Source organism: Rhineura floridana, chromosome 14, assembly GCF_030035675.1.
Source record: "Rhineura floridana isolate rRhiFlo1 chromosome 14, rRhiFlo1.hap2, whole genome shotgun sequence".
Classification (NCBI taxonomy): domain Eukaryota; kingdom Metazoa; phylum Chordata; class Lepidosauria; order Squamata; family Rhineuridae; genus Rhineura; species Rhineura floridana.
The window spans coordinates 2808224-3961656 of NC_084493.1; the positions used below are offsets into that span (position 1 = coordinate 2808224).

Genomic DNA, 1153433 nt, shown 5'->3' on the forward strand with positions numbered 1-1153433 from the left:
GCTGAGTGTTGCTAGGAGACTCCCATTCCTGACAGAGCTCCAATGGCCAAAGGGGTTTAACAGTCAGCCCCTCTTCCCAGAGAATTCTGGGAATTGGAGCTCTGTAATAGTCTCCTAGCAACTTTCAGCACCCTTCACAAGCTACACTCCCCAGGATTCTTTGAGGAAAGCCATGGCTGTTTAATGTGGAATAAATGTCTGGTGTGGATGTGGCCTTAGGTTAGCCTTCCACACAACCGCGTGCCCTCCAGCTATTTTGGACTACAACTCCCATCTGCCCCAGCCAGAATGACCAATGGACAGGAATGATGGGAGCTGTAGTCCAGCAGCATTTGCTGGGCACCACATTGGCTAACCCTGCTTTACTCTAGGCCTTGCACTTTGGCTTGGCTTGTGTGGGTTAATATCTTGCAGTCTCCCGCAGGGGAGGGCCATGGCAGAGCAAACATTGGCCTGCAAAATGTCCTAGTTCAATCTCTGGCATCTCCAGTCAAAACGATCAGGGGCTGGGGAAAACTTTTGGCCTGACACTCTAGAACAGAGATACCCAAGATGGCACCCTCCAGATGCTGTTAAACTACAACTCCCATCATCCAAAACATCTGGAGGGCACCAGGTTGGCAAAAGCTTGTCTATACCAACTGGCTGTGGCTCACCACAATTTCAGACCAGGAACTTTGCCAGCCTTACCTGGAGAGCTGCTGTCCATGTCAGGACACAAGTCTGGGCAAGATGGACCGGTGTTATCGATGCAGCATAAGGTATGCATATGGTTTGCGTGAGGGACTAGAGCATTCTCCTTTGTTTCAAGTGCAGAGGAGACTATCCAGGAAATGAAAATACCTAAGCAGAAAGGGGTCCCTGCACAGGAGATGCTTCTTACAGCACCCCACAGTAATGACCAGGACACCCTCTTTCCGTGGCCCGTCTTGAAAAGACACCATTTCTCTTCCAAGTAGCCTTTTTGAACTGCCACATTCAAAACAGGGGTTCTCTATGCCCTCTCCATCAAGACACAAACAGATCGCTATAAACAAGCAGCGGGGCTTACAGTCTCCAAGCAGCGTCTTGGAAGGTTGGGGATTTGGCAATGCATTTCAGACACTTCATGAAAAGAGGATTTGGTGAACTTGCGCGTGGAAATGGTGCCTTTTAGAATTGAATTTTTGTATGGCTGGACCGAGGGTGGGGGGAGGAGAGTTGGCAGAACCGGTCGGGCAAAAGAGGGTGACATTCCTGATAATTGCTGACCCAGAACAGGAAGCAGTTGGGGACATGGGAGGGGAAGAGAGAGAGCACGCTAATTGTTTAAGATGAGAGAGGAAAAATACAGATGCTGGTAATGCTAGATCCTTGGGCTCACCTACCAATTCAGCACAGCTCCTGTCAAGCATAGGTTGCTTGGTTAGCTGTAATGGCAAACTAGATGCCAAGAGCGCAGGAACTCTGAGATCACCTTGCAAAAAGCAAAAAACACACACGAGTGTAGAGTCCAGGAGAAAGCTTGGATCTAGCCCTTACTTCATTGGTTCTTGTTTTTGTTTTCAGTTGAGCACCAGATGGATAAAAAATCCAAATAGCTGTGTAGTCTGTATATGCTTTCTTCAAGCAGGAATATTTTTATGTATAGCCATAAAGCGGGTTTGCAGCTTCTTGCACGGAGATACCAAAAGCCCCTGCTAGGATCTTAGAGAAGCTAGTCCTCCAAGGGACATCTAGACTAATCCTTTTTCAAAGGAATCGGCACTCCCGAAGATGCAAATCCATGCAAAAGCGCTTACAAAGCCAAGGGCTTAAGGAAGTGACTCCAGCCACCTCCTCTCTCTCCTTGCCATGTGGGAAGAGCTGGGATTCACCACATCCCAGGACCCTTATAGCTTTTGATCCCAGCAAAATTTTGGAGTTTGTGACCTGGGGGAGTCATTTGGAAGTTTATCACACCAAATGGAGAAGTACTGTGGCAATTTTTTAAACTTTGAGGGAAATGTTAAGGAAGGACCATGGCTCAGTGGTCGCACATCTGCTTTACATGCAGAAGGTGTCAAATTTAATCCCCAAGGTCATCTCCAGACAGGGTAGGGAGAGACTCCTTAGTATCAACAATACCAAACTAGATGGAATGAGTTGGTATAAAGCACCTTTTTGTGAATCCATGATTTGGAGAATGCAACACTACAAGAGCTTGAGTCCTGTATGATTCAATAAAGCATAAATGTTCCTGTTCTTGACTATCATCATTTCACAGGCACTAAGGTATTCCAGGTAAAACAAGCATTGGTTATGAGAACAGAGAGAGGAAATTTGCAGACATGCAAATATCGCAGCTCCACTTTGGACTCCAGAATCCCATTTTGTTAATATCATAAAATTACCCTTCTTTAACATCTTTTTCAGTTTAAAAAATAGACAATTGGGGGGAGGGGAACCTATAATGCAAGTACTTTATTATCAATGAGTGACTGGTATTAGCTTTTTGTCTGGGTATTACTATTTTTTTTAAAAAAAAACTATACAGCCAAAACATGGCGCTACTCCAATTTTTGCTGTATAATTTTTTTCCTCCTGAAAGAAAAAACAAAACTGTACTGAAAGACTTATAAGCCAAAGTGCATTTTCCATTTTTTTGTCCATATACACATTGCACCATACATAAATAATTACATTGTAAAAATGCCTCCATAATTACAAGTATAATATATATTTTCATATAATATATAAAACTTTATATTAAATCTAGGTAGATGATATTTTGGGATGGTCTGTGTGTTCCGCTTGGCCCTCCTCCTAGGCCGACGGCTATCTGTGGTTGTTGAGCAAAATCTCCAACCAGCAGGGGCAAGAGGTGATGAACTGCCGCGAGTACCAAGGTCCCCAGCCTTTAGCAAAGCTAATCCGGACACTGTTTGGGTCGTAAGGCCCATCTGGGTATTCCAAGTCAGTGGTGTGCTGTAAGAGGCAAGACTTCTCATAATCAAAGACCTTGATTGAATAGCCGGGCATCACTTTGCGCACGATCAGAGTCCGACAGTTGGGAATGTCCAGTGTTGGGGAGTTGACGAAGATCGGGTGCTCGCTGCGGTTGTAAGCCCACACGCCATCCGGTTCTTTGCTGAGCAAAATCCCATAGCCGATCTTGCTTCGAGTCCGGCGGACAGTCTCATTCCTGTTCTCCAGGTTCAGCTGTCCAAGGCAGAAGCCGTTTCCTTGAGGTAGGTCATAAAAGATACTGACAGACTGTTCATACACTGTGTAGAGGCGCCCGACACGAGTGCGATGTTCCCAGTAGGCAACGTTGCACCAGTGGCTTTGCTTAATAGCGTCCGGTGACATACTGGCATCTGAAGAAAGACACAGGAAGGGCACATTAATTTTTAAAGCAACAAACATGAAGTTTGCTGGTCTCCAGCAAGGCGTAGCTTAGTGGTGGAGCAACTGCCTTGCATGCATAAGATAGCAGGTTGGATCCCCAATCGGCTGGGAGAGAACCCTGTCTGAAACCTTGGAGAGGCACTGCCAGTCAGTGTAGACAATACTGGTCTGGATGGACAAATGGTCTGACTCTGCATAAGACAGCTTCCTATCTTCTTACGTGAATCTCCATCCCCAAAGCACGGCTGATCCAAAAGGCGCTCACAGGAATGTAGGAAGCCGCCTTACACTGAGTCAGACCATTGGGCCAGCTAGACCACTGTTGTCTACACTGACTGGCAGCAGCTGTCCAGGGTTTCAGGCAGAAGGCTCTCGCTGCCCTACCTGGAGATGCTGGGGACTGAATCCAGGGCCTTCTACATGCAAGGCAGATGCTCTACCGCTGAGCTACGCCCCTTCCCAATCCAAAATGCTCCAAAACGAGCTCAGGTTGTGCGTGATTTGCAAACCAGTTACACTGGGCTTTCAACAGGACTACATTAGCAGCAATCAAGTAAGACCTAAAAGGAGCAAGAGAACCCCCCCTCCCTTCCCCTCCCATGTTCCATGGACCCAGGAAACCGAGGCAGAGCGATAACCCAAGGACTGCCTTGCACAGAGCTGCTTCCAAAACTGCTTGCTTGCCCCAGGAATCAACATCCTTAAAAGGGGCCCTGGAAAGGTGAAGCTGCCTCTTTCAAAACATGTAATCTGGAAAGCTTAGCAGGCGCTTTTCCAAAAAAAACCATTCGGGGGATTCCAAGGATGACCGTAAAATAAACAGAGAGTCCTCATCCAAGCACCCCATCTGCGTCAATTCTCTGGCCGCCCCGCCTTTCGCTTGGCTCTTTTCTGCTCCCACAGCTGTACCACACTCGGGACATGGACACACACACACACAGCATCTCCTGGTTTTCAAGCACTTGGAGGATTTATTTCCCTAACTCTGTTAAGGAGGCTGAAGGCTGCCCCCACATCCCTATCTCAAACATGGAAGGATTACTGTTCCCAGCTCGTGGGAAGGGCCGCAGCTCAGGGGCAGAGCACTGCTTTGCATGCAGAAGGTCTCAGGGTCAAACCCCCCCATGCCATCTCCAGCTAGGACTGCAGAATGTTCCTGGTCCAAATCCCTGCCAGTCAGTGTAGACACTTCTGAGCTACAACAAGGCTCTGACTCCACATAAAGTATCTTCCTACGTTCCTCAGCGCACAGAACCCCACACCCTCCCAGACGCCTTCCCATCCCATGAAAAACTCACTCCAATCAAGAGGCAAATGGAGGGCAGAAGGTCTTGGTCCGTTACCTAGGCAATGGCAGGCATCCAGGCCTACACAATCCAGAGGTCTCATACTGCCAGCCAATCACAGAAGTCAATGTTGCACACTCTTATCCCTCTGCCCCCATGCCTATTCTGGAGCGTGTGAGCACCAAGGAGCTCACTGTACACCCCCAGATCCCCAGGCTCTGTCCAAGAGCCTCTGGTAACCCAGTTCCTAAATGGGATATTTTAAAAGTTACTCCTCTTCAGGTGTCCACCCTGGAGGCCAAAAGGCTAACGAAGGCTAAGCCAACGTTAATGGCATTTGCCAACCTGGTACCCTCCAGATGTTTTGCGCTCCAGGTCCCATTGGCTCCAGCCAGGACGCACTGACTGGGGCTGATGGCAAGGTGGAGTCCAAAACATCTGGATGGCCCCAGATTGGCAAAGGCTGCCTCTGATGGGCAGGACCAAGGCAAGGTCAAGCAGTCATGAAGGTTTTCATGCTTGACAGGCAAAGTCTGATGAAAGCAAAAACCCAGCAAGTTTTTCTTCCCAATCAAGACAGCTGGATATTGACGTCTGTTCTCTTTTAAACTGCAATGCAGACAGAAAGCCAAAGATAGGAGACGTAGGGGTCGGAGAACTAGGCCAGTCATTCAAGCTAAAATTCTGGATTATTTCTATGGAAACATTTGCCAGGAATTTTCCAAAACTCTTCCTCCGAGGAACTTTGAATTGCCAGCAGAGTCCTTTCCTTTCCGAGACAGTTCCCTACCATCACCAAAAAAAATCACCTTTTTGCTGGCCGAATGGTGTTCAGCTGCTTAGGAATGCCAGGCTTGAATTAGTAAACAAACAGAAAACCAACAGGCAAACTGTTACTCCGCATGCTTCTGCATGTGGAGACTAGTCTTCTCTGCTCCGGCCAGACTTGGCTTCCCCATCGTGGCTGTTTGACACCAGGCCTGCATTCTTTGTTCGGGGCGGAGTTACCAACCTGGCAAGGAGTTGGTATTCAGCTCCCTAACAATCTATCACAAGACCATGGCCTCCCGACCCCGCTGCCTTCATACCATCAAGTCTGATTAAATCACACGCAAGCTGATGCCATCACTTTGCTTGAGAGGTTCTATTGACTCACCGGATTTCAAAAACAGAGGCCTAGCTGCGCACCCCCCTCCCCGTTCAGCACTGACTCCCCCTTCGCCTTTTCATTCTCAAATTTCACTGGCAGTGGAAATAGACCTTGCTTGCCTGGGGAACAATCTGCAGAACTGTGCTGCTTTGTTTTAGAGAGTTTTAACGTGAGAGTTGTAACTCTACAATTTTAAAAAGGAAGGGGGGGGGAGAGATAATAGAGCTCTTTCCCCACCTCTCAGTCAGACAATGTAACAGACTTAATAATCTGGCTGGCACAAGGAAATGGTTTCATGTTTTGTCAATCAACCGAGACCATTCCTTGGGGATTCTCAAGAGCAGCAGCCACAGAGGAAAGAAATTTTAAAAAGGGGGGCATACCTGAAAAAAAATGTAGTTTTGTTCTGTCTTTTTGGTATGGATCCTAGAGAAAAAAGGTGTCACCCATTATTCAGCTGTATTTGGTTTGAACGCCCTAGGAATTGGTAATAGGACTTCTAGCTGATAATCATCTGTTTATTACATATTTGGCAGCTCAGTTTGCACTCGCAGCTAAGAAGATTCGTTCTTGTTCCATGAAGAAGCATAAGGTATAAACTTCAATCCTAAAGATTCGAGGGTCTGGCCCTTCCTAGAGGATGGCAAAAATGGATTGGTTCAAAGCAGTTTATCAAGTATTTATGATAATTATTTTTGAATTAAAGCACTGTATTGGAATTTTTTCCTTAATGTATTCTATACATTGTACAGGCCTTTGGTTATGTACAATAAAGTTTATGACTGACTGGCCTTTGGTAATACTAGGTTTAATACTTGACGGGTTTTGAAATTCTGAACATTTAGGACCTAGATATATTTGACATGCTAAAAATAATATATTCAATTGCTAAGATGTGTGGATAGATAGATAATTATTATTAGTTATTTTATTAAATTTATATCCTGCCCTTCCAGCCAAAGCTGGTAAAAGGCACTCCTAGCCACTGATGTCGCCTGGGCCTCTAGCGACAAAGATGGATCCAGGAGCACCCCCAGATTAAGAACTTGCTCCTTCATGGGGAGTACAATCCCATCCAAAGCAGGCAACTGACCAACTATCCGAACTTGGGAATCACCAATGCCTCCATCTTGCTAGAATTCAGATTCAGTTTATTGGATTAGATGAAATGGAAATGGACTGCCTTCAAGTTGGTCCCGATGAATAGGGTTTTCATGGTAAGCAGTATTCAGAGGGGTTTTACCATTGCCTCCCTCTGAGGCTAGTCCTCACCAGCTGGCCAGGGCCTGCTCAGCTCGCCACCGCTGCACAAGCCAGCCCCTTCCTTGTCCGCAACTGCCAGCTGGGGGGCACCTGGGCTCCTTGGAACTATGCAGCTTGCCCACGGCTGCACAGGTGGCAGGGCACGTAACCCCTGAGCCACTCACTGTGGGGTGATTTTTAGCTGGCCCTTGATGCCTAGGAGACACGAGTGGGGATTTGAACTCACAGACTCTGGACTCCCAGCCAGTCTCTCCTCCCCACTGTGCTACAGATGCAATCATACTGGCATATATATTATTGTGGAATCTAAATGTAAATAACAATGTTATTTTTTCTAAGTGGTAGGAAAATGCAGGCCTCCCACAGTTTAGTTTTCCAGAGGAGGTGTCCTTCTGAGACCCAGCGCTTAACCTCACCTCTGAGGGAGAGGATTTGAAACCCCGAAAGGCTGCTAATTGCCCAACTTTGGGGAGGAAGATACAGTTCCTGCTGAACTCTGAAAGTCATTCAGGGGAAACAACATTGTTGGAGGGACGGGGAAGGGGGATGGTGGAAGAGACATGAATGTCACGTAACTTCGGGCCTCCAACAAGACCCTTGGCACAGAGCAACCTGTTTGCTTTGGGCTCAGAAAGCAACAAACAGCTTCATGGCCCTTGCAAAATTCCACGGGCGTCTTTCTTGGGGAAAAGGATACTATTCTGAGTAACGCGATGACAATAAATGCTCAGTCTCAAGAGACAAGAAAACGCGGTCAATATGGGTGGGAGTGGATTCTTTCTGCTTTGACAAACAACATTCATCAACCTTTCCATCTGTGAAAACCTTACAAGAGAAGACTCACTTGTAACCTGCCTGGAACAAACAAACCCCTCGGTCGATCTGGGGGGAGTGAATCATTTCCCAAACCCCAACACAGTGATCAGTCACAACAACAGGCTACAGGCTTACAGCTGAGATGTGAAATAAGTTTGTGGTTGTGCACACTCAGCCCGTTACCATCTCTGTTCACGGGTCTTGCTGTTTGACCCGAGATGGCAGTGGGGCCAAAGAAATGAGTGCATATATTATAGGCATTGTCAGCCCCAAACCTATGCTATTGAATGTTTTAACACTACAGAAGGAGAGATGGGGAAAAACCTCAAAATCTTGTGGGGTGAGGTGTGGGGGAATCACCATAATAAAATCCAGTGTCCGTCAGCAGAAATGCATCTTGCTCCGTCTTAGGTAAGGCTGGCCTGCCTGCACAAACATGCCAAGCAGCTGACATATTTTTAGAGGCACCGTAAACAAATACTGGCCTCGTTTACATGTCGTGGTAGCCCAAAGTGCAGCTTACCATGAACAAGCAAGCATGCTGGTGCCTGGAGAGAAAATCCTGGTTGCTTCACGTCTCCCATCCCTGCTGCTGTTAAGCTACCTAGAACTATGGTTCAGTTTAGCATTCCATCCGAACTCTGGTTCATGGTTTGTCTCCCACAACCAAACTGCAAGTGATAACCTTAGAACAAACCTTGGTTACAGCTGAATAGGTCAGTTTCAGGTTCTCTCTCCCTCCCCCCCCCCACATTTCCATATCAGTTTGCAAATTTATTTTTTTAAAAGTCCTCATGAAAATTCATCTGCAGAATTCAGAGAATTGTGAGTTTCAAAGGATGCCTGAGTTATGGTTTGCATCTTGTTCTAGAAGGTGTGAATGAGGTAAGTTCACCTTTCAACACACATTTAATTGAATTACTCATCCATCCCTAGTTACAGCTCATGGTTTGTTGGGAACCAAACCATGGCTTAACGTGGGGTAGCACAGCAGCAGCAAGACCAGAGAGGAGGAAAGGGGCCACAATTTTTTCTCCAGGCGCCAGTGTGCTTACTCATTCACAGTAAGCCACAGCTTGGCTTACCGTTTCATGTGGACCAGGCCACTGAAAGGTCTTTTTCCACGGGCCCACAGGTTGCTGGGGCCCAACGCTCAAATAGCACAATGAAACTGCCAGGCACAGCAAAAAATCTCTGGCCAGCCTCGGTCTCAAAACCTGCAAAGATAATTGCACTCTACAAGCCTTTTGTGGAGAACAGCCATATGTCCCAACCAACAAAAGCTTCAGCAGCTAAAGTCTTGAGGGTCAGGCTGTTATTATAAGCAACGGCGCAGGTTCAGGAAAAGTATTAAAATAAAGCAAAATGAATCAGCAGCCACACTTTACCCCCAGGCACCAGAGCAGGGGAGAACACCCCTGTTTTTGTGAGCACCTACTCAAGATTAACTCAGCATCCAACTTACTTCCACCCTACCTCTCCAAGAATAACAATGCTTGTGTGCCCTCTTATTCCAAGTCACGCCAACTGCGGCAGAACTGGGAGAGGTTTTCATCTGTAAACTCTGGAATCTGGGAGCAATTAAGGGCTTCTTCATCTGCTTAACCCTTCCCAAAGCGTCACTGGCCCATTAGATGCAAAGGGTGCTGTTATGTGCGGCATGTGTGTTTCTAAAGAAATCGCCACTTAACTCTTAAGATTCCCCCAAAAACAATGAGAGGAAAAAGGTCTACACTTGACTTAGGAATAAAATGCAAAGTTTCACTCCATCCCTAAACAGGATCTCTGTAAATTCATCAGGTCAAGATAATTTATCATGACATCTGAATTCTCCATGAATGTCTCATGGTGGCAGTTATATGGGACAGAAAATTTTCACAGATGGGATGTTTCCCCGTGGAAATTTTTTCCATTTCATAAGGTCATTAGTAATAATGAACGGATGCCAACTGCAAATGCAATTATTAGGAAAACTTGGAAGTTTCAAAGTCCTTAGCTTTGTTTACTAAACACATGTAAAATAAACAGGCTAAATTAGATCACTCCCTACTGTTGTGTGCACACCAGGCTCATGCCTGGCCTGTTGCTGTTTGTAAAACAGTAGAGCACCTTTCAACAAACTTCTAAATTGGACTGCTTACTGTCTGAAGCCCCCTTTAACCAAGGCCATGCTGCTTTATTTTACTCTGCATCTAGGCAACTCAAATTCTCAGCAAAGACAAGTAGGATTCTGGGAGGGGCTGTGACTTGCACGCATATTATGCAAACTGAGAAAATTTGCATGCTTTCCCTTTTCCTGTTTTATTCTGCATTTTTTTAAAAAAAGAAACTATTTTGCATCATGTATCCTGATTTTGTTATTCATAGGGAGAAGCAAGGGATTGCGCAGGGTATCACAGCCCCATGCCCGAACACTCTAAAAACTTACTCTGCAACCCTTCTTGCCTGAGCACATTCATAAGGACTAGTCCCTGACTAGCATCCTCAAAAACAAGTGGCTGAGTAAGGAAGAAGTTAAAATTCCACTGCAGAAAATGGTACTTTTAACCCAGAAAAAAGGGGGGAAGTAGTCATCAAACTCCCTGCATCCTGCCCCAAACCTGCTTTGAATCACTTTCATCAAGCCAGTATACTTAAAATACCTCAGCCTTACAAGTTTCAGCTGGAATGCATCACTATAAAACAGAGCTAACCCAGCCTCCGAAACTATCCCATTACATTAAAAGCTCCAATGGAGTGTGAGTGACTTATCTGGTGGTGGAAAAGTTTTGCAACCAACTCAACCCGCTCTCTCCCCAAAAGGTTTCTCTCCCCATTATTTCATTATGCACGATGCAGGATTGGCGGGTCCCAAGGCAAGCGATCCGTGACAGGTTGGGGGCATTGTTGGAGCTATGCTTTCACAGCCCCAAACGGCTTGTTTGTACCCTGAGCCAGTTCTACAGAGAAATACCTTCAGAGTTAAGTCATTTCAGGCCTCAGCCGTAAACTCACTTTACTCCCCCTCCCCTTCCTCCAAAGACACTTCATTCGCCTCTTGATGTTGCTTAGTGAGTTTGAATGCACACATGTGTGTGTGCCTATGTGTGTGTGTGGGGGTACAAGCTCTCCTTCACATATGATGGATGGTGAAGGCCCACAGCGGTGGTGCTAAGGTTTATTCTAATGTGCAGCTAGACACATTTTGTGCAGTGTCAAAAAAAATTGTGCAGGGTGAAGTAAGTTTTTCTGCAGTTGAGTATATGGGATTTAATAAGGAGGTAGTTTCTAAAGAAGAAATAGATGAGAAAAGATAAAAATAAATAGAAAATGAAGATAAATACTGGTTCTTTTCAAATCTTTATGACCTTATCCTACTAATCAGTGCTTTTTCAGTAAAAAAAAAAAAAATGTGTAGGTGCCAACACAAAATGGCTGGCATAGGCAGCAAAAAAGAGGGTGCAAGTACTCCTTACTGGTGACTACTGTCACACAAAAAACAGCCCTGCTAAGAGTATATTATGGGACGAATTACTTTACTACTTTGAGGGTGGGGAATGGGCTGGCTGCTTGTGCAGTAGGGAAAAACACTTAGGATAAACTCTGACAAGAGCTGCCGCTGAAATGTTGCCAAAAGCAAAAGTTAAAATGCCTTTGGAGGGATATCCAGAGGGGAAAGAAAACTCTCAGGAATTACAAGGAGGCCAAACAGCAAATTTGCTGTGGGTGGGGGCTGTCCGTACACTGGATGGCATGGCCACGCTGGGCGTTAGTATGCGCAAGTCTGCAGTGCCTGGCGGTGCTACTCCAATTAAAACCACTGGCGCTTCCCACAGCACACTGGAGACAAGCTGCCCCTCCCCAATGCAACATGTGATTAGGCCAGCCTGCACCAAGCGGGTGCCCTCCAGATGTTTTGGACTACAGCTCCCAATGGCCCCAAACAGCTAGATGATGCTGAGGCTGTTGTGAACACCCCGTGCTGGCTGGGGCTGATGCCTTTTTGCCCACCTACTGCAAAAGCTGGTATAGCCCAGTGGGGAGGAGAGCCTGGCTGGGAGTCCAGAGTCTGTGAGTTCAAATCCCCACTCGTGTCTCCTGGGTGTCAAGGGCCAGCTAAAGATCACCCCCACAGGGAGCCGTTCAGGGGTTACGTGCCTTGCCACCTGTGCAGCCGTGGGCAAGCTGCAGAGTCCCAAGGAGCCCAGTTGACCCCCAGCTGGCAGTTGTGGACGAGGAAGGGGCTGGCTTCTGCACCTGTGGCAAGCTGAGCAGGCCCTAGCCAGCTGGTGAGGACTAGCCCCAGAGGGAGGCAATGGTAACCTCCCCCCCCCCGAATACCGCTTACCATGAACACCCTATTTATTGGGTAGCCATAAGTCGGGATCGACATGAAGGCAGTCCATTTCCATTTCATGTCAAAAGAGGAGCTACCACATCTGTCCTCAAGAAGGCCGGTGCCCAAAGATCTGGGTCTGGGCAACATAGCATGCATCTACGAACCCAGAGCCATTGTGTGGCTGTATGAGGCCTCCTCATGAGTAAGCAATCCCCAAATCCCTTCACTACCAGCATCTGCAGTTGGTGTGGGGTCTAGGTGATCCGAGTATGTAAGGCAGGCCATTCCCATTTTCACTGCAAAGGACCCTGTAGCCCTGCATGAGTTCAACGCAATGGACCGATGCAAGGGTTGCATCCATGGGCCTCAGACGCAAGGTCTTACTGATGGCATGCCCCCGCCCAAAAAAGGTCAGGGATTCTGCAAAATCTAAACCCTGCTGTGCTAATTTTTGTTTGTTTTTTAAAGAGAGCCCTCCTAATGAATCCCCTCTTTGAAATGCCCTTGCTAGCAAAGTCTTCCTTCCCTGCTGTGCGCTCCCTTTTTGTTGTCTTTCTGATCTGTGGAGGGTGGCCTGGAGCCAGTGCTTGTTATTAATTCATCTTGAGGGTGCGAGTCACATTCCTGGCCAGACCAACCACTTCCTACGCTGGTGGGCACAATTTCCACTGGCCAGCTCCCTAGCGCTTTTGATCAATATTGCAACCGCAAACAACATTCATAGGCTGGCACCCACAACAACAAAAAAACCAAGACCTCCTGACATTCCCCCCCTCCCCACAGTTTTGAGGGAAATCCCACAGTTAGAAACAAAACAAAAGGCACCGGCCTTGAACAGAGGGGGCATGAGAACTGGTTAGGAATGTGAGAACAGCCTCCCCCAACCTGGTGCCCTTCAGAAGGTTTGGAGCTGGATCCGATGGGAATTGTAGTTTAAAACATCTGGAAGGCATCAGGGGTGCAAAGACTGACCTTAGATTGGGAAGGGGAAGGCAGAGTCTGGGATCAAATCCCCTTTTGGCTCAGGGGCTCTTTGGAGAATGTCCTTGGACAACAGACACCCCTTACTTACAGGCCTGTTGTGAGAGTAAAATGGAACCATCCAAGCATACTATCTTCAGCACCTGAGGAAGGGTGGGAAACCCATTTATGATTTGTAAAACTATTGTCAGCCTGCCCTTCATCCAAAGATATCGAGGCACTTTCTGTTAAAACAACCAGTTAACAGGAGCAGATGAAAAAATGGAAAAATTCATTTTTCAACAGGAGTAGATAAAACAAACATTAAACCACTCATAAAACCCCAGAGAGCCTACCATAGCTCTCACTGCAGTGGCACATTTACAGCACGCAGCTTCCCCAGAGAGTCCTGGGAATGGTAGTTTGTTATGGGTGCTGGGAAATGTAGGTCTGTGAGGGTTAAACAACAGTTCCCCAGTAGGGTTGCCAGGCTCAGGGCCTGAGACTGATCCTGTATCTTTAGAAGAGAAAGTCAGCCAAGTGCACGTGTTCTTGCAACCCTGTAATGGGAAAAACCACAAGGTAGAATTCTCCCTTCCCCTGCACAACTTTTAAAGATACAGAAGACCTCTTGGTTGCCAGGCCCAGCCTCCAAGAGGTCTTCTGTATCTTTAACAGTTGTGCAGAGGAAAAGGAGAATTCCACCGTGTGATTTTTCCCATTACAGGGTTGCAAGAACACCTGCACTTGGCTGACTTTCTTTTCTTCTAAAGAAACAGGATCAGTCTCAGGCCATGAACCTGGCAACCCTATTCCCCAGATTCTTTGGGGGAAGCCATGTGCTTTAAACGTATGGTGTGGTGGTGACCTGTAATCCCTCAAAGGCTCAGGCAAGCAGGTGTTCTTTTTTAAAAAAATCAGGCACTAAAAGCTAACAATGTCACCCCCAATCATGCTTTTGGGGGGGGATGCCATAACCAAGGCTCCATCACAGAGAAGGCCCTATCTCGTGCCATCACGTGATGTAGCTCCCCTGACGCTAGAGCCACCAGAATTGTTTCCCCTCTAGATCCAAGCGCTCAGATAGGCTGAAACCAGGGAAGGTATCCCTTCAATACACAGACCTCAAATGCAACAGACTAGGGGTAGGGAAGCCTGGGGACCAATATGGCCCCAAGGGTCTCTCTACCTGGCCCTCGGGACCTTACTCCAGGCCATGCCTCTCAGTGGCTCTGCTTTTGCATGGATGGAACAAGTTCCTGAAGTGTGCTGTTGCCTCATGCTTGCTTGGCTGGAGGATGGGTGTAAAGTGTGGATGGAGAGACGCATGGGGGAGGAGTAAGAGTGTTGAAGCCTCTGACCTTTGCATGACTGGAATGTCACCTGCTGTACAAAGGTTAGGAGTCACATCCATTCCTCTGCCTCCTTTTCCCCTCTGGCCCTACCCACTATTTGCATGAGAATGTGGCCCACAGGCTGAAAAATGTCCCCCCCCCAATAAGATAAAAACCTCATTGTAGCAATGAGCACACCAGCAGACAGGGAGCCAAACCACACCGCTGCTGGAATGCATACGCCATTGGCCTGAAGCACATCCCCCAGATGTTCAGGCAGCTAGGATGGTGATAACCTGGCACTATTTTGCACGAGGGTGCTTTGATTATCTGTGATCTTGCATCCCATGCGGAGCCCTCGGATGAGGGCGGGTGACAGGCCTAAATAAAATAAACCTCCTCTCACCAAAAGCCAACACCAGGGAAAAACATAAACAGAGTATGAGACATCTGATCTCTTTTCTTGTTACAAATCTGCAGGGTGGGTGGAAGATCCCAGCGATGGCATATGCTGAAGTTCTTATTTACCATGGTTTAGTTTCGTAAGATGTCCTATTGTGTTTTTTTCGAGGGGGGGTGAGAGGAAGCATGAGGGGAGAAGGAAGGCAAGACATGCCAGTGAATTTCTCCAATTGCATGCAAACAGAATTGGTGGCGGCTGGTGCACCATCTCAGCATTGTTAAAAGCAAAGCAAAAGTAAGCAGAGCAGAAAAACAAAACTGTACAGTTCACATTTTAAAAAGTGAAAGGGGAACACACACACACAATTAGGTTGCATCTGCTTTCCCCAAGCTGCTGCCCTCCAGATGCTTTGGACTACAACTCCCATGTGCCGGCTGGGGCTAATGGGGGATCGTAGTCCAAAACATTTGGAGGGCACCAGGTTGGAGGAGGAGACTGGGGTTAAATCAACATCTGCAAAAGATATCCCGCTGAACAAAATAGCAGGATTTCATTAAGTAAATTGCAACTTGGCACAAATTCTGAAAGAAAGGAAGAAAAGGGGGGAGCCACAGTCAGGCCTGTAATTTAAGCCTCACTTCAAGAGAGATGGCAGGACTGCAACAGACTCAAATCCAAGTTGAAACTAAAAAAGAAAAATCTTGCAACCTCTGCCTCAATGAACCACAATGTTTGCAGGTAATTATAACATTAGGAGCTTCCCTGCAGGGAGAAAAAAAGGGGAGACCTGGGGAAGGGATGCACAGCCCTCTCATAAACTGCCATTGTCATCTGAAATGAATTTACGAAACGACCAGGAGTTTAAGTCCTTGGGGAGGTTTTGACCACAGGGGTGAGCTAGTGATCTTGATTTTTTCAGCTCAGCGGCTGAGTTGCTTGCCGGCATACCTCCCCCCCCCAAAAAAAAAACCCGAGAGTGCACAAGCAGTCAGGAGGGGCCGAAACATTCATAAGGAAGCCAGTGGCATGTGCGCAAGGCCTTGCCTGGGGCATATTCAAGCCCAGGTTCAATTACTTTCCCCAACCCCCACAATTGCACTGGAAACAGAATTAGTGTGCTGTCATATAATGCTTTCCATCAGCTAGGTTGCATCCTTCAGCCAGTTGTGTGAAAACTGGATGCAATCCCTTCTGATGACTCAGCAGCGTGTAAAGATCCCCCACCAAGAGACCAGCATGAACCTCACCAAACACACAAAAATGCCATTTAAAAATAAACTAACTCGCTATCAGCTCACTGGCTGCTACTAGCGACATGCTTTATTTCTTCAATCCTGGCAGCAACCTAATGTAACAAAACAATTTTCTAACTTTTGAGTTAAATGCAAAACTGGGAGAGGAAAAGCAGCAGCAGCCCACATCACCAATTCTTTGCTTAGACTGGGCTTGGCTTCTTGCAATTTTCCTGGCACTTAAGACTACAGTCTGTTATTTTGGAAGGCTTTCCACTGTATACAGAGCTGAGAAACCAGCAAGCTGACTTCCTCCGTGGTCTAAACATCCGCATGCCGTCCCTAGCTGGATAAAACTGTGCACTTCAGGAAACGGCACAAGAACCCTCAGAAATCCAGCATGGAGAGAACAAACAGGCATCACCAAGAAAGAAAACGCAAAAGTAGATCTCCAAATCAGAGCCCCTCATGATCCAGTCTCGAGGGGGTTGTGTCACAGTACAAGGCATTTTATCTGCCTTGCAACACATTATCTAATACACCCATTACATTTCTGAGAATCTCAGTTATCTACCACCACCATACGAACAAACATCTCGCCCCTATGGTTGATGAGCTGAAATTAGGGGCTTGTGTGTATGTGTGTGTGGCCTAGGGAGCCTGAGCTCTGGATATTTTGCAGTGGGCCCCAGATTTCTTGCCTCTTCCCACTTTTTAAAAAACTTTTTAAAAAAAAACTAATTATCACTCTGCCTAGCATGCAGAAAGTCTCCATTTTAATCTACATTCTCTTCAGTTTTTCTTTGAAATGATCTTTAAGTAGCAGCTTGAGAAAGACCTCTGCCAAAAATCTTGGGGACCCACTGTAAATCAGAGAAGAAAACACTGGGCTAGAGGAACCCCTGGCCTGACTCAGTTGAAGGCAAGTCACAGGAGTCCACTAGAACAGGCCTTCTGAAGAGACATCCATGGGACAGAGAATTCTTCTAACAGCTTTCACCCTTCTTCTTAGACTCATCAGCCCACCATTCTCCTGAAGGTCACCCCTTCGTCCTCTCCTGATGCAACACTTTGCAACCAAGGGTCACTGTTCTCAAAAGGGGCAATCTCCATAAATCAATAAAATGTTAACGTTATGTGCTGATACAAAGTCAGACCTTTGTCTAATAAAACACGTTTGAGCGTTGTACTAGACCTGATAAACTACTCCATGGTTAATCTTGTAGTATGTAGAGTTCATGATTATGGAATTTTGTAGTTTCAGGATTGCTGAATTTTGCGTTCCTATTGATGAAGCTGCCTACGGCCATACTACCCTAAACACGCCCGGTCTTGTCTGATCTCGGAAGCTAAGCAGGGTCAGGACTGGTTAGTACTTGGATGGGAGACCGCCTGGGAATACCGGGTGCCGTAGGCTTAGAGGGAGGCAATAGTAAACCACTTCGGAATACCTCTTACTATGAAAACTCTATGAATACATCCAAAAAGATTCACAGGGTCGCCACAAGGCGTAATTGACTTGAAGGCATATAACAACATTGATGAAGCTAACATGTGTTTTTAACTGTAATGTTGTAATGTTTTTAACTATAATTGTGTTTGTCAACAAACAAATTAACAACAAAAGAGAAATAAAAGCATTATAAAAACAGTTTAAAACATTCTAATTCTCTTTTGTTGTTAATTTGTTGGTATGTTCGCCAGGGCTCATTCGGGAGAAAGGGCAGGATACTAAATAAATACATCTTGCGGCACAGCCTTCCCCCAACCTGGTGCCTTCCAGATGTTTTGGACTACAACTCCCATTAACACCTGGCTAGGGCTGATGGGAGTTGCAGTCCAAGGCATCCAGAGGGCACCAGATTGGGGAATACTGTTGTAAGAGAAAAGTATGGAGTACACTGAATTGACGGGGAAGATGGAGATTGTTCCATAATGCAAAAACAATGAAACTTTACTCCTAATCTTAATCTGGAGGGTGCAAATCCAAATATGCAAAGTGCGGTTGACAGGGCCTAACTTATGGAACAGATATTTGGCGACATCTCTCTGACCACTGGCCCAAAATTTGTGTTGAAAATGAAGGGAGTAATATACAGTAGGGCCCCACTTTGCAGCGTTCCACGGATACAGCGGTTGTCAATTGCATGGCGCTTGTTCCGCTTTTACGGTGTTTCTCAGGTGTCGGACACCATTTTAGACAATGTTAGTCAATGCGTTCCACTTTACGGCGGATTTCGCTTTACAGCAGCAGTCTGGAATGGAACCTGCCCTATGAGCGGGGCCCTACTGTATGTAAACGTGGAAGGAAAAGCTAGCTTGGAAGCTCCTTCTTTGCTCTGTGACTTTTTAAAAAGAAACCTCTCAGCAGGGCTAATACTACATTCTGTCACTAGACGTCATTGTATGTAGTATATAACTTGTCTGTGCCCCACTCCAGATCTACCATACAATCTGGACTGCAGAAACAGAATAAATATGTTAAGTAATGCCTTTGCTTAGGCATTTGATTGCATAAATCTGTTTGAATTGCAGAATTGTGGGTCTGCAGGTAGCAGAATTTGGACATTTCCTCTGGGTTAAAACCTATAAAACTCATCAAGTAGGGAAAACTGATTGGTTTAATTTTTACATTCTCCATTTTGCTTGCCTTCACAACTAGCCCTAGAACAGCCTTTCCCAACTAGTGGGCCACCAGATGTTGTTGGACCACAACTCCCATCAGCCTCAGCCAGCATTGCCAATGGTCAGGAAAGATGGGAATTGTGGTCCAACATCTGGTGGCCCACTAGTTGGGAAACGCTGCCCTAGAAGATAGGTCATGGCTATCAGGATTTTTTTTCCTGATGGGGAACTTTATGACTCAGGACCCCAGAATCTTCTGGAACGCCTCTCCCAATAGGCACCTACCTGGACTCTTAAATCTTCTTCCGAGGTCCTTCTCCAGGACCTCCTGTCTCAGGACCCTCAGAGGGTGGTGACAAGGGAGAGGGCCTTTTCAGTTGTGGCTCTCCATCTGTGGAATGCACTCCCCAGCGAGGTCTGCCTGATGCCTTCACTGAAATCTTTTCAGCGTCCAGTAAAGACTTATCTTTTGATACCAGGCTTTTGACAGACCAAGATGACAATGTTTCATTATTAGTCAGCTGCCAAAGCTTCCTATAGCTGTTAGAAGGGTTGTTCTTGTTTGGTTTTTATGGTATAATATATTTATTTGTTTTTTTTAGCAATGTAGTAAGTAGCTTAGAGACCTTCAGGTAACAAGCAACTAAAGCTAATAAATACATAACAAACAGACTGATATTAAAATATACAGTGACCTGCATAAAGCCACACAGCGAAACTATCAGGGATATTAACACTTGCATTAGGGTTTCTTAGATGTGTCCATCAAGCAAGGGTCCTGGTCAGCTGTGTGAGTCCCAACGGAGTTCCAACTTCAGTCAACCTACTTCTTGTGGGCTTCCCAGAGGCATCTGGCCGGCCACTATAGCACAGAATGCTGGAGTGGATGGGCCCCCCTGATCTAGCAGCCAGACTTTCTTCGGGTCCACTTGTACTGTCATCTGACAGAGAGAGGAAACTGACTCCTCTACTTGTGCAGCAACTGCAAGAGGACTGGAAAACATAACTGGCTGTTTGGAAAGGAAAACAGGCCAACCCTTGCGTAGCTCCTTCCTCCGAGGCAGACTAAAGAACCTTTGAGTGTCCCGAAACAGTTTCCAAAACCGTGTTGCTGCCAAGAAAATCATTCAGATGTGGCACTGGGACACACAAGCACACGAGCTTACCACAATATTTTTTTTTTAAAAAAAACCCAACAACTCGCAGTGCCCCAAGAAATGCAAGGAATGCGGGAACTTTGGAATAATTTTGCACGAGAAAACATTATGGCAGCGCATAACGAAAAAGCGCCCTTCCCTCTCCAGAGCCCGTGTGTTTGAAAAGCCTTCCAAGTCGCCACTGACATTCCTCATGCTTCATCATCTCACAGGGATACAAAGTCGTATTCTACAGGGCAAATAAACACACTCTCTCTCCCCCAGCCCCTCCCCTTCCCTCCACTCCACTCTCAGCTTTTTAATAAAAATGTCTCCCTTTCCTTAACCTTATACTTTGCTCCACTTGCAAGAAACCGTTCAGGGGTGAACGTCCTCGGTGCCCTGCTTAGAACGGAGGACATTTTGGGGGATGAGGTGACCAACTCAATTACTATAAACTCCCCACGGCTTTCCAGATGGAAACCGCACTCACTACTGCTGTGTTTGTAGGTGCAGGTGTCTTTTTCCTTTGATGCAACTGAGGGCTCCCATGAATGGAAAAAGCATCCTGCTTGTCACGCCATTGTGCTCCACAGTCCTGTAGCAGAGTGCAGGGAGCTCTCGCCACCCAAGACCAGAGAGAGGCATGCAAACTTGCCTGAAACCAATCTCTGCCGAAAACTTCCTGAGGGGCAACAGCTGCTTTCAGTTTCTTGCGGCAAATACAATAAAGAGACTTGCAGCACCTTAAAAACTAACACACCGATTATGGCATAAGCCGGGGAAGTGGGGCAGTGGGAAACCTTAACCCGGGGACCTAATGTGGCCCGCCATGGCTCGCTATCCAGCCCTTAGAGGCCTCTTGACTAGGCTGTGCTCCTACCATGGCCACAGCCCATCTCCTCTGGCCACGACCCACCAGGCCACTTCCACACATTCCTTGAGAGCTTTTGCCTGGCTGGAATAGGTCTGTGAACAGCAGATGGAGGTTGGAGAGGGGTGGGGTGTAGAAATGTCTTAACTTCTGCATGGTCTGGAATCTAGGTAAGAGTCACACCTATTGGTCCACCCAACTTCTGCCTCTGGCCCAGCCCACCACTGGCATGCGGCCCCCAAAAGGTTCCCTACGAGGAGATGCGGCCCTTGGGCTGAATAAGGGTTGCTTCAAACTGGCACGCCGTATTTGCTCATGCCCAGGAGGCCCCACATTTGCTCAGTGGCAGAGCACATTTTATTTATTAGTTGATTTATATCCCACCCTTCCTCCCAGCAGGAGCCCAGGGCAGCACGCAGGGTGGCACTGCATGTTTGGCACGCAGAAGGACCCAGGGCCAATCCTTGGTCTCTCCAGTGCAAGGCTACAGGGGGGTGAAGAGTGGCGTTTATTCTCTGTAAGGCCAGTGATGGCTGGTGCTCAGTGGGACTGGCGGGGTGGAAGGCAGGGAGCCCAACAGTGGGCGGAGGCAGAACCAAGAAGAGGCAAAGCCAACCCATTCTCGTTATGTCCCCATCCTCTTCTGCTGAGTTCTACAATGGCAACACTGAGACTAAGAATGAAGATGCTGGCAGGCAGTGCTACAACCCTGGCTGCATGAACGAACGTAGGGCAACTGAGGGCTGGCCGAGATTGGCAGGCAGTGCTCCATTTGCCCTAACAGAGCAGCTTCCACTGAGTAGGGTCCACACCTCAGCACAGCATTTCCTGTCAGATTTTAGCATAACAACCGACTACGCAAGAACCTTGACTTATTGTGTCCTTGAGTTTTTTCTAGAGTTGCTTTGTCCCAATAGGGGCAGAAAGGGGTTCTCAGAGAATGTGTAGTCTATTGGGTCCAAAATTAGCCTTTGGAAAGGTTTGTTTGGATTGTTCCCAGAACTATTCAGCTTGTTCTGAAAAGATAGCTTAAGTTAGCAACTCAGAGCAAGGCTCAAGGCCTAACAAGTGCATTTGTATAAATTTCAGGAAGTACTTTAAACATTTACACAACAAGTCGTTTAAAGAGAAACCTGTTATGTCTCCAAAATGCAACTGCTGATCATTCTGGAGTCATTGTTGGTCATGTTCCTTCCCCCCAAATTATCTACTTTACAAGGAGAGAAAATGGGTACATGTCAACTGCTAAATAATCTTCATACCTTGTCTTGGCACATACAGATCTATATTCAGAATGAGTTTTAATCCTGGTCCCTCTCTTGAGGAGTGGAATGTTTCCAGCAGTAATCTCTAAGTCATGCAACCTGTATAGCTTTCAACTGGCAATACAAACCATCTTCCAAGGAAATAGTGCCATTATATAAATGGCTAGCCATGAAGTAGGAATCCTATCAAAGAAAAGACAGATCCAGCCTCTGCTTGATCATTTGCCTCATTCTCTGACTTCTCTCCACACTACTCTGTCAAAACAACAGCAAAACCTGAAAGCCTCCTTTTCGCTTCATCCACTTGCAAGGAGGGTCCATCAATTATGGTGGCACTCCAGCAGAGGACATAATCGCAAAAGGAAGAAATCAGATTTTAAGCCAGGGAAGAATCTAGCCACATCTCAAAACAATGCTCTCTTGACCCCAACAAATTTGTGACACCCCAGCTTTTAGGCAGATGCTGTTTGGGGAAGGGCCGCAGCTCAGTGGTAGAACATCTTTGTATGCAGAAGGTCCTAACTTCAATCCCCAGCATCTCCAGGGGGAGACTCCTGCCTGAAACTGGAGAGCTGCTGCCAGTCAGAGTTGACCGTACTGAGCTAGATGGACCAATGGACGGACTCAGTATAAGGAGGCTTCCTATGTTCTATTTGTTCAGCCTTCCTTAACTTGATGCTCTCCACATGTCAGGCCTGACCAAAATGTCACCAAAAAAATATGACCAAGCTTTTGAATTCTCCAGAACGTTTCATCAGGTTGAATAAAGCAGTTATTAATTTCAAAACTGATGAAATAAAGTAGGTTTTTAGTATTTAAAAGTGGAGGGAAATGATTTTTACCACCGAAGATGAAGCACAAAGCAAACAAGGAAATTAACATTTCTGCATAAAGAAACATGATGCTTAGGAATTTTAATATCTTCTCAATGCTCTGCAGTGATCTGTTCCCAAAAATCTGGTGCCGCTTCTAAATATTTCAGATGTTCTTTCAGCCACGGAAATTAGAACTGTTGACGGAGGTGCCAGACCAGTGTGCGTGGGTGCATGAATACAAACTCAGTGTGCCAAAATATAAATAATGCACTTGTGCCCCTCCAATTTTTCCTTTAAAAATATGAAATAATTCTTGAAGGAAAGGGGTGTGGAGGCCTGGCTATATTCCAGTCCCACCAACATGCAAAGCACGTGAACGGCAGCAGAGAAATGGCAGGACCCACAGAGAGCTTGCTTATAATATGCATAGCTGAAAACATGAGATGCTACTCAGATATTCTCTTCTGAATGGACAAAGCTCGAGTAGAGGCAATGAAATACAGAAACGCTTATCCAAAAAACCTCCAAGTATTACATCATCATCGATTTCTAGATAGCTGGAATCTCCTGCTGATGGATTCAGAGCTCACTCCTCCCTACTAATCAATTTACAACTGTTGGGAGGCTGTTGAAACACTGCCTCTCATTTCTACTTTTTCATGAAGTCAGGATGCCTGCTTGTATATGCAAATACGATGCTGAAATCTACAAAAGATTCCAGCACATGCAAAACACTACTTTGGGAATTCACGTTATGCCCCAGGCAACGTGTGTTTACGTTAATGTGAATGGGGTAAGGCGTTGGGGGAGGGAGGGAGAGCATGAAAACAGTGCACATTTCAACAGCAATAGACCCAGGAGCACTGCGGGGCTGCAGAGGCTACAAGATCCTGAAAGGCCGCCAGGCAGCATTAAGAAACAAGCAAGGAACATGGAGCAGCAGAAATAAATGCCATCTCCAACTCCGCCAGGCCCCTCTATGAGTGCACAGTTCTGTTCCTTGCCTTGAAGGGGAAAACTCATTTTCATAACCAGCTGTTTTTAATTGTGCATTTTTCACAGCATGCCTAAGTAAATGTTGGGGGATGGAAAGACCAGGGATAACTGGGGGGGGGGGGAGTGAAGACCAGGGTTTTTAAAACAACGCTGGGCCTACTTTAACAAGAGGGAGAAAAAGAGTAAGTGGGCTAGAATGATATAAAATTTGCTCCCCCCCCCAAAAAAAAAGACACCCAACCACCCCATTCTGGCAGTCTTGGCATCTTTACCATCGCTTAAAAAGAGGGTGCACATCCTTAGCATATTCCAGAATAGCAACAACAGAGCTATTGCAATCCCCTTTCCCCCACCCCACCCAAGACACAAAATGGCTACCATTACTCTGGCTATGACTTACACCCGACAGAATGATTTTGCACCAATCCAATGGCAACAAGAACCAGACTGAACTGCAGTCTCGGATACTTTTGTTAGAAAGAACCGTTTCCAGTCGCAGCATCTGGGGGGCTGGGAGCAACAGCCACCAACCCAATGACAGGAGTGAGAACTTGGCCATGCTGGCAAATGTGTCATTTTATTTTTGTACATCAGGGAACCTAAAGTGGCGTACATGTGGGGTCACCCATCCGGACCCTGACCAAACCCAGACCTACTTAGCGTCACCAAGGTCTTCAGACCACCTATGGTCTGGGACCCCTATTCCTTGCATCCACTTTTTATCATGGGGGACAAGGAAGTGAGGAGGTTGGAAGGGGTTGCAGCGACCAAGCGACAAGCGTCACGCTGCACAGTTTCAAAAACAGGCACCTGCATTTCGTCTGAAGCTCTCAAATCTTTTTGCTCTTTACAGCTGAGCAAAAGCTCTGTTGGAAAACAAAGGAGGTGCTGCCACTGTCCACCCCTTTGGGACAAGCCCAAGAAGTGAGGCGAGTGGGTAACTCAGCCTTCGCCAAACTGGTGCCCTTCCTTATGGTGTGGAACTATAACTCCCGTCAGCCCCAGCCAGCACGACCAATGGTCAAGGGTGAAAAGAACTGCAGTCCAAAACTACCCAGAGGGGAACCAGGTCTGCGGGAGGCTGAGCTAATTGCGAGGCTGGGCTAACAGCAAGTTGCCAAAGGTCAGCTCCTGAACCCACAACCCAAGACAGGCTTCACAAGCAGCAACTCCAAGAACACCGAGGGGGGGGGTAAAGTCTTGGAAGCCAAGCTCCTTCAGACGGGGCAGCTCTCTCAAGCCATGAAGGTTCTTGCACAAATCCAAGCAAGCACCTTTGGCCAAATTGTGCCGCATTCAACAAGGAGTCTTGGCTCTTTCAAGCACAGCTGAATCCAATTTCAGATCACCAGATTCATATCGGTGGCGCTGAAATGGAAAACGCTAAGGGCATTTTCAAGTATGTGTGGCTGCAATGATCTGAAAACTCTGCTTTAAAAAATGGGGTGGGAGAGGGAGGATGTATCCAGAGGAATTGCATGAAACGTTTCTACTGAAAAACAAGCAAAGTGCTTTCTCATACTTCAGCTGACGTTGGTCTTTGGTGACGGGGAAAGGGCTGAAAAGAGACAGAGATGGATGTGCTGCTTAGAATGGAGGACTTGGGAAATAAAACTGAATGGCTGGAAGGCAGGCATCCACATGATGGATTCTGCACTTTCATGAGCCACACAAATGTGCTGGGTGCAGAGTTCCAGATATTAAATACCTCTGTTTTCCTCTTTTTTTATTATTTCAAAAACAGCAAGTTTCTAGTCCTTATGGCTTCAAGGGTGAGCATAAAACCTCACAAGCAAAAGTTTGACCATTTCTTCAATGCTCAAGTTGGAGACGCTCCAGGCCATTTAAATTGTTAAGAGCAGCTCACCCTTAAACTCCCATCACCTGCACCCCTCCCAACACTTCTTATCCTGATCTAAGATTCTCCTTTACTCTTTATGCTTAACCTCCACAGCCTATGGCAAAATATACTTAGCACTACTGTGAGGCCCCAAGTACAAGAGAATGCCTAGTGTTTTTAATTTCTGTCTTTCCTATTTTGCAAATGTATACAGCATATGCTGGACACAAAATCTGGGGTTTCTTCACAGGGAATGTTTAATCACTGTTCTGAAGGCGAGTGCAGTTTGTGTTGCAATAACCATAACAACAACGGCACTTAGCAGTGCTTAAGCCTAGAGGCTCTCACTGTGATCTGTGGACCACTAGCGCTCCACACACCGGGCGCAACAAAAAGGAGGGGTGGCAGGAAGAGGGGAAGAAAGGTTCAGTGGGCATACTGAAGAAGTGGTAAGCCACCATTCTTCATGCACCTTCTAAGAGACTGTTGATGAGATTGACCTCCATTCGTCTCCAGGGAGAGGGCCACGGCTCAGTGGCACAGCATCTGCTGTACATGCAGAAAATCCCAGGTTCAACCTCTGGCATCTCTAGGTACGGCTGAGAAAGACCTTGTCTGAAATCCTGGGGAGCTGCTGCCAGTCAGTGTCAGCAATACTGAGCCTGATGGTTTGCAAGCACAAAGTCCTAGGTTCAATCCCTGGCATTTCCAAGTAGGGGTGTCAAAGACCTCACTGAAAACCCAGGAGAGTTGACAACACTCAGCTAGATGGACTAATGGCTTGCCTCGATATTAAGGCAGCTGCCTACGTTCCTGTCTCTCTGGACAGCCCTTGCACCAATTGTGTCACGGATACGCCAACTCAGGGATTCTGAAATACACGTGGCGTAGTGGTTAGTGTGTTGGACTATGACCTGGGAGACCAGGGTTAGAATCCCCACACAGCCATGAAGCTCCCTTGGTGACCTTGGGCCAGTCACTGCCTCTCAGCCTCAGAGGAAGGCAATGGTAAACCACCTCTGAATACCGCTTGCCATGAAAATCCTATTCATAGGGTCGCCCATAAGTCGGAATCGACTTGAAGGCAGCCCATTTCCATTTTTCAATTTGGACAGGGAGAAACCAAGTCTTGAAAATCCTTCCAAAAACACAGCTAGCCCATCTCTGACGTTGTTCACAACAATGGCGTTGGCTAAAAAAAGCCAAATGAAACAGGGAAGCATACCCTGCATTTAAACAGAAAGCAAGCAACGTCCAAGAGCAATTCCCAACTGTAAAACAAGGTTCACTTTATTTATTATTTTGAAAACACAAATTACTTCCAAAAGCAGGCAAGCGGAAGGACACAGCCTGCCGGAGCCGGCCGGCGCTGGGCCAACCCCATAAATGCTTGGCAGAATACAGAGCCCTCTTCTACTGAAATGGGGCTTGTGGCTGCCATCCTCCCCCACCCCGGCACTCACGATGGAGTCAGATTTCAGAACGCACCTTTCTCTGCCTTTCCCATTTCGAAAACGAACCCTGTAAGAAGCGGCTGGGGGAAGGTCAGCGGTGGGACACCACCTTTGTGGCAGATGGCCCCAGGTTGAGTTCCTGGCATTCTGCAGAGCCGCTGCCAGTCAGTGTAGACAATACTAAGCCAGATGGATCAACAGTCTGATTCGGTATTATGCAGCTTCTTACAATTTCACCATGTCTTTCTGGGCACAACCCTCCTTTCATGCAAAACAATCCTCTCCGGACACCCTCCCAAATTTGTGACACCCCAGCTTTTAGGCAGATGCTGTTTGGGGAAGCAAGCGCCGCAGCTCAGGGATAGAACATCTGCTTTGTATGCCTGAAACTCCTGCCTGAAACCCTGGAGAGCTGCTGTCAGTCAGTGCTGACAATACCGAGCTAGATGGACCAATAGTCTGACTCAGGATAACAAAAAAGAGGGTGGAAAATCCCGAAATGCTGAAATGCTCCCCCCAATTCCTAACTTAAGAGCCCCCTGAGGGCACCAATGTGAGCTCCTGTTTGCGCGGAACGTCCCTGTCAGTGGAGGAAGCTGCTCCCTTGCGCATCCCTGTTGAGCCCACATAGCTGCCTCTGCTACCAAATGTTTTGCTTTTAAGTGGGATGAAGAAAGTGGTGGCCTCTCTCCCCTTGGGAGATTCACTAAAAGCAGCCTTCTCTGACCTGTGGCTGATGGAGGTTGTAGTCCAAAACATCTGGAGGGCACCAGGTTGGCAAAGGCTAGATGAAACTGTGTGCTAGCGAGGCAAGAGTGCAATGCACTCCAAGAGACTGTGGTTATGATTTAATGTTAGTTAGTTGTCTGTTGTTACCCGAAGGTCTCCAAGCAACTTACAACATTGTTAAAAACACAAATAAATATATTATGCCATAAAACAGAAACAAAAAAAAGGCAAACCACCCTCAGAACAGCCATGCAAAGCTTTGGCAGCACCCTCATGGCCAGCAACTTCATCTTAGTGTATCAAAAGCTGGGGGGGGGGGGAGAGGAAGAGAAGGCAAGTCTTTCGCCGGCACTGTGCCAGGCAGACCTTGCTGGGGAGTGCTTTCCCCAGATGTGCCCTAGGACCACTCAGCCGTTTCGCAGAGGATGCCTGCGGTGGGGGCAGCTGTGCCACATTTAAGGTCACGCAGTTGCAGGCTCTAGGGCCCATAAAACGTCTCAGGCCAAGTCTGTGTAGGCCAAAAGGATTCAAGAACATAAAACAGATAGGTGGGGTTGGGACCACTTTCTGAGTGGGAAATCTACCCTAAAATTTCCTCTCCTTTCCCGGCTGTAGCCAGCTGTGGAAGAAGAGCGGGGAACGGGGATCCAGAAGAGCAGATGTGAAAGGAGGCCAGGCAACGTCCCAGCCTGGAAGCCTTTATGACAGAGTCCTTCCAGAGCAGGATGCCCTACGCTAGCCAGACTGGGCCGGCAAAGTCACTCCACAGCCTGCCTAGAAATATTTCATACTACGCAGAAACATCACTCAGGCAAGGCTCCACCCTGCAGTCTAGCTGCTTCAAGCACACACATCCTCACAGAATCATAGAGGTGGAAGGGGCCTATAAGGCCATCAAGTCCAACCCTCTGCTCGGTGCAAGAATCCAAATTAAAGCATCCTCAACAGGTGCCTGGAGCTCCTGGTCCTAGACCCAGCAGCAGCCACAGTCACCTGCCTTGGAGAGCTGACCCATAAGCTCCGAGTTATCCCCCAAGATTTGCAAGACGGCCAATGAGGGCCTCTGCTGACTCTTTTAATGGAGGCAACTATGAGTTACACAGCACATCAACCAGTCCTTATCACAGGGTAACCAACACGGTGCAAGTCTTTCTCCCTGACCCCACCCCATGCTCTGGACTACAACTCCCATCAGCCCCAGCCAGAATGGCCAAAGGTAAGGGATGATGGGAGTTGTAGTCCAAAGCAATTGGACGGCACCAGGTTGGGTACCCTTGCCTAGAGATTTGAAGGCTCAGGAGGGGAAAGGGAAATTGGGGGGAGGGACCAGTGCCCATTTCTCCCCCTTTTTGTCCCCCACCCCACCCAAAACATTGAAAAAAATCAGAAAAAAACCCATCCCCTAATTTTTCTGCCCCCCCCTCCCCGGGCCTTCACATCTCTGCCCTTGCCTTACGGCATGATTGGGAAATCAAAGAACATTCGTTCAGAATTCATCAGAGAACCTACAAAGAAACACTCATTTGTTTGTGTTCCTTTTCAAATGTGGGGTCTGGGAAGGAGATGGGAGGGCATCCGGAGGCGGCAGATGGGAAAAGACAAATCAACCGAGTCATTCTCAGGAGCAGATAGTCCCACTGTCGTCGTCCCCCCCCCCGAATCAATGTTACCCCCTCACAAACATGCCTGTGCCGAGATCTTGCAAGGAGGTGGCTGATGCCCCGTTCTAGGAGGAACCGAGGAAGGCATCTGGTGGGCTGGGCGAGGCTTGGCATTGTGGCATAACCGCAGAACAAACAGAGGGTCAGAGAGGGGCACAGGGCAGCCCATAAAGCACCTGCTACAGTAGACAGCCAGAGGGGCACATCTTCCTTTTGCCGTTCCTTGTGCCCTGTGGGACAACTGGCCCTTCTAAAGCCAGTTACAAAGCCAAGACCGTGGCAGCTTCTGGTCATTTTTACGTGAATTGGCCTGTGCTCAGAAAACGGAAGAAATGGGAACGGAGGTACTAGAGGTGTGAAGGTCCAGGGGGGAAAAAACAGGAAAATTTTCTTGGGGGAACCAGGCATATGCTGGGGGGTAAAGAAAGGCCGGGGAAGGAACTGGCAATCCCACCCCAAATATACGGTCTGCCTAGTAAACGTCTCAAGATGTCACCCTAAGAGTCAGAAACGACTCGCACTACAAGTGCGGGGACACCTTTACCTTTTATTTCCCATTTTTTCAGGAAAAAACAGGGAAAAGTCCCCACCCCCAATTTTTCCAGGGCTCACTGTCATAGGGATAACAAAAAGCTGCCTTATACCAGTCAGACCCACTGGTCCGTCTAGCTCAGTGTTGTCTGCACTGACTGGCAGCAGCTCTCCAAGATTTCAGGCAGGGGACATTCCCAACCCTACCTGGAGATGCCATGGAACCTAGGACCTTCTGCGGGCAAAGCAGGTACTCTGCCACTGAGCTACAGCCCATCAGGGACTCCCAGGCTGAGAATGGGGCCCCAATGCAAGAGCTCAGATCTTGGCGCCTTATTCAGGCCCAGAAAAGGGTAGCCATCCCCAACTTGGTGCTCTCCAAGCATTTTGGACTACAGTGCCCATCAGCCCCATTTTCATGTGGCCATGCTGATGGGCCCTGTAGTCCAAACGTTTTGGGGGACACCAGGTTGGGGGAAGGCTGGAATAGCCAGCCTCCCTGTTTAAGGACATCCCCAAAGCATAAGTCAAACAATCCCATACATAGTTTTGTCTTGAAATGTGGTCTGCTCTGGTGCTTCAGGGACTAAAATGCTGAAATCTGAAAGGAGGGAGGCAGAATCTTTTGAGATATTTTAACTGACCGCCTCTGTGGCACCACATCAATACTTTGCTCAACCACGAGAAAGACAGGCGAAGAAACACAAGAAAGGTGGTCAAGAGGTGCCAAGATACAAGCGGATCCAGGGCAGGTGGGCAGAGGGTACCTGGTTGAATCAGGATCCTAACCTAAAAGTGAGAGAGCCTCCAGGGCCTTCTGAGGTTGGCTTCTTTTGGTTGCAAAACAAGCTGAGAACAAAGAGCCGGGGAAAGGCAACAGCCAGTAAGCCGCCACCGTCGCTGATCCTTATCCCATGCCATCGTCTCCTTGATGCAAATTAGGCATGAACTATCTGCCTCCGGATCTTGGGCACAGTTTGCTTTGGCATACACTGCCGCTTCTAAGGCCGGGGTGTGCCCAAACGCCACAGACTTCAAAGTGCACGTTTATAGCGGTGCCCAGTTTGCAACCCACCCAAGGAAACAGCAAGAGTGAGATCAACAGGTTTATGTGCCAACGGTAACCCCATCAGATGGCATGGTTGCAGCCATGAACCACAGTGACAACGGGCTCTGATGGAAGTTGCAGTCCAACATTTTTTGGAGGGCACCATATTGGTGCTCTTTGGCGCTAGATAGTCCAATGGTCCAACAGCCATGAGCTAGATTAGTTTTCTCCCCAACCTAGTGCCCTCCAGAAGCTTTGGACTACAACTCCCATCTGCCCTAGCTAGCCTGGCCAGTGTACAGCGATGATGGGAGTTGCAGTCCAAAACATCTGGAGGGCACCAGACTGGGGAAGGTTGACTTAGATAGGCTAATCATCTGACTTAGGATAAGGCAGCTTCCTACATAACCTCCAAAACTACTACTCATTCTTATGAATTAAAGCCAGGAAAGGAATCCACAGAACAGCATCTTAATATATCCTACATAAGTTTTTAACTCTGCCACCAATGGCCATGCAGAAATATTTGTTTCCAAAACAAGAGACTGCTTCGTCCATTCAGATTCAGAATTGTGTAACTCTGGGGGGAAAAAAAGGTCAGCCAAGAAGGGCATCTCTGTGCAAAGCACTTTTGTTCTGAACCAAAACCTAAACATCAATTTGATACATTTCCATCCGTTAAACCATCATGCTAAACGCTGGAATTTGGTTAATCCAGACCTCCCTCCTTGTTCTCTCTAGGTATGTATCTTTTTCAGATTAACCATTGTCTGATCCTTGAAAAACAAAAACAAAAATAGCTATGTAGCCTTTGGAAAATCAAGGACCGCGGTGGACTGGAGTTCTACACATCTTCACAGGTCTATAACACGTTTCTTCATCTATATCCTCTTCCCTTCGTTACCAAACAATTCTGTCCATCCACTCAAGCAATCCACGAAATATACACAGTGGGTTGCTCTGCACATTTTATGAGTGTGCACCACACATTTCCAGCCTGGAAAAGCAAATGTTCTTGTTGCAACCATTTGGGCTTCTTTTGTTACATTAAAAGAAAATAGATGAAAGAAGAGGGGTGGTGAGAACATAATAGGAACAGTTCCAACATCTCAAAGCTGGGTTCCTGAGCAGTTCAAAGCTGTAGATGGCTCAACTCGGAACAGTCGGTGCTGTGCTTTCAGACCTGAATCAACACAAATGCCCAGTGTTCCACGGCAGTGGGATTTAGCTGTCAGAAGTTCTTTGAAATTATGGATATTTCTCTGAAGTTCTCTCTCTGCAGTTTGTCTCCAGAGGGTTTTGATTTTCTCTTAAAAAAAAAAATTCTTCCACCATCTCTGGTTCTCCAACAGGGGCCTCCTACCCCTCCTAAAACTCGAGCTTTTCCACACAAAAAAGTAAATTGCCGAGTTTGGATTTGGCATCTCCAGGAAGGGGAGGCACCTTTGATGAATACCAAACGGGCAGACTTCAATCGCTTCAGTGAGAGCCGCACATTTAATAAGTTATTTCCGTGGAAAAACCTTGGTCACACAGTTTGGAGGAAAAGGTTATGAACACCTCCTGGTCATCAAAGCGGAGTAAGAATGGGGGTGGGGAGTTACTGTAACTCTAGAGAACTTCTCTCAACAGGTTCCAAGAAGAATCCAGAGTTTCTCCTTTGGTACCAACCTCATTTTCAAACATGATAAATAAGCTATGACCAGCAGCCAAATGTATCTCCAAGCTGGGCTGGAGAACCTCAAGCCCGGAGGGCCAAATGCGGACCTCCAGGCATCTATATTTGGCCCTCAAAACTCTCTCCCAGGCCACACCCCTCACTGGCTCCACTCTGCACCTCTACAAATGCCCGGCTAAAATGTGTCCTTGAACTCTGACGATGCCTCCTGCATGCCTAGATGGACGTCAGAGGGAGAGGTTTATACACAGAAACTAACCCACTGCTTCATCCACTTTAACCTCTGCCTGCACCCAACACTAGCATGCAGCCCTTGGAAGGTTGCTCAGAAGGCAATGGCCCTTGAGCTGAGAAAGTCCCCGCCCCTGCTCTAAGCCTTTGGGGGTCTTTACTTGCCTAAAAACATGGGAGTAGGGTGTTGGGGTTCTTTCTCTGCGTGAAAACTATTACTATTGTAATGGTTCCTAATTTCCTTTTAAATTTCAGCAGTTATTTTACTGATTACTTGTTTCGCCCTGAATCAATAGAATGAGGCGGTGGTGAGGGCACCCTTAATTCCACCAGTTGGGCTAAGCGTTTTATTTTTTAGTATTTCTCATCGTCTGTTCGGCTGTTTCTGGCTCCTAAGTATGTGGGATGTATTATTAGTGAAAGCACCTTTTAATCTTCTAGGTTGTGATTTTGCTGTCTTGCGTGGTTTTGACTGATGGTTGGTTTATGGCATTTTATTGTACTCTACTGTACATTTTGTGGTTTTAATACGCGGCTCACTGCTTTTGGATCACGGGATCATAGGTGCCTTAGTGCAAGCCCTTGGTCCAAGACAAGAGACGTACCCACCCCACCTGGATGCTGGGGACTTAACCTGGACCCTTCTGTTTGCAAAGCAGACTTTCTCCCACTGAGCTATGGCCCTTCATGCTCTGACAATCTTTGGGCCGAAAAGCAGTATATAAACAAACCACAGCAATAATAATCTACACCACCCCTCTCAAGTAAATCAAGGTGGTTACAGGCAGATTTATTTTACCAATTTACCACTTTTATGTACTGCTTTTCTGATGGGGAACTGGTTGATTTTATGAGAGAATGCACATATATTCCACCACTTTGGCTGGCTGCAACCCCGTTCTGCAATGCAGACTCCCCAACCAGCTGCCCTCTGAAAGTTTTGGACTACAGCTCCCATCAGTCCCAGCCAGCATGCGAGAACCTGCAAGAATCACACCTCTCTGGCCAACAGGAGACCTAACTGGCAGCCAGACCTGTCTCTGCTATGCAGAACTGCACAAAATGGCAGATTTATACACTACGCAGCAGGAAAGCCAGAATCGCCACCAAGCCAGGAGGCCACAACAGCTGAGGCCGTGCTGAACAGTCTCCCACAAACGCTGGGCCTTTGAAGGGGTTGTAATGGTCGCCTACACACCCTAGTTTTTACTCCTCCCCTTTTTACATTGCTCACAGCTGTCTGGCCGCTTTTGCTGAGACTCCAACAGCATTTTCCTTCTTGCCCTGGAGCGGCCCGTGCCGCAGGGCGGAGCCGCTCTCTCAACACGGGTGCTGCTGCATTTCACCTGGATGTGGATGGGGCAGCGCAGGTGACCAGCAAGGTGAGCGTCTGCACAGCCCCGACCCTACCACCACACTGGCGGAGCCAATCTGGTGCTCCTGCCATGCAGCCTGGCGCCCAAATGTATCACTCCAAGCCAGCCTCTCTACCCAGCCACACCTCCAACTGGTCCTGCTTCCCATCCTCTTCCCCTTTGAATGTTTTTCCTGGGCAGGAATGAGTGCTTGAACCCGACAGTGCCTCTTCCTTCCCTTGATGGAGAATAGACAAGGCTGTGTGGCTGAGTGTGCAAACGTGCCTAGTGTACAAAGGTGGCATTTTACATTCACAGCCCCGTCCACTTCTGCCTCCAGCCCCGCCCATCACTCGCATGTGGCCCCCAGGAAGCTGTCCAAAAGGGAATACGGCTCTCGGGCTGGAAAAGGTTCCCCTATCCTGGGTCTAGACCAGTGAAGCGTTTGAAAACTGCTGTGGTTCTTGGCGGACCCCTTAATTCTTTTTCTGCCTGGTGCAGTCAGGCTCATGCCCTGTGCTAGATGCTGTATGATTTTTAATTGGATTTTTATTTCTTCTTCTATTTCTCTGTTGTATTTTATTGAATGCATTCCACTGAGCTCTTATTGTAATACAGTAAGATGACAACATAAGAAATAAAAGAAGTGATAAAAATGCAATTAAAAATCAGTATGAATATTTAATGCAGACACGGTGCGGACCACCAGAATGAAGCTCACAGACCACAGGATGGAACCCCTGGTCTAGACTATGGTCTGAAAGCACATGAGGCCTTCACCTTGCTGAAGTTAAGCAGGTCTGGGTCTGGTCAGCGCTTGGCTGGGAGACGTACCAGAGGCCCCACCTTGGGTTTCGTGATGCTGCATTCCTTCCATCATGGCCCCCAAGGCGGAAACACGGGGCCACGCCACACCAGCCTCTCCTGCCAGGAACCGAACTCCATGGAAGTTACTGAAGTTTAGGGAGCTCAGGGTTAACCTCTGTGAGTCTTATCCTATATATGAAATCCTGCCCACTGGGGAAGATAAATAACCAGCATCACACTCTTATGAAGAGTTGCGCCACTTGAAATTCCATGGTAGGGAGATGGGAATATCCAATTACACTACAATCCTGGTCACAAAGTGATAGTTATTTTATTCCCAAAGAAAAGTTTAAACCCACTTTTTTCTCCTGTCAACTATGCAGAGCTCAGATACCACAGAGACTAATTCGTCACCTTCCTTCTGGAAGCTAGCCGCTATTGTCTGTTCTTGTGTGGCTTATTGAGAGAGAAAGAGAAACGGGTCATTCCAAGACGTTATTTTAGAACCAAAAGTGCAGTGTTTTCCTGTTGAAAATCATACACATGCCTTTAGTCCAGTGGTCTGAAACTGCATTTACTGAAGCTCCACATCTGAGTCAGAAGCCAAGAGAGGCCAAGCCCAGCGCCAGCTCGCCTTCCTTGGTTGTGGGGCCAGAGGAATGTCTCAAATTCCTGTGCGTCAGAATCAAATTCGAGATGCCTCCCCAAAACTTCCTCCCCGCTCTCAGATTTAGCATGAAGTCTCTGTCTTGAACAAAGGAGGCCTGAAGAAAATCCCCTGGGCTCCTGCGCTGCTTCCCAGTACCTTTGATGCATGAGAGGGCCATGGAAGCGAACCCGTCACCAGCTCCATCATTAGGCTTTGCCCTTGTCCAGAACAGGCCTCCAACTCTACAGAAGCACCGCGTGCATGGTGGAGCAGAGCTGCCCACCTCGTGCCGCCATCACCATGCTTCACGTGGGCAGGGCCCAAGGTGGGGAAGGGGCAAGGTCAATGCTATGCAGGTACATGAGCAGGACCTCGCCAGTGCCCCCTCTGGTGCACCCACACAGCGCCACCCTTGCAGATGCACCACCCCAGCCCAGGTAAGCAGCCTTGTTTGTTTGTTTGTTTAGGAACATAGGAAGCTGCTGCCTCACACCAAGTCAGGCCATTGGTCAGTCTAATCCAGTGCTGTCTACACTGACTGGCAGCTGCTCTCCTGAGTTTAAGAAAGTAAGAACAGCCTGCTGGATCAGGCCAGTGGCCCACCTAGTCCAGCATCCTGTTCTCACAGTGGCCAACCAGATGCCCATTATGGGAAGCCTGCAAGCAGAATCTGAGCGCAAGAGCACTCTCCCCTTCTGTGGCTTCCAGCAACTGGGTTTCAGAAGGATGCTGCATCCGACCCTGGAGGGGGAGCATAGCCATCATGGCTAGTAGCCACTCATAGCTTTATCCTCCATGAATTTGTCCAATCCTCTTTTAAAGCCGTCCAAGTTGGTGGCTACAACTACCTCTTAGGGAAGCAAATGCCACAGTTTAACTACGTGCTGTGCAAAGAAGTATTTTCTTTTGCCTGTCCTGAATATTCCAACATTCAGCTTCACTGGATGCCACCCAATTCTTGTATTATGAGAGAGGGAGAAAAACTTTTCTCTATCCACTTTCCTCATGCCATGTACAATTTCATACACCTCTATCATGTGTCCTCTTATTTGCCTTTCCGCTAAACTAAAAAGGCCCAAACGTTGCAAACTTTCTTCACAGGGGAGTTGATCCATCCCTTTGATTATTTGGGTTGCCCTTTTCTGAACTTTTGCCAACCCTCCAATACCCTTTTGCTCTAACAGGATACAAGGCGGCGGCAGCAGAGCAACAGCAGCAGCCAGAAGCCTCGTGGTCACCAGGCCAAATCTGGTGCCCGAACAGCAAGTTAGCAAGTTGCCAATTACTCCACCACAACTTTGAGGAGGTGCAGCTGAAACAGCCACATCATCACCACCACCGCCAGCATTTGCCATTCTCATCCATCTCTGCAAAGACTTAGTAAGTCACCCCTGCCTTTTAAAAGGATCACTGGGTTATCATGTATCAGTTTTCATGAACTGTCAGGCAAATAAGTAACTGAAACACAGCATAATGAAATAATTTCCCATCAGGACCATTCTCCCATGAGCCATCCCTTTGCTCAGGTCACCACAACAGCTAAAGAACATTGACATTTTCACCCCCAACTGGGTATCTGACAACGAAGCAGCCACAAGAAGGTCCATGGCCAGTGGGCCAAACCTAGCCATAAGGGCGGCCACTTGCTAACCACTTAAACGTGATAATTGATTGTGAACATCTTTTCTTAGATGCCAGAGAGCCTCTTGGATCTATAAAGTAGAATATGAGTATTCTAAATTAATAAATCCCAGCTTCTCTAACGCCATATTCCAACAGGTCTATCTTTCTACCAATGTTTGATCTGGTCTGGCCACAACTACACCACCACTGACACCATATTTCACTTTGGCTTACTGAGCTGCTACCTTTGCTTCTTCCAAACAGGTGTCTAAATCAGGTTTCCCCAAGCTGCTGCCTCCCAGATATTTTGGCCTACAACTCCCATCAGCCTCAGCCGCACAGCCATTTGTCAGAGAAGAGGGGTCTTGCAGTCCAAAGCATCTGCAACGCACCAGATTGGAGGAAGGCAGCTCAAAATGCAAACTCCCACCTACCACATCAGAAAAACAACAACTAAGAAGTCTTGTATATTCTGGTCTTAGCAAATTTGGGTAAGGCTTGTCGCTGAATCAGACAACAAAGGGCAAATCAAAGCAGTGCGCATCATATGAAGCACATTTTCAAAAACAGTAGCCAGGATTGATTAAAACGGGATAGCTCTTCCAGGCCCGCAGTTCCACAACAAACAACAAGGCAAGTGTGAGAACTCGTTTATCAAAGGTTCCCTGGAGCAAATGAAGTCCTGCAAAACAGGAGAGATTATTGCAAAGGGAACAACCAGCTGCTGAATGGAGCAGACAGACTGTCCAACTGCTGTAGGTCTCTCCCACTCCCAAGCCAGCAATACGGCACAACAGAAACTTTCAGTCGACACCCAGCAGGAAAATATCATGGCAGTTCACATGGCAGGGACATTTTTTTTTATGGTAACACAGAACATCTATCATGCTACATGGAAAACGAGATCATTCCCACTTTGAAACCTGAGTTGAGATTAATGCTGACAGTTTTTCAGACTATGTTTTGGAGGAACGGATAATCAGACAAATGGAAGCATTTAAACAAACCTCCCTTTGCAGAGCTACTTAAAGAGGACGCACACCGATTACGAAACAAAACTGGATAGAGAAAAGATTCCTAACTTGAGCTTAATTCCTTCCCCCACAAATACCCACATTCAGCCATGTTGGAATACTGAATTGCTTTTCATCTTTTCACAAGTATTCCTTAAAAGAGTTGAACGAACTCAGATTTGCAGAAATGGGAGCAGAAATTTGAGTTCATTCTTACATATTAATTGATGTACTTTTATAGCACTAACTCTAAGGCTGTATCTACACCAAGAGTTGCTAAGCTGTGGCCCTCCAGATGTTTTGGGGCAACAACTCCCATCAGCCCCAGCCAGCATGGCCAGTGATAATGGGAATTGTAGTCCAGCAACACCTGGAGAATCACAGGTTAGTCACCCATGCTCTCCACTGCAAGAGTCGACTGATTTTAAACAAATTTAAGTGCCACAACTTCCACAGAAACCCTGGAATTAGTGGTTCGGTGATGGGGTTCAAACCTGTATTAAGAGATCCTGAGCCCCTGCACAGAACTGCAGTTCACAAGGCCTCCTAAGCTACTTTTAGTTGTGTACCACATATATGCCTCGATGCTCTCTTTCTATTCCAATGCATGCAAGGCCATTACCAAATATTTGGTAAACTTCTCAGGCTACAAAGCCCTGTGCAAAGTCCCTTCAATATGCATGATCCTCTCTTTCAAAATTCAGCATTCCTGGATTGTATTTCTCGAGGGAGTCAGTTTGACACTGCATTTGACAAAAGTTTCCCAACGGGTCACTTCATTTCAACACACTGCAAAGTCTGCCAACCTGAAAACTCTCCAGGGGTAACATTGGGCGAGTTTGTAGCCTCCGTTTCAGTGTAGGACAATGTGGAATCTGAAAGATCTAGGGAAGGGGGGTAGAGAGAGAAGAAAGGGCAATGGTTATTTCCTAGAAAGCAAGCATCTTTTTTGCCCAGAGTCTGAAGCACAAGTTTCTATCCACCCAGAACTCAGAATACATTTGCACATAGAACTACTTCAGTTTAACAGAATCTTTATCGCTCTTTAAACTCCTGTCATGTTCTTTCTACGGGTCAATGTACATACATGCTGCCCTCTTGGTGAGGCAACACATGGAAGCAAACCTCACTTGCTCTCAACGATTACACAACCTGCATGGGGCAAAAATGGGAAGGTGCTGTCTGCTGAAACGGTTGGAAGGCGGAAAGCTGACCCATTTATCCTCCTCCATGAATTTGCCTAAGCCTCTTTTAAAGCCATCCAAGCTGGTGGACATCCCTGCCTCCTGAGGGAGCAAGTTCCATAGCTTAACTATGAGCTGCACCAAGCACTTTCTTTTGTCTGCCCTGAATCTGCCAACATTCAGCTTCACTGGATGCCTATGAGTTCTAGAGTTATGAGAGAGAGGGAGAAAAACTTTTCTCTATCCACTCTCTCCACACCATGCCAAATGTTATAGCATCATCATCATCAATTGCTCGCTCTTCACCCAGAGGTCCCAGTGCAGGTTGCCACAATTTTAAAACACTGCATTAAAAACAACCTAAAATCACAAAATGGGTCCTAAAAAATACGTCTCAGGTGTCAAGGGCCAGGGTAAAGATGAACATCTTCAGCATTCGCCTAAAACTCTACAGTGAAGTTGTCAGATGCACCTCTATCATGCCTCCTCTTAGGGCACAATCCAACTGGCATACACACCAGGAAGAGGGGATACAGGATGTGGCAGAGGAGCGAGGAGGAGCGACAGTGTTGGAACAGCCGGGCTGTGATGGAAGAAGTCCCCCCCCCCAGCGCAGCCGCAGTGCAGCCACCCATGCACAGCAGGTGCAAGGCCGGCTCAGCCGAGACCAGCAGAAGTAGAGCCAGCGGAAGGCCCCCCAAAAGGGGCGTTCCGGGGGTGGAGCCGAGGGGAGAGTGTCTTACGCTGTATCCTGAGTCCGTCTGGCTCGGTCCTGCAGCCAGCAGTCCCAGCAATTCATACGCCAGGAAAAGGAGTGGCAAAAAGAAGCATGACTTTCTTTTCCTACCACCAAGCCCTGCCGGTGCAGCCAGCACCCTTCTTTCCCAGTGACTCCCGAACAAAGGTAAGATGTGGTGGTCCCTTCCACCGCCTTCCCTTCCACCAGCCTCCACCGAGTTGCACTGCTCCCCTACTCACCTTTTCTCTAGACTGAAAAGCCCCAACTGTTTTAACCGCTACCCGGCCTCTTAAACAATCAAACAAACACCTGGACATCCCAGAGACTGAATCTGGGATCTTCTGCATGCAAAGCTCATCCTCTGAGACGTGGCCTCTTGCAGAACTTAACTATCACAGTTTTCCTTTGTTTCACGGGCCTGCAGATGGAGAGCAATTGCACCCCTTCACTTTCCTGACACATCAGAACTGGTAGGACTTGGGCCTCAAAAAGAGCCAAGGTTGAGTGGATGAAATCAAACAAGTAGGAACTTGGAGCACCACGGATAAGGTTACACTAAGCCTCCAAACAATTCGTCGTTACTATACTTAATTATCACTATTAAAATTCTTGAAGCTGTTTATTCTTGTTTCCTTCCTTCCTTCCTCTCCAGATGAAACCAAGGAAACTTTGTTTTAACAAGTTAAAAGTCTTTGTTGGTCTTTCTGCCTCTCTCCCCGCTTCGCTTGCGCCCCTTTAATTAAAAATGTGCATTAAATGTTTGCTCCAAGATCAGCTGTTGTGCGTGCGTGCGCGGACACACTCTACATGCCCCCAACCCTTTTCTTTTCATCAAACTAGCCTGAAAAGCAACGTTTCACTTCTGTTTATGTCACTCAAAATTCTCTGTCTAAGGAGTACAACTCCCCTCTAAAGCAGGCTTCCCCAACTTGGTGCCCTCCACACTTTGGACTACAACTCCCATCAGCCCCAGCCAGAACGTAAGAACATCACAAGAGCCTGGCTGCTGGATCAGGCCAATGGCTCAGCTAGCCCAGCACCCTCTTCTCACAATGGCCAACCAGATGCCCCAATGGGAAGCCCGCAAGCAGGACAGGTACACAACAGCAGCGCTCTCCCCTCCTGCAGTTTCCAGCAACTGGTATTCAGTAGCATACAGCCTTCAGCAGTGGGTGGCCAGGATGGGCAATTGCCAGCGATGAGGGGAATTGTAGCCAGTAATGTAGTGGCAACTTCAGAAGAGTAGAGCCCCTTCATGGTAGTCACAGCCACGCCCCACCCTTTATTTGCTGCTGGGTTGAGAACAAAATCCTTGTTAATACCTTCTCCCACAACAATAGATGTCCCTAGGAGCCAATCAGTGTGTGTTAGCTACTGCGAAGTCTTCTCAGTGGCTGGCTCACCTCCTTTCACTCTGATTGGCACCAATCAGCAGGAAGGACAAGGATGCCTGTGAGAAGACCCTTTTCAGTGTCTAAGTTGCTCCCCTTTCACGCTGATTGGCTTGTAAGATGCTGGAGACATAGGGACCCTGCTCCCAAAAAAGTCTAAGACCCCCTGAGACCCTGGATGTCTACACCCCTGATGTAAAGAGAACAAAGGGATCCATACTTTTAATAACTTGATCCCCCCTTTTCAAAATAAAAGAAAAAAATCTCCAGGGGTAGACATGGCAAGTAGACAGCGAACCAGAGCTTTAATGCCTCTCGCTTTCCTGGATGGAGTATAGAGAGGGCTGCTTTGAGTGAGTGTAGAAATCTGTCTACTGTACAACGGTAAAATTTACAGTTGTTCCTCCGCCCACCTTTGCTGCTGCCCCCCCCCCCAATCACAGGCACGTGGCTCTCCAGGAGGTTGCCTACAAGGCCATGCAGCCCTCAGGCTGAAAATGGAATTGCACCCCTGTTCTGCAGGGACACTCCCCACCCACAAAGGATCTGGGCAAGCAATGAGCCTTCTTCTGCCCTCAAGTAGCCACGCTCTTCACTGGCTTGTAGCAGAAGAGGGGCGGGCAAGGTGAAAGCCCCACCACATTAGACAGCAGAGATGGTGACATCATCTCTTGGGATGCTATTTGCCAACCCTCTGCATGCCAAAGAAATAAAACTTTTCTCTGAGAGAAACTCAGTGAATAAGCTCAGCAGAGGAAAGGGGCAGACTGTGTTATTAGCTTGCAGGAGCCAAGGGTTAAAACTGCCACTTTTGAAAAGTCTCTTTATGGCAGGCAGCCAAAATGCCACAAAACAGCAAGCAAGCTTTTGAGTCCACCAGAAATCTTCATCAGGTTGGATGTTAAGTAAAGCTGGACGAAGGGGGCGGGATGAGGAAAGACACCGGACTGATGTTCAAGCCGCAATGTTTGCATTGGTCAAAAAGGAATTCACTCTGCAATCTCAAAGCTTTTGGAGGGATTCCGTTATGGTGGCTCTGTCTCTTTCTCTTCCCCCATTATTTAACTCTCTTTCATTGGCATTTGGACTCTTGAACTGGTTACATTTTCTCATCGTTTTGTTTCATGTCCTGTTCTTGTTTCTCTGAAGTGCCATACTGGGCTATGCTCTGAAACCCTAATAATTGATGTTTTAAAAAGGCATTTTTGTTGCATGGAGGGGGGGTTATGCACATGATCCCAAATTCATGAATTGTGATTTAGTAGTACAACTAAATCCCCATTCACTTGACCAGCCTCCCAATCCCAAGAAGCCAAAAGCAGAACTGGGCGGCCCATCCCCTGAGGTCTATAGTTAAATTCCTCAGTGACAGTATATACTTTGGAAGGCACATCCCATTGGATTGGACCAGCTTTTAAAGTAGGTTACTTTTTTTTTAATGCCCAGCTTCTTTGACCATCCTTCCTTTTGTTGATTGAAAACAAAACAAAAAATAAATCAGAAGTCTGCACAATTCACGGGGAGAGAAATGCAATTCAGAGCATCTCCGGGTGCTGTGTTTAAAGCAGACCTATTGCCTTTGTTTTGGCCAGATCCTTGTACTTTTAACAGATTCAGATTCCCCCCCCCCAACTGCTGTTCTGCAATGCTAGAACGTGGGCAGTGGGGCGGGGGACAACAAACGGACAAACAAGAAAAAACCATCCTGCAACTGCTGAGTTTCTGGCTATCATACAGATGCTAAAGGCAAAGATGCCTTGCCAGTGAAAAGGGTGGTAACCTAAGATTAGAGCAGGTTTGCCGGGGGAACGGTGGCAGCTCAGTGGTAGAGCATACCAGAGCTTGGAAAAGTTACTTTTTTGAACTACAACTCCCATCAGCCCCAGCCAGCATGGCCACTGAATTGGGCTGATGGGAGTTGTAGTTCAAAAAAGTAACTTTTCCAAGCTCTGGAGCATACGCTTTGCATGCAGAAGATCTCAGGTTCAACCTCTGGCATCTCCAGGTAGGGCTGGGAGGGTTCCATGTCTGAATCCCTGAACAGCCTCTGCCAATCAGGGTAGGCCAGCGGTGGCTGGTTGCTCCATGTCAGTAGGGCAGTGGAATCTGCTTCAGGTTTTAGTCTGAATTTTCAAGGATCTGCCCAAGGTGCTTCAGACTAAAACCTGGAGTGGATTGCATCGCCTCACTGACATGGAACTACCCGCTACCACTGGTACAGACAGTATTGAGCTGGATGAGTTTGGCATAAGGCAGATTCCTAACATTTCAAGGGGAATCACGCACACACACACCCGGCTCTTATTTCTGCCCAGCAAAGTACAGATAAAAGTCTCTTGTGGAGGAGATACTTACCCAGTGGCTTTTGCTCATCGTTTGGAGACAGCCGGGAGTAAGGAGGGGGTGGAGATTCTGAAAAGGAAGGAGGACAGAGATTAACACCATCTGGGAGTTTAAGTTACGAAAAGGTTGTGCTTCCACCCAAAGGAAATCACCATCTGGCTGAACCAATGGTGTGAGTCTCATTCCTTGTTTTTATGGAGACCTTGCCTGTACACTGAATTAGCCGCTCCCAAGATGATCAAAGCTTCCCAAGTAAGGCCCAGAAAAGTCACTGGATTTTAAATAAGTACAAGGGGCTGGATGTCAGTTTGCTGGTATGTAAAGGGAACAGAAGAGTAGAAAACTTTTCAAGGGCCACAGCTAGCCAGGAGAGGGCTTCAGGAATCTAAAAGCTGCAACTAGCAACTTCATTTACTCCAGAGTAGACCCACCAAAGGCAAGGAGACAGCTTCAGTCAGCCAATTGCAACACTGAGGCTCACTGGGAACATGTAGCTAGCAACCCCCTGGTTGTAAAAATACATCAATACTAAATGTGTCTCCTTGGGAGTAGGTTGCACTGATTTTAAAGTTCCAGAAATTCCTCACCAGTGTACAATGAGGATTTCAGGCTGAGGGAGCATTTACTGAAGAGTAAGTGCCACTGCTTTCAATGCAAATTATTCTCCATCTGGTGCTCTGAGGAAGACTGCAAGCTTACAAAACTACACAAAGGAGAGCAACAACACTTCAGATTTTTTAAAAAAAGATTTTCAACCAATTTATGCCACTTTCCTCTCATCCCACCAGCCCAGGGAAAGCTGGGGACTTTTAGTTTTCAGAGGAGACTGAAAATTCGCTGTTTCAAGATCCTTGGCGAATACAGAGAACTATAAATTCTGAGACTTGTTTGGGAGCAGAGTTACTCGAACTGGTTTATGTCTGTACAGTAACTGCTGCACAGACATCCCCACTAACACTGTCACATTTTGGGGAAAGCTGCACTTCCTTTGGAGGCGCTCAGCAACACTGGTTCCATCCAAACCCCTCATTGCAAAGTCTATGCGCATTTGCTACAAAGAACACGGTGTCCAGTGTTCCAAGTAATATTCAAGAGAAAGAATTCCATCACTCCCTGTAGGAAAGATATAAAGCGAATTCAGGAGGAACTGCGACTGCAAAACAAATAAAATTAAGGAAAGCTTACTTGCCAAAAAAAGGGGGAGATCATTAGCAAAAATTTAATATCCTTGAGGATTTTTTCCCCTTATGGCAACACAGAAAAGAATTAGGGAGCAAGAAAAGCAGGCACCCACCCCTCCAGTCGCTTCATCAACAAACTAACAAGATCCAGGATATTGTGTCCAAGTACAGCTTCTTGGACTCTTATATTTCTAGATTGAACTAAATGTCACTGTTGGGGCAAGAGAAAAGTCAATTCCATAGAGCAGGTTTTTCCTTCCCTAAAGGAGTTACAACAGGAAGGCAAGTTTTGCTACTTTTTTCTTTTTAAAAAAAAATTAAAACGGAAAAAACTAACTTGCAATAAAAAAAAAGAAGTTGGGAAAAGCGGCACTGCAGCTTTAAGAGAGGCAGTCAGATAAATTGCCAGTCAGACTGGCGCCAGCAAAATGCAAACTGCATATTATCACCACTTCTTCACCTAAATAGCAAGAGGGGGGAACCTCCTTAGGAAAGAGGGGGGGTGCTTTTTAAGCACAACTTGAAACTGATCTCAGTTGAAAAAGGATAATGCCAGGCCCAAAGAAAAAGGACTTCTGTGTGTGTTTCTCTTTAATTCCCATATTCTTTTGTCTTAAAACACCAGTGATTTTCTATAGCCCCTCTCCAAAAAGGTTATGTCTCAGTCAGCATAGCCGAAAGGGCAGTAATTTTGTGAAGATGACTGCCACACTCACAAAAAAAGCAAAGTCAAATTTGCCTTTTTAAAGAAGTTCCCACAGAGGCTGCAATCTGACACTTCCTGAGGAGCAGGGGGTGAATGCATTAAGCCTTACTTCTGTGCAAATTTACTTAGGATCGGCTTGCAGAGCATGCTGAAGCCAGTCCAGCCACAAAGGCAAACAGTTTTGTTTCATCTAACACACATTCAAGGCAGCCTTGCCTTCAAAATCCAAGCCCCTTTGGGAGTCAAACTCAAAGCAGGCCTGGATTGTAAATATCCCCAAGTTTTGTTTTGTTTTTAATGACAGTGCTTGTCATCAAAGCAGTAGAAGGAGGTGAAGGAGAAACTTGCATCTTCTCTCCCTCGGCCATAGAGAGACTTATCAGGACATGCTTCAGTGAATAGGTGCCACCTATTCCTGCAAAAGAAGCAAGCACTGAGGCGCTTCTCAGCCTTTGGGGACAAATTTGGTCACAGGGGATGGGGAAAGAGTATCCTGGGTTTTGTTTAAAGTGTATTAGGGCCCGCTTTCTGCAGCCTGGTGTCCTCCACATGTTTTGGACTACAACTCCCATCAGCCCCAGCCAGTGCAGATGCAGGTTGCAAAAAGGCCTCCCTGCCCCACCAACATCATACCAAACTTTGCCCCTTATCAAAAAGTGCATGGTGAAAAAACGGATTAATTAACAGAGAGTACCTGGCTGTGATTTTGGGCGTACTCTTCCTGGCATCCCATAGAAAACCCCCCCTTGCCACAGGGAGGGGGACAGCCAATGGAAGCCTGCCTATTTTTTCACATTGCTGCTGCTGATGCAAAAGTTAACCCCTTGCTGGCTGGGGCGCACCATGACATTTCGGTGCTTTGGTAGCACAGTCAGGAGTGGCTGATCGTGCGAGGTGAAACAGGCACTCTCCTTTCTGATCCTTCCAGGGTTCCTCTAGGAAGTGGCTACAGGTAATTTGCAAGAGGCATCTGGGAGAGTCTGCCTGGGGATGGCAGAGGCTGTGAAGGAGATGCCTGACTACAGTCTGCTTGAAGCATAATGCGGGGACAGCCAGGACCCCAACCTGGAGTGAAAGTAACCCCTTCACCCTGGCCACTGACTACATACAGAACCCACTCTAGCTGTGACGGTCATTTTTTTAAAGCTGCTTGGAATGTTTATTTATTATTTGATTTACATCCCGCCCTTCCTCCCAGCAGGAGCTCAGAGGCGGCATGTTGTGTTTTACATTGTCGTGACCTGCCCTGGAACCTTCTGGTGAAGGGCAGAAAAGGAATCAAATGATGATGGTAAGTGGTACCATTGGGACTGGTAGGGCGGAAGGCAGGGAGTCTGACACTAGGTGGCGCCAGAGCCAATGACAGGCAGAACCAACCTGTTCTCGCTTTGTTCCCTCCATCCTCCTCCCTGCCGAGTTCTGCAAGGGGCAACCCAGACGCTCAGGTGGAGGAGGCAGACGGGCAGTGCCGCCTTTGCACTGGTTTCGAGTAAGAAGGCGGGTGGGCAGGGTTGGTGGGACACTGCCCCATCTGGCCTCACGGACCAGCCTCTGCTAATAACAACAACACAGGGATCTGCCTTATACAGAGCCGGACCATTGATCCATCCAGCTCAATGCTGTCTACTCTGACTGGCAGAGGGTCTCCAGGGTTTTGGACACGGCCCTTTCCCAGCCATACTTGGAGATGACATGGGGGACTGAACCTGCATGCAGCTAATGCGCTCAACCACTAATCTTCCTCTTGAATATCCTCTCGCAAATTACAATGGGAACGGAGGCTGCCAAAAAACTTTTCTTGACTGCTCCCCTTTTAGCCTAGATCAGCCTCCCCCAGCCTGGTGCCTTCCAGATGCTTTGGACTAAAACATGCCAAATGAGGCTGATGGGAGTTGTAGTCTGGAACATCAGGAAGGCACCAGGTTGGGGAAGGCCAAGGCAGGGAGGCAGGCATAAAATGCTTAAAAAGAGTTCCCTCCTTCAGGAAATTCCATTGTGCCTCACAGCTCCTGTGGCAGAAGAATGAATTGCTGTTGTCTACCGTGAAGGAAATCTAACACCAGGTTTCTCCTGCGACACCCTGCCCCCAGGACCTAAGCTGTTTATCCACATTTTCTACGACTATTATTACATTTATATCCCACCTTTCCTCCAAGGATATCAAGGTGGCATGCCTGGTCCTCCTCCTTTCTATTTCACCCTCACAACAACCCTGCGAGGTAGGTGGGGCTGAGAGTTAGTGACTGCCCCAAGGAAAATACATCCCCCCTTTCCCCCAAGTTCAATGTCAATTGAGGGGTCTAGCACTGACCTCCCTTTATCATCCCTGCGACAGTCGCAGAGGGGGAGTGATTCACCCCTACATTTCCCCCATCCATTTACCGAAGCAGCCTTATGGCTTTTCGCACTGGCTTTGTCCCAGTCCCCCCAAAAAGGAGGGACACCTGCATCTGGACTGTACCACTTCATGCAGGAAGTGGGCTTCAATCACAGGACAGGACGCTTTGCCACACATAAGGGCAGGGCTGTTGTTCAGTGGCAGAGCACGTGGTTGACACCCAGACGGTCTGCAGATTCAATCCCCGCGTCCCCTGACTCATCTCATGGAAGATAAGGCTACCAGTGGCAACTGGCCCTGACAACTGTGCTCGGCCACTATAGCCAGAGGGAGCAGGCTTCTGGAAACCAGTTGCCGGTAGCCGCAGGAGGGGGGAGTGCTCTTGCGCCCAGGTCCTGCTTGCCGGCTTCCCATTAGGGCATCTGGTTGGCCACTGGGAGAACAGGATGCTGGACTAGATGGGCCACTGGCCTCATCCAGCAGGCTCTTCTTATGTTCTTAAAACCTGGGCAGCCGCTGCCAGTCAGCGTTGACAATACTGAGCTAGATGGACCAGTGGCCTGACTTGGTGTGAGGCAGCAGCTTTCTATGTTCCTAAACAAGCAAACAAACAAACTGCAGGCAGATATTAAAGAAGCCAACGCTGGAACCGCTTCCCTTGGCATCTAGTTTTTTTCCGACCAAGGAATATATTTTCAGTCATGTGCACTCCACCCCACCCCGCAAGCTGAAGCGATACAACTAAGACACAGGTTTGCCAGCTCAGCCGCTGTTTCTGAGAACCAGGCCTCCCTGCAACTGGACAAAACGAGGCTAATTTTGTTAGACACTTTCAATCTGGCAGTGGAGATGCAAGACATGCATTTCACACGTGAAATAATAATCATAAATAACAGATAAACTTGGCATGCAGGTTTCCAGCGCAGCCATTGATAAGGGGAGATGGTTCTGCTTGTCCATGTAGGCCCTCAAGGTTCATTCACACTTGCGCAGGCACCACCAGACGACCTAACATGAAGTGAGGATTTGCACATGTGAATGAGCCACCCAGGACTTTTTGCACTGCATCACCTCAAATGCAACACTTTCCCCATGCGAGTTCATTCACACAATCCACCACAGTCAGCAAATGCACGGTGATGACATGTAAACCAGAGGCATCAAGGGGTGTACGTACGTGCACGTACGTACCAGCCCTCACTTAGACTATGCTTCAAGTCAGTCTTCAGCAAAGGTTTAGGTAGGCAGAATACAGACTAAACGCTACGCTGGGGTGCTATTCAATAATGACCTGCATTTTAGTGAGGTATCACCACCTGCGACTCTACACACCTGGCTTTGGACAGTTTTGCTTTGCTCTAGGGCTTTTTGGCTGGTAGGCCTTAAAAGCACCTCTACATTTTATTGATTGATCCACCCATCTGCTTTCCCTTAACTCTGAAACTGCAGTTTCTGTCAGCATGCAAGCTAACAAGGAGATAAACATCTCAGACTATGGGTCAACAATGACCAGCCGCTGAGCAAAATCTGTTCTGCCACATAGTAAGGGGTACTATGTGGGGCCCCCAACTTGCCAGCCTAGACTTAAAAGTGGGGTGTGAAGAGAGTGGCAGTGGCAGCGGCCAGATTTACCAGCACACCACTCCGAGGGCCAGAAGGCTGACACCTTAGCTGCTCCACTTCATTTCTCAAAAGACCAGATGCTGACCAGGGTCCCAGGACAGTGCAAATTCAAGTACCAGACACATCAAACATCCTCATCCTTTATTTGCAGACCAATCACAGCCGTCGCATTCACAACTGAAGATGAACCTTAATCTGGTGCACTCCAGATCTTTTGGACTACAACTTCCACCAGCCCCAGCCAGCATGGCCAAGGCTCAGGGATGATGGGAGTTGCAGTCAAAACAATTCAGAAGGCACCAGCTTGGAGAAGGCTGCCTTAAACCATGACTTACCATGCATGAGCAAATTGCACCTCCTTTCCACACACTGGGAGGAAACAAACCAGTTCCTTAGCCCAGTGTTACGAACAAAGGACTGTGGTTTGTTTCACTCCAAGGAAGCCGCTATGACTGACTTTTGTTTTCATTGTATTTGTAACATTTTTATTCTATGGTTGTTGTTCTTTTTTTAACATGTTGCAAACCACGTTGATGTTTTAAACAAAATAGTGGTATGAAAAATGAAATGGACGGCCTTCACGTCAATCATGACTTATGGCGACTCTATGAATAGGGTTTTCATGGTAAGTGGTATTCAGAGGGGGTTTCCCATTGCCTTCCTCTGCGGCTGAGAGGCAGTGACTGGCCCAAGGTCACCCAGGGAGCTTCATGGCTGTGTGGGGATTCGAACCCTGGTCTCCCAGGTCATAGTCCAACACTCTAACCACTATACCACACTGGCTCTCTATAGTGGTATACAAGTACTTTTATAAATAAATAAATATGATAAACCAAGGTTTGTTCCTGCCTTCCCAATCATGGTTTATCTGAATGAAACAAACAACAATCCCTAGTTCGGATGTAGCTCCAGGGATCGTGATTTGTTTCCTTCCTTCCTGTGCAAATGGGGAGGAGCAAAGCAGGTGCAATGTGCTTGTGCACAGTAAATCATGGTTTTAAAGCTTACCACAATGTGTGCAACCTTAGCTGCTATCTTCAGGGGCTCTTACTTCTGAGTAACATGTTCGGGTTTGAGGAAGAGAATCGTCCTTTTATATTCTCCAGCACCCAACAAGATGCAGTAATTGACACCAACCTGGATGGCTTTAAGAGGATTAGACAACTTCATAGAGGATGGAGGCCATCAATGACTATTAGGCATGATGACTATGTTCTACCCCTACTATCAGAGGCAGGATGTCTCCAAATACCAGTTGCTGGGAATCGCCAGTGGGCGCAGGTGACCTTGTTTGTCAGCTTCCCATAATGGGCATCTGGTTGGCCACTGTGAAAACAAGAGGCTGGACCAGAATGGGCCTCTAGCCTAATCCAGCAGGCCTTTTCTAATGTTGCCACTCTCAGGGTCAGGATACTGGCCTGGGTAGAACATAACTTGTCTGGCTACACAGAAGTTTTTTACATTCTTATTCCACTTCCTTCCAAAACCGTAAGAAATGTTAGACTGAGAATATTGGTAGATAACACACGCTGTATGCGATAATAGGATGTGATGCACCAGTTAAGGCTGGAGATGTATACCAGCTCTGTCAACCCTGAAGAGCAAAACCAATTCAACTTCCTAGGCCCAAGCCCCAGACATTGAGCTATGTGGGCCATTCAGCACCTGAGAGTTGTTCCGCTCTGGTGGCAAATAGCCACTTGCCATAGATGGTGCAATGACTAAGGATCGGTTTGAACATGAATGTGCGTTACTTGATTTCTCAACCCTAGATTGCCCTCAGCTTGAATACTGGAAGGTGAAGATGTCAACTGACTTCTGTAAGTCTGAGGTGACATTTAAAAGCTCTCTTGGTAGCGTTTGGATCTGTGACGACCCATTCACACACGCAGGTCATGTCTGCAGCCTCTATCTGAGCCACGTCTGGACACGTGGCAGCGGAACGCGTCCACTGACGTCATATAAAAAGCCCTGTGTCTGAGGCATCAGAGAGTTGCTTCTGTATAGTTTCCTTCACAAGTGCATCACCATTTGTTGTTGCAGTTTTCAAATGAAGAACCTGCATGTGTGAATCAGCCCTAAACGTGGATTAAATGTCACAGATTCAGGGCATTCATGTGAACTGTCACTATTCTAAAACTATCATCCACTAGCACGGTGGCCTCGAAAAACTGCAACTTGAACCATTCAGACCAACATTCCTGGTTTAAAGAGTAAATAACCGGAAGTTGTCAACCATCAACAGAGAGGTACTGTTGCTCTAGGCTCCCTAGAGGCCACACCCTATGACATTAATGCAATGGGCTATTATCCCAGAAAACATTCTGCATATGCTCGACAGCATCTTTGATGCAAGATAAACAGGGTCATCACTGGACGTGGCACTTTACAGAGTTTCATATGCAAAACATTACGCCCTTGTCCCAAGATGCTTATCACCATATCACATTTTCCAAGCCTGAGTTCTGGTGCTTTCAGTGACTGAGCACTACTCAAATGAACAGAGAGAGAGAGAGAAAGAGACTCCAGGGCTCCAGCGTTCTGTGGCACCTTCCAAGACTAACAAAAGTTGACTGTAGGATAGAGGCCACTCTTTAAGATGTGGCAGTTTCAATAGGTAGCCAACATGATGCGCTCCAGATGCTGTCAAACCCAAACGCCAATCATCCCTGACCACTGGCCATGCTGGCTGGGGACCTGGTGGGACCTGCAATTCATCAACCAAAGTCCTATGGAAGGACCACAGCTCAGTGATACAGCATCTGCTTTGCACATGCAGAAGGACCCAGATTCAATTCCTGGAATCTCCAGGTATGGCTGGGAATGTCCCCTGTCCAAAAGCCCGGAGTCACTGCCTGTCAGAATAGACCAGTGTTTCTTAATCTTTTGTGGGTCACGGACCCCTGATGAACACCATAAACAAATAGATTAATACAATGAATTTTATTGCATTGGAAACCGATTTTCTTTTTTTGTGGCTGGTTCATGGACCCCCTGAAGTCCATCCATGGGTTCCCCAGGGGCCACAGGTGAAGAACCCCAGATGTAAACAATACTGAGCAAGACGGCCAATGGTCTGACTTGGTATAAAGCAGCTTTGCTGTTCATTCCCTTGTTCACCTGGAGGGTACCAAATTGGCTGTCCCTCCCAAAATGCACGTGTTGGCCTATAATATGTCTACTATGGCACACCATTCTGGAATTTGCTTCTTCTAGAACATATTTCCTTCTTGGATCAGACCAAAGGTCCATCGAGCTCAAAGATGGAGAACCTCCGGCCTTCCAGATGTTGTTGGATTACAACTCCCATTATCCATGCTGGCTGCTGGGAGCATGGACTCCAACAGTATCTGCAGGCCACAGGCTTCCCATCCTGGATCCAGCCCAGCATTCTGGATCCAACAGCCACCAGCTATAGACCATCCAGGTAATGGGCTTTCCCTAACCCTTTAACCCCAGCATCTGAATCCAGAAGTCTACCCCCTCCGTCAAAACGGTCAGTGAACCACTCAGGGACCAGTCAGGAATTCTACCGGACGCCATTTTCACCAATAAGCCTGAGCATACCGATTCTCCATATGGAAGATCTGCAAAAGGAGGTGTAACCTGCGGGCCCTTCCCCGAGTTTGGGGCCCCTCCCGGCTCTCCCTCCCCGCCAGACATCCCCGCTCCTCGGGCTCCCGCCCGCCCCAGCAACTAGCGAGGCGATCCAAGGCAACCCTTACCTGGCCCGCACAGCCTGCTGAAGTGATAGGGGTTGCAGCACACCGTGGGGCCGTCGGGGAGGCCGAAGCTGCGGCATTCGCAAAGCGGCTTCAGCTCGGCCGGGTGCTGGAGATCCGGCCAGCGGAAGAGTTTGCCCAGCAGGAGGTGCGGAGGAGCCGCCTGGCCGCCCAAGCGCACCTCGGCGCGGGAGACAAGGACGCAAGCGCTGGGCATGCCGCCGCGGGACTCGACGGCGTCGAGGAGGCTGTCGAGGGAGCGCTCCTTGAGACGCTTCAGGAGCGAGTAGGTGACGGTCTTGAGCTCCTGCTCCAGCAGCGACAGTCTGGAGCGCCCTTCCCGGGCTGGCAGCTCCCGGGGCCGGTGGGAGGCGTCGTCCGTTTCCCTCTCCTTGAAGAGGCAGCAGGTCACAGTCATGCCGTGTCTCTCCTGAGCCCACCACGGGCTCTCCCTCTCTGTGCCGCCGCCGCCATCCTCCTCCCGCGGTGCTGCTACTGCCGCCGCCGCCTCCACCTCGGGGGGCGCCGAAGGGTCGCCCTCGCCGTGCGCCATGGACCTCTCCAAAGTGCGCGGCTCCTCGACGGCGCCTCCGCCGGTCACCGCTCGCCTGCCGCTGAAGGGGGGCTTCTCCAGGCTCCTGCGGTCGCTGCCCCCTTGCTCATGGCTCTTCCTAAGGCTGCTGCCGGCGCCGGCGCCGCCACCATCTCCTCCTCCTCCGACGCCTTCTCTGTCGGGGAGGACCCGGTTTCTCCAAAGTCGCCGCACAAGCCCTGCCCGTTTGGACCTGAACATACGCTTCGCCCGGCCGCGGAGCTGCTGGCCTTTCCTGGCTCCGGATCAGATCTTCCCAAACGAGGACCGCATGAAGGAGACCCCGCAGCGCGACCTGCTGCTGCGGCAGCGACGGCGGCGGCGCCCGGAGCAACCGCTGGGGCTCCTCGCACGCCCGGCCCAGCCACTCGCCCAGAAGCGGCAGCCGCGCAGCCACATGAGGGAAGGAGGGCGCAATGGCATGGAGCGGAGCCCCACGGGCCGGCGTCCTGGCGAGCCGTGAATCCGCCGCCGCAACCCGCCCCCTCGGCCCTACATGAAGCCCAAGAGCCAGGAAGGGTCGAGGCCAGGCAAAACCGCCCGCGGGCTTGGCTCCCTCCCTGCAGCCGAAGCAGATCTTCTTCGGGAGTAGGAAGGAAAGCCGGAGCCTTGCAACGAGCAAAACGCCAAAGAACCTCCACACCAATTGGCTTCTCTCTCCCCTCCCCGCCGTTCCCCCTTCCTCTCCTCTCGAAGCCGGCGATGGAGACCCTCGACGGTGGTGCCTTCTTCGCCTCGCGCGGACGGCTTTCAAAAAGTTGCCCCGACGACTTCCCAAGTTGGAGGCTGGCCGTCCCCCGGGGCACGAAGCAGGCTGGCAGAGCCGCGCATGGCTGCGCTCGCTTGTAAAGATCCCAGGGCGAGAGAAACGCAGCAGCGCCAGCAGCAGAAGCCGAAGAAGGGGCCGCCGCTCCGGGAGCAAAGGCGCCCCGTCTCTCTTTAGGCGGCGCGGAGCAGCATGGCAAATGCACGCGAAGCGCAGCGCTCCGAGGCTTGCAGAACCGGGCGGGCGAGGCTCCTGGGGGCAGAGGCGGCCACCGAGGGTAGAGCGCCCCGACTTCCCTTCCGCCGCCGCCTCCTTCTTCCACCGACGCCCCCCCCTCCGGCTTGGGTGCCGCAGAGATCTGCCTCAAGACAGCGGCCACTCGTTCCCTTTCTCGGTCGCTCGCTGTCCCCCCTCCCCTTCTCCGCGCTCTCTCTTTTTTGTTCTTCTAAAACACACACGCAGGGCCCCCGAGGAGAGCGCTGGAGTCATTGGCTCCCTCCCATCATGTGCCAGTCTAGACACTTTGGCGGCGCGGAGCTGCACTGATGGTTGCGCAAACAAGGTTTCAAGTTTCTTAACTCTTAAAGGAAAACGCCTCCCGCTTCTCTCTCTCCATTCCTCCCTCGCGCCGCGCTTTTGGCTTCGGGGCAGCCCCCTTCCTCCCCCGGCCAAACCCCAAAATAATAATTGAGGGTAGAAAAGTAGCTTCTGTGGAGAGGAGAAGGATTTAAAATCATCATCATCATCATCATCAACAACAACAGTATAATAATAATAATCAACAACAACAATAATAATAGGGAAATGGGAGCCAATGAGAAGTTCTGGTGTCGTTTGCTTCATCTGTGCAATGTCCAGAGTGCCAAAGTACTAGGAGTCAGAGGACTGGCGTTGCATGTGGCAGGAACCATATGTGCCTCCTGGGGAACCTTGAGAGAGGCTGTTTGGAATCTGGGATACCCCAGAATGCCCAACAACAACAACAACAATGGTGGATTCTATAGCAAATCTTGAGCTACTGACTTTTAAGTTCCCTTCAATGTGCATCCCTCTGCAATAAATCTCATATTAACTGCCTCAGTGGGGATTAACTTTTGGGCCACCCTGCCTGCGATCAGGCAACAGGTGGGTTTAGAGCAGAGATCAAGAGCTTGCGGCCCTCAAGAGGTTTTTGGTCTGCAATTCCCATCAGCCCCAGCTAGCATGGCCAGTGGTCAGGGATGATGGGAGTTGGAGGCCAGCAACATCTGGAGGGCCCTCAGAGGTTCCACCCCCTTGGTTTACAGCCTTCAAGGTTGCCCAAGGCATTGTCACTGCAGTGCAAGTTCAGGGTAGTATATGCCCCAGGAAGAAAATGTGCAGATTTGCAAAGGATGCTGGAATGTAATTTGCTTGCATAGGATCCCAGTCCTTACACACTGGCATTCTTGCAAGGGAGAGACCTTGCCACTTACCTCTTGGACCACACACTCTTTCATTGGCACCCCAAGTGGTGGTTCTATTGTTTCTCCCCTCACAACCACCTTGTGATGTAGGCCACTGTTACTCCCAATTCTACACCTGAAAATGAGTGACTTGCATAGGGTTTGCTGGTACGTCAAGGGCTGCAGTGGGAACAGAATCCAGGACAATACTCTGCCCAGCGATTGCCTGGAACATCGGTCAAGTTTCATTTGTACGGAAAGTGTTGGGTCAGAAAATGCCTCGTCGCAAAGCAAAAAGGAAAGGAGTGTGGAATGTAAACAGTTCAGAAGGAAATCTTCCTGAATACCCAATTGCAGAAGTTCTAAAGATGCCTTTCTTGCATACCCTGGAAGCAACAGAGCTCCAGGGAGGCCCAGCATTAATTATTTGGAAAAAGTCTAAGAAGAGCAGGGGAAAAGATTATGCTAGAGCCCAAATATGGCTGCCCCTTTTGGGACAGCCATTTGTTTGGAAAGAAGAGGGGAAGGCCCATAGCTCAATGGCAGAGCATCTGCCTTGCATGCAGAAGGTCCCAGGTTCAACCCCCAGCATCTCCAGGGAGGGCAGGGAGAGGCCTCTGCCTGGAACCGTGGAGAGGTGCTGCCAATCAGTGCAGACAACAGTGAGTTAGATGGAACAATTCTTCTGACTCAGTATGACGCAGATTTCTGTGTTCCTAATATCCCTGGCTCACAGACTGTGAAAGTCATTCTGCCCTACAAGAACTGCACCCTTCACTTCAGCTGCCTATAGATCGGCCTGGGGCAAACAGACCTCAATACCACGTCCCTTGTTTTAGAAAGTTCGCATGCCCCCAACCCACTGCTTGCAGGAGCAGTGTACAGTGGTGGCAATTCTCCCCATGTGTCATCTCATAAATGCAGGCTTACGGGGGGGGGGGAGGACTAGCATGCACACCATCTCATTTCAAAAATTGTATTAAAAAACAAAGGCTGCAACACCAGAGCCATCTTATTATAAATGCAATAAATCATCATCATCAACTTAATAAATAAGCCAGGGCCTAGACTGCATAAAACTTTGATCTTGCCAAAGCAGAGAAGCTAAAGGGCACCATCACCAGAGTCCCTTAGCGTGAAACACTACAAGAATTTAAAAATAATCTCGAAATCCAAATTTGGGGGTATAAATAGCTCCGGCAGGAAGCTGCTTTTGGTCTGTGTTGTGTTGATGTGTTTTGTTTTTAAAGCTGTTAACAGGTTTGGATGTCAGTTCTCCAAGCCCAACTCCAGGTCACAGGACAGAAGCTTCTGTCACCCTGTTGGGACTAAATAACACTGAACAGTGGTCATAATAAAGATCAGTATTTGGTTTTTCCACAGTTTTCTGATCTACACAGAACAGCCTTGTCAAGTTCATCTGCTGTAGGTCTGCTGTAGAAACTCACCCATATACTGTTGTTGTTATGTGCCTTCAGGTTGATTACAACTTATGGCGACCCTATGAATCAGTGACCCCCAAGAGCATCTGTCATAAACCACCCTGTTCAGATCTTGTAAGTTCAGGTCTGTGGCTTCCTTTATGGAATTGATCCATCTCTTGTTTGGCCTTCCTCTTTTTCTTCTCCCTTCTGTTTTTCCCAGCGTTATTGTCTTTTCTAGTCAATCATGTCTTCTCATTATGTGTCCAAAGTATGATAACCTCAGTTTCATCATTTTAGCTTCTAGTGACAGTTCTGGTTTAATTTGTTCTAACACCCAATTATTTATCTTTTTCACAGTCCATGGTATGCACAAAGCTCTCCTCCAACATCACATTTCACACGAGTTGATTCACCCCTATGCTGCTTTCTGTTTATTGCCTCATATTATTTGATGAAATAATGAAAGTAATTATTTATATGTTTCTCTAATACCATGAAATTGTGGGTTCACAGACTGCCAAGCATTATACTTTCAGAAGCACTGAAAACCAAACATGAGGGAAGGGGGCAGGCAGAGCCCTCATGCACTACTTGTGGCATTTGCAGAGATATTCAGTTAGTTGCTGGGCTGATTTGATTCCATCAATTCTTAATGTTCCTTCCTCAATAATAAAACTGTTGTTGTTCTACAGTTGCACATTTGTGGAAGGGAGAAAGGGAATGAGGTCTTGAGCTCTCTGAAAGGACTGCCCCTTTCCCCTCTCCCCCCTCCTCCTCCCAAGCTTCTAACACCAGCAGTAAAGTGGCCAACTGATCAGAAAAAAAGGAGAAGACCACTGGATGGCAAGTTCTGCAGAACTCAGGCAGTGAAATCTTTCACAGCATGGGGATAAGTAGGTCACCTGCTATTCCCTGCCTTTTTAATGCACAGGAGAAGGCGCCAGCAAAATATTTGGCAACCCCATCAGCAGTACCCTAAGCAAGTGAAGCTTTTTCCTGGCATGATCAGTTGGGAATCGCTTCGCCTGCTTAATTTCTTCCCGCCAAACTGCTGTTCATGGCACAGGAGCAGGGCCAGGGCGGGGAAGGTGGCAACCCCTCACCCCCACCCCCCACCCCGCTAAAAAGGCTGGCTTTGGAAAGGAGCCTCAGAGCCGTCCGGCGCGGCAAGAGTTAAGGCTTCTCTCCTCGGCCGGAGTCAGAGAGGCTGGGCCACGCCCCCGGGATGTATTAACATGTTCATGGTGGCAAAAGTTCAGGCTCCGAAAGCTCTGGTTGGCCTTTGACAGAAGGACGCCCCGCCCCCGCAGCGCGTCCATTGGCACGGCTGCGGAGCGGGCACCGCCTCCCAGAGATCACGAATTGTCCGTGAATGAAAGAAATCCCTTTGCTCCCATTGGCTGCTGGCCGCAATATTTATGCAACATTCCATTTCTCTCCCTCTTTACTGCTCTTTTGAATGAAGCGGATGCAAAGGCGCCTCCCCGGCTCGTCTTTTGCACGCGTGGGAGCCCCGCTGAGGTCAGTGGGGCTTACTCACCAGTAAGCGCGCAGAGCAGCAGCGATGCTTCCCGAGCGTCTAGGCACATTTGCGCGGCCGGAGTGGAGGAGTTTTATTGCTCCTAGGAAGAGGTGCCGAGGAACCCCATTGGACTCAGGGGGAGTTCCTCGCGAGTAAGCATGCACGCATAAGATCGGGCCGTTGTTTCTTGCTCTGCTTGGTTCTCTTTCTTCAGGCAGCGCTCCCAGAATTCCTGACAGACGAGCCCTGTCTTTTTTTTTTTTTAAAGTCTGATGATTCTTGCACCCCAAAAGGTTTTCTTTTAGGATGGGTAAGGGTTACCCAGTCTGTATTATTTATTTATTAGATATATATCCCGCCCTTTCTCCCAGTAGGAGCCCTGGGCGGCAAGGTTCTCTAAGAGAACCTAGCCCTTGTGTCTCTGGAGGAGTCACTGATCAGATCATGCCTCTGGACTGGGAGATGTGCCCTGAGCAGCAACTCATTCAGAGATGCAACAGGGATTGTATTTTGCCTTTTATGTAACATCTTGTACTATTGATTATAAGACTCTCTCAGAAACCTGAGAAATGGGCATTTACATTTATGGTTTACTTTACAAGACCTTGGCAGTCCGTCTCTCAAAAACTAACTTGTGGAAGTTGGAATAGCTTTCCTAATTTTTTAAGATAATATTATATTGATAACTTGACATATATCCTGGCATGCCTTTAAAGACTCATGGGCTGATGTCAGTTTGGATTATTTTTTTAAATCAAACTCTAGACACCAGTCACACACATACATGGTACATTTAATGCACATTTAAAGCATGTGGCTTCCCCCAAAGAATCCTGGGAATTGTACTTTACTCCTATACCATAACGTGATTATCCAAGCAATACTCAGAAGATATCCATATATCAGACCCAACAGGAATCTAAAATCTTACTGATGTAATCAAGGGTGCCGAACAACGTGGATGACCAGCTGCGATTATTGAAAATGCTGTTTCTCATTTCCCAAGCGGCAGAAGGTTCCAAGGACACCCTTTCATAGGATCAGCTTCCTGTGGAAACAGTAGTGAACACTTGCTTTTTAAAATAATATCTGAATTTATTTATAAATATAAACATGGAGCATGAGGGAGACCCTGAACAGATTCTGGTCCTCTTTGGAGCTTTTCTTCCCCAGCTCCTCCTTTGCAGTCAGCTGTAAAACTCAGACTCCTGTGCTGGCTAAGTTCAAACTGCTAAACTGTCGCTCTCCACTCCCACCCCAGCAGGTGCCTTGTGGTCAGTGCATGGTAGTCACCAATCGTCAATGCTTGTTTAAGCAAGTGCCCTTACAGAAGCCTTTTTAGCTATGAATCTAACAAAAGCCCATTATTTATTTTATTTCTTACATTTATACCTCACCTTTTTCATGAAACCCAAGGCGGCTTACATATGGTTCCCAGGTGGTCTCCCATCCAGGCACTGACCAGACCCGACCCTGCTTAGCTTCAGCAGGGTGCTGGCCTCTTGTGCCTTCAGACCATAGCCTAATCTCCCTTTGCACAGCTGTAACAATTTTTAGTTATAAATGGAAAATTCTTTGATACGTTTACAAAATATGCATGGTGGAACATAAGAAAGAACTGCTGGGTCAGGCCAGTGGTCCATCTAGTCCACCATCCTGTTCTCCCAGTGGCCAATCAGATGCCCCCATGGGAAGCCTGCAAGCAGGACCTGAGTGCAACAGCACTTTTCTATCCTGCATTTTCCAGCCACTGGATTAGACTGCCTCCGACCATAGAGGCAGAAGCATAGCCATCATGGCTGGTAACCATTGATAGGTATGCCCACAGGACAAGTGGCAAAAATGCAAGGCAGGGACTGGTAAACCTCCAAGCCTTGGAACCAACATCGCAGCCATACCCCCAATGTGAAGCTGCAGCCCAAAGTGGGATAATTTTACAAATGAGGAAGGGCTGAAGCTCAGTGTTAGAGCACCTGCTTTATATGCAGGCGGTCCCAAGTTCAATCCCCAGCAGCATCCCTAGATAGGACTGGGCATGTCCCCTGTCTGAGGAGCCACAGCTGCCAGTCAGTGCAGGAAATGATGAGCTAAAAGGACCAATGATTTGACTCTGTGTAAGGCAGGTTTCTATGTGAAGCCTGCTGGCCCCATCAGTGTATTTGAGCGGGGAAATCTGAACCAAGGGCCTTGTTTAAGTTAATGATCTGCTATTGTTTTGCCTAGTAAGCCATAATACTTCTTCAACACCGTATAATCACCCAGCATGCAAGAAGGCATTGAAGACAATGGAGCTTTATAGTAACCGAGAACCGCTATCGCTGGTACGTGATGTGCAAGCCACCCCTCCCTTCGACTACAAGCGTGCCATTCACTTCCCAACCTCCAAAATTCACCAAGACCACATTGTCTGAAGTCTTAACCTCAGGCAGGAATAACAGAGTCCTCCATTGTCTTTTGTCACAGCACTCACATAATTCATAATAATGTGCATCATTAAAGGATTTTCTTTTAGTAATTAGCAGCAGTGTGCTTATTTCGCCACCTCTTTATCCCTCTGATAATGATTTTTTTTTTAAGGGATGCTCTCCGGATGAGGGATGGCAAAGGCATTAGAAGCCAGGGACATCTGCCTGCTGAACCTCCCAACGGACCATTTTTGCATGGCACTGCTTGATAATGTGCAAGGATTGTAATGGCCACAAAACAGGATCATATCATGCCAGCAAAGGCATGCCTTTTCTTTCTTTCTTTTTTCCCCCTTCAGTTTCACAACAAGGTGGGTGCAGGTTGGTCACTGGCTGGTCTGGTTTTCTGGGCAATGCATTTGGAAGGACCCCCACTGGAACAAGAGACCGCAGTTGCTTAGATCAGGAATGGGGAACCTCAAGTCCAGTAGCCAAATGTGGTCCCCCATGCCTCTCTCCCCAGGCTGCACTGCCGCAGCAGCCACCCCTCGCACTGGCCCTACCTGGCATCCTCCTTGAGCATCTTTGCCTCGCTGGAATCGGTCCTTGAATCCCAGTAATACCCCTTGCTTGCTTGGACAGAGACAGAAAAGGTGTGTGTGTACAGAAATGAGCCTGCCATACAAAGGCAAAATTTACATTCATTGTTCTGCCCGCCTTTGCCTCTGGCCCTACCCACTGTGGCCCCCCAAAAGTTGCCAAAATGGGGATGCGGCCCTTAGACTGTAAAAGGTTCCCCAGTCCTGGCTTAGGCCAAGGAACCATGCAGAAGCACATAAACTTGAAAGATGACACATGACTGTTATTTACCAATCAGGAACCAAAGCTGTTTGAGTGCTTGATCTCTCAGCAGCTACATCGCCCACCCTTGAACAGTCCTGGGGAAGGCCACTGACAGATTCCTCGCTGTGTGCAGCTGTGAGAAACCCAGGCAATTGGTGCAAGTCACGGGGTGGTACATTTGTCCATGCATGCTTTGAAACCATGACAGATGTTGAGGGAACCAGCCCAACATGTGCAACTCATTGTAGGCCAAGCCAAGTCAAAATCAGGAACTGAAACAACACTTTTCCTCACATCTTGATGTCATCTCAAAAATTCATGTTGAAATTTGAAGATTCTTCTCTTGATGTTTGACTGTGAGGGATACTTTTTAAAATGAATCTTAAATCTTCTTGACACATTTTAAAATCAGTTATTTTTAGTGCTAACTTGCCAAGCTGAAATTCATTATTACACCCTTGTTTGTTTGGTTTTCCACTTCCCCTTTAAGGTTGCAATCCTGTGCAGACTCACTTGGGCCGAATCCCCACTGGACTCAGTGAGAGCTATTTCCCAGGAATCATCAAGGATAGGATTGGATTGCTCAGAGGCAGCCATAACTGGGGGGGAAAAGGAATCAAATTAGAATGCAAGTTCTCATCTTTGCAAGGAAAAGCAGATTACAAGAATGTTTCTCCTTCTCGCACACAAACACAAATTAATTTTGTCTCCTGGAGAAATGTCCCTCAGTCCACTGAATGCAAAAGCTTATTCATGCATTATGATGGAATTTGCTTAGAGGAGCTGGTCAGAGCCAGCTGTAGCAGGCATGCTTTAAAAAAAAAAAGGAAAAAATAATCTTCCTCCCTTGGAAAACACAAAGGCAGGCAGACAGGCCGGTGGCGGCTTCCCTCCTGCCGTCCTTCCCCTCTCCTATCAGCTGCCTTAGGCAATAAGTTCTGTTGTGGCAGCTCTTGCTGAAGAGATTGGCGTCTGGTACATTTCGGAGCAGACGCCAGTCACTCCGTAAATATGTTCTGCAGTGTTGCTGCTGCTGCTGCTGCAGCCTTAAAGGGCTTCTCGACAGGCATCTCCTGGAAGCAAGAGAGCACCTTGATAACGCAGGTGCTGGGAATGGAGTTGTGTTCAAGCAAAGCTGGTCGGCTGGGCAGCAGAAGCTGAAGACTGATTTTTTCCCTCCTGGGCTGCAAACGTTTTGTTTGACATTGGCAAGGTCACATAGGTGGGCCTCATAGTATTCTGAGAGGAACGCCAGTGAACCAGTAGCGGCAGTGGGGCAGTGGAATATCAGTGGGGCAGTGGAATCTGCTCCAGGTTTTAGTCTGAACTTTCAAGGAGCTATCCAAGGTGCAGATTCCACTGCTCCACTGACATGGAGCCACCACTGCTGTAAGCATATTTGGCTATGGTGCCACTCTGGTGATACCAGGGTGAAAGTCCCAATCCTAGGCATAGCTCCTCAGAAGCAGGTACTCCTAAGTTCCATGGGACTCGCCCCCAAGAAAACATGCATAGGAGTCCCACCTAAACGTTCGCCCATCCCTTCCGTAATATAACCCAGGTTTCTCTCATTTTCCAACCTTAAGTTCAATTCTCTACATTTCTACATCAGTTGGCATTTAAAATGAAAAAACCCTTCCTCTGTGTTTTAGTACAAATTTCTCTTAATATACACATTTTTGTATGCACCGTTGCCTAATAACATTTTTGCAAAGCAGCTGCCCCTAATATAATTCCTTTTTTGTTACTTTCACTAAGACATGCATTTTTATGCTTGCTTTGCTCTAGGATATGCATTTTTGTACACATGATTTGGCTGGAGAGCTGCAAAATCGGAGAAGCCCCTTCCAGTTGGCACTTTTTGGGGGGAAGTGCAATGGGAACAGCCAGTGCGGTGTAGTGGTTAGAGTGGTGGGCTACAGCCTGGGAGACCAGGGTTCGAATCCCCACACAGCCATGAAGTCCACTGGGTGACCTTGGGCCAGCCACTGCCTCTCAGCCTCAAGAGGGAGGCAATGGGAAACCACCTCTGAATACCGCTTACCATGAAAACCCTATTCATAGGGTCTCCATGAGTTGGGATCAACCTGAAGGCAGCCCATTTCCATTTTCAATAGGAATTAGGTAGGTTTGCCTTTAAATGCAAGGTGAACTGAACATCTCCCCCATTCCTAGGTGTGACTATGTTTGAATAAGATGAATCATAAGGAAATGAGGGCTTTCAGGAGGTCACTAGGGCCGGATTATGCCTGGTACTACAAACATGATTGTGCAGGGCAGAAACTATCAAGCATCACTGGCATAAACCCTCAAAGAAGCCAATACAAGTTAATGCCACCATGTTCATAAAGGCAACACGAAAACAGGCCCTCTCCTTTCCATTATACAGTGGGTGGGGAACCATTTCCAGCACAGGGGCCCATTGCCTCACTGGTAAACTTCCAGGGGCTATAACCCAGTGCCGGGAAGGGCCAGAGGCAACAGAAGCTTGAGGAATGGGTGTGATGCTTAACTTTTTTTGTGGCAGGCTACACTCCAGCAAAAGTCAGAGGTCCTTGCATGCACACCATCCACACGTCTCTCCCTCCAAGCAAGCAACATCACATTCAGACCCCAGGCCTGAGGCTTGCCACCCCTGCTTTATGCCTTAAAGCAAGGAACAGGGAAGCTCCGGCACCCCTCCAAGACCTCTCTGTTTGGCCCTTGGGACTCTGCATAGGCCATGCCCCCTAGAGCAGCTCCGCTCCAGTCCACACACCCCTTGGAGTGCTTTAGCCTGGCTGAAACGTGTCCTTAAACAGAAATGATGCTTCTTACTTCCTTGGGTGGAGATGTGCTTGTGTGTGTGTTAAAAACCTTTTGACTTTTGTATGGCTGGAATGTGGCCTCTTGCAAAAAGGTATGAGTCCATTCTCCCACCCACCATTGGCATGTGACCTCCGGAAATTTCTACGTCAGGGAATGTGGTCCTCAAACTGAAAAATGGTCCCCCACCCCTGCCATAAAGGAAAGGGAGTTTCTATCTTCTTTCGTGGTCTTCATAAAGTTGATGGCATTGTCTACAGTCAACATTCAGATTGTAAGCCCCAGAGGGCAGGAAGTAATCTCTCTTTTCCTTATATTGTTCTGTAGAGCACCAAATACATCAACGGTGCTATAGAAAGTTGAAAATGGAAATGGACTGCTTTCAAGTCGATCCTGATGAATAGGGTTTTCATGGTAATCAGTATTCAGAGGGGGTTTACCATTGGCTCCCACTGAGGCTAGTCCTCTCCAGCTGGCTAGGGCCTGCTCAGCTTGCCACAGCCCCTTCCTTATCCGCAACTGCCAGCTGGGGGGCATGAGAGGAGATTTGAACTCACAGACTCTGGACTCCCAACCAGGCTGTCCTCCTCACTGTGCTATACCAGCTGTGTAGAAAGTTGATGATGATGATTAATAATTATAATGCCAACAGAAACAGAGTAAATTTGTTTTATGAGAGGTCTGTCTAAGACAGCCTCTCCAGTATGATGATGATGATGATGATGATGATGATGATGCTCTTTTCCCAGAAGTGGGACTCAAGGCACCTGCAGAATACCAGGGCTAGTTCATTCACACAGACATACTTATAACTGGATAACTGCAGCATTGTGAGTCCCACCTGTGGACCAGGATGATCACCACAAGAGAAAATGACCTATCTGTTCACTCACTCCAGTGCTTTTTCTGTAGAGTCAGTTAACACGAGCCTTTGCCAATCTGGTGGCCTCCAGATTTTTTGGACATCTGGAAGGCACCAGGCTGGTGATGGCTGGGTTTACACATTCAGCAACTGTCACATAACCCAAGCGATAAGAAATCGCACAGTGTACGTATGTGTATACGAACCCTCTCCCAAAGTTCAAGGGAATGGTGACTTCATCCTGACCACTCCTTGACTGGTGAGCATGATGGGATATCTTGCATGTTTGAATGAACCAGCGTGGGTAATTTGCCCCAAATATTTTTCATGGAATCCACCCCACTGCCATTCAGCTATGAGTCAGCCAGTGCTATATAGGAGGCGGTATTATTTTGAAGCAGAGCATCGAACCATGTAGCCTGGTATTGTCCCCTCTGAGTGGCAGCACAGCCCTCCAGGGCCTTGACAAGAGAGAGGCCATTCGGAGCACGGAGGGCCTTTCAACTGCTCGGTGCCTGCAGTGGAGAGGAAAGGAAGTATGACAATGAGGCACAACTCAATGATGTGCGCCCAGAAAGAGCTGGGATGGCATCCCTCCCTATCCCACTTTACAGTTGCCAGGAACTGCACCTGACCCCTGCATGCAAAGCTGTTGCTCTGCCATAGACCTGAAGGCTCCTTCCTGCAAGTGTGAGATTAGGGAACAGGCCGTTGTCACTCAATGGCAGAGCACCTGCTTTGCAGGCAGAAGGTCCCAGTTTCAGTCCTTGGCATCTCTGGCTGGGACTGGGAAAGACCCCTGCCTGAAACTCTGGAGAGCTGCTGCCAGACAGTGCAGACAATACTGAGCTAGATGGATCAATGATGGGACACAGAATATGGCCAGAGTTCCCTGGGAAAGGGGAACTGATTGTTAAACTACTCTGAGAATTACAGCGCTATGAGGGCAGCAGCGGTCTCCTAACAACTCTCAGCACCCTTAACAAATTACAGTTCCTAGGATTCTTTGGGGAAAGGCATGACTGCTTAAAAGTGGTATAATACTGCTTTAAATGTAAGGTGCAGATGGCACTTTAGACAGCTTTCTAGAAAGCAATGGGAAAGTTGAGTGATGTATATCTACGCATGTGTGCAGGGCCGGCACCAGGCATGACTGGGCCCTTGAACACCAGCCTGCCCTGGGCCCATAGCACCACAGCCCAATACACACACCCATGCAGGTGGCATGCGACTAATAAGCCCACCTGTGTGCCCCACCTACTTCTTGTGTCATGTGAATGACGTACACATGCGGCACGCATACCCGCCATCAACCAAGATGGCGGCGGGGGCATCAGTTCCTTAGGGAAGCCTCTGCCGCCATCTTGGGTGATGACAGGCATGTGCACATAGCATGCACACTGATAAGAGAGGTAGGTGGGGTGTGCATGGGAGCTTATTGAAGCCAGTGCTATCTGTATTGGGGGGATCAGAGCTTGGAAAAGTTACTTTTTTGAACTACAACTCCCATCAGCCTAATCCAGTGGCCATGCTGGCTGGGGCAGATGGGAGTTGTAGTTCAAAAAAGTAATTTTTCCAAGCTCTGGGGGGGATGCCTGAGAGCTCCCTCTCTGTGATCCGCAGCAGGGTCAGGTTTGCAGGACCCGGTGCTGCCGTGGATCATGGAACAGAGTGCCACCCTCCCACCTTAAGGAAGAGCACTTCAGGAGCCCCTCTGAGCCACAGAGGCCCTCAATGAGGGCCCAACCTGGCTGCCCTCTGGCACTTGCCCTGCATGTGTGAACCAGTCCAGGAGCGGACATCAAGCAAACGATCAGGTGTGACATTTGGCCATCCACCTCCATCTTTACTCTCCCCTTCTATTAACCAAAGGCTAGTCTTTTACAAAGAGTCAAGGTTTCATTGTCTGCCTGTTTGACTGTGTCTCTGCATGTCAGCGCCTGTCCTTTATTTAGTCAACTGAGCTTGTCCGAGGGATGGAGACAGACTGGGTTAGTCACTCTGACCACGGGTCGCCAGTCACTGAGAACCGCCTGAGGTCACTTCCAAAATATACCACTCACAATGAGAGAGAATCGAGGCCCAGGGGACGTGCAGGAAATGGAGCGGAGATGGGCAATACAGATAGTGCCCTCCACAAACAAACCCAGAAAGAGTGTCCTCTGGGTTTTGTTGGGCAAGAGTTTCTTCCTCACCAAAGCCGCTCCGTCTATTTTAGGTTTGTTTGCAAACCAAAAAAGGTCATTCAAAGCACTACTTGGTTCTTGACCAGCTCTGTCCAAGGAAATTAAACCCGTCGGCTGACTTTTGTGAGTGGAATTCCTTTAAGCTGCTCCTCGTTGCAGAAGGAAACCATTTGCTGTTTCTTTTTTCTTTGCCCACTTGGCACTCCAGTCGAACGAGAGTTGCTGCCCCAGTATGCCAGGAAACTGAAGACAGCTGATCGTTTGCACCAGGCAAAACGTTGCAACATCTCCAGACTTCTGTTAGCTTCTCCTTGCAACAGGCTAAGAACTGTGAAATTCTGTTATCACCAATCACAAAGCCCAGGCTTGGGTAACCCAAGTTGGGTTAGGCCGGAGATGGAGAACCTCAGGTCCTTCAGGCCTTTCTGTCTGGTCCTCAGGACTCTCCTGAGACCACACCCCTCCCTGGCCTTGCTCCACAACACCCTCCTCAAGTGCTTTTGTTTGGCTGCAACGTGTCCTCAAACTATGGTCATGCTTCTTGCTTGGCTGGATGGAAGTCAGAGAATTGCATATGCGTGTGTAGAAATCTTTTGACTTTTGCACGGCTAGAGTAATCTCTTGTACAAAGTCATCTCTGTTGCTCTGCTCACTTTTGCCTCTGGTCTTGTTGATCACCAGCATGCGGCCCCCTGGGAGGTTGCCCACAAGGGAATGTGGCCCTCAAGCTGAAAAAGTTTCCCTACCCCTGGACTAGCCCTTGGGCGATCCTGCTGATCATACCAGGTGGTCTAGCTTGCAAAGGGAAGTCTCAGGCCGCACTTTCAAAGATGGCCATTCAGATGCAGTTGCCTAACACTGAGATAGAGCCAAGAGCTCTGTGCTGTGAGCTGCATGGAAACGGGAGCGACATATGTCTGAGCCCTGCAGAAGCAGCAGGGATATGTTATGTGTGGCTGCTAGGTTGTTGCCTCTGATTATGGCTGGAATGAGCAAACTGATGGAGAGAGGATGAAAAAGCGGAGGACTTGTGCCAGTGGAACTCATGATTGCCCTCCATTTTAAAAGTCACTGAGCTGCAGTGAAAGACACACTCCAGTGAGATCCGTGCTGCTGGAAGGGAGGGCGGTGTATGGGGGTTACATTCCAGGGTTTTACTGTGTGCAGAGAAGTGGCTGAGTAGATCAGAATTAGGAGTCCCTCCACCCTGCTGCTCGTTAATATCTGATGGAAAGATCCCTCTAGCATAACCTCTGCTGCTGCAGCCACCACCTGAAAAGCATCTCTCCCTGTGAGCCGTTTTCTGAAGCTTTCCTTTGGTGGCCCCGGTGAGGAGGAGGAGGAAGCCATAAGCACAGGACAAAACTGGCTATTGAGTTCAGTTTCAGAGAGCATGTGAAGAAGCAGGACGTGCTGGTGCTCTTTTTTGCTCAGGGTAGATGGAGGGGAAGAAACATGTCTAGAGACCTTCAGCTGGGAAGGGTGGCCTGGCGGATTAAGGGGGTTAGTTCCAGTATGGAGGAGAGGTGGAGGACTTCAGTATATTTGCTAAGGAATGGGTGCAACTGTCTGCTTAAACTGATTGTGATTCTCCTTTACATGCGTCCTTCATTAAACTTTACAGCTCTTATAGTGGTGAAAACCATACTACTAGCAGAAACCAGTAATGATTTGAAACTAATTCTGTTGGAAGTTAAAGAGGAAAGCACAAAAGCAAGACAACAGCTGAACGTCAAGAAGACTAAAGGAAAGAGAACAGAAGAGTTATGTAACTTTAAAGTTGACAATGAGGACATTAAACTTGTCAAGGATTATCAATATCTCAGCCAAGTCCTTAACCAAAATGGAGACAGTAGTCAAGAAATCAGAAGAAGGCTAGGACTGGGGAGGGCAGCTGTGAGAGAACTAGAAAAGGTCCTCAAATGCAAAGATGTATCACTGAACACAAAAGTCAGGATCATTCAGACCATGGTATTCCCAATCTCTATGTATGGATGTGAAAGTTGTATTAAAGTGAAGTCCTACTCAGAGTATACCCATTGAAATTAATGAACCTAAGTTAGTCATGCCTATTAACTTCAATGGGTCTACTCTGAGTAGGACTAGCATTGAATACCACCCAGTCCCCTACATCCTGCAGCTGCGAATTTCATAAGCTAACCATGCATTGTGTAAAGACGTTTGTCTATCCAGAGCACACAGAGGCCTATTTATAATTCTCTTTGTGTCAAAACAGCCTCTACAAATATTCTGAGTCTGGTAGAGCTGCCACATTCATTAAAAAAAAACATTTTATCTTTCATCACAATAATTAATTTATCTGCACAATTGTTGGCATGTAGATGGTCTATTGAAACAGCAACGATAACAAATAAAAGAAAAGGGGTTTTTTTTGCAAAAGAAATAAAAAAGGAAGAGCAAGTCGTAGAATAAGCACAACGTAGTGGGGAGTGAGAGAGTCGGAGGGGGATTCCTTCATAACTGTGGATGCCAATACTTTTGCTGCTGGATTTATCCATTTGAAACAATTATACCTGTATTGTTATTGTTGGTGGTGCTAGCATCCCAATAAGAAAAGGATAAGGACCAGCAGCACAGTGGCAAATTGAGCAGGGCAGGGTCCCTTTGTGTTAGTCATAGCTGTGCCCTCTCCCCACTGGTGACTCTGCTGTCACTAGGGAAGGGATCCATTTTTCACTCTGAAAACATACCAATATCAATATTTTTAAAAGATGTTTTGAAGGAAATATCGATATTTTAAAAGAAAATATTAATACATTATCATTCTTACAATTGATGTTTTAGAAGTGGATTGTTTTCTTAAAAGCCTGTTTTTTAAATAGTAGCGGAAATTCGCTACATTAAAATCCGATCCTCAACTACGAAGAATAAGTGAATTAATGGAAAATTCAGTACCAAATCCGAATTGGGCAGAATTCTAGCACATCTGTAGCTGCCACCTACCCATCACAACATTGTATATTGATCCTTGCCCACAGTGCCCTTGCAGAGGAAGTACCAATCAACAAGCAGCGGTGGCAAAAATGCCAAGATGATATCATGGAACTTGCCCTACTATACCCTCTCCCACATACAATGCATATACAAGCTGGAAAGGGAAGCGCCCAGCATGTCTATTCTGTCAAGAGGTCTGGAAGACAGAATGCATTCTGAGTTCCCATCCTGGAGCTTGTTGATAGCAGCACCCTGACAGGCAAAGTTAGGTAGTTTTGCACCTGTTTACAAAACACATGGTTGCTTGTTCACCTTCTGCACATGGAATGAGGGCGCCATCTTGTCCTTTGCCTTAAGGAGCAAAAAGTGTCGGACCAGCCCTGAATACGGTTATGCTCCCATTGTATATCCAGTTTCACCTGTTTAACAGGGACCCTGGAACTAGTCTGTGTAAGAGCAAACAATCTTAATTGTCACACAATTATCACACCTGCACAAAATAACAGTTCCCACAGTTGCAGCTTGGGAACGGAGAGCGGCATCACCATAACACCTCTTTCAAGAGAAAGAGTCTGCAGGAGAGTCCTTGGCAGTCTGGAAACACCAACAGCCTTCCTAGTGAGGAAAGGGATTAAAATGCCTACTGCTGCTCTGGGTGCTCATTTGCTCCTGTTTTTGTGTCGAGGTCTTGCTCAAGAGAAGAAGCTTAAGGGATCCTGGAAAGATAAGCGTGGGCCGTTTGCAAGTGGGGCAGATTTGTGAAAGGGGGGTGAGTGGGGAAGAGCAGGGCAAGGGTTGGATGCCTTGAAGTAAGAAACCATATATTATATTCCGCTATTCTCTCCTTGGCTCCACTGGACGTCTGTGAGAAACCACAGCCAGGAACCACCAAAGGTCACCCCTTTGGAGACGAAGAGCTGCTATGTGAAAAGAGTACAACTTTGGGTGCCTTATCTGGGGCTGGCTGGTTTGATGAAGAGGGTTGGCGTCTGTCTGGTTAAGCTCGATGGCTCCCATTTAACCCCAGCGAAGGCTGCATCAGCGGAATGCGGGGAAGATAGCCTGGTTTGCTATCTAATCGCAGGCCTTTCTAACATGGGCCTCTGGACCGTCCTTTTTATGAGGAGGGCTCCCAGCCTCCCTGAATTTTCACAGAGGGGAAAAAACTGACACACACCCTGTCGACAACAATCCTTCCAAGACTTCCAGAGCCAGTGCTGAAAATCAAGACGGGCAGGAGGGCATTTTATCGACCAAACTGGCAGACTTCTGTTCTCCAGCTTCCAGGCATTGGGCCGGCTAGCCTGGACTCCCTTCTGGAGCCCCTGCAAGCGAGACATCAAGGAGACCTTTTTGAGATAACAGCCTTCCCCTTGGCTCTCTTTTCAAAAGTTCCTCACATGGCAAGCTCCTAGCTTGGGAGATTCATTTCCCAGTTGGCTCTGCTGGTGTTATTCCTCCCCCCCTCCCAAAGAAAGAAGGAGGGCCTGCCCCAGTAAAGACTGCAGGCTTCAAGGAGCTGTGGGGTTTTGTAAATGAGCAGGCGGGAATTCAAAACTTGGAACAAGGAAATGCTAGGCTCACCAGGACTTTCATACTTGTTCTAAAGAAGGGACTTGCATGCCTGGTGCCCCCCAGCTCCCATAATCCCTGACCAATGTCCATGCTTGCTGGGCCTGATGGGGGTTGGAGCCCAAAAACATCCAGAGGGCACCACATTGGCCATCCCTGTTGCAAGGCTACCCACTGCCTGATCTGAGGCTTGAACTGGTTTTTGCATTTTCTTCCCTCTGCAAACTCCAGCTGTACCCTCTGTGGTAACAGAGGAAGCTGCCTTGAAATGGAACTGGCCTGCCTTCAAGTCGCTCCCAACTTATGGCGACCCTATGAATAGGGTTTTCATGATAAGTGGTATTCAGAGGGGGTTTACCACTGCCTCCTTCTGAGGCTGAGAGGCAGTGACTGGCCCAAGGTCACCCAGGGAGTTTCATGGCTGTGTGGGGAGTCGAACCCTGGTCTCCCAGGTCGTAGTCCGACACGTTAACCACTACGCCACACTGGCTCTCAGAAGCTGCCTTACATTGAGTCAAATCCTTGGTCCATCAAGTACAGTATTGTTTACATCTGGGTAGCCCTCATGATGACCTCCAGTTGCTGCTGGAATAACTCCCATCATCCCTGTTGGCCATGCTGGTTGGGGCTGATGGGAATTGGAGTCCAGCAACATCTGGGAGGCAACTCATTGGCTATCCCTGCTCTACACTGATGTAGTGGCTCTCAGAGGCAAGGCTCTCTCCTGCTGATCCTGCCTGGGGATGTTGGGGACTCAAACTGGGACCCTCTGCATGCAAAGTAGATACTCTGCCACTGAACTATAGCCCTTCCCCCATTTCTCCTCTTCGATGGACAAAGGGTACTATCCTGCTTCCTGTGCACGGACAACAAGGCCATCTTAGGCTGCTTTAATTGTGCTTGAGTCTCAGCGAATTCTGGAAAGGTGACTGAGAATTCTGGGAACTGCAAGCCTGTCCAGACACAGAGACATTGGTGTGTTTCAATCTTTTTCATCTGTTGTTGTTTAATTGTTTTAAAAATGTTTTTCATTACTTGTTTTTAATGGTTTTGTCGATAATTTTAATGTTTTTTTGTAAACATTAGCTTAGAGGCTTTTTACATTCAAGCCGTATATAAATTTTGTTAAATAAAATAAAATAAATAATGCAGATATGACAGAATCAGCCTTAAATTAAAACTAAATTAAAATTCTCCCCCACCCTGCTCTTGACAACAGCAAGGAGCGCTGAACGTTTCCCTCCCGCAGGCAGCCAGGAACATTGCCATGTTGTCGCCTGTTGGAAGCGGTTCTCGAGCCAAAGCATCCAAGTTATGTTTTCAGACAGAGTTTGGAAGTTCACGTCATCCCCAATGGTGGGAAAGTCCCTTGAAGCACAGGCAAAGGCAGTGACTTGGCTCAGGAGCTCCACTGATAATTTGCCTGATGAAGTTTCAGCCGATTTGCATGGGGAGAGAGTAAGGGCATTACGTTACATGAATGGCATCATCTGGACAAATTGGGAGAACAAGGTGTTCAGCAATGGTGCCAATCGGTTTAAGATTTATGTATTTAAAGTACCCAGACATCAGCACAGTAAGAAAAGAACCAACACAGACATGCTTCACATTGGTGAAAAACATTTCTATCGACTACAAGAAACCATTGGCATAGCACAGCCTGAATTCACCCCATAAATATAAGCCAGTTCTGAGGACCTGATTACTGTTTTTACAGGAGAGCTATCTCCTTTTTTGAAGATTATCTAACTAATGTGCTTCCGCCCTCCCTCCCTACAAGATATTCTATTCCTTCACTGAGGTTTCTTAAAGGCTGCCACACCCTGACAATTGCAAAAAGCATGCTAAGCTTTGCAAGAGCTGAGCTGCTAGAATAACCTAGAGGAACATTTGTGAACAGAGTAGAGCAGGCATGAGCAGACTTCATCCTTGTGGGATCACTTTGGTTTTTTGCCAGAACCCCAAAATTCATCAAGCAAAAAAGACACATACTTAGAATTAAAGAATTCCGAGTCCAGGAATTTCTTTTGAGCTAACAGTCCTTTCAAACAAAATTCCCACTTCTGGTTACTCACTGTCACCTCCCTAGCTTTCTTCATTCCCTAGTATAATGTGTGGGGGTGTCTTTTAAAAAAATCTTTTTATTTGATTTTCTGTAAACAGGTGTATATACATATTTGTAACAATATTTGTAACAAAATTACAAACAATATTTGTAACAAAAAAAGTACAATACAAATATTAAAATAAGAAAAAGAACAAGCAGCAACTACCCTGTCAGAGAAACAATGTGCTGCTGTTGCTATAATTTTCCCCCATTTTTATTCTCTTGTAGATTTTTGCAGGAGGTACAGCATCCACGTTTCATCACCGTCACCCATTTTGTTTAAAAACTGGGAGTCAGAAATCCTTGCTGATCTATTACAAACCCTCCAGAGATCTGCTGGGAGTTCCCGATACATTTTCTACTGGCCCCTGTTGTGCTCTTCCATCTTATATCCCTGTCATTTGACATGCTGTAAGGCAGTGGTTGGCAGAAACCTTTCCAGCCCCAGGAGCTCCATTCTGTCGTAGGGAGCCTTTCAAGCAGTCGCGGCTGGCGGCTCCAATGTCAGTGGGCCAGTTGCGTCACTCTGGGGTTTAGTCTGAACCTTCAAGGACCTGTACTTTGGACAGCTCCTTGAAGGTTCAGACTAAAACCCGGAGAGGACTCCACTGCCCCACTGACATGGAGCCAGCGCCGCCACTAGGGGGGGATTGACCTGGGCACAGTCCCACTGCTGATTAGAGAGAACTGGTGGACTGCATTTACGCACCCCTCCAAGCCTGAGGTCCCCTACCCCAATCTAGCCTGATGAAGAATACTGGAGAACTTGAAAGCTTGCACAATGTTTTGTGATGATTTAGTTGGCTGCAAAAAGGTATTGGCCCAATATGGTTGCTGGAATGTGTGTTATGGGCCAACAGGGCTCTACTGTTACATCTTCTCTAATTGCCCACTGCAACTCTCTCCTAATCTCAGCTGTGCAAGTGACTTCTCTGCTCAATGCGTAGGTTTTGGCAGGTTCGATGTGACTCAAGGTTCCTCCTTCTTGAATTGTTCTCCTTGTCTCCAATGAAAACACTGGTTTTCCCCCCCTAATGCATGGGAGTCCAGCCGTGCATTCCAAGGGCAACAAATTAGAGCATTTGCAAAAGCTGGAAAGATGCTTTAAATGCTGGAGCAAGCATAACTTGAAAAAGCCTCACAGGAAACATAGGCTTGATTGGAAAGGGTTTTTTCAATTGCTATTGTTGTTGTTGTTATTTTCTTGGAGGCAACTTCAGTTGGGAAAGCAGTCAATAAACCTCCAGCTGGCTGCAGCATTTAGGGCAATCCAAATCTCACTTTGTGTAGCAAAGAGGCAGTAGGTGACAAAACAGAAGTGTGTGGGCACAATCCGTCAGGGCAGTCTTCACCAACCTTGGTGCCATCCAGATGTTTTGGATGATAACTTCCATCAGCCCCAGCTAGCACACTGGCAGTAGCTGTAGTCAAAAACATCTGGAAGGCACCAGGTTGGGGAAGCCTGCACTAGGAAGTTCTCAAGACAAGCCCCATTGAAAGGAAGCCACACAAGAGCATGATCTTACTAATGTCTCTGAGATTTGCACAGGGAGAACTGTTTTAAAATTGACACCAGTTCTACACCAGGGACACATCAGGAAAAACGTCCTAACTGTTAAAGCAGTTCCGTTGTCCACATTTCCACAGCAGGTTGCTTTTTTTAAAAAAAAAGTCCTTATGAAAATTCCTCAGCATTTTAGTGTGATTTTCTCCTTATTTACACATTTTTGTATATGACCTCCTATAATATAATATGTTTTGTATGTTCACTAATATATGCATTTTTATGCACACTTCACCCTGGTATATGCATTTTTGTGTACATTACTTGCATTGCAAAATTCACAGAAGTGCAAATTTTAAATATGTTTTGGTTCAAGTACTGGTTCTGGGAAGTTCCAGTTAAGTAAATTTGCCTCTAAACACGAACTGAACCAAATTTTGCCCCCATCCTTACTTACAGATGTTATGGCCTACATCTCCCATTATCCCTAACCATTGAAAATGCTGAGCATGGCTGATGGGAGTTGTAGTCTGCAACATTGGGAGGTCACTACGTTGCCTGCCCCTGCTCTAAAACCAGATTCAATGGTCATAATATCCCCCTGGCTTGTCTCTAAATCTAGGAACAGGGCTTCTTCGTTGTACCTTTTCTGCAACCCAAAAGTGTGGCCCAGAATAAATCTGAACAATTTCTTTGCCATGAAGATGTCTCCATTCCTCCAGAGCCCTCCCAACGACCCCCCCACCCAGCGCACGCCGTCTTCCCTTTTGCTTTCCAAGTGTATTTTCTCGGTACAGCTGCCAAAAGGTTCAGCTCAGCATGCCACTAAAAATGCAGACTTCTGAATTCCAAACTTTCACTTGAAGAATAATTTATGTTTGGGTGGGGGAAAGTACATTTTCCCATGCCAATGGAGACAAAAAGAATATCTTTACAAAAATATATGGGGAGCATAACATAGTCTGCAAGTTCTGTGCCTGTTTATATTTTCATAGAACAGGAATCTTAGCCCTTGATAGTTCAACAATGTGAAGAAGACAGCCTGGGGGTGTTTTCTGGGACTCAAATGAGCTCATTCGGTACATCAGACTTCCAATCTTGCACTGGTTCCACCATCCATCTGCCCAGCAAATGAGAATGTTACATATTTATTTATTTATATAATTTATATGCCGCTTATCACTCTAGCGTCTAAGTAGTGTACAGTTTAAGTAGATACAGTAAAGATAAAATCAGATTCAACTAACCGTAAAATCATAAGGACTTACTTAAAATGCCTACTGAAATGGTCTTCACCAAACACCAGTGGTTCAACAGAGAGGGGGCCAGTCTGATCTCAGCTGGAAGGGAGTTCCACAGAGCTGGGCCCATAGTATTAACTACAGAGGACCTGGTGGATACAAACGGTGTGTCTGAGACACAGGGAACCGCTAACAGTGACTGCCTCAAAGACCACCATGACTGGGCCAGGATGGAAGGAATCAGAAGTCCTTAAGGAATCCTGGATCCAAGTTGTTAAGGGCCTTGTAAATTTATGCAAGAACCTAGAACTTGGCCTGGTAGCATACAAACTCCCCATGCATTTTGGTATCTTTCCAGAAGCACTGTAAATGAGGAACACCTGTAGACTTTCAAGTGAATGCAAAATGCTCATGCATTTTTTTAAAAAAAATGAAAAATAGATCTACCACAATGAGAACATACCTAGTTATTAAAACTGTAAAGAAACAAACACAACAACACTGCATGCTTCATCCTCAAAGCTCAGGCTTAACTCCCAGTCATTCTAAGAGGAACTGTGTGGGAGAAGGTCCCGGCAGATCTCACCCAGAGAAGGCCTGGATGGTATTTAATTGGTATTAAGAAAACAGGTGCAAGGATGGCACACCAAGCATAAATGGGGAAAAGACGGCTGATGAGGAATACAACTGGAAACAACTGGGATGGCTAAAGGGGGAAAAACACAAAGGTGTGGAGGGGCTGGAATCAGAAGTCAGAATCTTAAACAGGAAAAGCTTGGCGTCAGGACTGCCTGGCGATAACAGAGCTCTCCACTGAACACACAAACAAGCAGGGCTTCGACAGAGGCGGCCTGACAAATGCCACTCTTTGACTGATGTAACCGCTGGGAAGAACAGGGCTGTGGGTCTGAAAGCGACGAAGTGATGCAGGCTGCACAGGTCCAGGGCAGGAGCATCGTGGCAAGTTGAAAAGCACAGGGTCCCTTCATTTTAGTCACAGCCATGCCCCCTCCCTCCTTTTGCTACTGGATTGAGAATGAGATCCTTGTTAATGCCTTCTCCCACAACAACAGACGTCCCTAGGAGCCAGTCAGCATGTAAGGGGGAGCGTTAGTTACTGAGAAGAGTCTTCCCAGTGGCGGATTTACCTCCTTTCACTCAGATGGGCTCCAATCATCAGGAAAGGACAAGGAAGCATGTTAGAAGACTCCTCTCAGTGGCTACACACTTCCCTTTCATGCTTATTGGCCCGTAGGATGCTGGAGACAAAGGGACCCTCCTGGGACCCTAATTCCAAAAACATAAGGGGTGTAAGCCTTCCTGAGACCCTGAACAACTACACCCCTGGTCCAGGGAGGCCAACTGAAGCGATGCTGTGTGTGTGAAAACAGATCACTGAACTCCTGTTGTTGGCAATACATTCTGGGTCACAATGTTCCCCCGAGCCAAGGGTCAGTACACTGTCCAAAGTGTTGGTGATGGGGCAGAGTCTTTCTGAGGCCAGCAGGTTAGCTTCGGGGGCACAGAGCAGGCTGTCTGCTGCCACTCCCCCACAAACACCTGCCACTCAAAGCAGCTGCCTCAATCTGCCTAATCTTAGAGCCGGCCCTCCCCACAGGACACTTGTCCATAGGTCCAGCAGCTCCTGCCTGGAGGTGGGGGGAGAAAACAGAAGAAAATCATGTACTTTGAACAAACTAGTGGATTGCAGGCAAATGTGTTGATTAGGCACAGAATGTGAATCTCGCAGTCTATCATTCTCTTTAATTTTAGGCACAGAGTACAATATTAAGAAAGTATGATTAGACCCATCTCACACCATGGAGTCACAAATCTCACCTGGAGTTTCTAACTAGCTGAGAACTATAGACAAGCAGCAACAGACATTTACTTAGAAGAAATTTGCTTTGGTTCTCTCATTTGCATGCAAACGTACCTCATTTGCACTTCCTGAAACCATATGGGAACCGAAATGCAGCTATTTACCTTTGACATTCGATATTCTCCAAATTCTGTGATGCAGTTTTCCAACAAAAAGAATGTGTACAAAAATGCACACCATAGGGGAAAGCGCGCAAAAAATGCGATTTTATTTTATTTTATTCTCTTACATCCTGCCGTTCAAGAGTACCCAGGGTGGCTAACAGTAGTATGCTGGTCTAGGTGGGCCATTGGCCTGATCCAGCAGCCTTGTTTTAGGTTCTTAAAAGCCCTTCAGAAGAAGAAAGGTTTTTGAAGGCATAGACTGGCCTTCACCAACCTAGTGCTTTCCATATGTTTGGGACTATGGCTGTGTACACACTTTACATTTAAAGTGCATTATTTTCCCCTCCCCAAATCATGGGAATTGTAGTTTACTTTTCACAGAGCTACAATTGCCAGCACCCTTAACAAACTACATTTCCCATGACTATTTGGGGGAAACAGTGTGCTTTAAATGTAACTCCTAACAGTCCCAGCTGATACATGCTGGCTGGTGGGACTCACGGGAGTTGTAGTCCAAAACATCTGGAGGGCACCAGGTTGGTAAAGCCTCTTCTGTTATCTGCATATATAATATATAATGCAACACTGCATTGGACTGTCTACATATAATCCAAAAGAGAACATGCCCCCCATGTGGAGATCAGGCGAGAATTGTGTGCTACCTAGTCATGCTGGACTGAATGTTTTCCCTCCCCTTCTCCCCCCCCCATTAAAAGTGGGTAACGGGGGAACTAATGATGATGTTGGGGAGTGGGCCAATTTTAAAGAAACAGAATGCCTCAATGGGAAAATATTACAGCATGCCAGTGCATCATTCCCGGGGTGGTAGTGGTATGGCTGTCATTGGGGACAAAAATAATTATTAAAAAAAGAAAACCATACATTTCTGGTTGCCCTCAGCAAAACCTGCTTCCTGCTAATCAAGACTTTGTATGTATTTATAGAGACCGAGTTTGTGTGTCTTTCATTTTTTTCTTATGTTCAGAGGCTACTGGATTTTTATCTTCCTTAGTTTTTCTCTCTCAGTGTTTACTTTTTTCTCCTCAGTTACCCTCTTATTATGCCCTATTTTCTTGACAATGGCTTGTTTTTGCTATTTTTGCTATACTTTTTGATGTGCATTTTATTAATGTTAATTTTTTAAAAAAGGGAGGGGGGAGAAAAGCAACCTTTCTGCAGCCCTGGCTCTGGCTGCCCACAGCGATGAGCCTAGCCTGGCTTTCATGTCCCTGAGCTCAAATAGATGCGAAACCAGTTGTGATACTGTCAGCAGCAGCATCCATCCTCAACCCGCATTTAGGCCACAATCCTAACCCCACTTACCTGGGAGTGAGCCCAACTGAATTCCATGGGACGTACGTCTGAAGTCCCGAGTAGACATGGTTAGGATTGCAAGCACGGTGCCCTTCCCACCAACTTTAGAAATGGGGCATGCTTTGTCTGCTGTTATGATGTGGTTACTAGTCCAGAATTCCTCACTCCCATCTAGGACTAATTCCCCACATATCTAGGAAGAAGTTCAATGTTTTTGCCGAGGAGGAATTAAAACAAATATGGAAGGCTTCCTCGCTTCATTGCCCCACACCACTGCAACAGACACGCTATAATCAAAAGCATACTTTTTTGCGGATTTGGAGGATATTTTGCCAAACCGACAAAAAGCATCCAACTCTACCAACTTGTCCAAAAATACCCAGCATGTAATTTATGCCAAATCAGCAAAACTCATCTTTTGCCCATCCCCCGCCCCAGCCACATCAAAGAAGAGGCCTTGGGGAAGGGCAAAAGTTAAAAGTTCAAAAAGAGAGTTCTGCAAGGTCCCATTAGTGAAAGTGAACAGGCAAGCATTATCCAGTATCATTTCTGAATGTAGGTGAGCCTGTTCTCGGAAAACAAGCATAGTTTTGTCTCTTTCCCACTGGGAGCAGAAGATGAACTATTTTGTCAGTTGCAGCAGTTAAAGCCAAGATCCAAAGATAGGAGAAAGCATGAAGACCAGCTGACACATTACTACTACTACTACTACTACTACTTACTACTACTACTTACTACTACTACTACTACTACTACTTACTACTACTACTACTACTACTTACTACTACTACTTACTACTACTACTACTTACTACTACTACTACTACTACTTACTACTACTATTACAAATGTAAATGTACTGCCTTCAAGTCGATTCCGACTTATGGCGACCCTATGAATAGGGTTTTCATGAGGCTGAGCGGCAGTGACTGGCCCAAGGTCACCCAGTGGGCTTCATGGCTGTGTGGAGATTCGAACCCTGGTCTCCCAGGTCGTAGTCCAACCACTACACCACACTGGCTCTCACTACTACTACTACTACTACTACTAAAACTGCCCACCCTTCAACAATAGGTCACAGGGCAATAATATTAATACAATATTAAAAATGATTAAAACACATTTGAATCACAAGAATAGGGTGGTTTCTGAAAACATACATCTCAGGAGCCAAAGGCCAGGGTAAAGAGATGTGTCTTTAGCATTTGCCAAAAACTGTACGGCCTATGGCCGGTATCCAAATAAAGGATGCAAGAGAGATCTGCACATGTAGGGTTTTGATACACTAGTTTCTTCAACCAAAGAGACAGACCTCTTTTTAAACTGGACAGTGGCTTGTCTCTTCAAAAATAAAAACAGTTGTGGAGAAAGTCAAAACAATGCATGTAATCTGTCCTTTGGATCCCAGCCATAGACTGCAATAAGATGGCAATTCTGTCAAATTCTGGCAATTCTGTCAAAATTATGAGGATTTACTCATGCATACCTGAGGGCATGACTGCACCCAAGGAGTCCTATGGCCCCTTCATGATGAACTAGTGCAGGGATGGCCATCAGCTCCTCAAACAGCATGGCTAATAATCAGGGGTGATGGCCACTACATTGGGAGGGCTGCATGTTGGCTACCCCGAACTAGTCTTGTACTCTTGTCCATATATACAAGAGTCTGCTTCATCAAATGAAGATGCAAATGCCACATGACTCAGTTGCCCCAAATAAGAGACCCCAGTTATGCTCCAAAGCATGCCTGGTGTTTTTGAGCATGTTGCTTTCAGTGGAGGCAGCGTATCCTGGCACATAAAGGGCTGTGCATCCAGCTCAATGAAGGTGGCAAGGTTGTGGTGAGCACTCATCAGAGCTCCTGCATCTGAAGTTTGGGACACTATTCTGCTTCTTGCTGTTTCTTTGAGTTTATGTTTTCATTCCTTCCCCCCCCCCCGCAACTTACTTGGCAGCTGGAATGAACAGGGAATATTTGTTGCAAACGCCAAAAAAGCACATCAACCAAGACCCCCCCCCGAGCAGGTATTCTGTGGCACCCACCTGAGCACAGGTGCCTCACTCCTCTGTTGCACACTCAGATTCTGCTTGTGGCCTTCTCAGAGGCATCTGGTTGGCCACTATGAGAACAGGACGCTGGACTAGACAGGCTATTGGCCTGGTCTTAAGCTGCAAACACACTAGCTGTTTCAAAAGCAGCCAGACCATTTTTCTCTGGCTTCGGTTTAAAATGCGTTTCAAACATCTTTGCCCCTGGCTGGACACATCTCCCTTCCTCGCTGCTGATCTCAGACCTTTTAGGACCACCCACAGCAAAGTGCTGGGACCAGTCACTTTCTCTGCTCTACATACAGCAAAGCGTTTTGATTGCACACAGCATGGAGTGGCAACAAGTTAATCAACCAACCAGTTTTGATTTCTGTGTCAAGCTGATTTCACGGAGACATTCACTGCAGCCGCATTTCCCCAGGTTTTGGAGTAAAAAGGGGTGGAATCTGACTAGCACCATGTGTCTCCAACTTCAGAAAACAGAGCTGAAGATGCACTGAAACCAGCGTGACCACAAGTGTGTCTCTACCCTTCAGTTCTTATGTTTCTTGCTAAACTCCGAAACAGCAAATTATAACATGTTTTGTGTCTCCCTAGCTTTTAAATCCCCCACTAGGATGTACACCTTAATGTGGTGAGGGGGTCTGAGAGTGTTGAACAAGCAGAGAGCAATGCCGTTAGGAGTCTAGACCAAGAGGCTAGACTCCTAGCAGGAGCACCCAAGGCGGAATGGTCAAAGCTGAGACACCAGACTAAGATGCATCCAGACTCAGAGGAAGGCAATGGTAAACCACCTCTGAATACTGCTTACCACGAAAACCATATGAACAGAATATCTAAAATGCAACGAAGATGAGAACCCCAGGTCAGAAGGCACTCACCGTGCTACTGGGGAAGAACAACAGAGAAGTACGAGTAGCGCTGTCACTAATGGCGCAGCTGGGTCAAAGCTGAACGGAAGCCCAGAGGCTGATGCGCACAGATGCGAAAGGAGAGTCCGGAGTTATACAACGCACACAATAGGAACATGGAATGTCAGAAGCATGAACCAAGGAAAGTTAGAAATTGTCAAGCAAGATGAAACTGAGGTTATCATACTTTGGACACATAACGAGAAGACATGATTCACTAGAGAAGACAATACTGCTGGGGAAAACAGAAGGGAGTAGAAAAAGAGGAAGGCCAAACAAGAGATGGATTGACTCCATAAAGGAGGCCACAGACCTGAACTTACAAGGTCTGGACAGGGTGGTTCATGACAGATGCTGTTGGAGGTCACTGATTCATAGGGTCGCCATAAGTTGTAATCGACTTGAGGGCACATAACAACAACAAGCCTTTAAATCTCTCCTTTTCCAGCCTTAAGAAGAACATTTTTAAATCAGAAGTTCAAGCATTTGGTTTTAATTCAGCCCAGTGAATAAGATGGTGCATTTCCACACATGGCATATTTTCATAGACTATGAAACACCACTAGGAGGTTTGTTATGGGCTGTGATTACAGCTTTTTACATTAAGTAATTATGAAAAAAAGTGAAAAGTGACTTGATTTGCATCAGGAGAATGGATCTGTCCACATGCAGTTAATTAAGCACAAGTCACTTAGCGAGCAGTTGAAAAACAACAACAGCAATAATCAGTTCAGAAGTAGCCTTTGCTCTGAGCATGCAAGCTCTAGAAATATGCATTCTGTTGATGCTATGTGCAAAGCTTGCAACAGACGTTGATTTGAAAGGCCATTTAATGCCATGGCAGTGAACAGAACCAAGGGTCATTTCATACATTATGCACGGGGCAAAATCAAGCGCATATACACTCAACTCCATAAAGCAATGACTAAAGGATTGTCTACTAGTATCGTCCTTTTAAGTTGAGCCCTATTCCAATCTGCATCTGTGTTGGAATTGCTTTCAAATATCTTTTTAAACTTTCTTTTTTAAAATGTTTTTAATCTTAGAAGATGTTTTGATAGCTTTTTTTAAGTAACGTTTTTGAAGATGTTTTGTTTTAATGTGTTTTAAAGTTTGTTTAAAGAGAGCCTTGCTATGGGCAGTATAAAAATTGAATAAAATAAAATAAATAAATAAATAAATGTTTTAATGTTTTTAGTGCTTTGTTTGCTGCGGAGGAAGGGCGGGATATAAATCTAATAATGATAATAATAATAATATAATACACATGCTTGCTGCAAATTAATATTTGCTGTGTTTACATTTTAGGTTTGTACAATCTCCAGTCTCGGAGGCAGTATGCATCTGAACACCAGTTGCATGGGAGAGCACTGCTATAGTACTCAGGTCCAGCTTGGGAGCTTCCCAGAGGCACCTAGTTGGCCCCTCTGAGAACAGGATACTGGACTAGGTGGGCCTTTGGTCTGGTCTAGCGGGACTCTTCCGATGTTCCTAACAGTAACCTGTGAAATAGCCTATAAACTTGCCTCTGAAAAGACTCGAGTTCTATTTTAGCTGAGAAGCAGGCTCAGGAATATTCTGTAGCCAGAAAAATATGGCTATGGTCTGCCTCCACTGTCAAATGCTTCTGATTTCCAGTTGCTGGAAACTGCAGGAGTGAGACCGTTGGTCCATCAAACTTAATATTGTCTACACTGACTGTCAGCAACTCTCCAGGATTTCAGACCGGGGGAGGGTGTCTCTCCCAGCTTTCAGGGGTCGCACTTGAAAGCTGCGTACAAAGTAGGTGCTCTGCCACTCAGCTATGACCCTTTTCTAGACTGTGGAGGTAAACAAAAATCCCTTTTGTAGAGAACGCAAATGGTTTAGGAGGCTCTTGGCCATGCAAAGCCCACATTTTAGCCACCAATGACCTTCTGCGTGGCCTCTCGTGATTGTTTATCCTGGTGCTGCCTTCCCTCCTCTTGGCTCCTCCACACCATGCATAGCGAGTGTGCTGCTGACGCAGTCTCCTTGCTAATGGGTGATCTTAACTTCTTTCCCCCACCCCTTCCCCAAAGGTCTTTGTCCTGCCTCGGGCCTTCTGCTGTCAAAACAACTTCATCAGGAAGATAAGAGAGCTCCAGAGATGAAGAGGCTCCTTCCTGCAAAGTGCTGGCTATCTCCAAGAAACTCTCCTCTGGGAAGGGCAACAGACCCATGTCTGCATCGCCAGAAAGACTCCAAAACCGCTCTTGACCTCCAGATTTTCTTTTTCGCTGTGTTTGTTAAAGCGGCAAGCAATTTTCCCGCACATAAGACTCTATGTGTTTTCCACAAGTTGCTGAGGCGGGTCTTCCACTGGGGAAGGGACAGTCATTCAGGAAAGCACACATTCTTTGGCCCAGTTTATCTTAGCTGTTTTGTTTTGTTGCATTTCCCACCCACCCCCTGCACTCCCCATTCTAGTGAGGATCCCTGGAGCCGCCTCCTCCTGAATTGAATTAATCTGAGGCTTTGGACTCGGCCCAAACCTGCCCCACACAGATATACAAGAGGAAATAAGATTATGAAGGGATGTGATTCGTTTGGTTAAGTTTCCCCTTTTCAATTACTAAGCTCTTCCTTTGAGAAAAGTCATCTTCAGTCCACAACGAGCAGTAATTTATTTCTCTCCCAGTGTGTGTGTGGATGGGAGTCAATATTAGAAATGGTGTGTGTGTGTGTGTGGGAGAGAGAGAGAGAGAGAGAGAGAGAATGCAGAAGCCTCCCTGAGCTTAAACATTCTATTGAACAGAAAACTGGGGTTGATATCAGCCCAGGCCACATTCACACTGTACATTTATTCCACTATTATTCCACTTCAAACAGTCATGGCTTCCCCCAAAGAATCCTGGAAAGTGTAGTTTGTGAAGGGTGTGCTGAGAGTTGTTAGGAAACACCTATTGCCCTCAGACAGCTACAGTCCCCAGAGTTCTCTGGGAAGAAGGGCTGACTGTTTAACCAGAATTGTAGCTCTCTGTAGACAATAGGAGTCTCCTAACAACTCTCAGCACTCTTCACAAACAACCCTTCCCAGGATTCTTTGTGAGAAGCCGTGACTGCTTAAAGTGGAATAATAGTGGAATAAATGCATAGTGTGGATGTGGCCTCAGTGTATTTTATGGCCTTAAACACTCGCCTCCACTACGGCCTGGCCAACACTTTGAAAAGCCATGCTCCTCCTCCATGCCTTCATTGACTCCAGGGAAAGGGAACCTCAGGCTTGGAAGCCACATGTATTTATTACTATTTGGGGATTTTTGGCCCTCCAGGCTTCTCCGTCCGGCCCTCGGGAGTCTCTCGGCAACACTACCAACGCAGGAGGATACTCACCTCTCCCTATAGCAAATTCTTCATTCTGGCCTGGCTCTATGTCCTCTTCAGGTGCCGTTGCCTGGCTGGAATGAGACCTTGAACTGTGATATGACCTCTTGCTTGCCTGAATGGAGGACGGAGGAAGATGCATTGTGTGTGGGTGGAGAAACCTTTGACTTTAGCATAACTGGACTGCAGCCTCCTGGGCAAAGGGAAGAATTTTGTATTAATTGCTCTGCCCACTTGTGCCTCTTGCCTCTTCCATTGCTGGCAAGTGGCCCCTGAAAAGTTCACTGTGAGGGATTGTGGCCCCCAGGGGCTGGCATAGTCCTGACACTGAAACTTAAATGGTGTTTATATAGGCCTTTAGCCTTTCACATATGTTATCTCAGTAATTCTGAAAACAGTACAGAGACTGTCCCCAATGTAGGGATGGAAGGATCTGACAATGTTGGTTCTCTCACTTTCTGCTTTTTCCAATCTTAAATGCAATTCTCCACATTCCTGCAGCAATTCGTGTTGTGTTTTTTTAAAATCCTCAGAATTCTTCAGCATTTTAATGCAAATGTCTCCCAATAAACAGAGTTTTATATTGAGTACACATTTTTGCAAGCAGTTTCTCCTAATATAATGCATTTTTAAATGTTTTTTCACCAATATTTTCATTTTTATGCATGCTTTCCTCTAAAACACGCATTTTTGTAAACATTGTTTGATTAGAAAACATTACAAAATTTGGATAAGTGCAAATTTACAAAGATGAGTGTGTTGTCGTTTTCATATTGTATTGGAAAGTGCACATTTGATAGATTTGGCTTTAAAGGTGAATTGAATCTAATTTCTCCTCCATCCTTAAACCAAATTCTCCCCATATTTCAGATAAGGCTTGGTTAATATTGGTTTGTCTAAGTCCACCTACTGGATTGCACCCTACTTTCCAGATGACAGTTTTGTATTGGAACAGCTCTCAGAGAACAATCCTCTGTTTGAAGGCATCTTCTGTTTGAAAGCTGTCTGGTCCAAAACTGGTTTATATATAAATAAGCCTAAATAGGAGATACGTTGAGGCCTTGAAGTTTCCCATCAAGAGTCAGCACCCCAACAACAGACTGAGAAGGCACACGCAGGTCATCTGGTCACAGTCTTCTTCATGGTTCATCCTGTTTCTAATTAAGAGAGATTTCTGTTGAAACACGAAGCGGTATATAAATTCATTGAATTTTAAAGATGTCTTCAAATGGACTGCTATGCTTTTGCTTTTGGGGGGGATGTTATTGATTTATTTGGCACTGTGGTTCTTCAGTTTCATTATTATATTTATTTATTTGAAAGCCTTTATATACCACTTCATTTTTCAAGAATCTCTATTATTACTATTTATTTAGGCTATTTCTATACCACTTGATACATATAAAATAACAATAAGTGGTATACAGAAGAATAAAGCAACAACAAATGTAAAAATACACATTAAAACCGTAACACAAATAATAACATACGTAATAGACAATAATACAAATTAACAGATGAATACCAAAACAATTCCTTTGCATTTCCCCACTCAGCATCACTCAACCTGTGCACAATCCATCTGGTAGATAGACCAGGCTGAGGGACTTCAGGATGTGGTGGAGCTGCAGCAGAGGAAGGCTGTCAGCACTGCTGGGCTCCACCAGCAGAAGTCCTCCCCCAGGTGCCACTGTAGCACCACCAAGACACTCCGCTGCCACCTGGGTGCAGCTGTGGCCCAGATGGCTCAACTGAGACCAGCGCAAGTGGAGCCGGCAGAGGGCCCGAAAAAGGGCGCTCCAGGGGTGTGTCAGGGGCGGAACCGAGGGGAGGGGGACTTATGCCGCATCCTGAGCCTGTTTGGCTTGGTCCTGTGTCCCTCTGTCCCAGCAGTCGATACACTGGGGCAGCTTTTCTCAACCATTGGGTCCCCAGATGTTGTTGGACTACAACTCCCATCAGCCCCAGCCAGCATGGCCAATGGACAGGAATGTTGGGAACTGTAGTCCAGCAACATCTGGGGACCCAAAAGTTGGGAAAGGCTGCACTGGGGAAAGGGGTGGCAGAAGGAAACAGGCATTTCATTTCCTTCCGCTGTGTCCTGCCACTGCAGCCAGCATCTTCCCCACCCAGTGGCTCCAGAACAATGGTTGGATGTGGCAGCCCCTTATACCAGCACTCCATCCCCCGGCTCCATTGCCGCAGGTTCCACTGAGTTGGATTGTGCCATGTCATCAAAAAGCTACAACAAGAAGATAACCTACGGCCAGTGAAACAGCAATATAAAAACACATGAAAGCATATAAGGGTGAAAGAACCTGAAATTCAGACATGTAAAACAGGGTCCAGCATTGTGGTTCAGCCTGGACAAAAGGATAAGTCTTCATCCAAGAGACATCAGAAGCAACTGATGGTTGCTGGTCCCCATCTGGCTGAGGAAAAGGCGTTCTACTTTTTTGGTAAACTGCTTGGAGGCCGTCTTGTTATGAAGTAGTATATAAATATATGAAGCAAATCAATAAGAAAATAAATAGATAAATAATCACAACTGTTTCAACATTTGCATCTTTAAACATAAATTAGCAAATGTAAATCTGTGCCTTGTTTGTGGTGATGCACAAATTGCCTCTCATCCCACCCCACTGAGCAGAGGTAATATAAAAATCAGGGGCTCACAGCTCTGCTGGATGAGACCCGGGTGGGTCTCTGGCTCTGTTTCATGGACTGCAAGGTGCTTCACAATTCCACTGGCTTTTTTAAGGCTACCATGCTCAGCTAGGAAGCTGGTTTGGTGAGTTACATGCTATTATAATAATTATAATTATACAAATGTATAGACTGCTTCACAGCATAAAGCCATCAATGCAGTACACAAATAAAAACAGAATAAAACACACAGATGCAAGCTTTGGAAACAATTAAATCAATTCAACAAACTCCAAAAACAATAAAACCATCTATACAAACTCTAAAAGCAGCCCCCACCAATAAAATCATCAGATATAAAACTGATGATTCCATTAACAACTGGGTCACACCTAGTCACTTCCTAAACAAAAATATATTCAGTAGGTGCCTAAACATAATACTGTGAGATGCCTGCCTAATTTCGGCGGGTCACTGATTCCAGACAGCTGGAGCCACAACACTAAAAGCCCAGTTTCTAGTTTAGACTAAGCACATCTCTTGGGCATATGGTACTCTCAGCAGTGCCGATTGGGCAGGTCTGCAGAAAACCACCCCGCCCTGAGGTTTGTCCTCTACATCTGGCAAAAGAGATTCTGACCAGATACTTCCAGTTTTGCTGCCATGGCTGAGAGTCTTTGATAGCCCTGTCCTCCATGAATGTAGCCGTTTAGAGCGGCTTTCCCCAACTGTCTCCCATCATCCATACTGGAGGGGACTAGAGATAGGGGGGAAATTTGATTAAGTTCACATTTAAAGGAAAACCTACCAAGAATTCACCATTTCTGAAACAACAGAGGAACCAAAATGCAGGCATCCTTCAAAATTTGCCCTTCTCCAAATTTTGTGATGCAGTTCTCTAACCAAGGACTGTGTACAAAAATGCATACACTAGGGTATGCATAAAAATCCATATATTCATGAAAATAACATACAGAAATGCATTATATTAGGGGAAATACAAATATATCTGCTTTGCAAATGTGTGCCTATCAAGCAAAATTGCAGACAAAAACGTGTATATTAGGAGGAATTTGCACTACAATGCTGGAGAATTTGCATGAGGACTTCTTTTTTTTAAATAATCACAAACTCATGTGGAATTGTGAAGAAATTGAACTTAAGAATGTTTAATTTTTGAACAAAAATATTTTTACAGATTTTTCTTTTAAGATGTTTTAAAGTATTTTGTTTTTAAGATGTTTTAGGGTGTTTTTAGACTTTTTCTTTGCCACCCTGGGGTCCTTTTGAGAGGAAGGGCAGGATATTGGTTTAATAAAATAAATAAGTAAATAAATGAGAATGAACAAATGAGAAACTAAAAGAAACTGACACTGACAGATTTGCCCATCCCTAGCTGGGGCTGGTGGAGAGCCATAGTCAAAAACATCTGGAGGGCACCAGGATGGGGAAGGCTGATTGACAGGAATCCTGTTTCTGCATGAGATCATGAGGGCCCTCTCTGTAGCTCTGTAAGAACCCCCTGGACCAAAATCCAGCTTCCCTCCTTTCAGTCTTTTGGTGGTTTCTTGAAAGCAAAGCCCCTCTTGCCTCTTGAGATTAACCCGGCTTCAGAGATCTGGGTTAAATTTAAAGAGGAAAGCACAAAAGCAGGACTACAGCTGAATGTCAAGAAGACTAAAGTAATGACAACAGAAGATTTATGTCACTTTAAAGTTGACAAGGAGGACATTGAATTGGTCAAGGATTATGAATACCTCGGCACAGTCTGAAATGGAGACAGTAGTCAAGAAATCAGAAGAAGGCTAGGACTGGGGAGGGCAGCTGTGAGAGAACTGGAAAAGGTCCTCAGATGCAAAGATGTATCACTGAACACTAAAGTCAGGATCATTCAGACCATGGTATTCCCGATCTGTATGTATGGATGTGAAAGTTGGACAGTGAAAAAAGCGGATAAGAGAAAAATCAACTCATTTGAAATGTGGTGGAGGAGAGCTTTGTGCATACCATGGACCGTGAAAAAGACAAATAATTGGGTGTTAGAACAAATTATACCAGATCACTAGAAGCTAAAATGATGAAACTGAGGTTATCGTACTTTGGACACATAATGAGAAGACCTGATTCACTAGAAAAGACAATAATGCTGGGAAAAACAGAAGGGAGTAGAAAAAGAGGAAGGCCAAACAAGAGATGGGTTGATTCCATAAAGGAAGCCACAGACCTGAACTTACAAGTTCTGAACAAGGCGGTTCATGACAGATGCTATTGGGGGTCGCTGATTCATAGGGTCGCCATAAGTCATAATCGAATTGAAAGCACATAACAACAGCAACAAAGAGATCTGGGGCTGGGATCCCAGGCCTTGCTCTCGGTGACTTTCCCTCGCGGCAGCCTTTTTGTTAAGGCTGGGCGGTCTGTCCCTTTCCCATGCCAGGAAGAGATTTGCCTGGTGCCGGCGAGCTCTTTGTCCCAGAGCGCAATTGATACAGCTTCCCCCAGATAAACACAAGCTTGTTTAACTATGTCTGTTGATAAGTCCCAGCAAGACTTGATAATGTGGCCGGTCGGATGTTGTCAGGACGAAGGAGTCAGACATGCTGGCAGCAACCTTTTCCCTTTCAAAGCACATATGTTTAGAAAAGAGAAGGGGCCCGAGGCTGGTGCCTGCGAAGCACCAGTGGAGGCTATCAAAAGCATCAAAACAGAGTTTGGAATGCTGTCGCCCAGCCTGTGAGCAGAGCTACCAGTTCCCTCCCAGGCCTCATCCGGCAATAAAGATCACACGCTTACAAAAATGAACAGGTCTCGATTAAATGGGCACATAGGAGGTTGTACATGCAATCTTTGGCACACATGTGTGTTGCATGTGTGTGCATGTGTGTGCGTGCAGACATTCAGTGGTCCTCTGGACCGGATATCACATTCAGTTCAGTCCATTTTTTATTTTACCCCAACTGTTCTCCATCATTTCAGGAGACAAGGAATTGTATTCAGAAATGATCCAAGGGGAGAGAACTTGTTGACGAAATTATAATGAGTGGGAGTCCAGGGTGTCTGTTGTGCTTTCCTTCCATTTCAGGTGGCTGAGGGGTATTTGCAAGTGTCTCTTATTTCTTTCTACAAATCACTTTGTCAGCGGCCAACATTCTGCAGCCTTTCTGCGTTCCCACACTATTATTATTTTTAAAAATTATTTATTAAATGTATGTCCTGCCCTTCCTCCCAGAACAAGCACAGAGAGGCAAACAAAAACACTGAAAGCACTCTACAACATCTTAAAAACAAAAGTTTAAATATATTAAGCCAAAATATATTTTAATATCTTAAAAATAACTTTAAAAAGAAACAGCTTTAAAACCATCTTAAAAAGCAGTTCCAACACAGATGCAGACTTTGGTAAGGTCTCTACTTAAAAGGCTTGTTGAAAGAGGAAGGTCTTCAGTAGGCACCGAAGACATAACAGAGATGGCACCTGCCTAATAATTAAAGAGAGGGAATTCCAAAGGGTAGGTGCTGCCACACTAAAGGTCCATTTCCTTTTTTTTTTTTTTCAATAATTTTTATTCAGATTTTCATAAAACATACAAGACAAAATCATAAAACATTCAAAGACAAAAAACAAAATCAAAAATAGTTAAACAAAAAGAAAAAAAGAAAAGAAGAAAAAAAAAAACAAAAATAAAAAATAAAGAGTAAAATATTGACTTCCCATTTGTCAAAGATCAAATCAGTTATAAATCTATAATATATAGCAATCCTGTCTCTTAAGTCATATTATAAAATCACTTTCCTCCAGTAGTTATCTTACTTAATCATCAAATCTCATAAACATTACTTTATTCTTTCCACAAAAAGTCAAAGAGAGGTTTCAATTCTTTAAGAAATATATCTATCAATTTTTTTTTTCCAGATAAGCATATCGATTAATCCATCTCATTACTAATTATGATAATCTTATTGTCATAACCATAGTCAAAATAAACATTTCAATTAATCCATCACATCAGAATCTGTTAGGTTCAGTAATTTCAGTAGCCATTGTTCTATTATCTCTATTAGTTCCATTTTCCATCTTCCATCTTCAGTAGTCTTGTTAAGTCCAGTAATTTCAATATCCAATCTTCCATTATCAGTATTCCATAATAATCTTGCTGTCAAAGCCATAGTCATATAATAAGAGTCTGATGGGAATTACCTCTATCCCAAATATTTTCTTGCCATCCATTCTGAATAAGTTGCTGAAATACTGCTGTAAAATCATATCTCTGTTCTTTTTTTCAAAATACACTGGGTCATCTCTTAAAAGTTTTTCCATTGTCACATGGCTGCAGTTAATTCCATAGATTTTCTCTATATTGGGCTCCATCACATCATTCCAGTCCAGAAGATAATCCATGCCATTGATAACTTTATCTCTAGAATCTTCATTAATTTCTTCAGAGATAACATTGAGTTCCAAACAATAGATTTTATTTCTAAAGTCCATAGACTCCAAATCTTGTTCCTGTTCCACGTTTGTTCCAATCTCCGGGATCTCCTCTCTCACAGGGACCCCTATTCCAGTCTCCAGGGTCTCCTCTCTCACAGGGACCCCTATTCCAATCTCCGGGGTCTCCTCTCTCACAGGGACCCCTTCCAGGGTCACCTCTCTCACAGGGACCCTTATATCTTTAATCTCCTGCTTCATTTTACTCAATTCAATTTTCGTTATCTCAATCTCATTCATTATTCTCTGAAACATAGTTATTTCCAGATTCTCAGCCACTTTCTTAATTGCCATTTTAAAAGAAAAATATAGGAAAACCACTTCTTATTTCAGCAACAATTGGGTTAATACTCCAAACTTGGTGACATCACAGTATAAACAGAGCAGACAGCCTTATCTCTCCAATAGTTAAGTAAACAAAATGCAGTTCCCAGGATCGAAGCAATTAATGGCAATCGTCAAGAAACAGATTCGTCAAAATAAAATAGACCAAAAAGAGAGTAGTCTCAAAACAGTATAATATTTTTCAAAATAAAAATCTGGAATAGAAATCCCTCTTCTGTGTGTATCTTTAGAATGCAAATCCAGGACAGCTTTTTGCAACAAAAACAGAGATAAGCTATTAATTAGTGCGTAGCAGAGAGAAGTTACGGCTCCCCAGTGAGATGTCAAAAACCGATCAATCTGGCAAATCTCTTTTAAACAGCAACAATTTAAGTCAAGTAAAAGAAAAATATAGAAAGAAGGGTGCTTGCCTGTTAGTGCGTTCTCTCTTAGAAGATAAGATGAACGTTCGCTTTAACAGATAGAGCTTGCTGTTGAAAATCCGTCCCACCTTCGTCGGCTGGACCTCGTCCCATAAATTAATGAGATCTGGTCGTCCCAACAAAAATAGGCTTTGAGGTTAATCTCTTCGTTTCTCCCTACCCGGGAGAAGTTTAATCAGTCAAAAAAAAAAAGAAAAAACTGACTGATATATCTGAATAAGCTTCTTTTGAGGCAGGAGCCCGTCTCAAAAGCAGGCACAGGCTAAGTCACCCTTCCCGGAAGCTAAAGGTCCATTTCCTATGTTGTGCTGGAAGGACCTCCTGATAAGATGGTATCTGCAGGAGGCCCTCACCTCCAGAGCGCAGTGATCAACTGAGTATATAAGGGATAAGATGGTCTTTCAGGCATCCTGGTCCCAAGCTGTATAGGGCTTTGTACATCAAAAGCAGAACCTTGAACTTGGCCTGGCAGCTAATGGGCAGCCAGGCCAATTCTTTTAGCAGTGGGGTGACATGTTGGCAATACCCTGCACCAGTTAGCAGTCCCGCCACCGCAGTCTGCACCAGTTGCAGGTTCTGGACCAACCTCAAGGGCAACCCCACTTAGAGCATACTATAGTAATCCAGCCTGGAGGTTACCAGTGCATGGACAACAGTGATCAGGTTGCCCTGGTCCAGAAATGGTAGCAGCTGTCTTATCAGCTGAAGCTGGTAAAAGGCACTCTAGCCACTGAGGTCACCTGGGCCTCTAGTGACAAAGATAGATCCAGGTGCACCCCCAGACTAAGAACCTGCTCTTTCATGGGGAGTATGACCTCATCTAAAGCGGGCAGTTGACCAACTGACCAGTCCATACTTGGGAATCACCAACCCACAGCGCTTCCGTCTGGCTAGGATTCAGACTGTTTATTGGCCCTCATCCAGCCCACCACCAAGTCCAGGCACTGGTCCAGGGCTTGCATGGCCTCTCCTGATTCAGATGTTACCGAGAAATAGAGCTGGGTGTCTTCGGCGTACTGCTGACACCTTGCCCCAAATCTCCTGATGACCACTCCCAAGGGCTTCACATAGATGCTAAACAGCATTGGAGACAAGATGGTACCCTGTGGCACCGCACACATCACAACTGCCAGTTAAAGCCCAGGGGAAGACAACTTGAGGCAACTCTTCCCTTGGGGCTTTTTCAGATTGGGCAGTGCGGGCAGCGTAGGAGGCTGTAGAGAGGCTGGAGAATGTTTACTGGAAAGAAAACACACACACACCACCCTCAGGCACCTCATAGCAATAAGTGAAGCTGAAAACCCCACACACCCCAAAAGTCTAAACAACAAACAAACACTAAAGTGCCCTGAGAATGAGGCAGGAAAATGAAGGCTCGTTTGCATGGGGGAGGGGGGTTGGATTTGCAAGAAATTGGAGGACATATTTTGGCACAGCAATGCTTCTTGCAGAACTGTTTTGTACAACCCACAACATACTTTTCCTTATAGCAATTTCATGACTGATTCAGCTGGTTTTCACCGTTCAGATAACATGTATGTGCATTGCTCAATGTTTTGTTGCTTGATGGCAGCACACCGCGGTCAAACAGTACGGACTTTATGGTGCTTAGAGCCGCCTGTCATTTGTTGGAGGGGGGTGGGGTTGCACTGATAGTTCTTGGCTACTGTGGACTGTCCATTGCAACCTATTCAAGCTGTACATTTCCAAAGCAGGGCTGAGGGAACGTGTGGCCCTTCAGATGCTGCCGGACCTCAACTATTCATTGTCCCTGACCCTTGTCCATCCTGGCTGAGGCTGATGGGAGTTGGAGTCCAACAATATCTGGAGGGCACCACACGCACACCCACCTCTGTTCTAAATAAATGGATCTGTGCACTTTCAAATGGCCTCTCTCCTCTCTGCTTGAAGGGAGCCCACTCTTAAAAAAGCTCAAAGCACTGACAGAGTCTCCAAGGATAATACAAGAAAGCATTGAACCTGACAAACAGGATTTGTGCATGGAGAGACACTGTGCCGGATTCCAAGCCCAGCGGCGTGCCGGAGGCATCAGTCAATCATTCCTCTCTTGAGATGGAAACCTTTTCTGGCAAAGGTTGCTCTGCCCTTTGATGCACTCTTTTTCAGCGTGGTGAGGAACCCACAATACAACTGGCACCTGAAAATAAAGGCACTCTCATGCCAGAAGGCAAATCTACCTTTTATTATTCCAAAACTTCTTCTTTTCTTTTTAAGAGTATAATAAACAGATTAAACAAGCTCACACCTACAATTTGCAGAAGATGCGGTCAGCAACAGCACTGAAGTTATGAAATGTAAAACCCTGTGAACTACATACCAAAAAAAAAAACCAGGCAGGACAGCACTTGACATTGGAGACAACACAAGAGGAAAGCACACAGGCAACTCGCCCTGGATCAGCAGGTGAAAGTGAGTCAAACAAGCGATCTGAAGGGCAGCATCCCACAAGCCTGTGCACTTGAGGGCTGGCAGCTGAATGTGTGAACTGACTCCACAGAAGGTGATAGGAAAGTGTGATCTGTGGTGTCAGGTCTGTGGTGTCAGCCCATTTACACATGCAGGACATCAGTTGATGTGGCAGTCATTCAGTGATGACTATGGTGGCCACATGAGGCAGTTTTGAGGGCTGCCACGGAACGCAACTCTTTGAACACTGACACCGAATTCTTATGCACAGTGCTAGCTATGATGATGATGTAGACTTACTAGTCGCTTGTTATCTAAAAGGTCTCTAAGCAACTTACATTTAAAAACAAACATCATACATTATACATAGGAAACCCTTTAAAATGCCTGCTGAAAACCTTTATGTTATGCCAGGCTTATGCAGGCAGTGAAGAAGATGTCATAGAAGCATAGAATCATAGAGTTGGAAGGGGCCTTGTAGGCCATCGAGTCCAACCCCCTGCTCACAGCAGGAAATCCACAGCTAGAGCATCTCCCGCAGATAGCTGTCCAGCCTCTGCTTGAACCCTCGTTCCCATCCTTGGTGTGACATCTAATGAAACCATCCAAAGTTGAAATTTTACTCCCATTCCTCAGCAGTTTTGCCGCCCAGATTTCTAGGTTGTCTTGCCATGATACTGTTTTATTTCGGCTAAGATGCAAAAACCACAGGGACCGCCCTCCAATGGAGAGCCCTGTTGTGCAAACAATACTTTCAAGGGAATAAGCAAGGTCCTGTGTTGCCATGACCCACTCCACAGCCAATAAATTACATCCATGCTAATAAATCGCTCACGAAAGAACACTCTTGTTCCATTAGAAGAATGGAGCGCAACTATGACCCCGAAAGCAGTAATCATGTTACAGTATTAATAAAACAAACTTCATCCGATCTGTTATTTTCTTTCCAAGGGAACATGCACTCTTGCTCCTTGAAGGAGGAGAGGAAGGAGTAACAATTCCCCAGTTAGCCGCGTCAGGAAAAATGCATAAAATGCACCACTACAGCTGACAAGGAAAGCAGAGAAAAAGATTTATAGGGCAAACTTGTAATGCTTTCAAGTCACATTCCTTCTGCCCACAACCCCACTCTGCTTGCTGCAAGAGAGCCCATTTCTCAGGGTGTACGATGAAATTTAAGATTACTTTTAATTACAGAGGGTGTGGGAGAATGTTTTCATGGGAGACAAATGCGTCTTGTGCTTCTGAACTGTGATGATTTAAGAGGCTCATAGCAAAACACAAATAAACTGATTTGTTGGCATTTGGGCATCAGTGTGGCAAACGGTCCCGTTGCTTCAGATTTACATATATTTTCTTTAGGAGCAGTCTACAGGCTCATTATAATTGGACACAGTGGAATGTTTGTAGAAGAAAAGTATTCTGACTCTTCTTCAAATGCCCAATTTCATGAATTGGTCACCACAAATGGGGTGCAGGTTAGATGGCCAACACATCCCCCCCCACCAATTCAGCGGGCTTGCAGAAGATCATAGAATCATAGAGTTGGAAGGGGCCTTGTAGGCCATCGAGTCCAACCCCCGCTCACAGCAGGAAATCCACAGCTAGAGCATCTCCCGCAAATAGCTGTCCAGCCTCTGCTTGAAGACATCCAGCGAAGGGGATCCCACCACCTCCCTAGGCAGTCGGTTCCATTGCCGAACCGCCCTTACTGTCAAGAAGTTCCTTCTAATGTCCAATCTGAATCTACGCTCCTGCAACTTAAAACCATTAGACCGAGTCCTACCCTCTGGGGCAGCAGAGAACAAATCTGTACCCTCCTCTGTGTGATAGCCCTTCAGGTACTTAAAGAGTGCAATCATGTCACCCCTCAGCCTTCTCTTCACCAGACTGAACATGCCAAGTTCCTTCAACCTTTCCTCATAAGACTTGTTCTCCATACCGGCTATCATCCTCGTCGCCCTCTTCTGAACCCGCTCTAACTTGTCTATATCTTTCTTAAAATGAGGCGCCCAGAACTGAATGCAGTATTCCAGATGAGGCCTGACCAATGCAGAATATAGTGGGACTATTACTTCCCTCGACCTGGAAACTATAGCTCTGTTTATGCAGCCCAAAACCGCGTTTCCCTTTTTTGCCACAGCATCACACTGCTGGGTCATGTTCAACTTGCGATCCACTACAATTCCAAGGTCCTTCTCACACGCACTACTGCTAAGCCGGGTATTTCCCATCCTGTACCCGTGCATTTTGTTTTTGTGGCCTAAATGCAGAATCCTGCATTTGTCTTTATTGAATGTCATTTTATTAATTTCAGCCCAATTTTCTAGTCTATCCAGGTCCCTTTGGATTTTATTCCTGTCTTCCATTCTGTTAGCTATCCTTCCCAGTTTCGTATCATCCGCAAACTTCATAAGGCTTCCCTCCACCCCATCATCTAAGTCATTGATAAAAATGTTGAAGAGTATCGGCCCCAGGACAGAACCCTGTGGCACTCCACTCGAGACCTCCTTCCAGTCCGAAGCAGAGCCACTGACGAACACTCTTTGAGTATGGTTTTCCAACCAGTTGTGAATCCACCTGACAGTATTTCCATCTAGTCCGCATTTGACTAGTTTGCTAATCAAAAGGTCGTGGGGGACTTTGTCAAACACCTTGCTGAAATCTAGATAGATGACATCTACAGCATTTCCACCATCTACTAAGCTAGTGACCCGATCAAAAAAAGAGATGAGATTAGTTTGACAGGATTTTTTCTTGACAAACCCATGCTGGCTCCTTCTAATCACAGCATTGTCATCTAGATAGTTGCCAATGGACTCTTTTATTATCCGTTCTAATATCTTTCCCGGTATTGAAGTCAGACTGACCGGCCTGTAATTCCCCGGATCTTCTTTTTTCCCCTTTTTAAAGAGCGGGATGACGTTTGCCCGTCCCCAATCCTCCGGCACCTCTCCCGTTCTCCAGGATTTCTCAAAGATGATGGCAAGAGGTTCTGAGAGTACATCCGCAAGTTCCTTCAATGCTCTGGGATGCAGTTCATCAGGCCCTGGAGATTTGAACTCATTTAGGTTAACTAGGTATTTCCTGACTATCTCCTTATCAATCTCGAACTGCAGTCCCGACCCCTTACTGAGATTGCTACCGATGCAAGGTTGCACACTGTTCCCTTTTTGGGAGAAAACGGAGGCAAAATAGGTGTTGAGCAGTTCTGCTGTTTCCTCTGTCAACATTTTGCCCTCCTCATTGAGCAGCAGTCCCACCGTTTCCTTGGTCTTTCTCTTGCTTCGAACATATCTGAAAAACCCCTTTTTGTTGTTCCTCGCTTCCCTCGCCAGCCTCAGCTCATTCTGGGTTTTAGCTTTCCTTACGCTATTCCTGCAAGCCCGAGCCGCTCGTCGGTACTCTTCCTTGGTGATGCGTCCTTCCTTCCATTCTTTATACATGCTCTTTTTTACTTTTACCTCCTCCACCAGTCTTCCGTGTAGCCACATTGGCTTTTTCCGATGTCTTCCATTTTTCTTCCTCTTTGGAATCGTTTGCGATTGCACTTTTTGTAATACGTTCTTCATGAACTCCCACGCTTCTTGGGCTCCTTTTTTCTTTAGTCTATCTAGCCACGGGATCCTACCCATCATTTCCCTGAGCTTGCTAAAATCGGCTTTCCTGAAATCCAAGGTCCGTGTTTGACTATATTCTTCTTTGGCTTTCCCCAGAATCCTGAATTCCAGCATTACGTGGTCACTTTCCCCCAAGGTACCAACCGCTTTAGTGTCTCTTTGCAATAGTTGACCTTGTTTTTACTGTATTTTTATTTGTCTTTATTATATAATTTTTATTTGTTGCAAACCACTTTGATGATTTTTGAATTGAAATAGCAGTATAAAAATGTTTATAAATAAATAAATAAAAATTGCATATAAAACATGAACAGTTTCATACAGCACCTACAGTTCACTATTATACATGTAAGACACACAGAAACATCCCCATAACAGGTTTTTATTTATTTATTACATTGCATCCCATTTTCCCCCCAAGGAGCTCAAGATGGCATACATGGTTCTCCCCGTTCCCATTTTATCCTCACAACAGCCCTGTGAGGTAGGTTGCGCTGAGAGGCAATGACCGGCCCAAGGTCACCCAGTGAGCTTCATAGCTGAGTGGGAATTTGAACCCTGGTCTCACAGGCCTTGTCCAACACTGTAAGCACTATGTCACACTGGTACTGGTATGAGGTAATATGTATTGCATACCTCATGCCTATCGATGATAAAGGTGAACTTTACTAAACCTGAACTGTGGGAAAGTTCAGACCTTGGAAGATCTGAGTTGCTTTGCAAGCTAAGAAGTCCCATTAAAAGTGAGCTGCTTGATGATAAGCTGACTGTATTTCCTTTCCCAGCAGGCTTAATCAGAGAGAATCAAAGGACCAAACCAAATGAGGTGGCAAATGCATTATTGCTAATAATGTCAGAGCTTTTTAAATTAATAGCAGGCATGGGAGGCTCTGATTTGCATCAGGACCACAGCACATAGAGAAGGGGAGCTTTAATCTTCCTGGGATTTATAGCAGTTTGGAGTGGGGGAGCAGTTTTAATTGACAAGGCATTAGAAAGGGTTAAACTTTCCTACTCAGTGTGCTGTGAAGCCAAAGCAAATCAGTGGGAGGGCACATACCCTATTTAAAAAAAAAAAAGCTGACACAGTTAAGAAGTATGCATTTAGCATCATGCCTAGTTTGTCCAGTCCCTGCGATACTCCATTTCAACAGCGCTTGCACTTTCAAGCAACGTGCCTCAAATCTTTTCAGACTCCCGTACCCTTTTGGAAAGATTGGGGAAAGGGTGTGGCTAAGGATGGGGGGGAAATTCAATTCAATTTGCATTTTCAGCTAAATCTATCAAATTCGCCCTTTCCAAAACAATATGAGAACCAAAACACATCCATCCTTTGAAATTTGCACTAATCTGGATTTTACAATGCAGTCCTCCAACCAATATTTACAAAAAATGCATGTAAAGGGCAAGTGTGCATTAAAATAAATGTATTAGTAAAAATAACATACAAATGCATTATATTAGAAGTTGCTTGCAAAAATGTGTACGTTAGTCATATAAAACTGCATCCAAAAATGTATTTGCAAGAAATGGCGTGCACAAAATGTGTACATGAGTTATCCAAAACTGCATACAAAAATGTGTTTAGTAGGAGCAATTTGCACTACAATGCTGGAGAATTTTCATTACAATAAAAAAAACTCTCAAATTGCTGCAGAACTGAATTTAATATAGTAAAAATGATAATTGTAGAGAAAATTGACAGATCCTTCCATGCCTACCTGTGGCTCAGCGACAGAGCACTTGCATTGTGTGCAGAAAGTCCCAGATTCAATCCCGGGCTTGGAAAGACTCCTGTTCCAAAACCCTGGAGAGCTGCTGCCAATCAGTGTAGACAATACTAAGCTAAATGGACCAAGGTCTGACTCAGTATAAGGCAGCTTCATGCATCAGGCCCTGATTGTAAATAATCACTGCCGTGGAGGGGAAAAACCTCAGAGCTTCCAGCTATTTTTAATAAGCACAGTATCACTTTCCCCAATGAACAATTCAGAGTGGAAGCTGAGGTTAAAAGTTAGGTGGAACTTAGGTGGTTTTCGAACAGAAGCCTCTTCAGTGGAATAATGAACAGAAGAAGAAAAAACGGAAGAGGAAATCCAAGATGCTCTGCTGAGGACTTTTAAAGCTTCCAAAAACATACTCTGATTCAGTGCCAAAGATAAAGCAGTGTTTTAATATACCAGTTAAAAAAGGAACACCCCAAAAATGGCATCACAACCGCCCCTTTTTCTCACAGGGGAGCATACAAATACCCACCCTTAAAATGTTGTTGTTGTTGATGTTCACTTCAAAAGGTTAGAATTCATAACCACATCAGCTGCAATTAAATCTCATAGTTATTACCAGAAAAGAGACTTTTGAAGGTTACCATTTTATGCAAAACAGACAATTCCAAGCTTGGAAAAGTTACTTTTTTGAACTACAACTCCCATCAGCCCAATCCAGTGGCCATGCTGGCTGGGGCTGATGGGAGTTGTAGTTCAAAAAAGTAACTTTTCCAAGCTCTTGGTGAGTTCTCTCATATATGTATTTTAATTTTAGCCAAATTATCCTCCCTTTCTACCCCTCTCACTCCACCTCCCACCCTGAACCAAGCAGGTACTGTTAGAATCGGGAGAGACTTGCCTTTAGCTATCCTGTACCCAAGAGTTCTGGATAGCATCATTAAAAAAAAAAAAAATGAAGGAAAAAGCTCACCGCCTGTCCACAGAGTTCTAAGTTGTAAACACCTGAAGTAATTCTTTCCATAAGCTGAGCCACTGTGGGCCTCTCTGTCTCACATCACACACACAAATCTTCAGAAGTGTCTTTATGATGCGCAACCTTGTAAACATGTGTGAGGCAACATTAGGGCTTTAATTGCAGAAGTAGAAAAGATGTCATGAGCACAGGGTGGAAATCAACCCGTGCGCTGTCCGTTGAGGCCTGGCTGCTCTCAAACCATTCGCTGCAACTAAACACATATAGGACTGTTCATGAGGTGGGTCAAGGCTTCCAGCCTTTGCAAATTTTCATAATCACATCCCCAGATGGAAGCAATATCTTAATACAGTCTTGGGAATAAGAATAGCATTATTTATTTATTTATTAAATTTATATTCCACCTTTTCTCCCAGTAGGAGCAAACAAACACGTTAAAAACACACTGAAATAAAAACAGACTTTAAATATTTATTTATTTATTTATTGTATTTCTATACCGCCCCATAGCCGAAGCTCTCTCTGCGGTTTACAGTACCTAAAAACACATATACAAATTTAAAACACATCTTTTGAAAACAATTTAAACACAAATTAAACATGTAAAACAATATAAAAACCCATGCTAAAATGCCTGGGAGAAAAGGAAAGTCTTGACCTGGTGCTGAAAAGATAACAGTGTTGGCGCCAGGCGCACCTCGTCAAAAGGATCATGCCATAATTTGGGGGCACCACTGAGAAGGCCCTCTCCCTTGTTGCCACCCTCCCAGCTTCCCTCAGAGTAGGCACCCGGAGGAGGGCCTTAGATGTTGAGTGTAGTGTACGGGTAGGTTCATATCGGGAGAGGCGTTCCATCAGGTATTGTGGTCCCAAGCCATGTAAGGCTTTATAGGTTAAAACCAGCACCTTGAATCGAGCTCGGAAACATACAGGCAGCCAATGTAAGCAGGCCAGAATCAGTTTTATATGTTCGAACCATCTGGTCCCTGTTACCAATCTGGCCGCTGCATTTTGCACAAGCTGCAGTTTCCGAACCATCTTCAAAGGCAGCCCCACGTAGAGTGCATTGCAGTAATCTAACTTGGAGGTTACCAGAGCATGGACGACTGATGCCAGGTTATCCCTGTCCAGATAGAGGCGTAGCTGGGCCACCAACCGAAGTTGGTAGAAGGCACTCCGTGCCACCGAGGCTACCTGAGCCTCAAGTGACAGAGATGGTTCTAGGAGAACCCCCAAGCTATGAACCTGCTCCTTCAGGGGGAGTGCAACCCCATTCAGGACAGGTTGAACATCCACCATCCGGTCAGAAGAACCACCCACTAGCAGCATCTCAGTCTTGTCTGGATTGAGCCTCAGTTTATTAGCCCTCATCCAGTCCATTGTCGCAGCCAGGCACTGGTTCAGCACATTGACAGCCTCACCTGAAGAAAATGAAAAGGAGAAGTAGAGCTGCGTGTCATCAGCGTACTGATGGCAACGCACTCCAAAGCTCCAGATGACCAAACCCAACGGTTTCATGTAGATGTTGAACAGCATGGGGGACAGAACTGACCCCTTGGGAACCCCATTCTGGAGAGTCCAGGGTGCTGAGCAATGTTCCCCAAGCACCACCTTCTGGAGGCGACCTGCCAAGTAGGAGCAGAACCACTGCAATGCAGTACCTCCCACTCCCAACTCAGCCAGTCTCCCCAGAATGATACCATGGTCGATGGTATCGAAAGCCGCTGAGAGATCAAGGAGAATCAACAGAGTCACACTCCCCCTGTCTCTCTCCCGACAAAGGTCATCATACAGGGCGACCAAGGCTGTTTCCATGACAAAACCAGGCCTGAAACCTGACTGAAATGGATCCAGATAATCGGTCTCATCCAAGAGTGTCTGGAGCTGGCCCGCAACCACTCGTTCAAGGACCTTGCCCAGGAATGGAACATTTGCCACAGGCCTATAGTTATTAAGATTTTCTGGGTTCCAGGAGGGTCTCTTCAGGAGTGATCTCACTACCCCTCTTTCAGGCAGCCAGGGACCATCCCCTCTCGCAGAGAAGCATTAATCACTTCCCTGGCCCAGCCGGCTGTTCCATCCCTGCTAGCTTTTATTAGCCAAGAAGGGCAAGGATCCAGCACAGAAGTGGTTACACGAACCTGTCCAAAACAAAACATCTTTAAAAACATATTAAAACAAAACTTATTTAAAAACATTTTTTTAAAAAAAGCTTTAAAAACATATTAAAAAGCAATTCCAGTACAGATGCAGACTGGGGTAAGGTCTCTACTTAAAAGGCTTGTTGAAAGAGGAAAGTCTTCAAAAGGCACCGAAAAGATAGCAGAGATGGCACCTGCCTAATATTTAAGGGGAGGGAATTCCACAGGGCAGGTGCCAGCACACTAAAGGTCTGTTTCCTATGTTGTGTGGAATGGACCTTCTGATAAGGTGGTATCTGCAGGAGGCCCTCACCTGCAGAGCGCAGTGATCGACTGGATATATAAGGGATAAGACGGTCTTTCAGGTATCCTGATCCCAAGCTGTATGGGGCTTTGTACACCAAAACCAGAAACTTGCCTGGTAGCTAAGTTCTACTAGTAGTATGCAGTAGCAGTAGCAGTAATAACAACAATAACAATAACAACAACAACAACAACAATATGTATAGCCCGCCCTTCCTCCCAAAGGTGCCCAGGGCAGCAAATGCAGAAGTGATAAAAGAATAAAAACATCTAAAAGCACCCACAAACAATTCCAGTACAGAGGCAGACTGGGAAAGATCTCTGCTTAAAAGGCTTGTTGAAAGGGTAGCTTAGTCTTCCCCATCCTGCTTGCCCTCTTTGGACTACCATTCCCAGCAGCCCTGGCCAGCATGAGGCAGGGAAAGGCCAATTTAACCTTCTTGAGCATTCATCGCAAATATAAAACATCTTTGCAACAATCCTCTTAGACTTAGACATAGACAGCCTTCCCCAACCTCGAGCCCTCCAACTGTTGGATTACAACTCCCACCAGCCCCAGCCAGCACAGCCAGTGGGATTATCCATTCTCCTCCTCATCATCTTTCCATCCCACCCTTTCTTCCAAAGGGAGTGTTGTCCTTGCAGAGCTCAGCAGGGAGGAGGATGTGGACAAAACTAGAATGAGTTGGCTCAGCCATTGGCTCTGGCTCCACCAACTGTTGGGCTCCTTGCCTTCCGCCCTACCAGTCCCAAGGGCCACCAGCCACCACTGATTAGGCAGAGTGAGGCAACCAGGCCTGGCACCAGCAGATAGCCAGGTCGGACATTGGCTGAGGACCCCTGCGGCTCAGAAGGACCACTAAGGGGCCCCTCCTTAGGCTGGGAGGGTGGAGCTCCTGCTCCCAGGAAACACCCCTCCATACAGGCTCTCCCGCCCCACCTACCTACAATGGTGTGTTAGCGTGCTAGCGACCTGCACGTGCATGCCTGCTATCCCCCCAAATGGTGGGAGGGGCATTTGTAAGGGGTTGATGCCTCCTCCGCCATCCTGGGTGATGGCAGGCTTGCACGCACAGGTCACTAGCACACTGACACAGCAATGCAGGAGGCAGGTGGGGCGCGTGGACCTATTTAAGTCAGCACCACCAGCATTGATCGGGGAGAATTACGATGCGGGCCTAGGGCAGTCTGGTGCCCCAGGGCCCAGTCGTGCCTGGTGCCAGCCCTGGAGGCAACAGCCTCTGACAGCAGATGCTGAAGGGGGCAATGGTTGTGTGTGGCACTCAGCCTGCCCTGCGACCGCCAAACTAGTGTTCTGCCTCCCTCAGGTCCAGTGGAGGATACTGTCCTCAGCGATGAAGTAAGAACTGCCAGCCAGCATTGAATTTTTGCACACAAAGTGAGGGTGACCCCCTCTCATCCTTTGCCTCCGGTGGCAAGATGCCTTGAGCCAGCCCTGCGGCTGAGCCTCACACTTTCTTAAGCACAGGTGGCTCCTTGTAGCCTGGCCCTTGACCTCCTTGATTTGGAGACACTGGCCAGGACTGCAAGAACTCATTCAGAGGCAGCAGCGGTAGAGAAGACGTTTGGGTCCAATCTCACAGACCTGCTGTGAGGGGTGTGTGAATTCCACGGGGCCATATCTGTTCCTCTCACACCCTCTCTGCTTTTTAGCATTTCCCAGGAGTAAGCATGAAGAGCCGTTGGAAGGCAGCATGTTATATAACTGCAGCATATTTGTGTGTGTGAGCAAGCGAGCGAGAGAGACAGAATGGCAGGCAGACTTCTTCCCTCTAGCAGTGTGCCAAATTGGCATTAACCGGCTTAAGCTGCCGGCTACTGGGGCATCGTTCATTAATATTCTGCCCACTTTCCATGGCATTGCTTTCACGTCGATCTGCTTGAGATTTAACAAACCTCAGTTTCATCCAGGCAGCTAATTAAGAGGGCTCTTTGAACTCGCTCTAATGAAGGCATTATGGTATCATTTGAGGCTCATGGCAAGCATAGCCTTCTTTTGCTGAGAGGAAGCCAACTCCTCTGTTCCCAAAAAGCACAAAAGAGGAGGCAAAGTTGACTCTGGTCCCCTTCTGTAAGGAGCACAACTGTGTCCTTCCTAAATTAGTAGGCATGTTGTCCCAAGACGCATTTTGCTTTGTTGAGTCAGTTTTTGTTTATTATTTATTTATATAAAATATTTCTATCCCAGTGGTTAAGGTGCTGGACTACGACCTGGGAGAACAGGGTTCGAATCCCCACACAGCCATGAAGCTCCCTGGGTGACCTTGGGCCAGTCACTGCCTCTCAGCCTCAGAGAAAGGCAATGGTAAATCTCCTCTGAATACCGCTTACCATGAAAACCCTATTCATAGGGTCGCCATAAGTTGGGATCGACTTGAAGGCAGTCCATTTCCATTTTTTCTTCTGCACTCAGGGCGGCTTACAAAAATAAAATCAAACACATACATAATAAAATTGTAAATGATAAAATCACAAAAACATAAAAAACATAAAAAAATTAAAATACAATATACACACACACACACACACACACACACACACACACACACACACTACATACAGTACCTGGCGGAATGCCTCTCCCGATACGAATCTACCCGTTCACTATGTTCAACATCAAAGTTCCGACCCATAGAGAGGCTCGGAGGGTTGTAACAAGATCTAGGGCCTTTTCAGTGGTGGCCCCCGAATTATGGAACAGTCTCCCCGACGAGGTACGCCTGGCGCCTACATTTCTATCTTTCCGGCGCCAGGTCAAAACCTTTTTATTTTCCCAGGCATTTTAATATATTTTATTAGCTTTTAATATGTACCAGATTGTTTAATTGTTTAATATGTTTGCCTTTTAGTGTTTTTTATGTGATTTTATTGTATTTTACTTACTGTTGTGCACCGCCCAGAGAGCCTTCTGGCTGTGGGCGGTATAAAAATTGAATAAAATAACATAATAAATAAATAAATAAATAATATATAGGGAGTTTTTTCGGCAAGGTGCATCATCTTTTGGGAAGAGAAGTGGTGGTGAGGCAAACAAAAGCTCTGCCATTAGGCAGAGTGAGGCAGCTGCAACCTGAGGGGCAGGAACACAGGAACTGGCCGTGTACTGAGCCAGACCTTTGATCCACCTGGCTCAGTACTGTCAACCCTGGCCAGCAGAGGCTCTCCAGGTTTTCCAGGAGCAGACCTTCCCAGCCCTCCTTAGAAACATTGGGAACTGAACCCGGGACTTTTGCCTGCAGAGCAGATGCTCAGCCGCTGACGCCGTCCGTCCTCCTCGCTTCCCAGCCCTGTCTCCTGAGCCGTTCCCATTCTGGCAGCACTGATGTTTGTTTATTGCTGGCCTAGAATGGCTGGCTGGCCTAGTCACCTTGTCCTAATGTGTGACAGGCAGTGCCACTGGAAAAAGGCCCCAACTGAGTGAGCAGGGAGAGAGGCGGCCAGGCCAGGCCCACCAGCACACATCGCTCATGAGCACGCATTGCCCTGTTCGTACAACACATGATGCATTCTAGTATCACTTTTAGTGGGGAACATGGAGGCAATGAGCGAGCAGCGGCCAGGTGTTGGCGATCAGGGTTGTGGGTGCCACACAGCACCCCCTGCCCCCTCGAAGCTGGTGTGCTGTCCCCAGATGCCACAGGGTAGGCAGGGGGAAGAAATGCAATTCAGATTGCATTTAAAGGCAAGCCTACCTAATCTGCTGTCCCTGAAGCAATATGCAAACTGAAACAGAGTCGTCCTTCGAAATTCAGCCAAGTAATGTGTACAAAGATGCATGTACTAAGGAAATATGTGCATGGAAATGCAGATATTAGTGGAAATAATATGCCAAAATGCACTGCGTTAGGGGAAATTGCCTGCAGAAATGTGTATATTAGCCAAAATTGCATACAGTAATTTGTATGTTAGGATAATTTTGCACTAAATTGCTGCTGAATTTCAGGAGGACTTTTTAAAAAAGGGAGCTTGCAAACAGATGTGGAAATGTGGAGAACTGAACTTAAGATTCAGAAAACGAGAAACCAACACTGGCATTTCTTTGCGTAAACTATAACCTCCTTAGATGCCTTGGCAGAAAGGCGGTATATAAATGCAATCAGTTGTTAAGTGTGCTGGCTGAGGCTGTTGGGAGTTGTAGCCTGAAATGTCTGGAGGGCAACAGGTTGGGGAAGGCTGTTTGTTTGTTTGTTTGTTTGTTTATATCCCACCCTTCCTCCCAGTAGGAGTCCAGGGCGGCATTCTGCTCTGTTCTACTCAATCCTCTCTGAAATTCAATGGGAGAAAAATTCAGTGGAGGGCAGGGGTATAGTCTTCGGGTCTTGGGATGTGTGTGTTAGACCCCTTACTTTTTTTGGGAGCAGGGCCCCAATGTCTCCAGCATCCTACGAGCCAATCAGCATGAAAGGGGTGTGTGTCAGCCACTGAGAAGAGTCTTCTAATATGCTTCCTTGTCCTTGCCGGCTGATTGGAGCCAAACAGAGTGAAAGGAGGTGAGTCAGCCCCGGAGAAGACTCTTCTCAGTAGCTAACACTCTCCTTTTTCATGCTTATTGGCTCCTAGGGATGTTGTGGGAGAAGGCATTAACAAGGATCTAATTCTCAACCCAACAGCAAAAGAAAAAGGGGGGGAGGGAAGGGCGTGGCTGGAACTATCATGAAGAGACCCTGCCCTTCTGAATTTGCCACTACACTACTGGTTGAGGGTAGAGTTAAGGCACAAAGTTAGGGGAAACGTCAATGGCCGAACAGCAAGACATTTGTGAGCATGACAGTCGCCTTATTTCTTGCCCTGCCGTCATCAAGGCTTTTAGTCAAGCAACCTGTGATGGTAGTGCAAGTTGCAATTTGTTTATAAGTTCATGTTTGTAATGAATCATGCAAGGAAGTGCTCACCGCATGGAGACAAAAGTCTGGAGTTGCTAAATCAAAAGGGAAACGTACAACGCATTTTGCCTCTCCCCTTGGCACAGAGTCTTTTCCAGTTTTTTAAAATATATAATTCATTTTCTGCTTATTTCAGCTTTTTCTTTTTGTCTAGTTTCATTTTGCAAAACTAGGCACGGTGTTTGATTTTAAATAAACGGGGCTTCTTATATTTTTTTATTTTGTTCGCTTATTAAGAGTGCAAATAATGTTCTAGTTTCCCTTTAGGGCAGTCTCTCTTTTTCAAGGTTTAGAAACATCTACAGAAATAACAAAGTAAATTATAGAATAGATTTTGGGGATGGGGAACTTCCATACTGCAGTTGTCTAAAAATAGAGAGTCCGGGAGGATTTGGGGCTGCTTGCAGCAAGGAATCAAACGTTTACTTCCTATTCACCACTAATAAAATTATTCAATGAAAGTACAGATCCAGGGTGTAGTCCTACACAATTGGTCAGCTGCGGGACTATCACAGGAGCAAGGAACCTTGTGGCCCTCCAGATGTTGCTGGATTACAAATCCTATCGCCCCTGTCCATTGGCCATGCTGGCTGGGGCTGATGGGAGTTGTAGTCAAGCATCTGGAGAGCCACAGGTTCCCCATCTCTGGGCTATAGGGTTGGCAGCAGAGCACTCTTCTAACACATCTCAGAAACCTTGCAACAGGGATGGAGAACCTCAGGCCCAAGGGCAAATGTGGCCCCCAAGCTCTTCTATCTGGCCCTCGGGACTCCCCCCAGGCCGCCACCACCCCTCACCAGCCCTGCTTGGCACTCTCCTTAAGCCTATCTAGACTGTCTCTTTGACCCTGCCTGAAACCCCAGACAGCTGCTACAAGACTGAGCTAGGTGGACCAATGGCCAGGCAGTCTGAGCAGCTTCCTGCCTTCCTTCCTGAACTGGAGGAGGAGGTCCCACGTCAAGTCCTACTTAGTGTTTTGTGGGAGGAGCCGTAGCTCAGTGGTTGAGCACCTGCCCTGCATGAAGAAGGTCCCAAGTTCAATCCCCGATGGCATCTCTGGGTAGAACTGGAAAGGAAAAAAACTGAAATGCTGGAGAGCTGCTGCCAGTCAGTGTAGACAATACTGAGCACCAAGGGCTTGACTCAGGAGAAAGCAGCTTCCTATGTTCTGAAGGTGAGGAGTCTGCTGCGTAGCCTGATCTTCCTGGGTTTGATGTTGCATATGGAGCAATGGGTTGGCTCTGCCCAGCTGGGCAAAGTTACTCCACGTAGAAGGAGGGGGCTGAGCCATGGAGAATGGTAGCTCCGATGTCAGTGGGAGCTGTCAGTAAATCCGCCCCAGGTTTTAGTCCTTGGACAGCTCTTTGAACGTTTGGACTAAAATCCGGAGCGGATTCACTGCCCTACTGGCTTGAGAGCTACCAGTCGCCACTGGGGCTTAAGCATGTTCTGCCGGGGAGTTGAGCAATATCTCTGAGCTCTTCACCCCTTGCGCGAGGTCTGTGCCCTTCAAGTGGCAAATTATCTGCTTGCCACATGCTGTCGTCGTCCTCTTGCTTTGGGACTAAAGGTGTTAACACAGAAGCAACCCTGAACTGCCCAGCCCCTTGGTGGATTCAAGGGAAGTTTGGACAGCGTTCCAGCTGCTGCTGTCTCTACCTCTAGAGGCCTCAGCACCTAGCAGCTATGTCCCAGGCTATGGTCTGAAGGTGCATGAGGCCAGCTCCCAAGCAGGGTCAGGTCTGGTCAGTGCCTGGATGGGAGACCGCCTGGGAACCATATGGAAGCCACCATGGGTTTCTATCATGAAAAGAAAGGCGGGGTATAAATCTAATAAATAAATAAATAGAGACTGCTGAGCAGATGGAAAATGAAAGCAGACAGGCTGATCCAAGCCGTGCTTTTCCTGCACCATCATCTGGGTTCTGCACAATTACGGTGAGCACTAAACCACAGGTTGCCCTTATACCTCAACTGAGCCAATGTGTAAGGAGACTCACAGCCCCACATAAGACTGTCCAACAAACATTTATCTAAACGTTCGTGCAATCCACAAATCCTGCCATTGCCCCCATCCAATTAATTAGTAACTACTGTAATGCTAAACTGCAGTAATGATTGTTTTCTGCCACATTTCAGTCTGATAATAATCAGTCACAGGGTAACTTTTTTGGGGGGAGGGGGCTTTCTTCCAATAGCATTATTACCCTCCTGACGGCATTTCTTTTCAAGTGCTTCAAGGCCACCCAGCCCCTAAAGGCCATAGCATCGTCCAAGTGGGCACCCTGCCTTGCCAGAGGTGAGCAGTGGACAGGAGAGGGTGGATTGCTCAGTTAGTGCCCTCTGCTGCAATCCCAGAGCATGAAAGACTAGAAGACGTTAGAGAAAGTGGAGCGGAATGGTGGAGCGTAGCTGGGAGACAGCAGGAAGGTTTTGGCTTTGCGCTTCTTGAAACTCAGGGATGGACTGTGAGCAGGGGGTTGGACTCGATGGCCTACAAGGCCCCTTCCAACTCTATGATTCTATGACAAACCTGTCCATTTCATTTCCCCATTTTTCCAGCCTTAAGTTCAGTTCTTCCCATTTCTGCATCAGTTTGTGATTTTTCAAAAGCAAGTCCTCACAAACATTTGTCAGCATTTTAGTGCAAATGTATTTTTGTATGCAATTTTCCCTGGCATTCATGTTTTTGCAAAGCCATTTCCCCTAATATAATGCATTTGATGTTATTTTATTTTTTATTTGCTTGTTTTATAAGTACAACATAAAAACAATACAAAGCAATAGCTAAAATGACTGGCTACTAAAAAAAACATTTTAAACAACTTTTTCTGATGGTGCTGGGAATGCATAGGATCCTGACTAAAGGTGCAATCCTATATTATTTATGGTGGGCTGAGGAGAGTTAGGATATGGCGGGTCTGCAGCTGAGCCAGCTGGGTCCTGGCTGAGCCAGGCTACGCCGGTGTAAATTCCTTGTCCTGGCTTAGCCGGAACCTAGCCGGCAAAACCCCGCCCCTCCTAACTCAGCCGGGGCTCAGCTAGCTCAGCCAATATTGGCGTAAGTTAAGCGATCAAAAGTCCCAAAAAGGGCATTCTGGAGGTGTGGCGGGGAATCACAGGTTATGTCTCCACTAAATCAGGACTTATGCCATATCCTACAACCATTCAGCTTGATCATGTGGTATAAGTTAAACTGGGGGAAAGGGTGGTCTACGTAAAAATGCACAATAACTCTGTTTCATTTTGTTTCCGCTGGGCTCTGCTGCCTGAGCAAGGGCTCCTGAATGGACTTAGGATCTGGCATACTTCAAGGTGGCATAACTTCAACCAGCTTAATTTATGCCAGCTTCCTCAATGTGGGGTTGCTGCTCCCATTATGTCAAAGTTAGTGAATCGACAGCTTGCCAGGATTATAGGGAAAGCTCAATTACTGTGACTAGCGAACTAACAGATGGATCACAGGTTTCATCTCCCCTAAGCCAGCCTTCGCCAACCTGGTGCCCTCCAGATGTTTGGGACTACAAAACATCTGGAGGACACCACGCTAGCAAAGGCTGCCTTAAACTTGGGAAACAAAGATTGAACCCTAGAGACACAAAACTAGCGTATACTATAGAGAATAGATATGCCATGGCTCAAGTATTTTAAGAAGGAAGGCTGGGATTTATCAAAACGTGACAACATAAATAACGTAATTATGTTAGGACGCTGCCAGAATGTGATAGCTTGAACGGTACAGAGTATTCTCAATCTTTTCCAACTGGCATTCAGGTAAGGGCGATTAGGCGTTATTACACTTTTATCTCTACAAAAGCAGTTTGGGGTTGTTGTCATTTTGTGGTCTCTTGTGTGCAATTAAGTGTTTTGCTTCTTCTCCAAGAGAAGACTGAGAAGGTAAGACAGGAGAGGTTTGTCCCAACCTCATTGGAAACATGCTGCAAGCTGTGATGGGTGGAGCCTCTCGCTCTTGCCAGCAGCGAGGCTGGCAAGTGTCAGTCAGCTTCTGTCTTTAAATCATTCTGCCCCGAGAAACCTTTGCATGGGAAGGCAGGATTATAGCAAACTACCACTTATGCTTGTTTAACCTTTGTGTGTGCACATCTGTGTATGTGTGTGAATGAAGCCATTTCTGTTCAAGCAAACTCATAGATAGGAATCAAGGTTGAGGGAGATGCTTGATTCAGTTCACATTTAAAGCCAAATCGATCAAATTCACACTTTCCGAAAAATAAGAGAACCGAAACATGGTCATCCTTCTAAATTTGCGCTGATTCAAACGTTGCAATGCACTTCTCCAACCTATGTTTGAATGGAAATGGACTGCCTTCAAGTTGATCCCGCCTTATGGCGACCCTATGAACAGGGTTTTCATGGTAAATGGTATTCAGAGGGGGTTTCCCATTGCCTCCCTCTGAGGCTGAGAGGCAGTGACTGGCCCAAGGTCACCCAGTGAGCTTCATGGCTGTGTGGGGATTCAAACCCTGGTCTCCCAGGTCGTAGTCCAACACCTTAACCACTACACCACACTGGCTCTCTAACCAGTGTTTAAAAATGCACATATTAGGGGAAAGTGTGCGTAAAAATTAATATAATAGTGCAAATATCACAAAAATGGATCAAATTATGAGAAATTGCTTGCAAAAATGTGAATCACAAAAATATACATTAGTCAACTCAAAACTGCATTCCAAAATGTGTTTATTAGGATAAATTTGCACTAAAATGCTTAATTTCAAATTGCTGCAGAAATGTGGAGACCTGAATTCCTGGCTGGAAAAATGGGAAACAGAGAGAACCGAAATGGGGAGATCTTTGCATCCTTAGTCGGGATGGACAGACTCAGTGACCTAATTCTGTCTCGTTCAGTGTTGCTGGCTCTCAATTGCCATTCCATCCTGCTTTGTGAGGATTCTTAAAGAACAGACAGAAAGCACTCATTTAAATTGTACACATAAAATAAAATACATAAAATACATATTACTTTATGTAAAACATGCATTTTTCAATGCTGTTCAGTGCAGTTTTTATTGTAACATCAATCCATTTTACAAACAATTTAAATTCTTTTATATATATATATATAGCAGGCATACAAGAGATGCAACAACCACAAAAGAAAGAGAGGTCGGCTTTTTGGTGTGACATAGCTCAAGTTCTAAATTATCAACCAAAAGAGTATTTCCAAACAAGGCAGTGTTCTTGTGGAGGCCAATATCTGTGTTCAAGGGTAGCGGCATACTGTATACTATTGAAGTCAAATTTTGAGGGGGGAAATCAGATGTGTGCTGTGTCCTTCTCTTAGTTGCCATTTTTCCATGACAGCAAATTGCCAAAATTGACCATGCCAGTCTTTCATCAAATCTGGGTCCAGAGATCTCCATAATTTGCCTATAGTCAGTTTCGCAGCCAATAATAATAATAATAATAATAATAATAATAATAATAATAATAATAGAAATCAAGTCTTTATACATTGATGTCTGAGTCAAGTCATCATAAATGGAGAGCAAGGCCAATTTAGGCTTAGGAACACATATTTTTGTGTATGCTTTTTGCATGCCAAAATTGCATTCCAAAATTTAGAGACTGGCATGATTCAGCTGGGAATTGTATTCTGATCTCCAAGCAAGTTCAGAAACGTGGATTGGACAGCTTTCTCCCCATCTCTAGTCACAAAGTAATCAACACCTTGGAGAACAAGCGCGTGTCAAATGTTATTTATTGATTGATTACATTTGTATCCCACTTTTCCTTCAAGGAGCTATACATGTTTCTCCTCTTCTCCATTTTATCCTCACACCAACCCTGTGAAGTAGGTTAGGCTGGGAGAGATCATGAGTGGTCTGAGGTCACCCCGTGGGCTTCATGCCCAAATGGGGATTTGAACCCTGGTTTCCCAGGCACTGGTCTGACACTCTCACCATGACACCACAGTAAATCTACTGCAGAGGGCAGCTTTGAATGTCCTCATTCAGCACTTGGTCTCTTGGCTCATCCCACTGTCAGCTTTCACAGTCTCCCGCCAATGACACTCCAAAGAGGCTTTGCATGTCATCTTTGACTAGGATCCCAGGACATTCTGGGAAGACCGAGGACAAGGATGGGAAACCAGGGAAGCTCCCTTATACAGAGGGAGAGCATCCTTCTGCCTAGCTCAGTATTGTCAACGCTGACTGGCAGCAGCTCTTCAGGTATCGAGTCTTTCCCAGCCCTCCCTGGAGATGCCAGGGTACTTCTGCATGCAAAGCAAGTGTTCTATTACTAAGATATTGCTCACCCCGATGGATTTGCAGCTAGGTCTTCAAGGAGGCAGATACATAGGAAGCTCCCTTATTCTGAGTCAGGCCCATTTGTCTACACTGACAGCAGACTGCAGATCTCCAGGGTTTCAGAGAGGGGTTTCTCCCAGCCCTCCCTGGAGAGGCTGAGGATTGAACTTGGGACCTTCTGCATACCAAACAGATGCTCTGCCATTGAGCTACAGCCCTCCCTTACAGGGACGGGAAGTGCATTTGGAGCCCCCCCCTCTTGTGAGCACCCAAGGGTTTCTGCCTTTGGCTTGCAAGTCTAACCCCCTCTCCAGCCTGCACTTTCAGAAAGTTGCAAATAATTTAAAATAACAATGATTCGTAACGCACATCATAGCGTAAAGGAAAGGAGAACTGCAGAGGCGTGATGAGAGTGGAGAGTTCAGCCAGCAAACTCCAAGGGATGGTTGCCAAAGTTATGAGCCGGCCTCTCCCCATCTTTAGCCCTTGGAAAGCAGGGACTCTCATTAGATAAACAGAGCAGGCCTGAGAAGACCCTCAAGGAAGATGCACTTCATTGCCATGCGTCATGTGGCAATGATAGGGCTGGGGTTGGGGAACTCTTGGAAAGGTGTCAGAAAATTCACCCTGCTCCTTGGGTAGCGTTTGACCCATGTTGTAGATTATTGCATCCAGAAATAAAAAAGCATCCTCTGAACTGCCCACCATCTGAACTGCCAAAAGCAACATCGGCAAATGGAAAACTTTGCAGAGCATTTAACAACTTTTGTGTTTATCCAGGCTTCTAAATGTTAATTTGAAGTCAACTCTAATGCTGACGCTTTGGTAACTCTGCAGTTTCATAACAATTCATTGATTTTTGTATGTTGTCGCTTTTAAATTACTGTCCAGGAGCCTCTCTGGATTGAGGAGGAGGGTGCACTCCACAGGAACGATTAATACATAAACTTAGAATTGGTATCTCAGTGAGCAGTCCCTAGCAATTTCAGTCTCTGGGGTTTGTGGGAATGCTTAAATTAGTGAGAAATGAGGGAGAAATTCAGTTCAGTTTGCATCTAAATGAGAATCTACCTCATTTGCACTTTCCAAAATACATGAATTGAAACACAGGCATCCTTTGAAAACTGCACATCTCTGCAGTTCTCCAGCCAAATAATATGTACAAAAATGCATATAAGGGTAAGGTGTGCATATAAATGCATATATTAGTGAAAATAACATTAACACACATTATATTAGGGGAAATTGCTTTGCAAAAATGTGTATATTTGCATACAAACGTGTATATTAGGAGAAATGCTACTGAATTTTCATGAGGACATTTTTTTTAAGTACTGATATGGAAATGTAGAAAACTAAACTTGAGAGTTAAAAAATTAGAAACGGATGGTGACCTTAAGTAAACTACTGGGCTGATTTGGGCAATCATAGCTTAATAAGCCAAGAAATAAAGCAAGCCTTTTGGATGCATGCACAGTCTCTGAACTTCTTCCTTGGTCGTGGGAGCAAAGAAACCAGGATTCCCCCCCCCCCAGTTAACTAAAGTTTCCTGTTTTATCCAAACCAATAAACTATGGTTAACAGGTTTGGAACAAGCTAGGCTATTAAGCTGACTTCATATGGAGAAACTTTCTTCTCAGGAGATCCATTCTGCATAATGTAGGAATCAGACCTTTAGCATGGCAGCACCTACCCTTTGGAATTCCCTTCCGTTAGGCGCCATGTCTTTTATATTTTCGGTGCTTACTGAAGATCTTCCTCTTTCAACAAGCCTTTTAAATAGAGACCTTATCTGTGTCTGAGTTGGAGTTGCTTTCTAAAGCTTTTTTAAACAAAATGTTTTTAAAGATGTTTTAATATACTTTAAAGTCTGTTTTTATGATGTTGTAGAGTGTTTTTAGTGCTTTTGTTTGCTGCCCTGGTCTCCTACTGGGAGGAAGGACAGGATATAAATAAATAAATATTAGGGGGAAGTGTGCAAAAAATACAAATTTTTGTATGCAATTTTGGCTTATAAATTTTTGCAAGCAATTTCCCCTCATATAATGCATTTTTGTGGATGCACACTTTCCCCCTAATATATGCATATTTGCACTCATTTTGGGGTTGGAGAACTGCATTGCAAAATGCAGAGAAGTGCGAATTTGGAAGGATAGCAATGCTTTGATTTGTGTATTGCTTTGGAAAGTGTGATTTAGCTCGGTTCGCACGAAAATGCAAACTGAACCTAGTTCTTCCCCACACCTTACATTTGATGTAATAATAATAATAATAATAATAATAAACTTTATTTCTACCCCGCCATTTTTTCCAATAGGACTCAGAGCGGCTTACAACTAAAAAACAACACCATTAAAACATACAAAAGTATACAATTAAAAATAGAATTAAACTATGAGAAAAATTAAAACCGTAAAACATACGTTAAAAACAGTGGACAATTTAAAATAATAAGATCATATAATGTAGTCACCAATCCTATGACACTTAATCCTGGTCGTTCTCTGTCCCAAATGCCCATTGAAATAAAACAGTCTTTACTTGTAGGCCACCTCGAAAGTATCCCACCCGCCAGAAGGCACAGCCAAGTCAGTTCACCAACTCCTGGGTTAGATGACTGAGAGGAGAACACAGAAAGGAGGTAGTTTCCCTCCTTTCATTTCTCATCTTGGCATGCTTGGAATCCTCCCTGAATAAAGGAGGTTGTGCTGGAGGCTGGCAACGGCCCACAGGCTACGCGGAAGATTAATATGGTGCGCTATCTAATTACAGCCCTGCTGAAGGATATTGCTAAAACGTGAGCCGTGGGAGGGCTCTTTGTGTTACTTCCCCACACACACACACACACACTCTCCCCTCTTTGCCCTCTACTCTGGAGCTTAGGAAAGGGGTGGGTGAGGCAGGCAGGGAGATTAGGGAGGCATGGGTAGCATTTCAGCGTGGCAAGTACGTCTAACAGCAAATAGGTTGTTCCCCAAACTGGGCAAAGCAGAAGGGTCATTTATTCATTTTTAAAAACTGTCTTTTTTAATGGGCAATCTGGGCTTCCACAAGCACTCCGGCTTGGATTATGAGGTAATGTTCAGAGCTAACAAAAGAGGGTTTCTTTAACTGTCGGCCCTGGGCACAGTTGCAAATATCTTTCATCAGATAATAGCCGCATAGGAATGTCTTAAGGTGATTCTTTCACATTTGCTGGCCAGGTTTAAAAAACTGGTGTGCGGGTGCATGGCTTTTTTGAGTCTTGTTTTCACAGACAGGCAGTGGAATGCAGAACCGATGCAACGACTTGGCTTCTTTTCATACACACACAGATGGAGGTGCTGAGTTATAACGGTTGTGTTGCCACAATGAGACCCTTGAGAGAAAAGAGGGAGGGGCCAGCACACCTGGGGGAACCCCAATGTTTCAGAAAGCAGAAAAATATCATCATTATTTATTAGACTTATTTGTCGCTTGTTACCTAAAAGGTCTCCAAGCATCTTCCACAGTGGCGGCTGGAAGCTCCAACGTCAGTGGAGCAGTGGATCTGCTCCAGGTTTTAGTCTACACTGTGGACAAAGTCTGTGTGTGGTGACTGTGACCAGGTGACCTGCGTGCCTTCTCAGTCGGCTGTCCAATTTCTGCTAACTGTTGATGGGCAACTTTAAAGTAGCCGGTTCATACAGGGCAGCCCTGAAAAGAGAGGACACCTTCAAAGAGGCTTGAAACAAGGGTTCTGTTGTAGCCAACAAAAGAGGTTGCAGGATGGTGTGTGGTCCCCACAAACATTTCTCCGGTTTCCAAATATGCCCAGAGGCCCCAAAAGGTTGACAACCTCTTGACTAACGAGTCTGACTCAGGATAAGTCAGCTCCCCATGTGCCTGAGAGCCATGCTGGCTGGGGCTGATGGGAGATCTGGTCCAAAGCATCTGGAGGGTGCCAAGTTGGGAAAGGCTGCTGGAACACTTTCCTCAGTAAGAAGCCCCACTGAGTTCAGTGGGACCTGTCTCAAGGAAGTGGCCACATACTTAGGATTGCCACCTGGGTGAGACTTGAACAGGGCACTTCCTGGTTCAGGGCTCAGTCTTGGCAGCTGCAGCTGCCTTACGCAAGCATTTGTACATGCGTGCAAGTCGTAAATATGTAAATAAAAACCAGGCCCTGTCATGTGATCCTGAAACGAAATAAAGCTGCAAGGTTTAGCTGCAAAAGTGGAGGGCAAAGCCTCCTACAAGCTTATTGTCACCAGATTTGGTACTAAAAGGTAGGAATTGGCATACCTCTGCCAACTGGCCTGTTAGTGGAAATTGGTGTGGAAGTGGACTGACCTGACCCAACATTACTAAACCCAACTGTGGATTAGAATACAACTGCCAGTCTGTTTATGCATTTCTCTGGATTTTGCCATGCAGTTTTGGTGTTCAAAATCTGCATACAAAAATATGTATTTTACATTAAAAATGCATACAGAATGCCATTTTATGGGAAAATGCATTAAAATGCCTATTTTGCATAAAAGGTGCATACAAAAATGCCTATTTTGTGTAAAAAGTGCATACAAAATGTGTACAATTAAAATGTGGACTTTCCATCTGTTGTTTTAAAAAATCCACACAAAGTGACTAAGCACCAGCAGGACGGACATGGGACAGAATCAGGCCCCTCAGTCCATCCTTGCCGGTGCTCATCTCTTCAAGAGGTCTGTTGCTTTTGCTTGTTCTCAACTCCCACAATTAATGAATGTGGATTTTTAAAAACAAAACAAAACCCTGCAATCAGACCTTTGGCTAATGAACTGTACTGATATGTGAATTAATTAGTGCTTGCATGATAAGAGGGTTAAGGGAGACATTCAATTCAGTTCACATTTAAAGACCAACCCACCTCATTCGCACTTCCCCTAATAAATTTGTACTTTTCCAAATTTTGCCATTCAGTTCTCCAACCAAGCAATGTGTACAAAAATGGATGCATCTGTTTTCACTAATGCATGAATTTATGTACACACTTTACCCTAAGTGTATATAATGCATGCGTTAGTGAAAATAACATACAAACTGTATTACATTAGGGAAAATTGATTGGAAAAATGTATAGATTTGCCAACACTGCATACAAAAATGTGTTTATTGGGAGAAATTCACACTGAAATGCTGAAGGAATTTCATAAGGAATTAAAAAAATAAGTCCACAGATTGATGCAGAAATGTGGAGAACTGACTTGAAAATTGGGACAAAGAGAAACTGAGGGAACTGAACTTTGTCAGATTTGTCCACCCCTAATTATAAGAAAGCAAGTCTGAGCATCTGCTGCAGTTCTGCTAGCAACCCCCTCCCCCCAGAAAGAGTGCCTTTAAAAAGTACCTATAAACTGCAGGTTTGTTTTTCATTAGGAGCCGAAAATGCACCCAAGCTAAAGCAATTCCCTCCATCAACGTCACTGGAGTGGCTTATCTTGGAAATCAAACCCAACATCTCTGAGGCGAGGCATACACCTTTGAAACCTGATCCTCAGCTGCGCTGGAGATGGTCAAAGAAGGTACCCCACTTGGAGCCCCAGAGCCACTAACCAAGACTCCAATCTTATGGGTGGAGGGGATTGAGAAGCAACATTTTTCGAACTGAAACTCAGGGGAGGCCTCCTTGTGCTAGAGGTCAGTCAACTGGGGCGGGGGAGGGGATGTATATCATTCTGTTGCCTGAGAGTAAACATCAGCGGCCACATCTCCATTAGTGACAATTGTGGTTGAGATAAAACTCCATTTGCACAGACAGAGGAGGAAACATTGCGGATGTTATGCTTAGGTTTTGCTACGCAGACCCAGAACATACATAAGCAAGGGTTTCGAAAAGCAAGGGGAGGGTAGGTTCCTTGCACATCTGGGAGGATGGAATTGCTGAAGCCGGAACAACCAGCTCTTTCCATCCTTCAATAAATGCATTATGGGGTCTTGAGAAATGGCCTTAAGGTGCAGAGTAGTACTTCATTGGTGCTATAGATTGGCCCACTTGCTTCCAAAGTGTATATACCAGCCGAGATGTTGTTGGACTCCAACTCTTCTCAGTCCCAGCCAACATCAGGGATGATGGGAGTTGTAGTCCAACAATATGTGGAGTTCAGATAGTAGCCCCTGGGTCTCTTGCTGGAGTACACCTGTCAGATCATGCACAGCTTATCTGTGGCCCTTGACATATTTAGAATATGGTCCTTACTCCTGAAAAGTTATCTTGGCTCAACCCTAGGCACCTTCTTCCTATCAAGCACTCTTGTTGCTATCTTGTGCTCTTAAAATAGTTTGCAGCTGACCTCTTCCATAGTTTATCTTAACCAAGTCTGCAAGAGGTCAGCTGTGAACTATTTTAAGATTACAACAAGCAAGCAAGATGTTAAACCTTAAAATACAGCAACATGAAGTTTGTTTCTAGGATATATAAGCAATATTAACATTCATTCCTAAGCTATATTTTTTCAGATTTCCTTGAAGCATAAGGGGTTTTCCTGGGGGAGGGAGGATTTCTAACAATAAATACTAATACTAATAATAAATATTACTTCTCTGAGGTAGTAGGTATGTGCTTCTCCACCATGTTTGGTTGTCACACAAGCTGCACCAGCAAATGTGTCTCTGCCTGCCAAACCTGGTTCATCTGCTGCCTCTTTATAAACAGCCACTCTCCCGATTTGTAGAAAGGTGAAGCTGAGAAGGACTGTAGCTCACTCAGGCATACAGAAGGTCCCAGGTTCAATCCCCAGCATCTCTAGGTAGGTCTAGGAGAAAGTCCTCTTAAAACCCTGGAGAGCCTCTGCCAGTCAGTGTAGGCTGAGCTAGATGGACGAATGGCCTGGCAACATCCTATGTTCCTATAAATCAGGGGTGGAGAAACGTTGGCCCTCCAGATGTTGTTGAACTACAACTCCCATCAGCCCTATCAAGCATGGCTAATGGTCTTGTCTTGCAGGCTGAATGCAAAGCAACGAGTGGATCGCTATAGAGGACGCCAGATGCCCAGAGAGAAGGTGTGTATGCAGTCACCCACCCTGAATCCAGTAAAATGGGTCCTCTTGAAAGTACATATTCATTTCATGGGGCCTCACACACCTCCAGTCACTACCACATCACAGATCACGTCTGACTCCATTGACTGAACTGTAAAAAACGTGGACCCAGTGGTTTCCAGCACCGCCATAGTCCAAAAACATGGATTTTTATGCATCTTCTTTTTTTTTTACAAGAATTCACCTTGAAATCACCATTAAATCATAGATCGCATCTGAGTGCACAGACATCTTCTGTGATTTGTTGGTGGTTTTGTTGTCACCCTATGTGAAAACCATGAAGGTCCATGAGAATCTATGCCATGTTCTTGTGGTGTTGGCAAGCACCAGAACTGTGATTGGTTTGTGCAGTCTTATACTAATATGGTTTACAGATGTTTTGCGTTTTTAAGATGTTTTCATTGTCCTGTCTCTTGCTGTTTGCCACCCTGGGCTCCTCTGGGAGGAAGGGCGGGATATTAAAATAATAAATGAATAAATGAATCCATATATATATACCAATATAAGCTTTAATTTGATAGTGGTGGTGGATGGACCCCATGCAAAACCATGCAGACTCTACATGAACCCTTGGAAAAATGAAATGTTTGTGTGTGCATCTGTGATTTCTATGTCTGTCAGGTGGGGAGATTGATCCAGGGGAATGGGGAAAGAAGCCATCAGTATGGGTGGTGCCCACAGCATTCTCTTCAAATCCCAAAGATGCACACAGGCCCCCAAAAGTCAGTGACCCCTGATGCTGTCTTAAGCAAGGAATGCCACTGATTTAAGTCCGCCTTGAGGACTGAAGCCTTGTTTCGTCCTCCTATGCAAACATTTATGAGATTGCTCACATCCATCCTGGGTATGTGGTAAGCTTTAAACCCGAACACATGAAGCAGAAAAAGGGGGTCTCTCAAAAACACCACACTCTGAAAAAAATATTAGCTGTATGTAGTTCAAGGTTTCTTGGGGGCATCTGGCAGAGGTTGGAAAAGTTACTTTTTTTGAGCTACAACTCCCATCAGCCCCAGCCAGCATGGCCACTGGGTTGGGCTGATGGGAGTTGTAGTTCAAAAAAAGTAACATTCCCAAGCTCTGGTATCTGCTTTCATATCAGGTGTAGTGTCCTGATAATTATTTATTTATTTATTTATTGAATTTATATCCCGCAGTTCCTCTCGAAGGAACCCAGGGCGTTAAACACAAAACAATTTAACAAAAAGAAGAAAACGCATACTAAAAATGGCTAAACACATTCCAAAACCACAACTGCAGTTAAAAACATTCTAAAGCACAGTTAAAATATAGTAAAACACAGTTTAAAATATTCTGAAACACAGCTTAAAAACAGCGAGGAAAGGGGAAACTGAAGGATATTGTAGCAAACAGTTGTGCTGCTGGATGCCTGCACATGGACACAGCAAAGCACATTTTTGAGCTGTGGCTTTCAAGAATAATAAAGACGGTGTTGACAGGTGAATCGACACTGGTCTTCTGTAGTGAAAGATGGATGGGATTCCAGCAGGAATGTTACATCTCCTTTAGAGAAGCCTGAATTCAACTAGCTGGAGTAGCCTCACCAAAAGTGGGTACAAAAAAAGGAGGGTCTTTGTTGCCGACACACACAATCCTCATGTATACATGGTTTGTTTTGACATGTAATCTGCAACATTTATGATAACTTTGGGTTGTTTTTCCTTAAGGAATAAGGCTGATGTTTAAGCTTTCTGTCAACCATCTTCACACCATTAGCAACCTCACATCCACGGCAGCAGCTAAATGTGGATTTCATGCGGAATACAGTTTGTGGATATTTCATCATGTGCCACCTTTTGCCGACCTGGTGCTCTCCAGATAAGCATGGAGGAATCTGTCCGTGTTGGTTTCTTTCAGTTTCTGGCTTTTCCAATCTTAAATTTGTTGCTGCTGTTGTTATGTGCCTTGAAGTCGATTGCGACTTATGGCGACCCTATGAATCAGCAACCTCCAGTAGCATACGTTATAAATCACCCTTAGTTTGTGACATTTCTGCATCAGCTCGCAATTTTTAAAATACTGAATATGTGCCAGCATTTTACAACACATTTATCCTAACACACATATTTTAATACAATTTTGCCCAATATACACATTTTTTTGCAAGCAATTTACCCAAACATCTTTGTATGCTGTGTTTGCTAACACTTCCCCCTAATATGTACATTTGTATGTAGTTGTTGTTGTTGTTGTTGAAGGAGTTTGTCACAAAATCTGGAGAAGTGCAAATTTCAAAGGCCAGCTGTGTTTCAGTCTGCATCTTGCTCCAGGAAGTGCGGATTGGGAAGATCCACAGTAAAATGTGAACTCCACTGAATTTCTCTCCCATCCTTACCTCCAGATGCTTTGGACTACAACTCCCATCAGGTGTGCTGGCTGGGGCTCACAGGAATTGTAGAGGGCTCCAGGTTGGTGAAGGCTGTTGTATGGGGAATAAGTCACATTCAGGAATTATGGAAGAAAGACTTTCGGGAAGATTCAGGAGCCACCTTCAACCATCCATTGCACTACTGGGAGACAGGAACATATTCCAGCCTTCATCACTGCTATGCAAAGGCCTCACTCCTCAATGGCTCTACTTCATAGCTTCCTTCAGTGTTCTTCCATAGCTGGAATGTGTCCTTGAACTCTTGATGATGCTTCTTGCTTGTTTGGGTGGAGGAGAGAATGGGGTGCATTGAATGTCTACAGAAAATAGCCTACTCTGCAAAGCAGTAGTGTAGTGGCAAATTCAGAACTGCAAGGTCCCTTCATAATAGCTACAGCCACGCCTCTTCTAAGATTATATAACCTTCTAAGATTGTAGAATAATCTGGCCAGGCTTGAATACTGCTTTCTGCCTCTCTATCACTGTCACCATTTGGCTGTCCTTTCTCATGGTCAGAGATATTGCTTGAATTACTGAATTCAGTGTCTACACGTTTATCTCCTGCTGCTACCAAACTGCTTGATGATGTACATGGGTTGCTGTCATCAGGATTCACTCTCTCGTCTTCTGCAATTGCAGAATTCTCACTCTCCACACTTGGCTTTTTGAAGTAGGAACTACTAGGAACTCCTTCAACTCTGATTGGCTCCCATCAGCAGGAAACGACAAGGTAGTAATGTAGAAGACTCTTCTCAGTGGCTAACCCTTTCACACTGATTGGCTCATAGGATGCTGGAGACATAGGAACCCTGCTGGGACCTAGCTCCCCAAAATGTAAAGGGTCTAAGACCCCCTGAAACCCTGGATGACTACACCCCCAGTGCATTTGTTGCTCTGTCCACTTTGCCTCTGGTCCTGTCCACTACTGGCATATGGCCCCCAAGGAGGCTGCCCAGAATAGAATGTGGCCCTCAAGCTGAAAAAGGCTCCCCAGCCCTGGCCTAGCTGGAGAACAGAGAGGAGGTACTGCTTTCCGTTCTGCCCTGTATTTGTTGTATGCAGCCCTGTTTCTATTCCACTGCTGTTTGCCTTCTGCCACAAGCCACATTGTTTGTCTTGCTGTCCGCTGTGGTGACTTCCGTAATGTACGTAATTAATTCTGTTATTGTTACGTTGTTCCACCCCATTCATTTCAATGCAAAGAAAGCACATCTCTGCAAGCAGGGAGAAAAACATAATCAGTTGTGTATCGTTTGTGAACTGAAAGCAACAACAGTGATTACTGGTATTCGCTGGATTGATTTCTGTTCCAGACATGGAGCAAACAAGCGAACATTGGCAGGGTTTGCTCCTGTTTCTGTTTTCGTCAAAATTCTCTGGCATCCCTAACAGAGAAGGTTGTATGTCGAAACTAGCCCACCATGCAATGGTAAAATTCACATCCCTTGCTCGGCCCACTTTTACTTCTGGACCCATCCAACACTGGCATGTGGCCCTCGGGAAGTTGCCCAGAAGGGAATGTGGCCCTTGTCTTGAAAAAGGTTTCCCCACCCCAGATGTAAACAGAGCCGAATGTAAAAATGCATATTTTCTCAAACCCTCGTTCCCACCCTCGGTGTGACATCTAATGAAACCATCCAAAGTTGAAATTTTACTCCTATTCCTCAGCAGTTTTGCCGCCCAGATTTCTAGGTTGCCTTGCCATGATACTGTTTTATTTCGGCTAAGATGCAAAAACCACAGGGACCGCCCTCCAGTGGAGAGCCCTGTTGTGCAAACAATACTTTCAAGGGAATAAGCAAGGTCCTGTGTTGCCATGACCCACTCCACAGCCAATAAATTACATCCATGCTAATAAATCGCTCACGAAAGAACACTCTTGTTCCATTAGAAGAATGGAGCGCAACTATGACCCCGAAAGCAGTAATCATGTTACAGTATTAATAAAACAAACTTCATCCGATCTGTTATTTTCTTTCCAAGGGAACATGCACTCTTGCTCCTTGAAGGAGGAGAGGAAGGAGTAACAATTCCCCAGTTAGCTGCATCAGGAAAAATGCATAAAATGCACCACTACAGCTGACAAGGAAAGCAGAGAAAAAGATTTATAGGGCAAACTTGTAATGCTTTCAAGTCACATTCCTTCTGCCCACAGCCCCACTCTGCTTGCTGCAAGAGAGCCCATTTCTCAGGGTGTACGATGAAATTTAAGATTACTTTTAATTACAGAGGGTGTGGGAGAATGTTTTCATGGGAGACAAATGCGTCTTGTGCTTCTGAACTGTGATGATTTAAGAGGCTCATAGCAAAACACAAATAAACTGATTTGTTGGCATTTGGGCATCAGTGTGGCAAACGGTCCCGTTGCTTCAGATTTACATATATTTTCTTTAGGAGCAGTCTACAGGCTCATTATAATTGGACACAGTGGAATGTTTGTAGAAGAAAAGTATTCTGACTCTTCTTCAAATGCCCAATTTCATGAATTGGTCACCACAAATGGGGTGCAGGTTAGATGGCCAACACATCCCCCCCCACCAATTCAGCGGGCTTGCAGAAGATCATAGAATCATAGAGTTGGAAGGGGCCTTGTAGGCCATCGAGTCCAACCCCCGCTCACAGCAGGAAATCCACAGCTAGAGCATCTCCCGCAAATAGCTGTCCAGCCTCTGCTTGAAGACATCCAGCAAAGGGGATCCCACCACCTCCCTAGGCAGTCGGTTCCATTGCCGAACCGCCCTTACTGTCAAGAAGTTCCTTCTAATGTCCAATCTGAATCTACGCTCCTGCAACTTAAAACCATTAGACCTAGTCCTACCCTCTGGGGCAGCAGAGAACAAATCTGTACCCTCCTCTATGTGACAGCCCTTCAGGTACTTAAAGAGTGCAATCATGTCACCCCTCAGCCTTCTCTTCACCAGACTGAACATGCCAAGTTCCTTCAACCTTTCCTCATAAGACTTGTTCTCCATACCGGCTATCATCCTCGTCGCCCTCTTCTAAACCCGCTCTAACTTGTCTATATCTTTCTTAAAATGAGGCGCCCAGAACTGAACGCAGTATTCCAGATGAGGCCTGACCAATGCAAAATATAGTGGGACTATTACTTCCCTCGACCTGGAAACTATAGCTCTGTTTATGCAGCCCAAAACCGCGTTTCCCTTTTTTGCCGCAGCATCACACTGCTGGGTCATGTTCAACTTGCGATCCACTACAATTCCAAGGTCCTTCTCACACGCACTACTGCTAAGCCGGGTATTTCCCATCCTGTACCTGTGCATTTTGTTTTTGTGGCCTAAATGCAGAATCCTGCATTTGTCTTTATTGAATGTCATTTTATTAATTTCAGCCCAATTTTCTAGTCTATTCAGGTCCCTTTGGATTTTATTCCTGTCTTCCATTCTGTTAGCTATCCTTCCCAGTTTCGTATCATCCGCAAACTTCATAAGGCTTCCCTCCACCCCATCATCTAAGTCATTGATAAAAATGTTGAAGAGTATTGGCCCCAGGACAGAACCCTGTGGCACTCCACTCGAGACCTCCTTCTAGTCCGAAGCAGAGCCACCGACGACCACTCTTTGAGTACGGTTTTCCAACCAGTTGTGAATCCACCTGACAGTATTTCCATCTAGTCCGCATTTGACTAGTTTGCTAATCAAAAGGTCGTGGGGGACTTTGTCAAACGCCTTGCTGAAATCTAGATAGATGACATCTACAGCATTTCCACCATCTACTAAGCTAGTGACCCGATCAAAAAAAGAGATGAGATTAGTTTGACAGGATTTTTTCTTGACAAACCCATGCTGGCTCCTTCTAATCACAGCATTGTCATCTAGATAGTTGCCAATGGACTCTTTTATTATCCGTTCTAATATCTTTCCCGGTATTGAAGTCAGACTGACCGGCCTGTAATTCCCCGGATCTTCTTTTTTCCCCTTTTTAAAGAGCGGGACGACGTTTGCCCGTCTCCAATCCTCCGGCACCTCTCCCGTTCTCCAGGATTTCTCAAAGATGATGGCAAGAGGTTCCGAGAGTACATCCGCAAGTTCCTTCAATGCTCTGGGATGCAGTTCATCAGGCCCTGGAGATTTGAACTCATTTAGGTTAACTAGGTATTTCCTGACTATCTCCTTATCAATCTCGAACTGCAGTCCCGACCCCTTACTGAGATTGCTACTGATGCAAGGTTGCACACTGTTCCCTTTTTGGGAGAAAATGGAGGCAAAATAGGTGTTGAGCAGTTCTGCTGTTTCCTCTGTCAACATTTTGCCCTCCTCATTGAGCAGCAGTCCCACCGTTTCCTTGGTCTTTCTCTTGCTTCGAACATATCTGAAAAACCCCTTTTTGTTGTTCCTCGCTTCCCTCGCCAGCCTCAGCTCATTCTGGGTTTTAGCTTTCCTTACGCTATTCCTGCAAGCCCAAGCCGCTCGTCGGTACTCTTCCTTGGTGATGCGTCCTTCCTTCCGTTCTTTATACATGCTCTTCTTTACTTTTACCTCCTCCACCAGTCTTCCGTGTAGCCACATTGGCTTTTTCCGATGTCTTCCATTTTTCTTCCTCTTTGGAATTGTTTGCGATTGCGCTTTTTGTAATACGTTCTTCATGAACTCCCACTAAGATCCCACTAAGATCTAGGCCCCCTCCAGACATCCTTTTTAATACACATGCATGATTATTTGTGCTCGTGATGCTATTGGGGCAGTCGCACAATATCTCACTTTCAATACTGTTTGCGTCTGCAAAGAAGGCACATAACAAAAACAGTGGTGGATTTATTCTGCTTTTCTTTCAATAAATAAATTTGAATTCAATAAAAACAGCAAAAAAAACCTAGAACAACAGCACAGAAAACAGCAGCAAATGAATGTAAAAACAATACCCAGTAGGCACTCATGGCAGAGACGTATTAAGGCAGCTGGAAAAGCTTCTCAGAACAAAAATGGTCTTCAATTGTTTCCAGAAAATGCCGTTTGTGGGCGCCTTCCGTATCCAGACAGGAATACTATTCCACAGATTAGGGGCTGCTCCACTGAAACCCCTGCTCTGAGTTGCTGTGGAGTGGGCTTCCGATCATTCACTATTATTGTGTCAAGAACATGTTGCAGAATGAAAAATGGAAATGGACTGCCCTCAAGTCGATCCTGACTTATGGCTACCCTACGAATGGTGTTTTTCATGGTAAGCGGTATTCAGAGGGGGTTTACCATTGCCTTTCTCTGAGGCTGAGAGGCAGTGGCTGGGCCAAGGTCACCCAGGGAGCTTCATGGCTGTGTGGGGATTCGAACCCTGGTCTCCCAGGTCGTAGTCCAACACTCTAACCACTACGCCACCTGCAATAAAACACCAGTCTGGAGAAGCCCTAGTTGTGATTTCCAGGGCTCCAGGGCTGCTGCTGCGGACCACAAGCCCCATCCCTTGGCTCTCCCCAAAGCTTCCCCAATTAATTGCGCCCTCTGTCACCATGTAGAAAGCGTGCCTGCCCGTCTCCATGGAATGCAGCTCCACCCCTTATGACCTAACTGCTTGGGATGAGCGAGCAGGAAAGAGCTCAGGAGTGGCAGAAAGGGAGGGTCAAGAGTCTTGCTCCTATGCGCTCATCTGTTTCTGGGGTACCAACTGAGCAGGACTTTAGGGTAGTTGCTGGGGACCCACTCAGCAGGATTAGCAGCCCAGCAAGCTGCCTCATAGTGAGTGAGACCATTGGTCTGTCTAGCTCAGTGATGTGTATGCTGACTGGTAGCAACAATCCAGGGTTTCAGGCAGGAAAGATTCCCAGCTGTACCTGGAGATGCCACTTAGGTTTGACCCTAGGACCTTCTGCCTGCAATGCAGATGCCCTAACCACTGAGCTATGTCCCTTCCCCACAGGAACTGGAAATAATCAATCTAAGTTAGCCATGTGGATGTGAAAGTTGGACAGTAAAAAAGTAGATAAGAGAAAAATCAACTCATTTGAAATGTGGTGTTGGAGGAGAGCTTTGCGCGTACCATGGACTGCGAAAAAGACAAATAATTGGGTGTTAGAACAAATTAAACCAGAACTGTCGCTAGAAGCTAAAATGATGAAACTGAGGTTATCATACTTTGGACACATCATGAGAAGACCTGATTCACTAGAAAAGGCAATAATGCTGGGAAAAACAGAAGAGAGTAGAAAAAGAGGAAGGCCAAACAAGAGATGGATTCCATAAAGGAAGCCACAGACCTGAATTTACAAGATCGGAACAGGGTGGTTCACGACAGATGCTATTGGAGGTCACTGATTCATAGGGTCGCCATAAGTCGTAATCGACTTGAAGCCACATAACAACAACAATTCATTTTTATGCACACTTTCCCCTAATATATGTATTTTTATAAATGTTGTTTAGTTGGCAAACTGCATCCCAAAATTCTAATAAATGTGACTTTCGAAGGACGCTGTGTTTGGTTCTCATATTGTTATCGACTTGAAGGCACATAACAACAAAGTTAGCCATGTCTATTATCTTCAATGGGTCTACTCTGAGTAGGACTAGCATGGAACACCACCCTGTAGCACAGACAGATGGAACTTGCCAGTAAGACCGTATTTATTGAAAGTATTCACATACCTCTTTTATTAGAAAGTTCCCAAAGTAGCTTAAGGTGGAGAGCGAGGAATCTAAGCAATAAATGATGAGGCTTTGGCCGGATCCAGCAGGATTTTTCTCATCTTCTTCTTCATGTTTTCTACCTCCCCCTTCAATGACACCCTCAGCATTCAGTGGCTCAAGTGCCCTCAACATTCCATGGGTCATAGAAATCAATAAGCATAAAACCTCAAACCAGCTCAAAAAGCACTTGTTTTCCTTTAATTTGCCAGCTAATAGAGTTTTGTATCCTTGGGGGCGTCCCCCAAGTTTGCAGGAAACACTATTTTTTTTTGTTGAGTGGCCCTTTTTTGCTAGGTCCCAGGCTACTTGTGTTTGGTATTAGAGGGGATGCTACTTCTAAGCAGTGGTGACTGGTGGCCCCGAAGTCAGTGGGGCAGTTAATCTGCTCCGGGCTTTCAGAACCTTACACAGCTCCTTGAAAGCTTCGACTAAAACCTGGAGCAGATTCACTGCCCCACTGACATTGGGGCCACCAGCCATGACAACTTCTAAGGTTGCACTCTCTGTTCTTTTTAAGGCCAACTCCAGCTACAAGTCAATCTGAAAATGTTGGCAAGTGGGAAGGCAAGACCTTCAGATGATGCACTGGATGACCCAAAAGATCCATTCCTCCTTGCCAAACAACCTGCCAAGTGAACACCACATCTCTGTGAGAAAGCTGTCATTTCCCACGATATATGGGCAATTATTCTCTCTCTTATTGGCAAGGTTGTTGGAAAACTGTAAAACATTTTTTTGCCTGAAAGAGGAGAATTTCAGCTTGCTTCTTCAGAGGAATGTGAGGGGGAAAGACCCAAAAAACAGTTGGAAAGATTCAGTAGGGCTTTTGTGTTTGCAATACCATTTTAAAAAGAAGGATGTATTCCAGTGAAGTATAAGGAGATAAGAAGTGGTACTGTTATATGAAAATTTAATCCTTTTAAGTAGGGAAAGTGTGAGCTTCCAGGACCTAAAGGGTAGCAACGAATGTGCCCTTTATTTCAGCAGAGTATCTGTGCCAAAGTATAAGAGAGCATTTTTTCTGACTAGGGTTAATACCATGCCCTCTATGAGGGCACACCTCAGGATCAGAGACTGTCTCCATGTGGCTCTGGTACTGTGGAGTCTTTAGTACACACGCTTTCGTATTGTAATTTTTACAATACAAAAGGATGCAAGGGACAGGTTGCTGCATCCCATTTTGGAATGGTTTCCTGGTCGAGCTGATGGAGTTCTTTTGAAAATATGTTTAAACTGTAATAGTCCTTATGTCATTTCAAATGTTGCCAAATTTGTAAGCATTGTTATTGACATTACAGCTAAAGTGCTTGCTGAATTGCAGTTTATAGAGCAACTGGTTTTTATGTTTGTTCAATTGTTTGTAATGATTGCTGGATCAATAAACATATTCAAAATTACAAGCCTAAAGGGGTGAGAATCCGCAGGCCTCAATCAAACGAGTGGGAGGCATGCAAGGGCACAGACACAGAGATTGTGCATTATTTCTGTTACAAGCAGTGCGCATGGCACTTGACAGAATAATAAGCGAAAGGCCCCAGTTCCTTGCCTTAAGGACTTTACAATCTAAATTTCAGTGGAAAGGAAGACAGAGAGCAAAGAGAATAAAGAAAGAGGCAAGGATAATGGCAGGGGGAAGGAGTAAATATTCACTAATGCAGCTACGTGCACTTAAGCTGTGGGATGGGACTGCATAGTAATTATTAACAATCACACCATCAGTAATAACTTCCACATATGGATTTTGGCTCAGATCTGTCAGGTTCCTACTCTGACACCCGTAATGCTGCCCAAAATCTACCAACGGAAGCAGCTGCCTCAATCTGCCCCACATGAAAACTACCTGCGAAGTTAGCACCTGTCCAGATGGCTCCCTAGATGCATGATGGTCTTGGGGAAACTGCACAGGTGGCATATCACAAAGTGTGGGGGAGGAAGACATTTCACTGCCTGAGGCCATGGGCATCCACCGGGGGTACAAGGAGGCCTTTGCACCCCCATGAGGAATCATAATTTCCAGATCCCCAGCTTTCATTTTGAAAAGAGAGTTACGTTTCTAGCATTTCAAAAATATGAACATGGAAATGGACTGCCTTCAAGTCGATCCCGATGAATAGGGTTTTTATGGTAAGCAGTATTCAGAAGGGGTTTCCCATTGCCTCCCTCTGAGGCTAGTCCTCCCCAGCTGGCGAGGGCCTGCTCAGCTTGCCACAGCTGCACAAGCCAGCCCCTTCCTTGTCCGTAACTGCCAGCTGGGGGGCAACTGGGCTCCTTGGGACTATGCCGCTTGCCCACGGCTGCACAGGTGGCAAGGCACATAACCCCTGAGCCACTCGCTGTGGGGTGATCTTTAGCTGGCCCTTGACCTCCAGGAGACACAAGTGGGGATTTGAACTCACAGACTCTGGACTGCCAGCCAGGCTCTCCTCCCCACTGTGCTATACCAGCTGTTTGGGTTGAGAATTAGGTCCTTGTTAATTGCCCTCCTCCACAACAACAGACATCCCTAGGAGCCAATGAGCATGAAAGGGAGGAGTGTTTGCTACTGAAAAGAGTCTTCTCACTGGCTGACTTGCCTCCTTTCACTCTGATTGGCTTCGATCAGCAGGCAAGGACAAGGAAGCATGTTAGAAGACTCTTCTCAGTGACCAACATACTTCCCTTTCATGCTGTTTGGCTCATAGGATGCTGGAGACATTGGGACCCTGCTCCCAAAAAATAAAGGTATCTAAGCCCCCCCGAGACCCCAGATTACTACACCCCTGATTCAGCTTAACTGTCATGGCTTCCCTCAAAGAATTGTTTGGCACAGGTGTTGAGAATTTCTCTCCTGATGATTCCTGGCTTCCCCCCTCTTCAGACAACTACAGCTCCCAGGATGCCCTGGGGAGAGGGAGTGACGAGTAAGCCACTTTAAGTAGCACTGTGTAGGTATGCCCCATGCAACAAAGCGTTTAATGCTCTCTCTCTCTGTGGATCTGCGGTGTGGAAGACGCCAGATGGATTCCTTCCAGCTACTTACCATGCAAAGCCCTTTAAATTGTGCTTGGCTGTGGTGCCACTTTTTAGGAGGGTGTCTAGTCTTGAATGATCACAGAGCGGCAGAGAATCCACCATCCCTCTTGGCAGACGGCCCCAGGGACTTATCACCCATGTATGATTAATTGTGCTCTCTTTTTCCGTCTGATTTACATTTTTCCAGCTTTGACTTCCAGCCCTGGCTGACCACGCCCCGTCCTGGCATAGGCCTCCCGGTGATCAGGTGTAAATTCCTAGAGTGGTTTGTTTTTTAAAAATAAAAATCCCAGCTTCTAATAGCATGTTGTTTCTGCTGTGGGGTGAGCTGGGTGGATTATACAGGCTGATCAAGCATTTAAGGTTAAATCTATACAATAAACCAATTTCTGTTTTACTTCAGGGTAGCGTCACTTTTCCCCTAAAGCACCAACTCTCATCAGCCCCAGCCCAATGGTCAGGGATGATGGGAACTGTAATCTAACCAGAGCTTGGAAAAGTTATTTTTTTTGAACTACAACTCCCATCAGCCCAATCCAGTGGCCATGCTGGCTGGGGCTGATGGGAGTTGTAGTTTAAAAAAAGTAACTTCTCCAAGCTCTGAATCTAACATCTAGAGGGCACCACATCTGACAGACACTAGGGGTGCAGAGCTGTCAATTTCGGTCCTCTCTGTTTCTTATCTTTCCAATCTGAAATTCAGTTCTCCACATTTCTGCAGCAATTTATGAATTTTATCTTAAAAATATCCTCATGAAAATTCTCCAGCATTTTAGTGCGAATTTCTCCCAATAAACACATTTTTCTTGGCAGTTTTAACTGATGTACACATTTTTGCAAGCAATTTCTCGTAATAGAATGCACTCATAATATGAACGATACTCATATATTCTTTTTTACGCACGCTTTCTCCTAACGTGCATTTTTGTAAACATTGTTTGGTTGGCAAACTGCATTGCACAATATGAATAAGTGCGAAATCTGAAAGATGGCTGGGGTTTCGGTTCTCATATTATTTATTTATTACATTTATATCCCGCCCTTCCTCCCAGGAGGAGGAAAGTGCAAATTAGATAGATTCCGCTTGAAATGCAAACTGGATCGAATTTTTCACCCATCCCTACTAAATGCTTAAGGTGGTATTCAGTACTATTCAGAGTAGACCCCTTGAAATTAATGGACATGACTAGCATATGCTCATTAATTTTAATGAGTCTACTCTGAATAGGACAAATGATAGCTGCCACCTTTAGGCCGTGATTCTGTGCTATCTAGGAATAAGTCCAACTGAACTGAAGGAGGATTACTGTCTAATTTGTGGCTCTGCAGATGTTGCTGGGCTCTCACTCTGGAATCTAACAATGTCTGGAGGGCCACAGGTTCCCCATCGATGTTGATGTTGCTGGGCTCTCACTCTGGAATCTAACAATGTCTGGAGGGCCACAGGTTCCCCATCGATGTTGCTGGGGTCTCACTCTGGAATCTAACAATGTCTGGAGGGCCACAGGTTCCCCATCGATGTTGATGTTGCTGGACTCTCACTCTGGAATCTAACAATGTCTGGAGGGCCACAGGTTCCCCATCGATGTTGATGTTGCTGGACTCTCACTCTGGAATCTAACAACGTCTGGAGGGCCACAGGTTCCCCATCGATGTTGCTGGGCTCTCACTCTGGAATCTAACAATGTCTGGAGGGCCACAGGTTCCGCATCCCTGTTGATAAGAATATTGTTAATTCTTCTTTGGCAGCAACAGGGGGGAAGGATATGTCAATGGCCTTCTTATTGTCTTTGCTTTCCGTTTGCTTTCTCTGCAACAAAAAACCCGTGCAGTCTTTTGCATGTAGTAAACACTTTCCTCTTTCTCTGTTTTTCTGCAGGTGTGTTGTTTGTCTCTAAACAGATCATTAGGGAAGTCTCCTCGCTCCATAACGCCAAGAGTCAGCCAGATCAAAGCCTTGGCTGATATTGCAACCAGTAGCGTTGACTTTTCTCCAATGTAATTTCTATAATGGCTCAGCCAGAAGCGCCGAGGGTTGATTGGTTTCCAGCCGTGGCGCCAGATTCTGAGCCCTCATTAACTTCTACACCAATGTTTGTGCAACTCGGGAGTTCATAATGACTCTGAATTAACATGGGACTGGCATTGTTCCAGTTTAAACGGGGTGCGATGCGCTGCCCACACCCACACCATGATAGTGCAAGCCGTGGTGTATGTTTTTAAAGGAATATTTTGAATGTCCTGTAGCCTCACCTTAACCCCCTGAGCCATCCTACAAGCGCAGGCTGATTTGGGAAGATCCCTAAACATGACAGTGGAATTTGTACCAGGTTTCCCCCTAGTGGCTGGGAAGGAGAGGAGCGTGTCCTGTGAGGAAATCCAAAGTGAGTTTAAAATAAAAGCTGCCTTTATGCAGAAGTTTGTCTGATGTTTAATTACAATTCATTGGATGCTTCCGTTTTTGCAACAAGTTCCCACGTGTGAGTTTCTGTGATGCTTTTAATTGTTTTATCTGCTGTATTTTATGCTGATTGTAGTGGGTTGCAAGGCCTTTTGCTTTGTCATTTATTGGGGGGGGGGGGAATAGTATAAGAACAAAAGAAAAGTCTACTGGATCAGGCCAGAGGCCCATCTAATCCAGCATCCTGTTCTCACAGTGAGCAACCAGTTGCCCATGGGAAATCCTCAAACAGTTCCTTTATTATAAACTGTATTTGCGTCTTATTGCTTATGTAAACATAAGAATGTAAAAGTGGTAAAAGCTGGATCAGGCCAGTGACCCATTTAGTCCAGCATCCTGTTCTCACAGTGGCCAACCTGTGGGAAGCCCAAAAGTAGGACCTGAACCCAACAGTAGCTCTCCCCTCCTGTGATTCCCAGAAGTTGGCATTCAGTAGCATACTGCCTCCAACGGTAGAGCCATCATGGCTAATAGCCACTGATATCCTCCATGTATTTGTCTAATTCTCTTTGTTGTTGTTGTTGTTATGTGCCTTCAAGTCGATTACGACTTATGGCAACCCTATGAATCAGTGACCTCCAAGAGCATCTGTCGTGAGCCACCCTGTTCAGATCTTATAAGTTCAGGTCTGTGGCTTCCTTTATGGAATCAATCCATCGCTTGTTTGGCCTTCCTCTTTTTCAACTCCCTTCTGTTTTTCCCAGCATTATTGTCTTTTCTAGTGAATCAGGTCTTCTCATGATGTGTCCAAAGTATGATAACCTCAGTTTCATCATTTAAGCTTCTAGTGACAGTTCTGGTTTAATTTGTTCTAACACCCAATTATTTGTCTTTTTCTCGGTCATGGTATGCACAAAGCTCTCCTCCTACACCGCATTTCAAATGAGTTGATTTTTCTGTTATCCTCTTTTTTCACTGTCCAACTTTCACATCCATACATAGAGATCGGGAATACCATGGTCTGAATGATCCTGAATTTAGTGTTCAGTGATACATCTTTGCATTTGAGGACCTTTTCTAGTTCTCTCATAGCTGCCCTCTCCAATCCTAGCCTTCTTCTAATTTATTGTCTCCATTTTGGTTTATGACTGTGCCAAGGTATTGATAATTCTTCACAACTTCAATGTCCTCGTTGTCAACTTTAAAGTTAGATAAATCTTCTGTTGTCATTACTTTAGTCTTCTTGACGTTCAGCTGTAGTCCTGCTTTTGTGCTTTCCTCTTTAACTTTCATCAGCATTTATTTCAAATCATTACTTATTTCTGCTAAGAGTATGGTATCGTCTGCATATCTGAAATTATATTTCTCCCTCCAATTTTCACACCTCCTTCACCTTGGTCCAATCTCACTTTCTGTATTATATATTCTGCATATAGATTAAACAAATAGGGTGATAAAATACACCACTGTCTCACACCCTTTCCTAATGGGAGCCAATCGGTTTCTCCATATTCTGTCCTTACAGTAGCCTCTTGTCCAGAGTATAGGTTGCGCATCAGGACAATCAGTTGCTGTGGCACCCCCATTTCTTTTAAAGCATTCCATAGTTTTTCATGATCTACACAATCAAAGGCTTTGCTGTAATCTATAAAGCACAGGGAGATTTCCTTCTGAAATTCCTTGGTCCTTTCCATTATCCAACGTATGTTTGCATTATGATCTCTGGTGCCCCTTTCCTTTCTAAATCCAGCTTGGACGTCTGGCATTCCTCGCTCCATATATGGTAAGAGCCTTTGTTGTAGAATCTTGAGCATTACTTTACTTGCATGGGATATTAAGGCAATAGTTGGATAATTACTGCATTCCCTGGGATTGCCTTTCTTTGGAATTGCGTTGTATATTGAACACTTCAAGTCTGTGGGCCATTGTTTAGTTTTTCATATTTGTTGACAAATTTTTGTCAAAATTTAGACAGTCTCAATAGCTTGTAGCAACTCTGTTGGTATGCCATCTGTTCCTGATTATTTGTTTGTGATTTGTATAAATGTAATAAAGAAAACTCCCATCAACCCTAGCAAGCATGGCCAGTGGCCAGGGATTATGGGAGTTGTAGTTCAGCAACATCTGGTGGGTCAAACGCTCCCTACTTCTGCCCTGTAGAGTATCACAGGAAGGTGACCCCAAAATGGGCAGTTTCTGCTGTTGCCCCTGCACTCTGGAATGCACTTCCCTCTTCTGTGCATGAAGCAATGACCATCAGTTGTTTCAGATGTCTTGTAAAGACATACTTTTTTGCCCCGACCCATAGAGACAATTGTAATTAATTAATGGGTATATAGGTTATCAAAATCATCACTGTCATTGGACCCTGTTATTTCTGAAATCTTGTTTTTACCTGTTCCTGTTTTTATAATGCTGTTTTACTATTTGTATTATATTGCTTTTTTAAAAAAATGTTATTTTTGTATACTGGTTAGCGATTTAAAAAAAATATTTCAGCACTTTAGAAATGCTTCCAAATAAAACGTATAATGAATAAATACTGTTACTGGGCCCAGAATGTAACGACCAGCCCTCCCTAACCCTTCCCAGGCCCTTTAAAGAAACACACATGAAATCACCTACATTGAGCATCTATTTGTGTGACTCATCATTCTGAAGTGAGTTTGAACAGGTCTGGTGCTCTTGCGTCAGAAGCAGGCATGGAGGGGAATATGTTTGGTCATTGCTATGCAGAAGAACTATAAAATATCGACTGATACAATATGCTGCTTTTCCATACACTTATGTTCAGTGCATATTTGCTTTGGGGGAAGCAAATGGAAGAACACCCGCTTTGCATGCAGAAGGTCCCATCTTCGATTCCCGATAGGATCTCCAGATCAGGCAGGAGGAGCCCCAGTCTGAAACCCTGGAGAGCCACTGCCCGTCAGTGTAGACAATACTGAGCTAGATGGACCACTCAGTATATGGCAGCTTCCCGTGAAGTTCCTTGTCTGGCTTATGTTCATCCTATGAAGTACTTTGCTTTTAACATGCAGATTTTTAAGACTGCAAATATCACCAGCTGGGTGAGTGTGAGATAATTATCAGGATGGCATCAGGTAGAGATAGGCAAGGTTTTCAATTCAGTTTGCATTTCAAGCCAAATCTATAAAAATTCACACTTTCTGAAACAATACAAAACCCGAAACACATCGCAGCACTTAGTCGAATTTTGTGATGCAGTTTGCGAAACACTGTTTACAAAAATGCATATGTTAAGGGAAAGTGTGCATAAAAATAAATATATGAGTGGCAATAAGATGCAAAAATGCAGTACATGATGAGAAATGCCTTGCAAAAATGTGCACATTAGTCAAAATTGCCAAAAAATGTGTTTATGAGGAGAAAGTCACACTAACATGGTGGAGAATTTTCATGACGGTTTTTCTTTAATCATGAATTGCTGCAGAAATGTGACCAGAATTTCAGAATGGAAGAATCAGAAACTGAGAGGAAACTGACAGATCCTTCCATCCCTAGCAGTTGGTAAGGAGGAGGGAATTTAACTTTTTTCCTCCCCACAAAATGGAAAATTGTGGCCAGCTCTTTTATGTTTACATGCCTCACACTCCTTCCCTCCCTAAAAACTCATCTCCCTACTAGGGATGGAAGGATCTGTTCCTTTCCGCTCCCTCAGGTTCTCATTCCTCTAATCTCATTTTTAATCCTCATGAAAATTCTTCAGCACATCACGGCAGATTTCTTCCAATAAACACATTATTGTATGCAGTTTTGACCAATACAATGCAATTTGTATGTTACTTTCATGAATACAGTCATTTTTATGTACAATTTCCCCACTTAATAAATGCATGTTTGTAAACATTGGTTTGAGAATTGCATTGCAAAATTTGGATCAATGTGAATTTGGAAGGACGGCTGTGTTTTGGTTTTCATATTGTTTGAGAAAGTGCAAATTTGGTAGGTTCACCTTTAAATGCGAACTGAATCAAATGTCGCCTCCATCCCTGCTCTCCACTGTGATCTTCAAGATGAACCCCTTTGCCACCCGAGAGGTTTGCTTCTGTTGCCATGCACCCAGCCTCCTGTGACTTCTGTGACAATGGTGTCAGCTCTACACTGCATCAGCAGTGTCAGGGGGGGGGGTGGAAATTCCTGGGTCTCTGGCAGGGAAGGAAAGTCCTTAGCCAGCAGTCGGGTTGTAAATCTGCCAGGCCTATCCGAAGCGTACTTGCCGAGTCTGAAGTCCAGAAGCAAGGTCAGTGGAGGTCCGGGATCAATTGCCAAGGAGGTCAGTCAAAGAGATGCTGCAGGGAAACTAGGTCTACACAAAGCCACGCCTGACATTGCAGTCAGCAACAAGCTGCAGCCAAGGTGTGCCTTATAAAGAGCAGGATGGACAGCAGGTGTGAGCCCTCAGCATTTGGGCCTTAAGGAGACAGGCCTGCCTCTCTTCTGCCTGACCTTCTGCTGTCTACGTTCTGCAGGTGAGGGGGGAGTATCCTGTTCACTGTCTGTGTCTGGCTGCAGGGCCTCTGCTGTCCCTGGGGTGCTCTGCAGCTGAGGGGCAGAAGGAGCTGGATTCTCAGGAGGCTCCTCCGTGTCTCCTGCTGCTCCTGGGTCTGCTGCTGTTACTCCCGAGTCATCCTCATCTGAGGAGTCCTCTGACGGGGCCATGACAAATGGGTCCTCCCTCTCCAGCCATGGCTGGCCATGCTCATGTGATGCCTGCCCCTGTCATTTTGTGGGGCTGAATCCAAGGGCAGAGCTCTGTTTCCTCAGCTGGGTGAAGTATTGTGTGGAAAATGTCACCTGCCTCTCTTCTCAGCAAACGGCGGCCTTGTTATGATTCGGGTGTAATGAGTCTGTCATTCTTGCAGGGCTTACCCAACGGAGTGGTCAGCTGCCAGGCATAACCCTTGTTGAAGGAAACCAGGCTTGCATGTAATTTAATGGAGTAGCAGCTTTGCATTCTTTGAGAGTTAAATAACCAGGAGAAATAATCATAAATTGATCAAGCTGGAGTAGGCATATTTCACCCCCTCCCCTTTCAAACACTTTATGATTCCAGAGTTGCTTGTACAATAAGCAGAACAAGATCTTGGGAAACGTCAGAATGCAGAAAAGCCCAGGAGTTCATATAATCCTAAATGTCAGACGGAAAATCTGTGAAGGAAGGAAGGACCCACCGCCTCACATATGTACGCATGCATGCGCCCACACTCATGCACACTGCACTGTGGAGCACCCCATGAACATGAGGTGGGGATTGCATTTGACCCAGCCACCTCTTCTTTTAAGGAATGAATGGACGAGGTATTGTGGCACAGAATATTGTGGCTAGAAGTCTGAGCTGGGAAGTCCCCACTTCAAATTTCTTCTCGAGCCATAAACTCACTAGGTCAGGAGTGGGAAACCACAAGCCGGGGCAGAATGTGACCCTTCAGGCCTCTCTCTCCGGCCCTCAGAACTCTCCCCAGGCACCCCTATTACTGGCTCTGCTTCAAATCCTGAGTGCTTTTGCCTGGCTGGCTGGAGGATAGAGAAGAGTGTGTGAGTGTGTAGAAACTAACTTATTGTACCAAAGGGAAAAGTTACATTTCTTGCTCCGCCCATTTTTGCCTCTGGCCCCACCCACCGCTGGCATGTGGCCTCAGAAGGTTGCCCAGAAAGAAATGCAGCCCTTTACCTGAAAAAGGTTCCCCGTGCCCAGCCTCTTGGAAAGAACAGCTGCTACCGCCCTGGGATCCTACTGGGAGGAAGGGCGGGATATAGATCAAATAAATAAGCAAGGGCTCCTCAGCCCAGGTCAGTGCTGCACATAATAAAATCTGCATTTTTTTTTAAAAAAAAAATTGAAATCTGCACATCTGAATTATTTGGAGGTCTGATTTGCACAAGGTGTTGTCTTTTCTTTCTGCCTGGCATACCGAATGAACATTCTGCCGTTGAGCATTGTCTGAATGCAGCTGGCATCCTCTAATGTGCCTGAATTTGCATAAGCCCTTTTGGTGTTATCAGCCGTGCTGAAGACTGAAGAAGATGCGCTCCCATTTCCAAACTTAATTGCCCGTGGATTGTGTTTCCTCCAAGGAAGCATATATACCCCAGCACACTAAATCTTTGCCATGCAACTGGAAAGCTGCCTTTACTTCAAGCCAGAGTCTAGAATGGGTATTATTTAGGTCAAAGCCAAAGTGTATTTTAACTTGCTAACTCTATTTCTTCCGTAATTAGAGGCGAGAGGCATGCTGCTCTTTACCAATAAACTCATCTCCCATGGTTTATCTATCCCAGATACGTCTCCTTCACATGCTCTGTTTCACGTGTGAAGCTGAGGAGGGGATGGGGAATTCCCTTCTAACCGTTAATGGGAGACACTAAATATCCTTTTCAGCCTGATTTCAACAGTTTCGCAGTTCATTTACATGGTAAATTTTGCCAGCGTTAAGAATATTCTTGCTTCAAAGACTTGGGAGAGAGAAAGACACAGTCCATATACTTCACTCCGCAGAGGTAATGACACCTCCCCTTTGTTTCTCCATGATTCCGAGAACTCCATGGGATGAGCATCAAAACCACCTTATTTTGTGGTTTGCTGGGGGCTGTCTCAAGAGCGGTTCACACAACCCACTTCCTTTATTTATTTTGGGTTGATTTGATTGATTGATTGATTGATACTTGTTTTGGGGTTTGTTTGTTCGTTTGACATGGCAAAGTTTTCACAGAAATTTGGCAATGTGACCTCTAGGGTGATTTAAGTCATGAGAATATGAATGTAGCTCTTGTTAGAGAATATAGGAGAAAGATTAGGTTGCAGGGCCCTCCATCTACACTGCTGAAAGACCAGTCACTTTTTCCACTTCTCCTTTATATACTTCTATTCCAGCTGGTTGTTGTAAGAATTCTGTAACTAAGAAAGAGCTCCTGGGCTTGCTTTTTTTCTCCTCCATCCCATCCCCTTTTCCTTTTCTGCCGTGTGTTTTAGATTGTAAGCCTGGCGGAGGACTTTCTTATACCTGACATTTGCAAACCGCTCTGGGAGTCTTTTTCGGCTGAAGAGTGGGATTAAAATGCTTTAATAAGGAAGTATTGAGAAGATTAATTCACCACACTAGAATTTTATCCTCACTACAACCCTGTGAGGTAGGTTACAATGAGAGACAATAATTGGCCCAAAGCACCCAGTGCGCTTGTGACTGAGTGGGAGTTTGAATACTGGTCTCCCAACGTTCTAATAGCTACATCACACTGGCATGCATTGCTACAACTCCTGATCCGGTAGTTGTGTAGATCAGCCTTCCCAATTTCATGCCCTCTGGATGTCTTAGACTACAGATCCCATCAGCCTTGGTCAGCAAGTTCAGTTCATTACATTGTGATTTTTTTTTTAGTACAAAAATTCAGAAGCATTTACTTGCACATTTCCGCTAATATACATATTTTAATGCAATTTTGCTGAATACACATTTTTGCAAGCATTTCCCCCAGGTATAATGCATTTTGTATGTGATTTTCACTAACATATGTACTTTGGTGCACACTTTCTCCGAATGTATAAATTTTTGTACACCTCGCAAAATTCAGAGAAGTGCACGTTTTGAAGGACAGCTGTGTCTTGGCTTGTTAGTATAAACTAGGCAGGCTTGCCAAATCAAATTGCCCCCTCCCATCTCTACCCAAGAATCCACCATGAACTACAAGGACTGGTCTGCCTGAAGGAACTTGTGGGAAACCATTCCATGTGTGAAAATGTCCTCATAAGCTACTGGGTGACAGGGAATTCACAAAGCTAACATCTCTGGATTTATCAGAGGACTTGTTTATGTGACTGGCACTCAGGCAGAGCAACAGGCACACATTAAAAGGGAGTCATCTTCATATGAAGAAGGGGAAAAAAGTGGAACTGTAAAATGAGAAGCCAGAACTCGACCTCAGAAGGCAATGCAGTAGGGAAACACCACATTATGTGGAACAAACCTTCCCTCTGCTGACGTTAAAGGGACTTGATATTTATCACCAAGTTACAGAGTGTCATAGCAACTACTGAAAGAAAACAAATCACATTATGGTGACTCTTTTTCTTTGAAAGTATTAAAGAGGAAAATGCCGTCGTGTTGGTGTCCTGATTCAAGGAGCAGGAAAGTCATAATTCAGAAGGACAGGCAGCTCCATGTACAGTTTCTTCACACACGCACACTGCTAACATCCATACATGACAGCATGAATGGCTCATCAAACATACAGAGAATCTTACTGTATGCATTTTGGACAGCCCAGCTGTCAGGAATAGATATCTGTCTGGATTGGCTCCCTGAATAGCACACTTTTTCTTCTTTTTTTCCTGAGGTGACAGGAGTCCATGAGATTGATGGTTTTACATGACCATGGAATGCTCTGAACATAGGATGGAGTGTGATGATAACAGGCTGTAACTGCCACATAATAGGTACAGCAGAAGCCTCTGGGTGGTTTACCAGGTAAAGTGGGAACAGGTATAGCTTAAAAAAATAACAGCACCTTTTTCTCACCAGTGGGCAACCAGATGCCCCAGGTGGGAAGCCCACAGGCAGAACCTGAGCACAACAGCATTTGCCCTATTTGTGAATCCCGGCCACTGGAGTTCAGAGCAGACCTTGGAAAAATTACTTTTTTGAACTACAACTCCCATGGCCACTGGATTGGGCTGATGGGAGTTGTAGTTCAAAAAAGTAACTTTTCCAAGCTCGGTTCAGAGGCCTACTGACTCAGATGGGGGATTCCTCCAGCTCTACCTGAGATGTTGGCCACTGAACGTGGGACCTTCTGCATGCAAAGCAGGTGCTTCATCCCTTCCACAAGAAGCTGCCTTTTATTGAATCAGATCACTGGTTCATCTGGCTCAGCACTGCCTATACCAGGAGTGGGAACCCTCCAGACTTTGCTGGACTCTAATGCCTATCTTCGCTGACCATTAGTCATGCTGGCTAGAGCTAATGGGAGCTGGACTACAACAACATCTGGAGAGCCACAGATTCTCCCCTTCTGGTCTCCCCTGATTTCAGACGGATTTTGGGGCTGAGATGAAATCTGAAGTCGAGGCTTTCCAGTGTGCAGCTCATACTCTTGTGATGAAATCTTCTACATGTCTACATATCTATCAGTGGCAGCTGGTGGTTCCATATCAGTGGGGCAGTGGAATCTGCTCCAGATTTTAGTCCAAATGTTCAAGGAGCCTTGAAAGTTCAAACTAAAGCTCAAAGTGGATCCCACGGCCACAGTGACATGGAGCCACCAGTCAGCACTGATATCTACTCAAGGGCAATCACACAGGAGACAGAGTACACTTTGTTGCTGCAGAGTTCAAGATTTACAACTACTGAGTGGAAATTGCCGGGAAGCAAACATTAGGAAAAAAATCACTGATGGTTTGAGTTGTTCAACAGTGATACAGTCTCCCTCAGGAGGTGATGGGCTCTGATTCACTGGAAATATTTTACAGAATCTAGAGGATAATCTTTCAGGGATGCTGTTCTTGCATGGTAGATCCTGCATCAGGCCGGGGGCTGGACTGGATGACCTCCAAGACTCCTTACAACTCTGTGATTCTCTGAAAAATTGAGCTCAATGGGACTTACTATAAGGTAAAAAAACTTGAGAAGAACATAAGAAAAGCCCTGCTGGATCAGATCAAAAGCCTCTCTATCTCAAGGTTTTTTTAGTGTGCATCTGAACACAAAAGATGGAGTTGGGAAGGGAACTGTGCAGTCAGAAAGCTGATAATGTGCTGTTTGAAAAATAGGGGGGATTAGGATACATGAGGCATATGTGTTTTATGAAGCACTTAAAGCACAGGCAATGTCAGGGACAGCATCTACATAAATTATATAAGGCTAGAATGTAGGGTGGTGCACCAAATTCAGCCGAGCCCCAAACCAAATTAGGCTGATTTTGGGGGGATCCAAGTGTTGGTCAAATTGGATTGAGACAGCCTTGTACCACTGTGGCTCCGGTGGCCGAGACTGGTCCAAGGCTGTCCAAGGTCCGGATGTCAGACAGAACAAAGAGGCAGGCGTCGGGCATGAGCTGATATGTTTAATCTATTACGTTTAAAAATAAGCTTGTTTTAACGTGTTTTTTTCCCCTTGAAACCTAGGGAATATTTTGTTTAGTCTATTATGTATATTATGGTGTTTATTTCCTTGTATTTCTTGTACTTAATTTTATATGCAATGCTTCTATTATGTTGATACAAAAGAGGATGTTTTGTTCAGTAAATTGTATCTTATTTATGGTTTTCTGTAGTTGATGTTTTGACTTCTTGTACACCGCTTAGAGTTTTATTTAAATATAAGCAGTATATAAATGGTCTGGATAAATAAATAAATAAATAAAATAAAGAAGGGTGAACCACAAAAAGAGAGGCACCTCCAGATCAGCCGGCAGCTGCCTCTTCCCAGAACAAGGTAGGGGTGCTGGAGGGAGGGTGCCTTTGGCCGCAGGCTTTCTTGGCCAGCCTCTTATTTCGCCTTAAAATGCACTCGCCCATGATCCAGTTCTCAAGCAATGCTACTCTACCATTTCAAAACTGAATATTATGCCAGTGCTTGGGAAATTCATTTTAAAAAGGAATTCGTTTCAGTTCTACTTCCACCCCTCCAAAAAGAAACTAATTCCGTCCGAGTTCAATTTACAGTTCATTCCGTTGGTCCTCAGCATTTTTTCCAGCCTTCAGAATTTTACAAGCTGCTCTGCCAAAGTATAAGATATGCTTAAAAAGACTAAGAAAACATCAACACACATACAATTAAATTAGAACAATTGTTTTATTTATTTCCCCCAACAATTATGATATATGTTTTAAGCTTTATTTGGTTTTATGATGATTTTGTATTGATTTATTCTCTGTATGGTTTAATTTCATGTACACCGCTTAGAAATGCTAATGATTAAGCAATATATAAATGCCTTAAAAGATAATAAAAACAGCAGGATCACTTGAGATGGTGTAAATGGTAAATCGAATGGCCACAATGAAACAGAAAATTAAGTGCAATGACACCCCTGTACAGAGAAATGACTGAATTAAAATTAATAGTGAATAGATTGAAAAATTGCCCACAGTTCCACCGCAAAAGGAACTTAATTTACATTCAGTTCACCCAGAAATCATAGGAACAACTTTCGGCTGTAATTCAGAGGTTTTTGAATTCATTCAGTGAATTAGTTAATCTGAATTAGTTCATTCCAACCACTGTATTATACATCTACCTTAAGGAAAGAAAGAAAGTAATGCAAGTATTTTTCATTTTGGTGTTTTTCATTTTTCCCAAAAGCGAAGTTGGGAGTAAAAAGAAAGACAGAAAAGCAGCCCAATATTTAAGCTGATTATCCAGCCAAATTCTTCAGCCTTTTCAGCAATGCCAGAGTCCCCCTCAAAAAACTACTAAAATTAATTAGTTTTGTCAAAGAGAACCCTCATCCCCCACCCCAAAAGATGTCAAATTTTATCTTGAGTGTTAGTGATGGTTGGGGCCTCTTAATTGGGTTGGTTTGCCCAAGCACCGCAAATGCTTTTGACGCGAAATGTTCTAATAACCCAGCAGCGCAGGTGGCCCATGTTCCTGACAGCTCTGGCGTTCACGTCCATTCTGTTCAGGGCCTACGCAGCTGAACAGACGGCTTTGGGCATTACCACCATTAACCCTAATGTTCTCAGCCTGTTGCCTAGCAACCAATTTAAGTAGCCAGGATCTGTTAACATTCGTACATACAAGAACTCGGGACAAATAAGAGTGGTTCTGTGGTGGACTGGGTTTTATAGACAAGGATCTCATGAGGGCTTGGTGTTGCTTTCCTCCCCTTCCTTTCATTCCTGATGAATAACGTGACTTGTCGCTCTATGCTTTTAGAAGGAACTGTGGAGGGGACGGTTTCAGCAAAAACCTGTTCCCACCCCAAAGAAACACCTTCTGTTGTCCCATATTCAGATGCTGCTGCACCATACGTTCAGATTAGTTTAGATGGTCTACAGACCATAAATATCAAATACAGCGTAGAGTTATCAAGGCACCCACAACACACACAAGTGATGGAGCTTTTAAAATGAGAATATAACACAACCCATAAGCAATCAGAAATAGTTAAAATACAGACAATTTTGACTCAACTCACCTTCCTTTTAAAAACTGACCTAGGTTTGAATGGCTCCAGCAAGGAACTTGGCTGTATTTTCTGATTGTAGGGTTGGAATCTGCCATTAAAACTGAAGCATAATACAGTACTCAACTGAGTTCCCCAAGTGTAGAAATACTGGGGAGATAAAGTGTGATCTTATATCCCTATTTATTTATTTATTTATTTATTTATTTCCCGCCCTTCCTCCCAGTGGGAGCCCAGGGTGGCATATCCCTATAAAAATTACACTATAGGAGAACATACCCCCAGGGAATAGTTTGAAGGCACATGAGGCCACCACCTTGCTGAAGATAAGCAGGTCTGGGTCTGGTCAATGCTTAAATGGGAGGCTGACTGAGAATTAATCTCCATGATGGAAGAAAGGTGAGATATAAATGTAAGAAAATTTTATTGTTGTTATGTGCCTTCAAGTCAATTACGACTTATGGCAACCCTATGAATCAGAGACCTCCAATAGCAACTGTTATAAACCACCCTGTTCAGATCTTGCAAATTCAGGTCTGTGGCTTCCTTTATGGAATCCATCTCTTGTTTGGCCTTCCTCTTTTTCTACTCCCTTCTGTTTTTCCCAGCATTACTGTCTCTTCTAGTGAATCATGTCTTCTCATTATGTGTCCAAAGTATGATAACCTCAGTTTCATCATTCTAGCTTGTAGTCATAGTTCTGGTTTAATTTTTTCTAACACCCAGTTCTTTGTCTTTTTCTCAGTCCATGGTATGCACAAAGTTCTCCTCCAACACCACATTTCAAATGAGTTGGCCACTGTGAATAAATGAACAAATAACATGGGCTATTTCTTGTTACAACGTGTAGCTCACTTCTGGGGAACACTGTACTGTAAGTAAACCAGCAAAATGTCATTGTGCTGATAAGATCATAAAAAGATTCCTGCGGCAACAGGCAAAAGGCCCATCTAGTCAAACATCCCGTTCTCACAGTGGCCAACCATTTGTCTCTGGAAAGCCTGCAAGAAGGACCCGAGTGCAACAGCAGTGCTCTCCCCCCTTGTGATTCCCTACAACTGGTATTCAGAGGCAGTCCAGAACAAGATGGACTAATGGTGTTATTCATCATACGTCAATTCCTATGTCCTTAACCAGACTTTCTCATGGGAGTTGTTGTAATCCATAAGAATAGAAGAAGAAGCCTGGTGGATGAGGTCAATGGCCCATCTACAACTCCCATCAGCTCCGTCTGCTCCCTCCAGGTGCAGCATCCTGTGAATGTGCTGACTGGGGTTGATAGGAGCTGTAGTCCAAAGCATCAGGAGGGCACCCAGGGTGCCAAATGCTGATATAGACAAACAATCAAAGGAGGGGTCTTTCCCCCATAGAATCAGAGTTGGAAGGGGCCTATGAGGCCATCAAGTCCAACCCCCTGCTCAATGCAGGAATCCATATCAAACCATTCCTGACAGATGGCTGTCTCGCTGCCTCTTGAAGGCCTCCAGTGTCGGAGAGCCCATACCTCTCTAGGTAATCGATTCCATTGTCCTATGGCTCTAACTGTTAGGAAGGTTTTCCTGACGTCCAGTCGAAATCTGTCTTCCTGCAACTGGAGCCCATTATTCCGTGTCCTGCACTCTGGGACGATCGAGAAGAGATCCCACCCTCCTCTGAGTGGCAACCTTTCAAGTATTTGAAGAGTGCTATCATATCTCCCCTCGGTCTTCTGTTCTCCAGGCTAAACATGCCCAGTTCTTTCAGTCTCTCCTCGTAGGGCTCTCCTCATATTAACCTTTCTCTTAAAAGGCCACTTTAGATTTTATGGTTGTCCTTCCCACTAACACAGAAAGCACCTAAGGTCAGAAATACTTTGCAAGAAGTGCACAGATTGCCCTGTGCATACTTTTGTTGCGTCAACATGTTGGGAAGTTGTGGCCAACACCAGTTTCCCATTGTGCCCTGGAAAATACATGTTTTTGTGCACATGCTATCATTGCACACAGCACACGTTTTCTCTCACTCATTGTGCTTTCTGTGTTGACAAAAATGTAACAAACGGTGCAGACTTGAGCCCCTTTTGAGAAGATGTATGGGGGAGAGGGAGAGCAGGGCCCGCGAGGAGGCTCAGTCAGCACCATTTTCTACCTCCCCTAAACCATAAGCTGGTCGATGCATGGGGCCAAGCTGGGAGTGACATCTTTATTTACCTTCCTTATGCAACCTCTCAGGATCCAGAAGGGTTGCTTTTATCGTCTCCGCCTCTCCTCAGAGCAAGAAACCCATGATTGACGGTTTGGAGACATTTCCATGTTATGTACCGTTGACACGTTTAAGCCTTGGTTTTACCGCTGGCAAACTCTTTATTTTCTTGTTACCTGTGCAATAAACTAAAATGCAAAGCTGAGAGACTGCACCGATGAGGAGCAGATAGTAGCTTGTATTACACATGCAAATAGAGGTGTTAATCCTTCATTAAGCAGTCCTAAATTAAAGATATATTTAATTTGTTGGGACAAGTTGTTCCCTGCATTGCAAAAGAAGCTGTCAGATAGCAATCTTGGAACAGCATCTGGAAGGTGGAGGGGGGAGGAGGTGGAGAGAAAGTTGTTACTTTATCTGATCTGATGTTTTGCAACCTGACTGTTACCTAGCTTGCTGCCAGAGCTCCCTGCTCATAGAAAGCAGGCAATTAATCATCCAAGTTTTATAGTTTTTGAATCGCACTCTCCAATGCTTTAGGGATGAACCCAACATGATAAAAGGATGTCCTGGTTAGGAATTTATCACATTTAAGAACCTAAGAAGAGCCTGGCTGCTGGATCAGGCCAGTGGCCCATCTAGTCCAGCATCCTGTTCTCACAGTGGGAAGGCCACGATCAGGATCTGAGCGCAAGAGCACTCTCCCCTCCTGCAGCTTCCAGCAACAGGGGTTCAGAAGCATACTGCCTCCAAAGGTGGAGGTAGATCAGTGGTTCTCAAACTTCCCCCCCATGGACCACCTGGAAATTGCTGAGCATCTGGGTGGATCCTTTCAAATGATTTTTCTGTCCGTTCTAACAAATTGCAGTCCCACGGAATTCAAACTGTAATACAATAAAGTACAATATAAGATCTAGGAGAAGCAATTAAAATATAATTAAAAACCAATAAGAATATTCAGTGCGATGGATGCGCCGTCTCCCATCGTCAACCACAAATCTACAGACACACCGCAGACCACCTAAAAGAAGCTTGCAGACCCACCAGTGGTCTACAGACCACAGTTTGGGGACCACTGATTTGGAATGTTGCCATCGCAGCTAATAGCTGTTGATACCTTTATACTCCACGTATTAGTATTGTGTCCCCAGCCATTTTTTCAGGGCATCATGCATGGCAGAGGAAGGGGCTCACTCCAATTTATCCTCCCAACAAGGTAAGGTAGATTAGAGATGATGACTAGCCCAAGGTCACCTAGGACCACATCTTCCAATGCACCTCAGAGCATTGGGCTAGCTAAGAGGTGCAGGATAGGACATATAGCACCCATAGCTCTGCCCCTCAACACCTCACTGCCTGTTCTCCACCTATCATGGAAGACCTGTGGCTCAGTGGTAGAGTACTTGCTTTGTATGCAGAAGGCCCCAGGTTCAATCCCTGACATCTCTAGGTAGGGTTGGAAGAGACTTCCTGTCTGAACTGCTAGACAGCCACTGCCACTCAGTGTAGACAGTACTGAGTTACATGGACCAATGGCCTGACTTGGTATAAGGTAGCTTCCTCTCTTCCCATCTGCTGCCTGAGGTGGCTGCCTCACTCTACCTAATGGTAGGGCCAGCCCTGGGTGACATCCATGGTTGAGTAAGATAAGAACAGTTATTTCTCTGGTTCTAGGCCTGCATTCTGTTTATACATCCCACTGGTTCTGCTAAAGGAGTGATGGGGGAACCTCAAGGCTCCAATGTGGCCCTCTGGGCCTCTCTGTCTGGTCCTGAGGACCATCCCCGGGCCACATCCTTCACCAGCTGTGCTCTGCACTCTCCCTCCTGGTGTGCGTTTGCCTGGCTGGAATGGGTCCATGAACCCTGAGCATGTTTCTTGCGTGCCTGGATGGAAGATAGAGAGGGATTCGCGAGTCCATGCAGAAATTAGCTACTGTACAAACGTAACATAAATATTCATTGCTCAGCCCACCTTTGCCATTGGTCTCCCCCACCACTGGAATGTTACCTAGAAGGGAATGTGGCCCTCAGATGGGAAAAAGTTCCCCACCCCTGCTTTAGAAGGAAATAAATGATTACAGGCAATTATTACTATGCTTATTGATAAGGATGAAGTGGGAAATTATATAACAACAAGAAGAACATGTGGCCTCAGGAGGGGACTCTGAAAGTAGGTTCTTAAATTTCACTCCATTGAGCTTGCTCCAGTGAGTCGGTGAAATGGACCAGTGGTTTGAGTCCTACTCAGAGTAGAACCATTGAAATTAATGAAGCTAAGTTAGCCATGTCTATTCAGTGGGTCTACTCTGAGCAGGGCTAACACTGAATATCACACAGATCAAAAATGGCATAAGCAGGAAATATATATTGAAATCAAAACAAATCAACGATAAAAATATTCAACAGTTACTGAATTATAAGAATAAAAATGTGTGAATGAAATATAAGAGAGCTGTTTCTAAACAGAAAACTACATTAAAAATAAAAATAATTACCCAAACAGCTACCAGTAAAGCATGTGTATTGCTAAGCCCTAAATTGCATCCTGCTAAAACATCCACCCGTCCAAACTCGTTAAAAGCTTACTAACATTCCCAGGCTTACAGCAATGTTACCTAAAGATTAAGGAGGGGAGGGGATTATAGTTACCAATCCAAAGAGGGTTTCAAGGAACTGGTTTCTGTGGGCTTAAAGCGGCGGCTGGTGCCCACTGGGACTGGTGGGGTGGGAATCAGGGAGCCCAACCAGACAGCCACAGTTAGAGGCAACCTCAGGCAGAGCAAACTCATTCTGGGTTTGCCCCCATCCTCCTCCCTCCTGCTGGGTTCTACAAGGGGCAACACTGAGACCGAGGAGGAGGAGGAGGTCAGCAGCCAGTGTCACCCCCTGGACTGGCTATAAGTAGGAAGGCAGCCAAGCACGGGCCGGCTGAGAGCCGATTGAGGTTGGTGGGGCACTGCTCCATTCGCCCTAATGGAACAACCTCCACTGATACAAGGGGAAAGTATATTTATTACTTTGATTTATTTATTACATTTATATCCTGCCCTTCCTCCCAGACGGAAGCCCAGGTTGGCAAAGCCGAGGAAGATCAATCCTGGATCCAGGGTATAGGACCCAGAATGGTCCAAATGGGACATAAGCTCAGCTGAAAATGGAAGGGGAATGTTTAAAAATGGAATAGGGAAGCCTGAGTCTCAGAAGGGTGTAAACAGAAAGTAAAATAAAAATTAAAGAAGGGTTTTAGGGAAAGTAAAAACCTATAAAAGCTGCATGTATTCAACACTTTTCATGAGCCAAACATCTAGGCCCAAAGTAGGATGGCTCAGAGAAAGTGGCCAAGAGCAGCGTCGAAAACGGAAGGAGGGACATGCTCAAAGCAAGAGGTCCCTTCTTCTCTCACTGGGAAGGCAAAAAGACAAGTTCTGTTCCAAAAGTCTCCAGAACAAACATCCATTAGCAAAAATTAGAACTAAAACATAAAAAAAATCAATGAGCAAATGAGTGCTGGCACTGAGCACAGACTCTTTTTTTTAAATCCCCATTGACACCCCCAATTTTTTGCATTGATTTGTCCTTTTCTCTCACACAGCTTTTTCTCACCAAATTCAGTTCTGTATAACAGGTGATAGACAAACACCTGCAGAATTTCCCCCCCCATTGTTTTAGGGGGTGACATCATCCTAAATCTTATCAGGGTATGGGGAGACTCATGAAGGTCACCCAACACTGCTAGCCGCACAGAGCAACAAATCTTGCCCCTTCTTCACACTAGTGTGTTGTTGTGGCTCCGCAAAGACCTTGTCAGCATTTCTGCTTCCCACCCTCCAGGCAGAAAAGCATTTCTGCCCTCAAGACAGACATTCAGGCCCACTTCAGCCACAAGCTAGAGCTTCTTGATCGTTCTGCTCTATAGTTGTCTGGGGTGATTGCCTTCTTCACTGTGCATGCAGATTCTCTTCCAAAACTGATCTCTCCTCCTTTGCCTCGAGCAGCAAAATGTCTGGGCCAGCCCTGCTAACGTGCACCTAGGGAGCGATGGCTAGAAGCAACCTAAGACAGCACCTCAATGACCAACGTTTAGCCCCATCAAGCAGCTGGAGGCTGGCCTGTATGGGCAAATGGAGCACTGCCCCACCAGCCACGGTCTTGATTCTTCCAACCCCATCTGCCTTCTTATTTGAAACCAGCCTGGGGTGACTCTGGCTGACAGCTTTCTCCTCCTTAGTCTCAGGGCTGCCCTTGTAGAACTCAGCAGGGAGGAGGAGGATGGGGTCAAAAGGAGAATGAGCTGGCTCTGCCTGCCATTGGCTCTGGCACCAGCTACTGTTGGGCTCCCCGTTTTCCGCCCCACCAGTCCCAATGGGCACCAGCCACCACAGCCATCAAGGAGTGTTGAACACTCACTTCACAGTCTCCATCTGTGAATATGAACACTTTTATTATGTTAGTTGTATAGCATTCACAAACCAAATAACTTTCCTAGCAGGAGCTCAAGTCAGTTCCCCTTCCATTGCCCAGGGAAGAAAAACTTCTGCAACAACATTGTAGGGCTGAAAGGGGCGAATGCCTGCAAGTCACACATTAAATTAAAGCTGCTCCTTTTCAGTCAAGGTAGCTACTGTCTAGCGGTACATAATTAATGTCGATTTGAAAGACAGACTTCTCAAGGGAACCCAAACAAGTGCTGATGCTACATGCTGATAAAAGGAATAATCTGGGTATCTGATCCCCTGTTACCTAAATGAATATTTGTCGGTTCCAGTTTGAATTTTTTTCTTCTACGTAAACTCCCGGTCTTGAAATAAGGGAGAAACTATGGAAGATGGAACAGACAACTCTGCTGGGTTGGAAAGAAACCAACCTATGGGCAGAGCTTGGAAAAGTTACTTTTTTTGAACTACAACTCCCATCAGCCCAATCCAGTGGCCATGTTGGCTGGGGCTGATGGGAGTTGTAGTTTTAAAAAAGTAACTTTTCCAAGCTCTGCCTATGGGTTATATTCAACTAACCCCTACTCAGAGGAAACCCATTAGAACACAGGAATAAAGGAAGATAGAAAGCTGCCAGACACTGAATCAGACCATTGATCCATCTAGTTCAGTATCATCCACACTGACTAGTAATGGCTGCCCAGGATTTTAGGCAGGGGACCTTCCTGCCCTGCCTAGCATTGACCGTAGGACCTTCTGCCTGCAGAGCTGATGTCCCTTCCCCAGAGGAAGTGAAATTAATTAACCTAAGTTAGCCTTGTCTGTTAACTTAAATGGGTCTACTTAAGTAGGACTAGCATGGAACACCACCCTATAGCAGAGACAGATGGAACTAGCCAGTAAGACTTTATTTATTTAAAGTATTCATATACTACTTTTCATTAGAAAGTTCCCAAAGTGGTTTACGGTGGAGAGCAAGGAATCAAATCAATAAAATTAACAATACAATATCTAAGCAGCATATAAAACTTCAAATTCCACAAAATAGGAAAGCATAATAGTCTCATAAATTAGGGCAGTATAGCCAGAGCTACCATAAGCCTGGGTGAATAAAAATGTCTTAACAAGGATGCATCTGTTTGTGTGACTAGAGGAAGAAAGGAGTTCCATAGCTAGGGCACCACTACCAATAAGGCCCTATCTTGTGTCACCACGCAGTGATCAACACATGTCAGGAGGACAGGAATAAGGGCCCATTCTACCAATATGTGACCATTTTATCATTATCAGATCCACCGGACCCTCAGACTTAATCTGGATTAACAATCATTCCCAATGTTTGATCCAGGCCCGGGGGGCAGGGGTGGCTTCAGTAAGTAAACCTCAGTGGGTCTTCCTCTCTGCTCCCCTCCCCTCCTTGCCCTTGTCACAGCTGCCCATTCCCTTGCCCTGTCCCTGGACATAGCAAGCTGCCTTATACTGAGTCAGACCATTGGTTCATCTAGCTCAGTATTGCCAACACCGACCGACAGTGACTCCAGGGTTTCAGGCAAGATCTTTCCCAGCCCTGCTTGCAGATTGAACATGGAGCCTTTGCAATGCATTTGCTGTACCATCGAGCTATGGATGCTCCTAATGAACATAGGAGCCCGCCTGGCACCAAGTCAGGGTCCATCCAGTTCAGAATCGACTCTACGCTGACTGATGGTGTCTCTCCAGGGTGTCAGACATGGAGCGCTACCACTGAGCTATGGCCCACAACTGCTCTGTTCCATCTCCTCACTCTTATTCACGTTTACATGCTTGGAAAGAGTGCAAATCTAATAAATAATCATAATCTTTGTTTTGTTTTTTACATTGTTGTAAGTCGCTTGGAGACCTTCAGGTATCAAGCGAGTAATAAATCTACTACTACCACTAAATCAGGCTCCGCAGCAGCCTTCCACAGACTGCTGCCGCTTAGATGCCTTGTACCATAAGCCCCATTAGTCTGCCAGCAGGGCACATCTGGAGGGCACCAGGTTTGCTAAGGCTGTTTGTCCATACAAGTCTATAGCCAGGGAGGGGTTGAATGCCCCCCTGAGCTGTGCTCCCCCCACCGGATTTTTTTTGGGGGGGGAACTGTCTTCTTTAATTGTGACATGACAGACAATGACAACCTCTATTTAAAGAATTATAGCTTGTTTCAAGAACAGGAGCAGTTTCAGAATTGGGCATTCTGAAAAATTCAGTGAATAAAGCAGGGTGAGTGCACAACAAATGCATCATCTGGAAGAGCCTCCAAAATTCTACTCACTCAAGACTTTCCCTGACTAAGGGTGGATTTTTCATGATCACAATCACCCTATAATTACTTAAGTGATCCGGGGTGGGGTGGGGGAAAGCATGTTTAGTACATGACCCTTGAAGAGTTAATGTTAGTGTTTTATATTATGGGCTAGAGTTAGACTCCATCCCTTGGACTTTCTTTTGCTCTGTTTTTCCGTTTCAGTTGTGTTCTTTATCCACCCAGTAATAAAGAAATATGGTTGTTTACCTGCAGTATGAAGTAAGAGTTTGCTTGTTCTGCAGTCATTATAATTAGTAGAGCACAATTGGGTGCTTGTTGCTAAAGGATGAAGTAAAGAGATAACTTAAAATGATCTGAAAAAATGGCTACCCTGTTTCTCTTTACTCTTTTAAGACATGTTATCCTCAAAATCACACTGGCTATTTCTTCTTATTTTTCTTGGGTATTTGATGGCAAAGCAGTCCTACAAGAATAGAAATATTGCTGTGTACACTACAGTTAGCTAGCCGGCTGGCCACCTAGGATGTAACTCAGGCCTGATTTCTGAATTTCCCAACATGTGCAGCTCAGCATGAGGTCTTTTCAGGGTTTCTGGACAGAAAAATCAACCCAGCAACCAGTAAAAACATTCCCAATTGCTTTCCACAATTACTTTCCAATTGCTTAGTTTATCCTTCATATAGCAGCCAATTAAATTTTTTTCCCTTGATTGTCCAACAGGAAGGAAAATCTAAAGGCCAGGAACAAGACAAGAAGGAGGGACACTCCAGGAGGACTTAAACAAACACACCTTAAAGTATTTATTTTCTCTCTGACCTTCCCTAAACTTGTAGTATGGACAAGTTTGTTTTTTGGGTGGAATCTAAAACTGAGATACTCAGTGCAGCATCCAAGCCAAACTCAGGAGCTCATTCTCCTGACCAAAGTGGTTCAGTTCATGAAGAATCAACACACAGGGACAGACCACTGATGAAAGAGAACTATAGCTATGTAAAGGCAAACCTTTGAGTCTGCTATTCCTGGGGATCTCTTTTTAAAAAGTGAGGCAATTCAACAGATTAAACGTTGTTAATGTAAGTTAACACCCTCTGGATGGAGGAGGAGTGAGGGGCCTTTCCCTTCGCCTGGCCTGACCCTCACACCCTCTCCACCAGTGAGTTGGGAGGTCTGGCTGGCACTATGTAACTCCCCCCCAAAATGCCCCACCTAGAAATGTAGCTGCCCCACCTAACAAGGAAGGCTAGCTACAGGGCTGGGTCCATATCATGACCTCGGGTGCTTGAGCTCTTGGGAACACAGCTGTGCTGGCTGAAGCCGATGGGAACTGTATCCAAAACATCCAGGGGAGGGCACCAGATTTAGGAAGGCTGCTCTGGAGGTTGGCTCTGGGACTCCTGTTGCAAGCGGGTCTTGGTGGGAGCCCAACTACTGTGACAACTCTAGACCCTAGAGGGACATAGATGAATGGTGGGCCAATAAAATGATGGTCTGTATACCAGATATAGCCCATAGGCCAGCCTTTCCCAACCAGTGTGCCTCCAGGTGTTGTTGGACCATAACTCCTATCAGCCTCAGCCAGCATTGCCAATGGTCAGGAAAGATGGGAGTTGTGGTCCAACAACATCTGGAGGCACACTGGTTGGGAAAGGCTGCCATAGGCTGACAGCAACAAACTGTTGTTCTAGAAGACAGAAAGGAAGGTGGCTTTTATACCAGCTTTCCTCAACCTGGTGCTCTCCAGATGTTTTGGACTACAATTCTCTTCAGCCCCTTACGACATTCCTCTTTCCAGGAGACTGAGCCTCTCTCCACCGTCTCTCACCCTCAACTACAGGAGGAAAATGTTGTGCTGCTGTTGTAGCCTTTGACACACTTAACAATGGGATACACTTAAAATGTTGTGTGCAGACATAGATGAATGTAGACGCTGTGTTGTGGTCCAAACTATCTGGAGGGCCCCAGGTTGGAGAAGGCTGCTCTGGAGGTTGGCCCTGAGCCTTCTATTGCCGGTGGGCTTTGGCAGGAGCTCAACAACTCTGACCTTCCTTCATTCAAATCCAGGTCATTCCTTCCTCCAGGGAACACTGAGAATTGCATTTTTTTCTCTAAGAGAAACCTCATTACTTCCATCAGCCTACAATTCTCAGGGCTTAGTGGAGGGAGTCATTACAATTAAAATGGTATCAAGTCAAGATCTGTTTTTGGTGCAAAAAGGCTCTGAAACTCAGTAGGTATATTCCATAAAAGCAGTGCTGGAACAGCCCTGTTGACTTTGCAAACCTTTGAAATGAAAATGAAATGGACTGCCTTCAAGTCGATTCCGACTTATGGGCAACCCTATGAATAGGGTTTTCATGGTAAGTGGTATTCAGAGGGGGTTTACCATTGCCTTCCTCTGAGGCTGAGAGGCAGCGACTGGCCCAAGGTCACCCAGGGAGCTTCATGGCTGTGTGGGGATTCGAACCCTGGTCTCCCAGGTCGTAGTCCAACACCTTAACCACTACACCACACTGGCTCTCCTCACAAACCTTTGGAACCAGACAATCCGAGCTGATCCTCTCTTCCAAGAAACACAGCCAAATGAGGAAAGAACATATTTTAATTAGCTGTTGGTTGTAACATTAACAATGGAATCAAGTAAATGCTCTTAACTCCTAGCTTTTAATAAATTAAACAATGATATTTAAATGTTGCATCGCTGGCTAGAAAGTAGACTGGCAAAGCATTAAAGGGATACAAATTTAGCTGGAATGTGTACATATCAGATTTTTTTTGTTTGTTTCATGATTACAGCTAAGTAATAATCCCACAGGAGACAAAGTTCTTTTCTTCAAACTATGCCAACAAATTTAGCTGGAGAATTAAAACACACACACACAAACGCCCCTTTAGGAAACTTAAGAATATTTTTATTTTATTTTTTAAATAATGAATTCACCCCACGACACAGGAAACAATAATCAGATGATCTCAGCTACAAAAATATTCCGCTATAGTGGCTATGCCAGGTTGGGGAGTTCATGTGGAAAATAAAAAGCTTTTTAATGTCTCCAAGTATCAGTCATCACTTCCAGATACCTCTAAATGCAGCCATTCATTTCATGCTGCAAGATATTGTATTGAAAAGCAAGGCATGGCCAATCCAGCGCCCTCCACCACACACAGCACACAAACCTCTGGCTAAGTGTGTTTTTCCTATTTGGAATAGGGGCTCCAGTCCTGGAGAAAGATTTGTGGAGCAAGCATTCCTCTTGGACAAGGAAATTCATCACAGCCCTCTGCAATGGAGGCCTGACATTCCAAGACCGCTACATGGCAGAGATGCTCCAGGTGACTCAGCAACTGCTTGCTTCTGTGATATGCATCAGTCCTGAATGGGACAAAGCAATGCATAACAACTGGGCCGGCCCTGCCATTAGGGAGAGTGAGGCAGCACAGCTTCAGGCGGCAGATGCTGGGGAGGAGGACGTGGCAGCAAGGTGTTGAAGGACAGAGCAGCCTGTGCCATGCAGCCAGCCATATGCCCCCTAAGCTAGCCTGTTGCCCACGGGTACAGTGAAGGCCCATAGCCAGGCGGGTTAGGGGGCTGGCCTCCCCTATTTTGTTTTCTACCCCCTCATTTTTCCACGATAAATTTATTACAGATTTTTTTCTGTCCCCCCTTCTTTTTTGCCCCCCCCCTTTTAGGCTGGCTGTGGGCCTGGTACAGTGAGAATCAACAGCCCATCTCAACTGCCCAGCGTCAAAATAAAACCTGACTACCGGCAAGGGCGGGGGAGCAATTTGATTCAGATTGTGTTTAAAGGCAAAACTAACAACTTTGCACTTTCTGAAACGATGTGTGAGCCCCCCCAAAACAGCCATCCTTTGAAATTATTGTGCTGTTTCATAACTAGTTATTCATGTTTTGTTTATGTTGTTGCTTTTAAATTTCAGTCCAGGAGCTTCTCTGGATTGAGGAGGAGGGTGCACTCCCAGCAAATAACTGATACATAAACTTGGAGTTGCACCCTCAGTGAGCCATCCCCTGCAATTTCCTTCTCTCGGTTTGTGGGTGTATTTAAATTAGAGATGTGGGAGAAATTCAATTCAGTTCATATCTAGAACCTGCCTAATTCTCACTTTCTGAAACACTATGCAAACCAAAAGACAGCACTTGTCCAAATTTCACAGTGCAGTTCTCTAGCCAAGTAATGTGTACAAAAATGCATATTCTAAAGTGTTTATAAGAATTTATACAGTAGTTAAAATAAAATATAAAATGCATAGTAGTTAAAATTCCCCTGCAAAAATGTGTACATTAGGCAAAATTGCATATATTAGGAGAAATTTGTACCAAAATGATGATGAATGTTCAAGAGGACCTTTATTTTTATTTTTTTAAAATTGTAAACTGATGTAAAATGTGGAGAGCCAAACTTAAGAGGAGAACAATTAGAAACTGAGAAAAACCTAAACTGAGACGCCACCCTGGCGACCAGCCTAGCCAGCTTTACTCGGGCAGTAAAATGCCTTGGGCCAGCCCTGCATAACAAACTTATGGTTAGAATGTTATTAGAATTCTAGCAAGAGCTGGCATTGCACACTGGCCAAATATTTATTGCTTTTTTAAATGTCCATAATGCCCTCAAATTTAGGACAGTTTACAAAAACTAAAATGCTGAACTGTGAACCAGAACCCCCCCATTTCAAATCTTGCCACTGCCATGGATTCTTAGTTGGCGGTAGGCAAGGTGGGCTATTGAAAGCTGTCTTTCAGATCAGACCGCTAGCCCATCTAGTTTAATATTGTCTTCACTGACTGGCAGAAGCAGCTCTATCAGGATTCCAATGGGAGTCTTGTCCCAGTCCTCTTGTGAGATGCTGTGAGTGGACCTGGGACCTTTTGCAAGCAAAGCATGTACTCAGCTGCTACTGAATGACGTTTCCACTAAGGTGCTATTTCCCCTGTAACAAAAAACAATTCCCGTTTTCTGAAAATGGAAATGGACTGCCTTCAAGTTGATTCCAACTTATGGCGACCCTCTGAATAGGGTTTTTGTGGTAAGCGGTATTCAGAGGGAGTTTCCCATTGCCTTCCTCTGAGGCTAAGAGGCAGTGACCGGCCCAAGGTCACCCAGTGAGCATCATGGCTGTGTGGGGATTTGAACCCTGGTCTCCCAGGCCGTAGTCCAGCACCTTAACCACTACGCCACACTGGCTCTCCTGAAAAATAATCACCTCTGTTTTTGTTCCTATTTTTTTCCATTTTTGACACGTTCTGTTAATGTTTGCAGCATGAGCCTCGACATCCTTCACGATCCAGCTCTTTCATCTGGGAAGGGCTGTGGCTCTGTTGTGGAACACCCGCTTCGCATATATAAGGTCCCTGGTTCGATCCCTGGCATCTCCAAGCAGGCACGGCTGGGAGAGACTCCGGTCTGAAGCCCAGGAGAGGGGCCACTGGTCAGTGTACGTAGACTATAGTGAGCTAGATGGTCCAAGTTATGGCCTGACTCGGTAAAGGCACTGCCTCTGCTCCAGGGCAAGGGCCCTAGCTCAGTGGCAGAGTACCTGCTCTGTAGGGAAAAGGCGGCCCCAGGGACAATCCTGGCACCTCCCCTGGAACCGGAAGATACTCTGGCCTGAGACCCTGGAGAGTCAGTGGAAATAATACTGAGCTGGATATCAGGCATTGTCCAATGTTTCCTTCCCAGAGAATCTTTGGAAGTTAAATCTCAAGTGGAGAATGGATGCATCCTTTCCAGTGTATATATGGGCAGATTCTTTTATTTATTTATTACATTTATATACCGCCCCATAGCTGAAGCAATTAAATAAAAACAAATATACAAATTTTAAAACACATGAACATTTAAGCCCCAAGCGGCACACAACTTGCCATTTCATACACCACTGCTACTGATGTCTGTTTTGAACTGCTGCTAGCTTACTGCAGGACAATTATGGTTGTCTAGTATACCTTGAAACAAATGAACAAACCAGTTTTTTAAAGCAGTGGAAAATCTGAGAAACTCAATACTGAATATACTGTACTTTGGGCGTGGATTAAAGCTTTTATCAATAGACTAGGGGCTGCCACCCTTGCTCGCTTTGCTCACCAACCCCATCTACCATCAGCAAAGCTGTCCCCTCACAGGGGTTGCCAGAGCTTTTCCTCCCCCCCCCCAGGGGTTGCTGAAGCTCCCCCTTTTATAAGTGTCATGCTTAGAAAAATACATATACCAAGTAAGGTTGCCAGGTTCAGGGCCTGAGACTGATCCAGTATCTTTAGGAGAAGAGAAAGTCAGCCAAGTGCAGGTGTTCTTGCAACACTGTAATGAGAAAAACCACAAGGTGGATTTCTCCCTTCCCCCTGCACAACTTTTAAAGATACAGAAGACCTCTTGGTTGCCAGGCCCAGCCTCCAAGAGGTCTTCTGTATCTTTAACAGTTGTGCAGAGGGAAAGGAGAATTCCACCTTGTGCGTTTTCCCATTACAGTGTCGCAAGAACACCTGCACTTGGCTGACTTTCTTTTCTTCTAAAGATACAGGATCAGTCTCAGGACATTAACCTGGCAACCCTAATACCAATAGATAAAAGTCAAGGGAAGACAGACAGCAGGATCTGTAGCATGAGAACTGAGATATTTTACAAGCATGGGTGCTCCTGCTGCAGACCGTAAAATGTTACTACTATGTAAAAGTGGGTAGACTGTAAAAAGTCTCCCATGTGTATTGAGATGTGAATAACTGTGGCCTACTTTATCGGGCTGTTGTAAGGATTATGGCAAAAGTGTAGGTGAAGCAGTATGAACTCCCGAAAACGCTATATAAATGCTACATTTTGTAAAACTCTACCCCCAAACCCCCAAAATGTAATAAAATCTATTCACAGAAATCCAAATCTTTGGGAAATGTGCTGAGCTTATATTTTTTCTTTTCACTGCAGAGTAATGTTCATGTTTTATACACGACAAGAGAGAAAGAGAGCATGAGCTTGGGCTGATGTTTTCGATTTGTTGCCTGGGGCATTGCACGGATGTCAGAGTGATACCAACCAGGCCTGGAAGCATTAGTTGATTACTGAGTATGATTAACCAATTAATAGCTTGATTACCGAGTAAATATACAGTTCTGGTTAATTGAAGCTGACAACCCACTGGGGGTCTCCCACTTACATTGCCAGGGCTGACATGTTGCTTAATGCCCCACTTCCCTCTTGTGCTCTGGCAATCTGATTTGCACCCTATGCCTTTCCCCACGCTAAGACACGATGGTTCCTTTCCTAACATCTCTTACGTTCCTCACTGCAGCCTTGTTTTGCATCCACTCCACCACCCCGCACTCTCCCAGAGTTTGTGAGCATGGGAGGGTTGAATAAGAATCCTCAGAAGTTAGGAAAGTAAAACGTGATGGCCAAATCACGCCATATCATCTCTCCAGACCACATTGGCCTAATTTAAGACCTTGGTTTCCGCTGCAGTTTAAGAAGGGCAGCTCAGAGCTTGTTCTGAAGAAAGAAAAAGGAAGGCAAATGGAAGTGTTATTCTGATGCTGCCATCTGGTGGGCAGAATTGCTGATGGACCCATCCAGCCTCTATGGTTTGTGTCTTCTTGTGAATGTCAGTGTCTGGTTACTGAGAAAGCATCTCTATCACTATGGTTTTGCCTGAAGGGGTTGCTCACTCAGAGTCAGGAATGTGCAAAAGAAGCTTAGTGGTATTTTAATGGCTGTGGCCGTGTCCTGAGGGCAATGCGTCTGTGGGGGGTGTTTGTGTATTTGAGACTGAGGAGGGGTGGGAGTGGGTGGAGAGACAGAGCAGCTCTTTGGAGCTTGAGAGAACCCAACATTTCTCGCTGGATTAACCCTACACTTGATCTTAGCCAAACTGTGAAGACTGCACTTTTTCTATCTGCAATAATTAATGAGAGGAGAAAATTCTTGAGAGAACATTTGCCTTGTCAGGGAGTTTCAGAATTTTAAGTTTGTGTTATGCTTTGATTTACTTATTTTTACATATTTTATTTGGTTTTGTAGTGGTTAGGGTGTTGGACTACGACCTGGGAGACCAGGGTTCGAATCCCCACACAGCCCTGAAGCTCCCTGGGTGACCTTGGGCGAGTCGCTGCCTCTCAGCCTCAGAGGAAGGCAATGGGAAACCCCCTCTGAATACCGCTTACCATGAAAACCCCATTCATAGGGTCGCCATAAGTCGGAATTGATTTGAAGGCAGTCTATTTCATTTTTCAATTTTATTCAGATTTTTAATTTTAACATTTGTTACAACAGGAACATTCCCCCCACCCCTTTTAAGGGTCATGTTGTGATCTGCTAGGGAAGTTTGGCGTTTTAAGTTTATGTTGTTATTTATCTGGGTCCTAGTTAACTTCCATCTATGTTACCTTGTGTTACTTTCATCCTGTTAAAGGCTTGTTTTGTGATGTTTGGATGACTAGTTATAAAGAAATTAATCTTATCTCAGTGGTGGCACCGGTTGGGGCTAGTGGGCAGGGGAATAGTCGTCTGGGGTCTCGTGGACCCCTTACATTTTTGGGAGCAGGGTCGCTATGTCTCCAGCATACTATGAGCAAATCAGCATGAAAGGGGAATTTCTTAGCTGCTGAGAAGAGTCTTCTAACATGCTTCCTTGTCCTTTCCTGCTGATTGGAGCCAATCAAGTGAAAGGAGGTGAGTCAGCCACAGAGAAGACTCTTCCCAGTAGCTAACACACTCCTTTTTCATGCTTATTGGCTCCTAGGGATGTCTGTTGTGGAAGAAGGCTTTAACAAGTATCTCACTCTCAAGCCAGCAGCAGCGGGAAAAAAGGATGGGAGGGGGTGTGGCTTTGATATCATGAAGGGACCCTGCACTTCTGAATTTGCCACTGCACTACTGCTGGTAGGGCAAAAGCCTGGGAGCCCCAACAGTGGACAAACCCAGAGCCAATTAATTATAGTTTTGCCCCCATCTGTCTCTCTCTTATGAGAAGATATGAAATGCATCCAATCAGCCTGGCACCTTCAGTAATTTTTTTGCACAGTTCAGTAGGAGCAATACAAAATAATACAGCTCACTGATTTGCCCTCTCCATAGTCATGGGGACACTCGCATTTACAGTAAGGGATTTCTTGGCATCTTCCCTCCAAACCTGATGAAGCGAGAACATTAAGGTGTACCAGTGTAAAGGCTCTACAGTGTTTTTGGACTGAGAGTGTATGTAGATAGTTGGCTGGTTTATTCAGCTGGATTGTTCTGTCTGCTAAAAAATAGTTGGAAATTAAGCCAAGGTCTTGTTGGCGTTCCACATCTGCCACACACTGCCTAAGGGTCACTCTGGCTGTTGCAAACCCCAAAGATATAAGGTGTTCCAAAGACAAACAGTATAGCTGGAGCTCTGGAGACAGAGCTTGCTTACATACAGACTTGAATTCATCTTATAGACTTAAAGGAGCTAAACCAGTTGGACAGAAGATTAACTTCAGCCAGAAGATGAGAGTAGCAAACCAAATCCCAAATTCAACTTTCCCAAGTCCAGCCTGACTGCAGGGTGGCGTTTGAAATGCAGCAAAGTAGGTAAACCATGGAATGGCAGTGCGTGTGGGGAGAGAAATGTCAATTGTGTGCTTTGCAACACGACAGCCTAAAGGCGGTGCCCTGTCAGTCCATTGATCCAAGATCTAAAATTACCTATCTACACCACTGTAGCTTACCCTACCCTAAAACCTCTTTTTAAAATCGTCTCAAAGAGCTCTTACTTTTCTTTTTCCTCCTCTTTCACTAGAGCACACCAGAAGCTGTAACGAGCTCAGTCAGACTAGAACATCAGACACAAACTTCCTAATAAACGTAAGGGAATAACCTGTTATTAGGCTGTAACACACTGCAGACCGATACAGAAAGCAGACCCCAGGTGCCAATATAAATAGAATTGTGGCTCTGATTGTAGCTGCTCCCAGACAGAAGGATAAATCCCCCACAAGCTCACTGTTGTACCCAATGGGGGAGATGCACCATAAATAGAAATGCAAGGGTTTCCGAGTCTTGCTTGCTGACTGCTGTACTCACTTGTCAATATCTGCAGGGTTCCTCTGGGGTGCTGGCAATTCCGCCTTCCAAACTGAAGGCACTTGGGACAGGACTGGAGGGACCAAATATCTGGCACCAGGCAGGGAAGGTCTTTATAAACCATATAGGGTATTCATCATGTGAAGGCTACTATGTCATTAAAGTAATATTTCACCTCTCTCTCTCTCCCTTTCATAATTTCAGTTCTTGGATACTGAGATTCATTAAGCTGAATGCTGTGTGGATGGATCATTGACCTGACTCAGCTGTGCAAATTTGTAACAAGACCTGATTATTTTTACAGATGTGAGCAAAATTAATTCATGTTACTCTTATTTTGTTTCCTGCTTGTAGGATGACATTCAGCTACTGAAAGAACTGAAGGTTAATCACTACTTGTTTTCAATTTCCTGGCCTTGTATTTTGCCCACAGGGATTAGATGAAAACTTGATATTTTCAGAGTAGCACATCAGTATTTTCCTACAATATGCATGGTGATTAAATGATAGTGTGGGTCCGTTTGTACAAAATGTATAGTTTTGAAAGCAATACACCTTCCACTGGGTTTTGTTTTCCTTCACAGATCTTGATGACACATCTTCCGGCTTTGGGGGGTGGGGGTGGCAGCAGGGAAGGCATGTCCCTTTCTGTCCATCTTTATCTAACAGCCTCTCCCAACCCTTGGGTCCCTAGATGTTGAAGGATTACAACTCCCATCAGCCCCAGCCAGCATGTCCAGTGGCATGAATTATGGTAACTGGAGTCCAGCAACATCTGGGGACCCAAAGGTTGGTAGTTCACCTGTACTCTTTAGTTGTGCAAAGTGATACTTAAGTTAATGAATCTAGTCAGTCTGTTAATGGACTCGCCCTTTCAGAAGTTCCCTTTTCTTTGAAGGAATCCCATTGTACAGCCATAAAGTCACAGGCTTGAAGGTGTTCCTAAAGATGACTACCCCTCCCCAAAGCTCACAACAATATATTTAAGGCTACAATTTTATGCACACTTACATGTGATTAAAGCCCAGTGAATACAGTGGGACTTACTTCATTATAAACATGTGTTGGGGTTGGGCAGCAGGTTTATAGAGAAGCTAGAACAAACACCTAATGTGTGAGCTACATGCATAACTAGCCATTGTGCACTTCAATTTCCTGGCTCTGCTCCATGACTAAAACAGATGTTATGTTTCTAGGCAATTGCAGAGGAAGGCTATGAAACAGGACAGCATGCATCAGGCCTCAAACAAGGCTCAGATGGAGCTTATAAAGCAGCACATTATATAATCAAAGTAACATGGGCAAAACACTGAAGCTTTTTCATATTGGTATCTCAGACTGGTTTCATATGGAAACCAGAACAATGGAGGCACTACTTTTCGCCACAGCGCCCCACACCAGTCACATTCATTACAACGTAAGATGAGCCTGGCTGCTGGATCAGACCAAAGGCCCATCGAGTCCAGCATCTTGTTTGCACAGGGGCCAGTGAGATGCTTGTGGGAAGCCCATAACTAGGACATTAATGCAACAGCACTCTCCCCACTTGTGAAACCCAGCAACTGGTATTCAGTGCCTCCACCACTGAAGACAGAACATAGCCAACATTCGTAGCCTTATTCTCCATGAATTTGTCTATGTCTGACTCGCAAAATGAGCCAGGTGAGGAATGGCTCCCACCCTGAACAGCCTTGCCTATCTCTGATGGCCTGCAATTCCAGTGTTGGAATGGAACATATCCAGCCAAGATGAAGAGGTTTCTCTTTAGCTTTATTGGAGTGGCATAGGAATACAGGAAAACAACTAATAAAGAGTCGACTGTTCATCCATTGAGCTCACTGTACTGTTGAGTACTGTCTACACCGACTGGCAGTAGCTCTCCAAAGCTTCAAGCAGGCCCTACCTGGGTATGAAGTTGGAGGAGAGTCCTTGTATAATATATAAATCTCCCACCCATTACAAAACTGCAAATTTCACTAGTGATCTTATTAAAAGTATTCTTCATAAAAGCTTGGGACAGGGGTAGCCACTGGTGCCCTCTAGCTACAGACCACAATCCCCATTGGCCATGCTGGCCAATGGCCAGAGATGATGGCAGTTGCGATCTGCAACACCTGGAGGGTACTGTGTTGGCTACCCCTAGTTTAGGATATCGCAACATCCCACCCATATTTGCAACGTTAATATCCACGATTCTGTCTCAGCTCTTAGCAAAGCTCCTTTTCACTACAGGCTCGTGGAGAAGTGTGGCATTCTTATAATGAGAAATGACACCAGAAACCACAAGGTAAAAAGCAGTGCCACTACAAATCCACCACTGTTTAGAACAGTGAGTGCAAGAGGCTGGAGAATAACTGAAGCCCAGACCCTTCTCTTTCAAGGCATGGTTGGGAGCAGGACCTAGAGAGCCGACTGATTTAAGCAAAAAGGCAGATACTGAAGCAGCTGAGAGATGCATACAATTTTGTATATCAAAATCAGCAGTATAATAGGCTTTATTTTCCCCATATGTCCCCCACCTAGGCACTGACCAGACCCAGACTTGCATAACTTCAACAAGATGGCTGCATCGTGTGCCTTCAGACCAGGCTGCGGGGATTCTAATTAGATACAGCAATCACTGATCTAAATGAGGGGAGAGGAGATTTAACATCGTCTGTCTACTTCTGGAGTCAAAAGCAGCCTTCAAAATCAACAAAGGCTACATATAAATGGCCCTTCTGGGATAATTTAATATAGCAAAGAGGAGTCTGATGTTGAAAATCCCACACTAAACCTCACTTCCTCTTGAATGCATCATTTGCTGCTGCCCAGAACTCCTGCTTGTAAAAGGAAGAACTTGATGTGAACGTTAATATCAATTTCAATCAGACTAATGGAATGACAGTTGTTGGGGTTTAACTTTCTTAGATATAGGAGCAATGATCTTGTGTTCCAGCCCCACGGTATGTTTCTGGAATGGTGTGTAAATTGAACAGTTTAACTGCTACGACCCACCAGTCTATATTCTTTCTGATCAATTTAGCAGGAACCTTCCGCTGAGCCTTTTTGTTATCTCTCATGTAGATTCTAAGTGGCATGGGCACAGGAGCACATAAACTTCTGACGCACTGTAGATACTATATAAATGTTGAGGAGGAGTGTCAAACTTAAAATCCTGCAGCTCTGCTTTATGTACTGAGGGGTTTTTTGGAGGGTGGGGCAGTATTAAGAAGCATTTTTAAACTAAAGCCACAGGTCTTTTCAAAATATACCGTGAGCATTCTTATCTACTTTACTGATTCCATTTTATTAAAGGAAGCTTCAGTAGCATTTGGAGTGCAGTGTCACAAATACACAGGTGACACCCACCTCTGTCGCTCCATTTCACCTGAATCGGGAGAGGCTGAACCAGCGTCGTGAGGCTGTGGAGGGCCAGGCGAAGGTTAATTAACTGAGGCTGAATCAGCAAAAGGCAAAGGCACAATGGGTAAGTGGGTCGCAGGTCTGGGAATTGGGTAGGTGCCCTGCTCTGGGCAAGGCAGCACTCCCAATGCAGGAACAGGCATGTAGCCTTTGCGTGCTCCTTGATGTCAAGTTGTTTCTTCAGCCTAAGTGGCCTCAGTGACAAAGAGTTCCAAAGCCCAGATTTGACTTCAGACTACTGCAACCCATTCTACATGAGGCTTCCCTTGAAGACACTCCAGAAGCTCCTATGGGTGCAGAATGCCACTGCCCAGTTATTATGTGGGCCAGTGACATGGGGTCATGTGTCACTGTGTCTTCTTAAGAACATAAGAACAGCCTGCTGGATCAGGCCAGTGGCCCATCTTCTTTTTTTAAAAAAAAAACCAGATTCACTGACGTTGAGCTACTGGGTGCAATTCAAGGTGTACAAAGCCCTGAATGGCTCAGGATCCAAGAAGTTTTAAAAGTGCCTTCAGGCTTAGGATTGGTGGGGAAATCCCTGCTTGTGGTCCCCATTGACCGGTAAGGTCCATCAGGTGTTCGTGGGAAGCCGGGCCTTTGTGGTGACAATGCCCCAGCTGTGGAACTCCCTTCTAGTGGAGAGCTGATTGTCCCCCATGCTGTTATCCTTCGTGCCTTTGGTACATAGCTGGAGTGGAGATTAACAGTCCAGTTATTAGGAACATAGTGAAGCTAACTTATACTGAATCAGACCATTGGTCTATCTACCTCAGCATTGTCTAAGCAGCTTCACGGTAACTATTGGTGACTATTGGACAGAAACACAACCTCCACATAGAAAGGTCTGTGACTACCAGACAGGAACACAGGAAGCTGCCTTATTCTGAGTCAGACTATTAGCCCATCCAGCTCAGTACTGTCTACAGCTGGCTCTCCAGGGTTTCAGATCACGGTCTCTTCCCAGCTCTAGGTGGAGACGGCAGGGCCTGAACCTGGGACACTCTGCATGCAGAACAGGTGCTCTGCCACTGGGCTACAGCCCTTTCCACTGCTGTCAGCTGTATTCAGAATTAAATAGATTTTAATTATTGTTTTGTGTTAATTTTATGTATGGTTATTGTTAGATGCCCTAGACTCCCATGGGAGGAAGGGCATGAAATAACAGTGACAACCGTTTATATGAAATACTCCTGAGAACACTCAGTGAAGGTAATAAAACACGTTTCTTTGTTGCCACAATCTTCAGTGTCATCCAGGAGACCTGCAAGACCACAGAAAGTAGTGACAGGTAGAGAAACAGACATTCATCCCTGGGTTCCAGTTAATCTAAGAGGAAAATGTACCACTTCTTGGGCAGAGAGACCTGGCCTAGGATGTCCTCCTTTCCATGACTAGAAAGAACACAATTTTGAGAGGGTCTCTGAAAATTTTGGGAGTAGATCTGGATCTGGCATCCACATTCTGATTGTAACATCCGGCTTAACATCTGACCTCCACTACATCAGCCATTACCTTTACCAAAAACTGCAAACAGATGAACTGGTAGCTGTCAGCTATGCTGGCCAGTTTGTTTGGTTTCTGTCCAATATGCCCACGTCATTTGGACTCTCATATAACAAATCCTGTGCCCACAGGACTGACATCCTACCAAATACTGAGTTATTCATCACTATCACGGCACCTTTCTTATCCTTGGGATCTCTAAAACACTTGCCCCTCTTTTGGGGAAGAAGAGCTGCTATCGAGTGTGCGCTAGAGATACCTTTCAGGCTTCCGTCATTTCACAGGGAGCAGGATGTGCTGTAGCCTCCAGTGCAGGCCATTCCTCCCATCTCTCACCCAGACTTGGAGAGTGATCTTCTGCCCCCACCCTGGGCAAGGCTGACCAGTCTATCTGGCAAACCCCTCGAGTTCCGTCTGTCCCCTTTATCCTTTCCCCACATCACAGCATGACAAGACCAGACAGAAAGACAGGGGTTATTTGGGGGGTCTGTCCTTATTTAGGCTCTAGCTGTCTACCTATGGGCTTGGAAGCAGGACTTTTACCGTGTAAAGTCCACTTTCATTATGATCTTCATTATGATCTTTCATTATGCCTGACTCTTCTCTCTAGACCTGTGGCAACATTCTGAGTTGCTCAACTTCCAAGAAGAATGATGGTGCTTTCATTGACCACAGATCTGCTGAAGAGTTGCATGTGGCTAGAGATTTGGTCTGGAAGAGGAAAGATGGCCATCTGAAAGCAAAGCCATCAAAATTAATCAGCCAGCCAGCTGTATGGCCCCCAGGATAACCAATAAGGAACTTGTTTCCAAACTCGCTGAACTACTATAATGCCTCCAGATTCTACTATGATTAACTAGTTAGGAGTTATCTGAGCCAATGCCTTTGTTGTCCAGCTTTTCTTAACATCACACACAAACACGTCATGGAAGAAACCCATCTTCTTCTCTTCTTAGAACTCATCCTCTTCTCTTAACTCCTTTAAGCTACACCCCAGAGACCCTTTTCATTTGTGGAGGCCAAAAGGAAAAATCAGTAGGGATCTCTCCTACACGAAACCAGTCTTCACATGTGCCTCAGGCCTGTCCACTTAAACCACATGGCTGATGTGCCTGCTTTGGCAGTTACTAATCTACTGCCAGCCTGTCACCATCTCCATTACTGGACTATAAACTTCCCAATAATACAATATTTTTAAAGCAGGATATTGTTAAGGCAGGCTACCGGAAGTGAAATGGGGAGGAACAAACAACGAATACTGCACCGCAATTCAGATTGCAGGGACCCACTCACCCACAGTGCTTGGATTCACGTGTTCAGCTGGAGGGGTGGTGTTAAGCTGCCATACTGTTTTAACTTTTTTCTCTCCTTGTCCACTACTGATTTCCACTCTCCATATTCGGGGATTAGCACTGAAGTAATAGACAAAAAGAACCAATGATAAGAACTGACTGTTTTATGTTTTTAATATTATATACCACTTAATACCAAGCAAAGTCTCTAAGCAGTTAACACTCAACAGGAATTTAAATTCCAGGGTTCAAGTACTGAGGTCCAGCTTACTTTTGGTAGAACTCCTTCACAAAAGTTGTCCTGACTGGTAGCTGAAATACACGCTTCTCATTCAGGGGGTTTTCCTTGTAGTAGCTTATACAGGACCTGTGAGAAGATAACATTTCTTCAGAGTACTGATGGTTGAAAAAACTAACTACTGTTCCCTGCACAATAATTCATCCTCAATCTTTACAGCGGCCAATATGTTTACAAAGAAAATAAAAGAGAAAGGCAAAAAGGCTACAATCAAGCAATGCACAACCTATGAGCCCCAGAGCAAACAGGAGTTGTAAAAGGGCACACCTGTGCTGAAGAATTTCTGTGCCTTTAGAGGAAACAGTACCCACAGAAATTCCTTCTATCGGTTTTTAATCTGAGATGAGCAAGATTTTAATTTAGAGCTAAACTGACCTAAACATTACTCTCCTCCCCTTTAAAAAGAGAATCAAAGGTGAAAAAAGTGACAGGAAATGGCTTGGCTGTCCAAGAGCAGGAGTTCAATAACCCTATTATCATTACATGTTAGAATTCCCAAAGTTGTATTTCTTGTGAATGCTGCAATTCTCTTAAGTCCTCTTGCAAACGCAGAAAGGAACATAGCAGCAGCACACACTTGGATACACGGGAGAGGCAAAACTGGGGCCATTATCAGCACTGGGACTGCGGTCCCCACCCTCAACACAATTGAGATGACCATCTCTCCTTTCTGCATTACATGAGCATTTGAAAGAATCTGCTTGTTCTTGCTACTGGGAAGAGATTTGCTGGTAAACAATTACTGTGTCAAAAAGATGAGGTTCTCGTGCTCAAGTTTAAGAAGTTCTACACAGTTGTCCACGATTTCTAGCATATGATGGAGTTTCTGAACACGATGAACCTGCTCCTGCAGGTCTACTGAAGCAGATATGAAGTAGTCCTTTAAGAAGATGAGAGATGGCAAAGAACAAAAAAATCAATAGTCTTTAACAGTGTCACCAAAATATATTTAAGTTGCTGGTTTAAGAGAGAATACAGTGCTCGCCCTCACCCCGCAAACTTGAGAAAGACCAAGCCAACAGAATGACTAGTCTCACAAAGGCCTTGTTCACACATCATGGTAAACCATAGTTTGCTGCCCTGGACTTGTTTGGGAGAAAGGGTGTGAAATAAATTCAATGAAAAATAAAAATAAATAATGTTAGGTTTACTGTGAACAGCTGCTTTGCTCCTTCCTGTTATTGTGTCCGTGGGGAAACAAACCATGGTTCTTGGTCTAGTGTCCTGTCTGAACTAGGGATCATGGTTTGTCTCACTTCCCAAAACCCCTGAACTGTAGCCAAGGTTTCTTCTTTGCTTAATGACTGTAGTCTGTTGGGACTGAAACAACCCACAGTCTGTTGTTTGGAAATGATGCTAAGCCAGGAATTATGGTTTGCTCCTCCTTGGCTATTGCACAGGGGAAATGAAGCAGCCAAAATGAGTGTGTTAATGGCAAACCATTTTAATGCTGTTTACCAGGATGTGCCAATTGGAACAATTATTACAGTTTTAAAGGGTAGAAAATTGAAGTATCTTACCAAGTGAGTACGTATTGCAAATTCCTTGCCTGAAACAAAGATAGTTCTACTTAGCATAATTTTAAATAGCATTAATATGAAATGTATACAAAATGACAAGTTTAATTTAATTTATATAAAACACCAAATGGGGACATTACACAGAAAGCCACAAGCTTCCTTACAAGTTTGTTCTGCGAAGAACTGAAGCGCAATGAGAAACTGAAATGAACCCCAGCTGAGTAGGAGGCCTTGCAAGTTTGCCACAGCAGAGTTTTAACTCCTATAAATAAATAAAAACTTTTTTGCACCCAGGGCTTTGGTTAACTTCTTATTGGTGGATCCCACTGGATCTGTGTTTTCTTGCTGTTCTGATGTAATGCTTTTATATAACGTATGCTATATTAATGTTTATTATACTATACACTGCTCTGGGATTGTTTTTGATGAAAAGTCAGTTAGAAATCATCTAAAAGAGAGGGGGGGCTGGTGGTTTAGTATTCCCTAATATTAACAAGTACCAACAGACCTCTGTTTGAGTGACAATGCTACAATGAGTTGATAATGTTGATGTGTGTGCGTTGTTGCGTGAAACAGCATACATTACGTTGGAGTTAAGTTGAGCAAGAAACTTCTTCAGAGCATTAGATCATGTTAAGAGTCTTTATTAAGACATTACGGCCAAAGGCTTAAGAGTAAATACATGTAGAGTTTCTTCAGTCACCCCCCTTCTGGTACATCTCTCTCCAAAGGTAAACACAGAAGACAACCTCTCAGTTCAGAGGCAATACACAGAAGACTCAGCTTAACACAGATAGCTGCTAGAACTTTTCCCAGTCTATCGCGATGGTTACCATAGCAACGGCCTTGGCTGTCCGTTCCCAGACTGGGCAAAGACATAACTCCCCCTAGCAATTAGGTCAGCAAAATTACCCTAAATGAATGGACCTGGGAGCAACAGCAACAGCTTGGATCATCAAATGCAGTCAGAGATGCAATAAGATACGGAATAATAAATGCAGAAGGAAATTAGGACCAGAAATATTTCCTATGATGCAATTCCTTGCTATGTTGCATACCACCTTGCTGTATTTTTTTTATGAAAAGGACGCTCTACAAATATCTAAATAATATTTTTCAACAAGCAGTGGGTTAGTATGAGAGAAAGAAATGGATACTATGCAGTCTATTAAGAATTGCAGATTTATTTACAAACATTAAATTTCAATATGATGAATACAATGGGGATACGCATTCACTTTCTGTGACTTAAATCCTTAGACATAACAAAATTTATAACCTTTCTACCTTTTGTTGGACATATGGTCAGGATTAAGCAAAATGTAGACATATATTTTGGACTTCTGCGTTAAGTTGTTTTTGGATTAAAATAATGGGGTTGTATCCAACGTTAGTCATACAGACTGAAATTAATGGACATGCCTAACTTGGAGCCATTTATTTCAATGGGTCTGGTCTAAGTAGAACTTAGTCGGATACAACACCTGGAAAAGATTGATCAAATTACAACTGGGATTAGATCCAATGATTATCCTCCTGGAAAAATTAAAAAGGGACATCAAAAAAGATGTTGATGGCAAATATGCTGGTTGCAGCAAGAATTTTATTTGCCAAATATTGGAAAATATAGTAAATTCTATCTATAAAAGAGCAGGAACAGGCAGTTTGGCACAAGATTCCAGTCTCTGAATTTTATACTATGAAAATAGGAAAGAATGTTAGACAAAAGTAAATATTTGCTTAAACCTTGGCATAAGATTATATTTTATTGGTGTGATAAAACAAAATATATGGATGGTAGGGCAAGCTGTCTTGGAGGTAATTTAATAAAGTGTGCTGAAGGCAATAATGAAAATGTAAAACTTGTGCAGAAATTATAGTTTGTACATACGTGGTAGCTATCATAGTATCCTCTAGTATATTTTTTATTCTTTGTCTCTTTTCTCTTTGTATAAATTCAACCATTCTCCTTTTTTGTTCATAAAGAGCTACAGCCATAATTTTTAAAAATGAAAACCAATTTTTAAAAAAGAAGTTGTGCATATAAATAAATATTGTGCGAGGATTGGGCAGGAACAACAACTTAAGGACAAACACCATTTGGCAAAATCAGATAAGAAAGTTTCTTCAGGGAGATAGTCACTATTTGTTGGTTTATATATCAAAGTAATATTTATGGGAAGAGACTCAACATCTATTTAAGTAATTTACTCAACAAAACTTCTGAACGGATGATGTGCCCAATGTCTGCTTGTTAAATAGGAAAAAAAAATTCAAAACTGACAGATAGCTTAGATATACCCACCCAGTACGATGGTGGTTGGATCAAAACAGACATACCTACAAAATAGCTGACATAATCCCTCTTCATTTTATCCAAACCGATTTCTAGAAGTATTTGAAATGGAGTATTTCCACTAAGCAAACCTGTCTCTGTACTTCCATGATAAGATTGCTTAATCAGTTTGCTCAATAAGCTGTTGCTTTCTTGATGAACCTAGAGACATAATATATATTTTATTTATATCCTGTCCATTGATAATATATCTTGAAATATATCATAATTACACCACAAAATGTCATTTCAAGTGAACTTATTTAAGGTTATACAAATGCGATGTTTAGTTTGCAAAAGAAACATTCCACTCTAATAATTGAAGCAAAATATAGACACTGATAATTATTCCCTCTAATAGCAAGCTCAGGTGGTAGAATGCTTCTTAGTTTAGAAGTAAAACAGGCTCACTCAAAAATAATATAGCAGCTTCATACATGGGAGCCTCCCTCAGTCAGGAGTAGCCAACACAGAGCCCTCCAGATGTTGGTGGACTCCAACTCCCATCAGCCCCAAACAGTGTGGTTAATGGTCAGAAATGATGATGGAAGGTGTAGTCTGGCAACATCTGGAGGGCTACCCCCACCCTGGGTACAGAGAAATATACAAGTCTATAAAAGAAAAAAAAATAGCCTGACAAGGATCTGCATGCTGCCAGGGGGTATGGAATGTTGGGGGGGGGTCAGTTGAGGGGGAGGGGAAACTGAAGATGGGGAAGAGGAAAAGAGAACTGGCCTACCCAACCCCCTAACACAGTAAGCATCCTGGCAGGGAGGGATTAGGTCTGGGTGATGCACAATGTGAAGTTAAAAACCCCAACTCCCCTCCCTGAGCTAGGTTTCAGGAGAAAGGAATGGAAAAAACAGGGTTTCTCTTTCTCATTCTCCAGATCCCTCCCACCATGCTAAATGTTTGGAGTTAGCAGTCTTAAAAAAGAGCCCTCTAGCACTACGAGAACATAAGCTGCTTTATTTCATTTCATTTCCTCTCTCTTTTTTATACCAGGACAGATGATTTGTCCATCGCACCCCAGTATTGTCTATTCTTGACTGACAGTGTCATTCCAAGGAATCAGGCCGAGACCTGTCACATCGCCTGTTACCTGATCCTCAGCACAGCCCCTCCTGGAATTCCCCTGCCTGCCCCCACCCTCTGAGCAGGACTGGCTGAACAGAAGCATTCTTTTTAGGGGCTGGAAGCAGACCTGGCATTAAGATGATGCCTGGTCACCACTGGCAACTAGAAACTGCTGCCAGGCAACCAGGCGGTGACTCAGGAGTCCCTGACTTGCAGCACATTCCCCAGCACGAGTCTAGGCCTTAAAAAAAGCATAATAAAATCCGCTGGATATGCTCAGTTCAGTGTCAACTGAACTCTCATTAATTATCGAGCCAGAACTTTGTGCCAGAAGCCTCCTGCCTGGCTTTGCAGGGAGCGGTGTAGCGGTATCAAGACTCAGTAAACTGAGATAAAGACTCAGAGTTGGTAGATTGTTTGCGGTGTGTTTGGAGGGAACTTCAGCTCCTTCTGTTTGCTCTTGCCTTGAGGCCGATTCACTGAGCAAGGTATATAAAGTGAGCTCCAATTATCTGTTTACATTTGTGGCAGAAGCAGCAGCTGCTTTAAGAGAAAACAACCTGGAAATGGCTTTGATATGAATTCGTGATATTGGGCTATACGCGACTGCTTACAGTCACCCGGCTAGTAAAAAATAGTTACTTAACTGATGCCTAGAGACCATACGTTACTTCACAGGTTTGCAGGCTGAGCCCTGGCAGTAAAAACAAGCTTTGGTCCAAGTTCTAGCAAACACGGGCTTGAATGAAGAGAGGGAGAGAAAATGGGCGATGTGTACCTGCAAAGCCCTGCATAGTTTTGTTGTACAGAAGTGCCAGTTTGGGCAAAAGAGCAACAAAAAACTCCTCTGCAAATGTAGCCAATATGATAAGATACATATATCTTTGTGCTTCTTACATCGAGGTAAACTTCAAAAACCCTTCCCTATTTTTCCCTTTTGAGTTTTCTTCTTGTCTTTAATTTTGTAATACTAGAACAGCTGATGTTTTAAAACCTGTTTTCTCTGAAGTCAGATTATAGAATTTTCAAAAAAGTGTTGCTGGTTGTGTTTTTTTTAAATCACACATACATGGAAAAAAACAAATAAAATAAATAGGGGTGGGGAGAAGGTTCTACTCTATGTACTCAGCATTTAACTAAAAAAGCTATTCATTTCCTGCCCACTTCTGTCTCTGCTAGACCTGCTTTATCATGCAGCCCCTGGAGGATTGCCTGTGGGTCAACGTGGCCTGAAAAATGTTAGCCACTGTTGACTTAAGGCAGGGGTGGGGGAACCTTTTGGCCCAGATTTTTATCTACCCCACCTGAGTGGGCCAACTTTTGACAGGTGGTGGTCCTGTTCACCTGTCAAAGTTGGCCTACTGGAGTAGAGGAAAATACTGCCCCAGCTAGATTTGGTCATTCCAGCTAGGTCCCCACGAGAACTCACTGGCTTACCCGAACCAAACAGGATTGAACTCCCTGCACATCAGCTGATGAGCAGACAGTTCAATCCTGCTTCCTGCAGCCACACCTCTACCTGTTCTACACTTGGTGCTGCATGATGTCAGATGTGGGGCAGGTGGGACTGGCATGGGGAGAACAGCTTGGTGCGTCAGGTTTGGCCTGCGGGCCAGAGGTTCCCCACCCCAGACTTAAGGGAACAATCCTATACTCCAGTTCTACTGGCTTAGGAGTTACACGATTGGGTGGAAGCTCTGCTACACTCGTGGAACTTGAGATGTGCCACCTGCATGAAAGATGGGTGGAATATGAGTGTCATCTCAAGCACAGTCTCCAATTGTTTCCAGGGATGCTGAGGGTTTGGCTGCCATCTTTACACAGGTGGGTTTTTTTCCTGTTATCTGGTTGTTTCTCTCCTCTCCTCTCCTCAGCTGAGCACTTACAGGACACTCAAATGGCACAGCAGTGGTGTATCTTCTCTCCCTGCCCATCCCAACAACATAATTATTACAAAGTGGGGGTGGGCAGGAGGTAGATTGAGATCTGTTGACAAATCTCTGGGTGATTTGTAGTAGATAAACAATTGGGAATGAAATCATTGGTGAACGATAGCAAAAAAGTATTTTATCCAAGTGAAATTAAGAAACTGGTGGCGTGGAGGAATGGATTTTTCCGCAAGAGGACAGTGAGTTCAGTTGCTGTACTGAAAACAAATTCCTTGTGCCCTCAGAGGTGCCTAGATCCTTAATTCTAATTGTCTGCCTGCTCTTCTTTCTAAGCCACTCTTCTGCACTTGGCTCCAGCTGGTAGACATCATGATTTTAGGAGAAACCAAAGTAGATCCCTCAAGCTTGAAGTCTGCCCATGCCCAGATAAAACTGCCCAAGCTGAAGCTCTGTCAGTCATTACATACCCAGGTCTTCAGTTCACCATGCTGGAGGGATTTCATTATCAATTTGAAACACTTCACCAGGTCCTCACATGAAGTGACATCTTGGGTTGAAAAAAGTCAAGTGTTAAATAAAACCACAGCCTAACTAGAAGTGGATCAAATGAAAAATAAACTAACTAAATAAATAAGATTAGTGTACAAGCCTCCAGTCATTTCTCTTACAGGATGAAAAACTTTAAATAAAAGATACCAAGAGTTACAGTCTAGAAATATACATACTCTTCCATATTTTACACCACAACTGCTCAAGAAAATCGAGGTCTCCTCTCCTACTAAAAAGTTTTTTCATGTTGCCATAAACTGCAGAAGTGTCCTCTTGGAGACTCTGAAAATAATTTTGAAATTATACTTCAAATTAAAGGCAGGGATTTAACATTCTTTTAGTTATTTGTATCCTGTTCTTCAAAGAAATCTCCTACCATATTGTTACATTTTAAAAAAACGTATATAATAAAAACCAACAGCAGCAAAAACGCAAGGCCAAACGGCTGCATATGGAAGAGCTTCTTTGGATTGCACTGTGACAGGCAGCTGACCCTGTAGTCCAAAACATCTGGAGGGCATCAGGGCGGGGAAGGCTGAACTAGGGCATCAACAGGCACAGACATGTCAAGCAGAACTCATCAGTCTCTAGGGGTACTCTAGGGTACCTATTCTAATAGGTTCCCACTGCTGCAACTCAGGACCAGGTTACCTGAAAGACCACCTACCCTCGTCTAGGCCTGTAAGATCACTTAGATCATCTGAGGAAATTCTACTGGTGGCCCCACAACCTACAGAATATCATAGGGTGATGACCCAAGAAATCAATATTTTCTGCTGTTGCCCCTGTATTGCGGAATGATCTTCCCTCTGCGCAGCAACCGTCAGTGGCTTGAGACTTCTTGTAAAGACGTATCTTTTTGCCCAGGCTTTTCCTGACCCATAAGATTAGACCCTTTTTTATGCGTTTCAATCCCATAATTCCTGTTTTATATGCTTTTATATTGCTGTTTTGTTAGTTTTAAGCTGTATTTTTTTAGTCATATTGTTTTTAAAAAAAGATATTAAGGAGTTTATAAATGTTTTTAAATAAAGGGAAGTGGTCAGTTCCAATTAGAACAGCTTACTTCTTCATGCAGCCCATAGTTAAACTATGGAATTTGTTCCCACAAGAGGCAGCAATGGCCACCAACTTGGATGGCTTTAAAAGAGCATTAGACAAATTCATGGAGAAAAAGGCTACTAGCCACGATGGCTGTGCTCTGCCACTATAGTCAGCGGCAGTGTGCTTCTGAAGATCAGTTGCCGGAAGCTGCAGGAGGGGAGTGTGCTGTTGCACTCAGAACCTGCTTGTGGGCTTCCCAGGGGCATCTGCTCGGCCCCTGTGAGAACAGGATGCTGGACTAGATGGGTCACTGCACTGGATGCTGGACTGCAATTGATTGGTTTTGGTGGTTTATGGATACACCATGAACAGCTTTGATAATTTATACATGAGAAGTAGTATACAGATTTCAAGAAGTTACAGGAAAAACAAACAAGTCTCTGTATAGCTGCACTGAAGGAGGACAGGTCTAAGAGCACAATCCCTCCTACATACATACACCTATGAGTAAAACCCATCCAACATAGCGAGTCTTGACTATTAAAAGGCAAGCTAACAAGTAACAAAAAGCATCCATCACATATCCAGCAACTACAGATTGAAAGCAGGGCTGTGGAGTCGTGAGCAATTTTGGGTGGAGTCCGAGTCTGTAGAAATGTACCGACTCCGACTCCTTCATAAATGGCAAATGTATATTAACCAGTAATAACAAATTTACTGTCGTAAAATGGTAGCACAAGGCATTTCATCACCACCACGTGAATCTAGAGCTTGGAAAAGTTCCTTTTTTGAACTACAACTCCCACGAGCCCAATCCCTGGGGCTGATAGTTCAAAAAAGTAACTTTTCCAAGCTGTGGATTCACATGGTGGTGATGAAATGCCTTGTGCTACCATTTTACGACAGTAAATTTGTTATTACTAGTTAATATACATTTGCCATTCATGAAGGAGTCGGACAGTAGATAAATAGAGGGGTGGGAGTCAGAGTCGAAGGTCTGGCATACCAACTCCACAGCCCTGATTGAACGTGCACTGGCAATGACAAACAGTGGATACTTCACAGCCCCGGAATACCTCAGCATCACCATTGCTTGGCTTCTTCAACCCATCAACTTCGTCCTTTAAATCTAAAGGAGGAGAAAGGATGAGGTTGCAAGACTACTGCGAGGCACATACAGCTGAATATCATTAATATAATGCAAGCGTCATGGCTGTAATGCAAATAATTTTACTCCTACTTGTTTTAGGAACACAAGAACATGCCTTACACAGAGTAAGGCCATTGGTCCATTTAGCCAAGTGTTGTCTGCACTGACTGGCAGAGGCTCCCCCTAGGGTTTCAGGTAGGGGACATTCCCAGCTGTAACTGGAGATGCTGTCATTTGGACACAGGACCTTCTTCATGGAAAGCAGATACTCTACCACTGAGCTATGGTCCTTGCCAAGCCTTTCATAACAAGCATTTCTAGAATGCTGCAAAATTACCTTTCAAAAGTTTCTGTACTAGTTCAACAACTGGTTTTTTCCCCAAAGGATTAGGCCAGTTAGTTATGCCGGTCTCCAAGCTCTCAGCCAAACTCTAACAGCACCGTGTAAACAAAACAAAAAGACCACAGTTCAGAGCTAAGTATTGGTTATGTTCTAGCACACAGTGAGGTATACATTGGTATGGAAAGCACTTCCTTAAACTAGAACTATAAAAAAAACCCGCACACAAGATTTTTAAAAACATTTTATCACCCCAAGCCAAATTCCAGTGCATCTTGGGATAATAAAATGTGCCAAAACAAATCCATGTGTGGTGTCAGAAGATGGGCACGTTGTTGGAAAAACTGACGTAGGGAGGGGGTGGGCTCTCCAACACTGGAGGTATTCGAGAGACAGTGACATAGCTGTCTGTCAGATATGCTTTAACTTGGGTGCCTGCATTGAGCAGGGGGTTGGAGAGTGGCCTTATAGACCCCTTCCAACCCTACTATTCTATGATATTACATTGTTTGGGACACAGCCCCATATCTCAATGGCAAAAATCAATACAGTCCTTGGGAAAGTTTGTGTCTTGGCACTTTTTAGCTTACATGGAAAAAAGTGTAAATTTTGTAGCTGAAATTCGGGGACACTGCTTCCTATTGTGCAGGGGATAATTTGGAGACATTGTTTACTACTGTATGGATGATAATGTGGAGAGGGCTGTTGCACTCTCGCCCTGCTTCCAGGCTTCCCATTGGGGCATCTGGTTGGTTGTGAGAACAGGAGGCTGGACTCAGTCGGCCCTTTGGCCTGATCTAGTAAGGCTCCTCTTATGTTCTAGAAAGACCACATTGCATGCTTACTTTTGTGTAAATTCTGCATGAAAACCACACCAAGGGTAGGATTTTGTTCCATGATCATTTAAGAATTAACAATGATTATTCAGACAAGTCTCATTGACAACAGAGACCTTACTCCCTAGTGAGTGTGCTTAGGATTGCATCTCTCATTTTGTTTCTCAAAAAAAGAGAAGAATGCCACTGGAATTACCATGATATTTACTGAGTGTGAACTGGCTTAACCTTTGATTTATTTGGAGCATTTTCACCAATATTAGCTTGATTAAATTTCAAAGAGGCAGTTGATTAAAACCAAGCACCCATCCTTGTTGCTGTATGACCAATAGTTCTGAAACAAGATTTTCATAGCTATACTTACAAGGAGGAACTGCACCTCCCTGTTCAGTTCATATACAGAACTCAAGGGACTCCCAGATGCCATCTGAACATTCTGAAAGTTAAAAAAAAAAAGACTGATGTGGCTCTTTGCTAGAGCCCAGAAAGACTAACAAATCGTTTAATACACTATATCACTAGTTAGACTAGCTGTTATTTGATTGTCAGTTTATACTATTTGAAATTAAATCAGCAGCATGGTTCCACTGCTCTGCTACTAGAATATTAAGGCATGCAATTTCCTTACCAATGTGGCAGAAGAAGTGAGTGGAGGGACTTGCAGCATCTTCCTTACAGAGTTCCAAGTAAAATCAGCAAATATATTTCTGTCCAATGGAATAAGGGTGTCTTCCAGCGAAAGGGACTCCAATGAGGTGGCTTCAAGGAACTCATAACGGGCAAAACCCTTTACTGTCAACTGGAATTAACAGTTTACAGTTATAGGCTGCTATTGCAAAGACGACACCCAACTCTGCCCAAATGGAACCCTCTGGAGCATATTTTGGGTGAGGGGCACCAGGGGAAGGAGAGAAAGTGTGTAACATTGGATACCACCCATCGTTCAGGAAAAGACAAATACCCAATTAAAAAGTGGTTACCATTAAAAGCCCCATTAAGGCTGAAATCCTAAGAAGCAGCTAAACCCAGATAGTTTAGGCCCTAGCCCTGCACAGTCTGTGCCCCAAGCATAAATTTCAATATTTTAGTGGATCAGACTGTCTTAGTAAAGTGCATTTTAAAATTAAAGAAGTTCTAATACTTTGACAGGTGTAATAGAAAAGGAAACTTACATCAGAAGAGTGATGCCTCATTCTGTGAGTCTCCTTCAGATCTTCCAAATCTGCAGAAAATGTTTTATTTGACATTGGACCTGTGAATAGAATCTGAATTTAGCAGAAGCTATTTAGCTCTGAAAAAGTACATAGAATCACATCTCAATTTTCTCTCAGAATTTGCTCACGTCAGAAGACTCCCCTAATACAAGCACCCTATTGTCTCTTCCAGCAATGAAACAGCAATGAGAACCTAGATTACACTGCAAAAGCAATTACTAGCAACCAATGATATACAAGTTCAAGGTTCTGGTTTTGGTGTACAAAGCCCTATGCAGCTTAAGACCAGAATACTTGAAAGATCGTCTTACCCCTTATATACCCAGTTGATCACTGCTCTCTGCAGGTGAGGGCCTCCTGCAGATATCGTGTCATCAGGAGGTCCGTTACGCACAACATAGGAACTAGACCTTTAGTGTTGTAGCACTAACACTGTGGAATTCCCTCCCCTTAAATACAGGAATACCCCGCTATACGGACCTTCACTTAACATACACTCCCTTTTACGGACATACTCCATACTCCATCATGCCCGTTGACGTACGCTTGCTTCACGCTTATGGACACTTAACGGTGCGTGGGGGTGGAAATAGACGCGATCGCGCCACCGCAAATCAGCTGGGAGGAGTGGCAGCGCAGCAGCAGAGGCTTTAGCGCAGGGCTTTGAGGATCCACATGAAGGAGAGGTAAAAAAAAGTTTTAAAAGGTAGTGCTTCACTTTAAGGACATTTTCGGTTTACGTACTCGCTCTGGTCCCATTGAATACATTAATGCGAGGTATTCCTGTATTAGGCAGGCACCATATCTGCTATCTTTTCAGTTCCTACTGAAGACCTTCCTCTTTCAACAAGCCTTTTAAGTTGACACCTTATCCCAGTCTGCACCTGTTTTGGAATTGCTTTTTAAGATGTTTTTAAAGCTATTTTTAAAAAGATATTTTGTTTTAATTAGGGGCTGCCACCCCTGTTCACTTCACTTGCCAACCCTGCCTGCTGCCGCCAAAGTTTGCCCCCTCCCCCCTACAGGTCATCAAAGCCAGCCCCCTTCCCCCATGGGTCACCAGGGCCCACCCCTCCCTTTGCCAGGCCTCTCCCACCACCAGCCTTGCGTACGTGGCCATGCCTGGCCTCTCCCTCCGCCACGTAGCCTGCTTGCTCCCAGATAAGCTGTCTTTGCCACTGTGCCCTGCCCCTGACGTCACGCTGCATGACATCATAACGGCTTACCTTTTTATTACATAGTAACATTTATTATTATTCCCAGCCTATGGTCTGAAGGCACGTAAGACCAGCTCCCTGCTGAAGCTAAGCAGAGTCAGGTCTGGTCAGTGCCTGCATGGGAGACCGCCTGGGAACCATATGAAAGCTGTCTTTGGTTTCTATCATGAAAAGAAAATGAATGAATGAATAAATAAATAAATAAAATAAAAATTTAACGATATTTTGTTTTAATATGTTTTAAAGCTGAGAATGAGCTGTTAGTGAGAGATGCCGAAAGCAACAAAAAAGCTTTCTTCAGGTTCATCCATAGTAAAAGACAGAGAACAGAAATGGTGGTGCAGCTACTCAATGAGGATGGCAAAATGATAACAGATGAAGAAAAGGCAGAAGTGCTCAATTCTTTCTTTGGCTCAGTCTTCTCCCAAAAGAGGGTCTCCGACCCTCCTGGGAAACATGAAGCTGAAGGGGCAGGATTGCAGTTTGAGACTGATAGACAAATGGTCAAGAAATACTGAGGAATCACTTTGAACGAGTTCAAACCTGCAGGGTCTGATGAACTGCATCCTAGAGTATTGAAGAAACTGGCTGAAGAACTCTCAGTAGTGCTGTCTATTATCTGTGCAAAATCGTGGAGGATGAATGAAGTGCTTGATGAGGAGGAGGGCTAATGTTGTCTCTATCTTCAAAAAAGGCAAAAGGGAAGAACCTGGGAACTACAGACCAGTCAGCCTGACATCAATCCCTGGGAAGATTCCGGAGCAGATTATAAAGCAATCTGTAAGCTCCTTGAAAACAATGCAGTGATTACTAGAAGCCAACATGGATTTATCAAGAACAAATCCTGCCAGACTAACATTATCTCATGTTTTGATTGGGTACCCTCCCTGGTAGACTGGGGGAATGCTGTAGACATAATATATCTTGACTTCAGCCAAGCTTTTGGCCATGTGTCCCATGATATTCTGATTAGCAAGCTAGATAAATGTGGGCTGGATGGAACAACTATGAGGTGGATCCATACAAAATCATACTCAAAGAGTGCTTATCAATGGTTCCTTCTCAAATTGGGGGGAGGTAACGATTAATGACTTGGATGAGGAGGTGCAGGGAATGGTTATCAAATCTGCAGATGATACAAAATTGGGAGGAATAGCTAATACCTTAGAAGATGGAAACAAAATTCAAAGGGATCTTCATAGGCTGAAGCATTGGGCTAAAACAACAGAATGAAATTTAACAGGGATTAGTGCAAAATTCTACCCCTAGGATAAAGAAACCAAATGCACACTTATAAGATGGGTGATACCTTCTCAGCAATACTACATGTGAGAAGGTTCTTGGAATTGTTGCTGATCACAAGCTAAATGAGCCAATGTGGCTGCAAAAAAGGCAAATGTTATTTTAGGCTGCATTAATAGAAGTACAGTTTCCAAATTGTGTGATTTGTGTCCAGTTGTGGACACTGCACTTTAAGAAGAATGCAGACAAACTGGAACAGATTAGGAGGAGGGAAACAAGGATGATCAGGGGACTGGAAACAAAGCCCTGTGAAGAGAGACTGAAAGAACTGGGCATGTTTAACCTTGAGAAGAGAAGACTGAGGGGAGATACAATAGCACACTTCAAGTACTTGAAAGGTTGCCACACAGAGGAGAGCCAGGATCTCTTCTTGATCATCCCAGAGAGCAGAACATGGAATAATGGGCTCAAGTTACAGGTAGCCAGATTTCGACTGAATATCAGGAAAAAATTCCTAATGGTTAGATCGGTACAACAATGGAACTGATGACCCAGGGAGGTGGTGGGTTCTCCAACAATGGAGGCATTCAAGAGGCAGCTAGACAGCCACCTGTCGGGTATGCTTTAATTTGGATTCCTGCACTGAGCAGGGGGTGGACTTGATGGCCTTATAGGACCCTTCCAACTCTATGATTCTAAGTCTTTTGTTTTTAAGATGTTTTAGAGAGTTTTTGTTTGCTGCCCTGGGCTCCTTTTCTGGGAGGAAGGGCAGGATATAAATTTAATAAAAAAATAAATAATACATCCATAAGTCCACGTCTGTTTAAAATAGCATGGAAAATAAATCTCAATGGTGGATGAAGTAGCTAGAATTCCAGGGACTACCATTTGAATGAAAAATAACCGTTTACTATATGACATGCTGCATTAACCAATAGAGCCAAAAATCAGATTTTGAAAAATACCTTTGGTTCCATAGGGACTAGAGATAATTTTCTAAGCAGACTTTGATTACAGACTAGAAATGCACACACTACATTTCAAAGATGTCTTTAAAAAACGCTAACAGTAGTCTAAACATTTTTTCTTCTCACTCAGATTTGATGAGGAACTCTTAACATTGCAGGCAACTGTGTAAAGATTGATCCCTGTTAGCTTGTCTTCAATGCTGAGAGGTTCAGCTCCCAGCCAGATAGTTTGTTTGGGGTCGGAGCGATCACATCGTACCCACAGTGGAGGAAGTGGTGCTGACTTGTTTATTATTAAGTGGACCATGTTTGGATTTTGAGACATTGTGTAGAATGAGATCAACTGCCTGGAAGCAAACAAAGACATCAGATTTGATAAATAACTGTTGGAGTGTATTATGAACAGACTACTTAAATTCTTTCTATGCCATACTAGCCTAATTTAGAAGATAATCTCTTGGTTTAATAAGAGATATGCATGAGCTTTATTTATTTATTTGAACATTTCTAAACCACCAATTCATAAGAAAATATCATGGTGGTATATGATAAAAGTATTAAAACATCATAAAATTATAACATTCAGAACAAGTGACCAACACTGAATCAAATTAATCCTCTGAATATGCTTGGCAAAACAAAACCATTTTCAGCAAGCAATGAAAACTGTACATGCCTGTTTGATTTCAATCGGAAGGAACCTATCTCTGTTCTAAAGTCACCCCTTCCCTCTTCCTGGCATGCAGTACATCTTCAATTAATCACAGTTTCCTACAATGTCCAAGCTGGGAAGCTATGGTTACCAGCCCAGCTACCAGTTTCAGAACAAGCTAGCATCTTAAAACCAACTTCAAACCATGGTTTAAGATATTGGCTTGTTCTGAACTTGGAAACTATTGTTTTCTAGTTCAGACATCATGGGAAACTATGGCTAATCAAAGACTTCCTGGCTTATTGCATTGCACTGAGAAGGGACAGGGCAAGGATGGAGTGTGGGATGGAGTGTGCAGGGAAAAGGCTTGCACACATCTCTGAACCGAGCAGGTTCAGAAGAGGACAACAAGGATAATCAGAGGACTGGAAACAAAGCCCTATGAGGAGAGACTGAAAGAACTGGGCATGTTTAGCCTGGAGAAGAGAAGACTGAATTACTTGAAAGATTGTCACACAGAGGAAGGCCAGCATCTCAAATATTTGAAAGATTTTCAAACAGAGGTGGGCTAGGATCTCTTCTCAATCATCCCAGAGTGTAGGCCATGCAATAATGGGCTCAAGTTAAAGGAAGCCAGATTTCGACTGAAGTTCAGGAAAAACTTCCACCACAAAAGTGGAACCAATGACCTAGGGAGGTGTTAGGCTTTCCAACACTGGAGGTATTCAAGAGACAGCTGGACAGCCATATGTAGGTTATGCTTTAAGTTGGATTCCTGTAATGAGCAGGGGACTGGACTCGATGGCTCTATAGGCCCCTTCCAACTCTGTTATTCTGATTCATCTTAAGAAGCTGAAATATGATTATTCAAACTGAGCCACCAGCTTCTAAGATGGAGTATTCAGTGTCACGATTCAGCACACAAATGATGGAAAACTAATTTATGACTCGCTGGTAACTAACAAAACTATTATTTTCATGCCAATTTAATGCAGGCTTCTCTTAAGGGAGTTACAGATCACTGCCTATTAAGACTAACTTTAAAGGTTTGTTTTCATTATTTCCTGAAAGTTAACACACACAATTCCAGCTGTTCAGCTACATGATAAACAATTAGTCTTCTGTTGGTTGTTCAAAGAGTGCATTATTTTTAATAAAAAGATAAAAAATAGGATTAGCACACCTTGCTCTTGCAAGGGGTAAAGCAAGTGCTGAAGAATCTTCTTTGGGGAAAGCCCTAGACGTAGAAGGGTCACCTATTTGCTCCTCTTCCAGTTCATGGGCTTCTTCACAAGGTCTCTATAGGAATAATAAATTGTGTTAGAATGACAACCTTTCCCAGAAAGAAAATCACAAATTTTTGAGATTAGGACAGCCAACATACCGCTTGGTTCATAATGAACATCATACCACTTCTGTTCCAGAAGTTCTCCAAGGGATTTGGACATCCTTCACAAATCAAATAGCCTTGCACATCAGTCTGGCAAAACAAAGAAACATTTTTTAAAACAGCATTTACATGGCACTTAATGTGGAGAACATGATCTACTCTAATTCATTTAGATCACCAGTACTCAAATCAAACCTATATGAAGTGAAACCAAGTCTCTTCTGTTCAATTACATCTCCCTTGACTGGTAGCTACTTTGCAAAATCGTAGGCATAATTTTTCTGACCTGAAATCTCTTTAGCAGTGATCTAGTTAGACTTCACACTGATAATGAAAGTGCTCTCCTACAGAACTAAACAGCAGTCTTAATTGCAACATATGCACACCTTAAAAATTAGGCTGTTCAATCTTAAAACAGACTCCAGTATTTAATTCTATACTAATAAACCTCTTTAGGGCAATTAGCACCTATGATAGCACCTATGCAATTAGCATATCTATGATATGGCAAAAATAAGAGGGGATCTATATTTTTCTTGAAGAACCTTTGTTAGAGTTCATTTCAACATCTGCAGCTTTGGAAGCACAAAATGAAATTTATTCTATGCTGTTCTTTTATTTTATTTATTTATTATTTGATTTATATCCTGCCCTTCCTCCCAGCAGGAACCCTTCTTTTACTACAAGTTGACCTTTCTTATCAAGCAGACAAAATTCCCAGATTCATAAATATTGCATTTTTAAAGTTTGCTACTCAAATTCATCACTAGGTTATCCCTCACCCCGTTTTTCTTTTTCTGAATGTAGATCTAAAACAAGAATAATCACAGGTGTAGGAACTAAATATTTTCAAATATTGTTGTAAAACAGAATGGTTTTTGGGGAGAAATTAGACATGCATACCTCAAAGGTAAGCGGTCCTTGGCTGATATTCTTCTTTCTTTCCTCGTATACTCTGAAACATAACAAGTAGTTTACTTATAATAATTGGTTTCTGAATAATGGAAACAGACTTCAACAAAAAATATATTGCAGGCCAACTGTAATCATTTCTGGTAAAACTTTGAAAATATAAACACAGCTAAAAGTACCGTCTGTAATTGGTTGGCATCCCACTCCCATCTCTAGTCCTTTAACATTAATTATGTTTATGTCCATTTAATCTTTGCTTGTCAAGCTGTTAGTAAAGATCTAGGACAAGGGCCAGACAGAAAAATGCTGTAATCTTAGACCACTCTCTCACCCACGCATCTCATTGCCAATACAGCCCCCAAGTGAGAGCAGCACTTTGCTGTTTCCCGTAAGACAGAAGGGCACCCATCCCTTTCTTTGGGAGAAAATAAAGAGGTACCTTCAGGAACACCACTGTGTGGGCTTCTAGGGACTAAGAATGAAGCCTGTTTTACAGCTTCACCCCTTCATCAGCCTGGTCCCATGCTGGGTTCAGTGTCTTGATTCATTAGGGGCAAGCAGAAGGTGCTGGTTTTGACCTATAAAGCCTTACACGGTGTGGGACCGCAATATCTGATGGAACGCCTCTCCCGCTATGAACCTACCCGTTCACTTCGTTCAGTATCTAAGGCCCTCCTCCGGGTACCAACCCATCAGGATGCCCGGAGGATTGTTATTAGATCCAGGGCCTTTTCTGTGGTGGCCCCTGAACTATGGAACAGCTTACCTGAGGAGATACGCCTGGCGCCTATGGTACTTTTTTAGGCGCCAGGTTAAGACCTGGTTATACTCCCAGGCATTTTAACGTTCATGTTTTATATTCAATGTTTTTTACTCTACCTTGTTGTGACCTTGTATGTTTTATTGTAACTTTGTATTTTAACTCTGCTGTTCACCGCCCAGAGAGCTATTCGCTATGGGCGGTCTATAAATAAAATAAAATAAATAGAAAGGACCAGTGGCCAATTTCTGGTGGGCTATCTGCCTGGCATGAGCAGGCTCTAAGAAACTGTCACGGCCACTGAATACCCATTGAACAGAAGAAAAACCGGCAATGTTAAGACCTGTCCACCCGACAGGCAAAACACCTCCATGCACCCCAAAACAAATAGCACACACGTACAAAAGCAGGCAATATATACCCCCCATAACAAGCAACCCCCCAAACCATCATTTTAGAAAAATGGGAGAGATGGGGATGGTGGTTGCCTTGGCCGTTGCCAAGGGCAGGTTGTAATGTGTAATTCTTTTCTGAGACGGCATTGTTTCAAATTTGGTAAGCTGCATTGGAAGGCTGTAGACCTGAATGCAGTATATAATTAAGTTTTTTTTATATATAAAGCAACATATGAACCATGATGTTTATTATCCATAATAATATTTTACAAGCCTTGGCAGCTGCCTACCCCTCGTGAACCACAAACCTCCACCACGTGACAGGGCAGATATATTTTCTTTCTCTGTTAGGGTTGCCAACAGACCCTTATTTAATAAGCACTGTTTATTTTATCACAAAAGGCAATTAAAAAAAAGTTAACGCATTACCAGAGCACTATATTAATTTTTTTAAAAGCTAAGCCATTTAACATTTTTTAAAAAATGCAATACAACAAAACATGACACAAAGTCCTTCACAGCTTAGGACGCAGACAGCTAAAAGATCGTTTTACCCCAGTTGATCACTGCGCTCTGCAGGTGCGGGCCTCCTGCAGATAACATCTTTACCAGGAGGTCCATTCCGCACAACATAGGAAACGGACCTTTAGTGTAGTGGAATTCCTTCCCCTTAAATAATAGACAGGTGCCATCCCTATTATCTTTCCGGCGCCTACTGAAGACCTTCCTCTTTCATGAAGGCTTTTAAGTAGAGACCTTATTCCAGTCTGCATCTGTGCTGGAATTGCTTTTTAATATGTTTTTCAAGCTTTTTTTTTTTAAAGATGTTCTTAAAGATGTTTTCTTTTAATATTTTTTAAAGGTGTTTTCTTCTAATTTATTTGAAAATCTGTTTTTAAGATGTTTTTATTTGCTGCCCTGGGCTCCTTCTGAGGGGAAGGCTGGGATATAAATGTAATAAACAAACAAATAAGTAAATAAATAAATTATGCAAAGACTTTAAAAAGTACGCTGCCTCTGAAGGCAGACGTTCCATTTAGTAATCATGGCTGATAATAGAAGAAACTTTCAGCAAGTAATCTTATCCTGCCAGTCTCCTTAACTGGATTAGTCTGCCCGTTCCTGAACATGTTTCTTTGGGGTGAAAGTCTGGTAGGGGTAGGTGAGCTTATACCCAAGTAGAGGCACTCAAGTTGGCACCCGGAGTTATCGTTCTCACGTGGCCTGGAAGATCTGGAAGGATAATAAACCCGCCTGCAACTGCATGCTGGCAGAGCAAGGAGAAAGTTTAGCAATTCATTCTCCAGATGCTCATACGAGCAAACCAAACTACAAACACAGTAAGTAGCCCAGTCTGCCTCTGTGCTGGAACTGTTTTGTAAAAAGCTTTTTTTAAAAAAGTAATGATTTGCTTTAATATATTTTAAAGTCTGTTTTTAAGATGTTTCAGAACGTTTTTAGTGCTTTTGTTTGCCGCCCTGGGCTCCTGCTGGGAGGAAGGGCGGGTTATAAATTTAATAAATTATGACGATAACAACATGGTGCAAGAACAGTGGGAGACGACAGCAGAGCCCAATGTTCTAATAACCAATCAATCATCATTTATTACGGTCAATGACTAGCACTACAGTTTTAATAACTTATCACCATTTTCTTTCTCACGTTCTTTCTCTTGTCTTCCTTGTTTTGGAAGCTCTTTGAGCGGAGGCCCTACCTCGCAGGGCTGTTGTGAAAAACAATGCTTGCGGAAGACCACACCCCATTTTCAGGTACTCGGAGTGTCCCAAGGGGGGCGGTGAGGAGGAGGAAGGTCAAGTTAAAAAGGAGAAGGAAGAGTAAACACTCACCGCAGGAGAAACTGGTGGAATCGGAGCAGTGACTCTTGCCGCCGCTCCCGGGAGCCCCCCATCGTCGATTCACCCACCGCACATGCGCAAACACCCCCTCCGCGACTTTCCTTCTCTCAAGCAACAAACGAACTGCGCGCCAGAACTTATTTTTTTTAACTCGGCCTCGGACGGAATCGCAAATAGGAATCCCTCCGCCGCAGTGAGAAGGCTCTTTCTTAACCCCTCCCTCTTCCCATAAAAAAATCCGTAGCCTTCCTGAGGCGAACTTCTACAAAGGCCGGGAAACGACGGCTCCTTTTCCTCAATTTTCACCCCAGAAGGCGGCAGCGGTGGCGGAGATTTTTCACTTAAACGTGAGACTGCCGAGAGTTTAGTCCGGCAGGTGGGAGCGGGCGGAGCTAGGAGAGGGAAGGAGCGTAAGCGGCAAAAGGGAGGCAGCTGTGGCGAGTCCTTCCTTTTCCGGCTGGGGCCGAGGTGGTGAGAGAACCTGTGCGGGGGGCTCCTCCGCTAGTCGCCATCATGGTGAGCGGGGAAGGGACTGGCGGCTGGGCCGGCGGGGAGGCCGAGAGGGCGGAGGACACCCGAGGGCCGCCGTGCTAGAGGAGCGGCGCTGGGGGAGAGGAGGGAGAAGAAGAAGGGCAGGCGGGGGCGAGCGGCGAGAGAGGCCGGCCAGGCGCCATCTTGGAGCGGAGGAGCCGCCGCGTGGAAGCCTGGCTAGGCCGGGCTGCCTGTCTGTTTTGTCCTCCGTTTCCTTTCCTCGCGGAAACAGGCACCGATCGTGGGCCGAGGGAACATAGGAAGCTGCCTTATGCCGAGCCGGACCACTGCACATGTAGTTCAGCATTGCCTACACTGGCTGGCAGCGGCTCCTGGGTTTCAGGCAGGGGTCTCGAGATGCCACTGGGGACTGGATCTGGGACCTCCAGCGTGCAGAGCAGATGCTCTACCACTGAGCTGTGCCCCTTCATAATATTTATTAGTTCCGTGGTTTTATAGGAGTATAGGAACTTGCCTTCAGCTGAGATGGACGGTTGGTCCATCTAGCTCAGTACTGTTTACACTGACTGGAAGTGGCCTTGCAGCGTTTCAGGAAGGGGCCTCTCCCAGTCCTACCTGGTGAGGCCAGAGATTGAACCTGAGAACTTCTGCATATAAAGCAAGGGCTGTGCCACGGAGCTACGGCCCTTCCACTAAACCAAGATTCCAGTCCTCATGAAGGGGAATTAAAAGGCTGGTTTAAATAGGGATGTCGAAAGCTGCCTCAGGCAGAGTCAAACGACTGGTCCATCTTGCTCAGTGCTGTCTACATTGACCGGCAGCGGCTCTCCAGGCTTTCAGGCAGGGTCCTCTCCCAACCCTACCTAGAGGAGCATTTTTAGCCAGCCAGGAGCTGGCTGAGGAGGGGCAGTATCATTGGAGACATTGGGGCCTGGAATAGGGAGAGTGTTTTCTTTCCCTTCCTGGGACTTTTTCTCTCTTTTTCGGATACGTGAAATGTGTTTTACAACCCCATGTATGAAGCATGACGATTTTTCTATAGAACGATCTACGGCCGTAGAGGATGGTGTGGCCGTGGATGTCCCATCCACATACAGGCCCGTCCATTCTTTATTTGAATATCTTGTGCATGTACACAGTGCGTATATTGCTATGATGTTGTAATTTGCATCGTATCTGGTATTCAGGGACAGTAGCCTGCTGTCTACATACTGTTGCCATTGAGCTGAAGACTTTGTGAGACTGAGCAATATTTGTCCTGTTGTTGAACTGCAATAACATTAGTTGCTTGTTTTTAAGAATTTGCATCTCTGTCTTCCCCCCTCCCAGGCATGTACTCGTCCATTAGTGTCGGTATACTCTGAAAAGGGGGAAGTGTCGGGTAAAAATGTCACCATGCCTGCTGTATTCAAGGCTCCCATTCGCCCAGATATTGTGAACTTTGTTCACACCAATTTGCGGAAGAACAACAGGCAGCCCTATGCTGTCAGCGAGCTTGCAGGTAAGATTTGTAATAACGTGTTTCTTATGATGGAGAATTTAATACTAGCGAGAAAGTACAGGTGATGTGTCAAGTCTCCTAGTGGTTTTTAAAGTAATAAAAGCAGGCAGTCAAAGTGAAGACTGCCTCAGTTGTAGTTGTCTGGATTGAGATGCAGCCTTGTAAATGAGCCCATGAAAATTACTAGCCTGCTGGGAGCTGACACAGGAAGGATGAAGAACCCTGTCCCTTCTCCAGCCTGCTGCACTTCTGTGCCATGCACAAAGCGGGCAGCTCCCCACCCTCTGGTAGCCCTCTTGGTTTCCATATTAGGTGATGCAATGCTCTATTCCTCCTTCGCCAGTCCACTCACACGTACACTGTTACATGTCACCCATATTTACCAGGTGAGTATATACAAGGTCGGGGTGAGATATGAAGTAAACCCTTGTAGAATATGGGACGTATTATAGGCGTTTGTAGATCTAGGCATCCTGTTTTTGTTTTTTACATTTTGGTATAGTTACAGTTTCTGAAAAAATGGCTTGCTAATTCCAGATTGCAGTTGTAAGTGTGTTCCTTGCTGAAATGATGACATTCCACTTAGTTGGTCCATGTTTTTGAATTCGGTGGTAACAGTGGAAGTTCTGGTGTTGGCTATTACACCTTCAGGAAAATGACCCAGACCATGTGAATTAGTAATTAATGATTTAATGGTGTACATTTCTTTTTTCAGGGCATCAGACCAGTGCTGAATCTTGGGGTACTGGAAGAGCAGTTGCTCGTATCCCAAGGGTTCGTGGAGGTGGAACTCATCGATCCGGCCAGGGTGCTTTTGGCAATGTATCCTTGATTCCATCTGCCTTTCCCTAGCATGTCCTCAAAACCTAAAATCTGATGAATTGAAATATAATTATGATTTATTATATGATAACAGTATTACTGTGTGTATGAAACATAAGCCTTAGTGGCCAGGAGCCTAAATTGAATGGAATGCCGTGCATAATTTGAGATATTGTTTTGGTGGTTTGAAAAGAGTAGAGGGATTGTACTTGCTATGATGTCGTAATTTGCGCCTTACTCTGTATACAGTGACAGTTGCCTGCTGTCATTAGGCTGGTACAGATGGTTGATGATCAGCTAATTCTGAGCAAGAATGAAAGGGGGGGTATTCCACATTAAATACTCTGGTTCCATCCTTTACACTGGATAAATAGATGTGTCGTGGAGGTCGCATGTTTGCCCCGACCAAGACTTGGCGACGCTGGCACCGTAGGGTGAATGTAACTCAGAAGCGCTATGCCATCTGCTCTGCTCTGGCAGCTTCAGCCCTTCCGGCGCTTGTTATGTCAAAAGGTAAGCATGCTTTTCCCAACCAGTGTGCCTCCAGATGTTGTTGGACCACAACTCCCATCAGCCTCAGCCAGCATTGCCAATGGTCAGGAAAGATGGGGATTGTGGTCCAACAACATCTGGAGGCACACTGGTTGGGAAAGGCTGATATAGAGGCATTAATGTATGTGTTCAATGTGGCAGAGCTGTAGTTGTGGGATGGTCGGTGTTCGTAGACTAAGGTGGCTAACCCAGGCTTTCCCTGACCCTGTGTCCATCCAGATGTTGGACACGCAACTCCCATCAGCCCCAGCCAGCATGGCCCATGGTGAGGGATGGGAGTTGATGTGTAGTCTTAACATTCTCTGCCTGGAGGGGTACAGGTTAGCCACTCCTGAAGTAGAAGGTACTTGATTAATGTGCCTAAGGGACAGTTAGGAGTTCTTTTGGAGAAACTGAGGCATAAGCATGTTTTAAGGTTAGCAGACGTGTTGGAGTTTCTTGCTCTTCTTAGTTTGTGTTCGTTAATAAACCCAGAAAGTGATATTTTTTGCCATCCTAGTCGATATGAACTTAAATCCAAAACTCTCCATATATCAGGCCACCGCATTGAGGAGATTCCAGAACTTCCCTTGGTAGTTGAAGACAAAGTCGAGGGCTACAAGAAAACTAAGGAAGCTGTTCTGCTGCTTAAGAAGCTGAAAGCCTGGAATGATATCAAAAAGGTGAGCTGAGCATTAGTTGCAAAAACAAGGAGTGTCAGTGAATAGCATGTGGGTTGATAAAACCAATACATTCCGTTCGAAGTTCCAACATATTACAGTGGTGCCCACTTAATTTTGTACAACATAGTTGGGCTGTGTATCTAACGAAAGAATGTTCTTGAAGTTTAATTCAGATATAAGCATTTATCAGCTTAATTACTGTTGACTATGCAAAATGATGAATTTTTCACTGGTCCGTGTTTCAGATGAACAGTGGTGATGGTGAAGTTCTGAGTTGCAGAAGGACACTTGTTGATCCTGAAAGTGGTGACTTAATTGCTTTTTACACAAAATGTGGTTTGTTTCCACCCAGGTCTATGCCTCTCAGCGTATGCGTGCAGGCAAGGGTAAAATGAGGAACCGCCGTCGCATCCAGCGCAGGGGACCCTGCATTGTCTACAGTGAGGACAATGGCATCATAAAAGCTTTCAGGAATATCCCAGGTAGTTTTTAAATTACCATCTAAGATGCATGATGGAGGTTGTGGACAGGAAGGGTGTCCAAAATGATGATATTCCACTTCATTGGTCCGTGTTTCTGAAACACATGATTTGGTGGAAGTTCTGACTAAATATCCAGATTGGGGGTAAATCTTTAGGAGGGAATACTATCGGAGGCACATCACCAGGGCATGTTTCCCTCACTTTCTAAGTCCAATGCATTGGACAGTAAGGAAACAACTTATTCCTTAAGCAGAATAGAGGGTACATGACGATGTGTACATAAAACACATACACTGTGCTATTTTCTGATAGGGATTACTCTTCTTGATGTCAACAAGTTGAACCTTTTGAGGCTTGCTCCTGGTGGCCATGTTGGACGTTTCTGCATTTGGACTGAAAGTGCTTTCCGCAAGTTGGATGATTTGTATGGCACTTGGCGCAAGTCGGCCACCCTGAAGAGTGACTACAAGTAAGCTTGTTTTTAAGGTTGAGTTTGGGTTTGTTTTATCTTGACTTCTGACTTGAGGCGTTGGTTGCCCTGCAAATAAATTGGGAGTTTTCAAGTATTGCAATTGGTCATGCAGTAGACTTGTTGAGTGTTCAATATGAACACTCATTGGAAAATCCCAGTGTAGTCTCCCCTCCAATACCTCCTTTTCCAGGGGGAAAAAAGGTTATCAAGGGGGAGAGGGTAGCCGGCAGTGAATGGCTTCCTGTTCCCCAGGTGTAAGGCTTGGATGGGGTAACAGGAAATAGTGGAGATGGGTTCAAATCCCAGTTGGGGCAGGAGGCTGGTGGTTGTTCCTGCTTCAGATTGGGGCTTTCTTATTTGAGTGGGAAAGATCTCCTTTTGGAGTTTTCCCTTGCCCTGCTTCTGGCAAATGGAAGGGTGCTCACATGAAAAATTGGGTGCTGTTTGGAATATATTAGACAATGCTTTTTTCTAGTGAAGGAGATTATGTATGTGTATTTATTTGTGAGTGAGTGAGAAGGTTCTCAGTGCTGTAACTTACCTGTACTTAAATGCAGCCTGCCAATGCACAAGATGACCAATACAGATCTTGGAAGAATTCTGAAAAGCCAAGAGATCCAGAAGGCCCTACGTGCACCAAAGTTAGTGTCTGTTTTAAATCTTTAGGTTAAGTAGTACTTCAAGTGATGCACTCTGGGTTTTGGCTGGGTGTTTTCTGGAACAAAAATGAGAAGAGGGGAAATGCAGGGTTGTACTTTTAATTTTAGGTTTAAAACTTTATTTATATCCCGGCCTTCCTCAGCAGGAGCCCAGGGTGGAAACTTGTCATCTTTAGTAGATGAAAACATACTTTGTGTAACAATATCTGTCAATTTGCTGCTCACACATTCTCTCCCTAGTATCTGTGTTTGGTCTAATAAACCTTGGGGATCTTTTACGGTGTGATGATATGTTGAGCTGTACATAACCTAACCCATCCTGGGACTGCACAGTGAAGGGTAGCGTGCCAATCAATCCAAGGGCTATGTACTCATCCAATCTTCTTCTGCAGGAAAAAGATTCACCGCAGAGTTCTTAAGAAGAATCCACTGAAGAATTTGAGAGTTATGATTAAACTGAATCCATATGCCAAGACTAAGAGGCGCGACACCATTCTGCGCCATGCGAAGAATGTAAGTGTGGTTAAACATTGGACTGAAATTGCATTTCTTGTTTTAAAAACATGAAGAGCTATAATAGTCTCTATTTCTGTTTCTACAGCACAAGCTCAGAGAAGAGAAAGCCGCAAAGGGGAAAGCAAAGGTTCAGGCTGCAGCTGCAAAGACTGAAACTGCAGCATGAATAGAAGAAGCTTCAGTGCTTGTTTGCTTCAGTGCTGAAAAGGGCTGTACTGTGGATTACAGTTAATAAAAAACAAATCTATCCAGAGTGCTGTCTTCTTTGCTGTCACTTGCACTGATGCTCTTCAATCATGAAAGGATGGAATGGAAATTCAGAAGCTGGTTAATACATTTTTATGGAATATTTGGCCTGAAGCCCCAGATGTGCCTGTCTCAAAAAGGCACATCAACATGTTACATATTTTTGGAGACCACCCTTACTTGTAGTGCTCAATAAAATGCAAGCTGTACTCTGAAGTAGTGTGATATGACTTAAGTTGTGAGTTACTCTTCATGAGAGTTCTCGCAGCACACAAGATTGACACATGAACTTCACCGAGGAAGGTTGACATTCGAGTTCAAGCAAAGTTTTTTTGGGGGGAGAGTGATGGGGAGGTGAAGGGTTTAATGAGAATTTCAACTCACTGTGATAACCATTTAAAATGTTCAAGAGAAATACGGAATGGGAATTAGAGGGAGTTAAGGGGGTTTAAATAGTTGTCTGAGAGGGTTTCCAGATGTGCAATACCAGGAAGAAATACAAGTTGTGCCTTGTGTGGTACAGGAGGGCACCTTTCTATCTGTGGATTTTGTAGCTGCTGCCAATTTCTTGTATGCATAAAAATGCAGAAAGAGTTGCAGTTGGAATTTAGTTGAAAGTGATTCCCACCCCCCACCCCCCAAAAATTGTGCTTACTGTGGTGTGAATGCTTGAGTTATTGTATACTGACTCTGAGCATTGTGTACATGGAATGGAAGGGATAGAAGAAGAGCTTTTGGGATCAGGCCAGTGGCTCATCCAGCCAACTAGCTGCCTCTGGGAAGCCTGTATGTAGAACATAAGCGCAAAAGCTCTGTGCCCTCCTGTGGTTTCCTGTAACTGGCATGCACAAGCATGCTCTCTCCAGCAGCCATTGGTGGCTCATAGCCATTGACAATTTCATGGAGGATAAGGCTTAATCCTTTAAAGCCATTCAGGTTGGTGTCCATCAATACCTGTTGCGGGAGCAAGTTTATGAGCTACAGGAAGAAGGAACTCCCTTACATGGGAATGGTGGGGTGGTAGTGGTATAAATCTTTTAAAACCCAAATAACTGTAGGAGCCCATTGCTATAGGAATACTACAGATGAGGAATGGGGTGTTACAAGAGGCCAACATGTGAAGTAATTAAGCCATTTCCAGGGTTTTCTCGTGCTGTCCAGTGTTGACCGGGTCAAAATGTGTTAGCTGCTGCTTTGGCTATCCAGAGAGGTAGCTGTGTAATTTGTCCCAGCAAAAGCAGTCTTGTTCCTTAAGCTGACAGCCACTGCTCAGCTGGATGGAAATGTGCCTTGTTGGGGTCCCATGCTTTGCTCTCTCATTCTGCAGTGGGACCCAGAGGATGGTGCCACTAAAGTCCACAAAAGGGGGTGCGCTACTTTGAATACACTGTGCAAATAGGCTAGTATTGGAAATAAAGATTCTAGCTAAACCTGACCCCTGATATATTTGGAGAGATCTCACTGCACCAATCCTATCGTGAAGGGCAAAAAAAGATTTCCTTTGTATCCGTTCTTTCAGTCTGTCCTCGGAGGGCTTTGAGGAGAGACTGAAAGAAGTGTGCATAATTACCCTTGAGAAGACTGAGGGGAGATAGAACAGCACTTGAAAGGTTGCCACACAGAGGAGCGCCAGGATCTCTTCCGGATCATCCCAGAGTGCAGGACACTGAATAATGGGCTCAAGTTGCAGGAAGCCAAATTTTGGCTGAACATCAGGAAAAACTTGTTAGAGCGGTGGGGCAATGGAACCAATGACCTAGGGAGGTGGTGGGTTCTCCCAACACGAGGCATTCAAGAGGCAGCTGGACAGCCACCTGTCAGGGATGCTTTTAAGTTGCATTCCTGCACTGAGCAGGGGGTTGGACTGGATGGCCTTAAAGGCCCCTACCAACTCTATTCTGTTCTATGCGTGTTCTATGAGTGTTCTTGCACTCGGGTCCTGCTTGCGGACTTCCCCCAGGCACCTAGTTGGCCACTGTGAGAACAGGATGCTGGACTAGATGGGCCACTGGCCTGATCCAGCAGGCTCTTATGATCCTCCCACCCCCGCAGTTTTCAATCTCTGCTGCTTGTGCTGTGTTAAAATGGGAACTCTTGCCATCGGAAGGGCGGAACGTCCAATGGGAGGAAAGAGTTCCCTAACGTTTCCGCCCTCGTGCAAGATGGCGCTGCTCCCTTCCTTCCGGGCAGGAAGCGAACACCCGGGGGCCGCGACGACGAGACATCATCACTCCGCGCAGCCTAAGTAGCAACAGTAGCGGCGGCGGCGGCGGCAGGATGCTGAGCCGCCTGCAGGAGCTGCGGAAGGAGGAGGAGACGCTGCTGCGGGTCAAAGCGGCGCTGCACGACCAGCTCAACCGGCTCAAGGTCCGGGGACGATGGAGCAGGAGCCGAAAGGCTCGCGCGGGGGCCAGGCGGGGCTTCCCGGGCCGCCTGCTTGCCTGTCTCTATGGGTGCTGGGGGGAGGAGATGGGGACGGGGGGGGGAAGACTCGTTTGCATATGCAAATTAGGGCATGGGCGTGGCTGTGCAGTTGCACGTGTGCACGCGTTTCCTCGGCCTGTCGCTTGGCTCGTATCTGTTGCAGCCAGCAGAGCGGGAAACCCGGGGAGGCTTATTGGGAGGGTTGGCCGCAGGCTTGCTGGCAGATGGTGGTGAGCCACATCCATGGAGCGGCATCCTTAACACGCGTAAGCCTAGGAAGCTGCCACATGACCTCTCACTTGTGGGGTGCCACAGGGCTCCATCCTCTCCCCAATGCTGTTCAACATCTATATAAAGCCGCTGGGGACTGTCATCAGGAGATTTGGGCTGCAGTGTCACCAATATGCGAATGACACACAGCTCTATCTCTCATTTAAATCTTCACCGGGGTTGGCTGTAGAAACCCTATCCAAGTGCCTGGAATCGGTGAGTGGCTGGATGGGAAGGAATAAACTGAAGCTGAACCCTGACAAAAGTGAGATACTGTTCTTGGGAGACAAGGGAAGATTAGGGGATTTGGACCTGGTGCTCAATGGGGTACAGTTGCCCCTGAAAGACCAGGTCTGTAGCCTGGGGGTCATTCTTGACTCCCAGCTGTCCATGGAGGCTCAGGTCTCGGCTGTGAGCCGGGCGGCACTGTATCAGCTCCATCTGATATGGAGCCTATGCCCTTACCTTCCCAATCATCTGCTCCCATCGGTGGTACATGCCCTGGTCTCCTCTCGCCTAGACTACTGTAATGCGCTCTACGTGGGGCTACCCTTGAAAACGGTCCGGAAGCTGCAACTGGTACATAACTTACCCACTTTTTTCACTGTCCAACTTTCATATCCATACATAGAGATCAGGAATACCATGGTCTGAATGATCCTGACTTTAGTGTTCAGTGATACATCTTTGCATTTGAAGATCTTTTCTAGTTCTCTCATAGCTGCTCTCCCCAGTCCTAGCCTTCTTCTGATTTCTTGACTATTGTCTCCATTTTGGTTAATGACAGTACCATGGTATTGCCGTTGACAAGTTCAGTGTCCTCATTATCAACTCTGAAGTTACATAAATCTTCTGTTGTCATTACTTTAGTCTTCTTTTCAACTGTAGTCCTGCTTTTGTGCTTTCTTCTTTAACTTTTATCAGCATTTGTTTCAGATCATTACTGGTTTCTGCTAGTAGTATGGTGTCGTCTGCATATCTTAAATTATTGATATTTCTCCCTCCAGTTTTCACACCTCCTTCATTTTGGTCCAATCCCGCTTTCCGTATGATATGTTCTGCGTATAGATTAAACAAATAAGGTGATAATACCCCTGTCTTACACCCTTTCTGATTGGGAACCAGTTGGTTTCTCTATTCTGTCCTTACAGTAGTCTCTTGTCCAAACTATAGGTTGCACATCACAACAATCAGATGCTGTGGCACCCCCATTTCTTTTAAAGCATTCCATAGTTTTTCGTGATCTACACAGTCAAAGGCTGTGCTGTAATCTATAAAACACAGGGTGATTTTCTTCTGAAATTCCTTGGTCCGTTTTATTATCTAACGTATGTTTGCAATGTGATCTCTGGTGCCTCTTCCCTTTCTAAATCCAGCTTGGACATCTGGCATTTCTCGCTCCATCTATCTTTTAAAAAATATTGGTATCTCATTTCATGTTTCTCGAGGTGATTTCATTGGTAACGCCGACATTTCAGTGGGTGATATCCAACATTATTCATATTCAGAGTAGACTCACTGGAATCAGTGGCCTTAAGGAACTGAGATCCAATTAAGTCACACTCAAACTATTGCCCGGTATGAAAAGATAACAACTGTATCAGAGAAGCGTATTAGCATACATCATAAATTAGGCATTGTGTGGTATTCAATGCTAGTCCTACACAGACTAGACTCGTTGATGTTAGTAGACTTGACTAATTTAGGTCACATAATCTCATCTCACAAGATGAGACGAGGCTAACTTAGGTTCATTAATTTCAATGGGTTTACTCTGAGTAAACATTAGTTGAAGACAACCTTGTAATATTTATATCCTGCCTCTCAAAGACCTCCGAGATAGAAAAAAGCAGCAGAAAAGAGAAAATTCCACAGGGAAGTTTATTTTATTTATTTATAACTGTATTGGTATACTGCTATTTCATTTAAAAACATCATAGCGGTTTACAACAAGTAAAACACTGTACAGTAAATACAAAAGTGAAGTTGCTGTAAATCAGACAGTCTTGCTCCTTTCAGTAACCTAGTTTCAGAGGATAGAAGGAACTTGGATCAGAGCTTCTGTGACAGCTCTGAACACACCAGGTGGGTTGTGTAGGCCAGGGCCGAGGAACCTGTGGCTTTCCAGACGTTGCTGGACTACATCTACACCTTGCAGCATCTGTTAGCTGTGCTGGCTGAGGTTGATGGGAGTTGGTAGTCCCACCACAGCTGGAGGGCGCCAAATTCCCCATCCCTTGTAAGCCACTTCGGCCTCAGACTTCTACACAAAGCTCTTTGTGTCTAAAAATGAGTCCTTCAAAGATGCCAGCCCATAGACCAAACTGTGTGGCAGTTCGCTTCCTCCTGTGCAGCCTGTAGCCTTAAAAGGGCTTGACCAGCCTCACACCAAACCTGTTGTTTGCCGTGTTTCTTTTAAATGCCACAAGGTTTTGGGAGTATTCGTACAGCTGTCAGCTGGGTGCTAAGGCTGTGGTATGAGGAAGAGAGGGGGAGAGACAGACGCACACAAAAGGGGCAGAATTATAAATAGACAGGCAGGGAATGCACTTTCCGGAAGAGATTAGGGCTTAAGCTTTCTGGCATGTACAGAGTGCTAGATGCTATGCCGATTGCTATTGTTTGGGCATGGGTGCATTCCATGTGCCTGTAAGTGCGCCTTGCAAGCATAGAATCTAGCCTTTAAAAGAAAAACAAAAAAGACATTTCTAGTCCTTACAATTCAATAATTCTGTAAATCTGTGGGCCATGCTCTCTACATCCATCTGGCGGGGCTTGCAAAGGGGAAGCTCCCTGTGGAGTTTTGCTTGATGAAACAAGAATGGCTACGAGGGTTGTTGGTGATGGAGAGTTCATTATTATTTTGTTCACAGCTACCCACCTTCCTGTTCCCTCACTTAACTCCATCCAGCTCAAGTTGTTTGTTCCTCATCCTAAATAATACGCTACCACTACGTTATATTCCAGAAATTGGGAGGAACTAACTCCATGCGGGTGAAGTGGTTTCCATTAAGCTGTTCCCTCTTGTGCTGATCTCGACAATTGCTTGTACCTGCCATCTAATGAATCCTATTAGATTGTGGTTTTTTTAATCGGAGTGGGGAATTGCATGATTTGCCTACAGGAAAAGGGTTGTAGCTGAAGGGTAGGGCATCTGTTTTGCATTTAGGAGGTCACAGGTTCAATTCCTGACATTGCCAGATAGGGCTGGGAAAGACCCACTGCCCAAAACCCTGGAGAGCCACTGCCAGTCAGTGCAGGTAGTACTGAGCTAGATGGACCAATGTCTGACTGGGAATAAGCAGCTTCCTACATTCCTAGGAGCTTACAGAATTTGTATTTTTTAGGCCCCATGGAATTTTTGCTACATGCTAATTTTCCCTGGCTTTGAGTGATGAAATGGAACAGTGCCAATCTGGTGTCCTCCAGATGTTTTGGACTACAACTCCCATCGGCCAGTACAGCGTAGTCCAAAATTTCTGGAGGGCACCAGACTGGTATATTTCACTGTGTATCTTCACAATTCTTTAAAACATTTCTAGGTGGAAGAGTTGGCCCTTCAGTCCATGATCAGCGCCAGAGAAGGAAACATGACCATACCTCCTGCTACTGAGATGGAAGAGCATCAAAACGTAAGGCCCCCGCTGTTCTCTGTTGGGAGGAAGGCCAAGAGAGACCACTGTGCCTTGTCGAAGGCTACTGAGAAGGTGCAAAATACCAGGCACTAATCCTGTTAGCGACAATTTCCTCCTGACTGGGAAGGAGATGGTCTCCCGTGCCAGATAGTACTGGAGCCGATTGCATGGTCCATAGCATTGTTGGGGAGCAAAACCAAAAGAGAGGCAGTGAAATGTGCGCTTATTTAGAGCATCATTCCATGCCAATTACGTCCGTTCCCTGGTGATCCCAAGGAGCCAGGCGTATTCATTGTTGTGAGGTCTTGACTGCGTGGGGTCACTGGGGGAATAGAAGCAATCTGAGAACAAGGATGGGGGAACCTGTGGCCCTGCAGGTGTTGTTGAACTACCGTTCCCATCAGCCCCAGCCAGTGTGGCCAATGGCCAGGGATGATGGCGTTGTAGTCCAGAAATATTTGGAGGGCTCCCATCCCTGCTTAATAACCAACAAACATTGCTGCCTTTGAAACAGCGCAACAAGCAACTGTGTTAAATCAGGGTTAAGGGGAATGCCTGGTCCTCTGATTTGACCGTTGGCTGCGCTGGCTGGTGCTGATGCAAGTTGGAGTCTGAAACAACTGGAGCGCCAGAGTTTCCCCTGAATTAAATGGATTAGATCTGTGAATGCACATCCCCCCCCCCAGCGCCTAAGAGGCTTGCGTCTGCCTTGCCTCATCTTGGCTGCTCTGAGTTTTCCACGTGAGAGTGGGACCTGGCAAAAAGAGAATGCTGGGTTTGGGTCTGATCCAGCATGCTTTGTTTTTGTAAAAAAGCTATGAAAGATGTATTATTATTAGTTGCTTTTTTCAAATTGAAAACTCAAAGCAACTTAAAAAAATAGTAACAGGAATAAAAACATTATAAAATACTCAAACTACATAAAAACAAAATCCAACTTCTCCCCACCTGACTAAAAGCAAACAGAAAATTAAATTCACAAGGCCTGGGTGAATAAAAATGTTTTTGCCTGATGTCTAAAGGCAGTGACGGTGCCAGGCCTGCCTGCATTGAGAATGGTTACACAGCTTGTTGTATCTCTCAGGTAGGAGGCCCTCTCTTGTTTGTGTTCTTATCCTGAAGTGATCAGGTTCTTATTTTGTGTCTGCTCATGGACAGATGGACAACGAAGCCGCCATCAATCAAACTAAATTGCAGTTACAAATGCACGTTGGTGAGGAGGAGGAGGAAGAGGAGGAGGAATCTGATTCATGAAGCGAGGCACACAGCAGCCTTATTATCCCAGACTCAGGAACCCTCCCTGTCTGCCATTCAAGAAAATATCATCAGACTTTGCTTGGTGCTACAGCAACCAAACTACATTTGTAAGCGCGGCCGGTTTCCCAAAGGCTTCCAGAGCCAGCGATGAACTCTCCGAGAGGGGTGTTGGGAGAATGCAATGTTGATGTATCACTATGTAGCATGATTCCCTCCTTGTACCAAGTAGCATTTGGGAGGTGCAACGTGCAACTCCCAAAGCAATAATCTACCCATGAAGGCATCCATTGCTGGTAAAAATAGATGGAAAGTCATTAAGTCTAATTGAATGGCACTACCCAACCTCGTAAACTATACAGATTTAACAAAAGGAAGCAGTACTTCGGGACTCTTTGCCTATAGCATTTGCTGTGGTGTTCACGAGAAACAGCCACAGCTTATATATAACACCCCTAGATTCTAACTTCCTTTGGCCCATTGTATAAAGCTTCAGACCCTTTATGAGTGGTCTACAAGTAATCACGTGTGACATTTTAAAGCGCTGGAGCTTTTCCTTCTGAAGGGGGCATGCGGAATAGTCGGAGGACTGTACTTGTGTACAAACTGGAGTGGAGACTGTTGATCTTCCTAAAATCAGAGCTTCCTTGCCATCGATGGGGTGCTCGATTTTTTTTTTTACAATTATGTAGTTTGACTAGCACAAGCATTACTGCAATGAGCCTTCCTTCTAGAGTGTGTCCTTGGCTTCTACCTAAGGATTTTTGAAGAGACGTTCTGCTACAAACAATTCATGTGCTGTTACCAAGAGTGGAAGCCTCCAGTTTGAAGACAGAGAAGCCAAGGATGCCGAGTGCCTGTAGTGGCTGCCAGTCCTTGGAGCTGGAGAGCTCCTCCTCCCAGCCTCCCTTAGCTCTGTGTTGGTAAAGAAGACGCAGCTGCTGCTGCTACTTCCTGCTTCCGCTACTTCCTGCTTCCCAACCCAGCAGCCTTTCTTTTCTCTCCGTGAAGGAGGAGTGAAGTTTGTCTTGCTTCTGGATGCTTTTCTTCCATGTCTTCTCTGCCTCCAGGTGCTTTCCTCTCCTCGTTCTTTTTCCAACTGCAGGCAAAAAGGTGGGCTTAGAACGAGCGAGCGAGGCAAGCCTTTTGCCATGAGAATTTGCTCGGGGTTGTCTGCCCCGGGAGTCCTTTTTTTCATGCATCTGGGATCCAGTCTCAGCATCGCTCACGTGCCAGGTTACAGTAGAATAGCAGAACATCAGCCAAGGTGATCCTAAGTGCTGCAGGATGGGGCTGAACCCAGCTTTGTGTGTGTGAGCAGCTGGGTATCCCTTTCTCTGTCACTGGCCCGGAGGTGAAATGAATAATCACATGCACCAAAAGTCAGTTTGCAGGGATGTAGCATTATAAGTATCCCCTGGAACACGTGGCCAGGGAAGATTCTGAACAGAAGCTTTGTTTGCTGCACATGTCCTACTTGGCTGAAATACCATAAGAACTAAGAATGTCCTTGCTGGATCAGGCCAACGGCCCATAAGGTCCAGTATCTTGTTCTCACAGTGGCTAGCCAGATGCCCATGAGAAATCTGCAAGCAGGACCTGAGCGCAACAGCAGTCTTCCCCATTTGTGCTTTCCAGCAATTGGCATTCAGAGGCAGGACGTGGCCATCACGGCTAGTAGCCATTGGCAGCCCTGTCCTCCTCCATAAATTTGTCTATTCCTTTTTAAAAGGCATCCATGCTGGTGGCTGTTGCTACGTCTACCTTAACTGTACTGTGTGTGAAGAAGTTAGCTTGGTGCATCATGCTCCATGCTCAACAGACTGAGGCAGGAAACATGGAAGAAAGTCTACAAATTGAATAAGAGAGGATGTGCCTTGAAGGAAGAGGATGAGCAGGTCCCAGATGGCAGGGCTGGAGAAGACCCCCCCCCCATTTTTTTTTGGTCAAATGCCTTGGATCAGTCTCAGTACCAATCAATCACAATTAATAATCCACTCCCTGAAGTAACTTCATGACATATTTATTAGTGTAAGATGAAACATCTGAAAGAATAAAACAATTAAAAGAATTTTCAGACACCAAGTATGCACAATTTGTCATATCAAACATCAGTTGACCTAGAAGGGAAAACAGTTCTGATGTATTTTTTTTTTTTAATTAAAAAGCCGTTGATTCTGTCTGAGGGATAGTTCTCTTTTCACCTGTTCTCAAAATACAAATACCAAATTAACTGGAAGGGGCAGGTGTACCTCACTAAGCGATCCCAGACATATCCAACAAGACTCTTAAAAATAAATAGAAGGTGTCAACAGATTTCTGTATGTTGACCTGGGCGGCAGCGAGGAATGGGGTGTGTGTGGCAGTTTATGGCTCAGGGCCCTGCACACATTTACCAAGAGTCTGTTATACAAACAGAAAGATCAGAACCATTATTCGTAACTCCAATCTCAGATCAGCAGCAGCAAATACATGCTTTGGAGAGGCTTGATTCAGGGCGTCTGTAACTGTTCTGCCTGCAACACTGGCTAAGCAAGACTTGGAAAAAGGTACCACCAAAGTTACAAAAAGGCTCACGGTCAAAAACAACCTAGCAGAGGTGAGAAGGAAGCAGCTCCAGCAGCATTTCCCACTTGCAAAAGGAGATCCAACATCCAGTCCAAATTTGCCAAATCGCTATCACTTGAAAAGCATCACGTTTGGTCAGTTAACAAATAAGTAATCAAACACAACAGCTGTTAATTTAGAACCCCAAAGAGGAAAAGAAGAGACATGGGAAAAAAGAAATTGGCGCATGCTAGAAGTAGGGAGATCTTTTTTGCTTAAAGGGGAGGTGGTGGTGGCGGTGGGGAAAAATGCACATTTTCAATAGACAGAAGCTTTGAGAAACGGGACCAAAACAGCATTGCTTTAAACAGATGGAACAGGAGGTGGCTTCCACCAGGCGCCATTCCAGTTTGTTTCAGTGGGTCTTGCGGGGGTGGTGTTACGACGACTCCTGGTCAAGTTCCACTTGGAATGAAGATGGCACAGGAGGAGGAGGAGGATCAGGAGTGCTTGGCATATCCTTTGCTCTGGTAGTTCAATATTCAGACTCCTCCCACGTGGGTCGGGGTGCTAGGCTGGTTAAGGCCTATGGTTGAACACAGCCACCCTGCAAAATCCACTTCCTCTGCTTCTGATCTCTTAATGAATGTGTGGACCTAGAGGATGCAAAGGGACAGAGAAGGAACAGCCAAGAAAACAGTTTGCTTTGAGGCAACCAGAGGGGAGGGGGCAGCGTTATGTTCTCATCAGCAACCATGTTACAGGAGCCAATAGCATTTTCCTTGCACAGGAAGAGGCCAGACGGGGTCCCTTTTCATACCCGCCTCCCTAGGAATGATGTTGAATTTCACTTGGTGACTTCTGATCAGAAGCCAGAGATCAGAAAGTGGCCACAGAGGAATCTTGGAAAGCTTCAGAATGCTTTTAGTGGAGAAATGTGTTTCTACTCACCATAAGCTGCTTGAGATCTGCCCTCTCCGCCGGATTCTTGACCAAGCTGCATAAATAAAGGAAAGTTGACACATTCCTGCTGCTGTGTCAGTGCTCAGCATCTGACAAAAGTTACAGGAGAAGGGTGGGGGGAGAGGACACTGTTGCCCACAGCCCCATCTATCTCCCCAAGGCCAGGCTTGCCCCAGAAGGCACAGCTCCAGATGGCAACTCTTGCATGGCTCCTGCCCATTCCAAAGGGGATTGTGCAAGAGAACGTCCCCCTGGGTTGTACTTTGTGTTGGATCAGGGGTGCGGAACTGGATCTGGCCAGGGGACCAGCTCCTTACCTCGGCACACACCTGAGGCCCAACTTAGGTGGATGTCAGGGGTCTTGTTTTCGCCCATGCTGTCTGAAACCAGACCACAAGGGCATAAAAGTGTGCACAGTGCTTCCCTAGCATCAAGAAAACGGGCGACTGTCAGTGCTGGGCACAGCTCTACGGAAGTGCTGACAATCAGCTGACCGCTGCTCTTCCCAGGTGCTGACGATCAGCTGACAGTGCTTGGGAAGTGCTGCGCAACAGCTTTGCAGGCCCCGCTGATCGATGATGCCTGCAAAGCCCCTTTTATCCAAGCCCTGCCTTTACCTGCCCCACAAGTGGCAGCATTCATGATAGCAGGTGGGTGAGTCTTGGTTGAGACAGCCTTGCAGGCCTTAATTAGGCCTGTGGGCCATAGGTTCCCCTCCCATGTTAAATTAATAGGAAAGATGACTGCGATTTAGGAAATCCAGATGTGTCTTGACCCAGTCTGCTTAGGATCCTTTCCAAAAAGCAAAAAAACTTTTTTTATTAGTTCACCCGAAATACATTTTAAAAATGCACACACAAAATTTTCCTCTGAAAATAAAGGGCTCAAGAACTGAACTCACCATTTGTTCACAAAGTCCTGGAATTCTGGACTGAAGACTCCGCTGTGCAGCTTTGGAGGTGGCTGAAAAACAAGATTGCAAAGAGACTAATGCAAATGGAATAAATGTGGCAACCGATATAATTTCCTGAAACTTGCATTTTCTAATTGTTCTCAGCCTTTCAAAAAGAGAGAAACGGCGAGCCATTGGGTGCAGGGGGTTTCAATACACGGTGGGACTCCTTTTGACAAAGAGAGGGAGAGAGAGGGGATGCATTCACATGTGCAAAATTACAAAAAGGCCCAATCAGCATTGTGCATGGCGTGGAGGGGCTGCCCAAATCAGTTTGTTCCAAAACTCCATTTCCATCGTAACATTAGCTGCCTTTTGAAACTGGAAGCACAGATTTAATGTTGCCATAGGAACAGAGGTGTTTGGGGGGGGGGTTTGCACGCATCTTGGCGATGCCAAAGGTCATGGGCTTGCACAAGTAAGATTCTGAAAGACAGGGTTTTGCTTTTGAAATCACATGATGTGAGTCATCAGAAGAGGTGCATAAAAGCTAAGAGGGAAACAGCTGTCCATGCTGTGGGCTCTGGGCCCCAGCACCTCGGGGCTTGGAATCAGAATTCCTAAAGGAAAAACAAACCGCTACATTTAATCCAGTGGAACTTTTGCATGACAAGGTTGAGGAAGGTGAGGGTAACTTACAGCCCGCTACTATTTGCAATCTATGGGATGCTCTCTCTCTCTCTCTCTCTCTCTCAGCAACTGCATCCTGGAAAGGTAGCAGCTTGCCAGATAATAGTGGCTCCAGGAGTACAATCTTTTAGGTGTGGCTTGACTGGCGCTTTTAGGGCCAGGAGGGTGCCTCTCCTCACCTCTTTCCAGGGCAAATGGAAGAGTGTTAATAACTGACGGAGGGGTATTGGGAGAGACTTACTGAAGGGGTTCTGCAAGGAATTCCTCCCAGGCCCAAATGTGACAAGGTTTGTGGGGAAGAAGCCCCCCCCCCTTGAGGCTGGTTTCACTTGAGTCATCTGGATCATGAAACAGGTGGGGAACTTATCTCAGCCTGAGGACTGCATTCCCTTCTGGGCCACCTTCCAAGGGCCAGACGCCATTGGTGGGCAGGGCAGCGAATGTGAATTTTACCTTTGTACAGTAGGCAAGTTTCCACATCCACACTCGTTTATTTACTTTTCTGCCCTCTGTCCAGGCAAGCAAGGGGAGTGTTGGAATGGAAGGACCCCTCAGGGGCTGACGTGGGTCCAGGGAGGGGAGTGGCTTCAGGAGAGGGGGCGGGGCCTGGGGAGAATTCTGAGGGCCAGACAGAGAGGCTGCGAGTGCCTCAGATTCCCCACCCTGTTGTAAAAATTGCTTGAACTGTGCACAATGTAGGAGAGTTTCCACAACCTGCCCCTGCTACTCTCAGCTATGTCCAGGACAGGGCAAGTTCTATTTGCATGTTGAATTCATGATCAATCCACCCTGAGATGAGGTGAAGTCTGAACCCTACTTACGACCCTCAAATATTTCCCAGGCACTTGCACGTTCCCCTCTTGCAAAACCCACAAACGCCCAAATGCCAAGGAACAGAGCTTACCTCATTGACAATATAGTCTAAGAGTTCAAATATGGCCATTGGGGCTCTGCTGTCCGAACCGTAAGCTGAAAAGCCACAGCAGAGGTTAGAAGTTAATAAGATGTCTCACTTTTTTTTTTACTTTTTTCCCTGTTTGTAACTTTTCCAGTAAGTTTTATTATCCCCAAAGAGATCTCTTAACGGTGGTTTCAAAATATTCAAAATTAAGTCGAGATCTTACTTGCTTATGAAATGAGCACTGAATTCCTCATTATGGATTACTGCTTTAAAAAAAACATTTCAATGTTACATGTCTGCCAGAAACATTTGGAAGTAGCCAGGTATATCATGCCCTAGTTCAGCCTTCCCCAATCTGGTGCCAGCTGAACTACAACTCCCATCTGCCCCAGCCAGCATAGCTTGTCAGGAATGTCTGAGCAGCAAATGGCCCCTTCCTGCCTCAAACAGCTGCTGGTTCGCTACAGCCAGCAAAAGACTTTCGGCGTGCTGTTTTCTAAGGCCCCGTGTCCTCAGATGCAACCCTTTTCCATGGGGGCCCCCTGAATTTAGCACAGAGGAAAGTTTGCCAGTTTGGAAGACGGGAAAACTTTTTGCCATTCGCTTCCAGTAATATAATTTGTTGGGAAGCTCTTACGCAGCTGATTGCTTCCTGTCCTGAAGGATTCAGCAAAAGCCCTGATGCCCTCTAGATGTTTTGGATTATAACTCCCATCAACCCCAGCCAGCACAAAGGCTGCCTTGGTTAGAGTAATGTATTTGTGAAATAGGAAGCAAAGAGGTTCCCTCGGTATCTGAAAGTAGCCACGTCTGCAGAAAAAGCTCTGAATTTAAAAACATGCTCTTGGTTCTGTCATAATTAATCTCAAGGAGAAGCATGTGCAGGGTTTTTTTTTGCCTTATTTATTTATTTTTATTTCTCGTAACAAGATGTATATACTGTTTAATCAACAAAAATCTCGAAGTGGATTACATAAAACACTATCAAAATGATAGGTGACCTCAGTGGCTAGGAGTGCTTTTCACCAGCTTTGGCTAAGACAGCTGCAGCCATTTCTGGACCAAGACAGCCTGACCACTGTTGTCCATGCACTGGCAACCTTCAGGCTGGATTACTGTAATGTGCTCTGTGTGGGGCTGCCCTTGAGGTTGGTTTGGATGCTGCAGCTGGTGCAAAAAGCAGTGTGACTGCTCACTGGGGCAGGTTATCGCCAACATGTCACCCGGCTGCTTAAAGAATCACACTGGCTGCCCATTACTACTGGGCTAAGTTCAAGTTCTGGTTTTTGTGTACAAAGCTCTATGCATCTTGGGACCAGGACACATGAAAGATCGTTTTACCCCTTATATACCCAGTCGATCACTGCGATCTACAGATGAGGGCGTCCTGCATCACGAGGTCTGTTCCATGCAACACAGGAAGCAGACCTTTAGTGTTGTGGCATCTACCCTTTGGAATTCCCTCCCCTTAAATATTAGACAGGAACCATCTCTGTTATCTTTTCAGTGCCTAATTAAAACCTTCCTCTTTCAACAAGCCTTTTAAGTAGAGCCCTTATCCCAGTCTGTGTTGGAACTGCTTTTTAATATGCTTTTAAACCTTTTTTAAAAATATGTTTTTAAAGATACTTTGTTTTAATATGTTTTTAAAATGTTTTGTTTTAATATATTTTAAAGTCTGTTTTTATGATGTTTTAGAGTGTTTTTAGTGTTTTTGTTTGCCATCCTGGGCTCCTACTAGGAGAAAGGGTGGGATATAAATAAATAAATAGAAAATAATAACAGTAAGAGTCTCAACTCCTATTTTGAGGGGAGTATAATGTGTAAGGTCCTCTCCACTACTACCGAAAGATTCACCATACAGAGAATGTTTACTTCCTGTATAGAAACCAGAGAACCACTCCGTGGTGGCATTAAATGTCTTCTCAATAAGGTCCTCCCTTAGCGGGGGGGGGGAGTGTTGTTGAAATTGACTATGTGTGAAGAGGGCAAGATTACTACAAGAAGTGGGGGGAAGGAAAGAGAAAAACCCAGCATAAATAAGATCAACTTGCTGATAACACACTATGAATTCTCATGTTGTATTTGCAAATTTTCTTTGTAGGTTGCAGAATCTCTGGAATATTTCTCTTTTACTTGGTGAAGCTCAAATGCTTGCTGTATCAAGCTAAGGCAGTTTGCGAAAATGTATTCCCCCTCGCATTCCCAATCCCTGAACCCAGATTGCATCAACCGCTGTTCTCTTACCACTCATTGGCCGGCCTGGAGTTCTTTGCCTGGGGGAGGTCTCAGAGATGGGCGAGTCGCCCCCGACGGGGCAGCCAAACATGAGCTCCAACTCCTTCGAATCCGGTGGCGGAATTGGATACCTGCCAATGGCCATCTCGACTAGGGACAGCCCCATGCTCCAGATGTCCGACTGCACCGAATAGTGAGTCCCTTGAAGTCTTTCTGGCTACATGCAAACATTGCAAAAATGAAATAAAAATGAATCTAAAAACCTGAGACCGCAGACATTTGCATCGTAAATGAGAGCAAACCCCTTCATCCATAGCCTGGGAAGTGTGACGAAGAAACAAATGTGATGAAGCAATTTGATTTGGCTTGTTCAGTCAGACCCTTTTGTTCTGCTTTTTGCTGTGGTCAAGGATTTGGAAGCCCATGGGACCCAGAAGCCTTCAGGAACGTTGAACTGTTGAGGACTCCATAAATATTAAAGGGAACTGCCAATGCTCAGTTTTAGTTTCTGCTGCTGGCCTGCCATCTGTTATTAAACCTCCATGCTGCAGGAAATTCTGTGGCACTCGACTTGGAACAAACATTGCCTCCTGCTAGCTCCCAGTGAAACTGATCCTGGAAACAAAAGTCTCAAGGAAGGCAAAACAGACTGGCCAGACTCAGCTCTGGACTAAAGTTCAATTGAGTTTTCACTCTCCCACCCCTAGCAGTGCTAGAAGTTCACAAACCATGGAGTCCTACCTCCATCTGCGCCTGAAGTTCACAAACCATAAAGTCCTGGTTTGATCCTAGTAACATTCATCATAACTGTACCAAGCTGCAATCCTCCTGGGTAGAAATTAGCATTGCTAATGGTACACACGTCAGTCTGTTGCCTGTACACAACTGCAAAGCACATAAACGTGCAACTGTCGCACATGAAAAAAAGGAATCTACACAAGGACACAAATTCCTATGTGGAATTGCTCCCTCCGCAGGCATTTGGTCCTGACTGAATTGGGCTATCACAGTTTCATCATCATCATCATCAGCTGTACTTACGGACATGTAGGACCTTGTGCCCACAAAGGAGTTAGCCATTGAATCTATCAGTTGTCCACTGACACCAAAATCACAAAGCTTGATCTCCCCTCTAGAGTTTACCAAAATGTTGGATGGTTTAACATCTGGGAGGGAAATAAAAAAAAAGTGAATGGACAATATTTATTTTTATATATACTGTACATAAAATGAAATGAGGGGGGTCTGAAATCAAACCATGAAAGTAACAAAGAAAATTGTGTGTGAGAGAATGCTTCCCTGAAGACTAGGACTGGGGGACCTTTGGCCTTCCAGATGCTGCTGAACTACAACTCCCATCAGTCCTAGGAAGTATAGGCAATGGCAAGAGATGCTGGGAGTTGTAGTTCAGCAACATCTGGAGAGGCAAAGGGCCCCCACTCTGGCTATACACATTCTTTCCCCTTTTATAGCACTACAGAACAGTTCTTTAGCAGGGCTCCTGACCCTTCACATCCACCTTCAGCAACTTGGTGCCCTCCAGATGTTTTGGACTACAACTCCCATCAGCCCCAGCCAGCCAGTCTTTCATCATGGCACCCCAGCAATGGTCTGACTCAGTATAAGGCAGCTTCCTATGTTGCAGGCTACAGTTGCTTGGCCAGATGGCACCGTCAGGACGGAAAATCTGTCTTCTGAAATGACAGCAGCCCTGCCTTTACTCTGCACGGCACAGCCTTCTTCAGCTCAGTAGGATCCAAATGTTTTCATATCACCCAGAGCAATTTCCCCGGCCAATGCAAGAATTCCCAGATGAATTTCTAAAGTATTTTATCACACAGACATCCACACTGGGACAAGGCTTTCCACCTTTGTTTCTTTATTTCCTAATCCCAGAGCGCTATGGGACAAAAGCTATAAACTCAGAGCATCACTCATTGAAATTGTTTTCAACTGAGGTTCCCGCCCCTGTTCAGCAACACAGCTTACTGGGTACCCTCGAGCCAGATTCTCTCTTTTGGTCTAACCTTCCTCACAAGGTTGTTGTGAAAGGATTAAGGGGGAGAAACCATCAGTGGCCCGGTCTTTGAAGGAAGGCTCGGATTACAACACAGGGTTGTATGCAAGTCAGTCACTGCATGAATGGAACAACTTCCACAAACGCACTGTAGCTTCCCTTTTCTCTCCCCACCTGCCCCCCAAATCTGCTCTGGGGTTTTCCCCAATCCTTTGGAGCGGCAGATTTGGGGCAGCACAAGGGCAGGAGAGGGGGGAAGTTCTGTAGGGCTTGCGTAAGTCATGCTGCTCACTCAATGACTTAATTGGATTCAACTCAGGTAGCCTCGGTGGCACGGAGTGTCTTCTACCAACTTCGGTTGGTGGCCCAGCTACGCCCCTATCTGGACAGGGATAACCTGGCTTCAAGTTAGATTACTGCAATGTGCTCTACATGGGGCTGCCTTTGAAGACGGTTCAGAAGCTGCAGCTTGTGCAAAATGCAGCAGCCAGATTGGTAACAGGGACCAGACAGTTCAAACATATAAAACTGATTCTGGCCCACTTGCATTGGCTGCCTGTATGTTTCAGAGCTCGATTCAAGATGCTGGTTTTAACCTATAAAGCCTTACATGGCTTAGGACCACAACACCTGATGGAACGCCTCTCCTGACACAAACCCACCTGTATACTACACTCAACATCCAAGGCCCTCCTCTGGGTGCCTACTCGGAGGGAAGCTGGGAGTGTGGCAACAAGGGAGAGGGCCTTCTCAGTGGTGGCCCCCAAATTATGGAATGATTTCTGTGACGAGGTGCGCCTGGCGCCAACACTGTTATCCTTTCAGCGCCAAGTCAAGACTTTCCTCTTCTCCCAGGCATTTTAGCATGTGTTTTTAAATTGCTTTTTAAAATGTGTTTTTAAATTGGTATATTTGTTTTAACGTTTTTAACTGTTGTAAACCGCCCAGAGAGCTTCGGCTATGGAGCGGTATACAAATGCAATAAATAAATAAATAAATAAATGAACTCATAATAAAGTGGTGACTGTTTGTTTGTGTGCCAACATGCGCAGAGTGAGATTTCAGTGCCCCGCTTCACCTACATTCCAAGCCTATCTTCAGTCTTCATGCACCCTTCAACATACACGAACAAGCATCAGCATCAGGGGCAAATATACCCTGGTGCCTTGCAGGTGGATGACTGATTCAACAGATGTAATAAATATACTCGTATGCCACAATTTCATAACAAAAAAACAAACAAACCCAAAGCAGTTTACAACTATTATAATACAATAAAAGCCACAGAAAAATTAAAACAGATCACTAGGTGGCTATTATGGAAAATGCTTTTCTTAATTGTCTGCATAAGGCTGGTGGCAAAGAAAGCTTTCAGATGTTTGCTGAAAAGTTAATACAGATGGCGTCTGCTGAATCTGTACTGGAAGAACATTCCACAGGACTGGACTGATGGCACCAAACGCTTGCATTTGTGTTGATGCCAAATGAGCCTCACCAACTTGGGGGACAACTAGTGATGCCTCTACAGATGATGGACATGGGATCCCCCCCCCAAACGAGTGACAAAACATTTGCATAACACCAAGATATGGGGTGATTAATCAAAACTACATTGTTGGAAGGCTTCCAGCCAGCAACGGGCTCATCAAGCCATCATCTTCGGACGAGCAATATGTTTGCTGCTGGGGTCCATTACTCATTGGACTTCGTCAGTCAACTTAGATCTGCTGGATTCTTCCAGCAAAACCAGAATAACCGAAGGGGTCGAGTAAGTCTTTCGTTTTTGCAGAAGACCAGGTTTGTTGGAGAAAAAAGTGGTTGTCTGAATCAAACTATTGCAAGCTTCTGTATACAGCCTTGCTTCCTCAAATAAAGGCTGTCAGTAACTAGGCAACTGAAAACTATTTATGAATGCTGAGGCACTGGAAGCAATACTTTTCATCTTCTCTGCTGTAGGCGTAGGACACCACTCTGTAGAACAGAGCACTTATCTAGTCATTAGCTATGCATTAAGCCTCATGAAAGAAGCAGCCGTATCTGCAATCAATTCTTCCAGTAAGCAGAAAGAAAAAGGGGGCACGGAAAGCGGTGGAGGGTGAAGGAAGCAGAAGGGGCAGCCTTCCACAATTTCTTGTTGTGGGGTGGGGATAATCAAGGGGCCAGAATTCCTTCCCCACTTCTACTTTTTAGAAACCTCCCCGTGCACACTATATAAAGAGGACAAGCCATAGATGATCCCAGAAGAGCAGCCGTATGAAGCTGGTTGCATCTACTGGGCTTATGTGGATGAACGGTGGGATAAGGGAAAAAATAAAATGACAATAATCTAATGAATATGACTTTCGTCTACGAAAGCTTGCGCCATAATAAACACGCTTGTCTTTAAGGTTCTGCAGGACTCGGTGCTTTTCCACAGACATTGCTTTTCAGCAAATCCAACACTGGGCAGACAGCAAAACAGTAAGATGACAGCTCTCCATCTCTTGCTTCAGAGTTCCCATCTGTGGCAAACCAACCGCGCAGAAACACCTCCATGTGTTAACTCAACCCTCACGCGATGTGGACATTCATACTGACTGAGTGGTGAGGGATTAGGATCGCGCTAGCTCACCCTGACGCCTTTGGAGCACCACTGAAGAACCTCCAGTTCCCAAATGATTTGGGCCCTGGAGCAGAGAGGATGTCTGCCCTCTTTGGACATTTAACATCTTCTGCTACTATTGTCTAGTTCTGAGTAACACACTTCCAGGGTGGTGGAGGTGGCCACATTCCCTGTGACAGGAGCACCAGGGCTGGAAAGAGGGCTTCTCAGGTTACCTCAGCGCTTCCGACAGCCTCCTGCTTTACCCAGAGTTCTGAGAGTCAGACTCCCATCTGCCCAAGGAGAGCCTACAAGACTCAAGAAAGAATGTAGATGAATTGCATGAGCTCAACACCTTAGATGATATTCAATGTAAGCCATACTCAGAGTAGATCCATTGAAATAATTAATGAACTGAAGTCCATTTATTTTCATTGGGTCTGTTCTGCATATGGCTTCATTGGTTCTCACCCCCTCTATCTTGGAGAGCACAGACTGCACATACCGCTGATTTGCTACCTGAGGCATACAGGCCTTAAGGAAATGTTAACTCAAACACGGGAAGGTAAAGCCAGCAGTGGGATGAGTGCCTCCAACCCCCCACTGTGCAGCGAGTTGAGGGGCCAGTAAACACAGCCTATGCCATCATGACATTGGGGTTCTCCACATCAGCACCAGATGTTCCTGGAGAGCTCTGGCACCAGCATGGAGGCTCCCCACAATGGAGAAGCAGCAAGACCAGGCCATCATGCTCACAGATTTTCATGTGGCAAGTGTAACAGGCAGAGCAGCCCTCACCCTTCAATGCCAGGAGGCACCAAGCTGTAACCACTATCTGCACTGGTCTGCAACATGCTGAAGCTTGTGCATGAAATGGCCGTGACAGCTAAGAGAAGAAGAGGCAGCCCTCTTCATCACTGCTGAGTTTTGGTTAACACACCGGCACAATCCTCACCTGTGCCTTCCTGGATGAAAGGTTCTGCTTCTCCTAGCTTAACCTCCCTGCATTTCCACCATCATAACAACCCAGTGTTTTACGGCTGCAGCAAGAGCTGGCCAAGAGCCTAAGTAAATGCAGTCAATTAGACTAATGCAAGATGCACTGCTAGTTCCTTGTTGCTCCCTTGCCAGCACCAAGATCCAAACGCCATTCAGCATATTTAGGGCACTTAGAGAAGCACGATGTCCACCCTGTGCCGTGCATTTCCCTTTGAAGCGGGCCAGTCAGGTACATTCCCTGGCATCTCTGGGCAGGACTGGAAAAAACCTCCTGTCTGAAGACTTGGACGGCTGCTGCCAGGCAGAATAGATAACACTGGGAAAGAGGGACCATCGCTTTGACTCGGTACAAAGCCACTTCCTATATTCACCATTTTGCTCTCATGGCAGGAGGCATTGGAGTGACACACTGCCCACTTGGAAAATGTGAACTGTATATTCCAGGATACCTAAAAGACCATCTCAGCCCTTATATTCCCAACCCATCACTGCACTCTGCAGGAGATGATGTTCTGCAGATACCGTCGCATCAGGAGGTCTGTCCCATATGATGTTGGAAATGGGCCTTAAGCATAGCGGCACCTACCCTTTGGAACTCCCTCCTATTATCATAGAATCATAGAATAGTAGAGTTGGAAGGGGCCTACAAGGCCACTGAGTCCAACCCCCTGCTCAATGCAGGAATCCAAATCAAAGCATTCCTGACAGATGGCTGTCCAGCTGCCTCTTGAATGCCTCCAGTGTCCGAGAGCCCACTACCTCTCTAGGTAATTGGTTCCATTGTTGTATGGCTCTAACAGTTAGGATGTTTTTCCTGATGTCCAGTCAAAATCTGGCTTCCTGCAACTTGAGCCCATTATTCCATGTCCTGCACTCTGGGACCATTGAGAAGAGATCCTGGCCCTCCTCTATGTGACAACCTTTCATGTACTTGAAGAGTGCTATCATATCTCCCCTCAGTCTTCTCTTCTCCAGGCTAAACATGCCCAGTTCTTTCAGTCTCTTGATTACATATTAGACAGCCGCTGTCTCTCTTTTCGACGCCTCCTGAAGGCTTCCAGTGTCTGCTAGCCACAATGGCTATGCTCCCCCTCCACTTTCAGAGCCAGTGTGCCTCTGAATACCAGTTGGTGGGAATTGCAGGTGGGGAGAGCGCTGTGGCATTCAGGTCCTACTTGCGGGCTTCCCATTGGGGCAACTGGTTGGCTACTGTGATAACAGGATGCTGGACTAGATGGGCCTCCTTTGGCCTGACCCAGCAGGGAAATGCTTACATTCCTTTTTCAACAAACCTTTCAGTTGGAGATTTGAAATAGTTTGTATTGTGTGTTTATTTCATTTTATGTGTTTATTGTTAATATCTTTGGGATGTTTCATGTGAGGCGATTCATACATGAAGTAATTAAAAAACAGACTACAGCTCCCATCACCCTTGGCCATTGGCTGTGTGGCTGAGGCTGATGGGAGTTGTACAACAACAACATTCTTTATTTACAGTCAACCGACCACCAATACAGAGGGAGTTGTAGTTCAGCAACCTCTGTAGGGCCGTAGGTTAGGCACCCTGGTATATTCACTGCTGTGGTAACTCCTGACAAATTCAGGGGTTGGGGAAATTCCTTCACTGTGCCTTAAATGCGCTGCATTCCTTTAGCTAGCCCTGAGACTCCCAGGAACCTCTTCTCAGAATCACCTGTCACCCTTTCCTTATTAAAAATACCCAGAATAACCTTTAAAAGCCAAAGTCACAGAGAAGATTAGTTTTGTGTAAGTCAGCCATACCCAGAGTACACACACTGACATTAATGGACATGACAAAGGCTGTATTCCTAACTAGACAGCACACTGTGACTTCTACCCTGAACAGAGCTAATCTGTCACAAGTTCAAAAGTTTCAATACACTTGGTTCTGCCGACCCGGATCAATAGGCCAGTTCAAGCAACCCAACCAATTGTTCTAGCTGTTTCAAATCATTTTTCTTAGCCTTTTAATCTCCTATTCATCTGAACTTTCCAGTTCTATTGATTTCCACTACTCAAACATTCAATAATGGCTGGCAGGAAGAGCCAAGTAGATGCAAACACTCTTTTAGAATATTGACTTCTGGAAACAGCCATCTCCAGGTTTGTCAAGCTCCAGGGGAGCTGTGAAGGAGGAATCGTGTTGGGACACAAACCTGGATCACTGTTAAATAACTGGGAAGCAGCAGCTCATCTCAGTGAGCTGACAGAGAAGGCAAATTTCACACTGCACCTGGAGGTGAGAATTGGTTTTTAAAATACATACGTTGTATGAACCTGAGGGTACCTTTTAAACTTATCAAGGCTGAAGCAGCAAGGGGCACAAACAAGTCAGGCTTCTAAAAATAAAGAAGATGAAGCCCATTCTCTCCCTCCCCTCCACTGACCCTGTAAACAGTTCAGTATGCACTACACATTTGAAGCTCTATGATACCACTTTAACATTCCTGGCTTTCCCCCCAAGAATCCTGGGGATGATAGTCTATTAAGGGTGCTGGGAGTTGTTAGGAGACCCCTGTTTCCCTCACAGAGCTACAATTCCCAGAGTGGTTTAACAGTCAATCCCTCTTCCCAGGGAACTCTGGGAATTGTAGCTCTGTGAAAGGAATAGAGGGATCTCCTAAACACTCTCAGCACTCTTAATAAACTACAGTTCCCAGGAATCATGCGTGTGGAGGGAGAGCCATGACTGTTTAAAGTGGTATCATACTGCTTTAAATAGTGCAGATGGGACCATGTTCTTATGATTCCTAATCCAGGATACTGTTGGGTCAGACCAAAAGGGCCTATCTAGTCCAACATCCTGTTTCAAAGCACGGCCAGCCGGCTGCATCCAGAAACAGCAGCAAGTTTAATTGTGTGGGCTTGTTATGCTTCCTCCAAGGTAGCACACATGGTTCTTCCTTCCTATCCTGGACCATTTTATCCTCACAACAACTCTGTAAGGCGGCCTTCCCCAACATGGTGCCCTCGGGATGTTTTGGGGTACAACTCTCATCAGCTCCGATGGGGTTGTAGTCTCGATCGTTGCAAGCTGATGGGAATTGTAGTCCAAAACATCCGGAGGGCACCATGTTGGTGGAAACTGCTGTAACGTACACTAGCCAGAGGGATGGCGACAGGCCCATGATCATTCAATGACCTTCAAGGCTGAGTGGAGAATTGAGCCAGGTGAGCAGAAATGGCTCAAATCCTCTGTACGTTCACGAATATGAGTTGGCGTGCAACACACACACACACAGAGGTATATGCCACTAAATTGTGTAGACCAGGTGTGGGGAACCTTTGGCCCTCCAGATGTTGCTGAACTACAACTCCCATAATCCTTGGTCATTGCTTGCTGGGGCTGATGGGAGTTGCAGTTCAGCAACTTCTAGAGGTCCGTAAGTTCCTGGTGCAGGCAAATGAATGCAGAAGCAATTACTTGCATTCAGAATAAACTCAATCAGGAAGACAGAACAATACATCCTTACCTCTGTGCATTATCTTATGCTTCTCTCTCAGGTACGTCAGGCCTTTTATGACCTGTAGCCAAAAACCAAAGGTTTAGTTAAAACAAAAATTGCAGCAGAAATGGAAACTGTATGAAAGCAAAGGAAAACGCAACATTTCTCCTTAATTGGGGACGGGAGAAGCACCCATTGGGTAGTCTGTTCTCCAAGCATGGATTGTGCTTTACAACGACCTTGGGATTGCAGGACAACACACAAACCACCAATTTGGCTCCACTTGCTAGCAGAATCCTACAGCGCTGAATGATGCCACTCAGGTTATCGTTGCTCATTTTCCCAATCCCACCAGTTTTTCACAGGAAAAAAAGTGTGATTGTTTGTTCCTAATACAAGCATAACATCACCTAGCAAACCACTTCATATTATTTTTCCTAAACCCCTTGGAGGTTTGGGAAGTTATTTTATTAACTGGGTCGGTAACATTTGAGATTGAAGAGGAAGGGACAGATATACAGGGGCAGGAAAGAGCAAAAAGAGGGTCCGTTCTTGCACCACTTATTCCTCTCTCTCTCCAACCCCCACCTGCTTGCCCTCCGACTCCAAGTTGCATCATATGCTGGGAAACAGGAGGGAGATATTAGACCACAACAAACAAGTTCTCAGTGGGTAACTGCAGTGGCCATGCAAACTAAGAGCTGCTACAGTCAACTAACGGCTTCTGATCACGTCGGGGTTTCATGGGCCACATCTCCTGTATCATGCAGGCCTTTCTAAAGACCATCTTTTTAAAACGGGAAAACAGTACATTTAGAAGCACAAGTCACAGTTGTCCATCTCATTTCAGTTTGCCTCAAGCAAAAGCTTCCAACCAGCTGCCTCTGCCTTCCAGACTTGACCTGCCGTCATCAACTGCATTTCGATTCCACATTCTGAATGCCAAAACAACATACTTACAGCAATGCTAACTTTGCCTAGAATCTGTTCAGGGATTTTGCCAGCCTTTTTCAGGACTTGATCCAAGGAGCCACCATCCTAATAAGAAGAAATGTTTAAACATTCAGAGCGTTAATCATGTTTCGCCTCAACGTGTCAAAGACACTCTGAAATGCCCACGGGGGGGAAAAGGCAGCTTGAAATCTGGTAACAAAAGTAACAGCTGGACCATGTTTTTGATGAAATCTAATGGCAAACAGATCTCCAAAGCGGAGATTCAAGAAGGCAAGGAAAGGCCACACAGAACAATTTCTTGCACGCAACTTGAGAGCGTAAAGGGCGCTACAATTTCCTATAGCTCATCCCATAAACTCCTGAACGGTGACGACACATTGAAGGTTCACAGGTGATGGCATGCAAGAAAACATTCTTTCCCCTCTTGGCACATTTTTGAGACTTTTTGGTTGGTCCTAATAAAGGTATTACCCAACTGTGGGCTTTGGAGAGTATTCCCACCCACCCCGTTACTCCCATGCGCTCTAGAATTTCCATTGCACAGGCTTTCATCTTACTTTCATTTTTTGAAGCAAATTCCTTTCACAGGCAAAGTCTGTGGCTCAGTAGCAGAGCACCTGCCTTTCATGCAGAAGGTCCCAGATTTAGTCCCTGGCATCTCCAAGTAGGGCTGGGAGAGACCCCCTGCCTAAAACCCGGGGAGCTGCTGCCAGTCAGTGTAAACGATACTGAGCTAGATGTATCAATGGCCTGACTCAGAGTAAGGTAGAACCCTACGTTCCTATGTACTGCAAATCAATGGTAATCACACAGCACCAGAATACAAGCAGAGCCCTGCTAGATCAGTCTAGCATCCTCTTTCCAGAGGTTCAAGTGGGATGTGAAGGCAAGAGTCCCTTCCCCATTGGTCCCCAGCATTTCTGAGGTATGCTGCCTTTGAACATGGAAGTTCTATTTTGCCACCATAACCACTGAGAAGAGCCCACGTTCCTCCACGAATGTCAGACTTATCAGAGGCACCACGGTGTAGTGGTTAGGCCACTGGCGAGGAGCCTGTGGTCCTCCAAATGTTTTAGATCAGCTTTTCCCAACCTTTGGGTCCCCAGATGTTGCTGGACTACCATTCCCAACCATTGGTGATGGTGGCTGGGGCTGATGGGAGTTGCAGTCCAACATCACCTGGGGACCCAAAGGTTGGGAAAGGCTGTTTCAGAATCCAGTTCCCATCAGTCCCAGCCGGCATGGCCAATGGTGAGGGGTGATGAGAGTTGGAGTCCAACATCACCTGGAGGGCCATGGGTTCCCCATGCAAGGGTTAGGGTGTCAAAGCCCCACTCAGCAATGAATTTCACTGGATGTCCTTGGACCGGTCACGATCCTCTCCGCCTAATCTAACGCACAGGATGGTTGTGCAGATAAAGGGCGGGGGAGGGAGCTTTGTATGCTGCCTTACACTCCTTGAAGGGAGCATATAAATGCAGATAAATACTGTTCTTAAAAAACCATTGTCACCTCTTACAGCAGTGAATATCATCTTTATGGGGGTGAGGGTTAAGAACGTATGTGTGTTAATATTCAGATGTAAATTCCATGAGCCAGTTACAATTTGAGTGAACCAGTATTTTCTTCTTGTCTGTCCTCAATCCAATGCCAATTCATTTCACCAGAAGACCCGAGTTCTAGTAGGTGAAAAAATGCTGCTCTATCCAAGCTTTCTCCAAATTGGCACCCTCCAGATGTTGCTAGACTACAACTCCCGTCAGCCCTGGCCAGCACACAGAGTCTCTCCTTGCACCAGCTGGTGATAGTGGCTACCCAGTGGTGGCACCCACACATACAGACCATGTGCACAGACGTGGCTTGGGAAGAAAATATGGATACTGTCCCAGGGTGGAGTGGGGTGGGGGGTAGCAAGACGCAATCAAGCAGCGCAGAAAGCCTGCTAGTCTTACAGTACCATCTTTACAGAAAATCACTTCCCTGGCTGGCTGATCAGGGCCTGACTGACTCGGTTACAGAATGCAAATACGCCCCTTCCAAGTTAAATATATACTGCTGTTGCTAAGAGCTTCAGGAGAGGGGAAAATGGTATAAGCCTCATTTTATTTATTGTAAGGCACAGTCATGTTAAGTATTGAGGAGTCTTTAAAAAGATACCACTTTCACAGGTTTGCCGGGGGGGGGGGGAGCGTCTGCTTCCACGGTGGTGGTGGAGAGGTTTGCTGTGTTCCAGCCTTCTTGAAGTGCTTCATTAACGAGGGACAAACAGTCTCAGTACTTATCTAGGTATTAACCCCATGAAGGAAGAGCCGGTGTTGGGGAGACACAGACTTTACATACTGCAGAGGCAAGGAGCGAGTGAGTATGTGTGTGTGTGTGTGTGGTCTTGGACACCTTAGGCTTCCTTATCTAGTTGTGTCATTGTGGACTGAACGATAAATCTGTCTATCACGGGTGGGGAACCTCAGGCCGTGGGCCAAATGTGGCCCTCCAGCCCTCAGGACTCTCCTCACATGGCTCAGCCTCCCCAGCCACACACCCTCTTTCCAGCCCCCCCCCAAGTGATTTTGCCTGGCTTGAACTCTGATGCCACACGACGCAGGATGGAGCGAGGTGTGCGAAGAAACTAGCCTACTGTACAAAGGTGAAATGTACACCTGTTTCTCCTCCCACTTTTGCCTCTGGCCCTGCCCACCACTTGCATGTGGCCCCCGCAAGGTGGCCCAGAAGGGCATGCGGCCCTTGTCCTGAAAGAAGTTCCCTACCCTTGTTGTGTACGTGTGTACTGCCTTCAAGTCGATTCCGACTTATGGCGACCCTATGAATAGGGTTTTCATGAGGCTGAGAGGCAGTGCCTGGCCCAAGGTCACCTAGTGAGCTTCATGGCTGTGTGGGGATTTGAACCCTGGTCTCCCAGGTTGTAGTCCAACACCTTAACCACTATGCCGCACTGGCTCTCACCCTTGCTGTACATTATGCCAATAACGTGCCCCTCTATCCGCTGATGGTGTTGCAGGCTTTCGTGCATTCTGGAGACCCAGCACAAGAGGATCTATTCTCCTTCCAAAATGGCAGCCTTGCCAAATCATTCAGCCACACACCGAAACGACTCATCAGCCTTTGCCAAACAGGTGTGTCAGGCAGGACGCATGACACTTAAAAACGAAACAAAAGCCAGCAAAGTACACATGACACTTTTCCCAGTCGCTATTTATTTATTTAATTATTAGATTTATATCCCGCCCTTGCTCCCAAGTAGGAGCCTTGGGCGGCAATTTCTTTTTCAAATAATTTTAAAATTGCTCAAAGCCTTCGTAACATCCTTATATAGTTACCTGCTCCAAGTTCTTGATTGGAACAAAAGGTTAGAATACCAAAATATTTTGCAAGAGGGCCAGTACGAACATAAGAAGAGACTGGCTGCTGGATCAGGCGAAGGACTCATCCAGCATCCAGTTCTCACAGTGGCTAGCCAGATGCCCGAAAGGGGAGCCCGCAAGCAGGACCTGAGCATAACAGTACTCTCCAATGCTTGACGTAAAAAAATAAAAATAAATCCCGCTTCGCATAGGCTGTGTTCACTCTGGGAGAACTAAATAAACCATGAATTCAGCCAGAAGAAATTTGGAACCTATGGGACAGTGCACATTGTAACACTGTAGATCCCTGCGGCCACATGTCCAGCTTATTAAAAGCTATTAGCTTGTTAAAAACATAGGCTCAGCCTTTTGTTTTTTGCTTTGAAAATGGTTTTAGGTCCTTTCCAGCATTTGAAGGTGATGCCCTCTCTTCTCTTCTGAAAACTGTTTAGCTCTAGTGCCCACTGAGCTTGAAAAGAAATCTCCATGGTCTAAGCATCCAGGGAGTATACAAGGCAGATCTTACACTTATAAAGCAGACGGCAGCAGGAAAGGGCTGTCACTCAGTGGGAGAGCATCTGCTGTACATGCAGATGGTGCCAGGTTCAAACCTCAATATCCCAGGGTAATGCCTGGAGAGAATCTTGCCTGAAATCCAGGGGGTGGCAGCAGTTCCCCCCAAGATCCCCCCTACCCCGAGTCCCCTAAGCTAGCTTGCTCTGCACATCCTAAGATGGCTTCAGGGACTGTGGAAGATGTCATCCCATTAGTCTGGTTGGACCCTGTGTCCAGGATGGGGGAAGCCATCTTGTCCATCTCTTTGTGGGGCTACCCTTGCACCTGGTGTAAAAGGCTGCAGCTAAAATGTTGATAGGGACACACTACGGCCAGCACATAACCCTGGGTGCTTAAAAGCATGCACTGCCTGCCCACATGCTACCATGCCAGGTTCCAGATTCTTGTATTTACAAGCCCCTTAACAACTTGGGTCCAAGACTGAGATCTTAGGGGGATTCTCCATTAGTGGTCCCCCATGGCTCAGATGTATGGCTCTTAACTGCTAGAAGCCATGTGTTCAGTGTAGTGGGCTCAAGCCTGTGGAACTCCCTCCCGACTGAGATTAGACAGGCACCCTCTTTGCTGAACTTCAGGCGTGTGACAAAGACTTTCTTGTTCCAGCAGGCATTTTAAGGTAAAGCTCGGTTTTATGATTTTTTATTATTTTCTGTATGGTTTATTTTTATGTACGAACCTAGGAATGCTAATGGTTAAGTGATACATAATTGTCTTATAATAAAATAAATAAATCTCAGGCAGCAAAATGTCTTGGGTCGGTTCTGCCAATGCCTGCTGGATAAATGCCCCTGGCGCTACTGCCAAAAGCATGAAGGGACCAGTTGAGTCACATTTTTTAAGGCCTGTAAATGATCACAGACACATCCTTTGGGTTCCTAGCTATTGTTTTTAAGACTCGAAGGCAGCAAATCCAGGTGTAGAAGTGGATCTCCCACCAAATCTCTATTAAGTCGAGGGGGTTGCGGTTAAAAATACAACTTGGGCAGGCAAGAGGGCAGAGCTGAACCCCATCCCCACCAGGCTTACTTGCTAAAAACTGATGTAGCTGTTTGTCTTCTGTCTGCTAGGCTTAAAACTCCACCAGGAGAAAAATGGCTTAAGAAGCAGTTTGAGGTAGAAAATGTCAGGAAGAGAGAAGATTCTGCCCACCTCTCTGATCTACCCCAAATCCACCACACCACAGGGAGTTGGCAGGGCCGAGGTTGGATCCTGCTGCTGTCACAACTTGTTACACCCCGTCTATGACTATATGGATTAAAAAAAAAAAAAAAACTCATTTTCATTCCATTTCATAAGACTATTAGCACTAAAAGGTCTGATCAAATAAAGGCTTCTGTTAGAGCAGGATGGAAATAACTGTGCATTATGGTGTTCAACAAAAAAGCAAAATAAAAGCCAGCTATTTTTGTAAGCACCTTTTTGTTTAGCCCCATATTGAGGTTTTGGCGTGGGGTTTTGTGCACATGTGAAATTGTTCAGTGCCTCCACTGGGCTTGAAGAGAGGGAGGGTCTGATTGACCTTTAATTGGAAAAAAACAACAAGAGTGCTCTAAAACTGGGGGTTCCATCTGGCTCGACAAAGGCTGACAGATGTCGATAGCAAAGTCTAATTTTTCTATCAGAGTGAAAAAAATTAAAAATAAAGTTAAACTTGGAACATTGGAGTGGGGTTGAGAGAGAACTTTCTTGCTAAAAAAATGGAAAATTGGAGCAACCTCAACTAGCACTTGATCACAATTTTCTTTCTTTTTGCAGGTCAGAAAGTCAACCCCTCCAGTGACTGCTGAATAAAAGTACAGGGGGAGGTGGGGGGGAGGGCAGAAAAGGAAGGGAAAAGGTACTATGCAGATTCTTATTTAGGGGAAACTCACACCTCATCTTTCTCAGTTTGGGTAGGACATTCTTGGCTTAGAAAAGTGTTTGGCATCCAAATCCAACAACTGTCTCTTAAGGGAAGGGCCATAGCTAAGTGGTAGTGCACCTGCTTGCATGCAGAAGGTCCCAGGTTCCATCCCCAGGTAGGGCTGGGAAAGAACCCTGTCTGAAATCCTGGAGAGATGCTGCCAATCAGTGTAGACTATACTGAGCTGTATTCTGACTCAGAATAAGGCAGCTTCCTAAGCTCTTCTCTGGTAGTCACGGGCCTTCCTCTATGGAAGTTATGCTTCTGTCTAGTAGCCAACAACAGATCAAGTGAAGCTTAGCAGTGCGAGACTCAGGACAGAGAAAAGGAGGTATTTCTTCACACAGGACACAGAGTTAAACCATGAAACTCGTTATCGCAGCATGGAGTGCTGACTGCCAGCCTGGATGACTTTAAAAGGGGATTAGGCAAATTCAAGGAGGATAAAGCTATAAATGGCTACTGACTTGCATAACTGTGTTCTACGTCAATGGTTCCCAAATTTGTCCCCCCCCCCCCCCCGGGACCACCTGAAAATTGCTGAGCGTCTTGGAGGACCACTTAACCATTTTTCTGCTTGTTGTTGCAATTGTAATGTGCTATGCAAGATGCTGTTATGATTTTTAATTGCATTTTTATGCCTTCTACAGCTGGTATAGCACAGTGGGGAGGAGAGCCTTGCTGGGAGTCCAGGGCCTGAGTTCAAATCCCCGCTCATGTCTCCTGGGTGTCAAGGGCCAGCTAAAGATCACCCCCACAGTGAGCGGCTCAGGGATTACATGCCCTGCCACCTGTGCAGCCGTGGGCAAGCTGCATAGTCCTAAGGAGCCCAGTTGCCCCCCAGCTGGCAGTTGCAGACAAGGAAGGGGCTGGCTGGTGCAGCTGTGGCAAGCTGAGCAGGCCCAAGCCAGCTGGGGAGGACTAGCCTCAGAGGGAGGCAATGCTAAACCCCTTCTGAATACCGCTTACCATGAAAACCCTATTCACAGGGTAGCCATAAATCGGGATTGACTTGAAGGCAGTCCATTTCCATTTATTCCTTCTGCTATTTCTTATATATTATTTTTTATTATATTACAATTTGGATTCCATAGAATTCTATAAGCAATATAAATAGAATTAAAACCAGTATGAATGCGATGGATGTCCCATCTCCAATGTTCAACCACAAATCCACAGACATGCCACAAACCACCTGAACGAAGCCCGTGGAGCATTGGTGGTCTACGTCCATTTTATTAGAGGCAGCATGGCCCTGAATGCCCTTGGCTGGTAATCACAAGTAGGGAGACTGCTGCTGTGCTTAAGTCCTGCTGGTGGGCTTCCCATTGGGGCATCTGACTGGCCACTGCAAGAACAGAACGCTGGACTGGATGAGCCACTGGCCTGATCTGGCAGGGCTGGCCTTATAGTCTTATCTGCCTTTGATGTACCTAATTCTTTCCAAAGAGTCATTTGTGCCACCAAAGCACACCAACATCCTGTGTCAATGAGTTCTGTGTGTTAATCATGCAAGGCAATTTTTTGTGCCGTAATCCCTATCTCGCGGGGACCCAAAAGTTTTGGTATTTTGAGAGAGACAAATAGCTTTTCAAAGCTTCTTCACATGCCTGTCCATCATCACATAGCTACACAATGGGGAATGTGTAACACATGCATAAGCCCAAAGGCACAGGGAGGAAAAGACTTACCATGTGCTCCATGCAAATGCTGATCTCACCATCACTGTAAAATGCTCCATAAAAGCCCACTATATAGGGAGAATTACATTCATGCAAGACTTGTAGCTCACGGATGATCTGGTTCCGAATTGCAGGCTTGATCTCCAGGTGAATTAACTGCAAAATGAAGAACTGCCGTAAGTTTCTTCATTGGCCAGCAGAGTAAAAAGAAGGAAGACCCCAGATGCAAGAAAAGTCTAATGTGGAAAAGTCATGACATAACGAGTATTGGTTGCAGCTCTTGGAACAAAGCTTCTTTTCATGGAGGAATCCCTTGTGAAGTCTGAACGTTGGGAGCGACAGAGGACAAAACTTGTGAATGTCCTTCCAGAATTATTGGCTGTCTTTACTAATCCCTGTAGATGTGTTACCAAGACATATTCTACTGTTCATCCTGCAGCCAGGCCACAACTGCACACTTGCTAACTCAGAATATGGCAGAAGTCATAACATGCTGTGGTTGGGAAACAGAGCCAATCTAAAGGGCAGAAGATCAGCAACAAATTCCATTGGGCAGTTTCAGAGCTTGAGACAAACAAGGAATTGCCCCCATTCTGTCGGCCAATCCATGATAGAAACACCACTTGATTTTCAATAAAATAAATAAAATTGGGAGGGGGGAGAAAAGAGCTTCCACCTCTCCTATGGCAAGCGAGGGTTATATACAATGCTATTCCTACTCACAGTAGACCCATTGAAGATAACGTACATGGCTATTTTAGGTTCATTCATGTCAATGGGTCTCCTCTGAGTCAGACCAGTATTGTATACAACCCTGAGGATTCTTGCTTTCCAGGGTTAACGTCTTGATCTGGGTCTGCACATTTTCAGCGCCTACTTGACCAATTCGTGAATGAAATGAAATTTGAATTGTTCCGTTCATAGAATTTCGACAGGATTTTGTGTAAACACTGCATCCCCTCGTATAGACTGGTTAGATCTCTCAGATCATCTGGAGAAACTACTTGTGGTAACACACCCTACAGTGACCCAAAAGCGGCCATTTTCTGCCATTGTCCCTGCACCGTGGCAAGCCCTTCCCTCTGCCACACATGAAGGAGCAACCATCGTTTGCTTCAGACGTCTTGTAAAGACTTATCTTTAGATCAGACCCTGCTTTTTATTTGTCTGAACTCCCTGAATTCCTGGTTTTTTCGGAATTCCATATGCTTTTATATGACTGTTTAACTGGCTTTACGTTGTATTTTTGTTATAAACAATATTTATTGTTCTGATGTGGCCTACCACCTAGAGATTTTTTTTAATATTAAGCAGCTTATAATCTGCTTTTAAGTAAATAAATAAGATTATAAACTGGGTTAACTGGGGGTGACACGGGGCAAATTAGTCAATCGGAAGCTAGCCAAAACACCCTTGCCAAAACACCGTAATAGCCTTCCCCAACCTGGCTGGGGCTGATGGGAGTTGTAGTCCAAAGAATATGGAGGAGACTGGCCTAGAAGGTCAGGGTTGGTGCTCACCTTCCTCGCCATAATGAGACCAGAGGGCTTGTGCGAGACTTTGAAGACCACGCCACCATTTCCTGCACCTAGCTCACTGATTTTCTCAAAGTCGTCATCCTTCAGCTCACCAACTTTTTGTTTCTGGGTGAGGAAGGCCTCGAGGCGTTTCCGCTGCTGCTCGTCAAGTTCTAACTCTTCCAATTTTTTCTGCAGGGCTTCCAAATTTGTCCTATGCGGGGAGGAGAGACAGAGAGAGCAAAGAAATAGCCATTAACTGGACTGGCGTTTTCCTTCACCAACACTGCTAAATGCGAAGGAGAAGGAGCCAAGACCAATAGCAGTGCCGGCTCTGCTATTAGGCAGAGTGAGACAGCCGCTAGGGGACAGCAGCAGCAACCCCCCTTCAGCTATTCCCCTCTGCTGGAGACCAGAGCTATCTGGTTTTTTTTCTTAACTTTTTTTTTTTCCCCAGACAAAGAAAGATCTACATTGACTCCAGGAAAATATACAGCAATCACAACAAAATAAAAGAAATTTCACAGAATATACTACTTACAGGTAATGGAGTACACTAAATCCTTTCAAAATTATTGCTGTTGATCATAGGGGTCCCTCTCTATTCCTCCCATATATTAATTAGAAATTAAACAACTAAACTAATTAAGCAACTGAACCCTGCAAAGGAAGCCATCCAGGTGGCTATTTAAAGAGGTGTTAAAGCTGTCAAACGTTATGTGTCCAGTAATTTACTAGATGTTGGGAACTAGAGCATCATGTCGCCGAGACTGCTGAGTGGGACATAACATTACAAAATTCCATTCATTTCTTAATGTGCATCGGCACCAAGCAAAGACTGATACTGTAATACAGTATAGATGATCAGGCATTCCATATCCATACATATTGTGCTGGAGGGATCATATTATTAGCTTCATCAACAAAACAAATGATAATTATACCATTCTCCTGTAAAATAGTCAGTTTTTGCTTGCCCCCTCAACACTCAAAAGTTTAAACATATTAAACCAAAATAGATTTTGATATCTTAAAAATAACTATAAAAAGAAACAGCTTTAAAAGCATCTTAAAAAGCAATTCCAACACAAAGACCGGGATCAGGTCTCTACTTAAAAGGGTTGTTGAAAGAGGAAGGTCTTCAGCAGGCACCAAAGAGATAAAAGAGACGGCGCCTGTCTAATATTTAAGAGGAGGGAATTCCAAAGGGTAGGTGCCACTACACTAAAGGTACGCTTCCTATGTTGTGTGGAATGGACCTCCTGATAAGATGGTATTTGCAGGAGGCCCTCACCTATAGATTAGTGATTGACTGGGTATACAAGGGGTAAGAAGATCTTTCAAGCACCTATCTGCAACCATAAGGACTGGTAACTTTATTATTATTTATTATGATGATGGTTTATTTCTATGCCGCCTTTTGGCCAAAAGGCCCTCAAGGTGGCTTACAAAAAATAAACACAAATATAGAAATACATATCAATAAAAACAGTACAATTTACAAAAATTAAATAACAGTTTAGTTGTTCAGTTTATTTTTAAATAAACTGAAAGCTAAAATTGTCAGGAATCTGAAAACTGTCTGAAACCAATACCACATTCTGCATTCCCCCTCCCCACACTCACACAGAACTGAAGCGCATGCATAGCCTGCCTGTTGGGGGCAGATGCAATATGAAGGATATCAAGAACACTTAGTGCATAAGAACACCGGCTTGGAGCCAGCTAACTCTTTGGGACATGAGGTGGAGTTAATCCTCAATTCATCTCTTCCATGTGGCCTCCTTGACTCAGCACTGCCCCAATAACTCATGCCCCAATAAACAATCACTATTTCTGCAGAAAAGGTTCTCTGATTCAGTTTGGAGGGAGGGGGTGGATGGATGGCACATCACATCCTGGAGAGCCTGTGCAAATATTGCAGGCACGTATCTGTGCCAGTTCATAGACAATTACATAACCACTGATAACGCCGTATGAGAGCTTCCTGCTTGTGCTTTTCCCCACTCTCCGCATAAATGAAACATGTCTGTAAATGAAAGTAAAGACAAGGGAACATGAGATGGCAGCTTCAGTTCCAAACTCGGCATGGATCATAGACACTTCTTTAACTTGTAGTTACAAGTGAGGATGGGTGTTTTTTTTGCTTAATTTGAACTGACACCCCTAATTTTGTAGGGGTTTCAGTTCAAATTAAGGAAAAAAATAATTGCTTAATTTGAACTGACACCCCTACAACAGTAACCTAAAAGGTGACTGGCTAAGCACCGCAACGAAATGCCTGCCAGCTTGCATTTTCCTTCATCCATTAAGTTCAGGGCACATACCAAGAAAGGCCTCAACTCAGATCAAGAGGATCTTGCTAACCAAGGGCTGAATTCAACTACAGCCCCACCTCCCCTGACACTGAAAGCAGAGTCATACCACTTTAAACAGTTGTGGCTTCCCCCAAAGAATCCTGGGAGCTGTCATTTGTTAAGGGTGATGAGAGTTGCAAAAAGATGCCTATTCCCCTCACAAAGCTGAAATTCCCCCAGTGGCTTATCAATCAATCCCTCTTCCAAGGGAACACTGAGAATTGTAGCTCTGGCAGAGGAACAGGAGGTCACCTAGCAGCTCTAGAACACTTAACAAACTACAGAATTAGACAGTTAAAGTGGCATCATAGTGTTTTAAATGTATAGTGTGGATGTGGCCTTAATCATTGCATGAGCAGAATGACAACGGGACTTCTGCCCCCTTTCTTCCCTCTGCATGCCCCCCTGTCCCCAGATCTACTACTACTACAATTTATATCCTGCCATGCCTCCCAGGCGGCACACCAAAACACTAAAAACACTGAAAAAATCATAAAAACAGACATTAATATATATTAATATTAAATATCTTTAAAAACATCTTAAAACAAAGCATCTTTTTTTAAAACAAAGGTTTAAAAACATCTTAAAAAGCAATTCCAACAATTCCTACTCCAAAGAACCTGCACGGCAGATGTGAGGGGTTAAGGGGGAAGAGATGGAGGGGAAGCTCTGTTGTGTCAGCAGATGTCGTTCCACTCGTGCAATGACTTAGTTGGATACAAATACATAAACTGAGCTCCTATGCCAACAATTGCCTACTAGTCCCTGTAGGGACACCGTGGCAGCAGACTCTTGTCAGATCTCCATTTCTGGAAAGACTTGGTGGCTCCCTGAGACATCAAGCTACCTCAGAAGTGCCTTGCTGGATCAGGCCAGTGTCTCATCTAGTCCAGCATCCTATTTTCACAACGACCAACCAGATGCCTCTGGAAAGACCACAAGCAGAACCTGCGTGCAGCAGCACTTGTGGCCAGTAGCTAGCTACCTATCTCTGCTCCAAAGCAAAGCCAACAGCTGTTAGTGGTATGTCCAGCAGCAAATCAGTTGCAAACTGTCAGTGCCAAATGCATCTTACTAGTCTGTAGTCTAGTACATTAAAAGGAAAGGAGTAGCTTTTCGAGACTACAACAGCATAAGGATTATGTGATTTTGCAACGTATACAGAAGGCACATAACAGCATTGCTCTACCTGTTATTTGTATCTCTCTTTATTAAAGTAGGAAGACTTTGGAAGAAATGGTGCATCCCCTGAAAGAGGAGATCTGCTTCTGTTCCAGAACCGAACAGCTAAGAATGAAAGAGGGTTATGTTTTCTTAGCCAAACCCCCGCATTAAGACAAAGAAACATAGTCGCTCTCACATGGTCCCTGAAAAACAACAGACGCATCAGCTAAAGTACGAAGAGACGTTGGTAGAAATAGCTGCCTTCTGCTCCTTGCCTTTATCCTGACAATCAGAAAACAAAATTAGGACAGGCTATCATTAAGAGGAGCAAAGCGCTTGCATTATCGCGCTGCAGTAAAGATTTGACTGTCAGTGCAATCTGATTATGTGCTTCCTGCCCTGGAAGTTTTCTGACAGGGACAGGAGAGGAGAATAAGCAGCTCATGCTTCTGAAAGAACATCTGTTGGCAAGGCCCACCTCGTCAGCTGGACTCCTTGGCTTGGAGACAGCTGAGCCAAAGGACCTGGGAGCTTCCACAGTGGAAGATCAGATGGCGCCACCAGTCACAGGACTCTGGTGCTGAACCCGATTTCAAGGCATGCAATATTTCCCAGGTTTTTGCTCTAACAGAGAGAGAGAGAGAGAGAGAGAGAGATGCGACTGACATCATGGCAAAAGCCACAACCGCCATGTAGCATGCAAGGTTGCTGCCTTGAAACAGATAGAACGGAGCACAAGGATTAATGGGAGGAATTCAGAACAGTTAAGCAAGCCGGTCTAAGGGCACTTGCAGATTATTGCTCTCCTCCAGTAAATAAAAAAGTAAACAATCTTTTTGAGTTGTGCCTTTGTTATTCAGCAGTTAAAATAATATGCTAGGCCGCAGTTGGGAAACCCCAGGCCTGCACAGCCAAACGCAGCCCTCCAGACATCTCCGTCTGGCCCTTGGAACTCTCCCCAGACCATGCCCCTCACCAGCTTTGCTTCATGTCCTCCAGCACCCATCCAAGTCAGTGGCCGTCACTACCTCATACGGTCAATTTATACTGTACCTGCAATTTCCTCTTAAAACAAACAAAAAATCCCACTTTTGTTAATGGCATGAAGAGTATCATGTCTCGTGGTGGTTCAGACCTGTCGACACAGAAAGGTATAGATTTGGGGGTTCAGGTGCAAAGGCATGAGTGCTCATCTGAGCACTTATACACCTGTCGGCTTTTGAAAAGATAGGAGGCATGACTTTAAAGGTCAGAACCAGCACTTTGAATTGGGCCCACAAACAAATTGGACGCCAGCAGAGTCGATAAAGCACAGGGGTGATATGCTCCCTGCGCCGTGCTCCAGTTAACATTCTGGCTGCTGCATTTTGAACCAACTGCAATTTCCGAACCGTTTTCAAAGGCAGCCCCGCATAGAGTGCATTACAGCTTCCCGGAGCCCTTTGCACATTAGCACACACATACACACACACATACTCCTGATGGAATGTCTAAGAAGTGATGAAATCTCTCAGAGAGGTCATAAATCGTGTCACAGCCACTAAGGAATGCCAGCCAGCAACGTTCCAAAGGAATTTGCTCTTTTCCTGTTCAGACACGGCTGTGAGTAGGAGAAACCTTCCATCCAAGAGCAGATGTTTGTTAGGAATGTCTGAGCAGCAAATGGCCCCTTCCTGCCTCAAACAGCTGCTGGTTCGCTACAGCCAGCAAAAGACTTTCGGCGTGCTGTTTTCTAAGGCCCCGTGTCCGCGGATGCAACCCTTTTCCATGGGGGCCCCCTGAATTTAGCACAGAGGAAAGTTTGCCAGTTTGGAAGACAGGGGAAAACTTTTTGCCATTCGCTTCCAGTAATATAATTTGTTGGGAAGCTCTTACGCAGCTGATTGCTTCCTGTCCTGAAGGATTCAGCAAAAGCCCTAGTGCAGCTTTCACCAACCTGGTGCCTTCCAGATAGTTTGGACTACAACTCCCATCAGCCCCAGCCAGCATGGCCACTTTGGCAAAGGCTGCCCTAGTGCATGAATCTTCTGGTCACAACAGAAGCCAACATTATGAAAGAGGCTTTGCAAAAGGAAAGTGGTTTCTAGCCAGAGAAATTAGCCGCAACAGCAAGCCACAGAATACCAGATGTCAGGGAAACATCAGCAGGCTGGGGGGGGGGGGAGGAAGAGTTATATTTTGTGGTGCTACTGGGGAGCTTCCTAGAAGTATCTGGCTGACCATTGGCAGGAATGGAAGGGAAAGTCGGATAAGAGGAATCTCTGGTCCAGTGCAGAAATACATCTCTCACACTGCCAGTCGCCTTGCTTGGGCTGAAAACGGCCAGATGCAGGCAGGATGTGCTCACCTTGACTTCAGATTTTTGTAACCGTGCTCTGTGTATGTAAAAACAACAGAGACTACACTACACACTGGGGGGGGGGGGCAACATTTTGCAACTGACCACACCTGCACAAGCAGCCATTTTGTGGTTGCACCCACAACACTATTTAAAAATTCCAAATGTGTCCTGATGACCAAAAGGGTTGGATGTCATATGGTCTTTGCAGTATCAGCAGAGAGAAGAAGGGCTTTTAAGGGAAAAGAGGAAGCTGCCTTAGACTGAGTCAGGCCCATGGTCCACCTAGCTCAGTATCGCCTGCACAAACTGGCAGCAGCTCTGCAAGGCTTCAGACAATGAGTCTTTCCCAGCCATACCTGGCAATGCTAAGGATTGGACCTAGTCTCCCATGCAGAAACCATTCAGATCTAGGCTTGTTGAGCTTCAGGCTTGCTGTCTATTTGCTGCCCTGGGCTCCTCTGGGAAGACAGGTGGGATATAAATTTAAATAATAATGATGCTAATATCAATGTTGTTACAGTACTTCCCAAAAGGCGCTCTTTAGTTAAAATGTGTACACAAGAGTGATTTAACATTATAACATATCAAATTTGTTTCTGTATCTTATAGCATGATATTTTGACACCAAAATTGTATCAAAATATTAAAAACAAATCTTTCCCCATGGAAAGCCTTGCCTGGAAATTGAATGCAGGACCCCTTGCAAAGCAAAAAAAAAAGTATCACTGGAGTCTATAACTTGTCTAAGAGGCTACCCTGGTAAACTATGCCCAGAGGTGATCCTGCCCCCATTTTTGGTGGCAGCATAAATTGCTCGTAAATTTCTAATTTTTTTAACTCCTGGAGCAACAAATAAAAGGATTAAGACAGATGGTCAACTGACTTTCCTTTTTACATTTCTGTCCTGCTCTTTGCAATTAAAAGAAAAGACAAGAAGAATATTCTATTGCTCCTGAGGGTGGGTTGGAAAGCTGGTCCACCAATCTGTGCTCAGAACTGAACAGGGACTTGCTGATGATCTGAAGAGTGTGTTTAATAACAAACTGTTCCACCGTTAGCTTGGAATTGTGCTAAATTCATAATGTCCTACCTACAAAGTGCACCCTGGTACAACCAATAAGTATTTGGAGGGCTGGTTAACATTATCAGCAAGGATCAGAAAAGACCATTTTAAATGCATCAGACTGATTTTTCAAAGCAATAATCACTTAGAAAACAGACAGGTAAATGTTGCTGGAGTTACCATTTTAAAGACAGCAGATACCAAAAAGAGAGGCTATCATATTACTAAAAGGGCTCACAGCACCTAAGGACTGAGAAATGTATTATAGCACAAGCTTTATGAACTAAAGCATACATCATCAGAGACATACAGTGTTATCCTAAGGGCAGGGGGGAACGGGGAAAATGTAAATAGTAAGGTCAGAGGGGGAAATGAAGGGTAAAAAAAAGAAGATGCACAACAGAATGTGCGTTCTTGTTTACAGGCAACACTAAGCCAAACCACGGATGAGAGCAAATGAGCGGGTTCCCAGAGAGGAGACTGGGGCTACTTTGCTCCCTCCCAGTCACTTTGCTTATTTGCTGCCATGAGTTAAGTCACGGTTTGGGGGTCCCAAACTGCGGTCCGCAAGCTTCACACAGGTGGTCTGCAGCTGTCTGCAATTAAATATGCATCTTGACTTTTAACTGTATTTTTATTGTTTCTTTTGTTACTGCATTAAAACCTGAGTTCCATGGAATGCAAATTGTAACACAATCAAAGAAATAAAATAAGAAATAAAAGCAGCAATAGAAATACAACTGAAAATTGTACAGTGTCTAGCACAGCGCATTACAATTGCTACAACTTGCCAGAAAAATCATTAAGTGGGCTCCCGAGACTTATCAGCAATTTTTAGGTGGTCCATGGGGGAAAAAGGTTTGGGAACCAATGGCTCAGCGCAGCATCTGAACCTAGGCTGATGATTTAGCTGTCCCAGGCAAACCTTCAATACAGAGGAACAGAGGAAGCTGCCTTATACCGCAGGCCATTGGTCCATCTAGCTCAGTTTTGTCTACACTGACTGGCAGTGGCTCTCCAGGGTTTCAGGCAGGATTAGAGATGTAAAATTTCCAGAAATTCTGAAGCCATGGGAAAAAAAGGTTTTTCCCCAGGTTTTTTCAGAAAAAATGGAAATTTTTAGAAAAATTGAAAAAATGCAGTATTAGCACTTTTTACAGATTGAAAGTCACTTTGTTACTTCAGGAACATCAAATGTGATTATGTACAAGTTAGGTTGACATAAAATCATCACATTTGGTATATTAAAAGTACATTGTATTCAAACAACTATTACAAATTGAATTTACTTTTTAAAATTATTACTTTGTTTTGGTAATGAATGGTTCTACAAGCTCCTGAACGGTAAGGAACCTCTTTCGTTTTGCCCGTTTATGTGGAGCAGGCAAAAAACAATTAAAAAAACAGAAGAAACCATAAATATTAATAACAAAGAACATTATTTATGTCTACGCTAGTCGTCCACAGTGTCAAGCACACATAAAGCATCCATTCCCATAAAAAGAACTCAGAAAAGGGGGGGACCAAGATTCAATGACACATTTTATTCATCATGCTAAAATAAAACATTCCATAATCCATTTTTCTTCATTTTTTTCAATTTTTCCATTTCTTTTTTAAAAAACACCAAAAAAGGCTTTGGAAAAAAACCCAGTTTCCCCCCCGTTTTTTTTCCCGGGCCTTCACATTTCTATACAGGATTCTCACCTCATATGCAACCTGTTTTCCCAGCCGTACCTGAAGACGCCAAAGATTGAATGCGTGACTGTCTGCAAGCAAAGCTGACCCTCTACCACCAAGCTACCGCCCCCATTTGTTTGCTCTCATGTGCGTACAAGTGCTTTGGAAAATCATGTCCGATCTGGATCCAACGTAAACCCTGTGCTTGTGGTCTGGAAGTGTGTACTTGATATTGTGTGGGGCGTTCGTGGAATTACTCCACATGTAGAACCACAGCATCTTTGAATATTTTGCCTGTTCTCTTGTGAACAAAGGAGCCAGTGTGGTGTTGTGGTTGTTGGACTACGACCTGGGAGACCAGGGTTCGAATCCCCACAGAGCCATGAAGCTCCCTGGGTGACCTTGGGCCAGTCACTGCCTCTCAGCCTCAGAAGGAGGCAATGATAAACCCCCTCTGAATACCACTTACCATGAAAACCCTATTCGTAGGGTTGCCATAAGTCGGCATCGACTTGAAGGCAGTACATTTACATTTATTAAAGAGTAAAAGCATCAACCTTATTTAAAAAATTTAAAAAACGGATAAATGCTAGAAACAAATTGTGATCATCGTAGAACTTTTACGGTAGTATCCTACACAGAGCCAACTGTCGTGCCAGAACAATTAACAATTAATAACGTAAGTGGGAGAACTCAAAGAGCAAATTCATTGAAATAAGGCATATAGGCACTTGTGGTATAATTCACTATTCACTCTGAAGGCCAAACTGGGAGAACACATCCTTGGCCTGGCCCAAGGTAGGGTTGCCATAAGTTGGAATTGACTTGGAGGTGGTCCATTTCCATTTCAGCCAGTGTGGCATAGTGGTTAAAGTGTTGGACTGAGACCTGGGAGACCAGGGTTCAAATCCCCTCATAGCCATGAAGCTCACTGGGTGACCTTGGGCCAGTCACTGCCTCTCAGCCTCATGAAAACTGTATTCAGAGGATCGCCATAAGTCGGAATCAACTTGAAGGCAGTACATTTACATTTTTACTTGTGAAGAAAAAAAATATCATGGATGACAGCAGGAATTCTGCTGAAGGATTTTTACCTTTTTAGGAAACTTACACAAACCCAGTTACATTTGAAAATGCTGCCAGGCTCAGGTAAACATTTAGGGGTCAGGAATGATCAGGGACAATCCTTAATGGGGGTTTCTTTGTAGTGTGTTCTACACATTTTTATTTTGTCTGTGACCTGACAGACGGCAGAATGGGGTAGAACCATACACAAATAAACCATGGCGTGTAGACTTGTCCAATTACTTTGAAGCTGCTGGTTATCTAAAGATCGGACTGTCTCCATGACAAACCAATATTACCTTATATAATATGCCTCACTTGCAGATAATAATAAGCTGGTAGCTAATATAAACAGGCGTCTGCATTAGATATTGCTGCATACATTTTTTCAATAATTAGAGCAAATAATTGAAATGAATAAATGAAAATGTTCATTTTTGCAACTTCCTGGTCTGAGCAAATCATGAGAAAAATATGGGAAGGAGAAAAGGTTGTGGGAGAAAAATACAAGGCCTTTTTTTTTTTTAAGGTGTCATAATACACAGTTTTCCGCCAAGGTTCTATACCACTTTCATCAATGAAGAATTTGAAATAACCTGACAAATAGGAAATGCTGCAAGCTGAATGAATCACTGTTCCATTTCCTTTGGAATTTGAAGCCAAAATTGTGTCTTCATTGCAGAATTCACTGGATTTGGCCTGAATCAGGCAAGCGTGAGCATTGAAGAACACCAACCGTATCTTCCTCTGCTGCCCCAAGATAGCTACAGGTATGGGCACTATTGCAAGGGATCATTTTCTGCCCTAGACACATAGATGTGTTACAAGACCAATCTTGTGTTTGACACTTCTTGTTACCTCTGTACTGCTTCTGCTAAAAAATATGACTCTTGTGGCGGGTAGAAACTTTTAGCAATAACCTCAATATATTCAACTTTGGTTATTATTGTTATTATTACTATTATTAGGTTAGAGTATTGGACAAGGACTGGGAGATCCAGATTCAGATCTGCACACAGCCACAAAGCTGACTGGGTAACCACGGGCCAGTCACTATTGCTCAGCATGACCTACCTCACAGGGGTGTTACAAGGATAAAAAGCAGGAGGAACCATATACTCTTGCTTATGTGTTTTCTAAACATTCACTTCTATATTACTTGTAAGTCACCTTGGAAGGATTTGCACCCAATATAAAAAACTGCAATAAAATTAAAAATATTCTGTAGGCAGGGTGTAAACAGAAGAAAACGTAATTATTGCAGTTACACAGGCTAAGTTATAGTACAGACTAAGAGGCTGTGCCTGAGGCTACATAAAATGGGGAAAAAGTAGATCTTCAGGAAAGATTTGAAGAAAGTAAAAGAGATGGCCTGACAGAAGTATGTTGAAGACAAAGTTGCATTGAAAGATCATTGTGGCAATGCTTTATCCCTGGTGTGGGGAACCTGTGGCCCTGCCAGATGTTGCTGAACTACAACTCCCATCAGCCGCCAGCAAGCATAGCCAATGGCTAGGGATAATAAGAGTTGTAGTTCAGTAACATCTGGAGGGCCAAAGGTTCTCTGCACCTGCTTCATGCCAAGGATGGCCAATGTGGTGTCCACCAGACGTTGTTCAACTGCAATTCCCATCAGTAGTCACCACCTTCCCAGTGGAAGAGCCGGCCCATAGCTCAGTGACAGAGCTCCTGGCTTGCTACACAGAGGTTCCCTGGTTCAATCCCTGCAAGCAGCTCCAGGTAAGGCTGGGAGTGTCTCCTACCTGAAACCTTGGAAAGCCACTGCCAGCCAGTGTAGACAACACTGAGCTATGACCAGGGGTCTGACTCAGTATAATATAGCTTCTGATGTTCCTGTGCACAAAGTCGATGGTCAAGGATTATGGGAACTGCAGTCCAACACCATCTGGAAGGCACCACAGTGGCTACCCTTGTTTTCTGCCCAATTTCTGCTGGAAGCCCAAGGCCTGATCTGAAGTTGCCTCCTTGGGAGCTGCTTGGTAGGCACATGGTTAATGGTGCAGTCAGGCCATATTTTATGTCCAAGATAATTACATTTATAGAGGAATAAAAGAACAGACGTGCATAGCAAAAGCACTAAGAACAAAATAGAGTTGAAAGCAACAACAAAAGTGTTATATAATAGTGCGGTACCACCATAGAAAGGGGACATTGAAAGCTGGCCTAGTTTTCCCTCGGGCATTACCAGCTCTGAGCCAGATGATTAAAACACACACACAAAATCCTCCCAATGTTGACACTAAGCAGCCTTGCCCAACTTGGCACCCTACAAATCTTTTGGACTACAACTCCCATCAGCTGGAGCTGATGGGAATTGTAGTCCAAAACATCCGGAGGGTTCCAGATTGGGGAAAGCTGGTCTAAAGAGCCAAATACGCATAATTTTCCTCCTAGCCTTGAAGCAAACCATTCAAATTAATTTTAAAAGACAGCATGGGGGGGCTCATATCTTGGGCATGTAACACAGCAGGGCTGGTCTCCAGTGTTTTTTTGTTTTATACCATTAGCAAAGAAAGAAAGAAAGAAAGAAAGAAAGAAAGAAAGAAAGAAAGAAAGAAAGAAAGAAAGAAAGAAAGAAAGAAAGAAAGAAAGAAAGATTATTTTGCCTGCACTAAACTGGAAAAAAAATTGTTTGTTTAATGTGCATGACGCATAAGCAAGCTTGGGGATGTAGGCAGGAAAAAAATATGGCACTCCTTTGGAATCTGCTGTTTGAAGCAACTGCTCCATGGTAATGATAACCAGGTCCATGTGAGGAGTTTTCCTAGAGGGTGGAGTAAAAATCAATAATAATAGGTTACATATCAGGTGAGATAATAATCTGGCAGGCATTGTTTAGCTGGATCAGACTAAAAGTCCGGTGAGGAGTCCAAAAGAGGCAACCGAGTCACAGTCCCTCTTCCATTCTGGGTGTAAACAGTGACCAGGGTGGTTTTGTTTCCGTCCCCAAACCAAACCAAAATCATGTTGAAAAGGATCTAAACTGGGTGGGGAACCTTTCAGCCCAAAGGCTACATTCTCTTCTGAGAAACCTTCTGGAGGCCACATGCCACTGATAGGTGGGGCCAGAGGCAAATGTGGGTGGAGCAACAAATGTAAATTTTACCTTTGTAGAGTCTGCTAATTTCTACACACGTACCCCTCTCTGTCCCCCATCCAGGCAACCAAGAGCCATTATGCAAGGATGCATTCCAGCCAAGCAAACACACTCATGGAGGGTGCAAAGCAGGGATGGTGAGGGGTGTGGCTTGGAAAGAGCCCTGAGGGCCAGATAGAGAAGCCTGAAGGGCCACATTCAGCCCTGGGCCTGAGGTCCCCCATTCCTGATCCAAATAATCAGTGCGCTCCAAGACTGTTTGAAGTTGACACTACATCACATGCTCCACGACTTTGCTCAAAACCTCTGGGTGATAATTTTCCAAAGCCAATGAGTACCAATTTGGCTTCTTCAAGGGCAGTTTTAGTACTGCTTCTTTTAGTGTGGCCAGAACGGTTCTTTAAGTAAGGGCTGTCTCCAATGCTTATCAACATCTTCAGGCTGAACAAACTGAAAATAATCCGTAACAAGACCAGACAGGGTTCTGTCCGCATCCATCTCCGATTCTGTCAAAACTATGCCAGAGCAGGTAACAGTGAATTCATCTGCAAAATGCAGCAATGGGCCTTTGAGAGTTCCACAGGGTCACTTCCGGGAAGGGTGACTTCGCTTGTGCCTGCTTTTGAGACGGGCTCCCGCCTCAAAAGAAGCTTATTCAGATATAAATCAGTCAGAACATTTTTTTTTTGACTGATGAAATTTCTCCCGGGCAGGGAGAAACGTAGAGATCAACCTCAAAAGCCTGTTTTTGTTGGGAGGACTGGATTTCATTAATTTATGAGAAAAGGTCCAGCCAGCAATGCCGGACGGACTTCCGAACAAGCTCTATCTGTTTAATGCAATACGTTTATCTTTTCTTCAAAGAGAAAACAGACTAACAGGCAAGCACCCTTCTTTCTATTATTTTTTTTACTTGGTTTGCAGCAAAAAGAGATTTGTCAAATTAATCAGCTTTAAAGAACTTCTGGATGAGCTATAACTCTTCTCTGTTATTCACGAAATTAACAGCTTATCTCTGTTTCTATTGCAAAAAGCTGTCCTGGAAGTGCATTCTAAAGATATAAACAGAAGAGGGATTTCTATTCCGAGGAACATTATATTGTCTGGGACTATTCTCTTTTTGGTCTATTTTATTTTGACGAATCTGCTTCTCCACGACGCCACTAACTGTTTTGATGCTGGGAACTAAATTTGTTTTGTATTTTTGAACATAGAGAGATAAGGCAGGCTGCTCTGTTTATACTGTGATGTCATCAAGCCTGGAATATTAACCCAATTGTTGCTGAAATAAGAAGTGGTTCTTCTTTATTTTTGTTTTGTTTTGTTTTCGTGGTTTTAAAAATGGCAATCAAGAAAGTGGCTGAGAATCTGGAAGTAATTATGTTTCAGAAAATAATGGATGAGATTGAGATAACGAAACAAACCCTGCGACAGGGCAGTAAGGAGCTGAAAATTGAACTGAGCAAAATGACGCAGGAGCTTAAAGAAATAGGGGATCCTGTGAGAGAGGAGAATGAGATCAGAGATGAGAAAAGAAAAAATAAAGGGAAGATACAAGCCCTGGAGATTGGAACAAATGTGGAATTGGAAAAAGATCTGGAGTTTATGGATATTAGAAATAAAATCTACTGTTTGGAATTTAACGTTATCTCTGAAGAAATTAATGAAGATATTAGAGATAAAGTTATCAATGGCTTGGATAATCTTCTGGACTGGAATGACGTGATGGAGCTTGATATAGAGAAAATCTATGGAATTAACTGCAGCCATGTGACAATGGAAAAACTCTCAAGAGATGAGCCAGTGCATTTTGTAAAAAAGAAGAACAGAGATATGACTTTACAACAATATTTCAGCAACTTATTCAGAATTGATGGGAAGAAAATATTTGGGATAGAGGAAATTCCCATCAGACTCTTATTATATGACTATGGTTATGACAGCAAGATTATTATGGAATACTGATAATGGAAGATTGGACACTGAAATTACTGGACTTAACAGGACTATTGAAGATGGAAGATGGAATTAATATGGATAACGGAATAATGGCTATTGAAATTATTGGACCTAACAGATTTTGATGAGATGGATTAATCGATATGTTTATTTGGACTATGGTTATGACAATAAGATTATTATTATTATTAACGAGATGGATTAATCGACATGTTTATTAGGAGAAAAATTGATAGATATATTTCTTAAAGAATTGAAACCTCTCTTTGACTTTTTGTGGAAAGAATAAAGTAATGTTTATGAGATTTGATGATTAATTAAGATAACTACTGGAGGAAAGTGATTTTATAATATAATTTAAGAGACAGGATTGTTATATATTGTAGACCTATAACTGATTTGATCTGCGACAAATGGGAAGTCAACATTTTATTTTTTTGTTTAATCATTTTTGTTTTGTTTTGTTTTTTGTCTTTGAATGTTTTATGATTTTGTTTTGTATGTTTTATGAAAATTTGAATAAAAATTATTGTAAAAAAAAAAAAGAGAGTTCCACAGGTTGATTTTTGGGTCTGTGCTACACAGGCCTTTCACTGGTAGAACAAGTCCCAGTTGCTGAGATGGTCTGGATGTGGTGGTGTGGTGGTGGTGGTGAAGTAAGCTTCTTCTTCACAACCACAGTAGAGGTTCTAATCTGTGTTTGGTGGTATTCACTTTGAGTTTTTTGCCAACTGGCCTCCAATCGTCAGCCTTGCAGTTTCATTGGTATTTCAAGAAGCTGAAACGATGGAGCTGAGTTGACTAAACAGCTTGGCCAAGCGCACATTAGAGAGCAATCATATCAATGGCCCTAGTCACCTCCTGATTCCAGGAGTTGACTACAGTCTTGGTAGAACCACTGGCCAAATCTGTAAGAAACCCTGAGGATCCATCAGTCTTCAGGGTTAGACTATCAAAACTTCTCCTCTGCTCTTCTGGAGATTAATGGCAGCAAACAGTCCAAAGCTGATCAAACAATTATTTGTAAATGACAACTGAGTCATTACTGGCTCCCCATGCATTCCCCAATGAGGTCCATCTGGCCCTTCATTGACTTCTTTTCAGCACCAGGTAAAGACGTACCTTTTTCCTCCCAGGCACTTGATAGTCTGAGAGGGTGTTGTTTTGTTATTAGTCTGCTGTCAAACTTCCTGTGGCTGTTATGAGTCTTGTCTATTCTGCTTTCATGGTATTATATATTCATATTTATGTTTTAAACGTGCTGTAAGTCACTTGGAGACTAACAAGCTCAATAAAAAATAATAAAGAAATAATAATAGCTACAGATCACCACCCTCCACCCGAGTACAGAAGACCAAGTCCAATGTATATCTTGCCACATATGTCGGTCAGATATAATTTGAGCTATTCCCATGTTTCCCTTGGCAGCCATGAAATCCCAAACTACACAGACAAGGTGGCCTCAATGTCAGTACTGAAGTGACCCAAGATCAAAAGCCTTAGTCCTCATCATCACATCCAAGACCATCTCTGTCAGCTCAAGCAAGGAGATTGTTAAGCAGCAGGTAGTTGGTATGCCAACAGAATCTATATTCTGTCTCTGTTCCCCAACATCATGTACAGACGCTCAAAACTAAACAAATGCTGAAGGGGGTATCTGCCCAGGGAGATGAAATCCTTATGGACTACAGCAACTCCACCTCTTCACCCCTCAAGCCAAGGTTGGTGCTTCATCCCAAACCCTAGAGGACGTATCTGGGAGAGGTGGAGCCAGGTCTCTGTTATACATACCAGACCAGCATCAGGTTGATACAATTACTGTATTGTACGAAGTACTTTTTTTATATGTTCTGAAGCTGCTAACTATCATTTGCCTTGGGTGATCCCAAATTGTAGACTTCCTAGAAATAGAGAAAAGTGTTTCTCTGTCTACTCAATGTATCTATTCACTCTATCCTACACCATGTATCATTTTATCAATCTCTGTTATGTTCTCCCTTTAGTCATCTTTTTCCTACATTAAGAATGATTTAGTCCTTCTACATAGGAAAAATTCCCCAACCTGTTGTTCAATTTGGTTGTCCCCTTGTGCACCTTTTTTTAGCTCTATGATATCCCTTTTAAGAAACGGTACACAGAATTCCACACAGTTGCACCATAAACAGTTGACTGTTTTTTCAGTCCCTTTCCTAATACTCCCCAGCATATTTGCCTTTTTCATTTAAGCTGCACACCAAATTGGCACTCCCATTGAGCTATGCACTGTGTCCCCAAGATGTCTTTCCAGATCAGTCACCACCAAATGAGACCCCATCGGTGTATACAAGTTTCCTCCCCCATGTGCAGCAACTTGCCATTACTTACACTGACCCTCATTTGCCATTTTATTGCTCATTCACCCAATTTGGACAGATTCTTTGGGAGATCTTCAAATTCTGCTTGGGTGTTCATCATCCTGAACAATTTGCTATCAGTTGTAGCCTTGGCCATCCCAAACATCATCCCTGACTGCAGACTATTTAAGAATGTTAAATAGCACCCGTTTCAACTCAGATTCTTCCTTACTTCCCACTACTTACTTCCTTCATTGTGAAACCTACTCATACCTTCTACTTCCTCATATTTAACTCATTACAAACTGATAAGACGACCGATCGTTTTATCTCATGACTGCCAAGTTTACTCGGGAGCCTTTCTTGAGTTTGCATGCTGGCCAATTGACTGAACGTTCCACTGTTGTTATGTGCCTCCAAGTCGCCTACAACTTATGGAGACCCTATGAATCAGCGACCTCCAAGAACATCTGTCATGAACCACCCTGTTCAGATCTTGTAAGTTCAGGTCTGTGGCTTCCTTTATGGAATCAATCCATCTCTTGTTTGGCCTTCCTCTTTTTCTACTCTCTTCTGTTTTTCCCAGCATTATTGTCTTTTCTAGTGAATCATGTCTTCTCATTATGTGTCCAAAGTATGATAACCTCAGTTTCATCATTTTAGCTTCTAGTGATAGTTCTGGTTTAATTTGTTCTAACACCCAATTATTTGTTTTTTTTTGCAGTCCATGGTATGCGCAAAGCTCTCCTCCAACACCACATTTCAAATGAGTTGATTTTTCTCTTATCCACTTTCCACTGACCTTAGCATAAATTCTACCACTGTGTTTGCTAATGGAAGTATTCCTAAGGGGGAAATGGCACACATGAACTAATCTGTCCATTCATCCATATGGATTTTTAAAGGAAAAGTTGTTACTTATTACTAAAATGTCTACTACCCTGCCTTTCTGGGGAGAGTGAGTAGCCCCTCCCCTCAAAATGTCATGTGGAAATCCAGTGCCAACATACATTTTTCTACATGTATGCTTGCACAGAAATAATTAAAAAACAGATCTGCAGATGTAAAAACAATATGTGAGCAAGTTATGACTGACAATTTCTGTACACATATGGAAAACGAAAAGGATTAAAGGGCCTTGCTAAAGTAACAGCAGAGCCCTCATTTTAAATTAGGAGTGCATAGTTGGACTACCACTTGGGAGACCAGAGTTCAAATCCCCACACAGCCATGAAACCCACTGGGTGACCTTGGGCCAGCCACTGCCTCTCAGCCTCAAGAGGGAGGCAATGGTAAACCACCTCTGAATACTGCTTACCATGAAAACCCTATTCATCGAGTAGCCATAAGTCGGGGATCAACCTGAAGGCAGTCCATTTCATTTTTTTCAAATAAATCATTTTCTGTTCAGTGACACTTTTGCACTCAACTGTTCTGTGCAGTGTCCACATTAATCTATAATATTGTTTAAAAAATCTGCAAGAAAATGTGCATTTCAATACATATTTAAATATAAACTTTTAAAATGTAATTTTATCTCGAACCTAGCCTTTCTAAATATACTTTTATAAGCTTTTTGACCCAAGAACTGTGCTAGAATATTCGGAAAGTCCAAAAGCCAAAGGATAAATTTCACTCAGTCCCTAAAGGGCAGGATCAGGTCAGTTTGTATCTGAATAACTGAATTCAAGCATCCTTGTCGTGAACAGGTCGCCCTTTGATTACACCTCAGCTTTGCAATGAAGACATGAGGGGTGGACCTGTTGCAGCTCTGTTGTTTATTCCTCACAATTCACTAGGCAGAAGGCTGCGGTGTAGACTTTTTAGGCAATCAGTCACTAGAGTTGTCAACTCACAGGTAATCCTGACAATAAAAGGCAGAAGCTTTGATTACTGCAAAAATGTTGGGGCTATTTCAAATGAGAGATTGAGGCAATGAGCTGTGGTTTCATCCCGACTCCATCAGTCTTCTCCATTGACCTGTTTGTTAAGTCCCGTTATCTGGAGATGTCAGAAAACACCCACTTTGCTGGAATAGCCTGTGATGATCACAGCAACAGCGCAGTATGGCAGTTTTGCCAGGTTATGTAAACATGTTGCAGGTATATGAAATTTTTTTTAAAAAAATTTACTTTTAAAGTGGCGTTTCCTACAAACAATAATACCGTTTTGGCAGTCATGAAACTGTCACACAAAGTGGAGCAAGTGGGAGAGGCTCTGCCAACTGGCAAACAGAAAAAAAGGCCTTTTATCAATGCTGCTTTTACTGATAGGGCCGTACAATATTCTGAAAACCAGGGGAAAATCTTCTACAATGTTCTTCAGGTGACAAACCTGTACGATGGGTTAAAATATGGAGTCCTTGCCTGAGGGCAGTTTAAAAGTTACCCTCAGCCCATAATTCTCCTTTTTTACATGGTTGAAAAAGTGCCATTTTGTCTTACCATATTTTGAGTCTTAGGGGTCTACTGTATTATTTCCTCCCTTACGTGTAAGAGTCCCCAAGATGGAACATAACATACAGAAATATTTATCTGATTCAACAACACAAAGGGCTGCGTCCAACTGAAGCTGCAACCCAACGCACACTTACCCGGGAGTATGTCTCATTGAACCCAATGGAGCTCGCTTCTGAGTAGACATGTATTGGATTGCACCCTAAGTCCTACTCAGAGCAGACCTACTGGAATTACTGAAGACAACTGACTTTGGCCTATTCATTTCAAGGCGTCTACTCTGAGTAGCACTTCGTTGACTGCAGCCCTGAGACTTTTACGCTTAGTTTCAGAATCCCTCTTTGAAAGCAACTAATACTGTTGAAACGAAAACGAGGGCGCCTTGATCGGGTTTGTACCGCTCCAAGTTCCCACAACACAAAAGTCCAGGTAAAGAAACCCCCCAAGGCGCTCCGAGAAGCTGAAGGCGCGACGCGAGCCGGCCAGCGAGGACATCAAGGGCCACCCTCCCGGGGCTGCAACTTCCTCCTTTCCTCCCCTCCCCTCCATTCCCGTCTGGACTCACTCGGCCGAGGTGGTCCCATTGATGGCGGAGCCGTCGGGCGCCGGGTTCAGCTGGATCGGCATAGGCTTCTTTTTCGGCATGGTCTCTCTCCGAGCCGGGGAGCTGCAAAAGGCTGCCAGGGAAAGGCGAGAGCAGGCAGCTTGCAAGAGCCCCGCTTGGCACGTCCTCGAGCCCCGGGCTGCAGAAGCGCAGGACGGAGGGGCCGGCGCGCTCCTCTCCCGCGGCTCTTAACCCCACCGGCCCGGACCCCGTGGCAAAGCAGGCGCCGGCGCCGGCTCCCTCTCCCCTTCCGCGGCTCTTGCAGCTGCCTGCCTCGGCTCCGCTGCCTTCCGGGCGGCGCCTCCTGCTCCTGCTGCGCTGCTTTAAAGAACTAGGCGCGGGAGAGGAGCGCGCGGGCTACGAGGGAGGGGAGGGCAGAGGAGGGGAGGGGATCCTCCTTGGGCGAGCATGCATGTGCCAAGACGGGCTCCGGCTCTGCGCAGGGCGCATGTGCCCCGAGCCGTGCACATGTGCACTGGAGGCGTGAAGCCCCAAGCCAAGCCTCTTGCCCTTCCTTTGCCCGGAATGCGTGGGAAATTGAGGCGAGGAGAGGTCGCGAACGGCCTGCGGCGAAGGACGGGAGCAGCTCGGTGCTAAAGCGCATGCTTTCCAATTGCTTTGCAAGGCAGAAGGACGCAGGTTCGGTCCCCGGTGTCTCCATGGGCTTTTCCCAGTTGCAGGAGAGCTGCTGCCAATCAGTGTTGACCACGCCTAGATGCTCTCAACAAGGCAACGTCCCGTGTTACTGGGAAGAGCCCAGTGGGAGAAAGTGCCGGTTTCAGCCCCTCGCCTCTCCAGGAAGGGCTGGGGAAATCTCCTGCCTGAAACCATGCAGAGTCCGCTGCCAGTCCGTGTAGACAACCCAGAGCGAGATGGACCAGTGGTCTTCCACCCGTATTGTGTGGCCAAACCTAATTTTTTTTCTCCCCTTCTGGTGTTTAAATAATATTTTTTTTGTTTAATCTTTTCACTGTGTTCCTATTTTTTTAATTACAAAAAGTATAATGAACTACTCCTGAAATTTCATCTAGGATAAACATTGCTTCTATTTTCTAGATTAATCTTGACAATAATTAAAGGGCCCATATGTAGAGGTTAAGGTGTTGGACTATGACCTGGGAGACCAGGGTTCGAATCCCCACAGAGCCATGAAGCTCCCTGGGTGACGTTGGGCCAGTCACTGCCTCTTAGCCTCAGAAGGAGGCAATGATAAACCCCCTCTGAATACCACTTACCATGAAAACCCTATTCGTAGGGTTGCCATAAGTCGGCATCGACTTGAAGGCAGTACATTTACATTTATTAAAGAGTAAACGCATCAACCTTATTTAAAAATTTTAAAAAATGGATAAATGCTAGAAACAAATTGTGATCATCATAGAACTTTTACGGTAGTATCCTACACAGAGCCAACTGTCGTGCCAGAACAATTAACAATTAATAATGTAAGTGGGAGAACTTCAAAGAACAAATTCATTGAAATAAGGCATATAGGCACTTGTGGTATAATTCACTATTCACTCTGAAGGCCAAACTGGGAGAACACATCCTTGGAACGATTGCGTCCTTGAATCTTGCTGATTCCAAATCTTATGGATAATTTCTGTCTGTCATGGAATTTTTTTTTAAAAAAACAAGGCCCCTTTCCCTTCCCACCCCCAAAAGGTAGAACTTTTATTTGTGCTAGATGTACTCCAAGTCACATAGATGTGACTTGAGCAAAGCTGAGGGCTTCTGGGTCAGAAATGTCAGTTCCTAGATGGGTATAGCTTGAGCCCAATGCATACAGGTATCAGCAACTTTTGGACCTTCGCCAACCGTCAGGGCTGATGGGAATTGTAGTTCCCCGCACTTGTTCTAAAGGAAGGCATTTAAGGCTGCAATTCTAACTTGCCTGGGAGTAAGTCCTATTGAATCCAATAAGACTTACTTCTAAGTAGGTATGGTTAGGATTGTGCTGTCAGCCTTCCCTAATCAGAAATGTACCATGTGCCTTAAATATGTGAGATTGGGGTGTGGAAAAAGGTGCTGGTTGGATGCTGGATGTTTCTGACAGTAAACCACAACACAAATGAAGCTTGGCTCGGCTCAGCCATTTATTTATGAAGGGAAACAGCAGGGCTTGGGCCTGTCTGGATGTCATGTCTGCTGATTTGGAAAGCCCCTGCCCTCAAGCATGGAAGGGGCAGCTTCTAAATGTAGAATGCATGAGAGGTTGCTTTCAAGTGTCCATGGTGGTAGTTTGTCCATGTAACCTTTTCACCAAGTTAATGATGATTTTTGTTGTAACTGTTGTTCAGTAGCCTCCTGCTAAGGGCTTTTTGATGTGGATGGTGTTTATTCATTTCAAGATGTGTTACATGCCCATGACATCGTTCTTTTTATTTGGTATCCTCTTGTTTTGTTGCTATGGTTTCCTCTATATGGTTTATGTTTCTGCAATACAAAAGAAAATCAATAAACATATGTGAGGAAACAAATGGCCCAGGTGGCAGGGGGTTAAGCCTCTGTGGTGGGTGACTGAAGAGGCAATATTTGAAGAGAACAACAAAAGGAGGCGATAGTGTATGGGAGAATCGTGCCTAACAATTTCATTCCTCTGCAACAGTCCACAGGAGACCGAGGCATAACTTTAAGATTGCGCACAACTGGGCTTATATGTGTCCCAGCACTGTTGGTTTGCAGATCAGAGGGGTTTGGACCTCAACGCCCGACCACCAACTCTCCCAGGTTATGGAAATGAACTGCCTTCAAGTCGAGTCTGACTTATGGCGACCCTATGAACAGGGTTTTCATGGTAAGCGGTATTCCTCTGAGCCTAACAGGAAATGACTGTCCAAGGTCGCCCAGGGAGCTTCATGGCTGTGTGGGGATTCGAACCCCAGGTCGTAGTCTGACACTGTAGTGAGTCTAACCACTACACCACACTCTCCCAGGTTACTCACAAATTAAATCTCTGTCTTGTCAGCGACCTTTTTATTGGGGAGGGGGCGGCGGAGAGTTTCGTTCCTCTCCTACGGAGGGAGCAATTTTCTCCCCGTTGGATCCGGAATATTCCTCTGCCACTTACAGGTTCGAAGTCTATGGGAGAAGAACACACGCCACGGTTCTCGCGAGATCACGCGGCTTCCGCCTTCAAGCTTCTCTACTCCCGGCTCGCTAACGCTCCCTTAGTGGCTTAGCACGATTTTATTCAGCGACTTTTCCCGGAAGCGGAAGTGATGTCGAAGGGAAGTGCTTGATGTAAGCGCGGGCGGGCGAAGTGTTTTTCTGAGTTTATCAGGTAAGGAAAAATCTACATGGGGGGTGGCGGAGGCCTTACGGGAGGCCTAGCGGGGGGCTGGGGGCCTCCGCCTCGCCTCGCCTCTGTCAGGAAAGGTATTGAAAATAAAGCTACTGATATCTTAATGCTGTTGTATAAATCTGTCGGCGAGGCTGCAATTGGAATACCGTGACCAGTTCAGTTCGCCTCACCTCAAAAGGGATATATAATTAATTAATTTATTAACATTTATATATCGCTTGATTGTAGAAAAAACTCTTAAGTGGTTTACGAAAGACATTCAAATTATTGATGAAACAAGAAACCCAAGCAATTAAGAACATTTTAAAGCAAATTAAAAACAAAAAAGTTCTTAGCAGGCACAGAAAAGAAAACGGCAAAGGCACTTGCCTGATATCAGTAGGCAGCGAGTTCCAATGACCTACTTGCCCACACTGAAAGAAAAGTTAGCATGTCGCCTCAAAACTTTCGCAAATACAAAATTTAGTCATTGTTCCCAGACAATGCAGATAAAAGCCCACACACTATCTACATATTGTAGAGTGGAAAAGGGTAAGAAAAGAGCAACCAGAATGATCAAGGGGATGGAGCAATTCCCCATGTTACAACCTAGATATTTCCACCTCCCACCCTCTGCCCTTTGTATCTTCTTAAATTCACTGGTGAATTGGAGCAAGATAGAGGACCTGCCGTCCCTCAACATGTTTTAAATTTATTCATGGTTACTGGTGATACTTCACCTCTTCCTTCCCACACCCTCATTCTCCATTTTTTTTACAATAATTTCACAATTTTGCATTGTCATTTTCTTGGACAGAGCAACCCTGAAGGCAAGATGATAGATCCAATAGAAGGCAATTTGTTTGATCTTCCTGATTATGAACAAATCCAGGATGAGACATTTCTACCTCTACCTCCTCCAGACTCTCCAGGAGATCTTGAAGGCAACCTAGTCAATGGAGGTGACTGTTCACTTGAACTAAATATTCACATTTGGAATCCTAACAGCACAGTCCTATGCACGTTTACTTGGAAGCAAGTCCCGCTGTCTTCAGTGTGGTTTACTCCGTGGTATGTGTGCATAGAACTGCAGCCTGAATCCATGAAACTATTTGCTGTGGACTGTTTATGGGGGGCAGAAGTTATTTTGTGCACATGGTAGTTTTTTAAAAATAATTTAGAGATAAAAGTTACGTTTGATATTTTGGAAACGAGTGGTTGAGAGCTCTTCTGCATGCTTTGTCTTCCATAAGGTTATCTGGGTTAGATACAATGGGCTGTAACACTGGGGTGGGGTCCTCCAGCATGTGGACTGAATGTATTCTGCACTTCTTCTCTCTTTGGCCTCAGGGCTCTCCCTAGGCTGCACCCCCTCTCCCCAGACCATGCCCTTGTTGGCCCTGCTCCACGTGCTCCACAGAGTGCTTTTGCTTGGCATGAACATGTCTTTATTTATTTAAGATATTTCTATCCTGCCCTTCTACCCTATAATAGGGCACTCAGGGCAGCTTACAAAAATAAAATCAAACAGGTACATAATAAAATTGTAAACAGTAAAAGCACAAAAAATAAATTTAAAATACATAAAATACAATTAAAATATTACACACACACACACACACACACACACACACACACACACACACACACACTCTAAAGGGACTACAAAGGTAAAATTTAACACAGAAGGCATAAAATCAGTGTCAGGCTCTACCTTCAATCCCTCCCAAAGGCTCTCCGGAAAAAGATCATTTTCAGAAGTCTGTCTTCGATGTCTTTGAACTGCAATAGCCACTTACGTGGCTGGATGGAGAGGTGTGTGTTTGTGTGCTGCCTTGCATGGCTGGAATGTAGCCCACCATAAAAACGTACCCCTCTTCTGTTGCTAAGTTTTAGCTTCACCTCTGCTGCTACCCCTGGAAGAATGCAGCCTTATGCAGAAGAAGGCTCCACATTCTTACTCTAACAGCAGCCTAAATACGCATGAATAAATATTTTTTTCTGGCATATAACTATGAGGCTGGTACAGCATTCATATATAGTATATGCAATACCAAGGAATATTTGCAATACCTAGGAAGATATGTAATCTCTAGGAATATTTATTATTGTGAATGATTCAATAAATATAATTGCATCCCCATGTGGTTTTTTGTTTGCCAGAGCCAGAGGGAAACAAATTGTCACAAACCAAAGATTCCTCTGTGACTACCAGGAAAGCTGTTAAAAGACCGGTGCCTAAACTAGATGCTCAAAGGTATTAGGAAAAAAACCCTTCTAATCTTATATGAGTGCCTCTGTTCTTCCCACTGTATATTACTGCTCTGGAGCCGTTGTAGTGATTACCAGAGTTCTAGAACCTGGATCCATGAGATGCATCCCAAAGTAGATCTGAGTTTTCTTCCTTTGTTGACCTGTATGGTGTCCTAGGGTAACTAGAAATGCCCCAGAGTGGAACTTTGGTTGTTGAGTCCCCTATGAGCCTGTGCATCCACTGCTCTTGTCATTAGAGGCCCAGTTGCACATTCCATTGCAGTCTGAGGTCCAGTTGGCTAGGACATGAGATAATGCCCTTTCAGTTGCAGTACTCAGGTTATGGCTCTTTCTATTCTGAGGACCTCAGGGCAGGTTGCAACAAACATACAGACACTTTGCTGGCGCTTCAGCATTCTGCCAGAGGCTTTTTGTTCTGCCATACCTTTGGTTTGGTGCTTTATCCCCACCCTTATTCGATTTTAAATATCCAATTTCTGGTATTTAACTTGAGGTCTTTTTTCTATTTGCTTTTACCATTTTAGGGAACGTATATTGTTTTAATGACATGAGCCATCTCATGATGGTTCTTGTGATGGGTCACAAGGCAGGATACTAATACTTTGTGTTAAATGGTTTTGTTTATGTTTGCTGCTCTGGCCTCCTTTGGGAGGAAGAATGGAATGTATTAATTAAATAAATAATTTAAATAAATGAATAAACTAAGTAATGGGGTGTCCTCTGCCTTGCCATTGCTGTATTGTCGTGCCACGTCATCTGCTTGGCAGTGAGTGGGGAGGATAAAAAGGATTGAGCAGGAAGTATTGAGAGCGTTGGTTAGTCAAGGGCCATCTTCCCATCGCTGTACTGTAATGGGTGCCAAAACCCATCTAAATAATGACTTGCCAACCCAGTTTGTAAGCTGTTTTTGTTTTTAAGGCCGTTCTGCCTGTCTAGTATATTTATATAGTAGGGTGGTATTCAGTGCTAGTCCTGCTCAGAGTAGACCAATTGAAATGAATAGATGTGACTAGCTTAGGTTCGTTCATTTCAGTGGGTCTACTTTGAGAAGGACTTAGTTGAATGCAACCCTCCGTGTTGTAGATTCTGCCAGAACAAATAATCTACAGCCAACATGGTGCCCTCTAGATATTGTTGGACTACAGCTCCATCATCCCTAGCTATTGGCCACGCGGGCTGGTGCTGAAGGGGGTTGTAGTGCAAGAATGCTTCACTGGCTACCCCTAGAGTTTGATAGCATTTTGACACCTCTTCAGAAGTGGAAATACTTCAAGTGAAAATTTTGTGCTTCATCGAGAGATGTAACAGATTGTATACAGCACCTCTTGTACACGTTGGCATTTTATTTCAGGATTTTGGATGGAATACCTGTTAATGAAAAAAAAATTTCAAGTAACTGGAGACACTTCTAATGTTCACAGGTTAGCTTCAGAGCGAGGACTTCCAGCTTTGCGGAATATGTTTGATAATGTAAAATTCAAAGGTAAAGGTTGTGAGGTAAGAATGCTGAGAAGTTGTCTTTTGATTTTTGTGGTCATTGTATGCATATGTATTCTGGGATCTGAACTGTGGAACATTTGAATATGAAGTCTGTCGACAAATGATTGGATTAAATGTTACGGGTTGTCATACCAACATGGTTAGTTTTACTGGTCAGTTGTGAATTGCCACTCTGTCATGGTGATGGTGACACAAAACTGGCTATTTCAAGTAATGTTCATTTGATATTATCCCTCAATAACAGTAAAAGGAAAGTCACCAAAATGAGGAGGATTTGCCTCAGTGTTGAAAAGATTGCTGTGCATGTTCATTGAACAAATGAATCCTTGAGAATGAACCCTTTGCAGATAATAGCTCTCATATTGCAATACCTTCATGGCTCATTATGAGCTGCAAAGAGGAACTGGGTGAAGGGATCAAGGCAGTGGTAAATGTATCCTTGAAAGGGTGCAATGCCATCAGCCCTCAAGGAGGCAGTGATAAAGCCCATCTTAAAAAAGTCCTCCTTGGATCCCCAAGAGTTGAATAACTTTCGCCCAGTTTCTAATTTACCATTCTTGGGCAAGGTGATAGAGCGAGTGGTGGCCAAACAGTTACAGACACACTTGGATGAAGCGGATTATTTGGATCCATTCCAATCGGGCTTCAGGACTGGACATGGAACTGGAACAGTCTTGGTCGCCCTGGTGGATTATATGAGGAGGGCGTTGGATAGGGGAGAATATACCTTCCTCATCCTCCTAGATCTCTCAGCGGCTTTTGATACCGTTGACCACGGTATCCTGTTGAATCGCCTAGAGGGATTGGGAATGGAGGGCACTGTTTTGCAGTGGTTCCGTTCCTATCTCGCAGGCAGGTGTCAACGGGTGGCATTGGGGGATGAGGTTTCAGACCCTTGGCCCCTTAATTGTGGGGTACCACAGGGTTCTATCCTCTCCCCCATGCTATTTAACATCTATGTGAAGCCGCTGGGAGCGATCATCAGGAGTTTTGGGCTGCAGTGTCACCAATATGTGGATGACACTCAGCTCTATCTCTCATTTAAGTCCTCACCAGAGTTGGCTGTGAAAACCATGTCCAAGTGCCTGGAGTCCGTAAGTGGATGGATGGGCGAGAACAGGCTGAGGCTAAACCCCGATAAGACCGAGGTATTGCTTGTGGGTGACAAGAGAAGGCTGGGAGACATCAACTTGGTCCTGAATGGGGTAAGATTACCCCTGAAAGACCAGGTCCGCAGCCTAGGGGTCATTCTTGACTCTCAGCTGTCCATGGAGGCTCAGGTTTCGGCAGTGAGCTGGGCAGCTTGGTATCAACTCCATCTGATACAGAGGCTGCGACCCTACCTTCCTGTGCATCTACTCCCACGGGTGATACATGCCCTGGTCTCCTCTCGCTTAGACTACTGTAATGCGCTCTATGTGGGGTTACCCTTGAAAACGGTCCGGAAACTGCAGCTGGTACAGAATGCGGCGACACGCTTGATCAAGCTTAGCCGACGCCGAGATCACATTACTCCAGTGTTAGTAGATCTACACTGGCTACCAGTGGTTTACCGGGCCCAATTCAAGGTGTTGGTACTGACCTTTAAAACCCTATACGGTTTCGGCCCAGTTTATCTGAAGGACCACCTCCAGTATCACCAATCAGGCCGCCCAACAAGATCAGCCACACAGGACCTCCTCTCGGTCCCACCAGTCAAAACAGCTAGGCTGGTGCGGACCCGGGAGAGGACGTTCTCAGTTGTGGCCCCCACCCTCTGGAACTCTCTCCCTTATGATCTTCGACATGCTTCCTCCCTGATGAGCTTTCGCCGAGCCTTAAAGACCTGGCTATTCAGGCAGGCCTACAAGAACCTTGGGGTGGATTAGCTTTTTGTTGTGTTTAGATGTTTTGATATTGGATGAATTGTATATTGTATTTTAATTCTGGTTGTAAGTCACCTAGAGTGTCCGTTAAGTCGGGCAGATAGGCGACTAACAAATAAAATTTTATTATTTATTATTATCTTACAGAATAGATGTGAGTATTCTTTCTGCAGGCTGAGGAGAGATCTTTGACTTTTAAAAAATAAAAACGAGATAAGGATTCTAGAACTGAATTCTAGAAGAATTATAAGGATATGCAAACACTACTTTGCTGCGATGGTGACCATTTGAAGGTTTTCTTTAACAAGCATTGCAAAAATCCTTTTTTCAAAATTCATTAAATGGTTAGGGAAGCAGTTGTGATGCATTATTTGTTACGTTTATTTCCTCCCTTTCCTTAAAGGAGCTCAAAGTTTCTCCCCCGTTTTATGCTTAGAACCCTGTGAGGTAGGCTGTACTGAGAGATGGTAACTGGCCTAGGATCATCCAGGGAGCTTTCCGGCAGAGTGAGAATTTTAACTTGGGCCTCTTACAGGCCAGTATGTGCTTGTGATACCATATTTTACATACCACTACAAACTGCATTAAACATGCTAGACTGTGGAAGGAGTATTTTGCCTAGTGAAAAATAAAATTGCAGTTCCTGATGAAAAAATTGGATTTCCTTGCTATAGCTGTGCTAGCTAGATAAAGACAACTTTGCATTTATCCTCTGTAACAACTTTGCATTTATTTCTCCCCCTTCCCAATAATGCTCATATGCATCATATATGACATTAGATGTGAGTCAGTAGAGATGTGGCTGCCAGTGCACAATCAGGAGCCTTAACGTGCACTGCCAGTTATGTACATTGAGGAAGGACAGCCAGCTTTGACTCTACTGCCCATCTGCATTGACAAGAAAAAGCCAAGCCTCAGGTGCTTTAAAGCACCATGCAGGGCTCTTTGCAAAGAGCCCTGCATAGTGCTTTGAAGTCCTGACTTAGGGACTTCAAAGTGCCCAATTACCTGATGTTAGCTGATTGACAGGTGGGCAACCCCACTCATCTGTCAAATTTGACCCATGGGGCTAAGATCTAATGGAGCCTGTGGAGCCAAAAAGGTTCTCCACCTCTGTGCTAAAGTTGTTTGTTGCAAGCAAAATTTGGGTTTTTTGCTTATTGCCAGTGTCACAGTAAAAACATAGGAAACTGCTTTATATTGAGTCAATTGTTTCCTCTAGTTTAGTATTGTCCAGTGTTCTCCAACCTTGGGTCCCCATATGTTGTTGGACTCAACTTACATCATCCTCAGCGTAGCCAAAGGTCAGGGATGGTGAGGACTGTAGTGCAACAACATCTGGGGATCCAAGGGTGAAGAACGCCGACTCTACACTGACTGGCAGTGGTTCTTGAGGGTTTTAGATACAATGTTTCCGGTCCTATCTGGAGATGTAGATGATTGAACCTGTGATCTTTTGCATGCAAAGCAGATGCTGTATCGCTGAGCTACGGCCACTTCCCCAATGTCATCAAGAAAGGGTCTGTAATCTTGTTTTCAGAGCTAATTCCTTTTGTCAATTGGATATGCTGTTGCAGCAAGAAGTACAAATTAAGTATTTAAGAACTTCTAATACTTAAAACTTTTACTTTCTTAATCTGAGTATGTTCTGTATTTAAATTTTATCTTGTCCTTTTGTTCAGGAAGCAGACCTAAAGGCACTTGTGAGGCACATGGAGCACTGGGCTCACAGGCTATTCCCTAAACTTCAGTTTGAAGATTTTGTTGAAAGAGTAGAGAGTTTAGGGAATAAAAAACCCGTTCAGGTGGGTGTCAGCTGTTTTGAGTAAATGCAATGCTTAGTTGAAGGCAACACATACAATTTGATCTATAATATATGGCACATTTTCTCATTCTAGGCATGCTTAAAGCGAATTAGACTTGACTTACCCATTTTGCATGAAGACTTCACAAGTAATGAAGGCACGTATGCATTGAAAATGTTAACATTGCATCCTTTTCCCTTTGAATGTCAGACATATAGATGCTACTGAGAACTGACAGCAAAATTCAGGTCTTTCAAGGGTGAGCTGGCCTGTCTTGCAGTGTTTTTAAAATCTAGAATCCAAGAATCCACTAAGTGTCTGCTCAGGAATTTTTTAGTTAAGGGATATCTCATTGGTATTGAGTGCTCTTGAATGTGTGCCCTTGCTTAAGGACATAAGAAGTGCCTTGCTGGATCTAAAGAGCTACCTAATCCTGCACTCTATGCAGCAAATCCCAGCAACCAGCAGGTCCTAGATGAGGTATGGGCAACTTTTGGCCCACCAGTTGTTGCAGAACTACAACTCCCATCATCCCTGGCCATTGGCCATGCTTTCTGGGGTTGCTGGAAGTTGTAGTTCAACATTTGGAGGGCCAAAGGTTTTCCAAACCTGTACTAGATGATCCACTGGAAATTGGCTAGTAGACTACTGTGTAAGTTCTACCCATCCTTAGAATAATGCATTTATTTATTGATTTTTAAGTAAGGAACGTAATTGTTATAGAGATTTATGGCTCTGTTGGGATCCCTCTCCAGCCAAAACACTGGACTGGACATTGTGCTTAGGAGACAATAAATACAGTTTCCAGGATACAGGATTTTTTCCAAGTAGTCTCCTTAAGCGCTCTGCATTTTGCTGAGCCCTTTGATTATATGTCCATGAGTAAACTTTTGTGGTCTCCTGGGAAGCTCTGGACTTTTCAAAGAGGAACTAGGTAGAAATTTTGGTAATTGCTGTAACAGTGGTTAAATTAAAAGTTTAGTGAAAAGGTCACTGCTGTCACTGAACTGATTTTTAAAAGTGTAAACCAATATGCAGAGAAGAGATTGTTTTGCCTTCGTCTCCTGGGACATCAGTGCAATTAGATAATTGTGGCTGCAATGCATATTGGTTGCATTTGTTAGCAATACAGTGCAGCCCTAGGCAGCCACATACATTAACAAAATGGTTCCTGCCGACAGCCTCTGTCTAGTTATCAGATTTCTGTGCGATGGTTCCATACATTACTGTTTAGCAACAGACAACAGTTTGGGTTTAAGGAAAAGTTAATGATAGGAGTTGGATACCTTTTTGGTATAGGAATTAGATACCTTTTAATTTTAATTCTGATTGCTTTCTAATTAATAAGGTCCAGGAGTTGTCCTTTTGTGTCATTGTACAAGTAGCTTTTCATCTACATTTTGCTTCTCCGTTAAATGAAGGAATACTGATGTATGGCACTCTAGCAACGTGTTTGCTATACTTGTTTTTAAAGTAGCCCAGCCAATGTAGATCTTGCCTGGAAACTTCTGATGGAGTTTTTGCATTCAATACAGGTGAAGACGGGGGAAGCAGTAGACCTAGTACAGCCACTGAAGAGTTAGATTTATTTTCAGAAAACCAAAATGCAAGGGAAGAGTTTGGTTTGCCTCAGAGTACCGTGCTAACAGAAGAGCAGCAGCAGAGGATTGAAAGAAATAGGCAATTAGCCCTTGGAAGAAGACAAGCAAAAATGCAGTTCAGCAGTCAGCCACAAGAAGACGGTAAATTCTAAAGTTATGAATACAAACGATGAGGATCTTGGGCCATCATTTGAAGCTTCATTGCTAATGCAGCTCCTGCAGAAATGTTCACTATTGAACAGTTAGGGGATGGAGTCAGTGCCCACATCCAGGAAGTGAAACCGTTTTGGCTGCTATCTGTGCTGAGAGTGACTGAGGGCCAAACTGTACACAAGAGCTATAGTTCCATTTTCAAACACAGACATACCTCCTGCAATGTGTAAAGAGGGTAGTTTGGCTGAGGTCTGTCCTGCAAAAGGGTGTGTGCAGGTGAGGGGTGCTGAATTTTTCCTTCACCCACTGCTTACCTTCCCTCACCCTTTTTCCAATGTTTGGGGGGAGAGGCAGTGAGTAGTAGGCAGGTGGGGGACCCTTTTTGCTGTTCCTTAACCTCTTCTGTGATGGGGGAAGATCTGTGTTCAGGTTCATAGAATAGCCATGTCTAGTGTTCCTAGCAAAGAAAGGCTGTTGTACATTGCTCTAGTGCAGTTTTCACTAGCCTAGCACCCTCCAGATGTTTTGGACTAGTTTTCTTTAGCCCTAGCCACTGCTAGCTTGCGCTCATGGAAAGTTGTCCAAAACATCTGAAAGGTCCCAGGCTGGCAAAATCTGCTATAGTGGGATCTATGCCTGTTTAGTGTTTGGGGAGGGGAGTAGTTTCCCCTCTGTTGTGAAGATCCAGTTGTAGTTTACTAGGGCTGAATGTTTCTGATAAATGGTTCCAAAGAAATAGCAGGATGGGAGGCTGTGCGTTCAGATTAGCAGGAAATTGATGTGACAACTGGCACTCATCTTTTACACTAAAACCTGCTTTATTGGCATAAGCAGGCAAATTAAATTAAACAGCTGTTCTTGGACATTGCGTGAATGGGGTTGTTTATCTGTCACTAGGTGGATGAGCTTCCATGGGTTGCCACAACAGTGAAATTGTTATTTTCAGGAATCACTCCCCCCTTCCTTTCCTGCAACTCAATAGTGAGATATTTTTTGTAGCGGAGATTCACAAACTGGTTTGTTGGCAGGCAAGGAAGTGACTTAAGTTGAAATGGCATTCTAAGAACATAACAATTGATCTGCCTTTCTTGGAAACAATTTTGTTATGCAGTTAAACATGCTCCTCCTCACAACAGAGTCCTATAAGCTGGTGAGAGCTAATGTAAGAAATATTGGCACAACTTTTCTTTACATTTGATGACTGAATGACAGGATCTTCTCTCAATAGCAATATTCCATGGAAAACTAGCAGTAGTTAGCTAGAACATGCCTCTCCTCACATTCAGAATGTGTGTTTTCCCCTATTAAAGTTAACTGTTTCCTGCAGCTTGACCCCTGCCTTAGTGATAATTGCATCCTTTTACTCCTAATAAAAGTCAAGTTTAAAGAAATTGATTTCTTCTCTCACCTCATAAAACTCTTCCAAGTTATTGACTGGGATAGGGAGTATGAGCCTTAGCAATTACATTAGAGGAAGGGAGTCAATGCAAGAATGGCAACTTTAAACAGCCAATATTTTGTGTTTCTCATAGAGCTGCCTGTGACCCAGCCAAATGAAGAATGTGACCCCATTGCAGCTGACCTGCCCACGGTGGAAGCAGGAAGTATATCTTTTCTGACTATCGAGAAGATGGAAAGCGGAAATGTAGAAGAAGATAAAAGACCTTGAATTTCTGGCTCAAGTGACTTAAGGATCCAGATCTTGAACTATATGTGGCAAATTCCCTTATTCCTTGTTGTTGGAAGTTTTTTAATTAGGGATTTTTCTCTCCACTATAACTGGTCATTCTTTCCAGCTCCACTGTTCTCATTTCCATGTGAAGCTAAGCCAAACCATGGTCAAGAGTGAATGAGCAAGTGTGCTAGTGCACAGAGCAAAAATTGTAGTTGTTTCGCTCCCCCCCCCCCGCTACAGCACTACCCAGCTACCTCATGGTTTGACTTATCATTCCTTGCAAACCTGACCTTGTGGTTTGTCTCCTCCAGCCAAACTGTGAGAGGTGAGCTAAGAACAAACCTTAGTTAAAGCTCATGGTTTGTTTGGAGCAAGACAAACCACAAGTCTTGGTTCTCCCAGAAAGCCAAGCCATGGTTTAGTGTTGCAGCAGAGCTGAGGGAGCAGCAAGGTGGCTGTGATTTTCACTCTGCGAACTGCCACACTTGTTTGTTCCTGCTAAGCTATAGTTTGCCTTAGCACTGTGTACAAACCTGGCTGTTCAAGGAAAGGGTTCTGTAACTCAGAATTTTTCCTTTACTATCCACTATTTTGGAAATAGTGTTTCTCAGTTTAAAGTGAGACGAGTTGAAGCTTGAATGAAAAGGAACAGCTCCTAACCCTTCAGTACCATTCACACAGAAGATGTTAATAAAAGCTACATGTAGAAGGCAAAACAATGTGATAATCATTCCCTATTAAAAAATTTTGTAACTTTCACATACTCAAGCTGCAGTGTCCATATTTTATACTGGAAATGAAGGTAATAAATCTTGGAAATCTGATCTGAAACAGGAAAACTAGGTCTAACGAGAAATATCAACTATATATATATATCTCATACATGCTGGTCTTGCAGAATAGGTAAAGTGCAGTGGCATATCTGACCAATTGTGCACAGTTTTTAAAGAAAAGCACCAAATTTGCACCATTTGTGGACTAACACAGCAATCACTTTCAGATATTGTGGCATGTGATACAGCTTGTGTGCACATGTGCAGCTGACTAAAATATTTTTATCTGAGCAGGGTACAATGCATAATAATTTATTTATATCCCGCCCTTCCTCCACAAGGAGCCTAGGACAGCAAACAAGAACACTCTAAAACATCTTAAAAACAAAAGACTTTAAAACCTATTAAAACAAAACATCTAAGAAAGCAATTCCAACACAGATGCAAACTGGGATAAGGTCTCTACTTAAAAGGCTTGTTGAAAGAGGAAGGTCTTCAGTAGGTGCCAAAAAATAAGAGATGGTGCCTGTCTAATATTTAAGGGAGGGAATTCCAAAGGGTAGGTGCCATACATCAAATAAGATATGACCACTGGTCATGAAATCATTAAAAACATCAGGGTAGCTTTGAACAACTATGCAACTTGCAGAATGTTGTTACTTCTGATACAGCTTCATAGACAGCAAGTAGGTTCAACTTGTGTGTACTTTTCTGTGGCCTTCTAAGGGAGAATGCTCAAGTCTAGCTGCTAAGCACAGTTTTTTAAATTAAGTTATAAATTACTCAAAACATTTTACTTGATTTCTGTGAAACTGCAGAGTATAATTAGACATATTTCAAGTGCTTGTGCATGTACATGTGTATTCAGTGTTACACCATGCTCAAACAGATGTGGATGATGTGCAGTATCATGTTCGCCACTGTCTGAAAAGGATCACCATGTATTAGTCAATAAAATGGTGTGAATCAATTTTTTTTTGAGAAAGTGTCCAGTTTTTCTGACATGCTGTGAATAAACACTGCTAGCAGAGGGTGGGCTCTAGGTAATTCCAGCAGTGGTTTTGAATGTGCCAGCAGAAAGGTAGTCACAGGTTGAGGGCTAAAATAATGCTCAATCCATGCTGGAAGTGACACTAGGAAAAATAGTGCCTTCAGCATGTCTCTGCAAATCACTACCTCTTGGTATATGAGTACCTAGACAGTGACTTGGCAAGGAAATTAGGGAATATCTTTTGTGCAGGCTTTTAGACCAGCTGCTTACAAATAACGTGCCCTTACATTGTTTTGCATTCTTGCAGAGGGGCTTTGCATTTTCAGTGTAATAAAATGATGGCCCAATAGCAGAAATGAAAATTGAGTGTTCAGATAAGCCTCCCTAACCCCCTCCAAATGTTGAAGTCCAACACATAGCTTAGATATCCCTGCTTTCCAGATGGTGATCCAAGGATGTAGGAAACTCTGTTGGTGTCTGAAGTGAGAGGGTGAAGAAATGAAAATAAAAATCTTGTATATTTCATCACTAAAATTGTTCCTCAAAAAAGGTATGACAAATGATTCATAATTAGGAGGTATATGTGAGTACAAACCAAGAGTTGTGAAAACCCGTAATTCAAATGCTAAACAGTGGCTATATGTTTTGGTATATAGCGATTTCCCTTATCAGACAACAAAATTTTAAAGAACTACTTAGTTGTCATATCAAATTAATATTTATTCCCTGAGATACTTTTGAGATATTTACAATTGTCTGTACTCAGTTCACAGAAGGCACAGTGCTATTTCATTACCATCCAGTGTTACAGGTGCGCTAAAGTACAGTTGCCCCCTTTCATAGATATGTTGTATTATACCATTGTTATATCAATAGCAGAGCCAACTAAAATCATGTATCACATCTAGAAATATTACTTTTTAGGACACCTTCAAAGCAGTCAAGAGAATAATGGAGATTTCATGCTCCACTATCTGCAGATACATCTAATAAAGCCAAATCCTTAATTTCCTCCAACAAATCATAGAGGCTCACACCCTGTGTCTGGCGATACTCCTCATATTCTTCCTCTATCACTCTTGTTTGGGCCTTGTCATGAGCCAGCTGAGCTTCCTCCACTGTCTTTGTTACTTCCCGTACCAAGTCTGTTCTAGATACGTGAGAGCTTTGAGAAAGATCCATCTCTGATGTCTTGTAGGCCTTGCAGCTTATCTGAACCTGGATCATATCGGCATGGCAACGAGAACTCTGTACAGAGATGTTTACCTTTGGGGACACACATAAACACCAAAGTAAGATTCTGTTTTGCCTTGTGTTAATTGACAGTACTTTGTATACAGGTTTGTAACTTACTGTCACATGGTCAAACAAGTTCAGAGTAACAGAATTCCCAATGGTAGGAGTGGAGGTAATTCTGCTGGGAAAACGTTGGAGGCAACCAGGCTTCCATTGGCAGCTCCCATCAGCTTGGCAAGACAGCACCAACCCTTCCTTATTTTTCAGATAGGCTGCCCCTTTAATTCCATACCTGTGACAGAAAGAGAGTAGGTGACAATGAAAAAAATTGAGAAAAATGGCCCCAACAAATCCCAGCGGAATAAATTCAAAGCAATTATGCTATAGTCCTTCCTGCACCTCCCAGTTAGCTCAGAGATGTTCAACTTGCCATGTGAACTTGCTTTTCTTGCTGCCAGCTACAGCTGCCTTACCTTGGCACAAAGACAAGCACACCGTTTGTTCTGATTGAATAGATAATCCCATCTGCTGTGCACTGTTCATCTCTGTCTGGGCTCTTGTCTTTGAAGTACATACACTGGAAAAGTTCTGTGGACAGTTTCTGGACATGCTGGGCAGCCTAACCAAAGAAAGCAATTTAGATTAGAAAGGAGGAATTCCACCATTTTGGTGCCACTGCAGAAAAGGCCCTGCCTGCTGTTCAAACATCAGGTCTGGTTTAAAGGGAAGCCAGACAGCCAAGTCTAAGATGATCTTAAAACCCAAGTAGGTTCATATGGATCAAAGGAGTCCTTAAGATAGTCAGGTGTCAGAACACTGAAGACTAGGGATGACTTCCTGTCTTGTCTATTCATGTTTATGAGGGTTAATATAATCACATTTTTTTTACAAATAATTGTGAATAATTGTGTGTCTATCTCCTGCTGAACTAGACCAAGCACAGACTCACTGGCATAGCCCTGCCTCCAAAGCAAGTGGCATGACTAATCCGCTCCTAGATAACCTGTTGCAGTGAATTAACCTTCGCAGAAAGTCAAATGTGCCTCTCTGAGGAGCCACTGCAAAAGCTCAAACAGATGCTTGCTGATCACCTTACCCTGTTTCTGTTATTCATGTGTCTACATAGTTCCTCAAGTTCTTTGTTGCCAAATAAGTTCTCCTTGGTGCGTGATTTATCTCTTTTTGAAGAGGCAGCCAACAGCAACCTGTGGACAATTATATCAGCATATCTTCTAATGGGTGAAGTAAAGTGGGTATACTTATCCAGAGCAAGACCTAAGGCAAAACAGGCAGGCTATTAGAACAACAGTGCAGGAGTTGGAGCAGGGGTTTAAAGAAACACACAGAGGCGGCAGATACCGTAGTGAGAGAACTCTTCTTCGGGGTAAGATCCAGTTGAAAAGTACAAGGCATTAGACATTGCTTGAATGGCCATAGATCTCAACACCTTATTCACAAGAGGATCGGAAGGGTCAACGGCTCTTTCCAGGGAGTCAGCTAATGCCTTGTTAGACCTATCAAAATTAATTTATTATTTATTATTTTATTTATATCCCGCCCTTCCAGCAGGAGCCCAGGGCGGCAAACAAAAGCACTAAAAAAACTTTAAAACATCATAAAAACAGACTTTAAAATACATTAAAACAAAACAACTTTAAAAACATTTTTTAAAAAGCTTTGAAGAATCATAAAGGTTAAAAAAATATTGTTTTTTAAAAATGTTTAAAAACATATTAAAAAGCAATTCCAACACAGAAGCAGACTGGGATAAGGGCTCAACTTAAAAGGTGTTAGTGATGATAGAAAAATCATCTAGCTGGCTGGGGCTGATGGGAGTTGTAGTTCAAAGAAGTAACTTTTCCAAGCTCTGATTTCAACAATGTAGAAGCTTCTTGTTACAGCTTTTGTGATGAACCAGCCCTGACCCCAAACTGTAGTCCTTAGACTTATCTGCATGTACACGTTTAGGGAGTGATTCCATACAACGCCAGCTGTTAGAGATCCAGCTCTAAGCTTTTTAAGATGCAGTGGATGGAGACTTGCGGTGTTTCTGAGCCACTCTTCTTCCTAACAGCTTGATGATCCCAGAGACTGGAGTTCTCCTCCTCCAGTCTCGGAAACTGTGCACTTCAGTCTACAACTCAAGTTGCTGCAAGAGGGTCCTTCTATGGCACGCTCCCGCTGGCTGCCCTCCCTCCAACCAGACTACAATTATAAGTCATTTTGAGACATTTTTGTAGTGCCAAATATAATAAAAACACTCTGAATACAGAGCAGAACCTGTCCCTGACTATGGCCTGGTTGGAGAGAGATGGCTTTTTTCCCTAGCCCAAAGTGGCTTATCTATAAAGAAATGGCAACAAAAACACTACAAGGAGAACTCTGGTTATGGGGCAGCATGTACATGTCATAATTAATGCATGGCCTAGCCAGTTATGAAAGTGCAAATAATTTGGGTAGAGAACTGTTGTACTTCATTTTTTTTTTTAAATGCAGGTTCAGTAGGGCCTTGCAGGCTAGGAGCTCCCATTCTACTTGCCGTGTATCTATGAAGAAGCCTTTTGCGCTGCAACATTCTCGGAGCTCAGAAAAAAACTCCTGTCGTGGGGGCGGGTGTTGGCGCAGGAGAGCTTGGTGAGGGAAACTCTCCCATATCTTCTTAGCCACCCAATGATTTGCAAGGATCATGCATTCAGCTATTGTCTCGTGCACTTCCAGTGGTTGCCGAGGGATGAGGTCATCAATGTTCTTTTTGTCATCCAGTTGCACTCTGACTTCAACCCCTTCCAATTCCAGTGCTCCACAGCTGTCCCGCTTTGCTCGAACATGCCAGGCTACATCAGTCAGCTTTCCTATTGCCCAGATCAGCTCATCTAACTTCTGTTTCCTTGTATTTTCATCCATTCCTCTGAGCTCTGGAATTTCATCTGCCACAGTCACGTCTCCATCTAGCAAAGCCTGTGCTGCCTCATAAAAGAGTTTGTAGGAAGAGCGAATAATGGTTCTGTGGTACCAAACATCCTTTATTTCATAGGAAGTTTTGTCAAGCTCCCAGATGACACTCACAGCATACCTTGAAAATAAAAACCGTTACAGATTTGTAAATAACGACACTTTGTGCAGTTTCTCGAGTATTTCAAAATAGATGCCCATAGAGCTGAGTTTGTTCGACACTCATAAAATGTATTATTTTTATGATACATAAAGAGCTGTGTTGGTAAAATCCACTTGCATCATTGAAAATACATGACATTCCCCCAATGCTCCCACTCCTAATTTTTGGTGGGGAGGAGAAAAAGCAATGGCCAACAAAGGAGAAATGGATTCAAGAGTCATATTTTAAGGACATGCTAGGTACAACTGCCATTTGATAGATTCCGAGACTGGCCAGGCTTCTGTGCTTGCTAAACACTTTGGAACATTTCACATAGTTTGTTTAGTATATTTAGATTAAACCATGGATGTTACTCATGAATTGAGTAAAGATGCAGAACACATTTAAAGTTAAAACACTACAAGGGGTTAATTGGGAGACACTGTCCCCCAAAGAGTTAGGGCTGAGAATTGGCACACCAACAAGAACTTGTCTTAATCCTTTAGATGCTGGGGCAGATCAGACTTACAAGCTCACCTGTCAACATTCCCAAGAAGAGAACATAAATTGGCACTCAAGACAGCAGGCAGCATGTCATAACGGCGATCAGCTAAGTAGTAAGTGGTGGCCCTGAGAAAATGGGAACGGAATTATTATAATGCGCTGACTGCCCATCTTAAAGCTTCAGAACATTTGGGAACATATTGCAACATGGTTGGTTTATTTACTATCAACACTAAATTTAGGATGGGCCATTTCTAATGTAAACAAGCAGCATCAGTTTCCGTGACGCTAGTATGCGGGTGAACGACGTTTTAATCCCTTGTGCTGTGGGGTTACTTATACTGATGTAATGAATTCTGAATAAGAGTGGTTGGCAGCTATAGGAAATGAACACCCCAAACGAACAAGTAAGATTACTTCCAGTTTGAAACAACAGCCGAAATACTGAAACAATGTGGGCAACTGTGTATCTAAACAGAGCTTTCAGTTATAAGAAAAGATTTCCTTGTGATGACACTTACATGACTGTTTCTGCCATCTCTTCCCTATATTGAAGTAATTAGTCACTATTGTTTGTTTGAAAGTAAATCATTCTTGGTACAAGTTATTAAAATCACCATTCAAAAGAATGATCATTCATGGCGTTCCCAAAGCCTTCACAAATGTTGGAGTTGTAAGATGTTTAGTTTCCATAACTGAAGGAGAAGCCTCTGACATTTCTAGTATGTGGATGTTGAAGCCTTCTGGTGTCCTATGTAGTTTGGCTTTTGTGCAACTCCCCTTACTTTTAATGCAGCCTGATGAATTGTGTCTCTGAAGGTTGAAAACCTCTCTTTTTACTGGGAACTGTAGTTTGTTAAGGGTGCTGAGAATTGTAGGTCCGTAAGGGGTAAACTACAGTTCCCAGGATTTTTTTTTTCCAGGGGTGGGGGGAGCTATGGCTGTTAAAGTGCTATAAATGTGCTTTAAATGTATGGGGTGGATATGACCACAATGAAGTAATTTTATTATACTTTGTAATTTTGTTTTAGGATTTATTTTTGTACGTATTTTTATAGACTCTTGTTCACCACTTGGGTATTTTATTGTAAGCGGTATAAGTTCTTAAAATAAACAACAGAGAAACAAACCTCATAGCTTTTACCCAGAAATCAACCCACCTTGCTCTTGCCTCAATATCAGTGTAAGAATTGGCAGCCACAAAATGAGTTACATCTGCAATGTGAACACCCAGTTCCAGGTTTCCGTTGGGTAGTGTTCTGATGGACAGCGCATCGTCCACATCTTCACAGCCTTTGGGATCAATGCTGAATACTAAGTGTGTATCCCTCAAATCAACACGTTTTAGCTCTTCTTCTGGAGTCACTTTCCATGGCTTCTCAGGGCTAACAACTGGCATCTCGCACATCTGCAGGAGAAAAATCCTGCCTATCAGAGGTTATAGATGAAAAGCTGACACCTTTTCATATTCTCTCTTAAGAGCCAGTTGGTAAAATCTGTTGAAGAAGGCTCTGCCCTTGATTTCTATTGAAATCGGATAGACCCCCTCAATGTAAGAAGTAAAGAGTTTGCTTTTGTAATGTAAGACCCTAAATTCAGCAATGATGCAACGCAACTCAGCCAGTGTAGTGTAGCGGTTAGAGTGTCTGAATAGGACCTGGGAGACCAGGGATCAAATCCTCACTCAGCTCACTGGGGGGCCTTGGGCCAGTCACTTGCATCCTTTTCGGATGAAAAGTGGCCCCTCAGCCTAACCTACGTCACAGGGTTGATATGAGGATAAAATGTGGGAGAATCATGTACCCTACCTTGAGTTCCTTGGAGGGAAAGGCGGGATATAAATGTAATAAATAAACTTTGCTTTTACCCCTAAACCCATTACAGAAAAGGAGCCATAAACAGGCCTATGCCATGAAGCAACATGGAATTTGCAGAATTCAACAGCCTGAAAATATAAAAATTTAATAAAAAATAAAATAAAAACAAGTTTGTAGCCCTCAGCAGCAAAGATAGATTTGAAAGTGAGCAGGCAATGCCTAGTGAATGTCAGGGGATGGAGCTTAGGCAGGGTTTGTAAAGGTCAGTTTTCAGGATCTTGCAAAGCTTTTCATGCCTCTCCATGATCAGGTTAGGTTAGTTTACCTCTGCCTCCTTGCATCCAAAAAGGATGCAAGTCAGCTCATAAAGGTTAAAAAAGAAATACATCATTCAAACAATACTACAAATTACATTTTACAGCTAATTAATTTGTCATATATCCATAACATCTACTTAAAAACGTGTGAGTTCTTGGGAAAAGACCTGTCTTCTTCGGTTAGGATTCCTTTGCTGCAGACCCCAAGAATCTTCACTTTTACTGCAAAGTCATAAGGTAGCTCTCACAACTTCCATGACTAACAGAAGCAAGACAAATTTTGGAAAAATAAGAAAATTATGTAAATTTGCACCATTTAATAAAAGTTGCAGAATTCATAAATTTGTTTGTTTTGTATGGTTCTGTACGGTTCTGTACGGTTTGTATTCAGACCTTTGTATGGAAGGGTTAGTGCAAAGCACAGCGAGCTCTAACCATAATACAAAAGTTCCCACAGGCCATCATCTTCACACTATCAATTATCTGAAATTACATGATGTTTCCCCAATACATGTAGTAACTTATTTCATGCAATTGATTACATTGTGCCAATTGATGTTATAAACAAAACCATGGGAACAATTATACAATTACCATTTACCAGCCAAAGCATTAAAAAACAGCAAATCCAGACCAACCTGTGCTTCGGAGAAAGGATTAACAGAAACGCTATTTTCCACCAGGATAGTTTGAATTTCTCCTTCAAGATCTCCAATATGTCCTAAAACCCGCACAAAATGTCCATTTGGATACAACGATGTTGATTCCCAAGAATCAATGCGTACGATAACCCGGAAATCCTGTTGCAAAACCGTGTTGTGCATCAGAACACCAAGTCAACAACAGAAGACAATATTTAGCCATTACAGACTGGAACATGCCTGATATTTATGCACCAAATAATGGTTTTACCTGCAGAGCCTCAGCTTGCTGTGTACTAATTCTGATCTTGGGAATCCTGTAATCCCAAGGTGTTACAAGGACTTTCTGCGTATTTTTGCCATGTGACTGGTTCTCTTCTTTGGATGGAAAAGTGACCACATAATCCCGCCAGTTCTTCTGTATGATGCCAACAACTTTACCTTTGAAAGAGGAATAACGCCGTGATTATACATGAGTGCCAAAAAAGAGAAGCAAAGCACATAATAAGGGAGATATTATAGATAAATCCTTTTACAGGAAGATCTATCATGCCCAAGAGGCAACAAGGGAATTGATAAAATTACATAGTTGGTCTATGATGTGTGCTTACAGGACTCGCCGGCAACTTTAAAATGCTACAATGCATTTTAGACAAGATCAATAATTTATTCTTCTTAAGTAGCAACCTGTTTTTAAAATGGTACTTCCTACCAAGATTGAAATAACAGTCTTAGGCCCAAAGGACACATTAATATGATTTACAAATTTCAGGTTACACTAAAGAAACCAAGTGCAACTAAAAAGTTGTTAGCCAAGCAACTGCTGAGCTTGAACAGGATAACAAGAAGGCACATTAACTAGATGTGGATGACAACTTGCTCAGAATTTGTTCTGCCCTAGCACAATCCATGAAATGTAGCAGGGAAAGTGGCTATTTGAACAGGATTTCCCTTTATTGTCTTACAGCATTTGTATGGCACCCCATCACATCAAGTTCTCTGGGTAGTTTACAATAAATAAATAAATTATTATGAATAATAATAGTTTTAAAAATTGAAATACAAAGTAAAACATAATTAATGCAACAAAACAGAACTCACCACATCCTCAAAATTAAAAAGAGAATTTAAAAAACCCCAACAGAAGCCCAAATTACTTAAGTTCTTTAAAAGGCCCTGGTGAAGGTTTTCACCTGATGCCCCAAAGACCACAAAGATGGTGCCAGGTGAGCCTCCCTGAGAAGGGGGGGTGTGCTAGTGAAATGGCCCTGTCCCTGATGGTTGCCTGCCTCTTTTCATTTAGCAGAGGCACCCAGAGCAGGGCTTTAAAACCCACACTATACAATGGGTCCAAAAATAGAGTGGGAACCACCACCACTTTCTTCTTTAATACAAATTTCCCCTACAGGGATTAGGTGGGCTTGCTAGAAACAAAACCTGTGGATGGGGTGATAAAGTTGGGCCGTGCTTATGTTCTAATTCCAGAACACTTGTTCCAGATATATACAGTTCTACAAGACACAGTCACACAGTAATAACTGGATTTTAGCATATACACAAATTATTGTTCAATCATATAACTGACATCAGACTTCTGTTCATCTATATTATTATTGTATATACCACTTAATACTATTGTCTATTCTATCAACAATTTTGTTTTAGAGTGTTTTTAGGGACAGGCAATCTTTCAGATAACCTGGTCCCGAATTACTCTCCACACCTTACCTGTGGGCATAATAAGTTCACTGCCAGCCTCCCCAGAGGTCCTGTCTTCAGTCTCATTCTCACAGAGGGCAGCAGTCCGTCCCTTCCACTCACTCTGGGGTAGTAATTGAACTGCTACCACATCACCATGGATTGCCCTGTTCCGAGCTTTGGTGCCGTAAATGAGGACATCGTTCTTGAGATCTGGGTGCAAAGAAAGGAGGAATGACTCAGCAGAACTAGGGCAAGAAGCAGATTCATGTTTCCTTCCTTTGCGGGGTGATCTCAAAGTCTGACTTCTCATCTGCAATGTTTCACAAAAAAGGGAACACAGCTGGACTCTCAGGCAAAAATATGAAATAAAAATGCACATGGCTTCCCAGCCACACTTTACTGCAGTTCATCTGTATACAAGATGACCTGCTGAAGCTCATAAAGCTACTCTCATTGCTAAGCTTGCTAAAAGCATGTAAAGGTTTATAGGAGCGAGCCAGAGCATGTTAAAAGATCTAGGCAAATTCTTTGTAAAGAGTAACTGCATTATTATACATAATATTAGGGTTGCCAAGTGTCCGTTACTTTGAATAAACTGTCCCATATTGCAGGACATCACTCTATTTCATTTAAAGTAGAATCCAATCCCTTCCTGTTGCCGCCCTGGGCTGCTGCTGGGAGGAAGGGCGGGATATAAATCAAATAAATAAATAAATATTGATCTCATCACTACTTTTAAGGGAGACTTACAGAAACTTTAGGGATGGCTTTCCTGACAGAGGAAGAACCTTATGAAATAAATCTCATTTCTTCCCTCTCCCCACTGTTCTGTGGAAAGAGGCACTCCTCAGCACCTGGAAAACATTAACCCAAAGTGACTGCTAGAGGATAGATTAAATTGAAGACAACACCTGCTCAGAAGTTGAATTACAGAGTGGGTGGAATTAGAAAAACTGCCTAGTGTGGGGGAGCAACTGCCCATTCATCCTGGCTGTGGCTGTCTGGTTGGACTCCCTGCCTTCCTCCCCACCAGTCTAAATGGACAGCAGCCACCACTGTGCATATCAAAGTTGTGACGGAAGAAAGCAAGCCAAGCCAGGAGAAAGTAAAAGCAAAACCAGGTGCACGAGTCAAACTGTAAGTACTGAATTGCTTCTCACCTTTTTCTTTGTTGCCAAGGCCTTGAAGTCGCACAAATGCTTCCACCTGCGCTCGATGCTTATTCACATTCAGGACCCCCTACAATAAATTAGAATTCAGAACTAGGCACAGCGAATACACACATACAGGCCTATGTGTATTGCAGCTCTACAGTAACGTAGCTTGAGGTTTGGTACCATGCTGATGACACCCAGCTCTTTCGCTCTCTTTTTTATACGGTTCCAGGGAGACAGTAGAAACTCTGAACTGTTGTCTGGAGTCACTGAAGGATGGGATGTTGGCCATTAAAACTGAAGCTCAATCCGGACAAAACAGAGATGGCTCCTGACCAGAAAGAAAGCCAAACATGGAAAAGGCTTGTTTTCCATTTTGGATGGAGTCTGAAAAGCTAGTTTGGGATGCTCTTAGAGCCACCACTGCTGCTTGAGGTTCTGGGTAGTAGCTGTAGCTTGGAATGCCTTTGTCAACCTTAGACTAGGGTGTCAGCTGTACCTGTTCCTGGATAAAGCAGATCTGGCCACAGTGATGCGTGCCTTTGTTATGTCTTGTCTGGATTACTGTAATGTGCTACCTGCGGAGCTGCCCTTTAAAAACATTCAGAAACTTCCCTGGTTCAAATGCTGCTGCAAAAGTTCTGACTGGGGCCATCTTGCTGGATCATGTGACTGTCCTGTTGTTTAGGCTGCAGTGGCTACCAATCTGTTTCTGGGCTCAATTTAAGATACTTGTTATCTTCCTTTAAAGCTCTATATTGTTCCTATCTGAACATTTCAATCCCTTTAAGGCAGTGAAGGAGGCTCTCTGGTATAGGAGGCACCAGTTTTTTTAACTCCCATGGGCAAATTTGGATTTTTGAGCAATAGTTGCAGGCACCACTCCTCTGGTCACTTCTCTCCCTGCTCACCCAAAAGAGAGAACGTGCACATATATCACTTTTACAAGGGATGTGGGTAAAAGCCAGATCCAGCAGAATTAATCTGAGCTTTGAAAAGCACATAGAGCTGAAAGAGGAAGTGGGAAAGAGTGGCATTCTTCCAACTTCCTCCTTCAGCTCTATGAACTTTTCAAGAGAGAAAAAGGTAACCACCAGGGTAAGGATACTATTGCGCCCACAGATGTTACATTGGCTTGGGACCCAAGTACCTAACAGAGCACTTTTCCTAATATCAACCATCTTGGCCCCTGCAGCTGACAGGTGAGGCCTTGTTGTTGGTGCTGCCGCTGGGGGCTGCCCAGTTGGTGCTGGCCCGTGACAGGGCTTTCTCAGTGGCGGTTCTCTGAGGAATGCCTTCCCTGGTATGGTGCACCTGTCTCCCTCATTACTGACTTTCAGGAGAAATTCTGTTTACCTGTTTACCCTGGTATTTGATGGGCTGAAAGATACTATTCTTTGTAACCCTGAAATCATTAGCTGAGAGAATGTGATTATTTTTTAACTTTTTTTAACAATACTGATGTGTTTGCTGCCTTGGGAGCCTTCAGGAGGAAGGAAGGGATATGAATTGAATAAATAAACAATACATTAGCAACTCCTGCTGTGTATCTGAGGCCCAACTGGTAGGAACATGGGGAAGCAGTGCTCAGATTATGAACCTCTCTACCCCAGGAGATCCATTTGGCTCTCCCTAATAATGTTTTGTTGCTTCTTGAATTCATTTGCTCTGGCAAGCAATTTGTACTGTCGTCTGGCTAGTCTATTTTTTAAATTGCTGTATTCTGTCTGCTGTGATCATTTCATTGAAGTTATATTTGAATGATTTTTTAAAAAGTGTTTTTATATTAATATTCTGTCTAGTTAGCTGCTTTGACATCTTTGGATGGAAAAGCCGGGTTTGAATTAACTAAAATAAATAGGATCTGCACACAGTGCCAGATCTTGCCATTGACAACGTCATTCCCCATCAACCCCATAATGACCTATAAAGGCCATTGGAGACATTTCAGTGAGAGACTCCGATTTATCTTCCGCACAGACAATGCCCACTTTAGGGCAAACCAACAAAGAAGAGAAAAACCTATCAGAGATCTCTGATATCAAAGAGATCTTACTTACAGAATAAACTTTGTCAGTGTTTTATGTTTTGCATCCGTACTCTAATCACTACCACTCTGAGCATTTCATAGAGAAGAGGCACAGAAATGTTATAAAAACCCATTTACTTTCATGGTTTGCTGCCCTGGGCTCCTGCTGGGAGGAAGGGTGGGATATAAATCAAATAAATAAATAAATAAATAAATAAATGGTTCTGTGAACACTTTTGGATTTAGTACCTATTTGTAGCTGAAACAGTCAATTCCTTTCTAATCCTAAATCCATCTGACAAATGTTTAAAACGTGCTTGAAACCTGGCAAGCCTGTTGTTGTTGTTATTCCTAATCATATCACTTGGTCCTTGCACCCTACTAAGATCAAATCAGGCAATTCAAAAAGATGGAAAGTTCTAGTAGTTTAAGATCAAACTGCATTTTTTGTGCATGGTGCAATTGTTAGCCACGAAGCCAATCCTCTATCAGGCTGATCTGGAAAGGTTTTAGCTCTATGAAAATATATTCAGTTATTCAAGGGCAAGCTTCGATTTTTCTACGCACATCTGAAAAACTGCCTCTCCTCCTACATCTCACCCTGGTCACTTAGGTCTGTGGATAAAGATCTCTTGATGGTGCCACATGCCCCTGCTATCAAGCAGGCTGTGACTCAAGCAAGTGCTTTTAGCATTGCAACTCCAGTTCTCTGGAATTCTCTGCCCTTAGAAGCAAAGGGGCAGCTTGGATATATCTTTGATGTTTCCTGAGAACTTTTCATTTCTCCCAAGCCTTCCGTTTTATTTCTGTAGATTTTAATTATTCCTTAATACCAAGTTTCCAACCCTCCGGAAAAATACCAGTATTATTTATTTGGTTAAATACCTTGGCTAGTACAGTTTTTCTTATTTTATTTTGTTTTATATTCCATTTCTGTACACTTTTTATGCTGGTTGATTGTTTAGCTGTACTGTATTTTGTATTTCCATCTTTTACTGTCAGGTGGATTTGTTTTTTGTTGGAGATTTTAAGCTGCTTTGTGGAGGAGGTTTGTCCAAACGCAGAGTATACATGTTAAAACAAAACAAATAAAACAGAACCTGTATGTATCTCCCTGATTTGATCCCTGCTTCCAAGGTTTCCATAGGGATGTGTTCAGCATACTCCTTCCCGTTATTCTCTTGGCTTTCATTTTCTCGTTCACGCTGTGTGTGGAGTATAGAATCGAAAAGCTCATGAGCAGCTGTTAAATCAGGCCAAAAGTAGTCCAGGTAATTCTGTGCAGACAGACAGAGAGGAAGAAGATTATTCCTGTAATTCATAGAATGATAAATAGTAGAGCTGGAAGGGGCCTATAAGGCCATCAAGTCCAGCCCGCTGCTCAATGCAGGAATCCAATTTACAAATGGACAATACATAATATAATGGAAGCTCTAACCAATAAATGAGTGGGTGAGAGCAACACTGTACCAATCTTACTAGCAATATTAATCTTAAAGACCGACAGTACTGAAATTGTCTGGCACACTTCGACATATAATTTTGAAATTTTTGAAGGGATGGTGAATCTGTGGTTATATTTAAGCATGGAATACGTTTTTCTTAAGTGTTAGTTCACCACTTTCCTATTAGTGAGGCTGCCTTGATGTGTCTGAAAACAACCTGCTGTGTATGAGAGGGGTAATATACAGAGCAAAACCATTTTAAATGTAGCAGTAGTAGTAATATGCAGTATTTTAAGATCTTCTGTCTGCCAACTGCCAGCACAGGGAGGCTGCTTTCATCATGGGCTGGACAAGATCCAGCTGCTCAGCCCCCCTCCTGTGCCTTGGAGGATTTGGGGGGAGGCATAATGAAAATTGGTGGCGGTGCTTGCACTGACTGAGGCTTTCTGTGAGCAAAATGTCAAGATTTTTAAATTAACCTCCTTTTGAGATATTAGGACTTGAGTTACTGACAATTTTACAAAACAGCCAACTTTAGGATTTTTCCTCCTCAGAAGAAGATACTTAAACTCCATGGGGTTTATCTTTCCCCCCTTTGGGCAGGGAAATGATAAAAAAAATGGAACTGGTGATATTGAAATTAAGGCCCCTTGGAGGGGTCAAAGTTAGCAAAAAACACATCTTTACTTGCTTGCTGCTCACCCTGTACTTCATGTAAAGTAGTTAAAAAAATGCAAATGGACTGTTTTCAAGTCGATCCCAATTTATGGCGACCCTATGAATAGGGTTTTCATGGCAAGCGGTATTCAGAGGTGGTTTCCCATTGCCTTCCTGAGGCTAAGAGGCAGTGACTGCCCAAGGTCACCCACTGAGCTTCATGGCTGTGTGGGGATTCGAACCCCAGTCTCCCAGGTCGTAGTCCAACACCTTAACCACTATACTACACTGGCTCTCCATAAAGTAGTTAACAACTATATAAAAATGACATCCAGACTATGGTGAATAAAACTTGTTTTTGGTTGAAGTTGATGTCATTTATAGAAGCAGATAAAGATAACACAAACCCTTGCAGCGCCAGTTTTTAGATGAGCCTCCCCCCTTTCTGACCCCCCTGTAAATCAGAGGTGCTACATAAATTTTCTCTAATTATGTTTTTGATGTGTCATATATATATATATATATATATATATTTTAAAAAGGTGCAGCAACCACCCCCTGATGAAAGTATCTGGAGTGACCCTCATGTTACCTTAAAGGACCTATTCCAAAACTGTCTAACAGCACCATGTCTACTCAGAAGTAAGTCTTACTGAATTCAATGGGGCTTACTCCCAGGAAAGAGGGTTTAGGATTGTAACTTAAACCAGTGTTACACAATCAATTTATTGGGCCAGCTCTAACTCCTGACCACTACCTTCAATCCATACACTGTCCGAGGCATCTGCAGACTCCGAGAGCCACTGGAACCTAATCTGACACCAAATTTCCTTATGATGCATGCATGCGCATGTGCAGCATCATAAGGGAACAAGGACTCCAGGACTGGGGTACTGATAACTACTATGAGCAGCAGAGAAAAGTGAGAGGGGCAATAAAAATCATAGGGGAAATGCCAAGCTTGGTGGACCTGGTCTTCCCTGAAGACCGTTACTTGAGAAATATTATTATTGTTGCATATATATCTAATCCTTCCTCAAGGAGTTTTTATGATGTTTTAAAGTGTTTTTAGTGCTTTGTTTGCCGCCCTGGGCTCCTGCTGGGAGGAAGGGTGGGGTACAAATTAATTAATTAATTAATTAATTAATTAAATTTATTTAAATAAATAAGGAGTTCATGGTGGCATACATGGACGTATCTTCTCCGTTTGCCTCACTTCAATCCTCAAAGGTGGATTTAGGCTTCAAGGTAATGAGTGGCCCAAGGCCACCCAGTGAACTTTATGGCTGGACAGAGATTCGAACTTGGAGCTTCCTGTTCCACCTTCAGCATTAACCAAGCCCCACACTGGCTCTCTCAACAGTGACTGCAACTATACCATGTATAATACAGGAATACATATGGTTAAGTCATATGGAAGAACCACATACACAGCCTTTGCCAATCACAAGCAATACAGTAAGAGCAAAACGAAAGAATTCAGTTTCTTTTAAAGGTTTGCGACTATACGCTTTAGGAACTGTGAAGCTCTGCATCAATGAACAGTTGAGTCCCATCCTTTCTCTCTAGGAAGTATGTTTACCTTCCCACGTCTGGTGTAACTCAAGAGATGTTTTACCACAGAACGGGTCCATTCAGTTCATGTTGCTTTAATTCATGCAAGTTAAGAAAAGTCACAGGGGCATTTCTTTGGGGAAACTTCAAAAGCGTCAGCGTCTTGAATTGTTTGCTTTGCCATTACATGAAGGTGCAGTACAGGGAGATTACCTTAAAAGAAATCACAAAGACACCTTCCGTTTCACTTCCAAGTTGCTGGATAGAATCTTCGTCGTCTGTTACCATGACGATTGGCATCTGACCCGAGAAGTGATTATAGTACCAAACAGATGCATTGTAAATACTCCTAGGAGAGCAAACATTCACATTTGTTAATCTATGTCATGTTACATTTTGCTTTCCTGTTTGGTTGTGCCTAGCATTGGCATGTTAATGGTTACATTCCTAGCTACATATCATAAATATCTACGATTAAGCCACCATAAGGACTTTTATTCTAGAAGATTAACAAGCTTGTTTAACCTGCAGGATCAGGCCATTGGCCCATCTAGATCAACATCCTATTCTCACAGTGACCTCCCAGATGCCCCAACCGTTAGCAGAGCAGAGCCATCATCACTAGTAGCCAATGACAGCCTTACCCTCCATGCATTTGTCTAATCCTCTTTTAACACCATCCAAGTTGGTGGCCATCACTGACATCAACAGTGGAGCAAATTCCACTATGTGCTGTGTGAAGTACTTCCTTTTCTCTGTTCTGAATCTTCTAATAGTCAGTTTCATTGGATGTCCATGAGTTCTAATATTATGTGTGTGTCAGAAGAACTTATCTCTAACCACCCTCTCCATACCTTGCACAATATTATACATCTCCATCATGTATCCTCTTACTCAATTTTTCTTTAAACCAAACAGCCATAAATGTTGCAACCTGTCTTCATAGGGGAATTGCTCCATCCCCTTGATCATTTTGATTGCCCTTTTCTGAACTTTTTCCAGCTCTACAATATCCTTTTTGTTGTTGTTGTTATGAATCAGGTCTGAACTACGGGCTGGGAGTTGCTGACCACGATTTTTAACAATTTTAATGAGGCTTTTAACTGCCAAGACTACATCATCCTGGGCACATACCTTGTCTGCCACTTCTCCATAGATTCTCCTCTCTCTCTTGGCAAGTAACAAAGCAGCTGGAATTCGTTAAAAAACATAATGCAGTCATGACGGGCATCCTTTACTAAGTTTCGCAATTTATTGTACTGCCTGCAAAAGAAACAAATAAAATGTAACTATCACAGCAGTACAGCTGTATTATTTACAAACAGTAATGGTAGGTTGTATCCAATTTAGTCCTACTCATACTCTTTGAAATTAATTGACCTAAGCTAGTCGTGTTCATTAATTTCAGTGGATCTACTCTAAGTATGACTAACCTTGGATACAACTCATAAATTGCAACAAAGGATCATTAATCCATAGACTGCATATGTTGAACATCCACAGGCAATGCTATTGCTAACGACGAATTTGCTCTGTTAATTATCTAAATATGCATGCATATTATGCTTAAATATAGTAGCAATAGATTTTTAAAAATTACATTGCCTTGGCAATCCACACTATGAGCCTTTAAAAACATTTTCTTACAAAGTGCATGTATGAAAACTGCCACTTTGAACATAATTGAGTTCTTATCAGAACTAAATAAAAGGAAATTAATGGATTGATAAAAAACCCGTCTGTGTTAGATTACAGAACATACAACATAGGACCAATACATTGAGGGATATCTGTGCACAGAAAGCTTTTACCTCTCTTCTCCCTGCCCTACATATACAAGAGGCTGCTGATGCAGATGGTATTCTGACTCCCAGTGGTCATTTCAAGAGGGACTCCACATTCCTGCTGTACTTCCTGACATCTGAATTGGGCCATACAGCTCTCTCACTACAAAATATCATGACTAAAACATAGATTCTGCTTGCACATCTATATAGCAAAAACTTAAAATTATAATGAAGCCTCATGAAACTGCAATACTGAGAGTAAAGTCTGCAGTGCTGAAAATAAAGAGTTGAAGAGTTAAATATTGGAATAATAATGCATAATCGTTGGTATATCAAAGGTGCCAGTTAAGCAATTAATGCACAATGAAGAAATGCCTCATTGGGATTTCAAAAATGTATAGTCACTCTGAAGATATATGAACCATATCTCACTTATGCCAAATTGAAATGGAAATGGACTGCCTTCAAGTTGATCCCGACTTATGGCAGCCCTATGAATAGGGTTTTCATGGTAAGCAGCATTCAGAGGGGGTTTACCATTGCCTCCCTCTGAGGTTAGTTCTCCCCAGCTGGCTAGGGCCTGCTCAGCTTGCCAAAGCTACACAAGCCAGCCCCTTTCTTGTCCTCAACTGCCAGCTGGGGGGCAACTGGGCTCCTTGGGACTCTGCAGCTTGCCCACGGCTGCACAGGTGGCAGGGCACCTAACCCCTGAGCCACTCACTGTGGGGTGATCTTTAGATGGCCGTTGACACCCAGGAGACATGAGCAGGGATTGGAACTCACAGACTCTGGACTCCCAGCCAGGCTCTCCTCTCCACTGTGCTATACCAGCTGTTATTATGCCAAATTAGTCCGGTCAAATAAAGTGACTGATGTGGGATCAGTGATTTGTGGACTGCAGCGTTTCCCCACCTAAGGCCCCCCAGCGAGTCTCAGACTGAAAAAGGACCATAGCAAAAGACAAGGGCCATGCTATGCGGAAAGAGATTAAAATGGACTTTCAGGCACCCACATGGGGAGTTGCCAAAGGTTAAAAAAAAAATGCCAGCAGTGAGAATGCATTAAGTATTTTCATTAACTTGCCTTGTTATGACTGCGGATTAGAAATGCTGTCATTACCTCTGAAATATATTCATAGATAATAATACTATAATTAATGTCTGCTAGAGTAATCACTGATTAACCTTTGTGGCCCCAAGGGCATTTGCAATACAGATGTGCTCACAGAATTGCTGTTGCATACTATTAACCTTTGTAAGTCTAAAAGGAAGGACCAGCAGAGGAGCAGCACATTTCCAGGGTTTGGTTCCATATTCCTTGACGTTCACAGTGCCCCTGTAAAGCTGAAATAAACCTGCCAGAGGCATAATTTGTATAGAACTATCTATGTACATGGTACGTTTAACAAAAGGAGAGGGTGTGGCAGACCTCTGTCCCAAAGGGCTCACCATCTAAAATACACCCAAGAAGTTACAGAGGAAGGGGTGGAACGGGGGCATGGATGGCAAGGGAAGAATATGGGATTGTTTCAGTTACTTTGGCTGTTGCAATTTTATTATTATTATTATTATCATCATCATCCATCATCAACAACAACAATAAAAAATTATAGACAGGTTCACAGAATAAAGCAGTGCAAGCAGAGCACGATAAAAGCCGAATACACAAAAATCCCACAGAAACACAAGCTCTATAAGCAATAAAATCAACAAGCTCTGAAAACAATACAATTATCCCTACAAACTCCAAATACAGCAAAACAATTTTCTTCAGATATAAAATTGATATTTAATCAATGACTGGCACACACCTCAGGGAAGGCTTTCTTAAACAAAAATGTCTGTGCCCAAGTATCATGACGCCAGGTACCTGCCTGATTTCAGCTGGCCACTGATTCCAGAGAGCTGGGCCTGCTACCCTTAAAGCTCGGTTTCTATCCTAGGCAGTGCATCTCTGGAGCACATAGCACTCTCAGCAGTGCCCCATCTGAGCACAGTTGCCAGGCAGGGATATATTGGGCAAGGCAGTCCCTTAGGTATTCTGGTCCCAGTAAAGTATAAGAACTGGGGGTGGCTGGCTCCACAGGGCTGCTGGAAAGATGAGCTTTGAGGACTGACTTAAATAAGAGAGGCGGCTGTATGAAGGATCAAGAGGGCATGTGGAGAGGTTAGATGAGGATAACAGGGCAGTCAGCTCATCAAATGGCACAGCCAGTGCTGGCTGGGAACTGCTGGACCTGGTGGAGCAGCCAAGGAGTGGGAAGTCAGTGGAAGTGTGGCCAATTTGTTCTGATTTTCTCTCCATCCTCCTCCCTTGCAAAGATACTGCAGACACCTAAGCAATGCAGTAGGAACCATTCTGGCAGGGCTCTGCTCCACCTTGCCCCGGTGACCAGCCTTCCATGGGAACAGGGGAGAAGAAAGAAAGGACAGGAGATGCCAGGCCAGGGAGAGGTAGGAAAGCAGAGAAGAAGAGAGCGCTGGAAAGGGCCTAGCGGAAGACTTACAATTTATCACTGAAGGAGAAAGAAAAATCTCGAGATGAAAGCCAGGCTGGATTAGGGGTAGGGGTGAACCGTTAGCAGGGTGCTTAGGGTTTTCAGAGCAACGCCAAAGCATACAGGGAATAATAAAAGTATATTGTATAGAGAAAGACTGACTTTTGAACCTCAGTGATAAATTAGATACCTGCGGCCCCTTTGATGCATTGCTTGACACGCTGTTTGCATGAAAACAATGCCCCTTAGCTCTGGGAACTCCAGTATCTCCAGGTAATCTTGGACTACCTTCCAGTCAGGTACAACATAATGGGTCAGATCATCAGACAGTAGTTTCCCATCTGAAACAGAATTCAAGTATTACTCTTTCTTTATTGCCGCAAGAATCCGTGATGCTTTACACAGTACGTTTCTTAAGGCCACCTGTCAGGGATGCTTTAATTTGGACTCCTGCATTGAGCAGGGAGTTGGACTCGAAGGCCTTATAGGCCCCTTCCACCTCTACGATTCTAAGGCGCTTATACAGTAGTCTAAAATTCAACATAGAGGAAAGAAGCAATGGGGAGAAGTGGAGTACGGGAAACAGGGAAAGAATATGCAGCCACTTTGGTTATACATGCTTAGGGTCAGTTACAGGTTTAGCTGGAGAAGGGAACCTTGGCCAACCTCTTGGCCTCCAAATGTTTTGGATCAAGACTCCCATCAGCCCCAACCAGCAAGGCCAACAGTCAGGGATGATGATGTGGCTGGGGCTGAAGAGGAGTTGTAGTTCAAAACATCTGGGGGCAATCAGGTTGGTGAAGGTTGCTCTATGCAAACGAAAAATATACAGCCTTGGAGAGCCTCAGAGCCATCTTTCTAACAGGGCACTACATTTTTTTCACGCTGTGAATGGCAATTGAGGTCTAAAAGAGGTCGCATTGCAGTAGCAACTTGGCAACAGGAAAAAAAACCTTGTTTTAATAGTAAAGGCATAGGCCACTTCAAAGTGCAGCCTGCCAATAAATTTTCTTTCAGGGGAAAGGGCAAAAGGGTTTATTTTAGTTGTCATGAGCCATTTGACCTTAAATTCTGATGGAAAATAATGTAGTGGAGATATTCGGTCCTCTGCACATCACCACACCACACAGCATTCCTGATTTTCTATAACAATGTTAGCAATGTTAGCAAGGAGCCATGAAAAAGATATGAGAATCCCTAAATTTGGATGGAGGGTTCCACAAGTAACAAGTTTTGTTCTTGGAAGTCCCCAGCAAATCATTCCTGTGACAAAAATTATACAGGAGGGTGGGTGGGTCTGATTCATGCAATGGTTTGCATTTGTAAAGAAGCTTAATCCAGATGAGGCTGAGGTGCTGTGGGTGGGGAAATCTGCTGATCTGGAGGGAGCTGGGTGACTGCTACTGGATAGGGTTGCACTCCCCCTGAAAGATCAAGTCTACACTTTGTGGAGATGGTGGGGTCTCCTCTAGTATCTGGTGATATCAATGGTGGCACAGATGGCATATGTTACCAGGAGTGCCTTGTGTCAGCTTTGGCTGATTTCTGAGCTGCAATCCTATCTAGAGAAAGCGGATCTGGGTTCAGTCATTCATGCCCTGGTTCCATCCACATTAGACTACTGTAACACACTCCATACGGGACTTGCTGAAGATGGTTCAGAAGCTACAGCTATTGCAGAATGCCACTGCCTGGCTTCAAGTAGTCGAAGCATGTAACACCCATTCTGTACCTGCTACACTGGTTGCTCATTAAAGTGCTGGTGGTTACCTTTTAGTTTTAGACATTTGGGAGCAATTATTTAAAAGGACTGCCCGAAGATCAGCCACAGAGGCCCAGTTACCAAAGGAAAACAGATTGACAGGCACGACAGCCAGAGCCTTTCCAGTGGTATCCCCCCCCCCATTGTTTGTGGAACTCTCCCAAAGGAATGTACATTTGGTCCCCTCTCTAGTTGCTTTAAATTGGTCTTAAAGATATTTTTGTTGCTTTCAACTGCTGTCCCTGGTGTGGAGTTTTAAAACAGTTTTTGTTCTGTGTTTTATCTTTGATGGTCTGGATTGGGATGTTGTTTTTTTTAAACGCTGCTGCCTTGTCTGATGTATTTTATGTTTTTTTTCCATGAGGATCCTTTATGACATTGTTTTAAATATATTTAGTAAATATAACTGTAGATCATTACTGTACCGGTTTCGGCACATGATCAGCGACATCTTACCCAGCGTCACGCCCAAACCTACGCCTGAGCCCTGGAAGGACGTTCCCTCCACACGCCCCGCCCCCTCCACCTTGAAGCCTGACGCCCCTCCCCATCCCTAAGCCCCTCCCATTTCCGCGGGCGGCCGCCCCTCCGACCGTGCTTCGCTTCTGTCTCTCCCACCTACCGCGGGGACAAGCCGCCCGGCAGAGGGCGCTGCCGCAAGGCACGTCGGGGCGCAGGTAATGCTCGCGCACCACCCGCACGGAGCGGCCCTGTAGGCCCCGAAGCTGGAGCACCTTCTCCGTCCGCTGCATCGGGAGAGGGAGGGGGGGACGTGTGCGCGCGCGCAATAGGAACGGGGTGAAGAGGGAAGAGGACGCGATCTGGAAGCCACGCCTCCAACGGCCGCGCCTCGCCCCCGTTCCGGCGTCCTGATTCGTTGCCGCGGCCGCCGCTGGTGCTAAGGGGAATATGGAGGCGGGGAAGGGGCGTGGCCACCACTGAGGGGAATATGGAGGGGGGCGCGAGGCCAAAAAAGGGCGGGGCTAGCGTGAAATGGCGGGCAAAGCTGTCTGAGGGGAGGAATTGAGGGGAATAGCACTGCGCTGCTGGGGGAGCGGGCGACGGGGAAAAAAGAGTGGTCTTGTTTCTTTGTTCCTTTTGGTGTGTGTGCCTTGGTTCGCTTTTCTTCCATGAGGGCCGCAATCCAGTGCACGCTTACCTGCGTACATTGAATCCAATGGAACTTACTTCTGAGTAGGCATGTATTGGATGCCTTCAAGTCCTTAGCCAGCGGTAAGCGCCGTTGGACTGGACCCAACGTTACCCAGAGTAGACCCACTGACGTTAATGGGGATGGCTAACTTAGGCCTGTTGCTTTCAGTGGGTCTGCTGTTCTGAGGAGATAACTTCGCTGGACACGACCCGCTAGTTTCAGTGAGGCTTACTTCTGAGGAGGCACGTAGAGGATTTGCTCTAAAATAAGCATCCTGCCCTTCCAGTTAAAAATCAGTATTCTGAATTTTTAATCCTGCGCTTCTCTGCCCAAAGGAGGCCTCTGAGGTGGCAGGCAACCATAAAAAAAAAGCCCTTTGAGCCAAAAATCAAGAAGGGGGAGCTAAAAAATGAACAAATACAGCCCCGAAAGCAAAGATTTGGTGTTGCCCAAATGTTTGGGCAGACAGGAGTTCTGTTGAAGGGGGACAATTAGCCAGATGTTGTGGACTCCATCTCCCATCAGCCCTGGCCAGCATGGCCAATGCTCAGGGGTGATGGGACTTGTAGTCTACCACAGCCAGAGGGCACCACCTTGGCGTGTCTACACAAGGCCCTGTCTCTGGTACCCCCTCTCTTTGTCTTGAGCACTTCTCTTAGGGCAGGCAGGGTGGTTAAGCAAGCGTTGCTGGACTGCAGATCCCATCATCCCTGACCACTGGCCATGCCACGCCAGTTGGGGGTAAGTGGAGATGAAGTCCAACATCTGGAGGGCCTCTCGTTCGCCAACCCTGGCTCAGGGAAGGAGGATATACTGCAGCATTTTGAACAGGCCCACCTTTTCCTTCCTAAGCTCCACTTCTCCCTTACCACCCATGTTCTGCCCCATACGCTACTGGCACGCCCCACAAGCACAAGGGTACAATTTCACCAGCATATATTCTCCTCAGCAGTGTAATGAGGCAAAGAGCAAGGGCAGGACATCTTTTTCAGCCCAAGGGCCATGTTTCTTCATTGGGAGCCTTCCAGGGGCCTCATGCCGTGGGTGGGCAGGGCCAAAGACAAAAATGGTCAGAACAATGGATGTGAAAAGCAAGCAAGAGGCATGATCACCATTCAAGGATCCATTTTAGCAAGGGAAAGCACACCAGGAGGATTCAAAGCAGGGATGGGGAAATGGCCAAAGAGAGAGTCCACAGCCTGGGGTTCCACTTCCCTGTCAGAGGGTTTTAAGAGTGATCCTATCCCACCCATCAGGAGTAGTTTGATAAATGGAACTGCTAGTTGCAGAAAAACTGAAGGAGGAGACTGACAGTGGAGCCGCAAGGCTCTGAAGAGACAGGAATAGACAAAAAGCTATCATTTTTTGATATGATTAGTATCTTGATATTCGGTGGCATGTCAGTACCATTATCAATGATTAAATAAAGAAGAAAAAAATTTAATGAGATATACATAACACCGCTTTTTCACATAAATATAGCTGTAATGTATCATCTTTTGACATTTTAATCTGGCAACTCTTGTACTTTATGTCATCCACATATTACAGAAGCTCCCCTCCAGCTTCCCTCCACCAGGCCAATCAGGCAAGAGTAATGCCTGTCGTCATATATGGAAAATTAAAACAACCAAACGTATCCAAACTCAGGAACCATTTTGCCAACCACAAAAGGAGCTGCTCTAGTTTGTTTCAGGGTTGAGTCTGCTCAGTATCTAAAACCAAGATCTTAAAAATTATTATGCAATGTTACCTTACAAATCTTCACTCAGAAGCTAATGCCACTGAGTTCAGTGGGGCTTACTCCCAGGTATGTGTCGTGGGACTTCAGCCACAGACTCACAAAACCTCAGTCCTGGAAATAAAAAAAACTAACCTTTGTTGGCTCTGAAGTTTAGTTTAGCAGAATGTCCTGCTGCTGCATGCCTATTAGTCATCAGGGTGCATTTTTCATTTTTGTCACTGGGAGTCACTGTTTCATTAATACAGGTCAATTATAGGCGCTTCCTTTGTCCAGATGCAACAGACCCAAAGCTGCTCAAGCCTTTGCTTACAAAATCACCAGATCATCTTCAAAAGTAACAATACAATCATACAATTTTTTTCCTAAATATACTGCAAGTATCCCAGTACAAAATGAAATTACATGACTGTGTTATTAACATTACTGGGTGCATGAAAGTATATTCTTTGTCATGGCTCCTCATTTTTGTTTTTATTTTTTGGTGCCATGAGTTTGATTCTCAACTTCCCATTTTTCTTCTGGATTAAAATGTCAAGCCAGGTTATATATTACTTTTATTTTCCTTGCAACCTGACCCTGACACATGCTTATGCCCTTTGAGATCAGTGGCCTTGGGCATAACTACAATATGTCTGCATAGAATCCCAGCCTTAAGCTGTAGTCCTATATACACTCACTTGAAAGTGAGCCCCATTGAATTAAATGGGACTTACTTCTGAGTAAATATATAGGAATTGAGCTGCTAATTTTTAATTTTAGTTTCCTAAACTGTCATTAAGAGGGAGTTTGATAACTAGTTTAATATTAGTTTCTTCTAATATTAGAATGTCATATTAGAATATTAGAAATCAGAATGTCAGCAGCACTGCACGGATAGAGTCTTTGGGCAATAGTCAAAACGAATCCTACTCATAGCAGACCCATTGAAGTTAATGGATATGACTAAATGGATAGGACTAACTTAGGTTTATGAATGTCAGTGGTTCTACTCTGAGTAGGACTTAGTTGAATGCAACACTTCATTTTTATTAGATTTGTAAAAATCCTACCCTTGGTTCAAGCAGCTCAGGGTGGTTTACATGGTTCTAATCCCCTCATTTAATCCATACAACAACCTTGTTGGTAGGCTAGGCTCAGTTTTGGTGTTTGGTTCAAGATTGCTCTGTGAGCATAGAGGCTGAGCAGCAATTGGAACCAGAGATCTTTCCATTTCTAGTCTGACATTCTAGCCACTATGCCTCATGCCTTTCTAAACACTGTAGCCTACAACATGGGTATATGGTTGGCTATATAATATGGGAAATGAAGCCATGTAGCATATCTTATTTTGTATGTCTCCCCACTAGGGACATTGTTCCAGGCAATGCCTGACCATGTAAACCATTGCAGATTTAGGCCCACCTTAGTTAGCCTTTGGAGGGGGAAAGCTGCTGGTTGATTATTCTTTTTTCTCACTTGAATTTTAATGCACATCACTGAGCCTCTAAGGGAAGGACTTCCTATCTCATTTGTGCAGCAAATGACAGCTGGAAAGAGTTCAGTGGAGGTCGATTGCCTCCTTATTTAATTTCTCATGATTGGTGGCTAAAAAGGAACCTGTCAGTTTCACCTCAACATTACAGCTCAAGAATGTGAGGGTGAGGGCACATTTTTCCATCTTTATGTGGACTTCTTAATACAGGGGTCACCATCCCTCTGCCCACAGGTGCCATGGCACCTGCAGATACCTTCATCTGCACCCCAGGCAGGGCCTCCAGACCCAGCTTTCATTTTTTGAAAAAGCCAGTCTCTAGTTCCCCTAGAAAGAAAGTTATAAAGCAAAATGTGCAGGCACCCTTCTGAGCAATTTCTGTAAAATGAACCAGCCCAGCTGCTCTAGCTTGTCAGTGTTTTTAGCCAGTGAGTGAGTACAGTGGGTACTGGATAGCAGCCTAGGCACTGGTTGAGGATTGGCATTGGAGAAAGCAGAGGTTTTGTGCCTGTAATAGCTGTATCTCCACAAACTGGACCAGCAAGACATACCTGACTTCGCATGGGAAACATGAGGTTGTTGGGGCAGGGAGGGAGGGACACAGCAATGACTGTACTACTTCTAATTTTGATTTATGCCATACCGCCATGGCAGCCATTTTGCAACTGTCTCTTGCAGCACTCTCTCAAAACTTGAAATGTGCCCACTGCTCCAAAAAGGTTGGAGACTTTGCAGCTGGTCTACTGGCAAAATATGGGCTTACCTGAATTAGGTGTGAGACCCAGATCCACCCTATTCTGCTCATTTCTTTAACACTCCTCCAATTGCAAGACAAGGTCCCCCTCCAAGTTACAGGCTTTCTCTGAATGCTATTCTTAACATTTTATAAACGATAACTTGATTTTATGGGAAACCATAGAGGAATGAGCATGGTATATAGGACAAAAAAACTCCAAATTTCTGAATGACAGGTGTTATTCATGCCTCGTTTTCTAAGACCATAGAAACAAAAAAAGTATTTCATGCCCCCTAGAAAAAAGGGAAGACAATGGGCTTGCTTTTAAAATCAAAGAAAAGTGTAAAAGCTATGATGCATAAATTGCTCTCTGTTGGCATGGAATAATTGTTAAGTGGTGGTAGTTTGTTTTAAAATGCACCAGTGAATGTGGAATTGCACGTGTCTATTTATGTGTCTTTAAAATATATTATTAAACCTTTTTTAATGTTTTTGAAGCTTTTAAAAATGTTTTTAAAGATATTTTGTTTTAATATATTTTTAATGGTTGTTGTGTTTTGATATATTTTGAAGTCTGTTTTTGTGATGTTTTAAAGTGTTTATGGTGCTTTTGTTTGCCACCCTGGGCTCCTGCTGGGAGAAAGGGCAGGATATAAATCAAATAAATAAATTTTAAAAATGTAATTTGTTCCCACTTTTTTTTTAAAAAAAGATCCAACAACTGAAGGATCTTGGCTGAAAAAACAAGTAACTGTTGGGAGTGGGGGAAAACTCCCATGCATTGGGTATATGTGTGACGTGGGTGTACTGCTGGCATTTCTACGGTGTGGTCACTGCAGTATGCTTCAGCACCGTGGACAGTTCCTCATCTCCCTTACCGTTCGCGCTGGTTGCTGGTCTTCCTTCACCACACCTATCTCCAATCTTAAATTGTAGCCAGTGTTAATCATAGAGTCGGCCCATTGAAATTAAAGGATACTTAGGTCCATTAATTTCAATGGGTCTACTCTGAGCAGAAATTAGTTGGCTACAACCCTGTATCTATAAATCTATCTCCATTTTCTAAGCCCTTTCCAAACCCAATTTCTTTGAAAACCTGGATCTTGGGTAAATAATAAATCATGTAAAATAAATGTATGTTAATATGCCTAATTCTTCATGTCAATCTGGTTTGCAGAATTTGGATTTTCTTGGTGAATAATTTTGATTATTTTTTTTAAAAAATATATTTTTGCACAGTACACACAGCCCCCATCTGTTCTTCATGTTTTCTTCCAGAGACGCATAAAAGCATAGCTTATGCTGACAAACCTCTAAGTATACAGGTGAAAACTATGATGCAGTCACCCATCTCAAGGATAAAGCTTGCAGGAGCAAGTTGATAGAATTATTTGCTGATCACTCAAGAAAAGGAGAGAATGGGCTGTGTCATCCTAAGTACATTTTTTAAGGAAAGTGTTTGCTCATGCAGAAACAGGATAGGTATTACACCATGGCTGTTGAGGTTTCGGCAGTCCTGGTTGAACTTGCTAAGGAACATGAAGGTCAAATGACTTGCTGGAGGTTATCCATTGAGCTGAGTGTCTCTGCCAGGATGGCAGCCAAATCTTTATACTGATCCTGGTACATTGCCAATCAGCTGTCATTGCAGGATTCTGTTCTCATCTATCTATATTTCATTTCTAAAACAAAATGTGTTTCACACCATTTTGTAATAATTTAATTGACTGTGCATTAAAAATCCAGGGGAGATGTGTATGATTGCTTTACAGTACATCAGCAAAATACCAAGAACATGCACTGGAAAAAGCAAATGAACTGCATGGAGTAAAGCTGGAGTTCAACTAGGGAAGAGCAAGAGATTTGATTCAGTTTGCATTTAAAGCCAAATTTATCAAATTTACACTTCCTGAAACAATATGAGAACTGAAACAAAGCCATTCTTCGAAATTCGCACTTAACTGAATTTTGTGATGTAGTTCCCCTACCAAGCAGTGTTTACAAAAATGCATATACTAGGAGAAAGTGTGCACAAAATGAGTACATTGGTGAATATAACATACAAAAATGCATTATATTAGGATAAATTGCTTGGGAAAATGTGTACATTAGTAAAAACTACATACAAAATGTATTTATTAGGAGGAATTTGCATTAAATTGCTGCAGAATTGTCATGAGGATTTTTTAAATTGCAAATTGCTGCAGAAATATGGAGAACTGAATTTAAGATTAGAAAAATGAGAAACTGAGAGAACGGAAGCTGACAGATCATTCCATCCCTAAGTTCAACACATTCTGATTGTTCTGACGCAAGTGCCAACCTCAGCAGAGGCAAGACAGGACAAGGATACGCTGGACAGCTCCATGCAGGGCTCAGGCTGAATACTGCATGAAGGCAGCGCTCAGATGTTGCTTCAGCAGCAGTTAAACTGCATCTTATATAGGAACTGCAATTCTGTCTAGATAGCTAGTTCTACCGTCACTGAGATGCCTCTTCATTTAAAGGGGCCCAGCCTTCTCTAGCAGTCTTTTACTCTGACAGCAAGGGAGACGCTAGTTGCAAGTGGGACTTTTGAGATGGAGGGCCCTCTGGCTGGAGGGGAACGGGCTTCTTGGGCTCTTCTTGCAGATGTGCTTTCAGTAGGTGAGGGGTTTGTGGGGCTGACCATGAGGGCAATTCCCCCTCCCACTCTTAATCTCCAGGCTTATCCACCACAGAAAGGGGATCTGACCCCAAGGTCATGGCACTGTTCTTGTTCTCTTTGAAAATTGTTTCTTGCTTTCACTATGGCAGTTGCATCATACTATTATATGTGTCTCCTTTGTTCTCTCGGCTTCCATAAACATGTTGGAAACAGAGGGAAGAACACCCATCTTTTCATCACAATTTAACTGTGCTGGTTGCTAACATTGATTGTGATAATACCCTGTCGGTGGTCAAGAGCAAACTCAAAGGGTGATATTAATTCTGGAGTGATGATATCAAGATGAAACATTAACTGACTCAATTCACTGATGAGTGATTTAATTCTGGATAGAACATAAATTCTTTTAAACAACCAACAAATAGAAGTATGAAATTCTTTACTCTCTGGGCACAGTTGGTCTGGATGCTCTACTGAAAAAGAGGAGCTGTGCAAGAGCAGAACTTTCTAGATATATTTTGTTTGCCCTTTTCACCCTCTGAGTTTTCTCCATATGAATTTTAAGAGCCTTCCTCCATCTTTGGTTTCCCTTCACCCTCTGAGTTGTCTCTCTCTCCTTCCCATTCTCCCGGTCCTCCAATGAGGGGCTCCCCGTGTATCAGATAATTTAAAAAATGGAAATTACAAAACACCAGGCTGGAGAAGGCAGCAGAAATTCATACTCGTTGAGGTCCTCTTGAATATTAAAATGACTTTATTTTTGAGTGCATTGCGGATTCCGCCCTTGACAATTTCATTTTGAAAACTGTTTATGCTCACAAAAGTCCATAACAACATTTCCATTATGTTCTTGCAGAATTTTCTTGTGGTCTTTATTTTTGTGAGTCAGCTTTTATTATTGTTCAGTGCTGATGTCAAGCAATGCAAATGCAAAACAGGAAGAGCTTTGCGGTAAAGAGATTGCTGTTTTCTCTAGGTACAAAGGTGTCTGTTGGCCTGCAGCCCTGAGGTATTCTCCTTTTCTCAATAATGCAAACTAGAAGCAATGGAATTTATTCTCTGGTGGCCCTAATCTTCATTACCTGCTACCATAGGTACTCTTACCTGACTATATTTACATTTATTTTGAATGTTATCTCAAGAGTCTATCATTCTCTCTTTGTATCTTCACAAGGACTGTGGGAAGGAGGTTAGGCTAAGAGGTGTTGATTTGCCTAAATCCAGGTAATGAGCTGCATCTCTCATGGCCAGACTACCCCCTGCACCGAGGTGTCCCTGCTGAGCAATTAGTGAATTCCCATTCCTGGTTTCTGTCCCACTCTTTGGACTTGCTCTGTAGAAGCTGGGTACATTTAAACAGCTCCCTACCCAACATATGCATTGATCTTGCATTGGGCACAGCTGTTTTCATTTAAACAGCTGCAGGGAGTCTGCAACACTGACCTAGAATGAAGTCAAATTTATCTGAGGCTGATTTTATTCTCTTGCATTTTTTCCAAGCTCTAGGTTTTCAGATAATTTAGACTAATTGGAACAAAATGGTTTGGGCAAAATTAGACTGTAGGATCAGAAAAACGGCAAATGCAGAAGGGCCTGTGAGAAGGAGAGGGCTTTCTCTCTGGCAGCCCCTAAATTGTTGCACTCCCACCCCACAGAGATGTGTCTAGCACCATCATTATTCAGCTTCTGCCATTTGCTCTTTACCCTGACCTTTGGCAGCTAAAAGATTTTGGGGGGAACCTCCTCTTCTGCTTAATTTATACTGTGGTGTGTTTGCTTGGAATGGTTATACTTCTTTTTATAATTGATTTAACCTGTCTTGCGTGTCTTTAATTACATGATTATACAGTTGTAACCCACCCTTGGATCTTGTGGTGAAGGTTATGTAAGAAATCTTATCAATAAATAAAAATAAACAATTGTCAGGCCATCGATAGAAAGCTGCCTTATACGGCATCAGACCGTTGCTCCATCTAGCTCAGTATCAGCAACTCTTCAGGGTGTCGGGGAGGGAGTGTCTGACCCCTCCTGGAGATGCTGGCGATTGAGCCTGGGACCTCCTGCATGGAGGACACTCCACCAGTGAGCTGCAGCCCTTCACCTTAAGCTATGGCTCTTCCCATGTATTCCCCCACTCCCCCCCCACTTCCAGATCATTCGACATGCTCCTCACCTCCATCACTGCAACCCCCCATGAGAATTTTGCGTTCAGAGGGAACTGTTTTTCCACCCCACTTCTTTTTCCTCTTGCATGTGCTTCCATAGAAGAAAAACATCACACTGGAATCTATCGCAGTTCATAATGAAGACAGATGGTTTACCTGGCAGCTCTCCTTCGTGCCTTCTGTCTCAGGGCAAGCAGATCAAAAGGAAGGAGAGGGAGCAGAACCAAGGGGGGGTGTCACTTGGACCCACAGTAGGATTGAAGATCCATAGAGGATGGGGCCCTGGTTGTTGTTGTTATGTGCCTTCAAGTAGATTACAACTTATGGCGACCCTATGAATCAGTGACCTCCAAGAGCATCTGTTATAAACCACCCTGTTCAGAGGAGCCAAACAAGGATGAAAAGAAGAAGCCCTTGCCAAAAATAAAGGTGACCATGAACCATTGTTCTGACACAGGCAGCCTCAGACTGTTCTTACATGCTCCTTGTTTTCAAGCAACCTGTCTGCTTTCGAGAGCTGGCAATCTGCACTCGCTCTCTCTCTGTAGGAGGAGGAAGCACACTTCAAAATCATCTAAATGCAGCTGCCATTTATATAAAACTTAAAAGACAGAAAGAAAAGTGGTGACAAGTGGAGTTATCCTGGGAGGGAAATGAACCCCAAGAAGGCCCAGTAGACCACAAAAGCTACCACAAAAATGTGAAACTTTCCGTCTCAGCCTTTTCCTCTATTTCCCATTTAGCCTCATGCTTAACTGGCCTTTTGTAGAACTCTTTCGCTGTGCAAATCTATTTGCCACTTTTGTTTGTGTTTGTAAGGGCCTGGCCAGGCCTGAGGCCATCTGCAGGCTGTTTGAAAATCTAAGCCTGGAAGGAGGAGATGGAGGCAGATGCGGGGTGGGCAAAGTGTCAAGAAGACGGAGCTTCCTGAAATGGAGTATTTCTGCTCAGATGACCAGTCAGGAAGCTCTTAGCTTTTGCATCAGGTCTGGGCAATCCAAGCTCTGGAACCTGCACGCTGCCTGCCACCTGCACATCCCTATATTCCATTCTGTGTCTAAAGCTGGCTCTGAAGCCTGAGCAGTTCCTCAAGTTCCAGGAACGAATCTTCATGCCAGCCAATAAAGAAAACTAGCATTTTCAGGGCATGACTACCCTACAGAATCAACCTCTTCAACTGTCATGGCTTCTCTCTGGGAGTAGTGGCAGGGGCTTTATTGGAGGCAGGCTGATTTTCAGGGGTGTTGGCTTCAGCACTGGGGTTAGACTCAAAAGGTTGGGATGTTTTGTAGGAAATAAGAGTGGCCACTTATGCACCTCCTTTAAAAAAAACCAAGATAAAATGCATCACCAAAAAGGAAACGAAGAAGAGAGCACTGCTGCGCTCATGTTCTGCTTGTGGGCTTCCCATAGGCATCTGGTTGACCACTGTGGGAGCAGATTTATTTATAATGTTTATATACCGTTTTATTGTAGAAAACTTCAAAGCTGTTTACAGAGGGAATTAAAACAATAAAATTATTGGCAAAAACAGTTAAAGACAAGTATTTAAAAACATTCAAAATAATAGAGTTTGAAACGGATAAAAAACATAATAGTTTCTACATGGCTGGGTAGGCTTGCCTAAACAAAAATGTTTTTAGCAGGTGCCAAAAAGAGTTCAGTGAAGGCCCCTGCCTAATGTCAATAAGCAGGGAGTTCCAAAGTGTAGGTGCTGCCACACTAAAGAATCGATTTCTTATAAGAGCAGAACCAGTACTATGTGGTACCTGTAACATGGAAAACACACCTTGAACTTGGCCTGGTAGCAAATCAGCAACCAGTGCAGATTTCAGAGCAGAGGTATTATGTGCTGGCAGGGTCTCACTCATGTCAGCAATTGTGCCGCAGCATTCTGTACTAACTGCAGCCCCTGAGTCAGGTTGTGCTGCATGGGGATTTCTGTGACCTTGGCTGACTGGCTGCCAGGATTTTTTTAGTTTTTGTTTTTGGTTAGGAATCCTGACTGGTTGTGGGATGCTGAGTTTTCTGCCTTACTCATAGGGATCTTGTTGTGGTTGGTACGGTATTGCATTTCGGAAATCATTACTGTCTTTTGTTCTTGTTTTTCTGTTTGCATTTCATTTACCTCTGATCTCACTCCCTTACATCCATAGAAGCAACAACAGTGGTTCCATGCACTCAGCAACCCCCTTAAACCTACTGATGATGCACTTTGTTGGTTGCATAATGGTTTGTTTCTTGCCTGATAGTGGTAAAAGAGAATTCCCACACTGGGAAGTGTGGCTGCAATTGCTGTTGCTACGACCTGTGGAGGTAGACCAAACCACGTGTGTTTTCTCTCTGTCAATTACTACTCATTGGAATTGGGTTGGCTGACAAAGTGAGTTTATAACAGCCCACGTGGTAGACAGGAAAGAGCAGAGAATCTTCTTACTCATCTCTTAAACCTCTCTCTGCAGTGAAGGATCAAGTCTAAAAAAGTTCAGAGCAGCCATGTTAAAAGGTAGGGGCAGGGCATTCCAGGCAGGGGGTTGCCAGCCCTGCTTTGATATGGATATCTTTGCAGAAGATCTTTAGTCAAGTCTTACCAACAGCACAATCCTCACCATATCTACCCAGAAGTAAGTCTTATTGAGTTCTATGGGGCTTAGTAAGTGTGTTTAGAATTGCAGCCTTCAGGGGCATCCACCTTTATTCCTGATTGCTCCCATTTAATATCTCAACAACACTAGGCTCCCCTCTTCCTACAACGGCCTTGTGGTGACTGTCCTGTCTTGAGGGCACTTAAACTCTTCTTGCTAGAAGCAAGCAGGGTAGATTAAATGTTCCCTATGCAGGCTCCCTAAGCTGGTGAGAAGAAATGATCCCATCAATTCAGCTGAACCTGGGAACACACTCATTTTGCTAAGATTTCTATCCCAATTTCCAGTCGGATAATTTGTTTGTTTAAATGGTATACTCCAAGCAGCTGTGGATGATGCTTAATGTATCATAATACATTATGTAGGGCCTGCTCCTGAAATCTCAGGGTTTGGGATGCTTCTGGCCTGTCAACTCTAACTATGGGCAGTCCTTCAAAATAGAGGACTATTCTGTGTATAGTGGGACAGATGGCCACCTCAGCTGGGTTCCTGCTATCTTTTCTCCTAATATCCAAACTATGTTTCAGGTTAACTTCTGGGGAGACATGAGATGTTGAAGCAAAGAAATGTTATTCCTAAGCCTATGCTTTGGTTAACAACTTTGCTACAGGGACTTCCTTCAAGGGCGTCTCCATCCCGGGCCTCTTACTCCTGGGTTGAGCTTTAGACCCCAACAAGAGAATGTAAGAAGAGCGTGCTGGATCAGGCCAGTGGCCCACCTAGTCCAGAATCTTTTTCTTGCAATGGCCAACCAGATGCTTATGGGAAGCCCGCAAGTAGGACCGAAGCAGCGACACCATGCTCCCCTCCTGTGGTTTCCAGCAGCCATTATTTGAAAGGTAGAACATATTCTCTCTGATTCTCCATAGTTCCAGCTCTCACTCTTTGCAACCACTAATCTATTTTACCTGTTCTGAGTGCTTCAGAGGGAAGAAAGTCTCACTGATGCTCATGCTGAATAGAGAACATGAACAGCCTATGGAAAAGCAGGGAGGCAGAATTACTAATGGACCTCACATTTTCTCAGTGTTGGTTGGTGCCCACTGAGTCTGGTAGGGCAGAAGGCAGGAAGACCAACAATAGGTGGAGCCAGAGCTGGTTGTCAGTAAGAAGGCAGGCAGGTGGGGCCTCGCTGAGGTCAGACTGAGGTTGGTGGGGTAGTGTCCCATTCGCCCTAACGAACTAGCCCCTACTGCACTTTCCTCCGCTCATTACGTGCTTAATCTCCATGCCACAATGCTCTCTGCGGTTGTTTGGTCTGAAATTCACAGATCAAGATCGTGCTTTGTCTTGGGCAAAAACTTTTGAGTGAGGTCAGCCACAGAGTATGCAAAATGAGGATTGCATTTTATTTTATTTTTCCTTAGGTCTCTGCACCTAAATCTAATATATGTTATTTGATATGGGTCCTTTGGCTGAGTAAAAGGGGATTAGCTGTAAAGGAGGCCAGTATCATCATTCAGTATTATTAATGATGTTGTCGACTCTCAGATTTCCCCAAACTAGAAAGCTAATAAATTTTAGGGGGAGGGGGAATCTCAAAATGATCTAACAAATATATAAATTCTTTAAAGTATTTAATATGTGTTAAGAGGACAGCATGATAAATTCAGTATTGAAAACCAATATCAGGTTTACAATTATTTGTCATTTATCATCCCTGATTGCACAGACAGTATCTTATTGAAAAGAATAAAGTGATTCATAAAGAGAGTTCTATTACAGATGAAACAAAGACGGAGAAAGGGAGGCAACAGTCAGAGCTCCTTGGTTTCCTCTCCTACCATTATTGTCAACTTATTTACTCTTTCAAGAAACAAACGGTGCGTGCTTAATCGCTTGCACTTTGAGATCAGAGATAGGATAAATTTATTAAGGGAGGAACTGGTGCATTTCTGAACAGCACTCTGACAGCATATTTTTCTCTAAAGATCTGATTTTCTACTCGTGGAGGAAAACAGTCATAGGTCTGTGAAATCTTTGTCTTTACAAGCCTAAGCTCTTTGAAGTTTAGTGTGCTTGAGGCGGAGTTGTTTCCCTTCCCTTCCTGCCCCACGAGATTGCCATTCAGTTATTCTTGGTGGAATACAGGGAAGTAGAGAAACTCCAGTGGCAGAATTGCAGCAGCTGAGGGAGGAGGAGGAACCCTTTTGGGAGGGCAGGGGGCCCATCCTTGTGTTTCAGAGACCACTTGTGCTTATTTCTGGGGTAGTGCCATCATTGGCAGTCTTGGCGGTTTGCACCCTGGATGAATGTAAACAATGGAACGGGCCTATGCACCAGCTATGTATGTCAAAGGTATGAACCCTTTTGGTTCATGCATTAAGATCTGCAGAGGGAACTTTTTGGGTTGTTTCCCCCACCCTCAGGGGAATGGCGGCCCAGGAGGGGGCTTTCTCTATGGCAGCCCTGAAATGGTGGAGCTCCTTGCCCGCGCAGGTACATCTAGCATCTTTGTTGTATTTCTGTCGCCATATTCTGAAGGTGCGCCTTTTCCCCTTGACCTTTGGCAGTTAAGGTATTTTGTTTCATGGGACACACCTGTTTTGTTGAATGGAAACTGTTCTGTTCCAATTTGGATTGTTTGTACTTGTGTTATAATTATAACGGTTTTTATCATTGTAAATTGTACTGTTGTAACTTGGCCTGGGACCTTTATGGTAAAGAGTGGGGGTGAGAAATCTCATTAAACAAAGCAAACAAATCAATGCCCTGTAAGCTTGAGCTGTGGGCCTCCAGGTAAGGACAATGTGGCTTTGTGGTAGTAGTGGTGGGGAAACCAGCCAGACTCCATCCACTTCCCAGAGATGGAGCATCTGCAAAAAGCTTAGTTCTCCCTCTCTGCTCGAAAGAACACTTTCCTCACACTAGCTGTTGCCCGGGGCTGCTGCCACCACCACCAGCAGCTGGAGGAAATAAATAAATAAAGCACACACACACCCATCCCCTTTCAAATACAGGTGCCCCAGGAAGAGCAGGATTCAGGTTTGTATTTCAGGTGAGAGCTGGTTACAATTTGGGGCATGATTTATTGGGCCTGAAAGAATTGATTCCGCCCAGGTGAGATCTCTTCCTGGAAGCAGGATGTGGTTGGGGATAGCAAATAACTGCAAGGCATGTTGCTGCAGTTTTGCTCTTTGGTAGTTTAAATTTGGGTTATCAGCTTTCATGCTGCTGGTACCACAGGCCTTTAAATAGGAAATTGATTTTAAGTATTTTTTTATGATTGCCTGTCTTAATTCTGCTATTAACAAGCATTCTATCATTCTGTTGGTTAGTACATGTCTCACTAGCTCTGAGGAGGGGGGGCACCCCAATTGTCAGCATAAGGGACAGGGTGCATTATAGTAATATAATTCTGCCGGAGGAGGCCCTCGCTTTCTGCTTTGAACTGGTGATGAATGACTGCAAGATGATTCATCCTGTTCCCAGATACAGGACTTACAGATGCTGAGTTTGGGGTGCTGCATTTTTAAATGAAGTTATTTTATACTTTGGCTGTATCGTGTATTTTGATGTGTTGCAACCCATCCTGTGACCATGTGGTCAAGAGTGGAACATGAATCGTAACATAAAATAACCGCTGTAATCAAATTCACAGTCTTACAGCACCTCCACAAGTCTGTATTTCCCTCCCAGCCTACCTCACCCAAAGTCGGAGAAGTTGGAAGCTGCTGGTCAGACCAACGGCCCATCTAGCTCAGTGATGTCTATGCCAGTGCTCCCTCAAGCTGCTTCCCACTAGCTGTTTCAGACGACAGCTCCCTTTAGCCCTAGCCAGAGTGGCCACTGGACAGGGATAATGGGAGTTGCAATCCAAAGCATCTGGAAGGCACCAGGTTGAGAAAGGCTGGTCTACACTGACTGACAGCAGCTCTGCAGGGTTTCAGACAGAGAAGGGTCTTTCCTTGCCTTACCTGGGCTGAGCCTGGCACCTTCTGCATGCAAAACAGGTGCTCCACTCTGAGGAACGGCCTTTCCTGGAAGCTGCCTATTACTGAGGCAGGCCATTGGTCCATCTAGCCAGTATTGTCTACACGGTTTGGCAGCAGCTCTCCAGGGTGTCGGAACATTCCCAGCCCTACCTGGAGATGCCTGGGTCTGCACCCGAGACCTTCTGCATGTAAAGCAGTCATGGATCTTTGAGAATCACATGTAGCTGGGCTCCTCCATATGCCTTTGTGTGTGTGTGTATGTGTTTGATGCTTTTCAAATGTTTAATGCATCATTTGATTGTTTAGTGGGTTTTAAAAAAATGATTTCAAGTGTTTTTATTGTTTGGAACTGATCTTGCACAACAAAATCATTGACTCACTTTTCTTAATGGAAAAGCAGAATATAAATATTTTAAATAATTAAAAATTAACAAACAAAAATCAGCCTTTTTGCTTGGGGTGGGATATAAGTATCTTACAAAAAAAAAGTAAGATGAAAATACACAAACCACAATATTTTTGTAGTAGGTCTCCATTTGTTTTTAATATTCTTAAGCAAATAATAAAAAGAAGCGATTAATTTGATTCTTATTTATTTAATAAAGCCATTGCTAAATTTCAATCAATATTCAATGCCCTTCAATCCTCCCTCTAATTTAATCAACAATTCTTAATTTATTATTGATGTTGTGAGTTAATAAGTTCATTTTTTAAAGGAGAAAATAATTAAAAACAGATCGGAATGCTGAGGACAGAAATGATATGAGCAGCGCCCCCCAAACCCCACTGAAATAAATGGGGCAATAGCCACAGCAGTGCCAGATAGATTGTGATGGAGACGCCTGCAACCTTGGCCGATGAGGAAAAGGGGGAAATTGTTTTCTGCAAGCGACAAAGGGATTAGGGAAATGGGTTTTTATAGAAAAGTGGACCAGAAGCCAAAAGCAAACTGCAAAGGTGCATATAATCCCCTCCTCTTGTCTTGACGCAAGTGGTTGATAGCAAATTCAAATAATGCTGACTGCTGAATTTGTATCCTATTTATTTAGTAGATTGATATCCTGCCGTTTCTTCAGTCATGGAAATAAAAGTTGGCATATACAGTGCTTTCTGTCAGGCAGTTCCCCCACCTCCAGGTGCTGGCTAGCTTCAGCAAGTGGGGTGGGGGTGGGGGTGGGGAACGACATCATGTGCACTCAGACCAGGCTACAGGATGTGTTAACAGTAGTGTAGTGGCAAATTCACAAGTGCAGTGTCCCTTCATGTTAATCACCGACACGTCCCCCTTTTTTGCTATGGGATTGAGAATGAGATTGTCTTTAATGCCTTCCCCCACAACAACAGACATCCTTAGGAGCCAAGAAGCAGGAAAGAAGAGAGTGTTAGCTACTGAAAAGAGTCTTCTCAGTGGCTGACTGACCTCCTTTCACTCTGATTGGCTTCAATCAGCAGGAAAGGACAAGGAAGCATGCTAGAAGACTCTTCTTCATGGCTAACACACTCCCCTTTCATGCTGATTGGCTTTTAGGATGCTGGAGACGTATGCACCCTGCTGGAACCCTGCTCTCAAAAAAGAAAGGGTCTAAGATCTCCTGAGAACCCAGATGACTGCACCCCGTGTGTTAATTTTTCAATTAAGGCCAAATAACACACTTTCTGATAGCTATAGTGTCAGATACCAATAATTGTTGCCCCAGCAAAATCCCTCCAGTGCTGTGCAATGGTTAAGTGTGCCGCCCCACGGTTAATAAGTGCCTGATCAAAGATCCACACCACATATTTTAAAGCACATCCAATACACATTTAAAGCCCATGACTTTCCCCAAAGAGTCCTGGGAACTGTGGTTTTTCCCCCTCACAGAGCTACGAATTCTGAGCACCCTTTTACCTACAACTCCCATGATTCTTAGGGGAAAGTCATGTGCTTTAAGTGTTTGGTGTGGGCTTGCATCAGAGGCTGCTTTGCTGGATCAGGCCAAGAGCCAGTGTGTTTCCAACCAATAACGCAGTTAGGTAATGTTTGGCTCTGGCCTTCATGGGTTGCATCTGACCTTAGTCCTACTCGGAGCAGGCCCAGTGAAGCGAAGGGACTTAAGGGCAATCCAGGAGCTGTCCAAGGTGCTTCCGAGCAGATCCACTGCTCAGGGTCCACTGCCTGCTGCCCTGGGAGTTAGCTCCAGTGAATTAAACGGGATTTCCTTCTCTGACTAAGCATGGTCACGCCCATCCATTTCAATGGGTCTTCTCCTCTGAGGGGGGCTGAAGTTGGATACAACCCAACAGTCTTTCTGGATGGTGACCTCTGTTCACTTCCGCTTCATCTGGTCGCTGGGGTCCTGGGCTTCTGCTGCCAAAATCCTGCCCGGAAGGTACCCTGGTTTCCAACTGCAGCCAGCCAGGTGCCCCTAGAAGGAGCAAGGGCAGGCCCTCGTCTGCCTTTTGTTCCAAGCAACATCTGATTTTCAGGGGCATACTGCTACTTTCCATGGGGGCTCCCTGTCCTTCTGATCCAAGCTGTCTGGGACTACCCGCCTATCCTATGTCCATTTCCTCCACCCCTCTGTCATGTGGATGTGTTTCAGCCCTTTCGGGGTACACCGTGAATCCCTTCGTGTGAGGGACAGGTGCACAAAATGCTGAGATGCTCTGCCCCCCCCCCTTTATGTCGGCGCTCTCAGGGGAGAGGGAGCCAGCCAGGCCCGAAGTCGAATCATCCTCTCAGTTTTCCTGCGGGCTGACTACCCTTTACTCAGTGGGAAGGGAAAGGCATTCTGCACATGCTCGGAGGCGCTTCGGTTTCTCTTCCCCTGCCTCAAGCCCTGGAAGCGCCTCCGACGGAGAAGTAACCGACAGGCGGAGACCCAAAGTCGAATTGAGGAGACTGCTAATAATAAACATCTATTCCTCCTACTGATAGCTTTTGCGGCAGGGTGGCTGCCGCCAGTGGGGAGGGGAAAGGCGCTCTGCACGTGTTCAAAGGCACTCTGGCCTCTCTTCCCTGCTGCCTTGAACCCCGGCACCGACTCTAACCTACGAGCCGCGGCCAGGGGATCCCACGGGGCCTGATTTACCCGGGAGGGGCAAAGAGGCGCTCTGCACGCGTCCAGAGGCCCCGGTGGAGCTTCGCTTCCCCGAGGGCGGAGGCGGAGGCGGGACGGAGGCGGAGGTCCGCACCGGCGTCTCCGCCCCCTGGGCCGCCCCGTCCTGCTGAGAGGCGGGTTTAAGGCGCTCGCGTGGCCGCCGCAACTTTCCCAACAGAGCTAAAGAGCCGCCGGGAGGAACGCGGAGCCAAAGGCGGCCAACCAGCCGGCGCTCTGGCTCCGCTCGCCGCTGCCTCTCCTCTCGCGGGCGCCAGGCGGACGCTCCTCCCAGGTAGGTGCCGGGCTTGGCATCGCTGCAGAGGAAGGTGGGGGGGGTGCGCGTGACCAGAGTGCTCCTGAGAACGTGCAGAATTCCCGGCGCCTCCAGGGCCGCCGCTTGTTGTTGGCTTGCACGTCGCTAGCCCAGCGGCAGTCGTCTTGGAGTCCTTGGTTACGCCCGCACCCCAAAAGCTGGTCCGGGGCTGTGTGCACGCCGGTGAGCAAGACTTTCCACTAACTCGGGCTCGTCAATGCCGCCGCCGCCGCCGCCTTCCCCAACTCCGCACCCCAAGTTCCTAGCCCCTATGAGGGCTGCTTCCCTTTCCTTGCAGGAGGGTCCGCCGCTCCCCCTGATTTGTGCGTCTGCTCCCTAGGAGAAAGCCAAGATCGTCTCCTTCCTTCCATCCTTCAAAGCAGAGATGCCACCCCGGCAACCCTTTGGACCCCCTCCAGTCTCTGGCCGAGAACGATGGCGCAAGGCGAGCCACTCTTCTTCGGCCTCGAGTGGGGCATTCGCGGCCCCCGTTGGGTGTGTGTGAAGGAGGGAGAGCGCTCAGCCGCTTCCCCAGGCATTCGCGGGGGAGATGGCTATTTCTACCCCCCAAAACCCTAAACAAGCCCCAAGGCAAAGCCCCCTTTCTCTGCATCACCTTGCTCCTCAACCATCCCCCCCTTCGGGAGACTTGTGTGTGCGTGTTGGGGTGTGTGTGTCTAGCTTTTCAGAAAATCGCCTGTCTGCAGGGGGGAGCAGTTCTGTAGAGCCCCCTCCCCGATTTTCCTGCTGCTGGCTGCGAAAGAGGAACTTCGGGTCTCTTCTCCCCCGGTCCCCGTCCCCCGGGCTCTCAGTCCCCGCAGTCGCCCTGCTCCTCATTCCCTCCACGCAGCCCCAGCGCTTGATGAATGGGATTTCCCTGGGGGTGACAGAATGGGAGGGGCAATGCGGGCCAGGCCGGCCTGTGGGGGGGGGGACTGGGTGGCCATGCTGATGGAAAAGGGGAGGAGGAGTAAGGAAGGGGGGGTCTCGGCAAATGGGAACCGCGGTGCTCGCTGGAGGCTGCCCAACTCAGCCTTCTTACCTCCCGCGGCCTGCAGAGGGGTGCGCAGATTAGGGGGGGGAAGGACAGCATCGCCTGGGGGTGCATTTTTTCCTTTCTTTTTCGCAGCAGTTGATGGCAAGAAGCTTTTCAAGGGGTCCTTGTGAGGTGGCAGCTGAGCCAGTGGAGCTGGTTTGGGGCGAGGAGGGGTCTTCGGGGGGGATCGGTTCGGAAGGGGTCCCCTTGCAGGAGGGTTTTGCTGAAGCCCTCCGCGGAGCTGTGACTGAGAGGATTGCCCAGCGCCGCGAACCGACGTAAGGGAACTCTCGCCTGGACTTTCCCCCTTCGCCCCCCCCCCGCTGCCCCCTTCGCTTTCGACCCCTGCCGGCGGCTGCTTGCGTGCTGCACTCTCGGAGGGGACCCCCGGCGGGAGGTAGACTGGGCAGGGCCGCACCTGGAGGGCAACGAGGGCGGGGAGATGGCCAGCTCGCTCGCGCCTGCGGGTCGAGCCTCTTGGTGGTGTTAAGGACGAGTATGGCCCTAAAGGCAGGCTTCCCTCCGGCGGCCTCCTCTGGATGTCCCAGTAAGAGCACGACCTGGCGTGCCGCTTCGTTTCTGCCTTGTGAACCAAGGCAACCGGCGTAGAAACCGCTTGGCTCCACGGAGGTGCCAGGCTCTGGAGGGGTTTCTTCAACAAGAAAGAGAAGGGGGTTATCTGAGCATTTGGAGGCCAGGGTGCCTCCTCAGGATTGCTGCCAGCCTTTGCACTCCCCGCTTCTGGGCTGCGTCCCATAGCCAGGCTCGTTTTCCCCACCTCTGGAGACGGGAGCGCAGAGGAGACGGCGGGCTCGGGATGTACTTTGGGCGACACGATGGTGCTGCTGGCTAGAGGAACTTGTGCGACGCGGTGGAGGGTGAACTTGGCGAGCTTGTGCAGGTGGCATCCGCAGGGCTTCCCATGCCACCGCGTGTCCATCAGAGCAGGTATTCGCGGAGAAATCCGCGAAGCGGAAGCGCCGGAGAGAGCCTCTCCGTCTGTGCGCTACAAGGGAGGCGTCGCATGCTGAGCGCTATTCGCCAGCTGTGGAGTGGATATGAGCGGGGAGAAGTAATTCGCGGAGCGCGCGCGACCTTTCAGACGATCCTTATGGTAGATGGGGGTTAGTTCCCTCCGAGGCTTCCCTTGCTGCTTGCAACTCTCCTGGCTGCAAGAAGCGGCTGGACTTCAAAATAGGATCGTTTCACTCTCCCTCCCCTCCCCCGTGCCCCCCAAAACCCTACTAACTTTGCCGCTGAGATGGTTTGCGAAACTTGCTTTGCTCATTCGGAGATTCACTTTGCAAATGGGTTGGAGGAAGCAATTTTTGCCTTCTGTGTTCCAGAACGGAATAAAATGTGGTGGTCTTGACCGCCCCAGGGAAAATCAGGTCGCTGGGTGCTATTTTAGAAATTTAAGAGACTGTAGATACAAAGATTGAAAGCAAGCAGTCTTTCTGCTTTCAGCCCTCCCACATGCTTAGTTTAAGGACATTTTCAGCTACTTGAAAAAACCAAACAAAACCAACCCACAGAGCCCAAATGGTTTTGTTGTACAAATTTGTCTTCATTAACGCTTTAGGCTACCATTATCGTTCTATGTCTTAAAGCAAATGCACTACTCAGCAAAATTATGATTCCTTGAAACTAGGCAGTTCCTAATGGAACTGTGAATAGAGCTTTTAAAAGCCGTTCGCACAAACTGCCTTTCTCTGTTCGGAGCGCCGTTCCTCCTAACCCCTCATCTCAATGTGTGAAATTGTTCCTGTGCCTTTGCTGCTGCAAAACGTAGGCCTGGCGGTGGCTTGAGCTGCTGTTTTTAAATATAATATTTAGCATGATCCTTGGTTGCTTTAAAAAAAAAGTCAAAATGAGGCAAGCAGGGAGGGGGGGAGGAGGAGAGGAACCCTAAACACTAAATATTCCTGTGTAATTGTTGCTTTTTGCTTCAGAGCTATTGAAATCCTTGGGTCTGCTGCTCAAAGGGTAGCAGCCCTGTATAGGTCAGGCGCTTCCTATGGCTAAACTGGTTCATAGGATGAAATCTGTGAGTTGGGTGCACTCTCCCTTTCGCTGTTTGTCCAGAATACCGGCGCTTTAAATAATGTGAAATTATGAAATGAGCAGGTATCTCTCTGTTTATGGGCACACCAGAAGTGGCAAGTAGTTACTTTGCATCCTGGCAAGCATGGACTGTGGTGAGTAAGGCTAGGTCAATTTAGTACCCATCCTTGGAAGCGGTGCATGTGGTGGTGCCTGGTGCCCTACATCCGAAAGTACATGGGGACCTACTCGTAGATTTCTGGGTGATTTGCAGCAATTGGGGAAGAGTTTCTGCCTCCCAAGCAGCAGCAAAGAACTCCCTGTCCTAATTAGAGTACATTTTTGTATGGAAGAATTTGTGGCCTTTGTTCTGGTATGGATTGTGTATTCCTGGGCTGAGTATGGGAACATACTTTTGGAGGCACCCTTTCCCTGAATTCTTAGGGTGCATCTGCCCTTCCTGAGCTGCTGTTTTGCACCTGGCGTAGGCTGATGGACCTCAAGGTTCTGGTAAACAAAGGAAAAGGAAGTATATCATACAAGCCTGAGGTCTGCCCTACATGTGTGGGGGAGTGTGTGATGGACCCGACCCCAGCCGTCCTGCAGACCCTTCTGCAAAAGGTAAGATTGCCCCTGAAGGATCAGGTCCGCAGCCTCGGGGTTATTCTTGATTCCAAGCTGTCCATTGAGGCTCAGATTTCAGCAGTGAGCCGGGCAGCTTGGTATCAGCTACACCTGATACGGAGGCTGCAACCCTACCTCCCTGCTCATCAGCTCCCACTGGTAGTGCATGCCCTGGTCACCTCTCGACTGGACTACTGCAATGCGCTCTATGTGGGGCTACCCTTGAAAACGACCCGGAAACTACAGCTGGTACAAAATGCGGCAGCCCGTCTGCTTACAAATAGCCGCCGCTGTGATCACATTACGCCGCTGTTAGTTCATCTACACTGGCTTCCAGTTGCTTTCTGGGCCCAATTCAAGGTGTTGGTATTAACCTTTAAAGCCCTATACGGTCTCGGCCCAGTTTACCTGAAGGAGCACCTCCAGTACCACCAATTTAGCCGCCTGACTAGATCAGCCACGCAGGGCCTTCTCTCAGTACCACCAACGAAAACAGCTAGGTTGGTGGGAACTAGGGAGAGGGCATTTTCAGTGGCGGCCCCCACTCTCTGGAACTCCCTCCCGTTCAATCTTCGACATGCCCCTTCCCTGGATGCATTTCGCCAAGCATTAAAAACCTGGCTCTTTGGACAGGCCTTCGGGACCTCCAGGGTGGGCTAAGCTTCTTATCACTATTACTGAATGCCCGTTGTTTACATATTGTTTTATGCTGTAATTTAATCCTTTATTGTCGACTGTATTGTATTGCTATGTATTTTAAATTGTATTTTAAATTGTATTTTACTGGAATTTAATTGTGTACGTTGCCTAGAGTGGCTTTGGCCAGATAGGCGACACAAAAATTTAATTATTATATTATTATTATTACTTTGGAGTCTGTCCCTGTAGGCAGTTCTCCCATCAAATCCACATGAAATCTGCAGGATGTTGCATTCCCATATGCAGAGCAAGAGGCCAGGTGGAGCCACGGCTACAGGGTGGTCTTCAGGGACCAGGTTGCTTCAGGATTATTGTTGACCCCTTCCCTGAATGTTCAGCTGCTTCTTCTTTTCTTTTTTAAAAAAGTCAGTCTCTAGTCCTCCAGACAGGGATGTAGTTGTCCAGGGTCTTGGGGGGGGGAACTTAGACCCTTCGGAGCAGGGTCCCTTTGTCTCCAGCTTCCTGCGAGCCAATCAGCATGAAAGGAAGAGTCTTCTAACAGGCTTCCTTGTCTTTTCCTGCTGATTGGAGCCAATCAGAGTGAAAAGAAGTGAGTCAGCCACTGAGAAGACTCTTCTCAGTAGCTAACAGTCTCCTCTCTCATAATTATTGGCTCCTAGGGATGTCTGTTGTTGTGGGAGAAGGCATCAACAAGGATGGTGGGTTTTCTTCTCATGTGTGGAAACGGGTGAGCACCCAATCCACTTTAATTGTACAACCTATATGTAGTGCTATATGGTTGAATCTCACCCGTAAAACAGTGGCAGCTTGGAAGTGGCTGAGTTCAATCCAGAATGATATACGCCTGAAGAAGTGCCATGTTTCAAGGAAGATCTGCAGATCAGAAAAAGGAAATGCACATTAATGGCTGCAACCAGAAAGGGGAGGGGTTAAATTATTTTTAAAATTGGCACTTTTGGGGCTGTTGTACAAATATTTACAGTCCCCAAAAGCATTTTAGCTTTAATTAAAAGATGGATACATACGATGCTACCAAATGGAAGGTAATAGGAAGCGAGGAAGCCGCCTTACACCAAGTCAGACCATTGGTTCATCTAGCTCAGTACTGTCTGCACTGAGTGGCAGCAGCTCTCCAGGATTTCAGGCAGGGTTCTCTTCTAACCCTACCTGGAGATGCCAGGGATTGAACCTAGGACCTTCTGCACCCAAGACAAGATGCTTTACCGCTGAGCTACCTCCCTTCCCCAAATTGTGATGCTGTGCTAGGGAGGCTCAGTTCATCTTTGCATGTATATGTCAAATCCTGTCTTTTGAAAAGAGATGGAAGAATTAGGCTAAGATTTGCACCTGCAGAGATTGTGCTTCTCTTCCCTAGCGAGAAAAAGGAAGTTTGAAAAGGAAGAACTAGGGGGGAAATAACAGGAAGAGGAGGAGTTGATGGTCCTGTAAAAAAGTGAGTGAGCAGAAGTGAAAGCCATTGTGGCACAGTGGTGAGAGTGTCAGACTAGGGCCTGGGAGATGACCCGGGTTTAAATCCCTACTCTGTTATGAAGCTCACTGAGTGACCTTGGGTCAGGCACGGCCTCTCAGCCTAACCTACCTCACAGGGTTGTTATGAGGATAAAACAGAGAGAGGGAGAAACATGTACACCACCTTGGAGGAAAGATAAGATATAAATGCTATAAGAAATAAATAAATAAAATCTGACCTTTTTTTCTGCACTCAATACCTGTGTAGCAGCACCCTGTGTGTGTGAAATTCCTGGAAGCAAGGGGAAATATTGCTGGAGGAGTGCGAGTACAGTATACAGAGATACAACCACAGTTGTATATGCACGCCAGATTTGTTTTGTATTTCAAATATTGTTAGGATTGGTGGTCTCCTGTTGAGCCTGGATTGTTGTGTGTGTGTGTGTTTTAATATTTGTTTAAATAAGTAAGATCATGCACAACAAAAGCCTATCGTTGATTGTTATAACATTAACAAATAATTAAAGAAATGTATAAAAGCTGAAATGCATTTCTCTGCATTTGACTACTCCAGAGTACTTAGATAACTGCTGTTTGAATGTAATTTATGCTTTGATAGAGGTGCTTTAGCTGGCTTTTTAACAAGTTTAAAAATCTAGCTAAAACAATGGAAGGAAATCTAGAGTGATATTCAATGTTAGTCAAATTCAGAATGGACCCGTTGTAATTAATGAGCTTATGTAATTGGAATCTATTGATTTCAGTTGGTGTACTCTGCATATGACTTCATATGTTATAATTCTGGAAAATGTGCCACCGATAGTGGGAGTCTGAAAAATAGGAATCCACAAGCATAGTGATAGTTTGCAAATAACTCTCTCTCAACAGTATTGCTTCTGCTACACATCAATAGCAGAAATTTGCCAGAAAATCAAACTTGCAGCACAGATTTCAGCTGTCTCCACCCCGCTGCAGCCTGTTGGGGGGTCCTGTGAGGAGAAACACAGATTTCACAACATGCAAGGCAGGAGGAGTCTGTACGACTGAATAACTTCGGGGGGGAGTGTCTCTCTTTTTATTAAATTAAATCATTGGGATGGAAAGGTGGGAGATTGATTGATTGATTGAGTGACTGATTAAATAATTAATAATGTGGTCTTCCTGGATTATTCTTTGTGGTCAGAGTGGATTCTTTATACTTTGGAAGGCGCTCACCATTTGGGGGTAAGAAGTGCAGGTGGAGGGGGAATGAAATATTGGATACTGACAGACCTCCTTAGATTATGCCAGCAGCCAGTATGAAAACCCTCTACACAAAAATCGCATGTGCCTTGATTTGGCAGCCTCACTTTGTTCAAGGTGGCCCTTCTTCCGCTCTCTCTCTGTTTCACAGGGGTGGTAGAGGAGATTGGGTTAACTTTTGCTTGCTGTGAGTCCCATCAGAAGAGGGCTTTGCATTTCCAGCTCCTGGCTTCTCCAGTGGGAGGAGGGTAGGGCAAGCTGTGCAGATTCTGGCATGCTTTAGAATTTTCTGCATTCTGACATAACCAGGACTGGCCCAAGACATGTTGCTTCCTGAGGCAAAGGCCAAAATGCTTTCCCCTCCAAAAATAAAAATAAAAATTTGTATACTAAATAATGGGCTCAAGTTGCAGGAAGCCAGATTTCGACTGGACATCAGGAAAAACTTCCTAACTGTTAGAGCCATACGACAATGGAACCAATTACCTAGAGCGGTAGTGGGCGCTCTGACACTGGAGGCATTCAAGAGGCAGCTGGACAGCCATCTGTTGGGAATGCTTTGATTTGGATTCCTGCATTGAGCAGGGGGTTGGACTCGATGGCCTTATAGGCCCCTTCCAACTCTACTATTCTATGATTCTATGATTCTAAAGCTGACTGGAGTGGCAATTGAAGCTTTCTTCTACACTGATGTGCTGGGTCGGTGTCCTCACTTTGCCTAATGGTAGGGCCATCCGTAGTTTGAACAATCATGTCTCCGGGCCACTTTGTGTGAGGCATTTTAAGTGTGCAGCTAGAAGTGTGAATGAGACAAACACATGTTAGCAAATCTTGTCCAGCACAGATGCACTGATTAGGGAGCTGCGATTGACAGAAACTCTGCTGCGTGTAGATTGTGTGGGAGACTTGAGTTTGCTTCTGTGTATGATACACAATGGTCTGCACAGAGCTTGGAAAAGTTACTTTTTTGAACTACAACTCCCATCAGCCCCAGCCAGCATGGCCACTGGATTGGGCTGATGGGAGTTGTAGTTCAAAAAAGTAATTTTTCCAAGCTCTGGGTTTGCATGGTGTGAAATGATCTGGTTTGGCAGGCGATGGGGCCTCTGCTGCGGCTGCGCTGGTGTAAGGCAATCTCTGCTTCTTGGTCTTGAGAAGTTGTGTCTCTTTGCTGTTGTGGAAAGGGTCATAGCTCAGTCGCACAGCACACACTTTGGCATGCAGAAGGTCCTGGGTTTGTTCCCTGGTGTCTTCCAGCTAGGGCTGAGGATGTCCCCTCTCTGACACCTTGGAGAGCCACTGCCAATCAGTGTAGACAAGGAGCTATGTGGACCCACAGTCTGATTTTGTATAAGGCAGCTTCCTATGTTTGTGGGGTTGGCTGGCTGGGAAGAGTCTCAGTAACCATCCTAAATGGAAAGGGTGAAAAATGGTTTGCAAGCTGGATTTTTAATTTTCATTGCACTATTCACAGGCAGACTTAAATAGATTGGCCCAAACTTTGTTTGCTGAAACAGAAATATTTGGAGGTTTGCTCTGAAGAATTTGGGATTTGGTGCATACCAATGGGACTCAAGCAAAATGTGGCAATGTGGTGGGCTTCAGTTCAGACCTCTGGCCAGGTACCCAGCCAGCCATGCCCTCCTTCATGACATTCCATTCCACCACCTCCACACTTTTCTGTTCCCTCTCCAGCAGTCGATTAACATCCCATGCCCACTGAGCATGCTCAGTCATCATTAGGCTGCTTTTGAGTTCTCTCCTGGCTTAGGATTTGCCCTAGGTTTTTTTTTAAATTGCAAACCTTGAGGTTCCCCTAACCCTGACAATACCTCCTTCTTTTGTGTGGTGGTTGCCATTTTGGCTACATGAAGATCCCTTTTTAGACAATTGGACTTGGTGGTTGTATATAGAATGCCAAAGTCTGTGATGTACTCTTGGGGTCTTGTGGAATGTCTGCAGTTCCCAAGAGACTCTCCTGTTGTATTGAGTGGAGGGCAATATGTTTAATCAGTTGCTCCTAAAAACTCTCTGTTGAGGCCTGGGTATAATTTCCAATCGCATTAAAGGAGCTGTCCCCATGCATTAAGAGGTGAATAGACTCCTTGATATTGGTGTCAAGTAATGGCAAACTTATAAATGCTTTCAAACAAAGATGGCCTGTCAAAACAGGATATGTTTGCTTCTCCAGCACAAAAGCAGTTTTTTATTTGTTTTTTCAGCTAGCTTACCTTGTAGTCAAATTAAGACAATGCTGCAGCATTGTAGCAGTAAATGGACCATTAATTTGTCTTTTGATTGTCTATCTTAAATGCAAGAGATGTAAAACATCTCACTTAAAAAAAGTGTGTGCAATTAACTTAAAATTGTATGTACTCTCCACATGGAAGATAAGGATGATAAAAAGACTGTGATTATATCTACAGTTTCTCTCTGCCCCCTAGGTGGGGTGAAAAAACCTAACCAAAGTATTCATTCTTTCTCCTCTCTGTTTCTTCTGCATCTTCTTTCTTTCCCCCTTCAAAGTAAGACAGATCTTTGGAGGTGGGTGGGGGAGAGAAGAAATAGCCTGTTTCTGCTGGGCATCTGACAGAAGGGTGCTCCACTCCCAGCCCTTTTCCCTTCTGAAAAGCTGGACACAAAATGGATTAGCATTTTTATTTGATTTATTTAAAAGATTTCCATACTGCTTTCCATTTTACAAAAAAGAAATACCAGACAGACTGTAATAGGGATGGAGAACCTGTGGCCATCCACGTGTGGCTGGTCTACCACTCCCATCATCCCTTTCTATTGGCCATGTGGGCTGCTGGGAGATGGAATCCAGCAACACTTGGAGATCCACAGAAACCCCATACCTGGGCTATAATGAAACAGAATAATATCCCTTTAAAGGTCTCCTGCCTTTTTCTGTCTTTCTGGACCAGGCGTTTATCTTTGCCACCACCTCCTCCTCATCCTCACAACTTCACATCTCCCAGAACATCTGAATAATAAATATCCCATAAAACCAATCAGCTATAAAACCAGTGAAATCTTCACCACACCCAAGGACATCAGGAACTTGTATGAATAATGTTATGTATAATACTATTATTATTAATTAATATAATATTAATTAATGTTATTAATTGTAGTGGGTTGTATCCAATGCCAGTCCTACTTGGAATACACCCACTGAGACATAGCTAGCATAGCCCCATTCATTGAAATAAGTCTACCCTGAGCAGAACTTAGCTGAATGCAACACAATCTTGTTGTTGATAGTACAATTAATAAAAGGGTTGGGAACAGCCTGGGTGAAGAGGTGATCTGTTTTGAATTGGCAGTGGAAACACACCATGCTTGGGACTCGCCTGATCTCAATGGGGAGAGCATTGTGTGTGGCAGGTGCCACGAGAGACACACGTAGGAAGAGGTGTGAGAGCCATTCCTACCTAAGCCTCCAATGGGGTGAGGGTGGGATCTGCTCTTTCAGGATGAGGTCAAGAGAAAAGTGTCCAAGCCTGGCAGAATCTTGGCCTCTGGATCCCTTTTGACCCCTTCCAAGCTCTAGTCTTGGAGCATAAACAGCTGACGAAGTGTGGATGGGAGCCAGCGTAGAGGTCCCTTTTTTTCTGGTGGGTGTCATGGGTTCAGTCGTCATAACACAGAATCTCCTCAAGCACCAGGTAATTCCATAGCAACCAACATAACATTTATAAGCCTCTTTACGTAATATTTTGTGTTTGAGCTAATATGATTTGAACTCCAGCTGTTCTGGGTTGATCTGCCCTACAAAAATAATCAGGAAGTATGCCCCAAGTAGTTTAAATGCTTTCTTTTTACTGTGTCTTAAAAATATTATTATTATTATTATTATTATTATTATTATTATTATTATTATTATTATTATTATTATTATTATTATTATTATTATATTCATATCCTGCCCTTCCTCCAAGTAGGAATATGTGACCAACATAACATAACCTGTACCATGGATAATTGTATTCTCTCAAAGTATGAATCATAATAATAAAAAATTCAACTATAGCAATATATGTAAACAGCTAATGTTTCACGGACAAGTGTTTATTGGAAACTGGGGGGGGGGAAAGGGTTTCTGACAAATTACTTATGACTAACATAACATGTAACAATTCATGGACAAACACCCACATATAATTGCCTCCAACACAAGACCTTGCGCATGCGACACTTTACTATGCATTCACATCCACGAGTTGCAGGTCGGCATCAAGTCCATGTGGGAAATCGTAATGCCCACGGGAATTCAAACTTGGCTGTGGCAACACCCTAGTGATTTGCTTCTCTTTGACCCAACATTTACCGTCATTTGCAGGGAAGACGAATGTCACAGAAGTCCCCCCTTTTTAAGAAGAGGATTTAATATTAACGAGCATCCAACAAATTTTCATGGCAAATTTTGTTTTCATGACAAATTTACACAACCCATTTTCGCCAATAAAATTTCAATTTCCCTGCCTTAAACTCAGCAATAACAAAGTTGCCAACTCACACCAGTACTTCAGTGGATGTTGATGTTTCTGCTTCTGCGCTTTTTTTAAGGATAATCACACCTCCCATAAGGGCGTTATTCCCTGTATTTGTGCTGTTTGTTTTAAATCATGTGAAATATTAGTTTGTGTTCCAGACTGCCTTCAACCTTTTACGGGGTTGCCATGTTCCCTGAGGCAAAGCAAGATACCTTCAGCTCCTGAGGTAAAATGTGTCTCTAAAGGAGCCCACCTATTCAACCTAGCTAGGGAGAACAAATCAGGGAAGACCTCCTGGATACATCAGAGGCTTCTACATGCTTCACGAAAATGGCTGGAGGTCTAATAGAGAAATATCAACTCTACATTTTTCTAAACCACTGTTTGCTAATAATTAACCTAAAAAAGTTATCTAATTACTAAATGTATTATCTGTCTTCTAAAAGCAGAAATGTACATACACCTTCTCCTTGCCTGACGTGTCATTCTGATTGTAAGCTTTCTTGAGGGCAGGGCATTGACTCTTTTTGTAAACCTCTGTAAGATGCCCTATGTTGATGGTATGGTGCAAATAACAGGCCTAATAATTATTAAATTGTCCAGGAAAGAATTATGACAATCCTCAAAAGGGATTTAAATGACACACATGACAATACATTTATGCTAGGTAAGTTGCACATTCTGGTGGTATGTTGGTCACAAGATATCAAGAGTGTAAAATTTACTGCTACTGAGATCAGCCTTTACCAAGCTGGTGCCCTCTAGATAGTTTGGACTACATCTGGGGCTGGTGGAATTGTAGTCTGAAACATCTGGAGGACACCAGGTTGTCAAAGGCTGACTTGGATTTTTTAATGGCTTTCTGCCATTTGTAGAGTCATCCCAGGCGTTCTGGAGATAAAGGTATTTTTAAACCAATGTTGCCTGTATAAAGAATGTTATGAAGGCTTTTCTTCCCCTCCCCCCCTTTTTGGTAGATGCTTTTTGGAGCAATTCTTGCAGAGTGCCTATCCATCAAGCCTGACTTTGCTGCAAGAGGCAGTTAAAATGCTGGCTTGTAAAATGCTCATTCACTTAACCCAGAAACTGACCATCTACTGTGACTCTTCTTAATTGGAAATGAGTTTTGAAAATGGCATTGTCCTGCCGTGGCCTACAGAGCTTGGGTTCATCTGTGTTGAAAAGAAGGAACTTTTTATTTCAAATTTTTCCAAATGTCTATAGTTGGCAGCTTCTAAAGATGCAAAAAAAAAAAAAAAGTGTGTGTGTATTTGCTATTGTGAAAGCAGGGAGTGGAAAACATTGCAACCCAGCACCAAGATGGGGTTTATTTGCTCAGCTCTTGCTAAAACTTAATGTGATGTGAAATCCTGTTTTTCAGAGAAGGATGTGGGGGGTGGATGGTCTGGGCAAATTTATTTAGGAATGTATATTCTGCTGGTTAAAAAATTGTTTCAGTAAATATGGTGCATGAAGGGGGCATTGTTAAGCTGTAAGGTAAAGATTGTCTTAGCAAGGTCTATTGTTGACATTTATTTCCTGCCCTTCCTCCCATAGGAGGCCAGGGCAGCAAACACACAAGCGCTAAAAACAATTAAAATCTCTAAAAAAAATTCCAATACAGATGCAGACTAGACAAGAAATCGACTGGAAGGAGAAGGTCTTCAGTAGGTTCCAAAAAGGCAACAGAGACAGCAATATTGAAGGGGAGGGACTTCCACAGGGCAGGTGCTGCCACACTAAAGGTCTGTTTCCTATGTTGTGCAGAACAGACCTCCTGAAAAGATGGTGTCTGCAGGAGGCCCTGACCTGCAGAGCGCAGTGATTGGCTGGATATATAAGAGGTGAGATAGTCCTTCAGGTATCTGTAGCTGCCTGCAACTAAAGTTGTGCTGGGGCTACCACTTCCCTCTTGCCAGTATTCCTGTGTCTACAAAGAGGAAGGCCAAACAAGAGGTGGATTGATTCCATAAAGGAAGCCACAGACCTGAACTTACAAGATCTGAACAGGGTGGTTCATGACAGATGCTCTTGGAGGTCGCTGATTCATTGGGTCGCCATAAGTCGCAGTCGACTTGGAGGCACATAACTACAACAAACCCAGACAGGCACTCCCCCAACCCCACACCCTCAGATGTTCCTGTGGCTGGCCCCTGTTGGGAAGCGTGTGCCTTCCCTCTGAAGCTATGCAAGGCTGCTCTCTTGAGCCAAGTTAAATGGATGAGACAGAAAGCATAAATGAACTCCAGCTTACAATGTTTGACTGCTATTTGTGCACCCTGATTCTTATCTTCTCTCTGGGCAGGATTTCAAGGGAGTGAATGAGAGGCAGCGCCTAAGACCCTGCCAAGGACTTGGCACCGTCTCGCTTTTTCGCTGGTATTTCTGTTTGTCTCCTGTGTGGGAACAGACTGAACTGCTTGCTCCAGTTTTACCTTCTAACGATCTGTTTCTGTCTAGCTAGTGACTCTTTAAGCAGAGGTGGGGAACTGGATTTGGCCGTTGGGCCAGATTCTAATTGCCACACACGCCAGCTTGTGTATGGGTGAGGTTTGAAAGGTAGGTGGTGCCACATGCTCTCAGTCACTGGGCAGCACAATGATGGCAGGTAACCAGTTTGCAAAATCTGTAAAGCATGAATGTCAGTGCTTGCTTACAAAGCCCTATGTGTGGGGCTTTGCAGGCACCACCACCCTGCAGATCAGTGCCTGTAAAGCCTCTTTTGTCCGCGCCTTCATCTGCCCCACACCTGATGGCATGTATGGATGTGGCTTGCTGCTGTGGTGCCCATTGAGAACTCCTGGCAAAGCAATCAAGAGGACGATGCAGATGGGCATCCTGGGGAGGGTCCCAGTGGTCTGTGGGGGGAAGTAGCTGAGCCTGGGGAGGACTTCAGTAGCCTGGCTAGTGATGGCCCTGCCCCTGAGTTGCCTGTTGCTGTCAACGAACCTGGGCTGGCTGAGGATTCTCCTCTGCCATGTCTCCTGACCCCACCTTTCCTTCTAAGCTGCCTCTGTCATGGGAGGGGGAGTTAGAAGAGTGTCCCAGGGAGGAGACGGGGAAAGATTTGGCAGAGCTGTCTCCACCCCAATTGCCAAGGATGCATTGACGGATGTGCAGGGGCAAACAGATGGTGTTATCTCCCCAGCGCCTGCAAAGGAGGGCCCATTGGCTTGTCTAGTCCTGATCCGGGAGACAGTTCCTGCATAAGTAAAGAGCCAGCCCCGAGCCTACTTAAGTGGTCACAGGGGGCATATCAAGATGCTGCAACAATGTCTTAGGTTGAGAAGCCACACCTAGTGATGCTGTGTAGGATTGCAGAGACCTGTGTGTTGTGTAAGCTGTTCTATGAAACACTCTAAGCTTAGATTTTGCATTAAACACAATGAAGAAGAGCATACCAATGAGTCTGAATTGAACAGGGTTGGCCAGGACACTTGCCCGAAATGGACTTGAGGGCCAAATGGGGAGGCCTAGCAGGCCTCATTGCCTGGGGGCCAGAAGTTCGTCACCCCTGCTTTAAAAAAATCTCAGTTTCCTTGCTTTGTTCTCCCTAAGTCAGGAAATGTAGTGCAGAAATGCTGGCAGGAATTTGCAAGATGCTTAATTGATGTTGCCAAGCCCATCTCTTTCAGGTTTAAAAATGGGAATTGGAAGAAGTAGTTCTTAGAGTGGCTTGTCTCTTTGATCCTGTTCGAGCCCACTTTAGTTCTGTACAAGGTGTTATGTGGGAAAAGAAAGCCCCACTTTACAAGTCCCTAGGATGGGTTTGCATAGCAATTGGTTTAGATTGATAAGGTGCAATTTCTATACAGTGTGAGGCAGAAGGGAAATAAGATGCAAAAGAATTTGCAGAAGAAATGTATTATACTTACCAGGCCAAACACATTTTGTAAATAATGGGTCATGTTCTTGTATGCTGCAGCAGAAAAAGAGGTTCCAAGATACATAAATGTTCTGTACATATTCTGTGTGGTATTAAAAAAAATATCTGCACCAGGGTAATCTGAATTCTGCAACCTGTATAAATTATGCAAACGTTTGCATAATTTCTTTCCAGAATGTGGAATTTCTTTCTAATGCGCTGAAAATATGCTTGTATGCATGTAGACCAGCCTTGTCCAACCTTTGGGCCACAGATGTTGCTGGACTACAGTTCCCATAATTCCTGACCATTGGCCATGCTGGCTGGGGCTGATGGGAGTTGCAGTCCAGCAACATCTGTGGCCCAAAGGTTGGACAAGGCTGATGTAGACGATCCCTTCTCAAGCATCGAAAGCCTGTGATGTGCTACTGAATAAGGCTTCTAGCGGCTGAAGATCAGAGTGTCAGTCCACTTGCAGATCTCTTTATCCCCCCCCTTGAAAATTCAAATTCTGCAAAATCAGAAATTGTGAAAATTTGCATAATTTATATATGCTAGCAGATTGAACTTTTATAGTTGCAGATCTTCGATTTCCTAGGTACAGGATGTTAATTTTATCTTGAGGGGAGCATCCCAGAAACTGTGTGCATGTGGACAGTCATAATTTCTCCATGGATATTCGGTGGGAAGCATTGCAAAGTTGCAAAGGCAATTGTTGAGAAATGAGCTACTGGAGATTCACCGCATCTGTTCTGTCAAAACGTTCATGGGCTGCAGGGCAAGGAGTGAGCCTCGCTCTCAAATGCCTGTTTAGTTCAAATCATATTCTAACACCGAATCAGAAGCATTGATCCTTCCTCAAAACAGGGCGGTGTGGCGATGTGCCGAGAGCCTGGTATGTTACAATTCTTTTTAAAGCCACAGCTTTTGTGGTAGGGTGGTTCATTCCATTCCATTTCCCAGAGCTAAAGGTGCTCTGATGCACACTGCAAAAATGGTGTGGATTGGTGAGAGCTGCGTCCAAAGGCTGTGAAGGAGTCTGTCCAAAGGCTATAAGCAAGGAGTCCCTGGGCCACCCACCCACATTCCCCCTGGTTAATGCACCTTTTCCCCTAGGAGGGGGAAAGATGTATTTGGCATACCTGTGTGTGGTTTGTGATAGCGTTTGTTTTGAAGGGGTGTGGCGCAGTGGTACAACATCTGCTTTCCAAGCAGAAGATCCCAAGTTCAGTCTCTGGCATTGCCAAATAAGGATAGATGCTCTCAATCAGTGTAGACAGTCTCTGAATTATACTGGTCTGACTTGGTATAAGGCAGCTTCCTAAGCCTCAAGAGTTAATGAGAAAGAAGAAAGTTACTTCCTGTACAATCCACCTATTGGATGACAATGATTTATTAAATTTATATCCCACCCTTCATCCCGAAGGAGCCCAGGGCGGCCAGCATCACAAAACAATTTAACAGCAACAGAAAAAAAAAATTCTAAAAAACAAGGTTAAAAACATTCCAAAACGCGGTCACAGTTTAAAAACATTCTTCCATCCAGTGACCTCTGGGTTGCTCTTAGGGAAAAAGTTGTTTGGATATTTTTAATAGAACAAAAAAATGGAAATGTATTGCCTTCAAGTCAATTCCGACTTATGGCGACCTTATGAATAGGGTTTTCATGGTAAGCGGTATTCAGAGGGGGTTTACCATTGCCTTTTTCTGAGGTTGAGAGGCAGTGACTGGCCCACGGTCACCCAATGAGCTTCATGGCTGTGTGGGGATTCGAGCCCTGGTCTCCCAGGTTGTAGTCCGACATTCTAACCAGAAAAGCAGGGCATAAGATATTTTAAAGCAATTAATGAGAACTTATTTCACACTCAACAAACTTTACACACAGAAGTCTCCTTTAGATCTTCTTTCAGGATTTCTGCACAGACAGAGGTCAGGATCCTGTATCTGGTAATGGCTGCAGCTGTTGTCCTTGTATTGTCAAGGTCTGAGAAATGCTTCCCCTGCCATGATTTCTTCTCTTACACCAGGGTTGGGAAGAAGGTAGGTGAGGATCTGCTGTTAGATCTCTCAACGGGTTGCAACAGATCGACAAGGATTCCCGACTCCCAATTGTTTAGCAGTCCTAGCAACAAAAGGACTTGTGCCACCTAAATGAGGCTGCTGAAATGAAGCTAACGAGTGGACTTTTGTATGAAAGGACTGAGCTGGTATTGAAATGTTCAGTCCTGGTACTGGCATCAAATTCCTAAGCTCAGAATGTGCTCAGAGGTGCACCCTGTTCTTTAATTCTAACTGCATGCCTTTTGCACCTGGCTCTGGTTGGTAGATCTTGGGGTTCAAGTAAAGAAACAAAGTAGATCCAATAACCTTGAAGTCTGTCCATCTCTTTCTTACACAACCATTACAGGTCCTGTCATCAGGTGTGTCAGATAACCAACCATTTGTCAAACTTCATGAAACCAAACTTGTAAATAGGGTTGGATGAATCTTGTCAATGTTGGTTTCTCATCTTTCCAGTCTTATGTTTAGTTTGCCATATTTCAGTGTTGGGTTGTGATTTTTTTTAAAGTCTTCATGAAATTTGTCAGTAATTTAATACACCTTTCTCGTAGTAATACACATTTTTTGTATGCAGTTCTGCTTGGCATACATATCTTGCAAACTTTCCCCTAATTATATTGTATCCTTGTCTGTTTTCACCACTACATACATTTTATGCACCCTTTCTCTTAATTATGTGTTTAGTTCTGAATGTTTTTAGAAGTTTTTAAAATAGTTTTAAATATGCTTTTATTTTATTGTTAATTGTATATTTTAACCACTTTGATGTTTTCTGCTCTGGGCTCCTTTTGGAGGAATTGTGGGACAGAAATTTAATAAACCATATTCATTTTTGCACATATCTATTTTGCACTTGAGAACTGCATTGCAAATTCAGAGAAGCATGAATTAGATAGATTTGCATTAAGCTGTGAACTGAACTGAATTCCTTCTCCATCCTCACGTGTAAATTAGAGCCCACTTTCTTGTATTTTGCTATTGCTGTCCTCTCAAACCCTCCTCATCCTGCATCATGTCTGCCTTGCTTCATTTCTGGGTAATTGCCATCCTTTCTTGATTTGACTGATTGTCTTCTGTGGGAATTACTGGCACCTGGTTTGCTTTTATGCAGGACTGCCTGTGGTGGTCTTACCTCCTCAGGATGATTCCTGGTCCATTCCCTGCATTTTAAACCAGCAAACAAAGTCTGGACTCTTTTTACCTGTGGGAAGATAAGGAAATCCACGCAGAGAGGATTCAGCTCAATTGCTCATTCAGATATCAACTTGCTCCTGCTTTCTAATTAGGGACGGGGGAGAAATTTGATCCAGTTTGCATGTAAAGCTGAATCTATCAAATTTGCACTTTCTGAAACACAGCCATCCTAAAGCATTAAGTTGAATCAATTTGCTTATGTTCTGGGATGCTCGTTTTAATTGCCCAAATGGAATGATATCAACAAGAGGAGAGAAGCACTGAACGAAGGAATAAACAGGAGAGAAAAAATTCCCGGAGTGCCCAGAATTTTTTTTATTATTGCCTGATGCGTTTTGGAAACAAGGAACTCCTTCCTTGGGGTGGCAGGGGGGTAGGGAATCCTCCTCATCCTGCAAAAATACTCTTTTTGAACTTTATTTATGCTTTTATTCAATTAAAAGCAAAACATGGGAATGCAAAGAAATACAGTTAATTAACAATGTATCTGCAGTGGGATTAAAAGGTATGGTTGTGGCAAGATGCAACAGGCAGGGGAGCTTTGTTGACTCCATTATAAGAAGTAAGCCCTTGCTAATGTCATCAATGCTGACAAATCTGATCAGACCTCAAAAAGATGCCTGCAAAAGTGTTGTACTATTTCCAAATACTACAGCAGTACATTTTTGCAGAGTGTTGATGAGGAGGGTTGCCACCAAGGAAGGAATTACTCATTTCTGAGACGTATCTGGCTTTAATGAGAGATTCTGGGGCACTGCAAGATCTTTTTCTGTCCCGTTTATTCCCAGATGGAATCACAACACTGGGGGGAGGAGGGGATGCTGGCATCTGCCCAGTAAGCACCTGTGGGTCTCTGCTGCAGGATCCTGTTCAAAGTTTGGATGCTCAAGGATTTTGTTCAGTCTTCATTTTTAAGTGAACCAACTGGATTTGTGCTTCTTGGATGAATACACATTCAAAATGTAGTTATCCTTCTCATGCTTCTCTGAAGTTTGTGATATAGTTCATTGCTCAGATGAAAAAGAGTATTTTAGGGTCTACTGTGTACAGAAACATTCTTGAGCTGCCTTCAGTGGCACAGGGAGTACAGATCAGGTGCTGACCTTCATTCTGAGCCCCATGGTACCTGGTGCTGAGGGAAGCAATGCCGTTCTGTGTGTGGCATGAATTTTGGCAGAAAACTGCCTGGGTGCAGTGCAGCCTTTGCCAACCTGGTGCCCTCCTCATGTTTGTTTGTTTGTTTGTTTGTTTATTGCATTTGCCTACCGCCCCATAGCCGAAGCTCTCTGGGCAGTTTACAACAATTAAAAACATTAAAAACAGATATACAAATTTAAAAACACATGCTAAAATGCCTGGGAGAAGAGGAAAGTCTTGACCTGGCACCGAAAAGATAACAGTGTTGGTGCCAGGCGCACCTCATCAATGAGATCATTCCATAATTTGGGGGCCACCACTGAGAAAGCCCTCTCCCTTGTTGCCATCCTCCGAGCTTCCCTCGGAGTAGGCACCCAGAGGAGGGCCTTTGATGTTGAGCGTAACATACAGGTGGATTCATGTTGGGAGAGGTGTTCCATCAGGTATTGTTGTCCTAAGCCATGTAAGGCTTTATAGGTTAAAACCAGCACCTTGAATCGAGCTCAGAAACGTACAGGCAGCCAATGCAAGTGGGACAGAATCGGTTTTATATGTTAGAACCGTCTGGTCCATTACCAATCTGACTGCTGCATTTTGCACAAGCTGCAGCTTCCAAACCATCTTCAAAGGCAGCCCCATGTAGAGCGCATTGCAGTAATCTAACTTGGAGGTTACCAGAGCATGGACAACTGAAGCCAGGTTATCCCTGTCCAGAAAGGGGCATAGCTGGGCCACCAACCAAAGTTGGTAGAAGGCACTCCATGCCACCAAGGCTTCCTGAGCCTCAAGTGACAGGGATGGTTCTAGGAGAACCCCCAAGCTATGAACCTGCTCCTTCAGGGGGAGTGCAATCCCATCCAGGACATGTTGGACATCCACCATCCAGTCAGAAGAACCACCCACTTGCAGCATCTCAGTCTTGTCTGGACTACAAGTCCCATCCATCCTAGCCAGCACGGCAGATGTGAGTGTATTTATTTATTTAAATATTTATACATTTACACAAAATATCACAAGGTGCTATACAACCTAAAAAACACAGTATGCAATAAAAAACAGTCAAACACATAAGTAAAAGTTGGTTGGCAAAGAATCTCAGATGGGAAAGACACGTCTGAATAATGCAGTTTTTAGAAAACCTCAAAAAACAAGCAGGGGTGACTCCTGCCAAACCTCTATCGGCAAGGAGTTCTGCAGAGCTAGCCACACTAAAGCTCAGTCCCTGGTAAAAACCCAGCTGAACCTCAGAGTCATGTGGGACCACCAGAAAGTGCCACGTTAGAAGACCTCAGAGATCAAGGCAGGGCGTAAGGAATCAGGAGGCCCTCAGGGCACTTTCAGCCAAGCTGTTTAGGTTTTTGTGAATGAATACAAGAACCTTGAACCTGGCCTGGGAGCAAATTGGAAACCAGGGCAGCTCTCAGAACAGCAGAGAAACATGTTGTTAGTAGTCGGCTGCTGTGAGAAGTCTGGCTGTTGTCGTCAAAAGCATTGGGAGGGCACTGCGGTGGCATAGCATATGTAGACAGCATGACTCTCGCTGATAAGGAGCACCAGACACAGAAGATATCTTATAGTCAGGCTGGTTAAGAACTTAAGAAGAGCCTGGCTGCTGGATCAGGCCAGTATCCTGTTCACACAGCAGCCAATCAGATGTCCACGGTAGTACAAGCAGGGAGTGCCAGTTTCCAGCAACTGGTATTCAGAAGCATACTGCCTCCTCCCGCTATCGAGCAGAGCCATTATGGCTGGTAGCCGTTGATAGCCTTACCCGCCGCGAATTTGTCTAATCCACTTTTAAAGCTGTCTAAGTTGGTGGCCATCACTGTCTCCTGTGGGAGCGAGTTCCATAGTTTAACTCTGTACTGCGTGAAGAAGGACTTTCTTTTGTCAGTCCTGAATCTTCCAACATTCAGCTTCATTGGATGTCCACGAGTTCTAGTGTTATGAGGGAGAAAAGCTTTTCTCTATCCGCTTCCTCCAGGCCATGCATCATTTTATACACTTCTACCGTGTTGCTCCTGATTTGCCTTTTCTTGAAACTCGGAATGCCCGAATGCTGCAACTTTCCCCCATAAGGGAGTTGCTCCATCCCCTTGATCATTTTGGTTGCCCGTTTCTGAACCTTTTCCAACGCTGCAATATCCTTTCTGAGGTGAGGCGACCAGAACTGTTTTGTTTCAGTGCCCTGCAGTTTGCTCCTGACAGGCTACGCCTCTCTCCGGAGCAATTCCCCAGCTCTTTTTAACTGGAGAGGCCGGGGAATGAAGCCAGAGCTTTTATATACACCAAGCATTTGCACAACCACTGAGCTATGGTCCTTGTCCCGGTTAAGGGAGATTTCTAGGCAGTCAAAGTACATCTCTAGTGCTCTGTCTTAATTATTATTGCCCTCCACTCCTGGTCTTTCCAGGCCTCTGCCCACCTCTGGTTTCTCTCTTCCCCCCCCCCCTGATCCCCAAGATCATCAGTGGAAGAAATCAAAGTAACCTAATTGCCATTCATGAATCCATTTTTAACGATGCCAATTAGGAGTAGTTTATTAGCGACCAGCTTGAAAAGCATCAGGGAGGCTAATTTACCATAGGAGGCCTTTCATGCTCTTTGAAATCCAGACTCTGTGTCCAGGATCCAAATGAGATCACCAGAGGAATGAACCTGCTATTTAAAAGCTAATTTGTACACAGGAAGTTTAAGTTCTTGAGTATTCCTAGTGATGAAAAATGCATTATTTGGTCTTGTTAAGGCGGCTGGCTTCTTTTAAAAAATGAATCCCTGATCTTGGGCTTTGCACTTACGATATAAGCAGAGGGCTTTTGAGTATTTTTCTGGGGTGTGTGTGCAGGGAGGTCTCTGTCCATGTGGGCATATCTTCTTTCTCCCCTTCCTGCCCTTAAACCAGTGGTTGTGCAGGAAACATCAATATTTCAGGCTTAGAAGTTGAGATAATCACAGCAGGCTTTACCCAGGAGTGAGGATTTGAACCCTGGTCTCCTAGGTCCTAGTCCAGAAATCTAACCACTACACCATGCTGGTTCCTGCTTGTGGACTTTCTATGGGCAACTGCTTGGCCACTCTGAGAGTGGGATGCTGTACTATGAAGGGCCTTTGGCCTGATCCACCAGCAAGGCTCTTCTTATGACGTTGCAACGCCCCTGCTTTAGATGTGGTTGGGGCAGGCTTCCAGATGAAGACGTGGGCCTCTTGCTGACGCTACAAGAGAAGGCTAATCATGCAATTGGAATGAATCATCCAAAGTTCTTTAGGTCTGGGTGTTTGGTGTGGGTTTGTGTGTGTGTGTGTATCATTTCGCTTCTGTTCGTGACTTGCTCTAAGCACGGCTATGTAGATCCCCCAGACAGTAGAACCCCCAGAAATTCTTCCCTTCCTTTGACTTTTGAGACTTCAGGGGAAAGGCTGTAGGTCAGTGGTGCAGCATCTGCCATGCATGCAATCCTCAGCCTCTCCGGGTAGAACCAGGAGACAAATCTGCCTGAAATCTTGGAGAGCTGCTCCCAGTCAGTACAGGTAATTCTGAGCTAGATGGTCCAATGGTCTGACTCTAATATAAGGTAGCTTCCTGCGTTCCCACTGAAGACTTTAACAAGAATTGCCATGCATTTTGGAATCCTACGAGGGCTAGATTCCACACATGTCTTTCTGCACGGGCATATTCTGGGGGTCTGTGAAAGACATGCACTGTGACAATCCAGCTCCCCGGCTGCTTTCTGTGCCAACCTGCTTTCCAGACTGGAATTTCATGATGTTTGACACCACCACTTCAGTTCTATAGATTGTGTTTAATGAGCTGTTTTTTCTTTGAGATGTTCTGGCCCACTGTTTACTTGCCAGAGTTTTATATGCCTTGTTGTTTAGTTACAGCACCAAGGCAACAATGCTAAATTAAATCTGTATGGTGACAGGCTGTCATATTCTGCAGCAAGGTTGCCTTAGCAGAAACGGAGTGGCTTAGGAGAAACCCACACTGAAATACTTCTGGTACTTTGGAACATTTTGGTACACTTTTTAAACATTGGTTTCATTGTAACGCAGAGGGATTTTGTTTTTAAAGGAATCTTCACTGTAACAAAGAAAGAAAGCTCTTAGCTTAATTGAACCGGGTGTCTTAATACAGCAGCTCATCATTCAACCGCCAGAGTTTGTTCCTTTCGTTATGGTTAATTGTATTTCTCTCTGGGGCTTTGCAAGATCAATGCTTCTGATAGAAGATGTTCAGCATTCCCTCCCCTCTCTGTAGTTATGCAGATAAACAATTGTTGGTCATAATAAAGTAGTTGAGAGCAATAAAAATACATATTTAGGGAGCAATGGATGAAAAAGGGCTTCTGTGGTGTAGCGTTAATGACTTGGAAAGGTAGGAAGCTGCTTTTTAAAACTCGGAAGCGCCTCACTGGGTCAGATGGAGAGCCCATCCGGGCCAGTCAAATGCATCTCCGAAGCTCACTTGCTGACATAAATGTGATGAGTGTGCCCTGTGGCTTGTCCTTGGCATCCGCCCTCTGCCTTCTGAGCTTCCGTGTATCTGTCATGGTGACTAGCCATGGGGAGACAGATACGGGGAGGATAGTCCTAGAGTGCTTCCAGACAGGGGCATAAGCACCAAAGGGGGCACTGAGGGGGTTGGACTTGATGGCCTTAGAGGCCCCTTCCAACTCTACTATACTATGATTCTATGATTCTATCACAAATGGATAATTGGCAGGGTTTTTCTTTTCTTAGCGGATTTTCCCTGGGTGGAGTAAATCTGGATTAGATTGGGAAAATATACAGGATGGCATTTTGATGCAGATGACATCGTGTGGCTGTTGCAAAAAACTTTCATGCATGCGGAGCACCCATCTAACAATAAACACCGTTGCTCAGGGGTAGAGTGTTGGCTTTGCATGCAGAAGGTGCCAGATTCAGTCCTCAACAGCATCTCCAGGTAGGGCTGGGAATGTCCCCTGCCTGAAAACCCCGGAGAGCCGCTGCCAGTCAGTGCTGGCAATACTGAGCTAGATGGGCCCATGTTCTGACTCAGTGGGAGGCATCCCTAGTCCTGTGTCTTTAAACGAAGGCATCTTGTGTGTAGGACATTAAGAGCAGGTTGTGTTTGGGAATGAGAGGCAACCTCATAGCAAGAGGGCACTATCCAGCTGAAATGAGCCCCTCAGTTCCGGCACATGAACGTGTGCTTTCTTCCTTGACGTTGATGTGACTATCTTCTTTCCGGACTGCCCTGCTCTTGCATTAAAGATACTGGCTTTCCTTCTGGGTGACACCAGTTGAGACTGGCAGCTGGACAGCCCCTTGAGACTTCGGACTAAAACCCAGAGCAGATTCACAGCCATTGGAGCCGCCAGCAGTGGTGTAGTCATCCAGGGTCTCAGGGGGGCATAGACCCCTTTGTCTCCAGCATCCTATGAGCCAATCAGCATGAAGAGGGAGTGTGTTAGCCACTGAGAGGAGACTTCTAACATGCTGCATTGTCCTTTCCTGCTGATTGGAGCCAATCAGAGTGAACGGAGGTGACAAGACTCTTCTCAGTAGTTAACACCCTCCTCTTTCATGCTTATTAGCTCCTAGGGACATCTGTTGTTCTGGGGGAAGGCATTAACAAGGATTTCATTCTCAACCCAGCAACAAAAAAAGAGGAAGGCGTGTGGCTATCATGAAGGGACCCTGCACTTCTGAATTTGCCTCTGCACTATTGGCCACCAGTCTCCAGCGGGTGGCACAGAATCCTGGATTTCTTCTCCAGCATAGCATGCCAAGAATGGTGGAGCACAGGGCTTGTTCGACATAATTCTGACTGAGTCACTGAGGATTTCCATGGCTGCCAAGCCAGACAGCATCACTTTGTATTTGGGAACAACCTTTGCCATCTTCTGGCAATTTATCCTAAGCAGAACTGTGTTGGGGAAATCATGTAGTCAAATTTTGAACTAATACAGCAACCCTTGATTAAATGTGGGAAAGGCGAGCCAAATTCACCTGAACCCTCAACACTGGCTGTAGGGATGGCAAGGCACAAGGGTGACTCTCAATCTCATTTTGATTCAAGAGCATTTCTAAATATTTTAAAAAGCTCTACCGCTGTACACTACGTGCAATATAAAAATATCCACAAGAAGAATAACACAACTGAAAACCAATAAAACAATATGAAAACATGCAAAAGCAAGTAAGACCGATTCAGGGGATTCCTACACATAAATCAGGCCAGGGAAAACCAGGGCAAAAAGATACATTTTTACAGGATGTCTGAAGAAACTGATGGTTGTTGCTTCGCATAATTTGCAGACCATTTGGTTTTGTTCCCTATGTGCATGTGAAGCACCTTGGCGGATCCCACTGCCTCACTGCCATGGACCCACTGTATAGGATTTTATATCTTAATAGCTATATATATATTTCTGAGCAATTTGGATGAAGGGCCGGGTTAAAATGGAATAAATCTCGTTCAGTCTGTTCCACTTCTGCCTGTTTTCACACTTTTCATGCTTGCTTATTAATCTCTCTCACCTGCGGTACTTTAGCTCTCATTTAACCCTTTTCGGCATCGCCCCAAATCCTGACCTTGAACAAGCATCTATTACAGATGAGAGGGTATCAACTGCCTAAGAGTTGCAGGTGGCCTTGGAGCTGTCTCTGTTGGAAAATAAATTATTTTTAAATGGGAATATTAAAGCCCTTGTAAAACTGACTTCAGATATAGCAAACGTTGCTTTCATTCCCTGAGCGCTTCCTCTGTCACAGAGATTAAATTGAGAGCAGAGCACAATTCTGATGTATCAATGCTTTGGGCTCTGATGTGTGAAGTAAGCCCTAAGAAGAGCCCCTTTGTGCATGGACAGAGTGCTGTTTTCATTAGCATGGAGGAGTCGCACCAGCTGCAACTTGTCTCTGATGGTGGCAATGAGTTTCCATGTAATGGATTCCAGGTGGTTGAACTGCCAGTGATTGGCTCCTTCCATTGCTTTGTGTGGGTGTGGGGAACTGGACCTCTCAAGCAGAGCTCGGTGGAAGATGTTCCTGCAACCCTAACCCTACATGATTCATACTTTGGCCTCTGTTTTCCCAAGACACCTCGGTCAGTCAGTTGCAACCATGGACAGCTCCTTTTTCTAAGTGATGAGGACTGGGCCGACACAGCAAGCTGAGGGCTGTGGCACCATGAGCAGAGAAGCTGTTGGAAGTAAAAACTGTTTTAAATATGTGTTTTATTGTATTTTATGCTGATTGTTGTGAACCACCCAGGGAGCTTCAGCTGTGGGCGGTATATAAATTTAATAAAATGAAAATGAAATGAAATGATGGGGTTGGAAAAGGCTCCCACCTCTGCCCTCCAAGGACAGATGCATGCTGATAACCAAAAGGCAAATGGAAATGAGGGTTTGACATCAGCTGGCTTCTCTGCACTCCATGGAGCCTTTCGCCGCTGTTCAGTTTTACAGTTCAGAGTTTCCTCCTCTAGGTGGCCGTGGGGCAATCCACTGGCCTTGCTTTGGGCATGAAGAGATGCCCATGCTTCATAGCCAGCGTGCTTCTCCCAGCCATGCTCATGAGCCCAGAGCGGGCGATGCTCAGTGGCTGCACGTTGATGCGCCGGAGCGGCCGCACTGAAAAAAGGCAGGCTTGTCCATTGTGCGCCCTGAAGATGTGAGACAGGAAGTGGCAGGACAGAGGAATCAGTGTTGCCATCCCAAAGGGGCCGCTTCTGATCTCTGAAGCCTTTGCAGATCGGGCTTTTCCTCAGCTGCGTTTGTGGCCTCCCCCAACGGCAGTGTCACTTCTGAGCCTTTTTTGTGCGGGCCGGGCCCTCCATGAATGATCCCCTTGTTCACAGAGGAACAGGGAGGCCGGCCTTGGGCAGTCATGGAATAGCTTCGGGAATGCATCTAGGGCAGAGTTCATGCCTCTTGAAACTGGTAATAGGAGCTGGGGACTGGCCAAGGGGCTGCTGTGGGGTCCCAGAGACACCAGTTTTACATGTTTTGGGGGTTTCCCCTTTCTTTACAGTCTCTCATTTTGTGGCCAGAATCCATTTAGACTGTGGGAAAGAGTCCGATAGCTGGTTGGCTGTAGTACTTAGCTGTCTGCAACCACAACCCCACTGAGATGGGACAGAGATGCTGCAAAGTAGGAGCACAGAGTGGTATTCAGTGTTAGTCCTTCTCAGAGTAGACCCACTGAAGTTAACAGATACCACTAACTTAGGGCCATTATAGTATTCATTTATTATTGCATTTATATCCCACCTTTCCTCCAAGGAGCTCAAGGTGGCATACAAACCTGGCTCTGTCCCTCTCCACTGTATCCTCACAACACCCCTGTGAGGCAGGTTAGGCTGAGAGGCAGCAGATTTCATGGCTGACAAGGGATTTGAACCCTGGTCTCCCAGGTCATCGTTCAACAGTCTAACTGCCTCACTCCACTGGCTCTTCTTACCTTGAGAATGGGTCAATTTTGAGTAGGATTTAGTCGAAAACAGCCGTATTCTGAGTCAGTCCAGGAATCTGCTGCTTAATGTTGCCTACTCACCAAGGTAGTGCCCTCCAGAAGTTGCTGAACTAAAACTCCCATCAGCCCCAGCCATCATGGCCAATGGCCAGGGATGATGGGAGTTGCAGTTCAAAACATCTGGAGGGCACCAAGTTAGGGAAGACTGGTCTACACTGACTGGCAGCAGCTGTCCAGGTTTTGCACAGGGAGTCTCTCCCAGCCCTACCTGGAGATGCCATTGGGGATTCAACCACCTCCTCCTCTTCCTCATTTATTAGTCGCTTGATACCCGAAGGTCTCCAAGCAACTTAAACAATGTTAAAACTGTTGGAAGTGGGGCACGAGCAACTCCTGTTTGGGTTCTTTTGTGTGTATTCCTGAAGGAAGGTAGAGTGAGGCTCCTCCAGCTGGCTAGGCTTGCCTATCTTTACCTGTGCTATTCTCTACCTAACTTCCTTCTGTTGTAAACTGCTATGCTCAGGGAAGCTGACCTGCCCCTCCTTCCTTTGTCTTCTTCGACTGTCTCAGGAGAGAGGAGACACCTTTGTCTTTGCTCTCTCTCCTGAGCCATGAGGGCAATACCCAAGTCTGGGCACTGCGCCTCTAACTTAGTTCAAACTAGGTATGCGTTTCCTATCTGCTTTGTATTTCTATAAATAAAGTAGCTTTTCTTATTTTACTAAAGTCTTCTCAGTGATCTAAATGCAGGGTAAAAGCATGCTACTTAGGTAAATACACATTCTGGCACTCACACAGCACAGATGCTGAGTCTCTCTGCATATTTCCATAACAAAAACAAAACAAATAAAACAGACTATAAAAATATAACAGTAATGCAAACCAGGTGCCCTAGTACTGAGCTGCAGCCCTTTCTTGCTTTGAAGAATGCCAGCTTTCAACCAACAAAAGATCAACTTCTTTTTGAAAGTTTTAAACCCAAAACAAAATTAACACGTTTTGCATCCTTCAGTGGGACCAACAAAGCACCTATTCCCTAAAGCTATTTCGAAGCAGCATTATTTTATGTAATGAAATTGCTGCTTGTGGACCACATGTGCTGGTATTCCTGGCCTTGAGAATCATTGAAGTTAATTAGCAGTGATGAATGAGCAAGTGCTGATTGTTGACTGTAGCCATTAGGGTCACAAGTGGTCAGGCCGTTGGCAGGGAGGTGCCAGTAGTCCTCACTGCAAAGCCAATTTAGACTTTATTTTCTGCTCTGCTTGCAGCTTGGAGTTTAGATATAACCCCTCCCAGAAAGAGTGGCCGGAAAACACTGGAGGAAAAATGGGGAATATCTTTCGTTCCCAATCTTATAACATCTCTCCTGTTCAACAAAGTCATTCCCTGGTGCTGGGGTTGTATAGGGATGTATTGGATCAAGTTGCAGGAAGCCAGATTTTGACTGGACGTCAGGAAAAACTTCCTGTTAGAGCCACACGACAATGGAATCAATTACCTAGAGAGGTAGTGGGCTCTCCGACACTGGAGGCCTTCAAGAGGCAGCTGGACAGCCATCTGTCGGGAATGCTTTGATTTGGATTCCTGCATTGCGCAGGGGGTTGGACTTGATGGCCTTACAGGCCCCTTCCAACTCTATGATTCTATGATCCTGCCTTATACTGTGTCAGATGATGATCATTGGTCCATTTAGCTCTGTGGACTGCACTCACTGGTAGCAGTTCTTCAGGGTTTCAGGCAGGAGATGCTGCTCATTGTATGTTTCCAAGGCCAATGCAAAGTGCTGGTTTTGACTGTTAAGCTCTCTACGTTTCAGGACCTCAATATCTCCTGGAAGGCCTCTCCTGATAGGAACCTAACTAGACCCTTAGACCTTCTCCTGAGGCCCCTCTCCTGGCCCCCTCTCTGAGGGAGGCTTGGAGAGTGGCGTCAAGGGAGAGGGCCTTTTCAGGGGTGGCTCCCTGTCTATGGAATGCACTTCAGGTCTGCCTGAAACCTTCATGGACATCTTTTTGACCTCAGGTTAAGATCTGCCTTTTTGCCCCAGGCTTTTGATAGACTGAGATGACCTTGTTTGTTATTTGTGTGCTGCTGAAGCTTTCTGTGGCTGTTTTGGGGGGTGGCTGTTGTTGCTGTTTTATTGTTTTTGGTTTTAACAGCTCGGTAAATCGCTTGGAGACCTTCAGGTAGCAAGCGACCAACAAATCCAATGAATAATAATGACAACCACCTGGGACCTTTTGCATTCAGATCAGGTGCTCTGTCACTTTGCTACGGGATCGGTGCCTGCTGCATGAATCTAAACCGGCTTGAGACTGAAGCCACTTTAATGGCTTTGATGCGAGGAGCCCAGGGGGTTGTTGCTTTGTGGGACTGTTGAGAAATTGGCAGGTATGGTGTATGGTTGCAGTACGTGGATGGGACAGGTATCCTTTGCGGGTCCATTGCGGACCTGCTAGGGTTAGGTGGCAACTCCAGCTGTAGGCTTTGGATGCCCTGCCACTTCTGGGCAAGAGTTTTTACCTCTAGGAATAGAAATACATGATCTGCCTGTTCTGAATCTATATTTTGAAACCCATTAGTTCTGCATCTTTTCAACATGGGGAAGAATATAAGTAAGGCTTCTAATTGCTTTTGATGGGGAGGGTCATAGGTTAGCTGCAGAGCTTCTGCATGCAGAAGGTCCGAGGTTCAGCCTCCAATGGCATCTTCAGATAGGGCTGGGAGAAACCACTGCTTGAAACCCGGGAGAGCTGCTGCCAGTCAGTGTTGACAGTACTGAGCTAGATGGACTACTGGTCTGATTCAGTGTATAGCAGCTTCCTGTGTTCTTAGGGCTGTGCTGGAATCTATCTCCCAATGTCTCAGTAGTTTTCTTCCCCTGCAAAAGAGGATTCCATTTTTCTGCCTCATCGTCAGGGTACTTGGATGTGAGACTTTAAGCATACCTTACGTCTTCCTTTCCAGTAAACATTTCTCAGGCCTCTCTGCAGCCTCCCTGGTTACCTGCACTTCCTGATCTGAAAAAGGCCCATAGCAGGCGTTACCACATGATATCTTCCCCTGGGCTTTAATTGAAGTGTTGGCACCTGGGGAAGCTGCAGAGTGCTGTCCATCGATGAGATCAGCTGCAGAATGAGATAAAATACCCTCACAAAATGCCCTTTGGTCACCTCAACGGTAAGGTAAGCACATCAAAAACCCTCCACCCCACCCATGACAATTTCACCAAAATGTTCTCAACCCTTTGATAATTTTCTAATGCAATTTCCTTTTCTCATTCATTCATGGAGAATGGTTAAAAAAGCAGGAAGAATTTTTGGCACAACCCTAGCCCCTAACGGTGCATACTGACAGTAGTTTTCAGGTTCCAAGGCTGAATTTCATGTGAAAGTGGTCTATGGCCCTGGAACGCCTGAAGTCATCAGCCTCGCTTGCTTTATCATTTTGTTCCTCCTGAGTCAGCTGTCAGTTGCTCTTCAGGTTAACTAGGTCTCCTGTATATTCTCCCAACTTTAATTCTCCTTGCATTCTCCTTTCTATATCACACATTATTTAAATACAGCTACCTAAGTGTGGATGTCAACATCAAGGGTTGCACTGTGGCCAGCAATTTTTGAGCATGTATGTGGGGACTTGCTGGTCATCCCTATGAGAACTCTAATGTGTCCAGAAATCTGCCGCCTTGTTCCCTTACTGCTGGGGTCTTCAACATGGTACCGGTAGGCACCGTGGTACCGCCAGACCCCCTTGATACCCGTGGAGGATCCTCCTCACCCCCTAATTTTTAGGTCACACCCACACCATACATTTAAAGCAGTAACAGCTATGGCTTCTCCCAAAGAATCCTGGGAACTGTAGTTTGTTACGGGTGAGGAGACTTGTTAGGAGACTCCTCTTTCCCTCACAGAGCTACCATTCCCAGAGTGGCTTAACAGTCAAGTCCTCTTCCCAGGGAATTCTGGGAATGGTAGCTCTGTGAGGGAAAGGGGGTCACCTAATGGCTCTCCATACTGTTAAGGGCCCAGGATGCTCTTGGGAAGCCATGACTAGTATTTAGTGATAGAAGAGTGCTTTAAATATCTGGTGCTGATGGGGCCGCAGGTGAGTGGCAGTGCATCTGCTTTGCATGCTGCAGGTCCCAGATTCAATCGACCGCATCTCCAAGGTAGGGCTGGGGGAGACCCTGGAGAGCTTCTGCCCGTCAGACAGACAGTACTGAGTTGGAAGGGCCAACGGTCTGACTCAGTATAAGGCAGCTTCCTATAGTTTGGTTTTTTCTAACCTTGGGGGGTGGTTGAGCTGGCTGGGTTCATTTTTTTTGGAGGGGTGGCTTTAGGGGTGGCCTGGTTTGTGTGTGGCTTTGCGTGGTGATGGATGTGTTTCTTTGAGCATTACCGGTGTTCCTTCTGTGAAATGGGTTGTTTTGTTGTGATTTTGTCAGGGCAAAATGTGTGGGTTTGGTATCTGGGGCTGAAACACAACCTCTGTCTTGTATTATCTCAGCTTCTTGGGCTGTCATCTGTGACAAGGTGTGTGCTCTTGGCAGCCAGTTTGTGATTAGGCAGGCCCTCTGTGGCTGCAGGCATTTTGTTGTGGTACCCACAGCAGTGTTTTTTTTTTTAAATTATTTTAAAAACAGGTTTCCAAATGTGCCCTTGACTGGTCCTGAAAGGTTGGGATCCTTGCCTTACTGTCACGGAGCATACTATGTGCAAATACTGCTACTTCAGTAAAGCAGCATGCCATAAGTGCCATGGAACATGGCTTAATCGTGTGCACACCTGCCTTCCTCAACGGTGCCCTCCTTATATTTTGGATTCAATAGCTGTGCTGGTTGGGACTGATGGGAATGATAGTAGAAAACACCTAGAGGGCACCAGGTTGGGGAAGGCTGACATACATAATCTGAACATATCCCTGTGGTCAGCTTGCTACCATTGCCACCTTGGTGGTGGCCCCTTTTGCAGACCATTGTTCCCTGGTGGCTTTTGCAGTCTCACTGCAGCCTCAGTTGCACCAACCCACCTCAAACCTGTAATGCATGGGTGGGGAACCTCAGGCCTGGACCCCATATCTGCCCTACAGGCCTCTTGGATGTCCCCTGGGACTCTTCCCAGGCCACACCCCCTCCTCAGCCCTGCATCACACCCTCCTTGAGGGATGTGCCCTTGACCTCTGATCATACTCTGAAGATAGCAAGGAGTGTGTGTAGAAACCAGCCTATGGTGTAAAGACAACAGTCTGCACTTGCTGCATCACCCTCTTTTGCCTCTGGCCCTGCCCACCATTGGTATGTGGCCCCCGGAAGGCTGCCTGGATTGTAAAGTGGCCCTTAGTCTGAAAACGTGCAATACCCCTGTGTTTTAACGCTAAGGCTTTCGGTTATGCCACCAGCTCCAACGTGGCGCAAGTGACAACGTGAAAGAGGTCATGGAAGAAATCAATGTGTGGTTTGAACCTGGATGAAGAAGTTAGAGAGTTAGACAGCCATAATATTGCATTGCACAGGAGTCCCAGGGATACCCTGGTGGGTCCTGTCCACAGCCAGACTGCTGGCCAGCAATGTGCAGCTCCAAAGAGCAAGCTCTCCATTTCTCAAGGAACATTATCTTCCAAAGACCCCCACTTTGCTTTCATTCTTTTCAGCTTGGCACTCTCTTCCTCTTTCTGTCTCTCTCTTAGCAGTGTGCATAAAGCCATGGCGTGAATTGCATGCTGTTTAATCTTTACTAGTAGCACCACCATTTAGCCTCTGCCTCTCTTTTGAGTGTGGAGTGGGAACTGGAGAACAAAACCAAACACAAATGCAAGGAATGTCTCCTCCTGGCAGAGACCGCTATTAACGGGCTCTGTGTTGGGCTAAGCTTTTTGACTCAGCGGCACGGCAGTTCTTTTGTGCACCCAACAGAGGGCTTTTTTAGCTCACCACGGTTTCCTGCATATAAACAAGAAAAGGAATAAACTAGCATTCGCATGATGAGACTTGGACTGTTCCTCCACCCTTTGCTTTTCAATAGGGAGCTGCAGCACCCTTGGTGGGTCATGTGCAGTCAAACCTTCCTAATTGAGAGCGGATTGCTGGGCAGCATTCAAGCACATGAATAAACTCAAATGGCCTGTTTTTCTTCTCCTGATGCATCTCTAAGGAGAGGAATTGGGAGTACTGACCAAGTTAAAAACCATGCATCTTGATATCTTGCCTTTTCCAGGAGTACTTGCTTAGATGAAGGTCATATCCACCCCATACACATACAGCACATTCTACACACAAAGAAATCTGGAGCTGCAGTTTACCTTAGCAAACTGCATTTCCCAAGGTTCTTTGGCAGGAAGCCATGTGCTTTCAGTGTGCATTAAATGTATGGTGTGGATGTGACCTGAGTAGGGGTGGGTGAGAATTTCAGTTCAGTTTGCCTTTCAAGCCGAACCTATCAAATTTGCACTTTCCTAAAGAATGTCAGAACAAAAACACGGCCATCCTTCGAAATGGACACTTTTCAGGATTTTGCAGTGCAGTTCACCAACTAAACAATGTCTACAAAAATGCATATATCAGGGGAAATGTGCATAAAATGAATATATGTGAAAATTACATACAAAAATCTATTATATGATAAGAAATGGCTTGCAAAAATGTGTACATTAGTGAAAACGGCCTACAAAAATGTGTTTATTAGGTGAAATTCACACTAAAATGCTGGAGAATTTTCATGAGGATTTTTTTTTAAAAAAAGCAAATTGCTGCAGAAATGTGGGGAATTAAATTTAATAATGGAAAAATGGGAAACAGAGAACTGAAATTGAGCGATCTTTCCATCCCTAGACCTGAGTGAGTTCTTCTGTCACAGGTCTAAGGAGAATCACACACACACACACACACACACACACACACCAAGTCTGAGTCATCCCAGCGAGGACCTCCCCCTTTTTTTCTGCATGCAGCTCTTGGGTACATGAGGCTATTCTCTGTTGAAATGACTGCAGGACCTCAAGTGTAGGGCTCCTTGGTACTTATGTGGAGCTCTGCGAGTGTAAGATAGTCAAAGGTGTCAGGGTGTGAGAAATGCACACTGGTTGCCAGGGGCCAGGAGGGATTCCTCTTCATCAGGTGATGGAGATCAGAACTTCAGACCTGAAGGGGAAGGGCTTGCAAGGCCAGCCTCAGAGGTGTTGCCACCAGATGAACGTGTGGGTCCAATGCTTTCACAGCCCAAGGATGTGGCACTCCTATCCCCTGTCTCCGAGGGCTTGACTGGAGAAGACCCAGGGGGACTGAGCCTCTCCTGTTGCAGTAGGAGGCTACTGGAGAAGGCTGGGTCCCTTTCAGTGGAACAGCCTCTTGCAGCACAGGTGGTGCTAACAATGGGGTTCCACCTGTGGCTCCTGCTAGAAAAAGGCTTGGTTTCAGTTTGCTCCTTGACGGAGCAACTCTAAGGCTCTATGCTTCCCAGAACCTAGCTCTGCATCCTGCCTGAACCTGGTCCCACCTTGCCTGGTATCCAGCCTGAACTTCACTGTCCTTGTCCCACTGCAGAGTAGGACATTAGAGCAGCTATTCTTGGACTTCATTTATAGCAAGCTTCCCTTGAATAAGATGTCTGAGACTCAGTAGGTAGTCACAGGAAACAGGGCCTCTTCGGTGTGTTACTGGACTACAGCTCCCATAATCCCTAAGCATGGACCAGCTGGAGGGGGCTGATGGGAATTGGAATCCAGCAACATCTAGAAGGCCACAGGTTCCCCGACTCTGCACTGGAGTGTCCTCTTAGAAAAGCCCGTGTGGTCCCATCACTATATGTGAGGTGCTACTACAAAGGAGGCCCTGTCCTGGGTCAAGTACATAGGTCAGTCCCTAATGAACTGACCCAGCATGTCTAGCTTCCCATTCTGCCAACTGACTTGACCACCTGCCTCTTTACATGGTCCTTTAGCTGCCGAAATGGGGGAGGACATGTCTGCCCCACCACTATTCTTTACTGAATTGGCAATGCTGACTGGACAGAAAGGAAGTCTCTTTCTGGCGGAGTGAACCCTCTCTCGGTCAGCCCAGGTGTGAAAATGTGGCCAAAGGGTGCTCTTTGTGACTTTCCACCTCTGCATCCTGCCTAAACGAATGTCGGGCACTTTTAGTGCCTTCAAAGGCCACTGACTTCCTTTCATGGGCTCCCCTCTGTGGCAGCTTCTCCTCCTCTTCCTCCTCTTCCTCCTCTCTCCCTCCCCAATTGTGCACCAAGCACATTATATGCTTGGAAGATAATGCACTAAGTGTGCTCATCTGCACATCTGGAAATAACTCTCTATGCTGCTGTCTGTTATCATTTAAGGAAAAAAAATTTTTAGGAAGTGATTTAAGTACCTGTGGAATCCGACTCTGGAGCAGAGTGCGGACCCTTCCTCAAATGGATTGCAAGCTGGCAGGGTTTCTCAGTGGAGTTGCTTTTTTTTTTAAGGATTATAAGTAAATGGCATTTAATCTTTGGTGCAATAGACCTTGTCTGAAACTGTTCTATAAGTTTTTATAATACATTAATTAAAGTAGACGTTTTTAAACCAATCAATTTTGATGTAATTATTGTGGTGGGGTTCACTGTTTAGTGATGAGAACAGTGAATCTTAAGTAGCTTCTCTCCCCCCCCCCGCCGGCCTGTGGCTTCTTTCCTAGGAGTTTGCTTGGAGATTATTCATACGCTTCTGTTTTGATTTGGCCCCGGGTTTTACCCTTGTAAAGATGCTATGATAGGTACAACAGTCTAGAAATATTTTTAAATAAAGAGTTAATCCTTTCTGATGGTTTTGCAAACAAACCCACAAAATGTCTTAGCTCATCTTTCCTTAAAGGAAAGGAGGCAGGGGGGGCATGAGGATAGCTCCTGTAGGTTTGTTTGTTTTCCTTTGGGCAAATTGGCGCCATGGAACGGATGGGCAAATCTGCCAACTTTAGTTTATGTGTCCATCTTAAGTTCAGTTCTCCACATTTCTGAAACAGTTTCCATGCTTTTTATGATGTCTTCATTTGCCACCCTGGGCTCCTACTGGGAGGAAGGGCGGGATATAAATCAAATAATAAATGAAAAATGGAAATGGACTGCCTTCAAGTCGATCCCGACTTATGGCTGCCCTATGAATAGGGATTTCATGATAACTGGTATTCAGAGGGGGTTTACCATTGCCTCCCTCTGAGGCTAGTCCACCCCAGCTGGTTAGGGCCTGCTCAGCTTGCCACAGCTGCACAAGCCAGCCCCTTCCTTGTCCGCAACTGTCAGCTGGGAGGCAACTTGGTCTCTTTTCTTCCATGAACATCCTGGGTGGAGATAGGCAAAATGCACATTCTTAGCCTAATCTGGAATGTTATTTTATAGGATTGTTACCAACCAGCTGCAAACTGTGATTTCCAGCTACGAAACTATTTCTCTCCAGTCCCCACAGTGTCTCATAGCTAACACCCACCAGCCATCAATGTTCTATTTTAAAGCAAGCATCTTTTAAGTGCAGGTGTGATGTCAGGGGCATCTATCAGGTGACGCATGCTGGTGGTGGGTGAGGTTAAAGCCATAAGTGGATGGGGCTACTTTTTCTGACACCCCCTTTTCTCTCTTCCTTCCCACATAGCAGGCTGCTGGGGGATGGACAGGTGATGCTTCCCAGAGGCCTGAACTGATTGCTTACAGACAGGGCTGTCCAAGATATTTTGCTGCTTGAGGCAAAGAATGAAAGCCCCCCCCCCCAATCCACATACAGAAACCAACCAGAGTGGCAACTGAGTCTTGTCTTTAATGCTGGTGATGGAAGAGCATCCTTCACTATATATAATGACAGTAAACTAACTTAGATGGCATGGGCAGCCTGGGTAGTTGTATGGACAGCTCTGCCATCCAACACCTCAGGGTCGCCCCTTCACATCTGCAGTCTGAGGTAGCTGCTTCACTCTACCTATTGAAAGGGCCGGCCTGGTTTGCAGATAGATGGCTTTTGAAATTTGCTGGTGTTCCTTAATTAGCTCTGATGGGCACTGGAAGTTGGTCTGTTAGGGAAAATGGGGCACTGCCCCACCAACTTCAGAATACCAACAGGCAGCCCCCCACCTGTCTGCCACCTTCCTTATTTCTATCCGGTCCAAGGGGTGGCCCTGGCTGTCATCTTCCTCCTCAGTCTCAACGTTGCCGCTCTGGGCTTCTACTGGGAGGAAGGGCAGGATATATATCTCATAAATGAATAAATAAAACATTGCCATAACAGAACTCAGCAGGGGCAAAACTAGACTCGACTGGCAATGCTCTGCTTTCCGCCCAGCCACTATCAACGGGGACCAGCTACTCCTGCTGATGGGCTAAAATGGAGAACACTTTTGCCTTCTCTCTAGCTTTTGAATAGCTAATAGCAATGCCTTTTTTTTTTTTTTTGCTTGGCTTGGCCAATAATGATAGAAAGCTGTGTGTAAGTTGAACAGACATTATTCAGTGGCTGAGGTTTACAGTGCTTTTAAAAAAATGTTAAGACTTTCCTGGGGTTGACCCTGCACGGAAGCCTTGGCAGCTTTTAATCTTAGAAGTGGACGTGCTGATTGCTTGGGAAAGAGTTCCTCTCGTGCCAGAAGCATTTCTTTTTCCAGTCTGCCTACGGGTGTGGAGAAATCATTTTTCAAGTGCAGATGGGGATATTTGGTTTCTCCTCTGTGAGTGATGCTGATGAGCTTCCTTCCTTCCCTGCCCCCAAGGCTCAAATCGAAATGCTGCTTTGACAGAATTATGCATGGCATTTTGGAGGTTTCCCAGCACACCTGAATCACACAAATCTGCTTGTCAAGGAGCTGTGATTAGCTGCATTTCCCCTGTCATCACCCTTCCCCATTGGAAACATACATGCAACATACAAGCTCAGTTTTGCTGATGCGTAATGTGCAAAGTGGCCTTTGGCCGGCCTGCCATATTCTCTGTGCGTGTAGAAGGCTGACTCGGCTTCCGTGGCAGTGGGCCAGACTTGCTAAAAAAAAGGGGGGGGATTGTAAGCCGTTGGCTGGCAGTAAATTCTGCTGACCCAGGGAAATGGTGCTGGAGAAACTTCGGCTGTCGAGGGAGGGTACAAAAAATTTAAAAATGAAAAGATTTGGGGCTCCTGCTGTTGTGAATTAATCTAGATATTGCTGAGCTTGAGGTGTCGGTGGCCTCCAAATCCTTTTTCCAGAGAGGAAGTCGACATAAGATGGTATGAATGAAAAGGGCCTGTGGAAGGGGGATTTGGAAAAGAAATGAACTTGACTGTGATAAAAGGGAAGCCTGCTTAGATTTGAGAGTGGGCGTAGTCTCTGAAGTGCTGTTTAAGAAAAATAGTAGCTTCATTAAAAGTCTTTGTAATTTTTTTAAAAAAACTGACAAGTGGCACCTGCAACCAAATGTTGCAGTGTGGAGTCTTTCTGGGTTCCATCTGCTCTGTTCCATTCCCCTTGGTTTTGTATTCTCCCACCGCATAGTCAACAGAATTCTGTGCCCACAGAGCATGCTCAGCCTTCGTTGGCTTTTGCTGGGTTTTCCACTCCTAAAGATTAGTGTGTGCCCCCCCCCCCATACTCCTATTTCCACTCTCCTGCCTTAAAGTTCCTGAGTCCTTCCTCTTGCGTATGGGTGGTGGTGTCTACAGAAGGACTGACACCCGGAGAATTGAGATCATCGTTAGTACATGTGGCATTAGTCTGCTTTTTGTTTCAAGGTGGCTTGTTCTCAGGAAAGTTGAGTGTCCACCCTCAAATCCATATGTTGGACTACGACCTGGGAGACCAGGGTTCGAATCCCCACACAGCCATGAAGCTTTTATCCCATTCCTGAAACTTTTCTGTCAGCCCAATGATGGAAGGGCCTCTAATGCCTCCATTGTCTCAGTTTGCAGAGCTATACACCTGACCTGCAACGTTGCAGAATTACCCTCTGTTGAGACAATGCTGATGAACTTGGCTCTTGCTCACTCGCTCAAACAAGCTCACACCTTGGCATAAACCTCAGGTGAAAAGAGATCAGAAAGCGAGCGAGGGATTTGGTTTTTACCTTGCATTTTTTTTTAGTCTGAGACAGCAGAAGTGTGCCTTGTTAAACCGGCATTCAGGGCTTTCCCTGCAACTCTGAATCATTTTCTTTTTTTCTCACCACCTCTTGGGAAAAGTACAAAAAAAATGCCCGGCCTGTTTTGGAGAGAGTGATTCATGTGTTGCAAGGATTGTAATTTTGCCCTCTCTGTTTATGGGTCAGCAGAGATCTGTTTGTGGTGTGTGTGCTTTCTCCTCTCTCGATGTTTAGGGATGGGAGGAAAATGTACCTACCTGTGCAGCTGGATATCAAATATCAAAGCAGGGAAGGGCCACGGCTCAGTGGTTAGAGCATCTCCTTTGCACATCCAATCCCTGGCACTTTCAGGCAGACTGGGAAAAACTCTCCGTCTGAAATCCTGCAGAGTGGCAGCCAGTCGGCGTACTAGGCAGTGCTGAGCTAGATGGGCCAGTGTGCTGCTTTGGGATGCGGCAGGGCCCTGTGTTTCTCTGCATAAATAGGGGGAGAGACATCTGTTTGGCCCCTGTGATAACAGGAAGCCTGGCTAGACGGGCCATGGGCCTGATCCAGCAGCCAGGCTCTTGGAACATTGTTATGATGTGCGTGGGGGTGGGGTGGACTGGTGTGTGTGAATGGGGGAGAGTAGCGGAGGAAAGAATTGTCCCCCCACACGTTGGGTTATGGCCCTGGCCACCACGTATACATGGCCCTGATGCATTTCCTTCGAGGAATGGCAGGCCTTTTCCTTTATTTTTTAAAAAAGTTCCTCTCCCATGGGCTGCACTGACTGGCAGCCGCTTGCCAGGGTTTCAGATGGGGATTTTTTGCCAGTCCTACCAGGAGATACCAAGGATCAAACCTGGAATCTTCTTTATGCAAAGGACGCGCTGTACCTTTTGAGCTAAGGCCCTTCCTTACTTCCCTCCATCTTAAGGACTACAAACTTATTTAAAAGGCTGAGACGATCAGCAACCTTTAACCTCTAGGTCCCCAGACAAGCTGGAAGATGCAAGGACCTGTGTGTAAACCGGACAGGCTCCTCCACTTCCATTCCGTTACCAGTATAGAGAGATGGGTGGGCGTTAGATGAGCCAGCCAACATTCTGTTTACCATCCTCTCAAGGGATGTTTTATCCTATGCATCCAAGTACAAATGGATTTTTGTTCTTCCCTGGGTCTGTTTTGAAAACCAAATTCTGCCAATGGCATTGAAGGGGAGTGACAAGATCCTGCCACTCTGTAATCATTTATGGATCTGGTAATGATTCCCCCCTCCATTTTCTGTACCTTAATGACATCTCTACTCTGGGGAGCTGAGCTCCTTTTGTCATATATTGCTGATGCACCCACTTAGGTCTGCCAGTGCTGATCAAAGCTGTCTTATTTTATATGTACCAGAGTCCTTTCATGGGAAGGATTGCCTCTGTGTGCAAGGAACTATGCCAATCTTTTTTGTCTCCTGCAAAAATGAACAGGAAGTGGAGCTAGTTGCATACCTGGATTGCCATTAGAACAGTGGTTAGCCAGAGGGCAGAAGAGTGAAATAACTGGATGCTCCTTTTGTCAAGTGGGCAAATGAAACACCGGGGAGCAAGCACTACAGTCAAAGGGTATTCGTAATGGGATAGATCCAGGCAGGTTCCCCTTTGAAGTCAATGGCGCTTCACGTCATAACTGATTTTTCACAGTGGTTTCAGTGAAATTTCAGCAAATCTTCTTAGCCTGCTTTTCAAGGGAGTTGGATCACACACTCACTTGCCCAGTCAAGTGATGAGAAACTGAGCGGTGGCCACTCATGAGTAAATGCTTAATGGGTAGATCAATCTATTTCCATTCTATATCATTTTCACATATGTTTATTCCTAAATCAATTCCATCCAGTTTCTGCATTAATCTGCAAATGTGATGGGGTCTTTTTTTTTTGACAAATCCATATGTAAATTCATATTTACGTACATATTTTGGGATACAATACCTAATTATTTAAATCTGCGTTATTTCTAAACATATTTTATCCTAAATTATATTCTGTTGGGTTGCATTTTGTTATGCTTTTTGAACTGTGTCATGAAAACCAAAGGGTTGTTATGTCTTGATCCATGTATTAGTTTGGGAGATGCAGATTAGGTCAGCTTACTTAAAAATGCAGTTGGAGGGTGGAGCCTGCTTTGTGGCCTGTTCTGTTCCCCCTAAACTAACCTGTTGCCTCGGGGGCAGTGGAGGGGCCTATCTCATCACCTGGGCTGACGTAAGATTCACCTGCCAGGTTTATATAGAATTGGTGGGGGATATCTTGTTCTTTGTCCCAGGCAACAAAATGTCTTGGGCCATCAGCCCTTTTATGGCAGAAATGTAGGTAGGAACTTTTTCAATAAATAACGAACACTGATTGTCCTATAGAGAGCGATGGTGGGCGATAGATTCTTTGGTGTTCTGTCACACAGTATTCTTCAGTCATCGTCTTCGCTTGTAGGAAATAGGATTATTGGATAATTAGACTGTCCGTATCGTGGAGATGTAATTAAAATCCAAAGGAACCTAATTAATTTCCATGAAGTTTCTTTGAAACCACATTTTAGTTACTTAAAATAGGTTATTTTATTTAAAAAAGCAGAAGCTATTCCTGGGCACTGACTGTTTGCTAATAGGTATAAAATAGCTAAGACAGCATTATGCCCATTATTCATTTTTGGCAAGCGCTAGGCTTTCTTTTCCTGATGCCTCCCACAGTCTTGACATAAACCGTTCAAAGTTTTTATGCATCACATCTTTGCATTGGCTGACTGGCTTCCTAAATACCCAGAGAATGTGGGAGAGGAATCGGTCAAACCAGCCTCTCTGTGGCTGGCCCAAGACAAGTTGTGGCCTGTGGTGAAGGACAGGATGGGTCCCCCTTCTGTTCAACATATTGAAGCCAATTAGACTGCCTCCTGAATCTTACTTCAATCCTAGCCATACATATGGGCATCAGGCTCTCTGCAGTGGGGCAGGGCACACAGAGAGTTCTGTTCTCCAACACTGTGCACCACAACCCTGTACTGCTGTCCAAGGTGACTGCCTAACGCCATTGAGGATTGCTCAGTTTGCGCTGACCCATGATGACAGGGCCTTTCAGTGGTGGCTCCCATTTGTGGAATGACCTCCCCAGTGAAGTGCATCTGTCTCTGTTACTATGGACTTTCAGGAGGAATTTGAATTTCAAAATGTTCCTTGTTACCCAGGCATTTTATTGGATGGCTTTAAAAGACAATTTGACAAGTGCATGGAGGATAAGGCTACCCAGTGGCTGCTAGCCATGATGGCTATGCTGTACCGCCATGGTAGGAGGCAGTATAAATTAGGGATGAGGAAGAATATCCGCTAAATTGGGTTTATAGCCGGATTTTGACATAATCCAACAATCCGCTGGGTTTTGGGACTACCATTGATTTCTTGTGGCGGGTGGGCTGCCTGCCATTGGTGGGTTGGACCAGAGTCAAAAGTGGGTGGAGCAAAGATGAGAGCATTACCTTTGCACAGTAGGTTACATTGCAGCAGTGGAAAGGTCTGAGGCTTCCACGTGCCCACATCTCTCCAACCTCCATGCAGGCAAGGAACAGGCATTGTCTGTTGGAACAGAGAGCCACCATATCATTTTATCCAAAATACCTAAAAGATCGAATTATTCCCATATTAAAAGTCGCATGTGGGTCTCCAACTCAGAAAAAAAAGAGCATAACTACCCCCCAAGCCCCCAACTCCTGCCTTCCCCGTCAATGGCATATATGCCCGCCTGTACCTCCGAAATGTGTGAGAAAAGGCATAACTGTTTGGGGGGGGGGGGTTGAAAAGCCAATGCAGATTTTTCGCTGGAAAGTAACAGTTACCTGTAAGAGGAGATTGCAGGGTTGACCAGCGAGTCCTGGGTGACAGAATTTGATATCCTTTGAACTTCTGACAGAGATGTTTGGATGAGTCTCTTGCCGGCTCTGAACCTACTCAAAAGTGGAGATCTCTTGCTGCGTTGTCAAATATCTCCTTTAGCCAATGCAAGGACTGGGAACTAGTCTCCCTTCCCCTCCCCCCCATCATTAAGATTCTCTTGAGAAAGGGGAGAATCTTGCACGAACTCCCTTTTCCCCCCTCCCTCCCTTATTTCTCAAGGTTTTTCTTCCTCTTCATAAACCTCTTGGCTGTCATGGTTTATGACATCAACCGGCTGCCTGCATGAATTACAGTTGCATTCGGTTCCGTGTTGCTGGATTTACAATGTGAAGATATTAGGGGGAAAGTCTGCATTGAATTAACAGACTTCAGGGTTTGTTGAACTTGTTGCTACCACATGGTGCACCTCGAGGATTAGTTTCAGAGGCTGGAACTTAGCGCTGAGGGGGTGGTTTCTTCAAGGTAGCCTTTGCCAATCTGGTGCCCTCCAGATGGTTTGAACTACAACTCCCATCAGCCCTTGCCAGCATGGGCATCTTGATTGACTAATTTGTAAAAAACAACAACACACAGATTCAGTGCTGACCAGCCCTGCCATAACACAAGAACATGGATCCAAGCCGTGGACCCTTATGGATCCTTGCATTTATTTGAGGGATCCTCTCCAAAGCCCCATCAAATCTTAGGGTACCTGTCCCCACAGATGTATACTCTGATTTGTTGTTGTCATCCTTTGTAAATAAATAAATAATGAAGATCCCTGAGGATTTGTGCCTTGAAACACCGGAACTGTGACTTCCATTGTGCAGCCTTCAAGCATAAGCTTGAATTTGATGGTTGTGTGTGTGTGTAAAATCATGGAAATGTAAGAGGCTCCATTTTAATTCTAATGGATCAGACCCATACCCAAATGCCATGGAAAAGCAAAATGTATTTTGTGTTTATGCATGGACACGTGTTTTCTGTCTGTTTGGGGTGGGGAGACTGTCCTGGGGAGAGAAGCAGCCACAAGCTCATGATATGCACTCAGAATTCCAGATGTGTCCATTGGCTCCCAAAAGTTGATGATCGCTGGAACGAACGGAATTCTGACATGCTATAAGGCAGCTTCTTCCATTTGATTTGAGTCAGACCATTGATTATCTAGCTCAGGGGTTCCCAAAATTGTGGCCCATGGAACATCACTTGTCCATGAGCCTCATTCAGGTGGACCACAGCGTGTCAGTAGTCATACACTTAAAAACCATACAGCATCTAACACAGCACAATACAACTTCTACAAGAGGTGGAAAAGTCATTAAGGGGTCCACCAAGATCCTCAACAATTTTTCAAGTGGTCCGTCAGAAGAAAGTTTGGGAAGCACTGATCTAGGCTACTATTGTCTACACTGACTGGTAGCATCATTTCAGTGTTTCGGGCAGGGATCTTTCCCAGCCCTACCTGGAGATGCCAGGGATTGAACCCGGGTCCGTTTGCATGCCGGGGCCGTGGTGGCTGGCGACTCCATGTCAGTGGGGCAGTGGAATCCGCCCCGGGTTTTAGTCTGAACTTTCAAGGAATTGTCCAAGCACTGAAAGTTCTGACTAAAACCTGGAGCGGATTCCACTGCCCCACTGACATGGAGCCACCAGCTGCCATTGGCTAAGGCCCTTTCTCAATGAGAGGGAGGAAAATGGCAGTGTTTAGAAACCAGGAGAAGCTTGTTTCCATCTCCCAGGATGCTCTACTGCTGACCAGAAAGTTGTCAGGCTTCAACTAAGAAAATTTCAAAGGGAGACTCCAGCATTAAACACATCAGCAAATTTGATTATGTTCAATATGGACTTAGTTGGGACTGTGGATTTCTTTCCCATTAGAGATGTTAAGATAACATACCTATTATGGTTGTTGTGACTTATTACAATGTCTTGTATTTTTTGGCATTTTGGCCCCACTGGTTTTGAAGTTTTATTTTCCTTGGTATCAGTGGGTGTGTCTGTAGGCACTACATACTTTCCAACTGAGGATAGCCCTTTGTGCATCTCATTGGTGCCGGAAACGTTTTTGCATGAAGATTTACAATGTGATCAAAAACTATGTAGATTTCCAGCCTGCCTGGATAAAGTCTTGATGGGAGCTGAGATATATTTGAGGGAAGCTGCTTCAACAGAACAAAAGTAAGGGCTCGTGGAGGGAGGAGAGGGAGAGCGATGGGTTATTAGAACTGACTTTGTCACATCAGTGAACCTGGAAATCTGCATCTCAGCTTGTCACTATTACTTTGTGACCTTATGGATCTTAATGTTGCCCATCTGTTATTGGTGAAGCCACCGATGTGTCATGCCGTTAATAGGGTAGCTTATTCAGCAAGAGCGCTTGACCCGTAATCAATGCTGGAGGCCATGGACTGTAAATTAAACAACATCTGACTATTGCCTGATGGGCTTTTGGTGCAGTCCCGGGGCCGAAATTTACAAGTGCCAGTGAAGGGCACCTCTCTGAAAGTGCTTTCCGGAAGGCAGGTGTTGTGCGTCTCTGCAGGCGGAGCCTCAGGGATTGTGTGCCTAACCCCTTTTTCCGGAGGGGTGCCCATTAATATTAATTAATTAAGTTTATATTTCTAGCCTGCTCTTCCTCCCTAAAGAAGGCCTAGAGTAGCCTTCCCCAACCTGGTGCCCTCCCCATCACCCCCAGCCAGCACAGACGTGGGAGTTGCGCTCCAAAACATCTAGAGGACAGCAGGTTGGCAAAGGCTGCTGGAGAGCAGGGCTGGGGATCCTGTGGCCCACCAGTTGTTTTTGGACTCCCATCACTCCGGGTGTTTGGGCTGCAACACCTGGAGAGCCACCAGCTTTCTGTCCCTGTTGCAGAGGTCCAGGTTTTGTGCTTACCCCTTTTTCTGAAGCGTCTGTGTGCCAGACTTGCATCTTGAAAGCAAGGGGAGAAATGTATATTTTTTTTGGCGGGGCTTTTCTGATACGCCTGCGACCAGTGATGGGCCTTAGTGTCGCAGAGTGGCGAAATAGGGAACGGAGAGGCTGAGTGAGCCTTTATGTGTTTGAATCTTTGCTACAGTTTACACCTTCTCTGCGAATTAGTCAGACAGAGACTTTAAGCTTCAAAATAAGAAATAACTACTTTATTCTGGAAGTACATGCTTGATAGGAAAGAGTTCTACATCTAGCTAACTAGCTAAGTTGGAGATGCAAACACTAAGCCTAGTGTTTGCCCTCATACTTGGAGGAGAGGGAGAGACAAAGAGAAGATGTCTGCTCTCCCTCTCAAGAGAAAGAAGGAGGAAGGAGATGTGGTCAACATCCTATGCATATCAGTCTAGCAGGAAGGGAGAGTCAGCAGGAGATCAAAGGAGAGAGGTATAGCTTAGCAATCAGGAGGTCTCCTCTCTAGCTACCCACATGCAGCCTCAACCCACAAGTTGGAGCTGAACCATGTATTCCAACACTTAGAAGCCATCCTGTGGCTGCATGGAAAGGAGTTATCAATCAACTTTTCTGGAGCTGCATCTGTTACCAGGAGCAGTTTGAGATCTAGGAGGTTACTCACTCGGGAATTGGCTGGGAAACAGCACACTGCCCGCTTAAAGGCGATTAGAGGCGTGAGGAACATGGGAAGTTGCCTTATATCGAGTCATACCGTTGGTCTATCAGAACATAGTACTGTCTACACGGACTGGCAGTGGCTGTTCAGGATTTCAGGCAGGGGTCTCTTTCAGCCCTACCCGAAAGTGCTGGGGATTGAACCGGGGACCATTTGCATGCCAAGTAGATGCTCTGCCACTGAGCTATGGCGCTTCCCCTATGTTCAAAGCACAACGAAAGTTTAATAATTATTACAACAATCTAGGAAGGTAGACTGGTATTGTTATCTCAACATTTCAGAGAGTGGCTTGCCCTGGGCTGCAATTGGAGTATCACTCTTAGGCCCAGACTGTACCAGCTCAAGATCGAGACGGACTTTGGGGGGTGATTTATTTATTTATTTATTTATTATACTTGTATACCGCCCTATAGCCGAAGCTCTCTGGCGGTTTACAGTAACTAAAAACAAATACAATTTAAAATACATCTTTTAAACACAATTTAAAACACAATTTAAAAATTTAAAACAATATAAAACACATGCTAAAATGCCTGGGAGAAGAGGAAAGTCTTGACCTGGTGCCGAAAAGATAACAGTGTTGGTGCCAGGCGCACCTCGTCACAAAGATCATTCCATAATTTGGGGGCCACCACTGAGAAGGCCCTCTCTTGGCCATTCTCCGAGCTTCCCTTGGAGTAGGCACCCGGAGGAGGGCCTTTGATCCATCTCCATCTACACTGGCGATTATGGCCAGATGGGCCTCCTCCTGTATCCTGCAGATCTCTGGGCCTTCCCTCTCTGTTATCTCAGTGCTTACCTTAATTGTTTTCATTACGGCGGCAAAATTCATTACAGTTCCAGATTTCTTGGCTTTCCATACTTTGACTGTCTGGGGGTGGGTGAGGGGGACCATCCAAACTTGTCCCCAGTAAATCTTATTAATGTTCTTGTCATCTGTTAGGCTGTGCTCTAATGAAAATATAATGTGCATTTGAGAGAGCTAGCAGAAGTCTTTACATCTGCTACCCCAAACAATTGGCATAAAGAGGTTTCTCCCCCTCTTCCAGCCAACTCAACCTCTTCTGAAGGGAGTAAAAAAAGAGGAAGGCCAGACAAGAGATGGATTGATTCCATAAAGGAAGCCACAGACCTGAACTTCCAAGATCTGAACAGGGTGGCTCACGACAGATGCTCTTGGAGGTCGCTGATTCATAGGGTCGCCATAAGTTGCAGTCAGCTTGGAGGCACATAACAACACAAAGTTCAAAGAGCATTCAGCAAATGTATCAGGCGGCAGCGAGTCCAGCTTGAGGGTCCTCCAGGCTCATGGGTTTTTTTGTGTGGGCATGTGGGGGTGTATCTGCCACATGTCATTGACAAAATAATTAGTGGTGGATTTGTCCTGGACCCTCATTCTGCTTTATTGGTTGTTCTGTGACGCTTCCCCAGAGTTACTGCATTATTGCCGACTGGCATCTTGTTCTCACAGTGGCCAACCGGATGCCCACAGGAAGCCCACAATACTTGTTTCTAATAGCCAATGAACCAATGTTTTTCCCTCTTTATTTATTTATTTATTTATTTTTAAATTTGTTAGTCGCCCATCTGGCTGGTTGTCCAGCCACTCTGGGCGACGTACAAGATAAAACAGTACATAAAACAATTAAAATTTAAAAACAGTAGAAAACTAGCCCATCTCGAACGCCCGCCTAAAAAGCCAAGTCTTCAGGGTCCTGCGGAAGCTCATTATAGATGGGGCATGGCATAGGTCACTAGGGAGAGAGTTCCAAAGGGCGGGGGCCACTATTGAGAAGGCCCTCTCTCGAGTCCTCACCAGTCCTCTTTCTTCTCCACAAAGCGATAGGAACCTAGGAAGCTGACTTACACCGAGTCAGATCAATGATCCATATAGCTCAGTATTTTCCACACTGACTGGCAGACAAAGGTCTCTCCCAGCCCTACCTGGAGATGCCGTTCGGGATTGAACCTGGGGTCTTGTGCATGCAAAGCAGACTCTGTGCCATGCAGCTCTGGGTCCTCCCCAGGCATACCCGTTTTGTACTTGCTGCCTGTTGAGCTGGTTTTATAGGGGGAAAGGACTAGGTGTGTGTTGCAGCAACCCTTCCTCCTCAACAAAGCCGTGACACTGATGGTGCGTCCCGGCCTTCTGCAGTCTGGTGCCCTCCAGGTATTTTGGACCGCAGTTCCCATCAGCCCCAGCCACCATGGCTGGAGGATTGGCAAAGGCTGGTGTATCGTAACAAAACGCAGCTTGTCACCATTTTGAAATGGGAGTTGCAGTCCAAAATATCCGGAGGGCACCGTGTTGGCACAGTGGTGTGCCCTAACAAGACGCAGCCTGGTGCCAGTTGGAAAGAGATCTCCCTGGGTTGCTGGAGGAACATTCTTCTTGTGGTGTTGCATGCCAGAGGCGTCCTATGCTGTGATTGTCAGAACTAACTTTTATGGTCAACCATATGGCTGGTGAACAGCAGCCTCCTCTTTGCTAGCTGAAGAGACTATCACGACTGCCAGTGTCTTGCAGCTCCGAGCATGCTGCTTAACTCGCTCCATCCACTCTGTTTTGAGCCCATGCTGCCTACTTGGAGACAGTCCTTCCCTTCAGTACCCGTATTTCCATGAGCTCTGCTAGATACAGAGTTTGGCTCCTTGCTGGTGAGTGGCCTTTTTGTGTGTGTGCCTGCCCACAGGGATTACTCGGAATCACTTGTGGCAATGTGTTAATGGCAGTTCAATTAATATGATAAGATCTTAATTGGCTGTGTAGAATATTGTCCTTTCTAATCTATGCAGAGACTCCAAGGCTACCCTAGGACAGGCTCCTGTAATCCTCCCAAGTCGTAATAAATGGGAACATCAAAGCTCCTGGCTACCTGATGATGTGCACTGGGGTGGGGTGGGGGAAGGTTGATTGCAGGTGTAAGTAACTGGATTTTTAAAATTCTTCATGCCTCTGTTAACAGCGGTACTTGCCACCTTTGGATTGGCGGTCCAGTCGTGAGTTTGTCCCCCATCCCTCCCTGTGACCCTCCAAGTGTTGTTCAACTCCCATCAGCCCCAGCTAGCATGGCCAGTGGTCAGGGATGATGGGAGTTGTAGTCCAGGTACATCTGGAAGGCCACAGGGCTTTGCATCCCTGGCAAACGGTAACGTGGATGGGGAACTTAAGCCTGTCTAATTTACTTGTTATATAAGTGTGTTGATTTGGGCTTGTTGCATATAGATCATAGTTGCTGCCAGTGGATCTCTAGAGTTCCTTGGCTTTCCTCCTGGGCATTATTTTGAACTGGAGAAGGTGGGAACTGCAAAGCAGGGCCTGGCTTTCCCTGAGCTGCAGCCACTCCACAGCCAGGTAAACACACACATTTTTTCCCATTCACCCTCTTCTAAGATGCTTTAAAAGCTCTTCAAAGAGCCCTTTGACCAGGCTTCATTGCAGTCTCTGCCTCTTCAGTGGAGCTTCTCATTCATCTTGTCCGCCTCCGTGCAATGTCTATAAAATGAAGTAGGCAGAGGTTGCTAACAAGCACGGCAGTTTGTGCCGCCTACACAGCATGCTGTTCTTCTGGGCTTGCCTGATTTTGCTCAGTTGGTCTTTTGTTAGCCATCCCAGACCAGCAGGAGCCAATGAGCTGGCCTGGCCCTTTTACATCCCCTGATGGAAGGCTTGGAGTGGGGATGGACAGAAGGTAGGATGGAATCTACTGGTCAGACTCCGGGTGACTTGTGCTCAGGGGGACGCCTGTGCTTTATGTCTTTGGCACTTGATTCTGGTTGGTAGATCGTGGGGTTCTAGTAACAAACTAAATGGACCTGACAAGTCAGAAGTCTGCCGATTAAGCACCAATTAAGCGTGCTGGCCTCCAGGTCCCTAAAAGCACACCGCATAATCGCATTGAAAAGTGTTTGAAAATGGGGAATGAGAACATCTGAAAAGGTCTTAGAGGACTCACCAGCCAGGCAGCTGGACAAGAACTTTATTGTCTTCAACAAGAACAGAACAGCAATGGGCAACTCCTGACTCTACCCAGGTACAACTAATACCACCCAGGGCTCACCTACATGGGAACATTTCTTCGTCGTAGCAAATACACTGCTTTTACCTTTGCTATTCATTTTCACCATCTGCAGTTCCTGCTCAATGGTAGCTGCCAATTGCTTTTTCCCATTCACGTAAGCAGGCATTTGTCTGGAAAGAATTAGTCTCGCTGTTTCCTTGTGACCCCGCCCTCTAATTATACATTTCCACTCCCTCTGGTTGCTAGGTGACCGAGCATGTTCACTTTGTTCTACTAGCTTCAGTAGGTTCCTTTAAAAAAACCTGGAAGTGCAAATGTCTGAGTTTTCCCTGCCGATGGCTGGTAGGATGCAGCTGAAATACAAATCTTTGTTTGAGCAGTGTTACGCTTTTGGCACAAGTTAGGGGAAAAAGAATATAAAGGCACTGTTTGCAGCAACATAAAAAAGGCCAACCGAAATGGAGGAGAGTAACCAGAAGTTGCTTGTCAGTTTATAGGGAGCAAAATGAAAGAAAGGAGCAGGAGACAGTGGGCTGAGAGGGGAACAATTGGCACACCCACCTAAAAGCATCAGAGCAAAGCATCTACAATCATTAGAGAAACGGAGTGGAGATGTTTTTTCTCCCCTTTTCGTATTGTCAGCAGATTGTGTTAGTATAGATTTACAGGGGGAAACTGCATGGTAGCTTCTGTTTGCCTGTAACATCATGTGAACCATGCAAATTTAAAGAAGATGTGAGTAGCACCAAACACACAGTAAACCACTGTATAGATAAGCCCCTAGTTAAACTACATACGACACTATCCACCTAACTTCCATTCTGAGTGTTATTTATTCTCCACTTTTTTTTGCATTTAATTGTCATATGAAAGTCATCTGTTTCTGAGAGAAGGAAGAGGAAAGTGTTCCTTTTAATCAGCTTCAACATATGTTCCCTCTGTCTTCATGCTGCTGTCCCTCTTTTCTGCTCTGCTAGCTATGGAGGAGGGCTGGGCTGGGGCTGTCTTTCGCTCAACACTTTGCAGCAATTGTGGAGTTTTGGAATCTTAACAGAACGGAATGTAAGCTTCCTTCTGGATATTTTTTATATGTTTTTAGTCACTGTAATCTGAGTATATTTATATCTGACAACTTGAAATGAATTCTAACCATGATTTATGTCTCTTTTTCCTGCAAAGCTTTGGCTCATCTGATTGAACGGCAATAGAAAGACAAGTAATCCTTTTTTTAAAACAAACACAGATTGATGCAACTTGCTTGGCATATGTAGAGACTTTTTTTGGTGGTGCTGGTGGTCAGCAGAAATAATGCTAAGCATACATGTGCCATATAAGAACTTCAAACTAGGGTTGGGGGAGAAATCCTTTCAACGTAGAGTACATAAAATGGATTCCGTTGCAGGCTTTGTGATACTGGCTTTGTGATACTGATCATTTGACTGAGTTCTAGTGTGGAATTTGCCTTTTTCCACAGCTGCTGCACATTGGGTTGATGTTTCCATTGGGCTGTCCATGATGAGCCCATGAGCCTGTTCCTAGATGGTCACCATCAGCTCGGACCCCATCACTGTGAAAGGTGACTTTAGGATCTCCCCCTCCCCAACGTGCAGCTCTTTATGCTTGCTTCAATTGGGCTGCATCTGCCATTTTAATGCTCATTCACCTAGTCTGAAGAGATCCTTTGGGAACTCCTTGCAATCCCATTTTGTACTTGCCACCCTAAATAATTTATTTTATTTTATTTTATTTTATTTTTTGGATTTATTAGTCACCCGCCTGGGAGGTTGTCCAACCACTCTGAGCGACGTACAACCAAAAATATAAAATTCCATTAGCCAAAAGGCATACAAACATTAACACATTAAAATCACAACCAATAGCTACGGAACCTACAGAACCTAACCCACCTCATAAGCCTGTTTAAACAACCAGGTCTTCAAAGCCCGGCGAAAACTCATCATAGAGTTGGTATCATCCACAAGCATGGCTGTCTTGCTGTTCATCCTTAAGTCCAGATCATTTGCGAACAAGTGTAAAAAGCACAGGTCCCAACAGAGATCCTTGAAGGACCCCACTTCATGCATTATGAGAACTCTCCATTTATTCCTGTTCTCTGCTTCCTGTTTTTAACCAGCTGCTGCTCCATCAGAGGAATCATCCTCTCATCTCCTTAGCCCATGACTGCTAACCTTACTCAGGAGCCTTGTTGAGAGTCTTGGTCAAAAGGTTTTTCAAAGTCCAAGTACACAGCATCTCCTACCCCTTCAGAAGTGAGGCAGGAAGACATGGAAAATGGGCCCTTTTAATTCATGGCCCCCTGCCTAGGCAGCTCCCCTTCCAATGGAGGCCTGCTCAGCCACGGTTTGCTTTTTGGTGGGCAACGAAAAACTGGCCTTAACCGTGCTTTTGCATGTTGGCACTGTTCTGTTTTTGTGACGCTGTTGTCTTTTGTGTATTTTTTGGCTCTTTTTATGAGGTTTTACAATGGTATTTTCTGGTTTGTGTTGTATTTTGTACGGAAGGGCCGTAGCTCAGTGGGAGAGCATCTGCCTTGCACGCAGAAGGTCCCAAGTTCAGTCCCTGGCATCTCCAGGCAGGGCTGGGAGATAATCTCATCTGAAAACCCTAGAGGACTGCTGCCAGTCAGTGTAGGCAATACTGAGCTAGATGAACCAGTTCGTCTGACTCAGTACAAGGCGGCTTCTTACGTTCTTGTCTTTGTTGCTTTTTTTCCTGAGCTACCTCGATGGCCAAAAATGAGGGGTATAAGTTAATTTTTAAAAAGGCTGACGAGATACATGCAAATATATCCCAATTTTTTTTTACAGGCCAGCTTTGTGTTGTGCAGAATTGAAAGTCAGTTGCCCAAACCAACCTGCAAGGCAAAGCTTCCAGTTTTGGAGAGGGGAGCCCTTTTTAGGCACACGGGAGCTTGGCTGATTTTGCATTTGCTGATATATTTTCAGATGTTTTCTTCCTGTCTTGCCCACAACCCACCTCTGGATAGGAAAGTTGTACCTGGGGGTGGGGGTCAGGGGAGATATGTGTGGATTTTCTTTTTTTCCCCAAGCATTAAAATCCTAACCAAGGACGTGGCCTCTTTTGAAAGCTTTCCTTAAGGAGAAGTCGAAGTAAGCCAAGATGGCTGGGATTTGCTTTAGCTATTACTATGGATGAATAATTATGTTCAATTCAGGCAGTGATGTGGGTTCACGGCAGGTTAATTGGTAATAATGGGTTTCATTCCAGACAGTGAGGGTAAATGAAATTTCCATGGGGAAAAAAAGGGCTGTCCCTAAAATGTCCTTGTAGTTGGCATTCCACATTCATAAATATTGCCAGCGGGACAAATGGGGATTGTGTCTTCTGTGGCTGCTGCAGAAAGAAAGAGAGAGAGAGACAGAATAGATCTCTAGAGTACCAACAAGGTGGGTTCCCTTGGGAGGCAGGACCAGTTGCTTAAGAGATGCTCAAACTCCTCCCTCCCCAACTCCAGCTTAGGAGATGTATTGGAGCCAGAGTGTGGAGCAGTATTTTATTCAGCAAATAAGGTTGACGTTTCATTTGTGGCGGGCTCTTTTCTGCAACATGGCTGTTCCTGATGGGCGTTCATCATTGAGTAACTACAAACAGCCCCTAAGAGTGTGGGGCTCTGTCTCCATGTAGGGAGAAAGAGTCATTTTGAGGAAGCTGGTGTGGGGAAGGGGTGCAGGAGGTAGTTTCTGGGTGAATTCTTCTAAAACGTTCCGTCTGACTCTACGCTGGTATTGACTAGGATAACTTATTTCTGACTCTAAGGAGCTATCGATTGCTATCTTGATTGATAATTGCCCACTGATCACTGCCTATTTGCTGCTAGCATGTGAGCAAATTTGGGGCGGGTGTCATTGACTCCTTGTTTATGCTTGTGCAGCATGAGAGGGATTTGGAGGAGCAGCTGTTGTAAATAAAAATGAATTCATTGCCATGAAACTTTAGGGCATATTGGATGTATCCTAGTCTTAGACAGATGCTTTTGTCTCGAAACTGATGTTAGCTGTTTATGTATTCCTGAGCTTTTCATAAACACATAATGTGAAGGTTGCATCTTTCTTGCAATGGGTTTTTGGTATGGAAAAGCCCATCTCTGAGGAGGTCTGGGGCGGTGCAGTGTTCACACAACCATTGCCTTTGACTAAGCAAGCCTTGAGGCTGCTTTCCCAAGTAATACTCTGGATTTTTACATTTGAATATAAATCCAACTACCATTAGAATGTACATGTTGGCTTTAAAGATTGCTCTGTTCAGTTTTTCTCTCCTAGCATAACAAGTGGCTCACTACTGAATAAATGTATAGCTTGTAAGCTCTCTGGGGCAGGGTCTTGTCTCCCTCCCTCGCTTTGCTTTTGCTGGTCAGTGCCTTATTACAGGAAAAATGCAGCGATCAGTTGGGTGTGTGGGGGGACGAGGTGATCTTTTAAAATATCCTGGTCTTGAGCTATGTAGGGCTTTAGACGCCAACACCAGCACCTTGAACCTAGCCCAGGAGCTACTTGTTTGCATTCTTGTTTTAATGAGCTTGTTGATTGTTTTCATACTGCACATTGCTAGAGTTTTTTTTAAAATTAAGCAGTTTGTAAATGCTTTAAATAAATAAGTAAATAAATTGGTTGAAATAAATAATAAATTAGGCTAGCTGCAATTTCCTCAGCCTGCAAGATAAAGGATAAGGATGACAATACTGAGAATATTGTTGGGATTTTCAAGAAGTGCCCAGAACTCTGAAGAGGTGTTGCGTGAATACAAAGGACCAAAATCCTCCCCCCCCCGGGGCTCTTCCTATGAACACCCAACATGCATTGGGGGGCAGAGGGGACCCTGCTATGTCAAGTTTCTGTTTGCTGTAACTGGAAATGTATCCAAAAGGTCACTCTTGCTCCCTCCAATTTCTCTGGCTCAGCTGGGAGTTGATTAAAACTGCCAGCAGCAACATGTCAAGGGGTTGTCAGAGAGACAACTATATCAACACTTTTCCTTTTTTGTTATTTACTCTGCTGGATGATATAAATACATTTATCTTTTGGGTTGCTGACAGGACAGGTGCTAGAACATCCGCAAGGCTCCGGCAGTCATCAGGAGGGCAATTGTTGTCTTGGAGCTAATCAATTTTGTCCTGATCTTCGCAAGAGCCTGCGTGAGCCTGATGTGGGAAATCCACCCTCTCAGAAATGTTGCTAATATTATTCAAACTCTTTTTATAGCAGGGGTGGGGAACCTTGGGCCCCGGGGGCCAAATGTGGCCCTCCAGACCTCTCCATCTGGCCCTTGGGACTCTCCCCAGACCACACCCCTCACTGACCCTACTCCACACCGACCCTCAAGTGTTTTTCCCTTGCTGGAATGTGCCCTTAAAATGTGATAATGTTTCCTTGCTTGCCTGAGTAGGGGACAGCGAGATATGTGTGTGAAGCTTACTTTATGAAGATTGAGAGGCACAGCCAATGTCCTTTCTATTTTTGCCTCTGGCCACACCCACCATTAGCCCCCGGAATGTTCCAGACGAACGACTGTGGCCATTGGGCTGAAAAGGTTCCCCCCTCTGCTTTTTGGGGGGAGGGGGCTTTAGGATGCCTCAAACACTTTGCCTAAGCAGGAACTGCAAACATATGGGTCGTATTCCATGCTAGTCCTACTCAGAGTAGACCCATTGAAGTTAACAGACATGACTAACTTAGGTTCATTGTTTTCAGTGGGCCCTCTCTGAGTAGGACTTAGTTGAACGCAACCCTATTTGTCTAATTTCACTTTAGGCAGTGGTGAAGGGTGGTGCATTTATATAGCATTTCCTCTGTGGCATATCCTAGGCTACATCTGCACATTTAAAGCGTTATGATACCATTTTAAGCCATCATGGCTTTCCCCAAACAATCCTGGGAGCGGTCATTTGTGAAGAGTGCTGAGAATCATTAGGAGACCCCTATTCCCTGGGAAGATTTCAAAGTCGATTGCAGCTCTGTGCGAGGAATAGGGGTCATCTAACCACTCTCTGCACCCTTAACAAACTACACTTCCCAGGATTCTTCTGGGGGAAGCCATGACTGTTTAAAGCAATATCATAGTGCTTTAAATGTGTAATGCAGATGTAGCTTCGCTTATGCTTTGTCTGGCTTGCCCAAAGGATTGCCTTGGTTTCTGGGACCATCCAATCATCACCGCCGAGTCTGGTAGGGCAGCATTCTGGAGGCCTCTAAGGAAGCACAGCATACAGGCGCACCTTTGTGGAATGTTCTATGGAATGTTCTGTGACCCCTCAAAGATTATTGCTTCTGGACAGCTCCTGATAGTGACTGCAGGTCCCTTGCACGCAAACGTGAAATGTAAATATTAACAGGAATACAGCAAATCACATGGCTAGTCTGGTGTGCAAAGGCCTCTGAAACAGGGATGGGGAAGCTCAGACCCCAGGGGCCAAATGTGGCCCCCAGATGTCTCTATCTGGCCCTTGGAACTTTCTCTAGTCTACACCTCTCATAAGCCCTCCTTGAGTATTTTTGACTGGTTGGACTGTGTCCTTGAACCCTGATAATGCCTCTAGATTGCATGGATGGAGAAGTGTGTGTAGAAGCTGGTCGACTAGCCAAAGGTACAATTTGCATTCGTTGCTCTGTCCATCCCTGGCATGTGGTTGCCCAGATGGGCATGTGGCTCTCAGCCTGAAAAAGTTTCCCCAGCCCTGCTCTAAGATTAGTGACTTGGAAGTTGTTCTGTAGTTCAGAAATGGTTCTTTGCTGTGAATCTGGTTCTTGTGGGTAGAGGAGCAAAGAGGGGCTGCTTTGTTTTGGCAGATCATTGTTTTCATCTTTGCTGTGAAAAGGTATGTGGGTTAAATCCTTGTTGTGATATCTTTTTCTTTTCTTTTTTGCGAAACTTGCATTTATGGAGGTGACCTCGTCAAGACTTTGGTGTACCAGATAACTGCAACGGCAGAGATGCAGGGGTGCCAAGTTGGCGTGCTCATTTGCTTAATGTATGGATTTTTAGCAGAATTAAGATTTCTGAACTACTCCTGCAGACGGCTATGGAAAGCTGAACAGTCCCTAAACATTATTATTAATCACTTTAATAAATGCAGTGGCACTCCTCATACCAAGCTCCTCTTGAATGAAATTAGATGCTGCAAAGTTGTGTTGGGTCTCTGCAACAGGGGTCCCCTAGCTGGGATCATTCCTCCTCACATGACAGGGATGTCCAGAGCCGTTCCTGTCCTGCACCATGTTTGGCAAGCAGAAATTTAGTGGGGAAGCATTTTAGAGATGCAGTGATGGCAAAGTTTCATCTGCTTAGTCTCTGCATACGAAGTCGGTATGCAAGTTACAGGGGAGCTGCTAGAAAAACCTGTTGACAACCCTAAAATGAAAGAGAGTTGTGTCTGTTTTCCATAGTGCTTCATAGGAACAGGAGAGGCAATGGATTCAGTTCGTATTTAAAGGTGAATATACCAAATTCACATTTTCTGAAACAATGAAATGGAACTGGACTGCCTTCAAGTCGATCCCAACCTTATGAATAGGGTTTTCGTGGTAAGTGGTATTCAGAGGGGGTTTACCATTGCCTTTTTCTGAGGTTGAGAGGCAGTGACTGGGCCAAGGTCACCCAGGGAGCTTCGTGGCTGTGTGGGGATTCGAACCCTGGTCTCCCAGGTCATAGTCCAACACCTTAACCACTACACCACACTGGCTCTCTTAATCATATTCAGAGGGGGTTTCCCATTGCCTCCCTCTGAGGCTGAGAGGCAGTGACTGGGCTAAGGTCACGCAGGGAGCTTCATGGCTGTGTGGGGATTTGAACCCTGGTCTCCCAGGTCGCAGTCCAACACTTTAACCACTACGCCACACTGGCTCAAATAGAAATGGACCGCCTCCAAGTCGCTCCCGACTTATGGCGACCCTACGAATAGGGTTTTCGTGGTAAGTGGTATTCAGAGGGGGTTTCCCATTGCCTTCCTCTGAGGCTGAGAGGCAGTGACTGGGCTAAGGTCACCCAGTGAGCTTCGTGGCTGTGTGGGGATTCGAATCCTGGTCTCCCAGGTCATAGTCCAACACTTTAACCACTATGCCACACTGGCTCAAATAGAAATGGACCGCCTCCAAGTCGCTCCCGACTTATGGCGACCCTATGAATAGGGTTTTCGTGGTAAGTGGTATTCAGAGGGGGTTTCCCATTGCCTCCCTCTGAGGCTGAGAGGCAGTGACTGGGCCAAGGTCACCCAGGGAGCTTCATGGCTGTGTGGGGATTCAAACCCTGGTCTCCCAGGTCATAGTCCAACACTCTAACCACTATGCCACTAACAATACATGAAATGTGCATTTATCCGAATTCTGCAATGTAGTTCCCTAGCCAAGTAAGTGTACAAAACTGTGTATACTATAGTAAAGCGTGCTTATAAATGCATAGTAAAAATAAGATATAAGATGGACTACCTTCAGGAAAACGCTTTGCAAAAATATGTATAGCAGGAGAAATTCACACTAAAACGCTGGCTAATTTTCATGAGGACTTTAAAAAAAGATCACAAACCGCTGTAGAAGTGTGGAGAACTGAAGACAGTAAAAATGAGAAACAGAGTGACTCACAGTTGACATATTCCCCCATTCCACCAGCCGCTGCATTCTCCTTTCAAACTCCACCAAGTGTTGCCTGTGCGGGAAATATTTTGCTTGCGACGACGCATTCGAAAGCAACGGTGTTAATGGAGCAGCTCACAAGAGGCTGTGGGGTTGTTGTATTTCCTCTCTTTCGTAGCAAGGGGGAGATGCGGCGTTTGGCTTTGCTTGCTCTTGCATGCGAGGTGAATTGAATGGTTTTGCCAAAGTCCCTGCTGGCTGCTCCCTTCATCAGCACAACTGATGTGTACAAGCCTGAACCTGCTCTTGTACAGTAGAAAGATAATCTGTTGTGCAGAGAAACAAGGTTGGCAGGCTGGAGAGAGGTGAACGGGGGTTTCCTCCCAGGTTGCTCCTGAAGTGTGAGTCCCGCTAGAGTCGATACGCTTGCAGAAAGTTTGGCGTTCCCTTTGAATGAATGAATGAATAAAATTTATTTCGGTCATAGAACAGCCAGGGCATTCCCTTTCATGCTGAAGTATTAAGGGTAATCCCAAGGGGAAGGCTCCCCAGTGGGAGGGAGAGGAAAAGAACAAGTGGTGAAGATGGTTCTTGGGGGAATATTTGAACTACCTCTCCCTCCAGATGTCTGCATCTGGAAGCCAGTGGCAAACCTCTTTGGGATGCGTTAGCAGACACATTCTGACTCTTACTTGGAGGTTTGCAGCTGAACATGTTTATCAGGAGTGTGGAACCTCTGGCCTGCGACCCACACTTAGTGCACTACACCTCTCCGTTTCCTTGCATATCCTTGCAAGCAATTTCCCCCAATATAGTGCATTTTTGTATGTTTTTTTCATTAATATATATTTTCCCTTAATATAATGCACTTTGTAAACTGTTGGAGAACTGAAGAGCAAAGTTCAGATAAGTGCAATTTTTGAAGATGTCTGAGTTTCAGTTCTCATATTATTTTGGAAACTGCAAATTTGATAGGTTCAGCTGTAAATGTGAACTGAATTGAATTTCTCTCCCATCCCTTCAATGTGTATATTTCAGGATACTAATTAAATTGCAATGATTTGGATGGTGTTTTTTCTTCTTGAGTGCGGAAGCTGTCATAGATGATCAATACATTAATTATTAGTTTCCAATATATTTTCCTTTTTTTTTTTTAAGGAAGTGATGTATTTGTTAGTAATTTTTTAAAGCAAGGTTAGAGATCTGTATCTGGCCAGGGAGCTGCATCCATATGTCTCCCATGGCCCAAGTTTGCCGGGTGCACAGGGTTGCCCACCTGTTGATCACCTGATGCCACAATGATATCAGGTGATCCACTTCTTGGCCCATGTGTTTTGAAAACAATCCACATGGGGAAAGCACTTTCAATTAGTGAAAACCCACTGCAATCCCCCCTTTTGACCCAGCTCCATCTTTACCTGTCCCATAGCTGAAGTCATATCTGATGTCAGGTATCAGGCAGGTGAGCAAACTTCAGTGAAATGGTCTTGCAGGCCACATGGGGAGAGGGAGGCCAAGGGATGAAAGTTGCTCACAGCTGTTTTAAAGGGTTGATTGATTGCTACCATCCCTAGGCACGCTTCCCTGGGAGCAAGCCTCATGGAATAGTGTGGAACTTCCAACAGCATGTTTACTGAGAAGTAAGTTGGACTGCAACTCAAACTTAGGGTTTGCACGTGGTTAAAAAAAACAGATAAGAGTTATGGACCGCCAGATTCCTAGGCTGTCCCATTGTCCTTTCATCTCTATGTTGACCTGTGCCAGCCGATACTCTCAAAGGCTGCTTTCTCAAATCCAGTTCCTCCTCCTTCTCACTCTTTGGAACAGGACACATCTTACTCTTCTCTTTGTGTCTCACATGCAGGAAGGCAAGGAGTGGACTCTGGTTTGTGCTTCCAGCCTAGCTAGTCAGTTGGAACTAGACTCTTTCATGCAAAGTAGGTATTTCCTCAATAAACATCTTTCTTATTTTCAAGCCTGAAGTCTAAATCAGAAATGTGTGCTGCTTAAATAAAGATTCATGTGCACACACAACACCACTTCAGAGATCTGTTTGCAAACTCAGCTAACACATGAATAGGTGTACCCCAGCCTTTCTCAACCTGGTGCCCTCCAGATGTTTTGGACTACAACTCCCTATTAGCTCTAGCCACCATGGCTGTATGGTGCTGGGGCTGATGGGAATTGTAGTCCAAAACACCTAGAGGTCATCACGCTGGGAAAAGCTGGTGTATAGGCTTGCATACCATGGGGATGGCAGTACACTGTCTAAATTGTGTTGAATGGCAAAACATGAGCTCTCACTTCCTGTTGGAAGTGTTTATGGTGGGGAAAAATATTATCTTCTGGTTTTTAACATTACTTGGGCACTGTCTGGTAATGGACATATGAGATTTATCACCCTCATGCAAAAGAGAAATACGACCTGAGCAAATTAAAGTTAATAACGCCATCTTTATGATGTTGAGCTGGAGGCGACATTAATGTTAAGGTGGCAGTAAAACTGGGAGTGAGTTGCACAACCCAGATGTTTACAGAAAATGAAACCCGAATTTGAGCCAACCTCTCTCTCTCTGTCTCTCACTGTTTGCTCAGTATTGTAGCATTTTCCCCCTCAGCCTTCACCAAATTGGTGTGTGTAAACCTTGTAGGCAAAACATTGTGTGTGTGTGTGTGTGTGTGTTTAAAAATGTGTCTTGGAATAAATCCTTTTGAGCAGAGCAGGTAGTCATCAGGGAGGAGTTTGCCTGCAAAAATATGCAGCTATTTGAGTCTTAGGTTACTGACGTGGAAAATTGCTCTGCCAGTTATGATAATGTGCTTTTCCTTCATTAAGGTTTAAAACTGTGGTGCCTTTCCACCGTGTCCCCCACCCCGGTCATCGTGTTCCAACCTGTGCTTGGCTTCAGCTAGGTTTGTAATTGGTGGGTTGCCTATTTCGATAGGTTCACAGTGAAGTGAGACATTGCACAAAAGTTGGTGCAAGAGGACATTCCCAAATCCACAGTAGGGCAATACCAAAATGTCACAAAATATAGTGATCAAGCTTTCTCCGGAACTCTTCCTCAGGTTCGATGTTAAATAAAGCAAGGTGGGAGGGGGTAGGTAGGAGAAAAATGGTTTGGTGTTTAAAGCCATAAAGCAGGGATTGGGAGCCCGTGGTCCTCCAGATGTTGCTGAATGAAAATTCCCATGATCCCCAGCCAACATGGCCACTGGTTAGGGTTGATGGGAGTTGTAGTCCAGCAACATTGGAAGGGCCACAAGTTAGCCGCCCCTGCCATAACGTCTGCATTGGACTCAGTCTTAAGGTAGAGTGTAGGAAGAGGTAACAGATATAATTTTCAGGGATCAGCAACATAGTACCCTCCAGATGCTGTTGGATTCCACTTTCCATCAGCCCCAGACAGCATGGCCAATGGGTTGTGATGATGGGAGCTGGAGTCCACCAACATCTGAAGGGCACCATGTTGGCTATCCCTGTATTAGCTTCTCCTAGGTGCTCTGCAGGTTTCAGGTTACACCTAAAGAACAGTTCATCCCCAATTTTGGAAACATGAAATCCAGCTGTTCTCTAGATCAGCTGATGTTAAGTGTCTTTCCCTTTTTATTTTCTTTTTATTTTTGCTAGCTTTGCCAAAAAGAACGTAAACAAGTGCCTTATATTTAGCTAAGTTGAACTGGTAGTCACTGAGGCTGAAAACTGATGTCTGGATTGTACCACGTCTGACTGTGTGTATGGGTGCACATGACTGAGTGCTGTTCCATATAATAAATAAATCCTTCTCTTACTTTTCTACCTGATGTGCTAATTTTCTGTGCAGGAATTTGTTATGGCAGAATATTTAATCATATAGTCTCATACTTGCATTCTAAAATGGTACAGTCTAGATACAAGTTTACCCCGTGAGAGCTAGCCTAGTGTAGAAATAGGAGTGCCTGGGGAGAACCCCTGTGTTTTCCTGATAATGTTTTCCAATGGAAAATTCACTATAAGTTTTTGGACTGGACTGTTGGGTATCTCAGGCAAAGACTTTTGGGGAAGCATTAGTGGGGGTCCTGGGCAATCAGTAAATGGATGTTCCAGTAAGTGGGTATCCAGAGAGCTCAAGCTTCTCATTCAGGTGGCCCACATTACTGAGCTCAGTGGTCCAACAGGGGATCTTCCACACTGGAGACAGTTTTCTGTACCCCTCCATGTGGAGGGGCCATTTCCTTGGAAAATGAACATTTTCTGATGCTGTCTCCTTAAGGCAGTGTGCAGGTCATTACTTAAGAGGGCTAAGGGCATGGCATCTTGGAATTTGGTTCAACTTTCAGCACGATCATGGTCTTGGTGCAAAAGACACTTCACCCAATCCCAGCCATTGTGAGATGTACAATAAATGTGGAACATTTGAGTGACTGGCTAGCTGGCTATCCATTTGCGTAAAATTCAAATCTTAAAACAAATCAGAAAAGCCTTCTTTTTACTAAGTAGGCATATGTCTTAAGCAGAAGAATTGACTTAATGTGTGGAATACTTGGCTTACGACTTCTACTACTATGCTTTGCCAGAGATGATATTTTTGTTTCAAAAGGTATTTCCTCTAAATTGTGTCTGATTCTATGTACTTCTTGAGTTTCCCTCCACCCCCCCCAAATGAAAAAAAATGAACAACAAATTGCGGGGCTGAGAGTGATCCTTGCACAATTTCAGCTGCTGCAGTTGTCTACCTAAATAACAGTTACTGAAATAAATCCTAAATTACAAATGCTTTTTAAAAATGAAGCATAATTAGCTCATTCTCTATGGACCCTTTTACCATGTGTATTGTCATTAATTAACATTAGATGTCATTAATGATCAGTCAACTTATGCGGATCAAAGTCAATGTCTATTGTAGCAGAAATTGAGAAATCAGTGCATGCTTACTAATTATGATGTTGGATTTATACATATATATCGTTTGGAAACCTTAATTATAAGTGATACCAATTGGACTTCATAGAGTCTGCTGGGGCTGCTTTGAACACGAACATGAACATTTGTTGGCATTTTCATGCAAACTCTTACATAAATCACTTCTGGGACTAACTAACTATCTCTTTTCAAAAGGTAATGTTTTAATGGACTTTGAAACTTGAAAAGAGTGAGTTGTCTGGTGCCAGATGAAAGAGGCAAGAGATTTGGGAGTTTCCCCCCCTCCCTGTTTGTTTCACTTCTGCTTTTTTGTTTTTTTAAATGGCTCTGCAGAAAAAAAATGTTTCAAATCTGTAGGCGGATACATTTGAACAGCAGAAACAGATAAGGTAGCCCTTCCTTTTAATTAGCAGGCTGTTCTAATGCACCTTTCCCTCAACTCTGAGCACTGAAATTCCTAAAGTTCACCATACTTTTCCAGTTTCTGAATGTTCTCAGTAAGGGATTTTTGAGGAGAGAGGAATAAGAAAGGAGCAGCTCTGTCTCTCACACACACCATGATGCATTGCCTGGATGACATTAGTGATGATTCTTCTTAATCTTATCACGTGTGTGTGTGAAGAATGTTTTCATAGCGAAGTGGAGAAAGGGTATAAGATCAATAGCATAATTGCAAATGCGACTCTTTCCCCCCTCTCCCTGCTTTAATTGCTTTACTTACAAAGGTATAAGCACTTTTGAAAGTGCGTGTGACTAATTAATGTTGTTGTTCCATGACAGTGTGTTTGTACCCTCTTCATAGTAATACGAGGAGGGAGGAAGCTACCCTAAACATTTATTTAAACTGCAAGGCAAAGGTATTTTGTTCTTATTTACCTACCACTTGATCTCTAATTTTCCATCTGTCGCTGATTGTGCTTGTTTCTGCTTGGCTTCACTCTTGGAAAGTAAGGGGGAAATTCATCATGCAAACATGAGAGGTAATTGGGCAACGGAGCCCTTCACTGACAGCCTGGAAGAGCAATATTATCTAGATAGACAGGCAAACAATGGGTTATATCCAATGTTAGCCCTATGCAGAGTAGACCCATTGAAATCAATAGACATGACTACCTGGGTGCCATCAGTTTCAATGGGTCTACTCTGAGTAGGATCAACATTGGCTCTAACCCAATGTCTGCTTAATATATATGTGTGCCCCATTCTGTGGCAAGGAAAGCTGAATCACAACCATTCAAAATATATGCAAATTTAGCAAATGGTTGTGCATGTCCGTAATTTGCATAATGTAACCTGCTAATTGTGAGGAGGAGCAGTGGTCTATGTGACATACCGACTCCCTGTCCAAGCTCCACCAGGCTTTGCCAACGCTTTTTGAAGTCTGCATTTGCGGCAGTAACTTCTCATTAAAAATAAAATAAAATGAAAGCGGAGATGCTAGATTCTGTCCCAACATTGGATCTTCTGCAGTTGTGTGGAAGCACAGAGCCGCAGTTGCTTTGCAAATGGGAGCTCTTCAGGGCTTTCTCCCGCAAGCTGCCTGGTTCAGTCTCTCTGCTGTCCTGAGAATTGCAATGTAAACATTTATGACTGAGATTGCACATCTAGATAAACATCTTTTATGTGTAGTAAGGCAGCAAAGGGATTTATTTTATTTTCATTTAAAATGTTTATATCGTGGAGATTTCCAAGCTAGCTAACAAATACAAAAATATAAAATACTGGTATAAAATCGCAAAAATACAGACACATAAGAAGAGCCTGGCTGCTGGATCAGCTCCAAAGCCCATCTGTCACAGTTGCCAAGCAGATGCCTATGGGAAGCCTGCAAGTGGGAAAGGAGGGCAATCGCTTCCTCCCCATTCATGTCCCCAAGCAACAGGTAATCAGAGGCACACTTTGCCTTGTGATGCTGGAGGTACAGCATCTGTTATTTTTTTGGCACCTACTGAAGACCTTCCTCTTTCAACAAGCCTTTTAAGTAGAGACCTTATCCCAGTCTGTGTCGGATGATTCAGGACAAATGAAACCCAGTATTTCTTTGGACAAAGCATAAGTAACCTATGGGATTCGTTCCCACAAGATGCAGTGCTGGCTAGCAACTTAGAAGGCTTTAAAAGAGGATTAGAGAAATGCATGATCAATGGCTAATAGCCATGACTGCTATGTATGTTTATTATTTATTTATTTGTTTGCTTGTTAAATTTATATCCCGCCCTTCCTCACAGAAGGAGCCTAGAGCGGCAAACAAAAACACTAAAAACGCTCTAAAACATCTTAAAAACAGAAGACTTAAAACATATTAAAACAAAGTATATTTTTAAAAAAACAACTTTAAAAACATCTTTAAAAGCAATTCCAACAAATTGGGATAACGTCTGGGATAAGGTATCCTGCTCTTTCTCCCAGTAGGAGCCCAGAACAGCATTACACTATTTCACCACATTTATTTCAATGCAAAAAAAATGCAATGCAATGGGAGATGGCATAGAATCATAGAGTAGTAGAGTTGGAAGGGGCCTCTAAGGCCATCGATCCCAAACCCTTGCTCAATGCAGGGATCCAACTTAAAGCATCCCCGACAGGTGGCTGTCCAGCTGCCTCTTGAATGCTTCCAGTGTTGGAGACCCCACCACCTTCCTAGGTCATTGGTTCCACTGTCAGACTGTTCTAACAGTTAGGATGTTTTTTCTGGTGTTCAGCGGAAATCTGGCTTCCAGTCACTTGAGCCCAATATTCTGTATCCTGTACTCTGGGACGATCGAGAAGAGATCCCGGCCCTCCTCTATGTGACAACCTTTCATGTACTTGAAGAGTGCTATCATATCTCCCCTCAGTCTTCTCTTCTCAAGGCTAAACATGCCCAGTTCTTTCAGTCTCTCCTCAAAGGGCTTTGTTTCCAACATAATCAATTACATATCATCTGAAAGCAACTACAACAAATACCTGTCGTATTCACTGGACTGATTTCCAGTCTGGACATGGGAAGGATAAGTGAATGTTGGCAATTTCTGCTTCTGTTTCTGTTTTCATCAGAATCCCTAGCAGGAGACCCAGTGCAAAAGACCCAGGACTTGGGCTTCTGTGGCCACCCCTTAGCAACATCCACCTTCTAATAGCACAAAGGAAGAAGGGACACAGTTCTCTTGTGACTTTATTGTTCTGTTGGAGTCACTTGGAGGCCTATGGAAAAGAAACCTCACTACTACTTCAGTTTCTGTTCAGGACTCCTTGAATGTCTTTTCGTTCAGGTCCATCTTCCTTGAACCTCTGTTCTCTGTCGACCTGCCCTTTATAGATTTACAGTGCATTCATAGTGTCCAGGCAGTACTTTCCAACAGTGCTTCAGGACAAAGTTGGCAGATCTGAAAAGGATTAATGATCTGTTTGCTTACAACTGGCAATATTTAGAAAGCCACTTTTGTAGTTTGTTTACTTCTGCTTACTATCCTCCATTCTCCACAAGAAATGGAGGTTTTGTGGGTGTATTGAGGTCAGATTTCTTTGAATGTTTCCAGAGAATGTTAATGTTTGGAGCCTGCTGCAATGAAGAGAGCTCAAGGTAAACAGGAATGGATTTTTGGGTAGAAAGTCTTAGTTCTGGTACTTCTGATGGGGAAGAAATCTATGTGCTCAGAAATGGCTCCGAGGCACTGTGAGAAGTGCGTGTCTTTCACACATACCTCTAGTTGGTGGTCCTTGGGGGTTCTCATAAAGCACAAAGTGCCCTTCCTGGTGCAAGATGTTTTGTGTAATTCAAGAAAAGTGATGTAAAAACATTCTCAATAACTGGGGCGCCTTATTTCCATGTTGGGATATTCTGATATGCTTTTGGAACATGTAGGAAAGAGGTGGGGAACCTGTGCGCCCCCCAACATTGCTGTTATCATCCCTGACTGTTGGACCATGTTGCTTGGGGTTGATGGAAGTTCAGCAGGATCTGGAGCACCATGTGTTCCCCACACCAATGTAGAAAGATGAAGAAAACTTAATTTTGCTTTTGCTAGATCATTCTAAAGGTCCATGTATTCCACCATCCTTTTTCTAAGAGAAGATGTCCTGGATAGCCCATAATCCAGGGGGAGCCAACATGGTGCCCTCTAGTTGTTGTGGACTCCAACTCCCATCAGTCCCAGCCAGCACAAGAATCATAGCCAGGGTTGATGGGAGTTGTAGTCTAAAAGCCTTGAGGCAATGCAGGGCAGAGGAGGAGAAGGGAGGGAGGCTGCTCTGGGAACATGATCAAATGTCAGTACACGTGTGCTCTATCTCTACATGTGTGCATTAGGGATGAAATGATCTGTCGATTCTCTTAGTTTCTCATTTTTCTTATATTTGGTTCTCCACATTCTACAGCAATTTGTGATTTTGTTTCTAAAAAACTCCATGAAAATTCTTCCGCATTTCAATGCGAATTTCTCCTAATAAATACATTTTTGTATGTAGTTTTGACTAATGTATACATTTTTTGCAAGCAATGTATCCTAACAATTCATTTTGGGGTGTGTTGTTTTCACTAATGTATTCATTTTGTGCACCTGCTATATGCATTTTTGTAAACATTGCTTGGTTGGACAATTGCACTGCAAAATTTGGATAAGTGTGAATTTCGATGGATGGCTATGTGTCGGTTCTCGTGTTGTTTTGGAAAGTGAGAATTTGATAAATTTGGCTTGACATGTGAACTGAATTGAATTGCTTCCCCATCCTTGTGTGTGACTGTGCCCGTGTGCACTTGGGAGTGTCCTACTTTGTTGTTTGCTCCTTAACTTCCCCCCCCCACAAGCCTCCGTTACCCTCTCCAAACAAACAAACAACCTTCCAGAGAAAATTCAGCTTGCGTCGCTTGATTTCCATTTCCATTTCCCTTCTTAGGGCCATTATTGATGGGAAAGGCAAATGGAACGGGAAGCGCCCAGAGGCTGCTGCTTCCCTTTTCTTAACAAATGTTTCTTTCTCTTGAAGGAGGACAGTTAGTCTTTAGGGTGTTTTATGGAAGAGAGCTGGGCTGATGATGAAGCACAGACTCAGCACAGGACCCTGGTTGCTTTTTCGGCCTGGCAGGAGGAAGGGCCCTTTGTAAGGCAGCAAAGAGAGGAATTCCTCCCAAGCTGAGGAGGAGGAGGTAGAGGGAAGATGAAAATTTTGATAATTTTAAAATCTTGTGCAGCCTGCCCCAGTGCATGCTGACTCAGCTGTGAAGGTCCTCTCAATTCGGTAGGTTTTATTCCCAGGTAAGCAGGCATAGAATTGCAGCCTTATTTACAAGATCCTGCACACCTGCCCTCTGAATCATCAGATTCCCCCCTTTTTTACAAATGCCCTCTGTCCAGTTCACATGCTGTCACCCTAAATCAGAGTAGTCAACAAGGTGCCCTCCAGATGTTGTTGGCGGTATAGGAATGGCGTTCTAAGGAAGCTCTGTGACCTGACAGAGTCACGTCCTGTATTCAGTTTTGAAGGGTTGTTGAGTTTGACAACCTTTTTGATATTGATATCTGTTAATATTCCACCTAGCAGGGGCATTGTTGGTATGTGTGGCCTAACAGTCCTGAGGCCCAGGTGTTTTACCTCAGGCTCCAGATTGTCTGTCTATTCCCCTCTTTTTTAAAAAACAACAACAAAAACAACAGCATTTTTAAAATTTTCTTTACAGAGTGGCTTTTGTTCTGAAAAAGCCCAAATTTGCACCTCTATGTATAAATTAGTTTATGCAGTTTTTACGCATGAGTCTTTTAAGGATCTAGCAATGCCCCTGCCACCTATGAACATATGTTTAAAATTTGGATCAGAATCTTGCTTCTAGCTGAGCAGGAGGAATAATTGGTAGTATTTATAAGCTCTTGACCTTCTTGCTTCCCAGCACAGATGGTGTTCTAGGAGGTCTAGCAGATGCTAAGAGTTGTCACTCAGAGCCCAGAGACGGCTCCTGAATCCTCCATGGACCTCCATAATTAAATCCAAACACACCCACTGGGAATTGGAAGTCACCTGGAATGACTTCTGTGCTGCCCGGCTGTTTGCTTTTGAAAGATATCTTCAGGGGGATTGTAAATACGGTTTTATTCCAAAGTTTTGCCAGGCAAGGTGGTGCTTTGGGGAGCTGGTGGAACATTGGGGGGGGGAGGATAGGGGAATTAGAACGCACTGCCTTGGGAGAGGAGGACTGCTGGCAGTTTAAAAGCGCAATGCAAGATAATAAATCCAGAAATAATAAAACTAGTAGGGGTGACAACCTGTCTTGTTTTAAATTGGACTACCAGGCTGATTTTGTGCCAGCTGACTTGCTGCTAACTGTTCCAGTTTATTGTTGAAGCTAGGCCTCCTTGTGAGGAAATGGGAACATATCTGATGAAAAGAATTCACATTCAGTGGGATAGTGGAAGTTTTTTTCTTCAGATGAGGCCAGTCCAGGCCAGCAGTGGAACCATAACTAACACCTCCCCTGTGCTCCCCTTTGAAAGGTGTCCGGGGACTCCCATTTACATTTCCCACAATGCCCCAGAGTAACGGTGCAGCAGGAGCATTGTGGGTTATCATCCAGGTTCTCTGCTGGCCCCTATCTTCACTGTCTAGGCCAGGGCCCCCCAATCCTTTTGGGGCCAGAGGCACAATTGAAAATCTAAGATACTGTTGTGGGCCCCACAAAACTCCCATTTCACAGAAGGACAACAGGCAATTCTCATAGCTGCCCCCCCAAACTAGCCAAAACACTTACACATACCCTAAAACAATTACAGATGTTAAAAAAGCAGATAACACCCCCTAAAAACCAGGCATCCCCCCCAAACCAAACAACCACAAAAAACCTTAAAAATAAAAATTGGGAGGATCAGGGGGCCTTGACAGGCACCAAGAAGGGTATCTGAGGGTGCTGTGGTGCTCCCGAACACAAAGGTGGGGACCCCCTGTCTGCCCCATGCTGGGTTTGCAGCATACCTGTGGGGTACAGCCTATTTGCTTTTGTTGTGGTGCTGCAAAGGGTCCCAGAGGGCTGTGACAGTGTCTCACCTCCAGATTGTGGGGCTGGGCTTGTTTCACAGGCCAAACATCTGAAAAAGCTGCTCCAGGCAGATCTGATGAGAACTCTGTGACCCTGAGGCAAGGAATGCCCAGGGGTTTGTCCATTCAGCTACCAGTACCTCTCCATCCACATGGTTGATGGAACCACATCAAGCACCTTCAGACTATTTATTTTTTATTTATAAAAGTGTTTACATACCATCAGTTCATACAATATAACATGGCAGTATACACTATATGCAATAAAATATAGGACACCATAAAAAGAGTATCAAGTCAGGATCATTCAGACCATGATATTCCCGATCTCGATGTATGGATGTGAAAGTTGGACAGTGAAAAAGGCGGATAAGAGAAAAATCGGCTCATTTGAAATGTTGTGCTGGAGGAGAGCTTTGCGCATACCATGGACCGCGAAAAAGACAAATAATTGGGTGTTAGAACAAATTAACCCAGAACTATCACTAGAAGCTAAAATGATGAAACTGAGGTTATCCTACTTTGGACACATCATGAGAAGACATGATTCATTAGAAAAGATAATAATGCTGGGAAAAACAGAAGGGAGTAGAAAAAGAGGAAGGCCAAACAGGAGATGGATTGATTCCATGAGGCCACAGACCTGAGCTTGCAGGATCTGAGCAGGATGGTTCGTGACATGCTCTTGGAGGTCGCTGATTCATAGGGTCGCCATAAGTCATAGTTGACTTGGAGGCACATAACAACAACAACAAAAAGTGATTGGAATGACTGGCTGGTCAAAAGAGTTAAATAGTTGCTAGAGCACCGTGGACAGCTCCTTGAAAGTTGAGACGAAAACCCAGAGTGGATTCCACTGCCACACTGGCATGGAGCCACCGGCTGCCAGTACCTGTTGTTACAAAGGGTCCTCAAGAGACATACGAAATTCAAAAGCAACAATACTTGCCAAAGCTCTGCTGGAGGAGTGTTCCACAGCATGGGACCAGCAACACTAAATACCCGACTTCTAGTGGTAGTCAGTCGGGCCTCTCAAACACAGAGGACTACTAGCAGCGCTCCCCCAGACAATATCAGTGATCGAGGTGGGATATGAAGGCTCAGGTTTTAGCCTTCACACAACAGGACATGGTTTAGGTCAGTCTGTATCCCTAGTAACTCTGGCTGCGGCTTGCTTTTTGACATGCTTGAAGTATTAATTAAATTGAATTTGCCCACCAGTCTTTCTGATGGATTGTTGTCACCCTGCCGTGTTACTGGAAACCAGGTGCTTTTGCTAATAGTTTCCTGGAAAGAAACCCCGCCTTTGGAACAAACAATGGATAATAAATGAGTTGGAAGCTATCAGAGGTGGGAGACGGGTGAAGTTACGTAAAATTTAAATAGCGATAGGTGTCAGTTCCAGTTGTGTTTCTATCTGTCATTGCGTCTCTGGAGTAGCTTATAAAAATTAAAGGCCGGTTCCTGGAAAGGGGAGCCAACCATTTTGTCTGGGCTTAGATCCTCAAGGGGCTGTGCTTAGTTTCACCTTGGTGAGGATATGAATGAGGTAAAGGTTGCAAATCTCAAAAGTTTCAGCGTGATCTTGGATTCAGGTCTGGAGCTATTGCAATGCCAGGCCACTGTATTTGGCCCTCAGCACTCCCCTCCCGGGCAACACCCTTTCACCCTAGACCCCCCCCCACTGCTCCTGCTTTGCACCCACCTTGAGTGTTTTTCCCTGGCTAGAATATGTCCTTGAACTCTGATAATGCCTCTTCCTTGTCTGGATGGAGGAGAGAGAGGGCCTTGTGTAGAAACAAGCCTACTGTACAAAGCTAAAATTAGCATTTATTGCTCCACCCACTTTTGCTTCTGGTCCCACCCACCAAGAGCATGTGGCCCCCAGAATGTCACCTAGGTAGGAATGTGGCTCTTGGGCTGCAAACGTTTCCCTATCCTTGATCTAAAGCGGTATCAAGTTAGACCATGTGCAAAGTGCACCTCTCACCATTTTAATAATTATATACCCTGTCCCACAAACTCAGGATTAGGTGCAAACGTATCCAAGTCAGTTAGGAGGCTGAAGCTGATTCTTCAATTTGCTGTCACGTCAAGAAGCTTAAGATGTCTTACTCATAATATAGTTTGCCTCTCCTTTGAAGAGAGGTGGTTCAGGATAAGGTTGCTTTGAGTAAATGGCATGAAAGCAGAAGTTCAAAGATGGCCGAATCACTGGAAGTTCTGTCCTTAGTTGCCATAGAAAGCCTTCAAGCTGCAGGCTGAGGAAAGAGGTGATTGGTGAACAATAAGGTATCCTGTGATTGGGTGATTTTCTCTCTCTCTCTCTTATCTCATATACAGAGAGTTAGAGAGAGGATTAGTATTTAAGATTGCCTTGCACAACTCTGTGGTTTTCTTGGCCATTAGTCTTCAAATTTGAGTTTGCTTTTAATGTATTCCTGTCTCTATGTTCGACTCTGGCAACTCTGTTCTGCTTTCCAGCAGTAATTTCTTTGAAACTGGGGAAGGAGGCTTATGTCTCCTGCTCTTTCTGAAAGAATCTCAAATTCCTGATACATTTTCATGAAAATGTGTTGGGGAATTTAGTGTTTAACGTCCAGAAATTTTGATCTGATTTAAATTACGATCTAGGGAGTTCCTCTTGAAGAGCTGAATGAATTAATCAGCATTAAAAGTCAGGGCAGAAAAATATTAATTTGTACTTTATGTATAGTAAGAGACTAGCCTCAACCTTGGTGGGTCCTGACAGGCCCAAGACAGCCAAGCTGCTGATGGAGAACCTCTTTCTCACCCTTCCCGTCATCTGCCATTCTGTGGGTGGTCATTGGAGGAGCTGAGCTGTGGGGCCCTGGCCTAAAACAACAGCAGAAGAAGTGAAAGATTCCATTGGAAATGGAAATGGACTGCCTTCAACTAGATTCTGACTTATGGCGACCCTATGAACAGTGTTTTCATCGGTATTCAGAGGTGGTTTTACCATTGCCTTCTTCTGAGGCTGAGAGGCCGTGACTGGCCCAAGGTCACCCAGGGAGCTTCATGGCTGTGTGGGGATTCGAAACCCGGTCTCCCAGGTCATAATTCAACACCCTAACCACTACGCCACACTGGCTCTCTAGGTTCCATTAGGCTCCATCTGTATTGACATTCTTCTGGCTTTTGGAAGACATACCTCCTTGATTTCTCAACCAGAGCCTTCTGTTTTAATTGCTGTGTTGTTCCGCATGGAATTGTTTTATTGTGTGTCTTAATTACGGATGCTGATATTTTAAAGTTTGTTCAATTGTTTTTTGTACTTGTAAACTGCTTAGAATTATTGTTGAACACAATACAGGAAAGCTGTTCTCTCAGCTTTCAGGCTAACATTTGGGCTGTTGGAGAATATTCGCTAAACTGGGTTTATTACTGGATTTTGACATAATCCAATAATCTACATTGTTTTCAGGCCGGCGTTGGTTTCTTGTGGCGGGTCGCAGCTGTCATTGGCATGGTTTAATTTTTTTTAAAAAAAAAAATACCGCTCTGGATTTTATGTTATTGTCTTTATAATCAGCTTTCCTCTAAACTGATGCATTCTTAGCTTCTGTCTAGCTGATCGCCATTAACAATCCAAAGTATTGCAAAACAACAAGAAAAGCAAATTGGGGGGAGGAAGGTAGTCCTCGTTAAGCAGCACACCAGCCTGAGGCAAGAGCCAGAATTAATGGACAACTAGCTGCCTAATTGATAGTTAAATAGAAAAAAAATCAGTGGAACAAGTGCCTACAGCATAAGCATTTTCATGATTATTTTCATCAGTAATTATGCTATTTTTTCTGCTGGAAAAACCCCCGTGGATCAGCAATAGTGAAAACAATCTTGAATAAAAAATGGCGGATTGATACTGAAAGCCGGACTGTCGGAATTCAGACAGATAGGAACCAGCTACTGAACCCCATTCCTAGCTAACGTACGATGGGCTACAAATTAGAAATGGGGGACAATATTGATTCATTTCACATTTAAAGACAAACCTACCTAATTTGCACTTTCCAAAACAATACACAAACCGGAACGCAGCCATCTTTCAAAATTTGCACTTCTCCAAATTTTGCAATGCAGTTTTCCAGTCAAATAATGTGTATGGATATGCATACACTGGGGTAAAATGTGCATATATTGGTGAAAAATAACATACAAAAATGCATAATCAGTAAGGGAAAATTGCCTTGTGAAATATGTGCCTGTTAGGCAAAACTGCATACAAACATGCGTATATTAGGAGAAATTTGCACTAAAATGGTAATGAATTTTCATGACGACTATTTTTTTACGATGGCAAACTGATGCAAAAATGTGGGCAACCGGATTTAAGACTGGGAAAATTCGCCCATCCCTACTGCAGAGTCACTGCTTGACTTTGAGAGAGATACTGATCTAGTGCAGCCTTTCCCAACTAGTGGGCCCCCAGATGTTGTTGGACCACAACTCCCATCAGCCTCAGCCAGCATTGCCAATGGTCAGGAAAGATGGGAATTGTGGTCCAACAACATCTGGTGGCCCACTAGTTGGGGAAGGCTGGTCTAGTGCAACCCACTTCACCCTGGGTTGATATGAGAATAGAGCAGCTGAGTGGGGGAATCTCCCGTATGCTGTTCCGGGTGCCTTGGATGAGAGGTGGGATGCAAACATCACAAAAAGTTGGTTCTTTATTTTGTGCATGTAGTTCCCCTTCTACAGTGCCTCAGACATCGCTGTTCTGTACAGAAAGGAAGGTCTGAGAGAAAGAAATAACTGGGTAGCATGATTCAGCATGACTTTTCTCCACTTGTAGAACAAAATCACCCTTCAAAAAAATGTAATGTCTGTCCTGATCTCCTTTCCTCTTGTTTTCATACTTTTATTGCCCATTCCTTCCCATCCCCCCATCCCCGGAAACTTTAATGTTTCACCTGACTGCGTTAAATGTTGAACAGCTTTTCCATTTGAGAAATCCTCTTTTTGGCCGTCTAACTCAAGAGGCTAGTCGGTACCCAGGACATCTAGCACAATTTTACTTTGGGTTTACGTGAGCAAATCTTTGCTTGTACAGATTTCCCCCGTTAGGACACATATACATATGTCTTCTTTAATTCGCTTCCACTCCTTCCCTTGTTTTGTTGAGTTGCGCTCGTAATTCTCTCTCTGCAGTTTCTGAAGGACATCTGAAAAGGCTGCATAACGAATCTTTCTCCTGCCAATGAACTCTCTCTTCTTGATGGATTCATAGCTGTAAGGGATTTACAGCACACTGAGGTGAGACTGTTAAAAAAAAACTTGCAAATTCAACTTCTGTTCTGTTCTGCTTGCTTCCTTCCCTTTTGTTTTGTTTTGCAGTTGAACAAAATAAATAAGGGTCACTTTGGACATGCAGCGAGCACACACTTTTCATCCTTTGATAGGTGATCAATCTGAAATCTTTCCATTTCAGCTGGTCGTTATAGAAACTCTGTAACGAAGAACTAGTGCCTAACTTTGCTGCTGCTGCTTCCCCCTCCAAATCTCTTTTCCTTTTGTGTCATGGCTATTGTTATTATTTATCATTGTTGTTGTTTGGCTTGTTAGTTGCTTGTTACCCAAAGGTCTCCAAGCAACTTCCCACATGCTAAAAACATAAATATAAATACATCATACCATAGAAACAGACAGACAACCCTCATAGTAGCCGTAGGAAGTTTGGCAGCACACTAATAACCAAACTATACCCTCTCAGTCTATCAAATACCTGGGGAAAAAAGGCACCGAAAAGAGGTCAGTGAAGGCGCCAGGCAGACCTCACTGGGAAGAGCATTCCACAGACAGGGAGCCACAACTGAAAAGGCCCTCTCCCTTGACACCACCCTCCGAGCCTCCCTCAGAAGGGGGAGACCTAGAGAAGGGCTTGAGAAGAAGATGTAAGGGTCAGTTAGGCTCATACATAATTGGCATGGAGCTCTCTATCAGCCACCTGCCTTCCATTAAAACAGAGTGGAAGGTACTCCTGACAGACCTTGGGGCTCACCATTTTGGGAAGGGGGAAGTTGCTCCAAAACCACACACCCCCAGCTCACTTTCCTCTCCCTCCCCACCACCATCACCGATTGTCATAGCAGCTGTGCTCCTTTAGGCGAGTAAGTCCTTCTCACTTCCTCTCCCGAGAAGTACTGAATCTCTTTTGAGTGTGCATGCGCGCACACACACACAGAGACTTTGTTGCCTGCCCAAAAGCAGGAAGCATTTTGGTTCCGCCTTAAGCTGTCGTTCGTGGTCATTGCAAGAGAATCACTTCACATTTCTGAGAGCCAAAACAATGGCAAAACTACAAGAGGGTTTGAAATTCCTAGGTGGACCTGGGATTTGAGATTGTTTCAGCACTCTGCTGGATTCACCGGCCATCCACAATTGGATCTCCAACCCCAAACTTGGCTGTTGTGTGTGGCAAGGGAGCAAGCGATCAGATCTGTGCCATAATCTAAGAGGGAGATGACTTTAAGGCTTTCTTTTCACTGAGATGGTAAACTCAGAAAGAAGGCTAGGTTAGGGCCCAAGGAAAGCTGCCGGCGCTCTAGTTGTCTATGTGCAAGGGATCTTTTTGTGTCAAATCCTGGAAGACCCAACCTGCTACCTGAAGTGATAACAGCCTGAGGACAAGTTGACCATCTCAAGTCAAAAATAGGCCAAAGAGACCTGAGCGTGAACTTGAGTGAAGAAGGGCCTGAGGCAAATCTTGTTCTGAGGGATCTTTTCCCCCACAACATGTGTGCTTTTGTTAATTATAGTTGATTGGGTTATGTGTGTGTCCAAGGCCACATTATCCATCACATCACTTCCACACAATTAGGTCTCTCTCTCTCTCTCTCTCTCTCTCTCTCTCTCTCTCTCTCTCATTTAATTTTATTACCTCAGCTTTCCCACTGACACCAGGCTATTCATTCATCAATTTCATTGCAATGGGATGAAAATACCTTCCCTCCATTAACCCACTAATCTTAGTGTGCATCTTAAAACCTCCCCTAAGCGACCCTCCCCTGGATTGATTTATTTGCCCGTGCTTCCACTTCACGCAAAGTGCTTTGTGGGTGAAATGGCACCCCTTGGGGTTTAGCTTTGTGAAGTGTCACTATGATAGGCAAACACACTCTGCTCCACCCAAAAGAGCATTAAGGACGACAAGGAGCGATTTGGCCACTACTGCGTTACTGAGGTGGTATCTGGCCTCAAAACATAAGCTAGATGCTCTCTTTTTATTTGCTAGCTCTTAGAGCAGCCTTTGCCAACCTAGTGTCCTCCAGATGTTTGGGACTTCAACTCCCATCAGCCTCTGCACCATGCACCAGTACTGGCTTTGGCTGATGAGAGTTGTAGTCTAAAATGTTTGGAGGACACCAAGTTGAGGGAGGCTAGCTTAATCACAAATTGTAATAAAATGCATTTTCTGTGGTGACTATTTTGATGCAGCCCTTTTGAGCTAGCGGCCCTCAATATTTGAGGAATGTCCGAAAAAGACAAATAATTGGGTGTTAGAACAAATTAAACCAGAACTATCACTAGAAGCTAAAATGATGAAACTGAGGTTATCATACTTTGGACACATAATGAGAAGACATGATTCACTAGAGAAGACAATAATGCTGGGGAAAACAGAAGGGAGTAGAAAAAGAGGAAGGCCAAACAAGAGATGGGTTGATTCCATAAAGGAAGCCACAGACCTGAACTTACAAGGTCTGAACAGGGTGGTTCACGACAGATGCTCTTGGAGATCGCTGATTCATAGGGTCGCCATAAGTTGCAGTCAGCTTGGAGGCACATAACAACAACAACAAAAACCCCCACTGCTCTGGAACTTCAGTTAGACAGTTGTGTAGGTTAATGAGATGCGTTGTATCTTGAAGATGACACTTTATTGAGATGGTGCTAGTTCTCACTGAGGTCACAAATCTGTGCCTGGGCTGTGCTGATTTAGGCTGCAGGAGGAGGCTTATGTGATTGAATGCTCTTTCATTCCTCCCCTTCCACAAAAATAATCACTGCACATAGAATGCTAGCATGACAAGAAAAAGGCTAGGCTAGATTCTCAGGACAGTCCTGTCACATTGTCTGCTAAACGTCATAAATGTGTAAGGATTCTAAAGGGTTGCATATATTCCAAAAAACATAATATGCGGCTCTGTCTTGCCCTCCAGAAAGAGGGAACCTCTAGCATTGGGGGCCACCACCAATTGTGCCTGTTGGCATTCATATTTTGCATGTTAGAATGTTATTAAGAGACCACATTGATTGTAACTAGTGATAAGGGAGAAACTCATTTCCACGTTTTAATGTGAACCTACCTAATTCACCCTTCCCAAAACAATTTCTGTAGCAAACACAGCTACTCTTTCAAATTCACATTTCCGTGAAATTTTGCAATTCAGTTCTCTAACCAAAATGTGTATATTAGGGGCAAGTGTGCATAGAAATAAAGTTATTACTGAACAATAACATTAAAATGCATTAGGGAAAACAGCATACAAGGTCTTGTATATTAGTAGAAATGCACACGAAAACACTGGTGATTTTTCACAAACACTTTTTTAAAAATGGCAAACTAATGGGGGAATGTGACAAACGAAACTTACAAGATTGGATAAAAGAGAAATGGAGGGAAACTGAAATTGACAGATTTGTCCATTCCTTATTGTAGTGGTGGAGAACTGAAGATCTCTGAGGCGTGTTACAGTCCCCAAAGTTTTAGGTCAAATGCAAACTTTCTAAAACCGTGCATGAAAAGCAAATGGATTTCCTCCCCACAAACCTTAATAAGAACGGAAAATTCGATTGATTTTCTGTCAGTTGTGGAATAATCATGGTGGGGTTTTTTTAGGTTTGGCAACCTTGCTCTTGACACATTTAAACCCTGATAAAATTAACAAGAGCTGGTTTCTGTCTTGGGTGAGTGTGGAAGGGGGATGTTATAATGCCTCAGTGGTTCACTTTAGGGAAAGATGGGATTTTAAAATTTATTTTAAAGTTTGAATGTAGCAATCTGTAAAAGAGCACATTGCAGATAGAGAGAATCCATGCCCTCCGTTTCTTTGCCTTCTGTTTTGGTTAAAACTTTGGTTCCTGGTAGGGAGGGGAACAAATCCTTTAAATGTTGGGGCTGGGAAATGGAAAAGAGTCATCACACTCCTTCAACAGATACCAAAAATACACATAGATGAATTGTTTAGGACATTTTACTACCGCTAGCCAAATTCTGTTTGTATCTTGGGCTCATAAATGCCTCAGTACTAGCCATGCGTATTGTATCAGAAGAAAGAAACTAAAATCTGCTTCCCTGGATCAGTTTTGTTTGGACAAAAAATACACACAATGGGGCATTCAATACCCAAATACTTTCCATTGGCTGGGCTAAAAATGAACCCCAAATACAGAAATCTGTGGGGAGTTCCTCAGGATACTTTGTTGCCATTGCAGGCTCTTTGAGGTTTTCAGAAAGAGAACTCTGTACAAGCACTCCAGTCTCCTTCCTTGGATCAGTTTTATTAATTTTTTTACCCAGTTAGCTTGGATTTTTTAAAAACTCATCACAAACATGGGTTTTGGGGGGCTTTTTTTGTCCCAGGCATTTTTTGAAAGAAAACTGTGCAGCAGAAGTAGTGAAGCACAGGTTTGGGGAACAAATGTGGGCCTCTATAGACCCCTATACACTCCCACAGCCACACCTCCCACTGGTCCTGCTCTGCACCCTCACTGAACACATTAGTCTGGCTGGAATGTCTTCTTGAATGGTGATGATGCCTCTTGCTTGCCTCTGTGGAGGCATGTGGGGGTCTGTGGTTGGGATGCTGCCTATTGTACAAAGGTCAAAGGGTCACACATTTTGCTCCACCCTCTTTTTCCTGCTGGCCCCACCTACTTTAAAAAAAAACCTTTGGCTCAGCCCACCACAAGCGTTCAACCTCCGGCAGGTTACTCGTTGGGGAATAACCTCAGGCTGAAAAGTGTTTATTTTATTTATTTATTTATCAATAGATTTGTATACCGCTATTTCATTTTAAAACATCAAAGTGGTTGACAAGTTAAATAAAAACCCATACAGTAAAAACCATTAAAAATACAGTAACCCAACCCAACCCTGCAAAACAGCAACAACCCTACGAATGGTAAATTCGGAGACAATGTTTACTTATCATGCAGGTAACCATATTCTAGAAGAACTTATATGGTGTAGGTCTACTTTCATATAAATTCTGCAATTAAAAATGCACGTGGAGTAGATTTTACCCCCTTTTGCTGGAAGCACATGAATACTGTAGAAGATGAATGAATTGAAGCCACTTCTTCTCATCTTCCAATTTTATGCGTATCTTTTGGGCAACGGGAACCTCAGGTTTGTGGGCCTAGTTACCCCATCCAGGCCTCATAATTTGGCCAGGGTTCGGATCTACCTGATGTCATATGATGGCAGGCGATTGACAGGTGAGTGGCCCCGCTTACCTGCCAAATGTGACCCGCAGAAGGTTGGTCACAATTGGATCCACCCTGTTGGCCAAAGTGGCTCTCTGTCCCTGTTTTTGGATGATAAAATGTACCAGTGTATCGTAAGGTATAACTGGCTAGATACAATACTAGGAAGCTGTTGTTCATCTTAATGCTTTTCCATTCTTCATTTAGAAACAGCGATGATGTTCTGTCTCCTGCTGTGGTGGAATCTCAAAGTCATCGCCCTCTCTCTCCTTCTGAAAACCACCATCTCCTTAAACCCAGATGATCCAAATGTTTGCAGCCATTGGGAAAGGTAACCCATTGCTGAGAAGCAGTTCTTGAAACCATGCAATACAAAACCGCAATCAAAATGCCACCAAGACATTGAACATGCCTTGGGCGGAGCATTCCATAACAAAGGCCCCACAGCTGACCCTTTTGCAGTCCACCTCATTTTTGAAGGAATGGGCACTTTTAGAAGGACCTTGGGTATAGATCTTCCATTGTAGGCACAATGCTGCAAGATTGGAGGCTCACCTCCAAGGGTTTACTCTGAGTTCTTACTCATATCTATACTTGCCTGTCTTCAGAGGAGTCCATTTTCCCATCTGTGATCCTGTGTGAATTGCAGTTCTGGCTCCTGATTTGGAACGAGGCCTTCCCTAGAGTAGCAGAAACACAAGAATCCTCTTCTAAGGATGGCCATTCTGCTAGGACTAATACAACAAAATATGATATAAGTAATAAAAGAAGCAATATAATACTGCTAAAAATCATACAGCAAATAGCACATTCTGTTACAATTGCTACAATAGGCAGAAAAAAACACACTGAGTGGTCCACCAAGACACTCAGCAATTTTCAAGTCAGTGGGGGAAAACAATTGTTTGGGAACTACTGCTACGAGTATGAATCTTCTTAAGCAACATAAATAGCTCTTAGTGGCATTCTGAAGTTCATTATGCTTAGATTGTATTAGGATGTTGTGTGCGGGGTATGTTTTTTTAAGGATGTTGATCACGCAGCACAACAGGCTTCGAGGACAAATGTGGGTAGAGATGGAGCCTGTGATTTGGCATTGTTTGCAGTCGCACGGCAAAGTACATTTCAAGCTCAGGAATACAATATTGATTTTGTGTGAAGGGAGTCAGCAACCCGGAGACCCAATCAAGGAGAAACAAAAATTAAATACCAGAATTGATTGGCTGCTCCGGCCAAGATGACTGTGTTATTTAGAAGGTAATAAATCAACCCAAAAAAATTGAGTTAGGGTGAGGTCAAGAGAAGCAAACAGGATCATAAAATAATAATCAAGATGACGAGGGGGTTTATGTTAATAAAAGAGTAGTCTAAATACATTCCGTCTTTGCCAGTTGGAGATCTCATTGCACAGAGCAGACAAAGAGAGTTCAGCTCTCAGGAGTTGACGTCTTGTTGGCTGGAGAAATCAGATGCTCAAAGCACAGACATTGCTTCCCACTTCAGGGTGAAATCCGACATGCATATCCAGAAATAAATAGTTGGCTTTCCAGTAGGGATAAGAGAGAAATTCACTTTTGTCCTCATTTTAATATTAAATTCCTTAATTCCCACTTCCTAAAACAGTATGCAAATACACTTCTCCTTTGAAATTTGCGCATCTCTGAATTTTGCACTTCAGTTCTCCAACTAAATAATGTGTACAGAAATGTGTATGTTTGGGGAAAGTCTGCATAAAAATGCATATATCAGTGGGAAATGCAGTGTATTAAGAGAAATTGCTTGCAAAATGTGTATCTTAGGGGAAATTGCATACGAGATTGTATATTTAGAAGAATTTGCACTAAAATATTGATGAATTTTTTTGAGGACTTTTTAAAAAAAAAACATGGCCTGCAGAGAGTTCCAGGTTCTGTCCACACAAAATGGACTTAGGATGGTCCATCAGTCCTGTTTATATGTGGGGAGAGATTACTGGCACCGAAGGATGGGCAAATCTGACAACTTTGATTTCTCTCAGTTTCTAATTCAGTTCTCCACATTTTCACATCACTTTGCATTTGTTTTAAAAAATGCTCATAAAAATTCATCAGCATTTTATTGCAATATTCTCCTAATATGCATGTTTGCATGCAATTTTGCCAAATATACACATTTTTGCAAAACATTTCCCCTAATATAATGCATTTTTGTCTGTTATATTCACTATATATGCAACATCTATACTATTTTACCCTAGCTTTTTCATTTTTGTACACATTATGCATCTGGAGTAGGGATGGAGAGATCTGTCAGTTATGGTTCTCTCAGTTTCCCATTTTCTCCATCTTAAATTCAGTTCTCCATATTTCAGCAGCAATTTGTTTAAAAAAAAAATCTTCCAGCATTTTAGTGCAAATTTATCCTAATAAACACATTTTTGTATGGAGGTTTGACTAATGTAGTCATTTTTGTGAGCCATTTCTTTTCAACTAATGCATTTTTGCATCATATTTTCACTCATATATTCATTTCTATGCACACTTTCCCCTAATATATGATTTTTTTACACATATTGATTGGTGAACTGCCTTGCAAAATTCGAATAATTGCGAATTTCAAAGGATGGCTGTGTTTTGGTTCTCATGTTGTTTTGGAAAGTGCAAATTTGATAAATCCAGCTTGAAATGTGAACTGAATCAAAATTCTTGGCCATCCCTAGCCTGGAGAATTGCATTGCAAAATTTGGATATGTGCACGTTTCAAAGGATGACTGTATTTTGGTTTGCGTATGTTTTGGAAAGTGCAGATTAGATAGGTTCACCTTTAAATGTGAACTGAATTTAATTTCTCCTCCATGCCTACTGGTGACCTATCACAGAATGTCAGTTTACAATGCAACCCCTTAACTCGATTTGTTAGTTTCTGTTCACACTATACAATCCTCTTGCCTGTGTTCGTACCCAATGGTTAACAGAATGCTAAAGTTTTTCAGGGGAAAAACAACAATAACAAAAGGAGAGAACCTGTTGATTAGTTCACAATTTATGATTCTCAATTACTGGTTAATTTCAACTACAAATTATCTCAGTTTAAAATAGGTTCTGTTTAAAATCAACAAAAGTGAAAAATCAAGCCCTAGAGACCTTCTTCCAAGTTTCTAATAAAAAAGTGTCCTGCGTTTGATTGGTGGATACATCATTTCAGGATTCTTGCACCTCCATCATCAGAATGAAGTGCTGGAATCCCACCATGCTGGGATGCCTCGACAGCATTATGTTAATATGTGCTTTTAATTAGCTTTTTTGTACACAAGTAAAAACTGAACAACCCCGGGAGGAAGAATATCTGATGTGGTTTTATATTAAGGGTATAGAACTTGTGTTGATGTTATTTCATTTTCTTTATTAAACGCAGCAAGCTTCAATCTGTTTACATTTTCCCATCTCCCTTCACAAGAGTTTCTTTTTTCTTGGTTCAGAAACTCCTTGTTGGAGAGGGATCTTTGAAAACTACTTGCGTGTTCTTGTAATGTTCCGCATCGTGAAGGCAGTTCCTGACTCGTCCAGATTTGAAACGAGGTCCCTCCCAAGCCCCCCCACACACATGCATTTCAGCAGCCCCAGAAAGCAAAGCTGGTGTTTCATTGGTGGTGGCTGCTTTCATTCTGCAGATTAAGGACACACAAGTTGTTTTACTTGTGCATGTTTTGTGCAAGAGGGGTGCTGTGTTGGCTCTGATGTCTTGTTATTTATTTCTAACCCATTCTTCACTAAAAAAATTATCCTTGAGCAGTATACACAATACATGACAAAAATTATATTAAAACAAAACTTTAAAATGGCAACCAAATATACCAATCCAGTGAGGCAGGTATGCCATCTCCACTAATAACATGCTAACCAAAGGTACAAAATTGTGGGTTTAACCAGTGCCAAGAGCCCACCAGGGTCCCTCTTACTTTAAGATGGAATGATTTTTTAACAAAAATTAAATATGGCCTTTCTAGTAATCTGCTGTAGTTATTATAAGTAATTTTTCACTTCTTTCAGGATCTCAAATAGGTTTGGCAAATATAACTTCTACCTAGCTTTTATCTGCTGTTTAGCGAATTAATTCAATGTCAAATAAAAAACGTCTGGATAAGTTGACAGCCTTACTTTTGGGGGTGGCTAGCTATTACTTGGAGCATCAGAGAGCTTAAACCAGTCAAAGTAATGCCATGCAAGATTTGATTTCGGGAAGACCACTTCTGATGCTGGACCTCCTCTCTGCAAAGCGTGAGGTACGAATATTTACACTTCACCGAGTGACGTGCAGAATTCATAATGCACTTCACCGAGTGATGTAGGCCTCTGCCCCCCAGAGCTTATACCCTATTTTCAGATAAAGATGGCAGCAATCAGAAGAAAGGCAGAGAAATGGGTGGCAATGCTAACATAGGCTAAAATGAGAGCAAAGGCCATTGCTGTGTGTACTTTCAGGTGTGTGTGTGTGTTTGTTAAGGGCCAAAGTAGTTCAACCAAAAATTTTATGGGGAAAAGAAAATTTCTTAGAAAGCATACAGACGAACGTATTTTCCAGACACTTCTACCACACATCTGTTGTCTGATTTTAAAATCCTTCTTACCGCTTAAGAACACAAGAAGAGCCTGGCTACTGGATTAGACCAATGGCCCATCTAATCCAGCATCCCATTCTCACAGTGGCCAACCAGATGCCTCCATGCGAAGCCCGCAAGCAGGACCTGAATGCAACAGAGCACTCTACACTCCTGCGCTTCCCAGCAATTGGCATTCAGAGGCATACTGGAGGTCAAACACAGCCATTGATTTTATCCTCCATGAATCCAAGCTGGTGGCCATCGCTGCCTCTGGTGGGAATGAATTCCATAGTTAATTATGCACTGTGTGAAGGAGGATTTTCTCTTGTCTGTCCTGAATCTCCCAATATTCAGCTTCATTGGATGTCCACGCATTCTAGTGTTATGAGAGAGGGAGAAAAACCTTTCCATGTCCACTTTCTCCATGGCATGCATAATTTTATACACCTCTATCATGTTCCTTCTTACCTGGCAAATGTGAAGGACTAAATAATACCAGGGCAGGGATAGGGCACCTGTGTTCCTCAAGATGTTATTGGATCATAACACCCACCATCCCTGACCATTGGCCATTCTAGCTGGGGTTGATGGGAGTTGCAGTCCAACAACATCTGGAGGCCCACTGTTTCCCCACCCCCACCCTCAGATAAAGGAGCTGGTCTTGGGGAAACTTGATTGTACATGGGTTCTTAATTAACTCCTAATCGGCTTGGCTTGTTGGTATGGAAACCAGCATCTGATAATGAATGGGGGTTGCTGCCATACCTTAACGTGTGCTTTCCAAAGGTATGTGGCTGTTCACTGTTGGAGCCTGAAAAAGTTACTTTTTTGAACTACAACTCCCATCAGCCCCAGCCAGCATGGCCACTGGATTGGGCTGATGGGAGTTGTAGTTCAAAAAAGCAACTTTTCCAAGCTCTGGACATACAATCTACCCCTGCCCTTGCTTCTGATGGACTGTGCCAAGCTTTGATGCAATCTGCTTGGGATCTCAGCAGCTGAAGGCAATCCTTTATCACCCTGACTGTAATTTATTTATTTAGTATATTTGTATGCCGCTTTTCATCACCAGGCGACCTCAAAGCAGCTTCCATAGGAAAAATAAAGGAATATAATAAAAAACTTCAACGGTATCAATAAATAACACCACAAAATATCAAAAATCAAGCTCAAATCTCAAACCAATCTAGTCTGCAAAAGCATATTTCAAGTGTTCAAGTAATTCCAAGTAATTCTGAGCACCATCTCTATGAAAAGCAAGGCCGGTGTCAGCCAAGGAGCAGCCTTTTCACCTTCAGTGTCCCAGTTAAGAAATGTCTTCCCCAAGCAGGCTTGATTGGTACCGTTTTGGATCTCTTTTATGCAACAGGCAAAAAACGTTTTCTCCACCCAGGCACTTGAGGAAGTGTCCTCTGAGGTTTTTTTAATCCACTGCTTTTATTGCTGGTTTGCTTAAGTGGGTTTTGCATATTATTTATTTGTTTGTTTATTTATTGCATTTGTGTACCGCCCCATAGCCGAAGCTCTCTGTTAATGTTTTGCTTGCTCTTTGAGATTGTCTTAAAACCATCCTGCGATTTATTTTGATGCAGGGCAGTGTATAAATATTTTAAATAAAGAGGTGCATGGCCTGTTTGGGACTTTGAAGGCTCATGCATTTTTGCTTTGACTTGTATCCTTTGTGTGTTGTGGTGAGTAGAAGCTTTAATATATGAGAGCTAGAGGGGAGCTTTTACAGACTAATGATCCACCTTTTCTCCCCCTTTCATTGTCTGTTTCTAGCTATGCTGTGACTGTTCAGGAATCGTACGCGCATCCCTTTGATCAGATCTATTACACAAGATGTACGGATATCCTGAATTGGTTCAAGTGCACTCGACACAGGTAAGTGGCGATCGGAAGATATTTCAAACTTCCTCTGCTGTTTCATCTTCTTTGTATCACCCCTTTGTATCTAAGCCTTGGTGATGCTCTCAAGATGTTGAGGATAAATATAGACCTCTCTGTGCTAGAATCCTCCTGCAAAATTAAAGAGGCCGAAATGGATTTCTTCAGGAGAGAGTACTCATATTTTTTTTTTGAAAGAGTGACCAATTTGGCACTGTAAATCTGCAATTAATTTGTTTTTACATCTTTGCAATAAAATTGGGATCAGCCAATTGGGAACACCCCTCAGTACTTTTGATTTAAGCTAAGTGGCTAAATTCAGAAATAATACAATGTTAAAATCCTGGAAAAGGTACAGAGAAGGAGAACCACAAAGATCAAGGGGTTGGAGCAACAGCCCTATGAGGAAAGGTTGCATTGTTTGGGGCTTTTTAGTTCAGAAAAAAAGTGGGTAAGGGGTGGAAGGAGACATGATAGAGTTGTATAGAATGATGCAAGATGTGGAGAAAATTGATAGATAAGATTTTCTCTCTCACTCATAATACTAGAACCCAAGGCCATCCAATGAAGCTGAACCTTGGCATATCTGTGCATGCCAATCCCTTGGGATCACAAGTGGGGAGAGTGCTGTTGCACTCATGTCCTGCTTGCAGACATCCCAGAGGGATCTGGTTGGCCACGGTGCTGGATACTGGAGTAGATGAATCTTTGGCCTGATTCTGCAAGGCTCTGCTGGTGTTCTTAATTGAGACTTGATTCATACATGTAAATACATAACTCAGCTTTTTTTTTTTTACTACTCCTCATCAAGTGTTCACTTTGAATGGCTATAGGTGAATCATGGACTCCAATGAAAAGCATTGTGCTTTGAGATGATGCAGCAGGGAAGTCTGTCCACATGCAAGTCATCGCTTGATACTGCAGTCATTGGATGATGTGCACGTGTATGGCTCATCTCTGAGATAAAATAGACTAGGTTCCCACCATATAGGAGCAATATCTTTAAGTGGAGACCATGTAGATTAGACAGATAACATGCTTTAGTGCCGTGGTCTTTCACCGTTTCATAGAGTTACCGTCCTGAGACTAGGGGTTTTTTTGGGGGGTGGAAGCTGATAAAATGTTACACTTGTCTGATGGTAAAAAATGGTCTAGGATCATGAGAGAGAATTGCTGTTGTATCTTCTGCCAAGTGCTGCACTCCTGATCTATTAATGAGCTTCATGTTTAGAGATAGGGATGGTCAGAACCTGCCCAATTCCGTTTCTTTGTTTCTCGTTCTTTTTATCTTAAGTCCAGTTTGCCACATTTCCACAGCAGTTTGCAAAAATAAATAAAATAAAATATTGGAAAGTCCTTTTGCAAATTCTTCAGCATTTTCTCTTAATATACACACTCTGTTTGGAGTTTTACCTAGCAGTTTGCTCTTATTGTTTTTAAAGTTTATGTCTTATTGTACTTGCAGAGTTTGTTGTATACTGCCCTGATTTGTTTTAGAGGGAGGGGGAATCTATAAATTGTTTTATAAATAAAATAACATGTACATTTTTGCATGCATCTTTCCCCTAGTATAATGGGATTATGTATGTAGTAAAAAAAAAAGTGTGTATTTTTATGCACACTTTTGCCTAATATACAAATTTATGTGCACATTCATTGATTGGAAAACTGCATTGCAAAATTTGGAGAAGTTTGACACTTAGTTGCATTTCGGTTTACAGAGTGTTTCAGGAAGTGCAAATTGGGTAGGTTCACATTAAGATATGAACCAAAATGAATTTCTCTTCCATTCCCATTCAGAGATAAACAAAGGATTTTGACGTTTTTATTTCCACAGAGGGAAAACTCTTTTAGAGTATGAGCTGGATTGTAGGGTTCTAAATCTGTATTGATCCTGTATGTGTGTGTGTGTATGTACGCACAAATTGCAGTCTTTTTAATATCACAGATCTTTTGCACATTGTAAAGTAATTATCAAACATACCAACTGTGCAGTAACATAACACAAATAGAATTCGAAATGTAGGCATTGATTTCCAATGTGCTTTTTTTCTATCTTGCAATTTAGAATAAGTTATAAAACAGCATATCGGAGGGGACTGAGGACTATGTATCGGCGACGATCCCAGTGCTGCCCGGGATATTATGAGAGTGCAGACTTCTGCATCCGTATGTACATGAGGTTTGCTGGGTTTTTCTGGTCGGGATGTGGGATCATTTGATGCAGTCCAATTTCCAAATGTGTTAATTGCAGTTTAAATTGTAGCGTGCCTTCTGGCACAGGTAACAAGCAGTAGGCTGTGGAAATGGAAGAGTTCATGCCGGCACCAGCTGCCTGGTCATACTGACCCTAGGGAAAGGAAAGTAACTTTGTACACAATGTCCCCTTCCAGCAGGGCAAGGACTAGGGAAACCCACCTAGAGTACTGGGAAGAAGCAGGAAACTGAACTTGTCACATGAGGGTACCTGGGACACTCCCAAAACCCAACGGAGTCAGGCTATCCAGCTGAGTTATTTATTTTATTTGCTGTTTTGTTTCATCAATTTTTAAAAATTGTTTTATTTCGACAATTTATGTACTGCTTAATTGCAATAGTCTCTAAGTGGTGTACAAGTGACTCAGATCAGAACTCGGTTGCTATGCCTGCTGAAATAAGAAAAAAGAGATCAGTAGGTGCTTGAAGTTCCACAGCGAAGGGGCCTGTCTGACCTTGGCTGGAAGAGAGTCCAATAACCCTGGGCTCATAATGCTGGGCACAGGGCTCCTGAGAGAGATGAGCTGTACATCCAAGCTGTTTGGGACCACTAACAGTGACTCCCCTGAAGACTTCAGTGAGCAAGCAAAGAGATTGTGACTCAGGTGTTCCTTAAGGTAGACTGGGCCCAAATTGTTAAGGGCCTTGTAAATGAATACAAGATCCTTGAGCCTGGCCCAATAGCTTATGGGCAGCCAGTGCATGCTTTTAAGCACCGGAGTAAGATGTCCCCATCAACAGTCCAGCCACAGTGTTTTGGGCAGCTGAAGCCTCCGGACTAGGCCCATGGGTAGTCCCACGTTCAGCGTTTAGAAATCCTTACTGCTGTGGCGTGCAACCCAAGAATTGCAATGGGTCTTTGGGGAGCTGTGCTTGCAATTCTAGGCCTGGTGGAGGTTTTAAAGGCAGGCATACTCAGCAGGTGACCTGTTATTGGAGAGGTCTGGGATCTGTGTGAGTCAGATCTGGAGCTTGAGTGGCGAGTGTACCTGTTTACATTGGCCCTTATAGATTGGGAAAAGAGGTGGAAATTGGAAGTTTTTTCTTGGATGGACTGATTGGTTCGGAGCAGTCCTTTGGAGCCCAAGGTCCCCACTTTCGGGCTCTCTGAAGGTGCCATTTGTGCCGATGCTTTGGTGATAAATTCTCTCTAACAACAAGCCGCACAATGCCAGTCGGGGCTGATAGGGCTTGTAGTCCAAAACATCTGGAGGACACCAGGTTAGGGAAGGCTGATCTGCATGGTTATTTCACTGTTTGCTTTGGAAGATACTGATTTTATTTTAATGTTTCTGGGTCTTGCTTGAGATTTGCATCCCAGGGAATTGCAAGAATTACAGAGAGAGTCTCCTGTAAATAGCACATTAAAATGTAGTTTGAAAATTGCTTTTCATAGAATTAATAGTTGGTTATGCTGCCACAATTCCTAGGCCTGTTTTCCTGATAAGGAATGATGGATGTTTCATGCCGGAAAAGGTTCACTTAAATGTAGCAAAGTCAGTCGGACAGCAGTTGCACGCTTGAGTTATGTGGCTAATTATATCGCTAACTACAAGCACACATTAATTTTAAATTCTCAGGGTTGCCAGCTCCTGTGACTTTGTCTTGTTGCTTTTTTAAAAGTCATGTTCTTAAACTGTCAAGTTTTTTTTTTTTAAGGAAAAGATTCTAGCCCTCATGGTTATGGATACAAGGTCTCTAAAATCTCACAGCTGTACATGTTGGAAATTCCGAGATTAAAAGCCAACTTCTTCCTGCCCACCTCTAAACATAATGTTGAATCCTGTAAAATGAGATAAATTAAACCCTCAGTTCTGAATGGAGCAAAGTTTATTCTCCATTCAACTGCAAGTTCATACCCAGAAAGGTCCTTGTTATCTCCTCTGTCTGTCCTCACCTACCTCCGTAGCAGTCACTTTCATTTGGTTGTATTTAATGTAATGCTAAGTAACTCCTTCTGCGAGTGGTACGCCTTCCGCTTGTGCAGTGGGACTTTCCCTCCCTCTCCTTCCCCCATGCACCCCCTAAATATGTTCTGGAGGGTCCCCCCAACCCTTTGGAGTGGATTTGGGATGGCTTGGGGCCATTAGAGCAATGGCAAATTCAGGAGTGCAGGAGCCCTTCATGATAGTCAAACTACTCCCCCTCACAGCCACATCCCCAGAATTAATGGTTGCTTTTGCAGTTGCAGAATTATAGAACCGGACTAAAACTGTTGTCTGCATAGCCTCCCTCCCCCCCTCCTCTCTCTGGGGGCTAAATGTTGCCAGAGTTTTGGTTTTAAGAATTCTGAAATGACAGCCAAGTGTGGGACTAGGACTTGGGAGACCAAAATACATTCTCACTTACTGTAGGAGCCCATCAGCATGAAAGGAGAAGCTGTGCATTAACTACTGAGAAGAAGGGTGACTCACTTCCTTTCACTCTTATTGCCTCCAATCAGCATGCAAGGATAAGGAAGCATGTTGTTAGTCAAGTGAGAAGACTTTTCTCAGTGGCCAACATGTTCCCCTTTCATGCTGATGGACTTGTGCATAGGGACTCTGCTCCCCCAAAAGTAAGGGGTCTATGACCCCCTGTGACCCCAGATGAATACACTCTTGCTCAGGCACATGAGGAGGAATAGGGCCTTTCCCAGACTTTTAGTTACATATGCAGCAGTCTTAGGGAAGGCAGGGCAGCAGCCTTGAAACTGCCAGAGGGGAAGTTGAACACTCTCTGTACCTGTTACAGTCCCAACCAGAATAGTCTCTCTGAAGCTGATATTTGTATTTCAAAGGAAGCCTTCCTGGGTGTCAGTGGAGGCTTCCATTAAAATGCAAATAGCAGCTTTTTGTCAAGAGGGTGTCAGGAAGACAGAGAGTTAAAAATTTCCCTTCTCACACTTCTGAGGCAGCTCAGAATTCCCCATAGCATGGTCTCAGTTGCCCATGCTCTGGTGGCCTCCTGTCTGGACTACTGTAATGTGCTATATGTGGGACTGCCCTTGAAGACTATCTGAAGGGAGCAGCTAGTATAGATTGCAGCTGCTAGGCTCGTAAGTAGGGCAGGCCAATAGGACCATATTTTGCCAGTCCTGAGAGCCCAGCATTGGCTGCTAGTGAGCTACTGGGCCCAATTCAAGCTCTCAGTAATAGCATAAGCAGCCCTAAAAGGCTTGGGACCCAAGTACTTAAAGAAACACCTTCTCCAGTATTAACCATCTCAAACCCTATGTTTGGCAGGTGAAGCCTTGTTGGTGGTGCCACCACTAGGGGACTGCCCGGTTGGCACTGCTGCGTGACAGGGCCATCTCAGTAGCAGTTCCCCATTTGTGGAATGCCCACCCTGGTGAGTGTGTCTGTCGTCTTCACTATTGACTTTCAGGAGGAATTTAAAAACATTCTTTTTTACCCAGGCATTGGGTGGCTGAAAAATACTGTGATTGTTTTTATACTGTTGTTAATGATATTGATGTGTTTGCCATCCTGGGCTCCTTTGGGAGGAAGAGGGGGACATAAATTAAACAATAACAATAATAAACAATGTAACAGTAACAGCTATGCTGGCTGAAGCTGATGGGAATCATAGTACAAAACATCTGGAGGGCACTAGGTTGGTGAAGGGGACCCTAAGCAATGCCACTTCAGGCTTCTTACTACGGTAGGCGGACGCTGAAGTCCAGAAGAAGTGTCCCAGCCTAAGGAGGACCCCCATTGGTAAGGGTGTTCTTCCTTCACTTGTCCTTGTAAAGCCACTCTTGTAGGTGCCAAGTGGAATTAATAGTGTGTGGCGAGGAGAGACCAAATCTCATGGAGCGTATAATTTTTATTTTTATTTATTAAATTTATATACCGCCCGACTAGCAATAGCTCTCTGGGCGGTGAACATAAAATAGCATAAAAATACAATGAATAACAAAATAATACTAAAATACAATTATCAATCCAATACAATAAACATTTTAAAAAGTAAATCAGTGTAACTTAAAATGCTTCAGAGAATAGGAAGGTTTTGACCTGGCGCCGGAAGGAGAGCAGAGTCGGCGCCAGGCGTACTTCCTCGGGGAGACTGTTCCATAGTTTGGGGGCCACCACTGAGAAGGCCCTAGATCTTGTCATCACCCTCCAGGCCTCCCTGTGAGTTGGAACCCGGAGGAGGGCCCTCGTAGCAGAACGTAGTACACGGGCTGGTTCATATCGGAAGAGGCGTTCCGCAAGGTATCGTGGTCCCGCACCGTATAAGGCTTTATAGGTTAATACCAACACTTTGAATCTAGCCCGGAAACATATTGGCAACCAGTGCAAGCTGGCCAGAACAGGTGTTATATGCTCGGACCGCTTGGTCCTTGTCAGCAATCTGGCCGCCGCATTTTGCACTAGTTGTAGCTTCCAAACTGTCTTCAAAGGTAGCCCTACGTAAAGCGCATTACAGTAATCCAAATGTGAGGTTACCAGAGCATGTACCACTGATGTAAGGTCCTCTTTACTCAAATAGGGACGTAGCTGGGCTACCAACCGAAGTTGGTAAAATGCATTCCTAACCACCGAGGCTACTTGAGCCTCAAGTGAGAGGGAAGAGTCTAAAAAGACTCCCAGACTACGAACCCGGTCCTTTAGGGGGAGTGTAACCCCATCCAGGACAGGGTATATATCCACCATCCGATCAGAGAACCCGTCCACCAACAGCATCTCAGTCTTGTCTGGATTGAGCTTCAGTTTGTTAACTCTCATCCAGTCCATTGTCGCGGCCAGGCAACGGTTCAGCAAATCAACAGCCTCACCTGAAGAAGATGAAAAGGAGAAGTAGAGCTGCGTGTCATCAGCATACTGATGACAACGCACTCCAAAACTCCTGATGACCTCTCCCAATGGCTTCATGTAGATATTAAAAAGCAGGGGGGACAAAACTGACCCCTGCGGGACCCCATATTGGAGAGCCCGCGGTGTCGAGCAATGTTCCCCAAGCACTACCTTCTGGAGATGACCCGCCAAGTAGGAGCGGAACCACTGCCAAGCAGTACCTTCAACTCCCAACTCCGCGAGCCTCTCCAGAAGGATACCATGGTCGATGGTATCAAAAGCCGCTGAGAGATCAAGGAGAATCAACAGAGTTACACTCCCTCTGTCTCTTTCCCGACATAGGTCATCGTACAGGGCGACCAAGGCTGTCTCAGTGCCAAAACCGGGCCTAAAACCCGATTGAAATGGATCTAGATAATCAGTTTCATCCAATAGCGCCTGGAGCTGGCCAGCAACCACCCGTTCCAAGACCTTGCCTAGGAATGGAACATTCGCCACTGGCCTGTAGCTGTTAAAATTGTCTGGGTCCAAGGAAGGCTTTTTCAGGAGTGGTCTCACCACTGCCTCTTTCAGACAGCCTGGGACCATTCCCTCTCGTAAAGAGGCATTTATCACTTCCTTGGCCCAGCTACCTGTTCCATTTCTGCTAGTTTTTATCAGCCAGGAGGGGCAAGGATCCAGTACCGAAGTGGTTGCACGTACCTGTCCAAGCACCTTGTCCACGTCCTCGAGTTGAACCAACTGAAGCTCATCCAACAAAACAGGACAAGACTGTGCTCCGGACATCTCACTAGGATCTACTGCTATAACTTGAGAGTCTAGGTCCTGGCGGATACATGAGATCTTATTCTGGAAGTGATCGGCAAACTGATTACAGCGGGCCTCCGACGATTCCACCGTGTCCGGAGGGTTTGAATGGAGAAGCCCCCGGACAACTCGAAAGAGCTCCGCTGGGCGGCAAAGAGATGATTTAATAGTGGCAGCAAAATGATGTTTTTTAGCTGCCTTCACTGCTCCTACATAGAGCTTAGTCGAAGCACTAACCAGCGCATAATTGTATCCGTCGGGAATTCGTCTCCATTTCCGCTCAAGCCGCCTCCTATCTTGCTTCATCGCTCTCAGCTCCGGAGTATACCATGGAGCTGTATGAGCTCTACACAGGAGAGGGCGTGCAGGAGCGATCGTGTTTACAGCCCGGGTCATCTCCGTATTCCACAGAGCGACCAGGGCTTCAGCAGGAGCGCCAGTCCTATCAGCCGGAAAATCCCCCAGAGCCCTTTGAAAACCTTCAGGATCCATTAGTCTCCGGGGGCGGACCATTTTAATAGGTCCCCCACCCTTGCAGAGGGAAGAGGTTACTGAAAGTCTAAACTTCAGCAAGCAGTGGTCTGTCCATGACAAAGGGAGTGTTGTAAAACTCCCCACATCCAGATCACTTTCCCCATGCTCAGTAGCAAAAACAAGGTCTAGAGTGTGCCCCAATACATGTGTTGGACCACTAACATATTGAGATAGCCCCATGGCTGTCATGGAAGCCATGAAGTCCTGAGCCGCGCCAGACAAAGTGGTCTCGGCATGAATGTTGAAATCCCCCAGTACTATTAGTCTGGGGGACCTCAACAATATATCCGAGACCACTTCCGCCAGCTCAGTTAGGGAAGCCATTGGGCAGCAAGGTGGGCGGTACACCAAAAGGATTCCCAGCCTGTCCCTCTGGCCCAACACAAGGTGCAAACACTCCAGGCCAGTAACTGAATGAACATGGTGCTTGGTGAGTGAGATGGAACTCTTATAGATGACAGCAACCCCACCTCCCTGACCCTCAGATCTACCATGATGCTGAACCAAGTACCCCGGTGGGCAGAGCTGAGAGAGACCAACTCCTCCCTGCTCACCCACCCAGGTCTCAGTTATACATGCCAGATCGGCTGCCTCATCCACAATCAAATCGTGGACAAGGGAGGTTTTATTATATACCGATCTGGCATTTAATAACAGCAACTGGAGATCTGAGAGTTGGCTGATAGGACTACGAACAACCTTGCGGGTGTGGGAAGGACCAGAACAAGGCACAGCCACAACATGTCTGGACCGCGTTCCCCTTACCTGGCATGTCCTTCTCACAGCGCCATACCTTCCTTTGCCTGTCACTACGGTAATTGGGGCCCCCTCAAGTCTCCCCGCCTGATGGATAAAACTCTCTCTGAAGCACATAATACAACTAAAATATACAACAATTAAACGTATAAAAACAGCCATATATACAGCCATATATACAGCATATAAACATACACACTCACTCAGACATACATTCATATAATCAGGCACCCATTCATCTCAAATTGCATCAACACACCAACAAAAAAGTAAAAAAAAGAAAAAGAAAGCAGCAGCAGCAAGAGCAGCAGCCTCTCCTTCCCTTGGGCGATGGTCTCTTCCTCCTGCAGACACTGGGTCTCCCAGGCCACCTCAGTCAGCCGGCTTATGTATCCCTCCAAAGAGGGACAGGTGGTAAGAATCAAGTCCTGGCTGGCTGGGTACCTGGGGCCTGGTCCTGCCAGGCAGAAGTCCCTCTGGGAAGGGTGGTGGAGGTGGTGGTCCCGCAGCAGCAGCAGCAGCAGCAGCAGCAGCAAGAGCAGCAGCCTCTTCTTCCCTTGGGCGATGGTTTCTTCTTCCTGCAGGCACTGGGTCAAATGATCAAAAGCACATTTTTAAAAAAAATGAAGATAAGAACATAAGAACATAAGAAGAGCCTGCTGGATCAGGCCAGTGGCCCATCTAGTCCAGCATCCTGTTCTCACAGTGGCCAACCAGGTGCCTGGGGGAAGCCCACAAGCAGGACCCGAGTGCAAGAACACTCTCCCCTCCTGAGGCTTCCGGCAACTGGTTTTCAGAAGCATGCTGCCTCTGACTAGGGTGGCAGAGCACAGCCATCATGGCTAGTAGCCATTGATAGCCCTGTCCTCCATGAATTTGTCTAATCTTCTTTTAAAGCCATCCAAGCTGGTGGCCATTACTGCATCTTGTGGGAGCAAATTCCATAGTTTAACTATGCGCTGAGTAAAGAAGTACTTCCTTTTGTCTGTCCTGAATCTTCCAACATTCAGCTTCTTTGAATGTCCACGAGTTCTAGTATTATGAGAGAGGGAGAAGAACTTTTCTCTATCCACTTTCTCAATGCCATGCATAATTTTATACACTTCTATCATGTCTCCTCTGACCCGCCTTTTCTCTAAACTAAAAAGCCCCAAATACTGCAACCTTGCCTCATAAGGGAGTCGCTCCATCCCCTTGATCATTCTGGTTGCCCTCTTCTGAACCTTTTCCAACTCTATAATATCCTTTCTGAGATGAGGCGACCAGAACTGTACACAGTATTCCAAATGCGGCCGCACCATAGATTTATACAACGGCATTATGATATCGGCTGTTTTATTTTCAATACCTTTCCTAATTATTGCTAGCATGGAATTTGCCTTTTTCACAGCTGCCGCACACTGGGTCGACATTTTCATCGTGCTGTCCACCACAACCCCGAGGTCTCTCTCCTGGTCGGTCACCGCCAGTTCAGACCCCATGAGCGTATATGTGAAATTAAGATTTTTTGCTCCAATATGCATAATTTTACACTTGTTTATATTGAATTGCATTTGCCATTTTTCCGCCCATTCACTCAGTTTGGAGAGATCTTTTTGGAGCTCTTCGCAATCCCTTTTTGTTTTAACAACCCTGAACAATTTAGCGTCGTCAGCAAACTTGGCCACTTCACTGCTCACTCCTAATTCTAGGTCATTAATGAACAAGTTGAAAAGTACAGGTCCCAATACCGATCCTTGAGGGACTCCACTTTCTACAGCCCTCCATTGGGAGAACTGTCCGTTTATTCCTACTCTCTGCTTTCTGCTTCTTAACCAATTCCTTATCCACAAGAGGACCTCTCCTCTTATTCCATGACTGCTAAGCTTCCTCAGAAGCCTTTGGTGAGGTACCTTGTCAAACGCTTTTTGAAAGTCTAAGTACACTATGTCCACTGGATCACCTCTATCTATATGCTTGTTGACACTCTCAAAGAATTCTGATAGGTTACTGAGACAGGACTTTCCCTTGCAGAAGCCATGCTGGCTCTGCTTCAGCAAGGCTTGTTCTTCTATGTGCTTAGTTAATCTAGCTTTAATAATACTTTCTACCAGTTTTCCAGGGACAGAAGTTAAGCTAACTGGCCTGTAATTTCCGGGATCCCCTCTGGATCCCTTTTTGAAGATTGGCGTTACATTTGCCACTTTCCAGTCCTCAGGCACGGAGGAGGACCCGAGGGACAAGTTACATATTTTAGTTAGCAGATCAGCAATTTCACATTTGAGTTCTTTGAGAACTCTCGGGTGGATGCCATCCGGGCCCGGTGATTTGTCAGTTTTTATATTGTCCATTAAGCTTAGAACTTCCTCTCTCGTTACCACTATTTGTCTCAGTTCCTCAGAATCCCTTCCTGCAAATGTTAGTTCAGGTTCAGGGATCTGCCCTATATCTTCCACTGTGAAGACAGATGCAAAGAATTCATTTAGCTTCTCTGCAATCTCCTTATTGTTCTTTAGTACACCTTTGACTCCCTTATCATCCAAGGGTCCAATTGTCTCCCTAGATGGTCTCCTGCTTTGAATGTATTTATAGATTTTTTTGTTGTTGGTTTTTATGTTCTTAGCAATGTGCTCCTCAAATTCTTTTTTAGCATCCCTTATTGTCTTCTTGCATTTCTTTTGCCACAGTTTGTGTTCTTTTTTATTTTCTTCATTTGGACAAGACTTCCATTTTCTGAAGGAAGACTTTTTGCCTCTAAGAGCTTCCTTGACTTTGCTCGTTAACCATGCTGGCATCTTCTTGGCCCTGGCGGTACCTTTTCTGATCTGCGGTATGCACTCCAGTTGAGCTTCTAATAGAGTGTTTTTAAACAACTTCCAAGCATTTTCGAGTGATGTGACCCTCTGGACTTTGTTTTTCAGCTTTCTTTTTACCAATCCCCTCATTTTTGTGAAGTTTCCTCTTTTGAAGTCAAATGTGACCGTGTTGGATTTTCTTGGCAATTGGCCAGTTACATGTATGTTTAATTTAATAGCACTGTGGTCACTGCTCCCAATCGGTTCAACAACATTTACATCTCGCACCAGGTCCCGGTCCCCACTGAGGATTAAGTCCAGGGTTGCCGTCCCTCTGGTCGGTTCCATGACCAACTGATCTAGGGAATAGTCATTTAGAATATCTAGAAACTTTGCTTCTTTGTCATGACTGGAACACATATGCAGCCAGTCTATGTCCGGGTAGTTGAAGTCACCCATTACTACCACATTTCCTAGTTTGGATGCTTCCTCAATTTCATATCTCATCGCAAGGTCTCCCTGAGCATTTTGATCAGGGGGACGATAGATCGTTCCCAGTATTAAGTCCCTCCTTGGGCACGGTATCACCACCCACAACGATTCTGTGGAGGAGTCTGCCTCTTTTGGGGTTTCGAGCTTGCTGGATTCAATGCCTTCTTTCACGTATAGAGCGACTCCGCCACCAATACGTCCTTCCCTGTCCTTCCGATATAGTTTATATCCAGGAATAACCGTATCCCACTGGTTTTCTCCATTCCACCAGGTCTCCGTTATGCTCACTATATCAATGCTCTTCTCTAGATGTAGATTAAAGGCTAATTGCTGTTCCTTTCATTAATAGTATTGCTGTCTTGTAAAGGTGTGTGAAGTTTTTTTTAATGGCTTTCTAATCAGGTGCAACACATTTGGACTAGTGAGGCCCAAGTTTGTTTTTTTAAAAATCCCTATCAATAGTTTTCTTTCTGAACCTAACAGCATGACGTCACGGCTCTTTGCTGCGGATTCCTGATCTTCTTTTTTTCATTTGTACTCTGTAAAAAGCAGGCTCTTGTTGTGTGTGTTCCTTATAGTCAAGGCTGTGTGTTTTGACCAAAATGACAATAGTGCAGCCCTGGGCCTCTTTCGGAGGAAGGGTGGGATATAAACGTCGTCATCATCTTATAAAACACCTAACACTTTCTAAGGGCTATACATATGTTAAAAGATAACTCTCTGCACACAGGCTCATTATCTAACAGACACAATACAAAAGGATCAAACCAAAGACCCATCTAGTCCCACATACTGTACTCACAGTGGCCAACCAGATGCCCCAATGGGAAGTCTACAAGCAGGACCGGAGCGCAACAGCAGCATTCCCCCCACTTGGGACTCCCAACTGGCACTGAGAGTCATAGTACCTGTGACAGCTGTTCTTTTCTGGCTGATGGAAGATGATAAGCTGTTCCCCTTGCCCTGATGTTCCTTCTGAGCGGCAGAGGGTGCAGCTCTCTCTCCCTCTTTCTCTCCAAAAATCTGCCTAATATTTATTATTTTTATGATTCTAGATTTTGGAAGTAATTGGGGGGTGGAGTTTTGCAGCTATGTGAAACGGTACCATTTGGGCTACTGGAAATCCTCCTTGACTTGCCCTCTGGCTTCTACGATTTACCAGGCATTGCTGGTAAACATATCTTCCTACACAGTGCGATACTGAGGTGGGCCTAAGCTACCGCTGTACTTTAAGAACACTCTGGGTTTTATCCAATGCTAGATTAGACCCATTGAAGATAACAACCATGGTTAAGGTAGGTCCACTGAGTTAATGGGTCTACTCTGAGTAGAACCTAGTTGGCTGCAACTAGCGATGGAAGGATCTGTCTGTTTCGGTTCTCTCAGTTTCTCATTTTTCCAATCTTAAATTCAGCTATCCACATTTCTGCAGCAATTGGTGATTTTTTTTAAAAAAAATCCTCATGAAAATTCTCGAGAATTTTACTGCAAATTTCTCCTTTTTGCATATAGTTTTGGCTAACATACACACCTTTTGCAAGCTGTTTCTCCTACTATAACACAATTTTGTATGTTATTTTCACTGACATATTCAGTTTCACGCACATTTTCCTCTTATCTGCATTTTTGTAAACATGACTTGGTTGGAGAACTGCGTGGCAATATTCGGATGTGTGAGTTTTGAAGGATGGCTGTGTTTCGGTTCTCGTGCTGTTTTGGAAAGTGCTAATTTGACAGATTTGGGTTTAAATGCAAATTGAATCAAATTTCTCCCCATCTCTAGATGCCGCCATCTGCATCTGGTTGCACATGGAGAATGCCTGCAACCTTTTCTGCATTGGAGTGCTTTTGATTTCTTTACTCTTGGTGCAGGTTTCTTTACACATGGGTTCAACCCTCATGTGTCTGTAGGCAGGCATACATGCACATGTGCACGCACACACGCACACACACACACACACACACACACACACACACACACACACACACTCCTCTACCTAGTTGGGCTGAAGGACGCTGCCTGGTGTGAAACTCCACAAGATTGAAGCTTCTAGCTTTCAGGATTATAGTCAAATGCTGCAACTGCTTTGCAACCATCACATCCTCCTTTGGTCCTTTTGGGCTTGGTCATTTTTCAGCCATGTCTGTGGCTGTGATGCAGGTTCTCTTTCTGGGACAGTGCTCTTGCATTATGGATGAGTGTCCCCCCCCCCCCATCAATCTCTTTTTACTACACCATGATGGATGCAAGTGGTGGCCAGAGGTGAAAAGAGTTCAGTGAATAGAAGTACTTTGGTAGTTTGGACACAAGAGATTTGAAACTGGTAACTGAAGAAACTTAGAGAAAGGAGGTCCCCTTTTTGTGTCTGGAATGGGAGATCTCAAGTAATCTTTAAGCATGCTTTGTTACATACACTATCAATCACAGACTTCGAAAAATGAATTATTTTGGCTGACCTTTCTTTTAACAATTCTACGAGTGTGTCAGAGAATATGCGGTGTTATGGATTACTTCTTTGAACTAACACTTGAGTTGATCTTTACTGCCATGTTTTTGATAATTGGGCATTTATGTATTTGGATGCTATGAGATGTATGCTGTGAAGACTGATGGTCTTTGGCAGGACAATCCATTCTTGGGAGAAAAGGGGTGAATAATATGGCAAGCAGCTAGTGATTTCACTATGAATTCACTGGGAAGAGGAGCACTGTTGAAAAAAACACCTGCTGGCTTTGAGCCTCTGAATCTGAGTTACTTATGCAACAAAGGGGGTATTACGCAGGTTTATTTATTTATTTATTGTACTTATATACTGCCCCATAGCCGAAGCTCTCTGGGCGGTTTACAGTAACTAAAAACATTAAAACAAATATACAAATTTAAAAACACATCTTTTAAAAACAATTTAAAACACAATTTAGAAAGCATTCTCATTAAAAAGGTTCTCCCTACAACCTTGGGGACTATGGTTGTTGGAGAGATGCTTATTGATTATCCCTTTAGAAAGTATTGGTTATTGTGCTCCTTGGATACAGCAAGATAAAAGGGTATTTTAACAACCAATTCCTCTTCCCAGGGAACTCTGGGAATTATAGCTTAATGAGAATCGGGGGGGTTTCCTAACAACTCTCAGCACCCTTAACAAACTACACTTCCCATGATTCTTGGGGGAGGGAATCCATGGCTGTTGAAAGTGGTATGATAATACTTTAATAAATATGTGGTGTTGATGGACTTTGTTGTTGCTATTGTGAAACAATTAGGAGTCAGGACCCTGTACTGATCTACTGCAAATCATCCAGGAGCTTACCAGGAGAACTTACCAGGAGAACCAATAGAACATCTTCCCACTCCTGTCCTAGGGGATTGGGCCCAGAGGTGGCAGGAAGGCAGAGCCAGAACTGGTGAGCCTGGCAGAATCTAGGGTTGGGTAGTTGTCTACATCCTGATGCCACCCTGACTGAACTGGCAACTATAGAAGTCAGTTTTACTCACCTAACCCATAAGTCCCTCTCCGTGAACACTGCTGCCTGCCCAGGAGAGATTCTGCTTTCCAGAAGTAATGTGCCATGTGTCTTATTTTTTCTGCAGCTGTGTGTGTCCGTGACGATGCTTCCCCTAGTAACTTAGGGAACTGCCTTACACAGAGTCCGGCCACTGGCCCCTCTTACTCAATATCATCCAGACGGTCTGGCAGTGGCTCTGCAAGGTTTCAGGCAGGGAGTCTTTCCTGCCTTGAGATGCTAGGAATTGAATCGGGGACCTTTTGCATGCAGTGCAGACTCTCTACCACTGAGCTATGGCCTTTCCCTGTGATGCTGTCCAGAGTTGTCTTTGAAAACAAACTGCACACAATGAACAGTAAATCTACACGCAAGCATGATTTAGTGTATTTGGTTTGCTAAGGTAAGCCTTTTGGCAAAGCAAATGCATAAATTGCAGATAAAACTTCCCCACCCCCTCTCCCCTCCCCACCAATACATAACACTCATCCTCTTTTTAAAGGCTTTTAAAATTATTTACACAAGACTAGAGCTCAGGGTAGCTTTCTTCTTTCTTCCTTGATGCTTTAAAAAAACAACACAGCCTGGAGGCTTGTTGTGTGTGGCCCTCTGAGCAGAGATGCTAATTGAAGATCTCTTTCTTTAAAAAGAAGAAGAAATTGATCAGGAAGGAAAGAGCCTCCAATTTACTAAATGGATCTGTTCCCCCCCCCCCCAAGGACCAAGTCTTTGTTCAGCCGGTCCTTTTCAATCTTTGCACAGTACCAAATATTGTATCACAGTGAAGTCTGCCCTGGGCAGCTGAAGTGGCACTGATCCGAGTATGGAAGAAAAGTAGGAGGATAATTTTTTGGGAAAAGATGGTAAACAACAATATGATTTACACTTACTAGTTGCTTGTTACGAAAGGTTTCCAAGTGACTTACAGCATATTTAAAAACATAAGCATAAGTAAGTAAAAATACATTATAATATACATTCACACAAAAACACGTGCAATTCATAAAAAATACATATGCAAAGAGGGGGAAATACACAGCACCTCCCCCCAATAACAGCAGCATAAAGCTTTGTCAGCATGCTAACAGCAAAAAACGCAGTCGCCTTAGTCCATTGAAAGTCTGGAGAGAAGAGGTAGGGGTTGTATTCAACTAAGTCCTACCCAGTTAGTCATGTCTATTAACTTCAGTGGGTCTACTCTGAGTAGGACTAGCATTAAATATCACCCTAATTTTTTACCTGGTGCTCAAAAGAGGTCAGTGAAGGTGCCAAGTGGACCTCTCTGGGAAGAGTATTTCACAGATGGGGAGCCACAACTGGGAAGGCCCTTTCCCTTGACGTCACCCTGCTCGAAGCCTTCCACAAAGAAGAGACCCAGAGAAGGACCTTGGATGAAGATCTGTGGGTTGCATCCAAACTTGGTTGGTGGAATGTAACTCCTCATGAAAGCAATGGGACAAGTTAGTCATGACTTAGGTCCCACTGAAATTGGTGGGACTTACGTTCAACTAGCCTACGGCCATACTACCCCCTGAACACGGCCAATCTGGTTTGATCTCGGAAGCTAAGCAGGGTCAGGCCTGGTTAGTACTTGGATGGGAGACCGCCTGGGAATTCCGGGTGCTGCTTAGAGGAAGGCAATGGTAAAATCACCTCTGAATACCTCTTACCATGAAAACCCTATGAATATATCCAAAAAAGATTCATAGGGTCGCCATAAGTCATAATGGACTTGAAGGCATATAACAGCCTTTCCCAACCAGTGTGCCTCCAGATGTTGTTGGACCACAACTCCCATCAGCCTCAGCCAGCATTGCCAATGGTCAGGAAAGATGGGAAATGTGTTCCAACAACATCTGGAGGCACACTGGTTGGGAAAGGCTGGCATATAACAACAACGTTCAACTAATTTACTCTGGGTCTAACCCAGTGACAAGCAGATCTCAGGGTTCTAGTAAAAAAAAGGAGACCTGACAAACTTGAAATTTGCCCACTCCTGGTTTACATTTACTGACAGTGACTTTCCAGGATTTTAGGTAGGAGACTTTCCCAGCCTAGGAATTGGAAGTCTTTGGCTATTGTTGATCTACTGCAAATCATCCAGAGATTCTTATCTAACTGTCTCTGAGTAGACAATACTGACCTAGATGGACCAAAGCTCTGACATTCTCTTAGGCAGCTTACGCTGGGCATGTGTGTCGGGAAAGGCCGAAGCTCAGTGGTAGAGCACCTGCTTTACCTGCAGAACATTCCAGGTTCAGTCTCCAGGCAGGGCTAGGAATGTCCCTTGTCTGTAACCCAGAAGAGCTGGAAAGGGTTAGTCCCCCTTGATTTAGACAATGCTGAGGTTAGGCAGAAGATCAATTATCTGACTTGGTATAAGGCAGTGTCTTTTGTGTCTTAAAGTGATTTGTGTTTGAGATGTTTATTGCTCTTAGTATTTATTGTATTAACATGTCGCTTTATGGTTGTGAACTACCTTGGAGGCTAAGAGGCAGCGCATAAATATATATATATGGAATGGAGTATCCCAGAAAGGGGCATGGGTCACTCTCTGGAACCCTGAACAGAAGCAGTCGTCACTACAGTGATCTGCAGGTTCTGCTTATGCTGTTGAATTTCCTACCTGTGATCAGGGACTCCACCCCGCTCCCTCTCAATTGTCTGTCATCACTCTCTGCATTGTTGCTATGGTGCATTGACATCCAGCTTCCATACCTGAAGTAGACAAGGTGGCGTAAGTAATGCATTATTTGGGTTTTTAAAAACCCCAAAGGGAGACTCTTATCAATGGAGCCATATGGCCTAATTGTTAAACAGCTGGACTGTCGAAGCTTCCTGCCATCTGCACAAATTTAATTTTCTTGCAGTTAGGCTGCTATAAGACAGCAACACAACGGTCAAGTGATCTTCTGGTATGAAAAGCAAAAGATACCTGAGACTTCGCAGATCAGTATAAAAACTGCATGGATGTGAGAAGCACCAGCTCAGCAGTTCTGAATTTTCTGTGTCTTACCTTCACCCCACAAACCTGTTAGCAAATACTTGGAAAAGGAATAACCCGTCCTTTATTGGTTGTAGAAAGAATGTTGAAATATTCCAGCATTTTAGCAATTTAAATACATCTCACTATGTAAAGTCTCTCTCTCTCTTTTTAAACTTTCTGGAGAAGTGCCAATTAAAAGCTTGCATCAATTGCTTTGTGTAGAACTTGTCTTGAGTGTGTCAGTCAGCATTCTGTCGACCAGCTGTTTATATGAACAGAAACAATGCATTTCATCATTTGGAATAATTCCTAACATTCAAAAATGTATTCCTAGACTGCCTAGGTAGGTGCATGAAATTGTTGTAAGGCTAAAACAGTTCATTGTCTCTCTAGGCAAGATTTAATCGAAGGCTGTCTCGGATCATAGGAATGTAGTAAAAATATTCCTCCCCTCCAAAAAAAATTCTCCTTGTTTCCCCTCAGGCCTTCACATTGTCTGCTCCTGAATTGTCTACTCCTGTATAGCCATGCTGACCAGAGCTGTTGGGAGTTGTAGTCCTAAACATCTGGAGGGCACCAGGTTGGGAAAAGCTGGACTAGGGGATATCTAAAACCATTCTTGGCGGTTTTAGAATTGAAGGCAACAGCATGTTTAGGGCTACTAAACATGGATGAAACTGATTATTATGATCCATTCCAATCTGGTTTCAGGCCGGGCCATGGGATGGAAACGGCTTTGGTTGCCTTAGTAGATGACCTTCGTAGGGAACTAGACAGGGGGAGTGTGTCCCTGTTGGTTCTCCTTGATCTCTCAGCGGCCTTCGATACCATTGACCATGGTATCCTCCTGGACCGTCTCTCCGGGATGGGGCTTCGAGGTACTGTTGTGCAGTGGCTCCGCTCCTTCCTGGAGGGTAGGACTCAGAAGGTTTTACTCGGGGACTTCTGCTCAGACCCCTGGCCTCTAACATGTGGGGTCCCTCAGGGTTCGGTGCTGTCCCCGATGTTATTTAATATCTATATGAAGCCGCTGGGCGAGGTCATCCGGAGGTTTGGAGTGCGATACCATCAATATGCTGATGATACGCAGCTTTATTTCTCCTTTCCCCCAGACACTAGGGAAGCCGTCCGCCCTTTGAACCCATGCCTGACTTCAGTGATGGACTGGATGAAGGTGAATAAGCTGAAACTAAATCCAGACAAAACAGAAGTGCTCCTTGTTAGTCGTAGGACTGATCTGGACATTGGGAATTTACCTATGTTGGACGGGGTTGCACTCCCCCTGAAGACCCAGGTTCGCAGTTTGGGTGTGCTTCTGGATTCGGCTCTGAACCTGGAGGCCCAGGTCTCGGCGGTATCCAGGAGTGCTTTTGCCCAGTTAAGACTGGTCCGCCAACTGCTCCCGTTTCTGGAGATATCCGACTTGATGAAGGTAACACATGCCTTAGTTACATCCCGATTAGACTACTGCAACGCGCTCTACGTGGGGCTGCCTTTGAAAACAGCTCGGAAGCTTAAATTAGTTCAGAGAGCGGCAGCTAGAATGTTAACAGGAGCTGGCCTACGGGCCCATACAACTCCCCTTTTACAACAACTACACTGGCTGCCGATCTGCTTCCGAGCTCAATTCAAAGTGCTGGTTTTAACCTTTAAAGCCCTACACGGCTTGGGCCCTCTCTATTTGTCTGGGCGTATATCTTCCTATGAACCCTCCCGGCCCTTGAGGTCCTCCGCTGATCCTTCTCTTGTGATTCCCCCAACCTCTCAAGTCCATCTAATGGGAACCAGAACGAAGGCCTTTTCTGTTATTGCCCTAGACTTTGGAATTCTTTACCGATAGAAGTGTGGTTGTCTCCTTCTCTTGTTGTATTCCGTCGCCAGGTCAAGACGTTCCTTTTTCGTCAAGCATTTAATTTGAGCGATGTATAGGATGTTTTTATTGCTTGACAGTCTCTTGCTGCTGATATGCTTAGTTAATATTGTTTTTATTATGCTGATTTTAATCTTTATATGGGATTGTTCTTTGCTTTTTGTTCGCCGCTCTGAGTCCTCGGAGATAGAGTGGGTTATAAATGTTTTAAATAAATAAATAAATAAATACTGTCCTGTCCCTCTCTCCAGCCCAAGCACAGGTATAAGCACTCTGTATAGGCAGTCTGCATCACAGTGTACCTGGTCACAAGTAGAAGTGTGCCAAATATTCCCCTCCCACTTCATAGGATTTCTTTTTACCAGAGAACCTACAGACTTCAGTCTTAGCCTGCAGGTGTGGGCAACCACATGAGATCAGTAAAAAGGCATGCTTAAAATTGAAGGTGAGGTTCTTTTTCTTTCTTTCTTGAAATGTCCCCCTTTCCATCTCTGTCTGCTTTTTGTACTGGTAAACTTCTTTGTCACCCTCTTTTTAAAAAAAAAATAAAAAGAAGAGAACACAATAGCTGCCTAAATCAAGATGACCTTTAAAAAGGACTCAATGTGAACGGTCAAATTCTGAGATAGCATCTTTCCCACTTTGCCCTATTATACTTCCCCACCAGCTGTGTCGCTCTCCAACCAGTCGCCTTGTTCTTTTTTTCTTTTTCCCATGCTGTACAATAGCCCGGAACTTCAGGGAGTCTAAACAGGAGAATGAATCTCCCAAAAAGATTCCCTTGTTGATCCAGAGGGGCAGTTGCTCATCGCACTCTCCTCCTCTCCCCCTGGCCATACAACTTTGAACAAAAATGAAAATGAATCAATATCGCAACAAGGGGCTTCGCAGTGCCTTTGAAGAATTCCGATAAATGAAAACCTACGACTGCAAAGCTGGTTCATTGGTCACAACCTAATTAAACTTCCAGATGTTAATTGAGTCTTGGAGCTTGGCTGGCTTTATCGCTTGCAGAGAATTGAACAGGATTGTTCTTGCGAATTAAACCTCCAGAGAGTAAATGGGCAGTTTCCCAGCTAAATAATTTGTTGTCGAATCAGGTCCGGCCACAAGGAGTGTGTGGTCTTCCCAAAGCTGGTCCCCTCTAGATGGGGATGGGTGAGGAATTTGATTCAGTTCACCTTTAAAGCTGAATGTATCAAATTTACACTTTCCAAAACAACAGCAGAACCGAAACATGTCCATCCTTTGAAATTTACACTTATCCGAATTTTGCAGTGCAGTTCTCTGACCAAGCATTGTCTACAAAAATGCATATATTAGGGGAAAGTGTGCATAGAAGTGAATATATTAATGAAAATAACACACATAAATCTTATACATGAGGAGAAATTGCTTGCAAAAATGTGTACAATAGTTAAAGCTGCATCCAAAAATGTGTTTATTAGGAGAAATTCGCATTAAAATGCTGAAGAATTTTCATCTTTTAAAATAAATAAATAAATTGCAAACTGTTACAGAAATATGGAGGATCAAATTTAAAATGGGAAAAAGGAGAAACGGAGAGAACCAAAATTGACAGATCCTTCTGTCTCTACCTCCAGATGTTTAGGACGAGGGTTGTGCTGAAAATGTCTCCTGTATTCTTTCCAACTGTTCTCCATCAATTAATTGTGTGTGTGTGGCGGTGGGGGGATGCATTTGAAAATTATCCCAGGGGAGAGAACATTTTGGTGAAACTCTCATGGGTCAGATGCAGGGGTTTTGTTGTGCTTGCTTTACTTTTGAGGTGGCTGAGGGGAGTTCTTGCTCAGAAATATCTGCCTTTACTGTCTGCTCACTGGGGCAGGGTATTGCCAACATTTCCCCCCGCTGCTGAAATAATTGCACTAGCTGCCCATTAGCTACCAGGCTAAGTTCATGGTTCTGGTTTTGGTGTACAAAGCTCTATACAGCTTGAGACAGGATACCTGAAAGATCGTCTTACCCATTATATACCCAGTCAATCACTGCACTCTGCAGGTGAGGGCCTCCTGCAGGTACCATTTCATCAGGAGGTCCGTTCCACACAACACAGGAAGCAGACCTTTAGTGTAGTGGCACCTACCCTGTGGAATCCCCTCCTTTTAAATATTAGGCAGGTGCAATCTCTGTTGTCTTTTTGGCACCTACTGAAGACCCTCCTCTTCCAACAAGCCTTTTAAGCAGAGACTTTATCCCGGGTTGAGTCAGTGTTGGAATTGCTTTTTAAGATCTTTTATGGCCTTCCTCAGCTTGATAACCTCCCATCTCTATGTATAGTGGCTGGCTTGAGGCAGATGGGAGCCATAGTCCAAATCATCTGGAGGGCGCCAGGTTGGCGAAGGCTGATAGAGGCATCTTCTTTCTTTAAATTGGAGGAATCAGCGCGGCAGGGCGTAGCTGGTGCAAAGGGTCTGCCAGGCCAAGTCTCCAGATCCAACTGGGCACATGGCTCCATAGAACTGCAGAGAGGCCCTTTGGTGATGTATGCTATCATGCCTCATTTGGTAATAGCCCACTTTACTTTTTTGGCAGAGTCCCACTTCATTCCACTTATCGCCTTTTAAATCAAGCGCACTTCAGACTGCTAAATAGTCTCTGTATTATTCCAGTGATGCATTATGGCCATGAGAGAACACATTGGCACCTACTTGTGAGCCAAACCAGGGATGTGCATTTAAAAATAGCTCCCGCTAAAATAGCTAGCAACAGCTGCCCACTCTAGGTGAAGGGCTCCGTATGGCCCTCTCTATGCTTGGGAACAGCGCCACTGATGCTTTCCTCTCCATCTCTTGCTCTGTGCGTTCTGAGAGTGTGGCTGCTGTGCCTTAAGACTTTTTTGGGGTGCCTTTAAAATGTTGAAGATGCAATGTCTGTGAGTGATGAAGCTAAGGATCCCAGCACTAGGTAGCCTCTATCTATATGTGATCTTCTTCCAAGGAGCAAATGGCACAGTTGTTATTAACAGGTGGTATTCAAGGCTAGTCCTACTCAGAGTTGACCTACTGAAGTTAATATACATGGCTAACATAGGCACATTCATTTCAGTGTGTCTACTCTAAGTAGGAATTACAACCCATTATTTTTATTATTTCATTTGTGTATTAAACCTATTAGTCACTTGTTACCTAAAAGGTCTCCAAACGACATCCATTTGAAAACATAAAACATAAATACATTATACCAGAAGAGAATCTCTTCAGAGGGAAAGCTGGCTTAGGAATGCAGGAAGCTGCCTTGTGCGGCGTCAGACCATTGGTCCATCTAGCTCAGTGCTGTCTACACTGATTGGCAGCAGCTTTCCAGGATTTTGGAGATGCCATCGGGGATTGGACCTGCAAAGCAGGTGATCTGCCACCCAGCGATGGCTCTTCCCCTGTTCAGGAGGGAGGTGCAGAGTGGCGGACAAGGACTGTCACCAGCAAGTCTATGTGTGTCAGCTCTTCACTGAGACAGCAGTGTCGGTGGGGGTGCAGGCAGGGCTGGAGAGTCCTTGGTAATTGCCAGGCCGTAAGTCCTCAGCCGGCAGCTTGGCTATAAATCTGCCAGGCTAGCAAGGAGGAAGCAAGATAAGGGCAGAGGCTGTTCAAAGCTTACGTGCCAAGCCAGAAATCCAGAAGAGACGTCAGTGAAGGTCCGGGTCTAGTTTGCCGAGAGATCAGTCCAAGTCAAGGTTCAGGGAATAGGAAGACACACAGTGGTCACGCCTGACGTTGTAGTCAGCAACAATCTGAATCCAAGGTTTGACTTTTAAGGAGCAGGTTTGTCAGCAGGTGTGAGCCATCAGCGTTTTGGCCTTAAGTGGACAGGCCTGCCCCTCTTCTGCCTGACCTTCTGCTGTCTACGTTCTGCAGGTGAGGGGGGAGTATCCTGTTCACTGTGTGCGTCTGGCTGAAGGGCTTCAGCTGTGTCTGGGGTGCTCTGCAGCTGAGGGGGAGAAGGAGCTGGATTCTCAGGAGTCTCTTCCGTGTCTCCTTCTGGGTCTGCTGCTTCTGGGTCTGCTGCTGTCACTCCTGAGTCATCCTCGTCTGATGAGTCCTCTGACGGGGCCATGACAATGTGATGGCACCGTATATCCGATGAAACTCCTTTATCACTTACGGAACTCTCAACCGCATGCTGATCAGTGCTCTGCTCAGCCAGAGGAGGGATAAAAGTCAGTGCCCAAGAGCACTTATAGTTCATTGTGAGTAGACAGTGGGGACAGCTATAGCTCAGTAGTAGTTGCCCTCTTGAGGTTTTCCAAGAATCTCCTTGATGTGAAAGTGTGCAGGGCAGCTGTCCTGTTTGTGGCTGATGAGAATTGTAGTCCAAAGCACTTGGAGGACGCCACATTGGGGAAGCTTGCACTTGATTAGGAAAGGAAGAGTATGCAATTTCGCTTTCTCTCGGTTTCTGATTTTTCAGTCTTAAACTCAGTTCATCTCATCTCTGCATACACTTGCAATTCTTTTTTTAAGTCTGCATTAAGATTTGTATGGATTTTCTTGCACATTTCTTGTAGTCTCTTTTTCAGCACATTCCTCGTAATGTATACAACTATGCCTAGTACATTATTTTTTGCACGCAAGTTTCCCCAGCAGAATGCATTTTTATGTTCTTTTCATGAATATACCCATATTCTTGTGTGCACTTTTCACTAACGTGCACTTTTTTGGTATGCATTATTTGGTTAGAGATCCGCATTGCAAAATTGGGAGAAGTGTGAATTTCAAAGAAAATCTGTGTTTTGTTTTTGTGTATTGGTTCAAGAAGTGCAAATTTGGTAGGCTGGAATTAAAATACAAACAGAACGTCTTTCTTCCCCATTCCTGCACCAGATCCACATATGTGGGTGGATCTTTTTTCAAAATATATTCTCTTGTTCTGTTTGCCTGGCTTGGAAGGAAGAGTGGTTGCCAATGAGTCTGCGAAAGACCAGGCTGAGTTTCTGGCTTCTTGGCACATGCAGGGTGTGATGTTAAGGCTTCACTTCCAAAAGGAAGCCAAATGATCGAAACACTTTAGAAATAATAATATTGGTGAATTGCAGGGAAGAAAGCGGAGGCAAAAAGTTACACGTGGGGATTCCTGGGTCATGTGTTGTGCCGATTCAGCAGATGTGTTAACTCCATTAGCCAGTTGAAGAAGTTCGTAATGCATTGATAAGTGTACAAATGGCCGCTCAGGACCGCCTGGCTAGTAAGACGGCCATCTCGGCGGATTTTGGGAGCTGGGAACAATACAGGGGAATGTTATTGTGTTAATGTAATTGATTTAGCAGGATTGATTGAGCCCATCTGGCTTTCCCTTTTATGAGGGAGAGGGGGGAATTTGCTTTTTGGGGGCCGGATGGCATCAGAAAAGTCTTTTTTCCTTCTTCTGTTCTCTAACTTGGTGGCTTTGAATCCCTGCTCTGATGAGAGACTTGCTCACATCCAAAAGGTGTGCGTCGTTGGAATTTCTCCTATACCTTTTGCAGGATTATGGCTATGCACATGAGGGAGTCTGAGTCGGTTTCCTGCACTCTTTTATGAAAAATGTTCCTATACTGCTTCCCCTTTTGTTCTTTCATAATTTGGGACTGTGGGTCTTTAGGCAGCCTAGTCCTGTGAGCCTGGTCTTAGCTTGTAAAATGAGAGGTACTGCGGCCTACCAAGATGGTTAGGGGTATGGGCTCTGGTTTGTGTTGATGGAAATGCACTCTGCACATGGGCACTCATTCTCTATTAGTACCGTCCATAATTTCAAGCCTATGTTCTGGCGTTATAAATGGCTTCCGGGGCTTCAGCTCAAATGAAACTCCATTATGGGTGCTTTTTAAAGGGATGCTGACATACCAATATTTGTTGTTTGCTAAAAAAAGAAACCCTCATAACATTATTTATTTGAAGCATTTTATCCCACTCTTCAGCAAAAAAAAGAAAAAGGTCTGTAAATTAGACAGACCCTGAGTTCAGCCACCCCATTGAGGGTGCAAAGCAGGGCCAGTGAGGGGCATGACGCGGCCTGGAGTGAGAGCCCGGGGGGCCAGATGGTGAGGCTTCAAGGGCCACATTTGGCCCTTGACCCTGAGGCTCCCACCCCTCCGCTATGTGTTCTAAAACAATTAAGCTCATGCAAATTAGGAAAAAAGCAGCTAGAAAAGTTTATTTGCAAATTACAGACTAAAAAAATGCATGTGGAGGGGTTCGCACGCTTCAAATTGTTCAGTGTTATTACTGTTATTATCAGATGTGGCTGTCTGCAAAAATACATGAAGCACTTTGAACTCAGTAAAGCTATATATAAATGCTTAATAATAACAACCCTCCAGTGGCTCTTCTCCCTGTTTAGGGAGGCATCTTATACCGAGTCGGACCATTGTGTCAGCTCTACACTGCATCAGCAGTGTCAGGGGGGGCTGGAAATTCCTGGGTCTTTGGCAGGGAAGGAAAGTCCTTAGCCAGCAGTCGGGTTGTAAATCTGCCAGGCCTATCCGAAGCGTACTTGCCGATTCCGAAGTCCAGAAGCGAGGTCAGTGGAGGTCCGGGATCAATTGCCAAGGAGGTCAATCAAAGAGATGCTGCAGGGAAACTAGGTCTACACAAAGCCATGCCTGACGTTGCAGTCAGCAACAAGCTGCAGCCAAGGTGTGCCTTATAAAGAGCAGGATGGACAGCAGGTGTGAGCCCTCAGCGTTTGGGCCTTAAGGAGACAGGCCTGCCTCTCTTTTGCCTGACCTTCTGCTGTCTACGTTCTGCAGGTGAGGGGGGAGTATCCTGTTCACTGTCTGTGTCTGGCTGCAGGGCCTCTGCTGTCCCTGGGGTGCTCTGCAGCTGAGGGGCAGAAGGAGCTGGATTCTCAGGAGGCTCCTCCGTGTCTCCTGCTGCTCCTGGGTCTGCTGCTGTTACTCCTGAGTCGTCCTCATCTGAGGAGTCCTCTGACGGGGCCATGACACATTGGTCCATCTAGCCCAATACTGTCTGCACTGACTGGCAGCAGCTGTCCAGGGTTTCAAGCAGGAGTCTCTCCCAGCCTTACCTGGAGATGCCATTGGGGATTGAACCTGGGACCTTCTGCTTCAAAGGAAGTGCTCCACCACTGAGCTATGAATGTTCCTTGTGAACATCAGGCGCTGCCTTACACCTAGCTGGAGGATTCAGCATTGTCTGCACTGACTGGCAGAGGCTCTCCAGGATTTCAGACAGCTCAAGTTACCATGCATTGAACCTGGGACCTTCTGGATGGGAAGCATGCACTCTTCCACAGAGCTGTGTCCTGCAGAAAACCTTGTTTTTTAAGCAAGTGTTTTAATGATCTTTGGATCTGAAAATTGACACCAGGGGTTTTTTTTGGGGGGGGGGGGTTGGAAATTCAGATGTGTGGAGTTGGATTAAGTCCATTGGTATGTTTCACAGTGGCTTGAGCTGTGAGGAAACTAGTGATGGCAATTAAAACAGCAAGAAGAGATAAGCATCAGGTGAATCTGTTTCCCTGCTCCCTTCTTGAGTCCCCCCTTTTTCTTTTTAAATTCCATGCTGGGGAACAGTTGCTGCATGACCTTGAACGGGGCCCAATAGCTCATACTAAACGCATTTGCAACAAAGTTGGGTGTTTTGGCAGGGCTTTGATGTAGGTCATTTTATTACCAGGCTGAATCCAGCTCCATATACTGATCTTCTACTGATGCCAAGAATGCTAATAACAAACTAATCAATGAGGTGCTGGATTGTTCTAGTGAAATGGTCCATCAGGGCAGGGGTGGGCGGGGGGGTGGGGAGGACTGCAGATGCAACAGCAATGGAACTCTTGCACATAAGAAGCAAATACTGCTTACCCTGGGTGGCGATAATGCTACCTTTCCTTGCTCGTGCGAGCTTTCTTTTCCACAGGGGTTTTGGGTGGTCTGCAGGGAAGGGCGGTGCCTAAGAGCACAAGCTCATCTTTATTTTTGCTTGACCTTCTGGTACAAGTAATTTTTTTAGTTCCATTAACTGGCTGGATCATTTGCAAAAGTACATTAGGAAGAGTGCCATGGGGACCCTTGTATGCTATTATGTAGAATGTTAATAGAATGAAAAATTAATTAAATGCTAAAGATTACAGCAGGACACATTCTTCTCTCTCTGTGTGTGTCTCTCTCCCCCCCACACACACTTCATGGGACAGATCTAGAAACATAAACGTGGCAGCTCCATTTCCCAATGGGAGGGTAGATTTGATTGATTGAACCCCAGCTGCTACTTTCAGTATAGTCAATCAATCAAACATGTTTCTGTTCAAATGTGCAAAGCATTTTACAAACTCTGTAGCTCATTTGATTTCCAAGGTCTGCCGAGTACGTCTTTCCTATTTACATTTTACAGTGAAGTGAACTGAGGCCACAGAATGGTGACTTTCATAAGATCGTCCAGCATTCAGTGGCTGGTGGCTCCGGGTCAGTGGAATCTGCTCTGGGTTTTAGTCTGAACTTTCAAGAAGCTGGTACTTGAAAGTTTGGATTCAAAGCCAGGGCGGATTCCATTGCCCCACTGACACGGAGCCACCAATGTTATCGAGTAATGTCAGGACTTCTCAGAATGTTGATTCCTCTTTGTCCTGGTTTAGGTCCACCTCTGTGTACACACACTTGTGCTGCAGGAAGAGCTGTGGCTCGGTGGTAGAACACTTGCTTTGCATGCAGAAGGTCCCAGGTTCAGTCCCCGGCATCTTCATGGTAGGACTGGGAAAGACCCTTGCCTGAAACTCTGGAAAGTTGCTGTCAGTCAGTGCAGATAATACTGAGCTAGATGGACCGATAGTCTTGAGTCTGTATAAGACAGCTTCCTATCTTCTTTTTGATGTTCAGGTTTCAAGTTTCCATGTAAGACAGATTTTAAGAATTGTTGACATACTGTATGTGAAGCTCTTTGAAATACTCAGAAAAAGCAGTATGTATTGCATATGGTTTCCTCTCTTTTCTTTCCATGAATCTGCATAGCTCCTCCAGGGGAGAGAATGGCAATTTGCACTGGTGTGGGGGGGAAGATTCCCTTGCAGGTTGGGACTTCCAGTTTGAATTGGGACTGCAGTGGTGGGCAAAGGGCTATAGACCTCTTTAGTCCCACCCCCCATGTGGGTCCCAATCCACATTAGGGCCTTTGTGTGTGCTATTTACTTTTTTAAAAGCCATGCACACCATTGCTGTTTGTGTACCACATCGCCTGGTTTGGTTCTGAGCTTAGACCTTGATCAAAGCAATGCTTGGGAGCAATTCCAGAGCTTGCCGTATTGCATCTCTCCCTGCTGTCTGAATCCAGAGGATGGGGGGATTTGGACTTCACAATAAACCATAGTTTAGTGTTGCAAGAACAAGCTGGAGCGAACCTCGGATTTACATGTCCCCTCCTTGTCTTCCAATGCAGCAGCAACACTAATTTTTGTCGTGCTAAACTATGGTTTAATGTTATATCCAAACAAGCCATTACATCTTCACCTGATACCTATCAAGCAGAACCAGGTGATTACAGCCAAGTCCTCATTCAAGGCTTGTTCAGTGCCCTGTGGGGGCTCAGGCCAGCTTTTACAAGGCCCAGACCACAACAAACCTGCAGTTCCTAGTGCAGCCTTTCCCAACCGGTGTGCCACCAGATGTTGTTGGACCACAACTCCCATCAGCCTCAGCCAGCATTGCCAGTGGCTGAGGCTGATGGGAGTTGTGGTCCAACAACATCTGGAGGCACACCGGTTGGGAAAGGCTGTCCTAGTGGATCAGAAGATGCTACAAATGTTTATTTGGAAAGCTTTACTTCTGGTTCTCTAGGCCTCATATTGTCATTTAAATAGTTTCCAGAGGGTCAGCTGTGTTAGCAAAAACAAAGAAGAATCTTGTGGCACCTTAAAGAGTTAGGGACGTATCCAACTAAACAGTACTGCTAAGCGCAAGGAATTTGAGCTGCACAATGGAACTTCCCTGCCCTCTGTTCTCCCTGTGAACCCTGTAAATCTGTTCTGCAGAGTTGGGGGAAACCCCAGAGCAGACCTGGGGTGCGCACAGGGAGAGGAGAGGGCCGGGAAGTTCCATTGTGCAGCTCAAATTCCTTGCACTTAGTAGAACTGTTTAGTTGGATACGTCTCTAAGATATTTATTATGGCATAAGCTTTCATGGACTAAAGTCCACTTCATTAGGTGCACTCTAGTCCATGAAACCTTAAGCCATACTAAATTTGTTAGGCTTTAAGGCTGATATTGTATTTAATTACATTTTGCTCACATATTTTGGGGGGCTTTTCATATATTGAATATTCATATATGTTATAAAAGCCATAAGGATGCAAACAGCTAGAAATTTACATTATATATATATATGCAATCTTTATAGCTAGAAATCTACATTGATAATATGCAGTAAACAAATCATTTGTGTATCTTTGATCTTTTTAATGTTGCATTGTAACAAATATATGCATTTTTTCCTTGCTCCCAGCTCTCTGCACAGAAGAATGTGTGCATGGAAGGTGCGTTTCTCCAGATACGTGTCACTGCGAACCAGGATGGGGCGGTCCAGATTGTTCCAGTGGTGAGTAGGAAAAGAGCATTGATGCTCCATAACCTGTGAACGAATGACCCACAGTTGTAGGAACCAGATTGCAATGTGTGCAATATAAGCGCATTCCACCTGGAACATCTTTTATACTTCTGTACGGAAGTCCCAAGTGGACATTACCCGATGATAAATCTCTCGGTTTAAGACATTGGGCATCTAGCTTGAGATAAGTATAATCCCAATAAAGCAGCAATTCTGTTACTGTTTGTATTCTGTGAAATTTTTGTGCACAGTCAGTTTAAGTTATAAGTGCGCTATTATTCATGTGTTGCTCACCATCCAAGCATTTTCCTTTGAGGTTGAGCTTCTGCTGGGAGGTTATTGTGTTTCCTCACTACCGGATTCTTTCTGCTTTCTTTATGGGGAAAATTTGATTCCCCCCCCCCAAGACAGAAAAGCTGTTGTGATTGCTGAATGGAACGTGGTTGCACAAGTGTTACAGACACTTATTGGCTAACATCTATGCCGCCGTTACTGATGAGCCATGCAGAGCTCCTCTCTCTTCCATGCTTTGCGCCATTTAGTGAATTTTTTTCTTTTTTACCCATTATATACAAAGCCAAGCAAAGGAGCCTTTAAACTGGGGCTGGCTCTGGGATTCAGGGGGTCCACAGTAAAGTGTTGTCCTAGGGGACTGTCTCCCATTCCTGACACCTACTCTGAGTTTTAATTAAAATGATCTTCCCTACCATCCAGCCCCAGCTGTAGTATCAAGTGGCTTTTGGCAATCGTCTTGGAATCGCCTTGGAAGCTGAGTCACTACGGAGGTGTGTGTGTGTGTATGTAAGAGGGCTATAGCCACTACTGTCTCCCCCCACAATGACAACTTCCAGGATTTAGGGGGCAAATCCAAGATGATGGCCAGAAGCCAGAATGCAGTTTTTTTTTAAAGGAAACAAATATAAACATGGCAGGCAGATGTCAGAGGTGGAACTTCTCAGGGCATTTGTACCCCGGTACCTGCTTGTTGATGTCTTGTGCTGACTATGTGGCTGATGGGAGTTATAGTCCAAAATATCTGGAGAGAACCAGGTTGGGGAAGGTTGACCTAGTCCAATTTTTTTTACTGCAAGGTAGTTCAATCTTGCACGGTCTAATGTTTTTCTAACCTGAACCTCTGTGGTCCCCTGATGTATGTTAAGTTTTTACAAAACAGCTGTTCATACTTGTTTTATGATTTATGTGTTTAAATTTTTTTCTGCTAGCTGCTTTGGGTATAATTTTGCTATTGGAGAACAAGATATTTAATTAATTTATTTCTAATAAGATAGCCTTATGATGACAATGATGAATGTTGAGGCATAACTAATCTGCCTTAAGTAAGAGTGTGTGCTCAGAATAACTTAATAGGCAGTGTCACACTGGAGTAGATCAAGGGCCACTTAAAATGTAAATGTTCTGCCTTCAAGTCGATCCTGACTTATGGCAACCCTGCGAATAGGGTTTTCATGGTAAGCGGTATTCAGAGGGGGTTTACCATTGCCTTCCTCTGAGGCTGAGAGGCAGCGACTCGCCCAAGGTCACCCAGGGAGCTTCGTGGCTGTGTGGGGATTCGGACCCTGGTCTCCCAGGCCATAGTTCAACACCTTAACCACTACACCACACTGGCCACTAGCACAGCATTATTATTATTATTATTATTATTATTAATCGCAGAACCCTAATAGCCAGCAGCATGTCAGCTTCTGTCCCACTGATGGACCATTGGCCAGTCTTGTATCCATCTCTAGATCTGCAATGGCCCTCCAAGGTCTTTCCCTGCTCTGCAGTTTGAGATCTCTTTTAAGTGGAGATTTAGCAACTGAACCTGGGACTTTCTGCATACAAGTCAGGTGCTCAGCCACCTCTGCACTCCATCATGGTGCAACTCACGCACTGACTATTATGTGCTGTTTACAAAAGAAACTCAAGGAGCTGCAAGGTTACACTTTTCCCTTGTGTTACCCTACCAATTTAGGAGCACATTAAATAAAGAAAACATTCACGGGAACCTTATGTGTAAAGCAGTAAAGAATGCTTTCAAATCCTTCCCTCTTTAAAGGAACAATCAAATGGGATGTATGTTTAAGCTTTCTTGACTGCCAATATCTCTTCCTGTGATATAGTTCCTCCTCCTTCTTAGAGGGAAAAGGGGAATTTAATATTGGCAAACTTGCCACTGGCCACTATGGATATTCTCTGTTGGAAAGATATCTCCTAGATCCTTCCTGACAAAGAAGGCCTAATTTATCTGATCTCTTGTTAATCAGCACATTTGCCGGCTTGAGGAGCTCATTCTAGAATATGGCGTGTTGCCTCCAAAGTAAACATCGGAGAGTTAAGCAATGTAAGGTAATGGATCCATTCCTCCATATAATGATAATAACTCTGCTGGAACAGATGGGTAAACAATACAGCTCTGTCCAATAAAGATACTGTAGTTAACTGAATGGGCCATTTACCTTCTATTCCCAGTATCGACTGGAAACTTTGACAAACATTCAGAGAAACAATGTTGATCATGGAATGGTATGTTGGTTCTTTTTGTTGGGAGGCCAGGACATTCCCCACGTTGTCCTTGCTTCTGTGTCCTGGCTGTTGAGTCTCAAGGATTACACAAATAGTGCTGCAGAACAAGATACATTTTTTGTCAAGTTCAGTGTGGTTATGCAGGAAGCTGCAGATGTTGGGGGAGGAGGGGTGGGATTACGGTAGCCGAAGGGTGAAGGGTGTGGTGTGTGGCCCTATCCAGGGAGTTCCTCAATGGCTGGGGAAAGGAAGCAATATATTTGAAGGGCCCAAAGAGCAGGTGGGAAAGCTTGTTTGAACGAAGGAGGGTGCATATAAAAAATGAGTTGCCTGCTTACCTGAGTTGGGTTTTTTGATCCAACAGCCCCAAGATCCCAGTGAGTGGGAAGAAGTGAGTGTGGATCACATCTGGAATGTGTTGGCCTTCTTCATAAGCTATGTTCTACTGTACGCAGGATGCAAAAGACACGCATGATAGAATGGCATGCAGATGTGCAGAAAGGCTCCTTGCCATGGTATAGTCCAGTGAGAGGCAGCTTTCCTAGTTAATTTTGCGGTGGAAAGGGATGAGTTTTAAAAGCCTTCTGGTGACGACTCTCTCTGCACCTGTGAGGGCTTGTGCCCTTTGATAGGCATAGAAAGGCTAGATGAGTAGCATTTGAGGAGGGCAGATTGTTGACCGGAGGTGGAGGCAAACATTGTGGGCATGTGCGAACATTAAGTGTGGGACCGAAGAGTTTAATTTTTGAAAGCCGGGCAGGGAGGACTGTGCTCTGAGCAAGACTTGGTGGGGGCAATGCTACCTGTCCTGACCACGAGCAGATGCCCGCAGGGGTGCGGTGGAGGGTGTCTCAGTCAGTCAGGGTCAGCTAGGAGTTGCAGGACCTTGGACAGCTCCATTTCCAATGGGAGGTGCTGGGGATTGTGTTGAACCCGAGACCTTCTGTATGCGCAACAGATACTCTACCACTGAGCCCAGTCCCCTCCTCTCCAAGTGTGCACGCTCCCAGCAGCCAAGAAGTGGTGTGGGGGACCACTTTAGGATGTTAAATTCCCATGCCTTAAGACAGAAGTTCTTTTCCTCAGAATGCAGGCCAATAAAACTTAGGAAGTTTGGATGAAACATTGAGTGGCTATTAATAGAAAACCTTTTTAAAAGCCTTCGGTCAAAATGATTATGAAATATTGCCCAGAAGTCATATTATTCTGGATTAGCCTTTTAATCATCAACTTTTCTTTCCCTTTTTTCTTCTTTTGTGCCCGCAGACACAATGCATACTTCTGTAATATGTATGGATTTTGAGTTTGTTCTAATGGGCAAATGTCTGTGTGTGTGTGTGGTGGGGAATCGCAGAGCTCTGTGGCATAAAAGCTCCAGTCATTGCAATCAAGGAAAGTGAAAGATCAGGTTCCAGGTGTCCTTACCCTTGTGCAAACATAAGAAGAGCCCGGATGCTGGATCAGACCAGTGGCCCATCTAGTCCAGCGTCCTGTTCTCACAGTAGCCAACCAGATGCCCATGGGCAGCTGTAAGCAAGACCAGCACTCTCTTCACTTGTGATTCCCAGCGTACTGCCTCCAACAGTGAAGAGAGTACACAGCCATCGTGTTGAATGACATCCAGCTAAGTCCATTGATTTCTCAGCAACCAATATTCTGAGGCTTACTGCCTCCAATAGTGGAGGCAGAATACAGCCATCATGGCTAGTAGCCATTGATAGCCTTCTACTCCTCCATGAATTTGTCTCATCTTTTTTAAAAGTTGGTGGCCCCTGCTACCTCTTGTGGGAGCAAATTCCATAGTTTAACTGTGCGTTGTGTGAAGAAGTACCTTCTTTTGGCTGCCCTGAATCTTCCCACATTCGTCGGATGTCCCCGAGTTCTAGTGTTATGAGGGAGGGAGGAAAACTTTTCTCTGTCCACTTTCTCCATGCCATGCATACCTTTATGCACTTTGATCATGTCACCTCTTTCTTGATACTCACCATTGTTCCTCTTAATGTCTAGTGGAAATGTCTTTCACGCTGCTGCCATAAATGTCTTGTTTTTATCCCTCACCCACTATACACACGCGCATTGTAGTTGCCCCATAATTCACTGTGCGAGTTAGTGTCTGGACATGGGTGGGGGTGAAAAGAAGGACTGGGAAGCTGCTCCCCGCGCCTACACCAGAATACCAGTACAATTTTCGTTAGGCAAAAAAATAATAATTGCCACTTGCCTAAAGGTGGGGAATGCATTGCGTGCCAGGATGCCTGTCACGTGTGTGGCTGCAGCTAGCTTAAACTCCCACGATCTTCCGAGTTCCCAGGCTTGCAAACAGATTATTTCTGGAATCATTTATCATGAAACTTAGCCCTAAACTCCCACTATATTCCACTAGATTTTTGGGACTACCTTTTACGTCACGTTGAAGGTCAAATAAAATGCGCAAATTACCAGGTAAGAAATCATCGGAATAACGGAATAAAGTGCAGCGTGAAATCACCCAAAGTGGAACCCTTCTCACATGAAATAGTCTAGTTTTTAAAAGTAATTAGGAACATTAAAGCACTCCGACAATGACGGAGTTAGAAACATTATTCATAACTTTTATTTCTGCACCGGGCAGTGATCCAGTATTTTTCATTTGCCAGAGGTTATTTGGGGCTGTAGGGAGGGGAGTGTTAGCCAATTCCTAAAATTAACTGTTCCCTGGTAGCTTTTACAAATGATACCCCAGGATGAGCCTTGAAATCTCAGCGTACTCTTTTTATTAACTATAATTACTGCATTTGTTATTCTTGGAGTGCTGGATGTCTTCCTACTCCCCTGGCAAAATCCAGTGAGCTTAGGATATGAGCCTGGCAGAGCCTTGCCGCCTAACCTGGTTCCCTGCAAATGTTTTGGATGATAACTTCCATCAACCTCAGCTGGCACATCCTATAACAATCTGCCTATTAAGAGCTAGGGTGGATAAGCCTTTTCAGCCTGAGGGCCGCATTCCCTCATGGGCAACCTCCCAGGGGCCACATGCTGACAGGGCCAGAGACAAAAAGTGGGCAAGGTCAGAGGCACAAGTGGCCGGGGCAATGGATGTGGCTCTCAATCTTCGTACGGTAGGTGGCATTCCAGCCATGCGGAAGTCAAGAGGTTTCCTACACACCTCTCCATCCGGGCAAGTGAGATGTGTTATCATCATTAAAGAATGCATTATACCTGGGCAAAAGTACTGATGGAGGCCACGGAGCAAGGCTGGGGTGAGGCATTGCCTGGGCAGAAGGGTGTGGCCCAGGAAGGGGTATGATCTTGGCAGAGTGCAGAGGGCCTGACTTTCCCCACCCCTGATACAGCGATTGTGGCTCCTACCATCTAAGAAAGAGGCTGTAGCCCAGTGGCAGAGCATCTGCTTGCTTTACATACAGAAAGTCTGGGGCTCAGTCCCTCGCTTCTCCAGATACAGCTGGGAAAGACCCTTGTCAGAAACCAGAGTTGCTGCCAGTCAGTGTCAGCAAGACTGAGCTAGATGGATCAAGAGCCTGGTCTGCCTTGATAGGCTTCTCACATGTCCTCTGCAAGTATTCCTTGTACACAGCTTCCTATGTTTCTATGGAAGGTATGAAAGATGCCAGAGCTCTTTCCTCATTGGCACTGAAGTTTCTCTCTCTTGTTTCTCTCTTGCTTTCTGCCTTTAAACCCCAAACACACCCACACACGAACTGGTGGTGGTGCCCTGATGTCAGTGATCCAAGATCCTGTCCCCCAAACCTATGGCGTCCTGTAGCCTCGTGACAGATCATAACTCTCATTAAAGAGTTTGATGCTTGTCAAGGTTAAAGTGACTTTTTAGACAAAACAGTTTATCAATTACAAAAGGGAGTCTGTGCCATATTTGACTCGGCATGGAGCCTTAACTTTATTTTACTGTACACAGGCTGACAGGCAGCTGCGTGTGCCTGCGGGCCGTGCTTTGATTTCATAACAGAAATCAGTAATATATAAAGGCTTGATTACCATACCAACAAAAAATGGAAGTAATAAAGTTAAAAAACAAACCAACCAAAAAACAATAGCAACTGTTCAAATAAAATAGTTTTCAAGGCTTTTATTATGTTAAAGGAGAATCATTCCTAGCTAGTAAAAAGCTCCCAGCCTACTGCTGCCCTCCCCCTCAGGGCAGGCTCCAAAGGGTGGCCAAGTGGGGCCCTGCCCAAGGGCCCCGTGGCTCACAAGGGCCCCTTGTTATGGTGGGGGAGTAGCGCTCCCCTTCTGTGGCAGGCTCCCTGCCGTGGATCGCAGGGAGGCAGCTGCCCGCCTGCTCGCTCACTCTCCCCCTGCCCGCTTGCTCGCTTGCCCTCCGCCCCCACCCGCTCTCCTGCTCTCCCTCTCCCCCCACTTGCTCGCTTGCCCTCACCCCCACTTGCTTTGCCCTCCCTCCAGCCTGCCCGCTCGCTCGCCATCCCACCCCCGTGCCCGCTCGCTCGCCATCCCACCCCCGTGCCCGCTCGCTCACCCACTCGCTTAACCTCCCACTCCTCCACCTGCCTGGTAGCTAGGTAGGTGGGGTCACGGTGTGCATGCATGCGTGTGGGTGCCAGGGCCCACGGCAGGCTGGTGCCCAAGGGCCCCACTCCCCCATTTAAAAAATAGATTTGAAGCCTCTCTCTGTCCCCTCCCCCAGACACTTTTATTCATTCAGCCTGTGCTTTGGTGGTTCATCTGCAGAAGGGAAGCAGGACATGCTCCTTGGGAAGCCGTGCTACTCACCTGTTCAGTTGTTTCAAAGCAATGAACTTCAAAGAGCACGGCAAACTGGTTGGAGGCTTTGTGCAGAGAGGGGCAAAGCCGCTGGGGAGATACCAGGCTTTGAGTGGAGGCGCTTGCGGTTATGAATGGCGGCCATCCAGATGGATCGGCATTCAGTCCAATGAGTACATAAGCCTGTCGTCAGAGGGCACTTGAGCAAACGTTCTTCATACACAAGAGTAGCTGTTGCATTTGAAATTAAGCACATATTATAGTGCAGGTGGAGAACCTCCGGCCTGGGGGCCAAATGCAGCTCTGCAGGGCTCTCCATCTGGCTGTCGGGTTTTTCCGTGGCTGGAATGTGTACTTGAACCCTGACCGGGTGGAGGATAGACAGGGGTGTGCTGAGTGTGTGCAGAAACTGAACAAATGTACAAATGTAAAATTCACATTAGTTGCTCCAGTTTTGCTTCTGCCCCCCCCCCGCGGCTCATGTGGCTCCTGGTAGGTTGCCTGGAAGGGAAAGCGGCCCTTGTGCTTCAAAAGGTTCCCCAACCCTCAATTGTAGAGATGATTGGCTTGCATTTAGCACCTAATGACTTGAACTGAACTGAAATGCCCTTATTGAAGCTAGTTGGTCTTTGGTCAATTTTTTTCCCCCCGTTCATACAGCCAAGCGTTTAAATTTGCCTTCCCTAAACCGGGAAGTGGGTAAGTCATAGAGCGGGGAGGGCGGCTTACAGGCTTCCCTTGGTGAATTCTGACTTTTATACTGTGTGCATATGGGATATTGTTTATGTATTTTGCTTTGTAAATTAATTTGATATGTTTTTTTATTGTACCTTGTGTATTCTTTGGTAAACCGCTTTGAGATCTTTTAGATAGTAAGCGGTCTATAAATGGAAATAATAAATAAATAAGTTGCTTGCCCTGGAAGGGGTTACACTCTCCCTGAAATAAATGCCAAGTCTCATTGATGATTCCAAAACTGAGGGTCAGGCAAGCCCTCTAGCCACAATGGGTAAGTTCTCCTTCCACATCTGGAAGCCATGTGCCTCTGAATACCTGTGGTGGGAATTGCAAGCTGAGAGAGTTGCTGTTGGGCTCAACTCCTGCTTGTGGGTTCCTACAAGCATCTGGTTGGTCACTGTGAGAACAGTATGTTGGACTAGATGGGTCACTGGCCTGATCCAGCAGGGCTGTCCCTATTATAGACAGGCACCATTGCTGTATTTGTTTTTTTATTATATTTATATAGCACCTTTCCTCCAAGGAGCTCAAGGTGGTGTTCAAACATGGCTCTCCCCCTCCAGATTTAATCTTCACAACAACCCTGTGAGGTAAGTTAGGCTGAGAGACAGTGACTGGCCCAAGGTCACCAATGAGCTTCATAACTGAGTGGGGATTTGAACACTAGTCGCCCAGGTCCCAGTCCAACACTCTAACCACTACACCACGCTACACCACACACTATACTACTTCAGACGCTGGCTGAAAGTTTTCCTGTGTTAGTAAGCCTATCCAAACACATAATTTACTTACATTTGTTCTTATGTTTGTTTTAAATGTTGTTTTGATTTTAATTTGGTTTGGTTTTGTACACACTTGTTTTTAATTGGTTTGTGTGTTTTTATCATATTTTATATATAACGGAACATGTATACTGCTTGGGATGTGGGTTTTTTTGAACAAGTAGTTTATAAATTTTGTAAATAAATAAATGTTCTCACATTCTCTCTGTGTGATTGTTGCTGGAGCTTGGCTCTTGATTGATCTAAGAGATTGCCTTGGGGTTTAAGGACAGCTGCCTTGTTTAAGCTGCCCTGAAAACCTGGTTGAAAGGCAGTAGAAACATTTTTTTAAAAAAACAGTCTCTTCAGTAGTGCGTGTTGTTGTCCGAGCTATATTGTAGGTCAATTTCAACACCTTAAATGTATATCTCCCACAAGACCCCGGTGGTGCTTAAAGACCAGTGACCACATATCTCATCTAGACCTAAGGTTGAAATTGTTGGCAGCCCTTGATGCTTCGCTTTGTGCTGTAATGCACAGTCTTGTCTGCAGCCTTTTACAAAAGTTGGGTCTGTCAAGTTAAAGTCATTTTTAAAATCTAAACTCTGAAGGCGATACATGAAAAGGAAAGTAGATTTTCCAGCTGGTTGCCCTCTGTTCATCTCGGACTGCAAACCCAATATTTGTCCCCAGCTCTTTAATGTAGGGATTTTTTGCTTGTTGATGTTGTTGGAGGGAGAGGAATGCAAAGGCAAGGATCTTTCGTCTGAGGAAGGCAGGGGGGAGAGAGTGCCAGGAATTATAGTAAGAGCCACTGTGACAGGGTGGTCAGTAATCTATACAGATAGTGAATTTTTCATCACACTCCTCAGGACAAACTGTCATTAGAACAAGAAGCTATTTCATCTTTATCTCTGTCAGGAAAGTAACAGCCAAGGTCATAACAGGCGAGTGTAACATCTCAGCAAGATCCCGTTTAAGGGTATAGCCCCTGAGCAGCTGGGTGCTTGAACTCTTGGTGATTTCATGAATGAGATGCATAGCTGGAAGATGGTTTTGCTGAAGGTTGCCCACAGTTTGTTCCTACACACATGTATTTTCCATGTAGGGGGGGGAAACCTAACATATGGCACAGATCTCAGTCACTTAGACCCAAACTGAAACATCTACTGAATCAATTACTCCCTAGCACGAAATAACTCCCTAGCATGACTGGCAGGTTGTAGATTTTAACATCAGCACCCTTCCTGGTAATAATAGGCTAGCAGAACATTTGAATGGGAAGTTTTTATATATTCCTCCTACTGAGGACTGAGTATATTTCAGGCAATAGGGTGGAACCATTTGTACCCAGTCTTATTTATCATTGAATGAAGTTTATCTTTATTGAGTAGGTGCAATTGTTTGAGGGTGTGATTTTTGACTCCTCCAGAAGCTATTATCTATGTCAGAGATGATTTGGCTCATCAAACTCTTGACAGGTAGTACTTCTCAGGGACCTTTTAGAAAGAACTTGAGGAACATACCAGGTTAGACTATTGGTCCATCTACATTTAGCTCAGCATTTTATTTGTTGGTTTTGTTTATTTAATTTATATCCTGCCCTTCCTCCCAGTAGGAGCCTAGGGTGGCAAACAAAAACACTAAAAACACTCTAAAAGATCATAACTTGTCTGCAATGAGTGGCAGCAGATCTCCAGAGTTTCAGGCAAGGGACATTCTCAGTCCTGCCTGAAGGTGCCGAGGATTGAACTTGTAATTGTGAGTTATGAATTAGATTTTTTTACCCACCATTTTTAACATCCCAGGACAGGTTACAATGATACAAACAGTACTAGCCTGTTACATAACAATCGTCAGGTTAAATTTAAGGTAGGTCACCAAAAAAATACTTCTCGGCTGTCAAAGGCCAGGGTTTACCGCCAATGTGCCAATCTGGGCTGTTTTGCTAGTGAGTGGAGAATCAAACCATTATTTATTATTATTTATTTTGTTCGATTTTTATACCGCCCAAAGCCAGAGGCTCTCTGGGCGGTGCACAGCACAGAGTAAATACAATACAATAAATACAATAAAATAACAATAGGACACTAAAAACATACATTTTAAGCATTTAACAGCCTGGTATATATTAACAGCAATAAAATATATTAAAATGCCTGGGAAAATAAAAAGGTTTTAACCTGGCGCCGAAAGGATAGAAGTGTAGGCGCCAGGCGCACCTCGTCAGAAAGACTATTCCATAGTTCGGGGGCCACCACTGAAAAGGCCCTAGATCTCGTTACAACCCTCCGAGCCTCTCTGTGAGTCGGAACTCGGAGGAGGGCCTTTGATGTTGAACGTAGTGAACGGGTAGGTTCATATCGGGAGAGGCGTTCCGCTAGGTATTGTGATCCCGCACCGTGTAAGGCTTTATAAGTCAAAACTAGCACTTTGAATTTGGCCCGGAAACAGATAGGTAGCCAGTGTAAACGCACCAGAACAGGTGTTATATGTGCGGACCGTCTGGTCCTCATCAACAGTCTGGCTGCTGCGTTTTGCACTAGCTGTAGTTTCCGGATTGTTTTCAAAGGCAGCCCCGCCATGATTCTTGGTGTTATGTCTGAACCTGGGGTTGTGGTTTGTTTCACTCAAACCATGATCAGTAAGCCAAGAAGAAACTTTGGCTTTGAGTTCTGGTTTGTTGATACAAACATGATATCGAATTTGGACAATAATGCTAAGCCAGAGATTGTGGTTTGTTTGTCTCACGCACTAGCAGGGAGGAGGAAATCAGCCCAGATTAGCACGTCAATAGTAAATCACTAACTATAGTTTACCGTGACATGTAAACTGGACCAATGACAGCAATATTTCTGCAGTGTAAAATAGGCTGCATCTTAAAACTGCCAGGGGTTTTAAGATATAAAGACTTGTGCAAAGTGGGGGGTGCATGAGACATGCATGCAAACAGCCTCCTGCATTAAGAGCACTTTGTCAGAAAACAGCCGGGTTTTTACAGGTTTGATTGCGATGCCTTGTTTTCCAGCGGAGAAATCTGCTTCTCACCTGATCCAATCATGTCCATTCACGAGTGAGCACCTTTTATCTCCGCTCTGTGAGAAGGGACATACACAGAAATAAAGATGATTAGGTTTGTGGCATTTATGAGGTAGGCAGAGCAGCAGAAAGGAACAGAGGAGCCGTTTGGGTGCAGGCCAGGGGAAATTTAGGCATGACTTTCATTAACAGTAGAGGCAGCATGGGAAAGCCAATGTGGTGTAGTGGATGGACAATATTCTAGGGCTGCCTTCCCCCGCCTGCTGCCCTCGAGATGCTTTGGGTTACAATTCCCATCAACATTGCCATGTTGGCTGGGGCGGATGGGAGTTGTACTCCAAAACGTCTAGAGGGCACCAGGTTGGAAAGGCTAAACTAGGATTAGGAAGACCTTCTGGCTCAAATCCTTGCTAAGCCGTGAAGCTTAGCTTGAATCTCTCTCTCTCTCTCATATGCATATAGACACATCTGAGCCTAGTCTCCTTCAGAAGTTTGTAAGGATAAAAATGAATTAATGCAATGGATGCTTCCTTTATCAGTTATCGATATCCAGTGTGTACTTGTTTCATTAAATACATCATAACTAGGCACAAAAAATACTTAACCAATTATATTGCCTGGTGTAAATCCCCCTTTTTCTCCTTTCCCCCCTTTCTTTCTTTTTCTGTTTTGCTGCAGCTTATTTAGTTCAAGCCATTCCTGTCAATATATAGTCACATTCCTGAATATCCTTCAGGAAACTAGGACCCAGATCTGCACCATGTTGCAAATGAATGATTAGCTTCACGGCAGAAAGAGGGTGCTGACTCTGCAGTTATCAATGAAATTCAGCGTTGTGATGGTTCAGCTTTTCACTTTCAAGTTTTGAGTAGGACACACTAGGTAGAACCTGCTCAGCTGCAAACATGGCTGAGAGTGGACCTGACTCTGGGAATAAAGCCCAGCTAAGCCAGGTTTTCTGATGCTGGAATTAAAAACTCCAAATAAACACATTGTTGTAGGCAGTTTTTACAAAGGTACACATTTTTGCAAGCCATTTCTCATCATTTTGTTCCTTTTGGCATGTTATTTTCACTCATGTATCATGAGAGAGGTAAGCGGCGGTAACGCAGCTGAAGCTCTGCTCACGGCCGGAGTTCGATTCCAACGGAAGGAGGAAGTCGAATCTCCGGTAAAAGGGGTCGAGGTCCACTCAGCCTTCCATCCATCTGTGGTCGGTAAAATGAGTACCCGGCATACGCTGGGGGGTAAAGAAAGGCCGGGAAGGAACTGGTAATCCCACCCCATATATACGGTCTGCCTAGTAAACGTCGCAAGACGTCTTCCTAAGAGTCGGAAACAACTCGCACTATAAGTGAGGGGACAGCTTTACCTTTATCTCCCTGTGCTTTATAGACTACAGCAAAGCCTTTGACTGTGTAGATCATGAAAAACTATGGAATGCTTTAAAAGAAATGGGGGTGCCACAGCATCTGATTGTCCTGATGTGCAACCTATACTCTGGACAAGAGGCTACTGCAAGGACAGAATATGGAGAAACCGATTGGTTCCCCATCGGAAAGGATGTGAGACAGGGTTGTGTTTTATCACCCTATTTGTTTAATCTGTACGCAGAACATATCATACGGAAAGCGGGATTGGACCAAGATGAAGGCGGTGTGAAAACTGGAGGGAGAAACATCAATAATTTAAGATATGCAGATGATACCATACTCTTAGCAGAAACCAGTAATGATTTGAAACGAATGCTGATGAAAGTTAAAGAGGAAAGCACAAAAGCAGGACTACAGCTGAACGTCAAGAAGACTAAAGTAATGACAACGGAAGATTTATGTAACTTTACAGTCGACAATGCGGACATTGAACTTGTCAAGGATTATCAATACCTTGGCACAGTCGTTAACCAAAATGGAGACAATAGTCAAGAAATCAGAAGAAGGCTAGGACTGGGGAGGGCAGCTGTGAGAGAACTAGAAAAGGTCCTCAAATGCAAAGATGTATCACTGAACACTAAAGTCAGGATCATTCAGACCATGGTATTCCCGATCTCTATGTATGGATGTGAAAGTTGGACAGTGAAAAAGGCGGATAAGAGAAAAATCAACTCATTTAAAATGTGGTGCTGGAGGAAAGATTTGCAGATACCATGGACTGCGAAAAAGACAAATAATTGGGTGTTAGAACAAATTAAACCAGAACTGTCACTAGAAGCTAAAATGATGAAACTGAGGTTATCATACTTTGGACACGTCATGAGAAGACATGATTCACTAGAAAAGGCAATAATGCTGGGAAAAACAGCAGGGAGTAGAAAAAGAGGAAGGCCAAACAAGAGATGGATTGATTCCATAAAGGAAGCCACAGACCTGAACTTACAAGATTTGAGCAGGGTGGTTCATGACAGATGCTCTTGGAGGTCACTGATTCATAGGGTCGCCATAAGTCGTAATTGACTTGAAGGCACATAACAACAATTCATTTTTATGCACACTTTCCCCTAATATATGCATTTTTATAAATGTTGTTTAGTTGGCGAACTGCATCCCAAAATTCTAATAAAAGCAACTTTCGAAGGACGCTGTGTTTGGTTCTCATATTGTTTCGGAAATTGTGAATTTGATAAACTCTGCTTGAAATATGAACTGAATTGAAATTCTCACTCATCCCTAATTATGGCTAGTAGCCACTGATAGCTGCCTGTCCATGATCCATGAATTTGTCTAATTCTCTTTTGCAGCCATCCAAGTTGGTGGCCATCACTGCTTCTTGTGGAAGTGAGTTCCATAGCTTAACTATGTGCTGCATGAAGAAGGACTTTCTTTTGTCTGTCCTAAATCTTCCAACATTCAGCTTCATTGGATGTCCTTGAGGTCTATCATTATGAGAGAGGGGGGAAAACTGTTCTCTATCCACTCTGTCCATACAATGCTCAACTCCAGGAAGTGAAGCGACTCCCGTCAGCAAACAGATAACTAAAAACATTTATTTCCTTTTTCCTCTCGCCATTCTTCTCTACTCATTTAAAAGTATATTTTTTAAAATTCCACAAATCATCCCCAAGGGCTGCCAAGTGGCCTATTAAACATGCCACACTAAGCAGATTGTGTTTATTCTTCATTTCCCAAGGGTGTTGAGTAGGCATGGGATCTGTTGGCCAGTGCCACTTCAAAAGCATTCTGTCGACCTAACAGGCAGTATCAATTTGAGTTGGTTCTTTGCCCAGTATCCATTGCATTTACCAGTCCAATTTTCTCTCCCTAAAAATCAATAGTATTATCAATATTTTGATAGAAAGTATCAATATTTTGAAAGGAATTTTTGATATTTTGAAAATAAACAATCAATATTTTGAAAGGAATTATCAATGTTTTGAAAGATGGATAGATATTGTGAAAGAAATAATCAATATTTTGACAGGAATTATTGATATTTTGAAACAAAAGCAGCTTTGCGTCCTCCTCCTCTGCTATTATAGGCTTTTATGGGATGTTATAGGCTTGGTTTGCTTCCTCCCCACTTGGAGCTTGGACTATTCAAGTGGAAGAGGTGGCAGAAAGAGAGAGAGAGAGTTGTATTGCTGTGCTTTGAGTAAAATCAATGAGAACAATATATTTGGGGGCGATCTGGTGTTGGGGGAAAGCCACTGAAGTTTGGAGTAAACAGGATTACTCTGCAAAGATGGGGAATATGAGGACCATTGAAAAATCCGGTGCTGAATCTGAATTCAGCTGAATTCTTGCCAATCCCTACTGTTGAGCCGACTCATGTTGCTGTGTGTTTCCATCAGTTTTTTTAAATGTGTCAGTTTGCACAAGTCAGCTTAAGCAAAAGTGGTCTGTGTCCAGGAACAGGAAAGCAGAAGTGTCAAATGCTTTTAAAATATATATGTATATTTATATTGCATATAAAGTATATAAAAAAGATTTCAAGTAGTATATAAAAATTAACGTATAAAATGTGGTTAGTGAAGGGTGCTGAGAGTTGTCCACAGAGCTATAGTTCCCACGGTGGTTTTAACAGTCAGTCCCTCTTCCCAGGGAATTCTGGGAATTGTAGCTCTCGCCATTTCAAAATGCTTGCTTTGTTCTTCTAAAGTTTTTTTCAGTTGCTAGTCTGAGCTGGGAACCCCATCAAATAGAAATATCCAGCCCTGAAGTGCTCAGTGCTTTTCTTCACTTCGCCCTCTTTTTTGGGGAGGGGGGTCTGCAAGCTGTTAGTCATTGCTCCGACTGAGCAAACACTTTTCAGTTCTAATGTTGCAAACTGAACTGTGAGGAGCCGATTCCCAAAACAACAGTAATCCTCCCCCAACAAGTTGAGCTTTGCCTGGCATTCCCCCCGTCTTTGTTTTTAGTCTGAAATCCCTGTTAGCTCCAGTGAGCAAAGATGAGGGAACTTGACCCAATCACTCCATGTTGCTCAACCCCCGCATGGATGGAATCTGACCTAGGAAGCATGTCTATCTGTGGCTCACCATTATGCCCAGGTGGTCCCTTGCGTAGATGATCATGGAGTGGGGGGTGAAGAGGGAAGCTTTCGGTGACCTGCCTGCCTTCATACCTTGTTTTCCCATTAGGCTTGCTGACATACATATTGAATAAATTGCGCAAATATGTACAGGATTTTGTTTGCTTAATTCTGTTTGCAGAATTTGGATGAATTTAATTTAATTATTTTTTTTAACCCAGCTATGCCTTGTTTTGGATTGTGATTTTTAAAGGTTGCAGTTGAAAGCGAATAATTAATTGAAAGGGTTTGTTCAAAGGAGAGGTTTTGAAGTTCTTGCACTGATCATCTTTCCCCCCACAACCCCCACCTTTTATTTATTTATTTATTTATTTGTTTGTTTCATTTTTAGACCGCCCATAGCTAGTAGCTCTCTGGGCGGTGTACAAAACAGATTAAAAATACAATATTATAATAAAATCAATCACATATATCAACAACAATATTAAAATAAAACGTAGACATAAACATTAACATTAAAAACATTAAAAAGCCTGGGAGTACAGCCAGGTCTTAACCTGGCGCCTAAAAGAAAGCACCGTAGGCGCCAGGCATATCTCTTCAGGTAAGCTGTTCCACAATTCGGGGGCCACTACAGAAAAGGCCCTAGATCTGGTAACAATCCTCCGGGCATCCTGGTGAGATGGTACCCGGAGGAGGGCCTTAGATACTGAATGAAGTGAACAGGTAGGTTCATAGCGGGAGAGGCGTTCCACAAGGTACTGCGGTCCCACACCGTGTAAGGCTTTATAGGTCAAAACCAGCACCTTGAATCTGGCTCGGAAACATAGGTAGCCAGTGCAAACGGGCCAGGACAGGTGTTATATGCGCAGACCGATTGGTCCTCGTCAATAGCCTGGCTGCCGTGTTTTGCACCAGCTGAAGTTTCCGAACTGTCTTCAAGGGCAGCCCTACGTAGAGTGCATTACAGTAATCCAGTCTAGAAGTTACCAGGGCGTGAACAACTGAAGCGAGATTGTCGCTGTCCAGATAGGGGCGTAGTTGGGCTACTAAACGAAGATGGTAAAATGCATTCCGAGCCACCGAGGCCACTTGAGCCTCAAGCGACAAGGAAGGGTCAAAAAGGACCCCCAAACTATGAACCTGTTCTTTCAAGGGGAGTGTAACCCCATCTAGAACAGGATGAACATCCACCATCCGGGCAGGGAAAGAGCTCACCAACAGTGTTTCAGTCTTGTCTGGATTGAGTTTCAGTTTATTAGCTCTCATCCAGTCCATTATCGCGGTCAGGCAGCGGTTTAGCACATCAACAGCCTCACCTGAAGAAGGTGAAAAGGAGAAATAGAGCTGCGTGTCATCAGCGTACTGATGGCAATGCACTCCAAACCTCCTGATGACCGCACCCAGAGGCTGCATGTAGATGTTAAAAAGCATGGGGGACAAAACCGACCCCTGAGGGACTCCACAATGGAGAGTCCAGGGTGTCGAGCAATGTTCCCCAAGCACTACCTTCTGGCGACGATCCGCTAAGTAGGAGCAGAACCACTGCCAAGCAGTGCCCCCAACTCCCAACTCCGCGAGTCTCCCCAGAAGGATACCATGGTCGATGGTATCAAAAGCCGCTGAGAGATCAAGGAGAATCAACAGAGTTACACTCCCTCTGTCTCTTTCCCGACATAGGTCATCGTACAGGGCGACCAAGGCTGTCTCAGTGCCAAAACCGGGCCTAAAACCCGATTGAAATGGATCTAGATAATCAGTTTCATCAGAGGTCTCACTACTGCCTCCTTGAGACTACCAGGGACTACTCCCTCTCTCAAGGAGGCATTTATCACCTCTTTGGCCCAGCCGGTGGTTTCGGTCCTGCCAGCCTTCACCAGCCAAGATGGGCAAGGGTCCAGAGCAGATGTGGCCGCCCGCACCATTCCAAGCACCTTGTCCACTTCCTCGAGCTGCACCAACTGAAACTCATCCAATAATGAAGGACAAGGCCGCGCTCTGGACACCTCAATGGATTCTGTTATAACATCAGAGTCTAAGTCCCGATGGATGCATGCAATCTTGTCCTGGAAGTGCTCCGCGAATTCGTTACAGCGGGCTTCCGATGTTTCTTTAGTATCGTGAGGGCCAGAATGTAACAGCCCACGTACTACCCTAAACAGCTCCGCTGGGCGGCAAAGAGATGATCTAATGGTGGCAGCAAAATAAAACTTCTTTGCCGCCCTAACCGGCAATTTAAATTATTAAATTTTACCTGCTGGAGGCTTACTCACTCATCACCCGGCATTAGACATGATGAACAGATGGCTTCTTGAAAATGTGAAGACTGATGGGCACCTTTTTGGAGTTTATCCACACCTGGGCCTGTAAATCCAGCACTTTGTCATGCTCTTTACTAGTTCAGCAAAGTTGTTACCAAGTAGGTTCATGTCACGTTGTGTATACGGTTGAGAATATACTTATGTAGAGTGGCGGCTGGTGCCCACTGGGATTGGTGGGGCGGAAAGCAGGGAGCCCAACAGTAGGTGGCACCACAGCCAATGGCAGGCAGAGCCAGCTCATTCTCCTTTTGACTATATCCTTCTCCTCCTCCCTGCTGAGTTCTGCAAGGGCAGCGCTGAGACTAAGGAGGATAAATTAGACTGCCAATGCTGCCCCCTGGACTGGTTGTAAATAAGGAAGGTAGGCAAGTGGGGGCTGGCTGAGGTGCCAGTGCCTTTTGCCCCTAGATTGGCCTTTTCCAAATATAATGCAGGGGCCTGAATGCACAGGCATGCATGAATGTGTACAAACACACACACACAGAGTCCAGGAGAGCTTGGAAGGCCAGTTTTTGCACGAAGGTATCTCAAAAACTTCCAGCTTTTCAAGCCCCAGAGTCTCTGAAACAGACCATCAAAGGAACAGTTGCAGATGGCAGAGAGGAACACCGCATCACTTTTGGGAGAGCGAGGGAGAGTTGGCAGACGCTGTAGCTATCAGAAGCAGATGTTGCAGGCTTCTGAATTTTCATTGGAATACACGAAAAGTAGAAAGAGGAAATGAGGCAAGCTTGGAAAGGAGCAATGGCACACCGGCAGCGGAGGCAAGAGAACAGGTTGTTCCTTTCCCCCCCTTTCTTTCTAAAGGCTTCAAAACAAGAAGAAATAGAAAAGCCCTCTTGTTCCAGGGAGAAGAGGGAAGAGATGAAGTGCCTTTTTGTCATCCAAACAATTGAGCGTGCAGTGTGGAAAGGACTTCATGATTGTAAACCATGGTAATAATCTGACAGTGGAAGGGTGATAGAGATGAGTGTTACCTCTCAAGAGTCATTTGTCTGAACTCCTGCCCCCCAAAGTGGCCTGCAAAAGTATCCACCAAAGGATATTATGAAGGATATTATTATGTTTATGAAGGGTGTAAAGATCTATTTTATTGGCGTCGCTGCTGGAGGCGCAGTGAACATTGTTTTATGTTTAAACGCAATCTCCTTGAAGTGATTTTTTGTATTCGCTGCCAAAATAGCTGCTTTCTGCTGTGGAAAATGTATGAAGATGGGTGTGAAGAGAAAGGGGAGGAACACAGTCTACATTGTACTTTTTTTGTCCATTTTTGGATGAAATATCAGAAACTGAGTCCTCTCTGGTGGCAGATGTCAGGAAATTGATCCCGGCTTCGTGAAACCAAATTTCTCCTTATAATATAGGTACAGACAAAATTGTCAATCTCAGTTTCTCTCTGTTCCTTGTTTTCCCAATCTTAAATTCAGCTTGCTGCATTTCCACATCAGTTTGTTTTTTTGTTTTTTAAAAAAAGTCCTCACAAAAATCCATCAGCATTTTGGTGTGCATTTCTCTACCCTTTCCGTATGCAAATTTGCCTAATATGCACATGTTTGTAAGGAATTTTTCCTAATAGAATGCATATTTTGTATCTGGTTTCACTCATAAATGCATTTTAATGCACACTTTCCCCTCATATAATGCATTTTTGGACACATATTTTCGTTGGAGGACTACATCACAAAATTTGGAGAAGTACGAATTTCGAAAGAGACCTTCTTTCCAGTTTGTGTATTAGGCAAGAGCGAATTAGGCAACTTCCCATTACAATGTGAATCAAGCTGAAATTCTCCCCAATTGCTATTCCAGTGTTAGCCCTGCTTGAATGCTTCTTGGTTGCTGCATGTCATTTTCTCCTGGCTGGAGTGTGTTCATGCTACTTCCCTGCAGAATGCGATTGCTTGCTTTGTAGGCAAGAAATTGATGGTTTGCTAGGCGCAGCAAAGTATCAGAAACTTTGGAGGTGGTGGAATGGAAACAGTTGGAAGAGCAGTGAGGAAAATGTTAAAGAGCGTGTGGAAAATTTCCATCTGAGTGCAGCGTGTCTGTCATGGAAATTAGGACATGAAGTCTGACCCTCCTGAACTGGACTATGTACCCACACTCTGGGGCAGGGAATAGGGGAGCAAACAGTTCAATTCGCTTTTTAATGCAACTGTACCAAATTCACGCTTCCCAAACCAACACATAAACTGAAATGTAGCATTCCTTCCAAGTTTTCAGTTCTCTGAATTTGTCTTGCAGCTCTCCAGCCAAAGAAAGCATACAAAAATGCCTGCTTTAGTGAAAGCTACACACATAAAATGTGTATATTAGTGAGAATAACTTATTAACCACATTTTATTAAGAAGAAGTGCTTGCATAAATGTCCAAATTCATATCTTGGAAGAAATGCACATGAAAATGTGTATGAATTTTCACAGAGACTTGGTTTTTTTAAAATTGCAAATGTATGTAAAAATGGATTGAGCTGAACTTAAGACTAGAAAAGTGAACTGAATTTAAGATTAGGAAAATTCATCCGTCCTTACTCTTTGGTTGTAGAAATGCACCTGTCCTCCACTGCACAGGGGTCTTCTTGGGTCTGCAGGTTGTGACATAAATACACGTGCACATTGGAACCAAGGAAGTTGTCCTATACTGAGTCAGAACATTGGGCCATCTAGCTGAGTGTTGTCAACACAGTCTGTCACGGGCAGCTCTCCTGTTTCAGGCAGGAAATCTTTCCTGGCTCTACCTAGAGATGCTGGGGATTGAACCCAGGACCTTCTGCTGATGCTGTACCACTCAGCTATGGACCTTCCCACCTTGCACACTGGTGTAAGCTAGTGGCAACAAGTGGCCACATTTGCTCCTTCACTGGGAATCATCCCCAGCTGAAGCAGCTGTCTGAGAAATAGGGAGGTGAGGAGACAAGCTAGATAGGGACCCCCTCCTCTTCATCCTGTTGCCCTCTCCTTCCCTCACTCATGTGTGACCCTCCTAGCCTTGCATCCATTACAGCAGGAAGGGGACCGAGAGGTAGCATTTGTAAATCTTGCACACAAATGCAAGCACAGTATATACTTACAGAATTATTTATTTATTAAATTAAATTAAATTTACGCCCCACCCTTCCTCCCAGAAGGGCTGTAGCCAGTGCTAGCTCTACTCAGAGAAGCCCCATTGAAATTAATGAAGTTACGTTTAGTCATGTCCATTAATTTCAGTGGGTCTGCTCTAAGTAGAGCTAGCTTTGCATACGACCCTCAGGATAGCGCCAAACACACAAGTATTGGTGAAATTCTTGGCAACTGGTTACGGATGTGTTATTATCAGTTACCAGTTCCATATGCATCAGAAAGTTGCTATAGCCAATAGGGGCTACACCCAAGAGGCTGAGAAGGAAGGTAAGACTTGCTCAGAGCATGTCCTTCAGGTTTTGCTTTGATGCCCTCCTAATGGCCGTCCAGTGGAGTTTGTTTTGTCTGCCTTGCTCCCTCTGTAGCGGGTGCTTCCATTCACGGTCCTCTTAATCTAGGGAAGTGAAAATTGAAAGTCAACAGAACCTTTGATGTCTCTCAAGATACTGGTTTTGAAAGCAATTGCACATGTAGCAAAAGGGCCTTTTTAGCGTATTATCTAGGTCCCCATCCTGAATTTTGTGATGAGTGAGACTGTATAGCGGTGGAATGTAATTGCTTTTTAAACAGGAGATCAGGGTTGGCCTTAGTCACTGCCGTTGTTTGTTTTTGCCGTAATTAGGTAAATTTATCACTCTGTTAGCTTTTTAATTCAGAGCGCAGGATGCCTTTTGAAAGAAGGAGCCAGTGAGACAGTCTCCTGCTTGCAGTATCTTTGGAATGTAAAGATCACTCTGGTTGGCCTGATTGAATGAGATCTCTGGAGCAGATGGCCCTGATGGTTGGGGGCCAGGGAATGCAACCCTGGGGCTAAACAAAATAATGAAATTGCAACACCTTCCAGTGGAAGGACCACTTCTTGGCCTAAATTTCTGCCTCTCATGGTTTTACTACAGTAACAAATATGCCTTTGACTTGCAGCCCCCCATTCCCCGGCATAGCCACTTAAAAGATTTGGGGTTAGAGGGCTGAGGAATCTCTTCTCTCCAGTACCTTAGAGAGCCACTGTCAGTGCAAAGTGGTTAGGAGCGACAGTCTGACCCTCCTATTTACTCATTGAGGCTGGTCAGGAAGTTGCAGCTGGTGCAAAATGCAACTGTGAGACTACTCACTGGAGCCGGGTATTGCCAACATGTCACCCCGCTGCTTAAAGAATTGCACTTGCTCCCTATTAGCTACCGGGCTGCGTTCAAGGTTCTGGTTTTGGTATACAAAGCCCTATACAGCTTGGGACCAGGATACCCAAAAGACTGTCTTACCCCTTACATACCCAGTCGATCACTGTGCTCTGCAGGTGAGGGCCTCCTGCAGATACCATCTTATCAGGCGGTCTGTTCTGCACAATATAGGAAACGGACCTTTAGCATGGCGGCACCTACTCTGTGGAATTCCCTCCCCTTAAATAATAGACAGGCACCATCTCTATTATCTTTTTGGCACCTATTGAAGACCTTCCTCTTTCAACAAGCTTTTTAATCAGAGAACATCCCAGTCTGTGTCTGTGTTAGAATTGCTATTTAATATGCTTGTAAACCTTTTTTTAAACAATATGTTTTTAACCTTTTTTTTAAAGATGTCTTGAAAGCTTTTTTTAAAAAAATGTTTTTAGAGATGTTTTGTCTTATGTGTTTTAAAGTTTGTTTTTATGATGTTTTAAAGTTTTTAGTGCTTTTGTGTGCTGCCCTGGGCTCCTGCTGGGAGGGGTGGAATATAAATCAAATAATAAATAAATAAATAAAACAATTAAAGGCTGCAGCTCTAATCATCTGGTGGTATTCAAGAAAGCAATCTTCAGGGAAACAGGAACCCTCCAACTTCACATAATTGTGTACCTCCTGCCTAGTCCAATGTCAGTCTGGGTTTCCTCAGGCCTGGGAGCCAAAAATGACCCTTCAAGCCTCTCTGTCTGGCCCTCAGGACTCTCTTAAGGTCACAGCCTCTCCCCAGAGCACACCCTCTGCTGGCTCTGGTTCATCTGAGTGTGTTTGCCTGGCTGAGATACGTCCTTGAACTCTGGCAATGCCTTTCGCTTGCCTGGATGGAGGATGGATGCGTGTGTGTCCGTAGAAATTAGACACCCAAACATTAATTACTCTACTTTTGCCTCTGGCACCACCCATCACTGGGCTTGTAGCCCTCTGGAAGGCTGCCCAGAAGGGAAAGTGGCTCTTGGGCTGAAAAAAGGTCTCCTACCTTGCTGTGATACAGCCTTAAAGGTTCTCTCATAACCCTTGGCTTGGGGACTGTGCATTGTGCAGTGGAGGACTCTGATGAGGACCAGGTTTAGGCTGTTTCCTTAGATAGATAAACCATCACTATCTTATTTGGGGCTATCCTGGCCAGAGGGCACAGCCTTGCCATCATCCTCTGAACGAGTCCCATTCCCTACCTATGTCTCCCGAGTCTTGCAGAAGTGTAAGGCTACAAGACAAGGCAAGGGCCCTTTAACTAGCCAGCCAAGCCCAACTCTTGCACAGTGGTGGAGCCAATCACACAACAGCTGCTTGGCCTCACTTTATGATAACGGATATTGTCGTTCCGCAGTCCTCCTATGGGTTCATTCGAGCATCAGCTTTTGAGCACCAGCTTAGAATCTCTTTGGTCCCAAGAACAGGCAGAGAGGATAAAGGCCGCCGGAGTCGCTTTGTACGTTGGAGCGACTCTCCTGGCAAACATGCCTGTACCGATTAACCAGGCGCCTTTTCTTTAATTGCAATCATTAAAACGCCATTAGTGGAATTAGTGTTCTCTCTTGGCTTTATGATACCAAACACTTGAAAGTAGCTTCTGCTGGTGAAGCAGTTTGTAGGGGCACTTCAGAAGCAGAAGGAAAAGTCTGGAGGTGGGGTTCACAGTGCTGCAAATCCTCCGTCTTGCAAAATTTGCAGTTTACCCTGTGATGAAGAACTGAGATGTGGGACAGGGGTGGGGCACCTTTCCAGGATTTGGCCACGGGCAAGTTCTTTCAACATCTGGACCACAGCTGCGTGAAAATGGCAGGTCTTTTCAGATGCTAGTTTTTCCTACCTGGAAAAGTTGCTGGACATTATGTACAATAGCAAATTAAGGGTGGTGCAGCCTTCACAGCATGGAATGGGTAGCAGGATGCCCTGTACATAAAATGGGGAGTGACTCAACTGCTGTTGGTAATGCATGGGTATAGTGTTATTTGGAACACAGGAGGTTTCTTTCTACCAAGTGAGATTATTGGTCCATCTAACGCAGTATTGTCTGCACTGATTGGCAGTGGCTCTCCGGGGTTTCAGGCAGGGGTCTTCCCAGCTCTAACTGGAGATGCCAGGGATTAAACCTTGGCATTTCTGCATGCAGACCTTGTGCCACTGAGCTTCCTCCCCTCCCCAAGTTGGCCTCAGTTACCTGTGTGAAAAATGGAAATGGACTGCCTTCAAGTCGTTTCCAACTTATGGTGACTCCATGAATAGGGTTTTCATGGTAAGCGGTATTCAGAGGGGGTTTACCATTGCCTCCCTCTAAGGCTGAGAGGCAGTGACTGGCCCATCCAGTGAGCTTCGTGGCTGTGTGGGGATTCGAACCCTGGTCTCCCAGGTCTTAGTCCAGCACCATAACCACTATGCCTCTACTTGTTACCTGTGTAGTTTGGGACAAATCTGTTTTCATAGAACCCTAACCAGCGCTTGGCCCACTGGATCATGCACGCTCGGGTCCCCCAGAATGGATCTTCAGAGGGGACTTGCTGTGGCCGCCATAATTTAAGACAATAGGACAGAAGTCTGAAATTGCAATATCGATATTACAAGTGTTATTTTATAGTATTCCCCTTAACAATAGGTGGTTGTTGGAACCATTAGAATGGTTGTTCTAATGCAGATAGAGAATTGTTATTGTTGATTGTACTTAAAATCAATCAGGATTTCTTGATCAGTGAAAATTTAGGTTGCATTAATTTCACTATTAGATGGGTTGGTTGGTCTTTCACCTAGGTAACCTTTCGAGTCCCTCTTGTGGCTGTCATCTTTGGGGAAGGATGCTCAGGGGTGGAACATCTGATCTGCATGCAGAAGGCCCCAGGTTCAGGCCCGAGCACCTGCAGGTAGGGCTGAGAGAGACTCCTGCCTGAAACTCTGGAGAGTTGCTGCTGCCAATCAGTGTAGTTCAATACTGAGAGATGAATGAGTGGTCTCGCCTGGTATAACGCAGCTTCCCATATTCCCTGTGTTGATCCTCCTGGTGGTTAAGAAAGTGAGTGGCAACTGGAAGGAACTCTTTGAATACTGCTTTTTTAAAAAAAATCAGCCCAAAAGGTTGTCTTTCAATTAAGCTCATTAAAAGTAGGCTGAGCAAAGGGTAGTATGCAAATATCCTTTTAAGCTTGTGGAAAATTGAATTATTTTGGGTTCTGACATTGTTTTTATTCCCCTTTTGTCGATCAATTAATATTTAACTCCTTTGAAATAAAACTGGCACACAATATGGCCTTTACAATATAGGCTTAAAATATCTACCTATTTTTTTTATATATACTGGGATAATAAAGCATTGGCGTGGTGATACTGAGTGGCAGTTTCATTTAGCTTTTTATTAATTCAGATTCCGAGTTGGTTTAATAACTCTCTTTATTTCATGCCATTTAATTTTCTTTCTGTTTGTGCAAGTGAACTTTAAAAAGCAGGAGCATCAAAGGGGGGATGGTTTTTAAATAGGCCTTTTTCTGCATCCCTCATAAACATTTTGTAGGCTACCTAGAAGTGTCTCTCAACTCTAATTCTCTTAGTTACAAGCAATTTGCAACTGTAGCTATAATCTTCCTAACCTTTGCGATGCTGCCATGTCCTTGAGGTAATGGAGAAGGTTAGAGTAACACATTAGCAGTCTTTTACTGAACGGCTGTACCTGCGATCTAATGATATTTAACTCTGTACCTAATATGAGCTTACGAGCGATTACAAGCTGTCCTTTGGGACACGACTGTGGGAGAATTTCCAAATAAGTTGCAAAACAGCGATGAATTAACTTGTAGGCCGTCAAAACCAATTATCTCTTGTGACAACTCAACTCTGCTTTTTTTGCTGTGTATTTTTGCTACTGTAAAACTTCACAACAGAAACCACACATCATGTATGGAGGCCCCAAAAGCACACACCCTCAACAGAGACCCATTTTGGTTTTTGTAGATGATAGACCTTTCACATCTACAAGACTCCCATCCATCGTCAAGTCTAATCAAATGCTATGCTTGTGACAGACCTCTGGGTCATATATTCTGTATTGATTTATGGGTGCTGCATCTAGCTCTTATAATTAAAGGCCACTTTTAATTAAGCCTTTGGGATAGAGGATAAGCAATGGCAAAGTAATCACCCACACCCCTTTTCCATCTTATCAGGGTGTATTTTGGATGGTTCTGTGGCATCCTTTGTCACTCTTATGCCCACTTTTGAAGAATGCCCCAAAGCATTATGGTTTTCTGAGTATGATGTACAGTCCTTCAGTCCTTTCAGAGCAGAGAAAGCTACCATCTAAGTCAGTATTGTTAACACTGACTGGCAGTGGCACTCTAGGGTTCCAGAATGGGAATCGGTCCCAATCCTATCTGGAGATGCCAGGGACCTTCTGCATGCAAAACAGATGCTCTTACACTGAGCTAGGGCCCTTCCACTGGTCTGCCCAGGCCTCCTTTCCTTCTGTAGCAATTTCAAGACTAGCTTAGTGCCTTTTTGTGAGGCTCATAATGCTCAGCCAATGGTCTTCAACCTCTTAAGACCTGGGAGCTACCTATCGCCTAAATTTAACAAGTGATACACTTCTAATCTTGTAACAAGATGTGCCAGGCTTTTCCCTCTCTTTCCTTGTGCCTGTTGCTACCTCCTTGTTTCTCTCTGCCTTTGTGTTTAAACAAACAACCGAAAATGGTGGTGGGTCCATCTCATCATAGGGTGGGGCATGATGACCCAACTGGAGGTCCCAATCCCAACACATCTGCAGAAGACCATTGAGCTAGTTAATGTGGAAGCATCATGTTGCCAGCTCTGCCCCCTTCTTCCTCCTTTCTCCTTGGATGACCACCAGGTCTGGTGAAGTTTAACAAACACCTTAATTGTGTCCGATGTTTCTTTATGCCCTCAGCCAGCCTTCCCCAGTGTGGCCTCTCCAGATGGTGTCCTGTCAGCCGCAGCCAGCATGGCTGAGCTCCCATCATCTGGGGTCTGATGGGAGTTGTAGTCCAAAACATCTGGAGGGCACCAGGTTGGAAAATCATAGAATTGTAGAGGTGGAAAGGGCCTATAAGGCCATCAAGTCCAACCCCCTGCTCAATGCAGGGATCCCAATTAAAGCATACCCAAAAAGGCTAGTTAAGGAACATGGGACCTGTTTAAACGTTGTCCTCTGTGGTTCTGGCTGAGCCAAATTTGCTCTGGGTCACTTAGAAGGAAATGGGATCACCACTTCTGTTGAGCTGAAGAGGAGCATAAATTATACAATACATGGATCTTTAATGGACCTTTAATCTTTAAAAGGTGACAGAGAGAGAGAGAGAGAGAGAGAGAGAGAGAGAGCTCTTTCACTGAGCACAAGTAGTGCTGTGAAGCTGAGCTGGTGGTAATGCCACAGTCTCTTTGCTGAAACTCTGTACCTTGCAGAGAAGATCGAACACTTTCCTCTGCTTTTCAAGATGTAAACAAAATTTGTCTATCCCCTCCTCCACTTTCTTTCTCAAGATAGACAACCATAAAAACAACCAGCGTGAAGCTACCTGGCTGCAATTTTTCTGTGCCTAATATTCTAAATATCTACTTGTGCATGACATTTACTGAGGAAAAACATTTGCAAATTACCTGTTTGATTAACACCCCCGTCTTTCACAGTTTCAAAGGGTAAGGTAATTGAACACCGAGCTGAGTTTGAAAACATGAACTTTTATGTGAGCTGCAGTCCCAGACTGCAAATCTCCTTGCATTTTATTTATTTATTATTGAGTGTCCCATATGTCAGGGTGCCTCAGTGTATTTGTACTTTGCAGCAGTATCTCTCTATCTACAGATAGAGAGATATGAATGAGGTCTCAGCTGTCACTACTGGGGCACAGCAGCTCATAGGAGTGTGAGATTTGGAATACTGAACTTATATTCATAACGTGGTGGGGTGTGTGTGTGAGAGCTCACAAGGCCCAGGCAGGGCATCTATCTGAACTCTGAATGCATTCCAGAATGTGCCTGGAATCCTATGCAGTGCAACAGGACTTCCATGGCAGACATTAATTTTTTTTATTATGAAATGCCTTCCCACTCTTCCCCGCGAAGGCTGAGCACAGCAAACATAGTATTTATAAATGGTAGTATGAGTATGAGTTTGTTTGTATGTTTTTAAGATTCATTCTCTGCTTTTGACCGTGAGATCCCAGGGCAGGTTACAACAAATAGAATGTACAAATTTAAAACGGATAAAAATCACGGCAACTTTAAAACACATCAAGGAAGTCCTGCTCAGAGCAGACCCACTGAAATTAATGGACATACGTAACCGAAGTCCGTTAACTTCAGTGGGACTACTCTGAGCAAAACATTAATACAGCCCATGAAACCATTCCAAAATGGAACAGAGCAATATAGAAGTACTAAAAACAAGGCAATTAAAAACAAACAGAACATGTTTAAAACTGTAAACCGCCCAGAGAGCTTTGGCTATGGCACCGTATATAAATACAATAAATAAACAAATAAATAGAATAAAACATTCAAAAGCAACTAAGAGCAGCTAAAAACATTCGTATGTCAGAACTAACATCCTGAATTGGGCCTGGGAGCTCACTGTCAGTGCAGTGCTTTCAGGGGTGGTGGCATATGATTCCATCAGGGCTGGTGGCTTATGATTCCATCTATTGACCAAACTAGCTGCTACATTCTGCAGTAGCTGCTGCTTCTGGGCCGCCTTCAGTGGCTGCCCCAAGGAGAACACGTTGCAGTATTCCAGGTGGGAAGTCACCAAAGCAGGGGCAACTGAGGCCAGGTCTATCCCTTGGAACGCCAACTGCAGGTTGGAATCCATGGGTTCTTGGGCAGATGACAGTTTCCTTCAAGGTAGAAGGTCTGAAAATGTAAAAAAAAAAAAAATGGAAGAGAAGGCCAACACGTTTATGAGGAAAGGTTTAAATAGAGACGACAAATTTAACATTGAAAATACAGTAAAACTCGAAGGGACAAGGATAGGAACATAGGAAGCACCTTATACCAGGTTGGACCATTGGTCCATCTAGCTCAGTATTGTCTGCACTGACTGGAAGCAGCTGTCTAGGGTTTCAGTCAGGTGCATCTGCCATACCTAGCTGGAGATGCCAGATGTTGAGCCCAAGACTTTCTGTTTGCAAAGCAGATGTCTACCACTTAGCTATGGCCTTTCCCCAAATAACAGTGTGTTGTTTATACAAGCCTGTGATGAGAGAGAATATCCATCAGGTGATCAAGTTGGGATATTTTTGTAAACTGGAAGAATCTTTTTTCTTCCTTCTGGCATTTAGTGTTCCAGAGATGACTAACACAGGCATGAGTAGATGGATTGCAGGCCAGATTTATGTCTATAGCTGAGGACAGGGCTAATCTTAAATTCTGATTGGGCTAATCTTAAATATTAGGAAGAACTGGTTGGAATTGCGGATGGAGCAAAGTATCAAAATGAGAGCATGCAGGTCTGCTTTACTAACCTTTTAGAGCAAGATTGGATTAAAATGTCAGAAGCATTTTAAATGTAATGGATGACTGCTTGGACTACAAGATGCTTGGAGTTCCCTTCAGGTCCTACGATTTTCTGGTTTTAAAGGCAAGCCGCAGAGCATGCCACTGCAAATTATTAATGTGAACCAGGTCTTAATACCCATTTTTAGATCCAGCTGGCATGCTCTCTTAGAATAAATAGGTTTCCCACCTGTCCCAGTAGCCTTCTCAGATGTTTTGGATTACAACTCCAATCAGCCCCAGGCATCAGGTTGATGTAAAGTATCACTGTATGTAATGTGTGGCAGTTTTCAGAAAGGAGATTCATTACAACAGTGATTGTGGCAATCTCCTATAGGACAGCCAACCTCAGCCTGCACTCACTTGCCTGCCTTCTTACATCCAGTCCAGGGGTGGCTTGTCTTGTCAGCTTCCACTTCCTCAGCCTCAGTGTTGCCCGTGTACAACTCAGGAGGCAAGAGGATGGGGACAAGGCTAGAATTAGCTGGCTATGCCTGTCATTGACTCCGGGTCCACCTACTGTTGGGCACATTGCCTTCCACCCTACCAGTCCCAATGGGCCCCAGCCACCTGCTATAGGACATGGGTGAGCACAGCTCCTCTTGGATCACGTGAAGGGATAATTAAGATTTCCCTGATGGACAGCTCATTTCCGCTTGGAACGGTTAGTACTCACTGAATGGTGTCACATTAAAAATGACCTCCTGTGTCCAATTGGATCACTTCCTGCTTCTTCTGGATTTCCGGTGCCATCTGGTCTTGTGTCAGTTGCTACCAAACTTGATCCGTTTTAGTTTAGAGAAGGGGCATGATAGAGGGGTATCAAATTATGCATGGTGTGGAGAAAGAACCCTTTTTCTCCCTCTCACATAATACTAGAACTCGGACACACAAACAGGCTGAATGTTGGAAGATTCAGGACAGACAAAAGGAAGTCCATGTTCACGTAGCACAAAGTTGAACTATGGAATCTGCACCCACAAGAGGGAGTGATGGCCACCAACATGGATGGCTGCAAAAGAGGATTAGACAAATTCATGGAGGAGTAGAAGGCTATCTGTGGCTACTGTTATCCCTGGAGGCAGCATGTGTCTGAATACCAGTTGCTGGGAAACAGAGATATGGGGCGTGCTGTTGCATTCAAGTCCCGTTCACAGGCTTCTTGTAGACATCTGGCTGGCCACTGTGAAAACAGTATGCTGGACTAGGTGGGCCAAGAAGGCTCTTCTTGTGTTCTTATTCCTTCTTCTTGAGCATTGCTTCTAACAAACATGCTAATTTCTGGATCTTTCTCCATTCATCACTCTCTCTTAAGCATGCACGGTCCTGAGGCTTGGTGCTGCTGCAGTTGCATATGGAGTAGGGACTGTGGCTTATGCAAGTTGTGCTCACACGTACATCCAAGATGCCCTGATGCACCCACTTCTTTAGGACGGAGTGGCCTGCCTCTAGTGTGTTTCAAAAACAGTTGCCTGCAAGGTGCAAATGAAGGCATTTTTTTTTTTGAACTGAGCCTATAAACGGATTGGGCAAAACTCCCCTTTTCTCTAAGACCACTTATTACAGAAGTTCTTGTTCTTAATGTGCATCCAGCTTCTTTAAAACCTGTGTTTTGCAAATTTAATTTGGTTCTGCATCAGCTGTGTAGTGCTGGAAAGAGTAAATTAGAAGTCTCTTATGAACTGTAGGATGCAATTTTTTAATAGATTTATGAACTACAGGGTGGGCATGTTTGGGGGTATTTTGTTATTCCCTCATAAACAATGCCATTATATCTGCTATTATTCTTGTTTACTTGACTTACAGGCTACTGGCAATAGTGCAGGAATAGATTTAGAGAATTTATACATTATATGCATCACGAGAAGGCACCACGAGAACAGCTGCAAGATTGATTTGGGTTAGAGCTAGCATTGATCGTATTTGCCTTTGTGGCAATAGTGCCTCCCCAGAGTGGGCGGAACAGGGGGGGGAATAATTTGGTAGTCTGCAGTTTCTTTGAGTGCCAGCTGCATCCTTGAAGTTGATGGAGGAGAGTGGGATGAATGACACCCCCCACCTTAAGTGAGTGTCTTGGGTCCAGTAATGAAACCCTTATCCTCCCCCCCCCTCTATATATCTACAGCCGTCTTCAGACATGCAAGGGCGAAAGGTGTGTTGAGGTCCAGAGGCGTGCGTGCACCAGCTTCACCTCCAATTTTCCCATGCATGCTGGCCCCTCCCCCTCCCCTCCTGACCTGATCTGACCATCATGCATTTAGTACAAAAGTCTGAAGGCAGCTTTTAAGCCTGCGTGGCTGAATGTACTTTATCAAAGACTCCTTGGTAAGCTCAGCAAGTCATGGGAAAAGAGGAGAGGTCCTCTGATGGTTAAAAGGACAGGATGCAGAAAACCGGAATCAGTGGACAGTTGTCATAATTGAAGGGATGTAAGAAATGTCCCCAAAAGATCAGTCTTGGAACTAGAGCTTTTTAACTCGTTCATAAATGAGCTGGAGTCAGGGGTGCGTAGTGAGGTGGCCAAGGGTAAAGGTGCACTTATTGTCCTGCCAGTTCCAGTGCACCTCCGCCTCTCTCTTCTGAAAACAGGGGCACATGATGCTGGTCAAACTCTGCCCCTTTGAACTGCAAAACCTGGTGGGATCAACTCGAGTGCTGTTGTTTTTTAAATTTGCTTCAGACAGATTTCACAACTGATTGGCAGATCAACGCATTGCCCCTCCAGGAGTGGCCAATGGAAATGCTTCGCTGTAGGTGACTAGTGTGCTCACAGCCCAAGTTTGCAGAAGACACCACATTTCCAGGATGGTTAAAGCAAAAAGAGATTGCAAGGAACTCCGCAAGGATCTCTCCAAACTGGCTGAATGAGCGCTAAAATGTCAAATTTGGTTCAGTCTAAGCAAGTGCAAAGTAATGCACATCGGGGGAAAGATCCCAGCTTCACATACACTAATGTGGTCTGAGCAGGAAAGAGGTTCTGAGGTCATGGTGGAAAGCCCAGTGTGCTAGAGCTTTTTGCCCTTGTGTGCTCTGGTTGAATGCCTACAGAGGGCTTATCTTGATGCCCCTGCTCTACCCTAGCTGTGTAACAAGCAGAGGTGTAGTCATCCAGGGTCTTGAGGAGTCTTAGACCCCTTAATTTCTTCAGAGCATGGTCTCAACAGGGTCCCTATATGTCTAGCAACCTATGAGACAATCAACATGAAAGGGGAGTGCATTAGTCACTGAGAAGAGCCTTTGAACATGCTGCCTTGTCCTTCCCTGCTGATTGGAGCCAATCAGAGTGAAAGGAAGTGAGTCAGACACTGAGAAGACTCTTCTCAGCAGCTAACACACTTCCCTTTCATGCTGGTTGGTTCCTAGAGATATCTGTTGTTGTGGGGAAATGTTTAAAAAGGATCTCATTCTTAACCCAGCAGCAAAAAAGGGAGGCATGGTCGTGACTGACATGAAGGGACCTTGCATATCTGAATTTGTCACTTCACTACTGGTAGCAAGATTATTCAAGCGTCAAATGATGTCACTGTGAGCTTGGAGAGATTATCTTTCCTCTCCAGCCCATCCACAACTGAATATGAAAACAGCAAGCTATATACCAACCAAGTTGACCTCACCAGCATTACACCATTGAACAAGAATGAATGGTGCAAATATTTGGCAGTGCATGTTTCATGAGGAAATAATTTTGCCAACAGGTTTAAAGTAATTGGGATCATTCACTCATACAAGTTCTAGCTCTAGTTGATTTACTTATGAGTAAAAACAATTCTGGAGCAAAAACTCTGCTGTCACAGACATCATCTTAAGGGGGCTGTTCCTGCTGTGTCAGAGAAAAGAGTTGCTTTTTTTTAAAAAATGGTGCTTGTCCCTTGCAATTTTTACAAATACTTGTATTAAAAATAATAACTTCAAAATTTCCTCCCTGTTTAATTATGAGTACCTTCTTAGACCATCCAAAGGAATTGAATCTATTCATCCAACTAATTTCTTGATTTAAATGTTGCAGAACGAGCTGCGTTTGCTGAACCGAGGAAGGCACTTAATCTGAGTTTAGGAAGAGGACAACAAGCTGTCTCCATTTTTAGAAACCATCCCCCAGGCACCACCCAATTTATCTCTATTACAGTTCAGGAAGAACTGCCGTATCATTTTTACTTTTGATATGGTCAGTTGCAAGGGAGACAAATTGCCCACAAATAGCGAGATATTGCTGCATCCCAGGTGTATACACTCCTCAGTGATTTCCACAGGAAATCCACAAAACTTTTATTATATGGATACATGGATAACTCTATAACAACTGAAAACTGAATTAAACTGTAATACCCTACTGTGTTTTTCCAAAACATAAAAATGTTGCAGAGAGGTGTACAAGAGGGTGGACAGGCTGTATGGTTGGGAATGCTCTCTGATGACCTCTCCTATTTGTTCTACGATGGGATGTCCCAAAGGATTTTCTCTTGAGGATCAGTAGTTCTCTGCTGTACATTCATGTGGGGTACTTGGGACCACATTGGCCTCTCTCTGTTCACACAGATATGCTTGGCATAATGTTGGTCTACTCCAAGGGTAGGGAACTTCAGGCTTAGGGGCCAAATGTGGCCCTCCAAGCTTCTCTGTCTGGCCCTTGGAACTCTCCCCAAGCTACACCCTCTGCCCCGGGCCACACTTCTCACTGGCCTGGCTTTGCATCCCCACTGTGAAATGTGCCTTTGAACTGTGACAATGCCGCTTCCTTGCCTGGGTGGAGGGTAGAAAGGGGTGTGAGAGTATGTGTAGAAACTAGCCTCCTGTATAAAGCACACTGGACAGCTCCTTGAATTTTCAGAGAAAACCCAGACTGGATTTACTGCCCCACTGACATCAGAGCCACCAATCTACACTGGCCACACTGTCTCGCCCTGCCCTCTTACTTGCTATGGAGCAACTGGCTACACAATGAGGTTAGTCCTACTCAGAGTAGGCCCATTGAAATTATTGGGCATGATTAACTTAGGTCCATTACTTTCCATGGTTCTACTCTGAGTAGAACATGGATACAGCCCAGAGTATTTTGTCCATAGCGATACCACTAACGTTTGTTGAATTGGAGGCGTAACATTTTGGCTGCTGTACCCGATATCTCAATTTCCATCCGAAGGAAAGTTATCATCACTGCGTTTTTATTTCTGTTCCGAGGGTGGAAAAAAACAACCATCACAGTAAACAAATCCTGACTTCTCTTACCATAAAAACGCATTTGATTCTTGGCAGAGCCCACGGCACCAGACAAAACCTGCAACTGCTGTTCATTGAAACAGTGCTGCTGCTTTGCCCCGTTAACCTTTTTCTTTTGATGCTTCTGTAGTAATAGTTATGGTTTATCACCAATATCCATTTGTTCTACTTCCAGACAAGAACAGAAAACGTCAGTAAGTGATGATTCTTCTTACAGACTTGGGATCATTTAAAGCATCTATTAATAAACTGTTTGTGGCGGGGTGCAGGGGGAGACATCTGTGTGACTAATGTCATACCTTCTTTGGGACATGATTTAATCTGGAAATGACAGAACACACAGACACAAAACAAGCTATTGTCTGTTCTGGATAGCATGGCAAAGCTTTGCAAGTGTAGGGCCTTGCGTTTCCTTTTAAAAGAAGGGTCAGTTCATGCTTCCTAATTTGCTGATGGCAATTCACTTCTGAAAGCTGCTAACCTTTCAACAGTCTTCCTGTTATCACTGAGGACAAGCTGGCATTTCACATCTGCATGTAAAAGAAGTCTGAATGTGTTTGTGCGTGCAGTGGAGGCTGGTGGCATCAGTGTCAGGGGGCAGTGAATCCATTCTGGGTTTTAGTACGAACTTTAACGGAGCTGAGCACCTTGGACAGCTCCTTGAAAGTTTGGACTAAAACAGAGAGTGGATTCACTGCCCCACTGACATCAGAGCCTACCGGTCTCCACTGTATATATTCCCCATAGCATGCTTGTACATGTAATGTTTATACTGGCAGTATAAGACATTTTCATATGTTTTTAATTGCTACATTTAATTAATTAATTAACAAAGCATGATTGCACAGGAGTAAATCGCATTGAACTCAAAAAGCATGCAAATGATCAAACCTGCCCTCCCCTCCTGCTCCCCCTATCCCTTCCCTCTTTCCCCTTGCCTCCCTCTTCATTTTCCCCTCCCCTCCCCTCCCCCTCCCCTTCCAATCCCCTCCTCCCTCCTCTTTCCCCTCACCTCTCCACTCCCTTCCTCCTTCCTTCTCCTTTCCCTTCCTCCTCTTCCTCTTCCTCCCCATGGCCAGTTTTACCTATCCTAGGCATGATTGCATGGGAGTGAATCCCACTGAACTCAGTAAGCATGCAAATGATCAAACCTGCCCTCTTCCTCCCCTCCCCATCCTACCTGCTCCCCTCCTCCCTCCCCTCCTCCCCCCCTCCCCATCCCCCATAGAACTAGGTGCTGAGCTGCAGGCTCTCCTGTATGGTTTCTCCTGTCCAACCAGGTGGCTAGTAAAAAGTTTTCAGGAGCTGTCTGTGGATCAGTCATTGACGATACTCTCTCTGTTTTGTTGTGTCCCACTGTGAGCTGTGGATCTCCTTCCTCTGTTCTTTAGAAAAGAAACAAAAACTAGGCTGTAGTGAATGTGGATTAGTTCACCCTGCGCAGAAGGCTAATTTCTCCTTGGTGGCATCTCAGCAGTCATTAGCCGGGGCTCTTGGGAGTGCATGTCACCTCTGCCCTTGCACCTCCACCTCGTCACACAAAGGCAAGACTAATTAGCTCTACGGGCTCTCTGACGCCTAAGTGCTTATGTAACCTATTTTTAAAATCTCCCAGTGATTGGGGCTCCCCTTGTGGCAGTTAATGAGCACCTTGGCTCTGCTTTAGAGAGACTTGCCCTCCCTTTGAGGACATCACAATGCAGAGGCACTAGGGGAGGGATTGGAAACTAGCATGGTGATACTTGGATTGCTTTGCGCTTGCTATAGGAACATAAGGAGACCCCTGTTAGATCAGGCCAACAAGCCATCTAGACCAGCATCCAGTTCTCATAGGGGCCAACCAAATGCCTTTATGGGAAGTCCAAAAGCAGGACCCGAGTGCAAGAGCTCTCTCTCCCCTGCGGCAGTTTCCAGCAACTGGTTTTCAGAAGCATATTGCCTCTGACAGTGGAGACAGAGCATAGCCATTGTGGCTAGTAGGCATTCATAGCTCTTCTTTTAAAGCCATCCAAGTTGGTGGCCATCACTGCCTCTTGTGGGAGTGAGTTCCAGAGTTTAACTCTGTGCTGTGTGAAGAAGGACTTGCTTTTGTGTGTCCTGAACTCCCGCATTCAGCTTCGTTGGATGTCTTTGGAGAGCTGCTGACTTAGTCTGACTTGCTATAAGTCCGCTTCCAAGGTGGTACCTCTGGGGAGAAGTTCCAGGCATAATGGGGAGGAAAGGAGAATGGGCAGAGTAGTTTGGAAGCGGGGAGTGTTTGATCTCCCATCTTCTTGCTGTGCCAAAGAGGTGGAGTAGGTTTGTTTTCCCCACAAATCTGTGTGGGACCCAGGATGTAAAGGCCAGGTTTGCAGGCTTGACCGTCCCACCTGCAGGCTCTGACTACTGGGGAAGAATGGGCATGGGCAGCCAGGGGAGCTATGGCTTCCTCTTCTAGCCAGCCTTAGTGAGGACAGAAGTGTTCCCTCCTTGTTCTCTCTCCTCTGAGTCTGGCGGCCCGGTGCAGACATGGAGCAGAAGGCAATGGGAGGCTGTGCAAGTTTCGTCTCGCTTGTTGCCTCCACGTCTGAAGACCAAGGTTGGCTGCACTGAACGGAAAGCCATTTTCTGGATAGGATGTAGTCAGAGGGGGCATTTTCCTTTGCTTTTGGCACCCTGACTGTTGGGTTTTTTTTCCTTCGTCTAGATGGAAGAGATTTGCGTTATAATCCATTTTAGGCTGCAGTCTTATGCACACTGAACCTTGGGCTAAACGAGACTTGACTCTGGGCACCCACCAAGCTGCAGTTTCAGCTTGAATACAAAGCTGGTGTTTAGAGGGCAGCATTATTGGGCAGGTGCCAAGGCCCACATGCTAGCAGGGGCTCACTGCTAACTCCTGCAGTTCCCTGGCCCTCTTGCTGCCACTGCCCCTTGCTGCCACTGCCCCTTGCTGCCTCTACTTTTTCACCTGCCTTTTCATAATGCAAGCAATGTGAGGTGGGACAGTGGCCCTCACGCATGGAGTGCTGTGGATTGGGCCTCCAGGGAAAGAGCAAGAGAATGTGCACCATGGAAGATAAGGTGAGCCCATTCAGAGAGGGGGACGGCTGGGCCCACAAACCTGGAGTTGGCATAGCTTAATCCAGGGTTGTCTAATCGTCTATGATTCTGTCATTCTATCTATATTTGATCAAAGCTGGGAAGGGGAGAGGAGAAGTCACATAACTGTTTCTCTGGGCTGTTTTTCCTGGCCAAAATTCCTTGCCTTAAACTGCTTCCTCCCAGGGAAGAAATACAGAGGAGAAGATCCTAGTATCTTAAAAGCAGCTTGGCGAGAGTGATTTCAGTCAAGAAAACAGCCTGTGGTTAAAAGGATTAAGATCTACATCTTCTCAGATCAAATTTAGAGCTCTCCTCTCCTTGCATTTTTCAGTAAAAATGAATGAACCTTGGCAGACTCTTCACGGGTCTCTAACATCACGTCTAGTTTAACCGTGAGCATCAAGTCCTGTTGAACAAAATGGGACTTAATGCTGGGTAAGCAGGCGTGGAAGTAATTTTCCTTCCTGATAGCTTTACAGTGAACACCTAAGATCGAAAATGATAGTGAGAAACCCTAAGGGGAAGTCAGTATTCTTGCCTTCAATTCGGTTGCTTTAGTGAATTTTGTAGCTCGTGGAGTTTAAAATTTGCCTTGCCCCCTTGGCTCCAGTCAATTAATCAACTCAAGCACTAGGCTGGAGAAAGATAAGAAGTTTTGGGGGTTGTTTTTAAGAGAACTACGACTAGTAACAGAGGCATTGTTGACTTTGGTGTACACACAGAAACCTGGTTCACGTGTAACGCTAAGCCATGGTTTGTTTAGCCAAGTGTGGTTTGTTTGCATGTCTGAACCCAGCCCAGCAGACTAACCAATGTGGAGCCATAGTTTGTTGTTGGCAAACTATGGTTTGGTGTTTTGCCTGAAAGCAACAACCTAGCTTAACTATCGTTTGTTTGGCCACCCCACCTTGAGTGCTCACTGAGTTACAGAGACATAAGGCAGCTGGGAAGCAAACCAAGTTTTTGAGAAACAGATCATGGCTTGTTTGCTTGTCCATTGTGCTGTATGTTATGCTGTTTTTATATTTCATTTACTGTACACCATTTAAAGTTTTTTTAAAATATAAGCAATTTTATAAATTTCCTAAAATAAATGATGATAAATAAACTCATGGTATGATAAACAAACTATTGTTCAAACAAACCATGGCTTAGTGTTATGTATGAACACAACTGCTGTCATTTTCTCCCACTGGTTTTGTGGGTTTTGAAACACTGCAAATCTTTTTCCCCAGAGATAAATAAGGGTGTACTGTAGTGGTTTAGTGCCTGCAGCCTTCATAATTTGATGATGATAACATAGTAGGACACACTTTTTGATTATCTATTTAATTCCACTTACGAATTTCTTCCCAGAAAATATCTCGGAGCGGTTTCACAGTAAAAACAATTACATAATTTCCTATATTAAAACAATTACAACAATCAACACCACTTTCACATGTAAAATCAAATAAACCGTTATGGAAAAGCAACTTTAAACACTTTCATATGTAAATATAATTTCAGATTCCAACACAGATACAGACTGGGATAGGAATCTCTGCTTAGAAGTCCTGTTGGAAAAGGAAGGTCTTTAATAGGTGCCAAAAAGACAACAGAGATGGTGCCTGTCTAATCTTTAAGGGGAGGGAATTCCAAAGGGTAGGTGCCACCACACAAAAGTCCCAAGCCACAATGGCTATGCTGAGCCTCCACAGTCAGAGGCAGTATGCTTCCCAATACCATCTGCTGAAACCAGAAAAAAGGGGTTGCTGTGGTGCTCAGGTCCTGCTCGCAGGTTTCCCATCATGGCCATTTGGTTGGCCACTGTGAGGACAGGATGCCAGACTAGATGGGCCACTGGCCTGATCCAGGAGCCAGGCTCTCCTTATGTTCTTCTATATGGGACAGCTCTCCTGATGAACCAGAAGCCAGTGAACTAACTTACTCTGCTTTTAAATATATACATATATACACACCACTTCACATTATTTTATTTATTTATTTATTTATTATTTGATTTATATCTCGCCCTTCCTCCCAGCAGGAGCCCAGGGCAGCAAACAAAAGCGCTAAAAACACTTTAAAACATCATAAAAGCAGATCTTAAAATACATTAAAACAAAACGTTAAAAACATTTTTTTTTAAAAAGCTTTAAAAACATATTTTTTAAAAAGGGCTAAGAAAAACATATTAACATTAAAAATATCTCAAGAAGCATACAATATGAAATCATAAAACACAGTAAAAAACAACCCATAAAATGAAATGGAAATAGACGGCCTTCTAGTTGATCCCGACTTATGGCGACCCTATGAATAGGGTTTTCATGGTAAGTGGTATTCAGAGGTGGTTTCCCATTGCCTTCCTCTGAGGCTAAGAGGCAGTGACCGGCCCAAGGTCACCCAGGGAGCTTCATGGCTGTGTGGGGATTCGGACCCTGGTCTCCCAGGCCATAGTCCAACACCTTAACCACTACACCACACTGGCTCTCCATAAAATAGCGACACATATATCAACCAATCTGATAGCTGTGTGTGGAGAATCACTGATCATTTATTTATTTATTTATTGAATTTATTAGTCGCCCATCTGGCTGGCTGTCCAGCCACTCTGGGCGACATACAAATAGGCATACAATACCTAGACATTAAAAATCTAAAAACAATGAAGATAAAATCTAGCCAACCCCCAAAGCCTGCCTGAAGAGCCTGGTCTTCAAGGCCTGGCGGAAACTCATCATGGAAGGAGCATGGCGGAGATCATTTGGGAGGGAGTTCCACAGGGTGGGGGCCACAACTGAAAAAGCCCTCTCTCTAGTCCTCATGATCATGAAATGCCTTTGTGATGAACAAATAAGCATGCGGCAAAAAGATAGTACAATTTGCTTGTGCCTAATCCTTGAGGAGAGACTATTCCAAAGGGTAGGTGCCTGTAAAAGATATCTTCCAGGTGGATCCAAGATGGAGCACTGAAGGCTGTGATATCATCAAGAGCAGACTCATCTGCTGGTCTCAGTGAGCAGGCAGGTATATATGGGAGGAGATACTCTTTCCGACACTGTCCCCAAGTCATTAAGGGTTTGAAATACTAACTGCAAAACCTTAAACCTCTAGCTCAGTAGCAAACTAGCAGCAAAGGTGTTATGTGCTCACAATATGCCACTCCAGTGAGCACATTCTGTACTAGTTGCAGCTTCCAAACCAGCCCTAAAGGCTGCCCCACATAGAGTGCATTGCAGTAGTGCAGTCTTGAGGTTACCAACACATGAGTCACTGTGGCTAAGCTATCCATTTTGTGTGATAGTCTTGGGAAATCATGGGGGACCCAACAGAATTCAAGTGAGATGTGAATTAGTTTGGCAGTACAGCAGGAATATGCGTTTGGTTTGAATCTCATTTTGGTGGTTCCAACAGCAATAATTAGTGTGTACTTTTGAACTCTGAGGAGGGTGAAACCTTGCTAACAGGAAAGGAGGAGGGACACTAGATCAGATTTGCATGATTAATGAACCATAAATCCATGTTTAATCAAAGGTGAAGCAACAAACTAATTTGACATAATTTTTCGGTCCCATAAAAGGGCTGTGCAGAGTCTAAGCAAGTGTGTGATCTTGCCTGAACTGATTTCTTGTCTCCTGACTGGGGCTAAACTCTCCAAGCCCAACGCATCAGGCTCTGGGTTTACGCTGCTTTCATGAAAGGTTACCTGGAGAGAACATCTCCCATTCGTTGCAAAATTTATTTCCTGATGAATCCAATTTACATTAATGTGGGCTCATTAAAAGATAATTATTGTGCCACAGAGAGGGCCGCAGCATCCATCAATGGAATGTCTCTAATTGTTTTAGTCGTATGATAAAGAGATAATCTTGCACTGAGCTTTTTCATTAATGCCACTCATATAAATGTCAAAACTGATTTTTTTTTAAAAAAAACTTAACTGCCTGCCAAAACATAATTGTCTCATTATTCTTGTAGCTATTGTTATCAAAATCTGGACACCTGGTACCTGGATCCCTTTTGCACAGTCTTGCACACTGCTGGCATTTTGCATCTGACAGATTTCTAAAAGCATCTATAAACAATGCAAATGTGACTGAAAATGTTTACTTTTTCCAATCAAGATCAGAATGTAATGGGCATAGCACAATCCTGGGCACGCTTGCTTGAAAATAGACCCCACTGAACACAAATGTTTGGGTGCAAAGTGCAGTGAGTGAAAGGAGAAATGCATTTGCCCTGTTCTCTGGACTTTTGTGCAAGTGGAAAACCAGACCCTATCAGAGGTTGTATTACAGTAGGAACATTCCACCCCCTTATGAAGTGAGAGCAATAGAATTACTCCTCGGAACAAGAATCACTAGAACAAGGATTCAGGGTCCTTCTGGCTGGAGGATGCACCTCTGCCACCATCCTGACTCAAGTGGTTGAGTTCCCTGCAGTAGCTCTATTTCCTTAGGGTCCTTTAACCAGCCAGCCTACCACACTCTAGATCTGTTGAGCCTGCATAAGGCTTCAGCTGACTCAAGCTCCCTGCGGAAACATCTCCTGCAGCTGCTTTAGCCCAGCCCCTGGGAGCTGTCCAGGGTCCTGCTCTTTTGTGCTGCACAAGGCTCTTGGCTGGCTGGGCCCACATCACACAGGGTTATTGTAAAGATAAAATAGGATACACTTCATATATGCTGCTATGAATTTTATTTGTACCCTGCCCTTCAGTCATCGTATCTGTGTAGCTTATAGTAAAATTCTAAAAGTAAAATAAAAATAACTAATCCATAAAAATCAGCTACAAGTGCAAATCTATAAAAGCAGCATAAAAATAATATGAGCTTCTTGGGATGGGATAAATTATAAAGTATGCTTTTAACTCTCAGCCTGATAGATGATCAGCTGGGGCCCAATTTTAATCAGTCGGATAAAGCTGGAAGCACTCATCACTTCCAGGGTTATCTCATGCAGTTGTACCAGGAAAGAAAAGGAGAATCTTTAGGGTTGTATCAGGATCTCTGCTGAAATGAACAGCCTGTGTCTGGCTTAGAACTATAGAACTAAAAATGTATTATCCGTGTCTGGTTTTTGTTAGCTGACCCCCTTGCTTGCTTGGCATTGCATAAGAATGAATGGATGAAAATGTTTAACCCTCTTTTGCATTCAAAGGTCTCCTGCAGACACTATGGAACCAAATATTTTCCATGGCTAGCTAAGGTAAAATAAAATTGTGGCAGGGCAGTGCATGCTGCCTGAGCTTGTAATTTGAGGACAAAAGAGTATCTGCTTCTTGAAAATCCATCAGCATTTTAGCGTGAATTTCTCTTCTCATTCACATTTTTGTTACAGTTTTGACTAATGTAGACATTTTTGCAAGCACTTTCCTCTAATATATGCATTTTTGTACACTTTACTTGCCTGGAGAACTGCATCCCAAAATTTGGAGAAGTGTGAATTTTGAAGGATGACTCTGTTTCGGATCACATACTGTTTTGGGAAATGAGAATAAGGTAAATTCACCTTTAAATGTGAACAGAATTGAATTTCTCCTCCATCAATCTGGATTAACTAATAAACTCAAGAACTTCACTGCTCTAGCAGGGGGTGAGCTGATGTAGGGTAGGAGTTGGGCAAAGCCATTGCCACAGGAACAAAATTTGTCCCAGAACTCTCTTCAACATTGTTCTTCTTTGGAGGAGTTGGTTGGCCATGCTGAAAGGACTTTCAGAACCTGCTGTTGCACAGCATATAGGAAGATAGGAGGCTGCCTTGTACCAAGTAAGGCCATTGGTCCATCTAGCTCAATACTGTCTACACTGACTGGCAGCAATTCTCTGGGGATTCAGGCAGAGTCTCTGCCAGCCCTATCTTGAGATGCCAAAGATTCAGGCTGGAACCTTCTGCATGTAAATCAGATGCTGTCCCAATGATCTCTGACCCTTCCCCCATGCTATGTGTGGCCAGCATAGTGTAGTGGTTAGAATGATGGACTAAGGCCTGGGAGCCCAGGGTTCAAATCCCCACTCAGCCATGAGACTCACTGGGTGACCATGGGCCATTCACCATCTCTCAGCCTACCCTACCTCACTGTGTTGTTGTGAAGATAAAATGGGGAGTGGGAGAACCAGGTTTGTATGCCACCTTAAGCTCCTTGGAGGAAAAGTGGGGTAGAAATGTAACAAAAAAATAATTAATGTCAAGTCCCCTTGAACCGTGACAGCTGGATGTCTGCCTTCCCTGTATGTTTAAGAGCTGGACCTGCTTGAGGTGCAAGGGTGGGATCTTGTGACTATGATGTTAACAAATGGGATGCAAAGGAAGGGTGGGGGATAAGAGCGACAACAGGCTGTTTTAGGATGGATCAGTCTCCCTGTGGCAGAATCAGAAGGTGTATAAGTAAGCCGGGATAGCCAGCCTGGTGCCCTCCAGATCCTTTTGGATTATGACTCCCAACTGCCATGTCTGATGGTCAGGAATGACGGGAGTTGTAGTCCAACAGCATCTGCAAGGCACTGTCTTGGCTACCTCTTGAGCAGAGCATCCTGTCAATTCACAGGTGCACTCCAAATTTTTAGAAGTCTTGGGTAATAAGGAGAGAAAAAGGAGTCCCAGAAATAGGCTTTTTATCTCATGCAGCTTAATGGCACTCCCCCCCCCGCCATCCACATATGGATCACTGAGCATGCTTGTATTTACGCATTCCGAGGAAACTTAAGATGTTATAAGCAATCGATGAAGAGGTTTTCATTTGCAGACTGCACATTTTGAAATATCATCATCCCATCCCATTGATTTTTGAAGTAAAACTTAACCAGAGATTCTCACAGGAATTGTGGAGATTGATTTGTTCACAAAGTTGCCCTCTGGAAAGAAAACTGATGTTAAAAGTCAAAGCAGTTGCAAAGATGTGGGTCTGAATTCAAAAGCTCTCCTCTCTCTCTCTCTCCCTTTCTCCCCCACCCCCATAAGTAAGCATATGTGATACTTAGAATACTTGGTTGCTTTTCACTTTATGAGCTAGGCGTTGGATGGCCACCTCATGCACAAGCCCTTTCAATTGGCCCCAGAGCTCTTGGCCTGCTGTTTACATCTCCTGCAACTGCTTTAGCCCAGCCCCTTGGAGCTGTCCAGGGTCCTGCTCTTTTCTGCTGGACAAGGCTCTTGGCTGGCTGGGCCCACATCACACAGGGTTATTGTGAAGATAAAATAGGATAGTCTTCATATATGCTGCTATGAATTTTATTTGTGCCCTGCCCTTCAGTCATGTTACCTGTGTAGCTTATAGTAAAATTCTAAAAGTAATATCACCTCCATCGGACGGACGGAAGGGCCATCGCCCAGTGGTGGAGCATCTGCCTTGCAGGCAGGTTCAATCCCCAGTGGCATCTCCAGGTAGGGCTGGGAGAGACTCCCTCTCTGAAACCCTGGAGAGCTGCTCCCGGTCAGTGTAGGTGATACTGAGCTAGATGGACCAATGGTTTGATTCAGTATAAGGCAGCCTCCTACCTTTCCCCATCTGCCAGCTTCTCCTGGCTAAGGGCATGGATTGCTTGCAGAGACTGACAGAGCGATAATGCCGACTAGCATTGGGTTGCCATTTCAGACAGCAAGGCCAACGGGTCAGGGTCAGGGGTGATGATGGGGGTTGTAAGCCAACAATATCTGGAGGGCCTCCTGATTAACCACTTCCTCTCCTCTAAATAGGAAAAAAGGTGACCAGATGATCAAGGGGAGCTTTGTATGTTCCTATGAACATGAGGATTCCAGACTAGCCCTGCTGCATTGGAGGGCAGTCCAGAGGGGGCTTCTGCCACCTGATGTGAAGAAACTAGAAGGTGGAAGTATAAAGCCTTTCCCCACAGTGGCTGCAGAGGGCAGCATGGTGTAGCCAGATAAATTGGGGGTAATTTGGATCACAAAAAAGGTCAAATGACAGGGCCAGCCCCAGACATTTTGCTGCCTGAGGTGGAACAACAAATGCCCCTTGGAATCTTGGCAAATAGCACAAGTGCCTCTTCTCCCTCCTGGGCAGTAAAATTACAACGATAATAAATTTTTAAAAAGAACTGGCTGCCCTTAATTTGCTACCAGAATCACCCACTTTACTTTGGGTAATGATAGGGCCGGCCCTGATGAGCGATGTAAGAAGGCATTTTTTCCTGTTCTGGACTGTATGCATCACATGCAGCGCTGTTTCCGTTCCATTGGAGTTTGTCTTCTGCCAAAAGCTACATTCTTTGTTTGTTGTCTGGTGTGATGAAATTAAGTAACTTACACGACTTAATTATGTAAATTACATTGTCATTGCATTATTCCATACCATTCATTTCAGTGCAAAGGCAACACAATGCAAAGGGGTGTGTGTGTAAACAATTACGTATTGTTTGTGGTCTGAAAGCAACAGCAGCAACAAATACCGATTGTATTCATAGGATTGATTTCTGTTCCGCCCATGGGGCAAATAATCTAACACTGACAATTTCCGCTCCCATTTCCATTTTCATCAGAGTTCTCTCACATCTCTATCCCTGACAAAAGAGGGCACTGGTTTGCATTCCGTTTGGATGTGCTAATTTATATGTATAGATGCAAATTTAGAAAGAACTGCTATAATTGAAATAGGATCACAGCACATCTTGTTGTACAGGGGAAGACTATGATCAGGTGATCTGTATGTGTCTGTTGTCCAGGTGCCTCTTCTCCCTTGTTTGGGTTTGTACTTTTGAAATGGACTTGGCCCAGACAGCCCCACAAATAAAGGACACCTTGAAATAGAGGACTGTCAAATAGGGCACCTGGCCACCCTAGAGCGGCATCTTGTTGACAGCAGCACTTGTGCCTTGGCAGTGGTTGGAAAGGAGTCCCCCTTTCCCCCGCCCTGAGCTTCCACAGATGCAGTCTCTCCCTTTTTCAGCTTCCCCTCCCAACCTTTGTTTTTGCTGTTGTTCCTTTGAATTGATTTTTGTCCTTCAGACTTCACACTCCATAGAATCTCTCTCAGTCCTTTTTCTATTGATTCTTTTCTGTGGAAATGAAAAGATGGAAAGAGACGCACAGACCCTCTACAGTAATTATTCACTGCAGCTTATAAGAGCTAGTAAACTTGAAGGGAGCAACCCGCGGAGCCGTCGTGAGTGCCAAAGGATTCAGAAGCCACCCAGATACCGTCACCTTTCACTGTGACAATATTCTCATTCTCTCGTGGCCTCTCTTCACCTGGCTGTTCACAGTCTGCACTTGTTATGGCTCAGCCACCAGCGAGCCAAAAATCCAAAGTCACTTTTGTCTAGTGGATAATCCATCTTGCCTCTGTTGCACATGTGAGAAGAGCCGGCAAGTTCCGGCACTCTTTTTTTTGCTGAGTCGTCACACTGCACTTGGGGTTGCCTGAGAGGTCTGGCAGACCTTGAACCAGCAAAAGCAGCGTGCAAGAGTTATTTTTCATTAATAATAAAGGATGCCACCTTCTGCTGCTCCTCGTCACTGATTTGTGATTGGGGAAGAGGTAACTGGCAGCATTTCAATGGCAGCCTGAAGCCCGAGAGGCTCCTCCTCATTATGCATTAAAATTGCCACTAAGCTCTTTGGAAAGTTCTGTGAAGCAAACTGGAGGACCAGCAGTTCAATCCCACTCCTGTGAGAGATGGGAGAGAAGTACAAATACCTCCCAAATCTGCACTTCTCGACACAACAAGTGAACCAAAATGCAACTCTCCTTTGAAATTCACACATCTCTGAATTTTGCAGTGCAGTTCTCTGACCAAAAACGTGTACAACAAAATGTCTATATTGTGGGAAAGTGTACATAAAAATGCACATATCAGTGAAAACATAAAAATGCATTATTTTAAGCAACACTGCTTGCAAAAATGTGCATTTTTAGAGAAGTGTACACTTAACAAGTGCTGAGAGGTGTCCTCCAGTGAGGGATGGGGGAGAAAATTGATTCAGTGTGCATTTTAATGTGAATTTACCTAATGCACAGGTCCCAAAACAATCCACAAAGTGAAATGCAACTCTCCTTAAAAATTTGCACTTCTCTGAATCCTGCGATGCAGCTTTCTGACTAAAATATGCATACAAAAAGAGGTGTGTGTGTGTGTGTGCATATATAAAAGAGTACATAAGCATGCATATTTTTGTGAAAGTAACATATAAAAACACATTATAGTAGAGAAAATCACTTGCAAAAATTTGTACATTACTCAAAATTGTGTTTAAAAATACGTTTTTAAATAGAGAAAGGTTTTTAAAAGGAGAAATGGACACTAAATGCTGATGAAGTTTTGTGAGGACTTCAAAAAAAAAAAAAGCAAACTGATTGGAAAAATGCAAGGAACCGTAACTGACAGATTCACCCATCTCTAATGCTTCATCCTGTGGGGTCTTTAGTAAGGGTTACCTCCCCACAACTGCTACCATCACTTCCTGTTCTCCCCCCCCCGCATATGCAGGAAGACAGGATCTGCTAGGGGGAAGGCAAGATGAGAGTTCAGTTCTGTCTCCTTGCTCCAATGTCCCATCTAGAGGGGGCAAAAGGGGAGAGGCACATTGTTCCTCTCCTTCCGTGCTGTCTCTTTCTCCATAAGCGCAACTGGAACGAGGTGATGCCAGGTCCCAACTCTGATTTTAACACTCTGCCTTTTATTTCTTTGCACCAAGCCTGGGGCATGACTCCAGGCACGTCAGTGACAGCCACCCAGAACAATGGAAGAAGGAGTAACACTTCCAAACAGTGTAGCATTGCCCAACTTTCTTGCCCAAGTCTTCAGTAGGAAGAAAACTGATCTGGTGTTCCAGTTGGAATTTTACAAAGGTCGTTCACACACTGGCGTCTTCATAAAGAAGAGGCAACCATATGGCCCTCGTTTTAATAGCCCTTCCTCATGGGCTCCCTCTCTTTCTTTCCTTCTCCCTGAAAACAGAAGACGATAGTAAAGAAGTTTTATTACACATTAAATTAGTTTCAGTAAGTGCAATCATTAACTAGGTCGTAAAAAGCAGTATCAGAATGCTGCAAAAGAGTACTTTAAAACAATGCCCCACCCCCATCCTGAGCTATTTACAAAAGGCCACTGAATTTTCTTATACATTTCTAGGGGTCGTAACATCAGGAGGTTTGCAACCCAGTTGCCCCCATCAGGATTCATCTAGAAACCCGCTTGAGGTGACTATGTGCAGGGCACCCATCTCCAACCTGGTGCTTGCCAGATGTTTTGGACTCCAGTTCCCATCCTCTCCAGTGAGCATGCTGGAAGGCAACAGGCTGGGGGTGGCTGGTGAAGGAGGCTAGCCACAGTGGCACGACTGGTATTTCACACTGTGTGTCCCATTTCCAGAATTCTCCTTCACCTTACATCTCCACCACTTGGGGCTAGTTTAATTAAGGTGGAGTTTCTTGAAGGTCTGACTGCTGGCTTCTAAAGAGATCTACCTACTGCTGATGGTCATTTCCCCTCTGCTGATTTGGGTTGCCCACTGGCTCCCCAAAAGCCTCGCATTGGGATCTAAGGAACTACTCTTGGTGCAAACGCAAAGGGAGGTCACCCCCACCCTTTTCCTATGTTCAGCAGTGCCCAGTGTGATGTGTGGTGCCAATTCCCCCTTGGAGTGTGAACCCATTGTGTGAACCTTTCAGTAGGTGGCTCCATGTCAGTGGGGCAGTGGAATCTGCTCTGGGTTTTAGTCCGAACTTTCAGTGAGTGGTCCAAGGTGCTGAAACCTTAAAAGTTCAAACTAAAACCCAGAGCAGATTCCACTGCCACAATGGATCCACCTTTGGATCCACCATTGGATCCAGGCACCGCTGCGGCGGAGTATTTATTTTTTAAAAACATGTATAAACGGCTTAATTTTCCTGTTGGCTGGGAAGTCAGACTGTCCACATCTCTCTTTCCCTCTTTCTGCCTTCCAATATAGATGTAATTTTCCAAAGCGCCATGGACAGCTCCTTGAAAGTTTGGACTAAAACCCGGAGCGGATTGCACTGCCCCATTGACATGAAGCCACCAGTTACCACTAGGCAGAAGTCAGTAAGATGCTGGCTCTCCAAAATCCAGAGCCCTTCTGGAGAGCAAGAAGCAAAGCCCATCTAAGCAAGAACCTCTTCAACAAAAGATCCCAAGTAAACATCATCTTCTCCCAAAACGGGATGGTTTGATGATCTGTTAGCTTAATGTTTAGGCTTTTTACAGCCAGATGGTTTCCAGACTGTTGCACCATCTAAACACCTTTCACATGCGCAAGGACAAAGGTTCTGTTTTAGCAAATCAGATCCGAAGGCAAGTCTGGAGGTCCACTTCTTAAGAATGTCTTAGGAAGAACCATTCTGGATCTTTCTAGAGCAGGTGTGGGGAATCTTTTTTCAGCTTGAGGGCCACATTCCCTTCTGTACAATCTTCCAGGGGCCACACACCAGTGGTAGCCATGGCTGGAGGCAAAAATGTGCATGTAAATTTTACCTTTGTACAGTAGGCTACTTTCTACTCATACACCTCTCTGTATCCTCCATCCAGGCAAGCAAGAGGCATTGTCAAGGATGTTCCAGCCTGGCAAAAATATTTAGGGTGTCAAGCGGAGCCAGTGAGGCTGGGGAGAGTCCCAAGGGCCAGAAAGAGAGGCCTGGAGGGCCGCATTCAGCCCTTGAGCATGAGGTTCCCCATTCCTAATCTAGAGCAGCATCCGGTTTCCACAGTGGCCAGCCAGATGTCTCTTGGAAACCCACTAGATGTCGTTACTATCACCATTGTGGACAGCTGGGGATTAGATAAATTCATGGAGGATAAAGCTGTCAATGGCTACAAGCCATCATGACCACATATTATCTCTAGTGTATATGTTTACATATATATTTATATACACATGTACACACACACCAATTTCCAGGGGGCAAAATTTTGACGGGTAGGCTTTTCATTTGGGTTTGATTCACCCTTCTTTTTGATGTGCATTCCTAATATTGAAGAGTTCATCAGGGTCTTGGGGTGGCATATATCCATCTCTCTCTGTGTGTTTTCTATTTACAATAAATGTTTGCACACAAAGCCTCCCATTTGAGGACAGAGGCTTTGTACATTTCGATTCCAGATCCCAAATGGTGTGTGTTTGTGCAGTTGCGTCCATAGGAGTGCAAAGTGCTTCCAACCCTTGTCTTAAGGCCTGTGTGGGCCTTAAAACTGTTTTAAGCATTCTTGACCAACTTTTTTCATTCTTTTGTGTCTTGAGTGGTGATGGAGGGATTGTGTGCTGGGTCTGTTTGTGTCTGGGTCCACCCTTAACAACACTTTTCCAGACTACAAGCGGTATTCTTTGCACAATGTTATTTGCAAACACTACTGTGGTTGTTAAAAATAGTTTCTTTGAAATTATTTTACATATGCCTCTATCTGGGAAACCTCTTGCATTACCCCAAGAGTTCTGTTTTACAGGATTTAGATGAGCTATAAAAACACCCCAAAGGATAGAAAAACTCCTTTTATGCTAATTTTATCTTTCTAGATGAGAAATAGGCCAAATTCTGCCTCTGGATATTAACAGCCAATTCCCAATGTATCTCACTCAATAGCATCTGATGTGGGGGTGATGTTGGGAGGTGCAGCTGCTCCGCTACCTGGAGGGGTGTAGGATGGGATATAAATTTAATTAATACTAATGCCAATACTGCAACTACTACTAATAATATATTTGGAGGATTTCCAGCTGTGGATGAGGAGAAGGTTCGTGATCCATCTTCTAATCACACATAGATGAACATTGAACATCAGAGTGAGAACCCTGATGCTTGGGGTTCAATTCAGTCGTTTTCACGGCTACCTTCTAGCCATTAAACCCTGTACATCTATGGAACAGCCAAGTGTTCATTGTACCTAAAGTGAGCACACTCCTCTGTTGCATTTGACACAACCTCTCTAGCAGTCTACTTGAAAATGAAATATCTGAAGTTGCTTTTGATGTACTCAGCTTTAGGACACTGGGTATCTGTAGGGGGGTTTTCTAATGGGGTGTGGGTGAGAAAGAAACTAATGGCCGCTGATTTTTCAAATCAATGTAGATCACCTTGCAAGCGCTCTGTGGTGTGCCGGATGAAAGTCTTTAATCATTCCTCCTCCCCAAGAACTGGAATGTGTGTTTAGAAAAACCAAATCAGCAAAGAGAGGAATGCTTTGCATACTAATTTGATGTACTTAGGGGGCGTTGACTGTTCCTAAGACACTGTAATAGCAGAGGAAAGCACTATTGTGTCTGCAACCAGTTATTGACTAGCGCAAACGTGGAACGTTTAAAACCTGATCACAAGCTTTTATTGATGCTCACAGCAAGGAAATAATGAACACTTAACAAAAATCTCATCAGCATCCTTTCGCAGCCTCCAGTGGGGTCATGCCTCTTCCCAGTACCCCCCTCTGTCTCTCAACTTAACAGAAACCCGCAAGTATCGCTGACTGCTCTCTCTCTCTGAGACATTTAACTCTCCCTGGGAAATGGCAGAGCTTGGAAGATTACTTTTTAAAAGTAATAAATTACAGTTACAATTACTTGGCCCAAAAAAGTAGTAATTACCGTTACAATTACAATTGCTCTGAAAGTAACTGATTACTTTACTTTTTCTCAAAAGTAATCACTACAATTACATTTCAGTTACTTTTTTTAAAAAACTCCTACAAGGTGCTGGCCTTGGCTGCTGCACATCTAAGCAGCCTAAAACAATATTAAAAATAAACACACACACACAGGGGGTAGTAGAATCAAAAAAATTATCCATAAGATTAACATAATGGCATAACAGAATCTCACATCCCCCCAAGCAATGAAGATACCCCAACTCTGGAAATCAAATTTTACACTTGAAATGCTTTTATAATATGTTTCTGTTATGTCTCAAAAGAACAAGATGCTCAAAGAGCATGTCAGACAAGGAATGTCTTTTTACAGTCATTACGTTGCCACCAGTACTGAACAGGCGTTCTACTGCGGCGCTTGAAGGCATGCCTGTGTTGTGCTGCAAAAAACACTGCAGCACACGTGGAAAGCCACGGAGTGATGACACTTCCCTACTGGGAGACCTCAGGTACCTCACCAGTTCCTCCTCAGCAGTGTCCACTGCTGACTTCTTGCCCTGGGGCAGAAAGTTAAAGAAGTCATCTTCTAAGTCATCTCCTTCCTGGTCTTTATCTGAAGACTGATCACTGTCCTCATTAAGTACACCCATCTTTATTTCAGCTTTCAACAAGGCTTCCATTGTGTATCTAAGAAAGAGAGAGGATATGTTAACACATATACGTTAGGAAACCATCATCTGCTCTTCATTTCCTGATGCTTGTCATGTCCCCTGGTTCAGGGTCCAGCCTGAGCCTGTGGATGATGACATGGAAGGTAGGAAGGTGACCAAGTCACCACACTCATGGGGCAGCACAGCAGACCCTTAAGGATTACCTGCAGCAACCCAAGGTTGTGATGAGGAGCCCCAGGAAGAAAAGGCCCAGCCCCTGCCTACCACCTTAAGCCCTCTGATGCCTCCCTTGAGACAACATTTCCCTTGGAGTAATCCACCCAAAGGGCTTCCCTAATGTTCTTACTTGTTGGTATGGGTGGTGGCCTGACACGATTCCAGCCGATCTAGTTTGTAGCGAGGGTGTACGCAGGCTGCCAGAAGAAGCAGATCCCTGCCAGATCCCCACCTCTCAAGGGTTGTCTGCTGCTGCTTCAGCATTTTGGGAGGAGGGGTGTCATGCATTGGTTCAGGAAGGCCACGTCTCCTTGCCTTTATTGCTTCTTCAATTGCTCTCAGCTTCTCAGGGTGTGCCTTCTGAGGAAGAAGAACAAAGCATGAATCCAAGAAAAAATGGAAGAGGAACTTCACAATTTAAACATAAATAGACAATGGACACTCTTTGAGGACCAGCATGACAAAGGCTTACCTCAAAATGTTTCTTCACATTGGATGAGGAGGAAACAGCTGATCTCAGATTTTTGATCCTTGGAAGGCAGTAATTGCATCGTACAACAACATTTTTCCCACTCTGGCTCACAAATGTACAAGCTTTCTCCCAAACCATGGTACTTGCTGTTCTGCAGATGTGGCTGTGGGCAACTGGCACTGCTTCATGCCCTCCTCCTCCTCATGCACAGGGCCTCCTTTCTGAACCTCACTTTCTAGTTTTGCCTCCTCAGGATCAACAAGCTGTGACTCAAGTGGCCGCACTAACTGACTGCTGCTCTCAGCAGCAAAACCTGCAACAGGCGACTCTGTAATAAACAAGAGATAATGCTCCTATGTGGGTGAACTTCAGCTGTGATGTGCCCCCATCTCTTCCCCATGCTGCAAGATGCCCCAGTCAGAGTGGAAGTAAGCAGGTCGATAGCACAATTAAAAGAGATCCTATTTGCATCATTTTTGCTCACTAAATAACCCTGCCTGGGCCAGTCTAACCTACTATCTCACAGGGTTGTTGTGAGAACAAAATGAGACTAGGGTTCAAATCCCCACATAGCCATGAAGCTCACTGAGTGACCTTGGGCCAGTCACTGCCTCTCAGCCTCATGAAAACCCTATTCATAGGGTCACCATAAGTTGGAATCAACTTGAAGGCGGTACATATATTTTTTATTTTGAATATGATGATTATGATAATAAATATGCAGCATTTCAAATTAATTCTGTATGAGAAGCATTCCATGCCAAGCTTGGAAAACCAAGGATGAGGTATAAAATGTAGACAAAAATACTTTTGACAAAATGCCGTTTATATTTTATATATATGAGCCTGGGTAGGGAACATTTAATCTAGCCTACTTGCTTTCAGCAAGAAGGGTTAAGTGCCTTCAGGCTAGGGCAGTCACCAGAAGGCCACAGCAGAGACAAAGGAGCCTAGTGTTGTGGAGATGTTAGATGGGAGCTTTGGGGAGTAAAGATGGAGGCTCCTGAAGGCTGCAATTCTAAACACACTTACTAAGGGATTAAGCCCCATAGAACTCAACAGGACTGACTTCTAAGTAGATATAGTTTGGACTGTGCTGTTGGTAAACCTTGACTAGGGTTCTTCTGCAAAGACATCCATATCCAAGCAGGGTTGGCAACCCCCTGCCTGGAATACCCTGCCCTTATCTTTTAATGTGGGTGCTCCAAATGTTTTTACAGATTTGACCCTTTACTTCAGAAAGAGGTCTGAAAAATGAGTAAGAGTAAGAAGTATCTTTTAAAATTGTTCTTTTCAATTCACTCTTGAATGAACATCATACCTAGGGCAGATCCACACCATTCCTTTAAAGCACATTCAACACCCATTTGAAGCACATGAATCCCACCACAGAATCATGGGAACTGCAGTTTGTTATGAGTGGTGAGAACTATAACTGTGAGGGGGAAATGACACTTCCCAGAATTCTTTAGGGGAAGTCATGCGCTTTAAATGCGAGTTGGATGTGCTTTACACATATTGTGTGAATCCGCTTAATAAATTTTGCCTGCATGTAAATTGTTTTAATTAATTTTTCAAAATGAAGATAAGCTATAAAGTGTAGTTGGTGACCATGGGCTACTCACCATTTCTCAGCCTATCTGCCCCTCAAGATGAAAACAATGGAGAACCATGACTACCCCAAGGCATACTTAAAATGTAAAGGAAGTATTGTACAACCATAGTATGCAATTGGATACTTATAGGGACACAGCATGACAAAACTGGGTGGAAGTAAAAGTTCTACACTTAGGAAAAAGAAACCAAATGCACAGTTATAAGATGGGGGATACTTGGCTCAGCAGTACGACATGCAAGAAGGATCTTGGAATTGTTGTTGATCACAAGCTGAATATGAGCCAACAGTGTGATGTGGCTGCAAAAAAGGCAAATGCTATATCAGGCTGCATTAACAGAAGTATAGTTTCCAAATCATGTGAAGTATTAGTTCCCCTCTATTCAGCACTGGTTAGGCCTCATCTTGAGTGCTGTGTCCAGTTCTGGTCTCTGCACTTCAAGAAGGATGCAGACAAACTGGAACAGGTTCAAAAGAGGGCAACAAGGATGATCAGGGGACTGGAAACAACGCATGAGGAGAGACTGAAGGAACTGGGCATATTTAACCTGGAGAAGAGAAGACTGAGGGGAGATATGATAGCACTCTTCAAGTACTTGAAAGGTTGCCACACAGAGGAGGGCCGGGATCTCTTCTCAATGATCCCAGAGTGCAGGACACAGAATAATGGGCTCAAGTTGCAAGAAGCCAGATTTCGACTGGACATCAGGAAAAGCTTCCTAACTGATAGAGCCATACAACAATGGAACTAATTACTAGAGAGGTAGTGGGATCTCCGACACTGGAGGCATTCAAGAGGCAGCTGGACAGCCATCTGTCAGGAATGCTTTGATTTGGATTCCTGCATTGAGCAGGGGGTTAGGACTTGATGGCCTTATAGGCCCCTTCCAACTCTACTATTCTATGATTCTATGAAAATATTTATATAAGCATGACTATCAAATATGTTTATTTATATAACCTGTAAAGATATTTATAGTGCAATCCTATGTTTGTTTACTCAGAAGCAAGTCCCAATGTATTCAATGGGGCTTACTCAACCAGGGAAAACTGCAGCCTCAAGTGATAAGGAACTTGTTCTTTTAACAAGTCCTTTAAGTTGAGAGCTTATCCCAGTCTGCGTCTGTGTTGAAATTGCTTTTTAATATGTTTTAAAACTTTTTCTTAAAAAAAATGTTTTTAAAGCTTTTAAAAATGTTTTTAAAGATGCTTTGTTTTAATATATTTTAAAGTCTGTTTTTATGATTTTTAAAGTTTTTTTAGTGCTTTTGTTTGCTGCCCTGGGCTCCTACTGGGAGGAAGGGTGGGATATAAATAAAATAATAAAAATAAATAAATAAACTTCATTCATTTTTTAAAAAAATGAGTATTAGTTTCCTACATAATAAAAACTGTGATAAACCCTGCCTAATTTCTTTAAAAATAGGGTTGGAGGGAGAGAGATTTACAACACAAACACAAGTCTGCACTTTACTCACAATCATGAAAGGGCGGGGTTGCAGCCAGAGCTTTGAAAAGTTACTTTAAACTACAACTCCCATCAGCCCCAGCCAGCATGGCCACTCGATTGGGCTGATGGGAGTTGTAGCTAGAGCATGATCTGTTTTAAAAAAAGTTGTGCAGGGGGGGTTACATTTTGGTGTATATCTCGGGAATTAGACCACCTAGAAACTTATTTTTTTTTAAATTGAAGCGGAGAGTCCAGAGAGTAAGGGGTGGTAGCCAGAGAGCTGGAGCCCCCCCCCAAAACCAGAGACTTCAGCCGAAAACACACACACCGGGGCACACACACACACAAATCATTGTCACTCACCTCCACAGCTCTTCGCCATTCTGCTGCAGCCTTCTCCTCCGTTGTTCTCCTTGCCCTGGCTTTTTCCTCCGGTGTCCATTTTTTCCTCTCAGAGTCAGACGCTAGCAGGCTCCCCCTGCCTATTCATCTCTTCCCTCGTGCCTCCTAACACAGATCACGAGGGAAGAGACAGTCTGCGCAGAGGTCCAATCAGTGTGAGGCACATGTCTTGTGTTAACCAATCACAGCCAGGAGCTGACTTCCCCTTGTTCCCGCCCCCAAGTAACGTCCAACCTAACGTGGAAACGTTAAAGTTGAAGCTGAAAAGTAGGGAAATTACTATTCGTTCCGTTACTTGCCAAATGTAATGGAATTACCCACTCGTTATTTAAAATTGTAACGAATTAAAAGTAACTCATTAAAAATAACGAGTTACTTCCAAGCTCTGGGAAATGGATCCAGCTTGGGGACAGCTGTGTCTCTAATGAGAAGACGATTGACATCCACGAGTCCAGAGGCATTGGATGGGGTCAAGAACTTTCTTTTGATCAGCTAATAGAGGCCCCTGCAGATGGAAGTCACCTAGTCAAAAGTCCTGTTTTCAAAGCAGGTTTTGAAACTGGAGGTGAGAGCTCCCAGGAGCTGAGATTAAGAGAGGAATTGTCTGAGTGGATGTGTTCTCTGACTCTTGAATCCAATTTGGCAAGTATGAGTAGCGAAGGGGACAGTGGATGGCATGGGGTGCTATTCGGTGCTATTATACACTGCTTAGTCGTACAGCATGTTTGATAGCCTGATTCTAGAGGCCAGACTTGGGGGATACTCTCCAAGATGAAAAGTCCATTTCTGAGAATGACGCAAAACTAAGCACTCATTGGCTTGTTTTGCACCATTTCGTTTTGCTTTTACTAGGCATTAGGAGGCCAAATGAACTAGCCAGAGACCACTAAACCCTATTGTGATCCCATAATATTATTCTGATGAAGTGCTGTGTGAGGCCTTGGGGAAGAAACAGTAGCACCTGCCAGAGATGGATGAGCCTGTCAGTGTCAGTTGCTCACTTTCTCAATTTGCTATTCATAAGTTCGGTTCACCCCATTCCTCATATTTTTTTTCCTTTTAATTCCACATGAAAATTTGTATTCAGTTTTGCCTAGCGTGTGCATTTTTGCAAGCAATTTCCCCCTAACAGAATGCACTTTTTGTACGTTCTGTTAACCAACGTGTGCATGTTTTTGTGTGCACTTTTCACTAATATGTGCGTATTTGTAATTCTTTGGCTAGAGGGCTGGAGAACGCTACTGCAAAATTCAGAGAAGCGCAAATTTCAAATGAGAGCTGTGTTTCAGTTTGCATATGGGTTGGGAAGTGTGAATTTGGCAGGTTCTTCAGGAACTAGGGAGAATTCTAGGAATCACAAATATTGCTCTGGTGAAGACTGAAGCTCAATCAGAGTCTTTTTAAGTGTGGAAGCAGGTCAGGTGACTGCTCAACCCCCTCCCCAGATGTTGTCAGAAGGACTTTAAATGGGCAGCTCCTCGTGTCCTGCCTCATGTGTGTGGTCTCCTTCTGTTGTCTCAGGTGGGGGCTAACAGAAGTAGCTTTGAAGTAGAAAAGCAGCTAATTAATTAATAATAATAGTTCTGAAAACCAGCTTTAAGCTTGCCGGTGCTGCAAATGAAGTCTTGCTAAAAATCACAAATGCAATTGGGGTGTGTAACCAATACAGATTAGATTCCTTCTGTCCTGGACATCTGTCTATGCTGAGGTAGCCAACGTGCTTCTCTCTGGATGTTGTTGAACTACAGCTCCCATCATCATCCCTTAGCGTTGGCCATACTGGCCGGGGCTGATAGGAGCTGGAGCCCCACAACATCTGAAAGGCATTTCATTGGCTGCCCCTGGCCTGGGCTATGTATTTGAGAGGTGGGAGGAGAAAGTGACTTGGCAGTTCAGTGTGCGTTTTGCAGCTGCCCAATGGACTTTCTTGGTGCCGGGGATGGTTTCTCTCTGCCACTGGAATATCACTTATCTTTATTAAGCTGTGACTGGAGCCCACTGAACAGTGGGTTTTGATCTTGCCTCGTGTATCAAATCTGCAACTTGCAGGTGTGGTTTCCCCTCCCCCTTTGCCCACTGTGAGGCTTTAAAAGCTGACATCTAAGAGAGTGTCTAATCACTTTGCCATGGTCTTTCCAAATCAAGAGTGATGAAATGGAACATGTTACCCCTTAGACAAAAGGTGCCAAGAGGTGATGTCATTCCCCTCATTTAGGAGCATGAAAAGATGCTTATCATTCCCACTAAAAAGAGATCTATGGCAAACAATTGCAAATGTACCATAAGAAATTGGCTCAACATCAAGACAATTTCAGAGACACAGCAGGTAGCTTTTAAAAAGCTGTATTGTGTAATAAACATCTTGCTGTGTTCTTAGACTTCACAATTTATTTATTTTTTTACAAAAATATAATGCAATGTGCAGAAAGCTGTAGTTTTGAAGAAGTGCCTTGTTTGGTCTGTTGGGGTATGGCTGGAATTGCCCCCAAAGTCTTTCTGGCTTGAGGCCATTTGGCTGCAGAGTTGCTGCAAAGAATGCGAAGCTCTGGGGCAAGAGGAACTCTTCCTGGTCTTTGCATGCAATTCTTTGCCAAATATTGTGAGGGATCTGGCACTGAAATCCAATTCCTGTGAATCTCTACCTTCTTCCTTTATGGTTGTGGAGGTCAAGTCTTTGTTAAGAAAAATCCTACTGGGTTGGATCAAAGGTTCATCTGATGCACTTTGAGTACAAAATATCTGGAGGGCACCAGGCTTGGGTAGGTTGGCCTAGGCTTTGTATTACAGCGGTGGAAGAAGGATCTGACTTTGGCTACCCCTGCCTTACACTCATGCAACAAAAGGCCAATTAAGGAAAGTAACCAATGACTAGTGAAGTCAGAGTAAATCATGCAGACTTGCTATATTTGCATGCTTCATACAAGTCATAGGATTTAGAGTGCCTGGGTGCAGATGATGACGATGAATTATTTTGTATAGAGTAGGCATAGCCTGGACCATCTTCATCAAAGGACACCACATAGTGCATCCTAGCTGTTCAAGCATTCAGCATATATAATGTTGCAGTCTCTTACTTTTTATAGTCAACCTCTATCCATATCTCCAACATAAAGACTTATGTGATACTTCCCGTTCTGAATACAAATAAGGTAGGGGAAATACCATGGAGAGACCTCAGAAGCTAAGCCATTATGAATTAACCTAAGCTGTTCATTTTGGTAAAAAGTGCTTTGCTGCATCTAATGTGTTCTGCAACATAAGCTCCCTGGCAGTTATTCTTGCACCCAACTTGCTATTAATTTGTCTTTCAACTAGGCCTGTATGCGATTACGCACAGCTGAAGGCTCCCTGGATGCAGCTGGTCTTCTGTGAATGGGGATCCTCCCTTATGTTGCTGGCTAGCCTGAAATTATTCCCTTTCAGGGGCCCTTGTCACACTGGCACATCTATTGTCTAGTTCTGGGCATGAGTTTTTGGAACAGATTGTGGGCAGTCTGTCATTTCTAGTTCTCTAGAGAATAAATGAAAATCCAGACCCACGATCTCCCACGGGGGATTTTAGCCACACGCAGAAGCCTTTTGCCAGCTCTTTCCCTCCTGTTAGGTTGTTGTAACACCCCCCCCGCTGGTTTTGGAGTATATATCCCCTCTGACAGCCTTACCCAGCCTGGCACCCTCCAGATGTTTTGAAGTTCAACTCCCATAAGCCCTAGCTAGTGATGGAGGCAGCAATTTGATTAGTTCACATTTAAAGGTGAATCTACCTAATTCACACTTTCCAAAACAATCGTACATGAACCAGAACACAGCCATACTTCACAATTTGCACTTCTCTGAGTTTTGCAGTGCAGTTCTCCAGCCAAGTAGTGTGTACAGAAATGTATATACTAAGAGAGATACAAATGCGTATGTTAGTGAAAAACATACACAAATGCATTCTAGTAGGGAAAATATAAATATTAGAGGAGATATGCTTTGCAAAAAGGAGTATATTAAGTGGGGTTGCATAGAAAAATGTGTTATTTAGGGGAAATTTGCACTGAAAGGCAATTTCATGAGGACTTTTTTTTAAAAGCAAACTGATGTGGAAATGCAGAGAACTGAACTTAAAAACTGGGAGAAATGGAAATGGACAGCTTCAAGCCCAAGTCCCAGCCAATACAGTTGTGCTGACTAGAGCAGATGGGTCTAGGGCAGTCCCAAATATCTGGAGGGCACCAGGTCCCCTCCAGATCCTGGGTTTGGTTTTGGCAAGACTTTTGGATTAGGTGAGGTGCCCCCATCCCGCTGCAGGCAGGCTGGCATTTATCCACAGCCCATCTGTGTTATCTGTTGGTGCTCATTTTCTGTGTCACCAGCAAACCTGCCGCTGAAAGGTAGGGGATGCTGCATCACTCCAAAGCAATGAAAGAACCATATTCCATCCATTCATTCCTAAACTTTTTAGCTTGTCTTTCTTGAAACAACCATAGCAAACAAAGCAGGTTTCCAGTATGCAAAGTCTCTGAAAGAATTATGTGACTGTAAACTGCTTTGAGATGACTTGTGCTGAAAAGCGCCATACATTTTCATTAAATGAAATTAATTAAGGGTTGCATCCAACGCAGCCCTACGTTAAAGTCATTCAGCAGTGTACTTGTTCCACTGGTGAAATGTTTCGCATCAGGAGGGCATTGTTGCACAAGGGAATGCATTAACAGGTTGCTGGTAACTTTGTTGTGCAGTAGATTGTGCAATGAGTTTCCACTAGTGCAACTGTTGCGTTGGATGTTGTGTAGCACTAAAACTCACCCATCTGCTAGCGCAAGAGTCTTTGCGCTAGCAGACAGAGAATGTTGGATACAGGCCAAAGTAAATAATAAATTAGCAACGTGTGTCTGCGTTGTGCTTAGTTAGGATTACTTTGACTTGGCATTTGAGGTTCCTGTTTGATGGGTTTCCCCCCTTAAATCTTTATGTAAGAAATTGTTTGCTTAAATGTGTTTTTCTAGAATCTGTTTTTTTTTAAAAAAACCAAAACATCATAACCCCTTATGGGTCTTCACTGAGTGTCAGGATAAGATCCAAATAATAAAAATAATACTATAATGGCAGCTATTTGTATGAACATCACTTCAGAGTTGGAGACAAGGTGCCGAAGGGAAATCCATCCCATGTACATTGCAAAATATATACCATTGGCCATTTATACCTGCTGTAAGTCATAACGGGAGCTTTTCTATAGATCTATCTTAATGCATGGAATATGAATTTAGCGGGACAGTTTTCTCTGTCTGACACCTGACCTGTGTCGCAAGGGTCACTGGAATCTGTCTCTGAAAGGCTGTTCTCCCCCAGGGCAGGAGGAGAGGTCTCCATTAATGAGAGAGATGGCCAAGATAGATGGGCAGCTATGAGATAACCAATTGATGTCTCATTTGGCTCCAAGTTCAGTATTTATTGTGGGTTTGGCTGCATTGTTTTGTTTCACTGGACTCTTTAACTTTTCAAGAATACAAAGGGGTTTTGTTTAAAATATAAACAATGAATGAATGAGGGGTGCCCTTCAAGTGGCTGTCTGTGCTCCTGTCAGCAGTATTTTCCCCATCTCATCTTTTCCTCCCTAAGGAAGCTTTTAAGTTCTAAACCTTTTCTGGCCTTAATTTGTCTAGAGCTTGACGGAAGGGATGCTTTCTCTCTCTGTCTCTCCTCCCTAAATCCATCCTCCGTCACAAGTAGCCCACAGTTGTCTGAATTGCAAGTCTTCCTCTTTTTGAACACAGTAAAATCCAAGTTGCCTAGTGTGAGTTAATACAGAACGTATTTCTTGATTGCTGACACACTTCTGAGAGAGCAAGCCTTGTTAATACAGTGAGACTTAAGTTCCAAATAATCAGGCTGTTCAGCCACTGTTAGCTACGTTCATGGTCATTAGCCATATTTGTTGAATGCTGTGAGTGTTACAAAAAAAAAGGTCCCATGTTTGTTGAATATGTCTGGTCGAAATTGGCAGCTGGGAATACTGAACCACAGCGGTAGTAGTTATTCCAGATTCTTTAATTTGGAGTAATTAACATTGGCGCTTATGTAGTTCTTTCTGTTTTGCTACAGGAGAGCACTAGGAGAGAAACTAAAACAGGGATAAGGAGGCAGAGTGAGGAACATGCTGCAAGATAGGAACATAGGGCTTATCCACACGGGAGCATACCTGCGTACTAAAGACACTGCTTTTACCGTTGTGATAGATTTGCAAGGTCCACACTTGATAGCTTCAAATCCGCTGTTTTCCATTCACATTAGCAGGCGTTCCTCTGGGAAGGATTAGTGTGGCTGTTTCCTTGTGGCCCCACCCTCTAATTTTACATGTTTCAAGGCTGAAACCAGGGAGCGCCTTGGTGTGCAATTGACAAGAAAAAATGAAATTGACTAGACCCTCCCTCCCCTTCTCCATTGTCCAAGCCTGAGTGAAAAGTGGATGGGGGGGAGTGAGTGAAAGGCAAAGTTGGCAGCAGCTGCGGCAGCTTTTGCGGGTGGCAGAGAGAGAGGGAGCAGGCGATGGGGCACAAGAGAGCCCGCCCACTAAAAAAACACCGAAGCAAAGCGCCTACATGGAGGAGTGCAGCGCAGATGAGACAGTTTTTTCCTTTCCTTTTCGCATTCAAATTGGATTGCGTTAGTACAGATTTAAAGGGGGAAACTGCGTGATAGTTCCTGCTTGCCTGCAACGTCATGTGAACCATGCGAATTACAAGGGGATGCAAGGAGCACCAGATGCAGACTAAATTGCTGTGTGGATGAGTCCATAGGAAGTTGCCTTATACTGACTCAGTATAGTTCAGTTTTGTTGACACTGACTGGCAGCATTTCTGCACAGTTTCAGATAGGGAACATTCCCAGCCGTACCTGGAGATGCTGGGACCATCTCTGTGCCAGGCAGAGATTCTGTCACTGTGGTATGGATGTTCAAGTCCATGTAGCTCGGTCCTGTCTAGCAGTTCCCCAGTGTTTCAGGCAGAAATCTCTCCCAACCCTAATCTGGAGATGGCAGGGATTGAACCTAGCACCTTCTGCATGCAAAACAGATGCTCTCCCACTGACTTGCAGCCCTTCCTCATATGAAGCAGCCAATGAAGAAGGCCAGGTGTCTGATGCATTGTGTCCAGGGAGGAGCGTTTTCTTCATGCTACAGTGGGTCATTCGCAACCCTTTACTTTATGTGGGGCAGCACAGTTCTGAAAGTCCCCTTCCTTCCTTTTGCTCCATGCACTTGGATGGGAGGGATACTGGGTGGCGCACCTGCCTAGCTCAGCCAACTGCTGCTTGCAGACGTCCCCATTGAAATGAATTGGAAATATTCACCAGGAAAAGCATCATCACATTTGGGCTCCTGGAAAAAGGTATCTGGAAATGCCAGCGGTAGCCCAGGGTCAACTTTTGGCTGTGGCCCTCTTAAATGTGGCCCTCTTCCCAACAGGTAATGGAGTGCTGTTGTCATGGCTGGCCAGAATTAGTGAGGAAAGGTGTTTGTTGAAAGCACCTGGGGAATCCTTTCATATATAAACCAGAGTTCAGATAAGTCTCTGAATCTCCTCCAAGTAACATCACAGTAGGGTCATACACACACCCACACCTGACATCCTTTCAGTGTTGTGTGCTTGTCATTCTGCTGTCAACAGTGCTTGCGCCTGCAAATGTTTCAAGACAGGCACAGTGCTTTGTTTTCAGTCAGTGCATGCCGTGTAACTTTTTGCTGAAATCCTGTAAGAAATGTTGTGGGATTTGTTTATTTGTCCTACTTTTGCTGCACTATAGCGCAGGAGTGCCCCTCTAGACGGCAATAATGTGATAACTCTGGGGAAGCATTGCAGAACAACCAATAAAGCAAAATGATGCGTGGACAGTCCTGTATAAATCCACCATGAATGCACTGTTACTGAATCAGTGACATGTTGCAAAATGAGATCCTTGTTAATGTCTTCTGCCACAGCAACATACATCCCTAGGAGCCAATCAGCATGAAAGGGGAGAGTGTTAGCTACTGAGAAGAGTCTTCTCAGTGACTGACTCACCTCCTTTCACTTTGATTGGCTCCAGTCAGCAGGAAAGGACAAGGAAGCATGTGGGAAGACTCTTCACAGTGGCTAACATACTCCCCTTTCATGCTGATTGCCTTGTAGGATGCTGGAGACCCAAAAAAGTTAAGGGTCGAAGACCCCCGAGATTCCAAACTACTACACCCTTGCTGGGGGTGGAGAGAGAAAATCTCTAAGTTACTATATAGATTGTATAGATACACTATATTTTCAAAAGAGGGGAATCATGGCTGTTTCTTAGCAGCCTCTGCAGCCTCAGCAAGGACGAATCAGCTTAAGTCTGCCTCACGCTTGCATTCCTTCTTAAGATTTTACAGTCTGCAGATTTTGGGATTCCTACATCATTCCCAGTTTTCTCTGAACCCCATTTTGCTTAACATCCATCCTGAAGAAGAATTCTGTACAACTCTAAAGCTTGCTCACTATTTTGTGACTTTGCAGTTGCCCTCAAGGAATTACTCTATTATGACTTCAGGGTTTCCCCCCCCCCTTTCCCCTTAATGGATCAACATGGCTCCCTACATCTTCGCAGGATCAAAATTGTTGCTTTGGAGAGAAGGAGGAAATTGCGTCCCTTGATCTTAGCTATAGGAGGCCAAGAAGCTTAACTGGCTATGTAGACCTGTAAGATGATTAAGCATGTGCACACTCACCCACACCGGGGCTTCCAAAGTCATGTGCATTTTAAAAAGCACCAAAAAAATTTTCCACAGCTTCAACAGGGTAGAAAGATGGTAATTGAGTCTTCTTTGATCTTTTTGTTTTTAATGGCCTGCCTTAGCGTGACTATTTATGAACTGAATGCAAGGCAGGAATTGGAAATCCAAAGGGCATAACAAATAATGCATTGGCCCCAAAGTTTAATCACTGCTAGTCAAGGAAGACGGAAAAGCTGGCTTTGCTTGGCCTGCAGAAACAACTTGTAATATAGGGCATTGGAATGTCACTGTTCCCTGTGAGTCGAGGGGTGCCCTTGCATTTTAAAAAGGCCATTTTGAAAGCTCCGAGGAGGGCTTGAAAGTGCATCTACCCTCGGCAGTCTGTGCAGGTTGTGTATAAATGGGGCTCTGTGGTGTTAACAGAGTTAAGTCTGGATTACTGCCTCCGTAGCAAGATCAAGATGGCACTGTATGGAGATATGGACAATAAAATATGGATTAATATAGTGCCTGTCGGATGCGGCATTGCAATCCATTGCTCGGGTGACAGAAAGATGTTCCAACTGCCAATATTATATGGTGCCAAAAGAGGGAGGTCTGTGGCAAGGGTGGAATTCTCTGCAAAGAGAGATGCAACTCTGTTAGCATAAAGAACAGTGCCCCGAAGCAGGATGTCGTTCCCTCCTCTGCTTAACCATTTATGACAATGGGGGGAAAGTCCATAGAGCTGCAACAGTCACGCTGGCTCATTAGGGAATATTCATTGTCCAGGTTGTTGCTTCTTCTGCCGTTCCACATCTGCGCATGTTCAGACCACCCCCACTTTACAGGTAGGCTTCCTCACCAGCGTGATGACATTTAGGGAAACTTCCCAGTGTGAAGCTATGTTGTCTGTCAGCTATGTTTGAGCCTCCCTCTGCCATGAGTTACGATATTCATGGACATTCTATGACATCACCCCAGCTCAGCTAGTGGCTAGATAGGGCTTGCACGCAAGCAGGATTGTTGCTGTTGCTGTGATTTTATGGCAATATTATAATAAGTAGACTTTCTACTCCCCGTAATAACACCAAGAATGAGCTGCATGGAGCTGAAATAAAGATGCACATTTGAAGATGATGTTTTTTCTCTCATACTCCTGGATCATATTGTTGCTGCCTAAATTTCTGTGCTATTAACACAGTGGTGGTGGGACATCTGCAGCCTCCTGTCCTAATTCGGCCCTCCAGGCCTCTGGATTTGGCCCCTGAGGGTGAGCTACACACTGGGCTTATTTTTTTACCAAAAAAGCACTGGCACGCCCACCATACGACGTCAGGCGTGGGACAGTTCAATAAGACACAAATATCAGAAAGACCCCAAATTTGGAAAAATATGCTACATCATACTCAAGAAACATATCTGAAAGGGAATAAACAACAATGCAAATAGGACAATAATAAATACACACACAGACATGTGTTTTTAAATTGTTTTTTAACTTTTTAAATTTGTGTTTTTAAATTGTTTTTTGTGTTTTAAAATTTGTATATTTGTTTTTAATGTTTTTAATTGCTGTAAACCGCCCAGAGAGCTTCGGCTATGGGGCGGTACATAAATGTAATAAATAATTAAATAAAATAAATACACAATGAAACACTGGTTGTGCATCTGTTTTGACAAATGAGTCTTTTTCAAATATCCCCAGTAATCTTAACTGCTTGCACAAGTATTTGCAACAAGCATCTACTTTCCCCAAGGATTTAAGGTCCAAAAAGGATTCTTAAGTGGTGTTCCGCAGAATGTGTATTACTTATTATTACTTGAGTGCAATTTTCTTACTTTAGGGTCTTGTGTTTTGTTGATACAGAGTCCTTTATCCATGGGAATATTTAAGCCATTTGCGTAAAGGAAGAATCAGGAATGTGCTCCCAATCCTTCTGTTGCAGCCATGGCTTCAATTTGGTGCTTTTTGAATCGACCCTTCTTCCCTGTCACCCTGCATGGAATATTTTTAATTCAAGCTGTGGCTGCAAAGGAAGATCATAATTTTTAGACAGGGAAAAAAATACTGCCTTATATGAAACTAGCATGGACTGATGCTAGGGAATCAGCTCTGTCTTGTCCCAAATCTGATGCCTGGTGAAAGCCAGGAGGTTCTTTTAACAATCAATGGTAGCTTAGTTTTGTTTGTGATTGTGATTGCGATTGTGTTTGTTTCTGTTTTTTGGGTCTGGCCTTTCGTGTTCTTAACTGTATCTTCTTGTTATGCCGTTAGTGTTCAGTTAAAGACGCTCCCTTTCCTTTCTTTTGCCATCTTTTGCCTCCCTCCCACCCCACCTCACCTCTCCCCCTTTCTTTTCTCTGCATCTTTCCTTTTCATTTCCCATTCGATGTCAGGAAGGGCCATCTCTGAAGGGCCAGCTGACCACACGGCCGCACCAGCTGGGAGTAGCAGAAACCACACCTTCAACAGTGAGTGGGTCCAAAAGCAATCGCTAGTGGTGGCGGTGGTGTGTCTTGTCTTGTTCTTTGCAAGAGTGACCTGACGGGGTGGTGGTGGCCATGGCTCTCTTCTGGGTGCATGCTTTTCCCTTTTCAGCTCTTCTGTGTCTTGCATGTTACTTGGCGCTAGGGGTGGAAGGATCTGTTAATGCCAGTTCTCTCTGTTTCTCATTTTTTCCAATCTCCAGTTCTCCACATTTCTGCAACAATTTGCATTTTTTTTTAAAAAAAGGATCCTCATGAACATTCTCCAGCATTTTAGTGCAAATTTCTCCTGATAAATACATTGTTGTCCGCAGTTTTGGTTACCGTATTCATTTTTGCAAGCCATTTCTCCTAATATAATGCATTTTGTATGTTATTTTCAATAATACGCTTGTTTTTATATGCATTTTCTCCAAATATATGCATTCTTGTAAACATCAGTTAGAGACCTGCATCGCAAAATTCAGATGAATGCGAATTTTGAAGGATGGCTGTGTTTTGGTTCTCATATTGTGTGTTGGAGGAGAGGTAAAAAAGTCATGTTCTAAAACCCTGTCTGAACAATACTCTCTGGAAGAAAGCAGGGGTGACTCTTGCTGAACCTCTATTGGGAAGGAGGTTTATTTATTTATTTATTAGATTTATTAGTCGCCCATCTGGCTGTCAAAGATGGTCCACAGGAATGGGGCCAGATAAGGATCAGGCCCAGCGGGTCAAACATGTTTCCCATCCCTGCGTTAATATTCTGCTCGCCATGAAATTAGTCTAGCACGTTTACAAAAATAAACAATTCTAGTGAACCAGATGATGCATGATTTAAATCATGGATCTGGTTCACAATGTCTTGGCATTACCTGTGATGATTGCCTTAGCAGTGTCTTGACATGCTAAGCTACCCAGCCAGAGTCAGCTGACAGTTACCTCCATTATGTGGGTTTGAATTTTGGGGGAGCCTTTTGTTGTAAATCCTCATTAGAAAAATGCAGAAGCATAGATAGATAGATAGATAGATAGATAGATAGATAGATAGATAGATAGATAGATAGATAGATAGATAGATAGATAGATAGATAGATAGATAGATAGATAGATAGATAGATAGATAGATAGATAGATAGATAGATAGATAGATAATAGTATGTGCATTTGACATTTTATTTCTGATTGTCCCCAAATAATCCCCTTGTTAGGCAAAAGTGACATCACACTTGCTAACTTTGAGTGAAAACTTCCCAAATCTTTATTATTGTTGGGACAAATCCATTCATGTATAAAGGCTTCTGGGCACTGCAAAATAACATGATCTGATTGGAATCAGGCATGCGTTCTGCACTGCAGTCTTGGGTTGGTGCCAACAGCTATACAAAGTGAAAAGCTGGAAAGCCGGTAATTCTTTCTTTCCTGGTCTTGAACACACAAAATGACAACCTCTTCTTTTTCTTTTTTTCTTTTTGCTCTGGATTAATTAACATCTCCTCAAATAGTCACAAACTTAGCTTACAGCCAACGCACACCTTACTTTTGAAATCTGAATGGGGGGAAAAAGGCAGCATTTGGGTATAAATTGTGAAGTGCATGCATCATGATGGAAGCTGCATGCCCATTTAAATGACTGAGCTTCTCTGAAATGAGAAGAGAAGCAGGGTCCAGTTCCTTTCCTAGTCACCAATTTGATGTATAATGAAGGGAAACCCAGTCACTTCAATGCTCCCCTGCATTCACCGTTGATGTACTGCTTGTTTGTTTTGCTGTTTAAATGCTGGTACATTTTGTGTCTGGATTTAAAGCTTCATGTGTGGATTGCCTCCTAAACTCTACACTATGCCCATGAGTTGAGACGGGCTACAGCTCAGTGGTAGAGCACAGCAGTAGCTGGTGCCCATTGGGAGTGGTTGGACAGAAGTCAGGGAGCCCAACAGTAGGTGGCGCCAGAGCCAATGGCAGGCAGAGCCAGCTCTTTCTCCTTTTGACCCCATCCTCCTCCTCCCTGCTGAGTTCTACAAGGGCAGCCCTGATACTAAAGAGGAGAAATTGGACAGCCAGAGTCACCCCGGGCTGGTTTCAAATAAGAAGGCAGATGGGCTTGGAAGAATCAAGACCGTGACTGGTGGAGCAGTGCTCCATTTGCCCATACAGGTCAGTCTCCAGCTGCTTGATGAGGCTAAATGTTGGTCATTGAGGTGCTGTCTTAGGTTGCTTCTAGCCATCGCTCCCTAGGTGCACGTTAGCAGGGCTGGCCCAGACATTTTGCTGCTCGAGGCAAAGGAGGAGAGATCAGTTTTGGAAGAGAATCTGCATGCACAGTGAAGAAGGCAATCACCCCAGACAACTATAGAGCAGAATGATCAAGAAGCTCTGGCTTGTGGCTGAAGTGGGCCTGAATGTCTGTCTGGACTGGTTGTCGGCAGAGCTTGGAAAAGTTACTTTTTTGAACTACAACTCCCATCAGCCCCAGCCAGCATGGCCACTGGATTGGGCTGATGGGAGTTGTAGTTCAAAAAAGTAACTCTGGTTGTCGGTAAGAAGGCAGGTGGGCTTGGAGGAATCAAGACTGAGGTTGATGGGGCGGTGTCCCATGTGCCCTGACAGGCTAGCTTGCACTGGTACAGCATCTGTTTTGCATGCAGAAGGTTCAGAGTACAATCCTCAGTATCTCCAGTTAGTACTGGGAAAGACACCTGCTTGAAACCCTGGACAGCTGCTGCCACTCAGTGTAAACAAGGTGTAGGGGACAGGTGGCTCCCCAGAGGTTGCTCATCACCAACTCCCATCATTCCTGGACTTGCTGACTGGGGCTGATGGGATTTAGAGTTGAGCAGCAGCTGGAAGCCAGAGGCTAGTCCACTCCTGGTGTAGACAATACTGGTCTAGATGGACCAATGGTCTGATTTTTTTTAAGACAACTTCTTATGTGTACCTTGAAATAGACACTCTTTAATCTCCCTGGTTGTGCACAAGAACAGTGGTCAAACTAGGAAGAAACAGGTATGTATCGATTAATAGAAAAAACATTGCAGATTCTGGCAAAAGATTTGTTTCATGTTCCATTGCTGCATTTCAAGCTGCCTAACAATGAGTCAGACCAATTGTTCATCTAGATCCATAGTGTCGATTTTGATTGGCTGAGGTTCTCCAAGGTCTGAGGCTGAAGACTTTCTTAGCTTTGTTGTTCAAGATCAGTAATAATCAGAGATACTAGGGTTCAACTTGTGGGGCTGTGGTTCCTCTGAAAGGTGCAGCCACATGTCCTCCTAAGCAAGTCCAGCAAGTCATAAAAACATAAGAAGAGTTGCTGGATCAGGCCAATGGCCCATCTAGTCCAGCATCCTGTTCTCACAGCAGCCAACCAGATGCTAATGGAAAGCCTGTAAAGAGGAACTGAGTGCAAGAGCACTCTCTCCTTCTGCATTTTCCAGCAACTGGTATTCGGAAGCAAGCTGCCTCCAGCCATGAAGGGAGAGCATAGCCAGCAAGTCCTATGAGGGATATCTCTGTGGTCCAGGCCAGTTGTTTATTCTGCACACCTGCAGCACATAGGTGAAGAACTGGGCTGCAATCCGTAACATCTGGAAAATCTCTTACTGCCGAGAAGGATCTGGGGTTTCTATGGAGAACAGTATAAAGAAGCTGGTGTTGCAAAAATAATCCTGCAAATTAAATTTGTTGGGTGCTTTTGTGTTCTTGTCAGAGCTATTTTGGATGCAAGTGTGTTCAGCTTCATCTGCCCTTATGGGTGCTTTAATTTCAGCAAATAACCATGTGAAGCATTTCCACTGATACTTCCAGAGCCACTTAATGGGAATGATTAAAGGGCCTTCAGTGGCTAGTCACCTTGGTCTTTGTGCATCCTTCCATGCAAATATTAAGTTTACTTTTTAAAAGAATGAAAGAAGTTCAAAAAAAATATTTGAGGGGAAGTTAAAAAAGAAATAGGGGTCTGCCCATAAAAGAATGTGAATATGTAGTAGGGAAGTAGCTATAAATGGCCCTTGGTTTATGGACTTTTCACATTGTAAAAAGCCATCTGCTATAACCATAGCAAGCTTAATTAGAATGTGCTGTTCTATTAATGGGTACATGAGAGGTCTGTAAGGAAGAACTGCAAATCTCCCCATTATATATCTTCCCCCATGTGCTAAGGTTTTTGGGGAAAGAAACTCTCTTTGTAAATGTTACATTCAGATAAATGTTTGCATCTGTGATTTCTTGAAGGAGAAGGAAGGATCCGTTATAAGGGCAGTCAGATTACAGCTGCATTGGTGAGACCTAAAATCAAGCAGACTGGTTTTTTTTCAATCAAGAAAAACTAGGCTCCTGTTGCCTTTCTTTAGCTCTGGATGTTGAGTTTTACTGGGAGTCAAGAGTGGACAAATCTGTCAGTTTTGGTTTCTAATTTTTCTAATCCTAAATTCAGCCTGCCACATTTCCACACCAGTTTGCAATATAAAAAAATCCTCACAAAATCTTCAGCATTTTTAGTGCATATTTTCCCCTAAAATACACATTTTTGTACACATTGGTTGGATAAGTGCATTGCAAAACTTGAAGAAGAACGAATTTTAAAAGACGGCCACATCCATGTATTGTTTCAGAAAGTGCAAATTATGTAGATTCACATTAAAAGGCCAACGATACCAACTGTTGCTCCTCATCCCCAGCTGAAGGGAGCCTTTTCTCAGTGGGTCAGTGATGCTTCCTTCCATGTTGCATGGATCACTTTAATGTGCTCAAGACTGGCAGCTCTGCCCCAAATCTGTGCAATAAGGGCACATGGCATGGCATTATCATTGGCTAATTCATAATCAGAAAAGATTATAATCAGATAAGTTGTCGTATAAGGAGGATGCTTGCGTGTGTGGTGCATATTCAGATCATTGTCATAGAATTGTAGAGTTGGAAGGGGCCTATAAGGCCAGCCCCCTGCTCAATGAAGGAATCCAACTTAAAGCATTCCCAGCAGGTGCCTTTTGAAGGCCTCCAGTGTTGGACAGCCCACCTCCCTAGGTCATTGGTTCCATTGCCGTACCGCTCTAACAGTTAGGAAGTTTTTCCTGATGTTCAGTTGAAATCTGGCTTCTTATAGCTTGTCTTTACACTCTGTGCCAGCAGTGGCTGTCAAAAGCCAGAAAGCTTGTGAGTGCTTTGGACAGAGGTCGCCAAAGGGGTGCCCTCCAGATGTTGTTGGACTACAACTCCCATCATGCCTGATCATTGGCCACACTGGCTGGGGCTGATGGAAGCTGGAGTTCAACCAAGTTGGCTATTCTTGAACTAGGGTAGCTGGCTTATTAACAAGCCGTAAATGCCTACTTGGCTTTTTCATTCTTGATCATGGGGGTGGTAGGTGAATGGCAGGAAAGAGGATGAGCAGGGAGTTAATGGTGCTTCGGATTCTTGGGAGAAGCGCGAGGTGTATAGCTGGAGGGAATGACTGATACTTAGATACTGAAATCTGGGAATCGGCTCTGCCTATGTCTCCTTTTTTAAGAGGAGCTCCTTCCCCCCCATTTTAATATTGCATCTTAATGCTGGTTAAAAGAGGAACAATTTTTCATTATAAAAGGGGCGTGCTGTGATCTGCCAGGGAAATTTGGCATTTTAAGCTTGTTTACATTGTGGTCTATGTTTATGCTGTGGTGTCTGATGTATGTGACCTTGTGTTACTTTCATTCTGTGGAACCTTTGTTTTGCAATGGCTGATGACTAGATATAAATAAACTAATCTTAATCTGCTCACACTTTCTACTTTGGCACAGAAGTGGCTTCCAGCAACACACTCCCATGTTCTACAAGTATGACATGGGGATTAGTTTTCACAGAGCTAAAGCATCTAATTCCACACAGACAAGGAGCCTTTGGACCTGATGGTTTCATTTCATGGGAGCCTTCCCCTGTCCTTAGGCAAAAAACTGCAATTATTATTATTGTTGTTGTTGTTGTTGTTGTTCACCTCCCTTCACCAGCACATTCCAGGGCAGGTTAGAACAGTTTAAAATTCAGTATTTGAAACAAAACAAATTACAATCACAGGAATAGGCTGGGTACTGAAAACATACATCTCAGATGTCAAAGGCCAGGGTAAAGAGGTGCATCTTTAGCATTCATCTAAGTGTACAGTGTACAGTACACTGTACACTTGAAGTCTGTAGGGAAGAAGTTTCACAACTTAGGGGCTGCCCCAGAGAATGCCCTCTTCTGAACCACTGTCCTGTGAATGTCTGAGGGTGTCAGAAGGCCCCCTCTGCCTTCAATGAAAGAAGGGACTATTTCTCTGTATATGCAAGGGGTTGCCTGTCATGTGCCTCTCTCTCCCACCAATCCTGAATATCTTGGGTGCAAGAGAGACTTAATGCATGCAGCTATGGGTAATCTATGTCCAAACATTCCTTTAACATGACATACTATGCCTATAGTGGAGGCTTGAGCGATTTTGCAATGCAGCTCTTGAACCAAACAATGTTTACAAAAAAGGAATATACAAATACAAATGAATATATGAGTGAAATATATGCATGAAAATTACATGCAAAAATGCATTGTATGAGGAGAAATGGCTTGCAAAATGCGTACATTAGTCAAAACTGCCTATAAAAATGAGCTCATTAGGAGAAATTTGAACTAATTTTCATGAGGTTTTTTTTTTTAAAAAAAATGTAAATTGTTGCAGAAATGTGCAGAACTGAATTTAATAATGGAAAAATGAGAAACGGAGAGAACCGGCATGGGCACACCTTTCCATCCCTAATGGAGGGTGGTGGGAATTTCTTGCATTTTAAGCGCTTCTGCTCTTGTTGCCAGATTTCCTGTAATGCGATTTGAGTGGAATTATCTCATCAGAGAGACACCTAATTTGTGTCTGTATGTATGTGCTGTTGTTTCTTTCAATAGCCTGCCTTTTGGGAGGTATCCGTGATAAAATTTAATTCTGTTGTATTTACAGCAAGATCAATCTCCCTATTAAAACGTGATGGGTTCCACTGACTGACCTTGTTGAATGTCAGCTCTGGAACTCTGGATGTCTGCTGGAAGATTGTTATGGCATAACTCTCTCCGCTGGTGTATGACGGTCTATTGATTGAAATAACCTTACGTACAAATGAGTGTATAACTGGAGTTCTCGTTGATTTTTTTGTGCTGAATTTTATTTGATGCCCTTCAGTGTCAGAGGGAAGGGGTGCTTTGGCATGGAGAGTTGCATATAGCGAAGGCCTGTCTTGTGTGAAGAATTCCGGCAGCAATGTCTGTGGTGAATGGACCATTTCTGAAAAATTCCTTTGCCCTACAGTAGAGATTCAACGATAACAGAGCCATTGCCATTGATTACAGTCCACCCTTGAGGTCTCATATCTCCATAATAGCTTCTTCAAGCCTTATTGGCTGATCAGTTTTTCGGAAAGTGCATTAGTTGGGGAGGGAGGGCATGTTTTCCTGCACCGTCAGTACATCATCCTTTATCTGGGTAGAGAGATAAAGGATGGTGGTTAAGCTAAATGAGCAAGATAGCTCTGCTTTTCACCCCTTAGGTATAGCAATTAAGAATTTATATAGCAATTCATTCTGGATAATAATGAACAGAAATGGTTTTGTGCACTCTCGCCTTTTGCTGTTAGATGGAAATAAAGGAGGAGGACTGTCTGCGCCAAGAGAGCACGTTCTGGCATGGTTGATGCTGGTAGAGGCAAGACACTTGCATATTGACCTTGGCACCTTCCTCTCCAATGTGCTATGCAACAATTTAAAAACATAAAAAGAGCCCTGCTCTTTTTGGATCAGGCCAAAGGGGGCCCATCATATCTCAGCATCCTGTTCTCACAGGGGCCAGCCAGATGTTGCCTATGGGAAGCCAGCAAGGAGGACCTGAGTGCAAGACGACTCTCCCCACTCATGATTCCCAGCAATTGGCATTCAGAAGCATACTGCCGATAACCATGGAGGTAGTACTTAGCCATCGTGACTAGCAACCTTATCATCCATGGATTTGCCTGATCCTCTTTTAAAGCTGATCCAAGCTGGTGGCCATCGCTGCCTCTTGTGGAAGTGAATTCCATACTTTAACTGCATGTTGTGTGAAGAAGTACTTCCTTCCATCTGCCCTAAATCATCCAACATTCACCTTCATTGGTTGGTCCCAGGTTCTAGTGTTATAAGGGAGTGAGATCTCTGTCCACTTTCTCCACACCATGCATAATCCCACACACCTCTGTTATGTTCTGCCCTTACTCGTCTTTTTTTCTAGACTAAAGATTTCCACCTACAAAATCTCTTGCAGCAAGAACAACAAGGGGACCCTCCAGACAGATGTTTTATTTTGCAGAATCTTCTTCACACAGTTGTGGAACATTAGTGGTGGATTTATTCTGCTTTATTAGTTGTTCTGTGATGCCTCCCCAGTGTTATCGCATGATTGCACTCTGGAGGGGCACTCTTGTGCTGTAGTACAATAAAAGTGGGACAACAGACAAACTCCAGAACATTTGTAATATGAAAAGTTACAGGATGTCAGCAGGAAGTTACAGGACATGTACTGTTTGGCAATGAAGCAGTGTGTCCGCTCTGAAACTTTTTCAGACTTAAATAACATTGAAAGTGGGATCACACCTGATAGCATAATGAACACACATCATCATGAGCATAAACCATCTTAATATGACTCTATCCAGACCCTTAGAACTTCTTCTGAGGCCCTTCTCCAGGTCCCCCCTCTGAGGAAAGTTTGGAGGGTGGTGGCAAAAGGAGGGGGCCTTTTCTGTTGTGGCTTCCCATTTGTGAAATACAATCCCCAGTGAGATTCACCTGGTGCCTTCGTTCACATCTTTTTGGCACCAGGTAAAGACTTATCTTCTCCCCCAGGCTTTTGATAGACTGAGATGATGTTGTGCGCTGCCAAAGCTTCCTGTGGGTGATTAGGGGGTTGTTTTGTTCTGCTTTTCTGGTAGAATGCCTTTATATTAAATGTTTTTAAACATGTTGTCACATGGAGACCTTCAGGTAGTGAGCAAGTAATAAATCTAATAGTGATCATAATCATGAATGCATAATAAAAAGGATGTCTGAAGGAGCCCAAAGAGTCTTGTGGCACCTTAAAGACTAACACATTTATAATAGTGTGAGCTTTTGTGAACTACAGTCCACTACATCAGATGAGCTCTATGAACGGACTACAAGCCATTGTGCAGCTTCTCGGCATCCAATCTACAGATCAATTTGCACAGTGCTGTTATATGTGGCAGTTAATTTTCCAGCGTCAGCCCTGGATATGTGACACAGATACTAAGAAAGTTCACTAAACCACTGATCTTCAAACTTTGGATAACCGATTCACAATAATTTTTTTTAATGAAAACTAAAATGAGAGGCGCCTTTTTGTTTTAGCATTGAGTGAAGTCTTTCTTCAGATCCCAAATGAGCAATAAGCTATGGGGCAGATCAGTTGATATTGCGTCTGGATATCCTGCCTTCCTCCTTACCAAGTCAAATAGGTAGAACCTTATTTTTAGACAGTGGTGATGCTTCTGGGATTTCTCTGTGCTGGTCAGCAACCGAGCAAGTTACACCCTTCCTCTCCTTCTAGAATATAAGAAGAGTCCGGCTGTTGGTTGAGGCCAAAGGCCCAGGTAGTCCAGCATTGTATTCTCACCATGGCCAAATAGATGCCTACAGGAAACCCACAAGCAGGACATGACCACAACAGCACTCTCCTCATCTGAGATTCCCAGCAACACATTCAAAGCACATACTGCCTCCAACAGTGGAGGGAGAACATTTTGTTTTTTAAAAAAAATTAAATATGGCTTCTTTTTAAGATGTTTTGTTTTTATGATGTTTTATAGATGTTTTTAGTATTTTGCCATTTGTTTGCCATCCTGGCTCCTTCTGGGAGGACGGGTGAGAAATAAATTTAAATAACAACAACAACAACACAATAGAGGAGACTTGGAAAAGTCTTTTCCAAGTCTCCCTCCACTTTCCTTTTAAGTCCCCAAGATCAGAGACTTAAGGGGGGACGGGGTGAGACTTGCAAAAGTTTCTTCCAACTCAGAGACTTAAAAGAAAAGCATAGGGAGACTTGGAAAAGGCATTTGCAAGTCCCTCTCCCCTTCCTCTTTATGTCCCCAAACTCGGGGGACTTAACAGGAAAGCACAGTGAGACTTGGAAAAGGCTTTAAGACAACCCCCATGCTCCCACTTGCGCAAACAGGAACATAGAAGCTGTGTTAAAGCCTTTGCAAAAGCATCTTTGAAGTAGGGAGAGCTACTTCAAAGGGCACTTTTGCACAGAGCTTTAATCCCCGCTCAACTGATGATTAAATCCTGCTGCCTTAGTTCCACAATCTTGTTTCCTTCTTGGAACAGGATTGCACAGCCAAGGCAAGATTAAACCCTGTCCTCCTGCCCATCCGCTGACATCACTAGTGACATTAACTGATGGTCAGGTGGGCATGGCCTTGGAGACCAACTGGGACCCCCTCTTGGGCCATGATTGACCCAGAGGCTCCCCACCTCTGGGCATATTGTTTTGGAAAGTGCAGATTAGATAGATTCACTGGTAAATGTGAACTGAACTGAATTTCTTCCCCACCCCTAGCTAGCAGCCATTGATAGTTTTCTCCTCCTTCGTGAATATATCTAATCCCCTTTTCCTCTTACGAGAGCAAATTCCGTAGTTTAACTCTGCGCTGTATGGCGAGGCCCACTTGCACAGCCAGATGGAGGGGTGGGAATGGGGGGGATCAGTGCTACATGGAGCTTCTTCACTCCAACCAGCAGAGAACAGAATCATAGAAAAGGAGCGTTGGAAGGGGCCTATATGGCCATTGAGTCCTACCCTCTGCTCAGTGCAGGAGTAGTAGATTTAGCTGCCTCGAAAGCTTTTCATAGTGGAAAGGGGGGTAGGTTTTTAAAAAAATAATAAAGTCCAACATGGTGACTCAGTTGTCCAGGGCCCATGGCACTCCCTCTTGTAGCACAAAGTTGTGTTCTGGTCCATGGCTGGTCCCCACAAAGAAAGCAGCAAGGCTGGAGGCAAGTTGGGGCTGCCAGACCATGGATAGCTCCAAGTGAGCACCCTGTGTCAAGAAATATTGGGAGCTGACCAAGGCCTTTTAAGCCTCTGTCACCAGCCCACTTCCTCAAGGCTCCCCCCCCCGAGCTTCAGAGCCTTAAAGGGCGAACCCTCTGGCCTGAAGATGCACACTCCTGCTCCATTCCATAGCCTTCCTCCTGGTGTGCTCCCTGCACAGCCAGACTGGTGATGTATGGGGGGACATCTCGTCCTTCAGGCTCAGGAGACAGTGCTCATTAGGGTCCAGTCTCTGGCCCCATAGGCCCTGGTGATCTGGAAGATTCCTCTGGGGATTCCTGTCCAACAGCCTCAGGTGCAATGGTCTCCTTTTCAGCAGTCAGCTCTAACCCTAACCCTAACCCAGCTCCTCAACTGGTGTCCCTGCAGCTTCCAACGCTGTGCCCAGATCACTGCTAGATTCAGAGTGACCCCCAAGGGATGGGCAAATCAGCCCTTTCTTTCCTTCTCATTTGTATCCCACCTTTCCCCCAAGAAGGTCAAGGTGGTTCTCACTCTCCCCATTTTGTCCTCACAATAAACCTGTGAGGCAGGTTATGCCAAGAGACATCGACCCAAGGTCACCTAATGAACTTGATGGCCAAGTGGGGATTTGAACCAGGTCTCCCAAGTCCTAGTCCAACCCTCTAACCACTACACCACACAGGCTGTCTTACTTTGACCTGGGATAAAATCACCCAACAACCTAGGAGTTTGAAGACTCCTCACCCTGCATCCTAAAACTTTGCTAATCTCATAAAAATTCACTTGCCTTCCCTTGCACTTTCTTAGATACTTCATTTGAGGAGGAGTGACTTCACCTGGAATTTCACCTGAGGCAATTATTTTGCTGGCAAAACTTATGCTTCTGAGACTTTTGACATCGTGAATCAGTCTCACAAATGCTCTAATAAATCAGCACCAACTGTATATTTAAAATAGGCATTGAATATTGGTGGTATAGGAATGGACCCCTCAGACTCATCATCGTTTTGCTAACTAAAGTGCGATAAATGTGTATTTTGTGATATTATGTAAAGGTGTATGATAATTATTGCCTGGTTTATTTCAATTATTTTTTTCACTTAGTGGGGTAAGTAGCTCCAATTAAAGTCTCATTTTACTTAAACAGATACAGTTTGCTATCAAATTGCAGGCTGCTTTGCCCTTCAGAAAATATTCCATCTGCTGCTGGAAATCTTTCTCATTAGAATCAAAAATGGATGCTTGGTGGGTGGGTGGCTTATCTTTTTTGCTGTTACAAAGACATAACTCCCAGGCTGGAATGTTTTGCAGCAAGTTTTGTAAAGGGGGGGGAAGGCAGTTACTGTCATTATTGGTTGACTTCACTGAGATTTTCATTAACTAAGCAGCATCAATAGAACTAAGTCACGCACTCCTGAGTACTTTATTAGTACGTACACAGTTTAAGTTGGCAAAAGTTAGGGTTATGTTTAATAAGTGCTGAAGAAATTAAAATAGACGCTGAATAGCCACCTCCATAATTGCATTTGCTGTTGTACGACTCGTTCACTTGGGACGTGCAGGCAAGCTAGTCATGTTATAATGAGGCACAGGGGATTCTGGGCAGTTCTAGTTTTCTTGGCAGCAGAAACTTGCACAGGTATGCAAGGGGCAGCACGGAGATGGCAGCTGGGGCCCTTTCTGTCCTTGGCACAGCTTCAGCCCCTGGGACGGAGCGTTTGAACAGTACTAAGCTGCTCCTGAAAAGGGATTGCTCCAAATGCGCTTTCTGGGTCTTGTTCTATATGGTGTAAATATGTATTGATTACCAGACACATTCCACGTACTCTGGGTATGTTGCCCCAGTGACATAAAAAATGTCAGGCCTATAGCCATTCCCAGAGGGTCACAGTCTAAGCAGGTAATAGAACCGGCTTTGGGGACCACAAGAACATAAGAGCCTGCTGGATCAGGCCAATGGCCCATCTAGCCCAGCATCCTGTTCTCACAGATACCTGTGAGAAGTCCACAAAGCAGGACATGAGCACCAGAGCACTCTCCCTTCCTGCATTTTCCAGCCACTGGTATTCAGAAGCAGACGATGGAAGCAGAGCATAGCCATCATGGCTAGTAGCCACTGTTAGCCTTGATGATGATGATGATGATGTCTTCAAGTCGATTCTGACTTATGGCGACCCTACGAATAAGGTTTTCGTGGTAAGCGGTATTCAGAGGGGGCTGAGAGGCAGTGACTGGCCCAAGGTCACCCAGGGAGCATCATGGCTGTGTGGGGATTCGAACCCTGCTCTCCCAGGTCGTAGTCCAACACCTTAACCACTACTCTACACTTATCCTCCATGAATTTGTCTAATCCTCTCTTAAAGTAATCCGAGTTGGCAGCGGTCACTATCTCCTGTGGGAGTGAATTCTGTAGCTTATCTGTGCACTGTGCAAAGAAGCACTTTCTTCTGTCTGCCCTGAGTCTTCCAAAATTCAGCTTCGTTGGATGTGCGTGAATTCTACTTCTATGAGAGAGGGAGAAAAACTTTTCTCTATTCACTTTGTAAGGCCAATAATTGGGTGTTAGAACAAATCAAACCAGAACTGTCACTAGAAGCTAAAATGATGAAACTGAGGTTATCATACTTTGGACACATCATGAGAAGACATGATTCCCTAGAAAAGACAATAATGCTGGGAAAAACAGCAGGGAGTAGAAAAAGAGGAAGGCCAAACAAGAGATGGATTGGTTCCATCAAGGAAGCCACAGACCTGAACGTACAAGATCTGAGCAGGGTGGTTCATGACAGACTGTCAAGGAGGTCGCTGATTCATAGGGTCGCCATAAGTCGTAGTCGACTTGGAGGCACATAACAACAACAAATTCACTTCCTCCGCATCATGCATAATTTAATACACTTCTATCATGTCACCTCTTAGCCTCAAGATTTATTTATTTTTATTTTTATTTTGCTATCCTGGGTGGGGCAGGACAGAGCAGGTGTGGAATAAGGGCAACCGAAACCATGCTGATGGTTACAAAAGCCAAAGACATCCATCAGCAAATGACACCATCGTCACCATAATGACACCACCATCATTTCCGATTCCCTGCGCAGTATTGCAAATTAGTTTTGAAAGTTCCCTCTGTTCCAAAAGCCGTTTGCCTTACAGCTGCTCAGGAAATAGAAGCAAGGTGCATTGCTCTTTGGATCTTGGCCCTAATCTATTTTGTAATCCTTATATCTGGAAATTGGATCTGACAAGTCCCCCAACGCTGTTTTCTGCTAGGCTGCCTTTACTCCCTCTACGGCTGGCCTTATTGGTAGGACTCACTAATTTGTAGCATAACAAGTTTGCAGGATTCAATTTGGGAGGCGCCGAAGCCAAGGAAAACACTCTGGCTCTTATTTGTTAAGGTTGGATGCATCAGTTCGTAGCACTGAGTTTTGCCGGCACACAAACTTTTGCTGAGGGTGTCAGTCCCATTGTTGTTTTCTGCTCCTCCCCAACAGGAAATCAATGGTGTCAGGAATGTGAGGATCAGCCTACAGTTTGCAATCAATGAGCTCTGATTAAAGCGGTTGTGTCTGTTGGGTAGATTTGCTGCATCATAATTAGAATTATTAATTAAAAATAGGAAATCAATTGACACAAATTAAACCACAAAGAAATTTTGTTTTACTGCTTTGACATTGTCATCTCTAGGGGTCCCAATAACTGTGGCAACCATGGCCGTGACGGCAGCCAAATATCATTTTTTTAAAAAGGAAAAGAAAACTAATTTTCTTTAAATAGTTTAGCACTAGGAATGTGGTTCACTGCCTAGTTCCAACCTGCGCGTATTCCGACAGTCTGTTGTTCAATCCCAATCTGCTCATTTTTTGTTTCTGCCTGGTTTGGCACTTGCCGATTCGATATGCTATCATTGTGTTGTTTTTGGCTGCAAAACAAATTGCATAATTTTTAATCTAAATGCCTATGTAAATGATCACACGTGGTTCCACGTGGTTTATTTTTTCCTATTTATCACACCTACACACTGTTACAAATGCATCAATTTAGAGGAAATTACGCAGATAATTGTGTAAAATCAGGAAATTGTTTTTTACCAGTCCATGCCAATTACAGCTGCAGCCCACTGCAAAAAGCAGTGCCAGTCGGAAAAGATAGCGGACTGTCAAATTTAGTCAGAATCCAGTACAAAGTCCGATTTAGCGGATTCCCCCCCCCATCCCTACTTAGCACAGAACCAATGGTCCAACATTTTGAAAACTTGCTGCCTATCTCTCAACTGTAAGAATTAGGTCTGGAAACTTTAAGTGAAACTTTAACCTGAAAGACTGTCTTATATACCCAGTCGATCACTGCACTCTGCAGGTGAGGGGCTCCTGCAGGGACTATCTTATCAGGAGGTCCATTCTGCACAACATAGGAAGCAGACCTTTAGTATAGTGGCACCAACCCTTTGGAATTCCCTCCCCTTAAATATTAGACAGGCACCATCTCTGTTATCTCTTCAGCGCCTACTGAAGACTTTCCTCTTTCAACAAGCCTTTTAGGTAGAGACCTTATCCCAGTCTGCGTCTGTGTTGGAATTGCTTTTTAAGATGTTTTTTTAATTTTTTTAAAAAATATATATGTTTTGTTTTAATATGGTTTTAAAGATGTTTTGGTTTAATATATTTTAAAGTTTGTTTTTAAGATGTTTTAGAATGTTTTTAGTGTTTCATTAAGCACCCTGGACACCTTCTGGGAGTTAGTGCGGGATATAAATTTAATTGATTTGATTGTGAGATTTAGCGATTAAACCTTTAGTTCAGGGTTGGGGAACATTGGTGGATGTCCAGATGCTTTTGGACTACAACTCCCATCATCTCTGACTACTGGCCATGTTGGGTAACTGGGGCTGATGGGAGCTGGAGTCCAACAGCATCTGGAGGGCCGCAGGTTCTTCATCCCTTTTTAATTGACTGATCAGTGTGGGGAGCCAATTTTAATGGAGGACAAACTTTAAACGCTGTCTTGTTTAATTTTGAAGGCTATTTTGATTTTGGTGAAACAGGATATGTGAAAGATGACCCGCTGAAATTGTAAAGTACCCTATGAGTGATAGCTAAATTGTAGGGTACTTTACAATTTCTAAAGGATCTCAAAATTGTATGTTTGTTGAGCTGTTTGTAATGAGAAAATGTATTTAAATTTAAAGCACAGAGCAAGGGAGATAGGGAAAGAAGATAATTCAGTTGAATGCTACCATTTTTTGAGAATTATAATTTAAATGTTCAGGGCCTCATGTGTGAGACAAATCGTTGTGAGCTTTTATTAAAAACGTGCATGGCAACATTTGAAGGATCAAGTGCACGACAATTCCACAGAAAGAAACTTTATGACTCTCGTGCTATATTAAAGTGTTGTTGCTGTTCTTAATTCCATTTAGTGCTTTCCATCCCTCTTCTGGGGAGTTCCATTAGTCTGTGTTGTAATGGACATCGTATCTTGAACAATTTGGCATTTTTCTTTGCGTTCCCCCCGCCGAGTCCCTGCCCCACCCTCCAAAGGACTTGAGTTTGTATTAGAAATGGTAACTTTCTATTTCTCGCTTTCTCATTTTTCAAGTCTTAAGTCCAGTCCATGAAGCAGCATGATTCTGAACGACAGCTGCTGGAAACTGCAGGAGGGAGAGTGCTCTTCTGCTCAAGTCCTTCTTGTGGGTTTCCTATAACAGGCATCTGGGTGGCCACTGTGAGAACAGGATTCTACTCTAGGTGGGCCACCAGCCTGATCCAGCAGGCTCTTCTTACGTTCTTATGTTCAGTTCACCCCCTTTCTACAGCAGTTCGGTGGTTTGTTTGTTAAAGAGTCCTCATGAATGTTTCTTCTTCTGATACGTTTTTGTTTGCAGAAAATAGCATATAAGCAATTTTCCTTATAAAAGTACCGCAAATGAATAAATAAAGGTGTACCAGGAAGGGCCCCACATGTCCCTGTCAGAAAGGGAGGCCATTTTCTGCTGTTTTGGATAGGGGAATTTCAGAGACCTTAGGGCAGCCTTTCCCAACCAGTGTGCCTCCAGATGTTGTTGGACCACAATTCCCATCTTTCCTGACCATTGGCAATGCTGGCTGAGGCTGATGGGAGTTGTGGTCCAACAACATCTGGTCACCCACTAGTTGGGAAAGGCTAGGCAGGGGATTTGGCACTTCCCTTATTAAATAAATTTATGAGGTTGGCTGAAGTTTTTAGTCTTTATTTTTCTATATTCCCTTTTAACACATAAAAAAGAAGCTTTGGAGCACTTGCTGTTTAGGCTTCCAGCCCAGCAGCTTAGATTTCTGGAATTGCAGTTGGAAAAATGCACCGCTGAGTCTTTCCTGCATCACTATTCCAGGAAGTTTGGCAGACGGACTAGGAGCCTGCAGAGATCTTCACTTTCCTTTGAGAGTTCCAAGGCTCTCTTCTCTTTTTTTAAGGTTAAACATGTATAACAAAAATTTAAATCTTTGGCCATAAAGTTATCACGTAAAGTAAGCACCAGTCCCCCTCCTCCCTGAACATTTTGCTGCAATTTGCCCACTTCCATCACCACCCCATGCCCTAAAAACGCTGTGTTGAAAGGATCAGTATAGCACTATTTAGATCGTTGGAAAACTGCTGGGGTTCCGCAGTGAAAAGATAAGAAATAGTAGTGGTGCCCACTGAATATAATACTGATCTTCAGCTGAAATTCAGAGTTGAAAGGAAGTGTTGGATGTGTTCAAGGCTGCATTATCAATTTATATGGGGGCAAGAAGCAGCCCTAAATTTCCTGACTATAAAGGCTCAGGAAAGGGCAGCCAGAATGACCAAGGGGATGGAGCAAGTCCTCAGTGAGGAGAGGTTACAGCATTTGGGGCTTTTTAATTTGGAGAAAAGGGGAGTTAAGAGGCAGAATAGAAGTGCATACTATTATGCCTGGCATGGAGAAAGTGGATAGAGAAAAGTTTTTCTCCCTCTCTCATAACACACTAGAGAGTTATAACATAACGCTCTCTCGTAACACTTCAGTGAAGGTGAATGTTGGAAGGATAGACAAAAGAAAGTCCTTCTTTACACAGCGCATAGTTAAACTGTGGAATTCACTTCCGTAAGGCAGAGCTTGGAAAAGTTACTTTTTTGAACTATAACTCCCATCAGCCCAATCCAATGGCCATGCTGGCTGGGGCTGATGGGAGTTGTAGTTCAAAAAAGTAACTTTTCCAAGCTCTACATAAGAGGCAGTGATGGCCTTAAAAGAAGATTAGACAAATTCATTAGGCACATGGAGGGAAAGGCTGTCAGTGGCTGCTAATCTTGATGACTGTTCTCTCTCCACTGTCAGAGAAAAAGTATGCTTCTGAATGCCAATTGCTGGGAATCACAAGTGAGGAGAATGCTGTGGTATGCAGATGTTGCTTGTGGGCTTCCTACAGGTATCTGGTTGGCCACTGTGAGAACAGGATGCTGAACTAGATGGGCCACTGGCCTGATCCAGCAAGCTCTTCCTGCAACTAGCACTCCCTATGAACTGACTGCAGACTTGCCAGGGTTCCTCAACAGTTATACTGATGAGAAAAATAGAAAGCTTTGAAAATCACTTTACGTGGCTAATCCATCCAGTTGCAGAAATTCCTCTGATATTTATTTGTGTACTGCTTAGTCTTAACAACCTCAGCAGTTTACATAACGTGAAATATACATTAAAATGATCGATAAAAGTCAGAGTAAAAAGTAAATAAACCTAAAAAAAATCAAAATTTAAATAAATTCAGCAGTGAAAAAATATACAAGCTAAAATTGTATATTAATATTCATGTCAGCTTTCCATATCTGGGTAGGCTTGCCTAAACAAACAAACACAAAATCAGTAGGTGCGGAAAACAGTTCAGTGAAGGCACTTGCCTAATGCCAATGACCAGGAGGTTGCAGAGTGTCGCTGCTGCCATGCTAAAAGATTAATTCTATGTGGTGCTTAAGAACATAAGAACATCAGAAGAGCCTGCTGGATCAGGCCAATGGCCTATCTAGTCCAGCATCCTGTTTCACAGTGGCCAACCAGATACCTTGATGTTTATTCCACTTGTAATACTTTGTGTAATCTCCAGGAATTATTTATCTGTCCACCTGTCCATCTACTGTTTCTCCTGTGAAAGGAAATGGCCTTCAAGTCGATTCCGACTTACGGGCGACCCTATGAATAGGGTTTTCATGATAAGTGGTATTCAGAGGTAGTTTATCATTGCCTTCCTCTGAGGCTGAGAGGCAGTGACTGGCCCAAGGTCACCCAGGGAGCTTCGTGGCTGTGTGGGGATTTGAACCCTGCTCTCCCAGGTCGTAGTCCAACACCTTAACCACTACACCACCCTGGCTCTATTACACCTGCTTTATAAAGTTCTGTATTATTTGGGGGGGGAATGCTATACTTTGAAGATGACTGGTGATTATAATATGTTTTAAAGATGTTTTTAAAAATGCTTTGTTTTTTAAAAACTTTTTTTAAAATATGCTTTTAGTGTTGTATCACATGCTGTTTGCTGCCCTGGGCTCCCTTTGGGAGGAAGAGTGGGGATGAAGATGATTATGATAACAGCAACTATAATTACAGCTTCCCCTTGCCAGGAAGCAGACATGGGAGGAGACCTGGAATAACACATTCCATTTATGAAAACTATGCTTATCCATTGAGCCACAGGGTTCTGGGCACATTCCTTGCAGGGCCGTCGCTTATTTTTCTTTGCAAGCTCATGGAGGTTGATTCTGGCCCTTGTCCAGGTAGCTGGTTGCTGGCTGCACACATTTATTCAATTAAAAAGAAATGAAGATATCTTCACTTTAAACACTGAGAGAGGCTGAGCAGTTGGCATGCAAATTGGGAAGTGGATATATTTTTAAATCCTATATTCTGACAGGTTTAAATAGCTATACTGTAGGGTGGCTGAGCAAGGCTGTCTGTTTAGACCTCTTTGGCAATTGAGAACATATGGAGACCAAAGGAAAGATTGTTCAGACATATTTGATCACAACTGTTGAGTGCCTTAAAATTAATCTGCAAAGCTTTGGCACCCTGCGAGACTTTTATACCAAGCCAGTGTAAATAGCATAAAATGTGGCAGATGAGTTGGAGCAGACAGAGGGATGGAGATGGCAGCAGCTCTATTCTGAGCAAAATGAGCCCCACAAGAGACATTATTTGGAGTGCTCCTGTGGGGAGAAAGGTTCCAAAAAATTCATTAAGCTTGAGAAAATAAGGACTTTTACTGCACCATATGATGTGTGCTCTGTAAAAGAATTCGCCCTTCGTTCCCATCGTGGTGGTTGGGTAGCTTGTGTTGCTAGTACAACTGAGAGGTAAGGACCTCCTGGAAGGAAAACCTCAACAGAAGGACACGCTTTCCCTCGTGCTCAAGGGAGTTCCAGGAAGTCTTTCTAGAGCACTCTTCCTATGTAGGATACTTTTTGGTGTCTGGGAAAAATCTGTTTTTGGGGAAATAAATGAGCATACTCAGAATTCATTTGGCTGTTTGGGGGCTTGTTCTCCCCCCCCCCCAGATTTGTTTGTGTTTCTGCAAACTTGGCACTCCCCCTAACCTGCTGATGGCTTACCTCCTGTGTGCAGTATTTTGGGCTACATAAGGATCCACAATAGGATAATGAGTTCTTTATTACCAAATCCAAGGGTTGGATCAATGTAGTGCTGAGTTAAACTCACTTTGTGGTAAACTTGTTCTGCTGGTGAAATGTTTTGCACCAGTAGAACTTTGATGCCCAAGAAAATGCATTCATAGGTTGCTGGTAACTGTGTTGCACAACAGATTGTGCAATCTGTTGTTGAAAGAGTTTCCGCTAGCACAACTGTTGCGTTCAGATTCCCCTGCTGCAAAATATTAAAACTCACCCACCCACTAGCTCAAGAGCCCTTGCACTGGCAGACAGAGAATGTTGGATACAGCCTCAAATCTTTATTATTTAGCAAAGGCCATTGATTGTATGAAATTAAAAAATCCATTTAGAGCATGATCTAAACAAAACAGTACATCTGACTTCTCACATTGCCATCTCCCCTGTATCCAGCAGTGATCTGGACAAGGAGCTGGAGACTGCAGCGGCACCAGATAGGGAGCTGGGTCAGCTTCAAGTCTCAGAGCTGACTGCTAAAGATGAGGCCATTCCACCTGAGGCTGTTGGACTGGGACATCCAGAGGAACCTCCCAGTCCACTGCGGCCTGGAGGGCCAGAGCCCAGACCCTCACAGACACCTTACCCTGAGCCTGAAGAACCAGATCCCTTCCACCACACATCAGTCTGGCGGCGCAGGAAGTGCACCAGGAGGAAAGCAATGGAACAGAGGAGTGCCCATCTTTAAGCCACAGGTTTGGCCCTTGAAGGTGTTGGTACTAACCTTTAAATCCCTACACGGTTTCAGACCAGTTTACCTGATGGAGCGCCTCCAGCGTCACCAATTATGCCCCCCGACAAGATCAGCCACTCAGGGCCTTCTCTCAGTCCCACCAACTAAAACAGCTAGGTTGGTGGGGACTAGAGAGAGGGCATTTTCAGTGGCGGCCCCCACTCTCTGGAACTCTGTCCCGTACGATCTTCGGCATGCCCCTTCCCTGAATGTATTCCGCAAAGCCTTGAAGACCTGGCTTTTCAGACAGGCCTTCAGGACTTCCGGGGAGGGTTAATTTTCAGGACTAATTGCCTATTACTCTGAACTGTTATCATTCCTATTTATAGTTTCCTTGTTATATTGTATTTTATGTGTATTTTATTGTGCTGCATTTACTGCAACTGATTTGTACGTCGCCTAGAGTGGCCATTGGCCAGATAGGCGACACATAAATTAAATTATTATTATTATTTATTAAATTATTATTATTGAAGGCTCTGAAGTTCTCCACAAGAGGGAGGAGCTTGGAAGAGGCCCTCTGGAGACAGAGGTTTTAAGGCTTCAGTCTGCTCCCAATCTTTGTCAGAGCAAGTTGCTCACATGGAGCTGTCCATGGTCAAACTACCTTTCACCAGCCTTGCCTCCATCTGTCGCTTTCTCTGTGGGATCCAGCATTGGAGCAGAACAGAACACACACTACCATAAACAATAGCACTTTTTACAAATAGCGAAATGCTACTATTTATGGTTTAACTCAATACCGTAACCCAGTGTTAGCAGCGACCTGTTAAATGGCTCCCACCCACCTTCATTGTTCTGAACGGTGCTGGCAGTCAATCATATGGAATTTGGCCTATTCCTTTTGAATAGACAGAACTGCAACCAGGAGTCTAGCTAGTGTTCTTTATGAGTGTAGCATATTGTTTCCTTCATGAGACAGTAAGTTGCCTGAGGCCTTCGAATGAGCCTATAGCTCAGGGGGAGTCAACATGGTATGCTCCAGGCATTGTTGGATTCCAACACCCATCAGCCTCAGTCAGCATGGCCTGTGGTTAATGATGATGGGAGTTGTCCTTCCAACAGCATCTGGAGGGCGCCATGTCGGCTACTCCTGCCATAGCTGAAGGTTAGGCTCCAAGCTCTGACGTCCCCATGCAAAGTCTGCCTCTGGCTTATAGTTAAGCAGGCATCGGTGATGGCTTCGGAATTCACAGTGGATCTATGTCTCATTGAACTTTCTGAGCAGATATGTTATCTCAGTTTCTTGCATTGTGTTTCTGGCTGGCTTTTGACTCCAACTGAGGAGTGAGGCTGTGAGCACACTAGTCACTTACAGCAAAGCACTTCCATTGGCCACACCTGATCTATTGATCAGCTGCAAAATCTCTTTGAAGTGAATTTTTTAAAAACGCACTCAGGCTGATCCCACCCGGTTTTGTAGTAAAAAGGAGCAGGGTTTGACTAGCATTGTGTGCCCCTGTTTTCAGAGGAGAGACGTGGAGATGCACTGGAACAGGCAGAACAGGAAGTGTGTCTCTGCCCTCAGTTTCTGCCTTCAGTTGTCTACTAATTAGATATTGTATGGCCTGCTGGGGTTGACTGACTCATTAGGGTGAACAAACTACTCTGCTGCGGGTAGGGATGTCAGACGGCAGGAGCTGCTGTTCTGACCTGTATTCCTCACGATCAGAGCTGTGTTTCTATTCCACTGCAGTTTGGATTCTGTGTTAATTTAGTCCTGCTGTCTGCTATTTAACATAACTTATATAACTATTTATGTAACTTACATTTATTTCAATGTAAAGGAAACATCAAAGCAATGCAAAAAAGGCCATTAATTACACATCATTTGAAGACTTGAACCAACAACAACGTGAATGAATATCGGCTCTGTTCGCTTGACTGACTTGCGTTTCTGACTGCAGACAAACACACAAACGGCAGCAATTTCTGCTCTGCTTCTCATTTTTGCTGGAATTCTCCCGTTATGGGGGCCTCTTCAGAAAAATCCAAATGTATTGTTGTCTGTACCCTTTGGCCTCAAGATGGGCTTTTCTGCCTTTTCATGTTGGTTTAATGCAGAAATAAAAGATATAGATATATAAATGATATGAAGGCTGTTCAGTCGCTCATGGACTCTCATAGCTTTAAGCTGATAATGAAGACTGCCCTCTTACATCTTTTAAATCCATTCAGGCTCTGTGGTTTCCATCACATTAATGGCAGCTCTGAATAGGAATTTTAGGCACATCATCAAAGTGGAGAGGATGAGCACTGGGCTCATGAGGTTGGCTTTAAAATCTTCTTTTATTTGAGATCTGCTGGGGGTGATTATTATTTTTTTAAAAAATGGTAGTTAAAATTTAGGGAAAGAATACATGGGGTTTATGAGCAGAAATTTGATAATCCCTTTCAGCTCTCCAGAAAGTGATTCTAGAAGGGCAGCAATGGTATACCTGTGGATTCTTTTGATTTTATTTGCTGAAGAACAGCAAAATAACATAGTTGTCACGAAGCCTCTTGGTAACAACTCTCTTCCATTTCATGATAAATCTAGGGAACAAAATAAAATTGAAGTGTGCACCTCTAGCATGAGAACTTAAACAAGGAGCGAGGAACCTTTTTCTCACTCAAGGGCCACATTCCCTGCTGGCAACCTTCTAAGGGCCACGTGGCAGTGCTGGGTGCAGCCAGAGGCAAAAATAGTCAGAGCAACTAATGGAGACTTTACCTGTGTAGAATCGACTAGTTTCTGCATGACCCGTCCTCCATCCAGACAAGGAAGAGGCAGAGTTCAAGGGACACAGTTCCATCCAGACAAAAACAGTGAAACAGGGCCAGTATACTCCAGGCAAGAGTTCTGAGGTCCAGATAGAGATGGGAGGGCCACATTCAGTCCCGGGGCCTGATGCTCTTCATCCCCGACTTAAACTTTTGTTTGCAAGCTGTTTGCAAATGAGGGGCAACAGTTCCTTAATGCAGTAGTTCCCAAACTGTGTGCTGGGAGAGTACTGCTGGTACTGTCTTACAAGAAATAAATTTAAGCAAAGGTTTAAAGGTTCAAGGAACCTGCCTAGAAAGCAGGCACCTTGCTGCCTGGCTGCCAGGTTCCTTGTTTCTTTGCCTTCTTTAAGTGTGGACCAATGATGTCATGAAGGAAGACTGCAGGTCAGTGCAGCGCTGGGACTTCTTTCCGGCCAGGAGTGAAAAAATAATCTGTTGGAGTCCCAAAGTAATTGACTGACTGTCCTTGCTCTGGCAAGTGAATGAGGTGATAAAGAGGCTTTCAAGTTTGTTTGCGACAAATTATCATAGAGGAAACTGAGGAATTAGGAAAATAATAGGATGGATACTACTTTCCTATTCTTTGATAGGGTTCCTACTTTATGCTAGCAGTTTAAATGGGTAAGTGTTTATTTGCATCAGCCACCAGACTTTGCAGTTTGTGTAGAAAGTACAAACCTATCTAAACACAACGAAGAAGATACAATCTAAAACATGGAAGTATCATTGTGGTCCTCATTTTAATGGCAGTTTCTAGAAATGTGGTGGTCTTTGCTATCACCAGCGTATCTTGAGCCTATAATTTCACCCTGTGCTGTCAGACATAAGCACCACTGACTTCAATAGAGCTGACTCCCAGGAAACTATGCACAGGTCTGCAGTCATGCTGACCCTAATAAACGGAGTGTTCTCCGTGTGCATGAACAATAATGGATCAACATAATTGCCAGCAATTTTAAACTTTCCTTGACTATGAGGCTTATCATGATGAGCTCTTTCACTTCAGCACTACATCACTAGTGATCAGAAGACACAGGTAGCACAGTGATTCATAAAGAAGAGTCAGGCTCTCGAGGGTGGAAAAGTAATTTTTACTCATATATACTGAAAGTAGAACTTGTTCTGGGGGAAGAGAGAGACTGAAGTGTCCCCCTAATGTTAATTCAGAGAAAGAGAGAGAGACTATGTTACAATTATTGAATACTGCTTTAAAGCATTGCAATTCTGACTAAATGGATTAAAAATGTTTTGGAAATTATCTCTTATCAAGTATTAATGCATTTTTAAAAAAATTGCCTTGTGGAAACATCTGCCAGCCATGACGCCAGTTAGGTGGGTCATGTTCCCTGGAAATCGGATTTTAAAAGACCTGAACTGGGCAGTAGGCATTCCTTAGTGGTATGTTTCAATTTCCATTTATCCTGAATGAATATTATTCCAATGTTCCAGGAATCCTTGTGACTCCCTGCCAGAGTGCATCTTCTTTTTTTCAAAAACTATCTGAAAAGAATTGAACAAGTCAATTATCTGATAATTAAGTACCTTTGAAGCAATTCAGCAAATTAGAAGTGGCGGCTGAGCTTGATAGCATGTATCTGGGGGAAAAAACATGGCTAGAGTCCGTACATCAAATAATGAAGATAAGAAGCCTCCACAAAACTGGACTGTCATTGGGATAGCTGGTGTTCAAGTCCTCTTTCCATTATTGTTTTCTAAGTGATAAGAGATAAAGACAGGAACGGCCCCCCTTTGTATAATAGCAACAGTTTACATCAGGGACAGGGAACCCTTTTCAGCCCCAGGGCCACAGTCCCTTCCCGGTATCCTTCCAAGGGCCACATGGCAGTGGTGGGCGGAGCCAGAGGCAATAGTGGTCAGAGCAATGCATGCCATTTTTTTCCTTTGTACAGCAGGCTACTTTCTGCACGCGCTCACACACCCCTCGCTCTATCCTCCATGCAGGCAGGCAAGTGGCATTGTCAGAGTTCCAGGGCACATTCTAGCCAGGTAAAAACACTCCAGGAGGGTGCAAAGCAAGGCTCATGAAGGCTGTGGCCTGGGGAGAACCCCAAGGGCCAGATGGAGAGGCCTGGAGGCCCGCATTTGGACCTCAGAACTGAGATCCCCCATTCCTAGTTTGCACAGATCTATTCTTTTTGTTCATTTGTTTGTTTAAGAATTCTTCAGTAGTTTCAGGTTGGGGCAATAAAAGGCAGTTTTACAGCAACGGACCTTTAGTGTGGTGGCACCTACCCTGTGGAATTCCCTCCCTTTGAATATTAGGCAGGAGCCATCTCTGCTAAGTTTTTGGTGCCTTTTGAAGATTTTCCTCTTTCAACAAGCCTTTTAAGTTGAGACCTATCCCAGTCTGTGTCTGTGTCAGAATTGTTTAATATGTTTTTTAATAATGTTTTTAACCCTTTTTAAGGTTGTTTTTTAAATTGTTTTTAATGCTGTTTTGTTTTAATGTATTTTAGTTTTTATGATGTTTTAAAGTGTTTTAGTGTTTTGTTTGCTGCCCTGGGCTCCTGCTGGGAAGAAGGGTGGGATACAAATTAAATAAATAAATAAATTTCCAAGGACTGCATTTGTGTCCCTGACAGCAGCAGATCATTTTAGTGTTCTAGTACTCTGACAGCTGCTGAATCTTGACTTGGATGTCCCGAAAGGGTGGCTTTTGAAAGGTCTCACTGGGCTAATTGCAAAGAGTTGCGGGCCGGGTGTGTGTGTCTCTGGGGTGGTTTCTAGTTAGTTAGTTAGATATTAAATTTATATCCCACCCTTCTTCCCCAAGGAGACTAGGGCAGCAGACACATCAGTCATAAAGCAATATGGTGTTTTTTTTTAAAAATCATACATCTAATTGATTTTTATATAGGAGGTATCTGAGGGTAACTGGGAGAGCCAGTGTGGCGTAGTGGTTGGAGTGTTGGACTATGACCTGGGAGACCAGGGTTTGAATCCCCACACAGCCACAAAGCTCCCTGGGTGACCTTGGGCCAGTCAGTGCCTCTCAGCCTCAGAGGAAGGCAATGATAAACTACCTCTGAATACTGCTTACCATGAAAGCCCCATTCATAGGGTCACCATAATTCGGGATCGACTTGAAGGCAGTCCATATATTATGATGATAAACCCCCCCCAATAAAACCCCACAGGGAATGTAGCATTATAGGATTGAGGGGCTGTCCTGGATGACATCTGGAGGCCCCCCTCCAAGTCTGTGATTTTATATCTGTAAGATAAGAATCTGCAGTAGAAGGAATTTGCAGAAGTGGTCAAACCAGCTCAGTAGTCCCATCAGACATGAAGGCAAGGCAAGGCAAGGCAAGATCAGCACTTTGGAGAGGGACCAAGGTTTAGGTTTCAGGACCATGGCAAGGCAAGATCAGCACCTTGGAGAGTGACCAAGGCATAGGTTTCAAGCACAGGCGAGAGAGCCAGTGTGGTGTAGTGGTTAAGGAGCTGGACTACAACCTGGGAGAGCAGGGTTCAAATCCCCACACAGCCACGAAGCTCCCTGGGTGACCTTGGGCCAGGCACTGCCTCTCAGCCCCAGAGGAAGGCAATGGTAAACCCCCTCTGAATACTGCTTACCATGAAAACCCTATTTGTAGGGTTGCCATAAGTCTGCAGCGACTTGAAGATAGTCTCTTTCCATTTTTTTCTGAGGGGAACCCCAGGCCTCTGATTCACTGGTTGTGGGCAGGGAGCAATTTTGGTCTGGAAATGGAACAGCTTCAACTAGAACTTTTGAACCTGACCCCAAATCCTGGGCCAGTCTGAAACATTTTGCTGCCTGAGCCAAAAGAACAGGCATCCCCAGCCAAGGCAGAATTGAACCCCGTTGTCCCATCCATCAGCTGACATCACAAGTGACAACTGATGGGTAGGTGGGTGTGGTTTAGGGACTATGGCCTTGCAGACCAGATTAGATGCCTTGCTGGATCAAGATTGCCTGTGGGCCAGAGGTTTCCCACCCTCTGCCATATGACTTGGTCCTGAGAATTTTCCGAAAGCAGTCCCCCTCCCCGTATTTAAAAAAGGGGATGTGGGTACTAATGGTACATTGGCAGAGAAAGGGAACAGAGCATGTACAGTATCCTGTACACTTTGTTAAATGTTAAAAGGACATCAGAAGATTTAAATGCACCACAAAGAAAAGAGAGCAGCAAGGAGCCACATGCAGATATCTGGAAACAAGGCTTTGAAGTGTTTTGTGAAATGAAAGGAAGCTCCATTTCAAAGACAGAAACAGGCCCCTTGCTTTGTTCATTCTCTTCTCATATTTTAAAAGAACGTAATTGTTTTATGTTTCCAACCCGGGCCCTGGGGGTGGTGGAGACAGAGAAGGGATCGTTTAGTCAGAGGATCTGGAGAACAGACACCCAGAGCAATCCCTCCACCAGCTCCTGCTGTTCCTTAGCCAGGACTGTGGTTCCCTGACCACAGCAAACAAAAATAAGTTGTCCTTTTAAAAGGTGCAATGGTGCAGAAGGAAATGAAGGCAAATGGCACACAGCTATGGGGTTGGCGTTTTAAAGATCTCTTTCGTGGTGCACTACACATGGTCATTCTGGGATACGATTCCTGGTAGCGTTGCAGGATAATTGTCATGATCTGAACCCAGGTGGCTCTCTGACCCAGCCTTCCCCAACCAGAAGCCTTTCAGCTGTTTTGGACTACAACTTCCATCAAGTGCCTGATCCTGATCAGAGTTGTAGTCCAAAACAGCTGGAGAGCACAGCAGCTTGGAGACGAAAGTCAGTGACTTCCCCCCCCCTCCCAAGAAACAATGGTTTCTTGGGAAGGTCCACAATTCGTGGTAGAGTGCCCACCCCCCCTTTTTTTTTTTGCATGCACAGAACTCTGCATTCAGCCTGGGCTCTTCCCGTCAAGATTCTTGGGAAGGAGGGTTGAGAAAGATAGAAAACCACTGCCAATATTGGCCTATATTACATATAATATTGGGCAGTGATCCGATTCAGTCCTCAAAAAAGAGACTCCTTATGATGCTGATTATATTTTATGAGCCTGACACACTTCAGATGTCATTGCAGTCTCTACATATGCCCGCTGGTGGCCTCAATCTGGGATAAAGCTGTCAGAGATTTTTTTTTTAATGGGCAAGATATTAGGCTGCCTTATGCAGATAATAGTCCATGTAGCCTAGTATTCTTGACACTGGCAGCGGCTTCCAGGGTTTCAAGCAGGAATTTCTCCCATCTTTATCTGGAGATTCTGGGGATTGAACCTGGGACCTTCTGCGTGCAAAGGAACCCAGAGGCTCAGTCATAAGACCATAAGGACAGCCAGCTGGATCAGGCCAATAGCCCATCTAATCCAGCATCCTGTTCTCACAGTGGCCAAACAGATGCCTATGAGAAGCTAATGAGCAGGGCAGCACACTCCCCGCTTGTGATGCCCAGCAACTTGTATTCAGAGGTGTGCCTGGCAGTACCCAGACATTGTAGCTAGTAGCCATTGATAACCTTATCCTGCAGGAATTTGTCTAGGCCTCTTGTAAAGCCATACAAGTATAAATGCTTAACAGCCACCCTGGCACACTCAAGTAGCATTTGCAGTTGTAGGGAAACATCTCCTTCTCACACGACCTTCAGAAGAGCCCGGGAGGATCAGATCAAAGGCCCATCTTAGTCCAGCAGGCAACCACCAGATGACTTTCAGAAGCCCGCTCTGCCACTTGTGATTCCCTCTGATACTGGAAAAAGACGCAGCCACTGTGGCTAGTAGCCATTGATAGACTCATCCTCCATCTGTTCTCAACATGGGTGTCGGTTCACCTCAGCTGATCTCTAGGATTAATTTGAATTAAAAACAACAACAACCTTGATCATCCCTCTCTTTAGCCCACAGCAAAGCTAGCCCTGTGAGTCATTATGTGGAGGCTGGATGTAGGGGAATTGGGGCTGGGAGTACTTACCCCACCAAGCCTACTGTGTGTGTGTGGGGGGGGGGGACAGCCTTTGAAGAAATCAACTGGATAATCAACTAGAACCCCATTTAATGGAGCACTAATATCTACAAAGTGATAGAAAGCTTTTTAAAGAGAGGTAGGAACTTCAGATATTCCTTACCCCTCCATAATGCTCAAAGCATTGATTAAACATCTCTTTTAAAAAACCCATTTGAAGGAGTGTCTGTGTGTTTTGTCACTGTTTATTTGCGCATCCTTTATGCAACTCCCTTCCAAACTATAACAAGATCATTATGAGAATTGGCCAGCAGGGATTGCACACACTCCCAACTTTCCTTTCATCAATTAGAAGCACAAACTTCATATCTCCCTCCCCCCTTCGCATTGTTAGACCAAGAACACGAAGTATTGAAGTGAAATGGCTAAAACCTTCTTTCTAATGAAACGCTATGGGACAGAGCTTTCTCAGACAGAGGATCCTTCCAAACACCGCCAAATGAAAAGGAACCGTGAGGAATGTTCCACAATTGAATTAGCAATTGCATTCAGGGGAGTTGGTGGCTAATGAGATGGTTCTTCAAGATTAAATCGTGACTATATTAGCCATCTATGTTATCAGATAGAGACTGCCCAGCTGAGATCCTTCCCTGAGGGATCCAAGGACATCCTTGCAACTCTTTGGAAAAATGAACTTCCTCTGTTGTGTGATAGTTTATCTCTTCACAGGGAACTGGCAAATGGTGCTGATTCTACACCACCCCCATCCCTCTTGCCTTGTTTACCCCTTCAAAAGAGAGCGGACAATACCAACATGCACCCAGAGAACTATAGTAGCAGGTTCCAGATGCATTTATTGCATGTTGCTCTATAGAGAAGCACCACGTGGGTCACCAGCACACAAGCAGAGGGTCAAAGCTAGTATGGGAAGATGATAAGCTAGACAGGCCTTTCCTGGGGCCATAGCTCAGCTGTGGAGCATTTGCTTGGCATGCAGAAGGTCCCAGGTTCCTTCACCGGCATTTCCAGGTAGGAGATGTCTGAATGTCCCACATCAGTAATCCACCGGCAGTCACTGTCACTAATACAGTGCTAGGTGTATCACTAGTCTGACTCAGTATAAGGCGCCTTCCGACGTCGTGCAGATGTTTTGGACTACATCTCCCTTCAGGGATGGGTAAAGCTTTGAGAGCATCTGGTTTAGGGATGGGATCCGCTGGCAGGTGCCACTTCAAAAGCATTCTGTCAACCTAACAGGCAGTATCGATTCGAGTTCATTCATGTGTGGTGGCTATGGACCCACTTGCAGTTGTGCTGGTTTCAGTGCGTCTCCGCCTCTGTGTTGTGTTGTGAATCCAGGGACACACAACATCAGGAAAACTCTGCCCCTTTTTTACTCAAAATCTGGAATTTTTGAGATGAGTTTCCCCTTCAAACCAGCTGCACACTGACTTCAAAACTCTTCGATAAACCCATTGCGACTCTGAGGTGTGTCCAATGGAAACGCTTTGCTGTGAGTGGTCCAAAAAGGTCTGACATCAGCAGTGGGGCTGGGTGTGTTCCAATCAAGCAATCAAGATATGTATAGCTGGGTGCAGATTTGTTTCAAACTGCACCCAGACAAGGCTTGCTGCTTTGTAAGGAACTAGTGTGCACGTAGCCAGTGATTTAGAGAGAATGTGCGGGTGGTTATGATCTTAAGAGAGAGGGGGGTGGCTCTGGATTTGCTCACCAGTCACCACTGGCATGTGCCCCCCCAACAGATTACACCCAAGGAATATGATGCTTAACACAGTAAAGGTCCTCCCCCTCCGGACGCAGCTTGTGTTTTTGATCATATCTTTGGGTCTCTTGAGAAGATCTTGCGAAGTTGGAAAAATAACACAAGAGGCTCATGTGGGAAGCTTGTTCATGTAAGCCATTATGTTGTTGATATTTATATCATGGTAAACTTCAGAGGCTGAGATCCAACTGTATAAAGACAATCAGTGCATCATTGGCACAGTCTGACCCCCAAACAGTAACTGGGGTGACTTTTGAGGCATCAAGGGAACAAGCCGATTTATGGGCTTGGCTGGAGCCCATGACGGAGTGGGATGAACCGCCCATGTGGAAATGGGTTTCTCACCTCTTGTTTATTGCAACTTATTTAAGCAGTCCCCCGTCCTCTGTTTCTCCTGCCAATGGCGTTCAATTGAGCCAAGCTACACTGTGGCTAGGAAACGGGCCAGTGCCAACTTGGTCCTGCAATGCAACTCTAGCTGGCATTCCATCTTGCTCTAACACGGGAGCTGAAATGTTGACAGATCCTTCCTATGTGCAAATATGAGCAGTGGCAGGAGGCTTGTCATTGCCTGGATCCATGTGGCATTTTTTTTAGATTCAGTGCCAGGCATGCATGTTCTGTACAAACAGTGTTCTCATGGGTATGTCCTCCAACGGGACAACCAAGCATTTCAGAAAGCAAACATGGAAAGGGGCCATCAGAAGAATCATTTCAGGTTTTGAAATGTTGCTGTTATGACCCCGTGTCTGTAGCAGGAGGGGGAAGGCTCCCAGACAGTGCCTCTTCTCTGCACCCAGCAAAGGGCAGGAAACGTGTGACTCTGGGAGGAACACCAGCACCAGGAGATAAGAAAAGGCTTCAGCTGAGTGGCAGAGCCCCTGCTCTGTGATCAGAAGGTCGAGGTTCAGTCTCTGACAGCATCTCCAGGTAGGGTTGGGAAGGATCCCTTGTCTGAAACTCAGGAGACCTGCAGCCTGTCAGTGTGGACAGTGCTGAGCTAGATGGGCCAGCAGTCTGACTCAGTAGAAGGCAGCTTTCAGAGTTCCTCTGAGGGTCAGAGTTGGAAGAGGGCCCCTTGGCTCATTCAGGGCGATCCAGAAAGAAAGCACATCCAGCAGATTTTTCCCCTCTCCAAGGGAAAGGGATTTCACAAACTTGCTCAGTGTGTTTTCTGTTTGTGGGAAGGGCTGTAGCTCAGTGGTAGAGCACCTGCCTTGCGTGCAGAAGGTCCCAGGTTCAATCCCCAATGGCCTCTCCTGGTAGGACTGGGAGAGACCCCTTATCTGAAATGCTGGAGAGCCACTGCCAGTCAGTGCAGACAATACTGAGCTGGATGGACCAACAGTCTGAGTCAACCTAAGGCAGCTTTCTACATTCCTATTTAAATCAGCCTTTTATACACTGTCATGAGGACTGGAATATTTTTTTAGCTTTAGCAAGAAGGACCATAGCTCCGTGGCAGGGCATCCGCTTTGCATGCAGAAGGTCCCAGGTTCAATCCCCAATGGCCTCTCCAGGTAGCGCTGGGAGAGACCCCTTGTCTGAAATCCTGGAGAGCCCCTGCCAGTCAGTGCAGACAATACAGACCGAGATGGACCAATGGTCTGAGTTGGTTTACAACAGTTTCCTGTGCTATGCTAGGTGTGAAATTTAGAATGGAGAAAATTAGGACTGGTTTTCAGTGTTGGGCAGGACTTTGATGTCTTTTACATTGTAACTTTATCGGCTGTCTGCTTTTAATATATATGAAGATAGGAAGCTGCCTTACACTGAGTCAGATCTGCTCAGTATTGCCGACACTGACTGGCAAAAGCCCTCCAAGGTCTCAAAAAGGGAATCTTTCCAAGCCGTACCTGGAGGTGCCGGGGATTGAACTTGGGACCTTCTGCATGACAGCCAATGCTCCACCACTAAGCTGTACAGCAAGTGGAAGCTGGTGGTTCTGATGTCAGAGCGGCAGAATCTGCTCCAGGTTTTAGTCTGAACTTTCAAGGAGCTGTCTAAGACGTTCAAACTAAAACCCGGAGTGGATTCCCTGCCGCACTGACGTCAGAACCACCAGCCTGCACTTTCTATAGCCCTTTCCCAAAAAGAGTTATATACTGAGAACTCTCTCCAGTTGCTCCCCCCCTGGCATCTCCTCTTCCTTCAATTCATTATCACCTTCCTTACAAGATTAGTATTTAATTTAAATTATAAAAAAAGAATATTAGAGATGTTCTGGAATGGTTTATTATTCTGGCTGAATCCTTGCCTTTCTGCCTCCTGCTTATCTGGATGTAAATTAGGAATAAATTAGGCAGCTTCAGGGTGCCTTGTGGTGCAAAAGGAGGATGGAATTTGGCTCTTTGGGTTTTTAGATTGAGCCAAGACGTTTCCTTTTTCTCTCTGTACCTTTGATGGAATATTTATAAAGGTCCCCTGATACCCTTGCGTGAAGAATATAGATTTTGTCACGTGCTGATGGGGGGGGGGGCTGAAATAAGGTCAGATTAAGCCAGATTCTTTCAGGATGCAAAGATTTGGTTTTGCTGTAGAAAATGTGGCTTCCTTATTTATATGCTCTCTGGAGGGGGATTCAGGTGATTTTTCAAAAATGTACTAATGATGCTATCTCACTGGAATAACTCGACTGATTGTCAAGAGCTGTCCAGATGTCTGACAGAGTCTAACTTTGATGTTTAGTTTCTGAAAACTTTTTTAAAAAATGCCCACTGGCTGCCCATTTGCTACCGAGCCAAGTTCAAGGTTCTAGTATTGATGTACAAAGCCCTATACAGCTTGGGACCAGGATACCTGGAAGACCATCTTATCCCTTATATACCCAGTCAATCCCTGCACTTTTTAATTATTTAAATAAATAAATAAAAGCAGAGGTTTCCTGGGAGTATGACCTTTGTTGGCTTTCCCATAATTTTGTGGCCACTTGTGGCCATTCCCTGGGGAACGAAAGGCACTTTGTTTGTGCTCAGAGGCATCCCTTTCTTACTTCTGCTTCCTGTGCTGAGTCATCCTGGCCTCAAACCAAGCCCTATTCATGAGGCAAGTCTGTTTTGGAGAGAGTGCATGAAACTGGCCAGCCGCCGCCACACTCTCTCTCTCTCTCTCTCTCTCTCTCTCTCTCTCTCTCTCTCTCTCTCTCTCTCTCTCTCTCTCTCTCTCTCTCTCTCTCTCTCTCTCTCTCTCTCTCTCTCTCTCTCTCTCTCTCTCTCTCTCTCTCTCTCTCTCTCTCTCTCTCCTGTATCCCCTTCCATAGGAAAAGGGATAAATCCATCCCTGTTTGTTATGCAATAAAAGCTATGCATGATGAAGTGGTTGGATTGCTAGGACTCTTTCCCTCTTTGCTGTTGTAAATCCAGAGGACATGATCATCCTGAGAACCAGGCGGAGACTGGATTGTGCCACGTCCTCTCTGCTAGTTCTAACAGAGCCCCAGTCTGTGGTCAAAAGATCTACTTGAGGCATGCCCAAGTGCCCACTGTGCTCTGTGGGATTTTAAAAATATTTTCTCCCTATGAGGAACAACAGTAACACACACACACACAGTCTGCATACACACCACACATTTTAAGCACATGGCTCCTCCCAAGTATCCTGAGAACTACTCTTTGTTAAGGGTGCTGGGAATTGTAGCTCTGTGCAGGCAAAGCTACAATTCCCAGGGTTCGGGGGGGGGAGTCATGTACTTACAGCGTGCTTTAAATGGATGGTGTGCCTATGCAGCCAGATAGTGCTAGTTGCAGATTTGGGGGACCTTTGGGGCAACAAACCTTCCAAGGGCACTCTTCCTCCAGTGAGTCGACCCCCTTGCTGCCCTTGTCACCTGCTGCTCCTGTTCCTCATGTATGGCTTCCATAAAAACATACAAGGAGCCTGGCTACTGGATCAGGCCAAGGGCCCACATCGTCCAGCACTCTGTTCTCACAGTGGCCAATCAGATGGTCGTGACAACTTGCAACATAGCAATATTTTTAAATATGTCTAATAATGAAACACATCAATAAAAGCCAGCAGAAAACTCTCTTACAATAGAAAAATCTCAGAAAATGTCTTTCGGAGAAACTTCAGCACTAAGTTTTACCTGCCTGTGTTTTTGCCTCAGCCCTTCTTCAAATGTGGCAAGTTGTCTGCTTAGTTAGGAACGCTCCGCAACAGCCCATCGACACAGACCCCTTGACGCTGTTGCTACAGTTGGTGCAGCTTTAGAAGTGTCTGTCCTTCTGTCCATAAATCTGGCAGCAGCTATTCCATCAGGCTGTCTCAGTGGGAGAGATGGGAGGCAGGGCTGATTCCGTCAGCTCTGCCAAAAGACCAGCTCCATCAGGTACCTCCTACCCCTGAACTGTATCTATGACAGCTGGTCATTATACTGTTTCAGAATAGTAAAGTGTTTCAGAACTACTGTTTCAGAATGGTGCCTGAGTTTGCTTTTTTCCTCTTCCCTCCCTCTCCCCTTTCCCTTGTGTATCATGATTGTATGTAATTACTGATTGTATGTAAGCTGCTCTGGGAGCTTTTTGGGCTGTAAACAAATAAACTTCCAAGGGCTGTAATAAAGTGCCACTAATCCACTTTATTCTCTTGTTAAATGAGTGTGTCTTCCTTCTTCTTCTTCGTCTTCCAGGCTGTGATAGTGACCACTGGGGACCACACTGCAGCAACCGCTGTCAGTGCCAGAATGAAGCACTTTGCAACCCCATCACTGGGGCCTGTGTCTGCGCAACTGGATACAAAGGGTGGCGGTGTGAGGACCTGTGTGACCCGGGAAGTTACGGCAAAGGCTGTCAGCTGAAGTGCCAGTGTCACAATGGGGCAACGTGTGACCACAAGACCGGGGAGTGTCACTGTGCCCCTGGATACACAGGCGTGTTGTAAGTTGAGTGTTGCTGGGTGACTGCGAGTTGGAGACTGTGACTGCGAGTTGGAGACTTTGCACCTTTCGCCTTCTCTTAATGCCACCTTTGTCTAAAATGTTCGTAGTTAGGGTTCCCTGTTTTGCAATGTCGACCTGCACCACTTGTGGCCCAACAAGCAAGCAAGGCTCACCACTGAATAGCACACATGTGTGCAGCCTACTTGTGGCCTTCGCAGACCGCCCGTGTGGCCCATGCCAGTGCTGAAGTGGCCTGCTGCTGTCGGATTCCCCCACCATCACTGAATTTTGCTGCTTCCCCAAGCCCCCATGTCCTCCTCCCTGTATAAATCATGTTCCCCCCTCCCACCAAACAGCTGCTGGGCAGGCTGGAGTAAGTGGAGTTGTGATGGGGGGGACAGCCCTCCCGGCACGCCCTCTCCAAAGAAACATAGGAAGTTTCCTTCTACCTACCAGACTGTTGGTCTGTTTGCTCAGCGGCTTTCCCAGTTTCCAGATAGATTCTCTGTCCCAGCCCTACCTGGAGACTGAACCCGAGTCCTCCTGTTTGCTCTGCCACAGAGCTACAGCCCTTCCCCGTGTTTTTATGATAGGAATTCTCATGTTCCCCCCCTCCAGTGATTCCTTGCATGCAGAAAAATAGCATGCCAGGGAGAAAGCACAGTGCAAACCTTTCTCCCTGACATGCCGTTATCGGGTATGGAGGGAGTCTCTTAGATGGTCTTTCCTACCTGGAGATGGAGCCTTCTGTATGCAAAACAGATGCTCTGCCATTCAGCTATGTCTTTGCCCTTAATGTACATAAGCACAGGAATTCATACGCTGAGTCAGAACATTAGTCCATCCAGTTCAGTATTTCTGGCACTGACCGGCAGCGGCTCTGCGGAGTTTCAGGCAGAAGTCTTTTCCAGTCCTATCTGGAGATGGTGAGGATTGACCTGGGATCTTCTGCATGCAAAGCAGATGGTCTACCACTGAGCTACTTCCCTTTGCCAAGCCTGTCTGTGTGTGTCAGTGGCCACACCTACCAGCTGCTCCAGCGATGTCCATTGGCATTGGCCTGAAGAGCTGACCTACTGCCACAGTGGGCGTTGGGGGCAAAAAGGTTCCTTTTAACTGTATTGCCATTGATAAGCCTAGCCTTCTCTGTGAACTTGCACAATCCTCTTCAAACGATCTGAGATAGTGGTTATTAACAAGTCTTGTGGTAGCACATGAACATAAGAAGAGCCTGCTGGATCAGGCCAGTGGCCCATCTAGTCCAGCATCCTGTTCTCACAGCGGCCAACCAGATGTGCTTGGAAAAACCACAGGTAGAGCCTGAGCACCACAACACTCTTTGCTCCTGAGGTTCCCAGGAACTGGAATTCAGAGGCGTGCTGCCTCCCATAGTGGAGGTAGAAGATAGCCATCAGGATTAGCAGCCGTTGACACCTTATCCGTCATGAATTTTTCTAATCCTTTAAGACCATCCGAGTTGGTGACCGTCACTGCTATCGCATGGTGTGAAAAAAGTACTTCTGTCCATTCTAAACCTCCCGACAGTCAGCTTCATTGAGTGAACCCAAGTTCTAGTGTATTGGGAACTATGGATTACATTTTCTTACAAATGTTTATGAGTCTTATTGCTCAACTTGAGCATACAGGACAGGGTTGGTTAGAAACTCATCTGTGCCAGCCTCTAGCTATCTGGATCTATTGGTCCAGATTTCCAACGTGTCTTTTAAGTTGAATGAATTGGCCATATCCTTTGGTTCTTTCAATTTCTATAGCAGGAGTAGCCAACATGATGCTCTCCGGATGTTGGTGGACTACAACTCCCATCATCCCTAGCCATTCACCATGATTTTTGGAGCTGATGAGAGTAGTAGTCCAATGACATCTGGAGGACACCATGTTGGCTACCCTTGGTAGCATAGTGGCAAATTCAGAAGTGCGGGGTCCCTTCACGATAGTCACGCCACACCCCTCACAGCCATGCTCCCTGTTCCACTTTCCTTCATCGCTCTTGCTCTCCCTGTCATCTCACAAGTCCACACTTCACTACAACAGACATCGCTAGGTGCCCATCAGCATGAAATGGAAGGCTGTGTTAGCAACTGACCAGAGTCTTCTCAGTGCCTGATTCACCTCCTTCCCCTCTGATTGGCTCCAGTCAGCACGAAAGAACAAAGACTCTTCTGAGTTGATAACATACTCTCTTTTCATGCTGATTGGCTCATACATGGGGACCTGGCTGGGACCCTGCTCCCAAAGGAATGGGTCTACAACTCCTGCCCCGTGACCCTGGATGACTACACCCCTGGCTACCCTTGTCCATGGCTGTTGTTCTCTTCTTCTTACACTTGTTCCTCCCTTGTCCCTCAAACATTGTCTCATTCCTTGCTCTGGTTAGATGGCCTTCCATTTTATATCATGATTTCCAGCCCTTTGAAAGTCCCCAGAGAAGCCACCACCTGTGGGGCCAAGCCGAATAACAGTATTGCAAATGCTTGTTGAGTTAGGGAGTTCGGCATGTAACTTCACAACTCAACTTGCCCAATGCCCTCAAAGTAAAATCTGATCTTCAAAAATACGGCCCTCTGGAAATGCCTTCAGCTCCTGCGGACCAGGGAAGAGCGTCTCTGTGCATAAGTGCTTCTTAACTTGAACAAAGGATTTGAAACAAAAGCAATGTTGTTTGGAGCAATAAATATTGGATAACTACATTTTACCATTGATGCTGTCAATCGGAATTTGCTGCATGTTTGATGATTTGTGTAGGCACTTCTGCAACAGTGCTAAAATGGGTTGCCTTCCTGTAGTTCCCTGACATAAATTATTTCTCTGTCTGTCTTGTGTTTCACTTTGGAATCTGCCCCCTACAACAACACCCGCAAAGCTGTGAAGAGCCCTGTCCTGCTGGCAGCCACGGAGCTCAGTGCGAACAGCGGTGCCCATGCCAGAATGGGGGGACCTGTCACCACATCACTGGAGAGTGTGCCTGTCCCCCAGGATGGATGGTATGTAACGTTGGAGCACAACTGCAGCCATGTGCCCCATGGCACATGTATTTGTGTGCATTAACTCCTACCGTAAATCCTCTCCGAGCCATTTGCACAAGGCAATGTTAGATTCAGTAAGCACCTTTTAAAATCTTAATGTCCAGTGTGTAGGCTTGAGTGGTGTTGGTGTTGGACTGCGTTTCATGATGAACTCCTGGATCCCCGGACCAACACTGAGGCCCAAGAGCGTTTAGCATGACCTGACCCTGTGTCCTAGAGCAGAGCTTGGAAAAGTTACTTTTTTTGAACTACAACTCCCATCAGCCCGATCCAGTGGCCATGCTGGCTGGGGCTGATGGGAGTTGTAGTTCAAAAAAGTAACTTTTCCAAGCTCTGTTCTAGAGCATGCCCAAGGATTCTCAGCAGTGCACACAAGTGCTGTGGCTGACCATGAAACACGGGAAGTTGCTGCCATCAACTTAGCTCATCATAGTGCCAGGGCCTGGGACTCACCGTCATAACAGGCTGGGGCTGAAGATATTATATATGGGAGCAAAACCTTTTCCCCAGCAGAACAAGTGGACTGCTAAATGACTTTAACTTGGCCCTACATTGGCTACAATCCTGGTAGTAGTATTAGTATCCTTTATCATTATTTTTAATCCATAAGAGCGAGAGTTGAGTTCTATATCAGCTTAGGGCATTTATGAGAAAGACAAGCTAATCACATTTTCTGTTTTTACTTGAGCCTAACAGAGAGTCAGTGTGGCATAGCCAGTAGATAAAGAGTGTGGCTCATTGACCGGGGAGATTTGGCTTCAATCTGCACTCAGCCATGAGGCTCTCTGGGTGGTCTGGGCCACTCACCATCTCTCAGCCTAACTATAAAATGTGGTCAGTGTGTGTGTGTGTGTGTGCGTGTGCGTGTGTGCGCATGCGTCCGTGCGGGTGGGGTTGCAGTTATGCCACCAGTGAGTTCATTGGAGGAAGAGCAAGATTCAAACATGATATGGACAAAAAAGAGAGCGAGCGGTCTCCAAAGTCACGGAAAGGGCAGAAGGAAGCGCTGTCACTGGGAGACTCTGGAAGTGTTTGTACAGTGTCAGAGAAATGTCTGACACAGAGGTCAATGCAATTTTCCTCCCTCCCCCCCCCCGCTGCTAGCATAATCTTGCTCATTTCTGGCATAATTTCCCTCATGTTAAGAGAGCTGCTGAGGTTGGCTTATGGGCAGCGCATTATTCCTCGCCTTTAATTCTCTGTGTCAAGGAAAAAAGGCTGAGCTCTTTTTTTTTTTAGAAAGAAAAAAGTCTAAATCTGTATCAATAATGTGATAATTAACTCCCTCTGGATTTGCCAAGGCTTCATTCAGCTGTGCTTCATTCCCTGGCGCCATTCCATCATTTGACAATTGGCCTGTTGGCGAGTCCTGCTGCTGGAATTGGGCAGAGAGAGAGAGATGCGGATTCTGCAGACAGATTCTGGGGATTCTTTTTGGTTAATACATTGAAAGGCCACAAAGGTGATTGGAAGCTGTGAATTGCAGAAGGGAGAGGGCCCATCTGGTACTTGCTGAAACTATTATGGCAGATTCTGGGGCTCTGTGTCGGGGCAGGAAAGGGCTGAGATGTGCACTTGTCTCCGCCCTGTGGATCCCTCAGTGGATTGTTGGAGCCTGGAGAGTGCAGAGTTACAGCCTATTTCCATCTAGACCACAGTGACACCAATACCTTTGAGCTTTTGTTTTTGCTGTGCTGAGAACTTTTTTTGTATGCTACATAGAGGCTGTTTTCCACTTTTGATCTATGCATGATTCCTGTCTAGAAATCTAAATATAATGCATTTTATATGTTCATGAATATATTCATTTTTATGCACACTTTCCCTTAATATACATTTTTCTAAACATTGGTTGGTTGGCAAACTGCACTGCAAAATTCGACTAAGTGCAAATTTCGAAGGACGGCTGAATTGTGTTTCATATATCATTTCAGAAAGAGTGAATTAGATTGATTCTGATGTCTCCCCCGTCCCTCATCTGGATACTATAGTTTGCCTGAGCATTAATGCTAAGCTGGTGTGCAGTGGACCTGTGGTGCAGTGGGCAAATAAGTTGTACATTGCTCTGCCATCTGATGGTGCAATACAGCCTGCAGATTTGAACCTGCACAAATCAAGCCTGTTTGTTTCAGGGTTAAAGATGCACTACAAGGGTGGGGGAGTGGGGGAGCTTTAGGAATTCTCTTCTCCCGGATGGCAGGTGGACCGTAAATGAGTTCGCCTGCACTGATGCCATTTGAAAGAGACGCATTTCAAGGGAACTTCTTGAAAATCCTGTCATTGGCTGTTTTCTTCCCTGGGGACAAAGCTGCAGTTAACAATGTCTGCTTTTGAACCAATCGGAGTTTAAAACACACAGATGCACACACACATACACACACACACAAAGAAGCTGTCCAAGAGCTCTGGAGGGAAGCAGCAAAAGTTATAAGTAAAAGCACTCCAGTTGCGAATGTTGGGGTTTTAAATTTAAAGGGACTCTCCAGGGCTTTTATGAAAGGGGAGGAAGATTTGGCACAGCTACTATGTGCGTGTGAGTGAGAAACTTTTTCTTATTCTTGTTTTGTGTTTTTAATTCTTGGCATTTGGAGTGCACTTCTGACTGCAGCAAGCTGGGAATAAGGAAGCAGAAAGAACTGGATGCTATGCTATTGGCCTTGAGCATCCTTCAATGCCCATCTTTGGCTACGGAATGTTTTGCATGCACATTTAGTGTGCTTTAGGGGGAAAGGATAGCATACATACATACATACATATATAAAACGCACTATGTGTGTGCTGGCATTCCTTGGAGACGTTTGCAACTTTGAACTTATTAATATACATCAGCTCCAACTTGATTTCACCTGGGACCAGAATCTGTCACAGGAGAACAGCAGTTTCTATGCTCCCCTGGGGTGCAAATGATGAAATGCAGCTCTGCCAAGAGATTTGCTCCTCGAGGAATCAGATTTCCAGTTGAAGGACCAGATTGGAAAGGAAGATCAGCTCTCGCTCTCCCCCCACTTCATTTTTTTTTGTTTCAAAGGCAGCATAGCCCCTATATCCAGACACTGTGTATCTTCTCTGCAGAAGGACAAATCTAGCTAGAAATCCAGCCAGCATGGTGAGGGAGAGGTACTGTCTCAAGACGGGCATCACTGCAGCTTGCCTGGATGGGGCTGGGGGAGGGCAGGCTGCAGCGAGGTTGGAGCTGTGTGGATGCACCAGCGGAGCCAACTTGAGGCTCCTGCGGGTGCATCTGCACATTCCCAACCATCCCAGTGTCGGGAAGGGCACTCTGTACAGCTCTGTCTCCCTCCACCATCTGCTCCTGCTTCACAATAATCATTATACTAATAACCATAATTATATTTTGCAGCGGCACATGAGGCGTCTGGGGGAATGATCTAAGAGCCTTTATCAACCTGGTATCCTGCGTATGTTTTGGAGGATCAGCCTCAACAAGCATGGACCGCTGCAGTCCAACACATCCGGGGGGCACCAGGTTGGCAAAGGCTGGCCAAAGACAAGGTGCATTACAGCTAGGTTGGAGTCTGCTTATGGTGCAGGTGTCTCCTTTGTTAATATCCTCTGCTGTGCCTCCAACCCTTGGTGGAACAATTATGGGAACCATCCCAGGTTGAGCTGCTCAGACTACTCAAAAACACCTGGGGTCTCACGGGCCCTTCTCATCCATGACAACATTATGAGGCTTCTCTCAAAGGGAGTGCAAGGAAAAGGAGGGGAAAGCCTCTCAAATGAACAAAATTTTAAAAAGGGAACAGGCTCCGGTGTTTACTGATGCAAAACTCTTCATTTTAGCTCAGCACATTTCAGAGTAAAACGTTCCTTCAGGACCATGACATTTTCCCCCTATCTCCATGTCTGGGTTGCAAAAGTTCAACACAGATGTGCACAGAGAGAGAGAGAGAGAGAGAGATGTTCTACTATTTTTTCTAGCCTGTTCTTCAGTTAGTCAGACTTTAAGAATGAGGTGGTTATGAATTCTATGAACTTGCACGTTTTTCAAGTTCCTGAAGAAGGGATGTTTTTAGTCTGCAATGTGTTGAGCTAAAATAGGAGTGTCAGAAGCTGCCTTACACTGAGTCTGACCATTGGTCCATCCTGCTCAGTACTGGCAGCACTGACTGGCAGCTGCTCTCCAGGATATCAGATAGGATTCTGTCCCAGCCATGCTCCCTGGGGTTGAACCTGGGACCTTCTCTGTGCAGAGCAAATGCTCTAACCACTGCGCCATGGCCCTTTCCCTCCCTCTTTACTCTGCAAGAAAGAGTCTTGTACCAGTGAACCCCGAAGCCTGTTCTCCTTTTTGTTTTGTTTTGTTTTCTCATATGGAGCCAAGATTTCATCTCACACATATGAATGGTACCTCTGCACATTTTCACACACATTTTGTGTTTAGTGTTCAGCCCAGAGGAATGGTATTCAATGCTAGTCCTACTCAGGGTAGACCCACTGAAGTTAGTGGACATGACTAGATTAGGTTCATTAATTTCAATGGGTCTCCTTTGAGTAGGACTTCATTGTATCCAACCCTTTGTCTCAGTTCTGCCTTGACAATCATTATTATTTACTTATTTATTATTTGATTTATATCCCACCCTTCCTCCCAGCAGGAGCCCAGGGCGGCGAACAAAAGCACTAAAGACACTTTAAAACATCATAAAAACAGACTTCAAAATATATTGAAATGCAAAAACCATTAAAAACATATTAAAACAAAACATCTTTAAAACCATTTTTTAAAAAGCTTTTAAAACATTTTTTAAAAGAAGGTTTTAAAGTATATTAAAAAGCAATTCCGACACAGATACAGACTGGGTAGATTCCCTTGATGCTTCTAGACTGTTGCTATTTTCAGCTGAGATTCAATCACATGCCAGCAAATTCAGGTTGTACAATTACAATTTACTGTGAGGTCCTGCACAACAAACCTGCTTCCCCCAAAAGACTGAACTTCTTGCAATAAGTAAAGTGATGAAAAAAAATGCACTAGAAAGTGTAGAACATTTGCTTTGATGCAACATAGCCTAACTCCTCCCCAAACAAATCAGGATGAATGTGCACTAAATAGCCAATGTTGTCTAACCTCCTTGCAAACAAATCAGGATGAATGCTCAGTTCTCTGGAAGTGGCATCCTCCCTCCATAGTCCCCTTGTACCTTCATGGTATATTGAACGGTCTGAAAAGGGCCATCCTCTTATGAATATAACAGGGCGGTTGAAAAGTTGTACCTAATCCACACTCAGACACTGTTGCATACTCAAGATCATATCTGATTGCCCCAAAGCCCTTAATTGTTGCTGCTGGTTCCTTAAAACCTTTGGACATGTGGGGAATGTGCTTTAAGTTTTGTTCTACCTTCCACTGCTGTTAAAGGAAGTGCTAGGACAGTGGGAGTGGGAGAGGGTGGGGGCTTCTTTTGCTTTGCTCGGCAGCTGTTAATAATATTGGGAAGGGGCACTGAAGAAGGCACAAGCTTGAAGTCTCTGGAAAGTTGCTGCTGGAATGAACTGTGTTGATGAGATGTATAATATTGCTTGCAACTCTGCTCTGACATTTGATCCTCCAGAGATGGGCATTTTGTATTCCCTTAACACACATTTGTGCCTAAAGATTCACACCTCTCTTGAGGCATGCATCTTAGAGCATTGCTTTCTCATCTCTTGCCGATAGAAATCCTGTCCTCTTTGAAACATGATGAGAAAATGCATTTATTATCATGATAAATGGGCAGCTTGCCTTGAGAGAGAGAGAGAGAGAGAGAGAGAGAGAAAGAGATTCAAAATATCACTTCTTGCTCAAGCTAGGGACGCCAACTGTTACAGCGGGATCCGGACACTCTTGAATTGAGGCCAAGGTGTCTCTTTCACAGCAAGAACCACCAATCATACAGGTTAGGAAAGGCTTTTGGAGCCCTTTTTGAATGATTAGTGAGAGCTGCTGTATCCCTTTCTGTGCTGTTGGTATTACTGAATCTTCCTGGCCAACGAGTGAAGGACCTGTCAGGGGAAGGCAAATAAGATGCTGTTCATATTCTCATTTTTGAGATATGCTGCATTTTTTATTTGGCCTGAAAACTCTTTATTATTTATTTATTTATTGTACTTATATACTGCCCCATAGCCGAAGCTCTCTGGGCGGTTTACAGTAACTAAAAACATTAAAACAAATATACAAATTTAAAAACACATCTTTTAAAAACAATTTAAAACACAATTTTAATTTTTAATTTAAAACACATGCTAAAATGCCTGGGAGATAATATGTCCTCCCCCCCCCCACCTGACATAAAATGCTTCAGGATGCTTGTCTGAGAGTCAGGCCCAGCCCTACCATGAGGCAGAGCGAGGCAGCTGCCTCAGGCGGCAGATGCTAGGAATAGAAAAGTGGCTGTGAGATATCAGAGTTATAGGTATGCCAGGCAACCTGTCCCTGGACCCCCTAAGCCAACCTGCTGCCATTGGTCCCAGTATTGAAAAGAGGTTGAGCTACGAGCCTCCCTACATGGATTTGGGGGGGGGGACCATCTTGTCCTTCACTTCAGGAAGCAAAATGTCTCGGGCCAACCTTGGGGATGGAGATAGAGAGTCCAGGTAATTTTCTTGACTTCATTTGATTGAACAGAGTAAGCTTACAACTAAGTTTCAAAGAGCCATCAGTATTATACCTGAAAGATCATCTTACCCCTTATATATCCAGTCAATCACTGCGTTCTGCAGGTGAGGGCCTCCTGCAGATGCCATCTAATCAAGAGGTCCCGCACAACATAGGAAACGAACCTTCAGTGTGGAGGCACCTACCCTGTGGAATTCCCTCCCCTTAAATATTAGATATCTGTTATCTTTTCGGCATCTACTGAAGATCTTCCTCTTTCAACAAACCTTTTAAATAGAGACCTTATCCCAGTCTGAGTCTGTGTTGGAATTGCTTTTTAAGATGTTTTTAAAGCTTTTTAAAAAATATATTTTTAAAGATTTTTTGTTTTAGTGTATTTTTAAAAATGTTTTGTTTTGGTATATTTTAAACTCTGTTTTTAAGATGTTTTAGAGCAGTCTTTCCCAAGTTTTGGGTCCCCAGATGTTGCTGGACTATAGTTCCCATAATTCGTGACCATTGACCATGATGGCTGGGGCTGATGGGAAATGTAGTCCAGCAACATCTGGGGACCCAAAGGTTGGGGAAGGCTTTTTAGAGTGTTTTTAGTGTTTTGTTTGCCGCCCTGGGCTCCTTCTGGGAGGAAGGGCAGGATATAAATTTAATTAATTGATTAATTGACAGAGTGGCACCTCTTTACCCTGGTCTTTGACATCCTCCGAGTGGCATTTCTGATACCTTTTGTGGGCATGGATGAGTGTGAGCTAAGCAAAAGTCCATTTGCAATGTGAGGTTTTGCCAGTGTTGTCACGGAGGGTTCAGTCTGAACCACAGCTTTGCCCCCAAATCTGTTTTTCAGTCCAGACTTAGTACTGCAAAACATTTTAAGCGCTAACAGGGAAGAATACCTGTGACCAGCTGCAAAGTGTCTTTAGGAAGCACTGCTGGAAAAATTAATCTTTCATTAATAACAGTGCTTGTTTTTTTAAAAATGCCCATTTTGGTTGAAGATGACCATGTTAAGGTTGAAATGGGTTTCTCTGCCTTGACTCTTGTGTCCCTGAAAGCTGACAGTGAACAAAATGCAATGGGTCTTTTATTGTTTTACAAGGATTATCTAATTTAAAAGAACATTACCATTTTGAGGGTTGGCCTCTTCTCTTGCGTCCTTTGATTTTCAGTGTTGCCCCTTCAAAGTGCCTTTGTCCATCCCCCACCCCAACAAACATAGACACATTTGGACGGAGACACTTTTCTGTTATGCGCAATGGCTTCAGCGGTACAAAAGTGAAGCAAAGTTTCTGTGGTACCTTGGACAGTTCCATGCAGATCTCAGGCTGGAGATTTCGTAAAAGGAGAGCTCAGATGTTGCTTCAGCAGCACACCCTCAGCCTGAGCCTCAAAAAGAAGCTGCAGCTCTGTCTCAGATGCCAGCTCCACCTCGTCATTTAAAGGATTCCAACACGAGTCTCACAGAGCAGGGGAGATTGTTTTGATTGCAGTTTCTGAACTAGAGCTCTCTGAGTCAGAGGAGGGCAATGAAATGTTTTTCAGCTGGAAAAGTACCAGCACTCCTGTGCAACAGCTTCTGACTGGTTCTGTACATCTGGGGCTGGCCCCATGGCAGCTCCCTCTTCCAGAATCCCTGTTTTCATTTCCTGAAGAAGGGGAGCCTGACTCCAGTGACAACATGGTTTGGCATGATTTCCAAGGAGGATTGACACCTAGAACCTCTAAATGATAGTGACCACTGGTAGAAATTGGGTGGGATGTGTGGCCTTGGAATGGGTGGAGCAGTCTCTTTGCAATCCATTTCTGTTTTACCTCTGCACCAATCTGCTTTTTTAAAAGAAAATCACATTACTTTGTATGTGTTTTTGCACAGAACAGATGTTGTTGAATACATTTTACCCTAACATATTCATTGTGTACACATTTTATCCTAAAATGCACATTTTTATATGTCCCAACTGGCTGCCCATTTGCTACCGGGCCAGGTTGAAGGTTCTAGTTTTGGTGTACAAATCCCTATACAGCTTGGGACCAGGATACCTGAAAGATGGTCTTATCCCTTATATACCCAGTCGATCACTGTGCTCTGCAGGTGAGGGCCTCCTGCAGATACCATCTTATCAGGAGGTCCGTTCTGTACAATATAGGAAATGGACCTTTAGCATGACGGCACCTACCCTGTGGAATTCCCTCCCCTTAAATATTAGACAGGCACCATCTCTATTATCTTTTCGGCGCCTATTGAAGACCTTCGTCTTTCAACAAGCCTTTTAAGTTGAGACCTTATCCCAGTCTGCATCTGTGTTCGAATTGCTTTTTAATATGTTTTAAACATTTTTTAAAAAACAATGTTTTTAACCTTTTTTAAAAGATGTCTTGAAAGTTTTTTTTAAAAAAAAGGTTTTTAAAGATGTTTTGTTTTAATGTGTTTTAAAGTCTTTATGTTTTATAGTGTTTTTGGTGCTTTAGTTTGCTGCCCTGGGCTTCTGCTGGAGAAAGGGCAGGATATAATAACAATAACAATAACAATAACAACAGCAACAACAACAACAATAATAATAATAATAAAATAAAACTTAAGATATGCATTTAATATGCATTTGGGTAACTGGTAAGCACTCAGTTAGTACCTCCTAAATGGTCTCTAAATGGCCATGTTTGGAGCTTTTTTTTTTTGTTAACTTGAAATGACAGTTCTCTCTCTCTCTCTCTCTCTCTCGTCTCCTCCTGCACAGGGTTTTGTATGTGCCCAGCCATGTCCATCAGGAACATATGGGGTTAACTGCAGCCAGGATTGCCCGTGTCATAATGGAGGGCAGTGTGATCACGTGACGGGGGCATGCCTATGTACAGCCGGTTATATGGGAGACAGGTAGGTATGGCAACAAGTGGAAGGCTTTGTTCTCCTGTGTGTTGAGTGCCAACTGAGGCTTTTTGTGACCAATGAAATGTCCATCAATAAAGCCCCTTCGTTGAAAATGGGGTACTGCAGGCCCAGAGGCCAAATGAGTTCACTTCTTCCCATCCACATGAAGGGGACCTTTTTAATCTAAGCCTAATTTCTGTCTTTGGGGGGAGCGTGTGTGTGATTTTTGAAGAGAAGAAGATAGAGAAAAATGGAAGGGGTATCAGAGAATTCAGACAAAGCAGAAATAGGAGTGGAAATCGCTGGTGTTGACTTTTTCATCTCATGTCCAGAATGGAAATCAATCCTGAGGATACGATTGGTGTTTGCTGTTGTTTTTGTCTGCAAATGATGTACAATTTATTACATTTCCCCCCACATTTGCATTGCATTTCCTTTGCATTAAAATGAATGGGGTGGGATAATGTAATGACAATGTCACTTATATGATTAATTGCATAAGTTACATAATTTTGCCACAGGTTTTGCTTCAGGTTTCTCTCTCTCTGCTAAAAACCTTGTCTGTGAGTCTCACAGCCTGCGCCACTGACCAACAGACTAATCCTGTAGTTTTTGGCAGAAGATGAACTGCAGTGGAACGGGAACAGTACTGCATGTGATGAATGCAGAGCAGAATGGAAAACGAGTCCTTCCTACGTCCCTAAAAATGGGTACCCAACCCAACATCAGCTTTGTTCCCACCATCTTTTGACTTTGGCCCTGCTCACCATGCAGATGTTGTTTACCCAAACTGGAAGACAAAATTATTAGGAGAGGTCTTCAGTTTTGCTTTCCTTATCACCACCACACCAAAAATACCCCCCACCATTTTCTGTAGACTGCCTGGCCCCATATAGATCCATAAGATTGCTTAGATCATCTGGGGAAATCCTACGTGTGGCACCCCCTACAGAATATCACAGGGTGGTGACCCAAACATAGGCCTTTTCTACAATTGCCCTTGCACTATAGAATGCCCTTCCCTTGGCCGTGAACCACCATCCATCAATTGCTTCAGTTTTCTTGTGAAGATAGATCTTTTTGCCCTTGCTTTCCCTGACCCATATTTGAATTATGCATATGAATCCCCTGAATCTGTTCTGTTTATTTTCATGTGCTTTTATACTGTTGTTTTATTGGTTTTAGGTTGTGTTTTTTGTTTTAATGGATATTGTTTTTATCTGGCACATGGTGTATAGCGCTTAGAGATTTTTGAAATATTAAGTGTTTTAGAAATGCTCTTAAATAAATAAATACTCAAGAACCACATCGCTGTTGCTGAAATTACACACATTTTTTCTAGAGAGTGCTTATCACTTCTCATATTTTTATTGGCAATGCTGCCCCGTTTTTATTATAGTTAGTTTGGCGGGGGGGTTAACGTCTCTTATATAGCATAATGGATTTAATTTAATTTAATTTAGATATTTGCAGCAATAAATTTGAACGGGGAGAGTTCCGTGTTTACAAGATATGCAAATGAAATGCATTTATACCAATTAATCCCCTGAAGAGTAAGAACTGCATTTCACCGTTTCCCACACCCCACTTAGCATTTCTAGGTGGGAGAGTGGAAAGAAGGGCTCACCGGTAGAGCAATTGCTTTGCATGCAGAAGGTCCCAGCTTCAATCCCCGGCATCTCCTGGTAGGGCTGGGAGAGACTCCTGCCTGCAACCGTGGAGAGCCGCAGCCAGTCAGTGTAGACAATACTGAGCTAGATGGACCAATGGTCTGACGCAGTATAAGGCAGCTTCCCATGGCCCTGTGAATGTTAAAGGCACTCGATGGACCTAAACAATACATTTCATTAGACCAGCTGTCCCTGACATCGTGCCTTCCAGATAGCAATTAATTACAACTCCCATTGTCCCGGTCAGCCACGCTGCCTGGGACTGATGGATGTTGGAGTCCAACCAATGTGGAGGGCAGGGCTGTTGTAGACTGACATCACCCTTTCATGAATCAATGGGTGCTTTTTAATATTGTGATGGCTCCATAAAGACCTGAAGCTGTACAAGGTCACCAAGAGTACAGCTAAAATGATCAAGAGCAATGAAGAACCCTTTTTACTTTTTCCCCAAAGGGAGACGTAAGCCCTATTCCTGCTTTCAGAAGAGTACATGAAGGCACAAACTGGGAAGGAAGTACTCCTCTTCACCCCCAGCCTTCCCACACTCAGCAAGCGGAGGTCTTCAGTCTGACCTGATCTGCATACATAGAAGCAGTCATTTGTTGGCCTACTAGAGAATTTACTGGCCAGGTCTTCTGTGGGGATTTCAGCCAGTGTGGTGTAGTGGTTAGAGCATTGGACTGGGGCCTGGGAGACCAGGGTTCAAATCCCCACTCATCCATGAAGATCAGCCTCACCTACCTCACAAGGTTGTTTGTTGTTGTTGTTATGTGCCTTCAAGTCGATTACGACTTATGGCGACCCTTTGAATCAGTGACCTCCAAGAGCATCTGTCATGAACCACCCTGTTCAGAGCTCGTAAGTCAAGTTGTAGTGAGGATAAAATGGGGAGGGAGAGAACCACATACACCATCCTGAGCTCCTTGGAGGAAAAGTGGGCTATAAGTGCAATAATATATAATAAATTTAAGAGCACCACCAACAACAACAGCAACAGCACCTTTTTCTCCATCATTCAAGCAGTCCATGAAACTATGATTGGGAAGATTGCTGTGGAGCTACGTGGACAACGGTGTGGCTCCTTTTTAAGAGGTTACAAAGCGGTGCAAGAGTGGGAGGCTGTGGGATGTTCTGTGGTATAAGGAGCCAAAGGGAACCCGGCTCTTGTACTTTCTGAAGTGAGTATTAGTTTAGGCTAGTAAGTTTTGTTATGTTGTGTCTGTTTGAACCATTCACTGTGTTGAATGTGTTGACCATGTCTAGTCCATTCTGGAGCATTTGGGCTTAAAGGAATTTGTATGCTGCTCTTTTTACATGCACTCCTATATCTTTTAATAAGCTACCTCATATTTCTGGTGTGTATTACTTTGGGGCTTTGGCTCTAAATGCAATCCTTGACCACAATGCTACTGAATACTGATTATTATTCCAGGTTTAATGCTCCAGGGCAAGGAGTGTTCTTGCTCTTGGGAATCTTTGTAATTCTAGTGGGTGCTCTGAGTTCCCCTTACTCAGAGTAGGAAGCCAGATTAAGAGGTGGTGGCAGTCTACTTACCTTGCAGGGTTGGTGTTGGTTGTAACTCAACCCTGGTAAGGAGAGGCACAGGGAGTGTCTGTCTGGGAACAATTGCCCAGGGGGTTGGGGATTGGTATCAGAAGCAAGGACCTGGGGTCTTGAGGTCAAAGACTCTAGGGGGCTTTGACATGGTGGCGAGTGTTTGGGATTTTGAGGTCTGTAGTTCCAAGTAAACACACTGCAGTGCAAAGTGCATTAAAGTCCTTTAAAGAGTAAAGTGAGTACCTATAAAGTGAGACTTCAATACAGACAGATTGTTATTTTGGTGAGTCACGTATGACGACTACTAGGTCAAAAGCTAGTTTACAGACCATGTCTAAGGAGTGAGTTGCAGTCAGAGGATAGTGACCGGGATGACGGCCCTCCATAGTTAGAGGAACTGACTCCAGGTCCTTCAGGGAACGCCAGGTGGTTGAGCTCCGTGGAAACTCCGGAGGAAGGGAGAAGCAGAACCGCAGTGGCAACAGGTGAGACTTGGGAAGAGCTGTGAGATCAGCTGAGAGAAATGCTTGAAATACAGAGAGGGTTCATGGGTTTGCAACTGAGTGCTAGTCGTAATCAGCCCAGACCCTGAGATGCTCTGGAAACAGTTAACAAGAAACTTTTGCCTGTGTTTGTTGCTGGTGGGGATGTTCATGCGTTTTCCCAGGTCTTTGAGCACTCCTATAAAGACCAGAAAATTCCTCGGGGAAGTGGATGAAGCTGTTGAGTGGTCAAGCCAGTGGAGAACTGTTAGAACTGCTGGGAACTTTGTCCCAGGAGGAGGTGGATGATTATCTTCTCTTTATGGTCGGGAGCATTTTGCTTTTAACACAGAGTTTTGCCAGCGCAAGTTTGAGACTGTGCAAAAGTCACTCAAAGAGAGTGATGTGGCATTTTCGGCAAGGACTATCAAAGCCCTGCATTTGTGGCAGGAGGCTGCAGGAATTATGACTCTGGAGGAGTTTACAGACTTATTGGCCAGGGAAAGGTTTTACAAGGGACTCCCTGCGGATTTGGCTGTTACTGTTTGGGACCAAGGACCCAAGACTATTCAGGAAGCTGGTCTACTTTAGGACAAGCTAGCCACCCATTGAGAGCGTGGCAGTGAGAGTCAGCGGTTTTCAACTTTTAAGAAGCTGGGAGCCTTTAAGGATCATCGACCTGAGATGATTGGGGATTGGTATCAGAAGCAAGGACCTGGGGTCGTGAGGTCAAAGACTCCAGGGGGCTTTGACAATCTTGGCTTTCAATTCTGGTTTGGTTTAGGATGGGTTCCTGTTTTCTTTCCTGAAACTGTTTTGAGTTTTCAGCAGAGCTTGGCAAAGTTACTTTTTTTGAACTACAACTCCCATCAGCCCAATCCAGTGGCCTTGCTGGCTGGGGCTGATGGGAGTTGTCGTTCAAAAAAGTAACTTTTCCAAGCTCTGGTTTTCAGTTAATTAGAATAATAGGGCCAACAGCCAATTTCATCTTAGTCCCTGTGGCTCCCTGGGTTTGACGGACTGAAATAAGATTCCTTTCCCCATCCCCCATTCTGAGTGAAATAACATGCTGGTGAATTTTAAATAAATCAGGAAACTGTTCCCATTAATGGGTACTCTTTTATAACAATCCCTATTGGAACTCTTTCCTAATATTCTTCAAAGAAAATATGTATTAGCCTACAGCATACAAACCTGCGGAAGAGGTAATAAAACATGCGTTTTTAGATAAATATTTTTTGGAGGAATAGCTCAGCCTGTGGGAGCTGAATTGTTACTTTTTCTTTTCCCCTTTTTCTGATTAGTGGATGATGCCTCTGCATTTTGAATAACTCAACAAACGCCAAGTTGATAGTGCAATGTAACTTCTCTCCTCCATTGAGATTTATGTGAGCTGAGCACCCAAAGCAAATGCATTGTAGACCCCTATTATTGGAAGCTACAGCTTTGGTACACATTCAGGGTGGGAAATAAGTTTCCAGGCGTCACAAAACTGTATTTTAGCTATGTTTTTCCATCTTGATGCCAAATGGCAAGATTAGAACCTTTTATACAGTGAGTACAATTCCAACCATTTGCTGCCAGTTACAATGAGCAAATTTATTTTCCCTGCTGTTTTGTTATCCATAAGTAATCCATAATGATTTTTAGGAAACTTATGTTCACCCGAGATTTTAAATGCCCATGATTCTTTGGGTGGTGTTTCAATTGTTCCCATTGACCAAAAGTATATTGCTGACAAGAGAATGCGGCTCCTCTTGTGATATCTGTAGAGGGAGGGAGGGGATGTTGTGCCCCTCGAGATGCTTTTGGATTCCAACTCCCATTTACCCCAGCCATCATGGTCAGTGATTAGGGACGATGGGTACCACCATTCCCCACAACATCTGGGGGGCCACAGATTCCTCATCTTCCCTGTAGAAACAACAAATATTGTTTCGTGAATGTAATGTATTTAACAAGGCACCATAATGTTTAATATTTTGTGAAATTATAGCTATTAATTCTATAGCTGGCATGTATATTAACCCAACTCTGTATAATTGTACACTTATTAGAGTTCAATGGCACTTATTATAATGTGGCTCTCCCCAGATAAGAAGGAAGCCGTGTAAAATTGAACAAGAAACATGACGAGGGTATAGTCGCTTGTTGAGTAATTTAATTGAGCAATGCATCTGGCTGTTAATAGTGTTGCAGGCCCATTAGATTGATACGTTGCAAAGTGAGGATGTTTCTGCAGCAAGTTAATTCTTACAGTGAGGATCCTTGTGTTCCAAAGAAGCTGTTATTGGTTTCTCCTTGCTTAAAATTCATTTACAGGGGGTTGCTTGAGCTCCAAATAAATAGACTGGTTAAACTGTTGGCAGAGAGGTGGGGTAGGGGAAAACAGAGAGGGTGGCTAATTATGTAAATGGATTAGATCATCGATGTTTCATTTCTATTTTTTCTTTCCCACTTGCTTTCATCTAGGATGATATAGTAGGGTATTGACTACCCTGTTCATCTTCTTGAATATTTTACATTTCTACTCAAATAGGCAGAGTGCACTTGGGAAGCAAACTCTCCTGACGTCTCAGCATGTTTCCAGGCCTGCTGAAAAGATCTGCAAACTGCTCACAAAAAGGAAGCATCTGTACTTTTAAATAGCAGCGTGGCGGGGAAAATATCTCTTCGTCTTCCATTAGGGCCATAAAGCAGTATGTGCTTTCTAGACAAGGCAAGTAGGGAACTGTCCTGCCTCAACCTTAGCTGGAGCGGCATGTGGCAAACTTTACAGCAAGGAAAATCTCACTCATAAACAGAGGCGGTGGCAATCAATTTACATTATGGTAACATGGGGATTGACAACTTTTATGGGCCCACGGGTACAATTGTGAACTGGGGAAACTGTGGTGGGCACCACGCACGCACCCAACAGAATGCTTCCTCCAAGCCTAATTTCATTGGGGGAGGGGAACCTGTGGGCATATGTGTCCACGGGAACCACATTGGTGACTGCTATGCTGACATAAAATTTTGCCGGTTGTGCTTGTAAAAATGGCTGGTTGAGTTTGCTATGTAATTTGGCACCCAGATGGGAAGCTCAAGTCAACTCGACAATCTAAGTTTGATAGGACATTGTGAAGAAAGTGGTTTCTTAGAGCCAGTCTACATGTTTGGGAAAAGCAGATAGTGCTGCCCTTCTGGGACTGTACCACTTTAGACTAAAGGCATACAGCTCACATATTTATTTATTTTATTTATTTTATTAAATTTTTATATTGCCCCACTAGCATAGCTCTCTGGGCGGTGAACAACAAACAATACAAATATATACAATAAAATCCAATAATACCATACAGCAAAAGTACAGAGAATGAAAGATCTAAAAACAATTACAGCACACCTTAAAACTGAGTTAAGTTAAATTAAAAGCCCTAGAAAAGAGGAAGTTTTTAACCTGGCGCCGAAAAGACAGCAGCGTCGGCGCCAAGCGCACCTCATCAGGGAGACTGTTCCACAGTTCGGGGGCCACCACTGAGAAGGCCCTAGTTCTTGTTACCACCCTCCAAGCTTCTCTGTGGGTCGGAGCTCGGAGGAGGGCCTTCGATGTCGAGCGCAGTGTACGGGCAGGTTCATATTGGGAGAGGCATTCCAACAGGTATTGTGGTCCCGCACCGTATAAGGCTTTATAGGTCAAAACCAGCACTTTGACTCTGGCTCGGAAGCAAATTGGAAGCCAATGCAAGCGGGCCAGAAGAGGTGTTATGTGTTCGGACTGCTTGGTCCTCGTTATCAATCTGGCAGCTGCGTTTTGCACAAGCTGTAGCTTCCGAACTGTCTTCAGAGGCAGCCCTACGTAGAGCGCATTGCAGTAATCCAATCGCGAGGTTACCAGAGCATGTACCACTGATGTGAGGTCCTCCCTGCTCAGATAGGGACGTAGCTGGGCTACCAACCAAAGATGGTAGAACGCATTCCGTGCCACCGAGGCTCCTTGAGCCTCCAGTGACAGGGAAGGATCTAAAAGAACTCCCAGACTACGAAGCCGCTCCTTTAGGGGGAGTGTAACCCCGTCCAGGACAGGGTATATATCCACCGTCTGATCAGAGAAACCGTGTACCAACAGCATCTCAGTCTTGTCTGGATTGAGCCTCAGTTTGTCAGCTCTCATCCAGTCCATTATCGAGGCCAGGCAACGGTTCAGCACATTGACAGCCTCACCTGAAGAAGATGAGAAGGAGAAGGAGAGTTTGAATGTTCCCCCACATTAAAAACAGAAACAAGACCTCCATATGTGTAGAAAACTGGCACATTAGGACTGCTACAGTTCTTGTTCTTGACAAACTGGCTTTCCATAGGCAGGGAGTTTTTGATGCACTTGCTTTTCAGAGTAGTATAAGCCCAGGAGAGCTGTAAACTCTGTGATTTTTCTGAACATAAAGTCCAGCTTTTGCTTAGGTTGGGTCCAAGAGCTAAGCGTAGTATAGTTAAATCAGATAATGGCTAGCAATGCCACTTTTGAGGTTAGGGAAAGATGAGCCCTCATCAGCTGTTGAGTCTGAACTTGAGAGGACAAGAAATATGTGGGGGACCAGGAATGTGCGTGCGGCAGTCCCACCTATGATGCTGCTGCGCATGCTGGCTCCACTCCCTGTGTGTAATTAGGATGAAAGACTAAAGGGGACTTCTAAAGCCTTTTTGGCTGAATGCTCTTAGAAGCCTCCCTCTGATGGGGAACCCTGTGACAGCAAGCAGACTTCTAAGTGAAAGAAGCCCCTTTCAGACCTATCCCAGGAGGTCAAAGAAGAAGTCAGGGCATTTGTTAAGTAACAGGTGTGTGTCCAAATGAACACGCCATCCCAGCTTTTGGACACCCAGCGGACAAAAAAGTACACATAAAATTTAATCAATGAACCAAGAACACAAATTCAGTTTGGAAGCCACTGAAACACTGACTAGAGGTATATAACAATTTAGTGAAATTGAAAAGAAACAGAAGAACATAGTGGCACATTACACAACAATTCTTAGGGCTATTACAAGCCACCAGTCTTTCTGAAATACATCTTAACAAAATCTCTATCCCTGTGCACTGTGATGTCTGGTTCTTTGTATCCTCAGGCACTTTTTTGGTAAGAATTCTGCTACAGCAGGGCGTGGATCATAAGCAGCAGTTTTTAATTTTAATTTGCTTTTTAATTCATGTATTTCCAGGTGGGTGGGTGGGCAGGCTAGTAAGGCCACATTCACAACATACATTTATTCCATAATTAATAATAAATAAATAAATAAACATTGTTCCACATTAAACAGGCATGGCTTCCCCCCCAAAGGATCCTGGGTAAAGGGTGCTGAGAGTTAGGAGACTAACAGAGCTCCAGTGGCCAGAGCTGTTTAATAGTCAGCCCCTCTTCCAAGGGAATTCTGGGAACTGGAGATCTGTGAGGGGACTAACAGTCTCCTAACAGCTCTCAGCACCCTTCACAAACTACACTTCCCAGGATTCTTTGGGAGAAGTCATGGCTGTTTAAAGTGGAATAATAGTGGAATAACTGTATGGTGTGGATGTGGTCAAAGAATTTTGCTACGCTAGTAACTTGTGTCAATGCATTTGCAAGGCTGTATTCACTTCCTGTTTTTTGTTTTTTTTAGTCCCAACCACTTTCACCTCAATCCAAGTGTCGGGGCTTGTACATAGTAGAGAGGCGTCCACATGCAAGCCATTTGAATGGGAAAAACTGGACATCCAGTAACAATTCCTTTAAAAATGCATGGGTAGGAGTGGGCATGCCCGGTGCACCCTGGAGAGTTGGAAGCAGGGCTGGTGTATGTATCCTCAGCTCCTTATACATTTTTTGCCCTCGTGTTCAGGCGGAATAACTGAAGAGGGCTATGGATAGGGATGGAGGAGGAATTTGGTATGGTTTGCACATTTTTCTTTTTTTTCCTTTTTTTTAAAAACCTTTTTATTTATTTTCCATAAGCTGTGTACAGGTAAGTCACTGACATCCAATGCAGGTAAGTCATGCAATGAGCATACAGAGGTAAAAGATGCAACAATGATAATCCAACATCAATATACAGAAAATAACAATAGTAACAAAAATTCCCCCCTCCCCCAGAGTTCACTTGGATAGATTGTGGGAGGGGGACACTGTTAAAATGATCAGCACCTCTTTCTGTTGTGTTTACAGGTAAATATTAGTCATGATCCCAACGTTTAAGAAACTCATCTGACACAGACATGAAGCGTGATGATCCTGAACATGTGTTATAAACAGGTTCTGACATCATTTGCACTTCCCAAAACAATCTGTGAACCAAAACACAGCTATTCTTCAGAATTTGCGCTTCCCCAAATTCTGTGACGCAGTTCTCTAACAAAAGAAATGTGTATATTGGGGGAAAGTATGCCTAAAAATGCATATATTGGCGATAATAACATACAAAAATAATTATATTAGGGGAACTGGCTTGCAAAAATGTGTGTATTAGGCCAAAATTATTAGGAGAAAATGCATGTATAAGTACAGGTGAATTCTCATAAGGACTTTTTAAAAAAAGGTTGCAGAACGATGCTGAAATGTCGCAAATTGAAACTAAGACTGGGCAATAAGATAGAAGAGAAAATGAAATTGATCAGTTTGCCCATTGCCTTGTGAAATCTGATGTAAGTGTATACGGCAATGGACCACGCTGTTTGTTTCAAGGGGAAAACACATTAAATTGCGCCAGCAGCTGCAATAGCACTTTTCCTTTCACATCCACCAATTTCATTGCTGTATCTTTTTCTTTCCCAGCCAAGCATTGCATGTTTAAATCCTTTCTCCCAGATCATCATATTTTGATTCTCCCCAGTGCTGTCTGCGAAACGGCCAACAAAAAGCATCTAACAATCTCCTCTCTGCGTGACAGTTACAGTAAACATTTTAATCAATGGCAGGATTAAATGAATGCTGATTGGGCAACTTCTAGTCCCTGCTACCCATGTGATAAGACTTTGTTAATAATACAGAGTAGTGGTCCTTCATGGCAGATCATTTCAGACAAAGATATGAGCTTCTTGTAGGGTAGAGCAAGTTTCAAAACTCAAGAGGCAGCTTAGGCATGGCTCTTTTCCCTGGGCTTGTGTTGCAGCTTCTCAAGTAGGAGCCTGGCTGCACTGATGTATGAATAAAGGAGTTTGTACTGCCTTTTGTCTAGGTCATTGTTAGTGGCAGAACCAGTGGGGCTGCAACAAAATGTTGTGGCATGAAATGTTCCTCCTCAGTGTCCCATGCTGCCAACCGTGCCTTTTCTACAGTAATCTGTGGCTTTGTTTTTTAATCCTCTGAAAATACATATTTAAAATGTGATAAACTGTTGAGGCCCCTTCAAGAAATGGTAAAATCCAGAGGATTGCTATGTTCCCGTCTGCGCATTCATCTGCATATGTCATTGTGCATAGGAATTTGCAACGATTAAGTTCATTATGCATCACTAGCCTCACCTCAGGCAGCAGGGGGCTCTTGGAGGAGAGCGTCGGCAGATGACCTCACTGTGTGAGCAGGAGCTACTAGTCACGATGGCTTTGTTTTTCCTTCACTATAAGAGGCAATATGCTTCTGCGTAAGAGCCAGTGTGGCCTAGTGGTTAGAGTGTTGGACTACGACCTGGGAGACTGGGGTTCGAATCCCCACACAGCCATGAAGCTCACTGGGTGACCTTGGGCCAGTCACTGCCTCTCAGCCTCAGAAGGAGGCAATGGTAAACCCACTCTGAATACTGCTTACCATGAAAGCCCTATTTATAGGGTCGCCATAAGTTGGGATTGACTTGAAGGCAGTCCGTTCCATTTCATGCTTCTGAGTGAGGAGAGTGCTGCTGGTGCCCTCAGGTCCACCTTGGGGCATCTAGTTGGCCACTGTCAGAACAGGATGCTGGGCTAGACGGGCCTTTGGCTTGATCCAGCAGCAGGGCTCTTTTTCGTGCTCATATGGACAAATATACCTTCAGGTTCCTTCCTTCATGTCCTGTTTGTGAGCTTTCAGGTGCGTCAGGTTGGTGCATCCAGCTAGCCGGCTATGGCTGAAAAACATCGCTGGACCTTCTGCCCTGACCCAGCAAGCCAGTTCTCACATTCTAGTCCTGAGTATATGGAGACGATGCTAGGAACAGACTCCATCCAGAGCAACAAGCTGGCAAGAAATAGCAAGCTTCCTTAAGCCACCGAACACCTAGTCAGTCCATTGGCCCATATCAGTACTATCAGTACTATGCACATTGACCAGTATTGGCTCTCCAGAGTTTCAGACATGGCTCATTCCCAGCCCTACCTGGGGCTGAACTGAGGACCTTCTGCCTGCAAAGTGTGTGCTCTCCCAGTGAGCTACAGCCATTCTCTTTCTCTTGGTACTGATAAACCTGACTGATCTCTTATACTGAGCCTCCTTCCTCTGCTGCTTTCTTGCAGGTGCCAAGAGGAGTGTCCTGTTGGGACATTTGGTTTCCAGTGCATGGAGAAGTGCAACTGTGAGAACCGGGCGAAGTGCTATCACATCAACGGGGCCTGCCTGTGTGACCCAGGCTTTAAAGGGATTCATTGCCAGGAGCGGATGTGTCCCGAGGGATATTACGGGCTGAAATGCAACAAGAGGTGTCCTTGTCATGTTCCAAACACAGTCAGGTATGGGCATCACATTTCCTACTCGCTATGCAACTGACAGTAAGATGATGATGATGATTTATATGGATTAGTTGCGCTCCTCACACATGTGAGCCAAAGCGACTTACAGCAATAATAAAACATTAAAACTAATTGTAACAAACCAATAATAAAAAACCCACATCAATACAGATAAAAGGCAGGTCTTACAAATCCTGCCACACTAAAGTTGCCTGGCACCTAAAAAGAGATAACGATGGAGCCTGGCGGGCCTCCCTGGGGAGAGCACTACAATTCCCATCATCCCTGACCATTGTCCATGCTTGGCTAGGACTGATGGGAGCTGTAGTCCAACAACAACTGGAGGGTATCAGGACTGATCAAAGCAGCAGGGCAAAAAGGGATGCAACTGGTCACCCCGCATAAGATGCTGAGCCTCCTTTCTGTGCCAGAGTACTTAGTAATCTCAGCCTCGCTCAGCCCCAGCTAAAGCAAGATCCCTCCAATTTATCAGATCTTCCCTGATGTTCCGCTAACTACATTGCAAATCGGCACATTTCACCCAGGAGGCAAACAGGGAGATGAACAGGCGTGGGCTACATTAATGAAAAGGAGATAATTCAGGCTCCCTGATTCATTGTTTTAACCCCTCCTCTCATGGCTAAGTGTGCAGGGTCGATGGTGGGATTGAATGTCTCCATAAGAAGGTGGGGATAATTGATGCCTTGGTAAATGTGCCCTTGAGCCATTTCTCAAATTTAAAACAAGACTGGTGAGAGCCTGGCTCACTTGCTTGTCATCTGTTTGCTGACTGCTAAAATGGAATAGTCACAGGTTTTGGGTTATGCATGGCAGCTGCACTACTCTTGCACCCATTCGGGCTCACGGTGCAGCGGGGGAGGCTTGCTATGCTGACGGTTGGCCAGGTGATCTGCTTCACCTTCCTGGGACTGGAGCAGACCATCCTTGGGAGAGTCTGCTGCATTTTTAAGCACAGGCCTCTCCTTGTCAAAGTTTACATGGGGTGCCAAGGCTGGCGTGATGCAGTTGCTTTGTGAAATGTCTGACGGGGTTCTTGGAAGAAGCTTGGGGCTGTTGAGCCCTCCCCCCCCCAAGAGCTAACTTCTAACTTCTAAGAGCTTACCTTCTACTTAGATATACTTGAAATGCCATGGAACTAGAATGGACTGAAGCATTTATTATTTATGGTTGCATTGATATCCCACCTTTCCTCCAAGGAGCTCAAGGTGGCATACATGGTTCTCTCCTTTCCATTTTATCTTCACAACAACCCTGTGAGGCAGGTTAGGCTGAGAGGCAATGACTGGCCCAAGGTCACCCAGCGAGCTTCATGGCCGAGTTGGGATTTAAACCCGGGTCTCCCAGGCCATAGTCCAACGCTCTAACCGCTTTGCCACACTGCCCTCCTTCCCCAACTCTGATGGGAAGTAAGGCTGCTCCATTGGCTCCACTGAGAGACCAACTGCATCACCCTCCTCCCTCCGAAGGGCACCTGGCAGCAGCCAAGCTGTGCCAGAGGGAAAAGAGGGGAACCAAGACCACTCCATTGGCTCTGCTAGCAAACAGCTCCCTTGCCCTCCTCCTTCAGTGGCCGGGTGGGTTTGGGATATATTAATAGGATTCCCTTTTTTAAAAAATTCCAGTTCTTCTGCCCAAACAGTCTCCAGGGATAGCTTACAAATATAAATGAGAAGGTGGTCCCTGGCACCAAGCTCCCAATCTAAGAGACATGACACAAAGGAAAAGGCTTGTGTAGGGATGGGAAAAGCAAGGTCAGGTACTTAACCCTTACAGAAATCTTGTCATGGACAGCAGCAGTTGGGGAGGGGGAGAAATGGAGAGGAGCCAAACACTGCTGGTCTTTCAGCAGGGCCAACGGAGAGCAGGCCCTGCAGGCCCATCTCTCTGCAGACTGATGGAATGCCATCTGTTGTTATTTAGCGTAAACCGCCTTGATTAAAAGGCAGGATGTAAACATTCGAAAGAATCATAGTGCTGTCTGCACAAGAGCTTGCACTTCAAAGCACATCCCAGACATCGACTCGCTATCATCCCTAATACAGGGCTAATATTGTCCTACTTTAAGACTTAGTAATTATATATACTAGTATTAATGCCAAAGACACACAGCGTAGGGACCGTGGGTTTTGTTTTGGCCTTTCTCCTCATTTAATGCTACAGTCTTTGAGGAAAGCTGCCATCCAGATGTACCCTAAATTGATGGAGGCTGACGTTGTCAAGGCACGACTTTAAATTTGATGGGATAAATGTCCTTTGCACTCCCAGTAGAATACTTGCACCTTGTGCTTCTCATCTGACCGGGATGCTATTCACTCCTAGGGTTTCTTTTTTCCATCCTGTCTGTTTGTACTCCCTTATCTTCAAGCATCCTTGTCTCCAGATGGTATCTGATCCTCTTCATAAATGAGTCTGGTCTCCCCCTTGATAAAATCTGTCATTCCTCTCAGTCTTATCTCGGCCACTGTGGAACAGAAGAGATCCGTAGATCTGTAGATATTCTTTTCATTCATCCTGTTGGTATTTCAGCTTTTGACTTTCCAAGCAACTCTTCAGGAGCTTGTCAAAGTTCTAAGGCAAGGAGTCACCAAAGTTGAGAGACAGGAGACCTTCTTCCCTTGGATTCTTGCATTGAGCAGGGGAGTTGGATGCAATAGGTCCCTTCCAACTCTACTATTCTATGATTCCCTAAATACATCCATGTAAGAACATAAGAGCCTGTGGGATCAGGCCAGTGGCCCAGCTAGTCCAGCTTCCTGTTCTCACAGGGGGCAACCAGATGACCCAGTGGGGAGCCCACAAGGAGGACATGAGAGCAAGTGCACTCTCCCCTCCTGTGGTTTCCAACAACTGGCATTTAGAAGCAGACTGCCTCCCACCATGGGCGTAGAACATAGCCACTGTGGCTAGTAGCCATTGTGACTATTAGAATACAGAGTTCAGCGCAATCCATGAAGCTGTAGTAGCAGTCACACCTAAACCTTCATCATCAAGGTACATAAAACCAGTTCCCAGGGTTCTGTCACGTTCTACTGCAGGGGTACCACTAGACTCCCATCAACCCTAGTCAGCATGGCCAACGGCCAGGGTGATGGGATCTGTAGTCCAAGGACGCCTGAAGAGACACCATGTTGGCTGCCTCTCTTCTGGTGCAGCCAAACAGAATCGAGGATGAGGATCTGCAAATAGGAACAGGTTTGACCTCCAACGGCTACCCTGCGATGTTGATGGCAGGCCGTGGTTGGAATAAAGACAGGTGGTTGGTGCAGAGCAAAGGGTGGCTTCATACAGTAAATGGCACACAAAAACCACCATCAGAAGTCCAGTCGGGAGGCAAGTTTGTGCAAGGGAGAAGATGTGAGAATATTAGCAAAAGCAGAGTGGATTCTAAATGTGAGAGGGCCCTTCAGCCTGTTTCTGAATGCATAAGGTTAGCTTTAACACTATTTTCCTTGTAGTTTACATCTCATACAGCCCTTTTGTTGTTGTTGGGATAAATCTTTTACCATTCATAAAGTGTTCATATTTCATGAGGGTATAAAGAAACCTTTTTTAAAAAAAATAAAAGACTCCGCCTTGCAGTTGAAATGCTTACCGGGTGCAGCATTTTTCAATTGAATTGTACCAGGCCAGTTCAGATTGCTGAGAACATATATTACTTTTGAAAGATTTAATCTAGCTATCCGACGCAAAGCTGGTTGGAAATGTACAGTTCTGCGCGCCAGGAGGAAAAATGCAAAGCGGGGAAAACTAAACTATTTCTGTGCTGTTTAGTTTTCTGTCCCCATTACCTGAAGATTAATAGATGCGAGATGGTCCTGGGGGGGGCAGTTCCGCCTTTTTTTATAGTACTTTTTCATCTAAATGTTAAGAGGTGCGAACCAAGCAAGGTATAATTTCAAGGAGTTGCTTTGTCAGGTGGAAACCTGGTGATTTTTTATTATTATTAAGCTGATGAATTGTTTTAATTAGTTACTAGAATACTCTGAAGAAGCATATGTCAGCTACCAAACTTGGGTAATTTTTAGTCACAACATTATGTGCTAATCTCATCTGCTGGTAGCAAAGCAAAGAGAGGAGGGGGAGGGAAAGTAAACCCCAGCCAAATAAATACTTTTTCTGTGTGTGAGGATGCCACATTGTACAAAGCTAGGCAGGCCAGCAGGGGTGTAGTCATCTGGAGTCGTGGGAGGAGTAGAGTCCCAACCAGGTTCCTAGGTATGAGCCAATCAGCATGAAAAGGAAGCATGTTAGCCACTGAGAAGAGCCGAGTCCTTCTCCTTTTGTGCTGATTGGAGCCAATCGGTGTGAAAGGAGGCGAGTCAGCCTCTGAGAAGACTCTTCTCAGTAGCTAATGCACAGCCTCTCCTTTCACGCTGATCCTAGGGCTGTCTGTTGTAGTGAGCGGACTTGGAGATGACAGGGAGAGCAAGGTAGATGAGGGAAAGGGGGGAAGGGGGCGTGGCTGTGATGAAGCGTGGTGTGACTATCATGAAGGGACCCTGCACTTCTGAATTTGCCACCACACCACTGCGGGTGGGGCTTGGAGGCACCTGTGTGTGTGTGTGTGTGTGTGTGTGTGTGTATGAGGCTGGACTGGAGAACCTCGGGCTCAGGGGATGAATGTGGCCTTCCAGGCCTCTCCATCTGGCTCTTAGAACTCTCCCCAGGCTGCACCCTCTCACCAGCCCTGCTCTGCACTCTCCTTCAGTGCTTCTGCCTGGCCTCTTGCTTGCCTGGATGGAGACATGTCCACTGGCTTTTTCATGGCTGGAATGTAGCCTGCTGTCCAAATGTAAAAGTTGACTCCCTTGCCACCCACCCATTATGCCTTTGGGCCGGCCTGCCCAGCACTGACATGCGTCCCCTTGAGGGCTGCTCAGTCTGGATCCTTCCTGAGGCTTCACCAGCCAAAGTGGCCTTCTGCTTCCATCACAGACATGGACAGTGCTCTGTTGTTGGCAGATGCCCCCCTCCCTCCCTCCTGCACCGCTGAAATGTTTGTGAACATTCCATGGCATCAAACAGGCTCAACTACTGGCTTTAAGAGATTTGGAGTTAGGAGGGGCAGAACAGAGGCAGTCTTTAGTGTATGTTTTACCTGATTATCTATGCTCTGAAATGATGTGGCTTAGTGATCAAATGCATTCTCTTCCCTCTGGTACTTCTCATTAATGCCTGTTTCTCCTCTTGTCAGCTGTCACCCTCTGTCTGGAGAATGCAACTGCAAAGCTGGCTGGGCAGGACTCTATTGCAACGACACCTGTCCTCCGGGATACTACGGGGAAAGCTGCCAGCTTGCCTGTCGCTGCCAAAATGGAGCGGACTGCGACAGCATTACAGGAAAATGCACCTGCGGGCCAGGATATATGGTAAGCCCTGGGGATATGAATCTCAATTAAGTGATCAGAAAATGAGAGAACTTTCTAATCTCGTCAATATTTTTTATTCCAGCTCTAAGTTCTGTCTGAGCACAGGTGGGTGAAGGCCCCCAAAATACCCTGTAAAAGGCAAAGCTAATAATGACAAGAACTGCCACAGAGACATGGGAAGTGGCTTTTTACTGGATCTGACCATTGGTCCGTCTGGCTCAGTATGGTGGACACTGGCTGGCAGCAGCTCTCCAGGGTTTCAGGCAGGGGACATTTCCAGCCCTACCTGGAGATGCTGCCAGGGATTGAACCTGGGACTTTCTGGCCCTGAACCATAGCCCTTCCCCAATGCCATGTTTGCGTTTTTTGTGGGTTGGTTTTTTTAAAAACAACAACAGTAAATTATATTTTTACTTGTAATAAAAGAGAATAACAGAAATGAAGGAGAAGACTGTAACTAAAATTGGAAGAAAATCTGGAAAAAACCCAACAGGTTGGCCTTTTGGGTAGAACATAATAATTGGGAAGGAAAGAGGCTACTGATAATTAAACTGCATTGTGCCCCTGTTGTTACATCCGTGGGCCTCTGCAGAATTACTGGATTTCCAGCCTTCAGTTTTCAATCAGAGTAGAAAGATCATGAGCAAGACAGAAGGAAATGGGAAATGGGGGTGGGAAGGAGGAGGTGTGTTTGGGGAGGGGGACACATTTGTGTGTGTGTCAGCTGGGCAAGGAGTCAGATCTCCTGGTCACATGGCACCTACGGTTGGCTTGTAACCATAGCAGCAGCAGCAGCATTAATATTAATATTAATTACCTGCCCTTCATCAGAAGGTCCCAGGGCAGGTCACAACAACCAGTTTAAGACAGACAGATGGATAGATAGATAGACAGACGGACGGATAGACGGATGGATAGACGGACGGACAGACAGACAGACAGACAGACAGACAGACAGACAGACAGACAGACAGACAGACAGACAGACAGACAGACAGATAGATAGATAGATAGATAGATAGATAGATAGATAGATAGATAGATAGATAGATAGATAGATATGTACAGGGAAGGTGCCAGGTGCACCTCTGTGGGGAGGGAGTCCCACAACTTGACGTGCCATCAAATATGTGCAAAGGTATCCCTTTCTTATACATGTCACTTCCCCCTGAGATGCCAGTTCTAGGAGTTCTGCTGCCTAGTTCTCATTATCACTTGGAAACTCCATAATGCCAGTTGCTTAGCAACTCAGGCAGGGCATCATTCCAAGCCACATGTATCATTGGGTCAGAATGTAGCCAAGTGCCAGTGAACAAATGAGAAGGTTGGCCTGTAGCTTAACATCTTTCCAAAAACCACAAATCACTTTTCTGCTCCAATACACATGTGTAAGAGGAGCTTTTAACTCTTTGCATCTCCAGTAAGGGGAGCTTTTGGAGTAGTTTAAGAAGCAGGGAGGGGAACCAATGTTTGCTTCTTCATGTATCTGTCCTGTTTGTTTACTGTTCATATTTAAATGGGGGGTGGCCTGCAGGGTGGTGATGTGTAGCAGGGCCTTCTCAGTGGCAGCACCCCAGTTGCAGAACTCTCCCCCAGTAATGATCCTGTTGTCCTCCCTTTATGTTCCTGTTCCTTTAGGTGGCAGTTTTAAGGCTTATGCTTTGACTCCTTTGGAGTTTGAGAGTTCATCTATTTGCTGCCCATTGTATTGCATTTTATTGTTTTGTATTTGCACTGTTATTTTTATGCTAATTCTATGTTATTGTTGTTAGCTGCTTTGGGCTCCTTTTGGGAAGAAGGGTAGGATATAAGAATTAAATAATAATAGTAACAATAATAAAACTTCAAAAGGGGCATGTAGGTGGAGGGGATTCACCCCATCACTCCACCTAACCCCCCTGTGCTTCACCACTTCTGTTATCGTGCTGGGCTAAGGTAATGAGATGTGTTTTGTTTCTAGACAGCACTTCATTCCATTTTCCTGATGTTTCCTTACCTAATAATTTCTGCAGTTTATTTCATCTTGCCGCTTCTGGAAAAGTAGCAGAATATCATGGAAGTTTAGCACTCATTTCTGTGTTAATTGCTTCCCAAAAAAAATCGGCTTGCAATCCCATTAACCCAGAAAATTGCAGGAGTAAGAGGAAAAGATTGGGGGCCTTATACCAGCATAGCTTTTTCTCGCCTTTTTCATGGGGGAATCAAGGGGGAACACAAGTGCGCATGTGCTGAAAGGGTGGGGGAGTGGTGAGATATGCAGTGATGTTCATTGTTGTGTCACACTGCAGCCACTGATGTGAATGAAATTTAGAATGATGTGGTGGTGTATCGGTCAAACAGCCATAGCTCCACAAGGCAACAGGTCCTCCAGTAAGAAAGGAAACTTAGAAACCGCGGCAGGAGCCTTACCATTAGAATCAGTAAAACTAATGCAATAAACCCCATGTCCGAATACAGCTGGGGTGACCAGCTGCTAGTAGGTGAGGTACTGTGGGTCTTGATCCCTTCTGATGTCAACATTACACACATACACACAGGCTTTAAATGCAAGCAGTGCCCTTGGGGCATCAATTTTGGAAGGGACTCCAGTGGGACATTTTGGGAGGGCACAAAATTCACATTAAAATCACAGAAAGGGTGTGGCTGGGGCCTTTTTCTTGGCACAAAAATAGCAACGCGTTGTTTCAGAGCAACATTCCTGAAAAGGTTGATTGTGCTCTTCTGGCCCGTTTGGAAAATAACATTTCATCTCCAGCTAAAGAGCCTTCTCTGCACTGACATTTAAACAGCTTGGTTATTGAAGATTGCACAATAATCACCGACACATATTTAGGCATTAGAATCATTGCGCTCTCATAATATACAATAATATCTGGCAATTAGTCCAGGAGGGGTTGTTAAGCCTGGGAATTGCTAATTTATTGCGGAGGAAGTGTATTTGTCATGCGTGGGACGAGTCGGATCACGAGTCGTCATCTTACTCAGAGTTATTGAGCTGTCAGAAACTGCTAGCTCCTGGGACTGGAATTGGCTGAGACCTCCTTATTAGAGGAGGGCCCCAGCATGGTACTAGACCAGGGGGAGGCAGAAGGAAACCATGATATAATTCCCCAGAATAGTGCTCCACCAGGCTACTGGTGGAATTTGGGGACCTAACATGCCCCAAGTGTGCTCATTAGTCCACACTGGACCTCACCACAGGTCTTCAAGAAGCAATGATGGCAGCAAGCCCAAACTGAATCTCAGTCTCAAAATGCAGCACAAAGCATCTCATCTTGCTCAGGAGGAGGAACCATAACCGCAAGTATGGCTGGGGTCAGGGCCCTAGGAGCACTAGGAAAGAGGCTGAATTCTTGAACTTTGAGTTGCAACCTGGAAGCCACTGATGCAATTGCTGCCATGCACTTGCTGCTAGCCTAACAGTCTTGATCCATAGTGATGTCACTACAAGGAGGCAAAAGGCCAAATGAGATGGTTTCTCATTTGCGACTGTTTGACTGCTCGAGCTGGCTTTATACTGGATCGATGTCAGGACCCTGGACAGGGCTCTGAGCTCAAGAGGAGGAGTTTCAGGACCATAGACAGCAATCCTGCAGCTTGGGAAATGGACTGCCTCAAGTCGATCCCGACTTATGGCAACCCTATGAATAGGGTTTTCATGGTATGCAGAGGTGGTTTACCATTGCCTTCCTCTGAGGCTGAGAGGCAGTGATTGGCCCAAGGTCATCCTGTGAGCTTCATGGCTGTGTGGGGATTTGAACCCTGGTCTCCCAGGTTATAGTCCAGCCCACTAACCACTACACCACACTAGCTCTCCCTCCACATTAGCTTGCTGCAATCACCAGAGTTTTTTTATAGTGGACCTGGAAGATCCAGACTGAAGCCCCATATTTTGGTTGCTGCAGCCTACTAGTTAAAGCGCCCATGTCCTTTGGTGCAGCCCTTAACTCCTTCTGGATGATGGTCTTTGGGCAGTGAAATTGTGGTCTGTGGATGCTCTGCAGGGATCTCCTGATCAGCGTCCATAGGCAAAGGTGCATCCTTGAGGACTGTGTGCAGAATCTGGTGCTGGTGGGTCTGCTTGGAATAGGACAGGGAGTGCATTCATCTCTTCTTCTGAGCTACTACAGCTTGGGGACTGAGTGCAAAGGCTCAGGGTCCAGGACTGCAATACCAGTAATCAATGGATAGTCCCCCTGGCTGAGGAGGCTGGAACAATGCACGGATGCTGCACAAAAATCAAAACAAGACTGTAAATGTTACAGAAGACCCCAAGTTTAGGCTCCCAGAAATGTTTGATCTTCATTACTTTGCTACTAAAGTTGAAATAAGTCCCATTGATTGCAGTGGGGTTTGCAATACAGATGGGCTTGCATCATTTTCCAGTATCCAGGAAATGGGCATAGCTAGTTGGCTGGCTGTTTGGAACCCTGAACAGGAGCACTCCATGCTACAACATTTTTTTGCAGGTCTCACTCTGGGGGGGGGGTCCACCAGTCTGATCCCTATATCCCACCACCAGTCTGAAGTGGTACAGTCCACTTTATTAGCTCATTCTGCTGCAGGTAGGGACCTGCACTTTTCAGCTGAAATCGACACGCCTCTCAACCCAGACTCCCAAAGCATTTCTTGTCTTCCCTTCAGCCTCCCCAGGAAGATATTGTTCTTCATCTGCTATATTTGAAGGGTTTGAAAACAGCTGCCTGGCCTCACTGAGTTGTCTTTTTCTCTAGAAATAGTGTCTGTTTTGTTCCTTCTCTAATCGTGGCATGTTATTGAAGAGGCTGCCCACATTCATGCAACTGTGACATAGAACTGTCAAAAGAAAAATGAGGGAGGGATCCTATAAAATAATCAAGTGATGTTCACCAAGCTAGCCTGAAGGGGAATCTTGTTTGTCCATTTGTTTAAGGAGTGTCACACCAAAGACGTGAAGCACATTCCAGAGTAGGTGGGCATTTAAAGGGGGAGAGCAGAGGGGTGGCCTGGAGCATTTCATATCACTGGTAACTCTCTACAAAAGGGTCGTCACCCCAAGATATGATCAAGCAGAGTTGGATTCTGTCTCAAGCAAGGCGAGTTGATCATGAAGGGCACCCAGAGAAAGGGGTTGAGTGAGAAATGTCAACTCTTCTTTCAGTGGGTTACCATCTATTTAAAAAAAGGTGATGATGCAGCTGTGAGGAAGGAAACGTCATTGCAGACAGGTTTGCATCTTTTTTATTTCAAAAAAGCAAAACTTCTGTGCAGATTCATCCTTAGTTTCCTGACCAAAGCATCTAGGATCAAATGGGATTGCTAAATGTGCACAAATATGTCTTTGGAAGAGACAGCTAAAGAATAACATTTGGAGAAAAACTGGTGGTCTCCAGATTGTTCTGCATTCTTAAGTGTGTCTGAGCCAATTTTAGCAATGAAAGGTCAGGAAGTTCAAATGCTTCCTTTCTTTCCTTGCCAGAAAAAGTTCAGATTTGTGTTGAAGTGAGGTCAGAATTTTCCTTCCTGCTAGAATGAATTCCAATTATTTTCATATTGTACTTTTTAAATAAGGGAGGATACAGAACCTTCTGGCTGGTGGGAGGTTTGAGGAGGGAGGGAGAGAGCAACATCTGCATGGCAGTGGGGGCACCTGTTCAGAAGTTTATACATGTCATTTTAAAAACAACAGCCTCCCTTAAGCAACCTGGAAGACTTGGTTTCCAGTCCACAGACTCATTCTATAGCCTTGGGAAAGTCATTGGCCTCGTTCACATGACTCAAACCTTGACTCTAACTAGGGATGTCAAAAAATGCTGACAAAAACAGAATCAGGAGTGGAAATAGTCTATGTTTGCTTATTCATCCCATGTCTGGAACAGAAATCAATCCAGCGAATACGATCAGTATTCCCTGTTGTTGTTGTGTTTGCAAGTGATATATGATAGAGTGCATCCCCTCCCATTTGCATTGTTTCCTTTGCATTGAAATGGAATAACATAATGACAATTAATTAATTACATAAGTTACATAATTTCGCCAGAGCGGATAGAGAGAGAAACAACAGAATTTTGGGGTGGAAGACAAACTGTAGCAGAATGGAAACAGTGCTGCATGCAGCGAATACAGGGTGGAAGAGAAAAGGATGCCTCTTACACCCCTAGGTACATCGCATGGTTAGTGAGGGATGAGCTTAACCACTTGTCCTGATTTGGATAACATGCTAAACCAAACCTTGTCTCAACTCAGCATGGGAGCAAAAGGACTTCATGGCAGCAAACAGATGATAAAGCACTAAAACATCTTTAAAAACAATTCCAGTACAAATGCAGACTGGGATAAGATCTTCAAATACTTGAAGGAGTGCCTCTCCATGAGTCTGTTAGCCCAGTAATTGAGATTCTTGAGGTGAGTGGGGATGCTTTTGTGGTCCAACTGATGGGCATTGCCCATTTGGCTGTGACGTCTGACAGGGCATTTTTCTATTGTGGTGGAACCCTGTGATATTCCCTACCCCTGGAACTGCATTCAGTGTGGAGTTTTCAGCATCAGCTAAAACTGCTTTTGGGACATTTTGAGCTGGGCATGATATCAGTGGCATTAGATTAATTAACTGGGAATTATATGCAACTGTATTTGATGGTTTTAAATTTGTCCTGTTTTATTATGAAGTTGCCATTGTATTTTATTGTAAAACCATCCTGTGGTTGTTTAATAAAGGATGGTTAATGGTGATGATGATGATCTTGCAACTAATGATGATTATGGTATAAAATGGCTGGCAAGATCTTTGTCGTGTTAAACTTTCAGAGAATATACATAATGTTTTTCTCCAGAGGAAGAGCAAATCTACCTGCATAGAAGCTGTCCCAAGCGACTCTCATTACTCTGATGTAGATGTTAGCAAGCCTTACATTTTTGCCAGGATTCCCCACCTCACTATAAATGCCCTCCTTCTCTGACACCCTGATGTGCAATGCATACTGCAGCCTTTACCAGCCTGGTGCTATCTAGCTGCTTTGGACTACAACTCCCAGCCGTGCTAGATGGGGCTGATGGGAGTTGAGGCCCAAATGCTGGCATAGCGTATCCAATTTGGAGGTTAAAATGGTGATGTTTTGTTAAACATGACAAAACCTAGGAGGGCTGTTTCAAGAGCAGCAAGGAATGCCACAGGAGAACATAAGCCACAGATTCCCACAGCGACTTGTTCAGAAGTTACAGCAGCTGCCTTGTGTGATTTGAGCAGAAATTTTTGTTGGGCCTGGGGATGAGAGAGAATATCCGCTAAATCAGACTTTGTACTGGATTCTGACTGAATTCGACAATCCGCTACCTTTTCGGACTGGCACTGATTACTTGTGGCGGGCTGCGGCTATAATTGGCACAGATATTTTGTGATGGGCGGCAGCTGTAATCAGCACGGATTCCCTCCCCCCAGTTTTAGATAAGTTGATGCACTTGTAACAGCGTGTAGGTGTGATAAATAGGAAAAAATAAACCACATGGAACACCGTGATAATTTACACAGGCATTTAAGTTCACAATTACACCATTTTTCCCCGCAACCAAAAAAGACAACAGCAGCTGGTCGAACCAGCAAGCGCCAAAGCAGGCAGGGACAAACGAAGGGAGTGGATTGGGATCCAACGACTGCCTATTGGAATACAAGCGGATCAGAACTAGGCACCAGATGCCATCCCTAGTTGGGACGGAATCTATATTCTGATTTAAATGTTGAAGCAACATTCTGTGAACAGATCTGAGGACTACTTCAGCAGTTCGAATATAAATGAGATTGCACAAGTTTCCGCTTAAGTTGCATGGAACTTTGTGTTCCAGAATGGCAAATAGCTGTGGGTTGCTCCTGTTGTTGTCGTTCCTGTTGCTCCTGCTGCTGTTCTATGATTTTTGCTAAAATAAAGACACAGGACTACTGTCCCAGGTTTGTAGTGGCTGATACAAGGTTTCAAGTTTCTGCAGCACGAGTTTCCAAGTACACCAAACAGATTATTACTAATTTATTAATTAAATATGAGCTCTAACTGAAATGCTGAAGACCAAGGAGGCCTTGAAACCTTAAGGAAGCATCTCATTTTGCGTTATTTATTAATTTAAACAAAATTATATACTGCTTAACATTTTAACAATCCCTAAGCAGTTTACAATATAAAAACAAACCATATAATGAAAACATAAACCAATAAAACAGAAGTATAAATGCACATAAAAACAAGTGAAACATGGGATTCAAATAGAGTCCAGTCTTATGGGTCAGGGAAAACGTAGGCAAAAGGATATTCCTTTACAAGATGTCTGAAGCAACTGATAGCTGCTGCTTCATGCGCTGCAGAGAGAAGGGTATTCCATGGTACAGGGGCAACAGCAGAAAATGCCTGTTTTCATGTCACCACTGTCTCATATTCTGTAGAACAGAATTGCCCCAGATTATCTAAGTATTCTTATAGGACTGTACAGGGGCAGGTGGTCTTTCAGGCAGCCTGGTCCTGAGCTGTTCAGGGCTTTGTATGCTAACAACAGCACCTTGAATGTGACCCGGCAGCTGATCAGCAGCTAGTGCTGTTCCCTCGGCACAGGAGTCATATGCGTCTGTCCAGGTGCTCTCCTCAACAACCTGGCTGCAACATTCTGTACCAGCTTCAGCTTCCAGACTAATCCCAAGGGAAACTCCACATGGAGCACATTACAGTAGTCCAGTCATGAGGTCAGCAACTCATGAATCACAGTGACCCAAGCTATGACCAATATGAAACAGACTTGAACAGAGTCTGGACCAGAGCCGCTTTGCAAACCTGCTGCGTTGTCTTTTCCAGGACTGTGAATGGCTTTTACATAAGAGGAGATTAGAAAAAACCCTCCAGTCCCATAAATACTGGAGTTATGCATTCATTTATGCCACTGCAAAGCAGCAAAAATATACAATTTGAAGGGATTCAGAATACAGTGCCAGCAACACGTTAAGGCTGGAATCTTCTGTTCTTTCTGCTTTTTATTCCTGTAATCCAGTAAAACGTCAAAGGAGAGGGCTTGGGTCATCGATTAAGCATGACACGAGACCGTGGGATTCCTGACCTTCCTTGCAGGGAAGTTTTGAAAAGAACCTCGGGCACTCACCTGTTAGCCCCGAGCATCATTAGATATGCCCTTGAAACATGACTGGTGCATTTTCACTGCTCAGTCCCACGACTAATTGCAGCTTTCTCAGAGAGCATCGTTAGCAAGATGCTGAGTCAACATCCAGCGACGGTTCTTTGATCCTTCTTTGGGACAGGGCGAAGCTTAACTCACGTTTTTCATTACCCAAACAGACTTGACTTTGGATTTCTTGGTTCTGCTGGGTGTTAAGGAGGTATAGAAATAAAGCCTAATTCATCCCACGATGGTCTCAGTCTACTCAGGGCTTAGCTATCAGTAGTGCAAATACGCAGCATTGATTCGTAGTGCTGATTGTGTCTTTGGGGCTTGCCAACTATTTCAATTGTCAGGGTAGTGCATTGGTTAGAGCAGAGAATAGCCAATGTGGTGCCCTCGGTTGTTGGACTACAACTCCCATCAACTCTTAACAGCATGGCTAATGGTGAGAGGTGAGGGGAGTTGTAGTACAGCAACATCTGAAAAGCACCATATTGGCCAGCTCTGGATTAGGAGCAGGGAAACCCAGGTTCAAATCCCCATAACGCTCAATAGGTGGCCTTCTCCCAGCCTAGCCTACCTCGCGAGGTAGTTGTGAAGATAAAAGGAAAGGGAGAAGAACTGTGCAAGCTTCTTTTGGAAAAGAAGCAGGACAGAAATGTAGCAAATAATAAAAACCTTCGAAAATAAGTATCAGATCATAGAGCAGAAAGTCCAGGACAGTGGGGCTTGCCCTAGGGCAAGGGTGTCCCCCAGAGCCTACAGCTTCTCCATCCATACACAGTATTTTTATGGCACATTTCAAGGGTTCAAAGCCCATGTACATTTTAGGGATCCTTTCAACAGCCCTGTTAAGTAGCCCTAAGTTCATTGCCCCCCTTGATGAGCTGTGAAGTAGGCCACAATCAGTTTTATATTCCAGATTGGGGAGAGGGCCAAGGGAACAGCAGTTTTACCTTATACCTTTTAGGGGTAGCCAACATGGTGCACTCTGGAAGTTGTGGACTCCAACTCCTGTCAGCCCCTGTCAGCATGGCCATTGGTCAGGAATGATGGGAACTGTTGTCCAGCAGCATCTGGTAGACACCAGGTGGCCTATCCCTGCCTTAAAGAGTTCATGGCTTGAGCTGAGATTTGAACCAGAAACTTCCTGCATCATACATAATTCTTAAACCTACACAAGCTCCTCTCCACTCCAGAATTACGAAGCCACTTCTCACCCTCTTTCACAAGGAAAAGAAACCTGGTGCCCCTTGTGTACCATAGATTAGACAGGCACCATCTCTGTTGTCATTTTGGCACCTATTGAAGACCTTCCTCTTTCAACAAGCCTTTTTAAGTTATCCCAGTCTGCATCTGTGTTTTTAAGGTGTTTTTAAATATGAGCTTCTTTTTTTAAGTGTTTTTTAAAGATTTTTTGTTTTTAAGATGTTCCATAGATGTGTTTAGTATTTTATCGCTTGTTTGCTGCCCTGGGCTCCTTCTGAAAGTAAGGGCGGGATAGAAATGTAATAATAAATAAATAAAATACTTCCAAGATGGCTGTCGAGTCTTGCCTTAGCTACAGGTGTGGCATTGTGCTGATTGGCTTGGGTGGTTTTACCTGTATTTGCAAGTAGCCTTAACCCCATGAGAGCCAAGTGGTACCCTACAGATATCTTAGACTAAAAACTCCCATCAGCTGCAGCCCGCATAGCCAATGGGCAGAAATGATGGGAATTGTAGTCTGGAGGGCAAAATTTTGGCTACCACTGTCCTAACTCATTAGAGCAGCCTTTGCCAACCTGGAGCCCTCCAGCTGTTTTGGTCTACAACTCCCATGAGCCCTAGGCCACACGAGGGCACAGATAGAGGGCTTCAGGTTGCCAAAGACTGTGTTAGAACCACCTCTGCCAACAGCTACACCTAATTGAACCACCCTAGCTGTGGGATTGCTTGTATTGCAGGCAAGTCCTTGAACTCTTTGTTGATGTGATGTCCTGCAAGCGATTACCACCTCGGTGAGCACTCATGTCGATACATCATCATGAAGTGACACAACTTCTATTGCTTTAATGGGCTCATCTCTTTAAGCTTCCATTTGTTGAAGGCCTGTCCACTTTTATCGAACCCAGAGTGGCAGCGAGCAAAGCTAGCACTCCATCACCAATATGAAAGGATTTGATATGAAAGGAGTCGACTTGACTTTCTCTTCTCCCCCCCTCTTTTGACAGTTTGGGGAGATTGCTTCCATACAATATGAGGATAAGAAAGTCTTTTACCAGGACAGAGTATTCTACTCCCATCCTCCTGCACAGTTCAGGCAGTAAAGCCCCATATGTCACTGATGTCTGATAATAAAATATCTATGATCCAGAGGGAATTTGAAAGAAGCAAGGTTTTCAAGAGAGGAGTGAACTGCTGGCTCTTGAACCTGGTCCAAAGATTCTCTGGTGGGTGGATGGGAAAGTAAGAGCCACTTTTTCAGGAATTCAGGGCAATATTCCATCCTTGGGCCCTCTTAATGAATGATGAGTAGATCAGAAACTCTGAATTGGAGTGTAGTAGCTAATCCCTACAGAGCTTGCATTTGGTGCCAAATTTAAAATGTGCTGCATGCAAGCCTCACTTGCTGAGGAACGATTGGGAGTGCACCTTAAGGCTCCCAATTCGTTTTTTTTTGCAATTGGGTTTTTAGCTGCCCTACCCCTGAGACCCTAGATGACGTTAGGAGTGGGGCAGGTAGGTGTGACTTGGGGGAAAAACAGCCTTGTGGGGTAAAGTAGGTCCCCCAGATAGCCTAATTTGGCCCATGGGCTGGTGGCTCTCCATGCTGTGATCACTACACCAGGCTGGCTCTTGCATTTCAGCCTGCTGTAAGATCATATTTTTCATCCATGTTACAACTGTGCAATCCATCCATGTTCTGCACATGATGAACAAAACTTTCCATGGTCTTATGAACGACTGATTAGAGAATGAAAAAAAATGTTTTATGAACTTTGCAAAAGGCTCTGTTTTAATGTCAGAAATGAACCCGGTGCTGAGACTGTGGGATCCATTGAGCGACTGTGATGGCAATTTAACTCATTTAAATGATCATTTTCCATTTGATATAATTCCAAAATGTTCTTTTAGTGGAAAAAAACGACTCTCATCTGAAGTTTCCGGAAGAAGAAAAGGAAAAAACCAGGAGGGGTGATGTTCAGTAGAGCTCCTATCCTTTTATGCTTGATTTAGTGAGCATATCAGATACCCCCCTTTGTTAACAGCCCTTTTCATTTGTAAAATAAATTCCGCTATTTTATTAGGCTGTTTTTGTTAGCAATCGCCAGCATAAATTTTACTCTCTGTAAGATTGGGATAGGTATTACAGCACAGCGGTTGTCCAATTAAGTGGAGCACTGCTTGCAAAAAAAAACACACACCACAGCTTTTCATTTTGGAAGTTATCTACGGGCACAAGAAGGAACATAGTCTTCTATCCGTTGCTATTTAACCAGCTGTGAATCTCTTACTGGTGAAGGCAGGGAAGATAAAAGGCCCCTGCTGTCTCCTAGGTGAGGGTATCTTCTCCCACCCCAACATTCCACAACACAAAATATTCATATATATTCTTCAAAAGTGAAGAACAGGAATGAGGAGCTCGGGCCTGGGAGCCAGATGTGGCCCTCTAGGCATTTCTATGTGGCCCTCAGAACTTTTTCCAGGCCACAGCCCTCATTGAGCCTGCTTCTGACTCTTAATGTTCTTGCCTGGGTGCAAACTAAGTGCTCTTGAACTCTAGTAATGCCTCTTGCTCATTTGGATGGAGGATAGAGGGTGTGGGGGGGACTAACCTACTGTATAACAGTAAAATTCACATCCATTGCCCTACCACTTCTGCCTCAGGCCCCACCCACCACTATCATGTGACCTTCAGAAGGGAATGTGGTCCTCAGGCTGCAAACAGTTCCCCATCCCTGAACTAGACGGTACAAGTCCAGTAGAGGGAACTACTTTTGTAGGATCTGTTTTTACGCCCATTGAGAAGAATGTGAACTTAACTTCCCAATGGTTGTCGTTCAATGTCTTGCCGTGTTTTGCTTTGCTTTATTTATTTAGGTAATTCCTATGCCACCCTTCATCAACAAGGATCCCAGGGAAGTTTGCAAGAAAGCACAGTTTGCATAAACACGACTAGAAAACTGCACAGGAGTTGAAAACGGTGGGGTGTGGGCATAAACGCTTAAAAGGCGTGGGAAGAGAGAAAATTGTTTGCCTAGCAGCCTCGAGATGACAGGGCCAAATGTGCACTAGGCCCTGTTTGAAATATACAAGTGGTGTGGTGGCAGGGCTGATGGTCTGGGGAGGTGATGGTGAGGAACTGGTGTTAGGTGGGCCAGTGGAAATGGACTGCCCAAAAGTCGCTTAGCCTATGCCTGGAAAATGAAGTGATCAGATTGAGGAACCTGGGCAGAGTCAGCAGCTTGATTGGGTCTGGTGGGACCCTCCTTTGCAACTGGTGTCTACTGATCCCATCTGAGGTGCAATACCAATCTCTGTCCACTCACAAGGATGGCACTAAAGTGCTAGTGAGCATCTGCCAGCAGCTCCTAAACTTCAAAGAGCATTTTATGCCGGCGCACTGCAATTGTCAGATTTTTGTTCCTTTTTTTAAAGTTCACCCCTCACTTACTACCATGTCTACATACTTTACGCCCTGATATTCATGTCTAGAGATGAGTGGATCTGCCCCTTTGGACGTTCTCTCAGTTCTGTATTTTTCCACATGTTTGCAACAATCTCCTAATATAAACACATCTTTGTAAGCAGTTTTGACTGACGTGCACATTTTGCTTTATTCATGTAATGCATTTTTAAAGCATTGTTTGGATGGAGAACTGCATCACAAAATTCAGATACGTGTGAATTTCAAAGGCTGGCTGTGTTTTGGCTCTTGTGTTGTTCTGGAAAGTGGGCATTAAATAAGTTTACCTTTACACCCTAACTGAATCAAAGTTCTCCCCCATCCCTATTCATGTCAAAATATCTACATTTCTGGAAAACTCAATAAAATATATTTGCAACCCACCCACCCCCATATTTAGACCCTGACTCTGACTCTGGCTGGAAAGATCTGTCAGTTTCAGTCCTCTCCGTTTCTCATTTTTTCAAAGCTTAAATTCTTTATATTTCTGCAGCAATTTGTGGTTTTTTTAAAGTCCTCATGAAAATTCTCCAGCATTTTAGTGCAAATTTCTCCTAATAAACGCATTTTTGTATTTATTTATTTATTACATTTATATACCGCCCCGTAGCCAAAACTCTCTGGGTGGTTTACAAAATTAAAAACATTGAACATTAAAAACAAATACACAATTTTAAAAACCACACAAAGTTTAAAACCATGGAACACAGATAAACCCAGTCAAAGACCTGGGGTCAGAGCGCAGCACATGCTGTAAGAATGCCTGGGAGACAGTTTTTGACTAATGTACACATTTGTGGGAGCCATTTCTTGTCATATAATGCATTTTTGTATGTTATTTTCACTCTTTTTTTTTTTTTTGCAGGCTTCCCCCTAACATAGGCATTTTTGTAAACATTATGTGGTGGGCGAACTGCAGAGCAAAATGCAAACAAGTGCCAGTTTTGGTTCTCAGATTGTTTTGGAAAGTGCAAATTTGATAGATTTGGCTTGAAATGCGCACTGAATCGAAATTCTCGCCCACCCCTACCCTAACTTTATGCTCCTCCTGTTTCTTGCAATCCCAGATATTGTTCAGTTGCACAGAATGTTTAGAAGTCATTGAGGTTCATGACTTCAGCCCCTCACCTCTCCTTGTCTTGGCCCTTCCTTTGCCTCTCCTCTGTGTTCAGATTTGCATTCTTCCAGTCACATTTTGCAACAGAGTCCCTAGGATTCTGCTTTGTGCCAGTGCTTCTCTGAGGCTTGTTGACACGTCTCTTCCATTTGGCTCTTAATTGGCAATGTGGGGCTGTCACATTGCATTTCCTTCGCCACAGACTTTTGGTACTGCAAGGGCCCCAGCGCCTTGACTTCAGACTGAGTTTCATCTGCATTTCAGAGGGCAATCTAGCCTTCTCCCATTGCCTTGTTTCCTTTTTATCTGCTGTTAAGGCTTAGGAATTTTTATATTGCTTTGTCGAAAGCACCTGCTTAGGGGCTGTTTGGCTCTTGGCATGTCAAGAGCAGGAGGTTGATTTCGTTTGTGGTTCAGATTCCAAACTGGGAATTGCAGGAGTGAGGTGGGAGAACCTAAGAATGACTGAGAGCCTCAACAATAGTATTTAAGTCTTTTATTTCACTTTCTATTTAACTATGATCCTCTGGGACCCTTTGAGGCAAACTCATGTGAACCTTAGAACAATTCCCTGCCTCACAGCCTCCAGACAACCGCTTGACCACTGCAGGGTAGAAGGAGGCTGCACAGAGAATTATTTTTATTTTTATTTATTCAATTTATATCCCGCCATTCCTCCCAAAGAACACCAGGGTGGCAAGCATATTTACAACAAAATATTTGAAGAAGAACAAGGAGGAGGAGGAAGGTGTAGCATGTGCCCTGGACTTGCACAGATGCACTCCTGCTGTAGGGACAGATGAATCTCACGCTTTCAGTTCTTGCAGTTTCTCCATCAGTTATGGCCTTCCTCACAGAATATTTAGGAATGTAGCAACTGCCTTGTACTGAGTCAGGCCATTGGTCCATGTAGTTCAGAAACTGGCATTCTGGATGGTACAGCAAGACGTCATTGGCCCCTCTAACTCAGTCTTGTCAACTGTAAAACCCTGGAGAGCCATTAACGGACAGACATGAGTCTTTCCCCACCGGACCTTCCTCTTTCGGCAACCCTTTTAAGTATATACATTATCCCAGTCTGTATTGGAATTGTTTTTAAGATGGCTTTAAAGACTTTTTTAATTTCTAAAGCTATTTTGTTTCTTAAAAGATTTTTTCTTAAAGATTTTTTTTTGCTTCTTAAGAAATTTATAAATACGTTTTTCGTTTTTAGTGGTTTAGCGCTTGTTGTGTGCCGCTCTGGGCTCCTTCTGGGAAGAAGGGCGGGATATAAATTTAATAAATATTGAGATATGCCAGAGATTGAACCTGCGACCTTTTGCATGGCTACTACGGCCCTTCCCCTAAATGCTGATATTGTCTACTAGATATTAAAGCTGCAACCACAACAAATGCTCTTCAGACACAGTCCAACTGGGATGAGGTTTCGGTTCTTTGTTTTGCAACTTAATCTTGAATGTATCCAAGAGTAGATCTTTCAACCTTGCTGAGAATCCTGCTATGTCCTCCTGGGATCTCAAATGGCGCCCTTGGATGTGTGCTGGGATGCACACAGGCCTCTGTGGAGCTCCATCACAACTGACCTCTGGAATGACCCCAGCAACTTGTATGAATTGTAAGCAGAGCTTGGAAAAGTTATTTTTGAACTACAACTCCCATCAGCCCAATCCAGTGGCCATGCTGGCTGGGGCTGATGGGAGTCGTAGTTCAAAAAAAGTAACTCTGCCAAGCTCTGATTGTAAGTCCTAGTAAAGCAGAACAACAAGTTTTTCTCCCTCTCTCGTAACACTAGAGCTGGGGGACATCCAACGAAGCTGAATGTTAGAAGATGCAGGACACACAAAAGAAAGGACTTTTTCACGCAGCTCATAGTTAAACTATGGAACTCACTCCCACAAGAGGCAGGGATGGCCACCAATTTGGATAGCTTTAGAAGAGGATGGCTGCAAGTAGGGATGGGGGTTCGGTAGGTGGTCCCTACCCGTTTGAATTCCAACACTCCAGCCTTCAATACTGATCCACCATTGTTTTGTTCGGGATTGTTTGCACAATTGCCGATTTGCAGGTTTTTTCCCAGTGAAAATAATAATGACATTGCTAAGAAAAACGCAGTGAAAATGCTTGTGTTGAAGCACTTCTCCCACTGAGTTAAGCTAAGAATGCATCAACTTAGAGAAAAGCTGATTACAAAGAAAATAACGTAAAATTCAGAGCAGATTTTTTTTTTTTAAAAATGTGCTGATGACAGCCACTACCTGCCACAGGAAATGAATGTTGGCCCAAAAACAATGCAGATTGTCGGATTATGTTGAAATCCAGTAATAAATCTGATTTAGCGAATATTCTCCCATATCCCTGGCTGCCAGCCACAATGGCTATGTCGTGCCTGAGCAGCTGCTGGACATAGCAAGTGGGGAGAGCGCTGCAGCACTTGGGTGCTACTTGCGGGCTTCCCATTGGAGCATCTGGCTGGCCACTGTGAGGACAGGATGCTGGACTGGATGGGCTGCTGGCCTGATGCAGCAGGTCTCTTCTGATGTTCGTACGGTCATAGTAGCTTAAAGTGGATGGTGATGCTTATCCATCCCTTGGCGTTTGCAAAGCCCATGGAATAACCAACAGTGGGGCCTTTACCTTACCTCAATTAATTTTTATTCCAATTTTCAAAACCAAAACAATACAAAAAGAAAACAACACAAATCAATAACTAGTACAATACAAAAAGAAATATATATATATATATGAAAAAGAAAGAATATTGACTTCCGATTTGTCATAGTTCAGCTATAAATCTATAATATATAACAAACCTATCTCTTAATAGATTATAAAATCACCTTCCTCCAACGGTTATCTTAGTTGGTTTCAAATCTCATTAACATCATATTTTAATCTTCCACAAAAAGTCAAAGAGAAGTTTCCAATCCTTGAGATATATGTCAATCAATTTTTTTTCTAAATAAACATGCCAATTAATTCAACTCATCAAATCTACTAAGTCCAGTAATTTTAAATCGCTCTTCTGTCATTATCCATATTGGGTCCATCTTCCATCTTCCATCTTTACGCATCCAAAAATCTTGCTGTCATAGTCATATAATAAAAGTCTGATAGGAATTTCCTCCATCACAGATATTTTCTTGCCATCAAATCCAAACGTATCACTGAAGTATTGTTGCAAAGCCGCATCTCTGTTCCTCTTTTCCACATGATACACTAGTACATCTCTTGAAGGTTTTTCCATTGACACAAAACAGGGATTAATTCTGTTAACTTTCTCCATTTCAAGTTCCATCAAATCCTTCCAGTCCAAGAATTTTTTTGAACCGATAATATCTTTATCTCCAATCTCTTCAATTCCTTCAGGGACAGCGCTGAATTCCAAACTGTAATATTTGTCTCCAGGATCCATCACAGCCAGGAAATCCAAATCTTTTTTCATGTCCATAATTAAGCCAATCTCCATAGTTTGAACCTTGCCTTTAATTTCTCTTTCATCCTTTTTTTTGTTTTCCAGATCTATCTTTATTCTCCTTTCTCATAGAATCCTGAGTTTCTTTCAGCTCCTGTCTAATTTCGTGAAATTCAATTCTCCACGCTTGTCTATTATTTCTCAGTTCTTGTTTTATTGAGTTAATCCCATTCATTATTTTCTGAAACATGTCTAGAGATAAAGTCCCTTCTTGTACATCCATGATCTTCTTAATTGTCATTCTTAAAGCCAAAGGAACAAAACTCCTTCAATTTTCAATGTCCCAAACAAAGAGCAGCTTATTTCTTTAACCAGTTACAAAGGAGTTAATCTTTCCAACAAACTAACGTCACACTCTAGACAGCCCTTATCTCTTATCTGCCCGGAAGTGTAAGAACGGCTTTAGTTCACAGCGTCGAAATAGCTAGTAGCAGAGAGAATGAGCAGATTCGTCAAAAAAAAAGTAGATCAGGAAAAATAGTCCCAGCCATAAATCAAAAAGATTTCTTATCTCTTCCAATCAGAAATCTCTCGTCCGTTGTAATCTTTAAAATGCTATTTTCCATGTCAGCTTTTTGCAATAAAAAAAAAAGATAAGCTATTTATATTTTCTTCCCCCTTAGTTCCGTGAATAAAAAAAGGAAAGTCTTACCTCACCTAGGTTATCTCAATTGCTGTTACTTTGACAAATCTCTTTAGCTGTATAGATAAGAAAATGATGAATGTAGACAGGAGGATGTTTGCCTGTTAATCCGTATAAAAAAAAACGGGTCACTTATCCAGCTGAGCTAGCATAAAAATCCTCGCTGTGTCTGAGCTGCTGGAAGACAGACAATTCTGATGAATTCCAGACTCCAACAATCAAAACAAAGCTATGTGGGAAATCTCACGTTTCTTCTTTAACCGGAAGAAATTATTCCCAGTCAGAAAAGAGCCTTCTGACTGAATTTAAACTGGATAAGTTTCATCCAAGACGGAGCTCGTCTCAGAGGCTGCACAGGCGTAGGGATCCTCCTGGGAAGTCAGGGCCTTTACCTTTTCAACATGGCAATCAATAATTTAGGACAGCCACTTCTGTATGCAAACAGGGGCCTGTTGCCCACCCTTGGTGCCTGGATGGTAGCAGCCCGCCCTTTTCCTACTAAATATTCATGGCATAAACAAAGTTGCTGGTTTTCTGTTTGAGCCCAGAATGAGTTTGTTTTACTGCTTTGACCTTAAATAACAAACTGATCTTACATGGTGAGGAGTATGAATAACAATGTGCTTCAGTGGAACGCTTGACTGCGCTCGCTCTCCTCCACGTCCTGTCCTTTCTGAGCATTTTCATGGATGAAATTGTTGGATCCACCCAGGGCCCCCTGACACGGCACACTAAAGGAGAGTTTTAATCTGGGGAGGACATACTTCCAGGTACTCCCATTCCATTGGAAATAGTTGGGAAGCTGCCTTATACTGAGTCAGACCATTGGTCCATCTAGCTCAGTACTGTTGACACTGGCTGGCAGCAGCCCTCTAGGGTTTTAGAGACAGCTCTCTCCCTGGCCTACCAGGAGATGCCACCGGGGATTGAACCTGGGACCTTCTGCATGCAAGGCAGATGCTCTGCCACGGAGCTACAGCTCTTCCTTCCTATTGCCCCAAGAAAAATATCCATCCTGAGAAAAGCTGTTTTGTATTGCTCAAGGGTCTGTGCTCTGTGTGTGTTTAATCACAGCCACACTTTTGAAGCTATCTGCATTGGCTTCCAGACATGCAAGGTGAGACGGCTGGGCCACTGCCCTGTGTGCCAGCACAGTTCTTTGCACTGTGGCAAACCTTTGCTGGCAGTGAACATTTGCAGGGGAGAATTAGTGGCCAGGATAGGGTGCTTAACCCTTCCCTTTCCACCCACTGATTATCCCCTGCAAATGTCCCTCTGGCTGTGTTTAGCCTATTTGCTGCCCAGCTAAGCTCATGGGGGCAATGGCTGAGGAGGGGCATTTGGAGAGGGAAATGCAGCAGACGTAGAAAGGATCAATCCTTTCTCCCTCTTGCTTGGCTGCCTTCTCCTGCAAAGGTGCCCATTCCCTTCCCCTTTCCCCATTTGCATTCTTTCAGTATTTTCAGATTTGGAAACATGCAGTTGGCTGAGGTCACACATTGCTCCTCCCGCAGTAGACCTGCAAGTTCTTAAACATGCAGCAAAATCTTTGGGACCTGTTTATCTCACATCATGAGCCAGTTCCTCCCAGTATTTTATCATTAACACCAATAATAGCACCTGCAGAGAGCTATTAGCAGCACTCCGAGAGGAAGCGAATCCTTCCAGAGATCATCTTTCTCTCTTAAGACCTTGAGCCCTGCCGGCTGGGGCTTACGGGAGCTGCCGTTCAAAACGTATGGAAGGTGCCGGGTTGGGGAAGGCTGGTTGAAAGCTCCAGGCTGCTGTGAATGTGCCTGAGAAACACCCCTCTTAATTTCCATGGGAAGCCAATTAAGAGGCTCTGGCCTGTTCTCCCCAGTTTGTTATTGAAAGCCATATGTTTACCTTGTGGGCAGATGCTTGCAAGGAGCTGCAGTGGATTAATTGTAAATGTTGCCCTTAAGTTACGCCTCCGTATCTAGGATCTGCATCAGTGCGCAGATATGTTGCACCAGAATGCTGGAAAACATCCCACAGCATAGCAGTATATGCACCGTTGATGAAGTAAATCGGCTTATCTGGCATTGCGGATTCTGTGATCAAGCAGCCCCTGTTACAGAGATAAAGGTCTGTTTGTGTCCCTCTTCACCTGCTCTATTAATTTTAAACACTTCCACATTGTCCATATCACACTGCGCCCTTCATTTCCCCCAAGGGACACCAATTCCTTCTAGGTCCCTTTTAACACGAGCTCACCCTATTTGTGATGCTGCTAAAAAGAAAATGTATTCCACATTTTTGAAAGAGAAACAGAAAAAGAAGAAATAAATATGAAGTTCCAACTAAATCAGGGGTGGACCATCTTTTTTTTCTGTCGAGGGCTCAATGCCTTCAGAAATAGTCTGCTGAGTGGCAACGGGCAGGGCTAGGGATGGGGGGGGAAATATCCACTAAATTGGACTTAGTAATGGATTCCAACTAAATCCGACAGTCCGCTGTCTTTTCGGACTGGCACTGTTATCTTGTGGCGGGCTGTGGCTATAATCAGCACAGATTTTTTCCCCCAATTTCCCCCCTGATTTTACGTAATTCTGAATTTCATCTAAGTTGATGCATTTGTAACAGTGTGTAGTTGTGATAAATAGGAAGAAATAAACCTCGTGGAACACCTTGATCGTTTACATTAAAAATTCATGCAATTTTTTTTGCAACCAGAGACAGCAACAGCGGATCGAGTTGGCAAATGCCAAAGCGAGCGGGAACAAAAGCAGGGTGGATCAGGATGGAACGACGGACTATCAGAATACAAGTGGATCAGGACTAGGCAGCAAACCCCATTCCTAGGCAGGGTCAAGAGCCAATGGCGGGTGACGCCGCCCCGTTTTCTCTCTTCTCCCTCTGCATTTTTTCAACCCCCCCTCTCTCTCCAAGAGGGGAATAGGGGGCCTCCTAACAACTCTTAGCACCCTTAAGAAACTACAGCTCCCAGGATTCTTTGGGGGAAGCCATGACCATTTAAAGTTGCATGATAGTGCTTTAAATGTATAATGCAGATGGGGCCTAAGAATGCAAATGTAAGACTGAGTACCAAAGCAGACATGGCTTTAAATGCATCTTTGCATTTGGCTTGCAGGATTTTGCATGCACCGATGGGGGGAATTTCCTTCTAAAGCAAATACCAGCCTCAGAGGAAAGATTTGCCTCGGGATTGCTGCAGGGAGAGGAAAGAGTTAAATCACCCATCCATGTCTACTGCTGCCACCCCAATAATTATCATGCACACCCTTTGCTGGCTAAGGCAATTTGCATTTTTTTTAAAAACCACTCCATGTTAAATGCGAAGATGCTTTTAATATCATGCCTAGATTGGCTGTTAGTTCTATATGTTTACTATGCAATAGTCATGAAAAACGTATTTGCCCTTTTTATCCTGAAATGGAAGAAGAATTTGGTACATGGAGCCAGCCTCCCCAAATGCAAACCTGTCCTTTCCCCCCTTCATGGCGAACAGCAGCTTGCACGGCGGGTGTTTGCAGGGGGGAGGAAGGAAGCATTTCCACTGAGCTCTGGGAATGGAGAACGGCCCTTCCACATCAGCCCTTTAAGATGAAATCCCTCAGCAAACAATTAAGCGCCACTGACTCTCCCTGTGGTCCATATGGAATCCTCAGCTGTGGGGAAGTCAAGCATTAAATATCAGACTATTTATGGTGAGATTCCTTAATACAGCCATAACACCTTCTTCTTCTTTTTCCTGGGAGTGGGGGGTGGGGGTGGTTACACATTTTGAACTGAATTAACTATCATTCCCCATTTTATGCTGTCTCCAAGCTCACCCTTTTCAGCAGAACGTACAACACTGATTAAGTTGCCGACCTGCCTGGGAAGCGGGAGAGGGAGGGAGGGAAATAATGGTCAGCAGATGGAGTCCAGATGTTGATTAATTTCAGTAGATAGGAGAGAAATCTAAAACACCATATTGCAAGTGAAAAGATCCTATAACACTTGATACCCAGCCTAATAGAATATATGCTCGTTAACGATTAGCAAGGAAGATAGCTGATTGCTTTTGTCGGAGGGGTGGGAAGCTGCGGGGGCATTGTTTGGATAGGAGTGCTCACATGCATATCATTTCATGATCTGGGCTCCCCAAATTGAGGTGAAAATGTTAATGATTTTTGCATTTAGAATTAATCCCTTTTTGGAGCAGGTGCCATTGATTTGCGTCACAGGTTTCTTTCCATGGAAACTTAACAGGGCAATCCTGCGGATCTTTACTCAGCACTAAGTCCCACGGTGTTCAGTAAGCCATATTCTTATTCTCTGGTAAGTGTGCATAGGATTGCAGCCTGCGTTGCATAAAATATGTTACCACAGCAGGCCAGGATTGGCCCAAGAAATTTGTGCTACCTGAGGACAAGATGGCACCCTCCTCGTTCCATGTATGGAAGCCAACTTGGTCCAGAGGCTACTCCAGGAAATGCTTGGCAATCTGACTGAGAAAAAGGCTCAGTGGCCATGGGATATCACCTTCCTTTGAACTCCTCCATCCCGATGATAAGCAGATTGGGGCAAATAGCAGCCGGGGGACTTTTTTTGGCAGGAAACCGGGGTGAGGCCCTGATGTAGATCAGGAGCCCATGACTGCTGTATCTTAAAAACAAAACCAGTTTAAGTGCGCTTTTTCAAACACGTTTATCATAGTGCTATGTATGGCTTTCTTGGTGGTGCTTCCCCATTGGCAAGATGCCCTCCCTGGTGAGGTCCTCCCACACTACTGATTTTCAGGAGACGTTTGTAAAAGTTCCTCTTTACCTAGGCATTTGATGGCTGGTAGATACAGGCCATGGCAATCTTGAAATTAGTAGCGATGAGGGAGTGTGATCATTTTAAAATGTTTCTGGTGAATTCCTATATGTTCTTCGATGGTTCTTAGTTGTTTTAAATGTGTTTTATTTTCTTTTAAACAGTATTGTTCCACCACATTGATGTTTGCCTCCCTGGCTCCCTTGGGAGGAAGGGCCGGATAAAAATTTAATAGATAAATAAGTACAGCTTTCCCCTTAGGGGTGTGTTCCCTTGTGACTGCTGTGATCTTCTGTCTCTGGGCTAAAGACAAGCACAGTTACAACCAGAGCAAAAACAGGAAGGGGGAAAAAGTCCCTGCGGTGATGCCCGTGATCTCTCCAGCAAGGAACACCATGGTGCCAACTGACTGACTGAAACCTCTCTCAGTGACCTCCACTATTTAAAGGTGATCTAAAGAAGCCTAGTCCTCTTCACCTGGTTCTCACATGTAGGGCACTCCTGTGTAGAAGGCAGGGTGGGGCCACACTGCTTGTTCTGGCTGCGTCAGCCAACCCTGAAAAGAAAAGCGTCTCCATGGATGTTTGGCGCAAGGCTAACCAGTGCACATGAAGTTGGGACAGGGCCAACGGCATGGCCCCAATCCTCTTCCTACACATGATGTCCCTACATGTGAGTAATGCATGAATAGGGCTACTGCCATTACAGCTTGGGGGCTCAGAGGCTAAATATAGAGCAAGGGTAGCCAAGGTGGTGCCCTCCAGGTATTGAACTATACTTCCCATTGTCCTTGATCATTGGCCATGCTGGCTAGTGGTTAGGGACTGGCTGATGGGCGTGGTAGTCCAACAGCATTTGGAAGATACTTTGTTCACCACCCCTGATTTAGGAGGTGCTCAAGTCCCAAAACTTTGAGAGAAAGTGGCTTATGCTGTGCAAGAAGATGGATGGTCCCATCGAAGTCATAATCGTCCTCAGGATGAGCATGAAATCTTCACTTTTGATCTTTGCATAGGACATGGTGGATAGCAAAGTACCAGGCTAATCTGTTCTTTGTGATTCTCCCTGAGGTACACCTAGATACTGCAGCTTAACTCCCTGAATGGTAGCCTCCGCCTGACAGCTATCTGCTCTAGCTGTTTATCACGGCTTGATGCTGATCACAGTCCACACTGAACCAGGTTGGCAGGAAGATTATATATAGACACATTCTTGGGGCCAACTGCATGTTATATGGACAATCTGTGATCAGATCTCTTCCCCCCAAAAAATTTTTAACTTAAAAAGCAGCCCTAAAGTGGGTGTGGGGAGATGGGCAGTGCACCAAGGAACTGGCACTGGTGAATGGGTATTTAACTTTTCCCTGATCCAAATCCCCTCCACACACACACACAGCTCCTGTTAATCCCAGTATTCAGAGGCATCCTGTGGTGTACCTATTAACTTCCGTGGATCTGTTCTGCATACATCTAACACTGGGCTGTATCCAACGTTCTCTGTCTGCTTGCCCTTGTGCTAGTAGATGAGTGAATTTTAATGTTGCACAAGAGAAGAATCCAGTGCAACAGTTGTGCTAGCGGAAACTCATTGCACAACAGATCACACAGTCGATTGTGCAACAAAGCTATCAGCAACCTGCTGATGCAATCTCTTGTGCAACAGTGTTCCACTGGCTCAAAACATACCACTAAGTGACTTAGCGCTTCATTTAGTACAGCCCATTGGATTTAAACCCCTGTCTTTCGGCCACCCAATGACCTCTCTGCTCCTCAACTCTGTCTAATGGTTTCTGAAAGCCATTGATGTCAATGCCTACTGCAACACCCAGTGGCAATCAATAAAATTGTCTTAAATATGTCACCCACAGCCATCAGGAATGACCTTGAGGATTATTTTTGTATGAAGATCGACGGAGCCTTTTTTCCTTCTTCCGTTTTTCTATTCCACCCTTGACCTTAACAGCCATGCCACACATTGCTTTGGTCACCATCCTTCCCTGCTAAAAAGGCCCACCTGTCTCCACAGATTTTCATCATTAGGTCAGTGTTGCAGTCCACGTTCAATAGAGGAATGTAGTCATATGGCTCCTTGGCTTACATTTTGAGATTCCATAAAGGATATACCTTCTGACCTCACTGTCGCACGGTTGAAATTTAGTTTCTTGCAAACTCCTTGGGATGGAGACATTTCCCCACTTTTGGTTTGTGTCAGTCTGCAGAGCACCAAATACATTGATGTTGCAATATAAATAATACATCATTATGTATGCTCAGCAGTTTCTCTGGGGTTTTCAAATATCACTTCTTTGGGGCCTTGTTTGTTTGTTTGTTTTGCCTTTGCGAGGAGACAGAGCATCGCATGACATTAAGCCCTTATCGTCTTTTGTGATTAGTGCTTTGTCCGTGATGCTTTTCTTAATGAGCAAACAGCTGTTCTGAGAGATTTGCCATTCTACCTTTCCCACCTCCTGCTGTATGGCTGCCGAGAGTTTGTCCCTGTTCTTCTTTTGCACCGATCCAAAACAAGCCATTGTAATGTTAGAATTTCAGGGAATGATGGACATTGTGCCGAAGGACTTGGTCTAAACCAGAGATGGGCTACAATTGGCTAGCCCAGGCTGCTCTCCAGACCCAAAGATGCTTCCTAAGAATGCTGAGGATCCTAGCCCTGGTGCTGAGAACTTCTGAGCTTCCAAGGATTAGTTTGGATGTGATGGAAAGCACAGATAGGGTTGCAACAAGACAAAGAGGCCCAAATTCACTGCATTTTCCCATTTATGCAGAGTTTCAGGGCCGCTTCCAATGTGACTAGTTTGATGCACAGAAAGCTGGAAGCAACATTTAGATTATCATTTGCATCTTTTTCTCTCTGCCTGCTGACATGCCCTGAGATGCTGCAGACTACTGTATTGTCCCAGCACACCTTAAAGTAGCCTTGGCCCAGCAGGCCCTCTCCAGAGGTTTTGAACTACAACTCCCATCAGCCCCAGCTTTGTTAGGCCATGCTAGCTAGGGCTAATGCAAGGTGTTGTCCAAAACATCTGGAGGGTGCCCTGTTGGGGAAGGCTGCCTTAGGAAGAGATACTTCAGGAATTCCTCCAGATGTTTTGGACTACAACTCCCATGTAGCTGTGCCTATTTATGCCGAGTAGAGTTGCAGTGTTCTGTAATCTGCAAGCTCATCTATGAAGCATTTCTGAACTGGAATTTTCTTTCAAACCTCATAAAGAAAAGCACCCCCTTGCATCTGAGTCTGATTTCAGCAGCCGGAGGCAGGACAGATGTGGGACTAGATGGACCTCTGGCCTGATCCAACAGGCCCTTCTTATGTTCTTAGGTTCCTATCAGTCCCAGTCAGCACAGCCATATGATTCTGGGGCTGATGGCAGCCTGGCCAAGTTGGCTGGGGGTGATGGGAGTTGTAGTCCAAAACATCTGGAGGACACCACATTGGCAAAGGCTAGTCTGGACATTATAAAGGGGAGTGGGGTATCTCTGCAGAGGCACTCTCATGTGCCTTAGAGTGTTTCATTTCAACTTAATGGGTAAGTAGGATTTGTACTCCTTGTTTTTAGCTGATCTCGGCTGGGTTTAATTTGTGACTCTTGCTTTATTATGTGTTACTTTGAACAACTGATGGGTAATAAGTTAAGGACTAGCATTCTCCACAGTCACAATTTCCCCCTCATCATGGAGTACAAGCAACCGTGTAAATGCCAAACCAGCTTTCTTCCACCACCACCTCCAACACACCTGCACATAGCCCCATGTTCAAAAGCAATTGCACATGCTGAATAAATTTTTGGTGCAAAAGCCCTCATTTCTGGTCAGGATTTCCTGGGCCTCGTCCTTCTCCTCCTCCTTCCTCAACCTGGTTTCATTTTTGGTTTGCAGGGAGAGGATTGCTCTATCACATGTGCAGCCGGAATGTATGGAGCCAACTGCTCATTGATTTGCGACTGCAGAAATGACGGCGGGTGTTCCCCAGTGGATGGTTCATGCTTTTGCAGAGAAGGTAAATGTTGTCTCACTTCAAGGGTCACTGTGAGGTAACATAAACCATACTCTTCTGTGCTAAAATTCTCACTCAGTGGCTGCAGGCTGTAAAGGACGTCAGGATCTCTAGAGTCAGTAGTAAATGGTATTATTGAGCATTATGTTGCCTTTCTGGGTTGATGTTGCAGTTTACCAGGAATTGAGTAATACTGGTGTACCCCTGCCACTATGACAGTGGACACATGCATGGCTGTCTCTTGATGATGCGGTGACTTTCCTTCTGGGAGGAAGGGCAGCATATAAATTTAATAAAATAAATGTAGGATGGGCTGAAATGGAGCAAATGCTTCATAGTCACTTTGTACCTTTAGGTGCAAAGACTTGTGTACACCTAAAAATGTTATTTTGCATTGTTTGTTGCTGCTGCTGTATTTTATTAGTTAATAATTTTATATTATGAACTTTGATCATACAGTAAATTGTGTATTACTGTGCCTATCACATGGGTACAATGATCAGGGATGGGTTTTGCTTCTGCTACAGCGACAAACATGGGAAGCTGCCTTAAACTGAGATATTCAACTAATTTTTGCTCAGAGGAGACCCACTGAAATTAATAGCCATGACTAAATTAGCTCCATTAATTGCAGTGGGTCTACTCTGAACAAACATTAGTTGAATACAACCCACGGAGTCAGGCCATTGGTCCATCTAAGTTAGTGTTCTCTTCATTGACTGGCAGTTGCTCTCCAAGATTTCAGACAGGGCCTTCTCCCAGTCCTGCGTGGAGACATTGCAGATTGTCCCTGTGACCTTCTGCCTGCAAAGCAGATGCTCTACCACTGAACTACGGCCCTTCCCCAAACCTGCATAATATGTCATCATGGCCCTCAGGTAGAATTTTCATGTCACCTCTAACACAACGCTGCGGAACTGAGTGCGTTCACACACTTTGCTTCACTTGTGAGGGTTGAATTCTCAATTGACGAGAAATCAAGTGATGTGTGTGAACATGAGAACCAGCTTGAATCCCATGTTTGCTTTTGAGCTTTTCTCTCTCTCTTCCATTTTACACAATCTCATGTGGCTAACACTGCCCTCCCAAAACACCAGCCATTGCCATACTATCTCAAGCGTGCTCTGTCCTTCTGAGTAGAAACACAGCATACCATCTAGACACACGTTTGCCTTGTATGTGATGCACACAATGGGTATCATATCTAAAATGGGTGCCTTTTCCAAGAAAGATAGGCAATGCAAGCTGGGGGTAGCTAGGGCCAGCCCAGCTAACCCAGGGGAAGGACAAGATGGCGCCTTCATTCCATGCACCAAATTTAACTGGACTAGCCATTGAATCTTCCTTCTGCACTGGTGCCTGCTAAAGCACTTGAGGGCAGCTGGCTAGCTTGGGGGTGCAGGAAAGATTGCACAGCACATGCACTTTTGCTGGCCCCATACCTCTCAGCATCTGTTACCCAAGGCAGCCTCCTTGCTCAGCCTACTAGCCAGGCACCCCCTGATGCGGGAAGCAGTTGGTACATGTGACTTGTGCTGTGTCTTGTTCCAGGGTGGCAGGGAGTGGATTGTTCCATTCCATGCCCAAGTGGCACTTGGGGTCTCAGCTGCAACCAGACATGTTACTGTGCCAACGGAGCTGCCTGCAACCCCACGGATGGATTCTGCGTTTGCTCTCCTGGCTGGCAAGGGGATTTCTGTGACCAGCCCTGCCCTGTAAGTCTTCCTTTGATCCTCATCTGGGACAATAATTGAGATGCCCTTGACTCAAGAACAGAGTGAAAAAGAGAGGGCCAAAGCTAGTTTTAAGTGTTGTGTGTGAAAATGCCCAGAGAACAGTGGTTAGGGCTGTCTAGGCTAGATCACAGGGACAAGGTGTCCATTTGCTTACCACCTTCAGGCATGAAGGCTGCAAGGCATTGATGGTCCCTCCACCTTTTGCAGAAAGGAGCACCTGTGCACTCAAAGGCCCTGTTTGATTAGGCCAAAGGCCTTTCTGATGTGGCAGTCTGTTTCCAGCGGCAACCAATCGGATGTCTCTGGTGTTGGGTCCTCCGGTGGCTGGTAGACAAATCAGAGTTTTAGTAAATTAGCAGAGTTGAGCTTAGTGTAGCTTGCTCAGCACTCAGTGCTGCATGGGTGTGATTTTACTTGAGAGAAAGCGAGCTTTTACCTTGCTTTGAATCACTCAGGCTTAGACGAAGGCAACTGCTGTCTGCAGCATCTGGTAACTGGAGGTCTGCTGCCTATGTAGTGTGAACATGGGAGGTTCCATTGAGGTCTCATGGCAACTGGCAATAGACCGGGCCTCCGTGAATTTCTCTCATTTTTTCAAGGAAAGAAAAAGATGACAGACTCCAGTACTGCTGGTCGTGGGCTGTTTATCAAGCTTATCGCTTTTCAAGAAACTCTCCTCCGTTAGGAGCTAAAGACAAAGCAAAAGTTTTAACACGTACGATAGTTTAAAAACAACATCATTATCACAGATAAAACAAGACAAAAATACCTCCCATATCACTTAAAAAGTGTACACAGAAATTTCTCTTACAAAAGATACATGCTAACGCATTTAATCACAATACAAACACTCCCTTTTTTAAAACCATGTAAACCGGTAACACAATTTATGGCAGTGACTTCCATAAGTTAACTGCACATTGCATAAAGCAGATGGAGTTCAGATTTTGCCAAGGTTGATATGGTGCCAAATGAGAGAAGGAAGGAGAGGGAGACAGACAGTATCAGTGCAGACTTGTGGTTCTGATGTCAGTGAGGCACTGAATCTGCTCCAGCTTTTAGTCCAAACTTTCAGGCACTTTTTAGGACCTTGGACAGCTCCTTGAAAGTTCAGACTAAAACCCGGAGCAGATCCAATGCCCCACTAACGTCAGAGCCGCCAGATAGCCAGATAGCTAAATACATGTTGGAGGCAGGGGTGTAGTCGTCCAGGGTCTCAGGGGGTCTTAGACCCTTTACTTTTTTGGGAGCAGGGTCCCAGCAGGGTCCCTATGTCTTCAGCATCCATGAGACAATCAGCACGAAAGGGGGGGTGTTAGCCATTGAGAAGAGTCTTCTAACATGCTTCCTTGTCCTGTCCTGCTTATTGGAGCCAATCAGAGTGAAAGGAGATGAGTCAGCCACTGAAAAGACTCTTCTCAGCAGCTAACACAAGTCCCTTTCATGCTGATTGACTTCTAAGAACATCTGTTGTGGGAGAAGGCATGCGTGGGAAGGACTGAGGAGGGTGGAGATGATGACAGAGAGCAAGCAAGTGATGGGGTGTGGCATGGCTATCATGAAGGAACCCTGCACTTCTGGATTTGCCACTACTGGTTGGAGGTATCTCTATAAGTGTTACAGATCTACATGTGATGGTAGAATTCACAGATATAGGTAAAAATAACAGTTTTTCACTCTGTGTTTCTCTTTCTGGAAGGACGGGACATTCGGTCTGAACTGCAGTGAACACTGTGAGTGTAGCCATGCAGATGGGTGTGATCCTGTTACGGGTTACTGCTGCTGTCTTGCTGGTTGGACAGGTAAAATGTCACCCAATCAGTTATGTTATTCTAAAGCTCAGTCTGTGACCAGTTCAGGTGGCACATGTTGGCTTTAAACCTTGGGGTGTTCTTTGCTTTTGTTATGCGATCAAGGTCAGTGAAATTTACACTGTTGCCTTAAGGCCCCTCCAGACTGGTGGGGCATTTCGGGGATGTGTGTTCTGCAACACATCATTGACACAATACAGTAGGGCCCCGCTTCACAGCGCTTCGCTTTACAGCAATTCACTAATACAGCGGTCTCAATTAGACGCAATTAGACTAAAGCCCCACTCATACGGCGCTTGTTCTGCTTTTACTGCGGTTTTCGGGCATCACGCACCATTCTATTCAATGGGTCCTGCTTTACAGTGGTTTTCACTTTACAGCAGGGGTCCGGAACGTAACCCGCTGTATGAGTGGGGCCCTACTGTAATAGTGGTGGATTTATACTGGACTGCCCACACATCATTCCATTTTATTAGTTGTTCCGCTGTGCTTCCCGAATGATACAACATTATTGCCATCTGGAGGGATGCTCATGGGCTACAGCACAACAAAAGCAGGACAAAAAACAACCCTGGTGTGCGGTATGAAAGCCACAGGATTTCAGCAGGAAGTTATGGGGCAGGCCCTGACTGGAAATGAAGGAGTATGTCTGTCCTGAAACTGTTGCAGGTGCAAACAATATTGAAAATGGGATCGTATATAAACACCCCAATACCACCATATGCACAGATCATCTTGACTGCATAATAAACAAGATGGGCGGTATCCAGCATTCTCTGTCTGCTAGCGTAAGGGCTCTTGCGCTAGTGGATGGATTAGTTTTAATGTTGCACAACAGAGGAATCCAACACAGCAGTTGGGCTGGTAGAAACCTGTTGCACAATAGTTTGCACAATTTATTGTGCAACGAAGTGACCAGCAGCCTGCTTTTGCATTCTCTTGCATAGCAACATTCCGCTGGCGCAAATCCTAGGCTAGATACCTGCGAAGTGTGTGCAGTGCTTTCTGAAATCTGAGGAGCCTGAGTAAGATTTCCAAGGGTTGGAGGTGAGGATCCAGAGCCCAGTGTAGCTTCTTGCATTGCCCCAGTAGCAAAACTGGAACAAATTCTGTAAAGAGGATGGATGGTGCAGATTTTTGTTCCATTTGTTTAAACTGTCCAGGCCCCAGAATCCAATTTATACAGAATTCCATTTATTACTCCTGAGTTCTGAAGTCTCCTGTCATTGGGTAAGAGGTTCCCTGCTCTGGAATTTCACTCATATTTCTCACTGAACATAGGAAGCCACCTTATAATGAATCAGACCATTGGTCCATCTAGCTCAGTATTGTCTACACTGGCTGGCAGCGGCTCTCCAAGGTTTCAGGCAGGGGTCTCTCCCAGCCCCACCTGGAGATGCCAGGGGTTGAACCCGGGACCTTCTGCATGCGAGGCAGATGCTGTACCACTGAGCTAAAGGGAGAGGTGCACTGTGTGAGGCAGCATATATATATATATATATATATCACATTTTCCTTGCTAAGTTATTGCCAAATGACTCTTGTCTGTGTTAAGAACTTCATCATAAAGCCCAGAATTCTCCCAGATGCTGCCATCCTGTGTTGATGGTTGGTGTTACGCATGGACAAATGTTGCAGTGCACTCTGTCATCCCCATTTTACTCACAGAAGACTGAAGCCAAGAAGTAGAGGAAGGTTCTCCATTTACGATTGTGTCTGGGATGGGCAACGCTTGCCAGCGATGACTCTGTTTAATTCAAAAAGCCAGTGGTTTCTGCAGCTAATAGCCTTCTTTTTAGAAATGCTGTTTCAACTTCACCGCTATGGCTGCAGAGTCACACTGAGTAACAGCTGCGGCTGCGAAGATGCGTTAGTGATTTATTTATTTTATTTTTATTTATTTATTTTATTTAATTTATATACCGCCCTAAGCCAAAAAGGCTCTCTGGGCGGTGTACATAAAAGATAAAACAAGCAAAATATATAAATACAGTAAATATAACAGAATCAAAAGTCAAAACAACAAACAACAACAACCAAGCAACATCAAAATATAACAATAATAAGATACTGTTTAAAATACACGATAAAAATAATTATTAAGATACATTCTAAAATGCCTGGGAGTATAAAAAGGTTTTCACCTGGCGCCAAAAAGATAGCAGCGTCGGCGCCAGGCGTACCTCTTCGGGGAGACTATTCCACAATTCGGGGGCCACCACCGAGAAGGCCCTAGTTCCGGTCACCACCCTCCGAGCTTCTCGATGGGATGGCACTCGGAGGAGGGCCTTAGATGTCGAGCGCATTGTACGGGTAGGTTCGTATTGGGAGAGGCGTTCCACCATGTATTGCGGTCCCATGCCGTGTAGGGCTTTATAGGTCAAAACCAACACTTTGAATTTAGCCCAGAAACAAATAGGAAGCCAGTGCAGACGGGCCAGAACGGGTGTTATATGAGCGGACCTTCTGGTCCGCATCAGTTGTCTGGCCGCTGCATTCTGGACTAGCTGTAGTTTCCGAACTATCTTCAAGGGCAGCCCAACGTAGAGTGCATTGCACTACTCCAACCTAGAAGTTACCAGAGCGTGAACAACTGAGGCGAGGTCATCACTGTCCAGATAGGGACGTAGCTGGGCTACCAGTCGAAGATGGTAAAAAGCGTTCCGTGCCACCGAGGCCACCTGAGCCTCGAGAGACAAGGAAGGATCGAAAAGGACTCCCAAGCTACGAACCTGTTCCTTCAAGGGGAGTGTAACCCCATCAAGAACAGGATGAACATCCTCCATCTGGGCAGTGAAGGCACTCACCAACAGCGTCTCGGTCTTGTCTGGATTGAGCTTCAGTTTGTTAGCCCCCATCCAGTCCATTATCGCGGTCAGGCAACGGTTTAGCACATTAACAGCCTCACCTGAAGAGGATGAAAAGGAGAAATAGAGTTGTGTGTCATCAGCATACTGATGACAACACACCCCAAAACTCCTGATGACCGCACCCAGCGGCTGCATGTAGATGTTGAAAAGCATGGGGGACAGTACCGATCCCTGCGGGACTCCACAATGGAGAGTCCAGGGTGTCGAGCAGTGTTCCCCAAGCACTATCTTCTGGTGACGACCCACCAAGTAGGAGCGGAGCCACTGCCAAGCAGTACCCCCGACTCCCAACTCCGTGAGTCTCCCCAGAAGGATACCATGGTCGATGGTATCAAAAGCAGCTGAGAGATCAAGGAGAATCAACAGAGTCACACTCCCCCTGTCCCTCTCCCAACAAAGGTCATCATACAGGGCGACCAAGGCTGTTTCGGTGCCAAAACCGGGCCTGAAACCGGATTGAAATGGATCAAGATAATCAGTGTCATCCAAGAGCCCCTGGAGCTGGCCGGCAACCACCCATTCTAGCACCTTGCCCAGGAACGGAACATTCGCCACAGGTCTATAGTTGTTCAAGTTATCTGGGTCCAAGGAGGGTTTCTTCAGGAGCGGTCTCACCACCGCCTCTTTTAGGCAGTCAGGGACCACTCCCTCTCTTAAAGAGGCATTTATTACCTCCTTGCCCCAGCCAGCGGTTCCGGTCCTGCCAGCTTTCACCAGCCAAGAGGGGCAAGGATCACCTGCACCAGTCCAAGAATCTTGTCAACATCCTCGAGCTGCACCGACTGAAACTCATCCAATAAATGAGGACAAGACCGTGATCTGGATGCTTCATTAGGACCAGCTGCTATAATATTGGAGTCTAAGTCCCGACGAATGCATGCGATCTTATCTTGGAAGTGCCTGGCGAACTCTTCACAGCGGGCTACAGATGAGTCTATAATATCCCGAGGGCCAGAATGTAAAAGCGCTCGTACAGTTTTAAAGAGCTCCGCTGGGCGGGAAAGAGATGCCTTAATTGTGGCAGCAAAATATCTCTTTTTTGCTGCCCTCACCGCTACTATGTACCGCTTAGAACAGGCACTTACCAAGGCATAATGATAGGATTTCTTAGGAAATTTGGCTGCTGTCCTCAATGGGAGAGATTTGGACCAGTATTAAAAACTCAGCCACTGTGCCCTGGGTTCTGGAGCACTGGGCTTTAATTACTGATGATGGACAACTAAGCTAAAACAACAAAGAGACTTGCTGCACCTTTACCAAATGTATTGTGGCATAAGCAGGAATTGTGCATAAGCAGTGGAGTCCACTGGGACCAGTCAATGGGAGACATCTGGACCAGTATTAAAAACTCAGCCACTGTGCCCCAGGTCCTGGAGCACTGGGCTTTAATTACTGCTGATGGACAACTTTTGCCACCTTCTCTCTGTTGAGTAGTGTCATGGTCACAGTGGTGAGCCCTTCTGAGAAAACGACGGGGCTGCAGAGGAAACGATGTGGAGGTTTCCCAAATCAAAAGGTGACTTTTTTATAATTAAGCAGCATGGGAGGAAGAAAACAAGGAGGAAAGAAAAGAAGAGTGAGAGAGGGGAGTTAGGTTGCTTAGAAACCATTTACAGTGGGGCCTTGGCGGTGTGCAATTGCATGCGCTGGCAGAGATCCCCCACTGCCCCTTTGATCGATAGCCCTGTCAGCAATCCCCCTGCCATGCCAGGGACAAAGTCCACAAGGGCAGCTGCATGACCCTGGGGTTGCTAAAACAACAAAGAGTCTTGCTGCACCTTTACCAAATGTATTGTGGCATAAGCAGGAATTGCCCGCAAAACAGGCTCTGGATCCCTTGGGAGATCCCTTGGGAGATCTGACTTCTTCAAACGCTTGCCCTGCTATGGACTAGCAAGCCTCAGTCTCCCCATCTGCCTTGTTTCTCCCACCTGTGAAAAGAAAGTAAGAGTGATCTACTTCTTGGGATGGTTGAAAAGGTGAGAAGCATGGGAGAAATAACGTCTCACAGGTAGAACTGCCTGTTTCTTCAGCTGGGAGTGGATTCAGTGCATTATTCCCTGTAAGTCATGAACCTTCCCTGGAAGCAGCACCGTCAAGTTGGCTGTTCTACATCTTAGAGCCAAACTACACAGTGAAAAATATGTGGTGCAGCATACTTTGGACTGTACCATTAGGATGCAAGGGTGTGTGACAACTAGGGGTGGTGGAGCATTCAGAGAGATTTGGAAATGGTACCAGAAATCACATCCATTTGCCTGTTTGTTCTCAACCTAGAATGGAAATCTAGAATGGAAATTCATGACTCTGACCATGGCCTTTAAAAAGGCCAAAGCCAGAAATACCAAAATACAGAAATATTGTGTGTTGCTAGTGCTGTACCACTTCAGGGTGCAAAGACTAGCATACTTTGAAAAACTTGTAATATTTTCCAAATCATGTTAGGAGCATAGGAGCCTGTCATACACCGACATGAGTCCATCTAGCTCAATATTGTCAACACTGACCGGCAGGAGTTTTCCAAGATTTTGGTCAGGGAGTCTTTCCCAGTCCTACCTGAAAATGCTGGGTGTTGAAACTGGGACCCTCGGCATACGAAGCAGGTGTTTTGCTGCTGAACAACTCTCAGTGGTTTCTCATTTGGCATGATGATTTTAATGCGGTATGAATTTTCCTCCACCTCCTGTCTGCAAAGTATGACAGTGAAGAAGTGCTTTTTAAGAAATTGTACTTGCAGTTTCAAGTTACAGGGCTCAAACATCGGATTCTCGCGGCTGCTTAATGTTGTTATTTGAACATGTGAAGCACACCACATTGTCCATTTTGCAAATTCGACATCATCAATAATAGCGTGTCTAAACTAGTTGTGGGGTGGGAAGGGTGGAAAACACCTGCCCTGAATTTTGTGCTAATGACATGGCCTAGAAAAGATCAGAAAAGTTGAAGTGTTTTTGAAGACTTTGCTCTCTCAGCTCATTTGTGTGAGCCAATTCAAATGGCTCTCTGATCCTAATGGCCAATGAAAGCCTGATCTAAAAAAGGTTATTCCATGTGTTCAGCCCCCACACATGTGAGGTTTGCATTGATGTCAGTGGCTAAGTGCAAAAGATCAAGGGGAGGGGAAATAGCAGGATTTCCCCCCTTTAATGTAGGTTCTCAAGATGCTACTCATTAAAAAAAAAACCCTCTCACCGATAGTATGAATGAGGCAGACAGGAAACTCAGGGAGACAGACCTTGGATGAAAGTCTGTTGGGCCGTGTGCAGGATGTTTGTGTTTCAATTTCACCTTTCTCATCCATACAAGGTAACAATAGAATTTTGGAATATATGTCCATGTGTGGGACAATGAGAAACAATCAGGTTTAAGCGGCCATAGCTCAGTAGAGAAGGGGATAGCTCAATGGCAGAACATCTGCTTTGCATGTAGATCAGGTGTGGGGAACCTTTGGCCCTCCAGATGTTGCTGATTCTACAGGCTCCAACTTCTACAGTGTGGAAGGGATGTTTTTGGAGGCTAATACTCTGAGGAATGTGGAAGGGTGTCTGCAGGCTGCAAGGATCCAGGGGGAGCCCCCTTTGAGTGGAGCAGGTTATTATTGCCTCCTCATCTTTGTCTTCCTCAAAGTAGAGTAAGGGGCTTGATTCAGGGGTCATGATGAGACAACGTTGATCACCCCTGTTACCTTCTGCAGTTGAAGAGGGCTCTCTGAGTAGTACACATTTGCCATGGTAGCCTCAGACTCTCAGCATCCCTGGATTACTTGATAATGTGATCAACTTTGCTCTGCCTTTGCCAAGACCGCGGTCAGAGATTATACCCCAGAGCTGCTGCCTCCTCTGCCCTCTTTCTACCACAGCCTGATCCACCAGGTGATTGAGGAACAGTGCTAGTAATGAGCATCACCAAAAGTGTCAAGAGTGTAAACTTTCCCAGAAAAGCTGGGGCTGTGACTTGTTGAGGCCCAGAACAGAGCAGTTGTGGTAGATTTGAAATTTTTGAGAGAACCCTGTGCTGTTGACTAAGGGAGTTAACGGTGTAGAGAAGCAAGTAACTGGCGGGGCACAGATAAGGTTGGCTTTGAGGCACGGAAATCTGAGTGGGAAAGCCGCATTGGGAAGCAGAGAGCGACATTCTTGACTGTCACTCAAACTATGAATCCTGTTCCTTTTCTCCTGTGGATGCATTAATTCAGGAGAACCGATAAAGGCTTTTAAAAAAAAAACTCAGGGGAAGGCCTTTTTGAATTTTGAGAGAAACGGCCCCTTTGACAGTGAGCTGGGAGGTATTTTTAACTTTGGGTTTGTGAGCAGATAATACAGGAGAGAAATGGAAAGAGGACTGTTTTTGATCTGCTTTGTGAAAAGCGAAGTTATTTTATAACATCATTGTTTTACTAATTTGAATCTGTCCCCCTCAGCTGTTGTACCGCTTGGCTTGAGGAAGTTAATGTTATGTTCCGAGCTAGCATATGGTTGGCACTTAATTAACGTTAAATACTCAGGCTGTATTTTATTCTGAGATTCTTGTAAAGCGCAGAAGTCAGCATAGAAGTCAGCATCCTGACAACCTCAACTTTCATAGTATGATTCTTTTTCTCTTTTTTAACAAAAAAAAGTTTCTAATCCTTATGACAATGAAGCATCTGGGCAGTGCCTCTTGAAACCTGAGGGCCAGTTCACAGTGTGCGGTTGCTGCTGGGGTCAGCCATTGCAAACTGAACACCACCACGAAAAGAATTAGCATCATCCCCTCACAATGCTTCAAACCTAATGCATGTGGTGGAATCAGCCAACATGTACCATTGCAAATCATCTAGTGTCAGTTCACAAATGCAGGTTCCTTGCACATGTGGATGGGCCATCACATATTTAGCACAAGGAGCTGCTTTATGCCAAGTCAGACGACTGGTCTATCTAGCTCAAGCCTTATCCACATGGGAACATTATTTCGTACTAAAGATGCTGTTTTTACCTCCATTTTCTGTTTGCACCATCCACAGTGGCAAAATGCCAGCTGCAGACACATTGTTATCTATTCACACTGAGGGGAAGGATCAATCATGCAGTTTTCTAATAACCACACCTTCTAATTTAACATTTCCACTCCCTCTGGTTGCTTGGCAACTAAGCATGCTGAGTTTGTTCTACCAACTGCATGTAGGTTCCATTTTTAAAAAAACAAAGAAACCCGGAAGTGCAATTATTTGTATTTTCACTGGTATGATACAGTTGAAATGCAAATCTTTGTTTGAGCAGTGTTATTCTTTTGTACACAAGTTAGGGGGAAAAGAAAAATAACAGCACCATTTGCAGCAACACAAAAAAGGCCAGCAGAATGGAGGAGAGCAATGATAGCTCTCTGTGCCTTCCTGTGACTAGCAGAATAAATTATGCAAAATATAAGCAAGTGCATGCAGATTTTCTGGATGTGCAGAACTCATGGAGGAGGTTGAATTCTGTTCCTCCTGCCACAGAGTTTAGGTTACCTTTTTTCTTTTTTTTTCTTTTTTAAAAAAATGGAATTGGGCTGCCTTCAAGTCGATTCCAACTTATGGTGACCCTGTGAATAGGGTTTTCATGGTAAGCGGTGTTCAGAGGGGGTTTACCATTGCCTTCCTCTGAGGTTGAAAGGCAAGGTCACCCAGTGAGCTTCATGGCTGTGTGGGGATTTGAACCCTGGTCTCCTAGGTTGTAGTCCAACACCTTAACCACTACACTGCACTGGCTCTGTTCATTTTAAAAGGCAGAGTATAAATAGCTTTGTCCTCAGGGAAACCTTTCCTCATCATTTGGGGTACAGTGAGCTTATAACAGGTCACTCTTTCAAACAAGCAATATCTGCCCAGAGGTTAAATGGAAGGCACTTCCAGACTGTCACTATTTTGGGGTGGGATTCAATCACATACTGGCAGATTCAGATTGTGCAATAATAGTTGATTGTGTGACTCTGTGCAACACATCCACTTTCCCCAAAATATTGGACTTTTTGTTATAAGGAAGGTGATGGGGAAGTGCGCTGGAAAGTGTTGGGGAGCACTTGCTTTGATATCATACCATCTAACCTCCCCACAAATAAATCAGAGTAAATGCTCATCAAATATCCAGAGTTGTGTAATCTCCTGCAAACAAATCAGGTTGATGTTCAATAAACAGGTCATCTGGACCCTAGAGGCACCCACCTAGAGCCTCACAGTGCATTTTAGTGCATTATTAGGTGTGCATTTGAAAAGGCTTTTGTCTGTTACCAGTTCCTATTCATCCTCTTCTGCTGTGCTGCATAGAAAACATTAGATTGAAACCTTTCTGCATTTGCATTAAGTTGCCATTTTCTGTCTGTCTGCTCCCATTATCTTTGCATTTTGCATTTAATCACTTTTGGTAACTGTATCCCAGATTCTGAAGCTAATAATTTATTTCTGTGATATTCCCATATCCTTAAATTATCCTTTAAGATAAGGGAGAGCTGGACATTTTAGTAGGCCAGCTAAGGTTTTACTCTCTCCTTTTAAAAAGAGAAGCATCTTTTTCCATCTGAAATGGGAGCACTTAGCTTTCTGGCTTCTGTGAGTGCCCTCTAAGTCTTTAAATGTATCATAAACCTATTAGAAATCAGCTTTAATTTTTCATTGGCTTAATTTCAAGTGAGATGATAAGATTTTAATGTCCTCCTTTTGCTTAAAAATTCTCTCTTTGACAGGGAACCTCTCAGGATGGCTCCTGCTAATACAGGACTATTTTTTTTAATTTAATCTGCATTTGCCAAGATATCAAAGGCTCCACTGATATCCCCTCATTAATTGGGGCTCTGGAACTTCTTGATGCAGTACCTAACTCAGCAGAACTAGATCAGTGTCATGGACAAGTTTATTTTTTGTTTGCCCAAAAGATTCTCCAAGGAGACTTTTTTAGAGCATGAACTAGAATTATACCTTTGCCAAAAGAGAGAGAGAGAGAGAGAGAGAGATTTTTAAAATAGAATATACCTCATCTTCTACAATAAATGAATTAATATGGGTGGAAGGAAAGTGAAAGGATCAGAGCTCAGAAAAGTTACTTTTTTGAACTACAACTCCCATCAGCCCCAGCAAGCATGGCCACTGGATTGGGCTGATGGGAATTGTAGTTCAAAAAAGTAACTTTTCCAAGCTCTGGAAAGGATTATACTTTGGAAGCCCACTCTCACCTTAATGCAATGATGAGGAACCTGTGGCCTTCCAGATGTTGATGGGCTTGAATCTCCCATCAGTCCCTGTCAGTTTGGTGGTCAGGGATGATGGGAGCTTAAGTGCAGCATCTGGGGGGGCTCAGGTGCCCCCACCCTGCCTTAAGGATATAGCCCAGCCTTCCCTGTCCTTGAGCCCCTCCAGATGTTCTGGATGACAACTCCATCAGCCCAGCTGACACAACCTTCCTTCCAGGCTGGGGAAGGCTGGCACAGCAAAGTGGTGAACGATGGATGGATGTTGAGGGTCCCCGGTTCAAATCTCACCTCCACCATGGACTCATTTGGCAATGAAGATAATATGGGAGCATTTTCAAAGCTCAGCTTTGTCTACACTAACTGGCTGCGGCTCCCCAACATTTCACACAGGAGTTTCTCCCAGCCCTACTGGGAGATGTCCGGGACTGAACTTGAGAACTTCTGCTTGTAAACCAAACTTCCAACCACTGAGCTACCCAGTCACATTCCTAGGCCACAACAAGATGCAGATAGACACTCCCCAGCCCTCCCCACCTGCACACCAAAAAGAGCTAGGAATCTAGAAGAGGCGCTCCACCCGTGGAACCAGCTGCCTGCGACGCAATGGCATGCTGAGATGGCACAAGACAGAAGCCAGGGGCAACGTGCAGGGCATAAGAGTGCACGTGAAACCTGTGCCACCCAGGCAGGTAAGCCAAGTTGTGCCAATGTACCACTAACACAGGACACACCTGGGCATTCCTCCTCATCCAACTCTAAAACACAAGAAGCAAGAAAGTGCCCAGGCTGACATTACGCGCACTCGTGCAGGGCTCCCAAGAATAGATCTCCCCCTTGGAAGTCTCTCCCCCCAGCCCCAAATGTTTCTATTCTGTGCATGACTCCTATTTGGATGAAGGCCAGCCTAGACGTGTGATGCAAGCAGGGGCTCAACAGGCAAACTCCTCTACCATCTGCTTCAGAGGTGATCCAATGATCTGAGCGCACCCGGAACAAAGATGTGGCAGGATTTTATCCCAAAAGCAGCAGCAAGAAGAAGTAGAGCCTGATGGGATGAGGGCAAGGCCGGCGCAAGTAATTGTTCAGAAAAGATAGCAAACAGCCTCCTCTATAGGAGATTTGGGAGGGAGCTCTAATTATTTTCTTGTGCCACCCTAATGTGTCCCAGTGCTTCGTTTGAGAATTATTGCCTCAAGTTGCACCCTCTCTGTCCCTGCTTCTCCCCACCCCCCATGTTCTCATTCCTCCTTGGCACTTGACATGGAGCTAATCAGATGCAATCCTTTCAAATGTCCCTATTGAGTTTCCCTCTATCCAGCCCAGAATGCAGCAGCATGCATGGTACACGCGGCCAAGTGTGTGCCTGTAATCGTTAATGAGTAGATTTAGGGACAAGCTGTTAGGCACCAAGGCAAGAATGTAGCAGTAGAAACAAAACAGAGTTATTGGGAAGGACAAACCAACGACGAAGCACCGGATTATAAGATATAAGTGAGCCCTGTGTTGTCTGACATCAGCATTGCGTCGACAACTTTGCAAAAAATCTCTTCTAGATACTTAGGAAGCTGCCTTATACCTAGGGATGTAAGAAGGCATTGTTTTCTGTTCCATCCTGTATACACTGCATGCGGCACTGTTTCCTTTCCACTGCAGTTTGCTTTCAGCCAAAAAACTGCAGTATTCATCTCACCTGCTCTGGCAACATTACGTAAATTACATTGTCATTATGTTATTTTGCCCCATTCTTTCAGTGCAAAGGAAACATAATGCAAATGGGGGGGACCATAATCAATTACATATCATTTGTGGACTGAGAGCAACAACAGTGAATATGGATCATATTCACTGGACACAGGATGATTAAGCAAACTTCTACAATTTTCCACTCCCATTCCCATTTTCATTGGAATTCTATGATATCCCAACTTATACCAAGTTAGATCATCGGTCCATCTAGCGCAGTAATGTCTACACTGGCTGACAGCAGCTCTCCAAGGTTTCAGGCAAGAGTCTCCCAGCCCTACCTGGACTTGCCGGGGATTGAACTTGGGACCTTCTGCATGCAAAGCAGATGCTCTACTGGTGACCCACAGCCCTTTCCCTGTACTCGTGGTACATTTGCTGTGGTGTTGGACTGGCAAAGTTTTGTGAAAGATGCTTGGTTCTTCATGCCCAGGTGAAGGGCTTGTAAGGGTCCTTGCTCTGATTCTATGGGCTCTGGTTCAAGGAGCTCCTGCCTCCCAGTCATCCTTGAGTTTGATGGTTCCCTGATCACCAACATCCAGCTCAGTACCAGGAACCTGCTCCAACACCTTAGCTGGTGATGCTCTTGTTTCCGACTCAGTGTCCTGGTCATTGCTGGGCTCCTGGGTATGAATGGGCTCCATTTCTGCAATAATAGGATTTGTCATTGGATTATTATTTCTGATATTCTCTATCTTTGCAGAGAGAATTTTGAAGTAGCAACTCTCTGTGACTGGTTTCCGATTCATTCTTCTTTTCAATTCATTTTTTAAAATTCGCTTTGAAATCATTGATAGTTTGAGTGATACTTGTATCAGTCTACTTTCTGTGAGCTCTTCAAATGTGTATTTACTTTCACTGATATGAATGAAGTGTTGATTGTAACTGACAGACAGAAAGCAGCAGCAGGGGAATGAGATGTTGATTGTAAGCAGCAGGGGGAAAGACCCTGACTTGATTATCTGCCTTATTCTGCTCTGCAGTGCACTTGAAAAGGAATGTAAACAGGCAATAATTACATAGTTCAGAATAAAGATCAATACCAGTGAAGACTCGTGAATAAATAGCGATTAAAATATCAATAATTCTCTGCAAAGCAAAAAAAATCAGATGAGATCAGAAAAATGAAAAGATATTGGAGGAAAAAAGAATTGGATCATGAACAACTAGCAGGGGGCCACACTTAAAATGGGAATGTAAAAAAGGAAAGGATTCTATCGCTACTCCTGGGTCATGGCAGATGGGAGGATTGCCTTCCCTTATGTTTGGGAGATGAGATGGGGCTGGGCATTAAGATCCCTTTGGTTTCTGTGACTGACATGTACCACCAAATCTGCAGCTTCGACAGGATCCTGCGGCCTGCAGTAAATAGGACATCATCTCTGCACTTACAGAACCGGTCCTTTCCATCACTATTCAGATGTCGAAGAGGAGCAGCTGTTATGACTCCATGTCATGCAGAGATGACGGAGGAGAGTGGCAGGGTGTTTAGTGTCAGATCCACCCTATCTATTGAAGTCCTGTCAAAGCTGAAGATTGTGATGAAGAGGGGGTTTTTAAAGGTGGGGGGAGGAGAGAGAGAACTCAGAGAAAAAAATAATTCTAGTTATACGTTAATCTATCAATCTCCTCATAGATCCTTCTCTCTCTCTCTCTGTCTCTCTCTCTCAACAAGAGGAAAGGAAGCTGCATCCTGTAATTTCTCCAGGTCCTACATCCCAGGGAAAAAAATAGATTCAGTTCTGTAGCAAGATCTCCCCCCACCTTACAAACACTCCACCACAGTCCAGGGGATAGAAGGAAGGAGAGCCAGAGAGAAGCCTCCAGCTCTCATTTGGAGAAGTCTGGCTGTATTGTCTAGAGAGGCACGAACAACCAATTTCATTCAGAGCAGGAGCTGCAGTTCAGCCATGCTAGACAGAAACAGCAAGGACAAAATCAGAGGGCGGAGGGAGGGGAGAGAGAGAGAGTTTCCTTTCTCCATGATGCAGAAACTTTCTGGGCTGGGTGGGACAAAACGTGGGATAGTCTTCATTATGGGTTGTATTCAACTATGTCCTACTCAAAGTAGATCCATTTGAAATTAATGAACCTACATTAGTCATGTCTGTTAACTTCAGTGCAACTTCTCTGAGTAGGACTAGCACTGAATACCACTCAAGGTTAATTATTGATTAATTTATATACCTTTGACTGCCCAAGTAGGCTTTTATTTGCCTACAACATTACTCCATTTTAAAATGTTTTTAAGTACTTGTTTTAACTGTGATTTTTTTTAATCAGTGATTTTAATGTTTCTTGTAAGTGGCTTGGGGTTTTTTCCAAAATCAAGCAACATATACATTTTGTTAGATAAATAAATAAATAAAATACACCATAATTAAAATAAACCATAAACAATCTCATAAAAACATTCAAAGGTCCACAGTTAAAATATGCAATAAAACAATCTCATTATAAAACACAACAATGAAACTAGGAGAGTCGGGTCAAGGGTTCAAGGGGATGCCCATGTGAACAGGTGCGTCTTCAAGAGCACCTTCCATGCTAGGAGGTTATAATACAGCAGGGGTTAACAGTTGATCTCTCTAGACTAGGAATAGCCAAAGTTGTGCCATCCAGATGTTTTGGACTCCAGCTCCCATCATCCTTGACCATTGGCCATGCTGGCCAGGGCTGGTGGAAGTTGCAAGTCCAAAACCTCCAGAGGGAACAATGTTGGCTGTCACTACTCTAGACCAGGTACGCACAGTTTCCCAGGACTTTGGCTGGCTTGCACGAGTTGAGATTCTGGTTGTCCCAAGCAGAGATCCAGGGGGTTTCCACTCTGGTATGGAATTGCCACATTTTATTTTTACTCTCTTTTTTTTTGGACAGGGCATCTCCATGATGTCCTCATCAAAGCATGTCCCCCTGCATTTTCCTATGGTTCCTGTCTCTTTTTAAAGACCATGGATAATTTAACCTTTTCACAAAGAATGTGACAGTGGCATATTAATACAGTACAGGTGTAGATTATCCTAGTGCTACTCTTCCATTTTTTAAGGATGTGTAGTTTTGATGTGTTTGTTGATTGATTAGGCAGGTGAAAATACCACCTCTGCATACCTTCACTTTTACCTTTCCTGTTGGTGTCATTTTATCAACATTTTTGTATATTTTTTAATGTCTGTCCAGGGCCAGCAGCAGGCATGACTGGGCCCTTGGGCACCAGCCTGTCCCAGGCCCACAGCGCCCACCCACACCTACCTCTCCTGCTGTGGTAAATGCTGGCTGTGCTGCGTGCACATGTCTACCATCAACCAAGATGGTGGCAGAGGCATCAGTCCCTTAGGGAAGTCTCAGCCACCATCTTGGTTGATGGCAGGCATGCACGCAGCACAGCCAGCATTCATCCCAATGGGAGACGCAGGTGAGGCGTGCAACCTACACAGTTGGAGGGGGTGCCTGGGAGCTCCCTCTCTGTGATCTGCAGCGGGGTCGGGAGCCAACACTGCCGCAGATCGCAGAGCAGGAGTGCTACCCACCCACCCTAAGTGGGGACCCTTCAGGGGCCCCTCAGCCAGGGCCTGTGCTGGCCACCCGCTGGCGCTGGCCCTGTGTCTGTATCTCTCTCCATCTTTCAATTATCACTGCAACTCCTTTTTTTTGCTACATTTTTGGAAGTATATTAAAATATTCATTCAATAGCACTTAAATGAAAGAATGTTATACTGCTAATTAAAAATTGATTTAATTTAACAAAGCAAAGCAAAACAACCCCGCTGCCTTTTCTATTGCCATCATTTCTGTGTCTCAAAATTTCAGGTAAAACAGTTTGTACTCTTTTCTTCATTGTATTGTGTGCCCTTGCATACTGCTTTTTGTCCAAAACCAAAATGACCTCAAGATGGCTCACATCAAAGCAAAACATTTCAATAGGAATGGCCCAAAAAAGAGAGACAAAAATACAATTTGCAAACAGCAATAAAATCATGACACTGAATATAAAATAAAGAAGGACTAAAGCGAACTAACTATGGTGTCTGAAAGCCTGGGAGAACAAGATAGCCACAGCCATGCAACAGAAGCCCGTTATATTCATGGCTACCTTTGCCTCCACCGTTGGAGACTCTTGCCTCTGAATACCAGTTGTTGGGAATTTCAGGTGGGCAGAGTGCTGTTGCATTCAAGCTTACAGGCTTCCCATTGGTGTCTAGATGGCCACTGTGAGAACAGGATGCTGGACTAGATGGGCCAGCGGGCTCTTCTTATGATTTTAGGGAGATGATCTGGCCATTATTGATGTCCCAATAACGCCCAAGCTGGATTGCTGCAATGTTGTGATCCCCAATGTGGTACCTGTGGGCACCAAAAGGCCCACGGAGATCGATCATGATGCCCACCAGGCTCTCTAATCCCCTTTGCACTAGATCGTGACTTATAATGGTATGCGCTGGCTGGGGCTAATGGGAGTTGTAGTTAAAAAAAGTAACTTTTCCAAGCTCTGATAATGGCTGTGTAAGTTTCTCTCCATGCCTCCAGGCACTGCCCACATTCCCATGGTCTGCTAGCCGTCATGGCTATGTTACCTCCCACCACTTTCGGAGGAAGTTTGCCTCTGAATACCACTTGCTGGGGATTGTGAATGGGGAGAGTGCTCTCACGCTCGGGTCTTGCTTGTGGGCTTCCCATAATGGGTATCAGGCTGGCCACTGTGAGAACGGGATGCTGGACTGGATGGGCCCACTTTGGCCTGATCCATCAGGGCTCTCCTCCTGTCTTATGATGGGAGTTTCACCACTGGCGCACCACTGTGGTGAAGGCCCTGTTCCAGGTTCCTACATGATAGGCCACACCCATCAACTTGACCACAAACATGCCCCCCACCCCTGTTGATCCGAGGGCTTGAGCTGGTTGCTGTGGGGAGAGGCATTCCAACAAATATGTTCAGTAATTTCTTTTAAAGGTTTCTGGAGTAATATATATTAATCTTCGACTGGTAGCCCAGCTACGTCCCTATCTGGACAGTGACGACCTCGCCTCAGTTGTTCATGCTCTGGTAACTTCTAGATTGGGCTACTGCAATGCGCTCTACGTTGGGCTGCCCTTGAAGACTGTTCGGAAACTACAGTTAGTCCAGAATGCAGCGGCCAGATTGTTGACGTGGACCAGAAGGTCCGCTCATATAACACCCGTTCTGGCCCGTCTGCACTGGCTTCCTATTTGTTTCCGGGCTAGATTCAAAGTGCTGGTTCTGACCTATAAAGCCTTACACGGCACGGGACCGCAATACCTGGTGGAGCGCCTCTCCCAATATGAACCTACCCGTACACTGCGCTCAACATCTAAGGCCCTCCTCCGAGTGCCATCCCATCGAGAAGCTCGGAGGGCAGTGACCAGAAGTAGGGCCTTTTCCATGGTGGCCCCTGAACTGTGGAACAGCCTCCCCGATGAGGTGTGCCTGGCGCCGACGCTACTATCTTTTCGGCGTCAGGTGAAAACCTTTTTATACTCCCAGGCATTTTAAAGTGTGTTTTAATAGCATTTTCATCATTATTTTGTATTCTGGATGTTGTTTGGTTCTTTTATTGTTTGTTGTTTTGTTTCTTGATTTATTGTATTTATTGTATTTATATATTGTGCTTGTTTTTATCTTTTTGTACACCGCCCAGAGAGCCTTCGGGCTTAGGGTGGTATATAAATAAAATAAAATAAAAATAAATAAATAAATAAATAAGAGCTTTAGCACAAATTTGTAAAAAATAGGGGCGTGTGTAAAAATTGACTGGCTATTCAGGTGATTTGGCTTTTCCTTGCCCCTATGGCTCTGTGACACTAACTAGTGTGGAAGTGACACACAACAAGGTGCACAGACACACACACAGAGAGAAAGCACTATTCCTCTATAGTAAATTGCAACTCCAGTTGCTCTTTATAGCAGAAGAACAAAAAGTGGGCGCTACTCTGCCAAATTATATATTTTTCATGCCAGTTTAAGTCTTATGGCTTCCCACGAAAGAATCTGGGGGGGTTGTTAGATAGTGGTGTTGAGAAGCCTCGGAGAGATCCTGGGTGCTGCTCTCCCCACCACCACCTGTCAAACAAACTAGGGTTCTCTTGTCTCCTCGGAGAGAGAGAATGATGGTTCAACCTGTCTTAAGAATGCAGTGTACATATTCCCTTAGACAACATTTTCTGGCTCGTACTCTTTAGCTGTCAAGGGTGGGGGACAGAAAAGAACGGCATCCTCCTGGTAGTTCATCCTCCAGGCTTGGTGGAGTCAGAGTATAAAACATTTAAAATAAATTTGTGTTCATGTGTGTATATATTGAGGCCATATTTATACCAGACATTTCCCAGAATTTCCAGTTCCCAGACTAGTTTAACAGTCAGTCCCTCTTCCCAGAAAATTCTAGGAATTGTAGCTCTATGAGGGGAACAGGGGTCTCCTAACAGCTCTCAGCACCCTTCACAAACTACAGTTCCCAGGATTCTTTGGGGGAAGCTGTGACTGCTTAAAGTGGAATAATAGTGGAATAAATGTATGGCGTGAATGTGGCATCAGAGAGAGAGAGAGAGAGGGGTGTAATTGTCATGTGAAATAGATACAGCAGAGTTCTGCCTTTAACACCCTAAAAGAAAACACTGGGCAGCCGTGCATTTGAAAAGCCTCTAATAAGGGCCACTCAGTGTATTTGCCATCTCTGTTTGCTAGCCTTTGGAATCTAAACATGCCTAAATGGTTTCGGCCCAGTTTATCTGAAGGACCGCCTCCAGTATCATCAGTCAGGCCGCCTCACAAGATCAGCCTCACAGGACCTTCTCTCGGTCCCTCCAGCCAAAACAGCTCGGCTGGTGCGGACCAGGAAGAGGGCGTTCTCGGTGGTGGCCCCCACCCTCTGGAATTCTCTCCCGTATGATCTCCGACATGCTTCCTCTCTGACAGGTTTCCGGAGAGCTTTAAAGACCTGGCTCTTCGGGCAGGCCTATAATCGTGGGGTAGATTAGCTTTCAGTTGTATATATGAGATGTGGTCTTATCAGAGATGTTATATATTGTATATTGTTTGTAGTATTTTAATTGTGTTGTAAGTCGCCTAGAGTGTCTGTATAGTCAGACAGATAGGCGTCTAACAAATAAAATTATTATTATTATTATTATTGTTTGAAAGGTCTGACTGCTCTCATCTGCAATTAAGGGTTGCCTTCCACCATCTCTCTGTTGTGCCAAGTCAGACTCTTCATCAGGAATCATTTTGCCCTGGGAAAATACTGCCTCATTAATCTTCGGTTAGAGGTGAATTTTCTGCCCGGGGGGGGGCAGGGGCAGAGGGCAGATGGAGATACATTGTAATCCTTCTGCCTTTTTAAAAGAAAGTTGTTGGTGTCATTCTCTCTGAAACCCAAGCCAAGAAATAATGTTCCTTAATTGCCTCCGTTTATAAATAGCCTGTCTTGCAATGAAAGAATTCTAGTCTAGAAATATTGCTGTCAAAATCGGGGAAGCGTCATGACAACTGTTACTTCCATCTCTGCTTTTTTTTAATTCCAGGAGTCTGGGCTGGCAGTATATAAAATGATGGGGGGGGGCAATCCATCATTTAGGTTAAACATTCTCATAAACCGCACAAGTTGGTCTGTGATGGAGTTAGCTCCTTGGTGGCCCTCAAGTCATAAATTACCAGCTGTGGTATTTTGGGTGCTGCCACGCAGCTTCTCACACGAGATCAGGACTCCTGTCACAACAGAAATGGAGCAAGGATGGTTAGCAAGGGTCTCTCGTTCATATAGCGATCCTGGTGGAGTTTTGGCACTAATGTGGAAAGTAGCTTTAGAAAGCATTAGGAGGGACATAGGTCTACTGTCAATGGCTATATGCTGTAGTAGGTAAACATGGAGCCACTGAGAAAGCAGAAGACCTCCGAGTGCTGATGCGGAAGACCAGTTGTAGAAGATGGCCAAGTCAAGCCAACCCAGGGAATTTTGTTGCAGCGGAGAAACTCGACTACCAATCTTACAGGTCCTAAGGGATAGGCATCCCTACCATTCTGTATTGGGGGCCTTCCCTGGGATGACTGGCTGGTTGCTGTTGGCTACGAATGTTGGGAAGGACCGTAATTCAATGGTAGAGTGTCTGCTTTGTGCAGAGCTTGGAAAAGTTACTTTTTTGAACTACAACTCCCATCAGCCCCAGCCAGCATGGCCACTGGATTGGGCTGATGGGAGTTGTAGTTCAAAAAAGTAACTTTTCCAAGCTCTGGCTTTGTGTGCCCAAGGTCCCAGGTTCAATCTTGGCATCTCCAGGTAGGGCTGGTAGAGGCTCCCTGACCCTGAGACCTTGGAGAGCTGCTGCCAGTCAGTGTAGGGAGCTAGATGGACCAACTGCCCAACTCAGTAGAAGGCAGTTTCCTATATTCCTCTGATGAAAGAGCCCAGCTATCCACGCTCCTGGGGAACCTGGCGACTTCAGCACTCGCAGCTTGGTGATTTGTGCGCTACAGGAAAGCGACGCTCGTTCCTCTCCTTCCGAGATAAGCCTGACAAAACCTGTTGCTCTTCATCTGAAGCCTCCCTTCTCCTCTTCCGAAGATAGACGGGCTGTGAGAGACCAGAGCGAGGGTGTTCTTGGTTGTAGCTCCTCCGGCAGGAAACGCCCTCCCCAGAAAAGCTCACCCGGCACAAAATGCTTACGTGCTTTCAGAGCCAGGTGACGGTTTCATTACAGCTTTTATTTCACAGCATAGTTTTACTGCATTCTTTTTCTGCGTGGCCTCTGTGCATTATTGCTTCTGTGCTTTTATGGTAGTTGGTTTGTAAACTGTACCCGGCTCTAGCCCTCCTTCAAACCCTGAGCGTTTTAGCCCAGCTGGCATGCACTCTTGAACGCTGACCATGCCGCTTGCTTGGCTGGACGGAGAATGGACAGGAACGCGTGAGTGAGTATAAAAACTATGTATTTAGTTTATACATAGACTAAACAGATAAATCAATGTTCTCAGGTAATTAAGACGTGGCTGTGTGTCAGAATACTTCCCATAGCGGTTGGACCTACCCTAGACTCTTTCTCTTTATTCACATAAATTTGTATGCTCGGCCAACATGCAGAGATGCAGAGATGCAAATTCAGACACCGAACGGCTCCCAGGACAATAGTTTGGCATTTGTTATTATACTTGCGTCTACCAAAGTGCACTCTGTGTGTGCAAAGACTCTTAGCAGGTGATTTAAAAGATCTGCCCTCCAGGATTCTAATTAGTGACATTTAAATAAGGGCTTCTGCTCTTTCCCTTGTCAACAAATGAATGAAAATAAGCCAGCACCTAATCCTGCAAGCCCCCATAGTAGCCTCTAAGGAGCTGTGACTCCTGTGTGTAAGGCGTGCTAGGGTGAGACTTTATTTGATTGAGATTATTGGGAGTACTCCTGGGGAACATAAAGATTTGATAAGGGATCGGGTGCTTGTGTCTTTTAACAGTTGTAAAGAAGGGCGGCAGTGGTGGGGAGATTCTGGCACAGCTATGGCATTTCACCATGCCTCATTTCCAAACGAAAATGTGCAGGGCTCTAGCCTGCCTAGCGATCACACATTACGTCCTTTAAATTCTACGTCTAGTCTGAGATACGTACAGGTTGGTTGACTATGGCTACTCAGTGGGGTCAAGCAGGGGTGGAGAACCTCCAGCCAGAGGGCCGAATGTGGCCCTCCAGGCCTCTCTATGTGGCCCTCGGGACTCTGCCCAGGTCTCACCCCTCTCTGGTCCTCCTTCAAACCCTGAGCGTTTTAGCCCAGCTGGCATGCATCCTGGAACTCGGACCATGCCACTTGCTCGTCTGGACGGGGCTGCTGAAGAAAGATAATACATACATTTTTTGCTCTGCCCACTTTACCCTCTGGACCCCACCTACCCCTAGCATGTGGTCCTCAGAAGGTTGCCCTGGAGGGAATGTATCCCTTGGCCTGGAAAAGGTTCCCCGCTTCTGGTGTAGAGAGGAAGGCCCTCTGTATATGCTAAAAGGCATTCCAGTCAGTAGCACAGCCATCCCTGACAGGGCCTGCGTCAAGGGTTGACATGGCTGGGCATTTGCTAAGGGCCCACACCCCAGCTAGGGACCCAGTGACAAGAGCCTCCTGGGACATTTTCCTCCTCTTCACCATTGCACCCTGTGTGCTTGCTCATCTACCTCTCGTTCTGGCCTGGGCAACAGCAGCGGTGAGGAAGGGATCAGTAGATAATTTGGTACCACTCCTTGCTTGCTCCTTGGCTCTCTGCTTTAGCAATCTTTGAACTAACTCAGCTCCGTTAAGTTGTCCTGTGGAAGGGCTTTTCATCACGGCTGCAATTTGCCATGGAGGTCTGTAAAACTGTACAAACACAGTGCGTTCGTTTCCTGATGTTGAACTGTGCCATGGGGTTGTGGTAAAGCTGCATAAAAGCTCTGAAATAGCTGATTTACGCCTGAAATTTAATTACTGAATCTTCCTCATGTGAATGTCCTTGTCCTTGACCTTGCCTGAATCAACACAGAGGAATAAACATTTTTTCAGACAAAGACATTTAAACAGCACTGAAGGCACTATAGCACTTTGTCGGTGAATTCACAGAGGCCTTGGCATTAGCAAGGTGGATTTGGAAATAAAGTCAGCCTGGTTTGAAACTCTATTCTGCTGTGATGAAGCAGCAGTTTCTGCCATGAAACTGAACCTTTGATGAACTGCAGCAAAAACTCTAGTGCATTCCATGTGTCTAAGGAGCATGTGAAAGGAAAAAAGGGGATAAAGAATCCTTCATTTTTGCAAATCCTGCTGGCTTCTGGATCTTTTCGTCCCGTCCTGTGTCTTATTAAGCTGAATGCCTCCTATCAGCTATGCATGGCAACCTAGCCAGGGGTTGACAAACTTTCAGTTTTTAATGTCTGGATGAGACTGCAAACCAGGAAACCTTGCCAAGGCCTTGGCAGGCCACAATACACAACTGAGGTGGGGGGGGCTGCATTTGGCTTGACAGGTCACAAGTGTTCAGGCCCAGTTTAAACACATGAGCACCAGACTAGGAGCGCAAGAGATTGCTGCCTCGGTGTGCCTCGAGATCTGATATTGAGCTCATTAAAGCCAGCAATCCTGACAACATCCGGAAGTTCTTTATCAGCTAAGCGCATGTTTCTCCTGGATAAAAGGATAAATGCAGGCAACGACTCCGACAGCCCTGAAGTCAGCCAGATGTTGGATTAAAGCTGCCGTCACAGATAAGCCCCATCTGAAATCATTTCCTGTTTTCTGATGGCTTCATTAGGATGCCACAAGCAACATGCCACGTTGGTGGACTCGCCACATACCCAGTCATCCCGCCTGGAGGATTATTTAAATTGACAGAACAGTCATCACAGAACACTCTTATAGGGCCGTTTTCAAAAATATCTGCAGATTACACAGCAAAGGAACCTAACAGGACTCATTCCACCACCTGCCCCTTTCCAACTTCAGGACTAATTGCATTTCCAAAGAGTGTTGCACCAATGCCAGGAGCCTCTTCACCAGTGGAGACTGAGTACCTTGGACAGCTCCTTGAAAGTTCAGACAAACTCAGAGTGGATTCACTGACATCAGAGCCCCCAGTCTCCACTGATCTTGACATGAGGTTCAGAAGTATGTCGAAAGTAAAATGCAGCTTTCAAATGACATTAAATTGCAGATTTACTAGATTACTGACATGTGACTGATAGACATCTGATGGAAGAGACTCTAGTTCATGGAAGCTTATTACCCTTATAAATTTGTTTAAGGTGCTACAAGAATCTCTTTCCTTTGGCTGTAATAGATTAACGCAGCTGTACTCTCTCGGTGTTTTTCACAAATAGGCAAAAAAATCCCTGGTGGTTTAAGAATGTACGTATAGCCGACAGATATTTTGATCAAACTTTAAAAAGCGGGGGAATTGGGCAGCTATGGTGAATGCACCCAGGGGAGCAGGAGACCTGACCTACAAATCTGTAAAAATGCAAACATAATTTGAGTTGGTCTTTCACAGTCCAATCCACTTCCTGTGTAGCTTGGAAGAATTTCGTAGCATGTGCCACTGAGCATATGGTGAGTGGTGGCAACACCTGAAATCAGCCTAAATAACAGAAACAAGACATGTGCTGCACTGTGCTGATCTTGCTTTAACAGGGAGGAAGCAACAATATTAAGATAGTTGATGTAGTTCAGATATTCCCTTTAAGTATGTTTGATTTACTTTGATTTACTTTGCAATTTTAGTGACGTTTCCGATGTTTAATTATTTCTTTTGCTTCTGTTTCTTTTTCATGTGGCTGTGTAATTACTGCTATAAATGTACAATACAAGGAAACCAAGAGAGCATAAATCAATTCCCTTTCAAATCAAACACACACCTAGAAAAATAAGGAGTTAAATAAAACAGTAAAGTAAAAACTAAAATAAAAATCAAAGGATATCAGAATTGCCGTATTGGGTCAGACCAAAAGGTCCACCTAGGCGAGCATATTAGGAAGTTGCCTTATGCTGAGTCAGTATTGGCCCATCTCACTCAGTATTGCCTACACTGGCTGGCAGTGGCTTTCCAGGGTTTCAGGCAGGCAGGAGTCTTTCCCAGCCCTAACTGGAGATGCCAGAGGCTGAACTTGGGACCTTCTGCATGCAAATCAGATGCTCTTCCACTGAGCTATGGTCCTTCCCAAAGTTCATGTCCAACAGCAAGCAGTCAGACATCCCAGAGAAGGTGTCCAATAGAGCACTGGTAGGGATGCCTATCCCTTCTTGTAGGACCTATAAGATTGGTAGTCATGTTTGTTCATTGCAACAAAATTCACAGGGTTGCCTTGTCTTGGCCAACTTGAACTTAAGTTCCAAAATTTACTAAGCACTTTACAGAGATTACGAAAAAACCAAACAGTTCCTGCCATCAGGCTTACAATCTAAATTGGAAGACACACAGAGGAAAGGGGAATGAGGAGGGAAGAGGGGATTTGTATTTTTTGTGCAGAAGTACTTTTTAAAAAAAAAGAAATCTAGGGGTGCAACTCCCCTCCCCCCAAAAAAAAATCTGAATGAGGACTGGGTATGCTCACTAGACATGGAATGCTGACTGTATGCGTATAAAGGCTGCCTTATGCAGTTGTGGTTGAAAGGGAGGAGTCAACAGAAGTTGAGTTTTTTCTTTGATTGCGAGAACCCCAAGAAGCCAGATCAGGTTGACTGGTTGACTGAGCAATTGGACAAAATACTGCCTGGAAGCTTCTTTCTTGAAATTCCACAATGAAAGCTGCACATTCATGTCTCCAGACCTAGCAGGCCTATGCCACGAACCACCACATGTCAGCTTCCAACGCCTATCCCACAAAGAGCATCATGCAGTCTGGGTTTCAAAGGGAAGTGTGTCACAGCAGAGCCACATGGATTACCATATCTGACTCTGCTTTATATATCTTAACAAGTAACATCAGGTATTTCTGAGTTTGCCTATTTTCTCATGAATTTAAAATGTTATAATGGTAGCAAAATGAATTGTCCGTTTGGTTGGTGACATTATGCTTTGAAATTAATTGGTATAGGACTGTCTGTCGCAATTAGAGATGCCAGAGAACTCTGACCAAAATGGAAACTGGCACAGAAATTGCTGATGTTTGCTTATTTGCCCCATGCCTGGAACAGAAATCAATCTAGCTAATACGATTGGTATTTTCTGTTGTTGCTTTCAGTCTGTCAATTATACATAATTGATTAGGTCCCCCTCATTTGCATTGTGTTTCCTGCGCATTGAAATGAATAGAGTGGACTGACGTAATGACAATGTAATTAACATTATGTAATTAATGAATTAATTAATGAAATTATATAAGTTAACATAATTATTCCACAGTACACAGAGAGATGAATATTGCAGGTGTGGGCAGAAGACAACCTGCAGTGGAACAGAAACAGGGCTGCATGTGACGAATACAGGGAGGAATGGGAAACAGTGCCTTGGTCCATGCCTAATTGCAGTGATGCCATTAGGCTTTTCTCCTAGTTGCAGTGATGTGTTTCTGCTGTTTATATGGTAGCTGGGAGCCACGGTGAGAAAATCTATGTGGAAAAGTGAGAAACAAACAAATTGAAACAGTAATAAGAATTAGCCTTGTGGTCCCTCAGGCAAAGATTCTTTCTGCACGACTAACCGGTGGTGTCTGCTCTCCTCCAGGCATCCACTGCGACAGCGTCTGTGCAGAGGGGCGCTGGGGACCAAACTGCTCCATCGCCTGCAACTGTGAGAATGGGGGGTCCTGCTCCCCAGAGGATGGGACCTGTGAGTGTGCCCCAGGCTACCGAGGACCCATGTGCCAGAGAAGTAAGTTTCCCTCCTTGTCATACTTTCCTCTGTGGATCCCATTTGCCAAATATCCCTCTGGCCCCAGGCACCATGTTTTCTTACATTCCCTGCTTCAGCTTCCCAAATTCCTCCTCATTCACTATGTGGAAAGGAGACCCCTGGAGGAAGCCACCTGGGAAGCATGTCTCCAGGAGAGACTGGTGGCCCTGATGTCAGTGAGGCAGTGAATCCGCCTGCCCTAGGTTTTACATGTAGTCCAGGCTTTCAAGGAGCCATCCAAGGTGCCAGCAGCTAAAACCCGGAGCGGAATTCACTGCCCCGGTGACATGAAGCCATCAGCGGCCACTCCATGCCACTATAACTCCAAAGGCAGGAGTGAGGAATCCTGGGCCTGGGGGCCAAATGTGGCCACCACACCTGCTGCACGCTTGCAGGCTTCGCTCATGATTGGGAACACGAAATCTTTGCATGTACAAAAGGCTTCACTCTGTAGACATCCCCCCTCCCAAGGCATGGGTGGGGGAGCCACAACAAAAGGTGTGCGGTCAAGGCCAGGGAGCGTGACCCACTTCTCCCCGCCACAAAATTGCTGTTGCATGGAGGGAACACCCCAAACATGGTTCCTAAGTCTACCCTGGAATTGTCTAATTAAATTCTCAATGGCTCTGCAATTTAACTCTGCAAATAACCATGTGCTATTGACCAAAAAGTTCCCCCACCTGATTTTCACAGGTCACCCTTGGCACGGCACACATTCCTCTTTCCAAAATAATTTGCAGCTGCTACTTTTTTTTTACTTAAAGCTGTTACAGCGTTGACCTCTACCACTGCTGCCACTGACAGCCTTTGAGCATTTCTGTTCCAAGACCTTCTTTCCTGACGCTCGCAGCATTTCTCTCTCTGGCTGTAAAATTGCTCTCTGAGCCCCCAAATGAGGCCCTCAAAGGGTTGGGGAGCTGAGGGATGGTTTTTTTGTTTCTTTTTACAAACTTTGTATCCCAAGGGTTTCAAATGTGACAAGAGGAAATTGAAACTTTTCCAGAGAGAGTGAAAAAATAACAGGTTAGCTCTATCGATGGTGCACAGGCCAGAAGGGCATCCAAAGGCCTTCATCTCATCCATGTAATCAGATGGTGTAGCTGTAGGTGGTCTGCTTGGAGCGGTGGCTTCCTTCCTCCATTAGGATAGCCTCATTATGCCAGGAATTGCACCTGTCCCCTAAGTATCCCTCATTACCAGATCCATCCCTAAATTAAACTTTCATATTTCATGCTAGGGCTGACAGCTGCGGTTGTATTATTATAACAGCTTCCGCAGGTTCTATAGCACTGCCGCAAGTCCGGGATGCATAGGGATTGGAAATAACTTTTCCAACCTTGATTACAGTACATTTACCCCGTTTTGTGAGCTTGCTGGATTTATTATTATTATTATTATTATTATTATTATTGAATGAATGAATCTTTATTATTATTATTAATTTGCTTCTGGAAGTATATATGTGGCTTGAACAGATAGGGATAGAGAAGTTTGATTCAGTTTGTATTTAAAGGTGAACCTACCTCATCCACACTTTCCAAAACAATATGCAGAGCTGAAACAGTCAGCCTTCTAACTTTGCACACCTCCACATTTTGCAGTACAGTTCCCTAGCCAAGCAAAGTGTCCAAAAATGTACATACTAGGGTAAGGTGTGCATTACAAGTGCATGTGTTAGTGAAAACAACATACAAAAATGCATTACATTAGGGGAAATTGCTCTGCAAAAAATGTGTTCTATTAGGAGACATTTGCACTAAACTGGATGAACTGACATGAGGAGTTTGGGGGGGGGGGGAAACAGTTTTCAGACTGATGTGGAAATGCAGAGAACTGAACTTAAGACTGGGAAAATGAACAACAGAAAAATGAAAACTGACAGATTTGCCCATCTTTACTGGCAACATATGTGTGTCTTGAACACAGTGGTCCCCGGTCAAGCTAGCAGGGTGGGATATGCGCATGCCTCACATCTTCATCTCTTGTGCCCCAGTCAACAGAAGGTGTCATGGCTTTAACAGCAATGGGCCAAGCAAAGCTCCAGGAGCTGAAACTTTCCCTGTAAGGCCTCGCCTTGTAACACACCTTTTGCAGACCTGCAATTTAAAACATCTACGTATTTGGGCTTCAGTTGCCATGCATATTTTTTATTGCCATGGGGCTTTTAAGAATCAGTGTGGTTTAGTATTAGAGTTGCCAGGTTCAATCCCTGAGACTGATCCTGTATCTTTAGGAGAAGAGAAAGTCAGCCAAGTGCAGGTGTTCTTGCAACACTGTGATGGGAAAAGCCACAAGGTGGAATTCTCCCTTCCCCCTGCACAACTTTTAAAGATACAGAAGACCTCTAGGTTGCCAGGCCCAGCCTCCAAGAGGTCTTCTGTATCTTTAAAAGTTGTGCAGGGGGAAGGGAGAATTCCACCTTGTGGTTTTTCCCATTACAGGGTTGCAAGAACACCTGCACTTGGCTGACTTTCTCTTCCCCTAAAGATACAGGATCAGTCTCAGGGATTGAACCTGGCAACCCTATTTAGTATCTATTATTTATTTATTACATTTATATCCCACCTTTCCTCCAAGGAGCTCAAGGTGGTGCATCTAGTTCTCCCTCTCCATTTTATCCTCACAACAACCCTGTGAGGTAGATTGGGGGGACTGAGACTCTACTCCTTTATTAGCCATGAACTTGTGGGTAGCTGCGGGCAAGTTAACCCTTTTTCTGTCTCAGATCCCTACCTAGAAAATGGGAATACTTTATCTGTCTGTCTGTCTGTCAGTCTTGTCTGTCTGTCACACTTTCATAAGAATATATCAGGATGGAATACAATAAAATCAGAAAAACGCAACCATAAAACCATCATTAAAAACATCTTTAGATTGGTTGAAAAGAGAAAATTCAAGTTGCAAAGGGTTGTCTACACAATATCGTTTTCAAAAGTTGTCTAAAAGAAGGCAAGGACAATTCCTGCCAAACCTCTACTGGCAGGGAGTTCCACTGGGCAAGACTTGCCACATGGTAAGCTCAGTCCCTAGAAAAGGCCAGCCGCGGCTCAGGGATGTGGGAACTACCACAAGCGCCCCATCAGAGGATCTCAGTGGTTCAGGTGGGCTCCTACTGGGAGGAAAGGCAGAATATAAATCAAATAATTAATAAAGAAAGAAGGTAAAGCATAAGGAGTCAGGCGGTCCTTAAGGTACTTGGGGCCCAAATTGTTAGGCTTTTTGAATTAACACAAGTACCTTGAACCTGGCCCGGGAGCACATTGGCAGCCAGTGTAGCTCTCAAAGCAGCAACAACAACATGTTGCCAGTAGCCAGTTCCTGTGAGCAGCTGGACCACTGCATTCTTCCCTGGTTGAAGCTTCTAGACCATATACCACCACCCAAGGTATCTCCAAGTACAAAGACTGCAAAATGCTTTACTCGTAAAATGCATGCATGATTATAAATGACTATAGTAACAATGTTTCTGTTTTCTCTGTGGTTGTATTACGACATTTGTTGTTGTCTTTTAGTTTGTCCACCTGGTCTCTATGGGCATCAATGCAACCAGCCCTGTCCACAATGCATTCACAGTACCGTCCCTTGTCATCACGTTACAGGACATTGCAATTGCCTCCCTGGGTTTTTTGGTCTACTCTGCAACCAAGGTAGGATGACTCTTGACGGTTCTCACTGGTTGTATCTATTTATGAGGAATTGATGAAAGCCAACAGAAATGTTTATAGGCCAAGCTTGCCTTATGATGGTGATGATGATTGAAAACCTTTGAGGTTCTAAGTAGCAGCAGGACGAAAGGGCAGAAATGCAAATAGGCCCTTAGTTTCTTCTTTGTAAATACGCTCTATGCTAACATGCTTAAGTAAGACAGTTCCATAGCTTAGGACAGAAGCACAAATGAAATGTGGCAGATACTGCAAATGTGCCCAGCTGCTCAAGGCTCACATCTCCTTGCTGTCAGTCCTAGCACATCCCAGGCAGACAACAGCACTTGTAAGGTGTGCTGTTATTAAATGCAAGAGGCACCTGTCAGTTAGTATGGACTGCACACACACCCTAGTACAAATCACTAGCAGGAGCCTTTCAAAATGAAATTCTGAAAGCAGCTTGTTTGAGTTGGCCAAGAGGCTGCCCCGCCTCTGGGGGCCCTGATGCTGCCGCCTCACTGCTTGCTCACAGAGGAGCCCACAAAACAAGGTTCAAGTCACAGTCCAAAGCCAGTTACAGAAGCAACAAGCGATGGCAGCTGATGGCTCCACGTCAGTGGGGCAGTGGAATCCGCTCCGGGGTTTAGTCTGAACATTCAAGGAGCTGTCCAAGGTGCTTTGCTCCTTGGAAGTTTGGACTAAAACCCGGTGCAGATTCCACTGCCCCACTGACATGGAGCCACCACTGGCAACAAGAGCGAAGCAAGGTTCAATAGCAATCTGGGGTCAGGCCCTGGAAATCAGTACCTCCCCTTTGGAACTCCCTGCTTACTGATATCATGCAGTCGCTTTCACTGTGTTCTTTATGGCACCTGCTTACAACATGTCTGTTTAGGCAAGCCTATCCAAGCATGTAGATGTTGATGTATTTTAATCTGTTTTTAGTTTATGGCTGCTTTAGTTGTCTTTTAACTGTTTTTAACAGTTTTTATTGATAAACCTCTTAGAGGTTTTCTTACAAGGGATCAGCATATAAAATTCTATAATCAAATAAAATACACAGCTAGGTCGCAAAGTGTAAAGGAGCTTGAGAACAGATGTTGATCCAGCATTCTCCATCTGGGACTGACCAGGATCTTTTGGACCCCCACCCTCAGCACAGTTGCTGGTCATTTGGGTTTAATGGTCTACCTGTAAGAAGGAGCATTCCTCAGATGTAGCCTGTTACTCCCAATGAGACCGTGGTCCTCATGTGAACACTCCGGCGTCTGGTATCTGGCCTAGGCCTGCTCCTTTATGAGCCAGTGATTTTTTGGACTTGGAGATGGTTCAGCTATCACCTCTGTTTCTGAGTTTGGGTCCTCTTCAGGAACATCCAATTAAGCTGAATGTTGGAGGATTCATGACAGACAAAAGAAAGTCCTCCTTCACACAGCGTGTGGTTAAACTATGGAATTGGCTCCCACAGGAAACTGTGATGGCCACCACCTTGGATGGCTTTAAAAGAGGATGAGACAAATTCATGGAGGAAAAGGATATCACCGGCCGAGTGGAGGATCACACTATGACGATCACAATCGGAGACCTGCTTCTGAATACAGTTGCTGGAAACCGCAGGAGGGGAGAATGCTTTTCTGCTTAGTTCCTGCTTGTGGGTTTTGCACTGTGGCATCTGGTTGGCTACTGTGAGAACCGGATGCTGGTCTAGATGGGCCACCAGGCTGATCCAGCAGCAAGTCTCTTCTTACGTCCTTAACAGGCAGAAGCTGGGAGACTGTGATAGCTTTGGCTATGGGGCGGTATATAAATGTAATAAATAAATAAATAAATGTCTGATGGCCGTGAGTCTGCTTCACTGACCCCTGACCTCAAATCTGTGCTGTGTTCCTTGAGGGATGCCAGGTCATCCTCTGAAGAGGGCTTCTCTAGTGGGGGCATTGCATGGACTGTAGAAGAGCATCTTGAGGAAGCGCTTGCAGTGTATTCTGAAGATCTGTGGCGACATTTAGGGTTTTATAGGTCAGGAAATGATCTCACTTTGGATTTCTCCCAGAAACATACTGGGAGCCAGTGCATAGATCTGTGGTGGCTGGAGCTGATGGATGCTGTAGTCCCAAACATCTGGAGGGCTCCAAGTTGGGGAAGAATTGAATTAACAATGGCAGTCAAGCACTCTGTCTGGGGAACGTATTGAAGATGGTCTTATCCAGTGTAAGCTGCTTCACGTGTTCAGCAGAGAGAAAGTGTTCTTTATTTCTTTTCTCTCTTAAAAACCCTGAACTTGGTGCCATCTGCCCCATTAAACCAATTAGCATTTGGTACAAGTTAAACAAAAGGAGGTCATGTTTCACACAATACGTAATCAATATATAGGATTCATTGCCAAATGTTTTAAAAGAATGAAACAAAAATCAAGGATTAATCACTTTAAATTGCATAGCTGAGGCAGGTGGCAAGTCCAGCTTTTTGTGACTCAGAATTTGGACATCTGAACCAGGGCAAGTCCCCACCCCCAGTTGGTCCTTGGGAGCAGGCTGGGACTGGGAGCCAATTCATGAAACACCAAATGGGATCCAGCCCCTGCTGGATATCCAGCATCCTTGCTTTGATCATATGTGGGCTTCTGAAAGATGTCCCTTCGAGTGAGCATCTATAGTTGGAAAATCTGGCTGGCGTATATCAGTCCTGTCTTCGATTTTAAGACAGGTTGCTTCACATATTCTCAAGTGTTGTGACCATAATTTATTGTCCGCTGGCCTCTGTTTTCTACCTAGGCAGCTTTCCGCAGCTTGGTGCCTGGACAGATGTTTTGGACTACAACTCCCATCAGCCCTCATTCAGTGTGCTGGCTGGGGCAGATGGGAGCTGTTGTAGTCCAAAAAGCCAGAGGTTGCAGAAGGCTGACTTGTGGATTTAATAGCTATTATGCTTCATGGCAAATGCCTGTTTGGTCTTCATCGTTTTGTTTTGTTTTTTAAAGAGAAAAACAACTCTTTTTTAATGTACTTTTCTGCAAGGTACAAATTACAGGAAGTGTTTAGGCAAAATCATTAAACATAGATTAAGTAGAAACATATGGTTTATTTTCTCCTCGCTACTTTCATCACCAAGATGTATACCAATTAATATGAGACCAAGCACTTAACTTTCTCTTTTCAGTGAATGTCTTAATGCAAAATTGTAGCTTAGTTTTCAAAGTCTGGAACAGGCCTAATTATCTCATTAAGCAAAACCCTGTTTTTCCTGATTTCAATCTGTTGAGTGTCCCTGCCTTCCCTTTGAAATGTTGATCCACCCAGCAGAATTGCCATAAAATATTCATGTTCTAATTAAAGGCAGTCAGTGTTGAAATTTGTCATAATGTTGCAAGCATATAATACCATATATACTTTTCTTTTTAAAAAAAGAAGGGAAGAAGGAGAAAGATGCGGTTTTATATTTTATTTTAGACTAACGTGGTACAAATATTGCTGTTTTCAAATTGCAGTTATGATTGCAGGTACTTTTTGTTTTGGTTAAGCAAAATGATTCTAGAGCTAAGCTGCAAAAAACAAACCACCTTCTGTGCTAGCACCCTTAAAGCGGTAGCATTCAACCGGTCTTTCACCTGGTGGCCGCTGGCCCACAACTGAGCCACCACGTTAGCAAAGATGGGCCACTCCACCTTGCTGTATTCCCTTAGGGAGAGAGGAATAAATACAATGGATGAAAGGTTGGTCCCCTGTGTTGCGCTGTGGGATGAAATGGTTTCTGGGTCTTGAAAAACTGATGCCTGCAGCTAGAGGAGGAGATGTTCAGAAAGCAGGTTGTGGTCCACTAACCAGTTTCTGGTGGACCACCCAAAGCCTGGTCTTCTTTTATTTATTGATTTTGAAATATTTATTTCCTAGGGCAGCTCACAGTATGAATTTTTAAAACAAGTCATTATAACAATAGTTAAAAATGAAACAAGTAAAACAAAAGGAATGAGGGGGTGCAATTTTTAATCAATTTACCAGTGGGATCAATCAGTTGTTAATGCTTTAATCAACTGAAAAGGTGTCCCTGAGCTACATACAAAAATGTTAAAAGCGCTTATAAAAACTGTTGACCATTGCAGTTCCAGAACCAGACTGGAATGAGTCAAAATAACATGTATTTCAGGAATGTGTGCAGTTAAGCTGCCACCACCTATTCCATGGTCTCACCCTTAAAAGAGGGAGATTTGCAATCAGGTGAGTTGTTGCTATTATGTGCCTCCAAGTCAACTACGACTTATGGCAACCCCATGAATCAGCGACCTCCAAGAGCATCTGTCATGGACCACCCTGTTCAGTTCTTGTAAGTTCAGGTCTGTGGCTTCCTTTATGGAATCAATCCATCTCTTGTTTGGCCTTCCTCTTTTTCTACTCCCTTCCATTTTTCCCAGCATTATTATCTTTTCTAATGAATCATGGTGAAAGTTGACCCTATTTTCTGGGCTTATGGAGAATGTCTTTGGGAACCACTTAACACCTTCTTCATGGTGGCTGAGACCACTTTAAGCAACAGTTCTGGCTCAGTCAGGATCACATACTACAGTTATGCCTTAAGTGTTAAAATATCCCAAGGATTAAAACTGTTGCTTTGAAAAGACCAGTGGAGGCTAGCCCATTTGGGCAGATGGGATGCTGCCCCCCTACCTGACTCTGCCCTCAGCCACCTGCCTACCTTCTTACAACCAGTCTGTGGGGTGACCCTGGCTCTCCACTTCCTCTTTCTCATAGAATAGTAGAGTTGGAAGGGGCCTATAAGGCCATCAATTCCAACCCCCTGCTCAATGCAGTGTTGACCCTTGTAGAACTCAGCAGAGCGGAGGGTGGAGGGAATCATACTAGAATTAGTTGTTCTGCCTGTCATTGCCTCTGGCTCCCCCTGTTGTCGGTCTCTCTGTCTTCCCCCCACTGGTCTCAGTGGGTACCAGCCACTACTGGAGTGAACTACATATGCCCACCCCTGTCCTAGGAGGGCCTTGAAGCAGGACGCTTGAAGCAACATCCCTGCCCAGTCTGTCACATCTGCCATTCGGTGATGGGCCAATATGCTCCTTGCTTGCCATGAACTTCTGCTGTCGAATCAAGGATTGATCAAAGGTGCTCGCTTGAGTTTATGATCCTAAGTGAGACCACAATGGTGTGTAGGCAGATCAAACCCAAGCTCACTTTTATCTTGGATCAGCTTTCACTCCTCTTGTCATCTAAATAAAGAGCTAGCTTTCAGACTGTCACTTTAAGAATGCAGACAGAGTCCAGAGAGAAAAGTCCTGATAAAGCTTCACTGAGAAAACTGAACAAAAAACAGTGTGTAATTTGAGGAGAAAGGAACGGAGAGGTTTTGTCTTTCAGTACAGGCCTTATATGGGCAGGAAACATTCAACCAAAATATACAGAAGAAAAACTCCCTCAGAACTACACAGCCAATCAGAGCACATGCTAAGTCAGTGAAGATCATGCCACTCTGCCTAGTTGCTAAGCAACATTACCTCTCCCCCGTCTTGGCTAGTTGACTAACACTGACAGAACTAATCCTTAAGTTACACACTGAATTATCTCTGCTGTTGCATTTCCAAAACAAACAAGATGAACAACTGGTGGAAAAGAGGGAAGTGTTTGGCTTCATCTAGGAAATGTGATGAGAGGCCCAAGCCAAGGTAACCCCTCTCTCCAAATTTCATTAACAGAAATACAAGCAACTTGGACTGATAATACATTATAGCTGCCAGAACACAGCTGATATCTCAGCAGGATTTCGAGTGCTCCCCCTTCAGAGCTCTAATAACTAACATGCCAATTATATCCACACGTTCCTAATACAGAAAGCATTATTACCCTTCTGTGCATTCAAAATGTCTCAGATCCATTTAACTATTGTTTGTGCTTAATGCTCGCAGCTTCAGTGAAGAGCTTAATAGGCTGTAAGAAGTATGAACAACTCACTTTTGGAAATGGTTCTTTTTTCCTCCTCCTGCATGGTTCAGAGAATCTTGGTGAATGAAGATATATTTTAGATATTTTCACAGGCGTATATATCCCATGATATGATAAAGTTGGCTTGTTTTCCACACACAGCTTTCCAAATTGCACAGCCTTTTGCTTCACAGGTAATAAAATGTGTAATGGTGCTTGTTCGTCTGAGGCCACCTTGCAACAGAACCAGATCCAGCACCTCCAACCAAACTCCAAGGTTCTGGACTCTTATGAAATAAGAAAGGCCTGCTGGATCAGGCCAATGGGCCATCTAGTCCAGCATCCTGTTCTCACAGTGGCCAACCAGATGCCTGTTATGGGAAGAGCACAAGCAGGAATTGAGCGCAAGAGCACTCTCCGCTCCTGCAGTTTCCAGCAACTGGTATTCAGAAGCATCCTGCCCCCAACTATGGAAGCAGAGCAGAGCCATCATGGCTAGTAGCCATTTACTCCTAGATTCTTATCAAGCTGTTGCTTTTTTCTAGCCTGAAGTAATTTGTAGTTTATGTCAATCCAACAATGACATTTGCATGTCACAGTAAATAATATTTATTTAATCCCATTTATGAATTGCTTCCTATGAAACAACAAACAGTGGTGTCTGATGGTTCCATGTCAGTGGGGCAGTGGAATCCACTCTGGGTTTTAGTCTGAATTTTCAAGGAACTTTCAAGAAATTTTCAAGGAAACAGATTGAATATTCAGAACGTTAGTCAATTAAACTTCATTCCCAATTCCAGAAAACTGCAGTTAAACAGTAGTACAAATATAGATTTCTATACAGAAATACAGACTGGGATAAAAAAATTGCCATGGGAAAGTTTTGTTGAAAGAAAACTATAATGAGGTACACCTGTTTCCCTCATTTTTAACTTCTAGGGGGAATTTTAAAACATTCCTATTTACCCAGGCATTTGATGGCTGAAGGATAATGTTCCTGGGAACCTTGAAATCATGAGCTGTGGGGTTCTTTAATTGTTTTTAGATATTTGTTTTTTTTTTAATTTAAATGGGCTCCTTTTGGAGGAAGGGCTGGATATAAATTTAATAAATAAATACATAAATGCAATTGTATTGTTTTATTGCTGATGTGTTTCTCACCCTGGGCTCCTTTGGGAGGAAGACCAGAATATAAATTCAATAAATAAAATAAATAAACCATTGTTAATGGTTTACTAAGAGAGAAGGCTTGTGATTTCCTCTAGCCAGCAGGAGCAACAAAGCATGATCTCTGGTTTAGTGTTACATCCAAACTGGGAACTGTGGTTTGTTTTGCTCCAAACAATCACAATGGTAATCCAAATGTTGTTCTTAGCTTACCAATCATTCTGTGTCTTTGTTTTTTGGGGTGAAGCAAACCATTTTTCCTGGTTTGGAGATAACACTATGCCAAGCAGTCATAGTTTGTTGCTCCACTGGTTAGAGGGGAGAAGCAAAGCAGGAGTGATCCCCACATTCCATAGTTTACTGTGACATGCAAATTGTGATGACAACTTTCTATCATAAAATGGTATCCATTCTGTGTTGATTCATCAAAAGGGGGTGTAGCCACTTGTGACTCTCCAAACTCTGGTTCAGTTTGAAATAATAATAATAATAATAATAATAATAACACCAAACAAACTGAGAATAGAAAGGAAGGGGATAAAAGAGGAAAGCTATTACAGGGGGAAGAAGTGACAAGGGAGGACGGCAGAGGGGGCTGTGAGATACAAGTTGAGTGTCAATAGAGAATGAGAGAAGAAACGACAGGGGATAGGTAAAAATACTTTGGGAGGTTGTGGGGACGGGAAGGGAGAAACATAAAAGAAAAAGTGTTCTTCACATGGAACCTCTGGGTCAACAAATTCTGCCTAAAATGAAGAGGCAGAGTCATAATATCGCCAGAGCAAATGCTGGTACTTTCCTTGAGGGAAGCTGAGCTTTTGAACTCCTTGCCAAAAGGAAACCACTGTGGCCAAAAAGAAAAAAATATAGCTGTTTCCAAAGACGGATTAGATATCTGTAGAAAATGATGCTGGTAACTGCCAGCTGCTATGCCAAATTCTGTCTCCATCTGCCACCATTTTGTGAATTGTCAGGGAGAGGGGAGCTCTGTAATTTTCAGCGGCCTTAAGAGACTCCTGTCAGCAGAAAGTGTGAGAAGCCCTGGCTCAGAGTTTAGGATCTCCCTGTAACCAGGCTTCTATTACTCTGGCTCAGTCTAATAAAGGTCATCAGACCACGTCTAGTTTTTTATTTTATTTTATGCTAACTGGCTTTGTGAAACCAGGTTGTCAGGGATACTCTTGATGGGATCATGCTTCAACTCAGGATGCATGTCAGTGAAGCTGCCTCTTTTCTCAGGAACAGAATTGTGTTGATGTTAGAATCGAGATGTTAGAACAATTGCCCTGTCCCTAAGGGAAGACAAGGGGGACAGAGTGCTTTGATGTTATGGTCTTTCTCTCTGGCGGGTCTTTCCCTCTTCTTCTCCCTTGCCGCCTGCTACATTTTCTCTCATTTCAGTGAGGAAACTGTTCTGCTTAGCATTGCACTTCAAAGTCAACTTTATCTACTCCGGGAGATATAAGTGTGTTGCTCGACTGCCTGTGATTGTCTTCCAGACTATTCTCCCCATCCGGGTCATTCATAGCAGGAGCTGCAGCTGGCCTCAGATTCCCAGCTCCAGATTTTAATCTCTGATTGAATCGCTTTGGGAATAAATTGAGGTCATCTCCTGTGAATGTGAATCAGGAGACATGAATTGTCAAAATGATAAAATAGTGAAATAATGCAAAAAAAAATAAAATCACGGCCTATTTATTTACAAGAATACTGGTCTAGTTATGTTTGTGTTGCTTTTGTTGCACTGACGGAGTGAGTGTGTTGGCTTTTTCTGTCCTTTGTGCATGAATGAGATGTCTGTTTTTGTCAGGGAGAGAAACTGGCAGCCAAAAAGAACCCGGCAATTTCACAATTCTTTCATTATGGTTTAGAAAACAGCGACAAAGTGTTGGTTTTCCATTAGTTTTCTATCATTTTGTGGGAGGTTAAAAAGATGCCTGTCTATATAGGAGAATTTCATTTAATGCCATCAAGACCCTCTACAGTTACAAAGTTCCTTTAGAATGGTGTTCGCCAACCTGGTGCCCTCCAGATGTTTTAGACCTGCAAACACCATGGTGGCTGGGGCCGATGGGAGCCATCGTCCAAAACATCTGGAAGACACCACATTGGCAAAGGCTGCATTAGATCAAAATTAAAGAGTTTATTTCTCTCTCCCTGCCTTATGATATAAACAAGGCTAAGTGGGAAACATAATATTGCTTTTCTATTTTCAAATGGCATTGGCCCTGAACCAGCTGTAATTATTGACAGCAAGCCACACATAGCAACCTATATATTTATTTATTTATTAAATTTAGTAGTTGCCCATCTGGCTGGTTATCCAGCCACTCTGGGTGATGTACAACATAAAAACATACAATTCACATTAGAGCATTAAAAAATCTCAAACAATGATAATAAAACCTAACCCACCCCATATGACTGCAGATAGGGATATGCATCCTCATTTTCACCAGGAAATTCATCCAAGTGGGTTTCAGATGAGCATTCAGTGGAGACCAGCAGCCCTGATGTCAGTGGGGTAGTAAAATCCCCTCCAAGTTTTATTCTGTTTTTTTTTTTTTGAGGAGCTATCCAAGGTGCTGATTCATTGCCCCACTGACATCAGGGCCACCAGTCTCCACTGTGAGCATCGTGATATGGATAACAGGGCTGTGCTTCTAGATCCTCAACAGCAACGTGGTTGTGAGTCAGTCACATCACCTTCGCTCCAGCAGTTGAGCCATGTGTTCCATCTTCAGACCGTTCTCTGCACTTTGCCCTCTGTGGCCCAGAGGCCGATAATTGGACTTAATGAGACTGAAGACAAGGGAGCCTTGACTGATGTGCATTTATTTCCCCACATTGGAAAATGTAACCTGTAATGTATAGAAATGTTGTTTATATGATGCAGGGCTGGCTCCAGACTCAGTAGGTCCTCAGCATCTCCCCCCCATGCAGCTGGCGCAGGCGTAAATAGGCCTGGCCATGTGACTTCCCCTGTCATCTTGTCAGCACACTTCAAGCACCTGCATGCCAGCACTCAAGATGGTGGCAAGGGTCATGACCCCATCACCATAGTGGGTGATAGCAGGTGTGCACATGCACTCAGCTGACTCAATGATGCAGTGGATCATGCAGCTGCACCTATTTAAGCCCATGCCTCCTCCCACATTGCTGGAACAATTTGCTGCATGTGGGAAGAGTAGCTTGAGAAGGTGGAGCTCCCATTCCATGAACCAAATCGACGTCGGGTTGCAGGGCATGATTTGCAATTGCAATCATGGAGCGGGAGCTCTAACCTCCCAGCCCTAGCCACAGGGGCCCCTCTCAGCTGCAGAGGGTCTCAGCTAATGCCTGACCTGGCCGCCCACTGGCACTAGGTCTGATATGATGGGCCAAGAGAAAAATTCTTGAGAAATATTTTGTCTAGTTTTAACCACCTACTCCGACCAAGAAATCATGTTTTCCCCAAAATGTTTGCCCATTTGCAGCATAATAGAACCACAAAGTATGCTTTAGCTGTAAGGAAACTCCAAACAGAAAGAGCCAGTGTAGAGTTTTAGGAGTGTGCTCAGTCTAATTTTAGTTTAATTGGATTTAACTCGATTGCTTTAGAAGTTCTTATATAATCATATTGCATTTTAACTTTCTTATTGTACTGTTATTTTTGTTTTATTGCTTCTGTATTGAAAACGATTGGATTTTCGTTTTAAAGCTGTCATGGGCAATGGCTAGTATAATAACTTTGTGTTTGATGTTGCTGTTTCCCCAGTGTGTCCAAGCGGAAGATACGGGAAGGAGTGTGCAGAAGTGTGTTTGTGTACAAACAACGGGACATGTAACCCAATTGATGGGTCATGCCAGTGTTTCCCTGGCTGGATAGGCAAAGACTGTTCCCAGAGTAAGGAGAAATTTCCTTTTTCTCTCTTTCATAACAATAAATCTGTCTGTTTTTATATGAAAGATGCTCCTGTTTATTTCCAAGAAACTTAACATCTTCATAACAGAACCCTCGTTTTCGGTGTGTGTGTCTTTTTTACAATGGTAGTTTTTAAAATCAAATACTGTTTCTAGACAAGAAACTCTTCCGCTTGACAACTCATTATGTAACTGCATTAGGGTATCTTGAAAGAGGTGATAATTCAGTGTATCGATTAATGAAGTGCAAATTAGGACAGGGGAGATATTTAACTGAAGTAGCTGATGAGTAACTTCAGACTGCCAACCTAGATTACCCATCTGGATTTTCACTTTTTATGCCAGAGCATGGTCACCAGAACAAACAAAGCAATAAGAAGGCAGTGGTGCCTCTGAGTATGTGCAGAGTGCAAACTTCTTCCTTTTTCAGTTGTGTAGTTTTCTTATTTAAGTTGTTAATAACAATTATAGAAACCATAAACAGTGAACTTGCTTAAATTGAACTATAGCAGGATCTCTTTAGTCTATCTTATAAGTGGGCAGAATTGTATAGGTGAAGGAGGTCCTTTCGGTAAGCCATCCCCAAACCATTTAGGGCTGACACAGTTCTCAGCAGCCCCCCTGAAACACATTATCAGTGTCCTGTTGCATTTCCTTCACTGGTTTGAAAAAACGTGATTCATTCTGATAGGCAAAAGGCTGCCCCTTTCTCCAACTAATAATCATTAATTACGTAGAAGCTCCAGCATAGCCCAAGGAAGGAAGCGGCCCAGTTTCAGAATGGTAGATTCAGTAACAAAGACTAAAAACTCTAATCTATCTACACAGGAAGCTATCTTCTACTGAATCAGAATATTGTTCCATCTAAGCTCAATATTGCCTACACTACAAACTCTCTCCCTCAACCAACTTGACTATGTAGGTTTTCTGCTTAATATTCTTCAATGTTTTTGCCTGGGTGAGATTATATTGTAGAGGCACCCAGGCTGCTGGCTGGGGCTGCTGGGAGTTGTAGTCCAAAACATCTGGAAGGCACCAGGTTGGCGAAGGCTGTGCTAAAAGAAGGTCTGCTCATCCCTTTCAACACTTTTCTTAAGAAATCATTAAGCAATCAACAGTTCTGTGTTGCAAGGTCCATATGGCTGAGGAATTAGAGAGATGAGATATTCATATTACACGTAATTTAGTTGTTAAAGTTGGAGCGGTTTTTGGAAGGACGTGCAGTGACTTCTCTGAAATTGCCTAGGTAGGAGATTGACATTTGCAGATCCGAAAACTGGCATTTCCCTAACGAATCCTTAATTGGAGGCGGATCATCTCTGGGAAGGCCAAGCCTGTCGTTCAGAAATGTTACTTCATATTCACAATGCAGTGAGGGTATTAGACAGCATTTGCGGTAAAATATATTAAACCTCCAGTGACAAAGGAGAGATTGGATAAAAACAGACATCTGTGATTTTGCTTTTATTGGGTCTCTTCTGCAGGCCAAATATTGCTGTCACTCAAAACAAAAATTAAGAAGCCTGCCAATTTCACATATTATTCATTATATTTAGAAAGTGATTGGGAAATTACTGTTCATTTCTGTTTAACTGTAGGTGATGGTGAATGTTTTGTTTTTCTTAAAAAGTGATTGTGGCTACACAACAGCAGCTGCCTTTAAGAAAAGCAGCAATTCTTGCAGATTCCTTGCATATTTTTACTGAAATTTCCAGAAGAGTAGCAGTATTACTAGCGCTGTGGTGAAAATTTCTCCTGCATTTTAATTTTTTTTTATCATTCTCCATCAATTCATAAGAAAAGAAATTCCATTCAAGAATTATCAAAAAGGAGAGAGAAATCAGTGGCATTCCCACCTATGAGGTGAAGGGATTTTGATGTTCTTACCCCTACTTCTCAGGTGGCCAACGTGTGTTTGTGAATAGCCTGTCTTTCATTGTGCAAATCATCGCGCCAGTGATCTGCACTCTGCAGCCTCCCCCGGCTTCCCGCACTTCAATCAAAGTCCAGGGGAAGACATCGTGAGGGAACTCCTCCCATGCGACTTTTTCAGATCAGGAAGTGTGGGCAGCTGGGGGGACCATGGAGAAATGTTTACTGGAAAGACAAATACATGTCAGCCTTGGCCACCTCATGAGGATGGGGTAAGATCACCAGCCCACAGCCACCAAGATTATAAAGAAATTCTAAAGCGCTCTGAGAAAGAAGCAGAAAAGTAAAAGCCTTTTTTTTTTTGCAAGAGGAAAAAAACCTTTTGAGAAATTGGAAGGCCAAAATTTTGGTACAGCAAAAATTATTATCCTAGCCCCACCCCCTGATTCTGTACATGGCATGAGTATCTCCACAGAGCTTCCCATTCACTGATGTGGAATGGGCGATTCCCTTTTATGCATCGGATGAAGTGGCTGGCTTTTATTTTATACACACACACACACACACACACACATATATGGAAGCATTGTATCATTTTGCCTCTCTCTTTTTTCTCCCCAGCATGTCCTGTTGGCTTTTGGGGTGCAGATTGTTTCCACTCTTGCAGTTGTCACAACAGTGCAACATGCAGCCCTCATGATGGAGAATGTAGATGCACTCCTGGCTGGACGGGTCCCTACTGTACACAACGTAAGATTTGGGACCTTTTTTTAAAATGATGATATTGTTTGGTGGAACTGTGTCTGTAAAAAAAAAAGCATACGCTGCCCCCTTGTGCTAGCTCCCAGCATTGCAGCATTTTGAGCGCTTGCTAATGCATACTTAATCTCTGCCAAAAACAGCTAAGCAAAGCAAAAACAAATGTTCCAAGTAAAAAGAGACGTTAAACAAACAAACCTGTTATTCAGGTGGACCTGCAGTAGTTAGAACCTGAATATTTTATATTAAGGGTTTTTTTAAATGCAAGCCTCTGCATCATTAGTAGCTAAACATTCTAAGTACTGCAGTCTGACATCTTTCCAGAGCGGTCAGCTGTAACTCAACAATTTTTTTTAAAACTACATTAATTTACTTCTGGTTTCCTGCTCCTCCATGCCCTCTCCACAACTCCCCAGTGCTGCTGTTGCGCCTCTTCCATCATGGCTCTTCTGTTCTAGACCAGCTACCAACCCACCCTTAGAGGTCTCTGTATTTCCCCCCTTCCCCTGTTAGGCACATTCACATGTTACATGAGTGTGCAATCTGTGTACCCCACAGTTGAGCTGCACTCTTGCGCTGTTATTCACATGTAGCATTCAACAAGAGTACAGTCTGTGTACCTATGTACAGAATAGTTCAGCTGTACAAACTGATAAATGTACACTCTTCCATACAAACAAGGGACAGTGTGTACCTGTGTTCCATGCAAGATGTGAACAAGCCTCCTCCTGTGATTTAATCATGGGAATGACATGCAGGAACTTAATGGGGTCTAAGTCACCTGAGCAATTTTGAAACATATTTTTAAAGCTGTTATTATTTTACTTACTTGTCTGTTGATCCCTGCCTTTCAACCAAGGAGCTCCAGGCAGCACACATGTTCTCCCCGATCCCCATTTTATCCTCACAGCAGCCCTGTGAGGTAGGTTAGTCTGAAATATGACGACTGGCCCAAGGTCACCCAGTGAGCTCCATGGCTGGGCGAGGATTTGACCCTTGGCTTCCCAGGTCAAAATTCAGTCTCCTTTCATTTTCTTCTTTGTCTTTCTGGGTCTGTACCCTGCCAGGATGTCCATCTGCCTTTTATGGGAAAAACTGTGCCAACGTCTGCCAGTGCCAGAATGGAGCCGATTGTGACCACATTACTGGGCAGTGCACTTGCAGAACGGGGTTTACAGGGAAACAGTGTGAGCAAAGTAAGTTGTTGCTGATGACCCTTCGTGCCAGGGGAGTCTTTCTCCCGTTTGCAGGGTTCGCCATTGAAAATGTCTGTGTCCCCTGCTTTCTGCTGCAGAAGTCATCTGCATTTAAGGCTCAGGACAGTTCCCACTATTGCGAGCCACCTTCCCATCTCCTGAGGGCTGCATGCCCTTCTAGGCAGCCACATGCCAGTGGCCGGGTGGGGCGGACGTGGGGGCCGGGGAAAAGTGGACAGAGCAACAAATGCAGATGTTTCCTTTGCAGAGTAGGCTAGTTTCTACACACACCTTTCTCCATCCTGGCCAGCAAGAAGCGTGAACAGAGCCCAAGGGCACATTCAGTGAAAACAAATTCATGGAAGGCAAGGCTGTCAGCGGCTACTGAAAGCCCCTTCCTGGGAATCGCAAGCGGGGAGCGGGCTGTCGCACTCCGGCCCTGCTAGTGGGCTTCCTGTTTGGTTTAAATGAAATAGAAACAGTTTAGTAGTTCTATTTCTTAGCAGAGTGTATATTTTGCAAAGCGGAATGAGAATTAACCAGCCCACCTTCCCCTCACATAGATTAGCTGAATAAAAACAACAGAGACAGCCTTCTTTGGTAAAAAGTATTAAGAGTGTTGGCTCATGACCTTTCATATGTTCAGGAAACACAGGCTGTAGCGTGGAGAGGAAAGATAGAAGCAGGGAGTAGATTTTAGTCCATGATTGGGATCATCTGGCAGAGAAAACCTGTGGAGGCTTCTGTCTCCTGTGGCTTAATGGAGAATATGTGAATAAGAGAATAAGAGGTAGTGGGCTCTCCGACACTGGAGGCATTCAAGAGGCAGCTGGACAGCCATCTCTTGGGAATGCTTTGATTTGGATTCCTGCATTGAGCAGGGGGTTGGACTTGATGGCCTTATAGGCCCCTTCCAACTCTACTATTCTATGGTTCTATAACTCTTAACAAAGGAGGAAGAGGATAAAAATCCACCTGGTCAATAGGAAATTACATCACAGTAAACAAGCATAGAGGTGTCCCCAAATTCTGGCTAGAAGGGACATCTTCCTATTAAAAGCATGCAGGCTTGCTTATCCCGGCACTTCCCAGGCGCAACTGGTTGGCCGCTATGAGAACAGGATGCTGGACTGTTTACTTATTTATTGGATTTATATATTGCCTTTTTGCCTAAAGCTTTACAATTATTTCACCCTTTAACCAGCACATAAAAACTACCCACACACACACACACACACACACACAATGGGACCAGGTGGGCCATTGGTCTGATCCAGCAGGACTCTTCTTATGTTCTTATTCCAGCCAAGGAAAAACTCTTGGGATGTGAAGGAGGGCCAGTGGTGAGTGTGGTAAGAGAGGGTACAACCTGGGAACAGTGGACACCCCCTGTGGACAGCTCAGTGGAAGTTTGGACTAAAACCCAGAGTGGATTCACTGCCCCACTGACATCAGAGCCTCCAGTTTCCAATGCCTGGAAAGAGTTCTGAGGGCCGTATAGAGAGGCTTGTAGGGCCACATTTGGCCCCCAAACCTGAGAGTCCCCGACTCTGTGCTGCAGAATGTCCCATCTAATGGCTTGCAGCATGTTTGCCTCCCTGGTATAGTGCCTGCCAAGGCCCTTTTGCTGCCGTTTACTCCAGTTGGTCTTTCTAGGTTGGGCAGAGTAGCTCCGCTCACCAGTAGTCAGGGATGGTACCTGGCGGTGGCATCATCAGTTACCTGCCAAGGCCCACACCCCTTCAGGGGACCCATTGCCTGCCCCCAGAGTCGCCTGGCCTGGCTGCTTCTTCGCCCGCCCCCTCCAAACAAGTGTGACATCCTAAGAAGAGAAGCGTCCTTTGCTGCCTGCTCTGAGCAGTGGTGTGGATTGTGCCTAGGATGAAAGGGCAAGTGAACGGTCAGGGGCGATGGCAGCAAGGAGGAGGTCGGCCCACTTGGAAAGGGGCATCTTTTGCACAAGGGCCTCCCAAGGACCTGTCAGTGACCCTAGCAAAGTGCAATCCTAGCTGAGGCTCATCTAATTCTGGGAAGAAGGGTGGGGTATAAATTTAATAAATAAAGGAATAAAATAAAATAATAGAGGCAGCCCTCAAGGAATTCATCCTTCAGGCTCTTCCAGTTTTCAGGGGATCTGCTTTAGGGTAACATCGTGCCAGCTTACTCTCTCGCGCTCTCACTCTCGGTCTCTCCTCCCCATTTCTGTTCTGCTTATTTATTTATTCAGGGCAAACAAAAAGATGTCCTTCTTCACCCAGTGCATATTTAAACTACGGGATTCAGTCCCCCAAGATGTAGTGATGGCCAGCAACTGGGTCACCTTGAAAGAGGGATTAGATCAATTCATGGAGGATAAGGCTATCGATGGCTACTAGCCACAATGGCTATGTTCTGCCTCCAGCGCTGGGAGCAGTGTGCCTGCTGCTAGGAATCACAGATGGGGAGGATCATGTTGTTGGGCTTCTGTCCTGCTTGCAGCCCTCCAAACAGGCATCTGGTTGGCCACTGTGAGAACAGGATGCTGGACCAGGTGGGCCCCCTTTGGCTGGATCCAGCTGCTGAAGGGCTCTTCTTACATTCCTGTTTATCTGTCTCTTTTATTTTGCGCCTTGATCTGCTCCTCCATGAACCATGTTCTCTGGGCACTTCACAAATTTTAAAATCAATACATGACAAATACAGTCAAAACTAAAAAAAAAATCAATACAAAAAACCCATAAAAAACCTGTTCCGGCACAAAGATCAGCATAAGCCCGGCGTAAAACCATCACGAAGCTGCAGCATGAGATCAATAAAAACAATTAAAAACAGCATTAAATCCAACAAAGAGGGAAACAAAATAGTTCTAAAGTGAACTAAACCTCAGTGATTAAAAGGCCCAGAAGAATTGTTTACCTTCCAGACTGATGAAGAGTTCTGGAGGACTCAGAAGCTTGCTCACTGTTTTGTGGCAGGTTGATTGGCCTGTTGTGGATTTTTGCTGCCATTTTCCCTTCTGCTTTGCTGTGGGGTAATGATTGTCATTGCTATGAGGCAGAGTTAGCCAATGTTGTTGGACTACCATTTGCATCATCCCTGACCATTGGCCATGCTGGCTGGGGCTGATGGGAGCTGGTCCAGCAACAGTGGAGGCAGTGGAGACTGGTGGCTCCTATGTCAGTGGAAGAGTGAGTCAGCTCTGGATTTTAGTCCAAACTTTCAAGGAGCTGTCCACGGTGCGATGGCTGGTCTTGGTTTTTGGAAGTGAGAGAGTTCCTTCTCTCAAGTTAGCTTTAAGCATAGTTGCTGTGCTGCACAACCTGTCTGTGATGGGACCAAGCAGGCGGACAACTTAGAATCATAGAATAATAGAGTTGGAAGGGTCCTATAAGGCCATCTAGTCCAACCCTCTGCTCCGGGCAGGAATCTACCTTAAAGCATCCCCAACAGGTGGGTGTCATCTGCCTCTTGGAGGCCTCCAGTGCTGGAGAGCCCACCACCTCCCTAGGTCATTGCTTCCATTGTCGTACAGTTAGGAAGTTTTTCCTGATGTTGAGCCGAAATCTGGCTTCCTGTCACTTGAGTCCATGATTCCATGCCCTGCACTCTGGGACGATCGAGATCCTGGCCCTCCTCTGTGTGACAACCTTTCAAGTACCTGAAGAGTGCTATCGTATCTCCCCTCAGTTTTCTCTTCTCAAGGCTAAATATGCCCAGTTCTTTCCATCTCTCCTCATAGGGCTTTGTTTCCAGTCCCCTGGTCATCACCTGACCTTGAAAGAGCCTCTGATGTTTAGGATGAAGGTACAGTGCACTTGGCTTGCGCTTTCCATAAAACTCTCCCTTCCCTTTGTGCCAGAATAGTGGGAGTTGCTGGACCAGTTTGTAGCCTTCCTTGCCATTTGTTGTTGAATGTTGCCCAACAATACACAATAATCTACCTCTGGATTTATTGTCTCAGACCATCATGGTAACTGCATGAATAAATTTTGTCATTGGACGTTCAGTCCTTTTGTCTGTGGAAGAGATACAGGAACTCATCTGAGAAAAAGAGAGAACAAATGCAAAGTTAAATTATTTATACTTTTGTCGTCAGGGCTGACTTGAGTGCCACTCCCCTCCCATCTGCAAATGAAAGTGTCCTTTCATGGACTTCTTCCTCTGTCTGTTTGCAAAGAAGGAGCAGCAGGGAAATGGCAGAGCTTATATCTGGGAGGAAGGGCAGAATATACAGTAAATCTAATAACTAATGAAGAAACAAACAATTAGAACGAAGACCTAAGAAACGTGTTCCTTCCAAATATTACAAGAAAGGTTTTACAGTTAGTCTCTCCGGAACTCTGGGAATTGTATCTCCGTGCAGGGAACAGGGATCTCCTAACGGCTCTCGGCAACCTTCACAGGCTATGCTTCCCAGAGTTCTTTGGGGGAAACCATGACTGTTTAAAGTGGTATGATGCTGCTCTAAATGTATGGTGCAGATGGGGCCCTTGTCTAAGTGTCAGTAGTTCTCTCCAGCCATTTCCAACTTTTTGAATTCTCAGAGTGTCCCCCAGGAACATTTGGCTATGGTTGCCAGCAACTGTGCGAGTGCATGAACAACGCGACCTGTGACTATGTGACAGGCACCTGCTACTGCAGCCCTGGGTTCAAAGGAATCAGGTGCGATCAAGGTGAGTCAAAATCCCTTCTGCTTTTCTTTCAAATTCAGCACTTGAATATTTCTTCAGGCAGTCTCCCAGATAGGGATAGGTGGTCTATGCTGATTTCAGCTTCTCGTTTTTCCACTCTTAACTTCATTTCTCCACATTACCACATCACTTGGTGATCATTTTCTTTTAAAAAAAAGTCCTCGTGAAAATTCATCAGAATATGAGTGCGGATTTCTCTTAACTTACATATTTTTGAATGCAATGCAAAATATACAATTTTTGCGGAGCGCTTTTTCCTAATGTACTGCATTGTTATGTTATTTCCTAAAATAATACATTGTTTTCCCTAAATTGTGCACACTTTACTATATCCATTTTTGTACACGTTGCTTGGCTGGAGAGCTGCACTGCAGAATTTGGACAAAAGCAATTCCAAAGGATGGCTGTGTTTCGATTTGCGTATTGTTTCAGAAAGTGTGAATTAGGTAGGTGCACCTTTAAATGAGAATTGGGTCAAATTTCTCTTCCATGCATCCCTTCTCCTAGAACAGCTAAAAGACTTCCCTGGACTGGACAGGCAGGATACTGCAACAGTCTAGGAAGAATTTAGGATGAAGGAAAGGGAAGAGTCTGAAGACTTTGCCATCTGCATCCATGAGAGCTAGAAACTTGAGTATTTTAAAATGAAAGCTAAAACTCTCCAGTAACAGCTTTTTACTGGGATTGGCACAATTATGGATGAACAGAATATAGGCAGCCTTGCACATCAGAGGTTCTCAAACTCAGAGCTTGGAAAAGTTACTTTTTTGAACTACAACTCCCATCAGCCCAGTCCAGTGGTCATGCTGGCTGGGGCTGATGGGAGTTGTAGTTCAAAAAAGTAACTTTTCCAAGCTCTGCTAGTCCAGGACCACCAGTAGTCCACAAATGTCATTCAGGTGGTCCGTGGCATGTCCACATTAAATATCCATTTAGATTTGTAATTGTATTTTTTTCTTCTATGGCATTTTACAGTTTGAATTCTGTGGAATGCATATTGTAACACAATAAAATACAATTATAAAAAATAAAAGAAGGAATGCAAAATAGCATTAAAAATCGTGCCGCCGCTAATACAGCATATTACAATGGCTATAACAGGCAGAAAAATCATTCAGAGATCCACCAAGACCCACAGCAATTTTCAGATAGTCATTGGGGGTGGGAGTTTGGGAACCCTCCTCTCAAATAAGTGCCCCAATCCAGAGCCCAGCGCATGCTGCCAGGTGTGTGGATTTCCCCATTTATTTCAGTGGAGATGACAGCTCTGCATAGGAATCCTTTTGTGGGTGATGGGGGGAGAAGCCACTTCTTGCCATTGGAATGAGTGAAGATGTCCTTGTAAGTGGGGCAGGTCTGGGTGTCCCAACCCTCCTGCAGTCTAGGGCTGGGGGAGAAATTCAGTACGCACTTCCCGAACCAATAAGCAAACTGAAACAGAGCTGCCCACCAAAATGCCCAGCTCTTCCCATTTTGTAATACAGTTCGCCAGCCAAGAAATGTGTACCGAAATGCACACTTTAAGGGAAAGTGTGCATGAACCTTCCCCAATAAAACCTACCTAACTACCAATAAAATGTCAATGTACTGCCTTCAAGTCGATTCCGACTTATGGCGACCCTATGAAGAGGGTTTTCATGAGGTCGAGAGGCAGTGACTGGCCCAAGGTCACCCAGTGAGCTTCATGGCTGTGTGGGGATTCAAACCCTGGTCTCCTAGGTCGTAGTCCAACACCTTAACCACTACACCACACTGGCTCACCTAACTACCAACCATTACCTAAAAGAGCACCTTTCCCAATGTCAACCATATCAACCAGCTCAGACCCTACTATCCGCGGCTGAGGCCTTGTCAGTGGGGCTGGCACTAGGGGACTGCCTGGTTGGCTCTGACCCGTGACAGGGACTTCTCGGTGGCAATTCCCCATTTGTGGAAAGCTCTCCCTGGTGAGGTGCATCTGTCTCCCTCCTTCAGGAAGCATCTAAAAACATTCCTGTTTCCCAGGCATATGATGGCTGAAAGATACTGTTCCTGGAGACCCTGAAATCACTGGCTGAGAGAACGTTTTCAGCTTCAAACTGTTTTCAGAATGCTTTTTTATTACTGATGTGTTTGCTGCCCTGAACTCCTTCAACAGGATGGGTGGGATATAAATTGAATTAATAACAATAATAGTTAATTAATTAAAATGCATACAAAATGTTGCCCTAAAACGTTAGGGGAAATTGCTTGCAAAAAAAGTGCACATTTGGAAAAGTATACACTAAAATGCTGATGAATTTTCTTGGTGTTTTTTTTTTAAAGTAAACTGGTGAGGAAATGTAGGGAACCAAACTTAGGACTGGAAAAATGAGAAACTGGGAGAAACCAAAATTGACAGATCCGCTCATTTCTACCCTTCGCCCAGAAAGAAAAACAACTTTGGATGGGGCCAGTGGGCTACAAGACCATTTCCCTGAGCTACCAAATGTTTCCATCCAATATCCGTAGTATAGTCACTGTTAATTCCAAAGAGCTGGGAGCGAGGGAGAAAGAGAATGAGAGAGTGAGAAAAAAAGCCTTTCCTTGCAAAATGGAACTCTGCCACTCAATTTAACGGCACATTGTGAATTATTTTTAACAGCGGCTCTCATGATGGAAGAATTAAATCCCTATACTAAAATTAGTCCCGCTCTTGGATCGGAGAGGCATTCAGTGGGAGCAATCATTGGGATTATTATCCTCCTGCTAATTATTATGGTTTTGCTGGCACTCTTCATCTGGTATCGACGGAAACAGAAGAAAGGCCACGACATGCCAAATGTCTCGTACACGCCGGCCATGCGGATGACAAACACCAATTACTCACTCTCTGGTAACGGACCCCTTTCCTTTCTTTCTTTTAAATAGTGATGCAATGCGGGCTCCAGCACTTTCAAAGGGGAAGGGAAATAAATTCACATTTCTTTTTGGTACCAAAGGGCTACTTCCCACACACTACCCCAGTTCATTCCCCAAAGCCTTGCCTTGGATGTGTAGGACAGCTGGCACAGGTGGGGACTAGCAGAGGAGCAGAAGAGGTTGGCTTGCCTGGCACCTGCTTTGATGGTGTTTTGACACCAGGCAAAGACCCTTTACTTCTTTATTTTGATATAGAAAGAATTTATAAACTGCTCAATCAAAACACTCCCTAAGCTATGTGCAAAACGAAATGATAGAGAAGACAACTAAACTCTGCAAACCTATTTTTTTTAAAAAAAACATAATATAATAATCATTAACACAGAGATAAAACAAGTAAATGGTTTAAAACAAATATAGGTAACTGAATTTATATATTCTTCTCTCCCAGACATTTTATCTTCACTGTTTGGTTTTCATGTTGCTAATTTAGATTTTTGTTGTTATTTTATTGCTTTCAATGTTTTTTATTGTGCTGTTGTATTTTTATCTTTATTGTGAGCCTTTCTAGGAAAGTTTTTTAAAAAATCAATGAGTCAGTCCTGTAAAGTTGGCCGGTCATTAGTATTGTCCCAAGTTGCAGATTGGTGACTGAAGGTGGAAGGTGATCCAGTGAAGGTGATCCAGTGGACATAGTGTACTTAGACTTTCAGAAAGCGTTTGACAAGGTACCTCACCAAAGGCTTCTGAGGAAGCTTAGCAGTCATGGAATAAGAGGAGAGGTCCTCCTGTGGATAAGGAATTGGTTAAGAAGCAGAAAGCAGAGAGTAGGAATAAACGGACAGTTCTCCCAATGGAGGGCTGTAGAAAGTGGAGTCCCTCAAGGATCGGTACTGGGACCTGTACTTTTCAACTTGTTCATTAATGACCTAGAATTAGGAGTGAGCAGTCAAGTGGCCAAGTTTGCTGACAACACTAAATTGTTCAGGGTTGTTAAAACAAAAAGGGATTGCGAAGAGCTCCAAAAAGACCTCTCCAAACTGAGTGAATGGGCAGAAAAATGGCAAATGCAATTCAATATAAACAAGTGTAAAATTATGCATATTGGAGCAAAAAATCTTAATTTCACATATACGCTCATGGGGTCTGAACTGGCGGTGACCGACCAGGAGAGAGACCTCGGGGTTGTGGTGGACAGCGCGATGAAAATGTCGACCCAGTGTGCGGCAGCTGTGAAAAAGGCAAATTCCATGCTAGCGATAATTAGGAAAGGTATTGAAAATAAAACAGCCGATATCATAATGCCGTTGTATAAATCTATGGTGCGGCCGCATTTGGAATACTGTGTACAGTTCTGGTCGCCTCATCTCAAAAAGGATATTATAGAGTTGGAAAAGGTTCAGAAGAGGGCAACCAGAATGATCAAGGGGATGGAGCGACTCCCTTACGAGGAAAGGTTGCAGCATTTGGGGCTTTTTAGTTTAGAGAAAAGGCGGGTCAGAGGAGACATGATAGAAGTGTATAAAATTATGCATGGCATTGAGAAAGTGGATAGAGAAAAGTTCTTCTCCCTCTCTCATAATACTAGAACTCGTGGACATTCAAAGAAGCTGAATGTTGGAAGATTCAGGACAGACAAAAGGAAGTACTTCTTTACTCAGCGCATAGTTAAACTATGGAATTTGCTCCCACAAGATGCAGTAATGGCCACCAGCTTGGACGGCTTTAAAAGAAGATTAGACAAATTCATGGAGGACAGGGCTATCAATGGCTACTAGCCATGATGGCTGTGCTCTGCCACCCTAGTCAGAGGCAGCATGCTTCTGAAAACCAGTTGCCGGAAGCCTCAGGAGGGGAGAGTGTTCTTGCACTCGGGTCCTGCTTGCGGGCTTCCCCCAGGCACCTGGTTGGCCACTGTGAGAACAGGATGCTGGACTAGATGGGCCACTGGCCTGATCCAGCAGGCTCTTCTTATGTTCTTATGTTCTTATGCCTCAGGCCACCTACTGTGTTCATGGCGGAGGTAAGATTTGAAGGAGCTTCTGGCTTGTAGCTCTGGGCCCTTCCAGTCTGGTATTTCTTTGTGGGTGTATTCTGCAACATGTCATTGATGCATTAATCGTCCATTAGTGGTGGATTTAGAGTGGACTGTCCACACATCATTCCGCCTTATTTGTTCTTCTTTCCAAATGTTATCGCATTATTATCTTCTGGAGGGTCACTCTTGCTTTCTAGCGCAACAAACGAAACAGCAACCCTGAAACATTTGAGATATGAAAAGTTACAGGATTTCAGCAGGAAGCTGCAGGATATGCACCAATTGGAAATGTATGTCCGCCCTGAAACATTTGCAGCCACAAGCAGTAGTGGAAGAGGGATCGCAGATAACTGCCCTGATATCATCATGAGCGCAAATCATCATGAATGCACAATCAAAAAGGGACTTTGTGAGGGGCCCTCAGCCCACTGGCCTACACTAACATCCACAGGTGCCATTCCAGATACTGCTTTATGAAGGCTAGAAATGTAAGTTGGTTTTGAATGGCTTCAGGCACTGTCGCTCCCTTGATTCTTCTAATTTTCTTCTCTTGTAGGAGAGCCCATAGAACTATAGTTCCTGGGATTGCTGGGAACAAAGCGGTGGCAGTTACGCCATCCAACTAGCAAGAAGGAGAGAGGAAGAGAGCAATATCTATCCTCTTCTTCCAAACTGCACAGATTGCCTTTTGCTAGCATCCCCCGGGGAAACAGCCGTAAACTTCCACTCTACTCTCCAGCAGTAAGGCTGTAGTCAACTGCTTCTGATGAAATCCCTACTCTTTGTAAAGAGGATCATATCCATCAGTAATACCAGGAGTAAACTGCCCTCTGTCGATGAAAAGGAAATCTCAGTAGCTAAGTTTTCTGGAGAGATAACTTAGAATCTGGAGGGAGAACGTGGAGGGTGGAATCAAGGGGGAGGGGGGGACAAAGACTTCTGCTTCCCAAATGAGCCCTCCCCACCCTTTAGCATGTCCTGTTGCCATTCTCTCCACAGTTATCTTTTGACTTTGAACTGGCCACTGGAAATGCCCTTCAGGAGGCCGAATCTGCTTGGACTTATGCTTACTGGCACCTAGTAATTTAATAACTGAGAAAATTGTTGGATATCCTCCTTGCAGGATAAAATAATGGAATGCTATTTCTTTGTAGTCTTTTTTTCCTTGCTAGTAAAAGGGTTTGCCACAACTATGTTCCTTACCATCACAAAGGGCTATGGCGCAGTGGTAGAGTACCTGCTTTGCAGGGCCAACGCCAAAGGGTGGCCAGGTTGGGCCCTGGCTGAGGGCTCCTGCAGCCCAGAGGCGCCCCTAAAGGACCCCTCATATGGGTGGGAGAGTAGCACTCCCCTGACATGATCCGCAGCAGAGTCCCTGCTGCGGATTGCAGGAAGGGAGCTTCTAGGCCATCTCGCTCCACCTACCTCTCTCTCCAGTCTTCTGCTGCTGCCATCAACCAAGATGGCGGCAGAGGCTTCTTTAAGGGGCTGATGCCCCTACTGCCATCTTGGTTGATGGCAGGCATGTGCACGTGCATGTAGCATACCATGCACATGTGCCATCAGCCAAGATGGTGGCAGGGGCATCAACCCTTTAAAGAAGCCTCCGCCGCCATCTTATTGATGGCAGCCCTGCATGTGCAAAACGCACAGCAGTAGGAGACTGGAGAGAGGTAGGAGCCACGTGCCCAAATAAGCTGGTGTCTAAGGGCCCAGTAATGCCTGGTGCTGGCCATGCTGCTTTGCATGCAAAAGGTCCCAGGTTCAATCCCCAGCATCTCCAGGTAGAGCTGTGGAGGTCTCCTGCCGGAAACCCTAAAGAACAACTGCCAGTCAGTGCAGACGATACTGAGCTTGATGGACCAGTGGTCTGCCTTTGTATCAGACTCTGCTCTAGGGAGGTGGCTGTAATTCAAGGACAGATCATATGCTTTGCATGCAGAAGGTCTCAGATTCAATCTCCGGTATCTCCAGATAGGACTGAAAATGTCCCGTCTGGAACTCTGGAAAGCTGCTGCCAGCCAGTGTACACAATACTGAGCTATAATGGCCAGTGGTTTGACTCTATATGAAGCAGTTTCCTGTGTTCCCCCAAACTGGGTAGATGAACTGAATCCATTTTTAAACCTGAGGCATAGGTTTATTTTCTGAATGTACATCGCAAGGCGCACTCCGCTGCATCCAGGCTACAGAGAAACATGTTGCATTAAGAAAAGAAAGTGCAGAACAGGCAAGCTGAACCATTTCTGCCGAGGAACAACCACACCCAGATCACTATGAACTGGACTGTTGTGCTGAGCACACACCATAGATATAAAGCACATGGCATCCCCCAAAGAATCCTGGGAACTGTAGTTTACCCAGCAGCCTTAACAAATGACAGGATTCTTCAGGTGAAGCCATCTGCTTTAAATGTATGGTCAGCTTCGGTCCTTGAGTAAGAGTAGGAGCTGCTCGATTCTTCTGAGTTTAGCCTGTTTTCCACCCTTGCGTTTTCCTAATCAGTGCTCTTTCTGCCTATATATACTGGACAGAACAGTGTATTTCTCCCTTTAGAGAAAATTCATTTGTGTTAGGAACGACACTTGGGCTTGCATTTAATTTCATTGGCAAACAGTTCTCTGCTGGCCAGGGGAAAATCTTCCTTAATTATTTGGACTGTGTAAGGTGGCCTTCCCCAAACTAGAACCCTCCAGATGTTTTTTTGACTGCAATTCCTGGCTGGCTGGGGCCGTGGGAATTGCAGTCTAAAGCATCTGGAGGGCACCAGGTTGGGAAAAGCTGGAGTTCAGAAAGAGAAATCCTGAACCAAGGAGCCACAAGGGGCAAGATGAATACAGATTTCTAGACAGGGAGAATAAATTGGCAAGTCCAACTTTATTGCATCTGGTTTTCTTGCCAGCTGCCAGTTCTTCTCTAGAGGTGTGTAAAGGTCACTGAGATATTAGAAGGGAGGCCTCCTTTTCATATTCTGCTGTACGCCTGTGGAAAGCAGAACTGTAATGACAGATTTCCAGTGCAAATCATTATTATCAGCTGGCAAAATATCTGCCATTATGATAAAGAGTGTCGGGGGGGGGAGGAGGGAATGTTGAACATTGCAAGGACCTTGGCGTGTCCTATACATCTCTGTACACTTTGCATGTATTGCACACACACACGCACACACACATATGCACACACACATATGCACACACACATACACTGCCACTTGGATCCCTTTCAGACTACCCAACATTTGAGATGGGGGGCAGGTTTTAGCTCTCACCATAGCAGTGGCCCCAATGCAGCATGGAATGTTGAATGTCAGTTGGGGGAAAAAACTGAAAATGGGGAGGAGGGGACAGAATGGAGTATGCTGAAGAAGGGCATGGCTGGCCAGCTGGAATCCTGAATGGGAGCACTCCTGTTTAGAAGGTGAGGAGGATACCTTTTGTTGTAGTTAGGGATGTAAGGAGGAAGTGATTTCCATCGTGTCCTGGGTTTGACACAGTCACTGCTGTTTCTGTTCTGCTGCAGTTCGGCTTCTGCTAAAACCTAGTTATTCATCTCTCTATCCAAAATGTATGTAATTAATCACATATTTAATTACGGAATTAATTTCAATGCACTTCAAGTAAAGGAAAAACTATGCAGAAAATAACATAATTATTGACATAAAGTTTGCAGACTAAAAAAACCCCAATGATAGTGAATACTGCGCATATTTGCTTGGGCAGTTTGCATTCCTGATCCCCAACGAATGTGCAGATTGTGAGAATTTCCATTCTCGTGTCTGTTTCTGATGTAATTCTCCAATACATCCCTAGTTGCAGACCCACTTCTTGCCACTGATGGCAAATACAGCTGGTTGGGTGCTTCACTTTGGAAGGGAAATGTTTGTTTGTTTGTTTGTTAAATCTGTATCTCACCCGTCCTCCCAGAAGAAGAAATAAGCTCAGCTGCAAACAAGGTAGCTACCTCTGCACCCTTGGGGGATGCCCTAGAGATGCAGGGATGCATGCCTTTGTGAATGAAAGAAAATGGAGCCAAACAAAGCTGGTTGATGGGAAGCCAGACACCTTCCAGAAGTTTTGGACTGCAACTCCCATCAGACCCAGCCCCCTATATATACCACTTTTTCTCCAAGGACCTCAAGGTGGCATACGTGGTTCTCTCCTTGCCTCCCCCTCCATTTTATCTTCACAACAATTCTGCAAGATTGGTTAGACTGAGAGATAGTGACTGGCCCAAAGTCACCCAGTGAGCTTCATGGCTGCAAGGAGCCATAAAGGCTGTGACGAACAGAGATTTCTAGACAGGGAGAAAAAATTTACCCGTCCAAATAGTTGTATCGCAAGCTGCCCTAGGTATGCAGAAATGGGTGCCTTTTGTGAATTGAAGGAAAATGACCCCACACGAAGCTGATTGATGGGAATCTGTGAGCTCACAGCAGCCTTCAACCATCCTGATGCCCTCCAGATGTTTTGGACTACAACTCCCATCAGCCCCAGCAATGGGAATTGTCGTTCGAAACATCTGGAGGACACCAAGTTGGTTGAAGGCTGGTTCATAGGATGCTGGATGAGGGCTTGGCTGGCTGGAACTCTGAAGAGGACCATTCCTGTTCAGGGCTGAGGATCCGATGCAGCACTTTGCTCCAGATCCCAATAGTTTCACGTCAATGTGAGTTATGCGGTGAGCACGTTTGTCAGATCACTGCCTGTATGCATCTTGCTTGTCTATGCAGCAACCTGGTTGGGTCAGGCACAATTGGAGGTGGGGGAGAAATCCAATTCAGTTTGCATTTATAGGTGAGCCTATCTGATTTGAACTTTCCGATACAATATGTGAACGGAAACACAGCCATCCTTCAAAATTCACCCTTCTTCAAATTTTGCAACGCAGTTCTCCAGCCAATCAATGTCTACAAAAATGCATATATTAGGGGACAGTGTTCATACAAATGCATGCATCTGCGTTTGAATGGCTTTGCAAGGTGTTTTTAATGCTTTTTAAAAAAAGATGTTTCTAAAGATGTTTTATTTTAATGTATTTTAAAGTCTGCATGATGTTTTACGGTGCTTTTGGTGCTTCTGTTTGCCGCCCTGGGCTCCTACTGGGAGAAAGGGCGGAATATAAATTCAATTAATCAGTCAGTCAATCAATAAAAATAAAAATGAATTCATGAAAATAGCATACCAAAATGCATTATATATATATATTAGGCAAAAATGTATGCAAACGTGTATATTAGGAGAAATCTCCAATAAAATGTTGGATTTTTCATGAGAACTATCTTAAAAAAATAAATCACAAACTAATGCGGAAATGTGGTGAACTGAACTCATGATGGGAAAGCTATTGGGAGAAACTAAAACTCCCACTCCTAGTCGCCCTGCTTCCTGTTTTACTAGTGGAAAAAATGGAAATGAACTGCCTTCAAGTCGATTCTGACTTATGGCAACCCTATGAATAGAGTTTTCGTGGTAAGCGATATTCAGAGGGGGTTTCCCATTGCCTCCCTCTGAGGCTGAGAGGCAGTGACTGGCTCAAGGTCACCCAGGGAGCTTCGTGACTGTGTGGGGATTCGAACCCTGCTCTCCCAGGTCATAGTCCAACACTCAAACCACTACACCACACTGGCAAAACATTTAATGAGGAAAAAAGTGCACATGCTCCCCTTAGCTGCCTCACATTGAGACAGTATGCTCAATCCCACATCCACCACAATGAAAAAGACGCTCCAAAGCACCCTGCAAATGAGTCCACCCTGCACAGTGCTGATTTATTCATCCGAAGGCTTTCCTTCTCTTTAATCCTACAGTTAAAACTTGATTTCCTCATGTTATGATCATGACATCATCAACTTGATTTCATCATGTTATCCTGTGTTCACACACACTCACACATATATAATTGTGAAGTTAACAAAGGAAGCACCAGAATGTGGGTGTGAATTTTCCAGTTCAACTCCAAGTGTTTTTGTTTCATTAGTAGAGTACTTCTGAATTAGGACTTTTAATTAAGGTAAACAAGAGTGTGCTTCTTTTTCCTTGCTTTCCAAAGCCACTTGCTGTTCTTTGCAACATTACTGGTCTGTTAATAAATCTGCAAGTAGTTTAATTGCTAAATTGAGATAGTTTTAATCTTCCGAATGGAGTGTTGCTATTTTAATCTTTACGGTGTGGCGGCTTTTGTTCAAGGGCAAGACAGACAGATTGCCACCAGATAATCATTAAAGTACAGCAGTTCTGCATTCCTTAAATAGCTGCAATCCTTATCTGGACTGTAGATGGACTTTGGCCAAGGATAAGGTGAAGAACCTTCCCTGATTCATGGATGTATTAACATCAGGGATCATTCTGTGGAGAATGAGTGCCCTGGAGCATTGCTCGGCACCCGGCCGTGTGCCTGGCGTACATTTTGTACTATTTCAATTGCATTGTCGTCCCTGGTTGGCTTTGTCAGTGGGGCTCTTGCATTGTTCCGCATTAACTCCTTGCTGTCACAACTTTTTGAACAGCTCAGTAATAAACTTCTTGACAGAGGCACGGCCGACTGGAGAGGCTACGGTTATCTGAGTGATGTAGGTCAGTGATTTTCAACCATTTAATCGTTTGAAGTAGAACCTAGAACAATTCCAGGTCCACTTAAAGTACAATCAAAGGCCCTCGTATGTTTGTTTCAGCTGTGTTCCACTGTAGATGCCCTCTAGATGTCGCTGGACTACAGCTTCCATTATCTTTGACCACTGGTCATGCTGGCTGGGGCTGATGTGAGCTGTAGTCCAAGCACAACTGGAGGCCACCATCTTGGCTACCGCTGGTCTATCCCATATCTCCTGTATGTTTGCTTTGGCTTCTTTGGCTTGCTTTATGGTGGTTATTTAAGGGACTCTCTTCTAACTGGATTAAGGCAGGGGTGGCTACATTTTTCATTCTGAGGGCTGCATTTAATCCTTGCAACCCTTCTGAGGGCCATATGCCAGTAGTGGGTGCAGCCACCCACTTTCTCTCTTTGTCTCTCTCTCACACACATACATACTGCCACACACACACACCAGCAGCAGGACCAGCAGCCAGACAGGTTTGAGAGCTGCTGGGTAGCACAAGACTGGGATGAGGGGGCGGAAGCCAGCTTGTCCACTCATGTGAAAGGAAAAACTAACCACAGATAAGGGAGTCTAAAACAACAACTGGAATCAAAAACCCTTACACACCCCCAAGAGGTGAAATTGTTCCTTTTGGGAGGGCGGGGTGGACAGCCATTTGTGCATCCTTTTTTAAGTCAGCATTTCTCTCTCAGCTGTTTCTTGAGAGTTTGCAGAGCACAGCCAGGGGGCGGAAGCCAGGTTGCCCACAGATGGAACAGGAGAAGGCTGCCCGAGGGGTGAAGGGGCAGCTGTAGCACCAGGAAGAGCTCCCCTTGTTCGTAGAGCGCTGAAATGGGAAGGAAGTGCTCTGATATTTCCCGAGTGCTCGATGATCTCTTTATTCAGCACTCGCAAAACATAAGAACATAAGAACATAAGAGCCTGCTGGATCAGGCCAGTGGCCCATCTAGTCCAGCATCCTGTTCTCACAGTGGCCAACCAGGTGCCTGGGGGAAGCCCGCAAGCAGGACCCGAGTGCAAGAACACTCTCACCTCCTGAGGCTTCCGGCAACTGGTTTTCAGAAGCATGCTGCCTCTGACTAGGGTGGCAGAGCACAGCCATCATGGCTAGTAGCCATTGATAGCCTTGTCCTCCATGAATTTGTCTAATCTAATTGTCACATCAGAGTGGATTGGAGAGCTCAGGAAACAGGACAGCTCCAGCCAGCCAGCGATGACATTTGTCGAGAACTGGGGATGACCGTCAAGCACCCAGGAAGCATTGGAGCCAAATGGAGCATCCCCCTTCCTGTTCCCTGAGCAGTCGACAGAGGGTTCAGACTGGCACTCCCGCCTCCGTACACACACACAGAGTTGCCAATGCTGCCACTGATCAATTGTGTTGAGGACTGGTGATGGGCCACGGGATAAAGCTCAGTGGGCTGGATTAGGCCCGTAGGCCAGCCAGCAGCTGCCCCTACACAAAGGCCTGAAATCCTTCCTCCAGATTTTAGGGCATCGTTGTGAGCTTTGGGTTGAAGTTCTCGCTCATCTCCATTTCAATTGTCCATTCAGCTATTTTTTAATTCTTTTTTTATGTGCAAACTTAACGATGAAAGCCAAGAAGAAAACAAAGAAAAAATAATAAAATAAGCAAAAACACTGAAGGTACAAAAAAGATTTTTTAAAAAAAATGACTACTTCTGCTAATAACAATGAGCCGCCATCAGTTTGCATTTGCAGTACCCATCAGCACATACGTCTTAAGCACGTAAGCTAAGTCCTCCAGATGTCCAAATAGGTATCCACTCAGAATTGACGTCTGTATGAAATACTTCCAATGCAGCCAGGACAGTGGGGGTGTTTATCCTTCCACACTCGAAGTATCAGTCTCTAAGCAACCATAAGGGCTCGCAAAATACAATTTTGTTGTCCTGCTGTTAACCCCTATACTGCTATTTATCCATTCAGCTAGATTGTCTTTCATTGCTGCTTGGGAATCTTTGAGGGTTGGCCAGTGTTGGTGCGTGTTTACAAACAGCAAAGAACAGAGTTTTCGAAAGGGAGAATTCTGGGGTCTGTAAATGTACCCTTCTCTCCACCCCCACCCCCCCCCGCCCACCTGAGGATTCTAGAAAAGTTGTTGGGTTGTAATGATGTGCCACTTGCCCATACTTTTACAATACCAATTTCTTGAACTGAGAGGCTGTTGCAAGGATAGGGAACTTTTGGTTCTCCAGGTGTTGCTGGATCCCAACCGTCATCCACCCCAGCCAACATGACCAATGGTTGGGGATGATGGGAGTTGGAGTCCAACAACAGCTGGAGGGCTGCAGATCTCCCACCCCTGGTCTATGGGTAGCCTCCTCTAGATACAGAAAAGAGGCGTCAGTCTGTAAAGCAGCTGTTTTCCTGCTGCAAGACTTTGGTTGTTCGTTCATAAAATCTTGTCCACATGTGAAACCCTGTCACGTGGCTTACTGAGTTTGCGCATCTGTGCATGCAGCTGCATGAGCAGCATTCTTTTTCTTCACATATGGACCTCTGAGGCCACATCTGCATGACACTGTTAAGGGTGCAGAGAGTTGTTAGACAGAGTGACAATTTCCAGAGTGGTTCAACAACCAAGGAACTCTGGCAATTGTAGCTCTGTGAGGGGAATAGGGATCTCCTAGCAACTCTCAGCACCCTTAACAAACCACAGTTCCCAGGATTCTCTGGGGGAAGCCTTGACTGTTCAAAGTGGTATGATAGTGCGTTGAATGTGTAGTGCAGATGGGCCCTGAATCAGGTCTGCTACTGCATGCTGCTGTTACTTCTCCTGCAGCAGTGGTAGCTAAGCTGTGGCCCTCCATATCTTGCTGTATTCCAACTCCCATCATCCTTTACCTTAAGCCATGCTAGCTGGGGCTGATGGGAGTTGGAGTTCAACAACATCTTGAAGGGCGCAGGTTAGCCACTGCTGTACCATTGGCTTGTCCTATATGTGATTTCCCAAGATCGTTGTATGATAGCTTTGATGCAGGCCATAGATCAGTGATTCTCAAACGGTGCGCCCAGGCACACTGGTGCGCCCTAAGAGGTGGCTAGGTGTGCCTCAAATATTATGAAAGTATATTTTAAAAATGAGAAGAAACCCATTTGTATAGGGTAAGTAATAGTTTTCGATAGTTTAAGTTATTTTTATTCATAGTTTAAAATATATTAATATATTTTTAATTTTGTACACGAAGTGCACCAGAAAATTTGTATATGTTTTACAGTGCGCCGCGAACCAAAAAAGTTTGAGAACCAGTGCCGTAGATGAAGGACTGGAGCCTTCAAGGTGGGAATGAATACAGCCCAAACTGCAGCAGTAGAAAAAAATGGGAGAAGAGAATGGAATAGAGTAAAAACGCCTTTTTGTTCCCCCAACAGATTTTTGGAAAGGGAGTAGTTTTGCAAGAAAAGCTTTATGAAGTTGAACGCAAATGGTTGTCCTCAAAGCCAGGTGGGTGGGGGAGAGGAGTAGGAGTAGTTCTCACCCGCCTGGTTGAATCTGTGCAAATATGAAGTGGCTTGCAAAATACCCCCACATTGCATCGTATAATAAGACCTCCCATTTTGAAGTGACTAACCTTCAAATCCTTGAGCGATAGCCGGTTTCAAAGTATGTGTTTAGATATGTATGTATGTTCCCATTGTGTTAGATCACTCACTAATTAAGGTGTGTCCTCAGCTAGGTTAGGAAATTTACACACCCTTTTCCACTTGATGGGTAGATTTCCTTTTTAAGGATTTCCAGCTGTAAAAGAATGCATTAAAAATAGAAGCCCACCCACGGATATATTCTGTGTCCTTCTGTAAACAGGTGCAGCCATGCCAGGATATGGGTGAAGGCAGTTTTGCCTTTGAATGTGACCACCCACAGTACTGCCTTCAGTTGGAAGAATTTAGCAAAGCAGATACTGTATTTTTCAGATCAAATTGTGCACCACAAAGAGCTGAATTCTGTGACCTGCACAAGTTTTGCATACCAAGCAAATTTGCATATGCTGTCTTATTTTGCATGATTTATTTATTATTTGATTTACATCCCGCCCTTCCTCCCTGCAGGAGCCCAGGGCGGCAAACAAAAGCACTAAAAACACTTTAAAACATCATAAAAACAGACATTAAAATACATTAAAACAAAACAACTTTAAATACATTTTTTTAAAAAAGCTTTGAGGGCTTTTTTTTAAAAAAAGGTTAAAAACATTTTTTTAAAAAAGGTTTAAAAGCATATTAAAAAGCAATTCCAACACAGAAGCAGAGTGGGATAAGGTCAACTTAAAAGGCTTGTTGAAAGAGGAAGGTCTTCAAGAGGTGCCGAAAAGATAACAGAGATGGCGCCTGTCTAATATTTAAGGGTAGGGAATTCCACAGGGAAGGTGCCATCATACTAAAGGTCCGTGATTTATCCAGCTAATGATGCACATAAGGGAGGGATGCTCTGCAGAAGACTGAAGCCTTTCTACCTGACCACTACACATCAAATATGGCTTTGAAGACAACATCTTACACTTCCTGCCTCTCCTCTACCCTGTCTTATCTGAAATATTCTTATGGGAAGGCAACCATGTTTGGAACACATCCCAAGCCACTTTTAGTACCCCACCACTTCACCCCCGGTTTCTGAAATTTCACCAGAGGGGGCAGGTGTTTTCAAGTATACCTCACCATGAGGTCTAGAAACCTGCCTTTCAAAATGAAACCAGAGATTCTCATACTGCTGCATTCCACGCCCACGTTGGATTACGATCTTGCATAGAGCCTCAAAATGGGTCTGCTTTCAGCATATCAGTAGTGAGAATTAGTCGCATGCTGCACGAACATCCCCCTTTGCAAATGCCCTGGGCCTAGGGATGAAGGAGAAGTTCTTCTCAGTTCGTATTTAAAAGTGAACCTGCCTCATTCGCACTTTCCAAAACAATACGTAAACTGAAACACAGCCACCCTTTCAAATGTGCACTTCTTCGAATTTTGCCATGCAGTTCTCTAGCCAAGTAATGTGTACAAAAATGCATATGCCGGAGTTAAATGTGCGTATAAATGCATATATTCATGAAAATAACATACGGAAATGCATTATATTATGCAGAATTGCTTTGCAAAAATGTGTATACTTGGCAAAATTGCATAGTATAGGAAGAGAAAATCCTAGTAAAATGCTGGTGAATTTTCATGAGGGCTTTTTTTTATTTTAATCACTAACGTGTGGAAATGTGAAGAACTGAAGTTATGACTGGAAAACTGAGAAATAGAGAGAAATTAATGCAGACATATTTGCCCCCCTGTATCTGAGGCAGCCTACAAAATCCTCAGGTCCACCATGCAGTTTTTTGCAAAGGGGCACATGTTCAAATCTGAGGTGCTTGAATGCATTTCTGCATCCACATCTGCAGCTGGTGAAAAAGCAAGGCAATCGGGGTACAGAGCGGCTTATTTTTGGCAGTCGGTGGCTAGGGATGGATGATTCTGTCCATTGCCATTTCTCATTTTTGCAGTCGTAAGTTTAATTCTCCACAGTTCCACATCAGTATGTGGTTTTTTTTAAAAGTCCTCATCAGCCTTTTAGTGCAAATTTCACTCAACATACACATTTTTGCAAAGCAATTTTCCCAGTTACAGTGCATCCTTGTATGTTATTTTCACTAACATAGGCATTCTTTAATGCATGCTGTACCTTAGTTTATGCATTTTTGTAGAAATTACTTGGCTTGGAGCACTGCATAGCAAAATTCAGAGAAATGTGAATTTCAAAGGATGGTTGTGTTTGGCCACATGTTGTTTTTGGAAACTGCAAATCAGATCGATTTGCCTTTAATGGAAATGGATTTCTCCCTTATTCCTAACCATGGCACCAAATGACTTCTAGAGAGACCTGCAGTCATCCTCCCATCTGCAAGCCATCTTGCACTTTGTGCTGCCCTCTCCTTTTTCCACCCACCCCCACGGCCAAATCCCCAGCAAAGAGGTTGCCTGTGGCCAAGCACACACGTTTCCCTCACTCAGGATCACAATAAGCTGAGAGGGAAATCTTTCTGCTGCACAAAGCCACTTTGCATAAAGATATTTATGCATTTTCCATTGTATATTATTTTTGTGCAGGTGCTTGTGGGATGAATAGACGTCAGAACACATACATTATGGAAAAAGGCTTCAAAGGTATAGTATCTGATGCCGGCAAGTGACCCAGTAGCGGCCAGTTTGGGTAAAGCAGGAGAGGTGAGCTGGCTAGTCCAAATGTCTGGAGGGTGATGGCCTGTTTGCCAGGCAGTTGGCAACAGCCCAGCTTTGGCTCAGAGCTTTCCCATGAGCGTTTATCTTTGTCCCACGCCCCTGCTGATGTTACCTTCCTCATCCATTAACAAGCAAAGCATGATAGAGCTCTCATGCGAAGACAGCCAGGGGAAACAGCACTAGCTTCATACTTGGTAGATGTAGATCCAAATCCCAAATCTGACATGTGATGAAGTGATGTGATGAACTTTATTGCATATAGCCATAGGCCTTTGCAAAATCTTTGCAAATCTGACGCGAGTCACCATGTGGTTTTGGGGCAACTTGCTCCCTCTGTCTCAATTCCCCTACTCCAAGGGTGGAGAAACTTTTCTAGCCCAGGGGCTACCTTTCCTCCTGGGCAACCTTCTGAGGGTCACATGCCAGTGGTGGGCGGAGCCAGAGGCAAAAGTGAGAGGAGCAATGAATGTACTAGAAGATAGGTACCACCTAGGGCCCAGCTTAATTACCAAAGGTCTTAGCCTGGCACCTAAAAACTGGGAACGATGTTGCCTGGTGTGTTTCCCTAAGGAGAGTGCTCCACTGATAGGGAGCCACCACTGAAAAGGCCCTGTCTCATGTGGCCTCCCTCCACACCTCTGCAGGGTCCAGGCTGGTTCATAATTCCTATGGGGAGAGGCGGTCCTTGCAGTATTGTGGTCCTGAGCGAAATAAGGCTTCATAGGTCAAAGCAGCACTTTGAATTGAACCCAGAAACTACTCTGTAGCCAGTGTAGCCAGAATCGGTGTAATCTGCTCAGACCTTCTGATCCCAGTCAATAATCTGGCTGCTGCATTCTGCACTAGCCATACTTTCCAAACTGTCTTCAAAGACAGCCCCACATATAACACACTGCATTAATCTAACTTAGAGAGATGCTGAAAAGTGTGACCCTTCCCTGCCCCCACAAAAAAAGAAGTGGAAGGAACCTTGAGATTGTAAAGTCGGAGACCAAAGCTACAAGGTGAGCTCAAATACCTGTGATCTGATTTCCATGGTGTGTTTTCTCATTAAGAGTAGCCTCACAGGGCCAATTTGGGACTGCAGTACTGGGGGGGAGATGCGTGGTGGAGCTGCTTAGCTCTCAGTGGATGTGAGCAAGTGAGTGGAGATGAACCCAGGTACAAAATTAGTATGTTTGTTTAGGGAAATCGGAGTTTACATGGCACTAATAGGTTAAAGGGGGGGGGAGTGTTTAATTTTTTTTCTTTTTAAGCAGGTTTCTTAAATGCAAAGATGCTGCTAGCAAAGGCCCATGTGATACAATGTGCATGAAATTTGCACATGATAATTGGCCTGAAATTTGCACATGCTGATTTAGATGTATAGCTAGCTGCCTGAGGGCAAATTAAGATAGCAGGTGGGTGGATGAGGTATCACTACGCTTTGCAATGTGCCCAGCAATCCTTTCAGGAAAGTAACTCCCTTCCCTCCAACAAATCAAGGTGAAAAAAGAGGGAAGGAAAAGGGTAAGGAGAGATAGAGGGGGTGTGTGCGCGCATGTGCGCACAATATGCTCAGGTCCCAGCATTCCCTAACAACCCCCCCCCGCTTGTGCACCTGACTCACGAGGATTCTGCTTTGGCCAGTCTCTCAGTTCTCAGTTGTGAAAAGGGAGGGTATTTCTCTCCCACTCTTAGAAGGGCGTGCAAATAGAAGAAGTCCTTCTGTATGGTAATAGGTGGCCTCACCTGTGGACACCTGCCTCCCTGCATGAGAAAGGAAATATGGATAACAGAATGGGAGAAGAGACCTAGGAGGCATCCATAATTTGCACAAGCCAGGTCACTGGTTGAACTAGGACATGGGAGACGAGGGTTCAAATCCCCCTTCGGGCCAGTCACTGCGTCTCACTCAGTCTTAACCTACCTCACAGGGTTGTTGTGAGGATGGGGGAGAAGACTGTTCATGCCCCCTTGAGCTCCTTGGAGGAAAGGCGGGATATAAATGTAAGAATTAATAAATTAGCAGGCTGTCTCCAAAAGAGGGCATAAACATTCAATATAGTGCTAGCTAGCCAAAAGCGGAAAAACTCAGCTTATTTCCATCATGTGGGTTTTTAACCCTCATTCTGACTCTAAATTGGCTGCCTGGTTGATCTTCTTCTCCCCTCCTCCGCACCTAAAGCTAATATCATACCTGCCTTTGTCCCACCTCCATGGCCAATCTCTGCTTTAGAGAGAGCGAAGCTATTTAAGTCAGCTCATTGCCTCCTTCCCAACCTGGTACCTTCCGGATGTTTTGAACTAGAGCTCTTGTCTGGGGGTGATGGGAGTTGTCATCCAAACATCTGGAGAGAACCAGGTTGGGAAAGAGTGGTGTAGTGTAATGGCTAGGATAGCCAACTAGGGCCTGGGTTCAAATCCCAACTCAGCTATGAAGCTCACTGGATGACCTTCAGACAGTGACTTCTCCAAGATCCAAATGACATCTGACATTCAATTATTATCTGATGTTGCTGGGATTATCTTTTTGTGCTACTGTTGAACCTTATTTGAATTATAAGGGTATTGTTTCCATTTATTGTATATTTTCATAGAATCATAGAATAGTAGAGTTGGAAGGGGCCTATGAGGCCATCAAGTCCAACCCCCTGTTCAATGCAGGAATCCAAATCAAAGCATTCCTGACAGATGGCTGTCCAGCTGCCTCTTGAAGGCCTCCAGTGTCCGAGAGCCCACTACCTCTCTAGGTAATTGGTTCCATTGTCGTATGGCTCTAACGGTTAGGAAGGTTTTCCTGACGTCCAGTCGAAATCTCGCTTCCTGCAACTTGAGCCCACTATTCCGTGTCCTGCACTCTGGGACGATCGAGAAGAGAACCTGGCCCTCCTCTGTGTGACAACCTTTCATGTACTTGAAGAAGTGCTGTCACATCTCCCCTCAGTCTTCTCTTCTCCAGTCTTATTCATCATCAGTTTATTGCAGGCAACCAGAGCTTGGAAAAGTTGCTGTTTTGAACTACATCTCCCATCAGCCCAATCCAGTGTCCATGCTCTCTGGGGCTGATAGGAGTTGTAGTTTTAAAAAGTAACTTTTCCAAGCTCTGCAGGCAACCAAATACAGGTTTTAGCCAGATAAAACACTAATATACAGAGGCAGTATCTAAAACTGCAACAAACGTTATAACACATATAACAACATTTAAAAGTAAAACTCAGATCGTGAGGCAAGCTTGTCTAATCCGAGCAGCTTTCACTGCAAATTTGGCTGTGCTGACCATCACAGATCTATCTGGGCTGGTCAACAAATATTTGATCGTCTGTAGATCGCTAGAGGAGAGGGAAATTGCCACTATAAATTTCTCTAAGTATTTCTTCCTTAATGTCTCATACAGTTTACAATGCAGAGGACAAGGTATCCTCTACCTTATGGCCGCCGCAAATACAGATGTGCTGATCTCTAGGGGTTCTCTTGTATCTTCCTTCAAGGAAGTTGGTTTTCATTGTCTGACAGCGCAAGGCGGTAAGTGCCTTGTTGTTGAGCCCAGGTGTGTTGAGCCCAGCCTCTCTCCTGAGGATCAAGGAGGGGGAAAGCATGCGTTGCAGGCGCCTCAGCCGTCAGCGGGCATGGACGATCCAGCTGTGGTTGAGTCTAGCCCAGACCTTGAGGAAGAGAGCGATCTAGCTGCCCCGCCAGTTCCCGCGGATGGCCCTGGCCCTCAACGGGACAGCGCTCAGCCATCAAGCACCCCCACGGAGCCGTTGGGGGAGGATTCCAAAAGATCAGTAACTCCTCCTGTGCCAAGCAGTATCCTAGAGACGCCCGACGCTTCCCAGCCCTCTGCTTCCCTGCCTGCAGATGAGAACCCTGTTTTGTCAGATGAGCCCACAGAGACTCACCCCCCTTCACCGCGCTCATGACGCAGGGAGAAGCGGACAGCGCAGAGGGCGTGTGTGCAAAGGAGTGAGAGGTTACGCTCCAAGACCTCTCCTATTTAAGACTGCCGCACTGTGAATGGGGCGTTGAGTCAACTTTCTTCACACGTTGCAGAGCATGTCTAGAGGGCAGTTAGGGACTTGTCGTGAGTTAGCATAGGGTCTTTTCTATGAGGCGCTCAGCCTTTGATGTATCCATTACGTTAATAAAGCAAGAGTTCCTTGCACCCTCGTCTCTGACTCGTGATTCCCGCTCTGAACTGGACACTTGTGGAGAAAAGGTGGATTTAATTCAGACAGATAGACAGACAGATCTCTTCCTCATGATGCTCTTTAATAAGGGGAAAGGTAATGGAGAATCTAGATCAGCCTTTCCCAACTAGTGGGCCACCAGATGTTGTTGGACCACAACTCCCATCAGCCTCCGCCAGCATTGCCAATGGTCAGGAAAGATGGGAATTGTGGTCCAACAACATCTGGTGGCCCACTAGTTGGGAAAGGCTGATCTAGATGAATTAATGGCATCCATATCCTTCTTTGCAAGGGAAGATGCCTTTTGATATTACATCAGCTGGACAGGATTCCTGCAGCATTGAGTGATTATTATATGTAAATCCCACCCTTCCTCCCAGAAGGAGCCCAGGGCAACAAACAAAAACACTTTAAAGCATCTTAAAAACAAAAGACTTTAAAACATATTAAAAGAAAACATTTTTAAAAAGCATATTAAAACAAAACATCTTTAAAAACACATTAAAACGAAACATCTTTTAAAAAACATCTTTAAAAACGTCTTAAAAAGCAGTTCCAACACAGACATAGACTGGGATAAGGTCTCTACTTAAAAGGCTTGTTGAAAGAGGAAGGTCTTCAGTAGGCGCCAAAAAGATAACAGAGATGGCACCTGTGTAATATTTAAGGGGAGGGAATTCCACAGGGGAGGTGCCGCTTCATTAAAGGTCCGTTTCCTGTGTTGTGCAGAATGGTAAGATGGTATCTGCAGGAGGCCCTATACTTCTTAATAAGATGATTTCTTTAACTTATTGTTTGACCAGTTGAATTTTGTTTTGTAACAGTGAATTATGTAACTTTTTTCCATATTGTGAGCTTCCTTGATCATAGATTATTATGAAAAGGCAGCATACAAATAAACCACAATGGTAACGATGATTAAATGCATGCAGATTTTTAAGAAATGCAAATAGCATGGGTGTGGGTGAGTGAGAATTATTGGGAAGGGAGCTGTGTGGAGGACCCATATCAAGGTATCAGCTTTTCAGCGAGGAAATCCAGATGTCTAGCATTAGTTATGAGCAAAAATGATGGGGTGGAGGAAGGGCGATCCCCAGAGGTAGCGCAAACATCCCCTGGCCTTTCAGTAGTAGATTGCATCACATAATTCCTCTAGATGCTCCATAAGAAATAAATGGGGGGGAGCCAGCTAATATCCTTGAAGTGACAAGTAAGTGACCCCACTACCATCAGTGTTCTCTTTGCATCTTGAAAGAGACGACCACGTTTTCCTGTCTGATGGTCTGATGCTGTTGTTTTGGCTGTCTAAGATTGCAGGCCAGGCCTTCCTGTTTCCTTACCTGCCCTGAATGTTTCTGGTATTATAATGCTATGTGGTTTTAGCCGTTTAAATAATGCTGCTATGTATGTATAATGTTTATGGTGCTTTGCAGAGTTGCACAAGCAAAACAAAGAAGACAGGTCCCTGCCCCACAGAGCTTACAAACTGAAACATGGCCAGTGGGTCAGCCAATGAGGGGAGGGGAGGTGGGAGGCAAAAATAGCACATATGGGAAAGAAATGCTGTTTGCCTGAAAAGAGGCAAGCGAGTGGGGAAGAGAAAAGGGAGCGATGTTATCCTTCTGCAAGGATCACAGAATTTCTCTGCTAGCAAGCAATATTTCTTCTAAACCTGTTTTAGCATGAAGAAGAAATCTAATCCTTCCAGATACATATACACACATACACCAGGGGCTAGGCTGCTGCTTTTCAGTCATGCCATTCTGAAAACATGTTGCATCTGATATTGGGTGGGATTCCCAGGTGCTAACTCTGGCACGCGTCATGACCAATAGACTTTGCTTGCTAACAAAGTTGTCTCTGTGCCGGGGGGGGGGGGAGGGTTGTGCATGATTTCTTGGTATGAAAGGAGGAACATAAACGTTTCCCTTTAAAGCAGGGGTGGGTGACCTATGGTCCTCTAGGGGTTCTTGGACTACAGTTCCTGTCAGCATGCTCAATGGTCAGGGATGACGGGAGCTGTAGCCCAGCAACACTGGGAGGGCCGCAGCTGAACTATCCCTGGTTTATGGATTTGTAGGGGGCGGGGCGGTTGTGTGTGCAAAGGAATGTTCTAACTTAGCAATGAGACCCTTTTGACAGCAAAGGCCATGGCACTGAAGGGCTGTTTTCTTTCCTACTGAATGTTCAGGCAATGACTTGCGAATGAGTTTGGATGAACAGATGGTTTGGAGAGACAATGGTTCGGAGATACCCGAGGCGTAACTGGTGGGTCACTGTGCTGCGCGCTTTGAGGGCTAGAACCCCCTCCTCCTCTGCCCCTACCCTCCTCCTCGAGGTCTGGTCGCATGTGTGCTAAGAGGCCGGCCCGGCTCTTGTCTTGCAGACTACACAAAGGAATCGGCCTGCAGCTCTAGCACGACTTCCCTCAACAGCAGCGAAAACCCCTACGCCACCATCAAAGACCCCACCATCTTCACATGCAAACATTCTGAGGGCAGCTATGTGGAAATGAAATCTCCCGTTCACCAGGACTCATCATATTCTGACACACCAACCGCTAATAAAAACATATATGACATTGGTAAGTATCCCTAGCTATCTAGCACCACCAGGACAGCTTTAATTTTTTTTAATTTATATTTATTACCTTCATACCCCACCTTTCCTCCAAGGAGTTCAAGGTGGCATGCAAATATGGTTCTCCCCATCACGATTTTATCTTCACAACAACCCTGTGAGGTAGGTTAGGCCGAGAGGCAGTGATTGGCCCAAGGGCACACAGTGGGGTTCATGGCCAAGTGGGGATTCGAACCCTGATTGTCTTCTAGATCATAGTCCAATAGAACCATAGGAGTTGGAAGGGGCCTAGAAGGTCATTGAGTCCAACTCCATGCTCAATGCAGGAAAAAGTATCCCCAACAGGTGGCTGTCCAGCTGCCTCTTGCATGCCTCCATTGTTGGAGAGCCCACTGCCTCCCTAGGTCATTGGTTCCATTGTCAGACCACTCTAACAGTTTGGAAGCTTTTCCTGATGTTCAGTCGAAATCTGGCTTCCTGCAGCTTGAGCCCATTATTCCATGTCCTGCACTCTGGGACAATCGAGAATACTCTAACTACTACGCCACATTGTCTCTTTAGTGCCAGAACAGCCAATGTAATGCCCTCCAAAAGTTGCTGGGCTAAATTCTCTCTGTGATCCCTACCCACTGGTCATGCTAGCTGAGGCTGATGGGTGCTGGAGTCCACGAATATCTGGGTGGAACCACGTTTGGTAAAAATGGCCGATGGCACAGAATGTTCCAACCAAAATGAAAGTTTGGCAAACAGGCAGATGAAAAAGACACATTGAAAATCTGGAACTACTGATAGATGTACCCATTGACCACTCTCATTTTCACATTGCGGGAGGGGGGAAAGTGTCTTGGTGTGAAATGACTGCTTTTTCCCTTGGGTAGACTAACAGGGACAGACTGGCGGCGGATTTGGCAAAAGTCTCGCAGAGAACTAGGGCTGTGTGGCCTTTCCTTTCTGTCCAAAGATAATAATTTAACATTCTACATCCCAGCAATCCAAACGGCATGACATGTATAAAAACTGGCATAATAAATTATGTTATATAAGCCTGTCCACCCATGTTTTCGCTAGTCTATATAATTTATTTTGGATTTGTTTAGTAGTGGGAGGGCCTGTGTGAAATTACTGAAGCCTCTTCCTTGCTTGCTGAGAGGAATGGAGTCCTCTAGTTCTGGTCCATGTAAATTTTACTTGCTGTGTTCATCTAGAAGCCTGCTCTGCCCACACTCCCCACTAATTGGCATTTTTCAAAAATGGTATTGGATACACATTTTATCTCAATGTGTGGATTTCTAAATGTAGTTTAGCCTAAAACAGATACACTTTTATGCATTATTTACTTTTGGAGATGAGAAATGTACAGCAAAATAGTTTGAAATCCAAAATAATTACATCCTTACATCAGTTGTGTCAGTTTGCATCAGAATCCACTAAAATCAATTTCTGAAGGATCCCCAGTTGCTGGTAATTGCCTGGCTGCAGTGGTGATTTTGGCAGGTTTCTGCCCCCAGACTTTAACTGTGCCAAAGGCACTAGAACCATGTATTTGAAAAACAAACAAACCAGGATTCTGAGTCACCTGAGTTTTCCACCCAATAACTCTTAGGGACAGACAAACCTGGCAATTTTGGTTTCTCTCAGATTCTCATTTTTCTAATACTGTTCACCACATTTCCGCATCAGTTTGCAATGAAACAACTTTTCTGCATTTGTGTGTGCATTCCTGCTAACAGACATATTTTTGCAAGCAGTTTCCCTTAATATAATGAATTTTATACACTATTTTTTACTAATCTATACTAAATGTTATTTTTGCCATTTTAAATTTTTGTTGGTTTTACAGGGCTGTACCCAATCCTAGTCCTACTCAGTGAAGACCCTTTGAAGTTAATGAACACAGCTAATGTAGGTCCATTCATTTTAATGGGTCTACTCTGAGTAGGATTTAGTTGGCTACAACTCTAAAGTCCGAATACCATTTAATGGTCTGCATTAAGTTTTTATATCTTGTTTCTGTTCACCACTTGGGTAATATCTGAATGTAGAACAGTTTATACATTCTGAAATAGCCATTTTTATGCACACTTCTCCCTGACATGCACATTTTGTTGGTTGGAGAATTGCCTTGGAAAATTAGATGTGCACATTTTAAATAGCAGCATTTCAGTTTGCATATTGCTTTGGGAAGTGCAAGTTGGGTAGCTTTGCATTGAAATGCAAACTGAACCAACTTTCTCCCCCATGCCAACTTTTCTCTCCTTGCTGTGAGGAATTTTAGTACAGTCAGCCTTGGGTGTAACAGTTTTTGGCAGAAACAGCAGGGCAGAGTGTTGTTTGTTTCATTTTGTTTAGAGCCGGCACTGGATAAAGTTGTGATAGCTGGGACTAAATCAGGGTTGGCAAACAAGGTGCCTGTCAGATGTCGTTGGACTACAACTCCCATCCTTCCTGACCATGGGCCATGTAGGCTGAGGCTGATAGGAGCTAAACCCTTGTGCAGTGGCCGTGCACCAATTACCTACCTCTCAACAGTGGCTGTGGAAAGTAAATGCATTGGCATAATCCCCATGGAAGGATGGACTGCAAACATGAGAGGGCAATTTTTGCATACAGCCACCTCCCTTTTGCCATTATGGAGTCTTCTGTGTTAAATAAAGAGTAGAGGTGACCAACATGGTGCTCTCCAGCTGTTGGACTACAATGCCAGGCAGCCCCAGGCAGCATGGCAAATAGCTCAAGGCTGATGGGAGCTGTAGTCAGACAACATCAAGCAGGAACTATGCTGACTACCTCTGGCAAAGGACAGGAGATGAAGGAGTGTTGCTGCTGAAGTTAAGGTAGAAGTGAGCTTTTGCTAATGGAGTCGTCGTCCGCAGAAGCTTCCAAGAGACAGTTAAGGCAGGGGTTGCCAACATACTGCCCTCCAGATGTTGTTGGGAGAATAACTCCCATCATGCCTGTCCATTGGCTATACTGGTGGGAGTTGGGAGTCCAACATCTGTAGGGTACTATGTTGGCTACTCCTGAGCTAAGGTGTGTCTAGTTCCAAAGATGAACCACTTTGCTTGTCAACATTCCCTGAGAATCAGAACTCGGGGGCAGAGCTAAGGAGCCTCACTTCCTTCCCAGAACAAGTCCCATTCCCAGAATTCCTTGTTTGGGAGCCAGCACACCTATAGAACTTTGGAGCTGATTAATAGTTATTGTGTAGACACGCCCTTTGTCTTCAACCTCTTCCCCAGTCTCTGTTCCCGAAGAGATGCCTGCTTAAAGGAGGCTACTGAAGGAGTTCCTGTTGTCTTTGCAGAGCCCACCATCAGCATCGTCCCAGAGGCTCGTCTCCGCAATGCTGTCTACATCCAAAACCCATACGACCTGCCCAGGAACAGTCACATCCCCTGCCACTATGATGTCCTCCCTGTACGACACAGCCCAATGCATGGGACACTTTGGGACAAGCAGTCTTAAAGGGCTGCACCACGCTGCACCCATCTCCTATAAACATTGATCCCCAACGCCATGACCGAAGAGACGACAATCCTTTCTGTTTTGTTCTGCTACATGCTGGAGGGAGAAAGAAACGCTACACAAGCCAAGGAACGTAAAGAGAGACTTGTATTAGGCCAACGTCCTTTTGCATGGCAATGCTTTCTTTTTACAGGACAGTTTTATATGGATCACAGAAAAACCAAGGAAACTGCTCTGTGTACAAACTGGGAGGGCAAAAAGAGACTCCCAGCAGTGTTTGTCCTCCAGCCCAACTGTGGGCAAAGTGTATCTTCTTGGCTTGACCGCTTTTTAAAATGGGGGGGGGGGAGGGAGGGAGAGAGGCAAAGAGCCCTTGCTGTACATTCTTATAGCTGTATGTACTATAATATCACCTGCTTAAAAAGACATATATTTTTAACTTTTAAAGACATGCTGTTCAGAAGGATGTTGGAGGATGTGTACCCCCCTGCGTGGAAAAGGATCCACTGTACGAAAGAAGCCAGCGGAAGCATGCTTTGATTGTGGGCACTGGCCAACGTTGCTGCCGCCAGGGCTAGACAACGCGCATGAGCAAGCTCTGGGTGAATCCTCAGAGTTCATTCAGAGTGCAGACCTGCTCTTCCATGGCTCTGAGTGCAACACGGCAAAGGGAAGAACCTGGCAATTTTAAGGGATTATATATGTTTCCAGTGCTGCTTCAGCAATGCTTCTTGCTCACAACAGTGGAGAGTGGTAAAGGGGTAATTTCAAGTACAGAAGAAAGGGCGATGCTCTTGAGTACAGCTTCTGGGTGCCCCTTGCACATTTCCTGGTTGCTTGCATGCAGCTTTCTCCTATCGGAGCTGGTCTCCACCAACCCATTTTCAAGACGTGGTTTGAGCAGCACTCATAAATAGCAGCTGAGGGCCAGGCTCTCCTTGGCAGGCCACGCCCTCTTGCTTACATCTGTCTTGGGTCCAGGGATTGGCCAACTATATGACCAGCGTGGAGGGTGGCGGCTAGGCAACCCTGAAGCGCTGCTTGCTTTTTCCTTCACCCTAAAGATTAAAAGCAAGATTGCTAGACAGCGCTAAAGCACAGACTTCGTAGCCCAACCCAGTGCTCCTATTTTGTCTTTCCCACCCCTCAACCTTACACTATAAGAAAGGCTCACAGAGGGAGGGGAGGGGGCTTGAGCCAGCCATCATTAGGCATTTAAGGGAACCCAAAGTGTAGGCTGCCTTGCAGGGTAAGCTTAACCCCTCCTCCAAACAGAGAATTGCTTTATATTGAAGCAAACATCCAGCTTGGTATGGTCAGCACTAACTGGCAGCAGCTCACCAAGATTTTAGAGAACCTGGGGAACCTGAGGATTGAACCTGGGGCCTTCTACATGCAGGGCAGATGCTCTGTGACTGAACTATGGTCTCTCCTCAAATCATACCACCTATTACAGACAAAATCGACATATGGTTTCCAGATCTTTTCTGTTTGAGAGGCACTCTCTCTGTCAGAGAACTGCTCATTCTGTAACATCTGCTGCGCTGTTGCCTTTTTCAAGCAGGCTGTGCTGGCTGGAAATGTTGAAATCACCATGGTTCAAAACCTCTGTTTCCCTGTAAATCGATTTGAGTGTGACCTAACGCTGGTACTAAATGTAATATTTTTATTCGGGTTAAGTGCTAGGGTTGCAAAACGGTTGCTTCTTCACCGAGAAATATCAATTTAACACTAACACAGTTCAGTAGGAACCAGAAGTGTGTGGGGGGGGGGAATGAAAGGAGTTGCTAAAGCAGAACTGTGTAATAAGAGCTGGCCTAGAAGACTTGGCCTCAGTTCTGGGTCGGTAAGTATTCGCACAGTGTAGCTAGCTACATTTACCAAGGAGAGTTGTGCAGTAAGCTGGCATCATTTAATAAAAATGCCAGCTATGGTGAGGGCAGCTGTGAGAGAACCAGAAAAGGTCCTCAAATGCAAAGATGTATCACTGAACACCAAAGTCAGGATCATTCAGACCATGGTATTCCCAATCTCTACGTATGGATGTGAAAGTTGGACAGTGAAAAAAGTGGGTAAGAGAAAAATCAACTAATTTGAAATGTGGTGTTGGGGGAGAGCTTTGTGCATACCATGGACTGCGAAAAAGACAAATAATTAGGTGTTAGAACAAATTAAACCAGAACTATCACTAGAAGCTAAAATGATGAAACTGAGATCGTATTTTCGACACATAATGAGACGACAGGATTCACTGGAAAAGACAATAATAATGGGAAAAACAGAAGGAAGCAGAAAAAGAGGAAGGCCAAACAAGAGATGGGTTGATTCCATAAAGGAAGCCACAGACCTGAACTTACAAGATCTAAACAGGGTGGCTCACGACAGATGCTCTTGGAGGTTGCTGATTCATGGGGTCGCCGTAAGTCAGAATCCACTTGAAGGCACATAACAAAACAAAAATGCCAGGCATGTAGCTCCCCAATACATTTCGTTAACGAATGATGGCCATTGATGCCATTGATTTATTTAGAACACTATTACTAGGAATTGACTGTGAGGAAAGGCTGTAGCTCAATGGTACAGCATTTGCTTTGGATGCAGAAGGGTCCAGGTTCAATCCCCAGCATTTCCAGGTAGGGCTAGGAATGACCCCTGCCTGAACCCCTGGCAGGCTTCTGCCAGTCAGTGTAGACAACTCTGAGCTTGAGGGACCAACAAGCAGCTTCCTATGTTCGGAGAGCTTCGAGTGTGTGCCGGTGTGGAAGGCCCATTGGCTAACAGATTGTTTTTCTACAGCAAGGACAATCACCTGTCGCGCTCATTCCCAGCTCTCTAATGGAAGATACCCGATTATACAGGTCCCCCTCGCGAGAATACCTGCTTCGGAATTTGGGAGAAGGGGAGTGTTGATGACAGCCCTCTTTGTTTCTTTGGACAGGTGAGCTAACTGGACATGACCTGTTTCTGGCTGTAGGTGTGTAGCGTTATGTGGAAACAATGGGTGACAGGGCTGTCACTCAGTGGCAGAGCATCTACGTTGCTTGCAAAAGATCCCAGGCGCAATCACCAGGAAAGACTTGGGTGTGAAACCTTGCAGAGCCACCGCCAGGGGAGAGAGAGCCTGGGGCCTTCCAGATGTTGGTGGACTCCAGTGCCCTGGCCCAGACGGCACCAGGTTAGCCCCATCTGGAATGGGCCCCACTGGGGAGGAGGGAAACAGTCTAAGGCAGAACCCCTTTGTTTCTGGTGCAACGCGAAGGTGAAGCATTCCTCAACCCACTTCCTATGTTGTGAACACAGATGTACTGATCTTCCACAGGCAAGACGAAGTGCCGGCCTCTCCTTCTGAGTCAGACCCAAATGCAGATCATGTGCGAAGAAGACATATTGCACACAGAGGTGCTTTTAAAGTGCCAGGAGGAATCATAGCTTAGGCAACATATACATCCATGAAGAGGGCATGTGTGACTCTGTTCTCTCATTAGGAAAAGGCAGACACACCCCTCACACCACTCCACAAGACCTCACTGCTGCCCTGATGGGAAGAGGGAGAGAAGAGTCCCCCCTTGGGCATCCCAGCTCAGCCAACATAGCAAGGTCTAGGAAGAGGAGGACCACTTGCATCTTCTCTACCCATCACTCGTAGCCCAACCTTCCCGCTCTGGCGAGCAACGGGGTGACCACGGGTAGGGAATCCGTGGCCCCTCCAGCTGTTCTTAAGAGCTCCAGGCAGCCGGACCGATCACCATGGATAAGGGGAGTTACCCAACAAAATCTGGAGGGCACAAGCACAGGTTTGCTTTCAGCCAAGTAGCAGGCTCCTCTAGCTCAGTCTAATTAAGGGGATGCCCTTAATGTCCTACTGGATGGTATTTATTTAGTACACTTCTTTCTCTACCTTTCCTCCAAGGAGCTCAAGGTGGCCTACAAGCATGGTTTGCCCCCTTCCGATTTTATCCTCGCAACAACCCTGTAAGGCAGGTTAGGTTGAAGTGACTGGCCAAAGGTCACCCCAGTGAGCATCGCAGTTGAAACCCAGGGGCCAAGCTGGGCTTCGCTGAGAGGGCAGGCGGCTATAGGAGGGTGGGAAGCTGCCACATAGTGAGCCGGCATCTTGCACAGTATTGTCAACACTGACTGGCAGCAGACCTTCAGGGTTTCGGGCAACAGGCTCTCCCAGCCCAGTCAACTGAGCAGGCTTGTTCCCAGGCGTAAAGGTTAGCCAAGTCAGTTTTAGCCCAAGAGTGAGGAACCATTTTCAGCCCCAAGGGCCATGTTGCTTTCTGGAGTTACCTTCAGGCAGGACCAGAGAGATATACGCATGGGAGGGTCAATGAACAGGAATTTTACCTTCGTAAGCGGGCTAGTAAGAGCCAGTGTGTAGTGGTTAGAGTGTTGGACTACGACCTGGGAGACCAGGGTTCGAATCCCCACACAGCCATGAAGCTCCCTGGGTGACCTTGGGCCAGTCACTGCCTCTCACCCTCAGAGGAAGGCAATGGGAAACCCCCTCTGAATACCACTTACCACGAAAACCCTATTCGTAGGGTCGCCATAAGTCGGGAGCGACTTGGAGGCAGTCCAAGTAGGCTGGTTTCTACACCAACTCCTGTCCTTTCTAAAGGCAAGCAAGAGGCACTATCCAAGTTCAAGGACGCATTCCAGCCAAGCAAAAATATGCAAGCTCCAAAGCAGGGGCACTAAAGTGTATGGCCCATGGAGAGTCCTATGAGCCATAGAGAGAGGGCTGGAGGGCCGCCTTTTGCCCCTGGGCCTGAGGCTCCACACCCTCCCATTTTAGCCCACCTGCAGTACAGGGGAGGAGCTTGGGAAGTGGCACAAAAGAGCAGCAACAGGAAAGTCTGCACTGAAGGCCTCTCTTTACTGCAGCTGGCAGGGTTGGGGAGGGAGGCCTGTGCTATCCGTCAAGCAGAGCGCAGATGTTCCCCAGGAAGATCCGGGAAGGACAAGATCTTCCCACAGCACAGGAGGAAATGTAATTATTTACATGAATGCTGCATGTGTGCATGGGGGGGAGAGGGAAATGAGCCGTTCTACTTTCCAGGAAAGCCTTACCTAGAATATACAAAAAAGTAGCAGAACCTTATTTTGTAGGGCCAGTAGGGATATATATTTTAATTACATGTATAGAAAAAAAAAGTCTTACCTCAGAGTTAGCGATGGGAAAAGTCCTCCATGAAGGGAGGGCAGACAGGGTAACTCCCCAATTTTGTTCACGTCTCACTGGGAAGTTAGCATGTTTGACTCAGACTGAGCAAGGCAATTTGACTGCTGCACAAGGTGGGAGCGAGATCATCCTGCCTAGGAAGCACCCTAGACTGCAGTAATATGTGTTAACTGATGGAATAGCCCCCACTGGCAGTTTGGGTATGACGGAGGCATACATGAAAAATAAAGGCAACCCAGTCCTCCCCCATCGGTAAGAGAGTGCAAGCTTTCAGATCACACAGAGCTCTTCCTCTAGTAGCAGCATGTGCAGTATGACTGTACGGTTGAGACTGCACTGGATAGATGAACATCCGTTGGCTTTTAGAAAACTGGATGGCCAAAATGAATGAGGGGGCTGCGGGAAGGAGGAGTATAAAATTCAGGAGATAGTGAAAAGCAAATCCAGCTATATATATAATATATATATATATATATACACACACACACACACACACATATATATAGCATTCCTTTAAAAAGGAATCTAAACACTGTAATGGCAATACTCTTTTTAAAGCAAGACAGATTTGTAATATTGGTTGACCACATGAAGGTGGTCTGCCTTGTAAAAAATAAACTGGATTTCTCTTAGCAGTGCATTTCTGCAGTTACAGTCCTTCGTAAACCTTGAAACGTCGCTAAACCTATTGCCATCAATTAAAACCTTCCTGTATCGACAGAAAAAACCTGATTGAACATCCCAAATATAGCAGCTTTCCTCTCTTCCTAGAGTTGTGGAGCTGGGAACAGTTACACTGAAAGAAGGGAAGAAGTCTGTCACTGTCACTCATCAACCCAATAAACTTTACTCCTGGGAGAAGGCCAGTGGCTAGGCTTTCTTTCCAGACTCGGGGGAAAAAAAAAAAGCAAACCATGCTCACGCACACACACTATCTCTGGAGACCTTGGCTGCTGTGCTGAATCTCCAATCAGCTGGGCAGCTGAGTTTTCCCATCTACTCTGTTCTAATTACTGACTGACAACAATCTGCAAAAGAGTTTGAGTGTTCAGGGGAAGGAGCTTTTTGTTCAATGCCCGACTCTCACCCTCTCTTGGGACCATAGGTATTTCTCTCTTACACCATTATGCTGCTCTTAAAAGACACAGAAAATGCACATTGTTCCAAGTTCTGCAAATACGTTTTCACAAAAAAGCAGCATGCAAATGGAAATCGTAAGAAGATTCAGATTTGCATGTCAAATTGTTTTGCATAATTTATTCCAAGTAACTGCATATAACGTTCACGTTAGGAATATCTTCACATTCTTAAATGCCACGTTTTAAATACTTAAATGCCCACAGCAGCATAATTGCAAGGAAGTTCACTCAACAACATTTGACCAGTCCCCCGCTTCTTTATTAGAATTCCAATAATGAATAATTTTAAATCAACCTTAAAAAATATTCAAGGTACAGAATGTGCATACAATATAAAGCAAATTTACAAAAAAGAATAGAAAAAAAATGTGGAAACAGATCAACTACAGGAGAGTATGTCACAAACATGAAGGGACTACAGCAATGCCCTCTGTGCACCTTACACGTCATGAGCATCACAAGACTGACAGGCTGGCCAAGAGATTCAGCACTTTGTACGCGCCTTGTGGGGGGTGGGAGCAGCAGGAAGGAAAGGAAGCCATCTGGGTCTGCGGCATCTTCGCGATAAGCTTCCTTCCTCCCTCTCCTCCTGTCCCCCTAACTCTGGCCACCTGGGGCTATTTCCTCTTCTGGCTTCAACTTGGCTTTCCAAATACCACAGAATTCCAGGCCTGCGTGTGTATGTATAAACACCATTTGTCTGACTAGTGCATTAGAAGTGGGAACATCCTCAAGCAGCAAGTGGGCCCAGAAAAGAAAAGATTCCAAGAACGCATCTGCAGGGATGCACATCTGGATCTCTTGTGCCATGCTCACATGCACAGCCCGGGCAGCTTTATAGAAACCAGGAAGCACAAGAGGGCAGCAGGAAGTCCAAGTACACTACCTGGCAATTACTGGGAAGGGCAACAGAGGCCTCCTGCCGGATCTGCAGACAAGACCTAATCCCATCCTGCGCCTTGGGTGCTTGGTGAAACCAAACCCAATTTTAATGAGGATTCAGATCCAAAGGACTTCAACTGTTAGGAGGTGCCTGCAAGCACTCTCTGTGTCTTTTTGAGAATGACAACAAGCACTGTTGCACTTAGTGGCATGCAAAACAAACCAGAGGCCCAGCTCTGAATCAAGCAAAGTACTGCAAGCCACAGACATTGGCAAGAAAAGCAAGCTGGCTACTGAGCTCACGTGTTTTTCTTATTTTACACGAGGCAACCATCACCAACTCTTTGGGCCTTAAGACAAGTTGCACTTCTTGGCTCAATTCACACAAAACAGCCACCTCTTCCCAACCCCGCAAGCCTGCAGTGACCAATCTCTCGCTTGCTTGCATAAGGATGACAATTTGATTGCTGTGATTGGATAAAAGTCTATCTAGCTCTGTTGAGCCATCTTCAGGAAGTGACACTATTGGCTCTTTGGGGTCATAGCAGCTAGGAGGAGCGAGCAGTTTATTTTGGAAATGTTACTTACATCAGCAGTCCCCCTTAACCTGGTGCCCTCCCCCAGGCATTTGGGGCAACAACTCCCATCAGCCCCAGCTGTGCTGGGCATCAGGTTAAGGGAAGAAGGCTTCTTTGCACCAAGTTGTCCAGAATGGGTGCATCCACCGACATATCTGCAAAGAACTGAGAAAACACTGCCTACTGCAAATAGGCAAGAAATAACTGCAGGTCCTGTGTATTACAAGTGTGGGATGCCATCAAGGGCCACAAGATAAGCCAGCCGATGCTCATGCCATGAGATACAGTATCTAATATTGAGGTTGAAAGGATGCTTAACAGGCTCGTCGTCAATCAGACAGTCATGACAGCAGGAGCATCAGAATTGCAAAGGCTTAAGCTGCAGCAAGCCAGTTCTCCATTGAATGAGCCGACCTTCTTTCAAAATCAGGACAGAACCTTGAGATCTGTCATGATTTTAAAGAACTGCCCTGCTAGGACTAACACTCCGATCATGCTGCAGCCACACGCAAACAAACTGATAATTTGTAATACTGAAATAAAGGGGGGGGAGTTAAGACATGGAGAAATCCAGAAGGAATAATAAAGATAAGATATAACAGAACAGGAAGTGGGGAGGGAGAAAAAGAACAACAACAAGAAGACACCAGAGGGCCATGTGAACTCACAATCTATTTCCATCTCAGACTTGGGGAAATATACACCGCTTCCGAGGAATGAAACTTGTTATATATTTTGACAACACTGCATCTTTGGTTTATTTTCCGTGGTCGGGGGGACGTGGATAGGGACCACGTTGTTGCTTGGAGACATGTCGTTCTCGCGTCTGTCGGACATTTGCTTCTGAGACACGATACGATAAATTTCTGAAAGAGGGAGAAACTCGTCACGACAGATGCTGCACCTTCCCGGGGGCCAACCTCCATCCCTTCCACACCAATTTTGGGCTTGACCTTGCTGCTGCCTCTCCTCACTCCCACTCCCACCCTTTTACGGGCAAGCAATCCAAAATTACCACTTGCAGAATTTGCACTAACTTGTGTAAGTTGTCACCAACTGAACTCACTTGTGGTTTTCTTTTATTATTATTTCAGTGCAGAATTTATTATTTTTTAAATTTCTATCCTGCTCCAGAAGGAGCCCAGCACAGCAAGAAATGATTTATTTTTTTGCAGAATTTGGATTTTATTTTGAAGTCTTTTTTTTTTTTTTAAGGAGTTGGGAAAAATCAATTACAGCATGGATGGGTAACCTGCAGCCATCCAGATGTCCCTGGGGTCCAAATCCCATCAGCAGCTTGGCCAATGGTCAGGGATGATGGGAGCTGGGAGCCTCGCAACAGCTGGAGGGCCACGGGTATCGCATCACTCTAGTGCAGCAGCCTCGTAAAGCCACTGCTGACACCTCCCCTCAACCGTCACCTAAGAGCAACCCTTCCATCAGGCTGCTGCACAGGGAGAGATGGGAGGTAAGGCCGCCCGCTGGGCTCCGCTGACAGCCCAGCTCCATCAGGTTCACCCTTTCCCTGAACAGCCACTTGGCAGCAGCTGTTCCATCAACGGACAGCAAAGGGAGAAAAGAGAAGCACCAACAGCCCTGATGAGAGACGAGCTCCTGCGAGTCCCCTCCTACCACCTAGCAGCAGCCATTCTATCCGGCTGCAGAGCAGAGAAAGAGAGAAGGAGGGCCGCTCCATCAGCTCCACAAAAGGACCCGCTGCCTTTGGCTCCTCCTCTCCCCCGGAATGCCAGCTGGTCATTATGAGAACTTCGTAACTTAAAGAAATGGTGGCCGAGTTTGCTCGTTTTCATCTTCCCTCCCTATCTTTCCGTTTGTGTCATGTCTTTTAAGATCGCAAGCCTGAAGGTACAGACTGGGGTGTTATTTATCCATCTGTAAAGGGCTCTGGGAGCTTTGTCAGAAGAATGGGAGGAAATGCTTTAAATAAATAGCCGTTATTAGCCCACCATTTATTTCCTAGCCCTCCTACCAACACATGCCTGTGTGTTGACCATCTGAAGCACAGCTATGGGCTCAAAGAACAAACTGCATACTGTGGCTCCCTCCGAATCATCTGGAACCAGCCACTGCGAGTGGGATCAGGGGACAATGCCTGCCTCATGATTCGTTTTTGTAGTTTTCTAGACAAAGGTCTTGAAGACCCAGGGATATCCAGGGACAAGCACACAGTTATACAGCATGGCAAAACTTATTTCTATTCACCTGTACTTACGCACGGCTTCTTTCAATTAAGGAAACATTTAACTGGATTTGTTCCATTGAAGGACTGCTTTCTAAAGCTCCCTTGAGGATACTTCCCTAGTAGCGGAAGAATTTGTTCAGGAAAGACACACGTGTGATCGGTATTCAGTGCTTTAGCCAAGATGGGGAGGGGTCATAGCTCAGTGGCAGGAAGTCCCACCTTCAATCCCCAACTGCTCTAATTAAAAAAGAGAGATCTTGGGGCAGCAGCTGGGATTAATTCTCTCCGCCCCAGACTCTGGAGATGCACGGGGTTGGATCCAATGCGAGTCCTACTCAGAGTAGGCCCAGTGAAACTAATAGACACAGCTACATTAGGCCCATCAATTTAATTGGGTCTACCCTGAGTATGACTTCGCTGGGTACAAAGCCTACCACAATTAGTGCAGAGACGACTTGGTAGAAAGACAAACAGCAACGGAAGTTCAATATCAGGCAACTTCCTACATTCAGTCATTTCCACACAGAGAAATTGAGCAACTCTGGAGTTCTGGCAGGAAGCGGAGGACGGGGTGCCCCAGACAGAGAACAAGCCACTCTGAGGTGATCTCAGAGCTAAAGGGAGGCCAGGAGGGGTTGCCGTCCACAGAGATGAGCAGCCTCTCTCGCTCTTCCCTCCCTCTCTCAGCAACAGGGCAGTCAATGTGGCCAGGAAGAGTTGGCTGCTAGAGGCCAAGGAAGGCTACGACATCCAGAGCTGCTAGGGATCCCCTGGGCTTGAAGAAAAATCCTGGGCCGAGGGAACCCCAGATGCTGCAAATTAGAGGAGCTGGGTTCTGCAACAGGCTTGAATTGTGCACATTTGTAAGCACTTTGCATCATTTATTCTGGGTTTCTAGACATGGGAGGGGCAACTGTAGCTCGTTGGTAGAACATCTACTCTACGTGCAGATGGTTCCAGGTTCAATCCACAGCACTTCAAGGTAGGGCTACTGCCTGAAACCCCAGCCAGTGTAGACACTACTGAGCCAGGTGAACCACAGGGCCTGCCCCTAACTGCTGGAGATCAGTTTATGGCTTCTGAGATTTCATCAGGCATTGCCTACACCAGCATCCTCCCCATCCTGGTGCCCGTCTAGATAATGCTGACAGTACAACTCCCATCATACCTGATCATGGGACACGGGGCTGAAGTCCTCAACATCTGAAGGGCACCAGGTTGGGAAAGGGGAGCCTACACCCCTCCAGGGTGGCCTGCCAGGACATAAGGGCTAGAAACCAAACTCTGTGGCCCCATTCTGCCTACAGGCTAGGGAAGGGAGCCTGCTCAGAATGAAACTAAAATCCTGGGAAGACAGTACAGAAGTGACTGGTTCGCTCCAAAAGGGATGGTTCTCAAAAGCGTCACCACAGTGAATCTCCCCCAAGCAGATCCAAAGCAAATCACACCAACACCCTGGGGTATGAGGTTCCTGAAAGAGGTCCTCTACACGCATCGGCTTTGCAGACATCAAGTGTCCCAACATGGAGGGTCACATTCAATGCAGGTATGCAAAGATAGCTCCAAATCCTCCTCTGCTTCCAAGGGGGGGGGGGAGAGAGAGAGACAGCCCTACAGCGCAGGTCTAAAAAGGGCCCATAAGAGACCCAGGGATGAGGAACCTGCGGCCCTCCAGAAGTTGCTGGACTCCAGCTCCCATTAGCCCCAGCCAGCACGGTCAACACTCGGGCACGATGGGAGCTGGAGTCCAACAACATAGAGCAATGCAAGAGATACAGGAATACCCCGCTATACGGACCTTCACTTTACAGACACTCATGAGTATGGACATATTTACAGTAGCACCATTCCCGTTTACGTACGCTCGCTTCGCAAGAACGGACACTTAACGGCATGACGCCACCGCCCGATCAGTTTCCAACTTCAAACTTTTTCTTAAAATAAGGCCTACTATGTTTATTTTAGTTATAAATGCGTTATTTACATCAGTTATGTCCGTATATGATGATTGCAGTGCAGTATATGCATCGATACGTGAAAAAAGGTAGTGCTTCACTTTAAGTACATTTTCGGTTTACGTACTCACTCTGGACCCATTGCGTACGTTAATGTACTCAACAGGATGACCTTCCTTGGAGTTATATGAAGCGTGCTTTGGATCAGACCAAGAGGCCTTCCCAGCTCAGCACTCTGCCTCTCACTGCAGCAAGCCAGGCGCTCAAAGAAGACTGAGAAAAGGCACCCCCTCTCCATTTGCCTCCAGAACCAAGGCCTCTGCGGTTCCCTGCTCCCCAATCTTGGAGGCTCCGTCTTCCGCTATCTTAGCCGATATAGCTCTCCCTCATCAGGTCCAACTCACCTGTCAGAATGGTCTGGAAAGCGGCCTCCACGTTCGTCGAGTCCAAAGCCGAGGTCTCGATGAACGACAGGCCATTCTTTTCTGCAGGGAAAAAAAAGAAAGGTGGTTGGCTCTGGTGGAGCGATCTCCCTGCTCAGTCGGGCGGCCTGGAGAAAAGGCTGCCCCACTTGGTGCTCGAGGGAAGGCCACACTTGTGCTTTCATTGCTTCCCCTCGCAGAAGCGACAGGGACCAGGGGACCAGCTTCATGCCTCTTTTGGCCATGCTGCTTACTGGGACAGAGGCAGCCTCTCTCAAGCCACGCCTCCCTCTTCCTCCAAAATCCTCCCTGAGCCTTGCCTCTCCTCGCACTTCCTGCGCTGCCAGCTGCCACTCCGAGATCCTCCGCAAGCACCCTTCTCTCCTGCATCGCCCTTTGGCCAGCCCACTAGCTCTGCACCATTTGCCTGCTTTGTGCATTTCGTTTATTAAGTCATAAAATTATTTGTATACTGCAATTTCACAAGAAACACCCAAGGGGGTTAGAACAACTGTAATATAATGCAAAACCACAGAAAAATTAAAATAGATCACCAGCTGACTATCATGGAATTTTTTTTTCTTAATTGTCTGCAGAGGCCTGGTGGCAAAGAAATGTTTTCAGGAAACTTTTGAAAGCTAACACGGAAGGCGCCTGCTGAATCTCTGTTGCGAATGCATTCCACAGAAACAGGCCAATGGTACTAAAGGTCTAGTTTTGTGTTGATGCCAAATGAGCCTCACTAACTTGGGGGATGACCAGCACCACTCCTGCAGATTATCTCAGCGACCAAGCTGGGATATATGGGTTCAAGCTGTCCCTAAGGTACTCTGGACCTAAGTTGTTGAGGGCTTTGTAACCTAGCTCAGTAGTAGATAGCAGCCAGTGCGTAGGTTTTAACAATGGTGTCCCATGCCGACAGCTATGGGCGCCCGGTAGCAGTCTGGCTGCCGCATTCTGCATCACCCGGAGTTTCCAAGGGCAGCCCCACATAAAGCAGGTTGCAGTAACCTAGCCTCTAGGTTGCCAACACATGGACTACAGTGGTCAGGCTATCCGTGCGGTATAAAAGGAATTTTAATTACTTTCAGTGGGTCTACTCCAAGTAGGATGAACATTGGATGCAACCCACTGTGCTTGCACGGCACTTAAACGGAGGCACTGTATAAAATATTATTGCGCACCATGAATCTCTACTCCCTCCACACCCCCTGGTATTTGAAGAAGCCTCCTCCATCACATGGACGAGAGTGCTTTTGAACACTCCAGGGGAAAAGCAGAGAAGAATAAGGCTGGCTCAAGTCCAAGGTTTCTCTATAGATCTTCTCTCTCGCTTCCTTAAGTGAATAGGGAAGTGCCCTGTGACAAAAGAGGAGGAAGTCTGGACCATCAGAAAAATTGTACCTTTGATGCAAGATGTTTAATGAATTGGGGAGGGAGGCGCTGTTTCTCTGGGGCTGAGGCCATGAAAGCCAGTTGCCAACTCCTCTCCCTCCCCCCACTCCTGCAGAATTCCTCTCTAGACGGCAAGTGGCATAAATCAAGTATTTTTAATCATGATTAGTGCCACAAAAGCCCAAACCACATTCCAGGGTGAAAAAAACTTAGCCTGAAAACCAAACAGATTTATGAACAAGTCAATGTCTTAATGTCACAACAAATGGCTCCATATTTTAATTGCTCCTGACCTTTGGGGGAGCGGGGGTGGAGGGAGAGAGCATGCACTCTCATTTAATTTAAAAAAGGCCTCAATGCTGTTTAGATTGCCCTCTGGCCACACACACACATTCCTACAATCCACAAAAAAATACATCCACAAATGACATATATTCAAGGGATTGTATCCAAAGTAGCACTAAGTTGAAGTCACTTAGCACTCTTACTTGTTCCGCTGGCAATATGTTTGGGGCTAGCAGCACATTGCTGCACAAGAGAAGGCCCAAGCAGGTTGCTGTTAACTGTTGCACTACATTAAAATTCACCCATCCACTAGCGTAAGAGCCCTCATATGCTAGCAGACACAGAACGTTGGATACACCCCAGGGAAAACCAAGAGCAGGAACCATCCAACTCAGCTGCTCAGGAATCCTGGGCAGCTAACTTCCAATATCCAGAGGAAGGTGGGTGGGGTGGAGTGGGAAGAGTACACGTGAAAATCCAAGGCTACTACCTTTTGCTTCCAATCGGAGGCACACCAGAAGCAGGAACAGAGAAGAAAATACGAAGCTGCCCGATACCCAAGTCAGACCATCAGTCCATCTTAAAAGGGCAACGACAACCTGAGCTCTCACCCCTCCAACACTCCCCTTGCGGCTCTGCTGCTCAAGATCTTTTATCTACAGAAACCAGGGACTGAACCTTGGACCTCTGATATGCAAAGCATGACTCCATGACTAAAGCTCTGACCCCTCCTGCACAGGACAGGCCAAGGAACAAAGGTGCTACGGATAGCTTGTAAGTAAGAGAAGCAAGTAATGGGCTAGGTGGGGTTTCGTTTTGGACAAACATCCCGCCACAGGATGTAAGAAGCCAAGATCGAGAACATCCTGTAAAAAAAATAATACGAGTATGGAAATAAGCAAGAGCCACCCTACAGACTTCTAACAAACCAAGGACCTGCAAAAAAGGGGTCTGCGCCATCTTCCTCTTCCCACATTAATGCCTGGAATCTACGGCCCATCAATCAATGAGTTACAGGGCGGAAGGAACAGCAAACCCCTGCGACCTTCAGAATTGCATCCTTCCACACAAGCCTGCCCAGTTGCCCAAATGTGCTTCCAACTCCCTTGTTTGGGCCCATCCACTACAGAAGAGGAGGGAGGGCATGACCCAGGATAAGGCCTTTTCAGTTGTGGCCCCCTGACTCTAGAATGCTCTCCCCTAAGGCAACTTGCCTGGAGCAGAGGCTGGAGGCTTGGTTGGCTCCAGGTGAAGAGCTTTGTTCCCACATCTTTAAAAAGCTTGGGCAGTTTCACAAAGTTCTTAAATCTGGTTCTTGACTTTTACCTTGGCTTACTGCTCTATGTAGTCTTTATTTATTGCTAGCTTTTATTTTTGCTTAGTTGCTCTGGGAGGTTTTACTTGAACAGAGGAATCCACAAAATAAAAAGTTTGAAAAGTTGAGTGCTCCACCCGGGAGACCGGCAGGGTGTGTGTGGGGGGGTGAGATTAGCTGGCAATGCACCAGCTGCCCACCCTACTGACCTGCAAAGGCTCGGGCCTCGTCTGTCGGAACAGCTCGCAGATGGCGCAAGTCGCTCTTGTTGCCCACCAGCATGATGACAATGTTGCTGTCCGCATGGTCCCGCAGCTCCTTCAGCCACCGCTCAACGTTTTCATAAGTGAGGTGCTTGGCGATGTCGTACACCAGCAAGGCCCCAACCGCTCCCCGGTAATAGCTGCGGGCACAAGCATACAGCCCAGGTGAATGAATGGACAAATGGCTCACTACAGTTACACAGAAGAACAGGGTTAGATACAAGATATATCTACACGATTAGGCACAAGATTTGTTGTTGTTGTGTGCCTTCAAGTCGATTTTGACTTATGGCGACCCTATGAATCAGCATCCTCCAATAGCATCTGTCGTGAGCCACCCTGTTCAGATCTTGGAAGTTCAGGTCTGTGGCTTCCTTTATGGAATCAATCCATCTCTTGTTTGGCCTTCCTCTTTTTCTACTCCCTTCTGTTTTTCCCAGCATTATTGTCTTTTCTAGGGAATCATGTATTCTCATGTGTGAGGTACAAGATTAGGTACAAAAATAAAACATGCAGCTCATTAAAACAACTGAAAGCAAATACACGTAACTATACATTTTCTTTCCTCTCAAGAAGCCAGCACAAAATCTCTCCTGATCTGCATTGTAGCCATAAATTTTTTTTTGTGACCTCTCTTATTATAGGAGGAATCATCCCTGAAGCAAAATGATACCAGATCTTCACATGATTTTCTTAGAAGGTTTCTTAGAGAGGCTGTTTCACCCTCTACTGCACTAGCCATATAGGTTACAGGGCAGAAGGACAGGAGCAACAGCTTCTATCACCCCAGCTCCACAGAAACATAGCCATTCGGTAACCAGGGTCTAATTGAATCGTCCACTTAGAAAGATACTTATACTGAATCAGACCATTGTCCCATCTACCTCTGTGATATCAGGTGATTGACAGGTGGGTGGCTCCACAGATCTGTCAAACATGGCCCGTGAGGTGTGTGGGAAGATAACAATCTGGGCCACTGGACTAGAAAGGTTCCCCACCTCTGTTTTAGAGGCCTGGTTTTCAGCTGTTGGGTTTATTTATTATTTATTTATTTTATTCGATTTCTATACTGCCCACAGCCTGAAGGCTCTCAGGGCAGTGCACAACATAGGATAAAATACAATAGAATCACAAAAACAGTAAAAGCATACATATTAAACAATTAAGCGACCTGATATACATTAAAAACTAAAAAATAGAATTAAAATGCCTGGGAGAATAAAAAGGTTTTAACCTGGCGCCGAAAAGATAAAAGTGTAGGCGCCAGGCGCACCTCATCAGGAACACTGTTCCATAATTCGGGGGCAACCACCGAAAAGGCCCTAGATCTTGTTACGACCCTCCGAGCTCCTCTGTGAGTCGGAACTCGGAGGAGGGCCTTAGATGTTGAACGTAGTGAACGGGTTGGGATGCATTACTGGATCTCAGCCTGATCCAAGGCGGGTTGCAACAGCAGCACCGCCACCAGTACATGGCAAAAAAATAAGAAATGTTTGAGTTAAATGTGAGTCCCAGATCCACAAAAGTTGAAGACTAGCATCTCGGAGAATGCAATGGGATGTACCTCACTGTTCCATCTGGGGCAAAATATACAGTATTTTCAAACAAGAGGCCCACAAGACTCATCACATAGATAGGGCTCATGTGACCTGCTCCCAGGGAAGACTCATGCAATGGCCCACTTACGCCGACGTGATCGCCCTGTATCGCTCCTGCCCCGCTGTGTCCCAGATCTGAGCCTTTATTGTCTTGCCATCCACTTGAATGCTTCGTGTTGCAAACTCCACCCCGATGGTGCTTTTGCTTTCCAGGTTGAACTCGTTGCGCGTGAAGCGGGATAGAAGGTTGCTTTTGCCGACACCGGAGTCACCAATGAGAACAACTGGAAAGGCAAAAAAAGAGAGCAGCTTCAAAAAGGGGGCAAATGCACAGTCTCCTCTAACGCCTACTAGAGACCTCTTGGCTGGTTCGCCAGGCCCTCCCATTCACAGCAGGAGTAGGGAACCTTTGGCCCTCCAGATGTTGCTGAACTACAACTCCCACCAGTCCTAGGCAAGCATAACCAACACCCAGGGATGATGGCAGCTGCAGTTCAGAAACATCTGGAGGACCGCAGATTCCTGATGCAGAGTTGCTAACAACAAATGCACTTATTAGTTGCTTTTTTCACGAGAGGTCACCCTAAGTGACTTACAAATGATACAAACATTAAAACAAAGTATAAAAAATAAAATGAAACCCTACACACATGTAACTGTCTGCTATCTTTTCGGCGCCTTTTGAAGACTTTCCTCTTTCAACAAGTCTTTTAAGTTGAGACCTATCCCAGTCTGCGTCTGTGTTAGAATTGCTTGTTAATATTTCTTTTAATAATGTTTTTAACCCTTTTTTAAAAGATGTTTTTAACGTTTTGTTTTAATGTATTTTAAGGAGTGTTTTTTATGTTCTAAAGTGTTTTTAGCACTTCTGTTTGCCACCCTGGGCTCCTGCTGGGAGGAAGGGCGAGATATAAATCAAATAATAAAAAAAATATATAATAAAAATTAACGTAACAGAGGTTTTTATTGCACTACCAAAATGTTTTGGCTTCCGCCTTCATCAGCTGCTATCATACAAATGCTGTTACCAAGGTGGCAGTTATAGAGCTTTGAGGATGGAATGCTCAGAGGGGCTTCATTTGCAGAAGCTAAGTGATGCTGGTACTGTCCTCCAGGTTCAGGCCATGTGGTGCCAATGTGTCCAGAGAGTAAATCCAAAAGTTCTCCCTTTTAGTCAATGGTGCTGGATCTGTTGGCATCTCTATAGTTGTTACAGAAAAGTCTAGCAGGCCGTAGCCCTTAGTGGTGAAATGTTTTGCAACTGGTTGCTCCACTTTTTTTTGGTCAAGATTGCCAATTTGTGGTTTCTGAAGCGTGTATGTAGGTCACTTATAGTTTTTCCTACATATTGGAGAGAGATATATAGCAAATGAAGCCCCTCTGAGCATTTGTATGTTAGCAGCAGATGAAGGCGGAAGTTGAAACATTTTGCTAGTAAAATAAAAACCTCTGTTTTGTTGATCACAATTACGTGTGTGTGTGTGTGTGTCACAACCTGCTAAAAGATATGCAAGAAAAAGGCCACAAGTGTACCTAATAACCTCAGTGAAGGAGAAACTGCCAAGCTAAATGTTTAAGGGAAAAGGGGGGGAGGGAGTAAGGTTACGCAAGGGGATTTATGTTTTTAAACTATATAACTGAAATAGAGTGCATCCACACACAAAATCAAAATGAGGGATTTAAAACTAAACCACAGGAAAAAAGCAGAGAAGGCTGAATGAAATGTATCATTCCAAAACCATCAAACATTGTTCATCTTTATTAAAGTTCAATGGTTCTAATGTAAGGTTTCCTGCATCACTAGGAGATTGGGCTAGATGAAATTTGGGACTTCTTCCAACTCTATGGGCTGTATCCAACTAAGTTTCAGTCAGAGTAGACCTCTATTAATGGAAAATTAACTGAAATAAGTATCAATTGAAATTAATAGACCCAAGTTAGGTGTGTTCATGAATTTCAGTGGGTCTGTTCTCAATACAACCCTGCGGTGTCTGCTAATCCAGCGTAATGCCTTCTCCGGCCTGTATACATCTTGCTGATTCAACAGCTACAATATCCCCTATTATATAAAATACTCAGGCACAGGCAAAACATTGGTATTCTTTCAGAAAGAGACATTTTAGTTGATGTTAACATGTCTATACCATAGTCTCAGCCACCCCACTAGGATAATTTTATAAACTAAACTATTAGATCTGGAATTTTATATCCAGTAACCTGTTCAATACCATTGTCCAAAGATGTTTTTAATTTTCGCGTTTTTGGAGGATATGTATTCAAGCAACCAACATGAGTTCCCACGTTTCTGACACGTGCCACAATCCAATTTAGATATAGTTCTCATTGCATAGGACAGCCTTTCCCAACCTGGTGCCCTCCAGCTGATTTGGTCTACAACTCCCATCAGCCCAGCCAGTGTGTCAATGATAGTGGCTCCCAGACTCACTCACACACTCACTCACACCCCTTGAAGACTGCCCAAGGGACTTGGACCACTTAATGATTTTTCTCCCTGTTGTAGCAATTGTAATTCAATAAAAGAAATGAAGCAATGGAAATACAATTAAAAATCAATGTGTATATTTAATTAGATGGATGTGCTGTCTCCCATCTGAAACCACATATCCACACAGACCACCTGAATGAAGCTAATGGACCACTGCTGGTCCACGGACCACATTTGGGAACCCCTGTAGATGTCTTTCCCCAAACTTACAGCTATTAAAGTGCTGGAGGTATTATTCAAAGTCTTCTGTGCTATGGGATGCAAGACTATAGATGATCTTACTTATTTCAAAATGGCAGGTTTCCATTCAATTAATGTTTACTCATAATAGACCCACTGAAATTAATGGGCCTAAGTTAGTCATGGCCATCAATTCCAATGGGTCTACTGTAGGAAAAAATAGCTGAATACAACCCAGTTTTCAAATGATCAAGGGAAGGACAGGCCCCTCCCCAATCCAAGGAGCAACTGCAGACAGCTTGCTTTTTTTCTTGCTTCCAGGAAAGACACTCTGCTCCAGCTGCCCATTGCCCTGGGACTTCAGAGATGAAGGGATGCACGCTCTGGCCTCTGAGAGCAACCAGAGTAAAAAGGGATAAGGGATACCCTCTGTGTGTGTGTGCCACTCACACCCCATTATCACTGTAAAAAATATGCCTATGTTTATATGGTTACAGTCTCAGTGCTCATTTTGGTCCATGCATGCCAGAAACGTATCAAAAAGAGAGGCTCATTCTTTTTATAGGTCAAACTGAAGACTCTCCATCCGCATCACTTAAAAACAGGGAGAGGGGAAAGGCTTTGATCCAGAAACAAGCATGACCTGGGTGTGATCCTGCAGCAATCGCCGCCTTCCAGGACAGGCATCTTTGCTTTGCAATCTTTCCCCCACCCTCCAAATTAAAATAAAGCAATCATAAATGGGATTTGGTTTAATCAATTACTGCACGAATCTCACCACGCTGCCCACCCCCTCCACCACATTTTAGAGGCTTCACACACACACCCTACAAGCTAAAGAGCACAACCTTAGAGGGAGCCCTTCCATCAGAAAAGAGGCAGCCTCACTTCTCTCTACACACACATCCCTTCAGCTGATTCAGCAAACCGGGAGCCAAAACTGCGGACTTTCCACACAAAACACCAGGAAGAGACACGCTAACTGTTTGAGCTCATCAACAGCTAAGATCAGCAGGCCGTGTCTGGGGGTTTGATGCCAGACTCAGAGAAAACCTCCTCTTTGAGCCAACATCGCCCAAGATAAGGTGCCCTCCAGATGCTTTGGACTACAACTGCCATGGCAGGGCACCGGGTTGGAGAAGGCTAAGCCACAGCACCTTCTCCACTTACTCAAAGTAAGCCCATCAGCACTCTTTGACACATAGAGACATTAAATACACACACAAGGTGTTGTTTGCTGACTAAACACAGGTTTAAAAAAGGCTGCAAAAACTCCTTTGACCTAGAAGTCAGGGACAGATCTTGGCATTTAGACGGTTCCCTTTCTACCCTGAAAACCATTCCATCTGTAATAGGGAGTGTGAGCTTAACTTCCCTCCCTAGAAACTTTTTTTAGTGGCCACTGAAGCCAAGTCTGAGCAACTTGCCAGCTCACAAGGTCCTTGAGAAACCTCCCATTTCCGCTTCCTGCACCAGGGACTCTGTGCATGTGTGTGGAGCAGGAGGATTCAAGGTACCTACTCATCCACAAGTGTCAGCCAGCGGTCCAACATTTATGCCCTGCCTGCCCTCCCGAGGTCACCAAATGAACTTTATGCTGAGTAGGGATCTGAACCTCTGTCTTTCCTCTCCTAGTTGAGCATTGGAACCACTATACCACCCTCAAGCAGGCTGGTGGGTCACATTCAGTTTGGGCAGGCTGGTTTAAACCCTTTATTGCTACTATGAAGTGGCCTTTGAGAGGGGGAGAGTTTTAGTGAACAATGGATGACTCTTAACCCACGCTTACGCCCTTATCACCACTGCACACAGGCCGGAGAACATGAAGTCAGAGAGAAGTCAAAGGAGCTGTCTAGGTTAGTGGCTCCCACACTTTCCCCCCCCCATGGACCACCTGAAAGAGCCAGTATGGTGTAGTGGTTAAGGTGTTGGACTACGACCTGGGAGACCAGGGTTTGAATCCGCATACAGCCATGAAGCTTGCTGGGTGACCTTGGGCCAGTCACTGCCTCTCAGCCTCAGAGGAAGGCAATGGTAAACCCCCTCTGAATACCGCTTACCATGAAAACCCTATTCATACGGTCACCCATAAGTCAGAATCGACTTGAAGGCAGTCCATGGACCACCTGAAATCTGCTGATGGTCTTGGCAGATCACTTAATAATTTTTCTCCCTGTTTTAGCAGCTGTGATTCCACAGAATTCAAATTGTAATATAATAAAATGTAAGAAATAAAAGACGCAATAAAAACATGATAAGAAATCAACATGAATATTCAGGGTGATAGATGTGCCATCTCCCATCTTCAGCCACAAATCCACAAACCACCTGAATGAAGGTTGCGGACCACAGTTTGGGAAGCCCTGGTCTGGGCGGTTTTAAAAATCATTTTAAGTCTTCTTTGGGCTGGTGAAGCAGGGGAAGCTTTTCCTTCCTTCCAACTCATATTTTATTGCAACACTCATGATTTAAATATATATGTGGGGCACAGGATGCTTCTGAACGCTGTTTGTGTCTGGGGGTGGAAAATTAGGCCCCTTGCATCAGAGAAGGGATGGCCAGAGGTTTGGTTGAGAATTCTCTCCATGGTAAAGAGGGGGAGGAATCTACAGAAGGCTTTGGAATGCAAAGATAGGGGCAAGGGGGAAAAAAAACCTGTACCTACAGGACAGTCAGAACTTATCCAAGGGCACTGATAAGTCACAAGTAAGGGTTCTCATTCATAATAGGAGGGACAACCCACTTCCCCAAAAGGACAGTGGCTTTCTTTTCCAAGAAAAAGCTTATGAGCACATTTCTAGGTACACAACAAAAGGCGCAATCCGACTCGCATTTACGCCAGGCTGAGGGGAGTTGGATGCGGCAGATCTCCAGCTGAGCTAGCTGGGTCCCGGCTCAGTCGGCATGAATCCCTCATCCCGGCTCAGACCAGCACAAGTGGAGCAGGCCCGAAACAGGGGCATGTCAAGGACGTGGCAGAGAGGAGGGGACTTAGGCCACTTCCAACTCGTGTTTGGAGCGCTCCTGCAAATCCCAATCCAGGCAAAAGTTACGCCGGGGAAAAGGTCAGTCTAAGAAAATAACTGCAATAGAAGCCAACGGAGAGGGCTTACTCCCCGGAAGGGGTATTTGGAAGAGCAGGCTTTTGTTTTCTGGTCCCTGTGAACAGCTCCCAGCTGAGCAGGCATTCAGCCAGCCCAGAGGCTCGTGAATAGCAATTGGATGTGGCAGAATTTTACTCCGGCTTCCCCTGAGTTGGAGCTCCGTAACGCAAGCAGCACATGGACTGAAAGCCAGACCAACCTGCTCATCCAGTTCTTGTGGATTTTATTGGTAGCAAATAAAAGTGGGGGAGAAATAGAGTCCAAGGTACAGACAATCAGCTGGTCTCAGCAACTCCCAAGGACAAACAGAGAAGAGGAAGTGAACTAACGTCGGTGTACAGTCAGACGGCTCAAACATCTACAACTAAAAGCAAGGAGATCAGCCCTTGGGCCCAGGATTGATCTTCCTGTACTCCAGCTTTCCCCAGCCTCCTAGTCCAGAACATCTGGAGGACAACTCCCATCGGCTCCGGCCGGCAAAGCCGTGCCCGCTGGGGCTGATGGGAGCTGTAGTACAAATCATCTGGAGGGCCCCAGGTTGGGGGGGGGTGCTGAGCTAGACCATTTTGAATAGGCTGAGGCGATACAAAGAGCCATAACGTAAAGGGGAGAAAATGGAGTAACCTTGAAACAGTATGAAAGCAGGCACCTCACTGAGAAGAGGTAGCCGATCAGTTTTGAAAACGCTTTCTGTAAACGCACTGATGAATAGCTGGGAGGATTGCCAGGCCAGGCTTACACGTAGACCCACATTTTCCATTATTACAGTTTAACAAACTCTTCTTGTGGCTCGCCTTCTGGTTCTTGCTGAAAGGGATTAAAGCAAGAGGAGGAAAAGAAAGTGCCCACAAGGGCAAAGCTACTCCTAGACTGTTTGCCCATGCAAGTGTCACTAGAGCAGAGTCTGTACTACACCTCTTCCCAGACGCCTCCGTCCATCAGAGAGGAGAAGAGCACCCTCTCCAGAATGCAGAAGAAAATTCTGGGAACTCACTGGACACAAGTCATGTACACAGAGATGACGTAATGATCACTGTACTTGTATGCATTTCATTGGCATTTCATTTCCATCTGACCTCACTATTTACAACCCCCCCCTTCCCAAACCATCCATCCGTCTGTCCATGCCCTAGTTACAGCAGTGTACATTTACACACACACTTGTAACTCAGGCTAACACTTCACATATCTGAAGAAGTGAATTCCAGTCCATGAAAGATTATGCCACAACAAATTCACTTTAAGGTGCCAAAAGATTGCTGCATGTGCTTGCAACAGAACAACACGGCTACCCCTCTGGGAACCGTTACTAAATAAAAATATTTTCCAAGGGCGCTTCAGCACATGAGGAGAGGGGGCAGCTTGCTGGATTTCCCCAGAAAGGGGGACAGATCATGCACCAAGGCAACCAAGACAATGTCCATCCTCAAGCAGGTCAAAACGGATCCAGTTTGATCAGAACTGAGAGCTACCACACTTTCTGAGAAGATCCACCTTGTCTGCCATAGCTCCACTGGAACAAAATCAGGGAACTACAGTGCTGCATAAGGGGTCTTGCCACCTCTCCCCAAAACTACAGGTTTAGGTTTGGTCAGAACTGTTGTATTGCATTTGACTGCAGCAGCGTCATTGTTCCAGAAGCAGGCCAAGGTTGTGCTCAGCAGCAGAACAAGCCATCAGCCAAAATGGGGCCTCACATGACAGGGGAATAATCTACACATCTCAGTGTGGGAAAACGAGCTCCTCGCGAATATTCAAAGTAGCAGTTTCCTAAGCACAAAGACCACGTTCCCCAGCAGGGCAATTCAAAGTCAAGCTTGCAAACAGCCAGTTCCCCGTGGTGATTAAGAAACGACCCCCAGGCCACTGAGCAGAGACATTTCTGTAAACTGCTGAAGTGCCTAAGTGACATGCATGCAGGTGGAGATATAGCCTTTCAACATTTTTAGTAACCTAATAACCTTGAGGGAGTCATTTGGGGAGCCGGCACAGTAGCTAAGCTGGGCTATCAAGCATGAAGCCCTCGGTTCAAATCTAGATTCCTTCATGAGGTCCTCAGGTGGCCTTTGGAAAGCCTCTGTTTGCCACCCTCTGCAATCTGCAACATTGGGATAAAACTGAACGCAGGAAGCTGCCTTAAATGGAAGTCAGACCACTGGTCTATCTATGTCAGTATTGTCTACACTGACTGGCAGCGGCTCTCCAGGATTCCAGTCAAGAGTTCTCTCCCAGCCATACCTAGGGATGCTGGGGACTGAACTTGGGACCTTCTGCATACAAAACAGATCTGCTCTACTAATGAGCTACAACCCTGACCTACCATACAGGATTGTTGCAAGGGTTACATCAGCATAACGCATGTGAAATGCACCAGAACATACTACATGGCTGTCTGAACAGACAGTGCAGTGCAGACAGACACAATGCATTTCATGGGTCCTTGGGATACATCAGCAGAGGAGTGGTGAGCTGCCACCATGGAAGCTTCACTTATCTTTCCTACTGGAGAAGGTGTACAAGGGAAGGGCAGCAACATGTTCAGCCAGCGCCTCAACAAGAACTGCTGTTTACAACAAATGCCTGGCACACTTGAGAGGAATTTACAGGCCTGGTCATAAGGAAAGCTGGTTCCAAAATAAGAGGAAACAGTTCAGTATGCGTTTCCAGTCATGCGGCCTTTGTTTCTAAAAGCCAGATGTATAACCTTTGCAACACTCCCTGTGCTGAATTAAGGCCCAGTTATCTGGGCAGCCGAGCATGTTATTTCCCAACACATCCTGCTGACTATGGGGGGGGGACACCTCTGCTGAATAATCAACCTGGGAAGAATGCCTGCATATCTCTGAGGAGAACTAATGCTCTAGCAGGCTGATAACTGTTCTGCAGTAACAACAAGACTGGAAGTGAGGTCAGTGGCTGGATGCAAGATCTCGGTTGCTAGAAGGGGGTGCAGTCGTGTGAAGCAAGGAGCTGCATCAGCATTTCCTATGGCACTAAACGACCCAGTGCCAAGCCCGAAAAGAGCTGTGCTCCATTTGGTTAGCCCTGTTTATACCCTGACTGAAAGAGCTTCTCAAGGCAAGCGCTCATCCTTGCTGCTGCTAATCTCTGCTCAGAAATCTGTTAATAAGTCCCTTAACTCTTCACATTCAGCAGTTTCTAGACAATCCATCACCACCTCCCTGCAGTTCAGCTGAGCTAATCACGCAGGACATACATTCTTTTGTGTGATAAGAGCCGGACAACCCACAGCACCAACACCATCACTCCCAAGCAAGACAGATAAAACATCCCACATTGAAAGTTGATTATTTATTTTGCCTGTCCTATCCTACAGGAAAATGCACTGCATTCTTAAAAAACTCTATGGTACATTTTTAAAATCGCAAGCTTACAACACTCACTAGCTAACCCACTCCGTTTCCCCCATGCACCCACCCACCATTCCAGCAAGTGGAAGTTGAGGTTTAGACATTAAATCACTTGCTCTCTGGTTAGCAAGTCCTGAACCTTTACCAATCACTTCCTTTAATTCAAAGCGGGGGGAGAAACAGCAAAAATTCAGAGGGAAACCAAGACCACAAAGCAGTGTGTACAATACTTTTACAAAGAAGATTTCACACAAGGTCAAAAAAAAAACCCAACACAGACAGAGAAAACTAAACTGTCAAGGATAAGGTTCATCTCATCCTTAGACATTTTTCCTGACGGGGAAGTGTCTCTCCCGACATTAAGTTAAAGGGCAGCCCACAAAAAAAAAGTTATGAACTATCATAGCATTATTCATTACCACAGTTAGTGGTGGGGCTATCCATAGAACTAGGCTGCCACCCCTGCACCGGTCACTGTACCAATACTGAGGAAAAGCCCACCCTCGCCCACGAAGCACGCCCTTCTAAATAACTGCTACAGCCAAGTGGGGCAGAAGCATAGAACACACAGCAACCTGGGCAACAGACTCAAAGTAGCACTTGGGAGACCTAACAGTGCAATATATATATATATATATATATATATATATATATATATATATATATATATATATATATATATATATATATATATATATATATATATATATATATATATATATATATATATATATATATATATATATATATGTGTGTGTGTGTGTGTGTGTGTGTGTGTGTGTGTGTGTGTGTGTGTGTGTGTGTGTGTGTGTGTGTGTGTGTGTGTGTGTGTGTGTGTGTGTGTGTGTGTGTGTGTGTGTGTGTGTGTGTGTGTGTGTGTGTGTGTGTGTGTGTGTGTGTGTGTGTGTGTGTGTGTGTGTGTGTGTGTGTGTGTGTGTGTGTGTGTGTGTGTGTGTGTGTGTGTGTGTGTGTGTGTGTGTGTGTGTGTGTGTGTGTGTGTGTGTGTGTGTGTGTGTGTGTGTGTGTGTGTGTGTGTGTGTGTGTGTGTGTGTGTGTGTGTGTGTGTGTGTGTGAGACAGAGAGAGAGAGAGAGAGAGAGAGAGAGTGAGATTTAGGCAGCCAGATTCTACAGTGGCCAACAAATATTGATACAAGTCCTCCTTTTTGCTTTGCGCCACCCTTTCATTCCCTGAGGGCATCTGATAAAGCAGGCCAAATTATGCCTTCCTCGCTTTATTTTTAAAGATGTTTTAAACTGCAGTGCCTTTTTTAAATAACCAGTCAGTGGGGTGGGTTGTGAAGAGAGTCTACCCTAGTCAACTTCTGCACTCATTTTGTGTTGAGGCACTGCACTTTTTCACGCTCTTGTTAGCTGTGACAACTAAATAGAGCCTCAGTGTCCAAAGGCATTACATCTCCCTACGTAGCACAAACAGAGGATAAACTAACTAGGAGAGGGTTGCTGCCTGGAAGGCTCGCTTGAGGGCTTCCCAGAGACACCTGGCTGGCCACTACCTGAAACAGGAGGAAGGGAACTAGAGGGATCCTTCTGGGCTGATCCAACCAGGATTCTTACACTTAACACATAGCTGTCTGTGTCTCTTACTGGATGCAAACGCTACGTTAATTTCACCAGACACCCCCACAAGTACTTTAATTTCATTATTGTGGAGATACTGTTTTTCAAACTTTCTCTTTAGTTGCATTCCTGGTGAGAAAGGAAACAGAGGAAAACCAGTTCAAGAGTGTCTTCATAGAATTTCAGACTTGCCTTCTGCATACTCCATGCTCCTGTTTAGGGCTGATGAGCACAGCAGGCCACTGGCTAATTTCTGATGGACCACATGGCTAGAGACTCTGAGTCAGCCTTCCCCAATGGTGCTGGCTGGGGCTGATGTTTTGGAGAGCACCAGGATGGGGAAGGCTGTTCTGGTCAACCACGTGCTGTGTCCTGCCAGATGCCGGACCTGTCCCCTACATTTTTGCTGCTGTCACTAGGCGACAGGGTGTGCATGTCTCAACAAGCAGGTGCTGAGATTCTTGCAGTGAACACTGGTCTGAGTGTCCCCTACTCTGATGCAGCAAGGTACCCGGGCTATTCTTGAGCAAGAGCAAACATTCAGGACTACTTACAGACATTAATTCAGAAACCCTAACCTACTCCATATGTCTGTATTCTTATATAATTTATACCCCACTTTTCTCCCAAGGAGGCCAGACAGCACACATGGTCCTCCCCACCCCCTCGTTTTTATCCTCACAAGAGCCCTGTGAAGGAGGTTAGACAGAGATCATAACTAGGGTCAAGGTCATCCAGTAAGTTTCATTGCCAACTGGGGATTTCAGCCCTAGCTCTCCTCAGTCAAATCTGACATTTCAAACACACACAAGGATTTTCAGGCAAAAGAAGCAGGCCCTGACAAGCTGAAACTAGCCTGACCTGAACCACACAGAAGCCTGTGAAAGTGTAAAGTAGGTGTAAGGGAACCTTTTGCCCTCCAGATGTTGCTGAACTCCCACCATCCCTCCCCATTGGTCATGCTTGCTGGGGCTGATAGGAGTTGCAGTTCAGCAACATCTGAAGGGCCAAAAGTTCCCCACCCCTGGTATAATGGTTAGAATGTTGGACAAGAACTAGAAATATCCAGATTCAAATCTCCCTCACCCATTAAGCTTACTGAGTGACCTTGGACCAGCCACCATCTCTCAGCCTAACCTACCTCACAGGATGGCTGTGAGGCTGAAAGGAGGGAATAATCGAATCACGCACAAAGAACTATGCACATTGAGCTCTTTGGCACAGATTAACATGGGGCCCCGAGAAAGACAAGGACCATGTGTGCTGCCTTGACCTCCTTGGGATAAAAATAGAATATAAAATAAGAATGCAAACTTAAAACATCCTACCGGAGTGTGTGAATGTGTGTAGAAAAAAAATCCAGGAAAATGGCTAGAAGGAGACCATGTGGTATACCACTCTGTTTTAGCCAAAACATCAAGACTGCCCTCACTTTACCTTGTGGGCAGCCCAGATTTCAAAGACGAAACACACACGCAAAGCCACAAACCAACCACTCACAACAGCCATCTCACCACTGTGCTACCCCATTACAAAGCCAGACAGCCCACTGTCTTTGCTGAGGCAATCAGTAAACTAATTTTAAAAAACCAACATCTTGTACAGCGTCTTGGGAAAGTGTGGTGGTGGTGGCGGGGGGGGGGTTGGTAACTAAACAGGGCCCTAGATATTTTATAGAAGGGGGAGAGAACACGAGATGGAAGGAAGGGGGCAGGGCCTACCCTTACAGGGGGGAGAAAAGACATGGGAAGGGGGGAAGGGGAGGTGGTGGAGGGTACCCTGGAATTGGGGGGGAGATAGAAAAAGAATGGGGAGGAGTAAAGGGCTCTGGGGAGGGGGAAAGGGGGGCTGACCTGGAATTGGGGACGGGGCGCGTCAAAAAAGGGATGGGGAAGGGGAGAGAGACAAGGGAGGGAAGGGGGAGGGGAAAGCCGAAGAAGGGGGCCCTCTTCTGGAATTGGGGGGGCTGCCGGCCCACCTTTGAAGAGATAGTCGTACTCGTCGTCGCGGGAGCCCCCCATAATGACGGTACCGGCGGCGGCGGCGCCTCCTCCTCCGGCCTCTCAGCTAACAAGGAAGCAACAGCCAGAGAACCCCTCCCTGCGCCTCCTCCTCTTCCTCTTCCTCAGGATCACGCACACTTCAGTTCCGCCCACTAGCAGGCCCTCCCTTCCTTCCTTCCTTTCCCGAGGAGCGCTTCCGGGGTCGCCGCCCACTTTGTGGGAGGGACGCCATTCTCTGAGGACGGAACCGCTCCGTCGCCACGTATGACGTCACTTCCGGACGCGAAGCCGAAAGGGCGGGACAGACATCAAACGGAAAAGGGCGACGCGCCATAGAGAAGCTGAGAGGGTAGAGCGTCTCCTTTATGTTGGAAGGGGGGGGAGAGAGAGAGAGAGAGAGAGAGAGAGAGATAAAAAATTAGAGAGGTTCACACCATTGCGGTCTTCGAGACATTTCCGGTGTAAAATTTGAGCTGGCTTTCTAAGGCAAAGTCTGTTCCAGGTTTTCATCACAGAGTTGCCAGGTTTCTAGAGTGGCGCCGCCACCCTAAGCCCATAGAAAATCGCAGTTTTGGGGGGTTACTGGAAGCTCACACGAACCCTCCTGTCATACCAACCTGTTAAAACTCTTCTCTGTGCGCTTTCCCCGCATATGGCTGCGATCAAATGGAACCTGGAAGTGATACCTGTGTGTAGCAGCTCTTACCCTTCTGTCTCTATGCTGAGTTGTGGAGGGCGGGGCAAGGGCAAAGCCTCAAATCAGCCTCCGCTAGCCTGGCACCCTCTAGAATTTTCGACTACAACTCCCATCAGCCCCAGCGAGCACGGCCATTTTGGACTACAACTCCTAGCCAGCATGCCGTATGATGCTGGGGCTGATGGGAAATGCAGGCTAAAACTTCTGCAGGGCACCAGGTTGAACTGCTGGCAAACGGGGAGGGCGGGCGAGGGCTTCCCCAAGAGAAGAACAATGGCTCCGAGCATATATAGAGTGCTTCTGCCTCCACCTCCTGTCTCTGCCTTCAAAGCCTCCATATCTCTCCCTGAGGAAATTTACCTCTATCCGACTGCGTCAGATTCCACACACACACACACCGTTGTCCCCGCAAAGTGCCTTCCTCAGCGCCCCAGAATTTCATTCTAACTCATGCCTGGGAACGTGGAAAGGGGGAACATTAAAAGAAGCGGTTGCCTCGAGGCACATGCAGAGCGCGATTCTCTGCACAGCTCTTTTCTTTCTGGAGCCCAATGCAGGACCCCGGGAAGAGGTTGCGCCTTCCCGGGCGGAGCCTCCCTTTGGAGAAATGCAGCCCCGCGTGAGTCTGCACGTCTGAACGCCCCTCCTTGAATGCGCGTCAAGCGTCCTTGGCAAAGTCAGAGGCAGGCATGACGAAACTTCCTGGGGCAGGCAGGGATTAGCAAAGGACGTAACCAGCGGCCAGTTCCTCAAAAGTTCCAAGCGCAGGAAACGGCCCCCAGGTTCCTCCAGACCTTCCACCCAGACGCCGCTGCGACCTCTCTCCCTCTCCCCATCGCAGGCACTCCACCTTCCCAAAGAGGCGGTGGGCTGCCTGTCAACCGCCACGACCTCGGGGGGACAGAGCATGTGCAGAGTACTTAGCAGTCAATGGAATGCACTCCGTGCATGCTCAAGGGCAACCTCCGCATTCATTACAGTGAAACAAACTATGAATAGGATCTGGAGCTAATAGGCCATAGGCTCAGTTTTAAGCCCCGACACGCCCGCCCAGCTATCCTCGCCGATATATAGACACCTTCCAGTCGTCTCCCTCCTCCCTCCCTCCCTCCCACTTTGCGTGCAGGCGCAAGACACACGAGTTTTCTGGAGCCATCATCCTGTCTTCGCACGCTACTCTTTGCCAGAGTCCTAAAACTGTGCACACGTCAGTGCAATGGGCCCCCGGACCTATTGCTTCAAGCAGAAGCTGGAAGGAAATATTCAGGCTGCAAACCCGGGGCAGAGGAGGGGAGCAGAAGGTGTCTCTTTGGAGCGCGAGGGGGCGGAAGCGCAAGGCTTTACAAGAAGCTTCAGCCCTCTTTTGACCATGGTGGTTCCATGGTGTAATGGTTAGCACTCTGGACTCTGAATCCAGCGATCCGAGTTCAAATCTCGGTGGAACCTTAAAAAAGGCCTCCTTTTGTTTGCTTAATTTTTTTTCTCCAAAGCAGAAAAGCCACATAAACATAGTTATGTACAATTGCAAGCGAAACTCTCATCCGCAGGGAGATCTTTAAAAGGCTTTTCAACTCAGAGCGATTGGGCTGGTTACACACAACAGGGTTTCAGGAGACCCTCCACACACGCTGTCACATGGCAAAAGGGCTGCCATCCGTTGAGATGGGTTGGATCCTGCGCCCTGGGCTGCAATAAACAATCTGGATAAAAATAAAGTAAAATGTGAAACATACGAACGACTCTTTCCTGGAATGCATTGGGCTGAAAGAGACCTTGCAGCTTGAATGGCAAATCTCTTTTAAAAAGGCCATTGGGAATGCATGCCCCAAGATGGATCAGATCCTGCACTCTGACCTGCACAGCCAGCATAAACAGTAAATTGTATTCAGCTCAAGTTTTTTTCAGAGTAGACCCATTAAAATTAATAGTCATCATTAATTTAGGTTCATTCATTTCAAAGGGTCTTCTCTGAGTAAAACTGGGGCTGTACATTTAAAGCACGTCTTCCCTTAAAGAATCCTGAGAACTGTTGTTTACCACTATAACTCCCAGCACCCTTAACGAACTACAGTTGCCAGGATTCTTTGGAGGAAGCCATGTGTTTTCTGTATGGGGCCTTAGTTAGATACAACCAGCGCAGCACCAATGTCTCTTGCAGACATTGGAATGCACTGGAAATAGTTGCATATCCTGCACCCTTGAGCTTCAAGGTGCATTGACACAAGCCACAGTGCTTACTGAATGCTCAGGTGCAAAGTGGTACACGCTGGATGGTGTACTATGGCAAAGGCATGAGGGCACACAAGCTCACCTGGCAATCCTAAGAATATAAAAAAAGCCTACTGGATCAGGCCAAAGGGGGCCCATCTACGCCAGCATCCTGTTCTCACCGCGGCCAACCAGATACCCTAATGCAGGGTTCCCAGACCATGGTCCGTGGCCACCTCTGGTGCACAAGCTTCATTCAGGTGGTCTGCAGGACATATGTGGATTTGTGGTTGAACACAGCATATCCACCGCATTATATACTCATATTGATTTTTAACTAAATTAATTGCTTTCATTTTTGTATTTTATTGCGTTACAATTTGAATTCTATAGAACACAATAAAATACAATATATAAGAAATAAAAGCAGCAATAAAAATGCAATTAAAAATCAAACAGCATCTAACACTGGGGGGTGTTGTTTTTCGGTCTTGCATATGGACTATCACCCACACCGGTCTTTGTGCAAGGGTGGGAAGACTCACATCACGAGTTTCCATCGGAAGGCGCACATTTTGGACTATACAGATGAGAAGCCTTATTGTAACTGAATTAGTTTTTATGTTATTGTTTAGCTTTCTTGCTTAGTGTTTGGTGTTTTTGATGTTTTATATGTTTTTTGCTTTGTACGTCGCTCAGAGTGGCTGGGTAGCCAGCCAGATGAGCGACTAAGAAATTGAATAAATAAAATAAATAAAATAAATAAATAACACAGCACATTACAACGGCTAAAAAGGCAGAAAACCCATTAGGTGGTCCATCAAAGACCATCGGCAATTTCCAGGTAGTCTGTGGGGGAAACAAGTTTGGGAACCACTGCCCTAATGGGAAGTCTCACTGTGGAGAGTTCTTGATGCCCCTTAATTTATTAACTTCCTTCACTTTCAAGATAGTCCTTTAAAGCAGGGGTGAGGAATCTTTTCAGCCCAAGGGCCACATTCCCTCATGGGGCACCTGGGGGAAGGGGGATGGCAGCTGTGGGCAGGGCCAGAGTTAAAAAAGTGGGCAGGGCTAGTACCATAAGTGGGCGGAGCCAGAGCCAAACCCTCTTGCTCTCTTTCATGCACACACATGCACACACTCCATGTATTCTCTCTCTTTCACACTACTACCCTTCATTCATGGTCCAAGGGACGGTGGCACATGAGAGGACCTGCTCTGTGGTGGCCCCCAGGTTGTGGAATGACCTCCCCTCTGCACCATTATTGTATGCTTTTCAGCAATTGGTCAAGAAGATGCATTTCTTTACCCAGCCCTTGGCTTGAGTGGGTGTCTTCCCTCCTCCTGTGTTGCTGTTTTGTTTTCTTAACATTGTTGTTGGTTTGACTTTGTGGTTTTGTTTGCAGAAGAGCAGAAGAATCGGCAGGGGGGTGGAGAGACCATAAGGGCCAGAGTTGTTGCTGGGGGTTTTTTGGTAGCCAGTGGCCATTACAATGTACCACACATGCAAAGGAAACACGACAATGCATCAATGAGTTTAAGAAAACTCCTATGGAGGAAAAAAAAAAAAGATGTGGAATCCTAAAACAGCCCAGTTGTCATGTTCCAACATGATCCTGCTGGGAGGAAGGGTGGGATATAAATCAAATAATTAATAATTAATAAATATTCCACGCAGAAAGTGGCTGGGCTGGCAGCAAGGTAGAGCTGGAAGCTCAGGGAGAGGCTGCTGAACCATGGGTAGCTCTGAGTGAGCAACTTGCTCTAAGAAAGGTTGGAAGCTGACTGAGGCCTTTTAAGCCTCTGTCACCAGCCTATTCTCTTTAGGCCCCATCCCCCTGTAGAAAGCTTCAGGGCCTTAAAAGGCCAACTCTCGGGCCTGAAGAGGGGCACTCCTCCTCTGTTCCATTCTGGCATCACTTCTGGAGCGCTTCGTGCACTGCCACCTTGCTGCTGTGTGCCAGAAGGCATCTGGTTCTTCAGGCTCAGGGGAAGATGCCTGTGAGGGTCCAGGGGTGACAAACCTTTGACACTCCAGATGTTGCTGAACTACAATTCCATCCCCAGCAAGCATGGCCCATGGGCAGGGATGATGGGAGTTGTGGTTCAGCAACATCTGGAGTGCCAAAGGTTTGCCACCCCTGGTCCAGGCTCTGGACCTGTAGGCTGTAGAGGTCTGGGAGGTTCCTCTAAGGCTTCCTGTCCAACATCCTCAGGTGCGGTGGTCTCCATTTGGTGCTCCTGCAGCCTCTGACTCTGTCCCAGACCTGTGCTAGATTCATGGGTCATGACACCAATCAGGACTGAGCCGAGGACACAGACTATTGGGAGGTAATGGAAAAACTAGAGGTGGAAATCAGAACGGAGCATCCTGAGAAAGGGAATGGCTGGATGGATGGCTAGAACCCTGATTAGGAGCACTCTGCACTGCAGTATGTTGTTGATGGTATCATTCATATTACATATTCACACTGATGAACCGGATACCTGGTGAGATGCATGAAACCTTGCTAAGAGGCCTGGCCATAGCTTGACTCAAGTGGGCCCAGACCACAGCCAAGAATGCTTAGACATCCTGCCAAAAAAGAAAAGAAAAAAGGAAGAGAACTCTTTGACATCACCAAAACAAACGCTGCATTAAACAGATGAATGCTACTGAACAATGAAAGGGCTCATGTTGCTTGTGATTCTGGATCATTATCTGTGGCAGATCACAATGGTCTCATGCACAGTGAATCAACCACCTGCACGAAAGATCTGTCATGCAAAGAATGAGGCAGAGTTAGCAGTTATTTTGCAACAATGGGTGCTGCCAGACTGGTATTTATTGTAGGATCTCTGCTTAATATTTCTCCCGTCCCCATTTAATACTTTCTGTAGATCATTTCCCACTGCCTCATGCATTCACTGTTTACAATCCCCCCCCCCTCAAATGCCATGTGGACTATATACACTTGCAACTTAGGATAATGCTTCATGCATCTGAGGAAGTGGACTCTAGCTGAATATACTGAGCAAGAGGAACCAACTGGACAGTGAAAAAAGTGGATAAGAGAAAACATTTGAAATGTGGTGTTGGGGGAGAGCTTTGCACATACCATGGACTGCAAAAAAGACCAATAATTGGGTGTTAGAACAAATTAAACCAGAACTATCATTAGAAGCTAAAATGATGAAACTGAGGTTATCATACTTTAGACACATCATGAGAAGACATGATTCACTAGAAAAGACAATAATGCTGGGAAAAACAGAAGGGAGTAGAAAAAGAGGAAGGCCAAACAAGAGATGGATTGATTCCATAAAGGAAGCCACAGACCTGAACTTACAAGATCTGAACAGGGTGGTTCATGACAGACTGTCAAGGAGGTCGCTGATTCATTGGGTTGCCATAAGTTGTAATCGACTTGAAGGCACATAACAACAACAAGAGCGACCAATGGTCTGATTTGGAGTAAGGCAGCTTCCAAAATTCCTATTTAAATCAGCCCTTAATTTGGAACCATGGGTTCCGGAATCTTTTTTCTTTTTCTTTTTAAGGAAAGGGCTGTAGCTCAGTGGTAGAGCTCATGATTTGCATGCAAAAAGTCCCAGGTTCAGTCTCAACTCCAGATACTTCTGGAAAAGATTTCTAGTCTGAAACCCTTGGAGACCCTCTGCCAGTAAGAGCTAGATGGACGAATGGTCTGACTTCGTATAAGGTAGCTTCCTCTGTTCCTATGAAAGAAAAGAAGAATTAGACATACCCAGAAGAAAATATCATAACACTGACATTATAAATTATATCAATTTCATGCTTTTTCCTCCCCTTCCAGGCTAATGCTCTGAAGCTCCATAACCAAAGTGCACCAAGCAACAAGTCTGAGAGTGATGGTCTTGATGCTTTGACAACACAATAAGAGCATGTGACTGGAAAGGATTAATGATGTGAGAAGTCTCACTTAAGATAGGTACACATCTGTTCCCCCAGAAAATGAATTAATGGGACTGCAAAGAACCAACAGCAATGATGTTGTACCACAGTGATAATTGTGATGACAGATTGTTTCAGAAGTCTGGCTACCTTCGCAAACATGCTGATGAAATATATAGGCTGGGACATGTCGGCATTTGGAACGATGCAGGCTCTTAGTGACAGATGTTTCATTATTCCCATTGTGAAGTTTGGGTTTCTTTATTTTTAAAACTCTGCTCAGTAAATCTTTGAAAAGTTACGCACCACTTCCCCCTTGTGGCAGGATTGACAAGGAGCGGGAAAAGGGAGTTCAGCCCTTTGGACTACGATCAAGAGATCCAGTGCCTTAGCAAAGTTCTGCATTATCAGCACCTGTTACTGTTGTTTTAGCAGAATGTAAGGCCGAAAAAAATTGTCTCTTGCTGCAGGTGCATGATGGACAAAGGAGCTATCATTTACCACTCCTCTGGGCCTGATGGGAGTTGTAGTCCACAACTGGAGGGCACCAGGTTGGCAAAGGCTGGTTTAAAGCTATCTGGAATGAACTGCATTTCTTCTGTAGCAATGATTTAAAGCTCAGCAGCATTAGGTGCAGATAGAAGCACAACGCATGCTCCCTTAAACAGTTCCTGTGCTGGACCTGTTTAACACCTTTCTGCAGATGCAAGTATAGTTAGTTCTAGGCCAGCGTAAGGCTTAAATGAGATGCATTGTTAATTGTGTGAATGCAAGTTAACACACATGTTTTTTGCTATGTAAATAGCAGCTCTGACAAAGTCTGACTTAGGATTGTGGGAGAAGGGAGTTTAACTCTTTCTATCAATGCCAAGGTCTAGGGAAAAACATCTACACCATCATTTTAAAGCACATCCTGGGAACTGTAGTTAACACCACATAGAGCTACAATTCCCAACATAGTTCCCAGGATTCTTTGGGGGAAGCCATGTGCTTTAAATGTGCTTTATATATATCAGGATATTGGGTGATATTCAGCGCTAGTCCTATACTGAAACTAATAGACATGGCTAAGCACATAAAAAGAGCCTGCTGGATCAGGCCAGTGGCCCATCTAGTCCAGCATCTTGTTCTCACAGTGGCCAGCCAGATGTCCCAATGGGAAGCCTGCAAGCAGGACCTGAGTTCAAGAACACTATTCCCTCCTGCAGTTTCCAGCAACTGGTACTGTATTCACAAGCATTCTGCCTCTGACTATTGAGTCAGAACATAGCCATCATAGTTAGTAGCCAGTGATACTTTATCCACCAGGTAACGTAGGTTTAGAAAAAGGGGAAGGCCAAACAAGAGATGGATTGATTCCATAAAGGAAGCCACAGACCTGAACTTACAAGATCTGAACAGGGTGGTTCATGACAGATGCTCTTGGAGGTCTCTGATTCACAGGGTCGCCATAAGTCGAAGTCGACTTGGAGGCGCATAACAACAACAAAACTTAGGTTTATTCATTTCAGCGGGTCTATTCTGAGTAGGACTTAGTTGACTACAACCCTTTAAATTTAAAATCAAATTACACATAACAACCTCTGCATGATATATATAACAAAGAGTCTTGCGGCACCTTAAAAGCTAACACATTTATTATAGAATAAGCTTTCATGGACTACAGTCCACAACACACACACACAAATCAATTTTCCAGTGAACTCATTTGTCTGTTTATTAATCTTAGGAATATAGGAAGCTGCCTTATACTGAGTTAGACCATTGGTCCATTTATCCTAGTACTGTCTGCACTGACTTGCAGTGGCTCTCCTGGATTTCAGATGGCGTTCTCTCCCAGGCCTCCTTGGAGATGCTGGGGATTGAACCTGGGTCTTTCTGCATGCAAAGCAGATGCTCTGCCACTGAGCTATAGCCCCTTCCCTTACAGTAGTTTAATCTGGCTAAATTCCAGTACTCCATGTTCCCTGTAGGGTATGCTTTGATTTGGATGCCTCCATAGAACAGACTCGATGGCCTTATAGGCCCCTTCCAACTCTATGAGTCTATGATTCTATGATACCATTCAAGTACTGTATCAATGGAACAAGTGTTTTCTTACAGTTTGCTGCTATAAACAAGTTGGCAGCCGTTAAATCGTTTCACAACAATTTCAAGATCAACATCGTTAATCAAATCCTTAAAATAACCCAACAACACTATTTTGGGGTTTTGGGGTAACCAGGCTCTTCATTAATTAGATTCAGAATCACGGGCCCCCATAACATGCATGGCCCACTCTTAAGCAGAAGATAAAACTAGATGTAATATTGTGTGAATGCAAATTAAAATGCATGATTTTTATTATAAAAGTAGCCTTGGAGAAACCTGACCAGCGCTGGAAGTATGGGATACAGGGCCGGGGCCAAAGGCCCTGGCCCCTGCAGCCCAGAGAGGCCTCTGAAGGGCCCCACCTTAGGGTGGGAAGTTATTGCTCCTGTTCCATGATGTGTGGCAGCATCGGCTCCCAGGCACACACACACACTACAGTCAGTGTGGGCTTCAATAAGCCCACGTGCATGCCCCACCTACCTCTCCCATTCCTGTCAATGATGAGCTCACTGCATGTGCATGCCTACCACCAACCAAGATGGCATTGGGAACTCCCCTAAAGGGCTGACACCCCCACCGCCATCTTGGTTGATGGAAAGCAGGCACACACAGTGTGCACATCATTCACAGGGACGGGAGAGGTAGGTGGAACATGTGGGTGGATTTATTAGCCCCACGCCTCTTGTATGGGGGAGGGTTGGGCTATGGCACTGCGGGCCCGGGGCAGGCTGGTGCCCAAGGGCCCAGTCATGCCCGGCGCTGGCCCTAATGGGATAGGAAGAGTTTAACTTTTTCTATCCCTACCACATCGCCCAGAATACATTGTAATTTAACCTATAATTATATATCTAGCAAACTAAAAAATAGTATTAAGAGAAACTGGCATGTAGTACAACATATTCCAGGTTGCCAAAATTTGCCACTTTTCTCATATAAGAGAACCAAGAATCTGAAGGACATTCTTGTAAATAGTGACTTTAGAGAACATACATCTCTTTCCACTCGCTTTTTGCCTGGTACACGTCCACCAGTTGGACATCATCCCTGTGGACATTGTGTATTTTGTAAGTATACCTTTAAGATCCAGAATTTCATCAACCCAATTGATCAGAAAAAGTATACACTGTATCATTTTTCTAATTGTAATACAGCGCAAGTCATCTATGTGGTACAGTGTGGGTGTCTTAAATTATATGTAGGTCAGACATCCAGGAAAATAAAGGTCCGTATAGGAGAACATTTGAGTAATATTAGAAAGAACAGAGTAGGAGCACCTCTTGTGTCCCATTGTCGCCAATGTTCCCAATATGCCAATGTGGGACTTAAATTTTGGGTTTTACAAAAGATACAAGGATCTAGGTTAAATTTTCTTCTTCACAAAAAAGAAATAGGTTGGATTCTGAGGCTAAAAACAGTGATACCTAATGGCTTGAATGACGATTTCTCCTTCCTTCCTCTTTTGTAATAATATATAAAAAATTTGTTTAGATCTCATTAGAGAATTCTTTTGCAAAAATAAAAATAAAAACAAAAGATTTTTTTTTATCTTTGCAAGAAGATTTGTTCCAGCTGTACTTCATTTTAAAGGTCAAAATAATTACTTTGCTAGTTGTAATTCACTGTTGCAAGTGTTCCAGGATATGGCTATATATTTGCTCCCTCTTTGCTTGTAAAAATCATTGTAAAATTTGTTTGACTGATGCAGGACTGTAAGTTTACCTCTTTGGCGCATATTGAGTTTTGAGCTATTATAATGTAAGTAATTTTGTCATGTTTTATGTTTGCAAGTTTTTTAGGATATGGCTATATATGTGTTTCCCTTTTGCTTGTAAAAGTCTTTAAAAAATTTATTTGCTTGATGTAGTAATGAAAGTTCACCTTTTTGGTATATATTCAGTTTTGAGTTAGTATAATGTAGTTTATTGTTTGCAAGTTATTCATATATTTATTTATTTACATATGTTGTTTTTTGCATATGTGGGTCCAGTGAACATGTTTTGGAAAAATAGTATATGTTTCCTTTGTATTGTTTAAAGAGTTTTATAGTTGATATGTATCTTATATATGTCTGTCCTTAGATATATTTGGTCTGATTATGTTTTTCTGTTGAATTTTAGCCCCTGATGAAAGCCCATGTTGGGCTGAAATGCGTTGGGCAGCTTACTAAGGATTTACAATAAATATATTTTTGTAAATTTTTCATCTCTGGCATTCTTGGTTTGCAACCTTTTTTCTGTTTCTTACCTCTCTGAAGCTGTCATTTATATTTCATGGAATGCTCCCATTATTGCCAATGGAGGCTAAGAATATAAGATTACAAGAGCCTTGCAGCTGAATCAGGCCAGTGGCCCATTTAGTCCAGCATCCTGTTCTCGCAGTGGCCAACCAGATGCCTGCAGGAAGTGCACAAGCAGGACCTGAGGGTGATAACCATGCTCTCCCTGTATACAGCCTCCGACAGTGGATGTAGAACACAGTAAGTGTGGCTAGTAGCCACTGATTTTATCCCCTGTGATTTAGTCTAGTCCTCTTTCAAAGTTGTCCAAGTTGGTGGCCTCTCTGGGATCCCAGGAGAATGTGACATATCTTCCCCCTCCTTTAGCTAAAAATGATAGTAATATAGGACACTGCCTTGTACTGAGCTGGACCACTGTTCCATTTAGCTCAGTGCTGTCTACACTGACTGGTAGCAGCTTTCTAGGGTTTCAGGCAGGGGACATTCTCAGTCCTGCTGGAGACACCAAGGATTGAACCAGCAACCAGCATGTAAAGCAGCCCCCCTCTACCACTGAGCTAAGACCCTTCCTTAGGTAAGCTAGGCATGTGTGAGAAAGCAGTAACAATGATTTTGGAGATGGGGCCAAGGAAACACAAAAAAGGCAATTTGGAATCTGACTTGAAAAAGGGAAGGAGGTTATTTCCAGATGAGAGCTCAATATTGTAAATGGATCATTCAGATAGAGCAAATAAGTCTTTGTTTCCACACACACCCCGGCAAAAGACCAGACTTTTTGCTGTAAGTGTGGGATAGCACTTGCTTTGAGGCAACGTCATCTAACCTCCCTGCCAACAAATCAGAATGAGTCAAGGTTTATTCTAACGTGCAGCTAGACACATTTTGTGCAGTGTCAAAATAAATTGTGCAATGTGGAGTGTTTGCGTGGTTGAGCATATGGGGTTTAATAAGGAGGTAGGTCATTTTTCAAAAAAGAAATGTATGATAAAATAGAAAAAGAAATAGAAATCAAGATAAATACTGGCTCCTTTCACATCTTCATAACCTTATCCTAGTAGTCAGCCCTTTTTCGGTATAAAAAATGAGGTGCTGGTACTCGTATCTTGATAAAATAACTGTGGGTTCCAGCACAAAATAGGGTCCATGGGCAGCACAAAGAAGAGGAACTGGTATGAAGTATTGTCACACACACAAAAAAGACCTGCTAATAGTATATCATGGGACAAACTCCTTGACTAGTGCAGGGGCTTGTGCCTGACAAGATGCTTGTAGGGGTGTGGGCGTATGTAAAAATATGTGGCTTTTGTGTAGCTGGAATGCAAGCCTCCTATGAAAAGGTAAGAGTCACGCCTGTTGCTCCACCCACTCTTGCCTTTGGCCCCACCACTTCTGGAGTGTGGCTCCCAGAACATTGTCCGTGAGGAAATGTCATCAGGCTGAAAAGGATTCCCCTGAGATTGTATAAGATGAATCAAGAGACAGAAAGCTGGTAATGGACAGAGACATTAAGTGAAAGGTTTCTTTTTGGGTTGTTGTGTTGTTTAACTGTATATATTTAAATAGTTTGTATGTTTGGGTGTTTATAAATATGAGAAAATGCACTAAACACATTTAACATACATAAAAATCATGATGCTAAAAATTAAAATAAAATTGTGGTAAAAGGCCAAGGTAGTATCCAAGTATTTTAAGTCTGTAAATGGAACACAACAGCTATCAATACTCCTCAGAATCTCTCAAGGATAGACTACTCAATTTGACATTTTTTAAATCCCCCTTATTCATGGGAGTCCCATTAATAGGGTAATTAAAAACATATGTGATCCAATTAATATAAATGAATAAAATGTTGACAACTCAGCAGTCTAGTCCAGCCTACTCCACAGGACTCTTGTGAATCTAAATTTGAGAATTGCAAAGCTCTCTGTACTCCCCAAGTGCCTTTAAAATAATCAGTTGCAACAACACATTGCTACTCCCCAGTGATCAGAGACAAGAGAACCTCAACTACAGCCTTCCTCACTGAACAGTAGAAAATACAAATTAAAAATGCAATACGCAAAACTTGCTTGGCACTTAAAGCTTTTTAAAAAATAGGAAGATGTACATTTCCACGTGCTGTGAGTGTGTTAATAACACCCCAGCAGAGGACCTGGAATGCAAGATATAATGAACAGTCCCACCGGTGTAAAGCAAGATCCTCTTTTTAAAAGTCGTGTTTGCTAACTTCTTCCTGGTCCTTCTGTGCTGCAGTGACACTGGCGTCACCATGGAGACAAATCTATGCAATACTGAACATTTTAACACATCTGTATGGTTTTTAATAACCGTTTTGAAATTCTACTCAAAATAATACCCCCTCTCCACCTGCTTCTCTAGACATGATGAGGAAACATGTAAGTCTTTTGGGTCTTAAAACAGGCTTTGCCAACCTGGTTTACCTCCAGATCTTTTGGACTACAATACTCATCAGCCCAAGCCAGTACACCTGCATGATGCTGGGACTGATGGGAGTTGTAGTCCAAAGCACCTACAGAGCGCCAGGTTTGGGAAGGCTGAGCTCATGTTTAGTCTCAAAGGGCTGGGCATGAAGCAAGTAGAGAAACGAGCTTGGAAAAGTTACTTTTTTGAACTACAACTCCCATCAGCCCCAGCCAGCATGGCGCTGGCTGGGGCTGATGGGAGTTGTAGTTCAAAAAAGTAACTTTTCCAAGCTCTACATGTATGTGACTATCCCATGGTCCCACCGCAGCTGTCAACAGTTTTTCTAAGTGATAATAGTTCTTCTCACACAATCTAAGGAAATGAAACGGTTTGAGGCGTGGTGAACCTCAAATCATCATCTTCTTTTCAAGAAGCCATGCCACAATGTAAATAACCAAAAGCCATCCAAAGAACAAGATGACACCCTCCTCCCCATTCCATGTGCAAAAGCTGACTGACTGGCAACTGAATTCTACTTTGACACTATAGATCGGGTGACATCCTCTACCATAGCTGAGGCAGCAGGCCTAATTTTGGGGAGGGGGAATGCAGGAGAAACCACGTGGCAGCAAAGGAGAATGGCTGACGGCTCAAGAGGAATTTCAGGGGGCTGCTACTACTGCCCCTGAGCATCTGAGGCAGTTGCCTCACTCTGCCTAATGGTAGAAATGGCCCTGTAACTCCAGAATGCTGAAGTTATGTTAGTGAATATCTCTCCATATGAACCAGCCTTTGGCATCTGAGGCCCTTCTTTGTGAGCCCCCTCTGAGGGTGGTGCGGAGGGTGGCAACATGAGAACGGGCTTTCTCACTGGTGGCTCCCTGCATTTATGGAACGCTTCAAATCCCCATACAGCCATGAAGCTCCCTGGGTGACCGTGGGCCAGCCACTGCCTCTCAGCCTCAGAGGAAGGCAATGGTAAACCCCCTCTGAATACCGCTTACCATGAAAACCCTATTTGTAGGGCCACCATAAGTCAGAATCGACTTGAAGGCAGTCCATTTCCATTTTTCTCCCCAGGGAGGCATGCCTGGTGCCATCATCTATTTTTAGGCACCAGGCAAAACTATTTCTCCCAGCCATTTGCTCCTAAGTTAGGATGGCTTTTGGGGGAACTTTGATGCTGTACTTTTTATTTTGTTTTAATCTTTTATACTGGTTTTAATCTACTATTGACTGTAAGCTGCTTTGAGTTCACCTTGTGAAGCAAAAGACTAATAAATGCTATAACAACAACAATAATGTCCAGAAAGCTGGATGATGATGATTTATTAAATTTATATCCCGCCCTTCCACCGAAAGCAGCCCAGGGCAGCAAACGAGTGATAAAACAATAAAAATGTCTCATCTGGGAAAGATCTCTCCTTAAAAGGCTTGTTGGAAGAGGAAAGTCTTCAGCAGGCACCCATAAGATAATAGAGATGGCGCCTCTCTAATATTTAATGGGAGGGAATTCTAAAGGGCAGGTGCCATCACCCTAAAGGCCCAGTTCCTATATTGTGCAGAATGGACCTTGTGATAAGATTGTATAGGCAGGAGGCCATCACCTGCAGAGTGCAGCGATTGACCGGGTATATAAAGGGTGAGATGATCTTTGAGGATGAAATGGATCCTAGTCTGACTGATGCAGGAGAGTGGTTCTTGTGAGTGCCAAACGAGTCAAACACAGAAGTGAAATGAAAGACTTTACTACAGTACATTAACAGGAGGATGTACTAGTTCGGCCACTGTGAGAACAGGATGCTGGACTGGATAAGCCATTGGCCTGATCCAGCAGGCTCTTCTTATGTTCTTAGGTTGTCGGGTAAAGAAAAATTGCAACAGGGATTCAGAGATTTTCCTTAAAAATGTAGACTTAATTATTTATCCCCCCTTTCACATTCTTTCCTTTGTATGCTGCATATTTCTGAAAAGCTATTCCCCCGCCCCCGTCTTGTGTTTTAGCAGCTGTTTCCTATTGCTTTCTCAGACTGGGGCCAACAGCTGCATGGAACACATTACTTGTGCCCAGGAGTTTCCTAAACCATTATTTAGTCAAAAAGATGCAAGGCAGACTGTGATTTTGGGGAGGCTGACAACTTGCAAAGCCCCTTTGTAGAGCCAGGGCTGGATTGTCAGCCTTGCACTCTTCAGTATAGAGCCCCTGGCCAATTTGCACCCTTGCTATGGTCTAGCCATTTATAAATTCACTATGCAACCATTAAAATACCTATCTTATACCATGCTGGATTCTCTTATATGCCAAGAGTGGGCCTTCCAGATATTAACCCTTTAAATACTTCTAATCTTATACATGTAAAATTGTTATTATATTATCATTATCACATTTATATCCCATCTTTCCTCAAGGAGCTCAAGGCGGCATACAAGCATGGTTCTCCCTCTCCCAATTTTGTCCTCACAACAACCCTGTGAGTTAGGTTAGGCCGAGAGATAGTGACTAGCCCAAAGTCACCCAGTGAATTTCATGGCCAAGTGGGAATTTGAACCTTGGTTTCCCAGGTCCCAGTCTAACCATCATACCACACTGTCCTTTGTGCAGAGAAAAGGTGACATTCTCCTAGGTTTGGAAAGGCAGGTATGGTTTATTGGCAAGTACTAGGTGTTCAGCTTGAGATGGTCTTAACTTCAGTAGATGTAACACAACTCCTTTTCCATTATGTAACATCTCAATAGCTGTTTATTTTACACAGAAATATGGGAGAAGCTGAACCTGCCAAACTTCTCTCCTTTGCAATGCTTTTTGTCACAGGAAATCTGTACTCTGAATGCTCTCTGTGGTTATATCTGACGTTCATCACCATGATTCAAGAGTAGAGATGAGGGAGAAATTCAGTTTGCATTTAAAGGCAAAACTTTAAATTCACACTGTGCAAAATAATGTGATAACCAAAACAGTCATCCTTTGAAATTTGCACTCATTCAAATTTTACGATTCAGTTCTTCAACCAGCCAATGTTTTACAAAAATGTATACATTAGGGGGAAATGTGCATAAAATGAGTATATTGGTGAAAACATATAACATCTGTATAGTAGGGGAAATTTATTGCAAAAATATGTACATTAGGCAGAACTGTATAGAAAAATGTGTTTATCAGGAGAAATCGCACTAAAATGCTGATGAATTTTCATGAGGATTTTTGCATATTGCTTAGAAATGTGGAGAACTGAAGTAAAGACTGGAAAAATTAGAAACTAAGAACCAAAAATGACAGATCCATCCATCCCTGTGCAAGGGTATCTCTAAAATGCCCAAGTGTTCCTTTGTGTTTAGTATTAGATTAGAGGGAAATACATGTTGCCCTAATCGTTGATAAGAACTCCCCCCCCCTCTCCTGGGGATGAAAGTGTCAGAGACACATCCTTGAAAATCTTCCTAAATGATTAGTCGAAGGAGTATCTGTGTTCTGAGATGTCACTTGGATCGAGTACCGTTTGTCCTTCCAGTAGAAAGTCCTGACTGAAGTTGTTGGGGAAGGGGAACCCAAACATACAACCATTTTCCTCCCTCTGGGAACAGCTTCAAACAGGTAACTCACATCCGTCTCTGCTGCTTCAGAAAGCTTCATGATAAATCTCAGTACAGGTTTTGTGTGTTTCATTTTGTGTGGAGTCTAATATTTCAATTTCTTTAGTTTCTCTTCTCTCCAATTAGTTGATGTGAAATCAGATGTTTTAAAAGATAAATAGGGCCCTTGATCCTATAGAGTATTCATTAGAGGCTTTGCAGAAAGAGGAGTGGATTAATCAAAAGCAGCTGGAGATGTGGGTGGGCTCCTTGGCACTGCATTTGTTGCTGAATTTCAAGTTCTGAATTATCTTAATGCACCTTCAATGATTGGAGAGTATTAGACGGAAAGTATGTATTTAGTAATGCAGGCTGAACCCCAGCATCATATAAAACCAGTTATTGTAAGCAATAAAGATACGACAGACCCTGATTCATTTGTTGCCCTTCTGAGACAGCAGCCATAAGGCACTGCAAGAGTGTTTGAATTTTTATTTAAAGTATTTATAGCCCGCTCTTCACTAGATGGTCTATGGCCAGCTATCTCTGTCTGTAGATATGTGTTTGTCTTGCTGGCCTGGTCTACCCTCTTGGTAGCCCACAGGGCTGACAGTATGGATGAACGAATCTGTCAGTTTCAGTTTCTCCCCCTTTCTCATTTTTCCAGACTTAAATTAAGTTCTACACATTTTCACATCAGTTTGTGTTTTTTTAAAAAGTCCTCATGAAAATTTGTCAGCATGTTAGTGCCAATTCTGTGTGCAGTTTTGCCTAATGTACACTTGCAAAGCAATTTTCCCACTAACACAGTGCATTTTTGTATGTTATTTTCACTAATATTTGCATCTTTATGAACACTTTACCCCATTATATGCATTTTTACTTGGCTGGAGAACTGCACTGCAAAATTCAGAGAAGTGCAAATTTTTAAGCATTCCATGTTTAAATAAATGCACAACTAAAAGTAGGTTAAAAGGATATCGTGAACACACACCACAATGCATAAGTCAGGTCCAACTATAGAAGCAAACTAAGCTACTGTTTGGAATGCCAAAATCCCAGTGGCACCTGCATCTGCTAGGCAAACAGCTTAGCGAAAAAGCAACTGTCTGCATACTTCACTTTATTCACTTTTTAAATGCATGTTTATTTGTGAAATGGGGATTCTAATTCATTTATTAATGAATTAATTAAATGAACCACTATTTTAATTTTTAATTCATATAACTATTCACTTCATATTTGTACTCTGCTTTTCATTCCAAAAGGAAGCAGAGCATATAAGACTTGTGTATGGCAACTTCTCTCTCAAAGCAAATAGCAATTTTGGGAGGGCAAGTGTGTCACAGAGTTAAAAGGTTTAAAAATATCCTCCCCCCCCCCATGCACTGTTCTCCTGACTCGGATTGAGCATCCCTTCTGCTGGTATTTAATTTTTTTTAAAGGTTAATGCAACAGCAAAGTACATGTTCAACATAATGTGTACCTTGGTCCTGAGCTTCATCTATTAATGCCTTTGAAATCAGTGCAAGCTTTCTCACTGGTTTGCTTTGGTCTGTTGTATGGCAATATTTCGGTGCTAGTCTTTGGGATTTTTTTCCCATTGCAAATGTAGTTGCTTTAGCAAGTGCCTATACTGCAGATATTTCCTCACAACCATGCATGATATTCAGTTTTCATAATTTATAGGCAGCAAGGGTCCCTGGAGTAGAAATTCCTTTCTAATACCTGCTTTGGAAGCAAGGAGAGAAGGGCAGAAATGTTCTGCTGCTGCCTCATCCTCACTGTTGCATTGAAACATGCAGCTCCTTACGTTTAATCAATCCCCATCAAACATCATTCCTCTAAGCACAAAGGGATCAATGCTACATTTTCTAATGAACAAACCCCAAGGGTCTTTTGGCTTTGCTTCCTAACTTTTAATAGGAGCATACCATGCCAAAAGCACCATTTTGTTGTATAATGTAACTTACGAATACCTGTTTTGTTATTCCCAGACAGGATAAAAAGATGCCATACTTGAAAGACAGAGAGAAACATATAAGTAAAACTGCAAGAGTTGAAACTGAAATTTTTGACAGAGGCAAGTAGTGGCATGTTAAGCCTGATTATATCGTTTAAAGGCAAGGTTCAATGGCATCTCTCCCCACTACCTATTGAAACAGAATTGACAGTACACAATGTTTACTGCTGGCAATAAGGATGGGAGAGAAATTAGATTCAGTTCACATTTAAAGGTAAGCCTATCTAATTTGCACATTTCAAAACCATATGTGTACCAAGACACAGTCATCCTTCGAAATTTGCCATTCTCTGAATTTTATAGTACAGTTCTCCAGGCAAGTAATGTGTATAAAAATGCGTATCATGGGGTAAAGTGTGCTTAAAATTGCATATATTGGTGAAAATAACATACAAAATGCACTATATTAGGCAAAATTGTATACAAACATGTTCACATTAGGAAAAAATGTGCAAAATGTAAAAACTTTATCGCACACTGGTGTGGAAATGTGGAGAATGGAACTTAAGATAGGGAAAAAACTGAAATTGACATATTTGCTCATCCTTAGCTCACAATAATATGCAGGAGTGCACTCATGGATGGACGCTACTTGTAAACTTTGCTCAATAACACCCACCTAGCTACCGAAGCAATAAGAGCCCTGCTGGTTCACGCCAAAGGGGGCCCATCTAGTCCAGCATCCTGTTCTCACAGTGGCTAACCAGGTGCCCCATGGGAAGCCCCCAAGCAAGACCTGAGGAAAACAGCATTATCCCCATTTGTGATTCCCAACAGATATTCAGAGGCATACTGCTTCTGACAGTGGAAGAACATAGCCATCATGACTAGTAGCCCCTGATAATCTTATCCTCAATGAATTTGTCTAATCCTCTTTAAAAGCCATTGGTGGCTATAACCTCTAAGACCTTGAACATAAGTACAGCCTTTCTGGACCAAATAAAAATTCCACCTAGCCTAGATGCTCACGTGGAGGTCATTTAATAGCCATCCCCTGCCATTTGCCCACTCAGTATTTTGCCACTGAATTTGTAAAGGGTTCTCACTGATTAGTGTGGCTGATAATAATCATGACAGGCTCTTCTCCCATCTTGGTAGAAAACATACTTTGATGAACAAAGCATAACATTTAAATTGTATTGCCTCCCAATAAAACTGACAATATAATATCCTTTGATGATACCCCAGAATCTGCTGCCTCCTAATGGCAGGATTGGCCCTGCACCCAAATTAGGGCCATCACCACTAATTTACTCTCTTTTGTCTGCCCTGAACCTAATGCCGAATCATCATAATTAGATGGTCCTTTAATGAAGTAGAGGGGATAATGCCCTCTATTCACTTTCCCCAGACCACTTATGATTTTATAATCCACCCTATTTCTATTTAATTATTTTCAAATTTATATCCCACTCACTCAGCTTTGAGAAGCTAGTGTGGTATCACAGATGGTAAGCCAAGAAACATAGTTCAAATCCTTGTTCACCCCTGAAACTCAAGTGGATGACTTCTAGCTAGCCATGCTTCTCAGCCTAACCAGCCTCAAAAGAGTTGTTGGGACAAGGATACCTGAAATATCATCTCACACCTTATATACCCAGTCAGTCACTGCACTCCGCAGGTGTGGGCCTCATTATCAGAAGGCCACACAATATAGGAATGGGGCTTTTAGTGTTGTGGCATCTACCTTGTGGAATTCCCTCCCCTTAAATATTAGACAGGCACCATCTCTGTTGTTTCACTGCCTACTGAACACCTTCCTCTTTCAACAAGTCTTTTATCCCAGTCTGCATCTGTACTAGAACTGTTTTTAAGATGTTAATTGCTTATTGTTTATTGCCCTGGGCACCTCTGGGAAAAAGGGCAGGATGTAACAGATTCTTCTTAAACAAGCTGTCCTTTCCATTTTGTTGTAACTTTTTAAACAAATTACTACTTATTGTTGTAATAACCTTATGTAAACTGCTTTGTGAGGTCTACCTGAAAAGCAGTATATAAATGCCTTAAACAAATAATATAGATTTATTAAATAAATAACAAAATGGAAGGATTATGTATACTGCTTTAATTGCTTAGAAAAACTGGAACCTATTTTAAATGTGCATTGTTGTTTTTAGCAAGGAGCAATGGTATCCTCTGATTAAAAATATTAAGAGATTTTATACTAATGTGTTTCAGTAGGCAGTGTGTATTTTATTGTAACAAAATTTTAATGCACCTCCCTTTATTTTTTACTTGGTAAATATGACTGTTTCAGCCCCGTTCTATATATGTACTCAGAAGTAGACCCCAGTTTGTTCATGGAGCTTACTTCCAATCTAGTGGCTTCTTTTTATGTACACCTCTTAGAGATGCAAATGATTAAGTGGTATAGAAATGTTTTAAATAAATAAAATGAGAATGCAATAAGGTAATGAACACAACTCCCATGGGCAGCTATACCAGTAACATTTCATGTTTATTCAGTTAGATCTTGCCTTTCTTCTCCTTTATCCAGAGTCTCATGTCCCAAGCATCTCCAGGGAGGGCAAGGAATGATCCCCACCTGAAATCATGGAGAGCCGCTGCCAGTCAGTGTCAACAGTACTGAACTAGAGGGGCCAATTTTCTGACTCAGTATAAAGCAGCCGCTTTGCATATGGCATATTTACAAGTGGGACATGTTCATTCTGCACTTGTATGGAATTAATCCTGCAGTGGGAGCACCGATACTTTGGGGCTCCCTGCCTATTAATATTAGGTAGCTGCCTGCCAAAAATTTTGTTTAGGTCACCTCACCTAGACTTGTAATTTTAACATATGCATTTGTTTGTTTTAAAAATTATTTTTATCTATATTTTGATAATTTTACTATGTCAACTATTTTAAGTTTTTTAATCTCTATTTTAATGGATATTTTATATCACTCTCTGTAAACCACTTAAGACATTTTTTAATTAAATGATTTATAAAGCTTGTTAAATGCATAAATAACCTTTTAAAACCTTAAACTTGTGCTTGTGTGTATAGCTTAGCAGGTGCCACTGTTTTATATTTATTTACTGCATTTATATCCCGCCTTTCTGCCAAGCCACCCAAGGCACTTTACAACTTTACGCACTAAAACAAATATAAAATATATAAAATGGGAAGGTGGTTGGCGGGAGGGGACAGGTTCTCCCTACCCACCCGCCTCAGAGTGACATATATATACTGGATCTTAAGGTTTATATTTTGTTTTTCATATTGACACATGGCGCCTCTAATCCTGGAGATGGTATACAGCTATTATAACTACTATCCATTGATAGTTTTATCCTCCATTAATTTATTTAATTCAGGGCTGTTCCTAAGTACAAAAAAGATTGACAGGCCCATGTCACCTATGCTCATTTATGTGTACAGATGTCTCAGGGCAAATTAATTTTTTTAAAAAATACGGTTTTTATGCGTTTTATTACACTGCCTATTGTTCTGCTGAATGGGACGGGATGGAATGAAGAGCGAACTAGAAGTGCCCCCCAAACCAAACAGAATAATAAATAAACAAATAGAGCTAATAATTAGAATAAAATAAAATACACGCGCCGCTCCTGTCAGGAAGCGCCTTCCCTCTCCCTCAACCGCGAAACCCCGCGCGTGAGTCCGGGGCCGAGAAGCCCCACTGGGGACCTCCTCCGGGCGCGCCCGCCGTTCCCGCTCGGCCATGGCGAGCCGCGCCTCCCCTCCGCCATCCCTCCTCCCCCGTCAGAGCGCCCAAGATGGCGGCGGCTGAGGGGACGCGGGGAGGGAATCCCGCCTGAGGCGCCCACGCGCGGGGAGAAGGCGGGCGCTGCTGCGTGAGGAGGAGGAGGAGAGGCTGCCACAAGGGGCGATGCTGGCTCCGTGACGGGCAGCCGGCGGCGGAGACACCGTTTCGGGAGGTGGAGGCGGCAGAAGACGACCTCGCTGCCCGCGCTCAGGTAAGCGGGAGCCCCCGCCTCAGGTAAGCGGCGGGCAAGAGGGCGCTGCGCGAGGGCATGGCAGAGGCGGCAGCGCCGCTTTCCCTCGGGGTGCCGCCGGGGACGATGCGCGGCTGCCTCTCCGTGCTGGAGCCGAGGAGGGCGGCTGTCGCTGCTGCTCTTCGCCTGGGATGCTCCGGACAGGGCGGGGGGCGATGGCGGACATGCCCCTTGCGAGCGTCTCTGGGTGGCGAAGTTGTTGTGTTCTTAAGCGGCGGCGGCGGCGGCGCGCCTTTGTGCGTGGAAGACAAGCGGGTTGATGCTTTCAAGGGGGAATGGAGGGTGGGCGGGAGCTCCCAGCGCCAGGAGACCCATTGAAATGAACGGGCGTCGCGGCTTGACAGGCCCATTCATTTCAACGGGTCGCGTTGGCTGTAGCCCGGCATTCTCACCTTGTTTCCATCTGCCTGTGTGGGACTGGCTGGAGCGCTCAAGGGAAAGGAATAACGGGCTGCCCGTCCGAGGCTGAGCCTGCGTGGAGCAGACCTATTAAGACGAATGGATGTGACGAGCTTGTTCATTTCAGTGGGTCTACTCTGAGGAGGGCTTGGACCCAGCCCAGTCATTTTCATCTTACCCATTTATGACTGATGCAGAAGTATTCAAAGGAAGGGAATATTGAATCAATTATTTCTGTCTCTTCGTGGCGAAAGCTGAAGCATTCCAAGGAAGGAAATAATGCCGCTGATGATTTTGTATTCAGAATTTGGTCGATGTTTACATCTACATGTGAATGCTGATCGTGCCTCGGGAACGTCTGAAATGTACATTTTCTTCCTTTTCAAACGCCAGCATATTAAAAGAATGCTGAATTCCTCTTACCCATGGCGAGGTGGCCGGGCAACATTCACCAGCCTGTCTTTTGGGTGTGGGGGGGACTTTGGGAGTGTCTGCTGGTCCATGCCAACATGCACCAAATTCCGAGCATTTACTAGTACACAACAGATGTCGGAACTTTCCCCCGAGGTTCGGTTATGCTCTCGTGTGACCAAGAATTTGATGCTAGGATGGGATGAGGCAGATGGGGTTGGCTTGATCCAATGGCTGGGCTCATCGAGAACAAGGGGAAACTTTAGGCCCACCACCACCTCTCAAGAGCATGCATTTGCTTTTTCCTGTATGAGTGAGTAGTTGATATGCACTCCTGTGTAGAAGAGCAAAGTGAACGTAGGACACTGCCTTATTGCAAGTCAGAGCATTGGTCCATCTTTCTCAGTATTGTTTACACTGACTGGCAGCAGCTCTCCAGGGAATTCTCTGGAATCTTTCCCAGCCCCACCTGGAGGTGCATGGAATTGCATTTGGGACCTTGTGCCTGCAAAGCATTTGTTATACCGCAGAGTTTTGGTCTTGTAAACTCAAGTGCTGCTCTCAAAGACCAAATGCATATTTACTCAGAAGCAAGTCCCATTGTGCTCAGTGGGGCTTCCTCCCAGTTAAGTGTTAAAATAAGAAGAGTCTGGCTGTTGGATGAGACCAAAGGCCCTCCTAGTCCAGCATCTTGTTCACTTGGTGGCCCACCAGTTGCTTCATTGGAAACCCACAAACAGGAAACGAGAGCAACAGCCTTCTCCCACTGAAGTTCCCACTGAAGTTCAGACACATGGCGCCTCTAATCCTGGAGATGGTATACAGCCATTATAACTACTATCCATTGATAGTTTTATCCTCCATTAATTTATTTAATTCAGGGCTGTTCCTAAGTACAAAAAAGATTGACAGGCCCATGTCACCTATGCTCATTTATGTGTATAGATGTCTCAGGGTGAATTAAGATAGCGGGTAGCTGGGATCTTGCAACCACCATGCTTTGAAGTGTGCCCAGCCATCTTGTAAGCCTGAGGTTTTTAATCTGTGGTTAACATGGGCTTCAGGGGGTCTGTGAACTGGGTGCCAAAAAAAAATACTCCAATGCAATAAACTCAATTGTGTTTATTTATTATGGGGGTCCATAGCTGTCAGATTCTCAAAGGGGCCCATGACCGGAAAAAAAATAAGCAAAGTAGATTTTTAAAAACAAGTTTAAAAAGGGGAGGAAGGGAGGCAGGATATCTGGGGCCCAATGCAAAAGACCAGGGACTCAGGCCTCCTGTGCCACCCCATAACAATGCCCTTGGTCTAAACCCCTTTTAAAGCCATCTAAGTTGGTGGCCATTACCACATCTTGTGGAGGCAAATTCCATAGTTTATGCTGTGTGAACAAGTGCTTCCTTTTGACTGTCCTGAATCTTTCCTTCATAGGAAGTGATTCATAAATGAAATTCAGCTTCATTGGATGATCCTGGATTCTTGGGAGAAGTCATTTTCTCTACCCCTTATGCATAATTTTATACACCCTTTCATGTCACACTTTACTCACCTTTTCTGTAAACTAAATAGTCCCAAATGTTGTAACCTTTCCTTGTTGGGGAGCTGCTCTGGTCCTGTGATCATTTTGGTTGGCCTTTTCTGTACCTAGTCTAGCTCTACACATAGAGTGTGTGTACACATGCGTATGCACACATACAGTGTATCTTGATGTACAACATGGTCAGAGACCTGACCCATTGTGCTTCTTTGATATGGTCCTTATGGTATGCAAGCTCTCCTCCATCCTCCTATACATCACTCTTTCTCTTGAAAGGCATGGTACTTATAGTAGCACTTGTACAGCACTTTTGTTGTTCAAAGCACTGTACATTTTTCCCTTTGAGGCCATTTCATTTGTTTTCATTTAAAAAGTACCATGAACACAGTGCCCAGTATAACTAAAGAACAATGTTAGAACTTCAAGATTATGCATTGTAAAAAGAGAGAACTTTCGTAACCTATGAAACATAAGTGCTCTGTATACATTTATCTCAATATTATATTACAACAGCTCTGAAAGGTAGGTCAGTAGTTATTACCCAGTACTGAAGATGAAAGGGCAGAGGCCGAGATAGCAGCTTGCCCTAAAGGAGTTAAAGATGAAATTGAGATTTGGACTGGGTATTACTTTGTCTTTGGAATTTCTTCTGTTTCCGATACCCTGACGTGTGTGAGCATGCTGTTGGGAATGGTGTGTGGGTTTAGCTTGTGAGGATTGTTGTGAATGTGCAAACAAACCAAGCAATCATTTGGAGCAGCTGTATTTAAAGTTTGGTAAATGGGTTGGTCCATTACAAAATAATCCGCAAGGGTAGTAAGATGCCAGCTATACAGTAAGGCCCCGCTTTTCAGCGGCCCGCTAAAACAGCTACTTTCAATTAGAGTAAGGCCCCACTCATACGGTGCTTGTTCCGCTTTTACCGCATTTTTTGGGCATCGGGCACCATTCTATTGAATGAGTTCCACTTTTCGGCAGGTTTCACTTTTAGACAGGGGTCTGGAACGTAACCTGCCGTATGAGTGGGGCCCTACTGTATAGGATTTACCAGTTTTCATAGATAACGTGAACTTTAAAGGTAAACAGAGCTCTTTTTCAGCAGAGATTTTTTATTTTATTTTTGTTTAAATTGGGGAAATGTGAATGGTAGGATATGAAGATGCTATGTTAGAGGCATGCTTTGTAATCAAATTGTTTTTATCTATGTCATTATTATAATTGTCTTTATATATGCAGTTGTTTGTTTTTATTGTACTGTGAAATTGCTTTGAGCTGCTTCATAGGAAGTGATTCATAAATGAAATAAATAATTATGATGATGATGTATGTGGGGCAAGCAACTGTTTGTGCATATGTGTGTATTGGGAGGGATAGTGTGCTATTTGACAAAGATGGCACTGGCACCTGTTGCTGGAAACTTCAGGAGGGGGGAGTACTCTTGCGCTCAAGTCCTGCTTGGAGGCTTCACATAATGTGCATCTGGTTGGCCATGTGAGAACAAGTTGCTGGACTAGATGAGCCACTGGCCTGATCCAGCAGGCTTTTCTTATCTTATGAAGCTGATGGAGGAAGCGAGGCTGATCTTTGAATTTAAACTGGGAGGGGATAAATAGGGAAAATACTGGGATGTTGGAAAATGTGGCTTTATAGTTGATTGGAATGTCTGGGAGAAGCTTCCTCTATTCACTTCTTGAAAAATCTTTGTGTTGAGTAAAGATTACGGGTGGTATTGGGGTATAACAAAGGCAATAGTGGGCAGAATTTTACAAAGCATTGCAGCAATTCTGATATTTCTACCTCCTAGGATTTTACTTAGTCTTTATAACTAGTCTTCATCATGCATCAGCAATGTGGATTTTTTGGAAAATTCTGAACTGGAAAACTTTCTGGATTTTTTTCATATGCAAATTAGGGTAATTTGTATAGAAAAAAAATCAGTTTGCATTGAAAAAAATTCTGTTGCCCTAGAGAGTGATTTACTTTAGTATGTTTATTTTACTTGTATTTAGTAAACAAAGCTAAAAACTTTGAAACTTCCAACCTTGCCTAATATTAAGTTGCAGTTGGCATCCATTCATTGTTACTAATGAACTCATGAAAGACAACCTTTTCTGTGGAAAAACAAAGCACTGGAAAAATTTCCACCCCACATAACTGTCATACACTAATTTACTCTTTAATGTGTGGGGTGGGTGGGAGGTATGCGTGCCCATTATTTTCTATGTGTAGAGTACTTTTGGGAAGGGCTTATGATGCTGTCTTTATTTAGATGCCTGGGACTTGTTTTATTTTGGGAAAAGCGGTCATGCAGTTTTGCCTCCCCCTTCCCTGTTTCTGGTTGAAATGGTAGCTTTGCATTATAATGGTAGCGTATTTGACATGAGAGGGAAATCATTTTGTAAAACACAAAACTTTTAAACTGCTGCCAGTAACGATTACGTGGTTGTGGTGTTTAATAGTCATCCATAATTGGGAACTGCATTAATGTATTAATGTTTTTTGCATGTCAGCCAGAATAGACTTCTGAGATGGAGACAAAACCTTGGGGTTGTGTTTACGTATGTTGATGTTGACGTTTTTGTGTCTGTCTCTCTCTTTCTCTTTTTTATGAGGCTATGCAGCACTAGGGACTTGAACTGAGACGAGGATGAAGCAAGGCAGTCACTGCCTATGGCTATAAATCATTTGTAGACATTGATTTTGAGCAGCCCTCTAGTGACCCTGCCCTATTACAAACATGGGGAAGAGCTGGTCTGCAATGGAGGAAATAAACTTTGTGTCCAGAAAACCTGTGCATTCAGTTGATCTCAGGTAGTACAAAAACAACATCCAGGCACACGGACACATACGTCCCAGGCTGGCCCAACACATTTTGATGCTTCAGATGGAAAATCCGAACAGCACCCATCCTTCTGCTAAGTAGTAAGGGCTGCCATCCACCAGGGAGTTCTCCTGTACCTGACTGAAACCAGCAGGAACTGTGGAAAGGTGTAGCAGGAGAACTTGCCAGTGGATAGGGGAAAGTCTGTAGCTCTGTTAGAGCACCTGCTTTCCATGTAGAAATGCTCATGTTCAGTTCCTGAAAACTTCAGGTAGGGCTGGGAGAGACTCCTGTGTGAAACCCTGGAGAACCACCACCATTTAGCGTAGACAATACTGATCTAGATAGACCAATGGTCTGACTCTGTATAAGACCGCTTCCTTTGATTGTGCCCTGTGCACCAGAACTGCTCATCTCCTACTCTGCTGCCCTTAGCAGCACCCAGGATGTGCCAGCAGCACCAATCTCTTCTTGCTTCTTGCCAGGACTGCCTCTGCCCACTCTCTTATTTTGTGTGTGTGGATTTTTTTTGCTATGAATTTCTCTTGGTTACCTACAGCAGGTCACTTTAAACGTAGATGAATTAGTGTACCTTGTCTAACATAGCAGCAGTGTATGCTCTGAGTTTTTTGTGTGTGCTTGTCCTGTTGGTATTAACTAGAAAAGTCAGCAGGCTAGATACTAATAACACTTAACGGCTTCTTAATTATGTTGGTGGCCTTGGGCCCCTGCTAATCTCATGCTCTATTTAAAGAATGCACAAATGTGTCTCTGACCCACTCCCAACCAAGATGTGTGTTGATGTGTAAGCTGGAAACTGAGTCTTTGTATTTGGCTATTGAAACTGAATGTTTGAAGTAAGCATGATGTGTTGGACAGCTTTTTTTTGTAAATTTCACATTTTCTCCCAACTCTTTTGTCAGCCTGTCCTTACATCTTTCATTTTCCAAATGATTAAATGCAGAACAAATCTGCATAATCCTGGTATGTATTACTGTGCTGGTATGACAGTGCAATCCTAACCATGTCTACTCAGAAGTAAGTCCTATTGAATTCAATGGGTCTTACTCCCAGGTAAGTGGGGTTAGGATTGCAACCTCAGTCAAATCCTCAAAGTGGGATGAGGAAAATTGGTTATAGTCATGGGCAGGTGAGCTCAAATTCTAATTGTACTAATTATAACATTGTCTTTTAAAGTTATATGAAGATTCAGAACTATATTGCTAAATTTAATCATTCGTATGTAAGAATTCTGTTAAACATTCTTCTAAAGAAGATGTTTTTTGGAGGGGGGAGGGAAATCAGTGAAGGCTTTTACATGGTACTGCCAATGAATGACTTTCTGGCAAAGCTGGTTGCAGGCTAGTGCCCTAAATAATGTGAGGATTCCTTGGGATCTCTGTAATTTCTTGTGGAGCCGGATGTACAGTATTTATAGGAAACAGAGCCATAGAAATATCAAGGGCAACAAAGTTACTACTCTGTAACTCAGGGCAAATAATTTCTTTTGCCTAATTTGTAACTCAGGGCAACCATTTCTCCTCCCCCCCCCCAGAGAGAGAGAGAGAGAGAGAGAGAGAGGGAGGGAGGGAGAGAGGGACTGAGACTCTTGCTGAACTGGGATATTGCTAGATCCTATGCATGTTTGCTGACAATTGAGTCCCACAGGCAGAACAAATTTTGGCAAGGTAAATTGTGTGTGTGTGCACGTGTGTGTGTGTTTGTGCCAGCCTGGGCAGAAGATAATTTACAGCTGTTCCCCCTTTATTCACCCCTAAAGAACAGAAGAGGCAGCTCTACACACACCTCTTGGTGTGCATGGAGTTTCCCCTTTAATTGAAGTGAATGGAGAAGGCCTTGACATGAACCTGAGAAGAAATCCTGATCTGTTGATACTGGTGAAGGTTTGCAATGACTTTAACAAAATATGGATCATTTCTTCCCCAGTGGGAGTTTTGTTGGATATGTGCTTTGGAAATGGGAAAGGCTAAAATGGATTGCCCAATCTCTGTAAAAATTGTAATAATAATAAAAAGATGACATTGATATAATCTTTGTTTTAAACACACTGCTTCAGTTTCCCAGAAGTGAAATCGGAGGTTCTTGGGCAACTGTTGTGTGACATAGCAGGAGGCTGAAATGACACAATCTTAACTGGTTTTTGGAACATTGAGTCTTGCAATCGGAAATGGAATGTGTAGGGTGCTTCTGACATTCCACAGGGGAATAAACAAAAGCATTTCTTTTTATCTTTAAATGTGTAAAATTGTTAGGATTAGGCAAAACTTTAATTTTTCAGAAATGGACTGGAATGAAATTCATTCTCTTTAATACTTGTAAGTTTATTTGGTCTTAAATCAATAGGAGACTATTATACTGTCCAAAAAGGGAAACCTCATTAAGTTCTGTTTTCAGAATCTGCAGTTCACTAAAATCCTAGCCTGTCTCATCTTTGAGAATTAATAATTTAGAAGGGGGATTATCTTATTTTATAGAGATTGGATGGAAGGGACTTTTCAGCTCAGGGATGAATCATCTCTGTTTTCTCTGTTCTGCTAGAATGTCTGGTTGGCTTTAGACAACTGGGCAAACTCTGTACATCTGCTTAAAATGGTGACCGGGAGGGAGAGACTATTTTTAAAACAAGTAATTATATTTGGGAAAAGAGTTTGAAATAGTATCAATTTATTTCAATTAAAAACTAAATATCTACCCTCTTTTATACATAAGCTGATACCGATGTGAGTGACTGTGTGTATGTAAACAGGACAAGAAATCCCTGAGTAGATGCAGGAATATCTCAGATACAAGCTCATCTGCCCCTTTTCAGACCATTCTCTCTCCCAAAGAGTCTGTTATCTGTCTCCACCTAATCAATACAGTATTGAGACTGATTGATGTGGTATGTGTTCTTATGTTGACAGACAAGATCTCTTCTTATACTTCCATTGGATCTTTCCTTTAATGACCATAAAGTGCACCATTTTGACTTACTCCATTTCAGTATATCTGCACATAGACATAGTTATTCTCTCCCCCAAGGGGACTTTCTGGACTGTAGTTCTATGCAGTGGCTAGGGATCTCTAAGAGAAAATGCAGCCACAGACTTAGGAAAAACAAGAGCCATAATGTCATTGTCTTTTTATCCAGTGCTTTTTTTAAAAAGAAAGCTGAGATTATCAGGATGCTGAATTCTGCTGCCAGTAGCAAATTCTGCAGCTTTTTTCTGCTTGCACAGAATCTGTATCAAAGTAATGAATACTGTTTATTGATAAATTGACTATTTTGTTTGTTTGATTTCCAGCTTTATGCTGTTAGGATTTCCCAGATGGAATATGTATTCGCAGTTGGGTTTGAACTGGAAGGATAACAGAGAACTCTGATTTAATGCTATGATAGAGAAAAACGTGTTGTGCGTCTTTGTGGTTAGTGACTTTTCGGAAGTCTAAATAGGGAAGGAAGTTTCCTGTGACGAGGACAGGATGGGTATATAAGAGCAGTCTGACATTGCCCAACTGATTAAGTGATGGGAAGCTTTTTTCTTTTTTAAGAGTTTGGAGCAGGGTTTCTGTCTTCTATCGTCAATGCTCAAAAAAACCCCTGAGGTTTTGCATGTGCCCACAGAATGAGTAAGTTGCCTGCCATACATCAGAAGAGGGGGAAAAGAGAGGAGAACTCTTTAAACTGGTGCTTGAAGAACAATTTATTGATTCAAGTATGCTTGCCAACAGGTTAAAAATAAGTATTTTTCAGTGGTAACTGTAACTATCTGTAAATGCAGAATAAAATCAATAAGAAAAGAACAGTCCCATCACTGAATGGCTGATATAGCAACTATAAGACCATTAGAGCACAAAGTGGATAAAGTGTGCAGTGAATATTATGCAATGTATGTCAATCCCATAAATAAAATATTAAGGCAGTTCTGATAGAGCCATCATAATCCATCCTATAAACACCCACTTTCTTGTTCTGTTCTGGTCACAGGTCACACAGTACTGCAGGCTTTTGAGGCACCACAAAAACCTGCATAACTGTTTAACCAGATCTGGTAATGAGATGAGGATGTGCATCATGAGGAACAGTACCTTTCTTATACCAGTTTCATCTCTGAAAAATCCACTGCCTGTCTCCAGCTCCACTCTTGTCTCCAAGCTGTCATTCACTGGCAATTTGTAGTCTAACTAACCCAGTTCTTTCTTCCTTGGTTATACATGCTTTTTACCATTTAAATGGACATGCTTGTCCATTATGCATTCTGATATTGCCAGGATGAAGACGTTTGTTGTTGTTTTCATTCTGCTTTTACCCACTGCTGTAAAAAAAATTTGAAGGGAGGGAGGTGGCAGTGGGTAAATGACTAAGCTTCATTGCATCATTTAAGCTGTTAAGAGCAGGTGCTTATGCTCTGTAGCGTTAGGAAAATGTCAACATTTCATTTCATTGGCACAAGTTGTTTCTGAGGATAAGTTTTCATTGAATGAGCATTTAATATACAGTAGGTATACTCCAGAAGAGGTACTGCATTCATGCTTATGTTATTGAAGCTGGAACTTGGGTGTGTAAGCGAAGTACTGGAATCCATGTTCTTATTTCATTATAAAAGTAGAGAAATGTCTGTTTTACACAGAGCAGAACATGGCAAAGTCATCACAGAAAAATGTAAAGTTTTTCACTGTGTTCTTAACATTGGTGGTTTTCAGAAATATTATTGTGCATTCAAATTTACCATATCCCACTTTTCTTTTATTCTTTGCTAGCCAGATCTTTCTGTGATGGAAGATGGAAGACAGAGGGGCTCGTGTTGCTGACTACTTTGTTGTGGCAGGATTGACAGATATTTCAAAACCACTAGAGGAGGAAATCCACTTCAACGATGCGTGTCACAAACTTGCAAAGCCAAAAGAGCCCATCACAGATGTGACGGTGATAATTAAATCTCTGGGGGAAGAGGTGCCTCATGGATACAAATGCATAGATGTTACTCCATCAGGGCTGCCAGCGGACCTCAACAGTGGCAGCCTTGTAGGACCACAAATATATCTGTGCTACAGGAGAGGAAGAGACAAGCCTCCACTTACTGATCTGGGGTGAGTAACGTTACTGTTTTTTAATTATTCCAATAGCTCTAATGCAGCTTTTCCCAACTGTTGGGTCCCCAGATGTTGTTGGACTATGACTCCCATCAGCCCCTGCAGTCAGCATGGGCACTTGTCAGGAATGATGGGAATTGTAGTCCAGCAACATCTGGGGCCCCAAAGGTTGGGAAAGGCTGCTATAGTGAGTAGCGCTGATAACTTTTTATTTTTTAAAAAATGGTCCATTAGATACCAATTGGATCTATTAGTTAAGATGGTTCTAGTGTTTAGCAGGCAGAATCTGGGAAGAACCTAGTGGATCAGGGATGAAGCCTGGAGAATTTGGCAGTTCAGGGGAGGAGCCAGAGTTGATATGCTGGGCTATGGGTGGAGCCTGGTTGACCGTGGTATGTCACAGGCAGAGCCTGGCAGGATTTTTTTTTTTTTTTTGCCCTCAGTACTGTTTATCTGTCATTTCTAGATACTTATCCTTGACTTGTATTGTCTTCTAGGGTTTTATATGATGGAAAAGAGAGATTAAAACAGGGTTGTGAAATCATCCAAGTCACTTTACATGGCCGCCCTGCAAATATCAGTGGTGGTGCCTCATCGCAAAAAGTATACATCACATTCCGAAGAGCCTTGGAGAACATGACCCAGAATACCTTGGCTGTCACAGACATATGCATAATTATACCAAGCAAGGGAGAAACCCCGCCACATACGTTCTGCAAGGTTGACAAGAATCTGAACAACAGTATGGTAAGGTGAATTCTGCATTAGTAGAAAATACGTTCCAGTGTTTGTAATATATTATTATTTAATTTATGTACCACGTAATGCTAAAATAGGCTTCTAAGCGGTTTACATTTGCCATGAAACCCAATTTAGAGTAGATGTATTTATTTCTAATTAATCCTGTTCTCCTGAAAAATTCCAGAGGTCCTGTGCCAATCTGTTCTTCATGCCTTCTCATGATCAGTGAGCACTCGGTAATCCCTTGTAGGGTTTCATGCTGTGTTTCCAGTGTTCTCTGTTCTTTGCTCTGTAGCAGTGGATCCCAAACGTTTCCCCCCCACTGACCACTTGAAAATTGCTGATGGTCTTGGTGGACCATTTAAAGTTTTTTCTGCCTGTTGCAATAATTGTCATGTGCTCTGCTTGATGCTGTGTGATTTTTAATTGTATTTTATTGTTTCTTTTATTTCTTACATTTTTTGTATTACAATTTACATTCCATAGAATTCAAATGGTAATGCAATAAAATACAATATAACAGACAAAAGAAGTAACAAAATACAATTAAAGATCAAAATGAATATGTAATGCAGACAAGCCACAGGCCCCAATGAAATCTGAAGACCGCTGGTGGTTCACGGACTACAGTTTGGGAACCCCTGCTCTGTGGACAGCAGTATAAATGAAAAAGCTGCTTGCATTGTATTTATAAATTTATCTGCACAGCCCTAAAGTAAGAACTTAAAAAACGTAAGAATTGCTTTGCTGGACCAGACTGAGGTCCATCTAGTTCATCCACCACCAACAACCATATACTTTTGGAAGCTTGGAAGCATGACACAAAATGACAATAGCTGTCCCCAGTTTTTTGTTCCCAGCATCTGATAATTAGATGTATGCTGCCTATGAATATGGAGGTTCCATTGTTGTTGTCTGATATGCTGAATACCAAAATTATTTGTCATATCAGTGTTTGTCAGTTGCCCATGTCCTGCTCCACACAATGTGATTGGAACGTTGTCTAACTATTCCTGGTGCTCATTGTCAAAGTATTAATTGTTCACATACTAAATAGGGGTTTTCCCAAGTGCTCATTGCTTTAACAACTTAAATGAGACCAATACACTCTACCATCTTCTGCAACCCTTTATTTACACTAGAATAGATGTGGGAAACCTTTGGTCCTCCAGTTGTTGTACAATTACAATTACCATCAATCTCAGCAAGTATGGCCAGGAATGATGGGAGTTGTAGTTCAGTAACATCTGGAGGTCCAAATGTTCTCCACACCTGGAATAGAACATTGGGAAGCAATTAACTTGTTGCAGCCCTTCTCTATCATGGGTGCGGAACCTTTGGCCCTCCAGATGTCACTGAACTACAGTTCCCATTATCCCTGGCCATTGGCCATGTTTGCTGGGGCTGATGGGAGATAGAGTTTAGTATCATCTGCAAGGCCAAGAGTTCCACACCCCTGTTCAATATGATTAGTCAGTTGCACAGAAAAGTATATAGGGCACCATTACTTGGTTTCAGGTAGTGGGTTTTAAATAAAAGCTGAAGAGAATGGAATGGATTTCTGGTCATAATGCTGGTTAAGTAGAAACAGTATGACTCAGATGCTCTGTGGCATGAAAGGCTGCTGTTAATGCACTGCTGTCTCCCGTCATTTTGGCTTTTGTGAGAGCAAATCATTGTCAAGCTGTTTGATATTTATTTTATTTTTTTTAAAAAAGACTTTCCCACAGGGCTTAGCAAGCCCTCCTCATGTTTATTTAAACTGAAGGTTGTCCTTTATCTCAGTGGTCTATAGTGCTGTTTTTAAATGATATAAATGTGGCTTGGGCCACTTATTAGGATAACAGTAGAATCATGTGTGTGTTGGAGGGAATGAGGGAAACATGATACACACAGTACTCGTGATAAAGAAAAGTGATTCAAAATCTGGACTTGATAGCTTATCTCTTTTTAATTTTTTTTTTAAAAAATAAGCTATGAGGATAAGCAAGCCATAGCGTGTAGAATCATAATTCTCTATCTTATAAGCACATCTGTTAAGCTCGTACTTTTAGAACACAAGTAATATATAGCAAGATCAAGATTACATGTCTTCCTGTCTATATCTAGATTTTGCAAAATACAAGTTTATTATAAAACAATTTGTGGCCCTCCAGATCTTGTGAGGCTTCCACTCCCATCAACTCCAGCCCCCACTGCCAGGGCTCAGGGATGTTGGAAGCTATAGACCAACAACACCTGGAGAGCCAGAGGTTTCCCATCCCTGCTATACTAGATGGTCTAGAAGAGGCCAGTTGGAGATAAGTGGTCTACTCATGTCAACTACCTCTGGACCTTTGAATATGAAGCCCCTGGCAAAAGCACAGTGCCAAAAAAGACAGGGTAACTTAGAAGACAATTCTTTAAAATGCTTGTGGCTTCAAGTTATGAAGGACTCAGTTCACAAGATTTCAGAATTCAAGGGTGTTTAAAGTGGGAATGTATACTATTTTCTAAGCAAGTTAACAGAGCCTGTTTATCTTTATGAAGATGACTTTTAAGTCTTTCATGATTTTCACTGATGGCATATACTCATTTCTTTTCCCATAAGTGGGAGCTCCACAAGGTTTCATGTAAATTGAAGTCATCCTGATGCCACTCAAAGCAGTGGGAATAAATTTTGCTTTTCATTTCTCTGGTATCAGTGTTGTCTTAGCTATTGTAAAACATACACCAGACCAGAACAAACTACAAAATCAAGTGCATTTCATTTGTAGTGCCTGTTATGATTCATGTAATGCATTTTACATTCCAAAAGTGTTTATGTTCTGCAGACATCTGTCGTTAGCCCTTTTTTATTGTCTTCATTTGGGTTTAGATGTTGTGATAAAATTTAGCAGAATACTATAAATTTCTGTTTACTTTGACATGTTGCCAGAAGCAGAAGTAAGCTAGTGCTGTTCAAAAATTATGAAATTGCATGACATTTTGTGCTAAAAGGGAGTCATGGAGTGAAAAATTACAGGTTAAGAGACTCAAGCATGGTTATAAAAGACTTAAACATCAGCTTGAATCAAGTGAAACGGCAAGCCCAGAAAAAATGTTTTTTACCTTCATCTGATACATGAGAGTGCTTCCATTATTCATTAAAATAGTTACATTGATTTTAAAGGAGCAGAATGGGGTTACACTCCCCCTAAAGGAGCAGGTTCGTAGTCTGGGAGTCGTTCTAGACTCTTCCCTTTCACACGAGACTCAAGTAGCCTCGGTGGCTCGGAATGCGTTCTACCAACTTTGGTTGGTAGCCCAACTACGTCCTTATTTGAGTAAGGAGGACCTTACATCAGTGGTACATGCTCTGGTAACCTCACGTTTGGATTACTGCAATGCGCTCTACGTGGGGCTGCCTTTGAAGACAGTCTGGAAGCTACAGCTAGTGCAAAATGCGGCGGCCAGATTGTTAACAAGGACCAAGCGGTCTGAGCATATAACACCTGTTCTGGTCCGCTTGCACTGGCTACCAGTTTGCTTCCGGGCCAGATTCAAAGTGCTGGTGTTAACCTATAAAGCCTTATACGGTGCAGGACCACAATACCTGTCGGAACGCCTCTTCCACTATGAACCGGCCCGTACACTGCGTTCTGCTACGAAGGCCCTCCTCCGGGTCCCGACTCATAGAGAGGCCCGGAGGGTGGTGACAAGATCTAGGGCCTTCTCAGTGGTGGCCCCCGAACTGTGGAACAGTCTCCCTGAGGAGGTTCGCTTGGCGCCGACATTGTTATCCTTTTGGCGCCAAGTTAAAACCTTCCTCTTTCCCAAAGCATTTTAACTTTTTGCATTTTTAACTTAATTTAATTTATTTCTTGTTATGTTTGCTGTTACTGATTTTTTATTGCTTTATTGTTATTGTATTATATTGTTCATTTTATTGTATTTTGTTGTTCACCGCCCAGAGAGCTAATGCTAGTCGGGCGGTATATAAGTTTAATAAATAATAATAATAATAATAATAATAATAATGTGACCTTATACATGTTGTCTTATCAGGCTTGTTTACCCCTCTCCCTTGTGGTGTTGAACTCTGTCTTCCTACACTACCTAGTAAATTAATTTGCCTATTCTGCCCTTCTTTTGCAGTGGGGCTCAGCAGTGTACTTGTGTTATAAGAAGTCTGTGGCACAAACAAACACCGTATCATATAAAGCTGGTGAGTCACTGTAGTTTTTTTAATGTGTATTGGTTGCACATAGTAGACCAATTTTATTTATGGGTTAATTCTTTTATGGAAGCTTAGACTGGATTTACATCCACATGGGCAAATTCTGTAATATCAAGAAGAGCGAGAATGTAATATCACTTTGAAGGACTCTTATTTGTTATGGACAGGATTCAAAAATACCATGGACTTCATTCTATGGGCTTGAGGGGATTTTGAAGGTTGTTGGTTGGTTATATTTTTATCCCACTTTCTACACAGTTATTGTTTTCCAAAGTGGCTCATATCAATAACATTTTTTAAAAAATAACTAAGAGACAGGTCCTGCCATCAAACTAAAGAGATGAGAGAGGCACAAGGGGAAGAAGGGAGTTCAGTTTTTCAAGGCCGGAAAGAAGTGGCGAGCTATAAGCAGCCATTTATGTCCTGTACAGGCCAGGTCGCTCTTCCCTTGCTGGTGTTGTTTGAATAGTGGTTGCATTTTCTTCAGCAGGACTCTCTTCCTCCACTTTTCTATGTAGCAAATGACTTTTGAAATTAATGGGAGTTCCAGTAATAGTTTTTGATATGGCATAATGGAGCCCCCCCCCCAGTCTGTCATAGCTGTGCTTATGTAAAACAAAATTTGGGGGGCACAACCCTTAGTCACTTTGGTTGGGATCTTCCGGAGACACACAGGTGCAATCTGCCAAGTAGAGAATCTCATTCTCTCATTCAAGCTTGCCTGGGCAAGCCCAATTGAAATGAATGCAGCATCAATTAAGAGGCTTGTATACAGTTTGCCATCTACTGAACAGACAGAGGAAAATGTTGAGTTACTTTGTCTGATTCCATTGCTGGGAAAATAGGCTCTTCTATTTGAGAGGACGTAGTGGGATAACTCCATGTATGAGCATCTTGGAGGAAAGATTGATAGGAACACAGGAGTATGCCTTATACCAAGTCAGAGCACTGATCCTTCTAGATTAGTATTGACTACACTGACTGCAGGAGCTCTCCGTGGCTTCAGATCTTCTGCCTGAAAAGCAGATGCTCTGCTAATGATCTACGGCTGTTCCCCTAATGTTATACAAATATGTTAAATATGTTTGGAGATTAATGGAATCCTAGATGCTGCAGTGGTGGAATCCTAGATGCTGCAGTGGTGGAATCCTAGATGCTGCAGTGGTGGAATCCTAGATGCTGCAGTGGTGGAATCCTAGATGCTGCAGTGGTGGAATCCTAGATGCTGCAGTGGTGGAATCCTAGATGCTGCAGTGGTGGAATCCTAGATGCTGCAGTGGTGGAATCCTAGATGCTGCAGTGGTGGAATCCTAGATGCTGCAGTGTGGCAGTTGATGAAGGGCTGCTGTTGTCTTGCTTTCTGAGTTCCTTTGCTTCAGTTGTCTCTTTAAAATTGGTAGCCTGTGAAGGGCGTGTGTCTTGCTTTTTCACTTCCTCCTAGGCAGTTGTCTCTGAAAGCAACCCTTACCCAGGAACCACAGACCAGTAAACCCCTACCCCAAAGACTTTAATAACTAAATAATACAAATCTTGTCAGGATACTCTTTGTACTTTTCAAAGTTCAACACCTTTGGTATCCAAAGTAGACCCACTGAAATTAATACATTTCAATGGGTCTACTCTGAGAACGACTGGCATTAGCTTACAAACCCTTGTATTTTTCTTTTCATTAATATTTTAAATTGCTGGGCCAGATTTATAAGGGATACATATAGGAAATAGGAGGAAGAGGAAACCACTGAGGGTAAATAGCCAAAGCTTGTAAGAAGGGTGTCAGGAGGACTACAGCTCAGAATGAGCTTAGGTTTTCAAGAGATGTTAAAAACAACACCTGATTTTCGTTAGCTTGACCACTTTTGATGATTTCTGCATGAAATATGACAAAAGTCAAAAAGCATGATTTACTGTGCATGAGCCAATCATACCTTTGGCTCCACAAGCTAGAGGGAGCCCCCAGCTGACAAACTGTTGAGGTGAGTTCACCAGCAGAGCAAGTTCAGCAGCAGGGTGAGGAGGCCAGGGCACCCCACACTGCCCATCTGTCTCTTGAGCTAAACAAAACCCAAGCTTTCAACAAATTAACTCAGTAGACTACAAAAGAATTATGCAGGTAGGATGCCAGCCAGTTGTGGGGGCTTTCCAGTGTTTTGTACTGTCCGTAACGGTAACACATATGACTGTCTGCCTGTTGGACAGAAGTCGTGGGTGTGCCCTCGGTGCAATGAGCTGCTGGCTCTCTGGGAACCAGTTTGTTTCCTTGAGGCCAAGGTGACTGACCTGGAGAAGGTGGGAGAGGCTGAGAGGTTTGCAGACGAGGCCTTTGGGGACCTTATAGCTGTGTCCCACTCCCAGGATGATAGCTCTCCTGTTGTCATGGAGCAAGAGAGCCCTGGGGAATGCTGAAAGCCAGGACCGCCAAGTTTTTGTCATTTTAAAAGAATTGTTAAATATTTTTGAAATGTTAACTATGGTGCTAATGTTGAATTGAGAATGTAGTTGATTATTAGACAGATGTGTAATTTTCCTTTTCTTTTGTGATGTTGGCTCTCGTAAATTTTCAGGAGCATGGTAAAGCTGGACCTCATAAACATTTACAGTGCAACTGGAAAGTAAGTCCCATTGAGTTAAATGGGTCTTATTCCCAAGTAAATGTGTATTATAGCTTTACCTTGAAGTATGACCCATTTAATTCAAACTTCCTTCTGAGTAGGTATGTGTAGGATTGCACTGCTGGGTAGGGAAATAGAGATGTTAACAAAATAAATGGCTAGTTAGAATGCTCATTGATAGTTCATTGTGTTACATAGGCAATGGCTCCCTCATTTTTTGTAGTATGCTCAGTAGAGTTCATGTCTTGTAGTAACTTGAAAAAATTGATTTCTCTAGGTCTAATATGTAGATATCCAGAAAACGACTACGATTCATTTCCCTTGCCAGAATCGGTACCTCTTTTTTGCCTTCCAATGGGTGCAACAATTGAATGTTGGCCATCGAATAGCAAATACCCTCTCCCAGTATTTTCTACATTTGTACTAACTGGCGCTTCAGCTGAAAAGGTATGGATAAGTTCACCCATGACTTTCCCTTTTCTCAGTTTCAGCAATTCATCAGAAAAGGCTGGAAAGCTTGAAAGCCTATCCTCTGATGACTTCACATGGCGGTTAGTGATAGACTTAAATTGATTTAACCACCATTCTTTCTCCATGAGGAACCCTGGTTGCTCTAGTTCTGTGAGGAGGGTTAGAGATCAGGATCAGCTCCGTGTTTGAGGGGGGCCCAGGCAAAGTGCCCTTGGAGGGGGGTGCTCCTCTGTTGGTGGAACAGGGTGGGCTTACCTGGAAGCAGTGCTGTAAGCAGTGTTAGATGGTTTGGGGCCACAATTTACATTTCCGTAAGGCCCCTCAGAAACTCTGCTTTGGAGACGTTGGAGGAAATTATAATGGCAACTAGACCCAGCGCCCTTGTGCAGCTTAAAGCATGGGGTTGGGGAGCGAGGGAAATAAAGAGAAACAATTTGTAGGGGGGCCAGAACTAGCTGTAACTAGTGGTCCCTTCTAAAGTGTTGAGGACCTTTCAGCTGCCCACTTATTGGGACCCACAGTTTGAGAAGTTCTGCATTTGTCTGAAGCAGTTTGAAGTGCTACATGCATGCATGGAAAAAACTTTTTCTTGGATCTTTACTTTGTATATTTGCTTCTCCGAGTTGTTTAAAGTGTTTTCATAATATTTATTTCAAGAATTGCAGTACATTAAAGTAAAACTACTTGAGAAATGTATATCCTTTGGAGTTGCTAGCCTTAGGTCTGAAGTAAGCACTTGATAGTTGGAGAAAAAGCACAACGGTTAAATCAAGTGTGTTGTTGTTTGCAGGTCTATGGTGCTGCTATCCAATTTTATGAAACCTATCCTGAGGAGAATCTCACAGAAAGGCAAAAATCTCAGTTGGGTTTAGTGGATACTCACGATCAGAAATCTGCTAGCTCCAAAACAGTCCAGACGAATAAATGCATCTGCCTTCTTTCTCACTGGCCGTTCTTTGATGCTTTCAAGAAATTTCTTACTTTTCTGTATCGTTATTCCATCTCTGGTCCACATGTCCTGCCCATTGAGAAGTAAGTTCCATGGGATATTTTTCCTATTTCACACCAGTGCGGTTGTAGTACAGATTTATTAATTCAAGGCAGCCTCTGGGTACAGCCGAGAGTGGACTCTGTCCAACCAGTAGCCAGCTAGGGTCGCTGCCTCTCATCATTGGTTTGATTAAGATATTGCATCAAACCAGGTTTAAGTAAGCTTAACTATGGGTGGTTTAGATATCATGCCAAATCATGGTTTGGTGGTATGTGAGGAAGCTTGGAATAAACCTCAGGCTTGCATACTGCCAGCTAGAAGTGGCTTATAGGATGGTGCAGAGCCACTATGCTAGTTTCCTGGCAGGTGGGTCACTGTTGCTTACCAGGTGGTGGAGAGGCCGGTGCAGTGTATATGCACCAGCAGAGCTAGTCTGGCACTCTTGGTTATGTGCCTGCACCACACCAACTTCCCTGCTCCTAGCCTCTCCTGGGAAGCAGCAGTGACCTACCTGCTGGGAAGCTAGCGAAGTAGTTCTGGCCCACCCAGTGAACCACTTCTGTTCCCAGCAGGTTGCTAGATTGTTCCCCCCATAGCTTGTCCCTACTCCTTGCACCTCCATGGATCAGGCAGGTCATTCTGGGAAACTCTGCACTGATGTAAACAAGCAGAATTGAATGGAGCCAATCTGCTGAAAAAATGTCTTTTTTTGTTGAACATACTTGAACATAATAGAACCTATATTCCATAAACAGGTTCAATTTATTAAGCTGAAATAATTATTTCTTCTTTCTCAGACATATTTCCCACTTTATGCACAAAGTTCCGTTTCCATCCCCGCAGAGGCCAAGAATTTTAGTCCAGGCAAGTGTACATTCACCCTTTACTGTTGTTCAATTTTGAGCAGGCTCATGCCTGCATAGACATCACTAGGTTACATGATGACTTTGGAGGTGAATGTGTGAACTGATTTGATTGAAATGAAGCATGTCTGAGGTGATATGAAAGCTCTGTCAATGGTGTTTGATCTGTGATGGCTCATTTACACATGCATGTCTCCCTTTGTTGTTGTATCCTTTAAGAGAGATATGTAACCCACATATGTGTTTTGATATTTACTTTTTTATATTTTATTATTGTTGAAAATATTGCACATTTGTATATAATTAGTATTATTGTTATTAGCCACCTTGGGTGCCTAGTATGGGAAGGCAGGATATGCATTTAAATAATAATATTTTTAAAAATAGATAAGCCAGAACGTAGTGGTAGACTTTTCTTCTTACCTAGTTGATGTAGAGCGGGGGTGGGGAACCAGTGGCCCTCCAGCTGTTGTTGGACTCCAATTCCATCATCCCTGACCATCGCTCATGCTGCTGGGAATGATGGGAGTTGGAGTCCAACAACAGCTGGAGGGCCATAGGCTGCCCCCAGCCCTGCGGTTAGAGGTGAAGATGAATAAGTCCTATGTCAAGCACCCTCTTGTGTGCAGCTGTGATGATGTTTTCTCATCTGCATCAAATACCCCAAACCTCTGAGGACTGTTTGCCATGTCTTAAGATTTGCAGAGGGTTCTATGTCCTTTTCTTAGATGCCAGTAGAAATCCTGGTTAAGGGGCACAGTGGCATACTTCATGTGTAGGGCTGTTTGTCAGAGTGCCAACTCTGTAATGTATAACCACAAGAGTTGTTGTATATTTAAGGCAGCTGGGTTTTCTAGCATTTTACCGCTGTAAAGCAGGAACATCCTATCTGTCATTAAATCAAGACAATTTGTCCTGTTGGCATGAAATTTGACACGGTGAATCTACCTGGAAAGAGAGTATTCTCTGGACAACTTTCGAAGTGGGGGGTAGAGGAGAATGGCAACAGTGAAGAGTTACTGAGGTGCAGCATTTTAAACAATATTGAGTCCAGGGCTCTTCTGTTTTGCAATAATTTTTCTTCCAACTCAAAAGTTATGCATCTTCTTTTTGCCAGTTTAATCCTATAAAGAATTCAAGGCTGTTGCTGGGGTCTGCCCTTTACTGGATTTATGCAAATCCATTGTGTGGATCTGCCACCAACAGTATATTTGGTCTTGATCCTGGTGATTCACATGTGGTCAGGTGGAACAAATATGAGATAGTTCTTTCTCTTCTATATAGATTGTATGCTACTTGGACATGCACCAAATTGTATGTTTATTTTCTTTTGTCATTCTTGGTTAAAGAGAGCTACCATCGCAGTGTTTATATGTATGTTTTGGAACACTGAATTGTGATAATAATTTTTAAAATCCATAGTATATTTGGAACATTATGAGGTTTCAAAGGGCCAAATCACATGTGATATAGGAGGTTGGTAATTAGGATCTCCTGCAAAACTGTTTGTAGTAGCTGTGACGCCCTTCCCTGGCTCTCCCTGTCAGGTTCCTACCTGCTCATGGTTACTGCCTGTCTCTAGGCACCACCAGGGACTCCACCAGTCCGGACTGTCCTTTTTTATGGTTTCCCTCTCCGCTCTAGCATAGATCTCAACAGATCCCCCTGCTAGGCAGCACCACCAGTCACGTCCTATAACCAGTATTCCTAGAGACTCTGCCTGAGTCTCCCTCAATTAGGTTACCTCTGTGACTGCGTGCTTAAGCTGTCCCAATCCCTTTGATTTACTCAGACTGCTTATAATTCTGGTTTGCTCTGAATACTTGTGGTGTTATAGTCTTCCCTTCACCCGCTGCCACCATTTGCCACTCTTCAGCCTTGGTTATTTACCTCACCCTCCCTTCGGGTCTGTGAAACCCCAGCCAAGGATCAGGCCTCTGGTAAACCAAATTAAGTATTTATTAAATAACACAGATAACAAAGATAACAAGATTTCTTCATAAGGCACATAAGCATATGGTTTTATCTAATACTAATCCGAACTCTACCCCCTCCTTCTCCACGCTCTCCTGACAAACAACTCTCTCAATCCCACCAACGTCCACCTCACATCCACTTCACATCCACCCCACATCCACTTCACATCCACCCACCCAGATTTACCTGACATTCTTCCTTTTATACTGTCAGCCATTTTAAACATTCAGCCAATCATCCAGCATTCTACTGCCCATTCACTCCCCCTTCCTCTTTCATTCTACTTGCCATGTATCTCCTATACAACCAGCACTTACCCTATTTACACTAATATAGGAACATCACATTTCCCCCCAGCAGAACTATAGCACTGTGGGGGAGAGGTGCCCACAGAGTCATTTTCCCCATTACAGTCCCCCCCACCATCTAAAGCTGCTATTTGGTGCTATCCTGTGTAATAACTGAAAACAGAAAGAGTGGGTGCACAGAGGCAAACTTGCAAACAAGTGCAACATCTGAAACTATAGAACACATTATTGCTTACATGGCACGCAAACGACATGCCGTAATTGACTGTTTGTATGTCTCTCGATGTATGAATGGATTTGTGAGCTCTTTAACTCTTCTCTTAAACCAGAGGTGTTTTGATCATAGAATTTGGATATTTTTCTAAATTATGTTTCTGAAGAAACCTTTGGGAAAAGGATATCAGTGTTAAACTATTTAGGTAGTTTGTTAGCAAATAAATAGGCCAGGGCTAGCTTAAACTGCATGAGACTTTGGAACTGGACCATAACTTCTTTTTCAGTTTAAGTAGTCTTCAAAATATTAACATGAAGGATACGTATACTTTAAAATGAAGTTGCTATGGATGGGACAACAGTATTTATTTTGTGAGGGTAATAAATGTTTGCTGAAATTGTCTAAATAGTAGTAGTTAGGCCAATTTGATATCCCAATACTGTTTTCCAAACATATTGTAATAGCTTTAGTTTTTGCCTAAATGAAATAAATTGTAGGGATCCCTTCTATGAAGTACGTAATGGCTATTTCCTGTGTATGCTGCTGTTAGATTTTTCTTATATGGTTTAACTCTGTAATACCAGGTAATGATCTTACATTTGTTTACGCTTTTCTTCAGTAATGTATTATCTGATGTCCAAAAATGTAAATATAAAAAAAACTTGCTTTTTTTATAGCTGTCGCCTCATGACAGTCTGATTCTTAGTCAGCCTATATCATCACCTCTCCCACTGAGGCAAGTAAATATATATACATGTATATTTGAAAAAGTGAAGGATGGGAGGGCTGAAGGATGGGAGGGCTGATTGAGAAATTAGTGGTGTGAGACAACAAGAAAAAAGGAGTATTCAGAGTAAGAAAAATTAGTTTCTCCCCCACATTTTTTAACATCCTGCTGAAAAAAAATTGCAACTTTTTGAAACAACTTTTTCTCCCCATGAAGAATAACTTAATTTTAGAGTAAGAGCTCTAAACAACTTGTAACACTTAGATTCTAACTTTCTCTTTTTGTGTACTTCAAGGCACACCTTTTTTTAAAAGGAGAAGGGGAAGAGTTCTGGAAGTACCAGATACAAAACTGCTTTTATGTATTTTCAGTGCTGTGTAATTTTTGTGTTACAATAGTCATTTAATGGTCGCTGTGGTTTAGTGTTTAGGGCAGGAGTAACCAACATAGTGCCTTCCAGATGTTTTGGACTATAGCTCCTGTCAGCTTCATCCAGCACAGTCAGTGGTCAATGATGATAGGAGAGTCCACAACAGTTGGAGGACACCCTGTTGGCTATCCCTGGATTAGGCTGTTGGGCTTAAACCAGGGAGCGACAGATTCAAATCCCTCCTCAGCTACAAGGCTGAATACCTTACAGGGTGGTTGGAAGGATGAAAAAGCTCCTTAGTGGAAGGGTGGCATAAAACTATAAAGCATAGTATAATGCATATATGCATAAATAGCATTTGTCGATCACTGTTCATTTCTTCTTTGTCTGATAGTGGTGGCAAGTTTTCTGCTCTTCTGCAGAACCTTGGACCGGAGAATGCAGTAACTCTCCTTGTTTTTGCTGTGACTGAGCATAAAATCCTTATCCATTCTTTACGACCTTCTGTCCTTACCAGTGTAACGGAAGCACTTGTCTCTGTAAGTAGCAATGGCATTTATCCAGTTAAATGACTATAGAGTGCCCAGGCTGTAAGATCTCTAATCTGTCCTCTGTATTTATTAGCAAAGGTGTATATCTATATATATGATATGATGGCCAGGATCCAGAGCTCAGTAGAAATGTTTCTGTGAGCCCAGGGGCTTTAGGCTATTTCGCTTGAACACCAGCTGCATGTCAAACTCAGGGGGAGTTTCAAATGCTGTTTACGCTACAGCATGAAGGTCAGTTGTTCAAAGAAATAAAATCAAAAATTCCTCTGAAGTATCACAAGCCCCTTGCGTAAGTCTACGTAGTTCTTTGGGTCCTGGCCTCTGTTCCGTGCTGAGGGTCATGTGTTAACTATTTTGCTCTTTGGTTTGCTTTTTTACCTTCCAAGGATGTTTGTGCAGATGGGCTGCTGAGGGAGTTTGCCATCTCCACCTCAGCGTTCTGTTTCTCTGCTTTTCATCCGGTTTCAGATTGTTGGAACAATCTTGGGTGCAATCCTTCCAGAAGTGATTCAGTGCAAGTCCCATTAAAGTAAATTAAGAGTGCTCTTGGGCTACTCCCATTCATTTCAATGGGGCTTGTACAGGAGAACTCCCTGGAGGCAGTGGAGGCTGGTCCATTTGGGCAAATGGGGCACTGCCCCACTAAACTTGGCCTGCCCTCAGTCAGGCCCCACCTGCCTGTCTTACCTGTTTATGGGGGGATGGACTGGCTTTTCTCCTCCTTCGTCTTAGAGTTCCTTTGAAGAACTCATTAGGGAAGAGGTTGGGGAAAATACCAGAATTAGTTGGATGCCTTTCATTGGCTTTGGCTCCACCTGCCCTTGGCCTCCCTGCTTTCTTCCCTATGCATCCCAATGGGCCTTTGTCTTATCTCCTAGTACTGGACATTTTAATAAATGGGAATTGCTTCACTTTCCCTACAATATTCAGTTTATAGCTGCACTGATGTTAACTGAATTTGACAGCTAATGTTCATGCTGAAGGTGCTTAATACATGGGAAATGGTCTGGGATTGTGATCTTACCTTGAAGCACGTCTGTTTGCTTATAATACATATATACTTCTCTCTCTCTTTTTAAGATGATATTTCCTTTCCACTGGCCCTGCCCATACATTCCTCTCTGCCCGCTAGCCCTGGCAGATGTTTTGAGTGCACCGTGTCCATTCATAGTAGGAGTTGATTCAAGATACTTTGATCTCTATGACCCTCCACCAGATGTTAGCTGCGTTGACCTAGATACAAACACCATTTCACAGTAAGCATTGAGCACTCTTCTTTACCATTTTGTAATAACTTAGCATCAGACACAGAAGTGAAATCTAGCTTTTCACCCCATCTCCTAGTTCTGCTTATCAAAAACTGTGGGTCCATTTACACTTGCATCACCTCATTACTCAGCACTGGATGACTTGGAGTTGAACATGTGATCTGATTCCGTTAAAAAGCCTTGTGTCTGAAGCCATGAGCGTTCGTTCTGTGACATTTAGGCTGTGTATGTACTGTACACTTAAAGCACATCCCACCAGAGCTTGGAAAAGTTACTTTTTTGAACTGCAACTCCCACCAGCCCAATCCAGTGGCCATGCTGGCTGGGGCTGATGGGAGTTGTAGTTTTAAAAAGTAACTTTTCCAAGCTCTGCATCCCACCCACCCCTACAAGAAACCTGGGAATCTTTGTTATGGGAGGTGGGTGTTGTAGCTCTGTGAGGAGAAAACTACAGTTTCCAGAACATTTGGGGGGAGCACATAGTGCTTTAAATGTATGGTGCATACCATACATGTGTGATGGCTGATCAAGTCACAATTATCACTGTTACCTAGCGCTTATATAGTGCATCTCAAATGTTGAAAGCACTATATCTATATTATATCAGTGATCCTTACAACAGCCCTGTAAGATAGACCATTGTTACCTTCATATTCGGGCTGAAGCTGGGACCATAATGGTCTGCGTAATGACATGTGTTGATTTCCAGACATCCCACCACCTGCCTCACATGCTTTGCTACAACGTTATACTGGTTACCTACACCCATGCTACAGTTATCGTGGGATAATTCTGCAAGTATAGACTTACTTTGTTACCCTAAGCTTTTTTCTTTGCACTGTTCCTTGCTATAGAAATAATGCATTAGTAGATCATGGAGATATATTGGCTGCCTCAGCTCTTGGCCTTTGCCAGTGCATGGAACACATTCTTAGTAATTAACAGATAGTCTCCCACTAAGCTTCTTAGTGCCGTGACAAGCAGGTAGCTTTCCTAAAAACAACACTTAAAGCTCATATGAACAAAGGGTGCTTCTTAAGACCACACAGTCTGAAAGCAGAACTGAGATTAGTCTTCTGCAGTTCTTGGTGGTCTGGACTTTACACTCTGCATTAACGGGGAAAACTGCAGAGGCAGCGTGTCTATAAAAGAAAGGAATCAGATCTCATGGGCAGGTCCCAATGTTGTTGCTACTTTAACTGCTCTCGGCTGTAATTCTGTTATGGCGTATAGATGTAGTTAATCTTGGTAGTCTCCTTGTACCTGAAGGGGAAACTGATGCCATCCTCCAGTTAGACTTTGTGGGTGATTTGTGTTTCTGGGCCCTGGGTGAGAGCCAGGGTGGATGGGTAGAGTCCGGAGCGAGAGCCAAGAGGTTGAGAAGATGTTGAGTGGGAAGTACGAGGGAATTGTTTTTGTATTTATTTGTTAATTTGTATTTTGTGGTATGTATGTGTTTGTATTATGGTTTTACTGTATATCTTACACTATTTGTTCTTACTTTTATCCTTCTGTACATTGCTTAGAAATATTAATTTATATATTAAGTGGTGTAGAAATAGCCTAAATAAAATAACGATCATTAGACTGGCATAGCATGGGGGAGGAATCTGCCTCTCTCCAGATGTTGTTGGACTCCATCACCCATCATCCTTGACCTTTGGCCGTGATGACTGGGGCTGATGGGAATCCAGCAACTCCTGGAGGAGAAGGGCTGTAGCTCTGTGGCAGGGCATCTGCTTTGCATGCAGAAGGCCCCAGGTTCAATCCCCGGTGGCATCTCCAGGTAGGGCTGGGAGGGAACCACGTCTGAAATCCTGGAGAGCTGCTGCCAATCAGGGTAGACAGTGCTGGGCTACATGGACCAACGGTCTGACTCATTATAAGGCAGCTTATGGAGAGCTCTGGGCTTTCCCCACCCCTGCCTTAATGGATCATGAGAATATTTGTTGGGTGAAGCTACTGAACTATAGTTCCAAGTGATCTCTAGAAAGAGAATAACTGTCAAACCACTGGAAATTTGTAATGTTGATATACCCTGAGGATGTAGTCCTAGACACACTAACCTAGCAGAAAGCCCCATTGAACTCAGTGGGTCTTACTTCTGAGTAGACATGTCAGTCTATTAACCATTGCATCTAAGCGCAATTCACATGCTCAATCTAGCCTTGTTTGTGGATTCAGTTTCTGAATTATTTTAGGCTGTTTTAAAATGCTTTTGGAGTTCAGTTAAAAAACCCTCCCAACCAGTAAGGTGCTAGTTGTGTCTGCAACATGGATAGTGGGAGACAATTGGATGTATAGCAGGCCACAATTTGGAAAGAGTGGCCACTTTGAGGAGAGCTGGTTTGGATGGGTCTTTGGCCCTATTCTGGACCAGATCTTCTTGTGTTCTTATGTTAACTACAGATGATGACCTGGGTCAAGCCCAAAGCCTCCCAAAATGGTATAAGATGTGGCTGGCAACTGGTCATTGCAGTTGATTGGTTGTTGTGCAGTCTCTTGATTCCTGTAATGGCCTCCCCAAGTGGTTTTTGGGGAGCCTGTGCCACCTTATCCCTATGCTAGTTGTGGCATTAATCCACCATCGTTGCCAAGAGCAGCAACCCTTCCCAGATATTGCCTGTGGAAAAAACTGAATCCCCCTGCTCCGTGCCTGACCTGTCTGGGAAGGAAGTGCAATTACTACTTGGCTCTCTCAACTTAAGATCATAGCAAGATGCAAGTAGCTTTATTGGAAAACAAAACCCTAATGAGACGAGGCAGAGTCTTACTACATAACAGCTGCAGCCAGATTAGCCACAGCAGTGGCATGGAGAAGAAAGGGAACAAAGTAAGCCTCTTCTCGGGCTCATCCTGCTTACATTAGCTGGAGAAGCAGACTCGAGCAAGGCTGTTCCTTCTCCAGTTCACCACCACCACCCTGGCCCCAGCAGGTATCGCCCTCCTTCCAACCCAGGGCAAGGCTGATGTGCCAAAATGTGGAGCTAGGAAGACAGCAACCCAGCTGGTTCCTCATTTGCAGCCAGTTCACCACCAAAGCCCCAAGACCTCTCCCCATCCCAGCGCCCCTGCTTGAGGCACAAATTGGGCCTCAGCCTGGATTGATAGGCATCTTGCGTGTGCTGTAGAACAATTGCAGCTGTGGAAGGGAGGGCAGGAGTGGATGTTTCACTTTACTCACGTCAACACCAAAATATTAGTAAACTGTTTTGACTGAGCCATACAGATTTCAGGGTATCGGATATTTATTTAGAACTCTCATCAGCCATCACCAGAGGCAGCGAGGCTGAGATGAGAAGACGAATCAATTAATACGGAAGCAAAGGACCAGAAAAGATTTAAAATATTAATAGAAACAAACAGCATGCTTGGTGCTTCCCACAGAAAGGGGTGGGAAGGGAAATCATTGCTCATTCTTGCAAGGTTTCCAACAGCAACAGAGGAGAGGAGAAGCATGAAAAATCAGAGAGCAGCAAGGGACACTATGCCAGATGCCATCTTTTCACAATCATATTTAAAAATACATTCCTATCTATAAATAAAATAATCTGTACCAAAACAGCCATTTTTTTTTATTATGCATACACTTTTCATTGTTCTCTATATCTGACCAGAGGTATTTTCAAAAGACCATGTTTTCCATAATACTTCTCTTCTTATTCCAGACCTGGAGATAAGAGAAATATTGCATGGAAGATCTTGCCAAAGAAACCCTGTAAGAACCTGATGAACACTTTAAATAACTTGTATCAACAGCTAGCAGAATGTAAGTGGGGAAACGCCACAAAGCTTGGCATACGTGTTGGTTTGTTGTTCATGTTTTAAGATGGTTACGCCGTTTTGTGCTATTTAGCAGGAGTGGGCTTTAGGGAATTTAATAAGCTGATTTTGAACAGGGAAAACATATGGTGTGTCTTCTATACAGATGGAGCAGATTGTGAGTTGGGAAAGGGCTGTAGCTCAGTGCAGCATGGTTTGCATGCAAAAAGTCCCAGGATTAGTCCCTACTGTCTCTAGGAGTTTCCTGCAGAGACATTGTTAGGAGGTGGCCTATGCGGTCCAAGTCCCAAGTCTTTTGTGGTAGATCCTGGATTAGCTATCCCTTCCCCTCTTTTTCAAACCTTATTTATTTATTACTCTGCCTCTAGCAGCTGTGGGCAACCTTTGTCTCTCCAGATGCTGCTGAATTACAACTCCCATCACCCTTGGCCATTGGCTATGCTTGCTAGGGTTGATGGGAGTTGAAGTTCAGCAGCATCTGGAAGGCCAAAGGTTCCCCACACCAGGCTTATAGGGTGGATAGGAGCACTGCAAACTGCAGTGCTGGGGAGCTCCCAGCCACTCACCATCCTAATTTCCCAGAGGCATCTATGCATATAAATTGGCATGTGTAAGTTATTTGTGTCATGGGCCTATATCCCCAGGTCCTTTTAAGAACCTTGCAATGCCCCCGGTCTCCTGTCTGAAATCCTGGACAGCCTCTGCCAGTCAGTGCAGACAGTACTGAGCTAAATGGACCCAATCTAATGTAGTTCCCAATGTTCCTATTAGTCCATATTGTTTTGGATGCTTGCAACTGTGAGACTAAAACTGTGAGACTAACCTACCCTGTGGAATTCCTTCCCCTTAAATATTAGGCAGGCTCCATCTCTGTTATCTTTTCGGCGCCTATTGAAGACTTTCCTCTTTCAACAAGCCTTTTAAGTTAAGACCTATCCCAGTCTGCGTCTGTGTTGGAATTGCTTTTAATATGTTTTTTTAAAACCTTTCCCCCGCTAAACAATATGTTTTTTAACCCTTTTTATTTAAGATGTTTTTAAAGCTTTTTTAAAGAATGTTTTTAAAGTTGTTTTGTTTTAATGTATTTTAAGGTCTGTTTTTATGATGTTTTAAAGTGTTTTTACTGCTTTTGTTTGCCGCCCTGGGCTCCTGCTGGGAGGAAGGGCAGGATATAAATTAAATAACAAACAAGCAAACAAATAAAAATAAACCCAAAGCTATAAAGTTTGAAGTTATACATGTCTGGGATTGGACAACATTTCTTATCTAAGCTGCATAGAATTTTAAAAAAAATTCATTGTGAAAAGGAGCAGATGAAGAACTGCCCTATTATCACTATTTTGATTTCTTACCTGCCCTTCACCCCAAGGTCCCAGGGTGGGTTATGGCAGTTTACAATTCAGTATTAAAAACAGTTTAAAACAAATTACACATTAAGTTCAGGACAAGATGAAGGAAAAGCTTCTACATTTGAGGCATGAGAATATATTTGGCCATCTTACAATATTTTTTTCTTGGGTGTGAATGTATGCAAAAATGGTTAAAGTAAATAACTAGGTGGAATTTGACACCAAACAGACTAAATTGTATAAGATGATTAAAACAATGTTGGAAATATCAGCTTGAAGTTAGTCATTATTGCTGTATGTACTGGTCTTGTAAACATGCTAAACAATATTGGAAGCAGATAATGGATGCAACTTCAGTATTGGGGTCTGTACCTGAAGAGGTATTTGTGGCGCAATTGCCTCTTTAAACCCTCAAAAGCCTTTCTGGTCTCTCAGAAGCCTAAATTGCTACGGATATGGCCTTTTAATGGCAGCCATAAAATACATTCATAAATGCATTCAGAAGGCCAGTATGGTGTACCGCTCAAAGTGTTGGACTAGACCAGAAGCAATTTCACGTTTGAAATCCCCACTCATCCATGAAGCTTACTGGGTGACCTTGCGTCAGTCACTATCTGCGCTATCAGCCTGAGCTGCCTTATAGGGTGAATGTGAGGATAATATTTAGGGGAAGGGGGTGGAGGAGGGGCAAACACTGTTAGAGTTGTTTGACAGAAAGGTGGGATATAAATTTAATATGCAAATTCATAAGATTTGTTAGAATCTTGCTCAACAGAGCAGGGATCTGTACTGGTTTCCTGTATTAAAGAATATTTTTCTCTTGAGCCCTTTATGATTCTCCTGAGGGAACTCAATGCAGATTAGGAGCAGCCACATGGACACTCCACTGAAATAGGCAGGAGTTGCAGAGGAGCTGTCCTTGGCAGATTTTGCCATTGGGCTTAAGCTATTTCGCTAATTGATCTATGCATTTAAAAAGCTTACGTAGATTGTCCTTTTCTGTGTGGATGTCACTATGTTTTCACCAAGACTAATTCTGTCATAGTTTCCATAGCAACGACTTTTCTGCAAAAGTAAATGTGCTTATCTGGGTCTTTTGTGTATCCTCGAGACTCGTGATTTGTATGCTTCTCCATCATAGTTAGTAACTGTATTCAGTGGGGTATATTTAAACCAGATCTAAGGAACTGGTGATGAGGCCATCAATAAGATGTGACATGAGTATTTTCAAATCTCTCTCCTGACGGCTCTGCATTCCCCGCCCCTTGTTTGCTTTCTCTGTCTCTCTGCTTGTCCTGCTTCTCTTCATGTCATTGGTTGATGTGCTCTGATGTCAGAGTGGGCCATGTCAGCATGGAAGTTGTGACCCACAACTTGTGGCTGAAATTGGCAGAGGTTCTGATGTCACAGAGTGGCTGGCCAGACAACTGAATTAAGTGCTTAGGTAGCCATTGAAGACTGTAGGATATGCATTCTTTAATGTATGAGTGCCTGAAGCAAAATTAAACTCCCCTCATTTGCCACAGTATGCTATGGGCTTTTAAATAACAGCTTGAGGGTACAAATAATTTTTTCAGTCTTAGAGCTTTTTAACAGAAAGGCAACACTTGCTACGTAGCTTTTCTACCAGTTCATTTTTGCACCGTTCAAGGTGCTTACATTTGGCCTTAAATGACTTAGGCCTCAAATATCTGAAAAATTGCCTCTTTCCCTACAGACCCTCTCAGGTGTTAAGATCAGCAGAGAAGGCTGTCTTGGTAGTTCCACCACTCTCAGAAGTTTGGGGTGCATGTGGCCCAGGAGAGGGTATTGTCTGTGGCAGCTCCTAGGTTGTGGAATTCCCTTCCTTCACGGGTGCATCTGACACCTTCATTATGTAGTTTCTGTCATATGCTGAAGATACATGCCTTTACCCTGGCTTTTGACATCTGAGACGTACATTTTTCAGGACCCTTCCTGTGACTGTAATTTGTTTTAAACTGCTTTTAATATTGAATTTTAAATTGTTGTAACCTTTCCTGTGGTGAAGGGCAGGTAAGAAATCACAATAATAATAATAATGTCAAGTTCATTTTCCCACTTTGCTAATGAAATAAGCCCTGTAGAGTAGAAAGGGAAACAGCTAACTTTCAACACTCAATACCTAATGGAACACCTCTCCCGACATGAACCCACCCGTACACTATGCTCAACATCAAAGGTCCTCCTCTGCGTGCCTACTCCGAGGGAAGCTCGGAAGATGGCAACAAGGGAGAGGGCCTTCTCAGTGATGGCCCCCAAATTATGGAATGATGTTTCTGACAAGGTGCGCCTGGTGCCAACACTGTTATCTTTTCAGCTCCAGGTCAAGACTTTCCTTTTCTCCCAGGCATTTTTAACAGCATTTAAATAGCACATTTTTAACTTTCTTATCGGTTTTTACGGGTATGGTTTATTTGGTATGGCTTTAAATTTGTATACTTGTTTTTAATGTTTTTCATTGTTGTAAACTGCCCAGAGAGCTTTGGCTATGAGGCGGTATATAAATGCAATAAATAAATAAACAAACAAACAAACAAACAACTACGCCCCTATCTGGACAGTGATGATTTCGCCTCAGTTGTTCACGGTCTGGTAACCTCTAGATTGGATTACTGTAATGCGCTCTACGTAGGGCTGCCCTTGAAGACAGTTCAGAAACTACAGCTAGTGCAAAACGCGGCAGCCAGGCTGTTGACGAGGACCACTCGGTCCGCACATATAACACCTGTCCTGGCCTGTTTGCACTGGCTACCTATTTGTTTCCGAGCCAGATTCAAGGTGTTGGTTTTGACCTATAAAGCCTTACACGGTGTGGGACCGCAGTACCTTGTGGAACGCCTCTCCTGCTATGAACCTACCCGTCCACTTCGTTCAGTATCTAAGGCCCTCCTCTGGGTACCAACTCATCAGGATGCCCGGAGGATTACTACTAGATCTAGGGCCTTTTCTGTGGTGGCCCCCGAATTGTGGAACAGCTTACCAGAGGAGATACGCCTGGCGCCTACGGTATTTTCTTTTAAGCGCCAGGTTAAGACCTGGCTATACTCCCAGGCATTTAATGTTTAATGTTAATGTTTAAGTTCATTTTAATGTTTTAAATTCTCCTGTTATTTGAAATGGATTTTATTGTAACATGGTATTTTAACTCTGTTTTGTACACCGCCCAGAGAGCTACTAGCTATGGGCGGTTTAAAAATGAAATGAAATGAAATGAAATAAATAAATAAAACACTGGAGACATTTTCATGTTTCATTGTTATTTTTAATCACAGTGCAGCAAAGACCAAGGGATGATGCGCTGATGGAGCTGGCTATGAATGACTACGACTTTCATTCAGGGGCGAAGCTGCATCTGTTAGATGTGGAAGTCCAAGAGGCATTTCTCTGTTTCATGGCCTCTATCCTAAAAGGTTACAGGTCATATTTGAGACCCATTACGCAAGCACCTTCTGAAACAGCAACAGATGCAAGTTCCCTTTTTGAACTGCAAGGTAAAGGAAGAGGCTCATAAACTTTCTCCCAATTTGTAGCTTGGGTTAAATGGCAGGGGGGTCATGCTGAAAGAGGAATATATGGGCTACATCAAACTAAGTTTTACTCAAGAGTTGGACCCATTGGAATGAACGGAAATGGCTGAATTATTAGTCCATTAGTTTCGCTGGGTCTGCTCTGATAGATGGATGCAACTCTATATGTTTTAGGTACAGATGGCCACGCAGTGAGTGGTATATAATGCTAGAGTAGATCCACTGAAGTTAATAGAGAGTATAAGGAAGCTGCCTTATACTGAGTTTTACCATTGGTCTATCTAGCTCAGTATTGTCTGCAGTAACTGGCAAGAGTCTCTCTCACCTCTACCTGGAGATGCATTGAACCTGGGACCTTCTGCATGCAAGGCAGAGGCTCTAGGTTGGTTCATTCATTTCATCGGCTCTCCTCTGAGTAGGACTTAGTTGGATATCACCCAGTATTTTTAATGTTGCTGCAGTTCATTTAACTTCCCTTTGAATCCCTACAGTTGTTTCAACTAAGCATTCCCTTCCAAATCTTGCTTTATGCTAAATTCAGTGTCTGGTTTTAAGAAACTTTTCAATATGGCATTCAAAATTTGAGTTTCCTGTGCTTTTGTGACTCATTCAATGATAGTAGTGCAGACCCCAACATAGAGAATTTTTTTGTGTGAACTAAAAGAGCTGCTTCTATTTAATTTCCATGTTTTATTAAAATATATGTTCTTTGCTTTTGCTGCTAGCCATGTTTATAACATCAGGTTTTGTTTTATCTTAACCTTACAGGGTTCTTAAAAAGCCGTGACCGTTCACATCAAAAGTTTTACACTATGATGACTAAGACACAAATGTTCATTCGCTTCATTGAAGAATGCTCCTTTGTCAGTGATAAAGATGCAAGCCTTGCATTTTTTGATGACTGTGTAAATAAAGTAAGTGTGTCTGACATACTTCTCCATGTACAATGGGCTGCACTGAGATGCAGTGGCTGCATTGTGCCTCCGTACATCAGTGTACTGTGTACAGACAGAGCTTGGAAAAGTTACTTTTTTTGAACTACAACTCCCATCAGCCCCAGCCAGCATGGCCACTGGATTGGGCTGATGGGAGTTGTAGTTCAAAAAAAGTAACATTTCCAAGCTCTGAGTATTTATTTATTCATTCGTTCATTATAAACTCTCTTGTCTCCCCTCCTCCCTCCCCCCTTCCCTCCCTCCCTCCCCCCTTCCTCCTAGAAGGAGCCCAAATTCACTCTTTGCCAGTCTGGTGCCCTCCAGATGTTGTTGTTGGACTGCAACTCCCACCAGGTTGGCAAAGTCTGATCTAATTGATTCTGATATCAAAGATTTTATGAAGTTGATCAGTGTTCAGGTAATTGACATAGCTCACTCTCAGTGTAGAAATAATGGGTTGTATCCTACTCAGAGTCAACCCGTTGAAGTTAATGGACATGACTAATTTCAGTTCATTAATTTCAATACTCTGAGTAGGGCTGAGTTGGATGCAACCCATGCGTTGGATGTGCCCTTGAAATTTCTGAAAACTTCAGAAGTGTTCTGAAAAAGGTGACTTTCATTTTTTGCAAAAGTACCCTTGACTTAACTATTGCAATGTATGGTAGATGTCATACCTGAGATAAATGCAACAACTGTGAAAATCAAACATCTCCCCCCACTATGTCCTACGAAGATGGCCAGGTCGGCCAGCTGCCATTTTATTGATTACAGACAATTTTGCTGCTAGCAGGGGAAAATAAAGTTTCCCAGGCTGCACTGATACAGGATCCTGTGAGGAAATTTGCTCTTTACAAAGATAGCAGTGGATTGTTCATCTGAATATAGTCATGTATTGCAATAGAATTTGCTAGGTAGAGCAGGGACAAGAGGCTAACTTGGCTAAATATGTTCACGTGTGGGTGTGTATGGGTGTGGGTGTGTTTAATAAATGCATTGGCATGGCACTGTCTCTGAAAAATATCCTGACTGCTGGAATGTATTTGCAAGATAACTCTTCAAACCAGACATGGGCATATTATATGAAAGGACTATGATTTCAGACAGACAAAGCTTTTGAAAGTAGTAGGTTGGAAGACAACCTGTCATCCTTGTACTGAATTGCTACAAAGGATGAAGATGCAGTGTTTTCTTTTATTTTTGAGATATTAGAGAGAGAAAGTGGGAAAATCAGAAAATAACAGTAAATCATGGGGACACATTGTCTAAATTAGGTTTAAATGCTACTGCTCTCCTTGCAACTGTGCTTTCTTCATACCATTGTGTGAAGAATTCTCTGCTTCCAAAACCTGATCATATGCTTTGCTGGAGATATAATGGTGTATCCAGTGTTACCCATACTCAGATTAGACCCATTGAAATTAAAGGACATGACTAACTCGTGCCCATTAAATGCAGTGAGTCTACTCTGCGTATAATTTAGTTGGATATCACCCATAATACATTTTTAATCTGTATTGTGCAGGTAGATATGGATAAGACTGGTGACACACAGCTAATGGAACTTGATGAGTCCTACAAGAGTGAGCACACTGTTTTCATCACTCCCCCGGAGATCCCTCATCTTCCCAATGGAGAAGAGGTTCCATCACAGTACAGGTAACCCTTGGAATATGGCAAAAATCCTGGCAAAATGCTGGTCCTTAATTTGTGTTGGATGCAAACTATTTTCTGTGTCAAACCTATTGTATCAGTGGAAGGTACTAGCTGTACTTGGCCTTGTAGACAGTACCTAACTCTTTTTTTTTTTGCTTTCATTTTGCCTGGAAAGGAACCGGAAATAAAAACATCTAACTCCTTATTTTCCAAGGCAGAATCTTCCATGTATTAGGTGAAATCCAGAGACAGTTTAGATTTCACTAAGGTATTAAACTAAGATATTTTAGGTGCATAATTCCCAAAGATAAAATGCATAATCAGGTCACAGTGAGCTATAAAAATGTGTCTTGTCTTTTCCCACATGAGTCTGCCCACCTTTTACAATTGTTACTGGAGGCTTGCTTCATATGTCTTGATCTTCAGATGTGCCTTTGGTTATAACACTGAAAAGTGCTGTTTTATCCTGGCTTTAGAATACTCTCCCTTGTGAGGTCAGTTAGCTCTGTTTCTTTCAGCTCTTTGGTGAATGGTCAGATCATTTTTATTTTTCTAGGCATTTTTGGATTATTTCAGTTTTTCTCCCTGTTGCTACAAATGGTTTTAGTAGTCCTCTGCTTTTTAACTCTCAGTCTTGTATTTTACTCTAATTTTATTGTATACATTTCCCTAAATAAATAAATAAATATAATGACCAGGGCAATAGTTCTGGGAGAGGAGGAGTCAAATAGTTGTTGGTGTCTAGCTGAGCTAATGGAGTGGGCCTTACTATGTTACCACTCCTTCAGATGTAGCCAGGTAGGAAGTCTATTGAGTACTGGGGAGAGCAGAGCCAAATGATGGTTGTTTTAACCAAGCCAATGGAGTAGACCTTCCTATCTCACCACTTTTTTACCTATGTTTTTGGCAACCCTTTTATGAAATAAAAGGAACTTGTGGTAGATGAAAGGGTAGATATGCTTTGTATCTCAGTAAGATCTAATAGGGTTTATTGTCTTGCAATACAGCATCAAACCATTAGGATAAATGTGATGAATTTAGTAATTATACATGCCAGGCAATTGATGACCGGGGAACCGTTTAAAACATTTTCACTGTGTGTGTGGGAAACCTTTCTATTTTAGCATCTGGTACTGCTGTTGAGTACACGTTTAACAACTGCAGCTCCATTCTGAGAGGGAAGTTATCACTTTCTGATCTGTCATACAGAGTGAGTTTGTGTATAACAGGCATTGAAAAAGAGGTCAGTAGAATATAATCTATTAGACTAGCTCCATTCTGAGCCAAGACAGATCAATTTGTGCTTATAAACAAAACAATATAACATTAAATACCCTTGTTAATAATATGTTCCTGAGAGGACCTCAGATTCAACATCTCTTCATCCAGTGCAGGGATAGCCAATGAGTTGTCTTCCAGTACTTGTTGGACTCCAATTCTCATCAGCCCCACCGAGCATGGCCAGTGGTCGGGGATGATGGGAGTTGTAGTTTAACAAATCTGGAAGGCACCACATTGACCAAACTCTGCTGCAGAGGATACCTCAGAGCTTTATCTCTCCTGGCAAAATCAGGCCCCATTGTAGCATTATCCCCACATACAAATCCCCACATACAAATAAATGATAATCAGATAACTCTTGGAGATTACACTCAAATCATCTGATACTCACTGAGCTAACTCAGTACACCAGAAGGGATATAAATTGTAATCCAAACTAGGCCACCAAAGTCAGCAGTGTAATTTTCTCTTTCAAAAATCATTACCTGGAATAATTGATAGTAAATCCACCTCTGTTCCTACTACCTACTATTCCATGACAAGAAGAAAGCATAGTTGCCAGTACTATCTCATCCAAAGCTTCTAAGCTTTTGTGCTGGTTGCTCCGAGATTTTAAACCAGGGGTGTGGAACCTCAGGCCCAGAGGCCAAATAGGGTTCTCTGGGTCTCTCTGTCTGCCCCCAGAATTCTCCTCATGCCACACGCCTGCTCCCCAGTCCACTCTCCTCAATGGCCCTCCTTTACATCCTGCTTGAGTATTTTTGTCTGACTGGAATATGCCTTTGAACTCTGATAATTCCCCCTTGCTTGCCTTGATGGAGGATAGAGGGGTGAATGTGTGTAAACACTATATGTACTATACAAACATAAAATCTATTTGTGTTGCCCTGCCCACTTTTTTCTCTGGCTCCACCCACCATGGGCATGTGGCCCTCACAAGGTTGCCTAGAAGGGATTGTGGCCCTCTGGTTTAAACAAAGGTTTCCCAGCCCTGTTTTAAACCCTCGTGGGTAGAGGGACTTCCTTTGTATCAATCAGGTTTGTTGTAGAAACATAATATCAAATGTCTGGAGATATTATTTGAAGTCGTCTCCCATGTCATTCTCCAACCTGAATTTTCAGGTTGATAATTGATTTTCAAGGGCTTCTGTTGCTGCTTTATTCATTAGGAACTAAATAAGCTTTTCAGATGTTTATTGCATAAATGCAATCAATACTATAATGAAGTTGTCACTCTAATTGAATAGCAGTTTGGTCTATGACCATAAATAAAAATCAGTCAATCTAATTGAATAGAATATTTTTAAAAAACCCACCTTAGTTAAATACTGCTGAGCTTCAAAAAAGTGTATAGCAACCAGTTTTCCTGAAGGGCTACACAGAGAAGAGAGGGGCAAAGGCCTCAACCCTATTCCTCCAGAGTAGTAATCTAGTCCAGCTGTCACAGATGGCAGTCCCATAGCTCACTGGCAGAGCACACGGTTTGAGTGCAGAAGGTTCCAGGTCCAATCTTTGGCATCTCCAAGGATCAGGTAGCAGGTGATGGGGAAGCAGGGGGTTGGACTAGATGGGCTTATAGGCCCCTTCCAACTCTGCTATTCTATGAAGCCCCTTCTCTGCTGGAGACCCATAGTCAGTGAAAGGAGATGGCAAATGGCCTGACTTGGTATTGGGGAAGGTCGTAAGTTCATCCCTCCCCCTTTCTTTCTTGTCTCAGCTAGGAAGATGGGTAGTACTTTTCAGAAGGCCAGATTGGGTCCAGCAGTCTCCAGTTACTGAACCATATTACTTATTATTTCCTCCCTATAAGAAAAGGCTACAACTAAAGCTTTTTAGCTTAGAGAAAAGGCGAGTAAGAGGCAACATGACAGAAGTGTATAAAATTATGTGTGGCATGGAGAAAGTGGACAGAAAGAAGATTTTCTCTCTCTCATAACTCTAGGACTCGGGAACATCCAATTAAGCTGAATGTTGGATGATTCAAGATAGACAAAAGAAAGTACTTCATCATCACACAGCGCATAGTTAAACTATGGAATTTGCTCCCACAAGAGGGAGTGATGGCCACCAACTTGGATGGCTCTAGAAGAGGCTTAGACAAATTCATGTGGGATAAGGCTGTTAACGGCTACTAGACGTAATGGTTAGGTTTTGTCTTCACTGTCAATGGCAGTATGTGCCTCTGAACACCAGTTGCTGGAAACCGCAGAGAGGGAGAATGCTGTTGCACCCAGGGTCTGCTTGTGGGGTTCCCGTAGACATGAGAATAGGGTGTTTGACTAGATGGGCTGCAGGCCTGATCCAGCAGGCTCTTCTTACGGTCTAATAGATTGAGAAAACTGGTCCACGTGGTAATAAATGTTTGAAGGATGTATCGTTTCCCTCCGTCCCCCAGAATAACGAAGAAAGGCCACCAACCTTGCATGTTCCCTGTCCATTTCTTGCTATATAGTGGAACCACAACCCGTGAAATACCAGTTGTAGTCAAAAGAATGTCAAAGAAGCATCACAGCCCTGAGCCCTCTGGATGCTGTCTGATATAGATAAATAAAATAAAATTGTGTCTTCATTGTTTTTCAGCTATAATGGATTTCCTGTGCTGAGGCAAGACTTGTTTGAGCGGCCTGCAGGGCTCCTGACAATGCCGAACAGCAAACTGTCTTCAAAAGCCAGCAGTCCCAACAGCCCCTTGCCAATGTTCAGGAGAACAAAACAGGTACTTAGTAAGCATGTTACACCCTTCAGTGTCCAGAGTTCCATGTTTCCTGGAGTCACTGTTTCTCCCAACGGGCTTCCTGCAGGGCCTTTTACAGTCTTTTCAAAAGTTTGGAAAAGTTGCAGCAAGTTGCTACTAGCCATGATGGCCATGTTCTACCTCGACTGAGAGAGGTAGGATGCCTCTGAGTGCAAGTAGCTGGGAATCACAAGTAGGGAGAGTGCTGTTGCGCTCAGATCCTGCTTGTGGGCTTTTAAAAAAAACCTTTGCCCACATTGTATCCTCTTCTTCATAATTTATTTTATCAGATCACCTGTCTCTGAATTGTCCTTCTGAACAATGCTTTTATGTTTTCTTCTACTCTTCACCCAACCCTGGCTGGTGTTCTTTAGAGGGATAAGTAGTGCCAGTGTTGTGGCTGCGATTTCCATATTGGTGTTTCTCATTTGACTGGAATGATTGAGAGTGTCCCAAAGCACACTGGAATCTGATATTGGCACCACGGAAGGCATTGCTGGCTGGCATTTTTTTTCCTACTTTGTTTCTAAGATCACGAGAAAAGCCCTACAGCTGGATCAGGCCAAAGGCCCATCTAGCCCAGCATCCTGTTCCCACAGTGCCCAACCAAATGCCCCAGTGGCAGGGATGGGGAACCTGTGACCCTCCAGATGTTGCTGGATTACATTTTCCACTACACCTAACCAGTGACCATTGTGGCTGGGGCTGATGGGAGCTGGAGTCCAACAACATCTGGAGGATCGCAGGTTCCCCATCTCAGGCCTGTGGAAAACCCTCAAGCAACAGCACTCTCCCCACTTATGATTCCCAGCTGCTGGTATTCAAAGGCGTACTGCCTCTGACAGTGGAGGTAGGAAATGGCCATGTTCTTTTTTTTTTTATGATGATGATGATAATTTAAATTCACACAACCATTTCATGTATTAAGTCAGAAAAAGATTGTTGTTGTTATGTGCCTCCAAGTCGACTACGACTTATGGCGACCCTATGAATCAGCGACCTCCAAGAGCATCTGTCATGAACCACCCTGTTCAGATCTTGTAAGTTCAGGTCTGTGCTTCCTTTTTTTTTATCATTAATTTTTATTCAAATTTTCAAAGACAAAAAACAAAACAAAACAAAAATAATTAAACAATAAAATAAAATGTTGACTTCCGATTGTCGCAGATCAGTTATAGGTCTACAATATATAACAATCCTGTCTCTTAAATTATATTATAAAATCACTTTCCTCCAGTAGTTATCTTGATTAATCATCAAATCTCATAAACATTGCTTTATTCTTTCCACAAAAAGTCAAAGAGAGGTTTCAATTCCTTGAGAGATATATCTTTCAATTTTTCTCCAAATAAACATGTCGATTAATCCATCTCGTTCAAATCTGTTAGGTCCAATAATTTCAATAGCCATTCTTCCATTATCAATGTTAATTCCATCTTCCATCTTCAATAATCCTGTTAAGTCCAGTAATTTCAGTAGCCATTCTTCCATTATCAGTATCCCATAATCATCTTGTTGTCATAGCCATAGTCCAAATAAACATATAGATTAATCCATCTCATCAAACCTGTTAGATCCAATAATTTCAATAGCCATTCTTCCATTATCAATATTAATTCCATCTTCCATCTTCAATAGTCCTGTTCAGTCCAGTAATTTCAGTATCCATTCTTCCATTATCAGTATCCCATATTAATCTTGCTGTCATAGCCATAGCCATAGTCATATAATAAGAGTCTGATGGGAATTTCCTTTATCACAAATATTTCCTTGCCATCAGTTCTGAATATGTTGCTGAAATATTGTTGTAAAGTCATATCTCTGTTCTTCTTTTTTACAAAATGCACTGGCTCATCTCTTGAGAATTTTTCCATTGTCACATATCTGTAGTTAATTCCATAGATTTTTTCTATGTCAAGCTCCATCACATCATTCCAGTCCAGAAAATTATCCAAGACATTGATAACTTTATCTCTAATATCTTCATTAATTTCTTCAGAGACAACGTTGAATTCCAAACAGTAAACTTTGTTTCTAATATCCATAAACTCCAGATCTTTTTCCAATTCCACATTTGTTCCAATCTCCAGGGCTTGTATCTTCCCTTTAATTTTTCTTTTCTCATCTCTAATCTCAATCTCCTCTCTCACAAGATCCCCTATTTCTTTAAGCTCCTGCATCATTTTGCCTAATTCAATTTTCATCTCCTGTCTACCCTGTCGCAGGGTTTGTTTCGTTATCTCAATCTCATCCATTATTTTCTGAAACTAATTTCTTCCATGGTCTCAGCCACTTTCCTGATTGCCATTCTTAAAACCACGAAAACAAAAATTATTTCAGCCACAATTGGGTTAATATTCCAGGCTTGATGACATCACAGTGTAGACAGTACAGCCTGCCTTATCTCTTATTTGTTCAGGAATACAAAACAAATTTAGTTCCCAGCTTCAAAACAGTTAGTGGCGTCGTGAACAAGCAGATTCGTCAAAATGAAATAGACCAAAAAGAAAATAGTCCCGGACATATAATACTCCAAAGTTCATAAATCAAATTTATTTATTTTTTTTCCCTCCTCGAAATAGAAATCCCTCTTCTGTTTGTATCTTTAGAATGCACTTCCAGGCCAGCTTTTTGCAATAAAAACAAAGATAAGCTTTTTCAATTTCTTTCCTCCTTAATTTCGTGAATAATAGAGAAGAGTTATAACTCACCCAGAAATTCTTTATAGCTGATTCATTGACAAATCTCTTTTTGCTGCAACGATTTAAACCAAGTGAAAAAAAAATAGAAAGAAGGATGCTTGCCTGTTAAAGTCCGTTTTTCTTTGAAGAAAAGATAAACGTGTCGCTTAATCAGTTAGAGCTTGTTGGAAGGCCGTCCGGCATTTGCTGGCTGAACCTTCTCTCATAAATTAATGAAATCCAGTCCTCCCAACAAAAACAGGCTTCTGTGGTTAATCTCTACGTTTCTCCCTGCCCGGGAGAAAATCTTTACCAGCCAAAAAGAACGTTCTGACTGATTTTAAAACTGAAAAAGCTTCTTCTGAGATGAGAGCTCGTCTCAAAAAGCAGGCACAAGCGAAGTCACCCTTCCCGGAAGTCCGGTCTGTGGCTTCCTTTATGGAATCAATACATCTCTTGTTTGGCCTTCCTCTTTTTCTACTCCCTTCTGTTTTCCCCAGCATGATTGTCTTTTCTAATGAATCATGTCTTCTTATGATGTGTCCAAAGTATGATAACCTCAGTTTCATCATTTTAGCTTCTAGTGATAGTTCTGGTTTAATTTGTTCTTACATCCAATTATTTGTCTTTTTCGCAGTCCATGGTATGCTCTTCTATAATACTGAAACCATGAACATTAACGTCAGGGTTAAAATCCAGATGTTCACAAACTGACACACACTATTTATTAATTTCTCTGATTTCTGTTGGTCCACTTTGGTTAAAAATTTGACTTCGCAGCCATCCCAGGTGCAAGTTCTGACCAGGTGCAGAGCAGTGAGTAGTATCTAGGGAAACATGCAAGTAGCTGTGTGCACCTGAGAAGCCTTCATATTTGTGTTTCCTTAACAATCCTGCCACGTGGCAATCCATTTTTGAAACGGGTCGTAGTTTCAAAAGTAGTTTGTGATCTGGAACACAGACCTGCTGTTTAAAGAGAAAAAATATTTAAAAAAATCTCACTGAACATGGCAAAAACCTTGAGTGCCTCTAAAGTAGCCCAGTCATTGTCTGTCTTTTGTGTCACACAGTTTCTTTTTGAGGAATAGCTTCTTTCTTTTCCCGCTGAAGTGATGTGCAGTCAGTGATGTGCAATAGGAGGTGCAGTCATGCCCTGGGAAATGAGTCATTGAAAATCCCACAAGAATATAACAGGAGTTCTGCTGAATCTCAGACCAAAGGTTCATCTAATCCAGTATCCAGTTTTCCACAGTACTAAACACATGCTTCCAGAACCTACAAGTTGGGCATGAAGGCAATAGACCTCTTCCGTGGTTGCTAATATTCAGTGGTAGAATGCCTCTGAACCTGTAGGTTCTATACAGTTGCTGTGACTTGTAGCCATTGACAGAATTAAACAGAATTAAACATAACAACGTAAGACGAGCCTGCTGCATCAGGCCAGTAGCCCATCTATCCAGTATCCTATTCACACAGTGGCCAGCCAGATGCCCCTGGGAAGCCTGCAGACAGGAACCTGAGTGCAAAAGCAGTGTCCTCTCCTGCGGTTTCCAGCAACTGGTTCAGAAGCAAACTGCCTCCTCCATGAAATTATTTAATCCCCCTTTAAAGGTATCTAAGGCTGCAATCCAATACATGTCTACTCAGAAGTAAGCTCCATTGGCTTCAATGGGACTTCCTCCCAGGGAAGTGAGTATTGGATTGCAGCCTAAGACAGTAGCCATCGCTACTTATCCCAGTTCCTGTCAAAAATATGATGCTGGGCCAGGTTCAGTGCTCTTGTGTTAATATACAAAACCCTGAACGACTTGGGTCGAGGAAACCTTAAGGACCGCCTTATATCCCATCTCAATCACTTAGATCATCTGCTGGTGCACTGTTAGTTATCCCCCAAGTTAGAGGGCCGACTGGCCTCCACTTGCACTCAGGCATTTAGTGTTGCCAATCCCATGCTGCGGTGGAACACTTTTTCGGCAGGGATTCAACAGGCATTCCTTGCTTTAGACTTTCAGGCATCTCTTGAAGATTTGTTTTATGCCAATAGGCCTATACTGCTTTTTATTACCCAGTCATTTCAATGATTATTTTGTATTGTTTTTAATGTGTTTTACGTTTTATTGATATTTTACGAGATGTTGGAATCTAAATATTTTTATATAAAAATAAATAAGAGCTGGAGAGTGAAACGGAGCAGTTCACCAGCAGCTTCTTCCTTGCATTGGAAGCATCTTCCTCTGGTTGCATTCAGCTGGAAACAGGTTTAACATCCAATCTGGATAGTTAAATCACTTAGCCTCATTTCTCTCTCGTGCTTGCAAGCAGTGTTTGGCATGTGGAAATACAGCGATATGCCCGCCTAATGCTTTAATTAAAGAAAATTCTTTTGCGCACCTGCTGGTTGTACAGCAAGTGTCATGACTGGGTTATTCTAGTCATTATTTTCTACAGTGCTGCTCTTGCTCAACATTCAGATAATGACACCTTGAGTTTTATTACCCCTCCCTCTCTCTCTCTCTCGTGGTTTGAGCAACCATTTAAGGAGCCTATTTTCCCCTCTGGTGCACTCCACGTTCTGTTGCATTTCAGATGAATGTTTATGTTCTATATTGGTGATGCTGGCATGCTGTCACCCTCAAATGATTTCACCAGATAATAGTTTGCATTTCAAACTCTGGCATTTTAAGTGCTATTAGTCTTCCTTGTGTCTTCCTAGTTATGAACTGGAAACACCAGTTTTCTGAGTTTAGAAAATGTGCAGCAGTGGAATTAATGAGGGCGCCAGAGCTGGCTGCTGAGTCGTAGCCGTGGCTGAATTAGGTAGCCAAAGGATGCTCATCAGTGGATAAACAGGCTTCAGGAGCCAAAGCAAACCAGAAAGCCCCTAAGTCAGGCATGAAGATTGATAGATCGGTGAGCTAGCAAGCAGGCACAGGCTGATGATACCTTGTCTTCCATGTGAAGGCACAGGGTTGTATCCCATGTTAGTCCTTCTCAGAGTTGACCCATTGAAAATAATGGGCATGACTAACTTAGGTCCATTAATTTCAGTGGGTTTACTCTGAGTATAACTAGATGGATACAGCCTTAAGATGTTGGGGACCATATTAGATGTGACACAAGAGATCCATGATTGGATCTTCTGACATTGTTTTAAAATTAAAAATAAACCAGCTATCCCATCCAGAGCCGAAAGAATGAGGCTGGAGTGTGTGTACAAGTAAATCTCATTTTATTAGAGTAATGGATACATCAAAGGCATTGCGCTTCATAGGAAACCCTACGCTAACTCACTAGAGTCCCTAACTATACTCTTGACATGCTCTGCAGCGTGTGAAGGAAGTTGATTCAACAACCCCCCACTGGGAGCGGCAGGCTTATATAGGAAATGTTTTCGAACGTAATCTCTGACTCCTTCGTAATTCCTGTCTTTGCCCTGTCCGTTTCTCACGGCGACGGGAACGAAGAGACAGGGGACGCGCATCCAACAGCTCATCTGAAGACACCTGCTCCCGAGCAACGGGCTCGAGGTCAGGGGGCGGTGCCACACTGGAATCCTCCTGGGAACTGCTTGGTAAAGGAGGAGCTGGCACTGACTCTGAAGCTTCCCCCCACAAGTCCTCTGCATCAACTGGGGGCGGTGCGCTCGGCTCCATGGAAAGGGCGTTACTCGTGGGAACTGGCTGGAGAGCAGGCTGCCCCCCTCCCGCACGATCCTGCTCAGACACAACAATCCCCAACTCTGCTTCTTCTGGCTGCGGAGGTGCCTGAAACTCATGCCTCCCCCCTTCCTGTCCCTTCTGAGTTGGCTGCAGCGCAACACCAGCATAGGCTGCTAATTTGGTCGGCATATTGGTGCTGAGAGGGGCGCTCGCCTTTCCCCCTCTGCACTGTTTCCCTTGTTGAAATCATCTCCTTGAAGGCATGTGGGGATAGTAGCAGTTTTTTTGCACGGTTGTTGTCATTGGGAAAAGGGGAAGGGAAGTTAAACCCCCTTCCCTAGCACTGCAGCCCTGATCCATTTTCTACCCACCCATTCACCCCGACAGCTGCATGCAAGCTTTTAAGAAAACATTGGACGATCTGATCACATATCTCTTGTCCCTTACCTTGTTTGGTCCTGAAGTTCTGTAGGACCATGTGGAAAGCCACTGGCTACTTGTAGCACACAACAACCACTGAGTCAGTAGCAGCACTACCAGTCTTTGGCCAACTGAATCCCCCTCTGCCCAAATTCAGTGGCTCCCAACTAAGAGTAGAGAGCAGTCTATTCTTTCAAACCTATTACAGAAATAGTTAATGAGAGTATCTGCCCCAGCCCTAGTCTCCCTTTTATGGACTCGCAGATGATTTTAAAGATGTAACATGCCTAAAGCATATTATTTTCAATGTGACCCTGCAGGAAATCAAGTCAGCCCATAAGATAGCCAAGAGATACTCCTCCATCCCTCAGATGTGGTCCAGGTGCTTGCTGAGGCACTGCTATGGCCTCTGGTTCATCTGCCTTCCTGCCTATGTCAAGGTGTGCCATTCCAAAGTGAGGGCTTTGAGGACGGCCTACGATGTGCTGAGGAAAATGCACTTGAAAAAGATCGACCCACCCGATGAGGTAAATTGCCCATGTCCAGTGTCCGCTGTGGAGGCCGGAGCCAGAACTGTAGTAGGAGCTGAGTCAAGGAGTTCCAAAGCTGGTGATTAATGAGCTCAAAAGGGATCCATTAACCCAGGAAAAGTGCAGAGGAGAGTCTTATATGCTAGCTGCCAGCTCCTCCTCTGCCTGATCTGCTTGGACATTGCTAGTAGCTGGGTCCTTACTGCAGGTGGATCTTCTTTCTCCTCCCATCTGGCTGTGAAATGGGAGTTCCTCCAGAAACTCTGGGCTTTCCCTCTGGCCTGCCGCCACCTTCTCTCCTGAGGCTTGGGGAACGATACAGGAGGCTTTGGGATCAAAGCAAGGACAGGGCTGGAGTCAGAGGGGTTTATGGGAAGACTAGGTAAGGCATCTCTGAGATGAGGCTCTTCAGGGTTCCTTTGAACTGTTGCAGCTTCCTTCAGGCTTTCAGCTGGAACAGGGTTCACAACAGGGCCCCGAGCCCATCCCTTCAAGAGGTCTCTCATAGGAATCCGGACATAAATGAATATTCCTTCTGGAATATGTACCTACCCGTTCACTACGCTCGACGTCGAAGGCCCTTCTCCGGGTTCCAACCCATAAAGAGGCCCGGAGATCAACAACTAGATCTAGGGCCTTCTCGGTGGTGGCCCCCGAACTATGGAATGCCCTCCCAGACGAGATACGCCTGGCGCCTTCTCTGTTATCTTTTCGGCGCCAGGTAAAAACTTACCTTTTCGCCCAGGCTTTTTAAATTTTGTAAATTTTTAAATATTTTAATTTAACATTTTAAACTTAATATGATCTTAATTTAAATCTCAATGGCAATTTTATTAATGTTTTATAATTGTACTATATATATATTTTTTTTCCACACTTGCTCATATTTTAATTGTGATTTTATTTGTTGTACTCCGCCCTGAGAGCTTTCTGCTATAGGGCGGTCTAGAAATGTAAATAAATAAATAAATAAATAAATAAAATATAATGTCCTTATGATATATGTAAGTTTCTTGAGAGTGAAGAAACTAACAAGCAGAGTCTTTTTTTTTAAGGTATGCTACCGGGTGTTGATGCAGTTATGTGGACAATATGGCCAACCTGTGCTAGCGGTGAGAGTCCTTTTTGAAATGAAAAAAGCTGGCGTTGACCCCAATGCAATTACGTATGGTTATTATAATAAGGTAAATGTTTGGATCAAATCATTGTTAATGATTCTGTACGTCTTTCATTTTAGTACTGAGAAAAAGAATCATATCTTGTGAAGGTAGTGTATTGCCTGATAACAATTTTCAGCCAACGACTAACAGGCCAATGTCTCATTTCAGCAATCTATAGTACATGCACACTTTCCCATAAGTGGCTATGGACGTGACTTGGATTTCTATCCATCTGCTCTCTGTTTTTAATTGGTAATGGCTCTCTGATTTTATTTCTTTGCTCTATGTTTTAAATTGACAGTTTTGACTTTAATTGTCTGTTTGTTTGTTATTTAAAAATGTTGCTTTCGTTATAATGTTATTGTTTCTGTGGTGTAAGTCACCCACCAAACTTTTGTTATAGGGCAGCATATGAATAACGTAAATAAAAAAACAGCCACTAGTCTAAGCCCACATTCAGGAAATCTATGATTGGGTCTTCTGGTGTTGTTTTAAACTTTAGATCAGCTGCAAAGAGCTCCAATTTTGACTGGAGCATTGGTGATAGAGAGGGAATATTTAACCCTGTCCCACTGTGTTATTTCCTGATCTAAATCCCTCCTCCGAACTGATATTATTAGCCCTGCTTTGTTGGGGGGTCATAAACACTGTGCAAGTGAGATATGATGTGCTACTGTCCAGAAACATTCACTTTTTAAAGAGTATTAGTTCAGAATGCTGTACACAGGCCAGGGAAACTTTGGTCTCAAATTCCTATCTAGCCACGAATGTTCTTGGACTTACAGCTCACTGAATTCTTTTAATACAGAATGTCAAAGGCCCACTGCTCTGAGAACCTTGAACTGTGTGATTTCAGTGATTTCCATTAAATGTTGTTATAGGCTGTTTTGGAAAGTACTTGGCCCTCAAGCAATCGAAGTGGCTATTTTCTGTGGACGAAGATAAGGAACGTCGTCTTGGGAATAGCTCAGTTTAAAAGAGTTCTAAGAAAGCAACCTGCAAATGGCATCCATAAAGCTCTTTCTGGTAGGAGTTTTCATATGCCTTTTGGCTTGTTCAAATGTTATTGCTCTCAATAGCTAGAAACACCCAGTTTTAAAAATCAGTCTCATTTATAATTTATATGCTACTCAGTGCTGCAGTTGATGACTGGACAGTTTTTTATGCTGGACCAAGGCTTCTTATCAGCAGTGAATAGGCACCGGTTCCCTTGTAGAATTTTGGCCACTGGCCAAGGATGATGGGAGTTATAGTCCAGCAACATCTGGAGGGCCACACCTAGCCTATGCTGACTGGCAACGGCTCTTCAGGGTTTCAAACCGGGCTCTGTCCCAGCCCTACCTGGAGATGACGGGGATTGAACTTAAGAACTTCTGCATGCAAAGCAGGTGTTCTGCCACTGAGCTAGAGCCCTCCCAGTTTTACAAACAACACCTCAATATATTTCTCATCACAACATCATCCCATTCTTTTTTTTAATTTTTTTTAAAACATGTTAATTTTTTATCCTTTTCTATTGTGATAGGGGGGCATTCAGATCTTTTATACAGGCTGTCTAAAGAAGTAGTTAAACAGGAGAAATTCACTGTTCAGAAGAATGCTGAACTAAAAGAAGAGAAGAAAGAGAGCGACTCCAGTTCTTGTACGTACCAAGTGTTTGATACCTATCATGTTGTCTGAATTCTGTTCCTTGACATCCAAACTGGGTTAAGAACATAAGAACATAAGAAGAGCCTGCTGGATCAGGCCAGTGGCCCATCTAGTCCAGCATCCTGTTCTCACAGTGGCCAACCAGGTGCCTGGGGGAAGCCCGCAAGCAGGACCCGAGTGCAAGAACACTCTCCCCTCCTGAGGCTTCCGGCAACTGGTTTTCAGAAGCATGCTGCCTCTGACTAGGGTGGCAGAGCACAGCCATCATGGCTGGTAGCCATTGATAGCCCTGTCCTCCATGAATTTGTCTAATCTTCTTTTAAAGCCATCCAAGCTGCATCTTGTGGGAGCAAATTCCATAGTTTAACTATGCGCTGAGTAAAGAAGTACTTCCTTTTGTCTGTCCTGAATCTTCCAACATTCAGCTTCTTTGAATGTCCACGAGTTCTAGTATTATGAGAGAGGGAGAAGAACTTTTCTCTATCCACTTTCTCAATGCCATGCATAATTTTATACACTTCTATCATGTCTCCTCTGACCCGCCTTTTCTCTAAACTAAAAAGCCCCAAATGCTGCAACCTTTCCTCGTAAGGGAGTCGCTCCATCCCCTTGATCATTCTGGTTGCCCTCTTCTGAACCTTTTCCAACTCTAGAATATCCTTTTTGAGATGAGGCGACCAGAACTGTACACAGTATTCCAAATGCGGTCGCACCATAGATTTATACAACAGCATTATGATATCGGCTGTTTTATTTTCAATACCTTTCCTAATTATTGCTAGCATGGAATTTGCCTTTTTCACAGCTGCCGCACACTGGGTCGACGTTTTCATCGCGCTGTCCACTACAACCCCGAGGTCTCTCTCCTGGTCAGTCACCGCCAGTTCAGACCCCATGAGCGTATATGTGAAATTAAGATTTTTTGCTCCAATATGCATAATTTTACACTTGTTTATATTGAATTGCATTTGCCATTTTTCCGCCCATTCACTCAGTTTGGAGAGGTCTTTTTGGAGCTCTTCGCAATCCCTTTTTGTTTTAACAACCCTGAACAATTTAGTGTCATCAGCAAACTTGGCCACTTCACTGCTCACTCCTAATTCTAGGTCATTAATGAACAAGTTGAAAAGTACAGGTCCCAATACCGATCCTTGAGGGACTCCACTTTCTACAGCCCTCCATTGGGAGAACTGTCCGTTTATTCCTACTCTCTGCTTTCTGCTTCTTAACCAATTCCTTATCCACAAGAGGACCTCTCCTCTTATTCCATGACTGCTAAGCTTCCTCAGAAGCCTTTGGTGAGGTACCTTGTCAAACGCTTTTTGAAAGTCTAAGTACACTATGTCCACTGGATCACCTCTATCTATATGCTTGTTGACACTCTCAGAGAATTCTAATAGGTTACTGAGACAGGACTTTCCCTTGTTTTACTGCTGTATTTCTGGCCCATGTTGCACCACAGACCAGTGCTCCTCAACCTTGGGTCCCCTGATGTTGCTGGACTGCAACCTGCTATCATTCCCAGCCAGGTTAGCCAGTGGCCAGGAATGATGGGAGTTGTGGTCCAACAATATCTGGAGACCCATGGTTGAATGAGCATGGACCCATTACCCCCCAGCCAGCTTAGCCTACAGATGGTGGGAGTTACAGGCCAACAAAATCGGGAGACCCATGGTTGAAGCATGTGGACCACAACTCCCATCATCCCCAGCCAGCTTAGCCTAATGGTCAGTGATGATGGGAGTTGTAGTCCAACAACATCAGGAGACGCAAGGGTAAAGAACACCAAACAACCAGTGGTGCAGGAGGCTTAAGAAGCCTACACTTGGGTGGCTGTTGGAAGGAGTTCTGTAACGGTGGGGTTGAGTCCTTCCGTCATAAAGTCTTCTCTCTTTGCCATAGATCAACCTAAAAAACCCTGGAGTGCTAAAAAAACAAAACCAAAAACCCTGGTGTATGTACAATGCAGAGTTCATAGGCTGTTTCAAATGTTAGATGGCAACCCCCCTGGATTTAATTTAATTTTATTTGCATTTATTAAAAAATGCATTCCTTTCAGCCCTTAAACAAGACAGCGTACATCTATAAAGATTCTACAAAACTTCAGGCAGTTGCCACCAAATCTATGCTTGGGGACAGCCACAACCAACCCCAGGGATCTTACTTACCTACCTACCTACCTACCCATCCATCTGCCCATCATCAGGATTTATATACTGCTTAATCATCAAAACCTCTAAGCAGTTTACATAAACTACACATTAAAATTACCAATAAAGTTAGATGTTAAAAACAAGTCAGCCTAAGATCTTTCAAAATAAAACCAGCGGTTTAAAAAATATACAATATAATACAAAGATGCATAATAAAAGTATACCTGTATACATTCTCACTTAACTTAGGTGTACACTCATTTTTAAAAATTATTTCTGTTCAGCTTTACCTTTCCAGAAAAAAAGCCCACGTACTCCTAAAAACATGACTGAGCAGCTCTCAGACTGTGCCCTCAAATCCCTCCACCATATGTCAGGGTAATCCCACCATTCTGAATCTCAGCGATGAGAGGTCTGCCCTAGGGCATCCCTTCCCTATGGCTACCTAAGAGCACTCTTCCCTGAGGAGGGAAGGCAGTAAAGCCCAGGCCAGGAAGCGCAGAACTATCCTCTGTGCAAGGACCGTCAACAGCCTGAGGCAACTGTTGAAGGAACAACCATTTTGTGTTAATCGTTTGAGTTGCAAACTGCCTTGGGTGCCTTGTTATGTAAACACAATAAATAAAAATAAAATATCTTCCTAGAAGGCTTCAGGTTCAGTCCCTAATGGCATCTCCAGCTACGGCTGGGAGAGACTCGTCTGAATCACTAGAGAGCCACTGCCAGTCAGTGTAGACAGCGCTGAGCTGGATGGACCAGTGGTCTGACTCAGCGTAAGGCAGCTTCCTCTGTTCCTCAAGCATTGCTAGGCTCAGATCAAAGACAAGGAAGAGAGTGAAGAAGGTGAACTGCCTTTTATTTCTTGTGCCATTGTTCTGTTTACTGTTTTTATTATTATGGGCTGAATGGATTTTAATCCATTACGAGTCTTGAACCAGAAAGGAAAAACTTGAATTTTGACTAGGGTCAAAAACAGATTTCATGTGCTTCTAGGACGAGCATGAAGACTTTATAACTCAGTTGTGTAACTGATAAAAGAACTTAGATTTTTAGGGGTGTTTCTAAAGCAATGTTAATAAAAAATCGTGGGGAGAGACAATGTCCCCTGCTGCCACTGCTCCCTTGCCCCCCCCCCACTACAGGTGATCACTTGTCATGCGTCCTTAATGCTGGTGCTCAGGTTTTCCTTCTTGATGATGCTCCATGCTCGTGTCTGCACACATTATCAAATGGAAGCATGCACTGTATGAGAGGCAGCCAGTAAGCAGTCAAGAAATGTGAGGGATGCACACGGTATCATATGATACCATGACTTTTGCACCCCTAACAAGGAAAAAAATGGCCTACAATGTACTGTTAATGTGAGCCGACAGGGTTTTTTCCCCTTTCTTTTTATTTCCTTTTGGGGGTGGGGTTTTTTTCTGTTTTCTTTAATGAAATTGCAATTTAAATTATTATTTTTTAAAAAAAGAACAAGCTCAAGTCTTGATGAATTCTCCATGTATCTTGTGTGTGTGTGTATACAGTATCTGAGGTAGAGAGCGGAAAGGGAAGTGGTGACTGCCTTCCTTCATTAAATTATCAGAATTCAAATAGAGCTAAGCCTGCATCAAGGATTGTTCGTCTGAACAATAAAATTGGCCAAGTAGCTGATACAGCAGGAGATATCGGTACAGGTAAGCCTGCACAGTTGATTCCTTCTTATGAATTGGTAGTTTTGTCTTTACTTTCACTTACTTATTTTCAATGAGAAAACATTCCCATTGTATAGATCCATTCATAAGACGGCCAGATATTTTTTTCTCAGCACAGGATGGATTTCTTGCTAATATATAGTAAAATAAGGCTCCCCAACCCACCAAAAATCTCCTACACGTATTAGAAATGTCTAGGTTTTATTATTTATTTATTTATACATACATACCCCACCTTTCTTTCACCATAGAACCCAAGGCAGCATACTTGTTCCCAGGCAGTCTTCCATCCAGGCACTGACCAAACCCAACCCTGCTTAGCTTCAGCAAGGTGGTGGTCTCATGTGCCTTCTTCCTAGAAGGAGCCCAGGGCAGCATACAAAACCCTAAAAACACACTAAAACGTCTTAAAAACAGACTTTAAAATATATTAAAACAAAACATCTTTCAAAAAAAGGTTTAAAAACTTCTTAAAAACCAATTCCAGTGCAGATTGTGGCAAGTTCTTAACAGCTTTGCTTTGTGATGAAAGTAACCCCACTTCTTTGGATTTGTGTGTCTCCCCCTCCCTCCCAGAAAGCTCTGCAGGACTGTTATTCTCTTGTTTTGTGGATGTCAACAAAACAAGGGTTTCTAAAGTTGAAAGCTTAAGAAACAGGCACTTAAATACAGCTGAACTGGAGCAGAAACGGATGGTTTGGAGAAACAGGAACCGCAATCTGAGCGGAGATGCTCTGATAGAACTCATGAAAAATCAAATTAATCAGGAAGTAAGTCCTGAAGAAATTGTTGAAAAACTAGGAGTGGATGCAAAAATTCTTTCTAAAGTGTTTGAGAAGAGAAAAAGGCCCAAGACACTCAACATCAGACAATCTTCTTTGGGACCCAGTAAGAGAGGGAACTTGGAGAAAGAATCCAGTGACGAGGACGCACCCTACGACGACAGTTTTGTGGACAAAACAGAATCGCCAGTCATATTTGATTTGGAAGATTTGGATAATGAACCTTTCTCCGTGAAAAGTGTGAAGCTGTTACATAAAAAACCATCAGCTTTTACTGATGCCAGTAGCTTTCCAGTAAAACCCATTGAGAAAACTGGTGTTGAAATGGGATTTGATCCACTCTCCTTGCTGGCTGCTGAGACGGAACAACAGAAAGAGGAAGAGGATGAAGACGAGGACAAAAGTACCTCAACTCCATCTGCAAAGCGAGATTTAGCTGAAGAAATAGAAATGTATATGAACAACATGAGTAGTCCCTTAACTAGCCGGACACCAAGCATAGATTTGCAAAAAGCCTACAACGAGAAGAACACCAATAAAAAGAGTCCAACATTGGCCCAGCCGTGCCGGAGATCTAGCCTTCCTCCAAATTCTCCCAGGCCAGCAATTCTTACCAAATCCAAAAGCTACCATGTAAAAAATGAAGAAAGAGGAAGGGACAGGCTTTGGTCCTCTCCAGTGTTTTCTCCTAACAGTCTATCAAGGGGACAATCTGAGGACGTGTCTGGCGCAATAGCACTTCCTTCTCCCACGTCATTCAACTTGGATACGCTGCTAACGCCCACCTTCGACGTTCTAAAGACCAGCATGTTTTCTGCAGGGAAAGGGGTTGCAAAGAAGGCCAGCAAGTGGTACTCAAAGTTTACTACATATGCGGCATCATCAAAGGTAAGCTTCTTAGATCATTGCTATAGGAGAAAAACAAAACTGCTCCAGGAGTATAGAGGTTCTCAAACTGCCACCTGTTGACTGCTACTGGGCTGCATATGCCATGCAGGTGGGCCAAAGAAATGTTGTGGAACAGTCGAGAATATCTGCCCTGAGTGCTGCACTTCCTTTTTTCCCTGATGACTGAGACTAGGGCGATTTTGACCAGACCTGGATTGAACAAAGGGCTAAGAAGGCCCTAGCGTAAGTCCTGTATTTTTCATAATATAGCACTGGTGCAGCCTCTTACTAACTGTCCCCTAAATATTTATCAGTTATAGGGATGCCTCTCAGTGGTGTGAGCAGGACCCATTTTTTAAATATATAATAAGGTGCTGATTTTAGCAACTATGATGTTGTTGCTAAAGAAAAAGAGTTCTATTAAGTGGTCCACCAAGACCTCTGTCAATTTGCAAATGGTTCACAAAAAATAAGTTTGAGAACCATTGCTGTAGTATATTGTTTTTTATTCTTTTTTTTAATTAGAGCTTATTTTTACAGATTTGCTATTTTTTTTAATATAAGCTCAGTGATGAAGACCTTTGTGTCAAAACGCATTTGGTCTTTGTTGAAATATAATGTGGAGGATGTAGCATATTAAGGATTTGTTATTGGAGTGTTTGTATACATGATAATTATTCAATTTGTAATAAAGAATTCTGGATTATTCTTTTTTACACAGTTTCTCCCCTTAACTCTTGTTTTGGTTGCAAAGGCGTTTGTTTGTTTGTTAAGCATCATTTATGCTTTGTTTGAATATCCCGTGATATCAGGACCACTTCATCAACTGTACAGGAGCAGGTGGGTCTTTAAACTTGGGGAACTGTTGGAGCTACTGTTTGGACTCTTTCTAGCATAGCATAAAACAGGTGGGCCTACAGTGCTGGTAGTTTAACACCACTATTGCTAGAATGCTAAAGATGAGATCTTCAGGGAGAATATGCTTCCAGAAATGCATGCCAATGAGATCTTACTTGCTTCAATACTGGGGACACCACCCTACATGCAGCGGGGATGTATGAGAAATCTTTCCCTGTAACTGAAGACGACAGGAATGTTTTAGGCAGAGATCTGAGTGCACATAGGAATCCTGTGATTTGAAAGCCATCAAGGGGCAGAGATACTTAAATCACACTGAAATTGACAGGCCTAACTTTCATCTGAGAGGCTCCAAAAGGAAAAATCAACGTTGTGTCAATCACAGACATAACAATGGTTATAAAATAGATGGATAGGGCCATCTTATCTTCTTACGCTGGGCTTTTGTTGTTGCAGTGGACAAACTTTTCATGTTGAAGAATGAAAAGGTCTCAGCTCTCCCACCCACCCCTGCCCCGCCAATATATTTTTTTAATGCAATGAGGCCTTATAAGTGGAATCTGTGTGATAACAAAGGAAGACTGAAGATCTGCAATAATTAACTATAAGAATGAGTCGCCCAGCTTTTCTTCATTAATTAACAGAAGTCACCTTTGATGTTGAAAGTAATTAGCCTGGCAGGAGATCCAGTTTGGTTCTTCAGTGAGGCTTGAACTGATAGGCTGTCACCACAGCTACTGGTGGTGATTTTCTTCCAAATACTTTCCATTAGAGCTCTAAGCAAGAAAACATACTTGTTCTTGTTTCCAGGATCAAAACTCAGACCGAACAAGCATTTCATCCCTTGGGGCCCTTGATTCAGAATCTGCCTCCCTGACTGATGAAGAAGTCTGCAATGATCTTGAAAGCAACTCTTCTCCTCACGAGGATACCTCCTCTGTGTTAAAGGGAATTGGCCTGAGCAGGACAAGTCTGGAGAGCTCAGCTTCCAACAGTGGCACATCAAAGCGTCGTTCTCAGTCATGTAAGAGCGTTTCCAAGATTTCTCAAATTTTCTTTCTTGACATCATTATTTTATTTAGCTTTGTTTTATTTAGAATTCTTGTATACTGCTTTATGTCATGCAGGCCTCAGAGCAATTTCCATAAAAATACACATCAGTAACAACAAAATCATAACATGTTATAAAATTCAAAACATATATTAAAATAAACAATTTAATTCCATTTAACAGCAGCACAAGAAAAAGTCAAATGGGAGGAAAAAACAGAATCAACCTCCAAAGGCTTTTAAAAACAAATGGGTCTTTGCCAATCAGTGAAAGCCCATTAATGTTATGGCCATTCCTACTTATAAGAGGAGGGAGCTCTATCACTGGGGTGCCCCCACAAAGAAGGCCTTCTCCTGAGTCTCTGCACAACAAGCAGTGTTCCTTGGTAGGGCCTCTGATTATCTCAGAGCTCAGGACGGTTGGTACAGGGAGAGGCTTGCCTAAGTCTTACTACAGCTTCTCAGAATGATGCTCTGAAAATAAAAATAATGTCTTTGTTGGAGAAAATAACTCTGTGTAGTCACAAAAATGTGACCGTAGTCATCTGGAGATGGGCATCCTTCAGTGGCTCTTCCCACGAATTTAAAGCTGGTGGGATTTCCAGATGTTTCTGGAACCTTCACTAGGAGGAGGGACCCTCTCTATCCTTGCCCTGCCCCTACCAGTGAGAGCAAGCTGCAGCTACTGCTCTCCATGCGAGACAACTCTCTCTTAGAGGACATATTGAAGTCCCTGGAAGGCCTGGCACCTTGAAGCGAATGGGACAAATTGCCCATAGAAGGATATTCTCCTTTCCATGACTGGGAAAGGCCATCGTAGGTAAGTCTTATGTTTCCTTCTGCAGTAACAAGTATCTGTTTGCCTTTTAGGCTCCCTTTCAAAGTTTCCTTTGCCTGACAGATCAGAGCTGGTATCATCTTGCAGCACAAGCAGCACTAGTGTGTTCCAGAATTATGCACTGGAGGTACATCATTTTCCCTTTTCATATAGCAAAAAGGATGGGTCACTTGCTATCTCTGTTTGGAGTCATAGAATCGTAGAGTTGGAAGGGGCCTATAAGGCCACTGAGTCCCACCCCCAGGCATCCAAATAGCAGGCTGTCTCCTCCTTTTGCCCCAAACCAGGCAGGGGTTATGTGACCTAGATCTTTTATACTACATCTTGCTTTCTGAGACTCCTCCCCAATTTCTTCCCTGCCTCACTGAGGAATAGAGATCTCTGCTATAGAGATCTCATGTCTAGTTTACATCTCCCCCCTTATAAAGTATAGTTAGGCCTAGTAAAAAGGATGGTTTACATGCTTTCCAGTTTTACTTGTCCCATGTAATGGCCATCATTTTAGGTCAGTATAGAAAATCCAGATGAACTCTTTGTTAAGGAACATAATGTTCTGAGAGTAATGGAAGCCTTTTTGCCAATTACCACTAAAGGGGTCTTTCATTACTGTTTCAAATGAACCCTCGGAAGCCTCATTACTATCCAAATGAGCAATCATTGATACACATTGATAAGCTGTTGAGAGAAGAAGCTGGTAAATCAATCTAAAATGTATTTGTCAGCTCCATAAATAGATTGATTCAGCTGCTAATTTGTTGACATTACTATGCAGCAGAATCCCCACAGCTGCTTTTTCTTCCGTTGTGGCAACGAATTAATTTTTAGTGACAGGGAGGAGTGTCCTTGATGGGATCAGCTGAACACCAGAGAACTCTTACAGAAATGTATTGGAGTATGGAAAGGTCAGGACCAGAGAATTAAATCTCAAAGAGTTTAAAACAAGGGTGGGGAACTTACAGCCCATGGGCCAGATCTGGCCTGTTGCTTGATTTCATCCAGCCCCTGATAAGTATTTGGGAGACTCTGAACCCACTGCAAAACCTTACAAACAAATTGGTTCTTCCTCTTCTTTCTTTCATCTCTTGGACCGGTATTCATTTCTTGGCATTGATAAGGAGGAGGGGAGGGGGAATAAGAGTGAGCAGTTGGCATGTTATGGATTGGTGTGGCATTGCACACACAGTGCTTGCCAGAACCTGGCTATTCCTCCTCTCCCCACTCTCACTTTAACCAGCCTCCTTCATGGGGGAAGGAACATAGCTCACTGGTAGCTTTGCATGCGCAAAGTCCCAGGTTCAGTCTCTGGTGTCTGCAGGTAGGGCCGAGAGAGACCCCCTCCCCTCCAAAACCATAGAGAGCCACTGCCAGTTGGTATTGACAGTACGGGACTAGATGGACCCATGGTCTGATTGAGTATAAGGCAGCTTCCTGTGTTCCTCCCTATCTGGGTGAACTTGTGTGTATGTGTGCACTTGTCAAACAGCAGATATGAATGCATGACTGGTGTTGCCCCTCCTTTCAAGCAGGAGTCACACTGATGGGGTGCCAAACCTGAGGCAAGGTCCATGCTCCTTTCTTTTGCCCTCCACAGCTCACTTTCTGTAGTGACAGTGGCTCCTGGAGGACATTCCTGAGCCTGGCCTATGACCTGCCTCCCAAGCTAGCTAAGTGGCAGCCAGCCCTGCACCACCCTCCTTGCCTTTTTCAAATGTTTGCACCTCCTCTCCTTGCCACCCAACCTGGTATCCCTTGCTGAGTTGTCAGCATCCGCTACAGAAAACATGATGATGATGTGTGTAGGGGCAGCTGAAGATGGTATGAAATGGGGTGATGGTCAGTTAGATATATCAAAGAGATGGGCCTTTAGATCTACTGAGGTGTAGCATTCCAACATCTCTTCCCCCAAGGGAAAGTTTCCTGGGATATCTGGTGGAATATATTTTCCAAAAGAGCCTCTAGGCTGAAAGACTTTCCAAGACACCCCCCCCCGAAAGTCTAAATTAACCAACAAGCAGGCAGTGTTGCTAATTGTGGTTTCATTACACAGCCAGCTGAAAAGAATTGAGCCAAACACATTTTGCTTTGCTTTGAATTAACAAACAGAGAGAGAGAGAGAGACCATACCTGTCCAAACAAGAGGTCCCCAGAGCCAAATAGAATTCAGCTCATGACATGCAAAGGGGCGTCTCTGCTTCCGCCCACCCCACCGCCCACCCCTCTGCCTCACTCCTTTTTTTCCTGTTGGATAGGCTCTTGATATGCAAAAGGTTCCGCATCCCTGGTTTAAAAGGAGGTCACAAACTGAAAGAGTATGCACTGACTATGGATTAGGTTGCTGATATCTGGGTACCTTGAATTGAACATTCTTGTGTTTTGGTGGATTCATGTGTTGAAGTTGAATTGCTGGTTATTGCTTTTAGGCCTGCAATCTTTAATTGGCTTAATTAGTGCATTAGTCAACTGAAGCTTTAATCGGTTTAATTGGTATGAGGGCAGTTTTTACTCAGGGAGGCTGAGAGTTAAGAGTATGTTTGCTTATTTGCTCTTTTAGTTCTCGTGTGTAAGTGTAATAGCAAATTACAAAGAAATGGTTGAAGCAGCCTTGCAAATATGTCCACTAACATTACTGGCCTACAAGTATTAGCCTGCCTGCATGCCATCTTATATTACAGTGATATCATCTATGGTTGGGAATCGGAGGGGGGGGGCAACTTTCCATTTCTTCTCATTGTTTTTGTGAAATTTTCTTAAGGTGGCCCCCTCCCCCATTTCTGAGACATTCACTCAACCCTGTGCACATTTACTTAGAAATAACTTGCAATGAGTTCATTGGGGGCTTACTCCAAACCACATGTGTAAAGGATTGCTGCTGAGGGCACACTTGCTTGAGACTATGCCGTCTTGAACCCCATGGGACTTGCTCCGAAGTAAACAAGCCCAAGACAAGGCTGCAGTTATAAACTTTTATCTTGGGAGTAAGCCACGCTGAACATCAGAAGGAGCCTTCGGGGAGAGGAACCAAGTCCTCCGCATTACCAAAGCCTTTCCAAGCAGGGCTGGAGCAAAAAAGGAGTTTTGCTCAAGGACCCTGGAGAGGTGGTTGTTGGTGTGTGGGGGGGGGGGGGTTCAGCTTCTGTCACCTGTGTGCTCTTTGGTCCCTGATTTTTAGATGAACAGGGCAGATCTGAATAAGGAAGTATATCATTGTCATATTTAGTGTAGTTCTTAGCCATACATGCATAGATAACTGGGAGCAAGGCTTCCACCTCTCTCGCCCCGATAATGGCTGTGGAAGTACTGTGGCATTGTGGTGGGAAATGCCAATGGAGTGCACTAGGAGCACTGTTGTTTTACAAAGAAAAGGTAGGGAAAGAAAAGTCTGCTGCCAGCAGTTTGAAACGTACATCCTCAGGACTGCCCCCCTGAAATCTTCAGCCCCAGAATAGGGTGCCAACATGAGAGGCACTTTTGGCCCAGGCCTAGGTTTTACAAATTCAGTTAGGTTTCTATTGCAGTATGGTATAACTTACTATTACCATCACGACCAGGGGTAGAACTCGCATCGAGGGCTTTAATGAAGTGCTTCCCACAGGTCCTTATCTCAAGCTGTTCACGATGTCGAACCTGCGACTGCCTTGTACACGATGAAGAGATCATGGCAGGCTGGACAGCAGATGATTCCAATCTTAACACCACCTGCCCTTTCTGTGGAAACCTATTCTTGCCTTTCCTGAACATTGAAATCAGAGATCTTCGGGGCCCTGGAAGGTAATTAATTATTTGTTATTGGGTTTTTGCTTGCAGTATTTCCAAATACGCCTTTTTAAAAAATCCTCTAATTGCAAGAACATTTGTACTTTTTGTAGATATTTCCTGAAGTCCAGTCCGTCTTCAGAGAATGTGCAGGGAGGTTTAAAAAACCAGTCTGATCCCACTTCAGGGTTTTCGACATCTTTAATGCTTGCTCAGGATGATTTGCATTCAAATAGGTAAAATCATCCCATTTTGACCTGTGATTCACTCAATGAAAAGGCCTGACTTGCCTGCAGATATTTATTAATGACATTTATTAAGACATTGCTTGCTCCATCCTGAAAGCTCAAAGTGGGGAATAGGATGCTGAATTAGATGGACTATGGCCTGATTCAGGTGAAGTCTATTTCCTAGGTGCCTTGAATCTTGTTAGCAATATGGCACATTTATTAAATAAACATGTAAAATAAAATATCTCCAAATTAACCTACTATAGATGGTTAATTACTGGACAATGCACACACAAGTTTATTGAAAGATGGATTTTATTTGTAGTGTGTTAGAATAGCAAATATTGTAGAGTATTTCTTGTTTACTTTTGTGTGTGTGTATCATGTACTGTAGATGCTGTTGATTTTTGAACTGTGTGTAATTTGATTTCAAGTATAGTAAAATAAATAAACCTTTTGTCAGCAGCAAATCAAAACAGCCTGATGGTACTTGTGCCAGGAGCATTCAGATCCCTCCCAGAAGGCAACAGAATACTGCAAGAACTGAGCATGCCAGCCACCCCTTGTCAAGAAGCATGAGTATGTACAGTCCCCTGGAGGTGGAGGAAGTGGGGAGCCAGAAGCGCGGCCACGTTGTTCCCACTGGGAGCTTGCCTGCCACGTTGCAAGGGACAGCCGTGAGTAATTGGGTTGTCTTTCTTGTTTTCCTAACTTGGATATTCAAACAAGCATAACTTCTGCAAAGCATAACTGTCTTTGCAGCGTTAGTGCTAATGGTCCTGCTTAGAAACTACCACAGGAAGAATCTTTAACTAACGGTGTCATCCCAGAAGGAAATGTTATCATTCACACCTGGTCACGTGTAGTTAAACTATGGAATTTGCTCCCAGAAGTGATGGTTGCCATTAAAAGAGGTTTAGACAAGTTCATGGAGAATAAGATTATCAATGGCTATTAGCCATTTATGTCTGTCTGTGTCCCCAGAAGGAGTACATCTCATCATGCACTACCTCCAGTATCAGAGGCAGGATGTCCCTGAAGACCAGATGTTAGAAATGGCAAGTGGGGAGAGCGCTGTTGCATTCAGGTCCTAGCTTTCAGACTTCTCGTCGGCATCTGGTTTGCCACTGTGGGAACAGATTGCTGGAGTAGATGGGCCTTTAGTCTGATCCAGCAGCCTGGATCTTCTTACGTTTTAATAATACTCAATAAAACAAAAATTGAACAACAAGCGAAAATAGTCACAGCAGAAATTAGGAACCCAGGAAGCTGCATCATACTGTGTCAGATCATTGATCCATCTAGCTCAGTATTGTCTGCACTGACTGGCAGCGGCTTTCTAGGGTTTCAGGGAGGGAACATTCTTAGCCTTACCTGGAGATGCCCGGGATTTAACTTGGGACCTTCTGCATGCAAAGCAGGTGCTCTGTCCCTGAGCTATGTCCCTTCTCTGAATTAAAGCCAATCAGAGAATCAAAGGCTAGGATAATAAAAAGGTCTTCTCCTGATGCCTAACAAAAATTGGTGTAAATGCCAGAAGAGGTTCTCAGGGAGCTACAACTGAGAAGGTTGCCTCTTCTTACCCACTTCAGGGACACCTGAAGGAGAACCTCTAAAGTAGATCGTTGTTGATAGCTAGTCATGAGAGCCAGTGTGATGTGATGGTTAGTGTCAGACTAGAACCTGGGTGACAACCAGGGTTCAAATCTCCACTCAGCCATGGAACTCACTCTGTGACCTTTCGCCAGTCACTGTCTCTCAGCCTATCCTACCTCACAGGGTTGTTGTGAGGTCAACACTGGAAAGGTGAAGTATCATGTACACCACCTTGAGCTCCTTGGAGGAAAGGTGGGATATAAATGTAATAAATAAATAAATGTTTGTTTTTATCTCTTTATTTTTACAATAGGATCCTTTGGGGCTAGAGTGGCGTTTACCTAGTCCAGAGCCCATAACAGTCCCATATCTCAGTCCTCTTGTTGTATGGAAGGAGCTTGAAAGCTTATTAGAAAACGAAGGGGACCATGCGATAACAGTGGCTGACTTTGTGGACCACCATCCCATTGTGTTCTGGAATCTAGTGTGGTATTTCCGACGCTTGGACTTGCCTAGTAACTTACCAGGATTAATACTGTCCTCTGAACACTGCAATAAGAATTCAAAGGTATGGGGGTGCGGAAAGGGTTTTCAATTAAGTATACAGCATCTTCTTTGCTTTAAGGGCTTGACAAATTATTATTATTGATTTGAAACACTTCCTGTCTAAACTCTAGTGCCTTCTGCTTGGGGCTATTTCTCTTCTCCTACAGCTTCCCACCCCTGGGATTTTGGGGTGTGTGTGTGAGAGAGAGAGCATCTAATCTATTTTAGTATTGAATGAATGCTGATTGTAGAGAGCCTGTTATTCTCCTCCTCTTAATGAGTGCCAATAGCATTCTAGCTAGACCTAGAAAATCCAACACTGATGTGTATTCTGCCCACTCTTACAGAATGCTTCAGGAATGGAAAATAAGTGCACATGTTGTCTCTGGACCAAACTAGATGAGATGTCAGTACCAGGTGCAGGGAACTGAGAGAGAGAGAGAGAGAGAGAGATGTTCCCCTCCCCCACTGTTCTAATCCAGATCAGAAGGCCTGTTCTTGCTGTTTGGGGGTGGGGGGAAGCTCCCATTTGTGTCAGTGGAAGCTTGTGTTCCAATACACGTATCAGGAACGGGCCATCTGGATCTTGTACTACAGCAAGGAGCAGAGTGTTCAAGTCCCCATTACCTTCTCCCCCACATGCCAGGGTCCCAATCCAGATTAGGCCCCCTGTCCCTGCTGTTTACTTTTTGAACGCCATTCACACAATAGCTGATTGCTTGAATGGTATGTTGTTTAGCCGTTGTGCCAGAGCCCAGTTCATTGAGTCAGCAGGCCAGAAAGTCATTCTTTAGACTTCCTTCTGTCTCCCCCCTCTCTTCTGTTTCCTTTATATTGTCCCTGTTTTCCTTGTCACTTTATTAATAGTTTTCTTATGTTCACTGTGAATAAGGAAGAAACCCAGGGTAAATATTTCTTGCAAGGGATTCCATGCCTAGCTGGTTCTGCATTCCAAGGCAAGCACCTAGCCGAACTTCCTTCTGTCCCGATTCTATTCTGGGGCACAGCAGGCTAGTGGTACCTGGTGCTGCTGTGGTCTGATAGACAGCTCCGCCTGAGAAGGGAATAATGGATTCAACAGATCCCCCTGGTTTTATCATAGGAGGGGTTACTGGACAGCAATGCGAGCCAATACTATTAGAGCAGAGGTGGAGAACCTCAGGCCCAGGGGCTGAATGCGGCCCTCCAGATATCTCTGTTTGGCCCTTAGGACACTCTCCCCAGACCACATCTTCTTTGAGTGCTCTTGCCTTCCTGGAACGTGTCTTTGACCTTGGATGATGCTTCTTGCTTACCTGGATGGAGGAACATGAGTGGGTGTAGAAACCTCTGTTTGTGTGGCTGGGATGTAGCCTAGTGTACATTGCTAAGATTCACATCCGTAGCTCTGCTCGCTTTTGCCTCTGGCCCTGTTTACTTTTTGCCTTTGGCTGCATCCATCTTTGACTCTGCCCCTGCCCTCCACTGGCAGGTGGGCCCCCAAAAGGCAATGCGGCCCTCTGGCTGAGAAACGTTCCTCACCCCTGTACTAGATAGTGACTCTTAAAATGGGGCCATAGCAATCGAGCTCATTGTCAATGGCTGAAGGTCAGAATTGCCGCCCTTCTTTCCCTCTGTACGAGTGGCATCAAGCATGTTTGCTACTGTTCTGTAATTTTCTACTCTTATATTCAGGCTTGTATTTTGTCTTCTTCTTGCTCAGATTCCCAGAAATTGTATCTTAGAGGACAGCAAGTATGTTCTAATCCAGATGTTGTGGGACAACATGAAATTGCACAAAGATCCAGGGCAGCCTCTCTATATTCTGTGGAATGCACAGAGTAAGTGATTTCTTTCTTTCTTTCTTTCTTTCTTTCTTTCTTTCTTTCTTTCTTTCTTTCTTTCTTTCTTTCTTTCTTTCTTTCTTTCTTTTTTTCTTTCTTTCTTTCTTTCTTTCTTTCTTTCTTTCTTTCTTCCTTCCTTCCTTCCTTCCTTCCTTCCTTCCTTCCTTCCTTCCTTCCTTCCTTCCTTCCTTCCTTTCTTTCTTTCTTTCTTTCACAGAATGAATTCCTCATCACCACCACCAGTAACTTGAGCTAATAAGCAGTGGGAATTTTAGGAATGAGGAAGCTGCGCTTTACTGAGTCAAACCATTGGTCCATCTAGCTCAGTATTGTCTACACTGACTGGCAGCAGCTCTCCAGGGTTTTAGAGAGAGGTTTCTCCCATCCCTACCTGCAGATGCCCTTGGGGATTGAACCTGGGACCTTCAGCATGCAAGGCAGAAGTCCTGCCACTGAGCTCCACTCTTCACCTTTGCCGTGCTTTATTTTTCATCGTGCCACTCTCTTTGTCTTGCAGGTCAAAACCATACACTTGTGTTTGAGAGTGAGTGTTGCACACTGTCCTGCTAAGGCTGATTTTGTCTAAATTTGTTTCTTGTTTCTCTTTTGGGGTGTGTGTGTGTGTGTGTTTTATATAGTAGCTTTTTGGCTCACAGTGTGCTGCCTGAGCACAAATGTATTTTCCAGCCTGTTTTTGTTGTTGTTGTTGAATCTGTAAACTCTTATCCGGTTGTTTCTTTGACATGAACCACTGCAGTTGCGTTGGTGATTTGCCTCGTGGGCAGTGGTGGCTGGTCCGTTAGGGTAAATGGGGCACTGCCTCACCAACCTCAGCCAGCGCCCCCATGCCTGCCTTCTTAGTTACATCCGGGCCAGTGAGTGGCCCTGGCGGTTCGCTTCCTCCACCTTAGTCTCGCTGCTGCCCTTACAGAACTCAGCAGAGAGCGGGAAGATGGGGGCTAAACTAGCATTAGTTGGCTCTGGCTCCAACTACTCCTGGGCTCTTTTCTTTCCACCCCTCCAGTCTTGATGGGCACCAGCCACCACTGCTTATAGGAGACACCTGAGTATAATTTCAAATTGGTCTGGATGCCTGTTTTTGAACTGGCTTTTAATACCCATTTGGTTGCAGCTATTACATGTTTTTGGTCAGAACTTCCCTTTTATGGCTGGCTGTTCTTTGTCGTGCTTTATTTTTGTACTCCCTTTGATTCTGTCTTTATATGACATCTGCTTTTTTGCTTTAACCAGCTTGAAAGGTATCCTTGTTTTTAGCTGTCGTTTTCTCCCCACTGCCGCTGCTGTCTTTTGTTTCCTTTTTAAATATTCCTTTTGCTTCCTTCTCCCCAGCTCAAAAGCACCCAGTGGTTCGCATACGGCAGAATGATGACAGTTCATTTAACCAGGAACTTTTAAGAAGCATGGTGAAGAGTATTAAGATGAATGATGTCTATGGACCAATGAGCCAAATTCTAGAGAGACTGAACAAATGCCCAGAGATAAAAAGGCAGAGGTAAGTGAGCGTAGTGAAAAGGAGTCTGTAAATCCATGTTATAAGAGGAGGAGGTCATTCACTCCCATAAAGAGGAGCATCAATGCTCTGATGGTCTGCATCTTGAAAAATGCTGTGTGTTGATGTGATGGTGCCTTGTGGGCTGTAACATGGTTTTGTACATCCCTCTAAATAAACTATACATTTAATACCTGAATTCTCCCTTTAGAACACACTATCTGATGTACACCGCCCAGAGAGCCTTTTAGGCTTAGGGCGGTATATAAATTAAATTAAATAATAAATTAAATAATAATATCTGTCGCCTTTCTTGTAGTGGTAGATATTATTTTGGAATGTAATCACAACCCCACTAAAAAAGGGTTTACAATCTTTTAAAAATGAAAAATCTATTATACGTATCCACTCTTTGTGTGGGCTTTCCAGTACCCGCCCCATCCAAAGGGCTGATCAGGCCCACACCTGATAAGCTTCAGCATTGCTGCACCACCAGGTGATTGCAGACCAATTCACCAGACTCCTGGAGCTTCAGCCCTTAATCCAAGCAGACAAGTGCTCAGTCTGTGTGTTGGGATCCTGTTTGGAAAAGTCACAATAAGGATGACAAACATGCTATTAAACTTCACGGCTTTCTCACTTAGTGGAGGGGGCCAACCGGAGTGGTTGACTCCTCCCATTTGCTCCAGCAGGAGAGACCATGCACATTCTTCAGGGACCATCTCCCTCAGGTCCTGGCTGCTTCAAAGAGACAAGGAATGTCAGAGCTTCTGCTCCACTCCCCTTGGATGGAGATATCTAGAGTGCAGAGGGAGTTGGACCAGTTTTATATTTTGATCATGCCAATTGCACTGAGCTCCTAAGTGGGTCACGATGCAAAACTACTATGGTGCCAGGAAAAGTGAGGAAGCGCACCAGATGCAGTACCCTGCTCGCCCTTGGAGCCCCCCCCCCCCAAAAAAAGCAGGGAGGGGGCAAGCAACTCCAGCTGCTACAAGACAGTGTTTATATAGAGACCAAACAGTTTTTGGAAAATCCCGTTTTCAAGGGCAATGCAAAAGTACCTGTGACATAAATAAGGAAAAGAATAATTGGTAGAAAATAAAATAGCCTTGCTGGTCGGGACTAATGGGAGCTGTGGCCCAACACATCTGGAAGGCACCAGGTTGGCAAAGGCTGAATTAGAGTGAAATAAGTTCTCATAAACTCTTGTTTTCTTATTTGTCATTTGTACTGCTAGTGCCCTTGAGAAAAAGGGATTTTAAAAAATGTATTAGGTTCTAACTAAACGCTGTTTTGTAGTGCCTGAAGTTTCCTCTCCCTCAACACCCCGCCTTTTTTTTCCCCTGCTAGTGGTTCGTCCCTCAGAGGACCACAGAAAGGGCTTTGCCTCCAGGCCCATACTAGCACGAGAGGGGGAGTGCAATCCAGTCTCCCTCCCTCTCTGTTGAAGGAATTGTAATGTTGGGGATTGCCTTAGACCTCATGGGCAGTTTTCTAGGCCTGGCAGGGCTGTCGTTGTAGGCAGTTCCAGAAAAATATAATGTAAAAATCACTGCTTTTTATGGGTGTTGGAGAAGAACGTTGGGATTATACAGAGCATAGTGTCGAGCGCTAATGTAGGATCAGGTATGACAGCGTTAAAACAGTTGTTTCAAAAATAACACTTTTCAATGTATCTTTTGTAGGAGTCTTTATAGAGAAATACTATTTCTCTCTCTTGTTGCACTTGGAAGGGATAACATTGATATAGGTAAGCCATCAGTTGTGTCATGCTAACTATGCATTGAAGTAGCCATTATAAACTGTTGCTTCAAGAGCTGCAAGGGTGCTCTTATTCTGAGACCTCTTTTATAACCCTGTTAAGATGGAAATATAATAATGTGAACCTAGTCGCTTCTGTTCTCTAAAACCAGGCTTGTGAATTACTATTTTCCTGTGGCAGTAATGGTCAAGTGCAGGTGAACAGCAGGGAACATTTTGTAAAATGAATAAGAATGAGTTTGCTCCTCTGCCCCAGACTATTGAGGGTCAATATTTAAACAAGCCAGTTTCAGACTATGGATTATGAAGATGGCTTGTTTAATTTACCAGGGTTTATTAAAGTATAATCTCTGATTCAAATGTAAACGGAAGCCAGGATTCATGGAAACTGAAAGTAAATGCCATAAAAATCCTTCTTCCTGCTGTGTGGGAGGAAGAGAGGGGAATGCATGAGGCTTTGCTCAGGCTTATTCTAACATATGCACATAGTGCTAAACCATCATTTAGCATCACACACAAACCAGCAACAACTGTTTCTCTCCTGCCTCTAAGCTGGAGCACCCTAATATAAACAAAAGCTGCTTGAAGTTCGGGGGCCACCCATCAGTTTCCCTCCCCCAACATTATGCGTTCCTCTTGCTAATCTAGGCATAAAGCATTTTTTTAAAAAATCATGTAACCAAGTGCTCCAGGCAGGCTCTTTTGTGAAACATGGATGCAAAACTGTTGTCTGGAAGGGTATCAATCTTGTGAAAAAAATGGTATTGTATTATAGAGGAGAACCTGACACTAATATTAATATTATTAATTTTGGTATCACAAATTCCTATAAAATATATCTGTGTAAAGTACAGAATCTCAGTTAAAACCAAAACTACATAAATAAAATTAAGCAGAATACATTAAAGAAACAAAAATATGAGAAGGTTACAAAGACATTAAATTTTATGAATCAGGCTTGCTTCTTAAGTTGGTACCTAAAGTCAACCATGGACTAAAGCGCCTTTCTCAGATTACCCTTTCGGGGCACAAACCACTGGGAAATTCCCCTGCACATAGAAATGAATAGAAGTAGTGCAAAACACAAATACAAAACCCAACAACCCCACTAATGGTTCATGGCTGTTGTCGTCCTTAAACTAGAATATTCCTGGCATCTGTTCCATTGGTATTCTTGTATAATAATTTTTTTCCTGTTGTTACAGATGCTTTCGACAGAGAATACAAAATAGCTTATGATCGTCTTACGGCTAATCAGGTCAAGAGTACCCACAACTGCGATAGGCCTCCAAGTACTGGAGTGATGGAATGTCGGAAGATTTTTGGGGAGCCATATCTTTAAATATATATATATATCTTACCTGTAATGGATTGCAGCAGGGTGTGTATGTTAAACAACAACAAAGACTTCAGCAAGACTCTCGCCATTCTCCATTAAAAAAGCATCTTCAACTTTGTTTTAATATTAGGATTTCCTAGGGAGATAATGATACTGGAATGACTTAATGAACCATGGGCCAGAGTAGGTTCTGTTCACCACGGATAGTGTCTACAAAGTACTTAGTGGATAAATCTCAATAGTCCACTGCAGAGAGTTTAAGCAGATATGGACCAAAATCATGCACTAGAAGTTTGCATGAATGAAATAAGCTTTTCAGAACTGTTTACATAGTAAGTTGAAAATACCACATAGCTCATACCAGAGTTGTATAATAACAGATTTTAAATTATTTATAGCGGGTTCATATTTTTTTAACTTTTTAAATTACTATATTACTATAGTGATCCTGTTGCATAAGCAATACTTTTGTCCTGCCTAAGTTGCTGTTTATAGCAACTGGTCTGTTTTGCAGATAAAGTCCTTTTTTCTTTCACTTTTTAAAAAGTAGTATGGAAATTTCAATGCTGTTCTGAATCACAGCATAAATTGTCAGTATTTCCTTTCCCCCAAAAGTATACACTTAAACATTGTAAATTTCAGCTGACAAGTATTGCAAACTTGTATGAAGCTGTCATAATTGTCATGCATTTGTCACTTTGAAAGATTTGGCATTGTTGGCTGTTGGGAGCTGCCATGGCTATGTATATAATCCATTACAAAGATTGCAGTCTAAAGATCTGCTGTAGCCACACCAATGAGCCAGAGCAGGCCCAGTGGGATTTTGGACATTTCCTTTTCCAACAGCAAGCTCTGTACCAAGGGTGAGGAACTTCTTCAGTCTGAGGGCTGCATTCCCTCATGGGCAGCCTTCTGGGAGCTGCATGCCAGTGGTGGGCAAGACAGAAGCAGAAGTAGGCAAAGGATGTGGCTCTTACCTTTGTACAGTAAGCTACATTCCAGCCACACACAAGTCAGAGATTTCTATATACACATAGCCCCACACACATCTCCATCCAGGCAAGCGAGAGGCATTATCACAGTTCAAGGACTGCTTGCGGGCTTCCCTCAGGCACCTGGTTGGCCACTGTGAGAACAGGATGCTGGACTAGATGGGCCACTGGCCTGATCCAGCAGGCTCTTCTTATGTTCTTAAGGACACATTTCGGCCAGGCAACGACACATGAGAGGGCACTGAGCAGGGTCGGTGAGGAATATGGTGTGGACAAGCAGCATGGCCCAGATAGAATTCCGAGGGCTAGACAGGCTTGGAGGGCCCCATTTGACCCCTGGGTTCCCCATCTTTGCTATATACCGTATCACAATCCACTTGTGGAAGTCCCTGCAGTTTCAAAAGCGGTGTGTCGTGTTTCCACCACCTTAAGTGGTGGTGGGGTGCTGTTTAAGAAAGACCAAAGTTCTTCTGGGCACATGGAATTAGTTGTATGGTTCTTTGCATTCCAGGCAAAGCGTATGGTGAGAGGCTTGGAAAAAATGCTTACGTATAATAAAAGAGAGAACAGTTATCATCTGTGGACTGAAAATTTCCAAAATGGAATTTAGAACAAGCCTGAGCTTGAGCAGGATGGCAAAAATTGCTATAGGACATTAGCCAGGGGAGGGGGGAGGAATGTAATCTACTTTGATATATTATATGTATTAGATACATTTGAGATTATTTTTTGTTTGCTAATAATCCAGATAGCATGGCAACTATTTACTTTTTGTTGCATGGCTTCACACTGCTTCTGTTTCATATCCAGATATTGTTAAAATGTCAGGAACTGGAGAACATTACAGCATCTTCTCTAATTTGCACATACATGTAGAGTTACTTGTTTACAAGAAGATGTGCTGCCTATACCCCTCTCCCAGCTCTCCTCGTTTAGCAGCAGAATCTGTCAGGTCTGAGCATGAGAATATTCATTTTGCATGAGGATTAACCTGTGCCTTAGTGGCTTTGACTTTACTCCTAGCCCTGAATCCAAAGAGCTATTTTAGGCATGCCCATGGGATTTCAGTTTTTCTTTGTCTTTGAACAGCAGTTCCCCTTTGCCTGTATCAAACTGTTTTCGAAGCACCTCCTAGACTCAAACAGCATGTGACTCTCCCATTCAAAAAAGATTAAGTCTGAAGCCTCTAAGGGAGTATGGAAAGCATAGTATCTATAAGGGCACAATGAACCAGGAATTTCTCTTGCACAAGCTCATCCCATCCTGGTGTACTCTTGTACAGCTTCCATTCAGTGGGCTTGCACAGGCGAATTTCCTGGTGCCTTGTACCATACATTTCCTCACATCTGTAGTAACCCTGCAATTACGACAAACACAGATAACCATACAGAATGAAATCTCCATGAATTTGATGACAAAGGTACGTGTCCTGATCTAGTTGGTATAGAACTGTGGATGCCACATTTCTAAGTATCTAGTAATGTGGGTGTTCATTTCTGTGTACAGTATCTGTGCTATGTTGTATTTACATTGTCTTTACTAAGGAAAATGTGTACACAGTTGCCACAAATGTAAATAAGTCCTTACGTGTTTTGTGTTGTGTAGAAGAGAGGAGAGTGCTGGTAAGCCTTTGAACTGCAACTTCTCGCTCCCGTTAGATGTATAAAAGCCACTATTTTTGTAGCACTTTATCACTATGATGGAGATGGTATCTCTTCTTCCTGAGCTCTGTCTGGTATTTCTAAGGATACCAGTAAAGTGACAAATCAGACTCGCTTTTATATGATATATATATATGGTACATATAGCCTGGTTTTGGCAAAAGTGGGTTTGGAATAAGGTCTCCAAGGGTGTGTGGGTATGACTACAGGTAGGCATCCATGTTGACCTAGTAATATCAAGATTTCAATTATTGTGACAGTGATAATTTTCCAGTTGGAGCACTTCCTAACAGCAGAAGTTTTGTTATACTAAAACCAAGCCCATTAGCCCACTATATTAGCTTGATATTAGAGAGAGAGTCTAGCATTATCTGCAGATTTGGCCAGGATTCAAACAGGTACTTTAGACATTCTAAAGAGCTTGTGCACATCCAAAAGAGGTTTTTACTCCTCCCACCCTTTGAACAGCTCACCCCCAACCTTATTCCAAAATGCATTTGAAATTCCCTGAACTTTCAAAAGCTCTTGGCAATGTGGCATGGCTGGCGAGTCACACATGCATATACATCTCTTGATTTCCTCTACACTTGATGAGTGGCAGTTGCATGTGTGAACCAACTACAGTAAAGCATCACTGTGGAGACAAAATTAAAAGTCTGTCTGCAGTGGCCCATTCACATGTTCATAGATGTCACCACTTGATGCTGTAGTTGTCCTACAATCTGGCATGCCAATGTTAGTGGAATCCCCCTGAGATTATGAGATCTGCAGTGCCGGGTAGTCTGTTTGAACCGGACCATTGACCCATTATTGCTGAGAACACAGGCAGCAGCTGTCTGAGGTTTCAGCAGAAGGGGTGCAGGTGTCCTTCCAGCCCACCTACATGAAATCCTTAAACTGGAGATGGTAGGAGGCTGAACCTGAAACTTTCTGTGAAGAAAGCTTCCTTGTTCAGATTAGATTGTAATCAGAAAATCAGATTTCATCTCAGAAGTTAAAGGTTTCCACATCACTTAGTCCAATGGTGAAATTTACTTCCACACTTCAACTTTTTTTAAAACAAAACAAAACCTGGTTTGTGTTTAAATTTTAAATCTGTTACTGAAAGGGAGTCTTGAAATCTTTTTTCTTCTGTGTATGGTGATATGTCCTGAAACTTTGGAACAGTTCTGTGTTTCTATTTGGTAATATTAAAAGGCGTTTCATCCTTATGGTTTGTGGTATCAGACACATCTTTGAGGCAGTTAAGAGCTTCTTTTCTTCAGTTTATGTCAGTGTTTGTAATCTCTTTAATGTTGGGTTTGTTCATTATACAAAAATGGATCAAGTAGATGACTTGATATAAAGTTATCAGACGACTTAGTATTTCAGTAGGAAATGCTTTATCCCAAAGACAGAAATGGATCGTTACATGTAAATGTGTGTATATATAACATTAGAAAGCAGGAGGTACAATTGGTGGATTAATTTGCAAAAGAGCACTTTTACAAAGGAATGGTTGTACATTTGTACATATGTAATGTTTACATTTTATTTACCAACAAAGAACATCAGTTTAAGTGTTTATTTTTGTTTTGAATTTGTAGGTCAATTTTAAGATGTATACTTCAATGTTCACAATGGAAAAAGGTGGTTTTTCCCCCTGAAATGTCATAGAAAAATGGTTCTATTTAAAATCTTACAATGGTTCAATAAAGAAAAGTGAACAGGATCTTTGTAGTTATTCTTTTGTCTTAAATTTATATTGAGGACAAGTAGATACAATTTTTCTCCATCGCTTCTGGGACTCATATGACTTCAATAACCCTAACAGGAATTTCCAGAGGGGTCATCCCATTTGTCTCTTGCAGCAAAAACAACAGTCTTAGGTTACCTGAAAGACTAGGTGATATTCAATGTTAGTGTTACTCAGAGTAGAGCCACTGAAATGAGTTGACATGACTAACGTAGGTTTATTAATTTCAGTGGGTCTACCCTAGCAGCACTTAGCTGAATATGACACTAAAAAGTTTATTATATCATAAGATTACTGTAATCCACAAAAGCTTGTCATCATAAATTTGTTTTTAAAGTTCCACAAGTCTCCCAACATCAGTAATTTTAAAATATAATTCCAGAAACTCATGTTTGTAGCCTAAGAATGCCCTTTATCGCACTGAGGGTTGTATGGGATCCCTTTGTGAATTTCACCTTGTTAATGCATCTTCATGTAGTGCATAGACAGACACTTTAGTACTAGCAACCGAATCTGACAATACTTACCAATGTGTCTTGAAACATCCAGTAGCAAGTATCAGACTGGGGAAGCGGGGGGCAACCAGTACACCTCAACATCTCCCAGCCGAAAATAGGGGCACGCCTAACACCCCATATATTTATGCAAAGTACCAGTCTCTGAGTTTTCCCCACACGTTTACTATGATACATGTATACGGTGCGGGACCACGATACCTAGCGGAACGCCTCTTCCGATATGAACCGGCCCGTACACTACGTTCTACTACGAAGGCCCTCCTCCGGGTTCCAACTCATAGGGAGGCCCGGAGGGTGGTGACAAGATCTAGGGCCTTCTCAGTGGTGGCCCCCGAACTATGGAACAGTCCCCCCAAGGAAGTGCGCCTGGCGCCGACTCTGCTTTCTTTTCGGCGCCTGGTTAAAACCTTCCTATTCTCTGAAGCATTTTAATTTAAATTGATTTAATTTTAAAAATGTTATTGTATTGATTTTAGACTGTATTATTTTGTATTATATTGTGTCATTTATTGTATTTCCTATGTTATTGTATTTTTATGTTCACCGCCCAGAGAGCTATTGCTAGTTGGGCGGTATATAAATTTAATAAATAATAATAATAATAAGATTCAACTCTACCTTGGCCATCCTGTCTGGATGGTATCCATTCAAGAATTCTTAAAAGATTTGAATGTGAAACTGCTGGTCATAAGAAAAATAAGTAAAGTCTCTAAGATCAGCTTCTGTACCAAATAACGGGAAAGGAGCCAGTGTAACATCGATTAAAAAAAATAAAAGGATCTAGAAAATAATAGGCCAGTTTGCTTAACATCTGCTTTAGGTAAATTGATATAAACATACATCAAGCATATAGAAGAAAAAGCCCTGCTGAAGAAAAACCAACATGGCCTCTGCAAAGGCAAGCCCTCTCTCGCTAATCTGTTTGGTGTTTTTTGTGAGGCTCCGAACACACCATAAATTTAAAATACAATTTCTCTCACAATAATAATGGGAACTGTAGCTTGTTAAAGGTGCTGGGAACTATAGCTCTGTGAGTGGTAAACCATCATATGTGTATGGAAAGGGCTGGTCCAGTAGGCAATGAGTACTTGGACTTTCAAAAGGCTTTTGATAAGTTCATTCCGAAAGACTCCTAAGTTTAGAAGCCATGATGTAAAACTTGCGGTCCTCCAAATGTTGTTTGATTCCAACTCTGTTGAGCTCCAGCCAGCATAGCCAATGGTCACAGATGATAGGTATAGTGCAGCAATGTCTGGAGGGCATCATGTTGGCCATCCCTGGTATAAGATGGGTCTGCTTACAGTTCTGTAACCGGTTAAAAAACAACACAGAGAGTAGGAATAAATGGACAAGCCTCATACTGGAAAGAAGAAAGAAGGAGTGCCCGAGTTTTGGATGGCACAATATAATTCACGGAGGTAAAAACAACAAAATGGGAAGTGCTCCAAAAGTAGTTCCAAACTGGGAGAATCGGTATCAAAATGGCAAATGTGGTTCAATGTAAATAAGTGTGAACTGCAGTACACTGAGGCAAAAAACCCTAACCACATTATACACAAGATCTGAACTGGTGGTAAATGAGCAGGAAAGGTGATCTTTGGGTTGGTAGACTATTCAGTTAAAAGTCAGCTTGGTGTGTAGCAGCTGTGAGAAAAAAGTGAAATCCATGTTTCAGGAAGGGGTCAGTAAAACTGCCAATATTGTATGTCTTTATGCAAATCGAATGATGTAGCCACACTTGGAATAACTACAGTTCTGTTTGCCACAAATGAATGGATATTGTAGAGCTGGAGAAGGTGCGGAAAAGGGCAACCCAAACTATCAAAGGCTTGGTGCATCTCTCCTAAAAGGAAGTTTACCATGTTAGGGACCTTTTTTAGTTTAAAAAATAGCTGCGTACGAGAACTTCATGAACTATTCTCATAGTTCATAAAACGTTGCAGTTTTTGTGGTGCAGAAAAAGTGGATGTGGTGGGGGTGTTTTCCTTTTCCCCAGCACTAGAACCTGAAGTCATCCAGTGAAGATGATTGGGCAAGAGATTCAGGGCAGACAAAAAAGAAGTATGCCTTGACAAAGCACATAGTTCAGTTTATGCAATTCATTGCCACAAGGTGCAGCACTAGCCCCTCAGACGGCTTTAAAAAGGGATTATTAGAATATGACAGGTAGCCAGCGCCTGATGCTCTCCAAACATTGAGGATTATAACTCCCATCATCCCCGACCATTGGAAGAGAACATGGCACACCAACATTTAAAGCACATTCCCCCCCCCCCCCATGCCCAAGAATCCTAGGAACTGGTTTACCTCTCACAGAGTTACAATCCCCAGCACCCTTTAAACTACGGTTCCCAGGATTCTTTGGGAGGGGATGGGGGCGGAAATGTGCTTTAAATGTACTTTAAATGTACACTGTGTACTCAGCCTGTGTTAAATGCATCCTGGGAAATGCCTTTGTTTTTAAAAAATGTTAATTTTAAAAATTATACTACAGATCTCCTTCTGCAAATCTCCCCTAAAAGTACAATTCTTCTGTGCATTCTGGAGAAGAGCGGAAATCTCATCTGCTGCTGCTGCTGCTGCTGCTGGAGTTTAATGGCGAATCAAGGCCATGATAGGAAATCTAATCTGTTTTGGTGTTTATTTTTTAAAAGCAAAGCTCAAGGAACACTTTGCGCTCCCTCCCTTGAACTTCTATTGCTGCTTGATATACTGCACATGTTTGGGCCTAGCCCGGCCGGCTATGCTCAGTAGGCGCTTGGTGGGGCCGTTTTCCCGGCCGGCCCCAAAGTTCGGCTTTAGAGCAGCAGCGGGGAAGGTTTTATGCGAGGGACCGAACATGGCGGCGGCCTGCTGGTGAGGTCCCTATCCCGGATGGGAAGTACGATTTACACTTACATACACGCGCACCTCCCTGGCAGACAACAGGGGCCCGAGAGCGCTTCCTTCTCTAGTTAGACCCCCCCCTCTCCAGCTCCTTTCCAAACCCCCCGTCCCTTTCCTTCCCCGGCTACTACACGCCCCCTTGCAAGTTCTCTCTAGCCCACATCACGGCCCCGATTGCTGTTGCTTTTGCGGGGCATCAGTGGAGGTGGCGCCGTTGCAGGGCTTCATCGGGCAGACCCATACTGGCCCCTGCAATCTAAAACCATAGGAGCAACATAGGAAGCAGCCTTAGAGTCCATCTAGCTCAATATGGTCTGCACTGACTGGCAGAGGCTGTCCGGGGTTTCATGCAGGCTGTCTCCCCGCCCTGTGTAGAGACGCGGGGGGTTGAACCAGGGACCTTTCACATGCAAAGCACGGTTTTATCCATGCACTTATTCAAGCAGCAGCTCTCAGGTGGGGAGTCTCTCGCAGCCCTACCTGGAGATGCCATTGGGGATTGAACTTGGGACCTTCTGCATGCAAAGCAGATGCTCTACCATAGAGCTATGGGCCTTCCCCAAAAGCAGCTAGCCCTAATGGCTAGGTTCTCCCTTCACTGTTGGAGGCAGTGTGCCTCTGAATAATACCAGTTCCTGGGAATAACGAGTGGGGTGAGGTGCTGTTGCGCTCAAGTCCTGCTCGTGGGCTTCTGCATAGAGGCATCTGACTTGGCACTTTGAGAACAGGATGCTGGACTAGATGCCGCCCTTTGGCCTTATCCAACAGGGAAATTCTTAATGTTCTTGTGGACTACAACTCCTCCCCTGGGGAAGACTGATTTAGGACATAGGAAGTTGCCCAATGATTGGTCCATCCAGCTCAGGAGAACCCCTGAATACCAGCTGCTGCGGATCACAAAAATGGAGAGAGGGTGTTCAGGTCCTGCTTGCAGGCTTCCCATAGTCATCTGGTTGGTGTCTGTGAAAAGAAGATGCTGGCCTTTGGCCTGATCAAGGAGCCAGGTTCTTCTTATGTTAGGCTGTTTTTATGTTCTTAAAACAGCCATAGCACAGAGAGAGAGAGAGAGGTAAATGTCTTCAAACACCCATAACTTTGCTTAAGGCTCAGTTATGTGATTGGGATGCAGCAAAAAGCCACCCAGAAAAGCTGGGTTTTTCAGGAGGGGATTTGAAAGGAGAGAGGTGGCCAGTCTCCCAGGATGAGGGGTGTAGTCGTCCAGGGTTTCAGGTGGTCTTAGACCCTTTCCTTTTTTGTGAGCAGGGTCCCTATGTCTATAGCATCCTACAAGCCAATCAGCATGAAAGGGGAGTGTGTTAGCTACTGAGAAGAGTCTTCTAGTGTGCTTCCTTGCCCTTTCTTGCTGATTGGAGCCAATCAGCAAGAAAGAAGGTGAATCAGCCACTGAGAAGGCTCTTATCGCTCTCCCCTTTCAAGCTAACTGGCTCCTAGGGATGTCTGTTGTTGTGGGAGAAGGCATTAACAAGAATCTCATTCACAACCCAGCAGCAGAAAAAGGGGGAGGGGTGTGACAGTGACTAACTTGAAGGGACCCTGCACTCCTAAATTTGCCACTACACTACTCCTCAGGACATACATCTATCCATATCATATTTGCTTCCTTTTGCCCATTCTAAAATGCATTCGTCTTTAAGATACCACAAGACTCCTTTTTGGTTTTGCTGCAACAGAATAGCGCGGCATCCCCTTTGGAAATTCCTTTTGAGCCTCACCGTAGATTCATATTATCACTGGCTAATTATTACATGATGCCCCGCTTTCTCCTCTAATTCACCCTCTCTCCTCGGATTCCTCTTAGCAGCCCCTCTCAATAGTATTGGTATTTCTTCTTGAAATGAAAGGTAGAATGTACATTTTAATTCTAACAACAACAATAATCGCAGCTTTTCTTTCTTTCAGCCTCCTTCATCTCCCTGTCTGTGTGCCTCTACTATGTAACCCACCCCTTATAAATAATGCACCTCTCTCGCACCACCACCAACGCTCCCTCAGATTTCCTTTATTGTCCTTTATTGTTTTCCCTCTTTTTGTTGATTGTCACCCACCCACACAATGACTGCCTACTAGGGTTTCCAGGTTCGGGGCCTGAGACTGATCCTGTATCTTTAGGAGAAGAGAAAGTCAGCCGAGTGCAGGTGTTCTTGCAACACTGTAATGGGAAAAACCACAAGGTGGAATTCTCCCTTCCCCCTGCACAACTCTTAAAGATACAGAAGACCTCTTGGAGGCTAGGCCTGGCAAGAGACAGTGACTGGCCCAAGGTCACCCAGTGAGTTTCACAGCTGAATGGGAATTTGAACCCTGGTCTCCCAGGTCCCAGCCCAACATTCTAACCACTACACCACACTGATAAGACTGATGGGTATTTTTCCCCATTTTTTCCTCTACAGCAGTTTCCTTTTCTACATTTGACAGAACAAAGAAGGAGCCACCATGCCAACTGTGGTGGTGATGGATGTGTCCCTCTCAATGACCCGGCCCGTTTCCATCGAGGGCTCTGAAGAGTACCAGCGCAAACACCTTGCAGCTCATGGCCTGACCATGCTGTTTGAACACATGGCCACCAACTACAAACTGGAATTTACTGCCTTAGTCGTGTTTTCCTCCCTCTGGGAACTGATGGTTCCCTTCACAAGAGACTACAATACACTCCAGGTACCAAATATCAAGGCAGAGGGATGCTTGCGTTGCACTGGGAAATATGCTGTGCGTTTTGGCTTGGAGCTGATTGTTATGTTTAGCACTCTGAAATCAGTCCAATAACAGCCGCAAATTGCATGTAGAACCTTTCTTTAAACCCAGACCAACTAGTCTGTAACTTGTGTTGACAGGAAGCCCTGAGCAATATGGACGATTATGACAAAACATGCTTGGAGTCAGCCATCCTTGGGGTTTGCAATATTGTGCAACAGGAATGGGGGGCAGCCATTCCCTGCCAGGTAAGATTTCAGACTGTATTCCAGATGCAGGAGGTACCAGTTGAAGGACCAGGTGGTATCTCTGGGGTTACTTCTTGGCCCAGGATCATCCAATTATTCTAATATATGTGGGCCTCTTTGTATAAATCCTCAAGTTGTACTAATAGCAAAAAGAGACTCAAAGATGCGTTCAAGCCTCACGTGTGAAAACACTCCAGGGACCTGGGAAAGAAATAATATTTTCCTAGGCTGACCTTGTCAACAACTCAGAGTTAAGTTGTTGTAATTTCCACGTTGCAGATGGAAAACGAGGATGTGAAGTGCCAAACTGGTGCTCCTAGAGCCCTTCCACAAGGGTTTGAAGGACAGGATGGTAACTGAAGGTCAACGTGTTTGTTGGATCACTGTCTGCCTCTCTGGTTTCTTCTTTGCTAGGTTGTCCTTGTCACCGATGGCAGCTTAGGCATTGGCAGGGGCTCTCTCCGCCACTCTTTGGCTACTCTCGGCCAGCGAAATGAAAGCAACCGCTTCCCGCTGCCCTTCCCTTTCCCATCAAAGCTCTACATCATGTGCATGGCCAATCTGGAGGAGGTGAGCCCCCTTTGGCTTTAAACAAGGTCTGTTCTTGGCATATGGCTCGCTGGTGTGTCTGGAGGAGATAAACCACAAGCCCAGCTTTGGACAAAGCGCTAAACCAGGGGTGGGGAGCCTTTTTCAGCCCAAGGGCCACATTCCCTTCTAAGCAACCTTCTGAGGGCCACATGCTAATGTCGGGCAGCTGGAAGCAAACATGGGTGGATCATCAAATGCTAATTTATTCACAATCTCTCTCCTTGTCCTCCATCCTGGCAAGTGGGAGCCATTATCAGAGTTCAAGCATACACTCTAACCAGGCAAAAACACGTGTGGTCTGGGGAGGGGGTATAGTCCCATGGGCCAGGTGGAGAGGCCTGGAAGGCTACATTTGGCCCCTAGAGCTGAGATTCCCCATCTTTATGCTAAACCAGGTCGTGGCTTAACTGGCAGCAGCAGGACCCAAGGACCAGCAAAACAGCCACGATTTCCTCTCCAAGAAGCTGCACATTTGTGCTGTTCAGCCATGGGTTGGCTGAGCATTACATGTGAACCAAGAGTGTGTGTGAAGTTGTGCTTCTTTTTGGTGACAGCTCCAGAGCTCAGATTCTTTAGATTGCCTCGAACGCCTCATAGACTTAAACAACGGAGAAGGCCAGATTTTTACTATCGATGGACCCCTTTGCTTGAAGAATGTGCAGTCCATGTTCGGGTGAGTATGCCTACGATCAGCATTGCTCTGTGAATGTTGCCCTTCCTCACAGAGTCTTGCATTATATGATGTGAGTTTGTTTCCTTCTCTCCTTACCTCTCTCCGCCACAAGAAATATATTGCTGGGTAACTTCTACACCAGCAACATTCCCTTTTCCGATGAAGCTGATCCTTGCTCTGCCTTTTAGTTGTGACTGTTTTCTCCTGTTGTCTGAAGAGTTATTTTCCTCCACAGTCTTTGCCCCCTGGGGTAGTTAGTCATGGTTTATGGCAATTAGTGCTACAAACATTGAGTTACTGTGTTTTTTTTAGAGGAAAACTAAGGAATGGTCACAGTCCAGTCACAGTCAAGCACAAAATCCCACGGACTTTAATGGGAGAAATGCCGCCACCCTCTCTGCTCTTCAGTTGAAATGATTAGGACTTTTGAAGGAGCTTAACTTAAGCCGGATGGTGCTACAGTTTCCATGTTGAGTATTGAGTTGCACACAACTCTGATGGGCAGGATGGCAATTACACCATATGTGCATTGCTACATAAACTGGTTTCCCTGTAAAAGGTTCACCTCCTCTTCCGAAAGGGAAATGCCCATTCTAGAGATTATACTCTTGAACTGTAGTTTTCCAAGTATGGCAAGGGAACTTTTATTGTCAGCAACACTACAATGCCTGTTTCCTTAATGGAACCTATCACAGCTTCAGCTGGCAATGTATAGTATAGAGCCACAGACCACCACTGGTCCACAAGCTTCATTCAGGTCGTCCATGGCATGTCTGTAAAAATACGATTAGAAATCATGCAACATCTGGCACAGTACATTACAATTGGTACAACTGGCAGAAAAATTAGTGGTCCGCCAAGACCTGCAACAATTTTCAAGTGGTGTGTGTGTGAACCTTGGGAACCGTTAGTATAGAGGATGCATAGGAAGCTGCCTGATCGTTATACTGAGTTGGCCTGTCTGGCTCAGTATTGTCTAGATCAGGCTTTCCCAAACATTGGTCCTCCAGATGTTGTTGGGACCACAACTTATTATTATTATTATTATTATTATTATTATTTATTAAATGTATTAGTCGCCCATCTGGCTGGTTGTCCAGCCACTCTGGGCGACGTACAAGATAAAAAAAACCCAATACATTAAAACGTTAAAATTTAAAACCATAACAGTAAGAAACCTAATCCACCCCAAAAGCCTGCCTGAAGAGCCAGGTCTTCAAGGCCCGGCAGAAGCTCATCATAGAAGGGGCATGGCGGAGATCATTTGGGAGAGAGTTCCACAGGGTGGGGGCCACTATTGAAAAAGCCCTCTCTCTAGTCCTCACCAGTCTAGCTGTTTTAACTGGTGGGATCGAGAGAAGGTCTTCTGAGGCTGATCTTGTTGAGCGGCATCCCTGATGATGCTGGAGGCGCTCCTTCAGATAGACTGGGCTAAAACCGTATAGGGTTTTAAAGGTCAAAACCAACACCTTGAATTGGGCCCGGTAAACAACCGGTAGCCAGTGCAACTCCTTCAGCACTGGAGTGATGTGATCTTGCCGGCGGCCGCCTTTAATCAGACAAGCCGCCGCATTCTGTACCAGTTGCAACTTCCATCATATCTGACTATACTCCTTGGTGGCTGGAGCTGATGGGAGTTGGAGTCCGACAACTTCTGGAGGACCATGGGTTGAGGAAGGCTGGTCTACAGAGAATGGCTCTCTGGGATTTCGGGCAGTGATCTTTCACTATTCTACTTAGTGATGTTGGGGATTGAACCTGGGACCTTCCGCATGCAAAGCCAGGTGCTCTGGCACTGATCTATGAGTGCTCCCCTGCTGTCATCAAAAAGGGTCATTTTTACCACTGAGCCACGGCACCTTCTTAGCTACTCTGCCTGATGTAAAATTTTGTGTCACTTGAAAGCTCACATAGTTCTATGCAACCAGAAATTGGTCCATCCAAAGATGCCTGTTCAGCAGTGTTCCCCTGCCGCCGCTAAACATCATCCAAACAACCCCCCTCAGTGGATTTAACTTCTTATCCAAATAATAAACTCTCTTGTTCTAGAAAGCTAATAGACGTGGCTTACACGCCCTTCCACGCTGTTCTGAAGTGCGGTCACTTGTCTTCAGACGTGCAAGCCTTTCCGAGGCCGGAGCCTTTCATTATAGATGAGGAAATCGATCCAATCCCTAAAACAATTAATACAGGTAAAGAGTTGCTTCTCCTTCGACAATAACTAAGATTCATCTCCCTCTGCTAGGCAGCTTCTTCTGTGACTTGAAGGCAATGCCGTGTAAGCCATCGATACCCCAGTCTGCGTCTGCACTGGATTTGAAATTGTTTTTACGTATGATTCTTTATATATGTGGAATTGTTCTTAATTGTTTCTGTTGATGTTTTTATGGTGAAATCGCTTTGAGATATTTTATAGGAAGCGATTCATAAATAGAATTAAAAAAATTTAGTGCATACAGTTAAACATAAGAAGAGCCCTGCTAGATTAAACCAAAAGGTCCATTTTGTCCTCTTTCTTAACCTTGCCAGTAGATGCAGGTGGCTAATAGCCAATAGGAACATCAAAACAAAGGAAGCTGCATTATGCTGAATCAGATCACTGGTCCATCTAGCTCAGTATTTTCCACGCTGACTGTCAGTGTCTCTCCAGGGTTTCGTGTAGGCCGTCTCCTCACCGTATGTAGAGATGCTGGGGACTGAAGCAGGGACCTTTTTCATGCAAAGCCCAGTTTTATTCAAGCACTTATGAGGGCGCTGTATAAGGAGAAGACGCTTCTGCCTTTCTCCAGGGCGCTTTCCACTATCCAGGTCAGCCTTCGCCAACCTGGTGCCCTCCAGGTGTTTTGGAGCACAACTCCCAGCCAGCATGGCTGTGCTGGAGGGTCACAGCTTGGCACCAGGCTGGTGAGGACTGATTCCAGTCACGCTGTGCAGTACTAGAAGGAGAGATGGCATGTTTTTGAAGTCTGATTTTCTTGTGTACTCTTTTTCCTGCTGTTTTCTTTTCCCCCTTCTAGATTTGGAAATAGTTGGGTTTATAGACATAGCGGATATCTCCAGTCCCCCTGTCCTGTCTAGGCATTTGGTGTTGCCCATTGCTCTCAACAAAGGTGAGCCCTTCCACTGTTCCCCTCCCCAGCAGTGGCAACCCTGTGTTTTTATTCTGCTGAGCACCGCCCTGGGTGCTTTCAAGAGGAAGGGTGGTATATAGTGTGTGATGTAGTGGTTCGAGTGCTGGACTAAGACCTAGGAGATCTGGGTTCAAATCCCCACCCAGCCGTGAAGTTCACTGGGTGACCTTGGGCTAGCCAATGTCTCTGAGCCTACATTACCTTGCAGGGTTGTTGTGAGGATAAAATGGAGGAGGGGGAACCATGTATGCCCCCTTGAGCTCCTTCAGGTGGGATACAAATGTTGTAATAATAATAATAATGGGTAGTATTCAGTGCTAGTCCTTCTCAGAGTAGACCTGTTAAAGTTAACTTGCTTCATGACTAACTTAGGTTCTTTAATGTCAGTGGGTTTACTCGGAGTAAGAGTTAGTTGAACACAGCCCAACATATAAGCACAGGAAATAAAAATCACAACCCCAGTGAGAGGGTGCATGCTCTGACTGTGTGCTATTTCCCCTTCTCCCTAGAAGGAGATGAAGTGGGTCCAGGGATTGCTGATGATGTTGAAGATGAGAATTCGGCTAACCAGATAGCTGGCAAGATCCCAAACTTCTGTGTGCTGCTTCATGGGAGTCTGAAAGTCGAAGGCATGGTGGCCGTTGTGCAGTTAGGGTACGAAAGGTGGCATTGGGGGGCGGAAGGGGGGCCACTTTAGGTTTCAGGGCCCAGACACAGCAGTGACGAGAACTGTGTGTATTTGAGGACAGAGATGAATGTGTAGGTTCTTTCCAGTGTTTGGAAAGAGACGTCCATGAAGATGTCTGTTGATGGGTTTCTACTTCTACTGCAAGGAGGCAGGACTTCCAGAAGCTCCTGGGATGGGAAAACCTTTTTTTCTTTTCAGCCCAAGGACTGGATTCCCTCTGGGCAGGGCGGAGCAAAGGATGAGATTCTTGCCTTTGTACAGTATTCAGAGGTTTCTGTGCTCACCCATCCCTATCGTCCTCCATCCAGGCAAACAAGAGGCATTTCCACAGTTCAAGGACTCATTCGAGCCAGGCAAAAGCACTTGCGGAGGGGGTCACAGCACAGGGCGTGGCCCGGCAAGAACCCTGAGCGCCACCTTTGGTGCTCAGGCTTCCACAGTAGCGGCCCAATCTTGGAACTAAGCAGAGGCAGCTGGTGGCTTCATGTCAGTGGGGCAGTGGAATCTGCTCCAGGTTTTAGTCTGAACTTGCTGAGAATGAAACCCGGAGCAGATTCCACTGGCATGGGGCCACCAGCCGCCACTGGAAGAAAGTCCATTTTAGGAAGACTCAAAAAGAAGACAGCAGGTCACTGACGGAAGGCCCAGCCTCCGTTGAGCCAGGGTGCTTCCTTTTGAGCAAGACTACTTCTTCTGGTTGTGGATGTTTCGCTCCTTCTTTCCAGCCCTGAATGGTACGGGATGCTGTACTCTCAAGCGGACAGCAAGAAGAAGTCGAACCTGATGATGTCTCTCTTTGAGCCAGGACCAGAACCCCTCCCTTGGCTGGGGAAGATGGCCCAGCTGGGCCCCATCTCGGGTAGGGGTCATGCCTGTCCGTCAATAGATGGCCCCGCTAGTCCTCTCAGCATTGCAGACATTTCCCCAAGGCACTCCTCCATTGTGAGTCAGTGACATCTGCACCACAACTTTCCCGTTTGCTTTAGTGAGGCTCCAAAACGTGGCTCCCTTGTTTTGATCACAGAACTGCCCCGTCCATTGGTGTGAATGATGAAGTTCTGCACATTCAGGAAGCCCGTTGGTATGCATGTGCTGCCTGGCATCAGGGGCGCTGTGCTCTGTGCATTTCTGCACAGTTTTGGGGTTTCCCTTCTTCAAGCCTCTAGTAGTCCTTATTGATTCCCTCAGTGTGCTTGCTTGCACCTGTCACATCCTTCAGCGGTTAGTTTTATTTCAGATGCCAAAGAGAACCCGTATGGGGAAGACGACAACAAGAGTCCCTTTCCGTTGCAACCCAAGAATAAGCGCAGTTATGCGCAGAATGTAACAGTGTGGATTAAGCCAAACGGCCTCCAGGTGAGCAGACCGCTTCGTTTAAAGCTTGCGGCAGGAACACACTTTCTCTTGCACTCACAGATCTGCACATCAGAGGCGATTCTCACACGATTTCACTTTGCTAGGGGCCGCTCGGTGAAAAGATCAGGAAAGGTGGGCAAGCTCTCTTGAAAGACTACTTGCCCAACACCTTCAGTGCACAGCCCCAGGGAAGCATTAGGCACATCTCAGGGCACAGGCTCCGTTTCTGTGGAGCAGCCTTCCTCAGCCTGGTGCTGGACAATCTGTGGTGTAGCAGTTAGAGGGTTGGACTAGGGCCTGGGAGGCCACGTTCCCTCAGCCTAACCTACCTCACAGGATAGTTTTGAGGATATAATGGGGAGAGCCATGTATGCCGCTTGAGGTCCCAGGAGGAAAGGTGGGATATAAATGCATTAACAGTATACTAAACATCACCAATATGCTTGGTAAATAAAGAAAGTGGTAAGGCCTCGTGGAATTAGACCAGAATTGTTGTTTATTTCATTTATCATTCCCTTCCATACAATAAAAAAGTCTCAAAGCACAAAATAAAATACAACACAGTAATGCCTCAGTTAACCAATCCTCCAAAAAGGAAACTCCTTTTAAGGAAGGCTTTTTATTCATTCATTCATTCATTCATTCATTGTATTTATATACCACCCCATAGCCAAAGCTTTCTGGGCGGTTTACAATAACTAAAAACATTAAAAACAAATATACAAATTTAAAAACACATCTTTTAAAAACAATTTAAAACAACCTTTTAAAAGGTGACAGCTTTGGTTTGCCATGGAGACCCTTTCAAACCTGTGCCTTTGCTTGAAAGTGAAACTGAGCAGCCCCTCTTTGCTTTGCTATGGATAAACTGATAAGCCTGTGCCTTTGCTTTGCTAGAGTGACAAACCTATGTACTTGCTTTGCATTAAAGAGATTTCTTGCTTTCTCCCAGGTCTGCGGAGGGAAGGATCCAATATGATTCAGAGGGGGAGGAGGGGAGTGCTGGGTAGGCACCCTTTAAAGCCCCTGTTGAAGGTGCCCCCACCATCTATGAGTGCGTGTAGGAACCTATCCCAATTCTTTCCATGTTATTCCTACCTCTAGTACCAACGTTTCTGTTAATGTCCAGGAATGCATCTACTTTGTTAACTGAGGTATTACTGTAAACAGAAATGATTTAAAATGAGAGAAAGATTAAAACAATGTCAATACAAAATCCATAAAATGCTCATCCAGCAATACCAGCTCCTATCCAGCCCACTCAGAGATTAGTTCGGCTCCTGGCCTGTCTACTCAACTTGGGCAAGATGTAGTAGTCGCTTGGCCTCAGTCCTCCACCTGTAAGAAAAGAGTGGATGCCTGCCTGGAGGCCTCTGCTGGTGCAAAAGGTGGCCACTTGCCACTGGGCCTGGGCAGGTCACATCAGAGCTTGCAGCCTTGCCATCAGCCTCCTGCCATCTGAATGGGAAAAAAGGTGTCCCTCGTAAAGATTGCTACTGCAGTTGTGAGTGTGTGTGGGGGGGAGAATTGTCCTTTTTGTACTTGTAAGTGGGGAAAGGGAAGCTTCAAGCTCCAGCAAGCCCACATAGATTTTTCTTCTCCTTTGTCCGCAGACAGATGTACAGAAAATACTTCGGAATGCAAGGAAACTCCCTGAAAAAACACAGACCTTCTACAAGGTGAGGGCAGGAAGCTGCTAGGGCGCCCTGGTCTCATGAGACAAGTTTTGCGATGGCGAGTAAAATTGCAACCCTCACCCAGTGTTTCCTCCCCACCCCTACCAGATAGAGCAGAAAGGGCTAATTACGTCAAAGCCAGCATAAGAGCAGTTGTTTTCCAGCTCAGAGCTGGAGAGTCCCTGGTGGTTTCAGAGGTTCCTCAGTGATGTGAACCACTAGTTGTGATCTTGCTTCCCTGAAGCACAGTGTGCTCACCTCTTCCCCTGCAACATGCAGTACTCTGTGTGTGTCTTGAAGTGTACTCTCCATTCACGTGTGTACAGTGAAGCCAATTGGACTGTGCACCCTCAGATGTGCCCCAGAATCCTTTGCAACTCTCCCAATGTGATGGCAGCCCCACATCAAAACTCAACTTGCTGATAATTCTGAAGTCAACAGAGAAAGCTGGAGGGGGGATAGCAGTCACATATGCATAGCACAGGGTCTGGCTGGTTTTTTTCCACCCAGACAACAAGGATGATCAGGGGACTGGAAACAAAGCCCTATGAGGAGAGGCTGGGTATGTTTAGCCTTGAGAAGACTGAGGGGTGATATGATAGCACTGTTCAAGTACTTGTAAGATTGCCACACAGAGGAGGGCCAGGATCTCTTCCGGATCATCCCAGAGTGCAGGACAAGGAATAATGGGCTCAAGTTACAGGAAGCCAGATTTTGGCTGAACATCAGGAAGAACATCCTAACTGCTAGAGTGGTACAACAATGGAACCAATGACCTAGGGAGGTGGTGGGCTGTCCAGTGCTGGAGGCATTCAAGAGGCAGCTGGACAGCCATCTGTCAGGAATGCTTTGATTGGATTCCTGCATTGAGCAGGGAGTTGGACTCAATGGCCTTGTAGGCCCCCTTCCAACTCTATGATTCTATGAACTCACCTGGATCCTTGGCAGACAACAGCAGCATGTAAACTAGTGTTCCCTGAGGCTAGCGAGTGTGGAAGTCCCTGTTCTGGGGCATTTAGAGCAGGGATGAGGAATCTGGGACTCTGCAGATGTTTTGCTGGGATGATGGGAGTTGCAATCCAGCAACATCTGGAGAGCCACAGGTTGCCTACCCCGATTCAGAAGCACTCAAGGAGAAGAAATGATTAAGTCTACATTAGCATTGTAGTAAAGTTTACTTGCTTAGATTTTCTACTTTTCCCCATTGAGACTACATGGCACTTTTAAGACCTCCCCAACCCAGTACTGTACATGGCATTGATTGAAAGAAGTTCTCTCTTCAGTGGCGGCTGGTCCATTAAGGCAAATGGGGCACACAGTCTAGAGGTGGCCCTGCCTGTCATCTTCCTCCACCAGTGTCAGTATTCCACTTGTAGAACTCTAGGATGAGTTGGCTCTGGTGCCACCTACTGTTGGCCTCCTGCACACGCCTTACCAGTCCCAGTGGATACTAGTCATCTCTCTCTCCCCCTCCCACCCCCCTTTCTAGGAGCTGAATCGCTTGCGAAAGGCAGCCTTAGCCTTTGGGTTTTTGGACCTGTTGAAAGGCGTAGCGGATATCCTTGAAAGGGAGTGCACTCTCCTGCCGGACACAGCCCACCCAGATGCCGCCTTCCAGCTTTCTCACGCCGCTCAGCAACTCAAAATGGCAAGCAGCGGCACCTCAGAATATGCCACCTATGACCGCAACATCACGCCTCTGCAGACAGACTTCTCCAGCAGTGGGACAGAGCGTATGTGATGGCCCTTTGTTGGCCAGACCCATCCTCTGAAGACAAACTCGTTCCATCATTATTCACATTTGCTTTCTTACTGTTCAGTCTCTCCTTGCTCGGCAAGAGTGGACTGGACTATGTTATTAAATTTGTTCCACTTTTCTTCCTATCGTAAGAACCTGGGGGAGAATTTACAAATCACTAAAACCAATGCCGTACAGCTTGAAGTCATTGCACACCCTTCCAAAGGTTTTCTGAACAAGGAATGTGACAAGGCATCATTGAGCCTCTAGAGCCGCAGCAAGGGAAGTGCTGGCCTAGGTGCCTTGTTAGGTTAATCACAGGCCACACATCAAGTCGCAGAGATTTCTGGTGTTAGGGCTGTGGTGCATAGTTCTAAGAGTGGAGATAAACCTCTGCTTGTCCCTGTGGCTTGAACAGAGAATTCCCTCACCTCACATTGCATCAGGTGGTTGGCAAGTGGGCAACTTTGCCCCCTGTCAAAATAGCCAATAGAAGAGGGACAAGTTCTGGATCTGGCTAGATCCACTCCCACCCTCCCCTGTGCTCTAGAGAGGTTTGGCTGTGTAGAGAAAAAAATCCCTTCTTGCTCTTTATACAGTATGACTGACATGCACTTTTGACATGTTTAGGATTCTGGTTCTCAAATGTTAGCAGTGTCTGAATTCCCCATGTCAGTAATTAATTTCACTAGCATAGCTTACAAAAATTCAACTCCGTTGTGAATTTCAACTGCTGGAGCTCAGAATTTCTAACAGCAAACAAATTAGAGGGGAGATGAGTAAGTTTACATATTGTCAAAGTGGAAACAGCAACCACAGTGCTATCAAATCATTGCCTCTGTTTGCAAAATTAGATATGAGCTTCAAGGACTGAGCTTGCTTTTAAGAATTACAATTCCTTGGCCACCTTGTGTCCCAGGGTTTAAAGTTCTTCGGCCCAAGCTATTCCAGAACGTTTATATCACTTTAAAATTTTAGTCCCAACATTTTATGCATCTGGCAACAGAACACTTAGCTAGAGGGCTCTTATGTGTCTGTAAATAAGGGACAGGGAATCTTTTCCGGTACTAGGATTGCATTATGTAGGTGCAAAGCTGTAAGGAGCAGTACTTCTGTCTCCCACCCCAAATTCTCTCTGGGCAGGGGTGTGGCATGACTGAAGCAGCCTAGTGAGCCAGCACCACCCTCACACTAAGTTATTCTTACATAATCTCAAGAGGCACTAAGGTTCTGCGCGGGTCCTTATTTATGACTAGCAGACATAATTTCATAACTTACGCACATAGGAGGCATAATTCATTTGACCATAAATTGTGGCAGAGTATCTGCCATCGGCATAATTTAGGCAGTTCCCTCTTCACACCAAAGGCTGATGGTTTGTCTTTAAAGGAAAATTAAAAAAGCAGTTATGTACAGTGGAAGTTTTTAAATCTTTATTATTAGAAATACACATTCTATTTGCCATCTGAAAGACCAGCAAATACAGATTCGTGACAAAGTGCCTGCACCCTAGACTAATTTTAAGAGATGGAACTGCAACAGAAAGGCTGTGTGCGCTACCATCGAAAGGTTGTGTTAATACTAAGGCCTCATTTGGGCTATATATTCAAAGCAGTATCATGCCACTTTAAACAGTCATGCCTCCCCCCCCCCAAAAGAATCCTGGGAAGTGTAGTTTGTGAAGAGTGGTGAGAATTGCTAGGAGACCCCTCTTAGAGCTACAGTGCCAGAGTTCCCTGGGAAGAAGGATCTTGTTAAATTATTCTGGAAATTGTAGCTCTGTGAGGCAAACGGGTCTCCTAACAACTCTCAGCACTTTAATGAACTACAATTTCCAGGATTCTTTGGGGAAGCCCGTGACTGTTTGAAGTGGTATGAAACTGCTTTATAAAAGTATAGTGCAGATGGGCCTGAGGGCTGGCAGCTCAGGATCCCAAAAACCAATCATTTACACACGTGGAATAAATTAAGATGAAATTGTCATCTCCAAATAGCCCTGAGAAGGGTGTCTGTGCACATGACTAGCTGGTCATAAAAGACTGTTGGATAGATAACTGCTTCTCACCCACCCACCCTTCCCTCCCAAGACAAGGCAAAGGATGGTCCCTTTCCTAGATTCTTCAGAAGATGAAGCGCCTCTAGGAATGTGGACCAATTCAAAAGGCCTCTTGCACCAGAAGCAGATGTGTATGGGGTGAGCTGGAGACGGTCTCATCAAGGCAACCCCATTATATATCAACAATAGGGTATCCTCCTGCAAGAGGTTTGCGATCAATGGAATTTCCTTCTTTGTCAAGGGGCTTAGAATATGGGCGTAATGAAGAATCAATCTAGGTACAGGGATGGGAAACCTGCGGCCCTTTGGAAGTTGTTGGACTCCAATTCCCTCCTTGCCAGCACGGCCAGTGCAGATGATGGGAGTTGTATCCCTGCGACTTCTGGAGGGCCACAGGTCTCTTACCAATCTAGTAAGAGAATACAATTAGCAACTCAGACAGCTAGAGAGCAGAAAGAGCCTGTCTTACTTCACAGCTAGCCATTTCCGTGCAGGGAAAAGATTGTGGGGGATTAGACCTCAACAACACCAGCTCACCGCTTCTGCCAAGATTAAGGATTCTGAAGGTCAGGGCTCGGCTTGTAAGCCTCACTAATGAATGGCGACCAAACTACTACTCTGCTCAGGGGTGGTTCCAAAGGTTTTGATATTTTAAAAAACAGTAATTTGCTTGGGAAAAGCTCTTGCCTCCACACATGATCTCAGCCAGCTGATTGTTGTTTTTCTCCCACACAGAAGGAAATTTCGTTCTCGCCAAGGGTTCCATTTTATTTCCCTATGCGCCCCAGGAGACAAGTTCTAGGACTATTGTTCAGTCTTTAGGTTGACTGAGGAGCCGCTGCATTTAGCTGGACCCAGGTGGTGGCAAGGTGGAATAATAATGTTACTTAGCTAAAATGTTTGTGTGTGTGTGTGTGTGTGTGTGTGTGTGTTGGAAAGGAGATGCCTGGTGGTACAACTGTACAAAATTGGTTTTCAGATAAACAGGGTAAGTAAAACCGTTAGGAATGAGAGCGCCTTCAAGATAGATTAGGAAGAAGAGGAGAAACAACTCCTGGATTGGGGCCCTAGTGCACTTTCCTCTTTTTTGGCCCAAGGTGCCTCTTCCGTTGCTTGTAGAGATGGCGGAAATTCACAAATACCCCTGCAAAAAGAGAAAGGAAAACTCTTTTAATTCCCAAGGCCAATTATGCTGGAGAAGACGGAATGTTACTGGCCAAGCTCCCAGGCTGTCCGCCTACTTTCTTTTAAAGCATTGAAATGTTTCTAGATGGTTTTGAAATAATTTTGAAATGTTTTTTAGGTTGGTTTTTAAATAGTTTTTTAAAAAGTTTATTTTGAATTTTAAAATGTTTTAACTTCCTTAATTTTCAAGAAAAACTACTGAGTAAAACAAAACATGTATGATTACAAACTAGAAGAAAATTTTCAAGGACCACTTTTCATAACACATACATTAATCATAATGACAAATATTAAAGGGGGGACAAGATTATTATCCGTTTGTGGTAATGTCACCCTGGGCTCCTCTGGAAGAGTGGAATAAAAATTTAACCCATCAATCAAATCAGAATTCTCTGGGTCTGGGGTTGCCCCCCTCCCCCAACTAGTAAAAGCTGTTAAATGGGCTGAACCGGTAAGTACACCAGGCTCCCTCCATGCCTTGTAAGGTCTCATACTGCCCCACTAAACAAACCCAACGCAGGGTGCTTGCCAATATTAATTCAATCTGTACGGCTCAGTTCCTGCCCTGGCAAAGCAAGATTAGTGGAGGGAATTTGGGTAGTGTCTGGAACTTGCCAACAATTAAAAAAAAAAAAAAGGAAAGCCAATGCACCTCTTTACCCTGCCATTGACACCTGGGCCAGAGCGCCAGCTTTGCATGCAGATTGTCCCAGGATCTGCAGTCCAAAACATATGGAGGGCACCAGGTGTGGGAAGGCTGGTGTAGACAATAATGAGCCACACAGACCTTCAGGGAAGGGTCGTAGCCCAGTGGTTAGAGCATCTGCTTGGCATGCAGAAGGTCCCAGGTTCAATCCTCAACATCATCTCTTAGGACTGGGATAGACTCCTGTCAAAAACCGTACGGAGTTGTTGCCAGCCACTGTGGACAGCACAGTAGGGGCCTGCTTCTCGGCATTCTGCTAATATGGTGGTTTTCAATTACAGCAGGGCCCCCCTCATACGGCACTTGTTCCGCTTTTTCGGGCGTCGGGCACCATTTTATTGTCGGCGTTCCACTTTCCGGCAATTTTTGCTTTTCGGCAGGCGTCCGGAACCTAACCCACTGTATGAGTGGGGCCCTACTGTACTGAACTAAACGGTCTGACTCGGTGTAAAGCAATTTCCTCTGTTCTTATGTCTGACTCTGCTGTAAGGCAGCTTCCTGAGTGCACTACGAACAAGTTACTCAAGAAAAACGGGATTCCTAAGGAAGTCCATCCCAATCCCAGTTTTCCTTTGGACGTTGAGCATGCGTTTGTTTACTTAAATCTAAAAACTCACCTAGAAACAGCAACACAAGGTAAAGTTGAAGAACAACTGAAAACGGAACGGTGATGTTCAGCGGGTAGGGCACCGTGAAGCTAAATCTCCCGGTGCTGCTGAAGACTGGAATAGCCTGGATCAGAGAGACAGCTGCAAAAAGAACACGGGCCCCGGGGTCAAGGGACCTTGTGGCACAGAGCAAAGGGCTACAATTTGCATGCAACATCGTTCATCGCCATCCTGCTCAACTCTAAAACAAGGGCATTAAACATGTGAACAACAGTGTGTATATTGGTTGCCAGCACAACCTACGGTGCTTACGCTTCTGTATAAAGCTCTACAACGGCCAGATATCTGAGAGATTTCCTCCTTCCATAGAGACCCTCTCAGGTATTAAGATCAGCCAAAGGGGCCTTCCTGGTAGTTCCACCGCCCCCAGAAGTTCAGGGGTTGGTGGCCCAGAAGAGGCATTCCCTGTGGCAGCCCGTAAATTGTGGGTTCCCTCCCCATAGAGGTGTGGTTTGGCATCTTCATTGTGCTAGTTCCGTTGTATGCTGAAGATGCATCTCTTTACCCTGGGCTTTGACACCCAAGAGATACATATTTTAGGAGCCACCTTGTGACGGTATCTTCTTTCAAACCTTTTAATACTGAATTTTAACTGCTGTAACCCACCCTGGTACCTGCTGGTGAAGCGCTAGCATTAAATTATAATAGCAGTAGTACTAATAATAATTTAAAAAATGCAGCAAGCTGACAAAGCAGGGTAGATGTACTGTTATCAAGGCTGGAAAAATTAGTTCCAATCACTATGCACCCAGGACTTGGGGCAGTGCTGTAGAATCTGTGGCCCTCTAGATGCTGTTAGATGCCACCTCCTATAGGCTCCCATAAGCTTCAGCCAGCATGGCCAATAGTCACAATAGACACGAGCTGGCAACCAATACACTGAATCATAGAATCAGAGGTGGAAGGGGCCCCCCGGCACAATGCAGGAATCTAAATCGAAGCATTCCCAACAGATGGCTGTCCAGCTGCCTCTTGAATGCCTCCAGTTTTAGGAGAGCGCACCACCTCCCTAGGCCATTGGTTCCATTGTCGTATGGTTCTAACAGTTAGGAAGTTTTTCCTGATGTTCAGTCGAAATCTGGCTTCCTGCAACTTGAGCCCATTATTCTGTGTCCTGCACTCTGGGATGATCCGGAAGAGATCCTGGCCCTCCTCTGTGTAACAACTTTTCAAGGGCTCGAAGAGTGCTATCATCATATGTCCCCTCAGTCTTCTCCTCTGAAGGCTAAATATGCTCATTTCTTTCAGTCTCCCCTCACAGGGCTTTGTTTCCAGTCCCCTGATCATCCTCATTGCCCTCCTCTGAACCTATTCCAGTTTGTCTGCATCCTTCTCAAAGTGCAGTGTCCACCTGGACTCTTAACAACAGCTGGAGGGCCAAAGATCCCCCATTCCTGGGATCTGTGTGTGTGTGTGTGGGGAGCGGTCAGATTTTCAGCCTAGACTGCTTCTCAGCCCTGAGCATTGAGCAGTGTTGAATGGGAAATGTGCTATGCTACACAACAGGTGTCAACAGCTCTCTCTAGCATACCTTCTGCTAAGACCCCCAGAGGGTAGAGGGGTATCCAGATACTGTATCGAATCCAGGTCAGAATCTTCCATTCTATATCAATGCAGACGAGTATGTAGAACGGATACCTAGAAGGGAATCCATGGAAGTCAACGATCGTCAGGCTTAGTTCGCTACCTACAGAGCAAATGACGGAATACTGCCAGGAAGAAAAAGCAGGGAGACTATAAAAACCAAAGGCAGCGAAGTGAAAAAATGCAGCACAGCTGTCCCCAACCTCGTGCCCTCCAGGAGTTTTTGTTTTTAATGATTTTTGTTGGATTTTAAAATATATATATTGCAAATATCCATATAGGACACAAAACACGCATTTTGCTTTGCATTTCCTCCACACCTCCGAGGACAAGGAACAAAAGAAAAGGTGGACTGCGCTCAAGGCATCGTTAAGAGTGTTAAATATACAAATAATGAAACAGCAAGCGAAGAGAAAGGTCAGAACAAAAAGAATACAGAACAAAAACGTTTGGGGAAAAATGAATCAGATTTCTGTTCTACGCACAGCCATTCAGTTATTATACTTTTCATTAATTCCAAACAAAGGCGTATTGCCCCGGGTGCACGGCTCCTGCCTGTTTCACCTCTCTCTCTCTCGTCTCCTGTTGCTGTGCGTGCTGCATCCACAGGGCTGCCATCAACCAAGATGGCAGCTGAGGCTTCTCTAAGGGGCTGATGTCCCCGCAGCCATCTTGGTTGACGGCACGCATGCACAGTATGCTACACTCACATGCCTGCCATCAACTAAGATGGCGGTAGGAGCATCAGCCCCTTAAAAAGCCTCCACTACCATCTTGATTGATGGTAACCCAGGAGAGAGGTAGGTGGAGCGAGCAAACGGGTGGACGGCCTGAAAGTTCCCTCCCTACGATCTGCAGCAGGGAGCCTGCCGAGGATCATGGAAGGGGAGCCCTACTCCCCCACCCTATCAAGGGGCCCTTGGCCTGGGCCCAACCTGGCCGCCCTTTGGCACTGGCCCTGTTCACACTGAATGTTCATTCCACTGTTATTCCACTTTAACCAGTCATGGCTTCCCCCAAAGAATCCTGGGAAGTGTAGTTTGTGAGGGGGCTGAGAGTTCCCATTCCCCTCATACAGGTACAATTCCTCGAATGGTTTTACAGCCAGTCCTTCTTCCCAGAGAACTCTGGGAATTGCAGGTGTGTTAAGAACTATGGCTTTCCTAACAACTCTCAGCACCCTTTACAAACTGCACTTCCCAGGATTCTTTGGGGGAAACCATGACTGTTTAAGTGGAATAACAGTGGAATAAATGTTCAGTGTGAATATGGAGAGAGTCTGTCAAATAAATAATAAGGATAAACGTTTGGGAGGGGGCAAACACAGCTCACAGGCCATGGGTCAGCCACCCCTGGTCTACACTGGTTTCAGACGGGTTCCCAGCCCTACCTGGAGATACCATGGCCTGAACCTGGGAGAAGCAAGGGAAGGCACAGAGCGCAGCTTCCTTCGAGCGGCAAGTATAAAGTAAAGGGCTAAGCGCAGGCTTCACAGAAAAGTTCCATGTTGAGGAGGGCTTTGAATATGGAAGGAAAGGGGGGGATCACAGGTCTGAGATAGAAAGACAATGTGGATCATCTTGCGGGGCTGGGGGGGGGAACCACCATATTGCCTGGAATTAACTTGTTATGAAATCTGCATAGCAACGAGCCAGCTGTGCAAGCGATGGAGGCCGAGCGATATTTTGGCTCCCGCTCCACAGAGGCCCCTGTGTGGCCTTGAGAAGAGAACAGACTTTTGATAACGAAGAGAAAGCCGAACAGAAAAGGCAGGGGAGGGGTCGGGGCTGGGCAGAAAGGAAGGTTTTGCTTTGAACGGGGAGTTTGCACCAACTGCTGGCCTGCCTGCCTGCCAGATGCGAAGTGACAGAGGAGCTGGACTGGGGGATATTTGAATAAAGAGGAAGGACCTTTTAATAATAGCTGACTTTTGATCTAGAGGGTTTTTCTTGTGTTTTTTTTATTACCCCTGCCACTTATACCTTTGTTAAAATAATTAAAGAGAAAAAACCTGAAGGCCTTCCAAACCTGATTTTGTTCAGGTGTGCTTTCACAAAGAGCTGTCCGATCTGAGCAGAATCTTTATAGCTTTGGGTAAATCCAAGAGCCTTGTTGCCTTATTGGGGGATTCTCTCAAACTCCAGCACAACACTTTTTCACTCACACAGGAGGTCAAACCTCAGATTGGGGGGGAGGGGCACCACAGAGGTCCTCTGGAAGGGGGTTCCAGGTGGTAGTCTTAAGAGACATCAAGCCCTCCCCACAAGCAGATACTGTGCGCTGCAGGACAAAGGACCCCAAATACCTGAATATCTCAATCATGGTCCAAATGTAGAAGATGAAGAAGACCACTGCTTTGTTCTGCATCTCCTCCGTACCTCCGAGGACAATGAACAAGACAAAATTCCTCCCGCAGGTCTGGGGGGTAAAAGTGAGCGCCTCAGAAGCGTTTGGAATTGGGAAATGACGTGCAAGTTGCAACCTCTGGGCAGCATTCAACGAACGCCTTGCGCTTGCAGACACCAGAACAACTTATCCCCGCTGGCCCAACAGGACTCCCCCCTCACATCTGCTCCAGAGGGTCAGGAGAAAACCAGAGCAGCGTGCGAGGGGAGATCGTCCCATAACGGGGCAATCAGAAACACTTGCACTGGCAGCAGTCTCCTTTGCACAGCGTTGCAAACAACCCTCTGTGTCTGGTTCTCTCCAAGCCAGAAGGACACAACAGCGCATTCAACGTGTCTCCAGATCGGTGGTCCCCAACCCTCTTTCCCCACAGACTCCTTGCAAATTGCTGAGGGTCTCGGTGGACCACTTAATGACTCTTCTGCCTGTTGTAGCAATTGCAATGTGCAACAGAGGCGGCCTGCCGCGGATTACAGGGAGGGAGCTTCCAGGCCGCCTGCCAGTTCGCTCGCTCCACCTACCTGTCTCCCCTGTCTCCTGCGCAGGGCTACCATCAACCAAGATGGCAGCGAAGGCTTCTTTAAGGGGCTGATGCCCCTACCGCCATCTTGGTTGATGGCAGGCAGGGGTGTGTGCGCGTGTAGCACGCGTGTGTGCCATCAACCAAGATGGCGGCAGAGGCATCAGGCCCTTAGGGAAACCTTGGCTGACATCTTGGTTGATGGCAGGCTTGCGCCCGCATTGCAACAATCCCTGGCATGTCTGATGCCGGCCCCGGCAACTAGCATTTACCTCAAGGGAGAGGTAGGCAGAGCATGTTGCAGGCTGCCATTGTGGGCCTGTGTGGCGGGGTGGTGGTGCCTCCTGCGAAGGGAGTGCTACCTACTCACCCTAACGAGGGGCCCTTCAGGGAGAGGTAGGTGGTGTGTATGCGCGTGTGCCAGGGCCTAGGGCAGGCTGGAGCCCAAGGGCCCCAGCATGCCTGGTGCCGGCCTTGGCTCCCTAAGCCACAAGGGGGTCTACCTCTGCGTTTAATGCACCTACCCATAAATCATCCCGTCCCCAAAAGTGACTACCTGGAGCAAGACAGGGGCAAGAGGTGTTCGGACCAGACCAATCAAGACGTTCACAATCTCCACGAATGCCAGCCGCTGGCAGAAGTACATCATGTCCCCAGTTGTGTGGAAAGTATCGAAGAAAGAGTCTGCAAGGAGAGACGCAGGGCAGTCGGAGCAGATGAAAGGGGCACTAGCTTGATGAGCCTTGGAAATATAAAAAGCCAGGATCCACCGAACAGCGCAACCCTGCAAGGCGGCCTTGCAAGTTCTGTTTCTCAGGTAACAATTTCCCCAGCCGCTAACGCTTTTCAGTATGTTGTAGGTCACTAAGTTTGCCATAACACGCTACTAACAAGTCGAATAGATAACAGCAGGAAATAATAAATATATGGCCACATGAAGCTGCCTTGTACTGAGGTAACCACCTAGGCCAGATTCACACCTTACATTTATTCCACTGTTAATCCACTTTAAACAGTCATGGCTTCCCCCCAAGAATCCTGGGAAGTGTCCTTGTGAAGGGTGCCGAGAGCTGTTAGGAGACCCCCCTGTTCAGCACCCTTCACAAACGACATCTCCCTTTGGAGGAAGCCCCGATTGTCTAAAGCAGAATACATGTCTGGTGTGGGATGTGGCCCTAGCCCCATCCTGTCTAGAAGCTGCCCAGGATCTTTTCTCCAAGCAGTCCCCCTCAAGGTCTTTTTTAAACCAGAGCAGGCACGGGTTGAACCTGGGCCCTCTGCATGCAAAGCATGTTTCCTGCCTCTGAGCTACCGCCTCTTGCCCAAAGGCCTGACCCCAGGAGACATCCCCAGGGCCTGGCACTCGATCAAGGCTTTGTCCTGGCGTCCAGCTCTGGGCATCTTGGTAGCAGAGCAGCAGCAGCTTGCAAGGAAAAGAGGGAGAGCGAGAGCCACTTGCCTTTCCCCAGCATGAAGAGCCGAACCGTCATGTTCACAAAGATCCAAGAGAAGCCCAGGAACTGCACGAGGTTGTACATGAACAAGTAGCCTCTCTTCAAGTGCCGGAAAGCTGCAAGGCATTGCAGAACAAGAGAGGCTAAATGGCAGAACCGAGGGACTTACAAAACCTTTTTGACAGCGGCATTCTGAGGCTGGCTTTCTGATAGCCCGCAGGCAGCCTCCCCCAACGTGGCACCCTCCAGCTCTTTGGGGCTGCAATTCCCATCAGCCCGTCTGCATAGCTGTGCTAGCTGAGGCTGATGGGAGTTGTAGTCCAAAGCATCTGGAGGTCACCAGGCTGCCTTACGGCACCCATACTCTGAGTGGACCTGAACATTAGGCATGGCACAGCCCCCCCCCCCAAAAAGCTGTGCTACCTTGCCTATTTTAATCTCTCCTCCCAGGCATTTTAGCACGTTTTTAAATTGTTTTTTAAAAAATGTGTTTTTAAATTTGTGTATTTGTTTTTAATTGTTGTAAACCACCCAGAGAGCTTCGGCTATGGAGTGGTATATAAGTGTAATTAATAAATAAATAAATCTGCCCGACTGCACATTAACATCTTCATGCCCTTTTAAGGGTATATTTAATCTCTCGGTTGATCCAAACATACAGCCCCCTGCTTACATCATATCCAAGATGATTCAATTTTCAGGTACTGTCCCGAATGGTGGATCAGTCAAGTCTTACTCAATTTCATTCACACAGGACTTGCAGAGAGAGAGAAAATATTCTAATTTGTGGCCGATTCCAGCTTTAAACTTTTAAGCAAGAGTGGGGAACTTGATGCCGTTGGACGCCAACTTCTGCCATTCCTGACCACTGGCCGGGCTGGATGGGGCTGATGGGAGCTGTATCCGGCAACACCCAGAGGGCCACAGGTTCCCCACCAGTCTTAAAAAAGGTGGCACCCTTGAGATTTATACCACTAATGCACCCAATATTTTGGGCCCTAAAAAGTGCATAACACTTGGCTGCCTGAACCAGGGAAATTGCAAACATTTGGTAAAGAACTCTTAATGAAGCAGGAAATGTTTGCTCAATGGAAAGCGCACCCACTTACGGTCTTTGGGAATCCGGTTCTCTATGTTGATTTTGTTAATCCTTTCTTCCACCTAAAAATGAGCAAGGCCGTTTTTGAGAGCGTTAGTGCCATTTGGATACTGGTCACTGACTTTCAGGACATACCTCTGCCAACGCACACACACACACAGAGAGGTGAGCTGAACACGACGGACTTTTTAAACCGCTACTACCCAGCCCTTCAATAGCACAGTTCAAGCGTTCAAAGTGCTGCAAACGCACACATCATGATTTCACTTAGTTATTTCAACAATTTATATCCCGCTTCTTTACAATAGTCCCTAAGGGGGTGCAACAAACTCAATACCATGAAAATAAAAATGAGTGAAACTATAAAATCGAAATTCATGCATCTGAGCCAGCGGGGGGGGGGGGGGAGAATCAGTATCAGTGACTCCCCCAAAGACCTCAGTGGTTGGGCACAAGAGATCAGGAGGCCCTTAAGGTATCCTAGACGCAATGTGTTAAGGGCCTTGTAACCTTGCAAGAACCTTGAACCTGGCCCAGTAATGTACAGGCAGCCAGGGCAAGCTTTTAAGCACCGGAGTTACATGCTGGCGATAAACTGTCTCCATAAACAGTCTAGCCGCAGTGTTTTGGGCAGCTAAAGCCTCCACACCAGCAGCTCTGTACACTGCATGGGCAGCCTTGAAGCTTGCACGATCTACTTCTCTGCATTTGTTTTATTTATAAAAATATGTGTATACTGCTATTCGTATAAGACAATATCAAAGCAGTTTTCAACACTCATACATGTAATAAAAAATATGTAAAACTTTAAAATCAGAAAACACTGACAAACTATGACAGAAAGGTATTTCCTAATTGCCTGCATAAACTTGGCAGCATGGAAACGTTTTCAGCAGGCATTTCAATGTTAAAACAGAAGGGGCCTGCTGAATCTCTGTTGGCAGAGCGTTCCACAGGACTGGGCCGAGGACACTAAAGGCTCTGTTTCTTGTTGCTGTCAAATGAGCCTTGCCAACACGGGGAACCACCAACGACGCTCCTGCAGATTACCTCTTTCGCTAGAATCCCGAGGGCCATCAATTATTTTACACCATCGGCTGCAAACCAACAGTTCAGCCAAGCAGACTTGCCCTATGTCCTTCTGAAACAGGGATGGGATGGGGCACAATGTGGATCACTGGGTGGGCTTTACCTTGGCTTTCAGCTCCATCTCTGCATCTGACTCATCCAGCCAGCGATCAAAATCAGGAGCAAGAAAAAGCGGCCGCTTCTCCTGCTTGGTCAGCCGCTCCCACCACTGGCTCTCCTTTTTCATCACCGTGATGTTCAGCTGCCTCTGGGTCATTTTATATGCTGGCTGGGGAAAAAAGACAACCACCACAGACGTGAACCTACCTGGACCCTTAGACCTTCTTCAGAGGCCCTTCTCCAGGTCCCCCCTCTGAGGGAGGCTCAGATGGTGGGGACAAAGGAGAGGGTCTTTTCAGTTGTGGCTCCCCATCTGTGGAATGTGCTCCCCAGCGGTCCACCTGGCGCCTTCACTGACATCTTTTCAGCACCAGGTAATGACATCTTTTTTCCAGTGGCTCAGTGAGATGCTGTTACTTTTATTAGTGTGCTGCCAAAGGTTTCTGTGGCTGTATGGGGGTGGTTATTGTGGTTTTTTTGGTATGGTATATTTACTTTTGTTTTTAACAATGTGGCAAGTTTGCTTGAAGATCTTCAAGTAAGATGCAACGAATAAATTCTATTATTATTCATCAACCAGTAGAAACCAGAAGCTTGTTTTAAGGGAGGTATACTTTACTGAAAACAAGACACTCATACATGCTGTCACAGTTGTGCAGAACTTGCACAATTACTTAATACGGTAAACAATGCTTCAGCCCTGCAAATACTTCTACACCAAGCGACTAGTTCACAGCTTTCTGAACTGAATTTTAAGATTTGTAATGAAAGCCATTACTGGATCTCTCGGAACTCTGAAGATTAAGGGTATGGAAATTTCCTGTAAAATTCCCTAAATATTCAGCCATCAATTCCTCCTGTATTTCCTGCTAAGTTTGGCACACAGCACTCTAATTTTGTAAAAAGAACCTCAGCCTCAAAATGACTCCGTAATGACAACTGTAGGCAGAATACATCTCGTAGAATACATCTCATTCAGTGGCAAAAATAAAGAGGGCACCATGACCTTGAAAAAGTTTCCAAAGGAGGGAGAAAAAAATACCTTTGCTGTAGATACATTTCAACATGCTTAATGACTTTGCAAAATATCAACAAAATCCATGGCTATGATGCAATCCTTCTTTGTTAATTTGGCATGGAATGTCCTATTTTCCACACAGGAAGCAGGAAGCCTCTCTTACTTTCAGGCCATTAGTTTGTCCCAGATGGCTGTTAGCCTGACAGCGGAAACTATGGCTTATCAGATGAACCAGGCCAACATTGTCAATATTTGTGGAGTGATTTATATACAGATAAACCATCCTCTCTCGTTTCAAAGTAATTTAGCAACATCTAAGGTTAGACTCAGAGCAGACCTATTTCAAGGGGTCTTCTTTGAATATGACTAACCTTGGTATCATCCGCTGTCTTTTATAACTTGTTTTGGTCGCTTTGTAAAACTAGTTGTGCATATTGCCAGCAACCATACCCTTTTATAGCATATGATTATTTAATCGTGCTTTTATCTCACTGAAGCATGTGTAACGTTGGAAAACATGACCTACGAGGACTAGCTAAAAGAGTTGGATATGTTTGCATAGAGCCAAGAAGATGGGGGGGGGGGGAGAGACATATCTCCCAATATCTACATACATGATGTTCTGGGCCACTGAATTTCACCGGGGTAGAGTGGGCATGCAAAAAAATCCCTCATATTTGACCCTTGAATCAGCATGTATGCAAGGTATGAAAATACTCAAAATGCACTTGTTTTATAGTTTGGGGAGTGTTTAGCAACGCCACAAAAATATGGTCTTGATATTCAAATCCCAGGACAACTGCTGTAGCTAGAGCAAATCTCATTCTTTGGCAGAAAGAGCATGCACAGGTTTTACAAGAAATGTGTGCTTGAACAAATTTTCAGAGGGATATGGTCTGGTCTGCAGTGGTTGTGATTAATAATAATAATATGCAAAATATTGTTTTTGTTATGCTTGTAGTCACATTTCAACATGTACAACGGCTCTGCAAATGTTCAACGAAATCCACTGTTATAATGCAACCCTCATGCACCAAATTTTGTTGATTTGGCAGGGAATACCCCAGAAAGCATGATCAAGTGCAAAGTTGTCAGGTGCAAAGTGCGGGTTCTACTCAGCATGGTTAATTCCACTACATCTTGATTTCTGTAAGGTGAAGCCTGAAGTTTCTGGAAGCAGTAGGTGGGTTCTGTTTATCAGGGTTCTGAACTCTATAGCTGCAACTGAGTTTTTGGCACAGAAATCGGAATTGCTCAAGCTTCAAAAAGTGCTTTGACATTTCTAATTCCTGCAGACAGCAAGGGATAATGAAGAACCAGTCCTGCAGATTTTCACATCCAAGTAGTCAGGCAGACATTGTGGGAAATTTGAGCCATGTATCTGATACTTAACGTGGCTGCAAGGAACTCTCTAGCAGAAGCAGAACACTCTAGAATGCTTTCATGTAGGTCAAAGAGAGTTTTGCTCACAGCGGGAATTGAGAGGGAAACTTTATTAGCTAGCACCACAATCTGCGCACTACATTCCGGGACTGGACTAACCAGAATTTCTAGTGAGGATGTGAAAACCACTGAGCAATCCAACACCACTGATTTTATCTACAGAGAAGCTGGGCCACACCGTCGTTCGCTCTAACAGCAAACTCAGGTGGCGGAGTGCCAAGAAGACTGGAGTGAAAAGGGTGTTAGGAATAAAATCAGAGGCACTTGTGAGGCTTTGTGAGCCAAAGTTGCAAAGCACGATGGAACTCTGATGGAACAGGAGGGGGAGCACAGCTGCTCTAAGTTTCGTTTCGTTTCCTGGGAATTTAGCCCTGGAGGTGCCTGCAAGTCGGCAATAATGTTTTCAGAAGATAATAAACTGAGCTGTCCTTGAGTGTTTTCTTCTCCTTGATGAATACAAGAAGGGCATCACCGAAAATCAAGGGAGATGTATAAGCAGCCAACGACAGCATGGCGTATCAGGATGGAGAGGGGCGCAGCAAGACACTGGCTAGGTTGGCGCAGTGCAAATGCACCAGTGGAGCCCATCTGGTGCTCCTGCCAGAATGTTGGCACCAGGCCAGCCTCTCCCACTGCTGTGCTCCCCCCTTTCTCTGTCCCTGACAGAGGCCACCTGAGCAGCAAACTCCCACCGTGGTGTCTGCTGACAGGTATAACCATGCTCAGGGACACTCCAAATGTTGCACAAGCAAGAAAAAATAACCACCCTCAAAGGGCAAAGATCCCAAACACAGTCCGTCTGGAGAGCACCACATTGGGTATCCCTGCAGTAGGTGCACTGTCCTTGCAAATTAACCGCAACAGGAAACAGAAGCCCTTACCTGTGGCTCCACTGGTGAGAGGAACTCAATTTGAAATTGGTACACGTTGTCTCCCTTCGCGCCATGGCCTTGAGCTAGGGGGGGAAAAGAGACCACCCGGAAATATGAATTGTACTGCAGAATTCTAGACAGAGAGAATATTCTGCAGGTGAATTACAGCTACGCTTATCCTCCCCTAATCGCACATTAGCTGCTTCTCAGGAGGCTTTCTAAGCCAATTGTCAAAATGTTGCCCTTGTGCTTTTACAGGAAAACAAAAAAAGGGCCCTCCCTGCACAGAGGCAAGTTTAGAAATGGAGAAACGCGGAGAGAGAAATTGGAAACAAGCAACCATCACCAGGGATTGGGCCTTTCCTGGCCACAGCGATGAATCCAGGTGCACCCCTTACCCTGCCGGTCAAAGCAAGCAGCCCAAAGCCTGACAGTCCTGGTGTCAAGGAATTCCCACGACCCATAATTTACATTGACAGTATATCCTCATCATGCATTTCAAGATAGTAAGTGTGCCTGATACTGACTGACACACACGCACCCCTTTACCTATAATGAGAGATACTTAAATACTTAAAGGCAGGCCTTTATTTTTATGCAAGTACTGCTGTTCTGTTATTTATTTATTTACATTTATCTATTTATTTACTTATTATTTGATTTATATCCCACCCGTCCTCCCAGCAGGAGCCCAGAGCCCACTGAAGACCTTCTTCCTCTAACAAGGCTTTTGGGATCTTTCCCAATCTAAATCTGTATTGGAATTGTGTTAAGATGTTTTAATTGCTTAATTGTTCCTGTGTTTGCCACCCTGGACTCCTTTGAGCACGGTATACACATTTTATAAATAACAGCACCCACAATGAAGTGTCATTCCTTGAAGCCTTTAGACACCAGGCTAAACGCATTGTCTCTGCTGCTCAAAGCAAGAAAAAATGCATTTACATAGGAATCTGCTTACTTTCAAATTTGAATGTTAGTTCCTAATCCAACAGCAACAGTACACGGAGTGCTTGAGAAGACAGAACATTACCATCAGGGTTGCTTACGTTCATCGGGGCCGAATAGGGAAATAATGGTTCAATTTGATTCAATAAGACTTACTCTCAGGTAAGTGTGTGTTGGATGGGAGTAAGTCCCATTGAACCCAATGGAGCTTACTTCTGAGTAGACATGTTTTGGACTGCAGCCCAAGTAAGGCATTTTATAGATAGCGTCTTGTATGTTAAAAATTTACCATGAGGATTAAAAACATGAGTTCTTAAAATGCAAAGGGGTACAAAAAAGGGGGTTTTTTTGTCCCCCCCTCCCGCCCCCAAAAAAGGTTTATTAAAAGAGTCATGAAAAAAAACAGGTGATACAAAACATGTTACATATTATTTACCAATTCTATATTGTTATTTCCTTTGTAAAATACTGTAGTCTTTACACTCTTTGTATACCTAGGAGGAAGTCAATGTCTATTTATTCAACAGAGTAATCCAACTCAGGGGAAGCCAGCGTAAGTTGTTCCAGAGCAAGAGAAGCCAGTGTAAAGTTCCAGCACGTCCAACTGCTGTTCAGAAGCCTCTGGGTTGCCTCAACACCAGCTCAGCTGGAAGCTACTCCAGGGACCAGAAAGTAAAAGCCTGCTCTCCCAAATGCCCCTACCGGGGAGTGAGCCCTCTCCATTTTCTATTGTATTTATTTTCTTAGGCCAACCCTTTTCCCACCATAACTTTGGCTGAATTGGGACCTGCAGGAGCATTCTGAACATGAGCTGGATGTGGCCTGAGTCTCCTCACCTCAGCCCCTCCCGACACCCCCAGAATGCCCCTTTTTCAGGCCTTACGCTGGCTTCACTTAACTGAGCTGGGACCCAGCCGGCTCACCTGGAGATCCACCACATCCAACTTCGCTCAGCCTGGTGTAAATGCTTTCGGGCACAAACCACAGATCACAGCGTGAAAGGAAAAGGAGATGGGAGGGAAGAAGGGGAAAAAATAGCAAGCTCAGGCACTATCTCTTACGTTATAAGAGATGAACACAGCCTTATGTCTAAAGGCTTCAAGGAGCGACACTTTATTGTTGTTGTTAGACAGTTGCGTGTTCACAACCATAAACTAGGGAACAGCAGATCTGGTAGTTTCATAAGAACATAAGAAGAGTCTGCTGGATCAGGCCAGTGGCCCATCTAGTCCAGCAACCTGTTCTCACAGCGGCCAACCAGGTGCCTGGGGGAAGCCCGCAAGCAGGACCCGAGTGCAAGAACACTCTCCCCTCCTGAGGCTTCCGGCAACTGGTTTTCAGAAGCATGCTGCCTCTGACTAGGGTGGCAGAGCACAGCCATCATGGCTAGTAGCCATTGATAGCCCTGTCCTCCATGAATTTGTCTAATCTGTTTCAATACTGTTTGGCTCAACAAAAGCAACTGGCGAGCCACATCAAAACCCCAAATTTCTCCAAGAAAACATCATAAAAGCATAGCAAAAATTGACCTACCTTTGAAATGGAGCACATTATCCTTAATTGTGATGTCAGGACTCTGCGGGGAGAGAAAGATGTTGTTGGAACTGAGAGGGGTTTCATGGTGCTATTAACCCTTTCGCTTGGATTTAAATGACCCGAGATGCTGTTGCATAAGGTCCTAAATACTTTCTGCATGTACTATGGCAAGGATGGCGGTGAGCTTCAGCATGGCCAAAAAGTGACCTGGATACAACTAGCTGTCATACATCTTTCTGGGTGTATCACAGAAGGGACTCTCTGAGTAGAGCAGCCTTCGCCAACCTGCTGCCCTCCAGATGTTGCTGGGCTACACCTCTTGTCGGCTGCAGTGAGGACAGCCATGCAGGCTGGGTCTGATGGGAGTTGTGGTCCAACAACATCTAGAGGACACCAGGTTGGCAAAGGGTGGGTTACAGGAAACAGAAGATCTCCCAGTTGCAGGGGTGTAGTCATCTGGGGTCTCAGGGGTGTCTTAGACCCCTTACTTTTTGGGGAGCAGAATGGGGACACTGAGGGGGCCAGGCCCTACAGAAGGGGGTCATCAAGGCTGCAATGTGGGGGGGAAGTGGGGATAAAGCAGAATTCCTCATCCCCCATTAAGAATGGGCAGAAGGAACTCTGCAGGGAGGATAATCAGGGTAAAACCCGATTCTGCTCCCTCCACAAACCTCGCAGCAGTGCAAGCCCTTTCCGGCAGTGACCATGCCAAGGTCCAACGCAAGATCTATGGGGCAGCTCTCCTGCAGGACAAGGGCTGGAAGAGGGGCAGAACTGCCCGGATGCGTTTGTGCGTGTAGACACGTGCATGCGGAGGGCTGGAGCCTCTAGCACACCGATCTTCAACGGGTGGGTTTGAGGAACCCACCACCAGGTTGCAGCCTGATCCACGGCGGGTCGCAACAAGCAGCACAATAGCCGCACAAATATATGGCAAAAATATTAAGAAATGGATTGTTTGGATTGAGAGCGAGTCCCTGCCTAGGTCTGCACAGGTGGAAGGCCACTACTCTAGATCAGAGGGACAGCCCGGTTTCTGCCTGAATCTTTCCACGTTGTCTGCCCAACTGAAAACCACCGTACTAAGTAAAAGCAGCAGCCACATGCATGGGCCTTAAGCCGGCCTTGCGAACAGCCTCCAGAGAGCCGATATCGTGATACCCAATAAAGCAAGCGCTGCGGAAGGAAACGGCGCAAGAATGACTGGGCATCCAAGCGGCTGGGCGCTTGCCCGTCGCTGAGTCCGGGGGAGGGGAGTCAGCCAACAGCCCTACGCCCGGCTGCCTAGAAGACACGATGTGTGGGGGGGGATGTCCCAGAATTCCTTGCAGGTGCCCAGCACAGGAGGGGGGAGGGGGGAGGGGGGAGGGGGGAGGGGGGAGGGGGGCCCACCCCCTCCTCCCGGGTTTTCCCTTCTAACTCGCCGGCCGGCGGGCCGGTCGCTGCTGACCTGGACGTCGCTGAGTTCCACGCGCAGGTAGAGCTGGTGGTGCCGCTGCGCCCAATGCACCTGCGGGGTGAGGCTGGCGCTCGGCGGCATCCTCGCTTCTTGCAGCAAGCACGCAGGCAGGCAGGCAGGCCAGGGAGCGAGCAAGAGGGCGGGCAAAGGGGCGGCACTGAAGGCGCCTGCGGCTCGAGAGAGCGCTTGCCCGTGCACGCCCTTCCGCGCCCTCCCGAGGAGTCCGCCGCGCTGCGTCTCGTTGCGCGCCGGAATAGGCTGGCCCGCTTCCGACAGCGGCGGCTGGGCAGTTTGCAAAGCGCCCTGCGGTTGTTTGAATGCTCGCGAGCCAGGCCTTCTTTCCTGGGCGGGTGCTAGCTTTCTCTTTGCAGGGAGTTGTGTGCCGTCTCTCTTGTTTTACGGGGAGGGGAAGAGGCAGCTCGGGAAGGGGCCCACTGGGGGAGAGTCCGCTGCCTGCTCAGGAGACCTGGGCCGCCTCGTCCCGCAGCTGCGTGCGTAAAATGCCCACAGCCGGCCCTCGCCTGCCCACCTGTTTTCTTACAACCCGTCTAATGGGTCAGGACTGGCAGGATGGGGCCCGAAGTAGAATGAGTTGGCTCCGCCTCCCATTGGCTCTGGCTCCACCTACTGGTGGGGCTCCCTGCCTTACGCCCCACCAGTCCCAATGGGCACCAGCCGCCGCTGTGACACAGATAGTGTACAGCCCTGGGCTCCTGCCGGGAGGAAGCGAGGGATATAAATCAAATAATAAATGCAGACGCGCGCATTTTACAGTTGAGTTTCGGGGGGGGGGGAGGAAGGCGACTAATAAATATAACCAATAATAATAAATTCCGCAGATGTGTGCATAGCACATCTATATTTGTGCATGTCAGAGCGAGCGAGCGCCTCTTTTATTTTATTTATTTATTATTTGATGTATATCCCGCCCTTCCTCCCAGCAGGAGCCCAGGGCGGCTCTTCCGCCAAAAAAGCCTCCCGGAGCGCAGCTCCCAAATGTCGGGGACCACTTTGACAAGACCTATTTCTATACTGCCATATCATAAAAAGAAAAACATCGGTGAGTGTGTGTACAGCATAAAAGCACGCTGAAAAGCAATGCAAATACAAAACACGACCTGCAAAATAAAGACGAACTGAAATATCTTCGTCTTGCGCTTCAGCCAGGAAAGGGTCTCCGGGCAAAGTCTGGAAAACAAACCAAAAGAAAAATATCTGCGGGCACCAGGGCTTGGAGGGCGCCCCGCAGCTCCAACCCGGGCAAGTAGCCTTCCCCGAGGGAGGGGGCAGCTCGCCTGCGCCTGCTCCCGATTCTCTCCCTCCTCCCTCTCCTTGCAACTCGCGCTCCCTCCGTGCCCGGCGGGGGCAGTGTACGGAGCGAGCCGGCTCCGGCAGGGCGTGGGGCGCCGCTCCTGCAGCCGGAGGGAGACGAGGAAGCGGAAGCGCCGCTGCAAGGAGAATACCCGCAGCAGCAGCGGCGGCAGAGCCGGAGCCAGGGGAGGACCCGGCCAGGGACACGCCGCCCCCGTGAGTAGCCCCCGAGGGAGACGCTGGAGAGGTGCCGGCCTGCGCGCCCCCTTTCAAGATCCCTCCAGGGAGGGGACCTCCTCTCCCTTCCCCGCCCTGCCAAGGGCTGCTGGACTGTGCCAAGCTGGAGAGCGTTGCCCTGCGCGCCCTTGGCCCCCTCCCTGCCGCCTGGCCCAGGCCGGGCGGCGATTCTCATCTGGTTGCCAACCAGGGCACGCGGTGTTGGGTTTTTACGCGCAGATCTCTCTTCCATCCATCGGCCCCGGGCAGGAGCGTATTCCGGGGAACGTTTGGCTAGGCGCAGAAGGCGGGAGGGGGAGAATTGGGAGCAGGCGCTAGTGACCTGCGCCCTCCCTCGGCGAAGGCTGCCTGCCCGGGCTGGAGCTGCGGCGCCCCGGAGAGGAGGAGAGGGCGCCCTCCAAGCCCAGGTGCACATCTCCACCCGCCCATCCACCCCCGGTCGCATCTGGCCTCCGTGCCCAAAGAAGGCGGCCCAGGGCTGGCAGATATGCTGCCCTCAACCCACCCGGTAGGGAGCGGAAGGGCCATGGCTCGGGGGGTCTCCGGAACGGGTTAGGAATGCCCCTGTCTGAAATTCTGGAGATCCGCTGCCGGTCAGTGTAGCTAGTCTGAGCTAAGTGGTCAAGTAGCCTTTTCCGCCACAGCCCTGAGGGCAGGGGTCCTTTTTGTACTTGTAGGGAAAGAATGGCAGTGCATCTGCTTGGCATGCAGAAGGCCTTAGGCCCAGGTTGGCAGCTCCAGATAGGATTGGGAAAGCGTTCCTGTCGGGAGCATCTGCTCTGTGTGCAAAAGGTGCCTGGCTCAAGCCCTGGCATCGCCAGGTAGGGCTCAGTCCCCTGTCTGAACCCCCGGAGAGTTGCTGCCAGTCAGCGTAGACAGTACTGAGCTAGATGGGCCAATAGGTCTGGCCCAGTAAAAGGCATCCTGTGCCTTTGGGGAAGGGTCGTGGCTCAGTGGTTAGAGCATCTGCCTTACATGCAGAAGGTCCCAGTTTCAGTCCCAGTGGCATCCCCAGGTAGGGTGGGAGGGAATCCTGGCTGAAACCCTGAAGGAACATAGGAGGAGCACAAGAACGCAGAAACCTTCCTTATACCCAATCTGGCCATTGGTCCATCTAGGTTAGTATTGTCTACACTGACTGGCAGCAGCTTTCCCGGATTTTGGATGGGATTTTCTCTTAGCTCTACCTGTAGATGCCGGGGATTGAGCCTGGGACATTCCGCATGCAAGGCAGATGCCCTGCCACGAAGCGACAGCCCTTCCCCAAACCAAGAAGGATTTTTCAGGTTCCACCAAGATCTGCACTCGGATTACTGGGCCGCATCCTCACCAGACATTTATTCCACTTTAAACAGCCGTGGCTTCCCCCAAAGAATCCTGGGAAGTGTAATTTGGGAAGGGTGCTGAGTGTGTGCTATTCCCCTGACAGAGCTCCAGTGGCCAGAGTGGCTTAACAATCAGCCTCTCTTCCCAGAGGATCCTGGGAAATGGAGCTCTGTGAGGGGAATAGCAGTCGCCTAACAGCTCTCAGTACCCTTCACAAGCTACACTTCCCAGAATTCCTTGGGGCAAGCCATGGCTGTTTAAAGTGGACCTCAGAGTCCAGACTGCTAACCGTTACACCATTGAACCGCCCTGCCAGTCAGTGTAGACAGTAGTGAGCTAGATGGACCAGTGCTCAGAGTCCGCATAAGGCAGCATCCGATGTTCCTGTGCCTTTGAGGACGGGGTGTGGCTCCGTGGTAGAGCGTGTCCTGCATGCAGAAGGTCCCAGGTTCTAGGGCTGGGAGAAACTCCCTGTCTGAAATCCCAGAGAGTCGCTGCCAGTCAGTGTAGACAGTACTGAGCTACATGGACCAGCGATCTGACCTCGGTATAAGGAGTTTCCTGTGACCGTAAGAACAGGCAGTGCTCCAGCACGGTAGAAGGTGCTCCGCTTAGCGGTGGAGAACATGAGCGCTGCTGAAGGAGTTTCTTGGGTTTCCCTTCCAGAAACCAACATGCAACATGGCAGCCGCCATGGAGACTGAGCAGTCAGGCCTCGAAATCTTTGAAACGGCTGAGCGCCGGGAGAATGCGGCACCGGGAGAGAGAGCCAAGCTGGAACCTTACTACGTGGAGAGGTACTCCTGGAGTCACCTGAAGAAGCTGCTGGCGGACACCAGGAAGTACCATGGCTGCCTGATGGCCAAAGCGCCCCACGATTTCACCTTCGTGAAGAGGAACGATCCAGAAGGGCCCCACTCGGACAGGGTCTATTACCTTGGTAAGTTGGACAGCTTTGAAACTGTGTCCTATTCCCAAAAAAGATAATATCAAGGCGGTGTTGAATTCCAGGTGTGTCTTTTTATTTATTTAAGTTGTTGTTTTTAATCCCTGCATTTCAGTCATAGAAAGGCTGCCAGAGTAACTTACAAATCGCTGCAAACATGACAGTGTGTGTCCTCAGGCTTACAATCTGTTGAGACACGGCGCAAAAGGAAAGTGGGTTGGGAGGGAGGAGGAAATAAACAGTCAGGTGCAAGTTGTTAGAAGTTGTTCTGATAATCAGATGGGGTAGAAAAAATGAGGAGAGCAAGTGTCAAAAGTTGCTGTTTATTATTTTGTAAATACATTTCTACCCTGCATAAAATGAAGGGCTAGTTCTCCACAAGGCACCTTACAATTAAAAAAAACACAATTGACAAAGAACATAATAAAAATAGCATAATATAAAATCATATACAAGGAGTCAGCAAAAAAAAATCAATAAGAAAAATAAAAACAAGTCTTTAGGACGTACTTAAAGGCTGCAAGAGAGCGGGGAGGGCAAGACATATATCCTATATCCAGGCATATGATTTAGTTACATTTGGAGGGTAAATAATGTTGTGTAAAGATGATAAACTAGATTGACCCTCAGTCTTACCCAGTGAGGCTCATGTTCAATTCTTACTTTTTTAGGTTTGCGGTAATATGCAGATTTATTTAAATTGAATTAGTTAAAAAGCAAATGATATAATCTGTCACTTGTTCTTTGATTTATTAGCTGAATGATGAATAGTGGCAACGATACTAACGAAAAATAAACATCAAAGGGGCATCAGAAAAGGTTTTATTTTGGAAATTATCTTCATGGTGGCAGTTCTTGTTTTTAAAGCCCACAACAGCATTTGACTTCGGTCTTGTTCCTCTGCCTGGCTTTGTGCTAACGAGAAAAATCTGCATTATGTTTTGTTTTTAATATTTAGCAATGTCCGGTGAGAACAGGGAAAACACACTTTTCTATTCCGAGATTCCCAAAACCGTAAACAAGGCTGCAGTTCTTATGCTCTCCTGGAAGCCTCTCTTGGATCTTTTTCAGGTACGTGACTTGGCTGAATCTTCCACATTTCATTCATGTCTTCCCCCACCCCTTCTGCTTCCCAGTGGATATTTTTCCAGGTAGGTGTGTTCCCAGTTCGAAGGACCTGCTGCAGTTCTTAAAGGTGAAAGTTATTAGCAAGGAGTCGCAAAGGGAGTCTTAATAGCTCTGATGCACGTTCCAGCTCTCCTCCTACCTAGCCACACCCTTCGCCGATTAAAGCATTCTCTGCTCTAAGATTTTTAGGTCTTACGCATTTTGTAAACTGCCCTTTTTGCAGACAGCTCCTCCTATTATTATTATTTATTAAATTTATATCTTGCCCTTCTTCCCAGTAGGAGCCCAGGGCGACAGACAAAATAATAACGCTCTAAAACATCAAAAAACAGACTATAAAATATATTAAAACCAAAACACCTTTAAAAACATATTAAACCAAAACATCTTTAAAAGCGTCTATTTCAAAAACCTTTAAATCCATCTTAAATAGCAATTATAACACAGATGCAGAGTTCTATCTACTTGAAGAGCGTTTAATATACTGCTTGCCTTGGTATGGGGTGCAGTAGTTTTTTAAGGACAAGCAAAAGGTACGAGATAGCAATTATGGGTGCTGTTAAGTTGTTTACTCCAAGTAAACCCACTGCAGTCAGTGGACTTCCATATAAATGGCAATACAGTAGGGCCCCGCTTTACAGCGTTCCGCTAATACAGCAGTTGTGAATTGTAGAAAGGCCCCGCTTTACAGCGCTTGTTCCGCTTTTACGGCGGTTTTTTGCCGCCGGGCGCCATTTTGGTCAATGTAAGTCAATGGGATCCGCTTTACAGCGGTTTTCGCTTTACAGCGGGGGTCCGGAACGTAACCCGCTGTATGAGCGGAGCCCTACTGTAAATGTAGAAACAGGTGGTAGATCATTCCATGCACACATACACACACATTTACCCTTCTTGCTTTTCCTCCCGGTCAGGCCAGCCTAGATTATGGGATGTATTCTCGTGAGGAGGAGTTGCTGCGGGAAAGGAAGCGCATTGGGACAATTGGTATCGCCTCTTACGATTATCACCAAGAAAGTGGTACGTTCCTGTTCCAAGCCGGCAGTGGAATTTACCACGTGAAAGATGGGGGGCCCCACGGGTTCACGGTGAGTAGAAGGGCTGGTGGAAATCTCTGTTGTCATAAGAGGTGGCTGGGTTTGCTGACAACCTGGGCTCTTCTGAACTGCTCTTTGCCCTGGGTCTTAGGTACTTTGCCCTCGGGAGGGAGAGGGTGAAAGAGAAAGTGCGGTCTCCATCTGGGTGCTGCAAGTGGAGTAAACATTTTGCCAGTAGCCTGAACTACTGGGGGTGAAATGTGTTGCTGATCCCCACCCATCCTCTGAGATCCCCTGGAGGGGCTTTTCTCCAGTCTCCTCCCCCCCCCCATAACTAGAACTTTGGACCATCCAATTAAGCTGAATGTTGGAAGATTCAGGACAGACAAAAGAAAGAACTACTTCACATGAAAACTGCAATGAACTGCCTTCAAGTCGCTTCTGACTTATGGCGACCCTGTGAATAGGGTTTTCATGGTAAGCGCCATTCAGAGGTGGTTTCCCATTGCCTTCCTCTGAGGCTGAGAGGCAGTGACTGGCCCAAGGTCACCCAGTGAGCTTCATGGCTGTGTGGGGATTCGAACCCTGTTCTCCCAGGTTGTAGTCCAGCACCTTAACCACTACGCCACACTGTCTCTCTTCACATAGCACAGAGTTAAAACTACGGAATTCACTCTCAGAGGTTGTGGTTCTTCTGCTTCATTGCATGGCCCAATTGGTGTCTGGTGTTATTACACCGATAAGAACAGATTATTTGTTTGAAAGTATTATTATTTATTGGAATACTGCAGTGTTGCTTTAAATTGTGTTTGTGAGATCATATTGTTGTGAGCCCCTGGACTGCCTTTCGCAAAGGAAGATTGTTCTATACATTTGAAATAATAAATAAATAATCCATTTTCTACACATCGTTTATTATTATTTATTATCATCATTATTATCATTTTTATTATTTACTTTTCCTTCAAGGAGCACAGTGTGCTGTACATGGATGTTCCCTTCCTCAATTTATCCTCACAATGGCCTTGTGAGGTAGGTTAGGCTATGAGACAGTGACTGGCCCAAGGTAACCCAGGGAACTTCATGGTTCCGTGGGGATTTGAACCCTGGTCCCACAAGCTTCTAATCCAGCCACTATATTATTATTTGCTGCTGTTATTATTATCATTTGGATTTATTATCTACCCTTCACTATCAGGTCCCAGAGCGGATTAGAACAATTTAAAATTCAGTATTAAAAGCAGTTTAGAACAAAGTACGGTAACAGAAATAGGGTAGGAATTACGATCCTCTATTACACCTCCCCTTTTTCTCGCCTTTTTTCTAAGCCAATAAAGCCCAACTTTCACCACAGTCTGGCCTCTTTCTACAAGGCGTTCTCAGAGCCTCAGGGGAGCATCTCACTGGTTCAACAGAGCCCTTTCGTATTTTCTTTTCCTCCCCCGGCCATTCTTGCAGAAACAGCCCTTGAGGCCCAATTTGGTGGAGACGAGTTGTCCAAACATACGGATGGATCCCAAGCTCTGCCCGGCAGATCCCAATTGGATCGCGTTTATCCACAGCAACGACATCTGGATCTCCAGTCTAGCAACCAAAGAAGAAAGGAGAGTGACATTTGTGCACAAAGGTAAGGTGGCCTCAGGTGCGGTGCCAGGTTTGTTTGTTTCTTAAGCAGATTTTCCAACTGCACAAACTCCCCATCAGACACCTCACACTCAAAAACAAAAAAAAGCATTGAAGAAATGCAGGGCGTGCTTTGCTGGTTGCTTACATGTCTCAGTGGCAGATCCTCCACAGGAGTTGGTAGTCCTTACCTACTATACAGAAGTGACTCATTTATAACTCTGCCTTAGTTCAGTAACTAACAGGCACTTTAAGGGTATTTCCGAGGATGTGACAAACCATTACCAGCCCCAAGATAAAGGTGCAGAAGAGGAGGTTCTGGCCAAAAAGCTTCGGCTAGGGGGCGGTATACAATAAATAAATAAATAAAAGAACAGAAAAAGGTCTAATATGGTTTGGACAGCTTGTTTTATGTATGGGAACGATGCACATTCTACCCTTACATAATTTGCGTACCTGCTGCCCCTGCCGTTGCCTGACCTTTAAGTGCTCACACCTTAGTTGTCTCATTCCCCCACCCCTGTTTTTCAAACTGCACGTTATCGGCTTTCCAGCTGCGCAACATTTTTTTTTCCAGTTCCACGTTTTGTGTCCAGCTGCACACTAAAAAACAAACACTTGGCACGGTGGTGTGACAAATGTGGCTTCCACAAAAGCAGCAGAAATTCACTCAGGTAGAGCATGTGGGGGAAGAGGAGGAGGTTTGTCAGCTTTACACGTGAGCCAGCAGCCCACTGGGTGACCCACTCCACTCCTCACGGGCAGAGATAATTCGGCAGAATAGGACGGCCATACGCCTTAGAAGATTTATAAAGCACTTCATTCAAAAAGCTCTCCAAGCAGAGCGCAAATAAAATTAGAGATAAAACACAGCTAAAGGCCACAGCCCAGTGAAAAAGCCAATGTATATAAAACCATCATCCTAAAAAGCAAGTATGTCTAAAAGCAAATGTACTTAGAACCATCATCATTAACGAAAAAGGTAAACTAAATAAAACTTTTAAAACAGGTATAGATAGCTAAATGACATGTCTGGGGAGGCTTGCTGGAACAGAAGTGTTTTCAGCAGGTGTCTAAAATAATATAGTGAGGGTGCCTGCTTACCTGTCCATAGGGAGGGAGTTTCAAAACACGGGCTGCTATGCTGAAGGGCAGATTGTTCACACATGCAGAACAGACATTAGGACTGTGCACACACTGTACATATAAAGCACCTTTTCTCCCCCCCCAGCAAGAACCATGGGAACTGTAGTTTGCCCCTCACAAAGTTATAATTCTTAGCACCCTTATCAAACTACAGTTCTCCTGGTTTTTGAGGAGGAAATATGCTTAAAATGTATGGTGTGTATGCAGCCAGTTGCTCTTATAAAAGTGCAAGTTCTGCAAATTGAAGCGGTCAAATAGGCATATATGGGACCAGGCGATCCCTTAAGTGGAAGCTCTGCACCCCTCTTCCTCTGAGAGTCCTTGTCATTCTATGTAGAATAATTATGGGCATTTTATGGGTTACCATGCACGTGACAAGCTTTTCATAGGTGTTTTCTTTTTCTCAGAAAAATAATGTTTGTTGCCTTGCCCTTGTAGAATTTGCCAACATTGAAGAGGACCCCAAGTCAGCTGGAGTGGCTACCTTTGTGCTACAGGAGGAGTTTGATAGATACACTGGCTACTGGTGGTGCCCGGATGCTGAGACAAGTAAGTATGAAAAAATCCGACAAGCCTAGGAAGCACCTCAACCAACCCCTGGTGTTTGAGGCAGACCTGCGTTTGCTTTTATTGCACATTTTCCATGTGTTGTGACAGAGTACTTGCTGTGCAAAGCTGCTCCCAGCCTTTGGTCCTGGAGAGGCGTTTGCAAGTAGCGTTATGTCCTATTTTATTTTTAAGGTTCCTGGAACGGGTTGCTACACGGGCTGTCTTGCATTCACAGAAACAAAAAGCCCTTCACCCTGCATACTATTAATAATAATAATAAATTTTATTTTTCAGCTGCCTATCTGTCCGGGTTAGGGACACTCTAGGCGACGAACAACAGAATAAAGCAATACATATACATCAACATAATCAAATTTTAAGCTAAAGAAACCATCCGTTAATTCAATTATAACATAAATTAATCTGTCCCAATCTTGTAGGCCTGCCTGAACATCCAGGTCTTCAAGGCTTGGCGATAGCTGGACAAGGAGGGAGCATGTCTGAGATCAAAAGGGAGGGAGTTCCAGAGGGTGGGGGCCACAACAGAGAATGCCCTCTCTCTGGTCCGCACCAGCCTGGCTGTTCTCACAGGTGGGACCGAGAGAAGGTCTTGCGAGGCTGATCTCGTCAGGCGGCACAATTGGTGATTCTGGAGGCGTTCCTTCAGATATACTGGGCCGAAACCGTATAGGGTTTTAAAGGTCAACACCAACACCTTGAATTGGGCCCTGTAGACAACTGGTAACCAGTGAAGATCTAATAACACTGGGGTGATATGCTCCCAGCGACGGCTATGCGTAATCAAGCGTGCCGCCGCATTCTGTACCAGCTGTAATTTCCGGACCGTTTTCAAGGGTAACTCCACGTAGAGCGCATTGCAGTAGTCTAAGCGAGAGGAGACCAGGGCATGTATCACCTGAGGGAGCAGGTGAACAGGAAGATAGGGACGCATATGTAATTATTTATTTGGCTCAGTCTGTTTATATTCCACTTCTCTGAGTGTTCTGCTCCGGACAGATAGGAACCTGGTTAAAACTGCCAGTCATAAAACTCAAACAAGGTGCTTGTAGCTCAGTGGTAGAGCCCTTGCTTTGCATGCAGAAGGTTCCAGGTTCAATCTTCGGCATCTCCAGCAAGGGTTAGGAAAGGCGCCCCTGCCTGAAATCCTGGAGAGCCGCTGCAAGACATAACTGAGCTAGATGGACCAAATGGTCTGTCTCGCTATAAGGCAGCATCCTCTGCTCAACAACAACAACAAAATGTCACGTTGCCGTTTTTATTGTTTGTAAGCTGCTTTGGGATTCATTTGAATGGAAAGAGGCATAGGAAATCAGTTTTAAAAAACACATTAAAATCTTGAAGCGGACAGCAGATCAATTCATCATTTCTGTGTGGTGCTGTTTTTTTGCAGACAAAACTGTCAGTTCAGAAATGGAGATAGATGCCTCACTCGTGTCAAATGAGGACATGGCTAGTTCCGTCAAGGGATCTTTTATGTTTGCTTCAAAATCGGGGGGGGGGGGCGCGGACAAACCTAGGCTTCTGAAGTTTGGTGGGAGGGCTTGTTTGAGGCTGCTTTTTCAGGCAGAGGCCAAGGTCTAATAACTCAGATCCAACCTGACGTCAACTGAACAGATCGTTATCTGGAGAGTTAATTAAGTGAAATGTGTTGATTCTTCTCGTTAGCTGTTGATGGAGGCAAAATTCTTAGAATTCTGTATGAAGAGAATGACGAGTCAGAGGTGGAGATCATTCATGTCGCATCCCCCATGTTGGAGACAAGGAGGACAGATTCCTTTCGGTACCCCAAAACAGGTGAGAGATTCTGCTATTGCATTGAGTAGAGGCTCAGACAAGGGTAGCTTAACTCTAGTTAAAACAACCAGCAGTTCTTTTCCATTTTTCTGTGAATCAGCACTGAAGATTTACTTTTTGACTTTAGAAGTATTTCTGAACTGTTTAATAAATTTTAAAACTTTCTAAGCTGTGTACTAGTCAACATAAAAACACTAAAAAAAATAGTAAAAACAGGGATGAAAACCATACAAAGGTACCAGTGGTACAGGAGCAAACATGGATTAGGGAAAGCCTGGATAAAAAGATATTTCTTTACAAGACGTCTTGAGCAAATAATTGATGATGCTTCACATATGGCAGAGGAAAAGGCATTTCCGGGTCATCTGAAGAGGGAAATCTCATCAGGAGGTCTGTTCCACACAGCATAGGAAGTGGACCTTTAGTGTAGTGGCACCAATCCTTTGGAATTCCCTCCCCTTAAATATTAGACAGGCGCCATCTCTGTTATCTTTTTGGTACCTACTGAAGACCTTCCTCTTTCAACAAGCCTTTTAAGTAGAGACTTTATCCCAGTCTATGTCTGTGCTGGAATTGTTTCTAGGTGTTTTTTAAAGATGTATTAAAGATGTTTAAAATATTTGTTTTTGAAGATGTTTTGTTTTTAAGATGATTTAGTGTTTTTGTTTGCTGCCCTAGGCTCCTTCTGGGAGGAGGGGTGGGATATAAATATTGTTGTTGTTGTTATTAAATTTCAAAGTGTAGGGACAACAGTAGAGAATGCCCATTTTCAGGCCACTGCCCTGTGTTATTCTGTAAATTGTTGTGCATTGCAAAATTCCTTTGTGACCGTTGGTTGTTATCTTCCATTCTAGGCACTGCTAACCCCAAAGTAACTTTCAAGTTGTCCGAAATAACAATCAATGCTGATGGCAGAGTAAGTCTGTTGTTTTGTTTCTTATAAATCTGGTTTTTAAGTCCCTGTGGTATGGCTGTTAGCTTTAATTATGTGTACGATGGCTGTGTTTGTTCTGTGCTGTATATAGCATTTTATTGTACTGCTTTTGTATTTGACGCTGGTTGTATCCAGTTTATTGCATCATGCCTTGAAATATATTTTTATTGATAACGACAGCTAGAGACTTTATTTCATGAGGCATCTCATAAATATAATAGATGAAATATACCACGAATTCCTTTTCCAAGATGGAATTCCACGCCCCCCCTTAACCCGACCCCCAATGCTTAATAAATCCAGGTTCTAGTTGTTAGCCTGTTAACATCAATAGCTTTGGGATAGCTTTTCTAATTGATATTGCTCCCCCCCTCATCTCTTGACAGATTTCAGACGTTGTGGATAAAGAACTTGTCCAACCTTTCGAGATCCTGTTTGAAGGTGTAGAGTATATTGCCAGAGCAGGATGGACGCGAGAGGGGAAATTGTGAGTCTTCTACTTTTGCCTGTTGGAAGAGTCATAGAACCATAGAATAGTAGAGTTCGAAGGGGCCTATAAGGCCATCAAGTCCAACCCTCTGCTCAATGCAGGAAATTCAGGACAGACAAAAGAAAGTACTTCTTCACACTGTGGAATTCACTCTGACAAGAGGCAGTGATGGCCACCAACTTGGATGGCTTTAAAAGAGGATTAGACAAATCCATGGAGGGTAAAGGCTAACAAAAAAGGCTACTAGCCATGATGGCTACGTTCTGCCTCCACCATCCGTTTCTGAATACCAAAATACTGCATACCAGCTTCTGGAAACCAGTCCGGTTTCCAAAACTGAATACCAAACTCCATTCCAAAAGTGAATGGAGGAAGGGAGAGTGCTCTTGCAGGCTTCCTTCCCATAACGGGCAGTCGGGTTGGCCACTGTGAGAACAGGGGGCTGGACTAGATGGGCCCCTTTGGCCTGATCCAGCTTCAGGGCTCTTCTTAAGTTCTTATGATGTGAAATCCGCCTTCTTCAGCTATTCCAAAAGGTCTGTGCGTAATTGTTGTTTACTGCTGAGCACCCATTTCTAAGATCTTCCTTGGAAGCAAGTCCCATCAGCACTACCCGTGGGGCTTGCAGCGATAGGGGCGCTCGTGTTGTGACCACCATGCTCAGTATTAGCTGCTGCCATGTTCTGATTCTCCTCCTCTTCCCTCGATAGTGCCTGGGCCATCTTCCTTGATCGCTCCCAAACACGGCTCCAGATTGTGCTTCTCCCCTCTGCTTTATTTATACCCGTGGAAGAGGATGCCATGGAGCGGCAGAAACTCTTAGATGCTGTGCCTGACTCTGTTACACCATTGATAATTTATGAAGAAACAACAGACATCTGGATAAATGTAAGAATTTATCATCTTGGGCTAAGACCCAGATATTGCTTGCTAGAAGCCTCCACATTCCCACCTGGGGCAGCATTCCAGGGGGCTCAGACTAGTGATGGGTGGAGCCAGAGGCAAAAGTGAGTGGAGCAGTGGAGGTGACTCTTAACTTTTAGACAGTATACTTAAGTTCCAGCCACTGAATTTCACATATCAGGTTGCGCTAACCAGCCCAGTTTTGCTAGTGGCTGTATTTGTGGCTAACGCTAAACCATGGTTTAGCACTAGGTGGAACAGCATGTTAATGTTAAACCATGGTTTAGCACTAGGTGGAACAGCATGTAGAATTAGACCATGGTTTAGCACTATGTGGAAGAGCATGCAAAATTAGACCATTGTTTAGCACTACATGGAAGAGCATGTAAAATTAGACCATGGTTTAGCACTATGTGGAAGAGCATGTAAAATTAGACCATAGTTTAGCACTACTCTTTGTAGCCAGGAGGAGGACTTTTGCAGAGCTTAGTTTCACTTTTAAAGAGTCCCAGCTTAGCTTTAATGTTTGAACAAGGGATGCTGTTTTTTAAAAAACGTTTTGTAACAAGCCAATGCCAAGCCATGGGATATGAAGCTAGCTTGCTTCACTAACGAGATTTTGTTTTAAACCAAGACTCCTGGTTCAAGCAAAATGCTAACAAGGGATTCTTTCGGAGTGAAACCAAACTCTGCCAAGACCCTCTTCTCGACTGTGCTGAGGGAGGAGAGGGGTGTGGGTGCCTGATACTTTGCTTGGACTCATTCATATAATATTAAACCACGGTTTGGAGCGGCATTCAGCCTTGTCCACATAGCATTAAACTATGGTTTAGTGTTTTGTGTGAACCGGCCCAGTCTCTGCCGTGAAATTTCAGCCCTCCTGTATTTCAACAGATCCATGATATCTTCCACGTTTTCCCCCAAACCCATGAGGAGGAGATAGAGTTCATCTTTGCCTCCGAGTGCAAAACGGGATTCCGGCATCTGTACAGAATCGCAACCACTTTGAAGGAGAGCAGATACAAGCGCTCGTGCGGACGACTCCCTGCGCCAAGTAACCAGTTTTAAGCATTTTGCCCCCAACTTCTGATGAAACAGAATAAACTGCGTCAGAGAGTTGAGGGTATTCCTCAACTGTTGGGGAAAGGCCAGAGCTCAGTGGTTAGAGCATCCTCTTTGCATGTGGAAGGGTCCCCGGTTCAATCCCTGCTGGCATCTCCAGGAAGGTTCCTGGAGGTGTTTTTTTAAAGTCAGGTTAGCATTTTAGTAAGGCAGTGATCCATTAGGCTATAAGTATTCTGCATTTCCACTAGTTGGCTTGCACCACACTTTTTAAAAATGGAACAAAGTAAGCTGCTAGTCCTTATGGTTCTGAAGATAAGCTTGATGTATTGTGGGAAGTATCAGGAGAAATCTCTGTAGCCGAAGACTAAGGATAAGTGTTAGTGCTTCTGCTGTTACCTCCTTGCCCATCCTCCTACTCTGGGAATACAGGAAATTGTCTTATCCTGAGTCTGGCCATTGGTCTATCTAGCTCCCTATTGTCTACACTGAGTGGCAGCGGCTCTCCAGGGTTTCAGGCAGGAGTCTTTCCCAGCCCTACCTGGAGATGCTATCAGGAATTGAACCTGGGACCGTCAGTGTGCAAGGCGGATGCTCTGTCACTGAGCCGCTGCCCTTCCCCATAGCTGGCAGAGAACAGGATGCAGATTAAGCAAACGTTTCTATCATTTAGACTGGAGAACTTGACAGGGCAGATTGAAACTGGTTTGTCTCCCTAGTGCTAGCTAAGCAGAGGGCCAGACCTGGACTTTCCACTTAGAATCATAGAATCGTAGAGTTGGAAGGGGCCTATAAGGCCATCAAGTCCAGCCCCCTGATCAATGCAGGAATCCAAATCAAAGCTTTCCCAACAGATGGCTGTCCAGCTGCCTCTTGAATGCCTCCAGTGTCGGAGAGCCCACTACCTCTCTAGGTAATTGGTTCCATTGTCATACCGCTCTATCATTTAGGAGGTTTTTCCTGATGTTCAGTCAAAATCTGGCTTCCTGCAACATGAGCCAATTATTCTGCGCTCTGGGATGGTGGAGAAGAGGTCCCAGCCCTCCTCTGTGTGGCAACCTTTCATGTACTTGAAGAGTGCTATCATATCTCCCCTCAGTCTTCTCTTCTCCAGGCTTAACATGCCCAGTTCTTTCCATCTCTCCTCATAGGGCTTTGTTTCCAGTCCACTGATCATCCTCATTGCTCTCCTCTGAAACTGTTACAGTGCAGTGTCCAGAACTGGATGCAGTACTCAAGTTGAGGCCTAACCAGTGCCAAATAGAGTAGAACTAATACATCAGGCGATTTGGAAACTATACTTCTGTTAATGCAGCCTAAAACAGCATTTGCTTTTTTTGCAGCCACATTGCACTGTTGGCTCATATTCAGCTTACGATCAACAACAATCCCAAGATCCTTGTAAACCCAAGGATCCCAGGTCCCAATCTCAGGCAGTATAAGCCTCTTAGCGAAATGCTCACCGAGGGCAGGGTTGCAGGTGCAGCACAGTGTAAGCAAAGCAAGGTCAAGCACGGAGAATGGGTCTCAGGTGCAAAATGCGTTCCAGAGGCAAGGTCAGGCAGCCATCCAAGGTCAGCGTCACAGGGAGTTCAGGCAAGGTACAACACAGCAAGGGGTTGGGAAAGTAGAATCTGGAGCCGGAGACCTGTGTTATTTCCAGCAAGTAGAAGGTTCAAGAGGGAGGTCTTATATACTGTGGTCTCCTAGACCACAAACTGCAGCTACTGGTAGTAAAGGCATTTCAGGGATTGCTTACTTACAAGCTGTGTGATGACTGTTGGTTGCCTGGACTGGGTCTTTTGGCACCAGCATTCTTGAGGACCAGGGTGTGGCACCATCTCCTCCTCTGACATCTCCAAGGGTTCTGTGGCAGGTCTCAACCCAGAAAGCCCCTCAAGATGATTCTTAGCACTGGTTTCAGGAGACCCTGCCTGTTCCTCAAAGCCCTTGATTTGCGGAGTGCCTGGTGCCAGGTCAGGGCTAGGCACGGCACTCTGCCACTGATACTGCAGAAAACTGTATTACAGAAGTGGGTCCAACCTACAGATGGTCCCATAATTTTGATCTTGGTGTTTTGTTTTAAGGCGATTTCCTGTGTCCTGTCAAAGAGGAGGTACCGATTACCAGTGGGGAATGGGAAGTCCTTGGCCGACATGGATCCAGCGTAAGACCCTTTTTAATTTTTTTTATCTGTCGAATGCATTCAGGAATTTAAATACATGCTTCGCTCCCCCCCCCAAAAAAGGCATGAGCTTAACCTAGGGTTGAGCATCAACTTGTCTGATCAAGGGTGAAACTGTCCCACGTGTACTTTCTGTCTTCAGTTTCTGAATTTACTTTCCACGTGGGCAGTTGGAATTAACTGGGAATTAAATCCAGCCTGGGAACTGTTGACGGTACAAACTTGGGGTCATTTCTGTCTTTCGTTTCGTTGTATGTGTGTGTGCTTTTTTTATCAGATCCGGGTGGATGAAGCTAAAAAACTGGTATATTTTGAAGGTACGAAGGATTCTCCCTTGGAACACCACTTGTATGTTGTGAGCTACGAGAACCCCGGAGAGGTGAAGCGGCTGACAGAAAGTGGTTTCTCCCACGCCTGCTGCGTCAGTCAGGTACCGGGCCTCCTTTTCGGTGGCTTTGCTCTGCTGTGAATGCCTCAAAAACAGGGAGAGGGGCAAGAGTTTGCGTTTACTGGGGGGCCAGGCCGGCTGCTTTGGAGCCCCCTTTTCCTTATCCTCAAATTAGTTAGGAAGACAGGGAATTGGACTTGTATCCAATGTAGCGCTGGGCAAGTAGTTCTGTTAGCACAAGGATTTTCCACCCCCAAGCTGTTCTAGGGTTTCCCCCCGGAGCACTGGTTGGCCCCTGTGAGAATAGGATGCTGGACTAGGTGGGCCATTGGCCTAATCCAGCCAGTTCTTCTGTATGTCCTTCCATTTACCATCTCAACCTCAAGCCCTTGTCTGTGGTATGACGTCATGCAGGGGTATTCTGAGCAGAACATGGAGCGCTGTAGAGTGTCCAAAGAGCTCTGTTGTCATATTTCCTGTATCGGAAGGAGGTCAGGCTCCCAGCTAGGGATGGGAAGATCTGCCAGTTTTGCTTCTCTCAGTTCCTCATTTTTCCAATGTTAAATTCAGTTATCTACGTTTCTACAGTGTTCTGTGATAATTTTTTTACATCCTCATGAAAATTCTCAACCATTTTAGTGTGAATTTCTCCAAATAAACACATTTTTGGAGGCAGTTTTGACAAAGGCACATTGTTGCAAGCCATTCCTCATCATTTCATGCCTTTTTGCCTGTTATTTTCACTCACTTATTCATTTTTATGCACGCTTTCCCCTAATATATGCATTTTTGTAAATGTTGTTCAGTTGGTGAACTGCATCTCAACATTCTAATAAATGCGAATTTTGAAGGATTCAGAAATTGCAAATTTGATAAATTCTGCTTGAAATGCGAACTGAATCGAAATTCTCACCCATCCCTGCTCCCAGCTTTAATCTGGTACCTGAGAGATGCTTTGGAGGGTTGTAGGCTTATGAGCCCAAGTCAGTTCACAGGCAGTGACTGTTTCTCCTCCTGTTCCCAGAACTGCGACATGGTGATTTGCAAATTCAGCAACCAGAAGAACCCGCATCAGGTGTCTCTCTACAAGCTAACTGGCCTCGATGATGATTTTGCCAACAGGTCAAAGGAATTCTGGGCCACCATTTTAGATTCTGCAGGTATTTCAGGTTGGGTGCACAGCTTTTCAGAGGCAAAAGGACATTTCATGCAAGAGCCAAGGTCTTTGTAACAGGATTGATGGTTCTTGGAGGCTTGACTTCTTGAACACTGATTGCTTTCATTAGCTGACAAACTTGCTTTGCAACAACCTAAACTGTTTCTACAAACTGCAAAGAAAAGAGCAGGAAAAACCCATTTGTTTTCGCTTTTCATAATACTCAGTGGAAGTTAAATAAAAAGATGTCCTAGGCCTCTCCCTGTGTCAGTCCCAAACCGTTCCCCTTAAAGACACAACACACAGTTTCCACACCTCTGCCTGCGAGGCTGTTTTCTCGTTGGCATTTTAGGTCAGCTATCCTCTGTGAAGCTGTTCCTGATTTGTTTGTTTCTTTTACAAATTGCTCCCTGGGAAGCCTCTCAAGGTGATTTCACAATACCCCTTGTGTGAGTAACCCACTTGAAAACTGGTGGAACTGTGTAAGGCGGGGTGGGGAACCTTTTTTAGCCAGGTGGCCACATTCCCTTGTGGACAGCCTTCGGGGGAGGGGGGCATATGCCGGTGATGGGTGTGGCGAGAGATGAAGGTGGGCGGAGCAATAGATGCAACTCTTACCTTTGTATGGCAGGTGTGACATCCCCATCCACTTATGCCTGCCTTCCTGCAGCAGATGAGGGGGCTGTCAGCCTCTAGGCAATCTATTATCTACCCTTTGCACATGTACAGAGGCTGTTCAGCATTTCCCAACCTTTGTGTGCGATATTTTCACTCACAGCCTGGGCACTGCACAGTATCCCACCCTTATCTCTGGGTGATACTGGATACCCCAAACCCACAGTAGATGTAGTTATTGCTAGGTTGTGTGTGAGGCAATCCTTCCTTCAAGGGATACCCAGGCTTATGGTATAAAGCTTCCACCAGTTTCAGAGTAAAACAGCTTTATAGTACTTGCCTAGAAAAATTTAATTTCAGCACCATTCATTTATTCGCCACTTCCCTGACTGATACTGACTTATGGCGTGCACTAACCAAGCATAGGCGTGAGTATGGAACGGTAAAAAAACAAGATGATATTTTATTCTTTTCAGATGACAACTTTTAAACCTCACAGATAGAAATAAGCTCTGACACGATATAACAGTATACTACACTATCGAACTAAATCACAGTCCTACCCAGGCCAATCTCCACTCTCTACCCCAATCTATGTAACTATCCAAGCTGCAGAATTAAACCCAACTGACTCCCCAACTGACAAAACCTCCAGTAAATTTTAAACACAAACCCTCACTCATTCCCTCCTCCCAACCAGAGAATCCAACACCGAATCGGAGACATTCACGCCAAACACTCCCTCCCTAACATTACGTTTTACCCCTCCCCTCTCTGCTTACCAAATACGGACATACATTAGCAAGCAAACGTAAGCAAAAGCAGGATTACATCTTTACATAGTCTTGTGATGTCACAGTAGGCTATAATCAGTGGCAGCTGGTGTTTTTGGCACCTTGGACAGCTCCTTGAAAGTTTGGACTAAAATCCAGAGCAGATTCCACCGCCCCACTGACATGGATTCACCAGACGGCAGTGGCTACATTCCAGTCGCACAAAAGTGGGAGGTTTACACAGACACACACACACACGTGTGATCAGAGTTCAAAGACCCATTCCAGCCAGGCAAAAGCACTTGAAGAGGGTGCACAGCAGGGCTGGTGATGGGTGTGGCCTGGAGAGAGATGCTTGGAGGGGTGTATTTGGCCCTAGGGCCTGAGGGTCTCCATCCCTGGTGTAGGGATGGTGGCTGTGCAGCTGGACTCTGACTTCATGCAGGTGCATTCAGACATTTTAAAAAAGGGAAGAGGAGGCAACCAGTAGTAGGGCCATTTTGTTGCACGAGATGCCAGCCTCCTTACTTGTAGCCTCCGCAGCGGGCAATAACAACACGCAAAACTGCTTATTATTCACAGTGCTTGCTTGTTTGTTTATTTATTTATATCCTGCCCTTCCTCCCAGCAGGAGCCCAGGGCGGCAAACGAAAGCGCTAAAAACACGTTAAACATCATAAAAACAGACTTTAAAATACATTAAAACAAAACAGACTTTAAAAAACATTTTTTTAAAAGCTTTCGAGACTTTTTTTTAAAAAAAGGTTAAAAACATTGGTTTTTAAAAAAAGTTTTAAAAACGTATCAAAAAGCAGTTCCAACACAGAAGCAGACTGGGATGAGGTTATTAAATCCGTTTCAGCCACAGCTACTCTGCTGGAGACCCATGGGTCTACTGGCCAGTACTTGGGATGTCCCTAGCGCCAGGGGACATCCCTTCCAATGCCCAAGCAATTTCTGATGTCTGGCTTTGAATTTGAGGCGTGTGTATAGTTAGACAGGGTACTATAGGGGTTGGGAACCGGTGGATGTTGGAAGTGGGATGCAAGGGCCATTTCTATTCTTGCATCCCGTCCCCTAACTATGGGAAATGGCCGTAGCTCAGAGGTAGGGCATCTGTTTTGCATGCAGAAGCTTCCAGTTTCAATCCCCGGGCACCTCCAGGTACAGCTGGGAATGTCGGCAGTCTGAAACCCCAGAGAGCGGCTGCCAGTCCGTGTAGGCAATGCTGAGCTAGATGGACCTATGGTCTGACTCGATGTAAGGCAGCTCCTTACATCCCTGTGTTGGAACGCAGATGACGCTTGTTCGCTTCCTTTCAGGACCTCTCCCAGATTACGTTCCCCCTGAGATCTTCTCTTTCGAGAGTTCCTCGGGATTTTTTCTCTACGGGATGATGTACAAGCCCCACGATCTGCAACTCGGGAAGAAATATCCGACGGTGCTCTTCATTTATGGAGGCCCCCAGGTGAGTCTCTCTCGGGAAGACCAGTCAGTTGATAACATCTTTATTGGCAGCAGAAAGCCAGAGTTGTGGGTATACTAGCTGTAAAAGAAAAAGGCACCACTGAAACCCTGCCCCTGGCAATCTGCACCCAGACAAGCTCAGTTCTGTCAGACTCAATAGATTCATAGAATAGTAGAGTTGTTGTAAACTGCCCAGAGAGCTTCAGCTATGGGGCTGTATATAAATGCAATTATTAATAATATTAGAGTTGGAAGGGGCCTATGAGGCCATTGAGTCCAACCCCCTGCTCAGTGCAGGAATCCAAGTATGGCAGCACCCATGGGAGTTGCAATCCAAAACAACTGGAGGGCACCAGGTTGGAGAAACCTGTCCTAGATGAATGGAGAAGGGAAATATGGCAGAGAATATCAGTGCAGAGATTAAGGGGTGGGATGTAAACAAGCGATGGGTCTTTCGAAGGCTGGTGTCTGTATATCGCATCTTGCGGTCGCGGGGAACTTGTTGCCTTCCAGATGTTGCCAAACTCTCCCAGCTCCCATCAGCTCTTGACAGCATGGCTAATGGTGTGCGATGGATGGGAGTTGTTGTCCAGCAACAGCTGGAGGGCCACACGTCCCGTCCCCCCCAACGCTATATTGGAACATGGGCGGGGGAGGGGGAACCCCAGGGAAAACATTAGATGAGAAGTTGTAGTATGGGTTCCTACTGGGAGGAAGGACAGGATATAAATCAAATAAATAAATAAATAATGCAAAAATGAAATAATTCGTTTGTTATGAAGGAAGCAGATTCCAAAAAAGGCAAATGCTATTTTGGGCTGCATTAAGAGAAGTATAGTTTCCAGATCGCATGAAATATTGGTTCCCCTCTATTTGGCCCTGGTTAGGCTTCATCTTGAGTACTGTGTCCACTTCTGGACACAGCGCTTTGAGAAGGATGCAGACAGACTGGAACAGGTTGAGAGGAGGGCAATGAGGATGATCTGTGGACTGGAAACAAAGCCCAGTGAGGAGAGACTGAAAGAACTGGGCATGTTTAGCTTTGAGAAGACTGAGGGGAGATATGATGAGAGCACTCTTCAAGTCCTTGAAAGGTTGTCACACAGAGGAGGGCCAGGACCTCTTCTTGATCATCCCAGAGTGCAGGACATGGAATAATGGGCTCCACTTACAGGAAGCCCGATTTCAGCTGAACAGCAGGAAAAACTTCCTAACTGTTAGAGCGGTCTGACAATGGAACCAATGACCTCGGGAGGTGGTGGGCTCTCCAACACTGGAGGCATTCAAGAGGCAGCTGGACAGCCACCTGTCGGGGATGCTTTAATTTGGATTTCTGCACTGAGCAGGGAGTTGGACTCGATGGCCCTATAGGCCTCTTCCAACTTTACGATTCTATGACTTTATTTCAGATTTTTTTTATTTTGTCCTGCCTTGATTTTATCATATTTTAAGTTTGCTCTTACACTGTTAGAACGTCATTAAAAATGCTTTTATCAGTCCTCCCATGTGAAACGTAGAAGATTAATTGATGCTTCCTTCTAGGTGCAACTTGTGAACAACTGCTTTAAAGGGGTCAAGTATTTCCGCTTGAACACACTAGCTTCCCTTGGTTATGTTGTAGTGGTGATTGACAACAGGGGATCCTGTCACCGGGGACTGAAGTTTGAAGGTGCCTTTAAATATAAGATGGTAGGTAGTTAAATAGGCACAAAGTTTCTGACAGCGGCTTGACTGCTTTGGCCTTGCATTTTATTAATGGGCAGTAGTAGTAGCAATAGTACATATATACCATGTAAATGCCAAAATGGTTTCTAGGCAGTTTGCAAGTCTAAAAATCAACCCATAATAAAAATACAGAGTACCAAAAAAAATCCATCAAAGCCTTATAAACACCCGCAGTGACAAATGCAACAAAACAAGCCAGTTAGAAAGTGTGTCTCATAAATAATACTGTGTAAAGGTAAAAATGTTGCTACTCGCTACGCCCACCGCTGGCATGTGGCCCCCAGAAGAGAATGTGGCCCTTCTGCTGATTTTTTTCTCTCACCCTAAATATGTCTGGCAGTGATTCGTCTAGGTCTTGGCAAGAGGAAATATTTTTCTTAGGCCTAGCTGGAGATGCCAGGAATTGAATCTGGGTCCCTCTGCATTCAAGACATGCAGTTCTCTTGGGAGGGGCTTCCCAGTATTAAGAGGGTTCACAGCAACTCCACTGTCAGGTTGCTTGTTCTCTGCAGTGGGGGCTGGTGACTCCATGTCAGAGGGAAAAGTGGAATCTGCTCTGGGTTTTAGTCCAAACTTTGAAGGAGCTGTTCAAACTAAAACCCGGAACGGATTCCATTTTCCCCTCTGACATGGAGCCATCGGCCACCACTGGCTCTCTGCAAAACAATCAAAACTCCTCTTCCAACAGGGACAAATTGAAATAAGCGACCAAGTGGAAGGTTTGCAGTATTTGGCTTCCCGATATGACTTCATTGATTTAGACCGGGTCGGCATTCACGGCTGGTCCTATGGGGGATACCTTTCCCTTATGGCATTGTTGCAGAAGCCAGAGATCTTCAAGGTAGGTTAATTTGCAACAGGCACGTTAGCTGTATGTTGGTGTCTGTTCGTGCATTTCTATTTTCGGCTTTTAAAAAGATGTCGTGTTCATTTGACCATTCAGATCTTATTAGGCTTTGTTGTGTTATCTATAGAACGTAACTTAAAAACACATGGGAAGTTGCCTTATCCTGAGTCAGACCATTGATCCATCTAGCTCAGTATTGTCTGCACTGACTGGCAGCGGCTCTCTGGGGTTGCAGGCAGGAGTCTCTCCCAGCCCTACCTGGAGATGCCATTCTGGATTGAACCTGGGACCTTCTGCATGCAAAGCAATTTCTCCACCACTGAGCTATGGCCCTTCTCCAAAGGACCCCATTCACAAGGGGTCAAGTTTGTATGGCAAAACTCACTGTAAGAACATAAGGAGAGCGAGCTGGATCAGGCCAATGGCCCATCTAATCCAGCATCCTGTATTCACAGTGGCCAACCAGATGCCCTAATGGGAAGCCAGCAAGTAGGACCAATGTACAAGAGCACATTCCCCTCCTACAGTTTCCAGCAACTGGTATTCAGAAGTATACCACCTTCAACCGTGCAGACAGAGCATAGCCATCGTGGCTATTAGCCATTTATAGCCTTGTTCATGGAGGATAAGGTTATCAATGGCTACTGGCCATGATGGCTATGCTCTGCCACCATTTTCAGAGGCAGCATGCCCCAGTTGTCATCTTCCTCATAAAATGAAGAAGTTAGTCATCTCTGCCCTGGTTGAGCTTAAGATACTAGGTAGTGGTGTACAAAGTCCCATGCAGCTTGGGACCAGGGTATTTTTATATGCCCAACCGATCAGTGTTCTCTACAGGAGAGGGCCTCCTGCAGATACATAGGTCAGTTCCCTATGATGTAGGAATCGGGCCTTTAGTGTGGTGGCACCTACCCTTTGGACCTCTCTGCCGTTATATGTCAGACAGCCGCCATCTCTGTTGTCTTTTTCAGCATCTACTGATGGCCTTCCATTTTCAGCAAGCCTTTAAGTGGATATTTTTATCCAAGTCGGTACCTGTATTCGATTTGAAATTGGGTTTATAATTTATTTCATTATTTTTATTTCATTAAACTTATAGACTGCCCCATAGCCGAAGCTCTCTGGGCGGTTCACAAGACAATTGCTTTTATGCAGTGCTTTTTTGGTAAAATATACTCTCTCTCTCTCTCTCTCTCTCTGTGTGTGTGTGTGTGTGTGTGTGTGTGTGCGCGCGCGCGCGCGCGCGCGCTATTATTTCTTGAATTTATTAGTCGCCCATCTGGCTGCTTATCCAGCCACTCTGGGTGACGTACAAAATAGACATACAAATACATTAGACATTAAAAATCTGAAACCAATGATCACAAAATCCAGCCCACCCCAAAAGCCTGCCTGAAGAGCCAGGCGGAAGCTCATCATAAAATATATACATTTAAAAAGAGGTGACGTTATTCTGTGCTGGTGAGTACCATCGCCCCAAAAAAGGCCCTGCTTTTATATATGTAATTGTTTTTAACCACTTTTATTTATGCAGTTCTTTTATACATCTTGTAATTGTATGGTGAAGTCACAAAGGAAGCCACTCGTAAATGAAATTGATGATGATAAATATTGAAAATATTGTTTTGGGGGCTTACTTGCAGGTTGCCGTTGCCGGGGCACCAGTCACCCTTTGGCTGTTCTATGATACAGGCTACACCGAGCACTACATGGGTCATCCGGATAATAACGAGCAAGGCTATTATCTCGGCTCTGTGGCTATGCAGGCGGATAAGTTTCCTTCAGAGTAAGTGTGTGTGCGTTTCCCCACCCCCCACTGTGCAATATTCCCCTCTCCTGCTGCGTTTCTTGCCTAATTAAATGCTTAAACGCTTGCGTGGTAGTAAAACAACCACTGAATAAACTTGAATGGGCATTTACATAATCACGGCCCATTACGAGTAATCTGCTTTTCTAGTCTTGTTGTCATTAAAGTATTAACTTTTGCCTCAAGAAATTGCAGACAGACCTCCCCCCTGCCTCAAATTATGTAATTAGCCCCAGTGCTAATTAAGTGCGTTCATTAGACACACCACCCTAGTGGCTGGCTGTAGATCAGCCAAACTTGTTGTTACTGGGCTTGAGAGAGAAGATTGTGTTTTGTATCCTAGAGCGGCCTGGACATCTTTTCTATATACACACATGCACACACACACACACTCCATCCTTTTCTTCAGTTTGGGGGATTTGTTCAGCTAACCACATCCACCTTTTCCTCTTGGCTTGTTTCCTGAGCATTCTGTGGCTCTGGAAGTTTTTCTTATTAGCAAACATCTCCCACCTCATTTCACTCCAACCTCCCTCTTCTCTGTTCACCATCCTGGAACAGAGGTTGGAGGAAGTTTATTATCTTGGAGGTTTGGGATCAACGATGCAAGTTTTTCCAGGAAAATTTAAAACTTGAACATTTTTCTGCTATCCTAAATCAGCAGACCTGATTTCATATGCTTGTTTGACTTAACTAATGCCTGTGACATTATTTTTGGCCTTAGGCTGAAAAGTGATATATAAACAAGCTATAACATTATACCTACTCTATAAATATATGAAAATAAACCATAATATTTTATATTATCTGAACAGTTTTTTTCAATAGCCAAAAGTAGTTGAACTGAAATGTTTGATTGGGGTGGAAATCAATTTACGTCAGTGGCGGTTGATGGCTCCATGTCAGTGGGGCAGTGGAATGAACTCCTGGTTTTAGTCTGAATTAGTTGTCCAAGGTGCTTCAGCATGAACCAACAACCATCAGTTGCTTCAGATCAGTGGCAGCTGGGATCTCCATGGCAGTGGGGCTGTGGAATCCTCTCTGGGTTTTAGTTTGAACTATGAAAGTTTGGATTAAAGCCAGGAGCAGATTCCACGGCCCCATTGCCATGGAGTCACCAGCCGCCAGTGGTTTAAGTGCATTTACGCTGCCATCCTTATTCACCAGAGATAAGGAACCTGTGGTCCTCCAAATATTTCTGGCCTCCAACAACCCTGACCATCCATTGGCCGTCATGGCTGCTGGTCCCAATAGGAGTTGGAGTCCAGCAGCATCTGGAGGGCCACAAGTTCTACACCCCTTCTATGCACTCTTACCTGGGAGTAAGCTCCATTCAACGTAACAGGACTTACACCTGAATAGTCATTCACAGAATTGCAGTGTTAATGTTAGAAACCAATTTCAAAGCTTTGTTTGGAAATTATTTTATTGGAATTCTAAAACATGTCAAAGAGTGCTTATCAGTGGTTCCTTCTCAAAGTGGGGGGAGGTAACAATCGGGGTATCACAGAGCTTGGCTCTGGGCCCTGGGCCGGCCTTTCAACATTTTTATCAATGACTTGGATGAGGAGGTGCAGGGAATGCTTATCAGATTTGCAGATGATACAAAATTGGGAGGGATAGCTAATACCTTGGAAGACAGAAACAAAATTCAAAGTGATCTTGACAAGCTGGCAAATTGGGCTGAAAACAACAGAAGGAAATTAAACAGGGATAAGTGTAAACTCTGCACCTAGGAAAAAGAAACCAAATGCAGTTATAAGATGGGGGATACTTGGCTCAGCAATACTACATGTGAGAAGGATCTTGGGATTGTTGTTGATCATGAATTGAATATGAGGCAACAGTGGAATGTGGCTGCAAAACAAGCAAATGCTATTTTGGGCTGCATTAAGAGATAGTTTCCAAATCGCGTGAAGTATTGGTTCCCCTCTATTTGGCACTGGTTAGGCCTCATCTTGAGTACTGAACATCAGAAAAAACATCCAAACTGTTAGAGCGGTATGGAGGTGGAACCAATGACCTTGGGAGGTGGTGGGCTCTCTAACACTGAGAAGCATTCAAGGAGTAGCTGGACAGCCGCCTGTCGGGTATGCTTTAAGTTGGATCCCTGAATGAGCAGGCGGGATGGTCTTGATGGCCATATAGGCCCCATCCAACTCTACTAATCTGATTCTATGCTTCCCTTACATTATTTAGATTTCTAAGTGGAGGGGGAAATGAAGACACTGAGGACTATTAGCATACTCATTTTAGGATGCCTAAAGATGTGCATCAGTGTGCTTCCTAAGGATAGTCAGATAATGTGATTTTTAAATGTTGACTAGTATTGTATCCTTTGTTCAATTTGCCCAGTGTGACTTGCATTGTGTTCGTTCATTTGGTTACTAACTAATTTTATGAAACAATGCATTTCTAAAAAAAAGATTTTTTTTCCTATGGAAAAATATAGCAATGGAAAATGGTCCACCTGCTTGGGGCGAGGACTGGCACTCAAGGACTGCCCTTTCCGCCTCTTCTTCCCTTCCACAACAAGCACCTACAGTGTCTTTAGTTTATACAAGGACTGAAATAAATTCTAATGAAAGACATACATCTTTGTGTCCTGTTTTTCCTCTGGTTTCTTCAGACCCAACCGGTTGCTGCTGCTCCATGGATTCCTAGATGAAAACGTTCATTTTGCACACACCAGCATATTGCTTAGTTTTCTGGTCAGGGCTGGGAAGCCCTATGATCTACAGGTAAGGAGAAAGGAGAAATGCTCTAGAGCCACCTTTCCCAACCTGGTGCCCTCCAGCTGTTTTGGACGACAGCTGCCATCGCAGTCATGCTGGCTGGGGTGCTGGTAATTGTAGTCCAAAAGATCTGGAAGGCACCAAGTTGGAGATTTCAGTTGCAAAAAAATCATGTGTGGGCCTGCTTGGTGTGCAATGTGACTGGTGCCTGTCTGTCTTGGGGGGCATTTTGTGGTCCAGACAGTGATCTTGGCATTGGAAGTGTGTTTTGTTATACAAACGTCTTCCCCTCCGCCCCCCCCCCAGTGAGTGCTTAGGCTTTATAATAAAGTTGATTTAAATGCTTCACAGTTATGAAAGCAGGGCATTACTTAGTCATGCGTAGAAATAATTTCTCTTTGCCTTTTAAATGAACCTGTGGGCAATCTTTTTTATTGCGTAACGTTAAGAACGTAACGGTTCAATCCTAACGGGATCACTAGTCGCTAGTATGGTGGCAAAATTCTGTGTAGACGCCATTGCTCACAGGAAAAAGTTGACTTAGAGATTTTAAAAGGTTTTATCAGTTTTATTAATCGTGGCCAATCATTTCTCTTGTAAATATGCATTTTATTATTACGATTCGTTTGTTTTGTACTTGCTGGTCTTTGACTGAAATAAACTTATTTACATTTACAACCATGTCTACTCAGGAGTAATCCCTATTAAATTCAACTGGGCTTACTCCTAAGGATTTCATCCTTATTCGTAATATGCCCGTTGAATTGCCCGTTGGGGAAAAAATCCCCTATAATGTTCAGAAGCCACGACCTTTCTCTACACTAATTTTCAAATGTCTGGCCAGGTGACTTCCAAAACAAGTGGATAAATTTCAACTTTTTGAAAAGTGTTTCTTTGTTGAGTTCTTCTCTATCTTGTATTAACATATTGGCACATTTGGATACTTGTATCCCAGTGTAATAAGCTGAGATATGAACAAGACTTTTGGCCACACACGCAGCCCTATCCCTCCTCCCATCACACTAGAGCAAACAGGCTGGGAAGTTTCCCATTAGCTACAGTTTACCTTTCTGTCCAAACTGGGAAACTATGGTTTAATGCTTTCGGAACAAGCCAGGATATTAAGCCAACTTCATATCCATAATGGCTTCATGTCTTTGTCTGTTGTGAACCTCTTACCCATAGTTTCCTGGTTCAGATGAAATGGGAAATTATAGTTAATGGAAGACATGCTGGCTGGCTGGTTTTCTCTCTCACTCACATGAATGCTCCATGCATATCTAAAAGTCTTGTTCGTATCTCAGCTTTTAAAGTCAGGATACAATCATCTGAACACAGCCACTGCATTAAAGATGACTTTTGCAACTCCGGCAGAGTTACAAATTTCTAACCGTTTTTAGTCTCAACCATAAAACGTTTAGCTGAACTTCAGATGGGCTTCCAAGGGCCAAACTAAACATTCCTCAGGAAGCACTTAGTGACCACCCCTGATTTGCAGTGCAATCCTATTCACGTCTGCTTACGAGGGTAGCAGATTGCCACCTTAATTAACAAGGCAAACAGTCGGTAAAAAGATCCTTGTTTTCTTTTTTTTCTGGAACAAATACTTTAAATGTAGAAGTAAACTAGATAAAAGAGAGGTCTTAAAAATAGACCGTCTATTGATGCAAGCTGTTAGGGTTACACAGAAAGGTTTTTTTAATTACTTGCCTACACCCAAAGTTGCTCTTATCCAAAAATAGCAATTTATTATTTTGTATGCCTTAATTTCTCCAGTTCGTATGGCAAAATCTGTCTTGTTAAGTCCTCCGCCTCTTTTTCAGTAAATCTGGTATTAAATTGCAGAAAAGGTGCATTTTGGAGTTTTAGCTATTTGGGTCTCTTTCGTCTTTTTTGCCCTCACTTATTTTTTTTTCTGAAAGTGGGCACCAAAAAGATCATCTTTCTTTAGATGAAATCGAGCAGCCTGCATTTCATAATTTCTTCGAGTTGGCTAGGTTTCAAGGAGGAAAAAATGCAGGAGTGGTTTGTCTTGCACAAGTGGGAAAAGCTGCATTCTCCTTCAGTGGTGAAAGTTCACCAGGAGTGGTTCCTCCTCCCACTTGCTTTGGAGGTGGGGCTATGCAGATGACCCTACGGTGGTTACTTCCATTAGGAAAGATCTCCACCTGATTCTGGTCCTGCCTGCTCTGAAGCAATAGCTCTGCGCTGGACACAAGGCAATCATCCCATGGTATAGCTCCTAACATGGTTACAGCACCCTCAAATAGAGCCTTGGCACCTGCAAGTTCCTCCTGCCCCTCCTAATTCTTTTCGAAACAGTAGAGGTTAGTTGGCAGGGGGGAGGGTTGCCTGTATTTTATTCTTGGGGGTGGGGTTAGGTGTTTTGCCTGTTTTTTCCCATAATTCTGGCATTGCCAGTTTTTCTTCTGTGAAATGGCTATTTGGAGTTGCCCAGGACCACTTCTAAATGTGCCCCTTTGCTCAAAAAGTTTGGGGACTCCCATTTGTTTTTTTTTTTGAAAGCTTTTATAAACCTCTTAACGTTCAGGAAATATCACAAGCAGGATACAACATGAAAAACAATATCATGAAAATGAAAATACAGCAGAAAACCAGTAAAACTATAAAAGTATATTAAAAACAAGAATTCTGACAATGAAGACAGGGTTTGATCTTATGGGTCGAGAGAAAGCCTGAGTAAAGAGATAGGACTTCACAAGACATCTGAAGAAGCAGCTGTAGCTGATTGTGTGAATAACTCTTGAGAGAGAGAGAGAGAATTGAGCCCCTTTTTTTCTCTTTTAGATCTATCCGCAGGAGAGGCACAGCATCAGAGTCCCTGAGTCTGGAGAGCACTACGAACTTCACCTCCTGTATTATCTCCAGGAAAATCTGGGATCACGCATGGCGATGCTGAAGGCAGGGCAGTGATGACCCCTGCCCCCAACTTCCCCCCCCCAAGGAACTCTCAGCACAGACATGTACAGCTGCTTAACCAAACGCCTTGGAGCGGGACGTGACGTCTTTGGCGCCCGCCTCCTATTCAGACCGATCAGCACATGCACAGCCTTGCTTTGTTACCTTTTACTCTTACTTTTTAAAAGCCAGCCTGGTGCCATGCAAGGAGACGGCTCTGTACAGCACATGAAAAATTTTAAATGTAAATAATAAAGTGAAAGTCTGTGCTATCCGGTACTGCCGCGAGTTTTCTCTTGAGAGGCAGGACGAACAGCGGTCGATTTCTCTGCAGTTGTAAAAATAGAGCTGCTTCAGGCAATAAAAATCTCTTTAAGTGGTTTACATCAAAACAATGCAACATTCAAGAAAATGTCCCAAAAACAGATTAAAACGAGATAAAAATGAAAGTATGCATCACCCAAAAAACTGAGCGGTGTAATAAAACGTCATGAGTGGCAATGGAACTCCACTGACGAGCACGTACCACAGCTACCAGCTCTGCAGCTGCCACAGACTAGGGTGGCATGGCATTCGCCTAGCTGTTCCTCCTGACACACACACAATTCCCCAGCCTATCTTGCCCTCCCTTTCTCCAGCCGGCTGCATCAGCTGAGGTGGAGGATGCTATCTTGTCACCCAGGTTCAGTCCAGTTGGCTTCTGTACTCAGGAAAGGGGAGGAGGCGCCATCTGTTCCTTTGCCTCAGGCTGCAAAATGTCTTTGGCCGGCCCTGCATGGTCCTCCGAGAAGAAAGCCCCTGAAGAGGACAGCAAGTGTGGTTTGAGTGCTGAAGGGACAGTTGACACCAAGGCAGCTGGATCTTCATGGGGACTGATGTGATATACTCTCATTAGTGGTTCTGGTTTGGGGGGGGGTTCAGACTTTTATCGCTGCATAGCATTTGCAAGACAAAATTCATCTCGGCTGCAGGCACACCAGATATCTTTATATTGTGGAAGCTGAAAAGAAGGGTGGGGTGCAGACAGAGCATGTGGTGGTGGTGATGTTTTACTAAATTTACATCCTGCTCTTCCTCCAAAGGATCCCAGGACAGCAAACAACCATTTAAAACAAAAACATCTTAAAAATTCCAGTACGGATGCAGACTGGGATAAAGATCTCTTCTTAAAAGGCTTGTTGGAAGAGGAAGGTCTTCAGTAGGTGCCAAAAAAGGCGAGAAAGACTGCGCCTGTCTAATATTTACCAGGAAAGACTTTCCAAAGGGTAGGTGCCACCATGCTGAAGGCCCAATTGCTATGTTGTGCAGAACAGACGACCTGATCAGATGGTATCTGCAGGAGGACCTTGCCTGCAGAGCGCAGTGACCAATGGCAGGTCCAGCGTTAGCTGGTGGCCAGGTCAGGCACTGGCTGAGGGCCCCTGTGGCCCAGAAGGGCCCCTGGGAGACCCCTCCTTAGGCTGGGAGGGTGAAGCTCCCACTCTGCGATCTGCACCAACATTGGGTTGCAGGGCCCAGCAAACTGACGCTGCTGTGGAGTAGGAGCTGTACCGCTCAGAAAACACACCCCATGCAGGCAGCATAGGCTTAAATAGGTCCACCTACCTCCCGCATCCGCATGCCAGTATGCTATGCATGCCTCCCGTCACCCATGATGGCAGCAGGGGCATCCCTAAGGGGCTGATGCCCCCACTGCCATCTTGGGTGATGGGAGGCATGTGTGCATAGTGCTTTGGTGGTGCTGACACTGCCATGCAGGGCATAGGTGGGGCGGGTGGGCCTATTTAAGCCTGTGCCACCTGCATCAGATTCGAGAGGGGGGTTAAGAGCATGATGACTCAGACCAGGGGCAGTGTGGTGCCCAAGGGACCATTCATGCTTGGTGCCAGCCCTGATTAATTGGTTATATAAAGGATGAGGTGATATTTTTGTGGCTATCTTGTCCTTTGCCTAAATACTATTGTTTCCTTATTTACTTACTTGTTTTATTAAACTTCTGCTCTTCCAGAAGGAGCCCAGGGCGGTAAACAAAGGACAAAGCACGAAAAACATCTTAAAATATCTTTAAAACATTTTTAAAATAAAACATCTTAAAAACATTTTTAAAAATATTTAAAAACATTTTTAAAAGCAATTACTAATCTTTGTTACGTTTCTATCCCACCCTTTGTCCTGGAGGAGCCCAGGGTGAGAAACAACAAAGCAGGGAAACTGCAATTAGAAATAATTGAACTAAATTAGAAATAAAAAACATTTAAACACCATTAAGGCCATCTAAACCCGTTAAGAACGTCCAACGACATTTAAAAGCCATCGCATACCCTCACAGCTAATTGGAAAACAATGTTGTTTTTAAAGAAGCACCCACACTAAATTCAGAGAGCTGCTTATTTAGAAGGTTTACAATTCATTTCTCAACTGGAATTCTTAATGGGAGAGGCAAGCGTTAGAAAAACTGCAAACTACAATGCAAGAATTTAACATGCAAGATGCCCCTGGTTCAATCCCTGGCATCTCCCAGGTGGGGCCAGGAGATGCCCCCGCCTGAAACCCCAGAGAGCAGCTGCCAGTCAGTGTCAACAATGCTGAGCTAGATGGACCAATGCTCTGACTCAGTATGAGGCAGCTTCCTATGACCCTGTGAACCAGCCAGCTTACGGAGGAAGAAGGTCTCTTGAGTACTGCAAGCGCAGACCATAAGCTGCTTAAAAGTTTAGCACCACCAACCCTTTGTATTCCTCAAGCCCCTTAGCTATTTAACTCTTGCCACATTCGTCAAAGAGCGAGAGGTCTCTTGCAGCACCAAATACTGATTGCTTTGCATGTTCATCTTTTAAAGCGAGGGAAGGCAAGACCAGGATAGCTTGGGCACATCTAGCCTTGGGACATCGCCTCCACGTACCCGTTCACTTGGACAACGGAAGCTTTACAAATGCTCACATGGCGAGACAGGCATGCATCTCTACCCCCCCTCCTTGATGAGGAGCTCTTGATGCGTTGGTCTACTTTGTTCTGCACTGCCAGGTAAATGTTCAGGTTTTTGGTTTCAGAGAACACACAGTTCTGCTGTTTCAGAACACCTGGCCTATAGTTACCAGGCTGCAGGTCCTCGATCTGTCACCTGCACATCTTTTCCTAACCTTACCGTTTCTCACTATGCAAAGAGGAAGTGTTTAGTTTTGCTTCCATTTTCCTGCTTTTAGGAATAAATTGGTAGCCGATGGTTCCAGAAACATCTGGTAACCCCTTCAAAAACTAAACCTCTCTAATTTTTCTGCCTCTCCACTAAGGATGAAAATATTGGTGCCAATAGAAGATCCGTTTGTGTTGATATGGAACAGGGAATCTTTTTCAAACTCAGGGCCACATTCTCTTGTGGACAACCTTTCCAGGGGGCGCATACTAATGATGGGCGGAGCCCAAGGCATAAAGCAGGCAGAGCAAGAGTTGTGATTGTTACTTTTTCTGCATTCCAGCCACATGTAAGGGTGTTAACATCACACACACATGCGTATCTCTCCATCTAGGTGAGCAAGAGGTTTTAGTGGCCCAAATAGGCCCAACCACACATTACAGATTAGCACGCTGTGCACACACTCCTACCATCACCCAAGAAGGGGGGGATGTTGATGCCCACCACTATCTTGGGTGAAGGCAAGCATGCGTGTGCAGGGCACTGACATGACACTGCAGGAAGCTATATGGCTAACCAGCGCAAGCAGCAGGGGAGGCCTTTGCCGTTTCCTGATCCACGTCAGCATCAGGGCACATGCTCTTCAACCCTATGATAGCACGGATCGCAGAGCAGGAGCTACACTCACCCAGTCCCAGCAGTAGAGGCCCCTCTCAACGCCAAGGCCCCCAGAGAGTGCCCAACTGGCACTGGGCCTGTCAGTCAGGCACAAATTGAAAGCAGGAATGGCCTAGGGAGAGGGATGTGGTCTGGGAAAGAGTCCTGAGGGCTGGACGGAGAGCCATTTGGCCCCCAGACCCAAGGTTACACACACACTCACACACACACACTTTTGCAGCAAAGAGAATGCACTCAACCCTTAAACACACTTTTATTCTCCCACCTACCAACCTTCATATCGAATACCTGCTTGGCCTGGAAAATGCATCCTTGTCATCATCCCTAGTGTGGTGTAATGGTTAAGGTGTTGGACTATGGCCTTCTAGACCAGGGTTCAAATCCCCCACTCAGCCATGAAGTCCACTGGGTGACTTTGGGCTAGTCACTGTCTCTTAGGAAAAATACATGTGCATTTATTTATTTATTTAATTCAATTTCTATACCGCCCATAGCAAGCTCTGGGCGGTGTACAAACAATAAATTCTACTAGGTGAGCTGAGGCAAGACACGCTGACAGGGAGGGTGTCCCTACACAGGAAGCCTGTGCAGTTTGGTGGTGTTACGTGCCTTCACGTCAATTACGACTTGTGGCGACCCTATGAATCAGTGACCTCTAACAGCGTCTGTCATGAACCACCCTGTCCAGATCTTGTAAGTTCAGATCTGTGGCTGCCTTTATGGAATCAACCCATCTCTTCTTTGGCCTTTCTCTTTTTCTACTGTTTTCCCAAGCAGTATTGTCTTTTCTAGTGAATCAGGTCTTCGCATTATGTGTCCAATATAGGATAACCTCAGTTTCATCATTTTAGCTTCTAGTGATAGTTCTGGTTTAATTTGTTCTAATACCCAATTAATTGTCTTTTTCGCGGTCCATGGTATGCGCAAAGTTCTCCTCCAGGACCACATTTCAAATGAGTTGATTTTTCTCTTACCCCCCTTTTTTCACTGTCCAACTTTCACATCCATACATAGAGATCGGGAATACCATGGTCTGAGTGATCCTGACTTTAGTGTTCAGTGATACATCTTTGCATTTGAGGACCTTTTCTAGTTCTCTCATAGCTGCCCTCCCCAGTCCTAGCCTTCTTTCAATTTATTGACTATTGTTTCCATTTTGGTTAATGACTGTGCCAAGGTGTTGATAATCCTTGACAAATTCAATGTCCCCGTTGTCAACTTTAAAGTTACATAACTCTTCTGTTGTCATTACTTTCGTCTTCTTGACGTTCAGCTGTAGTCCTGCTTTTGTGCTTCCCTCTTTAACTTTCATCAGCATTCGTTTCAAATCATTACTGGTTTCTGCTAAGAGTATGATATTGTCTGCATATCTGGAACCAGGAACTAGGGACCGTTGTCCTACAATCCGCAGTGGAAGGTTCTTTTCTTAAGCCCCTTGCACCTGGGAAGCACCATTGGCTCAAATTATGGAAGACTCTCTTGCAACCAGCAGGCAGAGACAAAACACCAGGCAATCCCAGCTGTACTGGGTTAGTTCCTCTATAAGGAGAGGGCTCTGAGATCATCCAGAGCGTCATGCTCGGTGTGTTTAAAATGTTGATGGTGCCCAGTTCTTTTATTTCCTAAGCCAAGCTAATAGGTGCAATCTGACCTGAACAAGTATTTGGAGGCTGTGGCTGCCTGGGTGATTGTGTATTTGTGAAATTCCTTACCTACTGCCAACATGTGAACACCTAGGCAGTGTACAACCATTTCTACAAGTGCAATAAAATATAAAACACCATAAAAACAACACAAAATAATCATTAAAATGGCTGGCCAATCAAGGAAGTTGCTTGCATAGGCCTGTTGAGTGGCTATGGGAAGCCCATAAACAGGACCTGAGCGCAACAGCACTCTCCCCACCTGTGAGTCCAAGCAACTGGTATTTGGAAACACACTGCCTCCAACTATGGAGGCAAAGCATAGCCATTGTGGCTAGTAGCCACGAATAGCCTTCTACTCCTCCATGGAGTTGTCTAATCCTCTTTGAAAGCCATCGAAGTTGGTGGCCATCACTGCTTCCTGTGAGAGCAAATTCCGTAGTTTAACTCTGCGCCGTGTGAAGGACTTTCTTTTGTCTGTCCTGAACCTTTTAACATCCACCTTCATCCAATGGCCACAAGTTCTAGTGTTATGTGAGAGGGAGAGGCAGGGAAATCTCTATCTGCCTTCTCCGTGCCATGCCTTCTTTCATACATCTCTACTTGCCTTTCTTCTAAACCAGCCTTTCCCAACCTTTGGGTCCTCAGATGTTGGTGGACTACAACTCCCATCAGCCCCAGACAGCATGGCCAATGGTCAGGAATGATGGGGATTGTAGTCCAGCAACATCTGGGGACCCAAAGTCTTCTCTAAACTGGAAAGACCCAAATGTCATGTTCAAGGGTCTAGTTTTGGTGTACAAAGCCCTATGCAGCTTGGGAACACGATACCTGAAAGACCGTCTTATCTCTTATGCACCTCCTAGTCGATCGATGCACTCTGCAGGTGAGGGCCTCCTGCAGATACCATCATATCAGGAGGCCTGTTCTGCACAACATAAGAAGTGGACCTTTAGTGTAGTGGCACTATCCTTTGGAATTCCCTCCCCTTAAACATTAGACAGGCACCATCTCCGTTATCTTTTCAGTGCCTACTGAAGACCTTCCTCTTTCAACTTTGAAGTAGAGACTTTATCCCAGTCTGTGCCTGTGTTGGAATTGCTTTTTAAGATTTTTTTAAAGTTTTTTTTTTAAAGATGTTTTGTTTTTTTAAAAGATGTTTTGTTTTAATATATTTTAAAGTCTGTTTTATGGCATTTTAGAGTGTTTTTGTTTGCTGCCCTGGGCTCCTACTGGGATACAAATCTAATAAATAAATAAACAGATAAATGCCATCACCTTTCTTCATAGGGAAGTTGCTCCACCCCAGCAATAATTTTGGTTGCCTTCTTTCTGAACTTCTTTCTAGCTTTACAATATTCTTTCCAAAGCGAGGCAACTAGGACTGGTCACAGTATTCCAACTGCGGTATCCATAAGCTGAGGATTTGCTACCCTTGAATGAGGCCTGCAGCAACCTGTTGCCTGGCTGGTCCCTCCATCCTGCTTAGGAGTCCTTTTGCTGTAGCATGACCTTTTGTGAACAAGGCCTGATATAAATAATGAAAAAATAAATGGATGGCTGTTCCTGAAAGGGAAGGGTGGAAGTTGCTGTCTGAATGCTGCCCCCCCCTGGCAATTATTTAAAACAGAAAGCTCTATTTTGGCAAGAGTAAATCAACTGAACAAGACAGGCAGAAGATGAGTTTACAGTGAGCGTGCTTTCCTCTACACCTGATTAATAGCTATTGCCATTTTGACAGCGCTGCCGTTATGTTAAAATGGGTTATGAAATAGGCCCAGCTCGAGAACACGACCGTGAGCTATTTTCCAGGAAACGTTTCATTTCCATCAGAAAATATGCTTTTACACCCTTCTTGGCCTTTGCTGGCTGGGGCAGATGTTGCAGTCCAAAACATCTGCTGATTTATGCCTACTCTTTAGCAAACAGGGGGTCCTTTACAAAGTTAAGCATGTAAGTCAAGCATGTTAACAGAGTTAAGGATGGGATTAATGTCATTTGCTTCTGAGCTGTTTGAAATGGCTACTTCAATCAGGGCCGTAGCCAGCCTAAAAGTTCAGGGGGGGGAGAGGAAGAGAGAGACCAAATGAAGTAAGGAAGGCTAGATTTGTTTTCTGTAATAAATTTAATTTATAAAGGAGTCAAGGTAACAAGAGATTTTATTTATTTATTTGTTCATTCATTTATTATGTTTATATCCCATCTTTCCTCCAAGGAGCTCAAAGTAGCATACATGGTTCTCCCCCACCCCCCATTTTTATCCTCCTAACAACCCTGTGAGGTAGGTTAGGCTGAGAGGTAATGACTGTCTCAGGACCACCCAATGAGCTTCATGGCTGACTGAGGATTTGAACCTTGGTTTCCAGGGTCCCAGTCCAACACTCTAACCACTACACTGCACTGATTGTAAGATGGGAATAAGATACTGACTGGAGCAGGAATAAGGGAAAAGAACATCACCTGTGGTAAATTAAGAGAGGAAAGCTTACAGCACAGATCCCAGTCTGCATCTGTGATGGAATTGCCTTTTAAGATGTTTTCTAAGCTTTTTTTTAAAGATGGTTTTAAGAAGTTTTGTCTTAATATGTTGTAAAATATTATGTTTTTAAGATGTTTTAGAGTTCTTTTAATGTTTTTGTTTGCTGCCCTGGGTTCCTTCTGGGAGGAAGGGTGGGATGATGATGATGATGGGGGATGGCAAGCATTGCCAAGGGGGGAGGTGAACAGAGAAGAGAGGAAGGAGATTTGCAAAGTCCGGGGCAGTAGATCCCAGCGGTGGGCTAAGTAGCAGGAGCCTGAATAAGGAAACCTAAGAGCATGCCTGCTGATGACAAGAGCCCTAACCCTGAAAAGGGGAGAGGTTCACCAGGTGAACTGAACAGATGAGACATGCCAGAGTTCTGAAGGCACTTGGAACCACTAGGAAGTAAGGTAGGAAGCTTCACACTGAGATTTTATTTGCCTTTGTTGAAATAGCTTTGCATAATGAAATCTATGCTCTTTGTAAAGAAACAAGTTTGGCTCTTGGGACTCTTTTTCTTATTTCAGAGGTGCAGGAGTAAAGGCTCTGATCTGAATCCACACCCTAACTCCCATTAGTGGTAAGGTGGGGTATCTCACACAACTGGAAAGCCTTCTCTCTGTAGCAATGCCATCTTCACAGCAGCTCCACCATCCATCTTGCTGGGAATATCGGGATGCTTGTGGTGACCCCTCTATCAAGGCATCCTGAGATCTCTGACCAGAAAACACAGCCCCTGGTAATCCAGAAATTCTGCCCTCAGAACTGGATTCCTGGCTCTCCATTTAGAAAGAATGGCTCAACAGCAGATAAAGCAACTCCATGGACACATCACATAGCCAAGAGTTCCAAAGTTTGTGCATCTGTCAAGGTGAGTGTGTCTGATGTCAATCTGAGTTTATGCAGATTTTATCTGCATTTTTTCAGAGTGAACTACAACTCCCATCAGCCCAATCCACTGGCCATGCTGGCTGGGGCTGATGGGAGTTGTAGTTCAAAAAAAGTAACTTTTCCAAGCTCTGGAATTTTTGTACACATTACACGGCTGGAGAACTGCATTGCAAAACTCGGAGAACTGTGAATTTCAAAAGACGGCTGTGTTTCAGTATTAGGTTGGTTCGCCTATAGATGCCAACTGAATTGAATTTCTTCCCGGTCACCACATGTGAGGTGACCTGCCCAACTGGTTATACTAGACACAGCTGGAATTATTTCTGAGTAGACATGCATGGGATCTGGCTGGATCAACATTCCAGTTGAACAACAGATTGCACAATATTGAGAGAAAGGGAGAGAGTTGTCTTGGAAGGAATAGGGGTCATCTCCCCCTTTTTCCTCCTCCTTCTGAGTAATGATTGCTTTGTCCGCAGAGTTGCTTGGGACTCCAGAAGAGAGTTCTAGGGTCTCTCTCCTCCCCTCCTCTCTCCCCATCCCTCCGCTTTTCTGCTTCCTTCACTTGGGCTTCAGAAATGATGGAGTGTCCTGTCGCATTTCCAAACCACTCTGACAAATGAGCATTTATACAGCTTCCCTAGGACTCTGAATGGTTTTGAAAACAAGCTGAGATCTGCTAAGTAATCATTTATCAAACCATTTTCAGAGTAAGGAAGGGAAACTGGTCCCACAAGCTGTTGGGCAGTGAACAGCGTTCCTCTTTTTCGAATGCTGTGAAAGTAATTCATTTTGGCTACTGCCCTGTAGCCGGTGAGTTAGGTTTTTTTTTAAGTAAATAAAAGAGAAGGCAGAGGAAGTTCAGAAGCTGCCTTGTACAGAGTCAAACTCCTGGTCCATCAAGCTCAGTACAGTAATACCTCAGTTAACAAATCCTCCAAGAAAGAAGCCCTTTTAACAAAGTCTTTTTTGCATGCGGGGGGGGGGGGCGCACACTCTGACCTAATGTTGCTTCTTGTCCACTTGATTGCGGCTGCTGCAGGCAGCTCTCTCATGTGTGAGTGGAACAGCGCTCCTTGCAAAGTAGGGCAGGCGCCCCCTCAGTAAACAGTGCTTCAGGAGCCCTGGAAGCACTGTTTACTGCAGATGCGTCTGCTCAAGTGCAGGGGAGGATGGCAGAGAGAGAGGCAGAGAGAGAGAGAGAGAGACCAAGCATGGGGGTGGGGGTGGCTGCCCCTTACCTGCTCGCTCAAGGGTACAAAGCCTTCAAGTGGTCTGTATGCAAGGCTTACCTAACCTGCTTGTTTCATTTCAGACATGTGTATACTTAGTTTTGCTGCAATACGTGGAACTGCTTTTTGTTGTTGTTGTGATGTAGGAACCTATCCCTATTTTTTCCATGTTATTCCTACTTCTGGTACCAAAGTTTCTGTTAAAGAAGTAATGTCCAGGAACGCATCTACTTCGTTAACGGAGGTATTACTGTTTTGTCTGCACATTGACGGGCAACAGCTGTCCAGGATTTCAGGCAAGGAAATTGAACCTGGGACCTTCTGTATGCAAGGCAGACGCTCCGCCACTGAGCTACGGCCCTTTGCAAACCTCCCTGATGTTTTAAGAGTGGGAGGGTGGCAAGTCCACTTGAACGCATCTCCAGCCTTGAGCATGGAGCAGGGGCAGCCCTTTGAAAGACACAGCAGGTGCTCTGTGAAGTTGGTCTCCTCGACTCCTTTCTACATTGCATTGTTTATTACAATAACACCTGACTTGTACTAAAGAAGAAGCAAGGGGTGGCCACTCATCTTTTATAAAAGGTGGTTGATACACAATGAATAAAAGGTTACAGAGCAGAAGCTCTCCTTATCCCTTTCTGTGCAGCATTGCAACATCCATGCCGTTTGTTTCTGTCCGCCAGTTGCCTATATTTAGAATTAAATAATCCCCATCTAAAATAAACGTATTATGTTCTATATACTGAGAGTGAACTTGGGCTAAAGAGCCATTGGTGGTGTAGAGGTTAGAGTGTTGGACTAGGCCTTGGGAAACCAGGGTTGAAATCCCCACTCAGCCATAAAGGCTCATTGAGTGACTTTAAGCCAGTCACTGCCTCTCAACTTAACCTATCTCACGGGGTTGTTGTGAGGATACTGTTGTGTGCACCCCACTCTCTAAGCACTACGAGACTTCCAGGGTTCCCTGCACTTACCCAGAGTTTGGTTTCCTTGGAATGAAGGTCAGCGGAGACTGTGGTGTCTTTAGGATATATGGTTTTATTTACCCATATGCACAACCTGAGCATAAGATGGAGGGGTTCTCAGCGTTAACATTCCAACAGATCTTGCTTCCCCACTAGACTTCTAGGGGAGTCCTCCAGAAGCCATAGTCTGGGATGCCATACAGAGAGCAAGCAAGCCGCTCTGTGTCTTTTCTAGCTTCACCTCAGACTTGCTCAAAATTTACCTCCTGTCCCAGCCGGGGTGGGGTGAGGGGAAGGGCTCCTCTTGTTCCTATGGCAACATGACCCAATCCTTACACATGTTAATGGGAGCACTTGACAGATTCATTAACCAAACAAAGGCACTGGCTGGAGGATTACAGCAGGTTTCTCCTATTGCCCACCCCAACTTCAAGACATAGGATCACATGCTTGAAGGGGACCCATAGAAATCATCCATCCCAACCCCACAATCCTATAACAATACAAATGAGGAGGGGGAGAACCATGTACACCACCTTGAGCTTCTTGGGGGAAAGGTGGGATATAAACATGCCAATAAATAAATTTCTCAGAGTATAGATCCTTGGATAGGCAAAACAGCATTATCCACAGAAACAGGAGAGGGTGTCAGCAGGCTTGTGGGGGGAGCAAAGTTTGCAGAAGTATAAAAATATCTGAAAAGGGGGGAAGTCTAAAGTAGTCCAATGAAAACTGGGCATATTGAGCGGCCACGGAATACTGGCTGGCTATTGGAGAGGAGAATGGAAAAACTAGGGTGATGGGGATTGGAATGGAGTATTCTCAAAAAGGGCAGGGTTAAACAGGATCAATCCCCAATGCAACATTTTGTTGCAGGTTCTACTTATGTTAAATAATGAAAAGTCCCTGTGAACCTGAAATCACTCATCTGTGGTTGATGTTGTGTCTCTGCAGGATTTTGAACTCTGGGCTTGCCTTCTCCCAATGAGCCTCTGCTAGGGTGTGTATGGATAATACTGGTACATCGGGTGGACGCAGTTGTCATGAGTCCCATGGAGAACTCTTGGTAGGGTTGCTCTGAAGGAAGGGAGAACTGGGATTCAGGGGAGGGGCCCAGTGGGTTGCATAGGGCGGCTGGTGAATTTGGGGAGAAGCTCAGTGGTCTGCTGGCTGACAGCCCCTCCCTTGAGGTGCCAGCAGCTACAGCTGAGTTCCTCGGAAAAAGGGCGGGGTATAAATATTTTAAATAAATAAATAATAAAAAAATCCCACCAGCCTGTCCTCGTATTCCACCTCGGGACAATCTTCACCCTCCGGATCCCACCTCAGTTCTGCCCCCTGTAGTGGATGCGCCCTCCAAGGAGGAGCGGTCGAAGGAGGGGCCCAGAAGTGAACTGGCCAAGGTGTCTCCACCTTCTTTGCCAAGGACACCCTGCTACCTGTGCGGGCACGCGCAGTTTGAGCCCATTCACCAGCTTACCTGTAGGAGTGCCGAGTCCTGATCTGAGAGACAATTCCCACGCAAGTATCGTGCCCGCCCATAAAAGGGTTTTCAGGGGCATGTCTAATGTTGCCACAACATCTTCGCTTGAGTAGCCATGCCTAGCAATGCCTTGTAGAGACTTAGAGACCTATAGTCGGATCTATGTACCAGTTGTGTGCCAAGTTCTGGATAAAAGCTTTCAGCAATAACCAAGTCAGTAATCCCGAGTTTGATTCTGCGGGGGGGGCGGGATAGCCAAGACAACAGTGGGATTCTCTCCCCTCAGCAGAGGCTGCCTGTTATGTCTCTGCTTGAGCTCCTCCTCTGGGCCAAAAGGCACTTCCAGGACCCGGACTCATTCAGAAACACAGAGGGTGGGCTCCTCCAGGGTGCAATTGTGTTAGTTCTTATTCGTTCACACTATAGATGAAACCCTTTCCCAGGTGTTCCCCTCCACAGTATGCCTCCAATTTTGATTCCGAACAAAGAAAACATATTTTAAATCTTTTTTTTTTAATGCCATTGTGCTGTTCATCTTTCTTGTTTCTGCAAAATATCCAGTGAGAGAGAAAAATGCATATTGGACCTTCTTAATGTTTTTCCCAGTTGCTGTGCTTGTGTTCTCTGATTACTGAGTCACGATCCTGCGCAGCCAGGCAGGACAAAGAACAACAGTTTCCATTATGCTGACTTATGTGGCACTAGAGGAGAGAAACCGAACCCATCTCTGCCTACACAGTTTGGAAAGGTGAGGGGCTCACTTAATCTCTGAAAGGCTTTGTTGTCAAAGGCCTGGCTGACTCTTCAAGCCTAAAGGACAGTTATCACCTTGTTTTGCTGATTGTTTTGCATTGGTGTACCTCAAGGGTACAGGCAGCATCTTCCAGAGAGCAAGCCCTGTTGGTTTGCAGGAGCAAAACCACTACAAAACCAAGTCTTGTGTGTTACCTTAAAAGCTAAGAGGTTTATTACGACATAAGCTTTTGTGAACTACAGCCCCCCTCATCAGATGAAATGAAATGTTATCCTGTGTTTCAGGTACATATGCATATCGCTTGCGGGATGGGAATTGTAAATTGGGAGATCAGAGAGAAATGAAATGAAGTAACTACAGAGATGGTGATAATTAAGTCTTTTAACAGTGGCAATTCACAAAACAGTTGTTGAAAGCACAGACATCCTGCCATTAGTAAGCCAGGTAACAGAAGCAGCGTGATAAAAATCCTTTGCCTCTGTTCAGTCCACTGGTGATAGTATCAAATCTCTTCATGTGGGGCAGCCCTTGAAGACAACTCAGAAACTTCAACTGGTTCAAAATGCAGCAGCCGGATTACTGGCTGGGGTTCCCTTTAGAACTCATATAACCCCTTTTTCAAAACAGCTGCATTGTCTGCCAGTTCATTTCTGGGCCCAATTTAAGGTGCTCACGTTAGTGTTTAAAGCCCTGAATTACTTACATCCTAAATATCTGAGAGACCGCCTCCTTCCCTACAGACCCTCTTGGGTGTTGAGATCAGCAGAGGGGGCCCTTTGGGTAGTTCCACCGCCCTCAGAAGTTATGGGGAGTGGCCCGGAAGAAGACCTTCTCTGTGGCGGCCCCTAAGCTGTGGAACGCCCTCCCCACTGAGGTGGATATGGCACCTTCATTGTACAACTTTTGGCTAATGCTGAAGGTGCACTTCTTTACCCTGACCTTTGACACCTGAGATGTATATTTTTAGGACCCACCCTATTTTCTATGATGTAGTATAGGTTGTTTTTAACTCTTTTAATAATAGGTTTTTTAATTGTTGTAACCTGCCCTGGGACCTCTGGGTGAAGGATGGCTAATCATCATCATCATCATCATCATCTAATTCAGTGTTTTCATGTTGCAGTCTCTCTTTGAAGTTCCTTTGTTCAAATACAACTGTCGTAAGGTAATTTACAGTGTCCTACGACACTGAAATGCCCCCCTCCCAATGTTTTTTGGCCATTGCCATTGCTGATGTCAGTTTTCTCCCCATTTATTATCCTGAACAGTGAGTGGCCTGTTTTGTCACTGTTTTGTCAAAAACAACCTGAATGGCCTTAAAAGAGGATTAGACAAATTCATGGAGGAAAAGGCTATCAATGGCTACTAACCATGCAACTCCCAGCAACTGGTATTCGGAGATATAATGCCTCTCATAGTGGAGGAAGTAGAACATAGCCAACGTGGCTAGTAGCCATTGATAGCCAGAACCTCCATGTATTTGTCTAATCCTCTTTTAAAGCCATCTAAGTTAGTGGCCATCGCCTTCTTAAATAAAAATGCCTTCCTGCCTGCCTGTTTCCTAAGATTATCAACAAAGACTTCTGTGTGGGTCTCAATGTATCCTGAAATACATTCTGGTTAGGATGAGTGACAAGATATTTTTCAATGGCTGCACCCAAGCTCTGGAACTCCCTGCTGTGGGGAGGCCACTTTGCCCCCTCAATTAAAGGCTTCCTGATGCACACGGAAGATCTTCCTTTGTTTAGAAAAATGTCTGGATCTTAAATTACTTTTAACTCTGCTAGAAGGAGTCTTATCGTTTTAATGCCTGCTTTTAATTTTTCCCTACTGCTTCTTGTTCAGTAATAGCTTTTCATGTTTTTAATTAATGCTTTTTTAAGTATTGTATTTCATTTTGGCAAGGCACATTTGATACTTTTTACTGTAGGAAGTGACTGTTAAATGAAATTAGTAGTAATTTTCCCATCATCATCACGATATATAAATAATAACATGATCTTACATTATGGTTCTTAGCTTTATTTATTTATATGTTGTTCCTATTATTATCATTATCATATGATTGTCCAAAAACAAGCCTACAATGCATACTCTGGATTCCACAGTACTTTACATTTTTTTGGAAGAAAAACAGTAAGAAGAAACTGTTAACCCTCCCCATTAAACAGTTTCAGTTATTAAATCAGATTTCTTTTCCATTTCGTACATCATCTTAGATGGTCAAACTGTGCGGATGGCGGATTCATCGGGAGGTCTCGGCTGCTTACGTACTGAATAAAGCGATACCAAATATTAACAAATTTGCCTGAGTCCGCGTGTTTGTGTGACTTTAGTCTCTTTTTCCATTAAAGCCATGTACCAAGTGCTTTGAATCCATTGTTCCAGAGTAAGATTATTTAGTTTTCCATGGGTAGGCGATTGTTTGAAGTGCTGCCACTGGCAGAAAAGTTATCAACACCTTATGTTTCAAATCTTAGCTGTCTTGAAAGGTGGGAAGGAAATGTTTTAAAATAAAAACCTGATTTGAGTCTGAGCCTCGCCGAAGGTTGCCGACGGGCATTTTCTCTCATCCATGGCTTCTCCTCCATTGAAAAGTGCCTGCCAGTTGCCTGAGACCAGTCGGCATTTGTCTTGCTGTTGGTGTTATCGATTTCCTGTGCTTGTGCTGTGGGGCGACTGATGCTTTTTGGGTACAGCGGGCAATTTGCTTGCCCCTGAAGTATTGCTTTGGGAACATCGTCATGGAATGAAACGCCTTTAGAAAGGGGAAGAAGATCTGAGCCGGAGGTTGCCAACATAGTGCCCTCCAGGGCTGTAGCTCAGTGGCAGAGCAACCGCTTTGCGTGCAGAAGATCACAGGTTCAATTCTCGGCATCTCCAGGTAGAGCTGAGAACATCCCCTGCTTGAGACCCTGGAGAGAGTCGCAGCCAGTCGGTGTAGGCAATACTAAGCTAGATAAATCACTAGTCCAATTCGGTACAAGGCACATTAATTGGTGAATGCGGTGAACGCGGCTCAGTGGTGGAACATCTGTTTTCCATGCAGGAGATTCCAGGTCCAGTCCTTGGCACCTCCAGGATGAATTGGGAAAGATGCCTGTTCTGAAATCCTGGAGAGCTGCTGCCGGTCAGAGTAGACAATACTGAGCAAGATGGACCAATGGTCTGACTTGATATAAGGCAGTTTCCTACATTCCTACGGTCGAATCCACAATCCCCATCATCCCTGACCACTGCCTATGCCGGCTGGAGCTGATGGGAGATGGAATCCAACAACATCTGGAAGGCCCCCATGACAGGATGCACAATCAGGTCTGAGCAACAAAGGAAGGACTGCTTTAAAGGGGCTTAAGGATGCTCTACCTAGTCAGCCCTGCCCCTCCAGTGCCCCTGAGGTCCATATAAGGAGTTTTTTCCCAAAGGCTGGTGGTCTTCAGGTGGTTTGGAAGGATCTTGACCGTTGGGCTGATACTTGGGCAGACAGTGCAAGGGCCCTTCCACATAGAGCTGTGTTGTGGATGTGACTGACTTAGGTTCATTAATTTCAGTGGGTCTACCCTGTGTAGGACTTAGTTGAATACAACCCAGGATAGCGCTACATCCACACCATCCCTTTGAAGCGCTTTTGAACCACTTTAACAGTCATGGCTTCCCCCAAAGAATCCTAGGAGCTGTAGTTTGTTAAGGGTGCTGGGAACTGTAGGTCTGTGATGGGTTTCGTAAACTCTCTCAGCATCCTTACACTACACTTCCCGGGATTCTTTGGGGGAAGCCGTGACTGTTGAAGTGGTTTAAGAGCCCTTTAAAGGGATGGTGTGGATGTGTATCACGATGACCCATGACAGAGTGTTGAAACAAACCATTTATAAATGTAATGGATCAGTTAGTGAAAGCACGACTCCAGCTCAGGACCAGATTCTTGGCAAAAAAATAGTTTTGATGGTCTGTCTAAACTGAGACCACTATTTAAAGAAGCTGGTCTATTTTAGACAGCTGTGGTGAGAACTGAAATAAACAAGGTAATGTGAATTTATCACTGGAGGAACAACATATTGCATCTAAAAGGGCAGCTGCTGAGCTGTGCGTGTCCATCACAGGACTCTTGCTGAACATAAACACGGCTGCATTTTTTTTGTCCTGAGCATGCTAGAGGGAGGGAGACATCAGTCAGAAATACAAGTAAGGTCACTAACCTGTTTCCTGAAATTCCCCACATCCCTTTATAAGAAGAGGGTTCAATCTGTGGGACTCTGGTTGGAAAGAGAAAAAGGGGGGAGGTCAAATTGTCCCACCTAAAAAGCAGGGCTTACGACACAGTGTCTGGCTCCTCTAGGAATGGGTGAATCTGTCAATTTTGGTTTTTCTCCAGATCTCACATTTTCCAATCTTAAGTTCAGTTTGTTGCATTTGTACACCAAATTGCCAATTTTCTTTTCAAAAAAGTCCTCATGAAAATTTACCAGCATTTTAGTGCAAATGTGTCCTAATACACACTTTTTGATATGCAATTTTGCCTAATATACATGTTTTTGCAAAACATGTTTTCCCTAATATTTATATTCTCCCTAATATAACACACCTTTATATGATATTTTCACTGATATATGCTCTTTTTTTTGCACACTTTATTTGGCGGGAGAACAGCGTTGCAGAAATGCGATTTTTGAAGGGTGGGTGTGTTTCAGTTGGCCTATTGACATGGAGCCACTGCTGCCGGGGGCCAAGCGCAGCCCTTCAAATCTCTCTGTGTAGCTCTTGGGACTATGTTCAGGCCCTGCCTCCTTTTCCCAGGCCACACCTCTCCCCAGCCCTTCTCTGCACCCTCCTCGAGTGCTTTTGCCTGGCCAGAATATGCCCTTGAACTCCGATCATGGCTCTTGTTTGCTTGGATGGAGGATGTGTGTGTAGAAACCTCTGACTATTGGGTGATTGCAGCATAAGAATCACATCCACTGGCACATCTGCTTTTGCCTCTGAGCACCCCAGCTATTGGCAGGTGGCCCCCGGAGGGTTACCTATGAAAGAATGCGGCCCTTGGACTGAAAAAGGTTCCCCACCCCTGATGTTACAGAACAGTATGAATATCTGATTTTAAAAAGTAATAACTGTGGCCCATGTTATTTCTGAAAAAAACTCACAAGTGCTAACTGAATGTAAATAAAGGTATAAATAAATAAAGTTAATAATAATAATAATAAATTGTCACAATGGGGCTATTGGGCGCTGGCGTCCAAAGGATCTGGGGAACACACGCCTGGGAGAAGGCTGCTTTGGCACTACACTATGCCAGACCACACGATTATGGAGCACACACACACACTCACACACACGGGATATTTTTTTGAGTCAGACCATTGGTCCATCTAGCTTGGTATTGTCTACACTGGCTGGCAGCAGCTCTCCAGGGTTTCGGGCAGGGGACATTCCCAGCCCTACCTGGAGATTCCAGGGATTGAATTTAAGGCTTCCGTATGCTAAGCAGGCGCTGTACCCCTGAGCTCCAGCTCTTCTCCAAAGTCGTTCTTGCTTTCTTGGTGATTATTTTAAGATGAGTTGCTATTTTATTGCACGTGGCATTGGAGATATTCCACATGGAAAGATGCCCAATGAACGTCAGAAATGAATCCATCTTTTTAGTACACCTCACCACCACCCTTTCTTTCTTTCTTTCTTTCTTTCTTTCTTTCTTTCTTTCTTTCTTTCTTTCTTTCTTTCTTTCTTTCTTTCGTTCTTTCGTTCTTTCTTTCTTTCGTTCTTTCAGCTGATTCAAGAAAAGTGGTGGACTCCAGAGGGCTGCTTTGTCACAGACAAAACAGCAACATGGGTTAAGCCAGCCGTGTGAATTGAGATCCTGTGGGCCCACCAAACCATTAACACCAGCAGAGCCCGGCTGCTTGATCAGGCCAGAGGGGGTCCCTCCAGTCCAGCATCCTGTTCTCACAGTGGCCAACCAGGTGCCCCTTACAGCCCAGAGCGCAAGAGCACCTCTCCCCACTTGCACTTCCCAGCAACTGTAAAAGAGAGGGGGTGAGGAGGAGGAGGAGGCAGAGGAGGCCTTGGCCTCTCTAGGGAGGCTGCCGAGACGGGCAACAGCAGGCATGCCCCAGGCTGCCTTTCCCTTTGCCAGAAGCAGCGTGCGCTTTGAGAGCTGGCAGAAAGGCTGTCCCCCTCTGCTTTGTGCTCGGGGTATGGTTTATTGGCGCATAAGGGCGCTTTGGCTCCTCTCACCGTGTTGTTGGTGATCATTAGCTCCCCAGTTCTTTCTCATTCTCTTAGGGTTTTTTTCCTTCTTTCATGTCAAGCGGGCAAACACACACCAAGGGCCTTTGAGGACCCCTGATTTCCTTTTCTTCCCATTTCTCCAGCTGCGGTTCCCAGCCTGCTCCCTTCTCTCCACCGTCCTTGCACTTGTTAAGAAAAATCTGTTTCTTCTTCTTCCTCCTCCTCGCCCCCCCCATCATCCCAGCAGCTGCTGTTATCTGTGAACTCCGCAAATATGGCTCCTCTTCTCAAATCTGTTTCCATCCATTGATTTGTTGAGTGAAAACTATGCTCACGGCAGCTCACGTGCGACGTGCAAAAGTTGGAAAACTTTCTCTAGAAAGTGGCAGGCGTTTTAAAGAAACGGACCTCCTTGCATTTGCCCACACACACACTTTTCAGTAGGTGTGGGGGGTTGGCTGAGGCGCTAAGCAAAGCCTACACCGCCGTGGTCACCCTCCTCTTTTCATCAAGATGTTTGGTCCTTTTAGAGACTAGATTTGTTCTCCAAGATGGCTGCTTGGGAAAGGGGATGGACAGGTGGGCTAATCCAGGTCCACCTTTCACCATTCCAGAGAATATAAAATTCTGCATGGTGTGTGTTTTGGGGAGGTAGAGATTTATTCTGCCCACGCTCTCATCATCAGGAGTGTAGTCGTCCAGGGTCTCAGGGGATCTTAGATCACTTAACTTTTTGGGAGCAGGGTCCCTATGTTTCCAGCATCCTGTGAGCCAATCACCATGAAAGGGTAGTATGCTGGCCACTGAAAAGAGTCTTTTAACATGCTTCCTTGCCCTTTCCTGCTGATTGGAGCCAATAAGAGCGAAGAGAGGTGAATCAGCCATTGAGAAGACTCTTCTCAGTAGCTAACAGACTCCCCTTTCATGCTGCTTAACTCCTAGAAATGTTTGTTGTTGTAGGAGAAGGCATTAACAACGATCGATAAGCAGAAAGGAGTATTCAAACCTGGCCAGATTATTCAACAATCTTAGAAGGTTGTAAAATCTCAGAAGAGGGCATGGCTGTGACTATTGTGAAGGGACCCTGCACTTCTGAATTTGCCATTACACTACTGCTCATAACGCTAGAACCCAGGATCATCCAACGAAGCTGAACGCTGGGAAATCTTGGGTGAAGGGCTGTAGCTCAGTGGCAGAGCAATTGCCTTGCATGCAGAAGGTCCCAGGTTGAATCCCCAGCATTGCCAGTTAGGCCCATCTGAAACCCTGGAGAGCCGCTGCCAGTCAGTGTAGACAATACTGAGCTAGACAGACCAATGGCTTGACCTGGCCTAAGGCAGCTTATTATATTTCTATGCAAATCAGCTTTCATTCAGAAACATGAGGAGTAGGATCTTACTTTATGGGTAGAAACACAATCCCTGTTCTGCCGGTTCCATTGCATCCCCACCTCTCTCCTCTGAAAACAGGGGCACACAGCGTGAGTTAAGCCTCGCTGTTAAACCTGGTGGGAGCAGCTCATGTGTGGCGTTGTTATTTTAATCAGCTTCAAAGAGCTTTCGCAACTGATTGGCAGATCAACCCGTTCCTCCTCCAGGTGTGGCCAATGGAAACGCTTTGCTGTAGGCGACTAGTGTGCGCACAGTCTATGTTTAAGGAAAGGGCCATAGCTCATTCGCAGAGCATCTGCCTTGCACGCCTGAAGTCCAAGGTTCAACCCCCAATGGTCTCTCCAGGTAGAACCGGGAGAGAAGCCTGCCTGGAACCCTGGAGAGCTGCTGCCCGTCAGGGTGGGCAATATGATGGTCCTGTGGGCCTGACTTGCTATAAGGCAGCTCCCCGTGTACCTAACAGAGCTGCAATTCCCAGATTCAGTTTCTGGCGTGTGTAGGTATGAGCTGCATGGGGGGGGGAAACCTATCATTCTCTTGTGAATTGACAAGGGCTTGCCCAGGCAGATGGAACATGCTTCACCAAGAGAGGGGAGGGAGGCAGCATTGTTCTGGCCATTTCCTCCCCCCCCCCATTTTTTTATTTTCTCACAATGCATTAGGGCAGCCTTCTCTTAGGACAATGTGCCTGCGGCCCCTGGCTCCCTTCCTCCCCCTTGTTTGCTTTCCCACATTCTCTTTGCACCTTCATGAATATTCAGAGGCTCCTGGCTGCTTGGAGGCCATTGAGAGCTCTTGTTAACACTCAGGCTAATGACAGGCACCTTCAGTTGGAAACAGAATGGGAGATAAGAGCTTGTTGGAAGGGCGCCTTGTTCTCCATCTAACAAGGTTTCCATTCAGTTGGACACTTGTGGCGACACATGGCTTCCTCAGAGAGGCGTCTCTTTGGATTGGTGTCTGGCCCTGACTGAAAGGCTTCTTCTCTCTCTGCTATACACACACACACACACACACAGAGCGCTCTGAAGCTAACTAGGGCAGGGAACCCCAATGTTGGTTTTTTTCTTTCTTTCTGCAAGTTATGAGTTTGGGAGGCGTGATGGGTGTGCAAACCCTGGAACGCGCTAACGAATGGCAACAATCCCAGGCTATGGTCTGAAGGCACATGAGGCCAGCACCCTGCTGAAGCTAAGCAAGGTCAGGTCTGGTCAGTGCCTGGATGGAAGACCTCCTGGGAACCATATGTAAGCCGCCTTGGGTTTCATGCACAAAGAAAGGCAGGGTATAAATGCAATAAATAAATAATAATAAATAAATAAATAAATAAATAAATAAATAAATAAATAACAATGCCCCTAGAAGAGATGTTGTAAATCTGCACAAGAACTTTGCTGGGCAGATTATCTCAACTCGCATGGGATCCAGTCCCTCCCCTTGTTGGCCTCGCCGCATCCTGGGTCTCTGACTCCTCTGGCATCCAAAGCCAAGCGCTGTGTTGCAATAAGGTCTCATCCGCACTATACATCTAAAGCAGTATCATATGTGCTTTAAACAGTCATGGCTTTCCCCAAAGAATCCTGGGAACCGTAGTTTGGCAGGGGTGCTGAAAGTTGTTAGGAGACTCCTATTCCCCTCACAGAGCTACAGTTCCCAGAGTTCCCAGGGAAGAGGGATTGATTGATAAACCACACTGAAAATTGTATTGTTGGCACTTCCCCCGTCGGGACAGTTAGTATGTTTGTGAACATCCTGTGACATCCCAGCAGGTCAACCAGGAATTAGAGGGACCTAATGTGTGACAGCTGATGTTTGCCCTACTGATCCTACATTTATTTATTTAACAGGATTTATAGACCATTTAGTCATGCGTAATCTCTAAGTAGCTTACATAGAATCTAAAATGTTCATTAAAAATACGGATAAAATTGAGCGTTAAAAGCAAGCAATCTAAATTTTATCAAAATATAAGCAAAATCAGCCATTTTTTAAAAAAAAACATAATAAATTACAATTACATGTTCAAAGTCACATGTCTGAGAAGGCTTGCCTAAATCAAAAGGGCTTTAACAGATGTCAAAAACAGTACAGTGAAGGCCCCTGCCTAATATCAATGGTCAGGGAGTTCCAGAGAGTAGGTGCTGTCACAATGAAGAATCAGTTCCTTGCAAGTGTGGAATTAACACTCTGTGGCGCTTGTAAAACTGTCAGTTCTGCAGGTCGAGGTGGGCCCATAGAGGGTAAGGATATCCTACAAGTTTTAAACACCATGTCAACCGTCAACCACTTGATTGTTGTTCCAGTTAAGAAAGATCCCAGTGATCCCTCAAGCTTCAGGATCTCACACTGCGTAACGACTGGATCTTCCTATAACAGCCTCAGTTACTTCTTCCTTCCTTCAGGCCTTATCTATGAGGTTCCCGACATTACCAGATCTGGTCCATCTTTTCCCGACATCACAAGAAGGTCCTTGCTCATTCTTTGCAGCAACCTCATTCATTCCAGCCTTTCAAGGATCTGGCTTTATTTTTTTGTCATCCTCTCATCAAGGTGCCTTGGTTTCCATGGCTACCGCTTAATTACACTCTGGCTTCCCTAAACGGCCAACCGTGCTGACAATTAAGAATGCTCAGTGTTGAGTTTCTTCCAAAGAGGAACTTCAGTTGAAGGTTTCATCAATTTAGTTGGATGCCACTTGTACACAAAATTGTGCTCACAGTTACCAAACAGTCTGCTTAATCTAACAATTGCTCTTTTATCACACTAAACCTTTACAGGTTAAACCAGCGTTTGCCAATCTGGTGCCCTCCAGACTATCATAGGCTGATGGCAGCACAGCCAGGCTGGCTGGGGCTGATGGGAGATGTAGTCCAAAATGTCTGGAGGGCACCAGGTTGTCAAAGGTTGAGCTAAACATTTTTTTAAAAACACTACCTTGCACATTCTCATGTCAGATCTCAGTGAAATGTGGTCTTGATTGGGGAGAGAGAGATTCAGGGGTGTAGTCATCCAGGTCTCGGGGAGGGAGACCCCTTATTTTGGGGGGAGCAGGGTCCCAGCAGGGTCCCTATGTCTCTAGAATCCTACGAGAGTAAGAGGAGATGAGTCAGCCAGTGAGAAGACTCTTCTCAGTAGCTAACACTCTCCCCTTTCATGCTTATTGGCTCCTAGGGACATCTGTTGTTGTGGGAGAAGGCATTAACAAGGATCTAATTCTCAACCCAGCAGTAAAAAGGGGGGGAATGGCTGTGACTAACGTGAAGGGACCCTGGACTTCTGAATTTGCCACTACACTACTGCAGAGAAGGGGTAACCGACTGAGAAGAAAGTGTGCGTGCACCTAGGAAAAAGCAGCTCACAAAGAAATCTATCCCCCCAAAGACAAGTTTTTCAAACCCATTGATAATGTCAGGCGCTCCTGTTTGTTTGTTTTCCACCCAGAGGCAACATTAAAAGGTCAGCATTTTTCTAGCAAGGCTGCAGGTCCGTCCTTGGATGTTCAAGAAGAGCCCCAGTGGATTTGGCCAAGGATCCATCCTGCCCAGAGTTCTGCGTACGAATCACACAAGCCAAGCATGAATGCAAGAGCCCTCTCCTGCACGTTGATGCTGCTATTCAGAGGTATACTATACCTGAACATGGAGGCTCTGGTTAGTGAATGGGCCACTGGCCCACCTATCTTCCATGACGTCTTCTGAGCCCCTTCTAAAGGCATCTGCAGCTGAAATCCTAACTTCCATCTGGGAGCAGCATAGACACCATCCCTGCACACCGGCTGGAAGGTAGGGAGTCACAGGCCATGGGTTGGCACGGTTGGGCATCTGCCAAAGGACCACTCTCCAGCATGCTGCACCCTGAGCTCCTCCAGACGGGGACAGGCAAGCCCTGGTCCATTTTGGGTTCCCTTAATCTGTCAGTTTGCCAGTCTTCAGTTCTCTACATTTCCAGATGGGTTTGTGATCCCCCCCCCATGGAAATTCATCAGTGTTTTGGAGCAATTTCCCCCTAATGTACTCCTTTGTGTGCAATTTTGCTCAACCCTCATTTTCGCAGAGAAATTTCCCCTAATTTGATGCATTTCTCACACAAGGCGAAACAGAGAGGAACTGAAATGGACAGATTCACTCACCTCCACTAACCACAGGGGCCCTTCTGGATCGTTCCTCTTCACGAAGGTGAAATTGTGGGGCGTTTTGGCCATCAGGCAGCCGTGGTACTTCCTGGTGTCTGCCAGCAGCTTCTTCAGGTGACTCCAGGAGTACCTCTCCATGTAGTAAGGTTCCAGCTTGGCTCTCTCTCCCGGCGCCACATTCTCCCGGTGCTCAGCCGTTTCAAAGATTTCGAGGCCTGGCTGCTCAGTCTCCATGGCGGCTGCCATGTTGCATGTTGGTTTCTGGAAGGGAAACCCAAGAAACTCCTTCAGCAGTGCTCATGTCCTCCATCGCCAAGCGGAGCACTTTCTACCGTGCTGGAGCACCGCCTGTTCTTACGGTCACAGGAAGCTCCTTATACCGAGGTCAGATCGCTGGTCCATGTAGCTCAGTACTGTCTACACTGACTGGCAATGACTCTCTGGGATTTCAGACAGGGAGTCTCTCCCAGCCCTAGAACCTGGGACCTTCTGCATGCAGGACACGCTCTACCACGGAGCCACACCCCGTCCTCAAAGGCACAGGAACATCGGATGCTGCCTTATGCGGACTCAGAGCACTGGCACATCTAGCTCAGTACTGTCTACACTGACTGGCAGTGGCTCTCCGGGGTTTCAAACAGGGGGTCTCTCCCAGCCCTACCTGAAGATGCCATTGGGGACCTTCTGCATGCTCTACCACTGAGCTGCGGCCCTTCTCCAAGGGGCTGCACAACTCACCATGCCCCAAGGTCTTCCAAAAACGGATTGATTTCGTCGCTGGGAACACCTAGTGGGGCTTACACGGCCTGTCCTGGTCTGTATGTGGGGGCTCAAGGACAGTTGCATGTGTGAAACCGACTTCCCATGCTGACTCCTGCAGCGGCGGCTAGGAAGTGGGGGGCGGGCGAGAGAGAAGTTGGAAAGAACAAGCATAATCTCTGTGATTTACAGGCTGTCTCTGGAGTTTAAAAAACACTTGGCTCAAGTGATTAAATGATGGGGTGGGGGTGCCCCCTCATTTCCAGCCGGGGCCGGTCGGTCACTTCTGCTAATAGCCACATTTATCTTTACATTTATTTGCCCTCCCCCCGCTCCCTAGTGCATTACCACATTGCGAATCTTTTAGGAGGCTTTGCCCATGTTCTTGAAAAGGCACAAAAGCTGTAGGCAACTGTTACATGGTGGAGGAGGGACACAGCACAGCGGTAAAGAGCTTGCTGTGCATGCAGAACGCTCCAAGTTCAGTTCTTGAAACCCTGGTAAGCTGATGCCAGTCAGCGTGGACAGGAACCAATGGTTTGGATTCAGGTAGCTTCCCGCACTAAAAATTATTTCTACTAGCTAGCTATAGATTCAAACCCCAACAGCAGTTGCAGACCCAGGACCCCTGAATCTTCTCGTCTCCCCAGGGAACAATGCATTCTTCTGTCAGGGATTCCAAAGTATTTATTTATTTATTGCATTTGTATACCCCCCCCACACACACACACATAGCTGAAGGACAGCTGGGCAGTTTACAACAATTAAAACATTAAAAACAAATATACAAATTTAAAAACACATTTTAAAAAAGCAATTTAAAAACACATGCTAAAATGCTGGGAGAAGAGGAAAGTCTTGACCTGGTGCCGAAAAGATAACAGTGTTGGCGCACCTCATCAGAAAGATCATTCCATAATTTGGGGGCCACCACTGAGAAGGCCCTCTTCCTTGTTGCCATCCTCTGAGCTTCCCGGAGGAGGGCCTTTGATGTTGAGCGTAGTGTACGGGTGGGTTCGTGTTGGGAGAGGCTTTCCATCAGGTATTGTGGTCCCAAGCCGTGTAAGGCTTTATAGGTTAAAACCAGCACCTTGAATCAAGCTCAGAAACATACAGGCAGCCAATGCAAGCGGGCTAAAGTAAATATTAGTGGTTGGCAACTAGTAGCCAGTGAGTTGACACCGGCCTTCAGCTGGTAGGCTGCAGTCACTACTCCTATTGCCTTGCTGCTAATTTCTTTACTTAATGCGTGCCTACCTAACCAGTCAGGGTATGTTGCCTTCTCAAGGCAACATATAACATCCCATTTCAACATGTAAAGACCAGACGGTTTGGAGGAATGATTCAATTATATACCAGCAATTTAGGTTGTGCCATTAAAGTGAATCGGGCGCTCTTGTGCAACAAATCCCCCCCCCCACCTTCAAGGAATGTTGGTGGCAAGAAAGGTGATGGGAAAATAAGTACGGGTGAAAGCGATGTCAAGTGGTATCATGCAAACAAATTGGAATGAACACTCGGTGGACAGTGATGTTGTATAACCTCTGTGCAAATGTTATGCAAATGAATCAGGACAATAAAGAGACTGTCCAGAACAGCCTGTGTACAAACTATAAGATACAATTCAAAATAAAAAGCTTGCAGCAGCAATTCCCCCCCACCCCAACCGGCATATTTTAATCTGGGATGTACACCAGATGAAACCAAGCAAGCAACTCCTATCAAGGTATTTTGGCACTTGAGGCAGAAAATCCCATAGCCATCTTTCACGCACCCACAGTGATGGTTGGTCCATTAGGAAGGGTGAATGAATGGGGCACTGCCCCACAAACAGCAGCCTGCCCTCAGCCAAGGAAAGCACTATGACTTGTACAGAAGTGAAGTCCTTAACTCCTGAAGTTCCTGAACAAGCAAACTGCTGCTGTTTGAAATAAAGCATCATGCTTGTGTCAAATTAAGGGCCATAGTGAGACCCCAGCAAACAGGCCTGGTGTCAGCAGTTGGCTACATTGGGCACTGGCTGAGGGACCCAGGGGCTCAGAAGGGCCTCTCACTGGCCTGACCTAGGTATGCCACCACTTCCTGCCCTTCCTGCTGGGCCCCCAAACCTCCATGTTAACAGTGGAAGAATGGCAGTGTACTTTTGAATGGGAGCCAGTTTTCACAGTGGCTGCCTGCCATCTTAATTTACCCAAAATGCAATGCCCAGTGACTGGTGTTGCTGCTGTGGTGTCTGAGGAAGAAGACAAAGAACACTGCAACTGCATGAGGGAGTTTAGGGGGCCCACTGGCAGCACCATGCCAAGGGCCTCCTGAAAAATGCACAAACTGAAACACAACTATCCTTCAAAGTTTGAAATTCTCTAAATTTTGCAGTGCAGCAAATGTGTGCAAAACTGCATACGTAAGGGGAAAGTATGCCTAAAATTACATATATTACTGAAAACTGCATACAAAAAAATGCATTATGTTGATTGCAAAAATGTGTTTGGCAAAATAGCATGCAAAAATGTGTGTATTATGAGAAATGCACAGTAAAATGCTAACGATTTTCATGAGTACTTTACAAAAAATGCAAAAACAATTTTGTTGGACTGAGCTTAATTTTGGATAAATTAAAAACAGAGAAACTGAAACCGAGAGCTTCATCCATCCCTACTAACAGCACAGCATCCAGAAAACGAGACTCCCCCTTTTATATTTCATTTCCCATGAATGAGACAAACCTGTTTTGCTGCCTTCAGATGTCTTGTTCTTTCTGATGAACCACTTTCCTAAAGACAGCTAGAAGGAGAGAAAACAGTATGAAGTAAGGGGGTCCCTCGCACTGTAGACCTGTCAGCTTTGGTTCTCTGTTTCTCATTCCTCCAGTCTTACATTCAGTTCTCCACAGTTCTGCAAAAATTTGCAAGTTTTTTTTAAAGAAATCCTGATGAAAATTGTCCAGCATTTCAGTGCAAAGTTCTCCTAAAGAACAAATTTTGTAGGCATTTTTGCAAGCAATTTCTCATCATATAATGCATTTTTGTACATTATTTTCACTCACATATAGTCATTTTTAAGCACACTTTCCCCTAACATATGCATTTTTGTAAACATTGTTTGGTTGGCGAACTGCATTGCAAAATTCGCGTAAGTGCAAATGTCGAAGGATGGCTTTGTTTCGGAAAGTGCAAATTTGATAGATTCAGCTTGAAATGAGAAATGAATCAAATTTCTGGCCCATCCCTACATCCCACGCACACATTTGCATGAACGCACACACACAGGACAGGAGTTAATGCTAACCCCTCAGGTGCTGAAAGCATGTATGAGGGTCTGTGGGGTCATGCCAGGTAGCTCACCTAGGAATGAAAAAGAAATGCAATTCAGTCCACATTTAAAGGTGAATCTATCTAATCTACACTTTCCAAGACAATAGGTGAACTGAAACGCAGCCACCCTTAGAAACTTGCTCTTCTAAAGGCATCTGCAGCTGAAATCCTAACTTCCATCTGGGAGCAGCATAGACACCATCCCTGCACACCTGCACAAATCTATTGTTTGGAACTCAATGTTATCTCTGAAGAAATTAATGAAGATTCTAGAGATAAAGTTATCAATGGCATGGATAATCTTCTGGACTGGAATGATGTGATGGAGCCCAATATAGAGAAAATCTATGGAATTAACTGCAGCCATGTGACAATGGAAAAACTTTCAAGAGATGACCCAGTGTATTTTGAAAAAAAGAACAGAGATATGATTTTACAGCAGTATTTCAGCAACCTATTCAGAATGGATGGCAAGAAAATATTTGGGATAGAGGTAATTCCCATCAGACTCTTACTATATGACTATGGCTTTGACAGCAAGATTATTATGGAATACTGATAATGGAAGATTGGATACTGAAATTACTGGACTTAACAAGACTACTGAAGATGGAAGATGGAAAATGGAACTAATAGGGATAATAGAACAATGGCTATTGAAATTACTGAACCTAACAGATTCTGATGTGATGGATTAATTGAAATGTTTATTTTGACTATGGTTATGACAATAAGATTATCATAATTAGTAATGAGATGGATTAATCGATATGCTTATCTGGAAAAAAAAATTGATAGATATATTTCTTAAAGAATTGAAACCTCTCTTTGACTTTTTGTGGAAAGAATAAAGTAATGTTTATGAGATTTGATGATTAAGTAAGATAACTACTGGAGGAAAGTGATTTTATAATATGACTTAAGAGACAGGATTGTTATATATTATAGACTTATAACTGATTTGATCTTTGACAAATGGGAAGTCAATATTTTACTCTTTATTTTTTATTTTTGTTTTTTTTTTCTTTTTTTCTTTTTGTTTAACTATTTTTGATTTTGTTTTTTGTCTTTGAATGTTTTATGATTTCGTCTTGTATGTTTTATGAAAATCTGAATAAAAATTATTGGAAAAAAAAAAAAAAAAAAAAGAAACTTGCTCTTCTCCAAACATTGCAGTTCTCCAGCCAAGTGACATTGGTGCATATGCTAAGGTGGCATGTGCATAAGAATGTGTATCTTAGCGAAACTAACAGACCACAAAATGCTTTATATTAGGGAAAATACGTTTTGCAAAAATGTGTATACTATACTTGGCAAAACTGCATACAAAAATGTGTATATTAGGAGAAATTGGCACTGAAATACTTTTGAATTTTCATGAGGACTTTTTAAAAAAAAAAATCATAAACTGATGTGGAAACTGGAGAACTGAAGGTTGAAAAAATGAGAAATGGACAGATTGGCCCATCCCACCCATACCCAGCAATAGCAATGCCTTGTGGACCACTCAGGATGCTCCCCACCAGCTGTGTCTTTAGTGGCAGAGTGAAAAAGATGTATACGCATAAGGATCCTTCACATACACAATTGTACATGCATAGAGCCTCTTTGGATTGCCACCAAACATGTGGCTGATTTATTTTATCAGGAGGGGGGAGTCAAGGCTAGTCAACAATAACCATGACTGTCTCCCACATGATTTTGATGTGGGATTTGCATGAACCCCCCTCCCTCCCCCAAGATAACAACACTCTTTAATGAAGGCGTTCCAGCTGCAGAAAGCTATGTTTTATAAGGATATTTTACAGCCAGATGCAAAACAGCTGTTTGGCAGGGTCCTGGGAGTTTCGTGCTGAAGAAAAAGAGGAAGGCGAAACAAGAGATGGATTGATTCCATAAAGGAAGCCACAGACCTGAACTTACAAGATCTGAACAGGGTGGTTTATAACAGATGCTGTTGGAGGTCACTTATTCATAGGGTCGCTGTAAGTCGAAATTGACTTAAAGGCACGTAACAACAACAAATGCTACCAGCTGATTCATGCAACTGAATTTTTCACATGGTGGAATCCCATGGGCCTTCCGAAAACTCAGATCCGTGACCGAGTGGCGATGTGTCTATATTCTGATCTGGTCAGGAGACACCATGTGTGATGCAGCTGCAGATCCAAGCCCTTTAGCAATCTGGGCCTTTGTTTTCTTCCAACCTCTGTGAAATTGTAAGATAGATGTCAATGGTTAGCAACAGGACCGCAATAGGCAGAGTGAAGGTGAAGTGGTCACATACGGAAGCCGATTTTCAGAGTCACGAAAAGCACATTTTGAGTTACTTAATCTGTTGTAATTTTACTGTCAGGGTGGTGCTTGCAATGACTCTGTGTGCCTTTAGCCCAGGACTGGCCTGTGTCCAATTCAACAAAACCTAATCCTGAATTGCAGACAGCCTTAGGTTTGCTCGGCAACCTTTCTGGACTATACCACTAGGGTATAGTGAAACTTGGCACTTAAAAATGGGGGCATGCATGTGTGGAAAGGCTCAGATGTGCCTCAGCCAGGTGATGCAACCTGCTTCAGGGGGCACCGATAGATTATTTATTAATTAATTACATTTATATCCTACCCTTCCTCCCAAAGGAGCCCAGGGTGACAAACTCACAAACGATAAAACAATTAAAACATTCAAAAACATCTCCAGGACAGAAGCAGATGGGGATAAAGTCTCTACTTAAAAGGCTTGTTGGAAGAGGAGGGTCTTCAGTAGGTGCTGAAAAGCTAACCTTAAAGGGGAGGGAATTCCAAAGGGGAGGTGCTGCCATGCTAAAGGTTGGATTTCTTTATTGTGTGGAACGGACCTCCTGATTAGATGGTAAGATGGAGGCCCTCACCTGCAGAGCACAATGATCAACTGGGTATTTAAGGGATGAGAGGGCCTTTCAGGTATCCTGGCCCCAAGCTGTATAGGGCTTCATACATCAAAACCAGCACCTTGAATTTAGATGTAGGTAGGAATGGATGTCTGAACAGTGCAGCAAAACTTTGGGTAGCAAAATGCCTTGTGCCAGCACTCTCTAAAAACCACAAGGTGTTTCTTGGAGAGTGTACATTTCTCCGTCAGTTTTTTGAGGACCTTGCATGCTAGAAACCAGTGATAGCATAGTTATTTATATAGCTATGAGCGTTAGAAACTTCAAGTGAGTAAGTTGTTCCACGATAAAACTAAATTGTTGAGTGGCCTTTTTTTCCTCCTTTCATTTTAGGAGACGTTGGTGTTTAATTAGTCTGAGACAGACCTTCAGTCGCTTGGTTTGGATAAGCCCTGTGATCGCTGTAATTTTAAACGAATGCAACCACAGCTTAATTAACTAGATGGAACAGCAAGCTGAGCAGCGTATAGCTGGTGCCACAAAGGAGCGTTGGCATCGCAAGAGAAAAGGATTATTCAGCTCTGTTTTGATGGAAAGGATCCGATGGCGGCATCAAAGATGGATTGCAAAGGTGTGAAAGTGTGCGGGTGAGGTGCACGGGCATCAGATTTAGGAGAGTTTGGTGGTGATTGGTGCTCATTGGGACTGCTGGGGCGGAAGACAGGGCGCCCAACAGCAGGTGAAGCCAGAGCCAATGACAGGCAGAGCCAACTCATTCTACTTTGGGCCCCATCCTCTTCCCTGCTGAGTTGAGGAGCAACATTGAAGCTGAGGAGGAGGAAGGTGACAGCCAGGGCCACCCCCTGGACTGGTTGTAAGTAAGAAGGGAGGCAAGTGAGAGCAGGCTGAGGTAGTGGGGCACTGCCCCACTTGCCCTAATGGATCACCCTCCATTGCCGGAGTTGCACCAGAAGCTTAGTTCTAGGTACTTTTGAAGAGGGGAGAAAAGGAACCACTCTTGCCAACTCACGACGAAGGGGACAATGTGTGTGCGTGCGCACGCACATGTGTGGCGTGGGTGTTGGGGGTCAGAGCTTTGCAGGCACTAGGAGAAGTTGTCAAGGGCATCTTTGCACCCGAAAGCACCACACTGGTGAGCCCAGGGCCAGATGGCCTGTCTTGGGATAAGGTAGCTTCATATAAGAGCCCAAACAACCTTCCTAGCCACGTCTTTAAGGAAGGGGCGTGGCCACTGATCGGAGCGGGCAGGGCTGAATGGGTGCAGCTGACAAGGGAGGCACAGAGGTGCAAGGTTGTCTACGTCTAGCCCCTGGTGTGAAGGTTGAAGCCAGATTTAGATGTGCAGCAGGAGCTGATGATATAAGCAGCTCAAAAGAGATCTCTTGACCCACCGAAGTTCTAGTGGAGACTGGGAGACGCAGTTGTAGTCACTTCCAGGATTTCCTATACCTGGGCCTCTGCTGGGTCATTGCTTGCATCTGGATCTTCTCCCTCCCCCTGAGCAGACCTTCCTCCTGAGTTAGACCCCTGGCAAGAGAGCTATTTGGCAGTAAAAATGGGCGCTCCTATGGCGACTCTGGGCTGCCCATAGGCTCTCCTGCTGCTGTGGCTCCTGGGGCCAACCGGCAGAATCAGGGATCAAGGCAGGGTTCAGGATAGGATATGGGGGTCAGTGAGGGTCCCAGGTGAAGCATCCCTGGGATGGGGTTCTTCAGGCTGACTTGGAAATATGGTGGGATCCTTCAGGTCCTCAGCCATGGTGAGGTCCGCTGCGCTGTGCAGGTCCCAAGCGTCTTTGACCAAAGATGTTTCTCCAGCGGCTGGATGACTGGGCCAGACGGGAATCCTGACAGAGCAAGAAGGTATCCCCCCCTCTTATTTATAACCTTGACTAAAGACATCCATGGGGCACATCTTCAGCCTAGCGGGTGATGGTGATGTTGTGATGGGTTTCGTATCAGATTTCTGGGAACAGTGTGGGCTGTCCCGAGTCAATTCCAGGCCAGAGCCTCAGACTTGATAAGAAGAGTATTAATAGCTCCGTATTTGTGTTGACATGGGAATTAAGAATGTTTTCTTTAAGTTATCTGAATAGCTAGGAAATACCTCAAAGGGAGGCAAAGCAGGTGTGTAGTGGTCCAAGGTCCCAGAAGGTCTTAGTCCTCTTGCTTTTTTGGGAGCAGGGTTCCAGCAGCGTGCATACGTCTCCAGCATCCTGCAAGCCAATCAGCATGAAAGGGGAATGTGTTAGCCACCGAGGAGAGTCTTCTAGCATGCCTCCTTGTTCTTTCCTGCTGATTGGAGCCAATCAGAGTGAAAGGAGGTGAGTCAGCCACTGAGAAGACTCTTCTCAGTAGCTAACACTCTCTTTAATGGTAATTGGCTCATAAGAATATCTGTTGTTGTGGGAGAAGGCATTAACAAGGATCTCATGCTCAATCCTGCATCAAAAAGGAGGCTGTTACCAACATGAAGGGACCCTGCACATCTGAATTTGCCACTACGCTACTGGGGTAAAGACATCTGAGTGTGAAGAGATAGAGACTAAAGGGCCACATTTCCTTCTGGGCAACCTTGCAGAAGCCACATGCCACTGATGGGCAGGGCGAGAGGCACAAGCAAGGGGAGCAATTACTATTTCTTTATTAAATCTATATCCCGCTCTTCCTTGCAGATGGATCCCAGAAGGTACTATAATGTGTTGGGGCGCTGCACAATCAGGACACCTGCACAACCAGGTGTGTGTGTGTGTGCATGCGTGTGTGTATGTATGTGTGTTGAAACTGGTTTTTAATATGTTTTAAAACTTTTTTTAAAAATGTTTTAAACATGTTTTGCTTTAATATGTTTTTAAGGTTGTTTTGTTGCAATGTATCTTACAGTCTGTTTTTATGATGTTTTAGAGTGCTTTTAGCACTTTGTTTGCTGCCCTGAGCTCCTATTGGGAGGGACATAAATCTAATAAATTATTAGTATTATTGTTATATATATATAGTGTGTGTGTGTGTGTGTGTGTGAAACATAGAATCATAGAGTTGGAAGGGGCCTGTAAGGCCACCGATACCATCCCCCCTGCTCAATGCAGGAATCCAAATTAAATCATACCCGACAGGTGGCTGTCCAGCTGCCTCTTGAATGCCCCCAGTGTTGGAGAGCCCACCATCTCCCTAGCTTATTGGTTCCATTGTTGTCCCTCTCTAACAAGAGGTTTTTCCTGATGTTCAGTCAAAATCTGGCTTCCTGCAACTTGAGTCTATTATTCCGGGTCCTGCACTTTGGGACGATTGACAACAGGTCTTGGCCCTCCTCTGTGTGGCAACCTTTCAAGTCCTTGATTAGTGCTCTCGTATCTCCCCTCAGTCTTTCCTTCTCAAGGCTAAACATGCCCAGTTCTTTCAGGCTCTCCTCATAGGGCTTTGTTTCCAGTCCCCTGATCATCCTCCTTGCCCTCCTCTAAACCCGTTCCAGTTGGACTGCATCCTTCTTAAACTGCACTGTCCAGAATTGGACGCAGTACTCAAGATGAGATCTAACCATAATACGAGATCCATACATATCAAAACATATTCAATACAAAATAAACCGTAAAGAACAATCACAGCCACCACGGTGTTAACTGCCCTTCCCTCAACAATTGGCTGTCAGCAGTTCAGCCTCCTCTTGTCTTTCTGCCGCGGTTCTGCTCTCTCCTGCAATGGCCTCCCTTCTCCCTTTCACCATCCCTCCCTGCACCCAATCATCCGTTTGCCTCCTTTTGTCTTTTTTAATGTAATATCATCTTCAGAGTTTGGAAAAAAGTTAAGGATGAATGCGCAACAGACCAATTAGCAGCAATGATCTCGTTCGCAGTTATTCCTCCGTCACTTCCCAGGGCAAGGCAGCTGTAAGACAATCGCTTTGTTTATGACAAATTTAATTGGACAGTTCAAAGGCAAGCTGATGAACCTCTCGTAATTGCTCAGATGGCATGGGAACTTTGAGGGTGAGAAGAGAGGGGGCTGTGTGTGTGGGAGGGTGTATGTGATAAAAGTCACATGAAACATTGCTTGAAACTGTTGGAAATTGTTAAATTGGGTTGTTGTCTCCCATTGCAGTCTTTACCTCTGGTGGTATTTACTTGTTGAAACCAAATTACTGGATGCATCAGTGGGCCCTTACAGACATAGGAACATAGGAAATAGCCTTATTCCGAATCAGACCGTTGGTCCATCTAGGTCAGTATTGCCCACGCAGACTGGCAGCTAGGGCACTTCTAGACTTGCTGTTTTGGAATGGGATTCAATCATGCATTGGCAAATTCAAGTTGCAAAATTATACTTGATTGGGAGTTATTCTGCCACAAACCTGCTACTCCTGAAAATCATAGAACCATAGAATAGTAGAGTTGGAAGGGGCCTATAAGGCCATCGAGTCCAACCCCCTGCGCAATGCAGGAATCCAAACCAAAGCATTCCCAACAGATGGCTGTCCAGTTGCCTCTTGAATGCAGTGTCGGAGATCGGCCATCTTTCCATTAAGGAAAGTGAGGGGAAAGTGCCCTGGAAAGTGTGGTATCACACTTGCTTTGAGGAAACGCCGTATAACCTCCCTGCAAGCGAACCAGAATGAATGCTCATTAAATAGGCAACATCATCTACTCTCCCAGGGAATAAATCAGGACGAACGCTCATTAAGTTTTAAGTGCAGAGGTAGATAACTGTTTTTGATCCAAGGGCTGCATTCACCCTTGCCAAATGTCCAGAGTGTTCCCCTCCTAGGACCAGCTGCTTGAGGTGGCTGCCTTATTCTGCCTAACAGTAGGGCCACCTCTAGATACATAGTTTGTGTGCTGGGAACCTTTGGACCTACAAAGGTTGCTGAATGACAACAGGCATCATCCCTGCCATTGGCTGTGCTTGATGGAGTTGGGCTTCAGCAGCACCTGGAGGGCCAAAGGTTCCTCACACCTGATGTAGCTGTGTGTCAAGCAGCAGATCTTGCACTGAACAGGGAGATGGACATCCTGAAGCAATTTAAAATAAGATCGATAGATAGATCAGTTGCATATATAAAAACAATAAAAATATATCTGTATCAATCTATCTTCACACACATACAGTTAAATGAGTTAACATTAAAACATAGAGTTAATGTTTTAATGTATTTGTATGTTTTTATTTTGTACATCGCCCAAAGTGGCTGGACAGCCAGCCAGATGGGCAACTAATAAAGTTAATAAATAAATAAATAAATAAAGCAAGAAGCATACCCACTATTCGAGGACACATTCTCAGCCAGACAAAAGCACCCAAGGGAGGCCCCAGGTAGGAGCAGGAAGAGACGTAACCTGGGTATAGCGCCAAGGGCCACAGAGAAAGCTCTGGAGGGCCACACCTGGTCCTTGCACTTGCGATTTCCTGCTCCTGTTCTAACCACTTCACCATATTGCCTCTCTGCACCACCTATGTATCCCTAAGCTTCCCACACAGGAAAGGGCAGCTGCATCTTGCCAGCTTTTCGGTATAAAGAACAGTGGCGAGATAAGACCTCCACTTTTGACGGAAAAAATAAAACTGAGGTTCACACGGAATCACTCCCCCAACTGCTCTATTTTGGAATAAAACCCACCAGTCTTGCGTGGGAACTGCCGGCCGTGGAAACAAGCTGTGCAAAATATGTGTTTAAAAGCACCAGCGGTCAGGGCTGCGTGTGTGTTTATAACTCATTACTGTAAGACTTGTAACTACCGTAAGATTAAAGAACTCTTTTTTTGGGGGGGGGGTTAAGGGGAGAGCACGACAACGACTTAATTTGCCTAGTATTTTTGAAAGCAGGCCCAAAGCATTGAAAGCTGCCTGTCATTTCCATGTCTCAGTCTGAACTCCTCTTTTCTTTTCTTTTTAATGCCAAGGTCTCAGCCTTGGCTTCTCCGAAATCATGGGACAGCCTGTGTCTGAGGCTTCATCTGCACTATACATTTGAAGCAGTATTATATCACTTTAAACAGTCATGGCTTCCCCCAAAGAATCCTTGGCGCTGTCGTTTGTGAAGGGTGTCGAGAACCACAACTCCCATCATCCCTGCCCATGGGCCATGCTCGCTGGGGATGATGGGAATGGTAGTTCAGCAACATCTGGAGGGTCACCCCTGGGTTAGGAGATCCCCGTTCCCCTCACAGAGCTACAACTCCCAGAGTTCCCTGAGGAGAGGGGCGACTATAAAACCGCTCAGGGAATTGTAGCTATCCAGGTAAAGCTGGGAATGCCCCTGGTCTGAGAGATGCCATCATTTTGGCGTCAGATGGACCAATGGTCAAACTCAGCCTAAGGCAGCTTCTATATGGAGAAAAAGGACAGAGATAATAACAACAACAACAACAACAACAACAACAACAATAATAATAATAATAATAATTTTAATTTCTTCGTCGCCTATCTGGCCGATGGCCACTCTAGGCGACTTACAAAATTGTTAAAATACAATTGATAAAATACAATAATACAATATAAAAACAATACATCTGCAGCAACAATATTAAAACTGGGCAGGAGGCATTTCAGTTATAACAATTAACCCTCCCCGGATACCCCGAAGGCCTGCTGAAAGAGCCAGGTCTTTAAGGCTTTCTGAAACACATTTAGGGAAGAGGCGTGCCGGAGATCTTGTGGGAGGGAGTTCCAAAGAGTGGGGGCCGCCACTGAGAATGCCCTCTCTCTAGTACCCGCCAATCTGGCTGTTAGACAGAAGAAAGTACCTTCTTCAAGCAGAGCATAGTTAAACTATGGAATTTGCGCCCACAAGAGGCAGTGGTGGCCACCAAACTGAGCATGGAAATGGACTGCCTTCAAGTCGATCCAGACTTATGGCTACCCTCTGAATAGGGTTTTCATGGTAAGTGAGAATTCAGCTCTCTCACCACAAAATATCATGACTAAAACATAGATTCTGCTTGCAGATACTTTGTACAGCAAAAACTTGAAATTAGAATGAAGCCTCATGAAACTGCAATACTGAGAGTAAAGTCTGCAGTGCTGAAAATAAAAAGAGTTGAAGAGTTAAATATGTAGAAAATATGCATAATCGTTGGTATATAAAAGGTGCCAGTTAAGCAATTAATGCACAATGAAGAAATGCCTCATTGGGATTTCAAAAATGTATAGTCACTCTGTAGATATATGAACCATATCTCACTTACGCCAAATTGAAATGGAAATGGACTGTGTTCAAGTCGATCCCGACTTATGGCTACCCTATGAATAGGGTGTTCATGGTGAGCGGTATTCAGGGTTTACCATTGCCTCCCTCTGAGGCTAGTCCTCCCCAGCTCTCTAGAGCTTGCTCAGCTTGCCACAGCTGCACAAGCCAGCCCCTTCCTTGTCCGCAACTGCCAGCTGGGGGGCAAGTGGGCTCCTTGGGACTATGAAGCTTGCCCACAGCTGTACGGGTGGCAGGGCACGTAACCCCTGAGCCACTCACTGTGGGGGTGATCTCTAGCTGGCCCTTGACACCCAGGAGACACGAGCGGGGATTTGAACTCACAGACTCTGGACTCCCAGTCAGGCTCTCCTCCCCACTGTGCTATACCAGCTGTGTGGCCACCAAATTAGATGGCTGTAGAAGAGGATCAGACAAATTCATGGAGGAGAAGGCTCTCAGTGGCTACTAGCCATGATGGCTGTCCTCTGTCTCCACAGTCGGAGGCCAAATGCTTCTGAATGCCAGCTGCTCACAGGAGGGGAGAGTGCTCTTGCACTCAGGTCCTGCTTGCCACCTTCCCACAGGCATCTGGTTGGCCACAGTGGGGACACGATCCTGGTCTAGACGGGCCACTGGCCTGATCCAAGAGCTGGGGTCTTCTTGTGTTCCTATATGATGCTTTCTTTTTTTGCTTTGGGAAGCTGAAGGCAGTGGGGTCATGGGGCAAGGATGACACACCAGCACTCATTTCACAGCAGGGAGGACAACATCATGTCCTGGCTGCTATTTGCCAACCCTCTGCATGCCACATAAGCAAGTTTTTCTCAGAGAGAAACCCCTCAAATAAGCAAAGCAGAGGGAGAAGGAGATTACCATGAGCATGTATGGGGAAAGGTTAAAACTGCCACGTCTGTTTTGCGAAAAATGCCAATGTACCTTTATTACAGCCTACCAAAATGTCACAAAATAGCGAGCAAGCCTTTGATTCCACCAGTGCTCTTCATGAGGCTGGATGTTAACCAAAGTGTGTGTGTGTGGGGGGGGGAGAGAGAGAAAAAAAATGCTGGCTTGGTATTGAAGCCTTAAAGTCTGCATTTTAGTAGGGATGTGATTCTGAGGATTGTGATGATGAGTGAGTGCACATCAGAATTTATCACTGCGCCGCTTCCCAGCGTGCAAGCCATGGCACACTGCCCCTGTGTGCATGCCGCAGGAAGACAGGGGCTGCTTTGCCTTTCCCCAAACCTGGTGACCTCCATGATGTTTTGGGGCTGTAGTCCAAGATGTCTGGAGGGCACCAGACTGGGGACAGCTGCAATAGGCCACTCCTAGAGGAAGGTAGCTTTCTCAGCGGCTGCTGGCCTTGACGGAAGAGACGCTGACCGGGAGCAGCTCTCCAGGATTTCAGGCAGGGGACCTTACCTGCAGATGTTGAACCTGGGACCTTCCGCACATGAAGCATCTAGGTCAGTACTGTCAACACTGGCTGGCAGCAGCTCTCCAGAGTTTCAGGCAGGGACTCTTTCCCAGCCCTAAGTGAATGATGCTGAGGACTGATTGGGACCTCATGCATGCAAAGCATCTAGCTCTCTATTGTCGACAATGGCTGGCAGCAGCTCTCCAGGGTTTCAGGCAGGTGACATTCCTAGCCCTACTTGGAGATGCCTGGGTTTGAACCTGTAACCTTCTGCATGCAAAGCATCTAGGCCAGTACTGTCAACTCTGACTGGCAGCAGCTCTCCAAGATTTCAGGCCAGGACTCTTTCCCAGACCTACCTGGAGATGCTGCTCGGGATTGAACCTGGGCCCTTCTGCGCGCACAGCAGATGCTCTGCCACTGAGCTGCAGTCCTTCATGGTGTGCAATCCGTCTCCCCCCCTGCTCCCGTTTCCATTGCCGTTTCCCCCCCCCCCATCCCTGAAAGCCTCTTGTCCAAACAGATACTCCATGCCGCTTGCAAGAAAGACCAGACTGAGAGGGGGCTGGGCGGGGGGGGGAGGAAACCTCCCATGTCTAAGCATAATGCATCCGACACCCCTTCTCTGAAGAGCAACGAGAGGCTGCGCATGCAATAAATATTTATGAGAGCTGGCATAATAAAATGAACGTATTATACATTCGCTCCCGGAGGGCATGGCCATCTAAGGGCTGCTCCCCCGCCCTTTTTTGCTGTACAGAATTGCCCTGATATCTCTCTCGAGTTGTTCAGCAAATTGCATAATTTTGTTGTTCTCTTACATGATGCCTATTAAACGCAGCTGCTCTGTGGCAAGGCTCATTCAGACGAGAATGGCGGGTGCTTTGCGTGTGCGTGTGTGTTGGCTTGCTTGTGGAGAGGGTCTGTGGTAGTGGACTGTTTCCTCCCCCCTCTCCCCATTGGACCCAGCAGGGCTGGCATGATAGCAAGCTTTCAGATTACACAGGCGTCCTCTTCACACAGAGCACTGGCCTGCTGTTTCAGAAAGGACTGGATGGTGCGGTGTGTGTTTGCTTGAAGATGCCACAAGTGGCCCTCCAGGCCTCTCTCTCTGGCCCTTGGAACTCTTCCCAGGCTGCCGCCACCAGGCTCTTCTTAAGCCACAGCCTTCACTGTTTCTCCCATGCATGTTTTTGCCTGGCTGGTGGCCGTCCGTGCGTGCGTGTGTTCAGCATTATGTAGAGCCCCGCTGGAGTTTTGAGCAAGGACCAATAATACAGGGCTGTAGCTGTCAGGGGTCTTAGGGAGGCTTAGACTCCTTACTTTTTGGGGGAGCCAGGTCCCTATGCCTCCAGCATCCTACAAGCCAATCAGCCTGAAAAGGGAGAGTGCTAGCCACTGAGAAGAGTCTTCTGATATGCTTCCTTGTCCTTTCCTGATGATTGGAGCCAATCAGAGTGAATGGAGATGAGTCAGCCACTGAGAAGACTCTTCTCAGTAGCTAACACTTTCCCATTTCATGCTGATTGGCTCCTAGAGATGTTTACTGTTGTGGGAGAAGGCACTAACAAGGCTCTCATTCTCAAAAGTTATGCAGGAGAAAAGAGCGAGAGGGCAGCAACGGGGCTTGGCAGCCCAGCTTCCTTGGGCAGCGGCGGGTGCAAATAAATTTAAAAAAGGAAAGCAAAAGCAAGAGAGATGAATTGGCTCTTCGTCCCTCTCGTATCTCGGCCATCCCCGCGTCTTGCTCTGACTGGCACAGAGACCCATTTGTCTGGACGCGGCAGAGAAAAGGGGGAGGGGAGAGCGGCCAGGCAGGCGGAGGCGTCTCCAGGGGCCACCTCCAGTGAGACTTGGCTCGGACCGTCCCGGGCAGGCGGGCTGTGCGTGTGTTTGCGCGCGCGCCTGCGGGTCTGTGCCTTGCAACTCGCAGCGTCGCCCTCCCCCTTTATTTTTGCATCCACACAAGATGGCGATGGAGGGGAGGCAGAGCCCGTCCTTGCGCTGCGTGCACGTCTAACCGTCTCCTCCTTTCCCCTCCCCTCGCGCGCCAGCCCCGACAGGCGAGCCCGAGCCGCCGCCGCGGTGGTGCCTTCCCTCCCTCCCGCAGCCTCCCTTTGCCTTTCCCCGCCTTAATTCCCACCCGGAGCTCCGGCGGGCTTACATGGCGCGAGAGGGACTGCTTGGCCTCGCGATTCTAGCCTTGACCTTGGCCGTGGAAGGTAAAAAAATGACCCCCGAGGGCTGGTGGTGGTAATGGTGGGGTGCCTGTGCTTGGCGTGGCCGCAATGGCTTTTCTCCCTTGGAGGGGGAGTCGGCTGAGGAACTGGGGTTGCAACTCCTCGGGGGCTGCTGGTGGGGCAAAGCGCCGGGCGAGGAGACGCAAAGGCGCCGGGCGGTGCGCGCTGGGGGTGGGTGGGGGTCGGCTTTTGTCGTTCCCACCCCAATAAAAGCGCAAATCAATGAAAAGTGTGTGCGCGCGCGCCGGGTGGGGGGGAGAGAGCGAGAGCCGCCCCGAGGAGCGGGAGAAGAGCCGCTCCTCCGATCTCCGTGGCCCGGGCGAGGTGCCGCTTTCCCTCGTTGGCGCGTCCACCCTGGGCAACGTGGTGGGGCGGCGGCGGGCTACAGAGGGTTGTGGCTGGCACTGCCGCCGCCGTCCCGTTGCTCGGCGGTCTCTGTCTCCCCCCACCTCCCTTCCCCTCCCCTTCCCCTCCTCCCCGGGGTGATGAGTGCAAACAGGTGTGTGTGTGCGCGCGGGCGCGCATTTGCGCCGCCCGGGCGGCTGTCGTCGAAGCGGAGGTACAGCTCGCCTCTTGCGACGGGGGGCGGCTCCGCGGACGTGCGTGTGTGAGAGAGAGAGGCCAAGGCTCGCCGGTTGGCGGTCTCTTCCTCCCCCCCCACACGCAGGGTGGTGGTGGTGTGTGCGCGAGTGTGTCTTCGGGTGGCGTCGCGGAAGTGGCGGGGGCGATTGGACCCTGCAGGAGCTGCTGGCCGCGTCCCTCCCGCGACTGGACCTTTCTGCGGCTCTCGGGTCGTTGCCCGGGTATATATTCTCTATATATTCTCTCGGCAGTTGCCCGGGTTTAAAGACGCCCCCCTCAATTCACCCTGCAGGATAAGGAACTGTGGGGGGGGGATGTCTGTAAAAAATAAGGCCTGGCTCCTAAGCAAGGGGCTCTTGTTGTGGGGAGGGGAATTTCAGGCAGTTCCATTTCAAAGTCTCCAGGTTCGACGAGAGAATAGAGGGGGGAGGGAATCCATGAGTTGGGGGTGATGGGAATCAATGTAACAAAGAATGACAGGCTGGGATTTTCAAAGTGGGTTTTGTTTGGAACAGAGAAAGGGTCTGTTGGCAACGAAATGAAACAAAATGCACATATGCTTGCCGGCCAGCTGTCTTGTCTGCAAGAAGGCATTGGTTTTCGCACACAACCGCAGTTTTCTGTCCAGTCTTTGTCCAGGGTGCTCTCTCTTCATTTCTGCCCTCCGCTTGCCCATCAAAAGTTGATTTCTTGGGTAGGTTCTCACCCCTGCCTGGCAAAACTGCCTCTAGCAACTGCTGAGAGGCATCTCGCTTGGGGGGAGTGAAAAGGCCACCCAGGGAAGTAACTCTTAAGTCCCCCTGCATGAGCTACCGTGCAACATTGAGGAAGGGCCACAGCTCAGTTAGCAGAGCATCCCCTTTGTGCGCAGAATGTCCTCCTGGCATCTCCAGGTAGGCTGGGAGAGTCCCCCGCCTGGAACCCTGGACAGCTGCTGCCAGTCAGTGTAGACAGTATTGAGCTAGATGGGTCTGCATCCTGAGTGCGTGTGAGGCGGCTTCCTACATTCTTATGGCATGGCAGGTGCAGGCGAGTTGACTGGCAACATAAAACAAAACCTCCCCCTTGTTTTCTGCAGAACTTGCACAGAGGTGGCGTTGCAAGTATTACAGCTGTTCCTTGAGTTGACTTTAACAAAGGCACCTGTCCCCAAAGCTGTTGCCCTCCATGATGTTTTGGGGCTGTAGTCCAAAATGTCTGGAGGGCACCAGACTGGGGACAGCTGCAATAGGCCACTCCTTGAGGAAGGTAGCTTTGTCAGTGAACAGACCCGGGCCGATGTGCCTTCTCCTGAAAACCATGCCAGCGGGATGGTTGGTGCAGTGTCCTTGGTGCTGCTGCTGCTGGCTTGGAGACCTTTGCTCCATGACCGTGCAGAGTGGCGCATGTGGCTGGGCTCACTGGTTGGCATGAAAGTGCTTGCTTTGCAAGCAGATGGAAAGGAAACACACCTTCCCCTTTTCAGCTCTTTCACGGCTTAACTGTGAGCCTGAAAAGACTGCCTGAAGTGCATTACTGAATGAGCACTTATGTATTAAAAATCCAGAGGTATTGCTGGAAGGTAATAAAGCATCACTTACATAATTTTAATATTTGTAAAAAAAATGGTTGATTTCATCATTATTATTGTTGTTATTATACAGTTCCTGCTCCTGGCACACAGAAAATGAATCAGGTGATAGTTTTCCCTAGTACCGTGCCTCTGTGCTATGAGGCGGAAAAGGAATTGTTTGTTAAATTATTCCTTTGTTGTGGAAAGGAGCAAAACAGGTGAAAAAACTTTGCAACCTTAATATCATACGAGGACAGCTGTCTGTAAGGTGCCAGTTGCCTACCCTAATATTTGGGTACTTGCTACAATAATAATAATAAAATATAATAACAGGAGGACTTGCTATTTACTCCCCTAAAGGCAAGCGTACCTAATATCAGAGCTGCTCCTCAAAAGAGCTCTCCTCTCTCAAGTGTGTTTTTCCTGTGGCTCTCTGTACGTCGGTTCCAAAACTCGGTTAAAAAAAGGTAGTTGCTTTGTAGTCACTATACCAGCCAAAGTGGTGCCCTCCGGATGTTGTTGGACTCCCATCTTCCCTGATCATTGGCTGTGATGGCTGGGGCTGTTGGGAGCTGGAGTTCAGCAACATCTGGAGGGCACCACATTGGCTACCGCTGAACAAGAGGACTCAAATGCCTTTTCTTATAAGACCCTTCCCTTCCAGTAGAGTTGCAATTTAGGAACACAGGGTCAGACCCATTGATGCATCTAGCTGACAGAGCCTCCCCAGGGTTTCATAGGCGACATTATCCCCAGCCCTACCTGAAGATGTCATTGGCGACTGAACCTGGGGCCTTCTGCATGCAATGCAGATGCTCTGCCACTGAGCTATGTGCCCTTCCCCTGAATGTCCCTTAGGAAATTCTCATGTCTGTCTTTGTGTTGGGGAATTGTGGAAAAGTACAAAGATATTGTGGAGCGTTTGTGTCGCACATCCTGGCACTAGATGCTGGTCTAGAGATATGAAGGCCTGCAAAAAACCCGAAAAAATTCAGGTTGGAAATTATTTTTCTGAAGCCGTTTTTGTTTTTTTTTCTGAAAAATTGAAAAAAATGAAGAAAAAATGGATTATGGAATGTTTTATTTTAGCATGATGATCAAAATGTTTCATTGAATCCTCCCCCCTTTCTCAGGTCTTTTTATGGGAATGGATGCTTTATGTTTGCTTGACACTGTGGAGGACTAGTGGAGACATAAATAATTTTCTTTGTTGTTAATTTTGATGGTTTCTTCTGTTTTTTTTAATTGTTTTTTGCCTGCTCCTCATAAACTGGCAAAACAAAAGAGGTTCCTTACAGTTCAGGTGTTTCTTACAGTTCAGGATCTTGTAGATCCATTTGTTACCAAAAAAAAGGTAAACATTTTAAAAAATAAATTCAATTTGCAATAATTGTTTGAATAAAATGTACTTTTAATATACCAAATGTGATAATTTTATGCCAAACCAACTTGTACATAATTACATTTTATGTTCCTGAAGTAACAAAGTGACGTTCAACCTGTAAAAAGTGCTACTGTGTTTTTTCAATTTTTCTGAAAATTTCATTTTTTTCTGGGAAAAAAACACATTTTTTTCCCCCATGGCTTCAAAATTTCTGGAAATTTTACATCTCTACACTGGTCAGAGTGAACATAGGGGTGGTCACACAGAGATGCTTAAGTTATACTTTTGAGAGGATGAATGGGGTCAGCTAAGGCATCATATCCAGATGCAATCAGAAGCCAAGCTCCTGATTGCTTTGTGTGTCTGCATGCGTGTGCGCGTGTGCGCATAAGAGGGGATTTCGGGGCGTGAATGAGCTGTACCTGTTGAAATTCTCTCTTCTACAAGCACCCATGAAACGTTCCAGGAGCTCTTTGGCTTCTTCCTCTACCACCTCTGGTTAACCGTAGGGGTGTCAAGTGGGGCCAAGTGGGAGCTCTGCTATCCACATCAAGCTGATTCACAACTCCCCCAAACTTGGTTCCTGCTGCTGTTTGGTTAATGAAGAATTCTGCTGTGGCTTAACATGGGCCTGTAAATGGTTAACATGCTCAGTGCATCATTCAGCTGGAGTTCCTTTTTCTTTGTTTAACCTTCTTTTTCCCTCTCTCTCATTTTCCAAGGGGTGCGTCAGGTGGTTTTCTCCAACCTGGTGCCCTCCAGATGTTTCAGACCACAACTCCCATCAGCCTGGGGCAGATATGGGAGTTGTAGTCCAACACATCTGGAGGGCACCGGGTTGGGAAAGGCTGGCATAAAACACAGCTTTGTTAAACTAATTTGATTTGCCTCCCCTGTTCAAGCAGCTTGGAAGCAACTTGGGCCCCTCTCGAAAAGCCTCTTTTCCAACACAGGAGGCACAGCATATTGCTGCTGTTCCTCCTACTAATTCCCTTGGAGATGCACACTGCTTTTTTTTTCTGGCAAGTTTCTGCGTAAGAGTGTGCAAACTTTTGATGCCACAGAATTCTTCATCAAGCAGGATGGAAAGGCAGGGAGTGGAATGGGGATACATGGAGAGCAAAGCCAGTTTAGAAAAGATTTTTTTGAAAAAGTTTTTAACCCTCATCATTATGACGCAACACACAGCCTTATTCTAGATATCGTAGATAAGTCCCACTAGTTTCAGTGGGACGTACCTCCAAGTAAGGATACATAGAATTGCAATCGCATATTTTTTCTGACCTTGGTTTAGAATTCTGCATCTCTGGCTTGGTTTGGTTGTAATTTTAAGAGTCGCATTCAGCTCAAGCAAAATATGGATGCAAAGGGGAAATTTTGGTCGATGCCACTTGTCATGCAGGGATGAAAAAAATGTATCTGTTGAAATTCCCTCAGTTGCACAAAGGTCATAGATAAAAGAAGCCTATAATCTCCTTTGTATCAGGCTACCCTAGATAAAAAACAGGCAAACTAAAGTTATGTACTGAAAATCCAAATCTTTAAAAGGTGGACATGGAAAGCCAGCTAAGAAAAGATAGCGTTCATTGTTTCCTGAAAATGTTTTCAGGTGCCTTTTCCACAGGGAAATAAATCTGAGTGATTTAACACGCTTAAAAGATTTCCTACCCTTTCTTTCTAAGGGTTGCCAGCTCTTTTCACTGGTTCTGCTCCGTTGCCTTTAAGAGTAGCCTGGCATACAGAAATTTAACAGGTGAAGCTTTCCTCGTCACTGTCATCTCCCTCAATCAATGGACTGCCCTCAAGTAGATTCTGACTTATGGCGACCCTATGAATAGGGTTTTCATGGTAAGCGGTATTCAGAGATGGTTTACCATTGCCTTCCTCTGAGGCTGAGAGGCAGTGACTGGCCCAAGGTCACCCAGTGAGCTTCATGGCTGTGTGGGGATTTGAACCCTGGTTTCCCAGGTCGTAGTCCAACACCTTAACCACTACACCACACTGGCTCTCCTCATCTCCCTATAAAAGTAAAAAATATCTGTTAATATTTTGCCATGTTAATAAAAGCCTCTTTTAAAAGCACTAGATCCAGCGCAAATGCATCTTCCTCTTCATCATTCTTTTTTTTTTTTTTCAATAATTTTTATTCAGATTTTCATAAAACATACAAGACGAAATCATAAAACATTCAAAGACAAAAAACAAAATCAAAAATAGTTAAACAAAAAGAAAAAAAGAAAAAAAAAACAAAAATAAAAAATAAAGAGTAAAATATTGACTTCCCATTTGTCAAAGATCAAATCAGTTATAAGTCTATAATATATAACAATCCTGTCTCTTAAGTCATATTATAAAATCACTTTCCTCCAGTAGTTATCTTACTTAATCATCAAATCTCATAAACATTACTTTATTCTTTCCACAAAAAGTCAAAGAGAGGTTTCAATTCTTTAAGAAATATATCTATCAATTTTTTTTCCAGATAAGCATATCGATTAATCCATCTCATTACTAATTATGATAATCTTATTGTCATAACCATAGTCAAAATAAACATTTCAATTAATCCATCACATCAGAATCTGTTAGGTTCAGTAATTTCAGTAGCCATTGTTCTATTATCCCTATTAGTTCCATTTTCCATCTTCCATCTTCAGTAGTCTTGTTAAGTCCAGTAATTTCAGTATCCAATCTTCCATTATCAGTATTCCATAATAATCTTGCTGTCAAAGCCATAGTCATATAGTAAGAGTCTGATGGGAATTACCTCTATCCCAAATATTTTCTTGCCATCCATTCTGAATAGGTTGCTGAAATACTGCTGTAAAATCATATCTCTGTTCTTTTTTTCAAAATACACTGGGTCATCTCTTGAAAGTTTTTCCATTGTCACATGGCTGCAGTTAATTCCATAGATTTTCTCTATATTGGGCTCCATCACATCATTCCAGTCCAGAAGATTATCCATGCCATTGATAACTTTATCTCTAGAATCTTCATTAATTTCTTCAGAGATAACATTGAGTTCCAAACAATAGATTTTATTTCTAAAGTCCATAGACTCCAAATCTTGTTCCTGTTCCACGTTTGTTCCAATCTCCGGGATCTCCTCTCTCACAGGGACCCCTGTTCCAGTCTCCAGGGTCTCCTCTCTCACAGGGACCCCTGTTCCAGTCTCCAGGGTCTCCTCTCTCACAAGGACCCCTATGTCTTTAATCTCCTGTGTCTCCAAACAATAGATTTTGTTTCTAAAGTCCATAGACTCCAAATCTTTTTCCTGTTCCACGTTTGTTCCAATCTCCGGGGTGTCCTCTCTCACAGGGACCCCTTCCAGGGTCACCTCTCTCACAGGGACCCCTATATCTTTAATCTCCTGCTTCATTTTACTCAATTCAATTTTCAGCTCCTTACAACCCTGTCGCAGGTTTTGTTTCGTTATCTCAATCTCATCCATTATTTTCTGAAACATAGTTATTTCCAGATTCTCAGCCACTTTCTTAATTGCCATTTTAAAAGAAAAATATAGGAAAACCACTTCTTATTTCAGCAACAATTGGGTTAATACTCCAAACTTGGTGACATCACAGTATAAACAGAGCAGACAGCCTTATCTCTCCATGCTTAAGTAAACAAAATGCAGTTCCCAGGATCGAAACAATTAATGGCGGTCGTCAGGAAACAGATTCGTCAAAATAAAATAGACCAAAAAGAGAGTAGTCTCAGACAATATAATATTCTTCAAAATAAAAATCTGGAATAGAAATCCCTCTTCTGTGTATATCTTTAGAATGCAAATCCAGGACAGCTTTTTGCAACAAAAACAGAGATAAGCTATTAATTAGTGAGTAGCAGAGAGAAGTTATGGCTCCCCAGTGAGATGTCAAAAACCGATCAATCTGGCAAATCTCTTTTAAACAGCAACAATTTAAGTCAAGTAAAAGAAAAATATAGAAAGAAGGGTGCTTGCCTGTTAGTGCGTTCTCTCTTAGAAGATAAGATGAACGTTCGCTTTATCAGATAGAGCTTGTTGTTGAAAATCCGTCCCACCTTCGTCGGCTGGACCTCGTCCCATAAATTAATGAGATCTGGTCGTCCCAACAAAAATAGGCTTTGAGGTTAATCTCTTCGTTTCTCCCTGCCCGGGAGAAGTTTAATCAGTCAAAAAAAAAAAAAAAACTGACTGATATATCTGAATAAGCTTCTTTTGAGGCAGGAGCCCGTCTCAAAAGCAGGCACAGGCTAAGTCACCCTTCCCCCTCTTCATCATTCTTTTGATATCTTGTTCCCTCCCCAAAAGGATCTCCCTCTCCCCTCCTGAATCATAGAGCCTGAATCAACTATGCAAAACTCTGAGCATGTATTGCAAACAAATGCAGTTCTCTCCCTTTTTCTTTGCTCAGTGCAAATATTTCTGCCCATAGCAAGGTCCCTTCTGTTGTGGATATTCCCTGCAGAACTTGCAAAAGCACTGTGCAAAAATGAAAGAGAAAAAAAAGTAGCGATATGCCCATTGGTTTATGTTAAGGGTGTGTGTGTGTATTGCTTGTTTTGTGTTGGGGCTCCCTAAGGGGACAGAAGCTGCTCTGGGAAAAGAGAGGTGAAAAAAAGCCTGTCCCTGCTCAACAGTCCAGTTAAATAATTCTCCGTTTAGGATGTATGTATCAGGTTCCATTTGTGGATTTTTTCCCTTGACTTTAAGGCTTTTGTTGTTCCTCCCATTTCTCTCTCTCTCTCTCTTTCCCCTGGACATCAGAAGCTGGTAGCCTTTGAATAGACTTAGCACCCTTTGCCTGACAATTTGGGTCTCCCATTATCTTAGCAGTCACATGTCGAGGTTGCTTGTTTCCCAAATGGTCACCTGCATGCAGATTTCATTCACTCGGTCAACTCCTGACACAATATCATTTTGAAAAGGCACACAGTCCTATTTAAAATGCTGCCGGCTTCTGCGGCCAAGTTTCTAAAGAGATATTGTGGGTTTTTTGGGGCTAGGGGGAAGAGGTAAGTGGCTTGCTGTGTACGGTGGGGACATATTGCGTTTGAGCTGGAGTGGATAAAAAGATTGTTTTTAATAGGAAAATTAATGATGATCCGGTTCACATTATCTTCACGTCCATGTTTGTAAAAAGACTAAAGAAAGGATTTCTCAGAATTAGTGTACCGAATTTTCTGCCGCAAGGTATAGTGGCAGAAGATCAGCCTTCTGCAAGCCCTGGGAGAAAAGAAATGTCTGTGCCTGTTGCTGAAGAGGTTGTAAAGTCTCCCTCGGGAGAGCACTCCCCACAGGCTGGGAACCCCGCTGAAAAGGCCTGGTTGCCACAAAGGGGTGTGTGCGCAATGCACTGGGTATTAGCCATGGAAAGAGGAAGATGAGACAACCAGAGAGGGCTGTGCTGGTTGGGGCTGATGGGAGTTGGAGTCCAAAACATCTGACGTGCACCAAGTTGGGGAAGGCTTTATAAACTTCATCTTAGATGGGTTTTTTAAAAAAGACTTGAACAGATTCCTGGAAGGCAGGACCCATTCGCTATCTATCTATCTATCTATCTATCTATCTATCTATCTATCTATCTATCTATCTATCTATCTATCTATCTATCTATCTATCTATCTATCTATCTATCTATCTATCTATCTATCTATCTATCTATCTATCTATCTATCTACCTATCTACCTACCTACCTACCTACCTATCTATCTATCTATCGCCTCATAGCCGAAGCTCTCTGGGTGGTTTACAACAATTTAAAACATTAGAAACAAGTATACAAATTTAAAACCGTACCAAATTAAAACCGATAAAAACCAATAATCAAGTTAAAAACGTGCTATTCAAATGCTGTTAAAAAATGCCTGGGAGGAGAGGAAAGTCTTGACCTGGCACCGAAAAGATAACAGTGTTGGTGCCAGGCACACCTCATCACGGAAATCGTTCCATAATTTGGGGGCCACCACTGAGAAGGCCCTCTCCCTTGTTGCCATCCTCCGAGCTTCCCTTGGAGTAGGCACCCGGAGGAGGGCCTTTGATGTTGAGCGTAGTGTATGGGTGGGTTCGTGTCGCTATGTTTGCCAAATAGAGACTCCATGTTCAGAGATAAAATGCCTTTGAATACAAGTTGCTGTGGGAGACCCTGCTGTGAGAATAGGAAACTGCCTTATACTCTGAGTCAGACCGTTGGTCCAGCTGGCTCAGTACTGTCAGCACTGATTGGCAGCAGCTCTCCAGGGTTTCAGACTAGAAGTCTGTCCCAACCCTACCTGGAGATTTTATTTATTTATTTTATTAAATTTATATACCGCTCCACAGCCGAAGCTCTCTGGGCGGTTCACAAGAGTCATACATCAATACAATAAATCACAATAAACAATAAAGTTTAAAAACAACTTTAAAATTTTTAAATTCTTTAAAAAAGTTAAAAAAACAATTTTTAACACATTGAACCTGGGAGCTCCTGCCTGCAAAGCATGTGTGCTACCACCACTGACCCACAGAATTGAGCCCTTCTGCGGCCAACGCATGGTGCATAAAGAGGCAACTCTGCCACTGCTTCAGTTCAGTGACTGCCTTCAAGTCGATTCCGACTTATGGCGACCCTACAAAGAGGGTTTTCATGGTAAGTGGTATTCAGAGGGGGTTTCCCATTGCCTCCCTCTGAGGCTGAGAGGCAGTGACTGGGCCAAGGTCACCCAGTGAGCTTCATGGCTGTATGGGGATTCGAACCCTGGTCTCCCAGGTCATAGTCCAACACCTTAACCACTACACCACACTGGCTCTCTTAATCATATTCAGAGGGGGTTTCCCATTGCCTCCCTCTGAGGCTGAGAGGCAGTGACTGGCCCAAGGTCACCCAGGGAGCTTCATGGCTGTGTGGGGATTCGAACCCTGGTCTCCCAGGTTGCAGTCCAGTACCTTAACCACTGCTTAAACCCTTCCTTTTTCTGCTGTTGAGGTTGCCCTGCAGCACATCAGCCCTGGCTCGGATAATGAAGTGAGGGCTGAGTATTTAATTGCACTGTAATTTGTCTCTGGCCTGCATCCCAAAGTTTTCCTTACTCTATATTTGCATTACAGAGGGAGAATGAAACAACTTAACGAGACTATTGTTGTTTGGGTAGCGAGTTAATTGTGGGTGTCGGGGTGATAGAATGAGTCTGTTTGGGGATCTGGAACAAACGAGTTCTGGGGGAGCCTTTCTTCTGGGCACGCAAGCTGCCTTTCCAAGCTGGGTCTTGCTGGATCAGACTATCCAGCCTAGTATTCTGTTTCCAACAGTAGGACTTAGTGACATAGGATATTAATCAGACAGTCAGTCCATTAAGCTCAGTATTGCCTCCACTGACCTGAAGCACCTCTCCAGGGATTCAGACCAGGAATGTAGTCATCTGGGGTGTCTCTCTCAGACCCCTTACTTGTTTGGGAGCCAGGTCCCAGCAGGATCCCTATGTCTCCAGCATCCTACGAGCCAATCAGCATGAAAGGAGAATGTGCTAGCCCCGAAGAAGTGTCCCAGAGAGTGTCAATTGCAAGTAAGCCTATGTTAGTTCCTACTTCAAAAAGCCAAGACATGTTGTGGAGCGTGAGAATTCTGTACCTGCAGAAGAAGAGACAGCGAATCCTGATGATAGCATCATGTCCACATCATCAAGCAGTTTAGTAGGAGCAGGAGATAAACGTGTCGACACTGAATTCAGTAATTCAACCAATATCTCTTGACTGTGAGAAACGACAGCCAAATGGTGACAGTCATAAAGAAGCAGAAAACAGGATTCAAGTCTGGCCTGCTTATTCTTAGAAGTTGTAGAATCTTAGAAGGGGGCACGACTGTGAGGGGGTGACTATCACAAAGGGACCCTGCACTTCTGGATTTCCCACTACACTACTGAGGCAGGAGACATTCCCAGCCCTATCTTGCCGTAAAACTTTTTAAAAAATCTTTGCATAAAACTATTGGGACCCAGCTATGCTTCCGGCAACTCCGCTGAAGGCACTCTGTTTAAAGCTTACCCTGCAGAAGGCAGATTAGGATCTACTGGCCGATTTGTTTTGATAATTGTTGAACACAATTTCTTTTCTCGTTAACTGATGGAGAATGGCTAAAAGAACACCATCAAGAAGAAAGTGGGAGAAATATTCAGCGCAGCGCTAACTGGGAGAGCATTATATGGCACAAAGCGCTGCTATGCAAAACAGCAGACTGGGGGGGGGGGTTATGGGAAGGCTTTCCAGAAGAGTAGCTGTGTTAGTTTGTTGCAGCAAAAATGACAGCCTTGCAGCGCCTTCAGAGACTAGCACAGTGTTCTTGTTGATATGCAACACTGCTCAAAGCTCTGGAGGAAATAAGTGTAAACATGCATGAGACAAGTGTAACGGTAGTTGGTGGTGGCTACACTTGTTTTGTTGACAGATGATGTTATACATTTGAAATGCAAATAAAATACAATGAGTGTGTGTGTGTAAACGTGTATATATATATATATATATATATATATATATATATATATATATATATATATATATATAGACACATACACACACACATTATAAGCTTTGGTGGACTATAGTCAGTGTCATGATCTGTGGCCTGCCAAAGTTTACATGGAGTCATAGAATCGTAAAGTTGGAAGGGGCTTATAAGGCCATTGAGTCCAACCCCCTGTTCAATGCAGAAATCCAAATTAAAGCATCCCCGACAGGTGGCTGTCCAGCTGCCTCTTGAATGCCTCCAGTGTTGGAGAGCCCGCCACCTCCCGAGGTCATTGGTTCCATTGTCAGACCGCTCTAACAGTTAGGAAGTTTTTCCTACTGTTCAGCTGAAATCGGGCTTCCTGTAAGTGGAGCCCATTATTCCATGTCCTGCACTCTGGGATGACCAAGAAGAGGTCCTGGCCCTCCTCTGTGTGACAACCTTTCAAGGACTTGAAGAGTGCTCTCATCATATCTCCCCTCAGTCTTCTCAAACATGCCCAGTTCTTTCAGTCTCTCCTCACAGGGCTTTGTTTCCAGTCCCCTGATCATCCTCGTTGCCCTCCTCTGAACCCGTTCCAATTTGTCTGCGCCCTTGTTAAAGTGCAGTGTCAAGAACTGGACGCAGTACTCAAGAAAGACGAGACCATATACAAATGTGTAGCAGTGCAAGCCTAACCATGTCTACTCAGAAGTAACTCCTATTGAATTCAGTGGGGCTTAACTGTCAGGTAAATGGAGTTAGGATTGCAGCCTTAGCCATTAAGGTGCCACAAGATTCTTTGTGGGAAGGATGGGTAGCAAAGAATGATTTCACTCAACCAGCCTTCTTCAGCCCAATGCCCTCCAGATGTTGCTGGACCACAACTCCCATCCTTCCTGACCGTTGGCTGTGCTGGCTGGGGCCACTGGCAGTTGGGAGTCCAACATCTGGAGGGCCACAGGTTACCCACCCTAAATAGAAACAGAGGAAGCTGCTTTACACTGAGTTAGACTGTTGGGTCCATCTAGCTCAGTATTGTCTGCACTATTTTCAGGCAGGGTTCTCTTGCAGCCCTACCTGGAGATGCCTTTGGGGATTGAGCCTGAGATCTTTTGCATGCAAAGCAGATGCTCTAGCATTGAGCTGTGGCCCTTCCCTAAAGACGTAGGAAGCTGCCTTACACTGAGTCAAACCATTGGCCCATCTAGCTCAGTACTGTCTACACTGACTGGCAGCGGCTCTCCAGGGTTTCAGGCAGTGTTCTCTCCCAGCCGTACCTGGAGATGCCCTTGGGGATTGAACCTGGGACCTTCTGCATGCAAAGCAACTGCTCCACCACTGAGCTACGGCCATTCTGCAAGTTACCCTGATGATCTTTCACCCCCCATAACTGTATCATTTTAAAATAAAGCAATTGCATTTTAAACAACAACAAGAGGGAGCCCCAGGATTCTCCTATAGACTGTGGGCTTCCCCCTTGTCTTCCAAGGACCCATTCCTGCCTCTTCCTGGGCCTGTTGTCGAGCCCAGCACATCTGCACTGTCGGTTTAGTTCACTAATAACATCGGGCTTGAAGACACCCTTGGAAGGTGTGTGTATGCAACTCTGGATATTCCTCCTGCGCCTGGGGATCTCAGTTTTCTAGCTGATCTTTAAATAGGCAGTCAATAAATAATTAAGTTAATTGCTGTGACCAAACAGGCCGTTAGCTGGCTTAGCAGATTGTTTATTTTTGTTTATTTCCATGCTGGCTCTTGAGAATTCACTTGCAGAGGGTGACAGGGTATGTTTGGGGAAGGAGAACTTGATGCGTCCTTATCTCATGCTGCTCCCCCCTCCCCCCGCTGTGGGTTCTAGCGGCACCAATAGTGTACAAAAGCACAGCACAACTGAAACAACAGCATGTTCCTAAATTAAAGGGTATATGCTGTTCGGAGTAAAGCACCAACCCCTTTACCAAGTAACCTGAACTGGGGGCAGGGGATTGGACAGAAAGGCAACCTATTCTTCCCTCGCCGATTCCCTCTTTAATAACTACTTGTTTGTTTTTTCTTAGGCTTTACTCCCTTCCTTCCTTTTCCTTTCCCATCAGTCAGAGATCATGTCGGTGAGTGTGAGCCTCATGGCCATGTGTACGTCTGATCAGCATGCCTTTATTTCCCAGTTATAATAAACCTTAAGTTTCTTTATCCTTTCAGCCAACAGTCTTGCCAGACTATTCATTTCTGCACTCCGCTGCAGTAGATACCAAACTCCAATATAGGTGACCTCCAGGGGTAGAGGCAGCTTGTGAATACCGGTTGCTGGGAATCATGAGGGGGAGAGTGACATTGCCCTCATGTCCTGCATGTGTGTTAATTAATTAATTAATTAATTAATTAATTAATTAATTACATTTATACCCCGCCTTTCTTTTCATGATTGAAACCCAAGGCGGCTTACATATGGTTCCCAGGCGGTCTCCCATCCAGGCACTGACCAGACCTGACCCTGCTTCGCGTCAGCAGGGAGCTGGCTGCATGTGCCTGGGACCATAACCTGTTTTCCAGGGGTGTCCCACTGGCCTCTAGGGGAACCCAGATACTGGTCTAGGATGGGCCTTTGGCCTGATCCAGCAGTCAGGCTCTCTTTATATTCTTATGTTTGTTTGTTTATATATATCTATGGAAGTATACATATACTGCCCTCTCATAAACTATCAGTGAGGTATACGGCAACATAAAACATAAAGAAGCCATTAAAAGCAGTACAAAACAGTCCTTAAAATGACTGGTCAGTGGCCACCCAAGAACCTCTTTGAAGACCTGCAGAGGTTGGATGGCATGAAAAATTCTTCCAAGAGGCTCCCGAAAGTCCAAAGCAGGTACACTTTCAAGCAGGAGTGGGAAACCTCAGATGGGCCCCCCAAGTGAGCCACGTGTTTTGAATGCCATACACACATGCCTATGCCATTATATGGTTTGGTCACTGGGTGGCACTTGACTCATTTGTATCTGGGGCCTTGTCTGCACTGTACATTTAAAACGGTATCATACCACTTTAAACAGCCATGGCTTCCCCCTAAAGAATTCTGGGAACTGTAGATTAAAGGTGTTAGGAGACCCCATTCCTCCCACAGAGCATCAGTTCCCAGAAGTCCCTGGGAAGAGGGATTGATTGTTAAAACACTCTGGGAATTGTAGTTCCATGCGGGGAATAGGAGTCTCCTAACAACTCTCTGCACCCTTAACAAACTACAGTTACCAAGATTCTGTGGTGGGGGGAGCCATGACTGTTTAAAGTGGTATAATACTGCTTTAAACATGCTGCACACGTGGGGCCTGGGTGGAATCAGAAGTTTTCTGTCGCTGCTCTTGTTGGAGAGAGACAATAAAGTTTGTGTCTAGCTTCTTGTCTAGTGTATCCTCCGAGCCTTTTGTGACAAAGGTCCATCTGGAGTTTCGTAAGCCTCCTATTCTGCTACTTGCTAGGGATTGCAATAAAGCTGTGGTGGTGGAGGTAAACGCCAAGCATGTTACAGCTGATGATGGATGAATTCTGCTTGGTAGGTCAGTTCCGCGGGAACTTGGATGCTGCTGAGCTCCCGTCCGCCACGATCAGCATGGCCAATGGTCAGGGGCGGTGGGAGTTAGCCACCATGATGGAGGGCACTTCATCGGCCATCTCTGACATTTAGATTTTTGAACAAAATAAACCAACTTGTATGTTTTTATACTTAAAACAAGTGCAGTGGTATGCCAGTGGCATGCTGCAAATTTCACAGCATCATCATTATTTTTTATGGCTGTGGCAAAGCTGAACTAGCAGGGCATTTGGGAAGTAGCAGAGGGTTGGATTTTTGCATGAAGAATCTGCTAGAAAGTGGGGGGGGGAGGAGGAGGATGTGATTTGGATTATCCTGGCAATCTGATCGGTATTTGTAATTTCAAGGTTTGGAAAATGAGAGTGATTATTGACCATTGGCTACTAAATAATCCGAAGCTAATAAAGTGTAAACTCAATGAACAGTAATCCCTTTCTAACGGCAGTGACAGCTTGATGAGCTCAGGATACTCCTCAGATCTTGTTTTGATGGGGCAGTGACAAGTCCTTCCTTTCTGAAGTTCCGGCATATAGAGTTCCCTGGGAAGAGGCATTGACTGTTAAATCACTCTGGAAATTGTAGCTCTGGGAGGGGAAGAGGTGTTCCCAAGAGCTCTCAGCACCCTTCACAAAGTACACTTCCCAGGATTCTTTGGGGGAAGCCATGGCTGTTCAAGTGGTACCATAGTGCTTTAAATGCATAGTGCGGATGTGGCCTCTTGTCTATTTCATCCTGTGTACTAATCAGCAACAGATTCAAAATGACCAGAGTAGTTTTCCCATTGGGATGGATGAGTAGTGAATTCTTAATTCAACTCCTGCCAAGGGTAAAGGCGAACAGGATGAGGTGGCCCCAAAAGTTTCCCAAATTGTTGGTAATCTGGAGCACTGTTCCCCCTCCCCACACAGATTAAAATTGGGTGAGGTGAGCGGGCACTGCATCTAGTGGAGGAGATGGTGAAATGTCTGTGCTCTGCACCTTTCTCTTGTGGATAATACCGGGCCAGGTTCAAGGCTATTATGTTGATATACAAAGTTCTGAACAACTTGGGTCCAGGTTAGCTTAAGAACTGCCTGAACCCTAATATCCCAGCCAGATTACATGAGATCATCAGGAGGAACGCTATTAGTTGTCCCTAATAAGGAGCCCCGACTTCCTCAACTAGAAACTGGACATTTAGAATCTCTGGTCCTATGCTGGGGAACACCCAGCAAAGATTCGGCAGACATCCTTGCTGCTAACTTTCAGATGTCTTTTGAAGACCTTTTTATGCTAACAGGGTTCTGCACCTGTGTTAATTTTTAGCTTTGATCAGCCGGTCACCTTAACAGTCATCCGTATTTTTATTTTTTAAATGGTGTTTTATGGTGGTATAGAAATACTTTCATTAATAAATAAATAGATAAGCCAATACAAGCATTTTCTGCATCTCTAACCCGCCTAACCATCAAAAACAGATCTCCAGATTCTGAAATGCAAGTTTATTGGACAGAATTGGGCTTCCTTAAGCAAAGGTCTTTGGCCCAACTCAGTAGGGTGTAGAGCACAGGCCTGTTTTGGTGGGTTGTAGAGAGGTGTGGTGGGGCACTCCTGCCCCCAAGGAAGAGATGTGGATGTCATGAACTCTGGCCTCGCCAGCTCTAGGGAGGGAGGTAAAAATACCCTTATCTCTGTTTTGCAGTTGGGGCCAAAGAGACAAGGGTCAGCTTTGGGCCTTTCACAAGGCCACTGGACTATGGCTGGGATTGGATTGGGCACTCGCCTCTATCAGGTCACCTCATTTCCCCTTACGGTTGTCGATTAACGAGGACTTGGCAAGCTCCCTCTGCAGAATCTTCTGATTGCCTGCTGGGCTTTTTGTAGCAATCGGGAAGGGATGGGCTGTGGTAGAGCATGTGTTTTGCATGCAGAAGGTCTCAGGTTCAAACCCTGGCATCTCCAGATAGGGGTGGGAGAGGCACCTATCTGAAACCCTGAAGAGCTGCTGCCAGTCCGTGTTGGCAGTACTGAGCTAGTTGAACCAATGGCTGTTGTATCAGACTATAAGGTCCATCTAGTCCAATTTTGTCCACACTGAGTCCAACATAAAGAGTCTTTCCTGGCTGTACCTTGAGATGCCAGGGATTAAACTTGGGGCCTTCTGAATGCAAAGCAGGTGCGCCACACACCCTCCTTCCACGTTTCCTCAGCTCTGATGTCATCCTTCAATTTGCCATTGGGTTCACATCTTGAGAGGAGTGTGAATGGGCTCTTAAGGGATAAAACAAATTCAGGCTGTTGACTGGTTGGTTTGGTCATTTGTGCTGCCTGCCTGAGATGGAGTTTGTACCCAGCTGGTGGCTTGTGCACCGCTTCCAGCCTGGGGGTCACAGGCTATTGTTATTGAAATAGAGATGGACTGCCAACTTATGGCAACCCTGTGAATAGGGTTTTCGTGGTAAGTGGTATTCATAGGTGGTTTACCATTGCCTTCCTCTGAAGCTGAGCGGCAGTGACTGGCCCAAGGTCACCCAGGGAGCTTCATGGCTGTGTGGGGATTCGAACCCTGCTCTCCCAGGTTGTAGTCCAACACTCTAACCACTATGCCACACTGATTTGATCGTTCTGCCTTTCCTACCGAAGGAGTCTAGGGCGGGCAGACGGCATAATAAATAACACAACATTAAAAGTATGCTGTACACCGCCCTGGGAGCTTATTGCTATAGGGCGGTCTAAAAATGTAATAAAATAAATAAAATAAATAAATAATAAATAAAAGTACTGCAGAAACACAGTACAACTAGAAACCCATTTTAGTATATACACAGTAACAGAGGGAGGTGTATTCTGGCTCTCCCTAATTCCACGTCTGTGGGACTTGAAGCCCGAATGGCAGTTGTGAAGCATCTGTAGGCAAGTAAGTGCCCCCAGCCCAGTGGAAAATCCAGGCAAACTCAGCTTTGAACTCATATGCACCTTGTTAATATTTTAAAAGCCCTCGATGCCCACTAATTCGAATCAATTTTCATTTCTTTCATAAAGCCTAAGTCTTTTGCATTGGGCATCGGCGAAGAATTACAGCTAATTTGTTTTGTTTTTATAACACCCATAATTGCAAAAAAAAAAAAAAGAGAGATTTTAACATCCTGGCAACTATATTCACTTTAGTGGGTTCTTAATGGGGAAATCCATTAAAGTTGAAATGGTTTTGGGCACCAGTTCAAGCTGGATGTCTCTGTGTATTCTAGGAGAGGGTTTCAAGCCATCTGCGGATCCATCACCCGAGTAATGCTGCCATTGGACTGGGTGACGGGACTTCAGCTGCCTCCATTAAGCACACCTTTTTGTTTCAGTTTTGCACTCCAGAGAGATTCCCCGGGTTGGATCCTGAGAAGTGATTTCTCTTGCACCTCTCCATGTGCTAGTCCTGAGGGTGCAGGGTGCTTGGGAGTAATTCCTGATATGGCATGGGGGGAGTTGGACTTGCCCCTCCGAGGAGAACTCAGGTTCAAGGTGTGGGTAGGGCTGAACCCTCACAGAGCAGGAAGAGGCCCCTCCGCCCTCCATGAGTTGACCATCTGCAGCAAGGGCCACAATGGGCCACCTAGGGGTAGGTGAATAGTGCATTTTTTCCAGCTTCCCTTCTTCAAAGCATACAATTCCCTGTGTTAATGCTAGACATCGTTGCACTTAATTGCATGCTCTGGAGTGTGTTATTCCTACCTACTCTTTCCTTCTTTTCTAGCTCTTCCCACACACCCCTGCCCAAAAAGGTGGCCCTTTGTTTAACCACCAGTAGGTAGCAGAAGGTTTAATTGGGTGCTTGAATTGCTATAAAATTAGTTTGCAATAGGCACTGGGCAAAGAGTCATGTAGTTCACAGCTCACGCTGACAAACTTGTTATGGAATCAGGAAACATTTTCAGTTACAGCTGTAATAAATTTATTTTGGGCAGGGCCATAAAGAGCACGGCTGTGGAGGATTTCGGAACGGAGGAGGTGCAATAGTTGCACAAAGTCTGCTGGCACCTCTGTTGACAGGACCTTCCTCTTTCAACAAGCCTTTTAAGTAGAGACCGTATCCCAGTCTGTGTCTGTGCTGGAATTGTTTTTTAAAGATGTTTTTAAAGCTTTTTTTTTTTAAAAGATATTTTGTTTTAATATATTTTAAACTCTGTTTTTAAGATGTTTTAGAGTGTTTTTAGCGTTTTTGTTTGCTGCCCTGGGCTCCTTCTGGGAGGAAGGGTGGGATATAAATTTGGTTGGTTGGTTGATTGATTGATTGAGAGAGAGAGAGAGAGAGACAGACAGACAGACAGACAGAGACAGAGACAGAGAGAGAGACAGACAGAAAGAAAGAAAGAAAGAAAGAAAGAAAGAAAGAAAGAAAGAAAGAAAGAAAGAAAGAAAGAAAGAAAAAGATGGTCCCTCGAGGATAGATTGCCGGGTCTCCTTGCAGGATGCTGGGAAGGCACTCTCTGTAAGTGTAAGATGTAAAATTTTATTTGCTTTCAACAGGAGGCCTGATTTCTTTGACAAACCCATGTTCTGTTTTGTTATGCTGCAGGAGAACCATCTCGAAGGCATTCTCTGGAGCTGAGCTGTGGCCTTGGCCCTGGCCAAGTGACATTAGAGCTGGACCAAAGTCTGGAGTTGCATTGCAGTCTGGCGCCTGTCGATCAGCTCCTCAACATTACCTGGAAGAAGAATGGGCTTCCACTTGCAGAAGAGGACAACCTCCACATCCTCCCCAATGGATCTTTGCTCATATTGCCAGCCAAGGCAGCTTCAGAGGAGAGCAGCCCTCCAGGAGGGTCCAGCACAGAGGGAAATTACTCCTGTGTCTCTCATGGATCTTTCGGCTCGGTTGCTGGCCAGACAACTGTGCTTCGTGTGTCGAGTGAGTGTTTGGGTTTAGTCCCTCGTCTTTTGGCCTTTAAAAAAAAAAGCTCTCTTTTAAAAAAAAGAAAGTGAAGAAGCAAGTTTCTAGCCCTTAAGGCTCCAAGTACAGATTGGAAAGTTTAGGCAATCTCAGAATCTGGAGGTGGCCACAGGGGCCTGAGGAGGATTTCATCACATGGCTCTTTTTCCCTCCTCATGACTGGTCGAAGCAAAATAAATTCTGAAGAACAAGCACATTAGATGCAAATATACAAACTTCATAATTTAAGTAGGTTGCAGAATTCGAACCCCCCCCCCCAACAGAAAGTACGCATATCTAAAAGGATTCTGCAGGAACATCTATTTGCTTGCCTATGTGCCTGTCTGTATTTCTCCCTCTTTCATCGCTGTTATCCTTTTTCCTTCTAATACTGAACTTGGCTGTTAGAGTGTCTGCCATTTTAGAAGCAAAATGGGGCCACTCCAAACAAGGCACTAGCTTCTGCATGTTTGGGGGCACCTCCTAGGTACAAAAAAGTATATATGTTTGTAAATTACAAGAGGTTTTTTTCTTTTTAAAGGCCCCAAACTGTCCTGACAAGGACCTGTGGACTTCCAGGATTTAAAGGATTTTGAGGATGCCATTTAAAGGGAGGGGAAAGGAAAATAGGAGAAAGGAGGGAATTGCTGGAGAACAGTGTGTGTACGTGTGTAGAGTGCAGTTGGTCGGTTTCCAGAGCACATGGAGATGGCATTGTGCACGCACCCCTCTATCTGTTTTTATTTATTACGTTTATATCTCACCTTTCCTCCAAAGAGCTCAGGGTGGCATACAAACATGGTTGTCCCCCCCTCGATTTTATCCTCACAACAACCCTGTGAGGCAGAGGCTGGCCCAAGGTCACCCAGTGAGCTTCATGGCCAAGTGGGGATTTGAACCCTGGTCTCCCAGGTCCCAGTTCGACACTCTAACCACTACACCACACTGGCTCTCTACACTATGCACACCTTCTATAGTATTTATTTAGCAAATAAAGGGCATTATGCCAGTGAAAGGGAAAGCAAACTTGTAACGACTGCTGTAGTGTAGTGGCTGCAAGACTGAGCCATGGCTCAAGAAATCTCTGTCTTGAAGCTTGCCTGTGCCACACACTTCACTACGTGGCCTTTGGAAAGCCTCTGCTTCAACCTTCCTCTCTGCAATATGGTGGTAATAATCCTGAGCTCTCTTGCAGGGTTGTTGTAAAGACTGCAAAAAAAAAAAAGTCTGTAAAGTGCTATGCCCAGTCTAAAATGGCTGCATGACTCCTAAAGGTTATTCGATGGCTCACACAAAAGTGGCAGGAAATCTCCCTGATGAGCTGTCGCTGGTGGTGTGGATGAAAAGGGGAAATGTGTCTTGTGATGAATGAAGGTCGCCTGCTGGGTTGTTTTGGCTGTGAGTTCTTTGTGTGTTTGATTTAGCATTCAGCGTGGGTGAGCACAGGAAGGATCCAAGGGAAACCTCTTTCGCAGCAACTGGAACGTAATGCTGCCTTCGATCAAAGGACTTGTTTACATGCAGAAGGGATCATTCCTCACGCCGGGGGTGGGGAAGGCTGATTAATATTTGGCAATATATCATGATGGGCTGCAAAGGTGTATATACAATATGTGGAGAAAGACAGCAGGGATCTTTTGCATGCACGTGTTAACATGCACATGTAAAAGCTCTCTGGTTCAGTCGCCCGCTAGATGGGCAAATATTCTGACCTGGGATAAGGCAGCTTCTAATTTGGGAAAGGCCTGTAACTCAGTGGTAGTGCACCTGCTTTTCGTCCAGAAGGTCCCAGGTTCAGTGTCCAGTCTCCAGGTAGGGCTGAGCGAGACCCCTGCCTGGAAACCTGGAAAGCTGCTGCCAGTCAGTGTAGACAGTACTGAGCTAGATGGACTCAGTAAAGGGAAGGGCTGTAGCATCTGCTTTACATGCAAAAGGTCCCAGATTTGATCTCCGGCATCTCCAGGTAGGCCTAGGAAAGTCCCCTGTATCAAATCCTGGATAGCTGCTGCCAGTCAGTGTGGACATTATTAATCAAGATGGATCAAAGGTCTGACTTTGTATAGGGCAGCCTGTTCTATTCCAGGGGATATAGTTCAGTGGTAGAGGAAAGGCTTTGCATATGAAAGGTCCTGGGTTCAGCCCCTGATGTCTCCAAGCAGGGCTGGGGAAGACCCTGCAGATTTGCTGCCAGTCAGTGTAGAATCTATGGAGCTAGATGGACAAGATTTTTGCTAAAGGCAGTTTTCTCTGTTCCAGGGAAATATCTGTAACTCAGCGGCAGAGCATTTGCTTTGCATGCAGAAGGTCCCAGGTTCAATCTCAGGCATTTCTAAGTAGCGCTGGAAAAGACTCCTGGCCTGCAGAGCTGCTGCCAGTCAGTGTAAATAATACTGAGCAAGATGGACCCACTCTGAGGCAGAGTTCCGTGTTTCTTAGGGGAAGGGCAGAGTAGCTGCTTTCTGTGCAAAAAGTCCCAGGTCCAATCCCTGGTATCTCTAGGTAGGGCTGAGAAAGAGCCGTAACGAAAACCCTCTGCTAAAACCAAACCATAACTAAAGCCAAATGCTCCGCACTGAGCCTCACCATCAGCTGATGGCTGGGAATGTGAAGCCTCATCGACGGTGCTTTGCAAGACCCGACAATCTGCTGATCAGCCCTGCAAGCCAGTTGACTGTTGCAGCTGCACAGCATTTTGCACAGGGCTTTGCAGGTGCTGCCCCTCAGCTGGCTGGCAGCGCCTGCAAACCCCTTTTGGCACAGCTGCCTCTTTCCCTGCCCCCCGCTTGACGTCATTGCAAATCGTGTTTTAAATCATTTTCGAAGACAGGAAGTCAGTCATAAATGAAATAAATAAATACGACATCACAACTAAGCGTGGCTTAGTCAGAACAGCCTTGTGGGCCAAAGGGGGAGTCCTGGCAGGGAGTTTTCCCCACAGCTGGTGTAGCGAAAGGTTTTCCTCGCTCCCACCGAGATCTTGTATGTGGGGCAGGTGGGATGCAGCGAAGGTAGTTTTATTGGACTCTGAGCATGATTCCCAGACTAGCCCATTCCCTGGGGAAAGAGTGGCCAGACGTTTTGGGGGGGGATAACCTATAGCACAGAGGTACAGCACATCCTTGGGAAGTATGAGGTCCCAGATTTAAACCGCAAGGAACTTAGCTCAAAGGATCAGTGTCAACAATACTGAGCTAGATAGATCAATGCTCTGGCTCAATATAAGGTTGGGAAAGGCTGGGTTAGAGGGACGAGTGGTCTGACTTGGCATAGCCAGTTTCATATGTTTGGATCCTTCTGTTGGCACCAGTTGGCCACATCCAGCAACGGCATAAAACTCATAGAGAATTGTTTTGTTTTTTTTTAATAATAATTTTTATTATTCAAATTTTTATAAAACAAATACAACAAAAACAATTCAACAAAAATAAAATAAAAAGAAAAACTTGACTTCTGATTTGTTACAGATCAGCTATAAGTATATAATATATATCAAACCTGTCTCCTAAAACATACGAAATTCACTTTTTTCCATAGTCTATCTTAATTAATCGTCAAATCCCATTATCATCATTTCATTTTTTTCTTTCAACAAAAAGTCCAAAAGAGGCTTCCATTCCTTAAGAAATGTATCTGTCGTTTTTTCTCTAATAAGACATGTCAATTTGTCCATCTCAACTAAGTCCATTAATTTCAATAGCCATTCTTCCATTGTTGGTATCGATTCCATTTTCCACTTTTGTGCGTATAGTAATCTTGCTGCCGTGATCATATATAATATTATTCTTCCATATTTCTTTTCCTTTTGTTTATCCATAAAACCCAATAAAAAAAATTCTGGCTTTGACTGAATATTTATCTTTAAGATTTTTTGCATCATCCTACCTATCTGTGCCCAAAATAATTTTGCCTGTTTACACAACCACCACATATGATAAAAAGATCCTTCTTGTTGTTTACATTTCCAACATACATTAGAAACATTACTATACATTTTTGACAACTTTTCTGGAGTCATATACCAACGATACATCATTTTATAAAAAATTTCTTTAAGATTATAACATAATGTAAATTTCAAACCTTTTTTCCACATATTTTCCCATTGATCCATTTGTAAATTATAACCAAAATTTTTTGCCCACTTAACCATACACTCTTTTACTTGTTCTTCTTCCATGTCCATTTTCAATAAAAATTTATACATTTTTGCAATTATACATTCATCATTTGTACACAAACCTATTTCAAAATCAGATTTATTTATTTCAGACCCATACATTTTCTTGTCCATTTTGTATCTTTCTAACAATTGTAAATAGGCAAACCATTGTGAACTATATCCTTCCTTTATTAGTTGTTCTCTCTCTTTCATTATATATTCACCATGCACATTTTCTAATAGTTCTTGGTAAGTTAACCATTTCTCTTTTCCAGCCATTTCTCTTCTATAAAATGCTTCTTGACTTGAAACACATAGTGGTATTTTCGAAAAAAAACCTTGTTTTGTATTTATTCCATATTTTCAACAAAGGATGTCTTATAAAATGATTATTAAAATCCACATTAACTTTTACTTTATCATACCATAGATATCCATGCCATCCCCACTTCAGGTTGTGACCCTCCAAATCCAATAATCTTTTATTTGTTTGGCAGGGGAAAAAACCAAGAGTTAAATTTAAATTATTACAAGACGCCAAAGAAAGAGGAGGACTGGGATTACCAAATTTGAGACTTTATTTTGCTGCTTGTTGCTTAGTCTGGATAAAGGAATGGATTGTACACAGGAAGGGATAGACATGTTCCAGAAAATTATGGAGGGGTTTAATGATTTTAAACAAGAGATGAAACAAGAGATGAAACAGGACAGACAACAATTTAAAGATGAATTTTGCAATATGAAAAAGGATTTTAAAGACTTACAAGATCATATCAAAACAGAAGTGGGTGAGATTAAAAATAACATTGGGCAATTAACACAGGATGTAAAAAATGTTAAAGATAAGGTGCAAACCTTAGAGAATAGAATAGATATTACAAATGTGGAATTGGGAAAAAATGTGGACTATATTGCTGTTATGGAACTTAGAGATAAAGAATATTGCTTGAGATTCCGCGCAATTCCTGAGGAAACAGGTGAAGATATCAGAGAGAAAATTGTTAATGCCTTGGTAAAATCCTTGGATTGGAACGAAGATCGGATGGAATTTGAAATAGATAAAGTTTATAGAATTAATTCCAGATATGCAACAATGAAAAAAATCCCAAGAGATGTGCTTGTTTATTTTCTAAAAAAGAGGACCAGAGATATAGTTTTGCAACATCATTTTAACAATGTCTTCAAAATTGACGGTAAACAAATACAGGTGATGAAGGAAAAATTCATAGAGAATTGTTCAGCAATTCTTCCAACTTTGCCTTGAACGCAGATTTGTTCCTCTTTTGTCCTTGCTTGCCATTTAGGTTGCAAAGCCAGTGCACACCCTTACTCTTAGGGCCTCAGCCCTTGACCTTTGAATGAACGTGGTTCTCTGGAAACCTTTCAGGAGTGTTTAACATTCCTTCCCCCTCTCTGTGCAAGCAGATCCGTTCCTAAATCTTGCTGATCCAAGGAAGGAGTGCCATTGTTAACGCCTGTTTTGATGAGCAAAAGGTCTTTGTGTGTTTGTGTGTGTGTGAAATGTCACAGGTATGGTTCATTGTTAAATTAATGTTTAATTATAGTGTCTCTAATCTGGCTTTTCCTCCAAGGCATTCAGGCAACTTGTCCCATTGGACGGATCAGCTTATTTTTGCTGTCTGGATGGTATTCAGCTAAGTCCTACTCAGTGTAGACCCAACAGAAATTAATAAACCTAAGTTAGCCATGTTCATCATGGTCAGTGAGTTTACTCTGAGTAGGACTAGCATTAGGTGCAACACTGTCAGTTTCAAATGTGATCATTCATGAGTCTCTTCAATCCTAGTTCTGCATTAATCTGATTTGTATTTTTACGTGTATTTTCTTGCAAAATGCACACTTCTTTTCTTTCAAAGAATGCATTTCTAAACATATTTTATCCTGCAATGTACATTTTATATGCACTTTGGCATTTTTGTTTTTAGCTGAAAACTGCACTGCAATATTTCTGAAGGATGTCAGGATGCTCTGATAGGCACATTAGTCTGGAAGTTGCCGGTCAGTTCATTTCATACCGGAATTCCCAAAGAATGAATTTCGCAAGCATCCCTAATTCTTACCCTATGAGGTAGATTAAGCTGAAAGAAAGTTGTTTGCCCAAGGTCGCCCTGTGATATTTGTAGCCAATTAGAGATCCAGATAGGGGTGGCGTCTGGTCAGCTTGCCCACTCAAATATTGCCAATTGGCCATCAATTGACTACAGTCTAACCAGAGTCCTCTGAAGCCAAGCATGCCGTTCTGTTGATTGCAGCTTGGATTTTTCATTTCAGTGCAATGTTTTTTCTGTTAGCAAGGGCAGGAGTGAAAGGGCTCACTTGCTCTGTATCTTTGCATTAGTCAAGGGCAAGCCGTGCAGTATAGAAAGGATTCCTCCCTGCCGCACAGGCCACCAGCCGCAGGAATACCAACACAAGCAGTCATTAGCAGCTAAAGTCACTACCTAGGATTGCCCATGACTCCTAACTTGCTTGCTGCAGGCACCAAGGAGTGCCTTTTCCACGTGAGCTGCCTGTCTGCTCCTGTAAAGCACTTGTGAGGGAGTCTAGCAGAGATAGGGAACCTGTGGCCCTCCAGATGTTGTTGGACTGTAATTCCCATCGTCCCTGGCCATTAGCCATCGTGGCTGGGGGTGACTGGAGTTGTAGTCCTGCAGCACCTGGAGGCCCACAGGTTCCCTGTCCCTGGGTTCTAGACTCTGGTCTAGAAACTTCTGAAACTTTAAAAAAAGTTAATTCCCTTGCTCCACAATAACTGCTCAGTAAGTTTTGCATTCAGCGTATGTCACAAGCTTTAAACATAACTTGACTGGAATTTTCACCAACCAATTGACCAGATCTTTTTCGACCAATCTGAAGCCTAACCCAAGATTTGGACTATCCACTATTTTAACATTCAAAATATTGGCACTTTGTCTTGTGTACACGACGGAATGCACGTAGTGGTAAGTAAATGGCACCTTTGTATTGTTTTTTTTCTTTTTGCAGAAAATCCCTCCCAAGTGCTCCCGTGAGCTTTGACAAAACCAACCAAGAGAGAAATGGTAAAGAACTGAAATTTATCTTGTTTCTCTCTGTTCTCTCCTCCCTGCCTTCTTTTGACCACCGCCCTTCACCTTCCACCTCCAGCTTTGTCTCAATTTTTTCAACATCCAGAGTCCCAGACGGTGGAAGAAAATGGGATGGCCCGCTTTGAGTGTCGGATCAAAGGACTGCCCCCTCCAATAATCACCTGGGAGAAGGACGGAGTGGCTGTGCCTTCAGAACACCGGTAAGTTGGGCTGGAGTGTGTAACTTCCAGATGGACGCAGAGACTTTTTACTATAAGCGCCTAGCTTTATCGGTGTGTTTTTAAGTGTGTATTCAGTGCTACCCCTACTCAGAGTAAACCCACTGAAGCTAATGAGCATGGTTACCTTAGGTCAGCCTTTCCCAACCTTTGGGTTCCCAGATGTTGGACTATAGTTCCCATAATTCCTGGCCATTGGCCATGCTGGCTGGAGCTGATGGGAGTTGTAGTTTAGCAATATCTGGGGACTCAAAAGTTGAGAAAGGCTGCCTTCGGTTCATTAATTTCAGTGAGTCTACTCTGAGTAGCATTGAATTCAACCCGTTCCCCGGCATCTGATGGCTGAAAGATGCTGTTTCTATCAAACTTAAAATCTTTGGCTGTGAGAATATGATTGTTTTGAATTATATTGTGATTAAAGTGTTCGCCACCCTGGGCTATTTTGGGAAGGGAGGGCAGGATGCAAATTGAATTAATCGTCATCATACAACAAATATATTAGAAAGAAAAGTTTGTATTGAGGATCCTTTGATAAAGGAAGAAATACAACCAAGTGACTATTATTGTTAAACAAAAATGTACATACAGACTGAGTTTTAGTCATGGTGCAACAGGTGCAACAGGTGTGCATTTCCCTTGTTGTATTAAAATAGTGATGATGAAAGAGAGAATAGCAGAAAAGGAAAAACAAAAGTACTGTGCTACATGGATGATTTACTGGCTCAATCCAGCATTGCAGGTATGATATCCCCTTTGTTCTTTGATTTCCACAGGTTCATTGTTCTCCCAAACGGTGTCCTCCAGATCATAGATGTGAAGGAGAGTGATGCTGGGGTGTACCACTGTGTGGCAACCAACAGGGCAGGGAAACAGTATAGCTCTGCTGCGGTCCTCAACATCTCGAAAGGTAAGGCTGATATGAGCGATATTTTATATTCCTGGATCTTCTCTCTTCTTTTAATATCAAGATCTGCCTTCCGAGATGTTTTGGACTACAACTCCCACCAGCCCCAGCCAGCATGGCTGGAGCTGATGGGAATTGTAGTCCAAAATATCTGAAGGTCTGTCAGGGCCCTAAGGCTCAGGCCTGGAAGTGGCCAGCTGGAAGGGCCGGCCCAACAATCTCCCAGAGCCAGGCTTGGCGCCGACATCTGACACAATGGGGCAAATGCCAGGGCCCACTCTCTTGAGCCGGGCCTGCTGGGCCTGACACAAGCAGCCCTTGTGTGTGTGTTTGGGTTTTTTTAAATTTTTGCTTTTACTTTTTTATGGTCCAGCCTGAGTGGGTGGGGGCTGCAGACACCATCACCTTTATGTTTCCCCAAGTCCTGCCCCTGCCCTAGATGTAGCAATGCTACATTGGGGCCCAGAGGCATTGTGGGGAAATACAGAGGTTGGCGGCTACAGTCAGCTGACTTGGCGTCTCTCTTACCAGTGCTGGCCTATAACAGTTTTTTTAAAAAAAGCTGCCACCTGTTTTTACAGGCCACTGCCAGATGGGCTTGTGGGGTGGGGGGCGCCAACTGTTAGGGTGGCTCTCAAACTTGGCACCAGCCCTGACCATCGCTGCAGTTTCAGGGGAAGGTTGCAGTGGCAACGTATTTGTGCAGTGCAAACTTTCCATCACGGAAGCTTGTCTGACATAATATGATTTTTTTCATTGGTGAATCTTGATAAGGTTCTGGATATAATCTGAGGTTCTCCCGGAAACGCACTTTGAAAAGCACTGTTCTTAAGCAGTTGCCAAGTCATTTAAAAAAAATGTTTCTGAGGAAAATTAATGTTTCTCGCCCCATCCTGAGGCAGACAAAAAGTAGCCAAATAGGGCTCTGGGTGACAAAACTTATCTGTAGAAGATTAATAAGTTGTTTTGCTTTTTTAACAAGACACACACACAAACACACCAAGATCGTTGACATCTCCGGCAGGTGGCTGATCCTTTTGCTTGCTTCATTATTTCCAAAGCTGTCAAGGACAGCAAGTGGTGTCTGGTGGAAAACCATTTCTGTTGCTGATGTTAAACAAAATGGTATACATATATATCTCTTTATTAGCAGCTTCGTGTCCAGTTTGCTCATGACTTCTAAGAAACCATAAAAAAAATAAAATCAGTGCAGTTTTGAAATCACTCGTCAAAATCAGTGCAGTTTTGAAAGGTGGAGTCTCCCATCTTGACTCAAAATGGCATCCAGCTTGATCCAAACACACACAAAAGCCCGCTCTTTAATCTCAGGAACCATCATGCAAAATGTGGTTGCAATATCTTCAGAATTGTGCAAACGCATAGCAAAATATATAGTCGATTTGGCAGGCGTTTTCCACGCATCTGGATTTGCAGGTGGGCAGAAGTCCCTGTTGCAGGCATTATGTTTTCTGCCTCCTTTCCTGGGGCTCATGCAACGCTGGCACAGGATCGGACGGTGTCCCCACTTCCTCCTCTGTGACCTGTGGCTCACTTGCTGCTGGGGTAAAAAGAGCAAGGCTGAAATGAAAGCGATTTAACTGAACTCTGCCACGTCCCCCTGTCTGGACACTGTATGGAGAGGTTTAACAATCTAAACTTAAGACAGCGGTTATCAAAAGGGAACTTTGGAAGCTGCCCTATCCTGAGTCAAACCATTGGGTCCATCTAGCCTAGTACTGCCCACACTGACTGGCAGAGGCTGTCCAGGGTTTCAGACAAGGGTTCTCTCCCAGCCCTATCCAGGAGATGCCATTGACGATTGGAGGCAGATGCTCTGACACTGAGCTTGGGGATTTGCTGGGTCTCCAGCAATGTATAGATATAAGGATGTTTGAGCATTCTGGATGCAGTTCGAAGGGACGTGGCTTTGGACCAGAGCTGTAGACCAGTGGTGGAGCATCTGCTTTTCATGCAGACGGTCCCAGATTTAATCCCTGGCATCTTCAGGTAGGGCTAGTAATCTCCCATGTCTAAAACCCTGGAGAGCCCTGCAAGTTAGTATTGACAATACTGAACTCAAGGGGAAGGTTGAGTGGGCTGGTGAGTCCCTCAATCCAGCTGGTTCCATTTGCCCGGTCTGAGGACCAGTGGGACCTGGCTTGCTATCTTGGCTGCTTGCCGTGATGACATCCCCAGGCCCATAGCAGTGGGGCTGTGCTTAGCCTACACAGAGCAGGCATAAGTACTCTTTTCTAAGAACAGTGTCTGACAAATAGCACCTTGAAAGTTGCCCATATTTGGTTCATCATCTGTGTTTTAGCATATGAACCCCCAAACCAAGACGATCTGGACAGAGGACCTTCCGTGTTCTTTTTCCTCACTGCCTGTCTTTTTAAAAGTCCCAGCTTTTGTTTCCTTGGACGGAGAGGGCTGATGTTTTCGTGACCCCTTTCCCCCTCCCTCCCCCCCGTCCCCCTCTGCTATTTTAAAGCCGAGCGAGTCTCCCTCGAAGGTCACAGAGAGGCGCTTGCTTCCCTATTCGCAGCAACGATGCAGAGAGCAACTGCAGCCGGGGCTGTTGCCGTGCGAGCGGCAGATGTTTCAGGCTGAGCAGACGTCACGGTGTAAATTTCCAGACGCTCCTTGGGGAACTGGGGGCCTTTCCAAGCGGATCTGTTTTCACAGCCCTGAAATGTAGAAGTTGTCGTCGCTTGGAGGAAATTCCTCCGTGGAGAGCGAACCTGGTCACTTGAGTTTCCCCCTTCCAAACATCAGATGGGGGGTCAAGAACTTCCTTACCCTCTCTTCCTCCCGCCCCCAAGTGTGAAGCTAAATATCAGCCAGCCACTGGTTCTCTTTGAAAAAGAAGAATTATTTGGGATGGTGCCTGCTTGTCCCCAACTCCATAGGTATATGAGTGTATCCAGCATAGAAACATTTAGGGAAGGAACGTTGCTCGGTGGTGGAGCACCTGCTTTGTATGTAGAATGTCTGAGGTGCAATCTCCAGGTAGGGCAGAGAGAGAACCCTGTCCCACATCCTGGGGAGCTACTGCCAGTCAGTGTTGATAATACTGAGCTACATGGACCAATAGCCTTGCCTTGGCATAAGACAACTTCTTTGTTCCTAAGGGGGCTCAGCACAGAGCAGGCAAGGGCAAACCTCAGGCCAGGGGGGTGAATTTAGCCCTCCAGTCCTCTCTGTCTGGCCTGTGGGACTCTCTCCCCAGGTTGCACCCTTTCCCCCGGCGAAACCCTCCATCAGTTTGTTTTTGCCTGGCTGCAATGTGTCCTTGAACTCTGATGATGCCTCTTGCTTGCTTTCATGTTGGACAGAGAGGGGTGTGTGAATCTGCGTAGAAGCTATCCTACTGTAGAAAAGTAAAAGTTGACATTAATTGCTCCTCCCACTTTTGCCTCTGGCTCCGCCCACCACTGGCATATTATTCCCTTTCCCACCTCCTGAACATTACCCGGAAGGACCCTTGGATCATCCCCATGGCCACCTGTGTTGTCTTCAATCCCCTGTCACTTTGCTGTCTCCTAGTGGGGGAGAAAGAAGCACCTTTGCCTGGCTGCTGCCGGCTCTACCTTGGTACACCTGCCTTGTTTAAATATTTGAGGTAGGATGCACGTTTTGTGGGACGCAGAGCCACGGCAAGCGATTCCACCGGCGGCAGTCTCCCAGTGTCTTCTCCAGCAACGGCACGCTGAATCCCAATTCACAAAGCGCTCGTTTGCCTGCTGGGAAGCTGCAGGGCCGTGAAATCACCCACAGCTTTCCCCCCAAGTGTATCCACTGTTGCCTTGATTCAGTTTTGGAAAAAAGAATCCAAAGGGCCGTTCTCCTGTTGCAGTCAAGGTTGCGCGTTAAGAACATAAGAACTGCCCTGTGGTATCAGGCCAAAGGCTCAACCGGGTGCCCAATCAGGGGAAATCCAGAAAAGACGGCCAACGCACAACAGCCCCCTTCTCCATTCATGAGCTCCAGCAGCTGATGTTCAGAAGCAACCCTACGCTAGATGGACCTGTGGCCTGGCGTAAGAAGCATCAGGCAAATTCCTGTGTCCTCAGTCAGCCTTTCCAATGGGAGTTGCTGGAGTCCATATACCAACACAAGTAGAGCCCTGCCGGATCAGGCCAAAGCGGGCACATCTGATCCAGCATCCTGTTCTCGCAGTAGGCGACCATATGCCCCAGCTGGAAGCCAGCAAGAAAGGCCTGAGTGCAACAGCAGCTCTTTCTGCTTGTGATTCCCACTCAGTGCCTTTGACAGTAGAGGGGAAACATAACCACTCTGGCTGCGCGTTTTCCATTTCCCCACAAAATCTCAGTGAAAGATTCAGCAACTCAAGAATCTTGGTTTTACTGTTTCCCTCTGCATAAACATAGACACACGGGAGGCTCCATATGTACCGTGGCACTCTTACAGATCAGACACAGGGATCATTAATTAATTAAATTAAATTAGTGTATTTATTTATATCCCACCCTTCCTCCCAAAAGGAGCCCAGGGTGGCAAACAACACGTGGTAAAACATTAAAAACCATAGATCAATCAGTCAGTCATTTATTACGGTCAAAGGCCAGCACTATAAATTATTAAAACTATAAAAACGTATTGATGTTATACAGAGAAGGAAACATGCACCTGCAACATGGAATGGTATGACTCTAATGGTATTGAATAAATAACCCAAGCGAACAAAAAAGCCCCCAAAAGGTTAGCTGTTTTTTTAATTTTTCCATCATTGCTCTCCTACAAGTAACAGCTGATGGACAAAATCTTGCCACACTATGTGTGACCTGTGGGTTCCAATCCAAGAGTAAATATGCTAAATAAAATATGTTAGATCTCCCTGGTTTTTTTTTTGAAGAACTGGGGTAATAAAAACCATTTAAAAAACAGTTCCAACGCAGATGCAGACTGGGATAAAGGTCTCCACTGAAAAGGCTTGTTGGAAGAGGAAGGTCTTCAGCAGGCGCTGAAAAGTCAGCAGGGACATCTAGAATCAGCTACCCTTCATGGGATGACAGGACCAGGAGCCTGAAATGTCTGGTTCATAGGGATATGGGAAGCTGCCTTATATCGAGTCAGACCATTGGTCCATCTAGTTCAGTGTTGTCTACACTGACTGGCAGCATCTCTTTGATAGGGAACATTCACAGCCCTTACCTGGTGATGCCTGGGATTGAACCTGGGACCTTGATGCGCTAAAATTGAGCTACTGACCTTCCTCAAAGCAGGTTTATATGCATTGTAGATCCAAAGAGAAAGGTTCTCAAAGGCTCAAGTACGTTTGTTTTTTTATTCCACCAGACAGATTTTGGAACTGATCAGCAGATCAACCCATTCCCCCTCCAGGTGTGGCCAATGGGAACGGTTTGCTGTAGGTGACTAGTGTGCTCACAGCCTTAGTATTGTCTATGCTGGCTGACAGGGAATCTTCCAGATTTCAGGCAGGAGTTTTTCCCAGTCCTCCTTGGAGATGGTGGGGATTGAACCTGGGACCTACCTTCTGCATGCAAAGCAGGTGCCCTACCATTGAGCCACGGCCCTTCCTGGTGCATCCCCACAAGGGCCCCTTCGTGTATCTATATTGTAATCCCACTAATACACCCTCGCGCATGCACATCTTCAGTTCACCCTTCCTCCAAGAAGCTCAGGGCAGCCTACAAGGTTTTCTCCCTGACCCACATTTCATCCTCACATCAACCCTGTGAGGTAGGTTAGGCTGAGAGATAGTGGTTGCTGCAAGGTCATTCAGTGAGCTTCACAGCTGAGTGGGGGATCTGAATAGCTGTCTGACACTGTAACCGAGGTGTGCAGAACCTTTCTTTGGTCAAGAGCCACTTTCAGAGGTAATCTGTTGCAGGCTGGGGCCAAAAGTAAGTGGAGAGGGGCTTTTCTCTCTTTCTTACACTCCCATTTCCCCTCTTTCTCTCTGTTACTCCCTTTTTATTTATTATTTATTTAGTTGACAAAATGTAGATACCCCCTGATTGTAAAAAATTTGTAAGTGGTTTACAAAAAACATTAAAATTACCAATAAAAACAAGCAATTAAAAATATTTTTAAAAACAATTAAACAACATTAGAGATTAAATCACATCAGTAATCTACATGTCTGGATAGGCTTGTCCTACACAAACATGTTTTAAGCAGGCGCCGACAAGAGCACAGCAAAAGCGCCTGCCTGATGTCAGGGAGCTCTGAAGTGTAGGTACCGCCACGCTAAAAGAACGATTCCTTGCAAGTGCGGAACGGCTGTTACGTGGAGCCTGTGATAGGACCAGTTCCGCAGATCAAAGCGGTTGAGTTGGTGCAAATGGAGCATGGCATTCCCGCAGGTAAACTGGTGCCAAGCTGTTGAACTTTATGTACCAATCGAAACACCTTGGACTTGACCCGGTGACAAATCAGCAACCAGTGCAGATCTCTGAGCAGAGGTGTTGTACGCTGACAGGGTCTCAATCCCATCAGCAACTTTGCAACTCTGTATTTCTGGGTTCAACTGCAAGGGAAGTTCCACATAGAGTGCAATGCAGTAATCCATCTTGAGCCCACCAGTGCCTGAACTACTGTGGTCTAGTTTTATTTATTTATTTATATACCGCCCCATAGCTGAAGCAATTAAAAACATTAAAAACAGATATACAAATTTTAAAACACAAAAAACAATTTAATTTTTTTAAAAAAACAATTTAAAAACACATGCTAAAATGCCTGGGAGAAGAGGAAAGTCTTGACCTGGTGCCGAAAAGATAACAGTGTTGTTCTCTCTCTCCCTCTCTCTCTCTCTCTCTCTCTCTCTCTCTCTCTCTCTCTCTGCCCCCCTCACCATTTTTTTTCCAGCCCTACAACCCACAGGAAATTAGAGTTGGCCTCAGGATGCCCCCCCCCTTCTTCTAAACCACCCCAGAGATTAATCGTGGCACGGCACTAGAGTTGGCTCTGAGAAAACTGGTCCTGTGTGGCAGCCACTGTCGCCTCTGCCCCCCCTCAATTACTCCTGCTTTGTACTGCTCAAGTTCCACCAGGGCTCACTGATGGAGGAGAGCTGGACAACCCGTTTGGATCTCAGCTGTCAGCAGCCCGAGACATCAAGATATCAGACAACTGAGCCCAGCTCTGCTGTTGGCCGCAAACTTTCTCACCCTTTTCCAGAGGAGGAGCTCCAAGCCTTATTCAGCCCCCAAGAATTTCCTCCTGGGAATAGATTCAGGCTTGGAGCAGCTGTTCAATGAGGGAAGGGGTGGAAAAGAGATCCGTCTGTGATTTTCTGCCATTATTCCGCAGATAGTGAGAGGCCCATTTTGCAGTTGCTGTTGCAGAGCTTTCAAAACTGTGCCCTTCTCTGCTTGCCCTTTCTGAAGGTGGCTGCAAGTTGTACAGCCTGCGAGCTGGGGAAGAAAAGACCCAGGAGCGAGTGGAGGTTTTACGGAAACCTTCATTCTTTATCTCATAATTAGCTTTGCAAGTTTAACCTGTTCAGCCAGGAGATTTAGTATTGAAAGCTTTGGGTGGTGAGGAGCAATTTTAATAATCGGGGGGACATTTAAATTGGTGAGCCCGAGAATTTGGTGTTCCCTTCCGAAGCAGTGTTGGTTCTGAATGGTCAGTAAGAATATGCATAAGGGAAAGCATTCAGGGCTCCCCCTTTAAAAACAAGCGATTAGCTTTGTTGCTTAAAGGGTAAACCATCTCACACTTCTACCAGTATTTCAAAAAAGACACCAGCATTGAGCTGGGGGTGACGGACAGATTTGTTTAAATTCGAGTGCTGGGTTGATTGGTTGGTTGACAGGCAAACCAACAGTCAGCTCAAGATTCTTTCCACAGGGCCGTGGCTCAGTGGTAGAGCATCTACTTGGCATGCAAGAGGCCTCTGGTTCAATCCCAGGCGTCTCCAAGTAGGGCTGGGAAGTGTCCCCCTGCTTGAAACCCTGGAGGGCTGCTGCCAGTCAGTGTCAGCAATATTGAGCTCAGTGGACCAATGGTCTGAGCTGGTATAAGGCACCTTCTTCATTACAGAGTAAGTGATCGAGTTTCTGTAAATATACAGGATGATTCCGATCTTGGTGTTTAAGGCAGAATAAGGGGAAGCGAAAGCTGATTTTTTAAAAAAATGCCCATAGATAAGTGGCAGAGTGCCTGTTTATACCTCCAGTGAAAACTGCGGTGGTGGGGGACCTGTACCCTTCCAGATTCTGCTGACTGTTGACCATGCTGACTGGGGCTGATGGAGGTTGGAGTCCAACAGCATCTGGAGGTCCACAGGTTAGCCACCCCTGGAGATAGGGGAGACCTCCACCTGACAGCCAGTTAAAGAAGACTGGGTGAATGATTTGACTCCAGCTAAGTCAGCCACCTATGCTGAGCCGCCTGTGAGATTTTGCATTCCTGCATCCAAAGCACCTTCTCTACCATTGAGCCACAGCCTTTCCCCATGAGCAGGACATGAGTGCAATAGCATCCTCCCCACTTGTGCCCCCCCAACATTCCCCATTACCCCCTCTTGCTTTGCTGCAATCACTGTACAAGCTCTTCCTTCGGACAGAAAACCAAATTTAAAGCAACACTGGATTCAGAGAAACAGAGATTTATTAAAACTTTGGTTTGGTTACAGCGTCTTGACTCCTTCATCTTGTTTTTGACAAAACAAAAGCTGTCGCTTATTGCCCTAGGTTACCAGCTGCCCCTATCAGAGGATGCTGCCATTGTGGCTGCACCGGAAAATGTCACGGTGGTGGTTGGAGAAAGCGCCGTGATGGAGTGCATGTCATCTGCCAGTCCGACACCATTTGTCTCTTGGATACGGGATGGTAAATGAAGATAATCAGTCTTTTGATACTGGGAGGCGACTGTGGGACCCTTTCATTTTTTGCTTTTTTAAAAAAATAATCCCATGAGGAATGCAGTCTTGAGAAGCGCGACAACTGAACGGCTGAGCTTTCAGAGGCTGTAGTGTGGCTTCTGAGCTGAGTTGGCCAATTAATGCTAAAGCGATACAAAGCATGCAATTTATTTATGTTGTTTGATCTGTAAAAGATACGAAATTCTAGATACTGGATGCCTTTTGATCTAAATTAGTCATGACCAATATTGAATGACACCCCAGCTCGAAAGGTCAGAGCGTGAGGGTCGGGTCTTTGGCGGGCCTTTTGTAGAGGTTTTGCGGGGCTGGTGAGAATTCTGACGCATCTGTTGGTGCTTTGCAAAAATAACTCTCTGGTTATCTTTAGGATTATAAAATGTGATAAAGATCACTGAAGGCCTTGGGGTGGGGCAAGGGCAGGGACATGTGTCCGTTGTAAAGAAACGCGACACTTCCACATTGGAGTGAAAGTAGCCAAAGGCTTGAATGTGACACAGATCAAATGATGCACAAACAAGAGCCAATCAGCCTAACATTACAGGTCAGAAGATTAGTAGAGCTGTATGAGTCAACCATAAAACCCAGAGCTTTGTCATAATACAGCGGGGGGGGGGGGAGAGGACCCCTCAGGCCTGGAGGCCAAATGTGGCCCTCCAGGTCTTTCTATCTGGTCCGTGGGAATCATTCCCTAGGCCCACACCCCTCACTGATGTTGCTTCACAATCTTGTTGAGTGTTTTTGCTTGGCTGAAATGTGTCGTGGAACTCTGATCATGACTCTTGCTTGCCTCAATATAGATGGGTGCGTGTGTGTGTAGAAACTAGGCTAGTGTGCAAAGGGAAAGTTTACATTCATGGCTGTGCTCACTCTTGCCTCTGGCCCCGTTCACCTCTGATGTGTGGCCCCTGGGAGGTTGCCCACAAGGGAACATGGCCCTCTGGATGAAATAGGCTCCCCACTTCCGGTATAATAGAAGACCAATTTTGATGCCAGATTGCAACCTCCCCTTTTAATGTAACACTTTTAAGTGTCTGAGCATACATCCCCTGATCTCTGAACATTCCAGTGCAATAGGTCCCCTGATTAATTAGGGGGCACAACTGTGCAGTCTTTTGGCTGCTCTAAACAATCACTTGGAAATTGGAGTGACTCCTTGCAAGCGCAGTACTTAATTTCAGCAGAAACGCATAGGATTCTTGAAACTGGGTGCAAATTCTAGCCATAAGTCTGGAATATTAAGGTGATGGTTCTGCCAGAGTTGTGCACATTTAAGATTATAGTGTACATTTTTGTTTTGTTTTAATTTAGTTATTCCACTGAAGAATTTAATGCTTTGTTTTTTCCTTTACAGATGGCAACCCTATTTCCACGGAGGTGATTGTGCTGGGACGGACCAACCTCTTGATTCCTCATGCCCACCTCCATCACTCAGGAATTTACGTCTGCCGTGCCAATAAACCCCAGACCAGGCAGTTTGTAACCGCTGCAGCTGAGCTCCGAGTCCTTGGTGAGAACAGAGAACAGCCCAGTTCTGTGTAGTCGTAAAAAAAAAAAAGTCTCTTTGCTTTTGGACTGTCTTCAGGGTTTTTGCAAAGCTGGACGTTGCGTGTCTGCAAGAACTAATAGTTCTTCTGCCTGCTTACAGAACCCCCCTCATCCCTTCCAGGCCCCTATATCTATACCAGCAGGAATGATGAAAGAAAATGGCTTTGGTTAGATTTCCTTCCCCATGTCAAAGGGAAGGTGTGTTGCTCCTGCCTCAAAGATTGGCCTAGGACAGACTTTCCCCACCTGGTGTTCTCAGTTGTTTTGGACTGCACCTCCCATCAGCTTCAGCTAGCTAGCTGGGCTGGTTGGGACCAATTGAGGTTGTAGTCCAAAACATCTAAAGAACAACAGGTTGGGGAAGGCTGGGCTAGGAAATGCCAGTCCAGATTACAAGGAAGGGTATATATATATACAGAATCAGAAGAGATTTCTCTCTCTCTCTCTCTCTCTCTCACACACACACACACACACACACACCACCACCACCACCACCACCACCACCACCACTAATAATGGCCCATCTAGTCCAGCATCCTGTTCTCACGGTGGCCAGTCTGATGCCTCTGGGAAGCTTGCACGCAGGACCTGACTGCAAGAGCTCACTCCGCACTTGTGATTCCCAGGAACTGGTATTCAGAGGCACAACAGTGGAGGAGGAGCAAAGCCACAGTGGCTAGTAGCCATTGATAACCTTAACCTTCATGAATTTGCCTAATAATTTGGTGGTCATCGTTATTTCCTGTGAGAGCGAATTTCAAAAATTCATTATGCACTGTTAAAGAAGGACTTACTTTTCTCTGTCCTGAATTGTCCCACGTTCATTGGAGGTCACTTTGCTCTGGCATTATGAGATAGGGAGGAGAACGTTTCTCTGTCCAATCTCTCCACACCATGCACAATTTTATACTCCTCTACTTGCCAAATGAAAAAGCCCCTTCACATTCAGGCTAATTTCCTTCTTTTCCCTCTTCAGCGCCCCCTGCCATCTCCCAGGCTCCTGAAACCATTTCCCGGACCCGAGCCAGTACCGCCAGATTTGTCTGTAAAGCAGAAGGAGAGCCGCCTCCCAGCATCCTCTGGCTGAAGGACGGAGAGCCTCTCTTGTCCAAAGGACGGGTGAAGATGCAAAGCAGTGGGACCCTGGTGATCAACCAGATCGGGCTGGATGATGCTGGCTATTACCAGTGCATGGCAGAGAATCCCCTAGGCATGGCGTGCGCCACTGCCAGGCTGGTGGTGATTGTGCGGGAAGGTCTGCCCAGTGCTCCCAAGAGGGTGTCTGCCAGTTCCCTCTCCAGCACAACTGTTCTGGTATCCTGGGAGCGGCCGGAGTTCAACAGCGAGCAGATAATTGGCTTTTCACTCCATTACCAGAAAGCTTTGGGTACGTAACTTGTTTTGGCTCCCCCTCCCCATTAAATTGATTTGATTGCTTTCTGATCTGTACAAACTGCAGTCAACCATATATCCCCCCCCCAAAAAATTAAAATTTAGTTTTTAAAGATCCAAACACTAGCCACAAATCTGCACCTTGCATGTAAAGCAGTATTATACCATGTTAAAAAATCCTGGCTTCCCCATAGCATTTACTAAAAAAAATCCAAATGTGCCCACAGGCCAAAAAAGGTTGCTGACCCCCAGGGTGGGGGATGGTCATCATGTGTTCCTGCACTTCCATTGCCTAGTTTACCCTGCCCCCAATTTAAACAATCACAAACATTTTCACCCTGATTCTTACCAAACCAGACACTCTTTGGCTTCCCCTTCCTCCCATGATCAGTTCAAAAGCTGCTCTGCCACCTTTTTGATTTGGAATCAATCTGGATCCAGTCTGATCCCCTTTGGTCCAAGCGGATCCACTCTGGTTCACGTGCAACCCAGAGCACAGGCTTTTGCAGAGGTCCATCTTATCCCAAAATGTGCCCCCGTGCCTAACCAATCCAAACCCCTCCTCCAGGTACCGCTGTCTCCTCCGGAGTCCACACCCATTGAAACTACCAGCTGTGCCTGTCTAAGGGGCCACAGTCACACCATACATTTATTCCACTATTATTCCACTTTAGAGAGCCATGCTTCCCCCAAAGAATCCTGGGAAGTGTAGTTTGTGAAGGGTGCTGAGAGTTGTTCTCCTCACAGAGCTACAATTCCCAGAGTGGTTTAACAATCCCTTTTCCCAGGGAACTGTGGGGCTTGTACCTCTGGCATGGAAACAAAGGGTCTCCTACTAACTCTTAGCACTTTTCAGAGGGGCTGAATGTGTCCTTCGCGGCTTCTTTCTCTGGCCCTCAGGACTCTCCCGTCCCAAGGCCACAGCCCTCACCAGCCTGCTCCACACCTTCCTTGAGTGCTTTTGCCAGACATGCATGTGCCCTTGATTAAAGCGTCTTGTTTGTCTGGATGGGGAATATTGGGAGGGGGTTGCACTGAAACCTCTGACTTGTGTGTGGCTGGAATGTGGCCTACTGAGCTAAGGTGAAAGTCACACTCATTGCTCTGCCCACTTTTCGTCTGGCCCCACTCACCACTGGTATGTGGCCCCCAGAAGGGAGAAAAGGTGGCTCTTGGGCTGAAAAAGATTTCCCCACCCCTGATTTAGGATTTCGGAGGGTTAGGTGAATCAGTTAACCCTTAGCACGTTTTTACGGCCCTTCTGTTTGATGATTGTGAAGAGCACGGTAGGAAGGTCAGAGTCCTCCTTTCCTGCCCTGTATCTCCCATTTCCTTGTATGTGTAGGAAAGATTTTCTCATATTCTGGATTAAATGGCAATGTTTTCCGTCGCAGTTTGTATCGTGGAGTGGATGGTGGAAACGAAAGCGTCATGCTAACCCCCTATGCCTGTACGGTCATGCTAGGTACCCTTTTAATGCTATTGGGGCCTCTGTTACCCATTTAGTTTTCGTTTGCATAGACAAGATCATACGCTTGAGCAGAGATGGAAAGTTCTGTCAATTTTGGTTCCGTTAGTTCCAATCGTAAATTCAGTTCTCCACCTTTCTGCAGCAATTTGCCATTTTTTAAAAAAAGAATCCTTATGAAAATTCTCCAGCTTTTTAGAGCACTTCTCCTAATAAACACATTTTTGCTGGCAGTTTTAGCACATTTCTGCAAGTGATTTCTCATCATATTGTATGTTATTTTCCACTCATATTCATTTTTATGCACACTGTCCCCCAACATATGCATTTTTGTAAACATTGGTTGGCGAGCTGTGTTGCAACACCGACATTTTGAAGGTTGGCTGTGTTTCAGTTTCCCTATCATTTTGGACAGTGCGAATTTGATAGATTTAGTGTGCAATTTCTCTTCCATCCCTCCTCTTGAGCTGCAAATTAATTAGTGCAGAATTTACTCTCCCCCCCCCAATCTCCCCTCTGGCCATTCTTTACACATTGCCAGAAATCTGGGTTGAGACCCTGTTTGCATTGAAAGGGTTGGGGCAGCCCTGATGTTTGTTGAAAAACAAACCATCATGATAGATTCGCAGGACCTTCTTGCGAGCTGCTTGCAAGAAGCTACTGCAAAGGAAGGACAAAAAACTTTCTCCTCTTTTTTTGTCTGACAGCGTTGTGTACCCTCTCTAGGCACCGATAACGTGGAGTACCAGTTTGCGGTGAATAACGACACAACCGAGTTCCAGGTCAAAGACCTGGAGCCGAACACCAACTACGTTTTCTACGTGGTGGCCTACTCGCAGCTTGGAGCCAGCCAGACCTCTTCTTCCATAAACGTACAGACATTGGAAGATGGTTCGTAGAATAGGAGTAGAAGGAACTCCCCGCCCCAAATTCTTCCTAGGCCCCGTTATTGTGTGTGTGTGTGTGTGTAGCAGTGAAAAGTATTGTGATATGAAGGGATTCCTCTAATTTGTGTTAGTAATTAGGTGAGGTTAACACAATTTGACATTGTTTTCTTGAACCCGGGACATGCCAAACAGCTGATGAGACTGTGGCAGCAACTAGAAGGAGGGCGCTGGAGAAATGTGAAGCCCCTGATCCCCAGTTGCATGTAGCTTGGTAGCTTCCAAGCCGGGCAGGGCTAGTTTCCAGGCAGGCCTCTCTTTTTTTTAGAAATAATCACCCTGCATTGGTGTTGGAAAACACTTCCGTGTGAAAGGAGAATAGCTGGCTTTCGTCTTCTATGGGAAATAGGCCCGCTGAGGGAATTGCAGAGTGTGTTCCTGAAATAGTGGAGCCCTCCAAGTTCAAGGGCGATTTCCCCCTGCCAAGAGGGTGGTGTTATACCCGTTTCCTTTGTGATGAGCGGGAGTCACTGCTTTTGTTGCCTTCCCCAGTTCCCAGCGCAGCTCCACAGCTGTCTCTTTCCAGCACAACCCCGATGGACATCAAGGTGACTTGGCTGCCTCTCCCTCCGGAACTCAGCAGTGGGCGGATCACCAAATACAAAATTGACTACGCCCCCCTCAAGGAAGGTAAGGATTCTGGTGGCAAGAGGCAGGGCAAGAAGGCAGCAGTTTCCGTCCCGTCCTGTGTTTGTTGCAGCTGGGGTTTCTTTTCTGCTACAGTTGAGCTTCTACTAAAATCTACGTTGTTCGTCTCACTGCTATGGCCAAAGCTTGTGTAATTAATTACACAAATTTCAATGGAAGGGAAACATCGAAAACAATGCAGAAAATAACATAATAATTTATGTAACAATTACAGCCTAAAAAAAAGCATGATTGCGAATACCGCTCATAGTTGCTTGTGTGATTTCCATTCCTGGCTTTTAACAAACATGCGGATTCCAGGGTTTCCGTTTCTGATAGAATAGTCCAACATCTGTAGGTGCAACAGAGTCCGTGTCATTTGAGTGAAAAACTAAGGTGACAAAATCTGCTTGGACAGAACATCATTCTGGGGGACACAAAAAAGTTTTGATAAGATAGGAACATAGGAAAGTGCATTATACTGAGTTGGATCATTAGTCCATTTAGTTCAGTATTGCTAACACTGACTGGCAGTGGCTCTCCGGGATTTCAGGCGGTCGTACCTGGAGATGCTGGGGATTGAACTTGTAGCTTTCTGTATGCAAGCAAATGCTCTGCTACTGAGCTGCCGATCTTCCTTATGAATGGAATTCCTCTGGGGCAGGAGGGGATTGCAGCTCCTTTCCTTGACGACTTCTCTGTGTGACAAGGTATAATTTAGGAGCACTTCTGCCCACGACTTTGAGAGCCATGGGAGAGAACAGAAAACTAAGCCAGGGTTAGGAAACCTGTGACCCTTCAGATGCTGCTGGACTAACAACTCCTATCATCCCTGCCCAGTGGCCATGCTGACTGGGGCTGATGGAAGTTGGAGTCCCAACAACATCTGGAGGGTCAGAAGTTCCCCAAATTTGGATTGGAAAATAGACTGCCTTCAAGTCGATCCCGACTTATGGCTACCCTATGAATAGAGTTTTCATGGTAAGTGGTATTCAGAGGGGGTTTCCCATTGGCTCCCTCTGAGGCTAGTCCTCCCCACCTTGCCACAGCTGCACAAGCCAGCCCCTTCCTTGTCCGCAACTGCCAGCTGGGGGGCAACTGGCTCCTTGGGACTATGCAGCTTGCCCACGGCTGCACAGGTGGCAGGGCACATAACCCCTGAGCCACTCACTGTGGGGTGATCTTTAGCTGGCCCTTGACGCCCAGGAGACACGTGCAGGGATTTGAACTCACAGACTCTGGACTCCCAGCCAGGCTCTCCTCCCCACTGTGCTATACCAGCTGTTAAACTTGGATTAAGTGTTTCTAAAAGGACTTCGACTCCGTTTTTCTAACAGATCTGATTTCCTCAACCGAGGTTGGCACAAATGAGACACAACTCACTCTTTACGCCCTGCACCCTAATAAAATCTACAAAGTGCGCATTGCGGCAAGCACTAGCGCTGGCTATGGAGCCCCTTCGGAATGGACACAGCACCGCACTCCGGATAGAGACAATCAGACTCACGGTAGGTCGCTTCCTTTTTTACCTCAGGCTGCTTCCTTTAAGGTTAAGGCCAGCTCCTGGGAGGGCTTGGTAAGACATGGGCAATTCTGCATCTGCAAGTGCCATCAGGATCCAAGATGGGGGCGTCTGTGGAAGTGGAATCAGAAGGGGGAGGCATATAGCCAAGGAAGGGAAGTCTGAGATCAAGATAGCAATGAAATCCTGAGATTTGTTACTTTCTTTAATTTAAAATAGGTATATGCCACCCTTCGAGAGCAAGTGTGGTGTAGTGGTTAAGGCAGCCTTTCCCAACCGGTGTGCCTCCAGATGTTGTTGGACCACAACTCCCATCAGCCTCAGCCATTGGCAATGCTGGCTGAGGCTGATGGGAGTTGTGGTCCAACAACGTCTAGAGGCACACTGGTTGGGAAAGGGTGGGTTAAGGTGTTGGACTATGACCTGGGAAACCAGGTTTCAACTCCCCACATAGCCATGAAGCTCACTGGGTGACCTTGGGCCAGTCACTGCCTCTCAGCCTCGTGAAAACCCTCTTCATAGGGTCGCCATAAGTCGGAATCAACTTGAAGGCAGTACATTTACATTTATGCCACCCTTCATCACAATGGATTCCAGGATGGTTTACAGCTATATAAAACAGAGTAACCCAACCTGGTGCCCTCTTGATATTTTGGACTCCAAAATCCCATCAGCCCTAGCCAGCATCACCAATGAGTCAAGGATAAGAACATAAGAAGAGCCTGCAGGGCCCATCTAGTCCAGTGTCCACATTCTCACAGTGGCCAACCGTAGGAAACCCGCGAGCAGGACTTGAGTGCAAGAGCACTCTACCCTCCTGCGGTTGCCAGCAACTCATATTTGGAAGCACACTGCCCCGGACTGTGGAGGCAGAGCTAGTAGCCACTGAAGGCCTTTTCCTCCATGGATTTGTCTAATCCTCTTTTAAATCCCTCCAAGTTGGTGACCATCACTGCCTCTTGTGGGAGCGAATTCTGCATAATGGGAATTGCCATCCAAAGCATCTAGAGGGCACCACATTGGTTACCCCTTATATAAAAGAAGAAGGACCAGCTTAAAACACAACAACAACAACAACAACAGCAAGTGAAAACAGTTAAGCAGAAAAACCAATATAAAGATTTTTGTCTGAAAGATAACAATGCCAGGTAGACGTTTCTTTGGGGAAGGATTTCATAATCGGGGTGTCACGGACTTTACAACCACCTAGCTAGGAAGCACTCTGAGAAGGGCACCAGCAGATGACCTTAGAGCAGGGATGAGGAAACTCAGGCTGGGGGCCGAATGTGGCCCTGTCTGGCCCTCTGAACTCTCCCCAGGCCACACCCCTCACTGATCCTGCTTCGTATCCTGAGACTTTTTGCCGGAGCTGGAATATCTCCTTGAACTCTGATAATGCCTCTCACTTGTCCTGGATGGAGGATAGAGGGGGGGGTGTGTGTGTGTGTGTGTGTGTGTGTGTGTGTGTGTGTGTGTGTGTGTGTGTGTGTGTGTGTGTGTGTGTGTGTGTGTGTGTGTGTGTGTGTGTGTGTGTGTGTGTGTGTGTGTGTGTGTGTGTGTGTGTGTGTGTGTGTGTGTGTGTGTGTGTGTGTGTGTGTGTGTGTGTGTGTGTGTGTGTGTGTGTGTGTGTGTGTGTGTGTGTGTGTGTGTGTGTGTGTGTGTGTGTGTGTGTGTGTGTGTGTGTGTGTGTGTGTGTGTGTGTGTGTGTGTGTGAAACGAGCCTACTGTGCAAAGTTAAAATGTGCATGAATTGCTCCACCCACTTTTGCCTCTGGCTCTGCCCACCTCTGACATGTGGCCCTCAGAAGGATGCCGAGGAGAGAATGCGGCCCTCTGGTTGGAAAAGGTTCCCCACCCCTGCCTTGGAGTATGGACAGGTTGATGGAGGAATAGGTTCTCTTGCAAGAACTTTGGTCCCAAGCTATGTAAGACTTTGAACACAAGGACCAGCATCTTGAACGGAGTTGTACTTGGAGAGTCGGGGCAGTGCAGGGGAGGGGAGGTACAGATACAAAGGCCTGGAAAAAAACCAGAACAATTTGGGATTTTGTTTCTGTTTTGGGGGGGAGGGTTCTGTTCCTCTCCTCCTTTTTCATTGCTTGTTTTGGTGGGGAATAATTTTTTCCCCTGATTTTTTCCGGGGGTTTATGGGCCTTCACATCTCTAGCAGGGGAGCCAATTTGAAAAGAGAGAAGGCAAAAAAGGTAAGGAAAATAATTCTGTGCAAATTAATCTGAGCAGCCCGATTCTTGGAGCAATCTCTGCTGACGCTTCTTCCTTGCTTCCGCTAGTTCCGTTTGCCCCGACCGAGTTAAAAGTCCTAACGAAGATGGAGTCCCTCTTGGTGAGTTGGCAACCCCCAACCAACCACGCCCAGATTTCAGGCTACAAACTGTACTGCCGCGAAGTGGCCTCAGAGGAGACGAGTGAGGAGAACCCCTCTGAAGTCCCTCGGGACGACACTTGGGATGTTGGGCCAATCAAGCTGAAGAAGAAAGTCAAGCAGCATGAACTGACGGGGTTGGGTACGTTTCCTGCCTTCTCTTTGTTCCCAGGAACTGTTAACAGAGGTTGTCTCTGGTGAGAAGCCCTTAGTCCTGGCCCAAGCCCATTGGATTCAGACTCGGACTCGCTGATGTGTCTTTCTCAGTTATGTTTCACATGGAATTTCAGCTCAGAGCGTTTCATAGATGAGCTTACAGGCTACACAGGATTCTGCATCTCTACACAGCATGACTACTCATGCTAAGATGTTGTCTTAGCAAATGGACGTGCCCCTTGAGACCCTTTAAATAGGCTCAGGGTGGGCTTCCTATTTGCATGGGGAAGGTTTCTCAGAACAGGACTAGGTTAGCAAACTCATGCGAACAGGTTGAAAAACTGGTGCTATCTGTTTACACCAGTGCATCTGCTGGTGCGTCTTTGGCGATGGGGGTAGAAGGACTTCATCCTTCTAAATGGAATTAAGGAGATGGAGCTGCCCTTGTCTGCTGCTGAAGCCTTCTCCTGTTTCAGCCCCTCCCTCTACAACCCACTGGGTCCTTCCCCAGGATCCCAGTCCTCCTCCCCCTGATCACTCCACCAAGAACTCTCCACTGGGCCCATGACACCCTTCAAGGAGATCATTATCAGATCTGTATTGAGGTTGTACCCCCAAAACCCTCTAAACCAGCAAGGGGGGCAGCTTGCAGGCAAAGGACCACAGCCATTGGCCTAATTTCACGCAGGTGGTAAGGAGGGAGAAAACGGTGGCAGAGCGGACAAAGGAAGTGGCAGAATGAGAGAGAGAAAAATGGGTGCCCCACCCATGACTCGCTCCGGCCATGCCCTCCACTGGCACGTGGCCCTCAGGAGATTACCTCTAAGGGGATGTGGCCCTCAACAGGAAATTCTTGCTCTAAATGCTGTACCAAGTGAATACAGTTTTCCTAGCTGGAATAAATGGTGCTAGTTATAAAACTGCAGAATGCCTTAAGGACTGCCTGATCTCTTATACCCCTGCCTGATCACCGAGATCTTTGGAGGAGTCTCTGCTAGTGGTTCCCCACGGCTCAGATGCACGACTCATAACAGTTAAAAACCGTGCTTTCCGTGTAGTCGGCCCAAGCCTGTGGAACTGCCTCCCACCTGAGATTAGACAGGCACCCTCCTTGTTGAACTTCAGGTGCAGGACTAAGATTTGCGGCTGGCATTTTCAGGTAGCGTTTTGGTTTTATGATTTTTTCTTTTTAGCGTCTCATTTTCTGTTTGCTTTTTTGTAATCCACTTAGAAATGTGAACGATTAAGGAGCATATAAATGTCTTAAATAAATAGCTGAGCGAACTTTGCATAACATGTGCTGCTTGTGAGGTCCATCTCATATGCTGGTTTTTGAAGATGGTGGCATTTTAAGGCAGGGTCTAGATCAGGGTGGGGAACCTTTGGCCCTCCAGATGTTGCAGAACTACAATTCCCATCAGCCGCGCCAAGCATGGCCAGTGGCCAGGGATGTTGGGAGTTCAGCAACATCTGGAGGGCCAAAGGTTCCCCACACCTGCTCTAGAAAGAGCCCTTCCAGATGTTTGGGGCTACAAATCCGTGCTGGCTGGCCAATGGCAGAGGGGTGTGTGTCTGTGTAAAAAGGAGTTCTGCCAGGGAGCCAAACAGCTATTTTATCACCCACCCACCCCCAAAACCCTTCCCCACGTTAGGCATCTTAGGATAACTGGATTCCAGTTCCACCATCCTGTGGCTTGGGTAGGTAGAAATCCCTGCCAGACAGAGGAGGAAGGTGGCTTGGCGGTTGCTTAGCAACCACAGTGCATTTCTTCCTTGCGCCTTTGCCTGGGTCAGGCCTGAGGCCCAGCTGCCCTGGGTTTGGCTTGCGGCTGCAGAGAGCAGGCACCCCAAACGGAGAAACATTTGGCACCGGATCCCTCTTTTAAGCCCCTGGTCAGTGCTGAGACACTCCTTCACACATGCACACACACACGGCCACAGTCTGTTCCGCCTGCTGCCAAGTGTGTGTGGGTTTTTTCCAGAGCAGACAACCCCCCCCTTTTGCACCAGAGTTCTTGGGGGGGGGGCAGGAAAAGAAAATTAAATAAAATGACTAAAATCTTGGTTTTTTCCCCTTCCAGGTGCAAATGTGTGTTGTACAGCAGAAGAATCTTTTGATCCTCCCCCACCCCTCCTTGCAAGCCCCATGTGCTTTTCCTTGGCTGGGGTGGGGGGAGAGTGGCACCACTATTCCCCATTCCCTGCCCTCTCACAATCAAAGGGTGATAACTCTGGCACAGCTAAAAGGTGCTTTTGTAAAGGGCCGTATTGTGGCAGCGAAAGGAGTTGGCCGTTCCCTCCGCAGCAGGCTGTGAATAGGCACATCCTTAATTAGCAGAGCTTCGTCAGTGAAACCGACAAGGGGTGGCGGTGGGAAGGCCGTGTGGGGGAACGAGGAGCTGGGTGTCCAAAGAGAGAGTTGCCCCATTTCCCCTCTATTTGTAAACTTGGAGATGTTCAAGGCGTTCCCTTGAATAAGCAGATCTTATGAAAGAGAAGCAGGCAGGCTTTGGCACATCTCTTTTGGCGCTCCCTCCCTCTCCCCACAGCGCTTGGCTTGTGCTATGGCACAGCCAAAAGGGGATCTGGATCTGGCGGGAACACAGATTTCCCATTGCCTAAAGCTCCTTTGGGGCTGCAAGGCAGCCCGCACTGGACTCCCTTGAACGGTTGAAAGGGTTCAGGCAATTATTTAATTTGATTTTTTGTAATAAAAGACGCAGCAGCAGTTTGCCCTGTTTTTATGTTGGCAGCACATAATCAAAATGCTTCAAAGCTCTGCTCCAGGTTTGCTGTGTTTGAGAGGTGGGTCAGTGGGACCGTGGGGTGCAGTCTGCTGCACAGTTCCCCCCCCAGTAAGGGAACGCCAAAGGACATTTGCCTGGCACCATTTTTGAAGGAGGTCACTAAAGACTCACCCGGCACTTGATTTTAACTGGGCAGAGGGAGATGGATTTGGAAAGCCTGATTTTTTTAAAAAAATTGAAATGTATTGGTCACATTTGTATCCCACCTTTCCTCCAAGGAGTTCAAGTGTACATGCTTTTCCCTCTACCCATTTATCCTCACAACAACACTGTGAGGTAGCTTATAGACTGAGGGATTGTGACTGGCCCAAGCGCACACACACACACATCGCCCAGTTAGCTTCATGGCTGAGTGGAGATTTGAACCCTGATCTACTGAGTCCTGGTCTGACACTCTGACCATGACACAACACTAACTCATCCTGATTTTTGTTGTCAATTGCTCTGGTTTCTTTCTTTTTACTGATTGATGATCTTTTTTAAAAAATACATCCATAATTATTTTTATTTATTTATTTAATTAATTTATATCCCTCCCTTCCTCCCAGTAGGAGCCCAGGGTGGCAAACAAAATCATCATTAAAAACAGACTTCAAAATATATTAAAACAAAACATCTTTAAAAACATTTTTTTAAAAAAGCTTTTGAAACATCTTAAAAAGTAAATCCTTGCTTGGAACTTGCTATTACCAAAATAAATCAGTGGTCACTAGCCACAGTTGGCTTTAAGAAAGGGTTAATGCTGTCTGAGGCTGATCAAAGTGGCAGTCCAAAACATCTGGAGGGCATCTGGTTAGGGAAGTCTGGACTGGAACATGACAGCGAAATGGAGCCTCCCTGTACAAGAGCAGTATGCCTTCAGACACCAGACGATGGGGACATATGAGAGAGTAGAGCTGTCCACTGTCTGGAACAGGATGCTGGACTAGGCAGACCTTTTGTCTGGTCCAGCAAACCTCTTACTATGTCAGATACTCCTTTCATTGTTGCGAAGGAGCCCGTCCTCTTTGTCTGTTCCTTTTGCTCTTCTAAGCCAGATTGTGCTTTGCTTGCTTGACCCACTTGTTTATTTCTCTATTTACTCTGCCCAGTCCCAGGGAGGCTCTACGAGGTGAAGCTGGTGGCCTTCAATAAGCATGAAGATGGCTATGCGGCAGTGTGGAAGGGGAAGACCGAGAGAGCGCCTGTAACTGCAGCAGGTAGATGCCCCAGCCTACCTTTGACTGTTGCCTCAATGTTCGTGGATGATCTTCACACACACACACACACACACACAGAGAAAGAGAGAGAGAGAGCGCAGCTATCACCAACCTGGTGACCTCCAGGTGTTTAGGACTAAAGCTCCCATCAGCCAGCACAGTTGTGCAATTCTGCCTCCCAGCTGACTTCCTCAATGTTCTGTGGCTCAACTGACTGCAAAATTCTATTAACTTTTGCCAAACTGGGGCCCTCCAGATGCTTTGGACTGCACTTCCCATCAGCCGCAGCCAGTACAGCCTATGGGTAGCACACAAGCAAGACACAAGTGCAATATTTCATTTCATTTATCCCACCATTTTCTCTCACTGTTGTTCCTTGCCAGGAGGCATTCAAAGACATCCCGCCTCTGGTTCTGGAGATAGGATATAACCATCATAATGAGTGTGCTCTAGAGAGGGCTCCGACAGCAGGTATAGCACAGTGGGGAGGAGAGCCTCGCTGGGAGTCCAGAGTCTGTGAGTTCAAATCCCTGCTTGTGTCTCCTGGTCGTCAAGGGCCAGCTAAAGATCACCCCCACAGCGAGCCGTTCAGGGGTTACGTGCCTTGCCACCTGGGCAGCCGTGGGCAAGCTGCAGAGTCCCAAGGAGCCCAGTTGCCCCCCAGCTGGCAGTTGCGGACAAGGAAGGGGCTGGCTTGTGCAGCTGTGGCAAGCTGAGCAGGCCCTTGCCAGCTGGGGAGGACTAGCCTCAGAGGGAGGCAATAGGAAACCCCCTCTGAATTCGGCTTACCCTGAACACCCTATTCATAGGGCAGCCATAAGTCAGGATCGACTTGAAGGCAGGCCAGTTCCATTTTTTCAGAGAGGGCTCCAGTATCCGCTGTTGGTCACTGCCCCTTCCCAAGTCTAACAAAAGTGCGTGTGTGTGTATTGGGGGGGGGAATTGCTTTGTTTAGCACAGTCTTCCCCAGCCTGGTGCCCTCCAGATGTTTTGCTATTTATTTATGCATTTATTTAAGGCATTTATATATGTCTTTTCGCGCGGACCTCACAAAGCAGTTTACATTTATTTATTTATACAAAATATTTCTGTACCGCTGTTCATTTAAAACAAAACAAAAACCCAAAGGGTTTTTACAACATATATATAAACAGAGAATAACACCATATAAAATTTAAAATCAGAAATCACTAACTATTATAGAAATATGCTGTCTCGGTTGCCTGCATAAGGCTGTTGACATAGAGAAGCTTTCAGTGAGCGTTTAAAAATCAGAATAGAAGGTGCCTGCTGAATTTCTATTGGCAGACATTCCATAGGACTGGGATGATGACACTAAAGGGTCGGGTTTTTGTTGTCAGATGAGCCTCTCCAACTCTGGGGACAACCAGTGATGTTCTGGCAGATAGCCTCAGCAATTGAGCTGGGCTATAAGGGTTCAGATGGTCCCTAAGGTACCCCAGACCTAAGTTATGCAGAGCTTTTGAAATTAATACAAGGACCTTGAACCTGGCTCAGTAGTGGATGGGTAGCCAGTGCAGATGTTGTAAGAGTAATGTCACATGTTGGCCATGTGCTACCATCAGTAGACTGGCCACTGCATTTTGCACCAGCTGGAGCTTCGGAACCAGGCTCAAGCAATGCCCTACGTAGAGCTCATTGCAGTAATCCAGCCTCGAGGTTGCTAACGCGTGGACTACAGTGGTCGGGCTATCATTGTCCAATACCACAATACCTGATGGAACGCCTCTCCCAATACAAACCCACCCGTACACTACGTTCAAGATCAAAGGCCCTCCTCCGGGGGCCTACTCCGAGGGAAGCTCGGAGGGTGGCAACAAGGGAGAGGGCCTTCTCAGTGGTGGTCCCCAAATTATGGAATGATCTTTCTGACGAGGTGTGCCTGGCGGCAACACTGTTATCTTTCCAGCGCCAGGTCAAGACTGCCCTCCCAGGCATTTTAGCATGTGTTTTATATTGTTTTAAATTTTTAAATTGTTTTTTAAAAGATGTATCTTGAATTGTATTTGTTTTTAGTTACTGTAAACCGCCCAGAGAGCTTCGGCTATGGGGCGGTATACAAGTATAATAAATAAATAAATAAATAGATAGATAGATAGCAAAGCTGGTAAAAGGCACTCCTAGCCACAGAGGATACTTGGAGCTTGAGTGACAAAAGATGTATCCAGGAGTACCTTAGATGTTTTGGACTACAATTCCCATCAGCCCCGGACAGCATGGCCAATAGTCAGGGGTGATGGAAGAACGATCACCCAAAATATCTGGGGGGCACCAGTTCAGGAAGTCTGGTATTGCATAAGCAATGCAGGCTGCAAAAATGTTCTTGGCAGCCTTGCTTTAGTGGAATTACTCGGGATGGATTGAGTCATAAAAATGTGCTTCAGCTGCTCATATTTCTGTTGGGAGTTTTGGATTTATGGTCCGAATTGGTTTGCTGCCCCTTGGTGATATTGTAAGCTGTGCCTTTTTACTTCTTGTAAGCTGCTCTGTTGGGTCAAAAAAGAGAGGTGTTTCTTTTTTTAAAAAAAGAACTTAAAACTACATTGTTCTAAAACATTTGCTTTAGGATGGAGTGCACACAACACTACTCAGATACACTCAGGCATATAATTAAAGGTACAACCTGAGAGTAAGGCCTATTGAACTAAGTGGGACTTACGTCTGAGTAGACATGTATAGCGCTGCACCAGTCTTCCCCAACTTAGTGCTCTCTAGAAGTTTTGGATAACAACTCTCATCATTCCAGACTAGTGGTTGTGCTGTCTGAGGCTGATGGGAGTTGTAGTCTAAAACATCTGGAGGGCATGAGGTTGGCGAAGGCTGGGTGTGCGTGGGGGGGGATCAGGATAAAGTTTGTTGCAGGTTTCCCCTTGTTCCTCTGTAAATTCTATTGCTCTTGCTATTCCTTCTCATGCTGGTCCAGATGTCAGGCTCTGTGCACCTGAATATGTTTTTCTTGTCTTCCCTGGGTCATCCTCTCAGACCTCCCGCTTCAGAAGGGCCTGCCACTGCCCCCAGCCCATGTCTATGTGGAATCCAACAGTTCCACATCAATTTGGCTCCGGTGGAAGAAACCTGACTTCACCACCGTGAAGATTGTCAATTACACGGTGCGATTCAGTCCGTGGGGCCTGAAAAATGCCTCACTTGTCACTTACTACACAAGGTAAGAGGGCAGCCAGGGACCCACAAATCCCACATATGAGGCGCTGCCACAGACAACGCCCTCTTGCGCATTGCTGCCAACTGTGCCTCAGTGTCTTGGGTGGAGCAGCCAAACAACGCACAGTTAAGGAAGGGTGTCGGCATGTTTAACTGTAGTTAAACCAAGGTTCATAAGCCAATGACAAACCATGACTTCAGACCGTAGTTTGTTGGCAGAAAACAAACCACAGTTAAATTACCAGGCAGGGTTTGCTCATAATGCTAAACCAGGGTGGCTAATCTGCGGCCCTCCGGAGGTTGCTGAACTACAACTTCCGTCATCATTGGCCATGTTGACTGAGGCTTATGGGAGTTGTAGTTTAGCAACCTCTGGAGGGCCACATATTAGCCACCACTGTTCAACCAGGGGCTGCATTCCCTTCTGGGCAGCCTTCCAGGGGCCACATGCTTGTGGTGATCAGGACCAGAGGCAAAGGTCAGCAGAGCAATGCTTGTCAATTTTACCTTTGTTCAGTAGGCTCTCACACATCCCTCACTCTTCATCTGAGCAAGCAAGAGGTACAATCTGAGTTGAAGGACACCTTCCAGGCAGACAAAAACACTTGAGGAAGCAGGGCTGCAGAGGGATGTGGCTAGGGAGAGGAGGTATAGCCTGGGGAGATTCCTGAGGGCCAGATAGAGAGGCTTGGAGGGCCACATTCAGCCCCTGGCCTGAGGGGCCCCTCCTCTGTGCTAACCCACAATAAATAAATAAACAATGGCTTTGTGTAGGTGTGGGGAACCTTTGGCCCTCCGGATGTTGCTCAGCTGCAACTCCCATCAGCCCCAGCCAATTGCCATGGATGATGAAAAGAGTAGTTCAGCAACATCAGGAGGGCCAAAGGTTACCCATATCTGGCTTAGCATTATGTGCAAACCAAGCCAGTGAGTCCAGGGATGCATCAATCGCAGTTGTTTCCTGCCCCAGACCTGTCTGAACAGATTCTTGTTTCAAGCCACCGTTGACTAATAAGGAGGAATCCCAAATATCAGGTGATACATTATAAAATTACAAGGTCTGCCAACTCTGCTGTTTTGATGGCTGCCAGTCTTTTTATGGGGGACGCAGGTGGCAGATTGTATCATAGTATTTTCTTCCTCGCGGGTGTTCATCTTTTCCTTCGTAGCTCTGGCGAAGACATCCTCATCAGCGGGCTGAAGCCGTTCACCAGATACGAATTTGCTGTGCAGTCGAACGGGGTCGGCATCGACGGGCCTTTTGGGAATGCGGTGGAGTGGTCCACCCTTCCAGACAGTGAGTGTTCAGGACAGTGTGCGATAAATCTGCGTCTCCAGATTTTGGGGCGAAAGAACTGGAAGGGGAGTGTGGACATTCTCACCTAAGTGAACGACAGCATATATGTTGTGTGGAGGGCCGACCTTATCATTAGGCAGAGTGAGGCGGTTGCATCAGGGGGCCAAGGCTGCAGTGTGGGAAGTGACAGAGAGGTGTTGGACCACAGAGCTGGGCTTGTCACCTCCAGAACCAGGCGGCTGCTCGTCTGTGCGGTGGAGGACCCTGTCCTACTGCCAGCATCAAAACCAGTCTTGTTGGCTTCTGGAAGTAGCATAAGGAGGGAGGGAGGGGTCCTACCTTGTCATTTCCCTCAGACAACAATATGTCTTAGGCAGGCCCTGGTTCTTTCAGCACCGACTGTAGTTGAACCTAGGAAGCTGCCTTGTACCAGGTCAGACCATCAGTATTGTCAGCACTGACTGTCAGCAGCTCTCCAGGGTCTGAGGCAGGACTGTCTCCAGCCCTGCCTGGAGATGCCAGGGATTGAACCTGGGACCTTCGGTATGCAAAGCAGGTGCTCTGCCACTGAGCGATGGGCATTCCCCAAAGGGCCCCAAATTGTAGCACTGAGTTTGAAGACTGGGAATCAGTAACCATAGCAAGAGATACTCTTTCTTTTTTCGCACAAGCTTGTAGCCCTTACTGATTTTTATTTATTTATTGGGGCATTTGATATCTTGCTCTTCAGTTCACAACATACTCAGAGCAGCCTCCAGTGCAGATAAAGACAAATTAAAATTTACAACAATTAAAGACACACACACAGCAGCAGCAGCAACCTCCAGGGCCAGCACCCCCACCTCCCCTCTGTATGTGCATGTGTGCTTACCTATGCCTGCTAGCACCACCTCATGTGTCAGCGTGCATGCCTGCCATCACTCAAGATGACAGCATGCGTGTTAATGTGCAAGGTGAAGTAACAAGGCGTATTTAAGTGCCTGTTGGCTGCGTGTGCATGTGGGGTGATGTTGGCTGGGAGAGCGGAGCCCTGCTCTACAATCCGCACCACCGTCTGGTTGTAGCCTGTGACCCGATGCTGGTGGAGATCACAGAGCGGGAGCACCGCCCTCTCAGCTGTAGGGGCCCTCAGCCAGTGCCCGATCTGGCCGCCCACTGGCACCAGGCCTGGCAGCCTTGACCAGATAAAATCCAAGTTAAGAAGGAGAATGATTGCTGCCATTGGCTCCAGACTCATGCAGCCATGCTGGCTGGCTGGGGCCGATGTTATAGTCCAAAACTATAACTAATGGCCATCTTAATGGTTGCTGGTTGAACCCTTCTCCTTTTGCATTCTCTCTGTGCAGGGCCGTCAACTCCTCCCTCCGATTTGCGGTTGCACCCCATCAACCCGTACGCTGTCCAGGTTCACTGGTGCCCTCCCTCTGAACCCAACGGGATCATCGTGGAATACACCATCCTCTACAGTGCCAACAATACCCAGCCCGACGAGATGTGGACTCTACTGAGAAAAGAGGGTAAAACGTCTGCAAATGCACAGAGGAAACTTTAGTGCAGGGGTGGAGAATCTGTGGGCTGGATCCAGCATTCTCTGTCTGCTAGCGCGAGGGGGCTCTTGCGCTAGCAGACAGGTGAGTTTTAACGTTTTGTTTGTTTAACAGCATTTCTATACCACTTGACTGTGACAAAACCTCTAAGCGGTTTACAAAAAGAATAAAGCATTATAATTGTCAAGAAAAGACCATTCAAATCAAGTAATTAAGAAAACATTCAGAAGATAATGAAAATCAACCGTAATGTTGTGCTTTGGAGGAAGCCAGCAAAGCAGTTGTGCTGGCAGAAACTTGTTGCGTGACAGATTGCACAATCCCATTTATTTATATAACAACAACCGTGTGAGGTGGGTTAGGCTGAGAGGCAGTGACTGGCCCAAGATCACCCAGTGAGCTTCATAGCTGAGTGGGGATTTAAACCCTCACCTCCTAAGTCCTAGTTCTACACTCTTAACTATTACACCACATGGTTCCTGCTTGTGGACTTTCTGTGGGCAACTGCTTGGCCAGTCTGAGAGTGAGATGCTGGACTATGAAGGGCCTTGGGCCTGATCCACCAGCAAGGCTCTTCTTATGACGTTGCAACCCTCCTGCTTTAGATGTGGTTGGGGCAGGCTTCCAGATGAAGACGTGGGCCTCCTGCTGACACTACAAGAGAAGGCTAATCATGCAATTGGAATGAATCACGCAAAGCTCTTTAGGTCTGGATTTTTGGTGTGGAGTTTTTTTACATGAATAATTTTGCTTCTCTTAGTTACTTGCTTTAAGCATGTGTAGAACCCCTCTATTTTATCCTAACAACAATCCTGTGAGGTAGGATAAGCTGAGAAACTGTGACTGGCGTAAGGTCCCCCAGCAAGCTTCATGGCTGACTGGGGATTTGAACTCTGGTCTCCCTGGTCCTAGGCCGACTCTAATCATGGCACCACACTGGCTGTCTTGCGCAAAGAGTTACCAGCAACTTGTTTGTGCCTTCTCTTACACAGCAATGTTCACCTGGCACAAACAATTTTCCTGGGGAAGAAGTACTGTATGCATGGCTGCATGTCAGTGGGGCAGTATAATCGACTCCAGGTTTTAGTCTAGATTTCCAAGGAGCTGTCCAAAATGCGGAACCTATTTTGGGAATATGTTTCAGCACCATGGACAGCTCCTGGAAAGTCTGGAGTAAACCCTGGAGTAGATTCCACTGCCCCACTGAGCTACCACTGCCGTAGGAACCTGCCACGGGCCCAAAGAAAAGGGTGGGCAGGGAGGCAGCAGGCAGGTCACCCCCTTTCTCTGCCACTCCCTTTCCCTTACTTTATTTATCAGTTTATTTATTTTTTAAATGTATATCCCCCCCTTCCTCCCAGAAGGAGTCCAGGGCGGCAAACAAAACACCTTAAAAGCAGACTTTAAAATATATTAAAACAAAACATCTTAAAAAACATCTTTATTTTTTTAATTTACCCCTTGTTTCCCCCCTCTTTGCCACCCATGTGAAATTAGACTTGAGAGCTCCACGTTGCCTTCCCCTGTTTTAGGTGTATGTGTGTTAACTGCAGCCCGCAGTTGCTGAGCATCTCCTGCGTTTCCTCTCCTGTTTAGGCAACACGTTCAGCACCGAAGTTCACGGGCTGGAGAGCAACACCAGGTATTTCTTCAAGATGGGAGCCAAGACGGCTGTTGGGCCAGGACCATATTCCAACGTCAAGGATGTACAGACCTTGCGGGAGAAGTTCTCAGGTACTGGGCCCCTGTGCCTTCTGCCTTGCGGGAGGTGCGCCTTGACTGGCCACGGCGTTACCATGTTGTCTTTGGCTCCCCTTCTGGCTGGAAATGTTGACTGCTGTCCTGTGTCCTTCGCCTGCCAGATATGCTGAATGTTCACTCCGTCACGGGGATCATCGTGGGAGTCTGCTTAGGCTTGCTCTGTGTCCTCTTCTGCATGTGTGCCAGCTTTCGCAACAACAAGCCAAGGTAGGTCTTGCATAGCCTTGGCCCAAAGTATGTCAAGCCAAACTGAAGCAAGCAGCCCAGCCCGTCCGTTTGGCCTCATCTCTCTCATATTTGTGTCGCAGCCCCCATTCCAGTTTACAGGGAAGGGCTGCAGCTCAGTGGTAGAGCACCAGCCTTGCAGGCGGAAGGTCTCAGGTTCAGTCCCTGGCATCTCTAGGTAGGGCAGGCGTTGGACAGCTGCTGCCGGTGAGCGTAGACAAACGCTGAGATGTGGCCTGACTTGGTCTGAGGCACCTTCCTATGGTCCTATTAAATCAGCTCAGAACCATGAGGACTGGAACCCCACTTTATTTTTAGGGAAAGGGTCAAAGCTGAGGAGTAGAGCGCATGCTTTGCATGCAGGAGATCCCAGGTTCATCTCCAGGTAGGGCTGATGAAGACTGCCTGCCTGAAACCCTGGAGGGCTGCTGGCAGTCACTGTAGACAGTACTGAGGTGATGGATCCACTGGTCTGATTTTGTATAAGGCAGCTTCCTGTGTTCCCTGTCTCATTCCAGAACCACTTGCAAATTCACTGGGGAAGGGTTGTAGTTCAGAAGCAGAGCAGCTGTTTTTTGCATGCAGCCGACATCATCATGCCGTTGTATAAATCTATGGTGCGGCCGCATTTGGAATACTGTGTACAGTTCTGGTCGCCTCATCTCAAAAAGGATATTATAGAGTTGGAAAAGGTTCAGAAGAGGGCAACCAGAATGATCAAGGGGATGGAGCGACTCCCTTACGAGGAAAGGTTGCAGCATTTGGGGCTTTTTAGTTTAGAGAAAAGGCGGGTCAGAGGAGACAGAAGTGTATAAAATTATGCATGGCATTGAGAAAGTGGATAGAGAAAAGTTCTTCTCCCTCTCTCATAATACTAGAACTCGTGGACATTCAAAGAAGCTGAATGTTGGAAGATTCAGGACAGACAAAAGGAAGGACTTCTTTACTCAGCGCATAGTTAAACTATGGAATTTGCTCCCACAAGATGCAGTAATGGCCACCAGCTTGGATGGCTTTAAAAGAAGATTAGACCAATTCATGGAGGACAGGGCTATCAATGGCTACTAGCCATGATGGCTGTGCTCTGCCACCCTAGTCAGAGGCAGCATGCTTCTGAAAACCAGTTGCCGGAAGCCTCAGGAGGGGAGAGTGTTCTTGCACTCGGGTCCTGCTTGTGGGCTTCCCCCAGGCACCTGGTTGGCCACTGTGAGAACAGGGTGCTGGACTAGATGGGCCACTGGCCTGATCCAGCAGGCTGTTCTTATGTTCTTAAGGCCCAAGTTCAGTTTTGGGTGTCACCAGGCAGGTCTGGGAATGTCTCCCATCTGAAACCCCGGAGAGGCACTGTGGAATTCCCTCCCCTTAAATATTAGATAGGCGCCATCACTGTTATCTTTGCGGCGCCTACTGAAGACCTTCTTTCAACAAGCCTTTTAAGTAGAGACCTTATCCCAGTCTGCGTCTGTGTTGGAATTGCTTTTTAATAAGTTCTTAAACCTTCTTTTTTGAAAAATGTTTTTAATCTTAGATGTTTTTAAAGAGTTTTTGAGGATGTTTTGTTTTAATACATGTTAAAGTTTGTTTTTATGATGTCTTAAAGCTTTTGGTGCTTTCATTGCCGCCCTCGGCTCCTGCCGGGAGGAAGGGCGGGATATAAATCAAATAATAAATAAATAAAATTAGAGAAGAGAGTAGTCAGCTAGATGGGCCAATGGTCTGACTCTGTGTAAGGCAATTTCCTCAGTTCTTATGTTCCTGTGTTCAAGAGGTTCAGGGTGGATCTGCACATGCAGCAGAATGAAGTGGCAGAATTATGAGTTGGTAGGCGGGGTGTGTGTGCCGCACTTTAAATGCCCCTTTATGTAAAAACAAAAATAAAAAAGCCTCCCTTTATGTAGAAAACTAGCAGAAAAGACAAAAAGTGGACTGCCTAAAACTTTTCTCCCTGCTATGTTAGTTGTCTCCCTGCAGGGACCTTTTTTCTTTTCTTTTTTTTAACGTGAGCGAGCATTTTCAAATGGTGTTCTCCCTGCTGTATGAAGAATTTCTCACCAATTCGATACAAAGACAGTACAAAACAAGAAGTAGATTGGACAAGCTTGAAGTTTGCGCCTCCTTGGCTTAGAGGACACACTAGTCAGGGGGAGCTCCGGAGAATGTCAATTTGGAACTGGCCCTGAAGTGCCACAGCACTCTTTTTTCCCTCCTCCATGTGCTGTAACAGACTAACACAGCTCCCTCTCTGCAGGCAGAGAAGTAGTGTCACAGTCTTTGCAAGTAAAACAGGAAAGTCAGTGGGAGCTCTGTTGGCAGAGTACCTGCTCTGTATCCAGAAGGTCCCAGGTCCCATCCTTGCCATCTCCAAGTAGAGACCCTTTTCCGAAACCCTGGAGAGCCGCCATCTGTCAGTGCAGGCATTACTTAACTCAATGGGCCAACGGGCTGACTCGGTGTAAGGCAGCCTCCGGTTCTTTGCATCGGTGGTTCCCAAACTCCCCCCCCCCCATGGACCACTTGAAAATTGCTGAGGGCCTTGGCGGACCACTTAGCGATGCTCCTGCCGGGTGCAGCAATTGTCATGTGCTGTGCTAGATGATTTTTAATTGTATTTTTATCGCTGCTTTTATGTCTTATATTGCATTTTGGTTTGAATAAAAGTATAATTAAAAATCGGCAAGAATGTTCAATGCAGATATGCCATGGACCACCCGAATGAAGCTCGTAGACCACCCCTGCTTTGTGTCATCTGATGGCCAGCCATTGGTCATCGAATGGCAAGCTGCTATTGGTCAAGAATAACTCCTATGCTAGTGGCGGTTCCATCTGCAAGCCACTGGGAAATTTCTAGTGGTTGTTGAGCCAAGGGGATGCTTAGTTCCTGGTCGGTGAGCATTTAGTCTTTTGTTCATTCACTTCTGCAGGGAGTCTGCACTTGGCCTGGATTCCCAAGTGGCCAGGAGCCACACCTACTACCACCGGAGCCGGCAAGCACCGTCAGTTCCCACGCCCCCCTCCAACTCTCACGAACTGGAGTCCCTTGTGTCCCCGCTTTCTGAGGATCCTCCCTCGCCACCGACAGACATCGTGGAGCTAACTGAAGTGCAGGGCCTCGACCGGGGCCATTCTCTCCACGACAGCACGGACCACATCAAAAGAAAGGTATTGCCAGTGGCCCTACAGTCACCTTTGGCAGCAGGCAATCTTCAGATAAAACTTTCCCAAGCTGGACAGGGTTTTAGTCAGGTTACAGCTACAAGCTTGAGTTGCACCTCAAAGTGAAGTGGAAACCAGTGAAGATACTGGGTGGGCGGGCGGGTGGGCTGGCGAGCGAGCGAGTGGGGGGGGTGAGCAAGTGAGTGAGTGGGGGGGGCAGGATGGCAAGTGAACGAGCGGGGGGAGAGGATGAGCGAGCAGGCGGGGGGAGGGTGAACGAGAGCCAGCAGGGGCGGAGGGCGAGCGAGGGAGCGGGCAGGCAGCGGGAGGGAGGGCGGGCGGGCAGCTCCCTCTCTGCTATCTTTCCTTGTTGCGGAAGGGGAGCGCTACTCCCCCACCATAATGAGGGCCCCTGTGGGCTGCAGGGCCCTCAGCCAGGGCTCTACCTGGCCACCCTCTGGAGCCGGCCCTGGTCAGTAGTCCCCTGGGAAGAAATTGGCCGTCCTTGGTCTAGAGCAGTGTAAAAATGATCCCTCAGCCTGGCGTATCAGAGAGAACCTCTGCAGGACAAAACTGGACCGAATCACATTCCTGAGAAGTGTAAGTGATCTCTGCTGTGGCTCCAACTTAACTGTTTTCCAGATGTTCTGGATGTGCAGTTTGGTTCCTCCCCTTCAATGGGTGGGGCTTTGCATTAGAAAACCTTAGAGCTAGGGTGCATGACATTTTTCTAGATTTGGGTACCATTCTTGTTTCCCTGCCTCCTGTGGCCAAATGTTGTGATGTGCACAGATTTGCAGAGCCAGGTGTTGGAGGCTGTTGAATTTTATGGATGGACAGAACGGGACATGCAAGCTTTTGCTGTCTGAGATTCCTTTGTGACTTTTATATGTGTGTGTGTGTGTTTGTTTTGTGGCAAGTTGTGTCGCCTTTGCTTTTCCTCACTTGCCCCTCCCCTCTGCACCATGCTTTAATTCTTCCCAGAGTTTGTCTGGAGCATTTAATTTCATTAGGGAATGTTTAATTGGCCTAATTTAGCTAATCAGTTTGTGTCTGTCATTGTAGCCTGTGGAGAATGTGTAAGGAAATTAGGAGATTGACTGAAACAAGTGTGCGGCAAGCGTTTCACGTTTGCGCCCATCACACCGTTCCTTGTGGGTCTCTAGACCTTAAAGAAAAAGCAGCCCTCAAACTGGAGCCCGGGGGAAGGGTGAGGGGCAGGCAGGAGGCAAGTGCTTTAGCTTGGCAGGGTGGAGTTTCATTCGTGCCAGAGGTTTTGCCAGTGTGGCCTAGTGGGTGGAGAACTGGCCATGAACCTGGGTGCAAGTCCTCCATCTCTGCCATGGACTCACTGCATGGACCTGAGGCAAGTCATTGACTCTTCCATTCCCCATATTAAAACAAAAATTAAAAAACAGAACAATAAAGCCAGTTCAACTAAGCAAGAAAAGCCCTGCTGGGTCAGGGCAAACGCTGGTCTAGCCCAGCATCTTGTTCTCACTGTGACAACCAATGGGAAGCCCATAAGCAGGACTCAAATGCCACAGAGCTCCTCCCCGCTTGCAACTGGGATTCAGAGGCCTCTGACAGTGGAGGTAGAATCTAGCCATCGTGGCTAGCAACTGTTGGTAGCCTTATCCCCCATTAATTTGTCTAATCCTCTTATAAAGCCATCCAAGTTGGTGACCATCGCTGCCTCTTGTGGCAGTGAGTTGCACAGTTTAACTACATGCTGTATGAAGAAGGACTTTCTTTCTTCTGTCCTGATTCTTCCAACATTCAGCTTCATTGGATGACCCCACTAAGATCTAGTATTATGAGAAAAACCTCTGCCAGTTCACTTTCTCTGCACTATACATACTTGTAGACAGGTCTATCATGCTCCCCCCATTACTTCAGAATCAGATTCTGCCCCCCTTTACTTGTCTATAAAACAGGTCAGGTGGCCAGAATGAGTGGTCTCAGGGGCCCTGAGACCTCCTGGGCCTGTTTGAGGAAGCAGAAGGCTGAAACCTTCAAAGAAATGTACTGCGTGGCCTTTATTTTCTCCTCAGACTTGCTGTTACCCACAGTCGAAAGAGGCAAACTCCAGATATTGGGACCGGCCCTACTATTGGCCGGAAAGAGGCAGCTGTCTCAGGCACAAGATGCTGGAGGTAGAAGCAGCCCACAAGCAGCCCCCCCCCACTCCAAGACCCCTAAGCTACTCCGCTGCCACAGAGAAAGCCCTTTCCCAGATCATCACTCCCAGAGTGCAGCCTCAGATGTATTTGGGACCAAAGTCATTTAGGGCGTTAGACACCAATGTGAGGACTTTGAATTGGGTCTGGAAACTGGCAACCAATGCAGCTGATTCAAAACAAGGGTTATGCGAGTTCTGAGTGGAACCCCGCCAGTAATCTAGCTGCTGCATTTTAGACCAGGTGAAGGTTTTAAACAGTCTTCAAGGGCAGCCCCACACGCAGCACATTGCAGTGGTCCAGTCTGGAGGTTACCAAGGCATGGAGCACAGTGGCCAAGTCATCACATCATCACCCTGCCGGAAAGGAAGGTGGCTACTCAGTGCCTCACAGGGCTCTTATAAGCCTGCCAGGAGTTTTAGCCTGCTGTGTCCTGAGCACAGCAGCTGGGAGTGTTCTATTTTGCTCTTGAGCTTGGCGTCTCCCACCTGGTCTCCACATCCCTGGCCAGCCGCTAGAGGGGAGCAAATGCACAATCTCTGTTGAAACCTGCCCTCCTCCGGGAGGGGGGGGGCTCTGCCTCTACTTTCAGCATTTGATGAGGGAAGGAAAGAGGCCCGCCTACCTTCAAGCTCGTTGGAGAGTCTTCTTGCCTCTCCATCATTCATTGAGGCCCGGATTATTTCGGCTTGGGAAAACGTGGGTGAACGGCACCTCTTTTTCCTTTGAACTTGGAGTGATAAACAACTCCCATGCAAATGTGCCATCCATGCTGCTTTGGAGTTGAGCAAGTAATAGGGAGGGGGGTGTTCATCTGCCTTGAAGGCCTCCTCACCCCCTTCTTTTCTCACCCGCTGAGAAGCCCTGCTGGCTGATCCTGCCTCTGCACATTCATTTCCTTTGTCCTAGTTACTTTGATATATATGCTAACCCTATCACAGCCTGGTTTAGATTTTTAATATTGCTCCAGCCAGTTTTAGACACAAGGAACAGCTGAATGAAACTCCCAACATTTATGGTTGGCCCAGTAAAGAAAACAGAAAAAAGGCAGCTTTAATCTTTTAACTTGCTTTTGTATAAACCAGGCTTGACAGGCGCCAATTTTTGCCAGTGTTGTTGGGGAATGAAAAAAATGTGGCTCTTTCCCTGACCTTATTTTGAGGCAGATTTTGGAATATGATTTCCACTTTACGTCCCTGCAAAAAAGATTTTTGCGGGTGCGGAGGAGAAAGTTCAGGGTTTGGGTTTGTTTTTTTAAATTCTTTTAAGCAAATTTCTGGAGATGGTGAAAAAGCAAATGTGTCAGCCTAACTGGGATATGGGCCACAGTGACATCCCACTAACATCATCATGCCCTCAGCGTCCCCTGGCCTACTTTATTACTTACAGCCCTGTCCAAGGCAGTGGGGCTGGTGGCTTCAGTACCTTGGGCACCTCCTTGGAACTGCAGACTAAAGCCCAGAGCGGATTCCACTGCCCCACTGACATGGAGCCACCATCAGCCACTGGTTCAGGGGGTGGCCCTGGATAGCAGTCCTCTTTGGCCTCATTGTTGCCCTTGTAGAACTCAGCAGAGAAGAGGATGGGGAGCAAAGCTAGAAATAATTGGCTCAACCTCTCACTTGCTCTGGCTCCCCCTGCTGTTGGCCTCCTGCCTTACGCTCTACTGGTCCCAATGGACACCACTTACCACGGAGTAGCCAAGACATACTGTAAGCTATACATTGGGCACTGTAAGTTCTGTTGCGATGAGCTAATTGACTTGTGGTGCACTTGCCCCAAAAGTTGGGTACTCCGCTGCCCTGGTGAAAAGATTGTTATGAGGGTGCCCTTTTAATGTACCTGGCTCTAGACGCGTAAAGATCATGGCACTGCAGAAACATGCAACATCTGGCCTCTTCCCCCCCCCCCATTTGAGGTAGAAACAAGTTCAGCTCAACTTAAGCCAAGGTCAGGCTTATGTCAGGAAGCATCTCGCTCTGATTTCTCACCCGCAGCACTGCCTCCATGCCAGAACAGCAGCATGCTAAACACATGCCATGAAAGGTCCCTCCACTTTAACTCTTTCCTCTGCTTCATCTTCTCTTTTATTTTATTTTTTTCCTGGAGGAAAGGCATGGTTGCATTTCTCTTTATAATCCAAGGTATAAAATGGGGGGGGGGGGGCTGGGAGTAGAACTCAGCCTGCTTGGGCAGGGAATTACCCTGGCGGAGCCCATGGATGCAGAAGCACAAGGTGGCATGGGGAAGGGGTGCCAAACACCGTTTTCAGTTTCCCACAGTGCCTTGGAACAGTTGATGTAGCATCGCTCAGGGAAATTCAATATGGCGCCTGCCCAGCACTGATCAGAGGGACCCTGCTGTTTCTTAAGAGGATAACTGCAGGACCTCACCCCCCCCCTTATGGAAACAGCTAGCAAGACAGTTGAAGTGAAAGGGTGGGAACACCAGTCTCTGTCCCTTTCAAAACTCCTGAGAGCAAGACCCTTTGTTCCAGCAAGGTGCCTCTAGTACCCGGAGAAACTGTTCCAGTCCAGGATGTGCAGATGGCCAGCTTGAGTTCTGAATGGCCGCGCTTCCCACATGCCAACGTGTTGCTCACAAGGAGTTTTATGGCAAAAGGAAACGAGAAGAGGAGAAAACATTCTCTTCTGACCGTATAATTTAATTAGACTTGCAAACAAGGTGACACTTGTTACCCACAGGACTGGAGAATGTGGATGAGGTGCAAGTTTTGGCTTGGTTTATGCAGGAAGAGTTTTTGAGCCTGGCATCAGGAAGGGAGTGAGCAGGATTTGGCCATGTAGGGGAAGCTTTTGGAAGATTGTTGAAATGGAAAATGGACTGCCTTGAAGTCGATCCTGACTTATGGCTACCCTATCAATAGGGTTTTCATGGTAAGCAGTATTCAGAGGGAGTTTACCATTGCTAGGGCCTGCTCAACTTGCCACAGCTGCACAAGCCAGCCCCTTTCTTGCCCGCATTAGACACGAGATAACCACAGGGCCTCTCTCTCCCTCTCCCTCTCTCCCCCCCTCTCCCCCCCCTTGCTGCTTTCCTCCTCCTCACTGCCCCTTTGCAAAGATAGGAACCCATCCCTGGCTGCTCTTTTTTTTGCTTTTAGCAATTTTGGCAGTGTGCAGCGCTAGAAATAACGTCCCTTCCTTTCCTTCCAATTCTGTAGCCTCCTTGGGAGAAACCGCTGTACAGCTGGGCAAACAGCCTAGTTGGCTGTGGAGACACCGTCCCGAAAGAGCCTGCCACTGCTTTGAACGGGTCATTGAAGATGGCATCCAATGGAGGGCAAAAGCTATTGCTACAAGCTCTGGTCTACGAGGTTGTTACGGTGTGTATTCCCAGAAGGGAGACACTTCCTGTTTGGGACAGGAGGAAAAGACCCACTGATAGTTTGAATTGCATTACGCTATGAAGTTCTGGTTAAACTCCTGGCTTTTGCTCAAAATACCTGGCTAACTGGTTTGCCAGATGAAATTGCATTCTGTCAGTAGAGGACACGATAGGAATTTCACCCAGCATCCTGGTAGGTACCCTTGTCAACTATGGCAACAGCAAATTCTTCTCTTATCATCTGCACCAGTTCCAAAGCTTCCCCTGTGTAGTGACTTCTCCTTATGCCCCCTTTGATCTGTCACTCAGGCCACGAAGTGGGCCAGTTATAGCTGTGTGTGCACATAACGCTAAGCCATGGTTTGTTTAACCATGGTTTGTTTAAAAAAACAAACCACGAGTTGTCTCACAGGGACGCAAGCAACCCATGGCTTGTTTCTCCAAACCTAGGGTTTTTTTTCCAGCTGCTCTTTCCTCTGTACCTTGGTGAACATCTGGGGTGGAGAGGCCAAACAAACGATGGTTAAGCAAGGTTGTTGGGTTCAAACATAATGCCAATGCATAGTTGAAATAAACCATGCCAGCAACAAACCATGGCCCCACATCATAGAATCCTGGTAGAAAACCGGCCAAGGTTAGTTGGCTGGGCTGGGTTCATATGCTCAAACAAACCATAGTTGGGCTAAACAAACCATGGCTTAGCGTTATGTGTGGATGAGGCCAATAAGTGATGGTGAAAAGAAATCAGGAAGCTTCCTTTTACCTTGTCACCTTTGATCTATATAGCTCAGTATTGCTTACACGGCTTGGCAGCAGCTCTCCAGGGTTTCAGGCAAGGAACATTCTCATCCCCACCTGGAGATGCCAGGGGTTGAACCTGGAACCTTCTCCATGCCAAGCAGTTGCTCTACTGTTGAGCTACAATCCTTCCCCAAACAGGAATCATTCGCAGATCTACCTGGTGATGTCAGGGATTGAACCTGGGACCTTTTGTATGCAAAGCATGGGGATTATCACTGAGCTGTGGTCCCAGACAGTAGAAGGCTACCTCTCTACCGAAGGTGGTGACATCTGTCACTGAGCTATGAGCTACCCTTTCTCACCTTTAGGTATGAAAATGTCCCACACAGTAAACTGGGTGCACCTCTTTAACCTATTAGTTTGACTGATCATGTGACTAAAAGTTGCCTTACTAAATAATTTTGCTTCAATTGCCTGTCTGCAAATCAAGAAAAGTAGTGACACCCCTACCTCCAGGTTTGTTGTTAGGACTACAATAAGTTTGTGGGCTCATTTCAAAGTGCTGGTTTTGACCTATAAACCTTATAGGGCTCAGGACCCCAACGCGTCAAGGACCCCCTTTCCCTATCTGTACCAACCTGGACGCTGTGCTGGGCATTGGAGGCCATTGTTCAAGTGTCTCCTCCAAAGGAGATGTGGAGAGTGGCAACATGAGAACAGGCCTTCTCTGTGATGCTCCCGCCCCCGTTTGTGGAAATGCTTTCTCCAGGGGGGTAGGCCTGGTGCCATCATTATCCATCTTTACACGCCAGGCAAAAACATTTCTCCCAGGTATATGGTTCTCAACTTCGGAAGGCTTTTGGAGGGCACTGACTGTACTGACTGTATGGGGGGGGAGCTCCTTCTCCGTGATCCACAGCAGGGTCTTGAGCCGACGCTGCCATGGAACACAGAACAGAAGTACCACCCTCCCACCCTAAGAAGGGGCCCCTCTGGGTCACATGGGCCCTTTGCCAGGGCCCAACCTGGCAGCCCTCTGGTGCCGTCCCTGGTGAAGATGCTTGCATTTTAGTGTTTATTTCTCCATTTTTTGCAAGCAGCATCACCTAACATAACACATTTTGTATGTTATTTTCCCCAATGTCTGCGTTTTTATTCATACTGTCCCCTAATCTGTGCATTTTTGTACACATTTTTTGGCTGGAGAACTCTGTTGCAAACTTTGGAGACGTGTGACTGTCAAAGGGTAGCTGTGTTCCTGTTTATATACTGTTTCCAGAGGTGTAAATTGGATAGATTCACAGAACCAAATTTCTCTCGCATCCCTGTGGAAAACTGAAGACATAACTGACAACAGGAGCAGAACATTTGCCTGGATGTTAAAGGGGGCGCGTGCTTTCTGTTTTCATGTAAGTGCATCTTGAAATATTTCACCTCTGTTCCTTCGCTTTGCATGTCCCTTTAATAATACAGAATGAGACAAACAAGGAACACGCTCCCAGCAGCCTCAACCAGATGGAAGCGGAAGTCATCGTCCATTCTGATTTCTCGGCCTCCGATTACGACACCCAACTTTGCGTGCTGGACACAGAGGAGACTTTCTCCGAGGTCCATGACCAAGAACGCCTTCCCGTAGAGGACGTGTCTCAGCAGGCATCTCCCAGCCTGAGCCTCAGAAAAATGTCCCAGGACCAAGAAGACAAAAGCGACTCTGAGGCCTCCAGCACGTCGCTCAGGATTGAGAGGCAGGCCCACAAGATGGCTGCTGGATTTCTTGAGCCTGACATCGGCTTCCCCGGGTCTGGCAGAAGCCTGGACTCAGTGGGGACTGGGGACACCAACTCCCTTCAGGAAGGGGGAGAGAAAGCGCAGCCGATCCCGTGCAGTGCTTTCCCCACAGGCCAGTCGCGGGCCCTCCTGCATGCTGGGCTCTCCAGTATCATCAGTTCCACCTCAGTGTTTGAGAGTGTGGCATGTGTCCACCAACTTTGAAGAGAGCATTGACTGTACATTCTTGACCAGAGCAGTGCTAGAAGTAATATAATACCTGTTAAATAAGGCTTAGCCCTTGATGGTACTAAATAGCTTCTGAACTCACGGTTTGGGGGGGGAGGGGCTGAGACCATGAAGACTTGCTGCTAGTCAGAGTAGGCAGTACTGAGCTAGATGGACCAGTGGTCTGACTCAGTATAAGGAGGTACAGCCATGTCTCCCGAAAGTTTTTTTTACTAAAGAGACCACACACACACACACAGAAAGTATTTTGCCTGTGGGACCCCAGAAGCTGCTGCCTGCCTGATTTTGTGAGTCGTTCCCCTTCCCATTCCCCCTGCAATGCCCACTCTGCAAAAAGCTACAAGGCAGCTGAGGATCAAGGAAACTTGACGACAAGGAGATGCAATGCGCTGGCATTTTGTGTCAGGAAGAGCAACCCTGGGGAGTGGAAGGCCCACAAGGTGTTCTCATCCCGCCGAGATGTCCTCCTCTGGCCCCCACAGCCCCTACACTGCCACCAGGTGGTGGTTGCCATGCAGCCACTCACTGTGCAGGAGAAGCTTTGACCCACACAGCTAGAACTACTTCGTGTCCTTGGTACCAGTGTCGGATTTGCTCATCTGCGTGGTGCAAAGTGAACAGAGTCTAGCTTTTGTGATGCCTTTTAGACAATTTCGCCCTGCAGTGCCCCTGAAGGAGCAGAGGTGGAGAGGAATAGGTTGTGTGAACATCCCCAGAATCTCTTATGGCCTCCCAGGGCACTGTGGGCATCACCCTTTGCCAATGCAGGACCTGAACGGAAGAGAGTTAGGGTGCACCACTCTCATCTGGCTGGACCACTCCCCCACCCCCTACCAAGATGGTGGCATTTGTTCACAGTTGGTGAGGCCCTTAATTGGGGGCAGCGTTGGTAACTGCCAAACTCTGCCAGGTTAATACATATGCAGCTTTAGGAGGAAGGAGTCCTTTTGAAATTCAACCTTAAATGATGCTTTTTACAAGTCTTAAAGATTCCTTGATGAATTTTTTCAACAGTACTAATATTTTAATAATGTTAAATATCAACTTGCCAAAATTAATGCTTCAACGCCTCCTTGAAAAGGAAATCCCCGTATCTAGCAGAATCCTTAATTGGAAATGCTGAAAAGAAATTTGCATCAGAATAATGTAAATGTGCATTTTTGCAAACACATCTCAGTAAAGATCGTTATTAGAGAAATCTGCCCGCCCCTTGTGCATGCACGTGTCTGTTTTGAGCTCTACTTAAAAGGCATAAGTAGAGAAAAGTAAGACTGAAGATGGACGGATGAAGGCTGATTTAGTATGGAAGGCCGTTTGAAAAAGCCAACTGCTCATGGCCGGTGAATTCATCCCAAATTTGCCTTTGATTATGCTGATTTGGCAGGGGGGTTGTATGGAATCTGTTTGACCAGAGGCAACAATGGAACAAAGGTTCCCCATGAGGGCATGTGGCCCTCAGCTTGCAAAAGGTCCCCTCAACCCTCCGTTACCCCTTGATTCTGTTGACGATCAGCTGGAAAGCACCCTCCAAACCACCACCTGTTTGGGTGGGCGTTGACCCCTTTCAAGCAGATGCTGCTGCTGCTGCTTATTACACACTCTGCGAGTGCTTCTAACAACTTGTTCCGAAAACAGAGAACCTTCTCCAGCAACTGGGTCACCTCACCAGCCTGGATGTTTCTGTTAACATAGGGTGCCATCCAGCAGGAATTCGCCCTGTGTGGGCACCACTGCAGGGAACGGGATCCACGGACGGCTCTTGTTCGTTTCACTGGGGCTCAAGCCGGAGGAGGGGTTCCTGCCAGATGGTGCCCTCCCCTAGGTTCTTGTACCTAATATTTTAGGTATTGGTCTCTCTTTTTCTCCTCTTTAATATATGACAGTGTATTTTTTATTTCCTCAGAGCATCTTTATATTATTTAATTTTATATGAAAAAGGAAAAAAAAAATCTAGCCACGTGTGTTCTAGGGTAGCGTTCTTACTGCGATTTCTCTATTGTGTTTTTTCCCTCCTTAACACAACAACTACCTCATGCTTGTTTTTTAAAAAAGGGAAGAAAAATAAAACCAGTAGATTTTGCTCTTTTGCCACGTTCTCTTCTCATTCTTTTTTTTTTAATTACAATTAAATGTCTTTGAAATTCACTTCCACAAGTGTGATGGCAGCAATCCATTCAGATGACTTTAAAAAGTGTTAGGCAAACTCATAGCACACTCTGGCCTCCACCATTGGCCAAGGGATCAAAGGCCACCAAGGAGCTGCATCGTGGCGAGGGGGAAGCCCATCCCTGCTCGCTTTCCCAGTCTCTGCCTGAAAGGACACTTGTCTCAACTGGATGCTAAGGACACGTAAGAAGAGCCTGGCTGCTGGATCAGGCCACAGGGGGGCCCATCTAGTCCAGCATCCTGTTCTCATGGGCCAGCGAGATGTCCCAATGGGAAGCCCGCAAACAGGACCTGAACACAACAGAGCTTGGTTGCTCTGGGACAGCAGCCAATGCAAGGGGGAAGGAGTACTTTGGCCCAATCCACTAGCCAAAGGAACAAGAGTCATCCATTTCTGTTCAAGGCAGAACCCCAGGAAGAGAAGATCAGCCTGGCCCAAACTGGATATAAATTCCTGCATAGCTCACAAATTCATTTCTGATTGAAGAGCTGATCTTCCTCTACATTTTCCACCCACTTCCCTTGCCTGTCTTTGTAAGCTTGATTGCAGGTCCTCTCTCTATTGTTTTATTCATAAGAGCCAGTGTGGTGTAGTGGTTAAGGTGTTGGACTACGACCTGGGAGACCAGGGTTCGAATCCCCACACAGCCATGAAGCTCGCTGGGTGACCTTGGGCCAGTCACTGCCTCTCAGCCTCATGAAAACCCTGTTCATAGGGTTGCCATAAGTCGGAATCGACTTGAAGGCAGTACATTTACATAGGAGTCATTTTGAGAGGCAATAGGTGTGTTCACATGTTACATTCAATGAGTATATCATCTGTACACAAATAGTTGAGCTGTACACATACAGTTATTCAGATGTATCATCCAATTTATGTACAGTCTCTGTAAAGCTTGTTCACGCATATGGAACTGAGGTAGGAGCTGTCTCTTGTATGTACAAGGACACTTGGCTCGACTGGAGGCCCACTGTGAATTGCTTGCAAGGCACTTTGAGGGTGAAGTTGCTCACCTACATAGCAATCTTGATGCCCCATCCATATGTACTGGAGTCCCCAGTGAGGTGTCCCGGGCAACATCTGCTGCAGCTTCATTGGATTGACGTGGACAAGGTGCTTGCAACAATGCAGCCAGCATCGTGTTCATGACCCTTGCCTTTCTTGGCTTTTTAAAGCTTGCTGGAGGGGTATGACTGACTGGATCCAGGGTGTTGTCAATGCATCTTTGCAGGAGGGAGTGGTCCCAGCCACCTTAAAAGAGGCGGTGTTCCAACTTCTCTTGAAAAAGCCCACCCTGGACCCATTGGTTTGTGAAAACTGCTGCCTGGTCATAAATATCCCCCTTTTAGTGAAGGTGATTGAGAGCTTTGTGGTGCAGCAATTGCAAGTACTCTTAGATGAAACATTATCTTGACCCATTCCAGTCTGGGTTTAAGCCTGGTTATGGGACTGAATTGGCCTTACACTGATGGATGACCTTTATCGGGAGAAGGACAGGGGGAGTGTGACCCTGTTACTCGATCTCTCAGTGGCTTTTGATACCATTCACCATGGTATCCTTCACCATTCACCATGGTATTGGAGGGACTGTTTACAGCGGTTCCAATCCTATCTCCAGCATTGTTTTCAGAGAATAACATTGGGCAATTGCCTTTCAGCCCCCTGGCAGTTGTCTGTGGAGTGCCGCAGGGTACCATCTTGTCCCCCATGCTGTTTAACATCTATATGAAGCCCTTGGGAGAGGACATCAGGAGATTTGGGGTGAGGTGTCAGCAGTACGCTGATGACACCCAGCTCTATTTCTCTGTAACGTCTGAATCTGGAGAGGCTGTGCAAACCCTCGATCATTACCTGGACTTGGTGGGCTGGATGAGGGCCAATAACCTGACTCTGAATTGTAGCAAGATGGAGGTGCTTTGTGTAGGTGGTTCCCGAGTCCAGATAACTAGCCAATTGCCTGCTTTGGATGGGGTCGTGGTTCATAACCTGGGACTGCTCCTGGATCCATCTTTGTCACTAGAGGCCCAGATGACCTCAGTGGATAGAAGTGTCTTTTACCAACTTCGGCTGGTTAGACAGCTACTTCTGCTTCTGGACAGTGATAGCCTGACCACTCTTGTCCACGCACTGGTAACCTCAAGGTTGGATTACTTTAATGCGCTCTATGTGGGGCTGCCCTTGAGGTTGGTCCAGACACTGAAGTTGGTGCAAAATGCAGCGTTGAGACTGCTCATTGGGGCAGGGTATCGCCAACATGTCACCCCACTGCTGAAAGAATTGCACTGGCTACATTTTAGCTACCAGACTAAGTTCAAGGTTCTAGTTTTGGTGTACAAAGCCCTATGCAGTTTGGGATCAGGATACCTGACATACCATTTTATTCCTTATATACCCAGTCGATCGTTAAGCTCTGCAGGCAAGGGCCTCCTGCAGATACCATCTTATCAGGAGGTCCATTCCGCACAACAAGCAGACCTTTAATGTAGTGGCGCCTACCGTTTGGAATTCTCTCCCCTTAAATATTAGACAGGCATCATCTCTGTTATCTTTTCGGCGCCTACCTTCCTCTTTCAACAAGCCTTTTAAGTAGAGATCTTATTCCAGTCTGTGTCTGTGTTGGAATTGGTTTTTAATATGTTTTTAAAGCTTTTAAAAAAGATATTTTACTATGTTTTAAAAGATGTTTTGATAGGTTCTGAAGTCTTTTGTTTTTAATATGTTTTAGAGTGTTTTTAGTGTTTTTGTTTGCCGCCCTGGGCTCCTTCTGGGAGGAACAGCAGGATATAGATCACATACATACATAAAATAGGTGTTTGTATGAAAGAATGATTGCTTGTTTTGTACAGCTCAACAGTCATGTACACAGATTGTACACTCATTGAATGTTACATGTGAATAACTGTATGAGTGTATAGCTCAACCACAGTGGGCTCCTTTGGAAGGAAGGGCAAGACAGAAATCTAACAAGTAATAAATGATGTGTACACATGTACCTAGACTGTACACACATTGAGTGTAATGTGTGAACACCCCTAATGATAGCTGAACAGGTCAACAAGTGTACACTTTCACACAAACACTGGTACAGAGATATCGTGTACTTGTGTTCAGTATAATGGGTGAACAAGCTTATTCGTCATCTGAAAAGCAGGATAGAAATGCAAGTAATTAGTCTTTCAATCATGACAACTAAACAGAACCTCCATGATCAGAGATGGCATATCTCATACCAGAAGCTGGGGAAATACAGCAGGAGAAGACTGCTGCCTCTGTGTTCTGCTTGTAATTTCCCCCCCAAACATCTCACTGTTCCATTGATGGAAACAGAATGCTGGACTAGACAGACCTTTGACCCAAGTGCTAAGCAACCTGTACATCTAGCAAGGCTCTTGCATGCATGGCAGTGCCCTGATCCAGTGTCCCATGAGGACTTGTGGATTGCTTGCATGCACAAAATGCTCCATTGACTCCAGTAGAAAGAGCAGACCTAAGTCTGCAAATTTATCTCTTTTATTTTATCCATAGAATTTATATGCTGTGTTCCCACCACACAAGCACCTGTCAACATAGTTTATAGTAGCAATCGATAAAATTACATAAAAAAAGAAATGCACCATCCATCAAGACAAAATTACTACCCATCCATAACAAGGCAGCAACCAGAGGCAAGGCAGTTTATTGTGGTCTTGGTGATGCTAACATATCCACATATTATTTTTCCACACATCCACATGACGTACTCGTCAAAATGCCATTACATATATCTGTCGCCCCAATTTAATCTGTTTCCACATTTGCTTTTCAGTTTATCAGATTTTCTGTGGTAACTGGATTAAATGAGGAAATAATATGTGGTGGTCTCTTGAAGATAATGGCATTGTGTCACCACGACACAGACAGAAAACTTGCATGCTTGAGCAGCAGTGAGTTCCTGATAAAACTGCCCTAGTGGAAGCACCCTAAACATCAAACAGAAAGTTGTTTGACATTAAAAGCTAATTTTTTACAACAGGCTGTCTTCACAGCCCTTGGGAAGACAAAGAGACGGAGCCAGGCAAGCCTCCCAAGGAAGGGATTTGCAGAGCCTGGGTGCCACCACTGGGAAGGTGTCCTGCACACCAGTCAATCAGTCTAGATGCAGAACCCTGTAGCCAGAAGAACTGAACACCCTGCTCATCAGCTGGGAGAGTGCAATCCAGTTGGCTGCAAGGGTCTACTTCGCCAGGGGAATGTTCTGGCAAAGCACCCAGCAGTAGAGCCTCTCCAGAGGATTTCAAGGGGTAAGCAGGTTCATTAGGAAGCGGAAGGGCCTGTAAGTACCCTAGCTGCTGAAACCAAAGGGTTAAGGCTGTAATGATCACAACCCGCTCTTTGGGCTGAGTCTGAAACAAATGGGGAGGCAGCGAAGAGTCAATATAAGAGTGACTTGCATGTTCAAATAACAGGCGTCGGAAATCTGCCTGGCAGCAGCATGTAACTATTTATTTAATGCCAATTCATTAAAAATATTAGGGCAGCATACAATAAAATCATTAAAACATTATAAAATCATAAAGTGCAGAACCAATGAGCAGCACTTAACCAGTTGCAGCATCCAGGTTGCCAAAGGCTGGTTTGGAGAATGGCTTCATTCAGAGATTCGTCAGGTAAGGCTATGCAGGTATGTCATCCAGGTCTGATGCTGAAGTTGAAGGTCTTTGGCTTTGATGGTTGCTAAGGTGGAAAACAATCTGAGAGCTGATGTTTATTTCCTGGAAAAGCTCAGCTCCCAGCATGAAATTATTAAAACAATAGTGTCCCCCCCACCCCCTGGAAATCTACAGTATAATTAACTCAATTATGAAAGCCTCTAGAGCAGCCTTTCCCAAACCAGTGTGCCTCCAGGTGTTGTTGGACCACAATTCCCATCTTTCCTGACCATTGGCAATGCTGGCTGAGGCTGATGGGAGTTGTGGTCCAACAACATCTGGAGGCACACTGGTTGGGAAAGGCTGCTCTAGAGAGCCAATGTGGCATAGTGGGTAGAGTGTTGGACTATGGCCAAGGAGACTAGAGTTCAAATCCCCACCCAGCCATGATGCTCACTGGGTGACCTTGGGCCAGTCACTGCCTTTCAGCCTCAGAGGAAGGCAATAGTAAACCGCCTCTGAATACCGCTTACCATGAAAACCCTATTCACAGGGTCGCCATAAGTCGGGATCAACTTGAAGGCAGTCCAATTTCATTTTTTTCATGAAAGCCTCTTGCAGTTCTCTGAAGGAAGAGTGGGCCAAAAGTGTAATTTGTGAATAATGATACGTTGCCAATATAAGACATAACAATCTTAAACATCTGCAAAATAAAAAAGATGTGTCAATACAATGATGATGTTCTAACCGGTGTGTTATGTCGAAGATACTGATGGGCTGTAAACTAAGAAGACTACAGTTCAAATTTTGCTTCATCTGGAAATATAGGAAGCAGCCTTATACAGACAGAGTCAGACACTGGTCCATCTAGCCTAGGTTTCAGGCAGGAGTCTCTCCTAGTTTACTGGGGATGTCAGCGACTGAAGCCAGGACCTTCTGAATGAAAAGAATGTGCTCTACCAATGAGCTACAGCCCTTCCCCTAAAAATAAACCAGGACCCCAGTCCTCATGGTTCTGAATAAAAGGGCTGATTTTGTAGGAAGGTACCTTATATTGCATTACACCACTGGTCCATCTGGCTGGCAGCAGCCCTCCAGGATTCTTGACAGGAGTTTCTCCTAGCTGTACCAGGAGATATTAGGGACTGAGCCTGGGCCCTTCTAAGTGCAAGGCATGTGCTCCTCCACTGAGCTACGCCCCTTTCCCGCAGAGCTCATGATGCACAATAGGTTCTACTGTATGAAAGCATCCAAGGCCTGGTGGACTCTGTGGCCATTTTGCTTTTCATAAGCTAGAATACTGTTAAGTGAGGCAGCCACGGGAGGTGTCAGAAAAGAGGCCCTCACCCAGACATCATGGTTCCATATCGATCCCATCATGAAATCTTGTAAACTCATTTTGCACAGAGCAAAATGTTGGGTTGTTTGAGTCCACTCTGCTGACCAGCTCGCTTTTGCGTGAAACTAATTTCTCAGGCTGTAGCCGCAAAGTGAGCCTCTGGATCTTGCTGGATCTCCCTGCACCCGCACAAAATTTGCAGAACCTGACCCCATCCACTCCTTTGCGCCATAGCTGGATTCCATTTAAGAAGCCTTGGCATGCCATGTCCTTTGCTAGAGAGCGACATAAGTGAAAACAGCGGTCTGGAGGTTTGCATGTATCCAGGGATATTCAATCAGGTCCACTTATACATGGCACCCTTCACCTCAGTCACCGGGCCTGCCAATCATAGATTAATGAATTTCATCCTGCCGGTGGTTATTTACATACATGTTGATCAGTTTTAAATGAACTGTAACCACTCAGGAAATAGATTTACATGCTGGTGCGGCCATCAGGATGAAAACATCTGCTCCGTGAGGAGCAACAGTTCAGAAAGAAAGTAAACCAGATGTTGGACTTAATTACAAAAAGCAGAGAGGGGGGCATTATACTGTGAGTTACTGTGCAGGGCGGTGTTCACAGGATCTCCTCTGGGAGATGGTCAGGTTCTGTTTCCTGCCAGCTCTAGATGTGAGAAGGGAGGTAAAATTTGCAGGGGAGACTGAGGTTTCACCCTTCTCCGGACCACCACCTCCCCCCTGCAAATTGGGATGGGGGGGTCAATTTGATTCAGTTCGCATCTAAAGGCAAACCTACATAATCCCCAGTTTCCCAAACAACACGCAAACAGAAACACAGCCATCCTTTGAAAATCATATTTCTCCATCTCTTGCCACGCAGTTCTCTGTTCAGGTAATGTCTACAAAAATGCATGTTAGGGTAAAGGGCACAGAAATGCTGATAAATTTGCATGAAGTTTTGCTTTTTTTAATCGCAAATTGCTGCAGAAAGCTGGAGATTTCTGGCTGCTAGCCCTGAAGGTTGTGCTCTGTCCTTGTGGTTGGAGGTGGTACACTTCTGAAAACCAGTTGCTGGAAATCACAGGTGAGAATGTTGTTGCACTCCGGTCCTGCTTGTGGGTTTCCCATAATGCACATCTGGTTGGCCACTGTGAAACAGGATGCTGGACTAGTTGGGCCATTGGATTGACCCAGCAGAGCTTTTCTTATGTTTTTAATTTAAGGTAGCAAAAATGGGAAACAGAGAGAACTGCAACGGACAGATTTGTCCATCCCTACCTGCAAATCTCATGTGGTAATCCATGTTTGGGCCAGTGTGGTGTAGTGGTTAGACTGTTGGACTAGGACCCGGAGAGCAGGGTTCAAATCCCCATTCAGCCATGAAGCACACTGGGACCAGTCACTGCCTCTCAGCCTAACCTACCTTACAGGGTTGTTGTGGAGATTAAGTTAGAAGGGGGAGAACCATGTATGCCACTTTGAGCTCGTTGGAGAAAAAGTGGAATATAAATGCAATAATAATAATAATAATGTTTTATAGTTCTTCTTTTGCAACTGGGCTCCAAAATTGGACATAACCATGTGTGCACGTGTGTTTGTGATGCCTTCGGAGGTGTATCAGTGGAGATGATTTGATGGGATTTGATTAAGGTACTTCTGGCCTCTACCCATGCACCCCCCCCCCGATTTGAGTTGAAAAAAGGTTTACAGTATTTCTGCCCAATGTAATTTTGGCCTTACAAAAAAAAATACACGCACAAAACACAGGTATTCTCCCACGCAGTGAATGCCCCATTTTCTACATATCTCCCCCTCCCTCTTCCCCCCTCCTAATTATCCAAGAAAGTGCAATTGCTACCGATGCAGCTGGAATTATTACAAACTCGGGTCTAATCTGTTAGCAACGGCTGTGGAATTCAGTAGCTCTTCCGTGAAATGAACTGCGGTGCCCAGCTCTCCCTAGCAAGGGATTGGAGAGGGCGTCAGTGTTTTGTAATATAATCTAGTCCAGCTAGAGGTGGTTCAAATAAACTGGACTGGGAAAGGGGAGGGAGAGGCATGTGTGGGGTATGAATCCAGCGTTGGAGGTTTTTGAGGCTCCGGAGCTCTGCGCTTCTGATTCCCAGTGGGAAAGGATAGTTGTTATAGAAAAAAGTGAGACTGGATAGAGGTTTGTAAAAGCAGGGTTGGATAGAGAGAGAAAAGTCTCCCTCCTCTCTCGCAAGACAAGGGCTTGGAATCAACTTATTAAACTGACTGCTATGCCAGGCCATAGGAAAATGGGAAGCTACTGCCCTACAGGGTCGTTGTTAGGGAGTTTTCCAAACCACAAGTCTTTTCCACCAGGACCTGGATCTCCTGTCTCTCCCATCTTTTAAAACCGTGTGTGTGTGTGTGTACGTGTGTGTGTGTACCTGTGTGTGTGTGTGTACGTGTGTGTGTGTATTTTATATCCCACTCTTCCTCCCAGGGCAGCAAACAAAAACACTAAATGCACTAAACAGTGTCCTGTTCTTGCAGAAGCTACCCAGATTTCTAAAGGAAATCTATAAGCAGGACCTGAGTGCAATAGCCCTCTTGGATAGGATCTCTCCCAGCCCACAGGTTGAACTTGAGCCCTTCTGAATGCAATGCAGGTGTTGTACCCTCGGGCGACGGCCACCACCTGGAGCACAAAGGCAGCCCTTTGATCCATCTAACTCATTATCATCTGCACTGACTGGCAGCAGCTCTGTAGAGCATAATACAGGAGTCTGTCACAGCACCACCTTCAGATGCCAGGGACTGAATCTGGGACCTATTTGCACGCATGTCAGAAAGGTGTTGAATTCAGTGGATAAATGCAGTCAAACACAATTCATCCATCGACTGGTTGAACTAACAGCAGATGAAGGCTGCAGTCGTATGCGAGCCAACTTGGGAGTCAATCCCACTGAACAAAAGTGGGACTGACTTCTGAATAACTTGTACAGGACTGGGTGAAACAGCTGTTTAGTTGATTGGAAGCTCTAAATGTAATATCTGGGTCTCAGACATCTGTTTCTTTGAAGTTGCTGTTGGTGTAAACAGAGAAAGGTCTCTCTCTGTGATTCTCTTGGCCTACCACAGATTTCATCAGAACTGGTCCAGATGTGCACCTGAGCTTTTGTCCTGCCACTCTTCCAGAGACGGTGGCTCCAGAAAGCTTCAGTCCAGTTGCCAAGACTGAACCTCTTGCTCTGGAAGGTTCGCTGGCTAGATGAGGAGGAGGAAGAGGAGGGCACCTGAGGGGAAAAAAAGATACAACTTTTCTCTCCCCCTCCCAGATCTGCTGGTTGCATCTTACACATTTAACTCATCCTTCCTGGAGCCTCGAATTGTTGCTAGGAATCTGTGACCGCCCCCAAACAACAGGCATTGCTCTGATGGAAATGCAAGAAGCCATTTGGTGCAAGCTGTGGTGTTCTCTCTCCCCCCCCCCGCACCACTCTAAAGAGGATAGTCCCATATGGGAACACGGGAGCTGCCTTGTACAGAGTCAGACAGTTGGTCCATCTAGTTCAGTATTGTGTGCACTGACTGGCAGCAGCTCTCCAGGGTTTCAGACGGGGGTCTCACCCTGCCCTATTCTGGCGATGCCCTTGGGGATTCTGCATGTAAAGCAGGTGCTCTGCAACTGAGCTGCGGTCCTTTCCTTTAAAGATAAAGATTCCAGTCCTCATGGGTGTCAAGGAAAAAAATTTTTTTTTTAAATTGAACCAGCCCACGGATCCCCTCAGTTCAGTCCCACCGCTTGAGGGAGGAGACCATCAGGCAGAAGCCCCCCTTAATTGACCTCCCTGGCGAAGGGATGCCATGTCACCTGAGGATGAGGCTCTCCACTCCGTCTCACCCCGTGAAAGGCAAGAGCAGCGTTTCTCAAGACATTCTGGGGCGCCCCCACGTGTGAAGGCCAATCCGGCCGCTTCTGCGAACATCCATCTGCTCTGCTAAGCCCAACTCTGGCTCCCCTTGCACCAGCCCTGTGGGGGGGCCCAACGTGGGGGCTCCAGGGGTTCCTGGGCGGAACACTGCTGGGGAGGGGTCATTCTCGATCAAGCCCCTCTTCGCGCCTCCCCAGTCGGCGGGCCAAACGCCCACGCCTCCTCTTCAGTGGAGTGGCTTTTACGCCGTTAGGCTTATCACGGGCTACTTTCGAAGTAACAGTAACCCCGGAGCAGAAGTCTTCCTCCTCTAAGGCTGCAAAACAAGACATGTCTACTCAGAAGTAAGCTCCATTAGGTTCAGTGGGACTTACTCCCAGGTAAGCGTGTATTGGATTGCTGCAATCCAGCACACACTTATCTGGGAGTGGTGAGCCCAATGGAGTTTACTTCTGAGTAGACATGTATCGAATCGCAGCCTAAGGTTTCCCTTCCCCTCAAAGTGGCACATCCCCTCTGCGGGATAATTAACAGCAACCTGCCTCAACTTTTCCAGCCTTAAATAAGAATACATTTCCTCTCCCCCCCCCACTCTTTTGCGTCGCATTTGGGCACTCGGGGAGTTCCTACGGCTACCCACGCGCAAAAGCCATTTGTGCATTTTTCAGGCTCGGGGTCTTATTTTGGGGGGTGGGGTGCGTCGCAACACCCTTTGCAGCACAGCCCAAACACAAAGAGAAGAACCCCCTTTTTATTTTTGGCCGAGGCTTTTCCTTGGGGGGGGGGAGAGAACGGCTTCCCCTTGGCAAAGCTTCGCGGGGGGCATAGTCCAGGAGCTCGCTAGCCCGCCCTCCCCGTCTGATCCGCTGTGCTTTTAAGCCCGCCCCCCCTTCTCGGGGCTGCTCCGAGGTGCTTTGTTTGGCGTTGCGAGCCACCCGATCCCCGCCGCTCTCCGTTGGGCCGGAGAAGCCCGTCCCGTCGCGGCGCCGTCACCCAGGGGGGGCTCTGGCGCTGGCCCGCCGGCCGTTGGCTCGCCTTTTGTTCTGCCCCTTCGCTGGCGACTCCCGGGGGAGGGGGACGTCTCGCTGCTGGCCGGCGCGCGCGCGAGGAGAGGGCGGGGCGGGTGGTTGCTTGGGGGGCGCGAAGGCGGCGTCGGCGCTGCCTGGCTGTGCTGCCCGGCGGAGGAGGCGAGGCGAGGCGGGCGCCAGCCCGGAGAAGAAGTGCACGCCGGCGACTAGGCGGCCCGCCCGGCAAGATGGCGCAAGCCCGCGCAAGCTCCCCGCCCGGCCGCCGCTTCTCTGGCCGGAGGCTGAGGCGGCTCTGAGCTCGGCCTGCCCGGCGCGGACGCGTCTCTCGCGTTCGGCCCGGCGGGCGCACGTGTGCTTTGTGCGGCGCGGACGCCCCCTCGCCACGCCTGCTCCCTTCTCCCGTCGGGGGCTTCCGGACCCGCGAGAGTCGGCCGACTGCGCTGCTCGCTGCTGGCCGAGCGGGAGGGAGGCTCGGGGGGAGCTGCGAGGAGGAAGAGGAGGAAGAAGGAGACCGGCGCCCCCTCCCCACCGCGCCCCGGAGCCAATGGCCCCCCGAGGCTGCCCGCTGGCGCCGGTTTGCTCGCTCGCCTTCCTGCTGGTCGCCGCCCTGGGAGGAGCAGGTAAGCGGCGAGCCCTTCGGAGGGGAAGGATGGAGAGAGGGAGAGAAGGGGCTGTGTATGGGGAGCCGGGCACTGATTCTCTTCGGAGACTGTGGACGGTCCCCCGGCGCACTCTCTTTCTTTTTCCGCTGTCGTAGACTTCAACTTCTGGGCTGGCGGCCCTTGAAGAGTTTTTCTCTCGGAAGGTTCCGACGGGGAGACTCTTTCTCCTGGTGTAAAAAAAAGGGGGGGGAAGAATGGAGGTCGCCCTCAGAAGGGCCGGGCTCTGACTTTGCCCGGTTCTGCCGTGCCACTCGCTGGGCGTGTTCTACTCCGGGGCGCGCGTGGTTTCCTCTCCCCTCTCCGTGTCCCTTTTCTTCCCTTTGCTAGGAAGCACATGGTTCTGTCAACAAGCAGGAGGGAAATGTGCCAAGCCCAAGGACCGGTAAATAAACCCACGAGGACCGCGATCCGGCTGAGGCACAACAGGCGCTCACACCCTTCTCTGGGAGCGCTTGCTCCGCGTTGCCTTCCCTGCTGCACCCTTTGCTTTTTGCGCCCGAGAAAGTCACTCTCCTTCCTCCGCGCCCGCTTTCTCCAGAGCATCAGAAGTGCTTGCTGGACCGGACCAAAATCTAGCCCCGCGGAGCCTGATTCCGGCCACATGGCCTTTGTCCTTCCAGGGAAGGCTCTTCGTAGCCACCGTGGCCAGTAGCTGTTGACCGACCTGTCCTTGGTGAATTTATTTAATCCCAGTTACAAATTAAAAGAGAGCGGCTACTGGACCAAAATCTAGCCCCGTGGTTTGATGGCAGCGCTACCTAACTAGTCAGATGCTTTGATTTGCATTCCTGCACTGAGCAGGGGGTTGGACTTGATGGCCTTATAGGCCCAACTCTACGATTCTGTGCCTCTGCCAAGGCTTATGAAGCCTTTGCCCCCAACATCTGGGCTCCAGAGCAATAGTTTCTCTCCACATGGAGGCTCCAGTCAGCTGCTGTGGCCAGTAGCTGTTGACCCAGAATTTATTTAATCTCTCTATAAAAGGACAAGCAAGAAAGATAGCGCCCACCTTGTCTCATGATAGGGAACTGTGTATGTTGCTAATTGTGCCGCTGTTTTTCTTCTGCAATCGTTTGCATTCCTTGCATGATAGGGACATGCCACTAGGAGGATAAGAATCCCCCCCTGCAATTATCCATCCTTGCTGCAGGCGGTGCAGTTGCAAGGCAAGATGCCTCTGACCGCCGCAGGTGGGGGTACCTCCGATTGCCCCCAGATCCCGGGCTCTCCCCATTGGCTCTTGCTGGTGAGCTTTTCCAGTGGCCTGTGGCTGGCATTGTTGGAAGCAGATTGCTGGGTCAGATGGGCCTACTAGACGGTTAGGCTTTGGTTGGTAACTTGTGATTGTGGGGCTGGAAGGAGTTTATGGGAGAGGTCGAGAGTGGCAGGCTTGCAACGCCCTTTCGTTTGGAAGTGGTACACGAGCGAGGGGGTGGTGTTTCTGTTTGCTGGAAATGGAAATGGACTGCCTTCAAGTTGATTCCGACTCATGGAGACCCTATGAATAGGGTTTTCATGGTAAGCGGTATTCAGAGGGGGTTTACCGTTGCCTCCCTCTGAGGCTGAGAGGCAGTGACTGGCCCAAGGTCACCCAGGGAGCTTCATGGCTGTGTGGGGATTCGAACCCTGGTCTCCCAGGTTGTAGTCCAACACTCTAACCACTACGCCACACTGGCTCTCTTACCTGTTTGCTGTAGGGAAGCTTAAGACCCTCATGGGCATGCAGGAGTGAGTTGGGGTGCAGTTGTGCTGTGAGTCCCCCCTCCTTTTTTAAAAAAAACCAAAAAACAGACTAGTTGAAGAGGTTGTGTGAACCCACTCTGGGTTTCAGGGATGATGCAGGTTCACGTGTTGGGATCAGTGGAAATGCATTGGCTTTTCCCTCCTTTGCGCTCTTCCTGTCTGGGAGTATAAATCTGGAGGCACCCATGTGAGCACAGCGAGCTGTTGTGGTTTTGAAGTGTCAGGGAAACTTCAAATGCACAAGAAATGAACGCGCATAGGGTGCCTCCTGGGGAAGGAAAGTGGCTTGGACTGGGGGCAAGGCGAATGCTTAAGATCACCCAGCATGGAGCCGCTGCCCTCTGAAAGCTGGACTTTCAAAACCCACTATCTAGGTCGTAAAAGTGGAGTAAACAGGATATTTCTCCCTCTTCCGGCTCTTTCAGTGTATATGGGTAATATCGGAACAAAAGGGTGTGATTTTGTGTACATCAGTATTGGTCATGAGGGCCTCCATGTGCTGGGGCTCAGCTATTTTTAATTACAGTAGGGCTCCACTCAAACGGTGGGTTACGTTCCACACCCCCGCTGTAAAGCAAAAACCACTGTAAAGTGGAACCCATTGAATAGAATGGCATGCAATGCCTGAAAACCGCCGTAAAAGCGGAACAAGCGCTGTATGAGTGGGGCTTTAGTCTAATTGCGTCTAACTGAGACTGCTGTACTAGCGAATCGCTGTAAAGTGAACAGCTGTAAATGGGGCCCTACTGTACATTTATAGCCAGCCTTTCCTCCAAGGAGCTCAAGGCGGCATTTATGGCTCTTCCCTCTTTTATCCTCACAGCAGGAGCGGCTGGTGGCTCCATGTCCATGACGCAGTGGAATCCACTCCGGGGTTTAGCCTAAACCGTGGCACCTTGGACAGCCCCTGGAAAGTTTGGACTAAAACCTGGAGTGGATTCCACTGCCCCACTGACATGGAGCCATGAGATGTTATCCAGGCCAGGCTGTTTGCCAGATTCAGGAGGATCTTTTGCTAGTTGATGTTGATAGGCTTGAAAGGATGCAGATAAGGAGACTATGCATCTTGTAGAAAAGTCTTCACAACTCATAATAGAGCCTTTGAGTGGTTTTTCTGCCAGAGTTTCCAGAAGGATCTTTTCTGATGCGTCTATAGTGGAGCTACCTTTAAACCCTCAATTTGTTACCACGGTTGCAAAACGCACACACAAGCGAGGCCCCATGGTTAGCCGCACGTGTGAGCAATGAATGCCTCTTGTTCTTGGAGGCACTTTTTTTCCTGCACTTACTACTTTTATGTGCGCCAGGGATGAAAAGTAAAATGAAGGCTGCAATTTTGTGCATGCTTACTCAGGAGTAAACCAACTGGACTCCCTGGGACTTATTTGCAGATCAGTAGCACTGATTGGCAAGCCGTTGAAACAGAAGACTGTGCAATTGCTTATGATTTCACCAATGTAATTGGGAGAAATGGCTGCTTAAATAGCCCCAAGGAAAATGGAAGAGAAAGTTGTGCATGCAATTAGTGCTCTTTTCCTGATCCTCGAAAGTACTTTGCTTTATTGTAATGTGTGGTTTTACTTTCCAAGAAATGCAAGAACTCGGTTGTTAACACCACCCACCGGACAGCAACAGAACAGCAAAAACATTAGAGGGATTTCGCCTTTGAACTACTGAGCTCAAACATTTGCCGATAAATTGCAAGCATTTTCTCATCATGTTTGCCATCACTTTTGCTGCTTAGGCCCCAAATCTACAGGAAGTGAATAGACAGGAGAAAGGGAATATTTAGTTATTGATGTGAGAAAAGTGGTATGTTGTTGTCTCAACATAGATGTCTTTTGGAAATCCCTGCAATGAAACCATCACATGATTTGTTGTTGGTTGGTGTTCATATAGCATTACCTGTGTGCGTGGTGGACACTGTGGACACTGTAGCACAGGGCCCGAGAGCACGCTTTGCATGCACAAGGTCTGGATTCAGTCCTTGGGATTTGTAGTTAAAAGGCTTGTGAAACAACTGGTGCAAAAGACCCTCTTTATGCCAGACCCAGAAGACACAACTGGGTTAAATGGGAAAATCATCCGATCTTATAGAAGGCAGCTACCTGTGGTCTCCTGTAATGCTGTACAGAGCAAAAAAGTGACAGGTCCCCACCTGCAAGTAGTTACCTGGAAGTAGCAGATTTCGGCTGAACATCAGGAAAAACTTCCTAAAACTGGAGTCATTCATGAAGCCACTGGACAGCCACCTGTCCGGTATGCTTTTACTTGGATTCCTGCAATGAGCAGGGGGTTGGACTTGATGGCCTTACAGGCCCCTTCCAACTCTATGGTTCTTTGAGCTACCTGCAAGTACCTGCAAGCACCTGCTACCTGCAAGTAGCTACCTGCTTGGACAGGTCCCCCCCTGTAAGTAGCAGTTCCCTACCTACAAGCTTCTGTGTTATTATTTTTTCATTATTTGTTAAATTTATATCCCGCCCTTCCTCCCAGTAGGAGCCCAGGGCAGCAAACAAAAACACTCTAAAACATCATAAAAACTTACATGAAAACATATTAAAACAAAACATCTTTTAAAACATCTCTTGAAAAAGGTTTTAAAAACATCTTTAAAAGCAGTTCCAACACAGACACAGACTGGGATAAGGTATCTATTTAAAAGTAGTGCTGTACGGAGCAAAAAGTGACAGTTCCCCACCTGTAAGTAACTACCGGCAAGTAGCAGATTTTGGCTGAACATCAGGAAAAACTTAGTGGTGCGACAATGGAACCAACGACCTAGGGAGGTGGTGGGCTCTCCAACACTGGAGGCATTCCAGAGGCAGCCCCCTGTTGGGGATGCTTTAATTTGGATTCCTGCATTGAGCAGGGGGTTGGACTCGATGGCCTTGTAGGCCTCTTCCAACTCTATGGTTCGGTGAGCTACCTGCAAGTACCTGCCTGCAAGTACCTGCAAGTAGCTTACAATGTAAGTTTCATAGTAGTAGTGAGGGGAACGGGGGAGAGCCAGGAGAAAATAGCGAAGCAAGATGCAAGGGGAACAAGGAGCGAACTGCCTACAACAGGAGTGGGAAACCTTTTTCACCCTGAGGGCCACATTCTCTTCTGGGAAGCCTTCCAAGGGCATATCTTCCAAAAGGGGGGAGCAGAGCCAGAGGCAAGTAGGCAGAGCAACGGATGTAAAAGATGACCCCTGTACAGTAGGCTAGTTTCCACACACATCACGTTCCTGTCTCTGTCCCCCATCCAGACAAGCAAGAGGCATGAGCAGAGTTGCAGGACCCATTCCAGCCAGGCAAAGGCACTTTGGGTGCAAAGCAGACCTAGTGAGGAGTGTGGCATGGGGAGAGGGGGCTTATTCTGGGGAGGCTTCCAAGGGCCAGGTAGAGAAGCCTAGAGAGCCACATTCGTTCCAGGTCTGAGGTTCCCCACAGCTGGCCTAAAAGAGACCAAGATGGAAAGTATTGCATTTTTTTCATCAGGAATGAGGTGCCTCTTAGGAAAGGAACAATTAGGGGGACGAGGTTGTCAATTTCAGCCGTGTAAGGTCCCTGACACTTGCACCTCCAGCAGTCAAAGGGGAACAGAATGTACCTATGTGGCCCTCCTGAAGTACAAAGCACTGATTAACCAAATGCAATTAGGCAGCTCTGCTTATTAGCACATGCCTGTCATGATGTTAGGGTAGATAACAGTATGCAATTAAGATGATTGAAATAATGCTGATTCTTTTTTCTTTTTCATTTTTGCTATCTGACAATCTCTTGGAAGCCAAACCCTTCATAAAATGCAAGCTGGCAGACAGCTACAGTGGTATTAGGAAGAGTTTTAAAAAATGAAGAAAGTATAAACTATTCTTAGGTTCTGGGGGGGGGTTGTTTGGTGTGTGTGTGTGTGTTTTGTATATTGCATCTCTCCAGATTCAAAGGAGTTGAGGCATTTGTTGATTTTACATTACATTCCTCTTTGTTTGAAATATTAGTAATTCACTGCGTGAAACTGAAACACAGGGTTGTATCCGGCACTAGTCGCCTTTGGGGTTGAACCCACTGAAATTAATGGACATGACTAACTTGTGTCCATTGATTTTAACGAGTCTACTCTGAGTAGAATGTGAATTGTAGCCACCTAAAATGTGTACTACTTGTACTTATTTTTACAACGTGTGAAAGTAGACCTTGAATGTTCCCACTTCACATAAGAGGCTGAACGACTGTCCCTTGTGCTTTGGCACCCATGTGAGTTGCAGCAACTGAAACTCACAAGTGCCATACCCACGTCTAGGTCTAACTTTAACACTGTTGTTCTGTGACTGAGGCACTGAACTGGTGCGTGTGTCTGGAGGAGGAAGCTTCATGTGATTGGATTGGATTGTCATTTCCCTTGTTTGCTTGCCCCTTTCTCCACCCACATTTGACTTGTGATTCATGCAAGGACCTGCAACTCGCCTGGTGAAACCTTTGCAGTTCTAAGTTATTCCAAGCTGTTGCACCAATGCGATGCAACTCAGGATGCTTCCCCACAGCACTTTCCTGCGCACTTGGTGCTGTTCATGCATGCACGTATAAGGAAGCCTCATGTTCCGTTTGAACCAGCCCGTTATTCACAACAATGAGGACTGGAATCATACTTTTCTAAGGGAAAGTACCATCGTGCAGTGATAATAGTACCTGCTTTGCATGCAGGGAGCCCCAGGATCAGCGTCTGGCAACTCCAGGTAGGGCTGGGAAAGATCACTGCTGACCACCAGTGCAGACAGTATCAAGCTAGATTAGGATGCTCCCTCGCCATATAAGGCAGTTTCCTGTGTTCCTAATGGTGTGCTCAGTTCAGGGTTCCTGTCATGTTCAGGAAGATGTTTGGCAAGTTGGAAAGGATTCCTTCTTCCAGAATTCAGTCTCCATCCCCTTCTCAGAACCCTGTTTCAGCTACCGATGGAGGAATGTGGCGTATGCAACATATAGGGCCTCCTTTCCTGATCTTCTAAGCAGTGAAGACTGGTGCCTTTGATGTCCGTGGGACAGTGAATCTGGTCTGGGTTTTAGTCTGAACATTCAAGGAGTTGCCCAAGCTGCTGAACTTATTTAGCAAGTGGGCTTCAGCACCTTGGACAGCTCCTTAAAAGTTCAGATGAAAACCTGGAGTGGATTCCACTGCCCTGCTGACATGGAGCCACCAACCACCCCTGGTGTAGTGGTTAGAGTGTTGGCCTAGGATCTGGGAGGCCAGGACTCAAATCTGTCTCCAATCAAGAAGCACACTGGGTGATCTTAGGCCAGTCACTAGTTGTGTATGCACCCCTGTTTACTTTGCATCCCGCACACTCCCACCACTAGTCTGGGAAGCAATGTACACATGACGTTAGCCACAATCCACAGCTATCCTGTAGTTTCTTCTGAAATACTGTGTTTTGATGCGTTCCCCCCCAAAACCAGCTTCAGTCCAAGTTGAGAACTGCTCATTGGGTGAAGCATCCCCACCCTATCGCCTCTTGCTGGTGTGGACATGCAAGGGGTGACTTAGATACATATCGAGTCGTGTGGAAGTGTACAGTGCTTGAAATGCCACAGAAAAAAGGGCAATCTCACTGTGTTGTAAGCCGGTAATACATACACAGCCACGGCCTCTCAGCCTAACCCACCTTGCAGGGTTGTTGCAAAGATGAAAGAGGGAAGGGGACCAGCATTTATTTATTTATTAAATTTCTATTTTGCCCTTCCTACCAGAAGGAGCCCAGGGCAGCAGATAAAGGACAAAACATAAAAAAACATCTTAAAACATCTCACAAACAAAACATCTTAAAAACATTTTAAAAATAAAACATCTTGAAAGTATATTTTTAACAGAATCTTTAAAAGCATCTTTAAAAGCAGTTCCAACACAGATGCAGACTGGGATAAGGTCTCTACTTAAAAGGCTTGTTGAAAAGTTAACAGGGATGGCGCCTGTCTAATATTTAAGGAGAGGGAATTCCACAGGGTAGGTGCTGCCACACTAAAGGTCCGCTTCCTATGTTGTGCAGAATGGGCCTCCTGAGAAGATGGAATCTGCAGGAGGCCCTCACCTGCAGAGCGCAGTGATCGACTGGGGATATAAGGGGTAAGCCGGTCTTTCAGGTATCCTGGTCCCAACCATATAGACCACCTTGGGCTCCTAGGAAGAAAGATGGGATATAAAAGCAATAATACATAAAGTGGCTCAGTTGCAGATCAAGGAACAGTGTGGATCCGAGCACTTTCTCAGCCCAGGAATTTGTGATCAGTGATGTTACCAAGCTCACAAGTCCTTTCACACAAAAGCTCTTGGTCTTCTCTCTCTCTGTCTTGTTGGAGAACTGGGAGTCCAAAACACATGCTGATCTACTGTGAATCACCCAGAGATCTACTAGTAGATCCCAATCTACCTTCTGCCTACCCCCACCCCCAGGTTAGACAGCGCAACAAGTGAGCCGTTATGGTAGCTGTAAATAGATTTCATATGACAAAACTTCTCGTGGTGCCCCCACCATGGAATCTCTGATTGAGCCTCTTGTAGTTCTTGGGGGGGGGGGGAAGGTCAGAGCTAGTTTGATCTCTTTCTGGCGGTCTCCTTGGAGGGTTTTTTAAAAAAATATTTCCTTCCTGTTTCCCCTTAGCAATTATATCTGGAGTACTAACACCTGGGAAGGCTTTGGCCTAGTTTTGGTGCATCTGAAAAATATTAGGAGGGGTGTTTTGTTAAAATGTGATTAGGGTCCTGCATTTACTATGTGTTCTGTCCTGAAGCGAAATTCCTGTTGTCATCAGGGGCATAAGATCCCAGAGTCTGGTGACCCATTCGTGGCAGAGTCTTATGCAAGTTTACTCGGAAGTAATCCCCTCTGTGTTCAGTGAGACTTACTCCCAGATGTGTGTATGCAGATGACTGCAGTTTTATATTGGTTTGTTCAAGGTTTGCAGAGTCCTTGTGCAGCTCTTGAACAAAAATGTCTTGTTTGTTTGAGGAAGAAGAAAAAATACTTCAGAGGATTCCCCACCTACTCCAAAATGGGAAGAGAATTTCAAATTTGGAAACGGCAAATGCTATGAGGCAGGCCTGAAGATGTGGAGAACTGGTTTGTCAAGGATGCAAAATATTTTTTTTGGCCTGAGGGCCACATTCCTTCCAGGGGCCACATGCTAGTGGTGGGCGGAACCAGATGCAATAGTGGGTGGGACGGTTGCTATAGCTCTTACAAGGGAGGCTCAGGGGCTGGTGACAAGGGAGAAAGCCTTTTCAGTGGTGGCTCCCTGTCTGTGGAATGCTGTCCCCAGCATCGTCCGCCTGGCACCTTTGTAGACGTCCTTTTGGTGCCGGATGAAGACTTACCTTCCCCTCCCAGGCATTTGATAGACTGAGGTGATGTTGTTAGGGTGATGCCAAAGCTTCCTGTGGCTATTATGGGGGTTCTTTGGTTCTGCTCTTATCGTATAATGTATCTATACATGTTCTCAAGTGTGTTGTAGATTGCTTGGAGACCTTGGTGTAACAAGCGACTAACAAGCAGTATCTATCCATCTATCATCTATCATCTATCTAACTAACTAACTAACTAACTATGCAAGCATCAAGCTGCAGTTTCCTGTTGCAAACTGTAGCATGATCACTTCCCTCCCACCTGCAACTGCTCGCATCACTCACCGCCATCTGGCTTGGCAAGCAGGTATGGTGGCAGTGACAGCCTGGCTGAGGGTGGGGTTGCTGGCCAACCGGCACACTGCATGGCAGCGGTAATCATTCATGGGAGGTGGTGGTGGGAGGCCAGTCTGTGGCCTAGCTGGGCTGCTCAGCGGCACTGCTTTTCTGGGGAGGCAGCAGCAGAGGAACAGGTGAGGCAAGTGGGTTGATGAGGGGAGTGGTGGTGTCTGAGGAGGTAGGGGTTGGCAGGGGGAGTTGGGGTTTGGGGTTGGCAGGGTGGGGGTTGGTGAGCGGTGCGAACTGGGGTGGGTCTTGGGAAGTGACACTGTGTCAGCTCTACACTGCGTCAGCAGTGCCGGTGGGGGCTGGAAATTCCTGGGTGGTTGGCAGGGAAGCAAAGTCCTTAGCCGGTAGTCTGGCCATAAATCTGCCAGGTCTTAGGAGGAGGGAATCTGATAAGGGCCAGGCTTGTCCGAAGCGTACTTACCGAGTCAGGAGTCCAGAAGCGAGGTCAGTAGAGGTCCAGGATCAAGTGCCAAGGGGTCAGTCCGAAAGAGGGTGCCAGGAAACTAGGAACACACAAGCCACGCCTGACGTTGCAATCAGCAACAAGCTGCAGCCAAGGTGTGCCTTATAAAGAGCAAGGTTGACAGCACGTGTGAGTCCTCAGCGTTTGGGCCTTAAGGAGACAGGCCTGCCTCTCTTCTGCCTGACCTTCTGCTGTCTACGTTCTGCAGGTGAGGGGGGAGTATCCTGTGCACTGTCTGTGTCTGGCTGCAGGGCCTCTGCTGTATCTGGGGTGCTCTGCAGCTGAGGGGGAGAAGGAGCTGGATTCTCAGGAGGCTCCTCCATGTCTCCTTCTGAGTCTGCTGCTCCTGGGTCTGCTGCTGTTACTCCTGAGTCGTCCTCATCTGAGGAGTCCTCTGACGGGGCCATGACACACGGCAAGCTTCGGTTTACCAAGCGTGGAAGCAGAAATCTTCAAAGCTGCTTCTCCTTCCCACCCAGAAGGGTGAGAGGGGAGTGTAGGAGGAGGCTACGCTCATTCACATCTCATGAACCAGTGCTCAATGGGGCAGGGGTGATCACCTACCCTCCTGTCACTGGAGTTGCTGTGAATTATTGGGAGGAGTGAGGTGCAGTTGATGTGGTGCCGATGACCTTGCCGCTGCTTTGCCCTTCTGTTCCCCTTCTTCCTCCTGGTAATTCACTGTGACACTAGTGATGGCAGGTCAGGTGAGTGCCACAGCCGCCTCACTGAATGCTTCTCCTTGTAGCTAAAGTTAGGGTTATTTATGTAAACATATTGGCAGTCCCATCTTGAGTGACTGTGGAAGGTTCCATTTGCTAAAGCGGGCTCGATTTTTTTTTAAAAAAAATCCTAATCTGGATGAGCCCTCTTTACCACGAAAAGGGAGGCCATGTGGAAATGTGTTACAATACATCTACGTGTATCCCAGTTGTTGAAGGCTTCTCAAGTTGTCTCGTTTGCTGCCTGATCATGGCATTCAAATATTTATTCAGAGCACACACCTGTATTGGATCTTGTGTCAGGCGCTACAGGGCGTGAACTGGGATTGCACATCGCCGTTTGAACTGGGTTTGCCATCTTGGTTTGCAGACAGACAGTATGCAAACCGTAGTTTGCCCTGTTTGGGTGTATGATAAACTATGGCTTGCCTCTAGATATGAAAAGGGAAGGTGGCAATCTTAGTGTGTGAGGGGGGAGGAGGGGGGCATGAGTGCAAGGCTCATTGACATAGCACAAAATTGTGGATTGGCATTACTTCTCAAGCAAGCCACTTGCTGTGCCATGGCATCTTGCCAACCCAAGATACCTAGTTAGAAGTCAAGGGCTTCTCCCTGATGTGCTGCAGTCTTGTCCTGGAGAATGTGATTTTCAGTGCATTGTTTCATGTGCATAAATGGATTGAACAGTAGCAGTGGAAGATTTGACTGTGTGAACAAGACCTTCTAAATTCATTCCCAGCATCTACCACGATGGCACTGTGGCTTTGCCTGGGGCTGGTGATTTCTATAGTGACAAAACCTCTTCTAATTTCACAGGTATGGACATTTTAAGAAAACAAAAAAAATCCTTCCTTGGAAATGATGGAGGGGCCCGGGGGGGCGGTCATTGGGGATGTTCAGGTGGTTAAAAAGGTGTAACATTCACTTAAAAGAGAAGGTTGCGAGAAGGAGGAAATAAGAATTAAATCAACTTCAAAGTGCCTTGAAAGCCATGCATTCATTCCCAGCCCTTTCTTTCCTTCTCCTGTTTGCAAGATAAATCTCAGAGTTCATCCTTGTGGCTGCTAATTGTTTGCTCTATGATCAAATATTGGGTGATTTTTATTTTTTTTGTTAAATAACCGTTTGTGTTGTCAGACATCATATTGTTGGGAAAGAGATGAAACATTTCTTGTAGCGGGACTGGCAGAGAGGGGGAGTTTCTGTCTTAGGGTTCTGTCTCTTCTATTGCGATAGTGTCAGCGATACTTCCTTCCCCTGCCGTTAATAAAAAGTAAAGCGATTTAAAAGGAGCGGGGCAGGAATTCCCCTGACAGTGCCCCAGTTCAAGTTGAGATGAGCACTTAATTGACTGATGAAGAATCACCCAGTTATTTCAGAAGCTAACTTGGCATATGAGAGCCAGTGTGGTGTAGTGGTTAGAGTGTTGGACTACGACCTGGGAGACCAGGGTTTGAATCCCCACACAGCCATGAAGCTCACTGGGTGACCTTGGGCCAGTCACTGCCTCTCAGACTCAGAGGAAGGCAATGGTAAACCCCCTTTGAATACCGCTTACCATGAAAACCGTATTCACAGGGTCGCCATAAGTCGGAATCGACTTGAAGGCAGTCCATTTCCATTTTCAACTTGGCATGTAAGGCTGCAAACTTACACATGTGCACTTGAGAGTAAGACTCATTACTCCTGGCCAACTCCTGGGTAAACACGCTTTGGATCGCCCAGCACAATTGTATATTTTTGCTGGGTTTCACATCCTGATTTGAAAAGGCTCACTTTATTTACATCTGTCTCTTCCCCATCCCCCACCCCAGGCTTTGGCGCCATGATATGAGATTTGATAGGCAGCCAAGATATGAATGGGGCTATGTTAGGAAATGAGTTGCAATTATTTTCTCCCTCTCCAGCAATGTGAATGGAGGCCTTTGCTCCCTCTCCATTAATTGTGTAATTTTATTGTTTCCAGTTGCCAAAAAAAAGAAACAAAGTCGACCCCCCCCCAACCACCTTCAAACCTTTTCCTCGGCCTGGCGTGGCATGTCAGTTATTTGAGGATGATTCCAGCAACAACAAATCATCTCCTCCATTTCCAATATTGCCTTCTTTCCAGTGAGGCAACTCTTTGGTTAGTCAGTCCAAGCTGATCTCTAAAGCAAACATTCCGTCTTCTTAAAAAAGGGAGAGGCTGTTGAGCAGGGTTGGCGCTAGGTTTGATGGGGCCCAGGTCAAGGTGCCCTGGTTGAATCTCCCTCCCATTGCCTCTCTGGTAGACCCCCCAAATAGTGGCAGGGGGTGATGGGCAGCTGAGGAGATGAGTGGTAGAGCCAGTGGGCAGCAGAGCTGTAAAGAGAAATGATGGGCATCATGATGTCCAACAAGAGGCCAGCACCTTGGACAGCTCCTTGAAAGTTTGGACTAAAGCCCAGAGCGGATTCCAGTGCCCCACTGACATGGAGCTACCAGGCACCCCTGCAACCTGCAACTCCAAAACAAGGGCCGAGGGATTGTTGGTGGAGGCCTGCATTAGTCCACCTTTAACGTGAGCAATGCTTTCCTAAAATGGTGGATCTCAGTGGGCTTGCATTTCTCTGCACGTCCAAAGTCTGATAGAATTCAGGCTGTGTCAAGGAGATTTCCGACAGGGAAGACTAAGCAACTGGATTCCAGTTACAAGATGACGGGGTTGGTGTGCCTCCTCTGCATTCAGAATTGTGTGTGCTAAAGTTCAGGACATAAATCTAACACAGCCAACCTGATGCCTTTCGGTTGTTGTTGGACTACAGCTCCATCATCCCTGGCTGCTGGTCATGATGGCTGGGGTTAACAGGAGTTGGGAGTGCAACAACATCTGGAGGGCACCACGTCAGCTAGGTGGACTCGGTATAAGGAAGTGTCCTGCGCTCCTGTCCATTGGCCAGTGGTGACTAAGGCAGTCTGGCTTATCTATGGTGGTGGCAGTAACGGCTCCCAGGCATTCAACAGCCTGCTGAGCAAAGGATGGAATTACTTAAACCTTCCCCTGCAAGGCCTCTCCCCCCCCCCCAATTTAAAAGGAACGAGTTGCATCTTTTTGGCATAAAGAATTTGCCTACTTTGGGAGACGTGGGGTACTTTCAGAGTTCTCCCTCTTGCTTCGTATGGCAACTTAAATTGGATTATGCGGGGATCAATGTGCAGTGTAACCTGAGAAGAGGCAGATGGGCTGGGTAGAGAAAAAGCGGGTTAGGGTTACGGAGCTGCGGGTCAGAGGCGAGGCTGCAGAACTTTTCCAAATGGAGACTCCATTTAGTGGTGGAGGCTGTGCATAAACATGGCCTTTGTCTGCCTGCTTTTATTAACCCATTAAGCATCTTAAAACATCAGGCTTCATCCTGTCATGGTAGGATCTCCCTCCCTCCCCTCTCCCTTTTATAAAGAGCTGCCTGTCTTGTAAACGGGAAGGTTAGTGCTTCTGAACTTTGAGGGAGATAGGTGCTATGGAGGAGAGCGGAATTAATCCAAGGGACCTTATGACTTGCATCTAAGGATAGGGGAGAGATTTGGTTCAGTTCTGCCTAATTTGCACTTTCCAAAGCAATGCACGAACTGAAATGCAGCCCGCCTTCAAAATTCACGCTGCTCTGAATTTTGCAATGCAATTCTCCATGTATACAAAGATGCCTCTGTTAAGGTAAAGCATACATCCAAGTGCACATATTAGTGACAAAGATATGGCACTAATATAATGCACTATAATGCAGACAAAAATGTTGCTGAATTCTTGTGAGAATGTTTTTTTTTTTTAAATCTCAAACCGATGTGGAAATGTGAAGAACTGGATTTAAGACTGGAAAAATGAGAAAACAGAGAGATACCAACATTGAGAGATTCACCCCTTCCTAGCCTGGAGAAGGGAGGACTGGTGTGGTCGTAGCAGCAGCCTTCAAATACCCGAGGGGCTGCCCCACAGGAGGGCAAATGCATGTTTCCTTCCCCCAGGGAGGGTAGAGCTGGTTCTAATGGGCTTAAGTCACAGGAGGGTAGATTTCAACTGAACATTAGGAGAAAATGTGTTGCTGATAAGAACAGTTTGACGATGAGATCTAAATAGGATTAAGTAGGCTCTTCCTCACTTGAGATGTTGAAGCAGAGGGTGAACCACCATCTGTTGGGGATACTCTTGCTCTGGATTCCCTGCATGGAACAGGGGATAGACTAGATGACCTTCAAGGATCCCCTCCAACTGTATGATTCCATGTCACACACACAAATAAAAACCTTGAAACTCGGCATGTGGGCTTTCCTGTAATAAATCATGCTAATCCCATGGCAAAGTTGAACAATCTCTTATCTGTGAGTCTTCTCCCAGATAGCAGTACTGAGCTAGGTAGACCAATGGACTGACTCAGTAATAAGGTAGCTTCCTATGTTTAAATAAGCTCTGCATTTAGAACTGTGAGGACTAGAATCTTCACCTTTAAGAGAAGGACTGGCAGAGCACATGCTGTGCATGGAGAAGAGTCCATGCCTAATCCCTGGCATCTCCAGCTAGGATTGGGAAAGATCCTTAAAGAATCACCGCCAACCAGTATGGACAATGTTGACCGAGATGTGCCAATAGTCTGACTTGCTGGACAAGGTGGCATCCTTGCCAGGGATCCCTGCCATGGTGGGAGTGTGTGGCCCTTGAGATGGCCTGTGGTTTCTCTCTCTTCTAGGGGCAGGGGAGAATTTTGATTTACTTTGCGTTGAAAGGTGAATTTATCAAATTTGCACTTTCTGAAACAGTGTGAGAACTGAAATACAGCAGTTCTTCGAAATTTGAGCTTTTCCGAATTTTGTGATGCAGTTCACAAAAATACATATATTAGGGGAAATCATGCATAGCAATGTATATATTAGTGAAAATAACATACAAAACTGCATTGTAATAGGGGGAAATGCTTGTAAAAATGTGTACGTGAGTCAAACCTGCATGACAATGTGTTTAATAGGAGAAATTAGCATTAAAATGGCGATGTATATTCATGAGGATTTTTTAAAAATACAAATTGCTGCAGAGAAGTGAAGGACTGCATTTAGGACTGAGGAAAAATTAGAAACAGAGAGGGCTAAAACTGACAGTTCCTTCCATCCCTTCTTTGTATTCCAGAGTTGAGTCGTTCCACAGAGTTAGCGTTTACCATAGAACCCAGCGACCACATTGCCGTGCAGGAACAGCCACTGGTCTTGTATTGCCAGGTGGAAGGGATCCATCCCATCAGCATCACGTGGCGGAAGAACGGGGCCTTAATGGCGGACAATGAGGGCACCTTCACCCTCGCAAACGGCTCGCTGTACTTCTCCCACTTCCAGAAACTGAAGGGTGACGGGTCTTCTGACGAAGGCGAGTACGACTGCATGGCTCGGAATCGCTTTGGGCTAGTGGTCAGCCGCAAGGCTAGGATTCAAGCAGCAAGTAAGGTGTTTTTTTTATTAAATGTTTCTTTCTTTGCAAATCCTTTACTCTGAATAAAGAAAAAATGTTGGCCATTGGCCATTAATAGATGCATGGCAGCCGTGTTGACTGAATGATGTGAGGCTGTTGTGTACTAGCAGGGCACAGGTTAGAATGACCAATAGCTATGAACTGGCTGTCCATAAATGTAAGGCTGCGAGCAGAAGATTTCTTAAGTGTTTGGGTCAAAGGAGACATGACATGGGGCTCCATGTTTGAAGCTCCTGTTTCTTTCTCCAGGATCCAGTGGCGTTTGTGTGTGCATGTCCACCGATCTGTTTTGGGGGGCTAATGTGCACAGGGAAAGGGGGGTTTAACTCTTTGCACCCATAGCAACTCCCCAACATAAATCCCCTTCCCCTCCCACCCCACCTCAATTCCTATTTGCTGCGGAGGTGGAAACATATAGTTGTAGGCTCCTAAGCTTGTAAACAAAAGAACCCTGCAGATGCTGCTGAACTACATCTCCCAGAAGCCCCTGCAAGCGTGGCCAGTGGCAACATCTGCAGGGCCAAAGGTTCCCCACACCTGCTATAGAATTTCCCCTTGGCTGATAACGGCTTTGGGTGGGTGTGACTGGAACGGGGGTGTCGCGTTGAGGGCAAAGCATTTTGGAAAATACCGATGGGGCTGTGTATCTGCCCAGGTTCTGTGTGAAGGGGCATGCAGAAAAAGTGTAGAGCGTGACATTAGATGCAGAATTCAGTTTCATAAGCTTCTCGGCTTCCACTGAAAACAAAAACAAGCGATAGCCAGTGCATAATCAGGAGTGCACTTTAAGGTTCCTGATTGTGTGTCTGCAACCGTTTCTCTACCCGAGACTCAGCTGTTTTCACATCTTATGTCAGATGTGGGGCAGATGAGTGTGGATTTGGGGGAACTGCCTCGTGGGCCAAATTGGGACCTGTTGACTGGCTGGTTGGCGCTGACCCATGACAGGGACTTTTCAGTGGTGGCTCCCTGTTGGTGGAATGCCCTTCCTGGTGATGTTTACCCAGCCACTCAATGGCTGAAGGAGACTGTTCCTGGCAACCCAAACATCTATGGATGAAATAATGTTTTTAATTGTGACTGTTTTTTAGAATGTTTTAAACTAATTTTAGAAATTATTTTTCGTCTTGATGCTGTTAAATTGTTTTGTTGATGTGTTTGCTGCCCTGGGCTTCTTAAGGAGGAAAGGAAATTCTATAAGTAAATAAAATAAGGCTTGCAGGCTGGACATTCCCCCGATTTGCTCACAGGCTACTTTTACGTGGGAAGCTTAGAAGGGAGGAAGGGAGGGATCAGTCTATTTCCAATTGCTGTCAATGTTTCCTGGATGAATGAAAGAAAAACAGTCTATGACTGTGTTGGAATTGCTTTTAATATGTTTTTTAATCTTTTTTTTAAACAATATGTTTTTTAGCCTTTTTTTTAAGATGTCTTCAAAGCTTTTAAAAATGTTTCTAAAGTTGTTTTGTTTTAATGTATTTTAAGGTCTGTTTTTATGAAGTTTTAAAGTGTTTTTAGTGCTTTTGTTTGCTGCCCTGGGCTCCTGCTGGGAGGAAGGGCAGGATATAAATCAAATTATAAGTAAGTAAATAAATAAAAAACGCAGTCTGCAAGAAAATTTGGCTTTAAACATATATTTTTAAAAGTATTTTCTGTCAGCATACATTTTGATACCATTTTTGAGCAGAGAACTGTGTTGGAACACTGAGAATCGCAGAAGTCTGTTTAGATATCCACTACTGTCTTCAGATATGCACATTAAGCCCAGGAGGCAAGGATCTGGTCAGTTTCGTCTTGTGATTTGCAGTCATTGGATTCCTCAAGCATCCCTTGCCGAAAAGATTCCCTTCTCCCACCCTTCTGAACATGTGCTCCATCCCTGGGAGTGAAGCAAGGTGGTGGGGGTGAGGGAAACGGATCACAGCGGATTGCAGGAAAGTCACTTGCTTGAATAAGCACTGTGCAGCCACGCAGTTAACGCATAACTTTCTCTGTGTGGTTAAAGAGGGGAGGGGGGGCATGCAAGAGCAAAAAGCTCTTGCCAGGTTGGAAATCTGCCCTGGAAAATGGCTCTGGAAGAAGATGTAGATCATTGGGTGAGACTGGTGTGAATGACATCTTGATCTGAACAAGGTCGCCTAGAGAAGGCCAAGCTGGGTCAGGATAAACGTGTTTGCAGCAAATTTTAGCTTTGCTCTGTAGCGAAGCAATTGTTTTTTTTCCAAATGCAAGTGGAGGAAATGGGCTGACCCCACCCTTGGAGGACGGTGGGCTCTCCTCCTCACTCCCCCCACCCACAACAAGCAGTCTTGGGCTTTGTGTTCCAATAGATAAGAGCCTTTTTTTTTTAAAGAGTATTGGGTTGCAACCGCATTCTCTGGCATTGTGCTATGGACAAGATCTTCTTAGCTCTGTAAAAGGGACATCCTTCAGATGCCATGTGTTCACTGTATGGAGGGTGGGGGGAAGAATAAAATCGCTTTTCAGCCACGTTGATGTTGGGTAATCTTGGCTTGAAAAATAATGTGCTGATGGTGAATAGCATACATCAGGCGTTGCCAGCCTTTTAGGTCTGTGGGTACATTTGGATTTTTGAGCAAATCCTGTGGGTGCCACTCCATCTGTTCACTTCTCTCTTCCTTCTCCCAGCTCCCCCCCCCCCAACAAAAAGAAACAGAGAGCACATACGCATGCACACTTCACTTTTCCATAGGGGGCTGGGTGAAAAGATAGATCCAGCAGAATTAATCTGAGTCTGGAAAAGCACATAGAGCTGAAAGAGGAAGTGGGAAAGAGCGGCACTCTTCCAACTTCCTCCTTCAGCTCTATGTACTTTTTAAGAAAGAAAAAAGTAACCCTCTCATGACCAAGGAGGCAGCTACAAGGGCTCAGAGTCTTTGAGGGCACCAGGGGAAGATCTCATGCTCAAACAGAGGTGTACATTGCTTGGGCTCTAAGAACTGTAATTATGAAAGGTATGTTAAAATTAATCTCTCCTTTGTGATGTTGTAAATTGGACACTGGCTTCAGGGCTTGGAAAAGTTACTTTTTTTTTAACTACAACTCCCATCAGCCCAATCCAGTGGCCATGCTAGCTGGGGCTGATGGGAGTTGTAGTTCAAAAAAGTAACTTTTCCAAGCTCTGCCTCCTTCTGTCTGCCGCAGGCGGAGTGTCACAGAGAGTCATTTACAGGAGGGAAATGTATCAAGGCGTTGCACTAATGGCAAATTCTGTTGTGCAGTTTATTTTCTTTAATTCTTCTTGTACAACTGAGAAGGTTTTGGTGTGGCTAACGGCTAGCAAGTCTCAGCGCACAGAAAACGTAAGAGGCCCGTAGTGAGTGCCCAAGGGCATCTTTGGAAACAGTTTTTTGTATGCGTTGCATGGTTCTCTGGGCTGGATGTGGTCCATATATATTGTTTATATAGGCATGTGCCTAGGCTCATCACTAGGCATATGTTTGCTGTAGGTTTAGGCTGGTTCAGTACTCCTCCTCTCTCGCCAGGGTAGGGATGGGCGCACCTGCCAATTTCACTTTCTCATTTTTCCCAATCTCAGTTTGCCATTTTTCCACATCGTTTTTTTAAAAGCCCCATGAAATTAATCAGCAGGTTAGTGTGCTTTTCTCCTAGTACACATTTTAAAATGCAATTTAGCCCAAAACACATTTTTTGCACACCATTTTTGCTGAGCAGCAAAATAGCAGAAGCAGCAGGAAACAATGCCGTTTAAACCCCAGGCAAATTAAATAGTTTTAACCACCAAATGAAACTCAGCTGAGTTGGTGCCAGGCAGGCATCTCTGGGGAGGGTGTTCTAAAGCCAGGGTGAACACCATAGAAAAAAAGGCCCTGCTTCTGATCACCACCCTCCTGATTCTGGAGATGGGGGCATTTAAAGGAGGGCTTCTGGGAATGATATTGGCAGTCGGGCAGGTTCAGATAAGATAGGGGTGCGGACATTCTGGCCCAGAGCCCAAATATGACCTCCATGCTTCGCCCTTGGGATTCTCCACAGGCCACACTCCATGCTGGTCCTGAGTGGTTTTGTCTGGCTGCAATGTGTTCCCAAACTATCATAAAGCTGCTTGCTTGTCTGGATGGAGGATAAAGGGGAGTGTGTTGAAACTTGCCTACTGTACCAAGGTGAAATTTACATTCCTTGCTCCACCCACTTCTGCTTCTGGGCCGCCTACTGCTGGCATGTGGCCCTCGGAAGATGGAAAAGGTCCCCTAACCCTGAAACACTTCTGCCTTCTCCGACCCACCCACCCCATCCCCGATGTAGCATCTTAGGTTTAGGGGAGGGCGCTGCTTATACACTTGATTTTTAGCAGTTGGTTCGGCTGCCGTGAAGACGGGGTTGACTGGCTTTGCCTAAGGATCGCTTGCTAAGTGGCTCAGATTAAGTCTGAACCTGGGATCTTCCCCGTTCCCAGCCTTGGCAGTGACGTCTGGAGCAGATGGCCTCTTGAATGCAGCTCAAAGAGGGCCACCCTTTCCCCCTTTCCCCATTGTTCCCCATTGTCTGGGGCTGAATGGAGCGCCGCTGAAAGCGAAAGTCTGCTTGCTTTGCGGAGCCTGGGAGATGCGGCCCAAAGGATGTGGATTCTCAAGAGGGATTGAAAAAGAGGCCTCCTTCCTTGCTGGGGTTGCATCCTTAAGAGGGCTGGAAGAATATTCTCAGAACGCACACAACAGCCACCTTCTTTCACTTCACCTCTCTGGGGTTTTTTTAGGGGGTGCATCTGCGTAGACGGAGAGGACTCCTCTCTTTCTCACTCCCTTTCTCTCTCTCTCTCTCACCCTGTGCTTTTCCTGCTTAGAGAGGGTGCTCAGCCGTGGACAATCAGCCATTTTTTTGCTCTTTCCCAGGGCACTGAATACTTCTCTGCTGCTAGATGTGGGAAAGAGGGCCCACATGGTGCAAGCTGGAATTCGGGCAGCTCTGTCCCCTCCCACTGCGGGAGAAAAGACAAACCCTTCCATAGCAAACAGCTCCAGAAATAGGAACAATCCGTGCAAAATACAAACAGGTGGGAGTTGTAGCCCGACAAGCTAACAAATATTTATCTGCATATATGCATTCGTTGTAAGCTGCGATGGGAAAGTGGCAAGAGTTTGGCACTTGAGTCCCTGGTGGAGGAACCGGCCTTTGGAGTCCCATATGGCTAGACTAAAAAAAAAAGCGGGGGCAATCAAATGGTGAAAAGTGCTGGAGTCCCTTCCCAGGGAGGAATGGCTGAAGCGTTTAGGGGGGTTAGTTTAGAAAGAGGATGACTAAAAAGACTCCAACTACCATCAGTCTTGGCCAGCAATGCGAATGGTCAGGGATGATGGGAGTTGAAGACCAAAACTACACCAAGTTGGTGACGTTTTGGACAGAGAGAGGACCGTAATATTCTGCCTGCTAAACTGCCTAGTTTGGCATTCTCTGCAGAGCTGCAGCTGCCCAGCGTTTCAGGCATGCCCAGACCATCTGGGGTCTTCTGCACGCAAGGCAGATGCTCTGCCAGTGGCCCTTCATGCCTGATTCTGGTTATGTTAAAGAGCAGTTCCTTGTTATGTCTGAAATAGGGAGCTGTGGTTTAAAATCGGTTTACTACCCAGCAGTAGTGCAGTGGCAAAATCAGAAGTGTGGGGTCCCTACATGTTAATCACAGCGGTGCCCCCTCCCTGGGTTTGTTTGTTTGTTTGTTTGCTGTGGGGTTGAGAATGAGATCCTTGGTAATGCCTAGGAACCAATAAGCATGAAATAGGAGAGTGTTAGCTACTGAGAAGAGTCTTCTCAGTGTTTGACTCACCTTTTACTTTGATTGACTCCAATCCACAGGAATGGACAAGGAAACATGCTAGAACAGTTTTCTCAGTGGCTAACACACTCCCCTTTCATGCTGATCAGCTTGTAGGATGCTAGAGACATAGGGACCTTGCTCCCAAAAATGTAAAGGGTCTAAGACCCCCCAAGACCCTCCACACCTACACCCCTGCTAACTAGGATATTAAATTGTGCTTTGATCCCAATTAGTAATCCATCATTAAACCACAGTTTCCCATTTTAGACGCATCAAGGATTACGGGGCCAAAGTTAGTGGAGAAGGGGAAGGATCACATGATTGCAATACTCTTTCTCAGCTTCTAAACCATAGATGCAACCAGGCAATGTGGTTTAATGTAACCAGGATTGCCGTATCCAGCAAAGGAAACGTTTGGCCTTGTTCTTGTTCCTGGCTTAATAAACAATGGTTGATTAAGCTGTTATGTTTGAATTGCCCCTTAGCCTGAGCTCGGAAAGGGTTTGCTGCTCTTACGACATTTCCCCTCTGCAGGTTTCTCTTCCCAGTCTGGGAGGGGTTGTTTTGGTTCCCCACCCCCACCCTTTCCAAAGAGGAGCTGCCGCTCTTTGGGTGACGGAATAAATAAGCACCTCCCGAGCACTCCCTTCATTAACGGCAACTCTTTGTCAAGGCCAAGAGCATCCCCCACCACCTCCCCTGTTAACGTTCCTTTGATGCTGTCTTTTGTGCCCACCGCTCAATGGCTCGGCTTTCACAGATCAGAGGAAGGGAACAATGGCTGCAGAGGCTACGTTGGGAAGACACAGAAGCGGCAGCAAGTGGAATTTTGCTATGGCTGAGAGCCCTAATAAAAGCAAGGGTTGACTTCTGATGCACAAAGGTGGCAAAGGGGGGCGGCGGCCAGGTGGCACGCAGGGAAGTGGTAGTGCTAGCAAAGCCCTCCCCACAAAAGGATAGAGTGGGGGTGGGGAGCCTAGGGCCTTCCAGATGTGGTTGGACGCCACCTCCCATCATCCCTGACTGTTGGCCGTGGGAACAGGGAGTGCTGCAGCATCACGTAGGCTACCCCTTGGTACCTACGGTGCCAAGCCGGATGGACTGACAGCAGCTTCCCTGATTTGAATGAGCCCAATGCACCCACCCACAGAGGAGGCTGCCCGCTGTGTTTCTGCATGAGTCATTACATTGGCCATTTCTCCTTCCATTCAGCCTCTGCTGGGGGCCAACAGTTCTTCCTTGGTTGGGACTGAAGTCTCTGAATGAGTCCCTGTTCTGGGAGGAAACTCCAGGTGCTAACAGAAAGCATTTATTGTGAGTACAAATGCGGTTTTTTGGGGGGGAGATATCTTACATCACACCAAGGATACTGCAGTGACTCCTACAGTATTCCTGTTGTGTTACGGTATTGCTGAGGCTATGCCTGCACCTTACATTAAACATAGTATCATACCACTTTAAACAGCAGGGCTTCTTCCAAAGAGCTGCAGTTTGTTAAGACTGAGAAGAGGGACCGATTGTTGAACCACTCAGGGGACTGTAGCTCTTTGAGGGGAATCGGGGTCCCCTAACAGCTCTCAGCACCGTTAACATGAGGGGAAGCCATGACTGTTTAAAGTGGTGTATGGTTACTTTAACTGTACGGTGAGGATGTGACCTGAAAAGATGCCCTTTCAAAACAGGTTGGACTTGCAATACAGATTCTTTTGCAGTGCCTGAAGTTTCCTCCTCCCTCTCTCCTTCCTTTCTTATCTGCTGGGGGTTCTGCCTCATTTTTACGATTGATCTCCCAGTTGGGGGGCTGACCTAGAGCTCACAAAGGAAAGCGGTTGAACGTTCCCTTTGCGACGGGCCATTCCTCACTCTGCTGCATGCTCTAAAAGCGAACCTTTTCGCCCGCTGAGTGAAGAGCGCCTTTTGGGGTGGGGGAGTGTGCTGTAACTTGAGGAATGGTGATTGAAGGCTTCCAGACATCCCGAGGCAGACCTCCGGATGCTGGGCCTGATCCCTGGCCAAGGCGAAAGGGAAGCCATCGACGGGCCTCTCCAGGATGGTCGGTGGTGGTGCCTGATCCGTTTGGATCCGCACTGTGCATACTTGGACTCCTACCATGGCAACAAGTTCATCTTCAGGCCAACAGAAGAGCGGGTGGCAATGAGGGGAGTGAGCAAAACAGCATTATGAGGAGACAAACCAGGCTGTGACTGCCAAAGAGAGAGAGAGAGACACCCAGTGGAAGGCAGAATGCAATTACTGAGAGCAAAGTTCTCTCATTTACGGTGGACCTTCAGTTGCCAGGAGCCCTGGGCATGAAGGGGGCTGATCTGAGACACAAGAAACTGCCCTACGATGGCTCAGACCATCAGTCCGGCTAGCTCAGGATTGCCTCTGAAAACCAGTTGCTGGAAACTGCAAGAGGAGAGCGGGCTGTTGCGCTTCAGGTCCTGCTTGCAAGATTCCCGTTGGGGCATCGAGATAGCCACTAAGAACAGGATATGCTGGACTAGCTGGGCCTCTGGCCTGCTCCAGCAGCCAGGCTCTTCTTTTGCCCTTATTCTTATTCGTCCATGGATACGGAATGTATTACGGCCTCCCCGTTGCAAGGAGTGGCAACAGGAAACCTGGGCCTCCAAATGCTGACCCAAGATCTTACATGTGACCTTTGAAAAACGGTCCCTGTTTTGTTGAACCAATAAGGAGATTTTCACACTTCATTTGGCAGCCAGAAGACACTGGGGGACAGGTCTGTCAGTGGCGATGAGATGTGCTGGCTAAATGGAGCCCCCAGGTTCAAAGGCAGTCTACCTGTGAATTATCAGTTCCAGGAGGCAGAGAAATAGGAGGGAACGGTTGTTGTGGAAAATAGGACCCTAAAACAGATGAGTCCTTGGTCTTAGATTCTTAATGCTGTTGGGGTACCAGTGAAATCCACGCTAATCACTCCTCTGAGCTTATGGCCAGGGCTGACTCCCTCCCCCCCATTCTGACACCTGCTTAAAACACAGTTGCTTGAGCATTTGGAAATTCTTAGTGTTCAGCTTGGTTTTGGTTTTTTCCGGTTGCTGCTCTGTAGTTGGTATTAACTGCAACTAAATGTATTTCTATACCGCCATACCATAAAATATCAGGGCGGTTTACAATCTTCAAAACATAAAACACCATTTTAAAAAATACAAATAATCATTACAGTGACTGGCTAATCCAAATAAAAAGCAAACAGCTGCAAAGGCCTTGCTTATTTATAAAAGTATTTATAAATACTTACACTTGTTGGAATGGGTTTGTTTTTAAAAATGAGCTTTGTTTCCCCCTGTCCTGAGATCTTGTGAAAAAGGGCAGGGTATCATTATTTTAAATAAACATATAAAAGGATAGAGAGAAGCCTTGGCTCCTATCCAGTGTAGCGCTGAGTACTCAGTCCGTTAGTGCAAGGATTTATGCTTGTGCAGTGGAACTTCCCCCCTGCTCCCCCCAAATCTGTTCTCCAACCCCCTGGAGCAGATTTGGGAAGGGGACGTGGGGGGGAGGGGGGCAGTGCTGTTGTGCAAGTATAAATCCTTGCATAAACAAGTGCATTGGATCCCCCCCCCACTTGTGTCCAGGGCCAGCCCAGAACAATTTGCTTCCTGAGGTAAAGCAGCCTTCACCAACCTGATGTCCTCAAGATATTGTTGGACTTCAGCTCCTGTCAGCCAGCTTACCCATCCTGGCTAAGAGTGATGGTAGCTGTAGTTCAAAATGTTGGGAAAGCACCAGGTTGGCAAAAAGTGTAGCAAAAGGTGCCCCCCCTCAAAATCAAGGTGTGTTGCACTAAGGGCGGTCTGTTTATTTTTGACACTTGGTGAATAATCCCACAAAGGCCGAAAAGACAGCAGCGTCGGCGCCAGGCGTACCTCATCGGGGAGACTGTTCCACAGTTCGGGGGCCACCACCGAAAAGGCCCTAGTTCTTGTAACCACCCTCCGAGCCTCCCTGTGGGACGGAGCTCGGAGGAGGGCCTTCGATGAAGAGCGTAGTGTACGGGCAGGTTCATATTGGGAGAGGCGTTCCAACAGGTATTGTGGTCTGATACTGGGCAAAGCAGGTCAGGAGTTGCAGGACCACAGATTCAGGTGAGCAACTTGCTCCTGCAACGCTTGAGAGCCAACTGAATGCCCTGTAAAATCTCTACCCACCCACCCTCACTACCACTCCCAGGCTCCGCCCGCTATGGATGGCTTTAGATTCTTAGAGGGCCAACTCACTGGCCTGAAGATGGGCGCTGCTCCTGCATTCCATAGACTCTGGACTGGTGCACTCCTTCCAGTGCTGGACTGGCAATGTCCTGTGGGAGGCTCTGACCCTATAGGCCAGCCTTTCCCAACCAGTGTGCCTCCAGATGTTGTTGGACCACAACTCCCATCAGCCTCAGCCATCATTGCCAATGGTCAGGAAAGATGGGAATTGTGGTCCAACAACGTATGGAGGCACACTGGTTGGGAAAGGCTGCTATAGGCCCTCGTGGTATAGGAGGTTCTTCTGGGGGCTCCTGTCCATCAGCCTCAGGCTCTGGGATCTAGAATCATAGAATCATAGAATAGTAGAGTTGGAAGGGGCCTATAAGGCCATCAAGTCCAACCCCCTGCTCAATGTAGGAATCCAAATCAAAGCATTCCTGACAGATGGCTGTCCTGATCTCCGGCAACAGACTCAGAGGTCTGCATCTGGTCTGGTTCTTTAGCTGGAGACTCCGCAGCCTCTGATTCCCAAGTCTTGATGGCTGATGGACTGAGGTATGGCAGGTGTTTACGGCTGAGCATCAGTCTCATTGCAACAGAAAGATGGGAATAGGGTTTTATTCGTACTTCAAGAAACAAAGCCGTTTAAAAGAGGGTGGTCTTTGTGGTGGCTAACAGTCTTCCTCTCAGAAATAAGGCATGCAGCAACATTAGCGTACTTGCGGTGCATGCTGAAAACATTTCTGCTCACTGTGGCTTTTGCTGGCTATCGATGGGAATATAGGAAACTGCGTTACACTGAGTAATCCCGTTGGTTCATCTAACTCAGTACTGTCTACACCGACTGGCAGGGGCTCTCCAGGATTTTCAGGCACGAGACTCTCCCAGCCATACCTGGAGACGCCAGGGATAAACTTGGCACCTTCTGCATGCAAGGCAAGATGCTCTTATCACTGATCCATGACCCTTCCCCATGTGATGGCTGCCACTGTAGAACTTTAAGGCCTTTTTTTAACTGCTTGATGGTTATTTATTGTAGTTGGGGTGATTTTAATTGTGTTTTTTGACTTTATGAACTTGCCGTATACTGCTGTGAGATGCCTACATAACGGTATATGGGTATTTTAATTAAGCAACAATAATAGTGGAAAATCGACATATTATTTCACAGTGCTCTGTGTTTAGAATTTTCTTAAAAAAAAAATAAATCTGGCAGCAGCGTATCAACAAACATTCTGACACAAGATTGCAGCAAAAGTTTGGCTTAGTGCCAGGGATGATAATGGCCTGGGTGCTGGATTTAGCAGACAAATAACACTTTCTTAACCACGACTGCATAATTATGAGACTCCCTTTTTAATGCAGCTTTTTCCCCCTCTTACAACTTCTCTCCACTTACAACCCCTCCCCCAAAGAACTGCTGAGGGTCTGGCGGTGTTTTATGGAAAACAAGAGTGACGTTTTGACAGTGAGACTTCAGGTACTTTCTGCAAATGTAAAATACTTCATTTGAATCCAATTTAGACAAACCAGACCACTTACAGTTGAAAATAAATGAAGGATGGCTTAATGGTGCCTTTAAAAAAAAAAGTCTTTTGCAGGAACTTCATTGCTACTGTGGGGTGTGAAGTGGTTCCCAGTCTTGCTCTTCTAAAAGCTCATTGTCTCCCCGCCCCAGTTGCTTCAATGAAGTTGGAATGCTTCATAAAAGAGCTACCATTGTTTGCTACTAACTGCATCTCATAGGCTGTTGGTAAAAACCCCTGTTCATCCAAAAGCAGCCTCCCCCAAGTTGGTGCCTCTGCAGATGTTGTTGGACTACAACTCCCATCATGGCTGGTGCTGGTGGGAGTTGCAATCCCAGCAACACCTGGGGGTCGCCCCAGGTTGGAGAAGGCTGCCCTAAAGCTTGGGTTGTCTTTCAAAAGTCACCTGAGATACCTCCTTTATTGCAGCCACAACTCACATTTACAAAAACAGCATTGCCATTCGACAGTACGGAGGTAAAAATGTTGTGGGTGATGTAATATAGTTTGTGGCAGCATGCTTTTTGGGATTGGGTGGTGTTTTTTTTTTGTGCAATAATGTTAACATTTCCTCAAGGACATCTTGAGTTTTCAGAAGACAACCCCTTCCTTCCCTCCCCCCAGGTCAGTGGGAGAACAGTTTGCCCCAAAATAATTTATCATAACTTTATTTATCAAAGGCTTGTATGGATGGAACTGAGCATAGTGAGGAGCATGAAGATGTCAGTAAAACTAGAAGACCCACATCATATTCTCCTCCTCTGTAGCACGTGGCACCTGGTCTACTTTTTTCGAGATGTCTTGGACTGCCTTTCATAGTGGGTTGTATATCTCCCAACCTCTCCACCCAATGCTCATCATTAGCTAGTGGCAGTCCAGGATGCCCTTGAACTGGTGTCTTCCTCCCAGTGTGGGATGGGCAAGAAATCTGATCCAGTTTGCATTTAATGGCTTATCCAGTTCACACTTTCTGAAATAATACAGGAACTGAAAACACAGCCAACCGTCAAAGTTTGCACTTTCCCCCAAATTTTGCAATGCAGATCTCCAGCCGAACAGTGTGTACAAGAATGCATAAACTAGGGTAAAGTGTGCATATAAATGCAGATGTTGGTGAAAATAGCATAGAAACATGCGTTTGTATTGGAGAAAATTGCTTTGCAAAAATTTGTGTGATTCTCAGGGCTGTGGAGTCGGTACGCCAAACCTTCGACTCCGACTCCTCTATTTTTCTACTGTCCAACTCCGACTCCACCCAAAATTGCTTCCAACTCCACAGCCCTGGAAAGGGCTGTAAATGTCTTTTTAAATTGGAAGCTCTCATAGGAGCATTTTTATTGCTGCCTGAATATGCGCTGATCTTGGCATCACAGCATTTGTCTTCATCTGGGTCCTGTGTCATACACTGACACACAAAATGTTTTCCATCTTGAGTTATGGTGAAATGCTCAACTACAGCTGACTTCATGGGAAGCTTCTTAGACATTTTGAATTTATATTTTTAAAAATTTGTCAATCAAAATTTATTTTGAAGTCGGAGTCAGTACATTTCTACTGACTCCGACTCCACCAAAAATTGCTTCCGACTCCGACTCCACAGCCCTGTGTGTTAGGCAAAACTGCATGCAAAAAATATGTATGTTAGGAGAAATTAACACTAAATGCTGCTGAATATGGATGAGGGCTTCTTAAAAAAATCGCAAATTGATTTGGAAATGTGGAGAACTGAACTGAAAAACTAGAAAACCAGAGAAACTTAAATTGACATATTTGGCTATCCCTAGTTCCAGTAGGTACCTTCCTAGCAAGCTAAGGACAGAATTAGCATGTAGTAGAGCCCTTCTTATTTATGTTTATTTAACAAGGGTCACATCCACACCAGAGCTTGGAAAAGTTACTTTTTTGAACTACAACTCCCATCAGCCCCAGCCAGCATGGCCACTGGATTGGGCTGATGGGAGTTGTAGTTCAAAAAAGTAACTTTTCCAAGCTCATGGCTTCCCCCAAAGAATCCTGGGAACTGTAGTTTGTTAAAGGTGTTGGGACTTGTAGTTCTGTGAAGAGTAAACTACAATTCCCAGGATTCTTGTGGAGAAGCCATGTACTTTAAATGTATGGTGTGGATGTGGCCAAGATTTATGTTCTGAGTAATCAACAAAAAACTCTTAAGTGGTTTATATAAAACAATATAAACTATAAAATGGAAATGGACTGCCTTCAAGTCAATTCCGACTTATGCCGACTCTATGAATAGGGTTTTCATGAGGCTGAGAGGCAGTGACTGGCCCAAGGTCACCCAGTGAATTTCATGGCTGTGTGGGGATTTGAACCCTGGACTCGCAGGTCGTAGTCCGACACCTTATAAAACCAAATTTGAAAAACAAGTAGCCATAACGTTTTTCAAAATATAGATAAAATCAGCAATTTTAAAGCACATGTACACAATTACATTACATGTCTGGCTAGGCTAGCCTAAAAAAAAAAAAGTTTTGTCTAGGTGCCTAAAACAATACAATAAAAGTGCCTGCCTAGTATTAACAGGCAGAGAGTACTAGAAATTAGTTTCTGCCATACTGAAGGATTGATTCTTTGCAAGTCTGCCCTTCATACTTAGTTTGTAATACTTTGGATTGAAGATGAGGGTGGATTGCTCACTAATGTGAATGAAAAAAAGAGGGGGGGAAGCAGAACCCACTTGTCTGCATGTGGAAAAGTAGCACATTGGGGGAAAGTGAGGGTAAACTTCCTGGCAAGCTAGCTTTCCATGTGCAAGATTTTATTTTAGAAACAACTGTGTGAGGAGAGCGTTTGGATGGTGGAATAATGGTTACGTGAGCCCACTGAAAGTTTCTTTAAAATATGTATCATACGCATTCCCCACTCCCATTTTAAATCTCCCTACCACCCATAGCTTCTAATTCTCCCAGAATTAAAGATTTTCAAGTCACTTTCATCCATTGTTGGCCTCCCTTCCCCCCCTTCCATCTTCTTTCAGTGCTTTCACTTTGCTGCAAAAATGCCAGGAAGCAGATGTCCAAAAAGAGTGTTCCCTTTTTCTTTCCCCCTCCCCAAGTTCTCACAGGACTAGAAACCTTCTCAAGAGGGGTATGCTTCAGTTTTATAATGTAGACGAACCCCCCTCCCACCCAACTGCCTTGAGATCCTGGGCTGGGAACACTAAGCTAGCAAATTCACAAAGCTTATTAGGGTCTTCCAGTCTTTTGGAACAAGAGGGAGATTTGCAATTTTAAGCTGAGAGGGGTAATTATGATAATCATCATAATTTTCAGAAGGCGGGGGGGGGAAAGAGTTTTCCTTACAAATGAATTCTGGGGTTGCTTTGGGGGGGGGAGGGTCCGGATGTACCAGACCACCCTGCCCTGAGCAAACAAATGATTTTGAAGGTCCGTAATTGCAAGGCTGCCTTTTAAGGATTCCTCTAGAGGATTCCTGAGTAATGGAGGTCGCACAAGGTCAGCAAAGAGCACCAGAGAATAAATCTGAAAGCATGAAGTCTCTCCTTTTAAAGCCATGCATAAAGGATTTATTTTGTAGCAGGGACAACTTTGGAACAATACCCTGCTATACAGAGCTTGGAAAAGTTACTTTTTTGAACTACAACTCCCATCAGCCCAATCCTGTGGCCATGCTGGCTGAGGCTGATGGGAGCTGTAGTTCAAAAAAGTAACTTTTCCAAGCTGTGCTGCTATATGTGTGTGAGTCTGTGTGTGTGTGTGTGTGTGTGTGTGTGTGCGCCCCCCCCCGTGCACACACACCTCTCACATAAAGGCTACAAAATAAATAATGGAGTCCCCGCTCGCTCTGTATATGGTGTTTTGAAGAAAGAGCCTCCCAGCCTGGGGGCAGATTGTGAAGTCAAAGGGTATCTTAGGCCCCATCTGCACTATACATCATCATCGTCATTACAATTTCTATCCCACCCTTCTTCCCGAAAGGAGCCCAGGGCAGCAAAATGACATTAAAGCAATGTCATAACCGCTTTAAACAGTCATGGCTTTCCCTAAAGAATCCTGGGAACTGTACTTTAAGGGTGCTGTGAGTTGTTAGGAGACCCCTGTTCCCTTGAGAGACCTACAGTTTCCAGAGTGGCTTAACAATCAATCCCTCTTCCCTGGGAACACTGCAAAGAAACCATTGTTTACTATTACATCCACACTGAGGAAACTATGGCTTGCTCAAACCACAGATTGCTTGGTTTGGATGTATTGGCAAACTGTGCTTTGCCATGGAAGAGGAAGTTGGGTGAGGGAGAGGTGTAAGAGTGTGCAGGAAAGAGAAGGAGAGAACACATATGCCCAAGGCCCATTCATCTGAAAAAAATGCTAAGGCTGAAATTCTAAGCACACTTAGTAAGGAGTAAGCTCTATTGAGCATAGTGGGGCTTACTTCCAAGTAAAAACATGCATAGGATTGTGCAGCGTGTTGTGGTTTTGAGATAAGTCTGAACCAAGCCAACCAATTGCACCCATGCAACCCCTGCTACAGATCTTAAACTCTAAAGACCTGACAGAGTGAAAGCATCCCCAGCATTGTAAATGTTCTAATGGAATGAGATGGGCTGTTTCATGGAACAGGCACCACCACAGAAAAGGTCCTGCTTCTGGTAGAAGTCGATTAGGTTTCTATTATTGAAGGAATCTGAATCTGGGTCTCTTTTGCAAGCCTAATCTACTAAACAGCAGGTGATGCTCTCCCCCCCCCCACAAGTCAAGGTTTTCATAGTTTGGTACCTAAGGGAGAAAATCCCACAAGCGTGCCTTCCTGAAGTACATAAGAAATTAGATAACTGACAATTTGATTGTTAGTTAATTCCTTCCCCATAGAGGTGTGCCTAGCCCCTTCATTATATAGCTTTCATCATATGCTGATGATGCACTTCTTTACCCTGGCATTTGACACTTCAGACAGTTATTTATTTAGAACACATCCTGTCCTTCTGATTGTAATTTTTTTAATGTGAATTTAATATTGTATTTTTACATTGTTGTAACCCACCCTGGAACCTCATGGCAAAGGGCGGATAAGAAGAAATAACAGCAACAAAACCCTTTTTTGACACCCTAAATCATCTGCCCTATCATTTTGCATAATGATAGGGCTGGCCCTGGTGAGAATGTCGCATGGCTGCACCATTTTCAGAAGGTCTTCCAGGCTTTGGCAAACTGCCATCTGGATAGGCATCAAAAGATACTGGCCGGGCTGCTCCAAAGCTTGCAAAGCCACCCAAAGAAAACTCAGTTGTGGATTCACATTGTGGATTCCCACAAACAGATCTCTTCTCCACCCGCCCCCTATTGTTTTAACAAACCTCCCCATAACAAATGGCTCTGAAGTTCAGCCTGGAAGGGTTAGGTGATAAAAAGTTAGAGAGTATTGGTTGCCGATGAAAAGCTGAAACACCAGCAATAGCTAAATAGTTTCAAGATAAACTCTGATACCGCTGATCAGAGATATTCTTTGTAAAATGAATAAATAAATAAATATCCAACCCACATTCATTCTCTTTTCAGGCCAATGATATTCACCAGGTGAAATCCAGCCCACTGGTGGCTATTAAACTCGACAGTATAATAAGTCCAATATGTATTTCAATTTACTTTGCAGCAACTACATTTAATTTACTCACTGCGGGGATTCGGAATGTAATCTTCTCTATTCCTGCTATTTGTCGAATGCATTATACATAAAGTTGGGAAAGGAACAGAGCGGGGCTACCTTATGATTTGCTGCCTGAACAACATGGCGAATGCGAGCAAATTAACGACGAAATCTTAGCAGTGCATAGTTTAATTATATTTGCAGATGAATTAAATGCATTTCCTCCCATTCCGGTTTTCATGTGAAGCTTGATTAAAGTGGGTCTCTCTCTCTCTCTCTCTCTCTCTCTGTCTCTCTCTCTTTGTAAGTGTGTTGGAAATATCACACATCAATCTTGGAGGGGATCTGGAATTTTGCTGCTTGAATCAGAAAATGGTTTATTAAGCTGTATTGATAGTGAGCTGTGTTTCTCAGAATTGGACAAATTTCTGCTTCTGAATTAAAATCAGAGAGACAATGACAGTTCAGAAGGTTTGCTTTTAGGACAGGGAAGAGTGAGAATGGCCTGTCCACAAAGGAGCCAGCCTTGGCATTTCTGTGTGTAGCTCCTGATTGGAAAGAAGCCAGCCCAAAGCCTGTGTCTCATGCAGAGAGACAGTGGCCAGCCTCTTTTGAGTGTGGATGTCTTTGCATCAGGAGTGACTGAATCATCCAGTTGCATCCAAAGCAGAGAGGCAGTAAAATTACTTGCCTGCAGCCAAGACTCAGTGGTAGATAAGGTTAAAGCAGTGACACAATGGGGAGACTTCTCCAGCATCCAGGAGCTTTTTCTGATATTATTCATTCATATTTCTTTGCTGTGAGCTTCCTGTTTAGCCACTACTCATTATTTTTTGCAGGTTCCCTTTTCCTATAAATAATGTGTAGACAGCCAGTGTGGTGTAGTGGTTAAGGTGTTGGACTACGACCTGGGAGACCAGGGTTCGAATCCCCACACAACCATGAAGCTCACTGGGTGACCTTGAGCCAGGCACTGCCTCTCAGCCTCAGGGGAAGGCAGTGGTAACCCCCCCCCCCGAATACAGCTTACCATGAAAGCCCTATTCATAGGGTCGCCATAAGTTGGGATCGAAGGCAGTCCATTTCCATTTCATTTATGCCAACCACAAAGTCTGTGTTGTACATTTGAAAGTTGTTGTGCATTTGGCATTAGACACAGAATTTCTCATGCTGAGGATCTGAAGAACACCTTAAGGCTGATAAATCTACTGGTGGTGCTTAGTGAAATCACAAGGGCTGGAGGAGGGCCTGACCAGTGGGCAGAGGATGGTGTTTACCTAACTAGGGAAGCAGGGATACATTGTGTCAAATGTGTGCTGCAAGGTATAAGCTTGAATTATTTGGATTTCCTTTATGTAGACACCTGAATTACCTTGATCCAGAATTTGGATTGTCTTGTTTCATTTATTTATTGTTACATTTATATCCCACCTTTGCAACAAGGCGCTCAAGGTGGCATACATGTTTCTCTCTCTCTCCATTATATCCTCTCAACAACCCTGTGAGGTGTAGATTAGGCTGAGAGGCAGTCGCTGGACCAAGGTCACCCACTGAGCTTCATGGCTGAGTGGAGATATGAACTCTGGTCTCCCAGGGCCTAGTCCAACACTTTAACCACTACACCACACTGTCTCTCTCTTTTTAACTGCAGCATGTGCTCTGAGGATGACAGCCCCAGAGGCGCTGTGCCCCCCCCCTTTGATCTCTTTACATTGGCTGGCTGACAGATAGCATTTAATATTTCCCAAGTCTCATTTTCTCTCTGACATCTGAGGAGGGAATGTGTACATCAGCATTGTGACTTAAACAATGCCCGTCAGCAGCGAGGCACTGAGCGGGGATCTTTAATAAAGCCGAGTGCTGGCAATGGGACCAAGGATGGCATGGGAATCACCTCTGTTTTTTTAGCAAGGCAGGAAGAGGACAAACTACCTGAAGAAGTGCTATTTGCTCTTCGGCTGGTTTTGCGTGTATCTCAGGAGAACCAGGAAGCAGATGGTTTGTATTGTAAACCGCTTTGAGATCTTTTAGATAGTAAGCAGTCTATAAATGGAAATAATGATGATGATGATGAATCAGAAAGCAAGCAGCTGCCTTCCTCTCTGGTGCAGCTATCCTGTTTGGAACAAAAAGGGCACCAGAGATTCCACACCAGCTTATTGGCACAAAGAGCCTGACAGATGAATCAGACAAAGGGCCCATCTAGTCCAGTGTCTTGTTTCCACCGTGGTCAGCCAGATGAATCTACCCCATTCTCACTTTCCAAGGCTGCTTTCACACTACACTTTATTGTGCTATTCTGATGATTTCTTACCTGGTAATTTGCACATTGTATTTGATCTTTCACATGTCATACAAGCTAGTTCTGGAATTCTAGTGGAATATAGTGCAAGTTTAGAACTTGTTGTTGTGATTAATAATACCAGAAACAATCCATTTGCAAGCTTGGGAACCTGGAAAATCACTGGACTTTTTCGCTAGCTGCAGCTGCTGCCATGACAGGCATCCCAGCATGCAGTGCATTCCCGCCCTTTAGGTGCACACTATTTTATTTTGCCTGACAAAAATTGTACTCTGGCTTAGGTGCAGGTAGCATGGCTATCCTTTCGATCTCACAGTCCTCTGAATTTTGCAGTGCAGTTCCCTAGACAAAGAATGTTTACAAAAATGCATATATTGGGTGGGGGAAAGCATGCATAAAAAGGAATATATTAGGGGAAATAACTTACAAAAATTAATTGTATTAGGGAAACCCCGGAGGGCTGTTGCCAATAGTCACTTCTGTGCTGGATCACCAATGGGTTGACTCACTATAACAGGGGACTTCTGTTTTTAGCTGTAGGGCCGCATTCCCTTCTGGACAATCTTACAGGGGCCACATGCCAATATTGGACATGGAATTAATGGTTATGACTAATTTAGGGTCATTAATTTCAATGGGTCTGCTCTGAGTAGGACTTAGCTGATTATCACCCAGATTATCCAGAAAGTCAGTTGTTTCATTCTTTGAGAGAAAAGGAGATTAGATAGATAGATACCCTAACTAATCCCAGTGGTTTGGGTGGAATTCAGTTTGGAAAGCAAGTGCAGCATAGTGGTTAGAGTGTCAAGTAGGACCTGGGAGACCAGGGCTCAAATCCCCGCTCAGCCGTGAGGTTCACTGGGCGACCTTGGGCCAGACACCATCTCTCAGCCTAACCTACCTCACAGGGTTGTTGTGAAGATAAAATGAAGAGGGGGAGAACCAGGTACACCACCTCGGAGGAAAGGCGGAATATAAATACAATAAATAAATACATTTGAAGAAAAGGGAAAGGGTTAAAAAAATTAAAAAGCAAAAAAGCGGTGCTGTCCCTCTGACTGTCGCTCATGGCTGTTTTCTCTTCTGTCTTCTTTGGCTGAGTTGTCTCCCTGCATCAGGGCTCAGCTTTCATCATCCTTACCTTCCACACACACCCCGCCTTCCCTTTAGAGGCCCTAGAAGCCAAAGGCGGGCGGGATGTGTGACAGAGAGCAGTGACCTCTGCATAAGTAGTCGGGCAGATGGCCACTCCCCCTTCCTCCGCTGCTTTTCTCTCAAGGCCCTGGGGGCAGAGGCCTTGACCTCTGCTTGAGCAGAATGCCAGAGAGCCCCCACGAATGCGACTCTGGTATGCTCGCATAACAGGCATACCATTATCCCCCTCCGTCTCGAAAAAGGCGCAGCAACGGGCACACTGGCGCTCTCCTGAGCCAAGCGAGCAGAAATGTGCTTATGGCAGTGTCCGAGGGCAGCTTTCACCAACCGGGTCCCCCCTCCACCCCACCCCAAATGTTTTGGACTATTTGATTGATTTAAGGCATTTACATGCCACTTAATCATTAGCACTACTGAGTGGTGTACATAAAATTAAACTGTATGGAATTAGCCCGTTAAAAAATGAGCCATAAAGCCAGACAGCTGAATACTCCTTGCCTTAAAATGGAACAAGCAGGCCCGTGAAGCTGTTTAAAACATTTTTTCTTTGAGTAGCCAGTCACTTTAATGATTGCTTTGTGTTGTTTTAAAATGTTTTCATGTTGCTGTACACCACCCTGATGTTTTGCAAGAGGGCGGCCTATTTATAAATAAATACAAATAAATAGGGGGGAGAAAGTCTTGGTCATGCGCCTGACGTCCAGCAAGGAGGGTGCCTGTCTAATCTCATTTGGGAGGGAGCGCCGCAGGTTTGGGCCCGCAACACTGAATGCACAGCTTCTAGGAGTTATGAGCCTACAACTCCCATCATCCCTCGCCACTGGCCAGTCTGGTCGGAGCAGATGGGAGTTGGAGTCCAGAGCATCTGGAGCACACCAGGTTGGGAGGAGCTGCTGAACGGTAACTGTCAGTGGCTCGCCAGGGTTTCCATTTGACGTCCCTCCAAGACCAAGGTTGATGGGAGTTGTAGTCCAAAACATCTGGAGGGCTTCAGGTTGGTGAAGCCTGTTCCAGGATGTGCCAGGAATGAAACACTTGGGAGGGTACTCACGGCCTGGAGTTGAAGTTCTTTGAGATGAACAAAGCCGTAGATGTGTCCACTTACCTGAACTCAGTGGACCGGTTCTGTGTGCGAGTGAGAGAGATGCTAAGCCTATCGTTTTGCAAAATTCCATCGTATGTGAAAAAGCTGCCAGGATTTGCAAACAGGGTCTCCTCTCCCTTTTTTCTTTCTTCCGGATGAGGTACTATGTGGATGTCCCAGAGATGCAGAAAAGGTTGCAGGAGCTCTGATAATGCCCCTTGCTTCTCTAGAAGGAGGCTATAGAGGGGTATGCGAGTGAGTCTAGAAACTTGCCTACTGTACCATTGCTCTGCCCACCAAATGCATGCAGCCCCCAGAGGGGTATGTGGCCTTTGGACCCCCCATTCCTGCACTAATCCAGACTGTCTCTCTGGTTGGGAGGAGGAGGAGAGCCCGGAGCCTCAGAAGTGCAGCACCAAAAGGCAAAGGTGGCTACTCCTGGGAAGGTGTGTGTTTCTTGTTTTGTCCTTTTATACCATTTACATTCCACATTTCCTCCTGAAGGAGCCCAGGTGGCCACCTGGGGCGAGGAGAAGGAAGGAGTCACTACTCAGGTTGCCAAGGCGCTCCTGGGCCCTAAACCTAGCCTTCCCCAATCTGGTGCCCTTTAGTTCTTTTGGACTACAACTCCCATCAGGCCCAGCATCATATGGCCAGGCTGGTTGGAACTGGTGGGAGTTTTAATCCAAAGCATCTAGAGGGCACCAGGTTGGAGAAGGCTGCTGACCCTGAGTAGGGACAACTGTGGAATTTGCTTTCAATTAATTCTGAGGCTGTTGATGTCTACTAGCCATGACGGCTATGCCTTGCCTCCGTAGTCAGAGGCAGTATGCTTCCAAATACCAGTTGCTGGAAATTGCAGGGAAGGAGAGTGCTGTTGCACTCAGTTCCTGCTTGCAGGTTTCCCAGGGGCAGCTGGTTGGCCACTGTGAGAAGAGGATGCTGGACTGGATGGGCCACTGGCGCGATCTACAGGGCTTTTTTCATTATGGAAGCTGACCTGGATGAAATGTGTGGATTTAGAACACAGTTATACCTCAGATTTTGTGCTTCTCTGAATTTTGTGGTATAGTTCTGGGCTCAAAAAGAACAACCACCCATAACGTAATAAGTTAAAATGTGTGTTTTTAGGATAAAATACATTTGTAAATGAGATCAAATATGTATTTTAATGTGTATTTTGTGATAAAACATACAATTAAACATCGTAACCATCTTCAATCTGGAGATGTATGTCCTCACTTTGGGAGGCTGTGTGGTTCCAGAATTGGCCTCCAGAGTCACTTACGGACCCACCGCTAAAGACCTTATCTTGGAAGACAATCTTACTCGGCCATGAGTGATCACCAATGAATGAATGAAAATACATATTTAAATACGAATCTTCATGTGGATTTGTTGTTGTTGTTGTTATGTGCCTTCAAGTCAATTTTGACTTATGGTGACCCTTTGAATCAGCAACCTCCAATAGCATCTGTTACAAACCACCCTGTTCAGATCTTGTAAGTTCAGGTCTGTGGCTTACTTGATGGAATCAATCCTTCTCGTGTTTGGCCTTCCTCTTTTTCTACTCCCTTCTGTTTTTCCCAGCATTATTGTCTTTTCTAGTGAATCAGGTCTTCTCATTATGTGTCCAAAGTACGATAACCTCAGTTTCATCATTTTAGCTTCTAGTGACAGTTCTGCTTTAATTTGTTCTGACCCCCAATTACTGTCTTTTTCGCAGACTGATCAGTCTTATGAATAAAAATATGTAAAACTGATACAGAGAGGAAACAGACTGATCCATTCATCCATCCCTAACCCTAAGACACCCTGGAAAAGTGCTGGTGACTGGGTGAGGGCTAAGATCCCAGGGATCCAGCCTTTTATAAGAACATAAGAGCCTCATGGATCAGGCCAATGGCCCAACTAGTCCAGCATCCTGTTCTCACAGTGGCAACCAGATGCCCATGGGAAGCCCACAGGACCTGAGCACAACAGTGGGTCTCCTCTCCCCTGGTTTCCGGCAACCGATATTCAGAGGCATACTTCCTTCAACAGCGGAGGTAGAATTTAGCCACCAAGTGACAGAATAGGGGCTGATTTCCTCGACTGTGGTGAGCTCAGCTGTGCTTCCAGTAAAAGAACGGTGAACTCACCTGCACTTACCTGTGTTCCTCATTTATTCTTCAAAGGGATCCCTCAGGCCCATCCCATGCTTGAGTACTGCAGTGCTGTTAATTACGTTTTACCCTATTTAAAAGAGGAAGCATTTGTGAATGAATTGGCCCATCAGTTGGTTAATAACACCTCCTTATCAAGCTTGCTTATCGGTATTAGTTATGCCCTATAAAATTCATATGGGCCCCCTTGGGGGAAATCAGTTAAATTAAGGGCGGTGGGGGCAGTGGCACTGAAACCCTACTCTGTATGTGTTTTGCAAAACCATAGAGAGACATGAATGCAAGCTGGAATGTCCAAACAGCCCCTTTGGGGGAAACAACAAAACAAGTATGGTGTTTTTCCAAGATGGCATGCCAGCTCATATTTTAATAATTCTGGATTAAACCCTTCCCTTTCTGCCTTTCCACCTTCTCTCCCTGCCAAAGGACAGAACGAGCAGGCCATAAATTTGCTGATTATATGCATTTGGGCCGATTCTTTCCCTTAACGACCCTTTCTGATGATTGCAATTCTCAGTGATGGAGAATAATTCTCTGTCCCCGTCCCCCCCCCTTTGTTTCAAGTAATATCTTTTGCTTTCATGGATGTAGAATGCCGAGTGGGCCAACAGTGAAACCAAATTTAACATTTATATATATGTATACACACACACAGAGCGCATGTGCATCTCCAAACTGAAGAGATTTACACCCCGGTGCTAGATGGTTTTCTCAAAAGTAACTTCCTGAGAAATATGCATAGAAATGGCACCTTAATGCAGGACTAAGGTTGACCAGACTTTGCAAGACAAAGAGGCTGATTCTCTGACTTACAAAAATTAGCACTTCCCCCCCTCATTCTACTTCTTAGGTAGAGCATTGGAAAGGGGGGCAGAGGAGGGATAACCCCCCAAGTCCAAATCCCTGCTGGATTTGTGCCATCAGGGTAGTCGGGGTGTGTGTTTGGCCCAGGTTTCCCTCACATTTTCCCTCATAGCTGTCCTTTGAGCAGATCGAGCTGAAAAAGAGCAACTCCTCCTCCAAGATCATATCTGGTGAGTTTCATGGCAAATCCAGATTTCTCTTGATCAAAGTCCATCTCTGCACCACTGACTTGTTGATATACTACCTTAAAAAGAGAGACTGTAAATACCATACATTAAAAGCAACCCCCCCCAAGAATCCTGGGAAGCTGTAGTTAACCTCTCACAGAGCTACAATTCCCAGCACCCTTAACAAACTACAGTTCCTGGGATTCTTTTTTGGAGGGGAGGGAGGGTTAAACGTGCTTTAAATGTATGGTATGTCCGCAGAGAGCGACGGAGTCCTGTCCTCTTACTGCATTTACTTATTGATGAATCAGTTTACAACAGTGTCAATTCTCAAACGGAGAAAATGTAACCCATAGCTGTGGTTGGGTGGGCGTGAAGAGCATGGTAAACGCGCCAAGATGTTTTGCCTCCTTTTGGACACGCCCACCCTTGGGAGCTGGGAAGCAGAAGCACCTTAAGGTCAGGGTGAGGGGCCCCTCGTAATGGGCAAAGGGAAAGAATGGGGCTGGGCTGGGGTGGGAAGGGGGAGCGCAGGATGTCATTTTGTCATTAGCGGCACTTCAAAGGAAACTGGCGCTGGGGTGGGAGGAGGGGAGGGCTTGCAGAGAGCTGGCAGCCAATTACAGCTGGCCTGTGGTGGTTTTGACCCCTGATTCCTATCACCTGGTACCCAGCTGCCTCAGCAAGGAGGTGGGGGTCAGTGAAAGGGGAGGGCAAGGAGGGAGGGATGCATTTTCTCTCCTACCCCCATTCACTTGAGGGAATCTAGACTCCTCCAATGGCTTCTCCTCTGTTTCGCTCCACTGCAGGTGGTGGATTCCTCCGTTCACTGGCCATGTGCACAAGGAAAAGAAATAAGGAAGTTTCATATTGTTACATGAAAAAAAGGGCAGGCCCGCACCATATCTTTAAAGCACATTCAACGTACCTTTGAAGCATGTGATTTCCCTCCAAGGAATCCTGGTAACTGTAGCTTACCCCTCGCAGAACTACCATTCCCAGTGCCCTGAAAAAATTACAGTGCTCAGGAATCTTTGGGGGAAGCCATGTGCCTTAAACGTGTGTTGAATGTGCATTAAGCGTATGGTGCGGACCTGCCCAAGAGCAGGCTTTATATTTACTTACCGCACTAAATGCACTTTTGTGCTCTTTTCCTCATTCACCTAGTGTGGATTTCCACCCGTACCCATTACCCAGCAGAGCATTGCTTCAGAGGCAGCCCAAGAAGTCTTGGTGCCCGAGGCAGGGAATCCAAAAGGTTCCCTGTGCGGAGACAAAAATATAATCATAAATGAAATATTTGACAATTTTCTGCCCTTCAGTGGTTTCTCATAAGCTGCCGCCTGAAACGGACCACTTCACGCTGGGAATTGGATGCTGCTAACGGGTGTGTAATGGAATTGGAAATGGTGGGTTGCAGGAAACAATGCATTTGGGCATAGGGCTTTGGACTTGGGGAGGGAGTGGAAGTCTCTTTCGTTTAGAGAAGAGGACAGCAAGCGGCAACACGATGGAAGTGTATAAAATTATGCAAGGCATGGAGGAAGTGGATAGAGGGAAAGTTTTCCTCCCTGTCCCCTAACGCTAGAACTTGTGAACATTCAATGAGGCTGAATGTTGGAGGATTCAGGACAGACAAAAGAAAGTACTTCTTCACGCAGGGCATAGTTAAACTGTGGAATTTGCTCCCAGTGATGGCTAACAACTTGGATGGCCTTAAAAGAGGATTAGACAAATTCATGCAGAATAAGGCTGTCAGGGCTTGTTAATGGTTATGCTCTGCTTCTGTGGTCAAAGGCAGTGTGCTTCTGAATATCAATTGCTGGAAACTTCAGGAGGGGAGAGTGGTCTTGCACTCAAATCTTTCTTGTGGGTTCCCATGGGCTTCTGGTTGATCACTGTGAGAACAGGATGCTGGACTAGATGAGCCACTGGTCAGATCCAGCAGGCTCTTCTTATCTTCTTAAGTTGCACACACAGAGAGCAAGAGAGTGTGTGTGTGTGAGAGCCATCAATCAGCTTCCTTGGTGCTAAATGTCTCCAGCCGTGGTTCATGGCCCATTGGTGTGGCATACTTGCAAAATTTATTTATTTATTTATTTATTTTAATTTAATTTATATACCGCCCTAAGCCCGAAGGCTCTCTGGGCGGTGTACATAAAGATAAAACAAGCACAGTGTATAAGTACAATAAATACAATAAATCAAGAACCAAAAACAAACAAACAATAAAAGAACCAAACAACGTCCAAAATACAAGATAATAGTGAAATACTGTTAAAATACACTTTAAAATGCCTGGGAGTATAAAAAGGTTTTCACCTGGCTCTGAAAAGATAGTAGCGTCGGCGCCAGGCGCACCTCATCAGGAAGTCTGTTCCACAGTTCGGGGGCCACCACTGAAAAGGCCCTAGTTCTAGTCACCACCCTCCGAGCTTCTCGATGGGATGGCACTCGGAGGAGGGCCTTAGATGTTGAGCGCAGTGTACGGGTAGGTTCATATTGGGAGAGGCGCTCCACCAGATATTGCGGTCCCATGCCGTGTAGGGCTTTATAGGTCAAAACCAGCACTTTGAATCTAGCCCGGAAACAAATAGGAAGCCAGTGCAGACGGGCCAGAACAGGTGTTATATGAGCGGATCTTCTGGTCCACGTCAGCAATCTGGCCGCTGCATTCTGGACTAGCTGTAGTTTCCGAACAGTCTTCAAGGGCAGCCCAACGTAGAGCGCATTGCAGTAGTCCAATCTAGAAGTTACCAGAGCATGAACAACTGAGGCGAGGTCATCACTGTCCAGATAGGGATGTAGCTGGGCTACCAATCGAAGATGGTAAAAAGCATTCCGTGCCACCGAGGCCACCTGGGCCTCAAGACACAAGGAAGGATCGAAAAGAACTCCCAAGCTACGAACCTGTTCCTTCAAGGGGAGTGTAACCCCATCAAGAACAGGATGAACATCCACCATCTGGGCAGAGAAGGCACTCACTAACAGCGTCTCAGTCTTGTCTGGATTGAGCTTCAGTCTGTTAGCTCCCATCCAGTCCATTATCGCGGCCAGGCAACGGTTTAGCACGGTTTAGCTCACTTTGTGGATTGACCACCATATGAACGCTGGAAGCTGCCTTGCCAAGTGGATCAAACCGCTGGTGCATCTTCCTTAGCGCTGGCATTCCGAGGGTCTCAGACAGGAGTCTTTTCCAGTCTTGCTAGGAGATGCCAGGGATGGAACCTGGGACCTTTTGCATGCAAAGCAGGTGCCCTGCCACTGTGGTCTTTCTCATTAATGTAAAGGTTCTGGTCCTCATGATTCTAAATCAGTGGGTGGGGAGCCTGTAGCCCTCCAGATGCTGTTGGCTGGGACTAATGGGGGTTGGAGTCCAGCAACATCTGAAGGGCACCATGTTGGCTACCCTTGGTGTGGGACATGGTGGGATCTGGGATGGGTTTTGAAGGAGTAAAGAGATGGCACCTGGAATTCAGCCATATGTTTTACTCAGTTCATGAACATCAGAATATGAAGAAATGCAGCTATACAGTAATCTGAAATATGACCCAATAGAAATGAATTATGATAAATATTATTTCCTTTTTCCCCTCCCTTTTTGAACAAGGGAAAAGATGTATACATATATGTGAACATTTGGTTTTTATTTAATTAACTTGAAATCATTATATAATTATATCATTGTATAACTTTGCTTTTTCTTTCCCCCCAATGAATTAGTAGTAGTAGTAGTAGTAGTAGTAGTAGTAATGGGTGGCATCATGCACGCCAGGTGTGGGGCACCTGAACTGCATCATCCCTGGCCACTGGCCATGCTTCCAAGGCTGGATGGGAGTTGGAGTCCAGCAACATCTGGAGAACCAAAAGTTTCCCACCCTGATATACAGATTCTGGAAGGTTCTAAACAAAGTGGGCAAGGAGAGAGAGAGGGAGTGTTTGTGTGTGTGTGCTGAATTAGAGAAACAAAGGGCTACTCGCTGTCCCCTTGCCTCAGCCTTCTCCAACGTTGTGTCTTCCAGATGTTGTTGGCCTACAACGCCCAACAGCCCCAGGCAGTGTTGCCATGGGAGTTACTTTTTATCTTATTTTATTACTGAATTTATGTTTTTCCCTTCCTCCCAAAGGGAGCCCAGGGTGGCAAACAACAGTGATAAAACACTAAAAATATCTTTAAAGAACATGTTAAAAAACAGTTACAGGACAGATACAGACTTGGAAACAGTGTCTACTTGAAAGAGGAAGGCCATCATCAGGCAACAGAAGGCACCAAGCTGTAGTTTGAAAAATCTGGAAGGCACTAGGTTGGCAACGGCTGCTTTACCTGAATGGCATTTGGTTAGGAACCTGGGAGCATCTCTGTTGTCGCTACTGGCTTTCCTGTCCTTGGAAATGTATAGCCTGCAGCTCAAATGGGAGCAGGGCAGTGGTAGCTGGTGGCTTCATGTCAGTGGGATGGTGGCATCTGCTGTGGGTTTTAGTCCACAGCTTCAAGGAGCTGAAAGTTTGGACTAAATCCTGGAGTGGATTCCACTGTCCCACTGACATGGAGCCACCAGTCACTACTGGAGCAGGACTGTAAAGGGAAACAGCAATAAGAGGTATTTTGGCAGAGTCTCAGGGGAACAGGAATGGGCGAGCAAAGGTGTCCTTCTGTTTCTTTTTCCTTTGGGGGGCTATTCACTGGCAACCTGTGTGTGGCAGCCGCTGCCACAGCGCCTGCTGTTACCAAAAGGCAAATGTATTTTAAAAGAAAAACATCACAGCCCACACCAGCAGTAGCTTAACAATGCCTCTGAGTATTACTTCAAATACATATAATAAATCTGGACTAATAACGCAAGGAGTTTACAAGCTTTTTAAAGAGATTTTATGGGATAAATTGTACTCCCTAGCAGCATGATTCGATTTCTTAATATGAGCGGCATATTTATCCAAGTCTCTTAAAAAATAGATGGGTTGGTAGGTGCCTCTCCTGCCATGAACAGCTCAAAATTTCAGTGTGCAGTTTATATTTCTGCAGCTGGTGGATTGAAGGACGCCAATTATCAGTGTGCCCTGCAAATCCTGTTGTAGCAGAGGATCAGGAAAAGATCTGTAACTATTTTCACCTGATTGTTCTACCTTGCACATCATGTCCATCTATCTATCTATCTATCTATCTATCTATCTATCTATCTATCTATCTATCTATGGGGTGTATTAGTTAAAAAAAGACTGGAAAGCTGTTTGATATAATATGCAGAGCTGATATACAGGAGTGCAATCCCCTTTGCTTGCCCACAAATGCAGGCTAGTAAAGGAGCCAGAGGTGGCACAGCAGGGTGTGTTTCCCTGCATACAATATGTGGAATGGCCCCTAGTCCTAGATCTCCCTGCTGGCCTTGTGGAACAGTTTGTGGTCCCAAGCTCAGTGCTTGCTCCTTTTGATGAAGAGACATGCTCCTTGTCCTGCAGTGAGGTTGGGATGAGAATGGGCCCTGCTCAGCCTCATTTCATCCATCATCAGCAAAGCATGAAATTGTACTAGAAATGCTAATAGTTTCCCAAACAACTTAAGATTTGCTTTGGTGAAACTGATTTGTTGACTAATTAGGAAGGTAATTGTTCTAGGTTTTACTGAGGTCAAGGGTTTGGTTGAAGACATGTGTATTTCTACTGTGTGAATTTTTGAGTATTTCTTCTAATTTCCAGTTTGAGTCTAGATAGTTGCAAAAAGGTACCTCTGCTGTTCTTGTATCTGTACCACTGCCATCTTCTAGGAAGTGAAAAGGGGTGGAACATTTTTAATGGAAGATTATCCAGGGCTTTATTTTCCCATGGAAATTTTTATCTTTGATAAGTTCATGAGTAACAATGTTCTGTATCCAACCCCAGTCCTACTCAGAGTACATCAGTTGAAATTAATGAGACATTACTAACTTAGGTTCATTAATTTCAGTGGGTCTACTCTGAAACGGACTACCATTGGATACAACCCAATGAATGGCTGCCCATCTGCAAATACAATTACTAGGCAAACGTGGCCGCTTCAAAGTTCTCAGCTTTGCTTATTGAATACAAGTAAAATAAGCATGCTAAATTCGATCGCTCAGAAAAATGTACAATGCAAACTGAACATTTTCTGATGTAAATGACTCTAATTTGCACAGGGAATTTTCCCAGAAAATTTTCTCATTTAAAATATTCTGGAGAACCCACATTGCTGCTTTTTTGGACGACGGTCAGTTCAAGTTCTTTCTTTCTTAATTTCCCAGATTGCAGTGCTGCACTTGTTGCTTGTAGGGGCTCAGTTCTCCCAGCCTGTGCTGAACCTCCCCCACCCCCAGTAGATTCAAGACTTTGGGCAACGCCAGTGGAGGCAAGTCCATTAGGGTGAATGGAGCAGAGCCCCACCATCCTCAGTCTGCCCTCAGCTAGTCCCCACCTGTCTATCCTCTCATGTATAACCATCCCAGGGTGGCTGTCAACTTCCTCCTCCTTGCTCTCAGTGTTGTCCCTGTGCAACTTAGTAGGGAGGAGTGTGAGGACAAAAGTATAATTAGTGGCCTCCGACTGTCATTGGTTGTGGCTCCACTTACTGGTGGTCTTGCCTTCCACCCTACCACCAGCCACCACTGGGCAATGCTAACGTTACCAGCAATGTTACCTGGGGGCACTTGCATTGTTCTGAAGAGTTGGAAATATGGAAAGTTCTGCAATTTTTGCTGCACTGTGGCTACAGCATGCTTTGCAATAAATACTGTGCGCAGCAAACCTTATAGTAGGACTCGGAAGCTTTGTATACAAGATTGCTTTTATTTATTATATTTGTATCCTGCCTTTCCTCCCAGGAGCTCAAGGTGGCGTACATGGTTCTTCCCCTCCCCTTTTTATCTTCACAGCAACCTTGTGGAGTAGGTTAGGCTGAGAGGTAGTGACTGGCCCAAGGTCATCCAGTGAGCTTCATGGCTGAGTGGAGATTTGAACTCTGGTCTCCCAGGTCCAAGTCCGGCACTTTTAAGCACTGGGTCTCTTTTAGGGTGAACTAAGTAGTCATTAAGAAACTTTGGGGTCTTGTGTGTGCATTGAGTTCTTTTTTTATCCTGATTGCTGCAGCAGGTGAAAGTAGGTGGTGTTACGTGTCGCCCTTCATGAATATCCAGTATTTTAATCATTGTTATTTATTGATTTTTATATATATTGTGAACCACTTTGACATTTATAACTTAGTAGCAGTCTTGTACCTGGTGTTGCTCGAGAATTGCAGGAATTTAAAAAACCAGAGCAGTTTTGAAATCAGGGGTTAAAATCAGAGCAGTTTTGAAAGATTCAGTCCGAAATCTTGATTCAAAATGGCATCCAATTGTGTCCAAACTTAAATGAAAGCCTGCTGCTTGATTCAAAACCACCAGGCAGAATTTGGTTACAATACCTTATGTCCAAATGCATAGTGAACAGAACAATTTTACAAAATACATAGTAGATAAAGATATATTTAGAAAAAATAAAGAAAATGAACTCAGAGTTTAAGCGTGTAAGGAACGGACCAAACTGTTTTAGGGCAAACAGAAGCACTGAATGTGGTTTATTATCGGAGTTTGTTGTTTTGAAGCTGGCAGCCTTAGTTTGGCTTTGAGAGCTGCTGCAGCTGGTTTCCAGTTTGGATGCAGGTGGATAAGGGTGGGAAGGGCAATAGATGTGGCCATGGATGGGCTGGAGGCACTAGATGAAGCAGATGAGGATCAAAGCGCGGGAGGCAAGCGCAGGGTTAGAGCCGGGCGAAAGGTTGAGTTCCAAAGTGGCAGGCAGAAGATTGATGGGGCCAGTAGGAGATGCAAGGTCAATGGCAGGTGGGCGGGTCACCATCTGAGGCTGTAGCCAGGAGAAGTAAACAAAATGGTCGGCAGAGTCCTCTTGAGCAAGACGCATTGCTCAGGCTGATGAGCTGGCTTCGCTGCAAGGGCTTTATAGGTCCTGATGAGTCCTGATTGGTTTGGGGAGTCAGCTGACAGTACACATGGTCAGCTGACTCTCTGCAGGCAGGAACTGCAGCTGAGAGGGCACTCTATTCCATAAGGCAGAAGTGGGGAAGCTCAGAGATGGGGGGCCAAATGTGGCCCTCCAGGCCTCTCTGTCTAGCCCTTGGAGCTCTCCCCAGGCTACACCCTTCATTGGCCTTGCTTTGTGCCCTATTTTTGCCCTCCTGAACTGTGTTCTTGAACTCCAGTCGTGCCCCTTGCTCACCTGGGTGGCGGACAGAGGGAGGTGTGTCAGTATATGTAGAAAGCAGCGTACTGTGCAAAGGTAAAATGTGTATTTGTTGCTGTGCCTAGTTCTGCCTCTGGCCCCAACCACTACTGGCACATGGCCTTCAGAAGGTTGCCCAGAAAGGGATGTGGCCCTCAGGCTGAAATATGTTCCCTACCTCCACCAAAAGGCCTAGCCTTCCTGGTCTTCTCCGGACGCAGAGTGCTGGTGGCAACGGAGTGCCATTGCCTGGGCCTGGCTGTGCTCTTCAGTATGCAAGCATGTTGGGTTTGCTCCTAGCTTCTACTGCACATTGAGAAGGAAGCTAAACTTGTTTGTCTGAAGAAGTCCAAAACATTATAAAGGATGTTTACCAGCGTGTTTTGCGACCTGTCAGATTTGGAGATGGATTTTTGTCCAAAATTAGGCAGAGGACTTTTTTGGCTGAACGTGACGCTGTGCTTGAGTCTGCTATGTCTGAAATGGCTTCCCCTTCAGAGCATTGTTTGACCTCCTTGTTGTTGTTGTTATGTGCCTTCAAGTCGATTTCAACTTCTGGCGAGCCTATGATGGTGGATGTCCAACCTGTTCTGGATGGGGTTGCACTCACCCTGAAGGAGCAGGTTCGTAGCTTGGGGGTTCTCCTAGAACCATCTCTGTCACTTGAGGCTCAGGTAGCCTCGGTGGCATGGAGTGCCTTCTACCAGCTTCGGTTGGTGGCCCAACTACGTCCCTATCTGGACAGGGATAACCTGGCTTCAGTTGTCCATGCTGTGGTAACCTCCAAATTAGATTACTGCAATGCACTCTATGTGGGGCTGCCTTTGAAGACGGTTCGGAAACTGCAGCTTGTGCAAAATGCAGCGGCCAGATTGGTAACAGGGACCAGACAGTCCGAACATATAAAACCGATTCTGGCCCACTTGCATTGGCTGCCTGTATGTTTCCAAGCTCAATTCAAGGTGCTGGATTTGACCTATAAAGCCTTACATGGCTTGGGACCGCAATACCTGATGGAAAGCCTCTCCCAATATGAACCCACCCATACACTACGTTCAAGATCAAAGGCCCTCCTCCGGGTGCCTACTCCAAGGGAAGCTAGGAGGGTGGCAACAAGGGTGAGGGCCTTATCAGTGGTGGCCCCTAAATTATGGAATGATCTGTTTGATGAGGTGCGCCTGGCGCCAACACTGTTATCTTTTCAGTGCCAGGTCAAGACTTTCCTCTTTTCCCAGGCATTTTAGCATGGGTTTTAAATTGTTTTTATATTGTTTTAAATGTTAAAATTGTGTTTTAAATTGTTTTTAAAATATGTGTTTTAAATTGTATATTTGTTTTAATGTTTTTAATTGCTGTAAACCACCCAGAGAGCTTCGGCTATGGGGCGGTATACAAGTGCAATAAAATAAATAAATAAAAGAATGAATGAATCAGCGGCCTCCAATAGCATCTGTTATAAACCAGATCTTGTAAGTGGCTTCCTTTATGGAATCAATCCATCTCTTGTTTGGCCTTCCTAGTAAACTGTTATAGAGCCGCACTGAGATGATGTGCTTCTGCACCACCAAAGAGGGTTTATGTATTTTCCTTTAAAAAACAACAACAAAGAAATCCTTACTAAAAATTCAGTTTATGAAGTGAAGAGTTAGGCCACTTAAAATTCATTTATGCATGCAAATGCAGGGAAAAGGCACCCAGGCCTCACTTCTGCACCATGTTAGCAGTGAACACATTCACTGTGCCCGCTGACAACTTAGTCTCCATGCACCCAGATATCTTGTTGGTCTTTCATTTCCAGTCCCTGTACTCTGCAGGCAGGAGGATCGCTGAAACTTGGGTTAGTTCTACTTCGTTGTTTAATAAGATAGATGCTTTTAAATCCTAAACCTTTAATTCTGACGAGCCTCTCGAAAACCTTATTTTACCTAGCTAGTTTTATTTTCGGTCGAAGGTGCACAAGATTGACCAAAAGTAAAATTAGCTAGGTAACTGTTCAAGCCAAAAAGCAATAAACTTGCAGGCTTGCTGTACTCGGCTTGTGAATTCTGAAGGTTTAATTCATTCATTCTAAATGAGGGTTGCAAAAACGAATCCTATGCCTATTGAATCATAAATGCGAGACTTGCCTCTCCCTTTGTGTTTGCTGATGTGTGTCACCTTGTGATGATACAGAAACTTGCCCGAGTGCTTGTCAACCCCCAGACTCGTGTCCCTTGCAGCATCCATCCATTAGCACCCTCTCCTCAAATATTAGGAACCCAGGAGTCAGACCATTGACCATCTTGCAATGCTCAGCATCGTCTACACTGACTGGCAGTAGCTGTACAGGATTTCAGGCAGGGAGTCTCTCCCAGCTGTACCTGGAGGCACTACTGGGGATTCAACCTGGGCCCTTCTGCCTGCAAGGCAGTCCAGCATCGTGCTTTCATAGTGGCCAACCAGATGCCTCAATGAGATGACCGCAAGCAGGACCTGAGCGCAAGAGCACTCTCCCCTCCTGCAGTTTCCAGCAACTGGCATTCAGAAGCATGCTTTGCAAGAGAGGAGGACAGGGAGAAAACCAGAACAAATTGGTCCCACTTCCTGTGACCTCCTTGGCCCTGTCTCCAGTGAATCCCTTGACTGCCCCACTAGTAGGTACAGGGGTTACCAGCCGCCGCTGCCATAGAGCATTGTGTCATTGGAACCGGACCCTTTCTAGACAAATGAGTTCCACTCAGTCCCCAACACAAGGCCAACTCAAATGCCAGGAGGCATCTGAATCAGAGTGGAACAGTTAAACATTGGAATCTGTACGTTCCATCCGGGCCCCGTGAGGACCAAGGCTTTGTTTCTGTTTCCAGCCTGCAAAAAAATGGCTCCAATTCTCATCCTGGCCCTACTAATTAAAGCCATGCCTGACATTTGAAGCATCCTGCTGAAAGAAAGGGAAGGGAAACCACCTCTTTTCTGTAGTTCCTGACTGAATGTACCTTAACTCAGGCCTCGCTTTCCTGTGCCTTCCCCTGCCCCCCTGTCCTTGGGCTTGACTTATGGGTTCCCCCCACCCCTTTGTTTTGGGGGTGTTGTTTTTTGTGAGCTTGGAGCGCTAACCATTTCCTGTGCTCTGATTGCTTTCTTCCTTTACTCACAGGCTGATTGCAGCTGGGGGGTGGGGGGTCCGTTCCCACCGCTGCCTTTTAGGAACATGAATGGTGGTAGCAATTGAAAAATAATTGTGCACAGTTGTGGGAACAAGGCAGCATCACTGGGCTCAATTTTACTGAGGCTCATAAGGATGTGGTTCCAGAGCTTCGATCATTACTCAATTTTGGGACGTGTGAAATAAATGTACAGCAAAAGTGTATGCCACAATAACCCACTCAGACAGAGCAAACAGGGTTATTGGAATAACTGGTGTTTACAGTGCATTTTGAATCACACAGAAGTTTTCTTTAAGCTTAGGTGTCCAAAGTAAAAACTTTTTTTGGGGGAAAAAATGCCATTGGTTACAAAACAGCCTGCTGGTGGGGGCTGGTGGAAGTCACGGTCCAAAGCATCTGGAGGGCGCCGGGTTGCAGAAGGCGGTTTTCAAATCATTCAGGTTTGTCCAGTAGGGTTGAACAAGAAAATGGGGAAACTCTTCTTAACTGGATTACAAATAATCTGGTTTTGCTGGCATGATCATCTTGTTCAACTTCTCCTTGCCTCCTCCCCCCCCCCAAAAATAAATTAATTGAGATAATTTTTTTTGCAGGATATAAGACTAAACCCTCAACTATGAAATAGGAAGAGCTGAGGTTATAGCCAGTATTAACTCAGAGTAGACAACTGAAATGAATGGACATGATTAAGTCCATTAATTTCAATAGAGCTACTCTGTCTATTACTTAGTTTACTCTCAGAGGATTGTATCCAGCTATCTATCCATCTCTGGTACCAGCAGCTTTCACAAGATCCCTGTGATGCGTAGCTTTTAAAAAGTGCCCTCACACATTCAATGAACACATGGGGGTGGGGAAGAATAGGATCCTGAACAAAAACCATACTCTTTTGATGCTGATGCACCTACTGGTAAGGATGTCAGAGAATTCAGATTAAAACAGTAATGGAAGCTGAAACTGCTGCAGTTTGCTTCTTCCTCTGTGGTCAGGAATGAAACTAAATCATGCCAATATGATCAGTATTTGTTTACATTATTCCTGTCGGGTTTTTAAAGTCTGCAAATGATATGAAAATATTGACCTTTTTTAAAACATTTGTTTGATGTTTCCATTACATTGACATGAATGTAAATTATTTCTTTATTTTTTAAATGTCTATCCCACCCTTCCTCCCAGAAGGAGCCCAGGGTGGCAAACAAAAACACTAAAAGCACCTTAAAACATCTTAAAAATAAAAGACTTATAAACATATTAAAACAAAACATATTAAAAACCTCTTTCAAAAACAACTTTAACAACATCTAAAAAAGTAATTCCAACACAGACGCAGACTGGGATAAGGGCTCTACTTAAAAGGCTTGTTGAAAGAGGAAGGTCTTGAGTAGGTGCCGAAAAGATAACAGAGATTGGCACCTGTCAAATATTTTAGAGGAGGGAATTCCAAAGGGTAGAGGCCACCACAATAAAGGTCCACTTTTTATGTTGTGCAGAACGGATCTCCTGATAAGATGGTGTCTGCAGGAGGGCTTCACCTGCAAAGCGCAGTAACCTAGGCTCTGTAAATAATCAGGTAAATTATGTAAAGTGGCGTAGTGGTTAGAGTGTTGGGCTACGACCTGGGAGACCAGAGTTCGAATCCCTACACAGCCGTGAAGCTCACTGGGTGACCTTGGGCCAGGCACTACCTCTCAGCCTCAGAGGAAGTCAATGGTAAACCACCTCAATACCACTTACCCTGAAAACCCTATTCATGGGGTCGCCATAAGTCAGAATCGACTTGAAGGCAGTCCATTTCATGTAAAATAGTGGGCAGCCAGACAGATAACATAGTATTTGGTACAAACTGAATTGCAGCAGAACAGAAACGGTGCTGATTGTGATGAATACAGGTCAGAAATGAAATTGCTGCCTTCTTATATTCCTGCCTACTGGTTCTTAATATCAGTGTGAAAGGGGGGCTGTAAATAAATGTAGAGATGTACGCCCACAGGTCTCCTTTCACACAGACACTCAAGATGCAGCTATGGATGGCTTTGGCCCAGTGATCCATCACTGTGGGATGGCTTGAGCACACAATCCAGCTCCCCCCCAGCATGTGAGGGCATTCTTTTGATCAGCGAGATAACCAAAAACATCTCCTCTCGTGTGCTGCGTGAGCTTGTAAAGTTCTTTTGAATAGCCAGTGGCTAAAATTCTGCCTTCCCTTAGCTCATTGTTTCCATAGCCTGGCCTTTGCCCACCTGGTGCCCTCCAGGTGCTTTGGACTACTATTAGCAGGAAGCTGTGAGCATCCCATGACTTCCTCTCTTCTCTCTCCTAGTGCCTCTTGGTCAGACATCTCTCGGCAGGCTGGTCAGCAACACTGGCCCTCTCCAAGTAGTGATCCATCTGCATTTAAACGGTCTGCATTAATTTATATATATAGCTCAAAGCATAGGGCTTGGCTGGGCTTGATTTCCCCAGTGGCTTCTTTACCCAGCTGAATGGCTGTGGACGTGCATTAGCTGTCCAGCCAGATGGTGGTTTGCGAAGTTGGACCAGGCTCATGTTTTGTTGACACAAGCATTGTGCCTTATTACAAAGGAGCGAGAGGCTGCTGGCCTGGCCTGGCCGCCTTTTCCTTCTTCGGTCTGAGTGTGGTTGCCATTTTGGAATGTCTCCGTCCCTTCTAAACCAAGCTGTGTATTTCCCCCCCCCCTTTACTTCTGGCATGGGGCAGTGAAGGTTTTTTCCTGCTCTTATGACACCCCACAACCTCAGTTTAACACACACGCACACCCTCCACAGCTGGTGTTGTTGCATAAACAAGTTACTAAGTTGTCACTGCAGGTCTCCTAGGGAGCTATTCTATGCAAGAAGGTTTTGTTAATATAGCGTTCATGACAGTAATGCAGCCTTCCTGAGCCACATGCCTTCCAGATGCTTTGATCTACAACTCCTATCAGCCCCAGCCAGCATAGAGGGCACTAAGTTGCTCAAGGCTGTGGTAATGGATATTTCTGGGGGCATGGAAAGTAGTGGCAAGTGGTGGCGCCATGTCACTCTGGGTTTTAGTTTCGAGGAGCTGTTCAAAGTGCTGAAGCACCTTGGACACCTCCTTGAAAGTTCAGACTAAAACCCGGAATGGATTCCACTACCCCACTGACGTGGAATCACCAGCCCCCACTGCTGCAGGGATTTCCCATGCACTTGCGCAGTCATTGTTTGCTGACTGTACAATCACTGGACGTATCTTTCCTTCATTTGGAGGTTCCCCATCGCCATCATAAAAATGTGTGAGCCTCTAGTGAGGTGCAGCTAATTTCCATCAGCATGATGTCCTACAGCCAAGCAATTAGCAGCAGAAATTCCTTGCAGAGTAAAAACAGGAGAGCTAGGTTTCCCCCAGTAAACCTTCCCCCAGAGAAATTGCAGCAGAGTTCAAATGCAGATCAGTCGGCCTACATGCTTTTAAAATCTGCCTTGCTCAGAGGAGAGTGCCAAATTAGCAGAGGTGGTGCAAGCATACTACACCCCTGGCTTAAAGACAGCTAGCTGTAAGAGCTTGGAAAAGTTACTTTTTTGAACTACAACTCCCATCAGCCCCAGCCCCAGCCAGCATGGTGCTGGCTGGGGCTGATGGGAGATGTAGTTCAAAAAAGTAACTTTTCCAAGCTCTGTCAGGGTTGTGAGATTTGATTGCTGGCTTAAAGTATATGCAGCCTGGCTTAGCTTGCCTTCTATTAACATCTGGGCATCATGTTTATGCTGGTAGTAGCAATGGTGGTGATGATGACTTATTCCATCCAAAGCTTTTGTAAGTCCCAACAGAAGACCAGAAATGGCTTGGTGTCAAAAGACATATTTTATAGACGCACAGACAATTTCTTCAGATAATGCAATGAGATCAGTGAAACATCAAAATGTGTTTACTGTAACAGCCGAGCATGCATGCATGCTTGAGCTATGAACCTCCTTGTTCAGGCAGCCAAAATTTGGCCGCCAGCCAACAGAAGCATAAGGCAGCCAACGCAGGCGGAAGAGGGAACTTCCAGTGATAAGCTATTTTCAGCCAACAGGGCTTTTCCCAGTGAATAAATAGAACAGGATGGCCCCCGCACATGGAGTCATGTGACCTGTTTTCAGGGATATGCTGTATATTCTGAGGAACAGCTGATTCAACATGCCTTTTTTGCCGAATCTTTGCCAGCAAAATGCAGAAACACTTACAGGTGCCAAAGGAGTGGATATGTGTGGTTTAACTACGAGAAAAGGAAATTGAATCTCTGCATATAGGAAGAAAGCAAGGAGTTACTAAAACCATACAAGCAAGATTAGCAAGATCAAGAGATGTTATACCTTGATCTGTGGCCATGGGTGGGGAACCTCAGGCCCTCAAGGGCCCTGTATCAGGCCCTTGGGAGTTTCCCCAGCCACACCCCTCACCAGCTCTGTTTTGCATTCTCCTTGGCAGATGTGTGTCCTTGACCTCTGATAACGCCTCTTGCGTGCTTGGCTTGAGGATGGAGAGGGGTGTGTGAGTCTCTGTAGAAACTAGCCTGTTGTACAAAGATAGAATTCACATTTGTGGTTTTGCTCAGTTTTGCCCTTGGTCCTGCCTACCACTGGCATGTGGCCCCCAGAACATTGCCCAGAAGGGAATGTGGCCCTTGGGCTAAAAAGGTTTTCCCAACCCTGGCCTAGGCCGTGGATATAATTGGAGGTTGGTTCTGATTCTGCTCAATTTAAGCTGTTAGGGACTACCTGTATGCAGTTGCTTTCCCCCCTAATCTGCCGCTTCGGTCTTTTTTCCCTTTTCTTTGTTATAAATGGCTTTTTCTTGAGACGGTGTGATGATGTCACCCCATCATGCTGCCAATCAGATTTGCCTATATGATGATGTCACTCGGCCAAATCAGAGCTGCCACATTTTCAGGAGCCTCTGGACTGCATAAAGTTGCCCACAAGGTGGCATGTGTCTGGGTCACACATGGGTGGCATGCATGGACTTGACCCACAAGCCTTCCAGCAGCCCAGACGGAGCCCTGTTTATTGAGCCACTGTCCCCTGTGAAAACCAAAAGCCTCCACGGGCCTAAATATCTTTGCCTTGCTCCTCTCTTCCCTGCTGATGGGACACTGACCTTTCCTGGCCCGATATAAACTGGCCCCTTTGCCTGGGCAACTAAGTGCCTACCTGTATGCAGCTCACAAATATTGCTCCTCTCTCTGACCTATTCCCCTTCCAATTCCATGCCCTCCAAGTCTTTCACTGGGGCCTGCCATCTGGTTCTCTCCTTGCGCCTGTCTGGATTGCTTTTGGGGAACCGGCCTCAATGCATCTCTATGGCCAAGGGACGTAGCTCCGTGGAAGAGCGTACGGTTTGCATGCATAAGGTCCCAAGTTCAATCCAAGTAGGACTGGGAAAAGCCGAAACTGTGGTGAGAAGCTGCCAGTCAGTGTTGACAGTACTGAGCCAGGGTGGACTGATGGATTGACTTGGTATAAGGTAGCTTCCTCTGTTCCTAGGCGTGTTCCTCCAGCGTCTGTTTTTGCCTTGCCTCTTGGTCTGATGCCTTGGCCTGGCCAGTTGTCAGCAAAACTCCCAAACCTGCAGAGGTCCTGTATCCTCCTCTTCCGTCTTGGGCTTGTGGGGGTGGGACAGACCCTTCCAGTATGTGACAGTGTGCAACTCCTAGGAAATATGGCCAAAGCAAGACTTAGCCCTTATGGAGGCAGAGCAGAATGAAGATGACGTCTGTGATTGTCAAGGAAGAAACAGGAGGCAATTAACTCTGGCAATGCCATTGGCTGCTTCTCTGATGAAAATGGCACCTTGCCCGAGCCTTCTATAAATCACAGGTTCCCATTTGGAAAGGAGCTTTCCGCGGTAATTAATGAGCTAGTATAAAGACATTAAATGTGGATAGACGGCTTGTCATTCATCTGTGTGTCATCTTCCTCTTACGTGGATATCTACCAAAGAACAAAGGGCGAAATCCTTGTAGACTGGAGCAGAGCTGCTATCTCGGATAGCCATGAATGAAGCAATTCTCAGAAAATAACAAAGCTGAGTTAGATGTTTAGTAAGCTAATTGCAAGGATACCATTGCAAACATGATTGGAAAGCTTATGGTCTCTTACTGGAAATTATTGCTTTGTGGACTCGTGAGGAATGATGATGTAAAATTAATTTCCCACCCCATCCCAGCCCCCATTGGAAATTCATTAGCCTTGATTGGGAACCAAGAAAGGTTTGACAGTGTTATCGATGGGCACGTGCTAAACGAAATGGGCCTTTTCTGGAGGTATAACACCTTGTAATCTTGATGGAAGCCTTTGCCAATCTGGTGCCCTCCAGATGTTTTGGACTACAAATCCCATCAGCTCCGGATTAGGGGAAGCTGGCCTACTCTGACCGGCAGCAGCTCTCCAAAGTTTAAGAAAGGGAGAGGCCCTAGCAAAACATGTGGAACACATGTTTTGTATGCAGAAAGTCCCAGGTTCTGTTGCTGGGGTCTTCAGGTAGGACCAGCACAGACCCCAGCCTGAAGCCCTGGAGAGCAGCTGCCAGTCAGTGTCGTCAATACTGAGCCAAAATGAGCAATGGCCTGGCTTGGAATGAGGCGATTTCCCATGTGCCTCACCTTTTCCAGCCCTACCTGAAGATGCCAGGAACTGAACCTGGGACCTTTTGCATGGACATGATGTGCTTTATTTTTGAATTATGGCTGTTCCCCAAAGCTGACAAACTAAGAAAAAAGACAGGAGGGAAAAGGTAGAGGCAGGAAATCAGTCTGACGGTTTAAGACCAAAGTGGTTGAGTCAATAGACGTTTAATATCCTGTTTAGGGCCTGGCTGGTCTTTGCTTTTTGGTGCTCTTGTGTGGACAAAAGTGGAGCAACTGCGGATGGGTTCCATCTGCGCTACACATTTAAAGCACTCCTGTACTACTTTAAGCAGTCATGGCTTCCCCCAAAGACTCTTGGAAACTCATTTATTGAGGGTGCTAAGAGTTGTTAGGTGACCCCTGTTCCCCTTACAGATCTACAATTTTCAGAGTTCCCCGAGAAGAGGGATTAATTGTGAAACCACTCTGGGAGGGGAAGAGGGATCTCCTAACTCAGCCTTTCCCAACTAGCGGGCCACCAGATGTTGTTGGATTGCAGTTCCCATCTTTCCTGACCATTGGCAATGCTGGCTGAGGCTGATGGGAGTTGTGATCCAGCAACATCTAGTTGGGAAAGGCTGTCCTAACTGGTCTCAACAAACTGTTAACAAACTATATTTCCCAGGACTCTTTGGGGGAAGCCATGACTGTTTAAAGTGGCATGTTTATTTATTTATTTGATTTATATCCTGCCCTTCCTCCCAGTAGGAGCTCAGGGCGGCAAACAAAAGCACTAAAACACTTTAAAACATCATAAGATAATAATACTTTAAATGTATAGTGCAGACAGGGCCTTAGTCTTCTGGCTATTCCCTTGTTTCAGCAGTCGCTGGAGTGCAGTTCTTACTTGGGGGACAAGGCAGAAGTGCAATTGCAACTCCTCTGGCCAATGTTTGGGGCCTTTGCCTGGTCAATAGTTGCACGCGAGATAGCATATCACACAAATACACATGTGTACACACACACAATTTGCAATTACTGAGACATATCTGTATCTGTGTGTGTATGTATGTGTGTATATATGTCACCCACAAACACATGCTCACACTCACATTTAACTTTGCAACTATTGTTTTCCGTAGGGAAAGAGAGGGGAGGGGATCAGCTGAAACCCTAGTTGTTCAGGGAGGCTTTTGCAGGCTGCTGTATGCCAGCCATTTGTTACAACATTTTTCGTTGGATTTCGGCACTGACTCTTAATGCCGCTCGACTTATTTTCCTGCTGTTGCAGTTTTAATGGATTTTACCGTAAACTCCTTCGAGGCGTTTTCATAATAGGTGATAGATAAATATTTTTAATAAATGAATTGTATATTAGAACGCCAAAAGCAGGTGAGGGTGGTGAGGAGTGCAAGAGGGCAGCTCAGTTCAGAGTCTCTGAGCCTATTTTGTTCAGGTTTGGGGCCCTCTTATCATCATCATCAATGAAAGGCTTCGCTTTCCAGCCCACTTATTGGATGAAGCACGTTGTCCTTGCAGACAAAGACAAAGACAAGCAAAGGAGCCCGGGCTCTTTTAAGTATTTCCCGCCATTTTATTATTTTTGAATCTTTCTTTTCTCTTCCCTCCGCGCTAGGAGCTCAGCCCGCGCCCTGCACCCTCCCTGCTATTCCTCGCACTCCAGGAGAATAAATGGGCGGCGCTGCTGTTCACACTTGGGTACGCACAAAGAAGGGCGTATTCAGAGCTGGGCTCCGGGGCCAGTCGGTGGCAGCTTTGGACAATAGCGTCATTAGACACAGAGAGCGAGTCTCCAGTGTGCGGCGAGGACACTGAGGTGCCTGAATAGCCAGTGGACCCTTGTCCTAGGAGCGGAACCTTTTGGGGGGCAGAGTGGGGCGGGGGTGTGTGAAGCCATGGAGAGGGTCTTTTTTGTTTTTAAAGAAAAGATGTAGAAAGAAGATACAATGTCATTTTCTGAATGTCCTTAAAGCCTCGTAAAATGCCATTAGGATTGTCAAAGCAGAGGGCCATGTAAAGCATGAGACAAAGCCTCTTTACTCTCTCCAAAATCTCTCTCTTTCTCTCTCCCTTTTATCTCCCAATGGCTTTCACGTCCTGGGTTCCAGAGTGTGAACGGAACACTATATTACACCACTCTCTCTCTCTCTCTCTCTCTCTCTTTGGCAAACAAAGCAGACCCCTGCCTGAAGCCTTGGAGTGCTGCTGCCAGTCAGTGTAGACAAAACTGTGCTAGGTGGACCAGTGGTCTCTGTCTTGGTAAAAAGCAGCTACGTTCAGACTCTCTGTGGGCCAGATTGAGTCTTCGCCTTGTTTGTGGGTCAGGCTGCGAGGTTCATGGTAGGACCCCCATCTGCACTATACTTTTAAAGCACTCTTAGTCATGCCTTCCCCCAAAGCATCATGGGAAGTGTCATTTGTGAAGGGCACAGAGAGTTGTTAGGAGACCTCTGTTGCCCTCACAGAACTACAGTTCCCAGAGTGATTTAATAATCAATCCTTCTTCCCAGGGAACCCTGGGAATTGTAGCTCTATGAGAGGAATGGGGGCCTTCTAACAACTCTCTGCACCCTTAACACACTATACTTCCCAGGATTCTTTGGGGGAAGGCATGCCTGTTTCAAGTGGTGCAAGAGTGCTTTAAATGTATAGTGTGGATGGGCCCAAAGCCAGCCCTACCATTAGGCAGGGGGAGGCCACAGAACCTGAAGGGGGGGCAGCAGTCATATCTGGCCTAGCCATTCCTCTTGAACCCCTGGCCATTGCCATCTGTTGGAGACCAGAGCTGTGTGTGCCATAGGCCTGTCTTGTACCCCTTAAACTAGTCTGCAGCTCTTAGGTGCATTGAAGGAATGCAATCGCCCTGACGGTGTTTTCAAGTAAATGTCGACTCCACGCTCAGTCAAATTCGGTACATGGAGAGGGGCAACCATCAGGCAGCAAAATGGCCTGGCCCTGGTTCATGGTTCCTCAGAGGCTGTGGAAATGTGGCGGGGGGGGGAAAGCTCATAATCCTAGCATTTTGCTATGGAAACCCAGGTCAGTTGAGAGGCGGGTCTTGTTGAGTGTGAGAGAATGCCATAAATGTAAAGAGCCTGCTGGACACTGAAGGGCGGTGTTTTGCATCTTTCCCCTTCCAAGTGTGAGTTTAATTGGCATGGTGTGTAATGGTACTTTTTGCAGAAAGGATTCCACACACACACCCCTCTGGCCGGTTCAGCCTTCTGGATGGATTCCAGAGCGACTAGTGACTGGCCTCTCATCTTATAACACTGCTAATTCTCTGGTAGACAAGAGAGTCCCCCCAGTGACCCTGACCCACCCTAAACAAGAAGGCCACATCCTCATGAATAATGGCCAACGAGTCAGGCATTCCTCCAGGGAGTCAGGGTGTCCTCAAGATGTTGCTGGACTCTTCAAACTCCCCATCAGCCTCAGCCAGCATTGCCTATGGTCATGGGATGATGAGAGTCGTCGTCCCACAATATCCGGAGGGCACCAAATTGGCTACCCCTGAGACACATCTTTGTTCTGAGCCAGCCCAGCAACCCTTTCGTTTAAAACGATGGTTTTCAGATTGCGTTCTGGAGAACGCTTTGGGTTTCTCAGTGGGCAGGCCAGGGCTGTGGAGTCGGAGTCGGGAGCAATCATGGGAGGAGTCGGAGTTGGTAGAAATGTACCAACTCCCAAATAAATTTTGATTGACAAGAAGCAATTTTGGGTGGAGTCGGAGTCGGACAGCAGAAAAATAGAGGAGTCGGAGTTGAAGGTTTGGTGTACCGACTCCACAGCCCTAGGGCAGGCGAGTAATGGTTGGACAAGCTTCCCTGAAAGCAGGTTGCCCTTTGCTATACATCTTCCACTGGCTTGCACGACTGCAAGGGAGTGTTCTTGAGCAGTGGGTCCCACACTTCCCCCTCCTCCCCCAAACCACTTAATGGTTTTTTCCCTGCCTGTTGTAGCAATTGAAACACGTTGTGTTTGATGCGTTTAATTGCGTTTTGTATTGCTTCTTTTGTTTCTCATATCTTATTTTATAGCGTTATAATTTGCATTCCACAGAATTCAAATTGTAATACAGTAAAATACCATATTTGAAACGAATGCTGATGAAAGTTAAAGAGGAAAGCACAAAAGCAGGACTACAGTTGAACGTCAAGAAGACGAAAGTAATGACAACAGAAGATTTATGTAACTTTACAGTTGTAACTTTGAACTTGTCGAGGATTATCAATACCTTGGCACAGTCCTTAACCGAAATGGAGACAATAGTCAAGAAATCAAAAGAAGGCTAGGAATGGGGAGGGCAGCTGTGAGAGAACTAGAAAAGGTCCTCAAATGCAAAGATGTATCACTGAACACCAAAGTCAGGATCTGTACAGGGGCCCCTGCCGTTATGCCTGGTGCCAGCACCCAGCAGCCTTGGGCAAGTGCCAAGGTGCCAGAGCTCTGACACGGCCCACTGATGCCCGGGCTTCTGGGCCCCCTTTAATTTAATTGGTGGGAGGGCTGGCATTTCTAGCAGCACTGGGCCCAACTGGCTGGATTTACCAGTGCCCACACCATTTAAATTTTCCCACAATGCAGTGTTCTCTGTGTATATGCCACAGGTGTTGCATTTTGGGGGAATTAAAGTGGCACAGGTGCTGGCAAGTCTGCCCAGAAAATTTGCTGTTGACAAAAGAGGTGGCCCCGTGCCCCCCCTGGGGGGGCGCACAGGGTCACTTTGCCCAGAGCTGTCTCCCGAAACCTGGTGCCAGCCTTTCTGTTGTGTCGTCCCTCCATCCTTCCTCCTCTCCACATGCACCCACACACCACTTTCTGTTGCTTGCAGTTGATCCCAGCGTCTGTGCTTTAATGATCCTAACAGGCCTTGGATTTACTGTGACATATTGAGTTAATGTTTTCTCTTTTCCCACACCAAATCTAGGTCAGTCTCCTCCTTATTGCTAATGCTGTACTGAACGAAAACGGATTGCCTGCTAATGGCTTCAATTTAGTTTTTCATGGAGTAAAGAAAATTTTATTCAATACCTGTTTTCATTTTTATTATATCAGATTCACTGCTGCTGCTGCTATCATCAGGCTAGCGAGGTGGCGTGTGGTTCGATTAATAGAGAGCCGACCAAGCTTTTTGCCAGAATAAACCTCTCATGAATATGGAGGAAATCATGACCTACCCCTCAAATTGGAGGGGATAGGGAGTTTATTGCTCTGTTTGTAAGCCTTTGCATCTGCAGTGACGGAAACCATAGTTCACCAGAACCCGCTGAAATGCTCAGTGCTAAGAATGCAGTGGATACCCTTATGACAACACCTTTGGGGCTTTTTAGTTCAGAGAAAAGGCGAGTAAGAGGTGACATGACAGAAGTATATAAAATTATGCATGGCATGGGGAAAGCAGATACAGAAAAGTTTTTCTTCCTCCGTCATAACACTAAAACTTGTGGACATCCAGTGAAGCGGAACTGGGAATATTCAGGACACGCACACAAAAAGAACTTCGCACAGTGCGTAGTAAAACTATGAAATTCGCTCCCACAAGAGGCAGTGGTGGCCACCAAATCTGATGGCTTTAAAAGAAGATTAGACAAATTCATGGAGGATAGGGCTATCAATGGCTACTACGTAGTTGGAGGCAGTATGGTTCTGAAAACCAGTTGATGGAACCCACAAGAGGGGAAAATGCTCTTGCGCTCCAGTCCTGCCCCCTGTCTTCCCACAAGCGTCTGGTTGGCTACTGTGTGAACAGGATGCTGGACTAGATGGGCCACTGGCCTGATCCAGCAGCCAGGCTCTTCTTATGTTCTTATGTTCCTGTTTGCTCGGCATATAGGGTATGATCTTGAATCGGTTTAATCTTAAGTTCAGCCTTCCCCAAGCTGGTGTCTCCAGAAGTTCTGGACTACAGTTCCCATCAGCCCCAGTCAGCACTGCTGAGTTGTAGTCCAAAACGTCTGAGACAGCACCAGTTTGGGGAAGGGTTGATCAGTCAGTAGGAAGAATCTTAAAAGATGGAGATGTGAATGACTGGCTTGCGGCTTTATTTTGGTGTGGGTCTGATGCATTTCTGGCACTGCCATACTAGAAATCTAGTGGTAACGGCCATGGTTGAACCATCTCTCTCTCTCTCTCACACACACACACACGGAGCATGTGTCTGTTTTGCAAGACTGTTGCTCGGAACTGCTGCCTTTGCAACTGTAAATAAAGTTTGTGAAAGATGCGCATTAAAACGACGACAGCAGCGTTTTATAACATGGGACATGAATTTTTAATGCAAATTATATAAAAGCCAATTTGGTGAGGGTTGTGGCATTTTCCCCGCATCTGACATAAAAGTGCTCTTTAAAGCCACATTATAGGGTCACTGTAGAGCCATATTTTACTTAACATCCTCATCAATGAATTATTTATGCCCTCCCTATGTTTTATTCATGATAAATATTAATACCAGTGTCTTTAAGAGAAGAGGTTATTGCTGCAATTTTACCTGGTAGAGATGATATTATTGAAATAAAGTGACAGGGATCCCAGTTCTTCACTTGCGGCTGTTTTTGTTGGCAAGCTCTCTTTCCAGTTAACCCTTAATCAGCTGAAGAACCTCCAGTCAGGAGTTCTTAGAGAGCGGTAATGCCTTCTCAGCCTGTCTTTGTTTTTGTTTTACTTTGGTCCCTGTAAATCATTAATTGTGGCATACATTTGTGGCATACTTGCTTTATGATGTGACCTTGAGCCGTTCCAGTTAGATTGTGGAACACCTAAAGTTCAATGTTATGAATCGCAGTGTGATGTCGCTCAGCCCCTTGGTTATTCATTCCTCGTATTCATAATCAACGGCAGTGGTGTTCAGACCTCCTGCCTTTCAACGCCAACTGGTCTGTTAAAGAGCTCCAATAGACTGCAAAGGATTCGTGGGCACGTTCTAGGGTGCCGGCTCAATTAATGTGGCCATTCTTTGAGGCCTCGCTGTTATGGTGCTTGAATGGGAATGGCGATTCTGATCGAGAACACACCTAGCCCTGATTTTTAGGGAAAGGGCCTTAGCTCAGTGATAGAGTGTCTGCTTTGCATGCAGCGGGTCCTGAGTTCAATCCCTGCAGCCCCAGGTAGGGCTGGGAGAGAACCCTGACTGACAGCTGCGCCAGTCAGTGCAGGCAGGAGCCAGATGGACCAATGCAGTGGCTTGGTATTAGATAGCTTCCAGTATTCCATTACTAAGCTTCTCATTCATTAACCCTCAATAAGCTTCCAACCAACCCCAGGGTAATCCCAGATCAGCTAAACACAACCAGAGCTAAGGACCCTAACCCTTAAAATACTATACTGCATTAAGATGTAGTACCATGGAATCAAGCTTCAAAATAAAACTATTGTTATTTATTAAATTTATATCCCACCCTTCCTCCCAATAGGAGCCCAGGGCGGCAAACCAAACACTAACAGTACTCTAAAACATCTTAAAAACAGACTTTAAAACAAAACATCTTTAAAAACATCTTTTAAAAAAAGTTTAAACAACAATTCCAACACAGACTGGGATAAGGTCTTGACTTAAAAGGCTTGTTGAAAGAGGAAGGTCTTCAGTCGGCTCCGAAAAGATAACAGAGATGGCGCCTGTCTAATATTTAAGGATAGGGAATTCCATAGGGTAGGTGCCACAACACTAAAGGTCCATTTCCTATGTTGTGTGGAACAGACCTCCTGATAAGATGGTATCTGCAGGAGGCCCTCACCTGCAGAGCCCAGTGATCGACTGGGTGTATAAGGCATAAGACGGTCTTTCAGGTATCCTGGTCCCAACCTGTATAGGGCTTTGTACCCCAAACTTTGAACTTTGAACTTGGCCCGGTAGGTCTTGGGTGATCAGTTTTAGCTACCTCACATCTGAAATTGTAAAAATTAATAAAAATATTAATAGCACTGCTAAAAATACGTTTATTTTGAACCTCACTGTTGTATAATAGCAATAAATGCTAATAAAATAAGTATATTCCTATTGTACCTCCACACCAGTTCGATTGGTGTTTAGAGGACTTTTCTTAATGCAATAAAATGCAATTAGTGCTCGAGGAGCTTACATAATTTAATAAAATGCTCTCCAATCACATTAAAATCCAGTTGAAACCAGATTTTTTTTGGGGGGGGGCTGTTGTTAGAAGACCAGAGAGGAATAATGGTGAATCCCCTAAAAGCACAAGCAGCATGTTGTATTTTCTAAACCCTCCCTATTTAGTGAGCTGAAGCTTATGACAGAGGGGCATGTGAGAAGGGTGATACGTCCCATGTTTAATGTATGAAACGAAAAAAGAAGTCTCCCATCTGTCGGAGCCCAATGGGAGTCTGGAGATGAATGATGGATCCTTCCTGACATGTCTGTGGTTCTTTCCTTTAATGAGATGCACATGTATTATCTTTGATGTGCGTTGAAGAAAGGAGATTGAGAGGGGTGTGTGTGTGCGTGTGTGTTAATGTGAAGTGAGGAGACATTGTGTGGGAAGGGGAGGAGAAGGCGGCACAATTAAAATACGGGGTTTTGGATTCAGGAGCTTGGATGAAAATATCCTCAAAAAGGGTATTGTAGAGCTGAAAAAAGTTCAGAAAAGGGCAACCCAAATGATCAAGGAGATGGAGCGACTCCCCCATGGAGAAAGGTTGCAGCATTTGGGGGCTTTTCCGTTTAGAGAAAAGGCGAGTAAGAGGTGACATGACAGAAGTGTGTAAAATTATGCATGGCATGGAGAAAATGGAGAGAGAAAAGTTTTTCTCCCTCTCTCATAACATTAGAACTCGTGGACATCCAATGAACCTGAAGGCTGGAAGGTTCAGGACAGACAAAAGAAAGTCCACACAGAGCGTAGTTGAGCTCTGGAATTCACTCGCACAAGAGGCAGTGATGACCACCAGCTTGGACGGCTTTAGAAGAGGATTAGCCAGATTCATGGAAGATAAGGCTATACAATGGCTACTAGCCCCGATGGCTAGGTTCTCCCTCCACTATGTCTCTAATACCAGTTGCTGGGAAGCCCAGTTGGGGAGAGTGCTGTTCACATGTACGTTCCGCTTGCAGGCTTCCCATCTGGTTGACCATTGGGAGAACAGAGTGCTGGACAAGAAAATGGGTCTTTGGGCTGATCTAGGAGGCTGTTCTTGTGTTCTTATGACTTGTCTGGGGTTGGGCTGATTTACAAATTAGTCTCGAGCTTGGGAGGTAGTGTTCATATAGTTTGAGACACACAGTTCTTCTAGCAACCCCCTTTTAATAGGTGCAAGAGATAAATGTTTCAAGAGAATCTTTTAGCGTGGCAGCACCTACCCTCTGGAACTCTCTGCCTATTGATACCAGGCAGGTGCCTTCATTGTACTATTGATGCCGCTAAAAACTTGTTTAGGCAAGCCTACCCAGACATGTGATTTTATTATGTGCACTTGTTTTAAAAATCTGTTGATTTTATCGACATTTTGATAATTTTATTATATCTGCTGTTTTTAAAGTCTGTTTTAATCAATATTTTATCTCATTTTATAGAAACTGCTTAGAGATTTTAATTAAACAATATACAAATCTTGCTAAATAAAAATAAACATGCTTAAATGCTTAAATGTGGTTCTATGTAAACCCCCATCTGCACTATACCTTTAAAGTAGCATTATACCACTTTAAATAGCCATGGCTTCCCCCAAAGAATCCTGGGCACTATAGCTTGCTGAGTTATTAGGAGACCCCCTATTCCCTTCACAGAGCTACAATTTCCAGAGTCCCCTGGGAAGAGAGATTGATTGTTAAACTACTCTGGGAATTGTAGCTCTGTGAGGGAAACAGGGGTCTCCTGACACCTCTCTGCACCCTTAGGAAGCTACAGTTCCCAGGATTCGGGCTGTGCGTGTGGACCCATAATTGTTTAAAGTGGTATAATACTGTTTTAAATGTATAGTGCGGATGGGGCCTTAGTGTTAAGGCCAATCCAGGACCATCGACAACCATATCTAAATCCAGATGTGGGTTCTGTTCTTCAGCCCCAAGGCCTTGAGATCAGTTGTGAGAGCTACAACCCACAAGAGGGTTTTTGTTGTTGAATGAGAATAGGGCAGTATCCAGACCTGGCCAATCTAGAGACTTCATACTGCCTGCCAATCGCAGCAGCTGATGCTAGTTGACAGCCAGGTACCATAGGTCAGGAGTGGGGAGCCAGCAACCCGGAGGCCTCGTTTGGCCTGTGAGGCCGTTTTCCCCAAACTACGGCCACCTGCCCCACAGCTGGCATCTACAAAGAGACAACCGGGTGCTTACAGTGAGCTCCCAGTTGTTCCTTTGCAAGTGGAGCTTGCTGGCATTGGGAACTTTCTGGCACAGCTGATGGTGATCTCCGCTGGGATTGGCTGCACAAAAGAGTCCCCCGTCTGCAACACTCTAGAGCACCAGAGTGTGTGCATCACTGCCACTGCCAATTAGCTGTATCCAAACCGAGCCTGTAAGCTCCATGTAACTGCCGATCAGCTGATGGGTGCTTACTGCAAGCCCCTGTGCACTTTGACCGTTCCCCACCCTTGCTGCAGTTAAAGCCCTCTGAACTCTTCAAAGGAAGAGCCTGCTGTAAGATTAGCAACTCAATAAACCGAGACTGCAGGGTGAGCTTGTGGGATGAGTTGGTGAGGTCCCGCCCTCAGTTTTTGGCTGCACGGTCCAGCCTCTGCCAAGCTGTCACCCTCCAGATGTTTTGGAGTACAACATCCATCAGCCCCGGTTAGCACTGCCGTATGATACTGGCACTGATGGGAGCCGCAGTCCAAATCATCTTGAGAGCACCAGCTTGGCAAAGGCTGGCGTAGCCTCTATTTTTGAGAAGCTTGGGTTACTTCTCAGCTGCCACACGTGTGCCTTCCAAATGCAGCATCAATCCTGCACTGTCCTTTCATTTCTCCCTTCTTTCTTTTCCCCTTCAGCTATGTCTGAGTTCCACATCCACCCCCAGAGTGTAATGGTGGAGGAAGGCGGAGTTGCCCGGTTTCAGTGCCAAATCCATGGCTTGCCGGAGCCAGTGATCATGTGGCAGAAAAACCATCACCCCATCAATACAGATAATGACAGGTAAGGACAGTGAGGCTGGTTCACTCTAAATAGCCTTGAGGAGCTTTTCAAACTTCGTATCTTCCAAGGACCCTTTCCATATTGACAGTTCCGCATGTCTGTTGTGGAACGTCACCAGGGCCAGGTGGGGTGTGGGGGCAAGACGGCCATTTGGCCTGCGTCTTGAACTCAAAGGGCACCTCAGATTTAGACTGTTGAAATATTTTTTTGGCATTTGATAAGTTTGCACCTTGTTTTTACACACATTGGAAGAAAATGTGACGTAACAGATGACCTTTGTTTTTATTGTATTCTTATCGTGTTTTGTTCTGTGGTTGTTGTGCTGTAAACTGCTTTGATGTTTTTAATGAAACAGAGGTATACAAATATTTTTATAAATAAATAATACATATGAAGAACAAGTCTCAGCTTAGAGCTGTAGGTAAGAGATGTCATTTGGTAAAAAAAAATTATTAACTGATATTAAAGAGTTTAAGATATTCATAAATATTGTTAAAAATATATTGGCTCTGATGGCACAAGATGATGATGAACATGTCCTTGCAGATCAGCTGATAATCTAAAGAAGTGACTCACTCTTTTTTTGCGGGGTGCCTTATTTTGCTTTTATGTGTCATCATTTTTTATTTTTATTATGGCAAGGGGCTTCAAAAGCTGGAAGTGGTCCAGGCCTCTCTGGACTTCTGAGAGGGCCTGCATGTAGCAAAGGATTCTGGGAAGTGTTCTAGGGAGCATCGCTCTTGGCGTTGTCCAGATGGGTTGGGCCTCACCATTGAACTGAGAGTGTGCCCCAGAACATTACCAGCATTCCTCTCACGGCTGCGCATTTCAAGAAAATATGTTTTGAAGAACCGTAGGGTTTATAAGCCAGTGTTCCAGAATAACAGCAGGACTGAGCTTGATTTTATATTAAGCAAAGAAAATTTCCAGTTCAAGAACCCACCACGCTCACACTGTCCCCAACCAGTGGCTGAGACAATTAAATTGGCCAGTGAAAAAAAAGCCATCCCTTTATAAGCCAAGGGTGTGTGTCTGTGCATGGCTTTCTTTGAAATGAATCTGAATGTTGGAATATTCAGGACAGACAAAGGAAAGCACACAGTTAAACTATGGAATGTGCTCCCACTGGAGATAATGATGTTCACCAACGTGGATGGCTTTAAAAGAGAGTTAGATGATGGGCCTTTGGCCTGATGTTCTTAGAATCAAATGCCCTTATTCAACGCGCGTCAGACCATTCACAGAACAAATTTCACCAATGCAGTTTGTGTTTGTAGACTTGGTACAGCTTCAGAGTCACACCATCACCTGCCTGCTACCTTTCCACTGTGCCAGATCAATGGGGACTTTCCTTTCCTTAGTTATTTGTTAATTTTTCGGCCTATTTCCCCCCCAATTGATTGCTTTCTAACAGTGCCTTCAAAGTGGCTTGCAAATAATAAATTGATACAAAAATATGTATAATATCGAAATAATCCACTTTCACTCTGCTCATGCTTACCACATACAAATAAAAGTCTTTTTAGTCACGTTCTGAGGCAGGGAAAACTATTGAGAATGAACAACTGAATACTGAAATGCTGGAACGGCAGCAAACTGTCTATAAGATCAGGTAAACCAAACAATTGTTCAGGTTTGTTTGTTTTCCCCCACTGAACATTTATCAGATTTCCCCTCAGGCCTCTGCTAGAAAGCAGAGTTTGATCTGGTCTGCAAATGCAGATGAATAAGGTGGGAATGTGGGGCAGGATCTGAGGGACTGGACTGGACTGTGCCACTTCAGACTGCAGATGTCAGATGCCAACTCTGAATGCCGCTCCATATAAGAACAAAAGAAAATAACCCCCCCTGCAAACAGAAAGCTAGCTTAACAGGGACAAAGATTCTTTGCCTGATGATCTGGGTTTCTACATGCAAGGAACACTTAAAAGAAAAACATAGGGCAGCATTCAAAAATGTCACCAACCGCCTGCAGTTTGAAGTGGTGCACTCTGCCACCTCATCCTGGAGCAGGTCTCTTTCCTTCTAAATACCCTTGATTGAAAACAGGTGCACCCATCACTATGCTGAACTCCTCCTCCTTCATTTTCATTGTGGTGGACTTGTTTTTTTCTCCTTTAGGTACACTCTGCTGCCCAAGGGGGTCTTGCAGATTACTGGGCTCCAAGCTGAAGATGCTGGGATCTTCCACTGCGTCGCCACCAACATTGCCAATGTGAAGTTTAGCCGCGGAGCCAGGCTGACCGTATCAGGTTGGTCAACGCGGTGTATGTCTGTCTGTGGGGCTGAGGGGAATGAATGGCAATGTCCTTCCCATTTATTTCCCATTAGACCAGCAACTCTTTGGGCTGTGGTAGAAATGAGACGGGACGGGATGGCTGGGCCTGATGAGAGTTGCAGTCTGAAATATATGGAGGGCACCCACTTGGGGGACACTTGAATTGGAGCCCCCGTTTACCACACACTCTCTCTCCTGTCCCTGTGGCCACTGCCCTCATCAGCCTGTCAAAGATTTAAAACAACAGCGATGTTAGGATTTCTCAGGGCAGGTGTACAGAGCTGTTTCGCCAGGGGCGAGTGGTAGATGGTTGAAATTCCTTCAGCATTTTGCTCAGTAAAGCCAGCGGATTCTCCGTGGGAGCTCTGGAATTCCCACCCATCTGAGAACCTCAGATTTGTGCAAAGCCCATGGATGCAATTAAGTGTGCAATTAGGAATCCGTTTACTGGAGTGCAGCGGAGTGTAGAGGAGAACACAGCCAAAGGGTTGGGAGGGTGCCTCTTTTCTCACTCCCAGACTGTTACCTCAAGGCCACTCCTCTACGGAAGCCTATTGAGTGAGGAGCGTTTGGGGTACCTGCCTGCCTTCTTTTCTGCTATCTGGTGGTCGACTGGTGGCCGGCTGCTGTCTCACCTGTCAAATGTGGCCCACCAGGGGTTGGGGAGGTTACTATCTGGCCCACTGACCAGAAAACGTTCCCCATTTTTGGGGAACAGGATGCAGAGCCAGCTCTAGACTTCAGGGGTCTTTGGCGTAGTGCCTCCAATGAGCCCCCAAACACCCCTCCCTAGCGCAGCCCCGCAACATTTTTTGACCTCTTCGACTGCTGCCACAGCAGCAACACCACTCGCTGAGCATTGCATTTGGGGGTAAACTGAGGTGGCAGACAGCCACCATGAAGGTTGGCTTCCATTCGAAAGCACACTGCCACTTGCCCACCGCTGTTTGGGGGTCCAGTGAAGAGAATGGTGGGTAGTGCCACAGCCAAGTAAGGCCAGTGAGATGCCCTTCTGGGGCCCTGGAGCTCTCAGCTAGTGCCCAACCTGACCGTTGGTGCTGGGCCTGACAGGGTGCTGAATCTTGGCCTGGCCCTCTTCTTAGGAAGCGCACCTTTCCTTCTCCTTGCGCCCTCTTGAAAGCCACTTCTCCTATCAAGGGCCACCTCCCTTCAGCCTTGACAGCTCACATCTGCTTACCAGCATGTAACTGGAAACCAGCCGTTGGGGCCACTAATGATTTGGGCTTCCATCTGTTGTTTGCGGCAAAGCTGACCTTTGGCAGAAAGCGCATTCCTTTCATGCCTCTGTGGTGAAGGCTGGCCCCGCTTGCTTTTTGGTGATGAGTAGGCAGTTTCCCCCAATAGAAATCCTGGAGTTGAGATGACCCCATGAGGAGCTATCCAGGGTGGGCAGATGACCTGGTGTCAGGGTCAGGAGAGAGGGTCACGGCTCGGCAGCAGAGCATCTGCTTTGCATGCAGAAGGTCCCACTTTCAATCCCAATGACATTTCCAGGTAGGGCTGGGAAGAGACAGTTGCTTGAAACCCTGGAGAGCTGCTGCCAGTCAGTGTGGACAACAGCAGTGTGAACTGCTGCCAGTCAAGGTGGTCTGACTCAGCTTCCTATATAGTGGCGCACAGGGCATAGTAGGGCTTGCAAAGTTTTATTTTTATTTGTTTCACTATGAATGAAAGTGATTTCATCCAAGTGGTGTGACTAAAATACATAAATTGGATCCTCCCTACTGGGAGAAAGGGCAGGATATAAATGTTGAATCTGGACATTTGTCCACTTAATTCAGTACTTTGTAGACTGACTGGTAGCCAGAGCTTGGAAAAGTTACTTTTTTGAACCACAACTCCCATCAGCCCCAGCCAGCATGGCCACTGGATTGGGCTGATGGGAGTTGTAGTTCAAAAAAAGTAACTTTTCCAAGCTCTGCTGGTAGCAGCTCTCCAGGATTTCAGTCCGTTCTGGAGATGCTGGGGATTGAACTTGGAGATTGAACCTGGGACCTCCTGCATGCAAGGCAGAGGCTCTACCACTGAGCTACGGATGCTTCTAGTTAACAGAGGGACCTAACTGATACCAAATCCATCCAGCTCAGTATTGTCTCTGTACTGACCGGTGGTGGCTCCCCACCATTTCAGACAGGGATCTTTCCACGCGCCATTGGTGGCCCGTGGCTCCATCTCAGTGGGGCAGTGGAATCTGCTCCAGGTTTCAGTCCAAACTTTCAAGGAGCTGTCCAAGGTGCTTTAGCACTGCCCCACGAACATGGAGCCACCACTGCCAAATTGGAGATGCCAGGGATTGAACCTGGGACCTTCTGCATGCAAAGCAGGTGTTCTGCCACCGCGCTACCTCTCTTCTCCAGCCTTGAGATGACACAGCAATTCTGAAACTTTACATGGAAGGCATCTGCCCATGTCTCATGTAATGCTTGGTCTGCCTGTACAGGTTCCCATTCTCCTGTGTACAAGGATCCCATGATTCTCGTGGGCCCAGAGAACCTGACCTTAACTGTGCACCAGACGGCAGTCCTGGAATGCATTGCAACAGGAAACCCAAGGCCTATCGTCTCCTGGAGTCGGCTTGGTAAGTAACCAGAGCCTGCCCTTGTGGTAGGATTCAAATACGAGAATGGAGAGGTTTGATATCACTTCAGTTTGGACAGAATTTCATCCAGTGGCTTACAGTTGTTGCTTTTTTTCAAACCTACGAAGACCATTATGGGCTGGAAGAAACAGCTAGTTTTGTATGTAAAAGACTGGGTTGGTTGTTCAGAGGGGTTGTGTCATGTTTTTGTCTTATTTTTGTTAAGAGCTAGTGTAGTGTAGTGTAGCAAGACTACAGCTGAACGTCAAGAAGACTAAAGTAATGACAAGAGAAGATTTATGTAACTTTACAGTTGACAATGAGGACATTGAACTTGTCAAGGATCAATACCTCGGCACAGATTAACCAAAACGGAGACAATAGTCAAGAAATCAGAAGAAGGCTGGGACTGGGGAGGGCAGCTATGAGAGAACTAGAAAAGGTCCTCAAATGCAAAGATGTATCACTGAACACTAAAGTCAGGATCATTCAGACCATGGTATTCCCAATCTCTATGTATGGATGTGAAAGTTGGACAGTGTAAAAAGCAGATAAGAGAAAAATCATCTAATTTGAAATGTGGTGTTGGAGGAGAGCTTTGCGCATACCATGGCCTGCGAAAAAGACCAATAATCTAGATGGTTTTGGACCATAGCTTCCTTATCCCTGACCACATTGGCTATGCTGGTGGGGACTGATGGGAGATTTGAGTCCAACCACATTTTGGAGGGCTACAGGTTCCCCATCCCCAGTCTACCCTGGCTGACTGCAGCATTCCAGGGTTTTGAGGCAGGGAGGCTTACCTGGGGCATTCTGCATGCAAAACGGGTGCTATGCCACTGAGCTAGGGCCCTGCCTGGCAGTTAGTGTGGTGTCTACTGAAGCAGACCATTGGCCCATCTAGCCGAGTCCTGCCTACACTGAGTGACAGCAGCTCTCCAAGATTTCAGACCGGAGTCTTTCCCACCCCCTTCCTGGAGATGCCAGGGATTGAACCTGGGACGTTCTGCATTCGAAGCAGGTGTCCTGCCACAGAGCTAGGGCCCTTCCCAGCCAGTCAGTGTAGACAATACAGTTTGCAGTCTGGACTCCATCAGAGGCCCTCAGGCCGAGCCAAATATACTGTGTAGAGAGCTGGGAAAGTACAAGTGGCAAAAAAAAAGAGCCCAGGATTATTGGACGGCTGTTAGAATGGGGAGACATAGCAAGAAGTAAATAACTGTGGAAGAAGGAATTTGTAGCAGAATCTGTATGATTCTGTATGTATTATTGGGCCACCTGTTGGATACAGGAACTTGTGGTGCTGACTTCTGGGTGATGAGCTCACTGTCCCCTTGCATATCTTATAAAAAACAGTAAATTTCAGCATCTTTGCCGTGCCGCCTTGTGTGTTTAGTTCCAGATTCCTTCATGCCGCGAAGACTGGACAGATCCAGAGAGTTATTTTATTCTGTCTTTCCCCAAACCAGATGGTCGGCCAATTGGCGTTGAAGGAATTCAGGTCCTTGGGACAGGCAACCTGATGATTTCTGACCTCACAGTGCAGCATTCTGGGATCTACGTCTGTGCGGCCAATAAGCCTGGCACAAGGGTGAGGCGGACGGCTCAAGGAAGGCTGGTGGTGCAAGGTAAGGCAACCGGGATGAGGATCACTGAATTGCTAAGGCTGCGTACACACCAAATATTTAAAGCACATTTAGAGCACGTGCCTTCCCACAAAGGATTCTGGGATCTGTAGTGTACCCCTCACAGGGCTACAATTCCCGGCCCCCTTGACAAACTACATTTCCCAAGATTCTTTGCAGGAAGGCATGCGCTTTAAATATATGATGTGTATGTAGCCTGACGCTGAATGGCTGTTTTTACAAGCAAAGCGAGGTTTGTTTCCTTGCATTTCCTGCAAATGGAACAGAAAAGTGACACCAACCAGAATGCACCCTCTGTTTAAAAATGGCTCTCTTACACTTCCTACTCTGCACTAACAGCATTTTACAGGTGGCACATTCCAAGCTAAGACTGTTCCTGGTGTTGCACGAGAAAATATCCTGTCTTTGTTGAAGCTACTTCCCCATGAATGACTTTTTAAAGAAACTGTAACTGTGTCTTAGAAGTCATCCTCTGAAGATCAGCTTAACAGGCCCACATTTGTATCATGGAATGTCTATTATTTTTTTATTTAACACAATTTATATACTGGTTAATCATCAAAGCCTCTAAGCCAGTGGTTCCCAAACTTTCCCCCCACGTGGACAACTTGAAAAGTGCTTATGGTCTTCATGGACAACTTAATGCTTTTTCTGCCTCTTGAAGCAATTTTGCAGTGATGTGCTAGAGGCTGTATGATTTTTACTGCATTTCTATTGCTTCTTTTACTTATTATATTGTATTTTACTGTGTTACACTTTATTTCATAGAATTAAAACTGTAATGCAATAAATTCAATGTGAGAAGTAAAAGAAGCTATACCCCATACTAAAGACCACCAGAATGAAGCTCATGGGCCACTGGTGGTCTGTGGTCCACAGTTTGGGAACCCCCTGCTCTAAGTGGTTTACATAAAATGTGACATATACATTACAATTACTTATAAAACCAGGTGTTAAAAACAAGTTAGCTTAAGATTTTTCAAAATAAAATCAGCAGTTTTGAAATATACATTATAAAATAATATTTCATATTCGAATACATGTCAAATTTACGTGTGAATAGGCTTGCTTAAACAAAAATGTTTTAGCAGTTGATGAAAATGGTACAATGGCTGCACCTGCCTAATATCAATGGGCAGGGAGTTCCAAAGTTTCAGTGCTGCCACACTGGAGGATCAATTCCTTGCAAGCACAGAATGAACATTATATGGCACTTTTCCAAGTTCCGCAAATCGTAGGAGTTGAATGGGCACATCTGGGGTAAGGCAATCCTATAAGTAACCTGGCCCCAATCTATTCATGACTTAGGCTACAATCCAACACACACTTACCTGGGAGTAAGTCCCATAGGACCCAATGGAGCTTACTTCTGAGTAAACATGTTTTGGCTTGCAGTCTTAATATACCAGTAGTAGCAACTTGAATTTGTCCTGGTAACAAATTGGCAATAAGTACAGCCCTCCGAGCAGAGATGTAATATGCTGACAGGGTCTCACTTTTGTTAACAATCATGCTGCAGCATTTGGCACTTATTGCAATATCCAGACCAACCACTGGGCCTATCTCCATCCCCTAAACCTACAAAATTTGGCTAGGACAAATAACTCACTGGGTGACTTTGGGCCAGACTGCCTCTCAGCCTCATGAAAACCCTATTCATAGGGTCTCCATAAGTTGGAATCGACTTGAAGGCAGTACATTACATTTTTAAATACCTTCAGCAGCCCGCCATTGCGCTGCGCTTGTTGGCCAGAGAATGCTGGGGTTGATTTCCTACTGAGCAATTGGACAGAATTCTGCCTACCCATATTTCCTTCCCTCTCCATAAGTGAAGGGGCTAGAAACCTACTTTTTCCTTTTGTTTTGGAAAAGAAAAAAAGCAAGTTGAAAATTTAGTAAGGGGGCTCGGTTTAATCCTTCCATGCCTCCCATCAGCCTTGGGACTAAACTCCTATGCTGTGTGGTCTGCGCACCAGGGAAATATGCGCTCTCTCCCCCTCCCCACAAAACTCCCTAACAACGGTTCCGAAAAGCCACTTTTAATGACCTTGGCCACTGATGCCCGAAAAGGAGTTTCTCAAATGTTTGCTGAGCATCCAGTCTCCATGGTGAAGTTTCTGCAAAGAGAATGCCTTTTGCGGGCTGGGTGGGGGGTTGGGGGAGAAAGAGAAAAGGGGCCCATGCACAGCTGGCAGCACAGAGCTGAATGGTGCTAATCCTTTTCCTGATTACGAGCCCTCGCTTCGTCTTTGAAGTAGCCCGTTTCAAGCAGCCCCACATTCTCATCAGCTTTGCTCGTTAACTGCTGGGCTTGATGAGCCTCTGAATCTAAAATTATATCTTTCCCACCTGAACGGCCTAATTGGACATTTTCACAGGGACGGCAAGGCACTAGGTTTACTTTCTCTGGCTCGCTCGCTCACCTGCCATTTACTTCGGGGCCTGCTAGTGCCTTCGGCTTATTATATCCTTCTTTTGGACACAGCTTCGTGTGCAAACCCCCTTCCTTGGGTACTTGGCATCACCCTGCCGTTTTTTGCTGCAGGTTTGCAAACAAGTCCACCAAAGGATCATCCCCAGTCAGTTGTGGCCTAAAAAAATAAAATCATATATGAAGCTTCACTGGTAGGGCATGGAGAAGTTTTGAGGTTTAATCCCTGGGACCTTCAGATAGGATTGCAAAGACTCCTCTCTGAACCCCTGCAGAGCCCCGTGGACCGGAGTGGGAAACCTCATTCCTTTGGGAGGAAGGGAGGGATAGAAATTTAAAGGATCAATAAATAAGATAATTCCGCCTGGGGGCCACCTTCCCTTCTGGGCCACCTTTTTGGGGGCTACTTGGCAGTGGTGGGCGGGGACCAGATGCAAAAGTGGGCAGAGCAACAAATGTAATTTTTACCTTTCTACAGGAGGTGAGTTTCTACACACACATCCACCCACCCCTCTCTGTTCACCCTCCAGGGAAACAAGAGGCATTCATGCAGTTCAAGAACAGATTCCAGCTGGGCCAAAATACTCAATGAGGGAGTGAAGCAGGGACAGTGAAGGGTATGGCCTGGGGAGAGTCCCAAGGGCCAGGTAGAGAGCCTTAGAGGGCCACATGCAGCCTCTGAGGACCTGTGTACACAATGGTGAGCTACATGGGTTGGCTCAATATACGGCAGTTTCCTACATCACTTGAAGACAGGCTTGCTCCTTGCAAGTGACCTGGTGAGCAAGTGCCTGTCTGCAGCCCAGCAGGACCTCTCCTTCCTCCTCGCGCTCCGCGCCTTCCATACCATCATGTTTTTTCCGGCCCAGCTGCTCAAGGGTTGTCTTTGCATATAGGCCTATACAACATTCCCCAAACCAGGGTGTGCTTCTCCACCCTCACCACTTTCTCAAAACACTGAGAATAATGTATTTATACAGCGGGGAGCTGATTTGGTAGGCACCAATGTGTCTGGGATGTCTGTTTGCCGGTCTTTGCTAACTCACGCATGCCGTCGGATGGACACAGATGGCATCTTGAAAGCAAAAGATGTTCAGCATAACGCTTGTTGATAACTCATACTGCAAGTGGGCAGGTTGAAGGTGTGGATGCGGTAAATCAGGAGGCGACTGGAGCGCGGCCAGGAGCTGATCGCAATGCGAAAGGCTCTGGATTGCAGAGAAGTGGCCGAGAGCGCGGAACGAAATGACTGGGGAGAGGGCTGTAGCCCGGCGGCAGAGCATCTAGGGCCCAGGTTCAGTCTCCACCATCTTCAGGTAGGGCTTTGAATGTTGCTGCCTGGAACCCTGGAGAGCTGCTGCCTGTCAGTGTCGACGATACTGAGCTAGGTGGGCCAATGGTCAGGCTTTGTATGAAAGCAGCTTCCTGTCTTCCTAGATCTATGAAGGGCGGGGGATCGTGAAATAGCATCGTGAAAACGTGCTATTCCAGTTGTTAACTATTACTATCGTTGTTGTTGTTATTTAGACTATGGGTTTCTTCTTACCTAAAACATCTCCAAGTGACTTACATTTAAAAACGTAAATACATTATACCATTAGACATTCATATAAAACATTTAACGTCCTCATACAAACACCTACATGTCATATACATAAACGCACAGACATGCACAAACAAGCTCCCACAGGATTTGGCAGCACAGTAACTCAGCGCAGTCCATCAAAGGCCTAGGGAAAAAGCAAGTCTTTACCTTATGCGTCCTCCTCTTGCATCACATGATGTCCGACCTGTCCCACACTTGAAAGAAGTTGCGGTCAGTGGCTTCCAACCTTTTTACCCCATGGACCACTTGAAAATTACTGAGGGTCTTGGCAGACCTTTTAACGGTTTTCATGCCTGTTGTTGCAACTGTTTTTGTTGTTGTTATGTGCCTTCAAGTCGATTACAACTTATGGCGACCCTATGAATCAGTGACCTCCAATAGCATCTGTCATGAACCACCCTGTTCAGATCTTGCAAGTTCAGGTCTGTGGCTTCCTTTATGGAATCAATCCATCTCTTGTTTGGTCTTCCTCTTTTTCTACTCCCTTCTGTTTTTCCCAGCATTATTGTATTTTCTAGTGAATCATGTCTTCTCATTATGTGACCAAAGTATGATAACCTCAGTTTCATCAATATAGCTTCTAGTGACAGTTCTGGTTTAATTTGTTCTAACACCCAATTATTTGTCTTTTTCACGGTCCATGGTATGCACAAAGCTCTCCTCCAACACCACATTTCAAACGAGTTGATTTTTCTCTTACCCACTTTTTTCACTGTCCAACTTTCTCATCCATACATAGAGATCGGGAATACCACAGTCTGAATGATGACTTTAGAGTGTTCAGTGATACATCTTTGCATTTGAGGACCTTTTCTGGTTCTCTCATAGCTGCCCTCCCCAGTCCTAGCCTTCTTCTGATTTCTTGACTATTGTCTCCATTTTGGTTAAGGACTGTGCCGAGGTATTGATAGTTCCATAGAATTCAAACTGTCATGCAATAAAATACGAGCTAAAAGAAGCAACAAAACACAATTACAAATCAATATGAATGTGCAATGCAATGGATTCCCGTTTTCAGCCACAAACCCACAGACGTGCCATGGACCATCTAGATGAAGCTCATGGGCCATGGTTTGGGAACTGCTGACTTAGATGCTACCTTTGCAAATCTGGTATTCTTTTCTAAAGTATAAAAGACTGTTCTTTTGACAGTAACATAGAACAAGCTTGGCAGAAGAGTTCATTCATTCATTATGTTGGTATACTGTCTATCCAACTAAGTGTGTAGGCAGTTTGCCTGCACACTGTGGGGACCCCATTCCAGGTCTCAAAAGCTAGAGCCTGGGTAGAGAGAAGACTTTTGCCTTTTATGTCTTCACTCTGCAGCTCAGCCCAACCCCAACTTGGTACCCTTCAGATGTTGTTGGACTACACCTGTTGAACTACAACTCACATCACCCCCAGCTAGAGGTGGAAGGATCTGTCAGTTTCAGTTCTCTGAGTTTCTCATTTTTCCAGTTTGGAATTCAGTTTTCCACATTTCTGCAGAAATAATAAAACATACTTTTGTATGTCATTTTGACTAAAATACATATTTTTGCAAGCAATTTCTCCTAATATAATGCCTTTTTGTATGTTATCTTCACTGATATAGTCATTTTTATGCGCACTTTCCCCTAATATCCAAATTTTTGTATGGTTGGAGAACTGCAATGCAAAAGGCAGAGAGGTGCAAATCTTGAAAGATGACTGTGTTTCAGTTCTCGTATTGTTTTGGAAAGTGCAGATTTGATAGATTCGGCTTTAAATGTGAACTGAGTGGAATTTCTTTCCCAACTGTATCCACAGTCCAGCACCAAAGTGCTCACTGGGGCTGTTGGGAGTTATAGGCCCAAACATCATATAGCTGCTTTAGCCGAATGTTTATTCAATCCCTTGAAATCATGATCTTTTAGGCCAACTTAACATGGTGGTATTATAATCAATGTCTTTGCAGGGGAGCCTCTCCCTCTACTAAACTTGAAGCCTGTTTCTTTTGTCTGTCTTCCCTCACCCTTGCAGGGTCCTTTTGATCTCCCTTCTTTGATCCTTACAATAGACAAGTTTCCTATATCCTTCTAGAATCTGTGACCTTAGACAGTGCAAGTTATTTTCATCCTGAGGAGTAGTTAACAACTGAAAGGCATATAAAGGCAAAAACAAGGGACGTTCCTTTGGGGGAGGAAGAGAGAGGAGCAGATTGCACTGGCAAAGAAAAAGTGATCATTCCCTCCCCCTCCCCGTTTTTAATCTTTCCATTCTTTCCAATTAAGCATTTGGTGTCGTAAGAGACTGACGGGTTGGCAAATGTCCAGATGGGCACCAGCGTCCTCTCACTGATGCTTCCGTTTACCCTGAAAGATGCAGAGAGTTTAGAAAAGAAAAGAAAATGAGGGTCATAGACAGTGCTAGTCCTGCTTAGAGTAGACCCATTGAAATCAATGACAGCACTGTAAGGTAGTCATCTTCATAAAGCTCCAATGGGTCTGCTCTGAGTAGGATTAACATTGGCTATAACCCTGAGATTCCATCTTGCGCATACATTTTTGGACGGTTCCTTTGATGAACAGACTCTCCCAAAGCCCATCTTCTCACAAGCCCACTGTGTTCCCCTTCCTGTAGTTTCTGCATTGGAGAGAGCCTATGGCTCTCTAGGCTTCTGTCTGGCCTCTGGGGCTCTGCTCAGGCCACTGCCACTGTCCCCAGCTGCACCCCTCACTGGCGCCAGGTTGCACTCGCCTTCAGTGGTTTTGGGCTCTTCTTATGATCTTACTCCTTTACAAGGGAGCATTTAGAGGTGTCAGTCACACACATGCATGCACACCAACCTTCTTGAAAAGAATTGTTTTTGCCATCCTTTGAACCCCTCTCCCATGTGGCTAACGCAGGGGTGAGCCAACAGGGTGCCCTTCAAATGTTGTTGGACTCCCCACTAGGGATGGAAAGATCTGTCAGTTTTGATCCTCTCAGTTTCTCATTTGTTCCAATCTTCAATTCAGTTCTCCACATTTCTGCAGCAATTTGCGAATATTTAAAAAAGAAATCCTGATGAAAATTCATCAGTATTGTAGTGCGACTTTCTCCTAATAAACTCATTTTTGCTGGCAGTTTTGACTAATGAACGCATTTTTGCAAGCGGTTTCTCATCGTATAAATGCATTTTTGTATGTCATTTTCACGCATACATTCATTTTTATGCATCCTTTCCCCTAACATAGGCATTTTTGTAAACTTTGGTTGGCAAACTGCACTGCAAAATTCAAATAAGTGCACATTTCAAAGGATGGCTGTGTTTCGATTCTCAAGTTGTCTCGGAAAGTGCGAGTTTGATAGATTCAGCTTGAAATGCGAACTGAATCTAATTTCTCACCCGCCCATCCCTCCTCCCAGCTCCCGTCAGCCCCAACCAACATGGCCAATGATCAGGGTTGATGGGGCTGGAATCCAACAACATCTGGAAGACCTGGCAGAGTTGCTTATGAGATTCCTGGAATCTCAGGCGAGTGGCTTGGTCCGTGTGAGCACCCTGGTGATGGTTATTCCCCCATACATATACACACACACCCTCCATGCCCTCCTTCTCCCCGCAATGGCTAGACCCTCGTGCAAATTGCCCCCTTCTCTCAGCAGCCCTGCTGACATTTCCCCCCGTCTCATGATTAATGCATTTATTTTAAATATTTCTGGAGAGTAGATTTAAGCTTTTTGACATGAGCCTTCTCCCTTCAAGTGTTCATTAGGGTTCTATTATCCCTTATTTCCATTATAGCCTTCAGAATAAAAGCTTTTTGCTACAGTGCTTAATCAAGATCAACTGAACGTAGGAAGCTCCTTGTACTGAGTCAGACCCATTGGGCCACCTAGTTCGGTGTTGTGACTCTAGAGGTGGGAAACTGGATCCTGACCTCCTCCAACTAGGGATGGGGGAGAAATTAGACTTAGTTTGCATTGAAAGTGCAATTTTCTCCTAATGTACATGATTTTGCAAGGCAATTTAGCCTAATATAATGCATTCCCTCCCTAACGTGCATTTTTGTAAACATTGGTTGGAGAACTGTATCACAAAAGTGCGGATTTCAAAGGATGGCTGTGTTTCGTTTCTTGCATTATTTTGGAAAGTGCGAACTTGGTTGAATTAGGCTTTAAATGCAAACTGAATCAAATTTCTCCCCCATCCCTAGGGATGAATTAAGACTCCTGCTGGGTCTTTAAAAACCTTTAGCTTCCAGCTGCCATCTTGGCTTGGCCTCAGATTCCTCCCAAAAATCAGGTCAGCAACCATGTTTTTTGGAGAGTGGCTGCCCTCTGTCTCCCAGAATGCTCCAGGTCACTAGTGGCAGAGCTAAGAGGCTTGCTTTGGGACTAAACCAGAAGCTGTAACCGGTGCAGAATGCTGCAGCGAGGTTGTTGAATGGAGTACTTGGATATGCACATATTACACCTATGCTGAGAGGAAACTGCTCTCCCTGTCAATCAGCTACTGGGCCAACGTCTGAGAACTTGTTTCTAATCTATATATCCCTGGACATCTTGGGGACCAGGTTCCCTGAAAGACTGACTGCTGCCCCTGTACAGACCTATAAGATCACTTAGATCGTCTGGGGTAATTCTTCCTGTGGCACTGTTCCCTACGGAATATTATAGGGTGGTGGCCCCGAAACAGGCATTTTCTGCTGTTGCCCCTATACTGTAGAATGCCCTTCCCTCTGCCATATATAAAGAAGCAAGCATCAGTTGCTTCAGAGTAGTGGCGGCTGGCGGCTCCATGTCAGTGGGGCAGTGGAATCCTCTCTGGGTTTTAGTCTGAATTCTCAAGGAGCTGTCCAAACGGCTTCAACACCTTCGACAGCTTCTTGAAAGTTCAAACTAAACCTGGAGCAGATTCCACTGCGCCACTGACATGGAGCCACCAGCCGCAACTGTTTCAGACGTCTTGTAAGGACATCTCTTTTTGCCCAGGCTTTCCCTGACCTGTAAGATTGAACCCTCTTTTATGTGTTCAAGTCCTCTGAATTCCTGCTTTATATGTTTTTGTGTGGTTTTATACACTGTGCTTTTACTGTTGGCTTATTGGTTTTTAGGGTTTTTTTTAATGTTTTTTTAGACTGTATATCTCTATTTTGAAATATTAAGTAGTTTATAAAAGCTTTTAAATAAATAAATAAATAAATAAAAGGAACAATGTTGTCTTTAAATGGAGGCCATGGTAGGCATCAAGGATAGTCCCTTCCAGGGCGCTGGGGGCCTGGCATCTGCCATGGTGATGCTCATTCTGGCAGCGCCCATTCATTTCACGGAGTCCTGCACAGGAAAAGCATTGTAGTTTGGTTGTCTTCCCTCCCGCCCTAAAAACCCCCATCAAGAAACGGACCTCATCTTTCCCCCTTTTCCTCCTTTCCTTTTGCAGCCCCTGCAGAATTCGTCCAGCACCCTCAGTCTATTTCCCGGCCCGTGGGGACCACCGCCATCTTCACCTGCTTGGCGCAGGGGGAACCTCCTCCACAGATAACATGGTTGAAGAATGGGCAGATTTTGGAACCTACAGACCACATTAAGCTGAAGAACAACAACAGGTAAAACCCCTTCTGTGCGGATGTTAAGAGGTGTTGGGGGTGAGGTGGGCTGGGGGTGGGGACACCAAGCGAACAGGATGCCCGACATAAGACTGGGGAGAAGCAGACTCACTTTCTCCATCGTGGAGCCACAAGGAACACCTCAGGCCAGAAAAGTGCATCCTGCAGCCTCAGTTTACCGTGTGTGTGAGAGAGAGAGAGAGCGCATAGATAAAAATGATATTATGCTGGTAAGAGGAGTCTTGGGTGCTGTTAAGTGCAGTCCCTTCAAAGCAGCCTTCCCCAACCTGGTGCCTCCAGATGTCTTGGACTAGAGCATAAAAAGAGCCCTGCTGGATCAGGCCAGTGGCCCACCTAATCCAGCATCCTGTTCTAGCACTGGCCAACCAGATGCCTATTTGGAAGACTGCAAACAAGACGTAAGTCTTCATAGCACCCTCCCCACTTGCGGTTCCCAGCAACTGGTATTCATACTGCCTTAGACAGTGGCCATTGTGGCTAGTAGCTGCTAATAGCCTTATCCTCCATAATCCTTAAAGCTATCCAAGTTGGTAACTACAACTCCCGTCAAGCCCCTGCCTGCACGGCCATAATGGAGAGAGGTCTGGCAGAGCGTAGCAGCCAAGAGACTGAGCTGTGAATTAGCAGGTTCCCATGGACTTGCTAGGTGGCCTTAGCCAGTCGCTTGTGCTCACCCTCAGTCTCTCCCTATCGGCAGTGTGGGGATAATACTGCTGAACTTACTTCGCAGGGTTGTTGTAAGGCTTATGACTAGATAATGCATGTCAAGTGTTTTGAAGAAAGCACTACACAAAGGTTAACGATGGTTATTAAACAACTGGGACCTGCAACAATAGGTTGTAATGTGGGATGCTCCTCTTCAGCGTTAGAGGTGTGAAAGGGGGAAAAAAGGAAAAATTGAGGGAGGGAATGGGTCTCCCACATATTTTGCTAGTTTTTTTCCCCACAACTCTGTTCCAGGATACTCCATTCCACCGAGCCCCACACCATTTGCAACAGTGAGCCGGCATTCTGTGACCACTGAGCCTGCTCAGTCTTCTGTTGTTGGGGGAACCCCTGCCATGGGTCTTTGTTTCTAAAGATATTATTGCATTTCTGAAAACCTTGGGGTTCCTTCACATCTGCTGATAAACTCCTTCTTGGGTGTGGATGATCCCATGTTGGCTGCCTAAGGAATCCACACTTGGAGATAACCCTGTGGGTAAAGGGAAGGCACTCCCCACATGCTCAGAGGTGCTCAGATTTTAGTGGCATTCAGCCACAGGATCTGCAGAAGGTGCACCCTCAAGTAGTGTCTTCTTTGAAAATGGAAATGGGTTGCCTTCAAGTCGATCCCGACTTATGGCGACCCTACGAATAGAGTATTCGTGGTAAGCGGTATCCATTGCCTTCCTCTGAGGCTGAGAGGCAGTGACTGGCCCAAGGTCACCCAGTGAGCTTCATGGCTATGTGGGGATTTGAACCCTGGACTCCCAGGACGTAGTCCAACCACTATGCCACACTGGCTCTCTAGAGTCTTCTTTACCTCAGAGAAATCCCCGCATGCTGAGGTGTTTGTGGCTACAAAAGTGCCCCCGAGGAGCTTTGGCTCATGTGTTTGTTGTTGTTGTTCAGGCTCGTGCACATCCATGAATATACTTAACACTGTTTTTTTCTCATTAAGGAGATTATATGCGCCTACAGGCACATCACTCCCTCTCTGTTATTATTTCCCACATTGTTCTCTGTTATTTCCATAGAAACCAAAGCCCCCTGATCAGTAATTTTCCCAGTAGGCTCATCCCGACCTGCTATTTCCACAACACAAATATAGCTCCATCCTACAGCATGAAAATATGGTTCTTCAACAGACCTATTCCCTGGCGAGATAAGAGGCCTAGATTCAAAGGAAGCCAGGCACAAGGTCCCTTATTATCTCAAAAGTGCAGAGAGTGACGGTCAATTTGGGGCGCATTCGGGAAGCAAAGCATTAAACCCTTGCTAGGAAATGGTTATGCGAAACCAGTGCCACTCAACGCGCCATGCTGCGGGTTCCAATGTGAATTGAGGCAGCCTTCTCCAACTAGGGGTCCTGCAGATGTTTGGGGCTACAGCTCACATCAGCCTCCCATCCGGAGGGTGCCTGCATTAACTTAAGAGTGTTTGAAAAATGAAATAAAAAAGCTTCACTGAATCGATCGAGCCAACTCAATCCAGCTGCCCTTGGCTTTTTCGGCATGGTTCCTAGATGCTTTATATGGCTCTGGTTTTCAAACTTTCTACATTCAGGAAACCTTCATGCCTTTGACCTGTGTGCCAAAGACCTCCATGAGGACCTAACCCGTAAACTATGCTCAACATCCAAGGCCGTCCTCCAGGTGCCTACTCGGAGGGAAGCTGGGAGGATGGCAACAAGGGAGAGGGCCTTCTCAGTGGCGGCCCCCAAATTATGGAATGATTCTCTTGTTGAGGTGCGCCTGGTGCCAACACTGTTATCTTTTCGGTGCCAGGTCAAGACTTTCCTCTTCTCCCAGGCATTTTAGCATGTGTTTTTAAATTGTTTTTTTAAAAACGTGTTTTAAGTTTGTATATTTATTTTTAATGTTTTAATTGCTGTGAACCGCCCAGAAAGCTTCGGCTATGGGGCGGTATACAAATGTAAATAATAATAATAATAATAATAATATAGAGAATTTGGGGGGCATACTCTAGAGTGCCTGGGCACGGCCTGTCAGGATCGTGTCTTAGAACACACCTTGTCCTCTCCTGTGGATGCACCCAAAAGGGGAAGGTAGCGTGGAAAGAGCTTGTCCACCGTTACTGGTCTTAAGAACCTAAGAAGAGCCGTTTTGCTGGATCAGGACAAAGGGGCACCTTCTATCTCAGCATCTTGTTCTCACAGTGCTCAACCAGATGCCTCTGTGGAAACCCTCAAGTAGAACCTGAGTACAGCAGAGCTCTTCCCACCTGTGATTCTTGGGTAACCCCAGATAAGCTTCTGAGGGCCCTCGGGACTCCCCAGAGCACCGTTTGGAAAGCACTGGTTTCACAGCCTTCCCTAACCTGATGCCCTCCAGATATTATGGACTACAACTCAGGAACACATTGAAACCTACATGGCAAGGATGGGGGGGAGACCATTTACCAAGACGCTGATTCTGAGCTGGCGCTGCTGGGGAAAGAAGTTATTGTCCAACCTATCATCATTAGCACCATTATTTTATCATCAAAAGTTTTTAAAACAAATTGTTTTGTGAAGGACTCTTCCGATCAGAGATTCCTTAATAATTGTAAATAATTATTATTGATATAGGATGTCTGTAAAATTCATTTTCTAGATATTGCCATGACAGGCGGGGATGGGTTGCGGAGGCAGATGATAGTCGTTTTATTTTTTGGCTTGATTATGTTTGGTTCTCTTTGTGGTAGTTTCCTTTGGTTAAAAGGAAACAGGGTGGATTTATTTCTTATTTTGAGATACATTCTATTTATGTTTTTCCAAATTTCAACAGATGTGTTTGCAATAGAATCTGTTCAGTTTGTAAAATCAATAAAAATTAAATTACCAAAAAAAACACAAAACAAAAACCTCCTATCATCCCCAGCCAGCATGGTTGCGCTGATAGACGTTGAAGTGCAAAAGATCTGGAGGACACTGGGTTGGCAAAGGCTGGTGGAAACAATACTAAGCTCCATTAGTGGGCATATTTTTTTCCACTTATAGCTCATTTTTCCTCCTAGGAGCTTAGGTCAACATAGATGGTGTCTTTCCACCCACTCTGCCCTGCCACACCCTAGCCTCTCTTTTATCCTCACAGTAACCCTGTCAGGTAGATCAGACTGAGAGATCACAGCAAGGTTTAGATCACCCCAGTGAGGTTTATGTGGATGAGCAGGAATTTGACCCCAAGTCCGCCCAGTTCTAGCTTTGACACTTTAACCACTACACCACACTGACTCTCCAGTGTATTTTAAACTTTCAGAGGACATTTTCTGCACTGCCTGGCCTTGAAAACAACCTCTGTATGTCCGCCATAGAATTCCTGCTCCTTACAGATGATAACTGGGCTCCTGCTGGGAGGAAGGGTGGGATATAAATAAAATAATAAATACATAAAATAATAAATAAATGAATGAATAAATGGAGCATGTTCTAGGGTACCTAGTCTGTTCCAGTGGAGCTTACTGGCCTCATCTAATCCCCCCATGGTGAACTGGGAGAATAACCTCACCCCACCCCCCAGCAATTCCCTGCAGGATTGGTTAGTTGCCGTGGGGGGAAACATGAAGCTTTCATGGAGGAACCCCTTAATAAGTTTCCAAGGACCATTTGGGGTTTTGCAGACACACTATGAAAGTGACTGATCTAGATGAACAATCTTCTTACTTGTGGTAAGTTTCCTGCAACCTACATATCCGTGTTGCTGGTCATTTTCAAACAGGTGACACTGAGCAAAAGTCATTTTAGCCATTTCTGATGGGCTGAATGTTATTGGAGAGGAAGAGCTGTAAGGAAGAAGTCAGCATTTCTCTTTCCTTTTCCCCCTGCGCCTAATCCCTTTGTTTCATTCTTCTGTGCATGACTAAACACCATAGCCCACTTAGTTCCAAGCAGAATCCGTTTGCAAAGTGGCCTTCGGATGTCCACATGAGGCGGGGGGGGGGAGAAAATATTTGTCTGCATAATGATGAGATCTCTTATCTCGCCATAATGAGTCCAACAAAACTGCAGCCAGAGCCTTTTGATTAGATTACATGCTTTCCCCTGCTGAAAATGTCATTTGGATTAAAACTCATCATATAGTAATAAAAAGACTGAAACACCCTTGAAGGATTTCCTTTTTTGTTGTTGATCAGAAGAGAGGGGAAGAGAATGAAAACTGGGGAAGAGCAATCCATCCCAGGTTGGACTGTTTGCTAATTGACTGAGTGATCGTTATTATTTATTTATTTATTTACTATCATTGTTTTTTACCCCGCCCTTTTTCCAAAACTGGAACTCACGGCGGCTTCCAGATAAAAGAACACGTATAATTAAAAACACACAAAAGCCTAGATTAAAATAGAATTAAACTGTTTACAGTATTAAAACCATTCATAGATACAGTTAAAATAATTCAAACTCAGTTTAAAATAATACAATTAGACAATAGCAATGCAATCTTTCTCCCCCCCCCCCACTTCCTAGAAACAATACATGGTAGAAAAGGAAGCTAGATTAAAAGCATTGGGTCAAACTCAGTGGAGTTCTTTTTCTGTGGAAGCTTCTCAAAATTCCCAGCTGAGATTTCTCCGTAATTGTTGTAAGAACATAGGAAGAGCCCTGCAAGATCAAGCCAAAGGCCCATCTAGTCCAGCGTACCTTGGCCAGCCAGATGCCCCAATAGGAAATCCACAAGCAGAGCCCTGAACTACGAAGGGGCGGAGCTTCCAGCTCTTATATAAGCTCTGGGTCTGAGCTGCTTCACTGCTGAAGCAACATCTCTCTCTGTCTCAATTTCCAGCCTTCCTTCCCTGGATGGTCCCCCCCCCCGAGAAGGAACAGGGAACCTCTGTAGCTTCCCAGCTGCTGTTGGGGCTCCCAACTTCCATCAGCCCCAGACAGCAAAACCAATGGCCAGGGATGTGGATGGGAATTGTAGTCCAAAAACATCTGGAAGGTCATAGGCTCTCCCTGCACTAGAGCCCTATGGCCTTTGCCTTAACTAGACCACCCTTCCAGCCTTATTTATCTCCCCCCGCATTGCAGTCCGTTTGCAATGTAAATACAGGTATAATCCTTAACAGGGTGCTGTATAAATGCTAAGAGTTATTACCAGTGGAGACTGATGGCTCTGATGTCAATGGCGAATGGTAAAAGTTTGGTCTAAAACCCGAAGCAGATTCACTGGCCCATTGACACTGGAGCCACCGGTCTCCACGGGTTATTATACGCTTACAGAGAGAGAGAGAGAGTCTTGCAGGTCCCCCTTCCAAATGAGTAGCTGTGTTTGACTCTTGGAGCAAAATTCGGAAGCTTGGACTACCCTGACTTGCAGATGTTTGAAAGCTGCTGACAATATATTTTTTTCTAGCCCAGCTACACCCCCCATTTGTAGCCAGGGCTGGTGGTCATAAACCTGTTATCTTTTTAGGACCAGGGTCCCAGCTGGGTGCCTATGTACGAGCCAATCATAATGAAAAGGGAGCATGTTAGCTACTGAGAAGAGTCCTTGTCCTTCTGTGCTGATTGGAGCCAATCGGAGTGAAAGAAGGTGAGTCAGCCACTGAGAAGACTCTTCTCAGTAGCTAACATACAGCCTCCTCTTTCATGCTGATTGGCTGCTAGGGACGTCTGCTGTAGTGGAGTGTGGACTTGGAGACAACAGAGGGGGAAACGAGGGAAAGTGGAAAGAGGGCGTGGCTGTGAGGAGGCATGGTGTGATTATTGTGAAGGGCACTGCACTTCTGAATTTGCCACTACACTACTGTTTGTAGTCTGAAAAGAAGAATTAACCCTCGCACTTCCAGTTTACGGACATACCTGTGCTTGGAGGATGATTCTTAGTTGTTGTGGGTAAGTAGCTATTTACAAGCCTGGACTGACTGTTTTTCTAGCAGCATGGACTTTTTTCATTCGGCTGAGGCTCTCCCCTTTGGTGCAGAGTCTTGGCTATGAATGTTTCTTTTTTGCATACGCTGTTTAAAGCAGGCTTCTGCAATGCGGTGTCCTCTGGATGTCGTGGACTACAACTACAGCCAGTGTGGCTGTGTGCTCGCAGGGGATGAGGCAAGACAATGTAGAAAAATTACTAATGACAAAGGATTATTGCTTTTCTTAGGTCCATTCTGCGTACATCAAGGCTTGTGTGTGCGCGCGCTGTGTGTGTGGGTCATCTACAGGAGCGAAATAAATTGTCCTACAGGCTGTGTTGCTGAGATGCATTTACCACAAGAGCGTGTAAGCAAAGGCCAATCATGCTGATGCGAAGACAGCTCCTGATATTGATTTTTTGTTTCTTGCAGGAAGGTTGTATTTACAAAATGGTAATTAAGTGAGCATTATTTATTAATTCTGCCAAAAAGCAGTTCTGAGCAGGTGCCAAGGACTCGGATGTCATTTGCTCTCCTCTATAAACTTGCCTCCTATGAACATCTCTCATTCCTTCCCTCCCTTTTAACTCATTGTTGTCGTGGTCATCCCAAATTTAACTTGTGACCTCTCCTTGAATGACTTTCTTTGAGGTCACTTTGCACCAAAGGCAACACACCTCTGCTCAGGGATGTTAGCTATCCCTGCTTAGCTGCCAAATTTAATAATGGTTTAGTGTGGGGTGGCTAACCTCTGGACTTCCATATGCAATTTATTTTATTTATAAATATATTTGTATGCCACTATTTCATTAAAAAACATCAAAGCGGTATCCAACAAGTTTAAAAACAACAACCACCGTACAGTAAAAAGAGTAAAAATACAATAAAAACAAAGGTCAGCTATTGTGAGAAGACATCTGAATTGCCTGCGTAAGTCTGGCAGAACAGAAAGGTTTTCAGCTGGCGTTTAAAAGTTAAAAGAGAAGGCACCTGCCAAATCTTGGTTGGCAGAGCATTCCAGAGAACTGGGCCAATGACACTGAAGGCTCGATTTTGTGACGATGTTAAAAGAACCTCGCCAACTCGGGGGATGACTAAAGCAACTCCTGCAGATGATCTCAGGGATCAAGCTGGATATAAGGGTTCACATGGTCCCTAAGATACCCTGGACCTAAGTTGTTCAAGGCTTTGTAAATTAATACAGGGACCTTGAACCTGGCTCAGTAGAGGATGGGCAGGTAGTGCAGATGTTTTAAGAGTGCTTTCTCATGTGGTTGGCCATGTGCTCCCATCAGTAGTCTGGCCACCACATTTTGCACCAGCTGGAGCTTCCGAACCAGAGCCAAGGGCAGCCCCACATAGAGTGCATTGCAGTAATCCAACCTCCACGTTACTAAAGCTTGGACTACAGAGGGCAGGCTATCCCTTTCTAGGAACAACCACAGCTACAAACCAAATGAAAGCTGGTAAAAGGCAGTTTTGTTATTGGACTCAGGCTGCTATCAGCCCCAGCCAGCATGGCCAATGGTCAGGGATGATGGGAGTTGGAGACTAGCAACCTCTGAAGAGCACCAAGCTGGTTTACCCTTGCTTTACTTGATAGACCAGTCCATGAATTTGACTAACCCTATAGGCAGGGGCATCGTGTAGCACTATTTCAAACCGCATGTGCACCAGCGTCCCTGGCCAGCTCAGTGCTTATGCACAGACAAAACAAACGACTGCTATTTAGCTACAGTTATAAATAACCCAGCAAGCCGATATTCACAGCATGCATTCCAAAGACACAAATCCTTCTTACTTTAAAAAGGGTGGCGGCAGCGGCAACTCCTTGACTCGAAATGTTGATGTTGCCATAGTTGTTATGAGATATACAAAGCAACTGAAAGAAAAGCTCTTAAAATTCACTATGAAAATGACCATCCATCCAAGAGTAGGCCTTTGAACATCTTTTTTTAATTAACTTCTGTATTGAGTTTTGAAAGGTTTTTCACATTTTGTACAGGAACAGCCATATCTGCTAGGTTACGGAAGAAATCATAACAAGAAAAGGATAAAATGGGGAAGGTCCATCGCTCAGCGGTAGAGCCCCTGCCTTGCATGCAGAAGGTGCCAGGTTCAGTCCCTAGTGGCATCTTCAGGTAAGGCTGGGAGAGAGAGAGACTGCTGCCAGCCAGTGTAAACAATACTAAACAAGATGAGCCAATGGTCTGACTTGGTGTAAGGCAGCTTTCTATGTCCCCGTGCTCTGTCCTTCTGTGCATGTTGGAGTTGATCATTCCACTGCTGGAGAGTTTGCAGTCGTCGCCCCCCCCCCCCCCCCGGCAAAATCTTGGCCTTCCCTGAAAACCTTGACTTTCACTTTTCACAAAGAGCAAGTTTGTAGTTCTTATGGTAGCAAAAAAGGATTCTTTTTTGGGTGTGCTTTCAGCGAATTGCTGACATGGCGACTTGGCTTTGCTGGGTATGACAGTGTGCATTTCTTAGCTGGGGGAGGCACTTCCCTGGGGAGTTCATCCTTACAGATCCTTTCTTTTAATTCCCTCCTTTTCCCATAATCAGTGAGGGATTTCTTAAGCGCACCAAGCTGCCTCGGGATCCTGCCAGATCAATCCTTTTTTATAAAGAGAGCCTTGATTCGGGGTGATGGAAGGAAGCCTTCCTAGGAGGTGAAGAAGAGGCACAGAATTCAGCTTCCTGGAAATCTGGGCTTTCCCTTTTTAACAAAGACCAAGTTTCTAGCTCTTATGTTTGCAAATACAGGCTTGGAAGCATATGGTAGAAATTAAAATGCTAAAGGGGGAGGGGCTGAATGAGGTTTCCTGGGGGCTGGTTGGCAATGGGGTCTGAGTGCCCTCTGCAGCTCCTGCCCCCTTTCCCTAACAAGCAAAACTAGAATAAATTATGCAAACATTTTAAAAGGTGGCGTCGTTAATGCAAAATGAGGAAATTGTGCAGATCTGCTTTGCACCCTCTCTCTGTCTCTCTCTTACTCGCTCATTCATTAGTGGGCCCCTTTCCTTCCTTCATTTTCCCAGCTTGGCAAGTGAGCCTGTTTCCGCTCTCAGTTGTGCTGGAGAGGTTGTTGTCCCCCTGTATCCTTCTGATTTGGCATTTCTCTTTCTTACCCTCCCCCTTGCGGTGCCCCAGAAGGTTCAGCTCTGGTCCACTGACCTTTGATGAGATCAGTCATCTTGAGGGCCTGTGGGCTGAAGTGACAGCTTGTGAATAGGGTTCCCTTTGAATGGCTGAAGACACCCTCTCTCTCTCTCCATGCCCTGCCCCCCCCCCACCTTCACAGCCTGGTGTGAATCTCCAAAAGACCTTCTCACCCTCTTCATTCCCTGCCTGTCAGCGTTATTGTGCCAAGGTTTGCTCGAGATCACTGTGGCTCTCTGAATGTGTCTTTAGTGACTAGGGAAGAGGGGTGTGTTTGTGTGTAATAGTCCAGCTTGTATCATACAGGCTGGCTTGCGAATGCTGCAACCCTCCCTGGCCCTCGTGGTAAAGTTTCTAGAGAGCAGATGTCCCACAGTGATGGATTTCAGTTCAAAGGGAAGCAATTATTCATTCTGGATGTCTGTAGCGCATGGGGATCTCTCTTCAGTGTGAAAAGCACATCACCCAGCGTCAAGCCGTTCTTTCCTCCCTAGCCTAGATGGATGCAGCGGGCTGTTCCACGGAGGCATCTGCAGGACATGCAGGGAACCTGAGTTCAAGTGCAGCAAGTGGCGTTGGCCAAAGTTGCTTGCTTGCCTGCCAGGCAGGGCAAAGAGTGTGAGGATGCAAGGACAGCTTTTGCAGGGAGGGCCGTGGCTCAGTGGTAGAAAATCTTCTTTGAATACAGAAAGCACCACGTTCAAGCCCTGGCATCTCCAGATGGGGGTGAGAGGTAACCTTGTCTGAAATCCTGGAGAGCCGCTGTCCATCACCTGAGCTAGATGGGCCAATGGCTTGACGCAGTCTAAGGCAGCTTCCTAAGTCCTTTTGCTCTTGCAATTAAGAAGAGTTGCTGTTGCATTCAGGTCCTTTTTGAGGGCATCCCAGAGGAATCTGCTTAGCCCCTATGAGAACAGGGTGCTGGGCTAGATGGCCGTCTCTGATCCAGCAGCTCCTCATATGTTTCTAATGGGAGTCGTTCGTCTACTCCAGCATCCCAGAAGCATCCAGCCAGTCCATGGTGTGTGGGAGACTTGTGAGCAGGGGAAGGCACAAAGACTACAGCCTTCCCTTCTCATATTTCCCCCAGAGTCTGGTACATGGAGGCAAACTCACTCCAGGCAGGGAGCTTCTGTTTATGAAGCCTGGCTAAACAGCTTGTTAATAGATAGGCTGTCCCGCTGCTTATGGCAGGGGCGGGGACGCCTTTTTCAGTCCAGCGGCCATCTTCCTGCGTGGGCAGCCTTCCAGGGGCCGTGCCCCTGTGGTGGGCGGGGGCGGACTCCAAAGTGGGGGGTGCAACTGCTCTGAGAGGAGACTCCCTTCCAGCCATGCAAAAGTCAGAGGTTCCCACACCTGCACACCTCTCTCGACCCTCCATCCTGGCCAGCAAGAGGAATTGCCACATTAGCTCAAGGACACGTTGCAGCCAGGTAAAAGCGCTTGTGGATGGTGTGGAACGAGGCCAGTGGGGGGCGTTGCTGAGGGAGAGTCTTGAGGGCCAGTTAGAGGGGTCTGGAGGGCCACTTCTGGCCTGTGGACCTGAAGATCCCCGCTCCAGATTTATGGGTTTCTCCGTACTCAAATTGGGATAGCTAAAGCCATTCTGGAGCATCATTCAGGCTTCCCATGAGCACCCTGTGAATTCGGACTGTGGAAATGTGTTGAGTTTCTACTCTTATGAGCTCCCTCTTGCTTCTGTTTCCTTGTAATGTGCGAAGCAGCTTGAAACAGCAACTGTGTTTCTTTCGTTGGGGCAGGGGGAGGTAAATGACAGCTGAGAATTACAGAGAAGGCTGGCCCCTTTCCTTGACAGCCTCAGGAAACCTCATTGCTCTATCATGTCTGTCACACCTAGCAACCCCCCTCCCCAAAAAAACCATGAAGGCTGGTGGTCTTTACACGGAGACAGTTTCACACACACACCAGATGGTGCCTGAGCATAAATTAGAAGCTGACTGATTGCAAAACTTGGCATAATGTCTATAGTCTCCTCTCCCCCCCTTCCCCGGGGCATTCTGCGCCTCCCCACAGGAGGGAATTAATGTTTGTTGCTGAAGGGAGGGGGGCAAGTGATCTCCCCATGGATATGATAAATTTCTTGCAGCGCTTCTTGTTCCTGGAAAACCCTTTAGGGGACGCCCTGGGACCAAGCTGTTACCTTTTCTTTTTCCTTTTCGAATCCCTGCCTCCCACCTCTCTCCTCCAAATATTCACACTGTACGTGTGTATTCCGCCACTTCGATCTGCTGAACTTGCCATTTTACAGGTGCTGCACCAGACTCACCCCACATCTGCGAGGGGTCGATCTTTGAGTGCAGCAACACCTGCGCTTTGGAACAGCCTCCCTATAGAACGTCAGAACAAAAGAAGGGCCAGACCGCTGGATCAGGCCACTGTCCCATCTAGTCCATCCTCTCCCCACATTGGCCAGCCAGATGCCCTAATGGGGAAGCCTGCAAGAAGGACCTGACAACAAACTAATGCAGAGAACGGAACTGAGATCGGAGAAACAGAGAAACCAAAATTGGTAGATTCATCCATGCCTGGGGCAACCATTTTGTGCTGGCACTCAAACCACTTTTATCATGGAATGAATACTGGCACTGCATTTTTTTCATAGAATCATAGAGTTGGAAGGGTCCTGTAAGGCCATCAAGTCCAACCCCCTGCTCAATGCTGTTTTTAAACCATCACCCACCCGCCCCAAAAGTACTGCCTATGTCTGTCCCTGGCTGAAGGCAAGGCTTAGGAAACTAGGAACCTCATGCCCCAGACTTCTTCCCTCTGATGATTTGGTGGATGTATGGAGGGGGGTGCTATCTTATTTATCTATTTAAAATATTTATATACCGCCTAATCATTCGCATTTCTAAGTGGCGTATATAAAAACAAGCTATACATAAAAAGATGCAATAAAACCATCATAAAACAGAAACCACCTTAAAATGCCGTCTGGAATGCCTCAAAAGAGGCAGATATATTGAATTTGTGGCAATGGAAAGAGCTTGTGGCCAGCTCACGGAAATCACCCTGTCAGCCAAACCTCTTGCCAGCGTTTCCAAGGAAACGTGGGCTCTGGGAGGTGGGGAGGGGGGATAAGCATCTGTTAAATGGTCACTGTGGTTTCTGGGCATTTGCAGAGCAAGAGAGAACGGACTTGAAGTTAACAGCAGGCATAAAAGTCCAAACTTTTGCCCCAGTGACAAGGAAGCATTTGTGAGGATAAATTGGCTCTTTTTGTTTACAGTCTATGGCCCAGATATTTCAGCAAGGGGCCTTTATTTGAAGCAAAGGCCAATAGCGCCAGGTTCTTTGGGGACTGATCAGTTGTGGAGTATCTATTTTAGCTGATGCCAGTCAGTGTAGACGGTATGGAGCTAGATGGACCAATGGCCTGATGTGGTATAAGGCGGCTTCCTATGTTCCAAGCGTACCTTTACAAATGTTCACACACACTGGCAGGAATCCGTTCTCTCCTTTTGCCTCCAGAAGGAGGGTTGTAGCACAGAAGATCCGCATTGGGTTGGACCAAAGGTTTATCTAATCCAGCATCGTGCACCCAACTCAGAAAGCTTAAAGACGCCATCTTCCTCGGTGTTATGCCTTAGCATCCTGGAACCTGGAGGATGCATTGCGTTGTCGTGGATTTTTCCAATGCTTTTTAAAAGCTTTGCTCCTCTGCTTTTTTTTTTACTCCTCTGTCGAGTTGAGCTGAGCCAAGGTTCGGCTTACAAGAATCTATTTATTTTTGGAGAAGACCATAATTCAGTGGTAGCGCATCTGCTTTGCGTGCAGAAGGTCTCGTATTCAGTCCCCAGCATCTCCAGGTAGGGATGGGAATGCCCCCTGCCTGAAGTCCTGGACAGCTCCTGCCAGTCAGTGTAGACAGTACTGAGCTAAATGGAGCACTGGTCTGATAAAAGGCAGGTTTGTATATTCCTGCGTAAGCCCATTTTCACCCAGTAGCAATTATGCTGTGACATAGTTAGATTTAACCACTTTAAATGTGCAGCTTTCCTTGAGGAAGATCTGTAGTTCAGTGGTTGCAAGCAGAGGGTCCCAGGTGCAATCCCCAGCATCTCCAGGAGACCCCTCTCTGAAACCCTGGAGAGCCACTGCCAGTCAGTGTAGACAGTACTGAGCTAGATGGACCATTGGTCTGGCTCAGGATAAAGCCACTTCCTGTGTTCCTTGAGCTGTTTAATTCTAGCTTCTTGGGCTTGTTTAATTCTAGCTTCAAAAGCTTCCTGTTCCTTGCAGTCAGAACATAGGAAATGTCATGTTATGAATAGAGTGGCCCTAAGACCTTTGGGAGATTAAATAGTGGAAGGTCGCTTGTGATTTCTTGCGAAGTGTTTAATCACAGCAGTTCAAACCTCTTTTGTTCTGGGCCTGATTTTTTTTCAAGGGAAGCGTGTCAGAGCTTGCAAAAGCAGAGAGGTTATTGACTAGCCCAATCTTCCCATGTCTAAGAGATGACTATCGCTAGAAAAGATTTTTTTTTTTAACATTAAATGGAAAAACTGTGGCTGGCAAGTACAGCATGGTTTTTTTCTGACTTTCATCAGTAGTCATTGGTGCTGGTTCTCATGAAGCTTAGGTAATTATTCCCCCAACTGGAAATGGAGAGAGTGGACAGAGATAAATTTGTCTCCCTCTCTTATAAAACCAAAACTCGAGGACATCCAATGAAGCTGAATGCTGGAATATTCAGGACAGAAAAAAGAAAATACTCCTTCACACAGCACATAGTTAAACTATAGAACTCACTGAGAGGAGACAGTGATGGCCACCAACTTTGCTTTAAAAGATTAGATAAATTCTTGGAGGACAACAGTATCAAAAGCTACTAGCCATGATGGCTGTGCTCACAGTCATATGCTTAATATCAGTCACTGGAAAACACGGGGAGGGGCGGGAAGAATGCACTTGCGCTCAGATCCCACTTGCAGGCTTCCCATAGGCATCTGTTTGGCCACTGTGAGAACAGGATGCTGGACTAGGTAGGCCATTGGCCTGGTCCAGCAGGCTCTTTTTATGTTCTTAAGCAGTTTCAAAGGAGGCAGTTCATGTCAGCCAGGTCAGGTAGGAGGGCATTTGAGAGGATGAGCTGAGAGCCCCCACTTCCAATCCCAGGTCAGCTGTGAAGTTGCCTAAGTGGCTCCCATTATCGCTACACTCTTTCAGCCGTTGCCCCTATTGCCTTACAGTATTGCTGTTCTCCAACTCCCATCATCCCTGACCATTGCCCATGTGGCCCACTGGGAGTTGGAGTCCAACAGCATCTGGAGGTCCGCATGTTCCTCACCCCTGCTGTAAAGATTATTGAGGTAATGTATGTGAAATGCTTTGAGCACTAAGGAAAGCTCTAAACCAGCCTTTCCCAACTAGTGTGCCTCCAGATGTTGTTGGACCACAATTCCCATCTTTCCTGACCATTGGCAATGCTGGCTGAGGCTGATGGGAGTTGTGGTCCAACAACATCTGGAGGCCCACTAGTTGGGAAAGGCTGCTCTAAACTGTTCAGATAGATAATGTGTTGGGAACCTCTGGCACTCCATGTGTTGCTGAACTGTAGCTCCCGTTATCCCTGGCCAGTAACCATATTTGCTAGGGCTGATGAAGTTGTAGTTCAGCAACACCTGGAGGACCAAAGGTTCCCCACTCCTGTGGCAGATATCTCCTGTGCCTGCCTATCTGGTGGTGGCGGTGGGATAGGGGATTCCTCTCCATACATTTCCTCATGTGAGTGTCTGTTCCTTGGAGAAGGGGAAGAGTGGACTGACCTTTTATTATTATTGTTGTTGTTGTTGTTGTTGTTGTTGTATTTTTGAACTCCCTATTTCAGCAATTGCCAGTCCATGTGGTCAGACTGGTATAAATTCAGTACATGTATACCATGGTGCGTACACTCTGGGCCTGTAGAACGTGTTGTAGTGGTCAGAATGTTGAACTAGGATGTGGGAGACCACGGTTCAAATCCTGGGTCAGCCTTGAAGGACACTGGGTGACCTTAAGCCAATCACTGCTTATCAGCCTAAACCTACTTCACAGGGTTGTTGTGAGGGCGAATTAGGGAGTGGAGAGAACCACGTGTGCTACCTTGAGCTCCTTGGGGAGCAGCAGGATATCAATGTAATAATTTTTAGAAGTGGCGAAGTGTGAGTCTGCCTGTATCAATACATGCGTGATACAACATGTGAATTGTCAGGGGGTGTGTATGTGCATGTGTGTATATGCCTGATGTATATGTTATGGTGTCTGTGCATGTATGCACACATGTGATGGCGTATGTGGACTCCACTGCGCAAGACTATGCGTAAAATACTCCTACGTTTCCAACCATACAAACAGGCGCTTGGTTTTTTATTTTCCTTTAGGAATTTGCCCTTTGCCCCTTGAAATGCTTGTGGCTGTAGTCTCTTTAATTCAAGGCAGAGCTAGGCTATCTGATTATCAGAGCTGGATAATGCCATCACCGCTACCACCGTCTCAATCCCTCCCACCCCCGCACCCAGCATTTCCTTTAACATAATCCACATGCTACTTCCCAGAGCTTGGAAAAGTTACTTTTTTGAACTACAACTCCCATCAGCCCAATCCAGTGGCCCTGCTGGCCAGGGCTGATGGAAGTTGTAGTTTTAAAAAGTAACTTTTCCAAGCTCTGGCTCCAGGTTTCCATCCCAAATGACGATCCTGTACATTTTCTGCCAAATCCAAACAGGGAACGGTGTGAAATTCCCACTGCGTGGCCTTAACCTTTCATTACATCTTTTTCAGACACATCAGGATTAACCCAGATGTGGCTGGCCAGGGGAGGGGGGGGGGAAGAGAAAGAGCTGGGGGATCGCTGGAGACTTTTAGGTTAGGTGCTAGAAAGTGTTCATCGGACCTGCCTCGTTGGGTTTCCCCTCAGCACACTAACGATCTACAGCATTGGCCAGGCAGACGAGGCCATCTACCAGTGCATTGCAGAGAACAGTGCCGGTTCCACCCAAGCCAGTGCCAGGCTGACGGTGCTGTGGGCCGACGGGCTGCCCGGCCCACCCCAGAAGGTGCGGGCTGCAACTGTCTCAGCGACAACCATTCAAGTGCTATGGAGTGAGCCACTGCAGAACACCAAGGAAATCATTGGCTACGTACTGCACATCAGGAGAGTAGCAGGTAAGGGATGGCGGCAGTTGCCAATGGGCATTGACGCTAGTGCTGTGCCGAAAAATCCACCCCAGACAATTCTCCATCAATTAATGAAAAAAAATGCATTCAAGATAACCAAAGTGGGGGAGGGACAGGGGAGAAAACTTTGGTGAGATTCTTATGGGTGGGGTGCAGGGTTTTGTTGTGCTTACCTTACTTTCGAAGTGGCTGGGGGGGGATTGTGTCTTTTATTTTGTTCTGCAAATCATCTTGCCAGTGGTCTGCATGATGCAGCCTCCCCCAGCTTTCCGCACTTCAGTCAAAGTCTGGGGAAGCCATCGTGAGGGAGCTCCTCCCGTGGGGCTTTTTCAGATCAGGAAGTGCGGGCAGCTGGGGAGATCGCGAAGAGGCTGGAGAAATGGTTACTGGAAAGACAAACACATGTCATCCATGGCCACCTCACGGGGATGAGGCAAGCTCAACAACCCACAGCCACCATGATTGTAGAGGAATTCTAAAGTGCTGCAAGGATGAGATAGAACAACAAAAACCTCTCCTGCCAGGAGAAGAAACCCTTTGAGAAATTAGAGGACAGATTTTGGCACAGCATTAATTGATGCCTTTAAACCAAGGTGGGATATAAATTTAATGATATATAAAATTAAAAATAAATAAAATTGTCAGGGTCTAGCCCTGACATGGAGCCTGGGATCTCCTCAGAGGAGGAACAGGATTTCTGAGCAGATCTCTGCACCACCAGCGACCCTTAGGAGCTAATGAACCCTGACATAGCTGCTGTAGACCTAGAGACCACCATGTGGGTTTCCTGGGTCTGCTGCCAGTTATCCATTCCCAGGGGTGGCTGGTGTCTCCATGTCTGTGGGACATAAGAACATAAGAAGAGCTTGCTGGATCAGGCCAGTGGCCCGTCTAGTCCAGCATCCTGTTCTCACAGTGGCCAACCAGGTGCCCCAATGGGAAACCCACATGCAGGACCTGAGTGCAAGAACATTTTCCCCTCCTGTGGCTTCCAGCAACTGGTTTTCAGAAGCATCCTGCCTCTGGCTATGGTGGCAGAGCATAGCCATCATGGCTAGTAGCCATTGATACCCTCCGTGAATTGGTCTAATCTTTTAAAGCTGTCCGAGCTGGTGGCTATCAACTAGTGTTCAGAAACATACTGCCTCCTTCTGTAGAGGAAGACCATAGCCATTGTGGCTAGCAGCCACTGGCAGCCTTTGTCCTCCATGCATTTGTCTAAACCTCTTTTAAAGCCATCCAAGTTGGTGGCCATCACTGCCTTTTGTGGAAGTGAATGTCGTAGTTTAGTATGTGCTGTGTGAAGAAAGAGGGGAAGATCCAACGTTATAGCGCAGAGATGCCCTGACATCTAGTGGCAAAGTCCAGCACACCCCACAGACTGTGAGGCAATGAGTCCCTCCAAGCAGAAGGGGTGGTCAGGCCATCCAGGAGTAGAGATGGAGAGCATCCCTCTGCAATGAGCATACCCAGTTCTTGAGTTTTGCAACAGGCAATGGCCCCAGATTCCCCTTTTGGGTCACGTGGCTTCTGAGAAGAGTCTGGTCTGTGCCTTGAACTGACAGGTTGCTTTGCTGGTGAAGCAAAAGCTCCAGGGTGGTGGCCCAGGGAGCAAGGAATCAGAGCCAAAGGTACAGGGCTCCTGACTGTGAACACAGTGGCATCTGACACATCTCCGTGCCCCCACACACTTCAACATATCTGGCAAGCTAAGAATAGGCTGTTGCTTCATTCTCCATCACTGGATTCTTGAGAGATGTGAATGTGGTCCTTTCCCCCTTGTCTTTCAGACCCGGTGGAGATGGAGTACCAAGAGGCCGTCAGCAAAAATACCTTCCAGCAGCTCGTGACTGACTTAGAGCCCTCCACCACCTACAACTTCTACATAAAGGCTTACACCTCTCGGGGGGCCAGTAAGGCCTCTGAAGTCGTGGTGGTGAGCACCCTGGGAGAAGGTAAGGAGAATGAAAGGTCCAATAGGACCACTTCTGATAAGATGTGTATTGGATTGCAGCCTTAGTCTTTCAAAATCCTGTGGGGAAGAAAGGTAAGTCTTTACCTGCTGCCAAAAAGACGTCAGCAAAGGTGCCAGGTAGACCTCGCTGGGGAGCACATTGCAGTATCTTATTATTATCATTGTCGTCATCATCTATATTTCTTACTCCTCTTCCCCATGAGGTCCCAGGGCAGGTTACAGCATCTAAAAATACAATATTAAAACCAGTCAACGCAGATTACAATTAAAGGAATAGAGTGAGCCCAAAAATATATATATATCAGGTATCAAAAGTCACAGTACATCTTCAGCATATGATGAAAGGCATACAACAACATTTTTATTGCGGTCAACCAACCATTAAAAAATATACAACTGTTTAAGTCAATTACGACTTATGGCGACCCTATGAATCAGCAAGCTCCAAGAGCATCTGTCATGAACCACCCTGTTCAGATCTTGTAAGTTCAGATCTGTGGCTTCCTTTATGGAATCAATCCATCTCGTTTGGCCTTCCTCTTTTTCTACTGGTTTTCCCAGCATTATTGTCTTTTCTGATGAATCATGTCTTCTCATTATGTGTCCAAAGTACGATAACATCAGTTTCATCATTTTAGCTTCCAGTGATAGTTCTGGTTTAACCTGTTCTAACACCAAATTATTTCTCTTTTTCGCAGTCCATGGTATGCGCAAAGCTTTCCTCCAACACCACATTTCAAAGCAGCTGATTTTTCTCTTACCCGCTTTTTTCACTGTCCAACTTTCACATCCATACATAGAGATCAGGAAAAGAGGATTAGACAAATTCATGTAGGTCATCAATGGCTACCTCCATGATCAGAGGCAGTGTGCTTCTGCATACCAGTTGCTTGGAAAGTAGAGGAGGGAAGAGTGCTCTTGCGCCGTTTGTGGGCTTTCCATAGACATGTGGTTAGCCACTGTGAGAACAGGATGCTGGACTAGATGTGCCATTGGCCTCATGCAGCTCACTCTTCATATGCTGTTAATGGCCTTCTGAAAGGGCTACATTTCCCAGCTACACAGGGGGAAAGGCTGAAGAGCTCTCCAGGGTGCTGAAGCTTTGCCCCTTGAACATAGGAAGCTGCCTTATACTGAGTCAGACCATTGGTCCATCAATCTCAGTATTATCTACACTGACTGGCAGCGGCTGTCCAATATTTCAGACGGGACATTCCCAACCCTACCTGGAGTTGCCTGGGAATGAAGATGGGACCTTTCTGCATACAAGGCTGAGATTCTACCACTGAGCTACAACCCTTCCCTTACTTGAAATTTTGGGCTACTTGAAATGTCAGTCTCATCTCCCACTACCAACAACCTCAGTCTGCCTTTGTAGCCTTAAGGACCTTTTTTTTGTTGGTGGTGGTGGTGATGGTGGTGGTTGTTTTTAAATGACAACAGAGAATGACAGAGTGGTGACTGATTCATATGATTCCAAATACATTGCATGGAATCGCAGAACATACAAATTCACCAGTGAGCTCGTATGTCAGAGGGCAGGAGTCAACAATCTACATTCCGTCAAGGAGTTGAGCAGAGAGCCCCAGATGGCTCGATCAAGTGAGCCAAGCTGCATGAGGGAAAGACATACACACAAACACAAAAAGGCTAGGATCTCTGCAGGCAGCCTGCCTGGGGAAGAAGGTTCTCCTGTACGTCAATCAGATAGGTCTCTTTCATGCGAAATGGCTGCCACGTTGTCAGGCTGCAGCGTCAGCTTGTGACATTTTAGTTATTTCCTTTTTCATATATTTTGGCATTTCAGCCCAACCACACAGCCCCCTTGGGACGGCTTGCAGTCTATGATCAAAACATACACACACACAACAATAAAACCACAGTACAACCAGACCTCGTAAAACCAAAGTACTAAAACTCAAATCCTTGTAACAGCATAAAAGCCGACAGAATGAGCATCACACCATGAAGCAGGGTCAATGGCCGTGCCAGCTCCATGCCTCTTTTCACATTGGATTTCACTATTTACAGCTGATATGCACAAACCGCAAAGATACTCTGTGCTGGTCTATAAGAAGAAAATATAACAGAAAAAAAATCCAAAGCGCTCAGACCAACCAAAATGTCACAGAAACGTGGCACGCTTTAGTGTTCTCCAGAACATTTATTCAAGCAGGATGCTGTTCAAAACAGGGGATGGGGGAGGGGCAAGGAAAAATGTTTTAAAATTCCCACAAGACGCAGTAATGGCCACCAGCTTGGATGGCTTTAAAAGAAGATTAGACACATTCATGGAGGACAGGGCTATCAATGACTACTAGCCATGATGGCTGTGCTGTGCCACCCTAGTCAGAGGCAGCACGCTTCTGAAAACCAGTTGCCGGAAGCCTCAGGAGGGGAGAGTGTTCTTGCACTCGGGTCCTGCTTGCAGGCTTCCCCCAGGCACCTGGTTGGCCACTTTGAGAACAGGATGCTGGACTAGATGGGCCACTGGCCTGATCCAGCAGGCCCTTCTTATGTTCTTACCAAAATTAGGCTGGATGTTGTAGTTCATGAGGTCAGTTTGCAGAGTTGGTTCTAAGATGGAGACTGAAGGCTCAGTCAGTCCCTCCCAGGTGCAGCAGATATATCAGATTTACACATTGGGATGAAGGAAGCACTGTCTGCTTTGCAGCCGCGGGGTTCCCCCCCTCCATATCATCACAAACTCTGTCAGGATGGCTGGCATGAGAGAGCAAATGGCCCATGGTTACTCAGCTGAGCTTCATGGCTCAGCAGTGATTTTAACCCAGCACTCAGTTTGCTATATCACACTCCTTGTTGTTGTTGTTGTTATGTGCCTTCAAGTCGATTATGACTTATGGCGACCCTATGAATCAGCGACCTCCAAGAACATCTGTCATGAACCACCCTGCTCAAATCTTGTAAGTTCAGGTCTGTGGCTTCCTGTATGGAATCAATCCATCTCTTGTTTGGCCTTCCTCTTTTTCTACTCCCTGCTGTTTTTCCCAGCATTATTGTCTTTTCTAGTGAATCATGTCTTCTCATGATGTGTCCAAAGTAGGATAACCTCAGTTTCATCATTTTAGCTTCTAGTGACAGTTCTGGTTTAATTTGTTGTAACACCCAATTATTTGTCTTTTTCGCAGTCCATGGTATCTGCAAATCTCTCCTCCAGCACCACATTTTAAATGAGTTGATTTTTCTCTTATCCGCCTTTTTCACTGTCCAACTTTCACATCCATACATAGAGATCGGGAATACCATGGTCTGAATGATCCTGACTTTAGTGTTCAGTGATACATCTTTGCATTTGAGGACCTTTTCTAGTTCTCTCACAGCTGCCCTCCCCAGTCCTAGCCTTCTTCTGATTTCTTGACTATTGTCTCCATTTTGGTTAATGACTGTGCCGAGGTATTGATAATCCTTGACAAGTTCAATGTCCTCATTGTCAACTGTAAAGTTACATAAATCTTCTGTTGTCATTACTTTCGTCTTCTTGACGTTCAGCTGTAGTCCTGCTCTTGTGCTTTCCTCTTTAACTTTCATCAGCATTCGTTTCAAATCATTACTGGTTTCTGCTAAGAGTATGGTATCATCTGCATATCTTAAATTATTGATGTTTCTCCCTCCAATTTTCACTCCTCCTTCTTGGTCCAATCCTGCTTTCCGTATATGTTCTGTGTACAGATTAAACAAATAGGGTGATAAAACACAACCCTGTCTCACACCCTTTCCGAAGGGGAACCAATCGGTTTCTCCATATTCTGTCCTTACAGTAGCCTCTTGTCCAGAGTATAGGTTGCACATCAGGACAATCAGATGCTGTGGCACCCCCATTTCTTTTAAAGCATTCCATAGTTTTTCATGATCTACACAGTCAAAGGCTTTGCTGTAGTCCATAAAGCACACTCCTTGACAGAACCTAAATCAAAACAGAAAGGAGAACAGACTCCAGTGCTGACTCATACAAGGCTTTTATTTTAGCTCTTCACATTTCAGAGTGAAATACTCCTTCAGGAGCTTGAAAAGCTTGCAAGGTCTTTAAATTCAGATACATCTTGCTCTGAAAATCTGAATTTAAGAACTACCTGTAAGCAAAAACTTCTTCTCTTCACATCTCTGCAAGTTCTGCACTTTACAGATCTTGTCCTTTTAAAATCTTGTTTCTTTGACGTGGAGGGTACACAGGCAGGCCTGCCAGCTGTGGCTGGCATAAGCAAAGGGCAAATAAATCCTTGTGATAGGAGAGAGCCAGGGTTGGTCATATTTCTAGACCTCTTTGCTCAACATCCTGGGATGGAACCATCTATACCCCTAGCTTCCTCCTTTCATCATCTAGGCAGAGAGATTGACAAGGCATAAACCATTTAAAAGCCTTGACCCAAAGCCTTGAAGTTCAGGGCAGTAGCGTGCAGCCTCATAAAGTTTGTTGTTTTTTTCTGGGAGTGGGAAGATGGTACTTTGAGAGGTCCAGGCACTGCCTTTTTCTGATGTCATTAAGATCTTGCAACTTGCTAATAAATTACGCAAGTGTTTGATGCTTGGAGCCATCCCTCCCCCACAAAGCTTCAGCATGTGTATCTTGTGTTTTTAAAAACAACAATTTGGCTTCTATGGAACGTAAGTTTAGGCATTAAGCTCCGTCTCCCGTAATAGCTGAGCAGGTGTGATTAACTATTAGTTCAGCACCTCTGCCCAGGTTAGATTTATGATTCAGCCTCTCTGCTGCTGTGTTTAGAAGGTCCCTTTGAGTTCCACAGTGTGTCCAAACTGCCCTTTTGACAGCTGCTCCCCACATTTGAGGGTAACTGGCTCAGAATAATCAACCACTGACTATAATGTGGAGTTTCATAATAACAATAGTTGATTTATACAGCCTTTCCCAACCTGGTGCCCCGCAGATGTTTTGGACTGCCACTCCCATGCTGGTTGGAGCTGATGGGAGTTGTAGTCCAAAACATCTGCAGAGCACCAGGTTGGCAAAGGCTGTTACAAGGAACCGAAGGGGATGGAGGAAACGAGCTTTGCAAAAACACCTCCGTCTCTTCCTCTTTGTTTCAGTGCCAGCAACGCCGTCTCTGTTCATTAAGGTTCTCAACAGCACCAGCATTCAAGCAACGTGGGAGCCTTCCATCAAACTGGGGCAGCATGAAGGGTTCAAGCTCTACTATCGCAAAGTGCATCTTTCCCACTTCACTGGCCCCATGTTTTTGGCCAGCAACATCACATCCTACAACATTACTCATCTTGGTGAGTGGGAGCATAAGCGTGTAAAGACAAAAGAGGGGATAAGTGGCTAGTCCCTAGTGTTGCTGAGAAGCCCCTAGAGCCCTGTTCCTCGAGGCTCCCTTGGAAGGAACAGAAGGATAGAAATTTTATTAATTAATTAATTAATAGGAGGCCTGTTAGCCTCTCTAAACCCTCTTATATACCCAGTCAGTCTCTGTGCTCTGCAGGTGAGGGACTCCTGCAGATACCATCTTATCAGAAGGTCCATTCAGCACAACTTAGGAAGTGGACCTTTAGTGCAGTGGCACCAACCCTTTGGAATCTCCTCTCCTTAAATATTAGACAGGCACCATCTCTGTTATCTTTTCGGCGCCTGCTGAAGACCTTCCTCTTTCAACAAGCCATTTAAGTAGAGACCTTATCCCAGTCTGCGTCTGTGTTCGATTTGCTCCTTAAGATGTTTTTAAAGTTCTAAAGTGCTTTTAGTGTTTTTGATTGCCGCCCTGGGCTCCTTCTGGGAGGAAGGGCGGGCGGGATGGATGGATGGATGGATGGATAAGGCCCCTCCTTGCTCCCCCACTCATGTCAACACCTCACTACTCCCACCCACCCCACCCATGGCTGCCAAAATCTGGGTCCTTGCTACTCTCGTTCCTTAGAGTAGCAGTGGGGAACCTGAGCCAAATGCGGCCCTCCAAGCCTCTCTGTCTGACCCTTGGGACTCTCCCCAGGCCCCACCCTTCACCAGCCCTGCTTCATATCCTCCTTGGATGCATTTTCCTTGGCTGGGATGTGTCCCTTTGTCCTGATCATACCTCTTGCTTGCCCAGATGGGAGGACAGAGAGGGGCGTGTGTGAGTGTTTCCAGACACTAGCCTACTGCACAAAGGCAAAATGTACATGTGTTTCTGCGCCCACTTTTGTCTCTGGCCCTACCCACCACTGGCATGTGGCCCCTGGAAGTTTGCCCAGAAGGGAATGCGGCCCTTAGGATGAAAAAGGGTTCCCACTCCTAGCTTAGATGGCAAGAGAGCACAGTCTCGGGTTGAGCGAGAGAGCATCCTGACCTATTCCTGTAATTTAATCGACTAACCACATTTAGATACGGACCAACATATCTTCAGTCCTAGGGGACAAATAAAGAAGGATAATTCTTTAAGTTGGATTCCTGACTTGAGCAGGGGGTTGGACTCGATGACCTTATAGGCCCCTTCCAACTCTACCATTCTATGATTCTATGAATTGTTTTTCTATGTGGCAAATTTTATTTAGTACTTTGCAAAACAGAATGCTCCCTACAAAGTTCCTGTTTGCTGTGCCCTATTGTCGAATCCACAGAGTGCCTAGTGTCTTCTCACCTGTTGTTGAATACTTGGAAGCTGGACTTTGATTCGTTCCAATATCCATGTAAAGTAATGCCTGCAGTTAAAGAGTGCCCCCAGATAATCCTGTGTTTTCTTCTTGTCTCCTCTCCTTTGCATTTTATATGGCATATTTTGTTTACATGTTTCTGCTTGTTGTAAAATTGTCAGAATAATTCAATAACACTTTTTGAAAATTAAAAGCAAAACAAAACATTTCTTCTTTTTTCCCTTTCCTTCCAGACCCGTCAGTCGTATATGAAGTGAAGCTCCTTGCTTACAATCAGCATGGCGATGGGAACTCCACTGTCCGTTTTGTGTCTCTTCGAGAGACCGTCGAAAAAACAGGTGAGAGGCCAGGTTGTCCTGAGGAGCCTTGCGAGAGAGTGCCTCCCCACTGATTGGGCACTGGCTTCTCCTGGCACTGGGCAAGCTTTGCCTGGGCAATGAAGCACCTGCCTCCACGCAGAGCAGAGGTGGTGCTCCTCTCTCCCTTGTCCTTGCCTTTTTCCCTTCCAAACCCTACAAGTCTTCTGCCAGACCCGCTGCTTGCTTCTCTCTCTCTCTGTACATGCTCAGACTGCCTCAACTTGCCTCCTATGTTTTTGTCTTCCCCCTTGGCCCAAGGCCTTGGCTTGGCCAGCTCTCTTCAAAAGGCCCATTCAAAGTTCCAGATCCCCCTCCTCCTCTACGGCTCAGAAGCTCTGACCTTGCTGAGGAAGAGTGCTCCAGTGTTCGGCAACTTGTATAGGATAGTTGGGCCATAGCTCAGTGGCAGAGCATCTGCTATGCTTACAGAAGGTCCTGAGTTCAGTCCTGGCAGCTTCTCCAGGTACGGCTGGGAACGTCCCCCATCTGGAACTCTGGAGAGCCACTTCCAGCCAGTGTAGACAGTACTGAGTTAGATGGGCCAAAAGTCTGACTCAGTATGACTTCCTGCGTATAAGGGCGCTGTCCCTCCCAACTCATGCCGTTCCTTTTAATCGCAGGGCTGAACCTGCCGTGCAACTGCATGAATGATGAACAGACCAACAAGACATCAGCCACTGGGATCATCATTGGGATCCACATTGGAGTCACCTGCATCATCTTCTGTGTCCTTTTCCTCATGTTTGGGTACCGAGGACGGTATGGCTCTCTTGCAACGTTTGGAGTGGGTGGGCTTGGCTTGGCGGCAGAAGGAGAGCTGCTGCAGCCTCCCAGGAATGTTTTAGGCCAGCCTTCCCCGACCTGGTGCCCTCTAGATGTTGGGCTACAACTCCTATCGGTCCCAGCCAACATGGCCAATGGTCAGGGGCGATGGGAGCTGTGATCTGAAACTTCTTGACGGTGCCAGTTTGGGGGCGGTTGCTTTAGGCATAGAACAATACAGCCTTAGGAACCGTGGCAAAGTCTCGTGCCATTTCCTGTTAAATGCCCAGTTCCCCACACATTATAAACCACTCAGGATGGTTTACATGTTTCGATTGCCCTAGCCATGGGAGAAGGGCAGCTTGGTTAGGTGGGAGTTTGGAAGGAGACCTGGGGTGTAGTTGTCCAGGGTGTCGGGGAGTCTTAGACCCCTTACTTTTTTGGGAGCCAGGTACCAGCAGATTCCCAGTGTCTGAGCATCCTATGAGCCAATCAGCACGAAAGGGGAGTGTGATAGCCACTGAGAAGAGTCTTCTGGCGTGCTTCCTTGTCCTTTCCTGCTGATTGGAGCCAATCAGAGTGAAAGGAGGTGACTCAACCACTGAGAAGACTCTTCTCAGTAGCTATCACACTCCCATTTCATGCTGATTGGCTCCTAGGGACGTCTGTTCTTGTGGGAGAAGGCATGCATGGGTAGGACAGAGGAATGTGGAGATGACGATGGACAGCAAGCCAGTGAGTGAGGGGGCGTGGCTGGGCTGTCACGAGGGGACCCTGTGCTTCTGAATTTGCCACTGTGCTGCTGAGGAGACCTCATAACCGGGGGAGAGAGAAGACATAGGCCTACGACATCCATCGCCACTGTGACATCCACAACACTCAGCTTGAACCACATGACGGGGGCTAAACGCGGCCTTGGAAGGGCTACAGCTTTGTGGCAGAGGATATATTTTAAAGGCAAAAGGTCCTAAGCTCAGTCCCTGACAGTTCCAGGCAGGGCTGGGCAATTCTTCTGCTTGAAACCCTGGAGTTTTCAAGCAGGAGCCTCTCCCAGCTCTACCTGTGGGTTGAGCCTGGGGTCTTCTGCGTGCAAAGCGGATGCTCTGCCACGTGCCTCTGCCCTTCCCTTCGACTTGCAGCGTGGTGATTTCCTGGCTGTGAAGATGCCTCGCTGCAGAGGGTTGTTGGCTTTCTTTTCTTTTGTGATGTTGTTGCTTTCGCCCGTTTCCACAGGCTGATGATGTGCAAAAACGTGCAGGAGCCACTCTCGACCCCGCAGGTCCCAAGAAGCCAGAGGCATGCTGTGGGCCTTACCATGAACGGGTCAGCTCAGAGGGACAGGGGCGACCCAGACATGAATGGGAAACAGCTGGATATGAATGAGCTGGAAAGGCTGTTCCCAGAGTCTCCTCCCCTGCCTGATCAACACAATAAGGGGACAGCGGTAAGAACGCGGCTCAGCAGAATTGGGGACTTCCGTTTGTTTCTCACATTTTAAAATGTGGGGGGACTTCAGTCCCTGGGGCCAAATGCAGGCCTCCAGGCCTCCAGTCAGGCCCTTGGGGCCCTTCCTAGGCTGCTCCTCCTCAGCCACGCTCTGCCCACCCCCCCACCTCCAGGCTGCACCCCTCACTGGCTCTGCTTGGCACCCATCTCGACTCTTTTCTGCCTGGCTGGTGTGCGTCTGTGAACTTTGATAGTTTCTTGCTTGCTTTGAAGGAGGATAGAGGTGTGTGAGTGTGTAGAAACTACCCAGGTGTACCGAGGTGAAACTTACATTCATTGCTTTGCCCAGTTTTGCCTCTGGCCTTGCTGACCGCTGGCATGTGGCCCCCATGAAGGGTGCACAGAGGGCATGTGGCCCTCCATCTGAAAAAGGGTCCCCACTCCTGTTTTAAAATGTAAGCATTGTATGTAGCTTTGAATCTTTGAACTCCCATCCCTTGCCTCTCTGATTCCTTATTTGTATATTCCCTTGCCCCTCTCACCTTCTGTTGCTGAGATCCAAAATGTAATCTCCTTTGTTCGGGGACCTGTCTTTTAAGTTTTGTGTAGCTCTCTAAAATGCCATGCACGTTGATGGTGCTATAAGGGAAGAATTCAGTGTAATATTAATAATGGGTGATATCCAGTGCTAGTCAGAGTAAATCCATTGACATTAATATACATGACTTGTTTAGGTTCATTAATTTCAGTGGGCCTACTCTGAGTAGGGCTAAGCTGGATACAACACACAAATATAAATAGAGCTTTTTTATTCTGCAAAGTTCAAATATATCCTGGCCAGCACAGGTCCACCGTACCCTCTCCCTTAACATTGGAAAGGATCACATTCAGGCTTTTGGGACATTTTGTTGTTCCATCAAATGAACATGGCACTTTTCACAGTGGCATAAGTGCACACACGCGCACACACACAAGCTCAGGGTTGCGTGCAACAAAGTCTTCTTCAGAGTAGAAACACAAAAAAGCATCCAAGCAAAAACAGGAAAGAGAGGGGGGGAAATCACAAGATGCGGTAAGTGGTTTATTTTATCAAAGAGCCCAACATGTTTCGGCTGCATAAATGTCAAACCTTCATGAGGGGTCAGTTGCAATAACGAATATAAATCTCAAAGATCTCTTGGCGCATCATATAGTCTTTGATAAAGCGTTATCTCATCGATCGCTTGGCAAGTCACACACCCTTTGATAATGCATTATCTAAGACTGTATGGCTTGCCAAGGGATCTCTGAGATTTATATTCCTTGTTTGAACTGACGTCCAATGGCTTGATATTTATGCAGCCGAAACATGTTGGGCTCATTGCTAAAATGAGCACCTTGTGATTTTTTTCACTCTCTTCCCTGGTTATTCAGAATAGACCCAAGTTGGTCACGACCATTGATGTCAGTGGGTCTGCTCTAAGGCTATCATTGAATGCAACCTTAAGTCTTTAAGGGGTTCCAAGGAATGGCCAGTCTCCATGTTTACAATGATGAAAAGAGGAAAGGGAGACGAGTGGATAATGGAAAATGACAATGCTCGACTGCCATTATTCATCCCTGAGATTAGTTTTAGTCCAAGGTGAGAGATAAGAATTAACCAAAGGCTTTGTGGAAGAGGTAGAGTTTTAGTTGGGAGGGGGGAACAGAGAGAGAGGAAGAGAATTCCAGCTACAAGGTGCAGCAACGGAGAAAAGGAACTCATAGGGACATGGGAAGCTGCCTTATGTTGAATCAGACCATTGGTCCATCTTGCTCAGTGTTGTCTGCACTGACTGGCAGCAGCTCTCCAGGGCTTCAGAGAGAAGCCCCATCCAGCCCTGCCTGGATATACTGGGGATTGAACCTGGGAGTTTCTGCAAAGCATGTGCCCTACCACTGAGCCACAGCCCGTCATAATTTCCATTAGTTTCAGGATAGGCAGCTTCTGCTTTTTTAAAAAAGAGGATAGTTAATCTTCTCCTTGGACGTTCACATTGCTCTTTTTCACTTCCCTTTCCCAGCTGGATCACACTCCTCCTACCTCACATGATGAAACCCAGATATCCACGCTTCCACCGGATGACTTCAGCATCATCGAAGAGGAAAGTGACAGCCTGTTTCAGCACTTGCCCTCCAGTCCCCACAGCAGGGCCTTGCTCAGTGTCAGCCAAGATGAGCCGGCTTTGAACACAGCTCCAACCAATGAAGGATAATTGCCAAGATTTGAAGCCTCTTGACTGGACTCACCAGCCATCATTTTTCATGTCTGGTGATGTCTTTAGAAATGACTCCATCAATCTCAGGTCAATTTAAGATTTCTGCAGTCTGTTTCTTAATCTTTTATATATATATACACACACACACATATAGATAGCCTAGTGGAAGCTCTGTGAAATTTTATCTTTCCAACCTGTCTCAGGCCACCTGGTACATTCCTTCCCACGTGGATCTCAGCTGTTCGTCCTACAGCTCAGCTGAGTTGGTGGCTTCTCAAGAGTCCTTTGCTGACTCCTCAGTAACCATTGACTCTGAGCGAGATGGGACCCACGTCTTGTCTTGATTTACCAACATTAGGCACTTATTGGCAGCTTTAGAGTGATTTATCCCCATGGATCTACTTTTATATGACATGCCAAGGTAACTGATTGCCACGGGGGCCCTTCTAACGTGGCTCCAGAAACGTTTGGGAGCTTGGTTGGCCAAAGCTCTCCGTGGATTTGATGACGTTTTCGTCGGATGTGTTCAACTCTCTCTCTCTCTGTCTAATTCTCAGGATGTTTTGTTGCCTACTAACTGTTTTAAAGGCAAGGTGAGTGTGTCAAAAAAGAAAAAAGTTAAAAAAAAACCAGGCCTGCAAGAAACTGAAAAAAGAAAAGAAAACGAAAATACTTGGACTGACATCCCGAGTCAATTCAGAACCTACCTCAACCGGAATTGAATGTCTTTTGGGAAGAAGCAAAATATCTTGTGTCTTCCTTTTGTGTTCAAAGCAAGTAGCATAGCACTTGGTCAGTACATGTTTTGGTACTACCTCAGAGGTCATACTCCATGTCTACCATGTTGGTTTTTGGCTATTTTTTTTAATTATTATTAAGTATTCCCTTATCGTCGTCATCGTTCCAATGTAAAGCACTTCCAAACCCTTGAAAGCAATGTTCTACCTCAAGAAGTTTTTTATAGAAGAACCACGTGTTGTGTTGTCAGACCACCTCGCCCTTCACCTCTCTTTCCACTCGGCTCCAATATTCCAAAAGAGGAATGATGGAGAACAACGGGGATTCATCTCCAGTAGTGGTTGTCGATGGCATTTTTCCTTTAGTGCTATAAGCGTGACTTTTAGGCAAGTTGCTAGTTAACTTGTGTAGAGGTTTACTGTGTCAAGACTTGTTTTTATATCATTTTTGTTTGGTCGTTTTGGGGTTTGTTTTTTTTTAAAAAAATTGAAGATTTGTTAGGGTTGTAGTAAAAAGCAGGCCACCGGTCACCTAAAGATACACTTTCGCCTGTGATGGGTAGCTACTGGTCATGGGTTACTACTGAAGAGCTTCTCTCTTTCCAGGTATTATCCCTCAGAGCTGGTTCACCACATGTGGGTTTACTTGATGGCTGAAATATCAAGCGATCGTTGCATGTGTGAACGGGGCATCACAGAGGGAGAACATTCGTATCGCTTTGTACATAAAGCTGTTTGGTTCAGTTCACACATTCAGTTTCCAGTTCTCAAATGCCTTAGACCATTGGGCCACTCCACTCAGTTTTGTCTCATAGGAACGTACGAAGCGGCCTTATCTGAGGCAGAACTCAGGTCTACCTAGCCCAGTTCCGTCTTCTGCATGCAAAGAAGATACTCCACCAGTGAGAGTCATAAGCCTCGTCCTCTGTCTTGTAGCAGCTCTTTAGGGTCTCAGGTTTCCTGGTGCCAGAGATCCTTTTTAATGGGAGATGCTGCAAGGTTGAAGCGGGGACTTCCCTGCATGCAAAGTAAGTGCAACTGAGTGATATTCCTGTGCCCTCCTAAACATAGGAAGCTGCCTTATACTGAGTCAGACCATTGCTCCTCTAGCTCAGTCTTGTCAACACTGACCGGCAGTGGCTCTCCAGGGTTTGACAAGGGTGTCTCCCAGCCCTGCTTAGAAATGCCTGAGGTTGAACCCGGACCATCTGCATGCAAAGCAGGTGCCCTGCCACTGAGCTACAGCCCTGCAATGTAACATATTGTGTGGAAGAGGAGCGTCCTGTTTCAGTGGAACCTACTTCCAAGCTTGAGTCAGCCCATCAAGCCATGCACTGCCTGCTCTGTGTGGCAGCAGCTTTTGGAATTTTGCAGGCAGAAAGGAGTCTCTCCTAGAATCCTTCGGTTTGAGAATTTTTTTTTTTTAACTGGAAATGTTAGCGAATGAGCAGGGGACTTCATTCATTCAAAGCTTGGACCACCGAACGTTTGTCCCCTAAAATATGGAACACCGCACAAATGTGTGTGTCTTTCCAGTGGAGGACGAAGGAGGGAGGAAATGGGGTCATGTCAATCTCTGTGCCATTCCAATGTTAGCACTTAATGCCGTCCAAGTGATCAGCACATGTTTGTGTAAACCAGATCTGTTTGTTAAAGGGTGTGCATCTCCTGCTGAGTCTCCAAGCACTTACTGCTGCCGGCCAAGTTCCTTAACAGCCAGCCTCCCTCTGCTGAGATGTCCCTCGTTTCTCACCCCACGCCCATGGCCGTTGCTCTTTAGGTCATCGGTGGTGGCACAGCTGGTTATAGACCTCATATTTGAAGCCTTAGAATGTAGCGTGTTTCCTCCATAGGCGGATGACCTACCTCAGTACAAGTAGTCAAAGCAGCCGTATGGTGTTGAAAAAAAAGGATGGGGAGTCTCTCTGAAATGATCATTGTTGGGAGGAACACCCTCCACTGGGATGGGCAAAAGGATTCTGTGAAATGTGTATGGGGTTCCTTTTGGTTAGGCGAGTTTCCCCATTTCTTTTCCATAGAAGGGGTAAGCATGCCCCCGATGTGTGCAGGTACTCTGTGGACTGCCTTCTCGTCCTCCAGAGAAGCCACTTCATTTTCATGTTTGTTTGTTTAAAAAAGTAACGTTTAATTCCAATAGCTATTTTTATACATGGTATTAAAGATAAAAAAGTTCTTTTAATAATAATAATAATAATTCAATGTTGTTTGAAAGAGAAGCAAAAGAAATCAAAGAAACGTGTGTGGGGAGAGGAAGGGAAGAAATGAGTTAAGCGGTAACAACAGTATTTATGGCCTTTTAAAAATAAACTGATTAAAAATTCCCTGAATTCTCCATTGTGAACCACCAGCATTAGGGGATCAGTTGGCCTCTCTGTCACGGCCTCCCCTTTTCCATTCATCGCTTTGCTTTTATGTACATCTAAAAGTGTAAATATTACCCGAGAATAATAGCAGACGCATTAAGTATCTGTGTATAAATGTGTTGCTTTGTGGCTGTTATCCAAAACTGGGCAATGGGAGAGGAGGGCAGTCAGCAGCATTGGTGCCAGGAGATGGCCAGTTGGTGGAGAAAAATGGGGCGCTCCTCTTCCCAAAGCTGGCTGACCCGTCTAGCCTCAAGGCAAGCATCCCACCAGAACAGAGAAGAAAGCTGTATTCAAGGAATCTGTGTCCTTTATTCCCAGTGCATTTTGGGAGTATCACCTTGAGCCTATCTGCATCAGGGGTTGCCAACCTGGTGCCTTCTAGAAACTGTTGGATTCCCATCAGCCCCAGCCAACATGGCCCATGCTTAGGGATGATGGCTGGAGTTGTAGTCCGAGAACATCTGGAAGGCATCACATTGGCTACCCTCGATCAACACAGTAAACTGGTATCTAGAGCCAACTGGGCTTCACCCCCACCCCCAAGTATCCTAGGGACATGGAGAGCTCCCTTATACCAAGTCAGGCCCTTGGTTCATCTAGCATACAGTTGTCTGCACTGACTGGCAGTGGCTCCCCAGGTTTTGGACACGAGTCTTTCCCAGCCCTGCCTGGAAAATGCCTGGGATTAGGAAGCTGCCTTGTACTGAGACTAACCATTGGCCCATCTAGCTCAGTATTGCCTTCACTGACTGGCAGCAACTCTCCAGGGTTTGAGACTGAGGACTGAACCTTCTGTGTGCAAACCAGATGTTCTACCGCTGTGCCGTGGCTCTTCCCCAAATGAGTGCCGGGAATTTTCCATTGAAAATCCCAGTTGTAGATGCCCTTTTCAGGTGTTATACCTGAACAGGGAGGGTAGGCACAAGTAGGAGATGTTGGGGACATGCACACCAGAATCGCCTTCAACATCCCTGCACACATTGCCCCCTCCATACTCCACCCCACCCTTCCCAAACACCCCTTACTCGTGCTTGCATTCTCTGTTCAGGCACAGCACCTGCAGTGTGGTACAGTATGGGAACTAGAGCAGCAATGGGAAAACTGCAGCCCTCCAAGAGTTCCTGGATTCAGATTCTCAGCCCCAGCCAGCATGGCCAATGGTCAGGGATGATGGGAGTTGTAGTCCAACAACATTTGGGGGGCCAAAGATGTTCCCCATCTCTGGACCAGAGTGTCGAGTTTAGATGGGAGAGACCTGGGTTCAAATCCTTATTCACCCAGAAAGCTCAATATGTGACCCTGGATCAGCCAACCAAGCTCTCAGACCAACTAAGCTCACAAGATTGGTGCAAAGATAAAAAGAGTCTAGGAATCCCAAGAATTCCACACTGAACTGGCGATATGTGCAAAACAAGGGTAGCTGATGTGGTGCCCTCCAGATGTTGGCAGACTACAAGCCCTATAATCCTTAGCCATCTTGGTTGGGGCTGATGGGAGTTGTAGTCCGACAACATCTGGAGGGCACCACATTGTCTGCCCCTGGTGTAAAGTAATCATCCCTGTTCTCTCTTGCAGAACTGAATTTCCCAAGATTCCCTGGGATCAGGGAATGCCCATTAAACCAGTTGAAGGGTATTGTATACCCATGTACTTCCTTAACTTTATCCCCCCCCCCCCGAGCTTGGAAAAGTTACTTTTTTGAACTACAGCTCCCATCAGCCCCAGCAAGCATGGCCACTGGATTAGGCTGATGGGAGTTTTAGTTCAAAAAAGTAACTTTTCCAAGCTCTGCCCCCCCCACACACACAACCTTAGCTTAGGGTCAGAAACAGCTTCCGTTGCTGTTTGCTTGAAGAAAATGCTGTTCAAAAGAGAGATTCTTCCCACTCCTCTCCTGCTGTCTGAAGACCCAGTTCCTGCAGCCAGAAAGGAGAATCATTGATTCCAAGATGTTGAAAGAAGTCCAGTTTTCTAGACTCAATGCAGCTAGAATTCCCCTTTGGTGTTTACCCGCCTTGTCACCTGCACACTGTTGTTCATTGTTTAGTTTACACTGTATAGCTAAGAAACACAAAGAAAAAGAAAATGTACATTTATTTTGATTGTACATCACATTATGACATCTTTGTCAGGGCAACCTCATCCAATGATGTTTTGCTTTTTTTTTTTTTTAATACGATCTCTCTTAGTAAACGATGTGAAGTCTCAGATTTAAATAAAGGACTACGGCCAAAGCAAAATACTTGCTTTTTAGACTAGTTTTGGCTCCAAATCCTCAGGGCTGTACGAACCTGCTATTAATTTAATATGTTATTGGGATATTGTAAGCAAACGTTTGTCACTGCTTCTTTTGATTAAAAGGGAAAATGTTGTGCCATTCAACTAGTGCGATTACAGTAGCCTGTCAGACAGACATTTCTTTCTTTCCAAAAATGTGATGACTTAACCCAATATGGGTTTCCCATTGGTAAGAGACAACATATTTCTCATGGATGTGAACTGCTAAATATTACCATTCGTGTTGTTATTTGTTTTTAGATAACTAGATTTTCCTCTGGTTGGGGATTTCTTTTAAGAGTTTGAAAATTCCATTGCAAAAGAGCCATGCAAATTTTTGAGAGGCAGAACCTCACAAGAGGAACGTATTTTGTCTAGCCTTGATTCTGCAAATAAAACAGGAAACGTGGGCTTCCTTGCAGGCACTTCAGGGTACCCTCCCCCAACCTGGTGCCCTCCAGATGTGTTGGACTACGACTGATGGGAGTTGCAGTCCAAAACATCCGGAGGGCGCCAGGTTGGGTGAGGCTGTTTCAGGGTATGGCAAATTCTGTGAAAAGCCACCGCCTTTGGTCTTTATGCCTGCCTCTTCCAGCTCCAGTTTCAAGCACATTGGCACCGACCTGTGCCAAATGATTGACAAAGTCTAAGACCCTGAAGCACCAGGGATGCTGTAACTTAGAGCATCCCTTCTGTTTGTCTTTTGATGTGATGCTCATGAAGCCTTTGGTGCATGGGAGGGAGGGGGGAAACACCCCAGTCCATTCAGTAGAGTGTTCATCTGCGTAGTCAAATACAGGTGGCCCTTCCTTTGGAATGAAAGGGGCATTCCTTTGCAGTTGGAACAGTTTGATCCTTAATATTTTTTTTTGAGGCGGGGGAATAGCCATGCAAATTAGGGGATTGCCAAATGAACAGTATTAAAAGAAGAAAAACCCTTCTCTGCAAAAGAAAGCACTAAAGCTCCCGTTTATTTGAAAGAAAACTCAATGCCAATGTGTGAGTCCAATTTCATGCCCTCCCCTGTATGGGTGGAGATGGAGCACTGCTATGAAGCATGCCTGCGCATCTCTCCATATTTTCTTGTTTGGGCTGAGAGGAAGCTGCAAAAAGGAACTAAGATACTGAGTCGCATATTCTGGCTATGAGCATTGGCTGCAAAGTTCCCAGTTCAAAGCTCACTTTGGCCATGCAATCCTTACAGCCTTAAGCAAGCCCATGAGGTTGATGGTGCTGTCCTGCCTTATAGGGCTGTTGTAAGGAGTCCTCCTGAGATAATCTGTGTGGTGCATTTGGACACTTGAAATGCTGTTGCTGTTATCATTATTGTATTCGTAATTCTCTGAAAGAAGTCTTTATTTGCTTCCTGTAAGGCATATGAACAATTCTTGCAGACCAGCATCCAAATCCACCAAATTTGCTGCTTCAGGGAGAAAAGGGGGGGGGAGGGGTATCCACTTTGGCCACAATCCACCAGCATAGTCTTCCACATGAGCTCACATGAAACAAGGGGGAGGTTTGTGCCCTTGCAAACTTCTCATTTGTTTCAAAGGGGCAGATTGTGGCCACTGGCACCACGCCTGCTGAAAGTGGGCCATGACTAAGCCCCATTGAAACAACGCAACAGGCTAAATCATGAGTAACATTGCCTAGACTGGGGCACGCAATCCTTCGTTCAAGAGGGAATAATCATCATTGAATGCTGCAACACAGTCCTTTCAGGATACCAAGGCTGAAGCCTTTCCTTTGCAAAACAATGTTTTTGGAAAAGTGCAAGGATGCATTCTTAAAGCTACCCTGGAAGATTTGAAAGAGTCTGCAAAGGAAGTGAGGATAAGAAATGTGGTGTGTGTGTGTTCCTGGTTTTAAGTGAACAGATTTCCATAAATCTGCTGTGCAGACAGTCCCCGGGGACACATCTTGGATCTCTAGAGTATCTCTGTTCCTGTCTTTTGTGATGCATTCATTGTGCTTTCACTGAAATCTCTGCTTCTGAGGGCTGAGGATGGTTGCCATTCAGTGTGGCTCTCGTGTTTTTTTCCAGGTGCATATGCAGACAGTTTATGGACTTACAAATGGGGAGACAATATACTTGTACTGTATTTACTGGTGGTTGGTTAGTTTCTTCATTTGGTGCACCTGACATTTCATTCAGTGTCTAGAGTGTCAGAGAACAACCATGCTTACAAGAATTCTTCAGTTTCATTGTTGATTTACACACACACACACACACACACTTTTTCTGGTGTGACTGTTCCAGCGTTTGCAGGACCACAGGGATAGCATCTGGGTCCTCTTAATGGGTGTCCTTTGACTTTGAAGTCATAATTAGTTGAGCAAACAAACAGCAGGGCAAATTTTCCTTTACGAACATCGGTAGCTGCCTTTTACTGAGTCAGGCCAGTGGTCCGTCTAGCTCAGTATTGTCTACTCTGGCAGGCAGCAGCTCTCAGGGTTTCAGGCAGGGGACATTTCCAGCCCTAGCTGGAGATGCTGAGGATTGAACCTGGGACCTTCTGCATGCAAGTCTGCATAGTCTTCTGCATAGTCCGTTCAGCCTTCAAATGAGCTTGGGGAAGGGGATCTATCTCACATTCCCCACATCACCAGTGAAAATGTAAAAAGTCTTCTGCTGAGCCCTGGCCTTACCCTTCTCCCAGGTGTGTGTGTGAGAGAGAGGGTGTGTGAATTGATATTTTTTAAAAAGAAGGGAGCGCAACTGCTGTTCCCCCATATTGCATTGAAATTGTGTCTCCTTTTTTTTGGTTAGGCAGCACTATTGACTTGTGTTGCCTTTACCCACGGTGTGAGTGAGTCAACACGTATTTACATACCATACTTTTAAAGAACATTCAGAACACATCCCCCCCCCCGCCCAAGAATCCAGGGAGCTGTAGTTTACCCCTCACAGCGTTACAATTCCTACTACCCTTAAACTGCAGTTCCCAGGATTGCTTTACAGGTAGGCTGTGCATGCAGCTTTGGAGTAAAAAGATCAGGGCGGGTTCCTTAAAAAGAACTGTGTGTTGGTTCTGTATTTAAAAACAAAAGTGGAAGGGGGAGGAAGAAATTCTAGATTTTTGGGGTGGGGTGTTTTGCTTTTTTAGCCTGTGGTTACTTATACATACAATAAAATAAAGCTAGAATAAACTAGATGTGGTGCTTCACTTGATGTGCGGTTGTTATGTTGTGTTACGTCCACACTACGTGCTTGCTTGGCACTCATGATCCTGGTGGAAAGTAGACTCCCCGTTCCCAAATACCCTTCGGAAAGCAGGAGCACCCTGGTGCAGTGACACTCTACCACCTTCAGCCCCCCCAAAGGTCCCCTCCCTCCTCTCTTAAAAGGCTCCACCTTTTCTCCCTTTATGGACAACACCTCCACGGTGAAGTCTTTGGCTCAACCCCTTTAATCCACATGCCAAATTAGTGCTGTACTGTAAATCTCTCCTATGCCTGTTTTACCATTCTCTATCAATTGATGTGAAAAGAAGTTGCATCCCGAAAATATCAATGTAAGAACATAAGAAGAGTCTGGTGGATCAGGCCAGTGGCCCATCTAGTCCCGCATCCTGCTCTCACAGTGGCCCACTAGATGCCCCAATGGGAAGCCCCCAAGCAGGTCCTGAGTGCAAGAGCACTCTCCCCTCCTGTGGCTACCGGAAATTGGGTTTGAGAAGCATATTGGATCTGACTATGGTGGCAGAGCATAACCATCATGGCCAGTAGCCACTGATCGCCTTATCCTCCATAAACCTGTCTAATCTTCTTTTAAAGCCATCCAAGTTGGCCATCACTGCCTCTTGAGGGAGTGAATTCCATAGTTTGACTATGCGTTGTGTGAAGTCCTTTCTTTTGTCTGTCCTGAGTCTTCCAACATTCAGCTTCATTGAATGACCACAAGTTCTAGTGTTATGAGAGAGGGAGAAAAACCGTTCTCTCCCCACTTTCTCCATACCATGCATAATCTTATACACTTCTAGCATGTTGCCTCTGACTCACCTTTTCTCTGAACTCAAAAGAAAGCCATTGCAGTTAAATTCTCACAAGTAAGGTGCTGGATGTGCTTATCTTACTGTTGAGGTGGCCAAGAGGTGTTTGTGAGGGCCCTTCCTTTCAATCTACAAGCCATCTCACCGGTGACCTGCACTCTGCAGGCTTCCCAGAAATGTTTAGCGGAAAGAAAAGATGCATCAACCTTAACTACCTCGCAACGCTAAGGTGCATTCAAAACCACATAGTGACCAAAATGATAAAGAAGTTCTCAAGTGCCCTGAGAGTGAGGTGGAAAATTGAAGCCTCTTTTGCAGGGGAAGAAAACTTACTGGAAACTGGAGGTCAGCTTTTGCCACTACCCCAAAAACTGAGATTAAGCATGGGTGCATATGATTGCATTTGCGCCTGTTCCTTCCTTGCTTCATTCACCCCACCCTACATGTCCCCCTTTCTCCGTGGTACAGGTATATCCTACTACACTGCTTAAACTGTAGATCAATCTTCATCAATCTGGTGCCCTCCAGCTCTTTTGGACTACAAGCATGTTGTCTGGGACTGATGGGACTTGTAGTCCAAAGCAGGTTGATGCAGATAAGGGCAGATAAAGGCAGGAGATTTGCTTATGGAACTCTACAGTGATAAGTGGAGCTTCGTAAATATAAATAAATAAATAGTAACAACTGTCCCAGCTAGGGCAAACTGCAATTATGCATTGTCATGACATTTCCCTTTCTAGAATGCCAGCTTTGCATTTTAACCGCTTTAAGCTGAGAAAACCCTCATCAGTCCAAAGGCCACTATTGCAATCTCTGCTTACCATGAAAAGGAATCGACAGCAGAACCTGCCCAGAGAGAGGCAGCACAAAACCAAGGTAGAAAATGGCATTTCACGCAAGCAGTGCAGGTCATAAGCAGCGACAGATACTCTTGCGAGCTTAACTGCATTGAAAAGAGAACTGAAGGGCTGCTTCTTACTCTATCACCCAATCCTAAAGCAACAGAAGCACCCAAGGAGATAAGAGATGTTAAAAGCAGGCACACAAAGACTTTTTAAAGAGCAGGGTAATTGACTCGTGAACCTCGTTTGGAACTAGACAGCGAAGTGGCAACATCGTTGGGCTCAAGTGCGGCTAGATCATATGCAAGGGGACCAGATGCCTCTTGAAGGCTCTTGACATGCTTCAGAATCTGCGCTCTTTATAAACATTAGGGCCATTGGTACATTTGCCAGACTCAAGTAGTAAAGATGGTCCCAGACTTCACCATTTCAGGCTGCAGGTGAAGAGGCTGTTTATCTGAATGCTTCTTTCAGTGTGATTAACCTCCTTGACTATAGAGAAGATTGAAATGAACAAGTCTTCCTCTCCAACTGTGTGAGTTTTTGCAAAGAAGTGGTGTTCATTTGCTTTTTAAGTGATGGAATAGCTAAGCAAGAGGATATTGGCTGCCTGAAAAGCCATGCAGTCCACCTAATTCAGTATGACTAAACCAGTCTTCCCCATCCTGGTGCCCTCCAGATGTTGTAGTCTACAGCTCCCATTAGCCCCAGCCTTAAATGGTTATGCTGGTTAGGGCTGTATTGAGAGTTGTAGTCCAAAAAATCTGGAGGGCACCTGGTTGGGGAAAGCTGATCCACACTGACCAGTGCTGGATCTTCTAGTTCTCAGAGGAGGCCTTTCCCAGACCTACCTGGAGATGCCAGGACTTGCACCTGGGACCTTCTACATGCGAGGTATGTGCCCTGCAACTGAGCTATGGTCCTGAAGTGTCCAGTGAGGAAAGGATGTGCACTTGAGACTACTGAACCAAGTACCATGCTGGAGGGCTGCAGCCAACATCTCCAGCGGGCTTCCTACATCCTAAACCACATTTCCCTTAGGACGTATCTGCCTCAGGTGCCAAAATAGCTTGCCTGGCCTTGAGAAATATACACTTTGATTTTGGAGAGGGGACACCATTTGTTGGTCCCTCTCAGGCAGCAAAACATCTCGTGCTAATCTTGCAACAAAATATTATTAAAAGACACACACAAAAAAAGTGGTGCCATACTTAGTCTGCCCACGGAAAACCCCAAGGGCTCCTTGGCTCACCTTCTTGTCCTGCTTCACACATACCTCAAGAGCAAACAACGGTCTCGGGCAGGGAAGGAATTGTGAAAGTGTTGCTTGCAAGGAGTCGAAAGTTGTCTGGAGCTTAAAAAGAAAAATTGGGAAGGGGGAGAGATGTGTGAAAATAAATTCATTTGGTAGTCAAAAATCACTGCTATAGTTTTCTTGAGTTTGTATTTTTATGGCTTTGTAAGACAATCATGAGTGAAAGACCAAAAGCCAGAGCTGTGCTAAAGAGAGGTGGTTATTTTGCTATAAATGGCTTTAAAACATGAAGGTATCATAATACAGAAGAGAAGAATGTTGTGGAGAATTCAAATACCAAAAAGGTTCCATTTACCTCAGAGACCATGTTTTGCCCATTACTAAAAAGGGTCCATTTACTTCAGAAACCACATTTTACTCATGACCCTCTGCAAAAAGCATGTTTGTCCCAATCTAATAACATACGAAGAGCACTGCTGGATCAGTCCATCTAGTCCAGCATCCTGTTCTCAGTGGCCAGCCAGATGCCCCCAATGGCAAGACCACGAGAGGAACCTGAATGCAACAGCGCTCTCCCTGCCTGTGGTTTCCAGCAACTGGTATTCAGAAGCATACTGCCTCTGACTATCGAGGCAGAGCACGGCCGTTGTGGCTAGTAGCCACTGATAGCCTCATCCTCTACGGATTTGTCTAATCCTCTTATAAAGCCATCCAAGCTGGTGACTGTCATGAACTTGTATATTTTTATGAAATGTTAAAATTATATGTAACATCATGGCTCAGTGCAAAGAACTCTGGGAGTTCCATCTTGTTAGAAAACAGGCCTCTGAAAGGGTAAAAATGTTAAGTTTCGGTTTCCAGCTGAAGACAGTTAAGGGAAGCCTAAACAGAAGCACCTAGTTATCTGTGCTAATCAGTAAGAGCCTGGCACTCAAGGCCATCCTGGCCTGTGAAGGTTGAAACACCGTTGGGAGGGGGGCCTGGAAGGCGTGCAAAAGTGGAGAAACATCTAGAAAAGGATTACATCAGAAAACTCCTGATTGGTTAATTAAACTTGGACCGTTGGGTTTCTTTTCCTTAAGTATAGGGCTTGAGACCCACAGCCTTTGTTCCCTCAGGAAGGTTCTGAAAGGTTCCTTCTGACTGGTGCCTATGGGAGGTTACCTAAGCAGGGTTCCATTGCTTTGTAACTGATGCTATTCTCTCTGAGGAGAGACGAGACTTCAACCAACTACCTCCTATGTAAGTCGATAGGTTAGCTAGGTTATTATTTTCTTGTTGTGTGAATGAATTCTCTTATGTGTACCTAAACCCCTGTTTGGGTGTATGGTTTTGAAGAATTGTTTGCTGCTATATTTTAATGTGCACTTATATTTTTGAACAAAGCTACTTCTATTTAACCTGGTGTGTTCATTGAGGGTAAGGGTGGTTCTGAATCCAGCACCTTGACCATTCAGCTACACAACTACCAAAAGGGAAAAGGAGTTAAAGCTTAATTCTAATTTGTGGGGTTTTACCAGAGGTTTCTTGACAAGGAGTGTAAATTTGGCTCTTGTCTTATAGGACCTTGGTTTACCTATTTTCTGGGCTCAGAGTTCCCCTAGCTCTGAGTTGAACCAGTGACAGGGGTGGTGGCAGCCTACTTTCTACCTTGCAGGGTTGGTGTTAGTTTGCACAGCCTTGGCAAGGGGGAATTTGCTATTTGGGTTCCAGAACAATTGCCCTAAGGGTGGGAATTGTGTCTGAAGCATGGTCCTTGCGCCTTGAGGGGCGGGTGGTCGCATGACAGTGACTATCACTGCCTCTTGCGGGCACAAATTCTGCCCTGGTGGGGAAGACTGTGACTGCTGCCCAGGTGCTCACAGTGGATGGGCAACTTCAAGGCTTCTCCTGCTTGCCCTTCTAAGAGTTATTTATCTTTAAACTGGACATGGAGTGGGCAGCCCTTTGGAATTCCCTCCCCGTAAATATTAGACAGGCACCATCTCTGTTATCTTTTGGGTGCCTATTGAAGACCTTCCTCTTTCAACAAGCCTTTTAAGTGGAGACCTTATCCCCGTCTGCTTCTGATTTCTGTGCTCTGCAGGTGAGGGCTGTAATGTTCCTCCCACTGGCACCACCTGTCAGGCTCCCACCCGTGGCTACCATTAGGGAGAAATTTAGTTTTTATTTTTGATTTTTCTCACCCTAGCACAGATCTCACAAGATCCCACTGCTAGGCAGCACCACCACTCACTCCCTGTAAACAATACTGCTAGAGACTTCACCTGTGGCTTGTTACTTTGTGTCGGGGTGCCCTTGCTGTCCACAACCCCCTTGTATCTTTGTCTATAAAGCATACAATCCTGGGTTGCTCTGGATACTTGACAATGTTACAATATCTCTCTTCACCGCTGCCACCATTTATTTGATACAGTTTCCCTCCAGCCTTGGTAATTACCCTGCCCTCCCTTCTGGTCTGTGTATCCCCAGCCAAGGATCAGGCTTTTGGTAAACCAATAAAAGTATTTATTTGATAACACCAGGTAATAACAAGATTACTTTAGGAATGTTCAACAAGCGTATGGTTTCATTTAGTGTCACTCTTTATGTTTCCAGTCATATATATTCTGCCTAAATACCAGCCAAATATAATCCAGCCCACAACCAACTCCAATCCACACTCCACAACCAATTGCCAACAACTCCCCCCCCCGACTCAACTGTCATCCTCTCATTTATACCTTCAGCCATTCAAACAGTCAGCCAATCATCATCCAACATTCTCCAGCATTCTAGCCCATGTACTCCCCCCTCTCACTCAGTCACTTACCATATATCACTTAATAAACCCGCACTTACCATATTTACAGATATTAAAATACAGGGACATCACAAGGGCCTCCTGCAGATACCATCTTATCAGGAGGTCACTTCCGCACAACATAGGAAACAGACCTTTACTGTAGTGGCACCTACCCTTTAGAATTCCCTCCCCTTAAATATTAGACGGGCGCCATCTCTGTTATCTTTTCGGCACCTACTGAAGACCTTCCTCTTTCAACAAGCCTTTTAAGCAGAGACCTTGATCCCAGTCTGCTTCTGTGTTGGAACTGCTTTTTAAGATATTTCATTGCTTGTTGTCTTTCCACCCCGGGCACCTTTGGAAAGAACAGTGGGTCATAAATTTAAAAAATAAATAAGTAAACAGGGGCTGCTTGAAAGAGAAGACGTGTCCTCTGGCAACTTTTCAAACTGAGGATTATCCTCTGTACAGAAGGCATGTGACCACACTATATTGTGCCCAAGGGAAAACCTCTAATTTTGCCTTGGACATCAATTTAGGCAAAACCTGATGACAACCCCTAGGCAAGCGTGGAGCTCCCTGGAGAGATAGTGCTTTTCTTACCCCAAAGAGGGAAGGGAAGGGCTGTAGCTCCTTGGAAGTGTTGGGATGCCACTCAGCATGCGGGTGGCTTTGCGTGGGGAAGGGTAGATAGAGAGGGGAACCTCTGTGCTTCCTAGACTGTTATTCTGACCTAATCTGTGCTGACCATCCTTCAGGTGCTAGGCTGGTACTTGTAGGGTATACTCTTAGGATACTCTGACCTCGTTTCCTGCTCCTCCCTTCTTCATCACTCCACCTTGGGAGAGGAGATACCTTTCCTTTGTCTCTTTCTTCTGCAGAGATGAAACAGCAAGCATGGCTTTCTGCATCTCCAACTTTAGTTAGCCAGAACTCAGGATCTTTCCTATATCAAACATGTATTTCCTTTAATAAATCCTGGCTTTCTTGTTTTCCTAAAGTCATCCAAGGACGAGTGTGTTCTTTCAACAGGGATCCTGTTACAGTTCATCTTCCTCCAATGCTAAGAGGAAGGGCATCTGCCTTGCACACAGGAGGTCCCTGGTTCAACCCCTGGCATCTCTAGTTAGGGCTGGGCGATATTCCTGCCTGAAGCCTGGAGAGTTGCTGCCACTCAGTGCCACTGAGCTAGTTGGATCAATGGGTCTGACTCAGTTTAAGAGAGTTTCCTGTTGTGTTGTGTCTGGCACATCAGGAAACATGTTTAAAAGGGCATCCTGAACATTCCCCACTCGCCAAATGGCAAATTAGGGGCAAAACAGGGAAAACAAAGGCACATTTTGAGAGCACGGATATTAACCTAATCATACATAGCCCTTCAGTCTTGGATTATGCAAGATGTCATGGCACACGGTGTCTCCACCACCGTATTTACACAAGCAGCTTCACTTATAATAAAAATACGCAGCTGTGTGGCTTGGCTTTCAGAAACTTGTGCAGAATTAAAAGAAGGCAAGGCATGGAGAGGCATCCCTAGTGATGAAGTTTCCATCTCTGGGGCCTTAAGCAAATGCATTAGCCAGAAGGCAATGTTTCCTTGTGAATGTTTATTCAGGATTAACTGCCTTCGGAAAGGATGGTCCCACAGGGCGCCTCTTCTCCATTTAAATCTGCAACTAAGCTAGCAGGCTTCTCTGTTCGGCATGAATGATTTTCCTGTGAGTTCTGCTTGGCTGCAGCCAACAGATCCACTGCTTGGCTCCAGGAACTCTGGCTGAGGGCTGAAGTAGATTTCAAAAGCCACATTTGATACGACTCCACTTTTAGCATCAGCTCACTTTTTAAAAAACCAAACGCTCAGAAGTGTGGCTCTCCGTTTATACTTAGTCTTGTTTTCCAAGGATATAAATTGACCTATACAGCAAGATCTTATTTATTTATTACATTTATATCTCATCTTTCTTCCAAGGAACTCAAGGTGGTTTACGTGGTTCCCTTCCTCCTCCATTTTATCCTCACAACAACCCTGTGAGGTAGGTTAGGCTGGGAGGCACTGACTGGCCCAGGGTCACCCAGTGAGCTTCATGGCCAAACAGGGATTTGAACTCTGGTCTCCTAGGTCCTAGTCCAACACTCTAACCACTACACCACACTGGCTTTCTTTGTTTAAAAGATTTATACCCACTCTTTTCAAAATCATTACCAAGGTGGCTTACGATAAAGTTTAAAGCACACAGACACATCTTCATGTGGTGCCTCCCCTTGCTGGATCATCACCTTGCAGTGGTGAGTGGGCTTGTGTGTTCCAGTGAACCCTGTGAGCGATGCCGTCAGGAGTCATGCACTCCCAGCAGGTTTTACTTGTGTTACTATTAAACAGCTAGAGGTTGGAACCCTTTGCCAATCTGTTGCAAGTCACCCAGGGATCCACCAGTAGATCCTGATCTACCTGCTGTCCACCCTTAATACAGATCTCCAGTCCTAAGCTGTAAATGAAGTCACTGAGGCAGCTTTGAAACTAGTGCAGTGTCCAATCCAGCTAGACAGCAATCTAGCTGCTGCCATATTCTAAACCAATTATTCTTGTTTCTGAATAGTCTTTAAAGCAGGGATGAGGAACTTCAGGCCCAGGGGCCAATTGTGGCCTCTCTGTTTAGCCCTGGAGATGCAGCGCTGAGTTAAATTCATTTAGCAGTATTCTTGTTTTGCTGGCAAAATGTTTTGCATCAGGGGAATACTGATGCACAAGAGAATGAATAAACAGGTTGCTGGTAACTTTGTTGAACAATGAATTGTGCAATGAGTTTCTGCTAGTGCAACTGCATTGTTGTGGTGTTATTCCCTCCTTCCTCCCAGAAGTAGCCCAGGGCAGGAAACAAAAACACTGAAACACTTTAAAACATCATAAAAACAGACATTAAAATACATTAAAACATCTTGGAAAACATCTTTAAAAAAAAAAAAAGCTTTTAAAAGATCTTAAAAAGCAGTTCCAACACAGACACAGACTGCGATAGGGTCTCTACTTAAAAGGCTTGTTGCGCTGGACTCCAGCACATCTCCACTGGGTTTTAGTCCAAACTTGCAAGGAGGTGTCCAAGGTGCTGAGAGCTGTCCAAGGTCCTGGAATTTCAGGCTTAAAACCCAGAGCGGATTCACTGCCCAGCTCACATCAGAGCCACCAGTCTGCACGGAGTACAAGAGCCCTTGCGCTAGCAGACAGAGAAATATTGGATACAGCTCTCTGTCCAGGTCCCATGCCTCCAAGCCACATTCCTCAGTGGCCCTGTTCTGCACCCTCTGCTGGTGATTTCACCTGCCAGGAATGTGCCCTTGAAGTATGACTATGCCTCTTGCTTGCCTAGATGGAGGGGGGGCCTCTGGCCACATCCAATACTGGCACGCAGCCCCTGGAAGGTTGCCCAGGAGAGAATGAGGCCCTCAGCCTGAACAAGGTTCCCTGCTCCTGCTTTAAAGGCAGCTTCACAGACAATGCATTACAGTACTCTATAGCCCGGATGTTGGTCCAGAAATATGTTGTTTCCATTGCCTATACTGCAAAACATGGGCTGGTATTTGAAGTGGTTCTGTGAAAGCTTTCCAGCTGCAGACATCCTTGGAAGTGAGCCCCACAAAACTCAGTGGGACTCACTTCAAAGTAAAGCTGCATCAGCTCAAGCTGCACATAACACATCGGAACATGTTATGAAATACTGCGCACAGCAAAAAATGGAAATGTACTGCCTTCAAGTCGATTCCAACTTATGGAGACCCTATGAATAAGGATTTCATGAGGCTGGGAGGCAGTGACTGGCCCAAGGTCACCCAGTGAGCTTCATGGCTATGTGGGGATTCGAACCCTGATCTCCCAGGTCATAGTCCAACACCTTCACACTGGCTCTCACCACACAGAATGTCTGCACATAACATGGCTGAAATTTGCTTGGCCTGCTCCTTTAACAGCTGCTGGATATGCAGGCATTAGCAGGCAGGGAATTATATTTGTCTCCCCACCTTGAAAGTATTTTTCTGCCAGTTTCTCCTCTGTTCAAGGCAGAGGAGCATGCCAAGCCCATTTTCCTGAATCAGTTGGCAACCATACAATCAGAAGAGAAGAACAATGCAAGTGAGGAAGGCATGCAAAGACTCTTCAGCTGAAGGCAGGAGTGAACAGGGGAGGGTGCTGCTAGCGCACTCACTATATTGCTGCCGGCAAATATATATATTTTATATTACCCCATAAAAGTTGAGCTACCTGAAAGGTCATTTGGGCTTCTTCGAGATTGTGTTGGGTCCTTTGGGCTCATTTGCTGACACTTTTATGAATCCATGCTTAATTTCAACCGGGAGGCTATAAAACCATTTTTATAGTGATGTTTGCCGTGCTGGAAAACGATCTGTAAAAATCAAAGGCTGGAACATCAGATGCATGTAGATTGGCAGGCTTCTCCCTGCACCACCCTTCCCCAACCTGTTGCCCTCCAAATGTTGATCTGTAGCTCAGTGGCAGAGCATGTGTTTTGCATGCAAAATGACTCTGACCTGATCCAACTGCTAGTGACTTCCTTGGTGCCTGAGACCTTCATGGAGAGCTGCTGCCAGCCAATCTGGGTTGTATTCAACTATGTTCTACTCAGACCAGCACATCCACTGAAATTAATGAACCTAAGTTAGTCATGTCTGTTAACTTCAATGGGTTTACTCTGAGTAGGACTAGCATTAAATACCACCCAATACAGCTTGGGACCAGGATACCTAAAAGACCTTCTCACCCTTAATATACCCAGTTGATCACTGTACTCTGCAGGCAAGGGCCTCCTGCAGACATCATCTTGTCAGGAGGTCCATTCCACACAACATAGGAAGAGGGCCTTTAGCACTATGGCACCTACCCTTTGGAATTTCCTCCCCTTAAATATTAGACAGGTGCCATCCCTGTTGTCCTTTTGGCACCTATTGAAGACCTCTTTCAACAAGCCTTTTAAGTAGAGACCGTATCCCACTCTGCATTTGTACTGGAATTGTTTTTAAAGATTTTTTTCAAGATGTTTTTAGTGTTTTTTTGCTTGTTATTTGATGCCCTGAGCTCCCTTTGGGAGGAAGGGTGGGATACAGATTAATTAATTAAGGGCAGGATAGAAATTAATTAATAGTTCAAATGTACATAAAAATTACTTGATTAGGTGCTAGAAGTGTCAGAAAGAAAGGGGATTTCTTTCACTTATGGTGGGAAAGTGAGGTGTCCAGGGAATACTAGAAGAAAATAAGGAATCAAATTACAAAAAGGTACTGGGCTATTATGATATTCAATTACACGTGGTAGCCTTCTTATTAAATTGTGTGAATGGATTAGTTAGATCTGAACATAAAGAATTAATTACTTATTTCCTAGCTGTTGCTAGGATGCTGTTTGCAAATACATGGAGACTACTAACACCACCGGATATTTTAAGAGTTCATCACCAAAGTGTGGGAATTTGCAGCTTTGGTCAAACTGGCACACTTCCTTAGATTGGCAGGCAAACACAAGGCAAACTTTTGACAAGATAGAATAACATTATTGACAAAGGGTTGTATCTACCTAACTTCTTCTCAGTCGACAGATGGCTGTGACTCAGTTTGCAAATTGTTTCAGAAATTGCGAATTATGTAAGTTTCCTATCTAGCTAAGGAAAAACCCCTTCAAATATACACATTACAAGGCCCATGTGCTCTGAAAGTAGGAATGGAAGGCTGTCTCAATTTTGGTTCTCTCATTTTCTCATTAAATGCAGTTCTCCCCATTTCTGCAGCTATTGGCAATTAAAAAACAAAAAGTCATGAAAATTCTCCAGCATTCAAGTGCAAATTTCTCCTGCTAAACATATTTTTGTAGGCAGTCTTGACTAATGTACACATTTTTGCAAGCCTTTTCTTGTCATGTAACACATTTTTGTATTTTGTTTTTCACTCATATATATTTTTTATGCACACTTTCCCCTAACGTGCATTTTTGTTTGATGAATTGCATTGCAAAATTTGAATACGTGCAAATTCCAAAGTGCGAATTCTTCTGTTGTTTCAGAAAGTGTGAATCTGATATATTCAGCTTGCAATGCAAACTGAATTGAATTTCTCACCCATCCCTACCTGGAAGGCTTGTGCTATGCACATTTTATGCAAATTTGAGCATTTCCTCTTGTTTGGTGATATAAGGCTGGCCAGCCAGAGCGCAGGACACGGAATAATGGGCTCAAGTTGCAGGAAGCCAGATTTCGACTGGACATCAGGAAAAACGTCCTACCTGTTAGAGCCATACGACAATGGAACCAATTACCTAGAGAGGTAGTGGGCTGTCCGACACTGGAGGCATTCAAGAGGCAGCTGGACAGCCATCTGTCAGGAATGCTTTGATTTGGATTCCTGCATTGAGCAGGGGGTTGGACTTGATGGTGTTATAGGCCCCTTCCAGCTCTACTATTCAATGATTCTATGAACCTATGCCTGAGGCAAAAACCAAGAGGGTGCCCCAACAGTATTCCATGTTGCTGGGACTGGCCGCTGAATCTGACTCCAGGGCAGCAACAGGATTGCATCCCAAGCCAGGACACCTGAGGGCAGCAAACTAGATTAGTGGGTAAGATTTGTGCTGCCCATAACTCTGATCTTCAACAAAGAAGGAAATGCCCCGGGGGAGCACAGAAGGAACAACGGCAGGCGGGGAGGGAGAGACTGCCACCACTGCCCCCCTGCATGTGCTGCCTGACTTGCTTCACTCTGTCCAACAGTAAAGCCAGCCCGCTTGCAAGTCTTGAGTATAGCTCTTGATGCCCCCCAAATGTATATTTATGATGCAAACCTTCACCAGCTGACTCTGCTTATCAAGCCACTGATTAAGGCAGCCCTTGGGAAGAAAAACCCTAACCCACCTGCATGAAGCCAACCGTGCGTAGCTTTAAGAGCAGCAGAAGGAAGGTTTGCCTTGTTTGTTGGGTTCTATAAAGGTACAGTAACTCAATCCATCAGTTTCTAAACGCAGCCTCTGGGAGAGGGTGCTCCCGACATCTAAATTGACAATAGCATGAATTTTTCACAGGCTGCTTTCTTCCTCCCTCCCCCCTCGCCCCAGGCCTTTGCTTTATCTTTGGAACCAGGAAATTGTTTTCTGCTTCTCACCCTTTTGGATGTATTGGAGGGCAGGGGAGGGGTGTCATTATTTGGACTTGCAAAGATTACACTCGGCTTTCCCTAAGCCCATTTATATTGGCAGCCAGCCGTTTTAAGCCCCCCCTCCATAAATCACTTGTCTGAATTCTAATAATCTGAATGCACTTTCAAACATGTCCCTTTAATATGCAACATACTATTACAGCCTGGCTATAGATTCAGAGGGCATGAACTCGGTGGGTGTTATTATTAAGCACAAGAGATGAAGATGTATGGCAACTCAGCCATTTCCAAATTATGCCAGCCGTGGTTCTTGTTCAAAACAGGTTATGAAGATTACAATTTTAATGGTGTCATAATTACTCTCTCTCTCTCTCTCTCTCTCTCTCATGTTCCTGAATGTGATATGCAGATATATTTCAGCTTCTGTTGGAAAAATACAGTGTGCGGATAGAATTCTTAGAGGCACTGTGATGTAGTGCACTGTTCTTCAACCTTGAGTCCCCAGATGTTGTTGGACTACAACTCCCATCAAACTCAGACAGCTTACCCAACAGCCAAGGACAATGGGAGTTGTAGTCCCGACAACATCCGGGAACCCAAAGATGAAGACCAGCAGTGTAGTGGTTAGAGTGCTGCACTTGGACCTGGGTGACCCAGCTTCAAATCCCCACTCAGCCACGAAGCTCACCAGGTGACCTTGGGCCCGTCACTGCCTCTCAGCCTAACCTACCTCACAGGGTTGTTGTGAGCATAAAACGGGGAGGGGGGAGAACCATGTTTGTAGGCCACCTTGAGCTCCTTGGAGGAAACGTGGAATATACAAGTAACGATAAATAAAATTAAAGCAAAACTCTTATAGAAAAAGAACTATCAAGCTTTGGCGACCAAGAGCATAAGTCCCGCTTTCCCCAACCTGGTACCTGGTACCGTCCAGATGTTTGGACTACAACTTGTATCAGCCCCACCATCATAATGCCACACTGACTGGAGCTGCCAAGAGCTGTTGCTCCAAACCCACAGTGATGCCCCTTAGGAAGGTGCCTTGTGCCTTACACTGAGTCAGACTTCAGTCCACCTAGCTCACCACAGTCTGCCCTGACTGGGGTCTCCAAGATGTCAGACAGGAGTCTTTTCCAGCCTTACCTGGAAGATGCCAGAGACTGAACCAGGGACTAAAGCATGCAAAACCAATGCGGTGTAGTGGTTAGAGTGTCAGACTAGGAGCTGGGAGACCCAGGTTCAAATCCCCACTCAGCCATGAAGCTCCCTGGGTGGCCTTGGGCCAGTCCCAGCCTCTCAGCCTAAACTACCTCATAGGGTTGTTGTGAGGACAGAATTGGGAGGGGAAGATCCATGCTTGGATGCCGCCTTGAGCTCCTTGGAGGAAAGGTGGGAGGTAAATGTAATAAATAAATAATAAATAATACTCTACCACTGCACTGCGGCCTTATGACAGGCGAGTGGCTTCTGGAGAAAAGGCTACCCTCTCTGGCCATACAAGCAAAAGGCATGCCCAGAGCCCATGGACACATTCCAGCCAGGCAAAAACACTCAGAATCTCCTCCACGGTTGTCTGAAATGGAGTCCAGATATCTTTTCATATGGCCTTCTCCATCAGCCTCAGTCAGACTCAGGGTCCATCCAGCTAAGTGTTGTCCACAGTGACTGGCAGGGCAGCTCCCCATGCAACTGGGGGATGTTCCGAATGCCCTTTCAAAAGTGTTTGTTGATGTGCCAGACCCTTAGGAAACTGCCTTATACTGAGTCAGTATTGGCCCATCTCACACAGTGTTGCCTACACTGGCTGGCAGCGGCTCTCCAGGGTTTCAGGCAGGGGTCTCTCCCAACCCTACCTGGAGATGTCGGTGATTGAACCTGGGACCAAGCTGATGCTCTGCTGCTGAGCTACGGCCCTTCCCATAATAATCTTGAGAGCACCAGGCTGGAGAAGGCTAGGTTAGCCTATTAGTGTCCATGGATGAGCCATCCCCAACCTGGTGCCCTCCAGCTGTTTGGGACTACAGCTCCCATCAGCCCCAGCCAGCATGGCCGTCTCCGATTGTCTGATCTTTCTATCTCTATGGCCAATGTCCAGTGCAATGCGCGCGCGCGCGCACACACACACACACACACACACAAACCCCTCTGTGGCAACCAGCAACTAGGCCTTTTCAGCAGGGGCCCCTGCCTGTGGGGAGCGCTCCCACCAGGGAGACTTTGCAACCTCTTCAACACCAGGCAAAGGCATTTCTTTTCTACCAGGCCTTTTAAATCCCTTGCAGCATATTTTAACCTTAGCATCTTCTATGAAAAATGGAAATGGACTGCCTTCAAGCTGATCCCGACTTATGGCTATCCTGTGAATAGGGTTTTCATGGTAAACAGTATTCAGAGGGGGTTTCCCACTGCCTCCCTCTGAGGCTTGTCCTCCCCAGCTTGCCACAGCTGCACAAGCCAGCCCCTTCCTTGTCCTCAACTGCCAGCTGGGGGGCAACTGGGCTCCTTGGGACTCTGCAGCTTGCCCACGGCTGCACAGGTGGCAGGGCATGTAACCCCTGAGCCACTCACTGTGGGGTGATCTTTAGCTGGCCCTTGACGCCCAGGAGACCAGAGCGAGGATTTGAACTCACAGACTCTGGACTCCCAGCCAAGCTCTCCTCCCCACTGTGCTATACCAGCTGATGCATCTTCTATCAAACAGTGTTTTGATATATTTTTTGGGTGTGTGTGTGTGTTTAACCTGATGGGGATATAATCTTCAAATGGGCATCTATGCTTGCAGAGAGGATTCTGTGGTCAGTTATTGGCTTGAAGAGTTTAGTCATGATACTTTGTTAGATTGTATGCTGTTTATCTGCTTTAAATTATTAGTCACCTATAGGCTTTTTTGATCTTGGGTTGTTGTTGTTTTTGCATCAGGGCCATAACTCAATGGCTGAACATCTACTTTGCATGCAGAAGGTCCCCAGGTTCAAACCCCAGATAGGGTTGGGAGAGACGCCCTACCTGAAATGCCAGAGAGCTACTACCAGTCAGTGTAGACAGTACTGAGCTAGACTGACCAATGGTTTGACCTGGTATAAGGCAGATTTTTGTGTTCCTAAAATGTGATTTGGGGTGGTGGTGGTAAAAAGATGTGTTTAGGGTGGTATTCAGTGCTAGGCCTACTAAAGGCAGACCCATTGAAGTTAATAGGTATGACAAAATTAGGGTCATTAATTTCAATGGTTCTGCTCCAAGCAGGATTTAGTTGAATACAACCCTTTTGAAATAGAGATCTCTTTGGTTCCAATCTGTATTGATTGGTGTTACACATAACTCTGTCCCGTTTCTGCATTCATCTGATATGCTGCAAGAGGAGTTCTGTGAGAATTAATTAAATGTTAGGTGTGCAACTATATAGTAATAGTAATTTGTTTGCCCTTCAGACACTTGCAACTCCAGTGAAATTCAGCTTAACTTACTAGCTTTGCAAATAAATCCAACTTGCACCAATGGATTCCAGAACAGGCAGACAACTCACAGTGGAGCATCACAGCTATGCGTTATATGTTGTACATGGATTTAGAAAGTAGGGAGCCACCGTTACCTGTGTTAGAAAGACAAATCTTCTGTTCCTTCTCTGCTCAAAATCGACGGAACCACGTTGGTGAGGGTGTGGGGGACACGCTTTCTTCAGAGGCATTTCTCTGAGCATGCCAGCGTGTAAAAAAAGGGAAAGGTTGCAGATGTCAGGGCATTTGATTGTCTTTGTTCTGTCCCCCTTTGCTGTCTCCTGCTTCATTTACCCAGTTTTAACCCCATCTGACCTGGCCTTACTCTAATGGAAAGCGACTGGTTTTTGCATCAATCCATTTTCAGCACATGGTTTTCCTGTTAATGGTCAAGCTTAAATCACTTCCCACTCCTAAGTGCTGGGCGCCATCTGTCTTACTCTTAAGGGATTTGCCGCAGATGTTGAAAGCATAGGGAACAAATTAAATCCTATGAAGCCCCATAGGCCAAAGGCCAAGGGGTTGAACGCAAGTCCCCCAGAACGACCTTCTGAGACCCAGCTATAAGGAAGGACCAGAAGGGCAGCAAAATGCCCTCCCTTCCAACACCTCCTCCGGAAGCAGGCTCAGAAGAATGCTATGGTCAATGATACTGAAAGCCCCTGAGAGGGCCAACAGAACCAGCAGGCACACATTTCCCTGGTCTGGCTCCCAGAGAATAGATCTGTTTGGGCGACCAAGGTTATTTCTGTCCCCCAAGCTAGGCCTGAATCCACACTGAAATGGACCCAGAGAAGCAGTGTCTTCCAGGAATGATTGGAGCTGGGTCACCACTACTTACCCCAAAGGAGAATATTGGTCACTTGCTTGCCAGTCGTTATTTAAACGAGAGGATGCTGCATTGGGGTCTGGGTAAAAATATGCACTAAAGCGCAAACAAACTTTTGAAATGAGGGCTTTTAAAACAAAAATACTTCACAAACTTCACCTTCTGAGGCAAGGCAACATCTGGCAGGACTTTTTCTGCGGTGGCTCCTCATATATGGAACTCCCTACCCCAAGAGGTTAGGTCATCTTCCTTTTAATTTGTGTTCTGCCGGCAGTTGAAAAATGTCCTTGTTAAAGAAGCTTTTGATTCTGTTGCTGTTTAATGCATTGATTGCTATTCCCTCCTCTCTTTGTGTGTTTTGATTTTTAACTGCTGGTTTTTGTTTTGGTAATTTACGTTTTAATGGCTGGATCCCTGATGCTTTTTATTTGTATGTCGCTTTGAGCAACTACTTTGCAGACAGGGAAAGCAAGGTATCATTTTAATAATCATAATCAATGTCATATTAATATAAATGTAATTGGTAAAAAGAAATCTCAAGACAATGAGCTGCAGCAAGTAACCCTTGGGAAAATAAGCACCACAGAAGCACGTCAAGGAGGAGTTCAGACACACTCACATTTTTCAACCCTTAACTAATCATTCTTACTTCAGGGTTTGTGAGTCATTCATAATCCATAATCAATATTTTCCCCTTCTTTGGCTGAGAAGAAAGAGAGGGGGGTGCCCCCCTGACATAGAGATGACCTTTAGTGCACCCCCATATTCCAGACCAAGCCTAATGTTAGCAGCAGCTATAAAAATAGTTCAGTGTCCCTGGGAAGATTCCAGACAATTATAGTGAGATTGCTGCCCGCATTCCATTGCTGTGACATCCCCAATCTGGAAACGCTTCTGCCGAGAACACACACGTGGATTTGGTATGCAGGGCGCCTTGTGTGTATGTGAGTGTCTGCAATTATGCTCACAGTGTCAAAAGTTGCCATCCCTGGACATAGCCAACTCCAACAGCCGCCTTCTTCAAAGTTTTGTTTTTTTAAAATGCAAACAGTGTTGAAGTAAGTATTCTTAGGGTACCATTGATCAAAACTTTGAAGAAGGCGGCTGTTGGAGTTGGCCACGTCCAGGGGTGGCAACTTTTGACACTATGAGCCCCTCCCATTTTTAATAATTTCTTAAATGTGTTACAAAATTTATATGCCACTTGACTGCAGATAGAACATCTTAGTGGTTTACAAAAAATAAAACAAACATTAAAATTGTCAATAAAAGACAGTCAAAAACAGGAATAAAAAAATTCAAAAATAATTTAAATCAACAATAAGGTAAAAAAAAAAAATCCAGATAAAAACACATGTTGACTTCTACATGTCTGGATAGGCTTCCCCGAACAAAAATGTTTGTAGGAAGCGGCAAAAAGAGGACAGTGAAGGTGCCTGACCGATATTGATCGGCAAGGAGTTCCAAAGTGTAGGTGCTGCCACACCAGAGAAATGATTTCTTACAAGGGCAGAGTGAATATAATGTGGCCCCTGTAACAGTGCCTGTTCCACTGATTGAAGCAATTGAGTGGACCCTTATGGGGTAAGACGTCCCTCCCAATATTAGTCCCACTCACTGGCCCCCATAATAAGCCCACACCCCCTACTCTGACCTTCACCAGCCAGGCACCCTTCAGACACTTTGGACTACAACTCCCACCAGACCTAGCCAGCATGGCCTGTTTTAACCTTATTTTTTTCCTGACAGTGTGGCTAGTCCTCAAGATCCCTTCGAACAGAATGAGGAGTGTGTGAAGTTTGTGCCTAGAACACACGTTTCAGGGTTGTTGATAATGAATTTGACATGGGGTAAGAAACAGATGTGTGTGTGTGTGTGTGTTTTGTGCCTGCTCTCTGCTGAAAGATCTCCCGAAGCTCTTATTGCCACATTAACATAAAGATGAGGTGGGTTTAGGGATGCCAACATTTTTACTAGCCTTGCTCCTTTAACAGCAGAATGGCACACAGATACGTAGCAGAGGACAGTTTTGTCTTCATTTATCCCAGGGATGGGGGACCTGCAGGCTTCCAGGAGCTGCTGGACTCCAGCTCCCATTAACCCTAACCGGCATGTCCAATGGTCAGGGGCGATGGGAGTTGGAGTACAGTAAATTTGGAGGGTACCAGATTCCCTATTCCTGATTTATCCCCACACCCTGAGTTTCATAATAATGCTTATTCCACATCTGCAAGAAATTGATCCTTCAGTGGGGCAGCACCTACACTTTGGAACTCCCTGGCCCAAGAGCTTTCGCTTTATTGTTTTGAGTGCCTGCTAAACCTTTTTTGTTTAAGCAAGACTACCCAAACATGTACATTTGACATGTAGTGAAGTCAGAGTGTTGGACTATGATCTGGGAAACCAGAGTTCAAATCCCCGCTCGGCCATGATGTTCACTTGATGACCTTGGGCCAGTCTCTGCTTCTCAGCCTAACCTACCTCACAGGGTTGTTGTGAGGATAAAACTGAAAGGGGGAGAACCAATTTTGCCACCTTGAGCTCCTTGCAGGAAAAGCGGGATGTAAATGCAATAAAACGTGCATACATTAAAAATGCATATTAAGGTGTCGGGTTATTTTATCATATATATTTTTACAACTGCTGAGTTCATTTGAAAACAATATTAAGCTAACATTTGATTATGAAGGGTGGTATTCAATGCTAGTCTTGCTCAGAGTAAACACATTGAAATTGATGGACCTTAGGTTTATTCATGTCAATGCATTTAGTTGAATACAACCCAATATATCTCTTATATTTTATGGAAACCACTTACAGGTTTTGATAATTAAGCAGAATTAAATAAATACATAACAATGAGATGATTCAGCCGCTAAATGTCTCTTCTTGCAGGCATAAGAGCATGGCATGGGGAAGGCCGGGGCGGGAGGTGGAAGCCAGGTGGAGAAACAAGAGCATTTTGTGGGGGGGGGGGTCCTGCTGAGGAAAGGGTTCCACTGCATGGATTTTACTTTCTGGTTCCCCGGTAGGCACAGAGCAGCCTTCCTTGTCATTAACGCCACCTTGTTGCCTGAGAAGATCCAATCAAACACTGCCTGAGCAGCGGCTTGATACGCAAACTGAGATGCAATTGTCAGCAGGCAAAGATTGGAAAGCAATTGCATAAGAAGACGCTGGCGCAGGAAGGAGTGTGTGTGTGTGACACCCCCACTACAGGTGACAGGCACTGTTGTTGACTGGAAGCCATGAGTAGCAGCAGAATGCCCAACACCGTCTGTGCCTGCCCTGTTAACTTGCATGGCCACGACACCTTGCATTTTTTATTTATTTATTTTAATGTATTTGTCGCTTTACTTCACAATAGTGAGCCCAAAGCAACTCAATAAAAAGATTTAAACCAATATATAAAAAAGCAAAAGGAAGTGAAAAGTTAAAAAACAAAAACCCAGTCCATACATTTAAGAGGTG

At 45.1% G+C, this 1153433-nt stretch overlaps 16 protein-coding genes, 4 long non-coding RNA genes, 7 other non-coding genes and 1 pseudogene across 55 annotated transcripts; 20 read left to right on the plus strand and 8 right to left on the minus strand.

The window, feature by feature from the left end:
• Window positions 1-2395: 2395 nt before the first annotated feature.
• SMAD6 (SMAD family member 6) lies at window positions 2396-55604 on the minus strand. 3 transcript variants are annotated; one of them, XM_061595378.1, is made up of 5 exons: window positions 53692-54483; window positions 44131-44187; window positions 39268-39345; window positions 6189-6231; window positions 3209-3338 (listed from the first exon to the last, which is right to left on the minus strand). In XM_061595378.1, exons 1-5 carry the CDS (start codon window positions 54479-54481, stop codon window positions 3311-3313), a joined length of 996 nt encoding a protein of 331 aa, XP_061451362.1. In that variant the 5' UTR covers window positions 54482-54483; the 3' UTR covers window positions 3209-3310. The 3 variants fall into 3 exon arrangements, with proteins under 3 accessions (XP_061451361.1, XP_061451359.1, XP_061451362.1); XM_061595375.1 differs by lacking the exon at window positions 6189-6231 and having other exon boundaries at window positions 2397-3338; window positions 53692-55604; XM_061595377.1 differs by lacking the exons at window positions 6189-6231; window positions 39268-39345 and having other exon boundaries at window positions 2396-3338; window positions 53692-55604.
• Window positions 17430-17548, plus strand: LOC133370121 (5S ribosomal RNA). Its single transcript, XR_009759073.1, has one exon. It is a non-coding gene; the product is annotated as a 5S ribosomal RNA (ribosomal RNA).
• A 116584-nt stretch (window positions 55605-172188) lies between the features above and the next one.
• On the minus strand, window positions 172189-198539 carry ZWILCH (zwilch kinetochore protein). 3 transcript variants are annotated; one of them, XM_061594874.1, is made up of 18 exons: window positions 198184-198539; window positions 195173-195224; window positions 194264-194359; window positions 194063-194178; window positions 192354-192574; window positions 188759-188838; window positions 188215-188385; window positions 187951-188022; window positions 186748-186841; window positions 186337-186389; window positions 184393-184498; window positions 184135-184214; window positions 180707-180863; window positions 178367-178395; window positions 177590-177726; window positions 176820-176915; window positions 176550-176668; window positions 172189-174441 (listed from the first exon to the last, which is right to left on the minus strand). In XM_061594874.1, exons 1-18 carry the CDS (start codon window positions 198243-198245, stop codon window positions 174416-174418), a joined length of 1767 nt encoding a protein of 588 aa, XP_061450858.1. In that variant the 5' UTR covers window positions 198246-198539; the 3' UTR covers window positions 172189-174415. The 3 variants fall into 3 exon arrangements, with proteins under 3 accessions (XP_061450858.1, XP_061450856.1, XP_061450857.1); XM_061594872.1 differs by lacking the exon at window positions 172189-174441 and adding an exon at window positions 174468-175014 and having other exon boundaries at window positions 198184-198537; XM_061594873.1 differs by lacking the exon at window positions 172189-174441 and adding an exon at window positions 175837-175989.
• Window positions 198540-198599: 60 nt separating this feature from the next.
• RPL4 (ribosomal protein L4) lies at window positions 198600-204603 on the plus strand. Its single transcript, XM_061594875.1, has 10 exons — window positions 198600-198708; window positions 200014-200185; window positions 200901-201007; window positions 201382-201520; window positions 202097-202221; window positions 202574-202703; window positions 203016-203172; window positions 203733-203816; window positions 204227-204347; window positions 204436-204603. Exons 1-10 carry the CDS (start codon window positions 198706-198708, stop codon window positions 204514-204516), a joined length of 1119 nt encoding a protein of 372 aa, XP_061450859.1. The 5' UTR covers window positions 198600-198705; the 3' UTR covers window positions 204517-204603.
• LOC133370133 (small nucleolar RNA SNORD16) lies at window positions 199833-199933 on the plus strand. The gene has a single exon (XR_009759084.1). It is a non-coding gene; the product is annotated as a small nucleolar RNA SNORD16 (small nucleolar RNA).
• LOC133370130 (small nucleolar RNA SNORD18) lies at window positions 200748-200819 on the plus strand. Its single transcript, XR_009759081.1, has one exon. It is a non-coding gene; the product is annotated as a small nucleolar RNA SNORD18 (small nucleolar RNA).
• LOC133370131 (small nucleolar RNA SNORD16) lies at window positions 201218-201317 on the plus strand. Its single transcript, XR_009759082.1, has one exon. It is a non-coding gene; the product is annotated as a small nucleolar RNA SNORD16 (small nucleolar RNA).
• Window positions 202761-202831, plus strand: LOC133370129 (small nucleolar RNA SNORD18). Its single transcript, XR_009759080.1, has one exon. It is a non-coding gene; the product is annotated as a small nucleolar RNA SNORD18 (small nucleolar RNA).
• A 2185-nt stretch (window positions 204604-206788) lies between the features above and the next one.
• On the plus strand, window positions 206789-214361 carry SNAPC5 (small nuclear RNA activating complex polypeptide 5). The gene is made up of 3 exons (XM_061595131.1): window positions 206789-206963; window positions 210833-210922; window positions 212084-214361. Exons 1-3 carry the CDS (start codon window positions 206874-206876, stop codon window positions 212177-212179), a joined length of 276 nt encoding a protein of 91 aa, XP_061451115.1. The 5' UTR covers window positions 206789-206873; the 3' UTR covers window positions 212180-214361.
• On the minus strand, window positions 214187-260234 carry MAP2K1 (mitogen-activated protein kinase kinase 1). Its single transcript, XM_061595128.1, has 11 exons — window positions 259570-260234; window positions 239469-239679; window positions 237958-238104; window positions 230435-230512; window positions 229502-229553; window positions 221452-221576; window positions 220420-220627; window positions 218176-218240; window positions 216591-216652; window positions 215678-215723; window positions 214187-215382 (listed from the first exon to the last, which is right to left on the minus strand). Exons 1-11 carry the CDS (start codon window positions 259647-259649, stop codon window positions 215269-215271), a joined length of 1188 nt encoding a protein of 395 aa, XP_061451112.1. The 5' UTR covers window positions 259650-260234; the 3' UTR covers window positions 214187-215268.
• Window positions 260235-261680: 1446 nt separating this feature from the next.
• LOC133369689 (uncharacterized) lies at window positions 261681-262672 on the minus strand. The gene is made up of 2 exons (XR_009758952.1): window positions 262554-262672; window positions 261681-262044 (listed from the first exon to the last, which is right to left on the minus strand). It is a non-coding gene; the product is annotated as an uncharacterized LOC133369689 (long non-coding RNA).
• A 122-nt stretch (window positions 262673-262794) lies between these two features.
• Window positions 262795-274527, plus strand: TIPIN (TIMELESS interacting protein). 2 transcript variants are annotated; one of them, XM_061595129.1, is made up of 8 exons: window positions 262795-262891; window positions 263709-263853; window positions 265055-265148; window positions 266587-266662; window positions 270213-270335; window positions 270429-270492; window positions 271871-272077; window positions 273622-274527. In XM_061595129.1, exons 2-8 carry the CDS (start codon window positions 263727-263729, stop codon window positions 273756-273758), a joined length of 828 nt encoding a protein of 275 aa, XP_061451113.1. In that variant the 5' UTR covers window positions 262795-262891; window positions 263709-263726; the 3' UTR covers window positions 273759-274527. The 2 variants fall into 2 exon arrangements, with proteins under 2 accessions (XP_061451113.1, XP_061451114.1); XM_061595130.1 differs by lacking the exon at window positions 262795-262891 and adding an exon at window positions 262896-262986.
• On the plus strand, window positions 271427-271560 carry LOC133370134 (small Cajal body-specific RNA 14). The gene has a single exon (XR_009759085.1). It is a non-coding gene; the product is annotated as a small Cajal body-specific RNA 14 (non-coding RNA).
• Window positions 274528-276227: 1700 nt separating the features above from the next.
• On the minus strand, window positions 276228-298596 carry DIS3L (DIS3 like exosome 3'-5' exoribonuclease). 3 transcript variants are annotated; one of them, XM_061595124.1, is made up of 17 exons: window positions 298346-298596; window positions 296152-296302; window positions 292812-292940; window positions 291891-292026; window positions 289122-289298; window positions 285999-286077; window positions 284866-285048; window positions 283409-283578; window positions 283135-283296; window positions 281523-281770; window positions 280396-280488; window positions 279304-279837; window positions 278124-278278; window positions 277861-278039; window positions 277238-277383; window positions 276882-277056; window positions 276228-276794 (listed from the first exon to the last, which is right to left on the minus strand). In XM_061595124.1, the coding sequence occupies exons 1-17, from the start codon at window positions 298473-298475 to the stop codon at window positions 276489-276491; spliced, it is 3153 nt and encodes a 1050-aa protein (XP_061451108.1). In that variant the 5' UTR covers window positions 298476-298596; the 3' UTR covers window positions 276228-276488. The 3 variants fall into 3 exon arrangements, with proteins under 3 accessions (XP_061451108.1, XP_061451111.1, XP_061451109.1); XM_061595127.1 differs by lacking the exon at window positions 298346-298596 and adding an exon at window positions 298180-298227; XM_061595125.1 differs by lacking the exon at window positions 296152-296302 and having other exon boundaries at window positions 298346-298427.
• An 18653-nt stretch (window positions 298597-317249) lies between these two features.
• Window positions 317250-319588, minus strand: LOC133369987 (basic salivary proline-rich protein 2-like). The gene is made up of 3 exons (XM_061595841.1): window positions 318655-319588; window positions 318310-318532; window positions 317250-317613 (listed from the first exon to the last, which is right to left on the minus strand). Exons 1-3 carry the CDS (start codon window positions 319586-319588, stop codon window positions 317250-317252), a joined length of 1521 nt encoding a protein of 506 aa, XP_061451825.1.
• MEGF11 (multiple EGF like domains 11) lies at window positions 317519-683538 on the plus strand. Of its 2 annotated transcripts, XM_061595615.1 has the most exons (24): window positions 317519-317591; window positions 395169-395273; window positions 400656-400779; window positions 406810-406911; window positions 408983-409083; window positions 438123-438215; window positions 544062-544308; window positions 547192-547312; window positions 556703-556839; window positions 568981-569193; window positions 574409-574583; window positions 602295-602415; window positions 603964-604127; window positions 605848-605950; window positions 631955-632101; window positions 635635-635769; window positions 646615-646743; window positions 649254-649382; window positions 650459-650587; window positions 655111-655239; window positions 657881-658111; window positions 672882-672938; window positions 679569-679766; window positions 683067-683538. In XM_061595615.1, the coding sequence occupies exons 3-24, from the start codon at window positions 400664-400666 to the stop codon at window positions 683225-683227; spliced, it is 3138 nt and encodes a 1045-aa protein (XP_061451599.1). In that variant the 5' UTR covers window positions 317519-317591; window positions 395169-395273; window positions 400656-400663; the 3' UTR covers window positions 683228-683538. The 2 variants fall into 2 exon arrangements, with proteins under 2 accessions (XP_061451599.1, XP_061451598.1); XM_061595614.1 differs by lacking the exons at window positions 672882-672938; window positions 679569-679766; window positions 683067-683538 and adding an exon at window positions 660732-661226.
• Window positions 424332-424450, plus strand: LOC133370107 (5S ribosomal RNA; annotated as a pseudogene).
• A 6253-nt stretch (window positions 683539-689791) lies between the features above and the next one.
• RAB11A (RAB11A, member RAS oncogene family) lies at window positions 689792-713415 on the minus strand. The gene is made up of 5 exons (XM_061595022.1): window positions 713169-713415; window positions 700539-700734; window positions 698799-698992; window positions 695577-695657; window positions 689792-691880 (listed from the first exon to the last, which is right to left on the minus strand). The coding sequence occupies exons 1-5, from the start codon at window positions 713209-713211 to the stop codon at window positions 691741-691743; spliced, it is 654 nt and encodes a 217-aa protein (XP_061451006.1). The 5' UTR covers window positions 713212-713415; the 3' UTR covers window positions 689792-691740.
• Window positions 713416-715264: 1849 nt separating this feature from the next.
• TRNAQ-CUG (transfer RNA glutamine (anticodon CUG)) lies at window positions 715265-715336 on the plus strand. Its single transcript has one exon. It is a non-coding gene; the product is annotated as a tRNA-Gln (tRNA).
• Window positions 715337-723788: 8452 nt separating this feature from the next.
• On the plus strand, window positions 723789-735269 carry LOC133369858 (uncharacterized). Of its 2 annotated transcripts, XR_009759005.1 has the most exons (4): window positions 723803-723857; window positions 724357-724578; window positions 732330-732569; window positions 734853-735269. It is a non-coding gene; the product is annotated as an uncharacterized LOC133369858 (long non-coding RNA). The 2 variants fall into 2 exon arrangements; XR_009759006.1 differs by lacking the exons at window positions 724357-724578; window positions 732330-732569; window positions 734853-735269 and adding an exon at window positions 724220-724302 and having other exon boundaries at window positions 723789-723857.
• Window positions 735270-736079: 810 nt separating this feature from the next.
• On the plus strand, window positions 736080-812453 carry DENND4A (DENN domain containing 4A). Of its 8 annotated transcripts, none has more exons than XM_061595067.1 (31): window positions 736080-736319; window positions 746265-746594; window positions 747095-747344; window positions 751455-751524; window positions 754423-754592; window positions 755407-755648; window positions 756405-756471; window positions 759647-759705; window positions 760461-760605; window positions 761698-761873; window positions 765554-765654; window positions 770311-770529; window positions 771334-771479; window positions 773026-773159; window positions 777018-777153; window positions 784252-784458; window positions 785517-785645; window positions 786503-786647; window positions 787147-787263; window positions 790951-791100; window positions 791695-792788; window positions 794457-794670; window positions 795567-795661; window positions 799127-799302; window positions 799401-799523; window positions 799981-800194; window positions 801427-801681; window positions 803362-803479; window positions 804833-804995; window positions 806681-806745; window positions 807962-812453. In XM_061595067.1, exons 2-31 carry the CDS (start codon window positions 746287-746289, stop codon window positions 808096-808098), a joined length of 5625 nt encoding a protein of 1874 aa, XP_061451051.1. In that variant the 5' UTR covers window positions 736080-736319; window positions 746265-746286; the 3' UTR covers window positions 808099-812453. The 8 variants fall into 8 exon arrangements, with proteins under 8 accessions (XP_061451051.1, XP_061451050.1, XP_061451053.1 ...); XM_061595066.1 differs by having other exon boundaries at window positions 736080-736296; XM_061595069.1 differs by having other exon boundaries at window positions 736080-736296; window positions 799984-800194.
• A 3306-nt stretch (window positions 812454-815759) lies between these two features.
• On the plus strand, window positions 815760-830546 carry INTS14 (integrator complex subunit 14). 6 transcript variants are annotated; one of them, XM_061595688.1, is made up of 12 exons: window positions 815760-815857; window positions 818299-818563; window positions 818740-818847; window positions 819262-819417; window positions 819993-820111; window positions 822161-822303; window positions 823129-823221; window positions 823752-823896; window positions 824656-824789; window positions 825168-825286; window positions 826900-826965; window positions 828452-830543. In XM_061595688.1, the coding sequence occupies exons 2-12, from the start codon at window positions 818342-818344 to the stop codon at window positions 828701-828703; spliced, it is 1557 nt and encodes a 518-aa protein (XP_061451672.1). In that variant the 5' UTR covers window positions 815760-815857; window positions 818299-818341; the 3' UTR covers window positions 828704-830543. The 6 variants fall into 6 exon arrangements, with proteins under 6 accessions (XP_061451672.1, XP_061451671.1, XP_061451669.1 ...); XM_061595687.1 differs by having other exon boundaries at window positions 815772-815857; window positions 818324-818563; window positions 823755-823896; window positions 828452-830546; XM_061595685.1 differs by having other exon boundaries at window positions 815772-815857; window positions 818324-818563; window positions 828452-830544.
• HACD3 (3-hydroxyacyl-CoA dehydratase 3) lies at window positions 830119-849416 on the minus strand. Of its 2 annotated transcripts, none has more exons than XM_061595692.1 (11): window positions 848834-849416; window positions 847381-847423; window positions 844909-844982; window positions 841571-841735; window positions 840389-840440; window positions 839285-839395; window positions 838382-838509; window positions 837205-837317; window positions 834847-834953; window positions 833265-833396; window positions 830119-831900 (listed from the first exon to the last, which is right to left on the minus strand). In XM_061595692.1, the coding sequence occupies exons 1-11, from the start codon at window positions 848921-848923 to the stop codon at window positions 831824-831826; spliced, it is 1092 nt and encodes a 363-aa protein (XP_061451676.1). In that variant the 5' UTR covers window positions 848924-849416; the 3' UTR covers window positions 830119-831823. The 2 variants fall into 2 exon arrangements, with proteins under 2 accessions (XP_061451676.1, XP_061451677.1); XM_061595693.1 differs by lacking the exon at window positions 848834-849416 and adding an exon at window positions 848467-848628.
• Window positions 848771-880254, plus strand: DPP8 (dipeptidyl peptidase 8). Of its 5 annotated transcripts, XM_061595681.1 has the most exons (21): window positions 848818-848860; window positions 849784-849902; window positions 852383-852656; window positions 853621-853733; window positions 854702-854875; window positions 856283-856451; window positions 858032-858142; window positions 859829-859957; window positions 860812-860873; window positions 861278-861378; window positions 862092-862269; window positions 863179-863338; window positions 865434-865513; window positions 865809-865961; window positions 866944-867079; window positions 869786-869931; window positions 871473-871619; window positions 872344-872496; window positions 874146-874288; window positions 876939-877050; window positions 879853-880253. In XM_061595681.1, exons 3-21 carry the CDS (start codon window positions 852398-852400, stop codon window positions 879976-879978), a joined length of 2652 nt encoding a protein of 883 aa, XP_061451665.1. In that variant the 5' UTR covers window positions 848818-848860; window positions 849784-849902; window positions 852383-852397; the 3' UTR covers window positions 879979-880253. The 5 variants fall into 5 exon arrangements, 4 of the variants coding, with proteins under 4 accessions (XP_061451668.1, XP_061451667.1, XP_061451665.1 ...); XM_061595684.1 differs by lacking the exon at window positions 849784-849902 and having other exon boundaries at window positions 848771-848860; XM_061595682.1 differs by lacking the exons at window positions 848818-848860; window positions 849784-849902 and adding an exon at window positions 850158-850369.
• Window positions 880255-880974: 720 nt separating this feature from the next.
• Window positions 880975-888777, plus strand: LOC133369947 (uncharacterized). The gene is made up of 3 exons (XR_009759032.1): window positions 880975-881228; window positions 882803-882987; window positions 888466-888777. It is a non-coding gene; the product is annotated as an uncharacterized LOC133369947 (long non-coding RNA).
• Window positions 888778-891988: 3211 nt separating this feature from the next.
• Window positions 891989-895552, plus strand: LOC133369948 (uncharacterized). Its single transcript, XR_009759033.1, has 3 exons — window positions 891989-892092; window positions 893116-893257; window positions 895483-895552. It is a non-coding gene; the product is annotated as an uncharacterized LOC133369948 (long non-coding RNA).
• Window positions 895553-922480: 26928 nt separating this feature from the next.
• Window positions 922481-996046, plus strand: IGDCC4 (immunoglobulin superfamily DCC subclass member 4). Of its 3 annotated transcripts, XM_061595580.1 has the most exons (21): window positions 942777-942811; window positions 942899-943231; window positions 950418-950473; window positions 950586-950700; window positions 951492-951625; window positions 960310-960447; window positions 961852-962007; window positions 963022-963432; window positions 965632-965796; window positions 966342-966479; window positions 967814-967984; window positions 970290-970523; window positions 974436-974543; window positions 977547-977730; window positions 978896-979023; window positions 980370-980540; window positions 982167-982304; window positions 982433-982538; window positions 985478-985715; window positions 991074-991235; window positions 993452-996046. In XM_061595580.1, the coding sequence occupies exons 1-21, from the start codon at window positions 942792-942794 to the stop codon at window positions 993968-993970; spliced, it is 3825 nt and encodes a 1274-aa protein (XP_061451564.1). In that variant the 5' UTR covers window positions 942777-942791; the 3' UTR covers window positions 993971-996046. The 3 variants fall into 3 exon arrangements, with proteins under 3 accessions (XP_061451563.1, XP_061451564.1, XP_061451565.1); XM_061595579.1 differs by lacking the exons at window positions 942777-942811; window positions 950418-950473 and adding an exon at window positions 922481-922784 and having other exon boundaries at window positions 950559-950700; XM_061595581.1 differs by lacking the exons at window positions 942777-942811; window positions 942899-943231; window positions 950418-950473 and adding an exon at window positions 950304-950374 and having other exon boundaries at window positions 950559-950700.
• Window positions 996047-1006590: 10544 nt separating this feature from the next.
• IGDCC3 (immunoglobulin superfamily DCC subclass member 3) lies at window positions 1006591-1127325 on the plus strand. Its single transcript, XM_061595636.1, has 14 exons — window positions 1006591-1007683; window positions 1023510-1023815; window positions 1077666-1077810; window positions 1079932-1080062; window positions 1082550-1082687; window positions 1084157-1084315; window positions 1093757-1093922; window positions 1110574-1110821; window positions 1112624-1112788; window positions 1117873-1118061; window positions 1119645-1119749; window positions 1120391-1120529; window positions 1121766-1121976; window positions 1124021-1127325. Exons 1-14 carry the CDS (start codon window positions 1007608-1007610, stop codon window positions 1124210-1124212), a joined length of 2370 nt encoding a protein of 789 aa, XP_061451620.1. The 5' UTR covers window positions 1006591-1007607; the 3' UTR covers window positions 1124213-1127325.
• Window positions 1127326-1153433: the final 26108 nt, after the last annotated feature.

What these genes read in the sequence shown, in the direction of transcription:
- SMAD6 (XM_061595375.1), bottom strand. Translation starts at nt 54,481, where the DNA reads ATGTTCAGGTCCAAACGGGCAGGGCTTGTGCGGCGACTTTGGAGAAAC. An exon ending in CGATGAGCAAAAGCCACTGG is followed by an intron (nt 39,346 to 44,130) that starts GTAAGTATCTCC and finishes CCCCTTCCCTAG; the next exon opens with ATCTTTCAGATTCCACATTG. An exon ending in TACCCCTGGAGAGTTTTCAG is followed by an intron (nt 3,339 to 39,267) that starts GTTGGCAGACTT and finishes GTCTTTCTTCAG; the next exon opens with ATGCCAGTATGTCACCGGAC.
- ZWILCH (XM_061594872.1), bottom strand. Translation starts at nt 198,245, where the DNA reads ATGGGGGGCTCCCGGGAGCGGCGGCAAGAGTCACTGCTCCGATTCCAC. An exon ending in TGTTCATTATGAACCAAGCG is followed by an intron (nt 194,179 to 194,263) that starts GTATGTTGGCTG and finishes TTATTCCTATAG; the next exon opens with AGACCTTGTGAAGAAGCCCA. An exon ending in GTGAAGGAGTTCTACCAAAA is followed by an intron (nt 176,669 to 176,819) that starts GTAAGCTGGACC and finishes CTATTACTTCAG; the next exon opens with TGCTAATCCCCGAATATGGA.
- RPL4 (XM_061594875.1), top strand. An exon ending in GGCGCTTGTTATGTCAAAAG is followed by an intron (nt 201,521 to 202,096) that starts GTAAGCATGCTT and finishes TCCATATATCAG; the next exon opens with GCCACCGCATTGAGGAGATT. An exon ending in CCTGGAATGATATCAAAAAG is followed by an intron (nt 202,222 to 202,573) that starts GTGAGCTGAGCA and finishes GTTTCCACCCAG; the next exon opens with GTCTATGCCTCTCAGCGTAT.
- SNAPC5 (XM_061595131.1), top strand. Translation starts at nt 206,874, where the DNA reads ATGCTGAGCCGCCTGCAGGAGCTGCGGAAGGAGGAGGAGACGCTGCTG. An exon ending in ACCAGCTCAACCGGCTCAAG is followed by an intron (nt 206,964 to 210,832) that starts GTCCGGGGACGA and finishes AAACATTTCTAG; the next exon opens with GTGGAAGAGTTGGCCCTTCA. An exon ending in AGATGGAAGAGCATCAAAAC is followed by an intron (nt 210,923 to 212,083) that starts GTAAGGCCCCCG and finishes GCTCATGGACAG; the next exon opens with ATGGACAACGAAGCCGCCAT.
- MAP2K1 (XM_061595128.1), bottom strand. Translation starts at nt 259,649, where the DNA reads ATGCCGAAAAAGAAGCCTATGCCGATCCAGCTGAACCCGGCGCCCGAC. An exon ending in GTCTCATTATGGCGAGGAAG is followed by an intron (nt 238,105 to 239,468) that starts GTGAGCACCAAC and finishes TTCATTTTGCAG; the next exon opens with TTAATTCACCTGGAGATCAA. An exon ending in TAGGCAAAGTTAGCATTGCT is followed by an intron (nt 229,554 to 230,434) that starts GTAAGTATGTTG and finishes TTTTGGCTACAG; the next exon opens with GTCATAAAAGGCCTGACGTA.
- TIPIN (XM_061595129.1), top strand. Translation starts at nt 263,727, where the DNA reads ATGATAGATCCAATAGAAGGCAATTTGTTTGATCTTCCTGATTATGAA. An exon ending in TCAAAGGTAAAGGTTGTGAG is followed by an intron (nt 266,663 to 270,212) that starts GTAAGAATGCTG and finishes CCTTTTGTTCAG; the next exon opens with GAAGCAGACCTAAAGGCACT. An exon ending in GGAATAAAAAACCCGTTCAG is followed by an intron (nt 270,336 to 270,428) that starts GTGGGTGTCAGC and finishes TTCTCATTCTAG; the next exon opens with GCATGCTTAAAGCGAATTAG.
- DIS3L (XM_061595124.1), bottom strand. Translation starts at nt 298,475, where the DNA reads ATGCAGCGGACGGAGAAGGTGCTCCAGCTTCGGGGCCTACAGGGCCGC. An exon ending in ATGCATCAAAGGGGCCGCAG is followed by an intron (nt 292,941 to 296,151) that starts GTATCTAATTTA and finishes TTTCTTTTGCAG; the next exon opens with GCAGTACAATAAATTGCGAA. An exon ending in TGAACTTATTATGCCCACAG is followed by an intron (nt 283,579 to 284,865) that starts GTAAGGTGTGGA and finishes CCTCTTTCAAAG; the next exon opens with GTAAAGTTGTTGGCATCATA.
- LOC133369987 (XM_061595841.1), bottom strand. Translation starts at nt 319,588, where the DNA reads ATGGACACGCGGTGGCATGGGAAGCCCTGCGGATGCCACCTGCACAAG. An exon ending in CCCTCTGCAGGCCGCGGGAG is followed by an intron (nt 318,533 to 318,654) that starts GTAAGAAGGCTG and finishes CCCCCCCCACAG; the next exon opens with GCCGGCCTGGCCCGCATTGC. An exon ending in CTGCTCCCCCCTGCAGACAG is followed by an intron (nt 317,614 to 318,309) that starts GCGATTTTCTGA and finishes CTTCCTCTGCAG; the next exon opens with CGATGCCAAGCCCGGCACCT.
- MEGF11 (XM_061595615.1), top strand. Translation starts at nt 400,664, where the DNA reads ATGATGTTCTGTCTCCTGCTGTGGTGGAATCTCAAAGTCATCGCCCTC. An exon ending in GTTTGCAGCCATTGGGAAAG is followed by an intron (nt 400,780 to 406,809) that starts GTAACCCATTGC and finishes GTCTGTTTCTAG; the next exon opens with CTATGCTGTGACTGTTCAGG. An exon ending in CCTGGATACACAGGCGTGTT is followed by an intron (nt 544,309 to 547,191) that starts GTAAGTTGAGTG and finishes ACACCCGCAAAG; the next exon opens with CTGTGAAGAGCCCTGTCCTG.
- RAB11A (XM_061595022.1), bottom strand. Translation starts at nt 713,211, where the DNA reads ATGGGGGGCTCCCGCGACGACGAGTACGACTATCTCTTCAAAG. An exon ending in GTACGACTATCTCTTCAAAG is followed by an intron (nt 700,735 to 713,168) that starts GTGGGCCGGCAG and finishes TTGCCTTTCCAG; the next exon opens with TTGTTCTCATTGGTGACTCC. An exon ending in CGAGGCCCGAGCCTTTGCAG is followed by an intron (nt 695,658 to 698,798) that starts GTCAGTAGGGTG and finishes TTTTCCCTGCAG; the next exon opens with AAAAGAATGGCCTGTCGTTC.
- DENND4A (XM_061595067.1), top strand. Translation starts at nt 746,287, where the DNA reads ATGGAAGACAGAGGGGCTCGTGTTGCTGACTACTTTGTTGTGGCAGGA. An exon ending in GATCTTCGGGGCCCTGGAAG is followed by an intron (nt 799,303 to 799,400) that starts GTAATTAATTAT and finishes TACTTTTTGTAG; the next exon opens with ATATTTCCTGAAGTCCAGTC. An exon ending in TATTCTGTGGAATGCACAGA is followed by an intron (nt 803,480 to 804,832) that starts GTAAGTGATTTC and finishes CCTTCTCCCCAG; the next exon opens with CTCAAAAGCACCCAGTGGTT.
- INTS14 (XM_061595685.1), top strand. Translation starts at nt 815,825, where the DNA reads ATGCGAGGGACCGAACATGGCGGCGGCCTGCTG. An exon ending in GCATGGCCAATCTGGAGGAG is followed by an intron (nt 819,418 to 819,992) that starts GTGAGCCCCCTT and finishes TTTTGGTGACAG; the next exon opens with CTCCAGAGCTCAGATTCTTT. An exon ending in AATGTGCAGTCCATGTTCGG is followed by an intron (nt 820,112 to 822,160) that starts GTGAGTATGCCT and finishes CTCTTGTTCTAG; the next exon opens with AAAGCTAATAGACGTGGCTT.
- HACD3 (XM_061595692.1), bottom strand. Translation starts at nt 848,923, where the DNA reads ATGCCGCCGAGCGCCAGCCTCACCCCGCAGGTGCATTGGGCGCAGCGG. An exon ending in TGGAACTCAGCGACGTCCAG is followed by an intron (nt 847,424 to 848,833) that starts GTCAGCAGCGAC and finishes CTCTCCCCGCAG; the next exon opens with AGTCCTGACATCACAATTAA. An exon ending in TCTCACCAGTGGAGCCACAG is followed by an intron (nt 841,736 to 844,908) that starts GTAAGGGCTTCT and finishes TTTTTTCCCCAG; the next exon opens with CCAGCATATAAAATGACCCA.
- DPP8 (XM_061595684.1), top strand. Translation starts at nt 852,398, where the DNA reads ATGGCAGCCGCCATGGAGACTGAGCAGTCAGGCCTCGAAATCTTTGAA. An exon ending in ACGCCTGCTGCGTCAGTCAG is followed by an intron (nt 865,962 to 866,943) that starts GTACCGGGCCTC and finishes TCCTGTTCCCAG; the next exon opens with AACTGCGACATGGTGATTTG. An exon ending in CACCATTTTAGATTCTGCAG is followed by an intron (nt 867,080 to 869,785) that starts GTATTTCAGGTT and finishes GCTTCCTTTCAG; the next exon opens with GACCTCTCCCAGATTACGTT.
- IGDCC4 (XM_061595579.1), top strand. Translation starts at nt 922,727, where the DNA reads ATGGCGCGAGAGGGACTGCTTGGCCTCGCGATTCTAGCCTTGACCTTG. An exon ending in CCATTACCAGAAAGCTTTGG is followed by an intron (nt 963,433 to 965,631) that starts GTACGTAACTTG and finishes TACCCTCTCTAG; the next exon opens with GCACCGATAACGTGGAGTAC. An exon ending in GACTCTACTGAGAAAAGAGG is followed by an intron (nt 980,541 to 982,166) that starts GTAAAACGTCTG and finishes TCTCCTGTTTAG; the next exon opens with GCAACACGTTCAGCACCGAA.
- IGDCC3 (XM_061595636.1), top strand. Translation starts at nt 1,007,608, where the DNA reads ATGGCCCCCCGAGGCTGCCCGCTGGCGCCGGTTTGCTCGCTCGCCTTC. An exon ending in AAGCTGAAGAACAACAACAG is followed by an intron (nt 1,093,923 to 1,110,573) that starts GTAAAACCCCTT and finishes GTTTCCCCTCAG; the next exon opens with CACACTAACGATCTACAGCA. An exon ending in GGTGAGCACCCTGGGAGAAG is followed by an intron (nt 1,112,789 to 1,117,872) that starts GTAAGGAGAATG and finishes TCTTTGTTTCAG; the next exon opens with TGCCAGCAACGCCGTCTCTG.